Source organism: Miniopterus schreibersii, assembly GCF_964146895.1.
Source record: "Miniopterus schreibersii genome assembly, chromosome: 6".
Taxonomy (NCBI): domain Eukaryota; kingdom Metazoa; phylum Chordata; class Mammalia; order Chiroptera; family Miniopteridae; genus Miniopterus; species Miniopterus schreibersii.
The window spans coordinates 14,921,566-16,074,998 of NC_138107.1; the positions used below are offsets into that span (position 1 = coordinate 14,921,566).

Here is a 1,153,433-nt window from a genome sequence, read left to right on the forward strand (position 1 = left end):
AGGACGCGGCTTGTGAGGGAAGGCATCCAGATCTGGGCCTGGGAGGCTGTTGCCCAACATCCTTCTGCGGCTTAGTTTTACTTTTGAAAGTCCTATCGAGGCTCCATCCATCACTGAGGCTCATGTGCCAAACAGAGTGAACCTGAGTATCTGTGTTAGTTCCCTAGGGGCGCCTGCCCTGAAGATCAGCAGAAAGACCCCAGACCCCGGGGCGCTACCTAACTTCTCTTTAGAACTCTGTTTTCTATGCTTCGGTTCCCTAATCCATACAACAGTCATACACTATTTCTTTTCTCTCTTTCTCAGAAAGATAGTGCCCTCGGATGACAAAACAGAACCACCCTGCTGGAGGTGCCATTTCACTCAGGAGCCGGCCTTGCTTTCCCAGGGATCCCCACCGGGGGGATGGCACAGCTCTGGGCTTCACCTTCTCCTCAAGGCCTCCCTGAGGCTCTGCACCTTCTGTCAGCTCATGGAAGGCTGGTGCCCAGGGTGCTGGCCCTATCGGTGCACCCTGAGGTCACGCTGCTTCCCACGTGCCTCATCTCAGGTCACCCGAATTCCACGCTTTCACTCTTTGCTACTCAGCTCGAATTCTGAATCTGTGGCTTGGGGTCAGCCCTAAGTTCTGGGACACTCTCAGCTGGTATGCCGTCAAATCGCCTCTTCCCCATTTCCTTTTCCTTCACTCTTTGAAACTCTGGTTAGACATATGTTGGACCCCTTCATTCTGTCTTCTATGGCTTTTATTTAATCTCTTTTACGTTTTCTACCCCTTTATCTCTCTGGGCTGTGTTCTGGATAATTTCTCCAGTCTCTTTGTGTAGTATATGGTCGGCTGTTGAATATATCCATTGAGCTTTTAATTCCATTTATTTCCAGACTTTTATTTTCCAGAAGTTCTGTTTTATTCTTTTTCCTGATCTGCTTATCCTTTCCTCACATTTTAAAGATTCTCTTCCATTTATTGGAAAACATTTATATTCTGTTTGATCATTTCACAGCCAGTCATTGCAGGTTGATTCTGTTCTCTGCCACTCCTGCTGGCTGTTGCTCTTGGTGCCTTGTTTCCTTATGTTTGCGGTGATTTTTTAACTGTGAGCTTCTCATCTTCCTAAGAAAATGCTGGAAATTCTTTGAGGCCTAGGGAAAGATGAATTCCTTCAGAGAAGATTTCTGTTTGCCTCTTTGGGTGCCTGTTAATGGTTTAATCTGAGATCACTTTAATCTAAATTTTCTGCCTGTTTTTTTCAGATGACCCATGTAGAGTGAATTCAGGCTACAATTCTACAAGAAGTCTGACTTGCCCTGGCTGGTTTGGCTCAGTGGTTAGAGCGTTGGCCCGGGTTCGATTCTGGCCAAGGGCATGTACCTTGGTTGCAGGCTCGATCCCGGGCCCCAGTTGGAGTGCATGTGGGAGGTAACCATGCGATGTGTCTCACATAGATGTCTCTTGCTCTCTCTCTCTCTCTCGCTCTCTCTCTCTCTCTTCCTTTCACTTTCTCTGAAAAGCAATGGAAAAAATATTCTCAGGTAAGGATTAAAAAAAAAGAAGTCTGGCTCATAGTTCTCAAGGAAGATTCTTTCTGCCCTCCACTCCAGTGCCAAGATTCCAGATAAGTAATTTCCCTTGCAGATGCTACATGTCCCTAACTCAGAAATGGAGGTTGGGTTTATTTCTAGTCCTTTCTTACACAGAAAGGATAGCCCTGGGAGATTCTAATTTTATGAGATGTCTGTTATTAGACTTCCAACTTGGGAAGACCTGGGTTTGGTCTCCTGTCCCTAAAACCTCATAAGGCTCCAAACATATCGATTCTCAAGTTCACTAGATCCAAAAAATTCCTTCAAGTGCTCTTCTCACCTTCTGAATGCTGCCTTCATTTATTTCTTTGGCCAGAGTATTCCATACTTTCTTGCTAATTCATGGAGGCATTTAAATATAAAAATTATTTTATTTCTAATCCTTATAAGAACCATGCAAAAGTAGGTGACAGTCTCATTTTGCAGATGTGAAAATTGAGGCCAAAAGAAGCTTTAAAAACTTGCTTAAGGTCACTGTCTCAGCTGGGAGTCATCTGAGCCTGAGGTTTTTCTCACGCTCTCTCCCACCCGAGACCCAGAGCTGAGCAATTGACACGAGGGTGTCCAGCCTCTTCTCCTTTCTTCCCCTTGCGCTGTAGTTTATGTTTCCTGTTCCATCGGCTCCTCTCTATTTGCTCTCCTCCCAGGTAAGTGAAGATATGACTGTCACTGGGCTAAGGTCATTCCCTCTACTGTATTTGAGTCTCAATGAAATACTTTCGCAATACTGAGGAGAGTAAAGGCTCATTTTCTGAACTGAAGGAAATAGTTGGTATGGGGTAGTATATTTAGATACTCACATGATTATAATTTATAGTCAATGTGGAAGTACAAACTGATGTCCCAAATTCTAAGTGTGAAGAAAGAAAAATTAATTCAACAAATGTTAGTCTGCTATGTGACACAAACTCTCGTGCTCTGTGAAAAGTTGTCATTTAATTAGGAAATGTAAGAGCCTTGCCTAGAATCATTCCGGTATAGTCAACATTTATTCATTTAAAAAAAAATTCACTGTGCATCTACACATGCCAGACAGCATGTTAGTCATGGTGTCCAGTGGTGAACGAGACAGACATGGCCTTTGCTCTTTAAGGCATGTGGGGTGTGTGTGCATGTGGGGAGGGTTGGAGCATGAGGCTGAACCAGGATTGGGGGGGTGGGTGGAGGAGTGTTTTGTGGGTGAGGCATCAGGAAGAACAGCAGGGAGCCAATGCTTTCCCAAAACACCCACACCCAGGCCCCACTCCCAGGGAGCAAATGGCCTGAGCATAGGTATTTTTTAAAGCTCTCAGGTGATTCTAATGAAGACCCAAAGTTGGAAAGTACTGATTTAATCAACAACTTAAGACAGAATTTCCAAAAAGAGGTTCTGGGGATGGGTCACATTGTATGGGAAATCTTGGTCCATTCATCCCTCACCGCTGAGCCAGATGTGGGGCTGCCAGAGCCCCCAAGCATGTCACCACCTCCGTAAACAGCAAACATCTGTTTGCTGCTCCATGCCATGCAAATGTCATGCTTCCTGTGTGTGCCATGATATGGGTGGCCCTGAATTGGAATATCCGTGCCATAGGATTTGGCTGGCAGTGTGATTTAGTGAAAAAATTAAGAATTGGGGGATCAGATAGACTTAGTTTATATCCATTCTCAGCCACTGACTCACAGTGTGACCTTAAGCAAGTTTTTTAGCTTCTTTTGGCCTCAATTTCCACATCTGTAAAGTGAGAATATCACCTACTTTGCATGGTTCTGAGGAGGGTTAGAAATAATGCCTGTGCAGCAGCTAGCCTAGGAGCTGGTTTGTACAGTCAAGTATTTAATAAGTAGCAGCCATCGTCGTTGTCTAACATAGTAGTTACTACAGTCAGAGAGCTTCCCAACTTCTACCAGACCCAGAGCCAAAAAATTAAGAATGAAAGACAGAAAGAGAAAGTTGGGCAGGAGCTTGGGAAGTAGTTGTCCTGGGATGTCTCAGCTATCGATTGTCCATGTATCTCTCTTTAGGGCCTTGGCGGTTTCCAAGATGATCACGGCAACATCAAATCAAACCCACTGAGAAGTATTTGTGGAGACATTTCTGCCCAAGCATGCTGCTCCTGGCTCCTCCTGAGGCCCAGGACTCCTTGCACATTCCTGTTTCTAATACACTGAGGGGGTTCTCAAAGGTTCTTCTCTTCTCTGGGCTGAGGCTGGGGGCTGTGAGCCTGTCCTGGAGTCACCTTGAGTCTTCCTGAGATCAGGAGACGATGGATGAGATGCTGGGCAGGAGCCACAGACCCCGCACAGGGCCTGGAAGGAGACACAGCATAACCCCCTGCTCCTGGCCTGCTGCTGAAGCTGCGGGGTCCATGACAGATTCTGCCTCAGGGTGACTTCCCAGGAACGATAGCCCGGAGACTGCAGGCTTCCTGGGCAGTCAGGTCTCCTGCCCAGACACTGATGGAGGTGTTCTTAGGGTGACGAGGGCCTGAAACGTAGAGGTGAGCATGGATGACAGGACACCTGCCCTACGACTGAAGGGACTATTGAGTGTGTCCCAAAGGAGTGCCGGCTGCCAGCTTTGCAGAAGGAATTGTTCACATCATAACCAGATTTGTGTCAATGGTGAGCTGGCCCTGTGCAGTCCATTTAGAAAGTCATTCGTGGGCCTGTCCTCTTTCCATTCCTCATGTTCTGCAATGTCCAAGGCCTTCGGTTATTCTCTTGACATGTCCTTTGTATCTCTCTCGGTCAGCTCATCTGTATCATGAGGAAGAGAGTAATGATAGCATCCACGCAGATACTAATACACACTCCATAAATGGCCCAGCAGAGGCTCCAACTCACCCTGTTGGACCCCCCAGGCTGTCCTATTTCCCAGACAAGACTTACCTCTTCAAGAAGACTGTCAACTCCTGGGTGGCAGGGACTATCTCCCATGTCCTGTGCAGCCCTGGTATAAACTCCTGTTGGGAACAGAATCAGCCATGAGTGTTTCCTGTGCACCTGCTCATGGTGACCTGACCGACAGGACGACCTTCAGTCTCCCACACCTGGCCGACTCAAGCGCTCAAGAGTGTCCTTCCATTTACATGTCACCACCTTGGTGGTTTCCGGGGGTTGACCTGTGGACACTGTATTTGCATCCCATACCTCTTCCCCTTCCTGTCTGATGGTCTGAGTCCCAGGATCCACACAGGGTTCATTTTGCTACTAAAAAATAAATTTCCTGGCTAGAGGGGTCGGCTTCCAGGAAGGCTGTCCGTGGCCTGTGGGAGTCGGAAGCTGCCCTGGGGGTTCTGCCTGTGGTCAGGCCGTCTGCTCTCTCTCCTCCTGGAGGCCGTTCTCTTTGACTCACCTTTTCTTCCAGTGTGAGTTATTCTTGCCTTGACCAGCCAGACCACAGAAGAAGTCCTGGAGAAGCCCACAGCTTCCAGCGAGCTGGAAGGACATCTCAGAAGGACTTGGGTGTGACCTTGGCCAAGCCTCCCTCCAAACCAGGCCTGTCCCCTCAGCTGCCCAGAGCCGTGGGTGGGACTAGGCCTGAGCTTCCACACTCAATTTGTAACCCATTTTCCCTTCTGATAAATATTAAAATCACAGTAATTTTCCTCCTGCCACCAAAGGGTACTCTGAACAGCTTCAATTGAGATTAATTATTTTACGTACATTGACCCTGTAGAGAGAGTCTAGCTGGACATATGCTCACTAGCCAAGAAAACTTTGTACAACTGTCCCTTCTGTCTCTTAATTTGTGGAAACAATGAGTCTTTCTTTCTTCCCACAGGATGTCTAACAACTACTTGTGGAAAGGCAGATGCCCGCCCCCCCCCTTCCCGTGCCCTGTCTTCCTGGCGAAATACACATATGGAGACGTGGAAAATGGGGAACGGGGAGGTGTGAATCTAGGCAGAGAGGAGCCCCAGATCCTATGCCTCTGAGAGCTGTGCTGGGAGAGGCCAGCTTGGCTGAGAAAGGCCAGGCAGTCCCAAGAGTTCTGTTCACAGGATCCAGGGCCCACTTGTCTCCTCTCCCCACCCTTCCCTGCCCTCAGACTAGTGAGCGGGGCCAGGATGAACAGAAAGCTTGAGACCCCACATGGAAGCCAAGGAAGGAAGAGGCAGGATGGTGGGGAAAGGAGTAAAGGGCCAAGAGCAAAACGAAGCCACGGAGGGAGAGGAGAGGGCCTCCCACACCCTGTGCACTCCTTACGGGACAGAAGATAAGACTCAGCCTCGGAGTCAAGACTGGTGGGTACACCCGGGGACTCCCTGTTCGGGCCTGACTATTTGATAGCCCCTGCCCCTCATTAATGCCAGAGCCTGTGATTACACAGTTTTGCACCACATTTTATTTTCTAGCCCGCACAGGGGATTTCAACATGCTTGCACCCTCCTTTCCCCAAATAACACAGATCTACGAGAAAGTCCTGGGCCACCACAGTGACACTTTCTCAACCACGTTATGGCCTTGGTTGCCCAGGGTTTTACAGATGGGAAGCTCCTTGAAACCGTGCATCTAGATCACCTTGTCGGCATCCCTCACCCTTGGAGCTCTCCCTTCCTCCCCCTGCACGGGCAGGGACTTTGCCACAAATCACACAGCCTCTGTTCTTTCTGCTTCCCACTGGCCATGGCCTTCACAGAGACCAACCAAAACCGGAGACTCCAAGCTTTGTCTGTACCTCGTGACCCATGTCCCTGATCTACAAGTCAGCCCCGCCTTCCAATCCAGGCCTTTCTACTGATGAAAGTAAAGTGAGTATTTGAAAAACAAAATAAAATAACACACTATTGGATTATAAGCCAAAGTCTAAAATAAATATCCATGAGTCCATATTTGTAGAAATAGATGACTGAGTAAATAAATAAGTGGGGGAAGAGAGACAAGCCTTTCTGTAGAAGAACTCTATTCCCCCCTCTGGGAGGAAGGGCTTCATCTCTCCCCTCTTGGAGTCTGAGCTGCACAGTGACTCGCTTCCAAAGAATAGAGTGTGGAAAGGGCCTCACTTTATGTGGAAAAACCTGCAAACCCTACCTTGGCCAGGTGGTCAAGGTCAATATCACCAGTGATAGGTCACGCTGACAGCATTGTCCCTGGTACAATGCATCCAAAGGGCACTTCACCCCTGTGGTTTTCTCCCAAACTCATAACCCCAGTCTAGTCATGAGAAAATATCAGACAAGCCCAAATTAAGGGGCTTTCTACGAAATGCCGGACCTATACCCTTCATCAGGGGGGAGGTCATGGAAAACAAAGACAGACTGAAGAACTGTTACAGTCAGGGGGGCTCAGGAGACATGAGGACTAGATGCACTGTGGTGTCTTGGATGGGATTCTGGAACAGAAAAAGGGCATTAGTAAAAAAAAAAATATATCTGGTCAAATCCCAATGAAGTCTGGAGTTTAGTTAATCCTGATGCGTCAATGTTTCTTAGTTCTGACAACTGCACAATGGAAATGTAAAATGATAACCTTATGGAAACTGAAACTAGGTGAGAGGTGTGAGGGAAAACACTATACTATTTTGCAACTTTTTCTGGGGTTAAATCTAAAATTATTCCAAAATAAAAAGTTTATTTAAAAAGGTGGTGGTCTGAATTAGAACATTTCTTTCTTCTGTGTATGTGCTTTATTACACAATTAATATATAAGTAGTGTCTCATTGTACAGACTTTAAGCAAACAGAAGTTTACAGAACAAAACCTGTATCCCTGCCTTCCACTCGGGTGAGAAGCTAATGATGTCAATTAAGGCTCAAACCTGGGAACTGCTTACCATGTGCCAGGCTTTGCCAGAAATGCTTTATCTCTACTGAGCTATTGAACTTAATCTTCAGAACAATCCATTGAGGTAGGTGCTGAGAATCCCATTTTACAGATGAAGAAACTGAGGCACATGGAGATTAAGGACATTGGTCAGGGTAGGTAATAAGTGGTCCAGCTAGGGGTTGGAGCCCAGGTAATTGCATGCCAGCATCCATGCTTTAACCACTTAGAAAGGAGATGCCATTTCCACTGTTGTGTGTTTCAAGGGCACACAACCCTGGAAAATACACACACACATCTTTTTCTTGGGACTAACACCCACGTCGTTGGAAACTTACTTTTCATTCTTAACAACACATGTCAGTGTCCAGGCTAACCACCATCTCCCTTCATTGCTCTATGCCAGTGGTTTTCAACCAGGGGTGCTTTGTCCCCAGGGAACATTGGGCAAAATCTGGAGACATTTTTGGTCGTCACAGCTGAGGGTGGGTGATACCGACATATGGTGGGTAGAGGCCAGGGTTGTAGCTAAACATCCTACAACGCACAGGACAGCCCCCAAATTATTATTATCTTTGTGCCAAGATTGAAAAACCCTGCCGTGTGGTATTCTGTGGAAAACCCAGAAGATTCCCCTGGCCCTTTCAACTCTAACACGTCAGTCACTCAGGGCCTGCGCTCTCAGATCCAGCACTTTCCATCTGCCTGGTCCTGTCCCATCCCTTCCTGCTGTGGACTCGGCCCCTCAACTCTCCTCACAGAACACAGGCCCTTCTCAAAACCACGCTGTGTCGCACATGTTGCTGTGTGGCTCACTCTTTCTGCAGCTGCACTGCAAGCTCTTGGGAGGGGGGGCAAGGTGTCCACTTCTGGACACGCTGTGTTGGTGGGTGAGGCAGAAAATGACCTCACTCCCTTTCCTAAAGAAGTCCATTTAGGGTAGCCATATTTCATCCCAGGACCCCCAGCCGCGGCTTCACAGTAGGATGACCCGGGATAAGTAAATGCAAAGGTCAGAGCCCTTCCCAGGCACCAGCTGAATCACAGTCTCCGGGGCTGGCCCTGCACAGGCACATTTTTAAAAAGTTCCCTCGGTGATGCTAACGCACAGCCAGGAAAGCGATCCGCTGGGCTAGGGAGTGACGCCTACAGCATGATCGCAAACATCTGAACCGAATTCCTGCAGTTCTTAAGATAATGCCTGGTGATAAATTCGTGTCAGAGAAGGGGTCACGTCCAGTTTCTGTTCTCTAATCCAGGGCTTCTCAAATGGTAATGCGCACATCAATCACCTGGGATCGTGTTAAAATGCAGATTTGGCTTCAGGAGGTCAGAGCTGGTTTCTGGGGGGTGCTGACGCTGCTGGTCCAGGGGCCACGCTTTGGGGAGCAAGCCTCGCCATGGCGTTGCAGTGGCTCGGGGCCTTCAGGCTGCTCCCTGCGCTTAGGCTCTGAGTTGTTTGTTTGTTCCCCGGCCAAGCACCCTGCCACCCGCTTGGAAAACTCAGCTCAAGCACATTTGAAACAAAAGCTCCGAGGAGAAATGGCAAATGTTTACTGGGAGTTAGAAAATAAAGGAAGAACGTGACAACTCCTAAAGCTTAAAACAAAAAAAAAACAACCCACCCAAAGCAACCCAAGCAGGAACTCCGGGCCCCTCCAGCTTTAGCAGTCGCGATTAGATGTCCATTAGAGTGTCAGCTAAGATCCATCAGGAGCGCAATTTCCTCCCGCAGACCAGGGACCTCGTTTGTGCTGCTCCAGCCGCACTCTGTTCTCCATCAGTGGGATTTACACATATGGAACCGAGTGTGGAATTGGGCCCATTACATTTAACTTCCTTTATCTGACATATTTAATACCTACTTTTCAAATAAATGAAATCCCTGTTTAGCGCCGGCCTGGAAAGGTGCAGTTGGTTGAGATTTTTCACGGCGGGTCTGTCAGACCCACAGCCTCACGGAGAGTGTGCAGTGGCCGAGTCTCCTGAAAACTGGGGCCAAGGTTGTAGAATAATGGAACGGCTTTCATAACAAACGGGCCAATGCATTTCTAAAAGTCTCTCTAAAAGAAGAGCTGCTTTGTGTCAGAATTACAATCACACTTAGAAATGTATGTCTCAGACTTGGGGTGGGAGATGAGATGCTTCCTGAAGGCACCCGATCTATGCACCTGCCTTCATCAGATGCCATGCCAGAGAGAGCCATGGATCTTGAGTTTGTATAGTTGCAAAGTTACAAGTTGATCCAGCTGTGATTGATCCTCTGGGTCCTCACGAATGTTTCGAGCTGATCACCAACGACAGCTCAGGATATTGGGCCTTGTAAGTGGGTGGCTAAGACTAGAGGTCAAAGCCCGCACACACTCCACTCTTACCAACCAGCGGCCTGGCCAGCAGGTGTTGAAGTAGATGTACCACAGGTGTCTGGGCTGGGCCAGCTCTGAGGCTCCAGAAATTGGAGCTTCTGGAGAGAAGAGTGAGTCAACTCCACACCTTGTCCCCCATCCCAAGGATCCATTGACAAGAGCTCACTTGCATAGGGTCTCTTGGTCTGCAGCAGATAGGGAAATGGCATGTGTGCAAGTGAAGGGACATCTAGTAGGAGAGGAAAATAAAGGGAATGGAAGGGATATTGTGTGTTCCTTAGTCTTGATGGAGAGAACCTGAGAAGCTCTTAAGACCTGCTCTGTGAGCTCCCACGGTGACAGGATGGGCAGGGGCCGGGGTCAGTCACTCTCTCCTTTCATTTACGAAACCCAGATTCTCCACCCAGAGTCACCGTCTTGCGGTGGTAGAGGCTGTCATGACAAAGCGTCTCTTTAAACCCAGTCGCTGGGTTTTGGGTCCTGGGATTGGCTGAGCAAAGGTGAGGTGAGGATGGGGTGCCATCAGGAAGCGCAGGAGGAACTATGTGTGGAAAATTTGGTTCTCTGCTTTATAGCATTTCCTTTTGACCACTCACCTCAGCCTAGCACACACTAGACCTCTTGAGAGCAAAACACTTTAGAAAAGTCAAAAAGAGAACCTGGAGAAAAACTCCTAGTTGTTGCTGTAAATACCCTCAAATCCTCAGGTCAAGTTCAGGGCTCAGCTCACCTGTCGTCCAGGCTGGTTCTCTCTCCCTCCCGCAAGATTCTGTCAGGCCCCGGCCACCCGGACGTCAGTGTTAGGCTGGGGCCTGTCCTTCTCTTGTTCCTCCTGCTGTCGGAGGTACAGGAGCCATGCGAGCGGCTCCCGCCTAGAAGACAGATGGGTGGAGTGTTCCTCTCTGCACCCGGCCCTGCCCCCATCTCAGCCCCGACACAATAACAAACAGGCCTGTAAAAAGCACTTACATTTATGAACTGTTTATAAATTTACCGACATTGATTTATGACCCTTGGCTGGACTTGACATTAGACTCTTTAGGGGCATTTCGTTCTCTCTTCCCTTTTTTTTTGGACTTTTTTAAGTGTTAACGTTACGGTTCACATTCTTAATATAGCTACACGCCAGGAACCACGCGGAAGACAGCTGGGAGCCCAACCAATGACCCGTGGGCAGGAACCCAGACGTGATTTATGCCGGGGCTGGGGCTGGTGCCGAAAGTTGCCTCTGGTTGGTTCAGGGACAAGCTGTCGCTCCAGGAGAAGGCCCCTAGGAGGCCGGCTAGGCTCCGAAGCGCAGTTGGGAGAGGCAAGAGGAGAACAAACTGGATCAGGAACTGTGTGGACCTCACTGTTTCCTGGATGTGGAACCTCAGGCAAACGATCGGATTGCCCCGAGCCCCAATTTCCTCATTGGTGTTATAGGGACAGTAATACTGACTTTAGATGGTTGTTACGAGAATAAATGAGGCAGTATTTGTGAAATACCTGACCTTGCTGCCCCTAGATAAGTGCTCAGTTAATGGTGATGAGCATTATGGGGTGCAAGCTGATCTGTGCTGGGCACACTGGGCCCTGGAGAACTTGTCCCATCAAAGCTTAGTCAACAGTGACTCACCTTGTTACTTAACCAGTTTTGTGTAAGGTCTGGAAAGGAAGGGTGCCCTTAGCTTCCTGGACGGAGGCGTGAGGAAGGCTTCTGCACAGAGCAGGGTCAGTTCAGACACCCCTTCCTCGCTCTGCAGACTCTTGTCTGTGCCTATGAGTTTTTGTTTGGTGTCTTGTTTGTTCATTTGTTTTCAGTTTTATATCCCACCGTCACATCAATAAATTTAATTGTAAAAAGACTCTTGGGGGGGGGGGGGGCCCTGGTCGGTGTGGCTCAGTGGGTTGGAGCGTTGTCCCATACACTGAAAGGCTGTGGGTTCGATTCCCGGTCAGGACACATACCTAGATTTCAGGTTCGGTTCCCAGTCAGGGCGAGTACAAGAGGCAGCCTGTCGATGTTTCTCTCTCTCTCACCCTCTCCCTTCCTCTCTCTAAAACCAATCAATCAATAAGAAAGACTCTAGGAGGGTGTTGGGGGAAAGTGAGAATGAAGAAATTCCCTCCACCCCCAATTGCTCTGCTCATATCCCCCACCACACACCACGAGAAACAGATATTACTTTCACTGCATCACTGAAGTTTTATTTGAGTCTCCTTATGCCTGCTGAGAAGAGAAGATAACATGTACTGAGCGAGAACAAGTTGTCAAGAACTCGGGAAGACATCTCTCATTTTAAATCTCACATAGTCCTCCGAAGTGGGTATCCTTCCAATTTTATGGATAAAGAAAGAAAGGCCCCGAGAGATCCGAATAACTTGCCCAGTATCACACAGCTCACAAGTGGCTGAGATAAGGCAGAAACCCAGCCTGACACCTAACCAGTCTATTCATTGTCCTGGAATCCCCCCCCCCCCCCCCATGCATCCTAAAAACAAAGCAAACCTCTAAACACCGACTGAGGGTCTCTGATTGCTCCTTGTGAAAACTGGCCCAGACCATGGCAAGTCCTTTAAGGCAGGAAATGTCCCTAGTTAGCTTGTTGCCTGCTCAGCTGCTGGAATCCAGACAGACCCCAGCTTTCACCACAGAGCTTCCTGGGCCTAAAAGAAGAGCAGGAAAAACAAAAGACAAATGCGAAAACCACTCGCGCTCTTTCCCTTAGGAGGGAACCCACAAGCAGTGACCCCCTTGGACACCAGGTGGCGCCCGAGTAAGGCCAAATGAAGAGTTTCGGGCAGGGCTGGTTTCCGAGGGGAAATGGTGTCTACACACTGTCAATTAGGATGGGTTAAGGTGACCACCAGCGAAAGAGAGGTTTCCCGACTCTTGTTTTGTGGCACTTCGGTGAGAGACTATGTGAGGGCACCTCATGTTAACACTAAGCCACCATGGCTTCGTTCTTGCTGTTCAAGCCAGTGACTGGGCAGAGGTGTGGGCACAGGGTTGGAGGGTCCTGCCAGGCAGGTGAGAGGGACAGACCGCGGAAGGTGTGTGCTGGGGAGGGCTGCTTCTGTTTATCTAAGAGAGTCACCCTCAGCTCTGGGTGGCCCTAGATGGTGCTGGGTGGACACCAGTAGATGTCTGTGGTCACATCGAGGAATCCTTAGACCCCCAGGTTCTGATGGCAGTGAGGGGAAGGAAGGATTCTCTGATGTTGGGGCTGCCTGCAGAAGCCATGCCCTTCTACTCGTGGCCCCATCCCCTCTCCGGTTGTCCACGGAGCCTTGATTCTTGATCGCAGTGTGATATAGTGTTTCAGTGAAAACATGGACACCCGGGCCCAGGGACATGGGCAAGCCCAAACCTCAGCATCAGAGCTCAAGTGGCCAATCCGATAATCAGGTGTCAATATCACCCCTCCCTGCCCCCACCTTCTCATTACTGGCACTATCTCAGTCCTTCCAGGACTTGTCAACTTCAGACATCCTAGTTTTTCTCATGTCATTGAAAATAGTCTAGAAAGCCCAATATTCACCATGGTATTTCCCCAACAGCTGATCTCAGCCGGAAGTGGGATGGAACTTTTTGAGGGACTGAATGTTCTGGGTTTGGTATAGATGATGAGGCCACCACTGAACATCTTATCTCCCTAGGGCTGGGGCATTTTGGGAAGGGGAGGTGGCTCTCTCCTACAAGTGCCGACAAGCACGGGCCCCTGCCGCCCAAGCTGTCAGCCTGGAGACCCCTGGGTTCTCCTCTATCTATCTGCTGTGGGTTCCAGAGCCAGAGCCAAAATCTTCTGGTCTCACAGACAGAGGCTGAGTTCATTGAGAGACTCATTAATTACATGGCCAAGGGAAGGAAGGGAAGAAAAAAACTCATGAAAATGTTCATTTAAAGTTAATTGCTGCCCCTACTCTTACTAATTGAAGTAGCTCAGTTGGTTTTCACTTATGTACCTGTGTGTGTTTAAAATGGGATATTGCACAATATAAACCAAGCCACATCACAACCTAACGATCTGGAAAATCTCAGTTTAATAAACAAAGCTGGCTTTGAGTTACTTAGAAGAAACGTACGTTGGAGCACCCGCACACACACACACACACACACACACACACACACACACCCCACATGCACCAGATCTCAGACCTTCTGTTATGTCTTTTTCTCCGTAGTTCAAATTAAACACAGTCTCAGTCTCTTGCTCTCTCTCTTCCTCTCTCTTTCTCTTATTAAATTTATTTTTAACACACCTTAAAAAAAATAAACACACCCCTCTGTGCCACTCCTATGCCAGGTGCAGCCAGGGGCAAATTTTTACAGCTGAATTACATGACCTGAAAAATACGGAGCACATAATGAGGACATTGAGAGCCACCCATCTCTAGCGCCGGCCAACGGCTGGTGTAATAACATTCCTGGAGAGAGCAGTAGCCCGAGCAGCTCCGGAGTCAGGCCTGGAGCCCTTACTCAGCATGAGGAATTATATATATCTTGGAACTCTTTCCAGAACCTAAACATTATTGCTAAGAAAGGGATAACAGTGTGAGCGGCCATCGCTCTGCAGCGGGGCTCACACGGGGCTGTGTGTGAGTTTCCACACGAGGCTGCAGGGGAGCCCGCCAGACCCAGCTCTGCAGGGTGGGCGAGACGTCAGCCTGGGACCCCCAGTTATCTGGAGCCCAGAGCCGAGCCTCAGCTTCAGCGTCTGCGACAGCGAGAGCCAGGAGGAATGGCAAAACTGTCCAGCTGCAGGAATTATAGCAACAAAGATGGCTTTAAGACGTTGGCCCATCCTATATAACTTTCTTTTTTTTTTGAGGTAAAATGCACATAGCATAAAATTAACCATTAACCATTTTAAAGAGAACAATTCAGTGGCATTTAGTACATTTACTTATGTTGTGTAACCACCACCTCTGTCTTGTTCCAAGACATTTCATCACCTGAAAGGAAACCTCCTACCCATTAGGCAGTCACTCCTCACCCTTCCTAACCCCTGCAACTTCCAGTCTGCTTTCTGTCTCTTCGGGTTTACCTATTTTGGGTGTTTTATACACTCTGTAACTTTTAATGTAAGATATAGATTTAAAGAACCTTTTATTGGTGCATAATGTGCATAAAGTACACAGATCCGAACCTTGACAAATTTTCATAATCAGACCACACCAAAGTAACCACCAACCAAATCAAGAAACAACATTACCAGTCCCCAGAAGCCCCCTTGTACCACCTCCCAGCCCTGCTCCCCAGAGAAGACCACCCTCTTGACTTCTGTGTCGTGGATTACTTTTACCGGTTTTCGTACTTCTGTGTGTGGTTTTAGTTTGCTCATGTTCATTGCTGTATAGTATTCCATCGTATGATTATATCACACTTTCTATATCCATTCCACTGCTGATGAACACTTGGGCAGTTTCCAAGCCATGTATTTTAATTGATATTCAAGCTCAACAAAGCTATTGAGCGGATTTCTCAGACAATAGCGGGTAAAAGCATCAAAATAGAAGGAATGGGGACATATTGGGGAAGGGGGTAGCACTAAAGAGCCCCTGAGATTTTCAATAGTTCAGACATACTCTGATTTGAGGCATGGTGAGGGAAAGCAGAATAGAAGCGAAGCACCCCTGAGTGTTCTCTCCCTAAATAAACTGGAGACTTTCATGGGTAAAAGGTCATGGAGTCCGAAAAGACCAGACTAACTCCAGAGTCACCTGTCCTCCAACACCCATCTTGGACCCAAACGGACAGCTGCTTCCTCTCCCCATAAGGCACACCTCAAGGCCCATCTGTCCTCCCCTTCCTCCGTAATCTGTGTCATGTAGAAGTACAGAGAGCTGGGCACACAGCAGGGAGAGGATCTAACTGGACAATTGGTGGTCTGGGGGCTGCTCGAGGCAGCCTGTTATGAATCTGGGCTTGCCCGGGGCTCACAGTCTTGGCACCCAGTAAAGCTCCAGCTTACGGCCAAACCTGGCCACTCCCGTGAGTCTGTTGTCCGATGGACCAGAAGCCAGACCCAGGAGAGAGACACAGAAGGAGACGCCCAATACATCCCTTTACAGTTTGGCTGAGGCGCATTCCCAAATTACTCCTCTTTAGAAATCAGTAACAGGGCAAAATATATTTCCCTTTGCACATATATGAAATTACGCCTTTTCTTGTTACACTGCTTTGTTACCCACACCCCTAAAGCAGACTTTTTCACATATTCTGCTCCATTTCTGGAATGAAGGCTTGAGGCAGCCTCTTTGAAAACAAAAGATTCAGGTAAAAGAAATGCAGCCTGCAAACACCCAGACTTCTTACCTCCTGTGTTTGCACAGTCACGGTCAGGGGACACCCCGGTCCCTTCATTTCCATCCTCTGTGCTAAGCGCGGCCTATGTGGGGAAGTGGGTAAAATGCTCGCCCACCAGTGCACTTCTTCCAGGGACTGCCTTTCTGCGGAGGGACAGGCCTGTGGATGCAGATTTCTCCAGCTTAATTTCCTTTCCCATTACGGACGCCATTAGGACAACTTAGCGCCTAACATCCCCCTGGCCATCCCATCACGGGGGAGGTGGGTCAGGAACGGAGCTCTCTGCAAAGAACACAGAGCTGAGGAGGAGAAGGGGCTCACTTATCACTCCTGAGCAGAGTGAGAGCCCAGAGCAGGGGCCCGATTTCTGGGTGACCTTGACTCTCACCGCTGTTTTGTGTGCTCTGTTTATTTTTCAAGGTTCCATTCAAGTCTCCATTTCCTGGGAAACTCATTCTACCTGTCCCCTTCCCCCCATCACCTCTGCCCCCCCACAGCCAAGCTATCCCTGGTCACTCCCCTGGCCCTTGGTGTTGCACCGTGGTTTGTCTTTCTCTCTAATTTCTGTCTCTCTACCCAAGTCATAAGCTCCTTAAGTTGTGGGAGGAGGGGGTGAGTGGGTCATGTCTTCTTTCAGCATCTCAGTTCCCATCACAACACTCAGGGAACCTCAGTGTCTCCATAACTTGTTTTAGTTTTTTTGTTTTTATTAATCCTCACCTGGGGATATTTTTTCCATAGACTCTTAGAAGGAGGGAGAGAAATATATATAGAGAGAAACATCGATATGAGAGAGACACATCGATTGGTTGCCTCTTGCACATGCTCTGACCAGGGCTGGGCATAGAGCCTGCAACCCAGGTACCTGCCCTTGACTGGAAATCGAACCCGAGACCCTTCGGTGCGCAGGCCAATGTTCTAACCACTGAACCACATTGGCCAGGGCTCCATAACTTTTTGGTCATTGACATCAACAGTGTGAAGTCATTGTCTGCTTGGCTTTTTCCCTTTGATCAGGGCTTTTTCTCAGAATTCTGGGAAATTGAAGGTCAGAGATGATAAGTGCGTTTGAGGCAAGCATCAGTTCCCCCTGATGGATGGTGGGTGCCTGGAACCCTCTGTTGAGTGTACCCGGCATGGCTGGCTCGCAGGGAAGGGCGCTTGGATCAATTAGTGATGTCTGCCCTGGCCTCGGAACAGTCGGGGGCAGCGAGTGTGCCACAAATTTGCCATGCTTTGATCTCATCCAACTGCTTCATCTTACAGTAGAGGAGACTGAGGTGCAGAGAGGGGAAGCGACGTTATCCAAGGAAAATCAATTTCCTAAAAGGACTCTGAGCTCCAGGCGATGAGCTAACACATTGGCAACGTTCGCATGCGGTCTCCCCAAGACCATCTTCCGCTTTCCTTGGTGGTGGTGGATTTTGACACAGGAAGACACACTGTAGCAGGCAAGGGCATGACTCAGACCTTCTGAAGCCGCTAAAGAGCATATTAAGCCATTGACAGCTTTTTCTGATTTTTGGTTTTCTTGCAGTAATTGACCTGATTTTTTTCTTTTTAATGTAAACAGACTTTCCCCTCTGTAGCCAGCCAAGTCCCCCTGGCGAATCTATTCGAGTACGGTGGCTTTTATGACTTCACAACTGAAGGAGCTGAAAAAAATCAACCGATGTCATAAGAATTTGTGCTGCTTTTGCTGAGATCAATCCCCAAGGTTTCAGCTGGGACTTTGCTCTCTTAATTCCTCGAAATTAGCCATGCCTTGTCGCATAGAGTCTGCTGAGCGTTGACTTCATTCTGAATTATTTCCACATCAGTTGTTTAAACATCTCTTGGCCCAGTAGACAGCGAACTTCTCAGGGCAGGGACCATGACTTATTTATGCCCGCGTCTCTCCCACAGCCCAGCGGATACCTTGAGCTCAGCCCGTGCACACGCACTTCATTCATTCAGCGAGGCCTGCGTGCAGACCACCCGGGGAGCGCCCGCCTTGCGCTGCCAGGACTCACTCCGGGAGAAAGGGCTGGGGCAGGACGGGTCACGCAGGAACCATGGTCTACGAAAATTCTCACGGAGCAAGGACACGGCCGAGTGTGACTCTTCATTGCATAGCTCGATGCCTTTTAGGGTGGTGGACGCAGCAACACAGGGTTCTAGAAGGATCTGATTGAAGGGCAGATTTGGAAAACCTGGGGAGAAGGCGATAGCAGTTCTTTTAGGAGGAAAAATTACCCCCAGCTTCAGAGTCCTGGCCACCATTTCCCTCCTTTTATTCTTTTTCTTTCCTTTTACACATTTTTATGTGAACATTTTCACGTACACCAAAGTGAACAGAAGAGTATGGAGAAGGCCCGTGACCCCACCACACGACTGTTACCGTTACCCCATGGCCAGTCTTGGTTCACCTTTGCTTCCCTCTCTGTGCCCAGCTCCAGATTATTTTGAAGAAAAGCCCAGACGTCGTGCCTTTATTCAGATGTTTCAGTATGCGTCGCTAAAAGATAAGGGATTTGAAAAACATACTCAGGTCTGTTATCCATGTAAAAATTAGTAATCCCTTACTAACATCAAATATACAGTTCTGCTATTGTCTCATGAATGTTTTATTTTTTTATTTTTAAACAGTTACATTTTAACTTGTTTGATTCAGCATCCAAATAAAGTCCGTGAATGGTGGCTGGTCCATATGCTTCTTCAGTCTCTTCTAATTCATAGCGAAGGCCCTTAACTCAGGGCAATTTTGCTCCCCAGGAGACATTGTTGTTTGGAGCACTAGGTTGGGGGGTGTTATAGGCATCTAGTGGGTAGAGGCCAGGGGTCCCACTAACGTCCTACATTGCCCAGGACAGCCGCTGTGACGAAAAATTACCTGGCCCCAGTATCGATTGTTGAAATTGAGAAGCCCTGACCTAGAGGTTCCACTTGGCTCTCTCTTTCTCCGTTGAGGATGCTGAGCGTCCCCACTCTGGACTGTGCTCCTCAATTCAGCAAGTCCCTGATTCTGAAGTGCCTATAACTTGCTGGTTCGATCTCCCCACATTTTCTCAAGGCAGACAGGGGTGCCTGGCCTCTCATACACATGGGCATTTTCCTGAGCGGGTGCACCCCCGCCTTTAGGTGGGCCCCTGTGTGTTGGTGGCCGACCTGCCTCACAGACAGGGCGTGGCTGTGGGAGACGCTGCCCCAGGAGAGGCACTTTGCTGGGGCGCGGACTCTCCCTGTGCACCCTTCTCTCAAGAGGGCGAGTCATCCTCCAGCTTAGGCAAAACATCTATCCTTTGTGGTTTTTAATTTGACACGAAGAAACTTGACATTTACACAGATGCAAGCTCTCAAAGCAGGTTCCAGGAATTAAAGTTATTCTTAATCAAATTAGCCCTTGAAGCAATCCGGAAGCTCTGGTTTCTGCAGTTGGCATGCGGTCCTTCCACATTCCCCAAATCTACACAAGCTGAGGTGTCGCACGCACCCAATACAGTGTCCCCTGCCACTTGTCCACAAGCCAGATTCCTTCCACCCCAAGGGTTGAGAGCAAAGCAGAGGCAAAGGTGAGGAACGAGACCTTTGCATGGTGAAGGGAACAGCTCGGGGCCCTGCAATTTAATTTTTAAGACGGGCAATGCCCTCACCCAATAACTGTGCACGAAGAAAGGCCCACCGTCAGCAGCCAGAGCTGAGAATTGACAGCAGAACCAACAGGACTATTTAAAACCCCAGTGGCCTGGGCCCCCTTAGCGTGGAGATAAAGAGCTTCATTCCAGTAGCCCTAGGGTTGTAATTACCACCATCACCCTCAGCCTTGGGGATACAGTCTAAGGCATAAGAGCAAGAGAGGACGCAGGATGGAGCCCAAGGGGGCAAGGCTGACTGTTCACCACCCACCACCCTGGACGCTGGGAGCACAGAGAGAAAGGACAGCTGGCCCTTGAGAGGCACACAGGCAGGATTTTAGTGGGGTGGGGTGAATTCCATGGAAGAGGGAGCCCTAACAGGAGGCCTAATGCTGTCTGGGAAAGCTTCCGGGGGGAGCTTCGAAGAAGGGGTGGGGTGGGGTAAAAGGACCTGGATGCTCTGACCTGCAAGGAGCATGGCCCAGAGTGCGGGGTGGGGAGCGAGGCTGGCCTAGGACGCTCTGTGCAGCAAACCAGAGGCTCAAAATGAGTTTCCAAAACTCTAGGGAATTCTGAAGGTTTTAAGCAGAAGAGAGACACAGTGTGATTTACATTTTGGAAGGGTTATTCTGATGGAAATCACAGGGAGAGGAGAGGAGAGGAGAGGAGAGGAGAGGGGAGGAGAGGAGAGGGGAGGGGAGGGGAGGGGAGGGGAGGGGAGGGGAGGGGAGGGGAGGGGAGGGGAGGGGAGGGGAGGGGAGGGGAGGGGAGGGGAGGGGAGGGGAGGGGAGGGGAGGGGAGGGGAGGGGAGGGGAGGGGAGGGGAGGGGAGGGACATGGGGGGGAGCAAAGGTTTACCTAGTGGTTGACAGTAAACAGGCAAGCAAGGCGGAGAGTGCTTGAAGGTAGTGGAAACAAACGGGGAGGGAAAGGAGGGTGACAGGATTATCTTATTTAATCCTTTCCACACCCCCAGAGGTCAAAATCATCTCTTTGGTAAGAGACTCACTCATAGACCTGTGAAGGTCATAGGTAATAAGCTATGTTGTCTGGATCTGAACATGATTCTGACTCCCGGCTTTAAGCTTGGTGCCGGCCACCAGGGTCATCCTTCATTTTACATCTTCAAGTTGAATTATGCTCAACACAATATGGAGCTTTTTAGGCAGGAAAGCACAATATGCTTTAGAAAGATTCCATAAAACAAAATATCAGAGAGCATCGTCTAGGGAGGACCTGGTAACTCATGAAGCGGGTGTTCTCTGGCTGAGTGGGGGCTGGAAAAGCTTGTATCCCAGCCACGGGAGACCGGGCTCTCAGAGAGGTCCCTCATTCCCACAGGCGCCAGGGCAGCGAGCAGGTCCCCTGGAAAGGTCGTGTGTGATCTACAGACTCATGGAAAGGTGAAAGGAGAGGATAGTGTGGGCAGCCTTTGTGGAGAGTGCAGACCCAGGACCTGCTGCCCTGAGCAAGGGGCTCGTCCAGGGAAACCTAGCAACATCAGAGCCACCAACCATGCGGCTCATTGAAAAGTGTGGCGGTCTCCATGGCGGGAGAGGAATGGTCTATTTCAGCCCCCCCCCCCACACACACATACTCACACACACACACACACACACACACACACACACACACACACACACAGACTCATGCACACACAGTCTTTTAAAATGCAAAGAGCAAGGGGAAAATGTCTATTTGCACCATCTGGCTTGTTCTTTAAATAGCTCATTCCAAGAAAGAAATATGTTCTCTTTGCCTTAATTTATGTTTCTACCTTTTTCTTCCACTCGCCCTGCAGAAGGAAGTGGGGGTGGGCGGGGGAGGGGCAGGCCTGATGCCTTGCAAGGATTCGGCAATGGCTTTGGTATGTTGCTGCCTACACAGCAGTATTTAACCCAATTACAGGCTAATAAGGGCTCAGACAAATTATCTGCAAATAGATATGTCTATATGTAAACCCTCGTATTTGGAACATGTGTCTGGAGCCAAAGAAAAGCTAAGCACTTAGCCAGAGATGGACTGAGCTCACAGCTTTTTATTTCCCCAGCCCTGTGTGTGGAGATTCTTGAGTAAGATAAATAAGAAATTCCAGGTACAGACCAGAAGGTTCGGCCTTGAAGCTGTACAAATGAACAGTTTGGCTCCGAGACCATCTTCCTCTGGGGTCCGTGGCTACCCAGTGACCCGGGGGGACACTGGGGCTCTATGCGGTCCTCACACAGACTGCATCCCCGGAGGCTGCCCAGCCACCCTCCTCCCGGTCCTTCCGAGAGCAGCAAGGACAGATCTCCCTGGAGAAATGCTCACAGGCTGGCCCAAGAGAAACTGCTTCCAGCCCAATAAGCCAAGGCAGTGGGTGGGATGGGGAGGGCAAGGGGGCAAAAGGCTAAATTGCAAAGGAACTGAAGCTTGCATTTTATGGTCTAAAACATCTACCAATGCTAAACGCGCTAAAAATTCCACTTTCCAGCAGAGCAGGAAACTGAGGTCCAGGGAGAGGGACTTGCAAGGCCACCCAGCTGGCTGGCGGGGAAGCCAAGACAGAGCCCAGGCGCCCGGCCCAGCTCAGGGCCCTCTGCAGGGCCAGCCTGCTCTCCTAGCAAGGCCGGGGGTGTTGAAAATGATTCTTGGCAATATGACTCTTCTCGGAGAACACAATAAAAGAGAAAGTAGAATTCATTTTCTTTTTTTCCCTAATAATTAGAAAAAAATTATAATGTGTATAATAAAAGTATAGATCGCATGGTGCAGAATTCCTTCGTTGCCATGGGGGAGTGTCTTTGCATGTGTGTGCGCACAGGAGCGTGATGGGGACCCGCTCTGTGTGGGTCTGTGTGTGTCCTGAGCAGCGTCCCCCTTCGGCCCAGCACTACCACGTGCTAACCAGCATGTAGGTTTAATGGTTCCCGCTTGGGGCACGTTTCTCCATGTGCCCTAAGGATGTCTGCATGTCCAGTTTTCTCCATCACGCTGTGTGTGCTGCGCCGGAAAAGCTGTTTGCTTCAGGCGGGATGCTTGCGGTTTTATATGGGCATTGACACCAGCCCACATATAGTCCTTGGAAAATAGTTTTGTTTCCCAGGGAGAGAGGTAGACGAATCCCACTGGTGGGGGGCAAGGGGGTTTCTCAGGTGAGGGTTGAGGCCCCCTGGAGACACCTTGACAGTTTCACTGTCATTTCCAGGAATGTCTTCAATCAGTTTGAACATCTGCAAGACTGAGGGCCCTCGTAGCAGCGTATGGGGGAGGCTGTAGGAGGGGAATGGGGGGTCCTGAGGGGAGGTAAGGTGGAAAGAGAGGGGTAGGAAACAAGCCCAGAGGCCCAGCCCCAAAAGTCCCCCTTCTGAACTCTTGCAGGATGCCCCCCATCTGCCCAGGCCCCTCCTGCCTGCTTCTACCACCTGTGTTTAGTACCTGGGTTTTTCAGTTTCCAAAGACCAGGGGCAGCTGGGCGCGGAGCAGGGCCCGGAGGTGGAAAGAGCAGGGTGTTGTTTTTGTAGCCGGGAGGCCTGGTTTTCGTCGGTGTGAGGAGGTACCCAGGTGTTTTAACGCAGCCCCCAGTGCAGGCCTGGCCCGCTGGAGTGGATTTCGATTCTCATTTGCCAAACTACACTTTCAAGAGGTGTCAGATATCGAAAACCTCTCCCCCAAGCCAAAGCAAGCATCTGCAGGGGGAGAGGTCCAGAAGGGGCTAGGGACGGCAGGAGAAGATGCTGGATGAAAAAAGGAAACAGCAGAAGCAAAAAGAAAAGTTCTTTCACACGGTGTTCCAAGTTGGCTGTTTCTCCTTAAAATAACCGGTTAGGCTGTGCCTAAAGCCAGGTAAGTCTGTTCTGCATTGCAAAGGAGCCTGGGCAGAGCGCGCGCTTCTTGGCACAGGTGGGATTCTGGGAACCAGGGCTTTGTAGGACAGGGGAGGGGCTGTGTCCGGTGACCCAAAGTGACCTTTCCCTTCAGGGAAACGGAGAGGGAGACAAGTAGCAAGAAGGGTTTGAGGGAAGTACTAGGAGTGAGGGAGGAAGGGAGGGAAGAGAGGGGAGGGGAGTGTGGGGGGAGATAAAGGAGGAGGGGGGCGGTGAAGGCGAGAGTGGGGGCAGGTCTCCCAACTGCCTGGTCCCAGGCCCCTTGCATGTGAGATGGGAACGGTGGACGGACCCCCGGGGACCCCTGGCTGCTGTTCTCCCCCTTGGGTCTTCCTGCCTCAGTCCTTAAGTATCCATAACTGTGCTGACGGCTGCTCCTTCCGTGGGGTTCCGAATCCTCCTCTCCAATTACTCATGAAAGCTTAAAATGAAGACATTCTGGGAAGCCAAAGGAATCTGGTTTAAAATGTGCGTTTGGGGAATGGAAGGCATTAGAAGAATGCTCGTGTCTGGACTCTTCTGTTGTTTTCTTCCCGTTTTCTCTTCAAATTAATGAATGAGTCACGGTTTTCTTTAGGCCTGGAAAAGGCTCCAGAGGGGAGAATGGGAGGGGGCTCCAGAGAGGGGGCCTGACAATCTCATTTTCTCTGGCTTGTTGGACCGTTCAGACCTGCTGCTGGTTTTCTCTTTCTTTTCTATCTATCTCCAGAGAAAGGCTCTTTCCCATTAGTAAGCAACATGACCTGAACATCTTTTTCTCCCCTCCCCCCATCCCCCCACCCCAGTCCCAGGACAAGACCGCCTACCTTGAATAAAATCCAGCCCAGTTACAGGGATATGCACAGGGTACTCCCAGGCTCTGGGAGGCAGGTGACCTGACGCCTCAGGGGGCAGGTCTGTAGGACCCCCAGCTTCTCACCACGCACCTCTGACTCCTCCAGGTCAGCTCCCCAAACCAAGGGCACCCCCTCGGGATGAGTAGAACCTGCCTAACCATCACCGGGTTAAAGAACAGTCCTTTAGTTTCTAGAAAGCACAGGGGACCTCCATTTTGCTGCTGGTGCCTTCCCTGCCTCCCTCCTGTACCTCACTGACCGTCCCCATCTGGACCCACAGGCCAGTCCCCTTCTCCCTGTCCCAGGCCTCGCTTAGCTACAGGACACTTCAGAAGTAGTCCATGTTCCATGATTACTTCTTTAGGGAGCCTCCTTTTTCCTCTACTCCAAAAAACCCCTCCTCTTCCCTAAATGCCGGCTTTAGGAATTACTCTGCTAACAGGAGGGGGAGGAGGGGGTCTCCCATTTAAACATCTCCACAGAGGACCCCTCACTGGAGTTTCCCCGGAGCCCCGGGCAGGTGCTGCTGCTGTCGACGGATGGAGAAAGGACATCCTTGGACTGCCCCGTTGTCCAGTGCTTACGGGCTTCTGTGTCTGCTCAGCTCCTCCGAGAAGAGAGGAGAGAAGGGACCGTAAACTTATTTTATGGAGCACCTACTGTGCACCCGGAGTTAGACATTTGTGCCCCACAGACCCTGAGGTTGAACCAAGGGGCTGCTGAGACCTTCAGAGGTTAATATGCAGCTGAAGATCACATGCCCGGCTCCCACCTGGACTCTCCACTCTACTGGGCAGGAGCCACCTGTCTCCTGGGGCTCAAGCATTTGTTCAAACAGAAGTCAAACAAAAGTCAAATGAAAGTTCTGACTTTTGTTTTCTTCCAGGAGACAGAACTGGCAACATCCACAGCCCACTGTCCTCAGAGGCCCGGACCACAGGCTCTGCATCGGGAGTACATCTTAGCTTAAGGCTGGCCTGCCTCCTGTGTTCAGCTCAGGCCTGGTTGGGAGGGGGTGATAGGGGGAGGGCTGGTGGGCCCAAACCCTTCCCTATTCCCCCCTCCTCCTCATCCCAGCAGATGTCCAAGATGCTTGAAGTTGTTGTGCCCAGATTAGGTGAAGAACAAATATGCCTTATTACCAAGCCACAGAGCAACAACTATGTAAGTGATTAAGTATGTATCAGATGGACTTCACTGTCAGTTTGATTTAATCACAACACTAAAATCTACATTTCTAGATTCCGTTTTCATAGCTTCTTGCTTGTTGATTATGGCCATTTGCTCAAAATAAATTGAGGGAACACTGTTTGTGTATGCCAGTTTCAGAGCCAGAAGAGAAAAGCTGATGTTTATGCAAGATGTGATTATAAAATAATGACTGTGTTTTTTCAGCAAACAGACTAGGACTCCAAAGACATTCCACTGGAAAGCTCCATCCTAGTCAGAGATGTTGCCGTGGCTCAAGTGCCTTGTGGCGCCTCGCTTTGGAATCACCTTCTGAGCCCATTTGTGTGGGCCACATGGAAAAAAAATAAACCACTCCACCCCACCTCATTATTGACCGAAAAATTCTATTACCAGTTTGATTACTCACCTAATTCCCCAGGATTGGCCTCAAATGCCTTTCAATTACTTCTAAATATCAGATCAACGCTGAAACGGTGAGAACCAGCAACCTCTGAGGAACATTTCCAAGAATGCTTAGCAGGCTCTGGGAGCCATTCCAAAAGAATTGAGACCCAGGTGGGGTTAGAGGGTGAGGCCAGTGTTGAGCTGGGCCTTGAAGGACAGGAAAGCTCTGAGGAATGTTAGGATTACTCTTCAATTCACCAACTGCTTTCCCTACCGATTCCTCCTTTGGAGTCTCACACCAGGGGTGGGCTTAATGACACATAAAGCCCAGAGGAAATCATGTGTCCTAGTCACACAGCTAGCAAATAAATCAGAGTTGGACTTGAAATCAAGGCTTTGTGCACCTGTGTGTACAGTCCCCCTGTGTCCCAACGGCATTTCAGGAGGCAGAGGCCAGTAGGCTGGGCTACCTGGAGGAGAGGACCCCTGTAGAAAAGAGGTGGAAAAAGGCTGAAGGAGTAGGTTGGGCTTGCTTCTGGAGGCCTTTGGAGCAGGCCGACAGTATGGCAGAGACTGAAGGTGAAGTGTAGCCACTGCCCACAGGCCCTGCAGCACAGTCTTTCACCGGGACCAGGATGCCGACCCTGCAGGCTGGCTCACTAAACATCTGCCCCAGCCAGCCAGCCTTTCTGGGTTTGAGGGGCTCACCCCTTGCAGCCAGAGTTCTGCCGATGGCCCAGGTATACCAAGTGGTGGTCCCACTTGACGCAATGAGCAATGTGAGGTGGCTGCTGGTTGTGGGGACATCAGATCCCTTGGGGGAGGCATTTATTTGTTCTGCAACCATCCTGCCTGGTCCCTAACATCACAGGTGTGGAGTCTCTGCTGAAAATGTCCTGTGGTGTGGTTGAGTGTTTCTCCGGTGTGTATTGTTCATAGCTGGGTACTTTGGCCTTCCAAGAAATTTTACAAATTCCCCAATATTCTCTAATAAATCCCTTGCACCAATAATCCCTTTTTTCAAACAATTTCTTCAGCATCTACCATGTGTCTGAATTTGTGCTTTGATGCATTTTTCTTATTTAATCTGACAACTGCCTTGTGACATAATTATGCTCACTTAGCGAAGAATAAACTCACCTTCAGAGAAGTTAAGAAACACAACTCAGGCCACACAGACAGATTTGGGCAAGATTTTTAATTTGCCCACCACCGCATGACCTAAAACTTTCAGGAGAGTTTTGAAATAAGGATGGACTGGTGTAGGGAGGAAAGCTTGTGTGACTCTAGAGAGAAGAGGTCCAGCATACCAGTCTGGGGGCATTGTGAGGGGCCCTGGCTGAATAACTTTTTGTGTTTTTTTTTAATATATCTTTATTGCTTTCAGAGAGAGGAAGGGAGAAGGAGAGAGATAGAAACATCAATGATGAGAGAGAGTCGTCACTGATGGGCTGCCTCCTGCAAGCCCCCGACTGGGGATCGTGCCTGAAACCTGGGTACATGCCCTGACCAGGAATCAAACCGAGATCTCCTGGATCCTAGGTCGATGCTCAACCACTGAGCCATGCCTGGCCAGGCGAGAAAGCTAATTTATTTAGTGCATTCTTCTGAGGAAATCCCTATCATTGGATGTGCCTTGCTTTCCAACAGGGGTGGGTTTCGTAAAACGGGGACCAGAGTTCTATAAATTGAGACCTATTTTTAAAGACACTTGAATGGCTCACTAGTCACAGGATTATGATACAACCTGTTTTTGTCACAGGAAAAAAGCCTTTTGTAATCATGCTGAACCCTCAGCTCTCCTTTGTCATTCAAGATTTTCATAAAAGTAGTCTACAGACAATGGGGCCACTTCCACCTCTGGAGTTTCACCCAAGCTCTCTGGACTAAAAGGCGGAGGCAAGAGGGGTGGGAGCATTTTAATTGTAAAATTTTCCCTCTCCTTGAAACAGACCACTAAACAAAAGAATTGTCCACACCATGGAGAGCAAGGAGGAGAGCTCCCCCCCCCCCCAATATTCAACATGAGTCCCACACTTCCCTCTGATTGGGCCAGCCTCAGCCAAATCACTGTGGCCTAGAGAAGGGGAAGCGCTCATTGGCGTAGGCCTGGTTTTCTTCCCTTCCCTGAACAAATCACTGTGGTAATAGGATGAAACTAGGCTGATTGGCTTATGACTCTGGGAAAATGGGTAAGTCCTCCAAACAAGCTTGTACTGTGGGAGTGGGCTGGAGAGGGGCTGGAAGATCGGCACATTGCCTCCCCAGGGACCTGGTCTTTGGTCTTAGATGCAATCTGAGCCACAAGGCATCCTAGTAAGAGCATGGGTTTTAGGGTCCTGACATCCAATTTGCAGCTCAAATCACTGGAGCTCAAAAAATTTGGTCAGCTACTTTCAGGTTAAGGAACCTTTAATATGTTACTTAACCTTAATGAGCCTCTGTTTTTCCAGCTGTAAAATGGACCTAATTTTACCTGCCTTCCAGAGGACTAATATATGCAGAAGAGTCTGTGTGATGCCTGGACACCACAGGAACATGATAGGTGGTAGCAATAATTATGATGCAAGAAGTTTTCAACTTCTGAGCTCAAGATCAGGCTCTGTCTGTCCCCTGCCCACCCACCACTTGCCCCAGCTGAGAGAAAGAAGCTCTTTGGGTTGTATCTGAGCCAGAGGCCAACACCTGCAGAACCTTCTCCCTGTTCCTCTGGCGGTCTGTGGTCAGGACCCATGGAGATGCACCCCATGTCCTCATTCACAGCCTCAGGGCTTCCCACGGGGTTGTTCCAGGTGACACCTTCAGAATTAGCAGGCACAAGGCTTTTAAAACCTTGTCTGCTTCCAAAGTAGCAAGCAAAATTCTGGGAAGAAATAAAGACAATCTTGACCCTGGACACTGGCGTCAGGCTTTAGGGAATGAGATAGGCTTCGGAGTCAGACAGCCCTGTTCCAATCTCCACGCTGCCACTTAGGAGTGGTTTTATAATAAGGGAATAACAATTGGGCTCACTTCATAGGTTTGTTGTAAGAATTGAGTACAAAAAAGCATGCAACAAACCCAGGACTATGTCAAGGAGTAATAGATTATAGAAAAATGTTATTATGATAACCAAACGCCACAAAATATTTGTAATTGAAGACTCTCTCTTCATTACATCTCTAACATTCTAGGATCTTTTGATTATATCTGGGTTCATCATGCTTTATAGGATGCTCATGTTATCCTCTCAGTTTAAGTTGCATCAACACGTTTTCATTCAAACAATATTTACATTTAACCAATATTTACTGATCACCTGCCAAGTGCCAGCTACTCTGCCAGGAGCTGAAAACACAATGGGATGCCTGTGTGGTTACACAGCTGTGTACTGCACAATTCCAGGTGCCCAGTCACATCCCAATCCATGTACATGACCCCACACCTGGGTGGGGGGCACAGTCCCACCTGCAAGGCCACACGGACTGCCGTCTGCTCTCTACTCAACCCATCCGCTATTACGTCACTGAAAATGCAGATCTGTGCAATGGAGAAAAAGCAAGGAGGATGATGAGATTTTTATCAAAGGAGGGCTCGGAGCAAGTGCCAACCACGCAGGACCTTGTTGGCTGGATTAAATAGGTGATTTTTATTTTTGAAGCAATGAGAAGCCACTGGAGGATTTCTAAAGGGGAGCAACATGACCAGACTTGCATTTTAAAAGTATCCTCTGGCTGCAGTGTGGAAAATGGATTCTCGGGGCAAGTGGGGAAGCAGGGAGTCCTCCGAGAGGCTCTTAGGGGACAGCAATGGTCATGGCTTGGATTAGGGCGGCAGAAAAACTGGAAGGAGAGACAAAGCCGAGTTCACAAGCACTGGGGTGGGGAGAGGAAGGTCTCGCTGGAGGCCGGTGAGTTTTTCTGAGAGCAGGAGCCTGGGAGGAACCCCATGTTGGCTCCAGACTTCCCAACGAAACCTGTGAAGGCCTCTATGGAGATCCTGATATTTCCATGCATAGGGGACACTTAGAGTTTTCGCCGCAGCTTCAAGAGCTGGGCTCCAAAGGGCAAGCAGACAAGACGGCGTGGAGAAGGGGCTTGGGGACAGAACCCCAGCCCAATGGCTCTGCTCAGAAAGATGCTGTGACCTCAGTGAGCTCGGGGCCATGCCTCTGTCATGAACTGTGCTGGAATCCTCAAAACAGAGCAGCAGTCCTTGCCCAGCAAACTCAGCATTTGAATTCCCCAAAGGAAGGTGTCTATATGGAAAGCTGCCCTGGGTACTGGAAAGATGAATCAATCCCAGGCACCAGGAGTCTGGATGGATTGAACCGTCTCAGGAGTTTACCTGTCGGAAAGCCTATTGTTAGACTTCCGAAGGCCTTAATCCAACCCACAGAGGCACACCCTACCTGTATGCAAATCTCCTGTCACCCTTCAGATGAAAGCCATTAGTCACCCAAGTCTCCTGGCTTCCCAGTGTAGTTCTGCTCCACAGAAATTACCCAGGGTGCAGTTGGCGCCTCTGGGGGCAAGGGTTCCACACCGACCAGCTGCTCCTCTTCTCCACTACAAAGTTTGACAACTGGCTACTGCCCCGGACCCAGGCGAACAGGCCACCTTCCCCTGGAGGACGGTGGCACCTCTGAACACCTCTCTCCAAAGCTCGGCTATGGAGATGCAGACCCGAGCCTAAGAGCGGGGATGCTGGTTTTGTGGTCTCCTGTCCCAGTCCTAGACATCCTGGAGCCTTGGGTTCAAATCCCATAAGACCCTGGCTGACTCAGCCTGAAAGGGCTCCTCACTCAGCCTGCAGGTGGTTTCCTGCAACTGGATCCCCAGAAATGACGTCAGTTGTGAGATTTGTAAGGGGAACTGGAGTCAGCCCTGCTGGCTCGCACCGGCACCCCTGACTCCTGTGAACGCCTGGACTGGACGTCTCCTGTTCAATCCACCCCAAAGCCTCAGCCTGGGGATATCCATGCCCCCGCCAGTTGCGGATCAGCAGGAATTAGTTTCTTGGTTCCTAGGTCAAGGACCAAGAAGTGTAGCATGGGAGCAGGTAGGATTTTTTTCCTAAGAGGTGACGAATAAAGAACCAGTTGGGACACAGGCTGCCATCCAGGGCCCTGCAAAGGCAGGTGGGGGGATGTATCAGTTCCCACTGCTGTAGTAACAAGTCACCACAAACTTCATTTATTGTCTCCAGCTCTACAGGTGAGAAGTCCAGCGTGGTGTGGCTCAGCCTACGGTCTCACAAGGCCAAAGTCAAGGTGTCCACAGGTCTAGACTCTTATCTGGAAGCTCTGGAGGAGGTTTGCCTCCAAGATCATTGGGGTTGTTGGCAGAACCCAGTTTCTTGCTGGACGTCAGCCAGGAGCCTCTCTCAGCTCCTTAAAGCCACCCCCATCCCCCATCACTGTGTCCCTCCACTTTCAACAGCAGGAGCAGGTAGAGTTCCTTTCGTGCTTCAGATCTCTCTGCCTTTCGTCTAAAGCCCCACCTGCTTCATAGCCGGTCCCCAGGCCTGCCCTGCTGAGTGTCACAGTCCAGACTAGTGATGTTATGTGTCAGGAACATGTGGTTCCCTTTGTCATTGTGACATTGCTGAAATAAATTGGTATTTTTACCTCAAATAATGTATGTGGCAGAAATATATCGACTCGCCCACACATAGGTTAACACAATGACTCCTCCACTGGAAAATGTAAAGTATCGGTGTATTTTCATGCAATCAGGGGCAAGTATTTATTTTATTTTAGTTTTTTTCATAGTAACTTGTTGACTTAGAGCTGGAATTCCATGTATAGGCTAAAAAAAGATCTCAAAAGACAAAGGATAAAGAAGAGGTGGTAACTGATTACAGCATCATTTTCTGCCCTACACACACACACACGTACACACAGACATGAAAACACACACACATGCATATACATGCACATGCACAAATATGTGCACACATGTATTCACACATATGCAAACACTGGAAGTCCACATTGGACTATTCCTGGAATATAAAATGAGCTGAATAGATACCAGGGTTATCATCAGAAGTCACACCAACTTAGGGCTAGAATTGTCCCCCAATACTAGTGACAAAATAGCATTCCTTTATTCATGCAGTAACTGTGAGCAGGTCTCTGCTCCTGAGGGGCTGCTCACAATTCAGCAGAGGAGACAAACAAGTAAACCCTAGAACACAGTGTGAGGAGGGACAGAACAGGAATCTGAAGGGGGTGTGCAGCCCCCATCACAGAGAATTGAGGGAACATTCCAGTTTCCTCTGGAGTGTCACAAGGTCTCTAGGCTCACACACTTTCCGCAAGTGTTAGGGTTTCCAGCAACCCTCTCCATAAGCACCACTTCCTGGCTTCATGCCACTGGAGCTGCACTGTCCCCTTCCTCCCATGTGCCAGGCCACGTCTCTGCTTCCAAACTAGAGGTCAGATGCTGTATCATCCCTGCAAGACACATGCCAAGGCCTGATGCCAAGATCCCTGCTCCCCCCTCTCTCTTCTCGCCTGTCCATTCCTCACTGGGCCAAGCACCCCTGGTCCTCACTCTACATGACTCAGTTGTTTCAGAGAGAAAGGTTAAGACAGATGCCTGTAGCCTCCAGTGAGCTGCTGGAGCTGCCTCGTGCCCGGCCTCCCCATCACCCCCCTCCTCTTCCTTCCTCCATTCTCCTACCCAGAGGTGAAGGCTCCATCCAACTGCAGTGCCTGCCTATCCAGAAAGACCCATAAATGCAAACCAGGCACCACAAAGAAGGCTCTCCTAAGTGTTAGAGGATTTTGATTCTACTTTATGGGATGCGGCAGTTAGTAATGGTCTTCGCTATACATTATAAGACACCTAACTTTTAAAGAGCTTAACCCCCAGACGTTTAATTATCTCACAGAACTTGAAGCCCAGATAGGCAGCCCCAGGGTATAGTGGCCCGGTGATGTCATTGAGACCCAGGCTTTTCTCAGCATCCTACTCTGCTATCCTCAGTCCGACGTCACTGGGCCTCCACATTGTTACAAAATGACAGCCACAGCTCCAGACATCACGTCCTTCTACCACAGCATTCAAGGCCCATAGAAGGGTGTGATACACAGACTTTCTTTTCACATGGTTTCTGTTTCAGATATGAGGCAGTTTCAGATCTCCTGTCAAGCCAAAATAACCAAGAGGTATTGCTACAGTACATAGCTTAACATGTCCTTGGGCTCTTTTGTTCCCGTGTAAAGAAGTTAAGAGTCAAGATTTAATAAGCTCAACTAATTTGCTAAGGAAGGTCAGTGTTCTTTTTCCTATCTGTTCTCCCCAGTCACACCTGTTCCTTTTGCCTCTCTTACTCCTATTTCTATGATCCCTCTCTGCCCACATCTCTATGTGGCCCCCCGAGAGTCTAACAGTGCCATGCAGTGGGTCAGCATTCCCAGAGATAGGAGTCAAGGTCACCCTGTAAACAAATGAAATGTTCACCAAATATAGAAAAATGGTTTGTGGTTCCTTCATTCATTTGTTCCTTCATTTAACAAGTACACATTAGTCTTACATGAGTGCCAGGAGTTATGCCTGGGAACAGACACAGCCCTGCCCCTCAGGAAGCTTGTCATCTAGTGGGGAGGCAGACAATAACAGAATGACACAAATAAACGTATCATCACACTTTGTGGAAGACGCTAGGCAGGACAATTGCAGAGTTGCTGTGGACACTCAGAACCTCTGGCCTGGTCTGGAGCGGGAGGGGGAGTGGCGGGGAATAGGCCAGAGCTGAGAGAGGGGTGGGAGTTAGCCAAGCCTGCGGGCACCAGCTTGCTGGAGTCTATGGTGGGCATCTCTTTCCACCTCTGCTTTCGGTGACTTCCCATCGGTGGCTTGAAATACGCCGTAGTGGGAGTATTTACACTGTAGAAATTGGTGACTGCTACAAGTCATGGCTTCTCTTCTGGAGAGCCAGGAACATTTGCCAGCATGCCGCTGGGCAAAAGGGTGACTTCTGAGTATATGCAAAGACCAGGTGCCCATAGTCCTTATTTAAAATCATTTCTTCACGAGGTCCTGCAGGCTAGTGCAGGTGACGGACAGATTCTCTCCTGTCAGATGCCTCATGAACACAATTCTGAACCACTGCACATTTAGGGCTTTGGGGCTGAGATCGTTGAGGTCTGATGAGAAAGAGTGAGAGGGCATTTAATGCTGATTGGCATGGTGATTGGCAACAACCCATCAGATAGTCTTTAACCCACAGGGTGCTCTCCAGCTCTCCTCCAAGTGCGACTGCAGTTTCCCCAAGCCCATTCCTGGTTACTCTCTTCAGCAGATCATCTGCTCAAAGTAAAGCAAAACAAATTCCTTCCTCCTGGATCCCTCCCCCTCCCCTGCTCCCCAGATCCTTCCTTCTTCTGTGACTAGTTCACACCTTCTCAGAATGCAGGCTTCTTACATCTTCAATAATTGGGTATATTGTTGCCTCTAAAATGCCCTTTAAAAGTCACCTCCTCCAGGAAGCCCTCCCTGATTGCCCCAACTCCGCCTTGATGCCCTATTATTTGGTTTCCCTTAGCAGATGTGCTTTCCATTTTTTCATCTGCGGGGTTGGTGGCCTTGTGACCAGCCTCAGGTTAATTCACAGGTGTGCACTCAGACTTGCCAATAGAGTATAAACTCCTCCAGGTCAGAGAGTACATCTCAATATTACTATGATTATTATCATTTGTAACACCTAAAAAAGGCTAAAATGAGGCCAGGTGCTTAGAGACATGTTCCAAATGCTTAGTCACTTGTTGTAAAGGTGTAACAGATTGTTCTAGAGAAGGCAGAAGAAGGATGGTATGAGCCTGTCTTTTACCTTCCTATCCAAAGTGAGATAGGACACTGGAGGTGGACTTGTTGAACTGTCAAGCACAGTTCTCCCAGCCCTCCAGTGACCAGCTGCGTGACCTAGGGCATCCAATTCTAATCCCCTACCCCCTGAGCCTCTCATTTGTCATCCCCAAACTGAGGACAACAAACTCACCTCAGGGGCAGGGTGTGGCTGTGAAATCAGACAGTGTATGTGAGTGGCACGTGGCAGGGACAGAGCATCGCAGAATTGTGTTTGCCCGATGGATGCGATGAAAGGAGTCTGTTTCCTCGGACCCACAAGGCATTACATCGTCCATTCTTGGACTTGGTCTATTTTGCTCATTGTTGTTTCACCAACATCTAGAGCAGGCTCTGCACATAGTAGGTGCTTACTGTTTGTGGAATGGAGAGACCACGGAGGTGTATCCATCTGTCCGAGAGCAGTTAATTACTTTCACGGGAGCAGGGAGGTCCTCTGGTGGCTTTCCCCCACCTGCCCCCTGCTGCAGCAGCATATTCAGCTGGGTCCCATTAGTCACTCTCCGCCGTCCGCGACCCAGGAACCCTGGCGTCCTCGGCTGCGATTTACGGCCCACCGCCCACCGGGGCCTGACTCCTCGCGGGCAGTCCCCCTGTGACATGCTCCTCTTTCAAGTCCATGTGCACTCTCTGACCCTACTTGTCCCTGCTCTCCAATCTCAGCCCTGTGGTTGCTGGGTCACCCTGTGGTTTGTGCAAGGTCAACCCTGGCTGAGTCTAAATTTTCTTAAGCAGAATCCAAATGCTAGCAGCTGAGGGGGCTCAGTGAAGTGTGCCGAGTGGTGGGTCCCACCCCTCCGCCGCCTCCCGAGCTCTGGCTCCTTCCTCCAACTTGGGCCCACCCCCACGTATCTAGGAGGCACCCAGTGTTGAGGGGCCCCCCTCTCCTTTTATTTTTTTATGTATCAGCTCAACTATGTATCAGCCAACATCTTGACTTGGGAGAAGCAGTCTGGGCCAGAAGACCTGGCTCTATTTCAGGTCCCGGGGCTTTTCCAGGAAGGGTCATAGGAGGCACCAGCGATGCCCGGTTCCCCAGAAGGGAAGGGAGGCCAGCGGAGGTGGGCCCTTTGCTCACAGGCTCCATGGCAGCCCCTGCCACCCGTGTGCCCTGGGACCTGACTGCCAGCCACTCCTTGGTCAGGAGTCAGCGACCCCTGACCCACAGGCTTAGGATCCCCTGCGGACCTGGGCTGTCCTCTCTATGGGACAGCTGTCACCCTTCGAAGCCCCTCGACAGCCAGCTTCAGGGATGGGAGCCAGGACACCAGTCCCCGGCGCCTGTGTCCCGTCCTGCCGCTGTTTGCTTCCCTCCTCCCTCCCGCTCCCTGGCTCTCTAGGCGGAGCCCAGGCTGGACTCCAGCCACAGCTCAAAATTGTGACCAGATGACCATGTAGCTGAGGTGAGCTCCAGGCAGTTGTGACATCACCCTGGTTCTAAAAACTTCCTCTTTGGCTCCTCTGATGAGTTCACATCCACTTGAGGGTTTGGCTCCAAAGCCGCTGGTCTTCCTGCCTCCATGTTACCCAAAAGAGCTACTTGTGCTCTGCAACCCTCCCCGCCGCCGAGGTCCGCTGCAGCTCGCGGAGCCACCGGGCCACCGTCCCATGTCCCTGAGGGAAGGGACAGAGGCCACGATGCTTTTGGCTTCTTGGCGTCTTTCTGCGGAAATCCCTGCAACCGCCGACCAAGTGTTTCTCAAATCCCCTTTAAACATGTTCATGTTTTCAAAACAGAGAGAGCAACAGCGAAGCGAGGCTGCTCACAGGCCACATCTGGGGACAGCAGAGCTCCCCGCTCACCGCTTACATCCCTCCGGTTCCTGCCAGGAGCTAGATGGCTGTTTGCGTAACAAGTTTCACATGGGCAGGTTCTCGGATGGTGAGGTGTGATCCTTATCTTTGGGGAGGGACCACGAAGGCCACAGTAATAGCAATAAATCAGTATTTCTGTAGCTCAGGGTTTGCCCCAGTTCCTTCCCCCAGCTCCTCAACCACAGGCCTCCTGGCCACACTGTGGCATCTCCTTGTGTCTTGGCCGAGTAGGTCTCTGGCTCCAGACACAGCCTGTGGTGACTCAGTGGCTCTTTTACTAAGGCCCCTTCTCCTCCTGACATTGGCCGGTAGCGCCCAGATTGCTGCAGCTTCCAACACTCTCCCAACTCTCTCACTGCTCTGAGTGCTGATGGCCTAAAGGGAGCAAAACCTCCTTCACCCCTCGGCAGCCCCAAGCGATCAGCCTTGACCCCGGGCCACAGTCCTTTTTCTCGCCCAAGTCCTTTCTTCAGAACTCCGGCGCCGGTCCAGGTGACTTGTGTTGGAGAACTTTGGGTGAAGGAGCATGCAACACAGAGGGTGATGAATTGCACACATGAACATATGCATTTGTACCTCTCTTCCTTTAGAGAAGTGACTCTCAAAGGTGGTAGGTGGTGGGAGCACCTGGGGGTGGATTTCAACCCTCTCTCACACACGGAGATTCTGACTCCTCCACTCTGCATGAGCATAGTAGTCGCTGCTAGCTGCCTGATGTGCCAAAGTGACTCCTGGGACTCACCACCATGCAGGCCCAGGGGCTGGACACCTGGAAACCGTATTCCCTGGAGTCCGTTGCCAGCAGACTGCTGGTTTAGAGTCCCCAGTGAGAGGCACTCATCTGAGAACTGGAAAGCAGAAAGGAAACAAGCCATATTTTCCTTCCAGCAGTGGTGGGCAGACGCATCGGTTTTGGCAGATGTGGGGCCTGCAGCTACCTCTGATTCTTCCCGTCTTAATCACCTGCCTCGGTGCTACGGGTAGTTCTAGTAGTTGGCAGCTCTAGAAACTGGAGTGGTTACTGTGGGAGTAACTTCCCGATGCCCTGAACTCTAGATGGGACACTGAGAGCCAGCACCAGCCTTCCCTCCTTTAGCCCTTTCTATAGTCTTGGAAGAATGTAATTCCCTGTATCAGCTCCCTTTCTGCTTGAACTACATGAATTGGATTCTGTTTTTCTGACAGATACGCAATATCTCTATCCCTTCTTTCTTATGAACAGAATACTGATTTTAACAGGGCAGCCATTTGCCCTGCTAAAACATCCATATGTGGTCATTCTGACTGATAAACCACAGCAAAGGTCAACTGGGAATTTGGGGAAAACATTTTGCTTTTCTGATCCAGGTATTGCCCCCTTTTTCTTTGCTCTTAATTCCTATTCTCTACTTTCTGGCTAGGATTTAGAGTTAGTGGCTGGAGGTTCAGCAGCCCTGTTGTGACCACGAGGAAAAGGCCAAGGAAATTGCAGAGATCTCAGCCTTGGAAATGATATTAGGTACTGCTTCTTCTGGACTTCTTGCTTTATGAGGGAAAAAATTCTCCTTAATTCATGTTAACCACTGTTTAGTTATGATTTCTGTTACTTTTAGCCAAGAGCAGTCCTAACTAATTTGGTAGAGGTACCCATCTGCTTCCCCTCTGGGGATCACTGTCATCCTGAGCCACATACTTTAGGTGTGTTGAGATAGAGCACTGGTTGCAAACCTTTTGTGTGTGCAGAATTCCTTCTAGAAGTCCTTGCCCTCTCACACAAATACAGCGCACTGCATCAATAGCTTCTGAGCATGTCCAGGCATGTCTGCATCTACAAGATACAAACATCTTAGACAAACCTTCTAGCATTAAAGCATGTATAGGATTTATCTAGAATCTCTTAATCAAACAAATTCAACTCTGAAATATTATGTGTTTCTTTCATCTTTATAAGGCCTACCTAAAAATCACAATAATCTATGTAAACCAGGGTCATAAATTTACACACACACACACACACACACACACACACACAGAACCTTCCAGGCGACACCATGAAACAGAACTGGCCTACTTTGGAAAAAGTTGTAATTAACATGGGTGATTGAGACTATCCCACAAGTAATAGTGACAGAGAGGTAGTGAGTGGTGTTTTACTAATTAAGGGGAAAAAGTAATTGTGTTCTAAAATAAAGAGTTTGATTATTCTACAATGTGATGGGGATGTTGAGAGATAAAATTTCTATGAATATAAGAAATAGTAGAACTTTGTGAAAAAAGAATTTTATTTGCCTTAAATTATAATACCTACAAATAATGAATCTCAAAAAAGGCAATGGAATGTAAAATCCTGCCTAAGCTGGCTAAAGTTTTGGAAACCCTTAATTCACAAGATTATTTTAAAAAATGAAACTTGTTCAGCATTTATGCTAAATAGTATATGAATACATAACTCAGAATTTTGTTTTCTCTCTACTAAAGCGACAAATTTCTCAGTCTGCTCTTAACACCTGGTAGTAAAAGATTTTTCTTTACCTGGGCAGCAGAGATCTCATACTTCGGAATGACTCTGTGCTCTGTGCTGTTTTTTCATTCTTTTTATTATTATTATTTTATTAAAGTATAGTTGACATACAATATTATATTAGTTTCAGGTGTATAACATAGCGAATCGACATTTATATACCTTATGAAGTGATCACCCCGATAAGTCTGGTAACCATCTGTCACCGTAGAAAGTTATTACAATATTATTGACTATGTTCCTTGTGCTGTGCGTTACATCCCCATGACTTATTGACTTCATAACTGGAAGTTAACATGGCAAACTACAGAACTTTCTTACTTTTAAAGAGCTGAGATTCAATAAGAGTTGTTTTCGGGGTCTCAAGACCATCTTCAGGTTTGCTGATTTGCTAGAACTCACGAAACCTAATAGCAGGTTATAATCATAGCTAAGGTTTATTATAGTAAAAGGGTATAGAGCAGGCCACCTGGAATAAGTCTACTTGCTATTGTTTTAGCATATTTTATGGATCCCTGAAGATAGGTGTTAGCTTGCAGAAAGCTGAGACTGATGTAAATGGATCTTGTCCAATAGCAATGTAAATGAATTTTGTTCAAAGGACTTAACAACTATTTATCAGCCTGGTAGAAAAGATATCTCTAAAGGTTACAGTGTTAGTTATTGGTCTGCGGAATATTAACCACTTACGTATCTAAATTCGCAATGATACCCAAACATTCTTTCTTCCAGTCAGAATAGTTTGCTCACTCCAATTTTCTTGGAATCAATCTTACCATCTCGCTGGTTCCACTAATGATAACCTGCTCACTTAAAAACACACACTCAGAATGAAGAAACATCAAAGCGGAGATAAGTTTCTTAATGTTCCTTTTAAAATATCATGAATGGCAATCTTCTGACTCTGCAGGAAAACAAAGAAGATATGATATCAATCATCAACTGTAGCCTGGAACATCTCCCAACGCCATGCAAGCAACACAGACAGCATGCCTTGTGATACTATAGAAGTCCTGGTACAAAATAAACCAAATAAGTCATGTTTCTGAAATAAAAAACAACTCACAACTTGATTATTTCAACAAAATATGAATAGTTTACTTTGCTAGTAATGGAAATGGATGCAAATAACGCTCAAAATTGTATCATTAAAAGTTGAAAGTGCAAAACACGTATGTTATCAGAGTGGCAATCTTGTTCCAGTGAAGCTCACAGTCCAAATCGTCGGTGAATAAATTATCACGAGCCAATTTCATATAAAATAGCATTCGAAATCATCAACATTTCTGAAAACGAGTTTATCAATGACAATCAATAAAGAAATAGGAAACATTTAGAAAGTACTACTAGATTTTATAACAGTATCAAGTGGCTAGTTAAAACTAACTGAGTATTCTCAGATATAAAATCCTTAATAAACTTCAAAAAATAATAATTTCAATATGGGCAAATTATTATGGTCTAAATTTATGGACCTGCTTGTTGTAAAACATTTATCCGCTAAAACATGAAAACTGCTTTTTGGAAAACGTATGTACATCAAGGCAATACAATGTCAACCATTACTGGCAAAGCCTCAACTGTTTCACTTTAAAGTGTTGTTAATAATTTACTTATACATGAAATTGAAGACCTTGAGGCTATTTTAATAGATTTTGTTTATCTTATGGAACTCGAGGCAGTAACACTTGATAATATATCTAAGTTTATCATCAATGCTGGAAAAAAGTAACTTTTCACTGAGCAGTACAACATCTCACTGGATTCCGTGAGTACCAGTATAATGCTAGGAAAAATGTCTGAGATTTCAGCCCAAGTTTTAGGAGATTTTCTAACTGTTTTAATTTGGAATTGTCTAAGTTGCTGTGCTCATTTATCTTTGAAAGATGCAATGGAAGATAAAATAAAGCAAATCGCTTTAAATCTCTCTTCGGTAAACTTTATATTTGCCACCATTCTTCAAATAAAACATTATTAGGGATTAAATAATACATTGGAAGAGCTTAGAATTTAAATAACAAAAACTGGGGGAGTATTGAAGCCTCAAAAGCAGCCTGCAGTGTAAAATTACAAAAGCTGTTTGGAAACTGTGTCAAGGCTTGGGTATTTGTTTTAACAGAAATTGTGAATAGCAATAGCTGGACATTTTGAAATTATTTTTTAGAGATTCAGCTTTAATAAATGATATACTAACAAAAATATCAGTTCTTTCTTGAGCTTCATAAGAAAACAAAGTTTCTGCAGTGGTGAATTGGGGACAGAGGGGCGGAAGACGTTAGAAACAGGCTGTAGGGTGCATCCTCTGTCCGCCCTGCAGACCCCCTCCTTTCTCCTCTGCTCTGCCCCCCGCCCAGCCAGGGGGCCAGCACGGCCCCCCCCAGCGGGCCCCGGGGTTTCCAGACCGGGCCAGCAGGAGGCCTGGGAGGGAGTCGGAGGCCGGGAGGCCAAGGCCAGGCTTCCTCCCCGACGGCAGCTCACCAAGGGCCTCTCTGCAGTGGGGCACCGCTCGCTCCGCGCCCATCTGGGTTGAGTGAGGACTCCCTACCGCGGCCAGCCTTTGGGTGCTGTCCTGTCCCTGGCCACCTTTAGTAAGAGTCCCTTTATCAAATTCTCCTCAAATTACCCAGTTAGACTAATCTATATCCCATTCGAAACAACAACGACAAAAGAGTATCTAGCCCTGGCTGGGAAGCTCAGTTGGCCAGAGTGTCATCCCGATACACCGAGGTTGCGGGTTTGATCCCGGTCAGGGCACATACAAGAGTTGACCAGTGAGTGCATAAATAAGTGGAACAACAAATCTATGTTGTTGTTTTTCTCTCTCTCCCTTCCTCTCTCTCTCTCAAATAAATTTTTAGAAGTTAAAAAAAGAGTATGTACTCTATGAAAAAAATCTATTAGATTTTTTTTTTAAAAATGAAAAATGTTTATTGTTTGACAATAACCAAATATATATATAGATATATATATAATGTTTATGTTTTTAAAATTTATTGACTCCTGAAATATGACTAAATGCTATTTGGGTAAAATACAAATAAAATTAATAAAGTTAGGCCAATTAACTAAATATGACATTCCAATAAATGATTTGTGTGACTCCTTCAATAATGGAGATGTGGGATATATAAAAGTCAGCATTTTAATTTATAATATATAATGAGTGGTTGCATATTTTAATAGTGGTCATGCCATCTGCCATAATGGAGGGTGCTCCTAATATAAATAATGAACAGTACGTGGTAGAAGCCAATTTAAGTAAAGGGGAGGTTAAATTAAAATAATACAGTCCAGACCTTGTTTGTTTATTTTTAACAAAGCAATATTCCGATTTCCTTTGGTCATTGTCTGGGGTTCAATCATAACCACAGTTTTTTCATAAAACCTAGAAAATAGCCAAGGGAAGGGGATCCATATTTTTTTCTAACCTTTGCCTTCCCTGTGCATAAGTAGGAGAAGACAGAAATAGATTCCACATCTTGGTTAGGACATGAGACAGAGCCCTGGCCTCAGCCCAGAGTGCTATGCGCAGTGTCAAGACAGCAGGCGTCGCGGGATGGCAGAGAGGACCCTGGAGAGCACTCCTAGCCTGCTCCCTGGGTCCCTGCAACAGAAAGAAACAGTGATAGTCTTCTTCACCACCCCAGTCCTCCTGAGAGACCCAGGCCACAAGTCTGGAAGGGCGCAGGCTCCTCCGAAGGGTTACTCCTCCAATGACGTGGTGTCACCCAGCCATGGGGAGGTGCCCCGCTCTCCTCAGACAGGAGTCTCCCTCCAGCTTCAGAGATCTTGTTGGCAGCCCCACTGGACTCACAGGGGAACACCACAATCCTGGGGTGACCAACACGGACACCGATCCCCACAAACCTCCCGGGAGATAGCACACACCCTGAGGCTCATTTGCGGTGACTGCGGGAGGCTCAGCCGACCCACCAGGTCCAATGAAGTTCCTGAATGGGAGAGGGCTCCTGACACCTGGAAGCCGCTGACACACCCAGAGTGGAGGCGTGGGCTTCGGACAGGGCACAGGGCAGGGTGGGCAGCATGCTGGGGTCTATGGGGACAGGAGGGGAGGCGGGCTCGCTGCTGCAGCGGGCCCAGCTGCGCGGGCCTTCAGGCTATGGCATGCCTGCGAGGCTGGTCTCCAGATGTGCCTTTGCCAATGGTCCCTCTTGGACCACGAGATTCCCTTCATGCTGGGGAACTGGAGACAGGGGATTGTGAGAGAGAAAAAGTCCACCATGGCTAGGCCCAAGAAGTAGACAGGACCTTAGGGAGACTTCATTCATTGCTCCAACCCTTTCTCCCGTCCCCTGAAAACCTACCGCGGGAGGCAGGTTGGATATATTTGCTATAGCCATGGCTAAGAGTCTCTCTCTCTCTCTCTCTCTCTCTCACACACACACACACATCAGTCATGCTCTGGTTTTGCAAATGTCACTTATAAGTTTGTTTAATGTGGCTGTGATGATGACATTCTGACACACTGGAAAGGCATTCTCAGCGGCGGAGGCAGCTGGGGGGGGATAACAGGATGGGGCAGACAGTCCTAATCCTCCTGCGACTCTCCAGGGTGTATAGAGGAATCTGTCAGCCATTTAGGAACCACAGTGTCAGGCCGTGGCTGCCCCAAAAGGAGGCTCAGAGACAGTTCACACCCGGCGGCTGAAGCCGCGGTTTGGAGATGTGTCTCGGCTAAGCCGGCTGTCGGCGCCCGGCCCTGAGCGTCAAACCGCCTGGAAGGTGTGCCAGGGCCACGCGGGCTCCTCTGCTCAGGTTGCTAATTCTTACGTCAGCACTGGAAAGAAGGCCAGGCGTGCACAGCCAGGGCAGGGTGGTAAGAGTAGCGGGTTCCGGGCGTGGGCCTGAGGGCACACTGTGGCATCCCTCTCTCAGGGAAGGGAGGCTGGGAGGTGGACAGAGCAGGCGGCTGCCTCCTCTCCCGGGCGATGACCGTGCACATGAACGCGGGTGCCTTGCCCAGTGAGCGCACAGGACAGGCCTGGAGCAGAGAAATACAACTGCCTTCCTCAGCCCTGTCCTCCTCGGCCGGGGAGACCGGCCTTCCTCTTGGCGGCCCTGGTATGTCACCTCCCTGTGCTCCTCCCCAGGGCCACAGTATACTTCTCCACGGTCTAAGCCACCACGTTCACGATGACCACAGTTTCCGCCCACGGCACCAAGGACTGCCAGTTCACATTTCTCTCCTCTGCCTGGCCTGATTTCACTCTGCCCATTCATTTTCTCAACATACTGATTGAGCATCTACTACATACCAGACCCAGTGCTAAGCCGGGAAAGCTCATGCATGCATTTAGACAGACCTAGGTCCAAATTCCAGGTTGGCCACTTACATCACTGAACCTTTCTGAGCCTCAGATTTTGTAAAGGGGGACAATTACATGTGCTTAGAATGTAGTTGTAAGAATAAATGAGATAATACTTTAATACTTGTAAGATGCTTAGCACAATAGGCAATGACTCTAACTCTTCTTTCTAGCTCTCTTTGCTTTTGTGCTTCCCCCAAAGGCCCAGGGGCACCTAGCAGACAGGGAGTGCTCCACAAGGACTGGGGGAGATTCCAGATGTTGCCTGGTGGTGAGCTGGCACACAGGAGCCACCCCTGTGCTGTGCTGAGGGGGTCTCACTGTGTCTTGCTATCCTGGTACCAGTCTTAAAGCTGCAGGTGCCTTGGAGACACTGTCACTGTTTCATTTTGTTTTATTTTTTCTCTTTTGTTAGCAAATGAGCAAACCAAGACCTGAGGAGGTGGCACCTTGCCAGTAGGGAAGCCGAGCAGAAGATGGGGAGCACTCTGGATGGGCCAGGAGATCTGGTTCAAATCACAGATACATCACGGACCACATGTGTGCTGGCGCTAAGGCTTTAAGCTCTCAACGTCCAACCCTGCCTCCTCGAGACCATGAGGCTCATCCTTGCGTCAGCTACCCTGTGTTGTTAGCAAGGACCGGGCCTCATAGAGGCATGACTAGAATGACAGAGAGCGTTAACAGAGCTTTGACGGGGCGCTGGCACTGTTACTGCTATTGCTTGTTTAAACCACACGCACATTTGTGCTAAATAAGATTGCTGTCACTTTGGAAAGAACAGGGGATGGGGGAGAGATACTGGACTCTCCAGTTTAAAATTGGACATGGCTAGTAAACTGTTGTGTGACCTTGGGCATCCCCTTGCCCACTCTGCAAACCCAGAGGTTGTGCCAGGTAATCCGTCACATCCCTCTGGGATTTGAAGGTTAATGACTGTGAACAGATGCTAATGACTGAAACGCAGCAAATTCACTCCAGTTCTAGATGCCTTGAAGAGTAACAATCTGTTGACAAAGCTCTAGTTGGCTGCTTTAGGCCAGATGCTCTTGGCAGTCACCCTGGGGGTGCCTGGAAGGAGTGGGGGGATGCCCAAGACATCGCCCAGCCCACGTGCAGGGCAGCTGTGGGGCTGCAAGCACATATTTGAGAGGGAAAATCACTCTCCTTCAACAATAAATCTAGCAGCTGCAGGAGATGCAGATCCCTGGCCCTGGGGTTTTCCAAGCCCTGTTAGGCTTCTGGCTCCTACCCAGGGTGCTTCGGTGCCAAAGATGCAGGCGGGAAACCTGATTCACCCACTCTCAGGCCTGACAGGTCTCGATGGGGACTCTCCACGCACTGCCACTCCGAGCCCACCCTTCAGACCTCTCCCTGCTTTTTTATGCTGTTTTGCCTCTCAGTGGTCCCACATCGCATCCCAACCCCACAAGGCGTCACGGAGAATCAGGAAGCCATAGAGCCTCTGCAATGCAAGAATCTAGAGAAACTTGATCCCACTGGTCTTCCAATCTTTTCAGCCGTTTTATTAAAAGAAAATGAAATTACCAAAAATGGTACTTTTAAAGTTCAGTTTTATAACATTGGCTTATTATAGAGCCAATAAATGAACACAGTGATGCAGTTTAGATGGACCTTAAAATTGAACATTCAGGATTGGAGGCAACAGTCCTAATCACATTAACATCAGCATTTGATTTATTTCTTCATGTATTGTTGCTGCGGATCATTAGGAAGATAAGTAGCTGAAAACGGTAGCAGTTTTTAATTAGCTTGCAATCTTAGCATACCCTTCAATTAGGCAGAGGTGGCTAAGAAACATCATTTGAGTCTGTTTAAAAACAAGTTCACCTGTCTCTCTCTCCGGGTGGATTGGCAGGTTTAGAAACCACAGACAAAGTTCCTCGGAGTCCTGGAGCGTGCTTTCCACATCTGCGTATCTCAGTGCCAGCGCAGCACCTGGCTCATAATAGGAACTTGATCAATGTTTGTTGAATGAATGAATCAACAGTCAGTTTACTTGATACTTTAATCTTGAGTCTATCTTCCTGCCAAACTTTCCACCATATTCTCAGTGAAGATGGATGGATGGATGGATGGGAAGACAGAGCTCTAGGGGTCTCTCAGAGTCATCATTCAAAGAATAAATTCTCCTCATATAGTGCTCCAAATGGAAAGACCATGTTTATATTTTCATACAAAATTATTAACTCCTGTGGTGGTGGACATTCATTTACCTTGCTGGAACTGCATTGTTCAGCCCTAGCAGCCACGCTTGGCTGTTTAACTAAGTTCTCCTGGGCGGCATGTGAGCAGAGCCAAGGTAGTAACGTCTGCCTCACTTGCTTACGTCCTACTCTACCTTGCTCCCTGTGAGCAGGGAAGCTGATATGGTGGTGACCCAGCTCTGACCACTGGGTCAATTCTGGCTGAGGACAACTCTCTAGAGGACATTAGAGCAACAAGAAGCCTGGGTGCTGAGTGACCACGTGGAGCAGAGCTTCCCTCTGGCCTTGGCTCTTCAGCTCTGGACCTTCATGCATCAGAGAAATATCCTTCAGCCTGATTCAAGTCTCTGTTCTAGCAGCTTAGACAGCCTATGTCCTAACTACCACATCAGTCTAGGATTTACTCCTCAATTAAAATCATTTTTTGCAGAGGATGTATTTTGTTAAAACTATAAAAGGTCATGGTCAGGGTATGGTATGTGGAAACCTAAAAGGGAAAAGTGGAACCCTTTCTTCCAGCATCCGACCTTTCAGGGACACATGTAGAAAGGACCAGTGTGGTGAGACACCAGCAGAAAAGGGAGCAGTTCTCAGTGATGCTGAGGAAAGACACCTGGGGACCTTTTATCTCCGTAGCTCTGACCACTCACCCTCAGTTCCGACCAAGTTCTGACCTCAGAAGGTAAGAGCAGCCTTTCAAAGGAGTGGTCGTTAGGTCTTCATCATCCCAGGACCCCCTCTGACCCAGGATTTCCCTCTTCCTTCTTCATGAAGAGTGTGTGTAGGCGTGTGTGCCTGTATGTGTGCAGGGATGCATGTGTGCATGCGTGTATGACTATGTGCATGTATGTGTGTGTGCACTCCGCATGTGTGGTGCTGTGCGGGCTGGATAGAGGGGGTCCAGGTTGGGAATTTAAACAAGGCCCCATGGGGAAGGCACGCTCTAACTTCCATTCTGTACGTTATGCCAATCGCCCAGCTGTGATGAATGTAACTCTCACACCAGACTTGGCTTTTCCCCCAGACCTTAGGGTACAGTCGTCACTGGGTTATGGCCCCCGGGGTGTAGGTCCCCTGTACCCGTGAGCAACCCCTACTCAGCCTAAGCCTTCGGTCTCAGACTCCAACATAAAATGCCACAGAGCCAGCAGCCCTGCTCGCTCACAGTTCCTACGGCTGTTCACTTCCACAGGCCTAGGCTCTCTCCCCTTTGATCTTTCTGAAGCTGGCACACGACCCCAGGACTGCAGTGGGACTTTGATCCGAGTAATAGAATCAGGCAGAGGGAGACAGGAACAGATGCTGAAAACCCTTTTCGGCTGGCTCTAGGCTTGGATGTTTAATGAGGGCAAATTCAGGAAAACCTGGGAAATAAAAACTGAAACATGTAAATAGGGAGAGATTATCACTGACTTCTTCTGTCTTACAAGCCCCTCTGGGGGGGCAGACAGTGACTGAGAAGGGACTCTGCCACGGAATGACGATTAGGGCTTGGCAGGCTGGGGTGCGGTTTATAGCTGCTCCTGAATGGAGCTGTGTTCCAATCCAGTTTTTTCTATCACTGGCTCTGTCAGTTTTCCTCCTCCTGCCCCAGGCCCGCAAGCTTGTCAGGCATGAGTCAGGGAGAGGATGCTGGTTCCCGAGGATCTGGGGAGGTGGGCTGCTTCCCTCCGGGTTAGTTGATCCCCACTTGGAAGGGCAGGGTGGGTCCCAGCGCTGCCCTAACCAGGCACACGAAAGGACAAAGCTTCCCTTCCACTTCTGCAATCCTCTGTCTCCTCCCGGGAAGTGTGGCTCCACTCACCCTTCCTGTCTCTGAGGCTTGCTCGCCCCTTTCCCTGGGTGCCTGACCACTGTGCTGGACCTCGGCTATGGGGCCCAGGGAAGGGGCCGCCTCAGGAGCAGGGGTCCTGCTGAGCCAGCGAGGCTGGAAGTCGTAGGAGTCCGCTCCGACAGAGAGAGGCCAGTACTGCACGGTATTACTTACACATGGAATCTGAAAAAACAAAATCAAACTAGTAGGAACATTGTGGAAAAGTGGCTGTCAGGGGCGGGTGGGTGGGGCAAATAGAGAGAGGTTGGTAAAAGGGCGCACACTTTCAGCTGTAAGCTGAATAAGACCTGAGGGTCTAATGTGTGACACGGTGACTATAATTGATGACACCGTATTGTGTCATTGAAATTAGCTGAGAGCTTAAATGTCATCATGCAAATATACATGTACATATACATATATATGTGTGTATATATATAGTTCTGATTGTATCAAATCATTTCGGTGTACACTTTAAATATCTTACAATTCTATTTGTCAGTTGTACCTCAATAAAGCTGAAGAAAATGGGAGCTGGGAAGATTAAATAAAATGTTCCTTGGAAAATACTCGGCAAACACAATGCTTGGTGCAAGCAGGCACTCAGTTGGCATTTACCGCCACTGTTGTTTTCCGACTTCCCCCCAGGCTGAGGTTCCCTGCCGCAGTCTAGTGCTGGCCCCTGGATTCTTCAGCAGCTCCTTGGCCTCTGACTCTGACATTCAGTGTTGACCTCAGTAAAGACAGTGAGACTCACCCATGTGTGGAACCACATCTTTAAAAGATTTCCCTCCAATCAAGAGCCACAGGCACTGCAATAACCATTTTTGCCTATTTCCAATTCTCTTACAAGGAAGGCATTATTGTCCCCATTTTACGGAAAAGGAGGCTGAGTCTCAGTGAAAGTAACTGACTGGACCAAGGCCACACACACAGAAGTTCTGGAGCCAAGATTTGTACCAGCTGGGTCTGGTGCCAAAGCCCACAGAATCCCATGCCCCCATGTGTCTCAGATGGCCCTTCCCAACTTCCCCTTCCCTTCTGAGACCAGGTGTTCAGTGGCTGGCTTGGGCCAAGTGCACAGGACTGATGGGTTTGAGCGGACACAGCAGCCCAAATGCCCGATTCTAGCCTCATGGGCATCACTTTCCCGGCAATGGAGTCCCCCTGGGAGCACTTGGGGAAAAAATAATGACCAGTTGGAGACATCCAGCCATAGTCATGAAAAGGCGGACTTTTAAATTTGGACAGGGGCTGGAAATGAATTGTCTTGTTGCTATCTAGAAAGAACTTGCCAAGAAAATTAATAACATAAAAAAGACTTCCCAGAATCTTTAATCCATATAGTCCCGTTCAATTCAATGAATATTTCATAAAGGTACTGGAGATACAGAATTGAAGGAATAGGTCCCTTTCAAAGGGAGCTCCCAGGCCAGCCCAGAAGCAAGCATCTAAGTGCTCACACACACACACACACACACACGAATTTAAAAAATTTAATTAAAAAAATGAAGTTCTGCATGAGCCTAGTGATGAGAGAGATGAATTAAGTCTGGGAAGGTCCAAGAAAGCTTAAGACTCAACCAACTATTATCAGAAATCCATTCCCTTCAGAAGTGCCTTCAATATGAAAGATTAGCTAGTGGTTAGAATTATTCTCATCACGTTATTAAAGCAGGATGTCAAAGGGCTGATACCACCTCAACATTGGTAAGCCTAGTGGAAACGATTATGGGATCCTTAAAATACCAAGAGTTTCCCTCTACTAGAGACTTTCTAGAATTTAGATGTGGGTTTAGTTCAAGTGCATGTTCCTCTCAGTCCAAGTTAGTCCAGCTTCTCTGTGGACCATGTGTTGAAAGGTTATGCGGTCCATTTCTCAGGGGGTCCCAGTGCGTTTTTGCAATGACATTTACCATAAAAATATGGAAAATATGGTACAGAAGGATGCAGGGTTAAATGGCTCAGTTGGTTGAGCATTGTCTGGTGCACCAAAAAGGTTGCCCGTTTGATCCCTGGTTGGGGCACGAATGAAAGGCAACCAAATGATGTTTCTCTCTCGCATCGATGTATTTCTCTCTCTCTCTCTCTCTCTCTCTCTCTCTCTCTCTCTCTCTCTCTAAGCATGTCCTGGTATGAAGATTAAAAAACACACAGATGAAATGGAGAGCATATGGGATGGTAACAAAGGGAGGGAACTAGTCCATAAAATTGACATTTAACCAGATTTCCTGAAGAGACAGGGGAGGAGGAACCTGGGGAGAAGATGTTAGTCAAAGAATGGCACCATTCAGAGGCAGAATTGGGAAGAAGCCAGAAGGTTGGAGCAAGAAGAGGCTTTGGCTTGAAGGGTCTACTTTGGAAGGTGGCTGTGAGGCCATGAACCCACTGTGACAGGATGTTGGGCCATGGGAGGTCGGCAACAACCGGTAGGTGCCCTCGGCGGTTACCTCCCAGGGCTGCTGAGCCTGCGTTGGCTTGTTCCACACACCCCCTCTCTCAAAAACCAACAGCCCTCCTTGAAAGCTCACCCAATCCCAACTGCACTGACTCAGCAGGCCTGGGAAGCACCGAGAAACCCTTTGGGGGAAATCCAAAGCCCAGATCTTCTTATTCTGAGAACCTCCCACCACCGGAAGGAAGAAAAGATCACAAGAGTCAGCACTTTGCAGCTCGCCATTCCTCTCCACCGTGGGGGCAGCCGCCAGGGGTTGGCGGCTCTCTAGCTATTTTTACCCTCAGATTTCCGGAATTGCCGACCAATCTTGGTTACAGGACACCACAGTCAACTCAGCTCCATCCACAGCAATCACAAGAAGTTTAGCCACAATGCACAGCTGTGCACAGCCACACTCATCCTTACCCCGGACACACAGGCCCCAAGGCACAGTCAACTTCCGAGGCCCACCCCGGAGACGCCAGGCGGCAGCTCTCTCGGGCCGTCCAAGCGAACCCTTGTGAGACCCGGCGTAGCCAACAGCCTCTGCCTGTTGGAGGGCGTGAGTTCAGGGTTCCCGTTTTAATCCTTCAAAGGGCCTCGAAGTTGAGTGTTCCCGTGGTTTGTGGTGGACCCAGTCCGGGATAGTTCTTTACAGCCACAAAGAGTGACTTTGTTGAAAGCTGAGTTGTTCCAACCCTGTTTTAATGGTCACCCACTCAACAACGGCTCTCTCCTTCTCTTCTAACCCTCTCACCTGTGACCCTCCAGGCAGACTTACCTTTTGTTTTCCACCTTCCACGGGTCTTTCAGTCTACAGACTTCTTTCAGAGGTTCCAGTTGCTGGTATGTTTTGAGAAGGAAACACTTCCTCATAATGGAGAGAGATAAATGGTGTTAATGCCAGAGAAAAACTTGAAACAGAGATAGGATTTTCCTCCAGCCTAGAACACACGTGGAAGAATCCTGTGAACTGTCAAGTCCCACCCGAGGTTCTCTCAGGCCACAGTGAGGAGGGCGTGGGAAGACAATGAAACAGTCACGGTGTTCTCCTGTCTAAAGACAGCTAAGGGCTTTGGGTTTCTCTGGGGTGAGAGCTGAAAACAGGTGAAGAATCATTTTCTTATCATTGTTGTTAGTAAGGGCAATTGTGATGGTTGTAACAAAGAGAATCCTGCCTGAGGCCAAAGGCTGGCCAGCTCTGCTCTCAGACCGCTTTTGGGAGGAGGGCCTCACATTGAAACTTTCTAACTCCTGTGATCAAAATGTTGTCAACTGAAAGCAACCGAATATCCCAAACTACCATTTTCTTCCTCTGTGATGGGCCAATATTTTTTAAGCCTTAAAACACCACTAAATTATAAGGCCTTCCCCATCAGATTTCCTTCAGAAAATTAACTTGGATCAAGAAGGATTCAGTGTGGGTCGGACTCTAAATCTGCCCGGCTCAGGGAGCTCAAGTCTTGGCCAAGGGCCCCTCCTTCGCAGGTCCGGCTTCCGGTGACCATTCATCGGGGGATTTGCGGCCGCAGTATTTTCCATTTCAGTTACCGGGCGGTGACTCACCGGCTGCGGAGTTACCCGCCCACCGGCCAGGGCACCGCAGGGTTTAGAAGGCCGGGCGGGGGGCGGGAGAAGGGTGAGCTGAGGTGGGAGGAGGGCTGAGAGAATAGAAAGTTACAAAAATAACAGACTCGATAGGCCCGCTATTTCATCATGCAATATTCAAATATTAGACCCTGGCCCGGAATAGCTGCTCACTTACCGCCTTTTCCCTTTGTGTTGGCTCCAAGAAACACGGAGCAGGAGGTAGCTGAACAAAACGCCCCATTCATGGGCGCCTGGCGGGTGCGAGCGGGTTCATGACTTGATAATCCCTGACAGCCCTCATTAAATCAGGGGGCTGCAGGTGTGAAGGCCGCTGGCGTGGGGGCTGCGATCCGGGGGGACTGCAGCTCCGTCAGTTGGGGGACCTTGTCAGGATAGGGCAGCTGTCCAAGTTGATAAGGGAACAGTGCCAATTCAGCCTGAATGCTTAGGCAGGAGGCTCTTTTCATGGCAAAAAGTCAGAAGCTGCTCTCCGAGTTTCATGTGCGTGTATAAATGCTTGGTTTCTTCAGCAAAACTGAGCTGCAGGTACCCCAAAAGGAAGAGAATCTCCCAGTCTCAACTCTCATCCCTCAAAATTCGCCTTCCTCTTAGGGATCAGTCTTAACTGCTGTTTCCTGCAGACCAACGTCAGCAGCTAGAGCGCCCGAGATCTCCCAAGTGCCATCTCTACTTGGGGAGGGGGCCTTCCCCCGGGAGCTCTCCCCCTCCTTGTCCATCTCGCAGTTTTATTAGGGAAGTGAGTGCACCTCAGGGCATGTTTGTCTGACAAAGGAACAGGCTTAGGTTGGGGCAGGACCAGCTGCCACGTTGTAGTGTGATTTTAGGAGTGCCTTTAGGAAAGTTTGAGGTCCAAAAAATCTCTCCCATACTGCCTTTTTGTCACTGATCCCTGAAATCCCTCAGCCGAGGATTTTGCTAAATTTGGTAAACATCTTACTCAATTGCAAGTACTATTGAGAGTCATAACGCATAATGCTGTTTCTGGTATTACAAGATACCAAGAGGGGACGTTAAGGAACGAAAGAACCCAGGTCTTGCCACCAGTGGCTCCACCAGCAAACCCTTGATTGGCAAGGCACAGTCACAAAGGAGAACTGACATGCATGGCAGCTTTTGACAGCCTTTGACCCTGGTCTGTAGAATGGGGATGATGACAGCAAAGACAGCACCTAACTCCAGAGGATTGTTAGGAGAATGTAATGAAGTCCAGAAATCTGTACCAGCACCACAAAATTATAAAAGTCATCAAGTGGAAACTTCCTAACTGTAGCATTTGCCAGAAGATGAGGTCCAGGGATGTGCAACTCCGTTAGACCTTCCAGGTGGTTTTGGTTATTGACCTAGCAGAGGACATGCTCTCCAGGATGGAGGCCACAGTGTGTGCCCCAAAGACTTGGCTTTGTGAGGTCTCAGAGTCCATGGCTGCAGAGAGGAAATATTGACTGCTGGGTGTCTTAGTACACAGTAGCCTTGTATCTATGGGAACATCATTTTCAACCTCAATATATGCATTTAAACCTATGCTTAGTAAAATGCCTATTACTAATTAATCCATTCACCTGGTCACCTAGATAGCAACCAATATTTGAGGAATCAGGAACAAAAACACAGAAGTCATTCAAAACAATCCAAACCATTGAAATTCAACCACCGTGTCAACACACTCTGCAAGCAGACAAGAAAAATGTAAAACTGAAGCTATTTCAATGGCTTTAGTTAAACAAAATAAACCTAGAGGGAAAAATAAAATTATTTCTTCCAACTGGAGTTTTTATAAGGGGAGAAAAAGCAAATGCTTTCCTTAAACTCTGCAAAGCAAACAGAGCCTCTCAGAAGTCCATGAGCAATGGCAGGTATTTAGGTGATTAAGTCTGAGCGAACATGCAACAAACGTTTCTGGAAAACCGTGGGGCAAGTGGTGGGGACGGCACTCATCAGAGTTATCAGGATCTGACAGCCTTAGAAATGCAAGCCTGCAGCTATGAACTCGAAACCCAGGACGTGGAAACTGAATCCATTTCTGACTCCCCCTGCCCTCACCTCCCAACAGAATGGAACCCTAAAGTCTTCAGAAAATTGTAGTTGTCGAGAAATAACAGGCAAATGGGGCCTGCCTTCTCTGTTTTTCTAATTGGCCTTTCTCTGTAGCTTGCTAGGGCTGCCATAACAAAATACCACAGACTGGGTTGCTTAAACAACAGGAATTTATTTTCTCACCATTCTGGAGGCTGGAAGTCCAAGATCAAGGTGTTGGCAGGTCTGGTTTCTCCTGAGGCCTCTCTCCTTGGCTTGCAGACAGCCGCCTTCTTACACGATCAGGTTTTTGTGCCCATGCATCCCTAATGTTTCTTTGTTCGTCCAAATTTCCTTCTCTCATAACGACACCAGTCAGCTTGGATAAGGACCCACCCTAACTCATTTTAATTTAATTACTTCTTTAAAGGCCTTATCTTCAAATACAGTCAAATTCTGAGGTAGTGGGAGTTAGGACTTCAACGTTTGAATTTGGAGGGGAGGGCACAATTCAGCCCATAACGCTCTGTTCTTAATCTCTCTACACCTTTGCACTGGGAAGATTCTGCTATTAACATCTCTTGTCTGTTGTCTAGTCTACCTGTCTCTGCTCTATCGGTACATCTCTTTGCCTTTCTGATTCTCTCTCTGTATCCTCAGTTCCTCTGTGAGTGTTCTCCTGTGGGTATTTCCTACCCTCACCCTAAGCCCTCTCACCTACCTCATTCTATTGGGCTTTCTTTAAATATCTAAAAGTAATTCCTATGTGCCTATTATGACTGATAGAAACAGAAAAATGCTGTCCCTGCTCTCAAGGAATTTTTATTCTAGAAGTTGAGAGGCAATTCGACCTCAGATAACCATAATATAAAGGCAGCCTGTGATGAGCACATAAAAGGCTGGAGCTGCCCTGGCCGGTGTGGTTCAGTGGTTAGAGTATCAGCCGAGTACTGAAGGGTCACCGTTTGATTCCCAGTTCCGGTTGGGTGCATTGGGTAGGCAATCAATCATGTATCTCTCTCACATCAATGTTTCTCTTTCTCTTTCTCCCCCTCCCTCCCTTCCACTCTTTCTAAAAAATCAATGGAAAAAATATCCTTGGGTGAGGAATAACATAGGAAAAAAAAAAAGACTGGAGCAGAGGTTGGCAAAGTCATGAAGTTTTTATAAAGTTTCTTCAAACACAGCTGTGCCCATTTATTTATGTGTTATTTATAGCTGCTTTTGCAGAGTTGTGTAATTGTGACAAAGACCGTATGGCCTACAAAGCCAAAGATATTTACTATCTGGCCCTTTGTAGAAAAAATTTTCTGAACCCTGGAGATAAGAGCCAGAAAGAAGCCCATCTGACTATTGTCTTCTGGGATATATCACGGAGAACATGTGATTTAAGCTGGGATTTTAGGGATGAATGAGTTCAAGAGGTAGAGGTGGGAAGAGGGTTCTGAGTAACATCAATATTATGAGCAAACGTGTGAGGCAGTGGGAATTCAAGGCACAGTTGGGGCTCTGAGCAAAGACCCTCAAACATCAAGATAGGAGGCTGGACCTCAATCAGTGGGCTCTGGAGCATCTTGGAGACTTGGGAGAGCAGGGTTGGCATATAATCAGCAGATGCTGTGTGAGAGGCACTGCATGGAATACGCAGATGAATTGTGCCCAATTCCTGCCATCAAGGAGCTTCTGACTCTAATAAAGGGAATAAGACAAATTCCCAAAACAATTACAGTGCAGAACAGAATAATGCCTCCATGCAGAAACTGAAACCAGGAAAGTGGTCAAAGAGGGGTTCAAGCAGAGTCAAAGTTGATGATCAGGTGAAGGGTGGACTTTCGATGATAATAACGATCGTTCTGATTCACTCAGCCCACCGTAGGAGTCTCCTGGGCTAAGTGCTTTACACATACCTCTCCTTTAAGCTCATAACAATCCTGTGAGCAAATACCCGTCACAGTCACCTGGGGAGGAAGTGGAGGCTCACACTGAGCAGGAATTCGAACCTAAGTTGAATTCTCTCTTACTCCAAACACACATCTTAGATTCTCCCGTCCATGCTCTTTACCGTTTAGTGAGAGGGGAGGCCCGGAGACCTGTAAAAAGGCTTTTGCAAAAGTCTCTCATCTGGAGAGAAGCAAACAGGAAGATTTAAGGTTCATAGTTTATAGTTAGTATTTGAGTTTAAATTTTTGAAAAGAATTCAGCGTGTTAGAAGAATGACTGCTATGCTTCAGTCTGGGCGCTTGGCTGTGATGCGTGGCTGGGGAAGGAACGGAGTCCCTGCAGCTCCTGAGCGCAACGTGTGCCTCCCACACGGGCCCGGGCCCGCAGCGCTCCCCTGAGAGCGCAGGGAGGAAAAGCTTGTCCTTCCAGGAGGGAATCTAAAGAGGTGTTGTTCTCGACACCAGGCCAATAGTGTGTGCACATACCATAATCCTTAGTGCTTGCACTTAAATACAGGGTGAAAATACTCAAAGAAGAAGTCCCTCTGACCCCTCCCACCATCCTCCCACGGAGGTCATGCCAGATGCCACAACAGCGCTGACATGGCTCCCAGAGACGCCTGGAGAGGCCCGTGCTACTGAGACCCGCAGCCGGAACCGCAGCAGAGCAGGGGGCCCGGTGCGTCAACAGGAGGCACCCTCTGGGCAGCGACTCCAGCCGGTGGTAAATAGATGCTGCACAGTCCTGGCCACCAGCAGGAAGGCAGCAGCCTTCTTGCCTACACTGGGGGCCTGCCGGGAAAGGTGGGGAGCTACCCCGGGTCCGGTTGGAGGGAACGCAGAGTGGATTCCAGGCGGGAAACTCAGTAGCTCTTGGGCACTCCCCCCCTCCCTGCCTCTTGGGTTCCCCACATACCACTAGGTCCTAAATGACAAGCTGCAATTACAGTCAAGTGCTAAAGTTACAAGTTGTTCTAAACACCCTTCGACAAAGGATATTCAGTGAAAAGGAACCCCAGGCGGTTGGTTATAAACCTTTTTTTTTGCTGTGTAGAAACCATAAGGTTTGCATCCAAGAATGTGTTGTCTGTTTGAGGCTGGCCTTTATTCTTTCAGTCGGGTGCCAGTGGCATGCATTTCAAATGAGCAGTTGTCTGTGGCCCCAGAGTCTGTGGCTGAGGCATATCTAATCAGGTTAAGCAGCCGTTCATCCCGGCTGTCAGCTTGCTGGAAATCAGAACATTATCTGCAACCACACGCAGCTCAAATAGAAGGTTGGCACTTGGAGCCCTGAATCTCCAGCTCCTCCCTGACCTTGCTGTGGTGGCCCCTGGTTTTTTCTTCTCCTATGTGACTGTATACAACAGTAGCAAAGCTATTTTAGGGATTAAAGCAGCTAATTGCAGATTTCCATCACGGCCAGCCTCTCAGAACACAGGTTTACAGAACACGTTGGTGGTCTTTGACTGTGGGAGGATTTTGGTTTGTTTGCCCGTGTAGTTGCTCGTCCACACCCTGGACCCACAAAGCTGTTAATTGGAGGCTCTTCCATGTGGGCCACTTGGTTCTGGGTGTGAGGAATTTGGTGGAATTTAGTGTGAAATACCATGCAATGTTTTCTTGGCCCTAAAAGCATGGCTAGAAGGGCCTTTGAGAGTCATCTTCTCTGCCTGCTTACTGGATGGATGAAGAAGCCTCGGTTCAGGAAGTCCCAGAGCCAGTCGGGGGCAGAGGTGGGATGCAACTCTGGTTTCCAGGCTTCCTTTCTGGTGCTCTCTTTTCTGAGATGTCTGCACAACTCCAACATGTTGCTTAAAGACTTCAGGTAGGCAGTAAAACAGGCGTAAGGCCAGGTTCAAATCCAGGCTCTACCATATAGAGGTATGATCTTGGGCGAGTTATTTAACCACGTTGAGCTATAGTTGCGCCATCTATAAAATGGGGATCATAAGGCCTGCCTTTCAGGTTGTCACATAGGACAAGGGTCTCAAAGTCTGGGCCATTCTTACTAAATGCTATTCTTGCTAAATGTTAAAATGTAGTAAACAATTTTGCTGACCAGTTGTCAACAGGATGAGTTTGACAGGAACTCAACTGAATAAATTTAGCCAACTGCAAAGAAGAAATCAACATGTAATTGACCAAATAGTGTATATAAGCAATGGCCACGCCTCCCTTCAGGGAGACAGAGCTTTGGATATGAATCTCCTGTCTCCTTTACTTGCTGCAGGTAAATGAAACTACCTTGTGACAACCACCTCTTGTTTTTGAATAAAGCACCCAAAATGGTGAATCTCTTGAATCTCAACAAGGTTGGTTAGTTAATTGAATGAGATCATGACTTGGTCATGACTGGAAGATGATTTTCATGTGTGACCCCCTCCAGCTTTCTGAGCACTTCCTATCATTTCTAAGAGGAGAGCTCTGCAGGGTCAGTGGGACCTAGTATGAGAAACCTGGGGACATGGGTGGGATCAGAGAAATTCAGGAGAAAAATACTTATTATTTTCCATAAATAAGACCTTTATAAAGGTCCAATGAAAATAAGACTTTTGAATTATGGTTCAACCCTTCCTTCCTTCCTTCCTTCCTTCCTTCCTTCCTTCCTTCCTTCCTTCCTTCCTTCCTTCCTTCTTTCCTTCCTTCCTTCCTTCCTTCCTTCCTTCCTTCCTTCCTTCCTTCCTTCCTTCCTTCCATTTTGTTAATCCCCACCCGAGTATATTTTTCCATTGATTTCAAATTTTATTTATTTATTTTTTATAGAGAGTACAAGGTGGGAAGGGGGAGAGAGAGAAACATCAATGTGAGAGAGATACACAGATTGGTTGCCTCCTATACACACCCCGACAGGCTGGGGATCAAATCTGCAACCCAGGTACGTGCCCTTGACTTGACCTGAGATCCTTCAGTGCGAGGGCTGACACCCTAACCACTGAGTACACCGGCCAGCGATGTGAGGATAGCATGCTCAAGACTGTTCAAAGTCCTTAGCCTCTCAGAGGAAGTTGTTTATGTTTCTCTACCATCAGCCCTTGAGGATACACTGCACAGAGCAGCTGGCAGTGGCCAGGGAGGGCTTCCCTCCAGCAGGGAAAAGAGAAAGGACAGGCTCCTGCTTTGCTGGCTCCATCCCCTTGCACTGACCTGGGACCAGAGAGGATTCAATAGGTCTGAGGAGCCTTGAAGGCCAGGGCAGGTGCTACACAGGCTCCTGGAGACATTGGGAATGAAGAGTTTGTCTCTCTGCCCAACCAGATACCTATCTGTGGAAAGTTGAAATTTCTTGGCAATCTTGTCATATCTTTGCAGAAGACTTTTTTAAAAATCAAGCACTAAATGAAAAAAAAGAAAGTTTGATAGAAAGTCATGAAACTGATTATTTAAAGTCATAGTTGGAAAAAAGAAAGTTTGGTGATTTCAGAGATTAGCAGGGAAGAAATAGCTGTCCTTACCTTCAAATAAGAAAGAAAAATCAGCAAATTCACAGAACTGATAAGAATAACTGATAAGGATATTTAGTAAGGTTGCTAGATACAGTTTAACTTACAAAAAACTCAACTAACAGCATTTTTTTCCCTAGACTGGCAATAGAAAACTAAAAATATATATAAGGTAAAATATTAACAACAGAAAAACTGAAGTATTGAGGGTTTATTTTAAAGACTACACCAGGGAAGAAGGTTAAATTTCTTCTAAGGGATATTAAAGAAAATCTAAATAACTGGGAAAGGTACTCCACATACTCAGATGGGATGGCACAACATTATAAGGTTGAAATATCTCCTAAATGATCTACAAATTCAGTACAATCTTAATATAAAAATCCATTGCATTTTTTTGAGAAACTCAATATGTTTATTCTAAAATATTTATGGAAACATAGAATTCCACAAATAATTATGTCAATAAAAGATGGGCCAAAAGGAGAGATTTGCTTTACCAAACATTAATATATATTACAAAAGAAACCCAAATAGAAAAAAATGGGCAAAAGGTGTGAATGCGAAAAGGGAGACCCATCTAGCTAAAGAAGCATGTGGAGGGATGATCAGACTCCCTCCACACCAGAAATGAGAGAAATTCAAAGCAAATCAACAATTATGTATCACTTGACACACTGGATGTCAAAAGTGAAAAGTTGGGCCCGGCCGGGCGTGGCTCAGTGGTTGAGCTTCGACCTGGGATCCAGGCGATCGGGGTTCGATTCCCGGTCAGGGCACATGCCAAGGTTGTGGGCTCGATCAATGACTCTCTTATCATTGATGTTTCTATCTCTCTCTCTCCCTCTCCTTTCCTCTCTGAAATCAATAAAGATATATTAAAAAAAAAAAAAAAGAGTGAAAAGTTAGATAAAGCCAAGGTTGCACGGATCTGGGGAAACAGGAAATTTGCATACTTCCGGTAGAAGTACTGATAGGGGCACTCACGCTATGAAGCAACCTGGCCACACTCAGTCAGTGAAGTGTGTTTGTGTCCCCTGTCTCAGCTGTGCTGCTCCCACACATGTCGCTCAGTGAATTCACCCTCCAGGTCTATAAGGGAACATGTATGAGCATGTTCCCCACAGATTGTTTGTGGAAGCGGGAGGGGGAGGGAACCTCTGCGTGGACAGATAAAATGGGATGAATGCGTGCTGTGGAGTATGGAGAAGCAGAGAAGCACGGCACAACATGGATGTGACCTGGGAACATGGGGTGCAGTGGGGGGAAACTAAGAAACAGAATGAGGTTCATAGGACCGTATCACTTATACAAAGTAAATATTTGCACACTCAATTACCATACTGAGTATTGAGAAGTAGGTATACCAATTCAAGGAAACATACGGAACACATTAGTGTGGTAGCCTATGGGGAGAGAGGAATGAGTGTAGGAAATGGGGAATCAATGAAACAAGGGCCGGGCCTTGCAGACTCACAGGTGCTGTGAACTGAGGATGATGCCCCGCACCTGTGGTCCATATAAAGGTAAGAGAGGAGGAGAAGCTCACTGTGTGTAAAAGAAAGTTCCATGCTTGGCATTTATGTTGAGATCACAGAAAAGCAAATTTGGAGTGACTTATCCTCCTAAAGAGATTTTGGTGGGTCTAATGGGATTTGGCACATTAGACCTGAGGGATCCTTGATTGTGTCTTAGAAAACTGGGGCCTAACATAGTTTCAGAGTTGGTGGTTGGAAAACAATGCTGCTAAATGTGAAAATTTTAGCAAGAGTCGGTCGTTTTGAGAGGTTTTTAACACCAAACAGGTAAATTGGACAAAGAACTCAAATGCCTCACTTTAAAGATTGTTTAAAAAGGTAAGAGAGAGAAAAGAAAAAGAAATATAATTTAGGATGGATGCAAATTTGTATTTTTTAAAGTTTTATACATCTTAAAATTTTGCCCTAGAGAAATAGTATCTCAACATTTCTTTCTTAATCTTGTTAAGTTCCATGAAAAGAATGATCCATATACTAATTCATTTCATTCTCTAACGACCCTGTGAATGAGATACTGTAACCTCACTTTATAGAAGAAAAAAACTGAAGCTCAGAAAGGTTGAGTTACTTTGTCCAGGCCATGAGAGCAGACGGTGGAAGGATTCAACCCAGATATGGCTGACTAAGTCCAAAGCGCCTGCTCTTTCTTTTGCTACACACTAAAAGTTGCTTAACTGCTCTTGTAAAGGGAGCTATTTTTGACATTATTATTTGGTATGCAGTGCAGGAAAACAGAAACCACTGTATTTAAGTGGAATGGCATTTAATACCATGAAGTAGTTGCTTATGAAATCACTGGAAGGGTTGGAGGGACAGGCTCTCAGCTGAACCACCATAAAATACTCCCAGAACACCACAGAAATGACCTGCCAGTCAGGAAGGTGGGGAAGGTAGGAGATCAGGAGATTAGGAATCGCCTCAGTAACTAAACCAGGAATCAAAAAATCAGACCAAAAAACTGTCATCATGACTGATATTGCTTCTAAACACCCAAGAAGCTTGTGATTGGAACATTGGAAAGCTGTGTTCAACTGCACACTGCTTTAACTGCCTTTCCAAGATCATGTAAATGGAATGGACCCTGTATGTTCATGACCTTGCTTACTAGCAGAAAAAAAGCTGAAAGCGTCTGAAAGAGGCTTCTGTATCATTTCTGCACCCAGTTGGCAAAACTTAACTGTCATCTAGACTGGCTGAAAGGGAGTCTGGGAAGTATAGGTTTTAACCTCCCAAGCTCTGTAGTATGGGGAGGCACACTAGAAAGATGTGGTTATGGTCAGTGAGTCCACAGGTATAATTTTTTTTGGAAACTCTAAAGTCATACCACTAAATGTAAGAAAGTCAATGAACTAACCTCTTAAACTCAAGAATATCACACTCCCTGCCTGAATCCTGCATGACCATCACCATCTATTATCACCTACTAGCAACATACCAAAATATAAGACAGTCACTAAGAAAAAAATCACTCTCAGTTTTGATCCAAGTTAGAAATAAAACAGACATTAAAAAACAAAACTAATCCAAATACCTCAATGGGCAGGTGAAATAGCAGATTAGATATAGTTGAAGAGAGAATTGGTGAACTGGGAAGTAGGGTTGAGGAAATTGCTCAGATTGAAGCACAGAGACACAAGGAGATGGAAAATAGGAAAAAGAGTGAAGAGTCATGGAAGATAGATGCTGTACATACAATAGGAGCTGCAGATAAAGTCCACTCAGAGAATGGAAGAAAATATTTGGGGATAAATGCTAAAGTATTTCTAGAATTTATTTAAGACATTCATGTTCAATTTCCAAGCAGGCTAGATAAAAATAAATCCAACCCCCAGAACACTGAAGTAAAAGAAAATTTAACAAAAACAAAATAAGGAAACATAGGTCACCTTCAAAGGAATAACTGACTGATGGCAGACTTCTCATCAGCAGTAATGGAGGCAATATGCAATAATATCCTCAATGTGTTCAAGGGAAACAACTCCACCTAAAATGCTATGCATAAACTATCATTCAAGGAAGTAAAATATATATTTTTCCAGTAATGCAGAGACTAAGAGAATTTGTAACTCACAGGCCCTCACTCAAAGATCTAACGGACAAACTCCAGGAAATGAGAAATTGAATCTATAAGGAAAGAAGATGCAGGGGAAAATGGTGAGCAAAGTAACTGGTAAATATTGAATAATTCTAAATAGTTATTGATTTTTAAAATAGTAGTAATAACAACTGATTTTAAACAGGGGGAATTAAAAACACAAACATACTAGAAAATAATAACACAGAGGATGAGGGTAATAATCAGAGTTAAAGCCTTTCAAGGCCCTTGTTTTGTTTGGAAGGAGGGCAGGGATACTGATTAACTTCAGACTTTGTTAGGTCAGGATATGGTCTTTACAAGTTTAGTGTGGCTATTTAAAGGACAGAAATAAAATGTATAACAGGAAAACTAAGGACTCCTCACCACTGTCTCCAAGAGAAGAGGCAGGGTTTTAGCTACAGTCTAAATTTCAGTGTGAAGGACAAGTAGTACATTTAAAAAATACTTTCCTCTTTTAGTCCTAAGTAAATACGAGACACAAGGAGGAAATGGACATATTTCCTTGCTGAAGACTTGCTAACTCAACCTTTGTTAGGTGTCACCCAGTGACTGGAAAGAGTCACATATCAAGGGGGGGCTCTGAACCCTGCCCTCAGCCTGGCCTGCCCCTCCCTGGGCCCTGGCTGCCAGCTCAGCTCTAGCCCCTCTCTGTCCCCTAGGCTGGGGCTGTCTCCCATGCCCCCCACATCGCTGCCCATGTGCATCCCAGCTCTGCCCCACTTTCTTCAGTTCCGGGCCCTTCAATTCCAGAACTCTGAGCTCGCCCCTGCTTCCTGCTTAGCTCTGGGAACAAGGTCTGCCCTTGCCCTGTCACATGCTGCCTGCCATGGCCTGCCCTGTCTGGACAACATCTTCACATGGCAATAAGTACCACTTACTGAGCATTTGTGAGCCATCCTCATGCTAGGCGTCTTCAGACAAGTTATTGAACATCTCAAACCTCAGCATTCTCATCTATAAATGGGGAAAACAGTAGCACCTATCTCATGGTGTTGATAGGAGGCTAAATGAGTTACTACATGTAGAGCACAGAGAATTGTGCCTGGCACCATTTAAACAAAAGGTGGTTCTTCTTATTCCCGTGTTACAGGTGAGGAAACCAAGGCCCAGAGAAGCTCAGTAACTTGTTTGTGCCCAAATGTTGTCTTGCTCGCTAAGACCAGAGCCAACTCCCAGCTCATAAATGGAGGGGTGACCCCTACAGTTTAGCATTGTCCCAGCCCAGGAAGGGGTCTTGCTCTAGGTCCTAGGTTTGGTATCACAGCCCTGTAACTGACCAGACCATGCTTGGCCTTGGGAACACGTGTGGGTTGAGCCACTCTAATGTAATGGACTGAAAGCTGGAGAGAAGTGCGTAGATCAGACTAGAATGCCCTTTCTGTTTAAGTGATAGGAGGAGGGAACTGTTTAGATGAGACTTCAAATTCAGTGGGCAGGTGGTGGGCCAGGTAACTAGCAGCAGCCAGGCTGGCGATGAGGCCATGGGTGTGGCTGGAGTCCTGGAGTAGGCTGTCTCCCCAGAGAGGGAGCAGTGCCCACCACCCTGAGCAGCTCCCAGGGCCTGGAAACACCTCTGTGGATCTCCCTCAGCCCACGGGGGCCCATGGCTCATTTCACGGGAGCTCACCTATGGCCAAAGAGGAAGCTGGACAAAATGAGCAAAGGAGTCATAAAGACTGCCTCTGAGGTGAGGGCGTCTAGGACGAAGCTCCCCTGAGGGAGTGGAGAACCAGGGCCATGGGCACATCTGTTTAAATCGCCCTCTGCAGAAGAACCCTTGACAAGACCCTTTGGTGCCTTTGGACTTAGACCCTGGGCCTCTTGTGTGCTGCTCAAGGCTGATTATCCTTGTTTTTCAAATAATCTGAGTGAAACATGTAGGAGGTACAATCACAACAATGATGATGATGTTCCTCAAGGAAGCTGAAGCTTTGAGAGGCAAAGTGACCTGTCCAAGGTCACCCAGCTGGTAAAGGCAGGACTGGGTCTGAAACCAGGTTTGCTGAATCTTTCTCGGGCTCTTCCTCCAGCTCTTGGCACCCACCCTGGAAGCCACCGCGTCCTTCGATGCCCAGCGTCCTGGAGTTTTGTTTTCGTGATGAAGTCAGATACAGGACCTGTTTTGAATCCTCAAGACCTTACACTCTTAGCCTGTAGAAGCCTTTCGAGCTCAGGAGGCAACATTTTGAGCTGATTTTAGAGGCGTGAATTTCCATTTTAGGGGCAACGGCAGACACCTTGCGGGCAAGTGGGCCTTTAATTGAGGAGGGGATAATCTTTTGGAAATAAATTTGACTAGAAACAGAAAGAGAAGGGAGCTGTGAGAGGGGAAGAAGCAAGCGAGCCTTCGGGCAAGAGGCTGGCCTGGGGGAAACGGGGGGCGCTGGAGGAGAGGCTCCCGGGCTCTGGACAAAGGCTGGGCGAGGGCCGCCGGCCTCCTTCAGGGACCTCGCTCCCCGCTCCGGGCAGCCATGGAAAGCTCTACCTGGTTTGTGCTCCTCGGCTTTTTTCCAATCACCGTGTGGAACTGCCAACATTTTCCACATTAAGAACAAATCAAAAGAGATGTTTCACTAAGCATGAGTTAGTGCAAGGGGAGGCGAGCAAATCAGATTCATGCAAAAATAGAGGAAATTAATTTTTAAAAAGTCCGACCGAACACCCTGTAATTTTCAGTGATTTCCTTTCAGGGAAACTGACCACTGTCACTATAAACAAAGACGAGAATAAATAAATAAAAAGGGAAAGAAAGCTGTGTTTTTTTCTTCGTGCCTCCCTGACGGATGGTTTATAGAGGCCTCCGGATAAAAGTCAGGCCCTAATTGTTCCCAGATGGGGCCGCCTCTGCCGTGCTTTGGTGTTTCCCCGGCCTCCGCCAGGCCCTGCCAGACAGGCTGCTGGGGATGGGAGCTGGACACTCGTCCCGTGGCTCTGGGCGCAGCCAGATGTAGAGGGGCAGCAGGAGGTCAGGGCCACCGGTAGGAGGGGCAGATGGCCACGAAAAACCCTTTACCACCATGGACATGAGGATCCATCAGAGCCAGCACCCACGCCGCCCCTTTCCCTTCAGAGCGGCTGGGCTCTGGCTCCCCGAGGGGCTCGTGTGCCTCCTCTCTCTCGGGATCACCTTCCTCCACTTGCTCACTGCCGTGCTCTTGGGGCCCCCCTAAGTCCCGGCACCGAGGACGGGCTCAGGAGGACGTGGCTGCTCCAGTGCGTGGCCGGCATTGTGAGTCTGGCCCGGCTGCTTATTATAAGCAGCCTCAAACCCTGTGAATGAGGCAGGTGTTCGTCATGATTGGAGAAACCCTCTCATAGCATCTTTGTTTCCGTGGGCTTGGGGTCGGGGGTCTCTGTGGGTCTCACTCAGCTGGCATCGCGTCCCATCTGCTAGGTGTGCCCTCACCTCACGCTGCGATCCCCGCCTCCTCTGCTGGCCTCGGCTTCCCTTAGCAGCGGCCTCCAGGGCGATCACCGGCGAAGCGTCTTCTGTCCCCTCCCCCAGCCCAGCCTGCATCCCAGGAATGAAGCCCCAAATGCCCTGTGAATGGGTCCTGTCCTGATTCCTTCACAACTGGGATTTACCCAAACTGGGGCTTGGACATGCAGCCAGATTCGGAACCTCTGTTCTCACCACCTTGGCTTCTCCACTGATTATATTTCAGAGATGCCAATACTTTTACAAGATCAGACGCTCTCTTTGTCCGAGAGAAGACATAAAGCTTTCTCTATGAAGAACCTAAAAAAACTTTTCAGTTGTTGACTATCTCTTGCAAAACAAATAGCATGATGCGTTGGGGTAAATGCATCAGAAACAGATAGATAAAATTCATCGGAAACTCAGAATTTCAGCCCAGAGGGAGGGGTGGGGGAGTGTTTGGGGTTTCCATGAGCCCAAAATACAAGGAAAGGGGCTTGAGCCACTTGACTGATCCAACCAGCAAATCTGGGAGCATCCAGGCCAGCCTCGAGGCGTGTGTGCGGCCTTCCACGGAGCCCAGTTATCAAGAACGCAGAGCTGCTATCGAGTTTCTCAAACGTGGCTTCTGAAAATAAGCTGTTCTAATTGACAGTATACCTTCTAACGACTCCCCTGGAGCACACGGCTCTGTGGAAGATGGAAATTATTTTGGAGATAACCAGTTGCTGGGTTTGGCATCATTTCTGCAACAGTTACATGTGTGGAAAGAGGCCCTGATTGGTGGGGTGGGAGTGTGCTGGGGCGGGAGGGGGGGGACACATCAGTGGTTTCAACAAGAATTCAAAAATACCGTATTTTGTGACAAAGTTGCTCCAGGGTAGGCAGATTACTCACAAATCAGTTACAGATTTCCTTGAAATATGTAGGGACTTCCACGCAGAAGAAAGAAGAGTTTGGGGCCCAAATGCATTTGGAGTTCTGCTGACCTCCCAAAACAGGAATGGAGGTGGAGACAATGACTGGTCGCGGCGGTGGCTGCTGGGCAAGTCCTCGCCCTTCCTACGCATATGGCTGTGCTCTCTGAACCTCCGAGGTGTGGCTTTGCGGGATGCTCAGGAGAAGTTGCTACCCACTTGGTTTTCCAATCTGTTTGTTTTGGTGTAAGTCTCTCCAAAACTGACCGGAGTCTGTGATTACCACCAGCACACAGCTGTCTTCCCTGTTCAAAGGAGGAGTCTGCTTTCCAGTTTGGGACATGATATTTGACACCAGCATGAAAAGCAATTGGGGATCTGCCCTGAATTTAACGTTCTACTGAAAAATTTAGACACTCCATCACAGGGCCAACTGTGGCCCTTCCTAGAGTATCCAAAGCATTAATTAGTATACTAGTTCACCCACACCTGAAATGGGAACCTTGGTGTCTATTACCATCCTGATATTCTTATTTCAGCCAGGGGCAGGGGCATCCACATAAGCTGGAAATCTCAGATCCTTCTTTGTTCCCTCTGGCTCATCCTCGGATCCAGTTCATCAGCAAGCCCTGGAAGTGTAACTCCCAAGCGCAAAATACTCTGAATCCATGCAATGCCACTGTCCCGCTCGAGACCACCAGCATCTTCTGCCTGGACAGCCTCAGTCTCCTCCACAATGGCCTCCACCATCTCCACTCACTGTTCTTCCTGCCTTTCTGCCAATCCAGCCTCCACATGGTTGCTCCACGGGCTGTTTTTCTTCTCAAAACATAATTCAGATCATGATGCAATTTACACATTTCTCTGCAAAAACTGCTTAGTGGCTTCCCATTGTAATCAGAATTAAATCCAAAGGTCTCACGGCAACCTTTAAGATCTTGCATGATCCAACACCTACTTCCCTCAGCTCCCTCTTATTTTCCCCTCTGCACTTCACCCCGTTTTCCCTGGGATCCAGCTATACCCCCCTCCTCAGGCACCCACACCTGTTTCAAGCCCTTCGCAGACACACATCACTGGTTCTTTTTCCTGCTTTAAGACTCAGCTGAAATGTCTTCTCCTGTTTGTTCATAGATAATAATTATGATCCAAAGCCCCAAGACCTTAGTGTAAGTCAGTCACTGATTAGAGGAGAAAATAGAAAAGTTTCCTGGCTGCAAATTTTAATTCTGTTCAGTCTTTGACACTTGTTAGCACAGGATGTATGTTTGTTTGCATACTTGTACACATACATTAACATACAACATTAACACATAACACATACATTAACACCTGACCCTGGCAAGGACTACACTGGTGAAGACGGGTGGGTGGGAGCAGAGCTGGGGCTTGTGAACAAATCCTCACAATAGAAAAACAACTGTAACCCTGGACCCTCCCAGCCCAGGCAACCCTGCCAAGGTGGTTCTGTGAGCAAGGGCCTCCCTTCCGTTTCCTGACAGTGGGCGATGACACCTGCTGGGTCAGTGGTAAGGGAGCTGGTAAGCCTTGAACCCAGGGAGGCAGGTAGATCGGCCTCTGGAGCATGAAGGGGAGGAAGACAGTGCAGGAGGAAGGTCTCATTTAGGACGCACAACGGGGAGGCTCTTAGGGTGTTCGATTCTCTCTTCCATCGCCTGTACCTGTTACAAAACAATGCATGCCCTCTTGGAAACTTTGAAACATTACAGAATATTAAGATCTAAGGGGGAACAAATCTTCTAGTGTTCCCTTATCCGAAGACAACTATTTCTATTATTTTGATGCAGTTATTCTTGTCTTTTCTCTGTGCAGGTCTTTTATTTTGTTTCGTTTACATAATAGCCATCATCCTATATATCCACCTTCCTGCCCTGCTTTCCTATTTAACCCAGTATTTTTTTAGGTTATTACCTAGTCATTGAGAATATAATTTTTAAAGGAAGAATATGCCCAAGATTCAGTTTATCTTTTCCCTATGAATGGGGATTTACTTTATCTTTAGTAGGTAATTATTACACATAAAGCAGTGATTAACAACCTTTGCATGGAAGATTTAGAATGACTTCCTCAGGATAGATTAGATGATTCTTTCAGCTGGACTAGTCATTTCAACCTGTAACTTCAGATTTATTTAGTTCATTTCTAAATCTCTTGATCTCCTTTAGTTTTCTCTTAGATTCGTTATCAAGTAACTTTCAAATGGTTGCAGGAGGTCTCACTAATCTATAGATGTGTGATAGCTGCTCAGCAAACTCCTTTCTCCGCTTCTTCTCGGCACACAACTAGATCCATTTTCTAGCTTCTCTTGCTGTGAAGATGTGTCACGCGGTTGAGTTTTAGCCAATGGAACATGAGAGGAAGTGAGGTGTCTCACTTGCAAGCCTGATCAGAAAGTCTCCCATATATGATCCAACCACAGTTTTCTTCTCCCATCAACTGGATGCACAATGCCCTGGAGAGCGACAGAGCCATGAGGTAGAAGGAGCCTGGGTCCCTGAATGACATGGAAGAGAATCACCCTGCCTTTCTGAACAGCTGTCCAGAATGATTTATGTGAGCAACTTGGATTGTGTTGAGACAGTAGAGTTTGGGTCCATTTGTTACAACAGTTTAGCCCCACACTCATAAATATGGGCTGCAAATAAAGCCCCACCAACATTAATATCCAACTTTCGATGACTCTGAGTCCCTATGAGCTGGCATGCAAGACTTCCTCCTGCTCAGCCAGCCTTTCTGGAGGGTCTGGGCTTCTGTGTGCACAGGAAGTTTTGTTTATCCCCACCAGCTGTCTCACAAGGAATCCTTTCTCATTCTCCAAAGGTGAATAAAGCACAGCTGTTGTCCGCCACCCACAGAGGTGGCCTTGGAGTCGACAGAGTCGGGGGCATGCTTTGAGTTCCTCGGGATGGGTACTATCAGAGGCTCTGCCTGGCCGAAGGGTTTAGGCACCTCCCCTGAGCAGTCCCCTGTGAGGGGCTCCGTGGGCCCAGGTAGGATCCACAGGCTACTGGATGGAATGTGTGTGCGGGTAGGGGTTGGGGGCATTGGGGGGGACAGGGCAGGAGGAGGTTCTGAATGGCACTGCCCAAGGCAAAGGCTAGGATAACCAAGAGGCAGGGCTGGAGGAGGCAGTGGGCGGCCGGAGACAGCAGGCAGAGGGAGCGGAGGGAGCAGGGTGGAGCAGAGGCAGAGCAGCCGGTCCTAGAAGTTCCCAGGAGCTCCAGAGCAGGGCCTGTGGCCTTGCTCACGGGAGCTTAGGGGGCTTCCAAGGTGCCAAATCTGTTTAAACATGTGCCACAAAATTATAAGGTGCTATTTCCTGAGCTGACTAATTTAAAAACCCACATCAATGACTGAGTAATAAAAATATCATTTCATATTCTACATACGATGAAAGCTTCCTCAGTGCCAATGTTTTCATGAAGGAGCCTCTTGCTCTTGAGATGGTCCCACTTGCTTGGTTTCAGAGTCTGCTCTGTTGCAGGGGAAGGTACAGCAAAGTCATCTAATCCCAGCCCCAGTGGGTGAGCTAGTCAGGGGCAAGCTCTTCCCCTCCCTGTGCCCTGGCCATCTCTGCCTCTGCTGCAAGATGGGGACAAAAGTGGAACCTGTCTCACAGGTATTGAGTCACGTAACTGCCTGGAAGACAGGGTTATTATAAGAAACAGGCTGTCTCTGGCTGCATTCTACAGCTTAACACCCAGAATGACCTTTTATTTACCAGACACCTGGAATAAGTAAAACAGCTGTCCAATGTGGAGAGCACCTTCATGCTTTGTTTTTTGCTTCAGTTCAGGTTTTTATTTTCATTTTAAAAAATATATACAGGCTTAATTATTTTTTCAAGTTAGGTTTGCCATGCTTTTGGAAAATCTTTGGCTTGGTTAGTGGCAAACTTTGAAAACTAGCATTTGGGTTTGGCTTGGCTTTTCGTGGAAGAGAGCAGCTTAGGCTGATTCGGGGTGCACAGCTGGGCTTGGCTGCAAGTCTGACCTTTCTCTTTCTCTGTTGCTCTCTGGGGAGTACACAAAAGGAGATGGCAATGCCCTGGAGGTCAGTGCATCTGCACATTCTGCAAGGTAATGGGGGATAGGCACTCCATTGAAAAGTTACTTAAAAAGAGTGGCTCGTGAGCTTCTTGAAACAGGGCCATTGAGAGGTCTCAGAATCACACACCTCATAGTGCAGGACTGTGGTGGAGACAGGCTTTTAAAAAATTATTGTTGTTGTTTTTTAAATATGTAGCATAACAGCTTTACCCCAAAACCCACAGCACTTGGAAGAACCTGCAGCAGAACCAGGTCTTAACCTGAAAGTTCAGCAGATATTTGCACTAAGCTCATGTCCTTTGATGAATTTTAAACTTCTGGCCTCACACTATTTGAGAACCACTAAATTTGTAGGAAATGCTGGAGTCATCACTGAAACATTGCATTTAGATACATTCCCCAACTACTTTGAGATGGAGAGGTTAAGTGAATTTCCAAGTCACCTGATAGCACATGAGGGCATCAGAAATACCAGGGGAACCTGCTGTCTGGTGTCCTGCTCTGACCTCCAGAACGCCCTTGTCTCCAGGAAGGTGGATACATGTCTCAATGGGATCCAGCAGTTCACTGGTAAGTCCATGGTGACCCATCACTCAAGTGAATAGGGTGTTTTCTCACTTTCCCTTTGAGAACCTGAACAGAGACTTCTGTCCATAATACAGAGCAACAATCGCTAAATGAGTGTGCCCAGATTTTATTTACAGGGCTTTGCAGGGCTAATTATTTTCTCCTGGGATCCCAGTTTCCCCAGGCTCTAAGCTCATTAACGATAAGAGCCACACCTCACTGGCTCTCGCCCCCCAAGAATTTCTGGGGGTCATCCCCATAGACACAGCCCATGGTCTGGGGGAAGCAGCCCTCTCTTGTTTGGGACAGTCGCAGGCCTCCCGCTCTGTGCTGCTTCCAGATCTTGTTAGTGAAACAGCTTGTTTGCCCTCAGCTTTCTGTCTCCTTAGGTCTCAGAGATGAATCCATGTGCATTTCAGAGATGGCAAAACCAGAGCACAGGTTGCAGGTTCAAACTTTTCAGACCATGGCTCCCCTCTGGCCCTGATGTATTTTCTTAACTCGGTCACGTTGGTCCCATGCAGCTCCTGTCTCTTGGGCTGTGCTCTGCCAGGTGCTTTTCTTGCTCCTTAGGTCACATGTGCTTCCAGGGACCTGCCCATGAGCTTCCCAGACACACCCAGAGTCCAATTTCCAGCGGAGGCTTTCTCTGCTTGTCTTAGATCAATAGTGGCTGTGGGTAAGTGAAAATATGAATTAGAGTTGGAGCTATCAGTTATGAGATGGGTTTAAATCAGCCACATTGAAGAAGTAATGGGAAAGCACATTGTAAACTCCAAGTGCCCTGCAGATAACAGACTGATTCCAAAACTCCGCCTGCCAGTGTTTCCCTTTTCCCTGCAGCCCACTCCCACCTTTGATCAGGCCAAATTACCTACTAACCAAAGTCATGTTTTTATTAACTACTTACAATGTTGACAGTAATTCACATGCACAAAATGGTTTCCACAGCCTTCGAGGGTTCTTTCTTATTTTCAGTTCCAGTTCTGCTGAGGCCTTTTACAGCGACCCCTGAGCTGGTTTGTGGAGAGAGGTGTGAGCACCTGGAGAGAGGATCCAGAGATCCTGCCTTGCAGAGCAACAGCTGTATTGGTGTCCTCTCCTGCCCCCACCTTACCCCACCACTGCCCCAGTGTCCTGCCCTCATGAACACCTCTCACACCATCATGGAAACTGCCAGTTTTGAGTGCAACTGTCATTTCTGGAAAATTGTCCAGGGGTAAGACCTATTCTAGCTGGGGTAATTCTGCAAATACAACCGATAACAATTCTTCCCTTCCCTTCTGGGCATTGGAAGGTAGGATGTATTCCTCCTCCCCTTGAATCTGGGCTGACCTTGTGGAAGCAACATTCTGGAACTTCTGAGCCCAGGAGTTAAGAGGCCTGGCAGCTTCTGCAATCCTAACACTCTGCGCTGCTCCTGTAGGTCAGACCACCCTCCAGGGACGAAGGTTCCATCAGCGCTGGGCTGGTCCAGCCGCAGCAGCTGAAGGACCAGGCATGCCAGGGCTGCTTTTTTATTTATTCAGCCTCAACGCAGCCTCCAGACTGCAGAATCATGAGCAAATAAAATGTTTGGGGTGGCTTGTTAACTAACTTATGGGGTGGCTTGTTACCCAGCACAAGATAACTGATACGCCACCTGTAGCAAGCTGATTACTCGGGCAGCTCGCATGGGACTGACGTGAAACTTATTGGTAAGGGGTGAGCAAATCTGCACGAGGGACTCGGGCCTTCTGGGAGAAAGCAGGATGAAACCTGTCTCTCTTCCTGGAGATTTCAAATTGTGGACATGAGTCAGGGTGAATCTAAAGCCCAAATTATAATCCTGAAATAAAACTGGTGGAGTGGCCGGCTCAGAGCTCAGGACCCTCAGTAACAGCCACAGTGTTTCCTGTACTAAGGCAGGAGCCACAGGCTGGGGGGAATCTAATTCCCTATAGAGCTGGGTTCCATTGAGAACAGCCAGATCGACATACTGGGGTGTCCTTAAGGGGAGGTTAAGGGAAGGAAGGGGGGAGAGAGAGACAGAGAGACTCAACACATTGGCGCCTCAAGCACTGCCCTTTAAGATAATATTGGGGGATTATATTTTCACTCTCAAACTGTAAAGCCAGATATCCCAGGTGTGTTAATATTATAATTTTCAGCCTAATTTTCTATCTTGAGATATTTCTAGAGGAAGAAAAAAATTGGTGGGAAAAAAAAGTCACAGAGGTTGTAAAGAATTAGCCTCCTGTTCATAAGTAGTGTTGCTTTCTTTTCAATGCATATTGTGTGGAGCAGAACACAAAGAAATAATTTTTAGCATATGAGGAAAATTGTTCATAACATTTCCACAACCGAGTGTTTGAAAATAAGCTCTTGCCCTTACTGAATATATGAATGGTTAAAATATTGATTTTTTTTTTTTTAAAAAAACAAAGGCTCCAAAAGATGACTGATTTGGTTTTTTTTTTTCTTCTGTTTTTTCCCTTCTTTTTTCCCCCCCAAATCAACAAATCAGAACACACCTCAACCTCGCTGAACTTGAACTCCAAACGTGTACTTAAGAGAGACAGGGCTGACAGCCCAGGGACTTGGGGGTCCCATTAGCAGTCATCCACACCCATTACCCTGTCTCTCTGGATTTCCTTTCATGCCATGGCTCCAACACTCTTTGCAGAGAGAACCGGCAGACAGATTGTGAAATTTGCATGCAGATCCTTCTTGATAGTAAAAATGCTTCAAGATGTGGCAGGGAGGGCTGCGTGGTTGACTTCTGGGCTTTGAAAGGCCCTCCTGGTCTCAGCCTCATTCCTCACGGTGGAGTGACCCGCTGGACAGAGCAACCCCTCACCTCATCTGCAGTGAGGGCTTCCCAGAGGGACCATGTGACCTGGAGGGTGACAGTCTCCATTCTTTGGAGCACTTGGAGGTCCAGGTTGAGAGTGGTGGGGACTGTAGAGGGCAGAGTGTGTAAATATGATGGGTTTGCAAACCCTGTTCAGTGACTGTCATCATGGCTCAAGTTCATCCAGTGGCCATGGCGAAGGGGAAGGCGTTTACGCACCGGGTCACTCTGCCGGGTCACCGTGATGGCTGGGAGGTGGGCCCACAAACCTACCAGATCCTTCCCTTTAGCTTCAACCTGTCAGGTTTCTAGGTCCTCCCCCGGGAATGTCTCTCTAGCACAGGTTTTCTTAAATGGGCCAAGATTCAAAGGGGCCCACGAATTTGGATGAGAAAAGTGCATTTTTATTTTTACTAACCTCAAATGGAAATTTAGCATTCCTTTTTAAAAAAATTGAGATATAATTGACATTGAATATTATATTAGTTACAGGCGTACAACATAATGATCCGATGATCACACGTATAGCAAATGGATCACCACACGAAGTCTAGTTAACATCCATCACCATAGTTACATTTTTTTCTTGTAAGGACTTTTAAGATGTACTCACTTGGCAACTTTCGAATATGCAGGGCAGTGTAATTGTCAACTAGTCGCCACGCTGTGCCTTACATCCCAGGACTTATAACTGGAAGTTTGCTCCTTCTGACGCCCGTCACCGGCTCAGTCCTCATCATCAGCTGAGATCACGGCCGCTTCTATATCGCAGTTGTGCGTATCAGGAAATACTGACGCCCATCGCTGCTTCAGCGGGAGGGTAGTTATTAGACCTACTCCTCAAGCTTGCCACTTCGGGCCTTAGTAAAGAAGCACACATAAAACTGTGTCACGATCTCACACCCCGTTAGGATGGCCACCATCAAAAAAACTGCCTGAGGACAGCGCTGGTTCCTGGATAAACAAGGACGGCCCCTGGAAAGTCCATTTCATTCAAGTGTTGCACCTTTCAGACATTTTTATAGGAAAGGAAATCTGATGTACTATGGGGTAGAAAGCACCCTTCACGGGAATTTTGGGATAAAAGGTGAAATGTTCAACGCATTGTGTGTGTGTAGCTGATTGTCTGTACCTTCAGAGGCTCACAGTCAGTCTCTTTCCCCGTGCTAGGGACAGATGTGCTGACCAAAAGTGACCTGCCCTGCCCTGAACATGCCAGCCGAGTACTGCTACGGAGGACGGCCTCAGGTCCCTCTTTAGCCTGTGGCCCTTTAAGTTAAGGAGATTGCACAGAGTGGCAGGAGATGAATGGGTTCAAATCTGAGCTCTGCCAGGTACTAGCCCCGTGACTTGGGCACAAAACTTAATCCCCTGGTTTCCCCATCTGTGAGTAGACACAGCAGTATCTACCTCATCAAGATATAAAATGCCCAGTCCCTAGGCAGGGCTCAATACATTTGAGTTTGAAATAAGCAAGACCAAGTCCCTTTCTGTCTGTGGACCCACTGTCCTAGGGATTTCATGGCCTAGGTACCAGTTTTCATCTCACCTCCAACTCCCTACCCCAGCCCCAGGGATGGATCCAGGAGAGAGACTTGGGTGAAGGAAGCTGAACTGCATTTTTTGTCTCTGTCTGCACTTGGGGCTGACCTCAGTCTTTTCTGGCTGCCTCCTCTCAAGTGACTCCAGTTTGATCACAAATCCGAAGGGGCTGAGAACAACTGCCCGGAGCAGCAGGTGCCCCCACCCTGACCCTCAACCTTGTGCTCCCTGCAGGTGGCAGCCCTGGGGTGGTCAGGGACCCAGGGGAGGCTGGAGAGGTGGGAAGCTTAGGCCAGGCCACGGGAGGAAGGTCAGGATCCGGGAGCGGGAGGGAGACCAGCAGCCTGAGCATGGTCTTGAGCCAGCTGCTCCCCTGGGGCAATGAGTGGGTAGGAACCCTGGAGGACAGTTAAGCAAATTAAGCAGCCAGTCTCCCCTCTTTTTCTCTTTGGGGCTCTGAAGCCCTGCACTCTCTAGTCACAGCTTGCCTCTTCAGTCCCCTTTCTCTCTATGTCCCTGCCATGCTCTCAACTCTGGACATCTCCCCTGGCTTGGGGAAGACTCCTCAGGTACCTGCAGAGTCCCAAGCCTGGGCCTGCCCTCTGGAAAGGGCTAAGCCACTTGAGCAACTGGGAGTAGCTGTCAGGTCATCTGACAGCATCCACTGGGATTCCCACTTCACTGTCAGCTGCGTCCCTCAGTCCTGGCAATAGTCTAGAATTTTCCAGGTGAAGCTTTGTGCTTCAGGGCAGGGTTCTCTCCTGGCTTTGCCCCTTCCCATAAATCATTTAACAACTCAGTTTCCTGACTGGTAAAATGGGTCTGATTTTTCATCTGCTTGCTTCCCTTCAAGGGTTGTAGTGAGAACTGGTAGAGGAAATAGAATCAGTCTTGTACCCTGCAGAGCTGTATGAAAGCCATTGTCATTGGTGTTCAGTTGCCATTGCCACCCTGCTACCTTCTGGGGAGCCACTCATGTTCCAGAACAGCCACCTCCTCCTTCTGTTAGCAGCCCCCCAGCTTCCCCCAGGTGGGGAGCACCCCCCGAGTGCCAGCCCCTGCGCAGGAGTAGAGCAGGTGGGCTGGGCAGGGAGGCTCGGCTCTTTCCCCTGAGCCAAAGGTGGGCTGGGGTCAGCACCTGTTGGATGTTTCTCAGATGGGCTCAGTGAACAAGTGTTAACACTGCAAAATGAAAGAGTAGTAACACCCTAAATTTGCTTTTAAAAAATTTTTCAATTACACTTGACATTCAGTATCACTTTATAATAGTTTCAGGTGTACAGCATAGTGGTTAGGCATTTATATAATTTACGAAGGGATCCCCCTGATAAGTCTAGTACCCATCGGGCACCATATTAAGTTATTACAATATTATTGACTATATTCCCTGTGCTGTACTTTATATCCCTATCACTATTTTGTAACTACCAATACTTCTTAATCCCTTCACCTTTTTCACCCAGCTCCCCAACTATCTTCCTATCTGGAGACATCAGTTTTTTTCTCTGTATCTATGAGTCTGTTTATGTTTTGTTTATTTTGTTCTATAAATTCCACAAATAAGTAAAATCATATGGTATTTGTCTTTCTCTGTCTGACGTATTTTACTTAGCATAATACCCTCTAGGTCTATCCATGCTGTTGCAAATGGTAAGGGTTCATTCTTTTTTATGGCCGGGTAATATTCCACTTTATCTATGTTCCATAGCTTTTTTATCCGTTTGTCTATCAATGGACATTTGGGTTACTTCCAAGTCTTGCCTATTGTACATAGTGCTGCAATGGACATAGGGATGCAATGCCCTATACTTGTGCTTTCAAGTTTGAAAAGCCCTGTCCTCAATATTATCTAACTTAATTCTCACAACATCTTATAAGACTAATATTGTCCCTACAATTGTCCCTACAATATTGTCTCATCGGTAAATGGAAAATGAGGCACAGAATGGTCAAACAACATGCCCAGGTCATGGGATCTTTTATTTTATTTTTTTCTGTTCAGGTTCCTGATTATAAAAGACCTGTGGTTAGGTTGGGGTACAGGGTTAAAGGATAGTCACTGTAAATATCACATGTAGATACTGCCTGGTCCAAAAGTGAGGGTGCCCAAGTTCTTCTGAAAGCATCCCATACAAGAGCAGGTCTCTCCTGGGCCCTCAGGGCTGCCAGCAGCCTGGTTTATAAGTGGGTCTAAAGCTAAATGAGACCGAGATACTGAGGCTGTTGGAGAGGCCGAGAACAATGTGAGAGACAAGCTGGGAGCGGGGGCTGGTCAGGGGAGTCCTGGGTGGTCCGATACAGGTACCACCATGTCTGCTCCAGCAGGCAGAGTGATGTCCTGGCAAATCCTATAGGTCCTTAACCTGTGATGCCCAGTGTCCCCACCTCCTGCCTCCAGAAGTCCTGGGCAGAGAGGAGACTCCAGTTCAGCCCTCCTGAATAGGGTGGCACCACCAGCTGGGGCCACAACTGGCATTTAGTAGGTGGGCCAAGGGATGCCATTCCTGAGACTGTCCTATGGCATGAATTATTTCATTGCCTGCATAGTCCTTAAATGGCCAGCTTGGACAGTAATTCCTGGAGGTGAAAAGCCTGCTTTTCTCATCTTATACCAGAACCCAATAAAATTATGTTCCCATGGTTTTAGAGCGCATTGACTTTTCCCAGGAATTCAATATATACATCAATTGAGATAAAGATTGTACTTCAACACTGCTCCCGATTCAGTTAAAATTTGCTCCCCATAGAAATGCTGCTGGTAGTTTTCAAATCGCAGTACCACCTGCCTGCACCCCTGGGCATTGGTGTGGCCAGCACAGGGTCCACTCACTGAGGCCACTGTACTTTTTCGGGGCTCTGGAGTAGTCCTTCCTGGGCATTTGCACACAGCAGTACATATGAATGTATTATAAATCAACTTCTATTAGTTATGATGTTGACCTTTTAAAATCTTGTGTGTAGGTACGTATTACCTTTTCCTTTCACTTCAGGATAATAAAGGAGCATTATGAAATATTTGTAATAGAGAAGAGGCATTGCACTTGAGAAGGTTGTGAATTCCTGCTCTGAGCAAACGGCAGCTTCCTTCTTTTCCTAAGAACCAGTTCAAGGCTGGGAGAGACCTTTAAGGTCACCCAGCTCTGTCCCTGCCTCCATCCAGTGCTCAAACTGTGCAGTTCACACACCTCCTGCTTCCTTCCTCCTATGATATGACCCCTGTGAGGTCTCAGGATGAGGCAGAACAGGAGATGGGCCTGGAGTATTAAGGACCCAGACTCAGCAAGCCTTATGGGTCTAGACAGGAGAGTTAGAGACTCTGGGGTTAAGAGCCACTTAAGCCGTCCACTTAAAGCCCTGGGCACCAGCTCAGTGGGGAACCTGGACCTGCATTCCAAGTAAGAAGTCTCCTCTCAAAGGCTCAGTCCACTCGGATCCCAGAAATGCCGAGCTGGCGGGTAAATGCACCATGTCTCAGAGCATGTGCTCCTGCCCGAGTTCCGAATGACACTGTGGACACTGATTCTCATGAAACACTGGGCTCGTTGGAAATGAGTAAATAGATGGCTGAGATCAGTATGAAACTAGAGAGTAACTAAGCAAAGGTGTCCGCTCTTGGTAGATTATTCCAGAATCCAGCATCTCTGACTCCATATTTCTAGGATAAAGGGACTATGGTAGAGGTGAGCTTCAGCCAGGGCCAGCCCCAATGTTTCTGCTGACTCAGTGTCCCCAAAGCTGCTTCAACAGGAGAGAGATCTGAAGAGCAGACCAATCTGGGATAAACCAATGCCTTCTGCATTCTGATCGTGTTGCTTCGCTGCAAGCTGCCACCACACCCTATCCTGCCCCCATCCTTCCTCCCCACTGCACCCTCTATCCATGGGTTTGCAAGTCCCCTGCCCCGTCCCATGCCCCGTGCCCTCCCCCCGGGGGCTGACACAGAGCCCTCTGTCTTCCTGTGGAATGCAGCGGCAATCCTGAGCGTGGTGTTGGACAAGGAGCCCAGCTCCCCCTATAAACTTTTTATAGCTTAGGAAAACAAACATGCGGTTTAAGGTCTTTGCATAAGCAGTGCTTGCCGAGTTGGAGCTCGCTTTACAGATCTATGAAAGAAAATATTGGGAGAGCTAATAAATTTCTGAGCCAGCCAAGGGACAGTAGTCCAGAAATCTCAGGGAGGGTTTGATGACTTAGGAGATAAAAAGAGGAGTTATCACTGCGGCTGTCCTTCCGCTCCCCTCCCACTCGGAATCTGCTCGCCTGAGTGACTGACCAGGCTCCTGAGTGCCCCGGGGCAGGGCACCAGCGGAGGGGTGGGGGAATCGCAGCATTTCCCAACCGTGAGCACCCCAGAGATGACTTTACAGATGGGGAAGCAAGAGGGCCCGGGAGAGAAAGTGGAGGAAGTGACCTGCCAGGGCACACAGCTCATTAGAGCTGGAACCGGGGCACTCTTGTTGTTGCTGTTGTTAATCCTAACCCGAGGATATTTTTTCCATTGATTTTAGACAGAGTGAAAAGCAGGAGGGGAGGAGGCGAGAGAAACAGCGATGTGAGAGAGCCATATGAATTGGTTGCCCCCCACAGGAGCTCTGAACATGGGGCAGGGAACCTGCAACCCAGGTACGTGCCCTTGACCAGGACTCTAACCACTGAGCCACACAGGCCAGGGCAGAACCGGCAGACTCTTTGCTCAAGCAGCTTTCCAGGCATGTGCTGTGTGCTGGTGAGGTGGGGGTGCGGGAGCCCACTCAGTGCGGGTGTGCATGGAGCCGGGCAGCAGGGAGGGCTTCAGGGGCCACTTCTGAGGGTTACTTCCCAAGTTTGTGAAAGAGCAGAGAGCCCGGGAGGAGGAACAGTGACAAGGAGGTTTCCAACTGGAGCACTGGGCAGTCACAATAAAAAAAATAATAGACATTGCTCTTGTTACCATTTATTAAGCATTTACTCTGTGCCAGGATCTGAAGTCACCCCACTGAATCCTCATATCCCCGAGAGGCTGGGATTCCAATCCCTGTTCTGCAGTTGAGAAGTCACCTCCACAGTCACCTGGCTGGAAGAGGCAGAGCCAGGAGTCAAACCCAGGCTGCCTGAGCCCCGAAGCCTGTGCGCCTGCTCAAGCAGCTACAGGAGCAGGCGATGGGAAAGGCCAGGAGGCTGGGTTAGGCTGGATGAGTCTGAGCACCTGGTGGGACAGTCAGGCAGACACCCAGGCCCGTGTTGGAGATGGGCCCCAGAGAGGGGCGTGTGGATTTGGGGCCTCCAGCTGGAGAGATGTCCAAGCCGGGGAAATTCATGCATAGAGAGGGGTGCTGGTGGGGCAGGTGGAGACCTGAGCACATTAGTGGTTGTGGGCAGACGGAAGGCTCCTGGGGCTCTGAAGGTGGCTCTGGCTTTCCTGCTGCCACAGGGAGGCCACACCACAGCAGATGTGTCTGCTCAAGGTATCGTGGGTGCTGAGGCTGGCACTGGTTGCTCTCCAGTGGAAAAAGGTGAACCCCATGGCCAAAGAGGACATGGAAGGACATGCACATGTTCCGCAGCTGCGGAGCCTTCCAGGGAGGACCCTCGCAGCATCTGAGTGAAACATGACCTTTGAACCCAGCATGTCCTCTGCTAGGAATTTATCCCAAGGACAGAATCAGGGCCATAGATGAAGACATTCACCACAGAGTGATTTACATCTAACGTCTCACAGTAAGTGATCGGTCAAACAATGCCACACAGGCAGCCAGTAAGATCAAATCGTAGAATGTTATTTATGGCCAGTGTTCCTGTCATATTGGTAAGTTTTAATTGACAGGCTACGAACATGTGCCATGCAGTTGGTAGACTCCTCTTTGAATGGTGGGATTGTGGGGGGAGTTTTCTCTCTTTCACTTTTCCAGATTTTGCAAGGTTGGTTTGTTTCTTTTTACATCAAGTGTACAGGGGTGGGAGAAAGTAGGTTTACAGTTCGCATGGAAAGACATATGGGATATGATTATGATAGCTTTATAAACTCTGTTTCGGGTACTCACAACTACAAACCTACTTTTGCCCACCCCTGCATATCATTTTTGTGATTTGAAACAAAGTACTTCCTGTAAGGATGCATCATGAATATTAGCAAATACTTGCCTGGTGCTCATTTCATGCCAGGTGCTGTTCTGAGTGCTTTACAGGGATTAAAGAATTGAATCCTCAAGATAATTCAGATGAGAAAACCATGGCTCAGAAGGTTGCCCAAGTTCACAGAGCTGGCATGTGGCAGAGCTGGGACCAGAAGGCAAGCCCTCTGCCCCCAAGGTCCATGCTCTGAACCACTGCATGACACTATTGCTCCCCAGTGAGAAACAGGTGGTCCCCATGGCCCACAAGGACAGAGGATGACATGCATGTGCTACTGTTGGTAGCCAGGGCTGCCTTGATATACCTGTAACCCACTGAATGTCCCATGATGGCAGTGCTCAGGCTCTGTGTTCAGTGAAGGAAGGAAGGCAAGTGACAGCCCCCGCTTATCCTCCAGGACCTGAAAAGAAATCTCAGCAAGAGGGAGGGTGGCTCAGGGTAGCATGGCTCTGTCCCCACCAGGAGGGACACACCAGCTGTGGTAGATTATTGCATTGGTGGCCTTCAATGGACCATGGCCTCCAGAATTCACACTTTTGTATGGTCGCACCCACAGTGACTCTGTGGTTTGCTTTGGTCAATGGGACATTAGCAAGTCTGAGGCAAGCAGGGGCTTGATACGGTTCTTGCACAATGGGCTTGTCTTCTCAAAATGGTCCTTCTTGGAGCCCAGCCACCATGCTGTAGGGAAGTCTAGGCTAGACCACTGAATAATTCGAGGCCATGGAAAGAGGCTCTGGAGAGTAAGAGGCCATCTGGGACATTCCAGCTGCAGCCCAGCTCCCAGGTGAATGCAGCCGCTGAGTGAGCCCAGCTAAACCGCCCAGCTGAGCCCAGTCAGCCCACAGATTCACGAGAAAGAATAAATCATTGTTGCTTTAAGCCACTAAATTGTGGTTGATTTGTTTTGCAGCCACAGGTAAATGAAATACTGGTCTTTTCCTGGACAGGTCTCGGAAACAAATTCACACACATTTATTAAGCACGTACTCTGTGCCCCGCACTATGGGTTAATAATGAAAGAACTCTGATTAAGATAGTTGATTTCTCCAACATTTCACCACACAGCACAGCTGTTATCGCCAATATATTTGGTGAACAGGGATGGAATTGATGGACGCATTGACCTTTTACTTTGTTATAGCCATAGTCTTATTGACAGTCCTGGATCCCTGCTTTGCTAAATGATTTCAGATGTCTGGATTTGACCCCCCATGCACTTAGAAGGGAACCATTTGCCTAGGCCCTCTGAACAAAGAGGAGAGATGTGATGGGGAACTAAGTGGTCTGTTCAGCTGTGTGTGGACCATGACACCATCAATGCTCTATAGCAAGTGGGAGGAGAGACTCGCTTGTGCTTCTTCTTGGCTGTGGCTGGGACTGGCTGCCCAGAGCTTCATGAATATTCAGCTGCTCCATGAAGCCCCATAGCCTAGAACATCAAAGCTGGGGAGGCTCAGAGATCACCTGGTCTGAGGTCCTCATTGTAGATAGGCAGAAACTGAGGTCCAGAGATGAGAAGGGCGCACAGGGTTTCTTCTCTTCTATCACCGGCCTTCCTGCTAGCCAGAGCTCAGCTCCAACCCACCAGTCCCTTGGCCCTCAGCTCCCACGCTCTCTCTTCCTTCCCCACCCGCCTCCTGCTCAGGGCTTGGCGGCCAAGCCAAGCTGGGCTGAAGGAGACAGCTTCAAACAGGGCCTGAGAAAGTCCACCTAGCAAGCAAAGCTATAAACGTTAACCTCCACTTTAGACAATACACATGAAACTGCACGAGTGTGTGGAGAGAGAACCCCACTGAAAACAAACCAGCCCATCATTTCGCTCTCCTTCGCTTGACTTTTAATCTGGGTGTTGTTTCCATGCAGCCATCCTTTGCATTGCACATTTGAGGGCAGGCCAGTTGTGCTTGGAATCTTACGTTCCCTGGCATCCTCGTTTCCCACCTAGCCCAGCCTAGAATGGCAGGGGCAGCGGGACACCCAGGTTTGGGAACCTTGCTGCAGACGTTGGTCCCACACATTCCGCCTGTAGGGCCTCACTGAACTGGTCACTTCTTTTCTGCTTCCCAACTTCTTCCCTGGGACCAAGTGAGGAGAGCCAGGACTGCGGGGAAATTCTGTGAATCAAAGATACATCTGGAATGAGCCGAAGAGCCCGGGAGGCTAGTCGCGCCAAGGCGTCATCATTTCGCAAAGCCGGGAAGTGCAGGCTGGAGGGACAAGGGGATTCTCCAGGCCTGGGGCTGGCGGGCTTGATGCCAGCAGGAGACAGGGGGGCGATGCTCCCGGGTGGAGGACAGGATGAGTCAGGCCCTGAGGTGTTTTCCTCACATGGTTTCAGTTCTCAGGTCAGGATCTTGGCACCCACGGGGAAAGCCTGGTCCAGGCCTTGAGGAAATCCTGAGCGGCTGCAGCATCATGCTCCGATCTGGCGAGGCTGCGAGGCGAGTGGCTGCCAGTAAGTGATTTACAGCATGTTTCCTCACATTTTACACTTTCACCCTTTCATGTTGCAGCTTGATCTCCAGTGACGGGATCTGCAGAGGTGTCTGCTCCCAGAGTGCTGCCGGCAGAAGGAGCCTGAGTGGGGAAACCTGCCAGTCTCAGGTGCTTGGCCTTGACTTTCAGTGTGGCTCTGTCATGTCTCAGAACTCTGTCTCAGAACCCTTACAATGACCACCTTCCTAGTCTCCCTCCCTCCCTCATTTCTTCACAGCTCAGACTCCAAGGGCCTGCTCTGAGTCCACACCATTCTGGGTGCTAGGGGTGGGGAAGTTGGGTGCCCTGGGAGTACCAGGTAGGACCCCACCTTCTGCTCAGCCTTCCCCACAAAACACAAAACCCCCAGATGAATCCTCTACCATTTGCTGTCTGTCTGAGGAATCTGAGAACCTTTCCACTGGTGGGAATGTAAATGATACAGCCCCTGTGGAAAACAGTTTGGTGGTACCTCAAAAAGTTAAACACAGAATTATTATATGACACAATAATTCAACTCCTGGGTGTATAAGAATTGAAACCAAGGACTCAAACAAATACTACTTGTAAATGCATGTTCATAGTATCAATATTCACAATAGCCAAAGGTAGAAAGAAATGTCCCACACTAGATGAATGGATAAACAAAATGCGATACATACATACAATGGAATATTATTCAGCCATGAAAAGGAATGAAGCACTGATGCATGCTACAACATGGCCGAACCTCGGAAGCATTATGCTAAGTGAAAAAAACCGGACACTAAAAGTCACATGTGGTATGACTGTGAAAACGAATAAAGGAAACCTCATTGAAAATGAGTGAGAAACCTGAAGGGGGAGCTCTCACACACTACCAGTCACTGCACCTTGCAGACTCCAACAGAAAAAAAGCTACTGCACTACTCTGGCAGGAGAAAGGATGATTTTCTACTTGCCTACCGACAGACACAGCCAATGAGAAACTGCATGACTTAGCCAAAGGGAAGCCGCTATACTCGGAACTCTGTTTCCTCCAATGGACATTTAGTTTATAACAGGCCTTCCCAGCTCCCCTTTTTCTCCATAAAATAATGGTTCCTCTTCTTTGTTCTTTGACTTGCCTGTGATTTGCCATCATTTGCATGTCTCGAATTGCAATTCCCCTATCATTCCCGAATAAAGCCATTTTGCTGATAAAATAACTGGCTGTTTTATTTTTAAAGTCTATAACTCCACTTATATGAAATTTCCAGAAAAGGTAAATCCATAGAGGCAGAAAGCAGATCTGTGATTGCCAGGGGCTGGGGGGGCAGGGGAATAGGAATGACTGCTTCATGGGGATGGTTTCCTTTTGGGGTGATGAAAATGTTTTGGAACTAGGGAGAAGTAGTAGATGCACAGCATTGTGAAAATACTAAGTGCCACTGACTTGTACACTTAAAAATGGTTAATCTCGTGTTACGTGAATTTCACCTTTAAAATATTTTTATAAATTTTTTTTTTTTAAAAAAACGTGTCCCCACTGTCTACAAATCTCAGAGTACCCTGGCATACACATATGCTGTTCCTACCCCCGGCTGCTCACCCAGATCTCCAGATTCATGACATGAGGTGCTTGGTGAGGTTGTCAAGGCAGGGATTTGCGACTGGCCTGTAATGGGGCCAAGGGTTGGGGCCACAAGGGAGGCTCTTAGCCAATGAGTGCACTAGAGGCCGGCCCAGGGCAGGCATGGCCTCTCCCAGCTTCTCTTCTCCTCTCTCCTGTCTCAGGCACATTGTAACTACATTCTGAGGGAGGTGTTAACATGTGTTATAGTGGTGGCTGAAAACTTGGGGAACATGGAAGGCTTATGGTGCATCCTTTGTGACTAACTGGGGACTATTGTGAAGCCCAGATCTTTGTTTTGGGCTTCTGAGCTCAATTGTTGGGCCCCATAACTCCCTAACATCACTCCCACGCCTCCTGCGGGACACACAGCTCCTGTGCTTGTCACCCTCTTGAACCTTCCTGATTGTGGCTGTCGTGGCTGCCTCCACACCCATTTACCTATGACCCCCACTGTGGGCCCTCTCCTTGGCTCTCCATTTACCCAGGACTACGTCTTCCATGAAGACCCCTCATTCCGACCTCCAGTGACCCCTCCCCCCCGAACTCCTGAAGTAACTGTCGGGGCCTCTTCCTTGGTACTTACTCTACCTGGGCGTGGATGTAGGCCTATGAAACTGGTGTTTGGCAGCTCAAAAAATCCAGCATCAGCCATACTTTGCATTTGCTCTTTGAGAAAGTGAGCTGCATCTTACGAATTTATCTTTTGCTCTTGGTCGGTAGTCAATAAATAATAGTTACTGTTTAAACACAGAATCCCTGCATGTGGCTCCTTCAAATTTGATACCAAGGACTTGTCAAATGGGTGACTGAACCTGGCTTGTCCCTGGACTGATGGAGGAAAGCAAAGGTGGAGCAGGAGGCTCTGTGGGGTTGGGGATGTGGACAGTGGGGGATGCCAGAGGCACCCCAATTCTACCCCAGGGTAAGCCCTTCTGGGCAGGGCTCCCCAGCTTCCCAGGCAAGACCAACTTCCAAAAGAAATCCCCCCCAAAATATTGTTTTCCAGGAGGGCTGAGAGCCCAGGGCCCTGCCCTGGCTCCTCCCAAGCTTCAGTAGAAGGTCCCCATAGTTCTCTCTTTGTTACTTATGCTTCCTAAGACTTTAGGCTTTGAGGTTGGTGAAATAAGGTCTCGGGGTGAAAATGAATAGAAATGCAGATGGGGCCTGGCAGATGGTGGTACATCCAGAGCATTAGAATGAGCCGAACACCTGGGTATCTTCTCTCTTGCAGTGGTTTTGAAATTGCTTTTCCATTTAGTAGGAAAATCCTTTGGCTCCATTTAAAAATAATGCTGAGGATTCATCTCCTCAGGAGAAGGGTTAAGACAGGCAACTCTGTCTGCCCTTCTTTGGCTCTGATGTTGGGGGGAAGGGGGTGTGGGGTTGGGGAGGGGAGAACAGGCAGGCAGTGGGACAGAGAATGTCAACCCAGGTACAGCAGCTGACACTGGGACTAGGGGTTACCCCCTGGGGGAGATCAAGGGGTTGCAGAGCACAAGGAGATGGGCTGGCTCAAGAGGAGGGACAGAGAACAAAGGAAGTGAATATCCCAGAGAGAAAAGGGAGGGGACGCGGGGGAGGGGCCCGGAGCGCAGAAGCAGGCGCCCCCTCCCCGCCCCTCCAGACACTGAGGTTCTCGGGCTTCCCTCTCACATATGGGCCTAATTCAGGTAGAGTGAAATCTCGCATTGCTCTGGTTAAAAATTATTGCTTCGGATAATGAAATCTTTGTCATTGGAAACTCCAAAAGCAAAAAAAGGGCTTTCAAGCCGTGACTTATGGGCAGTGTAGTGATGGAAATGAATTCATCATCCCATTTTCCTGCATCGTAACAGGAGGACAGCTTGATTCATAACCGGGCCGTGCGCGGCGGTCCCCGAGGGCAGGGTGGCGGCGGGGCCTGTGCAGGAGCCGGAGGGGAAGCTCCTGGGACCCGAGGGGTGTGGGAAGCGAGCGATAAGCATCTCCTTGGCACGCTTCACCTCAAGTTTTCCTGAGGATTTGCCTGAGCTGTCAAAACATTTCAGGGCTGCGCAGACTGTCTGCTTCTGCAGGGAAAATCCCATAATAGCTCTGAAATGAGCTGTGCCTTTTCCTTCAAACCCTCGACGTCACACCCACACAAAGCTCTCCTAGACAAAGCAATTTATGGCCGTGAATCTCTCTCCGACTGGCACGTTTCATCTGAGAAGCACAATGTTCTTCTGATTTCATATTTCACTGAGCCCCGGCCTCCCTGCGGGGTGGATAAAGGGAACAAGTGGCGGAATCTGTTCGGTGGAAGAGGAATTTCACGGTGGCCCCGGGATGGCAAGCGTGGTGCACTGGAACCCGGAGCCTCGGGCCTGGGTCTGGGTCAGGACCTCCTCCTCACGCCTCCAAGTGGCGGCTTCCGCGCTGGGCCCTGAGTTTCCTTCTGTTTCATGAGGAGGGTTGGCTGCCTGGAAGCAGGTGCCTGACATTGTTATGGGCCAGAGCTATTTTCCTTTCCCTGAAGCCTCCAGGTGGGCGAGCTGAAGAGGCGATGGCTGTGCTGGGAGGGATTCCTGGGCAGAGTTGGTGGGCAGGGCTTCATAGTGTGGGGTCAAAGCCTGGTCAGCCAGGGTGGAGGCCACCAGGTAGGGTTTGGGTCCCTGGGTGACATCTGGTTGAGATGTGATTTCTCCACAGCACTTTTCACAAGGAAATGGGACAGGAAAGTGGCCGTTGAGGTTGTGGCTACAGAGAGAGGGACATTGTGGGGACAGAGACAGTCTTTGCTGGTGTTCAGTCTGCCCCCCTCATTCGGTCCTTCACCAAATGTTTGGAGAGCGCCTGCTGGGTGCAAGCAACAATCCAGGTGCTGGGGATCTGGGAGAATAGGCCAGAATCAGCCCACTCTCTCGTGCTGGGGGAGGGGGCAGACAATAAGTAATAACCGAATAAATGAGTGGAGGAATGTCAGGCAAGCGCCCTGAAGAAAACATGGCAGGTTGAGGAGGTAGAGAGGATCTGGGGCTTCTTTGGACTGGGAGGTCAGGACCCTCTGAGGAGGACCCACCCACCTGAATTGAGTCCCCAGAATGGGATGGGAACAGCCAGGTTGAAATCTGGGAGAGAATATTCCAGAACAGGGCGGAGTCCCTGAAGCGGGAACGGACAGACCTAATTTACCAACCACCTCCAGTGCTGAATGTTTTCCCGGAGCCTATATGGCAGATGGGACACTGATCAGCAGCAGGCCGCCACCCCAGGCAGGGAGTTAGGAGCCAAGACGTGACCTGGGCTCTCCCTGCCCCAGGACCAAGGCTGGGATGAGCTCAGCCTCGCCCCTGCTGGGCTCAGGCTATGCAGCGGAGAAGGGGACAGTGGTAGGACTTGGGTAGGCACGCCCAATGGGAGCCCAGGCTGGCTGTTTACTAGCTGGGGCTCTGAGCAAGTCACTCGACCACTGTGAACCTGCTTCCCCATCTGTTAACTGGGCTTGCTGTGCTGATTAGCAGTGATGGCTGTAAAGGCTTTAGTGTGGCTCCGGGAGCCTGGGGACCGGTGGCTCTGTTCTAGAGCTAAGGCCTCCCTCTAACCCTCCCAGGCCTGCCTGCTTTTCTCCCTCCTGTCTCCCTCCACCCTGAATCCTGGTTGCTTGGGCGCCAAGGCCCTGCCTTCTGTGCCAGCTCCTTACCCCACACCCTGGCCTGGTCTTGGCCCGGCTACCTCCTAGAGGCCCTCTAGGTCTCAGGGTGGCCTGTTCTCTTGGGACGCTAGGCACCCCTGCTTCTGGAACTACAACTAGGCAGTGGCACCTCTACTTCCCGCCTGGGCCGTGCAGACCCCCTCTCAAACCATCTGCTCCTCTTTCCACAGACCCCTCCTGCAGGCCAAGGCCTCGGCCAAGCCCACGGTTAGCCTAAGAGTGAAGACAGATCCGAGTGCCATCCCAGCTCTGCTTCTTCCCTGCTGTGTGACCTTGACTAAGTTACTTAGCCTCTCTGAGCCCCAGTAGCCTCATCCCTAAGGAATGGTACTTTCAGAGGAAGAAAAGTACTACTTCACCACAACCTGCATCAGTTTCACTTAGTCTACGAAAAAGCACGGATAGACACTGGGGGTAGGAGGGGATCTTCAGGGGAGCCTGGCGGAAGAGGAGGAATAGAAAACTATCCCAGTCTGCACAGAAGAGGCCGGGGGTTGGTGGCAGGGCTAGTGCATGGGGATAAGGGGAGAGAGGCCTGAAGCAACTGGACCTGAAGCAGAGGGGGAGGAAATAGCCCAGGAGATTCTCAAGAACTTCAGAGCCCACTGTTTACTTTCTCTATAGCTCAGGGTAAGATGCATGCTTCTTGCTGTTGCCCATGAACCTTCAGAAAAATCTCTACACTCAACGTCCATGCCTGAATGTATACGGAGGGAAAAGGGCCATTCCCACTTCTGGGTCTGTGCTGGGGAGGTGCCATAGGAAGAGGGACAACATACAGAGAGGACAATTCAGCAGAAGCCAGGAATCAGAGCCAGAGGAAGCCAGAATAAATGCAAACCTCTGAGAATTCCCAGAAGTCTTGAGACAGGCACTGAACCTGCCATGGGAGGGGGTTAAGCCTATCAGGTCTGCACCTTAAGGGCAGGTGGTCCTAGGTGACACTGGGGTTATGCCACCTTGCAAGTCTTGGGAAAGATTCAGTGGCATCCATGAAGATTTGTATTTGAAGGGCCCCCTCACAGGACACATTTTCAGTCATTTTCCCAGCCGGCAATCTGGGGCCTGAGCCTCGTTGTGGTCTCCTTCACCTGGCCTGGTCAAGAGGTGGGGTTCTGGTTATTTCTGTGAAGGAGAACTGGGTGGGCAGCTTCCCCAGAGCTGGGGGTGCCTGGCTGGGGCCTTAATGCTGCCTGGCAGCTCAGTGCCCCACTGCCAGCCGTCAGACCCAGACCATGAGTGTCAGACCCAGGCCATGAGTGTCAGACCCAGCCTCTGAAAACAAGCAGCACACACAGCAGTGGCTTCTCCTTGTTTCTGTTCGGAGTGCAGGCGCACTCTGTGGACCAGTCAGTTACCATAGTCAGCAAGCACTGCCAAGGAATTCCCTCCTGTCCTTGGTCATCCTTGTGGCCACTGAACCACCGGGACACCTCCTTTGGTCTAACGTGGGGGCAGGCAAGAAGGGAGAGAGAGGCAGACAGCTCTTGGCAGAGACAAAACATCAAACTGCATTATTTGCTTTAAATCAAATCAAGTTTGACCCTGAGCCCCCACTGCCACTTGGAGGCCCTTCTCCTGATGGCACAAGAATGGGGAAGTTTATGGTGCAGAAAACAGGGAAGGTTCACTTTCAGCTACCCTTGGTCGTGGGGACTCTCACACTGGGGGCGGCTGGGACCTCTGCTCACCAAGGGTGTCTAACTTGCCCTGGTTTGCTCAATACTTTCTCAGTTGCAGCACTGAAAGTCCTTTGTTCTGGGGACCCCTTCAGTTCTGGGCAACTGGGATGGCGGGTCACACTCTTCCCACCTTGCATCCCTCAGGTGTACCAGGTGACTATTCTAGGGAAGGCCCCATCACCTCCCTGGGGGGTGGGCGGCAGGCCCTACAGACTAGGAACTCCACGGGCTCCTCTGTATGTGTCCCCCTGTCCCCCTCTCTCCCTGCCCTTTCCCCACTGCATGATCCACTTAAACTTGCCCAGCTTCTGGAAAGTAAAGGCCCAAAGATGGATGGTTCCCAGGCAGCCTTTACCCCAAACCTGCACCACGAGCCTCTCCAGAAGGGCAGGAGCACAGCGGCTTCTTACTTGCAACGGGGAGACAACACAGCATCGTTAACATCTCAGTGATGTCTCCTGCAACAGCCTCCCTGTAAGTGGCTTCAGTGCTCAGCCCAGGGGACTGCTGCAAGTTTGTGCAGCCACAGCAGGCTCTTCCCGGGAGCTTTGGGAGCACAGCTCCTTGAACCCAGGGCTTCGAGAAGGACTGGGGCTGCAAGAATGGAACCCCAGGGCACCACAGCCCCCTCCCTCAGCACCTTCACCGGCAAAGGCTGCTGGCTTCCTCCAGAAAGGCTGTCTCACGCTCCCTGCCCGCTTCCCCCACAAGCAGGGTTTCCTCCGCGCGGATACGACGGTTAAAATGTGCTGAAAATCAAGAACAGGAGCCTCAGACATCTGGGTTTGCTGCTGATTACAGAAATGGTCTACAATTTAAGAGAGCTCTGGGCAAGGTACAAGAACCAGCCTGGAGAAAACGGTGCTTATTAGCCAGGAACACCACCGCTGGCGGGAACCCGCGGCGGGGAAGCGGCAGTAACGGGCCAGGGGCCAGGGGCCAGGGGCCAGGGGCCAGGCCAGAGCCCGTCTGTTCCACTGGCTGCAGAAAGATGTAAAAGGAAAAAAAGACAGAAGGGAGATGTTTAACCCACTTAAGAGAACAAATAGCCTTTAAGCACTTTGGACGTGCTGTTTACATGTAACCAAGTCTGCTTCATTCTTCTTTCTGCAACAGAGGAAGCTCCAGAGTCCTGGCCAATAGCCCATGGAGGGTTATTTTCTGTCCTTGAAAGGAATAAACCATATTTCTTTTTTTTGGTTAATCCTCACCTAAGGCTATTTTTTCCATTGATTTTTTAGAGAGAGTGAAAGGGAGGCAGAGAGAGAGAGAGAGAGAGAGAGAGAGAGAGAGAGAGAAACGTCGATGTGAGAGAGACGATCAATTGGTTGCCTCCCACATGCCCCCGGACTGGGGCCGGGGATTGAACCTGCAATCCAGGTACATGCCCTTGACCGGGAATTGAACCCACAACCCTTCTGTACATGGGCCAACGCTCTCACCACAGAGCCACACTGGCCAGGGCTAAACCGTATTTCTTTAGACAGTGTTTGATTTCTTTAAGAACAGTCTGTAGTTGGGAATTTTAATGCATTCTGTTAATGTCCATGCAGTAGGCCTGTAAGAATTGCGAGCCAGGTCCCCCCAGGTGCCTCTCTGATTTCCAGTGCCAAGGGCTGGGAGATGTGGAGACATCATCCTCAGGAGGTCAGAGACATTTCTAAACACCTATAGTGTCCTGACTCACAGGTCTCCCTTGTTATCTAGGAGATGCTGGGGGGTCCTCCAAGAGCTCTTCAGCAAGGAGAACACTGCCCACACTTTCCCATGGGGGAGATGCCTTCCTCTTATTTCCAGAACTCGACTCTACAGCCTTATCTAGCAAAGTCTTTCCTATCAGATTCAGGGGGGTGGGGGCATGTGCTGGGGACCCAGGTCCTGGCCCACTCTTCCTGGATCTCAGCCCTCTCAGCCTTCTGTCTTGTGGCCTCAGGAATGGGCCCATGTTCAGGCTTCCTTTATCTCCTCCCACTTCTTCTTGGTTAAAGCCGCCCTTCTCTGCATCTTCTCTAAATTAACCAAATGCCATTTTCTGGAGGGCTTGCCTAACTTCCAGAGCCAGATGCAACTCACTCAACACAAATGTAACTCACCCAGGATTTCCCATTCTCCCTCCAAGCAGGGTTATATGTCCCTGCCCCTTGGAGCCAGGCTCGGCTATGTGACATGCTCTGGCCAATACAATGTGAACCAAAGAGACACATGACACTCACTTCTGGGTAGATACATTAAGAGCCAGCATATCCACTGCATGGATATACCATTTTACTTAGCCAGTCCCCTATAAATGGACACTTTCTGCTATTTCAGACAATGCTGCAATAGGTGGTCTTGAACACATGTCATTTAGAATGAAGAGGGATTGATTACTGGGCTGAATGAAAATTCAATTTGTAATTTAATTAGATATTAAATTGCTCTACATAAGGGTGGTGCCATTTTGTACTTTCACCAACTTTACTAATTTTATCAGTCAAGGGCCAGGGTGATCCTCGAAAGAACACTACATAAGCAGGAAGCAGACAAGAAGCAAAATCCGAAGAAGGGCCTTACTTCTCCCTCCTCCTACCTGCAGTCTCTTCTAGCGCCCCCTAATGGCAGAGCCTCGTGGGGGAGTAGCTGGCAAAGCAGAATGTGGTTTGCAGAGGCCCAGATTAAGTGTCACAAAGCAGAAGAGAGAAGGGTGAGTTTGGAGCTAAGAGTGAATAACATTAATTGGAACACCTCAAGGCATGTTGTCAAACATTTGCATTTTTGCCAAACTGATAGGTGTGAAATGGTATCTCAATGGAGTTTGAACAATGGAGTATAATCATATTCTTTTTTATTTTTTTTTCATAATTTTATTGATTTCAGAGAGAGGAAGGGAGTGGGAGAGGGAGAGGGAGAAACATCAATGATGAGAGAGTCATTGATCGGCTGCCTCCTGCACGCCCCCGACGGGGGATCAAGCCCACAACCTGGGCATGTGCCCTGACCGGAACTGGATCCTAGGTTGATTCCCAGCCCCTGAGCCATGCCAGTGGGGCCAATCACATTATTATTCTGAGTGCGGCTAACCATTTCTTTATAAGTCTGGGGGCCATTTATATTATCTTTCTGTGAATTTGCTGTTCATATCCTTTGGCCATTTTTCAGTTGAGTAGATCCTTTTCAGCAACATCTTAGTGCAAATGAGCACAGTTAGCTGGGTGATTCCCTACCCAGTGTAGGTTCCTATTTAGAGAGGGAGACGAACCCAGGGGAATGAAGCTTTCTGGGGGAACTTTGGACTTAGTGAAACCCAGCTTGGGTGACCATCAGGCCTCAGAGTGAGCCTCACAGCACTCTCTTAGCTCAGACCTACATTCCTCGTGTCACTCGGGCCCTGATCTAGAAGCCACCTGTGACTGTCTCCTGGGAGTGGTCCTCTGGCCACCTTGGACTGTGGCTGACATGGTTGTTTGTACACCTGCGGTCTTCTTGGTGAGCCCTTCGACATGCTGTATCCTCATGTGCCTGAAATATAGGTGGTCACTGCCAATGCCACTTCCTCAACTGACTCATCCAAGGTGGGAAATTCTGTCACAGAGCAGTTTCCTCAAAACCTGGAAAGTACTGGAGAGTTTTATTAAAATTCAAGGTATGTGACATTGGATATGAAGTACACTTTCCCAAGGGGAACAGAAACCTGCATAAAATGGTTAAATCACATAGACAGTTGGGAAGCCCCTCAGTTACACTCAGCTGAGGACCAGGAAGGAGGCAGAAAACCCTCGAACCTCCTGGAGGTCATGCGCTTTACTCACCCAGCTGAGCTCCTCTGGCCTCTGTTCACAGCCTGCTCACTCCCCCTAGACAGGGACAGGGGACCGCATGGGGAAAGGGATGCTTGGCTTTGACTCGCAATAGCTGCTGTTTGCTATTGCGTGCACCTGTGTTGAGGGTTCTATTTCTAATGCCCATGACACTGGCGAGGCGGTGTGATTACTGCAATTATCCCCATTTTACAGAAGAGAGATGGAGGCCCAGGAACGTTGCCGGGCACGTGGGTAGTAAGCCTGGAGCCAGGTTTATTTATTGGCATGAAGGCTGAGGAGTTGAACAGGGTCCTCAGGTAGGGGTCGGGTGTGATTTGCCAGCTCAGCAGGGCTGGAAGGATACAGTGGAAGAAGTGACTGGTGTCTAAGGCAGCCCAGGGAGACTTCTGGAAGGTGGTAAGCTTGAGCTGGGCCCGGAAGACTGAGGACCAGGGCAGTGCGGAGAGAAGGTGAAGGGCAGTGGCATGCCAGGGAGGTGAGTTCGCTGGGGCAAAGGAACGTGATGGTCCTGGCTCAGCCGGCACTTCATTGCTACCTCCGCAGTGACAGGCACGTCACCTGTCCGCAGGTGCTCTGGCAGGAAGAGCTCCTGCACGGCCTGAACTAATGCTGCGTGGAAGGGCCTGGGCCCCAGGCATTTACAGAATCGGAACAGGAACCGATGGGACGCAGTGTTCTGACCCAGTGCTGGTCAAAACGACAGCCAGGGGCAGGCCCCCCAGGTCCTTTTGGGTCTCTGTGTTTTCTATTTGAGATGAAAGGTGGTGACACTCAGACCCCTCCCCAGGTTAGCAGGAGACTCTGGGGCCCCCCACTCCGAATCCTCCAAGGAAATGCTTCCCTAATGAGGTCCCAAGTGAGACCACTGTTCTCTGCTTCCCCCTTCTAATATGAGATAAAGCAAGTTCACTGTTTCTTTTGAGGCTTATTTACAAATTTCTCCAGGTTTATAAAGCACCATTACATATTCCCCTATAGAGGAAAGAGCCCTGGCCAGTGTGGCCTAGTGGCTAGAGCGTCGCCCTGCACACCTAAGGGTCGTGGGTGCGGGAGGCAACCAATCGATGTGTCTCTCTCATATTAATGCTTCTCTGTCTCCTTCCCTCCCTCTCCATCCTCCCTTCCATTCTCTCTAAAAAAGCAATGGAAAAAATATCCTTGGGCAAGGATTAAAAAAAAAAATAGAAGAAAGAAGAGAAAGAGTAGAGGAAACCATTTTCACCCCCAGCACTGTACAGGGGTTTTCAAGCAAGGACAAAGTGATGGGGCCAGTTGGAACAAGGATCCCTCCCCCCCCGCCCCCAGGGGGGCAGCCACATGGGATTTTCCTCCACCTCCTCAGGAACTGGAGTGGAGTTAGGAAGTGAGGGTGGAAACTGAGTCAGAGGAGAAAGAGAAAAGCCAAGTTGCCTTTAACGGAATTCCAGCTATGGAAACGCTGAACTCGGCCTCCCTGGCAGTCCAGGTGTGGACAGCTGCAGAAATGACTGTCCCTGGGGCCCTGGCCGAATGCTGCAGCTCCCGCCCTTGGCATCTTCTAGGGCAAAGCCAGTTTGTACTCGAGAGCTGGCCCTGGTGGTGGATTCCTAAAGTGGTGCCAACATCCTCCAGCTGGACAGCAGGCAGCCTGGTGGCCCCAGGGGACAGGCTTTCCCCCACCTTTGCCTTCTCTCTGGGATGTTCAGTGCATTTTTGGAAGCTTTTACATCACTGTGACTCACATCTAGCACCAGACCCTGGCTGGGGTCCAGGAGAACAGGGGCGGCAGAGGCAGCGAGCACGGTGGCCCCATGCGTATTAATGTAGGGGCAAATCCCCTCCATGTCCCTGCCTTACTGCTGGACCAGCCATCTGGAAGCAACAGGCATCTGCCAGCTGCGTTTAGTGAAGTATGTTGACAAGTGAGTCCATCTAGTAATATTCCTGGCTCAGTGGACAATAGTAAACAGTAGTTAAGAAGCAGCTACATCACTTACTACCAGGGAGACCTTTGGCAAGTTACTTAAATGCTCAAAATCTCGCTGTCTCACTTGTAAAAGATGGATGGTGAAGAATCGGAGGGTGACCATTTCACTTTATGATTTCATTCTTCCACTTTGCTTAGACCAAAAGCTTATTGATCTTCCTAGACCTTCTCTCAGACTCCTTATCCAATCTATCAGTAAATCTTATCAGCTTTGCCTGCAAAATACCAAAATATATCCAGGGTCTGAGCATTCCTCACCATCTTCACTGGTTCTTTTCTAGTCCAAGCTATCATCATTTTGCATAACTTTATTAGATTCTTTATAAGTTCCCCATTTCTACCCTTGGCATCCTGCTGTCTAATCCCCACACAGCCACAAGAATCATTCTCATTAAAATGTAAAGTTAGGCTCTCCCTTGTATCAGTTGTTCTGGGGGAAGCCAGCTGTCATATCATGATGACACTCAAGCAGCCAATGAGGAGGGCCATGTGGTGAGGAACAGAGGCCTCTGCCAGAACCCATGTGAGTGAGTCATCTTGGAAACCGGTCCTCCAGTCCAGGCAAGCCTTCCAATGGCTTCAATTTCTGCTAATATTCTAACAATAACTACAGGTGAGGCCCTAAGCCCGAACCTTTCAGCTAGACTGGTACTGAATTCTTGAACCCAAGAAACTGTGATAATAAATGTTTTGGGGTAATTTGTTCCACAGCAGTCAATAACTATTACATGTTTATGGTACCTACAAATATGACAGTGGCTTTGGAACCAGAAAGTGACTAGAAGCTAGGAGGACACTGATTAGAGTATCCACAGAAGCCTAACATGCTTTGAATAGTGGATGTGGAGGAGCCTGCTGGTGTGGGCTTAAAAGGAAATAAGGAACATATTAGAAACTGGTTAAAGGGGAATCCCTGATATGTAATGGCCAAAAGTTTAGTGATAGTGTCACATGTAGTTATGTGGAAATAGGAAAGGCACCCAATAAACTGGGTACTCTGGCTAAGATATTTCCAGACAAAGTGTTAACAGTTTCCCTGGTTCTTGCTATTTGTACTAAAATGCAACAGGAGGGAGATAAGCGAAAGGAAACACTGTTAAACAAAAACAAAACAAGACTTGCTGATTCAGAAGCTTTCCAGAAACTCCAGTGGCCAAATGATGATAAAATTAAGTATCTTTCAACTAAAGCTGGAGATATGGCTGTAGAATCCTTTGTAAAGACCCCGGAAAAACTAAAATGGGTACCTTCGAGTACCATTCAGCTAGATAAAAGGTGCTCTAAAGTGTTTAAGAATACATCTCACAGACTCTCAATCAAACAATAGGGTTTCTAAGGAGCTTATGGGTAAGCTTAGTCATTTCAGTAGAAACCCAAAGTTGGAGAAGGGCTTATCTCAAAGAGATCTGTGTGTGGCTTTTGTCTAATGGAGAAAACCCCAAGAACATTCATAGGAAAACCACAAATTTTAAAAGATAATTAAATTCACAAAAAATATCTCCAATTGGACTGAAAGGGGCAGATACAGTACAAAATAAATAAAAGTTTGTACCTTCCAAATTCTACTGGCAGGAAGCAGATGAAAGGGGGGGAAAAAGTAAAGAATGACTCAGAGGATGAAAACAGGAGCCCCAGAGGGTAAAACAAGAGCCCAGAAGGTAGAGTCAAAAGCCACAGAGAAAGAATTATTTCCTGGCAGAAAAAGGGCTAAGTCCTTATCAAGGAACTTACAACATTTTCTCCACTGGATTTCAGAACTGCTATGGGCCAGTGACTCCTTTGTACCTCCTTTCTTATCTTTTAACAGGAATGCCTAAAGCAGTCATCCTTCCCATGTTCCCATAGCATACATTGGAGGGGATACCTTATCTGTCTTGGAGGCTTTTAAAAAAAGGTACATTATTCAAGGAGTTTACCTAAGAAACTGCACTTGAGGAGCCTAATTTACAACTAGACCTGATTTAAATGATGAGATTCTGGACTTTGAGCTGATGCTGTAATGGGATGAGACTTTTGGGGACCTTGGGAAGGGGTGAGTGTGTTTTGCGTGTGGGGGGATGTTAACCTGGGGGCCAGGGAGGGAAGACTGTGGTGGCCAGCCTCAAAGATGTCCCCCTACTAGGAGCTACCTTGTTGGGAAATTCCTGGGAGTTTACACCTGCCCCTGGGTGTGACCTGCAGTACCCCTGACTGATACTTGGATACAAAAGGATAGTCTCTTTGCTTATAAGAAGCATACATCTTTGGTATTCTCATGATATTCCAGAGCTCCCATGGGATCAGACTGAGGCTAGACTTCAGGTGAACCCATTTCTTTGCCTGGCTTCTTCCACTGTCCTATTATGCCCTCTTTATTCCCTCAATAAAACACACATACAATCCTTGTCTCAGGTCTGCTTCTAGGAAATTCAACCTAAAACACCTAATAATTATAAAGAGGTGTTCATTCATGATATGTTCACATTATAACAGGATTTCGGGGCTTTTTGTGAAATCGTCATGGATACCAGGAACAAGAAGAGTAAAACAGCCTTGAATGTCAAATTCAGCAATCCCTAGTTGAGGTAATATTGGCAGCTTTTGTTTGTTTTGTTTCCCCTATTGGACTTTAGAAGCAGAATAGAGATAATTGTATGTACTAGTTCATAGTGCACTATCTTCACCAGCTTGAGCAAGACTTTTCTCTCATTCTATTTTATTCCATTTTCCCCTTCTCTCTGACTCACATTCTCATTTATTTCCAATAGGTACTCACTCTAATGTATTAGATGAATATCCTTCAATTTGTTTGTTTATATCCTTTTAAAACATGTAGTGTTTTGTGTATATGTTTTTGATTTGCATAAGTAGAAATGTGCTATTTTTCTGTTGTTCCATATTTTTCAATTCAACACTATGCTTTAAGAAATATCGTTGTATGTGCATTTAGTTCGCTGGTTTTTACTGTTGTGGTACCTTAATTTTAATGCAGTCAAGTTTATCAATATTATCCTTCATAGTTTGCACTTAAAGAATTCTTTCTCTATTCTGGGATCATAGAGATATTCTCCCCTATGATGTTCTAAAAGATGTAAATTTTTGCCTTTCACATGTTTTTAACCCATCTGAATTTATTTTTATTTTTATGTAGGATGCAAGGTAAGGATCTACTTTTATTTTTGTCCAAAGTAGATAACAGATTGTCTCAGTTATACTGAGGAGTCCATCACGCAATGCTGGGTTCCTAATGGTCTCTTTCTGTGTTCTTATGCCAATACCACACTATCGTAATTTTTATAGCTTTATTATAAGTTTTTATATTTGGAAGGACAAGTCTCCCCCCACCTGACTTCAGATTATTTTTTTACCTTTAGTTCTTACATATGAATTTTAGAATCAACTTTTTAGTTCTCTCTCCAACCCCAATCCGTACTATGCACACACTTAATGAGATTTTGCTTGGAATTACTTTGACTTTATATATCAACTTGGAAGCAAATTAACATCTTGAGAATACTGAATCTTCCTATCCAATACATATGCACTTAATTTAATTAGGTCTTTGTATCTCTCAATACATATTTATAACTTTATAGAGTACTTGCAAATCTCTGGTAGATTTATTTCTGTATATTTTTATTTTTTTTGTTGCTATTGTAAATTGTAGAGTCACATCTTGGTTCTCAAATGTCTCCCATCTGGAACAATTTGGTTCTTGACCAGTTGTTCACAGAAAATGTCTTGGTTATCTACTGAAGCTTTGGTTCTCAACCTGACAACCTGTTCATGCTGATACCTGTATGATCAGTCATGAGGCTCTCAGGTGATAAAGAAAAGAATGCTTGAGTGTGAGTCAGTTTACCACTAAACCTTGAGTTGTTAACATCTCAGGAAATTGTGCTGTAAATATTTTTGTGTTTTTTGTTTTGGGGGGAGGGGTCTGGAACAGATTTATTCAATTTACATTATTTTTAATAGGAAAAAAATCATTTGGTTTTCTAACAAATCAGTTTTTGAACAGCATTCCTGAATGAGTTAAGTTTGAAAATCAGGTTTCCACTATTTTTATTACATTGTCTGTTGCTAGTGTATAGAAAGAAAATTGACTTAAAATCTACTTGATTAGTTGTAATAATTTATTTCTAGGTTAAATTTGGTTTTCCATATAGAAATGGAAATTATCACCTGCAAATGATGATAATTTTACCTTTTTCCAACTCTGCCATTTCATTTATTTTTTTCTTGTTTTATGGAGATGGCTGTGACAGTGTTGGCTAGATATCATGAGAGTAGACAACCTCATGTTTTTCTGATCTTAAAGGGAGGGCTTCTGGGATTTCTGCAGGTTCTTGGTAGATGTTTTAAAAATCATATTTTAAAAAAGTGCTCCTATTTCTAGTTTGCAGTTGTTGTGGATTTTTAAATTTTACCCAATGCTTTGTAAGGAATTGATTGCTTTAAAAAGCATTGAGGTAACTAAGGGTTTTTCTCCTTTACTTTGTTAATATAATTACATATTTAATAGCTTTTAACTTGGTTAGGATGTACTTTTTTTTTTTTTTTTACATTTATAAATGATCACATTTTATTTTTGTTTAAAATATTACAAATGTCCCTTTTTTTCCCCAATGACCCATTCCACCCTGTCCCATCCCCCTCCCCTGTCCCTCTCCCCACCATTGTCCGTGTCCTTGGGTTGTGCATATATGCATATAAATTCTTTGGTTACTCTCTCCCTCTCCATCCACCCACCCTCCTCCATCCCTCTGACATTCGTCAGTCTGATCTATACTTCCATGTCATTGTGTCATTGAATCTACTGTTTTTAAATATATTTCTGAACTTGATTACTAACTAGTCTTTTATTCGGGATCTATGCATCTGTGTTCAGGAATGAGATTGTCTTGTAATTTTCCTTTCTCTTACTATCTTATCTGGCTTTGGTGTGTGTCCTGTTAGCCTCCTCAATAAATTGGAAAGGAATAAATTTTTATTATTTTATTCCTCAGTTTATATCAGAATAATTGATTCTTTAACGATTCACTATAAAGCCTTCTGGAACTGATGTTTTGTTTTTAAAACGATTTTAAACTTGTGATTTCATTTCATTTCATTACAGGATTACCCAGATTCTTTATTTCCTCTTAGGTCACTTTTGTCAAGTTGTATTTTTTTTTTTTAAATATATCTTTATTGATTTCCGAGAGAGGAAAGGAGAGGGAGTGAGAGAGATAGAAACATCAATGATGAGAGTGTCATTGATCGAGCCCACAACCGGGGCATGTGCCCTGACCGGGAATCGAACCCCGATCGCCTGGGTCCTAGGTCGATGCTCAACCGCTGAGCCTTGCCCGGCCGGGCAAGTTGTATTTTCTTAAGAATTTATCTATTTCATCTAAATGTTTAAATTTACTGACATAAAGTTGTTCATGATATCCTCTTATCTGTTTAATATCTCCAGCACAGTATACACTGGTATGCTCTGTTTTTCATTCCTAAAGAGACCAGCTGAGCCTTCAGGTGGCATTGAATGTCTTCACACGTTTTTTCCACTGTGCCAGTCAGGCTGGCATCTCAGAGGAGACTCACCACATGCTGACTGCCAAGCCCACGTCAAAGGCTGTGATGGGGAAAGGGAAAACCTGTTTGAGCAGAGCCAGTTTCAAATTCTGGAATCTCTGTGGAGGGCCCAATGCCTTGCTGGAGGGTGAAGAGGGCTCAGTCAGGGATGGAGTGGGAGCTCAGGCACTGGCCCCTTTCTCCGGTCTGGTGCCACCTAGGATTTTGTGAAGAACCTTATCTCTCCCTCATGGTCTCCCTTACACATTACTGACCCTAAACTATCTCCTATCTCACCCCACCCACCCCACTTAGGCCCCTCCAACTTCCCACTGTCATTGATGACTTCAAATAGGCCCTAATGCCCACTGCAGGGCACTGGAGGCCCAGCGTGAGCAGAGGGGCCGTGGGGATGACGGGACTGCCCCAGGGCCAGCTTCCTGGAAGATGTTTTAAAGACAGAGCCCAACTCCCAGGCCAAGCTCTTGTGATCCTAATTTGTGGCTTTGTCTGATGGGATTCGCTTCCCTCTGCAGAGTCCTCTGGCTGTTTATTTGGGTAAAGGATCGTCTTCTCCCTTTCATGTCTGGGCGGCTTCCTTCTGTTTGTTCACTGTGAGGTCTTCTGTGAGCCTGGCCTGCAGGGAGGGACAGGGTACTTCTCCTGAGGAGGGGAGCCCTGGGGGGGTCAGAGAGACCCTCCCTTGGGGCTGCCCCCTGGGGGCCACCTATGCCCTGTGGGACATCCCTGCAGATCTGTGGGCAGTTCTTGCAGATTTCTTTGGACTTGGGCTAATAAGATTTTTCTTTTAAAAGGAACTTTCCATTGTTTGTTTTAAAAGTGAAATGAGCATTTTTTCCAACCACTGAGGCGATGCTGAAGGAGCCTGTAATTTCTAGGATCCAAGACTGGAACTTAAAAACAAGAAGAAAAGGAAAATTTAAAAAAGCTTTCCAATTAAAACGGGGCTCTCTCTTCCTCCCCTCAGGCATTCTCTCATCTTCAGTCTCCACTCTGGGCATCCGAAGGGCTCTCTCTTTCCCTCTACCCCCAACTCTAACGAGCTCATTCTTCCATTCTCTTTGCAACAATAAAGAGATACCTGCAGCGAATCAGACAGGAGGAACTGGGTCGAATCTCAAACTGAAAATGAAATTTCGATGCCTCCCAGTTCAACGCACACCTACTAGGTGCCTCTCAGTCCCCGCTGAACGCTTGCCCACAGCATGGCCCTTGCTCTCGGGGGACGCACGGGGTTAGTAGGAAAACTTGACTACCTTTTCTATTTGCTACAAAAACTTAGCAAATAACCATCATATGGAGTGATGAGAGCCACCGCTTGTGATGGGAAGGGGCAAAGGGAGCTTGCAGAGAGCGTGATGAACTGTTGTTTGGTGGTTTTGTCTGTCTCTCTTTTTCCTCCTGGAGCAAACCAGCGGGTGAAAGAACCAGGCTGAGGAAGACATCATCTCTGCTTTCAGGGGATCACAGGCTTTGGGGACAATAGATCCACTCACAAATCCAGATGGAGGCCGGCCGGCTGAGTGCTAAGTACCGAGACACAGTGATGGGCCCCGTGCCACGAGGCTGAGGCTGGGGAGAGATGTGTTTGGCCCGGGGAGGAGAAAGACCCAGAGACTAGGAGACCCAGGAACCCCACATGCCTGTGGGGGCAGGGCATTTCTCTCAGATCAAACCCCAGGGAAAGCGGGTGCCTGGCAGGGGCAGCACAGCAGGGACCTGGGAGGTGGGGCCGGGTGGCAGTGTGGCACAGTGAGGGGGGGATGCGCGGTCCCTCCCCAGCAGGGGAGGGGGGCCGCCTGCCAGTCAAAAGAGCTCAGAGCTGACCTGGTCTGAGTGCCCAAGTTCATTACCAGTCTGGATTCTACCTTCCAAAGTTTGCAGAGCTTGGCTGGAGAGTTTATGAGAACTGGCTTATTCTCTGGTGTCTTGGCACTTTCCCTTCATGTCCTGATTGGAACCAGGGAGGCTGTAAGTGCAAACGTTTTTGTACCTTAGAGTAAATTATATCTGCGTTCCTGGAGAAGGCCGTGGTGAAAGTGGCTCTTGTTTCCAGTGGCCCCGCGCCCCCCCCCCCCCCAGGAGACCTGAATTCCGAGCCGGCGCTACTATAAAGTTGATGAATGCGCGCCAGGCCCTAATCCAATATGCAATTGCCCTTCTTTCCTCCTCTCCTTTCTGCAAGGAAAGGAAGCTGGATTTTTTAATAAGGTAATAGCACCTCTTTTATATTTTCCTTTCATAAATTATAAGGAATTGAAAGCAGAATAAGGCAGCAGCTTGGCATAATGGAAAGATTACTGAACCGGGTGGGAGTGTAAATTGGTACAACCACTTTTGGAGAGCAAATTGGCACCAACTAGTAAAGCTGAAGCCCTGTGTGTCCCGCAGCCCAGCTCCTCCTCTCCGGCGACGGCCCTGGAGAGCCCCTGGGCCACGTGTCTAGGAGACCTTACAGCATCGACGGAGACAGCAGCTCATCGGGAAAAAAAGAGACCTTCCACTGGGGAATGAAAAAATTATGTCCCCAAATGTTTATTGCAACATTATTGGAAACAGTTAAAAAAAATAAAAAAATAGAAAGAGCTTAAATGTCCATCAATGAAAAGATAAATAAATGAATGAATAGGCCCTCCGTTTATCATCATGGTTAAATCTCAAGAACCTAATAGCAAGTTGCAGGACTTGTACAGTATAATGCTGCTTATATCAAGTTTAAAGACATGCAAAATTATTCTATGTACTGTTTATAGATATACAGGGTGGGGCACAGGGAGGTTTATAGTTGTGAGTAGGCGAAACAGTGTCTATTCTTGTATTATTATTTATTATTGCATTTTCCATACTAACAATTGTAAACCTACCTTTACCCCACCCTGTATACATATGTTGTAAAAATATCAAAACACGTTTTCTGGCAGAAATTTGATAAGGCTTGGAAAAGAGTTCTTTTGGCCATGTGGATTTTGAATTAGGTATCCAAATGAAGGTGTCGTGTAAGCAGCTGGGTATATCGATTCGGTGCTCACTGGAGAAGTGAAGGCTATGGGTATAAACATGGGAGTCCCTGGCAAAGAGATGGTGTTCAAAGCCATAGGACTGGGTGTGTTCTTCTAGGAAAGGCTGTGGGTAGAAAAGACCTAGGACCACTCTTGAGCATCTCAACATTAAATGTGTGATCACAGGAGGAAAAGCCATCAAAGATTAAGAAGGAATAGCAACTGAGGTTGTGGGGGGGACCAGACAATAATGGTGTCACTGATGTCGAGAGACAAGAGTATCCAAAAGAAGGGACTGGTCAACTGTGCCACAAGCTATTGAGAGGCCAAGAAAGAAAGGAGAATGAAGTGACACTGGATTTGTCATTAGTGACACCGATGACCTCAACAACAGGGACGGAGGGACTTGGAGAAGGACAGGTTTTGGAGTGGGAAGGAATCAGAGCACCTGCCCTCATATCTTCTAGGGAGGAGGCTGCAGGCCATGTTGCCACAGGTGAGAGGCACAGGAGTAGACTCTTCACCCAAGCGGAGCCAATCGGATTGACTGAAGACTTGAGATGCAGTGAGTCCAGTTGGTAGACTGGTGCCTCTGGGTCTAGAGTGGCTGTTTTTGTTCTAAGTCTAAGAGAGCAAGTTTCACCACTGTCCTTACTTAGGGAAAGGTCCTAGGCTATTCAGGCCCATGCAAAGGAAGGTGCAGGGGTGGGAGGGCTTCACTTCCACACTAGACCCCCTTTTGTGCATTATTTCTGTGTGGGGAGCTTATGTGTGTCCTGTGCCACTGTCATAGATGCAATTAGAATGGGACTGAGCAGTGTCTTGGGTATCAGAACAGTCACCAGACCATGTGCAGGCTGCCACCCATGGGAGATTATTGTTGACTCAACAACAAGACTTCCTACTCTGCTTGGGAGCTGGGCGATGAATGGGGCCCAGGAGCCTGCGGGTGCTGGCTTGGCAGTCTCTATGAGACTCCTTCTGTCTTCCCATGTTGGACCCTGCCAGCCTCCCTTTGTCATGTTCCCTTTGTTTGTCCCATCCATTTCCCAGCTTGTGGAGCAGTTGATTTCTGGGATCCGGTGGTCTCCTTCCTAATTCTTCTAGGCCATCAATGTACGGCTTACGGCATACGAGCTCTTCAGGATTTTGCCTTCTGTGTTTCCATCATCTGGTTTTTAGAACTCGACAGGCTCCTTTGCTCCCATAGTAGCTTGGCTTTTTCCAATCCAAAGCCCTGTCTTTCAAGACTAAGGTTTTTGCTGTTAATGTCAGAAGTCTCTTTTTCAAAAATGGGCATCGTTGGTTTCTGTTTCCCTTCCTTTAGATGACTAGCCCCAATGCTCCCTGAGACAACGGATGCCATTGACTAAACAGGGTCAGGTCCAAAGAGAACAAATGGTTCAAGATGTTCTCGCACCACGCTGGTGGCCAGGACTGGCAGAGAGCAGTTCCGTGGGTCCTGTCACCAGCCAGGGTCCAGCTGCCGTCCTTGTTAGATGGGCCCTGTTTACTGCCTGAGTCCTCATACCAAACCCCCTTTCCTTGAGGCAGTTGAGAGGATGTTTACTTTTTCCCACCTGAGGAAGTGTGAAGGGTCCAGGGAGCTCATTTGGCTGGAATGTGCGCCAAGGAGGCTGCTGGCCACACAAATACTTGTCATGGGGGGCGGAGGAGCCGGTGGGGAACGGACACAAGTTATTCTCACTCTCAGACACAAGTCAGGCCCTACAATTACTTCCACCACCAAAAGAGTGTGTGATTTCAATGAATAAGCCTTGAATTCTCCCACCTGCCGTTTTCTTTGCTGTTTGTTTTGTAGAGGCCTTGCCTGTGGAGCACGAGGCCATGGCTAGTGATCGATGCCACAGGAGATGCTCAAACACGTACAGTAAAGAATGATAATTTTTTTTTTCTAGAGAGAGTCCTTTACTTCTGGCTTAGTCCACGTGGAGAGCATTTGGCATCATGCTGGGGACCGGGAGCCACTCTTCTAAGCCACTCAATGTGTCACTCTCGGTGGTCTCTGGTCTGCGCCTTCAGTCTCAGGCTGTAGCACAAAACGCCCTCCCAGCCTGTCCTTCAAAGCCTCTCCTTCTCCCCTTGCCCACGCTCACCCCCACCTGCTATTTAAAACCCCTTCATTAGAGAACTTTCCAAACCTAAGTGTGGACAGAACAGTGCAATGAACCTCGAAGCGCCCATCTCCCAGCGTCCACATCTTTCATCTATTCCCCACCGCTTTTTTCCCTAACGAATTTTAAAACAGATCCCATATGTATTCGTTTTCTATAACTACTGTAACGAACTACCAAAACCTTAGTGGCTTCAAAGAGTATAAATTATTTCATAGGTGTTGGCAGGGCCGGGTTCCTCTCTACAGGCTCTGGGGGAATATGTGTTTCCTCGCCTTTCCCAGCTCTTAGGAGCTGCCCACGTTCCTTGGGTCCTGGCCTCCTTCCTCCATCACTGACGTGATTAGATTGGGCCCACCCTCCCCCCGACCTGGATCACAGCGGCAAAGGCCCCTCTGCCATGTAAAGTAGCGTATCACAGGCTCCAGGGTGACAATGGAGGCATCTTTGGGGGCCATTATTCGGCTCATCACACAAGGGCATCATTCAATTTCACCATAAATAATTCTCTAACTATTAAAGTATATCTCCAAGACATCATTATAGCTTAAAATTAATTCTTTAATACCCATAATAGCTAGCTCGCATTCAAAGCTTCCTGATTTTATTTTCCTGATTTGTTACAGTTGGTTCCTGCAAACCCAAGCAAGATCTACACATTGCATTTGGTCGTTATGGCTCCCAAGTCCCCTTTATTCTATAAACCTTCCCTACCCAGCACCCACCTTTTAATTTAATTTAATTTATAATTATGAGTGGGACTTCACCCTTAGTAATGTGAGCCAATTCCTCTTTATATCTCTATATATCCCATTTATTTTGTTTCTCTGGAGAGCCCTAATAATACACATATGACATACCTAGGTATAGATTTTTCCTATTTATTCCAAATTGTATTCGTTGAGCTGCCTGGATTTGTAGTTTTGTGTTGTCACTGATTTTTTTAAAGGTTCTGGCCATTACTCGTTGACACGTTTTCCTGCTCTCTTCTCTCTTTATTTTCCTTCCTGGGTTCCAAGGCTTATGTTACACCTTTTGAAGTTGTCCCACAGTCCGCTGTTCTTGTCGCCTCCTTTTATTTGCCTCTCTTTGTAATTCAATTTGTTTAAAACACAAAATACAAACAGTTCACCCATTTCTCCTACCTCTCTTCCTACTTCTGGCAACCGCCAACCTCTTCTCTGTGTCTACGAGCTTGGATTTATTTATTTATTGCCACATAAAAGAGTATCTGTCTTTCCTTGTCTGACTTACTTCACTTAGCATAATGCCTTGGAGGTGAGCCATGTTGTCACAAATGGCAGGATTTCATTATTTTTAATGGCTAAATAATAGTCCTTTATATGTACACAGATGCATATATATAATAGAATATTTTTTATATATAAATGTATATATAAATACATATATGTGCCACAGTTTATTTATCCATTCATCCACGGGTGGACACTTAGGTTGTTTCCTCTACCCCTCACCATTTTAATGCCATTGATTTGGTGGAGAAATCAGATTATTTGACCTGCAGGATGCCCCCCAAATTTTTAACTTGGCCAGTTGCTGTCTCGTGGATTTGTTGATTTCTTCCTCTGTCCCCTGGATTTCCTATTGTTAGAGCCATAGACTCAGTAGGATCAGATTCAAGTTTGGCGATATTTTACAGGAGTTCCTCACATCATAAAACACACAACGTTTAGCCATCCCCCTTTAGTGATGTTGAGATTAATTGGGGGGTTCAGGTGGTGCTACCCTGACCCTTCCATCATAAAGCTCCCATCAGCCTTTTGCCCAATGACTTTGGCAACTCTCAGTGGTTGTTGCTGGAGTTGCAAAATGGTGATTTTCACACTGCTTTGTAAGTCTTTCTCGCATTTATCATCTGAAATTCTTCCACAAAGAAAAACTTTCCCCTATCAGCAATTTGGTTATTCAAAGATGCAGTTCGTAGAGCAAAGATGGAATAAATGTTGAATTCCTCCCAATTTTTTTATAACACTTTATTAAATTTATTGGGGTGCCCATGGTTAATATAAACATATAGGTTTCAGCTGTGGGTTTCTGTGTTACAAGGTCTGTATATTACTCTACACCACCCAAAGTCATATCTTCTCCCGTCACCATAGAGAACATTTTATGAACTTGACCTCAAAGGCAAGGGAGGTAAAGACAAAAATAAATGAATGGGACTATATCAAACTAAAAAGCTTCTGCACAGTGAAAGAAACTGACTACAAAACAAACAGGCAGCCAACCAGATGGGAGATGATATTTGCAAACAGTAGCTCTGACAAAAGTTTTGTTTCCAAAGTATATAAAGAACTCATAAAACTCAACACCAAACAAACAACCCAATAAAAAAGTGGGCAGGGGACCTGAACAGACACCTCTCCTCCCAATTTTTAAAGTCAATTTTCAAATGATGCCATGGTGGCTCAGTAACCTGTAAAAAGATGACATGTGGATTTTCATTTTAGGATTGTTTTGAGCTTATGGATATGTTTTGGTCTTTTTGACATTAAAATTGTCCTTAGGCCAACAGGAGCCCCTTAAGTAGTCCCTATGTTTTATGTTCTATTGCGTGGACTTGTTAAAATTAGTCGTCGATTATTTTAAACAAAAATAAAATTTAAAAATTAAAAAAAAAATTAGTCGTCGATAGTTTCTTTGCTTTCTTGTACAAGATATCCAAGGCTCATCCTGTATATCTCTTGCCCTAGAGCTGAAATCAACCATTTCTTCATAAAATTTTGGTTCCTTTTGATAGAAAAAAACATTCAGAGACCTCGAAACTAGGAGTTTATTGCTCCTGGGTTGTCAGCTTCTAAGACTTTTCAGTGGACAGAGCAAGAAGAGAAAAAAGAATTATAAACTCAAAGAAATTTTCCCATATGAATTAAAAATTATAATAAGGCCACGGAATGAAATATAAGGTTTCTTTTTTGTTCTTTTTCTCCAGGGACTTTATCTTACTATCGATGTAAAACAAAAATACTGTGGTTTAAAAATGACCTGAAGTAATTCTTTTCTCTGTGTGGCGGTATTATCAACTCTATATCCAATTAAGATTATGTCTTTTGGTTTGAATAATTTTTTATATTCACGTATATGTCCAATCATATATCCCCACAGCAGTCGTTCCTCTAAGGAACTTATCTTGTCCATTACGATATTGTTTATTGACTTTCCCCCTTCGGCAGGTAAGCTCCAGAAGCAGGTGAGCTCCCCTTCTGTCTTTAGCCCCAGGACCTAGAATAATTCCTGGCATGTAACGCACCTGCCTACGACGCCCACAATGTGGAAATGCAGATGTATGAGAATTCATCATCCCAGCAGTGAGAACTAGGCATTATTATCTCCAATTAATAGGTGAGGAGACTGGGGCTCAAACAGGATAATTCCTTACCCAAGTCTTCACACGTAGAAACAAATGGAGGCTTGAGTGAGGCTGGACTCGTGGAGGAGATCCTAGACTTGCAATGACTCCAGAATTGGACTAATTCCACTGCTGAGAACTGAAGCAGAGGCCTTAACTGTTCCTGGAAAAGGGAGCTATAGCAAGAGCCCTCCAGCAAATGCAGGACGCAGGGCAGGCCTGGGCCACCCTGACACCCCATTCCCACACCCTAGGCCACACTAAAAGCCCTTCCCTGCCTTTAATGTGCAACGAGGAAAAAGATTTCTCCCAGAAGAGATACTTTGTGGTGTTAGGAGCAATTATGTGGAGCTGGAGGCCTGCTGTAGAGATCTGCGTCACTTACTGCTGGGTGCCCCAGGCAAGCCACCCAATCTCTATGAACCTCAGTTTCCCCATCTGTAAAATGGGCTGCCAGTCCCGGCTCTGACCACTCCTCAGGCCGGCTTTAGGATGATCTCAGGCAGGAGAGAGGAAGCAGAGAGGACTTTGTGTCCGTAAAGGGCTCTCTAGATAGAAGGTGTCTGAGACGCTCCGATCTCTTTCCTGGGGGCGGTTTAGTAGAAGTGTGCTTCTCTCTGCCAAAGGCTCTCAAAGTTGGGCCAGAAACAAACTCATCCGGGAGACAGGCAAAATACTTCTCTGGAGGAAATCATCGGATGAAAAACAAAAAAACAGGGAGTAGATGGAACATTTGGCTTTTGGTGACCACTTACTGTGGTAGGAAAAAAATCTTCAGCATAAACAAGAGAGTAAGAGATACGGTGCTGAAACCTGGAGGCTTAACAATGGAGCCCATTCACCAGCTGCGCGCTCTGTGCTGGCGGCATTGCTGGCACCACCTCAGATCCCGCCAGGTAGAAATTATCACCTCCTTTATGGATCAGGAAACTGAAGCTCGAGGAGGTCAGGTGACATGCCCAAGAGTAGGCAGCTGACCAGGACCAGGACCAGGACCAGGACCAGGACCAGGACCAGGACCAGGACCAGGACCAGGACCAGGACCAGGACCAGGACTCGGAGGCCGGGAGGAGTTGGTGGGTTCTTATTGCCTCTACGTTCAGGGAAGGTCAGGTCGTGGGGTGAGAGATTCACACAGTTCACAGTAAGACACTGGGCGGAGCCTCACTTTCCTCGACTGCGGAGGCCCTAAGAAGCTGCCCCTCCCTGCGCTGCTGTGTGGCACAGAGCTTGGCACCTGCAGGGCTCAAGGAATAAAGAAAACGGGTTGTTTCAGAGGGTCTTAGGTGATCTGCGGGAAGATGGAGCGATCGCCACATTTGGAGACGCTGGTAACAGCCACAGGAGCAGAGCTGGGCCTGCGGCCCTGTCTGGCTTCGCCGCTCCGGGGCCGGGGAGCAACCCACGGTGTCAAGGGAAAGGTAAGAAGCCCAGAGCGAGTCAACCACAGGCCACATGGGAGGTGCAGCAGAAAAGGCCGCCACTTACCTTCCCCTCCCTTCTCCCTCCCAGGACCCCGTGAAAACGCTGATGCGCCTCCTGGTTCCATCACATCGGACTTTCCGAGCTGGTTCAACAGGGGTGGGGAGGCTGCTCCGAGTGTGGGTTCAGCGCAGATCTGTGACACGTCCTCAGGCAAAGCTCCATCGCAAGGCTTCAGTTTTCTTGACTATGACTGGCCAGAGATGAAAGGTCACCTCCGGGCACTTCCTAAGCCCCCCAGGAAAAGGTCTAGAACCAGGTTCTGTTACTTATTTGCCGTGTAGCCATCTAAAGCTAAAGCAGAGAGGGTCGCTGTTGTTATTGTTGTTAACCTCCAGCTTTGGCGCCCAAACCGCTCTGAGACCCCTTTTCTGTCTAGAACCACATGGGGTCCCGGATTCACTCCACGGTTTGATCCGGGTGCCCTTCAACCCCTCTGCACCCAGGATTTTCATCTGTAAAACAATCACAGTATCAATCTCATAGGACTGTTGTAAAGATTAAATGAGATCTGGATAAATATATATGTACATGTATATTCTTGATAGCGTTATGTGTAATATCCTAAGTACCGTTAGAAGCTTCTTCTCTTTTCTCTGCAGAGAATTCTGCGCCGTTCTCTGAGTTTTCTCCCATCCCACCAGCAGAACACGGCTGAAGGGAGTCCGTGGAAACCTGGAAACTTCTAATTCCGGAATCTTAACCTGAAACCACAGCAGGGAGAAGCGTTTTCCTCGGGTTGGAAAGAAAGTGGAAGAAGAGTTATGACTGCAAGTTGCCGGAGTTTAAGTCTTACATATAATTATAAATTTATTATATATAAATGCTTTTGTTACTTTTATTTCACCCTGGAGGGGAATAAAAGGCTTAATTCTCTTGCCATTCTTCTCCTGATTGGAATCTTTGCTCGCTGACTTCCCGCCTGTTTCTCTCTTATAAAGCATCTCTCAGGTGATGAAGCCTCGGCGGGAGGGGGCCGCTGGGCAGGCCTGGGCGTCCGCGGGCAGCGCGCGTTGCTAGGAGGGCCGGGAGGGTGTATTTGTTTAACATCCTTAGTTCTGCCTCGTCGGGTCCAATGGCGTGTTATTTCCACTGGGTGGGAGCCAGCGCTGAGTTCCTCCCTGTTGTGTCCAACCTTGAACATTTCTCTGCGATTATGTTTCATCCAGGGATTAGCAAAATGCAGAGGGGAAAAAACCTGAGAAGGTGTTTGGCACGGGGCTCCGTGCTGCGTTAGCAGATTTCGCACAATCCGCGGCACTCTCAATAATTGGAGAACAGCATCAAACAGAAGGGGCTCAGAGCGCAGCTGCGACTCCTGTGAATGGTTTATTTATGGAGTGTCAAGCTTTTGGTGTGTTTTTGTTTGTTTGTTTTTTATAACCCCCCAAGGAAATTCCAAATAAACAAGCCGTTCTCACTCCCTGGCCGTGGCGGCGGCCACACCGTGACTGAGCTATCAGGAAATCTGGGAGCAGCGAGCGAGGAGCTAAGACTTCTTCCTTCCAGACTTGCCAGGACTTACCATTCTTGAGCAAATCTCGAAGATTCAGTTTTCCTTTTATAAGGGGACACCACTTATTTAGCTGTTAAAAGCAGAAGACGTAGTAATTCCCAAAGACACTCCTGAAAGATCAAATTCTGCTCCCTTGAACAGAATCTGCTTTTTGCAAAAGAAGTGCACAGGGGGGATTTCTGAGGGGGCCTCGGCCTGTGCGCGGCCACCCCAAGTCTCCAGAGCGGAGCTGGGCAGGCGGGCAGGGCCTGTGTGAGGCGGAGGGCAGTGTCCAGGGCAGCTCTGAGCACCCCGCCACCCTGCTCTTCACTCCAGACCTGGCCGCCCTCTGTGCCCCTGCTGTCATAGTTTAGAGCCCTCAGTGCAGGAGCCGGCAGGAGAGCAGACGTGTGCCAGGGAGAAGGAAGGAGGAGGCTGGCTTGGGGGCGGCAGTCCGCTCTGGGCCCGGGAGCCTGTGAGCAGCCTCTGTCCAAACGCTCGGAGGCCCTAACCTTTTACAATCCTCCTGTGGGGCCGGGGGAAGCAACACTTTAGCAGGTACGGAGCTGCCACCAGGTTGCCACAGAACCAGGAGCTCCAGGTCAGGTTTCTTAATAAAACTCCGGGGCCAGTGGTTGCATTTAAAGAGTTTGCAGCACAGTCCAGGAGTGTGTGAGGTCACCAGCTGGTCCCATAAAACCTGGGTGAGGGCTACAGTCCTGGGAAAAAAAACCAGCAGCCCTGAAATGCGAAGAAGACATCAGAGGAGGAAACAGATTCAGGTCTGAGGTGGGATATGTGACCAGAGGTTGAAGTGGGATGGAGGAAACACAACACTCCTAAGGCAGGGCCAGCGGGGAGACCCAGATTTAACAGAGGTAAGAAAATTAGAGAGAGCAAGGCCATGAAACCACTTATTCTGGAGTGAAGTTGAGGGTGTGTGGAATACAGCCTCTTGCTGGGATTATTTGGCTCAGGGGGTTCCAGCGTTGTCCCACAGAGACCAAAGCACGGGGTCAGGCTCCGTTCCGATCCATAAGTCCCACCTCTACCCCCATCCCATGGCCACAAACTGCTCTCTTCTTTGGAGGAAACTATTTTTAAATGCATGCCATTCGGCCAAAGGGGACCCTCTGAGAGGAGTATGGGAAATGACTCTGACCTCCTGCCAGAGGACCAGGCTTCCAGCCCCGGGCAACACTCGCCAGATCTCGGCAAGCAACCTAACCTCTCAGAGCCTCTAGTTTCCTCAGCCAGCATGCTATGTAAAATAATGCAAGGCAAGGAGCTTTAAAATTATAAAGACATTTAGTCACTTAGGTATAGAGTGAATAAAAGCTATTCACAGAACCTGGGTAGATTGATTGCAAAATAGTCACGTTGTCACTCTCCCCTGTCCATAGCCTTCGCAGTGACACTGTGCAGTTCCTCTCATGAAGGGTAGAGCTCGTGCTCGTGTCCCTTGAATCAGGGCGGGCCTTCTGGTTTGTTTTGGCCAATAGCATGCGGCAGAAATGACACTGTACCAGGCTGAGCCCAGGGTTCTGCAGACCTGGTGGGCTTCCTCTTGCTCGTGGAACCTGGGCACCTCTCTGATCAACCTCGGGTGGAGGTGAGACCTCACGGAGAGGATCCCGGTTGTTTCAGCCATGGCCATTCTAAACCAGACACAGTCACCTGACCCCCAACTGTCCAGCCAACAATAGCGGAGCTGCCTACCAACCCCCAGTGACCACAGACGACACACTGGTAAGCAGGCTGGGGCTAGAAGACCTCTGAACTCATTAGCGACAGTGAGTGCTTATTGGTTAAAGCTACTGAGTTTTGGAGCGTTTATGTGGCAAGAGCTCACTGATACCGAGCTTGTGGGGAACTGCTAAAAATCAGTCAGGACCGATCGTCGAGGTGGAGGTCAACATCTCAGACAATGGCAGGGGCACTGGCTTTGGTCACAGAGAGGAGCAGTCTGGAGGCCAGCCCCAAGGGCCCCCAGACACAGTTTTGGGCAGGGGGATGGAACAGCACATCGAATGGTGTATCGTTCGGGTCTTAGGTGACATTACAAGAATCATGTAAGGTTAGTGTGTGAGAGGCAGGCTCTGAAAGGGAGGCCAATGTTTATTGGAGGTTTATAAAAATATTATCGTTAACAAATGAATTATGTGGAATCTGTTAAACTAATATGCAACATTGTCAATAATTCGAAGTCAGAATCCCTGTTCTTGATTTATAGGTTTACCACATTCACATCCTTCTTGTAAAGACAAAGAAGTTTCCAAGAATGGGTTCAAATGCCATGTGTCATCTGCTGAGTAGCCTCTGCCGTGAGGCGTCAGGGACTTCAGCGGGGGCTGACGCCCGGGAAGAAGGACCCATGCGTGGTGCTGGAGCTCACATAACTATGGAGAGCATAGGGCTGTCCCCGTGTTGGATGGGCACTAGTCCAAGTCACCGTCCAAGGGGGTGTGGTAAACAGGGCTCTGGGGGGGTGGGTATCTGTGCAAGTCTGAGCTGCTGAGTGGAGCCAGCGGGAGTCTCTGCGGAGGCAACGGCAGGAGCTGGCTCCAGGGGCCTCTTCACCAGGCTGAAGCTGGGTCTCCATCAGAGGGTGATGGGGTAGGAAACAAGAGGCTCCTGGAGGAAGTGGGAGGCGGGTTTGAAAGGGTGGGTCCTTATAGCATCTCAGCGGACTGGAAAGGACACCCTGGAAGCCAGGGCAGCCGTGCAGAGTCCTTCAGCACCTGCGAGAATGGCCGTCACGCAGGCTGGGCTGGGGCTGGGGCAGGGGCAGGGACTGGGCATGACTGTCGGTTGATGGCTCTGAGTTCCTTTGGAGCCTGCGGCGATCGTGGATGGCCAGTGGAGAGGATCTGAGCCATCACCTCACTGTGTCATTAATGGCAGCAAGGCCTTTCCCAAGACTTGTAGAAGGAACTGGAGCACCAGGGCGTCAATGCCCGAAAATCGTAATCCTCTCCCACGAATACCCAGAGCACGGGGGTGGGGGAAGGAGTGCATGTAGAGGGAGAAGCAGGCTCCTGTGGCCGAGAAGATAGCACCTTCGGGGGCAGCGAGGGCCAGTGCCTCGGGTCTCCAGGGCCATCTTGGAAAGTGCAGACTGGATCTTACTAGGTCTAAGGCTTCCTTCTGCTCTAAACGTCAGTGATCTTGTTCTTTTATGACAGATTCAAAGAGAACAGGCCACTGCTCATTTTCATTTCCACCAGAACAGAACCAAACCGGCCCCTAATTTAAATGGAACACAGTTCTCTCTGCAGATACCGTTTCTGCAGGCTTTGGGCTGAATTGAATGATTCCTCCTGAAGCAACTGCTGATCCTAGAACTTTGAAAGGCTCCATACTCGCTGTCCAGGGTGAAATAACTTATCCTCTGGCACTTTTTCCATAGTAGCAACAACACCATTTATGCTCACGCAGGCTCAGCCAACATGTGAGCTACACAGCTCTACCCGGTCAGTGTGCGGTGTCCTGACTCCTCTGGGGCCCAGCCCAGGGCTCCTGTGAGCATGCACAGCGACTGTACAAACCTGAAAAACGTGTCCTCTCAGGGCAGAAGAATTTCAAAAAGGTACCTCCTCTAGGTGGAGACATGAGAAACAGCGCTCCCTCTGTGTGCACCTTGCTCTCGGCTGACACAGCTCCGGAGCAGGACACAAGGCTTGGCCAGGCAGCCCCAGCTGGAAGAAAGTCCCCACGTGTGTCCCCTGGCCGGGGCCTCTGTGCAGGGCACAGCCTTACAAGTCACTAGAACTGAACAGCCTGATACCTCGTTCCAACAGGGCCTGTGCCCACAGAGAACAGGGCAAATAGGGTTCAAAGTGGGTGGCAGGAGGTCTGCGGGAGACTGGGGGTGTGCGTGTGAGGTCACGAGGAAAGGCCTCCTTCAGACCTCCATTCTCCCGTCCTGCAGACATCTTGCCCCTTGCTGTTAAGTGACCGAGGGGACTCGGGTGAGGGGGGAGGAAACACCCGTCTTTCTCTAACAGCTGGAACAAGGTGGTTATTTTCTGTAAGGCACACGTGGGTGATGAATAGGAAAAAGGCCAGTGGGAGAGCAGGTTCTACAAAAACACGTGCAAACAGCAGGCCCTTCCATGACACAGGCTCACAGATGACAGGCCCCACGTGTAAGACGTGTCCTGTGCGGGACACGTGGCCCTGGGAGCTGTGGGGTAGGCGCAGGTCCGCACAGACTGCTCAAGGTGCCGTTTCCCGTCTGGTGTCTACCTGGGGCCTGCTGGCAACGGGCGAGTCGGCTGCTTCTTGCCTCTCAGCACCAGTGACGTCACCACTTCATGGGTCAGGGAGTCACAACTGCATTTCAAAGAATCATTCAGTTTTCTCATTAAGATCCTATAGGAATATTTTCCCCGCAGCAATAGCCTTGCCAACACAATGTTAAAAATAGGCCCGGCAATACTTTTCACATTTGCAGGCCGTCGTGAACGTCTACCAGGGTGCACGTCCAGCAGATGCAACTTCGGAACCAGGGGCTGAGTTTTACACAGTAACTTGGAGGACGTGTATCGGCCAAAAGGATCCTTTAAAATAAAGAAGGATCTCGTATCCTTTGGGACAGCATGGAGGGACCTGGAGAATATTATGCTAAGTGAAATAAGCCAGGCAGAGAAAGACAAATGTCACATGCTCTCACTTATATGTGGAATCTAAAGAGTATAATAAACTGATGAACAAAAAAAAAGAAAAAAACAGCAAAAACAAATGTTGGGCATGTTTCACCTTAGGGAAGCGAAACCTGTTTGCCATTTCATTTTCTTGTAGGAAAGTGTTTGTTCCATGCATAGAATATTGGGGGCTAAAATATGTGTGTAAAAATCTCAAAGTGGTCAAATCTGGACATTTTGATTCAGTCAGCTCGTATGGTAAATCCCCCCAACTCAACAGCCTGAAGTCTAAGCACGGAATTATCTGTGACACAGGCGGCATCTGGGCTTGTCTGGGCTGTGGCGGTTGGGAAAGGGTCACCGTCTGGGTGCAGCTGGGAAGTGGTCGGGGGTCAGACGTCTCCCTGCTGAGAAAACGGACGGAGTCCGACAGCCTGCACTTTTTCAGGCAGGTAAGATAAGGCCCAGAGAGAATGAGACGCTACCTAAAGAGGGGTAATGAAGTAAAACTTAATTATAATGATTTAAAAACATAAGTACCACACATTAGTAACTTTATTTGGGGAGTGTCCTTAGCGAGTTCCAAATAAACCACAGGCTGCCAGAGTCAGGGCTAAAACACCGGCCTAATTGGCCTGTAAAGAATCCTTCCACGGCCAGGCCCACTCAGCATTTGGAAGCATAGAAAATGGGCCTCCGTGCGTTTGGAGGCTGGAGACACAGATGTCTCCTGAGTTCCCAGCTCCACTTTTTCTTAGTTGTTGGAACTGACCAATAGGTGATAAAGAATTGATGGCTCTTAAATATAACCATAACTTTCTAATTACCTTGGCTGGAACGTTTTCATCGCCAGAGGTACATCTACAAATGGAATTTTTTTTTTTTTTTGCTTTTTGGGCAATCACAGAGATGGAGATTAACCCTCTTCTCCCCCCAGGCCCTAAAAATTATTTTGACCGAAATGTTTAAGTCAGGGGTTTCGTGTAGACACAGCTTAAATGAGTCATTAAGAATTTTATTGGTTAGAGTAGGCATATTTTTTCCTAGTAGACATAATGACATAACAGTAATAAAAATGTAATATTCAAGTAATTGCTGTAATGTAATTATAGCTTGGTCGTAAAGTAAGATTAGAGGTCTGGGATGGCTGTTTTGTGGGTGTGTGTTTTAACGTCTGAATGTAGTCTTCGAGGTGCCTGTCCCGTCTCCCTGGGCTGCTGGTGCAGTGAGTTCAGCACAGAACCAGGTGGCCGGGAGCCCAGCTGAGCCAGCACTATCTGGGCGTCCTGTTTACCCTGTCTGCCCTCGCTGGACACTGGCAGCCTGCCTGCCTCGGATACCTAACCATCGCAGTAACTGAACACAGTGTTTCTGGTCTTCTGCAGACAACGAGGGGGGAACGAAGAAGCTGGATCCTCACTGGGGAAGGGCCCAGATGGAGTCCAGGTGCCAGCCTGGAACAGTGGCCTCCTCCGCAGGGTGATCGCCCAGAGCTCTGCCGGGTGACTGCTGGGCTGTGGCTCTCGGAGGGGAGAGCTATTCCCAGATTGAGTCCGAACAGAAATAGCTGGATTAGGGATTTACTCAAAGTATGTTTTATCAAAGGAGTTGTCATTGCTGGAGATACTCTTTGAACTATTTCAAATTTCTGGTTTTTATTTCTGTCTTGTTTTTTTGTCAATCCTCACCTGAGGAAATTTTTTTTCAGATTTTTAGAGAGAGTGGAAGTGTGTGTGGTGGGGAGAGGCACATGCACTGGTTGCCTCCCGCACAAGCCCTGACCAGGGCTGAGGATTGAACCTGCAACCCGGGAACGTGCCCTGACTGGGAATTGAACCAGAGACCCTTGGGTGCCTGGGCCGGTGCTCTAACCACTGAGCGACACTGGCCAGGGCCCACTCCATTCTCTTCATGGTGTTCTTGATGTCTGCTAACCCATGACTCAGTCACACATCAACAATGTAGAATATTCCACAAACTTAACCTCTTGCCAGTATCTGTGACTTGAAGTGTCCATGGTCTCTGACTGTGGGTGTGTAAGCCACACACCTACAAAGGCCAGTCATGACCGCTAGTGGCCACCTGCAGGGTGTCTGCGCCTCCTCATTCCTTCCAGCCACCTTAGCAGACAATGTGTAGTGTCTCGTTCTACACCTTGAGTCTGTGGTCTTGTTTCCACAATGGTGACAGCTGAGCTGAGGCCTCAGGGAACCGGGAGAGCCGGCTCCACTGAGCTGGAGGTGGCCACGGTGGCCAGAGCAAGGCGGGCGGGCAGTCTCCTTCCTTCCCTGAACTCCTCTAAGTGAAGTCAGGGGAGAGCAGAGCTTGGGGTTTCGCGGATTCAGGAAAGTTGGCTTTTACTTGGCATCTGCATTCCTACTGCCTGAGGAGTGTTATTTGTTCCCCGAACTTCTCCCCATTCGTCGGCGCTAAGAGTGGTCTAGCCCTTAGCGGGGCAGGCTGCTTCGGTTCCAATTAGCGTAGGTTTCCCTAAGTGCTGAGTGGAGAAGGGGACGGAAGAGGCAGAATTTCTAAGCGATTGACCTGGCGGGACTTGTACGGAGGTGTGTCTGACATGAGTGTAATACAACTGAAAAGTGTGATACAACTGAAAAAGCTCTACTAAATGGCGAGTTATGGTTGGCTCTGGTGATTTATGCTACGCAGAATAAACTATGATGGGAACATAAAATATCCCTAAGCTTACACTTTAGTCACTCAATACATATAAAACTCACTTTTCTTCCTTAAAAACAGGTATTTAGAGCACTAAGAATCTCGAGGGGAAATCAGGTTCTTTACTATCTTTGTGTCCGCCCATGCTGCACATTAAGAGCTGACGATGCTTGGACATTCTCAAACAGAAGGTGCTGCGTGATGCCCATTGAAGTATAAATCCTACTATTACGGTCAGTGACTCTCCTTATCACTGACCATTTGAAGGGGGGAAGGGTCGGGACAAGGCCTCGAGAGCCAGATTGTGTCATTGGTCAAGTATCGACAGGCTGGCTGCCTAAGCAGGAAATGCGGAGTTAAACCGAGGAAGCTTATTTTGAGAGCAGGGCTGTCACCATCTACGCTGTGTATGAGCAGGCGGTAAACAGGAAGCGCTGAGCTGGCCTGGTTTACTCCTCCAGGCACACGGAGAAATAAAATCAGTGTTTACCAAATGGAAAAGCACAAAGTTGGTACAGGGAGAAACGCTATTTTCATGCTTCTAAAAAGGTATTACAAATAACAAAGTTTCAAACCTGTAATTAAAAACTATTTTAAAAATGCTTTGATTAGGTTCCCTTCAAAAATAGACACTCTCGGCTGAAATAAATTTCTTAAAGGCCTGACTTCCACTTAGGCTTGTTTTCCTAATCCGTACCCTGTAAATGCCCCTCTTAAACAGGACTTCAAGAGGAAAAAAGTGTGCCTCCGAGTCATTTAGCAGTTCAATGTTCCCACTTAATAGCCGGGGAATCCAAGGCCCCAGAGTTAATGCAGTTCATCAAATGCCACATAGCCAGTCCGGGCAGGGAGAGTTTATGATCCAAGTTACTCGTGAGGCAAAAGTTATAGATGGACTGAATTTCTCAGTGCCAGACCCAAGGACGCGAACCTTGCGGTGAAGGGGCTAAATGCACTGTTGGTGTAGTTTTGACCAGAAGCCAAAATACTGGTCTTTAGGGTCCAAAGTGAGTGGCCTCTTCCACCTTCAGAAAGGATGTCAGTCGTCTCAGCTGAAACACGAGGCGATCTGCAGTCTAACGTCGTGAATCTGAGGAAAGGAAAGACTGAATAGGGTGATACGATCTAGGGAAATAAAGGATAAACGAATAGAAATGAGGGTGGATTATTTTGGGCAAGAGTAATTCATAATATTTAAACCTAGTAGGGTTGTCTGAGGTCGATTAAACTTTAATAACCCAGATTCCAGACCAACATCAACACTCACACCAGGAATAGCCCAAGAGAAGAATGGCAAAGGACAAGATGAGGCAATTCAACAAAGCACAGCTCCGCGTGGCCAATAAACACACGAAAGCCGGTCAGCCTCGGCAGTGTCCAAAAACGCAAATGCATGCAACTTTTCTAAATAAAAAAGGGTAATGTTATCCAGTGTTGGGGAAGGCACAGAGGAACTGACTTCCAAACACTGCTGATGAGAATGCAAACGGGTAAAACCAGAACACGGGGCCATCTGGGTGTGTGTCAAGTTTTTAAAATGAGGACCAGCTTCAATGCAGCAGTCCCAATTCTAGGAATTGAAGGAAATGAACCAATTTCCACAGCCGGTCTAGTGGATTACAAATGAGCACAAATTCTTTGCTGCTCCTACCAGGAACTAGAGTCTCTTCCCTCCCTTTTAATCTGGACGGCCGCGTCACCAGCCCTGACCCTACGCTATAGAAACGACGCCGTGCAACTGCTGAGCCAGGCCTTAAGGGGACTGGCAGCTTCGGTTTCATCTCTCTTGGGAGCCAGGTGCCTTTTAAGTCCAACTACTGTGAAATCACCATGCTGGAAGCCGAAGCTTGTCACAAGCAGGAGGAGAGGTGTGGAGGTCCAAGGCGCCAAATCTCTGAGTTGATGAGCAAAGCCTTTAAAAAATTTTTTTATTTACCTTTATTGTTGAAAGTATTACAGCTGTCCCCTTATTTTCCCTCTTTCCCCCTTCCACCCTGCACCCATCCTCTGCCCCAGCCCCTCACCACACTATTGTCTGCGTCTGTGGGTCATACAAATTCTTTGGTTCATCTGTCCCCATGCCCCCCCCTTCCCTCTGAGCGTCATCGGTCTGGTCCATGGAAACAGAACCGGCCGCTCACGCCCTCAGGCCGGGAGCCAGCAGCCGCACTGTTCACTGAGGGCCAGGGAGCAGGACTGGCGAGCGGAGGAACCTATAAACGCTGGCCACGGCCAGCTACAGAAAGCACCGCTGGCCATGGCAGAGCGGGGGCGGGTATGGCTTTAATATATTTATTTAGCTATTAAACAATTTTTTCTTAACTTTTCCCCTCTCCCATTCCCCTGTTATCTAACATATGAGGTAACAGTGGTTATCTCAGTATTTAAGTTACAGGATATCAAAGGGGGAGTAGAACTCCGAGGAAAGAACAAACATCACACCAAAATGGGTAATATCATACTTCATATCCTTTAAAAAAAATAACCTTTTCATTTTAGACTAGTGTTACATTTATAGAAAATTTGAAGCTACAAAGTTCCCATATACGCACACGCCCGGTTTCTCCTATTGTTAATAATGTGCCTTAGCAGCCTACATTTGTCATAGTTAATGACCCATTTTAAGACATTATCATTCACTACAGTCCATACTTGACTCAGGTTTCCTTAGCTTTTACCCACTGTGCTTCCTCTGCTCCAGAATCACATCGAGGACCACATTACTTCATGTCGCGTGTCCTCAGCATCTCTGGCTGTGGGAGTTCCTCAGGCCTTCCCTGTTTTCCGTGGCCTGGGCAGTTTTGAGGAGCACTGCTCGGGTACTTTGTAGAACGTGTCTCCGCTGAGATCTGTTTGGTACTTTTCTCATGATTAGACGGAGGTAATGGGTTTTGTGAGGAAGACCAGAAGACACTCACGTCCTTGTTGGAGGACGGGGTAAGCATGCACCATGTTAGGCAGGAGCATTTTGCTATTGTCTTTCTTTGGAGGCTTCTTAAACACAGTTAAAAGAGGTATGCATGGGTGCCGAGCTGACAAAGGGTAGGCTGGCTGTTAGTACTGTGTCCCCTTGGTGAAACTGAAACTACTTTTCCAGAATCCCCTTCCCTGTATGGCTGGGCAAAAGAAAATTTGTGCAAGATTTGGAAGACGGAAGTGAAGCAGTTATGAATCCATCGTGGTTGGGTGTGGTCACAGACACAGAAGTGCCTGTCCTCACCTTCCTCTACTGCGCATACTCTTCCTGGCTGAAGACCCTGCTTCTGACAGTGGCTCCCATTTACTGCCAGACACATGGTGGTAGCCCCCAGAGGGGGCAGTTACACAGAAGCACGGCTTTCTACAGACCTTCCTACGCAGCCTCTTTTGCCAGCTGGTTGTGCTTTGTGTCTCGAGTTGATGGGTTAGTGACTTTTTTTCTGATTCTTCAACAACTTTCTTCCTAGGCCTTCGCTTTCCCAGCTCCTCCCATAACTATGTAAGATCTATAATAAAATCTTTATCCCACAAAACACAGTGGTTCTGACTCTGTGATTGAACTCTGATGGATACATCAAGCTCTGAAAGACTAATCTTTGACCTGAGAAGAACTATAAAAGCTGGACAAAACACAGAACAATTGTGGAATAGTTTTCTATACTGTGCTAACAAATTACCACAGGTTTAGTAACTTAAACAACATATTATCTTCCAGTTCTGCAGGTCAGAAGTCTAGTGTGGGCCTCATGGACTAAAACCAAGGCGTTTGCAGGCTGTCTTCTTTTCTGGAGGTTGTAGGAGAGAACCAGTTTCCCGCTCGTTCACATAGTCAGGAGAATTCAGTTCCTTGTGGCTGTAGGACTGAAGTCTCATTTTCTTGCAGGCTCTAAACAGCCATTTGAGAGGCCACCGCACTCCTTGGCTCGGTGGCCCCCTTATTCCATCTTCAAAGCCGGCAATGTCAAACCCTTCTCATGCCACCTCTCTCTTACCCACTGTTCTGCCTCCCTTGTCTGTTTTGAAGAGCTCCTGTGATTAGAATGGGCTCACCTGAATAATCTAGGGTAATCTCCCTATTTTAAAGTCAGTTGATTAGCAACCTAATTCCATTTGCAGCTTTAATTCCTGTTATGTGATGGAACACATCTGCAGGAGCTAGGGATTTGGATATGGACATCTTTTGGGGGTGGGGGGCACACTGAATTTGAAGCGTCAGAAAGAAGCCAAGATAGTCAGGATCTGAGAGACCAAGACATTGGAGAACAGGAAAGTTCATTTCCCCCACCCCAACCCCCACTCAGGGAATTTGCCAATAAAATGTGAGAGGAAGAGAAGCCAAGCAGAAAGCGGGGTCTGGAGCTTGTGGCAGCCTTGCTGGGCTGAGGAGACAGAGGTGGGAGCTTGGGGCTGCCAGTGCAGCTGAGGGATGGAGGTCTCAGAGAGGAGTAAACTGCAGGGAAGGGAGCCTATAATTCTGCATGCAATTTCCCCTTAAAGTGTATGTCAGCTCCAGAGCTGCACATGTGTGGGGTGAGAGCAGCATCTGGGAGGTTAAACAGGTGAAAAGAAAGTTCATCAATCTTGAGGGGTAGGGGAGTCAGAGGCTAGGTTTCAGGGATCACCGAGATTGAAGGGGTTTGGCGAACACCACAGGCTCTCAGCTCAAACCCTAGGGCTACTGTCTAGGATTAAGGGCAAAGCAGGAATATATCAACTTTGATCTGACTGTGCCCCACCTGTCTGTCAGAGAATTAAATTCTCCTTGGAGGAACTCATCATCCAGAGCTTCTGTATTTTTTCATGTACAATGTCTGGCATTCAATAAAAAACTCCTAGGTTTACAGCAAGATACAGAACCAAGTGACTGAAAACCAAGGGGACAAAACCCCAGATAACAAACATCCACAGCAACCCAGACACTGGGGTAATCAGGGCAGGGCTTGAACTGGAATGTTTTCATAAAAGAATCAAATGGTGATTGTACAGCTAGGAGAAAAAAACCAGTGAAATTAAGAATTCAATAGATGGGCTTAATAGAATTTTAGATGCAGCAAAAGAGGTGATTGATAAAGACAAAATGGGTCAGTAGAAAATATCCAGACTGAAGCAGAGAGAAAGAGAGATGGAAACACAGAAAAAAGCACAGGTGAGAGTACCAAATGGTACAGCGACTTGGAAAACACTTTGGCCATTGCTTATGAAATTAAACATTCACTTTCCACATGCCCCACTAATCCCACTCCTAGGTACTTACCCCGTAGTAATGAACACGTAAGTCCACACAAAGCTCTCTCCACCCGTGTTCACAGCAGCTTTCTTCTTTTTTCATACCGGCTTATTCTTAGCCAGTCCACCCAATCGAAAGGTCCATTCAGAGGGGACAAGCACCCTGTGGTGCATCCACACAAGGTAACACTCAGCAATTAAAGGGAGTGAACTACTGATGCACACAACAACTTGGCTGAATCTCGAAAGCATTCTGCTCAGTGAGAGAAGTCAGGCACAAAAAAACCCTTGAAACTCAAATTCACATGTAGAATATTCCATTTTATATGCTATTCTGGAGGAGGTAAAATTAGGGAGACAGAAATCAGGTCAGTGGTTGCCAGGAGTCAGTGAAGCCATGGTGTGGAATCAATGACAAAGGGACAGGAGACAACTTTTTGGTGTTCAGGCCTCTTCACTGTGGCGGTGGTTACTCAACTGTGTTTACTTGTCAAAAGTCGTTGAATTGTACTGTGTGTCTAACAAGGGGTTATTGTATATAAACTACTAAACTGCATTAAACTGATCCCTAGAAAAATAAATGTATTCTGTGTGTCCTGTCTAAAAACATTGTGCCCTGGCCGGGTAGCTCAGTTGGTTACAGTAGTGTCCCGATACGCCAAGGTTGCAGGTTCGATCCTCGGTCAGGGCACATACAGGAATCAACCACTGAATGCATGAATAAGTGGGGCAGCAAATGCACATCTCTCTCTCTCAAATGAATAAAAAAAAATTTAAAAAAACACTAGTGCAATGTATGAAGTCATAAATAAATGCACTAAAAAATATTAACCTGGAGTTGTGGTAAAAAGAACATTGGAATAAGTAGTGAAATAGATATATCAAAAAATTAGCCATATCATTCCTGAAAACCTCACTGAATCATGACTCGCTCTTGCTTGCGGTGGCCAGGTCTCTTATTCTGTTGAAGACGCACTGTGATTTAGGAAGTACTTAAACGTAAAATTGTTTAAACAAGGGGTTGTGTTAGGAACACAGCTGAGGAAGTTCAGAGGAATTTGGAAGGTCAAGAGGAAGCTTACAGTGGAGGCCGGAGTAAAACAACAAAAGCCAGGACAGAAGTGAGACGAAACAAAAGCCCGGGGAAGAACCAGTAACATGGGTCAAGCGCTGCCAAGAATTGCAGAACTGAGGACTGATGAGTCATCCGTTTAGTAAACCCCCGACTAAGATGCACCGCGTCAGGCCCTGTTCTAAGGGCTGGAGAGGCGGCAGTGGACAATACAGACCATAAGCCTTGGTCTTAGTCCATTTTCTAGAAGGAGGAGACAGTAACAAAGTAAGTAAGTATATGAAATGGTATGTGTTAGAATGAAAAACTCGACAATAAAAGGCAGGGAAGGGGACTGTGGCGCCTTAGGGCAGAGGCTGGGGTTTCAATATTTAAAAGGGGCGGCCCGAGAACGTCTTACTGAGAAAGCGACAGTTGTGAAAAGACGCAATGGTGAGAGAGCCACGAGGCTACCCATTTAAAGGTGGGCGCTTTGAACACCCAGTAATCATGGGGTGCTCAGCTCACATCGTATACTTTGCTGAGACCCATTTAGCTTCCATAATCATATAAAAAGATACCATTTAATGAGATAACTGGTTATGACAGTTTATAAAAATGATTTATAGAATAAATATAATCTTTATTTCAACTGAACAAGAACCATTTGAAATCCAACGGAAAGAAAACCACACACCTCAATTTATTTTTAACTCCTAACCCTCCTCTCCCTAACCTGCCCCTCTTTCCACTGTCGTTATCCATGATGCCGGAAAAGCTGAATGGCACAGTTTCATGTTAATACATTTTTGAGTATTATTAGTTGGGAAAGGGGTTTAGAAGAAACAGGGGGAAATAACCTATCCATATGAAAACAATAATCACATAATATTTATTGTCTGGGATTGAAACGTTTCAAATACGCAAAGCAATAAAATGTCAGGAAAAGCAAAACTTCCTAATGTTAAAAAGATCATAAATTTTTCCAAAAATAGGGCGTCTGAAATAAGTTCAGGTGACACATTATGTCAAAGGAAAAACACCCTTAATGCAAAGTTAAAGGGGCCCCAAACCCTCACACAGCACAGCCCACTCACCCCTGGAGAACGGAGGAGATGTGGCTGTTACAGTCAAGCGCAGAAAGCAATAGGGGCCTTTTCTTCTGAGCCTGAGAATCACTTCTCAACATATACACATTCACTGACCCATGCATTTGATAACTTGTATTTTTGCTACCCCTTGAATAAAAAAAAAAAAGTAATGTGAAAAAGCTCCCAGGATTTATCACTTTTAAATGAATTTATATTTTATAAATCACAGTGGTGCATATATGTTTATTTAATATATATTATATACATCTATTATAAGTATATATTTAAAACAGAGTGGCACCTATGTGGGCAAAACATGTTTAGTTAAATACTCAGAAATCTAAGCATATACGTTCTTTTTTACAGGCAAAAGGAAAGAAACCATTATTTGTACAGTTGATCCTGGAAAATACATGGAGTTTGTATGATGCTGTCTTTTAAATGCCGTCTTTTAAAGGTTAATCTACAGATAATTTAATCTAAGTGGCCTCATGAGCCCCTTTGAAGAATTCCGCAGTTCCCCACAGGCCCAACTCACTCTTTGGAAATCTGTAGACTCCATGGTGATTGCTTGGCTTTCGTAGGTGCTGATTTTTTTCTTTTTTAATGAATGAATGAACAGAGATAAAGAAAACCGCCATTTTTTTTATTGCAAGCTATTCTTGGGTGATAAACTGTTGCTTCCAGTTCACAAAAATCTCATTTTCAGTCTAAATAGATCATCATATTTGCTTTAAGGTCAGTGGGCATGTTATTTCCATTACCTTTAAGGAAATTTCGTCCTAAAATGGTTCATTGCCTCTACAGTAAACAATGGGAGAACTAGCAGGGTTTCAAAGATTGTGCCATATACAAAAGTAGCGAGAGAGCCTATACTTCTTTTTTACATTTGTACAGATTCAGGTGGGACACGAAGGTTCCTTAGGTCTTTAGCGGTACAAATGGGATTGAGTACCTCTGCTTCTGAGGTCATTAACCTCTTCAAACAAGTCTAAGTCGCAGTGACCACTCAGAGAGGCCACAAGAGACCTGAGGCATGGGGTGCTTTGAATCGGTTTCTCCGAGACATTGTTTTTAAGAAAAAGGTTGTGAACATCTGCAGTTTATGAGGTTTGCAGCCAAACGGTGAAACAAACATCAGTAAGAGATTACAAGGGATTTAACAACAAACAGAATTCTGTGCTTCTGTTTAAATGCATTTTTCTATTAACCAACTAACAAATATTTACTGAATACCTAGTGTGTGCACGTGGTGGTTATGAAGATGTGTAGGTTCAAGACTTGCCCTCAGGAGCAGGCCACGAGGCACACGGAGAGAGGGTTAGGGACATGATAGGAAGGGTGGACACCGACAGGGACCGGCAGAGTCCAGAGGAGGCAGCAGGCACGGTGCACGGCGGGGGCAGGAAGGTTTGCGGGAAGGAGCTGGGGAAGGAGGCGCCATGGAAAGCTCGGAAAGAGGAAGCAGGCTGATTTTCCACCTGTTCACAGAAATATGGCACTGTGTATCACAGGGCAAAGGCACCCGGTGACTCCACAGGTCCCCGCCCAGGCTGCATGGGTCAGGCTCCACGGCGGTCCGCGACCACCCAGGATGTGGGGGACAGCCAGTCTTGGGAGGAGCTGCCACAAGGTAGCTTCTCACCTGCCTCCCTGGCTTTGGGGAGGACCAGGACTGGTTGGTTGTAGGTTAGAGCAGGAGCCTCCATGACTCATGTCTTCATCATCTGGCCCTCGGCTCGGGATCTCCTGTGGGACTAGGAACATGGGAAGCTGCCACCATGCTGACCTCGAGTAGGCTGCTGTGTAGTATGGAAATGTCACTGCGGCTTAGGGTCCGCTTGATGGATTGGCACATACAGGTCGGAGGAGTGACGAGAAGTGGCCAACTCACTGGTAGGTGGACTTCTCCCAGGGAAAGGGGATGGAAGAAGTTGATCAACGCCATTCAGAAAAGAGTGGCAGGTCCCAGCAGCACAGGCTGGTGCACTGCCAGTGGGATCTTAATGGACAGAAATCAGAAAATGACTTGTCCTGAGGCAGAGACACCTCGGGTTGAGTGAAGGCAGGCTGCTAGCTACTGACGAGAGGGGAAAAGTGACCGCTGCTAACTCAGACTGTGCTCAGCAAGGTTCTCCTTGATCTCTGCTCACCACTCCCCTCCAGCACGCGCAGACGTCCTGGGCCTGGAGAGATGGTGACTGTATCTGGTCCACGAGCAAACACCCGAGAGGAGCACGTGCACAGGGCTCCAAGGACTGCCATGTGCAGTTCGGCGGCTGCCACGGCGAACACGTGTAAACAAGATGCGGATTCTTTCATAATGCCAGATGGATACCTTCCATGAAAGCACAGAAGAGTAGCCTCAGTAATTAGAGCTTTCTGGAGAAATCCCATCTTTACAAAGGAGAGGCTTTGTACACATGGACCTCTGAGGATGTTGTTCTGGTGATTTGTATAATGATTCTCAGCATGCATTGACCATATTTATTTATCTTAAGGTTTAAGATGTTATAGAGGACTTGGCATCATCCTATATAATTATATCCTATTATACTTTATATGATATTCTATTATATACACCATCCTTGGCCTTAGAGAAGGAACGTTGTTAAAATGAAATTCTCCTGTGATTGGGTTTTTGGTTGAGAGAGAAGAGCTTCCAGGTTCAGGGAGCAACTCTCTTTGGCATGTTTCTGGACGTCCTGACTTAGAACACTGCACGCTGTGTAACTGGATGAGGGGAGAGCCTTGGGTCAGTGCTGGGCACAGATGCCAACTCTTCCTTGAGCACCTCCGAAAGAGCACCGAGCCTCCTGTTCCTGTTTCTCCCCTACTGCCCAAGGGCGACAGGAGAGCGACGGTGCGCATCTTGTAGTGGGGCTGTGCGTATTTGAGGGGACAACGCACACCAAGTGCTGCGCACACAGGTGGCATACGATGCACTCCAATTATTACGTCAAACTTATTAAAATGCTGATACGATCTATCATTTTTAATAGCATGTACAGTATTGCTTGGTATTAAGTAAAATTACACAAGTAATCATCTCGGTTATTTTTCCTATATCTTTTTCTATCTTTATTTTCCTTTGAAAAACACGAGAACAGTATATATTGGATGGTGATGAGCAGAATGTAACGCTCTATACAGGACCACCTTGGCTTCCAACAATGAAGGACTGTATGTGGGCTTCTCGTGACTTCGTAGGAATTGATTGTTTTAAAATCTGCTTCAATTGCCAAAATTCCCATGCCTTTTGACAGCCTGAATATTTGCTATTTTGTTCCAAAAAACAAATGCCAGTCTCTTTCTTTGTTTCTTTTTTTAAGTGCTCTAGTATCACTGTCCTACTTACAACATGAGAGACTTGCTTGAAGAGATATGACTTTTTAATATTGGAGCTTTTAAAGGCATCTGGGCCTTATTTAACCATCACATTTCCATCCAATTCCTGCAGGCATGGTTTTGTTGTTTAAGCTTGGCTGGATGCCCTCTGCAGAAAGCTCTTGCTTTAATGAACACAGCTCCACGAAAACGGCTGGAGACCCCCCCCCCCCCCCGCAACTGCACAATAAGAACATACAGTTTCATCTTGGCTTTCAAATAAGAAGATAAAAATAAGAAAATAATTGCCGGACAATCAGCTTTATGTGGGGGCCGCTGCTATGACATGTTCAGCTTGATGCCCTGATATTATTTGCAGAAGTGTTTATGTACTATGAAATGTTCAGCCAGAGCATACAGGAAACTGTAAAATATTTTATGAGATGTGTACATGGTTGATGGTAAAATTTTAAATGCAACCTGGGACGGTTCTATCTAAATTCCAGGAGGGCAGATGAGGGAATAGTTTCTCTGTAGTGATTTGGTTTTACACAAGAGGTTACATGAACTGGAAAAAAATATCTGACTTGGAAACTACATAAATTCTTTTTTATAAAATTAAACTTTATAATTTCTAGACAAGTAAACGTATTTTTCTTTCAGACCAAGAATCACCAGCTATGTTTATTTGTCTTCTACATGGTAAAAGCATTAAATGTGGGTTGTTTATTATTTCATAGAATCAAAGAACAAACAGTAATAATAAATTCTTCCTAGATACAGAAATTATAGACATCATTTAAAAAAAAATTGTGCTTTTATTTTTTTAAATAAAAACTCTTGGTTCTAAAACTGGAACACTTTATTTTTTATTTTTATTGATTTGAGAGAGAGAGAGAAACATTGATTTGTTGTCCCACTTATTTATGCATTCATTGGTTGATTCTTGTATGTGCCCTGAGTGGGGATCGAACCTACAACCTTGGTGTATTGGGACAACGCTCTAACCAGTTGAGCTACCTGGCCAGGGCTGGAACATTATTTTTGGATCTCAACTACTACAATATGTGAAAACAGGAAGGTTAAAGATACAACCTTAAAATGGCATGTTCAGAAAGTCACATTTTCAAATTTAGATGAAGGGAGAAACATTTCTATTTCCTTTACTCTCAAATTTATGAGGCAGTGTCAATTTCCCACTAGAGAGGCTATTTATTTATTTGTTGGTTTATTTTCAAATTTGATCTCCGAAACACAAACCTACAAAAATAGAAACAATTTTGTGTATTCACATTTGATTTAGAGTTGAGCATGGTTTTTGTGTGTTTTGTTTTGTTTTATAGCATGTACTTCATAAAGTCATTGTGAAGATAAATGAAATGCAAGAGGTCAGATTCCTGACACAAAGTAGGTGCTCAGAGCAGGTAAATTCCCCTCTCCCTTGCTTGCAGGCCTTTTTTAAAAAATTGATGTATAATTGACAGAGAACACAGACTATTTAATTAATACCAGTCCCTTTGAAGAAAATTTTAATGTAACACTTATGCTTTAGGATGTGTCCATAATTGGCATCATTTCTTATAAATGTAGGTCACTGTCTAAGCTACAACATGCCATAGAAGCCGATGTGTCTTGGAATGCCTCACGCAAATTCAGCACGGAGCACACAGCTAGGCTGGGACTGGGGACCAGGGATCTGGTCTCTGGTGTCACCGCCATTACTGAGTGATGTGGGGGACGTCAGTTTAATGATCTTTAACACCATCTTCTGCTCTGTTTTATGAATCTACATAACATTTTAATCTTTAGAGAGAAATTTATCGAAGTCACATTTTCTGAAACGTTCCTTCTTTTTTTCTATATTCACTGCTTAAGGAAATTTTTTTCACTTCTAATTTAGTGTTGTGGAAAGAGTGAGAGAAAGAACCTCAGGGTAGGAGAGAAAAAAAGAATTAAAAATATTAATATTGAGCAATTATGGGGACATGTAGGCTGGTCCAGGACAGACATAAATGACCTTGTTTTATTCTAAATTCAGCTCACTGGCTTATGATGAAAAGTGAAAGGTTATTATATGGACTTACTGGGCAAAACCAGATTTTATAAATAATTACCTGTCAGACTGTTCAAGATAGACAAACACACGCCAGACCAACAAAAACACAGACCTGTCATATTTTTGAGAGAAATGTACGTTGAGTCTTCCTTCTCTGGGAGTATAAGGAGATCAGGTAGAATAAAATGAAGGGAAAAACCCTAAACCCTATATTTTCTGCCTTGTGCATACTTTAAAATGTATAATGTGGGAGAGAAGGAATTTTGATGTGAAAAAATAGCCCCTGAAAATTTTATACATCAATAAGCCAGGCAGATCGAAACCAAATACAATAAATGCTGCCGTTTTAAAAGTTAGGATGTTTACTGCAAGCTTATAATTTTCTGTGATTAGGGACGCCAAGAAAAATAAGAATGATGATAAAAAGAAAAGTTTAATCATACATTTCACCGAGCACAGATGGAACATCAAAACCCTTTGGAAATTTCTGATATTATATATCTGCATTTTTTGTCCTTGACATAAAGATTTTTTCCAGAAGGACTAACATAGAACAGGTAAATGATAGTTAACAAATGTGAACACTATGGTGCAGTCGCATTAACCGAGCTTCACGATGATTTTGGTCGCCAGATGAAAACCGTTCCTGCCTCTCATTTCTGTTTTTATTAATTCTTTACAAAGGCTGCTTCAGTGCGAGTAAAAACCATGATAAAAGTAAAATTACACAAAACTCCTACAAAATTAAAGGAATAACTTCCTGGGTTTTGTGCAATTCAAGTCTACTCAGGAACTGTACAATTACAGCTGCTATATTTTAATTTGTTCCCGAGGGTTCCAGGTCCTCGCCTGCTGGAGAAAGTGCAGATGCCAGAGGGTGGCTCGGCTGCCACCCGCCAGCACGCCCAGGCGCGCGGCCTCAGCGGCGGGCTGGGGGGGGCCACCACCCGGCTCCCCTCTCCCACTGACCCTGATTAACCTGCCTCTAAATGGGGGGGGGGGTGAGGGTCGGCCTGGGGACCAGAGGGACAGGGAAACGAGGGAGACGAAGATGGGAAGAGGGTCTAGGTGAGGGAACACGCACAGCAGGCACACACGCAGGCCGCTGGGGAGAAGGCATGACAGTGACATATACGGTAGGTGGGCGCAGGGAACAGAGGATGGGAACAGACAGTTCACCGGGTCAGCTAGGTCTTTGATTTCGTGTGAGTTTATAGAACAGACATTCATCTCTAAATTACATGTGGATTTAGTCAACAAATGTTGCAAAGTAAAGTTGGCGGGACAGTGCAAGGGGAAAACTGACTGTCCTTTTAATTTTGTTTCCTTTGTCCCAAACTTGGATTACAAAATGCATCAAGTAAAACATAGACTAAACACAGGAAAAAAAAAAGAAAAAAAAAGACACTGCTTTTAAGATATGTGAGCTGAGGGCAGTAAATCCATTCCAAATTAAAATTTCAAAATTGTGTGATCTGCATTCTTGTCCACCTACACACTATCCCAAACATCCTGCCATTAATTAGCCAAACGGCCCATCTAGTAAACAAGGCTAAGCGTTGAGGGGGCTGGAAAAGGGCTGGAGTCAGCCAGTTGATAGTCACAACAAACCAACCCACTCCTGAGGATACAGAGAGGTAAGCTTGTATTTTATTTTGTTCAAAGAGGGGAAGAGAAATCACCTTAATATAACACCGCCTTTCCTGTTGTTGCCGTCCCAGGCCCAGTCCCATCAGCAGGCCAGAAAAGCCATCCCACTCCTGCGGTAGGCACTCTGTCGGAGAAGAAGAAATCTGCAATGAATTATCACAACTCAACCAGGAAAGCAGGCAGAAAGCAAGGAGAGCTTTCTTCCTGTCTGTAGACTGCTGGCTACAATCTAATCGGGGGCTTAATCTGAACATTTCTGGTGGCAAAGCTATAGCAACCGCTCTATTAAAAAGTCAGTGTGGTTAACAAGTGGTTAGAGATTCTATTTTGGGGAGTGGGAGATAGGCAAAATAAGACATCCCGTTTTGTTAATTGACTGGGCTTGGTTAGGCCAAAGACATGTTGTGTTGGATCTGTCTGTCCTTTGTAAACATGTGTTCTCTATTGGACATGCTCAAGAATCATTTCTAACTAAGTATCTTAATAGTCTATAAATTACTGACTCATTATAGCCTTCCCAGGCCTAATTTATAGTCTCAGTGAAAAGCTCTGGGAACAGACACTAATAGGGGCCTTTCCACCCCCTGAAATACAGTGGTCTCTAAGGAGTTCTGTACATTACAGATATTATAGAAAGCTCGTGACTCACATAACTTTATAAATGCATGTACATACAGATGTATCTATGGATATTCATGATGGGATAAAACAGCTCTATGAAAGAAAGTGGGAAAGTGGATATAATATAATATATTCCAGTAAAAACAGTAAAATGCCTGATTTTTTCATCCCAAGAGCTGTTTTCTGCATTCGGAGCTGGAAGAGCTGGGCTACCCAGGCCCTCTGTGACTTGTCCCGAGTCTCCTAATGAGACCAGCGTGGAGCAAAACTAAAATCCACGCTGTAGGAATAAAATGACCCCTCTCACCACCATAGCTTTCATTATTTAAACGATGAAGTCACATTCAGAGAACTTATAACCCTCAATTAGATGAAATTTTTCTATAATGTTTTCAGAAAAATGGAAACAATGACAAAATCTGTATCGGGGATTTCTTTCCCCGTAAGCTAATAACTCTGGGGCTATTCCGGAGTCTGTACACTTTTAGTACAATAAATTTACCTTCAACGGTCACACTGCAGGAAATACAGAGTAAGCTTTTATGATTAAGATAATGCCAGGGATGTACCGTAGGTTTTAATTCTCAATACGTGATTGAAATACATTTCTAATTACACTGCAAAAAAGGAAAATGCTTTTAAAAGGACTTCTACCAACAGGAAGGGGAACAAAATGGTTTTCTCGATCACTTTCTGTTAATTATAAAACGCAGTTCAGTTCACACCCCTCCCTTCCCAACAGCCCGCTTGTGCAGGATTCGCTATGGGTGCTGGGCTCCAGACCCAGGGCTGAAATTCCATCAGCCGGCTGGGCTGCCACCCAGCTCACTCCAGAGCAGCGACAGAGGGTGGGGAACAGTGGCACAGTCCTCGGGGCTCTCTGAGCTTGCTCCTCACAGCAGGCTTTCTGTGCCCTAGGACACTTCTGGACTGAAGCAAACATTCTAGCAAGAACCAGAAAATTCCAAGTCTACCTCTTAAGACCGTGCACTGGGAGCCGTGTTAAATGAGCTCCTCAGAGAGCCACAAATAACTTGCAGGAATGGATAGTGTCTTCCCGCAACCACAGGCCGGGAGCCTCGGGCCTGACACAGCCCCACCACCAGGGCTGCCTGGAGAGGCTTCCGCCAGAGGGATGCTTTGTTTCTTGACCTTGATATTTTAAATTTTACGACCACAGTGACAACCTTTAACATAACATAATATTTAAGACACAGGGACGGTTTACATGGAGATAAATGGACCTGGAGTAAAGCCGGATTTCTTTTCAAGGTAAATGGCTGAAGTGAGCCTCGCTTGAGAGAGAAGTCTTGGCTCAGGAGGAGTTTTGGCTGAGCACACCTAAGAATTTACAGAGTTTAATCTTCCAGGGTGGGCAATGTGAAACGGTTCTCCCTAGTCCTGAAAAGGCCACTTTAGAATGCCAATTCACCTTGGCAAATGGGGGGAAAAGATTACAGGCTTACTTAGTAACAAATCCTCAAGTAGCCCAGCTTAATGAGAACAATCACATTTCAGAGCTGACCCAGGTTTCTGGAGTAAGTTTCTGGAATAGGTCTTCCTATTCTAATTCTAAAATAGAAAAGGACCGAACGTGCACGCGTAATGAGTAAAGCGCAATTGCAGCAAGCCAATCCCCCAGGGTCCACGGCCCTGAGTCACTGCTTTTCCTTTTGATGTACAAAGGAAGTGTGCTGCCTGGGGAGGGCGATTATGGGATCGTCGCAAATTTGGCATCTTTTCCAGAGTAAGCAACTTTAAAGGAAGATGGATGAAGACAACTCATCTTTGTGTCAACTGTGAATTTCTCTTTATTTGTGTTGCAAATGTTGAAACTAAATTTAAACATCGCTTGGTGTGAGGGCCTTCCAGAGGCCACATTCTCATGAAGCACTTTGTATCCCACTTAGTCTCTACTGTCAGATCCTACGAATGATTCCCAGTCTATGTCTTCACAGACACTCTGCAGACCTTGGCCAGAAACAGTGAGGACCACACCCCACCACTGAAAAGTATAAAGCAATCAATAACCAACCAGACTTCCCCAATAAACCAGCTTCTTCCATATGCCACTTAAGATTTACTATTGATTTAATAAAGCTCTGTACTCAGCTACTGGTTGCTCCTACGTGAATTTGTTGAATAGCTTGGACATTTTACCATCTCTTAAAGTTACCAGCAAAGCAGCAAAGATATTATTTAGGGTTTTCTTAAAGACCAATTGAAGTTCCTAGGCCTTTTTTAAAAAAATAAAAATTAGCTAGCTCCCAACTTTTGACATTGATTTATTTATTCAGTCCCAAATTATGATGTTACCAGAACCTCAATGTACCTGGATAGCTGACATAGGTTTGATCTACTGCACGGGTAGGGAAATTAACTCATAACTGTGCACTTTTAAAATACGACTTTTTTATTTTTATTTTTTATATGAATATGGATAAGCTAAAGAAAACATTTAAATTCCAGACTGGTTTACTTCTGCTTTGTTTGTGGATCATTATAAATTGCACATTTTAAAGAATACAGATTAATATTACAAAGCAAAAGATTAATAATATTTATCTTAAGCAAAAGAAGATATCCTACAAAACATATCCTGTTGCTCTAATTTGAATATGATAGTGTGTATGTTATTCATGCCACAGCCTAATTAATAAAGCTTAAACTATGGATAAAACCTGTCCTCCACCCAGTTCAGATGTACATTTTATTCTCACTACTACCTTTCCTGATTCTTTTCTGCTTTCTCTAACTTAAACTAAAACAAGGATTTCATTGTAGGGACTGACATCAGCAAGATGGCAGGCTAGACAGTCCCAAAGCTCATCTCCCCACAAAAACAATAAACAAACAACTACAAACATGCCAAAACAGCTCTGGGAAAGCTCTGAATTACAACAAAGAAGCAGAACCCTGTGGAGCTCAGAAAACAAGCCTGGCCACATAGAAGTGTGGGAAGCATTTTACCTGCATCGCCCCACCCCCAGCTCAGTGCAAAGGGACTTCCTCAGGTGAATTTTACCTCATGGGAAAAGAAAAAGCAGGAGAGCCTCAGGAAGTCTCATCACTGCCATGGTCATTTGCAGCCTTTGCTACTGAGGACCCCAGTCCTCACCAACACTGAACCCAGCTAATAGAACTGCATGGAACCTCCCCTGCTGTGTCCCCTCATGGGGTCTGGGGCCTGCTGCTGCTGTGAGACCTGCCCCCAGGGGATCCACTTGATGCTATGCCCACTCTCTGGGTTTGGACACCACAACACCTCACCATCTATGGGACAGGAGCTGCTGGGGTTATCTGTGCCCTGCCTCTGGGATTCTAATCGCAGCTTTGAGCCACCACCACTGGGCTGGGCTGTTGCAACTCTATGCCCCATCGCTTGGATCCTGATTCATGGCTTTGACCTGGCATCCCTGAGGCTGAGCTGCATCTGCTCTGTCCCCCAGTGCCAGAGCTGGGATCCAAACACTGTGGCGAGTCCCAGAGACTCAGACCCTGGTTCCTTGGGAGATCCGCACATGCCTGCACCTAAGATACAGCATTACCATTGCAGCAAGTGCACCTGTGCCCCATGTACCTGACCCCAGCTTTACTGCTGCTCTGAGTGCCAGTGCATCAGGCCTTATCTAGAACTTCCTCCCACAGGAATCAAAAGGTGAATAGGAAGACCCCAGCACCCTCTGCCACTGAGGACCCAAGAGCTCTAGATACCACTGCCACTTGCAGGGCCTCCACAGTCTTGGCCACCAAAGACCATGCAGTTTTCGCCAATGTTGACCTCAATTGAAGGAGATGTACAGAGACTATGCCATTGTGCCTGCCTCAGAATCAGAGATGCTGCATCCACCCAGCCAAAGCCCTCACAGCCACCTTCAGAGAAAAGTCTTTCCCAACCAAAGTAAGTCTAAAAATGCCAGAAGAGGTGACTGCTCCCTCAAACGCAGACATCAGTGTAAAGCCACTAGAAACATGAAAAAGCAAGGAAACATGACATCACCAAAGTAATTCAATAATTTTCCAGTATCCAACCCCAAAGAAATAGAGATCTGTGAGTCACCTGAAAAAGATTTTAAAATAATTATCTTATTAAGGTAGTGCAGTGAGATTCAAGAGACTGCAGACAACTCAATGAACCCAGGAAAACAATGCATGAACAAAACGAGAATTTCAACAAAGAGATTGAAATTACAATAAGGAACAGAACAGAAATTCTGGAGTTAAGGATACAATGAATAAAATTAAAAAGCGCAATAGAAAGCTTCAAAAAAAGGCTTAAACAAGCAGAAGAATGAATCTGCAAACCTGAACACAGATCTCTTAATATCATCCACTCAGAGGAGAAAAAGAAGAAAGAATGAAAAGGAGTGAAAAAGCCTATGTGAATTATGGGACAACATTAAGTGAAACAATATTTGCATTATGGGAGTCCTAGAAGAAGAGAGAGAGAAAGGGTCTGAAAACTTATTTAAAGAAATAATGGCTGAAAACTTGCAAAATCTGGGGAGAGAAAAGGCCATCCAGATACACAAAGCTCAAAGATCCCCAAACAGATTCAACCCAAAGAGATCTTCACTGAGACATGCTAAAATCAAACTCTTAAAAATCAGAGAGAATTTTGAAAGACACAAGAGTTTAAAAAGAGTCATCACATAGAAGCCAACCCAGATAACATTCTCAGCAGATTTCTCTGAAGAAACCTTGAAGGCTAGGGGGGAGTGGAATGATATATTCAAAGTGCTCAAAGACAAAAATCTGCTGATCTAGAATACTTTACCTAGGAAAGTAATTCTTAAACTTTCCCTCAAACAAAAATTGAGGGAATTTATCACCACTGGGCCTGCCTTAGAAGAAATGTGAAAGGGAGTTCTCCAAGATGAAACAAAAGGATGTTAAGGAATAACATGAAAGTATAAAATCCACGGGTAAAGGTAAATACATAGACAAATTCAAAATAATACTGCAATGGTGGTATGCAAATCACTTCAGACTCTAGCATACAGGTTGAAAGACAAAAGTGTTAAAAATAACTATAGCTAAAGTATTTTGTTAGTGAATAGACAATATAAAGAGATGTAAATGGTGACACTGACAACATAAAATGTATGTAGGGGAGCAAGTAAATGTGTAGAACTTATTTTATGCAGTTGAAGTTAAAGTTGTTATTAGTTTAAAATAGACTGTAATAAGATGTATTACAAAAGCCTCATTGTAAATGCAAATTAAAAACCTGTAATAGATATACAAATAATAAGAAAAAGAATCAAAGCATACCATCATCAAAAATATTACCAATTCTCAAAGAAAGACAGACGCTGAGGAAGAAATGGATGAAGATAGTACAAAATAATCAGGAAACTTTTATAAAATGACAATAGTAAGTCCTTACATATCATAACTACTCTAATTGTAAATGTTTTAAAATTTCCAAATAAAAGACATAGAATGCCTGGATGGATAAAAAAGAAAAAAGCGACCTAAGTATTGCTGCCTAAAAGAGACTCACTTAAACTTTAAAAACACTCATAGGCTGTAAGTGATAAGATGGGAAAAGATATCCCATGCTAATGGAAAATAAAAAAGAATACAGGTAGCTATACTTATATCAGAAAATGGAGACTTTAAGTTAAAAGCTGTAACAAGAGATAAAGAAGGCCTTATGTAATATAAAAAAGTCAATTCATCAAGAGGCCATAACAATGATAAATATATGCACCCAATATCATAGTACCTAAATATATCAAACAATTATTAATAGGTCTGAAAGCAAAAATAGACATTAATGTAGTAATACTAGGGAACTTCAGTATTTCACTTTTAACAATGGATAGATCATTCAGACAGCATATCACTAAGGAAATAATAGACTTGACCTATGCTTTATATCAAATGGCACTAAGAGACAAATGCAGAACATTCTATCCAATAGTAGCAGAATACACATTCTTCTCAAGTGCACATAGGACATTCTCCAGGATACATATTAAGTCACTATAAAAGGGCTTAAGAAATTTTAAAAGATTGAAATCTTATCAAGTATCTTTTTTGAACACCATGGTTTGAAAGTAGAAATAGGGAGGAAAAGCTGGAAAACTCACAAATATGTAGAAATTAAATAACACACTTCTGAACCACAAATGGGTCAAAGAAGAAATCAAGAGGGAAACAAAAATATATCTTGAGATAACAAAAAGGGAAAGAAAACATATTAAAACATATGGGATGTAGCAAAAGCAGTTTTAAGAGGGAGGTTTACTGCAATAAACACCTACATTAAGAAAAAGGGGTATTTCAAATGAACAGCCTAACCTTACAACTCAAGAAACTAGAAAAAAAGAACAAATTAAGCCAAAGTTAGCAGAAGGAAGAAAATAATATAATTTAGAGCAAAAAGAAATGTAATAGAGCCTAGAAAGACAACAGAAAAGAGTAAGAAAACTAAGAGTTGGTTTTCTGAAAAGATAAACAAAATTAACAAACCTTTAGCTAGACTAAAGAAAAAGAGAGATGACTCAAAATTGTAGATGAAAGAAGAGACATTACAACTGATACCACAGAAATACAAAGGATCATAAGAGACTATGATGAACAATTATATGCCAATAAATTAGACAGCTTAGAACATAGATAAATTCCTAGAAACATATAACTTACCAAGATTGAATTAGAAAGTAACAGAAAATCTTGACAGACCAACAACAAGCAAGGAGATTGAACTAGTAATCAAAACTCTTCCAACAAATAAAAGCCCAGGACAGATGGCTTCACTGGAGAATTTTAACAAACATTTAAAGAAGAATTAATACCAATCCTTCTCAAACTCTTCCCAAAAATTAAAGAGGAAGGAATACTTCCAAACTCATTTGATGAGGCTCTGATAGAAAAGCCAAACAAGGACACTACAAGAACAGAAAATTACAGGATAAGGTGGGTTTTCCCCCACCATAGCAACATGCAATCTTTGCACACCAGCTGGGTGTTCTATAATTCAACTCAATTCTTATACTATTTACCTGGAGACAGCATCAGATCCCACAGTTTAAGGGCTCAGTCCTACAAGACTGCCCCTACCCCCCTTCAGATGCCAATCACAAGTCCAGGGTATCATCCGTGCTTCTGACTGACCAACTATAGGTGGTGAAAGTCCAATGGCCCCTTCGTTGGGTTCAATTAATTTGTTAAAACTGCTCATAAAACTCAGAGAAACATTTACCTACCAGATTACTGGTTTCTTACAAAAGGATATAAAACCAGGAACAGCCAGGTGGAAGAGATGCATAGGGCAAGGTACAAGGGCAGAGCTTCCATGTCCTCTCCGAGTGTGCCATTATCCTGAATGTTTGTGTGTTCACCAACCCAGAACTCTCTAAACCCCGTCCTTTGGGTTTTTATGGAGGCTTCATTATATAAACATGGTTGATTAAATCACTGACCACTGGTGACTGAACTCAATCTTCAGCCCCTCTCCCCTGCCAAGAGGACAGGGGTAGGACTAGAAGTTTCAAACTTCTAATCACATGGTTGGCTCCACTGGCAACTAGCCTCCATCCTTATGTGCAGTCCAACAGTCACCTCATTAGCATAACAAGAGACACCTTTAAATTCTCATAAGAAATTCCAGGGATTTTAGGAGCTCTGTGCTGAAAATAGGGACAAAGACCAAATACTACATAGGGGTGGAAAAAAGTAGGCTTACAGTTGTGAGTTTATTCTTGTATTATTTATTTATTAATTATTATATTACTTATTTGTATTATTTTCATATGAACAACTGTAAACCTACTTTTGCCCACACCTGTATATATTTCTTATTATAAATCACAATATCACACAGGCTAATATCCCTGATAAAATCAGATGCAAAAATTCTCAACAAAACAAGCAAATCAAATTCGACTGCATATTAAAAGAATCATACAATATGATCAAGTAGGAGCTATCCCTGGGAAGCAAGGTTGATTCAATATATGCAAATCAATAAATGTGATACATCACACTAACAGAATGAAGGATAAAAATCATGTGATCATTTCAATAGACAGAGAAAAAGCATCTGACAAAAGTCAACATCCTTTTATGATAAAAGCTCTCAGCAAATTAGGTATAGACAGAATGTACCTCAACACAATAAATGAGACATAAGACAAACCCAAAGCTAACATCATACTAAATGGTGAAATGTTACAGGTCTTTCCTTTATCATCAGGAACAAGAAAAGGATGTCCACTCTTTCCACTTCTATTCAACATAGTACTGGAGGTCCTAGCCACAGCAATTAGTCAGGAAAAAGAAAAAAAAAGGCATCCAAATTAGAAAGGAGGAGTAAAATTTTCTCTGCTTGCAGATGACATGATCTTATACATAGGAAACCCTACAGACTCCACCAAAAACTGTTAGAATTAAATGAATTAAATAAAGTTGTAGGACACAAAACCAACACACAAAAATCAGTTGTGTTTCTATACACCAACAACAAACTATCTGAAAAAGAAATTGAGAAAGCAATCCCATTTACAGTAGTATCAAAAACAATAAAATAATTAGGAAAAGTTTAACCAAGGACATGAAAAACCTGTACAATGGAAACTACAAGACACTGGTGACATAATTTAAAGGCACAAGTAAATGAAAAGATATTCTATAGTCTTGCGTTGGAATAATCAAAATCGCTAAAAATATCCATGCTACTCAAAGCATTCTACAGATTCAATTCAATCCTATAAAAATTCTAAGGCATTTTTCCCCCCCCACAGAAATAGAAAATACAATCCTAAAATTTGTATGAAGCCACAAGAGATCCTGAATAGCCAAAACAAACTTAAGAAAGAAGAACAACACTGAATGCAACACACTTTCTGCTTTTAAACTATATTACAAAGCTATAGTAATTAAAACAATATGGTATTGGCATAAAAACAGACATAGATCAATGGGACAGAATAGAGAGCCAAGAAATTAACCCACACATATATTGTTAACTTTTGACAAAGGAGCCAAGAATCTACTAGGGGAAAGGATAGTCTCTCTTCAATAAATGGTGCTGGAAAAACTGGGTAGCCACACGCAAAATAAAATGAAACTAGACCCCTATCTTACACCATATATAAAAATCAACTCAAAATGGGTTAAAGACTTCAATGTAAGACCTGCAACTGTAAAACTCCTAGAAGTAAACATAGGGGATATGCTTCTTCATATTGGTCTTGGTAGTGATTTGTTGGATAAGGCACCAAAGCAAAGGCAAAAATAAATTGAAAAGGCAACTACAGGAGGGGAGAAAATATTTTTAACCCATATATCTGATAAGAGGTTAATATCCAAAATATATAAATAACTTAAGCAATTTATTTAATAGCAGAAACACAAATAATAAAATTTAATAATGAGCAACAAAACCTGAATAGATATTTTCCTGAAGACATACAAATGGCCAATAGGTACATGAAAAGGTGCTCAACATCACTAATCATCAAGAAAATCCAAATCAAAACCACAAAAGATAGAAGATAACATGGAGAAAAGGAACCCCTTAAAGCTGTTGGAGGGAATGTAAATTGGTACAGCTATTATGGAAAACAATATGGTGGGTGCTCAAAAATTAAAAATAGAACTACCATAGGAGGCAGCAATCTGACTCCTGGGTATGTATCCGAAAAATGAAATACGTATGTTGAAGAGATATCTATACCATGTTCATTGCAACATTATTTACAATCATCAAGATATGGAAACAACCTACATGTCTTTTGAGTTATGAATGGATAAAGAATATATGGTATACACACACACACACACACATACACACACACACAGAGGAATATAATTTGGTCATAAAAGAGAAGAAAATCCTGCCATTTCTGACAACATGGATGAACCTGGAGGGCATTATGCTAAGTGAAATAAGCAAGACAGAGAAATACAAGTACTGTTTGGTATCACTTATACGTGGATTATAAATAAAATCAAAACTAAAACCAAAACAACAAAAAAATACAAAAAACAAAAACAAAGAGTAGAACTGTGGTTGCCAGGGGCTTCAGGGACAGAGAAATGGGGAGATGTAGCTCAAAGGGTACAAACTTTCAGTTACAAGTTCTGAGGATCTAATGCCAGCATGGTGAGTTAAAAATACAGTATTGTATTCTTGAAAGTTATGGAGAGTAGATCGTAAGTGTTCTAACCACACACTAAACAAAACAAAATAAGTTAACTGTGAGGTGATGGATGTCTTAATCATCCTGACCGTGGTAATCATTTCCCATTGTATCAGTTCACCATATTATATATGTTAAATACATACAATTATATATATATCAGTTAACCATATTGTATATGTTAAATACATACAATTATATTTGTCAATTATTCCTCAAAGTTGAAAATAAAGAATTCAATTTATAGCAGATCCCAGATTCACTCACAAATACTTCCTTTCTCAAAGTCCTAAGACAAGATTTTGGTTTTGTTGTCTCAGGTGCTATAGATTTGTATGATTTGATTTTAGGAAATCTTTATCGAGTTCTTACTCTATGTAAACCATTCTGTGCTTGGTGGTAGAAAGGACACAAAGGTGAGTAACACAGTCCCTGCAGTCAGTAAACTTCCAATTTAATGTCAAAGGTTTAACTACCACAAGTAAAATGCAACGAGAGGTCATTCTCAAGGGTAGAAGGAGGGAGAAAACAAGGCAGCCCTTTTGTTTGCTTTTAATCACAATATTTAATTTAAAATAACATTTATAAGGGCATGAGATTTGTAGATTTCTCAAGGCAATGAGGGGCAAAGATTAAAACATGCTACACGGTTTTATGGTTGGCAAGCACTTTCATGCCCGTATCTAATTAGCCTCACAACTAGTAAAAGAGTCTTATTTTCCCCCTTTCTCTAAAGCGACACGGCCAGTGGCTGGTAGGCTTAGCATGAAAAGCCCAGGGCCTGTACTCGTTTCATTATGCCACATGCCTTACACTAAACAAAAGGAAGCAAAACCTTTGAGATCTGCCATAATTTATTTCACCCGGATTCCTGAAGACATACACATTCTCCTAGTCCTGACAAACTCAATTCTTGCTAACTCAGTATCACTTAAAGACTAAATGAAAATGTTACTTCAAATTTAAACTAAATCAGCCTGGTACAATACTTCAGAGTGCGGAGCTGGGACTTGAATCTAAATCATCTTGGGTTTGGGGGCGTCTCAGCTAGTGCTTATTTTCCAGGCTGATTTTAAGAATAGTATAGAGTGAAAAGCACTGTGTGACCAAATCACCTAGGGAGCTTTGAAAAATAACATCGTCTGGCTTTGCCTTTTCGCCTTCGCTTCAGAATGTTCTCGAAGCTCTCCAGGCGCCTGGGTGCAGAGGGCGGGCTGAGGGCGGGAGAGTACACCACGGACACGACCAAGGACGGTTTGGCAGCAAAGGGAACCGCCTCAGAATCTGTCATGATTGTACAGGACACAGCATCTCGATGGAAATCCTGAGACTGGCATTTCATTTAATGCAGAAGAAAGAGAAATGAAAGCTCTCAGACCTCGCCTCTGCCCGGGCAGCAAGTGGGGAACCCGTGTCCCTCACAGGTCCATTTGAAGCCATCTGGGGCGCAGTCATTGTGTTTTCCTTCCCAGATGCTGCGATGTCGCTCTTAGGAGCAGTCTTTCAGGCTGTCACACCACATTGAATTCCATAATGAAAAAGGAACTTGGAAACGGAGCCCATGAAACGTAGTGAGCAAACCCTTGGCACACACCTAGGATGAAGGAGCAGGAGGCTCTGGGAACTGGAGAGTGTCCCTGTGACTGCCCAGCCCACTTCCAGACCGGACAGGGCAAACGAATGCCAGAGGCGGCGACCCTCCGCGGGCACGGGGGGGCGCCCGGGATGCCTGACCCAGGCCAGGGCTCTTAATGGACGGTTCTCGTTCTGTCCAAAGCTGTGTGTTTAGCTTCTCTGACCTTAATGGGGAAAACAGATGGAGGGGAAGAAATTGTTTTTCCGGATTGAGAGCCCTGGGGAGCAGAACCGAAGTGAAGGGACTGGGGAAGGAAGAGACTTAATGACGTCCGAAACGGCACAGCTGAGGGGCGGCGACAGGGCGGGCCATTACGAGCTGTTAGTTCCACTTCTGGCTCTTCTGCTGGATGATTAGCTCTTCCTTGGAGAATCACTAATTTCCCCAAGTGCCCCAAATAATAATTTTGATAAATGGACGAAATATCAAATAATTAAGATAAAACTGGCTGAAAAGTTCTGTGGCTAAAGTACACATGTCTAGGACCTTTCAAGGGGGTGACACACCATGTGTTCCCATTCAAGCCTTACTGAGGCTGTGCTCTGCGTCTGATTTAGGGCTGAACAAATAATGTGGCTGCCTGGATATGTTTGGAGTTGGCCATTTGGGTGAAATCCAGTATGAGAAGGACAATAAAAAGATTTGGAGCATATATTCACGTTCTCCCAAACTACCCTTAACTCCCAATTAACTAAGTGTAGGGCAGACTTTCTGCACAGGATGACTTGTGGGCCACAGGAGCCGCCCTGCTGACCAAGGGCCTGGTGGTTTCCAAATGCTCCCCCCTCCACAGGGACGCGGGAGGGCTCGGGGGGCAGAGGTTCACAGACACTGGCTCAGCCTGGCTGGGAGGGCAAGTAGGACGCAGCAGAGTAAGCCCAAAGCAACTGCCTTTCACCAGCCCTGACTGAGTAAGTTAACCTAAGTGATTTATTGGAAGACTCAGTTGAATTGGGGCTGGGAAGGGGGATACATCTCTGAATTGCATGTACAAACGCTGTTTCACAGGAGAGCTACACGAGTCCTCCTCTCTGCTCCCTTCTGCCCCCCACGCCCCAGTTTTACAGTAAAAGCCAGTTGTTCCTGTACCTGCTCTTTTTCTACCTCTCTTTTGGCAGCCACGCTGGAGACTACATCAAGCTGCCTCCAATTCCACTGCCCCAAATTCAGCCCTGCCGTCTGTGGAGTTGCTGGAGTCAGAGCCCAAGCCCTCTCCCAGCCCCTGCATTTGCCTAAGGAGGTGTCCATGCCCCCAGAGACGTTATTGCTTTGCTTTAATACTGTAAGCTTTGAAGCTCTGGCTCTTCATATCAAAGCTATGTAACAGCTTTTTAAAAGATAAACTATGCCCCCCTTCCCCGCTTTGCTGCCCTTCTGTCTGCGTGTGGGCAAGAGATTTAATTATAATGAATAAAACTGAACGGTGGTCTAAGACTCTTAAAATCAAAGTGGGAATCATGGCTGAATTTCATTAGCAAACATAAATACAAATAGGCACATCTTGTTTGTACCAAAGCCATGTGACTGTTCTCCTTTTGATAATTTTATTCTAACTCTGATATTTCAGAGAATCTAAATTGAACCATATGATGTATAGCACTGCAACATGCAAGGCTCTTCATGAAACATCTTCCCGTTTGTACATAAATATCCTGTGAAAATCCTGTAGGGCACGTGTCGGACAGCAGAGCCCGGATTTAAGGACAGTGGAGGGAGCCCTGCCCTTTAAATGAGAGGCCTTCCAGGGCTGGCAGGATGGGGGAAGACATAGCACTAAGGCTCATTCTAGTCCAAGTAACTGGGAGCCTATAAATCTTGAGTAACTTGTCATTTTATGCGTGTTTTCCTGTATGTCTGTGTCATATTCTTATTAGCAAGTTATTTCAGCATTCTGAATACAAAAATCCCTAAATTAAAATTTAGTTATTAAAAATTGCCATTTCTAATTGTCCAAGTCATCTCAATCATATTATATGAGAGATGTGTTAATTTTGTTAAGCTAAATAATTAAGTGGCTGATAAAAACAACATTGTTTTTTAGAACAAAAGGTTTTTTGTGAATGTTATTTTTAACAATTTTATACAAGACTAAAAGTATACCATTTCTATATATAAATTATTCTTTCCATGATATCGCATGTACTTAAATACAACTATGGTTAATAATTTAATGCCAATAATGTTAAACTTTTCTTCAGCTACCTTATATTATGAACAGTTAAAACACAGATGTCTGAAATTATTCCAAGCTGCAAACACATATAAATATATGTGAAAACAGTGCTAAATTGGCAGTTATTAACCAAAATCTCCACTTTGGCAGGGGGTGCAGGTCTAACAACAGTTAATATTTATTTCTCTTGACTGACTCATAGCCTTCAGAAGGCAGGGAACTTACTATTTTATCTGTGTATGCCCAGAGTATAACCTAGTGCACAGCAAATAAGTAGGTGCTCAATAAATAACCATCTAGTGAATGAATGCATTTGATTAGAAAGTAGGTTAGTCTTCTCTGGACAAGGAGGAATGCCAAAGTGTGTTCTCCACGATAGCAGATATTCTCAGCTCTTAAAAATTAAGCTTAGACCACACACTTATCATTTTACAAGATAACCATCAGTAGCAGTTGTTAAGAAAAATAAATTAGTGACTTTAATAATTCAACCATAAACAAAGCTGCAAAAAAATAATTCCTCTGATATTAGCCCTCAGTTCCCACTGGGAGCATTATTTCTGGGCTTCTCCTTGCTGTTATCTGTCGGGATAAAAAAATTGGCTCCCAACTGCCTTGTTTGCCAGAAAAAGAGAATTCAAGTTATCTAAACAAGACTGTGGAATTATTTTGTTGAGTCTAAACATTTTAAGTTCAAATATACTGCTACTGAAAATTAAAATGAATACCAAGTTTACAGTAGATAATATAAATAAAATTTGGTGTTTTACAATCTTGGTTGTGTGGCAATAATACTCAATTGTATTTTCAGTCTTCAACAATGATACACGATAAAAAGAAAAAGAAAAAGAAAATACCGCCTCAATGGCCTCTGCTACATCAAAAACACAAGAAATAAGAACATGGATAGCAATACCTGCTTACCAATGGTCAAGACACCATTAAGGTTCTTAAGAATTCTCTGAAGACAAAAAAATACTAAAAATTATGACTCAGAACAGTCAGCACAGAGTAGTTAATAATATCAATCACATATGGTAGCTACTTGAGAAGGTATATTTCAGTATGAACTTACTGTCATTTATTCAACAATACAGACTACAAGGTGCAGTGGATACAGCGGTGATCACAGATGTGGTTCCTGCCCTTTGTTTTCTTTTTTTTTTAATCCTCACCAGAGGATATGATTTTATTGACTTTTAGAGAGAGGAAAGGAAAGGGGGGGGAGGGAGAGAGAGAAACATTTGCAGCTGAGGTGCGTGCCCTGACCGGGAGTGAACCCGCAACCTGTCGGTGCACAGGATGACGACCCACCCAACCGAGACACCGGCCAGGGCCTGCCCTTCATTTTCAACAGTCTAATGAAGGAGACATATCGAACGAGAAATGAAAAATGTGATCCATGTTAAAAAATGAGTATAGCATGTAAGGGGACCATGTAAGAGGGCAGTAGAGGTGGGTGTTGGTGATCATGGCCCTTCTTGAAGGTAAAGGCACTCAGCTGAGACTTGAGTTGGGGATGAGAGAACATAGCAGGATAGAGGGTGTTCTAGGTAAGACCCATGGGAGGGAGAGCTTGACTTAGCTTGTTTCTAAATGCCAGTCTATATGCTATGTTTGTCCCCATAAGTATTAAATCTAAGACAACGATCTGCACTACCTACCACTGAAGGGTTTACCAAAATTCAGGTAAGAGATGCTCATGTTATAGAAGCATTCAACTAATTCTTTTGAATCACTGTTTTAGGGCCTGATATAAATTCTTTATATTAAATTTGAATAATCTGAGGACTTCTGGCTTTTGGCCAGAATGTAAGAAGCTTGGAAGTTGTCACTATGTCCTAAGAACAATGAAAAAGCTGACCAAACTGAAAAATCAGCAACTCTTCAGAGATCCAAAAGAGACGTGAGGTCACATTACAAACCACTGCCCCTAAAATTGGAGAGACAGGCGAATAGAGAGAGTCACAGTGTACTGGGTCATAAATCTACTAGCAGAAACCAGTGCTAGGGCAGGGAAACCTGAACTGTAGTTGACAAATTGCTAGAAGCTCAGTGTGGACAAATCTGAGACAAAACTTCAGGTGGACTCAGTCATGGAGGAAGTTTGAAGAGCCTGTACTTTTGGGAGTTTTACCTCCTGGAGCTCTACCAGATTCTCACAGTGAATAAAGCAGAAAAATCTCCTCTTGTTACAGTTCAGATAGAGGGGAAAACACTTTTATATACTCCAGAGCATTCTGTTTTTCTTAACAGGGTCTGTTCTCAGGAGAAACTATTAAGCCAGAACCTAACCTGCTGGGGTTTCATCAGAGCCTAACTGACTTCGGAAAAGGAAAACACCCAGCATCAGCCCACTGTAGCCATCCTCACTCAACTACCAGGGGGTGGTCATGGAGAGGGGGGCACTAAGAAGCACGTGTGAAGTTCACAGTGTAGAGGCACAGGCTCACTAAAAGTCTCAGACTTAATCATATGACTATAAAATGCACCCCTCTGTCATAGCAGCGTTATTTACAACAGCCAAGATCTGGAAACAGCCCAAGTGCCCATCAGTAGATGAGTGGATAAAACAGCTGTGGGACATTTACACCATGGAATACTATGCAGCTATGAAAAAAGAAAATTTTACCCTTTGTGACAGAATGGATGGATCTGGAGAACATTATGTTAAGTGAAATAAACCAGTCAGAGAAAGCCAAGTACCACATAATTTCACTCATATGTGGAATCTAATGAACAAACTGAACTAACTAGAGACAGTCTCATAGATAGAGAGGAAGCTGACAGCTTGGAGGGGGTGGCTGAGGGGGGAGGGACTGAGTGAAATAAAAAAAGAAAGAACTCATGGACACAGACAACAGTGTGGTGATTGCAGGGGGGTGTGGATGGAGGTGGAGGAGGGTATATGGGGGATGAATGCTGATGGAAAAAATAAAATACATTAAAAAACGAAAACAACTTATCAAAATATGTGGTACACAAAAACCAAAACAAAACACAATGCTTACAGGGAAATTTATGGCACTGAGAGCATATAGTAAAAGTTAAAGAACACCTAAAATCATTCATCTAGGCTTCCAAATTAGGAAACTATAAGAGCAAATTATATTGAAAGTAAGCAGAAGATAAAAGTAATAACAATTAGACAGAAATAAATTATATGGAAAACAGGTAATCAATAAGAAAAAAAATCAACAAACCCAAAAGCTCATTCTTCAAAAAGATTAAAAAAATTGATAAGCCTCCAGGCAGACTATAAAAGAAGAGAGGACACAAATTATTAATATCAGAAATGAAAGAGGAGTCATTACTACGATTCCATGGAGAGTCAGAGGATAATAAAGAAATACTTTGAAAAACTCAAGCTCAGAAACTTGGTAACCTAGATGAAAATGACTAAATTCCTTGAAAGACGCAATCTGGCAAAATTTAAGCCTCCCTATATCTATTTAAGAAGTTGAATCAATAATTAATAACCCTCTAAAATAGGAAGCACCAGGCCAAGATGAGTTCACTAGGTAAATTCTACCAAACGTTTAAGGAGTAATTACATCAATTCTCTACAATTTCTTTCAAAAGATAGAAGTAGAGGGAATATGTTTTAACTTATTCTGTAAGGTCACCATTACTCTAATATCAAAATGAGACAAACATATTACAAGAAGACTATAGACTAACATCTCTCATAAACATAGATGCAAAAATTATCAACAAAATATTAGCAAATTGAATCCAGCAATGTGTAAAAATGATTATATGCCATGACCAAATGAGATTGATTCCAAGTATACAAGGTGGGCCTAACATTTGAAAATCAATGATGTAATCCATTACATCAACAGACTAAGGAAGAAAAAATCACATAATCCTATCAACAGAGCAGAAAAAGCATTTGAAAAACTCTACCCATTCATGACAAAAACTCTCAGTAAACTAGGAATAGAGGGGCGCCCCCTCAACTTGATAAAGAATATCTACAGAAATCCTACAGTTAACATCATAATTAATGATGAGAAACTAGAAGCTTTCCCACTAAGATCAGAAACAAGGCAAGAATTTTCCCTCTCAGCACTGCTTTTTAACATCATACTGATAGTCCTACCTAATGCAATAAGACAAGAAAAGGAAGTAAGAGATATAAGTTGGGAAGGAAGAAATAAAACTGTCTTTGTTTGCAGATGACATGGTCATATATGTAAAATATCTGAAAGAACTGACAAATGCATTCCTGGAGCTAAGTGAATACAGCAAGGTTGCAGGATGCAAGGTAAATATACAAAAGTAAATTATTTTCCTATATGCCAGCAATGAACAGGTGAAATTTGAAATTAAAAACACATTTCCATTTACATTGGCAGTGCCAAAAATAAAATACTTAAGTATAAAGCTAACAAAATATGTATAAGCTTATTTTTGAGGAAAACTACAAACCTCTGGTGAAAGAAATCAAAGAACTAAATAAATGGAGACATAATAATCCATGTTCACAAATATAAAGACTTACTATTGTCAAGATAGCAGTTTCTCCTAATTGGATCTACAGATTCAATGCAATTCCCACGGAAATCCTAGCAAGTTATTTTGTGGATAGCGACAAAATGATTCTAAAGTTGAAAAGGAAAGGCAGAAGAACCAGAAGAACCCACTTAATACTGAAAGAGAAGAACAAAGTCAGAGCACTGACCCTACCCGACTCCAAGACTTATTGTAAAGCTATAGTAATCAGGATAGGGTGGTACTGGCAAAATAATACACAAATAAATCAGTAGGACAGAACAGAGAGTCCAGAAATAGACTCACGTAAACATAGTCAACTGATCTTTGACACAAGAGCAAAGAATAAAATGTGGCAAAGACAGTCTTTCAACACACAGTCCTGGGACAGCCAAACATACACAGGTAAAAAATGGACCTGGTCATAGACCTTAAGCCCTTCACAAAAATAAACTGAAAATGGATCATAGACCTAAATGTAAAATGAGAAACTATAAAACTCCTAAAAGATAACAGGGGAAAATGTAGACAACCTTGGGTTTGGTGCTGACTTTTTAGATACAACACCAACGTCACAACCCATGAAATAAAACCCTGACATGCTGGACTTCACTAAAATTTCCTCTTTATCATAGACACTGTCAAGAGAACGAAGGGACAGTCCACAGACTGTGAGAAAATATGTGTAAAATATTAGGATGGTTATACGGAACAAACAAAGAACCCTTGAAACTCAACAATAAGAAAGCAATTTGATTAAAAAGTGGGCCAAAGACCTTAACAGGCACCTCACCATAGAAGATACATGGATGACAAGTGAACCTATGAGAAGATGATCCGCATCATATGTCATTAGAGAAATGCAAATTAAAGCAATGAGACATCACTACACACCTATGAGAATGGCCAAAATATAGGACGCTGACAACAAATGCCAGCGACGACGTAAAGCAACAGGAACTCTCATTCATTGCCGGCGGGAACGCGGAACGGTACAGCCACTTTGGAAGGCAGCTTGGCAGTTTCCCACAAAACTAAACACACTCTAACCATATGATCCAGCATTTGTACTACTAGCTATTTACCTAAAGGAGTTGAAAACTTATGTCCACATGAATACCTGCATATGGATATTTATAGCAGGTTTATTCATACTTGCCAAAACTTGGAAACAACCAAGATGTCCAGTAAGTGAATGGATAAATAAACTATGGTAACATTCAGACAGTGGATTATTCAGTGCTAAAAAGAAATGAAATGTTAAGCCATGAAAAGACATGGAGAAACTTAAATGCTTATAACTCAGCGAAATAAGGCAATCTGGAAAGGGCACACAATGTATGACCCCAATATATGACATTCTGAAAAAGGCAAAGCTATGAACACACTGAAAGCTCAGTGGTGGTCAAGTGATGGGTGAGGGAGGGATGCAGAGGCTGGACAGAGGATTTTTAGGGTAATGACACTACTCTGTATGATTTTACAGTGGTGAATTTGCGTCAGGATATATTTGTCCAAATCCATAGAATATTCAACATCAAGAGTGAACACGAATGTAAACTACAGACTTAGGGTGAGAATGGTGTGTCACTGTAGGTTCATCAGTTGTAACAAAAGCATGATTTCATGGGTGATGTGGACAACGGGGGAGGCTGTGCACGTGTGGGGCAACAGGTATATGGGAAATATCTGTACCTTCCACTCAATTGTGTTGTGAACCTCAAATTTGTCTAAAAAATAAACTATTTAAAAATTTGGAACACTTTCTCTTGGCATTTATTTCAAAGTTAAACTGCTGTGTACTGACAGGGATGCCTCCATGCCTCCTCCCTAACATGATGTTCTTTTTTTTTTTTTTTTATTAAATATATTTTTATTGATTTCAGAGAGAGGAAGGGAGAGGGAGAGAGTCAATAATGAGAGAGTAATTGATCAAGCCCACAACCCGGGCATGTGCCCTGACCGGGAATTGAACCCTGATCACCTGGATCCCAGGTTGATGCTCAACTGCTGAGCCACGCCCGGCCGGGCTAACATGGTGTTCTTAAGGCCCTGTGAACATATTCTTTTACCTTGTAATATTATACACTCATATTTCTATAACAGAATTGTGTTAATAGAATTTGCCACAGACATTTACAATCTGAAAGTTTACCTACAAAACACAATAAATAACCAAAGTGTGTTCTTCAGTATGAAAGATTAATTTGAACAGAATTATGATATTAAATGACTAAATCTCCTGAGGTATGGAACCATTACAAGTCAGATACTTATTTATATAGCAGTGACAGTGCTCATTTTATTGGGTATTATTCTAATTAATCCTAAAAGGTGGGCTATTTGGGTCATAGTAACTAGGACACTGAAGTGGCCCAGATCACCCCACCACATTACTGTTCAAGTCTACTGTTTACTGGTCATAGTCTCTCAAAAACAATTAGAAGGCTTAGGCTTAGCACATTAAAAAGAAATGTTCTTAATTTCACTTCTAATAGAAGTTATTACTATTCAAAATACTTTCTTTAAAAAATACAGGGTGTCCCAAACTGTATACACACTTTGAATAATTATTAATTCCAATGGGTTAAATCTGAAAAGAAAGAAACATAATTAAGCTATCAGAAAAAAGTATGTATACATTTTTTTGGGATACCCTGTATTTTACTGTTCACCAGCCAAATTTGAAAAATAGATGTTTCGAAGGCCTATGAAAAATTTAGCACCAATTCTAGACTAAAGAATTACGAAAGAAGGCGGCTGTTATAGTTCAGTAACTCTTACCATGACTTCTCGAGGAAGGCTGAATGAATTCTGGCTTTATGTATTCTATTCATGTAGCACTCAAATGTAAGCAGGCATTCTAGCCTCGGGATGTATAATCTCTATGCTGAAATTAATTCAATGAATCATTTCGACTCGCTGCTAAGAGAGGGGAAGGAAAGCTATTTTGCAAATGAACCTTTCTCTGCCTGTCCAGTCCACGCGGCAGTGTTGGTGATTGAGTAGGCCGGTCCCATCACTCTCAGGGGCCACTGGCCCCCTGCGCATGCAGCCAGCCCGCGTTCAGCACAGGCCTGATGCATGAGTAGCTGCCAGCAGAAAAGATGGGAGGAAAAAACCTAAAGAAATATACTATTTCAATCAAAGTCAGAAATTTGTAGAAGTGGTTTTGGTCTCCATATAGTAAAAATATTTATCCAAGAAACTCCTACTCGGGTGTGAACATCCTACTTCTAGTGGGATTTTGTTTGGCAAAGGGCTGTGAAAGAGTGGAAGCTAATACAGAACATGTCTATAAACAAATTTATTTAGTTAGTACAGATTGACACATTCACCAGAGGATTTCAGCAATTACATGTGTAAAACTATTTCCTACAGTGGTTTCCTTTTGTGATTTTGCTAATTTATTCAATCTAGGCCATTTTCATGCACTGCCTGTTATAAGCCATTTAGCCACCCAGGCTGAAATGAACATAGGGAGACTCCACGCCTCCTTTGCAATTCTTCATGTAAACATAATTATATGGTGATATTAAAGAGTCAGACTAATGAGAAAGAAAGTCAAGTAAGGCTGTAATACTTTAAAACATGATGCTGTAATCTAACTTTGGAGAAGAGAGATTTGGGGGGCTTTGGCTACGATAATGTATATGAAAGTATTCCGTAAATTGCAAAGCCCTTTATAAGTGTCAGGTGTTTATATTTGTACTCAATATGTATTTGTAATCAAGTTATAAGGATAACAACATATAATCAAATCATATGCTTAGAGAATTTTAACTTTTACCAAATGTATGTTCATAGAAATGCATATTCTTAACTCCGGAAATACTTCGATTATAATTCTCTGATACATATTTCTATTTGTAAATGTTAGTATAATTCATTATATTAACTAATAACTTCTACCTCTTAAACTCTATTTAAGCCATTATTATAGCTCCTATAAATGCTTTACTTTAGATGCTCAGTAAATATTTGGTACTTGGTAAAGGCTATCAAGTTTAGATAGATCTCATGTAAAAAAAAAATTCAATATAAATGGACACTTATATTTGCAAAATAATTTATTTCATAGAGAATTTTTATTTCTGAAGCATATATTTTCAAATATATCTGCAATTAATAAAACAGAATGCAGAGTACCTTTGCTTAGATAAAGGGCTATATAACTGTTATCACGAGGGAGGGGGTAGGTATCCATAAAAGCATTTATGAGAAATGGAGTCCTCATACTCAAAACAGTTGGGAATCATTGGCCCTGCCCCAGAGCACGGGTGGGTGGGCCATCCAGGCAGGTATGGCAGGAAATGGTAGGGTCCTGGCATTGGAGGGCAGAGGGACCTTCAAACAGCTGGTCCCATGAGCAGGCTGAGTAACAAGCTTCTAAAATCTCCCATCTGGAGTCTCAGATCATGAGGCCACCTGAGAGCTCTCTGTGCTGGGTGCGGAAAGGTAAAATGAGGACATCAAAGACCAACCTCTACTACAAATGAGAAAGTGGAGGGAAAGTTTTCCATTACTTCATTGTTCCAGAGTTACATTGAAATTTTATTTTTCAAACATGTTGAAAATCCTTACCAATAGCGGAGAGGTAACAGCGGTCCATTTGTTCACCCCACACTTTAATGTGCCCTGTTGAATTTCTTTTCTTTTTTGGTTGTTTCACCATAAAATCAGCAAGTCCATTTTTATGGGGCTCATGCTGGGGCTAATTTTATTTAAAATTACTATCTTGATATAACAGTAATTAGATGGTGTTATTGGTTAAATTGTGTCCTCCATAAAGCTAAGTCGAAGTCCTAACTCCTGGAAGGAGTAACTGTGCCCTTACTTGGAAGTGGGGTCCTTGCAGATGGGATCAGGTTAGGATGAGGGCATTAAAGCGAGCCCTCATCAAACATGAGCGGTGTCCTTTTAAGAGGAGATGAGAGACACACAGGGAGAACACTAAGTGAAGACAGAGAGAGATCGGAGTGATGCATCTACAACCAAGGAGCACCAAGCATGGCTGGTCATCATCAAAAGCTGGGAGAGACTCTCCCCTGGAGTCCTCCTAGGAACCAGCCCTGCTGACACCTTGATTTTGAACTTCTAGCCTCCAGAACTGCGAGATAATAAATTTGCATGGTTTTAAGCCACCCAGTTTGTGGCACTGTTACAGCAGTCTTAGGAAAGTAACAAAGATGATAATACACCTACTTTCCCTATTTTTTGGCATAAATTTGTGTTAACCATGTACTATGGAAACTAAGGCTACTGCTGAAGTCCTCAGAAACTGAAATCAGTCTATGAGCAGGAACAGCCGCTTTTGCAATGGTGCAATCACTAACTTTTTGGGCTGAGAGTGTCAAATGAGATCAGTCCTGCCTCCACGCGTGCTGGAAATGTTCCCTTTCTGGCGTCCACACCAGGTACGGGGGTTCCACAGTCCCCTGAAACAAAGACTGGCCCCGAAGTGTACCAGTAAGTAAGGCTTTCCTGAATGATACATCACGAGCGGAAAAACCTAAAGTGCATTCTCGGGACTGTGGCACTTTCATCTCAAACACTGTGTGAAAGTATTAGAAAAAATCAGTACAGTTGGCCTTCCACATCCATGGATTCGACCAACTGCAAGTAAAAAAAATATAAAAAAAAGTTACGTGGTTGCTGCTGTGTACTATGTAGTGAGGCCTAAGGTGGTTGTGTCTGCAATGAACATGTACAGACTATTTTTTGCTATTACTCCCTAAACTGTTTACATAGCATTTTACATAGTATTAGGTATTATAAGTAATCTAGAGGTGGTTTAAAGTAAGTGGGAGGGTGTGCACAGGTTACATGCAAAGACTATGCTATTTTAGGTGAGACTTGAGCATCCATGGATTTTGGCATCCCTGAGGGTCCTGGAACCGCTTTTCCCCGCAGATACCAAGGGATGGCTGCACTGGCCTTCGAAGGAAGGAGTGAGAGTATTTAAACCCCATGTTCTGATAATGACCATCACACCACAGTCCTTTGCCTTAACGCAAACCTGAGTAACTCAGTTCAAGCCCAGGAAACCCTCAGATCAGTAATTTCCATCTTTAAAATGTATAAGGGAATCTTAAAGACACATTATGGTGAAACGAGTATGAAGAAATAGAAAAACTTTTAGAAACACTCACATGGGAATTGTCTTCGGGTAGCCACTGACTGAGGAAATCGTAATGATCAAAAACCCTTTAATGATGCGTCTAAATGAATTTTATTAAATCACAACAGTACTACACACAGTTGAAAACACATTAAGACCTATCAGTTATCTTCTCTACAGACCATGCTCAGTGTGCCTCTGGGCCTGGGGATGACCCATTCTAACTGTACGGCTCTCGGGGACCTGGGGTTCACAGGTCTGAGAATGGCCCCGGCTCGCATTTGTTTCTCCATTAATTCACAAGAATTTACCGAGCGCCTATGATAAGCCAGGCACTGTTTGAAGTGCTGGGATGCATTGTGAGTACCTTAAATTGGACTTTTTAGTGGGTGAGACAGTCAATAAATAAATAAATAAGTCGACAACATGACAGCGGTGATAAGTGCTATGAAAACCAATAAGGCCGAGTAAGGGGACAGAGAGGGATGGGGTGGAGTCTGCCCTTTGATAAGGTGACATTCAGAGGCCTGTGCAGGTGGCCTATGCATGGGAACAGAGGAGTGTCGGGGCATAACTGAAATAAGATTTAAAAGGGAAATCCTGGGAAGACTGGTAACACAGAGAACATTCCCTCTTCCTCCCAACATTTCCTTGGGTATATCCCGTGTGAAAGGCAGATGGGAGGCTCTAAGGAGCCAGAGAAAAGTCACTGCTCTCATTTCATGGGGTCTCACTGTGGGGCAGGGGGTAGGAGAGGGAGAAAGGTACTTAAATGCGTGTGTGTGCATATGTGTGTGTGCAAGCACGTGCACGCTCATACACACAGAAAGCCATCAAAGATGACCTTTCCAGGAACGATGGTCACAGCCCTGCTCATTCCCTGTGAATGACAGAGCCATAGTTTCAGATCCAAAAAGGAAAATACGCTGATTTTCAGAAGTCTGCTCGAGTATTCACTGCTGAGTACTGAGTGTGAGCTCTCTAAGAACATATATTTGCAAAGAAGAAATAAACCATGTCCTAATAATTTTCAGTTTTCCTTTGTAATCTCTAAATACAATTCAAGCAGATACAATTTCTTTCCGGATTGAAGTTTAGATCCTGGGATCTATTCCTCTCACTGCCTCTTAGCCTGTGCACCGCGGCCCGGAGGGAACACGTGCCCTGAGCTCTTCACGGCTGTGAAGCAGCGGGAGGAGCGGGGCACACCCGGGCAGCATCCACACATCACAGCACATGTGTGCCCCGCCACTTCTTTAATGCTGAGGTCTTCAGAAAGCTCATTCATTCACAGTGACCAATATGAGCCCTTTCAACAGGAGGCACAGGGGGTTTCAGTAACTTTTGAGAATGCCAGTCCATGGGTAAAGTCTCATCGAAAGTAGCGTGGATTTAGAAATAAATGTGACAGTTCTCTGCCTCTACAAAAATAGGTAACTGGTATCAGTTTAATAACAAACCCGTGAGGACATGAAATCATGAGGCTGGTCAGTGCTACCCAGTTACCCCAGGATTATTTCAATATAAGAAAATGAATGGAAAGAGAGACATTACCAGCTATAAGTCACTCAAAGGCTTTCCTCGCTTTTATATACCTATTTTTAAATACACAGTTGCTCCTTGAACAACATGGGTTTGAACTATGTGGGTCCACTTACATGTGGATATTTGAAAATAAATACCTGTGCTGTATTTGACCTGAGGATGGGAGTCTGTGCATGTGGAGGGCCGACTGTATCCATTAATGTACATACACTATTTTATATAGGGGACTTCAGCATCTGCAGCTTTTGGTACCCGTGGGGAGTCCTGGAACCAATCCCCCATGGATACTGAGGGACAGCTTAAGTTTTTGGGGGAGTCAAAAGTTACATGCAGATTATTGACTGTGCAGGGGTCATGACCCCTAACCCCCACATTGTTTAAGGGTCAAATCTACCTACTTACCTACAACAAATACTTAGATGATATACAGAGATAAGAAAATTGGTTTCTTTAAATGCCCATGATATAAGAGCAGTCTGATGGTCTGGACTTTGAAAGAGGGGAGTGTTACTACTGCCTGGGACAGACGGGCCTGCTTTGCAGTCCCCTGGAAGACAGGAGGGGAGCACTGTCACATTACCACACAGCAGCAGCTGCAGGTCATGGCAGTGACTATGAATAGGTGCTCACATTAAAATGAATCATCCCGAATGTTCAACGATGTCATTTGCTCTTGGTGGCAACCAGAGACATTGCTCCACGACAAAGACTCGAGTCCACTGACTTTTGAAGAGAAATGTCTTGTTATGTGGAACAGAACTGTCACCTGGGAACACTGTGACCACCTAGATGACAAGGGGGATTAGATAAGGAAGTATCCAATATTGATAGAAATTTTAGAAATATTAAAAAATAAAAGTCTAGTTGCAGGACAGACACACTTTAGTGTGCTAACAAAAGACCTTGATGGCAGAAATTACGATAAGTTGTTTTATATTAGCGCCCTAGTGAGTCACATGAAAAAGCATTAGATATAAAAAAATGAGGCATATACACATACATGGAAAAAGACAGACTAAAAACAGTGGTGTTCCTCAATCTGGAAGAGGACATCTATGAAAAACGCACAGCTAATATTAATCTTACTTGTGAAAGTCTGAACATTTTCCCCGTAAGATCAGAAATAAAGCAAGATGTCTACTCTCACCATTCCTAGTCACCATTAATACCAGTAAAATTAGCCAAGAAGGCAGAAATAAGAGGCATACAAATTGGAAATGCTGAAATAAAGCTGCCTCTGTTCACAGAAAACAACAAAGAATCTAAGAAAGTCACTAGAACGTAGTTTAGCGAGGTGGCAGTGTATGAGGTCGACATAAAAATGAACTTTATTTCTATATTCTAGCAATGAACAAGCAGAAACAGAAATTAAAAAATTACAAAAGCATGTAAAATATACTTTAAGAAAAATTTTAACAAAACGTGTGTGAGATCTGAACGATGAAAATGAACAAATGTTGAGAGAAATTTTAAAAGATCTTAAGGAGAGATATACCGTGAGCATGGATTAGAAGACAATATTGTTAAGATATTCTCCACAAACTTATTGATAGATTTGGTGCAATTACTTTCCAAACCCCACCAGGCTTTTCTGTAGAAGGTGACAGACCGATTCTAAATGAAAATGCAAAGGACTTTGAAAAGCCAAAAAACTTTGAAAAGGAATGAAGTTGGAGGACATACACCACCTGACAGCCTACAGACAGACATGCGGATCAATGGGACAGACGTGAGAGCCCCAAAGACCCACATGTATGTGGTATATTTATTTTCAGTAAAGGTGCCGAGAAAATTCAGTGAAGGAAGGGACAGTCTTGATAGTCTTTTCAACAGATGAAGCTGGAACAACTGAACATCCATATGCAGAAACGAAAGAAAAAGAACCTTGATCCTATCTCACACCATATACCAATATTAACCAGAAATGAATGATGGACCCAAACATTAGAAACTGTAAAACTTCTAGAAGATCAAATAGGAGAAAATATTTGTGACCTTGTAATAAACAAAGATTTCTTAGCTAACACATTTATACACAAAGAACAACTGACAAACTGAATTTCTTCAAAATCACAAACTGAAGAGAAATGAAAACATGCCTATACAAAGACTTACATGTGAATGAATGTTTATATACTTTAATGTAAACTTTATTCATAATTTCCCCAAACTGGAAATAATGCAAAATGTATATTAACATAGATAAAGAATGAACTACCAATACAGGCAACAGAATGGTACATTTCAAATGTATTATGCTGAATGAAAGAGGTTAGACCCAAAGGGGTACATATGTATGATTTCCATTTACATGACATTCTAAAGGCAAAACTATAAGGTAGGAAAATAGATCAGTGGTTGGCAGGGTTGGGAATGAAGGAAGAAGGCTGATTATAAAGGGGCATGATACTTTTTTTTGCAGCAACGGAAATGCTATATTTTAATTGTGATGGTAGTTATATGCCTATATACATTTGTCAGAATATATCCAACTACATACTTGAGAGTGAATTTTATTGTATGTAAATTATAAGTCAGCATATCAAAACAAAAAACAATTATGCTTCTCTGGGACGGTCAGGATTTGTACATCACAGCAGGAAGAATATTTGGAACTGAACAGTGCTGGGAAATGGACAACACTTAGCAAGTTTCTGAGTTGTTGGTTTTCAACGGGGCAGCATGCTGTGTTTTCATTAAAAGGTCCATTTGAATAAAAAAATTATATGGCTAGAATTATTTTGTTAAAATCAAAGTTAAAAGTGTACATATCTATACAATCAATTCAGTTTGGCAAACATGTACCGAATGCCTTCTAAGTACCAGGCACTGGGCTAGGCACCATGTGGGAGGAAAACAGATACGAGAGACACGAAACCGTGTCTCCAGGGACTCAGTGCAGTGGAGCAGAGCCACGCGTTCACCTGCTGTCACTGGAAGTGATCGGCAGTTAGTAAACAGCTTTAAAATGGTATTTCTCTGTGGAGTGCCTGAAGTGGAATTCTACGGCACTGTCCTTTGATTAACGGCGCTTTGAAAAACTGTGCTGAGACCCTCTCTGACCCTCGCTGCCTTTCACTGCTTTGCTTTTCGACTTTGCTCCTTTCCTGCACTATAGCTTTAGACTTGACCATCATGATACGAGCAGCTGGGTTCACTGATCTCTCAACAGCTAAACTTCTAACTATCCCAACAATCTAACCGCAGAGACAGTGACGAGAGGCTCAAGATGGGTACGGACACCAGGAAGCCTTGGGTGGGAACTTCTGGGCCCTTCAACAAGCCCCGTGGGGCCGACAAAACAAAGGGCGCTTTGAGGACAGAAGTGGGGGAAGGAGGCAAGGCTGAGGTGGACGCGTACACTGGGGGAGGCTGAGAAAGGTCCTTGGAGAGAGCATGGGGGGCCTGAACCTTCTGAACATTTTGTCAACGTTTTTCCAAACTGAAAATGTTTTTTGAAGAGTAAGGAATAACTTCCCACACCAGAAATAAAGTTTTTAGCATTACAGTTTCTTCAACTTTCTTGGCTTTTTCTGTTTAAAAACAGAACTTAAAACACATAAATGGCACTTTTTCTTGGATTCTGACACTGGGGTCCGACTGAACCCTTGCGCGCGAGCCAGGACACTGCTTTGGACCCCATGCATCACGATGAAAGGCTACCCCCTTTGTTCCTTGCATTGGGACTGTGCTAACTACTACATGCTTTTCTGACTGCTGATAGTCATTTTGCTAAGCATGAAATGCCACTCTCTTTCTTGCAGAAATATATTTTTTTTTTTTGGCATTTCTGTAAATGACCTGAGACTACAAGTCTGGTCACAATCAAAGTGTCTGCACATTAAAGGGAACCAGCCATGATTAGTTATAACAACTCAGATTAGCCGTTATATAAATATTTACTACAGGGAACAAGAATTGTGAAAATAACACTTAATGCTCATGTTTATGTATACCTATTGCCACTCGACTCACTCAGTAGCTATCATATTACTGGTTGGAAACTCATTTTCAAATGGAAAGTTTAACAGTTATGGAAAGATTTTTGTAACTCTGTCTTTTCCTCGGCTCTATTTTTCACCTGGTGAGATGTCAGCCTAAGCTACTACATATAAGACTACAGTTGGAGGCCTGCGGGTCCCTCTAATTGTCCCCATCATTCATTAGACGCACATATTCCTCTACTGTTGACAGTTATCTCTTTGTGTCCATAAATTCTGTTGTTATGACTAGACTTCTGGAGGTCCTTTTGTGATCTCTCCAGCACAGTGATTTTTCTTGACACTGGCTGACTGTACATTAGAACCACCTGGGAATCTTAAAATACCTTGAGGCCCAGACAGCACCCCCAGACCAATTAATTTCTGGAAGTGGGGCCCAGGCATCAATCCCAATGTTCAGTCAGGGTGGAGAACCACTCATACAGGGGAAAAAAATCCAAACCTTCATTTGTATTTCAGGTTCATTCTGAGTTTTAATTCCCTGCAGCCTTCATCCCTTGTGATGAGAAAAATATTACAGTTACATTCTGTGTACATATACTGAGTGAATCTTTGCAACTGGCCTTTTCTAATCAGGGGTTTTCCCTGTCGGCTCGCTTATACGTGAACCTTTTCTATTAGCGACTGAAATATATTAAAGTCCAAACTGCTTGCTCTTGAGACACTGTCCTTGACTTGTCTTCACCATTTAGTTTCAGCTGGCACCAATAACAATGCATTGTATGTGCTTGTCCGCACAGTGGTTTATGGTTGACAGTGTACTTCTACAAGCATTATCTCATCTGAACCTCATTATAATTCTGGAAAGCAGGCAGGATTACTATGTGCATTTTAGACGAGAAAGCTGTGGTGCAGGGAGGTTAAATGACTTGTCTAAATCTCAGAGTTCAGTGGCAGAGGCCAGACTAGGAGCTAGGACATCTAACACCCAACCCAATACACTTTCTGCTATTTCATTCCATCCAACTTTCCTTTATAGAAGAACAGAGGTGAGTGAGAGATGAATTTCTTGTTACCTTGTGAATAATTTCTATTTAAATGTGGTGAGGCTAACTTATAGCTGAAGCACTGGGTACCATATATGAAATCAGTTCAACACAATTTACTGAGGTGCCTGAAATATAGTACATGAGCAACAAATATTTGTTGAATGAAGAAACATACAAAACCCTACTTATTTGTGGCAACATATTTGACTCTCCTATAAGTATGATATGGAGAGAAGCACACCAAATGAATCCCAGTTTTTATCCTGGTTTAGTCTGCCTATAATCATAATGACCTGGAGAAAGAATCCAAGAATGTAATCCAGCATTCAGGACAAAAAGACTCACAGACACAACCCTCTATTCTTCCTGTCTGGGAGAAAAATTTGAGGAAGTAACTAAATATGTACAGGAGAAAATATTAACTGGCAACAGCTTATAAGACCTACATATTAAATGAAAATCACTGTGCAGGAAGAATGAAGGTTAGTTATTCCAGTAGATCAAGCAGATGTATGATCTGAAGTACAACTATAGGGGCTGCACAGCTATACATTCATAGAAGCTAATTCATAGTGTTGGTGATGTATTTAGCTGGGGAGAAGGCAGTTATTATGTACTTAGGATAATGCTCCCAGGACACCTGGCCCGAGGACCACCGCTGGATGACACTGGGAGTAACCCACAGACGCTATCTCCTCTTTAGATGTCTACGTCTGAGAAGCTGCGCAGTGGATATGAAACCAAGAATTGGTCAGAAGTGATGACCAAAATCTGAGAAACAAAATGCCAGTTAATGGGAGGACAACTTCTAGGAAACAGAATCAACAATTCTTAAAAATTACTGAAATAAGAATGTATTAATAACGTTCAGATTAGATTTAACAAAACAAAAGGTTTAAAGAGGCCTAAGGGATAATCTCATTGCTGAAAAACAAAAACTTAAACAGAAAATCATTTGACTCACAGTCTCCCCACTTCTCCTTGCTTTTTTTTCTTGCTTCCGTTCAGTGTCTTAGAAAGTCCCTAGTGGGGGTTTGAAGGGACACACACTTCTTGACATATATTAGGCAGGTCAAATCCAGATGTATGTTTTTTGAATTAAAATGGCTTATTTAAAGCAATAAGAAGCTGCCACAGAATAGCCAAAATTGTAGATATTAGGAATGGAAAAGACCTATTAGATCATCAAGTCTGTCCCTCAGGGCCAGTGCCGGAGAAGCAATTGAAAAAAAATGATCCACTCGCTCCAAGTGTTCTCTGTGGTTAGCAAGACAAAACACTCAAACAGAAATGAGTCCTGAAAATTTATGACTGAAATGCTGAACTCTTCCCCCCCTCTCCGCCCCAATTATTTTGCTGTCAGAGTCTGGGAGAGCTGGGTTTACTTTGTTATTGTTTTTATATTCTATCATCTATCTATCTATCTATCTATCTATCTATCTATCTATCTATCTATCTATCTATCTATCATCTATCTATCTATCTATCTATCTATCATCTATCTATCTATCATCTATCTATCATCTATCTATCTATCTATCTATCTATCTATCATCTATCTATCTATCTATCTATCTATCTATCTATCTATCTATCTATCTATCTATCTATCATCTATCATCCATCCATCCATCCATCCATCCATCCATCCATCCATCATCTATCTATCATCTATCATCTATTTATCTAAATATATCTGTATTTGTGTACGTGTACAAAATACATATATGTGCTGTGAAGCCACTACTATGGCTTTCAGTTACTTCTTAATAAGCTGCTGATTCATCTGGAGGTCCAGGTTCAGATTATGTTTGCGATCTTCTAGTGCAGGAATCGCACCCACAGACCTTGTCTCCTCTTTTTTGGGAGTTCAGATGTGAGCATGAGTGTGTGACCACAGAGAGATGGTGGACACAGACGATGAATATGTTCATGAGATGGAATTCTAGATATAAGCTTCAAGGACTTGAGGATTTTCCATGTGCAGAGACTATACGAAGGGAACAATAGTTTTTAGCTTTCCTCACTGGAACGATTTCAATAATTTTGAATAATACCTTCCATGAGATGTTTCAGATATAGTTTTGAAGTATTTGTATATAAAATTTACCTAAGTACAGGAACAGAGTAAAGCCACATCAGTATCTCAGCAGGGGTGGGGAACGTTGGCCCGCCCACGACATCCTTCTGCCTGGCCCTGCCCAGGCCTCAGCAAGGAGAAGCAGGTCCAGCCATCACATTAGGGGTGAATTAATTAAATGCTGGATTAAATACAGCAGGCTAATTTTTAAGTTGATCATTTTGCATGGCCCCAGAATGATGCTATAAATATCCAAATGACCCCTGGAAGAAAACAGGTTCCCCACGGCTGGTGGAATAAAGGGGATTCCCAGCTGGCTGGGCCGAGTAGGGTGTGGAGATACGGGTCTCTCTCCCAGGGCACAGGCCGTCTCAGAGGTCACAGATGCGACTCACAGCAATGAGGACGCCTGTGTCCACTGTCCCCCTCAGTTAGGGCGGGCGGCACAGAGACTTACAGGGCAGTTCGGAGGAAATGAATCCGCACTTAAATTGATGAAAATGTGCATTCTCTACCACCAGAGCCGGCCGTCAGTCTAACCAGCCAGGGGAAAAGTGTGGCCTGTTGTTGCTAATCCTCGCCGGAGGGTATCCTTTCTATTGGTTTTTAGAGAGAGGGGAAGGGAGAGAGGAGAGAGAGAGAGAGGGAGGGAGGAAGGGAGGGAGGGGGGGAGAGAGAGACATCGATGCGGGAGAGACACATTTGGTCAGCTGCCTCCTGCATGTGCCCTGCCCAGGGCTGGGGACTGAACGTGCAACCCAGGTACGTGCCCTTGATAGGGAACCAAACCTGCAACCCTGCGGTGCAAGGGCTGGTGCTCTAACTACTCAGCCACCGGCCAGGGCAGAAGTATGATTTATCAAAGGGTCACCACTGAATGGCTGTATGTTTCCTTGAAGAAGCTTGTTAAAATGTTCCCCAAACAGCCTTTTAAATTTCCATACTAACGTAGACAGGTTGTCGCCTTGTAGTTTCCTTGAAATAAAAATATAATAGAATATTTAAAAAAAAAAATTCCATATGGTTTACTATGACCTTAGAGTAAAAATACATAAAAGTCTTAAATTGTGAAACACTAGAGTGCCTTCTTTAATTGCTTTAGTTGATGAAATCTTGGTGTCTGGAGTTATTTCTATAAAAAGCTGGGCATCAAGCCCTTGGTCAAGAATATAAACTCCTACTGACACTGTTTCTATAGGAAACTGAAAATTGACTCACACCATTTTGACTTGTCAGGACTTTTCCAGGAACTGAACCTGCCAAAGAGATGAAGATTGACTCCTTGTTTAAAGAAGAGGGGCCCCTAAGGCATTTCCTATAAATCTGGGTGCCAAAGGAAATGGAAAATCCATCATCCTTAGACATTTGAAGACCAATTCATGGTAATGATACCAATATCTTCTATTTTCCAGCCTTGGGGAAACTCAAGACTTTGCTTCTAATTTTTACTGTATTCTAGTGAGGAAGGAAGGGGCTTAGAATCAACTATTTTAAAAACATTTGAGCCAGAATTAGGCAAATGGGCACCTGAGGGAAAGTAATTATTGGTGACACCAGACAAACCCCCACTGTAGCTACCTTTTGCATTTGGCCTTCCTGACCTCTCAGCTGATCCCGCTCTCCCGCTTTCCCCTAGTTCTGCACTCCCCTGCGTGGCTGAGACACGCGTGCACCTTGCTCGGCTTCATTAACTCCGCCACTGAGCTGTGAACATGTAATCTGGCCCCCGCCGCACAGTGGCATTCATTAGAGGTCGCATTTCAGCGAGGCTTCAGTCTCACATTTTTACTTAACCTCTTCCGATTGTAAGGCGACTGAAGGACTTACTCCTCTGAAAAACTGAATGGAGAAGGAGCCCTCTCCTCTCCATGCTTCTGCTTCCTTTCCCGACCCTCCTCTCAACCCCCACCCAAGAAGCCGCACGCATGAACATTAGAAGAAAATGAAAACATTAAAAATATTCATGCTATATCTATCCACTCTTCTAATTTGGAGGTGATTTTTATAGAAGAACAGCTATGGAAAATTCTCTACTTTTCACCATTTAGTGTGTCACTAATCAAAGAGAAGATCCACTCACACACAGCTTCGCTCTCCCACAAAACTAGAAGTTAACTTGCATAAAATGATGCTCCTTCTTCCATATTTGTCTTTGCGAGCTAACCTTGGGCGAGGTAGAAGGAAGGTGTGTTCAGGCATAATCTCACTAGGAAACAATTCGATTTCACATTTTGTCTTCAGGAGGTTCCATTCCACCACCTAGTTCAAAACAATTCCACACTGAAAGTTTTAAATTGGTATCTTAACATTTCTAAATAATGTCCTAGTGGCTGTGGAAAGTATTTTACCTAATGGCTGCCTTTCTTTTCTGGAGACAAAAGAGAAATAAGCTTTTATTTCTTTATGACAATTATAAAGGCTAACATACTGTGCTTACTCGGTGCCAGGCACTGCTCCAAGCACTATACTTGTATTAACACATCTAATTCTTATAACAATTCTATGAGGTGGGTGCGACCAGGAAGGTGATAAAACTCCCAAGGTCACATATCTACTAAGTGGTGCAGGATGATGTGAGGCTGGGTGGTTGCTGCAGAGCCCAAGCTCTCAAGCTCTATCTCATACTGGCCTTGGACTCACTGATGCCCTCAGGAAGTTCTGAATCATCACAGGAAACACGCACTCAACACATGGGTGCATGTAATAAATACATGCGATGTGCTCGCTCTGCACCCAGCCTTGGGCTGTGCATGAGACGGATGAACGAGGCCCAGCTATCAGCGGAGGTGGCAAGCGCTCATTTACACAAACGGGCAGTCATGCTGTGCTTGGGGCTTAGAAATGCAGAGAGCAGATTACAAAAGTGAAAACAGAGGCGGCCCCAAACAGGGGAATAAAAATGAGTGCAGGAATGGTGATAACAGGCAAAAGGAACCAGATGAAATGAACTTTCCCAAAGCAATGCACACTGCACCATCACCTCTCTGTGCCCGCTTGTCACAACCGGCCAGCTGGTCTCCGTGCTTCTCTGCCTGCCTGTAGGACACTGCTCACAGCAGTCAGAGGGACCCTTTATCATCTGCTTTGAACAGAAGCAATCCGCCAATTAGGAAAAACTACTACCCAACAGTGGACACTGCGAGTCGTTCGGTTCCTGTTGAGCTGGGTTCTGGAGGGAGAGCTCAGTGGGGTCGACGTCCCTGAAGAGCTCCCCTCTGCGGTGGCTCCTCTCCCTGTCCCTATGTGCCACCTCCCTCCACCAGCCCTCTTTCCTTTTCTTTAAGCCTTGTAGACCCAGCTCCAATCAGCTTCCCCAGCCTCTTTCTGTGCTATGTTCCAGTCCCTGCTCACCACCAATAATACACCAACATGAAATGCAAGTATTTTAATGTATCTAAAATGTGATTTAAAAACACCATTCATATTAAAAAAATAAACAGAAACTTATTTACCATTTAGATAATTCTTTTTTTCTTTTAAAGATTTCCTAATAGGATCTGGAAACAGAATAGCTGTCTTCAAATACCTGAAGGTCTATCTTATGAAACAGGATTAGCTCTACCCTTAAATTCCAAGAAAAACCCCAGAGATAAAACACAGTATTTCCTTATCTAAAAGATAAAAATGAAAAGAGGAAGCACAGAGTGTGTTCTTGAAGAGGTACATATTAAAATAAAAACCACCGTTTTTTTCCATCCAGTTCTGCAACTTGAAGTTCTTGGGTTATCAAAGAACAGTCAGATCTGAATGAGCAACATACGCTTTCCAGTTTTAAAGCTTAGGCTTTTCCCATCACAGGGAACTGTATGTAAACATGTTGCACTTTCCAAAGCGGGTCCTGTAACACAGCACTCTGCCCCCTCCGCCTGGGTCTCTGGCACGGAGGAGGGAGGTGCTAATGGGCTGGAGCCCCATTTCTCGGCTGGCCAGTTTTGATTGGCAGATGCTTCTACTGAGGCAGCAGGTTTTCATCTCCCAGGCTTTATGGCCCACACTGTAACAGATAAGGGGGAGCAGACATCCTGTCTCTAGTGCACTCAGAAACAAATGCAAACTAATGCAAAACAGAATCAGAAGGCACAGTTTTTCTTATTTTGTTCTCCTAATGAAACTGTCATCTTTATTTGTAGAATGGTTTCTTCATATCTTTCCACTCCTCCTACTGTGCAGCCACAGGTATTGACCTGAAATGTGCTGTATTTGACCCTTGGGCAATGCCAGTTTTTCAAATATTCCAGGGAATCAAAAGTTAATATACAGCAAAGACTATTCTGAGCATGTGTGTAAAACGCAGATAAATATCAGACACATTCTTGCATTACACACACCCATTATGTGTGTGTTCACATTCTTTTCTCTATTTTGGTTCAAGGACAGCCTTTAGGTACCCCCCCGCCACCCCACTTCCTCTGATCAGAAACATTTTTTGACTGTCTAAAAGGCAGCCAAGCATTACACTACCATTACTCTTACTTAACAACAAGAAGGAAAAGCTTCAGAACGGCCTGCCACTGGGCCTATGCAAGCTGATTGTCTTTTAATAGTTTCAATGAAAGTTGTGCAAGAAAATACTAATTCTCCAACCTTGGGTCTGCCGGGAGCCATATGGTCATTCCCAGAGGTGCCTGAGCCTCTGCTGAATCTGCTACTTTATGAGTAAAACAGGAAGGTTGGCCCCCTTTTATTGTACCTTTTTCATTTTTGAAAAGCTGCCTAAATAGTTCCAAGTAGAGTTGAAGCAAAGTTATTAATGTCAAGAAGCCAAGATCTTTCTCCATGGTTTGCTGAATGAGGGAGGAAGAAACTGTCTGTACTCAGCTGTCCTTTGCTGCTTCTGCTTGAGCCAAAGCAGCAGGAAGGAGGGAAAGAATAAGTGAAAGAGGCCGTGTCCACCCTTTAGCAAAGTCGCAATGCTGGGCGCGCACTCGGCGCGGTCATCGCACCTTTAACGTGGACGGTCTCTTCCCTGGGAGGCGACACACTAACCATAGTGCTTCTGCCAGAGGGAACTCACACGTGCAAGGCATTATGCAAAATATAATTTCTTTTTCTTTAAGAATACTCAAGATCATTAGACATGGTTCCTTCAATGCTAGGAAGTCAGGCCAAAAATGAAAACACACAGTTTCAAGTATTTGCAACGTCGCTCCCGCATGCATTTATGGAAATACAAAGTGCCCTAAAATGTACTTTGACATTTCCTGCTGCACTGTTCTTCTATTTTTCCAGTTCTCTAACATGGGTCCTCTCATCCTGTATCACTTTAGCTTCACTATATTTCAGATATTCACATAGCAACAGCCACAGCTATTACCAAATAGTTGGGCTCTGAAGGGAACTAATGAGTAACAGGAAGCAGCCCAGAAGCTTGTTGTAAATTAAACAAACTCCTTATAAATTAAACATGGTAACGTACGAACACAAATGTGGGGCATGACAACATGACATAACTTTTAAAAACTGCAATTAAATGCATAGCACTCTTTCCCTAATGCTGTGCTATGCTAACTCAAGGCTACGGTGACGATTCCGCTGATTTACCAATTTAACATGGAACTCATAAATGAGAATAAAGTCTGTAATAAAGAGATCATGGGGACATTAGCATTTATAAGTATAGAATTAGGCATGTTACTAGATGGGAGAAAGATATACATTTCAATTCAATCAATTTTCTAAATCATAAACTAACCCAAACATCTAGGCTGAAGAGTTAGCAAGCTTTTTAGATTCAAAGAATTATACCCCTTTATTAAGTAGTCAGGTTATCAGTGGAATATTAATTGGTAAATTATCTTTATCATTTCTACTCTCTGTGCTTTGTTCCTTTCACACTGTTTACCATTTTTAATCTTTTTTTTTTCAGATCTGAAAATACAATGAAATGGAAGGCATCACTTATAACATTTTCATCAAACATAAAAGTACCATAATGGACATGTGAGTTCTATGTTAGTAAGAAGACAAAAGAGGAAGGAAAAACATCTTGTGAACACATATGGTTTGATGAAGGAAAGGGAAGTTCTGTTTGGGGGAGCAGCTCCTGGAAGGGATCTTACTGCTACAGTCTTTTGCTCTTCCTGGTTTACTCTTCTTTAGGGAAAAAAACCCAGATGGATTAGGTAGACTTTTAATATCCCTGTTTAGCTCAATGTTGACTGGCTTTGTTTGTTAAAAATGTACCTTTTTCAGGTAAATAGGTAATCCCACTTCTACAATCATATTACAATTGCTATTATATGGTACTATGAACTGATTCGTTTAAAAATACCTTTTTATTCTGGAGGCTACATTGTTTTAGTCCGTATTTCCTATCTAGGACCTTTGATATACAAAAATATATAGAATAGTTACTTCCATGTAGACAAAAATATTGTAGTTAGTAAGCAACTCTCAAGCTATCCAAATTGGCAGCTGGCGATAAGCTCATCACACTGTGGAAATCATGCACATTTCTGCTTCAGTGGCAGCAGGTGAGCACTGGTGTTATCACCTAACAAGCGCAAAGCAGGAGGGAGGTAGTGACTTCCCTTTTTGTTCCCTGCTCCTGCCACATTTAACTATGTGCCCATCGCAGAACAAACACATCAGGCTCTCTCTTCTCCAGGCCTCTATGCGTCATACGCATGCTCACGAGACTGGTCTTTCTGGTTCATTTGCTTAACTAACTTCCAGCAGCCCTTTAGGTTTCAGCTTAGGTGATTCTTCCTGCAAGAAGCCTTCCTTTACAGTTCCAACCAAGTTAGGCTTCACCTATGCGCATCCACAGTACCTGCTGGCCTCACAGTAGCATTTGGTACGTTCCAGTTGCCATACACTTGCTTGCGCGCCCTTTAGGGTAGCGGATACAGCCTGTTCAGGAATCTGGTCCCAGTACCTGACACTCGGCCTACCATGAGGTCAGATGCCAATAAATATTTGTTGAACAAACAAGTGAGATGCTGACAATGACCACAATGCCAATAATAGCTAAATTTACTGAGTGCTTATTATATGACAAGTACTGCGCTAAGCCCTTTACATTTAATCTTCACAATAATTCTACAAGGTAGGTATCATTCCGTCCCCATTTTATAGATGAAGAAACCGAGGCACAGAGGAACTTCTGTATCTTTTTGAGTTGCTTTGCTTTGGAAATGGCTTGTTAACTTAGGTGAATTTAATTTATGCTGGGAGCAAAGGTGAACTGCAGGGTAACTGTAAACTGATAACAGATCCAAATTATTATTAGGTTGGATCATATGAAACTGTTGACATTCAATTGGTTTAGACTAACAGATATGGCAATTTCATATGGCTCAACCTCAGATACTGAGTTCAGATACAGCTCTGCTTTAATCCCTGTGCCCTACCTACCCCACTCATCACAGCTGGGAAAAACACCACACACTCCTACGCAGTTAAGCTAGAGAGCGATAGGTACATGGACAGGGACCAGAGAAGCATTTATGTATAGAATTCCTTTTAACTGTGCCAACAGAGCCTTGTTTCTCTGGGTGCCTGAGCCTTAACGGTCTCTTTGCCATATATAACCCTTCTGTGAACAGTGACATTGGTTGTTATATATTCTGCCTACGTAGAGCAAGTCAAGGGTCCCAAAGAGGTAAAATCAGTAATAACATATTTTTCCATAGTTTTAACTCATATATGATGACATAAAGCCAAAGGTAAAAAAAAAAGAATTTGCAGTTGAAAATGATTTAAATTTGCCAGTTCCCAGCACTTTTGGAATATTGCCAGGGTTAATTTGGATTGGGCCTTTCAGAGTCTGCATTGCTTTAACCCGATGTAGCCTAAAAAATAGACTTGATATAAAGAGGTAAAAAAAGTCCGCCTAACTCAACACAAGACGGTTTGTTCTCGAGTTGCCCTGAACCAGAATGTTTTATTTGTTTCACTCCAGAAGAGGGTGATACTGTGTCTCTCAGTGAAAGGTATTTGTGATGAAAATAACTTATAGGCTAATCCAAAGCTATGTGAGGCAAATGCTCACAGGAGGGAATAGGGCTTGTTTTTAAGGTGGAAACATTTTTAGAGTTCGCTGCAGATTTTTATTTCGAAATCTCCAAATTCAACAATTCTTCAGCCTCTGTAAACTTTCAAATGGAAAGCTCCAATATTTAGAGTAAATAATGTCTAAGCTTCCCCTTCACAGCGAGTTTTCTTTTTCTCCCCTGTCATAAGAGTGTTATATCCTGGCAACTGCAATACAGAAGCCCTTTGTAGTAAAGCTATCACGCTATACCACTCGGAGCGTGTTGCTAATGAGGCTATTGCTTAATAGAACCATAGAAGAACGCTGAAAAAAGAAAATACCCTGACAAATGTGTTGACCAAAGGATGCCAACAACTCTCCCAGGGTCCTGTCCGAAATTCAAGGATTTTCAAGAAAGTAAAAATGAACTTTAGTGTATGTGAAAAATCATAACATTGAAACATAAGTCCATTTATCTTTTAACTATTTTTCCAGTTCTCTTCCAAATTTTTACTGGTTATTAAAACACTGCTGTGTAAATAAAAATGTTCTGCTTTATAACTTACCCCCTATTTCTTGTCCTTACAATATAATAATGTCATTGTTTGTTATATCACACTTATTCTTAATGTAATAGGGCTTGATGTGAGAGCTTTAAACAGCACGCTGAGGAAGGGCTTCTGCAGAAAAATGACATTAGGAGCCAGATATAGAATGGGGAGTTCAGGGAAGGACTCTGAAGGACTTTTATAATTGTGAGGGTCCTTTAAGGGTTTATATAGTTGATGGTCGCTGAGATAAGCAGAGCTCTTCATAAACATCCTCCTATCTGCTGAGAGGGCTGCCCAAGGCTGAGCTGCCCACAGACAAGGTCATGGTGAATGCATTACCAGGGCTGCAGTGAAGCCACGCAAATGCCCGGATTGGGACTATAGTTGCAAAAAAGTTAACACATTTCATCAGCAGATATGCTTTGCCCTGTTGAGTTAATGAACAAATGACTACTTCTCTTTCGAGGTATTCACAATTAACTGCTTCATGTATCCAACTATCTTGAGTCATTAGGACCACCAAAAATGAGAGCCTATGACAGTCCATAAAATGTCAACACTTTCAAAGATAAAACACAACATATGCTGTAATTAGAATCACAGATTGGAGGAGCTGGAATGGGCCTTTGAGGTAACTTAGTTCAATCATTGCACAGTTGAGCCTGAGCAACTTTTCCAAATGTTACTCAGCCAGTTAAATGGCTGGCCTGGGAGTAGAACCAGGTCTCCTGACTTGTATCCTACTGCTGTTGCCATTAGAGCAGGTGTCAGCCATGATATACTATTCAGACAAGGTCAGTAAACCCAGGCCCTATCAAGGCTTAATGGGAAGGTATTCCATTAACAAGAGACCTTAACAGAAAACTCCCTGTATCTAATTCCTAAAAATGTAAGTTGAGGGATAACTTGGTATTCTCTCAGCACGAAAAGGCCAAGGGAACTGTATGAATTAGGACGCAATTCTAAAAGAATCTAATATGTTTAAAAAACCGACATAATGATTAATAAACATGTACTAAAAGTAAAATATTTACTCTAACCTGGGCAAATTTTATCTCGTATATTGCACCTGTGCAACAGGAGCAAGACATTTCTGTTGTATGAAATAGGGTATTTTCCTCCAATGACGCTATTTTATACTGAAAAAAGCACTAAATTAGGAATCAAGAGACCTGGTTCTATTCTGGGCTCTGTCATTAATTCACTGAGACACTAACTTTCTGAGTCACAGTTTTCTAGTATAAATTGCAAGGGTTGTTTAAAAGTATGTGCAGAGAAGCCCGGGAGGTTCTGGAAGGTGTCCTCAGAAAGTGAGGGGAGGCCTCGCCAGGAAGTTCTGAGTTTTCCACCCCAACCTCAACATCAATGGGGCAGCTCCGCTTTGATCTAATTTTGATATTAAGATAATATGTACGGTTTTGTTTGAAGAACAAGCTATGTGGTAAAGTTTCAAAACCACCGAGAAGCTGAAAGGACTACAGTATTCCCTCTAATTCTGATGTTTGCTTCCCAGCTTTATGGCCTTCCAACGATACCCCACCAAGGATTAAGGCCAAGCTACTAACTCTGGCATCTCTGTTCCTGAGCACCCCCCAACCCTGTCCTCATCTCTAGCCATTCCCCACCATGTGCTTCATGCTTAATGTCAAATTGTTGGCAATCTCCTGACCACGCAATGCTGTTTCGCACCTCCTTGGAACCCCACTTTCACGCCTGCCCCTCCGCACGGCCTCCCTCTCTGCTTGGCTAAACTCTTCCTGATCTTCAAAATCCAGCTCCGCAGCCCTTCCTCTACGAAGCCTTCTCTGAACCCCAGAACGAGGTGAAGCACCCTCCAGTTGCTGCCATTTCATCCTGTCAGGGATTATCACAATCATTAAGTATTATCATACAATAATAGTATACTGTCTCTTTCAAATGGGCTGTCAGTGTCTTATGGGCAAGGCCGTTCTCTTTTATACTTGTTAAGTTATTAGTGCCTAAAAGTTCAATAAAAACTTATGGAAAGAGGAAATAAAAAAAAAACAACTTTGAACTTGACCAAAAATATTGATTAAAAAAACTCTGCCAATAAAACAAAAAAGGCAACCAATCGAATGGGAGATATTTGCAAACAACAGTTCCAACAAGGGGTTAATCCCTCTCTGGGTATCTACCCAAAACACTCAAAAACATTTATTCGCAAAGATATATGCACCCCTATGTTCACTGCAGCATTATTCATGGTGGCCAAGGCATGGAGACAACCAAGGTGTCCTGCGATAGAGGACTGGGTAAAGAAGATGCGATAGGTACACAGCGGAATACTACTCAGCCCTAAGAAAGGCTGAAACACTGCCATTTGTAACAACAGGGATGGGCCCTGAGAATGTCATGCTCAGCAAAATAAGTCAGCGAGAAAAAGCTAATAACCATATGATGTCACTCAAATGTGGGATATAAAACTGAAACTCACAGGCAGAGACAACAGTCTGGTGGTTACCAGAGGGGAGGGTGAAGAGGTAGCAAAGGGCAAAGGGGGCCAAGTAGATGGCGACAGATGATTTGACTTTGGGTGGTGGACACACAATGCAATATACAGGTGATAGATTATAGAATCGTATACTTGAAACCTGTATGATCTTATTAAGAACCACTGTTACCTCAATATATTTAACAAAAAATAAAATAAAAAATTCTAAAAAAGCCCTTGACGATGCACAGCTTCTCTCTTTGAAGGCTTATTCTGTTATTGTGAAAATCTGAATTTCAAGCTAAATGAAGAAATGAGTCTCAACAAGGATTTAACTGTGTGATGTGATATCTGTTTGCTATAAAACAATAAGAAGGTATAACCAGAGAGAGCAGCACTCAATTTAAAAACTTTTAACAACATCCCTCAAAGAAAAATCATTAATTAAAAACAAAAAAACCCAAAGTTAACCAGAGAAAGGGTCAGTGTATATTTATAGGATATTTATGTGTATCTGTAGTATATCGTTCCCGCAACCATTCATTAGTTGTTTTTCAAGTACCCACTACTTTTAACAGTCACTCTTCTAGGTCCTGAGGATGCATTTGTGAACAAAACAGGCAAAGCCCATACCCTCATGTGACATATTTATAGTGCGAGAAATATATAACACACACACAAAGAAACGCACAATATGGTAGGGGACACAAGTTAAGCTGTGAAAAAGCAATGGGGTCCCAGCAGAAGGGATGGAGCTACTATTAAGAGTAAGGGTTCAGGGAAGGCCTGTCGGCTGAATTGTTTCCTGTAATAACTGATCAGATACCTACAGGAAGTGACGGGGTAAGCCATGCAGACTGGGGACAAAAGAGCAAGCCAGGCACTGAGACCCGCAGGGGCAGGGCTCTGAGGTAAGAGCCTAAGGAAACACCCGAGGCTCAGGAGAGAGGCCAGTGCGGCTGCAGAGTGAGCAAGAGGGTGGGGCGTGGGAGACGCGATGCAGGCTGTCGGGGGCAAGGCCACGGAGGGAACTAGAGGCAAAGGCCTGCGGTATATCACGCGTGTGAGGCAGAATGTTCTCCTACCTTCTGAGGAGTTGTAAAAGGGCAGTGATAGCGATAGTAAACTGAACTGTGAAGGGCAGGACTGTGGGTGAGGCCCGAGTCTGCTCACAGAGTGGGGAGAGCAGAGTGAGAGGCCGGGGTAAAGAAGAAAAGCCCAGGCGCCCTGCTGGACGAAGCAACGAGTGCTGCCTCCTCAGAAAGAGGCCCAGCAGAGAGAAAAGTTAAACTACAGATACTTGAGGGGGAGAAATACTTCAGAAGGCCTTCACTAGAGTTGGATTTCTTTTCTAAGCAAATCAGGGCGCCTGCCTGAGTCATGGGGGCACTACTGGGAGCAGGAGAGTGAACCGCTTGGTGTAGGCCCTCTGGGGCAGCTCATGAGCAAACCCTTAGGGTTTCCATTTCCCCGCCCATCTTGAAGAGGAGATGGCACAAAAGCTTGGCATGAATCGCACTTTACTGTCTAAATGGGGAGTTGAGAAGAGAGAAAAGATTAAAGTGATGAGAGCAGAAGGCTCTAGTGGGAGGCAAATGAGGTTCAGTCTCCTTTTGCACCAGCCAGGGGGTGACAGTTCCTTCCCGAAGCCACTGCTCGACTTACAGAGAAAGCGCTGGCTACATGTATTTATTGTCCCCACAGCCTTCAATGGCGGCTTGAGTGGAATTTCTACAACATTCTTCAGCTGAGAAAACGGTGGCTCGCAGTAGGGCCAGTAGGAATGACTGAGATCAGCGTAAGCACGTCACTACCAGGGCTGCTCTTAAGTCAGAGCACATTTAGTCAGCAGACATCCCTCAGCTGTAAAGAATATCCAAACCCTAGATATTCTTAGATATGATGGAGAGGAAAGTGAAAGGAAGTAGCACCACTGTACTTACTTTAGTTTTTTAAATTAAAAAGAATTTATCTACTTTTTATATTAAATATATTGGAGTGACATTGGTAAATAAGACTACATAGGTTTCAAGTGTTCAATTCCATGACACATCATCTGTATACCACACTGTGTGCCCACAACCAGTCATATCCTCTCCTGTCACCATACATTTGGCCCCCTTTACCCTTTCCTACCCCCCACCCCCTTCCCCCCGGTAACCACCATACTGCTGTCTGTGAGTTTCAGTTTTATACCCCACACATCAGTGATAGATACCCTGTGGTCACCACTGTACTTCAGCTGCAATTGTTAAAAGGGCAACAAGTGGAATAAAGTATTTTATTTCTCAAACGAAATGAGTTAAGTGGTCACTGTAATTACTAAAATTTGGGCCATACGTAATTAAACCCTCAAAGACGTTTTTAGATAGTTACTTATAAGGGAAGATGTAGCTTTCATTATTATTATTATTTTTGTTAATTCTCATCCGAGGATATTTTTTCCATTGATTATGTTTTTCATAGAGAGTGGAGAGGGGAGGAGACAGACAGACACACAGACATACAGACACACAGAGAAAGAGACACAGAGAGAGAGACATTGATTGGATGCCTCCCGCACTCAACTGACCGGGGCCGGGGGATCAAGCCTGCCACCAAGGTATGTGCCCTTGACCGGAATCGAACCAGTGACCCTTCAGTTTGAGGGCCGCCGCTCTACCACGGAGCAACCCAGCTAGGGCGCAGCTTTCATTATTAATGAAGTTCATGTCACAACAAAGGTCACCTAGTCAATCTTCAATTCAGAATAATTTAAATTAAGTATCTTCTACTGTAAGTAAGATTCACTGACATCTAAGGAAGATCTGTGAGTCAGAATTCCAACCTCCCTTGCTCTCTCTCGTAGAAAGTTCTTGGCATTTTTTTGTTTGTTTTTAAAAAGCAGTAATAAGCAATCCCATCCTCAATGCTGATTTACAATCACAGCCTGTATGCGCAAGCCCGTAACAAACGTGCATGACACACGGTAGAATCTCATTGGTTCACACCCCTGCAGCAACCACAGCCCCCCCAAATCTCAATAAAGCAAAGGCCTCCCTACCTAAGTGCACATTAGCTGCTGGCTTCGGCGGCTGCCCGGCATGGCTGCCTCCCCAGCGGGCGGCGCACCGCAGCAAGGCGCTCATTAAGCTATTGGGTTTCATTCCAGGAACCGTTCAGATGCATTCTTCATTGTACCAGAAAGCATGTTTGTTTGATGCTGGGACTTCGGCTCCTCCCTCCCACTGTCCCTCCGCACCCCGTCGTCCCCTCGCCCGATCTGGTATTTGTTCTCGTGCTAACACGCTCACAAATACTCAGTAATTCTCAGTGGGTCTCTTGGTCATTAGTGCAAATTAGTGAGGTTTCACTGAATACGGTCAGATTTGATTTGCCAAGTTCTCTTCCCGTTAAGGTTTTAAGCCCATGTGTATTTCAAGGGAAATCTAATTTGTAGGTTTCGGATTCATTTACACTCAACTCACAAACGTGGTTCTGTGAGTGCCTCCATAGCTGGTGCACAAGAAGCCACAGGAGCTGGTTTCCCTTCCTTTTAACAAGTTCTTGTCAGAATGTTTGCTTTGAAGTAGGTATTTGGACCGTGCTGGAAGCAAATAGAACTTAAACCCCAGGAAAATGTACAGTAAAATTTAAAAACCAAGTTCAAAACCGTTTTCCTTGCCCCAATAATTACACTTTTTAAAGAAAAAACTCTAAGCATGGAACCATCCATTTCAGGATGATGTCACCACCTGCCTGCCTAGAGAAGGCTGCGTCTCACAATGCTTCTGCCTTGTAGAGTGACAAGAGAATCATCTGCGAGTAGGTGGCTTTCTCTGCTGAGACCCTGGCCTGTCCACTTCGTCACTTCACTCACTCTATTAACTGTCCCCCTTCCCACTAGGACTCTGCTGCTGGGATTCCTTCAGGTGTCATTTCTGCCCATGGGGGTCCCATCCCTACTGACTCCTGCCAGTCTCGCCCCTTTGGAGCTCCCTGCTGCCTGTGTCCTTGCGCTCCACCACAGCAAATGCCTCCTAAACCTCCTGACAGGATGGATGGATTCCTCGTCACAAGTCATATGTTCCCAATGCTACTTTTTGGCTGCGGTCCACAACTGCAGGTGTCTGCTGCAATGCAATCTGCGGCCCCATGCTTTTGCCTCCAGGCTGGGCTTCTGTGATAATGACTTGTTTGGTATGTATCCTGTCCCAGATGGTAGGCTGCTGCTAATTCTGGCTCCTCTTTGTCACTCTGATTGCTCTGAATAAATGGGCCAAATCTCACTGGCGAGTCTATTGTCCATTTCCACAGGGTGAGACCATCAGCTGCAGAATGAGACCTCGTGTCCTTGTAGACGGCATGAGCGGTGCTTAAAAAGGCAGACCATCTGTGGCAATGCCAGCTCTTGTCCAAACATCAAAAGCAATTCTCAATCTTGAGAATATGTTGGTTCCCCCCCTTTTTTTCCTTCAAGGGTAACTGCTTGGAAAGACAAATAGCATATCATACCCCACGGCCTGGGCAACACTAAAAAAGCCCTTTTTTACCAACTGTCACCTGCACAAACAATTCCTTCCAATGTTTGGGAGTTCACTTTGAGTGACTGGAGAAAAGTAGCCATGGACGCTGCTAAATGCTGGGATAACTCATTAAGACAGCGGCAAATTCTGAGTGGTGAACAGAGAGAGAGCTGGGATAGAAACCACCAAGAGCGACTAAGACTCCAGTGGTTTGGGCAGACTTTAAATTGCAACTGTCCTGAGAAATCTACAACTAATTCAGGGACTAGCCAAAGAAGCTCATTGACAAATATTCCTAATATGCTCAGATAACGTCAGTGTGACTGTATATACAAATACAAATGTATAAATAGCTACAGTGATGTTTATTATATATACAGACACAAAGACACCTGAACCGATTTTGCGTTCCTATGAATGAGAAAGCCCCTTCTCACTGCCTGGAGTCCCTCCCTCTAACACTTCTGGAGAGCGCAGTGCACCGTCCATCAGAGGACCTATCATAACTATCTCAGAACCACCAGAGAGAGCCCTCTGACTGCTAGGATGGCCATCCATTTGAACTCATTCCCTAACTCACCTGTCAATCCTTAACAAGGTTAACAACCATGTGTCAGGAACAACACAATCTCTCCCTTGGTGGAGAAAGAATTTCTAGGGATGAGAGTAGAGAGGAGAAACATGTTTTTCCCCCCATTTCCCTGACTTCAAATTTACAAAGCAAAGCAAAGGTAGAAAGCAAATTATTTATATATGTATGTACAAAATACCCGAATGCCTATAACCAGTCTTTTCCTAATCACCTGCCAATTTACTTTTTAAAAAAAAGAATTTTGACATTTTTCTTCATGCTCTCTCTTCCGAGCTCTGTCCCTTTTAGTGATTTAAATAGTGGTGCTTTCAACAACTTGCATAAATTATAAATAGCTTCTACCCATGGAACAGTATTCCTTTTTACACAACATAACTGTTTCAATGAACATGTATTAGAACAGAGCAAGATTTAAAATGGTGATCTAAAAGAACATCAGGACTATACACTTAAGATTTATGCATTTCATTGTGTGAAAATTTTATCTTAAAAGAAGAAAAAGAACTTTAGTTAATATGCATGCTTAAGTATTGGTGTCTGCAACTTACTTTGAAATAGATTAAAAAAAGATGATTGATGGGTGAGTGGACGATGGGTAGATTTTCGACAAAACAAGAATAAAATACTCCTTGTGGATACAGGTGGTCGGTACCTGGGTGTTCACTGTACACGTCTATCAGTTCTTCTGTGAGCCTGTGTGTTTTAGGTGACAAAGTTTCCATGATAAAATGCTGAAGAAAAGTTTCATGAAAATGCCATTTCCACTGCTATTTCTTTTTTTTTTTTAATCTTCACCTGAGGATATTTTTTTCCATTGCTTTTCAGAGAGAGTGGAAGGGAGGAGTGTGAGAAGGAGGGAGGGAGGGAGAGAGAGACAGAGAGACAGACATCGACTGGCTGCCGCACACACGCACCCTGACTGGGGTCGGAGAGCAAATCTGCAACCCAGGTACATGCCGCTGCCCAGGAATTGAACCCATGACCTTCTGGTGCATCGGGTGATGCTCTAACCACTGATCTACACTGGCCAGGGCTCCACTTCTATTTCTTTTACGTATTTGTTGGTACTATATATATTATTTCTCTAATTTGGAAGCTCCTGATTCTGAATGAGTATAAACCCTCTGGAATAAAGAGAGGGGCTAGAGTGCAATATCAAGGGGAACTGCTATGGCTTATATTGGGTTCCCCCAAAGTCATATGTTGAAGCCCTAAAGGCCAATGTGACTGTATTTGGAGATAGAGCTTTTAGGAGGCAATTAAGGTTAAATGAGGTCATAAGGGTGGGGTCCTAACCTGATAGGATTGGTGGCTTTGAAAAAGGAAGAGAGAGTCCTTTCTCTCTATGCTGAGGGAAGACCATGCTAGGAGGGAGCAAGAAAGTGGTCATTTGTAAGCCAATAAAAGAGCTCTCACCAGAAACCAAACTGGCCAGCACCCCGATCCTGGACTCCCAGCCTCCAGAGCAGTGAGAACATAAAGGTCTGCTGTTTAAACCATGCAGTCAGCAGTCAGTGGTGTTTTGTTACGGAGCCTGAGCTGACTACTACATTCTCGAAGTTAAACACCTGTGGGCATTCAGGTAGTCTGCATGCCAGTAATAGAGAGGAAACAGAAGATCTGAACCAGCACACTCAGAATCGGAATGACAGAATGTTATAGCTGGAAGGGCTTTAGCAACCAAGTCGTCCAAGGTCTCATTTTACAGACGAGGAAAGAGAAGCTCATTCAGGTCAAGTGATCTGTCTGAGGCCCTTCAGAGAGATCAGTGGCCAGAGCCACGGACTTTTAAGCCCAAGCCTCTTGACTTCTGCTCTCTTTACTGCACCATGCGGCGTCACTGAGTCAAACCCCATGACCCAAGTGTCGGCAGCCAAAAATCGAATTCCTTTCCTTCCACTGCAACCTCTTTCAAGAATTCAGCTCCGTTTTTCTGATTCTGCACCCTTCGCTCTACACTTATTTATTTATCTATCACAAATCAATGTACCCATACAGGATAAAAGCTAAAGAGAAGTCTTCTGAACAAATACAAATGTGTATAAATATACAAAAGGATAAATAGAAACACAAAAACCAACATTTAAATTTGCAAATGTTCACTCAATTTTGCATTTACAATGGAGGCCTGTGCACCCAAAGATAGCATACGTGCACACAGAAGGCATCTCACTTCCTAATAGTTGCCTGTTACTACACATAAACGCATTCTAGAAAAATAATAAAAGTGTATTTGTTTTTCAAATTAATAATTTATAGTCTAATTTAGCATAGTATTACATCTTTGTAACATTTAAAATGTCCATTTTGATAAAACATTCTTAAAAACAGACCAAGAAAACCAGGTTAATAAGCTTGTGTGTTTTATAGGGCAATAAAATAATGCAGTTTTATAACATTTAAAAATAACATGAAATATAAAAATTGAACAATATAATAACTGAACATTATTTTGTTTAAAAAAGTTCTTGTAGAACTTTTTATTTAACTTTTCCACTAGGTAAACTTAGAGTATATGAAGATAAATGTTCTTTTTAAAAAATATATGCTTTTAGAGAGAGAGAAAGGGAGAGGGAGAGAGAGAGAGCCATCGATCAGCTGCCTCCTGCACACCTCCTCCTGGGGACTGAGCCTGCAACCCGGGCATGTGCCCTGACCAGGATTCAGGGGCGACCTCTCGGTGCACAGGACATCACCCAACCAACTGAGCCACACTGACTGGGGCTGAAGAGAAATATTCTTAATATTGGGATACAGTGGAAATGTGCCAATGACATCCAGAAATGATAATCATCTATTATTACCAGTCAATACTTAAATTTTTTTTCTTTAACATTTCTTTAGCCACTGAATTGAGCCACAAGATACATTCCATAATTTTTCTTTTCATATTTATGTCAGTAGTAGTTTGAATCTACCACTATCTGGTGTGTTAATAAAATAATGTGATTGATGTGTCACCATTGAATCTTCCAAAGAATGTGTCGCAAGCGCTGAAGATAATTTCTAGAGAGTGAGTTCGAAAATATTTTGAGTAAAGGCAGCACTGCTTGGAACTGTAGAGATATTCAAGGACACTGTATTTTGAAAGACCGCCTCTGAGAAATAACAGTCTGGTTACATTTGAAAACAAAACGAACACCAGGAACCATAACACTAGTCAAATTACTTTCTAGTCCCACCTATATTTTTAAAAAGGCTACAATGGCACTCACTACAACGGCCTTCACATCAGCTGGGCATGGTCCTCCCTGATACAATAGCTGCATTGGAGACCATGACACTTTACTTTTTGAGCATTTGCCCAATGCAGAATGACAATTAGTGGTAGACAATAGAATGACAATTTATCGCTGCACAGTGTAAAATAAAATTCATTCTCTTTATCTAATTAAGTGAGAAGGGTGGAGACATAGCTGAGGCAGGGTAAGTGAGCGATTACCTTACAGGCAGTGTGGGCAGAACTGAGACAGCCACAGATCATCCCTGGGAACTAAGTGGAATTCTCTTCCACCTTCTTAGGTGGTGGTGACCTGGTGGGACTTCTTAGTTTTGAAGGAAGCCCTGAACTATGTCCCATAGACATCCAGAATCACAGGGACGAACAATATCACCTCTTCTCATTTTTTACCTTTTTCTGTAAAACAACCTTGGCAGGGGGTGATAGGGGATCTAGCTGTTTCAATGCTGTGATAACCAACCATATATCTCAAAAATAAATAAATAACAAGGTTTGAAAAATGTATGTGCAAATAATGTGGCTAAATAGAAGACCTGAACTCAAGTTCCATCTCTACTACCATGTGACCTCAGAAAAAATAATTACCTTCCATGAATCTCAGCTTTCTCATTTGAAAAATCATCATCATTACGGTCATGGCTAACAATACATCATGCTCACTATATTCCAGGCACTGCTCTAAGGGTTTCCCATATTTTAACTCATTTAATCCTAAAGAAGCCATGAAAAGGCACTATTATTAGTCTCGTTTTCTACATAAAGAAACTGAGTCACAGAGAGGTTAAGTAACTTGCCCAAAGATAACACTCCATTGGGTTGTTGTGAGAAAGATACATAATCAACAAGATGATTAGTGATAGAAGGAATCTTTAAGATCATCTAGTCTTTAATTATAAATGTGAGGCATCTAAGGTTCACAAAAGAGCTGGTTACTGAAGACACTGAATCTCTTCTTGAGCTTACTCTAGTGGCCTTTTAAAAGCAGCTCTTTCCTATTGTGCTTTTCTCTAAGTAATTTCCACATATTCTTTCACTTATATGTATAAAATTCCTGTAGGTTAGGAAAGTGGGAATGTGTTGTCTTTCCCACTTTTTTTTTTTTTTAAACAGCTTAGAAAATTCAGGGTACTTCAAGGTTAGTGAGTGGTACAGCTGGACAGAAGGTCAAGGTCAACAGGATGACAGTGATGCTGACGACGTGATTAGGAAGGCTGTAACGCCATCTCATTTACTGCGTCCTGATTCTCTTTATGGCACTGAGCCAAAGGATCTTCTACACGTTATCTCATCTAATGATAAATCTCCCTCTGAGTACATAACTTAAAATACTATTAGTTCTAAAATCAGAGAATAGCTAAACCTGAGGTTTAAAAATGCAGACTATCTGGAGTCCAGATTCCAAATCCCAGTTGTGCAGACCTAGCCCGAGGTCCTAGTAAAGAGGGTAACTGAAGGCCAGGAGGATTAGTTGGCGTGGGCTTGGGCGACCCACGGAGAACCGGGGCCTTACCCACAGGGAGGCCACACAGGCCCCTCAGGGCTTTTCCTGACAGAGTGGGGGTTAACCTCAACTCTTTCAGCAAAATCTCAGGTTTATTTGCCAAACTGGATTTTTAAAACAATGGCTGAATTACCCTACAGTCCATTAGTCATCCTACAGCAATCTAACGTTAGAAAAATGTTCCCTTAAGAGTTAGTGGGGGACACAAACTGAAGTATGTTCAGCAGTTCTTGACTGTGGTCCTTTAGTCAACAGAAGTGTCCTCCTTTAAAATCACAAGTTATTGGGTGTAATATAGCCTAACCTTCAGCATTCCTACTTACGGAGAAGAGATGAAGCTCTTGACTTGACTTTTTGCTTTTTTTAACTGAGCCCAAATTGCTCTTTTCCTTAAGACGAGGTCCTGCTTGGGCTGCTGTGGAACCAGCTTCCAAGATGGTCCTCAGTAATCCTTGCCCGCTGGTATGCATAACCTTGTGCAGTTCCCTCCCACGCTGAGCCAGGCTTGGTGACAACAGCATGTAACCTTTGGGACTAGGTCACAGAAGGCACCGAGGGTCCCGCCTTGCTCTGGAATAAGCCAGCTGCCATGCAATATGAACACTTAAGCAGTCCCACGAGAACTGAGGTCCCCAGACAATGGCCACTACTAATTAGAACCGCTTCGTCCAGCCAACGTGAATACCTGGCTGCCTCTTGACTGCAACCTCATGGGGAACCATAGCCAGAACTGCTCAACAGTGCTGGTCCTAAATTCCTAGCCTATAGAAATCATTACTGGTGTCTTGAGACACTAAATTCTGGGGTTTTGTTACAGATACAGTAGATATGATACAATAGATAATGAATATTGCTACTAACATTGAGAGCATGCAACAGCTTACTGTGATTCTCTTATAATTCATAAGCCACCATCATTCCATGAGCTATTACAGACGATATTATTATTAATGATCACAGTGGGCCAAAGGCCAGCAGTTATATTCTGATTTATATTTGGTTGGTATAGGCATCATTGTTTTGGGAGGCAATTTTTTAAAGATAATTCTGTATACAACATGGCTATTTCCATTGTGTGAGATGCTGACTTCATAGGCTCGCAAAGTTCCTGACTTGATAAAATTATTGGTAATAGATAGATGTTTATATTTTCTTCAATGCTACATTTAAAAAAGAGAAAACTTGCTTACTTTCTGAGGATAAGTTTTGCTGTCGTGTGTCTGTGGTGGAGTGAGAAACTATGGAGGGTCAAAACAACAGGGAGACTTTGAAAGAACGGCAAGAAACAAATCTCTCTGCTGAAATCCATCACAGTGCCTTTCCAACTCAAGAAATTTTAACAACTCCTAATGTGTCCAAAGGGATTCATTTCAACCAGTGCAAAAACGTAGCAACATTTCAGAAAGATAATTTTAAAAATCTAGGCAGTGGGCATTGGATCTCAATTCTAAACAGAAAAGAAATGCTACACATGAATTCATGCAACTTGCCTGACTGCCAAAGTATGATATTTCACACTGGTACTATAGGGAAAGTACTTAAGAGGACTGCCAACTACACAATCCTGCCTCCTAAATCAGACCCATTCCATAGTAAAGGAAAGTTACCTTCGCATTCCAGAAAGTTTACTACAAACCTAGTCTGTGCCCAGGACTATGCAAAGAATAGCAGAAAGGGAGGTTTATACAACTCCTGATATATTAGATACCAAGACACTAAAATAGCTGAGTGAAAAGTAGAAAAATATCACTGACATACTTGGTTTGTAGAACTTCCTACTGGCTCTGCCTTACTCTGAGCTAATATTTTCTTTAAACTATAAAAATAGGTAATATTTGAAATTGGTTTAAGAGCTCCAAAGTATAGCAAAGGGTAATGTTAAATAGTAAGCCTCTCTCTCTTATCTCTGAACTCACTGAACGACAATCACTTTTACCAGTTTCACGTGTCCTTCCAGGTAATTCTATGCGTATACAATACAAGCACATACATAAATGTGTTTAGACACATTTGTATATGTATAGATATGATATTTCCCCCAGTATCCTCTTAATATAAATAGTATCACAATATGCCTTTCTGTTGCTCTATATCTTAGTGATTTTTGTTTGTTTGTTTTTTTGGTTACCAACATGTTTTAGAGACTATTTTGTATCTTTATCATATGTTCAATTCACCATCCATATTTGGGTATATTTCTGGCCTTTCTTGGCTGCTCAATTAATCGATTTATGTACCAGCATGAAATTTGAATTATTATAGCATTGTAATATGTTTTAATTAATTAGCCTGGCTAATTAATATTACCTCCCCATGATTATACTTTTTGAGAATTTTCCTGGAAATTCTTATATATTTGACTTTCTATATGAACTTTAGGATTTTCCCTATCCCCCACCTCAAATTTCAATTTTTAAAACTTGGAGTGGTGTATCTTTATTTAAGTCTCACACAATCCTATGAAGCAGGTACTCAGGTTATGTCTTACTGTATGCTATACTAACATAATGTATACCAATGATCTTAAACTTAACATTTATCTAGAATTTTACTATTTAGAATGTTCACTTTTGTCATCTCCTTTAATCTTCTTAACCGCTTTGGGACTAAGCTGGACATATATTATGATTCTGTAGATGAAGAGAAACTCACCGATTTGTCCTTACAACTGGGAGGTAAGGGCTCCTCCCACCACATCAAAGGCAAAGAGCACTGAGTCTCCAAGAGACATTTTAAAAACAGGGATGGTATTAGTTTTATTGCAACGCTACATTTTAGAAATGTTGTCAGACTATCAAATTATTAAACTTTCAATGAAGGTTAGAACTTACAGTAACACTGGCATGAAGGCACTGGCACAGCCCCTTGGGAAAGTATTTGAGCGACACACACGGGAGGATTTCAGAGGAAGAAGGAAACTGCTACTGGGATTTCTGGGCCGCAGCCTCCAGAGCCCCCCACTCATGAACTCGGGCCTCTGTGCCAGCTGGGTCAGTTTCCTCACTGTCTGCAGTGCCCCAGACCATGCTCATCCCTCTGCAGGTCTGCAGAGTGCAGAAGGCCCCCTCCCCTCCCCTCTCCTTCTTTCCCCTCTCCCGCAGACCCTGAATCTAAGGCTGACAAGGCCTCACTGAAGCCCCACCACTCCTATTTCTCAACTTCTCCCATTGGCTTCTAATTCCTAGTCGTCCCTTCCCAGTCTGATATGTCTCCCTAAAGTTTCTTCTGCATATCCTGACAGAGACAACTGTTTACTTTGTATAGTTTATATTTCAAAATTAATACTGTTCTCATTTTCCAGATTAAAATTAAATAAAAATTAAGGCTTTTTCAAACAATGCATATCCCCTCACTCATCCCACAGAATTTAAGTAACTTTTCCAGAAATAAAAACAAAAAAATAAGAAATTCATTGAAATGGTTTTCTTAGAATAATACACCTTGATCAGGAAACGTTCTCTACAGAAATTAGTTTTAGGATTATTTATTTGAAATTTCCATTTTATAATTAGGCAAATGTTTTCATTTCCTTGTTCAAATTTTCTTTTGATTTGTAAAACCTATTTTCCCTTAAATTAAAAAAATGGTAATTCCTTTTATAAGTGAAATAACCAAACTTAGATGTAATTTTTTGTAAGCTTTTGCTAACATTATTTGTAATGAGCAATAGTTTATAGCAAATAACCGGATGGCACAATTTAAAATTGATTTCATTTTCCTCCAAAGACTTTGGTTTATTCTTCATTTGAGAAATTTCTATGGTTCTAACCTTTTTTTGTTCATCTTGTATTTTCTCCAAATTAAACATAATCACATTAACTGCTCTCAGTCAACAGCACCATGTTTTTGAGAACCACCGCAAGGTCAAATTTGGTATCTATTTATCAAGATGATCCTTCTTTGGGCAGATCCAGAAAATATCATAAATAACCTTCAAATTGTTCCAAAGGATGTCATCATTATTGGCAGAATTGTGACCATAGCTTCTAGTAATAAATTCAAAGGAGTATACATTGTTCAAAGCACAAAAAACACTTCTGGAATTCTGGTCAAAATTCTGGCGTGTATACCTTTTCCTCTGCCAACTGTGTTAACACCATTATGATGGTCTTGCCCTTAAGATGCTTTACAATTATTAAGTAAAGCAAAATTTTTTATTTCAATTTTTTGAAAACTTAATGGAATCCTTAAATATTTATTATAAGATAATAGCAATTCTGATGTTTAGGGCCCCCCTAGTTGCCATGTAAAGACTGCATGCTCCATGCACTTTACACCCAGCCCCACACATACACACATTTCAGAGGAGTAGGAGTCATTACTGCCCGTCAACCCCCATGTGCAACTGTTGTGGATACTGTGTTAATTATGAGTGGGTCTGGGCCCTTCAGCTGGAACACAAAGAGAAGCATTTGATGAGTTAATTTGCCTTTTCTCTTAAAAGCTACTGCAGCCCTAACCCTCCCTTTACTCTCACTTCAGCAGTGTCCACTAAGACTCTGGTGGCACCATAAGCCACAGACCTTCATGGGATTTGGCAGTAGTCGCCTTTTTTGGGGGGTTGGGGTGGGGAGAGTGTAAAATATACGTAACATAAAATTTCCCATTTTGACCTTTTTAAATGTACAACTCAGTGGTGTTAATTACACTGACAATATTGCACAACTATCACCAATATCTATTTCCAAAAATTTCTCATGACTCCTAACAAAAACCTCTGTACCCATTAAGCGATAATTCTGCCTTTCCCCCACCTCTGGAAACTCCTAATCTACTTTCTGCCTCTGTGAATTTAACTATTTTAGTATTTCGCATCCAGAATTCCTAAAGCACCTGGAATCGAAGTCAAGTTGAACATTCCCCTGCAGAGCGAGCTGCTGGCCTCGCCGCCATTACCCGTCGGGCTCCCCGGCTGTCCCCAGGTGCTGCCGCCTGTCACCGCTGCAGGCGACGGGGCCCGCTACGTGCTCAGTTTCCCTCCTTCTCTTCTCCAGTGTCTACCATGGTCTAACCACACCCCGGGAATTCAAACCGATTGCTGGTCAATTGATTAGAAAGTGAGTTCTTCCTAACAAAAGATGTGAATTACTTACGGCCTTTATTCTTCCCTGCCCATTACGGGAACTGGCCTCCCTGGTCAGTGACAGGCAGCAAACCGATCATACGCTCAGTAAAGGGACAGAGGCTCAGAGAGCTGGGTTTCCTGACTGTACAGGGGGGAGGCGATTTCTTCTCTCTCCTCTCAAGTCTTACCCCCATCTGCCTGTGGGGCAGAATCACCATGCTTCCAGCTGACAGTGTACATTAGGACACCCTCCTCTGCACTATATTTCCTCTGTTACAATCCTGAGAATTCTATTTTTTCCCAAAGGAAAGCAGACCACAGCATCCCTGTAGGCATCTGCTTTTCTTTGGCATGAAAAGAAAGATGAATTCTCCTACAGCAAGGAAACATGTGAAGCCCCATCTCCAAACTGAAGCTGTCCAGTGACTTTATTTAGCCATATAACACAGATATTATATGCTGGGAGTTGATTTCTTAATGGAGCGGGAGAAAAGCTCCTCAGTCTGTGTGGGAGCCTGACATATTTCACGGCAGCTCACGTGTGAGGCTGTTATTCCAAAAACAGCAGTTCTTCCAAATCTGAAAACAAGATGTCTAGACTCTTGTCCTAATTGATGGCCATGCATAAAAATGTATCATAAAAATGTGTCTGAAACTGTACTGGAGCATAGCACTAACAAAGGCACTTTTTTCAGAAAAAATAGGTTGTGTCTATGGGGATACATAATCATCTAACAAATAGATGTGTCATAATAGCCAAATAATTCTGTTATTTTGGGTTTTTCAAATCTTGTTTTCCCAGTGGTTATTTCTGGTGTCTAAAGTTTTTGCAGACAAAAGCTTCCTGAATGGATAGTGATGATTCAGTGCTATCTCTAGTTTCATATTTATAATTGTTGTCATTTTAAAAACAACTTGTTTTTTTTTTAAATTTATCTTTATTGTTGAAAGTATTACAGATGTCCCCTTTTCCCCCATGGACCCCTTCCACCCTGCACCCACTTCCCGCCCCAGCCTTCACCACACTATTGTCTGTGTCCATGGGTTGTGCATATATGCATGTGAAGTTTCTAAGTTCTTTCGTTAATCACTCCCCATCCTCCCACTTTCCCTCTGACATTTGTCAGTCTGTTCCATGCTTCTATGTCACTGAATCTATTCTGTTCATCAGTTTATTAAGTTCTTTAGATTCTACATATGAGTGAGATCATGTGATGTTTGGCTTTCTCTGCCTGGCTTATTTCACTTAGCATAATACTCTCCAGGTCCCTCCGTCCCAAAGGGTGAGAGATTCTTTTTCTTTACAGCTGCATAGTATTCCATGGTGTGAATGCCCCACAGCTTTTTTTTTTTTTATTAACTATCAACTTTAGTCCTCATTAAATGTTTTAATAGCTCATAAAATAGACATATGAGTAAAATCACACTTGACTTCATCAAGTACCATTATAGAGAATAATTTTCTATAACAAGACAACTTGCCATCAAGAGAAATTACGTAAATAAGATTGGTTTCTGTAATAAAAATAACAACTGTGAGGACTGGCTGTTTTATACATATTATCTAATTTGCTGAATACCACTCTGCAAAATATTTGAAGAATGATGTTAAAAGATAATCCTTGAAGCCTTACAACTGGTAGCAAAGTTCCTTCTTATTGGCTGAGTATGTGAACATTTGTTGCTCAGTGCAACTGGGGTGTTGAGTGCAAAGGTCAATCAATTAAATAGATACATGCCAGCTCCAATTACGGTTCCAGCCTGATGCTAAGCACTGACCTTCATACTTGTCCCAATACGTTAAAGATTCATCAATATGTTTGGTAGATAACTACCTACTGAACACATTCACTTAAAAACAGAGAGTGCTCGTGAGGTAACTGGGGCATTATTTTGCCTTAGATTCCAGAGGAATCAATGATTAATGCTGGAGAGTAAAAATAAAGAAACCGTATCATTTTTTTCGCTGCCCTGCAATGACCTATAAACTAATCATAGGTCGGGCAGAGTCCACTTATATAGGGTACACCAAGCTCGGGGAGATTGGACCTTGCCCACAGGAAGGTTTTTTCTCTTCAGACCATCATTCCATCCATCTGTCCATCCATTCATCCATCGTTTATGTTGGGCAAAAAGCAAAAAGCATTATATTTTGCTGAGGGGAGACACCAAGATGATTAAAGCACGCTCCCGTGGCCTACCTGAGAATACATCCTCATTAGGTTTGGATCAGACCAGGGGCTACAAAGCATCCTGGAGGAAGTGGGTGAAAGCTTAGGGCATGATTCAAAAGGAAAAAAAACTGAGAGGAAGTCAACGAAATAAGAAAGCGGTGGGATCTGGACTCCTATCATGCCCTCCCCATCACCAGGAACTCCCTGACTTGACATATCCAAGTCTAAAAAGGGTTCTTTCTCTAGACCCTGACCTCTAAAAGAAGTATGGGTGCTTAGGAGCTGTCTTGAGATTAAAGTGGAGACAGTGACAAAATTCTCCTGAGCAAGTATCTGAGAAACACTGCTACCAAAATTAGGAAGAGCCTCAGAGAGTTTGTTCATATAACATTATCGTATTTTTCTTTCCATTGAGGAGAAATAAAGAAAAAAATTCAATTTAGGTTGGAAGAAAAGTGTGTAACTATTGGATACTGAAATAACTTGGGAATAGAGATTTCACAGTTAAATTCTTAGGAGATTTTTGGAAACCTAAATTCTCATTTGTCTTGAATAACAAAATCCTGCTGAAATTGACCAAAGATCACACTAGTCACCAACTTCAAGTATTATAGCCAAACTCTTTTGTTGAATTATGGATCCTCTCATCTAGATTTTTGAAACATTGAATTTTCATGTGTACTACAAAATATATTTTCAGAGAGGGTAACTCTCTGCTATAGAAGTTTAGGAATCAGTAAAAGCAGGAGTAAAAAACTTTTCTGAGTAAGGGTCCTTCCCTGATCCTTAAGTTGGAAACTTATAATTAAAGCCAGTTTGCAATGGAATACATGTTTCATTCTTTCCTTTTAATCTAAAGCTTCCAACTTCTCTAAGCTCTCATTCCTGGAAAAGCTTTTGGCAGTCAGTCGTTGCAACCCACAATCTCTGTAGCTTTTCATCTTTTTCCCATACTCTTTCTGCATCTGAGCCTCACTTCCCATGTGTGGTCAGTAACGCCGCCGCCACCGGAAGTCAAATGGTCCCTGGCGTGGGCCTGGATGCTCACACGACAGGCAGAGATGGGGGGCACGAGGGTTCCAGCGTTCATGGATCTCAAGACACCCCGAAGCTCTAGAGAACACGTTATTACTCATCTGTTCTCCCGTGAAAATGGACACAGGAACATTAGGGGATTCTCTGAAGGCACAAAGAAAGGCAATCAGTGGGTCTGGGTCTCCATTCACAGCCAGACTCCAGGCTGGCCCCCCTCTGTGGTTCTCAGAAGGGGCTTGCTGCAACTAGCCTTGTCATCTCTACTTTTGAATTCCACTAGGATGATAATAATTTTAAAGTAAAACATTCCCCTTGCATTTTTTTGAGCATGTTCTGTATTTTAGGCACTCTGCTAGAAGCTTCCAAGTGATATTACTAAATATTTACGAAAAATTGCTAAGTTTTACAAGCGATTGAATTGAGGCTTAAGCAAGTCAGTTGACTCAGAAGGGCATTGCTGGCCAACTAGCCTTGTCATCTCTGCTTGTGAATTCTATTATGATGATAACGATTATATGAAATAGTATCAGCGAAATTTTGGGTTCATACAAGACAATCTTCTTCCCCCTCCCCTCCCTTCCTTCCTTCTACTCATAATCATACTACTTTCTAGGTTGCTGTAGTAATTAAATGATATCATACTTTTAAGGCCCTTAGAAGATGATCTTTTTGAGTGAGGCTATATATAGACATGTAGTCATACATACACACACAATTATACCTATCTAAAAGATTATATATATGCATACGTATTATCATTTTTAAATAAAAGTGACATCTCAATGGAAACGCAGTGCTCACATCTCTGGTGCTGATTTTCTAATGGCAGCCCTACACATGATGCTTTTATGAAAAGCATGTCAGTGCCATGACTGACTAAACCATGCAAATATGACTGACACACTCCTGAGACATCTTTCACCTTGAGAGAACACAGGGAGTTGCATATAAAATTTCTAAGAGTATAAATGAAGCCTCCTGAGTCTTTTGGAATAAATACCTCCAGGCGTAGTGGGACCACAGCCAAGCAGCCTAGAAGTTGTATCCTTTGCTTCCAATAGTTTGTGAACTATGATACCGAGATCTGTGTAATCCAAGTATTTTAAATGCTTCCACACCATTTCAAGTACAGTCATGAAATTTAAAATTACTCCTCTACCATCATATAGAACAGAAAAAGAACAGTTCTTTGCAAAGCTTGTTTAAGTGAGATATTTGAGAATCTAAAACCTACTTTAAAATTACATCATTAATGCTATGATCTATCAGCACAATATTGGCTCTCTCATTAGCCAATTCACATTAAGTATTAAGGTTACCACCACTGATAAGTGGCATGCTCAATGCCCAATGAATTCCTAGAAAACTAGTTCAAACTGATGCATCGTTTTGTCAAACACTTAAGAATTAGCTCCTTAGGATCTCCCCAGAAATATGAAACTCCTAGAAACCACTACCACAAATAGCCAACATTTTAAATAACTGCCAAGCCACCTGCTTTTCTCTAGAAAACATCAAAAGGCTCACAAGTTAGTAAAGCTATGTAGAGCCTACAGTCTCTGTCTTTCTGATGAAGTTAACTTATTTTGTTTGAGATACTTTATTTCCCCCTTTTCTGAGAAATATTAAACTCCCACATCAGATTTAGTTCAAGGGGCAGACTTATTTGCAAAAGAAGATCTCATAACAGAAGTGGATGCCAGAGAACACTTCTCTGTCACTTTAGCCCTGACTTGGCATAGAGTTTCAGATGGTATTCATTTGGAATAAAGAGATCGATGACATAACATGGCCAATCCTCCTCTCTAAGTGGCTTTACTAGAAGCGGGTAAGGGCAGAAAAATATAAATTCATCTGTCTATAGGCAACCAAAAACATACCAACTCATCTTGGAGTAATTTAACCAATAAGATGATTTAGAGGACAGTTCAGTGGCACCATTTTTGGAAGGTAAAAGCTTAGCAGAAGGAATATAAATCAAAGGTGACTGGCAGGTAAAGGATATATGCAGCAATCAGCCAAACCATGTGCACACTGGCACAAATTCAATGAGATCATTTATAAAATTTTTAAGGCAGGAGTACACAAAAGGGGGTCTGGTGCTAACTAAATCCACAGATAGCTTACATGCCACTGAAATAAACACTTCCAGATGCGGGTGTACAAAAACCTTTCACAGAAAGAAATGTTTTCTTTCATAAATCTGAAGGAGGGACCCTTAGCAGGGAAGGGCAAGGCGTCTGAAATGGAGACTGCGTTCCGAACAGGCCGGGAGCGCTGGCTGAGGCGGGACAGCCGTGCGGGTCCGAGGAACTGCACGCGGGTCTCCACCAGCCGCATAGCTGCAGCAGGGAGGCCGCGCGCCCCTTAAACCCGGGAAAGCATCCTAACAACGGATCAGAGCCAGTCCTGAAAACCCGGTGTCTGAGCCAGGGCTGCCCTCACCACCTTCCCTAGAGTTCCTGTTCCTGGGGAGTACGTGGCGGTGGAGATGATGGATGCACAGAGATGAAAGCCTCTGATCAAAGTTTAGAAAAGCGACGCTCTGGAGCTTACACTAGGCACACAGCTACGGAAGGCACGGCTTTCATGATGAGTAAATGTTCAAAATCTGGTTAGATTAGAGTCATCTTTCAGGAATGCACGGCCAAGTTCATTAATGGCTTAGAAAGTCCATTTGTTCGTCAGCACAGCCGAACAATATGTGGGACTTTCTGGTCACATACATAAACACCCGCAGAAGTTCAAACAGAAAGCTAGACTGTGGTTTTTTTAAGCTCAGGTGATCTATGCATTGAGCTTCCTCCGCCCTCCACCCCCTGGAAATCCCCTTGAAATTAGTTTCCTTACTGAATCTTAAAATGCATGCAAATTCTTTGTAAGCATCTGAGCACTAAATCTTATTTTTAGTTGTTTTATGCATTGACCCAAACTATAAACTTGTCATCTTTTCTTCTTTCATTCAGAGTCTTATTCTATTTATTCTTTACGCCAAATATCTCTTGAATACATTCTATCTTCTCTGTTCTCAATGTCACTGCCTGAGCAGAGGCTTTTCTGGCCTCTTGCCTGCAATCCTGTGGTGGCCACCTAATTGGTCTCTCTGTCTATTTATATCCTAACTCCCGTCCCTCCTCTACACCATCATCTGAGTTATTTTTCTACAATACAGATCTGTTCAAGTCAACCCCTTGCTCAAACTCTAAAATAGCTCCTTCACGACCATATCAGTTGTCTAAAAAGAAATTTTCCAACCAAAATCTGACTGAAAACCCAGTATGTATCAGAGATAAAAGCTTACCTGTATTTTCTAGAGAAAACCCTTTATCATTTGCACAACATCTGTAAAGTATGTGGAGGTTTCTGCAGAGCAGTTAGATAACCGCTGGCCTACACCATAAAGTCTGGGTAAACTGGCCTGGAATTCAAAGCCTGTCCAAAATGCCATCACCCTACCTTCCATGCTTCCTTCCTCCCTCCGCAATGAACTCAAGACTCTGTTCCTCACCGTGGCTTAACAGCCATACTGCTTTCATACATTTACCTTCCCCCTACTTTATTCCTGCTTTTCTCACTCATTTCCCTCAGCTCCGTCTCATAAACCCAGTTCAAATGCTACTGGCCTTACAAAGCTTCACGGGCTTCCTCAGGCAAATCGTGCCCCTTCTCTGTACCCCACGCGCTCTGTCTTCTGCAGTTTCAGCGCCAATCACAGGCACCGCCTCCACGCGCATCTCCTTTGTTATGTGGGAACATCCAGCCACTTATCTCCATATGCCACACCCCATTTCAACATATTTCTAACAATGTTTGGCAAATGTTTATTGATTTAATAAATGGCAATATCAGAGTTATAAGGATCCTAGACATGTTAGGGATGCTATTGCTGGTCCTTCTACGTCTAAACCATGTGTAGTTCAAGGGTACAGATATGGACTCTGCCAAATGGACTGTTAGTACCTAGTCCAAACTCAGAAAGCCAGCGCTGTCCTATGTCTGTGAAGCGTGCTTTCACCCTACCAGGAAGGCACATGCTTTGAATTGATTTTCCAGCAGTGGTGGGTGATAGATTGACTGTAGCAGCAGTCTCGCCTGGCCTTCTTCAGTTTTTATTTTAACCATTTGTGAGCTGATTTTGTGGGTGAAAGATACTGCCTGCCACCTAAAACCGAAGTGAAGTTAGTCTACCCACGCGAGGATCAACCCCTCATACCGTCTTCTTTAGCCTGAAGGAGAAAAGCCCAGGGCAGAGCGAGGCTAGTTTCTCTCTCCTCTCTCTCTTCTACTCCCCTCCCCTCCTTTCCCCTCTTTTCTTTTCCTTTCCTCTCTCTTTTTAAAAAAATACCAACAGCTTGCTTAGATGAGGAATGCTTGTCAACTATAGCTTATTTACTTATTAGGCTCTTACCTAATTAGTCTAGAATCCGGGAATGGGTGTTTTAGGTTAAATCAGGAATGTAGAATTAAATCAGAGCCAGAAATGTAGTCTCTAACTTCTCTACTGGAAACTATAAAATCTGCACAAGTGTTTAAATTGGAATTGACAGGAACTTGTAGGCCACGCTGCAAACCTCTGGAGCCAGAGAGTCAACTCAAATGCCCCCTCCCTGGTATTTCCACCAGGGTGCAGCTGCCCAGCTGTCACCTTGAATGCACCTGGGCAAATTCAGAGCCTGACATTGGGCTCTGCCCTCATGACCTCTGCCAACTAATCACCAAAATATATCCAGATCTGGAGAGCCTACTCCACAGTTTGGGTATATGCCCAGAACTGCAAGTGCACTCCAATCAGGTGGGAGAGCCTATCCAGGTGCCAGGGCAAGAATTACCATCTGACTGACATATGGGCGATGAGTTCTCTCCTCACAGCTTGGGGTCAGACACAGGCGCTGTGTAGGGTGGACTCTCTGATCTGTGCATACAGAGGCAGGGGGTTTGGTTTAAATCAGATCATGATTAAACACCAGGCAGGAAAACAATGCATAATTATTTTTTTCCTGCATATTTTCCTACCTCGGATATAGCCTTCAGTATACACTGGACACAATAAGAGTATGCTATCAGTTTCGTATTTGGAAGGTGTAAATCTTCCACTTAAAACAATCCACTTATGTTGGGGAATTAACTTTGTAACTACATCACTAAATTAAATGACAGTTCAATAATTATATTTGTGTGACTAAAGTATATAACACTATTTAGGAAATCATCAAAAAGTAAATCATTGCCAGTGTAACAGGCTCTCATCATGGCTGTTTGGAGGGGATTTTTGTCAAACTATCAATAAAACAGTACACAAATGTTTCACTTAAACCATGCTTCCGAATGCTAGATGTTCCTGGCAATGGTAAATAAACACTCTATCTTAAGACTAATGAATTCTTTTCTAATATTCACTTAGTTTACATATAAAATCTTAATTGGAAAATGTAAATATATTTTTACTAGGGGAACATGAACAATTTAATATACTGACTGAGCTATGTGTCTAATTCAATACTTACAATCTTCTTGTTTATTCATAGACTTAAAAAAGTTTCTTGCCTTTTTTAGAGAATAGTTAAATTTCAAGATATCTCAGTTTAGTTTAGTCCCTCCCAACAAACTCTTTTGCTGTTCTCATGAATTTATGAGTGAAAAGAATCCTGTGATATTTTTTAAAGAAAAAATAATTTCATATTGGGAGTCACTCAAAAATATTTTCCATTCTGTTCCTATTCCCTCAGAAGATTGCAAAAACCTAGAAACTATAATAATACATTCAAATCTCAAGATGTAGCCCTTTCAGAGAATTCTGCTCAAAAAGCTTCTCTTTGTTGTCAATTACTGTCCTCTTTCCTGCTCTCATGCTCAAATTCCTCCTCCACTCTCCAAGAAGTAGCCTCCCTTTACAATGAATGGAGACTCATTAACTTCTTGAACTATGTCAAGTTTAAAAAGACTTTAAAGGATACAAGCTTGGAGAAAATACACAGGACTAATTAGGGCTACCACCTTTCATTTCTATTCTGACCATCCTCCCATCAGAATATACTGCTTTGTCCCTCTCGGAACATGTATCTGAAAATTCTAGGATGCTTTGCAGGGTTTCTAGTGGCCTAATAGATCTTTGATTTGAAAGTCCATTTACAGTTTTTGTGGTACTTAAAATAAAGGTTCAGTCCTTTAATGTTCTATATTTAAACTTCTTGTAAATGTTCTGTTGATTAGGAAGTTATGTCTTGAAATTTTGGTTTATTCGTGTTTGTTTTTTATATAATTTTAGCAGTCCAAGTAAAAGCTCTACACAGCACTGGGCAAGTGAGCATATCACCTTCGTCTGTAGACCCCACGCTGAACTAAACGTGAGGTCTTTGCTGCTGATACAAAAGTAAAGGCAGAGAAAAGCAAAATGTGTTTGAATGGTGACTGTACCAGAATTTTTCAAAATGGGGCTGGATAATTCCTTATAAACAATTCACTGGCTGTACCAACTTAAGGTATTGCTACAGAGTTCAAATGAGAGATCTCTCTTCACTTCTCCCCCAGTTCTGCCTGATAATTAAAAACGGGTTTATAATGAACATAGGACTGCATATATCTTTTCAAATTACTGTTTTTGTTTTCTTTCCATAAATACCCAGAATCATTACTGAATCATATGGTATACCTATATTTAGTTGTTTTTTTAAAAAAACTAATCTCCATACTGTTTTCTTTAGGAGCCAGACCAATTCAGTCCCACCAACAGTGCCCAAGGTTCCCTTTCCTTCACATCCTTGTCAACACACGTCATTTGTAGACTTTTTGATAAGCTGTTCTAACTGATGTGACACGGTTTCTCACTGTGGTGTTCATTTGCAGCCACCTTGGTGTTCATTGATAGATGAGTGGATAAATAAGATGTGTGTGCGTGTGTGTGTGTACATAAATAGAATATTATGCAGCAATAAAAAAAAAATCTTGCCATTTGCAACAGCATGGATGAATATAGAGGGTATTATGCTAAGTGAAATAAGTCAGGCAAATTCATTTACTTGTGAAATCTAACAAAATAAACAAAACAAAACAAAAACAGACTCACAGAAACAGAGACCAAAGGGATAGTTACCAGAAGGGAGAGAGTGGATGGATGAAAAGGGGCAGGAGAATATAGTCAATATTATTATAATAAGTTTACACAGTGACAGATGATCACTAGAATTAATGGGGTGATCACACTGAAAGGTATAAAAATGTGAAATCACTATATTGTACATCTGAAACTATTATGACCAATATAAGATTGTATATCAACTATATCTAAATTTAAACAAATTTTAAAAAACTAAAAAGTTTTATAACATAACATGACTGTGCCACCTCTAATTGTCAATACAAACTCATGATGCTATGCTTACCATAGCAGTGTCAGTAATGATGTTTCCAAATTTGGATTCAATAGGCAAAGCTAAGTAAGTATGACCGTGAAACATTAAGCAAATATTTGTCAGAGAAGGGTCTGCAGGTGACTGAGATTTTTTTTATGACACCTTTGAGTAGTCTTTAATATTTTAAGTTACCTTAAAAATATTTTCCAGAAAACCATGAAGGGTTATGCTGGGTAAGAAATACACATATTGATTCCCTCTAAATATTACCAGTTTTAAAATGTGAGCATTTGTTAGCTATTGTTAGTGAAAACTTTGAAGCAAACAATTTCTCTTTTGAGCCACGACCACTGCAGTTTGTGTAGAATGTTATTAAACACTGCTATATTTATGACTCAAAACTTCTCAATGCTGTGTAAGAGAAATAAAACATGGAAATAAAGAGGGCACTGTGATGGTTATAATATTACCACTGTCACCCACAACTTTGTGAAACACCTTTACTCTCCTAGTGAATGAGATTTTGAGTGGAGCTTCTGGGTGTAACATACAGATATTCTGCAATAGTTGATAAAGAAACCCTTTCTTGTGGAACATCTTTTAATGCCTCCTGGAACACCTGTCTTCTATATAATGTAGTTTAAGAAATGCTCTCTCACATTTTCAGGACAAGACCACTTAAAGAGTTAAAACCAGGCCAGTCTGCAAAGAGGAAGTTTAATGAGTAGGACTGACGAGAATCCACTGAGGCTCCTGGTCCCAGTGAACCACAGAGTATTTATTTAGCTCCTGTCCACAGACAGAGCTCTGCTAGTTACTACGCAACCTTAAGCTGGTTACTCAAGTTTTCTGTAAATTTCAGTTTTCTTATCTATAAAGTGGGGATGATACTCATCTTGCTGTGTTGTGAGAATAAATAACATAATGCGGGGGAAAAGTTTATTTTAAAGTATTATGTAAGTTATTAGTTATTATTCTATCAACCAACACTTGTCTTAGATTCAAATGATTTTCTCTCCCAAGCTCTTCTGACTTTATGTTCACATTTTAAACATTCTCTCCCTAACTAACCCTAAGTTGAACACTGTGTTAAGTTGAACCACGTAAAAGTTATGATATTTAACTGTTTTTGACCTAGAGAAACTGCAATTTCATATAATTTGACACAATATGTTTTGTAACTGTAATCCCCCACCCTATTTTAAAATTAAAAACAGCTAAATTAAAAGTTTCACAATATTTCTAGAGAAAACTCACTTTTAGGTTATTCATTTAAATATGCCACATGCTAATTTTTTTTTCTGAGAATCAGTAGGCCGCAACTATAAAAAGGTACTTGGCTCCAATTTATAATGATACATTTAGTACTTCCAAAAAATTTATTGAGAAAATTTTTACTTCCAGCAAAAACACAAATATTTAAGAATTCTTACCCTATTTCTACTTGGCATCCACATTTGAAAAGCATTCTAATACTTTGTGACATTACATTTTCCAGGTTGAACACATAAGACGCAAATGGTAATGTGCTCATGACATAAGAATTATTCACGAATGTGAAATTCTAAATCCAAACAGTCAAGGCAATCTGCTGTGCCACTTCTGTTTTTAAAAGTTTCACGTGAGAAATTCTTAAAGGACATTTCGTCTCTTTGGTCCTACCTGTCTCTTGTGAGCCGCCGCAGCCCCAATGACATGAGCGCATCCCTGTGACAGGTGCGCGCGCTGCAGTGACCCGCAGTAGCTGTGGGAAGCGCAGGAAACAGCTGGGCGCCTGCAGGGCGGCTGCGGGCCCAGCGCGCAGCTCGGAGCACGGCTGCCGGCTCCCTCAGGCTCGGGGTCCCCGCAATGCGGAGGCTGCGTCGGGCTGAGGGTAGCCCAGTGGGGGTTCGGCCGGTGACGGCGCACATGAGCGAGCTCACGGCCTCACCACCGGCTCGGCAGAGCCCCGGGAGCAGGCGAGCGGGCGGTGAGCCTGCTCTACTCGGCCACTCGGAGGCTCAGCCGGGCCGGGGCCCCGCACATGGGCTATGCCCCTCGCCCGGCGAGCAGCTTCCTCTCTGGCCTCGGGATCACAGAGCCGGGTCCCCGTGAGCCGGTCCCCGCACGTGCCCGAGATCCGGGGCAGCACTGCACTGCCTCCCGTGACGGCGGCCAGCGCACCGGGCTGCTCTCTGGGTGTTTCCTCCAAGGAAACAACAAAATGCTCCAACTATAAAAACCCACTTCACCCACAATTTCTTTAAATTTCTGTTATCCTCACCTGAGGATATTTTTCCATTGCTTTTCAGAGAGATGGAAGGGGGGTGGGGAGAGAGAGACACATGGAGGGGCTGCCCCCCGCACATGCCCCGACCAGGGCTGGGGTTCGAGCCTGCAACTGAGGTACGTGCCCTTGGCTGGAATGTAACCCAGGACCCGACCCTTCAGTCCTCAGGCCGATGCTCTAACCACTGAGCCAAACTGGCTAGGGCCAGTCACAAAATTTTAAAATGCGTTATACATCTAAACTTGCACAAGTAAATTCAAAGAATTTTTTTTTAAAGATTTTTAAAAAATTGATTTTTAGAGAGAGGAAAGGAAAGGGAGAGAGAAACATCGATGTGAAAGCGAAACATCTATCGGCTGCCTCCTGCCTGCCCCCTACTGGGGATCAAACCCCACAACCCCGGCATGTGCCCTGACCCAGGATCAAACCAGCAATCTTACCGTGCACGAGATGATCCCCAACCCACTGACCCACACAGGCCAGGACTCTAAGAATATTATTTTTAAAAAACAATTACCAAAAGCACTTGAATTTCTAGGCTGCAAAAAGAAAATACTCTTCAAACAATTAAATACCAATTAATTTTCTAATAGGACAATTCATTTAAAGCTTTTGCTATACCTTGTTTTGAGTCCTGATGCCCTTCTTAATGTAAGTTTTATGCCCTTACTTTTCTATATTTTCTGAATTTTCTAGCAAACTAAGACTACTTTCATAAACAGTAAAATGAAATTTAAAAACTGAGGTGAATGAGGCTAGTAATGTGATCTAGTCATCCGTCTTTGAAAACTTTTAAAATTAACTTACACAGATTATGAACTCATAAAAACGAAATTTGATAAAGCTTTATAAATTTGAGGCCATGCCACTTGTTCTTTAGATTTCTGCTGCGTAAGAGCTAGTGTACACCATCTAGCCAGTACGCAAAAATCTGTTGGTAACTATGGACATTCAGTTACTGAGACCTAAGTTTTTAAGGTGATAATGGTGATAAAAAAGCCATTAACATTCTTCAACCAATATTAACTCCCAAAGTAAAAATGAATATTTATTTATTCTCAGGAACAGTAATCTTTAAAATAGTATTTAAATTTTCAAGGTATAAACTTTTAGTCGGTAAAAAATCACATTATTATTCAGGTTTTCGTTTCTTCTGTGATTACAAGGTGAGGCCTTTGTGTGTGTGTCTGTGTGGTTGGGAGGGGGAAGAATGGCTTCTACTTTAACTGTATACAAATCTGATACCTTTTAGAAAATATACTACAGCCACTACTGCTACTTCTACTTCTATTATTAATATAATTTATTAAGAGCTTGCCACATATCAAGTTCATAGTACTCCTGAAACTCTATCATGAGGCATGGTCTACTATTATACCCATTTTACAGATGAGGAAACTAAGTCATAGAGAAGTTAAGAAACTTCCTTAAGGCTACTTAGCTAGTAGGTGGCAGAACTAGGATCTGAACCCTGGTCATTTGGCTCTAGGATCAAGTCAATCACCACACAATATAACCTCACATAATATCAACTACTGTGAGTAAAAGGACAATATAAGATGCCAAGCATCAAAACCACTTAGGACATTCTAGGTTGCCTAAGTACTCTCTAAAGTAAATACTATAAGTCAGACTCTGAAGTGGTTTTCAGAATTATTTAGGAAAAATAAAAGCTAAGCAAGAAGTAAAATCGATCTTTTCCAATGTTCTTTAGCATGTGTATGCAGAAGATCAGGCATATAGGGGTGAGGACAGTTGCAAAAATGTGTGTTTTAGGAGAAAGATTTTGGAGCCGGGAATTGGAAAGCCTGAATTTTAGCCTTGGTTCCATCACTTAATCTAATCAATAACTTAACCTCAGGAAAATTACTTAAATCTTCTAGGTATGATACTTTCTCTGATCTTCTGCACAGGATTGAGAATAAATGGAAATACAGAAAAGAAAGAATTTACCAATAAAAACCAATATGCCAAAAACAGTACAGGCATACCTCGCAGCTATTGTGGGTTCGGTTCTAGACCATGGCAATAAAGCAAGTATCACAAGAGCCAGCTGTGATCTTCTTGCTGGTGGAGGGTCCTGCCTTCAATTTGTAAAAAATACATCTATGAAGAGCAATAGAGCAAGGGGCAATAAAGTGAGCTATGCCTGCACTGTTACAATTGGTTGAGTGGGGATGGATGGTTTACAAGCGTCTCCCCAACACTCACACGAGTGGCAGCAACTGGGGTTTGCGCCCCGCCCCTTTCCTCTCTACTCCAGCAGACACACGGGGCAAAGCAGTGCAAAGCAGTGTTGGTGCTTTTTCCTCTCCTCTAACCAACATGGCTTTAATCATTCGTTTCTTCTACCATTTCAATTAATTCCCAAGGTGAAGAACTCACAATCCTTTATACAATGAATTGTATTCCCAGAACCGATCATGTTAGGATTTTGTATAAAATTTCAGAAGTCCTATAGTAGAGACAGAATGATGCCTCACTAAAAGCATTTTATTGGTTTATTGATTAATGCTGGAATTAAATTTCTATGTAACCTACTGGGTATTTTACTTCTTCAAATCAATTTCAAATTATTTGTTACATATGAATCAAGTTACAGATGCTCTAAATTAGATATTGTATTTATATATACACGTCAGACAAGCATTCCAGACTCAGAATGACATGTTGCAAAGACAAGATTTCTGTGTTTCATAAATATGTACTAGTTACTCATGGGTATTTTAGTTTACAAAGGAAATTCTACATTGGAGGTAAGTTAGCTTAGCCTTTCTGAATGACAATTTAGGTCTCAATCTATGGTTATTATAGAGGTAGCCCACACGCCTCCTCTCCGCTTAGGAGCTGCAGCTCACAGCCTAAGTATCCAAGTGGCACATGAAGTGTCACCTCAAGGAATGGCATCAGGGAACTGAGTAGTCAGCATCCCCCAACATCAGGAGCACCTCCATATAGCAGTTGAAGGTATGTGAAAGCCAGGGCAGAGTGGCCACATTGTTAGCATAAATGGTCTACAAATCTATCCCACTTTGAAGAGAATTTTTAACTAAAAAAGACAGATATATAGAAATTGTGTTTCTCTGATCATATTACTCATGATATAAAATGGAATAGGCATATTTAGTCTTGCAAGCTGGCAAAATTCTTACAGCTCTAGGTAATGAAGCAAATTGTTCAAAGTGGGTCCTTTCTGGGGGGTGATAAAAACTGGGTGCCCCTGTGTGGAGTCCTTTACCACCGGCAGCTGATTTTGCCCGTCTGCTCTGGCAGTGGCTAAGTGAACCTCCTAGGTCATGGCTTGCTTGTTCTGTTTTCCAGATCTAATTAAATTAAGCATTTTAAAATTGCACCATTAGTTTTAAAAGCATATTGGTTATATATTTATTAGATAACAATTAGCTTAAACTATATATATTATACTTATGTGTGTATGTATATATAGTGTTATACATAGATATTCTGCTTTAGATATTATAGCAGAAGTAAATTTTAAAAAAAGAAACAAATGGTAAATTCTACTATTCCTCAGTTACAAATCAAACCTCACTTTCTGAAAATCAAACCAATTCCCTATAGACAGAGAAAGACTTGGAGATAGTTCTATTAACATGAATAAAGATATTTTTTAAAAAGGGCCACAAGATGAGCATTTAATTAACACACACACACACACACACACACACACACACACACACACTCTTTAGGCTATTGAATATAGTCTTTAATTCTCTATTTAAAAAGAAACACAACAAACCCTGATTATAAGCTTTAAAGCCATTTGAAGATGTGAAGACTCCGCATTTCAGCCGACTTCAAAGCCAGCAGAAAAATCATTTCTTCTCCTTCCAACTCAAAGTATGTTTAGGAGCAGGACATCTGATAGAAGTGGTACTGCCAATCTAACCAATTGTAAAATATAAAGTGCTTCTAGCAATATTTGGATACATATAATTTGACAAAAAAGTTTTATAAACCTAAGCTTTGAAAAATAGAAAATATAAGCTCCAACAAAAAAGCATAATTTGTAATTGAAAGAAAATAATATTTTGTAGAAAAAAACTGTCCTTCCAAAAAGAGACAAAAATGACTAACTTTTATTTCCCAAGAGAATTATGCCACTTTTATACAACAAAATTACAGTCACCACAAATTGCTTTCAACAATTCCATTGCTTCTTCATTTGACCACTTGAAAATCAGAATTCTTTGAGATTATAAATATAACTTTTTATAACTCTGTTATTACGTACTGTGAATGGGGAAAGGGGGCCAATCTTGTGGCCGTAGCGCCGAATGGCCTCTCTGATGTGGCAGGGCTGGATGGCATCGCTGTGAGCCTCAACACCACAGGCCGCAGTGCTCTGCGACAGAAAAACACATAAATTGTTACTAAATCAAAAACACACAACAGAACTACAGTGTATAAAATATGAAAATAAACTTTTATAAAAATGGATGGTTTTTCCCCTTAGGATGCACACCACTGCTGCCATACACTACGTCTAAAAAATTCCATTAAGAAGTCAAAGATGACTTTCCCATGACCCCTTCCGAGCAGACCTACCAAATGCAACTTCTATGCTCGCAGTAGAAATACCTGGGCTACATCGAGTCAAGTACAGGACAATACAGCCACTTGCATGCACATGGGGTGTCAGGGGCTTGCTGAAAGAACCATGGGCAGTTTTTCAAAAAAATTCAAACATTTATTATCATAAATGTTTCTTTGGATTTTGTTGGGCATATTTCTGAAATAACCTGAGGGTCATCAATTTTAAAATAAAAAATGTAAAGTTGCTATATATTTATTTATAACATGGGGGACTGTCATAAAAGATTGTTTCGACTTGGTGCTAATTTCTAGGTGTCCTTTGGGCAAAAACAAAATAAAATTAACACTTTCTATTTTAATCTGCTTCATCTGTAAAAATATGTAAAAAAAAACAGAAGAAAAATATTATTTGCAATGAGAGTATGGATACCAACTTAAGAAATGTATATAACATGATTTAAAAAAATTTTAAATGCACAATAGGGGCATGATAGCCTCATGGTTCAGTCGCAGGCTCTAGCTTCCCAACCAGCTAGGTCCACATCCTGTCAGTTACCAGCTCTGTCAAGTTATGTATATTTCTGCACTTCAGTTTCCTCATCTGCAAAACTGGGATAATAATTATAAATGCTTTATAGTGCAGTGGATACCAGACGTCAGATCATCAACATTAAAGAATCAAGGGAAAGAAACAGTAGCTTGTGTATTACTATAAATGTGGTCTAGAAGTCATTGGTAGTCACGTAATGAAGATTATTTTTCTGATAATTGTTACAGTTACCATTCTCATAATTCCTTGTGGGGGTATAACTAATACAACATCTATGGGTAGCAATTTGGCAAAATCTTATCAAAATGAAATAGCATAACCATTTTTGACCCAGTAATATTGCATATAAGGATTTATCCTACAGATATATTACACGGGTACAAAATACTATACATGTAAGGATATTCACTGTATTGATGAACTAAACCTTCCTGAATGAGGAAACACTGGAATGAAATATAATCCATCTGTTCAATGAGACAGCAGCCACGAGAAAGAACGAGGCAGCTGCCCACACACTGCCGCTGGGCTCTGTGCACAGCCCGTCTCGGATACACTGCGAACAGCGCACCGTACACGGCTGGGAAGCACTATGTCACCGCTGGTTTAAAAAAGCCAAAAAGGGCTGAGCATTATATACTCATTAGAGTGCAGAGAATATATACTCATGAAAGCGCAGAGTATTTCTGGAGGGTTCGCCAGAACTCAGTAACAGTCTTGGAGGAGAAGGGGGGGCTGGGGGACGGGGGCAGAGGAGACACTGGTCACTGCATGTCCTTCTGTACTTTTAAAATACACTTTTTGAGCCTTGTGCATGCGTTTCCTATTACAAACTAGTAACATAATTTAAAAACTCCTACAAAACGAGAGCATCTGCTAATTATCCAAGCTGAATCTGAAATAAGATTTAAAATTTCAAACAAAATACATCTTGATTATTTTTACTATTTTCACAAGATTTGAAATATGCCAAACAGAAATTTACTCTAGGGTATCTTTCTCAATTTAATTCCAACAAAGCCCTAAATAACATATCTGCCATGCCCACAATAACACGGATTAAGTTATATAATAACACAGGTTAAACCCTCACTTTGGCACTGATATAAAAGTGCGCAGGGTTTTTACTGAGCGCCTTCTCGATTCTTGTTCCAAATACTTTGTTTCAGTTGGAATATATCAGAATAAATGCAATTATCAGGTGCCTGACTAAGGTAAAGACACTTCTGAGAGTTCATTTGGCTCCAAAATGTGAATAGGACTAATATATGGGGGTGAGAAAAAGTAGGTTTACAGTTGTAATTCAAATAAATAACACAATGATTAATAAATAATAATACAAGAATAAACTGTTTCATGTACTCACAACTGTTTTGCCTACCCCTGTGGACTCATTAACCAAATAGGTGTAACAAATGCTTATGAAGTCAGTTGGGCACTCTATCCATTTGTAGACGTGAGTGCAAATAGTTAGCTATGCGTGGAATCTAAAGTAAGTTTTTCCAGTAGAAACTCAGGTGGAAATAGAGAGACATCAAGAGGGGCAATACCCTGTACACTAAGTGGGGTGAGAAGTCCTTCCTGTGCGTTCCTCTATGGCATCTCCTTTCTCATGAAAAGTGAATTTATTTTTCATTTCTTTTCCCCATGGTCAATGGAGAGTCTACTCTTCCTCTACTTTCCCAAATAAATTTGGTTTTGGTGTAGAGCATTTGGTGAAAACCTCTCAGAACTTCCGCAGGGCGACCAGGACTGGAGATCCTGGAGGAGGAAGCATGTTATTCGAGCGGTATGAACATAAGTACGTCAGCCTGGGGGAATCATGTCATCTGTCCCAAAAAGACTAAGTTAACTGATATAAAAATAAAAGATATTCAATTCTGTGAAAAATGTCTTTAGATTTTCCACTTTGCCAAGTTCAGGCTGACCTGGTATACTTGGGCAACTGCAAACATTAGCATGATGTTTACCACGTACACTTCTGCTCTCCACTGACTTGTCCATTGGGCTCTTTGGAAGGGAACCTTTAAATCTAAAATGCTGTATTCCCAGTATTGTTTCCATCTCCACAAATATCTTCCCATTTCTGTCACTATCCAGTCTCTCACCGAGGTACTTATAATCTGTTCAAATTCCAAATTCATATCAAGTTTAGAATTTTTAATTTAGCAGTGACTTTAGCACGTTTATAATATTCTTCAAAATCGTTTCAGAAGAATTAGCATTACATTTAAATATTTATTATCTGTTATTTAAGAAAATCTTATATCTGCTGTAAACACATATAGAGAGTATTCGATTTTTGTATCTACTCATATTTCCTATTCTGACTGTGCCCATATTTTAGAATATTCTTTGCATTTTCAAAACTGAAACCCACATATCTGAGAAAATACTGAGTCTTTTCTATAGTTGCCAACATCTCTGTGGGTACTGAGCTCTCTGTTTCCTTAAGGAAAGTACAAGCTGCTGGCAAAGCTCTTCGTAAGCCAGGCCGCCCTCCTCCTGGCTGCATTCGCACCCCTCTCTTGTACTCCTCCATTCCTCTCCACTTAGGTTTCTTTGTCCAGAGATTGGTGCTGGGTGTTGGAAGCTGCAGCCCTCCCTGTTTTTGGATTTGAGTAGTGTCCCCTGCTTGTCCTTGCTGGCCCACACTGAATTAAATCTCTTGCAGTTTGAACTCTTATCTGCAATACAAGTTAGATGGAAATTTCCGGATCTCTTATAAATGTCTGTTACCTGTTTTGACTCTTCTTTCCAACTTAAAAGTTGTTGGTGAGTAGAAGTATCCTGTCCTTGTTCCGCCCTCCCCTTACCAGGGTGATCCAGTGTTTAAGAGGGACCTGGAATCTCAGAGAGCTGCCTCTTCTTCCTCCCCCACCCACGTGGTGGACTAGATCTGTCGTTACACTTGAAAGATTAGGTCTTACGAAGGAGTAACACATCTCCCAGATCAGAGCGAATGAAAGGGGGGTGCTGCGACTGCTAATACTTCTGTCACGACTGACCACGAGGCGGATGGATAGCCTGACTGGCCAGGCAAGCGTCCTTCCCCTCCGTGTTTTATATATATGGCCCTCCCAGGTCTTTGTGCTTAGAGAGGGTTTCTTTTCAGATGAAAGTGGGCCATTCTTTGGCCAAAGGTTACAGTATATAGTTAATTTTTTCAGTTCAAAGCTTAACTGAAATGTTAATTATTAGCACTGTAGTTCTGTGTCACTAGGATAAGCTTTTCTTTAACTAAAGGTGTTAAAAGCAGAAATGGTATTTAAGGGGAAGACAAGAGAAGCACTGAATTCAAGGAGTCATACATTATTAAATCTGGAAGGAACACAAAATATCACCTATTCTAAACTTCCCCAACTCCTACCCCTTTTCATAGGAGAGTGAAGATAAGGGATGTGCTCAAGATTACAAGGGTAGAATCCGAATACGGCGATACGTCACATCTCTTGGCTTCTAGTACACAAAGCTGGCTTATAACAGGGGTTTTATTATTTTATGTAGAATGAATTATACCATGTTATCACCATAGTTGAAGTCTCCAGTGAGTAAAAATAAAAATATAGCAAAACTGTATAAATGTAGAAATAAACTGTATAAATAGAGAAATAGAGAATAAAGAATAAAGAATAAAGAATTAAAGACATTATTAATTTTGATAACAGTAATTTTGAATTTAGGGAAATTTAGACATGCACCAGGCTAATGCTTTATTCAGGAAACCTCTGCTGTAAAATAACTAATTTAAGAGTTGCAACAAGATTAGAAGAGAAATGTTTAAATATTTAAGGTAAAAAATTTCAAGAATCTTCTAACTTATAAAGAATTATTTTTTGTATACATAATTGCCAGGTTAGTTACAAAGCAAGCCCACTGAAGAAGTTTTTTAGGTAACCATAGTTCTAGTTACTTAATGAGTTAGAGAGCACTGTAGCTGAAATTCTTGGAAACTACTTTATAATACAGAAAAGTTCCTTACAGTTCAGATTTTCCTGTAATAAATAAGCAGTGAGCTGTGTCATTTTGTAAATGAAAGGGGAAAGCAGATGAGGCTGACATTTAAATTTGCTGATTATCAATTATGAAATTATATCTTGGCATGGTGCCACTACCTGCAGTGGCAAATGGTTATTATATCAACCTAGATGTAGGTAAAAGGATAAACTTTGGACAAATTATAAAAAATACAAGTACCTGATAGCAATAGAGATTGATCAAAATGAGGTGGAAACTGGAAGGGGTGTGTGTAAGAAGAATGGAATGGCAATGAGGTGCGTTTCCTGTTTTTACTGTTTTAGTCTAAGGGCAGACTCCAGTCAGTATAGTGCGTTACACAGATTTAGCAGCTTGAAGACCTATAAAGTGAGGAAGAAAATCCCCAAAAAGATAGAATTAAGAATCAGTGTATAAACTACCAAACTTTTTGACTAATCCATAAACCATTCCTGTGTGATATTGAATCTAAGAAACCCTGCTATAGCTAAATGAAGAAAAGAGAGATTCTAGCTGCTGCCACAGAAGAGGAGTTTGAAGTTTAGAGTTGAATCTAAAAAAGTAAAAAAGTAAGTTGCCTGCTTAACACACATATACACATGCTTCTACCAACTAGAACTCTCTTCACAGGAATATAACAGAATCTGAAATCTCTACAATGTGTTACTTACAATGTCCAGGATATAATTAAAAATCCCCTCAAATTGGTTAAAGACATAAACCAATATTCAATATTCAAGAAGCTCTGTGAGCTCTAAGCAGGCTAAACACAAGACAAAGCATGTATAAGTGTATCCTGGTCAAATTGCTAAAAACCAAACTTAAAGATAAAATCCTGAGCCCTGGCTGGCGTGGCTCAGTTAATTGAGCCTTGTCCTGTCTACCGAAAGGTGGTCAGTTTGATTCCTGGTCGGGGCAAATACCCATGTTTCAGGCTCCATCCCTAGTAGGGATAAGTGCCTGCAGGAGGCAGCTGATTGTGTTTCTCTCTCACACTGATGTTTTTCCTTTCTCTCTCCCCTTCTCCCTTCCTCTCTCTCTAAAAAAAAAATCAATAAAAACATGTTGTTGGTTTGGTTTTTTGTTTTTTTTTTTAAAAGAGAAAATCCTGAAAGCATGCAGAGTAAAATACAGGTTATGTACACAGAAACAATACTACAAAATCTACAGACATATAATTAAACATAATAAATGCCAGAAAATAGTGGAATGATACCATAAAAGTCCTGAAAATGGACTGCCAACCCAGAATTCTATATCCAGTGAATAAAGGAGTAAAGATATTTTCAGAAATATGAAAACTAAAAGGAACCATCACCAGCCAACCTGCACTATTAAAAAGGCTAAACAAAATCTAGAACAAAAAATGATACCAGAAGAAAATTCTGATAATCAAAAAGAAATGAAAAACAGTGGAAATGGTAGATGTTACAGTCTATTTTTCCTCTTAGTTTCACTGAAATATATTTATTTAATGCAAAAAATAGTATTATGGTTTAGTACACATGTAGATGTAAGATTTTTATAATTACAGCATAAAGAGCAAGAGTGAATAGATGGGCCTATACAAATATAATAGGCTTATATTTTATGTAAGTAAAGTAGCACAATAATAATTTCAAGTACACTGAAAACTTAAGAATGTATTTATAGCCCAGCTGGTGTGGCCCAGCGGTTGAGCATCTTGATACGTTTGATCCAGGAGACCGAAGTTTGATTCCTGGTCAGGGCACATGCCAGGGTTGCGGGCTTGATCCCCAGTAGGGGGCGTGCAGGAGGCAGCTGATCAATGACTCTCTCTCATCATTGATGTTTCTATCTCTCTCTCTCTCCCTCTCTTTTCCTCTCTCTCTAAAACCAATTAAAAAAACACTAAAAAAATGTATATTATAATCCTTAACATAACCACTGGAAAAAATGATGCAAAGAGATGTCACTAAGACACCAGTAGATAAATTAAAATAGATTTCTAAAAGAGGACACAATTAACTCAAAAGAAGACAGGAAAGAAAAACAGAAACAAAAACTGAGAGAACAAGCAGAAAACAAAGAGCAAAATAGTTGACCTATATCCAACCATTTCAATAAATACATTAAATATCATGGAACTAAAATTGTAATTAAAAGATAGACACAGAAAAAAAAGAAAAGAAATAAGACCCAATTACTTGTTGTTTACAAGAAATGTACTTTAAATATTAAAGATGCAGATATAATAAAGGAAATAGATGGAAAAACGTATATCATATAAACAGCACAATAGGCTGTAATGGTTATATTAATCAGATAAAATACAGTTCAGGATGAATAGTATTGCCAGTGATAAAAAGACAGATTTTATAAATATAAATAAATGGGGAGATATGCCTTGTTCATGGCTTATAATACTTGGTATTGTTAAGACATTATATCCCCAAATTGAGTAAGCATTCAATCTAATCCCTTTCAATTTAAAAAAAATTTTATTTTTGCCATCACCACTTATCTCCTCTATGACTTCTTCCCCCTACGTCCAACCCACTTCCCCCGTCACAAACACTGTTGTCCATGTCCATTATTTCTCTTTTTTTTGGCTCAATCTCTCCACCACCATCCCCCACTCCATCCCACTGTCTGTCCCTGCCAACATCAGAGCTGTCTGCCTTTTCTCTCTCTATCCCTTTCAAAAATTCCCCTAGGCTTTTCTTTCTTTTTTCCCTTTCCTGCCTTTGTCTCCTTCCCTCCCTCTCTCATTCTTTTTGATAGAAACTAACAAGTTGATTCTAAATTTATATACATGCAAAGGACACAGAAAACCCATTTAAATCTGAAAAATAAAGTTTGAAGACTTACACTACCTGACTTGAAGAATTACTACAGTAATCAAGAAAGTAAAACTACAGTAATCAAGAAAGATGATACTGACAAAAGGACTGACAATTAAGGCAATGAAACAAAACTGAAATTCTAGAAATAAATTGACATAGCTAGATGGATATCTGATTATCAACAAAGCCACCAAAGCAATCCAATGGGAGAAAAGAATCTTCAACAAATGGATCCGCAATAACTAGATACCCATATATGAAAAAGTGAACTTGGCCTCAATTCATACAATACACAAAAGTTAATCTGACTTGATTAATAGAAATATAAAAGTTAAGCTATAAAGCTTCCAGAAGAAAACAAAGGCGAACATCATCATGGCCTGGGAGTAGCCAGATTTCTTAGACAGGACAGAGAAAGCAATAAACATAAAAGAAAGAATTGGATAAATTAGACTTCATCAGAAGTTCAAAACTTCTGCTCATCAAAATATACCATTAAGCCACAGACTTGTTACCCAGGATACATAAAGAACTCCTACAAGTTGGTAATAAAAGGCAGCCCATCCGGTAAAGGATTTGAAGAGAATCTTCCCAGAGGAATATGTATGAATGGCCAATCAGCACATGAAAAAATTGTCCAACATCATTACTCACCAGGGAAATGGAAACTCAAACTATAATGACTTACTATTAAGTATCCATTAGAATGGTTGAAAGCAAAAACAGTGACAACACCAAATGTTGATGAGCACATGGAGCAACTGGAACTCTCATATATTGCTGGTGGAAGTAAAAATGATAGAACCATTTTGGGAAAAATGTCTTGCAGTTTCTTTAAAAACTGAACATATACAACTACTCTGTGACTCAGTAATTTCATTCTTAATTATTTACCTGAGAGGGAAAAAAGCATTTTTCCATGAAGACTTGCACAATAATGCTCGTAACAGGTTTATTCATAATACCTTAAAAACTGGAAACTCCTTAAAAGTCCACCAAGATGAGAATGAATAAACAAATATATTCATACAAGGGAACATCACTCAGCAATAGAGAAATACATTATACTTCTACTGAAAAACATAAATTTCAAAAATATCCTGAGTGAAAGACATTCCACACAAAAGAGTAGAACATACTATATTCTCTACATGAAGTTGTAGAACAGAAAACACTAATCTATGATGGAAAAACAGAACAGTCATTCCCAGAGAAAGGGAGCAAAAACTGACTGGGAGGAGGCATGAAGAAGCTTTCTGAACCGGTGGGACTGTTTGATATCTTGAGAGGGGCTTAGAAAACAGGTTTATATATTTGCCCAAATTCAACCACTTAAGAACTGAGTGGTTCACTGTGTATATGTTTTACCTTTAAAAAAAGAACCATAAACAAATTATAAACAATGAAGCATTTAGGCATGAAGTGCACTGATGTCTGCAGCTTTCTTTGTAAAGTATCAAAAAAATGGAACTGATGGGTAAAGGAACAGTAAGATACATAGATATAGTAAAAGTAAATATACAGTTAACATAGTAAATATAGTAAAATGTTAATTGTAGGATCTAGATGGCAGATATATGGTGTTCATTCTGCAAGTCTTTCAACTTTTGTATGTTTGAAAATTTTAAAATAAAATGTTAAAAAATTCAGTATCTTCTTTTCTCCAGAAGAAAGCTGTTAAAGTTTGAGTGAGTAAAAATCATTAAGTATGATTAAGTATAAATTGGCTGCTTCTAAAAATTTGAATTATGAGAAAAACAGAGCACATTTTTCCTGTCTCTGAAAAGAAATCAGCAAGGCTTTCTCCACTCTGGAAAATAAAAAGAGAGAGAAAAAAAATATCACTGACCTTTTTTCTTTTCCTTTGCTTGGCTTTAGCTGAGTCTTGTCCAGCATTCCCATTCCCTAGGGATCCTGCTGTGGTTTTCCCTGCGTGCTGTGATCCAGATGATGGAGCTGTTGGTGTGGGAGGAGGTGTATTCTCAGGAGATTCTGGGTAGGACTTCATGCAAGACCCCTGTCCAAAGAGATGTGCCTTTGAAATTAAGTGACCAGGACTTCTACTGACATTTGATTTTGTTTAGTATCTCATGAATTTAATATTATCTGAAGCTTACAAATATAAAAACACAATTTGTTATTATCAAGTTCACAGTAATGATGCCCCCATCTTGTCTCTAAGGATCTAAAAGTGTTAATTTTTAATCTGTGTAATTGTTAAGATATAATCAGGAATCCTCAGATACAGCTTCCAAAATTTCTATAGATTTTGTCAGATAACAGACATTTCTACTTGGAAGTTCTGTTAGCATTTCAAACTTACATGTTTCAAAAGGAAGCTCTAAACTTTCCCCCAAAACTGGGCAACTTCCAGACATTTTTTTTGTATCTGTGATGACCAGCCTTCTCCCATTAACACAAACTCAGTGTCTTAGGGTCACCGTAGATACCCCCAGCTCCTGCCACATCTAATTCCTCCCTCCCTCCCTCCCTCCCTCCCTCCCTCCCTCCCTCCCTCCCTCCCTCCCTCCCTCCCTCCCTCCCTCCCTCCCTCCCTCCCCAAATCCCTCATATCTATCTGCTTTCATAGGCTATGACTATAAAACTATTCTCTATTCCATGTAGAAGCACTTCAAACATTTGAAGACTGTTATATTTCACAGCCTTTTCTACAGGTCAAACACCTCTGGTTCAAAGACTGTTATATTTCACAGCCTTTTCTACAGGTCAAACACCTCTGGTTCCTTCAACCACTGATACACGTTTTCAGGTTCCTCCACCCCGTTCACTCTCCTTTAGACATCCTGCCCTGTGTGCCAAGATGCACCCTATAGGACAGCACCTAAACCCTAAAACAAAAGTTTCCTTGTCGTAACATCGCAATACTGGCTCCTAAGAAATTCACAGGCAAATGCAAGTCCCTGTCTTTTTTACATATGGTATTAATAATCGGTGTCATCCTATCAACCACGCATACTAACCATGCTATCTACTGGCCTACACTTCTCTGTAATTTAAAAAAATTATGCTAAACTTTGTAAAATGTTTTGCTGAAATTCACATATTGGTTTCAAGAGCATTTCTTTGATCTGCTTGCCTAGAAACATTATCAAACAGGAAGGATAAAGCTAATCTGGCATGAGCTGTTCTTAGGAAAAACAAGATCGCTCCTGAAGATCGTCGCTTCCTGTGCACAAACCATGTTAGAATAAAATCTAGAAAATTAACTTGAATTCATATTAAACTTGCTAAACTAACATGAGGAACCCAAGCTTAACTAGCTCAGTTCTTTATACAGCTAAATGCTTAAGAGATAATCATTAAAGTAGAATGCATTTTTTATTAACTTCGCGCCGTAAGTTTCCAATTCTAATCCACTGTACACAGCACCTCCACTTGGATTTTCTTAAAACACCCATTTGAACCCTTTAGCCAAGAAACCCGCAGCACTTCCTTAGTAACTGAGGCTGAGACCTTAGTTTTCTAATCTAACTTTCTACTACCCCTCCCCAATGAATCCTTTCCTTGACTATTTTAATCAGAGTTTTTGCCCCTTGGACAATTACGCTGATGCTGCCTCTGAGGCCTGGAGTATTCTCCCCACTCTCACTGCCTCATCAAAGTCCTATCTCTCCTTCAACGCCAGCTTCCTCACCGAAGGCTTCTTTGGTTGTAATTAGGAGGTGATTTTTACCTTTGTGCTCCGTCTACACCACACGTTTGGAACTTAGTATATGCCATCTTGAACTGTCTGTTTGCTCACTTATTTCCTTGTTTGTTTTACCTCCCTGAATAGAGCCCATATCAGTCTCCGGATTTCCCCTTTGCACCAAAGTTGGTAAAGACCCTAATGCAGGCCCTTGATGTAGGTTGCTGATTTGTAACCGTGACGAGTAAGACTCTGACCTTAGAATGGCCATTCTCTTTGTGTTCAGTGAGGTAATAAAGGGCAGGAACACTTCCAGTCCCCCTGAATCTTCATTTTGACTACCAGTCACACAGGGGGAGGGGTGTCTGGGGGGCCAGGGAAAAGCTTGGGGCTTGTATTAACATATTTAGTCAGGATGCTTTCTCACCCATGCTCCCACCTCCCAGAGAGCCCAGGAACCCAGCACACATAGACCATTTTTCTTAACTGCTGGGTAGCTGGGAACAGCGGCTGTGGTTGCTGAGCAGTTGCCCAGGGCAGCTTGGCCACCCTGGAGAACCAAGAAAGCGGGGGAAATAAGAGAGTTTTCCTAGGCATGCAAGCAATCCCTTGAATGTTAAGAGAAAACTAGGCTTGTTATGTTCACTGTACATTTCTTCAATTAGAAATGTTACAACAAGTTTGTGTGATGTTAATGAAAAGCATACTTACACACATATTCATAAAGTGAACATGCGCCAAAGGCATTTTAAAGGGTGCTTTTTGACATCATAATTTGGGTTTGTAACATAAACAAATAGTGTTTAATCAACTGGGTAATCTTCAGGGACTTTAAAAGTATGCTGACTGATAATGATGTATGACCTTTCCCAAGGAAAAAATGGATTTTTAATAGGCATAAACATTTTAATTCCTAGTTGGATTCCAATTCCAAGCCAATCTGATTCTTTAAGGGGCATAAAAAGATGTCAAAATTTTGGCTTATAATAACATGCTATATAGGCAGATACATTTATGGATTTGCTAAGTGTCCTAGAGCAGAGTTACTTCAACTTGGAGTTCATAGGGTTCACAGATGCCTTAGATCCATAGAATGGTTTGAGGGTCTTTGAACACCCTGAAATTGTATGCAAAATCGGCAAATGTGTTTATGGGAAAAGGGTTTATAGTTTTCATCAAATTCTCAAAGGGGCTTATCCATTTATCCATTTTTAGGTTATACGTTTCACCCAACTTGATCTACAGCTCATTCACAATTATACATATAGACGTTAGCCTAACCTCTGTGCTGCCTTCTCTATGGTTACTAGATTGAATTATATGAAACGGTTAGTAAAAAAGGTCAAATATTAGTAAATTCATTCAACAGATGGTATTACATTTCTGGTTTTTAGGCACAGCTGTTTACAGAGAGTATTTTTTATACTGGAACTGTGCAAAGACTTAAAGTTGGCAAGAAGGCTTTACAGTCCCCATAGGTGGGGATCTCGGCAATAGAAACTGGATCAGAAGAGATGTGGTCTTTACAGGATAGGGCTGGTCTACACACAAAGGATAAATGGAGCCATGCTTCTTAAAATCATTTTTAGAGATGGATCAATGACTAGAATGTAAAATTATCAATAAATATCAGGAATTATTATTACATGAATAATTATCCTCTCATCTCCGAGGCACAAAGAAATAAGTAAACTTTCTCAATGTTCTTCAATTACCAAAACCAGTGGTTCACCATGGAAATGAGAACTTGTAACTATCCCTCTTTCACTGAGGGCTAGGAAAACTAAATAAGGCAAGGGAAGGGTGAAAAAAATCATTGTATTAAGTAGATTGTTAGGGCCAGGCACGTAGTAGGTTGTCAATAAATATTTGTTTGAATGTTGACTGTATTAAGATTCTTTGACTAAAGGCCATGCATTCCTACATAATCTTTTCCAAACAACTATTTGTGTAAATACTCGACATGAGAAAAAAAAACCCACAGATGACTCAGACAGGTATTTTGACACTTACCTCAGCAGAGCTGTGATACTGAATGAAGGTTGCCGAAATTGCATGGCTGAAAGGGTCTCCTGCCTTGGTTACCATGTCCTGCCTCACAAGAAGAGCCAGATCCACTAACTAAGGGATGAAAGCAATGGAAATAAAGTCACATAGCTGGAAATAATCATCCATGTCACTGAAGTAGCAAAGCTAAAAGCAATACATTCCAATGTTATTGATAATACTGTCTGCCTAAAAACCTGTATTATAGACATGAGCATACACTTTCATTGGCTGGCAATCAGACCTACCCATGAATAGAAATGATATATCTCACCTTCCAGTGGAGTGGCTCTCAAACTTTTTATCATAATCACTAAAGAATCATTTAAAAATATGTACAGATTGCCGGGCCCCAAGCCCTGATATTCTGATTCAGTAGGTCTGCTCTGGGGCGTGACCTAGGAACTTACATTTGAAACAAGAGCAAGGAGATGCTGATGCTTGTGGTCTACAGACTGAGATTGGAGAAGCTGTTAGAGGGCGGATTCTAGACTCAGATTTCTGCACCCATTCAAGTCGACTGAACATATCTAGAAAAGTACCTTTTGAAGATAAAAAAATCTCTAATCAAGGCAGACGTGTACTTAGAACTCAATGTTGAGAAATGTAGGGTTTCATTTCTAGTTAGAATAAAGTTGCAAGAAACAGTCACTTTTACTCTGACAGCCACTAGAACTGGGGATGCAAAGAAACACAGTTGAGCTAAAACTCAGAAAATGGTGAGACTGTCAAGAAAGGAAACTCATGGCCGTTCTCATTCCTGGTAGAGCAGCCTGTGGAATAAGAACTGATCGCCAACAGGGGGAAGGAGGAGGCAGCCATGGGCTGATATGGCAGATTAGAATTCTTACCTGTGCCACAGTTTCATACGCTAAATATGCTAAAATTTCCATAGCGACAGCATTGGGTTTTATCTCCATACTGCTGCAGTCCAACCAGTCTCGAAATTTGGAGGCTTTTTTGGCTAGCCAGTAAAAACAAACAAACAAAAAAACAGGTACAGAAGATTTAATTTTTGAAGTGTTTTCATTACTGTCACAAAAAAGAAAAATATGTCTCTTGAAAATTGCATATGAAATACAGATAATGCATACAAAATGCAATGTTTTTGGAGTTTTATTAGTCTAGATATTCTAGCCCCAAGAAATCTCCTATGCATTTGAGTCATTTATTTTGTATCCATGCTACATAACACAGTATACTAAGCCACTTAACATTCAGCACTTTTCCCACTGTGTCTGAATAAGTTTTAAGTTATCATTGACCATAGCTTATAACAATAATCAGAAGAGCTACTTGCTTGCCATAACTTTGATTTATCCTTGTGGGGGGAAAAACCCTGCAAGAAAAAAACCTGTGATGAAAAAGGAACGTACAGAAATTGTATTTATAATACCTTTCAAAATGTGTCTCTTAGAATTAAATGGAATAAACCGATATCTGGCCTGATCCAATACTGTAGTTATATTTTCTTTGTTACAAAGATGTCCAAATTCTTAAGCCTGACTCTCAAAACCATCTAGATTAATTCCAACCTGCCTTTACTTTATTCCCTATTGAAATGTCACCTGGCCTTGAGTATAATCCTCTCTGTGTTCACCCTGATCCCTCCCCTCCATGGACTGTCCTCCCATCACTCTTCATTCGTACAAATCCTGCCCATACAGGCCAAAGATATAGTTCCCCACTCTAGTCATTTACTGAACACTTATCACATACCCTTTCATGTCTGCTTATAATTTCTCAAACCATGGTCTAAGTTCTCTGTGTGTATCTAGCAATACAAGTACGCAGGGAACCTTCCATGACATATCTCTAAAGCGTCACAGTGCTAAGCAGAGTCTAACTACATACAGGGCCTTCATTAGATATTACTAATGTAACTAGTAACCTCGAGGGAAAATCATCTTTAAAAAAACCCCACTGATTATTCTTCTGATTAATCTGGTCCCATAGGTCTATAAAACACTTAACAGTAACTCAAAGCATGATGTTTTGATCCTCACAGATACAGTCTTCATGGATTCCACATACAGCAGAGTTTTCTTCTAAATAAATCACAGAAGACCTTAAGTCCTGCTATCGAAGCACATATCCAAAGTTGTCAACTGTGGCAGAATTATGATAATCCCCCTTAAAGCTATCTCCCTGAAGTAACCAATCTTCCAAATACTCTCTGACATGCAGCATTCCATCTCACTAGTAAGCTGCACGAGCTCACAAACACTTGTTTAACATCTGTGGAATACTTCTGAAGTTAACCTTAACAGGCAGCAATTTGGCAAGATCAATAAAATGTGCCTTACTCATTTCTCCCTTTGACAGGCTGTTCGGAGCACAGAGACAGATATTTTGTGACTATGCTCTAAACAATTTATTTTAAAGTGAGAGAAAGAAGAGTTCTTCGTACTCCATCAGATGTGTTCACCTAAGCAACAGCATTAGTAACTTTCTCTCTAGATTTTAAGCACTGAGAATGCAGGGACAAGAACCATGTGCCCACTACTGCATCCCCAGCACCCAGAACAGTACGTGGTATCAGCAGAGGCACAATCATTTTTTCTAGGAGAAATGAAGAATAAAAAAACAAATGAAAGATATTTCTTTAATAAAAGGGTAGACTGCAAACCTTTTTATACATAAAAAAGATGCACAGAGGCCCCACGAACCGACTTGGGTTACTGCTATTCCAGCAACAGGTGAAGATTCTCTGAGTTAATTCCCTTCCTGGCACCTGGCGCAGGCCTGCTCAGAAATGGACCCTTTCAGGGCATTGCTGGTTCCAAAAAAGGAGGCACAGACAATCCTAGTCATGATAATTTGTTTCCATCAAGAAGTGAGGAGCATGAGAATGAATGAGTTCCTTTCCGACATCCCTCTTCTCAACGTATCAGGAGAGAAGGTGATCCTGGACACTGATCGACAGTTTAAATAGAATCCTGCACAAAGGCCTGAAGTTCTTAGGACTACCAGCTTTCTCACACTACCTGGGTTTTCAGCCCATGCTAGACAACTTTTCTAATAATTTCACATAAAAATTTGAAGTTAGTTAATTCTCATACATTTTTTTATCTTTCTCATCAATGATCACTAACGAAATTCAAGGTCTCCCAATTTTCTGTTCTCTCTCTCTGCATACTATCCTATTACTTCTAGCTCACCCCTCCTCACCAGTCTTTCCATTCCTGACCTTCCCTCAGAGCCTCTATAATGCTTGGTCCACTCTGAGGAAATTCTTTTGCTACTTCAATCTCTTCAAAATCACTGTTGAGTTATTTGAGAACAGTCTTCCTTAAAGGGCATGGTTTTCCCTGGGATCTTTTATAGGAGAGGTTCTTTCTTTCCTTCCTTCTGTACAGATTGATCAAATACTGACTGCCAGCCTATTCATCTCCCATATACCAAAGGGCCTGGAGGCAATATACCCTCATTCTTTTAGTTTCTCCCCAAGGGAAATACAGAACTGGCAGAGAGAAGCATTCTTACCAACAACAGAGGCTAAAAGACAATGGAATCATGTTTTAGTAATTAACTACTAGTCTATAATTTTCTACCCAACTAAACTATCATTTAAATATGAGGGCAAAATAAAGCCATTTAAGACAAAAAGGAGTGCTTCAACTACTTACAGAGCCTTGGACAAAACAAAATTAAGCTGAGAAGGCAAGTTTACATACTTATCAACTTAAAAGAATTAACTCTGGGATGTATATTAAAAAATTAAGAGTAACAACTAAAAAAATAGAAATAGAGTATATAATATACAAACTGGTTGAGGAAAACAGAATGAAGAAAACTCAATCAATCCAATAGAACAAAGGAAAGGAAGAGAAGTAAATAAAAAAGCACAGTAAACTTAAAAGGCAAAATAAGAGAGTGTATATAAACCCAGATGTATAATTACATATAAATTAAATTCATCAATTAAAATACAAAGAGACTGTCAGATCGACTGAAAAGAAAACCTAGATATCTGTTTACAAAATCCACATATTAAACAAAAGGTTTAAAGGAAAGGATTGGAAAAAGATTTACCAAATTATAGCTAAATTAAAGCTTTGTAATTAAAATTAATATCAAACTTTAAAAGACTTTGAGGAAAATAACTATTGACTTATATAAATATAAAAGACTGGTGAATCTGAACAGTGTCCCAATTCTACAACTTACTCTCAGCCTATAAAGTTATAGACGTGTTATTTTAAAATGCACCAGTAGCACTGGCTGGGCGGCTCAGTTGGTTGGAGCGACGTCCTGTACCCCAAAAGGTGGGCGGGCTCCATTCCGGGTCAGGGCACATGCCCAGGCTGTGGGCAGCAGGCAACCGATTGATGTTTCTCTCTCACACTGATTTTTTTCTCTCTCTCTCTCCCCCTCCCTCCCCTCCTCTAAGATCAACTAAAAAATATATTTTAAAAGAGAGAGGAAAAAAGATAAAATGTACCACTACTTAAGAAGACATATCTATCACAGTTCCTGTATCCTGGGAGTTTATCAGAAGGGGAGAAATGAAGAGAGCCTAACAGCCTGATCAGTGTGGGCGCCAGTTCTGAATCTGCTGACCCACCTGGATTCAGCACTCCCAACCAGAGCACTCTGGCATATAAACCAGATTCTCCCACTAAGGTTTCATAATGAAGCACCCATGGGTACCACATAAAGAAATATTTTTAAAGGCCCTAACTTCTCTTCTTTAAATAAAAAAATTAAGCATAATATACTGTTTATACTATAATTATTTTATAATGAAAGGAAAAATATTAATTTTTAATCTGCTACAGTTTATTATTGAGTTACAAAAAAATGGAGTTATTAAAACTCTAATTATCAAACAAAAGATGTATTAGAACACTTCAATGACTGTATGTTTTAATGTGAAATAGCACTTCTGTTCCTTTAAATGAATTAAATTTAAAATATAATTTTAAAAAATAGTTCAATAGCACTAAGTGTAACTTTATAAAACTGGAGATTTATACTTATAAAAGACCTGAATGCCATTTTTAAACCTAAAAATTACAATACAAAAACCTTTCATTTGCTGAAATTGCCATGATCTGAAGTGTCATTTACTTAATGCTTCACAGATGTATGATGCCAAATTGTTAGTCAGACTGCAAAGTATATTTAGTTAGGGAAAAAATCTTCCAAAACATGTTTTCCTATATTTTACTGACATTTACATGCGGTGCTATTTGAAATGTGTCATTTATTTGCACTTTATGATCTATAAATGAAGCTCTCATTTTCTTTTTCCAAATCAAATACGTTGTTATCGTGACCACATAATAGCTTTTCATTTAAAGACATCATTGTGTGGATAATCCCTCAGCCCAGGGTCATGTGCTACTTTGTCAGATGTTTTAACTGGACTTTTCATCACACTTACTCTTTGACCTTTACCCCGAGAGTCTTAGTCATCGCTGGACTGTTGCTGGGAGGATGTTTTGCTATACAACTGAGCCCACTATTTATCATGAGCTGTAACGTAGTGTTAGTAAGCTGTGTGCAGTGCCGGGACGGTACTGATTTTACCACGAGGTCATTAGTGTTACAAGAGCACAATTAATGAATGTGGCTAACAGTTATAGACAAAGATGGAAGAGACTGCTGGTCTGTTCCTCTGTGGCAATATGAGTATGCGTAAATAAATGGGAAATTTGGTATCTATTAATACATACATATGAGGGGCTCTTAAATGTCATGACTGCACCAAGAGAGCCATTATGGGTCAAGTACAATCGGCAATACTAGTGTAAATATGACTAAGAAACTGGAAAAGAAATTAAAATGGGAATATTAAGACAAACAGAATTTTTCTAAAAGTTATGTGAATAATTAACATGGCTCTCTGTGTATTAATCAGACCCTTTAAAACCTCTGACTACTATTAACTGTAGAACAGTAGAGGGGGGTAAAATCTTTTATAGGCTCCCCAACAATGCAGAGGCTGTTTCTGTAGCAGTTATAACGATGCATATATTAAATTCACCATTTTCTAAGGAACAGATTGTGCCATACTTTACCATATCTGTAACACATGCTCTCTTAAACATACAATGAAGCAAAGTTAAATGCTTACTTACAGAAACTCAGTTGCCGACTTTCACAGAATTCTGCATATTGGGCTGAATCCATAATTCGAGTTTGTCTTTCTGCTCTCTAATAGATAAAAATAAAAAGGCACAAGAATACTTTTAAAGCAAGTAGACTATGGTATATATTTTCACAGCTAAAACTTAGCACTGGAGTTCCATGTTCCCTCCCTTACTCTCAGTGAACAGACTAGTGCTACCAAAAAGACCACGACACATAAAATTATAACAGTAGTTTTGAAGCTTGTTTCTTTTGGAAATAAAGTTTAAAATACCATTTTCCACTCCTCTGTTATTGTCATTATAAAAGAAGAAAAAACTAAAGGACCTCACTTCTCAGATTGTGCACTTCCAAATTTTCTTAACCGTAACATCCTTTAGTTAAAAGAAAAAGAAAACACTGAGACAATAACTAATCAAACAGGAAACTTGTTATTGATCCCTGTCCATCTGCCCTAAAGCTGGGACTCTGAAATATTAAATAGGAGTCAACAAACGGGGTCCATATATCGCCCTTCAGTTGGAACATGGAGCCAGAGCTAACAAATCCGTATTTCAAAGGGCAAAGAAAATAAAACGGTAAACACGACGCAAATGCTTCCGTCCACGTCCAGGTCCGGCTCACAGCTGGGCAGAGCCTCGCTCGAGGGTTTCTGACCCAGGACAGCAGGTGTCTGCCGCTCGCTGTCCCGCACGAGCCAGCGTGGGTACAATTGTCACCCAGCCACCGCGGGTGGGAAAGGAAGCGGCCGCTTCCGCTTCCGGGGCCGGAGGGCTCCGAGAGGAGACGGCTGGAACTGCTTGGAATGAGTTTCTGCCCAGCAGAGGAAAAAATTCCCTGAGATTTTAATTTTTTTTCTGCTTTGGAAGGACTTTCAGCAAGTGTTCTTTATCACAGTTGTTGGAGTACATAAGTACCACTTACAACGTCTGTGGATATTTTTATATTTTTTTAAACTAAAATTGTTCTGTTTTTTCATTTTGCTTGATTTGGGGGAGTGATCAACTTAATTCCAATGATATACCAGCTGAAGGAGTGAGTAATGGTGCACTACTTTCAGCTCAGTACAGAAAAGAGACAGATGGGGTGTTGGGAGGTAAGTTAAAATGTACTAACTGCTGTGGCTCCTTCTAAGACCAGCGAGTACTTTTCCCCTTTCCCTTCCTCCCCTCCCTCTTTTCTTTCCTTCCTAATCCCCCCCCAAACACATACACACTGATGCAAACCCAGACTTCTGTTTATTTACCCTACAGTTCAAGTATCCGTTCTGAGCACGTAAAGTAAATGTTACACACATGTACACTACATGTGCATTAAATACATGCACATATATGTATGTGCGTATGTATCCTCTTGTACGTGGATGCGAAACATCATGGTCCTTAAGGGTACGTTACTGGGTGAATTGTTACATACTTAAGAGTATGTTTTGATACGTGAATTTTTGCATGATTTAGTTTTGTCTTTCTTTTTAAATATATCTAACACAACTCTTTTTTTTTGTCATGGAAAACAGGAAGGACAGGAGAATTTATGTGTTTCCAATACAACAAGTCAGTTACTAATGTGTTTATTAAAACTTCTAAGACTCATAACATTCTATCATATCTGTCTGTCTGCGTTTGACTATAGCAGGAACCTCTCAGGTTTGAATTTCTAGCTCCTAGAAAACATCTTCACATGGTAAATAAACAATACACATTCATGGAATGAACAAATGCTACATTTTAGTCTATAATCAGGGCACATGACCATCACCTAACTGAAGCCAGTCTGCCTTTTTTGCTACTCTCCAGCTAGGCAGCCTCCTCCACCCAACACACGCTAGACAGAAAGGGATTACTAACTACGAAAAAGACAGAAAGTTCCTAACAGGATGAACTTTTCTTCTACCAAGTTGAATAATCAAGATTTGACTTTTATATATATATGCCTAGATTGTTGATGTTTCTGCAATAAGTATTTCTAGAAATGGAAGTTAGGAACACTTATCCTAAGAGGTCAAGGTTGCCAGGCTGCCAGCTTTAATTGAGGTGTGTAGCTGGTTGGAAGATTCTGAACTGCAAAGCCTATCATCTGACTACCTTTAAAAGCCACTAAAAGCCTTTAAATGATTGTAGCTGGCTTCCTTCCTTTTCAACACTGTCTTCAGTGTCTATTCTCTTTTCTTTATTCAGCATCTTAGTCTGATTTCAGTTCCATCGTCTCAGCAGTAACCTTGGATCTCAGGAGGCCCATGAAACTGGCACTAGGGTGTGCGTGAAACTGTTCACTGAGTGCCTAGCAGTTGACTCAACAGCAAAGGTTATGGGCAGTACAAATGGATGGCATGCTAGAGCTAGAGGCAGCTTCAAGTCCATCTTGTTCAGTCCCTCTCATTTAAAGACGAGGAAATTGAGGTTCAGAGAGAAGTGATTTGCCAAAAATGACCAAGTCAGAAGTCTAGGACTACTCATTCCCGAGTCAATTTTCATTATAAAAAGCTGTCTCTAACCTGTAGTACTTTATACCTCTAGTAATTTTCTTTGGAATTCTGTAAACTCTATACATTGTCTTACTAATGTAGCCCCTGTAATTAACATGCCCAAACTATTTATGAGAAAATAAAATTAGTGGGGCCCTGGTTCAGCAAAGAAGTCACAACCTGGGATAAGGTAGTGCAGAGCGCACAGGCTGTGAGGGACCTGACAGGGCGCTGCTGCGCTGCAAACGTGTCCCAGGCGTGCAGTTACTGTGTCTCCTCAACCTTCTGGAAGCCATACAAGGCGGGGGTGCAGAACCCCAGAGGAGGTATCTGGCTACAAGTTTCCTTGTCCATTGACCTTGGTGTAGCACAAAAATATTATTTTCTATGTGAGCCATGACCTGGAAAAGCATGCACACTGCTCAGAGTGGGGTCCAATGAGCTCAACTGAAATCAGAGACACAAATGGGTGTGAGGATGATGAGGGTGACGCCTCTCTCTTCCCCATGAACTGTTTCAAATGACCAAAAGAGACAAAGTTGGCCTTGTGAAAGGATGAGACCATTCTGCCTCTGATTATATTATCTCCTGTTCTCACGCTATCACCTTAAGTCCTGGGAAGAGAAGGAAACACCTAACCTTCATGGACTCTGTGTTCTTTAAAAACAGTAACTATGTTTTGCTCTATAATCAAGTATTGGCCAATGTTTAGCTTGGATTTACCTGAGCCTCAGTAAATGTTTGCTGGCTCCCTGAATGACTGGGCAGATGGATTGATGGATTGAGGCAAAAGAAATGCATATAAATTCTTGTTGGCCGATCTAAAATCAGAAACTGTAATATCAGTAATCAAACCTTATGAATTCCAGAGAGGGAAGGCAGTCTTTTAAACCAAAGACCCATAAAAAAATCAAGACACTGGCCAACTATTAAATAAGTTTGGCTTGTATTTTCTGTGTTGTCCTAGTTCCACTTTCCCTTCTGCTCTGTTCAGATGACCTATTCCACTCCCCAAGAAAGTGCACACTGGCCGTCCTGTTCTATTCCTGCTACAGTTAAAAAAAAAAAAAAAAAAAATTCTGGAAAAAGATGCAAAGGGTAAAAATCATAAACCTAGTCAGACAGCAGGATCAGAATAACAACGCCTACTCTTCACATAGCCGGACATCATAACCCTTAAGATAAACAGTTTAAAAACATTTAAAGGACACAGTTCATAAAGTAACAGGGGTCCTAAACGACCTAGTCTGAGGTATATCACTGAATCATCATAGTAGGTTTATCACAGCTTTTGTTCATACTGAACCTTCTCAAATTACACAATGTCCTTCTGATCTCAGGCTGCCGCATGAGTGTAAGGTCATCGCCGGGTGAGTCACGCTCCTGCATCTGCAAGCCCAGTGCGTCTTCTGCTTCATCGGCCGGCTCTACCCACTCCGTGGCTTCTTCAGGCATCAGCAGTGCCCTTGAACACTCATAAAAATGCGCTGCACACTCAGACGCTTTTCTGAAACTGAACCTCGCTAGTGCTACCAAACAGCGAAGTATTACCATGTAGGGGCACACACAGAAAAATTACTTTTGAAAGAAATACTCCTAAAATTTCCCAAACACTCAACAATATTTTTAAAATTCACTGGCATGGCTCTTTAAAAAAGTAAACAAGAATAGTTATGCTCATTGTCACTCATCTCACTACCAAGAAGTTACAGCTTTTTCTGGTTATTGTAAAACAAACTTGGGAGGCGGAACACGGTGCCAGATGAACTCATTCTGGGTCCCACCTAAATGAAACCAGGGAAGCAGATATCTGCAGATGCAGTACCTACTATAATTTGCGTGTTTGTTTAATCCTGAACGCAGCAGACTCTCAGTATATATTTGTTAATTTAAATTTTTGGTGAAGAGTTTGGGTTTCAGTTAACATGAACTTGGCTGTGCGCGCAAACAGTCCCTCCAGCCGCGACAAGCGACAAGCGCCTGCGGCCTGTGCGGCCCTCGGCTGCGGCTGCAGAGCTTCTGCGGCACAGTCTCATCCACGTGCTCTCTCAAGCGGAGGCGAAGGCTACAGGCGCTCTGCGCTGGCCTCTTGGCGGCTTCTCAAGACACATGACATTTATCTTTCTTCAGCAATACAGAATCACAGAACCTAACATTTAAACCAGGATGAAAGTTTCTCTGCCCTAGCTTCCACCTCATATTTTTTAAAAAAAAAAATCTTATTCTGATTACTCTTAGAAGTTTTACATTTGAAACGCAGTCCTTTCTGCATGAAAAAGGCAAAATGCCAATAACTACCAGCCACTTTGCGTTGGACAGAAGCTGGCTGTGGAACTGGGGAACTTCAAATGGAGCGGCGGGCAGCAGCGGCCAGCACGGCGACGTGGATTCCGGGATGTTACGCATGGCCCTGTTGGCCGCGGTCCATTTGCAGCAGGACACGAAGACACCAGTGACCAGCAGAGAATGCTGGGCACACCGAGAAACCAGATCCCCAACTCACTGCAAAGAAGGAAACTGAGGTCCGGAGAGGTGAAAGGGTTCACCTAGACTGTTGCAGGGGCGACCCGGTACCAGGTGGTCCAGTTTGTAACGGAGAGAGTCCCCTACTCAAGAGTCAAGTGTCTCCCCAGAACACTGGGTGGACTTTCACTGCCTGTATGCCCACTGCCAAGATCATGATTTGGGCCTCGAGTCCTGCAACAGGTTCCTAGCTGGTTCCTTCTACATTTTTAACCCTCCCCACCCAGCTGGGTACAACTTGAAAAACAGAGAAGAGGCCTTGGCACACGGCAAGACCTTACCTCCTCCATCCCCACACCACCTGCACTCTGCATCATAAACTGAAACAAATGGCTTTCAGTTAATCACGGCATCAAGTTCAAGCTCAAGTGCTTGGTTTCCAAATGTGGACATAATCTGGCCCATTCTAGGTAGGCAGACGTCATTCTCACTGAAGTATGACATATTCTTTGCTTTCTTCATGTCATTCTTTGTCACCCTCCTCACAGCTGTCCCCTGCCCCTCCTTCATTACTGTGCTGGCTATTTCCCCCCGCACATGGTAACTTAATGAGTTCCCTTTCAGGACAGGTACTCCCTCCTCTAGAAAGTTTTCCCTGAAGATACCAGGTGACATGATTCCTCTCTTCTGAAACATCTGTCCTTCTAGATCAGGAGTGGGGAAACTTTTTTCTGCCAAGGGCCATTTGGATATTTATAACATCATTCAAGGGCCATACAAAATTATTAACTTAAAAATTAGCTATGAAAAAAGCTCCTAGATAAATTGAATTTCAAGTCCCGCCTGCAGTTGCCTTGGCAGGGCCAGACGAAATGATCTCGCAGTGGCCTGTGCCACCCCTGCTCTAGATAGTATTATACTCCCGCACTTTCCTATGCCTGCTGCTTTTGTCGCTACTAAAAAATGATAGCTGTAAGAATGTATCATTAACGGAAAAAAGCACGTTGTGGATTAGAATGTATGTACCTTGATCCCATTTATGTTTAAACACACACAGACACACCACACGTGAGCGTGCAAACTTCTAGAAGTGTACACATACTTTCGATAGTATATACCTCTAGGGGTAGCACTCCAGGGAACTTACTTTTGCAGTTACACATTTCAGTACTGTTTCAACTTTTTCTTAAGTGGATTACAATCAGAAAAATACTTTAAGTAAAGAAATCTTTCCTCTCGAGTTAAATAAATGTCCACACACAAAATAATCAAGAGGCAGAAAATCACAGAGAAAAGTGCAGGCTTGGATAGATGTTCAGAGAGACAATGTGAATATGTTACTGCAGTATTGAGGGAGTCAGTTCAAACCCTGAGTTTATTTAAGTTTGATCCAGAATTTTCTCTGAATTATATAACTGAATAAAAATACTGTACGGTATGTTTTCTATTTTGTAGCTAAATAGTAAAGATTTCCATTGGTGCTAATCTGTTCTCCCAGAGTGATTTTTCTAATACAACACTTTTGTGTGTCCAAGGTATTACGAATGTACTAGGGTAATCATATGAAGTTTCCTAAAAAAATAGCTATGGAGTCTAGGAGGACATTCAAGGGATTTAAAAGAATTTTGGGCTAAAAATAAGTGAGTAATTCTCAGCAAGTACAAAGCATCAGTGAGTAAGAAATACACAAAGGGATATTTGTGAAATTCATAACAGGGTTGTTTCAAAATATTGAATTTTTGGGGGTCTATATTAATCAATGTAACTATAGGAGTTTTTTCTTTTCTCTATATTTTAAACTATCAAGAATGAGCATAAATTGGTTGTATAAGGAAAATATAGTTATTAAAATCAAAATAGTACATTTAAAATTGGCTTAATGCCTGTTTAAAAATTTTAAATATGGATTTATTAAACTAGTAGTGGGCAAAATTATAGCAGTGAAATATTTCCTGTCCTGGGATAGAATGTGTGCTAAGAAAAGTGTCATTTTTTTCAATAACCTAGCACCATACAATCCACTGCCAGGTTTAGCTGTCAATCTTCATGTGGTGTTAGTACTAATTTTTACTAATGTTCTCCTGAAACCGTAAACATGCTCTGTAATAACTAAGCTGGCAAATAATATAAAAAGCTATGAGAATTTCTGCCCAAACTAGTTCCTTAACGTAATAGAAGACTGACATCTTTTTCTATTTTCCTAATTGAGGATGCTGTAACTCGTTCTTGTGGTTATTATTTGGCTGTATCTCTAAAAGTGAACATACTAGGTTAATATGTGTAAGCTCTTTAGGCATTCTGAATAGCATTCTTCCAAATTCTCATAGGTTTATGTCATATCCAGATGAGCTGAGATGGCTTTAGAGTCCAGCAAATATACAAGGATATGGTTAAACACTTTGGTCATTTAGGGTAAAATTTTACAACACTGCCTGCAAAATATGTACAGAAAGTCACTATTACACACAATTCTGTTCATATTTTCTCTTTATTCCTGAGTTAGACCTACAGATCTTTCCATTTTGATTTAGCTAAGAACAAATTCTCAAGCACTCTGACATGCATACCAAATGGAGGCTGGCTTCACTTAGGTAGAGGGAAGGCCTGGCAGCTTTAAAATAAACTTCTGTAAAAGGAGGAGCCTGTCAGTGCAGCACGGATGGCTCACCATCCTCAAGGACCCCTGGAGCTCTGCACAGAACAAGGGAGGGCCCCACCTGCAATTTCACTCTGTTGCTACTATGTGGTCCTAGTTTTTCAATAAGGATTTTTCTTCCTTTGAAAATAACATTTTTATTTTAGATTACTTCATTAGTTTAATTCCTTCTAAGCAAATTCCATCAGCCCTTCCTTTAAAATATCTGGAATAAACCACTTTCCATCACCTGCCACCTTCACTGCTACTGCCCTGGTCCAAACTGTCATTATCATCTCCCCGCTGGCTTGCTGAAATAATCTCCTAATGGGCCTTCCTGCTTTCACTCTTTCTCCTGTTACCCAACCCCTGCTAGGGTCTACTCACTGCACAATAGCCAGAGTAATCTTCTAAAAGATGAAAATTGGATCATACCATTTATGATAAAAACTTCCGATAGATTCTCCTCAAATATAGAATAAAACTCAAGATCCTCAGAATGGCCTATGAAGCCTCCATAATCTGTTGCTCAATTTTCAATCTGATCTCATCTTCTTTCACTCCCTCTCTCACTCCACTCCAGCCACACTGCCCTATGTTTCATTAATGCCAAACACTTTCCTACCCCAGGGCCTTTGCATTTGCCATACCTCTGTCCAGAATATCTTAATCCCACATCAGTCTGGCTTGTTCCCTCACTTCCTTCAGGCTCTGTTCAAAGGTAACTTTTTCAGAAAAGCTGTTTATGTGTTTATGATCACTTTATATAAAATAGCAGCTTCCCCCAAGTCATTCTCTATCTGTACCCTGCTTCATTTTTCCTCATAGCTCTTTCTACCATCTGCCACAATATTATATATTTGTTTATTGTCTATTTCTCCCCAAGTAGAATGTAAGCTCCTTGATGGTAGAGACTATGTCTATTTTATTCCATGCTAAATCCCCAAAGCCTCTACAGAGCTTGACACATAGTAAATTTTCATAAGTATTGGTGGAATAAATCTTTTATTTCCCCCTATATTCTATATACATAAAGTGAATAGGTAAGGCAGGGTTTCTAAATCTTGATATTATTGACATTTTGGGCTGAAGGATCTTTCTTGTACAGACTGTCCTGTGCACTGCAGTAGGGTTTTAGCAACACAGTATCCCTGACCTCTACCCACCAGATGCTCAGAGCTTCTGCCCACTACTCCCTGGATTGTGAAAAACAAAAATGTCTCTAAACATTTCCAAATGTTCCCTGGGGGCAAAAGTCATGCCCCAGTGAGAGCCACAAGTCTAAGGGGCAGGGACTGTACACTATGAGCCACGTGCCATGCGTGGTCCTTTAGGCTCTCTCCTTTCATCCTTCCAGATACGACTCAATTGCAGGGAAATACTGCAGATATGATTCCTCTTTTTAAAATGAGAAGCTATGGCTAAGATATATTAGGCACCTTGCCTAAGGCTGCTAAGTAAGTAAGGTGTGCTGCCACCTGAAACCAGGCCTACCTTACTCCAAAGTCTGTGCTCTTTTTACTATGAAGCCTCATAAGGGAAAGTGTCAAGAGCAGCGATACTTGGATTGAGGTGAGGAAAGGGGATTAGAGCCCTCCGATTTTCTTTCTCCCCTGACAGGTATTGCTCAATGAAACACCAAAAGCAGAAGGACAGAGCTGAAAACCACTGGGCATCCTATGCTGCTTGCCCTTCAAGGAACCGGCACTGCCTTTTTGTATCTGGTTTCAAGACAGAGGCCATTTCATGCGTGAGACTCACAGCATGACCACGATACTGAAGGAACAGCTAATCCCACACATTAGTCAGTGATCTTTAAAGAATGTAATCATGTCGTGCCACTTCTATCAAATCCCTCCTTGGTTCTGATATCATGGTCTGTTGCAACGATGACAGGCTTATCTGTGGAGCACATACGAAAGGGGGCTCCTGACACACGGCCCAGATCAAACGTGGCTGCTATAAACTCTCCTGAGCAGTACAGTAAGACCTGCCCCCCATCAGAATCCTGCCCCTACCTGCCCCCAACGCCAGCGCTGCCAGAGCCAGGACAGTAAGACCTGCCCCCTCCTCGCATCAGCATCCTGCCCCTACCTGCCCCCTGCGCCAGTGCTGCCAGAAATGTCTAGGAGTTGTAGACATAACCGGCTCAACGAAGGATCAGAATGACCAGTTTATAGTCTTCATTACCTATCATTTATGTTGACAGTTTCAATCTCTCAGTTTATAAAATATTTTTAAAACTGGCTCTTCATACATTGAACCTCAAGTATTCTAACTAAGAAGGTGTCCTAGCAACATGGTTAAATTATTCATTTAGAAGTTTTTAATTGCAGGAAAATACAGCTGCAAACAAACTTCAAAAAAAAATGGCGATGTAAAAAAATGTTTAACAGTAAATCTGAATCACACATGCCTTAAAAATTCAGAAAGAGGAAAGGTGACACTCTGAAAAGGTCAACAATGAAGCCTATGACATTACGAACCAGTGACAAAATGAAGTCACCGGTCTAGGAAAAATCCTCAAGGGAATATGTTCCGAAGGAAAAACAGGCTTTTACAACTGGACACCACGTGAGTTAAGATTAGAAACAAAAGAAACCGAATTAAATTGTTTATTCCCCTGAAGAGAATGTTCTTCATCATTTTAAAGCTGAAGTTGCTCTCCTCATGATTAGCTGAGTTGTTTTCATGAGTCAGAAATGAGCAAGGTCATCAATAGAAACTCGCCACAGAGACTGATGTAGCTGAAGGCATGAGTTCAGGCAGAACAAAGGAAGCCCGTGACTTCCCGAGGCTGCCAAACTGTAATCGCCGGGCAGGAACACGCCATGGGAAGGGGCCGAGGCTCAGGACAGGCAACTGCTGCCCTGATTGCTGTTTCAAGTGTAAGAAATGCGAATTCCTAATACTTGACAGGAAAAAGAAACGTCTACACATTCAGAAAATTAATGTCTATTTTCAATTCTTATCTTTAAAAGTCTACCTAATTAAAAAATAAACAAAAACAGAAAGCATCTTGAAAATAATTGTGGGTTCAAAATCTTTGAGAGATAAAGACCTGCGGAAACTTATCTCCTAGAGAAGCCCAGGCTGTTCTTAAATTCAGTCTTTCAAAGTAGCCTGAGCACTACGGCAGCCTCTTGGGCTTCAAAGAATGCAGAATAGCAAAATCCCCTGGAATCATAAATGCAAAACCTATAATTATGGTTATTTAACAAAATGGTTTCTGTTAAGATATTTGATGATGAAATTCCCATCCTCAGATGTCAGTGCCCAAATTTTAATCAGCCTTTACTCATGAGTAAATGTTTCTAACTGTTATTTGATTAAATGTCAGTAGCCATTAGGCCCAGCTCTTAAGTAAGGAGGCGTAGTGAAGGCACCGGCGGGTGTGGAGTGGATTAGCGAGACGAAGAAGGGGGTTGTTTCAGTAACCTGGTGATGTGAGGCAGGGCTTCACCTCACATAAACCACAGAAACTTTAAAGAAGCAGAGGACAACTCTGGCAGCGAGAAGAAGGGAACATCAGAGGTGGTGAAACAGGTGAAGTCGGGTGAGTCACTGACAGCAGCAGCAGTTTTGAGTTTTGTGTATACTGCCTGTTGGTCTTCTCAACAACTGCGTGTGTGTGGTAGGAGTAGCCATTCTTATCTCCATTCGATCGATGTACAAACAGGCTCACTGACTCTCTGTGGTTTTTAAAAAGACTTACTTTTAAATAATTTTAATTCATAGGAAATTCGCAAAACCAGTTCCTGTGTGCTCTTCACCCAGCCTCAGCACCACAAACACTCCTCCTCCCTTCGGATCCCAGAGGCCAAGCAGGGTAAGGGGTGTAAGTACTTGGATGAGTTTCTGTGGCTTTTCATCAACGTAAGACACTTCACTAGAAAGATTTCAGATTACTACTCCCAAGCCAGCACCCTTTCCACTATACCACTGATGCGTCTAACAAAACTCCTTACTCAAAGATACAATTTCTATGTGGATATAGATGGAATAACCCAAGTAAAATTACCCAAAAGAGTTCAACTAGACATTGCTACTTCATGTTACAACTCTAGGGACCTCCAAGACTTGCAGTCATCTAAAAAATTCTACCTGAAATGCTCTTTAGTGGCTCTGATAAGAAACAGGCTTAGTCTTGACAGAACTCAAAACCCTAAAACTTGAGCTGTGTGTAGTTTGGATAAGATCTAGGAGTGCATTCTAACATGATTAAGTTACTTAATAAGATATAAGTGGACAGATGTTACAGAATTATCTTACACAGTGCTTTCTGAAGATACACGCTACGTTTTCCGAGTTTTTTTAAAACTGGGGGATGGAAGTCAATGTTAGACAGATATTCCAATAACTTGATCTCTCATATATGCTGTAATTTCTTTGACGAGTTCTGACTGAATCATTATGATATGGTTGTATCTAAACTAAATTCCATTTGTATGTCTATCTATAGGAATTTAGCCATACTGTACATTTTATAAAGAATATTTTTTCCAAGATAGTTACTATTTCTTAAAGACACATATGCTGGCCATTGAGCTAGGTACATTACATATGTCATCACAAATCCTTCCCAACGGTTCTATGATACTGATCCAATTAAAGAATCTGAGATTCAAAAACATAAAGTAACTTGATAAGGGATGGAACTGTGATTTAAGGTCTGACTGTCTGACCCCAAAGTTGAAGCTCTGGTCATAATAATCATGCAGTCTAAGGAGAGTATCAGAAAGAAGACAGGCATACTGCAGTGTGGTAGAAGATTAAAAAAAATATTGTCATTCTATAATGAAGACTATAATCTTTTGTGATGGCTGACATCCATGATTAGAAAATGATGCCAAGGGAACATATACACTGGCCAAACACTGAGGATATGTACAAAGTGTGTGTGTTGTTAGCTTGCGGCTTTTACATGAGAGCACATTATTGTGACACGGTCTCATGTATCTGGGAAGGTCATTCTCTTCCATAGAAGCCTCCACTTGGGAGGAGCAGGGTGAGTGTGAAAGTGGGAACAGCGGAATTTAGTTAGCCAGTCAGACCAGTCCAATAACCCCGATGATCACTGGGCAACAGCTTTCAAAACCAGATTGCCCAAATGTGGCTGGTGAATTAAAAACGAACACAGAGCGACACTGAAATGAACGATGAAAACCCAAATAATGAAAATATGACCTTGCCAAAACAATGAATTAAGATTCTTCATAGCACAAAAGCAATCCTCCTAGAATTCTTTTATACTGATGCTTTCCTGGTACACTTACACTATAATGAAATAAACTACAATTTGGTTATATAATATTTAAGAGTAAGAATACTCCTACTGTAGCACGCAGGTATTCCATATAGTTAAATGAAGCATGTCCTGTTACTTTGCATACCCTCCTTTGCATAGTGTTCTTTAGAGGAGGCAGAAAAACATTCAACCCAGATGGTACTTATTTTCTATAGCACAGTATTTTAATTTCTTAAGTAGCAGGATGAATATTTTGATTAACAAAAAAAAAATATCTAAAATCAAATCCTTTCTTCTATTTTCCTCTGGAATTTAAGAGACAGGAAACATACTAATAAAAGCTGAATGATTTCTTTAACCTTCTGATGTTTATAAGTTTTGGTAAACAAAACCCTTTAAATTAATATGAGACTTAGGCTGAAACGCATTAAGACATTAACACTTGTGCTGTGGCTGTGATAGTTCTTTGAAAATCATAGGCCACGTGACAAAATATTCCTTCAATATTAAAAAAGCTTAATTTATCAGTTATCTGGGAAAGAATTAACAAGGGGGGGGGATCAATGTCCTAAGTTAAAGCTTCGGAACTGACAGTGAGTCCCCACAGAAGCTGTGTTGGTCAGAGAGGGCGAGGATGAGCCATCTCTGCAGCTCCCCTGATGTATTAAACATGATGAGTTCACGTGACAGCTAAGAACCATCTACTCTCATGATGTGGCACAAAGAGTTCGTTTCACAACTTATGAGTTCATTTTCCTGGCACAAACTAAAAACAGACTGTATGAGACAACCTACATCTCTACTAGCTCCAGGCAAAACAGAATCCAGTCATTGCCAAATAGATTGGAATTATCAAGTGCCTTCCAGTTTTGATTGCTAAATAAAACAATTTTTATATCAGACCAGGTCTACTCTAAGACACTAATTACTTTTTAGAAGTATATTATTCTCAATTTTATCAACCTTAAGGGCTCATTTACAGGTCTTACTACTTAAAATATTTTTAGCTACACACAGTAAGACCCCAAATTATACTTCCTTACACAAGATAGAAGTTTTTCTCATATAAAATGAATTCTGGAGACAAGTAATTGAGGCTTGACATAACCACTTGTGGAAGTCACCAGGGCCTCAGTCTCTTTTAGCCCCTGCTCTGATATTTCTAAGCTGTTGCTTTCCCCCTTAATCTTTAAAAGTTATTTACTTACTTCCTGCCACCACCACCCCTTTTACTGATGTGCAGCTGACATACAACATTGTGTAGGCTTTGTCTTTGTCTTCATGATTCAGAATGGCTTCTATAGCCCCACATCTGCAGAAAGCAATCAAACGTAAGAGCACAGGTGCGCCCTTCTATTTTAGGAAAAGGTCTAGAGGCCCAACAGAATATTTACGCTCACACTTCACTGCCACAACCCAGTCACATGACCAAACCTGCCTGCACGGCAAGAGGAGGAGTGTGGTATTCTGTCTGGATGGCAATACATCCACTAAATATCAGAGTTTTGTGACAGGGAAAGAAGGAGAGTGAATATTGGGAGGCAAGCAGCTGTTTCTATCACGTTGGTATATGGCTGGAGTACAGAGACCTTACATTTATGTGATCTATCATACTGATTTCCAGACCCGATTTTTATCTGTCATAGGAGCCTCAAGTGAGCTTAAGAGTGAGAATTCTCTGCCATCTCACTCACCAGCATTTTAAAACACGCAGCTTATTTTATATATCTTTTAACTTCATGGAGTACTTTCAGGGGATAAGAAGAAGACAACATTAAGTCAAACAAATAACCAATAATATCCTAACTCCAAAAAGACCGAGACACCAGTCTAGGGAGAAACAGGTTTAGTTGCATTTAATTTGCTCTTACATTGTTGAGCAAAGGGGAGTGACATGAAATGGGCTAGACAAATGACTCACTCCAATGTGTGCTCTCAGGCTTGGCCATTTTAAATCTGTGCATTTTGCATACCTGCTGGCTGGCAGGATGAGGACATTGCTTTTGACCTGTTTTAACCTTTTACTGGAATCCTAGACACAGCCAATGAAACACCATCAATCCCAAACTTAAAGACAGAAAAGACTGAAGCGGACCGGGGGGGCGGTGAGGGCTGCAGTGGTTCTGAGAACATTTATGCGCTGTTTTATCTCGAAGAGAAAGATACAATCAAGAACAAAATAAGATGGCATTCAAGATGCATTTATTTGAAGGGGTTAACACAATTCCAACCACTGACCAGTAATGGCCAAGTTTTAATCATAATCTAAAGCCCTGAAATATTCCTATGTCATCCTGCGGGACACTATACCATCCGAAACGACTGGAGTGACTCGTGAAGAGAACGCTGACAGGGAATCAGCAGCCCTGCACCTCAGGTCTGGTTTGCCCCAAACACAGAGGGGAATCTCTGGGTTGAGTGGCTGCATCTCACTGGACTGAGTCCTCTCCTCTTTCACACAGCATCATGTGCTGTGGTTCTGCGTGTGTCCTGTATCTTAGGGAAGTCCTGGAATCTTTAGAAATGTTTCAGTCGTGGGTCCTAAGATTTAAGAGCTCAGACAACCTATTCAAGTCCACACTGGGAAATAGTCTAAGTCCATTTGCAACAATTCTTATATAGAAGAAATATCACAGGGAGAAGTGATCCGTTCCTAACTTCTGGGAAAAAGACATTTCAAAACTGTAAAAGTACGTGAACCACCTCACCTGTAGCAATGATACAACTATTTAATCAACTGCATCCACTTTACGTTTCCATGCCTCACACAGAAGGGCACTGGATTTAGGAAATCAGGAGGCCCTGCGATACTGATAATGAAAGAGAGACTGTGGCATTCATAAGAACCTACACTTTCATAATAGATGGAGAAAGGAAACAGAATTCCACGTACTAATTCTCAGGGAAGTTAAAAGTCAGGAAGATCACAGCCACTGTGGCTTCAAATGCCTCCTCCTCAAGATGCCCCTTACTGCAGTAAGGCAGGGCCAGCACCAGAGACCGAAAAAGATGTGCTACCGAACTTTACAAAAAGTACATACCGCTATGCAATTCATACCAATGCTAAACATGAAATCTGTCTTTTAAAATAAATTATACACTCTAAAAGCTACTAGCAAACAGTTTTTTTAGAGAAGTATATCTAAGAGACTATAATAGTCAAAGGATGTAAATGTTCTTTGAAAACAAGAACAAAACTTGAAGTGGATGTTTGAGTCACGCGGACATAGATGAGCAGAAGGGAAACCTCAGGAACAAATACTGTCAGTTATTTGTAAGTCACCGAGGCCTAGTACTTTTCCATTGTCCTGGTCTATACCGACTCACGGGGTAGATAAAACTAGACATTCTACAGTACAACAGTCTTGGAAATAATAGTGAGGCTTCAAAAATGTAGGTACATTTAGTGGACATGTTTTAAACCTTCTTCAAGAAAGTCAGTGTGTATTTTCCAACAGCTAACAAAGGCAGCAGGCCCCTTCGGTGGGTAGGAACTGTGAACGTGCCATTACCTATTCCTTAAGAGAAGCAGATCCTATACCATCAACTGAAGGAAGAAAAAATCATAGCTTGTCCCTAACAAAAAGAAAGCAGATTTGGTATGCTTGTCACTTCAAAGAGCACATTATGTGGAAAAACAAAATAAACATTTGACCTGGCAAATGAAAATGGAACTGGAGCTTCAGCATATTTGGCAGACAGGTAGCATTAAATTCAAGTCAAGTATGTAGAGACTAATATAGTATTTAAATATTTGCTTAAGTGATATAGTATTTAAAATAACATATTTGAAGAAATGTTTTTGTTGAAATGTTTTACAGTTTTAGTGAGGATATTTTTTTAAGAGGAAAGTCTTGACTGAAGAGTATGTCATTACTTTCTTTGTCGTTCCATGACTTTAGTGGGATTTTTTATATTTACTCTTTCATTAGCCATTTTCCTCTAAGTCTAAGATAACTGTATAGTATCCCCTATATCTTTTAAAGGAAATTAGTTTCAGATTATGGAAGTTGTTTTTGAAGTAGATAGTCTCACAGTCTACTCTAGTACCTATGTGCGCATGGTACACATGCTATACATCAGAGGTGGGGAACCTTTTTCTGCTAAGGGCTGTTTGGACATTTATAACATTATTCGAGGGCCATATAAAATTATCAACTTAAAAATTTTGAGTCCTGCTTGCAGTTGCCTTGGCAGGACCAGACCAAATGATTTCCTGGTTGTACACGGCCCGCGGGCTGGACATTCCCCACCCCTGCTACAAATGATCACTGACTGGATGGATGGATGGATGGATGGATGGATGGATGGATGGATGGACGGACGGTCTGCTGCAGCAGGCAGCTAAAGTGCTGTGGGCCTCCTCTTGCAGCTCCCACCCTGCAGCCACCCTCCCAGAGCAGTGCAGCATGGCCCAGCCTTCCAGCCACACTTGCCAGCCAGGCCTGGACGCCTGGTACCAGCTGGGCCATCAGAGGCCATTTCCTGAGATGTAAGATTGATAATGCAGAGAACTGAGTCTGCCTCTCTCCAGGTGATGAAGCTAAATCAGGAGCACCTGCTGGTGGCATGTTATCCACCGAGTGAAAAACAGAGCTCAACAGGGAGAGAAAAATTAAACCTATGTAGAGAGAGAAGCATGGATCAGAAACAGTGGACAAAACCACAATTCCATTGGTGTCTGAGTTGTAGTTCCATTCTTGGGTTGCTTAGAAGATACACATACTTACATGAGAAATTTGTCTGTAAGTAAAGTATTTTTTAAACAGTGTATCAAACAGATTATAAGTGAATTTATAAATTTAGCCTATTTGCCATCCCTAGTCTCTAAATGCACCCACGATCTTCACACAGTCTGTGTACCACAGAAACAACAGTGGGAACTCCTACTGAAGCATAACTCCTCTGACAACATTACATCACCATCCTGAAAAAAAAACTGACCTCTTTCCTATATGTAAGCAACCCTTCTTTTATTTAATGGCACATTGAATTAATATACATCTTTAATTTGCCACCAGGACATTGTCAGTAGATGGATATAAATTATATAAAAGCCTAATAACCACAATCATTAGGTCCTTTACTCAGTAGGAAATATGATCATCCTAAATAACCTTAGAAGAAATCAGGCGGAGCACCCTAGCTGGATTGGCTCAGTGCTTAGAGAGTCGGCCTGGGAGCTGAAGGGTGCTGGGTTCAATTCTGACTAAGGGCACATACCTGGGTTGCAGGCTCCATCACTGGCCCAGGTCGGGGCATGTGTGGGAGGCAACCAGTCAATGTGTCTCTTTCACACTGATGTTTCTGTCTGTCTGTCTGTCTCTCTCCCTCCCACTCTCTTTCTGAAAAGCAATGAAACAAATATCCACAGGTGAGGCTTAAAAGAATTTTTTTTAAATAAAATAGAAGAAGAAACCAGGCAGAGGTGCCAAATTTTTATTTAATTTTGGCCTTTGTTCCAGAAAAAACAAGCCTGATAAAAGAGTTTCTAGAGACAACAAGCAGGTCTGCCTCACTGAAAATGTGTAGAATGTGTAAAATTCACATTTAAAACTAAAATACAGAATCCTCCAACTTACAAATATACTATATCCTAAAAGTCTGTTTTAAATTCAGAATGCATCTTCTCATGGAAATACTGTCTCAAATGGTGTTTAGGTTCCCAGGTATTCTACGAAAACCTCTTTAACCCAATGCAGCCACACTATGCCCAGTTTATTTAGAGATCAGAAGGGGTGCGATTAATTAAGAGAATCCTGTCCTCTTTCCACATGGACTAGTATTATGCAAAATTATGAAAACACAGTTGGTGGTTGACATCTTCTCACTGAAATCTCAACCTCCTCGCTTCTCTCTCTTGAATTTTCTCTCTCTCACCAAGTATACAATAGAGCACATCGATTAATGTTCTCTACTCTTCCAATTTCTCCAAGTTTTAAAACTACTTTATCTCTACTCCTTACTGACCAAAATTCTTCAAACAAAGTTCCTTTCTGCTAATGCTTAAAAGGTAAGTGATCTGATCGACCTCAATAAGTAAATAACTGAGTGTCCTTGGCCCTTCAAGTATTTCGTCAAAATTTTGAAAGACACAGTAATCTCTATCAACTATGGTTTTGAAAATTGTGGGTTTACGATAATGAGATTTCACATTTGTAAAACAAATATGATAAAACGGTGATTCACTTCACAAAAGACAAGAAATGGCCAAAAGAAAGAAAAAATAAAGCAAAATATCTTTATCAGCCTTGAAGTAAGGGAAGCTCCTAACCACATACAATAAAACTCAAGGAATTTCTTCCAGATAGGCCAGACTGAAAGAAATAGGAAACTTTGCAAGACTGTCCTTTCCAAGAGAGTGCATGGGCCCCAGAGTTCTCCTTCCTACTGTTTTCACTTTGTGACTGTGGCCCTGGGCAAGTCACCTAACCTCGGTGCATCAGGGTCCTCTGCCTCACGGGGAGGCTGTCATGGAACATGAGCTAATATAAACGTCAGGGTTTACTTATTATTTTTAATGTTTTTGCATGTTAGGTTTAGAACAGTGTCTGGCGTGTGCTAAGGCTTTATTACTATTGTGTCCACTTCTCTGGCGTGTTACTCTGCGGAGGCGATAACTACTGTGAACGCCACTCCGCCCCCGCGGGTCTGCTGCAGTAGCTGGCCTCCAGTGGGTGGTCCAAGCGTAGTTATCAAATGGAGAAAAACACGAATTCATTTTTAAGGTTCACAAATTGAGACACAGAGACTTAAGTTTCCTCAGAACTTCAAAATAGCCACTGAAAGATTTAAATGCAGGTAGATGCTGAAATTACAAATAAAAGATAAATAAAATGGTCGGAGAAGCATGAAAAAGCAGAATAAGTGGGATAAAAATATATCTACTGTGCCATAAAGGTAAAGAGGATAATCTCATCAACTGAAAGACATTAAAGAAAAAATCTTAAGATTTGGGGCAAAACACAAAACGCCGCTGTCCAGCTGTACACTGACAGCGCTAGTTCCACCCAGCCAGCGGCCGGGGGGGAGCAGAGGCCCCCGGCAGCGGGAGCGGGAGCTCAGCTACCCGGCTGCATGCTGAAGGAGGTATTTACAGGAACAGCACAGCGGTGAAAAAGGGCCTGTGAGTATACCTCTTGGTTTCTATTTGATTAAATAGGAAAAAATGTGGGGTGTCCAAATTGACCTATTGGGATGCAAAATAGAACACTATTTATTTTTAATAAAAATAAATACATTTTACAAGGACTGACACTGATACTCTCAATCAGTCCATATGCCCAATAATTGTATGTGATAAGTAAAATGTTCTGAAGGAGAGCGGTGCTTACACAGGGGCAAGCTGTGGCAAAGTTACACGTTTGTTCAACCTGACGATACTGCAATTTTTCACCTTACTTGGTATAGGAAGATGTCTTCATTGGGCCAATATACATATAAGACCACCAACAGTAAATCTTTGCCGTAATTTGAATAAAGATGTAGAATGAACATAAAAATCTTTTATACTACCCAAAGATTCATAGGTTATCTCCAAGCAAGGTAAGTAGAAGTGATATAGACCTTAAAGACTAATGAAAGTTTTTCTTGTTTAAAAGACAAGTGTTATAAATTTGCTGAACTTTTCTGAGATGATTATTGGCTGTTACTAATAGACATTTAAAAAAACACACACACACACACAATTTACGTACCGTTTTAAAGGTAAAAATAGTAAGAAAAGAAAGAAGTGCTTTCCAAATGATGAAACACCTATGATTGCAGATGTTTGGGAATATTTTCATTACTATTATTTGTTTGTTTATGTAACATATATTGACTGAGCACCTATTATATAGCTACATAATGTTCTGGGTACCAGAGATATTGTAGTAAACAAAACAGAGTTCTGCCCTCCTGGAGTTTACATTCTAGTGGGAAAAGATAGGCAATAAGCAAATGTATGAAAGACTGAGGATGTTAAATGCTATGAACAAAAGATAGTAGGGTAAGTGAACAAAGAAGGACTGGGCAGGCGAGGCATTCCTTTGGTCTTGGTCTGTTCAGGCCCTCCTAACAAGATACCACGGACTGGATGGTTTACCAACAGAAATTTATTTCTCACAGTTCCAGAGGCTGTAACTAGCAGGGTCAGCTTCTGGTTAGGGCTCCCTTCCTGGCTCACAGACAGCTAGCTGCCTTCTAATTGTGCTCTCAAATGGACAGAGAGTTCTAGTGTCTCTTCAAGGGCACTAATCCCATCATGAGGGCCTCGCCCTTATAACCTCATCTAAACCTAAATATCTCCCAAAGGCCTCATTTCCAAATACCAATGCATTAGAGGTTAGGGCTTCAATTTACGTATTCATGTGGGGACACAATTCAGTCCACAGTTCCTTTCTATCGCAGGGTTGGGCAGGTCTCTCTGAGGCTGTGCTATCTGAGCAGAGAGCTGAGGGAAACGAGAGGGCTAGAGAACAGTACTTGAAAAAGTCTACAAGTGGCAGTGTGCTTGTCCAGTTAGAGCTGCTGAGAACTGATACCTGGGGAAAGATGAAAAATTGACCAAGGTACAGGGTGGGGCACAAATAGGTGTACAGTTGTTTGTATGAAAAATAATACAGTAATAAATGATAATAGAAGAAAAAGCTCTGCTTCATGTATTCACAACTGTAAACCTACCTTTGCCCTGTTTTTGGCAATAATGGAGGTTATTAGTGCCCTTAAAAAGAGCACTTTGTATAGGGGGACATGGATGCAACTGTGATTCAGGTGGGTTCTGAAGAGCATGGGGGGAGAGCAAATGCAATCTTTTTGGAGGAGTTCTACCCTGAAGGACAGCAGAAAGATGTGGCTGGAAGTGTGTTTGTTTTAAGGCAGGGGAAGTTGTGCAGGGGAATTACAGCAGGTGCCGGCGCTGCGGAGGAACTGGTGGAAATACTCTTCTGATCGCTTCCCTTTACTCAGGAAGCACGGAGCACGGTGTCAGCTGAGCAAAGACAAGAGAAGCGCTAGAGGTCTGCTAGGACAGGACGTTTAAATGACTATCAAGGTCAGTGGGACACTAGGTGCACCAAGGGTGTTCTAAACACTAAGGGCTATTGGAAGTTCTTAGTTATAAACTTGATGTGGGACTAGTCAGCTTGGTTGTTTTTCTCTAGTCATGTTCTGCTACTGGGGAGTAGACAATATAGCTATGAAATAAGCAACAAATTGGATTTAATTAGGGTTGGGATTTTGCTGGGGCAGGTTTAAGTGTGAGCTCCCAAATCTTTACTGATGAGGGTCTGTAATAAAAAATTACAGACTAATAATGAAAAGGAATACTATTAGTAATGACGAGCTAACATATATATATGAAAACCTCCCTACCCTGTCCATGAATAATTTACAAAAACTTACCATATATTAGGACACTAAGTAAATTCTAATAAACTCCTAATACTAAAAATAATATCTAAAAATCTACTATGCAATAAAGCAACTAAAACATCTAATAAAGGCAGAAACAAACAAAACATCCCGACACTTGGAAAATATACATCTATATATTTTAAATATTTTCCTATATAAATTAGGCCAAAGGGAAATTCAAACTTGCAATTAAAGAATATTTACAAAATAATATTTAAATAATAGAAGTGTTATGCATTTTTAAAACCTATGGGCTATATCCAAATCTATGCTAAGAAGAAACTTTCCAACTTGAATATTTCCATTGTTAAATAAAAACTTTGGTATTAAAAATGAACATATTTAGTTTTTAAAAAATGTCTTTGTTCAATTATTTCCTTAGGATAGTATCTAGAAATGCAATTTCTAGATCAAAGGACATAAAGTTTTGGTTTTTTTTTCCTTTTAAAAGTGTTGGATAGACACTGGCATACTTCTCTTGAGAAAGCTATAGCAACTTATATTTCCACTAATACATGGCATAAGTCTGTTTCTCCACACCCAGGTAAACATTAAGTATTTCTTGGTACAATTTAAACAAAATACATTTTCTAGCTTAAATAAAATGTTATTTTTTCCCTAGCTTGGTTTTGTTTCTGAGGGTGGGTGGTGGGAGTGGGGGATGAGATTCAATATTATTAAAATGTATTATAAATTTTCTTATAGTTGCCTCTGGAATCAGAGGATCCACAACTTGAACAACTCCTGAATATAACCAGCTGGCCTGCAGTCATTAAACTGTATGAAAGTACCAGATCCCACAGAATTGGATGAAATTTAAAAATAATACCATGAGACACTAGAAGAGGTTTTAGAAGAGTTGATGAATTTGAGATGACCGATATCCCAAAGAAATAGTATCCAGGCAACCAAGATTATACATTATGCTTTGGTTACAATAAATTAAAAACAAAACCTTCATCATGAGTTGCTGTGATTCATACGAAAAGTTTAAACAATATTTATTTTAAAAATAATATATTTTCTGCTTAAAAACAGTATGGTGCATTATCAATAAGAACTGCTTAAGATGATGGGGAAAATTCCCAAAATTTCACTTGAAGTATTTTTTTTTAAGTGGAGAATGATAACTGTCTCATTAGGCTGTTATGTTTTATTCTATTAATTGTACGGAACTCATTGTAGATTCAAATATCCTCCCCGCTAAACCACTGGACCACAGGAACTTTACCCAGAGCTATTAGCTAGGAAAAAGGGTCTCACTCTTTCTCTGTCTTTCTCCCTTTTCCCTCCCTCCTTCCTTCTTCTCCCCTTTCCAGTCTCTTCCTCGCTTGGAAAATATCTCCAGATTTAGTAAAGAATATAGTAGTATTTCTGGAGATATTTGTGTATGTACTGAATTTTGATAAATAAAGACTAATTTTAAATTATTTAAATGCTCTGGTAAGACTTTTATATACTAAGGCTTCCCCCCCCCCCCAAAATAAAAATGATTACCCCTGTGATGTGAATTTTTCTATAGAGTGTTTTCCCCAAAGGCGGTCACTTCTGTATTTAAAGCCTCCCCATTTCTGAGAGCAGGTCAACAAACCCATTGTTAATGACTGACTTCTATTTGAGGTGCAGAATAACTACAAGAAATAGATGTCCTTTTAAAAAACTTTTAAAAGGCCATTTAAAAGTAAGATGTAACAACTGTTGATACTTATTACTTGGTTACTTTGGAAATTAAACATCACAGTTTAAAGTTTATTCCATGGCTCTGGTACTAATTGTGTGAGAACGGCAAAACACTGTCCTTTATAAATGAACTTAGGAGCCATAGTAGTGAATGGAACAATTAATGATGAAGGTAATTTGCCTTTGAATAGTAATTCATTCCCATAGTCTATCAAATATAGTACATGAGGCAGATAAATACAAAAGTAACTTTTGTGAATCTGGTGAACTACTTAGGCAGTGTTAGAAGGTCTGAGTGAAACAATAGTTTGCTATTGTATGAAGCAGAATGAATGGAGATGCAAAATTTCCATGCCACAAAAATGTAAGTAGTAACTTAAGGCACCTGCAAATTCAAACTATTTTCGAAGTATAAATCAGCCAGTAACTACAAGAACTGTCCAGAAGAGGTACTTAACGGATCTGAGAGTTGAATAAGTTCGTTATTATTTGAAGATGCTAAATTATAAAACCTTAGAATAGCAAATACATGAGAAAAAGTAGGTAATACTTATTGCCAAATGTTCTGAATTGGCAACTAAACAGAATGAACCAATAATCACAGATGGTACTGGTCTATTTACAAAAAGTATCTGCTATTTAAAAGTAGAATTGATGCTTCGTATCATCTTGTAGACAAATTTGGGACATTGCAAGTCAATTCTATAGCAGTGTGGTTAGAAGAACTTTTATAGCTACAACTGTGGAAAAGCTATGACTATAATTTGAACAGGAAGTTATTCAAGCAATGAAAACCATTAGCAAGTGGCAAGCACTGAGGAAAGATCTGTTGAAGAGCTCCTGATGCAAATGTTCATAAAGGTACATAACTAATCACAACATCCTTTTAACATTTCTTTGTGAGTCAGAAGAAATGACAGATTTTATACACCCGGAAACTGCATGCTTTAAGCAAAAGAGAAAAAAATTAAAATCATCCAAAGAATAGATTAATAATATTCACATATATCAGGTATAAAATTATACCTATTTTATGCACCTTATTTGGACAAATATTTGATGAAAGTTTATAATGTTCAAGGGACTGTGCTAGGTACAGAAGATATGAAAGTAAATAAAATAAGTCCATGCTCTCAGGAACTTATTTACTAAGTTAAACTATGCAAACACAACTAGTTATAATTTATCACATACTAAAATACTTAACTGAGATACTGCCAAAATATTGTCAAATGGAGAAGGCTCAGGAAAGGGAAGAAAAATGAATGCCTACTTAGGGAACTACAGGTACAAGGGGGTTCTTTAAGCAGCGTGTGTGCATGCGAGCACATATGTGTACGTGTGTTTTCGAAGGAAATATGGGAGAAGACGGGGAGCAAGGATGGTGGGAGATCAGGATAAAAAGGCTGACTGGGGCCAGGTTATAAAAGATGTACTGATGCCAAGCTAAGGAGGTGAGGCTCTTCTGTAAAAAACGGAGAGTCATGAAAAGCAGGAGCTTGGACTGATGCTTATGAAGAAGGGAGTTCCCAAAAGACATGCAACCACAATGGACTACACTGATCACTAAGAACTCTAGCTTCATCTAGAATTCTTATTTCTGCACGAATACGTCTCACTGCATTGAACAGCTTGCTTTGCATGATTTACCGTTAAGTGGAAGCAACACTAGAACTGAACTAAAGGTAGCTCCTTAGCATCAATGAAAACAAAGGAATAGAGGAAAGTCCTCTATACCAAACAAGCAATGATCTGTTAATTCCACTAAATAAACTGGAGCATTACAAAGACAAAAGTCTAGCTACGGAATACATTTATTTTCATATTTAGAAATATTAACTTATTGAGATTAAACCAATAAAGATAAATAAAAGTCAGACTATGTAACAACAATCTGCCCACCTACTGTGGGGAATGTGGGTGAAGGAGAAAGAATAGGGAAATATAATCCACAAAATATTCAGGGCAAAAATATTTTGGTTATTACAACAACCACAATTTGAGAACTATAAACATTAAATGTAAATTAGTGGTAAATCTTGTGGTGTTCTTAAATTCGATGATATTTTAAAACACTTCTCTGCCAAGGTGTTTTATAAACAAGTTGGTATACTGATCTCTAAGAAAACCCTAGGAATGTATCGTTTAAAGGAGAAAGATTTCATTTTGAAAAGAACAAACTGAAATTATTTGAAAAGGAAAATATTGATTCTATAAAAAACTTAATTGAACAGTATAATCAGATGTGTTAGTCAAATATGCATTTATGCAAGACTAAACACAGCACCCCACTAAGGCCTGCACGCATGCATTACCACTGGCAGACACAACTGTGTACTGTGCAGTCCCATTTATACCTTTTCCCCAAGAAATGATTCTCTGTCTCACTCAAGTTGAAGCTCCTTGATGTGAAGGTGGAAATGAATGACAATCACTGTTCCTGCATTTTCCTACCAAGTCCTGATGTAAAATATCCTGTCCCCATAAAAAAAGATACCTGTGGACAGCAAATCAAAAGTCCTGATGTGGATTAGGGAAGATGATTACTATGAGTATTGCTTCAATGCTGTCACCATGTATTTTGCTCCCCAGCAGACAAGTGAAGGGTCAGAAAAAAGAAATCATTTAAATTTCACCCAGGGACTAATAGTAAAAAATTCTAAATAAGTATGAGGGTAGAAGACAAAATGGGAGTGATACTAAAATACTAAAATTTTATCATAAAGATGGTAGTTATTTGACTTATTTTGCTCTAAAATTTTTCCACAGCAAAGCATAACCCAAGAGATTAAACATCCTATAATGTTACTGAGTGATTTAAAAAACAGCCCAAAATCCCAACTACTTCTAGTTTCACAACCAGTATATGGGGAGCTCTAATTAAAGCACAAGTCTGCCTCTACCCTCAGTTACAGCCATAGTTCACATGGTTAAGAAAAGCCTAAAAGAATTCCTGAGAACCACCTGTCAAATATGACATTTTAAGCTACAGATTGATTGCACTGGGTAAGAGTTAGGGAATGCTCTGTTTTTAAGATCTGTAACTTACTTTTTATGTAATTAATTAAAAAATGCCTTTTCCAGAAGATACCTTACCTAAGTATAGACAAGTTTTTACAACAATGAATATATACATGCTCACCACAGCATAACCAGAAGACAGCTACAGGTATGGATAAAGTAGTTAGAGTGTATAAAGTCACAGTGAACTCAGACTCAGAGCTACACATTACACCTACCCCTGGACTCTCCTAAAGGCATGTAATGCTTCCTACTCTGCAATTTCTACACCAAAAAGACACATACTAATTTACATTAATTCTTCTGTGTAGCTAGAAATATCATGGGTTTTTTTTTGAGGATTTAAACTAATATTCCCTGAAGAACGATTTTAGAGTATTTTTAAATTATCTGAACAAAAATTACCTTCAGAAGAATAAAAAAAATAGCATTGTATTCTCCTGATGAATCTCTTTCAGAAACTAACCTGGACACATTACACTTTCATGTTTTAAGGCGTACCCTAATTCTGTTCTACTTTACTGTGTGTCCTCTTTAGCAAACCACACTGAAGCTAATTATATGGCCCTGTCTAAAGTTAGCCATAAAAATTTCTTAAAGAAGTACTATGTTTTTCTTCAGGATGAACTAAATTTCAAATAAAAGAGCAAGTGAAGTAGAAAAATACGTGGTTCCATCACATGACCAAAAACCTAAGAAGATTCAAAATTCAAGATCAAATATAGTAATATGAGTAGCACCTATTTAATGAGCCTGTAGATCCCTCACCAGAGCACTTAGTTATCTTTTTGATCTGCCAGTTATTAGTACAGATTGAGGGCTGCAGTCAAAACCTCAGGACCTAGTATACTGACTGCTTTACAAAAGACTCTCAATAAGTAAATACTGAATGAATTAGAGAGGGGAAGGCTAGATGGATGATGACTGCTTGAATCCGAAGAGAAGGATTTCCACTCATCCCACCATGCTGTCTCAGGGAGAACCCCCTGGAGGTCTGGGCAGAGTCAAAGTCACCATGCACCCCTTTACTAGTTCCCAGTGTCATCAGGTGGAGGGCCTCCGCACGCGAGGACCTTCACGGCTGCTTTCCAGCGTCCGCTCCTTCTCCCTGAAGCTCCAGGGCCCATGGTTTGGTGAGAGGCCTGCTGGCTGCAGCCCTCAGCTTTCGGGGAGCGTGTGGGTTAGCTGAGGGGTCAGACGCTTCATGTCACTAGCTACTTGAGTGGTAGGGCCTTCGGGAGATCTCATGATCTAAGCATTTTCAGAATAAAATCTTGGGATAAAGGCATTCTCTATGCAGGACCTGGAACTTGTACAGCATGAGTGCTCCTATGAGGCTGATCAGTTTAAAGATTAGGCCACAAAACCAGAAAAGGGCAGGAAAAAGAGAATTACAGGGAATGAAGCTACAAATCCAGTGAACCTCAGTATTAAACCCGGTTTGAAGCCAAATCCACTTCTGGTTGTGTATACATTTCTCTAACTGTTTCATTCAATTTCAAATGGGCTTTTGGTTCATTGCAGTCAAAAGCATCATATAAAATGCTAATTTAAACTTCTTCCACCATTATAATAGCTCTGACTAGATTTTGTGGACACTGTGCAGGGTTATATTCTACTCTTTATTGCATAATCCCCAGCCTATTGAATTTGCTTCATAAAACACTCCTCATACTTCGGTACATGATCAAGTAATATTTCCATATTTCTCTTACATTTCTTGTTAATATAAAGTTTACCTCCAGCAAAGTTTTTCTTGTACTAATTTGATTGAATTATCTTTCTCCTTATTTTTATTTACAATTACTGAAATATGAGGGATACTACTGTTTTTAAAGTATCTATGTGATTTAATGAAGACTTTAATTTGTTCTAATAGTTTTATTTTATTTTTAAAATTTTAAAAATTATTTTATTATTTTTTTATTTAAAATATTACAAATATCCCTTTATCTCCCCAATGATGTTCTAATAGTTTTTAGATTGATTCTCAAGAGCTACCTAATAAATATACATTATCTGTACATAGTGTTAATTTTTATGTCCTACCAATAGCTGTGCCTTTTATTTTCCTGGCTAGTGCAGCTTGAACTCTGGCAAATAAAAGGGTAACAGCGGGCATTCTAGAATTTACTGAAACTGTTATTATTTTTTAATGTTAATTATGTTTTAAATTATTTTTAAAATTATAATGATGTCTGTTCATTTGAATGAGATATTCTTTACCACAATATGGAGGTACTTTTCTATTTTTAATTTATTGAAAATTTCTAAAAACATCAGTAAGTGAATTTTGTCAAATGTCTTTTAATCATCTACTAAAACAGTCATCGATATTCTCCTCTGACCTCGTTATCTGGTACATAACAGTAATATATTTTCTAATATTGAAGCATACTTGAACTCATGAAAAAATCTTGTTTGGTCTTGGTACATCACTCATATATGCAACAAAATTAAAATTGCTAATATTTTAAGATTTCTGAATCCATATTCATAAGTGAGATTATATTACATTCCTTTGTAAAATTTAATGAGTTTTCCTTTTCTCCTATGCTCTGAGATGGTTTATATAGCATATTTAACTATCTTATAAATGTTTAAAAGAGCTCTCCCATAAACTAGTTTAGATTAAGAAACTTTTGAGGATATAATACCTTAAAAAACATTTAGCATTTCTTCCAAGGTCACTGATGTATCTAGGTTTTCTACTTCCCACTGAGTAAAACTAATCATTTACATTTTCTTAGGAAAAAAATCATTCCACCAAGATATATCTTATTAGAGAATTAAATGAGGTTGATTTGTCATTCCATGGCCATATTCTCACTCACTGTCAGTTTTCAGCAGTCACTTTTCTTTTTGTTTTTCTTATTTAGACTTTTCATAATTCATTCCACCTTTGCTCTAATTTTTGCAAAGAATTTCTTAAATTGGTAAATTTGATTTGTTTTTTTAAATTAATTTGTAAGTTTATTTTTTATATACATTTTTTTGTTTATTTGGATGCAAATTTTCTAATTTTAGTCGAATGTTTATTTCCATTTCGCCAATTTAATAATGAAAAGCTTGAAAGCTAAAATGTTGCCTCTTTTAAATAAAGTTTTGTCCATACTTATTAAATTTTACTTGTACTATTCTCATTACTGTTATTATCTAAATAGGCTGTGGTTGTAATTTTTAATTGATTTGTTATTGGTGCATCAGTTGTTTCTACGGTTTGCTTTTCTTTTTAAATTTTCAATTAGTTAGGATTCTGTTTGTGTGAAAAAGACTCCCCAAGGCCCGGTAAATAATGGTGTTTTGCAATGATTTTCAATTAAAAAATAATGAACCTTCCTTTACTGATAATACAGACCCGGCGATAATACAGATCCATTATAGGAAATCAGATTTCTTCTGGTTGAAGGTGTAAGGAGAGGATGGGGGGCAGAGCACCGCCAAACCTCTCCTCGCCTTCCCCAAAGGGCACCATAGACTCTTTGGAGGCACCTGGGTAAGATTTTAGAACTGCTGCTCATTCCTAAAATGTTTTATATACATCTATTAGTAAGACTTAAATTTTATTAAAATACTTTTCCCCAAGTCAATCTGTTAAATGCCGAGAATGGTATGTTCCAGTCTCTACAACAAACTCATTTCTCTTTCACTTGGAACGTTTCAGTTGCATCTTTCAGTAACATAAATTACTGACTTTGTTCCATTTTAAAGCTTCCCCCCTTGAGTCCTCTTCTCTGAACTAATATTGCTACCACTAGTATTTGAGTTTGATATCCTCTGTTTTTACTTTTAAAAAAATCTAGTACGCCCGGCCGGGCGTGGCTCAGCGGTTGAGCATCGACCTGGGATCCAGGCGATCAGGGTTCGATTCCCGGTCAGGGCACATGCCCGGATTGTGGGCTCGATCAATGACTCTCTCATCATTGATGTTTCTATCTCTCTCTCTTCCTCTCCTTTCCTCTCTCTAAAATTAATAAAGATATATTAAAAAAAAATCTAGTAAAATTATATTTCTGTTCTTACAGATATAGGATACACACACATATATAGGCAAAGTATATGTATGTAAATATATATGCATATTTGTGTATATAATGCATATACATTAAGCTATAGCTTTCTAGTATATAAATTCTGTATTTTTAATCGTATATACGTTTGAATATTAAACTTTGTGAAAACCTTTTAAGCTTTCAGCTCAAGCTTTTAAATTTTTTTGGTACCTGGAAATATTTATTTTACTGGGATTAGCCTTTTTTCTTTTATGATAAATCTCATCTAAGATAATATTTTTGAACTCTTAAGGGAATTTTATTTTTTACTTTATTTTATAACTTTAAAAAATCATGATAGGTAGAAAAAAGGAATAGTAGAAAGAATGCACTTCAAAACCAAGAGAAGATGGAGCGCTTCCACAGCCATCCACCTCTCTGGCTCCTTCAGGGAGTTTTCCAGTCGCCTTAGCTCCAAAAACTCTACCACCAGGACTCAAAACCACCAAAGACCATCATTATACCTGGGGCATAACTGAATGGTACACTTGATTTCTCTGATCAGTCACCCTTTATGAGAAACTTTGTGTTTTTAAATCTACGGCCAGTCACTTTAGGTTAAATTCAGATGGCCACCTGGGATCTTAATCAATTTTAAGTCAATTTTTAACATTTTTAAGCTGCCTTAAATTTTATGTATTCCATCCTGCTTTTTCTCTTGACTTCAGCATTAGGCTTCTGACTTAAAAACACAAGATAAACAGTCACTGGGGATTTTTGGCACCACATCTGTTTAAAAGCTGCTCTCTCTGGTGAGCTCCAATCCTTGTTCTCCTGTTTACTTTGTTCAATTTGAGGATCAGTGAGAAGGCAGAGTTCACCCAAATTTTTAGCATTTATTTTTATATCTTCTTCACAAACCTAATGGTTTATTAGACCAGATATTTTACTTGATTGATGATAAACTTGAGCTCCTCAGGTTCTTTCACAGTAGAGCAGCTGGGTCTTAGGCAAGGCTCTTCTGTGAGTGACCACACTTCCGCCGTTAAGAAAATCCAAGTGCAGCTTTTAGTGACCCTTTCTTGGCCTTGGCTTGACACGGCCCCATTTAGTGGATTCGATCTCACAACTTAGAATGTAAGAATTAGTAAACACACCTGTGCCACTCTGAGGTGGGGTTAAGTGGGGATGAGAGGCGGTTGGAGGGGAGTTGTATTTATATGTATTATTATGCTTACCATTTCCCTGCTTCTTTTTCCAGTCTCTCAAATACACTAAAGTAATTCTGAATATTATTTATTTTTTAATCTTTATTTGATAATTTAGAAGGATCTTCAGAGACTGTGGATCACAGCTCTGTGTTAAAAATTTGGTGCTGGAGAAAACTAAGTAGTAGAATTAGTTAACTATCATGATGATGGACCAGCAAGTAGAAATGGATATAAAAATTCAGACACTGTTATGTTTAAAATCACATAATACTTAATATTAATGAAATAAATTACCAGTGGAATACAAAGCCAGGCACACACAGAAATCAGAAAAAAATAGGAAAGAACTCAATTTTTTTATATGCTTGCTCAACGTTTTGAGAAAAAGCTAGGGTCCCAAGTGAGTTTTTATGTCTATAAAATTTTTTCTCTTCTAAATTACATTTAAGTGAAAAAGAGAAGAAAGAAAGAAAAACAATAATAAGCTTTGCTGGTAGGTCTCTACCATTTTCATACATTCTAGGAGAGAAGGTAGTAAACAAAGTTTCTGCAACCGTAAGTGATGCTTAGGGGAAAATTAAATCACTGAGTGATGCCAGGACTGATTATTCTACTGCACTTTAAAAGCAAGAGATTGCAGTCTGCGAGTCCAAAGTGGTTTCATATGGACTGCCACAGTTGTGGTTTACGCTTGAAACTATAACCTGTCAAATTAGAAGCAGGCAAGGCCTGTGCTCTTAACGGTTCCACTTTCTACTGTCTACAGTTATGTCTACGAGTTCAGCACTTTTTATTCTGTTCGACTGTGTTATTTGGAGGACTAGAATCTCAAAACTATTCTTTTTTTAAATCTTGGTTAGAGAAGATTTAAGTTAGGATACAAAGCTTAGAGAAACTACTAGTCTAATTTTTATTATATAGGTGAAGCTGACTTGCACGGTAACTATTTAGAGAAACTACTAGTCTAATTTTTATTATATAGGTGAAGCTGACTTGCACGGTAACTATTTTTATCAATACTGATATTTCATTACCCTGGCTAACACTAAGTAATATATAATGCAGCTACAGGAAAGAGGCCTATAAGCTGCACTCGCTCCCAAGCTTTTCCTACCCCGCACTGCCAGATATCCTCCTGCCTTTAACTCGTACCTTACTGACTCACCACTTTTCCAGGCCCACAGTAGCCTGCTATTACGAGCTTAGTGTTACAGCACGCTCCACTTCGTCTCTCCTCCTTGATTGTGGAATGCCCTTCTGGGCAATGGGCTAAGTTGACAGAGATTTTCCCATCGAGACTGAAAAGCTACTTGTTCAATTTTACTAATGTTTTATGTAGAGTCCTTCCTTAATGAATCTTTCTTCATGCCCATTTGTATAATATAAAAATGTTTAAAAAATAAAGCATAAACAATATTTGCTCTCTGTCATAAGTGAAACCATGCCACTAAACAATCATATCCTGTTTAGGCCATAATGACATCAGAAATATATGTTTATCATCTGCATGGGACAACTTAGCATGTTTTTGGCCCAAGGCGAAGTTGAACTAAAACCATTTGCCGTTGTCCCAAACCAAGATAACCACACATTTCTAAGGTAATTGATACCTAAGAAGAACACTGCCTTTAGATCACAGTTCATGATCTAAGTATACTAATTCTTTAAAGAAGGCTGTTAAAGTTTATAAACCATGTATGTCTATTGGACTTCCTCCAAAATTTAACATGAAATAATTATATTCTTAGCATGCACAGAGACTATGATAAAGTGGGTACTTAACACGATCTTTTGGAGCTCTGAAATTACCTCTCTTGCCTAATTTAAAGAGAAAGGGGAAATGGAGGGTTTTTTTACATGTAAAAGTATAAGAAGAAGGATAAGAATAACACCTTGTATTCTGAATGGCGCTCAAATGAAATCAATCATTACTTTTATTTTCCCAGAGTATTTAAGGAAACAATTTTATGAATAGATAAGCTAAGGTAAATAGAAGGCATACAATTTTCATATTCATTGTGAAAATATATCCAAGGAGTCCAAACACATGTCACTAGCTTGGTGTCACAGTGATAGAAAGCCTGTGATTGCCCTGGATTCTACCTTAGCCAGTGAGTCCAACCACAGCCTGGAACTACAGCCTGAAAACAGGTCTTCACGCCGTATGCCAATGCAAATGCAGTTAAGAATTACCTTTGCCCACAAAGCTAACTAGATATTTGGAACAAAAAATAAATAAGTATGTAATCATGAATTAACTTTTAAGGAATCAAATAATATCAGTAAAAGTAAGATCCTAAAAAAAGGAAGGAAGCTGAGGGAAATCTATTGATATTCAAAGGAGGAAACAGAGGCAGGAAACTGGTGGTCTCTCCATGTCAACTCTGAAGGCAGAGCCTGACACCCTCTCCAGGCCACTCCACTGCACAGCGCTGCCTTCAGACATGAAACCACTGAGTGGGGCATTTCAGACAACATTTAAAGAACATAATAATAGAACCAAACAGCACAGACACTGCTAACTGGAATGCTATTCCTTAATGTAAAATGTGAAGAATGAACTATATACCTCCATTCTTTCTTGTTTAACTTCATCAATTTCATCATCTTCAAACATTGCCAAGAGTTCTCCTGTTTGGTCAATGGAGTTGAGAAAGTCTTGAGCGATTTTTTGTCTTTTGTTTGCATTATTACTGCCACTCAATTTGTCTTCATGGAGATAAAGGAAAGAAAAAAGAAATTTGTTTAATAAGATTATAGCAGCACCAATCATTACATGTATTAAATCCTAAATAGGAAATTCAGAATTAGAATTCTCTCAAAATAATTTTTAAAAGGAGAATATCTGCATCCAAAATAAAAGTGTAAGTCTTACAGAATTAAATAATTTATTCATTTAATAAGATTGAGAGAATAAAACCGAATTATCGATTATCACAATAAGTGTGAATGGACTGATTAAAATTCCTTACCAAAAAAAAACTCAACCAGACAGAAAAGGCTCTCAGATTTGGAAAACAATCTTGCTATAGCAGGCCTAATTAAGAAAATAAAAACTAAGACATAAAAAAAAATAACATTGCAAGAGAGAGGAAATTAAGAGATTATTCTGTACGTTGCTGTGGCAACACATTTAAAATGAAAAGGATGACACCTTATTCTTTTTCTTTTAAGAGATAAAACTCTCAGACTTATTGAAAAGCAAAACATGACTCAGAGAAAGTTATTACGAAGGGTCAGGAAAGACAGTAATATTGCAATAGGTAATTAATACAGTCCAATGCACTAAAAGATCAGTGTGAATTAGCGAGTGAATCAGTGAGAAAACCGGATTGTTCTGTAATGTGATAAAGATCTTTATACCAGACAAAGATACCCCACACACCTTAGGTGAAAGCATCCAGTTTTTCACCATTAAGTACAATGTTAGCTGCGAGTTTTTCATAGATGGCTGTCTTGGTCAGTTTGGGCTGCTATAATAAATATACCATAGACTGGATGGCTAAGAACCGAATATTTCTTTCTTATAGTTCTGGAGGCTGGGAAGGCCAAGACCAGGTGCGGGTAGACCTGGTGTCCGCTGAGGGACGGCTTCCCGGATTGCAGACGGCAATCTTCGCGTGTCCTCACACGGTGGAGAGCCGAGTGAATCAAGCCACCTCACGTGTGCTTCTTCTAGAAGGGCACAAATTCCATTCGTGAAGGCTCCTCCCTCATGATTTAACTGCCCCAATCCAACAGTATTTCATGAGAGGAACACTCAACAAACTAGGAAGAGAAGGGAACTTCCTCAGTCTGACAGAGGTCACTGAGTGTCCCCTCTACAATTCCTATGTTGAAACCTAATCCCTGGTGTGATGGTATTTTGAGGTAAAGACTTTGGAAGGTAATTAAGTCATGAGGGAGGAGCCTTCATGAATGTGATTAGTGCCCTTCTAAGAAAAGGCACAAGACAGCTGTGAAAAAGGTGAAGCGACTGTGTACAGATTGGTAGTTACAAAATAGTCATGGGGATGCAAAGTCAGTAATATTGCATATGTAATAACTATGTATTTCCAGTGGGTATTGGAAATACCAGGGCGAACACTTGGTAAAGTATATCATTGTCTAACCACTATGCTGTACACCTGAAATTAATAATACTGACTGTAAACTGTAACTAAAAACATTTGAAAAGTTTAAAAAAAGTAAAAAATTAAAACAAAAATACAACAGAAACAAAAACAAAAGGCTTTTGGATTTTTAAAAAAATTTATCTTTTTCGTCGAAAGTATTACAGATGTCCCCTTCTTTTCCCATTGACCCCTTTCACCCCACACCTACTCCCTGCACCAGGCCTTCACCACACTATTGTCTGTGTCCATGGGTTACGAATATATGCATATAAATCCTTTGGTTAATCTCTACCCACCCACCCCTACCTCACCTCCGAGATTCATTAGCCTGTTCCGTGCTTCTATGTCACTGAATCTATTTTTTTCATCAGTTTATTATATTCTTTAGATTCCACATATAAGTGAGATCATGTGATGTTTGGCTTTCTCTGCCTGGCTTATTTTGCTTAGCATAATATTCTCCAGGTCCATCCATACTGTCCCAAAGGGTACGAGATTCTTCTTCTTCACAGCTGCATAGTATTCCATGGCGTGAATGTCCCACAGCTTTTTTACCCACTCATCTACTGATGGGCACTTGGGCTGTTTCCAGATCATAGCTATTGTAAAATGCACTGCTATCAACATAAGGGTGCATAAGTTCTTTCTGATTGGTGTTTCAGGATTCTCAGGATATACTCCTAGAGGCGGGATCACTGGGTGAAAAGGCAGTTCCATTTTTAATTTTTTGAGGAACCTCCATACTGTTCCCCGTAGTGGCTGCACCAGTCTGCATTCCCACCAGCAGTGCATGAGGGTTCCCCTCTCTCCACATCCTCACCAGCATGTGTCATTTGTTGATTTGTTGATGGTAGCGATTCTGGCAGGTGTGTGGTGATACCTCATTATTGTTTTAATTTGCATCTCTCTGATGATTAGTGACATTGAGCATCTTTTTATATGTCTCTTGGCCATCTGTATGTCCTCTTTGGAGAAGTGGCTATTCAGGTCCTTTGCTCATTTTTTAACTGGATTGTCTTCCTCTTGTTGAGTTGTATGAGTTTTTTGAGCACTTTGGAAATTAGCCCTTTATCAGATACATCCTTGGCAAATATGTTCTCCCATACCATGGGGTTTTTGTATTTTGAGGCTGATTTCTTTTGCTGTGCAGCAGCTTTTTAGTTTGATGTAGTCCCATATGTTTACTTTTTCTTTTGTTTCTCCTGCCCTAGGAGATGTATTGCTGAAAATTCTACTACGTGAGATGTCTGTGACTTTCCTGCCTATGTTTCTTCTAGGATTTTTATGGTTTTGCAACTTACATTTAAATCTTATCCATTTGAATTTATTCTTGTGTATGAAGTTGGTGATCTAGTTTCATTTTTTGCATGTACCTGTCCAATTTTCCCAACACCATTTATTGAAGAGACTGTCTTTACTCCATTGGATGCTCTTGCCTCCTTTGTCAAATATTAACTGACCATAATGGTGTGGGTCTATTTCTGGGGTCTCTGCTCTGTTCCACTGATCTATATGTCTGTTGTTGTACCAATACCAGGCTGTTTTGATTACAATGGCTTTGTAGTATAGTTTGATATCAGGTAAAGTGATCCCTCCAACTCTGTTCTTCTTTCTCAAGATGGCTGGGGCTATTCTGGATCTTTTTTGGTTCCATATAAATTTTTGGAACATTTGTTCTAACTCTGCAAAATATGCTGTTGGTATTTTAATAGGGATTGTATTGAATCTATAGATTGCTTTGGGTAGGACATTTTAATGACATTAATCCTTCCAATCCATGAACATGGTATATTCTTCTACTTGTTTATATCTTTATTTCTTTTTTCAGTGTCCTGTAGTTTTCCGAGTACAGGTCTTTTACATCCTTGGTTAAGTTTATTCCTAGGTATTTAATTTTTTTAGTTGCAATGGTAAATGGTATTGTTTTTTTACTTTCTCTTCCTAAGAGTTCATTGTTGGTGTACAAAAATGCCATTGATTCTCAAATGTTAATTTTGTATCCAGCTACCTTCCCAAATTCATTTATCAAATCTAGTAGTACTTTGGTGGAGTCTTTAGGGTTTTCTATGTACAATATCATGTCATCTGTGAATAATGAGTTTTACTTCCTCCTTTCCAATTCGGATGCCTTTTATGTTTTCTCCTGTCTGATGGCTGTGGTAAGGACTTCCAGTACCATGTTGAATAAGAGTGGTGAAAGGAGACAACCCTGTCTTGTTCTTGTTTTTAAGGGAAATGGTTTTAGTTTTTGCCCACTGAGTATAAGGTTGGCTGTAGTTCTGTCATATATGGCCTTTATTATGTTGAGGTATGATCCCTATATTCCCACTTTGCTGAGACTTTTTATTAAAAATGGGTGTTGGATTTTGTTGAATGCTTTTTCTGCAGCTATTGATATGATCATATGGTTTTTTTCCTTCATTTTGTTTATATGATGTATCACATTTATTGACTTGCAAATATTATACCAGCCTTGCATCCTGGAATAAATCCCACTTGGTTGTAGTGTATGATCTTTTTAATGTATTGATGGATCTGGTTTGCTAGTATGTTGTTGAGGATTTTGGCATCTATGTTCACCAGGGATATTGGTCTGTAATTTTGTTTCTTTGTAGTGTCTTTATCTGGTTTTGGGATTAGGATGATACTGGCCTCATAAAAAGAGCTTGGGAGTTTTCCCTCCTCTTGAATTTCCTGGTGGATTTTTTTCAAATGATTTTTCTGCATTTATTAAGATGATCATGTGGTTTTCGACCTTTATGTTAATAATATGATGAATTACACAAATTGTTTTTTCCATTTAAACCAATCTCCCATTTCTGGGATAAAGCCCACTTGGACATGGTGTATACTTTTTAGATGTTGCTGGACTTGGTTTACTAGAATTCTGTTAAGAATTCTTGCATCGATTTCAAAAAGACATTACTCCATAGTTTTGTCTTTTTTTGTTTTTTTTCCCTTGTGATTTCTTTGAATGGATTTTGTATCAGGGTAGTAATAAACTTTTAGACTTGGGAAAGTATTAGGATTAATTGTTCTTTAAACATTTTGTGGAATTCATCAGTGCAATCATCTGGGCATGGGTATTTCTTTGGAGGAAGTTTTTAAATTACTAATTCAAACTCTTTGTTTATCATAGGTCTACTCAGATTTTATATTTCAGTTTTTATAGAAAAGAAAGTAAATATCTATAGAACTGATTATACCAACCATTTTATTTACCAAGTCTGTTTCTTTTCACTTTTTTTTGTAATCTGAGCAACCATCTTGTGTCACTCCTTATTCCCAAAGAGCTTTGTTACCACCGACTGTTGTTAGTGTCAAATATATTACATATCTACATGGTATAGACACATTATAAATATAGATATTGCTTTATACAACTATTTTTAAATCAGCTGAGAAGAAAAATAAATATGCAATTATATTGTCTCATATTTACCTACAGAATTATCTTTACAGGTGTTCTTTTCTTGTGTGTGGGGATGTGGATTCAAATTGTTATCTGGTGCAAATTGCTTTCAGCCTGAAGAACTTCCTTTAGCAGTTTTTATATGAGTCTGCTAGCAAGAAATTCCCTCTTTTTGTTTATCTGGAAATATCTTTATTTTGCCTTCATTTTTACTTTTTTTTTTTTTTTTTAACTGATTTTAGAGAAAGAGAAAGGGAGAAGGAGGGAGGAAGAAAGAGAGAGGGAAAAAGAGAGAGAAACATTGATAGGCTGCCTCCTGCACTGGGGATCAAGCCCGAAACCCGGGCATGTGCCCCAACCTGGAATCGAACCAGTGACCCTTTGATGCATGGGACGAAGCTCAATCAACTGAGCCAGGGCTATGCCTTCATTTTTGAAAGATAGTTTTGCTGAATATTTTTCTTGGTTTACATTTTTTCTTTCAGCATTTTGAATATGTAATCATACTACTATCTGACCTATATTGTTAATGAGAAGTCAGCTGTTAATAATATTGTTAGGATTCTCTTGTATGTGATGAGGTACTTTATTCTTGTGGCTTTCATGAATTTCTCTTTGCCTTTCAACATTTCTACTAGAATGTGTCTGAGTGTGGATTTCTATGTGTTCATCCTACTTGGGCCTTGTTAAGCTCTTTGGATGTATAGATTAATAGTTTTCATCAAAGTTGGGAAGTTTTCCATCATTATTTATTTGAATATTTTTCTGTTCTTTTTTCCTCTATTCTTACCCTCTGGTAGTCCCATTATGTATATGTTGGCTCACTTAATGGTGTCTCATATTTCTCTGAAGCTCTTTTAATTTTCTTTCATTTTTTTTTCTCTTTGTACTTCATATTGCATAATCTTTAACAATCTGTTCTAGTTCACTGATTTTTTTTCTTCTGTTAGTTCAAAGTTACCATTGAGTCCCTCTACTGAATTTTTCATTTTGGTTATTATATTTTTCAATTCCAGAATTTCCATTAGCTTCTTTTTATAATTTCTATCTTTTTATTGAAATTCTCTATTTTGCAAAATACTGTAATCATATCTTCTCCTGTTCTTTAAACAGGCATCCTTTAGTTCTTGAACATGTTTATAAAAGGTATTTTGACATTTCTGTCTCCTAAGTCCAGCATCTGGGCCTTTTGTGTTGTCTGATCCTCTCCCCGTCACCTCATCCCACTGCTTTTAGGGATCACACATACCTGTTTCTTCGCGTATCTAGTATTCTGTTGTTGCTGCTGTTGAAAATGGACATTTTAGGTAGTCTATTGCATCAACTTAGATAATATTTCCCTCCCCTTCCTGGGGCTTGTCGTCATTGCTTGCTTGTTTATTTGTTTAGTGACTTGGCTGCACTAGTTCAATAAAATCTCTTTCCTTCACAGTGCGTAGTCTCAGAAGTTGCTCCTCAGAGGGCACAGCCTTGGGCATGCAAACAGTCTTCTCAGTTACCAGGGATGACTGATTTTAGTTAGTTTCTCTTTTGGCTTTCACTTTTCCTGATCTCTCCATTAAGTTACTGGCTGGTCTGGCTCTACTGCTGTCACATACAGCTAGCTGTTCACTTCTACTAATTCCTGGCTGACTGCTCTATTGCTTTTGTTAATACTCTTGAACATAGATTGCTCCAGAGAATGATCTAAATAATGTTGGGCCCCTTTGCAGGGTCAAGGTATTGTCAGCTTTTAAGTTTTGCTCTGACCCCAGAAGACTCCTCTTATCTGTCTCTTTCCTTCATTTCCTCTGTTAAACTTTCAGCTTATGACCTGTTCATGCTTGTTATAGCTGGAATTAAGAAGCTACCAGTCTCCTCTTAATTGCTCACCACTAGGAACGCCACTGCTGTTTACCTGCTTTGTTCCAAATAGTCCCCTTTTGTTAATACTCTTGAACATAAATTGCTCCACAGAATGATCTAAATAATGCTGGGCTGCAGAGTTATCTTCTTATGAAGTCCTGCCTTTCCTTCTGGGGATGGAAGCAGCTATCAGCTTCTCCTCGAAAGATTCTTCTGGATCTAAGAGTGGGGAGTTGGTCAAGGATGGGAGCCCTTTGTCTTTTAGGCTTGTCCCTTTAGACATGGATCTTTACTTCCTATGAGAAAGCTAGGGTGGGGGCAACCAGGGCCCAGTATTCTCAGCCTAATATCTCTGGGGTACAACTTCCCTATGAATAGAGGATGAGAGGAAGTTCCAGTCCATTTAGTTATGCTTACCTAGAATACAGCTTGTGCAACGTCGAGCCAGAGGATATGAGAGATGCTGACCTCCTGCCAACTATTTAAACTATTATGTCAACTCTTTAAAAAATTTTATATAAGACACGCAAAATTAGAAAATTTAAGTGAATATAAAGAGGAAAGATTTGAAATAGATAAGAGAGGACAGGGAACTAATATGATGATGTTAGTGCAACTGAATACTAGTCTCACCACTCTGAGCATCTTGGTGTTCAAAGCATGGTATTAGCAACTATCATTTATTCAGTGGCAGGAATGTATCAGGTGCTTTTCATATACTATGTTGAAATCTCATAATTCCACATGGCAAGTGGTATAATTTTCTGACTTGTACATGAAAAAACTGACCCTCAACATCATACAGAGAGAAAGCAGAGAACTGGGATTAATTGAAATTCAAGCATATTTTGCTTCAAGTCTGTATTCTTTATGCTCTCCATAAAAAGGAACATTTAAATTCATCTGGAGAACTATTTCCCAGGAATTAAGTTCTGTGAGGATTTCAGGAATATTAAATAGGCAACATTGTTTAAACATTTGATCAGAACTGTTTTTTTCGTGGCTGTTATACTGCTGACTTGTTGAGGGTAAATGAAAGCAGTTCTCTTTCAAAGTCTGTTAATTCTTTAGTTGGTTTTGAGTGATCTTCTAGAATTCTTAGTTCAGTAGAGTTAGTTTACTTACTTTTTCAATATATGTATAAGCAACAAATACCACTATGCAGTGACATTTTTCAATCCAAAATATATGAGTTATTTCTAAAAACAGAACATACACTGAACCTTGAACAATTCAAGGGTTAGGGGTGCCAAACATGGCTCAGTCAAAAATCCATGTGTCACTTCTGACTCCTCCCAAACTTAACTATTAATAGCCTACTGCTGACTGGAAGCCTTACTCATAACATAAATAGATGATTAATACATATTTTGTACATTATATGTATTATATACTGCATCCTTACAATAAAGAAAGCTAGAGAAAGAAAACATTATTAAGGAAATCTTAAGAGAAAATACATTTACAGTACTTAGTGAAAAAATCTGCACATAAGTGGACCCACAATTCAAATCCATGTTGTTCAAGGGTCAACTGTATTTATTTTGATTCAATAAGCATTGTTTACTAATTATCTATTTTCAGCTTAGCATTGTTAGATTCTGCAACATTAATATTTTTTCTAAATATCACAGAATGGGTAATTGAGTTGGAAAATCTGATAAGGAAATTTTTCTACTCTGTGTTAGGCTTTTTATTAGAGTTCAAACAGCATAGAAATATACACTAAAATGAGGTGACTACATCGTTAAGACCTATCAGATACTTTCTATAATAAATTAACAAAAATCCATTTGTATTAATTTAAAAGACATAATAGTTCTGGCTCTCTACATCTACAACAAAAAAATTATGCTTGCTAAAACAATGTTTTGAATTCACACAATTTTCTTAGTTTCATGATATTCTGATGTAAAGCAGGTCATAATATTAGAAGAAAGGACTGAAATACCAGATTACTATTAAGTCACATAAGTAGAAAATCATAAGATTTAGCTGCCAAGTAAAAATTTAGTTAATTTCTAAATACATTATTTAACAGAAGTACATATATTCTACCCTGACGGGACTGTCTACTTCAACACTGCGTGAACGTGAGGCCCAGCATACGTGTGTCGCTGTTCTTGGTCTAGCATTTCGTTTAGATTACCTTCGAGAAGATCATCCTCGTCGATGCCTTTGACAATCTTTGATTTGTAGTCTCGGAAAAACATGTATTTTAGCAGTCTTCTAAGTTTTTTCTATTAAAAATATGAAATCAGTAAGACACTTTATACGTATATTCACTTTACTGAGTAAAGACTATGATAACTAAATTTAATAAGCAGTACCCCAGCCACTGGGGAAAATACACCGATTCTCAGCATAATACTACGTGATAAATAAATGTAGTCATCAAGTGAAACATAAAAGCTGAAACACAAGTATTTTTAAAGCACTTTTCATTTACAAGTATCCAGATGCTCCAGAGTCACAGTAATTACCTTTATATTTTGGTCTTACAAAAAGTTTTAAATTCTTTCTGAAGACTGTGATAAATATCACACTCTTCATACTAAGCTATTTTACTTTTTTATATGATTTATAAAAACAATCTAGACAAGGAGTTTGTAACAACTGCTTTAAAAAGGCATGTACTCTTCTTTTTATTGTTTTTTATTCTCTGAGAATCTTTTATTTTATTTAGAAGAGCTGGCTTATGGTTTATATTTCTGGAAAACAGTCAGTAATATGAGAAACATATTTTTATGAAACTCAAAGCTGATTAATGATAGTTGGGTCTTAATGACGGCTTTCCTTAGGTTTATTAGAAGGCCAGAATACTGCTTAGCTCGAAAAGTAACTGATAATACTTTGTACTTTGTTGTGTGCTTACACTTAGAATGCATTATTACTGGTTCTTGACCTTCAAGGTTAAGATTCCTAGTAAGAGCTGAAACCTAGTGCATTTTACAGAGCTCTTTTACATGCATTTTCCTTGATATTTTCAGTAGCCCTGAGATATAGACAACTATAATCATCTCTTTTTTACACATAGGGAAATCGAGGTTAAAATTCGTTTTACAACTAGCGTTTAGCAGGGCCAGCGGTAGAAGAGAAGAGAACCTTTGACCCTGTTTCTTTACTTAGCAAGTAAGTAGAGCGCGGCCTTCCAGCTGCTGGGAGGGCGCAGGCTGCCCGGGGCAGCAGGACGCCCCACACTCAGCCCCGCGTCGCGGGGACCCAGGTGAGAGGGAAGCAGGGCCTCTGCTGCCCTGCCTTTCTTTCTGTGGATTCCATTCGGTATTATAGATCTTATTTTGTCTTCTATTACATCTATTAAACTACTTTAAATCCTGTCCGGAGCATATCAGCATATAAATCAAATTACTGTCTTGGGGAGGAAGGTGAGAGCGACAGCTATCCCGTTAGGGCTTTGTCCCTGGTGCTAGGAGGGTGCGGGCTGAGCACCCTCCCGGGCAGGGGCGGGGGCGGGGGCGGGGCAGGGGCAGGGGCAGGGGCAGGGGCAGGGGTGGGCGCTGTCAGGGAGCATCTGCTCCTGGAGCTCCAGCACGATTTTAAACCGACCTGCCCCCAAAGGCAGGCGAGCGTGCCAGCGCGGGCTGGGTTTCTCGCGCTTGCCTCTCTGCCTCTGTCAGTGAAAAAGAAAAACTGCCTAGAGGTGTCCTGCGAACTCCACTGTTCCCCAGCTGCCTTCGCAGGGAGCCGCAGCGCTTCGGCCGGGTCCTCACAGCGCGCCGTGGCCTCCTCCCTCGCCCTCCAAGGTCAGGAGGTCACCCGGCCTGCAGCTTTCGCTCTGGGCTGTGCCTCTGGCCTCTCCCCTCCTACCCACTTCCAGGGCCTCGCAGGCATCACACTTTGTCCTGATCACTCCACCCGAGTCCGGTCAGTTCTCCTGCATTGGGTCCATTCTGCATGTAAGTGCCTGAGCCTCACCCGGGCAGAAACCCCCGCTTCGAAAAGTCCTACGGCCTCTACATCTAGTCACATAATCTTAACATTCTCTGAGTCTTAAAATGCTTCTTTCGACTAAATCATACTGGTTTTCTAAACTAGGTTATAGCTTCTTGAAAGTGAAGACATCTCTTCTCTCTCTCATCCTATCTGGGCCTTAATGAGCCGAAAGTTTACCCGAAAGGTCAGACGGGAAGCGCTTGGTGACAAGCAGAGCCGCAGGCACAGGAACCTGGGGCAGGGGAACGGGCAAGAGGAATTCAAAGGCCAGGAAAAGCCAGGGGCAGTGGCTGGCTCACTTGCGAGAGCATCTGCCATAACACACTGATTCAGTTTTTTACAGGTAACTTTTAGATGAAACGTAATAAAACGTAAAATTTTATAAAATATTTTCAACTAGTATTCATGGAAGAGAGTTATGACAAAATTAGACATGTAAATACCAGCTTAGATATTCTTATACCAGTATTCAAAGAATAAAAAAAGCAGATCTTTACATATAAAAACCCTAGACATTATGGTATATATGTATGCTACTGGAATATACATCTTGATTATCTATTTAATATAAACTGGTCATAGAATAAACTTTGCATTTTAAGGTAAAAATATTACTCTCTGAAAGCCTGTAATACTGTATAAAATTAGAATAAAAATAAATATGCCACTCAGTTATATCTCACATATCAGAACAGTGAATATCTAATGAATATTATATAGCAATGAACATGTCTGAATAGGTGTGTATGGATAAGTGAGAATTCATTGTCAACATTATTTTACACACGTGCCCTTGCTCATGTTATAAAAAAATCAATTCTCTTATAGTAAACCATTTTTTCATGCAAACTATGAAGACTACAATAGCAGTTCAATAGTTATGATTCCAATCTGAAAGCTATATAACAAGGATATTTAGTTTCCTCACATAAGTATAATTAAGCACCAGACATGGAATTTAAATCAGTAAAACATTTTTGTATTACCTTATCTTTTCGCATCAAAAACAGAAGATCTTCAGCAGATATTACCCTTGCACCCCGGAGCTGAGAAACTTCAGCAGCTTGCTGTAACTAACAACAAAAAATATAGGAATTTTTCTCAATAATCTAAATTAAATACATGACAGTCATGATGTCTCAAGAAAGACAAATACACTGAAAGTTAAAATTTTGGGGGGACAATCCAGCCATCACATTACTGTTTTTAAAAGTAAAATGTCTTATGTTTTAGGGTATAAAAATGCAATTAAATTAACTTATAAGCCCACCTGTAACTGATACAATAAACAGAAATCCTTGATTTCTTTCATGCAAAAGAAAAATCATGTGCAGCTTCCAGAAATGCATTAATGCACCTGAAAATAATTTTATGAAATTGTATCCTCATATCCATGTGAGCAATGGTTTCACTCAGTATCACTAGTTGAATAAGTATATTATTAATCTGAGCTCCCATGCTGGTATGATTTGAAATAGGCCCATTCAGACCTTTAAAAGATCAACAAAAACAGTAGCTGTTTCTAATATCCAAAGGAAAAAAAATAGTTTTAGTTTTGGCAAGTCTTCAGTGGGCAAAGGATTCAGTCCATAAATCATAATACGGGACTGCATTAATTTCTTTCCACACTAATCACATGCACACAAAAAGTTAACTGTATCTGGAACGCACAACACAAAACATACTGCATGAAAAGTTAGAGTCCCCCTGAAATGCTCATCTGGGCCCTTATATCTACAAAGTTGGGAGTTTTTTGGAATTCAGAAGTCCTAGAAACACAATCTTACTTGAAAATGACCTGGAAAATAAAAGAATGTGAAAAATGATAGTCCTATTTTTTGGCACAGGCAAAACCAGTTTCTTATTTTGATTAGTTGGAAGGAACATAAAATACATCCAGCTGAACAAAATAAAGATGCTGGAGAAAACACTATAAAAATGTGCCTGTAACTTCTTTCAAACTTGATCAAACCATGGTGATTGCACCAAACCAACTCTGTCCAATATTACAAAAATATTTACATATAAAAGCTGTTCCTGAATGCATCATTCTGTGAAAGGAATACATCTAACGCATATTACTGAGAACTAATCTTTACAAAGTGACACACTGTTATCTTAACAATTATAAGAAATCAAATAGTGCATTTGTACTAAAGAAATTCTGCTTGAATGTTTAAACGATTTTGCTAAGTAAGCTTCAAACCTTGTCTAAATACACAGACTACAAAATAGACTACAAACTCCCTATGTGTCAGCCTTACCACTGAACTTCCTGGATACTGGTGGTTGGTATATAAACATAATTCTACCTAAATATAGAAATTTAAATTTAACTGTGAACCATTTAAAAAGAAATCCTGGGGGAAAGGTTTTTTAAAAAGATGATGTACCTATCCAGAAAGAAACTAAAAGTTTTCAGCAGGAAAAATTTAAACATATTTTTCTAAAACCTGGAAGAGTACCAGGGAAATATATATACAAATGTATTTTTTTCCCAAATAAAAATATTTCTATCAGTCTAAAATACATGCAATCAGTGTGAAGAAGACTATGTACTCAATCTCCACTCATCTGCACACATACAGAGAACCAGGAGGCAGCACTGTCAAGTACTACACAGATATCAGTAATTTTACTCATGTTAAGAAAGGGTCAGGGTAAGTATACATCCCTAAACAGCCTTCCCGTTACTCAGTTGTTTATACACACTACATCTAAATAATCTGTATTTATAACACTCTCAAAAATGTGAGTTTACAAACACATTAACTAGGAAAAAAGAGAAAATGAAAAATAAAGACACAGAAGAGTTAGACATTTTAAAACACCTTTCAAAACCAGTACATCACTAATGAAGGGAGGGATCTAGAATTTGTGTCATGGTTAATTAGCATGAGATCTTTAGCTTTAGTTTCATCTACCCGATTTGCTAATTTCCCTCCCCTAAGGTAGTATCCTTACTAGCACTAGTACTGCGAGCTCTCACTAATGCACCCTGGACTCCCAAGAAGTGAACCCCCGGGACTGAAAGCCACCTTTGTAACCTCACCAAGCCTGTCTGGCCCGCATGTGTTCCATGTCCCATATTTACCTCTCAAACTCTGACCTCTACTGAGTGAGGACAGCAATCTAATTAGCTGATTCCAGTGATCACACTAAAGTGTGTATTACCCATTAGCTTACTTCTCGAAGTATTTCTCTACATCTACCAGAAAGAGTCAGGAAACTCCTCTTTAACAACACAAGCTTAAAACACAGATGAGCAGCCTGGCAGTCCAGTTCCACAGGATGCAGAGCTTAGGATGGGTGCATTTACTGTGAAAAAAATACTAGAATGAGGAAACCCAAAATCGAAAAACATTCCTGACACCTTCCATGCTTAAAAAGTTGATTCTATATTTTTAGAAATCCCTTAATTTCTTAATCCTTGAAAATAAATGGAAGTCATACTTCACTATTCACTCTAGCAAGTCAGTAACTTAAATAGTATGAAATAATGGCACATTTAATAACTTTATTACAACAAAATATACATTTAATTGCATTATAAAATACGCAAGAAATGACAGAGTAGAGAAATACTTTAAGACCAATTGCTAGTTGAATGAGTATACAAAGTTAATTTTCTTAACTATATGGGATAAAGGTATGGTAACAGCAACCTTACCGAGATTTATTTGTAACTTAGTAAGATATTTTGCTAACAGACATTATTATTTTTTCCATGATAGCAACTCATTTACAGCATTTGTTTTCTGATAAATATTTCTATGCTTTAAAGTAAACAAAAAATAATAATACACTTGTAGTAAGTGTTTAAAAGACAAAGATTTCCCCTAGCATATTAACATTCATCATGTTGGCATTTTAATATTTCATGCTGTATTTGGAGGTCAAAGATTAAAAGATACACTTTAAATTTTACATGTCATCTTAAATGCCTCATCTTTGACTCCCAGAAATGAATCTTTTCTAAATTTCTCATTGTTAGCAATGATACCAACATTCAGATTCAACTTCTCTTCTGTTATTTTCACCAACTTCTGTTGATTTTGTAGTTTGTTTTCATCTGCTCAGGGTCTTGACATTGCTCTACACCTCCATAGCATTCATCCCAATCTAGGTCTTTGGGGCTTTTTACTTACTGGTTTCTAAATTTCAATGTCTCCATATTGTGCTGCATCCTAGATTTATGTGCTAAAACAATCTTCCTCAAATGTAATGTCCACAATTCTTGTTCCAGGATCTATGTTAATTCACTACTATCTAACTTCAATGTGGTCTTTAAAGTCTGACTGACTCACAGATTTCTGCCTATTATCTTCATTCTCATTATGTTTCTTGTTTTTCTCTCATATTTTTCTACATTTAAGCTTCAATAATTTCAGTTTTATCTTTATGCCTTTGTGTACCTGTGATGATTACTTTTATGTGTCAACCTGACTGGGCTATGGGGAGCCTAGACATTTGGTCAAACATTATTCTGGGTGTGATTTTTGAGGGTATTTCTGGATAAGATTAATATTTGAATCAGTAGACTGAGTAAAGCAGATTGCCCACCCTAACGTGGGTGGGCCTCAACCAATCAGTTGAAGGACTGAATACAGTCATATACTACTTAATGGCAGAGATGTGTTCTAAAAAATGTATTGCTAGGCAATTTTGATTTTGTGCAAACATAGAATACACTTATGCAAACCTAGATGGTATAGCCTACTATACACCTAAGCTATTGCCTCTAGGCTGCAAGTCTGTATAGCACATTTACTGTACAAAACTACACGAGATTAAATCAAGCACAAGAGAAATTGATGTAACCAAGAGACTCAGTAACACAAGATGTATGAGGCTGCTACTGGTGTAACACGACTTGCTGTTTTACAGCAAACCTTTTTTAAAGTAAGTAGAAAGGGTACACTTTAAAATAATGACAAAAAGTATAGTATAGTAAACACATAAACCAGTAACAGTCATTTATTATCAGTATTAAGTATTATGCACTGTATGTAATTGTATGTACTTTGCTTTTATATAACTGGCAGCACAGTAGGTTTGTTTCCCCCAGCATCACCACAAACAAGTAATGTGTTATGCTATGATGTAATACCATCGCTAGGTGACAGGATTTTTCAGCTCCATTGTAATCTTATGGGACCACCATCGTTGGCAGCCCACCATTGACCAAAAACATCATTATATGGTACATTCTACAGAACAAAAAGGCTAAATAAGAGGGAACTCCTTCTGCCTGACCGCCTTGAACTAGGACATGGTATTTTCCAGCCTTCTGACTTGAAATAAAACATCTCCTAGTTCTCAGGCTGGATCTGGCACTACACCTTGCCTCTCCAGCTTGTCAACTATAGAACTTGGGACTTGTCAGCCTCCATAATTATGTGAGCTAATTCCTTATAATCTATCATCTATCTACCTACCTACCTACCTACCTACCTACCTACCTACCTACCATCATCATCTATTCACATATATATACACATATATCCTATTGGTTTTGTTTTTCTAGAGAACCCTAATACTTTACTTAAAGAGTAAGAAATTCTTGATTCTTTGTGAGACACACCTTTTTCTTTAAAATATAGGCTTCAAAATAATTTTCTCAAAGAAAAAAAGATCTATAATTATCTTCATACAATATAGTGTTTATTACCTAACTTAGGCATGGAAATTATATGCTTAGTCTACAGTATCTTAATTGTACTTGTCAATAAGTTTTTTCTTTATCTTCCCCAACCAGTTACCTAACATTCTCACTTCCCAACTTCCTTTTGAATAATATCTCTAGGTCCAAGACCACCATTCCCAACAGGCAGTTTATAAATCTTAAATGTTGACATTCTATTTCCCCTTGATGATTTTCAGTTTTACCATCTATAATAAAAATGAATTGGGCTACATGAAGTCAATAACCCCTGCATTTGGCTGTGGCTCACATTAATTCAGCAGAAAGATTTCTTTAAAGTTCCAAAAGTTTTTTAAAGTACAGCAAAATAAAGAGAGAAAGAACTCATGGACACAGACAACAGTGTAGTAACTGCAGGGGCTTGGGGGTGGAGGTGGAAGAGGATATAGGGGGAATAAATGGTGATGAAAAAAATAAAATAAAGAGAAAAAATAAATAAAAGTACAGCAAAATTAATTTGATGACTTCATAATCATGAACATCTGAAAGTATTCCCTATAAATACTTATGTTGCACTACTTTCCTTTGGTTTCCGGCTAACTCCTTGGATCTTTCCTTTTTGAGGATAAACAATACTAAGAAGCAGCTGTTGAAAGCTATGTCATGAAGAGGCAAAAATCTTAGGCTAGGAAGTCATTTGGCCTAAGACTTATTTGTCTTTCTATCTATTGGTCTATCACACACTATTTACAAGATCAAATTCTAGGTTAGACTATGAAAGTACAGCTCTGCTTACAACCATACTTGACAGCTATAGATAACCTCAAAGATCCTCTCTCAATCCCCCTGTTGAGTCTGAAGCAAATGGCAGCTAGGAAATCTGGACTACAGTTCTAGCTCTATCACTAAGTAAGTGTATAACTTTAGATACATTAAATAACTACCCCAGAATTATAGATTTATATGTTTATTTTCCACTTGAAATGGATAACCAATGTTTTTACCGACTAGTAGGAGAGTTAACAATCTTAGTAGCATTTATAGCTACCATTTATTGAGTACCTAATTTGTACCAGGTACTTTACTATTTGTGTTGTAAATACTTAATTCTAATTTTTAAATTTTTTCTCTAAGCTAAAATGTATGTATCATTATAAAGCAGAGTACAATTTGACTTTTAATGTTACATACATTTTAACTTAGAGAAAAAATTTAAAAATTAGAATTCAGTATTTATAGCACAAATAGCAAACTTCTTTTTAATCTATAATTCTGCTGCCAGAGGCAACTAGTACTTTCAACTTTTTTTTGGCTTGTCCTTCTGTTGTTTTCATCCATATGTGGAATATGCTTATAACACTTCTTTCTTTTATTTTTCAGCTTTAAATACTACCAATTGACTCTTTACTATAGAAGATGAAAATTCAGTGTTCTCATATACCTCATATTTAACCATCTCCTTCCTCCCCTTTTGATATTATTTATAAATTTTAATATTTTGTTAAATTAATATCCAGTTTATATTACTATGAGTGGTAAACACTCTTACATCTTGGTCACTATAATCAACCTTCTTTTTACAAATAAGAAAAGTTTTTGGTAATAATTTTCTTGGTTTGATTTTTGCTCAATTTTTTGTGAACCCTAGTTTCATCTCAAACTCTCAAAAATTTGAAACATATAAGAATTCCTTTCAATTTCGTTGTTGTTGTTTTCCTTCAGAGACGTCTCAACTGGAGCCCACCAGACTCTCCTCAACAATTTCACTTTGGAGTCTTTATTTCTTGATCTCATTTTTTGTTCTTTGTTAATTTACTTTTAGTTTTGCTAAATCACATTCTAGAGAAGTTTCCTTTTTCATTCTTAAGCATAGTTATAATAGCTGCTTTAAAAATCCCTGTCTTCTAATTTCAACATCTGGGTCATCTTGAAGTAACTTCCATTTTGCCTTTTCTCTTGGGTATGGACCATGTTTTCCTGTTACTTCATATTTTAAGGAATCTGGACTTTTTATCGAGATATTGTGAATGATACATTGTAAGGACTCTGGATTCTGTTATATTCCTCTAAAGAACACTATTTTTTTTTTTTTTTTTTTTTATGGGCTGTTTACTAGACTCTATCTCCTTGCCCCACTGGTAGGCTGCAGCTAAAAAGCACCTCTGATAGTTGTCTGAGAAAGGGTGCATGGGAAATACATTTTTAAAGATCCTATATAACTGAATATTCATTTTTGGTACACTGTTATTCAATAGGTAATCTGGTTGGGTACAGAATTTGAGATTAAAAAATAATTTTCCCTCAAAATGTTTCTGTTAAGATGTCAGTTTTTTAGGTTTTTGTTTGTTAATTCCTAAGCCTTTATGAGGCTTTTTTCCCCACTCTGAGGAATTTTTCCTATTGTTCTCTTTACACATGAAATTTTGAAATTTCATGGAGCAGTGTCTTGCTGAGGGTTTTGCTTAATATATTTTCCTGGCACTCACAGGGATACTGTAACCTATATATTTTTGTCTTTCACATCTGGGGAATTTCTTTGGATTACTCTGAAAATGTCCTATGTTTTTTGGATTCTTTCTAGAATGTCCATTAATTGAATGTTGGTGGTCACTGTACCTGGGATCTTTAATACCAGAGTCCTTTTTATTCAGCCTTCCAGAAAGTAAACCTATGCTGTTTTGCCAGAATGACAGCGGAGTAGTTGACTGTTTACATGGTTTTGATAGGGTACTGGGATGAAACTGCTCTTTCAGTTGCCACCAATCCCCGTTTCTCATTCACCCAAGGCCTCTTTCTTCAGAGGCACCTTTAATCCTGATCCTTTCCAGGTTCTAAGGTTTCATGTCCCTCGGATCTGTTAAACTTTTAGCACTCCTATCTACTTTTAAGCTTCTATAATTTTTTGACATCTCTCATCTGAAATTTATCCTTTCCCATTTTGTCTCTGTAGGTTTACACCTTTTAAAACTGTTACGTTGTCGTTTAGTGGGGTTTTGAGAAAGTCTGAAGGACACATCACCGATGTGTAAAGAGAAGCTGAGGGTCCTTTGAGGCCACCATGTACCGAATGCCCTCACCCACACTTCATGATTTCTATACATGATCTTATTTAACCCTCACAGCAAACCTGTGAGAGATGTCTAAGTGCACAGAACTGAAACTAAATAATAAATGCCCAACATCAAGGCATTCATCTTTCTCCCCAAGATTAATTTCTCATTTAGAATACAGGAAAGTACGATTACTAAAGCCTTACATTGCATAGAAAAGTCCAACCACAAAAACGTTTATTTGCCTTTCAAAACATTTTCATTGCTGGCAAATAAATGGTTGCCAAAAAGAAAGTTTGGATCAAAACATCCAAGCCAGTTGCTTCACGCAGACACAGCTTAAGGACTGAGAACTAAACAAGTATTTGAAAGGAAACAAACTTGTAACTAAATATAGTTAACATTCAGAATACTAAAACTGTTAGATATTTGACGTAGTATTTTCCTATCATATGATCTCCTTGTTCTTTGTTGGTGACTGGTCTTCTACTGTCTTAGACATCTGAAACATAAACAAGTATATAAATTGATAAAAGATGTGCCTAACTTTTTAGAGTTTCATTTTAACTCTTCTTTTTTAGAATAGTAAGTCAAACACAGTTAAGTCAAGTTTTAAAACATATGATAAGGCTATAATTATCAGTATCTCATGGCTCAAGAATCCATATATATGTATAAGAATTACCAAGCCACAATCAATATAAGCCCGCAAGGCTTAAAAACCTCCAATAAACAATCACTGCATTTATTGTATGAGAAGAGCAACCTTGACAAGGAACTAATTCTTTGGTTACCCTTATTTAAATGTGAAATTAGGAGAACAGCAACCATTTGAAAGTTTTCTTTTAAACGATTCTGCATATAAGTTATCTGTAAGCAACTTCCAAGTATAAACACATCAAGTTTTGAAAGCAAGCAAAAGGATATTTTGGAAATTCTTTAAAGTTGAAATTAAAGTAATAATCTAGATAATAGTTTAAATAATATATTACAAGTTAAATTCTACACTATACTAAACTATATTATAGGTTAATTATTTTTTTTGTTGTTCAAAATATTACAGATGTCCTCTTTTCTCCCCATTGACCCCTTCCACCCCACATCCATTCCCTGCCCCAGGCCTTCACCACACTATTGTCTACGCCCATGGGTCATGTATATATACACGTATAAATTCTTCGGTTAACTCTCCCTACCCACCACCCAACCCCCCCTTCCCTCTGAGTTTGGTCAGTCTGATCCATGCTTCTATGTCACTGAATCTATTTTGTTCATCAGATTATTGTGTTTAGATTCCACATATAAGTGAGATCAGGTTAAATTTTTAATAGTATTAACTATAGTTAGTTAATAGTATAGTATTTAAACGATTTAACTATTAAAACTAAAATACTATTTGACTATTAAAGCTAAAATATAATTAAAATTGTAGAAAGATGGTGGCATAACTTGAATTTGTTCAACATTATATACAGTTAACTTTCTGTTACTCAACAACTGGAAAATGATACACTTTAAAAGTCCAATGATGTATATTCCAGTTGCATTTCTTAAAATTTTAGAAGCATAAAAATTTTTAGTAGCCTACAAAATGTGCACTTTCCTTGTCTACATTTAATACCTTTTCCCTCTTCTTATTCCTTGGCACCTGTGTGCCTTCCTCCACGCTCCCTTCTGTCTGCATTTCTAGAAAGGTGTCTACTGAGCGGAGCAGCCATTGTTTATTTCCCCACAGCAAGCAAACCTCACAGGTAAAAGGCTGAGCGGATTACTGTTCTTTGGAACTCTGCCTAATTTTTTATGATAATCTGACTTCATTTCATCCTAAAATGTTTAGCAGCAAACACAGGCCTTGTACTACATCTTCATGGTTAGGTCAGGGTGTGGAGAGCGCTGAATTATAGCGGACCACACACAGACCATGTAATGAGCAGAAAAATATCAAATGCAAAGAATAAAGTAACGCTAAAGAAGGATCACGAGGATCACATTTCTAACTTTCTCTCTTACTATCACCCTTGTGTTGGCGAAAGCAATTTTATAATTCTTTTCCTGAGAAAATACGTGGAGAAAGTACCAACTTTGGAATTTTCGAACCGCAGCTTCTGACGCTGGGTCTTGGAACCCGCCAGGCACCCAGGCCCGGGCTCTGTGCCACCAGCTGAGGCGCCTGTCCTTCGGCACCACGCTGCAGGGCCCCGTGTAGACCGTCATCTCCACCTCACGGCCTCACGAGCTCAGCGGGCGATCTCCACATACAGCACTGTACAAACTGATCTCACAAGGAGTTTAATAAAAAGGCTTTAAAATATCATTATTTTAAAAAGTTTCCAAAACCACTTTGACTTTTTCCCCCCTCTCATAAAATTTTTAAAAACGCCTAAGGTTTGATGTTTAAGTGAGATAATGCCATGCAACTTGCAGTAAGTTTGGAATAAATGCTACACATTTATTAGCAACTGAGAAATTTCAGGGCCATCAAGAAAAGGTTTATACCTCCCAGTATTCACAAGACTAAAGGCTGTTATTGGACTATTACTTAGCACTGATAACTTGTTTTACCATAAACAAATTTAGGATGTAAATAATTTGTGTGGATATATACATACATACATATCTGTGTGTGTGTGTGTGTGTGTGTGTGTGTGTGTATATACACATACACATTTATACACACGTTTATATGTCCCTAGAATCACTTTCTTACAAGTTTTAAGAAAGTAACTCTCATCTAAAGTTAAAGGGAACAACTACCTGAGCTTCTTTTGATAGAAAACAAATAGCTTCCCTAGTAATTCCTCATGTGGCATCACCTCAACATGAAGCATAATGCATGGCTTAGTGTGAATGCATTTTTGAAGGTGTAGTTTTTAACTAATAGCTTAGCTGATCTTTCTGGTTCTCAGTTTCTTCAGGTGGGAACTACAGAGTGGTGGACATCAATTGAGCTCCAAAGATCCTTTCGGCTCTTATGTTCTGATTCCAGTATTTAACCCTCAGTATAGTTTACTTTTGGCTCCACAATTAATCACTTACATCAATGAGAGAATAAATAAAAAAGAAGACTCACAAGAAGAAATAGTACAACTTGGTGAGGTGCAGATAGGAGTCAGTTTTTAAAGGAAATCCACTTAGTTATACCACTGAAAACAGCCACCAACCCAATTTAGCATAATGAGTTACTGTGTCCTAATGTTCACCAAGGTACACAAATCAGCAGGTGATATAGTTAATTATTCCAGTATCCTACCAAATAGTTCCAATTACATTTGAAAGCCAAAGACAGTTGCAAAATGGGATTAAAGCAATGCAATTATTAATGCACAAAAGAGATTGATGCTTATCCGTTTCCAATTTGCCCCATGCTTTTACCATATTATGAACAGAGATAATTTGTATATACTTCCCCCTCAGTTGTCAGAGAAAGTTGCCCTTATTCAAATTGTGTATCCAAATCAATGTTGTATATAGTATTTGTCAAATTAGATGTAGTATATGTAAAGCTAAATGAAAAGTCAGGTTTCCAAGGCTCAGATGTCAGCCCTATATTCCACTCAAGAATGTAAAAGGTTACTAAGGGGTTCAAAAGGTGGCAGAGTATAAATCTTGTTGCACTCACAGGTCGCTGTGAGGGTCAAATGGAATGATGTGGTGCAGGCAGCCGGGGAACGAGAGAACACCACAGCAGCACAGGCGACTGCCCGGGTGACTCGCTGGCTAGGAGCAAGGTGAACCGATCTATGTGAGAAAAGGGAACGTCTGCCGATAATCTGGTAACCAGGAAGTGTTTTAGATTTGTCAGGAACGCCAAAACCAGGATGTTCTTGAGATTCACTCACATCAGGACAAAATGGTAGAACCACCCAACAACACTGACAGTCCCATCCCGAGAAAGCAGACAGCATAGAGAAAACAGAACCCCATATCCTTCAAGAGTGCAAATGAGGTGCCGCGGCCTCTCTGGGGTCTCCTCTAACTTAAGCACAGACCTAATATCACCCCCTTTGCATTGTGCTTCCCAGGGACCTGGTGTAACTTCAGCTCACCACTTACCACCCTACTTTGTAAGGATAGCTTTACAAGAAGGCTTCCCTTCCAGAATGCAAGCTCTCCACCAACTGTGTGTCAGAATGAAGTGAAATGGTAGTTAAGCCATCTGGCAGAAGCCAGGTAAGACAAGAAGTTGCGTGACTGGTACATGGAAATAGGCACAGGGACTAGAGGAGGAAGGCTGGGGACTGTTGGATCCTACTACCAGCTCTGTGTAAATGTGGCCAAAAACTAAACATCATTGAGACTGTACTGACCAAAACAAACAAACAAAGCAATATAGGAATTATAGCAGTTGTCTTGCAGGGATATTAAAGAGAACAAACTGAGGGAAAAAAATAAACATAGAAAAGATGCTGCCTAGAATATAATATCTGCCCAACAAATATTGGTGTTTTATTTCTCTGTGTGGATTCTCAGGGCAGTGATGTTAGTAAAAGGGAAGCCACATAGGGGCAAAATTTCAAACTACAGTCTTGTAGATGAGGCTGAAATGAAATAAGCAAGCACGGAGCCTAAACATTTACTATGTTTGATTAACAACGGAGCCTGGTTTGTTCAATATATATTTATTGAGCACTCAGGAGAGGCAAACCACTGGGCTCAGACCAGAAGTTATGTTAATGAGAAGCAAAGCGAAACCAGCAAACAGGTGGTGGAAAGTCAAAACCATTCCTAACCTCATAGAGCTTATAGACTGCACTTCTTTTTTAGTTAAGATGTACAGTAAGTGACAGTAGATATTATTATAAAAATTTTATTTGAAATAAGTTAAACGCATTTATGCTGAAAATCAAAGAAGTAAAGTTTAAGCTGAAATTCAAAGAAACAGGAAATAAACACTATAACTTATATACTGTGTTGAAGAATATATTAAGCTAACACATTTGCAAATGTCCCACAAGGAAGCCACCAACTACATTAAGGTTACTAATCTGGAGAGTCTCAAAGACATTGCTACAGGTTACCTAAAACGTCCAAAGAAAATATGCTGACTCATCTGGTGTTGGTTCAATTGCATTTTAGTAATGATGAATTTCCAGCTTAAAGGCAAATCAAATTGTGCCTCCTAGTTTCTAATCAGGATTTGGAAAAAAACCTCAATTTCTATAATTTACCTGGTTGAATCTTAGCTGATATACGTGTATCTGGGGCACCTTTGTGGGTGACCCATTTGGAATCAATGATATTTATTTGAATATATGTTTATCAGTCAGGGGCTTGGAAGGAAAGAGCATAAACTAGGTAACTGAATAAGAGTTTACACATAAACTATTCACAAAGATGTAAGGAGGGTTTAGGGAAACCACAAGGGACAGCGTGGTACCCTCCCTGATCTAACAATAATAGAAAACCATTTTTTAAAATTTATCTTTATTGTTGAAAGTATTATATATTTCCCCTTTTCTTCCCCATTGACCCTCTCCACCCTGCACCTGACCCCCACCCCCACCCCCACCAGGCTTTCCCTGCACTATTGTCTGTGTCCAAGGGCTATGCATATATGCATATAAGTTCTTTGGTTAAACCATTATTTAAGCAAGGTTTAGAGCAGCAATTTTCAACTGGTGTGCTGCAAGAACTTTTAAAACATGCGATACCTGACTATTTAGTCAGGGGCACTGACCTCTTTTCCCTTAGATTGTCAAATAAAAAGTGACAACAGCCAACACAACAATAACTGTCCAGTGTGAATGCCCTGTCTTGAACCATAAATACATAGGTCATATAATAGAGCTGCATCTTATTGGCCATGTCACATAATAAGGTTGCATCTGACTGGCTAATTCTTGGTACCAGAAATCCTTATATACAAGTATATACATCAGATTTATTAAAAAGTAACTTTGGAGCAAAAAGGGTAGGTATTTAGTATTATTATTTTTTGTAAATCAAAGTTATACCTATTTTTTGTCAGACCAGCCAAAAATATATTTTTCTGGTGTCCTGCAAAATTTTAGTAATTAGATTATGTTTGCCACGAGATGAAAAAGGTTGAAAATCGCTGGCTTAGAGAGTTAAGGGGAAGGCAGCTGTCACCCGAACCTGAAGGCTGGCAAAGTCCCCCCAGAAACGGATACAACCAACCTGGGCCTTACATTCATCCCACTCTCAGCTCTCCCACTGGTGCCCCCCACAACTCAACAGAAGTCAGAGGGCGAGAGAGCTCTAGGGAGATGAGCCCCCAGGGTCCAGAGAAGGGGAGGGTGGAGGTGGATCTGGAGGCACAAACATTAGCTCCCCACACTTATCAAGGATAACCTGGCTAGGGCCACTTTCCCCCTAAACTCCTAGTGTAGAATGCTCCTTGTCCCCTTTTAAAAATATTTTTGTTTAGATAATTTAAAATAGAAATGGGTGGGAAGTGTCCTCCTCCAGGTAAACAACGCGATCCAGTGACGGAAACTGTAATTCTAGATGCCAAGACTTAATTTAAGAAAAGCTAACACCAATAATAAGAGTAACAAGAACATAAACTAGCATTTACCGAATACGCTACAAGATGTCTGAAATATTTTACATATTTTAAAAATTGTTAGTTCCTCTAATCTTTGCAAAACTTTTATGGGTTAAATTATATTAGTATTTTATGGATGTTTTTATAGATAAGAAAACAGCAGCTCAGAGCATGTAAATGACTAAGATGGGATTTGAACGAGTCAGTCAGACAATAACTCCCTGTTTCCACTTATCCCACAGCTAGTAGACAGCGAACTTTTCCATTTTCCTCATGTAAACTAATATTTAATAGTTTCCTCATATAAACTAATATTTAAATATGTAAAATTCAGTAACTTGACCAATAAACATTTAGTACTCTACAGGACTTAAACAGAAGTAGCAGTTTAATACAGTTTTATGGAGTTTTAACAGTCTGATAAATTTCTGTAAATATCCTTATGTGAATGAGTTTTGTTTTTTTGGAGCAGGGGAAGAATTTTTCATATGGTCCATAACAGATCTACTCTTAGACACATAGCAATTATATTAGAAGTATTAAAGTCCTATTAAGACTTTAATTAAATTCAAAGTTATCAGTTGATGTTTCAGATCTGACACTGGCTGTGTGAATTTGTGCTAATTAATGTGTCAGCTTCAATCCATTTTTAACGTGGGTATAATGACCCTTGTATTTTGGGTTATGTAAGGACCATATTAAATTATATATACAAAGTATCTGGCACAGTTTCTGATATCAGATTCTCAAGAAAAAATTCATTCCTGTCTCACCCTTACCATTTTCTGCCCAAAAGGATGTATGTAGGAGTTGATGTGAAAGGTATTAGCACAGAGCCTGGCTAGAAGCCCTGCTCCCTGCCTCCTTTTAGGTAAGGGTGGAGTAGAAAGAGGACTTTTCACCAACTGCCTGGATTCAGGGGTCCTATATTTACAGATTCTGGTGTCCCCCTGCCCCCCAAATATCTATGCCATTTGTCTGTTCATATAATTTGCTTAGCAATATATTGGCATATATCTATGAATCAGAAGTGAAAAACTTTCAAAAACTATTTCCTTTTTTGGCACTGATAATTTGTACATAAATGTCAATAATTACTACAGATTCGCAAGAAACGATGGGTAGAGAATTTACGTCACATTTTCACTTTTCCGAAGCACTGAAACCAAGTCTATAGTATAAGTAATTAACTAAGACAATAAATAAAATAAGGGATAAGCTGGAGAACTAATCCAGGCTAATGTCCCAAAATACGACTTTTGGAAGAGGAAACGGAGGTAAAGAGGTTATTAAAAAATAATTTAAGAAAATTTCCCAGGCTGAAGCCCGCAGATTCCAACCCGAGTCTGCTAAGGGCCAGCGCGATGGATGGGAAAGCGCCCCGGGTCACACTCCCCGCTTCGCGCGCGGTTCCTGAGGCGCAGGCGCAGTGCGCGGGTGCGGGTGCGACACGGCGGGAAGGCCGCGGACGCAGTGGTCGGGACGACCTGCTCCGTCATGATCTCCACGCGCAAATGAGGCGGGAGCAGGCTGAGGCTGCGGCGGGGCGGGGCGCTGTTGCACACACGGTCTCGGGGAGTCGCGGCACTGTCACCGCCCAGGGTCCCGGGGCCCCGGGGGGGCAGGCGGCGCGGGGGACAGGAGCGCGAGGCTCCGAGCCAGGCGCCGGGGCGGGCGGAGGAAGCACGCGGGCGACCTGCGGGGCACAGGCTTGCGGGGCGCAGCGGCCTGCAGGGGTGCGGTCCGTGCGGCATCCGAGGCGTGACGCTGCGAAATTTCAAAATCCTCAGGACAGACGGTAGATACCAGAACCTTACAGAAATGATAATGATAATGAGAAAAAAGGCCATCTCGGCAACAACTTTTAACACCAGAAAGTAATGGAGAAACGCCTTCCAAATCCTGAGTTAAAGAATTTCTAACCTAAAAATTTTCACACACAGGTAAAACTGTCAAAAATCCGCGAAGCTAGAATTAGGTAATATAAGACATGCAAATTTTATACATTCACCTTCCATGAACTCTTTTTTAAAATTTTATCTTTATTGTTGAAAGTATTACAGATGCCTTGTTTTTTTCCCATGGACTCTTTTCATAGGAGGCTAAACAGACAATGTGTTTTACCAAAAAAGGGAACAAACCAAGAAAGAGGAAGACTTTACGATGGTTTACTCCCCTGTGGGAAGTAATGTAGGACACAGGGATCCCACAGAAAATGAAGAAAGTCCCCAAAATGCGAAGGTAGATCTACTCAGGATGGTAGATGTTTAACAAGCCTGAAGAGCCACGTCCCAGGCTGGGGCAAGTGGGCTGGGGAACCTGAGAGAGCCCCCGCCCCGCATATGGCCTGGTGGGAAATACCTTCTACTTTACAGTGAGAGGAGACACACCGGGAGAGCTGGGTACAAACTACTGGTAGATACATACAATAAAGAGGAGGAAATGACAAAGAGAGCAAAAGAAAAAAACAAAAATAAAATAAATAAATCACTGCAAGGAAAACAAAATAAAAATTATAATTAAGAAAATGCAAATACGGTGTACCACACCACTGTTATAAATTCTGGTGATCTCAGAATCAAAGCAATGTAAACAATGTCTACAAAGTGAAAATTATGTAAGGAGGCTGGAGCAGGAGAGGCTTCAGAGAAAGGGGTGATGGAGAGACAAAAGGAAGGGTAAAGGGGCAAAGAGGAAGGAAGAGCCTGTGGATGAAAGCAGAGGAACAGAATGAGAAATCGGTGAGAATAAAACACAAAGGAAAGAACAGACGATTTCAGTGGGAAAACAGGATCGTTTAATCAGTGGTTTGACAAGCAGCTAACTTAAGGGATTTCATCTTATATAATATGTAAAAATAAATTCCAGATGAATCCAAAGCTTAAACTGTAAAAGACAAAATGATAAAAACCATGAAGGAAGATATAGGGAACTATCTATACAATCCCAGGGTGGGGAAGATACCCACGGCTAAGAGCCCACAAAGAAAATGTAGACATGTGGTAGCGAGTCTCCAAAGCAGGCGCCCAAGGAGCAGCACCTCGGTGTTTGGGCCCCATGCGGTTCCCCCCGCATGAATGTGGCCCGGCCTGCGACACGGTCTAACCAGTAAATGTGGAGGAGGTGATGTTCCAAGAATCGCCCACCTAGGCAATGAAAACCTGCCGCAGCTTCTATTTTTGTACTTTGGGGAGTTTGGTGCCACCATGTAAGACTCTGCTGGACAGGTCACAAGGAGAGCAGACGGAAAGGAGAGGCCCAGGCTTCCTAAGAATCCTGGTTGAGACTCCAGATGACTTAGCTCCAGGTGTCATCTGATGACATCCATGTGAGAGACCACAAGCGAGAGGAGCAGAACACCCACCCAAGCCAAGTCCCTGAGCCACAAGAAATAATGAAATTTCTTTTCATTTTAATCCCATTGTTTTGAGGTGGTTTAATACACAGCAAGAAACAAAAACAGAAAAATCTTTTTTTTTTTTTTTTTTTAAATATATCTTTATTGACTTCAGAAAGAGGAAAGGAGAGGGAGAGAGAGAAACATCAATGATGAGAGAGTCATTGATCGAGCCCACAACCCGGGCATGTGCCCTGACCGGGAATCGAACCCTGATCTCCTGGATCCTCGGTTGACGCTCAACCACTGAGCCACGCCCGGCTGGGCCAGAAAAATCTTTTAAGATGATCTAGGCCACAGTGTATACAATCTAAGTATTGGAGAGACATCCTTACTGTAAGCTGAAAGTTCACAGAGTAAATATAAACACTAATATGATTCCATAAAATTTTAAACCATTTTTATGACTTAATTTGAAAAAATTACTCAATGCAAATGTACATGATGTAATATCTATAGAAAACAAAAGTTTCTAGAAATTGAAAAGAAAACAATCCAATAAAAATGGACAAACAAGAGGAGACGATTCAAAGAGGAGCAGATCCAAATGTTCACCAGCATGAAGATGCCCCACGCTACCAGCAGTCAGGTTACAAATTAAAGCTAAATGAGATATTTCTTCACCGCCAGTATTTGAGAAAAAATTAAGAGGAGCTACAACTTCTGTTGCTATCAGGAAGATGAGAAAAAGTATTTGATGATATATACTGAGATTAATTAAATAAACATGTGATTAAAAACAATGTTTATCGAGAGAGGAAAGATAAATAAATTATGGTACAATTGTGTCATGGTATATTCTGCAGCCAAAACAATGAAAAAGAGTTTCACTAGTTGACTTAAAGGAATTTCTATGAACTGCTTTTTTATCCAGAAAAACAAGATTCAGAAAAGAAGTATAATATGCCATTTTTATGAAACAAGTAACAATGAAGAAAACACTATATATGTTGATGTTTCTGCATATGTATACATGTGTATATGAATATTAAAACAGAGAAAAACATGAAAAGATAAGTAAAATGAATTAAAAGTCATTTAAAATTATGTATAAGTATGTCTGTGGATAGAGACATAAAGTGAGATCTTTATTTAATTTCTTATACCCAAATAAATTACAACTGTGTAATTTAAAATGTAATAAATTAATATAGCTTAAGATAATGCATGTGAATATTAATCTGTTCTCATGAAGAACTTTCTAACAACAAAAACATTAGCAGTGAAGGGAGAAAAATCAGTAAACAGGATTATATTTGCAATGAAAATTTCTAGCATAAAAAATGCACCTAATTAGAAGGCATACACTGGAAAGATATTTCTCAAGTAGTTCATATCATGTTTCTATCCTAAATATAAAGAGTTCATGGAAGTTGAAAAGAAAAACCTTTGAACCCTAAAGGAAAAATGAGGAAATGATATGAATAAAAAGTTTACATAAGCATCTAAGTGGCTAATGTGATCATAAATAACAATTAAAACAACTGTCAATTATCACTTTACACCTCTTAAATTAGATTTTTAAAATGCTAGTACTCTTGGCAAGGCAGAGTTCAGAAAGCAAGGAATTCCCTGCAGTGAGACAGCCTTCTGGGGGCAATTTCAAATTGTGCACTAAAGAAGTTAACGCTCTCTGACCCAGGATTCTATTTCTAGGCACCTGTCTTAGAGAACAATCAGATATTAATAACAATTTATGAACATGAATGTTATTTTGTACCTTATTTAAAACAGTAAAACACTGGAAAGGCATTAAACTTCCATTAGTTGAGAGATGGATCATTCACAATGGAATTTTACACCGCCATTAAGGAACATGCTTTTAAGGCTATTTCATAACAGGAATTCTAATGATAAAATGTTATACCTAAAATCACTGAAGAAAATTGGTTGGGAAAGTGCCAGGGTTTCCTTTTGGATTTAAAATATACAGAAATAGCTGTCACACTTTATGTAAATATGAAAGAATCCCCTGATTGTTATTTTGTCTGAGGCATCTGGACTTCTTTATTCTAAATCCATAATTATTTTTCATGATGCTAAGAGAAAGTTAATTCTCAAGATAAACAAGATAAGTGAATATAACAGATATATGAATACAATATGAAGAGAAGTCATGATTTTTAAAAGGTTTAAACATTTATCATGATATAAAAATCAAAACTTATTTGATACGGACTAAGTTGTTAACTAGTTAAACTACACTTCACTGTGTATATATTTTATGGCACTGATTTTAAGGTGATTGAATAGTTATGAAAAATCTTAGTATTATTTTCAGAGTAGCATCTAATTTAGATTTAACCATCAGATATTTTCAGAGAAAATTGTTTCTGTTCTTTTAAAGTGTATTTTTTAATGAACATTTATTTCCCAAGAACATTGATTTGAAAGGGCTATTTACTTCCCTTAGTGCAGAAAGGATCCCATTTAAACTTTAGAAGGGCACGAAAAAAAATAAACAAGTCTGCTGAACATAATTTCCCCTTTATTCCTTCTGAAAAGTTATGAAATAAAATCTATTATTTAATTACATTGGATCAAGAAACAGGAAGAAAAAGATGCATTTAAGTCACAACACCACTAAAAGGACAAATTACTATACTTCCTCTGGGAAGAAAAGTGTTTTAATAGTGGATGGGCATTATCTAAACATTTCAAATCTACTTTGCTATATGTGTGAAAGGCTTTAAACAAAATTCAACAGTAAAATACCAAATGTCAAAATTAAGGGCAGAAATAAAAAAAACTACTTGCTAGAATTTATTTATGAGTATTTCTGTAATACTAAAACATTTAGTTTCTGCTCTGAGATGTTTCCATCGTTAAAAAATTCTGACATGCAGAGCTAAGAAAATTTTATTAGACAAGTAAGATCTATCTTTCCCATGCTTGAATAAAATGTACAAGATGTCCCAAATTTAGTACAATGGTTATGGAAATAAAAATAAAGGCTTTCAGCTTTTTCAACCTGCAGTAGGATTTTGGAGTTGGTGAGACTCCATCGGGCACTAAGAGGATGCACAGTGATAAACAGGTCAGACACAGTCACTGACTTCATATGGTGTGCAGCAGAGGCCAGCTAACTTTTTGTGTAAAGGACCAAATAGTACATATTTTCAACTCTGTAGGCCATACATCCTTGGTAGCATCTTCTCAACTCTGTCACTGTAGCATGAAAATAGCTACATACAATATATAAATGAATAAGCATGGCTGTGTTCCAATAAAACTGTTTACAGTAATAGGCAAAGGTCCCAATTTGGCCCATGGGCCATAGTGTCATGGGGAAAATATGACAACTATATTGTGTCAGCAAAAAATGCTATGATAAAAAGTACAACAAAACAAAAAAAGCAGCCTCAAAACAACATAATTTTAAGAGTTTAAATTTGCAATCCATATATATATGCATATATATGTATGTATATATGCAGATAAAAAATAATTGGAAAAACACATTATTAGTTATATTAGCTGATCAAAAGTTTCGATGTGACTTTATAAAATCTTTTACTAAAATAGAATCTCTGAGGGAAGGTGAGGGTGGGGTGGGGGGAGTTAACCAAAGAATTTATACACATATATGCACAACCCAAGGACACAGACAACAGTGTGGTGAGGGACTGGGGAGGGGGGGGGAGGGGTGGAAGGGGTCAATGGGAGAAAAGGGGACATCTGTGATATTTTGAACAATAAAACAAACAAACAAAAAAACAGCATTCAGAACTTTGAAAGTTATTTGCAAAGTGTACACTTGCAAAGTCTTATTTTCTCCTAATACTTTTATCCTTACAAACAGACTAGAAGCTCCTAAAAGAACCAAAAGGAAAAAAAAAAAAAAATCCTTTCTCGAAAAGAAATTCATTTCCTTGAGCAATACACTAAATACTGTATTTCTACTGTATTCTCATGTGCTCTCAAATAATGAACTAGGTGCTACTGATTACCAATAATCGGTTGAATGAGAGAAGCCCCACAACTTTAAGCTGTATAATTAAATATATTGATAGTGCTAAGGAAAACCAGAATACAAACTCACAATAAGCCACACACTTTCAGGTTTTTATATTTAATTATTCTCCCTCTCCTCTCCAGAGATATTTTTCCCTCCTTCATATGTGTGGTCAAAAAATTGGGTGTAAAGTGCTTGATATGCAATTGATTTTTTCCATTTCAAAAGAGGGTTAGTACTGATTTTAGCACAGAAATCTCAACAGAGAACAGGTCACTATTCTGATTCTTGTCCTATAAAAGCAAGGCTAAAGCAATCTTTGGCTTTCCATTTGTCTTCATTCATTCATTAGTCAATAAATACTTCTTAAATGCTTAGTATACACTACACACTGTGCTAGGAGCCAGGGCATCACACTGAAAAAAACACCAGCCATGGTCTCCGCTTTCAAGGAGCTCCCATTAGAATAGAGAATACATAAGTCAATAAATGAAAAATTTACAAGTTAAAATAAATGATATAAAGAAAAAAATGGGCTACTGAAATAGAGCCTGTGACAGGGGTGTCAAGAATGCCTCTCCCTCTTGGTGATTTGGGACCTTAAGGAATACAGGGCTCGAGCCATTCAAAGAGCACTCACTGGCGGGGAGGGGGCGGGAAGGAAGAACATGTGCAAAGACCCTCACGTGGCGCAGAACTTCACCTGAGCAACTGAGATGACAGTAACGAGCTAAAGGAAAATAGGAACGAGAAAATGAGGACAGAGGAAAGGGCAGAAGTCAACTCATGCAGCACAGAGCTGGCCACTCACTCTCCGTGCAATGGAAACCACTGAGAAGCTTCCAGTTGCCTGACCACAGGGCAGACCCACACTAGGGCTCTGTGAGTGTGAAAGGCGGCCTTATGAGTAATTACACCTGGATAACTGGCTTAAACCAGATTGTTGGGGCAAACAGAGGCCTAAACAGAAAAGTGACAAGGTACGACTGCATTTTAAGAACCCTTTTGATTGAGAAGAATAGACTGAAATAGGGCAAAAGTGGAGGCAGGGAGACCAGAAAGGCGAGTGCTTGACGGCACTGGCAACAGGAAGAAGATTCGAGATAGACTTTGGAGGCAGACTCGGCAGAACTTCTTGATATTTCATCAGTAGGTTTACCCAAGGATAAAAGTGGTAAAATGGTGCGATTAATGGGGATGAAGCCTGTGGGCCATACTGATTCACCACACAACATTTTAGAACTTTTAAAGCTATTATGACTCCACAAGATACTATAAAACATTATAAAACTATAGACCAATATATACATTCTATCTTTAAGTTTTCCTTTTAACTAACCCACTCTGTACTCATCAAAAGTAAGTAAGCACCTATGTAAAGTAATAGTAAATGTTGACTTAAAAAACTAATAATGTATTTTAAAGAAAAGCGGTGTCTCTATGTAAAGCAAAACTCAGGTTTCCAGGGTATCTACTTCCCTAGTTTACACAGAGTTACAAAATCAACAGATAAGGTTTTGTTTTTTTAATTTTTCTTTTTGTTGTTGTTCAAAGTATTACAGATGGCCCTTTTTCTCCTCAATGACCCATTCCACCCCGTCCCACCCCCCTCCCCAGACCCTCTCCACACCATTGTCCGAGTCCTTGGGTTGTGCATATGTGCATGTAAGTTCTTTGGTTAATCTCTCCCCCTCCACTCACCCACCCCCTCCATCCCTCTTAACCAAGTTGCATGATTTCGTTAATTTATAAGTCTATAAATTCAAAGTTTAACTGAGAGGCATTTCTTTATAAACCCTCAAAATTAATAAATAGTAAATGTCAAACTTTCCAAATCAGAAAAAAATTGCTTATAAAATGGAAATTTCAAGAACACAAAATGCAAAAACAAAACATGCCCTTATTCTTACATTTCCTCCTCACTAGTCACAAGTCCTGAAATCAGGTAAAATTGTCCTGTGCCAACAGGTCATTCTAAAGATACCCGTATATTCTCAGGACTCAGTGACTTTGCCTTTCTGGGCCGCTGTTTCCACATTTTAAGTATGAGATGATAATAACTACCTCTCCTTAGGTCATTATAAGATGACTACGGGCCTCTCCTACAGGGTACAAAGGTCCCAGAGCACGCGACCCACTCATTAGGCAAAGAGAAGCTAAAGGGTGAGTGCACAGCACTCTCCGCGAGCGCCCATTGCTGTAGAGAGGACGTTTATATTTGTATTGAATATACAACATACATAATGGTATAAAATACAAAATTTGAATAAAATTTTCTTAAGAGACTTGTTAAAAAGCCAAACTTACTTAACAAGCCATTTAGTCTAATCCCCCTATTGTGGTAAACGCTGAAGGCGCCTGGGACACGGGAAAGCTGCGCACTGTGTGCCCGGAACAGAGCAGGCTGCACACGCGGCATTGCAACTGTTTACAAAACTATAAATACTAAGCTCTAGACATATTATTTTTATTAAAGAATTATCCTTTTCTCAACATTTTGCTCGGAAAAAGGACTTTACAAAATTGTCCCTGTCCTCCTCTCTAGATATTTAAAGCAGTGCGGTACACGGCCCACGTGAAAAGGATCTTTGCTGTCTCGTTGGTCATTTGGATCGTCCCATAAAATGCACACTCTTCTGCGAGCCTGACATCTAAAACAAACAAACAGACACACGCACCGTAAAATCTTTAACTCAATTAATTCCCATTTAATTTCCTTCCATTCTCCATCCATGAAAATGAGAGACACGGCAACACACGCGCACACCCAGAAGGTGCACTCCGTGAGCTCTGCCAACGCAGGCCTCCGCAGGCCAAACGCCACGGGGAGCAGTGATCAGGCTCACGTGGAAGTTAAAACTCCTTTTCCAACGGACCTCGGAACATTTGTTTCACTCTCTGTGTAGAACACTGTGTTAGATGCTAGTTAGAGTTACAAATAAAACAATAAACGAGTGAAAAACGGAAAGCAGAAAGTCCCAGGCTGCCTTTAGGGAGCCCATCCCCGTGTTTCTCAAAGGCTGAAAACAAACATGGAAATTCGTAAGTAAATGCGAGCTGATTTGGTAAAATCACACTCATTCATCTTTCATTAATTTCAAATTTGTAACTACTGGGGCACACTGGGCGTTGAAACCCAGCTTTTACCCACTGAAGAAAATTGATTTGCTGAACGCTGAGCTGCAAACAACTCAGCTTTCCAAGTGAAAGGGCTCGAGAGGCACTCACTGCCCTTCTAAAAAATGAGAAACGCAGAAATGCGCAATAGAAACAGAATCTATTAATTCCAGGAATGTGAGTTAAGAAAAAGACACTTTTTCTTCTACTTATATTTGCAAAGAAGTGAGGTAAATTATTTCATTCGTGTGCAGCTGCCAGACTTCCCTCTCACCTCCAGCCATCTAAAATGGTAAGAGTAACAGAGCATGGCACTGGTAACGGTGCTACCCATTTATTGATGCCTCAAGGCCCCGTCCAGAAGGAACCCTTATCCTCACCTCCCACCCTGCCCCTAGGCAGTGCTCCTGTGGCTGGTCTTTGATCTCTTTCCATCAAGCTGGACTATTCTTCCCAATTCCGCTCATTCACTCCTACCCAATCTTCACAACTCAGCTCAGGTTTCCCATCCTCTAGGAAGCCCCCTAACACCCTGCTCTCAGGACGCCCAGAGCACTGCTGAGTAAGTCACACTGAACCAGAAGGGTACATTTCCTTTTCTACCTCTACCACCTATCTGCAAAATTACTTGCGGTCAGGAATCACATCTCATCCTATTGCGTATCCCAAGCAGCCAGCATGAGAGTAGACACTCAGAATATTTTTTGTTGAATGTTGAATGAATGAACGGGTCAGGCAGGATTCTAGGGATTTATATATGGCATACAAATACTTGAACATTTGACCCATTACTTTCAGAGATGGAAAATAACTTGATCAAGGCCTCACAACTACTAGTGAGTCAGGTGATGAAGTCAGGAATAAATCCCAGCCTGCTGGGTTTGGGGCCAGTGGCCCTATGCTGTCAACTGAAAATATTATCTTAGAGGTTCTTAGGTTCTTGAACATGTTCTCTTCCAGTGTGAAAACAGAACTAGCCACCACCGTTTGGCCATTTTAAAGCATCCAAACTGGGGTTTCAAAATAAAATAAAAATGTTTCAAATTACCAGTGAAGGGAATTCTCAAAGTTTTAATAATCATATAAACAGTTGATATGTCTAAGGTAACAGTTCTCAGTTTCACATTGTGGATTATTTTACGAGAGGAAAAAAGAATGAGTAGACCACCAACTCCACCTATACCCACTTGCCACTAAAAAGAAACCTCATCGTTACTCATGGGAAGAATGACATATGAGAAAATACTTTAGAAATGTCATTAAATTATTAATCCATGCCACTGTCATATTATAAACCTTAGAAGAAAGGAGCTAGCAGACCACCCAGAGACGCCTAGGAGCCCATCAGCAGTCTGTGGGGACCACACTTTGAAAATTACTGTTATAAGAAACCAAACTGCTTCCTCCTTAGTAATTCAGGACTCAATTTTTTGTTGTTGAGGAAACACTGTCCTCAGAATCCAAAAACATCAAAGCATTAAGACCTCTAAATTCTTCCAAAACATAAGCCCAAACTACCTTGTTTATGAGATGTAGCAATGTAGTTGTACTTAATAAGGTAGTGAACGTCTAATATGCATGAGTATTTATATGTGTATAGAATATATACACCTAAACACAGCTCATACTTAGCTTTTTTCATTTCTTTCTTTTTAAACAGTGGAGCTACCAATCATTTTGGGGGTAAAAAGAACTTGCTATTTTTCTTCTTCAAGACTTTACTTAAATAAATGAATTGTATCAGATATACCTAATATCAGTATCTAAATCAAACCAAACCAAACCAAACCACTATGTCATTTAAAACAGTCTGTCTAGATAGTTCTATTCTTATATCTATCATGCTATCATCACTGAGAGAGATTTGCAACTGCCTTCTCAATCAGTTCATGAGCCACAGAAGGGAGCGGTCTTGATTCTTTGCAGTAAGAATCCAAATATTTATTGGTCACTGGTTATGTGCCAGGAAATATTAGAGGAACTGAAGATACAGCAGTGGGAAGGAAAATAGTCTAAAATTTCCTTTATCACCTTAGGACTTATATTCTGGTAAGAAGAAAGAGATAAATAACGAAAAGAGAGAAGTATGACAGGTGATCATAAGAAACACCATTGGGAAGGAGAAGGGATACTGATACTTTTGCTAAAATAGTGGAGGAAGAATTCACTGAGAGGTGATCTGTAGGAAGTAAGGGAGCAAGACTCCTGGCTATCTAGGGAAAGAATATTCTAGGCAAACCCTAGAAACAAAAGCTTCCCGGCACATTCAAGGAGCATGAGGGAGGCCCAGAGGCAGGAAGAGCTGGAGTGGTGCGAGGTAAGGTGGAAAACGTGTGGGAGACTAGATCTTGCAGGGCCTGACAGGTCACTGTGAGGACTGGGGCTTTTACAGTGAGGTGAGAAAACACTGCAGGGTTTTGAGCAGAGTGACGTTTTCTGTCTTGTATCTAAAAAAGATCATTCTGTCTGCTCTGTTGAGATAAAACTCTAAGGAGGACACATCACAAGCAGAGACACTAGGTATCAAAGGCTACTGTAAACTGGATATACAAGTCTGAAGACCAGTTATTAAGTCTAGTTTGGGACTTATCAGCATATATGTGGAATTTAAAACCAGATCCTAGAAAAGAACACCCAGGAGGAAGCAGGGGAAAAGCAAGAGTGCTAGCGACTGACATCTGGGGAACTCCGACTTGAGTGGAACAGCCAAAGGAGGGTGAGAGTGAGACAAAGGGAAATAGGCTATAGTGCCCCAGAAAATATATGAAAAAGTGTTTCAGCAGAGAGAGAATGCGTAACTGTATCACATACTACTGAAGGTAAGGCGAAGACAGCCACCACCTGCCTCAGCGACAAGTTCTCTCGTATCCCCCCTAAGCGCAGTTTCAGAGGGCTGGAGAGCATGAAGTCTGACTGGAAGGGCCTAATGAAAACTGGGTTCAAACAATAAAATAATTAAAAATAAGGTAGCACAACTATATAGAGTTAAAAGACAAAAATCAATAGCTTTTCTATTTACAAGCACTTAAGAGAGAATGGAAGAAAATACCCCTTTTCAATGAAATAAAGAAAATACTTTAGGAATAAATACTACAAAAATTTATAAAAGCTGTGTGAGAAGAACTTTTTAAAACTCTGAAAAAGCATTATGGACTTGAATATATGAAAAAGACATCCCTTATTATTTTTTTTTTAATTAAAGCTTATATTCAATATTATTTTTGTATTAGTTTCAGGTGTACAGCATAGTGGTCAGACAATCATATACTTTACAAAGTGTTTCCCCCAGTATTTCCAGTACCCACCTGGCACCATACATAATTATTACAATATTACTGACTATATTCCCTATGCTGTACTTTACATCCTTGTGACTATTTTGTAACTACCAATTTATACATCTTAATCCCTTCCAATTTTTCACCCAGTCCCCCAGCTGCCTGACCTTCTGACAACCACCAGTCTGTTCTCTTTATCCACGACTCTGTTTAAATCGTTTGCTTATTTATATTGTTCTTTAGATCCCACATGATCTTATGGTATTTGTCTTTCTCTGATTTATTTCACTTAGCATAATACCCTCTAGGTCCATCCATATTGTTGCAAATTATAAGATTTCATTCTTTTTTATGGCCAAGTAATATTCCATTGTATATATATATACCACAGCTTTTTTATCCACTTTACTAATGGACCCTTGGGCTGCTTCCATATCTTGGCTATTGCAAATAATGCTGTAATGAATGAGAGAGTGCATATATTCTTTCAAATTAGTGTTTTGAATTCCTTTGAATATATACCCAGAAGTGGAATCACTGGGTCATATGATAGTTCTATTTTTAATTTTTTGAGGAAGCTCTATACTATTTTCCACAGTGGCTGCACCAATCTGCATTCCCACCAACAGTGCACAAGGATTCCCTTTACTGCACATCCTCTCCAACACTTGTTGTTTGTTGATTTATTGATAGCCATTCTGACAATTGTGAGGTAGTATTTCATTGTGGTTTTAATTTGTATTTCTCTGATGATTAGTGGCATTGAGCACCTTTTCAAAAACATCCCTTATTCTTAGACAGGATGACTCAATAGCATAAAGATGACAGTTTACCTTATATAATTTATCAAGTCAAGGAAATCCTGATAAAAAATATCAATGTGTTTTCATCTGGAGCCAGGCAAGTTTATTCTAAAGCTCATGTAGAAAAATAAACATGCAAAAATAGCAATAAAATTTTTGAGAGGAACAATGAAGGGTGGCTAGCTCTACCTATATTATTAAAATATACTATAAAGTCCCCATAACTAAAATAGCATGTTACTAACATATGAAGAGCCAGAAAGGCATATCAAAATAGAAAGTTGAGAAATGGATCCAAACGTATATTGGAATTCATTATATTATTTTTTAAGTGATATTTCAAAGTCACTAGGGGAAAGGTGGAGATTATTAAGCTCCATTTAATAAATGGAATTGAGACAAATAGTCATTTGGAAAAAGTTACATTGTATCAGTATTTCACATCACACACAAGAATAAACTCCAAATGCATCAGAGATATAAGTGTACAAAATATAAAACCATGCAGTAATTAAGAAAATATGAGTACATTTTTTACAACGTGGGTATGGAGAAATGCTTCCAACTATGATTTTAAAGTGAAGGTACAATAAAGGAAAAGATAGATACATTTAACTATTTAAAAACAAACAGCTTTTGCATGCAAAAATCACTATAAGCAACACTAAAACACAAATGACAAACTAGGAAAAATATTAGCAACACATGATACAAAAATATGACTAATTGATAAAGAATTATTAAAACTCAAGGGAAAAAAACCAAGAAACAAAGAAGCTACTGGAAATACAGGCAGAGGATGCTGACAGATAGTTTATGAAAAGAGATATACAAAAAACCATTAAACATTGATTTCAACCTTACTTGAAATCAGAGAAAAACAAATTAAAACTGCACTTGTTACCTATAAAATGAACAAACATTCAAAAGCTTAACTTTATTATTCATGACAGAGAAACAGGTACTCTCAGACATCGCTGGTAAGACAGTAAAATACCACAAGCCCTGTGGAGGGAAATTTGGCAACATCTAACAAGACTAACACATTGATTTACCCAGCAAATCCACTTTGAAAACTGACCCTAAAGGTACTATTCCAAGAATATGCAAAAAACTTATATCAAGGTTATTTATTGTAGCTTATTTTTTATACAAAATATTGTAAATACCAAAACAATGGAAACTAATGCCTATAAAATAGAGACTGGCTGAACATGGGGGGAAAAGAATGAGGAGTATCTCTATGAACTGATACGGAGTCATTTTCAGGATATGTTGCTAAGTATGCAAAAACAAGGGGCAAAGAATATGTGAAGAATACTATCTTTGTGAAGATATCCATGTCACTTAAATAATATATGTGTATGTGCATGTATACATAAATATGAAAAGAAAAAATGGGACTCTCCTAAAAAAACTCTTGTATATATTTTTGACTTCTGAGTCATTTTAATATTTTCAAAAATATCAATTTTCCTAAGGCACGATTTATATATAATGAAATGCCCCTTTTTAAGTGTAAAATCTGATGAGTATTGACAAATGTACTGGATATACCCGTGCACTAACCACCACAAGCGAGATTTAGTGCATTTCCATAACCCCAAACCCACTCAACTACTGATAGGTCTTCTGTTACTACTGAGATCAGATTTCTCTGTTGGAGAGCTTCATATGAATGGAATTATACACCATGTATTTTTGTATGGAGTCTTTCATTCAGCATAATGTTTTTTGAGATTGTTATTGGTGGTATTTTTAATTCATTCTTTTTTATTCTTGAGCAGCATTCCACTGTATAAATATTCTACAATTTGTTTATCCATTGAACTTTTGATAGATACCCGAGTTACTTTCAATCTGGGGCAATTATGACTAAAGCTGTTAAAGTGATTCTGTAGGCATTTTCTTTTCTCTTGGGTAAATACACAGAAGAATCACAGGGTCCTATGGTAAAAAGATGTTTATAAGAAAATTCAAAGCCGATTTTCAAAGGTTTTGTACCATAAGACATTCCCTTCAGCATTTCATTCTCATCAATAGACATTTTTAAGCTTTTTATTTTTTTGCCATTGTAACAGACAGCAGTATCACATCATAGTTTTAATTTGCATTTTCCTACTGACTAATGATTCAGAGCATCTTTGCATGTTGTGTACTGGCCGCCATTCACAAATGTTGTTTTATGAAGTATCTTCAGGATTTTTTGGTCCATTTTTCATTGGGTTGTTTGTTACATTATTAGTGATTAATATGAGTAATATGCATATGTATTTTTAAATTTATCTTTATTGTTGAAAGCATTACAGATGTCCCCTTTTTTCTCCCATTGATCCCTAGATCCACCCCACCCCCAGGCCTTCCCCATACTAATGTCTGTGTCTACAGGTTCTGCATAAAGCACGGAAGTTCTTTGACTAATCTCTCCCCACCCACTCTCCTCCCCCACCTTCCCTCTGAGATCCCTCAGTCCGTTCCATGCATCTCTGTCTCTATTTTGACCTTACATATTTTAAATACAAATCTGTCAGTTACGTATCTATATCTATCTAACAAATATTTTTTATATTTATTGTTGAAAGTACTGTCTGTAATTTGCCTTTTCATTTTCTTAATGGTATCTTCAAAAAGTAGTGTTTAATGTTGAATTCAATTTATCAATTTTTTCTCTTATTGTTCTTGCTTTATGTGTTCTACCTAAGAAATTTCTTTCTACCATGAGATTATGAAGGTTTTCTCTAGAATTTTTATAAAGTTAGATTTTATGTTAATGTTTATACAAGACATAAAAGATGGGCTGACATTATTTTTTACATGGATATCTAGTTGTTTCAGAACAATTTGTTAAAAACACTATCCTTTCCGCATTAGATTACCTACCCTGTCAACTTGCTGAAATTCAATTGAACATATATGTTGCTTTATATCTGCATTTCTTATTCTGTTCCATTGATCTGTCTATACTTACGGTAACACCACACTGTAGTCTTGAAACAAAGTAAATCACCTAACTTGTTCCTCTTTTTCAAAGGTGTTTTGGCTATTGTAAGTCCTTTACATCTCTGCATAAATTTTAGAATGAGCCTGTCAACCTCTAAAATAGCCTGCTGGGCTTTTAATTGGGGTTGCAATAAATCTATAGCTCAATTTGGGGGAAATGATGACCAACAATTTGATTCTTCCAAAGCATGAACAAATTATCTCCCTCAGTATGCTTAGGTCTTCATTAACTTGGCAATGTTTTGTAGTTTTAGGTATATGGGTCTTATACAAATTTTGTTAAACTTATCCCTAGGTACTTTATGTTTTTGATGCTATTTTAAAAGATGTTTTAAAATTCTAATTTCATTGCTAGTGTATAAAAAGACGACTGATCTTTTAAAAACTGACATTGTGTCCCTGAGCTTACTAAATTCACTTATTAATTCACTTTTACAAATAAATTCTATAGAACGATTTTATGTTCATAATTATGTTGTCTGCTAATAAAGACAGTTTTACATTTTTCTTTTTATTTGCTATGCCTTTTATTTTTTGTCTTACCTTATTGCAATGGCTAAGGCATCCAATGCTTCACAGTCAAGATATACAGCGAAAGAAGTACATGTGTCTGGTCTCATTCTTAAAGAGAAAGCATTCAGTCTTGAATGTTACTAAGTGTTTGTTTGTTTTTTGTAGAGTTAATGGTATAGCAAACCTGCAACCATTTTTTTATGTATTAGAGGACTGAACAAGTAAGTAAATATATTGAGGTTGCTGGTAAGCCGGTTTTTACTATAAAAGAAAGGAGAAAAAAATATGAAATAAAAGAGCAAGACTGACAGAGAGAACAGGGAAGCAGGAACCACTTCCAGAGCTATATAAATAACTCTTTTGAGGAGTTTTGCTATTAAGGAAAGCAGCTGGAGAAAGGTCAAAAAGAAAAGGTAGAGTTTTCAGATAGGAGAAATAAGAGCATGTCTTCATGCTGATAAGAATAATCCATAAGATTATAACTCACAAAAGGAGAGTAGGAAAGCGATGAAGCAGAAGGAAGACGTGCTGGTGGCCTTGTGTGCGCGAGGGCGCTGAAACCGACAGTGCCCGTGGTGAAGGTGGCGTTAGTCTGGAGAATGGGTAATGAAGCCGCAGTGACAGGATGGAAGGCATACGGGGTGTACACGCAGGGAGAAGTGTAGATGTGGCAGAAGAATGGGCCTGAGATATTCACTTCAACTTTCTCAAAGTAGGAAGCATGCTGCAAGTTGTGAATGAGGAAGGAAAAGAAGTTGCTAGAGATTTAAAGAAAAAGAAACAAGTATCATACATTATCCAGGAGACTGAGAGAGTGAACAAAACAGGAAAAAATCTATATATATGTGAGATCAATCAGCATAGTTGTACATTTTCCTCCAGTGATATTTAGCTGCATGGCTGCAGACTGAGAGCTGGTGAAAGCAAAATTCAACCAGCACTGGGTTTGTCAGGTGAGCAAGGCAAAGGAGGAAAGGCCAAGTGAATTAAGTACATATGCAAGGGAATAATTATAATTATTGACCATGAAATCTAAAATTTCATGAGGGATAAGGGGAGGAGGTGACTGGAGAGAATACTTTAAACTGAAGCTGGGGGGGGGGGGGGGGGGCGTGCAGCTATTATTAACAACAAGGTCTTGGGTATTGCCTTGGGAATTAGTGGCTGCAACAAGCTGGAGGACAGTGTCATTGGAGAAGAGAAAGGAAAGAGAGTGAAAGACCAGGGTACTGGAAGGGTCAGGTATGCAGCTATGGAAATAACCAAAAAGTGTAACAGGAGTATGATAAAAAGGAGGAAAATGAACCAGACAATAAGATCTTTTGAGAACTTAGAGGAAATGACCTAGCTACTACCTGATGAAATTATATTTTTTGTTATAGTAGGGAGGTAAAAAAAAGGTTTTTTGAAGTGAGTCAATGACAGAAGACTTAAAATGTATTTTCTGAAAAGGGATCATTTATGGGATGGGAGCATTATGTCACTAGGGAGTTATGAGTTTGCAAAAGCATACTTAAAATATGATTGTTATGATTTGATCTGTCATATTTAATTCACCCTGAAATCTAAATTAATATTTAAAAAGGTTATGAGATTTTTGTTTATCAGAGGCAACAGGAGCTAAGAAAGATATACACTCACACCAAGTTTCACTGAAAGCTCTCTAGAAAAGTGCTGAATATAATTTCCAAATTATGGCATGAATACCTCTCAATAGCTTTGCAAAGAATCCAATTATACAAATGGCAGGATTGTGCACAGACTGCATTTCTCAGGAGATGACGATTGTCAATATAATTAAACACCTTTGACGCAGACATTCTTACCTAACCAAATTTACAGCAATAGTAGAAAAAACAACAACCCCCAAACCACCACATAAATACGGCTCTTAGAAAATGCCCATTATTACTGACAGACATTACCTTAGTCCCACTGTCAGGAGAGCCAAATCCATAGAGTACACCTCACCCCAGCTCCTGAGGGTATCGGGCCAGTGTACCCACGCCATACCAGGGCCTGGGCGTACAGAGATGACTCGGGTGTGGTCCTCACCCTCAGGCAGGTCACATTGAATGGGCAGCGCAGAGCAGGAAAGGAGGGTGTGGGAGAAGGGTGTGAACGAGAAAAAGAACATTCTAGGCAGAAGAAAGCACAAGGCAGGCAGAAGGCGACAAAACGTGTATGTGTGCATAAGACTGAGGGAGAGAGGTAAGGGCAGAGAGAGTGGGTGGGGAGGGGAAGAGGGAGAGAAGTTAAGACGTGAAGGATGACTTCATGGTTTTTAGTTTCTTAACAGGGTAGAAGGCACTATCCCCACATGAGAAATAAAACATTTGCAGTTACAGAGGAATTTCGGGGATAAGCTTAGGAGTCCGGTTTCAGATGCATATCTGAAGTGTCCATTAGCAGCTAAGACTAAGGAGACAAACTCAGGCCCATCACAGTACAGATGATATTAAAAACATGAGCAAGGTAAGCAAAACGGCACCACCTGCTTCCAATCCAGCTTCTGAATATGTTTTATTGGACTTGTATAGAATTGTTGAAATTTTTAATTATTTTGCAACATTTAAAAATCAAGAGTTCATACAAAAATCCAGACTTCCAATTTCTCTAGGGAAAAAAGACAATACTACGGCCTGGCAGTAGCCTTGCTGCTAGAGGAGGGCCCTCTATTGGACCTGGAGCTCTGGGGACACCCTTTCCCAGGGCACTGTCAAAAACAATGGCAACTGGTAGCAAATAATCAGGAATACCAGCCCAGAGCTGTCTAAGGCTGCGAATGTGGTAGGCAGAAAACAGCCAAAAATTTAAAATAGCAATGTGCAGAACAAGAGAGCTGCGGGGGGGGGGGGGGGGGGGGGGTTAAAAAGCATCAACATATCCCTGGGGGCCTGCGAGGCTTCTACCTGCGCAGGGTTCCTGCACGCCCTGGAAGCCCAGAAAGGACCCCAGAGAGTTACTTGGCCCCAATACCCCGCGAGGCCTGTGCATCTGGAGCTGACTGCGAGGAAGCAACAGCACAGAGACGGGAAGCATCTATCTTCCAGTGTACGCATCGCTACCACAGGGATCCCTCAAAAGGTGGAAGCCTATTGTCTCGTAGCTTTCAAAGAAAACGGACCAGTCACTGGTGACCATGAAGAGAAAGAGCAGCCATCACACAGGAAAAAGAGCAGTCAACAGAAAGTGGCCCTGAGGGAGCTCAGGTGTTGGACTTCGTAGACCAAGATATAACAGTGTTCATAAGCTACGAAACATAGAACTGAATACTGTATTTGTAAGTATATCATATATAAATATACATTTATTTTCTATTCTTTTAAGGTTCAAACGCCTCCCACTGTTATTGAGAAACGCTGCTCTATGGTGTGACTCCAGCCCTTCCAGGTTCATTACCCCCCATCCTCTGAGCTCTGGCCACACTCACTATGCACTGATGCTAGTTTGTGAAGATGCCCAAGTGCCCATGTTCACACTTATCTGCTCCCCTCCCCTGGATGACTGTCCTCTCCACTTACCCATCCCTCCACTTGAAGTCCTATTTATCCTTCAGGACTCCCCCCAAAATTCCAAGTGCTCTCTGAAGCTGTGCTTGATCTTTTAAGTAGATCTGATCTCCCTCTTGGTTGATATCTAAGCACCTGGTATTTTTTTATGGCGCTTATATTTATGATGTGTCAGAGATATGAGACAGGAAGCATCGGGAGGGGGAGGCCTGTGCTTTGCTCATCCTGGCTTTGCCTTCTGTCAGCATGCAGCATAGTGCTTTTTCCATGGTATGGAACCAATTTTTTATATACTGCATTGGAATACACCTTATCCAGAAATTAGAAATTGTTTATGCTTTTAAAACTAGAATTTATTGCAATGTAGATCCATAATTTTTATTATTTTAAGCTTTTGCCATGTTAGTTTTAAAAACCCATTCTATATGGCTATGTAAATCAACATTAGACAAATATTTTAAGTGACATTCATCTCCAAAGAATGCTAGCCGTGCTGTCTTTGAAAAAGGCACCCATTGTTTTGAGTTGTTAAATTCAGAGTTATGTTCCAAAAGTGACTGTGGTAGTTGGCTTTTTATCCATGGGGTGTTTTTGTTGGTTCTTTTTTTGGCAAAGACACAAATTCAAATTGGAGGAGATTCAATTGGGTGCTAATGTGTTGTAGGAACATCTACACACTGTTAAAATGAAAGTGTTATATTCTATATCCAAATTGGACTGTATGGACAGTACCCAGAATCAATCTACTCTCCAATACAAAGTAAGCATATTTTTATATCAATATTCATCTTAAGTAGTATTGACACTGGAGTCAGATATGGCAGAAGATACAGATGCCTCTTTTAAGCTAATCATGCAATCCAGCCCACCATAAACTCAAACTTGTTGGAGCACTTTTGTGAAAAGTTAAACCATATATCTTACAAAGTAAGTTACAAAGTAGTAATTACAAAGAGCCCTGGCCAGGTAGCTCAGATGGTTAGAGCATCATCCCAATACACCAACGTTGTGGGTTTGATTCCCAGTCAAGGCACATACAAGAATCTACCAATGAATGCATCAATAGGTGGAATGAATCGACCTCTCTCTCAAAATCAGTAAAATGTTTTTTAAAAACACAAAGTAATTACAAAGAAAAGTAACACACACATTGCAAAACTAAAAAATAAAAAATTATAGTATAATAAATTCTATTTTTAAAAGCACAAATCAGAGCGCAATGAATATTATAAAATTAATTCCTGGACAAATTCCTCAGCAGTATAATATTAGATACTAGCCAACAGTATAGCCAACAAACATTAAATTGAGCATCAAAGCATTTCAAGTTTCTTAGGAATATTATTTCATAGCTTTCATTTGTGATGTCTCAATTTTACAGAATCTAGAGCACAGTAAAGTGTCAAGATTATATGTAAATATAAAACACTGAACTAGAAAGGAAAATGTTGTTTCTCTCACCAAAATATATGTGCGTGTGCGTGTGTGTGTGTGTGTGTGTAGTAAAAGAAGGTAGCAAACTGTGAATACCACAATGATAGTGCCAACCAAAGGTATTAGAAGAACTAGAGTAGAAGGTGTTCACTAACCTTCCAGGATCCCGAGCAGGAGGGAGCAGCACCATACAAGCTGTGCTTAGGTATTAACAGGATTGTGTTACAAGGGGAGGAGGCAGGGGGAACTGCTACTGAAACTCAGATGTCACCACATGCACTCATTTTAGAGTTGCAGGAAGACAGTGAGAAAAGAGGATGGCTCTGGGGTCCTAATACTAGATTTACAGGCGCCTATAAATTGGCACAGCATATATGGCTCGGTTTAGAAAGTTTTGGAGGAAAAACAATCTAAGTATGATTCATACAAATATATGTAAACTAACAGAAGGAAACAGTGTACTTATAGTTGTCTCCATATTTCCTAGAAAGTTCCTCTTAAGAGTTTTAAAGATTAACTGCTTTAGCATTAGACCAAAAGAATCTGAGATATATGAGAAGAGTGGGAGGAAACCAACTAAACAAGCCAGTTTAACAAAATTACCTTTTGTAGAAAACGAGTTTTTGGTCGCTGAATTAGTTTTATTTTTTGAAAAATATTTGAATGGTAATATTGAGCTACTTTCCAGGTCTTAGGCAATTTCTCTGACAAGAAGGAAAAACACATTACCTCCATTCCACGGTCTAAATATGCCTAGAAAGGAGACTCCCAGTAGCTGCTGGTAGCAGCCTTTGTAACTGATGGAGAGGAAAAGGGCTCTGCTCACTTCAGGAAAGCTATGCAGCAAGGTGCCATCAGGGGCGGAGCCACTACATTAATGCCACGTATAAATACATCATGGTCGCTCCCCAAAAGGGCTTCTAACAGAGCCTGTTCTGAAGCCTCCCACTGGATAGAAGAAAATCCACTCACTGGCTATGAATCTAATAATGGCATATCAATCGTTATTTACTTCATAGAATCTAGAAATTTAAGGGGGAAAAGGACCATTGCTATTCAATAAACCCATGTTATCCAAAGAACATTCACTATCCAGTCTGGAGTTAAAACACATGAAACTTATGAGAATTTATAAAGCTTTCAGGTCAGAACATAGATTTCTGATTTTCACAGACTACTCTAAAGCCAGTGTGTAAACTATGGGATCCAATCTATTCTTATTCAGTGTCCAGAGATACAGGTTTCTGCTGCAGGGGTTGCATGCATGGACAACAGCCAGGAAAATGAAACCCTTTCATCTCAAAATGGAAGCAATTTCTTTCCACAGACTGCTGTGGTGACATGGAGCAGCTGTCACGACGTCGGTGTACAGCAAGCAGTCTATCACCAATGGAATTATGAAAAATAAGGCAGATGTACAGGCGACAGACATCTGAGCCACAAAACAGATTTCCCGCTCCTTGTAAGTCTTCTGCCATTTATTCCCACCATAGTATGTTAACTATACTTAAATGAAAATAAATCTGTTGTCCCCATGTCTTGGCCGCAGTGAATAATGCTGCAATGAACATAGGGGTGCATATATCTTTTTGAATACATGTTTTTGAGTTTTTTGGATATATACCCAGAAGAGGGATTGCTGGATCACATGGTAACCCTTCTCTTAATTTTCTGAGGAGCCTCCATACTGTTTTCCGTGGTGGCTGTACCAGTCTACATTCCCGGCAGCAGTGAAGGAGGCTCCCTCTCCAGCACTTGTTATTACCTGTCTCCTTGATAACAGCCATTCTAACAGGTGTGAGCTGGTATCTCATCGTAGTTTTGATCTGCATTTTCCTAACTGCTAGTGAAGTTAAGCACCTTTTCATATATTTGTTGGCCATTTGTATGTCTTCTTGAGAGAAGTGCCTGTTCAGGTCCTCTGCCAATTTTGGGTGCTGACTTGTGTGAGTTCTTTATATATTTTGGATATCAAGCCCCTGTTAGAGCTGTTGTTTATAAATATCTTCTCCCACTCAGTTGCATTTTTGTTTCTTTGGGTGGTAAACAAGCAATGCAATATACAGATGATGTACTGTAGAATTGTACACTTGAAATATATATAATTTTATTAATCAAAGTCACTCCAATGAATTAAATTTAAAAAACTATCAGACAAGGAGCAACTACTTGACATGGTCTTTCTTCCTTGAAGGCATCTTAATACCACTCTATAAAACAGATATAATTATATAAATGAAGACTTCATGCTTCTAAAAAAATCTGATGAAGAGTAATAAACCCTAGACTGAAAAAGAAGTTTCTCAGTATTTTTTCTCAGCTTATGCTTTCAGAAAATGTAAAATGAAGAAAAATGAATATAGTAGTAGAGGGATAAGTATCTTTATTTCAGGATGATTTGTTTGGCAAGACTTTGAAGTGTATTGAGTGATAGAAACAATGACCCTATGGTTAAGAGATTCAGAAAATCCAAATTTGTATTCATCCCACAGGACAGTGAATTGAGGATTACTTAGGCCAACATCAAGAAGATCTAATCTACATTTTAAAATTATTTGTCAGAAACATTTTTTAAAAGCTGCAAAAGTCACAGGTGAGAAACCTATCTAATCAAATAATGAACTTCATTATTTCCCTGTCTTTATTTTGCCCCAGTATATCTGTTAAAAATTATTAACCTACAAACTCAGTCCTTCCTAGACATGGAGCCAATGAACCAACGAAAATGAGTCCAAAGCCAGAAAAGGCATAAGAGAATCCTGTCTTAGCCTGATTATCCAACCTGCCTGATATCAAAATATAAGTTCTTATATATTCACATGTCAACTAAGACACAGCTTTCCCAGAACTCTGTCATGTAACATGATACCTGCTGACCGGGCACCTGGTCCTGGTTATTAGCTTACACTCCAGTTTTCTTTTGGGACTAGAGTTCTGTCTTGAAAATCAGTCTCTCAAAACTGAGTGCTGATGACCTAGCTTAGCTTTTGTCTCCCTTTCCCTGGGAAGGCAGGCTTGGATTCTGTATCAGTTGCTTACCAAAAGACCTACTTCAACCCATGCAGACATCCCTCTTTCAGTCTGACAGAGATTCCTGCTGACCAGACCTACCAAAAGATACATAGGCAGTTAGTATTCCCTGAATTAAACCTGAGTTTATTGGCCCCTGATAGCCAGCCCTATAGGGAGAGGTAATCTCCTGTGACCTTCCCCAACCAGACCAGGCATGCTAACCACCTCTCTACAGTGGCCTGTCATTGAGTTCCTAGGATAAAAATTCCGGCTGAGAATGACAATATGCCCTAATATATATGATGGTCCTAGTATGTCATGCCAATCAATTTCCATGACTTTTCTTATTTAATTATCACAACAATGCTGTGAGGTAGGAACTAATATTATCCCCATTTTAAAATAAGGAGACTGAGGATTAAAAAGGATACCAGACTTGCCCCAAAGTTAACTAGGCAGTCTAATGACTCCAGAAATTCTGCTTGTAGAGAAATTAAGCAATATATACCAAGTATTTCATCAAACCTCTCACACCATCAAGTGTAAGAACACCACTATTTTAGCACTAAGAGAAAAACAATACACTGCCAATTAAACTGATAGAAACTTTCTTATCGGTGCCATTCAAAATGTGGGCCCTGACCAGTGCCAGACCATAAACTGTTATCAGTCTATGACAAGATAACAGTAAAGGGAACTGTTTAGAAACTTTTATAACATTTTGATACTGGTGTTTTTATCATATTTTATAAAAGTGGTGAAGGTAAAAAAACAACAACAATAAGCAAAACTAGATCTTACTTCAAATAGTTTGAGAAGCCCGAACTTAGACTTTGATGACTTTCTGACACAGAGTCCCTGGCACTCGTGTTCCTCTGTGGACCAAGGCTGCTCGGGGATCGGCGCTTGGGTTTTAGTCCCATCAGTGGGCAAGCTCTTCAACTGGATACTGACCCCCCTCTATTTTACCAAGACTCACACTACACATTTAAACATCAGAAACTCAAAAAGCTGCAAGAAGAATCATTTTAGAGTACATAAAACAATGGTATTATTTGTTTCCCTGTCATTTCTAAAATTTTTGGATGCTCTCTACTACCTAGTTGCCCGAGTACAAACCTGAGAGGAGTTACTTCTTCTCCTGTACCCCCCTGCTGCTCTCATCTATCTGTACTGAAAACACCGTTCTGGCTGACACTTCGGCGGACGGTCTCCATTATTTACACAGATGTGGGGTAGTCCACGAGGCAGAGTTCCTGAAATATACAGATCTAAATAGCCAAAACACATCAACTAAAAAGCATTCTAGAATGTCAGTTTTCTCCATCTTCTATTCACATTAACTTGAAAATTCATTAACCAAAAATACCCAATATCTAAATGCACCGTTAGTTAATTAGGCATTGCCGAAAGTTTAGAGAATGTATTCGGACATTGTCAATGGCTATCCTTTCTTTCCTGCTTATAAAACCAGTATGTGTTTATCATGGAAAACTTGGAAAGTGTCAGAAAGTACAACGAAGATAAGTATCACCCGTATTCCAAAGCTCAAATTAATAAATGGGCCTTCTAGTTTATAAGACAGACTAAGAGGAAAATAGACTATTCAACAAAATAGATTATTTAATTTTAAAAACTACAAATCAATCTTCTGATGAATTCACTGATAGGAAACATCACCAGGTATCCCTAAAATGAACACAGACCTTTACACAGAAGAGCCACCGGCTCCCACCGCTGCATTGCGCTGCCGCAGCTCCACCACGTTCTAGACACTAAGCTGAACCGCTTTAGAAAATCCGTACGATCTCACGGCCAACTCTGTGAAGTACCATGATACATGTCTTCACGTTCAGCTTTGAGAAGAGCAGGAAAAACAGATGAAGTGAGAGTGTAAGGGGAGCTGTCAGGTGGAAATTGGATACAAACTCACCAAAGGTCACTCCGTATTGACAGAGAGGTAACTGGTCTACAATTATGCCAGTGGGGGCAAGAGAAAACTAGAATGCACGGTGCCACCAACTTACTGAAACGCCAAGGCGCTACAGCTCAGAGAATTCCCTAGCATGGCCATTTTCAACAGGTGTACCGCAATAATTTTTAAGTACCTAACTATTCAGTCAGGGGCACTGACCTCTTTCCCTTAGATTGTCAAATAAAAAAATGACAACAGCCAACACAATAACAGCTGTCCAGTATAGGTGAATCAAAATTATACCTATTTTTGTCAGATGGGCAAAAATTGTGTTTTTTGGTGTGCTGCAGGATTTTAGTAATTAGTTTATGTGTGCCATGAGATGAAATAGGCTGAAAATCGTTGCTTTAGTGGACAAACTACAATTAGATTCAATGGAGCTAAGAGAATAGAAATGTTGATGAACGGTACAAAAAGTTAAAAGTCACCTGGTTCCTTATTCCATCCTAAAAACATTGCTATAGCATGAGTAACAAACGTCCCTGTAATGACAAAGGAAAAAAGTGAGCGCCGATATTTATCTCATTCAACAGATAAAAATTAATTTGATGTGCACGACAGACGTAAGCCTAACAATAACAGTGACAGGCACACACACACCTAAGAGAGCATCTTCATGACTGCGGCCTGCAAACATTTATTGGGCAAAACACAGAAAGTATCAATGACCCAATACGAGCAGGCAGAGAGAAGGGGACGCGTCGCAAAGTAAGACGCGTACACGAGCGGCCAGGAAGGCGCACGGGGCACAGCACTGCGGGCGCTGAATCTCACTGATCAGGCGAGAAACAGAAACACAAACCCCAGCGCGACGCCGCCCGCCCGCCTGGACGCGTAAGACGAAGAGCCGACCAGACGCAGGGAGGCGAAGCGCAGGACGCTCGCGGGCTCCTGCAAGGGCCCGGCCGGCAGGCGGCGGGGGCCGGACAGCGGACCCGCGGAGGCCGCGGAGGCCACCCCGCGCGGACAGCGCCGGCCGCACGAGCGTGCAGCTGCCAAAGCGCCCCGATGTAACTAATATCTGCGGGCGTCTTGTGGGGCTTTGCCAATTTTATATATACAAATAGATCTATTTACATATATTACGTATGTTTGTGTATTTATATATGTATTCTAAAAGTGTTAAACTAAACTAAGCCTTTTTTGTACAATGAGTAATTTAATATACATATATTGAGTTTCTAGCGTGTGCTATGTGTACTAAATTATTTGTTTTTGTGTTAAAAATGAACATATCTTAAACTGATTTAAATGTTCTAATACAAATACTACAATTAAAGTAAAAGACTCTCTAAATCTCTCTCCTGAGGAAGGATAACTTGTCCATTCTCACATGATAACAGGATCAGTACCTTTTTAGCATACAATGAAGATATCCCATTATCTTTTAAAAATAGAATATGCCACTATTTGCAGAAAAGAAACCTACAATTATGATATTTTAGAAGTTATTAATGTTTGCTATCAATTACTTTCCATTTGTGCGCTTGTACATATTAGAATATGTTCCTGAAGCTTGACAGTTAACCAAGGCCCGAGAAAAGTACCTGCACAACAGTGGGCACTAGTGCCAGACATGGTCACACTGGATCTTACCCTACACTTAGTCAGAACTGTCCTTGGCTTCTCCGCCTACGTGGTATTTGTGAGCAAGACTTAGGTCTCTCCAGACTAGAACATTTCCAACAAAACAGTGTTAATCACTTGCAAAACAACCGCCGAATTTCAAAATATTTCTTTGGGAGCGGTGCTTACTGTCTTCTGCCCGGATTGTTATGCCTGAGTCATTACATTATCTGGAGCGTTTCCTTGTTACAAAACTCCATCGTATGATAGCAAATCCTCAGCACTGTTGTTACAGATCTTTCAAAAGTATGGGCTGTTATAAACTCATGTGCTTCTTTCTGTGATTTCAAAATTGCTATTTATATAACAACTGCAAGTTCCAGGAAGAGGAAATTATTATTATTTAACATACAAAATGTACCAGCAGTATGCAGAACACTGCCCAGAATGTTCGGATTCTTCCAAATTCCACAGTACTTCCAAATTCAATTAAGGGGGGGAAAAAGTTTCTTGATTTAAAATTCTCTGAGTCATTTCTTATCATAAATAATAATGAGCTAAAATTACTATGTTTGCATGTTCCTAGGATTATAATAAATGCCATGTGTCAAAGGGGGTATTACTAGAGTAATTTTCAATATCTATATAATTAGTTCACATAATATATTTAATGGCCTGCTACATGTTTAGCTGGCAAGTTTCTACATTTACTAACCCCATAATTTTAAATTAGAAAATTATATTTCAACTTACTGTTTTTATTTTGACTGCATCCAAAATATATTAATTGTGGAACATACAGTCAATAAATGAGCCATTATTTCTCCAAGGTGTGTAAAATACATACATAGTGATGCCAACTGCATTAAATTTTCCTGCCAAACAGGGAAACAATTAAAGTTGTGTTAACTATAAAATCAGGATTACATTAATTTTAATAAAAGGAAAAGGTTTACCTTATTATGTTTTTAAAACTTCAGACTTACAGTCATGTGAATGGTAACCTAATGCTGATTGTATAAAATATGAACTATGCAAAGGTTTCGCAGCTGGTTTTGATCAGCTTCCTTTGTTTAACATTAAAAGTTAACTTCCAGAAGACACATACAAGCTACAGGTAATGATTACCAGATGGAGATGTTCTTCCTGTTACTCTGTCTGATATCACACAAAAATATACCTCAAGAAGGAAAGAAACAACCTGGGCAGAGATTCTGATGTTTTCTGTGATAAAGAGTAGGCTCTTCCCAATCTACATTAGCCAGCAAAGTCCAAGACTCGTTGGCATCAAAATGCTTTTGTACATTTATAGCAGAGGGAAATAACAGTCAGTATACATGGCCAAACATTTTTAAAATTTCAATTGATACTTAATTATTAGCTCCTTTTTCCTGTCAAAATGATTAAGTTGCAGCCTACTGAAGAACACTGATGACCTGTTCCTGGCAGGCAGCTCAGAACAAAGGCCTCCCCACACACATGCTACCCTGCCGCTCTGTGCCCCACAGCCGCCCAGCCTGTTAGCAGGCCCTGGGAGTGCAGATGCCCAGGCTCTTGGCAGGGCCCCTTGCAACAGCCTCTGCCTCAAACTAGTCCATGTACTGACACTAGGTTAGCACCTAAAAACAGCAACTGAAACATAAGCTCAAAACTTTAAAAGGCTCTCAATTTCTATCAAATGTGGGCCGGTGCTCTAAAAATGTTTTATTTCCTTGCTCTCCTTCACGTATGCTGTATTCCCCTGAAAATGCACTGTTCATTTTCCTCGAACTGTTCTCTTACCTACAGCCCCACTACCTAATTCCATAATGATTTCTAATCTCTACAAGATCAGGCATCAGTACTTCCTAGCCCGGCATAAAAATTATTTCCTCCATGAGACTTCCACTGACTCTGAGAGGAAGGACCAATTTCTCCCTAACTGACCCACTGTCATATCTCATACAACATTACATCTTCATTAATGGTCACTTGACCTTTGGACAATGTGGGGGTTAGGGTGCTGACCTCCATGGTCGAAAATCCACGTATAACTTCTGACTCCCTAAAAACTGAAATACGGTACCTCAGTATCTGCGGGGGATTGGTTCCAGAACCTCCCATGAATACCAAAATCCACTGATGCTTGGGTCCCTTATATACATTAGCACAGAACAAAGCATCCTTGGATTTCCCACCACAGATCAAAGATACTGTTTTCAATCTGCAGTTTGTTAAGTATGTGGAGGCAAAACCAGGGGATACGAAGGGCCAATTGCATATTTATTGAAAAAAAAATCACATATACATGGACCCACGCAGTTCAAGCCCTTGTATATTCATTTCAGTATTTATCACATCCACTACTGGACCTCTTTGGTAAGGTAGAAGTGATCCTATTTAGTACCTAGTATAGAATTTTGCTTATGGTAGGCATATAAGAAATGTTCACAGATTAAATGAAAAAACTCCTGGATTTCTGCAGGGCCAAGTGCAATGGCGTATATAAGATGCTAAGAACAAAAAAGAAAACCAACCCTCCCAAAATTTTTCACTTATTTAATCAAATATCGTATTATCAGTAAAACAAAAAACTACAATGAGCACAAATGTAAAAAAAGAGATTGAAATAAAAAATATCCATGTTTCAACTTCTCTTTCTGCTTAAAATTTCATGAAATTTTTTAAATGTATATTTTGGGGGGACAGATGTGGAGTGAAGGGAATCCATGGGGGGAAAAGGGGGATATCTGTAATACTTTCAACAATAAATTTAGAAAATAAATAATAAAAACATCAAAAACAACACAAAAATAAATGGCATTAGTTGGCCAAAATTTTAAAGAAATTCCTAAAATATAAAATTTCAACAGAATTAGATGGGTGAATGATTGGTTGAGAAACACCAACATCCAAACATAAGAAATAGAGGAAGAAGAAATTCCTGGGAAGCTCCAAACTCAAAGAGAAAAGAACCAGCGGGAACCCTAAGGCAATCATCTGGGTTATTAATGGAGTTACAGTGAAGACATATCAAGAAAAAAAGAATCAGGACTTTCACCAGCAGAGCTAAGAAAATTCCATGGAGAGTAGTCCCTGGGACAGGGAGGTAGGTCCACTTAGAACCTGTGTCCCAGACCCTAGAGCCCTACAATTTCCTGCTCAGTTTCAATCCTACAACTTCTAAGACATGAGGGGGCTCTTCACAGGGTGTATCTTCTTAAGGTCAGACCATTCCTTGAGCGTGTACGCCCCACCCCCAAGCATGACGCTGGATGTGAGGGGCTGGAGGATCCATACACATGCATGACAGACGCCTGTCATGGAGCTAGAGCTCCGGAAGAGAAGGCAGATGGACTGGAGACTCACAATTTTCCAGTATGCAACTCTGTGAATTCTGGTATTTCTAAATCTGAACTGCCAATTAGGATGGTTAGAAAGACATTTGTCAAAATAGGGGATGGAACATACTTCATGTAACAATTAGTTAGACTGATTTATAACTTTTAAATATTTAGACATGTAATATATGATGATAGATATAGATTCATTTTCGAAACCACAACTCTATTTTATTCTTCACAGAGTAAAGGAAAATATTCATAACATACAAAGTATGCAAATATATTTCCCATATTACCCTATCTGGGTGATATACTTGGAAATAAACTTTAGTCGAGTAACAAATTATTTAGAACAGAGAGACATATGAATTGAAGTATAAAAAGATAAAATAGGGCAAAAAACTCTCTGCTGTAAAGGATTAAATATGATTAAATCTAATTAGATATTGATAAGAAGACTTAAAGATTCTAAAACAGAAGAAACATACTGTTAAGAATACTATGGATTTAAAAATATTTAACTCAGTAAAATGTAGGAATTCAGGGAAATAAAAGAGAAAAAGTGTCAATTAAACAAAAAGCTGGTTTTGTGAAAAGATCAATGAAAGTATGCTAACCAGGATAATTTAGAAAAAAAGACAGAACATATATTACAAAAATCAAAAATGAAATTGTTACAAAATTAGAAATAAAAGATTACTGTAAAAGCATCTAATACTTGGCACACTCTCCATAAAGCAAAGAAGAAATCAAACCTCTTACTAAAAATTACATGGACTACAAATGAAAACAGGAAGCTACGGGTAAGAGTTAAAACTGTAATTATGAGAAAATTAACAGCCATAAACCTAGTTACCGGTAAAAGATTAAAAGTTAGTAAAGTTAGTCCTAATCTTAAGAAACTGCGGAACAAAGAACAATAAACCAGAAAGAGGGACAAAGATAAAAGAAGAAATTTATCAGAGAGCACAGAAAAAACAATGTAGAACCAATAAAGCAATCCATGTGCTGATTCTTTCGAAGACCGCTAAAAGTGATAAACTTCCTTGGAGATTAATTAAGCAACAAAAGAGAACAAATACAGACAATGTAAGGAATAACTATTCCATAGGTTTTCATACCTATGGAATAGTTAACAGGAAAACAATTATTTCTTTAAACTTTCGTAATCCAAACACAGAAATAAAATCAATCAGGATAAACTTTCTGATAAACCTCTCGATATCAGAAACCCAGAACAAGCAGATTGTGGTAGCACCATATCCTTGGCTATCAAAACTTCCTGTGTGAATGTGAATTATCTGAATTCAGGAACTCAATAGATCTGGGTGATAAAGAGTATTTTTATACTAAATGCAAACCTACAGTTACTGTATTCTCCAGGGACTAGGCTCCACAGCACATCAAAGAACACCCCCAAATAACAGCATGTTAAATACAACATCAGCTTATGGCAAGAAAAGGAGCCCAAAGCAAGCCGTCTAGTGCTGCTAGGGAAGTTCTACAATGTCATCTACAGCCTACTTTCTGCTCCCCCATCCTACTGTGTGGCTTTCAACCTCAAATCATTTTTAAAATAGGGGGGCTACTGGAGCTCCAGCCACCACTTCTGAGTTTCAGACCAAACGGAGGAGGGAAGGTAGCTCCTTTGAAGCAGGCTTCCCCCAAATCTCGAGGGCTTGTCACAGTAATACCTGCCTTCAAGGGGGCCTGGGAAAAGTAGCAGACTTCTGCTTTGGGCAGCACTGTGAGAAAAACAGGAGTTCTGTAGCCAGGGACGAAGATGACAAAGGATGTGTGAGTAAGCAATGACTCACTGCTGCCACTGCAACAAATTTGAAAACCTAAAAAAAAAGAAAAGTTTTTCTAGCAAAACGTAAATTATAAAACTTAACCTTAAAAGTAAACATCATGACCAGACCAATTACTTTAAAAGAGTGTGAGAAATTTTAAAAAGACCGACCATTTAAAAAAAACCCAATGTCAAAAAAGCTTTCACGTATTATTTCAATCTAACCTTTAAAGAACAGGTAATTCGAATTTTAATTATACTACTTCAGAAAAGATGGCTCATTTTATGAAATCAAGATAATCTTAAAAATTAATCGCTCATATACACAGTAACTAGGAAGAAAACTGCAACAATCCTAATAAAATAGGATAACAAACGGAGTCTAGCAATATAGTGAAAGGATTACATACTGTGATCAAGCAGTTCCAGGAATACAAGAAAATTTCAATGTTCAAACTTTGAATTTCAAAACTTTTAAGAAAATTTCAAAAAATTATCAATCTAAAACATAAAATGATTAGAGAAAAAGAGAATCATATGTACAGATAATGAAATAGAATTTAATAAAATTCAGGAGTACTTCTTAGAACCTAAAGTTATACCAAAATAATAGAAAACTTCTTAAATACAATAAAGACTGATTAATGAGAACTGTAAATGCAGAGATGGTAAAGCAATTTCCAAATAAACCATAATAATTCAAATGGATAACAAAAGCACAGAAAACATCTGCTAGACAATGGATGAGGGCTATAAATAGCTATTCACAGAACAACACACTGGCCAGAAAGTTCTCTGCTGCACCAGCAGGGAGTTAGGAAAACGCAAATCAATGGGGCAGGGAGGGAGCATGCAAGTCATCAGACAGGCAAATGTTACTGGTGCAAATAAAACCCTTAGAGCATCGCTGAGTGTCCAGGAATATCGATGAACACATATTTTGTTCAGCAATTCCAATCTGGGGAATCTATACAAAAGGATACCTTTTAAAAATAACTGCTACAGCTATGCTTTGTTTAAAGCAGCAAAAAATTAGAAGTGAATGTCCTTCAATAATGCAACAGTTGAATAAAATATGGTAATTCCATACCTTGGAATGTCATAAAACAATGAAAAAATGAGGGATTGGTAGGAGATTAAGTATAAAAAGCCAGCAGCAGAAAACTATGTAAGTAACGTGATCTCAACTGTACAAAAACAATGACCAAAGACCACTAGTATAGTTATAACTTTTTTCTATATATTTATGGAGACAGGGATGGAAAGCTATACAGCAGGTTGTTTACAGTTGTACTTAGCAGGAAGGAATGAGAGAGTAAATAAATTTTAAAAAGTGGCCACAACCTGCACCTATCATTTATTCTTTAAAATTATAAATTTGCATGTGTGCACATGTAGATAAGAAGTGCAAAAGGATGGTCATCAAACATTGATAATGATTATCTTGAAATGGGCATCAGTTTGAACTCAGATGACTTTTACTTTCCCCTCACTTTTACATATATTACAGTGAGCATGTGTAAAAATAAAATGTAGATCGGTGCCAGGGGTTCAGAAGACAGACACCACTGTTTAACAATTTCAGTGAGAGAGAGAAAAAATTAGTAAACATTTAAGTTCAAAATTTGGTTGACTAGCATATATAAATAAAACTGAAATGTTTTGACTTCAAGTTTTCAATACAATGACTTTTTACATAACATATATTTTAAGTTCTAGCTCACGCATTTGTTAAAAAAAGGCAAAATTATTGACTGGCTAGATGAAGTTATGGACCAGAAGTACAGAACTAAACAGCATTTAGGTTTTCCTGGGTCAGTCCTTATTACTTCCATAACTTTGTTTTCAGAAAAAAACAAAACAGAAAACATCAGGAGTATTCTATTGACACTGACATCTAAAACTGCTTTCCAAAATGAAATACAAGTGATTTCTGAGTTGCCTGCCATTCTGGATTAGCTTTATTTCTGGAGAATGAGAATTTTTATTAAATTTCCTATACAAAATAAACTCAGCAGCTAATTTTAAAACTATTCTTAGAAACAATATTGTATTGATATTAAAGAAACGTGAAAGAATAAATTGAGTATTTTATATATGACAGAGAGAAATATATTAAGTTCTGCCAATGTCTGGCATTTTCCCCTCTTTTTTACACTTCAATCAAGATTTTATAAAAAGCTACTTTGACATAAGCTTTAAGTGGAAATAGAGGTCGCTGTTAAAAAATGATAAAGCTGCCCAGCTGGGCATGGCTCAGTGGTTGAGCATCGACCTAGGATCCAGGCGATCAGGGTTCGAGTCCCGGTCAGGGCACATGCCGGGTTGCGGGCTCGATCCCCAGTCAGGGGCGTGCAGGAGGCAGCCGATCAATGACTCTCTCATCACTGATGTTTCTCTCTCTCTCTCCCTCTCCCTTCCTCTCTCTGAAATCAATAAAGATATATTAAAAAAAAAGATAAAGCTTATCATTATCTCTAAGGCAATAAATAGATGTTTTCTGCCTCACTTATCTGAGCACATGAGAAAAGAAACCAAGTCACAGAATATTACAGGTAGAAGGGATCTATGATCTTGCTCACTACAAGGCCAGGGGAGTTATTTATAACACACGTTGTAAGGTAAATTACCCCCTCACATTGTAACATCAAGTCTAAATCCCCCAAGGTTGGCAAAATAAAGTCTTTAGTTAAAGAGGCTCAAGAGATATATATGTCAAGAGCTGGAACTCTGGATCTCTGAAATCTGTCCATTGTAAATCCTGAAGGAGTCAGATGTGGCTTCATAAAGAAAATCATGAAGTGTTCTACATAGGAACATGAGTACATGTGTGTAAAAGACATGAACATTCCTGTTTCATTCATTCTTATAACTGATATAAAAAGTCTTCTTCCTATAAATAATTATCAATTACCTAAATGAACTACGAATTCAATTTTGATAGAGTTACTTTGGCAAATCAGATTTCAGGTTTGAGTGTAATGTAGGTGGATAATACTTCCAACTGCCTCTGATACCATTATTTCAAATATGCATAGGATATAAAAAGGTATAACTTTGATTTTATATTTGCATTTAAAAATTTTAATTATAGTGAAATTACCTGTTTAATAGCATAATTAGATTCTTAAAATGACCAATGTCTCAAGCTGTCCTAGATATTATATTTAGTACTGCGGTTTAAGTCCCATGTTCTTGAAGGTTTATTTCATTTAAGCAAATTTTAAGTTAAATTAATTTAAACAAAATCCTTGATAAAATACTCCACAGCAACTTATGTAGTATTTACATTTGAAGAATTAATAATATCTCAATGGCTTTTGCAAATAAGTGAAACAAACTACCTTCTCTATAGCTACCACATTTTTTTTTTACTATACGTCGAAAATCAAAGTTCAGAAAGAATAATTTGTCTAATAGATATACGTAGTCTAATACAAAGGTAACTAATTATAGGACCCACTTTTGCGCATAAATGTCTGTTATTACATATATACACTATTACAATGATCATAATGCAAATTAGACTCTATTACCGGGTGTGAACTCTTGGAAGGTTTCAGCTATCGCTGTAACCCTAATGTCCAATATAAGACATTCGGTAGACCTTAAAACACTTGAGGCAAATGAATAACAAAATCGGGTTTTTGTTTTGCTTTATGAAAATATCTAAATTATAAAATAAAATAGCTAATCATTTTGTATAATACTGAGCTATCTTATGTTAAAAGTGCATTAGAAAAGCAAATCCTACAATATGAAATAATGCTAACTGAAAGTTAAGCAATATTAATCCACTGAATTGTACACTTAAAAAGCTGTGAAGGTAAATTTTATGTTATGTATATTTTACCACACACAAAAAAGTACTGCAACAGACATACCCACCAGAACCGCTGAAATAAAAAAGGAAGCCAGTACCAAGTGACAGCAAGGATGTGCAGTACATGGAAGTCGCATGCACTGATGACAGGAGTATAAAGTGACATAGCCACTCCGGAAAACTATTTGTCAATATATAATAAAGTTGAAAATTTGCATACTATACAATACTGCCCCTAAGAATACCCCCCAAAATGTATGCCTATGTTCCTCAAAATACCCATACAAGAATATTCACGGGGACATTATTAATAATAGCTCTGGTTGGAACGCCCCAGATGTACATAAGGAGTGAAAAGGGGAAACAAACTGTGGCAAATGTGCAGAATGAACGAAATCAATCACTGTCACACGGAACAGCACAGTGAGCAAATGAGGCTGGACTCAGAAAAACGCACGCTGTAAGACTTCATAAAGTTCAAACATGAGCAAGGTTATATTTATGGTGCTAGAAGTCAGAATATTCTGCTCAGAGAAAAATACAAGACAAAGACTGGGATGAAATATTTGCAGATTATATAACCACCAAATGCAGATTATATATCCAGAACAAATCAAGAACTCTCCAACTCAGTACTAAGAAAACAAACATTGCAATTAAAAAATGGGCAAAAACCTTGAACACTTCATCAAAGAGGACACACCTATGGTAAATAAAGAACAAAAAAAAGGTTTAACATAATTAGCTATTTGGGAAGTGCTAATTAAAATCATAAAGAGGCACTACTACACACTGATAAGAATGACGAAAATAAAAAATACTGGCAATATCAAGTGCTGGTGAGGATTTGAAAAAACTGGAACCTTCATACATTGCTAATGTGAATGCAAAGTCCAAAATGGAAAACAGTTTGGCAGTTTCTTTTCAATCTTTTCAATTTTTAAATGCTTGAGTCTAAAATGCACTTCCCATACAACCCAGCAACCACAAATCCATGGCATTTATCCCAGAGAAATGAAAACTATGTCCACGCAGAGACCTGTATGCCAAATGTTCACAGCAGCTCTATTTGCAGGAGCTCAAAAGCGGAAACAATTCAAATGTGGTTCAATAGTGAATGATACTAACTGTGGTACATCCATGAAAAGGACTACTACTAAGCTGCAAGAACATACCCGAAACTACGTGGATGGATCTCAAATTCTTGATACTGAATTTAACAAGGCAATCTCAAAAGGTTACATACTGCATGATTCCATTTAAAAAATGACAGAAACGAAGACCATTAGTGGTTGCCAGGGCACAGGGAAGAGGGGCGGGTGAGGAGGAGCTGCGCAAATATAAAGGAGTGACATGAGGGGGTTCTGTACCCTCACTGTGGTAGTGGTTACACAGATCTCCACGCAATAAAGCGTCACAGAATTACACACGTGTGCACAAGTGATGTGTAAAAACTGGAGAAATCCTCCTTAACAGTATTGTACTGATGGCAATTTCCTAGCTTCAATAACCTACTCTAATTGTGTAAGATGTTACCATGGGGAGAGGCTGGTGGAAGGGTTCATGGGAATTCTCTTATTGCAACATTTTTTGAGTCTATAATTAATTCAAATTAAGGGTTCATGCACTCTTTTTGTAGCATTTGGTGAGTCTATAATTAATTCAAATTAAAAAGTAAACAACAACAACAACAAGTTATAAAAGTGGTTATCCATGGAAAGGCCGTTCATATCCAGGGGCATGAGAGGGCTCCTGTGTGCTGGCCACGCTGTTTACTGGGCCGTCTGCTGGTTACATGGGGGCACTCGCTTTGTGAACATTCATCACGCTGCAAATACTTATGATTTATGTGCTCCTGTGTGTTCACGTTTCACTGAAGAAGTTTACTAAACAAGAAAAAATAAGTATAATCTTCACTAACCTATAGATTTCCTAGAAAACTTGTAGTTAAAATACACATTTGAGATAGTACACGTACAAATCATGTTCAGAAACGGTAAATATACAACAAAAGCATCCTAATTGGGGTACAGTTGCTTTGTTCTTTTAGAATTCTTCTAATTCCCATAATTTAAAGTCTACAGCATCACAATTATGTCACTAGATTCATTAGAATGCCACTTACTAGGTTCAATAACATCCTCCCATGATACCACATCCTCTCTGATCTTCCACAGTCAAGGGGGTGCTGATAATAATTAGGCTGGGACGACGGGCACAAGCCAGGCTTTCCTGGGCAATCACGGGATCTGTTTGCATTACCTTTAGAACAAAATTCCTTCAAAGACTGGCTATCATTTCTGCCCTAATTTTCTCATCTCCAATTCTCTTTGTTATTAATTCTAGAAGACTTTTTGTCCCGACCACTTAAGACCTTCTCTTGCCAAATCTCATTAATTGCAAAAATCAACTCTGTCCCCATTCTCCTCAGTCTTTCAACAAGATGTGAAACACCCTCTTCACTTGGCCACCAGGACACCACACCCTCCTCTCGTCACCACCTCCTTGCCTGTCTCTTCTCTTCCTCAGCCTGTGAATGCTAGAATATCTCCAGTCTTCTTTCTTTTCCCTTCTCTTCCCAAGTGATCTCATACCATCTTGACTTTAAATCCTACTTATATACCAATGACTCCAAAATTTTCATCCTATCACAAGCTCTGTCAGGAGTTCAAGTCATAAATTAAACTGCCTATTTGACTTCTCTACTTAGATGTCTTACAAACTTCTCACCCTTAACACAATTAATACCAAATGCTAAAATTTTGCTGCAAACTATTATTCATTTAGCTGCTAGGATAAAAAAATGTAGAAGTCATCCTTGATTTCTTCCATATCTTCATATTTAATATCCACTTTATCAGAAAGTCCTATTGGTGCACCCTCCAAAAGGAATAAAGCCACCTTGGGCCACTTCTCTCCACCACGACACCAGCGCGAGCTACCACAATGTGCTACAGGAGCCTGTTCACCAGTCTACCTGCTTCCACTCCGCAACTCCTGCAGCCGAATCGCCACAGAGCAGCTGGAGGGATCTTTTAAAGACCTTAAACCATGCAGGAGGTTCTGGAGATCTGTTACACGACAGTGTGCATGTGGCTGAAAATACTGCAGTGTACACTCAGAAACTGTTGGCATTGTGAAGAAGAGGATTAGTGAATCTCCTTCACTTGAACAGAGATACCATTGAAACTGATGTGCTTTTGCTTGAAAGTCAAATAAATTCTAAAAGAGAGAAATTCTTAAAAACCTTAAATCAGAGCACAAATCACTCCCCTATTTAAGAACTTCAGTGGTTTCCTATCCAACTTAATGAAATTCAACTCCTTAACATGATTTATCTATCGATGTAAATCAAACCTTTTAAAAACGTCTGTCCTGTACAAAGTCAAACAGAGTGAAAGTGGCACAGAGAGAAATACAAAGCCTACATAATCTGGCCGCTTTTTCCCTTTTACACTTCATCTCCTACCCCTGGATCCGTCACCCACTCCACTCCAAACACACTGATATTTCTCACTGCTTCTGAAGTCCAGTTCAGTCTCGGAGCCTCTACGTTTCCTGTTCCCTTAGTCTGGAATGTTCTTCCCAGAACTATGCATGGTATCTTACTTGACATTATTTAATTCTATGCTCAAATATAATCTTCTCTGAGAAATTTTATTTCTCCCTTTCTTTATCTGATATTATTTATCATTAATCCACACAAAAATATAAACTCCAAGAGGGGAGGGACTTTATGTTACCATTATATGTCCCATGCCTAAAACAATGGTCAGAACATTTACCAATAATAAACCTTTGGTGAATGAATGAAAGGAGCCCCTGTGTGGCTAACAATCCCAAATAATCTAACTCTGCCTCTTACACATCCAGTATAATCGAGGAGACAGGATTTTACTTATGTCAGAATCCATATAATTACATACTATTTTTCACAGGGTTCTAAATTAAGAGTAACAATATAAAATTTCAGTAGTTGCAAAATATTTTACTCTTGGGATTGATAAAACATTAAATCAGAAACTATTCTAAAATAACTGCCTGCCCCAGAAGTTGCAGCCAATTTTTACACCTGGAACAAAGGGGGAAAAGCAGGTGAACTTCCACTAAGTTATAAGTAAGTGTGATGCCTTCCTTCATTTCATTTGGGCTTTTAAATGAAAGAAGCAATTTGAATGAAGTGAAAGTCAATGAACTAATATATAAAAAAATGTAACATCTATGCATTTTCATTAAGTGCCTGGGAAAACATGTGATTTGAAATTTTACTCTGTCCTGTCTTATGACAGACAGACTTAAATATTTGACTAGATATTCTGAAGTAGCGACAGACACAGAATCACAGTACTTAGGTACCTTATTTACTACCGCTCCAATTTTAATTCAACATAAATATATGTTGATACTCTGAATTACAAGTTTCAACCCAGTTAAGCCAAGGAAAAACTATGTACTCCACAACTGTCACTACTTGACTATGTCACTTGTGCTAGAGTATTAATTAAAGAGATTGGGCACCTCTTTTCTAGGAACTTGGTTGATTTGTGGGTGAATTTAAAAATCCTGAAAACAGTAACTCAGAAAATAACTGAAATCCAAACCAAAAATGAATCATGTGAAAAATATACTAGAATTATTAAAAATGAAGAAATGGTAATCACAATTCTTCCTAATTGTTTTCTACATTTCTCTAGCTTATCTTTTCTGTTAATGAAAACAGTATGAAGATGAATGAAGAACTCGTGAGAAGCTAATCTCCTGAATCTAAAAAGTGTATATCAAATAGCGGATGATAAATAATTACTAAAAGGACCAAAGGAAGGATGAAAAATGTTTGCTCATCTTGGGAAAAAATATTACATGAATTATAAAACAACAGCTTATGAGATATTTCCCCCCTTGGAGTTCTTAGATCAACTAAAAACATCAGAACTAGTATTAAAAATAAATCTAATTCAATTATGATGTATCTCCTATATTTAAAATGTTTGAGCTCGGCTGGCCGTGGCTCAGCGGCTGAGCATCAACCTAGGATCCAGGCGATCGGGGTTCGATTCCCCATCAGGGCACATGCCCGGGTTGCGGGCTCCATCCCCCGTGGGGGCGTGCAGGAGGCAGCCGATCAATGACTTTCTCATCATTGATGTTTCTCTCTCTCTCCCCCTCTCCTTTCCTCTCTCTGAAATCAATAAAGATATATTAAAAAATAAAAATAAAAATAAATTAAAAAATTAAAAATTAAGAACAAATAAAATGTTTGAGTTTTAGGTAAGAGAAAATCATACTCCAGTGAAAGACACATTTGAATATTTAAATATTCTAAAGCTTGTTGCAATTCTATTAGAAATGATTCAGTCTTTGTCACTGATTTTGTAAATACTTTAATTAAATGTTCAATCTTAGGTAAAAATAAGTGGTGAGTCAATATACTGTACACCTGGAACTGATATAATATTGTATACCAACTATACTTAAAAATTTTTCATCTTACTCAGAAAATCATTTTGCACTTCAATGAAAGATATCAAAACTGAAACAAATAAGTTTCACTATGTGCAATGGCCACCTGGAGTTTTGATTTGACAATGGCTTACTGCATAAATTTTTTCCAACTTCTAAATGAATTTTCATTGAATTGCAGACAATCTCATCCTAATATATAGATCTTTAAACTTCAATACTAGAAAAATTGGAGCACTTAAATCACCCTTGGGAATTCACAAGAAAATAGTAAACATAACATCATGAGATCATCCATTTCAAAGATTAGTAACAACATAATCTTGCTTTGTTCCCAGGTAAGTGGTAACATCAACTCCCAGTGCCTCCACGACTAAATGCGATTTGCTACCTCTGTGGCCCGGGAACTGGGCTCGCATGAACAGAATGGGCCACCTGGACTTGCGACACGAAGGAACTGTGCACATGACCAAACACTAAGCTTTTAATAATCTTAGCTTACAAACTCCCTCAAGTTCCTTCTAACTCGAAAGTTCTACGCTTCTTTGAGTTCTGCTGTATTCAAAATAGTCTAGACAATTGATTCATAATGGTGTCACCTACGTAACCAGAAAAACTGGGTCGAAGTGGTGTTGAAAATAGGAGTTATTTCTCTGCTAACAGGTGCAATGCTAAGAAATGTTTAATGTAATTCTAGTTCCATAGCTATTAATAATTAAATTCAATACTTAAGATATCAGAAATAGTGAACACTAGGTGTCAGTGTAAGAAGTAGAAAAATATTTTTAAAAACTTGTTTCTAATCAGGTGTATCACAAAGAAATCAAAAGCAGCTGTGGCCACATTGACTTATAATTGCATAATTCAGTTAACAAGCCAATCTTTCTTTCAAACAAAAATTTCTGTTCCAAAACCATCAAGAGTTTAAAATCAGATTAAGGTGATCATTAGAAGTTACAAGTCTTTTGTAACTTCACCTGCATAACGCACAAAAAATAATTTTACTTTTTGGAATACACAGTTTGAAAAATACTGCTTAGTGCAGGTATAAGTCTGAAAGTATTATGTTGTATGATTTTATGTGGTGGAAAAGAATTGTTTTTAAACTACTACTCGATGATTAATAAAGGATACTGAATTTTAATTTTTCGCTGAACAGAAGTCTCCTACATAAATATAAAGGTATTAGATAGATGTTAAAATGCTTAAAGGGTCAGTTCACTGAAAAAAACAAAAAAACACACGAACTCGGGAAGGGTAATTGGCTCTCCCAAAATTCTGGTAGCTAGAGGTTTTAAAAAGATAATCATCATTAGCAATACAATTATACGGAAAAGGTAACATTAAAATATTGCCTCATATTTTAAAAGTGTATTAGGAGGAAATATCTTAATTTAGGTCCAATAATAATGATTTAATAAATTTATATTCTCATTTTAGCACAGTGTTCATTATGGGACTTGACATCTCTTCTATCTACTGAACCTTCTCTCACCTACCCATTTATCCATTTCTCTGTTCCATTTCTCAAACTCCACACCATTATCTGCTTATTAAATCTTTCCATGTGTTTTTTCATACAATATTCTGAAAGTCATTCATTTGTGGGAAAGAAACAAAACTAAATACAAAACGAAGGGACTAAAAAATCATTTAGGAGAACATTCAAGGATTTGCTGGAGGAAAAAAAACGCTTTAGTCAACACTGTGCTCTTGTTTTACTGATAGTTAAGTTATATTCAAATTATAGTCATAAAATGAGAAAGTATGAAGTTTATGGAAAATCTTTCAAAATCCAGGATTAAAACAAATTAACGAAGGCAATTTAGACTGCTCTGTGTCTGCAGGTTTCTTAGGAGCATAAAGTCAAATGGGAACAGACAAGGAGGGAACAGGGAAATTCACAAATAATAAACTATTTAAGCTAAGAATTTTAAGATCTCTAATCACATCAGAAATGAGAAGTAGAAGTAGGAGAAATAGAGATAGATTGTATATGTTGTGGCATTCAAAGGCAGGAAAGGGGCCCCAGAAACACATACAGCATATGGCTTTTTTTTAGGGATTTCATTTTTTGCCTCCATGTATTCTATTTTTTAATATTTACTTTTCAATTACAGTTGACATACAATATTATATTAGTTTCAGGTGTACAAACATAGTGATTAGACACTTACATACATCGTGAAATGGTCGCCCTGGTAAGTTCAGTAGCCGTCTACCACCACACGTAGTCATTACAATATGACTGACTCTACTCCCTGCGCTGTACTTTATTTACATCCCCTGACTTTTTATAACTGCCAATTTGTACTTCTTAATCCCTTTCGCCTTTCCCACCAATCTTCCCCTAACACTCCTATCTGGTGACCATAAAGAAGTCAGACAAAGAAAAACGAATAGCATATGATTTCACTTCTATGTGGATTCTAATAAAATAAACAAACAAAAGAGAAGCAACTCATAGGTACAAAGAGAATGACTCTTCAAACTCTCTTTCTAGTGCCTTTGCCTTTGATACTATGTTGCTCCAAATATATAAATAGATATTTATGATTAAAATTTTGGGTCATCAATAATTAAATCATGTTTTCATTGAAAGAGAGTGTAATTCAGTGATAGGTCATCTGAATATGTTAATTTATATAATGCCTATGAGGTAGGTAAATTCCTACTGATGAGTAAATTAAATCCTAATTCAGTTTGACATGATCTCACTCATATGTAGAATCTAATAAACAAAACCGACTGAGGAACAAAACAGATCCAGACAGAGAAGCATGGAGCAGACTGAGGGGTCTCAGTGGGAAGGGGGGTGGGGGAGTGGGCGGGGAGAACCCACATGCATATATGCTTAACCCCGGACACAGACACCGGTGTGGGGAAGGCCTGGGGGGATGCGGGGCGGAGGGGATCAACGGGGATATCTGTAATACTTTCAACAATAAAGATAGACTTTAAAAAAAGACCCAGAGAGATTAAGAAATAGGCTTAAGGTTATGTAACTAGCAAGTTATGAAGCCAAGATTCAAACTAAGAGATGATTGTCTCTAAAACCTTCCACTTTACTAGCATTTCCCACCTGATGGTTCACAGGCCCTCAGGCTTATGCAACAGTAACCAGAGAGGTCACCTTTAGAAGGCTGATTACTTAGTGAGAAGACGTCACACTGGTCCAGCACTTCTCCCAGTTTTTCACACAGATAAACACTGAGAGCTGTCGCGGTAGATTGATTGCTCTATCACTGTGAATTCGTTTATTCTCGCTGATAAAGGATTTACACCCATAATGGACTATTGCTTACAGATGGTAAGATATCATTCAGAATCTGTCATCATCCAACGAAGAGCTGGTAATATCCCTTACCTAAATATTCCAATGTCCTTGCTCTAGGCCCACCTGTCCAGCACTGGCATCTTGAGTATTTCCGTGTCCAGGTTATTCTACCCATTTTCCTGACTGTGCCACATTCTAAGATTTTCAATGCCCCGCAGCCTACAGCATTGCATATAAATTCCTCAGTTTGAAATTCAATGACCATCAGTGTACGTCTCAAGCTCCTTTGCCCCTTTCTCCAGTACATACTTAAGCAGTGTTGATACTCCAGTTGGAAATCGGGTGCCCTGATCAGAGGTGATTTCACACACCCCTTGGCATTAATGCAACTTCTTGGCATTAATGCAAATTCTGTACAATTTATCTGACATTTAAACATCGGAATTCTATTCCTGACAACATCATTCAAATCTATTCTGAAAACCAAACATAGTTTTAGTTATTAATGCTTACTAGGTGGCTTATCCAAGCATAAAGACTTAGTTAAAACAAAGAAACAATTGGTTTTAAAACTTAAATGTAAATTTTAAAAATGCATTAATTATCATTCTCTCTTTTGGAGAGAAGCCATTTGGTCTTTAATACTGACAGAGAAAAATAAGTACTTTCTTGCTTCCAAGGAACTTTCATTTCCTGACTAGCATAAAACACACACACACACAAATTAGATGTTAGAGAAAAAACGGAATTCTAGTCTTTTCTGTATTTCCACAAGTGAGACATCTGAAAATAGTAACTGACTATATTACTGCCTGATCTCGGATTTACATGAAAATTCAGTGGCTTTATTTTATATGCAACATGATAGAAAATACCAGCATTACTTAGAAAAAAAAAGAGTTAAAACTTTTGCTTTTAAATGGGGAAAAAAAATTAAAAAATATTAAGTTTCTAGTAAACACAAGGCACCCATAACAGCCTCATTCTTTATTTTTTTCTTAATCCTCACCTGAGGATTTGTTTGTTGATTTTAGAGAGAGGGGGAGAGAGAGGGAGAGGGAGAGAGAGAGAAACACTGATGTGAGGAACACCAATTGGCTGCCTCCCATCCACGCCTGGACCAGGGACGCAACCAGCAAGCTGGGCATGTGCCCTGACTGGGAATCGAACCCTCAGCCCTCTGGGGCACAGGGCGACGCTCCAACCAACTGAGCACCCAGCCAGGCACCACCTTCTTCTTAACAATGACGTCAAATGCTTGTCTATTTAGAGAAAAAGAACAGTGATTTTTTTAAAGCTGCCATGGACAATATCATTGAGCAGAATAAAGCTGAGACTTCTATGATGGAAGTAAAAGATAATATGAGAAGAAACAGAAAAAAAGTTACTCTTTATTTTATGGGGACGATAAGAACTTTGTTAGGAACAGTTAGGTACTTTATGTCTCGTAAGATCATCAAGTCTTACTGAAGTCTGGTGAGCCTGACAGTCGTCAAGAGGGAACTTTCGAGGGGCAACTTCGGTCAAGGAAAAAGGCTGGAGCGTTTCTGTCTGAAGCCTGCGACCAACACAAGCAGGAACAGAGTAACTTCTAGAAAGTTCACCTTTTCCAGCTATGTTTAAATCTATTCTGTATTGTACACTTAATTACCTTCGTCCGGAGGTCTATTAAATAATGCCTACTTAATGGTAACAGGTTACCCATTATGCTAAGACAGGTTTGCTGGCTGAGACCATTTCTCATGTAGAAGAATATTGCTTTTTCTCTTTACAAACTTCAAGTATGGTGAATCTCTATCAGGGACTTGAAACTGAATTTGTATTTTCCACACCAAAAGAAAATTCTGCTTCCCTTTCTTGGGATTTCTCTTTCCAGCCACTTCTCTCTCCCCTTCCTCCCTCCCTCCCTCCCTCCCTCCCTCTGTTCTCCATAAACCCTTTGCAAAATATAAATCCTACTGCTATTGGAAAACAACCCTTTTCACTTCAGAGAACCACAGAACACACATTTGGGAGGGACCTTAGAGGTTTACACGGTACACGCGGTCAGATAAGCACCCATTAGTACCTGTACAAGAATCAGCACATTTCATCCTAAAAACTCTCCAACTCCCTAAAGAAGAAATGACTTCAATTCCACATCCATTGCTTATAATCTGTGTGACTTTGGGCAAGTTGCTTAATTTTTTCTTCAGTTTCCAAGTCTATAAATGAAGAGAATGTCTTCTAACTCTCTAGGTTTACTGTAAATATTAAGTAAAACGTTTGTTATAAGAGATGCCATTCTGTCAAAGTGTATGCAGAGTGAAAGTTTAAAAATAAAATATTTTTATTTTCTTAAGGGCATTTGCAAAATCAAGGAATCTTGATATAAAATTTTTGGGAAAATGTTTTTGGTCTCTTAAATATATGCGATACCGTATATAACTAAATTTATACAAAAAAACAAACTTTACTATTGAGAGACAGCTTTCTAAGTATATCACACACTATCTTTAGTTTCTAAAAAAATATCCTGAATGTATCAACTTCTTCTAATTGTTTCAAGCCTTCACTGTGAATATGAATCATCATACTTTGTTATTTATGAGTTATGGTCTCTGCAACCAAAACACTATTAGGAGACTTTAGGTATTACCATATACACTTTCTGGAACATACTTCATAAATTTCCCCCCAGACTACCTACATACCTATAATTTTGTGTATTTGTATTTTTAAGCAATTATTTTCTCTTGGCTTCTACACTCTCACTTCTTGCTGTTTCTTACCAACACCAGACTTAGTAACTAATCACCATTCTGCTGCTTCTACTCTACTGAAGAAAAAGACAATTTTTAGACTAAACACACTCTGACTAATGAGCAGAATTTTTATAGTATCTATTGACTTTTATTGCTTACTGTCAATACTTAGCTGGATTAGAGTGCAAAGTCAATATAATGTGGCTGATAATAAAACATCATTTAAAAAATAAGTCTCGAAACATCCTTAAGATTTTTTCATAAGCCTTTTCTAATTGACACATTTATTTAGTAGACCTTTTATCTCCTTCCACTAACTTTAAAAATTTGAAGTCAATTGTATACCAGTGCTTCATATAGATATACCTTATGAATTTCAGATTATATACATTAGAACTTCAGAACAATTTACTCCAGAGAAGAATGTAAGGATAGTTAATACATTTGGGGGGAACTAAGAATGACTAGAAATGATTAGCATAAACAAACTGTTCAAGAATAGAATAGTACATAATATTTCGATCTGAGAAATAAAACTTTTAATTATATCTACATAACAAATAAGGCAATGTTAATTGGTTAAAATTTTGCAACTTAAATAGCTACATATAGAAATAATAGTTATTTTTTGAAATCAGGAAACTGCCTATATATGTACAAAATAATATATATAAAATTTTAGCAGATATTTTTATTTTCTTATTTTCTGCATAATCTCTACACTAATTAAGAGTAACAGCAACATTGGAAAAAGAATATAAAAAGTTATGGATAAAGAAGAGGCATTCAGAGATCTTAGAAAGATCCTGGAGAACAGGCGTTTAAAAACAATCTCTTGGTTGATATACAGACGAGAACACAATTGCAAAATGAAAATACAGTACTTGGGAGACATTTGCCAAATTAAAAGGCATTAGAAGTGGAACAAAGAGACAGGAAGGACGCGACAACTGCTAACCCAGATGGGAGATTAGACCACCATTCCTCACACATATAAATTTGTTCTGTATCAATTTTCATAATTAAATATTACTTAGAATAACTCTAGGAATCGATTCACATATGAAAACATAATTGAACAGATTGGGTGGCTTACTACAGATGGTCGCCAATTTATGGTGGACTGACAATTCTTTGACTTCTCAGTGGTGCAAAACCAAATGCATTTGGTAGAAACATACTTCAGGTTTGAATTCTGATCTTTTCTGGGCTAACGATGTGCAGTGTGATAAACTCACATGATGCTGGGCAGCGGCCGATGCTCTAGAGTGTGCTGGTTGTTAGCAATTTTGGGCCCTGTGCTTTGAGTTTTGGCATCCCGTCATGTCTGCAAGATGCCCACCTGTGCCTCCTGCTTCTAGTGAGGGAAAGAACAGGAAGGTGACTCAAGGCAACCGTCAGCACAAGGCAGCAAGCCACAATTTCATAAATCACACGAAAAAGTCAGCACTTTATCATAAAACAGGCTTTGTGTTAGACTAAATGTAATTGTTCTGAGGGCGTTTAAGGTAGGCTAGGCAACGCGATGATGTTTGGTAGGTTAGGTGTATTAAATGCATTTCAACTCACAATATTTTCAACTTACAGTGGGTTTATCACGATGTAACCCCATCATAAGTTGAGGAGCATATCTGTAGTTGCCTGATATATTCATACAGTGAAAAGCCAATAGGATTTTTAAGTTAAATGGTAAATAATTATACTCTATGCATAAAATGAAGAGATTTTTCTAATATTTAACTTTGAGTTAAATAGAGAAATAAAAGTAGCCATAAAGCTATCAGAAATCATGGTAACTTTTGAACTTCACTAAAAATGGATATTAGCAAAAGGATATTATTCTCAGCATTATAATATCAATTCAACCACATAACTTCCCGTTGGTACAAATCTCTACCTATTTTAAGTAAGTAATGCAACTCAATCTGTGGAGTGAGAATTTTATGAAAGGTGTGCATCTCTTTAGTAAATCCAAAATTCTTGGAAATTATACATCAGGCATTTATAAGACATTTCAGCCAGAACTGAAACTTGCAACAGAGGTCCAAGCATGGCACAGGATCCAAGCAGCTAGTAAGTACAGTTTAGCTTAAGTGAGGTGACAGGATCCTAGTAGACCAGTGGGGGGACAGGCGGGGGAGAAGCCTAAAGGAAAATCCTTGACACATGAAGAAAAATGGAAAGATACTGTTTTATACCTATGCTAAGAAGACCAAGTAACCTGAGACATTACATATAACTTACTGGAACTGTGAACAATCTGTACTCATATTCTCTTACCTTGAAGAGTTGAATAATTGACTATCAGTGAAATATTCTGCATCAGGAAAAAGAAAAGACATGCTAAGAGTGGGAAAAGAATTAGAAATCCCTTCCTGGCTGGTCCCCTAGGTTATGCTGTAGCAAACTACCCAGGGAAGTTCAGAGGAAATGTAGCTAAAGAGGCTATATACTGTGTTACAGGTTAAAAACTGAATATCTGCTCACAGCAATATGAACTTATTTTTTTAAAAAGAGGAGATACAATACTATTTCTTGAGGCATGAGACATGAGAGAAAATTTGACTAATTAAATATAAAACTATAAGAGCAATCAATGAGAAATAAGTGCTATCCTAACACAATCAGAAAATTTCCACAGCACATTCATAAGAAAAAGTTACAAGCACAAACGGGTAAAAGTCATCAGTGTTTAGTGACACCCAATGTTCCGTATTTTGAACCACTCTGTATGCGGACATAGGTACATGTGTTTGTTTTCCACAAAGTAGGTTTGTTTTCAGTCTGCTAAATATGTGGTACTTCACTTACTCCACAGAAGGACCAGACAAAACAGGCCGAGAATTTTTTCCCAGATGGTATTTGTGAACTCCTGTATCCCATTCACATAAACACAGAGTGTGTTCCGGTTTGCTGAGTTACACATACATGCTGGGACTTAGTACAAAGTCAAAATGTTTAGTTAGCTAGAAGTCTGTTTCCATTCTGTGATTCATGAGGTCCCCCTGGTACCTCTACTTCCTTTATTTTATACAATCACAAATTATATTAGTTTGTCCTATTTTGATAACCCTTATAATTGAAGTTCTGCACAGGAAACTTTATGACTATTTTAAAACATACTCATAAACCATTACGAAGGTGGCATAAGTGACGCCTAACAGAATTGGTGATTAGGACTGAGCAGTGCCTTGCATGAGTTCCTTCTACCAGGAGATTAACTGCCAAATTAAAAAGCATTATAAGTAAGAGTAGAGGTGGGGGGAAGCAACTCAGCGCATGCTGACCCAGATGGTAGATTTAAGCAATCACTCTTCATGCATATAAATTTGTTACTAATTTTCACAATTAAAGATTATTAGCATAACCCTGAAAAACTGGTTCTGATATGAAAACAGTACAACAGATTGAATAGCTTACTCATTACCTGGTAGGTTAATATAGTGAAAATCCAATGTAATTTTGAAATGAAATGGTCATTATATTCTAGGCATAAAATAGATTCTCTGACATTTAACTTTGAACAGAAAACGAAAGCAGCTTTATAGTCCTCAGAAATCATGAGAGTTTTGGAACTTGAAAGGATCTTACTGCTGAGAGCATCACACAGCAATTCATTCACTGATGCTGAGATGCCAGTGTCGTCCCCAGGAAGGAGCCTGGTGGTGCCCCTCTCGCCACTCTGGGGCCCGCTGCCTCTATAACTGCTTAATACAAAACAAAGCCTGACCACTAGTTTCCCTTTTTGTCTTTTCTGTAAAAATCAAAATCCTCTTCGGATTCCTTTTGGTTAGCAAACACAGGTACCAAGGCAGGTCTTTCGTGAAAGTGAAGTGGTGACAGGCAAACTTTCAGAAACCAGGGGAGGCCTGTGTGCCCTGTTGCTCCTCACTGCGCCCTTAATCTCCACGCAGCCCCAGAGGACAGCGAGCGGGCCTGAGCACCCGCACCCGCACCCGCACCCGCACCGGGAGGGGGCAGAGCCGGTGGGTCCTCAGAGCGGGTGGACCCGGAGGTGCTGAGCGGGAGGCAGGGAGTCGCAGATGGAGTAAGAAACGAGAGGCAGAAGAAAAGATTTGAGGAAAAATTTACAAATTTAGTCTATTGCCGGTTTTACTACAGTTCCCAAATGAAACAGCATGCGGCTGCTGCCAAAGTGATCCCCAATATGTGCACCCCCTTGGCCATGCTCCAGAAGCTCGCCAGACTCGGTCCACCCGCGGACTCTGAGCGGACCGACTGGGCTCCCGTCCCTCCAGCTCCAGCCTGTCACCAGTCCTGCGGCACAGGAGGACTCTGGCAAGAAACTACCGTATCAGATGGCAATCAGAGCAGGCACTGTCCCTGACCCAGTGACACGGAACAGGAAAATCATGGACTGTGGAAATCCAACAGGCCTCTTCCAAATAACCAGTGGCTCAGAGAAGAAATCAAAAGGGAAGACAGAAAGTGTATTCAAAAGAAAAAAAAGTCGCAACACACCAAAACCTCCGGGATGCAGCAAAAGTAGTTCTGAAAGGGAAATTTATAGCATTAAATACCTGTATTAAGAAAAAGGATCTCAAATAAACAACCTAACTTTACACCATAAGCAATCAGAAAAGAACAAACTAAGTCCGACGGTAGCAGAAGGAAGGTAATAATAAAGATTAGAACAAAATAGAGACAAAAAATGCAATAGGAAAAAAAAATCAGTAAACCTAAGATTTTTTTTCAAAAGGTAAACAAAGTTACAAACCTGTAGCTAAACCACCCAAGAAAAAGGGGAGGACTCACGTAAATGAAATTCTAAAAGTAGGATACAAAGCATTGTAAAAGGCTGCTAGGAACAATTCCATGAAAGTAAACTGAATAACCTAGTTTGAAATGCATAAATTACTACAAACATACAACTATGCAAGGCTGAGTAATGGAGAAACAGAACATCTTAACAGATAGTAATGACTGAGACGTTGACGCAGTAATCGAAAACATTCCAAAAAAAGAAAAGCCTAGCATCAGAGTTTCACTGATAAGTTCCACCAAAACTTTAAAGACGAATGGCACACTTTCTTAAATTCTTCCAAAAAATGAAGAAGAGGGACTACTACCAAACTGATGTTATGAGTCCAAAATGTGATATAAAATTCAGATAAGGACACTACAAGAAAAGAAGACTAAAAATCAATATATCTGATGAATACAGATTAAAAACTCTCACCATGGGAAGTTCTCGGCATGACGTGATTACAGAGAAAGCCCATTCACAGCAGCGACGAAGATTATACTTAGGAATCAATCTAACAGGAAATCTATGAGGCCCATAGAGGAAAATGTTAAAACACTCACGGAAGACACAAAAGCAGTCTTAAAAAAAAAGTAAAGACATTCCCTACTCTTTTTTTTTTTAAATATGTCTTTCTTGATTTCAGAGAGAGGAAGGGAGAGGGGGAGAGAGAGAGAAACATCAATGATGAGAGAGTCACTGATAAGCTGTCAGCTGCCTCCTGCACGCCCCTGACTGGGGATCGAGCCCGCAACCCGGGCATGTGCCCTGACTGGGAATCGAACCCTGACCTCCTGGATCCTAGGTCAACGCTCAACCGCTGAGCCACACCGGCCAGTTGACATTCCCTATTCTTAAATTGATTCAAAAGTCTAAAGACATAGTTCTCTCTAAATTTATAAATTCATGCAATCTCAATAAAAATACCAACAAGCTATTTTATGGAGCTACAAAATTTAATACTAACATTCATATGGAAAAATAAACATACAAGAATAGCCAGGAACACACTGAGAAAGAAAAATTACAAGGTGAGACTAGCTGTAACAATCTTTAAAATATACTATAAAATCTGTATAATTAAAAATGTCATATTAGCACTTGCACAGACAAATTAACCACTGGTATAGAATACAAAATCAGAAATATACCCTAGTGCATATGATAATTTAGTACGTGATAAAGGAAGTATCTCAAATGGATCAAAAAGATTAGATCCATAGCTCACACAATAAAAAGAATGATCTGCAGATGGATTAGGGATCTAAATGTTAGAGAGGGAATCCATACAAGTACTAGAAGGCAAGACTGGATGTATTTCCTCTTGAAACTCGGTAAAAGGAAAAGTTTTTCTAATTATGATTCAAAATCCAAAGATAATAAATGATGAATACATTTGACTATGTTAAAATAAAAAACAAGTCAAAAGATAAATGACACACTGCAAGGATATATTATTAACACATTCCACAGACAATCCCTAATATATAACAAACATAGGACCAAAAACCTAATAGAAAAATGGGGAAAGAACATGGGAGTTCCTATCATTGGTATAACTTGAACAATAAAAATAAATAATATTACTGCATAATATCCTAAAAATAAAATTTAGATATTCATTACCCCATATATATACATGTATTTATTTACTTGTTTATTTATTTGTGTGTGTGTGTATAATTAAATAAATAAATGGTGATAAAGGATAGCTATTCTTTTCAGGATAACTGGAATTAAAAAATAGAAAAGGAAATAGAAAATCACTCAGGCAAATACACAGTAATAATTGTCTTAAACAAAATATACTGATGAATGTTAAAATTTATAGGCAAAAATAATGAGAAAAAGAATATTTGCATAGTCACAAAATATCTCCCCTAAGATAGTTATTAACAACAAAATGGGAAAAAAAATACTAACTGTACTATAGTGGAAAAATTCAGCACACACTACCTTAACCAAGTTTTCAAGGTTAAGATCACAAATAAAACATTATCAACAAGATAAACTTGTTGATCTGATACACTTAGAAAGACCCCTAACTTCTGTGGTATTCTTCCCCTAAAAGCAGAGCAACATTCCCATCCTAAGAAAACATCAGACCAATTGAAAAAGAAGAGCATGCTGCAAGGTAAATGCCTAGTGCTTTTCAAAAACGTCAAGGTCATGGAAGACAAGAAAAGGCAGAACTATCATAGATTGGAGAAGACTATAAAGACATAACTAGCTACAGAGTTTTACCCTGGATTGGCTGCTGGAACAGAAAAGGGACATTAATGGGAAAACTGAAGAAATTTATGTAAGGTTGATAGATTATTAATATTATTGTACCCATATTATTTCCGGGTCCGATCATTGTACTGCAGTTACGTCCATTGTTAACAGAGGAAGTTGAGGAGTATCTAGGAATTGTACTATTTGTGCAAACTTTTGATAAGCCTAAAATTCAAAATAAAAGTTTTAAAGAGTTCTTGAAAAACTATGCTTATACAGTGATAGAATGCAGATTATAAAACCTGCTCCCAGGGGTCAGAGGGTGAGTGAGAAACTTATTTACACAGGCGGCCCATGGGAAGGAACGTTTCTGGATGATGAAAATGTCCATATATCATGACTGTATTGGCAGTCACATGACAGTAAGTTGTCAAAACTCACTGAACTATACATTTCAACTGGTGAAATTTTGATATATGTAAACTGTAACTCAACAGGGCTGACAAAAAAAATTCCAAATGTAAATATAACCTTTAAAGGAAACAGGGTTGGGTTGCAATCCCAACATAAGCAGAATGCAGAGGAGCAATACCAAATGAGGTTATATATGCTCTTACCAGATTAATTAACTGAGTGTGTACCACGTCTTCTACCAAAACTGCTGTTTCATGAAGAGGCCTCCTAGCATCACCTAAAGAAAACCTGCAAAAAAAAAAAAAAAAAAATTAATCACACCAATATTAAGAACTGTGAAATTAAGAAAGGGAAAGGTGAAAAATATTCACTGCAATAATCTGTTTAATAAAGTACAAATTGTCCTCTCAAACAACAGTGCAGAGGTACAGTTTTTTATGGACAAAGAATTGCCTCTCTCACACAAGCTGAACATTCCCCCCCCCAAATGCAGTATTATCTATGCTATTTCTTTCATATATATTTAATAGGTGTAATGTTTACTGTTGAAAGTATTACAAATGACCCCCATTTTTCTCCCATCATTGGCCCCCTCCACCCCACTCCCACCCCTCACCCCAAGCCTTCCCCACACTATCGTTTGTTCATGGCCTATGCATATATGCATATGTTTTTTAATTAATCTCTTCCTCCCTCCCCCCTTCCCTCTGAGATACGTCCATCTGTTGCATGTTTCAATGTCTCTGGATATGTTTTGTTCTTCGGTTTTCTTTGTTCATTAGATTCCACATATAAGTGAGATCATGGGATACTTGTCTTTCTTGCCTGGCTTATTTCACTCAGCATAATTCTCTCCAGGTCCATCTACGCTGTCCCAAAGGGCAAGAGATCCCTCTTCTTTACAGCTGCATAGTATTCCACGGTGTGAACGTCCCACAGCTTTTTATTCACTCATCTACTGATGGGCACTTGGGCTGTTTCCAGATCTTAGCTATTGTAAATTGCTCTGCTATGAACATCGGGGTGCAAATATTCTTTCTGATTGGTGTTATTTCTTAGGATACATTCCAAGGAGTGGGATCAATGGGTCAAAAGGCAGCTCCATATTTAATTTTTTGAAGAACCTCCATACTGCTTTCCACAGTGGCTGCACCAGGCTGCATTCCCACCAGCAGTGTACCAGGGCTCCCCTTTCTCCACACCCTCGCCAGCGCTTGTCATTTGCTGATTTGTTGATGGAGCCATTCTAACAGGTGTGAGGTGATACCTCACTGTCCTTTTAATTTGCACCTCTCATGGTTAGTAACTTTGAGCATTTTCTCATATGTCTCTTGGCCATCTGTATGTCCTCTTTGGAGAAGTGCCTATTTAGGTCCTTTGCCCATTTTTTAATTGGTTTGTCTTCCTGTTGTTAAGTTGTATGAGTTCCTTATATATTTTGGATAGTAACCCTTTATCAGATGTATCCTTGGCAAATATGTTCTCCCATACAGTGGGCTCCCTTTTCATTTTCTTGATGGTCTCTTTTGCTGTGCAGAAGCTTCTTATTTTGATGTAGTCCCATTTGTTTCCCTTGTCCTAGGAGATAAATGGGCAAACAAACTGCTACAAATGATGTCTGATATTCTGCTGTCTATATTTTCTTCTAGGATTTTTTTTTATCACGACTTACATCTAAGTCTTTTATCCATTTTGAGTTTATTCTTGTGTATGGAATAAGTTGATGGTTTAGTTTCATTTGTTTTGCATGTACCAGTCCAATTTTCCCAACACCAGAAATTGGCCCAAGCCATCATTTTCAATGACCTAAATTAAAGAGCTAAAACTATTAAACTCTTAGAACAGGGAGAAAATCTTCATGACTGTCAAGCTGACAATGATTTCCTAAGTATGACACCAAAGTACAGGCAGCAAAAGAAAAAATAAATAAACTGAACTGCACCAAAGCTAAACCCTTTTCTACGTTAGACACTATTAAGAGAGTGGAAATCTTCTGTTGTGATCACTGATGTATTCAGTATTGAATTCTTTGGACTGCACGAACAAACTTTCCCTTCCATTATTTTAAGTTGCTTCAAATCTCACTTTAAAAAAAATAGTTATCAAAGTGAAATGATTGACTAAAAGATAAAACATAAAACAGTAAATTCATTTCATATCTCTAGTAAAAAGAACATTTAAAAAACACATTAAAAACAATCCAATTAAGATGTGTTTTTACAATGTTACTTTTACTAGAGCTATGAACTGGATTTGTTGTTTTATCTTAGTCAATTGGGTTGAGTCAATTGGATTGTTATGACTTGAGGAATAAAAATAAACACCATTGCTGCATAATATTCTAAAAATATTAGTACACACACACACACACGTGCATGGCACACACACAATAAAATGCTATTCAGCCATAAAAAAGAATGAAATCGTGCCATTTGAGACAAAATGTTGGCATTATGCCAAGTGAAATAAGTCATAAAGAGACAAATACTGTATGATCTTACTTATATTTGTAATCTAAAAAACAAACAAACAAAAGAACAAAGTTTACAGATACAGAGAACAGACTGTGTGTGTGTGTGTGTGTGTGTGTGTGTGTGTGTGTGTGTGTGTGAAATGGGTGAAAGTACAGACCTCTGGTTATAAAACAAGTCAGTCCTGGGGATGTCATGTACAACATGGTGACTATAGTTAATAATACTGTGTTGCTTATTTGAAACTTGGTAAGAGAATAAATCTTAAAAGTCCTCATCACAAGAAAAAAAAATGGTTTCTGTACCTATGTATAATGACTTGATAACTAGACTTGATCTAGTGGTCATTTCTCAATGTATACAAATGTTGAAACATTACTTTGTACACCTGAAACTAATAATGTTATATGTCCATTTTACTTCAACTTGAACAATAAAGGTGCCTTTTCAGATGTTTGATTTTGGCCTATGAAAACAGCTATAATCCTTAAATCCTAAAAAGTTCTGTCTTCAAGAATTGTAAGAAAATTGTATTTAAAAAAAATTATTTTTATAAGAAAATTCTTTTAAGAAAATTAAATTGTACTAAATTGAATAATTGGATAACAATCATGAAGTTAAGAAGAACTACAGGTTTTTAAATGCATAACAGAATGAAAAACATGAATAAAAACAAATGGAAAAGAGGAAATAAGTCTACAATTTAATCTTGGTCCTACATGGGAAAACATTCCATTGCCCTTAAAGAAATTTTGTATAAAAAATATAAAGTAGTATTTGTACATGTGGATATTTTCATAGGATTTTATATTATTCTTTTTCAGTGTATTTAACAGGGTCCACTTTTGGGTTTAAAATACTTGTTTTCACATTTTCAAGCCCAGATTAAAAACACAGTGAAGGGCTGATTAAGTTTTAATAAAAGGGATCCTTTAATAAAAGAGACCCTTTCACAATGTATATGTCTATCAAGTCATCACATTGTATACTTTAAATATCTTACAATTTTATCAATTTTACCTCAATAAAGCTGGGGGAAAGAGATTCTGAAAAGGAAGCCAAGAGGGCAGGTTTGATAAAAATCTGTGGCATGGAACCTGCTGGCCCGGCAGGAAGAACACAAGGTCCACAGCAGACCTGCGCAGGAAGCACCCAGGAGCCAAATGTAAAGAAAGGACAAACAGACGTTTCTTCACTGCCCTGTGTGCGTCTTCTTGGATGCTGAGTTGCTTTCAGTACTTACCCCTGGCTACAAACTCTAATGTGGTTAAATTATTCTGGATACTGTGGTTAAGTAATTGCTGTGGTCTTGGGAGTTAGTTACTTTTTTTTTTTATTACTTCTGGTTTTTGGACATTTTTCTACCTCAGGTAATTGACATTACTTTGGAATGGACACCATGTGACTATTGCTTGGTGTGAGGAGGCCCTGGGTGACTTTCTGTCCCTAAAAGAAAGTTTCCTTTTTCCCTTCTAACTACTTATTTGATTATACTCTGGCGGGCTGGGCATTACTATAATACCCAGGAATTTCTCCTAACTGGAATTAGAGTGAATAGCAGGCTACAGCCCTCACTGCACCTAGTCAGCTACCCTGGCACTAGACAGCACTTGCAAACACAGACATCATCCTGTTTATGTCATTCTTACCCAATATTTGCGGAGAATGACTTACCCACTGTCCAAAGGGGGGGCGGCATAAATTTGCTATGATCAGTCATTTAGGTCAATCAGACAGTTATGACGCATGGGAATTATCCTTACTCTTCAATTTTTATTACCTCTAACTTTCACATAGCTCTACGATTTTATCTGTTTTTCAAAGGAAGAAGTGAATTCAACTAACATTGGCTCTGAAAACACCAAAGTGATAAATAACTAAATTAAAATATCGAATGAATACTTAAGACAACAGTTTTCTAGCAGTGATCTTTTCAATCATTGCTTACTTGATTTTTCAACATCCATTTCCTCCGCCCCTTTACTATAGTATATATTCATATAAAATTTAAACAAACTTTTAGAATCGTTTTAGAATTTTATAACACTCAATGAAGTAAGTATAAATATCAGAAAATATAAGAAAAGATTATAAAATTATCATTCGGGATATAGAAAAGCTACAATACCAATGTGGAAAAATGCAAATATGTATTTGTTTAAAGTAAAATACAAGTTAAGACAGGGTAAAACTTTGAAAAAAGTAAACACTTATATGAGTATGGGTATTAATTACTCAATCAACAATTGCTTAATGAGTACCTAGTATGTTTCAGGCACTGTTGTAGTTGCTTAGGATCATCAATGAACAAAACAGATTTTCTTAAAAATTGAGTGGAATTTGTAATCCAATGAGGAAAGGATACAAAAAACAATATACATAATAAATTACTAAATAAATTATTTGTATGTTGAAAATATATCAGATAAAAGAGAACAGAATCAGGAGATGCGAAATATGGGATAGGGAAGGGGAGGCAATGTGAAATATTAAAATAAGCACTTATTAATTTTTGATGTGTGAGAGAAATAGCTTTTAATCAGTGGGAAGAAGGAAAAATAAATTAGGTAATTTGTAAAAACCAAAGACTTACCAAGGAAAGCTCACCTAGAATTATCACAGCACAAGGCATGAAAATAGCATCTGAGGGAGTTTACACAAATGACATATGCATATGAATTTCGGAGCAATTTTTCTCTTATATCTTATATTCCCAAGAAGCAAATATCCCATATGCAAACTGTAATAAGTAGCAGCATAAAGCAAACGATTCCTTATTAGAGGAATAGGAAAGATGACAGATGAGAAGTACACCAATTACTGAATATTAGGGTCAGGGAATGACCTAAAAGATTTAGTCCATTCATCTTATTTTAATAAGAAGAAAAATGAAGGTTAGAGAAGTTAAATAACCATCTCAGGATCACAAATCCAGTTAGAGGCAAAGGGTAGGCCTTTTATTTAGTGTAGAAATCATTTTTGGCAATAGCACGTTAGATGAGCAAAAATTGTAACAAATTAGACAGATTAGTCTTAAATGCTCATGTACCAAAGATTAGGATTAATAAAATAATATAAAGAAAGCTTGGTTCAATTACTTTGCATAACTGATTTTTAAACCTGTGCAGTGCAGAAGCTTTTTAGTTTAATGTAGTTACATTTGTTTATTTTTGCTTCTGTTGTCTTTGCCTTAGAAGACATATCCAAAGATATATTAAGACCAGTGTCAAAGAGGTTATTGTCTATGTTTTTCCTAGAAGCTTTATGGTTTCAGATCTTATATTTAAGAGTCTAATCCACTGAGTTTACTTATGTATATAGGGTAAGAAAGGTGGTCTAATTTCATTTTTTTGCATGTATCTGGTCCAGTTTTTCTAAAACCATTACTGAAGAGATTGTTTCTACTCCATTGTACACTCTTGCCTTCTTGGTCAAATATTAACTTACTGTAAAGGTGTGGGTTTAATTCCGGGCTCTCAATTTTGGTCCATTGATCTCTATGCCTGTTTTAATGCCAGTACCATGCTTTTTTGATTACTAGGGCCTTGCAGTATAGTTTGGTATCAGGCAGTGTGATACCTCCAACTTGGTTCTTATTTCTCAAGACTGATTTGGCTATTCAGGAGTCTTTTGTGGTTCTATATAAACTTTTGCATTATTTTTTCTAGTTATATAAAAAAAAAACAAGGAAACCATCAACAAAACAAAAAGGCAACCTACTGAATAGAAGATATTTGCAAATTATATATCCCATACGGGATTAATATCCAAAACATATAAAGAACTCAACAACAAAAAACTACTCAACAATTAAAACGCAAACCATCCAATTAAAAAGTGGGCAGAGGATATGAATAGACATTTCTCCCAAGAGGACATAGGACATACAGATGGCCAACAAACATATGAAAAAGTGCTCAAAGTCACTAATCATCAGGGAGATGAAAATCAAAATCACCACGAGATAGAACTTCACCCCTGTCAGGGTAGCTACCACCGATAAGCCAATTAACAACGTGTTGGAGAAGCTATGAAGAAAAGGGAAACCTCACGTACTATTGGTGGGGTTGTAAACTGGTGCAGCCACTATGGAAAACAATACAGAGGTGCCTCAAAAAATTAAAAATAGAAACTACAATATGACCCAGCAATTCCACTTCTGGGCATTTATCTGAAGAAATCCAAAACACTAATTCAAAAAGACAGATGCATCCCTATGTTCACTGCATCATTATTTACAATAGCCAAGATACAGAAGCAACCTAAGTGTCCATCGCGACAAATGGATAAAGGAGATGTGGTGCATGTGTACAGTGGAACATTACCCAGCCACCAAAAAAGAATGACATCTTGCCATTTGTAAGGATATGGATGGGCCTAGAAGGGATTATGCTAAGTTAAATAAGACAGAGAAAGACAAATGCCATATGACTTCACTTATCTGTGGAATCTAAAAAACAAAATAAGCAAAGAAAACAGAAACAAACTCACAGATACAGAGAAGAAATTGAAGGTCACTAGATTGGAGGGGGTTGGAGAAGGAATGAAAAAGGCAGATGGGGGTGGGAAGTACAAATTGCCGCTTATAAAAACTGTCCCGAGGATATAAACTATAGCCTAGGGAATACTGTCAGTAATATTATAATAACTATGTACGGTGCTAGATGATCAGTATGATCATTTCATGTAAGGTATATAAATGTCTAATCACTGTTATATACCTAAAACTAATACGGGGGGGGCAAATGTTGGTTTATAGTTGTGAGTACGTGAAACAGATTTTATTCTTGTATTATTATTAATGATACTATTATTTTCCATACAACTGCAAACCTACTTTTGCCCCACCTTGTATAATACTGTTTGTCAACTGTAACTAAAAAATACATTTAAAACTTACAAATAAATAAATACAAAGACCTAACTGGGCAGCTCAGTTGGTTAGAGCATTGTCCAGACACACCAAGGTGGGGGTTCATCCCTAGGTCAGGGCACATACAAGAATCAACCAATGAATGCAGAGATAAGTGGGGCAACAAATCACTGTTTCTCTCTCAAATCAATTAAATAAATACATACATACATACATTAAGAATAATTCTTAAGCTTTATAGAGAAACACATCATAACTTCCAAAAAGTTGTTTTAGTCCCTTTAGGCCCTCAAAATATTTAATAATACAAGAATTTAACTACCTTACTGTTCCTGAAATTTAACAGTCAAAAATTAACTTGCATAACATTGGATAGATTATAGTCTACACTATAATCACAAATTTCACCCAAATTTTCAGGCACATTTCATGGACTAGGAATCAAAGATTCAAGAAAGTTAAGAGATTTGCCCATGGCGTTATCAAAAGCAAGCTTCAGAATTACATGCTGTGAGAATAACTTAAAGATAGACGAATTATGCTTTATACAGATATTTAGAAAATTAGCAAATGGATAAATGTGGCATACTGCACAGAAAACCCGGTCTTGTCCAGAAAAAAAGTATTCTGTAGTTAAATGAATTTAGGAAATGCCTTAGACTATTATTCTCCAGATTCGCAACGCATGTTACCGTATTAGACACTGAGGAGCTCTGAAGGAAAGGAACTTCTGGTTTTCAATGTGTTTACTGTGTAGGTAACTATTTTCCTAAGCCCACTTAGTTATATGGCACTGAAAATCAACGAGGCCGCACTGACAGGAGAAGGGCTTGAGGCCTTTAATGATGGGATTCGCAATAAGCTGCAGCCTATGGTGCTAGGACTCAAAGTTCTCCAGTTTTAAACAATGAGATGATGATAGTGGTAATAACAGCAAACAACAGGTTCTTTTTTAACTTATTACTCACTGAACAAATATTTATTGTGGGCCCATACGTCAGGCACTACATTTTACACTAGCTGAGAATTTGTATAAATTGCCACAAATGAAGGAGTTTTCTGCAGCTACGGCAGGCAGCTGCCCAACCGGTATTCAGCTGGTCAGTGGGCCGCCTAATGCCGGCCGCTCCCCACTCTGAAGTCCGTCAAGAACACAGCTGCTCCACTCCACTCTACTCCACTCCACTCCACTCCACTCCACTCCACTCGCGTCCGAGTGCAAGTCTCATCCGAGCAGCCTCACCTCCAGAGCAGGAGGCCAATCCCTGCGCTCCATGCTTCCCCAAGCTACCTGAGATAAGCAGTCTTCCCTGCTAAGAGGCCATACATGACCAGCAGATATCTTTCCTTTATAAGAAACAATAAATTCCGTTTTCTCTATTTCAGAGTGAATGATGGTTTCATAGTGTTTGAGAAAATCTGCTCTCACAACCCTATCAACCTAACCACGACTCTATCACATTTCCAACCCTCACTTATCTGGTTAATAGATTGAGGTCCTGCCCAAAATAACATTTGAGGAAAAAAGTTCCAAAACTTTTAAGTAAACAAGAGGAATGAAAAGCTCTAATCTAATGTTGAAGAAGTCACAAGCCCAATATAAAGCCCTGTAGTCAAGAGATATCCTTGAGACAATAGATCAACACTGCATGGGCCAGGAATTGCAGAACCAACTATCAAGGTGACTTTGTCTTTACTCTTAATTCTCCATCTCATCCATAAGAACATCTTGCTGAAATTTTGTACTGTCCTACCATGGCATTACCCCATCATAAAGGGAAATTATTTTACTCTGATATGAACTATGAACTCATCCAACTTCCTAATAATTAAAAATGCCCGAATTTTTGAGATTGATGTCAAGTTCACCAGAGTATAAAGACTAGAATCTCTCTCCCCCCATCATTTTGTAAATAAAGCAAACATATGCCAAAATTATAATTTAATTATACTTCCTTTAAATAGCCTTCTAGAAAAACCACCTGGTAATAATACCACTGTTGTAAATATATTTTCTCCTAATGTACCTGTATTTCTAGGCTTTAATTTGTCACCCAAAACAATAGTTTTAGTCTCATATACTATAATACTGACTAAATGAACCTGTAAATTCAAAAATATGGAAAACAGTGCAAAGCTGTAATATTACCAATTAAGCAACTTGGAAATTAATTTTGCAAATATTCATAGCTGCCAACAGGAAAATACATAATATATTCCAGTTGTAGTACATAATACATTCCATTTGCTCCTTCACAAAGGGCTTCGGTTTCAATCAGGAAGTGTACAAGACAACTGTCTTCCTAGAATATACAAACTAGACAATGATCAGTCACTTTTGTTCTGAAAAAATTAAGAAAAAGTTTATCTCTAATCTTCACAATTTTCCTCAAATCAAAATAAAATTTAGTATGCCCAGAAGAAATGCAATTTGCGTCTATTTTCCAGAACATGGATAAAAAAGTGATAACATGAGAAAGATGTTAAGACATAATTATGTATAACAATTCTACTAAGAATAACATATAGGATATAATGAATGATCTTGTGGTTTTACTTTAGATTACATTCTACAACTTTAAATTTTTGGCATGAAATAAGAATCTCTTATAGATGTTTATACACATAATCACTGAAACTTGTATTAATTTTTAAATTATACTCTGAAAAGTTTAGTCTATATTTCTAGTAGCTTACAATGTGCGGTCTTCTCAATGTACTAAAAATATTCATAAAATATCTATGCCTTCCAACCACCAGCTCTGTGGAAGCAAATACAAACATTAATAATAATATCAATAAAATAGTAGTTAACACCTAGGCTTAGAACCATCACAGAATCCTGTAACTTTCAAACCCCTTTGTTTATTATATCAAAAGTCTGAAATCTGGCTTCTGCCTTTGGTTCTGGCATTATTTCCAGCCACACATGCTTTCTTCCTGCCTTATATATCCCACTACCTGTAAATCGCTGACCACACAATGAGTTCCACATCTTTGGGCCTTTGTATGTGATGTTCTCTCTGCCAACTATGTCTGTGTTTCTTCTTCCATGCAACTAATACCTTCAAAATTTAGTTCGAGGGGTACCACCCTTGGGAAATTTTCCCTAATCCCCAGTTTTACTTAGATGCCCCTCTGTGGTATATTACATTGAGACCCCAATTCTTTACCACACTCTATGTCAGCTCCCATTGTCAAGCATCTTTAAATGCCTTCACACTATAATTCTGAGTTAATCATGCTCTATACTTTGGCCAATAAGATGTTAGCAGATGTCATCAAGCAAAGACTAAGAAGCACTTACATTTCAACTTATGCTCCTGAACTGTGCCACTGCCATGAAAATATGCCCAAGCTAATCTGCTGGAAGACTACAGAGCTGAGTCACCCCAGTTCTCCAGTTGAGGCATCCTAGGTCGCCTGAACAGGCCGACAGTGAGCTAACAGACAGATGACTAAATCCGGTCAAGACTGGTGGAGCTGCCTAATCTACTATCCTAGACACATAAACCTAAATGCTGAGGTTTTACTATTGAGGGTTTATGGCTTTTTCTTATACAGCATTACTGTGTCAACAAATAACAGATCCACCCTCCTAGATGCTGCCAAAGCTCTTATCATAGAGAGAGAGCGGGGGGGGGGGGGGGGGAGGGGGATCAAAAGGAGAGTCTTATTGAAGAAGAAAATATTCTTATGGAAAAAGATACAGGTGATGAAGAAAAGCTATTTAGATGGATTCTCCTCCCTCTGATTTCACTTGGATCTCAGATTCCAATGCATTTCCCCCAGGGTGTGCAACTTAAGGGGCACACACACTAAATACTGGTGGAACAGATTAAAACGTTAAGGCCTGTGGGTAGCTGTCCGTTAGATGAGAAAAAAAACCCTACAATTCATGTGGCTTGTGGATACAATGTGAGCAGGAAAGAGCCAATAATTGTAGTGCTTTGGCTGACAACAATATGAGGCTATGCAGAAGATACCTGATTTTTTTCATCTTTAAGAAATGAAATAGCACATAGTGGGAACCCAATAAATGCTTACTGAATGAAACAACAGCATAAGGGGGAAAAATTCAAAATTTTATTATAGTTGGTATGCTTTTTAACAGCTAAAAATTATTCAAAAAGGTACCACATTAACAATGTGTATATTTTTAACAGCAGCAAATATAAAAAAGGAAGGAAAAAATCAAGGAATCTGAAAGGACGTAAGATTTAGCATCAATATATAATCAATTATAGTGACGAGGAAAATGAGTTGGGTGATACATACTGAGGATTTACTATTTGCCAGATGCTACTGAACTGATTTAAATGTCAAAACAACCCTATGAGGTAGGTACTATTATTTCCATTTCTAGGCATGGACAGGTTAACTAGGTCACCCAAGGTCACGTATTTAATGAATGGAACAAATGGAATTCAACCTCTCACCAGTCTGTCAACTCCAAAAATCAAAACCCTGACTACTTTGTAACATTGTCTTTCATAGAAACTGAAGGGACTTCAGATGTAATTTATTTAAACTTCCACCACAATTAAGATTTAATTAAACACTTAAGATCATATAAGCCGGCCGGTGTGGCTCAGTGGCTGAGCCCAACCCCCGCACCAGACCGGGAGGCTCCACCCATTCCAGGTCAGGGCACACGCTGGGTTTCAGGCTCCATCCCCAGCAGCGGGTGCACAGGAGGCACAGATGCTGACGTTTCAGAGCAATGTTTCTAACCCTCCCTCTCCCTCTAAAAAACCAGTAAAACTTATTTTTTTTTTTTAAATTAAGACCATATAAGCATACATCCAACTAGCAGGTGGCTACAGTAGGTTATTGGATGACATTTGAATAAATTACAAATGACTTTTTGAAAATTAACTGTGGAACATGCAGAAAAGTAAACCAACGTTTAAAGGTTATAATAGTTGAATTTACAAGATTGAAAGGAAAAATCTGGAGAATTGAAACATCAAATGCTTTTCATATTAAGAGTGAGAAAATGAAATCTATTAGAAGGGTGAAAAAAATCTTCCAAGTCAAATGTCTTCCTCTCTAGTCATTTAAAGAGCTGAATTTACCAAATAAAATTCATCTTTTAAGTCTCAAGAATTAATTGTAAATATTAAAACAGCCTAACTGGGAAAATCCATGGTACATTTATGAATAAATCACAGGAGTTCTGGAACAAAATTCATAAATCATTCTACTAATTAATGTAAAATTTCCCAAGGCTAAAACTTAGTAAAAACAATAAGAATAGAGTTAATCTCATCATACTTGATTAAAACTGATTAAATGTGATACTTGGAAATAGACGCATTCTCTAGGCACATAATTATTATATTCAGAGTGAAATTTTATTTCCAGCTTAAAGACACCAATGCATATAACATGCACAGAGAGTTTGATAAACAGAGAAAAATCACAGCCCTGAGGCTCCCCCAATAACTTCAGGAATCCAGGATCTCTAATTTCCATAATCCCAGGTCCTACAGAAGTAAAAATTGGAACAAATTTCATATCTCAAATCCCTTGGTGAATCTCCACTACTCTGAGGGAAAAGGGGGAAAGAGTGATGCCCTATGCCATGGGGCCCAGAGGATACCAAGATTCAAACAAGTGTAAACAATCTCTCCCTTAGTATTGATAAGAAACTAGAATATTAGATACACAGTCTGAGTTCTCTTAGCTTCAGGGAACTCCCCCTCCTTTCCTCTCTCTCATTCCAAACATTCAAGCTATGAAATTATGTTCAGGTGTTTGACTAAATATATATTTCACAGCCGGATAACTCAAAATAATATTTAACATTTAAAATTAAATTGTTCACATTGTACTGTTCTTCATTAAATTCAATTAACTGGTTTCTACTTATAGATGTGTTCCTAAAACCCTCAGTGAAAAAAGTTAAAGAAAGAAAGATTTTATTTCTAAAAAATGAAAGAGGAAAATGGAGAGTGCCGGAGTAAATACTGTTTTCTCGACACTTGAACTGAACTGTAAGTAAGAAAGAGGGAGCCAAAGGAGCCTGTTCACCCTTACTATTTCTTTGCACAGGTGTCATGCTTACCGTGCTGTTAAAATGCAACAGCCTAGAATAATCTATTCCAGAGATGGGGGTGGGGCGTGAGGGAGGAGAAGCTAACCAGGCCGTCTGCAGCACTTTCAGTCCAGGTTATAAGAGTAACATGTAGCAGAAAAACCTTGCTCTGTTTGGTATAACTACCTCAATTTTCTTAAAAATCACATATACTTGAGAGTTAGAGCCTTTATATATTTTCTCTCTAAAAAACTTAACATTTGGCAGCACCACTGGAATATGAAAAAATTAATATTTATAAAAATATATTTATATTTTTAAAAAGTTATGAAACACTGATATTTAATCTGTCTCTTAAATTTGCTAAGAGAACAAAACAATGGACTTTGAAAGGGTACCAAATCCATCATCATTAATTTTATTGTGGTAACTAACTTTATCCTAATGGCTTGATAACAAAGTTTAGCCTTAAGGCTAAATCACCACATAGATAATTAAAACAACAGAAAGATAGAAGAGAGGGTTGCTCTTACCCCCATAAGATAGTTTTACTTCTAATTTTTGTGGGGGGAAAAACCAACAAAATACCATATTGTTGAAGAGAAGTCACGTCAGAAGATATTTTCAAATTAAACAAGGAGGAACGCTTCATGTTAATTTTCCAAGTTTAAATCACATTGAGTACTAAACTCTCAGACCCAGTTAACAAGATAATAATCCTCTGCAACCTGCTAAATTCTTTCATTTTGGATTATACACTGAAGATGAAAGGTAGAAATTTAGAGTCTATATACATTCTATTTTCAGCATTATCATGAATATGTTGCAGTTAAAACTTTATTAATGATCATTAAAATTTAATTTCACATAACTGTTATGTCACAAAATATTATTTATTATTCTTCTAATTTCCCACCAACCATTTAAAAGAGTAAAAACCATTCTTAGTTACTCATATGTACAAAACAGGTGGCTGTCAGCATTCGGCCCTCAGGCTATAGTCTGCCAACCTCTAATGTAATCGAACAGCAGTGCCAAATAATGCATGAACTGAGAGTGAGCAGTAGGTGCTGACTGTAACTGCCACTGGTGTTCAGGGAGGAGGCGGGAAAATGTTAGAATAATCGAGAAGACTTCTTTGAGTCAGAAGTACTTGAGCAAGGATCTCAGGATGATGAGAACTCGTACTGCAGGTAGTTAGTATAAGCAAGAAAGTTGTCCCACTCTACGAATAAAACCTACTCTTTTGTCAAAACATGTAGAGAGCGACAAACAAGTGTTGCACTGTTGTTTAAGCTGTATTACACAACTTACCAATGTTTGAAATATTGTATATTCACACTGAAAATAATAAAAAACAAACTGGTAAGGGTTATCAAAAAAGAATGTGGAAGTCAAACCCCATTGTACTTAGAGAGGCAATGAAGCTAAAACAAGGTCATCAGGGTGCTCCCTAATTCAGTATGACTGGCATCCTTATAAAAAGGAGAAGTTTGGATACAGGGGAGACCACGTGGAGACACACAATGAGAAGACAGCAACTTGACTGAAGTGATGCACGTAAAGCCAAGGAATTTCAAGGACTGCCTGGAGCAGACAAGAAAGGATTCCCCCTTAGAGCCTTCAAAGAGAATATGGCCCTTATGGCCCTGCTGACCCCTTGATTTTAGACTTTCAGTCTCCAGAACTGGGGGACAACATGCTTCTGCTGTTTTATACCACCCAGCCTGGGGTACTTTGTTACAGAAGCCCTAGGAAACTGATACACAAACATAAAGTACGAAGCATGCTTTTCAGACTATCACTACAGTACTCAAGCAACCATGTCATCATTTAATGCACAACACAGATATGAAGCTGAAACAAAATGAACAATGCATTAAAATTGTCAAGTTAAAATTCAATTGATTTTCTTTGCATGATATGGCTACCAAACAAGTCATTGTCTTTTTCCCTCACTACCTCAAACCAGATGTCCTTGGGCTGGATAGACAGCTAACAGGCGGAAGGAAAGACAGAATCATACTTATTTATCAGTTGTCTCTTGGTGTCAGGTGAAAGCTTCCTAAACAAAGCAAAGGAGTAACTAATTCTGTTGCTGCAATTAGGGGCCCTGGTCTCCTCCATGTCCATATGGTATATCTCTTCTCATTAAGCCTAGTGTGCTCCTGAGTAATCCAAGAAATGACCACAAAGACCACCTTCTTTCCAAATGGAGGTAACATAAGCAACCAGGAAATTCATTTGGATCCAGGTCAAGTTTTTTTCTTTCACAAGATGGAGCTTCACATTAAAGAATAAAAGAAACCACATTTTTCTTAAAGCAAATGAAAGCATACTTACCTTGCTCAAGAGCCCTTTCTCACAGTTGTTACGCTTAACATTTTCATTAAACGGTATGTTAATGATTTGAATGTGAGCACAGCCTCACTTCTTTAGGGGGGGAAAAAAAGAATAATTTGGGCATTGTCTTGGATCAAGGCCATTTAGTAAAAATAAAGTAGGCCAGCAACATCAAGGCTACCACAGAATTGTTAGAGTGCCCTGTTATTTTAAGAGTATATATTGATCAATTATTTAACTTGATTTATACAATGTAGGAGATTTTAAAAGTATTAAAAAGAACTCAAATTATAAGATATCAATTATTATCTTCATTCTAAGTTTTAATAGAGCATCTCTGAAAATGTGAGTTTATTAGGAATGTTAAAGAAAACTTACCCTTAATTTGAGTTTCTTTACATTTGCCTGGAGGAAGTTGATTGATCTAGGCCATATTTAACTGGTATAACTCCTCATTTTGTTTTTCCTTAAGGCTTCCAGTTTATACAAACACTTTATCTGAACTCTTTTCTAATCTTTTTTCCCAAAGTACTATTTTGTATAATGTGTAGAATTAAAACAAGGTGGTAGGTTCTAATCCAACCCATTAACCATAGACCCAAGATTATAATTACCTATAATGTACTAATATACTAGGATAAAAACTTGTTTGGGGAAAATTAGTTAGAAGTTAGGGAAATGTATTAAAAGATTCCTTTGGCCCTGGCCAATGTGGCTTAGTTGGTTGGGCTCGTCTCATGCACCGAGAGGTTGCTGGTTTGATTCCTGGTCAGGGCACACTGCCAGGGTTGCGTGCTTGATCCCCAATAGGGGGCTTGCAGGAGGCAGCTGATCAGTGATACACTCTCACGTTCCTGTTTCTCTCTCCTCCCTTCCTCTCTCTCTAAAAAAATCAATAAACTATTCTTTAAAAAAAAAAGACCCCTTTGGTAATAAATTAGTAGAGACATACTGGGTACAAATTTGGAGACAAAGACTCATTAAAGCAGAAGTTGAGATTTCTACAATCAATCAATTAAACTTACACTTGGGTTTAAGAATATTACCTTAAGATGTGGTAAGAGAGAACTCTACCCTGAGCCTGTCACAAACACGTCAACATCACCACTCATCACTCGCAGATAACTCAAATCATCGGGGCCCTAAGGAAATACTTCTCCACATTTCTCAAAACAAAAGGCTACTGCATCAGAATGCCTTGAAGGTTTGTGGGTTGTTACTACTGACACGGGAAGCGCACACTGCTCTAGGGAGTTGGGAGAGTTAGTGGTGGAAAGCAGAGGTTCTCAAAGCCTCCTCTCAGACAGCATGTATGCAAAGGATTCTCCAATTACAAAGTACTGTTTTCAAATAGTGCCAAGGATCCATTTTCTTCCTTCTCTTCCTGTTCCGACTTGCGATTTCAGGGCTATTTAGGATGACTTATAGGACATGGGCCTTTATTTAAATTCCTGCCCTTTGCCCTGCAAATTTGAGGGGTGGATTTGAGCAAAACTGGTCAGACAACCTATGGTTCAAATAAAATATCATTTATAGCACAGACTTACTTTCTGGTAATAGAAAAGAATAATGTGTGTTTGGAAATTCCGGTTAAAAATATTAAGAACTATTGACCCTAACCTATTCCAAAAAAAAGTGGACATCTTTCCTGTTTTTAAAGATTTCCAGTAAAAGAAAGTCCAAAGCCGTATTATTGTTTATGTTAAAGTTTCCATTTTCAGCTTATTTGTATTTTTATCCATTTTAAACATGTTTTGAAAAAGGAGACTAGCATAGAATGTTGGCCAAATTTTCAGAGATCCAAACATGATCTCTTAAAATATGAACTTACAAATTGCTTAATGTCTCTGAGCCCAGAGGTGTGCATTTCAATGTCACCTAGGTGCCCAAAATTTAAATTTCAAGGCTGCTTATCAAGCACAGAAACTGAACACTTGAGCTAAACTCACAAGTGTGCAAAGAAGTAAATATCCATTGGAAAAAAAATCTGATTTACAGGGTGGCCCATTTAAAACAGTTCCCATTTAATAATGTGGCTGTGTACAGGGCCTCTTTTAAATGGGCCACCCTGTATGAAGCTTAAGTCCAAGATAAAAAATGTCCTCCCTTGAGAATTTTTAAAAACCAGAAACACTGTAGGTTTAGTGGTTATTTTTAAGGTTTTAGATGGTTTCTTTGGACTCCTTTAGAACTGAAAAAAGATGGATACACATTTTAAAAATGAAATGTTACAACCACACATCTGTAATGAGAACCAGTGCCAGTGGATATTTTTAAAGCAAATTAAAACGGTCAACTTTTTTTAACTTAGGCAAACAGCTGCTATACACAGTGCACAGTAACTACTTTTCAGCAAAAGTTCAGAAGGAATTTCCTAATGAAGATTTATAGGATGTTCTGGGATTGATAATTAAAGGTTCCCCTAAAAAGATATGAATGACAGCATCAAAGATGTGAGGGTTAAGGGCACTAAGCGTGCCTGTGCTCTAAGGGAAGGGCTGGAATTTAGAATAAAAAATACACAAAGTAGTTACCACAAAGGGAAATGAGGATGAATCTGACATGGAGCAAACCTTTATTGTGTATCTTTTCTCCACTGATTTTCAAGTCTTTTGTAAGATTCCATAGTGATTTCTAATGTTTAAATACCTCTATTATTGGTTCCTTCATTTTTTTTTAAATCCTCACCCGAGGATATGCTTTCATTGATTTTTTGCGAGACAGAGATTGATGTGAGAGAAACACCCATCAGTTGCCTCCCATACATGACCCGACCAGGGATGGAACCTGCAACCGAGGTATGTGCCCTGGCCTGGCATCGAACCCACAACCTTTTGGTGGACAATGTTCCAACCAAGTGAGCCACCTGGCCAGGGCTAGTTCCTTCTTTTAAAAAGGGGAGTGAGAGGAACGGGCTTACCTAAAAAAATTACGCCGATAAAGAGATTATAGGGTCTGAAGATTCTGACTTCCATTCTGTATCTGACTTGAATAATGCTGTTTCTTCTCTAAAATCAATAACAACAACAACTATGGACCCTCCCATCACCCTATGAGCCACGTACTCTTCCTAGGCACTTGACATGATTAAATTATTTAATCACCACAACAATACTATGAGGTTGATACTGTTATCTCCATTTACAGGTGAAGAAAGTGAAACATTAACAGATTAAGTAATCTGCTCAAGGTCACAAACATAGTAAAACTGCCTGTTGTGGTTCAAGACATGACTCCGGTTCCAGGGTCCATGTTCTTAAGTATTAGGCTATTCTAGATCTTCAAAAAGAACAAGAAACTGCATATTTCCCTTAAAGTTACATTCAGTAAGGCCATATTCTAAATATGACATATCATCCCCCATCACAAGTGTAGCAGCCATATTCAGCTTCATCCTTAGCAGTAGCTCATTCATTCAACAAACAGTTATTAAACACCTTAGTGGGACAAGTATTGGTCTAGGCCGTGGGGATAAAGCAATGAACGAAACAGGCACTCTGCCTTACACTGATAATCTTGGTACTTGGGTGATACCTAATTGGGATGAACACTTAATCTAAGGGCATACAGGGATTGACAAGCCAGCAGATAATGAAGCAGAACCACTAACAGCTTTGCTCTACAATACAATATAACTGATTATATTTATTTTCTTGGAAAACTGACAAAGTCAACAGGAAGTAGGCTAGACAGAAGTAAAAAACACAAGAGGAAAGCAGTAAGCTCAAGCAACAGAGCAACATAGACCCAAGTAATCAAAAACCACAAAATAAGAAAAAAGGACAGTAAAGACAGGAAAAACAGCAAAAGAGAAGGAAAACAAATACAGGGAGAACCAGAGAGATGAGAATCTCAAGAACAGTGAACTGTTATTGGGTGTGTATAATGATATTGAATTATAGTTTTAATGTGTATTTTCCTGAAGACTAACGCTGTTCAGTAGTTGTCATGTGCTAATTTGCATTTCATATGCCTTCCTTTGTAAAATGCCAAGTCTTTTGCCATTTTTTAATTGGGTTGCTTAACTTTTTAATTATTGAAGTGTCACAGTAATATACATACTTTGGGTACAAGTCCTTTGTCAGACATGGTAGGTCCTGCAAATATCTCTTCCCCAGTCTGTAGTCCTCCTATTCATTTTCTTAAATATAAACTTTAAGCAGATCGAGCAAATTTGTTAAAAGAGTGTGTTTTCATCACTGAATTACGTGGCATCTCTAGAAAATCAACTGACCATCTATGTGGGTTTATTTGAGAACTCTCCATTCTATCCCACTGATGCAGTGCCCATCCCGCCACTACCACACTGTCCTGATTAGTCACATTTTACTTTCTACCAAGTCTTGAAATCAGACAGCGTAAAGCCTACAACTTCATTGCTTTTAAAAACTGCCCTGGCTATTTTCTGTCCTTATATAAATTGTAGAATGGGCATGTCAATTTCTATTTTTAGAAAAGCCTGCAATGACACTGATTGGGATCACATTCAACTATAAATCAATTTGGAGAGGACCGGCAATAAATTAAAGCAGCGAATGTCTCTGCTTACTTTTTTCTCTCAGAAGTGATTTGAAAGTTTCGCTGTACATACTTGTCATATTTTAAATTTATTCCTGTATGATTTTTAATGCTATTATAAATGGTTTTATTTTAAATGTCATTTACTTTGTTTCTGAAACTATTTTATTGAGGTATGGCTGATATACACAAAGCTATACATATTTAATGTATACAACTTGATAAATTTGGAGATAAGTATATATCTGTAAAATCATCACCACAATCTATGGCATAAACATATCAGTCAACTCCCAAAGTTTCCTGCAGCCCTATTTTACTCATTCATTTATTTCTGATATAAGCCCTTAACATAAGGTATATCCTCTTAACAAATTTTTAAGTATATAATACAGTATTATTAACTATATCCACTGTGCTGTACAGTGGTTCTCTACGAATTATCTATCTTGGATAATTGAAATTTTGTACTCTTAGACTAACACCTCACTATTTTCGCCTTCCCCCAGCCCTTGGCAACCACCATTCTACACTCTACTTCTATGAATTTCATGATTTTACATTTGTCATATAAGTGGTATGATGTAGTATTTCTCCATCTGTGTCTGGCTTGTTTCTCTTAGCATAATGTCCACCAGGTTCATTCATGTTGTCACAAATGGCTTCATTTTAAAGGTTGAATAGTATATCATTACACGTATATGCCACGTTTTCATCATCCTTTCATTCATCAGTGGACATTTAGGTTGAGCCTGTGTCTTGCCTACTGTGAATACTGCATTTGATTTTCTAATTCTTCACTGATTACATACAGAAATACATTAATTTTTGTTTATTAACTCTGTATCCTGTGATCTTGACACATTCTTTTATTATGCCTGGTAGTTCTGAAGTTATTATAATCCCTTTTTAGCATCTGTACATACATTTGTGAACACAGGCACTCTGACTTCTCCCTTTTCAACTGGAATGTTCATCCCCGCAGCGTTTCTCCTGCGCGGGCCAGGGCAGCCCGGGGTACACCGAACAGACGGAGCGAGAGCAAGCATGCCTTGTTCTTGACCTTGCAGGGAAAATGTTCAGTCTTTCCATTCATTACAATATTATATGTAGGTTTTCAAAAGATCTTAATCAGTTTAAGCATATTTTCACTTAGAGTATCCTGAGTTTTTATTATACATATTAAATTTTATCAAATTATTTTTTATATCTGTAAGATGATTATGGTTTTTCCCTATTCTGTTAATGCAGAGAAATACACTGAGGAATTTTTTTGAATGTTGAAACAAATATGCATTGCTGGAATCAATTATTCTTAGTCCTTTCGTATTACCCTTTATATATGCTGCTGGATTAGATTTACTGATATTACCTAAGAATTTTCCATCATATTCATGAGAGATGGTGATCTGTAGTTTTCTTGTAATATTATGATTTGGGTATCAGGATAATGCTGGTCTTAGAAAACTAAGCTATCTGGGCTGGAGTTTACTTGGTACAAAGTTTTTAATTACTAATTCAATGTCTTGATATAGGACTATTGAAATTTCACTATCTTTTCTTATCTCAGTTTTGGTAATTTGTACTTTTGGGAAATTTACCCATTTCATCTAGATTATCAATATTCCTTTATTACCTTTTAGTAACAGCGGAATCTATAGTGATGCTCTCTCAATTCCTGGTACTAATAATTTGTGTGCCCTATTTTCTTCTTCTTTTTTTTTCAATATATCTTTATTGATTTCAGAGAGAGGAAGGGAGAGGGAGAGAGAGAGATAGAAACATCAGTGACAAGAATCATTGATGGGCTGTCTCCTGCACGTCCCAGACTGGGGATGGAGCCCACAACACGGGCATGTGCCCTGACCGGGAATTGAACCTCAATCTCCTAGATCCTAGGTCGACACTCAACCGCTGAGCCACACCAGCCAGGCTGAACTCCTTTTTCTTGATCTAGCTTGGGATTTATCAATTTTTGGATGTTTTCAAAGAACTGCTTTTATTTTCATTGATTTTTCTTCATTGTCTATTTTCTATTTCCTTGATTTCTAGTCTTACACTTACTATTTCCTTGCTCTACTTATTTTGAATTCAATTTGCACTTCTTTGTCTGTCTTCTTAAGGCGAAGGTTTGCTTTTCAACCTTTTTCTTTTCTTTCCTAATGTAAGTATTTAGAGCTATACATTTCCTTGGAGGCAAAATGCTTTAGATTCATCTTATAAACCCTGATGTATTATGTTTATTATCATTATTTTTTATCAGGTTTTTTATTTTGCTTCATATATTTTGAAGCTCCGTTATTAGGTACACACATAATTGGTCATTCACTGATTGACCAAACCTTTTATTATTATATTCCTCTTTGTCACTGGACATGTTTCTTATCCAGAAGTCTACTTTGTCTGATATTACTACAACAATACTAGCTTGCCCAATTGTCTAAGAAAATCAAATAAACTCTCTTAAGGAAGAAGTCACAAAAATATCTCATGAACTATGACAAACTTTCTCAGAAAATAAAATCATTCACAAGAGTTCAGGCTTTAGAATTTAAAAATTGTTTCTATTAAAACATTTTTGCCACATTTCACTATGAATTTACAACAATTTTAACAATTCATTGTTTCATTGACCTTTCCAGTAAGCAAAAAAATTTTAAGATGAACATTTCACATACAAGTGTAAATAAGTTGCATTATCTATTTTTACAGAACAAAAAAACATTAACAGGGGCAACTTAAATTATCCTCTGCTTGAAATAAATGAAATTCAGAATAGGGAAAAAAAAAAAAAAAACACAGAAAAAAAAAATTAAACAAAGAGTCAGTTCTTTGAAAAGATAAACAAAATTGGCAAACTTTTAGCTAGACTAACCAAGCAAAAAAGATAACCCAAATCAACAAAATTGTAATTGAAAAAGGGGATATTACAATTGATGCCAGATATATACAGGACCATAGAAGTTATTAGGAGCAACTATACAAAAGAAAAACACAACTGGACAACCCAGAAGAAATGGAAAAATTCTTAGGAACTTGCAACATACAAAGAATGAATAAGAACGAAATAAAAAATCTAAATAGACAAATTACTAATAAGAAGAATGAATCAGTAATCATAAATCTCCCAACAAAGAAAAGCCCAGGAAACGATGGCTTCACTGGTGAATTAAAATACAACATCTGTTAACAAATTAGGGATAGAAAAAATATACTTCAATATAATGAAGGCCATAATGGCAAGCCCACAGTTAGCATCATATTCCATTGAAAGTTTGAAAGCATTTCCTATAAGATCATGAAAAAGACAAGGGTAATCATTCTCACCACTTCTATTCAACATAGTACTACAAGCCGTAGCCAGAGCGATCATGCAAGAAAAACAAAGCATCAAAATTGGAAAAGAAGCAGTAAAATTATTTCTACTTGCAGGGACATGGTTTTATATCTAGAAAAATCCAACAGCATCATAAACAATAAAATACTTAGGAATAAGTTTAACTAACCAAGGAGGTAAAAGAGTGCTACACTAAAAAATACAAGACATTGAAGAAAGAAATCGAAGAAGACACAATAAATGGAAAGGTATCCCATGTTCACAGATTGAAAGAATTATTAAATTATCCATACTACCCAAAGCTATCTATAGATTCAATGCAATCACTATCAAGACTCCAATGGCTTCCCCCCCCCCCCCACAAGTAGAAAAAACAACCCTAAAATTTACATGGAACCACAAAAGACTGTGAATAGCCAACGCAATCATGGGAAAGAAGAACGAAGTGAGAGGCACCACACTTCCTGATTTCTAGCTCTATTATAAAGCTCCAATAATCAAAACAATATGGTATTGTCATAAAAACAAACTTGAAGACAAATGGAATAGAACTGAGAACCCAGAAATAAACTCATGCATATATAGTCAACTAATATTTGACAAAGGAGCATAGAATACTCAATCGAGAAAAGGCAGTCTCTTGTGTAAATGGTACTGGGAAAATTGGATATTCACAAGTTAAAGAATAAAACCAGACCCCTATGTTACACCACTCACAAAAACTAACTTGAAATGGATTAAAGATTTTAATGTAACATCAGAAACCATAAAATGCCTAGAATAAAACAGAGGAAAAAAGCGTGACAGGTCTTGGCAATGATTTTTTTAGACATGACATATAAAGTAAAACAACAAAGAAAAAAATAAACATGTGAGACTACATCAAACTTAAAAAGTTTCTGCACAGCAAAAGAAACCATCAACAAAGGAAAAGATAACCCACCAAATGGAAAAAAAAATCTGTAAACCATGTACCAGATAAGCAGTTAATATCCAAAAACTATTAAAAAACTCATACAACTCAATAGCGGAAAAAGAATCACCAAAATTCCAATTTAAAAATGGGAAAAAGACTTGAATAAACATTTTATCAAAGAAGATATATGAATGGCGCACATTACACGAAAAGGTGCTCAACATTAATCATCAGCAGGGAAATGTAATCAAAATGAGAATGATATCTCACCTCATGTGTTAGAATGGCTTTCACTGGAAAGGTAAGAGATAACAAATGCTGGAAAAGATGTGAAGAGAAGGAAAGCATTCTGCATTGTTAGTAGGACTGTAAATTAGTACAATTTCTATACACGTTCCTCAAAAAATTAAAATTAGAACTACCATATGATCTAGAAATTGCACTCTGGGAATAGGTCTGAAGGAAACAAACACACTACATTGAAGCGATATCTGCAACCCCATGTTCATAGCAGGATTATTTACAATATTCAAGATATAGAGACAAACTAAGTGTCCACTGACAGAAAAATGGGCAAAGAAACTGCGATATATCTATACACAATGGAATATCACTCTGCCATAATAAAGAAGGAAATCCTTCCATTTACTATAGGTATGGACCTTGAGGGCATTATCCTAAGTAGACTACATCAGACAGAGAAAGACAAACACTGCATGATCTCACTTACATGTTGAATCTTTTTTTTTTTTTAATTCACAGAAAAAAAGATCAGATTTGTAGTACCAGAGGTGAGGGGTGGGGAGGAGAAATGAATGAAGGTGGTCAAAAAGTACAAACGTCCTGTTATAAAATAAGTAAGTACTAGGGATGTAATGTGAACCTGATGACTACAGTTAACACTGCTGTATGGTATATTTGAAAGTTGTTAAGAGTGTAGATTCTAAGAGTTCTCATCACAAGAAAAACTTTTTTTTCTTTTTCTTTTTTTGCATGTATATGATTTGTGGGTGCTAATTAAACTTACTGTGGTAATCATTTCTTAATATATATAAGTCAAATCATTATGTTGTACATCTCAAAATTATACAAGCTGTGTCAAGCATATCTCCATAAAACTGGGGGGGAAATCCTCTGCTCAAAGGCTCCGACCTAGTATTCTGCTAAACGAAGCCCTTCAAATTCATTCTCTTTGCATTGTTATGAAAACTTCTAGGTAAAAGATAACATATTCACCTGCTGCTAATGTATGTTTTAAAAAGACTTTTTGGTAGATAAAGAAGTTTAAGTTTGACAGTCTGCACACTGGTGCTCAGTAATTAAAAAGGCTTGCACTGGCTGTGCAGTTCAGGTGGTCGGAGCATCATCCTGATGCAGCAAGGCTGTGGATTCAATCCCCAGTCCGGGAATACACAAAAATGAACCAATGACGCGTCAGCAGGTGGAATAACATTTCTCTGTGTGTGCGTGAGTTTGTTCTCCTTCTCTCTCTCCCTTCCTCTCTCTCTAAATATCAATAAAAAAATTAAAATTTATATAAAAAATAATAAGGGCTTAGTATGAAATATTGAAGATGTGAAATCTAGTCTTTGTCACCAACTTCCTAGTTATGAGACCTTGCATTTCAAATTCTTGGTTTCCTTGTATAGACATTTAAGCAATAATTTCATTTTTAAAATTAGAATTTTAATACTAAGGACCATTTATTGAAAACTTATCATATGCTAGACCAGTGTAGACCAAATGTCAGCCATCTGACTACCACTTTCACAAGCTATATTGCTTTTTGTTCTAGTTAGGCTGTTATTTATTACTTTCTCTAAGTCAATATATATTTCTACTTTAATATATTAATTTAAAAAGGAAGTTTCTATCATGAATATTGATCATGGAAAAATCAATATTATATGCCAGAAAGAGCAAGTATCTGCCACTGATGGCAATTAACAAATCAATGAGATCATCATCCCTTTTCGGGGAATTCTAAATGGTGAGGTCAGGAAGGGAGGGAGGGGAGTGTAGGAGAAAAATGAGAATAAACAAGGAGAAAGAAGTCAAGTCACAAAAACAGCATTGTTAGAAATGAAGTGATGAGTAATGTGATGTGCCATAGGCACCTAGGTCATCAGAGTATACCAAAAATTATTTTCAACAGCTTTATTGAGATATAAATATTACTATAAAATTCACCCATTTAAAGTGTACAAATTAAGTAATATTTACTATATTCAAAGTTGTGAAGTCATATCACAATCTAATTTTAAAACATTTTCAGCACCCCAAAAAGAAATCCTTACCCATTAAGTCACTCCCCATTCCCGTTCCCCATCCTAACCATCCCCCTACCCCTGGCTACCACTAATCAGCTTTCTCTCTCTCTACAGATTTCCTATTCTGTGCATTTAATAACATAATTATAATATGCAGCCTTTTGTGCCTGATTTCTTACACTTAGCACAATGTGTCAAGGTCTGTTCATGTTGCAGCATGTTTTCAGTAAGTCGTTCCCTTTTTATGGCAAAATAATATTCCTTTGTATAAATTTACCACATTTTATTTATAATAAAATTCAGCTGATGGACAGTGTTTCCCACATGTTGACTATTATAAATAATGCTGTTATGAATATTTGTGTAGTTTATTCTTGTCCATTTTAAGACCTAGCTCTGTAGCTGCTGGGATGGTAGGTCTATGTGTCTATATGTCCTACTGCAATTTCCCACATCATCTGAGGTAATCTGGGGGTATCCCTTATTCTTTCAACATGAAAAAGCTTCACTAGTGTGAACATATATTAAGCGAGTAAAAGAAAGTTTAAAAATAAGTTGTAAGTACCACAAAAGAGCAATGTGCTAAGAATCAAGAATCTGAGTTATGTTTTCCTTTTTTTAAAAAAATATATCTTTATTGATTTCGGAGAGAGGACAGGTGAGGGGGAGAGAGAGAGGTAGAAACATCAATGATGAGAGAGTCACTGATCGAGCCCGCAACCCAGGCATGTGCCCTGACCGGGAATCGAACCCCAATTGCCTGGATCCTAGGTCGACGCTCAGCCACTGAGCCACGCCCGGCGGGGCCTGAGTTATGTTTTCAATGCTATATTATCAGCTCCATGATCCTGATTATATTACTGTCCCTGTAAGGATCTCAGTTTCCTTATCTGTAATTGAGGGATGCCAGGCTAACTAATAATAAAAGTTTCATTATGTTCTAAAGTAGTATCCTTTAAAGCTAAAGGTTTCATTCTAGCAGATATAGTGAACTACGGCAACCTAAAGAAAAACTTTATATGATTTTTCCCCCTCAATATTCTGCCTGATTTGTGGCACAAAGTCTACAATAAAACAGAAATCTATTCTTTCTCTAATAACATATATTATCCATAAAGCATAAAAATATATTTTCAAGCCTATATGTAACCACTACACCTCAAGTTTACATGGGTTTCTAATAACATGGTCAAAATAAAAACACACATATTAATATCCTACACGTCAGTTCCGATAAAAGAAACCACTAAAGACAAATTGTTACATATAAGACAAAACCACAAGTAGTTCTATTAAATTTCAGAGTCTTTTTTTTGTTATTATAAACTCACAGATTTTAAATTTATTCCTTTTTTTATTGATAGTATTACAAATGTCCCCCATTCCCCTCTGCCCTTTAGGCATTTAAGTCACAAAATGAAAGCAGAACAAATGAACACAGTATTGAAATCACCACCATACCCTGGTCATAATAATTACTTTAACACAAATGTTTTAAGATACAGTGGTTTTTTGAATGATTACACTGTATTTCAATTGGACTGAAATTTAAAAATCTTATTTCCTAAACAAATAGTTCAATGGCGTTTCTGCCTATTATAATCCTAAAGGAGGTAATCAACACATATTTCCATGGTTTCTTAAATATTTTCTTTGCCTTGTCTTTCTATTGGTGCTACATTTTTCATGTTAGTAAATATTTTATGTTAGAAAGTATTAACACTTATAAAACACTTTCAGTCACTTCAGATTATTTTTCTCAATAATTTTTAAGACAGGGAGAAGTTATATAGTCTTTTTATTTTTGAGATGAAGTCATTAATGCTCAGAAAAGTGTGATGCTGAGAGATTAACTAAACTACTCCATGGCATTGCTGCCTTGGCACCTATGTTGTTCGGCCAAAAGGCCTGCAAGGACCTGAACCTGACACTGGCGCCCTCAAGCAAGCACATGCCGTAGATAGCAGCTAGCAGAGTCACAGGCAAATGTAACTTCCCGATGTGGCCCTGGTGCTCAAGTCTCCTCTTACTCCCAGCATCGGATACATCACGCGCCCCTTAGATGAGACCTCTGTGAGGCTGCCAAAACCAGGCTCTTTTGGTTCGAAACAAGCAATCTAGCTGTAGCACAGGAAGCCCAAAGCACTCTACATATGGACACCTGAAGGCCCGTGCCCCAGGTCTGCCTCTCTGTATGCGCTCGGCCTTCACCTCTCATAGAGGCCCTCAGGGTGTGCCTGTACTTCCTCTAAGACCTGTGAGTGATAACGCTCTCTATTTCAATGTCTCTTGTGGTCGGTTGTTAGACCATGGCTTATGATCTGGGAACCTGCGCTCCACTTAAATGTTAATTTCACAAAATCATAACAAGTGACTTGACTAAGATAATTTGCCTGATGAGAACCAAAACAAAAACACTGGTCTTTCAATTACTATTTCTAGGTGCTTTCCATTAATAAAGGAAAAAAATATTTACTTAAGCCCCAGTTTCTCCTTTAAAAATAAAAAACCAACCAATCACCTGTCCTATCTTATAGGACTCATATAAAGTTCAACTGCTTTGTAACCTTCAGAGGGCTCTACAACATAAACTTCTACCATTATAATGAAGCATCCATTGTTTGAGTTCAAACAATACTGAAAAGAAATATCTTTACCAAAAAAAAGTTTCTCCCCCAAAATATTGTTTTATAGAAGACTTAAGTCAATTTACTTCTCACCTAAAATAGTTTGCAAAGTTGGCACGCATGCTGACTTATTTTATAAAATATTACTCTGAAAATACATTATGTTCTGGTTCTTAAACTTAAGAAAAATATATTGAAAGAAAACACTTGAGCCAACATTTAAGTCTCTGTATAGCTTGTACGATACAGATTACAAAATAACTAAATAGTTCATCTCCAGATAACTATAAAAACACAAAGAAAATATTAGAGTTCAATGGCTTCCAAACAATAAAGTTGGCTTTTCTCTATGACAGAGATGGAAAAAAGAGTGCTGGCAGCAAAATTCCTTAACATTAGAAAGAAAATAAATGCTGGCCACAGAAAAAGCAAGATGGATACAAATCAGGGAATTAATGCCAGAAGTTGTTACAAACAATCCCAGAATCTGACTTCGTCTTTTTCAAGTCACAGTTGGAGATGGGAATGGGGAAAAAATAGGAGAAATGCTTGAAGCAGCAATTCAGTCTAAGACTCACCAACATTAACAGGTAGTTCCTGAGAATGCCCCGAGTCTTGACACCAGTCTACAAATGGGGGACAAGAGAATTCACTGGAGGATGGAAAAGAATATAAACGGGGGCAGGAACAGAGTGGTCAGAATGACTTCTACCCATATTCCATTGGCCAGAATTCAATGATTTGGCCCAATCAAAAGCAGGAGAGTCTGCCTACATATGCCTACTATTCACCACTCTAAGTAGAGTTCCACGCCAACGAAATATGACAAGGATGAAAAACAAGAAGTGAGAGAGTAACTGTCAAATTTGCATATGATAAACTATGTTCCTTAAGAGAAAAAGAGTATAAATCAAAAAGCTGTACTAATAAAAAAATCCTTAAGATTAAAAATGAGTGAAGATATTTATATAGCTTTCCTCTTTAGAATAAACAATTAGAATTTATATTTTAAAATCTCATTCAAAATAAATAGTAACCTTATGAGAGAAATGTATAAGCCCCACATGAAGAAACATTACTAAAAGATGTATATACAGAGTAGGATACTAGGAAGATAGAGGAGTAGGAATCACAAGGAATCTGTCCCCCTACCTGTCAGACACTGCATTGGTTTAACTAATCTGGAACGCTGTAGTCTGTTGAAGGCTTGCATCTATCTCCCAGGGGAAGACTTAGGAGATAAATTGTGGTTAATTTTGGTCAATATAATCTCTTAGCACAGTAGCAGCAACCTACTGCCCTTCTGACAGAAGCATGGCAGGCCACTATGCATGAATTCTAGGAGGAGCTTGCACACAGTTTGCAGGACTAAGGCTGGTCAAAAAAACCCCTAAAGCACAAATATCAGAGCTATGTGTTCTGTCCACTGATTGCTGATTCTTATCACAGAGGTACAAACAAAGAGGAAAGCAGTGATTGCTGATGCACCTCCTTCCATTGTTATAAGCCCCTCACCTTCTGGATGAAGTGACATCCAAGGGACTTAAAGAACCAGGATCATTTTCTTTTTCCCTTTTCACTTTTAGCTTTTCAAGAGCAAGACATTAAATACCAGGACATTAAAAGAAAACAAACCTCCACATATAAAGAAAATCTGAAAGTTACTCTGCATGGCCAAGGAAAGGCTTAGAAAAGACACGTACGTAGGACCTTAAGTTTATGCCTAATGCTGATCCTGGCATAGAGACAGCCTACAACAACCAAAATCAATAACAAAATACAACAAACTGTGTGGAAAGGAGGAAATCTGATTTCCAGATTTACCACATTATGAGATGCAATTTCTGTGTTAAACAGCAACAACAAAAATCAGAAGACATACAGAGAAACAGAAAAGTATGATGCATTAAAAAGAAAAAATAAATCTACAGAAATTTTCCCTGAAAAAAAAAAACCTCCTAGTAGACATACTAGACAAAGACTTTAAAACATGTTAGAGCACCAGCCCATGGACTGAAGGGTCCCAGGTTCGATTCCAGCTATGGGCACGTACCTCGGTTGCTGGCTCGATCCTGGGCCCTGGGGTTTCAGGCTGGATCCTTGCCCCCAGTGGGGGCACATGCAAGAGGCAACCAATCAATGTGTCTCTCTCACATTGATGTTTCTCTCTCTCTCCCCGCTCCCACTCTCTGAAAAGCAATGGAAAAAAATATATCCTCAGGTAAGGATTAAAAATACATAAATAAACAAATAAATAAAAATGTTCAAACAATTAGAGGGAAATGTGGAGAAAGGCAAGAAAATGATGAGCAAACATAATGAAAATTTTAGTAAAAATATAGAAAACAAAAAAGAAACCGAGAAGAGAAGCTGAAGCTTAAAAGTACAATAATTAAAATGAAAACTTCACTAGAGGAATTTAAACAGGCAGGAGAAAAAAATCAGCAAATCTGCAAATAAGACCAACAGAAATTATCAAGCTAATAAACAGAAAGAAAAAAGACTGAGAAAAGCCAACAGAGACTAATTGACCTGTGGTACACCATCAAGAAGATTAATATGCACATTATAAGTGTCTAAGGAAGAGAACAGTGAGAGAAAAGAGAAGACGTATGAAGAAATAATAACTAAAAAGTTCCCAAATTTGATGAAAGATATGAATATAAACATACAGTAAATTCACAAACTCCAAGTAAGATGACTTCAAAGAAATCCACACCAAGACACAGTATAATCAAACTATCAAAGACAAAGACAAAGAGAGAATCTTGAAATCAGCAAGAAACAAATCATGACATTTAAGGAATCCTCAATATGATGATCAGCACATTTCTCATCAGAAGCATTGGAGGTCAGAACAGAGTGGGCCAATATATTCAAAAAGCTAAAGGAAAACATTGTCAACCGTGAAACCATTATCAAACAAAATTATCCTTCAAAAGTGAAGAATAAATTAAGACATTCCTAGAAAAACAAAAGTTGAAAAAATTCATGACCACTGGACTAGTACTACAAGAAATGCTTAAGGGAGTCCTGAAAGGTAAAATGAAAGGACACTAGAAAGTAACTCAAAGCCACATGGAGAAATAAAGATTTCAATACAAAATTCATGGGCAATTTTAAAACCTAGTATTGTAACAATGGTAAGAAATACATTTGAAGAAAAAATAATTATTAGTGTAACTCTACTATCGTTACTTTGATTTCTAATTCAAAATCTTATTTTCTACATAAATCTTATTTCTACATAAATTTAAGAGACTACTGCATTTAAGAGAATTATTGGTTTATGTTTTAGGGTAACATATTGTACAAAAAAACTAATTTTGTGAGATCAATAACCAAAAGGGGTGGGAATGTAACTGTAAAGGAGCAGAGTTTTTGCATGTTATTGAAATTAAACTTATAAATTCAACTGAGAGAGTTATATGTTTAGGATTTTAAATATAATCCCCATGGTAACCACAAATAGCTACAGAATATTTATAAAAAAATAAAAATGTAATTTAAACATTTCACAACAAAAAAAACACTAAACAAAAGAATATATAATGCACAAAATAAGGGGGGAAAGCTATGTAACCTATAAAAAGCACAATGACAGAAATAAGTTACTCCTTATCAATAATTATTTTAAATGTAAACTGATCAGCGTTTCCAATCAAAAAGTGAATTGTTAGAATGGAAAAAAACACATGAGCCAACTATATGCCGTCTTACAAGACTCTCACATTAGATACACAGAGATAAACAAGTTGAAAGTGAAAGGTTGAGAAAAAATATTCTGGGTAAACTGTAATTAAAATAGAGCAAAGATGGCTACATTAATATCAGACAAAACCGATTTAAACAGATTATAAGAGACAAAGAACAACATAAATTAATAAAATGTTCAAGACAGAGATATCAATAATTGTAGATATCTACATACCTAATGACAGTCCATCAAAACACATGAAGCAAAAACTAAAATAACTGAATGGTGATGAGATTAAGAAGTATTAACTGGTAATTACAAACAGGCATGGAGATGTAAAGCATAGAGAATACAATTAATGATACTGTAATAACTACCTATGGTGCTAGGTGGGCACTTGAATTATTGGAGGGAACATTTTGTAACCTATATGAATGCCTTCTATCCACCAGCAGCACATCTGAAACTAATACAAAATAGTGTTGAATGCAAACTGTAATTAAAAAATAAAATACAATTAAAGAATTGAATGGAAAAATAGACTATTCTATAACAATAGTTGTAGACTTCAATATCCCTCTCACAATAATGTTTAGAAAAACCATAGATTAGATAAGTAAATAGCAGACTTAAACAATATAGTAAAGGAAATAGATCTAACAGACATTTACAGAATACCCAAAACTATAGAATATACATTTCTCTCAGGTGCACATGGGACAGTTTCCAGGACAAATCATATGTTAAGCAACAAATTAAGTCTCAGTAGATTTAAAAACAATAGATATCATATGAAGCATCTCCCCTAACCAAAAGATGAAGTTAGACATTGATGACAAAGAATAAAATAAAACAAAATAAAATAAAACAAAATAATATAAAATAAAATAAAAATAAAATAAAATAAAATAAATCACTGGAAAATTCACAAAATTGTGGAAATTAAACCACCAATGGGGGGGGGGAGTAACAAAGGACATTAGAAAATAATTAGAAAGTATTGAAAACAAAAACTCAGCATACCAAAACTTATAGGACACAGCAAAAGCAACACTTAGAGGGACGTTTACAGCTATGAAAGTTTGCATTAAAAACAAGATCGCAAATCAACAAATTACCTTTATAACTTGAGGAACTAGAAAAAATAAGAACTAAACGCAAAGCTAGCAGAAGGAAGGATATAATAATAATTAAAGAAGAGACAAATGAAACAGAAAACAAAAAGAATAGGGAAAAATCAATGAAACCAAAAGTTGGTTAATTGGGGGGAAAATTTAAAAATTGTTAGGTAGATGGACTCATTAAAAAAATGAGAGAAGACTGAAATTACTAAAGTCAGAAATGAAAAATGTAGACACCAATTCAGATTCTACAGAAATAAAGATTTTAAGAGAGTAGTGTGAATAAACAGTATGCCAACAAATTTAATAACCAAGGTCAAATGGAAAGATTCCTAGAAATATAAAACCTGATGAAGAAAAAAATCTAAATAGGCCTACAGCTAGTAAGAACACTGAAACAGCAATCTAAAATTTCACAACAAATAAAAGCCCTAGATCTGAGAGCTTCCCTGATGAAGCCTATCAAACATATAAAGAAGAACTAATAGAAATCTTTCCCAAACTTTTCCAAAAAACCTGAAGAGGAAGAGACTTTTCCTAAATTATTCTGAGGCCAACATTACCCTGATACCAAAGTAAAAGACACTACTAAAGAAGAAAATCACAGACCAATATCCCTTACAAATATTGTTCCTAAAATTCTCAACGTAATAGTAGCAAACAGAATTCAGCAGAATATTAAAGGATTATATCTCATGACCAAGTGGGATTTATTAGTGGAATGCAAGGATGGCTCAACATATGAAAATCAACCAATGTTATATGCCACATAAACAGAATAAACGAAAAAACAGAGATGACCATCTCAACTGAAGCAGAAAAGCATTGACAAAATTTACTATACGTATATGATAAAAACACTCAACAAACTAGGAATAGATGAAACTACCTGAACATGATAAAATCCATATATAAAAAACACACAGCGAACATTGTATTCAATGGTGAAATGTTGAAAACGTGTCCTCAAAGATAAAGAACGTGTCAAGAATGGCTATTTTCACCACTTCTATTCAATGTAGTACTCAAAGTTTCAGCAATTAATCAAGAAAAAGACATAAAAGTCCTCCAAATTGTAAAGTAAAATTATCTCTGCAGATGACCTAATATGTAGAAAACCCTAAAGATTATAAACACACACATACACACAATGTTACAATAAATGAATTCAGCAAAGAAGCAGGACATAAAATCAATACACAAAAATCAGCTGCATATCTGTACACAAACAGTAAAGAATCTGAAAAAAATAATTAAAAGGGCAATCCCGTCTACAATAGCATCAAAAAAATAAAATACTTAGAAATTATCTTAACCAAGCAAGTTAAAGACTTGTACAGTGACAACTACAAAACATTGCTCAAAGAAATTTAAAAAGATACAAATAAATAAAAATATATCTCATGGCCATGGATAGGAAGACATAAAAATGCTAAAATGTCAGTACTACCAAAAGAGATCTACAATTCGATGCAATCCCTATCAAAATCCCCATGTGTTTTGCAGAATGAGAAAAACACATTCTAAAATTCATATGGAATCTCAAGGGATGCTGAACAGCCAAAACAATCCGTAAAAATAAGAACAAAATTGGAGTACTCACGCTTCCTGATTTCAAAACTTATGGCAAGGCTACAATAATCAGAACAGTGTGGAATGGCATGATGACAGACAGACAGAATAATGGGATAGAATAGAGACTTCAGAAATAAATCCTTGCATATATTGTCAAATGATTTTGACAAGAGTGTTAGGACCATTCAATTGGGAAAGGACAGTATTTTCATCAAATGCTGCTGGAATAACTGGATATTCACATGCAAAAGCATGAAGTTGGGATAATTACCTTAAACCATATACAAAATTTAACTGAAAATGGACGAAGGATGTAAATGTAAGACCTAAAAAAATTATACTGTTAGAAGAAGACACAGTACAAAAGGTTCACAACATTAAATTTGGGAATGATTTCTTGGACTTGAAAGCAGAGGTGCAATTAACAAAAAATATATGAACAAATTAGATTTCATAAAATTTTGTGTATCGAGACTATCAACAGTAAAAAGGCTCCATAAAGTGGGAGAAAATATTTGAAATCATGTATCTGATAAGAGATTAACATCCAGAATATATAAAGAACTACTAAAACTCAAAAACAAGCTAACAAAAACAAAACAACCCTACTCAGAAGTGGGCAGGGACTTAAACAGACATTTCCCTAAAGACTATATATGAAGGTAAGCAAGCACATAAATGTCCTACATCACTAATCATTAGTGAAATACAAATTAAAACTATTGTGCATTAGAACCTTACACCCATTAGGATGGCTACTACACAAAAAAACAAGCAAACAAAAAGTGCTGTAGAGCATGCAGAAAAACTGAAACCCTTGCTGGGAATAGTGATCCTCAAGGAGAGATAACAAGTGTTGGCGAGGGTGTGGAGAAAAGGGAATGCCAATGCACTGTTGGTGGGAATTTAAATTGGTGCAGCCACTATGAAAACCATAATGGAGTTACCTCAAAAAATTAAAAATAGAACTACCATATAATCCAGGAAGCCAACTTCTGGGTATACACCTACAGAAAATGAAAATAAGGCCTTGAAGAAATATCTGCACTCACATATCTACTGTAGCATTATTCACAATAATCAAGATATGCAAACAAACTAAATGTCCCTCAAAGAATTAATGAATAAAAAAGATGTGGTATGTAAATACAATGGAATATTATTCAACTGTCAGAAAGAAGGAAATGCTGCCATTTGCAATAAGGTGGATAAAATTCAGGGCATAATGCTAAGTGAGATAAACCAGACAAAGAAATGCAAATATTGTATGATGTTAACATGTAGAATCTAAAAAAGCCAAACTCATAAAAACAGAGAGTAGAATGGGGTTATTGGGGTTTAAGGGTGGGGGAATTGGGGAGATGTTTAAGCGTACAGACTTGCAACTCGGAGGTAAGTCCTAGAGAACAAAAGCACAGCATAGTGATTACAGGCAACAATGCTGTAGAGCCTTCAAAGATGCTAAGAGACAAGATCTTTATTGTTCTCACCACACAAATGAAGTAACAATGATATGAGGTGACAGAGGTGGTGGCCAACACTACAATGGTAATCATATTCCAATATGTACATGTATCAAGTCAACATGTTGCACACCTTAAACCTACATAATGTTATATGTCAATATATCTCAAAAAAATCTGTATGTATATAAAAGTATAATACAAAAAATGGTAAGTGACATTAGACAGCAACTCAAATCTATCAAGAGTGCCAAATATAAATATGTGGGCAAATATAAAAGATCCTATAAATATACTTTTTCTCTTTTCCTCTCTAAATTTGTTTAAAAGACATAAGATTGTAAAAAGCAACAATTATAATATTATGTGCTAAGTTTACAACATGTGTCAATGTAATCTATAGGACAAGAGAACAAAGGAGAGGGGGGAAAGAATATATAGTAGAACAATTATATTTTACTAGAATTAAGGTAGTATTACTCTGAAGTAAATCATAGTAAGAAAAGATGCATATTACAATTCCTAGAGTAACCACAAAATAACTATTTTTTAAAATAGTCAAAAAGTAAACAGAGAAATTAAAATGGTAAACTAAAAAATATTTATTTAACAGAAAGGAAGACAGTAAAGGAGACTCAGCATAAAAAGGGCAGGAGATAGAACAAATAACAAAATAGCAGGTATAAATCCAATCATAACTATACTTATATTAAATATGGATATATTAAACACCCAAGTCCCAATACACCAGCAATAAACGACAAAATTGTTAAATTGGACTTGATGAAATTGAAAACTGGTGCATTTCAAGAGAACATTAACAAAATGAAAAGACAAGTCACAGATAGGGAGAAATTATTTGCAAATCACATATCTGATAAACTTCTATTCAGAATCTATAAAGAACTCTTAGAACTCAGTAAGATAAATAATCCAATTTAAAAATGGGCACAGGATTTTTAATAAACGTTTCTCCAAAGAAGATATACAAATGGACAGTAAGATAATGAAATGATGTCCAATATCATTCATCGTTAAGGAAATGCAGATCAAACCCACAATAAGATACCAACCTCTCAGTAACCAACATATTTGGTAGCATTGTTGCCATTTTCTGAAATTTTAAAAGAAAAAAAATCCTTGCTACCTCCAACACTTAAAAACAGTACTTATTAAATGCCTTGCCGTTTTCAATTAGATTGTTCATTTTTTTATTAAAATTTTTTTGATTTGAGAGAGAGAGAGAGAGAGAATCGATCTGTTGTTCTGCTTATTTATGCATCGTTTGCTTCTTGTATGTGCCCTGACCAGGGATGGAACCTACAACCTTGGCATATAGGGACAGTGGCTCTAACCAACTGAGCTTCCTGGCCAGGGCTCAATTAGATATCTATCTATCTATCTATCATCTATCTATCTATCTATCTATCTATCTATCTATCTATCTATCTATCTACTTATTTATTTATATTTATCTTTATTGTTGAGAGTATTACAGATGTCCTCCTTTTTTCCCCCTCATCACTCCCCTCTACCCCATATCCAATTATTTAGGTCAAGGCCTCTATATTTATTACATTTTTATTAAAAATTAAAGATCAAAGATAAAATGTAATGATTTCAAAACACAACATTATTCAGGAAAAAACACTTAAAATATACATAATAAGAAATAAAAATACAAATTAAAAATTTTAGTTTATAATAATTATTATGCGTCAAGAATTTTGGTGAAACAATATTGAATCACACTCTGTTTAAAAAAAAATTGTTTCTTACTCATCTTTAATAGCTGTACAGGTCAGGGGTAAAACACAAGTAGCAATAATACAAATATAGCCAATGACTAACGCCTTCAGAGCTTTGAGATCTAGTGAACTAAACTAAACTCAGCCCTCATTAACTTTACTGACTGACCTCTTAATCGGGCCAGAGTTTCTTTATATCAGCTCACAGGTAAGCAGCAGAGAATGGTTTAAAGATTTTCTTCTCATTGATTATAACTGTCTGTATCTTCTGTGTTTAAAAATGGTCAGGGGTAAAATTGAACCATTGTAAATGGGGAGCAGAAAGAACAAAGGTAATCAGCCACAATTATTCAACAGCCATCTATTGAAGAGGAATCCCTTCCTTGGAAGAGAATGTGTGAAGCAGTGAGAACATTACTGCTGAACTAAGGAATCTGAGAGGGGAACTTGGTTGTAAATCAACTGTGTTCCTCTTTAGATTTGGGGGGGGGGGGCACGAGGGGGTCAGAAAAAGGATTTTATAGAACCTGTGAATCAAGACCTGCCATGTCCTTGTTCCTAATTTTGAAGGGTAGGAGGAAAGATGCTCAAGAGTGAAGGAAGTCCTTGAAACTTAATGACAAGTTATATCATTAGGTACCCTTGGCTGAGACAAGAGCTGGTAAAAAAAAAAAAAATCTGCCAGGACTTGCCTTGAAGCTTTGGAAAAGCCAGAAAATACCATGTCTTGAGGAAGCTAGGTTCTAAGAAGGAAAGCAGAAGGGGCATCTGTTCTTAAGACAGTTCATAAACATTTAGAATAAGAATGGCTAACATTTTTTAGTATTTACCATGTGCCAACTATAATTCTAAACACCATAATTAATAGTTCATTCAATCATCACAGTGAAACTATGAGGTAAATGCTATTATTATTCTCAGTTTATAGATCAAGAAACTATGTCACTGAGAAGTTTGGTAAATTGCCAATTAGCCAGCAGTTAAATACTTATATTATTTTAATAAAGAAATTTATCACTAGAGAAAATTAAGCAATAATCACGTTAACCTTCTACCCTGTAGCACCACAGTAAAGCAAGGAATTATTGCTGGTAGCAACTGAATTAGAGACATAGTAAATCATGCCTGTAATCATTTAAATCACCTAAATCATCTACAGAAAGCTAACTCATCTATAAAAAGCTCAAATCATCTATTAAAAGCTGAATCTATATACCTGTATCTAGGGAATTAGAAATTTAAAAAAACTTACACTTTCACATTATTAATTTCTCTGAGGGCAATTTCTAAATAGAGGTTGTAGAGAAGTACTTAATTTAAAACAAATACATACCATATTCTAGTCTAAACTTGCATGTATACACTCACCTAACCTTTCCTCAAACCCTATGAGGTCAATACTATTATCCTTATTTTACATCAGAGGAAGCCTGACAGCCTCTGAGCGATTTTACTCACAAGAAACCAGGTGAATGCAGAACACTGCACCCGGCTGAACTGAGCCCTGTGAAAATACATGAAAAGCCCACGCCTTGTCCTGGCCGGGTGGCTCTGTTGGTTAAACCATCACCCCAATCCACCAAGGTTGCAGGTTCAATCCTCGGTCAGGGCACGCACAAGAATCAACCAATGAATGCATAAGTAAGTGGAACAACTGAAGTTGATGTTTTTCTCTCTCTCACTAAAATCAATTTTTTAAAAAAGCACACACCTCAAACATCTACCAACTCCCTCTGTTCACAACGTGAGATGTGCATCACATACATTCACATCTGGTATTATTACAGTCTTTATTTGATAAGCATTTAGCATTTACGATATTTTTAATGTCACTCTGACAAGTTTTTGAGCACTGTGCCATAATCTCATTTTCCCATAAATCCTGTGATTTTCACTGTGTGATTTTACATAGTATAGTGATACTTTAGCAATAAACATGTTGCATTACAGCAGAACTAGCTCTAAGTAGTAGAGTGATATCCAGGTTTACTCATTTCAGATCAATGCTCTTAAGTTATAGGATCTCCCACCTTTATTTATGTAGTTGTCCTAAACTGTTAGCACACTATATGTTTTTGGACACCTTACATTTCCAGTTTTCTTTTATATGAACTACTGTGACCACATGCATTTGATCAGTTAGTTCTCCAGCCAAAAGGCTTTAGAATTAACTCTGCCTTCTTTCTTTTTTTTATGTTCCACATCTGATCTCTGAGTAAATCTTGCCAGCTACCTTCAGAGTATTTTTAGAATTTGACCACTTTTCACATCTCCAACTGCTTCTGCCCTAAGCCAAGCTACCATTTCTCGCCCGGACTATTACAATAGCCGCCTATCTGGCTTTTCTGCTTATACTTTTGTCCCACCTAACATCTTTCCTCCACACAGCATCTAGAGTGAGCCTTTTAAATCTAATCGTGTCCCTCCCCTAATCAAAGTGCTCCAGTTAAATATACATATCATAACTCCTGCCCATGGCCTACAAGGTCTGGCTTCTTTGTCCTTACCTACCACATTCCATCCACCCTGAGCAAACAGCCTTCATGCTGTTCCTTGGACGCAGCACATATGCTCCCAGGTAATGGCTTTTATATTCGCTGTTCCCTCCCATGTGAAATGCTCCTTCCCCAGACACTGGCATAACTTCTTCCAGATCTCTGCTCAAATACCACTTTCAGATTGGCCTTTCTTGGCCACCATACTGAAAATATCAGCCTCACACTGATTTTTTAGTCTTCCTAGGGCTTCCCGCTATCAGGCATATCATGTGTCTGTCTACTCGCTGTCTCCCCGATCATGAGATACAAGCTTCGTGAAGATGAGGTCCGCCTTGTTCACTGCTACACCAGTGCTAGAACAATGCCTCGGGCACGGCAGGCACACAGTTAAATTAGCTGAAAGAATTAACTCTTAACAGGGACACGATAGGGACAAGAGGAATTAGTTACCTAATAGAAACAAAAGATAGATCCTAGACTGTATTTCTCATGTTCATTAAACACCTTTTAATAATAAAGTAAAATGAATAATAGAACAATTAAAAGAAGACAATGACTACACCTGCATAGGAACTATAATACACTAAATATTAAATGGAAAATGACTCTGCATATTTGCGTTACCAGAGACAGGTCAAAAGTTATTGTCAAACATTCACAAAGGAATGTATTGTTTGTGTTGCCAAGTCCATAGTTTTATAATTAAAATAAGTTTTAAAAGTTCACATACTCCATTAGGCTGTTTTTTTCTTACAAATATAAAATGGGAATTTTTATATAACCCCATCCTATGTATTTTCCATAAACCACCTCCACCATACAAAATGTATTCATAGAATTACTTGTAAACACAAAAATCCTTTATATAATTCATCTATTTGTTCTTTGTTAGCATAATATAAGAGTATATGCCATATAATTTATATTTCTAGAATAATTCAATTTAATTTCATCTTCATATTTAGAACATCTCAGAATAAAACATTGTGTTTTGAGGAAATAGTAAAGAAGGAAGAGACTTTAAAGATTTTCTAGCCCAGTGATTTAAAACTATTTTTCTTTCCTTTTTTGTAAGCAGCCAGAATCTTGTCCTTAAATGAAATTTACATGAAAGCTCAATATGTGAAACCTAAATGAATCTATTTTAGGCACGGAGGTTACAGGAAAAGTGTGGATCTGGAAAGAAGAGGGACAATGAAATCTTGACTGCTGATTTGCCTAGGATTCAATATCCATTGGTTCACTTTGAGTATCTCTAGAAAACTCCAAAAGGGAAAGTGCTACTTGTAGTCAAAGTGCTAGTTTACAGACAAGGAAATGGGGTTCAAAGATGACTGACTACAGAAGTTAACTGTCTTTAGTCAGTTAATAGTGAAGATGAAATTTAATATAGTAATCAACTGCATAAAGCCATTGTGTATATTTTATAAAACAAATCCTATAACTGAACAAAATCATATTCTGGGCTGAGAAGTAATCTTTGGTTCCTTATATACAGAAAAATTAAATGTGACCTTTTATTTCACATTGTGAGCCAAATTCACTATGATAATACATTCTGGTGACAATATATCCCACTTTCTCTATTTAAGTTTGTACTTATCAAATATGTCCTGATTTTGGTTTGTAAAACTGACCTCTTTGCCTATAATATGTTTTAAAATAATATACAGTGGTACCTCGGTTTTTGAACGTCTCCGTGGACGAACATTTCGGGTTACGAAGGCCATAAACCCGGGAGGAAATGCTTCGGTTTCCGAACCCGCCTTTGAGTCGAACATGCTCTGCGGCTTCCCCTGGGGGCAGGATCCCGAGGCCCAGCTGGCGGCTGTGGGTCCCTCGGTTTCCGAACCGTCAGAGCTCCAACGGGCTCCCGGAACAGATCACATGCGAAACCCCAGGCACCCCTGTATAATGTGTTATCGTCTTCTATTTCTAAGAAAATAGTTTTAAATAATCATAATGGTACTAAATCAATTAACCGCATAGCTAGTTTTGCTGATCATATATTATTATATGTGAGATCCCTATATGACAAGCCTCTCTGCCCAAACAGAAAGCAAAGTGAAGTACAAAAGTGTACTTAAAAGTCAAAATAAGGTAAGTACGATGTATATGTATATGGGCAACTGAAAGGGAAATGCAAAGAATTACCAATTATATTTAAAATTTTTATCAAGTATTCACTGAAGTTTAACTGAGCTATATTTAAAAAGGAATATAAGCTGCTTCAAATAATCACCAATGTGATCACTGTCTAGCAAATCATTTTGTTAGCCAAAATCTGTTTTTAAACACGTCTAATATTTTCTTTTCATTTAACATTTTTGGGTACATATGGCTTTAGGATCTTTATCTCAATTTAGTTTTAAAGCAAAGACTTGGGTTGAAGTTTACTATCAAATGGCTTAAAAGGTGAGGGAAGTGCTGTAAGCGTGTGTGTTTTTCAGTATAATTAAATACAATGTGTTAAAGGAGGTCTATTAGTAACTCAATGGCATGTCTAAGAGCAAAAGTCTCAAAGTACTTTTAAAATTCTTAATTATCAGTGCTTCCAATCACTGGAATAGCTATATTATCATAAGAATAATATTGTTACAATCTTTGTCTTTCCTATGATGCAAACAACGTAGAAACACTTGCTAAAACAGAAAGAATCAGAGTCTATTCAAAATCATGAGGTGAGTCTAACCTAAGGAAGTAGTTCCTTTCCTGACAAATAATTTAAGAAATTAGTTAACACCTTTTGTCTTGCCTAGTTGGTTCTAATCACAGGTATCTTGACAACTGTACTGATCATTCATTCAGAGGTTGTTTAATTCACACCTGCCATATACAGCAAAGGTTCTGCAAGTGTTAGAAACCTAGTCAACAACATGGTCTCTGCCTCCGACGAGATCATAATGAGCTCACGGTAAAAATGATTTTGTATTTCTTGTTCTCTGCATTTGGGCATATTTCACCAAGCCATTTGCAAATAGACCAGCGATGTCAAAGTTATGAGTACTTCAAAGACAACCTTTTCACTATAGGCAAAATTTCATCTTAAGTATGCAACTATTTAAGAGATACATGGTGGAAACTCTATTATTTTTTAAAAATAATATTATTTTTATAAATATTGGAGGACGATACTTAGTGGATGTCTGTTAAATGAAGGAATAAATAACCAATGAAAAAATAAAGAAGAAAGCTTATACGACTGTCATTAGTGTAGCTCATTCTCTTGGGAGGAAAGACGGTAGGTCTAAAAAGGACAGCACACAAAAATTAGTGTGAAAACTAAAAAAAGAATCTCACTTGGCTGATTAGAATTGATTAAGTTGGCTTCTTCTAACTTCCTATTAATATGTATAGGTTGAACCATAAATTTTCTCATGAGTAGTAAGTAGGTTTTGCATTATAAACAAGTGATTGAGAATGTTTTTAATGGATAAAACAAAGTAAGCGGAAAATAAAGGAAAGATTAGGGGGCTAAAGTGAGATTCCAGAGTCAGTGTGTTGAGGAAAAAGCCCATGGGTTAGGGCAGTAAAATAACTAGAGGCTAGTGCGAGGCATTCTACCGAAGAACATAAGTAAAAGTTCCCTTACATATACATCACAGGCCACTCTACCCCCAAATGGGCAATTTTCATTACTGAAACATCTCTGAGAGCAAATAATTCAGCTGACATTCAAACACAATACGAATATGGCCACACCCATTACTTCTATTTTACAGAAAACAATGTATTTGCAATACCTCAGCATGACCGACCCATCTACACTAGGTAATAAACCAAAACAGAAAATAGCTTGTCACAAAATGGCCACTAGAACAGATTTGTGGCCAGTAATGATGCTACCAAGCTACAGGGAACTTCGAGAGCAGCTTACTTTGCATACGAACTTGTTTCCCTCAATGACAGAGACAAAAAGAATAAAGGAAACCCACATCCTAAGCCACAGAACAGAGCCGCCTGGTCTTGTTCTCACAGGATGACAAAACAATTTTTGCAGACATCCTCAACATTTGTATAGAGTTTTTTAACTAACAAAACTGCTGCATCCTTCTGAGTGCCAGGATGGTCAAAAGGGTCAATGCAATCCCTTTTCAGGTAACCTTTGCGACCACATTTAAAGGCATAGGCCCTAATGACTGGAATAAATTTCCAAATGCACCTCCTTTTTCTTTCCCTTTTCTGTTGTGAAATATTTGCTTCATAAAATGTCTAAATCAATGCCAGCATTCAATGCAGTATTCACCCATCCACCAAAAAATTTAACAATTTTATGAGCACAACAAGGAACGATTGGTCTGCATAGGTGCCCAGGAATCAATATTTTTAAAATACCATTTTAGGTAATTCTAATATTCAATCAAGGATAAAAATCACTGATCAGCATTCTAGAAATTATATATCTAAAATGATAACTTTTGAAAACTAATATAATTATTTTATAATTTCAACCCTTAACCATACTTTTCCCCAAACCCTGGTCTACATTCTTCATTTTTAACGTCTACATTTTTCTTTCTTTATCAAATGATGATTAAATAAGAAATCCTTCAAATACCCCTTTTCAATTACTTTACAAAGTGTATACACATTTAAGTATTTAAGGTGGTTCCATAACTTTTATCTACAATTCTTTCAAAAGCCCTTTAAGTGAAACTACCATTAAAACTTTCCACATTGAGAATTCTAATCCTAACCTATACAGAACACTTTAAAAAGGGCTTTGCATAGAAATCAGCTCCTCCGTAACTACATACCAACAGTTAAAGCCTCAATAAAATGGAAGGTACTTAACATTTCATTAGAAAAAAGCTAAACAAAAACAAGTAGTAACATTTTTTAAAGTATCATCTCACTTGATTCTCAAAGGCACACTGTAAGTTAGCAAGAGGTTAAACGGCTCGCTGAAAATAATACGGATGCTGTGGGCGAATTCAGAATTGCTTTTCCTTAATCTCTTTATTGACAGAATTTCAAGGAGGAAAACGAGATTTGTCAATGATAATCTGCCTAAATATATTCTGAAGTCCTAAACCCCAGGACCTAAGAATGTAACCTTATTTTGAAAAAGGGTCATTATCGATGTAGTTAGGTAAGAGGAGATGATTCTGCAGTAGACTGGGCCCCAAATTCAATATGCCTGGTGTCATAATAAAAGATGACCATGTGAAGACACAGAGACATAAGGAAAATGCCATGTGAAGATGAAACCATTATTAACAAGATGACCATGTGAAGACAGAGATATAGGGAGACTGCCACATGAAGATGGAGGCAAAGAGGTGTGACCTGGAATGGAACCGACCCCAGCCACTGCCAGCAATCACCAGACGCTAGGAGAGAAGCAAGAAGCAGATGCTCAGAGCCCTCGGAAGGGACTAAACCTGTTGACACCTTGATTTAGGGCTTTTAGTCTCTAGAACTGTGAGAGAGAGAAATTCTCTTGTTTTAAGCCACTCAGTTTGCAGTAGTTTGTTGCCATCTGCCCTAGGAAACACAGAATAATTACACTTTATGAAACATTGTACCATAAAAAGTGTTTCATGATTTACAAAAGAGGGAACAAACTACTAAAATTTTAAAAGAAAAAAGAAAGTCAAGTGATATGGATCTTGGTCCTACCTCCAAGATTTATTTGATGATTCTTTGTCTGCAGCTATGAAACGACTTATTTTGGGGTAGCTCAGAGAGTTGTGAAGATAGTGTGATTCTCATACACAGTACATACACAGTTATTAGATATAATTATATATTTATCTTATACATACATATTTTAAATCATTCCATGTGAGTATATATGATTACTCCAACAAGACTTATGAACTCCCTAAAGATGAGAATTATATTTATAATCCCCACAGATGCCAACATATGGCTGAATAAATATTCGACATACTTGATTTAAATTAAAAATCAACTCAGAGCTTTTACCCATAGCTTATTCAGCAGTCTATATATGTAAATAATAGAAAGACACTCAATATTTCACAATACTATATTGATAAACTCATATTGTTTTGTCTATTTATACTGTGTTCTTGATCCTGTAATAAGTTTCAAGTATATCTTACACACACTTTTAACAAGCACATATAAGTGGATTTACCATGAAGTTAAGCTTGGTAATATTTGTATTGACCCTTTCTGTGGCTCTGGAGAGATCTAGGATACATGGTCACATGGTTTTATTAAAAAAAAACATAAAAAATAAAGTATTTTTATTACAGTAAGTGAAGAAAGCTTTCTTTTTCCATAATGAGTTCCCTCCATCACATTTCCCTCTTGTTGGCTGACTGGAGTAACTGAAAGCAGTTTTGGAATACTGTTAAGGATGAACTGGGGATACCTTTAGATTGGGGTTAGTGTAATAAATTTACTGGCTAACTGTCACTTCTTTATATGGTTATTGCAAGTTATCATGGTATAGAAATGGCTTTTAGAAATATTCCTATTTCCCACTGTACTGACTCACCTGTTTTATGTGATAAAGGTGCGAAGCCAGAGGTCATATCCTGATATAAACACATTGTATAGCTCCTGACACTAATGTGTAGATAATACAAAACAACAGATACCCCATCACTACAGTCACCCTGTGGTGCTGTAACTGGGAAAAGTGGGTGACTGATCAAAGAAACTAGAGAGCAAAGGGGCTCAAATTCAAGTAATAAGTAATACGCCTCTCAATCCACTGCCAGTCTCGACTGCTGTGTTTCACAACCTATAATGGATAGGTCAAAAAATCTATGCGACTTGTTGGGGTCCTGTCTCCACAACCCTGCTCTCCCATTCCCAATGAAGGGCATGGCCAAACTGTCCAGTTCTCCAGTCATCTTTACAGGTGGTCAAGTCTCTACCATTCAAGGACAGTTGCCATCAAATATGACAATATGCCAGATTTGATCAAGTCCCACTTGTTAGCAATGCAACAGGCCTATTTTCCTATGATGCAGAACAATCCTAGACTCGGTGACTTTAAATCTGCCTCGCAGAGGTGAAAGTTTATTGGGCATGTTTGAATGCACCTGCTCAGACTACTTCTCATGAAGTCACAATTCCAAATTATTTATCAGCTGCCTAATGAGGCATCTAAGGCTCCAAAATAAATGAAATTCATCAAGTATCTGAAGTGCAGACTGAAGTCGTCATCCCAAGGAAAGGATCTACTGAGAGGCAGGTTATCATCATTGGATCTGCTGCCATAATATGTAAACATCGAGCCTTCTTCAGGGATCAGTGTCATGGAGACTAGGAAGAACGATGCAGACTCACCCATAACCCACAGTTCATCTGCACGGCTTCTGAACATTCAGTGATTCCACGTTTCAAGCAGACAATAAATTTTTAGTTTCTATACAACTCTATCATAAATTCATAACTTTTAAATTAAAGTATTTTACATTTTTGTGTGTAGCTATTACCACTGAGATCCAGATTTAGATTTTTCTAATTATGCTTTTTGTCTGTTGGTTGGTTGATCTTGCTCTTATTTTATTTTGTTTCAAAAATATAAGGTTGAAATATTAATACATATCAGTTAAGTGATGCACAAATTTTTCAAAAAAACCCCAATTATTTGTCTGAGCTTTATTTTTGAAGGTAGAAAATAGGAGCCACAGCTTAAACACACACACACACACACACACACACACACACACACACACACAAATAAGAGATGGTCCAACATCCCCAAAATTAGTTCTAGGTTATAACCATAGAGAATTTGGGTCCAAATGATTAATTTATGTTGTAGTCATCAGATAAATAAAATAGAACTTTAAAATATCACTTGAAATGTAGGTACCATGAGGGCAATTATAAAGCATGGTATGTGCTTCTCAATAGTTAAAACCAAGATCATTAACAAGTACGCCGACGTGTTTCCCTTGAACAGCCATTTGGCAGTCCGGGGTGTGACTCACTCATATTCCTGTCAATTAAAATACAAATGGACTATTTGCTTATTTTGAAAAATTGTTAGTATGAGGCAGATCTCCAAAAAAGGCAGTTTAAATTTTCTCTTATATTAAAAGGGAGTTCACAAAAAGATAGGTCTGTGGCAAATATTCAGAGGAATAGTACAACAGTAGGGCTTCGAAGCAGAAGAGAAAACATTTTAAATGCATGACCAAATGTTTTCTTGAAGATTACTCTAAAATTAGGTGACCAAAAATATAAGTACTATGTCCACAGTCTAGAGATGTAAAGATTTTCCATAAAAATGAATGAGCACAACACAGATTCTGCAAGCATAGCAAAATCTGAAACTAAAAATATTGTTTTAGCTGGTAAAAACATTTTTTATATGTAAGTGAATTATGGTGAGTTTCCTAGCTGCCTGAAATGAATACTGAATTGAAACAAAAAAAAACCTGTAAAATTTGTATGTTTAAATGAGATCAGAATAAGAAGTACACAGGAAAAAAAACATAAAACGAGCAGAGTCTACTACCCATAGAAACAAAGGAAGAAGAATTTGTAGGAGATATAATGCTTTTGTTATACAAGGAAAAACCTAGATACCAGAAGGTTCTAGTCTAGGTGTTGATAAGAAGCTCCTTCTATGAAACTCCTCAGCAGTCATAAATTGTCCTGCCTATGAAGTAGGGTAACGGTTTACCTGATAAATTATGGTGTCCAGAAGGAAGCATTACCTGGGCCTGGTTATAAAAGTGACTTTGGCTACAGAACAACGAACCCGAGCTCACAGCCACAGTGTAGGTCTGGGGTTGCTCCACCCACTCCAGGAGCCCCAACTTCTATTGCAGGGCAATATTTTTCTAGAACAGAAGTTTCTAAAAGTACAGGCAGAAAAGAAATCTCTCCATTGTCTAAACTCTTACTGTATTCTTCCTTTTCTACAACATAATGTGGGTGGGATCCTCACAAACATTTTTAAAAGTACATTTGGAAGCACCATCCCTGCAAAAGCCAGGATTCTTGACTGACGTTATTCCATGAAGGCACGATTGTGTCTGGCTCCACTTAACCCTTCCTGTCCACCCCAAAGCCTGTCCTCATGCCTTGAGCACAACTGACAATCACTAAACATTACATAAATGAGAACCTAGTAAACTTATACTATCGGGGCTTTTTCAACATGACCCAAGAAGACACTTTATTTTATACTACTTAATTTAAGCATGATTTCTGTACTATTTCACTAAAATGTCTTTATCACCCAACAGGATTGTAAAGCCAGGAAGGTTAAAAATTATGCCTTTTGTGTTGTTTTTTGTTTTGTGTCATGTTATTTTAATGTGAACAAAACTCTTAACTTTTTATTTGAAGACTTGTGAAAAAATGTCTTTTGTTTATTTTGTATCTCAGAGACTCCCATGAATAAAGATTTAATAACAACCACAGTATCCCATGAAAATATACAGGACTGAGTGTAACTCTTCAGAACATGTTTTTAAAAAAACAAAACATGGAAATGACAAAGGTAATACCATAGTTTGCTTTTAAAGGGCATGGATATTTTTTATTTTTTCCAACCCTATAGAAAATAGACAGGATCTTTATTCTACAGATTTACAATCAATCACATAATTGTACAAAACAACTTCAAATTATGTGGCTTGATTATAAATTAATGAGACCCATTTTTAAAAAACCAACAACAGTATATTCAAATTAAAGATAATTCAATTCAACAAATGGGTATGAAACTACTACTATGAAACCGTGTGTAAGATAAGGTTCCTGACCTTTTGTGTTCACAACTACCTGAAGACTTGCCCAGGTAGTTCAAGGGACAAATCTGGCAACAGCTCCCAAGTCCCTATGATGCTTTTTCAATAGTGATAATACTATATAAAAGATTTTTATCACAAGAATAATAAACTACCTGTAATAAATAATCAAATAAGGGGAAACTGTGGGCAGAAGAGATTTCACTTAAACATAAGATTACCTGATCACCTAGGGAGTAAAAGACTAGGCTGTATTCCAAATACTGTCTTCATCCCTGGAGATGTTTAGGTTATGAACAGCCAATTACTTTATTTTGATACCCACCTGAAAATAGGGTACAGGAACAACTGATGTTTCAAGGGTTTTTGCTGCCCTACGAAACTGCAGAACAATATTTATATTGGGAAAGAATTGGGGAAAATTACATATCTAAAATGGTGATTAATAGAACTGTTGAGCAGTAGTCCCTATATTTCTGATCTTTCTAGGTGAAATGGAGAAGTGGAAACAGTAAGCTTTACACTGCATTACTGACAATTCAAAGTAATAATTCCAACCAAAGCCAAGGTTCAGGTTGCTGCAATTCATGTCACTGCTAATTGCTTTGTTGTTTGTGATTATCAAAAGATGTGCACTAGAATACTGCACTTAACTTTAAGCATGTTTACCTAAACCTGGCCAAGAATAGAGCCAGTTAAAATAAACTTTTATCTAATATTGCACATAAATATCACATACATAAAGTGGTGAGCATAATCAACCCCCAAGAAGTACATTAAATGTCCATGTTTCAAAAAAGATTAAAAACCTACATAAAAACTGAATTACTGGCTATGTCAATTAAGAATGCATTCCGTTCCAAGTAATAGAAAGCCTCACCAACAGTGGATTAAATATGCAGGGAGTTATTCTTTCTTAACTAAAATGACTGCAGGTAGGTGACTGTTAGGATGGGTTTCGCTACTCATCAGGTACAACAAATGGGCATGATTTCCCCCCTTCCAGTTCTGCTTTTCATCCCCATGCTGGTCACCTTGTGTCCGAGGACTACTGCCACAGTTCCCAACTCTTACCGACATTCAAGCCGGAAAGAAAGGGCGGTGCAGCGCCTGTCGTTCTCCACTTGTGGGAACAGCTGAGTCCTGTAACAGTTCTGCCTGTCCTCCTGCCGCAGCTGCTGCCTGCCCACTCCTCCTGGGGACCGAGAAGCACGCACAGAAGGCTCAATATTCACGAGTTCCGGATCGTCTGCGCACTAGAATTTACCTGTAATCCCCAAGCAACATGTTTTCATGATCGCTCGTGGACACGTGCAGAGTGACAACAAATCTGAGTTACCGGACATAGTCCCAGCTGAAGTGTAACAAGGTGATGCTCTGCCTTCAAGCTTCAGCTCTCAAACAGGTGACCAGAGGATGGGCGCTCAGGAGCAGGGCAGTGTAGTGCAAAAGGCTCCTGCTTACGGTGGTTGGATGGTGTCTGAATCTCAACTCTGGGACCTGTGAGTAGGCAGCCCCAGGCAAGTGACTTACCACTTAAACCTTGTTGTCTCTTTTGTAAAATAAAGAAAATAGAATCTACTAAGATGAGTTGTTTTCAGGATTTAAGATTATAGTCCATGTGAGGTAGAGGTGTGTGTGTCTGTGTTTACATATTTCCCCTAGAACAATTGTACAGTGTTCCCAGCAACTTTATAGACCCAACTACTGCCAATAACAAGAGTCAACTGGATTTACCTTTTCCAGCAACCTCTTTATAGAGGCAGACAAGAAAGGGGTTTGGTAATGAGCAGCCAGCCTCCAGGTATCTATCTCACTGATGACACACCATTGTTTTAAGGTGGGTTTTTCTTTGTTTTTTGCGTAGTCTAAGATTTAGGATTTCTCAAACTTCCCACAAAAGACCCCCCAATGTCAGAGGAGAGGAACATGTATGCCAGACAATTTGAGAAGTGTGTCACAGAGTAGCTCACCATGAACAGATCATTTTTTTGGATTCATATTTTATCATAAAAACTCCTGTCCATACATAAAAATTCATTGGGAGTTCTTGTTCTGCTTTAGGATGTAGAGAGCCAAAAGGGAACATTGCTCCACACTTAACCATGAGAAAACTCCAGATAATCTACAAAATTATACTTTTCTTGAGCCCATCAGAGAGCTAAGGTGACAAGGCACCAAGTAAACAAATTCCAAGGGTAACAAAAGCCTTTCAGGAGAAACTGGATACACAAAGTACTTCACCATTGACAGAGCACTGGAGAAAGAGAGTCAGTCAGCATAAAATTAGGGTAAAAAGAAAACAGGTAAAATTTTTACAAATTTTAAAGGGTGAGCATGAACCTCAGTGATGCATATATAAAACTCCACCACAAGCTCCACATCCAGGAACAAGCAGCAGCAGTCTACTGCTGGGGAAGAGCAAGGGCCGGAGAAAGGTCCCCCTCTCTGTGGTGCACACATACAAGAAGTGCTAAAAGCTGTTGTCAAAAAGCAAGAACACTGAGAAAAATCCACCAGGACCACAGACTCCACAGTAGCACAAGGTAGCATCAGCCCCACTGGAGGAAACTGAAATCTGGTGCACCAAAGGTGCCCGGAGCAACAGCACAAGCCAAGTCCAGCTCAACTACCACTGCTTGTCTCAACCATACATGCTTAACAGAAGAAGGGGTGTGCCCATTTTCAGGAGTAAGTAGTATTTAGCACAAAATATACTGTTCCTCTATAATATACAGCATTCAATCACATTTATGAAACACACAAAAAGCAATTAAACTACAACCAATTGTCAAAAAAAATTAAGTGGTCAACAAATCCAGGTTTGGAGATGATCCAGATATGGGAAATACTATATAGAAACTTTAAGATAAGTATTATTAACATATTAAAAGTTCTAGTGGAAAAGGGTACAACGTGCATAAACAAGTGGGGGATTGCAGCGGAGAGATGGAACCTACAAAAAAAGCCAAACACAAGAGCTGGAAATAAAAAACAGAATATCAGAGATTAAGTCCTTAATCAGTCTCATTATCAGTAAGGAAACGGTAAGGGAAGAATCAGTAAAACTGAAGACAGGAGAACATAAATTATCCAAACTGAAACATAAAGGGGGAAAAGTGGGGGGAAAGTGGAGGAGATGTGGGGGTACAGAACAGAGGACCCAAGAGCAGTGGGACAATATTAAATGGTCTAACATACATAAAATTATAATGCCAGAGGAAAGAAATAAGTCACATAGCGAGGGAAAATATTTATAAAACACATACCTGATTAAAAAAACTTCTATCTGGGATAAAGAAATCTTACAACTCAACTCAAGTAAAAAGACCAAAACACAAACAAACAAAAAGTAATAAAAACTGAGCAAAGGATTTGAACAGATACTTCACCAAAAAAGATATTCAAATGACTAATTAGCACATGAAGTGACTCAAAACATCATTAGTCTTTAGGGATATGCAAATTAAAAGCACACGTATATACTATTACACAGTCACTAGAATGTCTAACATTTTAAAGACACAATACCAAGCACTGGCAAAGACGTGAAGTAACTAGAACTCTCACGCACTGCTGCCGGGGAAGGAAAGCTGTGCAGCCACTTTCAAAAACACGCTGACAGTTCTTTATACAGTGAAACACACACTGTGAGGAAGCAGTTCCACTCCTAGGTTATTTACCCAGTAGGCTAACTCAGTGGTTAAAAAAGAGCCTTAAATTGAAATTGCCAGGAATACATTAGGGTACCTGAAAAGATATAACTATGTAGTTTAAAACTGCTCCTGAGCAGGATTCTCCAACTGGGTTAAAAGTTTGTATGGACAGGAGTTGCAGACACTATAAAGCCTACCCAAAGTCATTACCTTCTCTCCAACTTAATGCTATGGCAAGAAGAGGAGGAAAAGAAGTGATGGCAGCAAAGTGTGTATTTCAAGTATCCCAAAGTCTGATGCTCGACTGTAACCTGACATCTGGATCAGCTCTCAATGAGCTCGCTACGTGATAACTAAGCATCGGTCTCTTGTGAAATGGCTAGAATCTCTAACTCTGCGTGAGAGGTTGCAATGCAGCCATGTGAACAAACGTTTTAAAAGTAATTTTTGGTAGTGACCAATAAAGGGTGGTGGATATTTTCTCTCTTTGTTCATGTGCTAACTTAGCTGCTTTATATTTTTTAAGTCTTGATCATCTGTATCTTTTGGTTAGACTCGACATTTATTACTTCAGGGACTTGGGCGTTCAATTAAAAATTCTAGGAAGGAAGAGACTGGTGATTTTGGCTGATTTTTCCCCTTCCTGGCTGGAATAAGGAAAATTTAGAAGATGGTGAAAACATTTAGAGAAAATATTTACTAAACTTTTGATGAAACATGGCAATAGCTTGACTAAGGTTTTGATTCTGACACTGGCAAAGTTCAAGTTCAATTCTCATATCATATGAAACTACCCAATCGTAGTATAAACAATATATTTTGGTTTTAGTTTTTTGGTTTTTTAAAAAAATATATCTTTATTGATTTCAGAGAGAGGAAAGGAGAGGGAGAGATAGAAACATCAATGATGAGAGAGTCATTGATCGAGCCCGCAACCTGGGTATGTGCCCTGACGGGGAATCGAACCCTAATCACCTGGATCCCAGGTTGACGCTCAGCCGCTGAGCCACACCCGGCCAGGCGGTTTTAGTTTTTAATTAGAGCATAGTTTACCTGTCTTCAGGCACTACTGCTTTCAGAACTTCCACAATTTGTTAGGAAGTCCTTCTTTACAGCTGAAATTGTTCATAAATTAACTATCATAATTAGCATAATTAACTACCTGTGAGACTTTTCTTAGCCCCCATGCTTCTCAACAGAACAAAGATACTTCTATCACGGAGGACAGTAGAAAGTCACAAGACAGAAACTAAGGCATATCTTCAATGGGTATCAGGTTTACTTCATATTAATTATTTACAAAGGATTTTTAAAAGCCATTTTTAATGAGGTATAATTTCCATACAGTAAGTTTCACCCTTTCTGAATGCAGAGTTTGAGTTTTGACAAATGACTAAATAACAGATGTGTAAATACCACCGTATGAAGATAGAGAACATTTCCATCACTCCCAAGTTTCTATATGCCCTGTATAGAAAATCCTCCCCTGCCCTCTCTCTGCTGAGCACTGATCTGTTCTCCGTTACTACAGCTCTGCCTTTTCTAGAATGTCACAATGGAATCATACAGTGTATTCTTTTACATCTGGATTCTTCATGTCGCATAAGGCTTTTCAGATAGAGCCACACTGCTGTGTATATCAGTAACTTGTTGCTATTTATCACTGGCAAGTATTCTATTGTATACATGTACCAGAAGTTGTTTATTCACTTACCAGTTGATGGACACTTGGATTGCTTCCAGTTTGGCTTATTATGAATGAAGCTGTTATAAACATACATTTCCCTCTGCCCCTAAGATATCCATATGCCTCACTCCCTTGGTTCCTTCAGAACCCTGTTCCACTGTCATCTATTCAGAGATGCCTTCTCTGATGACTCTCTATCTGAAATGGCACTTCCTATGACTCTCTAGTCCCCTAGCTCCTGCTTTATTTCTTCAAACCTCTTAGCATTACCATAAATTGTTATATATTTTATAAGAAATAAAACAGTTATTGTATTAGTCAATGATCTCTAGAGAAACAGAGCCAATAGGATGTATCTTTACATATATATAAGAAACAGAGCCAATGTAATATATTCATAATTTTAGAGCTGAAATCTAGCCCAATTCAGTTATTTACAGATGAAGAAAAATAAGCCCAAGGTAGTGATGTAATTTGGTCTTACATTAAGTCCATCACTCTAATGCCATCTTATTTTAGAAGCTACTGTGCTACTGTTATACTTAAATAGAAGACAATTATTCTGAAAAAATAAAAATCATTCTAAATTATAAAAATTATTTTAATTATACAGAAATTATGTGGAAAATGGAATTTATACCTAAAATTATAAAGACTTCCTGAAGATTAACTTTTACTCAACAAATATTGTTGAACACTGGCCATGAACCAAGCATGTGTGGCACCAGATCTACATTATTCCAAAATAGAATTACTCATTAAATAAATATTTATTGTGAGTGCTTATAATAAAAGTATGCAAAACATTGCTTGGAGGTTAAAAAAAATTACTATGTTTAGTCCCTATCTTAAAGTTACTTATAAATTATTAGAGCTAGAATCTTTAAACATTTCACAGGACCACAATCTCACAAGTTTGAAACAAGTCAGAAAAGAGGGTTTTCTGGTATTAGTGTAAACATGCAAATTAGGAGGAAATTTTGATAAAGTAGGAAAATACCTTGGGACTTGAGGCTGGAGACTGGAATCTGATCTGGGATGTGTCTGTTCAAACCATTTCACATCTTTGGGCCTCACTAGAAATACTAAGATGCTGGGCTTACATAGCTCTTCACTGTGGATGGCTATCAGAATCACTGCCTCCAACGCTTATGAAAACATGCCCTGCCCAGAAGCTGCCTCACAACTATCCAATCAAATGGCCTGGAGAAATCCGATGAAAAGTTCATCCGATTATTCTGCTATTGCTCCTTGATCAGTAATCTCAGTGACCTAGGGTTCTTTCTAACATACTCATTCTGTGAAATTTAGTTTTAATATTTTGTAGCCAGAACAAAAAATTTATTCAGCCTCTTTCCTTCTTTTACAGTCTAGTATTTTAAGAACTGCAAAGTATATGAAAAGTGACAATAGTTAAGAAGGATAAACTGCTTGCAATGTGATTTATTTTTAATTTCCAATTTTAACCTTCAAATCAGTACATAAAGAAGATGCTAAATAAAATTACTTACTTTGAGTCTGGGAGCTCAAAATATATCCATTAGGGCAACCCCAGGAGCAGGGGTGGTTAACAGGAAACCAGCCCCTACAGCTCGCTTTAAGACGCCACACTCCTCTTTGCAGCACAGGGACTTAGCAGTTGTCTCACTTTGATTTAGGAAAGGCTATGATTTAGGTAGACCTCTAGGTAGGAAATTTACCTTTTTGCAGGGAATACTTGCAATACTTCCATTAGCTATGGAGATGTAATTATTGTTCCTGTGGTTGTTGGAAGCAAAAAGAAAGTCAGTTTTGAACAATTCTGTAGAAGCCATGCTACACTGCGTGCACGTGAGCCTTGTTGCGTTAACGGCAAGGAGGACTGCAGGGAGTACTTAGTGTTTCCTTAAACCTTTTCTGATTTAGACAAAATCATAGCATATGAATTTTTCCTCATTCTCCGTATTAGAGCATTTCCCCTCCATTTTCTACAGAAAAAGCTTTCTGCCATCTTCACCAAATGAAATGTTTACGTTCACTGACTGTTGACTAAGTCCACAAACTGCTGATAGATGCAACAAATTCAGGGAATTTGGAAGCAGTCCAAGTACTCATCGGTAGATAAGTGGATAAAAAAAGTGGTACATTTACCCAATGGAATACTACTGGGCCATCGAAGGACATGTTACCTTGTGGAACAGCATGGATGAACCTGGGGACTATTATGCTAAGTGAAAAAGCCAGTCAGAGAAAGACAAATAGCATATGATTTCACTCTCATGTGGACTATAATGAACAAACTAACAAACAAAATAGAAACAATAGACAGAGAACAGACTGACAGCTGTGGGGGGAGAGGGTGGTGCAAGGCAGGATGAAAGTGGTGGAGGGATTAAGGGGGAAAATACCTCATAGACACAGACAACAGTAGCGTGATTACCAGAGGGAAAGGGGGCGGGGAAGGTAGAAGAGGGTACAGCAGGGACAAGGGTGAGGCAGGAGACTTAAACTAGGGATGGTGACCACACAATACAATATGCAGATAGATGTATTATAGAATTATACACCTGAAACCTGTGTAATTTTATTACCAATATCACCCCAATAAATTCAATAAAGAGTTAAAAAAAGAAATGTTCTTTAAGGGAACTAAACAGAAGTACTGAAGTACTTCTGCACAGTTCATCATAAACTTTAAAAGGTGTGCTAATACATCATCCTTACCTTTAAAAGGTGTATCAGTACAGCATCACTACAAGGAAAAACTGGCGTTGGGACGAGTTTCCCTTTTGTCTTTATTTTACTGCCCTTTAAGATTTGAACCTGGAAATCTCACCTGGTTCTGTGTTCAGAATGTGAATATAATTTTCCTTTAGTTAATTTAGATCCTACAATAACTTTTCTTTCCAAAGGGCCTAACGTTCCCCAGGACCTCCAGAGTCGTCACTTCTGACTGGAACCTGAGAATGCTGGCTCAGGCAGCCCTCCCTCACAGGAGCGCCCCCTTGCCTCTCCCCTGCCCCTCTTCTGCCGCCCAGGCGCCTAACCTTTACCCTTCTCTCTCCTAAGCTCCAAAGGCCCTTCTTTTGCCTCTGTAACTTGTTCCAGGAGCCCATTTCTTCTACATCTCACTTATTCTGCCTCTGTGATGTTCTAAATAAACTTGCTCTTATAGTTTGAAGAATGCTGACTTATGGAAGATAATATAATTCTAACATATCATGAATCCAATATTCATTAAGATTAACTTTAACATCAAGACATGTCCTTGGGGAATGTAGCAAAGAATAAGGACTCTAGAGTCTAACATCTTGCTGGGTCACCATGTGAAATAATTATGGAAAAGTCAATTAAGCTCTCTAAGATAATAACACCCCTTCAGCAAACTGTTGGTAGGGTCAAGGACATCCTGCACATACAAGGCTCTATAAATAGTAAACTGTTACATACATGCCTGCTTCTGGTAGTGTTTTTCCTTTTTATGGAATTCATTGGGGTGATACTTGTTAAGAACATTATACAGGTTTCAGGTGCACAATTCCACAACACATCATCTCTACACTGTACTGTGTGTTCACCACCCCCAGTCAAGTCTCTCTCAGTCCATCACCACTTATCCACCTTATAGAATCCTCCATCTCCCCCCACTCACATCCTCCCCCCACTGATGTCCAAGTCCGAGAGTTTTTTCTTTTTTGCTCAATCACTCCACCCTCTCCATCCAGCCCGCCACCCTGCCCCACCTGCAGCTGTCAGCCTGCTCTCTACCTACGCATCCACCTCTTTTCTGCCTGTTAGTTCATTTTGTTCATTAGATTCCACGTGAGCGAAATCATATGGTACTTGTCTTTCTCCGATTGGCTTATTTCACTTAGCTTCCAATGTTTTTTAATTTATATTTTGAAGCTAATCTACAAAGGCCTTTGCCTTTGGCCAATAAAGACAATCAATAATAGTCTCCTACAGATTTGCTTCAAATCTCAACACTACCCTAATAAGCCCACTCCTGTCCCATCTGAATGGGCTGTTTATGAAATCTAAGTATTGAGATCTCCAACAGAAACTTCATGTGTATAATAACTTTAAATTTTTAAAAAGTATTTACTTTTGCACTTAAAATTTTAGTTTTAAGCATCAGCTTTAAGATGATGAAAACAGCACCAAGTTGTAATTAATCTTAGGGCTCTAATTTTTCAGGAGAAAAGTACAGAAAGAGGCAAAGAAAAAAAGGCAACTTCTCTGATGTTATTTTCTAAAATGAATACCTTACTGAATATGTTATAAAATGTTTATAAATTTACACCTTTCATTTGCTTTTTCTATTTTATAACACAAACAGGATAAAAATACACTTCAATGTTTGCTAGAAATAAAAGCAATACCAACATTGAATAAATGTAAACAAATATGGTAAGCACACCTACACAAAAATCAGCACACTCTATTTTTAATCAAAACCCCAAACCACCATGGCATTTTTACGGCTTATAACTGAAGAGGACCTTTCAAACCAGTACCCCACCTCGAACAGTGAGTCACTTCAAGACTGATAAAAGTTAGATCACAATCTAATGTAGGACTAACACCTCACTGTTATAAAACGTAGACAACTCTGAAATCATCCCCTCCTAGTAAGACATTCGCAAAAATTCCACTTGCTTCTTTAAAAGTGATGGAATGGATTCCAATAGAATATGGTCATTTATTTTTTTATTTTTATTAAGTTACCCTGTATATATCTGTATTAATCTTCTTAATTTCAGATTTTAAATTCCTTGAGACAAGGCATTACAACTTTCTTATGATTAACAATTGGAAGTAATAGTGTTCCAAAATAGAAAAAAAAATCTGAAGACATAAAAAAAAGTAGTAGCTCAGCAAATTGTACTGGCAAGCCTTCAATGAAAAGAAGCAATTCAAAATTACTAATGAAACAAGGAATTTCTTAATCAAAAACTTCTTGGTCCAAAGATACAATGAAATGAAGATGTACACAAAGCATATAGATTTCCAAGTATTAGAGAAGGCTCACACCACACATTAAAGAACTCAATGGGTCAATTCTTTATGGTTTTCCTAGAAAAACACTGTTCATTATCTATTTATTAAAATAGGACTGTTCTTAACTCTAATTTCTCCACGGGTGTTTACATTTATGGTTATGACTAGAAATATTATAAGTCTACATAAATTTAAATAAAACATTTTCTCAACTATTTTAAGTACGAATTTAGCACCAAAGTAACATGTTCTGACATTACATTTTTAACAATTACAAACACAGTTAAGGCTCACTTTTAATAAAAGCAGCTAAGGCAGTACTCAGTACATGCCAGGCACTGTGCTATGAGTTTTGTAAGTATAATCTCATTCGATCTCTGAAACTAAGTCCCAGTTTTACAGATGTTATGCCCTTTATGTGTGGTCACAAAACTGTAGGAACCAGATTTCAATCAAATTAGGCCTATTAATTCCACAACTGAGCTCCTGCCTCCACAAAATAAGCTACTTTTCAATTAAATGTCACTACCATGAACATCTCTTACTTGCAGAGCATACAGAAGTTTGATTCCTTTTAATGGCTCTAAACCAACAACTGTGAACTGTACTTTCTCACTTGGGGCTTACAACCTTAGTAGGATGGGGAGGGCTGTTGTCAGCATGCAATGGAGATATTTCAAAATCCCTAGACACAGATACTGGAGACATTAACACCCCGTTAATGATGCCAATAGCAAAACTGAGCTTAAATTTCTCATTTGTGGGGGGAGATATCCCTGATATACACCACGTATACCCAAAAGTAGTTCTATTACAGCATTAGTCACATTGCAGACACCTCTTTTTCTACTCACCCCACTGCCTTTTACCTTTTCATCTTTGTGCCCCTTGGACCCACACAGTTCACTAGAAAATGGAATATTTTATCATACTATGATGCCAATATTTAGGCTGGGGATCTGACCAGGTAATTCTTGTCTTCAGGAATAAACTGGGTCTACTGGGCTCTGATCCTTCATTCTAGATCACTTCAGCAACGGAACTTTAATATCAAAAAGTGAAGATGTCCAGAAGAGCTTCTCATGTGCAGTCCTTCCTGGCTGAAGTGGTAAAGAGTCCCCAGTTTTAAGGGTTCTTATATGAACTTCCTGAGTGATCGTGGGCAAGATTAACAATTTCTTTAACCCTCAGGTGTGTCAATAGGCAAATATATAAAGACCGGTAAGAGTCACAAAGTAAGAGACTAATACATGTTTGGTTTTGCTTTTCTCTAAGCAAATGAAATAGGAAATTAACCTTTTACAGGTCTGGAGTTTGGTTCCTCCTTTATAACATAAGGGCATTTAAATACGTTATCTCAAAGACTCTGATCCCTTTCTTGCTAATCTATACTATATGCTACAAACTTAATAAGATAAATACCATGAGGCATTTTAAGAATCATTGGCCATGTCCTAGCCAGTCTGGCTCAGTGGTTAGAGTGTCAGTCCCTGGAATGAAGGTCCTGGGTTTGATTCGGTTTCCTGGCTCCACCCCCGGCCCTGGTTGGGGTGCACGGGGGAGGCAACCCATCGATGCGTCTCTCATCGACGTTTCTCTCACATCGACATTTCTCACTCTCTCCCTTCCACTCTGAAAAGCGATGGAAAAAATATCCTCAGGTGAGGATTAAAAAAAGAATTGTTGGCCATAAAAAGTGTGGTGAATTGGCAGAAAACTGAACAAAATGAACATCAACTGCCATAACAGTGCATAATTTTAACTGCTTAAATTGGCTTTCACTTTTATGAGCTATAAATCAAAATAGCACCTTTGCAAAATACTCTAAAAGAACATGAATGGTTTGTAGTAATAGGTTCTACTTAAAACGGACATTTATTAAGATGGTTTATACATTGTATGTCACCTTGCTAATGTTTTTAAACAGTTATATTCTCCAAATGTTCTGATGAACTAACTTTTAAAAATATATAGATATTTCATGATATTGAATTAAGTACAGTAAAAAGATAAGTGGTTGCTAAGAGTTGGGAGAAGGCGGAGGAAGGGATAGATAAGAGGGTGGAGCACAGGGACTTTTTAGGACAGTGAAACTATTCTGTATGACACTGGGATGGTGGACGCATGCTATTAAACATTTGTCAAAACCCATAGAATGTATGTGGGTCATCGACTGTAACAAATGTACCACGCTAACGCAAGATGCTAACACTAGAGGAAAGAGGGTTAGTAAGACAGTACATACAAACTTTCTGTACTTTCTACTAGTCATTTTTCTTGTAATGTCCTTGTCTGGTTAAGGTACTAGGATAATCCTGGTCTTCAAAATGAGTTTGGGAGTGCCCCCTTCTCATGTATTTTTGGAATAGTTTGAGGACCAATAACTCTTTAAATATCGGGTAGGAATCATCAGTGAAGCCATCTGACTATAATATTCTGCGATAGACAGTTTCTGAATACCAATTCCCCCTCTTGTTATTGGATTATCTGCGCATTCTATTTCTTCTTGATTCATTTCTGGGAAACTGAATGTTTTTAAATGTTATCCATTTCTTCTCAGTTGTGCAATTTGTCGGATATAACTGATCAGAGAAGTCTCTTATGATCTCTTGTATTTTTGTGTTATCATTTGTAATGACTCTATTTTCATTTTTAATTTTATATTTCTGTTATTTTTCTTGGTTAGTCTACCTAGAGGTCTATTTTGTTTTCAAAACACTAGGTCCTAGTCTTTCATTGACCTTTCCTATTGCCTTTTAGTCTCTCTTCCATTTATTTTCATTCTGATCTTTATTTCCTACCTTCCACTAACTTTGTGCTCAGTTTGTTCTTTTTCTACATCCTTGAGGTATAAAGTCAGGTTTATTTGAGATCTGTCTTGGTTCCTAATGCAGGCATTTATTGCTATAAACTTCTCTCTTGAAACTGCTTTTGTTGTATCTCATAAGTTGTGTTATGTTGTTTCCATTTTCATTTGTCTCAAGCTATTATTTTCTTACTTATATTTATATTTTTTCTTTGATTCACTGGTTGTTGAGAATAATGTTACTTAATTTCCAAATATTTTCCAATTTTCTTGTAACTGAATTCTAGTTTCATACCATTTTGGTTAGAAAAGATATTTGATAACATTTCAATCTTCCTAAATTTATTAAGATGTGTTTTGTGGCTGAATAGATGAGCTATCCTGGAGAACGTTTCATGCATGCTTCAGAACATGTATTCTGCTCCTGTTAGGTGGAATGTTCTGTAAATATGTTAAGCCACCTGGGATAATGTGTAGTTCATATATAATGTTTCCTAATAGATTTTCTGTCTGGACAATCTATTGCTCACAGTGAGGTACTGAAGTCTCCTACTATAATTGTATTATTGCCTATTTCTCCCCATAGATCTGCTAATATTTTCTTTATATATTTAGGTGCTCCTATGTTGGCTTCACCAATATTTACAAATATTGTACCTTTGATGAACTGATCTATCACTATCAAATGACCTCTATCTCTTGTTACAGTCTTTCGTTTTAAGTCCATTTTGTCTTATATAACTACCCAATTACTTCTGGTTTGTTTGCATGAAACATCTTTTTGCATCCCTTCACTTACAGTCTATGTGTCTTCTTAAAAGTAGAAGTCAGTCTCTTTTAGTCAACATATAACTGAGTCTCGTGTTTTTCATTCATTCAGCCACTCTTGTCTTTTGATTGGAAAGTTTAACTCATTTACATTTAAAGTAATCATTCATAATTATGAACATACCTTTGCCGTTTTTCTGCTTTCTGGTTATTTTGTAATTCCTTTGTTCCTTTATTTTCTCTTCCTTTGTAATGTGATTATTTTCTGTACTGGTATGCTTAGACTCCTTTCTCTTTATCATTTCTGCATCTACTATAGGTTTTTGCTTGGGGTTACCATGAGGCTTAAATAAAACATCTTATAGTTATGATAGTCTATTTTAAGCTGATACCCTAACTTCAAATGCATACAGAAGCTCTACAGTTTTACACTTATCACATATTTCACGTTTTTGATATCACAATTTACAAGTATTTACCATGTGTGACCATTGGCAAATACTTATAGTTACAGTCATTTTAATACTTACATCTTTTAACCTTCACAGATTTGTGCTTCATTAACCGCCATTACATTAGAATATTCTGAATTTAACTAGACACACACACACCTTTGTCAGTGAGGTTTATATTTTCAAAAGCTTTCCTACTGTATTAACAGCCTTTCATTTCAGACTGAAAAACTCCCTTTAACTTTTTAACTTTTCTTGTAAGGAAAATATAGTGGTGATAAATTCCTTCAGCTTTTGCTTGTCTGGAAAACGATCTCTCCTTTAATTCTAAATGACAACTTTACAGATTAGAGTATTCTTGGTTGGAAGTCTGGATTTTTTTCCCCAGTACTTTAAATATGTACTATATATGCACCACTCCATTCCATCCTGCAAACTTTTTGCTAAAAAAAAAAAAAAAATCTGTGTATAGTTTTATGGGGATTCCCCTATACATAACAAGTTGTTTATCTCTTGCTGGTTTTAAGATTCGCTCATCTTTTAACTTTATAATTAATTATATTGTATTGGTGTGTGTCTCTTCAGAGTCACTTTTATTGGTATTTGCAATTCCAGGATCTGTATGTCTTATTTACCTAGGTTAGGAATATTTTCAGCCATTATTTCTTTGAAAAAGCTTTCTACCCCTTTCACTCATTCTTCTTTTACTTAAACACCTGTAATGTACATATTGGTCTCCTCAATGGTGTCCCTGAAGCAATCTTCACTCTCTTTCATTCTGTTCTCGTTTTGCTCCTCTGAGCTAAAAATGAATTCCACTTCCCTGTTTTCAAGTTCAATGATTCTTTCTTCCACTTGATCTAGCATAATATTGAACCCTTTATTGAATTTTTCAGTTCAATACTGTATTCTTCTGTGATTTGTTTGGTACTTTTAATATTTTCTCTTTGTTGAAATTATCACTTTGTTCTATTAAACTCAGCAAGTATCTGTATGACCATTATTTTGAACTATTAGGTTTATTTCCATTTCATTAAGATCTATTTCTATAGTCTCATCTTATTCTTTTGTTTCAAAAATATTCATTGGTTTATTCATTTTCCTCAACTTTCTCTGTTGGTTTCTGCGTATTAAAGAAAACAGCCACCTCTCCCAGTGTACCTCATGAGTAAGTTTGGGCTGAACTCCTGGTTGACTCTTAATTGTCAAAGCCACCGTCTTTGTTCATATTGAATGCCAATAGTTGAAGATACATCAACACCCATCAGTGTCCTAAAGGGTAGTATTGCAATCAGTACCTAGATACAATTTGGGTGAATGCCGGACCCTGAGGCAGAAACTAGAAAAATATGTAGTTAGGATCCTTCCAAGGAGAAAGTGGGAAGGGGAAATTTTTGCCTGCCATATCCTCAATGGGTCTGGGTATATTGCCATGAAGAATGAGGATGGGGTGGGGGTGGAGGTAACCTTAGTCTGTGGAGAACCTCTTTAATACTGTCCTGTGAGATTCCTTCATCCACACCTCCTTGACTATCAGATCCAGGTGACCCAGAAGCCTGCTGCTCTAGCAGCAGCAACAAAAGCCAGGACACCAGATATGTCTCCAAGCTCCAGAGAGATAGTGGTGACTTCTAGTAGGTTGAAGAGAAAAGGAGGTGTCAGCCAGCTTCCCTCTTCTCTGGGGAGGAAGAGTACCATTTCAAGTGGGTATTCCCTCTTTCACCCAATGTGTAGAAATCACTAAGCTAGTTTGTGGATTTCTTTCAGAGAGAACTGCTCAGTGTGTAGCTGTACCCCAGGTGTATTCAAGAGAAGAAGGGATTTCGGTAGCCTTCTATGTCACCATCTTTGTAGCCAATTTCTTGATTTTTCCTCTCAAGTGGAAGCTCTTAGTCTGTTATAATAGCAGTCTCACAAATAGGGAATTGCAAAAGATTATGAGCTTAAAATACTAGACTACTTAAAGTCGACCAAAATTTACACTTAGATCCAGGCAGAAATGTAAAGGCATCTGCTCACTGCAAATTCTCTTCTCTACCTCCTCAATCATAACTGTGAAGCCTTGACATCAGAAAGGACCCAATAAGGAAACAGAGGAGGTGACACCAAAGTGGCCACACACACACTCATCTGACAGATGTCTGAGCACCTGAGATTTTCTGAAAAGTTCCTCTTGAGCCTTCTACCAACACTGCCACTCCCAGGTTGAGCTTTAAATTTATGAATATGATGTTCAGCTTTTATTCATAAACAAACAGCAATTCACACATGAGCAAAGAAAAACATCTCTGTAAAACAACTATTGTTAAGTAAATACACTTCAAAAAGTAAAAATAATAAAACATACATTTCTTTAGAAGCTATATTTACTGATTTCCTTTGGTAAGCTTCCTACATACAATAAATGACAAGGTAACTTGATTTAAAACATAAAACTAAAAGAAGCAGGATAGGATCCTAAAATGTTAATTATGTACTTCTACCCATTTATTTTACAAGTAATAAAATTAAAATCCAGCAGCTATAACTTTCATAGTCACCAACCAATTATAACAAAGCTTAAAAAAAAACAAATCAGATATCCAGTATAAGGACTTCTGTGTTTTCAGATGCATCAAGCTTTTCCCTTAGGGTAAGTGAGAAAATATAACAGTTACGTAAAACCCATTACCCACTACCAGAACGTCAGATCCATCTATACAGTACTTACAGAAATATTCTGTGAAGAGCAGGATAACTGAATTTACCTTTTTAAAAGATAATTTGCATTGAGTAATAGAAAAACTACATAGTCATGTGATTTTGTATCAAGAAGGCAAGGAGGGGGAATAATTTCTATATTGGAAAAAGCATATGCTATTCAAAGACAAAAACCATATACCAAACAAAAAGAAGGAAAAACATCAACATGTTTGGGAACCTATTATGTGCCAATCATTGAAATCAATAATTGATAAATATTATCTTCTTTATGTTAATATCAGAAGCCTGTAATGAGAGTGTTAAATCATACTGATTCCAATCTAGTTCAAACATTTTACTAGTTGTTACTTTGCACAAGGTAGTTAACCCCTTAATATGTCCATTTCCACATCTGTAAAATGATATGTAATACTCCCATACATCATAGGATAATTATGAAAATTAAATGAATATAAAGATATCACAGAGTATCTGCACACATGGAAATATTTAGTGAGTCTCAATACAATGATGATGACGAAGGTATTTTCTCAATTTTTTTCTTGAACCTTAAGGAACTAAGGTTCAAGAAAAGAAAAGTTTCTTGTCTTCCTTCACCTTCCAAAAAACATATATACATAATTCATAAACACAGACAACAGTGTGGTGACGGCGAGAGGGAAGGGGGCTGGGGCTGGGTGGGGGCAGGCAAAGAAGTGGGGGGGAATGGGGACATCTGTAATACTGTCGTCAATAAAAATAAAGAAAAGCTACTTGTCCGTAATCATGTAACGAATCAGGAACAAGATTTGAACCCAGGTGTGTCTGACATCAAAGCCCTTGTTCTATCCATTACACAGCCACCCAGAAGACACTTCTAAACTTCTCTACCAAAAGATTCAAAAGGAAAGCAACCCTCCCAAATGCTTTCTTAAGAAAAACTTGTGTGTGTGTTTATAGGTTAATATCAAATGTACCTTACTGTACTGTAAATCTTTGAATATTAGATATTTAATGTATGTTAAGTCTTTGTTAACCAGACTATTTAATCTGTTGATCTTGCCAGACATTGGGATCCATAAGAAACAAAATATGCCCACAATGTGCAATACTGCATACCAGGTGCCAAGAGAACAAGATGCGGAAGGCACGCGACAACAGCTAATAACAGAGCAAAAGACATGCGAATTTAACCGCAATAAATCACTTAGTGCCATAAAAATAAGTTACTGAATTGATGTATAGGAAAGAACAAAAGGTTTCATACATGAAACGGGAGGGAACAGAGGAATTTGAGCCCATATTTTAGAGATATGAAAACCTCAGCCTAAGAAGCTGCACGATTTACCAATACTCATTAATGCCATTACTCAAAAATGTTATGTACTAGTTAGGCAACCTTCTAGGTAGGCCCACAGGGATAAAGCAAAGAACGAAGAATGACAATGTACCCTTAGCTTACATTCTAACAGAAAACAAAAGTAAAAACCAAATAAATGTACAATGTAATGACAGGTAGGAAGAAGTGCAACGAAATAAAACAAGGCAGGGTAAAGGAGAGATTAAAGAATGGTTGTTATTTTAGATAAGGTGGTAGCTAGGGCAATAATTTCAGATGGGGTAATATTAGGAGAGATCTGAGTAAAATAATTTAAATATTAGGAGAGGAAGACTAGGAAGAGAAGTCTAGGAGAAAAATGTAGCAAGTGCAAAGGGTTCTTTGGGGGAGTATGCTAGATGTATTTGAGGATCTAAAAACCAACTTTCTTGCATTCGAGTTCACATCTCTTTCCACAGTAGCACACACAACATACTTCAGTGCTTACCACCATTAAATCACGTTATTTATTCTTACAAGTAATTTGAATTCATATCACAGCACTTTCTATTCTACTATGTAAGTAGAGAAATTAATCACTGTAGAATAAATCCTCTTTAAAGTGATGAATATCATTGGCACTTTCTTAAAAAGGAATTAAAATAAATAAATAAATAAATAAATGTCGGAGATCATTTGTTTTATTTCCCAAATAAAATTAAGTTGGACAAAAGCAAATTTTGTATGTTAAATACACTGAGAAGAAAATGAAAATTCCTCAGATAATTACTGTATTCTCACAGTTCTTATATAATAATTATAATGCCCATTTTTTGTTATAAAGTAGTTAGATTGAAATAGTTTTTGCCATTTCCTCCTCCTTTAAGAAATAACAATTTTTAAAAGCCCATTACAAACCATCCTGAACTGTCTCTTATAACTTGAAAATAATTAAGTACATAATGCACACAACTAAAAAAGTTTATGCAACAAAACTAAAATATTCAAAGGAAAGAAACATATGATAAAATGCACAGAATGCTTGGTAGAAATTTAATCTTTAAGTTTCAAAAGCAAAAAACACTTTGAGAAATAATTAAAAGCCAAAAGGAAGATATTCTTTTTTCCTCCTTGCCATGTTCATAAATCATAACTTGGCATTAAAACTCAGAGTCTTAAATCAGAAACAAAACCTTTGAAATATCAGTCTCTTATATGAAAAATATTTTTTTATATTTCAGTTCAACTAATAAAAAATGGTAAGATTCTCCTCGGTCCAAGATTTCAGAGAATCATTGTTCCTCTCTGAAAAATAAGCTTCAGAAAAGTTCATGTGCCAGTCCTACTCATTTGGCCAGATCTATAGAGGAAACCATAGAAGGGATTTAAATGAGAGAACTTCAGTGGTTATTTATCAGAAAAGGTCAATTAAGGTTTTTTTTTTTAATCAATCCCCAAGCTGAAAGACCACCCAAAGATATCTGCGCCAGTCAAATCATACAAAATCAAAGAGGAAGTCCTCACCACCAAAGAAAACAATATTCCTTCCAGAAGAATTTATTTGTGAGACAAAACAAACCCCTAAGTTTGAGACCCCTTTTTTTACACAGAAATAGCAAAGTAATTTTATTTTGATTGGAAAGCCATTAGTAGTAACCCTATGTTCCTTGATATTACAACTATAGGTAACGCAATTGGTCACTTTTAATAGGTAGAGGACTGGAAACATTTTTTGAAAAGTTATCACAGAAAAATCCCTTTATACTCATAGTAAAAATTAACATTTTAACTTTCTACCTTCCCCCTGGCTCTAGGCCATGGGAGTTTCCCACTGCATGCAGCTTTCAGGGCTTCATTTTCCTCACTACCTCGAGGCACAATGGCATTCTCAAAGTCATGGGTTGGGCTCCACCATCGAAGACTTCTGTAACCACTGCATTGAACATGTAAAATGGGTGTCTTTAGTACAAAAATTTGAAAAGATAAAATACTGCCATTTGAGACAACACAGATGGATCTTGAGAATATCATGCTAGGTGAAATAAGACAGGAAATGTTAAGAACCATATTATTTCACTAATATGTGGGATATGAAACTGAAAACAACAAATGAACAAATAAGAAAAACAAAAACTCATAGACACAGACGACAGTATGGTGGTTACCGGGGGGAGGGTATGTGGGGATACTAAAGGGCAAAGGGGGTCAAATAGATGGTGACAGAAGAAGATTTGAGTTTGGGTGGTGAGCACACAATGCAATATACAGATCATGTACCACAGAATTTTACACTTGAAATGTATATAATCTTATCCATTGTCACCCCAATAAATTTTTAAAAACTTGTTTTTAAAGCTTTAATATGCATTGCACAACTACAACTGATGACATACAGTGTGAAATAATTTCCAAAATATTTGACTAAGAAGTAAAAATTTGGTGGGTAGAAAAAACCTATATACATCTGGAAAATTTTTCAAACTCCATGGAACATAGTTTAAGAAATGCTATTGGTAGTTCAAATGAAGATGGATGAAGAATTCTAACTGGCCCACAGAAATCAGTGGGTTCAGTGCAAAGCTTCCCCAAGCAGGACAGAAACATGCCCTGTGCTTTCAAACCTGACATTAAACTCTTATGAATGTTTTGACTTCTTTAAATTCCTTAAACAGACCAATTCTTTGTGCTAAAACTTTGTGAAAAAATAGTTCACTATTTAATTAGTAGAAGACTTACTAGACAGAATGAATCAATAATGGCTCATCAACTGTAACAGAAACAGGAGGGAGAGCAATGATGGTCCATGGAGCATGTGGGAACCCTCTGTACTTCCAGCTGCTCTTCTGTAAACCCGAAACTGCTCTTAGAGAATAAAGATTATAGCCATGCCTGGTGTGGCTCAGCTGGATGGGTGTCGTCTCATTCACTGAAAGGTCGCTGGTGCGACTCCTGGGCAGGGCACACGCCCAGGTTGGCGGCTCGAACCCCAGCAGGGGGTGCGCAGGAGGCAGCAGGTCGATGTCTCTCTTTCACAGGGATGCTTCTCTCTCTTTCCCTCTCCTTTCCTCTCTCTCTAAAAATGAATAAAAAAATCTTTAAAAAAGAAAAAAAAAATGAGTATACATTTTAAAATAACACAAAATAAAAGCATTTTAAGACAGAAAAAAAGTTATCTAAAGTCAAATTTTATGAAATTATGTTTTTTTTGAATCACAAATTCCACAGTATGACCAATTTAAAAATATTTATGTCATCTACTCTAGCAGAAGGAGAGAGGATGCTATATCAGGACTCCCAGTGTCCACGGCTTAAAACAATCCAGGTCATGAGAGTAAAAAATATTAATACACCTGGTGTCTTAATTGATGGCATCAATTTTTACACCTGCTACGCATCTGACACATTTCTTTGCAGTCATCTCATACTCACTTATTTTACTAAGTAAACTGATGTCAGAGACACTGCTGTCCAAGAGGCAACAGTAGCCCATGGGAAAGCTACGACAAGGAAGAAAGTTCCCTAGTCCTATCCTCCAGATCACTTCAGTTGGATTTCTTAGAAACTGCTAATCCCAGGGTGTTTCCAATTATCTTTTAGAGGCAGTCATTCGAACTCTTAGTCAATTTAAATTCTTAGTCTTGTGATGAAAGAAGTCGAGGTTCTCATTCTGGTAATGATGGATTCTGATTCTGACAGTGAGGTGGTTTTTTTTTAAAAATGAGGAATTAGGGGAAAATAATAAATAAAAATAAAGGACGCCCACTAACATAACATTTTATTAAGACAAAATTGATTGAAATGCAAAAATATGACTAAAAGTGAATTTTTTGCTTTGAAATGGGAATGGAGAACTGAAATTGTGTGAACTTCAGTTACTTCTAAGAATAAGTTTACATTTGTTTCCTAGCTTTGATTTTATTTTTTTACAGGGGGACACAATTAACTATATCTTAAATAAGTCTTACAAGAGCAAATAACTAGGCAATTTTTTGTATTTCTCATTTAGATAATTTATTAATAAACTAAAACTATTTAAACGAGTGTTCTTAGGTCTCAGAAAAAGAATATTTTGCATATTTTTAAGCTTTTATCACACAAAAAAGGAAAACACATTCAAAATTTTTCTGACTTAATATTTCTAATCAAAGCAAAAGAGCCCTGAGAATTTAAGGTACAATGAACGTAATGTGGCCCACCACATCACATTAGAGGTCTACTGCAGAAATCCTAGCTACAACATGTGTGGCAAGTCAGAAATATACAATTCCAAAAGGCTTAAGACAAAAACAAAACAAAGTTTTAAAAACCCTCTTACTTCTAGTATCCTAGAAAATAGGGAGATAGGAGCAACGTAAAATTTAAAGAAAATGTATCGCACTCTTCCAAAGATTGTTATATAGGATTCTTAGAGAAAGTGAGTCCTCCTGTATTTGAAGACTTTGACAACCATTTAAAAAGTTAACTTTAGTTCTGTGAGATAACATACAGCTTTTGAAATTTTAATTATTTTATCTACATATGTAAAATGTGTCTAGGTTTAAACAGACATTGAATAGGTATCTGTCCCACATCGGAAATTTAAAATACCAACTATGTCACCTTCCTTTACCAGTTCTTTCAAACATTACAAATTAGACAAATTCTTGTTGAGCATTTGTAGATCTTTACACACCTGTGTCAGTGTTTCACAACTGACGTGACTTGACAATCAAAAAGATTCTGTAACACTTTACATGTTGCAGTTTGTATTATAAATATAATATACATAGTTTTTCCATCTTCCAAATAAACCACCTTCTGATATTAACTGTATTTTGCACACTGCAGATGAACCCCTCTCTCCAGGAGAATCATGCTTTACGGGCTTGGTTGACAAGAATAAAAATCAACTCTGAATAGTAATTAATAGTCTTGTCAGTGATGGGGGGGGCCTCTATTATTTATTCATCTATGTTTTAAAATGTACTTGTTTTAATAAGTCAAGTGTTTATTTAAAATGAAATCTCAAAATCCTAAGTTTAATGTATTGGTGATAATTGTTTTCTGCCAAAAAGATCAGAGTAAAATTGTCACTCAAACCTACATAACAAAATTGTTAAAGTAAAATTGGCTTATTTTCTAACGCCTTTATAAGTACATGCAGCAAAACATTGTAAATATACATTATACATACACATATATATGTATACTCTCGTGCACACATACATACACACTCACAAACACGCATAATCAAAAGCAGTTCTCCAAATCAGCATCAAAGCTACTACGAACACACTTGGTCTTAGAGAAAATACACTATGTTGTATGCAATAAAAATAGTTCCGTTGCAACAGGAAGTTAAACTGAATCTGCTATACATTTTTTATTACAGTGAATTAAATCAACCCAATTTTAACTGAATCTCACCCTGAGTAGTATTCATCTCATCTCATACTTCTTAAAAATTTTAACTCCAAAAGAGGTTGACTGACTACTCATTTAGAAAATTTACACAAATTTTCAGTAATATTTTTTACATGATTCAATTTTGGTGTCTAAAAAACAATGAATTGGCAGCCAAAGCTCTCTATCTGTGACAGACGATGGGGAGTCAGGGAAGGGGGCCATGAAATGATGCTTACTATAAAAATAACGGCCAAATAATGCCCCTACACACTGGATATGGATTTCATAGCTACAATAGAGAAAACACAGGAAACTGAGTTATCACAAGGAAAAAGAGCAATGATCAGAGCTTCCCCCCCTGTGCCTTGAAAAAAGCTACCAGCTGGGTACAGGTGCACAGATTTCAATCCCCTCAGCCCGCGGGCAGGCTGCTGGGGCCAGGGGGATTCTGGATCCCCCGAGCCTACTGTCTCCTGTAAAGCAACCTTGTGCTTTTAGATCCTGCGGTTCTATGAATACTAATTTTTACTTGTTCCATGGCATGAAAAAAGACTGCAAACCACTGGAAAAACATTAACAAACTCTTATGCTACAGCAGTCATACTGAAGAAGAGCACTTATTCTCAGGAGGCAAAAGTGTGTCACATTAAATTAAGATCACTAATCTGATTGTTATCGGTATTAGAGATTTGTTTTTAATTTCTAAATGTTTTGATTTTAGAGTTTCATTAGATTTAAATACAATAAAAAGTTGCTACCTAGGTCTTTATATTTTTACATATTTCAGTAATGTCAGCATAGCAATGCTTTAAGTTAAAATGGATCTATGAGAATTTCTTTTCCCCTCTCAATGGGATCTGCACAAAACGCAAGGTTGAAAACAGTGGGTCTGGAGCTAGAGTACTGGCTTGGAGCTCAGGTCTACCACTGCGAAACTTTAGGATCCTGGGCAAGTTCCTTCCCTGCTCTTTAAGCCTATCTCCTCGTCTGTAAGAGAGGGGTAATGACAGTTCCTATCCAAGGAGGGGTTTTTGTGAGGGTTCAAGTCTACAAAGTGGTTAAGCTCAGGCCCGTAACAAGCATTTGCAGGTGAGCAAAGAGTTGATTCTAGGATGCTAAAGCTATGTTTCATATCTACAAAAGCATACTTTTAGTTTCATTTATTTAATCATTCGCAGGTAAAAGACAATGGAAACCTGACTTTATATATGTGACCATATTCCATCTTTAAAGGGGGTGGGAGACAGTTCTATTGCTTTAGAAGGACTCCTACCCTTCTAAAAATACTGTCCCGCAGCTGTTTAAAATTTATTTTTTTAGACCATAGCACCACTGTTTGGTTGTTTCCAATTTCTAAAACCACAAATAGTAAAAGTGTACTCAGTCTACTGCAAACATAAATAGCAAATGCACGCTTCAGCACTTTTTAAAGGATATGGAAATTGGCAACAAAAATGCAGTTCATGTTGAAAATTTATGACAGCCCTGCCATATTTCTTCAGAAATACAATCAGGTAAAAATTAGGAAGATCTCTACCAGCTGGGTGGTATTTTTATGTGTTTTTACTTATATTTTCACTAACTGAAAGACTTTCATTATGCAACTTCTGGCACTTGATAAAATAGAGCAATAGTACCTTTGCTAAAACCACAGTTTCTTTGGTTATGTTTAGCATTACACAAACATCTTTCACCTTAGATATCCTTTTGCATTAGAGTGTTTAATTTTAAATTGACTAAAGGGAATTTCTTTTTTCAGAATATTATGCTTTCTGGATATCATTAAGCACAAGAATTGTATTTTCATAACTTCTCAGAAGATTGTGTGGTGTGCTACAATTATTAAGCATTTGGTTCCATAAAAATATTGTGGAAACTACTGCTTAAAAATGAGAATATGAAAGTGATTCAGGGAAACATAGAGAAGACTGATTTACTGGGATGCTGTAAATCAAAATTTTTAAAAACCCTGTTTTATAAAATATGTAAAAAGGAACAACTTGGACTTATTAGTGTCTCTTCCCTGATGCAATTTATATAAAAGAACCCATCCTTAGCTTCTAGGAGGAGAAAGAAAAGCAAAACGTCCTGGCACAAAAAGTAGAAATAAATAATATTTACTGTTAATCTTAACAGTGGAGAAAAAAGCTTTGTCATTAGGAATAATTCTTCAATACTCTATTTGTCATTGCGGTGTCAGAATTCCTCCTACTACTACATATTTAAACTGGATTTTACGAACCAGTGCTAGGAATATTGAAAGATTGTTAATCTCTGATGTAATCAATTAAGAAGTTATTGAATTAACACTGAGTGAACAACTGATTAAATAAATGGAGGAGAAAATGGCTCTTGGTCATTTCAGACATCTTTTTCTGTTAAAGACATTTTGTAAGTGAATGATTCAAGAGCTGATGAGCAGCTAGTCAATACTATCTGCTAATTACTAAAAGATCTGAGAAGAAAAGAAAACTACCAAGGAATTTTTAAATGGCTCCTGTTTTTCGTGGTGGTTCCTCTTTATATGCCTTTTTACCAAGCATGCTTAACTAATAAACATTTTCAAAGATTCACTAAATAGACGCTTAGTGAACTGGATGAAATTTTTACATATCCCTTATATGTTTTTATAAACTAATAAAAATAATATAGAGGAATTCATATTAAAATATGCAATGTAACAAAATTAAGGTAAGCTGAATGACAAGTAAAAGTTCTGGGGTACTTGCAGAAAAATAAACGGGATGTTATTTTTTTAGTTTACTGAAAAGAGCAAGAAGGTCAAGACTATAAAACTATTACACTTTGTACTTTTAAGCCCCTCCATACATTATGTTAACAGTACTTTTTCCCATGTCTTTTAATAGGCATTTGCTTTTTGTCAGATAACTGATTTGTTTTGAATTTACAAACTGAAAAGTGAACCTACTAAACAAAACCTCAAAAAAATACCCAAATTACATCATAAATTAAGAAATATAAAGATATAATCGTCTCATCTACAGTTAACATCTATTCAGGTTATGAACTCATAAAAGCATTCAGACTTACATCTTCCTACTTTGAATGTTGTTTCAAAAATAAAACTTAGTAATATTGCACCATTTTATTTCTACAAATTATCTAAAAGTCTCAAAGTTCTCAATTTATCTTTTATCTTGTCTACTGACCAAGATTTCATCTGAAAGATTAGCTCCTTTGAATTGCCCATTATTACTTTAAAATGATACTTAATCACATTTTCTGAAAATCAGAGATGATCTAATCAATATGAAAGCTAGAAACAAAATATCTTTAAAATAGCTTTTCAAAATAAGAATATACATCCTAGTGATGCAGTTTTCTGGCCTGAAATAGGATCACTTTTACAAAACTGAGTGTCATTTTGTATTCAGCAGCAGTAGGAAAAAGAACACAGTATAAATGCCTGCCTCGTTTGCTGCAACCCCAAGTTCTAACATGGGAAGAAGTTAGGAATTCAACACTAGGCAGCGTTTGAAGCACACAAACCTTGCCATTTAAAACCAGAAAGTTTCCTCCTAATACTTGATAATAGCTTTAATTAAAATACATTTTAAAAAAAAAATAACCATAGGAAAATGGAGAGAGAAAAAAGAATCAGTCTCTAATGTATTACAATAGTTTACTGAAAATTTCACCTGTGAATAAAACCAAGCTTCAGAATCTGGGAATAATCACATACCATGAATCCATGTGTCACCTATAAAAACAGTGACATACTTAAAAGAACATCCACTTGTAGGTTGGAAAATAATTAATATTGTGAAGAAAATGAAATTCCTGTAATAGCTGACAGGAATGGTTTTGACTAAGAGCTGAAACTTTTTAATTCTACACACAGTCTGTGAGTTCTGACTAAGCCATGCTACCTGACACCACAACACCCGAACACTCCTGTCTCAGTTGTTGGAACAGTTCCTATTGTGTCTGAGTAGACTCATTAACTTCAAATCCTCTCTGTTCTTTTAAGTCCTGAACAACATGAAACTAAATCACGTGACTAAGGGTATAGAAAATTGTAAGAGAAGAGCCACAAACAGACCGACTATAACACTTTAGTTCCGTACTGTTACTCCCTTCACAAATATCTGTGTTATTTTATAATACTTTACAACCTTAAGAAAGAAATAATTACACTTTCCATTAGTTCTTATAAAGGCCGTTGTCATATTCAGGGATAGTCTCCTTAAATTAGTAATGCAAAGAATTTTATGTTTCAAAACTTATTAAGATAATAAGATGCACCGATTTGAAAAAAAAAAAAAACAAACTTTAAAAATGTTATGTTGGATTAAATTATGTACCCAGTTAATGAATATCTCTAATATAGAGTTAAATCTATTTTTCCTTGCCAGAAAAACAATCAGCTTAATTTTAAATTACTTTATCACACCATTGCAAACTTAAATTATGTACAATTAATGTAACCTGAGACCTACTCTAGTCACCTGAGGAATTACCAATTAAAGCACGAATCCCCATGATTCAAAGCACCTTATATAATTCGATGAAAAAAAAAGATTTTTTACACATTTATTCCTTAACCGCATGAAAATCATTTCCCGGGCTTCTTACAGTTAAAAAAGTCACTTGTTTTGGAGCAAAGTATATACCAAAAATACTTGGTAACCCAATAGACTATTTTTCCTCCATTATGGTCAGGCAACAAACCCTACCAAATACTGAAGATTGACATTTGTAGGTAATTCAATAGCAGGATGATGAGTCTTCAGTACTTTCACAGTAGCATAATTTTTCACATTACTTGAAACCACTGTTAAACCTATAACACATTTTCTGTTTCACTATGGGTGTTTTTCTCTGTCTTTAACCCTAAAAGGAGTATCTTTTATTTGCTTGCAGTACTAAAAGCATTCATAATTCAGTAATGTTTTTCTTTTTTGCAATGCATGACTTTGAACTCTAGATTTTTCAAAGATCAGTTAAACATTATGTTTCTTTAAAACCAGAGCCTTACTTATGTAAGTCTGTGGCTTAACTGACAAGAATTTTTCTGTTCCAGGGAAAGTCAGTCAGTTTGTATCTTAAAGACCATAATCTCACTTCAATCCATATAGACATCTACAAGGGGAGGCACTCAGTCATGTCACATCCCTTGCCAACCAAATCATGGACTATAAGAATCATTTCTTGCCCAGCCGGGAGTGGCTCAAAATTGAGCATCGACCTAGGATCCAGGAGATCGCGGTTCGATTCCCGGTCAGGGCACATGCCCGGGATGAGAGTTCAGTCCCCGGTCAGGGGTGTGCAGGAGGCAGCCGATCAATGGCTCTCTCATCATTGATGTTTCTATCTCTCTCTCCCTCTCCTTTCCTCTCTTTGAAATCAATAAAGATATATTACCAAAAAAAAAGAATCATTTCTCTATGCAACAGACAAAAGAAAAATGAAAAGCAAAATGAAGGCAGGGAATAAAACATTTATAATTAAACAATTAGCAACAACACATCTCTACATTTATGTAATTATTTTTATTCAATTCGACAAATATTTAATGAAACCCTAATATGTGAACACAGTGAGTGCCATGTGTGACCAGATGCCAGGCACCTCCATATGATAAGCATCTAGAAACTTGTTCTCCAATTGTATAACTGTATGAAGTATTGTCCATATGTAACTGCCATGTAATTTTATTGTCTATTTCTAAAAAGTTATCAGTATTAAATGACAGTTAAATTTTCCAATGTTAAATGAAAATAAGTATAAATTAAACATTAATGAAAAGTGAATGTACCATCAAAATGTCCCGTAAATAGTTAAAGCACAAGCCATTCTGACTCATATTTTAATTAACTTTCAAGATTTTAAAATCACATTTAAGTGCAGCTAGTATAATAATCTTATATACATATATATTATATGCTAATTAATACCTACTACATGGAATGTACTATTGATAGGCACTTTATATTTTTGAACTTAATGCTCGAAACTTCCTTCACTTTACAGATGATGAAAATAATGCTCAGAGAGGCTAAGGAATTGCCAGAAGTCACAGTTATTAAGTGGCAGACAGTTTTGTTTGAAAGTCCATACTATTGAGGTATACCATTAGAAGCATCAGAGTAAAATATGACTTTTTAAAATTAAAAAAAAACACACACAATGTGATATTCACTGACATAATGCCTGGATGAAATATGTAAAAAATTATTATACATTTAAGTCTTATATAAAATTACTGAACTTGTAACAAATGGTCATTCTATATCTTATCTTCTACTTTCAAAGGAACAAATCAAATTCATATTACCTATCCTAAAGTTTGAACAGTGTTGATCTAAATTAGGCAATCATAAGCGCATGCGCACTACTCTTCCTTATGGGAGCAATATGAGGAAGTAAAAATAAGTGAACTCATTGAAATATTAATGATAAAATAAATATTTTCTGATGATTAATAAACTATGTAATAAAATAGTTAAATATATATTAAACTGCATTTTATGTATTGAAATTTTAATACTTAAGTTTAAATAAATAATAATATATCATTTATTTTACTTTTAATGTGAACAAAAAGCTACCCTTTTAAACTGGCTCAATTATCTCTCATTTTAAAAAACTGAAGGCCATTCTAGAGTTTAATATAAGAACCGGTAAATGCAAATAATTTTATTCAGCAGTTTCTCAATTTAAAATACAAGAATCCATGTCTAACTGCCTGGCTTATTGTTCACACAGGTAAGTTTCTTAGCTCTTTTTCAGTGGATAACATTTCATGTTTGGGTAACTACAGGAAGTTACACCATGAACAGAACGTGATTATCTATAATGAGAGCAAGTTATTCCACATTTCCATTTTCAAAAATAAATTAATATATCAACACACTCTATAACGTTTATATAAACTTTAAAATACTAGCAAGCTGAAAGTGACAAGAACATAATCAGGATAATTTCATCCCCTGCATAATCACTCTTCACAGAATTTTTATGACGCAGTATGGAATGGATTATAGTAAATGTATTTCACACATGCTATTTCTTATTCAAAAGGAAATACAGAATAGGACACAGAAAAGCTCTAGCCAAGCCTTTATTCAGGCCCAGCACTCACAGCCACTGTAACTGAAAGACATTCCAAACAGGTAGCTGTGCACCCCCTTCCCCTTGAAAATCATGTGCCTTTCCCCCTGTTCCAACTAAAACATCCATGTTCTTAAACTTTACCAAACTGCCTTATGCTCAGTATTTAAAATATTGTCGTTTTATTTTGCTTTACTTTAACTTACAACTAGTTAAGCTCATAAAATATAGTTCAAATTTTCAAATTATGTTAAAATGCTAAAAATAATATAGTATGCATTCCTAACCAAAATTTTACATCAGTTATTTTCAAAGTTTTTGAAACTTCACTTGTTTTTAACTAAACCTTCATGCAACTTCCTAAAGTTGGATAAATTCTATATTTCATCATTTTAAGATTGATGAAAATTCATTTTTAATTTCATTGTGAATGTATCTTCCAAAATAGTCAAAGATCTTAAACTCAGACATCAAAATGAATGCTATTAAATTTTCAATATTTCACTTTTCTTCTGACCTACTTAATAATTACAAATTAAAAATAAACATACACTATTAAAATATGACATAAGAATCTTTGAATTAACAATGACATTTCTTGGAATGGCTACAAAATGATAAGATTTCAGATAGTTATGAAATGAGTTAAAAGAAGTTTCAGTTCCAGGACATATTAAGAAAATAATTATAAAAGAATGAATAAATAAAAGAAAAAGAGAAGGAAACAGTAAAGTCTTTATGTGCTTCTTAATGAAACATATTTAAAAAGCAAAAATCTACAGGAACAAAAATTTAGGATTACTATTCATCTAACAATAAATTCAAAGGCATTTACAAAGTTAATGGAAACTTACTCAAATGCTTTTAAACAATGATCTTTTGCATAGTCAAATGTCCAGCTTAGAAAGAACTCCTGAATAATTTTATTCAGAAGCCTGTTTTAATAGCTAACTTATAAAAATCGTGTACATTATCACCACTCCTCCCATCAAAATCCCTATTTTGAAATATCTTTGCTATTCAATTTAGATTATTTTCCTGGAACAGGCAATTAGTCTTTCTCAACAACATGAATGCAACATTTTTAATAATGTAAAATTCTATTGAATGTATTAAAGAATGAATTAATATATAACACAGAGGTTACTCACACTTTTTCTCTGATTTTCAGGTGCAAACATTCATAACATAGAAGGAAGTTACAACATAAATTGGGAACAGCCTATAAATGTATGCACATGCACATGCGTATAAAAACAGCTAAAGAAAAATTAATTGCAAAGCAATGTCAAATACAAGACAGACTACACACAAACAGTGATAAACTATAAAATAAAGATAACACAATCAAGTATGAGATTACTAGTGGGAGACTCCAAGGATGAAGTTTTGTACCATGGTTAGGAAGAAGATTTCAATTTGAATTAAAACACTGGAAGAAGCAGTCATTTCTAATGTATAGAGAGAACATGAAGGCATGAAGATAGACGGTGATGAACAAAGGCAATGAAGGGACAGAAGAAGAAGAAAATTAAATGTAAAGGCAACAGGAAAAACTAAAATAAAAAAGGTACAGGCCATGACATGAATAAATGGCATTAACATTTATTCAACTATTCAGATAAAATCTCAGATGTCATTAGTGACACTCTCTCTCCGTTATACCCCGGAGCTAAATCATCAATTTCTGTTAATGCTACCTCCTAAATATCTCTTGAAGCAATTTCCTCTCTGATTCCCCAGTAACATCATCCATTTTCAGACTAACCATCTCACACCTGAACTACTTTTGTGGTGTCCTAGGTGGTCGGTCTCCTGTATCCTTTTGCCCCCGTCTCCACCTCGCCCTCACTTGAAACCTACTCTGCCAGGCTGGACTGTTTGAAATGTTGTTATCCCATTAATAAAAAGACTTCAGTGGTTTACCAATGGTCTCAGAATAAAGCCCAGAATCTCTAACCTGGCATACTGATTTGGTCCCTACCTGTGTTTTTGGTCCTCACCTTGCCTAGTGAGGAGCCTTCTGTCCTGGCCACGAAGAAACCTGCTCCTCTCTCTCTTCAACACCAGGCAACCTCAGTTGTAACTTTCTGAAGGCAGTCTTCCTTGAGCCCTTGGTCTCAACCCTCTCAAACTATGTGAGGTCTTCCAACACACTCAAATCAACTGGTACTTCTCTATCACAGCATTTTATGGATTGTACTTATAATTACTGGATGATTTTTAATTCTTTTAAAGGGTGGCTTTCTATAATGAGCTGCAAGTTCCATTGGGGAGGGACTATATCTTTTGTGTATTCTGCCATCTCCATAGCCCAGACAAGAGTCTGAAATAATAAGTAATTGCTAAGCCAAGAAGACACAGTTAGATGTTGCCACCCATAAAATTCATAGGATATAACGAACTCCTAGGTCACCAAACAGTCGATCTAGGGGATACTTACAGATGATCTGATTCAGTGATTTCTGACTATCCTCACCAGAGCACTCAGATTCAAAGAAGTGCTTCAGAGAACAGGAGGACAAGTCAGCAAGATGCTGGTACCACCTACCACACGTCTGCCCTTGCTCCAACCAAACAAGCTTCATTTTTTTCTACTCATTTTTAAATTTATTGAGGTGACAATGGTTAATAAGGTCATATAGGTTTCAAGTGTAAATTTCTATGATACATGACCTGTATATTGCACTATGTGCCCACCACCCAAAGTCAAATCATCTTCCGTCACCATATATTTGGTCCCCGCTACCCTTTATTACCCCCCCTTCCTCCTGGTAACCACCATACTGTTGTCTTTGTCTATGAGTTTCAGTTTTATATCCCACGTATGAGTGAAATCATATGGTTTTTGGCTTTTTCTGACTTATTTCGCTTAGCATAATATTCTCAAGTTCCTGAATTGTCCTTCAATAGATGAATGGATAAAGATGTGGTATATATATGCAATGGAATACTACTCAGTCATAGGAAAAGATGAAATGCTGTCGTTTGTGACAACATGGATCGACCTTGAGAATAAGCTTCATTTTTATGTTTTTACATAGTGGATCTTCACATACATTTCATTTGGGGGGAAAAGTTTGAAAACTTGTATGCTCAGTACTTTCCAAATCTTGATCTGTATTCCATCCATTCATATAAGATCCTTTCCTCCAGCTATCCTTCCTAACATACTGACAGAAACCCCCCTAGAAACCCTGGCTAAAACAAAATCATCTTAATTCTCCGATTCCTTGATTCATCCCTTCTAACTTCTTTCTGTCCCCCATTTCCACTGCTGTCAGGATAAAACAGATTCAGATCTGTTTTGTTCCTGGAATTATTACAGCAGCTTTTAAAAAAATTGATTTACAAGAGAGAAGAAAAAAGAGAGAGAAAAGGAGAGACGGATTTGTTTATTTATGCATTCACTGCTTGATTCTTGTGTGTGCCCTCCCTGCAGATCAAACAGCAACCCTGGTGTATTGGGAGGATGCTCTGAACGACTGAGCTACCTGGCCAGGGCTACAGCACCTTTCTCACATGGCTTACTTTCTCCAATCTTCCCTTCCTTAAAAAACATCATGTTGGGAGGGACCTGGAGAGTATTATGCCAAGTGAAATAAGCCAGGCAGAGAAAGACAAATATCGCATAATCTCACTTTTATGTGGAATCTAATGAACGACATAAACAAGCAAAACAGACCCAAAGACATTGAAGCATGCAACAGACTGACATATAGCAGAGGGAAAAGACTGGGGGGGAGAAATTAACCAAAGAACTTATATCCATATATGCATAACCCATGGACATAGACAATGGTGTGGTGAAGACCTAGGGAGGGAAAGAGAGGGGAGTGGAGGAGGTCAATGGGGGGGGGGGAAGGACACATCTATAAAACTTTCAACAATAAAGATAAATTTTTTAAAAACTTCATATTGAACTCATCTTTCTCAAACAGTCCTTTCATTTTTCCATAATAAAAATCTTTGGTAAATTTCAGTTTAATATCACAACAGAATTAAATGCCACTCTCTGGCTTTTAAAACCCTCCTCCATAACCTACCCAAACCAAACCACCATTCAACCTATTAGACCTCCTTCTTCTTTGATAAGGTTTCTCAAAAACACACCATATTCACACAAGCAGGGTGCTCTCCACATCTCTCCTCTCTGCCTATCTAAACCAGAGATCCAAAGCTGCATGGCCTAAGTTACCAAGGTACGTGAGATATGGTAGAGTAGAACTTCACGTTCCCAGTTTGACAGATGTAAACTATAAGAATAATCTTTATTTCCCTGCATTCTCTGCACTTCAGCCCATTAAGTCTTGACATAAAATTCCATAATCACACCATATACAATACTGAGGTTATAAAAGACCTTAGATAACATGTAGTCTACCCCATTTTATAGATGAGGGAATGAAACTCAAAAAAGTAAGCAACTGCCCTGCCAGTGTGGCTCGGTTGATTGGAGCTTCGTCCGGTATACTAAAAGGTGGCGGGTTTGATTCCCCATCAGGGCACATACCTAGGTTGCAGGTTCATCCCCCATCGGGGTACGCATGGGAGGCAACCAATCAATGTTTCTCACATTGATGTCTCCCCCCTCGCTCTCTAGATTAAAAAACACATCCTTGATCATTGGTAAGAAAAGGGACATCTGTAATATTTTAAACAAAAAGAAAAAAAAGAAAAAAACATATCCTTGAATAAAGATTTTTAAAAGAAAGAAAAAAGTAAGCAACTTGTTCAAGGTCACAGAACTACATTAGTGGTAGGCTAGGAACTGAACTATTAATCTAGCTCAGCTTATCCCTTTTTCTTACAGTCAGTCTATCTCTATTCTAGCTATCTTCCCAGAAGGCCTTATAGTGTGAAAATTATGAGACAGGCTCAGCCGGCATGGCTCAGTAGTTGAGTGTTGACGTATGAACCAGGAGATCACGGTTTGATTCCTGGTCAGGGCACATGCCCTGGTTATGGGCTCTATCACCAGTAGGGGGCATGCAGGAGGCAGCTGATCAATGCTTTTCTCTCATCATTGATGTTTCTCTCTCTTCCTCTCTGAAATCAATAAAAACATATTTTTAAAAAATTTATGAGACAGGATTCTAGACTCAGACTGCTAGAGTTTGAGTATAGATCACAATGCTTACTTGAAAAAAAATTGGTTCTCCATTATATTACTTTTTAGCTATTTGTCTTTCTACCTTTGCTGAATGTTAAGACTCATTCATTTAACAAATATTTATTGAGCACCCATCATGTTCTGGGGATACTTTAGTGAAAAAAACTAAGATATACACCTGTGTAAAGAATATACTTTAACAGGTGAAGCTGATAATATATGAATAAATAAATAAGTTAAGTATTTACAGTGTCAGATAGTGAGAAGGTCTTTGGAGAAAAGTAAGGTAGGGAAGGGCGCACTCCATTCTTTAGAGACCCAGGAGATGAGAGGCAACCAGCGCCTAACAAGTGAGTGGATGTAACGAATGAGGTGAAAGTAAAACCAGAAGAGTGAGGTTCTGAAAAGCAAGCGAATAAAGTCCTTTAAGAAGGAGGTGATCAACTATTTCAAATGCCACTGATAAGTCAAGGACAATGAGCACTGAAAAATGACGAGTAGATTTAGCAATATAGAGGTCTCTGGTGGCCCTGAGAAGAGCAGTTTTGGTGGAATAATAGAAGCAAAAATCTGAATGAAGTGAATTCAAGACAGAATGGGATGAAGATTTGAGCCTGCGAGAACAGACAGCTCTACTGGGCTCTGCTACAAAGAGAGAGGTGTAATGGGAAGGTCAATGGAGAGTTAAGACCTGGTTATTCCTGCTGCCTGCTGTTCAGGATGAGAAAATGTGTACAACTCCATATGCTGTTGAGCAAGTAGAAAGAAAACACAAAGAAATTCTGGAGTGATGTTCTTGAGGAGGTGAGACAAAATGGAATCAAATGCGTATGTACATGGGTTGCCCTCATATGTAAGTGCAGATATAGATCACCCATAGTAACAGCCAGGAAGTAGGCAGAGACTGATGCAGATGGGCATGTGTATTTAACAATGGAAACTTAAGTAAATTCTCTGTGACTAGTTATATCCTCTCAACGGAAAAGGGAGCAAAGTCAGCAACTGAGAGCGAAGATATGGAAGAGGTGCTAAAGGTTTAAGGAGAAAAGTTGTCTAAACTAATGAAAGAATAAATAGACTAGGAGAATAAACATTTGTAAAGAAGTACAAATAGAAGGTAGTGGCCATGACTTACATTAGAAAAGTCAGTACTGTGTGTTTTCTTCAGAGGCACTGACTTGTGCCTATGCAAGCAGAGAGCAGGCAGAACGCTGAATTTAATCAAGGGAGGGAGAGAGAAGCAAAGTAATTCAGAGAGAAAGGGTAAAGAGAAAAAAGATAAAGAGCTGAGGATATTTTTACTGTGATGATTATAATAACAAACTACAGACTATAGATGGGTAAAGGAGGAAGATAACAATTCCAGAATGGCAAAAAAAATTAAAAAGGGCCAAATCAATGGGTTTCTTGGACTTGGAATAGTAAAGAAATGTGCTATAAAGAGAAAGAGTGGTGATCAAAAAGAGTGAAAGTCATAAAACAGATTATAAAATGGCTGCTGGTATGGATAATAACAAGATTAAAAGTAGAACCAGGAGAATTAGTAATTAAGGTAAGGTGCAGAACAATATTTTTAAATACAGAAAATATCCATTCTCCCTGCGAAAACCATCTATGGACATAGCCTCAACTGCTATTCATTAAATTGATAATTCTAAAACATCTATCATCAGTCTCTAAATCTTCTTGACCCATATTTGACTGACTACTGGATTATCAATTTTTGAAATCCCAACATATATCAAATTTCACCTACCTCAAACAGAAGACACTAACTCATGCCCTAAATCTGAAATTATTTTTATATTGATTGTATAACTAATAGCATCACCACCTCCCAAGCCCAAAACTCATTCTAAACTTCTGAGCTCACATCCACTCACGTCCCATGAATTCTACTTCTTTAATATGTTTCAAATTTTTGTACTTTTCTTCAATTTAAGTGATGCCAACTTAGTACAAGCCCCTGACGCATCTCACCTGAACTTTTGAGTAGTCTTGTGATTGGTCTCCCTGCCTCAAAAGCCACAGGCAGCTGTGAAAGCAATCATTCTAGAAACTCCGATCTTGAGCATTCCACTCCTCTTAGGTAATAATCCTTCAGTACTTCATATCACCTATAGCAGTGCTTCCCAACATTCATGTCCTTCCTGTTTATTTCATTAACAGCCAACCTGATCAGTATCTTTCACATGCTCCAGGGTGGTGGGGCATATTTATTGGGAAGCTATGACCTACAAATGAAGACCACATTCTATGAAGGTATTCCATGTTTGGCCTCCGTTTACTGTACCAGTCTTATTTCTCTCTGCACTGTATAATCCAGCCTCTATCAAACAATTAGTCATTCTCTCTCTTGTCCCTTCATGCCTTTATATATGCATTTCCCTCTGTCTAGAATACCCTTCCTCACAGTCTACAGAGCAAACATGGCATATTCTTTGGCACCTCACATCACCATTTTGAATACATCTTCCCTATTTAATGAAGAGCCTTTTAAGGGAAGGACCATATTGCAGTCTCCAGAACATAGGATTTTAATTAATAACAGATAAATAAAAATCAGAATGAAATTCTTGCTTCTTACATATTACTCCATTTAATCACAATAACAAAAAGCAGTAATGAAAAATATTAAGAGTGAAAAGGGAAACGGAACTATACAGAGAATGAAAACATATCTATTTATATATTACTCAACTACACTTAGAATTACTACCTCACAAGACTTTAAAACCCAAAAGGGAACAATAATTATCTTATTTTATTAGTGGAAAAAGTAACACTGAAGGAAGTTAGGTAATTTGATAAGGTCACACATGTGAGTAAGTGGATAACATAACCTCATTCTCCAATTGAAATGCAATTAATTTTGAAATAAATAAAAATGTAATCTAAACTCTCAAATGTTGGGAAATTTAAAGTATAATGCCAAATAAATGTCTCAAAGAAGAAATCATAATATACTAGAAAATATTTAGAACTGGATGATAACAAAAGTTGATATATCACATGTGATATTGTGATTTACAAGAAACATACATTTGATCTTAATCCCAGTTCCTGGCTCTTAGCTCCTAAAACTCATACATTTCCAAAGCAATTATAACAATAGAGATGTCTTTGTTATGTTAATAAAGTGACTTATGGAAAGTCCCTAGGTAACCTAAGGACAGAAGCTGGTTGCCAGGGGAACTAACCATTAGACTGGAGAATTGGAGCTCTGTCCCATCCCCTTATCCCTGCACCTCCTGTGGGGAGGGAAGAGGGCCTGAAGATTGAGTTCAATCACAAATGGCAATTGATTTCATTATCTATGCAGTGAAGCCTCCAAAAAAAAACAACTAAAAGGACTAGGTTCAGAAAGCGTCCCAGTTGGAGAACACATGGAGATTCAGGGAGAGGGGCCCACTTAGAAAACATGCAAACTTCCGCTTCCCACATACCTTGCCCTGTGCCTGTAGCTGTTCCTAAGTTATATCCTTTCATAAAGAATAGGTAATCTAGTAAGTAAAATGTTTCTCTGAGTTCTGTGAGCCAGCCTAGTAATGGAATCCAAGGGGGAATTACTGGAACCACCTATAACTGGTCAGTCAGAAGCATGGGTAACAACCTGCTCTTGCCATCGGCATGCGAAGTGGGGGAGGAGGCCTTTCTTGCAGGACTGAGCCCTTAACCTATGGATCTGGCTTGGTGGTGTAAGGGGGAAACAAATTAAAAAAAACATACACTGAAATTGGTGTGAGAATCATATCAAAACCTGTGGGGTACAGCTAAAGCTATAGGGGGGAAAAGCATACATTAGAAAACAAAATATTAATGTGTTTGTTGTTTAATTCAGATGCCACAGAGGTAGAGAATGAATCCAAAGAAAGGCAAAAAAACAGTAGTTATAAGAGCAGAAAACAATGAAATAGAAAGCGATATAAAAATAGTACCAACAAAAGTAAAAGCTACTTCTTTTTAAATAGTTTACACAAGAGTGATCTAGGAAAAGAAAAACACAATATTAGGAATGAAATGAAAAGGGCAGCATAGCTACACACAGAGAAAAATCCTATAAATACCTTTATTGAGATAAATTTGAAAACAAAATGAATTAGATAGCTTCATAATATAATAAAGTGAATTTTAAAAAACAGTAAACCTAAATAGACTCATGGCTGTTAAAGAAATCTGAACTATAGTTTAAAAACAACTTCATTCTGCGCACACGTGCGCGCGCACGCACACACTCCCAACATGGCTAGATGATTTTATAGCTGAGTTCAATAAAACATCTACAAACAGATAATCTTGTCCTAATATCAATGATTCTAGAGAAGAAATAAAGGTGGAAATTCCTATCTGCTGGAATTATAAATAGCTGTCTATAACACACCCAACAAGGAAGTCTTAAATACATAAGGGTTTTGATTGGTTTGTTTTCATATAATAAAAAGTCCAGATGTAGGCGATTGCTGATACTGGTTTAATGGATGTATTAGTTTCCTATTGCTACTGAAACAAATTACCACAAACCGGGAGGCTTAAAGCAACACAACTGTATTATCTTATAGCTCTAGAGGTCAGAAGTTTGAAATGGGTTTCACTGGGCTGAAATCAAGGTGTCCCCAGGCCTGCATTTGTTCTAGAGGCTGGAGTTACTCTTTCCAGATTCTAATGCTGCCTGTGGTACAATGCTATGGAAAACAGTATGGCGGTTCCTCAAAAAATTAAAAATAAATTTATCACATGACGCAGCTACTCCACTTCTGGGTATATACATGAAAGGATTGAAAGCAGGGTCTTGAACAGATATTTTACAGCCATGTTCATAGCTGCATTTTTCCTAATAGCTAAAATGTGAAAGGAACCCAAGTATCCATCTAAGGATAAATGGATAAGCAAATTGTGAACTATACATACAATGAAACATTATTCAGCCTTAAAAAGATGAAAATTCTAACATATGCTATGACATGGATGAAAATGAGGCCATTATGCTAAGTGAAACAAGTCAGTCACAGAAAGACAAATACTGTATGATTCTACTTACATGAAGTACTTAGAGGGTTTAAAATCTAAAGACAGAAAATAAAATGGTGATTGTTATGTGCTGGGAGGAGGAGGGAATTGAAAATTACCTTTTAATGGTTATTTAGTTTCAGTTTTACAAGATGAAAAAGGTTATGAAGATGGATAGTGGTGATAGTTACACAACATTATGAATGTATTTAATACCACTGAACTGAACACTTAAAAATTAGTAAGACAATAAATTTTATGCTATATATATATTTACCACCAAAAAATTGGAGAAAAAATTTAAAACATATATACCAGTTTAGCTATACAAGTACCATTCTCACTGATATTACAAAACAAGTGTCAGAAACAGAAAACAATTCCGCTTGCCACACACCTCAAATAGTATATGCCCCGAAGAGAGAAATGAATCTACTTATTGCTTTAGTCTGACTCAGTTCCCTCATGTTACATTTAGCTTGAGCATCTCACCACACTTAATGTGTCTGGAGGGTTTGGGTATCACTGTTCAAACAACAGGGACTCTAAAGCATTCTGGTACTCAACTAAATCTAAAGCAAACTGATGGATGAAGAATACAAGAAACATTATTACAAAATCATTTAATATCTGTAATATATGAAAAGCCATTTTAATTTCATATGAAAATGATCAGTGCCTCAAAAGAAGAATGACCTGTTTGGAATACCCAGAAAGAACAAACACAAATGGCAAAAACCTTTGAAAAAATGTTAAGTTCCCTAAAAGAAATGTAAATTAAATGAGCTATCATTCTACATTGGTAATGATGAAAGAGATAAACATTAGTATTGGTAAAGTTGTTGGAGAAACAACTATTCATAGCCACTGTTGTAGTAAGAGTATATATAAGTCAGTACACTCATAACAATTTGGTAACATTAATCATAACTTTAAATGAGCAATCCTGTTGAAACAGTTGTTTCACTCTAGGTAGACATCCTATAATAATAAATTGAACAAATTATTAGGAATAAAGAAGTCCATTAAGTGTTGGCTAAATATTTAAAAGTTGGAAACAATCTAAATGTCTACCAATAGAGACTGCCAGAATAAATAATAGAACTATGCAGATATAAAAATAACAAAGGAGATCTGCAGATACTGATATAGAAAAATTTCCACAATATATCACAAGGCTTAAAAAACATATCTTTCTTTTCAAATAAAATTGTTTATTCATCTTTCTGATTATAAAGGTGATTCTGAATTCACATCAAGTATATGTGCAAAAACAGAAACGCTAAAAAGAAAAAAAAATATCATCCTGAATCTTTTTAGCAAAAAAATCTTCCTAGGTCACTAGAAAGATTTTAGGCTAAGTCATACAAACATTACTCCAAATTCACAATTAAAACAATAGTCTTTAGTACAAAATTTCTATTCTTTTAACCTAAAAATATTTTAAGTTCTTATGCTGGAATCAGTATACTATAGAGAACACTAAAGTTGTACATAAAGAGGACTTATTTAGATGTTTCTAAAACTCATTTAAATTTACATAATCTACCACTCAAAGGTAGACAACCAAGTCAATAATGTAAATAATCACATCAACACAATAGCATTCAAAAAACTTGAGATTATGGGGGGGAAAAGTCCATAGACTGAAAGCAATTAACTCCAGAGAGAAATTTTAAACAATAAAGCAATGTATAAATGAGCAAGCATAGCTCACAGCTTAGAGTATCAAACGATCCAGTGACCACCCAAGTACATAACAGCTCAAAAGGAAGAAATGGGTTTTCTACAACACCTTATGAAAAAAATTTAAATATCTGACCACACACATTCCAAATCCATGCAGTTATAGAGGGGCGAAAATAACAGGAAAAATGATATAAAAATGAAGAGAAAGTAAAAATTATGCCAAAAAAAGTGATTTGATTGACACATTGAAAAAACTGACAACAGTAAAAGCTAATGAAAGGAAATCAGCATTATAGGAAAGAAATACAGAAACTTTTGTCTAATGATTAATTTACTCCATTAATTTAAAACACTAAAACTACATAAGCATTTAAATTTGTACCATAAAGAATAGACTATTTTAAAATAAAGACTAAATATTATTCCATTGCAGATGTTTGTGAGTAGGCAGGGGGAAAAAACATTTATGAGAACATTAAGGGTAATCAATAGTACTGAAGGGTAACCAACAAAACTGAACAGAAGTCCAATACTTTTGAGGCAGGACAGTGAGAAGCTAGGAAAATTCCTTGGCAAGTGGAATGGGGAAACTGAGACAGATGACTGACACAAACTGGCCCGTCCAGCACCCTGACCCACCTGCCTCCTCTCTTGCAGGACCACTCCCTTAAGCATTAATCCCTTAGGACAATGATGTTCTGATCAGCATCAAACACAGGAACAAAGCCTCAGATGTGTGGGCCACAGAGACAGTTTTCCTCAAACTCGAGGTAACACCTAAGCCTCAGTTGTGTTTCAGCTTCAGGCCCAGAAAAGCAGCAAAATCATATGAAGAGACCTCATGGCTGACATTAGCACCAGACACGATAATTAATGACCTCTTACCCTAGTGCCGACCAATCACTAGTGACCTTGACCCTGAAAGGACATACCTAGACAGCTGATGAATATTCTATTGAGATCCTCCCAAGACCCCCCACAAAATTCCTGCCTTTAGAAAACAGATAAAAACCCTTAAGGTAAAGGTCTCCCTCCTCTACCCCACAGGAGTGCACCCATGTCCTTCCCCCCCCCCCCCCATTACCCTCAGTTCTTTCCTAAGGCACGATTCTTTGCTTTCTTTCTCCAAGGGCCCTTCTTTTGCCTTGGTAACTTGCTTCCAGACTCCATGCAGCACACCTGGCTCACTTTTCCTGCCTCTGTGACTTCTGAAGGGCCAAGGCAGCTCCACCTAGGCTCACTTCTGTTGCCTATGATCTTGCCTCTTCCACATTAAGCTCTTCCTCTGTTTCACAATCCCAGCTTCAATAAACATACTCTCAAAATCACCTGGATTCATACTGTGAAATCTTTCCTGCACAAAGTCAAGAACCAAGAGCCCTTATTGCCCATAACACTTTCACATAAACAATTTATATAAACCTAACTTCAAAATTCATATGTAATTACTTACAAAATTAACAGCCATCGCCTGATATAGGTATACTGTCAAAGTAACAGAGCTCCAATTAATCTAAGGAACCCTAAAACCTTTATTAAAAACCACAATAGTGCCCTAGCTGATTTAGGTCAGTGGTTAGAGCCTAGTCCCACAGACTGAAGGGTTTTGAGTTCAATTCCAGTCAAGGGAATGAACCTTGGCTGCAAGTTTGATCCCCAACCCAGTTGGATATGTGCAGGAGGCAACCAATCGATGTGTCTCTCACATCAATCTCTCTCTCTCTCCATTCTGCTCTCTCTGAAAAGCAATGGAAAAAATATCCTCAGGTGAGGGTAAAAAAAAAAAAAATCACAATAGTAGTTTTTTACATCAAAAATATTTCTATCTTTCACTTATAATATGAATTGGTGGGGAACATTATAGGTTATAAAAATGTTTGCATTAGTGTTAGTATACTTTTATTAGTGTAGAAATCAGCACAGTATTTATAAACTAACCTACAGGTTAATGACATTTTGATCTATTCTTAAGGTTTAAAAAATTGGGCAATTAGCTCTTATTATTTCAAAGCTAGGATAATGAAATCAGACATGCTCTTAAATAATTTTATTACATTCCAAAAATATTTTTGTTAATTCTCACAAAGTACAAAATATCTCATTTGTATAAGAAAATGTTTTAATTGTCCTCTTGCCATTAAAACATACAATGTATTTAGTACATATAGTACATACAAATGTATATAAATGTACTATATTTTTGAAGTAAATATAGTATACTTCAAAAATTTAAGCTTATGTTTAAAAACAATAAACGAAGGAATTTGTCCTTGAAGACTGGCTGAAGAATATCCATCACAAATAAAGAAAATGCATAAGAAGCAATATGCATCTCTATGTTTATAGCAGCCTTATTTACAGTAGCCAAGATCTGGAAACAGCCCAAGTGCCCATCAGCAGATGAGTGGACAAAATAGCTGTGGTACATTTACACAATGGAGTACTACTTCACAATAAAAAAGAAGGAAATGTTACTTTTTGCAACAGCATGGATAGACCTGGAGAGTATTCTGCTATTCGAAATAAGCCAGGCAGAGAAAGACAAATACTATACGATCTCACTAATGTGTAGGATCTAATGAACAAAATAAACTGATGAACAAAATAGAACCAGAGGCTCGGATACATAGAACAGACCTGCCAGTGCCTGAGGGGAAGGGTATGGGGGTGACTGGATAAAGAAGCTGAAGGGAATAGCTAAAGAGCACATGTGCACACCCCATGGACACGGACAATCGTTTGGAGAAGGCCAAGGGAGGGCGAGGGAAGGGAGGTGGAGGTGGGCAAAGGGGAGAAAAAGAACACCTGCAATAATGTCAACATTAAAAATTTGTAATTTAAAAAGTAGTAAGGAAAAAAACGAAAAAATGGAAATATGCACACATACAACAGACAATCAGCCCAAGTTTTATAAATCATATCTGATGATCAGAACTAACCTGCAACGCCACCCGACGTTAACATAATGACGCGTAAACGGGAGGATAAGGGGACCAAGTAGAAACAAGGCTTTCACGTCACCTGAGGGGAAAGGCTGCTGCACGCAGGCGAGATGGCTCACGCATGCGTACTGTCATACTGAGAGCGGACAGACACAGCACGAAAGAAAACGGTGACTAGAGACCATTTTCTCTAGTGAACGGATGTAAAAATGATTAATCAACAATATTAGTAAATCAAATCCAACTACATATAAACAATGATACATCTTGATAAAGTGAGATTCATTCCAAGTATGTAAGCATAGTTCAGCATTAAAAAAAATCCATGTAATCTGTCATGTCAACAGGCTAAAAAAGAAAAATAATGTATTAATTGAGGCAGAAAAAAATATAAAATCCTACATCATTTCATGATTTAAAACTCACAGCAAGCCTTGGCAATGTGGCTCAGTTGGCCAAAGCATCATCCTGTACACTGAAAGGTCATGAGTTCAATTCCTAGTCAGGGCACATACCCAGGACCTGGGTTTGATCCCCCATCAGGGTGCATGTGGAGGGAACCAACCAATGTTTCAGTCTCACATTGATGCTTCTCTTGTGCTCTCCCTTACCCTACCTCTCTCTCTAAAATCAATTTTTAAAAAGCATTCCCTTGGGTGAGGATTAAAAACACACACAGTAATTTAGAAATAGAAACTTCTTTAACATGATAAAGATATCTACAAAAAACTTAGAGCTAACATTGTACCCAATGGTGAAAGACTAAATGCTTTCTCCCTAAAATTGGGAATGAGACAAAGATGTGTGCTCTCATCACTCTTATTCAATATACTACCGGAAGTTCTAGCTATTGCAATAAGGCAAGAAAAAAAAGCCATGTACATTGGAGAAGAAGAAATCAGTGTCCCTATTTGCAAACAATACTATTTTCTATGTAGAAAACTCCAAGTAATCTACCAAAAAACCTCCTAGAACTAATAAATAAATTGATGTTAGAGGATACAACATCAATACACAAAATCAAGCTACTAAATACTAAAAATAAACATGTGGAAATAGAAATGAAAATACTCCAAATTATAATCACTCCAAAGAAAATAAAATATTTAGATATAAACTTAAAACATGAACAGCAGCTGAAAAGTATAAAATGTTGATGAACAAAAGCAAGGAAGGCCTAAATAATGGTGAGACATATTGTTCTCATGGATTGAAAGACTCAATGTAATAAATATTTCAATTATCCCAAAATTGATTTATAGGTTTAATGCAACACCTATCAAAATCTAAGTAAGGTTGTTTGTAGACATAGGGAATCTTATTCTACACTGTAGCACCAGAATAGATAAAACCATCTTTAAAAAGATTTAAAATTTTAGGAAAACTCACTCTTCACGATATTAAGTGGTATATATAGCTACAGTAAACAAGACAGTATGGTATTGGTGGATGGACAGGCAAATCAATCAAGAGAATCAAATAGAGACCCCAGAAAGAGACACAAATAAGTATGGCCTACTGATTTTTGACATAGTTACAAAACAATTCAATGCAATGGAGAAAGTATAACCTTTTTAACAAATGATAATGGAGCATTTAGACATGATAGGAAAAAATATATACCTCAACCTAAACCTCATACCTTATACAAAATTTAACTAGAATGAATGACAGAATCAAATGTAAAACGTAAATATTTTAGGGGGAAAATGTGCTAAAATGAATACTAACATATTTTAAAATCACATGTAAAATCAAAATTATGGCCTCCTGTTTTATTAAAGTTATGAATTTTAAAAAGATTAAGTTATTTTAAATGTTACTAGTTTCAGTTATAAGTTGTTACTATTTTTTACTTCTTATTTTATTGTATTTACTTATTATTATTGCAATAACCGTTTTTACTGAAGGAACTTTTCTTAATGAACTTCTTGGGCCTGTGTGTGTCCCAGCAGGATAAAAGCCTTTAAACTTTATTATTTCTCCTAGGAGAACCATAAATCAGCTTAGACTGAGAGAACAGTTTTCTGATTTAGCTGGATTTTTCAATCTGAGAGGTGATACTGTCTACTTAGCATGTAATACATAGAATGAAATATAAATACGAGCCATGAATTCTGCTGTACCAAAATATCATAACAAAAATAACATTTGACATGTACTGAGGACCCACTATGTCCCAGACATAGATGGTATTCTAAATATTTTATATGTATTATGCCGTTTCATCTTCCCAAACAACCTCTTTTGTTGATAAATTCTCAGCCACATTTTGAATGTGAGAAAACTGAGGCGTGAACACCTCAAGTATTCCAAGAACACACAAACTAGTAAGTGGCTACCCCTCCATCCAAATCCAGAGACTCTAAACCCACCTTTTCCTCCACTGCACTCTCCAGCTTCTACTCCAAAGGGAAATGGTTTACCTTCCAGTAGTAACTCTTTTAAACAGTTTGACTGAAACTATACATCACATTCAAAATAGCCGCCCTATTGTGATACTCAGACACATTACTGAAAAAAATTATATGCACACAATCTCAAATTCTTATTGTTCAAAAGAATGGCTGAGCAGTCCTTGAAAGATGTTCGCTACATACCAGATTCTAAATCAGCTTGATGTTCTAACAAGTATTCTCTTTTTAAACCTATAAAAACCCTAAACATTGTTTTAAAAATGTTACCCATGTATAATGATAAAATCCCTTACTGATTAATAGTGATGTTTTGTTAAATTATTTAAATTTCTTTAATCCTTTAAAAGGTGACATCCACATTACTGAATGAAAGCAGGAACAAGACTTCAAGTTTTTAATTCCTACTTGGGATGAACAAATACTTATTTTCAAGTAAGTCTCATGTCCTTAAAACCCCTAGAAATAGTTCGTTGTGATACAAAACCCCTTAATAAAATACAACCACCGAATAAACCAGACACTTTGCCAAAATCTGTCCTAACCTCCCAATTGTGAGACTATCTCCCTTGGAAATTTTTTTAGATTTAAGAAAAATGACACAGAAATCACCTTCAATTAGAAAGCAAGAAGGGGAAGAAATTAAAATTAACCCTAAGAAGAAAACCCATTACAGGGATCAACAAGTGCTTTATATAAAATTATGAATAAAATATTTCAATTACTGTTAAGGGGAAAAATTCAGTTCAAACAGATTTTTCTGAGTCAAAATAAAAATTTTAATGAGGTTACGTTTTAAACTAAATAGTTAAAATTAAAAGCGCCTCCATATAGTTATAGTTATAATATCTTAAAAGTTTACACTGTTGGTAAACAACCAACTGCATTACATCCTCTATATAAATGTCTTCCTTTTCACCAAAAGTATCAAAATCCAAAATAAATTCTCTTCGGAAATCTGGAAGACTCAAATAGCATTTCTGAGAAACAAGTTTGTAGATACTAATCCAAATATTATTCGGGGAAAGGAGTAACGTCTTACAAACAGTAGTTTGTTTTTAATGTTTGAGGAACCACCACGCAGTTTTCCACAGCAACTGCATTACTTTACATTCCTATCAGCAACGCACAAGCATTCCAATTTCTCCACATCTCACCATGGCCTGTTATTTTCGGTTTTGTTTTTGTTTTATTGACAACAGACCTTTTAATGGGTGTGAAGTGGTAACTCATTTTGGTTTTAATTTGTAATTCTCTGATAATTGGTGATGTTGAGCATCTATTCATATTCTTAATGACCTCCTGTATATCTTCTTGGGAGAAATGTTATATTCAAGCCCTTTGCCCATTTTTAATTGGGTTGTTTCTTTGTTGTTCAGTTGTAGAAACTCTTGATATAGTCTAGATATTAGCTCCTAATCATACATATGACTTCCAAATATTTTCTTCCATTCTTTGGGTTGCCTTTTCACTCTCTTGAGTGTCCCTGGGTGCACAAAAGTTTTTAAATTTGATGAAGTCCAATTTACCTATGTTTTTTCTTATTCCCTGTGCTTTTGGTGTCATATCCAAGAAATCACTGTCAAATTCAATGTCATGAAGGTTCTTCCCTATGTTAAGAGTTTTGTAGTTTTAGCTCTTACATTTAGGTATTTGATATCGATCCAAATAAACTTGTAAAAGATTACCATTCACAAGTAGGAAACTATCATTAACTTCCAAACCAATGATTAGTTTTTATATTAACTGAAACTATAAAGTAATTCACATTGAAGCCCCATTTGCTATAGAAAACAGTATTTCATTGTGAGGTCAAGGCTGAAAATAAAACACATTAATCTTTTAGAACATGTTAAGGATAAAGTTCAGGCAACAATACAGGTTGAGAAAATCTACACTTGCCATCAATTGTCAATATGTATGGTACAATAGCTCCAAATCACCTTCCTATTTGGGCAGTCGAGAAGCATGGTACTGGAACTGGAATTTCTTTTGATCATGAGTATGACAGTTAAGATAAGTAGGATAAGACAAGCCTTCAAAATGTAACACTCAGCAAAAATATAAACTTTTCTGTTGGAGAAATTTCAAAAAACTTCTTCAAAAAGAAAATTATTTCATTACCACGCAGTGAGCAACGTTTTAAAGTGATTAAGTTGACATGAAAATTATTTTCTTATATATATAATAGAAGAACAGGATATAGAGTATAATTTTGCAACTAACTTGAAATTACCAGGTCCATGGTTAATTTTCTCCAAATTATGAAAAGTATTTACTCTTAAGAATAAAGAAATCATAATTACTTTAAATCCTACACGGATTTTAAAAAGTAATGCAGATTTAAAATAAGAAAATAAGATGCTGTTATTTCCTATGAAACCAAAACACTGGACTGGGATCTCAGACTCCACCACCACCATCACGTGTTTAGGAAGGAGATGTGTTATAGTGAAAAGAACAAATAGTCGTACGCTGTCCATCCCTTTCCTAACTCTGTCGCTACTCATTCTCTTCAATTTAAAAGGAATAAAATGTAATGATCTCAAATGTCCCCACCAATTCTAACTATCTATAATTATTTTACACAGACAATGAGTAGAGCTTCCAGATTTCCAACACTGCACTCTCTAGGGAATACATGTAGAAGATTTGTTTTATTTTGCTTCATTCATTAGTTACTCAATCATTCAATAAGTATTCAATGAACTTCTATGTGCCAAGCACTGTTCTAAGCACTGGGGATTACATCGAAAGACATACAAAGTCTCTCTTCTCAGGGAGCTCACATCCTAGTGGAGAAAATATTAAATAAGCCAAGGGACAAAATACATGTCACTAAATATCATTCCATGTAATGATAACTTAAGAAAAATTTTTTAAATATATGAGAATAAAGAGTTGTAAGGGGAGGGGATGTTTCAGGTGATATGAGGTAGAACTGTGATTGTTATGTTTAAGAAACAGTAAAAAAGTGTGACTAGAATGGTATGAGCACAGGTGAGACAAACATGAGCTAGATCTGAGAGACAACTAGGACATGCACATATAGAATATTAAAGGATATTTTAAGAAGTTTGATTTTTACTGAGTGGAATAGGAAGCCACTAAAATGTTTTTTGAGCATAGGGATGATAAAGAATGGTTTATGTTTTTTTAAGTAAAACATGACTACACCTTAGAAAACAGAGAGATAAGCATATTTTTTTAACTAACAAATATGTAGCCCTGTTCTAAGAATATTATATTAATTCTTTAATTCTCATGGCAACTCTATAAAATAAGTACTACATCCATATTTTGAAGTGAGAAAACAGACACACAGAGGTTAGAAGACAAGACATGCCAAAGATCTCACAACTAAAATACTGTAAAGCTAGAATTTTACCCTAAGTAGTTTGGCTTCCTTGTCTGGGATCATAACCACTCTCCTCTGCTGAATCTTAAAAAAGAAGTAGAAATATTTATAAGTAGAAACTCCTTGAGTTAAAGAGTAGTAGCCTAACTTAAGTGTATCTTGAAGATACAGGTTAGAGGATTTGTTGATAAAGTAGAGGTGGAGTATAAGAGACAGAGAACAATTAAGAATTATGCTAAGAAGTGTGACATCACACAGAGATTTAAAAATAAAGAATGTTTGGTAGAAAAAAAACAAAGATATTGTTTTAAACTATTAAATATCCAAACGGCGATGTCAAACAGGCAGCTGAATATAACAGTCTGGAAATCAGAAAAAAAGTGTGGATTGAAGATATAAATTTGTCATCAGCATATCAGTGGTACTTTAAAGCCATTTGAAAAAATGAAGTAATCTAAAGAAAGATTATAGATAATTTACTTATAGCCTTGATAAAGATTCTAAACAAAGTAAAAACCAGGGAAATTATTTCCCTATACAATTAGTGTATAAGTACTGAGATTTGCATTTGAAAGTTCCATTTTCAAAAATAGAGGAATATTTTATCACAATATTTACTGTGATCTGTGTGTATACTCCCAGAAAAATTAATTCCATAAAACTATACAGAATGAATGTGAATGCAGAGGGAAGAGAAGAGATGATATAAAGGCAAACACAGGCTCTGAGCTAGACCTAATATGATTTTAATGGTAATGTAAAAGAAATTACAAATGACAGAGCACCAAGAGAAAAAGTCATTGGTTTCATGCAACCTTTATTTACTACCAAAAACCATACCCCCCCCCCCCAAATATCTAGATAATATCCATTAAACTGTCCTGAACCTGAAAACTGACAGTGCTTATTGGATTAGGGACCCAAGGGATGAACAGTGATAAAAGGGGTTTTACCCAGAGCCTATAACCAAGGCTAAGGACAAGCTGGTAACTGCTCCCAAAGGAGTCTTCTGATTCCTTTTATTACTTTCCTGGGCACTGTGGTCCAGTGGTGCAATCCAATTACAACCACATATTAAAATAAAAATCCAGTAACAACCTCAATTCCTGGTTAATCCCAAAATATCTCTTTACTTCATTTATGGGTACAAAAAGACAAGTTTCCTTCTGATCCATTTAAGATGGAGGCATCAAAAAGAAAGGCTTAACCCATCTTAATGGAAGTGACAGATTAAAAGTAAAGAGATGAAAGATAAAATATGCAAACACAAATCAAAAGAAAGAAGTGACTAAATTAATATCATACAAAATAGACTTCAAAACAAAATTACACGGAATAAAGAACATTACTTCATCAAGAACACATAACAATTCTAAATGTGTATGCATCTACCAACAGAGCTTCAAAACACATAAAGCAAACACTGATTGAACTGATAGGAGAAATAGGCAAATCTACATGTAGACATGGACCATTCAACATACTTTTCTTAAAAAATTAATAGAACAAGTTGACCGAAAATCAGCTAGATGTCTATGACTTGAATTATACAACTGAACAATCTGACCTAAAAGACATTTATAGAACACTACACTCAACAGAAAATAAACATTTTTTTCAAGTACACATGGAAGTCTACCAATACAGACCACATTTAAGATCATAAAACAAAAGAAATGTGAAATATTACAAATGTTCTCTGATAAATTGAACCAGAAATCCATAAAAGAAAGGTGTCAGGAAAATCTTCCCAAATAATAACACATTATAAAACACAGTTCTAAACAATCCATAGGTCAAACAGGATGACTTAAGGAAATTAAGAAATATTTTTAACTAAATGAAAATGTAAATACAATAAACCAAAGTTTGTTTGATACACCTAAAACAGCAGTAAGAAGGGAATTTATGGCATTAAACGCATATACTATAAGGTCTTAAATCAATAATCTAGCATTCCATAATAAGAAATGAGAAACTGTAAGCCAGCAAAAAATATATATATAATAAAGAGCAAAGTCAATGAAATTGAAAACAGAAAAGCAATAGAGAAAAATCAATGAAACCAAAAATTATTACTTTGAAAAGATCAATAAAACTGATAATGCTCTGGCCAGTTCAAGCAAGCAGAAATGCAAGAAGTATCATAACAGAACTCACACTGGAAGGAGGCTAAGGGAATACTACAAACAAATCCATGAACATAACTTTGACAAACTAGAAGAAATGGACCATTTCCTTAAAACACACAAACTATCAAAACTCAACAAAAACAACTAAAATAGTCCTATATTGTGCAGAAAAGTTAACACAGTGGGTCTGCAGCTTCTATCATTAGGAGGGCCTCACTGGAGAGCTGGCGTTTGGCTAACACATCGGAATTTGCTTTTGGGGTGATACCCATAGAGCAGTTATTTTGCCTGCTTGGGGCACTGAGCCCTGCTGTACCACCCTGCATAGATTGTTTGTTCAAATGCTGTGATTCATAGTAAATATCTGCTGCTTTCCTTCCTGGGGAGTCTGAAAGCTGGATAGTTGCAGCTAATCGAGCAGGCACAGGGTGTGCCTACATGACAAGCACTCAATAAAAACCCTGGACTTTGAGTCTTAAACAGCTTCTGTGGATAGAAACACTGCACATTCATTACTGCAGTTCACTGGAGGAAGAGTAGTTCTTTGTGCCCACTGCTGTCAGTGGGGAGAGCCTTGAAGCTTGAGTGTGGGTGCTTTCAGATTCTCCTTGAATCATTTTCCCGTGTTTACTTGTAATGAATCATAGCTGTGAGCACAACTACATGTTCAGTGCTGAGTCCCAGTGAATCCTTGAATGTGTAGGTGGTCACTAAAACCCTGGAACATAAAGCTATTAAAGATATTACATGTATACTTTAAAATGTTTCCCCACCAAAACAAATTCCAGGCTCATATGGTTTTACTGGTGAACTCTACCTAACATTTAAGAAAGGAATAACACCAATCTACACAATTTCTTGAAAATAACAGAAGAGGAAAAATGCTTTCCAGTTCACTTATGGGGTCAGCATCACCCTGAGATCAAAACCAGAAAAGACCAATATAAAAATAAAAATTACAGATCAATATCCCTCATGAACATAGATGAAAAATTCTCAACACAATATCAGCAAATTGAATCCAGCAATATATATATAAAATAGTACATCACAACCAACTGTGATTTACTGCAGGAATACAAGGCTAGTTCAACATTTAAATTATCAGTGAATATAGTCCACCATGCTAACAACTAAGGAAAAAAAATACCACATGGTCTTTATCAGCTGATACAAAAATTTTTTTACAAAATTCAACACTGTTTAAACTCTAGGCAATCTAGAAATCAAAAGGAAATTCCTCAATGAAAGAAGACACATCTACAGAACGCCTAGGCTAACATCACGTTTCATGATGAAAGACAATGCTTTCCATAAAAAACTGGGAACAAGGCAAAGTGTCTCTTCTCACTGCTCATATTCAACACTCTACAAGAAATCCTAGACAATGCAGTAAGACGAAAGAGGAGGCAAGAGGACAAAAAGGAAGAGCATATAATTGGAAAATAATAAAACCGTCCCTATTTACAGATAACTGTCTACAAAGAAAATCCCAAAGTATCTATAAAAAAGCTCCTAAAATTAATGTGAGGTTAGCAAAGTCACAGGATACTTCTCACCACACAAATATCAATTGGATTTCTACATAGCAGCATTGAGCATTGAAAACAAAAACTCTTTAAACAGTACCATCTAAACCATCTCCACAAAAATAAAATACATAGGAATAAATCTAACAAAATATGTGAAAAATCAGTACACTGAGAACTATAAAATTCTGAAGAGCTAAAAAATGAACTTAGAAAAAAAAAGAGACCACATTCATGGGTTGGAAGATTCAGTGTAGTTACGACGTTGATTCTCCCAAATTGACTACAGATTTATGTCAAATCAATCAAAATCTCAGCAGGATTTTATAGACATAGACAAGCCAATACTAAATTTCATACAGAAAGGTAAGGAAACTAGAACAGCCAAAACAATTTTGGGAAAGAACAAAGTTGGAGAAATCACCTTAAGAGATTCTCAGAACTATTATAAAGCTAAAGTAAACAAGGCAGTATGGTCATGGAAAAAGGCTGGACTCAAAGATCAATGGAACTGAAAAAAGGGTCCAGAAATAATCCCAAACAAGCATGGTCAATTGATTATTCACAAACGTACAAAGTCAATTGAATGGAAAAAATGACATACTTATAAACAAACAGTGTTAAAACAACTGGACATTCATATGAAGAAAAGAAGTGAATCTTAACCCACACTCTAAAACTTACTCATTGAAAATAGACTTAAATGTAAAACAAGAAAACTATCAAACTCTCAGGAAACAGGAAAAAATTCATTGTGACTTTCAGATAGCCAGAGTTCTTACCAAACACGTGATACATAAAAGAAAGAAAATGAATTGAACTGCATCAAAATTAAACACTTTTGCTCGGCAAAAGATGTTGTTGAGAGAATGAAAATACAAACTATAGACTCAAAGAAAATATTTTAAGATCACACATCAGACACGATTTCTCAAGGACTTGTATCCATAATTAACCCCCAAAACTCAAAAACAGGAAAATAATCCAGTAAAAAATGAAAAAAAGTCTGAACAGACGTAACATTTATGGATGGCAAATGAGCAAATGCAAAGATGCTCAACATCATTAGTCATTAGGGAAATGCAAAATTAAATCACAGTGAGATACTGCACACCTATTAGAATGGTAAAATTAAAAAAAAAAAAAAAAAGCCATGTCCCAATGAGGATGCACAGGAACTAGAATCCTCATATATTACTGATGGGAATGTAAAGAACAGGACAGCTACTCTGTAAAGCAATGTGGCAGTTCCTAATAAAGCTAAGAATATACTTAGCAATATGCTTCCACTCGTGGGTGGCTAGCACTTAGAAACACATAATACCCATAGAGCAGGAATTGAACAACAGTTACTCTTCCCCAGCTGTAGGAAGATTTTATTTAAATAACTGGTTTGTTGGATAACATCTGAATATTCTTTCCTCATTCTCCAGTTTTCCTAACTCATTCTTATTTTTATTTATCTTTACTGCTGAAAGTATTACAGATGCCCCTTTCCCCCCAGGGACCCCTCAGCCCTGTTCCTACCCCCAGGCCTTCTTCACTTCCTATTGTTCTTTAATTGTGCTTTTAGTTTCTCCATATTTCACTTTTCTCTACCGTGTAGAAAAAACTATATGTGAACATTACATGTTTAAGGAACACCACCTTAAAAAGTAAATGGCATGTCTACTGTAATATGACATTTGCCTCTGGTCTATCCTGAAAACTTAAGTGGTAAAAATGCCAGTCTCTTACTTCAGTAAAAATGCTAAAGTAATACAAAACAGACAAAGGAAAAGGGAAAGGAGATGAGAGCTGACAAGAATGTTAATACTTTGGAAGGTAGAAAGGAGACAATAAAGTGGAAGTCTAAGCCATCCTACGGATGAGTCAACAAAAATCAAGCAGTTTTGTGCTACAGACCATACAAAGTTAGGGAACTGAAGGCAAGAATGCGCGATGGCACTGAGAACCAGAGTACACTCAAGTTTCTACAGGGAGCAGTTAGAGCCCCAGAGCCCCTTTCCGCAATCTCATTCAAGTCATGCCACTATTCATACACCACTCTAGCCAAAGAATGAAGATTTCATCTTCAGGAAAATTATGACAGAGAAATTCTGTGCTTCTGAACACCAAGCCTCGCGGGGGGCAGGTGGGAGGCTGTGGGGAATGTCGGATGCATCCTTCCAAAAAGCAGAAGACTAACGAAAAGTCTACAGACTAAATTACATGACACACACAAACACTCATCCCAGGCTCCTCCTCCTGCTCAGCTAACAAAATACTCACAGCTAGGTTTAAAAACCCTAGGCAGAAGACTAAAAGGTACCTCTCTGGGGAAATTTTCAGTCTAAAAGAATTGAAATCTGAGCGATGCCCCCTTGAAAACGACCAGAACATCTGATCATCCTACAATAAAAATCTACCTGACATACATTTTAGTGCCTTAGTCTTACATTAAAAAAAAAGAAAATCACCAGACAATAAAAAAGCCTCTGACATAAAAGTGGAAACTAAAATGAAGAGAATAAAAAGGAAACCAAATGAAGCAGAGAAAATAAGGGAGCAAAAGAAAGCTTCATATAATAAATATTCTGTGGGGGTGAGACACTACACCCACAAAAGATGTAGGAGGATTTTTAAAAAATAAAGAAGTAAAATAAATAACCGGAGAACAAAAAACAAAACAAACAAACAAAAGCCAGCCTTGGCAATTAAAATTATGACTAGAACATTAAAAAATTAAATGAAAAGTTTAAAAGATGAAGTTAAGAATAATCTCCTAGGAATCAGACAAAAACCATAAAGGATGAAAAATGTGATAGAAAGGTAACAAATTTGAAGGACCATTTCAATAGGCCCAACAGCTGAATAAGAGCAATTGAAAAGAGAGACGGGGTGAGAAGGAAGGAAGGAAGGAAGGAAGGAAGGAAGGAAGGAAGGGAGGGAGGGAGGGAGGGAGGGAGGGAGGGAGGGAGGGAGGGAGGGAGGGAGGGAGGGAGGGAGGGAGGGAGGGAGGGAGGGGAGGGGAGACAAACAGAAACAGAGGAAGGGACACAGGAAGGAATATGGAGAGGGAGAGAGAAAGTAAGAAATTATCAAAGAAGTAACTCAAGAAATTTCCAAGAACTGAAAGATGAAAATATACAGCAAAACCCAAATCATAAAATATCAAAACATACATCTAAGAGATCCTAAAAGTATCAAGAGTAAGGGGGGGAAGTGGTTATATATGGAATGGGACTTGTCAACAGCAACAATGGTAGCTAGAAAATGGTAGGGAAAGGATTCAGAATTTTCAGAGAAAATGATTTGCAACCCAAAAATCTGTTGTCAAATGATATGAAATTCATACACAAATAATCTGAAATGCATGTGTATGTATTTCATTCACTGCGCTTGGCTTTAGAATTCTTTCAACAATAGTTAACATGTAAATTATGTTTTTCTGTAACCAATGAGGAAATCAGTCTCTTCTTTAAGAGCATTCCAAATGACTATTAAGGAAAGCTGCCAAGAAAAGTGCTCAATGCTAGCAGAAAGCCAGAGTTAAAAATTTGCTATGGGGAATCCCCATGTACAGTTCAGTAAAAGAAATTTATGCCTGTCAGTTTCAATAAGAATAAGCTAGTGACAGAATTTTCAAGTTCTAAAAAGTCCTCTTTAATAAAGAGCAAACTAATACTGGCAAATTGAAATGAAAAGACAGATGTGATAGAAAAGATGAACTTTTTAAGCAGAAAAGGATATGCCTCATTAAAATATCACTACTGCCCTAGCCCGTATAGCTCAGCTGGGGGCATGCAAGAGGCAGCTGATCTTTGTTTCTCTCTCACTAATGTTTCTCTCTTTCTCCCTCTCCCCTCCTCTCTAAAATCAATAAAAACATATTTTAAAAGATATAGATCACCACCTGATATTTTTCTCTAAGAAGATCAAAGTGCTTTCACATACCTCACATACTGATAAAATGAAGCCAGTTCTCATTCATTTTCCCATTGGCGAAAGTCAAGGTAATTGAATAAATCACCCTGATAAAAAAAACTTTGTTTCTTCCCCTTGGCTATAAGGTCTCCAAAGGTTTAGATATTAACCATTCTTAAGTATAAAAGAACAGGGCCCCAAGACAATAAGAATTATCTAGAAGAGAACCTAAATGTAATTTCATAAATTACATTTAAATAAAAAAAGAATATATACAGGGAGGAAGGGAATGGAAATGAGGAAACAATCCAGTTGACTGGAAGATGAAGGAACATATGCAAATTTAGCTTTGTCCCAAATTTAAAAAAAGACTGGATGAAAACATGTAAATATTTATTGATTCTCAACAGTGTGCCACATATCATATTGAAGACATTTCCTTTAATCCTCATCAACAACAGGCATTAATTCCATTTTATAAGCAGAGAATTATATTGCAAAAGGCTAAGTAATTTGCCCAAGATTATAGTGAATAGCGAGAGGAAGTGCCTGATTTAATTCTACAGTTGATGATGTTCTAATTTATACACAATTTTAAAATGGAATTTTATACTTTTGCTTGAATATGTGTTTCTGATTATAAAGCCAATAATATTTCTACCAAAATAATGAAACAGCACATTATTTGCCAGCTGTCGCTATGCTGTCCTTTTGCTCAATTTGCTATTAGTTCAGCTTAATATTTACTCATTTCCTACTCTATGACACGCACTGTTCTAGTGCCCATAGTTGTCTCCAGTAGAATTTCACACCCAGTAATGGTAGACATCGAAACATGTACTTTAGAAAGCATTAAAAGTTCTAAGGTATAATACAAATAGGCACCCAAAAAAGAAAGGCGTGCTGTCAGAAAAGGTATACCAGAAAAGGTGACTCCTACACCAGTTCATGAAGTTTATTCATTCATTCGAATATATTTTCTACACTCTTACTTACTATTTGTCAGTCATATTTAGTGGTAAGTAACGGGGTGAACATTAGTAAGTAGGGTTGAGGTTGTGAAGAAATCAGGGATAGTGTATTAGAACACAGTAAAACAAGCCAAGAAAGAAAACATTCTAAATCTTACAGATTATTCCTGGGAAAACTGGGTTAAAGGTCGAATAAGGTCTTTTAAAGGAGACCAAAAATACAACGTGTGAGCCTACCATCTTCAATAAGCTATTCATATCAGCTGTGAAGGGTGATTTAATATTAATCCTACCAAAAGTATCTACCAACCATGACACCAAAGCTAAAAAACCACAAATAAGACTATTATATATGACTTATATAGACTTTAAAACTTCTGAAAGAAAATAATAAATACTATAAATATGTGCATGTATTATTTCAAATTTTAAAATTTGCAATACAAAATTCAAAGGTTTAAAGACTTTTTCTTAATATACAGTTTTATAATGCAGTAAAAACTTACAACTATCTCTACCTTTAAAAATGAATAAGAAATAACATAATTTACAAATAATTAGTCTATCTGAAGCAAGGATGGGGATCTAGAAGTAGCAAACATACTCTACACTCAGGTGTAATTAGCTGATTAATTACCAAGCACTACTGGGCCGTTTGAATTTCACTCCCAAAAAACACCATAAATAAACAATTTTTAAATTTTAGTAAATCCACTATCCGTCTGTACTGATGCAATCCCAACTCACAATCGAAATTAAGTGCAAACAGGGAAAACAAAACAAAGCATGCACACATTTATATCTATACTATATCATTATTTGGAGAAATTCTTTTTGAAATGCTGAATTTACTGGCATTTTGAACTTTAAAAAATAGTTTACATTTGCATTTTTCTTTAAATGAGCATGCACTATATTTATAATCAGGAAACGAGTCCTGCTCCATTTGGCAACTGAGGTGAAGGTCTGAGACAGGTAGTTACTAACATTTTAAACATTTTTCTACATCAATCAGAACTGAAATAGGAACTCAGGTTGTATCAAACTTGCAAATAGAGATTCAATCATGAAGCACTGACAAGCACAAGGCAGAAGTAGAGGAAATGTGCATCAAAAAATAAGCAAATTTTAGTTTATACCAACAAAACCTACAAGTCACTTCCTTTTTTCTTATTAACAAATGATTAATCACCTATTATTAGCTAGCACAGTCCTATCCTCAGCAATATAAAGGACAATGAAATTTAAAACAGTCCATGCTCTCAAAGAAGTTTTAATCCAGTGATGACATACAAACTAAAATAAACATACACCCTGGCCAGTGTGGCTCAGTTGGTTGGAGCTTTTTCCCCTATACCAAAAGGTCATGGGTTTGATTCCCAGTCAAGGTACATATCCAGGCTGCAGGTTCTATTCCTGGTCAGGGCGCACAGAAAAGGCAACCAATCGAAGTTCTCTCTCTGTCTCTCTCTCTCATCAATAAGCGTATCCTCAGGTGAGATTAAAAGAATTGAATAAAATAAAAATAAACATATAGGTATTATTATATATGACGGCCAAAGGTGGTACAGCCCCTAAGTATGCCTAACTATAAAAGGTAAGAAGAGGTGACAACTTATACACATTGAGAAAGATTAAATAAGATCACAGGAGTTGTATCAGTAAGATGCTTTCAGCTACCAAGTCCTGAATCACACAGCCGATTTTATCACAGAGGCAGCCCCGAGGCAAGGCAGTCTCTGAGTCCTCTCCAGTTCTGGGAACTTGCTTCTTCGCATATTGCCTGTTTCCTAGTCAGCTTTTCTCAGGGCTATAATTAATTTTTAGCATACTTACCATTATTTGAGTGTCTGCTATGAGCCAAGACTATTCTAAGAACTTTACACTCATTAACTTATTTAATTCTTACAACAGCCTATACAGTGGATACTATTATTGGCCCCATTTTTAACAACTTTATTTAAATATAACTCATAGCATATAATTCACTCGTTAGTAGTCACAGACATGTGCAACCATCATTATAGTGAATTTAGAACATTTTTATCACCTACAAAGGAAACCCAATAACCTTAAGCTACCACTCCCCACCCACCCCCTCCTATCCCCCACAGCTTTAAGCAACCACTAATCTATTTTCTGTCTCTCTAAGTTTCCCTTTTCTAGATGTTCATATGAGTGGAATAATATAGCGTGTGGTCTTTGGTGACTGGCTTCTTTCACTTATCATGTTTTCAAGGTTCATCCATGTTGTGGCATAGATTAAGTACTTCATGCCTTTTGGTGGCCAAATAATATTCTGTTGCGTTGACATATTATATTTTGTTTACCTATTTATCCATTAATGGCCATCAAGTCATTTCAACCTTTTGGCTATTAAGAATAATGCTGCTATAAACATTTGTGTGCAAGTTTCTGTGTTAACATATGTTTTCAGTTCTCTTGGGTATATACCTAGGAGTGGAACTGCTGGGTCACATGGTTAACTGTATGTTTAATCATTTGGAGAATCATCATACTGTTTCCAAAGCAGCTGGGGCATTTTACATTCCCACCAGTAGTGGGATTTGATTCTAGCCATCCCAGTGGGTATAAAGTAGTATCTCATTGTGGCTTTGATTTGCATTTCCCCAATTACTAATAATTTTTCCATGTATATTAGGCCCATTTTTACAACAAAAAAAGCTGAGGTACAGAGAAATTAAATAAACTGTCTGTGGCTACAAAGCTGGTAAGAGAAAAGCTGGGATTCTAACACAGGCAGCCTGGTTCCCTAGCCCAGAACCTTACATTGCAATTACTGCTGCAGCAGTTCCTTGCATTTCATCTAGTCACTTGTTTTATCAGTTAGAGAACCTTCCCAGCAGCCATTCAGACTTCTCGTATCTCGTAGATGAGGTCTGAGTCATATGACTCTTCCTAAACCAATTAGTGCTGAGAATAGGGCCATCATAATTGATTTAGATTACTCAGGATTTCTATGCAAAACCAGGGCTCTTCCAGAAGGAAAGGAGGTAAGAATGGCTCTTAATCAGTCATATCAAAAATGTCTCCTACAGGTGTATATGAAAACAAAATTTTTTATTTTCTTGGTTATGCCATCCTAGAAATGAGAGAAGTTACCAAGTTTAAAAAGAGTTATTAAACCTTGACTATAGGAGCAAAGCATTAAATAAGGAACTGTTATTTGTACATTTTCAAATAACCAAAATATAAATTAACTGAAGTTAATAAAACTGAAAAATGACCAAAAATCATTTATTGAAAAATAGCATTTTAAATAAGGCTTCAACGTAACTCTTCGCATAGAATATCATTATAACAAATTTTTCATTCACTTTAAAGCTTTGTGAGGTTTAGATAAGCTTTTCTTAAGAACGCAAAGTTTAAAATAATTTAAGTGCTATTTTACATTACATTAGCAATTAGATTTCACAAACCATATTTTAAACACTGTACTCATTCATAATGAACAAATGGTTTTAATTTTCCATACTTTTAAAAATATATTACTTATAAATTAGCATGTATAATACAAAAGTGATATAATACATGTTAGCATTTACTTCCTCAAGAGAGATTAGAAAATAAGATGAGTTTAACAGATCATTTCAGTGTGCATCAGAAATATTTCAAAGTATCTATGCTGAACCCTAATTTAAAAAAATAAATTTTTTTAATGGTGATGAAAGGAGACTTGACTTGGGCTGGTAAACACACAATACCATACATTGTAATTGTATAACTGAAACCTGTATAATTTTATTTACCAATGTCACCCCAATAAGTTCAATAATTTTTTTTTTAATTTTTAAGGTGGGCGAAGCAATTAAATAATTGCAACTCAGGCCTGCCTTTAGATATAGGGTTTATCATGTAATTATAATGTTGATCACTTAAAATTATCCAAAATGTCTCCAACATTTTAAAGAGCTAAGCAGAGCTATTTTTAAAATCAAACATATGTGCTTTTTCTGTTTATGTCTTTGGAAAGAACATTCTGTATAATGAAAAACACGACCAAATTTTTCACAGTACATCACTATAAAACCCTGTAATTGACTTTCGGGGTTGGTTTACTCTATATCTATTTTTGACCATGTAGAAAACAGCAATGATGTGGTAAAAAGCCCAAAATGTAAGTCCCATTGCAGGATAAGACTCCATCCTGATTAGTATAGAAGTATCATATTTACGCTGGGAAATGTGCCCATTTTAAAAAAGTAATTTCATGGCATAGGAACCTCCTCTTTTTTAATCAAGTCATGTGAAAACTAGTAACTCTGGTGCCTGGTCCAGGCCTTGAATGGAACCTGGATGCTGTATGTGCTGATCCCTCCAGTAAAGGCAGCATACATTGATGTTCTAACTAGTTGCTGGAAATAACAGGTTTATTTCTATATGTTAATCTAACACAAGGTAACACTGGATATTACAATTTAAAGTTGTAAATTAGCCTGTGAAAATACAAATTAACATTGGAGAGTTACTTTTCTCATGTCTTAATACAGATGAATTTTCAAAAACCTTAATCTCCCTCTAAAAGTTTTGAACTTATTCAGTGATAAAACTAATTTGTCATCTCTAACAAAAGCACTGTTTTTCTTCATTGAAAAGTCAAAAATATCTCTGAATGAGTCTTCCTGATTTCATTAATAAAATTTACATATAAGCAAGTAAAATAAACTAAAAGAGGGAGATGGTGTGTGGTTTAAAACTCAGCCCTGTAACACCTACCACAGATTTATCTCCTGTGAGTTGACTCAGCCATTCCTTCTTCTCAGTAAATAAACTAAATTCTATGCAGGGTACTGCAGTAGAGTTTTTCAAGGGCCAAGTGAAGGAATATGTTTTAGATGGAATCTTCCAAATTGACAGCCTGCCCGCTTTTGGTAGGTATTAAAGGGTCCACAGCACTTTATGAATTAGTTGTGGTTTACCTAAAAAATTATGGCCCAAGTTGCCACGGTCACTGCATATTCAATTTATCCCTATCAGAAATCAATGTGCCTTTAAAAAATTTTAACATGTTTAGGAAAAACACAAGCTAAGTGACAGCTTTCTGGTATCATTGTTTATTGAATGGCAATCATAACAGCATTTTAAAACCTGCAAGTATATTTAATATGTCAACATTTCTATTAATATTTAGGTCTTTCATAATGTAGATCATCATTTTATCCCTACATGTTAATTGAGTCATTAAAAGAATTAATACTAACTGCCTAAGAATATTTAACAGCTTTGCCAACTTCCTGGGGAGCTGTGCTACGAAGATGTTCACAGAATCCTGACTACTTTATGAAAAAAAGTTCTGGAAATCCTTATGTGGACTACCTATGTAAAATATCACCTGAACAACAAAGGAATTTCACCAAGCTGACTAGATAAATATCACAATCAGTTATCTTCTGTCACAGTAAGAAATGTGTGAAAACCTTAACTGAGCAACGCTGGAAGTCAGCAAGACAAGGGTTCGGGCAAAGCCCTGGCCCAGGTGTGTCCCAGCCCTCGCACAATTTCTGGTGGTAAAGCCCTCACCCAAACAGATGAAACTGTCCACGGTCTATTACCTGCATCACTAAATCAAACAGCTTTTATAAAAAGTGTTTATATACATTTTTAAATTGTCATGGCAAAGAAAGAAAGAGAAAAAGTTTACCAGCCAACTTTTTTCTTTCATTGGCTAACTTTCTCAAGAAAATTAAGATCAGGATTTTCCTTCCTGTGTTAAGGAAGGAAAAAGGAATTACCTTCTCATTAAATGACCTAAGAAGAGTAATAAGTGGGGCTAAATAGTTTCTTCAAAATCACTGCACTGATCCTTTTACTGGAAAAGTTTCCCAATTACATTAATGCTACATTTGATAACTAATCTTTGATTAATAAACTCAAATTATTAAGACATTATTAAGTCTAAGTTAGAGGCCTGGAAATGTCTAAATTTCAAGTGGAACAAACCAATTCTAACTGTTGCAAACTTGTAATGATAACAAGACATTTTTACTTTCTCCATTAGCTCTTATGTAAGTTTAAAGTACTCAAAGGGCAGAATAAACCAGCACAATCTGGTTTGGAAGTCCTCCCTGTCACCTCCAGTTAGCTGCGTATTATCTACAGTGGACTATCTCAGGCAGAACACAGGAACATTTGGCATCCAGGCTCTGATGCCTACCAAATGTGAGGCTTTGAATAAGTAACTCCACAGCAGACTTGTTTCCTTATCTGTAAAATAAGGGCCATGATACTAACTTCAGAGGAATGTAGTAAAGCTATAGTTAAATAATTCAATTCATTCAATCAACTTTTATTAAGGACCTACCACTTGACGAGCACCGAACTGAGCACTCAGGACTAAAAGTCAAAAAGAGCACCTTCTCAGGCCTCAAAATCCTTACAATACAATAGAGCAGAAACAATAGCTGTAATTAATTGATAGAGAGTATCATAAGTGGTACAATAGCCCCAGATTTAAGGGTGTGGAAAGGTATTTGGGAAGAGATGAGTGACTAAAGTTTTGAAAGTAAAGAAGAGGTTAATTCCTAAAAGAACAAAATAATTTTGATAGCTGGAGCAAAGACTACATGTTGGAGAGTAGATGATAAAGCCAAAGCTGACATATAAGAACAAAAATATTAACATACTTTGCAAACTGTAATAAAAAATAACATATAAATATAAGGTACTATTATACCTCAACTAAACCACTACTCATGCCATATTATAATGGTATGTTTCTATATCTGCTTCCTGAACTAAGACAGTGAGCTCAGAGGCAGAGGTGGTAGTAAGGTGATCCATGCAGTATTTATCTCTGCATATCTGATCCTTTACTGTCCCCAAGTAAGTACTTTTATTTAAAAAAGTTTCTTAAAATAAAACCTATCAGTAATATTTTTCACTGCAGAGCAACCATAAGGAAACCTACTTTTCAGTACATTTCACTTATTCTTTCATGCTTGCTTTTGAGATTGGGTCTACACCACCATCTGCTCTCTCCTAAATTTGAAAATCAGAGACTTCAGTGTAGATTCAGGGTTTCTTACTTAATAGCAAAACATACTAGACAAAGTATTAAATCTTTTTTGAACTTCAATTTTTTTTATTCTATAAAACGTATCTATTACCATGTACTGTGTCTGTCGCATGGGGTTTTGGTAAGTTTCAAATTAAAAATTAAGTCAGACATGTACATAAACACTTAATTCATAAACTATAAAGGACTTTGCCAATGTAAGATGTAATTCTCCAGACAGATGCCCGAGGAGTTCCTCCACTTCCACAATCTAGATTTAAAAAGATAATCAACTATTTCCCTTCTCCCAACTTTCCCTATCTCCCTAGTGAAATGAATACACCTACCATTGTAACAACACAGGCGACAATCTGTGCCCCACCAGGAGCACAGAGTTCAGTCTTTTACAACATCAAGGCAGACGAAATGACATCGCCTCTCATTTCAACTACTCCAGGAGCTTTCTAAAATGCACTGCCCTGCAGTTATCCCTAGTCTGGTTTCAACCTTCATCTGCCCAAATAGTTTTCTTCCAAAACATAAAACTCACATATAGTTAGCTCACTGAAGTCTATGATCCTCGATATGGTACCCACAATACTTCATTACATGATCTCTGACTATGTATCTATTAATAACTTCTTATACTCTCCCCCTTCCCACTCATTGTCACCCACAGGGCAATCAGCATTTCTTGGGCATGGACACTTCCACAATTTATTCCTTGTCTCCCTTTACCTCCCAGGTTGCCACTGAGCTTCTGACTAGCTGAAAGGTCTCTTGTTGAGAGAAGCCTTTCTTGACTTCTGCAAGCAAAATTAAGCCAAATTCATCCTTGAAAACACAACACTTCGCATGCACCCCTAATACTGCACTTTCCACATTACAATCACCTCTGACTGTGTATGTAAACTATAAAAGGACAGTGTCTTATACATTGTCTACCTGGAATGAAAAGCCATAATGCAGACACCTTATGCCTATTCATTCACTCATTCATTCAATAAATAATGAATGATTGCCTGTTTTGTGGAAAACACGGTTTTGATGCTGGCAATATAGAAAACAGTAACAAACTCTCTACATTATTAAAGCTTATATTATTGTGGGGTAGACAGGCAAGAAATAAACAAGTCAATATGTTATAAAGTCCTATGGAGAAATATTAAGTAGTAATATTTGGTGTATGTGAAGAAAAATGTTGCCTGGGAACTTATTTTATTAGGTGGTAAGAGAAGGCATCACTAAGAAGGTCCTACTTCAGCAGAGGCTTGGAACTGAGAATGTGAGCTATGTAAATCTATAGGAAAAGCAGTCCTCCAGACGGAGCAAAGAGTAAGTGCAAGGGGCCTGGCACAGGAATACACTTGGCATTTTAGAGAAACTGCAAGGAAACTACTAAAGTAAAACAGCTAAGTGAGGAGAGAAAAGGTCAAATAGGAAAAGCATCAAGGACCACTGTGAGTGTGACATGAAGACACTGAGGACTTTAAGCAAAAAAATCCATCATCTCACTTGTGTTTTAAAATATTTAAACCTTCAAGGCATTTAAAGCGTGGCTGCTACATGCAGAAGAGAATATAGGGAGGGCAAGAATACAAACTGGACGAGTGGCTAGGAAATGTATAAAAAGACCAGGCTAGAGATGATGAGGCCAGAAGTTCACCTCAGGCATGAGAGTGAGGTCAGCAAATCTAGTTTTCTTATGAACTAGACAAACTGTCAAAAAACAACCATTTCAGGACCGTGGGAATCGAACAAAAGAATACAACAAACTAAAAAGTATTTTCTGTGAAAAATATAGAACTCCAATGGAAAATATCTCATGTCTGTGGTATTTTACCCAGGTAGGCCCCCATTCACCAAAGCCCTATCAGCAGAGTAGTTAAAGCAGGGCCAACCAGGCTATGAAAACCACCAGCTTCTCCACTTTTGCTAAAATGGGTTCACACTGACTCTGGGTGGTGGCCACATAATGCAATATACAGATCATGTAGCATAGAAAGGTGCACTTAAAACCTATACAATCTTATTAACTAATGTCACTAAAGAAATTTAATTAAAAAATAAAGTGGGTCCTTAATTTGGAGTACTGTCAGGCAAAGTGGCAATCCCAGTAAACCTAGAACACGAATGATCAGAAGCTCAGCACACCGCAGGCTGTGATCACGTTTAAAACAAGCAATAGAAAGAGTAACTAGAGAGGGGTTTAACAGAAAGTTCCAAGAAGGGAGACAGACAAATAGGGGCTGACAAGCTCTTTACACATCATAGGTTGACCAGAGGTTGTGTACATGCACAATAGAAACTGAAGTAGAAACAAGTTACCTACATATCCATGACCTATAAAGCTATAGTGCCTACATACATGCAAGGATGAGACACAAGATATGACAGAAGAAACAAGGCAGATTTAGAAACAGCCAGAACAGGGAATGCTCTCCAGCCCACAAACAGATCCATCAGCATTGAGGAGAAGCCTTACTACCTCAAAATGTTTGAGCACGACCTCTACCCAAAAACTCACTGAACAATAAGCAATGCAGATAAACAGACGACACCTGGTCCTTTACTTAAAAACAAGAAAATAATGAGAAGAAATATAAGCATTCTCACATTTTGATGGAAATAGAACTGCACAAACATGGACATTTCTTATGTGGAAAATACCAGAACGCATGTTTGCTATATTATCCAAAAAGTCCAGTATTCAAAAAACAAGTACTAGACATGTAAAGCATGAGAACCAATGACCAATACAAAGAAGGGGGTGGGGATGGAGTCAACAGTAACTGTCTCTCGGTGTGCCAGATACTAGATTTAGCAGGCAGAGTGGAAAGCAGCAATTATAATACACCCAAGGAACTAAAAAAAAAAAAAAAAATTTTTAAAAGCTAAGACAAATGCTAATTAATAATTCAATGAAGGCAGAACATTAGTAAAGAGAAAGAAATTATAAAAAAGGGGAAAAGTAAACACTTGAGTTTAAAAGCACAATAACTAAAATGTCAAATTCACTAGAGGCACTTAGCAGATCTGAGATGGCAGAGTAAAGATTTACTGAAATTGAAGACAGTGAAAATGAAAATTACTCAATCTGAAGAAAAGAGGAGTGGGGGAATGAACATGGTCCCAGAGATTTGTGGACAAAAACAAATGTACAAAATGCATGTGATAGGAGTCTAAAAAAGAGGTAAGAGTAAGAACTGGGAAGGACAGATATTTGAAGAAATGGTTGAAACTTCTTAAGACAAAGCATATCAATGAATGCAGATAGGCATAATTTAATATTTACCTATTTTTGTTTTGTGAACCTTACATTAAATTCTTAAATGCAACTGAGTCTAGTTTGTGGCTCTCCAATCTATCCCACTGATCTCAAATTAATTATCATTATAAAGATAAATTCTAATACCTCATAGAAATAGTTCTTGTTATTTTAGAGGGAATTTTCTAAATTATATATCACTATATTTATATTATATTTATAAATTACATATAGCTATTTTATATTTTATATTATACATATTATATTTATATAACACTATACTGATTATTTTTCTTTTCAAAGACAAGGACATTGAATCCAACAGTCATTAAGTATCTACAATTAGCCCTGGTGATATGTCTGGAACCCTGAGGCTAAGATGTATAGGTTACGTGGGCTGCAGTTCAGAGGAAAAGATAATCCAGGTGCAGGTAAACACACATGGAAGTGACCAGGGCCGCCAGTCCTTATCTCTGCCACCCATACAAGTGCCGGCGGAGGCAGAGGGCCAGAGACCAGAAGAGAATACACAGTGATATATGGAAAAGCAACACCAACCCAAGCAGGGAGAGACTGCAGGGCTCTGATTAGATCAGCCTATAGGGACTCAGGAAAACACAATTCTTGGTAGAATTCATATTCTGTGTGCTGAGGTTCACACAGAATAGCACACACTACTTGGCTCTCCCATTAGGAAATATAAATTAATAATATTTCAAATCTACAAAGGTCTTTTTCTAGCTATGATATAAAACACAAATTACACACTGACCATGTTAAGTACAAACTGTTGCCTTTAAAAAGCTCTATCACTATCTTATTTCATTATAGTATTAACAACTATGAAAATAAGTGGGGAAAGTATAATTTGAAAATATCTGGTCAAAGGAAAAGCCCACTATGACTAAAACAAGGCTGCAAATGACTTCATCCACTTTTAGAAAATGACCTCATCATGACAATTAGCTACCAACGAGCTTCCAAAGCCACTAGCAGTAGCTTACAAAGTCACAGCTGTTGCTTTTTCTAACGACTAAAAGTTGATTTCATTTTAAATGTCATTCCACAAGAACCGAATGATTTCTTCAAAGTACTACAACTTATGAGCAAGAATTACATTGAAGAGAGTACAATGATAAGTCTGTGACTTGCTCAATAAAGATAATTATAAAGAATGACAGAACAATCCATTAAAAAACACTTGACTGTCACATTCTTGAACAACAAGCAGACATATTTAGGAGAACCATACATCATTCATGAATAATACAGTTAACATAAAAAGTGCTTACTTTGACCTTTAAGCAATATAAAAATCATTTAATTGATAGAGAAGGTGTGATGTAAATTTTTGATAACTAGTTTATTTCTAAAGAAAAACGTGAATATTTCAATAATCTTTCTGGAAAAAATATTTAAATAATTCATGAAATTTAAAACTTTCAGATCCCAAGTACAATGAAAAAACTTACTAATTAAAATTCTTATGGAATTGCTATTCCTGAAGTTTATTACATCTTATTAAAAAGCCCTACATGAGCCTGGCCGGTGTGGCTCAGTAGCTGAGCATCAACCCATGAACCAAGAGGTCACCAGTTTGATTCCCATCTGGGGCACATGTCCAGGTTTTGAACTCAATCCCCAGTAGGGGAGCATGCAAGAGGCAGCCGATCCATGTTTCTCACATCAATGTTTTAGAAATCCCTCTCCCCTTCTGTCTCTCAAATCAATAAATATATACATATATATTTAAAAGCCCTACATGATGAAGCCCCTAATATCTTTGAAGCCCAGCTTCTACTACATTCCCCATCCCACCTCTACTCACTCCATTCAAGTAGATGTAAATGAAGGTAGATGTGGGATTCTCTAAGATACTCTTAAAACCTGCTCCTCAATAAAGACAAACCATCAGAATACAATTTTTGGCCCATCCTCCATCCATCAACCCACCTTTACACCTGTTATTCTTTTCCCCCACTGAACTGCACTCGGGTGGGAAAATATCGAGCACTGTATGTGACACATCCCTATGTACGCATTCTGTATTTATGATACAGGCAATACACATTAAAATTAGATACTGTTCTCCCTATAGGATCCACAAATAAATTTCTACTCTGAGCAACAGGAAAAAATGAATAACACACTTCTTTAACCTTGTAGGAAACCTTGGGTCTTCCTAACGTGTTTTTCATATTCCATCTTCAACAAATTTTACATACCAACATACTATTGTACTCCTACTTAGTTAACATCTCCTTCAAATATTTTAAACCCTTTCCTACCTAAATTTTAAAGGGAAACTTTTCACTCACAATCACAAATAAAAATCCAGAATCATTTACTATAAATTAGAGAACTGTAAAAATTAAAACAAAACTGTTACTAATTCTAATGATATACTGCTACTTGCTTTTTGTTAAAACTTTTGTTAGCATTTTTTAAATCATGAATTAAAGATAGACTATGACTGAGAATAGAACAGAAAGTCACCATTTTTTTCAGATACCTTATTTAATATAGTTGAAATCCCTTTTGAACTATATTCCCACATTCTCCCCTTCTCAGAAATACCCACTCTCCTATAGCTGGGGTGCATCCTTCTGGCCCAGGTTTTGCAACACTGTTCCTATGCACAATCTGTAGTATGGTTTCATTGTCAAAATCTGCATCAGTACAGTCGTTCCTGTACATGTCCTTCCACAGTGTGCTTTGGGCACTCAACTTTGTTTTCAAAATGTGTCCCTTCATGTTAATATATATTGACTTAGTTCATTGAAACTTCCCAACAGCCACCACTCTCTGTATTTGTTTCCACTTACTTAACCATTCCCTTACTTGATATCTGGATTGCTTTTTATTTTTTATATTAAAAGCAATGATGCAATGAATGCTTTATGCATATTTCTTTGTGCTCGGTGTCCTTGTCCTATATGAGAGGTTCTCAGGTTATTGATGATTTTAGGGTGAGAATGGAAGTTTAGAAGCTGACATCCCAAATTATATCCAAACTTCAATAAGAGTATTAAACAGAAGGATGAATTTTGCACACACACCTGGCTCCTCAACATCATCCTATTTTCCCACCTTTACACCCAATTTGCCTCATTTTATTACTCATTCTAAGTTTATTTTATCTTGCAATGCTGTTTCCACTTTTTTTATTAAAGTAGAGTTGACATATAATATTATATTAGTTTCAGATGTACAACGTGTTTCAACATTTATATACCTCACAATGTGATCACCCTGATAAGTCTAGTACCCATCTGTCACCATACAAAGTTATTACAATATTTTTTACTATATTCCTGCTGTTTCCACTTTTAAAACCTATTTTGTGTTCTTTTTTGAACGAGGAAGGGTATAAATAATGCAGTTTTCATGAAAATATAAACTGGGACCTGAAATCCAGTCCTACCTCTGGGAATTGACTCTGTGGGACCTGAGTCACTTAATCCTGGTGTCTTAGTGAGCCTCAAGAATCTCATAATATGGAGGGGACAGGTGTGTAACAATTTGCTCTCACAAATACCATGTAAATTTTAAGAATGTAAACTATGAAATCCTATATAATCATTAGTGATACTGTATTTAAAAGATATCATCAGAATGATAATTTATTGAGAAGTCAGATAATAAATTAACATAGACTTTTAGAAAATATTTATGCGTAATTACTTATTTTCATTTCCTGAAAAAGAGGCAAATATAAGAAAACATCCATCAATCATGCCGTATTATGTCCTATGTGGTAAGTCTCACAGCTAAGGATGAGACAGTTACTGAGTACACTTGCTGAAAGATTTTGAAGAAAAATCATATTCGTCAGCTGTTAACACCAGTACAAAAAAGACTGGCGTGTAAATTATTTAACAGTAATAGTTTTTAACATGAATATTAAAACATTTCTCCTTTGAACAAACTCAATCTGAATTTAAAAATTATTTGTGAAGTGAAAAAGCTCTAGTATTCTTATAGTATCCTAGTTAGCAATGCAGTAAAAACATCTAGGTTCAAATCTTAGATTCACTGCTTATTAGCTGGGTGAACCTGGTCAATTCACTTAACCTTTCTCCATGCTTCTATTTCCTCATTTGAAATGAAGATAAAAACAGAACTCCACAGCTAACAATTAAGTAAGATAATGCATGAATGTCACATTTAGTATAAGCTAAGCATTATGCTAGAAGGAATTAAACTTAATCTCATTTTACCCTTACAATAATCTTTCAAGATATACTATCATCACTTGTAATGATTTAGGATAGCTTCTCAAAAGGTTATGTGGTTTATCCAAAGTCACAGTTATTAAATGACAGAAGAACTGAATTATACCCTTCAAAATTCTAAGGTATCACCAAGCAGAACAAAGAGTTCTCAAAAATATTATTTGTTCTCTCAGAAATTATTCTGAACCACAATGAGATTATCAATTCACATGACCTTTCAGCAATCTAAGACTTAGAGTGTTTCTCGGATTCCCTAGACTCTTTATCAGCAACAAATACTACTGATTTGCAACTTGCCATCAACCATAACAGCTGTGATTTTCTCCCCTCATGATCAAAACTTTGGTGAAACCAGAAGGAAAGTCACAGAGTAGTGAGAGAAGTAGACGGCAGTGGCAGCTGATTCTGCTGCCATTACTATTAACGCAACACCATGGATAAGTTACTTAGCCCTTCTGTCCTTCCATTTCCTTACTGCTTAATGAAAAAGTAATAGTGTTATTGTGAGAACTTCCAATAGCAGGCAGCACTGTGCTAATTTGTTTACATATGTTATCTGATCCTTACAGAAGTCCAAGGGGCAGGGGAAGGGGGAGTACACTCCCAACCCTATCTTATAGATGAAGACACTGAGGTTGAGGTTTACCCCAAATCACACCATCCTAAAGCTGCACTAGGTCCAATAGATCTAAAGGTATGTTCATAAACATTTTGTACACAGTCTCTTAAGTTGGGGTATTATACCTAGGAGTAGGCCCTCCTGACACTCAAGCATAGGGACTTTTGCTCTTATTATTAAGAATATAAAAGGCATTCCTACTTTCCCTCACCTTCATACTTCGTCTCTCCCAAATTACTAATGGTGTGTAAAATTTTAAAACTTCAACATCTACTTCCTTATGCAACCTGAATCTATGTGTTCTGGATTACTATTCCCCACCCCCTTTTCTTCATGTTCAAATAAAAGCTTTTTATTTTTCATTACAACCTGAACCTTTTATTTTTGGCATTTGGTTAACAACACTGATCCAACTATATCAAGAAACACATTGTTGAAAAAAATTCACAAGTTTAACAAAATTTCAAACTAAATGAAAAGGAAAATACAATCCATCAAAATTTGAGTATGCAGAAAAAGAAGTGTTTAAAAGAGGAATTTCTAGCATTATATGCATATATTAGGAAAGAAGATCCAAAATCAATCATCTAAGCTTCAACCTTAGGAAAACAGAAAAAATAAAACACATTAAACCCAAAGTAGGCAGAAGATATAAAATTTAGAGCAGAAATCAAAGAAACTGAAAACAGGAAATCAAAATAAAAATAAAACCAAAAGCTGGTTCTTTGAGAAAAAAGAAATTTATACACCTCTAGCCAGGTTATTAAAAACAAAAGCAAAAAACAAAACAAAACATGAAGACACAAATTAAATAATGTGAGAGTGAGAAATGAAAGAAGAGGACATCACTACTTATCTCATGGACATGTAAAAGAATACTATGGACAATTTTATGACTCAAAACTTAATAACCTAGATAAAATGAACCAACTCCCTGAAAGACACAAGCTACCAAAACTCACACAAGGAGAAATAGGTAATGTGAATAGCCTATATCTATTTTTTAAATTGAATCAATAATTAATAGTCTTTCAAAACAGGAAGCACTAGTCCTACATGGCTTCACTGGTGAATTCTAGCAAACATTTAAGGAAGAAATTCTCTACAATCAAATGCAGAGGAAACACTTCCTAACTCAATACCAAAAGCAGATAAAAACATTACAAGTAAGAAAAAATACAGAACAATATTTTTCATGAACATAGAAGCAAAAAATCCTCTACAAAGCATTAGCAAATCAAATACAATAATGTACAGAAAGAATTATACACCACAACCACGTGTGATTTAGTCCAGGTATGCAAGGCTGGTTCAACATTTGAAAATCAATTGATAAAATCCATCATATCAACAGGCTAAGAAGAAAGACAAAGTGTTCCTATCGACAGATAAGCCATCTAAAAAAAAATTCAACACCCATTCATGATAAAAATTCTCAGCACATTATAAATAAAAGGGTACATCCTCAACTTATAAAGAACACCTGGAAAAAAATGTACAGCAAACATCAAAATTAATGGAGAGAAACTAGATGCTTTTCTCCCTAAAATCAGTAACAAGACAAGGATACTTCCTTTCACCACTCCTATTCAACATCATATTGCAAGTTCTAACTAATGCAATAACCCAAACAAATAAATGGCATAAAGGCTGGAAAAGAAGAAATCAAACTGTCTTTGTTCACAGATTGCCTGATTGTCTATGTTGAAAATCACAAAGAATCAACAAAAAACTCCTAGAAATAAAGGTAATTAATAGCAAGGTTGTGCCCAGCCGGGCATGGCTCAGCTGTTGAGCATCAACCTAGGATCCAAGAGACCGCGGTTTGATTCCCAGTCAGGGCACATGCCCCGGGTTGTGGGCTCATCCCCAGTAGGGGGCGTGCAGGAAGCAGCCAATCAACGACTCTCATCATTGATGTTTCTCTCTCTCCCCCTCTCCCTTCCTCTCTCTGAAATCAATAAAGACATTTTTTAAAAAAATAGCAAGGTTGTAGGATAGAAGGTTAATATAAGAAACTCAATTACTTTCCTATATACCAACAATCAATAATTGAAATTTACAATTTTAAAAATATGCTTACATTGGCACAACAAAAATGAATACTTAGGTATTAATCTATCAAAATATATAGAAGATCTGTATGAGATAAATTGCAAAACTGATGAAAGAGATCAAAGAAGATCTAGATGAATGGAGACATATTCTGTGTTCACTGATTGGAAGATTTGATACTGTTAACCTATCAGCTTTTTCCAATTGGAACTACAGATTTAATGCAATCCTAATGGAAACCCTAGCAAGTTACCCTGTGAATATCAACAAACGGATATGTTACTATAATATAATAAAGCTACAGTAATTGAGAGAGTGTGGTACTGGCAAAAGAACAAACATCTAAAGCAATGGAATAAATAGACAGCCCATAAACAGACCTACACAATAGAGTCAACTGAGCTTTGTGAAAGGAGCGAGGCAATCCAATGGATAGTATTTCAGCAAATGGTGCTGAAATAACTGAACATCTAAATGTAAGAGAAATGGCTCTACACACTACCCTCACATATTTCACAAAAATAAACTCAAAATGGATCATAAAGCTAAATGTAAAATTCAAAACGCTGAAATTTCTAGAAGAGAATATAGGAGAAATTCTAGATGACCTTGGGGTTAGACAGAATTTTTAGATAAAATACCCAAAGTGTCATTTTTGAGAGAAAAACTGGTAATTTGGACTTCATTAAGATTAAAAAGCATCCACCATGAGAAAGATACTGTTCAGAGATGAAAAGACAAGATTGGGAGAAAATATTTGCGAAAAGAATTACTATCTGACGCAACAATCCCACTCCTAGGTATCTACTCAAAAGATGCGAAAACATGCCCGGGTTGCGGGCTCAATCAATCACTCTCTCATCATTGATGTTTCTATCTCTCTCTCTCCCTTGCCTTTCCTCTCCCTGAAATCAATAAAGATATATTTAAAAAAAAAAAAAAAGATGCAAAAACAGATCATTGTACACCCATGTTCAACTACAGCATTATTCGCAACAGCCAAAAGGTGGAAACAGCCTGTGTCCATCAATGAATGTAGAAACAAAATGTGGTATACACCAAAAAACTCTTAAAAATGAACAAGAAAACAAAAGAAAAAAATAGGGTGAAAGATCTGAACAAACACCTCCCCAAGATACGCAGATGGCAAATAAGCATAAGGAAAGATGCTCAACATCATTTATCATTTATCATTTATCATTAAGAACTGCAAATTAAAATGACAAGGTGCCACTACACACCTATTAGAATGGCTGAAATCCAAAACACTGAGAAAAGCAAAAGCTGACAACAACATGGAGCAACAAGGGCTCTCATTCATCAGTGGTGTCAATGCACAATGACACAGCCCCTGTGGATATTTGAGCTGTTTCTTACAAAGTTAAACACAGTCTTACCAAACAATCTAGCCAGTGCTCCTAAGTATTTACCCAAATGAGTGAAAAATTTAGGTCCACACAAAAACCTGCACTCATATTTATAGCCACTTTATTTATAATTGCCAGACACTGGAAACAACTGAGATGTCCCTCAATAGGTGACCATATAAACAAACTGTGGTATATCCATACAATGAAATATTATTCAGCAGTAAAAAACAAATTAGTTATTAAGCGACAAAAAAAGACAGAGAGGAGCCTTAAGTAAATATTGCTAAGTAAAAGAATACAGTCTGAAAATGCTACATTTTGTATGATTCCAACAAAATGACATTCTGAAAAATACAATATTATATGTGGAATAAAGACTAGTTGTTAAAATAGTTGAGATGCTAAATTTTATGTTACGTTTAGTTAAACAAAATGTTATGGGGATTTTTAGGGAAAAAAGCTATTCTGTGTGATACTACAATAGTCGATATATAAAATTATGCATTTGATACAACCTACAGAACTTCACTATATAATGAAATGACTCCTAATGTAAACTACTGACCTTAGTTAACAATAATGTATCAATAGTGGGTCATCAATTATAACAAAGGAGTTAATAAGGAAACTGGGGGCTGGGGTTATAATGGAACACTCTGTACTTTCTGCTCAATTTTTCTATAAAGTTGAAACTGCTCAAAAGATAAAGCTTGTTAATGTTTTAAATGGTTCTTTTTGACATTTTCAGTATTAAACTTTTTTTATGATTTCATGCAGCAAAATACTACATAACAATTCTGCTATATTTATCAACAATATTGATAATGCATAAGTTCTTTCAGAAATATGCAATCTTTAGAATTCTTAATTCAAAAAAAATTGATAGGTACAAAGAAATTTAAACAACACAAAGAAATAGCAAAATATAATAGTCGATATTTAACTATTAATTTTGGGGCCAAATTCTATTCCTCAAAGGTTAAAAGCTAAAACTCTTTTTAATTTATTAATTTTGGATGAAAATCTTTCCTACATAAATATTATTTCCTTATCCTTTTAAGCAAAGCATATTTAATATAATATTCCTCTTGTCAACCAGTTTATTAAATTGCTACAACACAATGGTACTTTTTAAAATCTATTAAGGTAGATAGGGCCAGCTTAACTTACATTAAATGACCCTGGATGATGCTTTTTGAGTTTCTATATATTAATTAGTTTTTTCTGTGCTGCCTTCCCAGGTAGGCTATCCTTATTACTTAGAATAATTTCTGTGTTTGTTTTATAACTACATATTAAATAAAGAGGAGAGGTGTAAAAACGATCATGTTACAAATGAAAGCAAACAAGCAATAACCAGCACTCCTAGGGGAAAATCAAGGGAGAAAGATAGCTCTTTTGTGATGAAATTATGAGAGTTATATAATAATTTTTGAACTGTCCTATCCTTAGCTATGTGTGTAATAACTAGAATTGCTTCAAATGACCATTGATAAAATAAGGTGATCAATGATATGAATTATAAACTTTTGCTTAAAGCCACCTCATTACCTGATACATTTTAAACCTTAAGTATTAATACACTAAAGGTCTCAAATTCACATCAGGATATGGGTTCATTTGCTCTTTACCAATTTAAAAAAAACGTTATTTCCTGCTAAGTTGATGTAACCATCACCATCATCCAATAAATAATACTCAGTCTACCTAATGTACGTGAATCCTCAGAAAACTAACTTATTTTGGATATTATGTCCAATGGTGGGTGCAATGAATGTTCTGGAGATTAATATCAAAAATAATTAATTCTTTTTATACTCAAATTTAAATTCAATAAAAATGAAAAAGAAGTTCATCACAATCACTATTAAATATTTTATGCTTGGGCATTAAACCCAGTTTATTCTGGGAAAAAAAAATTCTGTAAAAAAAGGAATCTTAGTATCTTTATTGATAATAATGAACTAGATAAATTCTTAGATTTATGATAATTTGGAGATACACTATAACCAAGATTATTTATTTGTATTCCAACCTTATCCCTAAAAGGATTTTAGGGTGACTTATAAAACTATTCACAATATTTAATAATTACATGATCAAGATGAAATTACACTATTCAACTATTCAATTCAACAGACAGTTGTGAAGCACCACAGATGTCATCTTTCACATAGGAACAAACAAAACAGATTTTGTAAATACTTTAAGAAAAAATTCCATTATAACATGTACACTAAGAGTATGATCACTTTCCAAACTATTCTAGCCTTTTCTGTAACAGAAGATATCCACTGGACCACAAATTTCTATGTATGAAGTACAGGGGGCAGGAGTGGGCAAACTATGGCAGGTCAGCTGCTTGTTTATAAAGTTTTACTGGAACACAGCCATGCCCATTCACGTATCGTCTAATTTACTTACTGTCTGCTTTCAGACTGCAATGGTAGAGTTAAGTAGTAAACAGAGACTCTATGTCCCACAAAGCCAAAAACATTTACTATTTGGCCCTGTAGAGAAAAAATTTATAGAACTCCCTACGATATTAACTACTATAATACAAATTCAGAATTAATAATTTACACAGAGAGATATAAGCTTCTGCTCATTAAAATACTTCTTGAAAAAGCACAATTGAATTGAATAGTATATAAACAACTTAGCAGTAGTACGACTCAGTATTATGAATTTAATGTGAATGAACTTTTTAAGGTACTTTTTTATATATAGGGTGGGACAAAAGTAGGTTTAGTTGTGAGTACACAAAACAGAGCTTATTATTATTTATTAATTATTGTATTATTTTCCATACAAACAACTGTAAACCTACTTTTGCACCACCTTCTATTTTAAAAGCATCCAGTTAAGAATAATAAATCACAAGTAATAACATGATTGTTTTGATTCTCTAGAAATCTCTAGTTTATTGGTCTAAACCTGAGTTACTGTAACACAAATTATAAAATTTTTAAAGTTGGTATTTTCAAAAATTTTATTATTTCCAGTTTATATCTTCCAGGTTTAAATTTGTGAAAATTAGTTGTTTTATGGTGAATAGAACATAAGTGTAAAAAATAAAAACTATAAACTAAAATCTAAAATTGCTATATATAATCCAGGCTGTTCACATTCACTTAATTTTTAAAAACTAGACAAATGAATTTTCCCCAAATATCTGATTGCACTTTGGAATCAAATCTCTATACAAATTTTCCACAAAATGCTTCACCTTTCAGAATTCAATGTTTAAGGTAAAAATTAGTAAAATGAATGTCTCTATACCCTTTGCCTAGATTCACCAATTGTTAACATATGCCACATTTCTTTTATGTATGTTTTTGTTTAATCATGGTACTAACTTCATGAAAATAACTCATCATGCACCTTTAATACTAAGGATATTTTCTTATTATATACATGCAATGGTATTATCACACTTAGTAAATATGCTATAGTATCACTGATAGCCAGTTTACTCAAATATCTTAAAAATAACTTACAAAAAAAATTTTTTTTAATCCAGAATCCAATCTCAAGGTTCACATACATGACCAATTCTGAGAGGAAAGGGCCAAATTTTTCTTTATACAAATTTTTTTTTTTATATACTATGTTTTCTCTTCTTTCCACAACTTGTTCTCTGGAAAAGCTGTAGGAACACAATTTCCCCAGTACTTTCCTGCCAGAACCATTCAGCAATGAAAGGGTATTGAAATAACTAAGTGGGGAGAAAATTGAATTTCCAATTATCTAGGTAGATCCTGTTTTCCCTATGAAAATATCTAGAATAAAACTGTAATCTTAACTGGTTAAAATTTTTTATAAATTATAACCAACATTCATTGATCATCAAGTGAAAAGTCTTGTAACTAATTACCTGCCAGGGCTCAAGAAGTTAAGCTTTAATATTATCACTAATAACTTAAGGATCATGAATAATTATGCAAATGTATTTAATAAAAATAAACATTTTATAAAAGTCTAAAGAGAGCTCTTTACTGAAAAAGCCATTTTTAGAAGACTAAACATACTTTTTTTAAACAGAGTCAATTTTACAGTTCACTAAGTTGAATAAAGTTTTAATCATCCCATAAAAGGACTAGATGACTTGCATACTATGATTGTACATTAAGAAACTGACTTCTCTGGCCATTTGTTTCGGTGCTTTCAAGCTTTTACTAAAGTGTAAAACTTACATTTTGAACAATACTTTATTGTATCAATATTATAAAAACTGTACTTCTGAATAACAAGAACCACAAATTTTTTACTATTAATGTAATTGAAGTAATATGAATATTTTAACATTCTCTCCTAATTTATTTGATCTTAAAGTTCAAATTGGAGCAATTTTTGACTACTAAACTGTCTGGGAAATTGAGATTTCCAAAGGGAATACTGTCAAATTTATAAAAACAAAAAGATCAGTATTCTAGTGATTCATTTTCAATATATTTTCTATATTGTTAATTATGTCTGAATTCAAAAGTATTTTCCAGTGTAAATTATACACAAGGCTTAACAAATAGAGACCTAAATCTGCAATCGCCTTTACTGAAACCAATGAAAAATCTATACACAGCAATGAAATTGGCATGCAAATAAAAGAACTGTCAAGACATGTAACCCTAAAAATAAGCCTACAATAACTATTTTAAAGGCTGTGTGTGGTCTTACCCATATATTTTGGCATGATGCACTCTCTCCAACCACAGCTAGATTCATCCAAAAGCAGTGGCACTGGAGAGCCTCTGTCTCACCTGTCAAAGTTGAAGAACGTTGTTCCAAAGACCACCATGAGTCCATGGAGAAAAGCCACAGTGCTACAGCTGGTATTGATAAGCAGTCTCTAAAGGAGAAAATACTTCAAACAATTAAGCAAATCATCCTTAATAGAGATCGAGACAGAGAGACAATATATTAATCTTTAAATGATGAGATGACAAATACCATGCCAGGTCTGACACAGTGGTAATTTATATATGGAATACTAAGAGGGGATCTTTCATAAGTAACACTAAGTTAATAGTCTCTTCTATTCTTCCTCTGATAAAATTTCTATACATTATTTATCAATTCAAAACTCTACTACGTTCCCTTACTTAAATCTTAAAAATCTCCCTTGTAAAGCCTCATAATTCATCAAATTATCAAGGTACTAAATTCATCAAAATTGCTATAGTCTGACAGCTAAGAGCACAGAGGATTAAGATTTATAAACAGAAACCCTAAGTATATTAAAATCTGACTTTTTTAGAAGATACCATAATATCTTTTTCAACCACATTATAAAAGCAGTTTACATTTTTGCTTTAGACTAACCCTCCCTACAGTAAAGCGTATGGATTGATCAGGTAAGCCACAGGTAGGTTGACATAAATAAAAAGACCAATAAAAACAAATACTTTGAAAAGAAATATGCCTCAGTGGACAATCAAGCCCCACCTCAAACCTGGCAATAAAAGACAACTTAAAACAAAATGGAAAGAAATATACCTGGCTGGGTAAAAAGTTTAAATAATCATGATGAATGTATCATTAATTTAACTTATTTTTCCTACCAGATGACAATGTCCTCTAACTCTATTTAATGCTGCAACAATTCAATTAAAAAAGAAAAGAAGTGCCTTTTCCAGGAAAGTTAATATCCAAAAGGTTCTCATTATAAGACTGTTTTACCTACAACCAAGTCCCACAGCACAAAGTTACCACAGAGTTCCAATGTACTATGATGCCCCAGTTTAATTTACTATATTCTCTAAACACAAAGGTTCCAAAAAGATTAGTTTCACTTTTCCCTAGATATATTTAGTACATTAACTAGTATAGCTGGGATATTATTTTTCTTTGGTTTTGTCAGTAGCATGTTTGATATAAATTTTATTAAGTGGTAGTATATGTAACATTGCATTGTGGGTAGTAGTTTCCTGCTTTGGCCTAGCCACATCCTCAGCTGTCATATGAGCATGTTTCCCATATTTTCTGCAAGTTCTCGCCTTTTTTTTCTTCTTAGGAAAAATGACAGCACTAGAAGATGAATTGTTCTAATAATTATAAGAAACATGAGTTATTTATACAGCTACATTACACAAGTATGGGTCATTCTGCACTTCGAAGAACAAAACAGATCCCCATAATTAAAGTGCCAATGTCATGTGAAACAATATGTTAAAGTAAATTAACATGAAGGAAGGAATTAAAAACTGTTAAAAGGAAGAAAATCGCTGTAATCAGATGCTAATACCATCTAACAAACGAGGTGTACATGTAACAGGGCAGACATAACAGTGATTTGCCTTGAAAACTTAGGTGCTTCAAACCTGCCAGGTATTCATTAGTGAGAATTAATGTCAATATCCACTACTAGAATCTTAAGAATCTACTTTGAGACACTATAGAAATATCAAAACAGAGAAAGAGAAACTGTAAAAGCCTGGAGGAGGGAGTGAGGAAAGGAGGGAAGAAAAAAGAGGAAAAGAGAGGGGGAATGACAGGGAAAGAGGAAAGTTTAGTATTTTCTCTTTTGGCATCCCATTTCCACATAATCTCACATTTAGACAGACAGCTGCTAATTACTAACCAAATGAAGTTGTTCAAGCGATCATGGACATGGTAGTGCTTTGGGTTTTCACATAATTTAATTAAAACAAACTAAGAAGGAAAAAATAACAGAATACTCTCATTACAAAAAGTAACACAGAATAATACCCTGTACTTACACAACCACAGACGTGCATGCAGTTGTGTACGCGGACATCTTCCCCATTAAAATAAAGAAGTAAAACTAATCTCTCCTAATCATTATAATTTAAATTACTAATAAAATTATATTTAACTAATATAAAAAAATTTCAAATCATCATCAGTATAAGGCCCAATAAATGCTCTGCCAGCTTAAATAGCTATATATCAAATCCAAAAAAAAAAAAGGTCAAAAAATAAACTGTCATATACCAAGTTGAAACAACAAATTAAGAAAGTGCCTTCCTAAAACCTCATTATCAGTAAGAAAATTTTAAGCCAAACTAGAATTTCTACAATTTATAAAATTCCTACATCAAATCATTTGGCCCTGTTGTTTTCAATTAAAACAAAAACAGAACAGCACCAAATAGAAGTTAAAACAATGAGAAAAACACACACATAGAAATAAGCACAATATTGATATTGATAAAACTACTGCATCTAAATAGGATCATTAGTTCAGAAAATAAAAAATAATTCAAAAGGTAACAATGAAGATATATGTAGTATTTAAAACACTATTACACTATTATATCATCTAAGAGCATACAATATAAAAAGTTTGCCCCAGGTTGACAGATTTAGTAAATACAAGGTAATAGGGAGCAAGATAACTAACGTCTTTACTTTTTGAAACTGACTTCAAGTTCAAAGGTGTATTTCACTTCCATGGCATAAAAGTATATAATTTATACAGCAGACCTAAACTTCTTACGTCAACATACCAAATACTAACATAATCCTCAAAAATGAAGTTTTGAGGGTCTTTGAAGAACAATAACAAAAAAACCCTGTGGCTTCCGTTTCTCATTTTAAGCATCGTATAAATCCATAATCAAGAGCTTTATTTGCAGTGACTTTTCTGAGTCAATCTCTCTTTATCACATGTGGTAAGTTATTTCTAATGAAACAAATTGTCAATTATAATATATGTACCAGTTATCACTGTTGTTTTTAAATTTTTACCACAAAGTAATATTTGGTCCAAAGTGTATATATTTTCAATTTAGAAAAAAATGTATGGATAATGATTATACAAACTTTAAAGTACATGACTTCACTATCTTTCTCCTGCCAGAATTTGATGGGCCTCACACAAAACAGAAAGAGCATATTCAACAATGTCTATTAAACTCATGCAATAACAGTGATTACCCCCCCCCAAAAAATTTATGTACAGGAGGGTTACCTGCACAAAAGAGAAAAAGCAGATAATAGATGCATAGGTGTTAAAAATTATCCAAATGCTTACAAAGTCAGTATGTAGGGCCAAAGTGCACATAATTTTAAAAAAATTAAGGGAGAAAACATTTAGCTAATAGCTGGGCTTGTAGGACATTAGAGAATGCTTATACAGACACTAAAAACTCATCTAGAGGAAGAAAAGTATTTATTTACCATACTACAGCCGCTACCTAAATTTTTTCAATTGCCTGATTCTGCTATTGTACGTGCATATGGAACTATGTTTGGAAATTCCACAAATTATATAGACAAAGCCCTCTTTTAGCCCTCCTATACATCATAACAGTACACCTTATTTATTAAAAATAACTTTTCTCTTTTGTATGAATAATTACATGTTAAATGAAAGCTCTTACTTTTCAATGTAAAATGTTTACATACATAATGAGGAATAAATTTATATTTAAAATGAAACACTAAAATGCATTTCTGGTGTTTTATCACTAAAAGTTTGTTATGGGAAAGTTCTGGACGTTTGAATAATAAAGGATTAAAATCATTCCCATGTCCTCCCTGTGCATTTTGGGCAAATCAAATTTTTTGTGAAGAAACTTATGAACATGTCTGTACATTTATCTTTATCTAATATAAACCAAAAGCGGATAATGAACTGTGCTGGGAAGTCCATAGGCAAGGATATTTTGGCTCTAACACCCTCCTTAGTGTTTCCCAGCCCTTACCCCATTATCTACCCCAAATAATGTTTGTAATTCGCTGTCTCCGCCCACCCTCCCAGTCATTTACTTCACGCCACTCCTAGTTACTATCACACTAGGAAGAAGTCTAACATGCAAATTCAGAGTGGCTGATAAATGGAAAAAAATGCCTAGAAAATTGGTCTGTTCGGCTTTATAATTTTTGTTGAAAAATACTCCATCGTTCCCAACTGATGAAAACAGGAAGCTCTATTCATAAATATGAAATTCTCTGCCTATGATATATAATCATCCTAATAAGAAAATGAGTTCTATACATACATGTCCAAAGGGGCAAAAAAGGAGATAGTTTCCCAAAGATGTTTCCAATTTTCTTCTGAATCAGAATTAGCAAATCGAGACGACTAACATACTCTGTCTGTGTGCATTATTTCTTGCTACACACAGCATTTTGCAATTTATTTCAAAGCTTTCATTATAAACAAAAAATACAGCTTCTGTTAACCCACTCTATCCTGAGCTTATAAAATCTAATGCTGAACCACCTAAGTTATAACATAAGAAGTTTACTTTATACATGTATAAGATTTGCTATCAAAGGCTCTGTTAAAGTTAAACTCCAAATAAACTACTTAAAGAATTATACAAAATGAATACAATTCCTTGACAAATAAAAATCATTACAAGCATAAAGAAAACTAAAATTCCGCCAATAATATGTTACAATTCTTGTCATTCATTTTTATAAATCCTCAAACTAGTCATAAAAGAAAGGTATATGTAATATAAACGATACGAATAGCATTTAATCCTTACTGTAGGAGCCGGCATCTAATATTGATCATACATAAACTAGACAGACATGATTTAACATTTGTAAAAGGAATCCCCAGACTAACACTTTCATGACAGCCAATTACAGTCAAGCCCAGCAAGCAGTTTGCAACCAGACCTTAAGAAAGGTAAACTTTTTTACAATGAGTTACAGATTCACAAGTTTAAGAAGACAGGAAAAAGAAAAACAGAAGGACTCCAATCACCCAGCAAATATGAAGCAGACCCCAGAATGTGATACAATCCAAAGATGTAAATTATTGTAAATCATCACTGTTGTTCAGAATTTCACACAGCCTCTTGAGCCAATTTTGCTCACTTTTCCACAGACACAATAATGAACTAAATAAAAGGAGGAGGGGGAAAAAAGTAGGGGTGGGGGGGATAGAAAGGAAAGCCCTTAACTGCAGAATTCTGCTCTACAAATGCTTAACCTTACAGGAGTTTGGGCTCCTTCAGCATTTGTATTCTATCCAAATCCTCATGAGTCACAAAAATTAAATAGCTATATCCTTCTGGATGCCAGGAAGGGCCTTACCACAAGCCTTTTGTCAGAGAGAGAGAGAGAGAGAAAGAGAGAGCAAGAGCAAGGGGGGAAAGCCACAGTGGTAGGCAGTCCCACTTTACTTTGAGCACTGTGAGGTCACAAACCACATGATTCTGTCTCTCCAGTAATAGTGCTTGCAAAAAAAGGAGTTTTAAAGCTTTTGCTTTTTTGGATTGTGTGAATGCTTCATTCGCCTCACAAACAACCACAGAACCACAAGTGCGGTGCAAACTTTCTCCAGGAGGACAGCAAGAAGTCTCTGGTTTTTCAATGGTTAATCTCCGCAGGTCCCTACCAGCCACCGAGACCAACAGAGTCAGTGAGTGCCTCTAACCACAGCCTATGCAGTAACAGCAGGTCCTTCCAATATTTGCTCATTCTTTTTGTTTTGTTTCCTTGCTTTTCACATGTTACCAGCTACATAACTTCTTGACAGAAAAAAATAAATAGAAAGTCTATGTACTCCAGGCATACTGTAAAACTAAAACAAGGTTTGGGTATGGTTTGTATTTTCAGTTTAAGGCTGCAAGCAGAATTTACAACAGAGGGTACAAGTTCTATCTGAAAAAAAAAGGAGGGACTATGGCATCAAACAGCCTCTTCAGCACAGTGACACCATGTCAGCAAAACTTCTTTTGGGGTAAGTGTTACCATATTTTAAATTCCTGTAAGAGATGAACCTGTTAAACATTAAGGTATGTTTCTTGGATAAACTAACTGCTAGCTTTTCCGGATAACATTATATTAATGATTATAATAATAATAATGCTATTTTGTTGCACTAAAAGTTGAAAAATGAAATTGCTGTACATATTTGCATTTGGCATCTGTAACTTATCTACTTCTCAGAGTAATTACCTGAAATAGAAAAAAATTATCTCACAGTATTAAAAATGTTTTTTAGAATTATAGAAATGAGGTAATTAAAACAATAAAAAAGTTTAATACTCCCATTAAGCCTCACTGAAATAAAATTAGACACTAAGTTAATCAAAGTATTATGAAGTATTCACTCCGGCAGCTCCCAAAATTTGAGCAAACTTCAAAAAGGAAGCAATTTTACAAAATAACAGACCACAGAATTATCTCGACATTATGCTCTCCCATGTAAAACAGAGAAATAAACCTGCAGTGCAGTTAGCATTTTAACTAGTTCGACTACAAGAAATCTATTTATAATTTTAAACTGCATCATATCATAAGCTATCTGTATAACTTTGTTTCTAAGTAACTTTTTATAACTGAAGCATATGTTCAACCAAAATAAAATTATGTTAAGTATGTAATAGCTATTTTTGAAAGACCTTTATAGTTAACCAGGATACCCAGGATATTAAAAAGTTTACAGAAATCTTTAAAAGTTCCATGCAATTGTGCTTTTCTATATAATTTTGACTTTACATCTACACACTATTATCCATATGTCAAACTTGCTATAGAAACAGAGCAAACGCAACTAGGATTCTTTTAATCATATTCTTGGACCTGCCAAAATGAATACCGTTCAGTCTCATGAAAAAGAAAGCTCCGTAAGGATACTCTGCATGATTTAAAAGAGCCATACCTACTAAATCATGCTGGACTTTTAAAGAAAAACAGCCACAATACAGTCCCTTAATATTTAATTTCAAGTTAGTGTTCATAAACAAAAATAAACTACTTCAACATTCATCAGCTGACACGGTATTATAGTAAAACATCTCAACACTTACAAGATTTTCTTTATGATGTCCAACATGTTCCGACTACAAAGCAAGTTTATAAAGTTTTCTTTTATCCTTTAAAATAAATCCTTTTGCTCTTTATACCTATATTAACTTTGCTTTATAACTTACAACTAACGATTGGAGTTTCCTTTACTCCTCCTACTTCACACATTTTAACTGGCTATCAGAGGATCAGTCTTAGTTTAGGTCAAAGAGAAATAAACCTGAAGGAGAGAAAAAGGTTTCTCTTTACAGGGTGAGGAAATGTACTTTGTATTTTACCCAAAAAATGTAAAATTGCTGTAGTGACTCCTTCAATAGCTGTAAGTGGGCCACCTCGGTTATAACACGTACAATATGACAATCACAGATTATTTTTTAATTTAATGGTAGTCAATAAGTGTTACTCTAAATTTTTCTGCATTAAAGGAGAACATAGATACAACTAGACTGCATTACAACCCATATCATAATTATAGCTCATACATGGTAACTTTTGCTGTTTCTATCCAAGAGATGAGAAAAAAAATGGCTAAAACTATTGTTATATGGAGGGATAACTTAAAACAGGCATCGCAAGCAGTTAAGTTAGTCTTTCACAGTATTACACTGTCTAAAAAAAATAAAATACATTTTTCTAACCAGATCGGAAACAACACAAGTTTCAAGGGCTATTTCATCATTACGAGTAAAGTTATTAATATTGTCACAAAGAATATGTTAAAATGCTCTTTATTCTACCATATGAGCGGTCTCACATTTCTGTGACACCCTTAACAATTTCTATAGTAAAATTTCTAAAACTTGACTGATTTCTAAAACAACAAGGCACTGCAGTGAGTGAACTAAATAAAGATTATCTTCTATTGAATGCCATATATTTTTAGACAATGTAACAATTCTTTTTCTGAAAAGTGGAATTTACCCTCTCCCACCCCAAAGAGTACTTTAGAGCCTGGACAGAGATTTAAGATGAACTCACTATACTGAACTAATTGCAGGTGAGTGGGGAGCGGACATTACGGACAGGTTATCATCACACTGCAAGCATTTCGCTAATCTATAATCCACTTGAAGTCGAAAGCCTCACTTCGGGCTTTAAATTCTTATATGATGATGATGAAAACCACCTAGTGAAATGTCAAAAGTATGTGCTCTAATTTTGTCAAATTGTTTTTAAAAGTTTAGGCTTTCCTAGGTGAGGGACAAAGCACACCCGGGCCCACTGCCTCAGCTCAGATATAATGAGTGAAAGCGTGTGAGAGACAGCCCCGCAGAGACAGAGAATGCATTTCAGTGTCCTTGTTCTCTCAGCATATCATTTATCTTGAATTAAACAAGAATTTTCAATTTGCACTACTCAAAATAAGCCCATTATTTACCATAAAGTCGGTTCAAAATGACAGATGTGACTCACAGAGTATATTAAAATTAAGAACTTACTTATGAAAATATATCAGTTAACTGATTAAAATTTCTACATAAAACCTTTGTAACTGACCATAGTGACTGATTGAAAATGATGTGTGAACACTGATTTCAAAAATAATAGTTGTGGTCCATACCAATAATGATAATTTTAGTTTCAAGATTTAATAGTGACAGTGTCACAACTTGCTTCTAAAATAATTCCAAAATCCAGGGAGAGAATTTAAAAAGTCAAGAACAAACAGAAGACCACTCCAACATACATTAAAAGCTAAAAATATCTATACAATTCCCAAGGACTCGTATTATAAATTATTTTAAATTATAAAAAAATAATCCTACTTTTACATGAAAAGAATGTTCGATTTCACTTTTAAATTTTAGAACTATATTAAAATGTAAAATGTTTCAAAGAAATTGGATAAAAATATTTTGTTAGTCTATATGACCTTATAGTCTCTAAATCACAAGGAAGGCATGAAATATATATGATTACATTATATTTTAGTTATTTTTTAAAAGGAAAAAAATTAATATATTCAATTACACCCTTCAAACTAATCACTGATAGTTTGACTTGTTTAAATCAGTCATGCTAAAGTTAAATTCAGTAAGATAGAAATGTTCCAGTTTGTTAAAACAACACTGAACTATTTGATGGTTAAATAAACTGCAGAGGGGGGGAAAGCTAACTCATTGAAGGCACTAAGATTTTATCAAACACACAGAATTAATCTTTATTGAATAGAACCATTCACAAATCAAAACTCACTGTACTTCAATACTTTCGACCAGCACTAATCAATTACAAACCTTTTCTAGTGCTTCAAAAATCATATGCTTTCAATTTTATACACTGGTGGTCCTCAAGTGCTGTATTGGGGCTGAGTTAAGACATTCTGTATCACAACTGTTTTTTTCAACAAATATTCATCTAGAGAGCTTTTTTTCCTCTCAAGAGCTGCTCACATGAAAACTGTGGTAATATTTTTATACTGTACTTCTTTGTTGAAGCAAAAGGTCAGGGGTTACCTAAATACCTCAACTGTATACACAAAAAAAAGGAAAAGGTAAGTATTCATATAAAAAAATCCAATTGGGCTGAATTATTATTTATTTTTGCATTTCCTATGATTAATGATGCACCCGTGCCTACTTGAAAACTGATGGCAAAACAGGGTAGCATCTCGAATTCCTCTCCAAAGCATACAAATACCAGCCTCCCACGCTGTTCTAACCCTTGCCCCAGGATACTAAAACATGACAGCTCTGAGTCAACAGAGAGGTCAGACCAAGGCTCCTCAAAAGCATTGAGGGTGCAAATGCTAATAGCTAAGAAAAGCCTTCAGAGATATTTTTACATAAAAGGTTCACTGGAACAGTCAGTCTCTTTAAAAATATTACACATATGGTTAAATAGACAAATACCTTCAATATGAAAAAATCCTTCCTTTGAATAATAAAACCGTAAATGTGACAAAGCATAACTATTTTTTTTCTAGTCATTTACCACGTAAGACCTTATTAAGTGGGTGCTAGCAAAACCAATGCTAATTTAGGCAGAAACTTCCCAATGTTACCTTAATGCACTACTTTTTTCTCCTAACAACTGAATCCCACCAAAATTCTACCAAAAAAACAATCATTAAACTCCCATAATAAGGATAACAATAAACTCCGATACTTAATATTTTCTAAAGAGTAAAATACTATAATTGTATCCAAAGTTTATGAAAAATCTTCATGAAATCTGCAATGTTTAATATTTTAAAATGAATCTTTAGAAAAGTCTCACATAACGAAAATACACACCTTAACACAAGCTATTGCCATGAAAATATTATGAAATTCATCGCACGTGTATTTTGATTAATGTGTTACAATTCAAAAAAAATAACGGGGAAATTCTATACCTTATTCAAAGGGAGCTTCCTTACAATTTTAATTACAGTTGACCATAAACTTTTGTCCATTCAACAGCAAACACACATAAAACAGGCCTTACATTCCCACATAACTTTTTAAAGACCTCTATGGCAACTGAGATTAAGTCCTCTTTAATTACAATGAATATAATATGCTTATCTAATGTTGAACTTCCAGAAATTTCCTCCCCTGTATACTGTTTATTAAGGACACAGGACTCAAGGTTTGGAAAAGTGTTAGACAGATACAAGCAACACCACATTAATCATTTCACGTGGTTAGTGTTATTGTTGAACAGGATGTTAACTCTAAAGCATATTTCTTCATAAATACGCTTTCTTCTACTAATAAATAAAAAGCTTGTTATTTACCATAATGTATAAAACAATTCCCAAATAAGATGAGCTGTAGAATTAAGGGTCCTTTAAAAGCTAGTTGCTACATAAACATTTAATACTTGCAGTGAAAAAAAAGTCATTATTCATCCATTTCCTATAAATTCCCTATATTCTTGTTAATACTCATAAACACAATATCTAATATATAGTCTAGGACCAAAAATCATACCAAGTGTGATTTTGGCCATTAATAAAAAGAACATAAATGTTATGTGTCTCTTGATTAAATGATTTTCATTTCTTACATCAACTGCCCACAAAACAAGGAATTCTTCACCATATGGACATAGTAAGTGCATGAAATTTTTAATAATGTTAAAGATAATTTAAAATTATTATATTGTTGTCAGAAAATTTATAAAGTTAACAGTATTCTCAGACATGTATTTAAGATTATTGTGGTATCTAGGTTAAAGACTGTTATCTGCACTATTTCTATGCCATTCTTTAAGAAATCAGACATAAGAGTTACAATAGAAAAGTGACATTTCTAACAAAGTACATCTAAATATCCTGTGCAAGACAAATAAGTTTTACGACAAAATCAAATAAATTTATTTTACTTTCAGTAAAACTGGCATTTTTTATACCAGTGGTGGTCTACTGAAATCATTATACCATCAACTATAAAAATATATTTACATAAAAGACTTAAAATTCAAAAATTAAAATACACATTTATAGGTTCCTCTAAAATTATATGAGCCATGACTCTGCCAAACCATTGTTTACATATTCCTTATAATCAGATATCTTATAACTAAGTCCATTTTGTGGTTCAGTAAAAGCGGAAGAAAAAAAAAGCAAATAAAGGAAAATTGTTAGCTAAATCACAATGACAAGCATCAGTAAGGTTTTAAAAACATGTACAGTTATACACAATATTTCTTTGGAAAAAACTGAATAATGAGGCTGTAGAACTTTATATGGACATGGACATATTTTTATACAGAAACAAAATATTTGACACATAAATACAACTTTAATTTCTTACAACTATCAGTCAGCTCAAAATTTTAATACATAGTATATGCTTTTGCATATGCATATACATATGAACGCACACCCCTAAAGGACTACAGCACTTAGGATAATGATTGTAAATCAGGGGAAAAAACAACTGTAGCTCTTTTATGAACAATAATTACTTTTTGCATGTATACTAACACAGAAACGTCAATCTGTAAAACCAATAACAGAGATCAGGCATCTATTGAAAAATTCAAGATAAAAACAATAAAAAACTATGCCTATAAAACTTAAGACTATTTTCCAGTTATAAACTTAGTTAAAAACTGGTATCAGTTAAACAAATTATTACAGTTCACAAGAGCAAATCTGAATGTAATTAATTTGCTAACAGATACCTAATTATGGCCATTACCTCGAAAAACAACTCTGGCTTGGAGCTAAAAAGGTATTTTTTTTCTATATATTTACTCAATACCCATCTAACATGGGTAAATAATTTAAATTAGGCATTGTGATTTTTAATTTGGTTATTTTGTTTCATTAGTAATAAAAATTAATTTTATTTTTAAATTTCTCTACTGAATTTGCAATTTAAATTTCTAGGCTAAGTGAAAACATATCATTATTTCTACTAAATGATTAAAAATTACTTAAATGAATCTAAACAAAGCGAATTTATCGTGAAGCTGAAAAGAAAAAATAAAGTGCTACATTTTATAATTAATATTTTAACCTATATTTTGAAAATAAAGTGAATTCTTACTTTATTTCATATATTTATACCAGATTATAGAAATCTTCAAAATTAGAGAATCACAGAAAGAAAACGTCTTTATGCTAATAACCTACATTATATCAATCACGGAATTTTCTATAAAATGGATAACTATAAAAGTATATAGTTTCATACAAAGGACTATAACACCCAATTCAGAAACATTAAGACATTATAAGAAGATACCTACAAGAAAACTTCTGTCAGGACAGTAGCATCCTAAGATAATTGGTTTCAAAAGGCAATCTAGTGAGATTAAGTTTTACCTGTTACAAAATTGGCAAAGCTTTTAGGTAATTCAACTTTTGACAAAATGCAGAAAAAACCGTTACTGCTCTTACAAATATAGAGTTCAAAAATAAAATTTTAAAAGATAGTCCATAATGCAAATACTGCTTATAAACACAATTACTGTACATTAGTAAAGCAAAAGAAACATAAAGTCCGTGTAACCTAAACCTTTGATCATTAATCCAAACCTTTGATCATTAATCCAACCTTCTCTCTATAGTAGAAACTCCTCTTTTTCATATTATTAAAACTCCAGAAATCATAATGAATTCTTTACATTCTCCCAGTTGTTGAAACTAAACACATATTATGTGCTCCCTCCCTCTCCTCTCTTTCCCTCTCTCTCCTTCTCCCCGCTCCTCTCTCTAAATTTTAAGAGTAAAACTTAACAACATTTTCAAAACTTTGTACCACTAGTAGCCACCTCGTTATAAAAAAGTTATTATCTAAGATAGGAAGAATCAATATTGTCAAAAGTATATCATTCTTGATTTAGTAATAAGATTTCACAATATTTTTCCCTTACAATATGGATAAGAGTATTGCAGAATACCTCAGTGCACCAATAAGAACAGAGAAAACACATGAAGAGATTTTTTTCAAATTATCACTCATAAGCATCCAGGAAGAAAACTGAGTCATATGCTAATTATCAGGCTTATTTTTATAAATATTATTTTTTAAATATGATAAACCATAACATATCAAGACACACTTAAAACAATTTTTAAGAGAGCAAAACATTTGTCTTATATTGCTAAATTATTTAATTATTAAATGTGTTTACATATGGGAAAAAAGTTTTACTGAGACATGTTCAAACCATTTTCTTATCTATGAAATAAAATCATGTGCTACAACAAACAGCATAAACTATTCTGACTACAGTATTTATTTACCAAGTAGTTACACAGCACACGTACAAATGACGGGAGATTTCCTATCATAAAGCTACACTGCTGTCTGTAACTCACACTTTCCACTTTGATTTAAATCTTACTCAGCTGACTGCATTGTCAATTCACTGCTTTTCCAGGATCCAAAAACATCCAATATCCTCAATGCTATTTTAAGGAAACATTTAAGAAAAATTATATTATTATAAGCTGACAGAAAGACATTTTTTGAAAAGTAGCTGTGAAAATGATGTGATGTGAAAACTTGCATATGAACTTAAAACTTGCATACTCAAACATATGAAATAAACATGAAAACAGCAAACAAATGCATAACATAAAACTCTACTAGCAACAATACCCATACTAAGCAGTCAACCCTCAGCACAAGAGAAATACATTATGCTTTTTAAAATAAATGCTCAAATTAAAGTTTGTCTCTTGAACTGCTCAAATGAACATATAACATACCAGTGACTACAGAATTTTCTTCTAAACTGGCAAGACTAAAAGAATCACATCTAATTCCTAATTCTGCAATTATAATGTGTGATACTTTCTTTACTCATAAGACTATCATTTATTCTAAACTGGCTGGAAAGGTTTGCCCACTGCATTTTTCCTGTACGTACCTCTTCCTTATCAATTATGGTTTATCTTCAGCATTCAGAGGAAAAAAAAAAGCTTCAAAACTTTAACTGAGTTTAAAACACATCATTAAATCAATATACAAAGGGCTACTTTAAAAATATTCATTTTTAAAAGACCAGAAAAATCTTACTTTTTAAAGCTGATGCGTCTACACATAGAAAGCAACTTTTAGTAAGTTCTTTGCTACGCCATAATGATCTGCTCCAGAAACTCAAGGGTACCTAAAACAACGGGCTACCTGTTCTAGCCATGCTTAGGAATGTGTCCAAATCATTTTTATTGATTTAACCTTTATAGGAATGCTACATATCCTCAGAGCAAAACATTTTGAATGTATTTATAATATGATACACTTCTGAGAAACCATGAAAAAGAAAGCTAAAAACAAATCTAGATACTTCTTCACCCTTGGTTATTATGGGTTTATTTTTGTTTACTTTAAACACTATCAACAGACCTAAATATTAAATAATTCTATTTAGGAAAACTTACTTTGGCACCACTGTAAGTAGAAATAAAAATTTATTTTGGGGAAAAAAGGCATTTAAATAAATTCTAACTTTAAGGAATAAAATGCCTGACTTGACAATGATGTCAAATCTACAAATTTTAACGAATTATAAATACTCCTTGCATACTACAGTTACATATTAATCACAGAATCTACAAACATATCAAACTTAAACTTTAAAACTTTAGTCCTTATTGAATAAACTAAGTTGTACTCTAGTTCACATTCTGAGAATTTACAGAGAAAGTCTGTTGCCTATCTCTCTAGCTTTCTGCAAGTGGCAGTTTATTAATGGCTTCAGCAGCTAATGCCTGCATTAGTTATGTTTGCCAAATAATAATTCACAATATTATGCTTCCTTACATTATGGTTCATCATTCGTTAACTTGAACCTCACCTCTAAAGAAGTTATACTTTCACTGCAAACTGTTCCTTTAAAAAGGCAAACAACTTTTGAGCATTTCCAGATGTAGTACTCAAAAAAAAAGAAAAATCATAGGCAAATTCTCAAAGAACTCTAAAACTATTAATAAAAATGTAGTAAAAGTGGAGTCACTACTTATTATTTCAATAATCGTCCATAATTTTAAGAGCTGAATGTAGTATATATCAAATTAAGAAACTTATGATACAGAGCACTAATGATTCCAGGTAGCTGCCAATAGATAAAACAACCAAGCATATTTCAGTGAGACAAGATTATACTGAACTGAAACTTCTGAAGCTCTGACAATTACTTAACATGCAAGAATAAAATCATAATTTTATTTTTTTTCAAGTACTGACTAATTTTTTCCTGGTAAATATAAATTTGGGTTTGGCTACATTATTTTCATCTTGTCATTAATTTTGTATAAAACATCCAAGCATGCATGAGATTATGTTAAACTAAAATTAAAATAATTTATATGCTCTCTGGGGCAAGGCTGGGGCTAGAGTGAGGCAAGCAGGCATCTAGGGCACAAAATTTAAGGAGGTACTGACTCCTGCACAACAGTGAAAGTAAGTGCCTACTTAAGAGTTGTGCCCTAGGCACTTTGCTAACCTCACCCTCAGCCCAGACCCTGTTCTGGAGGCACATTAGTGTAAACCATTTCATGAGACATATTCTAAGCAGGATATCATAAAACATTGAAATATGAAAATATAAAAATAAAATTAAAAATAACAATTTTATAAGTTGAATACCCTATCTTTATATTTTTCTTTAAAAAGTACCCACTCAAACTTAAATGTAAATGAACATTTAAAACACAATCATTTTATATTCTAATGAGTAGTGAGAGTTCTGAGATGGCACAAACAGTTGACAAATTTTCTTTAAAGGAGACTTACATTTGCTATAGATATCTTTTAAAGTAAACTAATTGGCTTTATTATTTGACCATAAGTTTTTTTAAAAAAAAAGGATTGTGTATGTTCCATTAAAGGGTTCGCAGGGCTACCTACACATGACTTGTGACAGCCCAGTGGTATCCAAATCTGGCTGATCAATGGAATCACTACAGGAACAGGTCTTGGGGAAGGGAAGGAAGAAGAGGCAGACTTGGAAATTTTTTTGAACAAATCTCTCCAGGTAAATTAGCCAAGTTTAGGAGCCATTAGATAGCCAACTTTTATATACCCAGAAATTAAGCTAAAGATAAGACACACAAAAAACATATAAATTTTCAAATTATCTTCCTCTAAACACGTATAAAGCTAATTCACAAGAAAAATAATATTATCATTTCAGTTTACTTTTCTTCCCTTTCTTCTAGTAGAGATATTAGCCAATGCTGATGTGTTCCTCAAGTAATATTAATACAGAAAATAAAGTTAGAAACATAGACAATTCAATAAGATGATTACGGCCAAAAATATTAATACTTTCCTTTTTCTTTTAGGTTTAAATAGCTATTGTAAATATATACTCAATCTATTCTAATATTTTAAACTTTAAATTCATTTAATTAAGCTCATATTAACATTTTAAGAAAATACAGGGTGGGGAAAAAGTAAGTTTATAGTTGTGAGTAGGCAAAACACAGAGTTTATTCTTGTATTATTATTTTCCATAGATAACTGTAAACCTACTTTTGTCAAACCTCATATATGTGCCCAACAACATACCTCGATGATTTTCAGAATATACCTTAATTAAAACAGTACTTTGTTCTTATGTTAGCTTTTCTTTGTTGACTGTTTATTGTGCCAGGCACTGTGCTAAACCCTTTGTAAATATTATTCCCTCTAGTTCTCACAACTCCCTATATGAGACGAGTATTACAATTATTTACAGATGAGCAAACTGAAAATGAGGTAATAAAACCTGATCAAGGTCACACAGTTGAAGAGCTGGGATTCAAATCCAGGCCTTCTCACTCTTAATTACTACCTTATAGTGTTATATATAACTTTAATGAAGTTACTTCCTAATCCCCAATTTCATCTGTAAAGGTATTAGTTCTCATAAACATAAGGTTATTAAATTGATAAAACAGAAAGGTAATCTCTGAGTCTCCAAATTCTCCCTAATTATATCTTTAAATAATAATGATCATTGAGAAACAAAGAAAACATAAAACTTAAAAATATACCAAAAGATAATATTTAGGTCGGGTTTGATCAGAAAATAAATGTCCAAGGAATTAAATACTTTGCCAATCATTATAATCAATAATCTTATTCAGTGTCCACATCATACAATATATACTTCATGTGATACGAAAATACCACCTTAGGAGTAAAAGTTGAACTCTTAAGTTGAACACAAGAAATTTATAATCCTCCTTATTCATAAAATTAAAACATTAATGGTGTCAATGATGGGCTTTGATGTAAAGTCAAATCCTAGTTCCTATAAGTATCTATAACATTCTCTTTACCGTGGTCTCATTGTCCTACCAAAAAAGGCTTGTATGTCCACACTTATGCAAAATAACCTTAATTTCTAAATCTTAATCTCTATATTTCTTAAATCCTTATTCTCTTAAATTGTTGATATTCCCAAAGATCCACTGATAAGGGTACATTTCTCTTTGGCTACCAAAGAGATTATGTACATGATTCTAGAAAGTAAATCTCTGATATGCACTACTGTCCCAACTTCATCCACAACCATTTCTACACTATTGTTTAAAACAACAACCCTTAAAGAAGCCACAAAAGAACTCGAGTTCCTTTTTTTCTGGCAGAAGGTAAGGATAAAGCTGATTATATTTCTCAGTCTATATGGATCCACTGAGAAAAGATGCCCTGACCAGAAGCCACAGAATAAAGAACTGAGAAGAGAAAGTTGTTTAAGTACCTACAGATGTCAGCAGACCAAACCAGTCATTCTGTGCCCATATTTAATTTGGTAGGTAATGTTTCAATGATTAAACCAACAACTTTAAAAAGCCTAAAGTAGAATCATTCATTAAAATTAAATACATATGCAAGTATAAAATCTCAGATATGACATTTTAGGAAAGGAAACGTGCAAACTGGCACCCTATCTGGCAATGGAGTCAAGAAGTTAGAAAAAGATTTGGTTGGAAATAGAAGCTGATAGGGTTAGATACTTCACTGACTTAAGTTTAAACTCTGTAAGTGTTCACACTTATTTCATCAGAAGTCACCAAAAATAACGTGAGAAAAGAAAGACAAAAGGTTTTGTGTGCAGCCAGAATAGCCAACCAATGAAGCAGAAAACTCTAAGAATGACATGGTGATGCAGGAGTCATTAATCATATAGGAAAAAACAAGCCCGGGAGTGAAAACTATGGGCAGGCTGAAGACGTATTACAGAGAAATCAGCGGAAGAATTTGGCAGCAGTTACTGGGAAAGGCAAAGAATAGGGAAAATGCAATTGCAGCCTAGGAGAGAAAAGTGATATTGCCAATGATTAATAAAATAGTAGGAGCCCAGCCAGGCGTGGCTCAGCGGTTGAATGTCAACCTAGGATCCAGGCGATCGGGGTTCGATTCCCGGTCAGGGCACAAGCCCAGGTTACGGGCTCGATCCCCGGTGAGGGGGCGTGCAGGAGGCAGCCGATCAATGACTCTCTCATCATTGATGTTTCTATCTCTCTCTCTCCCGCTCTTTTTCTCTCTCTGAAATCAATAAAGATGTATTTTTTAAAAATAAATAAAATAGTAGGAAAGATGAAATACAAAGAGTTTTATTTAGTCATTATTAAAGTTGTGCTTAGTGGGGGGAAATAGGATACTAATTATATCCAACACAATCTCAGTTTTTTTATTAGACTGGGTATAAATGTGTATCAGACGGACCTTAAAGTAGTGATCATTATGTTTACATAATAAAGTCCTGACTTTGTTTTTTTAAGTTTGTGAATAGTTTTCAACTGAAAAAATATACATGACATTTTTAAAAATATAGTTAACAGTAAGTTTTAATATTTAAAAGGCTTATATTTCCTGAACTGATCCATACAACAAATTTGGTATTGGGAACAAACAATTTGGGGGGTTTCCCCTCATGCTCAAGTTGTAAAAAATTAGAGCAAATTCCTACAATTATAAACTATTTTTATGTGGGAAAATCAGCTTCACAAAAATGACAGAATCTCATGGAAAAAAATCACAGACCTAGCAAGGGTTTCTGTGTCCTGTAAGTTTAAATCCCAATTATACCAATTATAATAAAACCTTGAGCAAGCTACTTAAGCTCCCTGTGTCTCCATTTGTAAATATATTACCACCTGTAAAAGTATGACCACCTGGCTTGAAAATTTTCTGTGAAAATTAAATAAGTTAACACTTCTGAAGTGTCTACCCCCAATCTGGGGGAAAAGAAAAAATCATTGCAGTTATTACATATAATAAATTTTCCAATCCTAAATCCTCTTAAGAGTCTAAATTTGACTACTCATAGTGTGACCCACAGACCAGTAACATCAGCATCACCTGAAAGCATGTATATAAATGCAGAACCTCAGGCCCTACCCCCCACCTTCTGAGTTAGAGTCTGCATTTTCACAAGATCCCCAGGAAAAACAATGTTTGAGAAGCCTGTTCAAAATAGCATTCAATTAAGAAAGTGTCCGAATTCTGTACACATAAATATTACCAGCTCCCGGAAGCTGCCCACTTCATCTCTGTTCCCCAGTTCTTTCTCATGCTGAGGGAGGAGCACCTGGCAGTTGACTCCCAATTAATTCTGAGAGACTTTTAAGAAACTGACAAAAAGTCTAATCCACTTTCACTCCGAAAGCCAACTTTTCAAACCTAGAGAACTCTCATGTTCACCCCTCAATTTATCCACTACAGTTGAACAAGAAAGAGGGTCCTATGGTGCACAGTCTATCTTGTAAAACAATGTCTTCAACAATTTGAGACACTGTGTAAATTATTAAGCTGCACAACTGTATTAACCAGCTACCAGTCTACATTTATCCATGTTGTCACTGATGTCTCACCACAAACTTGTCAAATGCCTTACTGAGGATTAAAAACACTGTATCTGTCCCATGTTCCTCAGAGAGCAATCCAGGAGCCCTGACAGAGCACAGATTTTATGTGACATGGCCACAGAGGAGTAAAACCATCCGATTCTAGTACTCACCACAAGTGGTGGCGCATAAATCCTGTCTTTAATAGCCCACTTCAGAATCAGCCAGCAGAGGCCTCAAGCTGAAAGTCTTCAGGCTTTTCATTTTGCAACTAGTTCCACCTTTTGGCATTTTATGCTAATTGTTTACTGTTGAGTACTTTATAATTTCAGGTTCCTATTTTTGTCTTTTTTCCATTCCATGATTACTGACTGAATAAAACACGAAATACTACAGAAGACACCACATGTATGAAAAACTGCAAGCCATGTAATTCATTTTTCCCAATTTAGAGAAATAAAAAGGTGGTATGAAGTAGATATGACAAAGAAATGAACATCTGCTAGATTCAGCAGGATCTAGGAGTCAGACTATTACAGAGCTCCTAGAGCTTTATCTCCTCTGCAGGGATTTCTCAGGCTGCTTTAAGCAGAACTTTCAACTTCTATTTCTTACACTGTGGAGAACTCCCTCGTTTACTCAGCCTAAGCTTCCCCTTGCCTATCTTCTTGCTCTCTACCCTTAGAGGCCATGCCTTTGGATGCCTGTTCGTGCACTGCTCTCTCCTTTTCACGCTATCTGAGCTTTCTTTTCACTCATGTCCATAGGAGCACTGCCGTACACTGCAAACTTCCAGTGGAGAGCCCCTATCTGTAGTATTCCCTTCGAACATTACTTAAAATAGTAACTTAACCAATTAAGCGCTTAATTGCTTTATGATAGGCAAACCAATAATGATTAAGAATCCACAGAAAGATCTGCTTACCACAAATTTAAAATCCATTAAAAATTACAAACAGAGAAAAAGCATGTCAACGTTTTGGATACTAAAGTTGTGTGTGAACCAGCACTTTACCCTTGGCTGGACAGGCTTAGAGAAAAAAACCTGACTATGAAAGGTGAATTGGCCTTTAAGAGAAAAAAAGGGATCTACTTAGTGGATAGAGAAAGAAAGGCATTTAAGAAACAATGAATGTGCTAAGCCAAGACTGACTCAGAGCTAGAACTCGGTAGGCAATAAAACAAGAGGAAGGAGAGTGGTTTATAAACAGAGTGATTTAGTAGTTACCATATACTATTCTCTAAAACAGGCTTCATTCCTGTGTGTTCAAAAATGTCTCCATTGAACCGAACTGAATCAAAACCTATCAAACTGATTTATGTTAACAAAAGGACTATATATCAAAGTATTCCTCATGACAAGTATCTACTTGCTCAGAGCACTCAAACATCCAACAGGTAGCCCAACAAAGGAATCAAACTTAAAAATAAAAAGTGTGATAGCCAGGAAATAAAAAAGTAAGTGAAACATTAATTCCAGTCACAGGACATAGTCTTAATAAATTATTCCACTTGAATTTTACACATTGTTTCATTTTCTTGATTTTCTCCAAGCTTTCCACCTCTCCCCAATTTTTTCTAACATGGTATGGCCTTTTTCTTAAGTGTAGTGGCAAGACTTATTGGGGTTCAAAGAAATAATATGCCCTTGGGGATGTAGAAGGCCGAGGGCCTAAGTAGACACTTCTCCAAAGAGGACATACAGATGCCAAGAGACTTATGAAAAAAGGCTCAAAGTCCCTAATCATCAGAGATGCAAATTAAAACAATGAGATGTCACCTCACACCTGTCAGAATGGGTGCCATCAAAAAATCATCAAATGACAAGTGCTGGCGAGGGTGTGGAGAAAAGGGACCCCTGGTACACTGCTGGTGGGAATGCAGACTGGTGCAGCCACTATGGAAAGCAATATGGAGCTTCCTCAAAAAATAAAATATGGAACTGCCATTTGACCCAGTGATCCCACTTCATGGTATGACTTTTAAAAAACTAAGCTGCAATAAGATCTAGTTACAGAGTTATCATGAGTTAAGAAAACAAAACACTTAGTTTTTCTGAGCTTCAGGTTCATCACTTATCAGTACTGCACTACATATATTCTCCTAAGCCTTTTAAAAAGTCTGATTCTGCCCTATTGATTTTATTCCAGATAGAATGTTATTTCCAATACTATTGCCATAAGACCACCCATAGTAGACATCATGGTACAAGGCATTTTTTCCACTGAGACCCTGCATAACCATAATCCTCAACTCAGGTCTTCAGGGAGCCACTAATAAACAATAGATTTGCAGGCCAGGAGAAAGGTTTTTGCCATCCATGTCTGAGGGTTTATATTTTCAGTCAAGGTTCAATTTCTTCTTCCTGGCTTTCATCTACATGCTTATTTCTATAGAACCCTTGACATCCATCTTTTATTCCGGGTCTTTGCAGTCCTTGAACCATGTTCTGAGAAGGTACTAGCAGGGGATGGTAAGAGGTAGAAAAAGTAATCTTAGAAAGGCAGGTAAGTGGAATACCTTCCTGCATGGCTTTAAGAAAAATAATTTCACCTCTTGTGCCTTAGTTTCCACATGCATGAAATCGGAGGAAACACTACACACCTACCTGCCACACCAGGATGGATATTGTGAGATTCAAATGAAATAAAATGTCAAAGCACTAACAAAAGTCTCATATGTATCAAGTGTAAGTTATTAGATTTTAGTACTATTTAAAAAAAAGTTCAAATTTCAAAACACTCCACTAAAAGAACATGCTGTGCCTTTAAATCACAACGCAGGATACGGGTTAGCCAGTACTCTTTTTTTTTTTAACCAGAGAATAAAACTTTAAAGTCTTCAGCAAACCAAGTAGTTTTAAATGGCAAACTTTTTCAAGTAATATTTATGACAATTATCTCAAAGTTTTTGTCTATGCATTCCTCACTGGGTCTCATCTTTTGGACAATGTAGCCCATAAGTAAAGTATGCATGTCATGACCAACGTTGTGTATTTGTTTATAAATTATACACATCTGCTACCTTCCTAACATATTATATACCTTATAAGTTATTCATAAAAATAGAAAATTTAAGGTATAAAAAAATATATAAATATAAGTCTTAGGATTTTATCCCTGAACTCTAGAGAGCACTGCTATAAGTCAGTGGTTTTGAACCCTTTTAAGCTATGGAACTCTCTATTCAAACACCAATTTTTAAGATGCCAGCCCAATCTATAAAACAAATAAAGGTGGACCTGCTCTAATTACAGTGGAACTAAGTGATCAGGAACCTGATGGTCCATGATGAAATTCCTATGGTTCCAATAAGCACAATCAGAAACCACTAATCTTGAGGTCAGATATACCGTTTACATAATAATAGTGCTGTTCCCTTAGCTTGAAGTCAAAGATATTATCAGACTCAATACTTGATGTTATATTTACTGTAAAGATACAGTTAAGGATACTGTTGATTACACAATAAAGTGTCCCCATAGGCTTCCATGGAAGAAAATCCTCTGAGGCCTCAGCACCAAAAATTATTATACTCCTAACAATTGCTACATGTTATATCATGGACTGTGAATGCAGTTTCTTTTGAGACAGGATAGCACACAATGCTACGCTTTCCAATTTGCTAGGAAGCTTGGCAATGAAACTTCTGCCCCATCTCAGCAACCAGAGGGACTTTATTACATGCATCTCTATGCACTTTTATCTCCTGGGTCAATTTTGTATTTCTAGTCCTTTTCGGCTTCACCTCATTTCCTGTTTTTCCTGTCCTATTCTATTATAAACACTTATGATAAACTCAACTCTTTTTGAAATCACCTAAGATACAAAGATAAAACTCAACACTCAAACTTGCCACTTGTCACCATCCACGTCCCAGTCCTCCAGGACAGAAACCTTGGAAGCATTTTTGGCGACTAATTCACCAATTCCATCTGTCCCCAATGCCTAATAAGCCAGCCTTTGTATTACAATCACTTATACCTGTTACCTATTCTTCATTCCCACTGCCATTACCTCCCACCTAGACTACTATACATCAATTCTCCTTATCAGTACCAACACACACCATACCTATATATTTTTAAACACCTCTTAAAAGGATTCTCAAGCCTACGGAAAAGACCTAACTTCTTACCACTGTGGCATTCAACACTTACCACATTCTGATACCAATCAAGAGCTTCGCCTGTATTTCCTACAATAGAGTTTCTCTGTAGACACACCGAACTATTTGCCCTATCTGCCTCATTTTTGCCTCTAAGTCTTTAATCATGTTTTTCCTCTTGTTTCCTTGTTTTCCTTTCCTTTGTTTTCCTTACTTGCAGTGTTCCCTACCTATCCTCACTACCACCCTCCCCTCAAATTTCTACAGTGCCAAATATTACCTATCCTTGAAGACAGCTCAAATAGCATTATTTTCCTAAGTTCTCATCAAATGAAAATTCTCTTACCTACGTCTATATTCCCACAGTAGTATATCTGTAACTCCTTTCACACATTTATCACCATCACTCTCTCACACTCATCTATCATTCTGTCTCAGTGTCTGGCTGTGTATAAGACTATCTACTTATACGTATACATAAACATATATTAATTCGTCTAGCCATTGACTCTAAAGCTTTCCTCTTTTTAACTGCAAAATCTATTTTCTACATGAAATGCTATGAGAAAGCCCAACAAATAGAACGGGTGTTTAAAAGGAGCCTCTGGTTCCAAAGGAGGAGAGTTGAAAAGATAGCACCTCACACCCTCTCCTGAGCACCCCTAAAGACATCTTCACATAGCAGAGATACAGGAAACTAAACTACACACTCTATACAGACAAAAAGTGTTCTTACTTTATTTACCTGTTTCCCATGTAGGAACGCAACATTGTAAAATCAGATATTACTGGAGTCAAATTATAGCTCTGTTGCTTATGAACTATGTTCTCTATGCAAATCCTTACTCTTTCTACCCTAAATCCTCACCAGTAAAATGGAAATGGTAAAATCTACATGTGATGACCATATAAGAAATCATAAGAAACATAAAAGTCACATTTCATAGTATTGATAGTGTAGGTACAATACACTATCAATGTATTGTGGTAGATGCACACAAAAGAATTTCTATTCCCTCTCCCCTCCCCTTACTTTCTTTCCACATGATGTAGCAAAAGCCTAGCATAACAAAAGAATTCAATAAACATTCATTTTTTTAATTATGTATTGGTTTCGGGTGTACAGCTTAGTGGTTCGACAATCACATACTTTACATAGTGTTCCCCTCAATATTTCCAGCACCCCAACTAGTACCACACATAGTTATCACTATATTTCAATAAACATTTCTTGAATTAATGAATGAATGGATGGACAGATGAATGAATGAACAATTGTGTAAACAAAAAATAAAAAGACTTAGAAAAGGGATTTCATAACAGGTACCAAAAAAAGATATGCTAAAGAAATACTATGTAAGGGGAAAAAACGCACTTCAAAAAAAACTTTTATGGCTGGAAAAGCATGAAGGTGGTACTTTAAATATTTAAAAACTGGAGTTCATTTCAATAAAAATTTACTACCAAAGAAAGAAGCAAAGGTGAAAGGAGTATTTACACACATCATTTTAAGGCTTATGTGTGAACAATATGATATCTGGCTAATATATCAACTCAATTTACTTCAACAGCTTAGAAATAAGAGTTATAGTAAATTAAACTATAGTGAACGATTATCATGCTTTTTAAAATAAATTTTATTTCACTGATTTATGTATGACTTACAGAATGGTGTTCTGATTTTCTTTTTTAAATGTGTTTCCTTGTTTCTCAAGTTACAAATGTAAAGTTCTGCAATTGTATTTAAAATCTTTTGGTGGTAGATGCACACAGAAGAAATACCTCAACACAAATCACTATGACACATAATGAACCCAAAAGGAATAGGCATATATCATTAAAGGCAAGATGTTAAATTTGATAAAAATAAAATCTGACCTTTAATATATTTTTTTAATTGGTTAATAAACATAAAATGCAGCAAGGCTTACACGCCACATGTTTTTAAACTCTTCTGGCATCCTTGGGGTCTGTCTACAAAAGCAAAGGAATACGAACATGGTAGAGACAAAATACTTCAAGTAAAAGGAACATAATCCTATGGGACAGTCCTTTATATAGAGGGCTGAAATCCAAATGGTTTATTTCTCTATATTCACAAAACAAACTTTCTTCATGAAATGGATGAAAATCAGTAAACGAAAATACTCTAAAAAAATTAGTGACACTATTAGCACAGTATGTTTTAAAGTAATGGCAAAGTACAGGTCAAAATTAGGTCGTATTCTTTAAGGTCATTTATGGTCCCTAAAAATGAGAAAAACAGAACAGAAATTAGATTATAAATACGTCTTATAAAAACTTCACTCTATCAGAGCAACAAGGTTAAAGAAAGATTTCCCAAATATGACTCCTAAAGATGACTATTACAGAATGCTTTTCACCTGACTTCATGAAAAATGTAAAACCTCTTCCTTCTCACTGCCTATAGAAGGCTCAAGTCAACATATTATGAAATGAAACTATTATTAGTATTCCAAAAAAACAGATATACTATGTATATATGTTTGTATATGCACGTGTGTATTTGAATATAGATGTGTGTATGCTCCTAAATGGCTACTTATATCTAGTTTATAGAAACAAAAAGCAGGGTGTTAGTATAAAAATAAGCAAAAGTAAAACAGGAAGGCAACTTATGTTATTTAATAAATAAAATATTCTCAGATCTCCCTAATGAAACATACATATTTAAAATTAGGCTATGGAGTCAGAAAGATCTGATAAAATCTATCTCTACCACTTAATATCTTGGAAAAGTTATTAATTTCTTTAATCCTCAGTTTCTTCATCTAAAAATTGAGAATATTACCCAACTAACAGGGCTACTAAATACAGTAATATATGGAAAGATGTTAGTGCACATGTCTATTTAGTGATGACAATCACATTTCTTCTTTCTGTAACTCTGTGTTGCCAAAAGTCTTGCTTCCTTAGACAGACTTTCCCTAAATTAAGTTCCCACATTTTACTATTTCCTAGCACCCTATAAATTTTCTTTCATAGTCCTTATGACAATTCATAATTATTTACTTATGCAAATATACCCACAGTGCATAGCATACCATATGTACTTAGTTTTATGAATAAAGATGTTTGTATTTACAATTGCTCCACTGGTATAAAATTTTGTCTCTACATTATCAGTTGCATCATGATTACAAATGTTACTAACTGTAATATGAATGGAGTATCTAAATTTGAGTTTAGTACTTCTGGGGACACCTGTACTAGGGGGAAGAAAAGAACATCATTCGTATTTCAGTCTCCTCTACAAATTTAGTCACAATAATAGAATCACAGTAATTCACTACATCTTGTCCCTCAATCTTCTATTAATGAGTCTACTAAAAATAGTTAAGTTTCTTTCTTGGCTTTTAGTTTACCTGCCAAGTTTTCTCTTAATCACCATCCGCTACAAATGTGATTAAATCAGCTGTTTGTTGATAAATAAGGGGAGCACTGCTAGATAACATTCGTGCACTGGCTCCCAAAGTGTGACCCCTAGACCATCAGCATCACCTGGGAATTTACCAGAAATGAAAGTGATTGAGCTCATCCCAGATTTACTGCATCAGAAAGCCTGGTGGTGAGGCCCAGCAGTCTTATGATTTAGCAAAGCTCAAAGGCAATTCTAATGCACCCTAAAGTTTAAGAGCCATCACATGAGAGGATTTATTCCTACTCCTTATAAGCAATAGGTTGTTTCACTGGTCTCCATCAATTTAATCTGCCAGTATACTTCATCATTAAAATTCTTCTATTGCAGTATAACATCTACACTACCCTAAAGTCTGACAAACAGGACATCTGTCAGTAATATAGGGCAGTAATATACAATGGTATGCTTAACACATTGTCCTCTCCACATATACTGTATAATCAATTCATGTTGTCACTGTTTTCTCCTATTAGAAATTAACTTCTACATCACCTTCTAAATTAAAAAAATCCTTGCTTCAGAAAGACTACTTTCAAGTAAAACTATAATGTGGCTCAAAAATACAATTACTATTTTCAAAGGTTTTATAAGTCACAGGGGAAAAAAATGACCTAAGTCAAAAATGTAATTAAAAGTAATATTACCATTATATGAAAGATATACACATTAAGTCAAAGGATCAAGTGGGTTTTAGATTAATCTCTATTTTTAGAGATATAATTCATTAACAAAATGATAATAAACAGGTTATAAACAGAATTTAATGATAGGAAATTTGTTAACATAACAAAGTAGTAGGTCAATTGTGAAAGAAGCATGCCATCATCTCAAAGATTACCTTTTTGACATTCAATAAAATTCAACTCCCTTTCCTTTTTGTTTTTTAAATCCAGGAATATAAATCTACTTTCTCAAAGTGATTTAAACCATTTTAAACCAAAAGCCAACATCATACTAGTGAATACAGAAAGCATTTCCATTAAAATCAGAGATAAAAAGGTCTATAATCCTCACTCTCAGTTATTAATGCTCTGGAAGTTCTGACTTAAAAGAGAAACAACCATCATTTGTGGATCTCCTGCAGAGTTCAGGAGAATCAACTAGAAAAATTAGTTAAATATAAAGTGTTTTTAATTTTTTTAAAAAGTAGTATTACCACTATAAAGGCATGCATAATTAAGTGAAAAGTTCAGTGCACAAGATCATAAACTGCAAAAATACAGTTTACTACAAAAATAACAGAACTTCTGAAAAATAACTGAACTTCTGAAAGAATAAAGGTATTTCTAATAGAACCAGGAATTTCAGCTCCATGAGATTGGGAGGTTTTTTTCTGTTTTACCTACTGCTATGTGTCCAAACCCTACAAGAGTGCCTAGCACACAGTAGGCATTCAACAGGCATTTGTAGAATGAATAAATGAAAGCATTAGCATACAGTAATCCTTCAGATCAAATGTGGCCTGCCAACAGAGGACAGTCTAAAAACTGTTTATTACAAGTTCATGACGAGAGGAATTTGCACCAGAATGTGAATCAACTGCATCACTATGCACTGCACACAATTTAATACGGCTTTTATCACAAAAACACTATATCAGTGAAGGAAGCAGGGGGACTGGTTTATAATTGGGCTCAAACTACTTAATTCATGAAGAACCAATGGCAAACAGTTCACATACTAGCTATGCTCTGTGGCACTGTGTCAGACTAAATGTTGGGAGTTGAAATGAGAGGGGGAAAACCTACGTTCAAAGAATAATTTGTAAAAAATAATGTCTGACTGCTGAAATGTGGTCAAAATTAAAATGTGTATGTCTTTTAAAGGAAGCTTATGAAACAACAACAACAAAAAATTTGAAAGATAAGCTCTTCTGTCAGTTAAATGTCAGGCAAATCACCTCAGCTCTCTGTTCCTCAGTCTCTTCGAGAGTAAACAAAATATCCTAAACAATCTCTAGAGACTCTCATATTTTCCATTCAAAGTAATATTAACTCAAACCCTTGATTTCTTAATGAAGGCAGATAGTTGGTCCTGCAAAAATATGCTCAGGTTCAATTCTATCTATGATCCTCTGAAGTCAAGCTAATTTAATAAAGGTATCGGCATTTATACAGGTTTGCACCAAACACCTACCTATCTCCTACGTAAGTAATTTACATAATCTTAGTACAAGGTACTAAGAGATGACTACTGTTGACTTTATAAAGAAAGACCTCACAGCAATATAAAAAAAGAGAACTAATGAGATTCACTCGTTTGTATGCCTTTCCAGATCACCCTTCCTTCTACAAAGCAGACACTACCTATATGTTACAGTTTTCTAAAAGCAGTAGAGTTTTCAAGTAAATCAGAGACACTTTAATAGAATATTACACCTAAAAATGTTTTTCATGTAGCTAAGAAGGAAAGGAAACAAAAGTTAATGTAGTATGAGAATACTAGGAATGCTATACCTTTAGTTCTCGAGTTATTAATAAGGAAGCAAAGTAAATACCTGTTGTGATATGAAAATGCTAAAAACCTTAACGAATCAGATGACCAAAATAAAGCAGTAATTTGAACTTCTAATATGGATTATAGTATGAAGATAGATTACCCAGCCCGTTTCCTAACTCTTCCATTTTGAAGACTTCCGACCTCTTCTCGAATTTAGCAACTCCTAAACTATACTATCACAGTATAAACACAACTTTCTATTCATTCTATTAACTTCAACACCCACTAGGTACCTAAGAGATACCAGGTACTGTGAAATAGGAATATTAAAAATCTCTGTACTCAGGAAGCTTACATTGGGGAATGGAGGTGGACAAATAGAGCCCTGTAATACAGTAAAATGGGAACTTTTATAAGAATATAGTACAAGGTACCACAGGGCATGGAGAGGGAATAAATAAGCTGGACAGGCCAAGGATGACTCCTAGGAAGATGAGCGTTCAAGATGATGCTTGTATTTTCTGTTACATTTTCTATCCTTCCAGATCTCCTAACTACTTCTACTCTATTTCATACTTCATTGACATCTCCAAACCTTCTTCTCCGTTTTCTACAAATTGATCAACTCCTTCACACTTTCTATTCTATTCCTCCCCACCAGCCTAGGCTCAATGATGAGAAAATTTCAATATCCTTCTACTACATTTGCCCTTCAGATCCCTAAATCAATCCAATCATCTTTCTTTTCCAGCCCTATGCCTAACAGAGCTTAGCACTGCTAAGAAAATTATACAACCTCTTGCTGTTAGAGCCCCTATAAATGCTGACTAAGCTCAGCTGAGTCCCTGATAACTTAGGCAACATTAAGCATATTCCCAACTAGCTTTGTCTCCCTAACTCCACTATTGCCATCACAAAACCTTGACCACTCTCTTCAAGCTTCCCTACCTCCCACCCTTACCAACCCCAGGGGGTGGCCTTGCCTACTTCTTCAAAATGGTATAAATGATACTTAGGCATAGCTAAAAATATTACTTCAAACTGTTTTTATGAGAAAAAAAGTTGTGTGTTTGTACTGAACCCAGCAACCTAACTAAAATTCCTATCACTATTTGGTCCCAAACAAAGAACTTACAAATAAACTTTGACCTGCTACCTGACAATGTCAACTATTAAAAATATAGGCAAAAATATATATACATGCAAAAACTAGAACTAAGAAGTAAACTCAACTCTCAAAACTGATACTAAGTTTATGCACCAAAGATCAAGAGATTTTTCTAAGACTTGGGAATGTCAGGCTTTCCTAGCTTATGAACTCTTATTTTAGATACAAATCTAGTAACTTTGAATACTAGTCTATCATTGACTGGAAGCAGCATTCAAAAAGGCGGAGGTGAAACATTGCCAGAGTATGGCACAATGACAGCAACAAAATTAGCAGCTTCAAAGGAGAGAGAAAACATAAAAATGCTACAAAAAATATATAAATTAAGATAGCACAGGAAAGTGGAACTATTTATTTATCATAGGAGTAAAGTATACTTCATGCCTCTATGATACCCTAGGGCATCAGTACTGTACAAGTGGACTGCAACACCTGATATCTACAATGAAATTTCAATTAAAAAAAAAGTAAATTGTACCTGGTAATCAGTTTATACATACTCATAATTGTGCATAATCTACTATAGAAATATTTTTATTAAAATAGTCAAAATAAGATCCATTTGATCGCTCAGATTAGCTCATATACTTATGAAATGAAGAAGATGTTAAGTATATTTATTCTCTATGATTTATACTGCATAGACACCCTTGTATACAATGCCATTAGTCAGAATACAGTTTCACATACATATAAAAAATTAAACTAGTCCTTTGTTTCCAATCATGCTCACCATTCAAACATAAGACAATAACTGCATAATTTAAAGTTGAGGGGATAGTTTGGCTGATTTTTACATACTGCAGACACAGCACAATTCTACATTTAAGCAAGAAAAACAAATATTAAAGAAAACTGAGAAGTTCTTCAGAGTCTCTAATCATACACCAGTTAACCAACGCACTCATTAGTATCTATCCAGTGTTGTTTCAAATAAACTTTCTAAATGTAAAATTATTTCATTAATCAACTTTAAAAGTAAAATTAGTTGCACAGACCAATGTCTGAAATCTGAGTATAGAGCAGAAAGCAGAAAAAGAAAAAGAAAACTTCTTAAAATTTGCACTTAGAATTTGTTTTGGAGCTTGATAAAATGATTCCTAAAAATTCATCTGGAAGAATAAAAATAGGAAAAAAGAGAAGAAATATTTAAAAAGAAAAGTTATGCAGATGACCTTGAACTATAATACCAAATATTAAAACATATTAAGAAGCTATAATAACTAAAGTAATGTAGCACTGGCAAAGGAATAGACAATTCAATGGAACAAAGAAAGTCAAAAATAATAATTTATTATCTCATAAAGGTAGCATTTCAATTATGAGGGGAAAGGAAGGCTTATATAATTGTGGTGGTGACACCACTGGCAAACCAATTCAAAGTAAAATTGTTTTAACTGAGAACCCTTCCTGACACCATACAACAAAATAATGGATTAAACATTAAACTGTAGAAACTAAAAGGCTGAAATATAAGAAGTACACAATATGATGAACAACACTGAAGGTAGGTCTTTCTGTCAAAGGTGGGAGCAATGAAAAAGTATAAGTCTGATTTAACTACATTAAAAATAAAAATTCACATATTAAATGTCTGAAATCAGAGTATAGAGGGAAAAAACATATTAAAAAGAAATAACTAAAAACAAACCTTAGGGTAACTAAAAGATGGAGAAATAGAGGGTTAGGAAGACGCCAAATATGATCAACAAAGGATCAATGTCTTAAATATATTAAAAGCCCTTAATAAACAATAGAAAAAAATAAGAACTCAGTAATATTGTGCCAAGAATATGAAAAAACACCCACAAATGAAGAAATATAAATATTTTCAAACTCAGTAGTCAAAGAAAAGCTGTAACACAACACAATGTCTCTACCGTTAAACATTAGAGAGAGATGGAGGGGGGATGCTCTCATAACTGCTGATGCAAAAATTATTTTTCTAACACTTCAATATAAGGTAACAGATATCAAGATTTCACTTCCTTTTTTTTAAAAAAAATATATCTTTATTGATTTCAGAGAGAGGAAAGGAGAGGGAGAGAGAGAGAGAGAAACATCAATGATGAGAGAGTCATTGATCGAGCCTGCAACCAGGGCACGTGCCCTGACCGGGAATCGAACCCCGATCGCCTGGATCCTAGGTCAATGTTCAACCGCTGAGCCACGCCCAGCCAGGCTACATCTTTTTAATAATAGTGTAAAAACTAGAATAACAATATGGTTTAATAACAGGGAATTAATAACATAATAGATATCTATACAATAAAATAATTTTCTCGTAACATAGAAAATTGTTCACAGTATATTAAGTGGGGTAAAAAAGAAGGCAGAGTACCAAAAAAAGCACAACAATGGCTACAAATTACTAAGAACTAAAAAAAGATTAAGTCAGACACATGGACACCCACCCAAAAGCATAAGACTCTCAGTAAGGGATTATGGATAGCTTTTATTTTCTTCTTTTTGCTTCTCTGTGTGAGGACCTTATCTCTGTACCTCTTCTGACTTAAGTAATTCATATACAAGTTGCCTCAGTTTCCTTGAATAATAAAGGGCTCCCTTGTGTTTATTTAGGCTCCAGCGTTTATCAAACAGAAACTCAACTACAAAATTCTATAAAGACTTTAAATTAAACACATACACATATTTTTCTTTCTCTTTCCACCCTGTATGTTTATATATAAATAATATATATTATATATGTCACATTACTAAATATTGGCAAGGCATACATATACTGTTGGTGGGATTATAACCCATTAAAGCCTTTATGGAAGGTCATCAAAAACCTTAAAGGAGTTAGTCCTAATGCTTAAAGAGGGGAAGCAGTGGGAAGAAGAAAAGGAAAAGGGGAGAGGAGGAAGACAGATCTATATCTAAATATGAAGGAAGTTCACTGCAATCATATATGTAACACTGAAAAGTTAGAAACAACCTAACATATTTAACAAGACTGCTTAAAAACATCATAATGGAATACAAGCTATTGCAGCTATAAAGATAATGCCACATATTTATCAGCATGGCATAAACAAAAACCCAAGTTATATAATAGCAGTTATAATATGGGTTTTTGGTATTTATTTTTATATATATATTGAATAGTGGTAAAATAGAAAAGATAAACGTTTAAATATTCAACAACAATGTGACAATGTTCATATCCAAAATTACAAAATATTACAAACATGAGCAACCAATATGGAGTAAATTGGGTATATCATTTCTATGAAAAATTATACTTTCTCTTGGTCACTGATATGGCCTTGCTTAAAGATTTGGTGATCAGGTATAGGAAATTGAAATAAACGCTATGATAATATGAAAATAACTTAATTTAATACTTCTTATAAAAATTAGACCTCATTACTAACAACAATAACTAACTGAACCATTATTTAGTTTTCACATTATTACTTCATTATAGCACACGAGTCACACATAAACTGGTAAAAGCTCATTTGTTCACTAAATTTTATAAATCAAAATAAAAGTTCTATTGATTGAAATGTAGCTTAGCATAATTTGTCAGGAGCACTGACTCTGGAGTTAGACTTCCTGGATTAAATCCAGGTACTGCCAATTACTATAATGGCAATTCTTGGTGCATTATTAACCTTTGTATCTCAATTTTCTCATCCATTAAAAGTGAATAACAGCTTCTATCTCATAAGGTTGCATGAGGAGTAAGTGGAATATGGAAATACTCAGGAGAGTGCCTGGTATACATCATGTTCTATACAAGCATTCACTATAATCAATGGTATTATTAAAGCATCTCTGAAATTATAATGTATTAATGTTAGCTTTTTACCTTTAAGAATTTTTCTTTCCTCCAGTTTTCTGAAAGACTTAAATGTACTATGGAAACTCAATATTTGAAGGAAACTTGTGTCAGTTTAATAACCATCTATTACTAACTCATATATTTAAATTTTTTATTGATTGACTTTAGAGAGAGAGAAAGGGAGAAAGAGAAACATCAGTTTGTTGTTCCACTTATTTATGCATTCATTGGTTGCTTCTTGCATGTGCCCTGACTGGAAATTGAATCCACAACCTTGGCATATTGGGACAACGCTCTAACCAACTGAGTTACCCAGCCAGGGCTACTAACTCATATATTTACACATTCAATCTCTTTAAAGTCAGACTGAGATGAGGAGAGAACTGAGAACATATTCTTACACAACTCATAACTTCAAAACGCTAAAAAGCCAAATGATACCATTTCGTATATACAACTATGCCCTAGTCTAGTGCACAATAAATAAATGGTTGTTGCTTTATCCCAAAAATACCCAAGAGAAGCAGCAATTCTTACTGAGGAAATTATTAGTTCGGTTTTGGACATAGTAAGTTTGAGGTGTTCACAAAATACTTCATGGACATTTCTTCCAGGAAGCACTCAGAAGTACAGACCTAAAGTTAAGTTTACCCTCGGACGTTCACCACTTCCTCCTTTGTACAGCTATGGAACTTGTCACATCCTACTACATGACAATTATTTGTCTCCACAACCCTTCTCTACTGTTAGACTACCTTGAAGGCATTTAGGTCCTGTCATGTATGGGCTCAATAAATGTTGTTTTTTAAAAAATGCAAAAACTGCAGAACTTCACAATTAAAAGAGTAAATTTTATGGTATATAAAGAAAACTCTGATTTTAAAAAGTTATTTTTTGATCTGTGGATTTTAAATAAGGCTGAAATTTTCATTTGGAAGAATTCTTACAAAATATGGAAACATGTAAACAAAATCCTTTTTTTTTTTTTAACTTCATCACATGAAAATTACTAAATGTTACCAAGTAGTGAAACCCTGGCATCCTCACCAGGTCTATAAACCTGAAAAAGAGTAAAACAAGTCAAGAAATATATAAATAAGGAAAAGAGAGTCCAATGAAGACTTCTTAAAGAGCATTTAAATTAATTAAAATTCTTAAGAAGTTTGTTAAAATAACTGCAATGTGCATTGAAAAGATGTCACTTTTTAATCTACAGGCTACTTGATTTCAGTAACTTAAAAATGAAAGCCTCTGGACCCTTCCAGCACAAGTTACTCAAAGAGCAGTGATAAGTAGCATATAGCAAAAGTGCACAGTTGTAAGCACTAAGTAAGGGAAAGCTACTGTCATCCCCAAACCACCAGCATTTGTTTGACTGCTAATCCTTTCACTTAAAATCTGTAAAAGCACTTCCTAAAGAATGCTTCACTGGCAGTATTTATCACCCAAACTTAAAATATGGTCAATTCTATGAAGGTTCTAATAGCTGAGCAGACTGGCTGCCAGTTCTATATTTAATAGCGATCATGACAATTTCATTTGTACTTGACAACTAGATACCTGAAACCATTCCCTGGAAATGACACCACAATAGTGTTACTTATTTAGAGGGCTAGGACCCAAGAGAAAAACAGATCATTAGTGGTGAATGGGTGAGGAGACAGTAGCAGTAAAGGATTAAAAAACAGCAATACAACATAAACAGGCTTAGAAGAACTGTGAAACTGCAGCAAAAATAAAACTAAGGATTCACAGAATGAAATTCTTACAACACAAAATAAACACAGAGACTTGAGCCTACACTTTCTCATTTGAAATCACATAAGCAAGGATCAAATGTATATTAATTCTAATATTATATAACAAAAGCCTGAAAACCTTATACCAATAGAAAATATTTGGTCCTACTTTTTTGCTCTATGAAGCAATTCATAAGGGAGAAAAAATAACTTCAGACTATAAATGATGAATGTAACTATTAGGAGTGGCCTCTCTGAGGTCTGAAATAGAAGGAAAATGTATATTTCTTCCAAGGCTGTAGCCAACAATAACTTTTGCATTCTGAATCCAGCTTAAGCACATTAGTTGAGAAGATGTTTGCAAAAGTATTTAATAAGAAAGTGCTGAATTTAGCTTTTATTTTATTTTTTTCTCAGCTTTCTTAAGTGGCCTGCAGTCTATCAAATGCACTAAGCAGAGCCTCTCCTAAGTATAAATGACAAAAGGGAATATAGCTTTCCTTTTATAGAGAGCTGTTTCTATAGATCAAGGGTCATCAAACTTTTTCTATGAAGGGCATATAGTAAATACTTTCAGCTTTACAGGCCATGTGGTCTCTGTCACAAATACTCAACTCTGCCAAGTAGCATAAAAGCAGATAGGTAATAGATAAATGAATAAAACCTTATTTTCAAAAACAGGCAGCCAGTCTATGGGTCCATGTCCATAGTTTGCTGACCAGTGCTGTAGAGCATATTTTTATCTGCCAACAAATATATTGTTTTAATAAATATCACCAAATTTAAAATATGATGTCTGGGAGTTGCTTTAAAATATTGCATTAAAGAAAAGTGGAGAGTAAGGAAAAAGGCTCGTAAGACTGGCAAAACAGTTATTGTTAAAGCCAGACGATGGATGCATGGGGTTCATTATACTGTTCTCTATAACATATATCATATATAATACATTTTAAAATACAAAGTAAATCGGTGAACTGGCTGTACAGGAAAATGAATTTCCCCACTTTACTATAAATCTACTAAAACATATTTAATGTTTTTAAACATAATTAACATAATACAACATAAAAGAGTCTTAACATAAAGCTACTAAACTATAATGAAAAAACTTAAATAAACTGTATATACTAAAAGTGTATACAAGCATAAACCCTTAAAATTTTCCATAATTTAAAACACAGGGCCCTCACTGGGTAGCTCAGTTGGCTAGAGCACTGTCCTGATAAGCGTGACCTCTGGTCAGGGCACATACAAGAATCAACCAATGAATGCATAAATAAGTGGAACAACAAATCGATGGTTCTCTCTCCCTCTCTTTCCCGTCCTCTGTCTGAAATCAATAAATTAAAAAAAAATAAAAACCACAGGCTCACCTCATACAACTCCTAAGTTAGTACATTTATTTTATTCTCATCTCATCTAACAAAATGTGTTTCCACTTTTTGGTTTTAGAATATAATTATTTTATAGGGCATATATTATTTATGTTAACAGATAATAGGTTTATTTTTTCAAATGAATTAAATAATTTTTCTCAGTTTTAAACTCTAGCCAATAAATATTAATAGATACAACCCACATAAACAGACACTATTCAAGGTCTTCAATAACAAAGAGTGTAATGGGAGCCTGAGACCAAAAACTTTGAGAGCCCCTGACCTAAATGTTTTCAATGTTGTTTCAAGTATGTTCACCAAGCAAATACTAGATATATGCTCAAACACATTTTTTCTTAGAACAATAAACATCACACAGCGGAGTCAATCCACTGTAAAGGCTATCAATACACACCTACAGGAGGAAGACACTTAAACCTTCAAAAGAAACATTCTTTTAAAATTGCCAGATATGTCAGGAATAGTGCATCCATAGGAAAAGAAGAGCTCTAATGTGTTGTCCCCTTATGCAGATAACTGTCTTCTGAAGCAATAATAAAAACTAATATGTGCCAGCAGACATTCCTAATAAATATGCTATCTCCCATTAAATCAAGATATGCAGTCTCACTCAATGCAAGAAGCCAGAAATCAAGCTGAAAAGAGCCTTAGGAAAGAAATCTTAATGACTGTGCAGCTTCTCAAAAACTGAATAAGTGTGTTTTTCAAATGTTCTAAGTGTTTTCTCAATGTTCTGAAATACAGTGATTTCTAATATTATCAAAACTAAAAAGTAAATTATGTTAACCTAACAGAATTATTGTGATATTTGAGAATAATTGAAAACTCTGTGAAAACATTTCAACTATACCAGAATATAATCTATATCAAAATTTTCTAAATCTAAAATATTAATAAACAATTCCTAACAGGTTAATAATTAGAGGAAGAAGTTTTATAAAATTGTTTATTCTTTTAAAGATAAACCAGTAATTTTTCTAATACAGTACCATTGTAGCTTTTTTAACTAATGTTGTTCCTTTTGTCTGCATATGGCTATTTAAAATATCAGACAATTTCATTTTTACTTAAATACACATTTCCCAGTTAAATTTTGTAAATGTTATTTCTATTGTCTATTATCAACATGAATAAACTTAACCCAGTAATAAGTAAGATGCAGAGACAGACTTACATCATACTCTGCAATTCTGAGGCAAAGCTTATAGACTTCCCTGTACTTCTTCCACTGCTTGACGTGGCAGCAGACATTGGACTGGCTGCAGTATTATTCATCTAAACAGGAAAGAGAAATAACACAAAATGTATTTAACTATAAATAAATGCAAGGAAAACAAAAGCAATTATAAATTACTTCAAAAAGTATAGAAAAATTTAAATTTCTGATTTTGCCTATAAATATGATGTTTATACTTAATGTTCTTTATTAAAATGAAATAGTAAGGGAAGAAAAAACTGCTTAGTCATGTATGATATCAAAAATTACTGACTTGAGTGGTAAAACATTTCAGTACATATTTTGTAATAAGTAATGGAAGAAAAATACACATTAAAATATTTTAATAGAGCTCAGTGGTTTTCAAAATGTGTTCCAGGGAGCCCTAAGGTTCACTGGCAATATTTCAGGGAGCTCCCAGTGGCCCCAAAGCATACACCTAGTTAGTTCCATCCAGAACACCAGAACAGCTCTGACTTTTATTTATTTATTTATACACACACACACACACACACACACACACACACACACTGGGGTTCCAAGTGAGATTTCATTTAAAGAAAGAGTTGCATAACTGTAAAATAGAAAATTAGAAAACCACAGCACAATCCAATCCCTGTATGAACCAAAGCCTTAAAACAAATAATATAAAGTCAATCAGTAGATCAGAAGTAAGCACTGTAATACTTTATAATCTTATGGTTAAATAACTCATCAATTTTAAATTGTGACTGTTTTCACAGTAAAATTAAGCTGATGCATAATGGGAAAAGTAGATGCCAATACTAATATATCCCATTTTATTTAATGCATGTCTCAGTTCCATAAACAAGGATTAGTAAAAACATTAAAATAATGAAAGTAGATCAAAACCTCAATTATTACACAGTAAGTGCTCAATAAATGTTAGCTTTTAATTCATGGTCATATAAACCTTGCAATACTGTAACTTTCTTTAAAATAAAAATACTTTTCAGATTCTAAAGAATAATTAAATTTAGAACAAATGATAAAACAAAACAGTGCTAAGAACTTTAAGTAGAGTAAACTAATTAGGAGGAGTCCAGACAGACTGCCCAGGTTTGAATCCCAGCGCAGCTACTTTACTAGTACTTTGGGCATATTACTTAACTTCTCTGTGCCTCAGTTTCCTCATCTGTAAAATAGGAATGATAATTTCACCTTCTTAGGATTGTTGTGAGGATTAAATAAACTAATATGCTTACAATATTTCTAAGCACACAATGTTAGCTATTGTTATAAACAGAAAAATCTTAAGAATTCCTTTCTTGATTTGCTAACAGCTTTTATATGACAAATTTAGATTACCCTTATTTCATAATCACAGTATTTAAGAAACCTGAGTATTTTCACTGAAAGACCTTAATGCAACTTGACAAATATTAAGTAGTTTTCTTATGAAATAAGTTGTTTTCACTACTGACATCACTACTCGTACTGGTCACCGTATCTCAAAAACCTGTCTCCAGCACCCTACAATCTATAGGAAGCCAAATAAATTCTACTTTATGTTCTTAGAAGTCAAACAAATTCTTCTTTTTGTTCTTACATCCTTCCCTTCTTTTTGTACCCTATGGCCTTCTATGAGCTCTATTTATAGCTTCTCTCCTTCCATCTCAGTTCATTCTCCACATTGCTGCCAAATTTCTCTCTTAATACATCCTCTAATCCTACCACTCCTGTGGGCAATGTTGGCCAGCTGGGCCCTATGAAAGGCAGCTGGGAAAAAAATCCTTCTACTAACCACTGCCTAGATAGGCCACATATAAAGCTTTGAGAAGGCAATAGGACAGAGATCTACCACAAGAGCACATTAGTTGGGTGACTAGATAGGAAATCTCTCAAATGCCCTCCTGTGGCAGGACCAGCTATCTGCCAATATAAGCCCTGGCCTAGTCCAAGGACTCTAAGGGCAGGCCAAAACCACCAGAAAGAGAATGCAAGAGCAGAGAAAGAGAAGGAAAAAAGTTTCACTCAAATTGAGCCTGAAAACCAAAATTCTAAAACACATAAAGAAGCTAATGCTATGAAAGCCCATCACTTTTTTTAAGCCTAAATTTGCCCTATTTTTTTCACAAAGCCTTTTGGAGTAATTTTCTACAAATAATATAGAAAAAGAAGGATCACAATTTGAAACTCAGCTTTAAAAAAAAAAAATCACATCATCAATCCAAGATTAGGGGGGAAACAGAAAACTAAGAACTTCCAGGAACAGTCCTACGGAATCAGGACAAAGTGCTAAAAAAGCTGGCTTCCTCAAGGACCTTTGAAAACGTTTCCCTTATTGCCCCAACAGGAGACTGACAGAGAGATATGATATCCTAGAGAAAATGTTCAACTCAAAGATTTTGTGTTAACCCCAGGCTCCAAAAACAGCTATGATTTAGTTTACTCATGTCAGATTTGAAGACATGCCACTCTGTGGGAATTTCCTGTGGCCAAATGTCCTGAGACACTGTTGCGGCAATCTGCCCCCTTTTCATTTTGCAAATCTAGTCACCCTGCTTTAACACTCTCTAAAGAGGAGACATTTTAGAAAGTAAATTCCTATTAAAACCACAGCTTTCTTCAGTTGTCCTTCTACTGCAAACGTTTCACATCAAGAGTATTTATTGGTAAGAGGTAAAAGGTCCAATCCTAGATTATTATAACCGTGATCATCCTTTCACAGTCAAGTTATTTAATTTTTAAATCAAACAGGTGAATAAGATTTTTCTTGACATGATGAGTTGATAGCTCATTAGAATCTTTAAAATAATTATTTCCCGTACCCATTTTGTTTGATGATTTAGATAATTAACTTCTTTCGACATTAACTTCTTTACACATCAAAGTCCTATCATTCCAGAGCTTTATTTCCTTTCTCCCAGACATTTTAAAAAAATGTCGGTTAAAAGCAGAAGCACTCAAGTCAATTTTCTCTAATAAATACAGTTAACATGGAACTGAAAACCTACTGTAATCTTCTCAATGGGTTAATGTCCTACAGTTGTTTTAGCTTTCAATTGAAATGCAGCTGTTTGCCATATTTTACAAAATGAATTCAGATGTGCAGATGGAGACCTAGATTATTTCAACATGCCAGAGTTTAAATGTGAACCCAAGGAATAAGTTCATCTCTGATTAATACTTATATTTAAACCTGATCATTAAACCAATAGCCAGTACTATGTTACACCTATAAAATCCTATTCCAGAGTAGAAAAACTGACAACTTTTAATTTAACATAATGAGATTTAAGATATACAACTTTCCTCAAAAAATACTGCAACAAAAATATTTTTTAACTATGTAAAAGTTTTAAATTACAAATATCAATTAAACAAAAATGTAATGGACATGTTACTGGGTTTCTATTTTATAGCACATATTTTTGATGACTCAATGACCAAAGAAGAAATACCATGAAACATCTTTAGCTTAAAATACCTCAAAGAGTTGAAAAAATGTATTACTAGGTACAGCACCCTCAAAACATCATCAAAATCTGAATTGTGAAATCCATCTGCCTACCCATTTATTAAAAGACAGTGGAATTTTTTTTACCATTTTTATTATATCACTACTGAGGAAAACTAATTCAGCAGACCTATGTACTGATTCTGGGCATGTGAGTCTCAATTCCAATCATTCATAACCTGAACATTTCACCTAATATAAATAGAAAACTGTTATACTCAGAACATTTTCATTTTCATAGACTCCAAAGGCAGGAAGCAATTATGGTTAGGCCAAGATTATTATACACTGCATTTTAGCTTTTTTGTTAAAAAAAAAAAAAAATACCAAATGACTACACGATCACTGAGAATGCAAAAAATAAATTAAAATGTACAAATTTTTAAACTTCTATACCTAGTGTTTGGGACAACACTGTAGTAATTCTAATATATTTATATATGTCCCATTCCAAGTGAACTCGGAAGGTATAAAACTCAAGTGTCCATTCAATTATCTGCTGAAAGAGGAGTAACATGAATAATCCAAAGAACAGATGGTTCATATGTAATTTATAACTTATTAAAAATAATAGCAATTTTTCTGAAACAGCTTTTAATTTTTTTCATAACTGAAAAATCATCTATATTCACCTACCATATAAAAAAATAGGCTCAGACTCTGAAATAAGATGCATCTATTGTAGCATGTCTTACACTGCTTAAAAATGGGGACACTGTTTTACCTGTAATTTCAATACCTAATATACTGCCTGATATGGCTGATGTTCAGTAAGTGGTGGATAAATGAAAACAGTGACTGAATGGTATAGCAAAAAAAACACAAAGAAAAGAAAAACACCAGCCCACCCCCTCCATTTAGTAGTTTATAGCCTACTGAAGTTAACAGAAATACCCAATGCAATGAGCTTAGAGTAACGTACAAGGTACTATGAGAGAAGAGGAGGAACATCAGACCCAGTCAATTATTACGGGATAATTGTATGGAGAGTTAACATTTGCCACAATCTGAAAATAAAGCAAATTTAAGTGCAGTTTAAAAAAAAAACAACACAGATAAGTGAATAGCAAATTCAAGCTACCCATATCTCAGAAGTGACAGTATTTTGAAAGTTATAAAGCACCATAAACAGCTATGTATGATCGAAGGAAATATTATGCCTTACCATTCATTGAGCAATTACTTTTCTTAAAATCTAACAGAACAGCCTGGCTGGCATGGCTCAGTGGTTGAGCATTGACCCATGAACCAGGAGGTCATAGTTCGATTCTGTCAGGGCACATGCCCGGGTTTCGGGCTCGATCCCCAGTACGGGGTGTGCAGGAGGCAGCCCATCAACAACTCTCTCATCATTGATGTTTCTCAATCTCTCTCTCCCTCTCCTTTCCTCTCCCTGAAATCAATAAAAAATATATATATTTTTTTTAAATCGAACAGAATAGGAATAAGTACTTCCTAATCCAAATCAGTCAGATTCTAATTAATATGTGTAAGAAGCTATAAATATTCATAAGGAACATCTACTGATCAAAATGACAAGTTATTAGGAATACTGTTAAGTAGAGAACCACAATTTTGATACAATTACCAAAGACTTCATATTCAGAGACAGAAAAACTCTTCTCTGTAATATGATCCTATTTCCTGGTATATTTTCCCCATCACACCTGCTTCCATGTCCAGCAGTTCTATAAGAGCAACACTAGTCTCCAGTCACATAGGTCAAAAACTCCAACGTATTTTGGATTGCCCAGTTCCTTCCCTGCCTATATCCAGGAACTCTGGTCCCGACATTTTTTCTTATAAAAAAGCAATTCTAAATCAATCCCTTCCTTTCCAATTTCACCTTAATCAATACCTTTACTGTATTATCTTTTAAACCCATCTCCCATCTTTCTAATTAATTCTGCATATTACCTCCAGAGTACTCATCCTAATTATCTGTTAGTCCTCTACTCAGAAGCCTGCAAAGGCTCCCCTTAGCCTGGAAGACAAAAGTTGTCACTGGACGTCTCCCTCTTCCTTTCCTATAGCAGTTAAATCAAACATTCAGTATCTCTGGAACCATTCCATGTTCTTTTGAACCTTTACAGTTCTTCCTGCTTGCAATACCTTGTTACCTCTCCACTATCCAAATCCTAGTGGTCTAGAAAAGCCTGACCTAAAGGGATTAACCAAAGAACTTATATGCATATACACATAGCCAATTGTGGGGAAGGCCTGGGGGGGGGGGGGGGGGGAATGAGGGACATCTGTAATACTGTCAACAATAAAAAAATAATAAAAAGAAACAAAAGGAAAGCCTGATCTAAACTCAGTATCACCAAGAAGTCTTCCCAATGACACAACCATCAGGAATTCTCCTTTCTCTGACATCTAATTGTTTTAGTTTACTAATTATTTTGGTTTAACACTAAATATTTTAGTGCATACTAATTATTTTAGTTTATTAATAAACCTGTCCCATAATCTCTCCAACTACTGACAGATGACTATATCTCCTACTTCACAGAGAAATAAAAAGTCTTTATTTAGTAACTCCCTCCACTCTCCTCTACTAAAGCTAGTGCATCTTCTCTCGATTCCACCTGCTTACAATAAAGGCACCCTCTCATTTAAAGCCAATGCACCACCTGTGCTTAGGCTTATTCATTTATAACTATTTACTGGGTACCTACTACAGGTCAAACACTGTTGTAAGAGCTGGGGATATAGTAGAGACTAAGCTAGACAAAAAGAGATGCAATATAAGGCAGGAGAAAAGCACATAAACATGAGTTAGTGGCAAATGCTATGAAAACTAAACAAGTTAATTTCAACCAGAAGATGGCATTTAACATAAGATCTGAACAAAGCCAAAGTGACTTGAAATGTTTTAGGTTTTAAAAAGTTAACTCCAGCTGCTGTGAGAATATACTAAAATGAAGCAATGGTACAGGCAAGGTGACCAGTTAGAAAGTTATTGAAGTTGTATAGACAAGCGATAACAGTGGCTTGAATTAGTGAAACAAATAAAGATGGTGAGAAGTGGTCAGATTTCTGGAATATGTTTTGAAGGCAGAGCTGACTTGCAGGTTGGATTAGACATGGGGTGTAAGAGCAGAGCAGTCAAGGATGACTCTGAAGTCTGGGACCTGAGCAGCTGGTTGAATGGTGGGACCGCTTACTGAGATCAGGAAGGTTGGAAAGGAGAAAAAAGGGAATTCAATTTGGGCCCTGTTAAGTTTGAGACAACTATTTGATATTCAAGTGGAGATGAAATCCTGCAGAAGCTTGGTAACAGATGTTATAAGGCAAAAAAAAAAAGAAAAAGACAGAAAGAAAAGTCATGGTCATAGGGTTTTTGTTAAGAAGGATAATTAATCAATATAGAACCTGGTAATAAGGATCAACTAATCTTTCAAGTTCGGTTTCTCCATCTGTCAACGATTTCTGCCTTCCTCAGAGGGGTGTTATAAAGAAGACAATGGCTACCACATAATGGGCACTCAAAAAATAGATCTGAAATGAAAAGAATACCCCTGTAAACGACAAAATTCCCAATAGGGAGACATATAAGCCATGTGTTTACACACACTAGTTGGCTATATGAGCAATTTAAAAAAAAATTTTTTTTTTAAATATACCTTTAATTGATTTCAGAGAGAGGAAAGGAGAGGGAGAGAGAGAGATAGAAACATCAATGATGAGAGAGTCATTGATCAAGCCCGCAACCTGGGCATGTGCCCTGACCAGGAAGGGAACCCCGATCGCCTGGATCCTAGGTCGAAGCTCAACTGCTGAGCCGTGCCCGGCAGGGCAATATGAGCAATTTTTTTTAAGCTATAGACATAAGATCCCAGTGACAGACTGCTCAGAGACACAAGAAGTTGAATTATATTTTTCTTCTTTAGTCTCACATTAATTTAAGTTTCTATTCCATGTGCTTTCACATCCAGTACTCTCTTATGAAAATACTGAGTTAAAAAAATTTTTATTCTTTGCAAAATAGTTCTTAAAGTACACTGCAATTTGTGCCTACCAGATCGTCCTAAAATACGTAACAACCAAACCCTGACAAATGGCAAGTTTACTTTTCCAATACTGAAACTGCTGTTTTTACATAAAATGTTACATAACTGAATGACTTAATGGCTAACTTTTCAGATATGCAGCAAAATTTTGGAATCAATTATACTTCTAATAGTAAAAGGTAAGTATATTTGACAAGGATGTCAAAAAGGGAGATCTCTTAAACATCAAAATTCTCTTCCAATCCAGATTCACATCTTAGAAATATTAAACCTTATGAGAAGTCTATATTAAATATAAACAATTCAATAAAGTATCTGATGTGGTTAGAAACATAGTTCATTAGATGGGGTGGGAGCCAGGTGGAGGGGGGCAAAGGGAGAAAAATGGGGAACATCTGTAATACTCTCAACAATAAAAATAAAATTATAAAAAATTCCCAATAAAAAAACATAGCTCACATGACAAAAAAAAAAAAAAAGGGAGATTTATTCCCATGTAGGCATGTAAAAAATAGATGAATTCGTATGAGCATTTCAGAGTTTATAAAGGGTTTTTCACTTGTATTAACTCACATTTTTTCACAATCACCCTGCCAGGCAAGTACTTCCCCCCTATCAATGAGGGAAGCTAAAAGTAAAAATACTGGGTGAAGGTCACAAATCTAACAAAAAACAGGCTTTGATTCAGGTAGCTGATAACTTGAAATATTTAGTTCATGTACATACATATTTTAACAAAACTTCGCCAAGCTTTTCCCATTTTAGTGCCTTAGTTTCTTTATTTTTAAAAGATACCTATCTCCTTTAGCACACTAAAACAATGTGAAATTACTGAGAAGTTGTACACATAGTAGTCAGTGGACTTGTCATTAAGTTATCTTAGAGGCTGATGACTTTAAAAGCAAGTTCAGAAATTCTTTCCTTAAAAGTAAATCTTGGGCAAATGGATAAAAGGTTATAACAGACAAAAGCATAACTATGCAAATTGGCGGGAGGGGGACCAAAGACATCTGAGGTTCAGAACTACAGTTTGAAAATCACTAATTTCATCCAAATCCCTCATTTTTCAGGTGAGGAAACTGAAGTCCAGAGGGGTTTCTTGAACTGCCCAAGGACACATCACTATTTAGTGATACAGCTGGGACTAAAACTGAGGTCCCCTTGACTCCTGGTCCAGAGTTCTTTCTACTATCCCACAAGGAATATACAAATAAAAGTTGATCGTAATTAACTCACAAGACCTCCACAACGTGTTTGTCATAGTGAACTTTGTTGTGAAATACCTGCCTATGCCGACTCAGGTTAGCAGTGAAGAGCTGGGCTCTGGAGTTCAAATACAGGCTCTAACACTTAACCATGTGACCTTGGGCAAGTCACATCACCTCCCTGCCTCAGTTCCCTCATCTTTAAAGTAGAAATTAAAAATACTCCTCTCATAGGTTACATGAAGTATAATGTCTATAAAGCACTTAGGACAGTGCCTGGTATATGGAAAGCTTTCAGTTCATGATGATGATGATGATGATGATGATGATGATGATGATGAAGATGAAGAATCATCATCCAAGCAAAAGCATAGCTTCTTGAAAACATATCACAAAGTATTATCATTAAAACATATATATTCTCAAAGAAAAAATGGTATGATTAGTAGTCTTTTAAAGATTCAGAAACAAAAAAGTGAAATATATAGGATTCAGTCATAAAACCTCTATAGCATTGAAAATAGCAAAAGTACACTTCAAGATTTTAAAATGATTTATATTTGTATAATATTTTACAATTTATAAAGTGCATTCTCATATATTTTTTCAATTTACTGTCCTATGAATTCAACAAGCAGCATTTTTTCAACTACATACTATATGCCAGATAGCATGCAATTTACCTATTCATTACCTTATTTAATATTCAATATCCACTACCTACCAGCTAGATGTTATTAGAGGCAATAATGCAAAAAAAGAAACCCTGACATCAGTTCCAGAAAGAGCCTCATCAGTATCACCTAGTAAGTGAGAATGACATGTTTGGATAAATAAATGAGATGCAGCATTTAGCACAATGAAAGGAACACATCAAGTGCCCGAGAAAATGTTGGTTCTCTCTTAGCAGTAGGATGGAGTTGTTTTGTATAGAAAATATATTGTAACTAGATCAATAAAGTGCCATTACTGTGACTTAAAGTATTACTTGTTTAAGAAAACAATTTTGGGTAACAGTGCCTATTATACTCTATATGCTGTTTCATAAATTAAAATGTACAATTTTTGCAGATTTAGGGTCAGACTTTACTGGAGGTAGTTTAGGTAGACAAGTTGAAACAAAATCAATGTTGTAACACAAGACAACACTTTATATAATTCTCATCTGAGGCCTCCAACTACCCTTTGAGGAGGTGGGATGAGGTTAGGTATTAATTCCATTTTACTGATGAGGAAATTGAGGCTCGGAAAAGTAAACAACTAACATCACAAAGAGAGGATATAGCAAAGGGGTAAACCTAGGTTTTTGGAATTAGTTTTAAGTGCTCTTTGAACCCATCCACAATGCACCTCAGAACATTAATACCTCTTCCAGATCCATTATTCAATAACCTTAAGACTAGAGCAGGTGAGCCCTGGCTGGTGTGGCTCAGTTGGTTGGGTGTTGTCCCATGTACCAGGAGGTTGCTGGTTCCATTCCAGTCTAGGGCACATACCCGGGGTTTCGGGCTTGATCCTGGTTTACAGGAGTGATGGAGGCAGCTGATCAATGTTGAGCTCTCACATCGATGTTCCTCTCTCTCTCTCTCCCTTTCTCTCTATCTAAAAATCAATGTTCTAAAACAACACTAGAGCAGGTGATACTTCACTGCACCCAACATATCACATGAGTTACTTCATTTGACCATCAGAAAAGTGAGGACTCAAACTAAGTGTGTCTCTCAATAAAATATTTTATTCACTATAGTATAAATTCAAAAAATGCATTTGGCTGAATTATTTTTCCTTACTATTTAAGTGAACTATATGCAAAATCTTTCTTTAACATTCTAATACATAATAAGATTTCTGAATGATTTCACTATTCAACCTCATCGTAATATAAAACAGGAGTTATTTTCAACAAGAATATTCAATCTTCTGATTTGACTGATATGGCCTCTTTGCAGCCTCCCACACCAAAAGATCATTTTTTAAAGAGAACCAAAAATCAAGCTGCCCAAGATTTCTATCCAATTATAAGGAGAAAAGCAAAAATTTTAAATTACCAGTGGCTTAAACGGACAGGTCACTTGCTGGTCTTATTCCAGATATCTCATCTATTATTTAAGCTCATAAGCAAGAACTTTGTCACTATTTAAAAGCAAGTACATTTCTAAGATTGCAATTTGGTTAATTCTTCTAAAATTACATATTACAAATTTCAACAAACATGAAGTATAGTGACCATATTATTATGTGGTTCCCAATTGGGGCATTTTTGATAGTGAAAGGGGCTCTATTAATAACTATGTTGGTACAAACAGGCTCTAAAACATGACTGTCCCAGAAAAAGTGGGGTATAAGTCACCCTACAGAAATCATTTTGACTTGTATGTAATGGCTTATTCTCTGTATATGCTTAATTCATGAGCTTTAAGTTTTGTTCCAGATCTTACGATTATCTTCAGCCTTAAAACCAAGGTCACTATTGTACAGACATCAGACCAGAGTTAAGGATGCTACCTATAAAGTTTTCTTTAAGTTTTATTTTCAAATTTAACTTTATAAACATTTGCTTGAAAAAGATAGATCTCCATATTTCAAAGAAAATAACCTTGAGAAATATCACCAAATTTCTGACTTATCTCTTCAAAAGTTTTGAATACTGATAACCTGATAACCACAAAACTACTTCTAAGATGCTCAAAAGTTTAAAAAAACAAACAAAAACATCATCTTTCAAATAAAAAAACTTCAAGACTGAAAGAGTTGAAAAGTTTTCACTGAAAACTAACAAAAATGATAAAAGATAGAGGAAACCATGGGTCACAACACAGGGCAATAATGATTAAAGGAAACGCCAGTTAGTATTGTTATGGCTCTCCAAATGAATCTGGCATTAGCTGTACAATCTAGGAGACAAAAGAATGCTTTGTTTTAATTTGTCAAGCTGTAAATAACTACTAACAGACCCATGCTTTGAACTATAGTACTTTAATGAAAGACACTATTTGAATATAATTATGATTCCTAAGGCAGCGATTTTCAACCTTTTTCATCTCATGGCACACATAAACTAATTACTAAAATTCTGCAGCACACCAAAAAATACATTGTATATTTTGCCAACCTGACAAAAAAAAAAAAAAAAAGTATAATTCTGCCTCATTCACACCAGATGCCCATTGCTGTGTTAGCTGTTGTCACATTTTTATTTGACAATCTAAGGGAAACGAGGTCAGTGGCTCTGACTAGTCAGGTATTGCACGTTTTATAAATTCTTGCGGCACACCTGTGTGCCTGCCGAAGCACACCGGTTGAAAATAACTGCTCTAAGGCAACAAATGTTCCAAGAGTTGGCTTCTCTGACTTAAAACTCAACCAAATCAAGAAGTGGAAGGGATCTCAAAGTCTAGATTCTTGACCTTATGCTGTCCAATAAGGCAGTCACTAGCCACATGTGGCTATTTATATTTTAATTAATCTATATTAAAAATTAAGTTCCTCTGCACACTAGCCACATTTCCAGTGTTTAAAAGCCACGTGTGTCTAGTGGATACCATATTAGGACAGCACAGATTATCACAGAATATTTCCATCATGACAGAAAGTTCTATTGGACAGTGATGCTCTAGACCTAGGCTGCTCTAGATCTTTGCTTGAATATTTCCAGAGGCAAGAAACTTGCAATAGCACAATAAAGTGCATTCTATTATTGCAAAGTACTGTCAGGGAACTCTTCCTCATATTCAGTCAAATCCAGCCTCTCTGTAACATCCACCAGAAATCCCCCAAGTTCCATCTTCAATTTGGTCTTCAAGTAAACCTTTGCATAGCTAATTTAATTCCACTTACAAAGTTCTGCCCCTCACGTATATTAAGACCCTAGGTCCCTTCCATCCACATAAATACACACTTTCCAACGAAATAGTTCAAAGACTGACTCTCATGGAGTCATGCTAAGTGACCCACGTGTGCACTGGCTCTGAGTATACGGCAGTCCTCTGTCCCTGTAAACCCACTCTCCTTGGTCAGACCAAGTGTCTTGATTTTTAATCTAAAAAACAAGGTCACAGTCCTTCTGAATTGCTTAAAGCATGGAGACCAAATTACAATTAACATGTAATTGACCAGTGCCTGGCGCTGTTCTAAGCGTTTAACGTGTATTATCTCCGATAATCCCCACGATTCTGAGCTAAACTATTACCATCCCCAGTTTCCTGACCAAACACGCAGCCAGAGGCAGGATTCCCCTGGGATCACAGCTGTGGGCTCACCCCACAGAGAGGAGTGTCGCTCCTTTCCTTTTTCTGGATGCTGCACTTCTAACGCTACCCAACTCTTCTTCCACCCCGCCCCTAAAGCAATCATTTCCTTCCCCAAGGATCCTTTCCCCCAAAACGCTGCCCAGGTGACACGCGGAGGGTGCCGCTTACGCCCCCGCAAAGCCCGCTCGCGCCGCCCAGCCCCGCTCCCCGCGCCCCACGCCCACTCGCCGGCGGGGTGGAGTCAAGAGCCAGCTCCACACCCCCCGGGAACACCCGGGCGCCTCGCCGGGCCAGCGCCTCCCCCGACCGTCCTCCCCTTACCCCTCCAGGGCGAGGGCCAAGGTGGCTCCCCGGCGGCCGCCCACAGGCGCAGGCCAGGGCGGGGCTGGCGCCGAGGCCCGGACACGCCGGGCTCGCCACGCGGGGTCCCTCCCGGTCCCCAGCCTCGCCCCCGCCCGCCCCCGCCCGCCCCTGCCGCCCCCCCACGCCACCAACAACCTCTGCTTTAAGAACACTTGTAGGCACGGCTGCGCGTCCCGCGTGGAGAATGTGGGGGTAGAGATGGTGCGGTTTCTGCTGCTGCGGCCCGGGACACGCTGGGCTAGGGGCGGGGTAGGGGGGGCTAAGAGTGTAGAAAGGGAAAAAGTGGTTCGGCTGGAGCGGGGGTCGCGGGGCGGGGGTGCAAAATAGCGTGAGTCCGACTCTCTCTCTCTTTCCGTGGGGCGTGGGTTGGCGAGACCGAGGCAAGAGCGCTACAAACTCGCCCAGCGCGGACGGCCCGGCGCCGGCGCATGCGCGCTCGGCCGGGTGGCGCGCGCTCGCCGTTCGCGACCCAGCCACTTCCGCCACGCTCGCTGGGGGCGGGGCGCCGCCGAGCGCCTGAGCGGCCGCTCTCCCCGCGGGCGTGCAGCGCGGCCCGCGGAGCCCCGGGCGGGCGGCGGTAGCGGGGGCTGCTGGGAGAGGCGTGAGGCCGAGCTGGGGGCCGGAGGGGGAGCAGGGGCCGGGCCCGGATTCTTTACGAACGGAGCTGACAGTGAATCAGTGACCGGTAACTGGAAGTTTGTTTTCAAGCTCAGATCGGAGATTGGCCCGTGTAAATTTATGGTCAGGAATTAGGATGAACCTGGAAAGGAGCCGGCCGGTGCCTTTAGAGTGGTGAAGGGAAAGGGGGCGACGCGAAAAGACGCGCTGCTCCACGGGACCGGTGCTGGCGGCGCACGTGGACCCCCCCTCACCCCCCACCCCCCCACACCCCCCACACCCCCCCACCCCTCCCGGGACCGGGACCCCTCGGCCCCGCGCTGCACCGCCGCCCGCCCCGCACTGATCGGGAGGGGCGGCGGGAAGGGACGGCCCGCGAGGAAGCCTCTCCCTGTGCTCCTTTTACCAAGCTCAGGCATTTAAATACCCACGTTTTTATTACTGAAACTTTGTTCTACTTCAAGGTTCTTCATGGATGATCCTATGTTTATTTTTTCCTTAATTTTGGCCTGTTCCTCCTTATTTTTAAGTCTTGCACCCCCACTATTAAACTATACATCCTGTTCTCTCGCATTTGATTCGGGCAGGTGTAGTTCTTTAAAACACAGGGTCGTTTAACACAATGATTTCAGTTGCTTTATTCTTTATATTTATGAAGTCTTGCTATTTATATTAACATTCTTTTCAGCTGCTTAGGGGAAACTGGATTAACCATGCTTATGTCCACTCCTACGATGTCCAATATGATAACACACTTCATAGAGATTCAACTGCTAATATCTGTGTTCTGATGTAACCCCTTCCTTCCCCTATTTGCTTACAATGTTCAAAATAGCAACTTTTTTGGTTCTCTCCTCTGATTAGTTGTGTGTGTAATTGTGTGTAGTTGTGTCATAGATGTCTTCGATTTTGCATGTAGTTCACATTAATCTCCCCAACACTTCAATATTTGCCAAATACTGAAAGTTCCAAAAGAATCAATATATTTAGGATGTAAAAGCTCAACATAATGTGTAAATCAGTGCTCAATTCAAGGCTGGGCAAAATGTAGAACCTAAGGGAGAGTACCAGGGAAAATTGTCATAATTGGTTACAAAGGAAGGCTGCTTTATACAATAGTTGAAAAACCCTTTCAAATACATTACCAAGAAAATAGAAAATTAAGAGATAAATTATTACATCTAAGGAAATACAACCGGAAGCAGATCATTTCAATTAAAATTATGTTAAATTAATGTTGCCATAGTAGTTCTTTGCACAGGAGTTCTACCTGCATCACATGAAAGCCAAATTCGAGCTAGTTTTTCAGAATAGAACCCAGATCTTATTACTCTCAGGCTTCTGGTGTCTAACCAACATATAATCACACACAACAGGAGTTAATGAAAGTGAGCCATGGAGAAAGGAAACTGAGTTTAACAAGACTCTGGTTGAAGAAGCTAAAAAAATTCACTCTTAGGAAACTGTAAATTGTGCTGTTGGCAGAGATCTTAGCTTTTAAGTCACATGAGTTATCCTAATGTTCCTACCTCCTGGAATCCATTAAAATCCATTTTTAAAATTTTGATTTAGCCATAATTTTGTTTGTAGTTTGAGAGCGCTGCTGTACACCAAGGGCCAAAAATATTTTCCATTGTATTAATATCAAATATCCTAAAGTATCAATGCTACTAGGGTATCTTAATTATAACAAAGCTAAAACAAGCTGTTGCTGAAATTAAAACATTGAGGGCTACCACCTCTCAAAAAAAAAAAAAAAAAGTGGTTTCCAAAGCATGTGGAGAAAACACATCAGGAGACCAAGTGAATTGATCACACCACAGAATGTCTCCACCCCTTGAACAAAGCTGTTTAAGGAAAATGAAGCATTGTTACTGTAGACTTTTACATTCCCCTGGCATAATAACCTTCATATAGATTCACTAGTGCAAAGAGAAAGTAAACATACCTAAGTAAAAACGCCTCTTGGCATCTTAAAAAAATGGCTAGATTAGTTAATAAAAGAAGCCCCAATTCTCCAAAGAACAACAGAAATCATGCCTAACATGGAACCATCCTTGTGATAAAGTGGTTTCTTCTCCTCGTATTAATGCCATGGGGACAGTTCGCCTGCAAATCGTACTCTTGTGTGATCCCTGGCTCTTATTAGGATGCTTGTGGAGGCCTTTTCTTTCCTAAGTATCAATTATTTCACCCTTTTCTGTATTTGCCTTAGATTTCTAATGTTTATCTAGTAACTGTGGATAGAACTGCATGTTGTTCAGACTTGCATGTTGCATTGTTGCTATATATTCAGTTAATTTCCTGATATTAAGAACTATTTTTCAGTTGCAACCTCAGAGGTACCTTGTTTTAGTTTTAGAACAAGTTGTTCGACTAAAAAGATTACTGAGTTCTGTGGTACCTGGACAATTCACTTAACATCATTGGGTTTTCATATCTGTAAAAACAAGTGATCAAACCAAATAACTAAAACCTTGCAGCCCTAAATGTCTGTGCTCCTTTAAAACAGGAATGACCAAAGGATGGACCTTAAAGTTGTACAGAATAATTTCAGCATTTCATATTTGTGCTACCAAAAATTACATGAATAATTGCAGGGCTCTTGCTTTTCAACTTGAGTGTTCAACTGATAAGATACACTTCAAAAGGAAGGACATGTGGGGGGGGGGGGGACTAATAAAATACTGATACACTGGAGGGTGCATTACATAATTATTCAGGGTGTAGTCAAATTAGCTTCCCATACCTTCAATTACATTTACATATTTCAAAGTAGGAAGAGCAACATGTGGTGAGAGAAGAAATGTTAAGAGTTGCAGTACTGAGCAACTTGTAGAACTATAATCATGATCCCTCTCTTAGGAACCTCTCATTGTAGGTTTAACAGTCGAGGATCTTTTCAAATTAGTGCTTAGCTGCTGAGAAAATGATCATGTTTTTGAGATTCAGAGTGAGAAAGGAACTTTAGAATATCAGGATTTCAAAGACCCCTGAACTCTCTAGACACATGGAAACTTAGTTGCTCCCATTTCCATGAAATCCAATATGTGATATCTCTTATACTAGAAACAAACAACTTTTACTGCCCCCACTCATGCCCTCCCACCCGAAGATACACTGAGGGTGAGTGAGGGATGCTAATTATTTCATTCATTCAACAACTATTTATTGTGGGTCTACCATGTGTCTGACATTATTCTAGGAGTTGCAGATAGAGCAGTGAACCAAAAAAAAATCCATGTCATCATCAAACTCATTCTAATAGGAGGAGTTGGACAATAAATAAAATGTGTAAATTATATAGTATGTGTAGAAGGCCATGAGTGTTACAGGGGGAAAACTTAACAGGAAAGGGGTATGGAATGAGATGAAGCACAGGAGAAATGGGAGAACTGTAATTTTTAAATAGAGAATGTGGTGTTTGAATAATGACTTGAAAAAGGTGAAGGAGACAGCTACAGCTATCTAAAAAGAGAGCATTTCAGACAATGAAAATTACCCACGCTAAAGCCCTAAAGTGGGAACAGGCCTAGTAGGTTGCAGGAATGGCCAAGGTCATTTTAGCTGAAGCAGAGTGACCCAGAAAGAAAACCGTGTAATAATGTAAGGTTACAAATGTACTAGGGGGGCAGGTGACAGAAGGCCTGTGTGCCTGGCACTAGGAGATACTAGGCTTTAAAATAATCTGTAGAGTTCCAGGTCTTATTGCAGTAACCCAGGCAAGAGATGATGGTAGCTTGTACTCGGGTTGTTAAAGTAGGTGCCATGAGACGAGGTCAGATTCTGGATATATTTTGAAAATCAATAAAATTTACTGACAGATGGGAGTCGGGGTTCTTGAGGAAGAAAGGAATTAAGGAAGACTCTAAGTGTTCTGAGAAACGAGAAAAATGAATTTGCCATGAACTGAGATGGGAAAGACTGGAGATAGAGTGTATTGGGTGGGTATAAGAGATCAAGAATTCAGTTGTAGGTGTCAATAAGAAATTAAGTATTCGTATTATCTGTAGTGTTTTTGTCATCATAAGTGGGTTCTTATGGAAATGAAGGAAAGTTTGTAATTTTTTATAATGATAATGGGATTATCTTCTAATCCTGCTCCTATAATAGAGGTCCACCTAGACATATGTCAAGGAATATTTTCCTTTTCTTTTAAGATGAGAGGAAAGCTGAACATCCCCTGTCAAAAAAAATAATAATAACTTTTTAGGGGAAAGTCAGTCTATCAATACTTGAAAGTAAAGTGGAAACAAATATATAGAAACATCCAGTACCCCAAATATTTCCACTGCAATATTTGGATGTAAAACTGAATATATTTGGTGAATTACTTGAATAACTGCCTCCATTTTATTGCATATACATTTTCTTATTGCACATGGGAACAGGGCCAAAAATTAATCAGTGCCATGAGTGAAATAAACCACAATATGCTTATTGCAACCTGCTATTCCTAGTTCACACTCTGAAGCTGGATGCAGTAAACCTATTTTGATTAAGGAGTGCTCAGATCAATTGTTAAATAGTGATCAGGGAGCTATATCAACATTTTACCAAGTCACTTTTATTTTTAGCTTTTTATAGATGCAGCATAAGCTGTATTTTCTCTTTCCAGAATATATTTAAAACAACCTTATTAATTTAGTCAGGTATAGTGCAGAAAATATGGGCTTTGGTGCCACTGACTAGCCAAAATAGCCTGGACAAATTATTCAACCTGTCAGAAAATATGTAACTATTACACTGTAAAATAGGAATAAGAACACTGATGTGGTAGGGTTGTTATCAGGATTTAAATGAAAAGTTCCTGCCACATTGAAAATGTTCAGTAATTTATAGTTACTGTTTTCCAGCTTTTAATTAGCTTTTGAATAATTTTATGATATTTGTATGTTCTATGCATTAGACATCAAAATAAATTAAATACAAGATCCCATCTCAAGTTTTAGGGTTTTATATTTTCTGAAATCAGTAAATATATGTCAATATGACAATTTTTCTTTTAACAAACATTTACTGGGGATCCTTTAAGCACATCAGCCATTGCTAGGCCTTGGAGAAATAATGATAAATAATACAGAGTTTCTGCCCTCAAGAAGACTTCTTACTGATAAAGTCAGGAGTGACAAAGGTATATAAACAAGAGCAAAAGTGCTATGATAATATGGAGTGGGCAAAAGTAGGTCTATAGTTGTTCATATGGAAAATAATACAATAATTAATAAATAATACAAGAATAAACTGGTTCATGTACTCACAACTGTAAACCTTCTTTTGCCCACCTCTCTAAGTACCCATCGTGTTAGCTGAGATCTCCCTGACATCCAAGTTCTAAGTTAAGATTGGCCTGAGCTTCCATTCCTCCTCATTTGCAGGCCCAATGCCCAAACCAAGATGTCTGGGAGCTAATGTTCTCACAGGCCTCTCGCTCTAAACTTCCACTTGTGCTAAACTCTTGAAGTTGTGGGTGAGCTGCCAACTGTCCTTATTACACAAACATTCACTCATGTGGAACTTAGCCCTGTTCCTAGATTTCACCCAAAAGCCTTTTCACAAAGCTCTGTGTGGGGACAGCTGATTTTACTAAAGTTTTGAAGTGATAAAAAGTGGTTTACATCACAGAAACACAACTGAAAAGTAAATGCCTATTGTAAAAAGCCCTCTTGCCTCACATCACGCTTCTCTACAGGGTCCCCCTTTCTTCTTTCTATTCTCTTTTCTTGCTCTTCCCCACCCACAAATTCCTATTTATTTCTAATGCTGAGTAGCTTGGTTATCTCCTCTACTTTTCTTAGATTCTAGCAGCCCAGACCTTTGAAACCTTACTAATAGATTTTCTTAAACAATTTGGAGATCATTTCCTTCAAAGCTATCGCCTATAACCTGAATTATTTTACTTACCTATCTGTACATTATAACACAAGGTAGGGAGTCATTGTTTGAAGACACTATGTGTTGACTGAAAAGGAAAAGATGCCAAGGAATGCAGCTCTCTGAGCCTCGGTTGCTTCATTCATGAATCAAGGATAATACAAATTTCTACATCTTATTGTGAGGATTACGTGGGAATATAAAGCGCCTGGCACATAATGAGCACTGGATAAATGTTGTTTTTCATTATTATTATTACTATCAAGAAGATGACTCAAAAACTGAGTCTTGAAAAGTGAGTAATGGTTGAGCACAATGAGGAAGGTTAAATTAGGCAGAGGGAGCAGCTCGAGCAAAGCCACAGAGTGTTAGAGGGAATCTCAGGCTGTCCAGCATGATCAGATCATAGGGCGTAAGAAGGGAAGCCAGAAGCTTGGTGGAAGCCAGATCAAAGAAAGTCTTATGCATTATGTTAAGGAATTTGGGTTTTAAAGTTTTAAAAAATGGGAGGCCTTGGAAATATATATATATTTTTAATGCGATGACACGATTAAGTTTGTCTAATAGTAAGTTGGCAGTAACACACAACAAGGGAGGGAAGGGTGAAAACTGGAAAGAGCTCACAATTTAGGAAAGAAATGATATGGGCCATAGCTATGTTAATGCAGTAGGAAATGACAGAAGATGACAGAAAAAATACTAAGGAAGTAGAATTTATAGGACTTAGTCACTGGCATGGGAGGGAGCAAGGCAAAGAGAGCAAACTCAAGGATGATTGCAAGATTTCTCAACTTGTTGAGTAGCGGGTTAGACATTTTGAGTTTAAGGTGACCACACAAAATTTCAGGTGGCTATAACCAGAAGCCAGATGGACTATTCAGACAGAATGGTGGAGATAGAAGCTAGAATAAACTCTGGAGCTCGAAAGTAGAAGGACATCTAGATTCGGGAACCAGCAGCATACAGCATTCCACACACATCACTTAGATGTGGAATTTAGCCCTGTTCCTAGATTTGGCCTAAAAATATTCTCACATGAATCTGTGTCGTCACAACTGAAGCCAACAGGAGACAGTAAGTCCCCAAGAGAGCATACTTTGAACAAAGAGAAGTGAGTCAAAGATTGGATTCTAGGCACCCACACTCAATGGGAGAGGAGAAGGAAGAGCCTTACAAAGACCACTGAGAAGGTAGTAGTGTCACAGAAACCAGGATTGCAGATTCAGAGAGAGAGACTAATGGTACTCAAGTGGGAATTAGAGTTAATTGGACTTAGCTAGTTCAAAATAACCTTTGGCAAAGCAGCCTCAGTAGAGAGATTAGAAACTTAGTTGTGGTGACTTGAAAAGAAAAAAGTAAATGAGGGAGTCGAGAAATCAAGTGAGTTGTTCTTTCCAAGAAAGTGGCCTGTGAAAATAGAGTAACTAAAGAAATACTCAGGACCACAGGATAGATTTTCAAGATCAAGGACTGAGCTTATTTATAAACTTTGGAGCAGAAACTCTTAAAGAGGGAAAGACTGAACACTTGAGATAGAAGAGGGCCAATGACAAAACCTCTAGGATGCAAAGATGGAATTAGATTCTGGAAGACATGGGAAGGTTTATGATCAAGAGTCCAGGAAGTAAGATGAGCCTTAAAATGGAAATGGTTTAGACTGGAAAAAGGGATGAGAACTTGAGGCAGTTCGTATCCGATGACTCCAATTTTCCCTGTAGGAAAGTGGGGATGCTAAAAAAGTAGGGATGACATAGTAAAACAAGTAGGAGGTGATAAAGTTTTGTTGAATGACTGGGGAATGGAAGAGGGATAACTAAGGGCTTGTTAAATTGAGTATAGCCCAGGGAATGCTGCAGTGGTCCTCAAAGTATGGTGGCAACATCTACGTCTTGTTAGTGAAAACTTGGGCCCCACCCCACACCTATAGGATCAGAAACTCTGAAGTCTGAGCTCAAAAATCTGTTTTAACAAGCTTCAGGGTGATTTTGAGCTTCGCTACTGTTTGAGAACAACTTCTTCAGGACTTGTGACTTCCCCAACTAGCAAATAAATGATAAAGCATAAACTATGCCACTCAATCACATTCTCAACAATTTTTAGTATCATTTCCCATATTATAGTAAAATACATTTATTCAGAACAATATCCTTAAGGATTTTAAAAACTTTGCCGGTTTCTCTATGGAAATAGGTGTCACATAAAGTTTGAAAATCTGAATCAGAAAAGAATCCTTTCTTCTGAGTTTTACAAAGCAGACATGTACTTTAAGACATGTACTTTGCTTCTCTACTCCATTTGCACATTTATAATAGAGAAAAATAAAATTATTGTTCACTGCATCAAAATTATTCAGTAATTCACTGTATAGTAGCAGTTCTCAAATTATGCTCCTGCACTAGCATCATCCCATTGTAACTAAATAATAGTGGTCATTTCTCAATTCATGGAGAGAAAGTTTATGAATTTTCTCAATTTTAAGTTAATCTCCCATAAATTTTTCTTGAACTTTTGGCCCTTGCAACTGATTATCTTGAAACAAATGCTAATAGAGTAAAAATAAATGAATATTAATGAAATGTGAAATTAGCCAGTGAAGCTTAGTTTAACAGTTTTTCTATAACTGGACACATGTTCATGGCTGTGATTTTTATATTACATACCAATAATATAGTCATTTTCTACTACCATTGTTCCAACAATGTTGCTTTTGCACAAATATTTGGAGCTTAACTTGAAACTATTTTCAGGATCTGGGCAATGTTCTTTTGAATGCCCTAAACAATGGGAAAGCTAACAGTCATGGATGGTCTGGAAGTATCTTAAAGAATTATTTTACAGCCAAATACGTAGGTGGGTGATTAAGAAGAGAGGTTAGTTAGTCACAAAGCCTAGAAAAAGCAGAATTAGAACAAATTGGCATGACATGTTCATATTCTGTGGAGATGAGTGGGAAAAGATAAATGGGTCAGGCTATCAGAGTCGTAATACCATTTGAGAATTCAAATTAGGTACCTAACTCTCCTTATCTTGATATTTTGGCTTCCATGAAGCTTTCTGAATGATAGCATGATCAGGCTGATAGGAAGGTTCATTTCACCCAAGAGTTATATCTCCTCATGCCAATCAGTAACTCAGCATTTTAGTTTTTATACTGAACTCTCTTCTGAGTTCGAATGAGTCAGCTCTGGAACAGACAACATTGCCTGGTGACAGCTGGGGAGCCAAACCCCAAACTTCAACTCTACCATGAATGGCTCAGACAGCTCTCTTTGGCAGCACCCCAACCTGGAAACCTGCCCTTCTTCTGAACAGCTACAGGAAACAGATAAATTAGTATGCATTTATTCACTTCATAAAAGGATCATTTGCTTTATGAAAGTATTTTAAAGCACAAGGAACTTAAAATGGATGAGAAACTGAGAAATGACTTCTGAGTTGAGTCAGAAATTCTGTAACATTAACATAACTAGTCTTGGCGATGTGGTGGGGTTGTAAACGTGAATGTATTGAACACTTGAGTTAGTAGTTAAAGGAAGGAAGGAAACAAGATGGAAGATGGGCACGGTAACTGGGAAATGGAAAGAGGTTTGGTTGTTTTGTTTTGAGTTCCTCCCCTGTTGCCCGTCAGGACACTAGGTCAAAAGGAGCCAATGGAAGAGAGATATGAAAGTTGTTTGGTAGAAGGGGGATGAGAGGCATCCAGGCTCCCAAAGAAGATTGGGATTGTGGGGCAGAAGAGCACATCTCTTCTGCTGGAGAAAGCGCCTTCAAAATTACTCTGAAATATAACATTTAGGAGGCAAAAGTGACAAAATTGAAGCTGTCTTACTTTGGGCACATCGTGAGAAGGCAGGCTTCTTGGGGGCGGGGGGGAGAGAACAATACATCATGCTGAGAAAATAGAAGGTAGCAGGAAAAGAGGAACACCAAATATGACATGGATTGACTGCATAAAAGAAGCCATAGGCATGAGTCTGCAGGAGCCAAGCATTGCTCTTGAGGACAGGACATGTGGACACCACTCATTCACAGGGTGCCAGGAGTCAGAGCCAACTCAACAGCACATAACACACTTTAAATGCATAACCTTATTTTTAGAGAATGCCTTTAGACTCTCTTCTGTCTGATCAGGCATCTCTCAGCTTTTTATTTACCTGAAATGAATTAGGTGCCTTTCAAATTAAAGGAGGAAGAAAGGTATGATGCTTGTCCTAGAGGAGCTTACAGTCTTAAAGGGAACATAGACTTATAGCACAGCTGGTGCAGCTCACCAGTAGGACATCGACTTATGATCCAGGAGATCGAGGGTCGATTCCCGGTCAGGGCACATGCCCGGGTTGCGGGCTCGATCCCCAGTGGGGGGCGTGCAGGAGGCAGCCGATCAATGACTCTCTCATCATTGATGTTTCTATCTCTCTCTTCCTCTCTCTGAAATCAATAAAGACACATTAAAAAAAGAAAGAAATAGACTTATAAACCAATTATAGCAGGGCTTACACATGCACAACATACTATGAGATCGTAGACAGAATGAGTTTTACTTTTTTTTAATCCTCAGCTCAGGATATGCTCTTCATTGATTCTAGAGAGAGAGGAAGGGAGAGGGAGAGAGAGAAACATTGATGTGAGAGAGAAACATAGATTGATTGACTCATGCATGCACCCTCCTGGGAACTGAACCCTCACCACACCAGCCAGGGCAAGTTTTACGTTTGAAATATTTAAATAATACTTCAAAACTACTTAATCCATTTGATTGCTTGTTTAAATCTTCAACAGCTTCCAGTCCTAACCTGCAGGTTCCGGTATCGTTCGGCTTTTACACTTGTTTCTAATCAGCTATAGCAACATGCATTGCACTTGCTTGTCCAGTGTAAACAGGACTAGACACTTTCGGGAATTCAGAATTCTATAACACATAATCCTTGCCTTCAGGAAATCTGCAGTCCCCTTGGGGAGATAAAGCTTATAGAATATTTTATTTTTGCTACTCATATTTAACTATATTTTCTTGATTAATGGGAGAAATAATTAGGTTGTATAGCCTCTAATAATTCTACCATATTTCTCAGACAGGAGAGACTTTAGGTGGGGAGAGTCAAAAGAGAAAGAAGGGAGACCAAGAAGTTGTAATATTAATTTGAAAACAAAACAAAACAAAATACCCTTTATATTAGATAAATGCTTCAATTTCTGATTTTCAGCAGTTTGAATACCATGTGCCTAGGCGTAAAATTTTTTTTTTTTTCCTGCTTGGTGTTCTCTGAGCTTTCTGGTCTGTGGTTTGCTCTCTGACACTAATTTTGAAAAATTTTCAGCCATTATTCAAATATTTATTTTGTCTCCTTCTGGTATTCCAATTCCAATTATATTATACTTTTTCTAATTGTCCCACAGTTCTTAGATATGCTGCCCTGATTTTTTCATTCCTTTTTCTCTTTGTTTTTCAGCTTTGGAAGCTTCTAATGATATACTTTCAAGCTCATTGCTTCTTTCTTTGTCTGTGTCATTTCTACTGCTGAACCCATCAAGGGCATATTTCTAGCATCTTTTTTATTTTTTTTCTTAGCATTCCTATTTCTCTGCTTACATGAGCCATCTGTTCTTGCATTGTAGTTCACTTGCTGTATTAGAGCCCTTAACATACTAATCATAGCTATCTTAAATTCCCAGTCTGATAATTCCAAAAAAACTCTGCCGTATCTTAGTCTGGTTCTGATGTTTGCTTTGTCTCTTCACGTTGTATTTTTTGCCTTTTAGCATGCCTTGTAATTTTTTTTGTTGAATGTTAGACATGATGTATTGGGTAAAAGTAACTGAGGTAAATAGGCTTCAGTGTGAGATTTTATGTTTGTCTGTCTGGGAGTTAGGCTGTGTTTACTATTGCTGTAGCCACAGTATCAGAGGCTAAATTTCCTCTGATGTCCTTCTTTTTGTCTCCCCTAGGGATTCCTTCATAAATCGGGCCTGAGGCTTGCAGGTTTTTTTTTTCCTGTAGTCCTTTGTTGTTACACAGGAAACTTATTGATGTGGTGATAAAGTATGGGGCTGGGAAGTGTTCTGTAATCCTATGATTACGTTTTAGTTTTTTATTGAGCCTGTGTCCCTGGGCTGTGACCTCCACAAGTACCTCTCATTTTTCCTCCCCATTTACCCCTGCCTCTATTAAGTTGGATAGGAAGGCTAGAGGGAGCTGGAACTGGGTATTTCCCTTCCCCCTGTCAGTTAGGCTCTGGTAAAATAGTTTCTCTTGACGGTAGGCAAAGGCAGGACCAAGTTAAGCTGAACAGAGTGCTCTGGGTATATTTCAAAATGTCCATTTTCCCCATCCTTCTGTGGGAGTTGCAGGGTATTTTTCTCTGATCTTCACCCTGAGAACTTAATGCGCCTCCTAAAGGTAAAACTCATGAATGTAGGGGGTCCTCCTAAGGGTGGGTCCCAGGAGTTTTTATTTCTCAAGCTAGTCCACAAGCTTAGTCTCCAGCAATTACAAATACACTTTAAATGCTGCTCCCGGGCTCCACTGGTGGGTTTTGCTCCTGGTGAGCTATATTGTCTGCACTCTTCTGTCTCTCATGTTTGGGGCAGTGGTTTGCCCTGTACCCTCAATTCTCTGGTGGATCTGAGAAGAGTTGTTGACTTGTATTTCGTTCAGCCTTTTTCTTGTTGTGAGGATGGGAGGGACAACTTCTAAGCTGTTGGACTGAAAACTGTAAGTCTACTCCGATTTCATATATAAAAATCATACATGAATATTAGAATCCTAATACCTATCAGTTGAAGCTACTCTAGTATTCAGTGGCAGAATGACACACTGTTTAATGCTCAGATATAGTCGTTAAACACCTGGGTGCTAGGTTATTTTAGCTGAATCACCCAACCCATCTGAGCTCATATTTACTCATCTGTAAAATGAGAGTAATACTCATTCTTTCTAAATCATAGGCTTAATGGGAGGGTAAACTAGGAATATATGAAAAAACATTTGGAGGAGAAAGAAGTGTCACAAAAATTCAGTGAAAAGCGATGCCATTTCTGTGGTTCTTTTCCTTGTAGTGTAGCCTATAAAAGTAAACATTTCAAGCGAGTCATGCACTATTTCACCCAAAACCTATTTAAACCACTATATTAATTTTAAAAATATTGTTTGCTTTTTGAATCTGTTTCTTAAGTGAGTAATTGCTTTAAAATAAGGTAGGCCCTGGCTGGTGTGGCTCAGCAGTTAGAGCATCAGCCCCACACACCAAAAGGTCCTGGGTTCAATTCCTGGTCAAGGGCACATACCTAGGTTCGAGTTTCCATCCCTGACCCTGGTCTGGGTGTATGCAGCAGGCAACCAGTTGATGTCTCTCTCTCTCTCTCTCTCCCCCCCCTCTCTCTCTCCCTCTCCCCTCCCTCCTTTCCATTCACTCTCTCTGAAAAGCAATGGAAAAAATATCCTCAGGTGAAGATTAACAAAAAAACAAAAAATAAAATAAATAAAATTAAGATAAAGTTTAAATCTGAATAGGTATGATCTAATGACAGGCAATTATAAAGCTTTAGTGTAGAAAACTAATACTATATTATATATTACTGAATGCATTTGTTAAAATAAATATGTAAAACAGAAATAAGTTCCATATTAATAATGAAAATACAGGAGATTTTTAGTCACATAATAGTCTAAGATTTTTTAAAGCTTTATTGAGGTATAATTTACACATCATAACATTCACTTATTTTTATTGCATGGTTTTAGGTAAGTTTACGGAGTTGTGCAACTATCACCATAATCCAGTTTTAGAACCCCAATAAAATTCTTTATGCCCATTTGCAGTTAATCCCTGCTCCCTTTCCCAGCCTTAGATGCCCACTAATTTACTTTCCATCTCTATAGATTTGCTTATTCTGGACATTTCATATAAATATAATCATACAATATGTGGCCTTTTGTGTCTGGCTTCTTTCATTTAGCGTAGTGCTTTCAAGGTTCATCTTCTAGCATGTATCAGCATTCCATTCCTTTTTATTGCTGAATAACAGTATCCATTGAATGGATATGCCACATTTTGTTTATCTATCCACCCGTTGATGGACAGTTGGGTCATTTCCACCTTTAGCATTATTCAGCTTCTATGAATAATACATATACACATTTGAGTACATTTTTTTTGTAGATATGTGTTTTTATTTCTCTTGGGACAAACCCAAGAGTAGAATTGCAGGGTCATATGGAAATTTTATGTTTAACATTTTAAGAAACAGTCAAACTTTTTTCCACAGCGGCTGCACCATTTAACATTCCTCCTAGCAATGTTTGAGGGTTCTGGTTTCTCCACATTCTTATCAACATTTGTTATTTTCTGTCTGATTATAGGCATTTTAGTAGGCGTGAAATGATTTCTTATAGTGGATTTAATTTGCATTTCCCTAATGACTAATGATGCCAGACTTGTGATACTTGTTAATATTTCATGAAAGGCATATAGGACCACTTATATACCTTCTTTGGTGAAATGTGTATTAAAACTTTTGCTAGTCATATGATGAAACCAAAATTAAAGAATTACAGATACATGATTTAAATTCAATTTGATTTTTTATTAAAGATTTACACATATACATTAAACATGGTTGTAGTACAGATAATTATCTTTAAACTTACCAAAGAAGAACAACGCAACAGAATATCAATAATCACCTGCTGAAGTCCTCAACAGCAAGGATCCTATCTCATCTTGGTATTCCCTTCGTCTAACACTGAACCTAGCATTGTGCTTAAAACATTTTGTGGGTCTAATGGATGTTTATTAAATGGCTTACACTCAAGTTTGAAAATCCAGATGGTGTGAAGTTATTTTCTTTTTTATGTTTGTTTTTGAACTTTGCCAGGAGCTCCAGTGAGCTGCCTCCTTGGCTTTGGGACACATGGCAATATAATGTAGTAGTTAAGGGTGCAAGCTGTAGAGTCAGATTGCCTGGCTTCACTCCTTTCTGTGTGCACTTAGGAAGGTTACTTAGCCTCTTTTATTAGGCCGCAGGTTTCTCACCTAGTAACTATACTTGCTGCACCGAGTTGTAATGAAGAATAGATCGAGATATCCATGTAAAGCTCTTAGCACAGTGCCTGGACACAATTAGTGTTAATAAGCATTAGTTATTGTCACTGTAGTTGTTAGAGTCTGAACAGCCAGACTTCAGCCATAGGTTTAAGTAACAGAGAGGTAGGTTAGCTGCTTTGCCCCCTCAATTTTCCCCTAAAATATGTTTATGCTTTCTTTTGAAGCCAAAACACACAATAACATTACAAATATTCAAAAAATGATATGTAAAGAGAAAGGTTTTAAAGAGATTAACAGCTAAATACAATGTGGTATCTTTATTACTAATCCTTGCATCTTATCAATTCTTACTTTACTATATTCTAGCATCATCCCCAGGCTTATATAAAACATTTTTTTTTTTCTAACTCATCTTAAATCTTTATCTCGAAATCAGGAAGTCCCTCAAAAGAGCTTCTCTAACTTTCACACCAGTAGTCATCTAGAGTTCCAACTTAGGTCTTTCCTCCTTGTATTACGAATAGCTACATTTTATTAAATGCTTGTTATGTGGCATGTGCTCCAATGCACCTTATCTCTAACCCTTACAGCAACCTAGAAATGTAGGTATTATTGGCCCCATTTTACATACAAGAAATTGAGACTCAAGGTGATTGTATAATTTTCTCAAGTCACACAACAGGTAAATCAAGAGCTTATGTTGAATCCAATGTTTGTGTGACTCTCGTGAGGTCTCCTCTTGCAGGAGAGGTGTTTAAAGCTTTTGTTTGTAAAAACAAACTGTAAAGAAATTTCTAATTAGGCATAAAAGGTCACTGAGATACCTGGGACTGTGAGGTAGAGTCTCTGGGACTGAATTTGGGATTACGTGGATAGGAATGATGCTTAGGAAAATTAACGAGTACTTCACATGAGCTTTTCCTCCATTTTCCTTCGACTCCTCACGCCATGGTTTCCTCCTCTGTTTATCTCTCTCTGTGCTAATAAATGGTCTAAAGCTGGAGCAGAAATGAGCAAGACTAGCATTGGCGGCAGAGAGAAGTGCCCAGATCCTAAAGTGACTGCCTTTCTCTCCTCTCCTTTTCCCTTCCTCTTTTTCCTGTTTCTCCTTTCTGCCTCTCCCTCGTCTCTCTCTCATTCTCCAAAGAAAGGGAGAGGTGAGAAAGGGAGAGAGGGAAGGAGACAGGGAGACAGGAGACAGGGAGGGAGGGAGACAGACAGGGAGGGAGGGAGGAAGGGAGGTTATGGAGTTAGGGAGGGTGGGGAAAGTGGGGAGAACTGTTAGCAGTGCCTAAGTCTTAGGGTGCAAGTCAAGGTTTTCTTTCCTCTCCCTTTGCTGCTATCTTCCCATCACCGGTTATGTCTCCAGTGATAGAACCCCTCTACTTTCAGTAAATGGTAACCAAGGAAGAGTGGGTAAATCTACTTGTCAACTGATGTTTGGCCATTAAAGGATCTGCATTAGATGGGCTCAAATCCCTGATGCTCTCCCCGGCTTCTCCAAATTCCAGGGAGGTTATAGTCTTGTGGTTACCTCCAGTTCTAACTTCCTGAGTCCACTAAATTTGACTTTCCCCCTCTGTCTTCTATAATCTTTTATCTCAGTTTCTGCATCTATTTACACCTGGAACCCTGCCCCTTTCCTTGATTTCTATTCTTTAAAACACCATTCTCACAAGGCCTCTTTGTGTCTAGTGAGCTTTACCGAAGGTAAGGATAAATGAAGAATTACAGGGCAGCACAAACAACTTAAAATTGAATACAATGCATCCCTGTTTTTAAAATACTTGCAGCTGTACTAATTCCTGCAACTTTCACTGAAAGTCATTTTTTTTAGAAAGATGAATTTCTGGACAGATAGGAGGATGATAGATGTACAACTGTGTGAGAAAGCAAGTGTAATAAAATATTAATGTAGAATGTAAGTCGTAAGTAAATGGGTGCTCACTGTAAAATTCTTTCAACTCTGCTGTTTGTTTGAAAATTTTCATAATAAAATATTGGGGGAAAAATCCCTTCTGTCTCTCTGCCAAGTCATTCAGTCATCCATCCTACTCACACACTCTCTCTCTCTTCAAGTCTGGATTTTCTCCACAGTAGGGAAACTCTGCCAAAATTTCTGTTCATTTCTAATGGAAAGCAGTTCAGCTTTCTTTGTTGCATTATCTCCTACTAATCAGACCTTTATTATCTTCTCACCCAGGCTGCTTAAGGGCTTCTCCTAAACAGACTTCCTTAAGAATTCTTTAAGAGCAAGAACTATTTTATTATATGTGTGCACTCTTTAATGCACTTAATAGTGCCTTGTCCCTAAGAGATACTGAATATATACAAGAGGGTATATGAAGCTAAAAAAAGTTGGTTTCCGTCCTGGATCTCTCGCTAACTGTGTGACCTTAGACTCACTGTATAACTTCCCTAAGTCCATTTCCAAGTTTCCTAATCTGAAAAAGACGTATGGTTTTTAAAAAATGCCTACTTTACAGGATTGCCATGAGGATTAAATTGGATAATGTGGGCTTCTTAAGATTATAACCAGTAATTGATCAATTGGATAATGAAAAAAGGGGAAACCTGTTTATGTGGCTGACGGCTGGGGGTCTCTGCCCTTCTGGCTAATCAGCAACAGGCATTCAAAAGCCAGTACATTTTCCTAATGTGGAAGCTCAGCTCCCTTCTCCCATTCCATATATAAAATATATCTTTATTGATTTCAGAGAGAGGAAGGGAGAGGGAGAGAGAGAGACAGAAACATCAATGATGAGAGAGCCGTTGATCGGCTGCCTCCTGCACGCCGCCCACTGGGGATGGAGCCCGCAACCCGGGCATGTGCCCTGACCGGGAATCGAACCCAGATCTCCTGGATCACAAGTCTACGCTCAACCGCTGAGCCATGCGCGGCCGGGCCCATTCCCAGTTTTAACCCTGGTGGCAGTCCCCTTAAGTGAGCTACTGTCCAGATGGCTTCAGTACTGCTATTCTCCGTACTGTCCATGTGGCTACAAACAAAACTCAGGCATCCTTGTCAATCCAAACTATAGTCATGTGGATTCCCAACTTCTCCTTGTCTACAGCTTTGGGTCCTAGTGACTTGGGTTCTAGTAGTTATTTCTGGAACCTCAATAAATGTCCCATTCAGCATCTGTTACACTGCGAGAAATAAAGTAGGTAATGCAAGGGCAGGCAAGGGAGGCTGATTAGTTATGGTCACAGAGTGAACAGTAGTATTTCACTGTGGCTTTCATCTTCCTTGTCTTTACCCGTTTCAGAGTTTCTTTCCCACTTCACTTTCTTGAACACAATTTCAGCATTCCTTTCCCTCCTTTAACTTGTCTACTTCCTCAGTTGAAGGTAATGTAAATGGGAATTTTAAAACAATTTTTTCCTTAGCAACTGGCAAATTTTGCAAATTGCTTCTTACTGAGCTTGGAATTGCGAAAATCATTTACGACAAGCTGAATTTTAAAAGATCGATTAATACCAGCATGTTCTCCAGAGCAACTCATTTGAAACCAGTATTTAAACAGAAGAACAGAAAAGATTTTAAAGACCCCCCTAAAATGGTTTGACCCAAATTGGTTAGATAATTATTAATAGTTTATTATTTTTGAGTGAATATTTTAGGAATTTTTCTAGACCCTCTTATAAAATGCCAAAAGATAATAATCAGTTATATAAAGCATGCTTTAAAAATCTTGGGTGTTGCCCTAACTGGTTTGGCTCAGTGGTTAAAGCGTCAGCCCGTCGACTGAAGGGTCTCGGGTTCCATTCTGGTCAAGGGCATGTACCTGGGTTGCAGGCTCCATCCCTGGCCCTGGTCGATGGGTGAGCAGGAGATGACCAATCAATATGTCTCTCTCTCACATTGATGTCTCTCTTTCTCTCTCTCTCTCTTCCCCCCTTCCACTCTCTCTGAAAAAGCAATGGAAAAAATATCCTCAGGTGAGGATTAAAAAAAATAAAAATCGTGGGTATAGCAATCAATACTTAAATATCTATTTAATAGTTCTTTTTTTTTAGAAAGGCATGAACATAGATTTTAAAAAAACAACAACAAAAAAACCTTTACCATATATCTGCAAAACATTTGGCAGATCTCTGCAATTTTAAAAAGTAACCCACACTCATAGGCTATTTTTCTTCTTATGTTTTATAATCATAATCACTTACAAAGATATAAGCACAACAACCTTATAGTAAGGATCCAAGTTCATTGCATTAACTGTGTCATTAACACAAAGATAGGACTTCAGGGTTTCTTTAGTTTTTCTTCAGTGGTGGCCGTGGGCTTAAGCTGTCTTCTTCGATGCTTAATCAATTCGATTTTCCTTATAATCAACAGAGGTGTTTAACCTAGTTTATCAGTGTTAGAGGTTAATCTATTCAAGGAACTGGGACATCTCTGCTACATTCCATGGCCATTCTTCATTTATTTGTATTCAAACGCCTGTTTACTGAGCGCCCACTGTAAGGCACTGTTCCAGGTGCTGGCGATGGGCATAAACAAAACAGAGACGCTCTCATGGCTGACAACTTAATACACGTTATGTGTGAGCTGGGGCAAGAGGGAAGACAGACTGCGAGCAAATAAAAAGGTAAATATATACCAAATAGTAAATTACGAGAGAAATGGAGAATCATAAAGCAGAGGAAGGGACCTAAGGAAGCTAGCTGGGGCCGTTCGGGGGAGAATTGCTATTTCATATGCACAGTTTGGGAAGACCTCGCTGAGAAGGTGATATGTGAAAGGATAAGGGAGTAGATGTTCTGGACAAAAGTGTCCCAGGCTTAAGGAACTGCAGGTGCACAAAGGACCCACCTCCTTGAAGCTCTCTCCTACTCTAAGAAGTCTCCATCCACAATTCCTGCCCCTCCCCCTTCCCTCCCCTGTGCCCTTCGGTGGTGTCTCTCTTCTTCTTCCCTGGTGTGGAAACTGCTTTCTGCTCCTCTCCCTCTGATAGCTCATCCACTCTTTTTGGCAGTGTTGTCAATTTATTAATTCACTCTTTAAAATATCCGTGCAATTGAACAGAATTTACAGTTCTCGGGATGTGTGTCAGGAACATACTAGACATCAATGTCACAGACCGACCTGATGGATCACTCGCAGTTTAACAGGAAAGGATGTGAAATTCATAGTTTAGCCAGACGATGATTTGTAGAATTCCAGAACCAGAATATCTCATTTTGAAAGATTAGATTGCAATGCTCTCTTTATTAATGCATTTCTGGAAAGGCAGCGATAGAGACATAAGATCAGGAAGGCTGATGAACCTGAACTGAAAGAACTAGCAAACTTGGGGAAGATTTCAAGGGATCATCTGCTTCATCTTCCCAACTCTCGTCAGATCAGTGTTGAAACTGGTCCAGGTCACTGGAAAACTTTCCATTGAGAGAGGTTCTACAGTTTCTCTTTATAGTCTGATTTAGTGAACTGAGCTGACTTCAAGGAAAATTAATTCACTTAAATAGCACTTTTTGCTCTTGTTCTTACTCCCTGTTTAGAATGCTTTCCTCTCCACCCATGCAAACTCTTCAGTGACTTAGTAACTTGCTGATGCTCCATAAAACCTTACTTGTCCATAGAGGCCACTGAGATTTTCCTTCTCTAAACTAGTATCTATAACATTTATTTGGCAATTAAATGTGAATTATCATTCCTCTTATGAAGTTACATGGATATGTTTTATTCATTATTTCATGACTGTAAATATTGTCTTTCCATGCATACTTTCACTACCATAAGAGCAGGAACTGGAGCTTAAACATTTTTTTTTCCCTGCTTTAGCATAGTACTTCTCATATACAATAAGCACTGATAAATCTTTGTTCAATTTTGCACTAAAGCTGGCTCACATCAGTTTGCTAGAAACAATTGTACATATCTCTTTTCAACCCAGTGTTTGGCAACATCGTGTTGGTAGCTTAAGGTCAACTGTAATGAGAGCATTTACACCATAGAAATTGGCAGATGCTACAAATCAGTAGCTTGGGTTCACATCTGTAGTAACCATTTGGTGAAATACTGCTCTGCCTCTCAGTTTCATCTAAAAATGAGGATATTAAATTACCTACTTCATAAAGTTGTCATGAGGAATATATAAGTTTACGCATGTAAACTACCTGGGAAAACGCTTAGTAGATAGTAAATATTGAATAACTGATGGATTCATTTTTATTAAATCATCCCCCTACCTATATCACAAATTTCCAACTGCTCTATGAAGCTTTCAAGGAAGTCCACAGTGTGACCATGCTAGATTTAGGCAACGTCTCCCACAACTGCTCGGCTGTATGGAGGAGCACACATCCTTGCTGTCTCAGTGGGTTCTTCTTCATCTGCCCCTAAGATAAGGGAAGCTGACTGTGGGATGGAAATCTCTTACTCTAGATATTACAACAGAAGGCCTGAGAGGCTGGGGCTAAAGTAGTAGCTAGCATGTTCTGGCATCCCGACTTCTCAGAAGTGTAACCTGCACTGAGATAGAGAAACAGCATTATCAGCATCTTAGAAGCCCCCTGTTGGCTACCTTATAGTTACTTCCCTCCTTTCTGCCTGGGATAACCACTATCCTTACTTCTAACCTTACAACTTAGTTTTGCCTGGTTTTGAATTTTATGTAAAGAGAATCACATAACACGCACACTCTCTCTTCTTTTTCATTTAATATTATTTTTATGAGATCCATTCTTATTGTTACATGTAGATGAATTCAATTCATTCTCATTGCTCATAGTGTTCCATTGCGTCAATATAACACTATTTATCCATTCATTTCCTTGTTGATGTTGGCTGGGTAGTTTCCTTTCTGTTTATTAAGAGGAGTGTTGCTGTGATCATTCTCACACATGTCTTTATACTGAAGAGGTTTGTTGTTATAGCTCAATATTACATTCTTGAGATTCATCATGATATCGTGTGTGCTGTTGTCCATTCATTTTCACTGCCGACAGTATTCTATGGCATAATATTCCACAATGTATTTGTCTTTTTACTGTTGATGTTTTCCTAGAGTACATATGTACAGGTTTCTCTAGGGGATAATTTCCCAACTGAAGTGCCATAGCTCCTTTTATCCAACAGAGCTCTGAAAAACAGTGGGCCCACACATTCATTTTTTTAATTTAATTTTTAAAAATTGAGATATAATTTCCATACCACAAAATTCAGACTTTTAAAGCATACAGTTCAGTGGGTATCTTTAGTATATTCACAAGATTGTTCTGTGATCGCCACTATCTAATTCCAGAAACCCCATATTCATGAGAAGTCACTGCTCTTTACTTCCTCCCACCAACCCCTAGAACCACTAATCTACGTTCTTTGCATCTATATTCTGGGTATTTCATATCAGTGGAAGCATGCAATATGTATGTAGTCTTCTGTGTCTGGCTCCCTTCACTTAGCATAAAGCTCTCAATCTTCATCCATGTTGCAGCATTTACTTATTCGTTCACCAGTCAATAGAAATTTGAGTGGTTTCCACATTTTAGGTGTTATGAACAATGCTGCTAGGAATATATATGTGCAATTTTTTGTGTGAACATATGTTTTCTTTTCTCTTGGGTGTCATGGCTGTGTTTTATGGTAATATTCTAACTTTTAAAGAAACCACCCAACTGTTTTCCACAGTGGCTACACCATTTCGTGTTCCCACCAGCAAGGTTCCAGTCTCTCCACATCTCCTCCAGCACCTGTTACTGTTAATCTTGTCTATTATAGCCATCCTGCTGGGTATGAAGTAGTATCTCATTGTGGTTTGGATTGGCATTTCTCTAATGATGAATGATGTTGGGCATCTTTTCATGTGCTTATTGGCCATTGCATTTCTTCATTGGAGAAATGTCTATGGGGACCCTTTGCCTATTTTTAAATTGGGCTGTTTGCCTTCATTTATTTATTATTTTGATGATGTTGAGTTATAAGAGTTCTTTGTATATTTTGAGTTTTAGATCCTTATCAGGTATATAATATAGAAATGTTTGCTCCCATTTTTTAAGTTGTCTTTTTATTTTCTTAATAATGTTCTTTGAAGCACAAAAGTTTTTAATTTTGATGAAGTCCCATTTACCTAGTTTTTCTTTGGTTGCTTGTCATTTAGGCATCATATCTAAGAAACCACTGCCTAAGAAACCACTATAATCCATAGTCACAAAAATTTATAGCTATGTTTTCTTCTAAGAGACTTATAGTTTTAGCTTTTACATTTAGAACTTTGATCATTTGGAGTTACTTTTTGCATGCAGTGTGAAGTAGAGATCTCACTTTATTGTTTTGCATACCAAGTAGCCAGTTTTATGTTCACATCTGTGCTGGTCACTTTCTGTCTTCTCTTACCATGTTCCGTGTATTTTAGGGAATTACTTTCCTCCGGCTTCCTCACCAACTGGCTCTCAGGTAGTGTCCGCCAAAGGAGGCACTAGTGGAAGATTAGAGGACAGGTGGAGGGGGGAAGCCAGAGCATTTCTGTCCTCACGCAGTCTTAGGTAGTGTCTCCAGCAGTGGCTGTATTGCCTCTGTGGCTCCATATTATACCACATAACTCTTCCCTCTGTGGTTCCCAGATCCTTCGTGTGGTCCCACCAGGCTTCTGGCTCCTAGGTGGCCCTCCTTGCTTTTTGAGTTATGGTTACAAAACCTACTGTTGTTACTCCTATGGTTCTGGGTGGGAAGCAACTCCAGCTGTTGCTAAGCTGCTTCATATTCCCTGTTGACTTCTCAGCTCTGCTATAGCCTCTGTTAAAAGAACAATACCTGGAAATGTTTCTGTTTTCTTCATTGGACTTGACTAATAAAACATCTAACATTTTTTATTGTATATTATAATACTTGCCAAAGATTCCATTTCCAGTGTATCGTAATTATTGACTTTTAAAAATAAAACATATATATCACTCTTTCAGGTGTATGCATTTCAAGCTAACTACTGTGGTGATATGAGGCCACCTTCATCCATTTAAAAAATACATGATCAAGATCTTCATCAGTCAAAAATTTCACATCGGGTTTTTTTTGTTTTGTTTTTTTTTTTTAAAATCACTTCTATTCCACTCCCCCACAGAAAGTTTCTTAATATAATGCAGTTTTATGCTTTAAAGTCTTCAATTAGTCATGCTAGACTATTTCGCTGCAGCAAAAATAGGTATATAAGTTAAGATTAGAAATTGTTAAATTTTGTAGGTCATAAGTTTCTGTTAAAATACTTCTTCTGGTTTGAGTTATTATAATATTCGCATTGCCATAGTATATAATTTATGAAAATGATATAAATACATTATAATCTTTATAACTAATTATTGAATATGAAAGTTAAACCTTTTTGGGAAATGCTGTGCTTTTGGTGTCTTGATTAATGGAGATCTGTGTGGCAGCCAGGAGATTTTTTAATGCGCTGGGGCGATGCACAATAGGGAAAAAAGCTGGCTAGGCGGTATCCTCTATTTTGTTAAGTGGGAAAAGGGAAATATAAAGATAGAAAGTGAGAAGCACAGGCATGTTCCCAGGCAGATCACTTTTAAGAAGGAGTATATGTGACTTTGGGGATTTGGAAGTTAATTCTTAAAACCATTTGTGCTCCTGAAAGTTTTCATGTCCTGTTAGGGGTTACATGTAACCCAGCATTCGGTGGCAAATATCTTGATGCAATGGTATCCTCTAAGAACACTAGGCAAGCTATTTGTCACTGAACAGAAGGCTTACAGACCACGTTAAGACTCTCCATGTCTTTCATAACTAGGTAGTTACTTAGGTGTGGAACCTTTAAGTCATAGAGCCTATGCAGCTTCAGCTTTACTAGAAAATGTCAAACTCTTATCCCAAGTCTTTTCCCCCAATTCACATTTTCAATAAGATACAAGAAATTTCTCATGGCTCTACATACTCATCAATATTTGATCAGACAGAATCATAAAATTTAATAACACGAAAAGTTCTTTTTTTTTTTAACCCTTACCCGAGGATACTTTTCCCATTGTTTTTCAGAGAGAGTGGAAGGGAAAGAGAGAGAGAGAGAAATATCAATGTGAGAGAGACACATGGATTAGTTGCCTCCTGCATGTGCCCCTACCAGGGTCAGGGATTGAGCCTGCAACCGAGGTACGTGCCCTTGGCCGGAATGGAACCAGGGCCCTTCGGTCTAACCACCGAGCAACACCACCTAGGGCGAAAAGTTCTATTTTAAAGGACAGAAATTCAGGTCTAAATAGAATTCTAAGTAAGTTTATTTATTCATTGACTCTTTTTAACAAATATTTGTAAGCACTTTTGTATTCTATACATTATGCTAAGTGCTGAGGATAAAAAATGAATAAAACCAATCACTGACCTCAAGGAACTTACACTCTATTTGGGACACATTTATGCAAACAGAGAATTCAGGTGATTAACGCAACAATGGAAGAAAATGCAAATTGCGAGGGATATTAGGAAATGTGTGGGTTGGGGTTTTTCATAAGATATGTTTGTTTTCAAATTTTGGTTTCACCTTTTAGACCTCGTATTTGCGGTTCTGTGATGATCACTAGAGAAGGCCAGATCCTGAAGAAGTTTATCCTGTATGAAAGATATAGGAAGAGTTTTAAGCAATCTAAAACACGATTGAAATTATATTCTAAAAAGAGAACTCTGATGGCAATGTGGAGGGTGGATTGGCATTGGGATGGGTATGAATGGAGGGAGACAAGTTAGGAGTCTATTGCAATTGAGATTCAAGATGATAGAGGCCTGAGCCGAGGCAGTGATAATGGAGATGGAAAGAAGGTAGATGTGAATGGCATTCAGGAAGTATCAGACTAGAAGTGGAAAAATGATGCCGATTAATTTATCGTGATACCCAAGTTCCTGCCTAAGGGGGTATATTCATTCAGTCAGTCCACTAATACATATGGATCACATTCTGCATGCTAGGCCTTCTGCTAGCTGTGGGGCTGTCTCGGGCCACCAGGTTACACCACTCCAGCAGACACAGTGCATATTGTGTACGCATGGAATGTACAAGGGATGGTATTTCCTAGACTTCTTCAGCGGTGTGTTTCCAGATTACTTGTAAAGCAGGCACACACAGTTCTTGTCCTTATGGAACTTCACAGTCCTGAATACAGTGGCACCATTAACCAAGGTGGAGAACAAATACGGATTGTAACAATATACAATAAATTGTAACACCTCAACCAGTTTGGGTTTAGAGTTACGGGCACGCTGTAATAATACCCTTCAATATAATAAAAAGAAGGGAAGCAAGTTAAAAACATACCAAAACAAAAAGACTCAGTGAATCTACTAGCTGCAACCCACCTTTCAGTGACCTTGGGGAAGAATAAGTTTTAAACTAAGGGAATCAGATGGATATCTGGAACATCTCATCAGTTTCTTACTTTAAAATAATGAGGATAGTGTCACCCAACAGGACTTCAGATTTGTTGATTAGCCATGCACATATAAATTTGCTCTAAATGTTGAAGTCAAACATTTAGACACGTGGAAGCGTCAAGTAAGGAGTTTGATTTTAGGGCATGTGAGAAATCCCTGCTGCAGAACACCTACGCATCAACGTGGCGTGATTAGGTCTCAAACTGGTCATGAGAAACTATGGAAAGTTAGAGGTTTCACTTACAAAATAGAAATAAATATATTCTTTGGGCAAAGATGTGAATTAACAGAAAAAAGAACTGTATTGACAGAGGAAAGAACACTGACCAAGTAACAGCTTTTTCTCATTTTCTCTCTCTTTTTTAATATCTTATTTTTTCCCCACTTTGGTGTGAGTTTACTTTTACAGTGGCACAAGGGATTGTCTCTTATAAATTTCTTGTAAAGATTTGATAATAGAATCTATTAATTTATTTAAATAATCTAATTAATTTAACACCAAAGTTATACTTGCAGAAATAAAAAATAACAGGCTCTAAATGTATTGTATTTGCAACAGATTTTGTTTAAATAAAGTTGAAAATATTTTTTAAAAATATATCTTTATTGATTTCAGAGAGAGGAAAGGAGAGGGAGAGAGAGAGACAGAAACATCAATGATGAGAGAGTAACTGATCGAGCCCACAACCCGGGCATGTGCCCTGACTGGGAACCGAACCCCGATTGCCTGGATCCCAGGTAGACGCTCAACCCCTGAGCCACGCCCTGCTGGCTTAAAATTTAAAATGGTGTTAAACAACAATGAAGGCACATCTCTGCCTTTTTAAAATTACATAATAAGTAGCAAATGATCTGTATTTTTGTTGCCAAAGAGTGATAACCAGGTACACACACACACACACACACACACACACACAATTACCCTTACGCATTATTGAAGGCAAAACTCTGCTATTATATCTGCTATCGACACCTCAGACAGATACTGAAAATTGTGTGTTCTTTTGTGGAAGGGAATTATTGCAATTTGTGTTTACACTGAGTAATAGATTTTTAAAAGGTTAAAGATGATAATGAAGCAGGGAGCCAGGAATCACTCTGTAAGTTCTGTATACCCCCAGCGCTAGGGCAGGGCCAGGGTTATGATGAAATGAATTGAGGTACTGGCCTTAGGTGAAAAATTTAAAGGGGGTTCCAGGAAGCCCATTATTTAAGATATTTTAATGCAATATTCCTAAAAATCAAATTTTATATCAAAACATCCATGATGAACAAAGTATCAAAACTTTAAATAAAGATAGGATCCGACCCTGCACTTATACAATCTTTTGCCTTACCCTTCTCCTGGCTCTGCCCAGGGAAGCTTCCATTCCACTCTCCTGTTCAGACCAAGGAGGGTGATGGGCTGCAACAGTGGGACAAAGCCCAAGAGCATGGCTTCCAGAAGCAGCCTGAACAATTCCCCCTCTTGTAAATGTGTACAAAGGTAGTAACATGGTACCAAGGCCTTTTGTGACCCAGCTATTAGCAGACTATCCAACTTTATTTCCCCACTACATTAAAATATTCCCTTCCAGACAGGATGGTCCCTTTAATATTCCAACAAAACTTTTCCATGTTGATATCTCAGTATTTTCTAAAAATACTTCAAAGACTTTTAAATCTGCTCATAAGCGATACTTAAATAAATTTAGGAGACAGTGTATTCTAGGTTCTTCTTAGAGATTCAAGATGCATATAGCATATTAAAAGCTTGGAGAAAATTAGCAATGCTGTCTATTTATTTTGTTTAATCCAATGTTTTTCTGATTTATTTTACTGTAGAGCCTTAGCATCACCTAGTCTCTGACTTCAAGTACAATAAGGCAGCATCACTTAATCCTGCTCTCCCCTCCCTTCCTGGGTGGTAGTAAGTAGCATTTTGCTTTTCTGGTCCTGCAAGATATCTATCCACTTCCCCGACCCTGACTTTTTATCAGATCTAGGCATGGAGCAGCTCTGGAGTTCTTGCATGCGATTTTATGTATATCAATTTTAATAGAAGTGTTGACTATGAGTTTTCACGGAAGACGTCAAAAGGACTCTGGGGGAAAAATATTGACCAATTTTATCTCTAATCTGTCTACAACTTTTTCTCTTAAGAATATATGCCTTCTAAGCATATAGTTACCATATCTATCATATACAGATAAATCATTTAATAGGTGTGACGTAGTGTTGGGAATGCTTATCTTATAATGACCCAAATAAAGTGACCCAACATGGAATTCGACGTGAATAAGAACATCTTGGCGGCCAGATCATTGAAGCCCTAGCATTATCACTCACTGTGACTTGAACAAGGAAAGTTAATAGAAAGAACTGTTGACTCTAACAAGGGATTGGAGTAAGAAAGAGCTGGCAGGGAGAAGTAAAGAGAACACTAGAGACTACAGAAATAAGAGCATCCCCTACCCTCAGGGCTAAGAGAGCAACCGGGAGATGAGAAACAGGCCTTGTTGGGAGAGCACAGCCTGGGCACTGGACCACAGTGGGGAACCTGCTGGATATCTGCCCTCTAGGGTGCTGGGGAAAGCTGTTCCCAAGTAGGTGTCTCACCAGAGATGCACTGCTACAAAGTCGCCAAGGGTGGGGTGGGGACACTGGGGAAAGCTGTGCAGGAGCCTGGCACTAGGGAAGCCCCCCTTGCTGCAGAGCTGGCTCTGGAGGAGCCACAGGAGCTGCATTGCAGAAACCTGAGTAGAAGGGAACCGGGAAGCAAAACCCTTTCCTCCTGCAATGTTTCTCCAATGCCCCCTGCTGACAAAAGGTCAGTGCCAGCCACTAAAGGGAAATAGTTAAAGGGCCCAGAATCATTTTCACAGAGCAGGCAAATAAGATGGATTTGGATCCAAGAGGCACACCTACGGAAGAAAAATAGTGACTTACAGGAATGTGATTGAGGAGCCGGTCCCACCCAACAAAAAGATAATTCATTTGAAGTCAAAGAAAAGAATCATTGCTTATAGAGCTTGATCCTGGCAACACCGGGAAAAAGCAAGTGCTTTCCCTGAGAAAAGCTTAGTTCAGGAAAGCACCAGGGGAAAACCCCTGGAGGGAGAGTTTCTGAGTATGACATGCAAAGGAGGGAAACACTTAGGATGGTTCCCTGGAAATACATCCCCTAGGATTGTAATCAATGGGACCTAGATGAATTCTTGGTGTTTTATTTTTTCTCTCCTATTTTTCCTACTTTTCTAGTTTGTAATTCAAATTTCTTCAAATGAAAATAATGATTTTTGTACTTTGTTAGATGGGCTAAGAGTATTATGCTTTACATTTCTCACCCTGATAGCACGGTGTGGACTGGGAATGGATGGTTCAGGCCATCATCCCAAAGTCTAAAGTGAAGCTTTAGAGTTCTCAGCGGTGGGATTGAAATTGGATAGCACCTTCCTTGGTGCCTTGAATGCAAGAACAGTCATAAAGAATGGTTAGGTTATTGCAGGAAACCTATAATTTTAGGATGTTTTTAAATGTTTCATCAAAATATGTTAACTTCTACATTTCATATTCCACTACTTCTCAAAGATCATGGCTACCACCATAGGACAATTGCCAACACCAAAATACCAATGGGCTGCTTTGGGGAAAATTAGTTTTATTTCTCTGACTCCTGGGTAGTAAATTAGACCCTGTTAAGAAATTACATTGGTCTCTTCAGGTAAATAGAATGTCATTTAGTAAGTTGGACTGTTAGTCAAACACAACATATGTCATTTTAGTCAGCACCATTCCTGAAGACCAATTTGACAGGTGCTCCATAAACATGGTTCTGAAAGGTCACATGTCGAATGTCAGCCTCTTTATGACAATGCCGTGCTCTCTTATAAATGCCTGAAAATGGCCCATGGGAATGCTAACTATAACAACAAGGAAAGGTTTACAACACTAAGCCCTCCAATACAAACATTTCATCTCTTGTTACAGCCACGCAAATTATTATAGGTCCATTGATAAAGGGAAAAGTTTACTGAGCTTAAAACAAATCAGACAGTATTTAACTGCACAAAAAATTTAAATGGGAAACATGTCAGAAAGCTTTGGGATCACTTAACTTATTAAGCTGTCTTAAAAGTATATATAAGACTTGTGAAAATATTGTATACCAGAAAATTCTTGGTAAGCTCGTTTATGTTTCTTGTGTAATCATCTGTAAAACAGATGAAATAAACCTATGGAAAACCTTACCTGTTTTTTTCATGTTCGGACTACATGGAAGTTTTTGTAGTCTTTTCTCATTTGTGCAGTTAATGTGCTCCCACTACAAAGGTCAATGAAGATGCTCACACATAGAGACATATAAGGCAGCGGTCCTTAAGGGGCTCATGAAAAAGCACCGACCCCTCATTCTTTTCTGTCTCTTTTGGCACATCCAAAATTATTAAGGGAAAAATATTAGTCTAAATGGTTAATATTTTATACAGAAAAGAATAAATTAAGTGATGCATTTTTCACTTTTTAAGAACTAATCTGGATCTCATACACACCCCATCCCAGTATTTCCTTTTAACATTTACTCCTTTCTGCTGTCCCATTCTGCCAGGGTCTGCATCCCTTTGACTTGAGGGCAGGGCTCGGCTAACTTTTTCTATAAAAAACCAGATATCAAATATTTTAGGCTTTACAGGCCATACAATCTCTGTCACAGCTATACAACTGTGTTCTGTTAGGTGAAGGCAGCTACAGATAACACAGAAACACATGAATATAGCTGTGTTCCAATAAAATGTTATTTGTGGACACTGAAATTTGAATTGTATATCATTTTTGGGTGTCATGAATATTATTATTCTTTTAATATTTCCCAAGTATTTAAAAATACGAAAACCATTCCTAATTAGTGGGTCATACAAAAATAGACATCAGGCCAGATTTTGCCACATGGGCTGTAATGTAGTATGACAACTCCTAATCTGTTGACAGTACTGTTTCTTCAAGGGCTATCCTTAACTCAATCACTGTCCAAAGGAAAACTCTCTAAAGATGGTTCTGTTTATAAAGTTTTCCCATATTACACCTAAAAGCTTTAGGGGTCCTCAATATGTCCATGGTTTTCCATTGCATATATGAAAAGGTTATCTGAATTTAGCCAGTCCATTGAAAATGATTTTAAGATTTTACAGTGACTTTTTCTTTTTTTTTTAATCCTTACCCAAGGATATGTTTTTTTTCATTGATTCTAGAGAGAGGAAGGAAGAGGGAGAGGGAGATGAAGAAGGACAGAAAGAGAGAGAGACAGAGACATCAATGTGTTGATGTGTGAGAAACATCCATTGGTTGCCTCCCAGAAACACCCTGACCGGGATGGAACCAGAAACCTGGGTATGTGCCCTGACCAGGAGTCTAACCCTCGACCTGTGCATGGACTAATGCTCCAACCACTGAGCCACATGGGCCAGGGCAACTTTTCACTTTTTATCAAGAAAACGTATATATAAAATAATGTATAGGGGTTAGAAGATGAAACCTGAAAGAAGCATGGGTTTTGCTCCCAGTTTAGGGATTCAGTGCTTTAACTAGATAAATAGCTGTTCATTCCACATCTCATTTACCAGATGTTGTTACTAAACAGTTATATTAAGTGTTAAAGGACACAAAGGGGAAAATTACGCTTGTGTCTTCTAGAGTAGCCACATTTTCAGAAAAAAATATATGTTCTTTTTTATACCATAACATGCAACAGAGAAGATAAGTATTTCTGAAGGGGAATCTAGTGGTTGATTTGTTCCAAATACTTCGGGGCGAAAAAAAAAAAAATCTAAATCTGAGTGAGATCATGCAAATTACAGTACAAAATACACAGATGTAAAATTTCTAGGTTTTCCTATGTGCCTACTGCTACCAGGAGAGGTTTGGTTTAGGGGTCTGTAAAAATGTTTTCTCCCCTTAAGTATAATGCTCTGAGCCAAGACATCATCAGTTGCAGGCTCAGTCAGTTCCTGTTGAAAGTGTGAACGTTCAGCAAGAGGCTATTTTGAAAGGGGACTGAAAATCTGCTCTGCCAGATACCTGAAATGCTGTTGGGGTATTCAGTGGAAAATTTCATTTCCACATTATAAATAACTGTAGGATATTTTAAGGGATCCAAGACTACTAACTTCCAAGAGCTGCTTATGTTAGTCCCACTGAAATGTGAAGTAGAGGGAGGAAGCCCAAGGAGGGCTTTAAAGCTGAATTACCAGATATTATTAATTAAAATAAATAATTCACCATTGATTAAATTGCCCTTAAAATCCAAGGTACTCAACCACTGAGGCCTACATGTTTTGCTATCCACCAAATAAAACAAAGAAAGGACAAAACAGCTATTGAGAAGGAAAGAGGTAAAGCCCCTAAGACGATGACTGAAATTCAAAGTGCCCTAGAATATCTCACTCGAAAAAAAAAAAATCTCATCTGGTTGCCCATCATTGAAATCTTGACCATTCTTGAGCGTCTTTCAAAGTTTTTGGGTGTTCCCTGTTCTGTGGATTTCCTGGGTTGATAAGGACAAGCCCAGATAGGGTGGCATGTCACCTACTGTGGTAGTCACTGAATTTCTACCTCCTTTGATCACAGAAATAATCCACTTCCTGCCACCTCCCCTCTTCGCAGCCGCCACACCTTTAAAAACAATACAGAACAAATCAGAGATTTTGGTTAGTGGCATGGCGTGCCCCAAATAAAGCGCCGGGCTAAAAGGGGGGGAAAAAAAGAAATCCATGTGTGTGAGTCGCGTGTGTGTATTTAAGAGTGTCAGCGTGTGGATGATCGAGAGTGTCCGCGTTCCTGCGAGTGGGGGTAGGAGGGCCGCGGGGGCAGTGTGGCCCGCGTGACCGCGGAGGGGCAAGCCTGCCCCCCCCCCCGCGGGCCGCCGGCTGGGAGCGCCCGCCCCGCGAGCCAGGCGGCAGCGGTGCCCGGGGTTAGAGCTCTCCCCTGTGACCGAAAAGATAATTAAAAATCGCGCGCGCAGCAGACAGCCGAGCTCCTCGCTGCGCACCGAGTTCGCGCGGATCCGTGGGCTCTCGCACCCCTGCGGCCGCCGGGCCAGGAGGCCACTAGTCCCCGGCGGGTGTCACAGTGGGTGGTGCGGGATGCTTCTGGAAGTCAGCGAGGGTGACTGGCCCTGGGAGGGCCCAGGAGCTGGAGGGAAGAGGCGAGGAGGGTACCCCGTCTGTGGGGGGTACTTGGGGGAGAGGTGGGAACGTGGAGAAAAAAAGTGGGAAAGGGAAAGACGGACGAGGGAGGCGTGTTGTAAATGGAGAAAGGGAATGTAAAATTAAATCCCCAAAGAGGAAGGACAGAGCGGTGTCCCCCGAACCCCATCCTTACCCCTGCGGGGGTGCACGCCTAGCCACCCGCCTCCCTCCCACCCCTCTCGCGGTCCAAAGCCCCTCTGTCGCCGGCGCATCTGTTTATAGAGGGCAATCCTGGTCTCCAGGTCACTCAGTGACACCCCTCTTGCTGTTGAAATGGGCTCCAGAATCTGTGACAGGCACCAGGTCCCCTCTTGCGTGCCCCTCATGCCTTCGAAGGTCTTCCAGGCCCCTTCAAGGGCGCAGATCCCAGCGCCCGCCGAGCGAGTGGACGCCGGGCTTTGAGCTTTAACAGCCGGGAGGGAGGGTCGTGGCAGGTCCCTTACCGGGGTGAAGAGGCTTTTGCGCTGAGCAATAAAAACACCAATTAATGGGTCCGTCAATTGTTTTCAGTAAGATGGGGGATGCATCTATCAACTGGCTTGCTACCTTAATACTCGCAAGTGGAGGCATTCTAATTTTTTATTTATTTATAAAATCACTTATGACTGTGTCAGCTACCCTATTAGGAACCTTTGAAACTTTGATGACTGATGATTCTTTTTGCAAACACGTTTTCAAGCGTTGGAAGGCTTAAAGGAATTTGACAGTAAGCGAGGAACGTAACAGTACACAGCGTGGAGGGGAACGGGCCTGGCGCCCCCTTCTTAGAGGCGCAATAGCCTCAAGCGGATTTCCCGGCGTTTGCGGGCGCCACACATTGTTTTATTTGTTTTGAAGGCTCAGAGTTTGAGGCTGGTCGGAGACACCCACGTGCTTCTGACTCTCATCAGCGTAATGATTGCCTCAGCCAGAGTCGTGTCTATATAAACCACAAAAACCTAATCATTAGAAATCCCAGCCTCCAAAAACCACATTTTAGGTAAAACTGCCGCTTTTCCCCCGCGCTCCTTCATCCTCTGGACCACAACTTTTTGGGGGATCCAAAGTCGCTTTTTAAACCCACATTGGGAAATAAATACATAAATAAATAGCCATCGAAGCATTCTGAATATTTTATTTTGTATTTTTAACTTTTTTTTCCCTGGGAATGGTGGGAAAGAAAGTTAAGGCATTAGACTTAATTTTAGACGCAGAACAGACTTATTAAAAGATTGAAATTGATGGAAAACTGCTGGAGTTTCTCCCCAGCAAGGGTTTTTGCAACTTATTTTAATCACCAAGATGACAGTTTTCTAGTCCTTAAAAAAACTCATCCTTGTTCTCTAGAAAGAAAAAAACTCCACCCACCCACTTGAGTTTCTAAAAATTATTTTGACTCGTGCCCCCCTCCCCATTTTTCGTGTCACTTAGACAAAAAAACACCCAAACCCTGCAGGATCTTTTCCCCCCCCGGGAGCCGCTCCGGCAGAAGTGGGGGTGGGGTGGGGGAAGGGTGACGAGTGCTGAGAAGTCAGCACAGACGCTCAAGAATTTTCCTTCCTCCTCTCCTGAAGTTACAACGAAAAATACCGACAGTCAGATCTGCCCGCGGCTCTCTGGCGTCTCAGCTGCAAGCTCTTCGGACCGAGAGGGGGTTCCTTGCCCTAGGGGGAGGCGGGGAGAAGCCAGAGGACGCGAGCAGGCGAGATCCCCCTAAACCCGGGCCGCCTCTCAGCTTCGGAAGCTGCGCTCGGCGCTCTGGGGGCTCCTTCTCGCGGCCGGCGGGCGGCGGCAGCGGCTGCGATTCGAATGCTCAAGATCCGTTGCCCCGAGATCCGCTGCCCGAGACTTACCTCCCGGCACCTCGAAGCGCGAGGGTCAGGGGAGCTTTGCAAATAGCAGCAGTGGATGCAAGGAGGTGGCGGTGAGAAGGCGAGAAGAGAAGGGAAAGGAAGGAGCGGAGCCCGGGAGCCCGGCTGGCAGGCGGCGCAGGAGGAATCTGAGCGCGCAGCCGGCGCGGGGGGAGCGGCGGCCGCGCGGAGGAGGCGGCGGCAGCAGCAGCAGCAGCCGGGCCGGCGGGCGGGCGGCGGCGGCGGCGGCGACTCCTGCCGCTGGGTAGCTGCGCGCGGTGCGGCACGGCGCGGCTCGGCGGGCAGCGCACGACTATGTCGGCCCCGGGGCTGGGCTGAACCCATTCGGCTCCACCGCCGGACTCAAACTGGGAGGGGGCGCCAGCGCACCCAGGACGCGGTGCCCCAAGGGACCCCACTCTAAACTGCAAACTGAAGTCCCCCTCCCCCCCGCCTCGCCGGGCCGAACACATCCCCGCACCCGGTCGCAGCTGCCACCCCGGGTGTTCCAAAGTCTCCGGCAAAGATCTGCGCCTCCCGGGTCTTCCCACCCGCCAACCCGACTGCACCGCAACGCCACCGCCGGCCCCCGTCAGACTTCGCCCGGCAGTCGGCTTCATCGGACTTGATTTCTCACCTCCTCAGCACCATCACCTCCATCCCCTTTCCCCCGTCTCGCCTCCACCCCCCCCAATTTCCTCCTCCTCGCCCCTCATTTCCACCCTCCTCCCCCTCCCCCGGCCACTTCGCTAACTTGTGGCTGTTGTGATGCGTATTCCCGTAGATCCGAGCACCAGCCGGCGCTTCAGCCCCCCCTCCAGCAGCCTGCAGCCCGGCAAGATGAGCGACGTGAGCCCGGTGGTGGCTGCGCAGCAGCAACAGCAGCAGCAACAGCAGCAACAGCAGCAGCAGCAACAGCAGCAGCAGGAGGCGGCGGCGGCAGCGGCGGCGGCGGCGGCGGCAGCAGCGGCCGCGGTGCCCCGGTTGCGGCCGCCGCACGACAACCGCACCATGGTGGAGATCATAGCTGACCACCCGGCCGAGCTCGTCCGCACCGACAGCCCCAACTTCCTGTGCTCCGTGCTGCCCTCGCACTGGCGCTGCAACAAGACCCTGCCCGTGGCCTTCAAGGTAAGACGCTGCGGCCGCCACCCTCCCCCTCCCCGCCCGCGGCCGAGCGCCGCGGGACCTGCCCGCCGGCGCCTCCTGGACCGCGGGGGCCCGGGCCCCGACGGCGTCCCAAACCGCCTACTTTGGAGGCTCTCACCTGGGGGACCCTCGGGTGGCCCTCTGCCCCTGGATCTCCCGGCGGGCTTGGGCTTAGTGACCCCGCGCAGATCCTCCCCTCTCCCACCTGTGCCCGCAACCACCGCCTCAGTCCTTGTCCCCGCGGTTCATCACCCCTCAAGTCTCCGGGTCAAAGTTCTAACCCACTCCTCTGAGCCGTCTCCCCTCCCCCAAGAGCCTCCAGGTGCCCACTCTTTGCGTCGCCACCCCGCCCCCATTCCCTAGGGGCGAGGAGCCCCAGCATTTCCCCCCGGGACTCCCGCGTCCTCCCCCCGGGGCATCCCGGCCGGCCCCGCAGCGCGGGCTGCGGGCGCTGCTCCTCCCCGGGATTCCTCGCGCCCGCCGATCGCCCCTCGGCCGGCCTCGGCGCCCCGGCTCTGACCCGCTGAGCCTGAGCGGCCCCGGCCCATCCCGGGCGCGGGGAGCGGCGTTCCTGGGGTGACGGCGCCGGGAGTTCGCGCCCGGGGCGGGGCGCCGGCTGCGGCGCGTGGGCCGCATCACCCGTGCCCGAGAGGGTCGCAGGCAAACCTCCGAACTCCGGGCGCACGCGAGGGGGGACGGGACGAGGGTATTCGCTCGGCTCGCAGGCTCGCGCCAGTTCCCGTTACCGGGAGGAAGGCGGGGCCGCCGGGGTCGCCGCGCGCCCCGAGGCGGGGGAGCCAGGGAATCGCGGGCGCTGGACCCTCGAGTGCGGGAGGCGCGGGCCCGCGGAGGGGGCGGGGGCTCGGGCCGCCTCTGCCCGCGGGGCCCGAGCTCCCCGCCTCGCCCAGCTGGCGGGACGAGGGAAACCTGCGAAATGCCTGCGGTTCGCCCGCCTTGAAATCTGAGGTGAAATTTTGCGCGTTTGTCTTATTATTACTTCCAAAGGACTGCGATCCCAAAGGTCCCCCCCCGTTTCTGTCAGGTCGCGGGGGGCACGGGCGGGTGGCCTGGGTGCGGAGGGAGCGCGCCCGGGGTTCGGAGCGCCCTCCGCGGCCTCCGCCGCCGCCCGGCCCGTTAGTTTGCGGGCGGGTGTCCGCAGCCAGTGTCCCCGGCAGGTTGAGGGCGTGGGGTCCCTGCCTCTGGCAGTGGCCCGGTGGGTGTCAGTAACGCGACCGGGCCGTCGCGGCAGCCCTCGCCAGGGGGAGACGCGGAGCCCCCGGCCCGGGCGGGTTAAAGGGACGCGGTTGCCGGGCTGTCCTCACTCGCGGGACTAGACGCGGGGATGGAGGGGGCGGTGGAGCCAGGCGGGAGACGAGCCTCGGAGGGCCGCTTCCGGCCGTCTAGCCTGGGACCCCTGGGCGCTGGGGTCCGTGGAGACGAGGGTCGCAAGGCCACGGCTGCGGGGCCAGAGGAGGTTCATGCCGGGTTCTGCGCTGCGGACCCTGGGGCCAAACTCCCCCGGGCCCGGCGGTCCCCGGGGGTTCCTTACCCTGCCCCCGCCCCCGCCGGCGCTAATGCAGATTCCTCGTGCGGGTGGGGTGGAGGGAAAGGGGAGTCCAGGTCAGTTACAGCTGGTTATCTCCCCAGGTCTTGAATCAGAACAGAAATCAGAATGAATTGTTATGGAAACGGGGATGGAGCATTCTGGGGCAAGTTTCATTTTGCATTTGGCTCAAGAAAATGCATTTTTTTTTAAACCGTCCCATTTCTCCTTTTATAAACCACTCATTTTGTAGGTGGTTTTCTTCTTGAAACATGGAAAGCACAGAATATTGTAGAAATTAAAATTTCTGACTAGGAGATATCGTCTACAATGTTCACAGTCCAAGGGGCCCAGAATTTTCTAATTAGCCTGTATTTCCACCCCCTCCCCACAAAAATCCCAAACACAAACAAAAAACCTGGATGAAAACAGCAAACATAGATAAGTAGATATTTTGTTTATATAATGCCACAAGTCAGGATATGTGAAAATTTAAGAGTAAGTGCCTACATTTTTTAAGATATCATTTAGGTGTTTGATGATCTGTATACTGTTTGTTCTGCTAAACATGTTAAGGTATAACTGTTTTGAACTATTGCTTCACATTTATGGTGCTGAATTGATTTTGTACATTAGTATTTTAGATAGAAAGGATATTTTTGGCATACAGATAGAATGCAATTTAGTTTGACCTTGTCTCAGATTTTGGTTGTCCTTAGGGTTTTGCACCACCACCCTTTAAAAATTATTTTGAAAAGAGATTGCTTTCTTCGCTATTAGTCATACCTGTTAATTAGAGTGATTGTACTTGTAACCAGCAAACAAAGCCATAGATAACATAGCCATACTAAAGTACATACTTATTTCATATTCATTAAAAAGAGGTTAAGTTAACCTAAAAAGTGAACTCTCAATGTTTTCCTAGCCCCATACCTATATTGAACAAAATTCAAATAGCAGGTGATAGCTGAGATCCACTTAATATAAAAAGTTTCATCTTTGCTGAAAAGGATGTGTAGATATTTGGAACATCCAGATACAGACAACAATTTTTGTGTTCATCTGAATGTTAGTAACAGCAGACTCTCTTTACCTTGCTTTTGCGATAAGGGCCTGAGAGCAGTGGGCTTTCTACACTTGCAACAAAATCAAATACATCTGCAATGAAGAAATAATATGAAGAAGTCTCAGTTTTAAAAGTGGTGAGAACAATTTGGCTATAATAATTAGAGCCATATACAAAGTACATTATAGTGTTACTGGATAGATAACAGACAGGTAAACACATTTTAAAAAAACAGAGAACGGAACCGTTGAGAAATCTGCTCTTCAAATCAATACAGTATTTATTGAGCCTGTATTTTATGTCTATGACACTGAGCTCACCGCTGTAGGGAATTAGAAATGAATTCAATGGACTGTGTTTTGATATGTTAATTTAAAATAGTGCTTCAAAATGATATCGACTGCATATTGTATTAAGTCCTAAGTAATGTGTTAGTATTGTTCATCTGATCTTGTTTGGGGATTATACAAGAATACTTAATTCGTTCATACTCAACTCGTAAAAATGCAGAAACAACGAGTATGCTTTAAAATATGTCAAGTTGTTTATTAGCACTGTATTTTTAACAAAGTTCTGCAGTTGTGAAATGTTCAGTCCTCCCAGGTGTCAAGGAAATGGCAATAAATATTTTTAACATTTCTTTCAGGTGTATCTCACTGAAAGCTTAAAATAGTTAAGGCATACTATTAGAGGATCCCAGGCCTTTCTGTCCTTGAAATTCTAGTGACAAAAAAGCAATTTGCAAATTAATCTCATTAGTTAATGATCATATAGAAGCAGTGAGAGAGTATGTCAGCCCTGCATCCAGTAGCGCCCTTATAGTGAGGGGGTCTGTCAGCATTTTCACCATGTAGCCTGGTGTTCAGGGTTCATAACTCAGTTGCTTTAAATAGCTTCAAGCTGAAACACTATGCAGAAATTTTAAGTCCAGATGTATATTTTAAAACTAAAATTAAGTGCAAGGCTGTTGCACTGTTTCAAGTTAGAGAACACTGGAGTATATATTTACCAGTATCATATGTTTTTCTGGCAGTGTTAAAGAAAACACATTTTTAGATATATGATCTATTACTCATAGTTAATTCTATATGTTTAATGATAGCTTTCAGTATTTGTCATGAGTAAGGTTTCAAAATGATGGAGCAATTTCTATCTGAAAATATTTTTTTCGACATCATTGGCCTGTTTTCAGAAACAAGTATGCAACTAATAAGTATTTGACACTAGTGAGTTGTATTTTCCTTTACATAATTAATGATCATATTTTATGTTTGTGTCTTTTTTAATGTATTTATACCTAAACAAAGAAAAATAGATTATTAAACCTGTTAAAACTTTATTAAGCCCACCATGAATTGTTATGCAAAATTATGTAAATCACAATAGATTTCAAGTTGTGTGAAGACAGACACATTTTTGTGTTATGTCTTTAAATACAATAACATTATTTAAAGTTAAAAATGTTAGGGTTGAATATGTAAAACTTATTGGTAAGGTAATCGAAATGAAAACTTTTAGATGGAAAACAGATATTTAAAAAATTTTTAGAAAACTTACATTTGAAAACAGACTTGATAAGGTAACTTTCATTATGTTTTTCCTTTGTCATTGCTGTTTGTATCCTTTCACAAAAATTTCAGAATATCCATTGTTAGATGACCTAAACCAGCTTGAAACATTGCACATAAATTCCTGGCTTAAATTGAAATAATTTTAATCAAATTTCTCTTTGACATATATTTTTAAAATTATGAAATGATACTTTATAGTGTATTTACTTTTTTCTCTACAATTCAGTCTGGTGTTCTTAAATTCTAGATTAAACTTGAAAAATTAACTGTAATATTTGTGAAAGTTTTTGATAGTTTATTTAAAGTTATCTTTAAATAATTACCCTAGGATTAAAATTTTTTCTTATTGCAATTACTTTCTTACCTCTCTTTTTATTCTGAAGAAAGATTTGATGAGATTCTATCTTGAAAAATAATTATATTTCAATTTTGCTGCAAGTACAACATGTCAAATGATATTGGTCTGTAAGAGTAATTGATTAGTTAAGACTACACTTCTGTTCGTGGAAATGTAATGGGCAATTTTTATTTCCATATAATAAGACCACAAAACAATTTTAAGGGTCTGAGTTAATTCTCTGTTGCTTCTCTTTCAGAGTAATTTACAGATTTAGTCATAAGGACTCTCATACAAAATTTCAGTGGCGTTTCTAGAGTTAAATATCCTTTATTTTGTACGAGCTGCGTATCATGTGATTTAAATGCTAGTTATAGTGAGGTGCGCTAAATAAAGGAACTTCTTTCTCAATTCTGAAATGTTAAGACATAAAATTACTTCTCTCTTTCTCATGAAGTTTGGTGAAATTGTAGATTTTATGTTTTAAAAACACCTACAAATGTAGTTGTTAAGGTTTCATCACAAATTATTTTTTGCAGAACAGAACTTCTGTATTGGGTAGTACGGAAACACATTTTAATGTGTGCTTGCTTCTAACTAGTCAAAGAGCGATTTTTGACTGCTCCCTCTCTCTGCCCCTTAAAATGTTTTCCATTGCTGGGGTTTGGTACAGATGAAATGTGCAAAAATTTCTCGATTCTTTTGGTTTTCTTTTAGATAAACACAGTTGAGAATCTCCAAGGGAAACTTTTTAGCTTCAGAGATCTACTTTTTAAAAGGATTCTGAAACATATAATTATGCATCTGATTGATATAAAGTCAAATACAGTACACCTTCCTCCCTTTTTCCCTCAGAAAAACATTAGGCGATGTGATTTGGTAGAGTATATACCAGGAAACCCCCCCATTATATTTAACCATTAAAATAGAGTTAGCCATAACAGGAAAAGTTGTCACTATATTGTTTTAGTTAGCTTTTTAAATTTTTTTAGGCCAAGTTCTAAGCCTCATAGAAGACTCCCAATTTGTGATTACCTATTTGTTTTCTTATTAAATGTAATACGTAAGACATACCAGTATTTAATATGGTCATTATTATGCTGCTTAAGCAAAGTCAAATGGATTTATGTATTTCACTCTTAGGGATCTTTTCTTTCATATTTTCCCATATTGAATCAATTTTCCTTTTCTTCTAACTAAAAAAAACCCATTATGTTAAAAATATGTAGTAAAATAATAATGTCCCAGAGCTCTTGAAAATCTTCATATTGGGGCAGATTTCTTTACTTTTTTTCTGAAATTTAGCCAGACTGGAGTGAAACCCATCAGCAGTTATCCTTTATCTTTCAACAGCAACAAAAAACATCTCAGGACATGAAGTGAAGAATTACGTATTCAATTGAACCCTTTAAGGATGCTCATAAGTAGGAGCCTATGTTTACCACACAGCAGACTTGGAACAGAAGTGAGCCTCCTCATCTTACAAAAAGTACATCATTATGATTACACTCTATACTTATATATTATCTTCTATATTTTACAGACTTTAAAAATATCATTTCCAATTTATATTGGAAAACTGTGGTTCCTGGAGGTGAAGTTACTTGTATGAGATCATAGCAGAGGTGGGAAAAAAGTGGGCCCTCTTGAGTTTTGGTGCATTCGTTTTCTTCTAAACAGTACAACTTTTCTGCCTTCATTAATATGCTTACTGGTTCCATATTTACTTTGACATAGAATGCCACACAGCAGGTGTTTAAAACACAATATGCTGAGTGTAAAAAATGTCAAACATTCAGATGAATCCTGGCAATCATAGTAAATTATTTTAGTATTTTCAAATGTTCACATTTTTGGCATTGTGAATTTGAAAAATTGAAAAGCACATTGCCCCAATCAGTAGTACAGCATTACCTATGTAGTCGGTAGCCACCTGAGGCACTAGATCAAGTATGCAGGGAGGAATTCATGTTCTCAAGGCATTTACCCTGGACCTGGGAGTCTTCTTAGATTGAACAGAGTAACCATATACTATGCGTAAAGGACATTTGGCATTATTCCCACTCCTCTGGGATGGAAAAAGTTGTCAGAAAACTAGTTTGGAGCAAGGGCATATTGCTGCTAGCGAGGTATGCTGACTCAGACTTGTTCTTTCTCTTAGGGTTTTAACTGGTAGCCTCATGGACTATTGGCTGTGGACATGATGCTTTTTTTGGAGCTCTTATCATTTGTTTATTTTAAATATACTTATCAAACACTTCCTATGTGCCAGGCAGTTTTGGGAGTTGGGCGTATAGTGCTGAACAAGACAGATGAAGGCCCTTTCCTCTTATAGTTTCCAATCTAATATAATCTGGACTCCTAAGAGTGAGTCTCACAGCTTTGGGGTATTATATCAAAAGGAGTATATCTACTCCTTTTATTACTCATGTATTATTAATATATGCACATTGAAATGAGGATCATGTGAGTACAGTGGAATGCTGTGGAAGTGGGTTCTGTAATTTAAGGGAAGCTTTAGGATTTTAAACTGAATAACAAAGTGCTAAAGAAGGAATGGAATTGAAAAACAGACTAAGAGAAAAGTATGGGTGATAAAAGTATTGACTAGTTCTTTTTCCTGGCTGGAGAAGAGGGTATAGTGGAGGAGTGTTGGGCTAGGGTTCATGAGTGGGGGAAATTAAGCCCCAAAGTATTGTTACAGTGTCTGTTTTATCTGAGAAATCTGCTTTGATGAGAGCATGTACAAGTTGTATAGGGAGCATGGAATTAAATGCTTAGGTTTGCCTTACAGAAATCTTGACAAAGGAGGGAGTAGCTCCAAGAGCAGGCGAAAGAGGAGTGGGATATTTGCCAGACAGGCAAGCACATATGGATGCTAATGTCAGAGAGTAATGGAGTCATTGCTTAGTCACCACAAGGGCATCTGGAAGCTGAATGAGGAAGAGATGGAAATAATCTGAATACAGGATCCTGGAAGTTGAGAGAAAGGCATTAGCAAGGGTCAGGGTCTTGGTAGTGGATTAAGAATACTGTGTTTTCTATGTGACAACAAAGGCTCTGCACCAGCATTTCCTTACCAGGCTCCACGTTAGTCAGAGGCACCCATTCCCAAGTTAGCTGACCCTGGTTAAGAGTGTGCTCCCTATTCTAAGAGCAGTGAAAATGTTTATTAGCCCCAGAGACTGATTATTCTGCGTCCTTACCTGACTGAGTTAATCTGCCAAAGGTTAACTGTTGAAGGTTAAGCAGGCAAATACGTCATTGAAAGATGGCAGATGGGACAAAGATGAAATAGAAGTTTGACTAAGGGTGTATTTTCTGTACATACCACTCATTTGTCAGTCATCATTACCAGCCCCGTTATATGTCTTCAGCCTGCACCTAGACTTTAAGCTTCTTGATGGCTGTGTATATCCCACAGAACCCTACTGAAGAGTGGACATTTAGTAATTATTTGCACTCTTTGGTTAAAAGCTGAATACCTAACCCAGAGTAAGGATATGAAATATAGTCCTGGATACCACACCATGTTTAGACCTCCATAGAGTCAGGAGCTCCAAGGTTTCACCTAAACGTCTTCTCCCATAGAACTCACTAGACTTTCCTTTTTAGCCTGTGATTGGGGATGAGACGACATCTCTGGCGCTCTGGGCTGCAGACAGTGCCTTAATATGCACGACGCAATCTGCAGATGGGGCATCGGCCTTCCTTCTGTGGCGTAATTCCTACGGACAACCTAACATGGGGATTTAATAAAAATGTACATATATTCGGTGAAGAATGCAACAACAAATGAAGGAAACTTTTCCCTGCCTTTGAAATGGGTGGACCCTGAAACATTGGTCTTTTTGAAGTGGCACCCTAACCCATATGCAGATGCTTCATTCCTGTCTGCTATTACTGGACTAGAGCACTAAGTCCTGATAAGACACATTCACCATGAGAAAATATTCTCAGTTTTTAAGCTTTTCTGATGTGCCATTATTGCTGCTGTGTTTCCTGTTTTATATAGGTGGTAGCCCTCGGAGAGGTACCAGATGGGACTGTGGTTACTGTCATGGCGGGTAACGATGAAAATTATTCTGCTGAGCTCCGAAATGCCTCTGCTGTTATGAAAAACCAAGTAGCAAGGTTCAACGATCTGAGATTTGTGGGCCGGAGTGGACGAGGTAGGTCTCTGATTTTTAATATTGGTAGTGGAATAAACACATTAGGATCTTCTGATGACATGCAGGCTGGTCTGTATACAAATCAGCACCCTCTTCTACTGAACAGAATTACTGAAGGTTTTATTTAAATATGTCCAGATGAAGTTGAGTGTTTTTCTGACTACTCAGGCCTTTTTCATTTGTTTTATGATATTGAATATTCAAACAGTGTTTTCAGAGAACTTGTTCCTAATTTCATTGGGTGTGAACATATATGGTGGAGAGAAGAACAGTTGGAGATTCAAGTTATGAGTTATGAGGAGCCAAATAACTGAGTAAATTGAGTGGGAAAGGGGAAAGAAAAAGGAATGCATTGGATCAATTTCCTAATAATATCAGTTTTGCTCTAAGTGGTAGCAAGGACAGCTGGTATAATGCACTTCACTTATCACATATGTTACCTTTATATGAGTTAATTTATTCTTATAATAAAACTCGATTTAAAAATCATAGTGGTTTTTTTTTTATTTTACAAAAGGCTTTTCATTTGAATAAGTGAATAATGTGTTACTTGTGTTAGAGTGACTATATAGTTGCCTAGACAGATGAATGATCAGGACTTGAAATATTTCCACATTATTTAAGGGTTTACGCCATCTGAATCCATATTCAAATATTAGGAATCCTTAAAAATGATCATAAAGTAGAAAATAATCCCTTTTAGGGTTTTTATAGCTATTTTATAAATGGACTTAATGTTTTTAAAAAAGTCTCTAAGGAAACCAATTTTTATTTACTTACCCTAAAGAGAGACTTTTAATAGTCTTTCACTAGAAGTATTATGTTCATTTATTTATTTATTGAATCTAATATTTCCATTTTAAATATTTCAATAGTAAGAGAGAAAATAGACCACTTTAGGACTGAGGTGAAATAAATTATAAAGACCTATGGAATTATTCCAACCCAGGTTTGAATTAGGAAATGAGAAGCATCAATTTTTAAACCATGTTCAGTAATTGCTCTTTAGTTTGGATCAGATGTCAAATTATTACCATTGTAAAAACTTGATAAGGGAAATTCAAGCAAGGCTGTTTCCGATGAGTAGTTTTAGTTTACTTTCTAGGAACAGGGCCAAGAAGTTGTAGTTTTTAACTTAAAATAAAATGATGCATGCTAATGAGATACTGTCACTGAAGGGTTGTTTGAAATAAAATGAGGCTCATGGCCTATGGTAGAATCAAAACTAAAGGGGTTATCTCTGCATCAGGCTTAGTTTACTTTCATTAAAAAAAAAAGACACATCCTCTCTTACTATTGACTGATTAGGTGTTAAGTGTGTATGCGTTTTTATTCATTCTTCTTTTTTTCTAAGTTATTGGTCCAGGTCCACAGCACAATTAAAGCTTCTTTTTTCTAGTAAGAATCAAAGAAAAATTTGAGCATGATGATTTACCTGTACACTCTGAATTACATCTTTCTTCTTATGTAATATTACTTTGTTTTTAACCAGAGTAATGAATTTTAGTATTTAAAAGATTGGGTGCTATACTTTATTTTAATTTACAGATTCAAGCTAGTGTTTTCATTTATCTTGCTTTTGTATTATGTAGATGCTGCATAACTTTTCTCTGATCAATTTGAGTAGAAACTATGGCAAAGTGATAGTGTACTTTGTAAACCCTCAACATATTTATTTAAGAAACTTCAAAGAGAAACAAAGGGTGTGCACTGTTTTACTATATTGGCTTTCTGAGTTTTGGCTGGTTTCCCAAATAGCAATTTTTATATTTAAAAAAAAAAAAAAGACAGACTTAACTGCTTGCAGACTTTTCACGCATGGAAGATGAAGAAAGCTTCTTTTGATGAAGTGTAATTATGTCCAAACAGAGCTGACCCCCTCCCCCTATATTTCTTATGATCTTAACTGAAGAAAGTAGGATTTTTCCTTTGAAGCAGCCGGGACTTGGTGGAGGATCTGAAATGCTACAGTCTGCTGCCAGAGGCAGGATGGAGAAATTGGTCCAGACTTGTCTTCAAGACTTAGATGGGGGGTGGGGGGGAGCGGGTGGAGAGAGAAAGAAAAATTGATTTATCACTAATAATAGATTTTATATCACTACATGAACATTATATGAAAGGAAACAGTAATATCAAGCTGAAATAAAGAGTACAGAAGGACAGAGTACATAGATAAGAGATACCACTCTTTGAAAAAAAAATGGGTCAGTTTTTCAGTGGCAGGAAGCCCTTTAACCTGCCTGTGTACCTGACCTGCTTTCTAACAGACTTTTTCTAGCTTCCTCTTTGATTTTCACACTTCTACATTTCTCTTAAGTTATTAAGTCTGAATCATGCTGCTACCACTGAATTTTCCCCCAGCTATTTAAAATTTTCTATTTTCAGTAGCATTTAAAAAATAACACCACGTTCTGCAAATTATTACAGTTTTTCTTTTCATTGGTAGAAATAAAAACTCTCAGAAATTGGAAAACAGTTTTGGATTTATCAGGAGCCGTCTCACTACTTACTTTGGCTTTATGGGTTATCTAATGACCACAGCTTCTGGAAGTGCCTTGGAGTAAAAGTAGAGCATCGGTGAAACTTGTATGAAGTTAGGAGTGGCTTTTCTGTTTTGGCTTTTCCTTTTTTTAGCCTTTATATTTTAAACAGAAGAATTAAAATAACTTTGGTCCTTAAGTTTTCTTGGTGTGCTTCCTCACTTTTGACATCAGGCATGCTGCTTTTAATGTACAAGCATTTTTAAGCACCTACGGTATACAGAGCCTGGGACTTTGTTAATTTAGGCTGCAATCCCAGCTTATAGTCCTAGCCCTCCTGACTGTTCCTGCCAGCCCCTCAGGTTAGGTTGGGATTGTCTTTTAATGGCAGTTCCTGTGTTTATCTTAGAAAAAATATATATGAATGATACAGTAAGAGCCTGCATTTTAAAGTAGGAGCCTGCATTTTTATCATTTATGGAAAGTGATAAAAAAATGGGATTTGGAAAAAGGTGTTTTGTGGGATTCTTTTACTTTAAGGAAATAATAAATACTCACATAAACATTTGACTTAGGAAATGTCTTATTATTTATAAGGTGAAGAACCAATTACCTAATTGGGTGGTAGTTTCTGGAAGTTTCTAGAACATTACATTCATGCTCCTTCTCAAGGGGCAATAAGTGGAAAGAGCCTCCTTGATTTTTGTTTTAGTTGTTAAAGTACATCTTGATCCTTAGGATTTGACTTTAGAAGACTGTAGTTACAATTAAATACTCATTTCCTCCCCAAAATTCCATTTCTTTTTCAAAGAAGTCTTTATAGAAAACTGGTTCCACTTTGAACACTTTATGCTTACAGGGTGAAGTCTATATTTGGCTTTTGTCCCTACATGAGGTGTTTCTCTGAATTTGGGATAAGCATCAATGACTTTTAACACCTTATGTAAGTTGCAAAAGCCTCAAATAAAAATATTCTCAGAACCAGTTTAGATAAATTCATGGACAGTAGCTCTAACAGGTTATTTACAGACATTAAAGACGATTGGGATATATACATCCTTGATATATTGAGAGTATCCATGGATGACAATTGCCTTCCAAGCGCTGCCCTCCAGGAAACTGTTAGAAGTGCAGTTCTGGCTCATGACCATTGATCCAACCCAGAATGCTATCCTTTCATGGTTTCATGTAAATTAACTTTCAGCCTAGGGATTCAGCCTGTTCTCTTCTCCAGACAGATCTTTCTATTGTTTTGAGGTCCTGACCTGGATCCAGTGGCTTCCTATTTAACTTTCTAATCTCAATTTCTGTGTACTTTAAGTTTTCTGTAACTAGTTTAGACTCCTGGCTGCCATACTCTTCTGGTTAGTTTTAATGTATACAATAAACCCTGTTCTCTAATGAGATAATTAAACCACTTACATCCATGTAACATCCAGTATATAATGATGAACTATGATATATTAATGACACTTTAAGAATAGATGCTTTCATCATCCTGGCCAAGATACTGTGTTAGTAGATTTATATTTACTATCTCTTGGTCTTATAGAGCATATTGGTGCACATGTAGAAATAAATTGCCTATTAATTTTTTTAAATGTTCTCTGGCAGTGTTAAAAAGAGGAGTATTCATTTTAGGGTCTGGAAGAACTGGGTTCAGATCCTGATTTCCCCCCCACTTATTAGCTGTGTGGGTAAATTACTAAGCTTCTCTGGGCTTTAGTTGTTTCTTATGTGAAATGGAGGTGATAAACCAAACTATATAGGATCAAATGAGGTCATTTGTATGAAGTGGCTATTACTTAATAGGTTTCTAACCAATATTCATCTTCCCCTTCCTTGCATTCCTGTGTTTTCTTTCCTTTTTTTTTTTTTCTCTTCTTCTCTTGGGCACAGAAAAGAGACTTAAAACTATATATACTGAGTAACAAATGATGTGTGTCTTAAACATATTTTAGGAACTTACATGGTTTGGGTTGAAAAGAAAACCCATTCACTAGACTTGACAGTCAGAGACCTGTTCTACATTAAGCCTTGTATATAACCTGTTCCATATTAAGCTTTGAAAAGATTGCATTAAACTTTGCATTGATACATATTGTTTAAGATTTGTGTTTTGATTTAATACCCTTAGCTTTCAGTAAAGAGAAAAACAGTCTCTGACCAAAAAACAAAGCAAAACAAAATGAGGTTTTTAAAGGTCTCTTACAGGAGCAGGCTAAATGAACACTCTGGCCCGAGATTGCTGAATGTTTTATTGAGTCACTGTTTCACGCCCACCTTTTCCTGTCTTGTAACAGTTTGCAGTTTTGACTATCTGACATGACTAACCGTTGCAAATCTAACTGATTACAACTGTCAGTGAGTCTGTGTAACAGAGTCTGGTATCTTCTGGAGAAAGAAAGAAATCCTAATCTGCTACCAAACTTTTCCCTGTCTTTCCCCCCTCCATTCATCACTTTTAGCTCATTAATTAGAAACATCAGATGTAATATTTCCATCAAGTACACCCTCTGCTAAAAGCAAAATTTCATATTTATTTTGGGAGATGTCCTGTACATTTAGCAAAAATAAGTCACTGTCAGGGAGTTATTTCAAGATTTAACAGCAAGGATGTATGTCAGGGGAGGGGTGGGCAGGGAGGAGAAAATCTTTGTTCCAGTAATGATGAAATCATCATACCACAGGCACATTAAGGCCAGGACAGGAGACACTGGCTCCTGTTAAAATGATTCCCATAAGAACCTTCCTCTTTCATCTTCTTATTGTAGCGCAGTTAAGCAAATGAAATGCTAAGGCCATGTGAAGTAAATAACATAATCAACAGTGATTTACTATTGTTCTCTCATGGGGTCGTGACCTAATCCTAAATAAAGACTTCTAAAATTGTCTGTGCTTGGATGTGTTCCTGATGTTGGAGAAAACTGAAAGGAAGAGAACCCTCCTCAAGTGGACCAGGGTTTTTGTTTTCATTACAACTATTGCTACTGAGCAGGACTTTTTTTGGGGTGTGTGTGTGTGTGTGTGTGTGTGTGTGTGTGTGTGTTTTAATTGGAGCCGCCCTGTGTAGTACTGAGTGAAGATGCTGATCTTAACACTCAATGAGCTTAGTAACTTCCTGTAGTGGCCATCAGAGGGATTCTAATTTAGAATAAGGCATCTGGACTCTTTGTTTCATTACTCCCTCAGAGATGCTTACATGAAGTTTGGCCATCTGTGCTGTTACATTGTCATCCATACTATCTTTTTATATTCACTATGGATTTTCCTCTTTTACATCTGCAGGCAAGAGTTTCACCTTGACCATAACTGTCTTCACAAATCCTCCCCAAGTAGCCACCTATCACAGAGCTATTAAAGTTACAGTGGATGGACCCCGGGAACCCAGAAGTAAGTACTTGCCTTCCTATTGGAAATGGTAATAGAATTTGCAGAGACCCTATGAGGAATTTATCCCAGATAAGTTAGTGCTACTTTCGTGTAAATAGTTTCTTTGCAAAGTTTGCTATTTGAATATATTTTTAGGGAGGGACAGTTAGTAGAAAATGAAATTACACTTTTAACCTTTGCCACAAAATTGCTAAGGCCTACATAACTTTGGGAAATGAGTGAATAATTATTCACTCACTGTAAATATTTTCTAAGAAATTCTGCTCATCCACTGTACACAATAGACGGGGCAGAACAGACCCACCAGAGCTAAGGAAGAAAACAATAAACCGAAAACTCTCGAGCTTAGTCAAAAAGCATTTGCGTATGTTTCCCATGGTCTAAGAATGTGTTTTAACTTTTTACCTCGCCCACTCAATTCCCTTTATAAAGAGCACACTGCTTAATTACAAAGAATTTATTTGCAAACGATAACTTGCTTGATTGTTACAACACTGTTGTTTGGTCATGTTCTAGTAATTGTTATAGATAGTTTCTTTTAACACATAAAGTCAAACCAAGTTTAAATCCGCCTTGGTTTATTTGTCTGTCTGGACATCCAGAAGGTTTAAACAACCAGTATCAGTTTAAGGAAGTGCACATAATCCGTTTGGGCTAATAAACACTTTAATATACACTTTCCTCCTAAATATAAATCGAAACAGGTTTGGTTCCCCCTCTCCCAGACTGATTTGTACAGACTTGGCATGGCAATATTTAGATGTATTTAGAGATTAAAGATTATTTGACATATACAACATTAAAAATTCTGTGCCAGTGGAAACATCGTATAGAACTCTGTCTTTGATGAGTGAATACATTAGCGACCCAGCCATTGTGTTTAGAGTTTAATTTGGTTTGAAATACTTGTTATATAAAGACACACCTGCCTAGACAGTGAGAATGGCATATCTTTTCTCCCCCTGAGAAAAAAGGGCTGGTAAAGTTTTGCCTCTGCCCAAGTGACATGTCTCTTAGCAGTGGGGACATACGGTGCCTTCCGTTCCTCTTGCGGCTGTCTCTTTTCACAAAGGCTGACTGCTTGCCTAAACTAGGGAGGCTTCCTGCCTCAGAAGCCAGTCTTTGAGGTTTTTCTTTTCTCCTTTCATGTGTATGGCGTTCTTCCAGGTTCACAATGTTGGGTCAGTGCTGGCCCTGTGTGTTCAATTTGAGAATGTCCTATTAGGCGATAGCCATGTGCGTGTCTCCGGTTGCACCAGTTCTCCATTCATAGGGGCCAGCGGTTATGCAGTGCAGGTGAACAGAACAGAGCGGGGCTATCTTGCCTCGTTTTGGGCTTTGCCTAACTTTTCTGGACTGCCATAAATCGGGGATGATGCCTTGTGATGGAAGACATCTTCTAACATTTTATCTAATTAGCCTGTGAGTTCCTGCATAAAGCAGGATAGTAGTCTTTTAACATTTAGCCCTACTAATACTTATCTTTTAAAGATGTTTCCTGCCGATCTCAGCTGCTTTTCTCAGTTCTTGGAAAAACCATTATTGTGTGTATGTCTGTCTGTATGTGTGTATGTCTGTATATGTGTGTGTGTGTCTGTGAGTGTGTGTGTCTGTGTATGTCTATATGTGTGTAGTTATGTCTGTGTGTGTGCGTGCATGTCTGTGTGTTCATACACTCAAGAGTTGATGCTTAAAAGCTGATGATTGGGACAGGAAACAGGGAAGGGTGGGTACTGCCCCATTCTGAAAGATGTGACAAAAGGTAGCTTTGGTAAAGTCACTTCTCTTTCAAGAGAGGATAACATTACTTTGTTCCAAAGAGGGTGTTGGCAGAATTAATTAGTTGATAGGCTCACTGCCTGTAAAGGCAAAGAAGTGCTCTGAAAGCAGTGAGGGTTGGGGGTAACAGGGGTAGATGGTGCATGTGTCACCTGAGTTCAAGCTGTGGGTGCTAGTGAGGGTGCTGAGGGTGTGAGGGTGTGAGGGGGAAGCAGATACAGATCTCCAGTGGCAGACCACTGCCCTAGATTAGCCCGAGCGGCATTTCTCAAGAACCAAAAATATCTGTGAAAATGTAATGTCATTTCTCTGACATCATGAGGTGACTAAGTGTCTGGATATGATGGGTCTGGTATCAGTAACATCTTAACCCTACGACCTGGACCCTCTGTGTCAGATTATTTCCTGCTGCCCTGCTCTTGGCCATCCGGGGTACTGCTCTGCCCTGCTCTGGGCCATCTGTGTTTGTAGGATTGCATGCTTCTGAATATTGTCCTTTAATTTTGAGACTTTCAGGTGTGGAAAATGCCCAGGATTTTCAATTTTTTTTCAACTGTGTGAGTATAGTAGAATTTTGATTGATTGGTGTGTATGTATAATGTTAACTGATAAATCCTCCAGGGCGTGGTTTGGCAAACTTTTCCTGTGAAGTACCAGATAGTGAATGATTTCAGCTCTGTGGCCATACGACCTCTGCCTCAAATACTCACCTCTGCCATTGCAGCAGGAAGGCAGCCTTAGCCAATACATAAACAAATACTTGTGGCTGTGTTTCAATTAAACTTTATTTACAAAACCAGGTGGTGGGGCAGATTTGGCACACAAGTTGTCATTTGCTAACTCTTGCTCTAGATCAGCAATTTTCCACCGGCATGCCCCAAGAATTTTTAAAACATGCATTACCTGACTCTTCAGTCAGGGCCACTGACCTCTTTTCCCTTAGATTGTCAAAGAAAGAATGACAACAGACAACACAGCAATAGCTGTCCGGTGTGAATGAGTCAAAATTTATACCTAGTTTTTGGTCAGATCGGCAAAAATACAGTATATTTTTTCGGTGTGCCGCAGAATTCTAGTAATTAGTTTATGTGCCATGAGATGAAAAAGGTTGAAAATTGCTGCTCTAGATTTCAAAAAGGCTTATTTTCAACTGTTAGCAGGAAGGGCTGTAAAAAAAGGCTTTCCTGAGGGGAGAAAAAAAAAAAAAAAGATAATTAATGCAATTGTTTTAGGCTCCTCTCCCACAAAGTTATAATTCTTTAAGTAGTGGTTGTCATAGAAATGGTGTACACCTGTTTAGTACTATAATGGTTTGAAGTTGAGGATCCTGAACTGCTGATTCCTAGTAAGGAATTTCACTCCTCCCTCTGAAGCTCAGAGTGTATACTGAAAAGACTACTTCTGGTAGATGAGCCATTCGAACAAGAACAAGTTCTGGGTTAATGTCTGGGTCTTTTTTCAGCATAGCATAGTGATTAAGGGTGATGGCTTTGGTGTCCATCTGTCCTGATTGAAATTCCAGTTCCACGTACTAGGTGTATGGCAGTAGGCGAGTTACTCAACTTCTCTGTGCCTCAGTTTGCTCATTTGTTCAAATGAGAATAATCATAGTGTCGTCTTCTTCAGTTGTTGCAAAGATGTTAAATGATGTGTAATGTCTGTAAAATGCATAGCGCAGTGACCGTCCTGTAGTAGGTGCTCATTAAGTGTTAGCTTTATTACAGCAATTTCCTTCCGTGTCAGAAGTTTGTTGTAAGTTTTGCGTATAGTGTGCTTCCAGGAAATAGATAGCATCTAGATTCTGTTCTCGAGTGAATTATTTTTTCCTTGCAGATGGCCTTACTAATTTCTGCTCATTAGTAGATGACACTAATAAGTGTTATAAGTTGTGTCCTGAGCAGGTATTCATGCTGTCTGCAGGAGACAGCTGTGCAGCACTGATAATAAACACACTTTGTTTGCAACAAGAAAAAGTCCAAGAGAGGATGCTATGGCCCTCGTGCCCCCTCTGAGGCACTGTGCAGAACTGATGATAAACACACTTTGTTTGCAGCAAAGAAAGGTCCAAGAGAGGATGCTGTGGCCCTAGTGCCCCCTCGGAGGCCCTGCTTATCAACACATCTGCCAAAACTTGCTTTTCACTCAAAAATCAGAACGGCTTTATTCCTTCTGTGTTTTCTGTCTCTGGCAGCTGAACTGGTGCTGTCACATCACAAACAACTTCTTTTCTTAATATACACATCTGGCGTTGGCAGTTGGACTAACTTCATAAGAGCACATGATCATCACTCATTACAAGATTAAAAAGTACCCCATGGCATCATTGATGTTTTTTCACTTTGATCTTTTGCAGTTGTGATTCATCTCAGTTATAAAACTTCCCTTTAAAGGAACATAGCCGATGACTTATTAGAACCTTCATCTTAAGTAGCATAAACATGAAAACGGTGCACATCTTTACAAAATGCCATTTATTTTCTTTGCCAGCTTATCATTTTAAGACATGACATCATACTTAAGATCCCAAATTTGTAAGTCTTGTGTTTAGGCAGGGTGTTTTGACCTTCTGTTGGCAAGTTAGCTCTGAGGAGCAACTGCCGTATGTTCGCCAGGCGGAGAAGTCAGGGCAGCAGCAGCAGCAACAGTAATGCACTTGGATACCTAACTCTTTTAAACATCAGTTTCTATTACGATCCTTTGTTCCGTGGATGCGCTTGGTTCCAAATGCAGTCCAATTTAAAGAATTTCTACAAGAAGGTGAAAACTTGGTTAGCAATGTCCTACTCGATGTTTAGGAAAAAGGACTGATGGTAAAGGTGTGGTTGGCTGTGCAGAGGATGGAAAAAGTAAGCCTCCGTACGTGATCGGAGTCCTTTCAGTTCTCGCTGCTTTTTTGGTTATCTGTTGCTAGATAACAAACCATCCCAAGACATCGCGGCTTAAAAGAACAGCCAGTCTATTAGGTCCCACGATTCTGCGGGTTGACTGGGGTTCATCTGGGTGGGTGTTCTGCAGTTTCACTTGGGGTCTTCTTTCATGTGGCTGCAGTAAGATGGTGGCTGATGCTGGGACGTTCACGATGGCCTCATTCATACGCCTTATGCCTTGGTGGGGTGACTGCAAGCCTAGGCTTGGCTGGAATGATGGACAGCGGGGCCTTTTTCTCTTTCCATGTAGTCCCAGAGCCGTTCCCTCTCCACATGGCCTCTTCAAGTCTCTCCATGAGGTATCTCCAGCAGCATCTGACTTCCCACGTGGTAGCTCAGGGCTCCCTAAGGTACATAAGTGGGAGATTTCAGGCCTTCCTAAGCCTTTATAGGCTCAGAACTATCATAGAGCTTTATATGCTGGTTAAAGCAAGATACAAGTGCAGCCTAGATTCAAAGGGAAGAAACCCCATGAAGATATGAATGATGGGGGCAGTGGTCCATTGAACCACCACTATCATCAACTCCCCATAAGTGCTTAGATGACAAATGTCATTGTTGCAACAGGGGAAATAAGTTTTTGAGGTGCCATTCTCTGAAAGGCCTCTTGACTTTTTAATTTGGGGGACATTTAAAGTTCTACGAAGTGACTCTAAGTTTCAATTATAGTAGTTTCATTCTGAATTGAACAAATTTGGTAATTATCAGATGAATTAAGGCTGGGTGTTACCTTGTGGTGCTTGGTATTAGCAGGTCAATATCAAGCTGAACCAGATGAAAACTTGTATGAGAGGAGAACATTAGATGTTTGAACATAGAGAGGTTATTAGCTTTGCCTGGCAAGGTGAAAGACCTGTAACAGAGGTAACTTATGAATGCTGAGGTGGACAAGCCTGAGGTTTAATACTTCCTGTCACCCAGCTTTGAAAATTCTTAACTTGCCAGCGCAACTGCAAACTGGATATGTAACACACATGAGTGGGTTTCTAACAGTTTTTGTGTGTCAGGCCCCAGGGAAGGAAATCATAGTTACTCTGAAGGAGCGACCAAAGCCAGCATCTGTATACTTTTTCTTTTAAATCCTCACCTGAGGATATTTTTTTCATTGCTTTCAGAGAGTAGAAGGGAGAGAGAGAGAGAAAGACAGAGAGAGAGATCACTTGGTTGCGCCCTGCACGCGCCCTGGGGATCGAGCTTGCAACCGTGGTATGTGCTCCTGGCCGGAATCGAACCTGGCACCCTTCAGTCTGAGGGCTGATGCTCTAACCACTGAGAAAACCGGCCAGGGCAGCATCTGTAACTCACTGCTGGGTTACTCCTATTCATTGTTGACCAGCCATTCTTTCTGACCTGGTGGGAGAAAGGAGAAACTCCACCTTTTCTTTTCTAGTGACCTGGCTTCTTTGCGGGCTTGAGTGCACGGCTGCAGTGCTACTCTGCTTGGCCCACTTTGTGACTTCAGTAGGGCTGGCACTTAGGTGAGTGAGAGGTTGTCGGGAGGGGCATGGTGATGTTTGTGTATCTAAGACAGCCTCAGCACCCTGGTTCACTCAGCTTGTTAGGCTGAAGGTCCTGCAGCCAAACTGTTTTCTTTTCCTGTTTGCTTCTCCCCACCTGTGCCCAATTTATCACCAGATTTTTATTTTTTAGAGAACATTTTATTCTTCCATATTCTTGAGGCACTTCCAATTGCAGAAATTTTACCTTATAAACTTAAGGTAGCAGACTTAAACAAAACAGGGTGGTCTGGACGTAGCATCATCTCATTTTTCTCTCATGCTCTCCCACCCAGTTCTGAGACTGGTTTCCAGCCCAGTAAAGGGTGGAGGGAATGGAGGGCTAGGCATTTTCTCTTCCTCATTCCAGATGATGTCAGTGACAGCTTACTTTCATCCCCCACGGCTTTGCATCCCAACTGGGTGAAGCTAGGCTTCTTATGGTGTCTGGGCCCATGTCCTTTGTTTATTTACCCATAGTGGATGGGTATTTAGAGGTTGGTCACATGTAAAAGAAGGTAGGGAATATCTAAAATGTGTTGGATGGAGGGACAGCAGAAGAATATTTTAAGGTTATTTGATACCTGCGGACACGGTTCTAACAGTCACATTCTTGTGTCTGTGAAGACAACGTGAGAAAACCTTGATAGGCCTTGTGTCATACTCCTAATGCCACAGGCCTGAATTTTAGTCCTTAGAGCAGAGCACTGGAAAAGCCCTGGACTTCTGGTCTTGCAGATTCTACCCTGGTTCCGCACTGTTTCTGCGCCCAAGGAGTGGACATTGTGGGTAAATGCCATATTTTGATATTTACAAGTCAGCAAATGTAAGCAGCAGTTTGATTGTCATAAATATTAATTATTTGGTCCCTAGGATATAAAACATTGTTGAAAGTCTTTGACTTAAGAGGATAATAACAGTTAAAAAAACGGTTCCCCTTTTCCCTTTCTTTAAGGAGAATGGAGAAGGGGGGTCAGAAGCTCTGGTGGAGGTTATGTCTGGTGGTTGGTGGAATGTGCTCTTGAGAAGAGCAGTTTTAAATCTCTTTCAGTACTTTTTTTTTGTTGACTGACTGTCAGGAGCTGGGAAGATGGCCAAGAAGGAAATGACACATCGAGAGGCATTTGTGTTGTGCAACAGTCTGTGGATCTGATGCAAGGATATATGGCCTGTTTACACATTCCTTCGCGAGCAGACTGCATGGCAGTAATTTAATTCAGCACATGGCATGCTGCAGCAAGGAGCTATGGCCCTAACATCCTTTCATGGCAAATTATCACAGCCGTTAAAACATGCTCGTGTCCCTCCTTTGCACTCTTCCCTGGCTCCCCAGTTCTGAATGTGCTTTCTCATTGTATTGGACTTGTGTTAACAAGGAGCCGTGGCTTTTACAGTAAGAGCACGTTTCCCACATGCATGCATTCCAGCTGATATATTTACTTCTAACTAAATATAGCACAGCAGGTTTTCAAGCGCTATGTGTTCTCTAAAAACACACATATACTTCATCCAAATGTGTCAGTCGTTTGTATTTTGGTGTAGTCGGAAATCATTCATTCTTTTTTTTTTTTTAATCCTCACCAGAGGATATTTTTCCCATTGCTTTCCAGAGAGAGTGGAAGGGAGAGAGAGAGAGAAACATCAGTGTGAGAGAGACACATCGATTGGTTGCTTCCTTCATGAACCCCAGCCAAGGCTGGGGATCGAGCCTGCAACCGAGGTATATGCCCTTGGCCGGAATCGAACCCGGGACACTTCAGTCCAAGGGCCGACACTGTAACCACTGAGCAAAACTGGCTAGGGCAGAAATCGTTCATTAAAATAGTGTTAGGGCCCTGGCCAGCGTGGCTCAAAGGTTGAAGCGTCAGTCCTTGCACCAAAGGGTTGAGGGTTCAATTTCTGGTCAAGGGCTTGTACCCGGGGGTTTGATCCCTGGCCCCCGGGTCTGGGCATGAGCAGGAGGAAACCGGTATGTGTGTCTCTCTCTCATTGATGTTTGTCTCTCTCTCTTCTCCTCCCTCTCTCTCTAAAAATCAATGGAAAAAATATCCTTGGGTGAAGATTAACAAACCAAAAAAAAGTGTTAGGGACTTGAGAGATTTATTTATTTATTTATTTAAGAATACAGAAATATGGAGTATTTCTTATCCAGTTTTGCTCTAGAAAGGCACCAGTTTTCTTCCCCAAAAGAGATAATACCTGGTAGGTCACTGAGCTACTTTACTTCTATTTTGTTTGTACCATAGCATTTTCTCAAGGACGACTGCCCCAGAGGAGAATAGGCTATACTTAAAAATAACAGAGAAAAAGGAATCACTGTGTTGCTATTCATATTTGTACTTGTTCCTGCCCAGCACATTTTTAGGGTACATTTTGATGTACCGTAAAACATCATTGATCTTCACATAAAATCTCAATCGTTTTTATTTAGGCAAGTATGTAAAATAATTGCTCATGTTTTTCGAGTAACTTTTGGAAGTTATAGAAAATATTAATTTAAGATTAGGTGCAACCGTTCAAGTAGGAGACTGCATCTGGAATGTGGTGCTGAAGCCGCAAAGGAAGGGCTCCCTGTTCCTCCCCAAATGTCTCTGCTCCTGAGCGTGGGTGGCTGAAATCTATTTGCTCGTAAACAGAAGCACTGCATTAAAATTTAAGATTAAGACATAAATTCAAATACCTCTGGAAAAGCTAACTCAGACTTCAATTCATATTAAGATAAAAATAAGTGACCTGGAATCCTTTATTAGGGTCAGGTTTGGGGAGATAAAAGGAGAGTGACAGTGAAGTCCTGGGTACCAGAAGGTGAACAGTAAGTCAGGTGTGCAGGCAGGGCTCTCGCCGGCCTTGAAGGCAGTCTTTGCCAACCGTAGGCATCACAGTGTTCCTGCAGGTCAGCCACAGCAGTGTGGGTTCCTGATGCTTCTCAGGGCTGCGGTACTACTAAGAGCACAGGGTATAATTTTAAGGTGTGAGTTTTTGGTTTTAATATTTCCGTATTTCTCTCTGTTAATATTTTCTTTTTATGGAGTATTTCTTATCCAGTTTTGCTCTAGATAGGCACCAGTTTTCCTTCTCTGCTGGTTTGAAAATTATTTCCCTTAATAAAATTAATTATGACCTCTGCTCACCTCTTGAATAATTTAGCATCCTTTAGAGCACAACCTTTCTCTTCTAATGGTCTTGTCTGATGCTTTTATCCTTGTTTTACAGTCTCTGGATTAGGCATTATCGGTGTTTAAACTGTTTATTTGATATTTGTCTATATGTTTATTATCTATTTGCTTGCTGTTCCTTCTTGCACCTCAGTTCTTCCTTCAGGATTCAGTTTTCTTTTTCTTGATGTAGATCCTTTGGTAGTTCTTTAGTGAGAACCTGTTAGTGGTAAACTCAGTTTTTGATCCTGGAAGCGTCAGCTCTGTGTAGACTGGCTGCCCACCTGATGTGAGTTGAGTGGCATCCTCTTGAAAGTCTGTCTGCTCTGAGTGCGGGAGAACCACATTGCTGGTCATTCCTTTGTGCTAACATTTTTCAGGCCATTATTATCAGGTTAGTTGGAATAGTATTTAAGGGAATGGAACACAGGACAGATATCTTTTCATGGGAGATGGATGAAGGGAAATGTATGAGCACCTTTCACCATGGGGAGCTCTGAAGAGTCCAGAGCCAACTGGCGTACAGGTGGGAGGGAATGTTCCCGCAGAAGGGGAGAAGGTAAAGAAAGGGGCATATAGGGAGGATAGTAGATCCCCCACTTCACTGTTTTGCCTTGGACAAGCTCTAAGGTGCTTTGGAACTTTCTATCTGAATGTATGTTAAAGAACTCCTTCATTGTATTTGATCCTCAGAGGTCGTCTGGCTGTTGCTCATTGAACAACCAGAGCAGCATTTCTTAGATGTCGGTATCCACACATTTTCTGACATTTTAGTGAGAGCACAAGACTCAGAAACACAAGATGCTTCTTTTATGTCATAAATGAGTCATTGAATGCAGCAGAGGGAAGGAAATAGATGTGTGGACTAGAGGAACATGGTTTAAGAGATCCGAGAGACCATGATGTGGGGTAGACTTGTGTCTAGGCACAGTGGATGGGTGACTCCCGTGTTGGCTCTGCGAGCCTGTCGTTGGAACTGTGCAGAAAGGGGCTGGTGGGGAAGAGTTCCGCTGACACGAGAGCAAGCTGGCACTTTCTGCCTTTCCTTTAACCCTACGACTGCACGTGCATCCTCCACAACGTGCGTCTTCTCATTCTTTACCTCCTTGGCACTAATTTTCATGAGCTACAACTTGGGTAAAAATGCTGCCATGTGTTTTGGTGGTTTAACCTGGGCTTTGTGCCTCCCTGGTGCTGGCTCTGGAAATTAGTAGAAAAATATGGGCCCTTCAAGGAGATTACGAAGATACCAAAACACAGGCTGTTATACTGGAAGTGAGAAGAACTGTAGATGAATAAGAAAGCAGGGTGATGGTGAAGACCGGGTTCTGATATCTAGAGCTTTGGTTTCTGTGTCACCTCCTCACCATTCACTCTATCCTACAAAACAAATTACAGTGTGTTTTGTACCATGAAACATCACAGTATTTTAACAAGGAATTCATCAATATAGGTAGTTTGTATTTAAGATGTGGGTTAAGGGAATTGGAGGACTGGAAATTCCTCTTTTGAAACCTCAGTGCTATCTTAGTGATCTCAAACAAATCACCAAACTTCTCTCCAGTGCAATTTCTTCATCTTTTAAATGGAAATAGACATGAAGACAACTTCAGAGTAGCTGGGAGTAACTCCTCAGGAATGATCATAAAGTACTTGGCACACATGAAGGGCAACTTAAATACCAAATAGTAATTATGTAGCGCCTTTCTGCCAAGGAGTTCTAAACACTTAGACATTACCTCACTGATTCTCTTCACATCCCTTTGAGGGATGCATTATGTATTTTACAGCTGGGTAAACTGAGGCACGGGCATTTGAAAACTCCTGTACTCTGTCACTCTGCGAGTCAGCAGATGATTTATGGAAGTGGGCAAGGAGCCCAGGTCTCTTGGTGTTCAGTTACTCACTACTCAAACTCCCTGATGCCTTGTCATTACAGTGTGGAAGCTCCTGGTGTTGGGCCCAGGGTATTCTTGGTTGGCATTATGAAGTAGAGTTACCTACCTAAGAAGCAAGCTGGTGATGTAGCGGTATTACTATATAGTAAATAAGTCCCAAGGTATAAGGCCTCAGACAGAGGAGGCATATATGTAGTTTGTGTGTGTGTATGTATGTTCCTTGAATGAGTCTTGAATTCATTAAGATGAAAGTCGAACGGAGCTGAGAACACTGCATTTTATGAGATGAAAATAAGTTGTGTAAGTTAACCCTCAATAGAATCTCACTTTGAGTACCAATGACATAAAGTTAGTAACTTGAACAAAAGTTAACTTTAAAAAAAAAATCACACAAGTAGAAAATGTAGACAAGTATATGGTAGAAAAATTAGAAAATAAAAATTGATCCAAAGAAGAAAATAAAAAGTGTCCATATTTGCATCTCCAAAGATGACCACTGTTGATATTTTGATACATAATCTCCTGCATATTTTTCTGTGATAATGCTAGCATTTTTGTGAAGGTTACGCAGTGAGGAAATAGCATCAGGAAGCTGATGGAATGCTACAAGTGGTATGATTATGTTGGAGCTGACAGGAGAGAGAATAGCTAGAAATGAGATTAATTACTTTGAGGAGGAGCAAGACAGTGGGACTCACAGCAGTTTCTAGTTAATGTCCTGGAAGAGGCAGCAGCTGTCTCTGCGATGGGGAAGGCTAGCCTCGCCTGAATGACTAAGACTAAATGGCTGCAGAAGGACCCCTTCCTCCCACTACTCTGTCCCACCACCCAAAATACCATCCTCCTCTATAATAGTTGGCAGAGCCCTTTTTGTGACAATTGGAGATTTGCTTTAAAATATAAATAGCCCTGCCAGGCATGGCTCAGTGGTTGAGCATCGACCTAGGATCCAGGAGATCAGGGTTCGATTCCTGGTCAGGGCACATGCCCGGGTTGCCGGCTCGATCCCCAGTTGGGGGCGTGCAGGAGGCAGCCGATCAACGACTCTCTCATCATTGATGTTTCTATCTCTCTCTCCCTCTCCTTTCCTCTCTCTAAGATCAATAAAGATATATTAAAAAATTTTTTAAATATAAATATTTCTGGCAGTGGGGACATTTGTTCACTCAAATATTATTTTTGAGCGTGTACTGTTAGCCAGGTGCCAGGCATACAAAGCAGAGCAGACATGATCCCCGCCTTTGAGGAGCCTACATTCTGTGGAGAAGACAGACAAGAAACGAGCAAATGAACATTTATCTATAATTGCATCTAATTGCGAATTGTGGTGAGTGCTATAAAGGGCACTGATGCATTAATAAGGACTAATGGGGCGTCAGGGGACAGATAGGGACCCATTCCAGATGTGCAGGGAAGGGCCTGTTTGAGGAGGTAACTTTAGGGCAGAGGAAAGGGCAGCTCTGGGGAGAGCAGGGAAGAGGTTTCCGGCAGAGGGCACACATCATGTGCAGAGCCCGGAATGTGATCAGTGTCAGAATAGATAACCGAATTTAGATAGAAGAGAGGGCATTAGAAATGCCCAAATGATTAAGAAAAGGTTGCAAAAAGAGTTGACTAGAATCACACACCCAAAAGTTGCCTGTCTTATAATTCTGCCCAAGGCTAGTGTGGCATGATCGAGGAGCGCAGAAGGGTTCTTCATGTCCATCCCCACTGACCCTAAACCTCTCTCATTTGATATTTTCCATGGTGCCTGAGGTCCTTCTTGGAGTCAAGGCTTTGAGGACAGGACCTTCATAGATGTTCTGCAAAGGATAAAGCGTTTTAAGGCATCGTTGGTTAACAACTTGGTTTAAATAAGTGGATCAGATCAGATTAGCCAGATACTCATTTTATAACAGATCATTTAGGGAAAGTGGGTTGTGAAAGACCTTGAAGAGCTCTGGTGAGGGAGACTTCGTGGGCGTAGATGGAAGGGTTATAGCTCCTCTGCTGCTTAGTAAGAATACCAGGTCCTGAAGAACATGTTTTTCTTAGAGAAGGAGCCATAGAAGCAGGTTTGTATTAAAAATAACCCAAACAAAAGCAGCAGGTTACCTACTCAAGGAGATTCTCTGGACTGTGTGTAATGCACTGAAGTCTTGGGCTTTTATGGACAAGAAGCAATTCCAAAGGTGAGCAAGGTTTCGAAACATAAGAGCAACATGGAAAACTTAAGAATGTTTAGCAAAGAGCATTGATGTTGATTAAAGGATTGTAAAATTGAACCTATAAGGATAAGTTGAAAGACTTGAGAGATTATTTAGCTTCAAGAAGAGGAGACTGAAAAATGACTTAATAATAGACTTCAAAATTATGAGGAGTTATTAAGCTGTGTATGGTGACCAGCTGTTTTGTTTCTTGCACAGTCAGAGAAAGAATAGGTTTTTAACTGAAGCATGATAGATTTAGGTTAGATTTTAGGAAGAACTTCTTGACTATAAGAATTGTTAATAAAACGGGTTACTGAAGGCTGAGGGTGTGACTGGAGGGCTTCTCATTCAAATCCCTTCCTCCTCAGCTATTCTGTGTGTGTTTATGAAGTGCAACAAAGCTCCACCTTTCTGCCTTTAAAATCAAAGGCACGATTTCTGTTTCCCATTATAATTCTGAAGCCCAGAGTCACAGAGGTTTGTAGACATAAATGATGAGGGTAATTTGTCTTACTTCAATGGCCATTAGAATCTTTAATTGAGAAAAATATGACCAAAAAGAGGAACAGATCTGCCACATGATCAAAAAATTGTTATTGATAATCAGAATAGATGCATTATGAAGAATTTGGGTCTGAGTAAGGGTGAGACTGTTTTATTGTTAGAAAAACTCAGGTTTATTTGACTTGTATATGCCAGGTACAAAAGGTAGGGTTTTATGAAGTTGATTCTTTTTTCTCTGTTCCTTCCCTATAGGGAGAAATTAAAAACATTTCCAGGTGACACTGGAGTTCATATAACCTGGGGCTCGTGAGATGCAATCCAAAAATCACCCTTAAAGAATTTATCGGCACAGAAAAGGAGGGAGAGGGGAAATAAGCAGGATTTATTTTTGAAAACAAACCTTCATGAATTTAAAAGCTGGCAGAACAGCGAAGAAGTTGAGCAGAGCAGATTTGGGAAAGGCTGGCTGAATGAATATGCCATTCCTTTAGACTCAAGCCCGAGCTGCAGGGAGGCAAAGAGCCCTGCTTCCTGGGTTAACCTTTCTCAGTGAAGCCAGGCGTCAGAGTTTTTATTTCTAAATTTATTCTTTAATCTTCTCTTTTGCTTATTAAATACCTGTCTGAGCAGCTTTTGTAATAATCAATTAGCGCACTTGCAGATGGTTTGCTTTAAGCACTTACAGGTCGCTGATGAAACTAGGAACAACAAAGGACACACACATATGTAGTGTTCTCAGATGAATTCTTTGTTTTGAACTGAGTGGATGCAATTTTCTCTAAGGGAAAAAAATAAAGAGACTAAAGAAGCAGACTTTGAAACAGGTGACATGGCTGGGAAGAAGGCTACATGGGTGTGGTGCTAAGCTAGGGGAAAGGAAAAATACTCAGGAAACATATTTTTCTTTCCTCCCAAAATAACCTGGGCTCCTTGGTTCCCTAAGCACATTTAGACCCTTGCACCACTACACTTTGCCTTTCCACGGCATCGTCACCATTGGAGAACACCCACAGCCATGGCTGGGTCAGAAGTCACAACCCACTCCCTTTTACTGGCTTTCTTCCTTCCTTGTCTGTAGAATTTCTTGGTGGCCTTGGCCCTTTTGGACTTCATTTAGCCTTTTCATGGTTTCTGCATTTGGATGTTCCCCACCCCTCACCCCCAGATAATTTATTTTCAAAACCCCTGCTAAAGAGTTCTTAAAAACTTACAACTACCTTTTCCATAATAAAGGGGGACTTAAAAGGGATTTGTGGCCTTTCTTTTCTGCTTTTGAGGCCAAAAGATTGATACTGGGAAGAAAAACAACTGAACAGCGGTGTGGTTTAACTGCTATTATGAAAAGGAGCCCTCTTCTGAAAAGTTAGTTATAGGAAAAGTCTCTTCATTACACATACGGGCACAGCGGAAGGGCATTTGTTCCTTATTTTCTGTAATACCTTTGAAATACGTGAACTGAGGCTGGCTGTGTTTCCCCGAGGAATAAGCTATGAAACTGATAATATTGGTTTATCTGAAGCAACAGGAGGCCCATTGGTGTACCCACAGAAACTGGTTGTCTGTTCTTTCCTGAGTTCTCTCCTTCCTTGAGGACTTTATTAAGACTTATGAACCAACTTCCCTTTCCTTTAAGACACTGATAGAGACAGTGAGAGTTTTTATGCTCAGGGCTTTAGAGAAGGTGGGACACATGGAACGATCATGTCCAGAGTTTAATCCAGAAGGACAGAGGTTTTAAAAGTCTCGCTCCCTAAGATTTGGGTGCTTTGGGCAGCGTGTCAGTGGAAGGCCCTGTGCTTTGATCACCTCTCTGGGGATTCCCACATGGGCTCTCCTTGGGTATTTTTAGAACTCTACTTTGGTGGCACAGATCAGACATAACAGGGAAATTTGCTGGGGCCAGAGATGCAGGAGTTTTGGGATTCTATAATTAGGAAAGCATAGATGGACAAAATGTAGGATATATGCCTGTTTTATTATTTAAAGAGCATATTTTTGCCCCTTTGTGGTATGCTATATAGTAGTTCTATATATTATGAGATGTGAATGCAGCAGTCTCTTGGTAGAGCCAAGTAGCTGGAATAACCCAAGAGGGAGAGGTGCCTTTCTCTTTACTTTCATTCAGTTGTCTAGGATCTGTGCTGATGTTTGATTGTAGTTAATCTGTCACATACTAGTCCAGTGGTGGCGTATGAATAGAAGTTGGTTAATAGGAAGGGACTTGATGAGATGTAACAGCACCCAGCATCCTTTTTTGTAGAGGGTCAACCTTCCATCATCAGTGACAGCTAGGAGAAGCCTCATGTGGTATGGAGTCACCACTTCGATCTCTTTTGTTAGGAGAACTGAATTACAAGTAAATAACAATTTGCAACTGAATTGGAAAAACTCTGACACTGGAAGATGAACTGTAGCTTTTGCCACATGAGATTTGTGGGACAAACTGACCAGAGGAAGGAAATCTGATGATCTAGATAGATGCCTCTGGTTATTACCACTTTTGCTGTGTGCCTCTTGCTAGGAACTCAACAGGATGAGTCACATATAGCTGTAAATAAAACTTTTATGGGGAAGGGAGAGAGCCTTGTGTCTGAAGGAGTAGGTGGCATTTCTGGCTAATTTATAAATGCCTCCTTTCATTCTTTTCAAAATTGGAATTGCATCAGAAAGTCTATTGGAAAAAAAACCATCTTTTTTCTTCTTTTCTTTTTTCTCTCCCCCCCCCCCCCCCATACTGCTAAGAGCTCCTGAAACCGAGCCATATCTGAGTTCCTAGTTCTGTTCCTGGTACTGTTTGGCCAGTTCTTAGAATGGATTTTGATAGTTTTTACATCAGGAAAATGTTGTCACACTGGTCTCTTCCACATTTAGCCAGGCTATTGGAAGACTAATGGTTTATAAATTATTTAAAATAACTGCTTTAAAAATATTCTTATTTATACATTAGGATCTTGAATTTTAAGACCTCTACACATTTAGAAAGTCCCTATAGTAATCCAGTGAAAGTCTGATGTTGATACCAAGGCCCTTTTATTCTCGGTGACTTCGGTAATTAAAATAAGCTAGCTCTAGGAAGAAAAATCAGTTTTAATAAAATAGGTAAAAAAATATATTTATTTTTACATTAGTTGGGCGAACATTTATAGCAAGCCTGCTCTGTGTCAGAGCCTTTGAGTGCTAGGTGCTGAGGAAATACCTTTGCGAATCTAACTTGAAAGAGCCACAGTGAAATTGGAATAAAGCCAAGAGTAGTACCCAGTTTTGTTTTGAACATATCAGGAGATAAAGGACTTATTTTATAGGGAAAATGTGCGGGGTCCCAGATTTTATTTTAATAACTTAAAAAAGTTTATGACTAATAAATTGTGCTTGTCAGTAGTTCACTTTCTGGCCAAAACCATGTCTCCTTATAGTTTTCAGGCCCCTTGCCCCCACCACACCTGCTCTCTGCTCTCATGGAGAATCCATCCTGCAATCTCCCACTTTATCTCAATTTATCTTATATTTCCATTCCCTTCACTTTTTTGTCAATCATTAGACCTACTTTCTTTATCAACACCTTTAAGTTGTCTTTTTCTCTACACCACTCTCTTCCTGCAGACTAGGTGAGTGCTACTCTGCCTTACAAAGTGGGCTTCAGAGTACATTTCGATTTACAGAAAGGCTTTTAAAGCTAAGTAGAGTGTAATAAAATTCATCCAATTTAAAGTGTGTGTGTGTGTGTGTGTGTATGGGTGGGTGGTTGGTGTGTGGTGTTAGGGGATGTTGGAGAATTAAAAACTAATATTCATTAGTTCATGAAGCTCTGTGTTGGATGTTTTACATCCATTAACTTCTCTTTTACAAATGAGCAAACTGAGGCCTCAAGAGGTTGAGTTACTAACCCAAGTCCTATGCAATAGGGAGTCAACTCTGCTTTCTGACTTTAGGTCAGTACTTTTTCTGCTGCTTGATAACAGGATTTGAATATCTGTGAGTAATTTTTAGGGGAAAACTTTTTAGAACTTTAAATCAGATGTTCAGACAAATCTAAACTAACTTAGAGTCTCAAATATTACTTGTAGTCTTTTTCTTTGTCCTTAGTACAGTGTGAAGCATGAAGGACACTTAGTACAATGTGAGGTGAGGGACCAGGGTGAAGAGGTTCTAATATGACAGTCAGTTGTATAACTTTGGACTCCTCTGGGCCGCCTTTATCGTTAGCTAAACCATCTTTTCCTCTTAGAGAAATTAGAATTATTATTAGTCATAAAAAACCAATATTCTCACCTACTCTACAGGATTTGTTTTTTTCTGTTAGTCTTTAATGCCACCATGGGTGAATGCCCTGCCATTGTAGAGAAGTAGTAATACTTTTTCATTTCCCTACTTTATGTGAAAAATACACTGGTTTGGTGAAAATACATTTGTGGGACTAGTAACAAAAGCATATGTGATGTTCAGTGCTGCCCCATTGCTGTTCTTGCATTTTGAATAACATTTATTTTTCAGATGTGGTATTTTAAGAGCAGTTTCAGGTTCATAGCAGAATTAAGAAGAAGGCACAGAGGTTGCCCGTATACCCCTTGTCCTTCTCGCCCCCTGCATGCACAGCCTCTTCATCATCAGCGTCCCCCACCAGTGGTACCTTTGTTACAGTTGATGAACCACCTTGATTAACACATGATTGCCACCCAAAGTCTTTATTTTATATTAGAGTTCATCTTGGTGTTGGACCTTCTATTGGTTTGAACAAAATGTATGATGATATATATCTATCATTGTAGTATAGTTGGTAGTTTTACTTCCCTAAAAATTCTCTGTGCTCTGCCTGCTCATCCCCCACTCCCTGGAAACCCCTGATATTTTTACTGTCTCCATAGTTCTTTCCCAGAATGTCATATAGTTGGAATTGTACAATCCTTTCAAATTGGCTTCTTTGACTTGGCAATGTGCTTCTAAGGTTCCTTCACGTCTTCTCATGGCTTGATGGTGCATTTTCTTTTTTGAGAGTTTATAACAAAATGTTTATTGGTATTTCATATTGGTGTTTACATTCACTGGCTTTTTACTAGTACCAATTAAACTCTGATAGCAAGCACTTCCTTTGGCTAAAATTTACACTGAATTTAGTGAATTTGCTTGTTGAACAGATAATGCATTTCTTTTTAACACTGAATAATGTTCCATTGTCTGGATGTGCCACAGTTCATTTATCCACTCACAATAACATTTGTTTTAATTTAATCACTACATGAGAAACACATGTGTTAGAAAAATTTCAGAACATTTAGACAGCATAAAGAAGAAAGTAAAAGTCACTTGAAACTCAATACCCAAAATAACCTCAATTTATATTTTGATGTATTTCCTTTTAGTATTTTTTTCCTAAGTTCATATTTGTGTGTATGCATATATACTCATACATACTTGTTATTTGATAAATTTTTGCTCATATCTTCTAAACTGATTTAAAAAAAAAAATTATTAGAAGGAGTTGGGCTATGCCCTAATTCTTAACCTCAAAATGGTAAATCTTCTGTTTGGTAAAGATAAACATTTTGAAAATTAGTTTACAAAAATTGGTATAAAATCTCCTATCTTAGTTTTTAAAAAAATATTATAGCCTACAGGATTATTCTTTTTCTGATATTAGAATAAAACTTAGATTGATTGTCCCTTCTCCCCCTTCCTCTTGTATCTTTTCCCTTTCATCTTGATCTGGTTTTGTAGGTGCTCATGTGGTTTCTGGTATGCTAAACAACCGAATACATGCTATGCTGAATGCCTTACTCACATCTCCAGGGTTTCATGGGTCTCTTCTGTCCCTCTCTGTGAGGCCCCATATCTGTGTGTCCTGCTTGGGAGCAGTTCTAAGTGCCTTAGCTTAGAATTCTCAGACCTGCCTTTGAGAATAATATCATATTTTATATTTGTGTAGTTTATAAAATTTGTTAACTTTGTTGACTTCACGATAACCCTGTGAAATGGGCCTAAAAGATGTCATTTTGCAAGTGAGGAAGAAGTTTTGAGAAGTTAAGGGACTTGCCCAGGCTCACACATCTCTGTTGAACATTTCATATTTAAAAATGGTTTAGTGTGACTCGAACCCCATTCAAGAAGAGGAAAGGTTCCAGCTGAGAATTTAAAGGAAAGTGAGGAAAATATTCCCAGAGCCAAAATAATTTCAGGTTACCCTAACTAGAGAAGTTAACCAATTTTTTATATACTCCCCCACCCCCAAAATGTTAGTAGGAATCAAGTACAAGTGAAGAAAAAAATATATGTAAGAAAAAAGATTGTCTGTTCAATGCAGCTGCTCCCTCATTCCCAGGAATGGAAGGGAGAGACAACTTTTCACTTTTCCCAACAGAAAAAGGCTGTGGACTAGCGATAGCCCAATCAGTGGCAGAGCAGTTGTTCTTTCTGGCCCATCTCCGGAGGAGACAGGGTGCCTTGTAAAGAACAAGTGGAAGGAAGATCCAAAGTCAGGCAATGGTTTCGCCTATCTGTGGAGTTCTAGAAACATGAAAGATGACAGAATGTAGAGTCAGGATTCTTAAAGAATTTTGAAATCTAAAATATCCTCCTTTCATAAGGATATCTGGAAAATAAGAAGCATCCTGTTCTGCAGATACCTTGTTTTTTAAGTTACTTAGTCAACCTGGAAATGTAATTTGAATTACTGTTATTTTTACTCAAAACTTGTGAAAAGGAAACCAGCCTTTCATGTCTGACTTCTAATGTTGGGCGGGAGCGCTTCTAAGTAAAGTACATTAGAAGAAGCGACAAGTCTGTGGAGAGTCTTCCCCACAGAACAAGGCAGAAGTAAACCAGGGCAATGGTGACTTGACCGAGGAGGGTCTGTGACTGAGAGGAAAACCTAGAGGCTTAGTCAACCACTGTGGTCAAAAGCTCTGAAAAGTTTGCAGAGGTGACTCTAAAGTGCATTCTTCCCTGTAAATAAGACAAGAGGCTTTCAGGCACGGACTAGGGCAAATGGAGATGCCCTGATTATATGGGAGCTCAGCAAGTGCAATGATGTGTTCTGGGGCAGGAAATTAAAAACAGCTTATAGGCACTGCAGAGTAGTTGTTAAGCATCTTAAAGTCTTGATGAAACTAGAGTTCATATTTCACTTTTGTAGCATTGAAAAAATCAGACATATTGGTTCACTAAGGAACCAACTGTGATTACTTAAATAAATTATATTTATTCAGTGCCAAAAGGTGTTAACTGGCAAATACAGTATGGCCTTCTTCAGTTCCTAATCCTTGCCCTGTAAATAAATTAAGTCAACAAAAAATGATTTCTTGATTTTTATTTTTCTCTCTGGTATAAAAAGTCCATTAAAATATGTGACTAACAGACTGCTAACAGGACCTACCAGTTCGTTCAATGGACCTGTCAAGTTTCACATGTTCATCTTATAAGTAAAACTTACTGGTAGTAATCTGTGGCAGGAGAGAATGATTTTAAGAATGACTTGGAATATTATAGAGCCTCCCACATCCTGGAATTCCAGAGCTCTGCCGTTTGTTGATGTTTTTGATTTGAGATGTGGTTGCTGCCGATGCAAAGCCTCCAGGTCCATGTTCCATCCCCTCCGAACGAACTTGTCATCAGAAACGTGATGCCACGTTCTTTGTTTCTAAAACCTCCCAGAACCCAGTAGCTTTGAACCACTTACCTCCTTCTTTCCCTTCCCCCGATTAATTCTCTTTTTCCCTTTTGTATGAAGTATTATTCAGTTCTTATTTCTATCTTCATTTCTTGAGTTAAAATCCCATATCCCCTCTTTACTCTCAACCTTTACTCTTCTTTTAGTTGAATTTATTTCAGCTTAGGTTCTTGCCATAAGGACTTGGCATGTTCTTATTTACTTGTATACCTTTTTATGCCTACACACATGTTTTTCCATTTTCAATATCATAAAACTGTATTCCCACAAGGAGGGACTATATGAGTTAATTTTCTTTTGAAAAATCTGCACACATAGAATAACCTAAAAATGACTACTTGTTGAATATCCTTGAAATTCTGATCCTGCTTTTCTCTGCATTGCTCAAAGCAATCAGACAGGCATCTACAGTCTCTCTTAAGCATCTACTGTGTGTCCATAACTCTGCCAACTGAATATAAATTAGAATATAAGGCACAAAGTTCTGCCCTTAAGGAATTAAAATATGGTTCAGGAGATAGCACTATAATTACCAAACAGTTAAATAAATGGTACTTATTTATTCAATTAGTTGATGCTATCACATGTTCATTCTGTCAGCAAGTATTTACTGAGTCCTACTATACGCCAAACATTCTTCTGGGGGTTAGGACTATAGCCTTTAATAAAACAGATTTTTTTTCTCTTCATGGAGCTTGCATTCTGTTGGGAGATGAAGATAATAAGGAAACAGGTAAGTATATAATATTCAGATATACAGGTAGTGACATTGCTTGAAAGAAAAATGAAGCTGTGTAAGGAGGTAGAGATCATAGAGGAGAAGTAGATGCTCTTTTCTGTAAATTAGGCAGGCCTTGCTGGGGGGCTGACATTTGAGCAGAGACCTGAATTGAGTTGGGGAGTCAACCACCTATACCTGCCTGGGGAAGGATCCAGACAATGGAATGTCAAGGGCAAAGACATTGAGACTAAGCTCTTCGGCATGTTTAAGGAGTAGCAAGATGTGACCAGTGTCACTAGCAGAGTGAGTGAGTGGGAGGGAATGTGGTAGGTGATGAGGCCACAGAGGTGGTTGGGGGCAGAATGGTGCTGGAAGGCCCAGATCATGAAGGATCTAGAATGTGAGTCTGGAGTTCTGGCTACAGGTCAAGTCTGGAATGGTATTTAAAGCTGTGGGACTGGAAGAAATAATTTTTAGAGAAGAGAAGAAGGCCAAGGACAAAGTTCTGGGGTAATTCCCAGCATTTGAAAATTGGAATTCAGAGGAGGAAGCAAGCAATGAGGGAAGCTGAGCAGGTATAGTCAGTGAGTAGGAGAAGCCCAAAAGAACATGGTATCCAGGAAGCGAAGGACTTAGTGTTCAAGACTAATGATCTTAACTGATCAGATTCTTCTGACCAAGAACTGCCCCTGGGTCTGGCAGCCTGGAAGCCATTGGCAATCCTGGCAAAAGAAATGTCAGTGGAAGGATTGGTTCAAAAGATCATTTGGTACACACAATACAATATACAGATGATGTATTACAGAATTGTACACCTGAAACCTATATAATTTTATTAACCAATGTCACCCCAATAAGTTCAATTAAAAAAATTTTTTTAAAAGATTGGTGAAAGTTTAAGAGAAAATGGAGGCTAGAAGGTGGGGAGAAGGAATTTAGAAAGTGAACCCTTTCAGAGTGTTCTCTGTAAGGGAATTAGCGAATGGGGCAGTAACTGGACGGGGGTGTGGCATAATGGAAAGACTATTTGTACTTAGTTGAAAAACTGGAGCCCTGGTGCTGACCTTTCATGAATGAGTAACCTTGAAAACCCCCTTGTGTCTCAGGGCCTATGGCATGGTCAACAGAAAAATGGGGACAATAAAATCTACCTGTAATGGTGATTATTGAGGCTATTGCACAGGGTAGGGCAAAGGTAGGTTTATAGTTGTGAATATGTGAAACACAGAGTTTATTCTTGTGTTGTTATTGATTAATTGTTGTATTATTTTCCATACAAGCAGCTGTAAACATGCTTTTGCCCCACCCTGTATAATAAGAGTTTGTCATTTGTAAACTGCAACATAAACATAAAAGTCTTATCATCTTTAGTGTGTAGTAAAAATTTTAAAAGAAAGACATGATCATTTGGAGGAAACTGAGTCCTAAAGAAAATGGATATGAATAATTAGGTGAACTGAAGACGTTCATTAAAGGCACAGGGAAGGGAAAGATCATGGAATGTGAAGGGAAAGTTAAGAGAGAGGCCAGATTGGAACCAAGGGTGAATGTTGGGGAGAGTGGACATCAAGTCGGATAGGTAGAGTTGGGCTAATGATGCAGGACTAAAAGGTCATTCAGGAGGGTCTGAGTTCATGGGGCAGGCAGTAGGGCTGCCCTATGGGCTCTTTAGCAGGATAGTTGAAAGTGGAGGGCTTTGGATTTCTACATGAGGCCGAATTGCTGGGGTTAGAGCAAATTCTACCTCTGTCTACAGAAGACCTCTGGTGTTGTGATGCAACGGGGATATTTTAGTTTGGTGGGAGAAGCTGGAAGAACCAAAGATAAGGAAGAAACACGAGTTAAGGAACATTTGGAGGCAAGGAAGCCAGCTGGAAAGGTACTTCCACAACCCAAGTGTGATGCGAGTCAGGATTGAACCTTATTGTTAAGGAGTTTATGTGCCAATAAAGTAAGTGCTAACATCATGGAGAAGGAAAGTGCATAAGGAAGGAGTATCTCACGGAGCAGAAACACTCATGAAATGAGTCCTAGGTCAGTCGGTTAACAAGTATTTATTGAGTACCTACTGTGTGCCATGGCACTCTGGGCACCCTCCCAAGCTCTGTTCTAAGCATGGGGGCTGCAGCACACTTAATGGCAGGAAATGTGTGGGAGGAAGCCAGACTGTGACAAAAGTAGGCTTATGTCTCTCTTTCTGTTTAGCGAGGGATTACATTTTACTGGGTTTTGTATATTCTTCTGTGCCTATCACATAGTTTGCTAAATGAATTTGTAATGTTTAGTAAATGAGTTAGCAGTATTAATCCGTTGCTGCAATTTTTATAAAAATGTGATTTGTTAATATACATTACTAGCCTTAAAAATGTCCTCTCAGTACAGCTGTGGTTAGAATGCATGACCAGATTTGGCTTGCCAACTGCAAAAGAATATACCGCCAAATTCAAGCTTCCCCTCCCCCCCAGGCCTTCATGTGACACTCATAAAAATGAATCATCAAAATAGAAGATATTAAGATAAAGCAAAACATTGATTAAAAATAAAAGGGAAAAGGGCTCTGTTTCTTAAGGTCTGTCTTAAGGAAATTTGACAGTTTAAATACATTAAAAGATTTATTATTGTGAAGTACACTGCAAAGTTATTTATATCAGTGAAGTAACCCGTTTTTTAGTTCTAGTCCTGTGATAACTGCTGGTCCACTTTCATTTGTTCAGCATTAAGCTAATGGGTTGGCAGTTCTGTCATTGTTTTTCCTTGATATTGGTGTTCTCATAGGTCTGAGGTATATGTGAATGAGAAGACCACATAACAGTGCAGCTGGAGATCTAGGTGAGGATAGACGGACACATGAATAAATGAGCTCTTGAGTTGGCTAAAAACTAACTTCAGGCATGGGGTAGTGAGTGCTCACTAATTTATGAACTCTAGTTTTGAGTAATTCAACAGGACCAAGGCTCTGGTTTTAATGGTTTGTGTGGGGACAATATGCCACTATTCACAATAGAATTTTAAAAACAGTATATTTGTAATTGATGCCATTAAAACGATGGACTTGGGTTTGGGTTTTCAAGCAGATGTTCAGTGGTTAAGATTAATTTCTAGCAATGGTTTTGGAGGTTGAAACCAAAATGTGTACAAAAGTAAACATTTCCCTTCCAGAGCAAATGATTTGAACTCGAATGAAATGTAAGCAAGTAGGCATCAACTACAAGTTAATTTTGACATAGATGTCTGGAAAGCATCACCAATTAGCATACTTTTTACGAGCCACAGTGTAATATTGTCTTTCTGTGCTCATGTAAGAAAAGAAACAAGTTATTGTTTAAGCCCAGACTTGTGCTGGCTGGCCAGAACCTGAGGCTGGAGTCATCTCCATCTGGACCTGCGTGAAGGATACAGGCGTTGGCACAGCAGCAGCCACTTGTGTATCTGAACTGAAACAGGCACATGCCACAGCCAATTTCTCTTTGCACCAAACACTGATCAGTGACTTTTAAAGGGAAGGAGTCTACCAAATATTTTGGTTCCTAGGTCACTTCTTTGTCTTTCTTTCTGGTCTTATGAGCACAGGAAATAAAATACATGCTGATACTTTCTAATGGAAATAAAATGCATACCATTGCTTTCCAATAGAAATAAAATTTTTCCATAAAGAAGCCAGAGGAAAAGCCTGTACAAGGAAGCATTTATCATCCTCAGGCATATTACAAAGTGAGTGAATTCACTAAGTAATAATAGTAAAGTAATGCTATAAGGTAGGCTGTGTGCTAACTAGACTGACATTAAGGCATTTTAAGCTTCCTTATTATTCCGAAAGGATGGAGATATTTCCTTTCTAGCTGGGGAGAGAAAACCTTTCTCACATTAATCTTTATTTCATTTGGTATATGTTGGGTTTTTTCCTTTTGTCTCGCCAGTAGAGTTAAGAGTGATGGATTCCCTCAGCATAAGTGTCCTATAGCAGTGAACCAAAGAAATGTATACTGTGATGCTCACATTTATTTAAATGTTTTTTTGAGAAGCATTTGTTCGCCCTCCTTTCACTTTTGTTCCTTTTGCCATTAGTTTGGTTTCCCTGGCAAGCATGGGGCAGCTCAGTTTATCTGTTACTCTTTAGCTGGATCATGCTGCTTTGAGACAATGCAGTGAAATATATGCCTCCCGATCTTCACTTTATCCTAGAAATAAAATAATGAGGATTTTTTTTATCTTATTAATTCATGGAATAAGACCAATTAGAAAAGGAGTTGAACTCATGGGTTGTGTTCAAAATGAGAAAAATGTTCTCAGCAACAGAGGTAGTTGGGCTTCTAAATGAGTATTCGAGTTTTGTGAGGGACTGTGTCTTTCCACCCTAAGAGCCAGTACCCAGCTCAGTGCTTGTAGGGTTCACAGTGGGTAGAGCTCTAGAATGACTAAATGAGCTGTTAAGTGACTGCTAAACCCAAGAAGTGCCCTAAGTAAATGTAAACATGGCTTTTCCTTCTTTCCTAGGATGATGACATGAGAATAATGTAAAAGGAAACACAAACCCTTTCTTTCATTCTGAGACGTGTCAGGATTCTAAAGCTGTGTCTACAGTGGCCCTTGGGTGGCATGAGCTGCCTGAAACCAGATTATTGTGTCCTTCGCTTTGTTCTTTACAGAGCTGGAAAAACCAGCTGAGACCAGAGTCACAGCATTTATCCAGCACTTACTTTCTTACAGGAAATGGAGGACTTTCCTCCTTCAGAATCTGTGTATGACTGAGCAGATAAAGCCTGTTCACTCACTTTGCTCATTTGACCCTAATGAATATCCTCATATCATTAGTTCCATCAGAAGTTGTCATTTTGATAGGTACAAGCACCTGTGTCTTAGGGAGATTTACAGTGTTTTCAGGTTGTCTGGACAAAAGCCCTGGGTGTGAGTCACAATGTCTCTTGTTGCACAATGGGATCATGGCAACTTCTTAACTATCTGGAACATTTATCTATCATGTGGCCGCATCACTGCTGTGACCACAAGAGAGCTCAAAGGGGAATGACACTGATACTTGAGTATGCAAGATTTGCTGTCTTTTGTGCATGTAAGATAAATGTTTATAAACTGGGGGAAATACTTTAGAATTTATGTGTGGGTCTCTTGTCTCTACTGTAGTTCCTTATAATTCACCCAGTGGCTCTGGGGAGAGTAGCATGTTTCTGAAATAAGGTGACCTGTGTTGTGACATCTTTATAAGCCTTGGCCAAGCCATTTCTTGTGGGCATTCCACAGATACTTCGAAAACTCCAAGTTCCTATTATGATCGCAGGGGATCTTTCAGAAACATTGCTCAGTAAGGTTTCTCAGCCCTAGAAAAAAACACTGGCCAAATGTCTGTGACATTTTCAAGTGGGCACAATGCCAGCCAGCTGGGCTCCTCCCTGGCACCAGATCCTGCCCACACGCTGCGTTTGTCTGGTGGGTAAGGTGGGTAAGGCTTCTGAAACCAAAAGAGGGCAGTGGAATGGAAACATGACAGCCTTTAATCCATTTCTCTGAAATGTTAGTGTTTTATGGTTAATTATATGAGATTTTGGGGTTTTTGCATGATTTATTTAGCAGCAGATAAATATGATTGGTCACAAGGGCCTCGTTCTTTAAGTACTCTAATTTTGGTACTACCCTTACTTTGTATAATGAATATCTATACTTAATTGATGGGAGCTGTACAGATATTCAGTTAAAGAAGCGGCCTGATCTGGTTGATATGGTCACTATATTGCTAGCTTAGGAATTTGCCTTCCATTCTGTGTCTGGAGCAACTTTGGAAAGCCACTTCATGTCCATGCCTCAGGTCCGCACCTATTGTATATACCGCAGCAGTAACTCTAATCCTGAGATACTAAGAATACCATTAATAACAGCTTACATTATACAATGTTCATGACAGACTTATGACCTAGGTCCTGGTATGATCTCAGTTTAAATGTGAAGAAAAAAAGGCTTGGAGAAGTTAAGTAATGTGCCCAAGTCCTCAAACTCTATGGGTTGCAAAGCCAGGATTGGAATGATGTCTGAGCCTGGGCTCTTGCCAGTCTCTGTGACGCATGTCTCAGGTGCTTGGGCAGTGATTGTGTGGTGGTCTTTCAGGTCTGCAAGCAGGGCGGCCAGTCTGGCTTCTGGCACCTCTTCATGGGTGGGCTTGATGGGCCCCTCAAGTGTTATAATGCTTGGTAGTTTATAGTAGGAGCCCAGTAGGAGTGGGCAGTTTATCTTTTGCCCTCTTTAAATCTCACGGAGAGATAAATTCTGTTTGCATGAAACATATTTTTGTTGGAATGCTTTATTTCTTAAGCATTATAATTTGTACATTCGAGCAGCTCATCACAGACTCTTAGAGTTGTAACAAAGGCCACTGGGACTCAGTTCATTTATTTGACATAAGGAAGCTGACACACAGTCCCTGCAACGTTTTATTGTTTATTTGGTCAGTTTATTGTCCAGAAACATCCCCTTTCTTCACTACTCCTTTGAACAAACACCTTATTTCTTTTCTTTCTAACCACCAAACTTCTTGAGTCACTTAGACTTGTCACCTCCACTTCCTCACACCCACTCACTCCTAACCTCCTGCAGTCTGGCTTCCGCTCTGGGCTGGAAGGTTGCTAACAACAGCCCACGCCTCCTCCGGGCAGCCTCTCAGCCATCAGCCTTGACCCCTCTGCAGCATGTGGCCCTGTTGGTTACCTCCTCTGCCTCTGTCTTTGGCTTCTGTTATATGGTGTTCTGATTTCATCCTGCCTGTCTGATGGCTCCTCTTTCTCTTTTGCTTTATCTTTTAAACTCCCACTTACCTCCTACAAGTAGACATCACCAAAAGTTCTGTTCTTAGCTTTCTTCTCCCTGTTTCCTCGCTTGTTCATTTAAGGCGCCATCACATGAGAAATCACGCTGATTCTACGAATAACTCCCAAATCTTTATCTTACGTCCTCACTGTCTTCGTATTCCCCATCTCCCTTAGCCCTAAAGCTAGTGCCACACAGCCCTTTTGGTTTTTGATCCTTAAATATGCATCTCTTTTAAAAACTATCCCTTTCTTACCTTACTCTATGGAAGAGTAGTAACAAGCCAGGATTGCTAACTGTCCTTCTAGCCAGTCTCTTTCTCCTTAAAGTTCTCTTTACACAACACTGCAGCTCAGTCTCCCTAAGACTCAGCTTTGATCATGTTAACAGGAGGGCTTCACCTTGTGGAACCCTCAATGGTACCCTAGATGCTATCCAATCGATTACAAGCTTCTAAGGAGCTTCTCTCAGCCCACCGTCACTTGGCCCCATCTTATCTTTACATCTCCAGTCACTTTCTCACACAAACTCAAGTCCATTGGTTCTCTAATGCATCGGAGCCCACACCCCTTTTTATAACAGTGTCCCTTTACTACTCTGAAATGGAATCATAGCTTTTCTGTGTCTGTTTATCCACATAATTTCTAAAAGATTAACACAATGCCATGATTGTAGCATAAAGGAAAAATAAAGGAACTTCATTTAAAACAAAATTATATTGACATTTTAGTATCTAAATACACAATGGACTATCCAGCGCTTGGCCGTGTATAGAATCATCTTGAGTGTGACGGCTGCAAATTGAGATTGATGCAGATGTGCATGAGAGGCTCAAATGCCAAAAGTGACGTTACTATAGGTGAAGATTTTCTGAAATGCTGAACACTCTTGGTAAAATTCCTAACAAAACAAAGTATGCTCTTGTTCTGATTTCTAAGTAGTTTTATTCCTAGACAAGCCCGTGTATTAAAACTGTAGAAAAAATACTTTGTTTATATTTAAGTAGAGTTTGGGTTCTAGGCTCAGGTAATGATAGCCAGATTTTTTTTTTTTTACCTATTTGAATGCCTGATGGTTTTTCCAAAAGTCATGAGGCATGTGGAAAAACTTGGTTGTGTAGGACTGTCCCATGCATCACAGCACAACTGGCATTATTAGGCCCTGCCCACCAAATTACAACTGTACCTCCAATCATGTAACAATGAAAACCACCTCCACAAATTTTGGAAACTCCCGCAGTGGTTGGTACTATCTGTGTTGAAAACCACTGCTGTAGCCAAAATGTTGTCACTGAACATGCCTTGCCCTTCCCCAGCTGCACATCTCTTCTCCCACTCTGCTTTTGCTCTGAATAGGCTTCTTCCATTTCCATCTTTGAAACCTTGCCCACCCCTGTAGGTCAAACAGTATATACTCCATGAAACTTTCCTTCAGGAGCGAGGCCTGTCTGTCTAAAATCTTGTAGCACTCCCCCTGCGACAATTTACAGTTCTTAAAAAAATATTGCTTCATGTTATAGTTATTTATGTATACATATTATCCATCAGCTTGTGAGATCCTTGACGATATAGATCATGCATTATGGGAAGTTATATTCCCCAGTGTTTCCAGCAAAGTGCCTTGCACATAGTACATGGGCAACGAATGCTTATTGGGTATAGTTTTAAAAGAATATTTGTAGAGAAAAACAAAAGGAAAATTAGTTCTGATGTTAGCATTTAAACCTTACTTTTAAAGTGATATTTACATTTATCTTCGTATCATAAACTTCTAATAATACCAGTTAATATCAGAAAAGTATATAAAAAGCCTGTGGGTCCATAGGTTTGGTTGGTATATATTTTTATATATGTGTTTGTTATTAAAGATAAGACCTTATTCTCTGTGCATAGCAAAAATTTGGAGCAAAATTAAACCAGCCTTCAGACATTGTAAGGAAAGTGTGATAAATGTGGCTACAGTGCCTCTTTTCACTCAATTCTGAAATGTACAGATAAAATAGACTTTTGAAGTCAATCAGGATGCCTGTGCAATTTCCCTGTTTTCCCCTTTTATTCAAAAACCTCAAAACCACTATGGGTAATTCCCTCAAGATCTACTTCTAACACAGGCAGTCTAAAGAGTAAGCAAGATTTCCAAGAACTGAATGCTTTTAACTTTTCCTCTTTATACTCCATTCTTGAGCATCTCTCTCCAATGACATGAGCGAGGAAAGCCCAGTGCTCACTCCACCCACCTTTCATCTCTAACTAGAGGAGCATGAAGCATTTGTGCAGTCTTTCCTGCCATGGCTTCATTTTCTGTCATCTTAACTCCATCACCAATCCTCCGCCTCCTAACAATATCCGTATGAAAGAAATCAGACCCCTTCGACAATGAAAAACACATTTACGCTACTGCATACCACCATTGCCACTGGAAAAGTAGATATTATTTTTTCTGTCAATCTAAACGCGGCACTCTGGCAATGTGTAGTTTTGATGGTTGCGTTTTCATGTATTAAATAATTAAGCAAGCCATAGTTGCTAATCAACAAAAATATTGTTACTGTGAGAAACTTAACAGCTCTTTGTTTATCTGTATTTTTTGAAGTAGGAAGTATCTGTCTTTAAATGTAGAGACTGTGTAAAGTGATCCAAGAAAATGATATGGCCAAATGACATGATTAATTTTCATTACTTTCTTTCCATCTCTTGCCTCAGATGCATTTGAGCCTTGCCCAGATCCCACTTTGATCGAAAACAAGCCCAGGCTTTGGACAAATCAGCTCTTCTTGTAGTTTGGGAGACATAGAGGAGTGTAAAGATGTGTTTTGCTTTCAGAGATTTTTACATAGAGATGGAAAGTTTAGAAATACCTGCCAGAGAAGATTACAGATAAATATATGGGAGTCCTGGCTGGTTTGGCCCAGTGGCTGCAGCGTCAGCCAGAGGGCCATAGTGTCAAGGGTTCGATTCCAGGTCAAGGGCACGTACCTCAATTGCTGGTTAGATCCCCGGTTCAGTCGGGCAAGTACAGGAGGCAACCAGTCGATGTGTCTCTCTCATGCCAGTGCTCTCCCCCTCTCTCTGTGTGTCTCTCTCTCCCCCTCCTCCCTCCTTTCACTCTCTCTAAAAATTGATGGAAAAAATATCCTCAGGTGAGGGTTAAAAAATATATAGTAAATGTCAGATGAGAGCACCACAAATTTCTGGGTCAAGATCTTTGCAGACCCTGAAACTCAGAGAAAGCCTCCTGCCCTCCTTGGGAGCCCAAGATTGTCTTTTGATCAGATCACCCTTCTTTGGTCCCAGAATACGTTTCTTGGTCTAGATGAGTTCCCTTGGGGCTCAGAGAGTGTTCCTTCTGTAGTGCAGAGGTAGGACATTAACACGTCTCACTTCCCTTTTGCTCCTGTTTCATTAAAATGTCTCCCATTTCCCTCTGTAATACACCTCTTTGAAGATATGCCCCAAACTGTGTAGTTCTTACATTTGTTAGCTCAAGACTCTGGTAGGTACTGTGACTTTTGGGAAAGCAAAAAGTTTCCATAGAAATTAAGTAGATTCATTTCAACTCATTCCTTTCACAACTCTGTCCTAGGGAAATTTTTGTAGGCTTTGTGAATTCAAGTCCCAAAATTTGAGATTTAACAAAACTTACATAATCATGGTATTTGGATAATTAAAATGGTATAGCTATTCAGTTTTGTCAGTTAAAGCCCAGGATAGAAGAAACCCAACCCAGGATCCATATTTAGCCGAGACACGGAGGGGTTCAGAGTGGGAGTGGGGGATTTCCACGTCATCCCATCCTTTTTAGCAAAAGTGCTTCCACTTTTCAAGTTGGTAGAGTGATTCTCACTCATTGGCTTTACCAGATTTGTTACATCAAAAAGCAGGTCCAGACCAAAGGAATTCCTGACTGCAAGCAGTATGGATGGCCTTCTTACAGAATGCTAGTGTTTGGGTGATGTTTATGGACATCAATCAGAGAATTGCCCTATTTTTAAATTGCTAAGAAGCAGGTCTGTGTTTTATGCATGATTTTTTTTGCCTCTGGAAAACTCAAGCAGTGCCTCCATCCCTCACCCCAGGCATATATATTGTCTATTAACCCTTAATTTTCCAAGCTTGCGTCCTTTATTGAGTTCTGACTTTTTACGTTGAAGAGCACACAGTAGAGGCTAGCTTTCTTTATTTAATAGACATTCTTGTTTTATTGTTTTAGCCAGTATACTATCGAAGTAAAACTTTGGTACTGCTAGTGTTTTAAGAAAATAAATGTAGAATTTTTTTTCATTCAAGAAAATTCAACTGAAACCTGTTTAGCAACATTGTTTTCATGCATGGCTATGGCAAGGCCGTTTCCAGTTGTTTCTGTTTTTAAGGAACTTCAGGGTTTTCAGTTTTTAAAAAAAATTTTTATTTAAACATTTCTCGGGATTGTCAGCAACAAAAATGCCTTAGTGTTGACTGGTACAAAAACGAGGTGGAAAAGTAAGGAAGGGAAAGTGAGCAGAGAGATTTCTCTGCCCGATCAGTAAGTAGACATCAGAAACATTTACAAAAGCGAGAAACAAAATTTAAGTCAGGAGTGTCAGCAACAAAGGCAAAATTTCAATCAGTTGTGTGGGATGTTGGAGTTATATTCTCCTCTCCCCCCAAAGAGAACATCCTTAGGTTTTCTCCTGTTCTGCCAAGTATTCCTTCCCAAGCTTTCGATATGTTCTACAGGCCACACACACAGGAGCAGGGCTGTCTGTCATAGAACCCAGATGCCCAGCTGTGGAAGATATTCTTTCAGCAGCATCCGTCTGTTTCTTGGCAAGACTTTTCTGCAGTCTAAAGAAAACAGTCCTGGAGCAGCCTTTGGGCCTGCCTGTGGTTAGTGCTGTGCCGGCTTGTATCTGGTTCCCGCTCTGACCTTGTGGGCCTGGACACTTCTCTCTCCTCTCTCTCCTTCCCTCTCCCTCTACTCCTCCCCCTTCTCTGCCTCTCTCTTCCTCTCTCTCCCTCCCTCAGTCTCTCTCCCTTCCCCCAAAGAATATTTGTGATTTGTGTTCGATTTTGTGAAATTCCTGCAGACATCTAGAGAAATTTTACTTTTTTTTTGGTTGTTTCTCTACTGATTGAGAGAGAGGTGGGTAGGGATTGGAAGACACAGATCTTATGAAAGGAAAAGATCTTTCTGCAATATGCCAAGTACTCTGGCAAAATAAAAAGTAGCTTTCATGAGTTCATTTTCAGACTCAGTGCTCTTAAATAGTCTGAAAGGGAGAACTAGTTCATTTCATAGCCAACTACTATAATGTAATTCAGATTCAGGGGCCACCTGGATCAGCGTATTCTGTTCTGAGGGAATATTCTTGGGCTTAAAGGGTGGTCTTCTTTGAAAGCACTGTTTGATGTTGTATTCTTTGGTTTAAAACTTTATTTTTATAGCATTTGTGTTGCTCAGTTTTTGCTCTAAAAGGTTTTTATTTCTCTATTCTCTTCATTATTTTAAGGTTAGCAGTTTAATGTTGCTGAAATTCACACAAAGGAATGGTTTCCCATCCCCCCAGCTCTAACCTCCCCTAGTCCTCCTACCTGCCAATTGTGTCTGAAGTAATTTCCCAGAAGTGTTGTTGACTTTGGGAGATGCAGTATTTCTGGTTCTGTGTGTGTGTGTGTGTGTGTGTATTTGCCTTAATATCTGACTGACAATTAGTTGTTACTCAACTTGGAAGCTCTGTTCATCTCTCTCTCCTTTCTTGACCCACTGAGAGAATTAACATGTGATAGTCATGCCTTATGCATGATGACAGGTGCTAATCTTCAAGGAACTTTACCTTGCATCCCACCCATTAAGGGTATGGTACATAAAAATGGCTTAATGTCTCTTTGAAGGTGTCAGCAGGCATGTGTGGACCACACAGAATGGGTTTCACTGAAAGTAATAGAGTGAAATTGTCTGCATAATTATTTTCGTTGGATTGAGAATCAGCAGCCCTCTTTGGGTTCAGGAAATAAACCTCTGTTAAAACCATATGGCACTATTCTCAGAAGAGATGTTATTACAGGGCCACTTCCCTCTGAATTTTTGAGTCAGGAATTCTTGAAAGGAGTCACATATGTCTGAGAATGAATGTCAAGTTTTCGTCCTCAAGTGTAGTTGTGAAAGTCAGATGTTTTCTTGCCTTTTTCACAAATGCCACCGTGGTCACCCAGGTATAAGGTCCTTGGGAGGCGGCCAGCTGAGCTGCAGCAGCACCGCCATCTCAGGTATACACGTTTGAATTATTACCTGAGCCAAGGGATTTTGTTCTCAAAAGAAAATAAAAATTTCCCTTAATCCAGTGAACCATGTGATTTGTCAACACTGAAAACACATCTTAAGGTCAGCATAATTACACTCTGTCTGCCCAGGCCCTTAATGCAGATTTAGTTGACTTGGCTGTTTTTTTTTTTTCTCTTGCCTAGCTATAAAATTTTCCTCTGAACTACTTGTCGCAGTACTAGTGTGTCCCAGAGTTAGCTGTATTAGAGTGGAAGGTAAAGCGAGGAAGAGTGCAGTTTGCAGTAATGGCTGGGGAATATTTTGTGTAGAACTAAGTTAGGTAAATATATTAAATAATACCCACAATATTTTTATGTGATATATTTTTATGTAATATATAGATATATTTTACACAATACAGTATGTACATTGTGATGAATCATACGTTTTATCTTTTTTGGGGGGGGGAGTATGGTCTTCTTTTTAGTCTTTTCTGTAGAAGGAATATAAGTAAAAGTTGATGTTTGTTCATTTCTGTTATTAAGCCTGGAAAATTATCAGAATCTGAAGAGCTTACTGACTATTGGTAATGCTAGGAAGTTAAAATGTCTCCTGAGTGTCAGATTTCCAGTGAGGACTTAATAGATATTAAGTCCAGCTTTTCGTTTCATATCTAGAGGAAGAAGGTAAGATACCTGTGACTGAATAGTTAGAAGCCTTTTCTATTGCCTTAGGTGTTTTGTAGTGAGAACTGATTTTTTTAATAGATAAGAAAGGTTGCTGACGTTTAGATTCCTTCAGTCACTGGCACACATTCTCAATTCATTTATTTGTTTATTCAACAAACACTTATTGGATATTTATCGTATATGCTTTAAAAAGGACTATAAGAATTCAAAGATGACTTAGTTGTATATATGCCCCAGAAGGAAGCTCAGTCTAATAAGGAGACAAAGCTTGGATGTTGATGATTGTGTGATAAAAGTGATAGAAAAGGGAAAGAGCATAAAAAAGTGGCAGGTGAAGTGATGGGGACCTTTAGAAGCAGTTTTACTTATGTTTGGGAGAGGAAAGGTTTTATCGAAGTGAAGGCATTTGAGCTGAATCTTGAATGTCAGTAATTAAACTTATTGGCAGAAATTCTTGAATATTAAATTCTAAGTAGATAGATGGTGAGTTTCACAAAACACTAAATCTCTTATTTTTATGGTAAATCCCCCAAACCCTCCATCTCGACTCTGGCTCCCTTGGCAGACGTACTGATGGAAATTCCAGCATGGCTCAGTGCTTTGGCTCAGGTGGTTCCTCCGACCTCAGCTGTCTTCTGCTGTCTTCTCTATTAATCTGGGGCTTACGCAGCATTTGCAGCTAAATTCAAATGCTGCCTCCTCTAATACTCTAACATTTCTGTCTTTTTTAGTTCTGTATTTGTTGATCTCCTCTACTAGAGCTGTGCCAGTACCAATATGACAATGTAGGTACATTGTCACATTGTAGGTACTCAGTTGAATAAAGTAGATCAGGTAATTGAATTAACTTTTAAGACACATATTGAAGCTTGGTTTTGATTAGAATTAAGGAATAAAAGTTTATACTGAGACCTGGTACATAAAATTATAGACCAGCCTAGGGCTTAATTTTGAAGTAATAGAAAATAAGCTCATTACAAAATCAGTAGAAGAGATAATCATATTTTTTCAAGGGAAATTCTAAATTGCTCTAGAATTTAGCAATCTCTGGAGTTCAGTTTTCATACAGGGAAAAGGTAAAGGCCTAACAATCTTTAGGCCAAATTGGTGGCTCAGACTTTCTTTCTAAAGTCCTTTTATATGTGTTTATTAGTCAAATTGCAATTCTCTAAATGCTATCACTCATACAGATGGATCCTTTTCTTCCATTTCATATATATACATTCTTTAGGGTTTGTTACTTTCTGATGGACAGTGAGAGTGAGAATGCAAAAAGGGGGAGACCCTGGAGGAAGAATTGAGTTTGTTTAATTTTGTTTCCATATTTCTCTTAAGCTTATTGGACTTGCAAATGGCAGGATAAAAAATGGTCAAATACACTGCTCCATGGGATTTGGGAAGGAACCTTTCTCAGAAGATATGTTGGGAAAGATGGTTGATTTTAAGAGATTTTTAATGGTCATTTTATGTTTTCTTTTGCTCTCCCTCATCTTTGATGTTGATTCTGATTTTGGCATTCCATTTTTTAGACTAGAAAAAGGTTGCATACTCCTGACTTGTGCAAGTGATAGGTACAGAGCCACAGTCTGACTTGCCATGTAGTTGGGAGGGCTTTTAGGCCTGGTACCTTCCCACTCCTTTAAAATAACATGACTAAGCTTGAACTCAGGAGACGCTGTGCAAGCTTATAATCACCATTAAAGGTGTTCTTACTCAAAAGGTGCCCAGGAAGTAACTGGAAACAGGAGTCTGCAGTTCAGGAGAGACTGTAGATGCATTTTTGATAGTCACAGGAACTTGAAGCAGTTGGTATTGATGAGGTTGCTCAGGGAATGGGCACAGAATGATTGGAGGAGAGTTATCCTTTTAACCACTGTGGCTGAATTAACTTTGTGCCCTTGGCCCCAGAGTAGAAGGAGAGGCTGCTCTCTTCCAGCCCCACTTGGACCCTTACAGCAGCAGAAGAGCAGCATCAGAACTGCTTCAGGGCCACCACGGCTATGTCCTCCAGGAGTCCTGCCTGCTCCCTAGTCTCCATGACACCCGGGGCCCCTCCTCCCCCGCCTTCCTGCGTCTCTTCCCTGGCTCTCTTTCTTTTCCCATTCCTTATGTTTACTCTTCTTAGGCTCCTTCTCACATTCTATACCCATTCTCTGAGGGACCGTGTCAGTTACACCAGTGGCTTCCAGTTCCCTTGACTACTGAGAATGCATCTCCAGCCTCTTTTGAAATTCATGCTCATTTTTCTAGCTTGCTTCCTGGGCATCGCCATCCGAATATGTCCCATGGGACTTCACACTGATGTCCCACACAATATTCAGATTTCCCACCTCCACTTCAACCACACTTCTCTACCCAAATATGAACCCCCTCCAGTTTTACCTGTTTTTTCCCCTTCTTATTGAATTTATTGGGGTCACACTGGCCAACAAAATTATACAGGCTTCAGGTGCACAGTTCCATAGCACATTATCTGTACACTGTATTTTGTGTTCACCACCCCAAGTCAAGTCTCCTTCCATCACCATTTATCCCCCATACCCTCCTCCACCTCTCCCCACCAGTCCCCACTATCCCCTGGCAATCCCCATATTGTTGTTGTGTCCATGAGTCTTTTCTCTTTTTTCTTTTTTCCTCAATCCCCCCCGCAACCACTTGACCAAACCAGAAACCTGAGGCTCATCCTCTCTGCCTTACTTCTTATATCTAATTATTCTATTACACTGTCCTGTGAGCCTCTGTTCTGTGTCTCCAGTGCATTCCCTAAACCCACTAGCACTGCTTTAGCTTAGTTCACACTCTCAGTGTTTATCTCCTGGCCTATAATATAAAAATAATTTTCTAACTGGTTCCATGCCTCTAGCTGCACTTCCTTCTAGGTCATTTTCCCCCTAAAGTAAAGAAGTCATCCTAAACTGTGGGTCAGCTCATGGCATACACTTGCTTAAATTCCTCAGCTGTCTCCTGCTTAGATGAAGTTTAGACTTTGTGGAATGACAGAGAAGGCCCTTCAGCATCTGACCTACCTGATTGTCTTTCTCACAACCCCATGGATGAGCTCCAACCATGCGAAATTGCTTCACTGTCTACACTTTTTAAATCTATGTCTTTGCACCTGCTGTTCCTTCTGCTTGGAATGTCTTTTTCTTAAATTTGCTTAACTGAAGACTACTCATCTTTTCAGTTTACTCATCTCTATGAGCCCTTCCTGACTGCTCTTGGAAGTTAAGCATTTATTCTTTGGTTCTCCTTTTCTTGTTTAGAACTCAGTTATGCTGTTTGTCGCATTGCTGTAATTATTTGTTTATATGATGCCCCCAAAGTATACTCTGAACCTCCTACTTTAACATATTTCATGCTACACAATAAGTACTTAGGAAATTTTAATTGATAAATGAATATTATATTCACATAGTGGTTATATTCACATAGTGGTAGGACATTTTCACCTCTATTACATTTCATCCTGATGACATCCCTGTGATGCAGATATTTTAATCCTCATTTGACAGATGAGGAAGCTGAGTCACAGGAGGAAGTTGAGTCACAGAGATAATAGTTTATTTGCCTACAGCTCCACAACCAAGTTAGCAGCAAAACTAGGGACAGACTCCAGGATTTTTTGCCCCTTGTATAGTCAGGTCTAGATTTAGATAGGGGGTTCTTCTTTTTGGTCAGATGCTGGTTTGGTCTTTTAACTATTCCATTAAGTTCATTAATTTGTGTGTGTGTGTGTGTGTGTGTGTGTGTGTGTATAACCCCTAGTGACAGGTGAGGCATCCGTAGCATCATTGATTTTTAGAACTGCAAGTTAAGTAGTCTGTTATTTTGTAGATGAGACAATTGTGTATCTGAGAAACTCACAACTTATCACTAGTGGTAAAACCCACATCTTCTGACTTACCGTAACCCATTATCTTTCTTACTACATGTTGGGCAATCGTCAGTTCTATTGGATAGTTTTGCTGTTGAATGTCAAGGGTTGTTAGTAGGATTTGTTGAGTCATTAGGCCAGTTAACTCTTGGGAAGAGACCACCCTTGAAGCAGAAAGAGGATCATTTCTGTGAACATTCTCAGTGAAGGGCCCTGAAAGAGATAGGGCCCAGGAGAGAAAGAATCAGATGGTGCTGTTCTTCCATTGGTTACCCCACTCTTCCAGATTGTATTACTTCTTCTGCAGTCAGGCTTCATAGATTCTTGAGCATGTGCCATTTCAAAATAAAACAAAGATAGCTAATTAGGTTGACAGATAAGTATTCCATAGTGCAAGAAAAAGTGTGTGCCGTAGTCAGAAGGGTTGTGGTGTCGTGGTGTAAATACAGGATAAAGCATGTTGGGCCTTGAGAGGACAGCACCCGAACTACCTGAAAAGAGATGTGGAACTCGTAATTAGTATCACTGTTCCTTTAACTAAGTGCTCCCTCTCTGCACAAATATATGCATGTATATAATAGAAATAATATAAATGTATAACCATATATGTGTATATATAGAAAAGTCTATACTTTATACATTTCACATGACAAAAGAAAAAAACTTCACCAAACTGTCATTACTGATTAAATAATTCAGCATGAAGCCAGCAGACAAAAATCTTTAAAACTTTACACTTGCTTTCAAAAAACAAACAAATTTAATTTTAATCACTTGAAATTTTTTGGAGTATTTTAAAAATAAGTATTGAGCTGCCTCAGTAGTATTTTTTAATTGAGGTAGATGGTGTTGATGAACTCTGCAAAATGAGCAACAACCCACTTCCTTCAGTTAGAGAAGAATGCACTTTTCTAACCTGCTGTGCCTTGAAAAAATGGGTAAAACTTGCTATCTTCTAACTCCATTTAACACTACTTTAGACTGCCTTTTACATAACAATAACTTGATCCTACTCAAAATACTTGGCACCTTTAGTGACAGAGTGGAATGTAGGAACACTTTAGCAGATCTGAAAGTGAGTCAACTCCAGTAGTTTTTGGAATGAAGAGGTGGAGTTTTCAGTTCTTTACTCAGAGTTCACAGAAGATAAGAATACGGGGATTAACACAATAGACTCCCTTCATTACACATGGCTGAACAAAGCAATTATCTGTCTATCAAGGCTGCAGTAAATTGTGCAACAGCATTAGGAAGCGTGGATGGATAGGTGGATAAATGCTATTCCACCAGAAAAGGGTGCTGAAATATGAGGGAATCCTTTGAGTTTAACTTGTAAACTGTTTTATTTTGGAGTTTATATCATGTTACCGTTGCAGCTTAGAGTGAAATGATCTTTTTTAAAAAACATACTGTTGATGGCATTTTTCAGTTCCTTACCCATCTGAATTTTATTAAGAGGGTTATTTCAAAGACATCTCCTGTTTAATCATGTTTAAACAATCTCTTTAAGACCTGTTGTGTAGATATAAACACAATAGTCCTTTAATGTAGTAAAACAGACTTCTGACAGACACAGCACATAACAGACATCCATCCATTATTGCTTAAGCTGCTGTTCCTTCCATGCCTGACCTGAAAGGGTAACCACAGCTCAGCTGACAGCGTTCGCGGCCCAGAGACACTGACATGCGCCGTGTTACTGTCTAGCAAGCAGAGAATTGCAGAGAGGCAGACAATTGGAGAGGCCTTAGACTAGATTAGAACTAAGTACCTTAAATCTGTTTTAATGGCTGTGTTTACATCTCCTTCTTTTTCATTCCTTTAAGAAAGTAATCAGGTTTCGCAAGCGTTAAGAAAACCACCTCTTCTTGCCAGCTGGACAAGGTCCAGTTTAAGCAAGAAATTTCCCCCCCTTTTTTCTCTTCTGTCTTTTTCTTTTTTCTTCCTGTATGATCGTCACTGCCATTCAGCACAGCAAGACTGGGCTGCGGGAGCTGGCTGACTTTTTCCTTGGTTATTACTTTTTAACATTTTCTTCCTGTCACAGAAATGGGAAAACTGAAAATGCCGTGCTGCTGCTGTAGCAGCAAATGTCAAGAGAGGAGCCCTTTGCACATTTTAATTACCTCTATGAACTGTTTTTCTTTGCTTACAACACACACAGTCACGTAACATATGCACAAAGCCGTGATAATGAAAGAGAAACAGAGAAGATCACATGCGAAGGAAATGCAGCCAGCATCCAGGAATTGCGTGACAGTCTGTAGGCTAGTTGTCACTGGACTCTTTGAAGAGTAATGCCATCCATGTTTAGCTGGATTATTGGCAAATAAACAGTGATACTTTTTGTTCAACTGTGGAAACTACGATTTCCATCACTTAAAACATGGCCATTAAAGAATCTTTACATCTCTCAGTGGGGTCTCTATAAATGCTAGTAACACAAAACTGTGGTGTGTGTGAGTATATCATAGTAAAAAGGCAAAGGAAATGTTTCCAAAACTAAAACACCCAAGTTTTACTAAGCTTGAGAAGTAAAGTGAGATAGAGAGAAAGAGATCTTTGTTCATTTCCTAGAAACTGAAGGGAGAGATGGAGATTCAGATGGCCCAAGATGGTTGTGGATATTGGGTTATAGGTAACAGGAGAGTAAGATGTGTTGTGACAGAACAGTCAGAAATATCAGGTATAATATTATAAAATCTCTGCATTAAGCCTCTCTGCTTTTTCTTACTCTGTTCTTTCTAGACCTCTTTTCCTCAACATTTTTCTTCTTTCCTGGTATGGCAACCTGGTATCAGAAAAGGAGGGCCGAGGCAGGTCAAGGGACTGGCTTGCAGTGTCTCTGCCTACTTCCATGACTTCAAACAAGTATTTTTCTGGGCATTAGTTCCTTTTCTAAAATGAGGAACATGGTCTGGTGCTATCCATATTCCATCCCAACTGAAAATTCTAATTTATATAATTTTGATTCGAATGAGAGTAAAGAGGGAAAGCAGTGTCCCTGGGAAACAACAGGCAGAAAAAATCAAGGATGGCAGGACTGGAACTAAAAAAAAAGAAAGTGCCAGAGAATTTGGAGGTAAAGAGGCAGAGTAGATTAGAGCTGTATTAGGACCTGGAAGAGGCCCTGTAGTGAAGTCAGCCAGGTCCCTTGTTAGCTCTTTTCCCCCTGCCTGCAAAAAGGATTACATCTCCTCCTGTATATTTCCATCCATTATGCTTTCATCTGGTCTTTCTTTAAAATTTTTTAATCCTGTTTTTTTTCATACCTCCCATGAGTGTTTTTTTTTCTTTAGATGTTTCAGGGTTTTTTTAAGTCCATTATTTCAAGAAAAAAGAATTATATTCTAAGCATATGTTTAGTAGAAGTTCTTCCCTGATGTGTGGCTGATACTGGCATAGCCTGATAACCCTGTTCTTTCTTCTAGATACTTGTTTGATTGTGGTGATTTGCCACCGCCTAAAATCTAAAAGTTATAAAGGAACTTGCATTTATATACATGCAAATTAAAATTTCTCAGTTCTTTCATTTGTATATTTATTGAAAGATCTTGAATTCTTTAACCTTTAGAAGCCTAAACTATGAAAGAGGCTGTCCTTCAATGATCTCTCTCATGCATCTAATTGTATTTTAAAAATGACTGCATATGAATTTGGGAGAGTGAACTTTTTACTCACTGATCTAAGCTGGCGTCTTTTATTATTAAAAAAAAAAAAAAGCAAATTCAGCTTTTAACATTTCTTTTTTATGAACTGGAGTTCCTAGAATATTTCTATGGAGTCTATGGCTTAACTCTGTAATTATGTCTCTTGAGTAGATTATGTTTTTCTTTCCATAATTATGTTTTTACCCAGGAGACTGGAAGGCTTCAGACCTCTCTTGGGTGAAATTGCTCTTCCTCTCTTCTTCCTTGTTAAGCTCTGAATTCTACATGCCTGACTGTGTTCAAGGGCTGAAAGGGGGCTCTTGAAGATATGTGGGAGTGATTATGATTTTTTTTTTTGAGAAATTGGTTTATATATTAAGAAGAGCCTTTAGCAAGAAGCTCTGTTAGTTCATTTTTGAAATGCCATCAGAGAAGAATCTCCTGGAAGGAGGTTTGTTTATGATCTGTGGTCCTCTGTCTGAGCCACACACTAACATTGCTCAAGGGCTGTCTCCTCTCACAGGCTGTCCTGTGTGAGCTCTGGGGCCCCATGAACACGTCATATTGCATGGCTGCTAATTTCCAGTGGCTCAGAGGAGCTGGAGGCCTTAAACATGAAGATAGTTTCTTAGTCCAGTTCATTATTTTAGTCCAGAAATAGTTTGACCTGAACCAGACAGCATACTCTTAGGAAAAAAGATGACTCAGCAGCCTTTCCCAGCAAAGATTATAGACTCATCAGTTTTACTGTGGGAAATGTTTCCCAATAACCAGCCTTTTTCCCCCCTTCCTCTCTGCCTTTTACTGGACAAAAGGAGAGATAATTCTAAATTGAACAATGTTCTTACTTATTAATTCAACAGCATTTGTTGTCTGCCTTCCCTTTACATAGGCTCTAAGTTATGTGCTAGACTGAAGACATATGACACCCATCCTCAAGGGGTTCATAGCCAAGTCCAGGAGAATCTAAGATAATAGGGTTTGAAATTTTATATAAATATTTTATATCAATTCATAGTAAGTTAATGCTTACTGAATGCTTACTACACTTAAGTATAACCACATGTAGTAGACAAAAAACAGTTGTAGCTGCTCTCAGCTTGCTGAGATAGAAACCAGAAGGATCACTGAGGCCCTAGGGACAGAAAAGACCAGAACAATGTGATGACTCAGTTGAGACTGGGACGGGATTTGGTCCAATGGAGATGATGGGGAGAGGGTATTCTATGTAGGGGAGATAGCTTGGGCAACCACGGGGACTCTGAAGAACTGTGGGTAGTCCAATGTAAGTAGAACATTGGCTGGGAGCAGTATAGTTGTAGCCATTGCAGATGAGGTTGACAGGCTACACTTGAGACCATATTTTCCAGGTCCTTCTTTACTGGGCTCAGGGGGCTGTTTAATTCAATAGGCAATGTAACACGATTGATAGATTTTGAGTAGGTAAGTTACATTAATGTTAGGATTTAGGGACTGAAAGGATTTTAAAAATTATGGAGACTAACTCTTCATTTTTATAAGGTCCAGTGGGTTCCATTAAATCCCTTCTGTGATTATACAGCTAGTTGGTGCCCTTTCATATATGCCAAGCTGCTACTCTGTGTGTTAGCCACAAGTGAGAGGTTAGAAGTGGTTTTAGTGGGAATGGAAAGCAGGGGCCCATCATTGTAGAAACTATAGGAATGGGCTCCACTGGGTGATGTTAGGAAAGGGAGCTGGAAAAGGTACACCTAAGCTGGGTTTTGAGCCTGGGAGACTAGAAAATGGTGGTATTAATGGAAATACGGAAATTAGAAGGGAAGCTGATCAGGACTGTTTGTAGTGGAGAATATAGGGTGTGTCAGGGAGAGGCAAAGGGCTTAACCAAATATTACAGGCTTTAAAAGAGTTTAGGTCTTAGATTTTAGACTTTTAGAAACCACCAGTAAAATGTCGTCATCCAAATGTAAACAAAGAAGAGTTTCACTTTTGTCAATAGTATTTCCATCTTCACACGTATGTAGGAATGCAGAAAATCAAGGTTTTTAATCGACAGCCTCAATAGTTAGAATTATTTGGTTCCAAGCTTTGCATGGCTTTCCTAAGAACTCACTTGAGCCTGCAGTCTTCCCTGTTATATTACTTTTGCTGCAAACCACTGAAACTGAACTCTCAGATACACTAAGGCTCCTCCTTTGTAGTAGAATTCCAGGTAATTTCATTTGGGATTAAATTATGACTTTAAAATTAGTCAACCTATTTCCTGATCCCTCCCTGCAGATACTCCTGTATGTACCACTTTCAGGGTAGGGAGATTAGAACTGAGTGTCATTTTCCGCCAGAACTCCTATGGAATAAGCAGCTCAGTTTCTATATAACCAATTTACTCTGAAAAGTGATAATTCTGGTGCAAGTCCTTTCCTCTCTCCCTTTTTACTCCAAGGATTATTGTCACAACATTCTTAAATGGTTATATCCTGTGGCTTTAGCCCTGGAGTATTGGACCAGATTTCATTCTATCACATTCTTGCTGACAGCAAAATTAGCTAATGTCTCCCTGGTCACCTCTCTCCTCCAGGGAAGCCCGAATACATGGCAGAGGAGCACATGGATTGCCAAGGTAGCGGGTTATTGGTCTGGGAATAAAAAGATCTGTCTTAAAAGGGCATTTCCCATATATATTGCATAATTTAAAATAATGTAGTTGTAAAACTCAAGTATCAACTGATTTGAGAATCTGTTTAGATTAATTAGTAACTTTCTGTGGCCACTATGAAAAACGGTATGGAGATTCCTCAAAAAATTAAAAATAGGGCTGCGATCTGATGCAGCATTTCCACTTCTGGGCATTTATTGGAAGAAAACAGAAAGACTAATTGGAGAAGACATATGGACTCCTGTGTTCACTGCAGCATTATTTACAGTAGCCAAGATATGGAAGCAACCTAGATATTCATCAATAGATGAGTAGATAAAGAAGATGTAAGATATAGGTAATGGAATATTATTCAGCAACAAAAAAGAATGAAATCTTGCCATTTATAGCAACATGGATGAACCTAGAGGGTATTATGCTAAGTGAAATACATCAGACAGAAATAGGCAAATACCATATGACCTCACTTATATGTGGAATCTAAAGAACCCCACAAAATAAGTGAACAAACAAAACAAAATAAAAAGAATTGTGCCTCTGTTTAGATTAATATCATGTATAGGTTTAGAAGCATCTTGTCTCACAAGATCTTCATTATCATGTTTCTGTCATTTGTCCTCCAGCCAGCTTCTCTCCTTCCTCCTCTGCTTATCAAAATCCTACTCAGCCTTCAAGAGCATAAAGGCTCCTCTTGTAGTCAACGTCCATCGCCCCCTCTTCTTCCTATAGATAGCACTTTATTATTTTTTAAATTTTTTTGTGATAAAAAATTTCAAACACACATTAAGAGATTATATTTAATAAAACTCCATATGCTCACCTTATTTTATAATTAATAACATTTTTCATATTTGCTTTATCTGACACTTTGTGGAAATATTTTAAAGCAAATACTGGACATCATGACATTTAACCCCTAAATATATGAGCCCTTCTAAAAAATAAGGGCATATTTTTGACATCATCACAGAAAGCACCGCCTCCTTAGTATTTTCAAGTAGTCTATGTTCATTTTTACTCAGTTGATCCCCAAAGCACAGCATTTTGTGTTTCACTCACCACAGTCTTTTTCAGTTATATTTAATTGCTTGCCTTTCTTTCCCACTGGACTGTGAAGTGCTTGAGGGTAAGACATATCATATATTTTCTCTCCCCTCCTTCTTACAATGCCTGGTGAAACTTGCATGCGGTAGATGCCCGGTACACTAGCTGGACTAGCTGACAGCCTGTGGACATGGTACTGATTCCTGATTGGTGCTCTATTGCAGATCTGCCTTTTAACTTTATTTTATTTTTAAAAAATGTATCTTCATGATACCTAGGGTACAAGTAGGGACCTAGTAAAAAAAAAAAGAAGTGTTTAAATCCGTTAAAATACTGTTGTAAAAAGATGAGCTGCCAAACGTCATGTCCTAGTGATCAGCAAAATGACCCTGCTGTGCCACATTAGGGTGGACTGGCCATGACATGTTACCCTGATGAAGTTTCATGGAAGTGGGTCTTTTCAGGTCTTTGTAAAAAGCACCTTGTTTTTGAAAGGTGCACTTGTGTGGGGGATATAAAACTGAAATTCATAGATACAGACAGTAGTATGGTGGTTGAAGGGGGGGTGGGGGTGATAGTAAAGGGTAGAGGGGGCCAAATATATGGTGACAGAAGGTGATTTGACATTGGGTGGTGGGGACGCAATGCGATATACAGATGATGTATCATAGAAATGGACACTTGAAACCTATATGACCCTACTGACTAGTGTCACCCCAATACATTTAGTAAAAAAATAAAGTAAACCCATCATTGGCAAAAAAAGAAAAAGGAAGTTGGACTCTTTTGTATGTGTATTTGGGCCTCCTTTAGGAGGAGGCTGTGACTGGTACCGTGTATCATGTTGTAAATATGGTGCATGGAGTGTGAGGTTCTGGCTGGGGACCTACATGGGTCTCCACAGTTGTGAAGCTGTTCTCAATCAACTTTTCCAAAAATGGGCAAAATGGGTCACATTGCAGAGGCAAGTTTATTTTCATAGTTCACATACCACAATTTTTACGTACCAATGTGTGATTTTTAAAGGGGAAGTTTTAATGGCAATATTACTAACTTTCATTGTGAGGTAGCTGCCCTTGGACTAAAAGAGCCGGGTGGGGAAGAATGGGGCAATTAGATGGACTCTTGCTTTATGACTTAATAGTTCCTCCTAGGTCTTTGCTCTAAGGATGTGTGAATGCTGTGACCTTTTGATTATGCTTTCTTCTTGTGCCCCTGAATTTATTGCAACAAAAGTTATATTCAGCCAAACACACTCAACTTTTTAAGAAAAAATTGTTCTGAAAACTTTTTTTCCACTTTAAATTCACTTTTGATCATGATTTCCCCTGAATGACTGAGACTGCACTGTTATAATCTAAAATAAGCTTGTTGGCAACCGGAGGGAAAACAGTCCTGGACCAACAGTCAGAAAACCTGAGTTCTAATCCTGCCACTAACTTTGTGACTTTGGGTAAGTCACTTCCCCTTTCAGTGGCTCAGGGTCCTCATCCGTAAAAGAAGTACATTGCTCTAAAATTTAGAGTCTAAGTTATTTCTGTTGTCATTTTTACCTCTGTGATTCAAAATGACTTGCAACAATGCTTAAGAATTATTGTGAGAGCAAATGGGACTTTTTTAGAAAGAAAAAAGACAAGCTTTCACTTGAATGTACTTCAGGGATATTGCTTAGGAAGCACTAATAAAGGCCGATCTGGATCCACTGGATCCACTAGCTTGCCAGAGAAGAAGAGAAGAGATTTTTGGGTGAAGATAGTGCTGTAATATGATATTCTGGGCCAGAAAATATTCTCTCAACCAAGACATTTATCTAAAAGAGGAAAATATTTATTCATTCATTCATTACATAAACATTTATTGAGCACCTACTGTGTGTGCAGGCACTGAACTGTTGGAGGATACAGCTGTGAATAGGACAGAGCACTCGTTCTCATGGACTTCCAGCCTTGCAAGGGAGACAAGTAAATACACAAGCTAATTACAAATGGTGGTAACAGCCATAAAGGAAATAAATAGAGGGTGCGCTTGAGAAGGAAGAAACTTACTCTGGGTGTAGAAGGCATGCAAGACCTCTCATAGGAGGTGGTGTTCACCCTGAGGCCTAAGGCATGGGAAGGAGAGGGCTGTACAAAGAATCAGGGGAGAGCATTTCAGGAATATGGAAAGGTCCTGGGATAAGAGACTAAAAGGAGACAGTGTCAGATGGCCAGAGAGAGAGATAATGGGTTCCTGGACTAGGGTGGTACTATTGGAAATGAGAGAAGTGTATAGATTTCAGATATGCTTTCAAGATGGAAATGACAAGATTCAGTAATGGATTGAATGTGGGGAGTGAGGCATAAGGGGAAATGGAGGAAATACCTACATATTTGTCTTATGCAACTGAGTGGCTGGTGCCACTTTTATTGAGATGGAGGGACTCTCAGGGAGGAATTGGTGGGGTTTTTTCAATAAAAGAATAAAGAATTTTGTCTTAAATATACTGCATTTAAGATACCTTTGAGACACCCCAGGGCAGAGTCAAGTAGGCAGTGAGATACACAAACTGGAACTCAGGGCAGAAGTCAGGGCTTAGCCCAGAAGTGGGGAGTCATTGGCGTGATTAGGTGCATTGAGTGCATGGGACTGAGGTCATAGTGGGCAGTGCTTTTCTACCTCCGCCGTCCATTGGACCCAGTCCCAGAGACTCTGATTTAATTGAGCTGATGTGGGGCTTCCCTAGAGGGTTTTCTTATCCAGCTCGGGTGGAAGAGCCACTGCCCAAGGGAGAAACTGCACCTATATAAGAGGATTTAGGATCGAACTTTTATATAGTCTTAAATATAACAAAAGCGTTGTCCATTCTTTATACTTTTATCCTGCTTGGAAGACCTAGTCTTTGGCTCTCTGGTTGAGGTTTCGTTTGCCCTGCACCATGGCAGAGCACCCGTCCCTGATTTCAGTCAGCGTGCTCTCTGGCTTCCGTGCTCTGAGGATTTGGGGACATCTTCTCGCAGCCAGCCGTTCAAGTGCTACCCTGATGTGGTTTAGCGGTGGTGGGTATTTGTCATGCTTGAGAGATGGAGAGCCCCTTCAGCTTTTGTTCTTCCTTGTGCTGTAAGAATTGTGTGTGGTTGCGGTGGTGGCTGAAAAATGCGTGCTTTCTGTATATATGCAGCCACAGATAGATGGCCCCTGAATTACTCCAGGGTGTCTGTAGATACTTGGTAGCTCGTCTTTGAAGATAATTTCCAAAAGGTCATTGAGGCTTTTAAAATTTCACCTGCTCTTAAATTTTTTACGCTTATCAGTGCTTCTCAAGTCTTTTATTTTTTGCCTATAAGCTCCTATTACTCCCCTGAAGCACTAGGCTAAGAGAAAATAAAAGTGTACTCACACATCCATAGACTGAGCTCAAATCTCATACGGTCTCCATGAAAACCTAATGAAAAGGCTGTAGAAAGCAGAGGCAAAGCTTATTAAATTTTCTTGTGACCCATGGCCCGCATAAAGTCCCGCTGTATAAAGGAACCATGCAAGATCGTGTAGCCCTCCCCTTGGCCCTCAGGGAATCTGCCATTCCAAAAATATGACCTATTAAAAAAATAACTTCCAGGGACAATTCCATAAGCTTTCTTGTTAATGTTTACAGCTGTATCAACACCACACCAATACTTTTTTTGTATGTGTGTGAGGAACAGAATCCACAGATTAAACTGTGACAAGTCCCATATAATTCCCTAATCGTGAAACTAGTTAGACACAGCAAGATGTATTGATGGAAGTTTGTTTAGGGTAATGGGTGAGCTATTAACTTTGTAATCGAATCCTTGCTGCTGCTTCTACTTGCTTTGAAAACCCGCCTTGACACTTCACAGGGCTTAGTTCTTTGGTGCCTCACTCTGCAGACCTGGATACTTTGCAGCCCTCCGCAGCCGCTGGGAGAGGCCGGGCAGAGCGAGCTAGCATGCCAACGCTGGTAGGGCCACATGATGAGTGGAAAGCTTAGTCAACCAAGGCAAGAATCATGTCCTCGTCCAGGACAAGCTAGTCAGTATCTGAGGACCACGGGGTAGTTGTTCTACCTCTGTAGGGCTCAGTCACTTCATCTATGAACATCTACTTGCCGGCATCCAGGAGCTGTTTGGGGTAATCTCTAAAGGTTCTTTAGAGTTCTAAAATCTGTTTGTAATCTGGATAAAAAGTCATAAATGGTGAGAAAAACAACCATCAACAATGAGTTTTCCTAGTTTTTTTCTGATCATTTTTCTCCTAGGCTTAGTCCCTCTGTTAGAGCAGATGCCCCAAACTTGCACTGGCAGGAAATAGGGTGGTGGGTGCATTTCAGTTAATGGGTCTAGTTGGAACATGTTTGGCTGTGGAGACAGCTACACTCATATTACCAAGCCTTGGCTTCCTGTCTGTTTTCTTTGGGCTGGGTAGGCAATGAAAAAGGAGACAGGAAAATACATTTTGGGGCAAATAAAATAAGGAATTTGTCTTATGAAGACAGCTTATAGTTGGGAAATTCTAATGTTCAACTTAACCCTATCCTGATACATTCCTCTTGTCCTGCACTAAGTGGAAGATGAGTGTTCTTGCTGCCCATAGAATGTACCTTCCCATTCTTGAAGGTTGTTAATAATCCTTCAGGGTGTTTTGTTTTGTTTTTATGGATATTAATCTTCATTCCCTTAATCAAAGGGCAAAGTCTTATTCCAATCTTTGTAATGGCTTTTTAAATTAGCTTCAGTTATTAACGTTTTACTAAAATGTTGGGGCAACATAGTAGGGCCTCACCAGCGTGTGGAAGGAGGAATCCACAGTACGTTTCTGTTTGTGTATCAGGCGTTATTGTACTTGTTCACCACAGCACCACTGTACAGATTTACACTTAATTCATGTTGCACCAAGACAGTACTGTTCTCTTTACTAAGTATGATTTGATGACTTTTTAAAAGAGTCTTAGTACTGTGGTTATCTTTTGATTTGTATATTTCTAATATTTAGAGTTTTCTTCGATTTTAGACTTGAATAAACTAAAAGAGAGGCAAAGTTTTTTATTTTCTATTTTTTAAAATAATTGATTCTCACATTCACATGGTAACTCAAAAGGTATTTTTCAATTTCTTTTACAAAGCCACAGTACTAGATTTAAAATAAAAAAGCATTCTCTGTAGTTTAACACAGTTCATTATATGCTTCCAGGCTTTGACATATCACAAAATATCCAGGTTCCTCTTGAAAGTTTGAGTTTCCTTGCCTATATTTCTGTTATTTTTTTCCTCTTAAAGGGGTTCAAGGATTGAGTTTTAATTTTTCAGAGAAGAGTCTCAGTAAGGTATTAATTGTAACATAAAAAAGAAAAAGTCACTATGGTCATCATGGAAATTTCCCTTTCACAAATTGTTTGTCTCTGTTTCTGCCCCAACTTTGGGATAGTAGGTGTCACAGCACGGCCTCTCTGAACTTTCGGGGAGGTTTTGTCTTTCATGAAACAAGAGGACACATCCCAGAACACGTTCACCTTTCCCATCCTCACTGAGAGGCTAGAGGAGGTACCCAGAGAGTTCCTCTTGAGCTCCAGTGTCCTGGCCTCACTATGATGCTTGACTCTGAGTCACCCTCTGGGACCTCAGCTCTCCACTTACAGAACAGAACTAGGAATGCTTGCCACTAGATGATGCTTATAAAGCAATTTGAAATGGAAGGCTTTATATAGACACTTCATTATGAATACCAGTATTGATAATTCCTTGGCTTAACTCCCCAGTATGTATGTCACATATCTATTTAGCATGGTCAATTGTTCAGCTAATTAATATGCTTTTATTTTATGATTTGCTGTTTCCAGGGCACAGACAGAAGCTTGATGACTCTAAACCTAGTTTGTTCTCTGACCGCCTCAGTGATTTAGGGCGCATTCCTCATCCCAGTATGAGAGTAGGTGTCCCGCCTCAGAACCCACGGCCCTCCCTGAACTCTGCACCAAGTCCTTTTAATCCACAAGGACAGAGTCAGATTACAGGTAAGACAGACTCATAGGTTTCACTTGCACAGACTCTGGCAGGCTGGGGGTGAGGGGATACCAGCTGAGATGTGTTCACTTCAGAACTCCTGGAGCTATGGAATGACTTATTAAAGAATCAAGACTTGAAGACACTGGCCTTTTTTTTTTTTTTTTAATAAAAGAATAAATAAAAAATTCCAGTATTCACTAACTTTGGGATGAAATGTGGGTGAAGTTTCTATTTTAGCCGTGTCAGTCTGCACACTGGTGGAATGGTATTGACTGTGCTCTCTGGGAGAATGTTTGTTACAAGTTTCTGTATTGTGTCCACTTGGTGCAGGGGATACCATCACACCCTCACTATTAGAAAATTATAGTTAACTGTCTCAGATTTGGGCTTACATTTCTTGTATATATAACTATTTCATTAAGTTTTCTTGCAAATTGCCCAGGGCTAACAGGAAGCCTTGATTGGTGGTTATAAGGCAAAGTCAACGAGCAGCTCATTGGCAGACAGATTTTTACTTCTGATTCACATTTAGCTCTGGTCCTCAAGCGACATTTCTCTTTTACATTCTAGTAAGCTGCTTACTCTACCTTTATTCTTAAAAATTAACATCAGCATTGCATTACAGACCAATTCACTTTTGATGTGTTAAGATGCCCAACTTTTTTCTTTTTTTCCAGCCCCACTTGTACAAAAACCTCTTATTTTAGGACTGTTCTGCTTGCTTTTAGGTGATGCTGACAAGAGAGTGTGTTAATCATCATAGATCTTTAATTTGCAGCTCACAAGTATTGAGAGCTGAAAGCAAGTCTACATGTAATCTAGTTGCTATTTTTGGCAGAGGTGGACTAGAATAGAGAGGGAAATAACTCAAAACAAAATATATAATAAACACTCAAAATGGATATTTTTTAATGGTTAGGTTTTAGTCTATCGTGGTTAGGTTTGAGTGGCTTAATGATTTATAAACATAATTGTTTATAAATTAAATGACCTCCCTCTCTTTCTCTCCTGCCCTTATTAGGTATATGCTTTTCGGGATATTTACTTAGAGTAGGTTTCTGTGGGTATATGAATATTAGTTTGAATATATGAGGATGCCTGAGTGTATATTTTAAAAGTAACGTAGTTATAAAAATAAAATATCTGAACACTGAAGAGAACCAGATATCTGCATCAGGGAATAATCTTAGAGACTGTGAAGAATAGCCATGTCTTGGCCTAATAAATACTCTAAGTGTTAGTATGCAGGAATCAAAGGGTTAATATGTTCACTAGACATGTGTCCTTGATAAAACTGTAAGGATGAAATTCACACTACTGTGAATTTGAAGCTTGTAGCTACAGGTGCTGCTGCATTTAAAATAATAGACTTTGGATCACTGATTAAGATGATCCTGTCCTTTTGTTTTTATAGTAACCCTTAGATTCTGTGTGTGTGTGTATGTGTGTGTAGAAGCACATGCATACATATATAAAAGTGTTTGTATATGATTTGTAAGGGAGTTATGATAGCTAGTTATATATACTTATATTTATATGTTCTAATCCTTAATTGTTTGCTAATTATATTTTGCTAATGACTAATACTTTTAAAATGGTCTTTGGAACCTATGTGTTGCTAGATACCCTTAAGAAGATGCTTTTCTCAAGACTTTTTCCTCAGATCTAAAGATGACATCATAAAATAGAACCAGAGACATTTTGGAATCTGAAGTTACCTTAGATATAGTTAACCAAAAAGTTGTGAAGAAAAGCTACATTTTAGCGGCACCTCCCCCAACCCCATACGTGAGTGCAGTAAGGGTGGGGCAGGTTGATGCCCAGCGAGCACCTGAGCAGATGAGGTGTGTAGCCGTCCGCACAGACTGAGCTCTCCTCTGGTTGCCATCCTCTCTCCACCCTCCTCCCTGTTGAGAAGCTCAGGAAGGCTGAGCTCATTGACTGCAGTTTTACAGCCAGTTACTGGCAGAGCACAGTTAGGTCTCTTGACTCCTAATGTGGTATGGTTTTTCTTATACAATACCATGCTGCAACTCCATCATGGTCATTTCAAAATAATGTTTAAATATTCACTGGATATATTTCTAAAAATGAAAACATAAAACAAGTTTATATCTAGGTTCTGATAGTTTTTTGGAATTATATTACAAGAGTATTAGCTCTGCATTTTGGGATTGCAGCATAGTAGAACTGACTCATAGATCAGTCTTCTCCTTGTTTTAGCATCTACAAGGTACTGGTCCCAACAACTTACTCAAACTTTCCAAATTTGAAGATTCACATACATATGTGCCACCCCACCCACTTTTGGTCATGTGTACTTTCTTTAAATACTTCCGTATTGTCAGTGAGGTAATACAGGTATCTGCCCATAACCAAGGATTTCTACCATGCAGAGTTCTGCTATGACCCAAATTATTAAGAAAACCCAAGAACACCCGTAACAGCAGCAACTTCAAAGTAAATTGAATAGCTCCCTTTTTTTTTTCTCTCTCTGGATTAATTTTCTTATTTATTGAATAAGTATGACTTAGAGCTTACCACATATAGAGAATTGGGTCTTAGATAATATGGGAGAGAGAAGAAAAGTTCTGTCGAGTTAAAGTCTAACTGAAGAGATTAGACTTTAACTTTCTGTGCCCCAGACTATAATATTGTTGTTGCTTGAGTACACATTTTTCTCTGTGTACCCCCTTACTGTCCTATCTACAGGGGTCTCTGTCTGCTGACAAGATCCACCCATCTTCTAGGTCACTGTTATCTTCTCAGAAAAGAGTCCTGGAACCTTCATCTAGAAGGCTGCCTATCCACCCTCTAAGCTTTAGTTGACATTGCCTTATTTTATAGCTTCCGTGAATTTGCTTTTTCTTACCCTGCTAGATTATAAATTCTTTGAGGGATTTATTACAGGAATTTATTTTGTTTTATGCCTAGTGCAGTGGTAACATCTCATTAAATGTTGAACGAATGAAAGTTTAGATGAGAAGCAATCATAGCAAGAAGGGCTGGAATATCATGCCTTCTTAGCATTAACTGTTCTTTCTAATTTCCTCTCCCAGGGTGTCGCTGTTCCCTGGTGGTGAACAGTAATGGCAGAAATCACATTCAGTGTAGCACTTACATAGTTTAGGCATTTGGTATCATTCTAGTTTGGGATCTACATAATTGCATGATTAAATTTAAGTTCTACTTAAGAGCCTTCCCTATAATGAAAAGATTTTGTGACTTCTTTGTAATGTACCACACCTGCATTTTCGTTCATGTAATCCTTTGGATAAAGGCTTTTGTAACAGAAAGGGCCAGTTAGCTCTCCTGGCTTAGCTCTCTTGATATCTCAAGCTCTTACCCCAAAACTGACAATGATGATCATGGTTGGTTGTATAGTCACTACTAGTTCTCACACTTGCCTACATAAAGGGCAAGTCAGATTCCCAGAAGACTGAAATGAAATTTGAAATCATAAATCGATGAAGTCATAAGCACTTAGTGTTTCATATTAGTGTTCTCCAGTGCCTCTTGCAATTCTAGGGCTGGCTTCTTCGCAGTGCTGGTCTGATGGTGTCACTCTGCTGCGGTCTTTAGTGGTTGATGTTCTTCAGGGCCCAGGGCCTCCTCATGGCTTCCTGAGGAAGTTGCTTCCTCTGGAGCTTTTTTTATCTTTAGACATCTGGTGCCTGTCTCTGGGTGCTAGGAAGTACCTAGTCTGTCACAGATGTCTTCTTTGGATTCAGAATGTGGTAGCAGTAGAGGAGGGATAGTGTTGTTAGGAGATATTGCTCAAGATAATCACTGTTTTAAACTCAGTGCTCTCTAGATGGGTGAACTGCACCTAAAAAAGAAGCTGACTCAGGCCATTGCGTTTGGCGGGTTGGGACAGTCACCTAACCTTTGGGGTTGGCATTCTGTTATTCTGTTTTTTAAGTGAACAAGATAGATAGAGCTTCTACTCACAGGGAGCTTACATTTTAGTGATATAGTCAGTAAATGGGTAAATAGCATACATACGAGACAATTTGAGATTATAGTAAACGCTTTGGGGAAATGAAATAAGATAATGCAATAGCAATTTAGGAAGGGAAGAAGCTAATTTTGATTAAAAAGTTGGGAAAGGAATCTTTGAAGATCCATGAGCACAGCATTTCAGGCAGTGAGAAGCTCATGCAAAGGCTCTCAGGAAGCAGTGAATGTGGTGTTTCCTGGACAGGAAGGTCAGTGCAGGTAGGAAGTAGTGAACATGGGGAACAATACAGAAAGGCAGGCAGGGGCTAGATTAGAGAGTCTTCAGGGCCCTGATAGGGAGCTCGGATTTTGTTCTGATTGCAGTGGGGTACTATTGAAGGATGTGAAGCAAGAGAATGATATTTCATATTTTTAAAAAGTCACTGTGGATGCTATGTGATGAATAGATCATAAGGGAGCAACAGTAGAAACAGGGTCATCATTTAGGAAGCTCCTGCAGTGGCCCAGGAGAGAGTTAAGGGTGGTAACATTTCTTTTCTTTCTTTAAAACTCAGATCAAATGCTGGCACCTCTGCCAGGCCTCTTCTACCCTGAGCTCAGTCTGAGTTTTCCATATCACTGTTCTACTGATGACAGTTATTTATTCACATGTCTGTCTCCCCCATCAGAATTTGAACTTTCAAAGCCTAGGGCCATGTTTTGTTTATCTCTGTATCCCCATTGTCTTATATAGTGCGTTTGCTTGGTGACTTTGGTTTGGTGATGAATGAGTGAACAGGTCATTAACTCCTTCAGGAATGTGATCCATTATTGTAACCCTACTATTTTTCCAGTACCCATTTGATTGAATAACTATTAGCTAGCATTGACTGAATGTGTATCGTGTGCCAGGTATTGTTCTGATGGGGTTATCTCACATACTCCTCACAACAGCTCTGTGAGATAGTTATGAAGACTTGAGGCTCAGAGAAGCTAAAACACTTGCCCAAGGTTCCACTTACCTCTAGTAAGTGGTAAACATAGGAATCAAGTCCAGATCCACATAGCTCTTAACTACCACACGCCCTTGGGGAGCTGACACGTACTTCCATAATGGTTTTACATAAAGTCCTTATTAAAGCCTTACAACAGTTCTGAAAAGTACATATTTTGCAGATGGGAGAAGTTGGTTGTTTGAGAAATGACTTGCTGAGGGCCTCTTCAGCTGTTACACTTGACTGTGAGTTCCAGATCCTTAGCAGGCAGTCACCCTCATCCTCATCAAGCCTGCATGTTGCTCACAGTCTGAATGACATGTCCTAAGGGACTCAGTTCTTTTTCTTCTCTCCATTGGATATTATTTAGGATCCTTAGAGACAATATTTTTATAAAAAAGATGCATTAGGAGTATCTGAATTATGCTTTAAAATGCAATATAATTGTTTTTAATGATTAAATTGTAGTTGTATGAGTATATATATTAAAGGTAACAATTTAAGGAATATCCTGAAAAACAACTTGCCAGACATCATGTAGAATAACAGTAATCTTACCAGCAGTTACCTTGACTGAATAGGAGTTGTTTCCACCCAGCTTCAGTCTGATTCTGTATTCCCTTGGCAAACAGTGTTCCTCCTTTAAACATTAAGAGGATCGCAGCCAGTTGGGCCCATTGGGCTGAGTTGTGTATATACCTGGCTGTCCTAGGCCTGAGTCCACTGTGCTTGCACGGAAACATTTACTGGTATAATCCCCTCAGAAATAGAAAGGCACCACTAAGTAGTGTCTCTCAAGTTACTGTTTTACTCAAGTGCTGAATGACCACACGGTTCTTGAATGTGAAACAAGTTGGGAGGTGCAGTGGGCATGGGTGGGTGGTAGTGGCTGTGAGTGAGAGGGAAAAGGAACCCATGAGATGCTCAGGACTGAGCAGGAAGAACAGTCGCAGGTGCCATCAGTGTGAGGAGAACTCTCGGGCGTGGAGAGTGGGAGTTAAGTGAGGTCTCGCGCTTTATGACCACTGTGGTCCTACTCACTTGTAGCCACCTGTGTCTTAAGGAACTGAAATCACCGCACTCAAAGACAGGTTGTTGGAAGTACTGTTCTTCTCCTTTGGTGGTGCTGTGTTTTAATTGCTGAAGTTACTGGGAAGTCTTGTCCTATCTTCTTCCTTTTAGAACTTTCGGGCAGGATAGCCAAGTGCACGCATGTGAGCAGAAATTGTCCTTAGAGGAGATTGCTGGTTATGGTCTTTGTGATAAAATGGCCCAAGTCCTGTGTGCAAATTGCTGCACTCTGCAACTCTGGCAGCCGCCGTGTGAGGAAGAGCAGGGTTCACATCCTGCCTGGGCTGGCTTTGACGAATACAACTCAGTGAGATGCTCTGAAGGCCTGGTGGTCAACACGTCGTGTTGTGGCTCAGCCAGTTAGCCCCATCCATAGATTAGTTTCTTACAGGTCTCAGGACTTCTGTCAGTTGGAATCTCCGTATTAACTGAAGATGCTTTGGCTTTATTTTGCTTTCAGAAAAACAGAGAGGGTCATGTTCCAAGAAAAATTAATTTCTCGAGTTCCAAAAACTTGTCTTTATAATTTCCTCTTATCTGGAATAGAATATGCATGTTTAATATCTAATTGTGATAAGACTCCATTTCCTACATAATGTCTCACTTAATGTCTCCATTTCTAGCCTGTTATTAGGTCTCTGCCCAGAGGAAATCTTAATTTCTGTCTCTCATTCTTTTCCAAAGCATCATCTTTCTCTTCTTAGTTTTATATCTAGTTACAGCTTTACATACATGTGTGTATATGTAAATGTGTACATACATGTTTGCATATCTTTTCCCTTTATTAGTTGCCTAAGGACCTCTTTCACCCCTTTTCCCTTTTGCAGTGGACTGTTGGCACAATGAATGAAATATTCAATCTACAGGGCTAACCCAGGGGCAAGGCAGGCATGCAATTTGGTGTAATAGATGCTCTGGTGGTGTATTTTGATATTTAAACACGGATGGGCACCCAGGGCTTCAAACAGAGAGCTGGTGTGTATTGTACTATGCAGGATTAAAAACAACAATATTTCACATGTATTATCAGCTTAAAAAGTATTTTCATTCAGTTTTTTTTTTACTTCAATTTATACAGAAGCATTCCAGGAATATAATTGTGTAGCACTACGCCCAGTTAAGATTATCAGATTCTTTCTAGGGCTTTGTTTATTTTGCTAAGGACTTGCTTTTTAATTGTTTAAAAACAGCTGGAAAAGACAGACTTCCCAGAAGAGTCAGTATTGTGAACCCTATTTAATGAATAAGAAAACTTAGGCGCCAAGAGAGTTCTGAACCTCTCAGAGCTGAAACTAGAAGTCAGGGTCCCAGGAAGGTGAAACTTGACAAGGTGGTTCAGGTGGGAAGCAGGTGAGGATGTAGGGAAAGGGTTAAGAATAATAATAAATGTTTGGCGCTTTCATCAAGGTGGATGTTGTGAAAGGAAAATGACTTGGTTAAGCATCATTGAGGCTCGTGCTAAGGAGAGGGATAATCGGAAGAGCCAGTCAGCTCAGTTATGTGATTACCTCCTTCAGTGGTTACAGTTTGTTAATAGGAGCGGGCTCTGGTGTGTGGGTCATCAGAGAAAATGACAGTTTGTCCTAGGACTCGGTGCAAGTCAGGGAAAACAAAGATGTTGAGCCAGTTGCCAACAGGAGGGAATGTTCTGGAGGTTTGTAGGTTATGGTAAAGTTGGAAGAACTGAAGAGAAACTGGCTCATCCTGTGGCCTTGGAGAATGAACAACAACTAAGTGAGAAGGTTAGGAGGAAAGATCTGGGCAAACCCAAGTTTCGGTTCAGGAGGGAGGTCGGAATGTCTGCTGCAAAGGTTGAAGGTAGATGGGAGCTCTTGGCCCTTCACTCAGCCACTTCTCCCATGAGAGATGGAGGGCCCACAGCTTGCTCTGTCTCTCCAAAGCTTCAGCTTGACACCACCTCGAGAAAACACAGTCCTCTAGCTCTGTTTCAACAGGGGGTTGGGATCTGTTGGTGCTCTGTTAATACATCCCAAGATGGTGTTAACTTTTTGTCATCCCATTGCACTGTCGCTCACAGTCCATGAAAAACTGCTCTTAGGACAGGCTTTCCCCACCATCTTTGAGCTGACTGCATGCAGCTCCATACTTTTGTTCTTACCCAGTTTCATCCTGGCTCTCACCTCCTCTCTCTGTCCTGTGGGGTTACTTTATGGTTCTGATTCTTCGTCCAGTGTGTTGGCTGGTCCGTACAGCTTTGTCTCATCTGGAAGCTTAGGAAGGTTGCATCTATTTCTTCAAGACTTTGATGAAGATGCTGGACATAATTAGGATTAGAATATATTTGGACACATCACTGTGTACCTGTTTTAAAGCTGACTGATCCACATCAATGACTGCTTTCTGGTTGGCCTCTGAACCAGCTATAACTCACATTAGAGATAAGGCATATATCTTGCTTGGGTTAGGATACACAATAGGCAGATGAGCTTTCTTTTAATCTATTGCTCTAGTAATCCTAGGGAGCAAGTTTAGTGAACCCGTCTGCTTTCCTGTAGTCACTGTGGAGATCAAAGTGAAAATCTCATTGTACATAGACTACTGAAAGTGACTTAAGAATTTTTATTGGACTGCAAGCAAGTAAATAACAGCAATGGCTCCAAAGAAATTGCAGATGGTCCCCAACTTACGATGGTTCAACTTATAATTTTTAACTTTATGATGATGCAAAAGCAATATGCGTTCAGTAAAAACTGGTTAGGCTATGATGTTCGGGAGGTTAGGTGTATTAAATGCATTTTCTGTTTATGATATTTTCAACTTAAGATAGTTTTATCAGGACATAATCCTGTTGTAAGTAGAGGAGCATCTGTAGTTGAAATTTAGATTTTACCAATAGCTTTGCCATTTTCAGAATAAGGTAAATGGGGTAAAAGAATGTAAAACTACTATATATTGTGTGGTAAACTTTAAAGGCATTAATTTAAAATAAATTAATAATTGTCACATGGAAGAGTAATCCTAGAGAGTAAAGCTAAGATTAGTAGTGAGTGGAGTTACAAAGAGAAATATTTTACTTACTATGAGGAAGAACTTTGTAGACTGTCTGTGCTCTGTCAACTAGAAGCCCTTTGCCTACCTGGTTGCCACAATTTCTTGCAATATTGTGGGGTATTAATTCACCTTGGAGGAGAAACTTGAATGCATTTAAAGCAGCAAATTGCTTGCTCTTATCTCCTTACTTCTCTTGGGCCTTAATTTCCTTTTAAGCATGTTTGTTCTGCTCTTGTGTTTGAAAAAATTTTTGATAAGGAAGATTAAATCAAAATAGTGTTGGGTAATTTTCCTTTTTAACTGTCATCAGTAAAAATTATGTCCATTGTTCTCAAACTTTAGTGTCATCTAGGGAGCTCATTAAATGTACAGGTGCCCGGGCTTTACCCCGAACCAGAATGTACCAGGTGGAGCCTGCCTAATTCTCCACTGCAGGCCCAAGGCCAGTTACACCAGGCTTACCTTGCTCACCCAGAGCCAACCCTGATCCAGCCAGGCACGTCTCAGGAGCCTTATTTTCAAGGTCAGATGTTGTGTGGGGGCAGCTAAGTGCTCTAGGCTGCTTCCCAGTTTCCTGAGGGCACCACCCTTGTGTCCATTTCAGCTGCTGTTTTCCCTCCACTCCCTTCCCTGTGTGCCCAGACTTAGACTGGACTTCTGCCGGGTTTCTAGTGTGATGCTGTCAGAGGGAGATTTTAAACATGCATATCTGATTATGTCACACCATTCTTAAAAACACCCCTGCGACCTTCCATTGCACCTCCAGGGTGGCCCAGCAGGTTCTGCATAGCCTGGCTCCTCCCTGCCTGCTCTCCAGTCTCATGTCACACTGTTTTCAACCTTTTGTCAGTGATCCAACCAAACTGTCTTTCTCAACTCCCCTTCTAAAACTATACTGCCTCAGTCCCAGGAACTTGATTCATGCTGTTCGCTTTTCCTGAAGTTCTATCCATCCCCACCTACTTATCTACTGGACTTCTGCTTGCCATTCGGTTCTTGGCTTAATCACCACATCTTTAGAGAAACCTTTGCTGACCCCCAGGCGTGTTTGGAGTCCCCATGGTACATTCTTATAGTGCCAAGGATAAGTCATTTTTCACATTTACCGCAGTTGTATGATTAGTTGGTTAATGTCATTTTCACCTGTCAAACTGAAAATTCTATGAGTGCTTAATATCCCTAGTGCCAAGCACAGTGCCAGAGTAGGCACTCAATAAATATTTTTTGAATGAATGGATGAATGATCGGGAGACATTTCTTAGAACTGTGGATACCATTAGCTATATGACAACAGGAATCACCATGCCTGAGACCTTCTATAACCCTGGATGTTGATATTAGACTGATTAGAACCTGGATTTATTGTCTCCACTTCACTACTTTGACTTGAATAAAGAGTCACTTCCCTTGGCCAGTACCACATCCCAGTTATATCTCAAGTTCTGGTCCTACCTGTTTATCGCTTATTCCCCTCTCTTTGCCGTCTTTAGTTCTGAGGTCCAGGGTATGCCCAGGCTGAGGCCAGGATAAGTGTGACATGTGCTGTGACCTCTTGTTGCTTCTGTTAGGTTTTCCTTTTAAATGAGAAAATCCCTTCATTTTCTGTAAGAGAGTTATGAGTTCCATTCAGCCGAAAGTTAGTGATACTTCACTTGATCTTAGCCGAAAGGCGGGGAAGCAGTAAGTTAGTGATACTTCGAAGTTGCTTCTCATCACGCTGTTCTAATAGTTCAGCTTCCTTCTGGATTTTCTTTTAGCATCTAGTGCAGGAAATGATGGCTATATATTTCATTTCTCGTCCTCCTCTCTGCTGCTGTCTCCTAAGATTTACTAAGTTCCTCTTATTGTACCAACCTGTTGTCATGCCTGGTATACCCTACATAGCATCCAATTTTAGCCAGTTTGCTGGTTTTCCCCCCTCCAATTTCAGTCTAAAGCTCTGTGACTCAGTTGGGTTGGTTTTCTGCCAAGTGATCTGGCAGCCACCTTGGTCAGTCTGAGAAAGCCCCCAGTGGGGACAAGAGGGGGAATCCAAATCTTGCTGCTAGTGTCTTCTCTGCTGACATGAGCCCAACCCTGTGTTGGGAGGTCCATGATGTCAGCCCGTCAGCTACATTCCACAACCACCCCAACTGAGCTCAATGTGGCTTTAGTAATTTTTGTTGCCACGGCTATCTCCAGAAAGGCCTGAGAGTAGGGAGCTCATGTTTCTGAGTAATTAGAATCATAGCATTTCATAGCTGGAAAACATCATAGAGATAACCCATTCATTCTCATCTTACAGGTGAAAACAGTCAGACTCAAAGAAAGTAAATTTGTGCACGACTGCACAGTTAGTGCCACAGCCTCCAGCCCAGGGCTCTTCCTGTGCTTGGAGGAACCTATTTGTTTTAGGACTATGTTTTCTATTAGTCAGGAAAACTAGAAGTAAGTGGGAAAGTTCATTCAAATCCACTCTAGCTATAAAAGGGTTATTAGAGAAGACATAGAATTTAACAGTATTTAGTATAAGTTGTTTTGAAATGGGAATTAATGTACGTGTGAATGTGAGTGTATATTATGAATGACAGTAATATGACAAATAGTTGAGGATGGAAATTGTAAATCTGCCCCTCTCTGTTAATAGTATTGACTTTACTTGACCCTGGTAGCAATTGAGAGGCATAATCTTAAACTAGTAGACTCTGCTCATTTTAAATACCCCAGTTTTTCTCAAGAAATATTTGAGGCCTACACAGCCTGATTTGAGTACTGATTAAAGAAAAAAATGGGTGGAGGGTAAGGGGGGCAGATGTCGATCTAATTGCACCCTACTCCCCAAATGCAGCAGGTGCTCCCTGTAGACACTGAGCTTTGGCAGAAATCACTGGCTGTTGTGTCACATTACACAGAACCCTGCTGGCAGCACAAACAGGAAGAAGCCTTCTGTGTGCTGGCTCAGGCTTTGCCCTGCTCACTCGTTTCCTCCCGTCTCTGCATGAAGTTCAGCACCATGTCCATGGTGCCTTGTTGTGAATGATCCTGAGGAAAGCGGGCCCTTCTTCACACCCACACACGTTTAACCAAAGTGTATACAAAAGGAGGCCTGCGAGGAGCAACCACTGAGTGTCCACACGTTCCTTTTTCTGGGCTTTTGTAAAGCTCTCTGACTGCTCTGCCTCTGCCCCCCCCCCCCCAGACTTATTAAGAAAAGACTTCTACATGTCCTCTCTGAGTCATTTCATTTCCTAGGGTGCCTTTTTTCTAACCGTCTGCCCTCCTCCTCCCCCTCTTATTATGAGCCCATGTGTTTGGAGTTCAATTATGCAGACATGAAATTTAGCTTTGCAATCATTTGAAAGTATGGCTGTTCTTAGAGCCCATGACTTTTTACATATCATTTCAGGAAATGCACAGCCACTCCTTCCCTTTCCCTACACCAATTACACACTTCAGAAGCTATGGTCCAACCCAGAGAAGAGAGCTTGCCTCTCCTCATACCCGTAGGATGAAATAAACGGTTGTCTCCATTTATGCCAAGACAACTTGAGACATGGGAACCCTCCTCCCCCAATTAGCACTTTTGAGTGTCCCCTGGGTATGCTGCTTCTGTACTTCTAGGTTTTGGAGTTTATAGAATGGAAAGCAGATGCAGCCAATCTCTAGGTAGCCTGAGCCAAAGGAACACCACCCTAGAGGGAGAACTTATAAAGTCCACTCTGACATTAGTGTTCTGTGCTTCATTTCTCTCTCTACAGCTTTTTTTTAAAGACACAAGTACATACTTCAAACATTTTTGAATTAATTGTTTTACACCCATTAGTCTTTTCCAACCGGTTGTGTAAGTTTTTTAAAGGCAAGAAATGTCTTTTGTTTCTTATCTGTCTCTCAGGCCATCGCACTGCCACGCAGACATACTGGAGTTGTTAATCACAGTAAAAATGGATAATCTGCTGATTCACCAGAACAACATGTAAAAACTTCCCTCCTCAAAAGTCCTGTTAATGTGGCAGTTGTGACCATCGTACCTTGCGGATAAGAAAGGGATAGCTAATCAGAGCCTTGCCCTCAACTTAGCGAGCTGGGAGAGAGACCGCCCCGTGCGCGCAGGCCCTGGATTTCCCGCACCGTTTTAGAATACAAGCCGTGCGGAGCGCGGCTATGCAGCTTTGACAGTAGCTGAGTCTGGGACAGACTTTGTTTCAGTTGGAATGACTGCTGAAGGGATTCCTTTTGTCAAATGACTGGTTCCTCTGTATTTAACCTGAACGCTCAGTAGCTAGATTTGGTCTGTTTACAGAGGAAACCACGGTTTCTTCTGAAAGTGCGCTGTTGCGATCCCAGCCGTCCACGCTGCCTGCCCGGTGGTAGTTCTTAGCGCGCTTGCGCAGGTAGGGCTGGGACTGTTTTCTCGTGGGCTTTAGCTCCAAGCTCTCCAGGCGCTCTGCTCTGCTTCTTTCTCCTCTTTCCCATTTAGTCATTTTGATTAGTCACATCCTGTCTGTGAGACAGCAGGCCCACAATATAGGAAAGACCTGATTTTCTCTCTCAGTTTGTTACATGTCAAATTTCATTACAAATTCCCTTTAAAATCCCCTTTTTTAGGTGCTCGGGGAGAAGTTTGGGGAGAAATAGGGATGGGGCCTTATTGAAATGCTCATGTGATATTTAACATTGCAGGTTTCCCAAGGACTAGTATATGTGCACATAAAAACCCCCAAACCAAGGGTTTTGCTTTGAAATTGTCATATCTATATAAAAACATAATCAATATTTTGACTTTTTATAATATAGTAATAAAATAATATTAATACTGTTTCTGAAGTTTGCCATGTAAAAATAATGAATTATAGTTTTAAAAAGGCCATAAAAATATTCAAAGTTTAACAGCAGTTTTCATCTTTTGAAAATTTCTGTGAAATAGTGTTCAGTTCTCCTCTCAGTACTCATGGGTGCTTGTAGGTAATTGAAGCCACCCAGGATGTAACATCAAGACTATGATTGGCCCCTCTATCCCCTGAGACACAAAAATCAAGGATTTTCTTTTGTTGGAGTGGTAGGGCATGGTATTTCCCTCCATGGTTCTGCCAACTCGAAAAGACAAACTGTTCAATGTAACTCTGGATAGGTAGAGTGAAGGAATGGATTATACTAGGTCTGAGGGACCTGAGGTTGAGGTGAAGACAGTTTCTTGTTTGTTAGGGTTAATTAGTAAGTGTGTCTCGGAGCTGGGCCCTGTATTCTTCCTTGTTAGTAACCTTGGGGTTGACTGGTGATACCTAAAAAAATCTGTCACCTGCTCTGACTCATCCAAGTTAAGAGTGAATCTCAGAAGTCTCAGGTTTCTTCAGGAAGTTGAATTCAGAAATCCTTTATGAGATCAGGTTGAGGTGGCTTTTCTCTACTGTGAATAATTGTCCACAACAAAGCAAATATGCTGTAATCCTATATTTATAATAGAGCTATATTTTCTTGATGATTGGGCATTTGGAAGTCAAGATATTTTATAGCTATTTTTTCTTCACTAAAATTTGGAAAAAAGTTAAAGTGTACAGTATTAGAAAATACACTGAAACATGAAGATTTCTTGATCTGGGAGAAAGCAAGACTGAGAAGGAACATGATTAAAGTTAAATGATTGTAATGGGTATTGACATGACCAACACAGACATATTCTCCAAATAGTGGACTTCAAAACTATAGGAAGCTTCCTAAAAATTGTCCTCTGCTAGAATAAGAGTTTACAGGCTGGAAATATATAAATACAGAATGAAGGTTCAGTAAAGGTATAGGTTTTAATAGAGGTGAGCATTTATTGGGTTCTTTCCATGTGCTAAGTTCGTCACTACATTATCTCATTTAATCTTCATAACAACTTTAGTGGGGAGGTCTTTCTGTTTATCCCCATTATACAGATTAGATAGGTTGGAAGTTCAGATAGGTTGCATAATTTGTCCAAGATCACACAGGCCAGAAGTGGTGAAGCTGAGATTGATCATTGGTGGCTCCTTCAGAGTATTAAGAAAGGCCTAGGGTGTTTGGAGACCATTACTTGTTTTTTAAGATTGCTGTCCCACACAGGGAATATAGTCAGTAATATTATAATTGTGTATGGTGTCAGAAGGGTACTAGACTTATTGGGGTGAACACTTAGTAAGTTATAGAATGACTAAACACTGTATTGTACACCTGAAATTAACATAATATTTTATGTCAACTGTAATTGAAAAAAATTTTTTTTAAAGATTGCTATCCCTGTTAAAATTACTTATACTAAAATCTAGTGATCCCCACGTGGCAATTCTTGAGTTTTATTTTTCTTTAGTAACTCTCTTCTTAAGTAGGTCATTATTGTAGAATCTCAGGAGGGTGGCTTTGAAAGAGATTGGCTGGACTGCAGCCTGCCCTCTGAGAGACCGAAAAACCCCACAACAACACAAAAACAGGGACATTTTCTCATTTGCTTAGGGATAGTGAGAAGTGATTTTTGCTATTCTTGGATATCCCAGGAAGGACCTCCTCTAAAAGTAAAACTATCCTTTAATATACTGCTCTGACAATCAGGAAGTTTATGTAAAAGCTAAAACCTCACTGACACAAACTGCTTTTATGGGGGAAGTTAGAAAATGACTAATTACTACTTCTTGTAAAATTCCATTGTTCACTCAAGCCACCCTGGGAACTTCATTCAGTGGTTTATTGAGCACCTACTATATGCCAGGCATTAATACTGAACTGTGCTGAATGTGACCTTGGAAATCTTCAAGAAGAACACCAGGCAACCCAGACACCCTGAAGAGTTTAAAGTCAGATTTTTAATTTTTTGAATAATAATGATTTGCACTCAGTGTGTATTATTTAATGCTACACAATTCTGTGAGATAGTATTATCATACCTGTTTTACAGATGAGGAAATTAAAGCTCAGCAACATTAAAAAACATACCCCGTATTACACAGCAAAGCCTTGGTGATGTAAGCTCCTAAAGAGAATATGTCTTAATACAGTACTTTACAGTTATCCAGATGCTTTTACTTATATTATCTCATCTAATTTTGTAAACAAAATGATAATAGTTATTATTATATTCATTTTACAGATAGCAATAATCACTTCTACTCATTATATACTTAATATTGCCAAGAGTGCCAGATAACTTATCATATAAGGCCTAGTTCATATAATGCTCACAACAACCCTAATAGGCATCATTATTCCCATTTTACAGATGAGCCATTGAGGCCTCAAGAGTTTAAGTGACTTAGCACAGTGGGAGCTGTGATTCAAGCCTAGGCTTGTCTGCTCAGCCCAGTACACATAACCACTGTGCTGTATTCACTTTACCATGTTATGCTGCTTCATTTTCCACGTGGGGAGACTGAGGTACAGAGAGCATGTTAATGGCTGAGGTCATAGAGTTTATAAATAGCAGAGCTGGACCCCAACTCAGATCCTTTCCTCACTTGTTTCCTGGCACTGGGCTGCCTTTCTGCACAAGGAGAACTGAAAGGCTGTATCTTACATCCAAGTTAAGTTCCCCAATTCCTTTGTGATAGGCTTAATTTTAATAGTTTTAGTCATTCTTTACATTTCTTTGTATTTTCCCCATTTGGGGCCGGGAGCCCCTCATACTACTAGTAACAACATGTTCCAGGAGAGGAATGGACATACAGGCCACACCGCTTGCTCAGGAAGTCATCTGGTGGAGTTAGATTAGAACTCATATCTAAATTTGAGTCCTCTGTGCCCAACTCAGCTCTGTGGTTCTTGACCTTTTTCTCTACTGAAAATGTTGCTTAAAAGAAGGCCTTGCCTTTACTAGATTGCTTCTGGTGCTGTAAGGAATGCATCTTTTCCCATCTGAAGATCATTTCCCATTTCTCTGAATAGTGAATTACATTAATGGGTAAAGCAAGGAAGTCAGTATCAGATATATAACAAGGACCACTCACTCAGATTTGAAATGTTGCCAATCTATACAATCTCAGCCTTGAACATTTTAAAGTCCAAAAGTTCATTACTTTAACGATCAAGTATCCTTTAGATTTCTGAAGGAAAAGTTTATGGTAACCATTTATAGTACTATACTTGTATTCAAATTGCAAACTCAGGTAAATGTTTCTTAAAATTGAATTGGATGAAAGTTTTCTATATATTTGTTGATAGAGTAAATATCAGATAAATATCCAGATGTATTTAATTATTTTGACTCAAGAAAAGTATGTCCTATTTAGACAGTCTTTAAATAAATTGTTTCTGAGTTGAACAAATAAACAAGAAATAGCTGAAACTAAATGACTTTGACTGTATAGAAACAACTGAGAGGCTGTTCCAGAAAAACCTATGTCGTCTTATTCTCAATTTTATTTTTAGAGATAAATCTGAATTGACTATTCAAATATATTAATAGTTTTTGAAAATTAAGCTTTTCATATTTAGAGGCTGATAGGTGATGTGAGAATAATTTTAAACCTATTACAAGTGTATTAACCCCATTGCAGATGTGTTCTAACCATGGAACTAACCCTGTGTCACCAAGAGGTTTTGTTTTGTTTTTTAAGAGAAAAATTAATACTTACTGAGTGCTTCCCATGCTATCTTCTCTTCATAGTTTTCTCATGTAATTCTCACATCCCTATGATTTAGATATTATTATTACTCCTCTACCTCCTTGTACAGATGAAGAAACTGAGGCTCAGGTCACTGAGTAATTAAGTCAAGATCACAGAAAGTAGAAGTCTCAGAACTTGAACCTAATCCTGAACATTCCAAAGTCCATGGATATTCTAATATACAAAGATGTCTTTAAAAATTAACAAAATTTTTTAAATTAACAAAATTAGCAAACTAAAGTGTTACGAGAAATTGTCTTGAGATTCTGTTTGATTAGCCCTCAAGTAAGAACAAACCAGTTTGAAATAAACACTTTTTCACTCTGGAACACATAGAGCAAATTTACCTTTTTTTTCTTGTGTAGACTGAAACTCTTGATAAATCTGCTTGGCCTTGATTTGAGTTTGTTCCTCCAAGAAACTCCATAGAGATACCTCAGAAAATATTGTTTATACTCAGCAGCGAACCCTAACAAGTTGGCTGCCCATTATTTTTATTATTACAGTGACTGTAGGTAACATTAGGTCACATTCCAAACATGTGACATCTTTTTAAAATAGATTCCAATAGGATTAAAGACATTTCCCTGTTCTCCTGTTTTGGGTCATTTTCTTACTGTCTGGATGGTGATGAAGCTTTTCAGTTATTAATGATAGTTGACTTTGAAATTAAGTTTTGTCTTTTAATAAAGGTTATTTTCTGGAGTAACTGCCATGGGAATAATATAACCAGCTGCCTCTGTTCTTTGCTTCTCACATGCTGTCTCCCCTGTTCCTACCTCTACCCCCAACCTCCTCTTAACCCCTATGCAGAAAGTGACACCCCATTGACCTGCCTGCAAAGAAAGTGAACATGCCAAAATGATGGAATCATGCACTTTAAAAACTAGAAAGCGTATCTGGTAAAAGAGTAGCTGGATGTGCAGCAGTAGAAAGCAGCAGTCTACCTGTTTTTTTTAACTAAGTTAATTGTTCAAAAAAAATTTTAAACTTAAAAACACACACAATAATACATGTTCACTGGAGTAAATCAGAAAACATAGAAAATAAATAAAATGGAATTTGGCTTCATAAAGATAGCTGCAGCAGAATGTTTTCTAATGACTATTAGACTTTCCAAATAGACATATTTATGTCAGAGACAAATAGTTGTTATGTGTGATTCATTTTGTTACTTTTATTGACACTCAGAGTCTATATAGGGCCTGAGAGGATGGGGTTGTAGAGAATAAATAGAATATATATATATATATATATATTTCCTGTTTTATCCTAAGTTTGGGTTGCGTGTTCTAAGGTCGCAGCAGCTGCTATACTAAATATTTTTTTTTCTTTTTCCCAGACCCCAGACAGGCACAGTCTTCCCCACCATGGTCCTATGACCAGTCGTACCCCTCCTACCTGAGCCAGATGACATCCCCGTCTATCCACTCCACCACCCCGCTGTCTTCCACACGGGGCACGGGGCTTCCTGCCATCACCGATGTGCCCAGGCGCATTTCAGGTAAAGACCACACTTTAAACACCCGCTCCCATGCAGAGGTGGGGTTGGGCTTGCAGGATGGGCCGAGTCCACCTTAAATATGCTCACAGTAACTCCATTAGACGCATGTGGGCAAGGGTTTGATACCTGGCAGACTGGGTCATCTGAATTATGGAGTCATCAAATATTCTAACACTTGAAGTCAAGAGACTGAAAATGCTCCAAGGATGGCATTATTTTCTTAAGATGATTTTTAATGCCACCCAGCTTTAGTCCTGCTGAATTGTATCCCCATTGGTGGGCACTGTCTCATAAGTAGGGCCTTCTCCTGAGGGTCTTATGCCAGGCCTTCCTCTGCTTGCGTTCCTTTCTTTTCCTGACATCTGCCTGTAAACCGAATGACAGAGTTATGGCCCAGCCCTCCATTTCTAAAGGCTTTAGGGTCCCAGGAGTCCAAGCTAACCAGTTTCAAGAGAGAGCACCTTAACACAAACCAGTTATCTGAAGTGCATTGAGGCCTGAAAGAGTCTTAAAAGGCAACGCGTGGCTTCCGAGCGGTCAGCTCAAGACGAGGCCGCCTTTCTGTGAACCACATGTTGCACCGCTGTCGCTCTCGGCGCGGCGGCCCCAGCGCTCACATGTCCGCTCTTCTGAAGGCACCACAAAAACTGGGGGCGCGTGGTGGAAGTGCGTGCGGTAAACAGCCTGGCCACCTCTCCCTCATGGAGAATTCCTCAGAGAAAGCCAGGACGTGTCCATAAAGACTCCAGACTGGCAAGTCCAGTTAAAGGCTCTTGGCCAACCATATGAGTCCTGTGACTAAGAAATAAATCTCTCAGTAAACCCCACTGTACATACCACAGCATTGCCCCGCCCCCCTAAATAAAGCAGTAGACCCCAGAGGCATATGGTTGGATCCTGTGCTTGTCAGACACTCTTCTTAGCGTTCGGGCTCCATGCACCTGTTTGACTCCTGGCCAGGTTAATGCCTTTCTTTCTTTCTCTTTGTGTTTCTGTCTCTGTCTCTCTCCCTCTCTCATTTTCTGCAAAGCTCGAAGCCGTTACTCACTCCGCTGAGTTGCATCACTGACAAGCTGAAGTTCCACCAGCAGGCTTGCAGATTTTGATTAGTTCAGACTCCTTTATTTCTTTCAACTGGGGAGGAGGGAAGGCTTTGTTTCTCAAGCAAATAGCAGGAAAGGGCTCTCTGGTCCTAGCGCCTTCACATTTTCTGTCGCAGATGGACTCCCGTAGGGGTGAGTGGGGAAAGGAGGGGTGGAGGGAGAACTGCAAGATTCTCTGGAAAACCATGTCACCACTTTTCATTACGACTGCTGCTTTCATGAATCATGTGCTATTTACTGGGGAATTGTGCAGCGTATAGAATCTTAGTTATCATTTCTCTTAAGTGGAATGACTAATTCCTTTAGACAAATATTGATTAAAGGCACAGGAAAGGACCAGTAAGGCATAGGGGGATAACAAAGGCTGAGGTGGAATCAAAGACAGTGTTGGATGCGTTGAGTCAGCTCTGGTCATTCCTTTTGTGCTTTATTCTGAGTGTTTTGTTTTGCATAGGGCCAACATGATACTGTGTCAGGACAGACTTGAGCCAACTTGCTTCTGTTTAGGGTCCTCTGGGTTCCATCTGTCCAACTTGTGTGGCTGAAGCAAATGTTGCCATTTGTCTTCTGGCAGTACCTAGAGGAAAAGCCTCAGGGAGTGATGGCAGCTTTAGAGACATTCATCCACAGCTTTTTTCTTACTGAGGTCTACTTGTATATGAATTCAGTGGGAAAGCCATTGAAAATAACACTGAAAAATGTTTATCATTTACATATGTCACATAGAACAGCCAGATTATTTTGAGTCTATCTACCGATCGTTACTTAAAACATTTGCATAAACAGGAGGCAGTAGGGGCAAAAACTGGTTAAGTGATCTGAGGCCAAAGGTAGGAGTGAACCTCTGCTTTAAACTAGTTTAAAACTGAGTTTAGTCCAGTTTTTTCCTCCCACCCCAAACATTTCTATGAGTTGTTACTGGCAACGTTACACGGTGCCAGGGTGGGAGGTTCTGTATAAACATTGAAGTGAGGAGAACAGAAAATCCCTTTGGTCAGCACGGGGAAACAGGAAGAAAGAACTGGATGTAGACTGTCAGGGAACTGGAGGAACCCTGATATACCTGCCCTTGCTCTTGAGTGTGGGGCTATGCCCACACCCCAGAGTGCTACCTGGGGGACTTAGGGACCAAGTTATCCGGGATGAGCACTATTTTCACTGCCCTGGCGACTAATCGTAGGAACCTCCTTGGAGATAGGCCTATCTCATGGGTTCCAAGGTGCATGGTTTCTGTTTCATTACCATTCCCGTCAGTGCCTATAGCTATCCCTAAGGTCTAGGATCCAATTTCTCTGTGACATGGACAGCTACAATATTAACCTTTGTCCCCATCTCTAAGCAGTCCCGTGTTCACTTTTTTAGTGCTTTCCAGATAGTTCACATTTTTACTGGAGTCATCAGTTCTCATCTCCCTCTATGAAGGGATACACAAAATATTCTCATACCATCATGGGTGAGAATAAAATCCTCACTTACATACAGTAGGATTGGAGGTTCAGGCTCAAGTTTGAATCCTAGCTCATACACGTACAGGACAAGTTTCTTCTCTAAAATTTAGTTTTATTATTTGTAAAATAAAGATACAATATTTCCCTTAATGTTACTGTGAGGATTCATTGAGGTTCTTTATGTAAAATGCTTAGGACAGGCCTGACACACATTATGCGCTAAACAGATTATAGCTGACATTATGAAGCTAAAAGTGTTTTGTAAAAAAGTGTATGTCTGTGTATAATTTGCAGGCAAGCCCTGGCTTAAATATATCAAGTAGATAAAAATCTAAACTTCTAAAAGGTATTATTTGCTTTATAAAATGGGTCACCACGGAGTATATTTAAAATAAAAACCTTTGAAATGAGTTAATACTCATATGCATTCATAAAGCACTTAATACTATGCCTGGCACATAGAAATACTCAGTAAATGTTTGTCATTATTACCATTATTATTCCGTGGATTTGTCATGAATATTTATAGAGCTAAAAGCAGTTGGGAGCCATTCACATCAAGTCAGTAAATCACTAAAAGAAAATAAGTATTCAGTTATAATGTTGGAAAGTAGAAAATGTTAAGTTACACTTACATGTAACTGGGTGTGATAATGTTCTTTTCCCAGAGAACGCAGGAATAAAAGCAACCAGAAAGCTCTTTCAGAAGAAAGTGTTCCTAAAGAAATTCCATTTCATCCTAAAAGGCCATGCCAAAGAGAGACCATGATTTAATCTGTGTAAAGACCCTCAGGGATCCAATTTTACAACTGCCTTTTTGGCATCCTTTTTTCTGAGTAATTTTTCAAATGTAGATACAAATGCTAGAACTTAATGAATTACAATAATGACAATGATATGACATTATATTATATAGTTCCTGTAGTCTCCCTCAAATCCTTTATGGAAGCAAGGTGTAAATAAAATGATATTATAATGGTATGTTACCCATGATCTCTAGTGCGAAGAAAGATACACAACCAGATGTCTTGAAGCTCATAGTTGTAATACAAAGTTCAGGAAATACTTTCTTAACCTTGAATAGCCTTAAATATTATAACAAGAACAATAGCAGCAGTTATAGGTTTATGACTGATCAATAAATTATTGTCATGTAATTGACTAATAAGGTCTAACTTATAATGAGGCGTTACCGTGCAGAAGCAGCCCTGTGGGGATTGGTCCCCCTTCCCCACCACACTTACTGTGATATGTATGCCTTATCACACAGTAACCTGTATTTAAGTAGCACCTGAGTGATTTTTTACATTATCTCATTTTATCTTATATGCTCCTAAAAGAATATTCAGAGGTAGGTGTTAAAGAGTAAGGTGTAGCCAGTAAACCTGACAGCCACCCAAACCACTGCTTGTCTTTACATCAGAATAATGTTATCACCCATGGCATTTTTGATGTTTAGAGCACTTGTGAGGCTTGATGCAAAGATTATAATTCTTTCTTGGGAGGTCATTACAAAATACTGTGTGAATAAATAATTATTGGCTTTCAAAATGCATTTAATGTAATTATCCTACTGTGAAAAGAAGCACAAGTGTTTATTGAGTCTGCTTCTTTGTCTTAGGGGTCAGATAGGAGCTACTGTTAGCCTGCTAACGGAGAGCATGCATAGGCTTATTTAATGCAAGTAACCCCTCCCCTGTCCCACCACCTGAGTGAAGTAGCTCAGATTAACCTAGATCTGTATCACTTTTTGGCATCCATGAGGTAGAAGGGATTTTTTTCTGTGATCTTGGTCACTGTGCCCATGGACCTCTCTGATGCTTTCTGGCAGTCTCTTAGAGACTTAGGATACAGGAATTAGATGCAGGGAAGGGCCCTATGTGTTCTCTGTCTCCATTACTGTCAGAGACGAAAATACATGTATGGATTATTTTTCTCTGCATTTGTAGGACCTTTTACATGAGACAGTTAAGAACTGTAATCTTTCTGAAAGTTATTTTTTTTTTTTTTCTGTTTAGGAAAATAGTCTTGAATTTCTTAAAAAATATTTAAATATCAAAAAAGTCCACTCAACTACACAGGACATTAAAGATATCTCTGTTTTTATGACTCTTAGTCGCTAATCTATATTTTCAAAGGTCAGCAAAGTGGGCATTAGTATAATAAATAAGATTACTAGAATTGTTTTATTACTACCACAAAATCTAGAAATTGCCAGTGGAAAAAATTCATTTAATCACTGAAGCTGTATTGGGAGGATTGTTTCATGTAATTTCACAATCAGTGGTGTTTGATGCAGTTCATTTCTAAATGTCCCTTATAACTGAGTTTCTATCAAGGACCCTGAATCAAGGTTTGAAACTAGCAGCTTCAGGAATGTGCTGCGTATATGTAGACAGTTTGTTTTTTAGCCAGGCCACTCTTAGCTCATAGGACAGAGTGATGCCTTAAGAGAGGTTAAAACGAAAACTTCAGCAATTAATACTAATAAACCGGAAAGTTGAAGCCACTGTAATAAAACAGCAGAACACCTACTTTTTACTACAAAACCATTCCTTTATTAAGAGCCACCTGCTTGGTAGACACACCTCTGCCACGACAGCCACGGGCGGGTGATGATTAAGTTTAATCGGAGCAGCTTTTATTTTGGAGCAGTTCTCTGTTTAAAGCCACAAAAGGGGAAGATATTAAATTTAATGGACCCTAAACAAAGGCAAGTCCTGCATTACCAACTGAATGTTCAATATTCTTCTCTGTTCTATGGACTGTGATTTGTTGGGTTATTTTTGCATTCTATAAGTTGAGCTTCGTCTTGCTTTCTCCAAAAATAGGCTGTCTTCTGACATGAGCAGGTGATGTTTTTGTCTTATTGCTGGAGGCCCAGGCTCAGGGCATACCTGGACCTCAGTTTACTCTAACTTTTGAGTTATTGGTGCTGAGGACCCAAGAAGTGGTTTCCATTCCTATTAGGTCAGTTGGGGATAGTTAGCCCAGCTCATAAAGTTGACTAAACTTGGCTGCGTGACTAGTTCCTGTTACTTGTAGTTAGACCGAGGTACCAAAGCTCGGAGTGAAATTTGCGTCCATGGTTTGATTCTGATTTTATGCGTGGTCCTTGTCAGATGTGTTTGTGAGGATTTATTTTTGATACGTGTATAATCACCGGCACATGGAGAAAAGATTTAGTAGTGAAAAGAATCATGCTTATGCAGGGATGGCAAAGACATGGTTATGAATTTTATTGAAAGATTTGCCGCAATCCCGCTCTTTTCTTGAAAGGAAACTTGGGAGCTTGAACCTCACTTCACCAAAAGTATTAAAGTTGATTTTCTAATGACACAGTGGCTTCTGTGGTTCACTGGGATCCCAGAAGAGGGTGGAGGCAATTTAACTGAGGAAACCCGAGTTTTAGTTTCATTGTCACTAAAGGTTCTTTGCACTGTTCTCAGATGTGTCAGTGAGTCTGTTGTGCGTCAGCGGTGGCGTGTGACTTACTCAGAACTGCCTGTGCACACGCCTCAGAGGTTCCGCAAGGACCAAGATGATGTCTGTCCACGGATTTGTTGTTCGACCTTTTAAGAAAGAAAGCTTGCCTTACCTAATAATGCCTGTGAAAAACTAAGTTGTGTCATTAACTTCAAAAGAGTAGAAGTGTACTATTATATGAATTTGTTTTTCAATTAATACTTTATATTTTAGAGCCATTTTAGATTTACAGAAAAATTGAGCAGATGGGATTTCTAAACTCGTCCTCCCTCGCACTTTCTGTTATTATTAACCTTTTGCACTCGTGTGGTGCATTTGTTACAACTGATAACCAGTGGCAGTGCATTCATTATTAACCGTAGTTTACATTAACCGTAGTTCACTCAGTGTTGTGCATTTCTGTGGGTTTTGCCAAATGCGTTAAATGCCATGTGTCCACCTAATGGTGTCATACAGAGTCACACAGAATAGTTTCGTTGCCCTAAAAATCCCCTGTGCTCCACGTGTTTATCCCTGCCCATCTGCCTCCCAGCCCCTGGAAACCACTGATCTTTTTCCCGTCTCTGCATTTTTACCTTTTCCAGAATGTGACGTAGTTGGAATCATACAGTATGTAGACTTTTCAGACTAGATCTTTTCACTTAAAAACGCACATTTAAGCTTCCTCTTTATCTTTTAGTGGCTTGATAGTTCATTCCTTTATACCACTGAATATTCCACTGTGGGGATGTCCTAATATTTTTGAAAACATCAAGACTGTTTTCCCGGCACTGAAGAATATAACTACACGATTTCCTCTTGTCCCTGACTTTGTCAGTGATGTTTCTTTTTAGGAAATATTTCATGCATTCCTTCCTGGGAAACACTTCCTCTGCCACAGCACTTGTCACCAGATGGTCCAGATAATGGCTTTCCATATCGTTGGTCCATTTTTTAATTAAATTGCCGCTTTAGTTTTGCCTGTGGACAAATTACTAAACATTTATCTTTAGGTGGTCATTCATATCAATTCAAGAACAGAACAGACCCAGCTAAAAATAACAGTCCATTTATGTGGCTACTTAGCCGCCTCCCCAAATATTCAGCCCTCCTAGATAGAGGGTGCTCCTTTTTCTTAGGGATGCCTGGCATTCCTCAAGTGTGCGGTGCTGTTTCACACTTCCATGCCAGTCCGCTTGACTGCATCATGGGCATGGCCCTGTTGATCCTGCTCAAACACCCCTTTTCCAACTGGCACTTTCCTCACAGTGAATCACTCTCATCTGCATGCATCCATTTCTCATCTCTGTACGCTGGACACCCTCTAATGTGTACAGATCTTCTTTTAGTGTAATCATTTGATCACACTCCTTTCCCCTTTTAGAGGAGGTAAGCTTCTCAAGGACTGTGACTGTGTCTTACAGATTCTTGAATCCCTATAACCCAGCACAGTTTTTAGCACATAGTAGGTGCTCAGTAAATGGTTAATGAAACAGATATTAAAAGAAAGATAAGCATGTAGAAGGAAAAAAGGAAGAAGAAAGGGAAAAAGAAGAAAGAAGATTTTGTTCACCTGGAACAACAAAGAAAGGGCAGAGCAAGAGGAACTTTTGTTGCTGATAAGGACAGGAAATAGCACAGTAAGAGTGTGCATAAGCAGTATGTATTTTTATCTCCAAGTCTCTCTGCAATGTGTTTCATATTTAGAACACATATCAAGACTGCATCTGTTTCCAGAACTTGCTGCTAACAGTTAGTAATAATGCCAAAACATACTTTAGGTCCAGCTTGAAACCAAATGATCAAATAGAATTTTTTATTTCTAATTTAGAGTCTGACATTAATTATAGCCATCATGAAACAAAGTGTCAAAGTCTTTTCTGAGAAAATGATAGAAATTATATTAACTAGGCTGTAAACTGAAGCAAAACTCTTCCTCTAAAACAAAGCAAAAGATCTGGTTTTGACAATGATCGTTTCTCAAAAAGTCTTATCTTCTTTAGGCTGATTTTTTCCCTGTACTCCCCCAGCCTCTCCCCTTTCTAGACCCTTGCTGTATGGTAGGGTTTTATGTCATCTCACTTCCTGCTCAGTGGTCTCTGGCACACTGCAGCTTGTCAGTGTCCCTCTGAATGCCAGACCCTGGAATCGAACTCCTTTCTTCCCGGCCTCCGTTAATGCAGCTGAAGCAGCCTTAGTTCTTTGGTAACCATATTGCACTGTTTCTTATATTAGCCACTTCTGTGAGGCTGCATGTCTTCACATTTTTTTACTTTTACAGATTTTTTTTGTTCCAAGTATGATAATTCATAGCTATTCCTGTTAACTTTATCTTATTTAATTCAGGTAATAGTCTCTGCCTCTCAGGAACTTCTTGGATGTTTATAATGTCATCCAATATATTAGTAGCCTCTTTCATTCCTTCCTACCTGGAAGGAATTCATTTCAGTCATTTCAAGTCAGCTCAACGAATGCTTGGTACATACTTAAATGGTACATATGAATGCTTGATACATACATACTTAATATGTGCTTAGGTGGGCAATGAACAGAAGTGACGAGAAGACATTGTCTCTGCCTTCAGGAAACTTTTAGTCTCATTGAGGAAATGACACATTGCAAATATGACACAGCTACGTGCCAGAATACGCAAATAGTGCTCAGGATGATTTTAGTGAAAGGAGATCTCCTTTGCTCCTCTGCATAACCAACTTTAAGACTTCTGCTTTAGGAAATTAAAAAAAAAATTCCATCCTGCTCAGATTATACTTCAGTCTGAGTTGCTCCAAAAGTGACATTTTTCAACTGGAAAAAAAATTACACTTGTTGACATGTGTGGTTTTATAATGTTTCTTAAGATATTACAAGAATATATAAGATCTTATCTTTCCCCAGTGAGATTGATAGCTCCTCGAGGCTAAGGGCCTGGCCTTCTAATCCTTTGCTGTCTGTCTGTGCAACTCCTGGGTTCATGCTCTGCCTGTAGATGCTCATGGGAAGTATTTGCACACAGAGAAGGATCTGCCCCATAGTCAGTGCTGTGTGCTTCAGGATTACTTAGGTCATGATTGTCATTAGGAATGGGCTTGTAGATCTAGAAGTGGGACTGTATAGGAGACTAATAACAATTGCCGTATACCTTAATTTCATATTCCATGACACAAATATGTTCCTAGCAAGTTATTATATTATGAAATTTTCCACTCTCTTTAAAGGGAAGCAACACTGTTAGCTCTATGCTATAAAACACATGCACATATGCATGTATTCACCTCTTCACCATAGTTAGAATGAATATACATATAAATATTCTTGACAGACCTATTATTTGGGATCTCCATAAATATCAGCTAAGGTACCACTTACTTTTCAGGAAAAACAGAACCATTGAAACATGTCTTAGTACTCTTTTGGTACTTCATTGAGCATTGATTTCTCAGGAAATAGAAATTGATTACTGCTGGTAGAAAGGGGAACGAGAAGCTGCAAGATTGTTTTAAGTTAGTTTTTAGGTTTGTTAATACACAGAAATAGTTATAAGGGGAAACTTAGGGAGATATGTTTGAAAGAGGTAACTAAACATGTAAAAAGTTTTTTTATAATTAAAATCCTATGCAATAAAATGCAGATGACAGCACTTTGATTTTAATTGTTCAGACTCATTTTTAGACAACATTTTATTTTGAATATTTCAGAGTCATTTTCAGACTCCTTTTTTTTTTCCTGAAAAACCAACAGGAAGGCATATAATTAAATGGAGCCAGAGTTTCAGTGACTTGTTCTGAGGCAAATCTAGGAACCCATTTGACATACTGTCTAAATTATTATTTTTGAGGTGAGTCTCAAGAAATTCATAAATCTCTAAATCCATGAAAGTAACATAAATTAAAATGACCTGCTGCTCAGGCAGTATTGTCCCTGAGTATCTCAAAAGATTTCTTAAGCAGGAAGGTGTCATGTTTCTTCCAGAGAGACCTTGGCCTTAGGTGACCAACTAGGAACACGGCAGCCAAGCATGGCAGATGAGAATTGGACTGGTGTTTCTGTATCCGAAGTTCACCGCTCTCTCCCCAACCAAAATAGTCACCATTCTAGCTCCCTGTTGTAATTAGTGATAATGCCATAGTTAGTGGAATAATAGTAACAAATATAATGATGGTTGTAAACACCCCACCCTGTGCCAAGGAAAGCAGTGATTCATGATAAATCAATGAGAAACCCATTGATGTGGTCACAGTAAACCCATGCATAATTAAGAAGAACCCTTTCTAAATAAAAACTACAAAGGAAATAAAAACAGGCTTGGAAAAGAAAAAAAAAAAAAGTCTGATAATAGCGTTGTGGTGCTCATCGTTAAAAGAAACAAAACAAAACAAACCACCTGTAAGCTCCCAAACTACACCTTAGGAAAACAGCATATTCTCAGCGTTGCTTAAAAGTGTCATGGAATGTTGGCCTAAAGGTTCAAAAAAGGAAAGAGTTTGACCCCCCTCCTGGGCAGTTAAGAGAAAGTTAAAGTTATTTTCTGACCTTAGAAGTTGGTAGGTGTCACAGGTGCAGTTCCTTTGAAGCATTAGCTCAGTCTTGGCTTTTTTTGCACTCTGACAGTCTGTCTTTTAATTGGTGCATTTAGACCTCTGACATTCAAAGCGACTATTGACAGAGTTGGATTAGCGTCTACCGTATTTCTTACTGTTATCTGTTTTTGCCCCTGTTCTTTAGTCTATTTTTTTTTTTACTCTTTTCTTTCCTTTTGTGGTTTTAATTGAGTGTTTTATATGATTCCATCTTTTTTCCTTTCTTAGCATATCATTATGCTTCTTTTTAAATCTTTTTTTAGTGGTTGCTCTAGAGTTTGCAACATACATTTACAACTACTCCAAGTCTACTTTCAGTAACACTGTACCACATCATGGGTAGTATGAGTACTTTATTAACATCTGTGTGTAGGTTTTGTGTGGACGTAAGTTTTCAACTCCTTTGGGTAAATGCCAAGGAGTGCACTCACTGGATCACGTGGTCAAAGTATATTTAGTTTTGTAAGAAACTCCCAAACTCCCAAAATGGCTGTACCATTCTGCATTCCACCAGCAATTAATGAGATTTCCTGTTGCTCCACATAATCTATGTGTCCTTATATTTAAAGTGGGTTTCTTGTAGATAACATACAGTTGGGTTTTATGTTGACATGGTGAGGAAGAAACATTCAAGCTGAGATTGAACAACCTGTGACTTAATTGGTGCGTTTAGGCCATTGATGTTCAAAGTGATTATTGATATAGTTGGATTAAAACCCCATCGAAGGCTTAGTCAAACCTCAAATAACCTCTTTAATCCACCAAGTGGTTGAAGCATTTACATTGGGACATGCATCTGAAAGGCGCGTTGAACCCAACACTGATAAAATAGCAGTTGCTCAATAAAAATGTGTTGAATTACTTTTGTTTATCAGAAAACATTTCTTCCAAGGCCCAGGCATGTGGCACGGTGACTAAACACTCATAGGATCATTGGCATTGTGTTGGAAATAGTACTTGGTTGGGAATGGAGGAACCTGTCTTCTAATTTTGATGTTCTTGAGCAGGCCGCTTAACTTCTACGGGTCTTAGTTTCCTCTGGTGTGAAATGAGTTAGTTGGGCTAGATATTCTCCAAAGTACATCATAAAGCTTTGAACATCAGTGAATCTAAAATAAGGCCTGAAAGGGTAAGTTTTCTTACAGTAAAGTTTCAGTAACTAGCACATCAGAAAACCAAATACCTGCTCTGAATAAATTCATATTTATAATAAGAATAAAGGCTATTATAGTATTTGATTTATGAACTAAATTAATAGGAACAACTGCTTCAGTTGATTGTGAAGAGAAGCAACTTGAGATCAGGTTCATTAAGGCCAAAGGACCTACATTTAGACCTTGACCACAGCTGAACTGTGTGGGTTGAAGTCTTATATATGTGCACATGTGTCAGAGTATGCAGACAGATTTAGGAACCCCAACTTTAATTTAAAATTTAAGGAACTTTATTTTATTGACATTTACATGCCCTTGTGTGGTTTTATGTAACTTAACTGTTACACCCTTTTAACCTGAGAATGGTTATAATGAAGTGTAATTTATCTAACTGGGGAAATGAGAATTGTATAAACTAAAGGTTACTAAAACAAAAGAACTGGTGAATTTTGTTAATAATGGAATAAATGGGATCAGAGGACCAGACTTTCTATATTAAATACGTTAGATATATTTGAAGAAAATATGATTTGAATTATAACAAAGTTCCTTTTAGCAAAACATTGTTATCATATTATTTTACAACCACAGGATAAAAATCTTTATTAATACAAATTATTACCAACATTAAGTTTACTCATTTATTGAGACTGTTCTAGCCACCAGAGAAACAGCAACAAAGGAGACAGAAAGGCTCAGGGGGCTTTTCTACTGGTATATGGCTAGTCATTAAACACAGTCTTTGCAGCCAGACTCCCTGGGTTTACATCCAGGCTTCTTTACTCACTAGCTTTGTGATCTTAGGTATTTTACTTAGCTTATCTGTACCACAATTTCTTTACCTGTAAAATGGGCTGATAATAACAATACCACCAACCTCAAAAGGTTGTTATGAGGACCAAAGGAAAGTTAATATACTTAAAACTCTTAGAATAATGCCTGGTACTCAACAAATGTTAGCTATTACTGGGAAAGGGAGGCATTTGAAAATAAGAAAATATGGTCTAGGGATATGTACTGTGAAAAAAGTAAAATAGTGTTTGTGATGAGGAAGAAACATTTAAGCTGACATCTAAATAGCAAGAAGGAGATAGCCTGCGAGGATCGTTATAGGCGGTGGGAAAAGCCGGTGCAAGGGCCCTGAGGTGGGAAGAAGAAAGCCTGGCGGCTGGCGTGCACGGAGGATGGGACGAAGCCAGAGAGATAGTCGGCTCCAGGTCATGCAGGGTCTTTACTGGTCAGGGTTAGAAGTTTGGATTTGCTGGTGGGTGTAGTGATAAGCCGTTGGCAGGTTTTAAGCAGGGTCACGATATAAATGGATTTCTATTTTCAAAAGATCACTCTGGCTTTTAGGGGAAGAACTATGCAAGAGGATGAGGGAGGAAGAAAGAGTGTGGCCAGGTGGCTGTGGCAGTCACCCTGGTGAGAGATGGCACCTTGTGCTTGCATGGGAGTGGGGGGCAGAGACTCTGGATTGGAGAGGGTATTTTGCCTATATCATCAAAATGTTTCAGTAATGCTTTCCTCCAATTGTTAGTTTACTTTAAAAGGAATAATATTGCATCTTATAAATTTTTAGTTAATCTTTAGATATTGTTTACATACCCCATAATGACGTGGTAATTCAGGGATTGCTTTATTTATTAAGTGTGCATACAGAACCACCAGTCTGGAAAATTCAGGCCAGAAGTTCATTTTGAGAGCTGAGGTGTTTGGTTTGGTTGTTTTCATTGACACATTAATCTGATTATTTCCAGTAGCTCCCCTTTCTTGGCCTTGTGCAAACCCAGACTTCAGTGCAGTGAAGTGCAATGATGGGATTAATCTGGGCGACTAACCAGCATTACATGTTCCTCTCACCCTCTTAACATGTAGGTAGTTTGTTTTTATATCATTCACAGTCTTTATACACACCAATTTGTTTTATTGCTTTTAAGACGGAAAGAAATGAAAATCACTAGACTTGTGTGACAAGCTGGCTATCCAGGCCCTCATTAGATGATCATACTGGGAAGTTTGTAGCTACAGCCTCAAAGTGAGAAGACTCCTGGGCCAGGGGCTAGTGGTTACTTGCAACAGGCTTGCAGGCCAACATCCTGCATTAGAGAAAAGTAAAGTCAGGTGAGAGACCAGCCTTATCCTTCCTGTGAATGGAGTCAACATCCAGGACAGTTTCTTCCCAGAGGACTGAGAAATTGGGGCATATCTTAAGTTGGAAATAACTTGAGTTGATAAGGGACAAGGAACTTGTTCTAAGCAGAATCTCAAAAATACAAACTAAGGTTAAAGGAGGAAGCTTTAAATAGATGAGATTATTAATATGACTGGTGTAGTCATCTTTCACTCCTTTCTTAGATCCTTTAGTTGTGCCCTAAAAAGAGATTCATCCCCCCTCTCCAAAACCTGCAATTCGTGGCTCTAGAAATGAGCTTCAAGATCTTGTGAAGCTATGAGCAGTTCTTATATTTCCTGCTTGGAAAGTAACTGAAGAGTGTTTCCCATAGACACAGCTTCCTCTTTTTCCTGAATCCCAAGGTGCAGAGGTGTATGTATGGAAAACAGTTACAACACTTGTTTGTTTTCATTCAGAATCTGGGGAGCACATTTTCCAGTAGGTAATCTTCTTACTTTATTTGGTGGATTTATTTTGAGTTTGGAAGCTCAAAGGACGCACAATAAGATACCATTCAAAGCTGTCGGCATCTCATAGAATGGGAAATGTAGACTAGTTCCAGGGCTCTGACAACTTTGTAGATTGGAGCTCTGCATAATGGGTTGCTGTTTCTTTGGCTGTCAGACCTGGTTTCCACCTTTCCCTCCGGCTCTGTCGTTGAGAATAGGGCAGTGGAGGAGAATAGACTCAGAGGCTCCCGTCAGGGACTGAAGCAGCGGATACAATGCACTGTAAAGATACAATCCACTGCACTGTAAAGATGCAATCCACTGCACTGTAAAGATACAATCCACTGTCAAGATGCAATGCACTGTAAAGATACAATCCACTGTAAAGAAAAAAAAGTCACTTTTGAAAGGAATAAATGTACTCTACTGGGAAAAGGGGTGTTTTCTCCCCAGGAGCCAAAAGGCCTGACTCCTGACGGTCCAGATGTGTAAAATAATTTTCCTCCTTGTCAGATGAGCAGTGGTCTTAAGATTCGTGGCGCCCTCCAGTCTTAAGGCTTTGGTACTGTTCTTTTTCACAGCACGGCAGTAGGGTGCTGAGAGTCACCGCAAAAGCGGATAAGGAAATAGGTAACTAGGCCTATATTTAGGGACCTTAGAACTAGAAAACTTGGGGCTGTGGCTATGTTTCGGCCCATGCGCAGACTTTCCAGGCTCGTGTTTGAAGTGTCAGCTCTGGACTTGCGGAGCAGCTTCATGGCAGGGTCCGTGCAGATGGCCAAGCTGTGGCGTCCTGCTCTTCTTTGCCAAGCTTCCTGGTGCCAAAAAGAGAAAAATGATTTCACCGAGGTGACCCCCACCCTGCCAACAATTTAATAAAAAGGTCAAATTCCAAACTGCAAATTACAGAACTTCTAAGTTTAAAGTTAGAAGAAAAAAAAAAAATCTTTCTGAAAGTTTATAAAAATAAAATAAGCCCGTAGCACTTTTAGGTTATGTCAAAGGCAAATTGGAGCCATCCACACTGAGGTACAACTCTCAGTTAGAAATGCATGGCAAGGAAGTGGCTCTGACAAATCCAACAAACCGGCTAGCGCAGAGGGAAACAGAGCAAGAGGGAGGAGACGGGTACAAGCACAGTCTGAGTGAGAGCTGCGGGTCCCCACAGCCTCGCACAGCATGTGAGGAGGCGCATGGCCAGGCAGATAGACAACGAGTGGACGCTGACAACAGGCCAGGCGCTCTCCAGCGAATGCTGCCCTGCAGGCTGGGTTAGCCAAGGCAGGCGGAGGCTCGGCAGGGGCAAGTCTCCTGGAGAAAAACTGGAGACACCACCAGGAAGGAGGAGGCATCCCGGGGGGAACCTGGAACCCTCATACTGCTGTGATTCAGAAGCCCCGGAGAGTGAGGACATGGAAAAGACCCAGGACACTCAGGTCCTCTGAAACAGTGGCTTTTCTGATGGCAGAAATCACTGAAAGCTTCCAGATGAAGAGCCCATGTTAGAACCTAAGACAGATTAGGTGCAGAGAGAAATGGGAAGAATTATAGCAACTAAGACCAAAAGAGACAGTCAAAATAAGCCCAGCAGAACTTGGTATTAATAATTATATTACATTTAATTATTTTAGAATTATTATATAATTATATTTAGATAGTGTCATTATCTCATTTAATCATCACAACAGCTCATTGGAGAGTAGATCTTTTTACAGTTCTTATTTTACCAGTAGGAAATTAGGGATCAGAGACTCACGGAGACTTGTTCTAGGTCAGTCACGTGAGAAAGGGAGAGTAAACACTCAACCTCAAGCCTTTAGGCTCCCACTCTCATTTGTCATGGAAGTCTCCATATCAGAACCACTTTCCTACAGAAGCCTGTGGCTGTCGTCCTCAGAGGGACTTTTATCACATTGATCTTTCCAGGCTGCACTCGGGGACTTGACCCCAGTAATCCTCACTAGGTTGCCAGTGTTCATGCTTGATGCAGGTCAGAGTTCCCAAAATAAGGTAAAATTCACTCAATTTCTACCAAAAATAATAGTGGAAATAACCCACCTCCTAATTTTATAAATCTAAATTTTATTCCAGAGGTTAAAAAGGTATACATATTTATGAAATCTTAAAATGTCAGAGTATATATTTTTTATACATGGGGCATGAACACTTAAGCTACTTAAACTCTGCTTAACAATATAGCCTATCCTGCAAGAGTTGGAAAGGTAGATATAAAATATTAATTTTAACTTCAGATAGTTCAGATCAAACAATTTGGTTTGAAGAATCTAGAACAAAGAAATAGATCACATCATGTCTCTCGTTGAATATGTGAGCCTAAAGCTACTTTTAGCCCTTTTACTGCTAAATTTAGTGAAAAACTTTCTTAAAAAGCTAATAGTGTTTCCATTTTCTTTTGGCCTCTGTTGCAAACTGTAGTTAACAATTCTGTTCTTTTATTCTGTGGGAAAAAATCTAAGTTTTCTAATTGACATTTTTCTCTAGAGAGAAAACCTGGGTGTATTTTGTAAAGTAGATATACCTCATTTTCAAAAACTGTAATACTGGGGGGGGTTCCTTAAGAGGAATGCTATTTCTAGTAGAATTTTTGAATTTTTTATTTTTGGAATTCTCAAGGCTGTATGTATATAGCAGGATCAGAATTTTGGAGCTGGAAACCCATGGAGATAATTTAATCCAGTTCTGTCATTTTACTGATGAGGAGTGTATGGGTCAGGGAGTGGGAGGGTCTCCACCAAGATCACCCTGCTTGTTGGAGCAGCACTGACCAGAACTCACAGCCTCAATGGCTAGTCCAGTGCTCTAGTGTCGTTTCCTCCTGCTACAAGTCTAATAGGCCGCTGACATCTTTTTTCGGTTATTGCTATACATGCTGTTGTAATCTGAAGAAAAAGCTACCCCCAACTTATCTCCTCCTCCTTTGTTCCTTTCTTCTTTTCACCCTAAAATCAAATTTTTATGAATAGACTGAATCAGTTGTGCCCTGGATCTGTTACAGCACCATCTCTCCTGACTAGTCATCAGCTGTTGGGTCCAGATCTGAAGTGGACTCAGTAGATAGCATTCTCAGGCTGGGAAAAATGGGGCTTGGGTTTTGTCTGAGGCAGACAGAACTTGCGCTACTGCTGGGTGTCTGTCCCACAGCACACTCAGTCCCTCCCTTTTTTTTTTTTTTTTTTGGTCATCAAAAACAAGTAGCTCTTCTCAGACACCTTATACACAATTAGGTGTGTCTGTTTACACTTGGGAGACAGAGGGTTTCATGTCCCAAAGACATACAAGGATCCTGGGAGCAGCCACAAACAGATGTTGAAAATGTCCATTTGTGGCAAGTTTATTACTGTAGCAGCAGGAATAAACATTGAGGATGCAACCCCTCTGACGGGGTGCATGTGTGTATCGAGAGGGGATTGTTACTGAGCAGAGTAGAAAGTGAAAGAAGGTTCTGTTTTTTTCCCCCCGATTTGTTCTAGTATTTGTTTATCTCCTTCAACAAGGAAAAGTTCACTATTTGGCTTTGGCTGTTTGAAGGCTTTTGCCAAATGCTTAACAATCTGTAGGGTTTGATTTCTCTCAAAAAAATCACTTTGAGAACAAGGCTCTATGTAACTAAGATGTGTTTGTTTTTGTTTAAATCACTCAGAAAAGAAATCATCTCTTGTCCATTGTTAAAAGAGAGGTTTCAATCAAAGGAAAATTCTACATATTCTAAAATATACAAACAGTTCTTTGAAATTGATGCCAAGTCAAACTCAGAAAGGGACGTTTTCCTTGCAGAAGTTTTGAGTTAATTCCGTGTGCAGGGCTCGAGTGGAAAAACTCTGAGACTGTCAGGGGAACGAGTTACTACGGCACTGCATTGGGATTCGGAAGTTACATAAGGAGAATTGTGTCAGGATAGTACGAAGGCTCTAGTACAGGGTTTCAGGCTAAATCCTAGCCAGATAGAAAAAGAAATTCCTTTCAAAGTGAGTCATTTTTTTCAGTTCAATAAAAGGTGGTAGATTGGTTTCTGATGTTGTTGGATCTAAACCTCCAGTGTGAGAAGGCATGCCAGTCATCACTGCTCTAAAAAGTTCAATGGAAATGTCCCTTGTTGTTATAGAAATAGCATCCTTTCCCCTCTCTAAACTTCTATTAGGGGGAAAAGTAGTGGATGCAAAGGAGACAAGTCTAGTGGGGAAAAGGAACACAAATTAGGAAACCCAGCGGTTTAAGTTCAGCTGTGCTACTAATTGGTTGTGTCGTGAGACAGCCACTCTTTGACCTAGCTGCATTATCAGTTGGTACCTGTCATGCCTACCTCACAGGCTTTTTGTGAACACGAAACCAGATGTATGTAAAAACAGTCACAACTTAAAAAGCAATATATAAATTCGAGACTTAAAATTCAGTTATTATTTTTAAGAGTCAGTGTTGATATGGGACAGAATAGTTTGCTTGGGACTGAAAGAAGCCAGAAAAAGTTTTTGCTCATAGGATAAGGGAATAAACCAGCAGAGAGGATAGACTAAGAGGGGTCTGGTCACCCCAAACCTGGTGATCAGAGCAGAGCTGTGCATCTGGAACGAACCTGAGCCCTTGAGGGCCTGATGAACAGGGATAGGAGGTCAGGAAAAGCAGTTGGCTGAAGATGGGCAGGAAGAAATCAGAGAAGAGTTAGGTCAAACCCGGGATTCCCGTGCCTTTTTCCTCACACACTTAAATACTTTCTGCATGTCACTCTGAGAGGGGCTGCACTGTATTTAAAGATAAGAGGACAGAGTTCCCGTTGTCAAGGAATTCCTAGGCTAGTAGAAGTAATAAGGTGGCAGTAGCCTCTCCGCATGTGCGTGCCTCTGAGAGAGCTACAAACGAAGAGCTAAGTGCAGAGGAAGGAGAGGTGACTGTGGCCTAAGACTCTAAAGCAGAGGGAGGTCGATTTTAAAGGCTGCCTAGGATTTCAAGGGACTGAGAGAGGGACGGGGTGGGGATAGTAAGGGCTGAGAGAAGAATGCAGACCACCAAGGCATGCAGGTGGGCAACTGGAGGGGAGCAGAAAACAGACAAGGGTCCAGTTTGACTGGACTGGAGAGTTCGTGAAGGAGTAGAGTGAGAGACAAGACTGGAAAGGTAAGTTGTGACGAGATTATTATTCCAGCAAACATTTGTTGAGTGCCTAATAAGAGATCTAGAAATGTGCACATACCTGAAAAAAAGCATGACATGAAGTCACAGACCAGGTAGGCAGTGGTGAACAAGAAATCCTGAGGAACCAGGAAGTGTTGGACACGACAAGGATTCAGGAGCCCAGATAAGCCATCTGGGCAGAAGGTACATCACACAAACAAAAGTGGATCTTGATCCTGTCAAAACCAGGAAGCCTCTTATATTTTCCTCCTGAGACAGGGACCAATCCCAGGGCATGATCAGCCCAGGGCTACACTGGGGAGCAGGTAAGTGGCTGCATCTGACTGTAGATGGAGAGAGGGCGAAGATAAGGATAGGTTCTGGGTGGGATACAGTAGGTGGCTAAAGCCTGTGGCTTTGGTCCTAGATGAATATGGATTGCCTTAGGGCTGGGATAGCCAAACCTCTTGGAGCTGACTTAGAGACTGAACAGCATTTTGATAAACTGGTTCAAGTTCTGGTTCTTGGGGCATTGGTGGTTTGAATCACGGCTTTAAGGTCCAGGATGGCCTCGGGGCTCTAAACCGTTTGAGGGGAATTATATTTGAAAAACTATCTCCCAACTTGTCAGGTTTATGAGTGATAGTGCCTTGGGGCAGCTGCTGTCTGGAGCCAACTTTCCCTTTTCCTGGGCCTCTCAGGATCAGTGCTAGACTCCTTACAGGGGTTGTATGAGACTGGATTGGTGCTAGATTTAAAGGAGCAGAACTGTTCCTACTTTCAGAAGTGGAGAATTGAAGCTCCATCTGAAAACACAGTGTGTGCATTCAGAGGGTGGTGGAATGTGGTCTCTATGGTGATTCTTTGCTCCCTTTCCCACTGCAGCCAGCAGAAGAGTTTGGTTGGGCCTGGAGCTGGGTGTGTGGGGTTAATTGGGAATTTCAGCATCCAGATTCTCCTGTCTTTTCTAGCTTGGACCCAGTCTTTCCAATTTCCTTCTTCTCTGGCTCTACTAGTTCACATAGTACCAGTAACAAAACGCCCTTTCGAGATGGAGATGTTTGCTGTTTTCTGTGTACTTTTGCCAGGTCACTTACAAGATTTGCTTAAGATCACCCAGAACATCAGTGGTAAAGATGGTGGGAGAATCCCACGGCTGAGTCAAGCATGGCAGGCAGATCCATAGCACACAGCCTCCCCATTCCGCATCCCATCCCCAGGGCTGTCATTGAATTGATCAGAACCCTCTCATCATTGCCCTCTAGACAGACATGGCCAATCTGTTAGAATCTCCATAAAATGGCCCCGAATCCGACCTCAGGGAGGAGACTGTGGCAGCTGAGCCCTACAGGCCTGGGGCCAGGTCCCTACTACCATTTCCTAGTTTGTAACCTTGAGGAAGTGACTTCGCTTCTTTGCGCCTGTTTATCATCTGTAATGTTGGGTCACCGACCCTGTCTACCTCACAAGGCTGTGGTGAGGATTTAATGCCATAATGTAGCTGTTTTGATAAAGATCCTCTGCAGATCGGGGAGCCATTACGTCTCAGTTATTCAGGTAGCCACTCTTTCCTCTTAGTGAAACTTGTAACACGCGGGATACTGTGAATATTAAGGCACTTATAGGAGTCCTATGGTTGGAGCAAAGCAAAGACTGGTCTGCTAAGCAATAGCGAGTGCTGGTTCCCAGCCCATCATCAAGCAACCTCGAGTCAGAGCATTCCTAAACAATGGGTTTAGGCTTGCTCCCAAGCTTGAAAGCAACGCTCCTCAGATTTTTCCACTGAAGTACCCCAAAGGGCAGAACAAACTCCATGGCTCCTTCACTGCTCCTGCTCTCCCAATCTGCTGACATAACCCCAAACAACCCCAGCCCCTGCACGGTGAGCGTTTTCAAGTCTTAAGTTATCTTAAAATTCATGTGAATTTTTACCCTATTACATGCCAGTTTTTTGTTTTTTAATATAAAAACAATGTTTTAACTTACTAATATCAGTTAAATGTCCCTCTTCCCCTCTCCCCCCCACTTGTCCCGTTCCTGTATTTCATGCCCTCCTATCACCTAGGCTTCAGCGTCTAGTATTTAACATCTCAACCAGTTCATAAATTTCTGCTTTTAATATAGTCTAAGTTACCACTAGCACAGGCCACAGGAAAATACCAGGCTGTCCCCTCTGCATTCGAGCTTTTTTTTGAAAGATTTACTTAGGAACAATTTATCATTTAGTTGCAATTTTTAAAATAATCTTAATTGGCCACATATGTTATCAAATAAGAGCTGGTCCTCCAGCCCCCGCCTCCCCCTCCCCCCGCTGCCCCGCCCTCCCTCGAGTGCGCACGCGCACTACATCCTGCCAGGATGTCAGGAGACTCCCGGCTCTGGGCAGGTACTGTCCCAGGTAGTCTCCTCCCTCCTGAAGATGAGATTACTGATTTTAAAGCTGTGTTTTCAGGAGAGAGAGACCAGTGCTTTTAAACCTCTTTCCCTCTTTTTCCTAGTTCCTCCTTCCTTAATTGCGGCTCCATGTTTTGGTAGCCATAAGTCATTAGTGGTTTTTAATTTCTCTGAAACTGAAATAAGGTCTGAAAGGATGGATTTGTCCCTTTTTTCCTCCTTTTTCCCTTTTTTTTTTTTTTTTTTCCTGGCTAATCGGAGGAACGCAACCACATCTGAAGCCACTTGGCTCATTATGAATTTCATGGAAACTGATTCTCTGAAAGTGTTTCCATATGTGTGTTCCCAATATATCCCATCCTCTCTAAATGGGAGCACAGACGTGTGCATGGGCTGGAAATGGCTTCAGGATGTGACAGAGCAGTCATATGACCGCCGTGGCACCGTGGGTGGCCTCTTCTGAAAGACACGGTGTCCTGGGTGCTGGCCTCCTTCCTGCAACGGATCTGGTTTCAAAGACTATCCACCCTTCCTAGCCTTTAAAAAGTTCTTAATCAAGACCTAGCAAGAAGATCTTTCTCGTTTTTCCTCCGTTTCTTCCCCCCACCCCCCAAACCTTGGTTTCTTCCTTCTGTCTGTCTCGCCCTCCCTACATGCACACACACACTCGCACCTCTTCTGCCGCCTGCCTTCTCTTCCCTCCGCAAAGAGGAAATGTATTATTCCAACAATATCCTCAAAATGTGGGTGAGTTTAAGGAATGGATGAAGTTTCTGAACATTGCCAGGTTGTTGGGTTCCCCCCCTCCTTTCCTCCAGCATAGCATACTTTCTTAGCCTTGGGATCAGCTGGTCTTTCAGAATTTGTGAGCATGCAGTGGAAAAGTACAATTCATTACAACACGGAAAATAAATATTTATACTGGATAGTCGAGGCACTTTTCCTCTCTTTTGCAAAACTATGGAGTTTGCTATTCTGACCTTTCATTATCTTAAAAAATTAATTTCAGATTCTCATTTTGCTGGTTTCTTCTCCATCAGCACAACCCATTACATTTCTCCTATATAGGGTATATTTTTCAGTTATTATCTAATGAAATTAGAAGTAAACTTATTTAGTGATAGATACCTGATCATTTTAGTGAGGAGATGAATTCAGGGAAATTAGGAAAATTGATGTAAAAATCCCTTAAAACCTCAGTGTAGAGAATGCCAAGTAACGGCCTGCGTATAGTCTAAGATTGATTTTAGATAATATTTACATAGCATTTCTGCTCTGTCACGTTGCCTGCCTTAAGACTATGCTAGTAATTTGTTCATTTAGCACTTTTTTTTTTTTTTAAGAACTCGTGTTTCCTCAGCACCATGCTATGTACTAGATAGGATCAAAAAGAAGGAGACAAGGTCTTATTCTTAATTTGCTTTCCTTTTAGTTGGAAAATACTCATATAAAAACCAATGACAATTCTTAAAATGCACGGAGAGGTAAAATTTACATCATAAATATTCAAGACGTTTATGGTAAAAAAAAAAGATGATAAGAATTTGGATACCTGGGAAGTCCTTGTGTAGTGGTGAGCTCTAAAGACAGTCCTTACTTACCTTGGTCTGGCGGAGAGAAGAGGGGTGGCCGGGGGTCTGGGAAGAGCATGATCAAAGCTCCAGGGAGGGTCCTGAGTATGTGTCCTGCCATGAAGAGGGGGTTCATACTGAGGAGGGGTGGGACATGACCCTGGTAAAGGAGAGCAGAGGACTCTGTATACGCCAATAGCTTCCTCATTTTTTACCCTGTCATTGGAGAGTTGCTCAGTCATGCCGTGTGAAGGTGGCTGGCCTGTGCTGGTCCAGGTGACACCCTTTAGTTTTAAGGCTCTGCCACCCCTTGTGGCTTGAAAAGGTAGTGTGTAGTTGGAAGATGTTCCCCTTCCAGGTGTGTTTTCAAGGAATGCAGATCTAAGGAAGCCCAAGGCTGCTCCTCCACCTTTCCCCGCTGTCACGCTCTGGGAGAGCAGCAGAGGTAGAGTAGAACTTGGACCTGGGGTAGAACCATGTTTTAATCTGTGATGTCACTCAGACCCGCCGTGTCTCCGTTTCTTCATCTACAAAGGTCATCTGTGGTTGTTGATGACTCTGACATACTGGCTCTATATACTAGTCTAGAAATTCAGACAGCATGTGAGCTTTCGCCTCTGTTATCTTTACTACCGACCCCAAATGTTAACTAGCAGGACCTCAGTGGCAGCAGTTGCCCTGGCATCCTGAGGATGCTGACTACCTGCCTGGAGGCTGTACATTTCTGGCCTCGCCCTATTTCTCCTTCATTTCTTTTCCCCACGGCTCCCCAGTGTAGACTTACACACGGATACCGGCTCTAAGGAGACTGGGACAACACTGGTGGCAAACAGAGGCATCCGTCCACTAGCGGCAATTCCCCTTTGCGGGCCCTTGTGTGAAACGTGAGGTCAAGTGACATAACGATGCCTGGGAAGAGCTGTGAACACTCTTTAAAGAGAGTTTTACAACATTTTATAGGGTTAGAATGAAATTTGAAATACGTTTCAGGTTTGACGTCAACATTGCTTAATGCTTATATTTATTTTTTAATGTGTCAAAAATATACAAACTATTACACAAAGTTCCCAATCCCTGATTTACTTATTCATTCATGTATCCCTCCATCTGTATGTCTATATTAAAAAAAATTTAAGCTCTTAGAATATAGAAGTTTCTGAGGGATATGAGAGGAAAATAAATCATGACCTTTACCATCCAAAGCTTACTTTACAGTTGGAGAGAACAGGCTAAAAAACAGCTAATAATTCAGTAAAGTATTGACTAAGAGCCCAAAAGAATGATATGGAAAATAAATGCTATTGGAACAGAAGCAAAATAGGAAAGTATATAAGAGAGCAGTTGTGGAAGAGGCAGCCAAAATGATGTAGAAGGGGAAGAAGATTCTTAGAGGAGAGCAGCCCTGCGGAGATGTTGTGTATCACATGTACCAATAGAAAGAATGCCGGGAGAGGGTTAATAAAAAGAACTTGGGCTGTATTTGAGATTTGCCTGAAGCAGTAACTCCTATCATTTCAAAGGCCCCAATGAAGCTTTGAAGTTCACACCTCATCGCTGGGAAGTATGGCTTTTCATCATGTACATTTATGCCCTTGAATTAAAAAAGTAGGACAGATGACCCTAAGTATGCCAATGTATGTTCCACCTGGATTTAGGCCCCATTTTCCTTCTCTGGCCCAACCTTCCTCCTCAGCTGGGATGTGCAATTGCACCACTTACAGGGGACGAGACACAGTACAGTGTTTCCTAGCTGACAGCCTCAAATGGCAAGTACCCAGTCTGTTATTTCTTGTAAACTACTATTTCCTTTCATTCTAGAGATCTCCTTGCTCATTTTCAACCAACCATTATTTATTGAGGACCTAACTGAGAAAATGTATGTTAAAGTACTAGGTAAGGGTCTGGAAACATCAAGTATTGTTATTAAGCACTGGAGGAGACAAACAAGGATTAGACAGATCTCTGCCCTCGACAGCTCACTCTTCAGTTTGGAGTTAAGCGTGACCCCAGATAGCTGGCGTTAGAAAGCAGTGTGTGAAAGATGCTGAGTGGGGGATTGCAGGCCACAAGGATTAAAGATCAGAGGTTCTCTTTTATTTTCCCTTATCTTGGTTTCACTTCTTTCCACCACACTTTCTTGCTTTGAAGACCCAAGAAACCTGGTTGGGTAAAGAGGAGCTATTTCCTTTTCCCCTGTAGACCTTGTGGGGAGAGGAAAGATTTTTTTATTTTTAACATTGATTTTATTTTTATTTGTGCTTCATGGGCATTTTATTCATTTATTCTTCCCCGTGTATATGAGGCTGTGAGAAGCTTTTGCTGCTGCTGTTTTAATGAGCGAGGTTTTTGCATCTGTATTTGTGATGGCTACATACATTTGCAAGCTGTCTGACCATGGCTAGGGGTGCAGATAGCAGGTCTGGGGTGAAATGCATCTGTAGGAAACCAGGTCCTCAGGGAATCAAACCCTTGACCTTGGTCTCATTCTCATTATGCCATGAGCAACTCAACTAATTGCTCACTATTTAGTAGGTTAGATCAACAACAAGACCTAAAAATTTGTAATAGTATCCCAAAGATGGTAACTCTCACTGGGGCAATATGTAGGCACCAGAAGAGCCTACTTAAACAGTTTTAGGCAAATAGGCTTTTAAGGCAGGAAATATGTATATCTGTGATTGTGTCAACCAAATGCCTCAGGGTAACTAAGATTGCAAAGAGGTCAGAATTCAGAGGTCTGTCTAGTTTGTGGCTCAGCCTCTCTTAAGCTGCATGGTTTTGTGAGCAAATGGCTCCCCTTCTCTGGACCTCCCCTTTCCTGTTTATTAGCAGGTTAGATTAGGGTTATATAAACAGTAGACGAGGGGTTTGGATTTTCCATCAGAGCACCCCAACCACCCGGGGAAGGTAAGCGGGTGCCTGTGGGTCTCTGGAGGCATAGCCTGAAGCTTCACAAGTAGAAAGTTTTGTTAAAGTCATTTTTGATCTGTTTGTCTAAAAATTCACCCAAGTGTTGCATTTACTCCATATCACATCCATGTTTGTTGTACAGTGTACCCTGGCCTCCAGATTGAGTAAAACCAGCCCATGGGAAAGATGCACCATGTTTCTCATGGGCTTCAAGTAGCTTCCGGCAGCACTGGCTTCATTTAATCAGTAGGTGTAGTCTAGTGTTTTAAACCATTCCTGGGGAGCTTGGAGGCTACATGCATATCACTAGGCAGTCACTGAGCTTTGGTTTTACATTTATAAAATTAGACTGGGGTAACAGTACTTTTCAAACTTTCCAGGCTTTCATCTTGACCCTGTTAATAAATAGATTCACATTTTATTTACTTTAGTTGGTATATATATAGGTCTATTTTTTAAATTTGTAGTTGTAATGTGGTAGTGACACAGGAATGAGTAATTTAGGACACCATGTCAAAATGACCCGAGAAGGCAGACTAAAAGAAAACCTGAATTCATGTACAAAACAGAAATTAGAAGTATAGGTAAAACCCTATTCATGAAAGAAAATATAATTATATCATTAGCTTCTGCAACACTTATTATAAATGAATTGAAGATAAGGAAGGGGTTTATATTCTTTCCATCTCTTCATCATAGATTATTATATAAGGCAGTGATTTGCAACCTTTCCCATCTCATGGCACACACAAACTAGTTACTAAAATTCTGCAGGACACCAAAATATATATTTTTGCCAATCTGACCAAAAAATAGGCATACATTTGATTCACAATGGATGGCTATTGTTGTGTTGGCTGTTGTCATTTTTTGACAATCTAAGAGAAAAGAGGTCAGTGCCCCTGACTTAGTAGTCAGGTATTACATGTTTTAAAAACTCTTGCAGCACACTGCTTGAAAATCACTGATACAGGGGATCTCATGTGATACTGTAGTAAGTTAATATTCTTCATACAGACAGAACACATTGCAGTATGTTTCAGAAACCTTTCTTCACAAAATGAGGGAGCAAATTCCAGAAAAATCCTATTTTTTTGTAAGTTATAAAAATTGCTGTATAATTTCTTTAATGTTTGCCTTAGCTCTCTTTGCTCAGAAGGAGTTACTCCTCAAGACCTTACAGTCTCAAGTGACCAAAAATGATTGGTCAAAATTCTGAAAACCTGGCAGAAATTGGTTGCATTGTTTCCTCTAAACCACAACCAGAGCTCATTAATTGAAAAATGAATGTCAATTTGCATTAGCTGGGATCTGTAAACTAAAAAAGTGCAGTGATCCTAGCATGTTATGGGTAATAAAACCATCAGCAAAATGTATCAGGTAAAACAGAGGAGGTGGAGGGATAAATTCAAAAACATATTGGAGTTTACTGGCAGGGCCCCACATAAAGGGTTTTAATGAGGCTTCTGCATCAAAACAAGGGAAACCACATGGAATTTTAATTGTGACTACAGTATATTTTAAGTATAAATACCCATGAGAAGCATTTTTACATTGGCAAGCCTATCTGTGTGAGCTCTGCTTCTGTGGGGAGCAAGCGTTGATGTTTTAAGTGTGACTTCTTTCTGTTTGATATTGCCCACATTATTCTGGTTTCTTTCACATGATCCGAGCATTGAACTTAATGTGTACAGAAGTGGCCCGCCTAGAACTATTAGCTCTGCCAACTCAAGTTCACCTAGATGCTCTGCAGTGAAAGGGGGGCTGAGGAACATCTGTGGCCTCCATGTTGTGCCTGTAGCCTGTAAGGCAGTTCATAAGCACAGGGCGGGCGGGGAAGACGGTAAATCTCATCTGCTCCCATTTGCAATTCTGTCATAATCACTACTGCTAGATTTTTAAACTTGAGCTTGTCAGAATTTTGTCTTTGGGAGGGGTTAGGTAGAGGCCAGTTGAGGATGGAGGAATTTATAAAAAGCAGAGGGTAGCTGCCCAGACTGTGTTAGTTTTGGTTTGTCATCTTGAAAGTGTTTGCTCCTGGTATTAGAAGCCGCTCACTAGCCTTGTACCCTGTGCTTCTGGGCCTGTGGATTCCGGGAGAGTACCAACGAGGGGGTGGGAACTTCTCTTCCTCCCCCTCCCCTAAAGCTGTTGCTTCTCCTTCTGTCTTGGAATTCACGGTGATAGAACTTAGAGCTGGAAGGGAACTTAGAGCTCATCCCCCTCGTTTTACAGATGATGACACTGCCACCTCTGACTTCTGCCTCTGGCCTTCCCCTCTCAGTAAGAAGAGCCAGGCAGGTGAGACTTTTAACAATTGCTGGGCTGGGCCGGGTGGGCTGCCTGATTGCTACTGTCGGAATGGTGAGAAAAACTTTTGTTAACTATATATTGCTTTAAATAGTCACATTTTATTACAAATGCACACCATGGCACTTAAGCCCTGGCATTTTATGAAGATCGCAGGCAGTGTGCATTTTAACAAAAATTAACCACTCTCAATCAGCACCTTGAAGGAAAAGTATTAAGGTCATTCCTTCAATAAGTATTGTAGCATCTAAGAACAAGTGCTAAATAACAATGGGGCAGAAGAAGCACCTACTCCCCAAGGCCTTCAAGGATTACTAATGCTTTCCCTTAGAGATAACAGCTATCGGAAAAGCAAAGATATGAGATCCAAAGAACTGAAAGATTTTAGATACAGTCAAAATCTTCAGAACACTGGTATCATAAAAGGGCTGGTCACAGTTCTGTCAACTTTAGAAAATCATAACCCTATCTTTGAAAACTGATTTCTACATGAAGTGGTTTATAACTGTGGTTTCATAAGTTAAGCACCAGAAATGTCTATTCAGGAAGCACACTGTTGGCTTTAGTAGCTAAAGGACTTTACATTTCAGGGGGAACCATCTTTGCCTCCATGTTACCCGTTCAAATTGGCCAGAAGTGAATTCTGTAGGATGTGGTACAGGGGCCTGATAAATGGATGGTGAGGTGCCCTCCTCGTATCTCCCCTACACAGAGAGCCTTTCACAAAAGCTACTGTCTGCACCTGGCCTAAATCAGGTGCTGTGTCTACTATCAGGCTTGAAATGTAGTGATTTCCAGGAACTAAGCCCCCTTTTCAAAGCCTACTTGTTTAGTTTATGACCCTCGGGAGAATTTCTAAGGGCTAGACTCTCCCTGTATGCCCCCAGATAAGTTCAGAATTCATTGAAATCTTCTTTGATTGCAGTCTGGTTTGCTTTTTTTTTTTTTTAATGTTACTGAGATGAAGATTTTAAATTATTTCACCAGTTGAAAATAAGTGATAGGAACACGTTAGGGTATCTTTTTAAAGTTCCTTCATTGATGAAGTGGGGGGACTGCCAAGAGTACCAATAACAAAACTGATCATTTTGGAATTTCTCTATATTTGGTTGAGAAAATGAAGCTAGTCCACCTTAGTAAAAATAAATAAATAAAGTCACTTTCAAATATCTGAGGTGCAACGAGAAACAAAAAGAGAGAATCAATGAAGATTCAGTGTTAAAGTCTGGTGAGTGAATCTATATGACAGAGTGTTGGGTTGGTTTACACATATGACCTAGCACATGTTTGGGTTTTTAAAGCCCTTTGGGGTTCTCTGGGGGTAAGGAGCTTAAGGAGAAATGCTGCTAAGACTGTAAAGTGGAAAAAAAAAAAAAGACTGTAGTGACCGGTGCATTTGAAGATCTGTTTGTGGCTTGCTGTTCCTTTTTGGGAAGCTAAAGTTTTCTTTTTCTCTTGTAAAAATTCTATCATTATTTTAATTGATATTTACAGATTTTTTTCCCCATCTTCTGTTATAATTTTTAGGTGCTTCAGAACTGGGCCCTTTTTCAGACCCCAGGCAGTTCCCAAGCATTTCATCCCTCACTGAGAGCCGCTTCTCCAACCCACGAATGCACTATCCAGCCACCTTTACTTACACCCCGCCAGTCACCTCAGGCATGTCCCTCGGTATGTCCGCCACCACTCACTACCACACCTACCTGCCACCACCCTACCCCGGCTCTTCCCAAAGCCAGAGTGGACCCTTCCAGACCAGCAGCACTCCATATCTCTACTATGGCACTTCGTCAGGATCCTATCAGTTCCCCATGGTGCCGGGGGGCGACCGCTCTCCTTCCAGAATGCTTCCGCCGTGCACCACCACCTCGAATGGCAGCACGCTATTAAACCCAAATTTGCCCAACCAGAATGATGGTGTTGACGCTGATGGAAGCCACAGCAGTTCCCCAACTGTTTTGAATTCTAGTGGCAGAATGGATGAATCTGTTTGGCGACCATACTGAAATTCCTCAGCAGTGGCCCAGCGGTATCTGGGAGCCACATCCCAAATGTATCAATATATACATATATAGAGAGAGTGCGTATATATGTATATCAATTAACTATCTACAAAGTGCCTATATGTTAGAAGATTCTTCACTCACTCACTCAGTCATGCTCTTGCAACCATAAGAGGGTAGCTATTGAGAAGCAAAAGGCCCGAGAGAGACAATCATGATCAGGTTTCAGGTTTTCTATCTATTTTTCTTTAAATAGAAAAAAAAAAAACCCACCAAAAAACACGTACTTTTACAAAGGAAAAAGGTATTTTTGTTGCTGTTGTTTGGTTTGTTATAAATAACCTGTTCGTATGCCAATTCAGAGAGGTGGACTCCAGGTTCAGGAGGAAGAAGAGCAAAGCCGCTTCCTCTCTGTGCTCTGAAACCACACGTCCTGTCCTCACGTTGCAGCGGGTGTGGACCGTGCACGCTGCAGACCAGCTTACAAAGCCAGTCGCGGTGCACGTAAAGGGAAGGAGCTGGATGGATGCTTCCGTTACAGTGTAACTGTTCCCAGCTCGGCCTTCAGACTTGCTGCAAGTACTCATTTGAACTGTGCGGTTCAGTTTCTGGTTTTTTCCCTCCCCTACTTTAAGAAAGTGACTTCAAGAATACTGATCAGGAAAGGTTATTTTATATTACTTTTTTGTACTCCTCCACTCCCCGCCTTTTCCCATTTAACCAAAAAGACATACCATCCTGAAACCCTCGCCTCCTTCCATACGAAACTGAAAATGGCAATGCCTTCTTATAGCCATAATGGTATAGATAGTGTTTGTGTTGGCTGTGTGTTATTGTTTTTCTTAAATTATGAATATGTGTAAAATCTGAGGTAACTTGCTAAGTGAATGGTCATATAACTTTAAAGATATATTTATAATTATTTAATGACATTTGGACCCTTGAAACATTTCTTAGTGTATTGATATGTTGACTTCGGTCTCTAAAAGTGCTCTTTATTAAATAACAAATTTCTTCAGTGGGCTAGAGCCATACCTGAAATATTGCTAAGCAATTTCAGTTCATCCAGGCACAATGTGATTTTTAAAAAACTTCCATCTCCAAATATTTTAGATGTAGCTTGTTTTTGTGATGTATGAAGGAAATGTTAGGTTTAGTTCTTTCAGATCTTTGATTGCCTCTAACACAGCTTTGCCTTTTACAGCAATAATTAGGGATTTAAAAAACAACTCTTAGCCCTTTATCACTTAGGTTGCCCTTTATCAGCATGAAATGCTGGAGTGATGTGGTTTTCTCAATTCTTTCAAATAACAATGACTCTTGTCATATTAAAAAAGACAAGCACAAGAGAATCCTTGAACTGCAGAAAAACGTTCTGTGGTTTCACAGCAGAACTCTAAATTGCCAGGCTTCATAGAGAAGACATAGAGAGCCTGAAGCCACACATGTGGATAGAGGATCAGTAATGGTACACATAGCACAGGAAAGCATAATTGCACCCGAGATTCCTATCCCACCCGCCTTACCAAACAGGAGGCCAGGGGGAACCCAAATCTGCCCACCCAAGGCCCGCTGGCCCCTCTCCACAGAGTTTGCATTTAAAGGAGCAGAATTAAGTCATTGTCTTATGGGAGCAGGGTCCTCTGAAGGAGCAGGCCAGTTCCAGCAGACAGCTGACCTGAGAGAACATACAGCCTGTGGGGTCCTAATACAACCTTAGACATTCAGATTTCTCACAGTGGAGGGTAAAGGGAAGGCAAATCTATGTGGAGTTTGGTGTCTACTACTGTCTGTGAACTTGAGCTAATGCCCTCCTGTAGGATGCACTTTGAGCACTCCTGGCTGCCACATGGCGAATTCTCAAGTGTGAATCTTTCATCCAAGCCAGGATCATTTAATGACACCACCAGGCAAATCCTCGCCCTCCTCCCCACAGGTCAGGGACCCTTCGTTTGAATTCTGTGCCCCTTTGGCAGAACTTGGTAGAGATTTGCCTCCAGTGGCCAGAGGCCCCTTGCTCTCTCTAGTGATTCTCAAACCCACGTCTCTAAGCTGCCAAATGTCGCAGGACAGCTTCCCGGGCTGTGGGACCAATGCCTCTTGCCTGGGAGTCCCCCTTGGAATTCATCCTGACTCCTCCTAATAAAAATTGAGGGGAAACCAAACCAAAACAAAACACTTTGCCTTCTAAAGGTTGTATACCAAGTATGCTTAGATAAAAGAAGCCACTTTTCTATTAAACTTAAGTAAGATGGAAGTAGTAATTGATACTATTTATTGTTTGTGTGTGGTAGCTTGAAGCAGCCACTGTCCATTTATTTGTAAGTGTAAAATGTGTGTTTGTTTCAGCAGCACTTAAAGAAGCCAGTGTCTGGTTACACATTTCAATTCTAATTAATTGACATAAAAATGTTACCGCCAGTGCCAGCTGTACCCTATTTAATAAAAAGGTACTATATTTGTACATTATTTTCTAATGTTAAAAGGGCTTTTGAAAGTTTACAGTACACATACTAAGTGACCTTAGGGATGCTTTTGTGTTGAAATGTTATTATAGTGGCTGCAGGCAGCAACCCAGAAACACTTAAAAAAAAATTTTTTTTCTTGGGAAAAATTCAAGCACTTCATCCTTCACCCTCACTCCAACCACTCCAATGGGGGTAATTCACATGTTTAGATCAAATTCTGCCCTTTTTTTGGCCTGGGGTTAAAATTTTCTTTTATCTTTTTTTTTTAACTGAACCCTTAATTTGCACTGGGTCATGTGTATGATTTGTGATTTCAAGACCAAAGCAAAGCCTTACTACTGCTCTGGAACCACGCACCATCCAACACTCTGTTTTCTTCAGGTTAACGAGCATGGTTCTCTTTGTAGCATAAATACTGCTGGAGTTTACAGCGTGGCCAAACAGTCACCTTTTTATCTGTTTCAGTTGTCTCACAAATTTTAACCTATGTCAGAGTTCCAGAACAGGTACCACAGCTTTGGCTTTAGATTGTGAAATGACATCCAGCCTGGAACTGGGAGACTCAACAGATTAGCTATTGTTTGTTCTCTAGACTGCCTTATCCCCCCAACCAGAGACTTTCAAAAATGAGCAGAGAAATCCACAGATTAGGGACCATCCCTTGCAGATTCAGAGGGGAGAAGATTTGCTTCCTGGCTTGAAGAGCTCTCTCCACTCCCAGGAAAGGGACTGACTCAGAGTCTAGGTTAATACATGAAAACACAAAGCATTAGCAAAAACAGTATCTATGATATTGGAAAGAACAATAACAAATAAAAGAAATAAAGGACGACTCTTCCAAACCTTGAATTTGTTATTCTTAAAAAGATAATGCATTTAAAAAAATATTTTCTATGTGAGAATTTTTTAGATGTCTGTTTACTTCATGTTTACAAATAACTGTTTGCTTTTTACTGCAGTACTTTGAAATATATCAGCCAAAACCATAACTTACAGTAATTTCTTAGGTATTCTGAATGAAATTCCATTTTTTGGATATGCTTTACCATTCTTAGATTTCTGTGGAACAAAAATATTTGTAGCATTTTGTGTAAATACAAGCTTTTCATTTTTATTTTTTCCAATCGCTGTTGCCCAAGATTTGCTTCCCATGCACATATTGTACAAATTCTGCTTTGTGCCACAGGTCACGATTGTGGATGAGTTTACTCTTAACTTCAAAGGGACTATTTGTATTGTATGTTGCAACTGTAAATTGAATTATTTGGCATTTTTCTCATGATTGTAATATTAATTTGAAGTTTGAATTTAATTTTCAATAAAATGGCTTTTTTGGTTTTGTTATGTGTGTACATTGGGTCTTTTCTCGTCCGCGGTTCCTTCTCTAGTCTGACGCCTACTCCTGTCTACACCTGGGCACTTACTGGTCATAGGACTTGCCAGGGCTGAATGAGAGCAGAGATCCTATATTACTGGTGAGAGGGGAAAAAATCTTGGTAAGCCCTGGGTTCTTGTTTTGCCCCTCTCCTAGAGAGGGGTGGGTGAGGAATCTAGCAGCGAACTCACTTCCCTATCAGGCTGTGTCCGAAGGAAGGAATGCTCATCCCTGGGCAAAGGGCTGGGTAAAGCCCTTTCTCCAGCTATGGGACCGGTCAGGGTGTAGCGACGGCAGCCCTGATGGTTCCGTGATTCTAACCTCTGGGCACATGACCAGGGGCCAGCAAGTACGCCCCCGGCTGTAGTCAGACCACTGGCTGCCCAGCCACAGTGGGCAGTCTATTTTCCTTCCCACATCTCTTTTGGGTTCTTAAAAAGAAAGTCAACCAAAGCCCAAGGATGAGTAAAAAGGGATTTTGGCCCGGAGAGCTCTAGCCTCAGAAAAATTCTACTGGTGAGCATAACTAGTCGTCAGATTTTTTTTTCTGGGCCATTGTTTGCTTTTGGTAAGTCCCTCCCCTGTGATGAGGCTGAGGGCCCGGGTAGAGTGGTGGCTTTCTCTGCATCCTGTGCTGTCTGTAGGCCTTGGCTGACCACAGTGCTAAAACAGGGACCAGGAAACTAGTGCAGAGTAGCTCAGTAGCTGGCCAGTGGCCCATGTCACACTTGAGTTAGAGGCCTCCTTTAAGATTTACGCCTTCCTACCCCTCTGGCACTGTCTTCTGAGAAACCATGGAAACAGCTCATTTCTAAGACTAAGCGACATCCTAAAAGCACTTGACTGAACTTAGGCCAGGGAACTTGTTTGCAACTCTCTGAGGATGTGTACTTATTTATCCTTTTAAATTAAATATCTGTGTGACTTTAAAAGGCATCGCATGGGAGGTGGGCACAGTGGCGTTCTCTCCCGCTCCAGCTGGGCCGAGCAGCACGGTTTAGGGCAAATCCCTTCGCTCCTCTGGGCCTCAGTTTCCTGTCTTTGGGAAGGCGCTGGGCTAGATCATTTCAGGCTGGTGGTTCTTCGGTGTGTACGTAGGGAGAGCTGTCCTGTGCGCTGGAGGGATCAGCAGCATCCCTGGCTTTTACCTACTAGATGCCAGTGGCACGGCCCCAGTCCTGACAAAAACGTCTCCAGACATGGCCAAATGTCCCCTGGGAGGAAAATGCCCCCCCAGTTGAGAACCGCTGGACTAGAGGCTCTCTAAATTCTCAGGTCAGGCTTTATTGACAGGTCTGGTGCGGAAACATGGCTCATTAAAACATTACAGCCAGGCGGAGGACAGAGGGGCTTCCCGGAGGTGGGGGCATACCAGCCTGTTCTGTCCCATCACCTGGCACCCCAAGGTTTGGATGTGCTGCCAGGGAGGCTCCTGGCTTTGCCTCTGCACCTCTCTCCTCCCCACCTCACTGGTGCAGCTGGCTTAGCACAGCTGCGGGCTTTGCTAGGCCTGGCCGCTGGCCGTGTTTATCATGGCTGCTTCTGTTTCTTACTGGAAACGACAGGCGGAAGAAGAAAGCAATTTCTCCAGTGTTTTTGACCCCTGGTGCCCCTGCCCCCCAAATATTTAATCATCAGACATTTCTTCCAGAGTGGGTGTTTCCTGTTAACTCAATCCCAGCCGAGACTGGCCCAATAAACACCTCAGCTCTCTGTCCCAGAGTTTATTTGGCTGGGAAATGGGTATTGCCATGTAAACAGGAAGCCCCCTGAAGTTATTATCTACAGATGCGGCTGAAGAGCCACGTGTTTATATTTATGGGATTTGAAAACAGCCTGAAAAGGCAAGGGGGAACGTGGGGGAGGCCTCATTCAGTCAGTGAGAGCAGGGCCTAGGGAGCTTTGTGAGCTTAGTTTTCATTCCCTGTGGGAACGGGTGATTAACAAGAATGACACATTGAAGAGTCACAGCAGAAATGGATGTGCTGGTGTCCGGTTTAAGCAACAACGCTACCTAGATTGTCCGGTAAACAGGCAATCCAGTCAATTGGCCTGTCTGTCCCAATTACTTGAAAGTCGTTTTAGAGGCCAATCCTAAGAAACAATGATTTGGGGCATCTAAAAAGGTAGGAGGCTTATGGTCAGACTGTCATAGTCACTGAGTTCTTCTGGGGACAGCACTGCCACAGTTTTAGTGAGCACGGGCCAGCTCACCTGTGACATTCCGGGCCCACTCATGCATTTGCTCCTGCGGTCAGCACGAAGGGCCCGGGAGGATGCGTTCAGTGAGCGCTGTCTGCGGCTGGTGCAGGGACTGCAGGTGTTGGGACAGCTGGCCTGCACACTAGGACTGGGTACACCGGCTACTCCAATTTGTTTTCCACCAGGCTCTGCTCTTCCTTCATCGGCTGTCTCCTAGGGCCTAGAGAAGGTGCTTAAGGAAGGCCAGGTAGGAACCGATACATGGATAGCTGATCCTCTGTTTAAATTAGGAGCCCTGAGCAAAGGCATGGGCCTCTCCCTCCTCCTTGCCACTATTCCTCTGCTCTCCTCGTGACTTCCCAGGACTTTTCCATCCGTAGCTATTCCACCAGGAGGCCTTGGAAGTGAAGCTTTAAAAAAAGTCATGAATCAAAATTTAGCAAAGAAAAGGCTCCCGCATGTGCCCGTGGCCACATGCCTGAAGGGAGGCACCCAAGCGGTCATCAGGGAAAGATGAAGCTCACGGTGCACACAGACATGCTTCTCGGTGCAGCATTTATTTGCCTCGGGTTTGTCTTTCCTCCAAATTAAAAGCACCATCTTCACCCCACAAGTGGTGAAGCAACCACTTCTCTTCAATAGATTATTTGGAGGGGACCAGGGACACTGGGTGCCCCCGAGATGCCAGGGGCACAGTGAAGCTGACATATAAGAAGGGGTTATGATTAAGTTTTGTAAAGCTTTTATTCAAAGCTTTTTGCGTTTCAACCAGCCCCGCTGTGCAGACATGCCCGACCAGTTGAAAAGCCCAAGGATCAAGTTTCTGGAAACCCACTTCACCTTGCTAAAACTTATTTTAATTGGTTGTCTTACTGTCTTGTTGCAGTAATGTCTGGCCTTGTAGTGGGGTTTTCAGGAAAACCTACCTTATGTTTTAGCATTGCAAATGTAACTCCTTGGTTGCTGTCTTCACCCCAGGTCACTCTGTCCCTCTCCAGAGCCAACAGAGAGACAAGAATTTCCCCCACCTGTCACTCTTATAAAGAAATCAAGACCATTTAGCAAAACGCTAAAAGTCTTCCACAAATGCCCCCTCAAGAAGTAGTCTTGTCTCCGCAACATTAAATGAGACAGGACACAAAATTGCCGCCAGGTCTCCTGTGGCCTGTGCACCTTAGGTCTTAGCCCATTCGTCCTGGAGAACTGGAGGTGCTGGAGTTAGCGGATGTGGAAAGTAGGAAACAGTTCAGGGGAGTTGGGAGACGCAGGATACAGTGGCAGAGCTTTGGTGGGGGGAGCCGAGAGGGGGTACCAGCAACTCCTAAAACACACTTGGATGGTGAACTGATAGAACTGTGCAAATTTATTATTTAAAACCAGCAGAAAGCAAACAACAAAACCACGTGACATGCATAATGGTGTGAGAATTAATAACAATGATCTAAATCTCCTTTGACATCCTTTCCTTTTTAAATTAGGTCATTTATTTTTTTATAACTCCGTCCATCTCTGACTGTTCAACTCTGGCCAGTTTCACTTTCTGTTTCTCTGCGAGTTTCTCTTTATTCTTCTGCCCCCAGATGAGAGGAGCTTTCTGTGGCATCATATATTTCAGTGATGCTTCAGCCCGATTCTGTCTTCTCTAACAGTCAGTCACTTCATATTTAAATCTTGAAGGTCACGGTGGCCTCCCTCCTTTTAGGCCGTGCGTTTAAAAAGTCTTCATGTCTGTGGATTTGGGGGCACAGAAAATCTGACTTCTTATAGAGATTTTCTTACTAGTGGCTTCACAGATGAGAAACGCAGAGAACATTATTGAATATAATTCTCAACCACAGCTTCTGGGACACACACTGTGAACCCAGGGACACACGCTGTGTGTAGGGAAAGGCCGATGGGCCAACTTTCATTCCTCGTGGGCAGGAGAGGGAGAGAAGGGTGTGAGAAGGAAGCAAGTGTGAAACTCTAGAAAGGAGTTAAGTGGTTAATAGGAACTGAGATTTTTTTATTGGCTAATAAAACCTCTCAGGATTTTTCATATTATATGGTTCCTTCAGGCCCCTAGCTTAAAAAAGAGAAAGACAAAAACAACAACAACAAGCTGGAGCCTAAATACCGATGTAGTCCCAGTCTTGTTTACTTTTTCGTTTCCGCAGTTGTAAAATGGAAAAAAAAAGAAATTCCTCTGGTAGTTCAGCTCGATCACACTGGGGAGCAGGTCAGCGTTGGAAGGACTGGAGTGATCCCAGCCTCCCAGTGAAAGGCAAGAGGATGCCCTGCCTCTCTGTTTCAGAAAAAGGAGACCGCGATGCAAAGGATGGGTGCATCAGGAAATTGTGAAACGCACGCCTGGGCGGAGGGGGCACGCAGATACTGAAGGAAACGCATCTCTGGACTCCTGCATGCAAATGATCTGGGCCCTTTTATTGCCAGTGGTGCTGTTCTCCTAACAGAGCAGGATGTTCTTGTTTTTAATAATAGCCAGACCAGATGCTAAATTCTCCCCGGCAACATGCTGTATAAGTGAGAAGGCAAACAGCTGATTCCTGTTAAGACGAACACCGGGAGAATAAGCCAGAAAGTATGAGAATTCTCTGGAGGTTTTTGCTTTGTAAACCCCTGTTTGGCAGGAAGATCACAGAATCCGAGCTGAAAACACAGTGTGTGCTGCGGCACCCGGGCCTCACCCGAGCTGCTAGCCGGGGGCCTGCGCGCCCGCCTTCGCCACGCAGCCTCTGCTCCCTCATCCAGAGGCCTGGCTCACGGGTTCCCCAAGGGGGCAGTGGGAAGCCCTGCGCCCCTTGGCTTGCAGTGACTGCAGAAAAATACTCATCAATTGGAGGAATTTTTTACTCGCTCCTTGCCATCGAAAATAGTGAAATCTTGAACAGGAGCCAATACTTTTAAAATGGCATCTTTGTTCCATCTTTTTCACTCCCTTCTTCCCCCTGTCAGAGTCCATCAAATCTCTCAGTTCTTATTTTGTTGGAAGATTTGCCACAAGGCAGGACGCTGCTTGCTTTTTTCCCAGGGAGCTGCCAGAGCCACTGGGCTCCACGGGGCCCAGCAGACCAGAGCGGCGGCCGGTGTCTCGGGCTCCTGCCACCTCAGAATGCCGCCCAGAGTCGCTTCCCAGAGAGCAGGGTGCCCGGTGGGAGGGACCACGTAGACTGGCTGTCTGACACTGACCCCTTGGGGCTTTTCTCCTCGGGCCTGCAGGGGAGCGAGACAAGGAAGGGATGCTGAGAGCAGGTAGAGAGGCTCATACCAGTAATCAGTTCCAGAACGTCCCTCTTGTCACCCTTCTTCTTCACACCATCCCCCTAAGCCCTCCTAACTCCCTTGCCGATCACGGCTCCCTGCCCCCGGGGCACGCGGGCGCCAGCTGCCCTTCTCTCACTGTTCTTCCTCCACGGCTGTCCTTGAAGTTCCCTCGGCCTTGATCTCACCAGTACGGACATCCCAGGGAGAAAGGAATGGGGACCAAAGAGGATTTTCCTCCTTTGCCCCTAGGATGGCTCTGAAGGCCGTTTTAATTTCCTTCTGGGAAAAGTCATGTTGGGTTACAGGCATGATCAAATACTAATATTCAATTTTTATTGCGCACTTGGCTTTGTGCCTGGCAATTTACCTAATATTTCGCTGTTCTTATCTCAATCTTCACAGCAACTGATGATGAAGTTAGTACTGGTTTTATCCCCATTTTACTGATGAGGAAACTGAGGTTCAGGAAACCAAGGTTATCCAGCTATTAAGACTCAAGCCTAGATGGGCCTGATTCCACACACTATGTTCCTGAGCTAAAACTTGAGACATAATCTTCTTTATCATCTATATAATGGAGGTTATGAGAAGTAAATGAGTTAATGAGATACGAACATGCCTAGCCAGTGTCTAGCACCTAACAGGTATAAAGGAGATTACACTTATTATGCATAATAATTAAGATGATTATTTTTTTAAAGCGTAAATAAAATTTTCAGTTAGTTTGAGTCACAATAGAGCTGGAGCCCCAAATAGAATGGTTTTTCAAAAACTACCATTTTAACGTTTTAAAAAGTGTTGCTCTTTGAAAGTAGTATTTTTCTATATATTTTATAAACTATTTTCGACTGAACGTCAAGGCTGAGTTTGGCATGTGGCTCGCCATGGGCTCCTTCCCTGAAGGAACTCGGAGACATCACATCCCACAAAACGGAAATACAAAACACACTGACCCGTTCAAAACAGAAATGTGGACCCCACCCCGACCTCAATCCCCAATTTCCCATCTCTTCCAAGGTTCGCCACTTTAGGTGTGTTGAGTTTGGTGTCAGTGTTGCTATTGGAAAACGTGGCACTGAACTTAATTTGGCAGCACTGGGCTCATCTAACAAGAGAAAGACCCAAGCCAAGACATTTTTGTCAATTTCAACTCTTACCTTCCCAGGAGTGGCTCTGGGGTCCTTCTTGCTTCTTAAGGGAGGCAGCACCCAGATTCCCCATTACTGGACCGACGTCTCTAAGAGGCAGTTGTATGCTGTGGAGAGAGCTGACCTGGGAGTCCCAAGGCCGGGGGAAACTAGCGTGTGCCAGGCTTTGCACGCTTGTGCCTGGTCTGGAGAAACACAGGAGTGGGCGTCAGTGCTCCCTGACCTAAATCATTCAAATCATTCTAACCAAACAGGCAGGCTTCTCCTCAAGTATCTTAAAGAGCTTTATAGATATTTTCTTAAATATACTATCATATATGGAATTAATATCCCAGTATTCTGAAATCTCAGAGAACAGAAATGACCTCTCTCTCTCACTTTGTCTTCTTTCTGAAATATTTATTGAATTCACTATAGGAGAACAACATTCTTTCTGAAATATTTATTGAACACTTACTATAGGTAGAACAATATGCTGGAAGGCCTGCCACCATTAAAAAGCATATTGGAGCCCAGCCAGGTGTGGCTCAGCTGTTGAGCCTCGACCTAGGATCCAGGTGATCGAGGTTCGATTCCCGGTCAGGGCACATGCCCGGGTTGTGGGCTCGATCCCCAGTCGGGGGTGTGCAGGACGCAGCCGATCGGTGACTCTCTCATCATTGATGTTTCTATCTTTCTCTCTCTCTCCCTCTCCTTTCCTCTCTCTGAAATCAATAATTTAAAAAAAAAAAAAAAAAAAAGGCATATTGGAGCTCTGCTGGAGTGGCTCAGTTAGTTGAGCTTTGTCCTGTGCACCAAAAGATCTCTGGTTCAATTCCCGGTCAGGGCACATACCTGGGCTGTGGGTTCTCTTACCAGCCAGGGCACATATGGAGGGAAACCAGTCAATGTTTTTCTCTCACATGTATGTTTCTCTCTCTCTGTCCCCCGCCCTTCCTCTCTCTAAGCATATTCTTGGGTAGGATTTAAAAACAAAACAAAACTATACATTATAGAAAAAGGATATTTCAAAGCAGCTCTGTTCAACTTAACCCATCCCAGTAGGAGCCGTTTGTCATGCCATTCTTCATTTAAGCAAATGAGCGCATGCTTCGGATTGCCAAAAACAGAGGTTAAAAAGAGGGCAATTAGTTTCTAGAGAGAATTCAGATACTTTTGATTTCTGCTTATAGCCAATTTCATTTCCCATTTCTCATTTCCTAAAATACTCAAGTATTTGTAAGGTAGTTGACCGTCTATATTTAGTCATACGAGCCTTTCATCTCACCACAATATTTGGGAGGCTTGGTGTTCAAAAAGTGGGCGATTTCCGTGTAGTCAAAGTGGGGGAAGCTGCTCTTCCATTTTCTCCCTTGCCGCCAGCTCTGCATTTGGGGGTTGAGTGGTGTATGGAAAGGGGGAAGCAGAAAGTGGCAAAAAGATCTGGGTTCCAGATCCTTAATCCCTGCTAACTATACATGTGACCTTGAACAAGCCACTCGCCCTCTCTTGACCTTCTCCTTAAATGTGGACAATAATATATCATCTCCCAGATGGTACGTTAAGGGTCCATGCAGTGACTCTTACCACTAGATTTGGGGGAGCTTTTAGAATTGAGAAATCGTAGGGAGCTTTAAGAGGTGCAGCTAAAGTCTGCCTGGCATTAAGGGAGAGGGTGAGTCCATTGTTTCTCACAGAATTGGCAAAGCTGCTGTCTTGTAGAGAATGAGGAACCGCTGTCGCAGAGAGGTCCGATCGCTTAGGATCGCCCTGTAGCAGGAGGAGGGACGTCGAGGGTCAGATGTCTACTTCCAGGCCGTTCCCAACCTTACGCATTTGGAGGGCTGAGGGAGGAAGGGTTTGTAGCTTCACCCTGTCCCTTGCTTGAGAGACTAGATGCCATTGCCTGGCTTCACGATCCTCAGCTCTCACCCGACCTTGCATTTTTATTCATTCGATAAATACCGATTGAATACTTATTAGAAATGACGGAAATGAAAATGAATGAGACTTACCCCTACCCTCAAGAAGCTCCCCATCTGCTCCGAGAGACAGAAAAATAAACTTATAGATGACCACACAGGGCAATAGGTGCCATAACAGAGAAGTGAACCCAGGGTAGAGGAGCCCCCAGGAGGGAACAACTGCTGGCCGAGGCAGGAAGATGGGGTGGCGCTGGATCTGGAAGGATGGGTGATTCTTTGTTATTCTGGGTCTGCAAGCGAGCTAGTGGCAGCCCCACACCCACCCTGCAGTGCAGGATCTGGGAGTAGAGACACTGCCCAGACCGAGGCACCCTGCAGCATGCCAGCCACACCGCCCCTGCGGAGACAGGTGAGCAAGGGGGAACCTCAGGGGTTGTGGTGGGTGAGCGGGACCAGAACCTCCGTGGATGTGACTCATGCTCCAGAAAACCAGATTCGATATTAGAATAGTTGAAAACAAAATCTATAGCACAGAGGAAAAACGTGAGGTGCTAATGTTTAACAAAGGAGGACACCAATACAAAAAATGTTGAGAGGTGACAGCACAGAACACCACATTTTCAGTTCAGAGTGTAGATGAATGTTATCCGATTGCTTGCTTGACACCTACTAGGTCACAAGGACAAAACGTTTATGCTCTGGGTGTTTATATATTCAGAGACCTTGATGAGACCTATGCCCATGATGACTGACCCTAAGTAAAACTTTAAAGCAGGATCTTGGGGTCTTCCCTACCCACACCTCCTGCCCTCTTTGGAGGCCCGCCATGCCCCTGAAGAACCATGCATGCGTGCACTCCGCCTCTTTCCCCAGGCCCACACCCGCCGGCCCTGTACTGTGAGCCTCTCCCTGTATACAATGAACCCGTCTTGACCCTCACCTTTGAGGAGTACGTGTATTGCATTTCCAGAAAGGTTTTACTGAAACCACTGAAACCTCATTTCCAAAGCCACACACCCTGCTCCAAGGGCACGACCCTTCCTTCCATGCTCTCCTGACATCCCTCACCTCCCATCCTGGGGCTGCGGCCTCCTTGCAGGCTGCTCTTTCTCGCCCAGCTGAAAGCCAGTCCTCAATCTTCTCTCTCTCGCCCAAGCACCCTGCCCAGATCCCTCCAGGTAACAGAGAATCCGTGCCCTTAGCCACTGTGGGTTAGAGTGAAAATGAGGGCGAGCTCCGGTTCAACCTGAGGCTCACTTTAGAGACCTTGCATTTACTTCTGTCTCTGCAAGAGAGTTTATTGATTAATGGAACCTTTATTAGAGTTATTAGAACAAATAAAACACATGCACAGAGACATAAATCCATCTCCCCCCTCCTCCCAGACCACTGGCTGCTGAAGCGAGTTCTATTTCCAGCCCTGACACCTTGCCAGTTTGTCATTCTCCTTCCTGGCCACATCAAGTTCCATCGGGTTTGAGTTTATTGGCTACACAGTGAAGTTTATGTTGTCATAGAAATTAGCCTTGATGGACAGGGATATGGCCAGGGGATCAGGAGAGCTCGGCAGGCTCGTGGTGTTGGCATGGCTGAGATGTTAGGGTGCCTGGAGCCCTCTCCAAGAAAAATCAAAGCTGGCTCTTTGCAGCAGCAAACGAGTGCAACGAGACACTCCTGAGGGACGGGAGCTTGGACGTGATTGTGAGCGGTCCAGTTCCCATTCCTCCCACCCACCCTCCCCCCTTCCTCCTCAGCCCTCCTGGTGCCCCCCAGTGCCAAAAATCCCTCCCCGTGCAATGGAGGCAGGGCCAGGAGGCCCGAGGTTAAGCCACTCTCCTCTACAGTTCGTGGTTAGCTTTCGTAGGCTCTTGGCTGTTTGACAAAGTTGGATAATAATTCAGTATTTCTTACTGAAATACTTGACCTTATTGTTAGTTTTTGTGACAAGGGGAATTTAAAGGAGCTGCAAAAATGCAAGCAAGTGTGGCTGAAAAAGGCCAGGGTATGCCATGAGTACTGAACAGTTTCTTTTTCTGACATCTATAAAACTTAGGTGAAAACAGGTCAACATTGATGTTGGCAAATGAGAAGGCCAGTTCTATTGTTAGCAAATGAACTTCAGATATAAATGCAAGTCTGGTTCAATCAAAACCACGTTTGGTTTTAGACACCAGCGATGTGCTTTCTATTAAAAAAAAGAAGAAAAAAAGAGAAAGAAGTGTTTATATAGACACACAAAGTAAAAATATTCTTTGGCCAAAAGGATGGTTTTCTAAGTATCAAATCAACGTGTGGGAAGTACAAGATGGGACCGCTATCATTTTCTTTTTAAATTTGTAGGGTACATTCTCCCAGAATCCTCTCTTCTTTCTATTTTGAATTGGCAGGGGCTGTTGAAAACTAAAATCATACAGTAAGAAAAACTGTGCATTGCCTGATGTAGGGACTTACTGGACACTGTTAGCTGGTGCCTGAGAAAGAAATGAAGTTATAGGACTCAAATATATAGCTCCCCAGATGCGGCCCGAGTCTTCGCATCGTTTTTATGGGCTCCTCTCAGGAGTCTCATAAGACACGTCTGAGCTCACAGAGGAGGAACATCAGAGAAGTGCAGACACTTGCCAAGTCCAGCTCGCAGAGGGTCAGTGAATTTTAGCCTCCTGGGCAGCTGGCTGATCTCATTTTCTCTCCATCCTGCGGTCATCTGAAGTCCTTGTCCCGCTGCAACTGGGACATTCTCAGAATGTTGGAACCGCTTCTTCCCCATGACCTCCCGTTAGCAAAGGGGTGACCGAGGTCTGGAGTCAAGTGTGTGCTGGTGGATGGGATTTGAGAAGGGTTACCCTTTCTCCGGAGAGCCTTTTTTTAAGGTGAAATTTATATAACATAAAATTAACCAGTTTAAACTGAGTGATTCAGTGGCATTTAGTAGACTCCAAGCTGAAACCTGCACCCACTAAGCCACTGCTTCCTACTCCCACCTCTAGATTCATTCTTGATGCAAGTCGATTAGCTTGGTTTCCAGTGTCACTTCGCAATTTTAAATAAGGCCCAGCCATCTTTGCAGGAGGACTAAGAGGGGAGTATCCTCGTGGGACAGCAGAGGGCCTGGGCTGGGCGCAGGAGAGACGGCCTCTGGAATCTCACAGTCACCCAGAGCCAGAGGCTTTCTGAGCTGGAGGGGACCATCTGCTGGGTAGATGCTCTTTCTGAGGCTGATTTTTGGTCTCCTGCTGAGGTGATGATCCCTTTAAAATTCTCAGCATTCTCACTCTCCCATGTCCTGCCTGCCTCCCGTCTAGGAGGCATTTTATTCCTTTAATTTGTGTTGGTCCGCATCCAAGTCTGGCACCAGGCAGTCCCCACTCGAGGAGCTGGGAGGTGGTGGAGGCTCACCCAGGCCTGGAAAGGGAGCCTCCCCGGGATGCTAACTGCTGCCTGTCTCCTTCAATCCACATCATCCCGCCGGGTAATCACTTTCAAATGGCAAACAATAATAAAAGCTTTCCTCGGCTTTGCTTCCAAGTGTCAACGTATCTACCAGGCTATAGATGTGTGTGAGTGTGTGTGTATGTGTGTGTGTGTGTGCATGTTTGAATTGTCTACGAAGAAGTCTGGGGAGCATCCAGTATGCTGGGATGGGCAGGAATGGCCCTAGGTTGCTTTCTAAACACTATGGGAGGCTGACCTGGAGCAGGGGTCAAAGAGAGGAACTAGATTGTCAGGTGACTTTGGTTTTCAATCTGAATCTGGAGGGAGTTGACAGGGTCTCTCCTGAGTTGGGTCCCTTGTGAATCTAGGGGTAGCTTAAAGCAGGAATGAGACAGGAGGGGAGAACCCAGAGGCCAGATTTGGTTGCTGAAGATGTGTGACTAGATTTCAAAAGAAAAATCCCAAGTCTCTGAGCTCAGAGGGAGGTGAGGCTGACATACCCCCCCCTCCTGCCCAGGGTGCACGTGTGTTTTGGGGCCACGCTGAGCCTCAGGTCTCACTGTGGTCCCTCCTCCTGGAGTATCTGTTTTCCTTGAAGGAGTTGGGGTAGGGTGAAGTGAAGTAATTTAACTGGTAAGCTATTTCAACCACTTTTTATATCAGAATACAAATGGATAAATTATGGAACACAATGCAAAATTCACAGGCGTTGTAGAGATGAAACAGAACTTTGGAGGCCACACTGAGACTCGTGGCCCAGAGTTAAGGGTTTGCTCTCTGCAGTTAGGTGACTGTGAGGGAAATAATTGAAAAGTCCTGGCGGCACTCAGAGGCCCGTGGAATAGTTGGACCTTGTAGAATCCCCCACCTTGCATCTTTCACTTACCCAACTGCACCCCCTCCTGTAAACCTTCAGGTCCCCCTCCTCTACGAGACTTCCTTCCAGGTTGACCCCATTGCTCAAGCACAGCATAGGTCATAGGTCATCTGCACTGCGAGTCTGGTGCTCTATCCTCTTACACTCTCTCAGTTACCTATTTCTGCTTTCCAAACTGTGCCACCACTTAGTGATTTGGATCCACAGCCCTTTGATTGCTCCTGACTTTGTGGGTCAGGAATGCAGGCTCAGCGGGGAGTCCTGCAGGGCCTGCGGGGCTTCTTCACAGCCTGGCGGTTCCAGAATCCTTCCATAGCACAGGCTTCTCAGAGGCACCAAAGTGGAGGCTGCATATCTTTTAAGGTCCACCTGGGAGAGGAGATGGGCCGGCTCACCTCACTGTGTTCTGTTGGCCAGAGCCAGTCACAGGGGCCCACCCAGAGTCAAGGTGAGTTGACACAGACCCCCTACTTTTCATAGGAGGAGAGGCAAAGGGTATATAGTTATTTTAAAACTACCCCGTGGAGTAGTTTGGTTTCGAAGTCTCTAATCCAAACCATTCTTTCAATCATTCCTCTTAGATACCACAGTTCTCAGTGACCCCTCTCTGTGCCGATGGCAGTGGGACTTAGCATGTGATGATCCTTTCAGGATTCAGGCATCAATAACAGGTGTGTGAGAAGGGACTTGGCAAGAAGGTCCCTCCACAGGCAGAACCCTCTTCATCAAAGCACAAGGATCAGAGGCAGACTGGTGATAAAGACGGTGTGAGCTGGGCCCGGGAAAGAGGAGTCTGGTATTTGTAAAAGGGGTCATTTGATGCTTCCTTGAGTCCTGTGAGTGGCTGAGTATATGTCAGTTGAGGGACTCTGTTAAGGGGAAAATAGAAGCTCACACCACTTGACAGTTTTGAGATCTGCAGGGAAGAGCTGGGTGGCAGGATTCCTCTAGACTTGCCCAGGGCACCTGGGGCAGTGGGGCTGGAAGGGCTGCCCCGGTTGTCACTCAGAGACTCAGCAGGGTCCAAGAGCCACCCTGCCAGGAAAGCAGAGAAAGAGGCTATTGTTCTTGCCACTTTAAGTAGCTGCTGACAGTACAAAGGAATGTAGTCAGGACCCTCCCTCCTAGCCAGGGAGGATTACAGGCTGGAGAACCAGGAGCCTCAGGCACAGGGTGTGGAAACCACTGGGGTGGCGGAGAGGGGACTGAGGTTCCCTGGGGGCGGACACGTATTTCTGGAATTCCACCCCCTACCTCCCAGCTACTGAAACCTCCAGCTCACTGGGCCTTGGTCTCCTCATATGCAAAATGGGGACGCTGGTTCTTAGAATTTTTTTTTTTTTTGAGGATTAAATAAAAAATACAAAAGCATGGTGAGTTGCCACAGGGTACTAAGCACTAAATTAAATATTAACTTCTTTCTCTCCAAAATGTTAGAAAAGCCGCCTTAGAAATCCTTGGATCCAATTAGCCACGAGCACCCTGAGGCCTAGAGATGGTAAAGGACTGGCCCAGGTGTGAGCAGCCTGCGGGTGAGTCCAATCCTCTCCGCCTCTCCGCCCAGGGCAAGTCCTTCTGTCCCGCAGATGTTTAAGTCCCTGTACAGACATGACTTTTTCATTACAGCCACATGCAACTCAACATGTCCCTGAAGACCATGGGGTGCCTGGAAGAGAAAAATGCCAACAAAACGTTCAAACAAAACATGACCAAAAAAAAACCCACCCAAAACCACCTAAAATGCCAGCATATTTCAACGTGAACATCTTGAATAAAGCCATCCACTGAAATCACATTAGTTAAGTCCTTGCTCCTCTATCCATTTCTTCTTATTTAAAAAAATTAAAGATCAGGGTTTAGAATGCTAGTAGAGTAAAAAATGAAATGCCTCCTTCGTGCCTGGGGCCCTCCGCCGCCGCCGCCCCTTCCCCGGGGCCAGGCTGACGCTGCCCAGTCCGCGTCCCGTTTGCCCCGAGCAGCCGTGGGGACCCCACGGTCCCGCCGACCCTCGGGGCATTCAGGTCGTGGACCCCGTTTTCCAGGCGAGCTGCGGGTCAGGGCGCCTGCCTGGGTTCCCTGAGTCACAGCACTGGGGGCCCACTGCCGTCGCCGAGCAGCAGATCTCCCCGCAACGCGGCGGCCCAGGGAGCAGCGCCCTCTGCTCGCGCCCCGGGCCGGGCATTTGCGCGGGCGCCGAGGGAAAGGCTCCCCGCTGCCAACGCCTGTGGCCTCCCCGCCGAGGCTGGACGGCGCGGGCGCCTCCGCTCGCTCGCGGGGGCCTGGCCCTGGGTGCGGGCTGGACGAAGGACGGTCTTAGCTGCAGCGGCCTCCCCGGGAGGGCGCAGGGCGGGCTGGACGAAGGACGGTCTTAGCTGCAGCGGCCTCCCCGGGAGGGTGCAGGGCGGGCTGGACGAAGGACGGTCTTAGCTGCAGCGGCCTCCCCGGGAGGGCACAGGGCGGGCTGGACGAAGGACGGTCTTAGCTGCAGCGGCCCCCCCGGGGAGGGCGCAGGGCGGTCAGACTTCTTCGGCGGTTGCGCGGGCCTCTGAGAACCAAGTGTCCCGGCCAACCGTGGCCTTCAAGGACATAGCCTCCGGAGTCACACGGTGTCCCTTTCGCCATACTCCACCGGGCCAGGCAGACACAAGCGCACCCAGATTCAAGGACGGGGGGCCCCGGATCTCAAGGGAGGGGTGTCAGAGAATTGGCACCTGTGTGTGGTGACCACGCTTTGTGAGCGTTGAGCCTACCCGCTAAGAAAGGATTTTGGGGGGGCTGCCCCAGGGGAAAAGAGGCAGTCGAAGAGGGGAGCTTCAGGCACCGGATCGCTGGGGCATGTTGAAGATTGGTGGAGACAGGTTATTAAAAATGGGACCATCTTGGATAATCCTGGAGGAAAGCATGGTTTTGAAGCAGTTTGCTTCAAACTTATTTGCCGCATTTGAGAAGTGGGACCACCAGCACCCGCCTGCTTTATAGCTGGGGTGGGGCTGCCCCGGGACCCCGAGGCCTTCACCAGGCGTTTCCCCACCGACTGGAGGGAGTGGCCGTGCGGGGCAAGCTCCCGGGAGCCCAGCGGAGGGAGTTGTGGCCTGGCTTTGAGAGGTGATGGGGCCCCACCCCGGCCTTCCCCACCTGCACCCCGGCCTTCCCCACCTGTGTACATACCCAGAAGGAAGGTCGTTTGTGTTGAATCCAAAGAGGAGCCTTTGAAGCCCTGAGATCTTCAGAGCAAAGCGCTGGGGGTGGGGGGTGGGGGTCAGGGCGGTCCGGAGGCCTGCCTGGAGGCAGGGGGGCGGGGGGGGGGGCGCCTGCCTAGATGCTTTGAGGCCGAATACAGCGTGAGTGATGCCCCCTGGTGACTAGGCAGCCCCCCAGCCACGTGGTGGGGGCGGGGACCGTGAATCCACGTGCTGACCCCAGGTCTCCTTGCTCAACAAGTGAAGAGACAGTGAGATTGTTCCCGCATGCTCTGTGCCCGAGGCGCTGGGTTAGGTACTTTGTATCATTAACCTGTTCCATTTAAGCCTCACAATAATCCTGTGAAGCAGGCATTATGATTCCTAGTTTATAGTTAAGAGACAGAGGCCCAGAGAGGTTAAAAAACTTTCCTAAGGTCACACAGCAAATAAGCAGAGGCTTTAGAATTCCAAAAGGGGCAGGCTCTGTTTGCTTTTTCAAAATTAGCACCGCCGCAGGGCAAGGAAGCTGTCCTCTCCTTCCCTTTTCTTCCAGTCTTCGCTCCATTCCACACTTTTTCCTTTACTCTCAACCACAAGATTCCTGCCACCGGGGTTCTGGCTGCTTGCAAAACCTAATCCCTTCATGGTTAGGGCCACAAAGGAGTTTTCTGCAAAACATATTTGAAGAAATGATGCCTTAGAGCGTGCTATCCAACACAGTGGCCATATATGACTGTTTAAATCTAAACACAACTAAAAATAAAATTAATAAAATTAAATAAATTTAGAATGTGGTTCCCCAGTCGCACTAGCCACGTTTCAGGTGCTCAGCAGCCACGTGTGGCTAGCAGCTGCTGTGTTAGAGGGACAGGTAGAGACTATTTGCATTACTGTGGAAAGTTCTATTGGGCACTGCGGCTTTAGAGAATAAGTATAGGAAGAATCGCATTTTTAAAAATAACTAGTACTATTGCCAGTTTTATTAATATTTTTAATGGTAATTGAGGTATTTATTTTCTCCAAATCTTTCTCAGAGGTAAAATAATAGACTATATTTTTACAGTACTTAATAGTTTACAAACTGCATTCACATACTCGATCTTATTTAATGCAATAGCCTTGCAAAGTATGGAAGGTAATGATGTTACAGGTAAAGTAATAAAGGTTCAGAGAGGTTAAGCAACTTGGCCAAGAATCTGTAAACAGCAACTGGTAGAGCCAGGATTTCAACACAGCTTCTCTCATTGTGCACTTTCTGCAGGAAGGATGTGTGTATACAAAGCCTGAAATTCTCCTTAGGCAAAGTTAGTCAATCAAAAGCAGCTAGCCAGTATGCTTGGAGGGGGACTGTGCTTGTCAGTTTTTCTTGTTTAGACAGTCAGGTTTTTCATTAGGTCTCGCCACTAATAAATATCTTTGTTTTCTTTCCAAAGTTGTCTGCAGCTTTTATAATTATTTTATCATAAGAACACAGGTTACGTAGGTATCTATTTATTAATTGGAAAATTACCTTTTCCAATTAGTTTATAATGAGAATGATTATGTTTACTTTCACTTAGGCAGGTGGTAAAGAAAAAGTATTAATTTAAAAAAAAGTAACTTTCCAGAACTAGGCATGATGTAAGATACATGTACATGGAAAGGTATGTAGCCAGCAATACCTAGTCAGGCATGATATATAAAGAGCAATTCATTTATTCACTCATTTATTTAGGTAATATAAAATGTTATCCACTGGTCTAGACACTGGAGATAATAACAAAGGCAGGTAAACAGTAAACCTATTATAAAATAAACAACACAATGTCAAGCTGTGATAGTGCTTTGCACAAACAAAAAGCAAAGAAAATAATAGAATAGGTGGGGATACTGTTTTACATAGGGCTGCTAGGAAAGATCTTTCTGAAGAAGTTCACTTGAATAGAAACCTGAAGCACAGGAGTAAATAAGCGATAACCCCAGGGGAGATTGTTCCAGCAGCAGGAACCATAAGTGCAAAGGCCCTCAGGCAGGCACATGCTTTGTTTTTCCTTTCGAACTAACACAAACATCTTATATTTCCTACTTGATGATACATATATCATCCGTTTTCCTACGTATAATGCCTATGCTTGTCTCTAGGAACAATAGGGAGGCTCTTGTGGCTGGAATGTAATGAGAGAGCTAGGGAGAAGTAGATGAGCCAGTTCATGGACCACTAGTTGTAGGCTGTGAAGGCCTTTGTATTTTATGATGAGGTGACTGGGGAAGCTGTAGGTGGTGGTGCATAGAGCACATGAGCTACCTTAGGCTTTATTTGTTATTTTTTTGGTAAGAAATCTGATTATTCAAATTTACTACCATCCAGGATTATGCAATGATGCCATAGTTTTCTTAACAAATAAAAAACAGACTGTGTACAACAGTGAGCTCTACAGCACTAGAGCCAACTTTCTATCTTGAAGCTTTTCAGATCTTCAGAAAAGTTGAAAGAATTTTACAATAAATACTCTTTACCTAGCTTATTCGCCAATTAATATTTCACCACATCTACTCCCTCTCTCTATTTTTAAAAACCACTTTTAAAGTAAGTTGCAGATATCATGACACTTCACACCTAAATACTTCATCATATATATCCAAAATACAATGATCACACCCAGGAAACTTTGATGAAATATTATCTGTAATTATTTAATTATTAAAATATTACTATATAAAATATATGGTAAATATACTAAATAGTAATATATTAGATTTCTCAATTTTTCCCAATAACATTCTTTACAGCTATTTAAAAAAAACGTTCTAGGATTCAGTCAAGGATCACATATTTTAGCTGCCAAGGGCTTAAATATCTGAGAAGTAAGAGGACCCTTTTGGGTGGAGCTTGGGGAAGGAAAAGGCGATGGGCTTGGGAAGGGAGCCTAGAGCCAGAGAAGGGAGGCTTGAGGTGCAAAGCTGGTGATTTGGGGCCCCAGATAGCCAGTGAAACTTTTGACAGTGACCCAACAAAAGCAGTATTTTAGGGTGATTCATCTGTTTGCTGAGTGCACAAGAGATTCAAGCGGGGGATGCCTTGGTGGTAGAAATGCAGAGAATGGTGACACTGGCCTGGGTCCTCACCCTCTGCCGCCCACCTGCTCTCTCCTCATTCTGGGTCCGAAGCAAAGGGGCTCTTTCCTAGTCTCCTCCTCTGCTTGCAGCTGCCTCGCCCTCGTTGTCCCTTCTTCTGTCTCCTTTCCTGCTGACCTTCCTCTGCCACTCTTCCCCTCAGGCCTTTCCCCTGCGATGTGGAGCTGAGCGGGAGGGAAGCTGGGGTCCCTGTTGGGAAGGAGGAGGCCCTACAGGTGAGAGGAGGGCACCCAGCCTGGGTGGATTTTCTCCAGTCAGAGCAGTTCTTCCGCAGAACTTGGAGGCAAAAGTGAAATTCCTGAGCCCAGGAACGCGGTAGTTTGTAGTTTTAACCCAGCTTCCTGCCTCGGTGAAGTTCTTCCTCACTTTCCCCTGTTCCTGTAGGCTCCCTCCCACACCAGGAATCTAGAGGGTAAGCAAGCGCTGGACTTAAATGCTGTCCCCCTCAGCATGAAGCCATGGTCTACCTGTGTCCTTGCCAGGCCTGCCAGTGCTTCCCAGTGACAGTTTCCTTATGGGGTGAAAGGAAACGGCTATTACTTTAAGGGCAGGGTAAGGGAGAAAGTCTGGTCAACAGGTGGGGTCTTAGGTGGGCATGGTAGCCATACCCTTCTGGGAGAGCCTTCACCTCTGTGGTTTGGTCTGGAGAAGTGGCCTAGGCTGGGACTATAGCTCTGGCTGGTGAGGGTACAACATGGCAAATGAGTCTTCAATGGGTGAAATTTGTGGGAATCTATCAAAGACCACCAGGTAAATTGGCTACTTGGCTGTTTCTCATTATGATACCTGTTCTTGCAAATACTGGTTAATAACTGGCTCTCAAAAAAGAAAGAAAGAGAGAGAAAGAAAGAAAGAGAGAGAGAAAGAAGAAAGGACAAGAAAAGGAAGAAAGAAGAAAACAAAAGCCCTTATTTGTAGTTTGCCAATTTCTGTGGTGTAAATACTCCCACCGTGGCCAGGTTCAAGCTACCAATAAGACGTCACTAAAACCAGAGTTGAGGAGCGATGCGCACAGTTGGCTCACACGCTGGTGTGAAGCGGCTCCAGCTCTCCTTTCCTTCCTGCCTCCGTGAAGTGCCTGCCAACCTTCTTTAGGGGACGTCTGGAGATTCTGGAGCCCCTTCATGATTTCTGAGCCCAAGTAGAAACCACAGCTGCATTTTGTAGACTACACTTGGGAACAGCTGTGCTGAAGTTGAAGGGCTTGTGGTTTCAGGTTTGGTAATTCCACCACCAGCTGTAGCTATTCATTGAAATGTGTGTGCTGGTCACCATTGTAAGTGGTCAGTGGGTCTTCCTGAAGGGAGAGCCCTGATTGTAAGCTTTGGTAATACCATGAAAAAGAATTAGCGAAATACAAAGGTAAAGGAGAAAACCTGGCTTATGGTGAAGGCTCTCGTGCTTGGTAAGGCCACCTGCAGAAATCATTTCCCTGAGAAAACGTGGTGGAGTACTGGAAAGCGCAAGGCTTTGAAATGAGGTGGATATGACTTGAACGGTTCGTTGACTGTGGGCTGTTGTTACCCTCTTTGACCTTGGTTCTCATGTCTCCCATGTGAGATCATGGTGAATGTTACATGAAATCACGTAATGTGTACAATGTGTGAAAACAGTGCCTAGCACAGTGTCTGGCTCAGAATAGGTCCTTTATTCGAGACACCTTCAATGTAAAGAGCAACGGCCATGGGTACCTAAGGAAGCCACCCTTAAGCAGCTGTCCTCAAGAGAACCCAAGAGGAACCAGATGGAAAGGGCGGATGGAGGAAGACCCAGCATGACAGACGTTGGGAGGACAGAGGATGAGACAGAACAGTGAGCAAGTCCAGCAGCTGAGAGACCCTAGCAGCCACGAAATCAGGGCCTCATTCGTCACCACTGCTCCAACCGCTGGCTTTGGCTTCCTTCTTAACTAAATGTTGGTGGTAGTAGCACCAGATGGTTGATTTCTGAGAGGAAGTTGAGGAGGAAAATCCTCATAAGTTTGCCAACCAAGATACAAATCAAGAACCCTGCATATAGCGTGGGTAGTTAGCTGCAGATCCATTGGAGGGAATTTCCTACAATCTTAGAGTCTACAGAAGTCAATCGTGGTCTCTGCCCTCTCTTCGATATCCTGTGACTGAGATTGAATTGATATGGGAGCAGCATGCTAACTTAGAATGAAATATGACATTTCATAAGCCAAGCAAAACAGAAAGAGCAGACAAAGAACTAACTAGGGAAAGTGAAAAAGGGTAAGCAGGAGAACACCCTTGAACCACGAGCCAGGGAGGGTTAGGTCTGAAACGACAAAAGATCTGAGCTCCAAAGAATCCAGGTGTTACCTTAGGAGCCAATGAACACAAGCAATGAGGCTGTGACCTGGTGAGGGACGTTCATGAGTGATGGAAGCAGGTGGCCTAGAAGCAAAAACACCTTTCCTCCCAGTGCTGTCCTGGGTAATCTAGTGTGTTTGGGACCAGGACACTTGAAGCTATCAGGACATGTCTCATAGTCTCATAGTGCGCCCTTGGGGCGCTCCAGTGGGACACTGAGCACCCACCTCCCCACCGAGTGACAACATCCTGCTGTTCGCACCCCCCCAGGTGCTCCTTGTACGGAGGGCTGCTCACAGAGCCTCGTTCCCCCATAATGAAGGATGCGGACCTGGGGTGGGAGGGGCAGGGAGGAACCAAGTGAGTAGGAAAATGCCCTCTTCTTAGCTCAGGTAGCCTGGTGAGTCTCTGAGCACCAGCTGCAGACAAGTACCGAGGGAGAGCCGATGGGTTAGAGGGAAGAGGAGTCAGGCGGCTGAGTGAGAAGGCCCCCTGGCTCTCTCTGGGAGGCAGAGTGAAGGGCACATTCTCTCAGGGCCTGGTTCCTGGCGCTGCCCGGCGCTGGCTCACCTGGCTAACCTGGGCGGGTCCTTCACAGCCCGAGGCTTCAGCTTCCATATTAATGGAATGGTCTTCGTGGCAGCCCCAACAGTTTCCAAGTTCCTGTCTAGTTCTCTTATTCTACCACGGCCGATGCCAAGGCTGACTCCTGAGGACTGCAGGGTGGGCTGGGGTCCAGAGTAGCCAGTGCTAATGTGGATGGGTTACATTGGCATCACCTCCCCCATCACCCAGTATTTGCCCTTCTCTCTTTAGATCCAATGGAGATGACTCTAGTCTGGGACAGTCAACACATGGCATTCACATTCTGTCTACTACACCACATGCCAGGGCGTATGTTGCTAAATAATCTTTGGTTTCCATTGCACCCGGGTTAGGTGTCAGGGCACTTAATTACATTGCAGGCTACACTGAATTGAGCACCACGCCTGGACGTGGTGGCCAGGCTCTTATATTTGGGCTGGGCAAAGGGGATCTGAGAAGAGTTTAGCTTGGTAAGGACTCCTGATGTTCAGAGAACATCTAGGACCCTCAAGGACAGCTTTTCATGCCTGCTAAAAGTATCCTTCTCAGGAGACACTTACCTGCTTTATCAACTGACCCCTTGCTCATGGGGCCAGTGAGTCCTGGTACAATGTTGCTTAACTTGTAATGTGGAAATAATAATATTTGCCCTGCCTGCATTTTAGGATTCCAGGGCAGTGCTTGGAATCCAAGCACTTGGCAGGGCACTTGGAATCCAAGTGCCATGAAACTATAAGGTTATTAATAATGTTGCTATTATGCATTTTGACTGATGAGACTTTGATAAAGGGAAAAGGCGCTCCCCTCCCTCCGCCACAAGACCTGTTCCCAAAAGTACATCTCAGTCCACACTCCAAAGAGATTTCTTGCAACCACATCTTAGTGCGGTTCACCCAATAAAAAGCTCCTCTGGCTCCAAGTGGGCATGAGAGTTCATCACAACATTTGCCATCAATAAAAGCCAATTCTTTCCATATGAAAAGCATTACAGCTGTCGAATGCTTATTGAGTGATGATACCTGAAAATGGGGATACAGGACCAGGGAAATGTACAAAGGGAAACTTCACAGGGACGCCAATTGTAAAGATAGAAATGCCGATATCAGAGGGAATGAGTTAAGCAGAGCGGAGCACTTTGGCCCTCACCGAGCAGGAAAGACAGGAGCAGGAGAGGTGGGAGGTGGCGAGAAGCAGCAGGTAGCAATGAGAGAATCAGGGCTCCCCGGTAGATGAGTCACAGATGGGGGTGATGGGGAGGAACCGTGCAGCCCACACAGACCACGGCTGCATTATGGCCAACCCTCCCAGTCCAGGGACTTGTCAAAAATTATCTTCTGGAAAATTCTGTCACAACAGTCTTTGCATTTATAATTAGAGCCCCATTTTATTCTCAAAAGCGTCCTGGTTTGGGCAATAAGCTATATCACCCTGGGCGTTGTAGTTATTGACAGGTGGAAATCTGGAGGGACTAAGTCAGGCTGGGAACTCTCCCCAAAGACGTCCAGGTCCTCAGGATCCTGTCCCTTCCTCCCCTGTTACAGAGCAGAAATTCATCTGGCTCATTTGCAAAATAAAATTCTTCAGTTAGTCCATTAAAAGAAATAACAGCCCTGTTTTAATTTCAGCAACGGCCTTGGGATGAAAAGACTACTAATTACTCTAATTAACCAAGCACATTAAGTGCACATGTTCAAACGAATATGAAAATACCATCAGTCTTGGTCCTGATGTTCTCGAGATGCTGGAATCCACAGACATTTAGTGGAAGGAACTGTGACTTCAGAGAAAACGCAACCAAAGCCGCCCGTTTGTGTGACTGCCTACTTGTGGAGAAACAACCAAGAGACTTGGAAAGACATGAGGGTGTCTCCCCAGTTTGTGTTTCCAATTATGCCCAGAGGAGACAGAACAAAGAAGCTCCTATTTATAGCCAAAGTCTAAAGAAGGAGTAGGGGGGTGAAGAAGCTTAATCATGAGAAAACACAGTCCACTATTGGCATTATAAAATAATAAAATAAAATAAAACTGTAGTTTATTGTAAAAACAAACTGTCTTCAGGGAAAAGAACTCCTTCCATGTCCTGACTCCACGTACAAAGTTCTCTGAAACCACTTGGCTACCAGTGATGAGAGCAGGGTGGGGCAGATGGGCTTTGTAATGGGAGCTGGGTCTGGAGCAGGGCAGGCACCGAAGCTTCGGGGCTGGGATGTGCCTCTGCACCTGTAACTGGGAAGCCAATAAAGGTCACATTTCTTTGTTTCTTTGAGCGTACCACTAACCCCGGGCCATTTCTCAGGGCTCAGGAAGTGCTGTCGGGGAGCAGGCGATGATCCTCAAGGACAAAGTTAGCTCCTCGGAAAGGATTCTGGTTAATAATGTACAAATGGTCTCACGGTTCAGAATCTGTCGTTTTGGAATAGGCCAAATGCTGGTGAGGGATGCCATGGCCTTAGGAGAGGGCATCTGCCCTGCATTATGGTTTCTCCTCCTGCCTTCCCACCTCCTTCCACCCCCCTCCATTCATTCACTCTTTCACTTATTTATTATTTATTCCACAAATACTTTTAGTTTTTTGAGAACTAAAATAATCTTCGACTTGTGCTCAATGTTGTGGTCAAGAAGCACAGTTTCTTGGCTCAAAGATCTTACAATCTTGTGCAGAGACAAGACTTGCCCTCCTGACATGTTTATTTTGATCATCGATAACAATTTCCACAATAACCCAGTCATATATTTTTGAATTTGTGAAGATTTTACCTATCCTCTATTTTTTGATCTTTCATTTCCTTTACATTTCCACTGGTACGTCTTCAGATATAGAAGGCTCCCTTTATCTTCTCTTCTTAAAAAATAATTTAAAAAAATAAGTATTAGCTTAGTACATTGGCCAAGCACTGCACTAGGTAATTTCTATAGCATCATCCCATGTAACCCTCATAACAAACCTTTAGAAGTCTTATTGCCACCCATTTTACAGATGGGGAAACTAGGACTCAGAGTGATTTGCTTGCTCAGTCTGCACCAATGGAGTTCTAGAAGGCCTGGTATGGCCAGTGTGAATACCATTCTGATGGTGCCAAAAATGATGATAAAGGTGCTTCCATTTTCAGGTAATTGGTTCCTTGCTTTCTGGAGCTTAGGATCTTGTATCTAATCACTGGATAATGTGGCTCCAGGAAAGACCTGTCCCCAAGGCTGTACCTGCCAGCCCCATGCCACGACTGTGGCATAATTAGGGTACTGCCCTCTCCCTTCAAACAGCTTATGTGAAATTCCAAGGACATTCCAGATCCTTCAGTATTGTGGACTGGGCTTAGGGAAAGTCCTTGGAGAATATGCAAATGAGGTGGGGGGTTTTCATTCTAATCAAATTGGCTTGTGTTTTGGAGACTGTAAAGGCTATAGTGATGCTTCTTTCTCTGCTATGCCAAATTACCTCAAAGAAAGTATAACCTTACAGGACATCCAATAAGTCAGTCTTTTGCTCTGCAAAAAAGATTCCCTGGAATTGGTTCAGGCTAGAAATGAATCTCCAGGAGCAGAGTAGAACAGGTATTGTTATCATCATTATTTAATAGATAATTTTTGCCTCAATTGTTCTTACTACCCATGACCTGCATGAACAAGAACATTCAACAAGTTCTGTCACTTCTTTCCTTTTAGACTTATCCTTTCCTTCCATCATACATTTATTGTACTGGTCCAGGCAATCTCTTTTGTTGTTCAAACTTATTTCTTTAACTTTAGTCTTTGCCTCCTGATCTCTCAATTCATCTTGAAAGCTACCCCCTAAGTATTCCATCCCCAAGTCTTTCTTTACTCAAGAATCTACAGTATCCCACTGGAAAGTTTTGAACTTTCTTAATCATAAAAATAACACTTAAATAATGTCCCAAATTTAAACAATACAGAAGTGTATAGAGGAAAATCTCAGATCTATCGATCTATCATCTATCTATCTATCTATCTATCTATCTATCTATCTATCTATCTATCTATCTATCATCATCTATCTATCTATCTATCTATCTATCTATCTATCTATCTATCATCTATCTATCTATCTATCTATCTATCTATCTATCTATCTATCTATCTATCTATCTATCATCAATCATCTATCATCTTTCTATCTTCAAACCAGAGGATTGATTTATATTTTGAGATTCTTTCTTTTCTTTTTTAATCTTTAAAATACTTTTCAATATAAACCATGCATTTGCTAAGAAAAATTCATTCATATTATAATAGAAGTCTTATAATAAAAACCAATAGTCTCCTGCCCATGCTTTGCATTAGCAGAGCCCTTTGAATCAAAGTTAAATGCCTCAGCTAAGCTGTTAAAACCTATGTGACATGGTGCTGCTTAGGTTACCTTATGAGCCTTGGTTCCACTCCTCCTCAACTTGGACCAAGTACTCCGTCCAGGTCAAGACCTAATCTGATAGTCTTTGTCTTTTAACTGGAGAGTTTAGTCCATTTACATTATTTGTAATAACGGACCTATTTGGATTAATTTCTACCATCTTGTTTTGTACTTTCTAAAAATATTTATCCTGATATTTTTGTTTCATTTTCTTTTCCCCCCCTCTTTTGCTTCCTTGTTTTTAATTTATTGGTTCTCTTTCTCCAAACTCAAATTCCAATTTCTCCCCTGTATTCTAGTTCTTTTAATGGTCATCTTAGAAATTTTAATATGCATAATTAACATAATAAAATTGAAAGTTAATCAGTATATTTAAGCTTTTTCTGAACAATAAAAGAAGCAAAGAACACTTGAATTCTAATTACTCACCTCCAAATTTTATGTGTAGTTGTCCAGGATTTTGATTCTCTTGATTTTTGAAAAGCCATAAATTAGACATTAATAATGTTTTATACCATCAATTTTTATTTATATTTACCCTCATGTTTAACTTTATCTTTGCTCACTGATCTTCTTGCATTTCAGACCTGCCTTCTGGGATCCTTTCCTTCTTTCTAAAATGCATGTCCTTTAGAAGTTCCTACAATGAGAGTGTTTTGGTAATAAATTCTCTCAGTTTGTCATAGTCTGAAATAGTTTTCTGCTCCTTCCCCCTTTGAAAGATAGCTTTTCTTATTTAGAATGCAAAATTGTTAGTTATTTGATACTAGTTGGTTTATATCAATGTCTCTGATCTTCCTTGCTGTTCTTGGAATTCATCTGTCAGCTTGTCCTTTTTTAGATAATCTGTTTGTTCTCTCTGATTGTTATTAAGTTCTCCTCTTTGTGTTTGTTTTTCACTTTATGTCCAGGAATGGACTTCTTTTTATATATTCTGCTTGAGATTCTCTGGGCTTTCTTAATCTATGCGCTGGTGTCTTTCATTAATTCTGCAGAATCTCAGCCATTATCTCTTTTAGTATTGGTTCTTCCCATTCTCTTTATTGTTTCTGTCATTTCCTGTGGAATATCCTCACCCTGTTCTGCAGTTTTCTTAAACATTTTCATATTTCCCACTGCTCTTCTACTAGAGTCTGTGTAATCCCTTCAATATTCCGGTTCATCTATTTTCTCTTATAGCCTAGTCATTGAAATTTCAATATTATCATGTTTTTATTTCTAGAATTTCTATTTGGTCATTTTTCAAATCTGACCATTTATAATTGTTTTCATTTGTTTTACTTTCAACCTCCTCTCACATTTTTGGAACACATTAATTATATTAATTTTATAATCTATGTTTGATCAGTCCCAGTATTTGTGGTCTCTGAAGATCTGATTCTAGAGTTTCTTGTTTCAGCTGACTCTCACTCAGGGTGGCTTATTTCCCTGTGTGTTTAATGATTTTTAAAAAAGAGTTTATTTTCCTTGTAACTTAATGTGCAAGAATTCATTGAGGCCCCATTTTGAAGTATTTTCTTCCAGAGAAGGTTGGAATTTGCTTCTGTCAGGTGCCTGAGGGTATCACCAGGTTGGAACAAATTTGGAACCAATTTAAAAATTCAGTGTTTTCTTTCAGCCACAATAGTTGTGTATATTTGGGCCTAAAACTCAATAAAGTTTATATCTGTTACTAGAAATAGGGAAGGGGAATTTTTTTCTTTTTCTGCTCCACTCAGAGCTGAGGCCAAGCTGGTCACATGTCTCCATGTTCCTGCTCTGGGGGCAGGTGTTTTTCTATCCACTCACTGAGTGTGTTGCCCTTCGGTTTTCTTCGCTGTGTTTGTGGATCTCTGTCCTGACCTTTTACTCATCTTGGGCTTTAGGTTTTGTTTCTTCTGTGTGGGAAATGCTGACCTGATGGCTCCTTCGGACTTGGGCTTTCTAATCATCTCTGGGCCCCAAAGAATTACTTCACTTTCTAGCCAAATCGGTCACATGTCAAAAAATATTATCTTTTACTGAGTGCTCTTAGGAATTCCTTGAAAATCTAGTTCACCTATTCTCAAAAAGAGAAGACTTTACTTTTTTTGCATTTTGGCAAATTCTTTGAGTTTTAGTTTGTTTCATCACTAAGGTGGACGAATACCTGTATCATTACGATTTTTGTGAGGATTAAATAAGATACTGGGTATAAATGCCTTCTCTGTAGAAGTGTAATAAATGATGGTAATTACTATTACTACTGCTACTGTTTTGCTACTAGTACGGCTAAAAGAAAGATAGTTAATTTTAAAAGCAGTTAAAATTCTAGCTTTCTAGACATATTCATCATGTATATTATGTGTGAGGGCTCTTTTTTTAACACCACCCTGAAGTAGCGAATAACAGCTCTCCCTGTAGGACTCAAGCCCTGTCCCCTGAGCCGTACCTTTGATAGGGTCTGTGTGTGGGCTGGAAGCTGGGCTCCAGTCAGTAACCGATGTCAGAGTCCGCAGTGGAAACACTTCCGCTCTGTGCAGCATGGGTGGGCAAGCTGAAAGAACACCATTTATTGGAAGAAAGGTGCTACACATATACAACGAGGTGTTATATTTATTATTATTTCTATTTTAAATTATCCATTGAAGAAAGACGACATGGCAAGAATTTTTAATGAGGCCCAGGGTCAAATTGGGTTCAGAGGCCCAAAGGGAAACATGGTCATGTTCTGACTGAGATGCACGTGACCTTGGGCAGGTCAAGTTACCTCTGGGCCTCATTCCCCTTGTGTGTGAAGCAGCAGAGTGGGGCTGCGTAGTTTCAGGGAACTTCTACATCTCAGCGTCTATGACTCTCATCTCTTCCCAAGCCGTATCCCCTGGGCTCCCTAGTTCTCTGGCTTCTGAAACTGCCCCCTGCCCCAGCTGCGCTAAAAAATACTGTTTACCCAACAACGTCTACCCGGAGTCCCCAGTTCTCTAATGTGAGAAACAGAATCAGAGCCACAATAGAAACAGAATCCTCCGTGTGGCTCTGGCTTCTCCTCCTTCATGAGATGCTCATCTGTCTCGGATGTGTGGTTGGAACATGAGGAGCCACAGCAAGGTGCCACAGTTGCCGTCTAAGGGAGGAAGTAATGGGAACTAGTACCCATTACTGAGTGAGGTTAGCCGTGTGCAAAGGTAGGCCCCACCTAGAGACAGCGTGTAGTCATGTTTCTAAGAAGACTCACAAAGCAGCTCCATCCTGCCAAGGGTGCTGGGCTGCATCCTGCAGCCTGAGTGCGACTCCAGGGAGAGAAACGACATCATTGGTGCATGACACGTTGTACAAAGGGAATGCTGATGTGCAGTGGTTTCTTAAGACTCTGAAAAGTGGGCGGCTGGGAAGCAAAGATCTATTTCTGTTGATAGTGCACACTGGGAGAGGGCAGAGGCGTTGGAGGGAGGGAAAAACAGGTGCATAGCTGGGCTGTGTCACTAGAAAGTGTTTGCAGCTTCATCTCTAACTGGAGGCTTGAAGCTCTGACATGGGGACTGATCTGCAGTCGTTTCCCAAACTTCAGTTATTGGAAGGCCACAGTCCAGATGCTTCCTACATCCACCTGCTACTGTCCCATTATTTCCTCAGTATTTGCATTTAAGTTGATTTTTTAATTAAGATATGTTTATTTTAAAAGGAAGCTTTCTGTAACTATTAGAAATGAAAAACCAATATCACTTGCCAGAATTAGAAGTTAGTCTCTTTCTCTCTCTCACATACACACCACCACCACCACCATGAAAGCAATGTGGTTAAGTACTAGCTGGGTACTATTGCCTGGGCCTGAGGCTTGCTCTCTTTTGGTTAAAGGGTCGATTAGCAAGTATTAGACTTACCAGCAATCCCAACTGAGACACCCTCCTTGTGGTAATAAAGAAGATTGCCAGAGGATAACTGTCATGCCAAAATTCGTTGAGTCCCTTGCTTACATGTAGTCCCACCCACACCTCCACAGGCATGAGACAGGTGCTCCTATGATTCCCACCCCTTTTCCAGCTGAACGCCCCAAGGCTGAGGGGGAATACATCACTTGCTCAAAGCACACAGCTAGTTAGGGACACAGACACAATGGGAATCAAGGTGATTTGTCCCCAGAGCTGGAATTCATCATCACCACAGGACTATGTCTCCTCGTGCACGCTGAGTCAATATTATCTCATGTTATGACTTCGTGATGCCAAAACATCTAAGGCGCTGCCTAAAGGTATCTCCTGCATCTAGAGTTCTAGGCATCCTCCACACTGGTTGACATCGCCCTGCGTGGAAACAAGGAGTATTGTGCCGATACCTAAAAAGCTGTCAACAAGGCTTGGTCCTGTCACTCCCCAACTCTCCTGTCCATGGGACAGGCCATCCTGAATCCTGGTTCCAGTATTCAAAGAGGTTTGAAGGGACCCTGGCCAGGTGGCTCAGTTGGTTGGAACATCATCTTATGCCCAAAAAGTTTGTGGGTTTGATTCCCAGTCAGGACACATACCAAGTTTTTAGGTTTGACCCCCAGTCGGGGTGCGTATAGAAGGGAAACTCGTGGATGTTTCTCTCTCTCCCTCCCTCCCTTGAAGCTATCACAACTTGAAGATACTTGTCACCATTCCCTGATGATCTCAAAACTTCCAATGGTGACTTGCTTTGCATAGTGGACTTTGGGCGAGAGCATGAACCGATCATCTGGTAACAGTGTGCTATTTTGCTCCCCCCACGTGCCTCAGTGACTGGCACAGGGCCCTCTGTAAATGTTCACTGAATGAGTGAGTGAATATTGGGCGGTTAAATTTCTATAATAATAAAATGTCCACATTATGGAGCTCTTACGTTGTCTGACCCTGGAGTAAATGTTCCCCTGTGTTATCTTAGATCCTCAACAACCCTATGAAGTGGGCACCATTGTCCTATTGAACAGGTGAGGAGGAAACTGAAGCTTAGATGGTCAGGTAACTGACTTGGAGCCTGGGGGGCGCCTCACTCTGCTTTGTGCTGCTCCCACCAGAGTGGCCCAAGTGGCTGAGTTCTGGTAACTTTGGTGGATGATCCTCAGGTGCCTTGAACACCACCTCTGACTTCACAGACAACCCTGCTGTCTCACCTGCAAAACTGTCTGCACAGTGAGGTGACTGCAGGCTCTGGCTTTGGTCTCAAACAGGCCCGAGTCTAAACTGTTCTCCTGGCCATGCGACCTCAGGCGAGCTGCCTAGCTTCCCTGGGCCCCAATTTCTTCACCTATAAACAGAATATTACAGAAGAGAGCACAGAAAAGCACTTACACAGTGCACTTAGTACCCGCTAGCATCACTAAAAGGTATTTAGTATTATGCAGAGAAAGCAAAGACGACCTGGGCTGGCAAAGGGCAGTCATTTTAAGAGAAAAATGGAGATGGAAGCAAAGTTATTTCTGTTTCTTCATAACTTTGGTGAAAGCGTCAGACGAGGCCGATTTCTTTGTGTCTTGGAAACGCCCTGTTGAGCAAATGGCCCTCCCCACGCGCCCAGGAGTGGTCAGCACCTCTGGCTGTTGGATGCAAAGCCTCCTGAGCCACGTGCCCATCCTGCCGCCTGTTGCCACCCGGCCTGCTGAGGCTGTGGCATTTTAGGAAGCTAATTCCCTCACCAGCAGCCAGGGCCGGTGGAACACCCAAGAAGCCCAGGCGGCGGCAGGGATGATGAAGTGAGTGTGAGCTGGGCACAGGGAAGAAAAGGAAGTGTCGCCTGGAGCAGCCAGGCTCAGCCCTCTCCAGCCCGGGCACTGGCGGGCACGGGCCGCCTCCGCGCCACTCGAAGCGCACCCCCACAGTGGAGTGCGGGTTCTGGACTTGAGAAAGCCTCCGTCCATGACAGATGGCCTCTTTTCCTCCTCTTTCCTCCCCTCCCCGCCCCTCCCCTCTCTTTCCAATCTCTACATCAACCCTCACTTGCCTGTTTACTTGGTTTTGTGGTTTCAACTTAGATGTGGTTAGAGAGGTGGGGTCAGAGGACAGGCTCTCCACCCCACCCCGCCACCTCTCCCTGCCAGACAAGTATCCTACTTGGTCTTAGAAACCAAACATGATACTCTTGACATAGCAGATGGGGAACTTCTGGTTCGGTTTCTGTGGGGTGGGGCCTAGGTATTGGTATTTGTTAAAAGCTCCCAGGTGATGGAGAACCAGTGGTCTAGTTACTGAAAGAACCAGGATGACTGTGTTTAGAAGGCAAGTCACTGGGGAAAGTTGGGCCTCAGCCACAGGAAGAGTTAGCACTGCTGATTCTTGCATAAACATTCGCTAAAGATGATTTGATTATCCAGAGTCTTTTGACAAGCCTCTCAGAAGCTTATCCCCAGCATTCCATGGGCAAAGGGCACCAGCTCATTTCACTCCTGCCCAAACGGTACCCTCAGCAAACCTCCAAGAGAACTAGGAAGCGACGACACCAATGAAATGGTTTAGCCCAGGTGGTGGTGGTGGTAAGAGGGGCCAGCCAAGACCTGGGACCTGTGGTGCTCAGATCATTCCAGATGTCCCCAGATGTTACTGAACTGGCAGATGTGCCCCGGAATAATGAGCTCCACCCAGTACGGCCTGCTGGATCCTGGGAGCCAGCTCGGAGGGAGGGGGCAAATGTAATGTAAAGGGGAGAGCCTGCTGCCAGGGCTGCTGCTTGTCAACAGATTTATAGTGGAGATCACAGGCTTAGAGCCCCAGGGAGGCTCTGCAGGGGGTTTAAGGAGAAGAATGGGTTACTTGGTGGGCATGCTCGTGTGGTGGGGTTGGGACGGTCAGTGTGGCAGTGGTGTGGGGTCAGGAAACGTCGGGTGCAGGTATCGCAGACCTGCAGCGGTCTCAGTGATGAAGAACATGAAACACACTGATCAGTGACACAGGCAGAGGGGCTCCCTGCTATCCCCGCCCCGCTCCAAGCTTTTCGGCCTCAGGCACGGACTCCAACTCCATGGTCTGTGGCTCAGGATTCTGTAAGAGGCTTTTCTGTTGTTTTACTTACTTTTCCCTTCCCCAGCAAGGTTACCATAGTCAAGATTCATTACCCACCAGCAATAACCAACTAGAAAAAGATGATAGGAAATGGGATCCCACTCACAGGCGCCGCTAAATCCACAACAGACCTGGGAACTAATCCAGCAGAAGATTGTCCAAAAGCTTTGGAGGAAATTTTGAGTATAAAAATTAAAGAATGATATTATATCAGAATATCTTTAATGTAAACTAAAACACACGGGCCATATTTTGAAAGGATATAGACATAGTCAAGGGTTTCTAGGATCCTCTGTGGGGAGGGAATGAAGGAGGGGATCTCAGACATAGACACATGTACACCATCAATAACACTTGAACACATTTCCTCAGCAAGTAGTAGCTGCTGCCTGGAATACTAATCCCAAACAGGCAAAACCTGCATATTATCACCATCATTATATGTGTCCTTAAAAAAAAACAACTACTACCAGATTTTAGATTTCCTTGAGGTCAAGGATTATTGTTTACACACCTTTACATTCTCCACGGTGCTTAACTCAGTGCTTTGCACATGAAAGCTGCTAAGTATATATTTTTGTAAAAGTCCCACTAAAAATAACATTTATATAGAAAATCTAGAACATGTACAGTCCAGAGAAAATTTAGAAAAATGCAGATAATCAAAATACATTGAACTCATCCATAACATCACTACTTATGGATAAGCAACGTGTACATTTTGGGTTTAGTATCCCAGTTTTCAATTGCAATAATTTTTGATTGCTTGATGGCTTTCTGATTTTTTCTTTTAATAGTTTTAATAGTTTAACTGAAAAGCATTTAACGATGAATTCAGTATACCAAACATTCGCTATGCAAGGAGAAGCCCAGGGCATATCAGACAACTGGCCGGAGGGCGAGTCCTCAGGAAGACCTGGAGGAGGCGGAGGCTGGGCTCAGTGTGGGTGTTTGAGGCTGACGAAGGGAATTCATGCAGAGGTCAGCAAACTGCTGTCCAGAGCCAGCTGGCAGACATTCTCGGGTCACACTATCTCCCTCACCACTGCTCAGCTGTGCTGCTACACTGAGAAAGCAGCCATAGGCAATATGTGAGCTAGTGAGCATGGCCGTGTCCCAATAAAACTTCACTCACGGACATTCAAGTCCGAATTTCATATAATTTTCACAGTTTTCAGAGGGAAAAAGACCAGAGGCAAGAGAAAACCCAGCCAACAGAAAGAGCTAACAGAAGGTTGTTATAAATCACCGAGCGGAGCAGGAGGTCAGGGATGTGGCTGCAGAGGCTTCAGCCACTGACAGCTTGGCTCCATGTGCCACGGAAGGGTTTAGAGTAGTGGAGCCAGATCAGCTGGAGGGAGCTTTAGAAGTAGATCCATTCCGGGATTGCACCGAGATTAGAACCATTGCTCAAAGTGCTTAAGGCCAGAAAGTCTGCTTTCAGATTCTTCTGCACTCCCTGGAGAAGAAAAAGCAACACCCAGGAAAACAGCACCCTGCCTGCCGTGGGAACACCCAACATTTAGTGCAACTAACCAGCCTGGGGCTGGGTGGGAGAGGTGCACAGAAATCGCCAGGCAAGCAGGGCGGATAGTCCCCGGGATCCTGGCAGTCAGCCCCGGGTATGTCTTGCCGCACTCTTATTATGACACTCCTTGGTACACGCCTGTCATTCCCACTTCCTGGGCCCATTGCTGCTGTTTTCTCACCGGTGCCAACCGCCTCGCGCCCAGCTCTCCTGATTATAAAGTCAGATCTCATTGCCTGCGTGGGCTGTTACCTTCTCAATCAGTCTCATCGTGACTTCAATGCTACGGTGAAGCCTTCGTGAACACAGGATCATCATTTCTTCATTCATTTCTTCCCTGCCTTCCCGCACCTCCTGACCAGCCCAGGCTGCAAACACAGTGACCTGGACTAAGCAGAGGAAAGCTTATGTTTATTTCCATTTCCTTACACTTTACTGAAATTAAATGCGTACCTCAATGAAACGTGACACATCACAAAATCTAAGCAGGCTGTTTTTCTACACTGAGCGCCTGATCTTGGTTCCTCGCACCTTCGCCCAGGTTTCCTGGATGTGGGGTCTTGGTGCAATACCTGCCTGCTTTAACCCCATCACCTTTCAGACGATAAGAAGGCTTTCCACATCGGGAGTCTGAGATTTGATTGCTCAGCGGGGGAGACGTGGAGAGGTGATCTCACAGGCATGATCTGCACCTTGCAAACTTGCTTAGAATTTTAAGCAGGGGGTTTTCCAAGTGGGCTTGCCTCACTGTCCTGGTTTGCAGGGCCTAAATTATGAAGCAATTAATATACAGCACATAAAACTGTCCAGTCTGTTTGTTCTTGCTGTCATATCGTCGGTAATGATGGCAGGAACTGACTAATGAACCAGCCCAAGTATCTGTGTACACAGAGAAAGAGAGAGGAAGGAAGGGGGGCAGGCGGGAGAGAGAGCACGCTTCACAAATATAACTCATATTTCTGCAAGAGCACGACTCTTCCATTTCCCAATGCTTTTCTCATGAATAGTCCAGGTTTTTAAACACACACACACACACACACACACACACACACACACACACACACCAAAAACCTTTATGTAATTTAAGCCCCGTTTCTCATTTCATTGAAAAACCTTTAAGAAAAGCCATTTTTCATACTTAAGACTTTTTCAAATCTCTCCTAACCAGCTACACTCTGTATTGTATCTTTCGTAGCTGGCCGCCGTCCAGCGACAATCCTTAAAAATCCCTTTACAGTTTTAAAGGAAAATACAAGCTCTCATTTACCACTGGATCGAGTCAGAAAATAAAAGCTTAATGCCTTGACAGGCCTGGATATTTTTTTGAGGCCTAAGTCTGATTTATGGCAGTAGCCGGCAAACCAGGCTGGTGAAATATTTGCTGCTGCTCCCAGGGATATGGAAAAATGAAGTGTGAAGTTCTGGGGAGAGCAGGCCACAGCCTTCCAGTCACTAAACACTCCCACCAAGTTGGCAGGGGAACAGAGCCCTGGGCTGCAAGATGAACCTCAAAGGACCAGGGGAGGAGAAAGGGACTGTGCATCGTGTCAAAATACTGCCAAGGCTTAACGCTCGCCATACATTTTGTGACACGGGGTGGGATGTTTACGAGGGAGGCTTAGGGAGGAAAGAGAAGAGAGACATTTTCTCCCTTCTTTCCTTGTTTTCTTTTCTTTACAGCTTCCCTGTCGGGGTTTCACTCCAAGTAGAAGAAATTAAGAGCAACAACGGGAATGTAGGAAGTTGCTTAAGCCCCCACCATAAAATCATCCAGGTCAAAAAATACGATCTGGTTGGAGAGAAGGCACTGGCCCGCCCGGGGCCTGCAGCCTGGAGGCAGGAAGGCGGACCCACTTCCCCACTCCGCTGTCCCCGGGCTGAGAGCGTGGGAGCCGGATTTCCATTCCCATGAAAAGGGAATTTCCTAGAGGTAGAAGTGGGGTGGGTTTTTCCCCCCAGAATTTTCTTGAAGTGAGTCATCACAAACACACAGGCCAGGTGAAACAGTTGCAGGTTTTTTTCCCCCGCTCTCCTTTATTGAAAAGTAAAAATAGAATAAATGAACAGCCACTGTTTAGATTTGCTTTTAATTTCAGGTTTCAGAGCAGAGTGTTGGATATGCAGGCTTGTCTCAGAGGTCTTCCTCTGCACTTGGCATTGCTCACTGGGGAGGGCTGGAGCCCTGGTGAAGCGGGGGTTAATTATCACTATTTTCTGAACTGAGAGAGCCCTCTCCTAGGTGACATTTCAATGAACAAAGGCAAGAAAGGGCAAAGAGGAAGAACATGCAACTCATTTTCTCCCCGTGCAAACTTATCTTTGGAAGATCATTGTCAAAATCCGATTCACTGGAGACCTCAAATGTGCCTCTTTCTTATGATGATGATGATTTTTAAATTTAATAACAGCGTCTCTGTCTGCCGGATGGAGATCTATGTCACTGTGAAGTCTGGGTCAGTTAAAGCGGCTCAGTCATTACAGAAATGTTTACGCCCATGTGCACTCTCATCCCCGCGATCATCTCTAAATCACTAATAAACACACCTACTCTCACCCAGACAGACTCCCAGACTCACTTTAACACCCCCACAAAAACGGCCTCGCTCATTTACTCCCTTATCATAAAGTTAAACGTAGAGATAATTCAACTCAATAAACGTTCATTTTTGTCTACCATGCATAAGGTACTGTTGGGCAACAGAGGGGGCAGGGGAGCCTGGGGTGGAAGAGCAAAACAGGATTCTGGTCCTAGACCTCAAGATGTTTGCAGTTTAATGGAGGGGGAAATTGGTCTTTGATCTATATGTCTTTTGTTAAAATTTACTCTTAAAAAAAATGTGCCCCCCTCCATCATTGGCAGAAGAAGAAAAAATGGAGACCTAGAGAAACTAAGTGACTTATTTACCCAGTGCCACCAACAGTGATCACAAATAGGATTGAGCTTGTGGTACGTGCTGGGCATTAGCCTGGCACTTCCTGTGTGCCTTAGTGCCTTGAACTTTTGACAACCTGCAGAGAGGCTCCTCGTTCAGCAGATGAGGAAACCGAGGCAGAGGGTGGTTGAGTAACTTATCCGTGATCACATTGCAAAGACCTGTGGGGCAGAAACCACAGCTTTTCCAGAGCCCCCTTAGTCCCTCCGCAGAGCTGAAATGAAAACTTTGGTCCCCTGTCTCCTGGCCCAGTGCTTTCCCTGCTTGTCTCAAACCCCCAAACCCGTGATGATGAGGTGGAATTTCAAAGAAAACCATACATTTTACTTTTTTGTTTATTGGGAAGGGGACTTCAGATAAAGAGTTTGTGGGGTGCTTCAAAAACTATTGTTGCTTATTTGGAAGCACGTAGATTTCAGCCTAAGGAGGTTTGTAAATACTTGGAGAAAATTTGAATCAGGTCATTGCTACACCACATTTCTTGGAAACGCTCTCTTTTGGGAAACTGAGGAATCCAGGGCATGTACAAGGTGACCGGACCTCCAGGGTGGCCGCCCCGGTGTTGGTAGCCACATGCTGAAAGAGATCCTAGAACGCTGACTTTGCTCAGTGGTGGCTGCCACACACATGCAGGCCTTAAAACACACCCCTGTAGCTCACATACTTCAGCGAATGCCCTGGCTTTTCTCCACCACTAAAATGAAAGTGAAGGTGAAATCACTTGGGGGCCACTAGAGTAGAATTCTCACCCTTGATAGCTGCCCATAGATTTAAACGTCTCACAGGAGACCCAATTAAACATTAGTGAGATCCCAATTCGCCGAAGGATCATATTTTCTGGCCATTTTCATCACTCACACTTCCCGGCAATTTAACAATGAGTTTAGGATATGACCTCTTCCCTCAGCACCCCTCCCACCTCTTTTATTGTATTCGAGATCTGGAATCTAGTTGGCTCAAGTGTCTGGAAATGCTGTAGGCAGATTTTTTTGAGCCAAGTAACCAGTTCTTCTCTCCACTCACTCGGATTGTTAGGATGCGAAGTTATCACCAATGAGGGCTGAGAGGAGTCTCCACGCGTGGTTGATAATGCTCATTCAAGGTGACCCTTAGGACACAATGACCAGGGAGCGTCCAGAGCGCTGTGGCTCACACAAGGCAGGTGTTTGTCGAATGAATAAATGAATGAGTGCAGAGGTGACGCCTCTTGCTTGTGATGGCTGGAGGAGCAGAGGCAGATGGTGGTACAGCAGATGGTGCTCGCTGCTGGCTCCAGAATGACCCCCACCCCGTGTGCATGTGTCCTTCTGGGGGCACCTGATGATTTTCTAGGGGTTATGCTGATGCAGATGGCTTTAACAGCATTGATTTTTTTGGATTAACATCTACTGCTCTCTTTTCTAAAACTCACCAGGCTGAGAACACACCTCTGGTTTTCCTTTCATTCCTTCACAATTGCCCTTCTCTCACTTTTTAAATAAAGGCATCTTCTCATCCATCCCAATCTCACTATAGAGCATTGCCCCAGGCTCTAAATATCTTCTGGGTCTCTAAAGAATGAGGTCGTTTGAAAAGGCATCTCCCCAAAGGAGAATCCTAAGAGAACAAAGCAAAGAGGGCTTTGGAGAGAAATACTGAAGGGGGATCAGGCTCTATTTTCGTTCATGACAAATGCATGGCAAGTCTCCATGGAAGCGTGTATGTATCTGCCGTAGCTGTCTACCTACCCCACTCATCCACCTTTCTATTAGAACGACAATTCAGGAATGACATAGTTGCCATGGGGACACATATTAACACACTTATTTGAATTGAAAAAGGAAGTTAGAATTTCTCTGTGAGATCGTGAGTCTGATTTGGCTAACTGGAGTAGCACTGAGAACTGCTTTGTCATTTAGGTCATATACGAAAGACTTTCCCCATAAATGGAATAACCCTAAATCTATTGCAACAAAGTTTTGATGAAATAAAGCTAAAGCACAAGCAGAGTACATGAACTGCCAGGCGATACCTTCTTTATAACTTTCTAGATGCGTGATGATGAAATTTATATGTCATCTTAAAAATGTAGTTTAAAAAGTCTTCTGGAGGTACACACACACAAAAAATCACGTGAAAACCCCTGGTTTAGAGAAAGTTTGGGGACACAGGGAAGGAGGAAACTCATTAATAAGCAGAAAGGAGCCTTGGGATTAGAAAAATGCTCTCAAAATTGCAGAAATCTGAAGAGAGGTGGAAATGGGGAAAATAATTCAGAGCCTCCAGGAGAGAAGCCACCATTGCCTGCACTTGGGAATGAATTTGACTTCGGGTGATCTTGACCAGCCGTCTTATCTAGAATGAGAGTGCCTGTACTGATCAGGTTTATTTGTTTTATCCATCAGAACAATCTGGAATTTAGCTTCCTTCATACCAAATTTTACTTTAAGACAATCAGGTAATTAGAACATATGTACAAAAATCATGAGCTTATTAGTTTTTCCTTTTGTTTTGTTTTGTTTTTTAGCTAGCTAGCGAGAGTATTTCTAAGTCCTACTAAGAAGTCGTTGTTGTTACATATGCCTTTGGTTGTTCATCCAATAATAAGCCATGATGATATATTACATATTAAGTAAGAGGTTCTGAAGTAGTTGGGGCAGTGGAGTGGTGAACACCAGGAGGCTAAACTCCCCTACGAAAGTAGTATCATTGCTGAGGTGCCTTAAAAAGAAAACACCTCATAAAACAGATAGACTTTTAAGAAGCCATGAGCAGTGGCCAGCACTCTGCAGAAGATGGGCGATTTCATGCTGATGCGTCTCCAGAGATAGCTGCGCTGAGCTACCTAATTTACTGCTATTGGCCTCTGCTACACCCCCATTAATCTGTCAGCCCAATGAGCCCTAATTATGCCTCTTGTAACCTGGTGTGCTGGGGCACATTCTGTTCGAGTGGGGATAGATCTTAAGATTTACTGCACGCATGCTGATCGTCTCCGAGCTCGGGGTGGGAAACCTGTGTCCTCCCGGGTACCAAGGACGCCAGAGAGGCCAAGAGGAGCCGAGGGCCACCGAGCAAGAAGCTGATGCTTCAGCGCCAAGTCACTGTGCTCTCAGCCTGACAAACTGCAAAACACATTTTAGCCCGGTGTTGAACGTGTGTGGGCAACGCCTAGCTTAGAAAAAGCTGCCTGTGTCATCAGTGTGTTCGAGGGGTTGTTAGAAACTCGCTCCTTCCACTGCCAACCAGGCGCCTCATGCACTAGGCCCCCTTCTGTGGCTGCCCATTTTCTGGATGGGTATGGCAGTGAAAGGGGGAAGGGAAGAGCTGAAGAGGGAACTGTCTTTTATATGGGCCAGTTTTTATTACCTAGGTCATCTCCCTAGGTCATCTCCATTCAAATCCTTTGAGGTAGACAGCGTAATCCCTATTTTAGAAATGAAGAAAAGAGTCTCAGGGAGGCTAGGCCTGTGCGAGTGTGTGAGTGTGAGTGTGTGTTGGGGGAGGCACGCACTCCCACAGCCCCCACTCCTTGGGAAAGCTGAGCGCCTCTGACTCTTTTTCCCACGGGTTTGCTTTCTCTCGAGCAAGTCACTGGCACTTGTCCCTAGCACGGGCTTTGCGGATTTCCGATCGGTGTTTCAATCCACACTGCTGGCGGCCTCTCCCTCCCTCCCACCTACCAGAAGGTGGTGGGGATAAGTCAGATGATGCCCATAAAAGGCTTTAACCCCCTGGGGGAAAGTTGTCCACTCACAGACACTGCGCACTGGAAATACTCCCTGTGTGTCCATAGCCCTGTCCATCCTCAAGGAGCCGAGACAGTCCCAGACGCGGAGGAACCGTCTCGGCTGCCGCTGTGCCCTCTCCTTCTCGGGCAGACGGTCGTAGTGGACTGACTGTGCACTGGCTGCCTCGTCACCCCAGAGAGCTGTGTGGGGAGCAAGAAAAAATTTGTCTCACAAATACTTTGACCCAATGTTCATATTTTTTTCTTGCTGTTGATCCCTAATTTAACCAGTGTCATGGCAGGGACATCAGGTGTTGTGTTTGACTTTCGGAAAAGGCCATGTGCAGGCTTCTTTGAAATTTTAATATTAAATCTCATTTGCTTTTAGTTTAATTTCTCTTAGGCTCATCTTGGCTTCGCTGGCATAGAAAACAAAATAATTTACTTATTGCAATTCCATGGACTAAATAAAAAATATTAAGACCCCAGAGTCTGGTTGAGACTCGGGACAGGCCCCCAACCACCGGTGGAAAGGAATTTTTAAGTGGCCCCAGACATACAGAACCTTGGGTTCCACTGGCTACCCTCAAATTCTCTGCCAGCAGCTCCTGAGCTCCTTTTGACCACATCGGAAACCCAGTTCTCTAAACAGAAAATGTAACCACGCTAGGTTGTGTCACTTTGGTGATATATCTCCCCAAATATTATAAACTGGGTAGCTGAATTTTTCATTGCCTTAGAGATGTCCACAGCCTGAGATCTAAGGATAGAAAGTTCATGTCTCTCTCCATTAAGAAATTTAATTCACATTTTACTCGGTCTCAGCCTTTGATTAATACTCTGGATACATCATGAGGCAGTCCTTAGGATTATGAAAAGTGATTTGTCTAATCTGCGTGTCAGTATCCTTTGGGGTGTACATAGGAAAAAAGGAACCAAAACCCAACACTCTGTGGCTATTGATTTCATAGCATTTGCTTAGTGTTCGCCTTTACATTGCGGCCAAGTCAAGTGGATAAAGAGCGACTTGATCCATGGAGTGTGGCGAGAGTGTTGTCACCATCTACAGACCCATTCATCTGGAGGATTTCACGTTGCACACATCAACACTGGAAGTGGGTTTTAATGAAATCTCAAGCAAAATGAAGCCAATATAAAAGTGAATGTAAAAACATATGCGTATGGTTCCAGCTGGCTGGTGGAGGTGCAGTCAAGGTTACAGGATTTCGGTCCCAACTTCAGAGTCTTGGCCCCAAGGACTATGTTTTGGATGATCCAAGTCAATGCTGGGCTTAAGGACAATTGTGAAGGACAACGTCACACCTGACCTACACCTATGTTCTCTGAATGTGAGCTAGCCCTCCTCTCTCATTGGCTTTTCCTTTCTCGGTACCCTTTGATTCACTTCTCTGCCAATACAAAAGCTCAACTTCTCTGCCTTTTGGTCCACAAATCGAACTTCCCTAATCTCAGCTGGTACTCTCTCAGAACCATTCCTTCTTCCAAAGGCATGGTTCACCAACCTGGTGTGCACAACTTTTTAAATAGATGTGACCAAGCTGGTGCTTATGCCCTATCAGTAACATTCTGGAGACTATGCCTTACCTCAAAGTATTACATGAAGTGGTGGGGGAATTTCATGGCAGTTGGTCAAGGAGATGTGCTAGAGGAAGTGGGGCTTTTACACACCTCTGTGCTAGAACTCACACTGTAGTGGCCTGTTTCTTCTAAATAGGGATTTGGCCCTTGCTGGAGGGGTGCATCATGCAAGAGTCTTGATTTAATTAGTTACGTGAACTAGGGAGGGATTTGGAAGCACCAGAGATGAGCAGGCACTGGTGGGATTGGATGGGAAGCCTATCATTCTAATTTGGGAAGTGCAGGCAAGGCTGAAAAAGTCCTGGGGAGTCACCCCTTGCCTTTACCTAAGACATACACACACACACACACACGTGTATATATATGTATAGAGAGAGAAAGAGAGAGAGGGTGAGAGAGACTTGAAAAACAATTTCTGCAGAATGAGATCACATAATCTTTGGGGCAACAAACTTTAACATTTCATGAATCCTTGAAAGAAGCAAGATTTTCCTGATGAAATAGAAATGTACTTCCTATTGTTTTGTTTTACTTTTCCCTTCCAGCAAAAATATCTAGTGCTTACTAGCAAACGTTGTTATCACTTTGTATATTAAATATTGTTATTTTAGCTCCTTTCTAGACTAAATACTACCAAATATTAAAGTTTTCTGTCTTTATTTATATTTCTAAATCTTTCATTATTCTTATCCACTTTCTCAAAGCTCTTTCTATGTCCCCCACTTTATTTTAGCTAGATGATATCCCAACTGAAGAAACATTGAACTATGCCTGACACTTTGGGTTAGGATCCTACCTCCACCACTTACAAAGGGAGATGTTTCTGAGCTGCAGCTTTCACAACCTCAGAATGGACATGGCTGAGCCTTCCTCCCTCCTAACATTCTATAAGGATTGAATTTGAAATATGGTGGCACATTGTTTAGCACCTGGAATATGGGTAATGCATAATAAAAACAATTTGTATCTGTACCATGATCAAAATAGACAATGTTACCTGAACTATCAAGGCAATAGTGTTGACTCCTAATCTTTTCTGTAAAGCTGTACAAGGATTTTCAAGATGGCATCTCTATAAAGAGTGTCTTAGAGAGTTAGAAAAGATTCAGATCTAGAGCCCTCAAAACACTGTACCACCCTTGAGAAATACGAGTCATGACTTTCAGGGAATTACTTAGCCTCTCTGAAACCTAGTTCCACCATCTAGAAACTGGAAATAATAATAAATAATAACATTACTTCATTGTATTATGAAGATTAAATGAGATATCATATGAAGACTTATGGAACTTTTCGGATGGTGGAATGAAGAAGCTTGTCAGACACTTTCCCTAAATGCAATGATAAAAGTGGGGAAAAATATTTAAAAACAACCATTCTAGAACTCTGAAAAATCAACTAAAGATATACAGCAAATTAAGAAGTATTTATTCAATACAAAGTACCGAGCCCTGGTTCAGAACAAAGGGAATCTTTGGCATTTTTGACTGGGGCTGCTCCCATCCTCTACTCCCCATCTCAGTTCCATCAGCATAGTAGTTCTCTGAGGCAGGGCAAGCCATGAAAATCAACGGGTTTGCTGCTGGAGGAGGCTGAATTATTTTGGAATGGAATGCAGAAAAACTGTATGAAAACAATCATCTTGGTGGCAAAAGAATAAGGAAAACCAGCATTGCAGTTATTCTTAGGTTGCAATCCTGATAGGGGCAAGCAACAGACAGGCAGACTTGCCAAAAATTAACAGGGAGATTCAAAGAGTGAGACAGTCATGATGGACATTCATAACATCCTTGGAGGTCTGGAAGGACCTCCACAAATGCAAGGCTGTGTATGTACCCAGGAGTGACCAACTATCCCTCCATCTCTGGCTGAACATGAGGTGTGGGAAGCCAGACTTTACAAAAAAAAAGCAAACCAAAAAAGACCCAAAACACACACAAACACACAAAAACCAGAGAGAGAGAGAGGAAACCCCAAACACCTAAGCAGATACATCAGTGGCTACACACTTCAGGAAGACATACTTTATAGATTAGTCCGAGGAAGTTGCTAACCAAGTAAACAAACAAAAAACAAAGCAACGCTGTCTTGGGTTCTCTCTCTCAAGATGATCAAGAAACAAGGGAAAAATGGTCATGCAGCAATGTGCAGCCTATTTTCTGCACCAACTGCAGCTGATTCTTGCCCAAGAACAAGGCCATTAAGAAGTCTGCCATTCAAAACATAGTAGAGGCCACAGCCATTAGAGACATTTCGAAAGTGAGTATCTTTGATGACTATGTTCTTCCCATGTGAAAGTACATTACTGTGTGAGTTGTGCCATCCACAGCAAAGTAGTCAGGAATTGTTCTCATGAAGCCCAGAAGGACTGAATACTCCCACTATGATTTAGCCTTGTTGGTGCTGCCCCATGACCTCTGCCAAAGCCCATGTAAGAAGCTAAGACCTTAAAGACCAAAGAAAAGTTCTCTGGAAAAAGAAAAGAAAATTATACTTAAAAAAAGAAAGCAGCAGCAACCATCTTTAGGGAGAGAAAATCAGAATTTAGAGTCGTTATAGGAATTGAAATGTTCAGTTTTTGGCCCGGCCGGACGTGGCTCAGTGGTTGAGGCAGCCGATCAATGACTCTCTCATCACTGATGTTTCTATCTCTCTCTCTCCCTCTCCTTTCCTCTCTCTGAAATCAATAAAGATACATTTTTTTTAAAAAAAGAAATGTTCCGTTTTCAATAACAAAATTAAAAAACATGCAAAGAAACAGGAAAGCATGAGAAAAAAATTAAAATAGCCAAAACAAGCTGTCTTTGAGGAAACATAGGTTTGGTACTTTGCAGACAAAGATTTCAAAGCAAATATTATAAATATGTTCAAAAAACTAAAAGAAACCATGTTTAAATAATTAAAAGGAAAGTTTGATGATGACACATCAAATTGAGAATATTAATAAAGAGATAAATTATATAAAAGAACCAAATAAAAGTTCTGGAGTTGGGAAGTACAATGAATTACATGAAAACTTTATTAGACCCTCTCAGAAGCAGATTAGAGATAGTAGTAGAAAGAATCAGAATCAACAAATTTGAAGATAGAGCAACAGAAATAATCTAATCTGAAGAATGGAAAGAAAGCAGTGTGACAAAGAATGAAGAGCCTCGGAGATCTGTGAGAAATCATTAAGCATACCAACATAGGTGTAATGTGAGTCCCAGAAGAAGCAAGAGAGAAGATGCAGAAAAAGCACTTAAAGAAATAATAGTTTAAAGTCCAAAAATTTGATTTAAAAGATTAATTTAAAAATCCAAGAAGCTCAACAAACTCAAGTATGATAAGAAAAAAAAGTTACATCTAGACACATCAGACTCTATTGAAAGACAAAGACAAAGGGAAAATTTGGAAGCCACAAGAGAAAACAGTACATCATGAACACAGGAACAACATGATTAAAGTTGAATCTCCATTAGAAACACTGAAAGTCAGAAGACAATGGATGACATATTGAAAGCACTGAATGAAAAAGAAGTCAACCAAGAATACTAGATCCAACAAAACTGTCCTTCAAAAGTGAAGGTGAATTAAGTATCTTTCCAGATAAACAAATACCAAGAGAGTTCGTTGCTAGCAGACTTGTCTTACAAGAAATATTAAAGGAAGTCCTTTGGGCGGAAAGGAAATGACACCAGAGAGTAACTCGAATGCACATAAAGGCATAAAGAACATTGGAAAAGGTAATTATGTAGGTAAATATAAAAGACTATTATTTATTTTTCTCTTTTCTTCTCATATCAGATTTAAAACATAATTGCATAAAAGAATATTTATAAAACTATTTTGGGGCTTATAACATATAAGGTGTAATATATGTGACAAGAATAGCAAAAAGGAGCAGGATATAATAGAGCTAAATTGGAGTAAACTTTCAGTTCTGTACTGGAATTAAGTTAGTATTAATCCAAAGTGGATTTTGATAAATTAAGATATAAACTATAATCCCTAGAATAACCACTAGGAAAATAATTTACAAGTCCAAGGAAGAAATTAAAAGTTCATACTAGAAAATATTTATTTGACACAGAAGGTGGTAAAGGAGAAACAGATAAATTAAAAGAGCATGAGACATATAGAAAACAAAAAAAATATGGCAGACCTAAATCCAACAATTGCGTTAAAGGTAAATGGATTAAACACTCTAGTCAAAAGGCACAGATTGGTGGACTGCATAAAAAATCAAGATCTAACTATGTGCCATCTACAAGAGATGCTCTTTAGATTCAAAGACACAAATAGGTTGAAAATAGAAGGATGGAAAAAGATATAATATAGAAACCATAACCATGAGAGAGCTATATTAATGTCAGGCAAAATAGATTTTAAGACAAAAAGTGTTATTAGAGACACAGAGAGGCATTTTATCATGATAACTAGGCAAATTTACTAGGAAGATATAAAAGTTATAAACTTATGTACACCTAAGAACAGAATCTCAAATATATGAAGACAAATGACAGAGCTGAATAGATAATTCAACAAAAATAGTTAGAGGCCATTGATAGATAACTAGACAGAAAACTAACAAGGATCTAAGAAGACTTGAATAAGACTACCAACCATCATGACCTAGCTGACATCTGTGAAACATACCACTCAGCATCAGCAGAATGGACATTCTTTTCAAGCATACATGGAACATTCTCTAGGGCAGACTGTATGCTGGATTGTTAAGCAAAGTGTCAATACATTTAAAAACATTTAAATAATACAAAGTATTTCTCTGAACACAGTAGAGTTACATTAGCAATTAACAACAGAAATAAATATGAGTATCCAAATATTTGGAAATTAAACAACACATATCTAAATAACCCATAGGTCAAACAAGAAATCACAAGGGAAATTAGAAACTATTTTTAATGGAATGAAAACAAAAACACATCATCAAAATTTATATGATGCAGCCAAAGTGCTTAGAAGAAACTTTGTTTAAACTGAGGCATGGAGATATACTTCATATACCATAAAACTTACCCCTTTAAAGATACAATTCAGTGGTTTTTAGTATATTTATAGCTTTTTGCAACTCTCACCACTAAGTCCAGAACATTTCATCATTCTAGAGGGAAACCCCATGTCCATTACCAGTTACTCTGTATTGTCCACTTCCCTCATTCCCATGCAGACATTCATATAATTTCTGTTTCTATGGACTGCCAATTTCAGACATTTCACATAAAGATATGTGGCCTTTTGTGTCTGCCTTCTTTCATCATGCATAATTTCAAGATTCATCCATGTTGTGGCATATATTAGTATTTCATTCCTTCTTATGGCTGACTAATGCATTGTATGGATATACTGTATTTTCTTTACCAAATATCCCAAATATCTTTGGGATATTTCCATTTTGGGCTATTATGAATAATGCTGCTATTAACAGTATTGTAGAGATTTTTGTGTGGACACATGTTTTCAATTATTTTGGGTATATACCTAAGAGTGGAATTGCTGGGTTGTATAGTAACTCTATGTTTAACTTTTTGAGGAACTGTCAAACAGCCTCCCAAACCAGCTCCATCATTTTACATTTACACCAGTGTAAAGGGAATCTATGGGCAACCTAGGGCTAAAAAACCCTAATGGTGAAAGGCTGAAAGCTTTACCCTGAAAGTCAGGGACAAGACAAGGATGTATATTATCACTACTTCTATTCAGCAGTGTACTGGAAGTTCCAGCCAGGACAATTAGGCAAAACTAAAAACAAAAACAAAACACAAGGAAAACAGACAAGCAACAAACCCCCACAAAACCAAAACAAAACAGAAAATAGGCAACCAAGTTGGAAAGGAAGAAATAAAATGATCACCTTGTAGATGGCCTGCTGTTGTATCTATAGAAAATCCTAAAGAATACACAGAAAACCTCTTAGAGCTAATAAACTAGTCCAGCAAGGTGGGAAAATACAATATCTATTTACAAAAATCAACTGTATTTATTTTCCTTTGAAAAGACAAAACTGTGGCAAAACTAAGTAAGAAAGAACAGAAGGCATGAACAAACCATGAAAAAAGGGACATAATTATAAATATAGGACTATCTTGAATAATTTTATGCCATAAATTTAAAAATTTAAATGGACACTTTCCTATTAAAGTATGTTACCAAATTGACTCAGGCTAAATACAAAAATGAATAGGTCTATAACCATTGAAGAAATTAAAAAACAACAACAGTGGCTTCGCCTGGCTTATTCTAAGGACGTGTCTTCCAGTCCTGGTGGTCTATGAAAATCTTCCTCCCCACCCTCTGCCTCCGCCTCTCTCTCAGTCCCTCCCTCCCTCCCTCCCTCCCTCCCTCCCTCCCTCCCTCCCTCCCTCCCTCCCTCCCTCCCTCCCTCCCTCCCCATCCCTCTCTTTCCCTCTCCCTCGTTTTCTTCCTCTCTGCATGAGTGTTTTGACGTGCAGAATCAAAGCTAGAACTCTTTCCACTTGGTGTTACAACTTCTGGGTGGGCAAATTAGAAGATGTGCGTCCAATGAGAAGTTGTTTGTCCAATGCCTTCTAAAGGGTGGGTGTGGGGAGCAGTATTTCTCTTTTAAGATTGATGCTTTAGCAGGATGTGTGTGTAGGGGTCATGGCCACACTTGGTTTTCATATGAGGGGCTAGAGGTCTAGTTAGTTTCTAACTCCTGAGATGCAGTGGAGAGACGAGCAGTGGGGAGGGGCTATGGGGCAGGTTCTGTGTGCATCTCTCTAGGGTGTGCACGCAGAAGGCCCCTGAGACCTACCAAGGGCACCATGAGGTTGGGGACATTCTGAAACCTCTCAACCTCCACCCCGCTGCTGCAGGCTCAGGAAGGGTGGATATATTCTGCACCTGGCCTTACACTGCGTGGCCTGCGGACTCTCCCCAGGTCTTTCTGTAGAAAGGCATTCTTAGGGGAATTTTGTTTTGGGTAGGATGCCACTGTGGGACTAAGAGGCCATGGAGTAGGCCTAGTCCTTCAGAGATTTTCTGTCCTGTGCAGGAATGAAGGGGGAGGGAGGAGGGATTCCCTAGATGTGCTGAAACGCAGACTCTTTCTTGAGGACTTAGAATATTAAACAAATCTCCTTCACCTCTCTTCACCCCTTCTCCAGAAGCTTGCAGGTGCCTGAAACGCATACAGCTCAAGTCTTATTCCCTATTTTAAAAAAAGAGTTATTTTTTTCTGAGAATATACGTTATAGGAAAGAAAGAAATTTAAGTAACCAGAGGCTGGGCTCCTTGAGTGAGGGTGGGACCCACTGGGAGGACAGCTGCAGAAGGGGGCCTGGGCGCAGGTGGCAGGGAGCACTTCCTCATTCGGGGGAGGGCCTTCTGTTCTCTGAGATGCTCCCAGAAGGGCGGCTGGCTGGGAAGGATGGCAGACAGTGTTCTCATCCAGCTGCCGTTTTTCAGGTTAGGCAGGGTAGGTTTCATTTGATTGCTTTTTGCATTTTCTTTTTATCTCAGATAAAGGGTGTGCCTGGCTTCTCTGCTGTGAACAATGGCCCGATTGTTAGCAAGCTTGCTTACATGTATATATGTGTGTGTGTTTTGCCATGACTCCTGTGTTTTGGAAGTCTTTGGGGACAGATGATATTTATGAACGATGTCCCAAGGGTATAATCAGTATGATTCATTCTTGGAACCAGTTTCATCCGTTAGGGATGCCAGCTGCACCCAGTTCACAGTTGAACATACTGGAGGTATCTTCCCGCACTAACCTGCTCCTGGTTTGGGGTCAGAAGGGCATATCTTAGGGGCCTTTCTACTTTTCCAAGGATTTAATTTCCCATGATGTAGTCCTGAGACTTCTGTTAAGTGTTTTGACAAGGTGAAGACTGTTACATAGTTGAGAAAAGATTGTTTCAGGGTTTCAGAAAAGGTACCCCCGTAGGCAGGTTTGTGAATTTCATCACAATAGCAGCATAACAAGGTCGTTCTTAATGCAATTGAGAAGAATTTCCTGATGTTATCATCTCTCTGAATTTATAGGATATCAGCTAGGCAGGCGCCTTGGAGATTATTAATCATTTCTTTTATTCTGCCTCCTGCCACCACCAAAATGGGGAAATGGAGAAGGACAAGTTGGTTACGTGCATTCAAAAGCCCCTCTAGTCAGGCAGGGTCAGAACTGGAGACCACAATCTTGCAGTCTAGGTTAGTGAGTTTTTGTTATAATTTTGGCCCTCTCCAGTGAAGCCCAAATCCTTGATGGCACCTGAGACTTAATTCTAGTTATTGAGGTGTGTCCCACACCTCGAACAAACCACCGTGACCTTTACAGAGGGCTGGCCTCCGAGTCTGAAGGGCGTCATCTCATCCCAAAGGCACGTTCAGTTCTTGAGGACTCACTCATTGCTACTTGTGCTTTCCTGCCTTTTCCCATGGACAGTGGTCCCAGAGCACCTGGATTGTCCCAGTCGTGGTTTCCGTCTCCCCTGCCTTGCTTTCTGGGGTCTTGATAACCACAGATTAAGTTTCCCAGGGGAATTTCCCTGTTTTCACTTTTTCCAGCCACGTTGCCAAATCAGATGTGCTACCAGCGTGAGGATTAGGTAGGCTTCCCCTCCTTTTTTGACTCATCTCTGAAATAGCTGTCTGATCTCGTCTCTTGGAGAAGAGACATGCGAAGCAGCGAAACCCACTTCAACCTGCACATCTGGTAGGCGGGCGGGCGGGTGGGCGGACAGGAGTGGAATTCCTGGATCTGTTCCCTGGCTGTGGTCTCTGGGGACTGCTTGTTGAATAACTCCACATCACATCACCTCACAGATAAGGAAGATGTCATCCCCACGGCATCTCCGATTTCGGCACAGGCTTCAGAAAATCCCAAACAGCTAACCTAGAACATGGTGCTTTAAGCCACTGTAATCGCCAGCCAGCTTTGAGCATGTGCCATGCACATGGCGGCCTCTTTTTCTTAACTGCAACCCTCAGTCGTGGGGCTACCTTAGTGCTCTCTCCCAGTTCCTATAGACAGTGCTGGAGCTGGACACCGGGCAGCCCCTAGCCGGGGCCTACATAACGCCTGCAGGGTGGAGCCCTTCCGAAGGCACTGGGCTATGACACTGGGCCTTCCGAGTGGAGGTCAGGAGCCCTGGGTTCATTCCTTCCCCTGGAACCAACCATCTGTGAGATCTCAGCCAAGTCCCCTCTCTGGGAGTAAGTTTCCTTATCTGCCAAATGGAAACCTGTCTTACATGAGGTTGGGAGGGATCTTGACTATTTTGGGGAACTGAGCCAGGATCCAACTGAGGCAGGCTGAAACAGTGGATCAAACAGACTGACAAGGTAAAGTTTAATGGGAAGAGATTTAACATCCCAGATATGGATTCAGAAAACAACTGCGCCAGCGGGAGTTGGGGAGAGCTGAATGAGTGGAAGCAGCTGGGAATAACGTTGGTCGTTTCAGTTAACACCGGTGGAGAATGAGGATTCCACAAAAGCAAGCGTAAACATGGGCTGCATTAGTAGGAATATAGATCTCAGAACAAGGGAGGTGATAACTGTATTGGCCAGGCCAGCGCCAGAGAACCGAGTTCTGCTTGGGGCGTCACCCTATGGAGGACAGTGATACCCTGGATTGTGTTTGGGGAGGACTCACCTGCATGGTGATGGATATGGAAACCCAGGACATCTAGGGATCAGCAGAGAGAATCAAGAATGCCTTTTTTCATTCCTAGGAAAGGGTTCATTTAGCAGGACCTAGTAGTTAACCCAAAGAACCAATCATGACAAAAAGCAAAAAAAACCACAAACAAAACAACCTTCAGGAAGGCAGGGTTTTTGCTCAGCTTAAGGAAGAACGCTCATTTCTCCTTTTTCTTGTCTTTTGATTTTTCAAACTGACCTCCCAGCGTCTACCACGCCTCCTCGCAGTAGCTGGAGAAAACTTTAGTTAGGACATAACACTCTTCCATGGTACACAGACTAACCACCCATGTAAGTAAATAGACAACCAAGCAAACTAACAAAAGGTGCACAAACAAATACAGCGACTGCATCCCTGTGCTCGAGCAGGGAAAGCCTGGTGGGGTCCTTAAGAGCATGGCCTCTGAAGCCACGCCGACGGGGGTTGTGTCCCACTCCTGCTGATTACTAGCTGTGTGACATTAGGCAAGTTGCTTCACCTCTCTGAGCCTCAGCTTCCTCATCTGAAAACCGAGGGTGATGATAGAGTTCCTGTGAGCATCAATGGGTTCATGTCTGTACTTAGAATAGCCCTTGGCGCGCAGTAAGTTTCACGCACAGGTTCGCTCTCCCAACTCTGCTTCACCCTTCCCTTTCTTCTGGACGAAACTAATACAGGGTGGGGCAAAGTCGGTTTACAGTTGTTCACAGTTGTTTTTGTGTGGAAAATAATACAATATTAATAAATAATTATACAGAAACGAACTCTGTGTTTTGCATACTCACAACAGTAAAGCTACCTTTGCCCCGCCCTGTAGTTCTAAAAGTTTCATTTGTATTTTCTCAGGGTTCCTTAATGCATGTATAAGCAGACATGGATGTCAAGTCTTATTTTTCTCATTTTTAAAAACCCCAAAGTAGCCACGGCCGGGTGGCTTAGTTGGTTGGAGCACTGTCCCGGGCACCAGAAGGCTGCAGGTTCGATTCCTGTTCAGGGCACATACCTAGGTGGTGGGTTCAATCCCAGGTTGGGCTGTGTACAGAGGCAACCAACCGATGTCTCTCTCTCTCTCTAGAATAAATAAACATATCCTCAGGTGGGGATGATAAAGATCCCAAAGTAGTTAGTATATTGTACACATTGTTCAGCACCATTTTTTTTTTTTACTTAATAGTATATCTTGGAGCTTTGTCCACACCAGTACGAAGAGAATGTCTTCATTCTTTTCACAGCTGCACATATAAGGAAGAACTTTCTAACAATTAGAGACTGTTTGGAAAGAAAATTCTGTCAGTGGGAGCATTCAGGCGGGGGCTAGGCGGTGATTTCTCAGGGACGGTGGAGCAGAGATTTGGGTCAGCGACGTAGTCGGGCCAGAATACTTCTACTGTTCCTCCAACTGCGATTTCCTGATTCTGCATTGTTTTTTGTTTTGTTTTTTTAAAATTAACACAGTTAAAATGACTCTAGAAATAGCACCGTTGTTTGTCTGGCTTGGGGCTCAGCCAGCGCTGTGGGAATCGGACTTCAGGGAGGCTGGCTTGCGGGCCTCACCTGTGCCATCTCAAAACACAGGGGCCCCGAATCAGGGGCCCGGCTCATCCTCTAGCCCATGTGGAGCTCACCTGGCCCAGTCATTGCCACCCAGAGGGAAGGAGGATTCTGTTCCAGGGGGATTCCAAGCCACTCTTTGGCCGTGTAGCCTCACCGGAACATCTCCTGTCTGAGACAGTGGGTTTGCTCTCCATTTCTCAGCCTGGAACTTACCATCCTCAGCAGGGGCCAGCACGACTGGGTTTCAAACAGGCAGGAAAGACTCCAGCGATTTCCCACCACCTGCCCTTTCAATTTGAAGGGAGGTAAGAGATGAGCTCTGCTCCCTCTAGCAAGAGGCCAGTAATCAGAGAGTAAAGGTCTCTGGCTTGTAGTTGCCGAAGGTGATAGGGGATTTTAGATGATTGTTCCTGTGGTGGGCAGGTCCCACAACCCCCAGTGGAATCTTTAATGTCCCCTTTAGAAAGGAATCCTTTCAAGTCTTTTTACTCTACAGATCTACTACAATGCAGGTCCTGGTGAGGACAGCACAAGCGTCTTCTAGGTACTAGCTCCTCAGTTGGAATCGCTGAGAACAGCCTCCTCCCAGGGCACTCAGGGTAGCAGGAGGGAGTGCAGAGGGCATGGGGCAGAAGTGCTAGAGAGGGGTGGGAAGGCTGCTGGGGGCTGGCCTTGGGCATGGGCCAGATGGGACCAGGTTCTAAAGGGAGTCCGTCTTGTTTACACATTAGGATTCTCAGCAGAGTGACCTGTAGCAGCAAAGTGGGAGGTCCGGGGGCATTAGTCTCCCCCCCACAATCTCCATGAGCACCCACAAAGCATCCAAATAAACAATAAAAAATCCAGCAGTTTTCTATACAAACCGCATTTTCTCTTTTTTTTTTTTCTTTTTTAAAAAATATATCTTTATTGATTTCAGAGAGAGGAAGGGAGAGGGAGAGAGAGAGAAACATCAATGATGAGTCATTGATCGGCTGCCCCCTGCACACCCCCTACTGGGGATCGAGCTGCAACCCAGGCATGTGCCCTGACCGGGAATCGAAGCGCCATCTCCCATAGGTTGATGCTCAACGGCTGAGCCAGGCTGGCAGGGCCCAGCACCGTTTTCAATCCATGAATGTCATCCTTGAGCCCCTGTTCTACAGAAACTCTAGAGCCACCATCCATTCAGGGGTTTACAGGGAAATCCAGGGTGAATCTTAATTATACAGTTTCTATTGCAAGCTCCTTGTGGGCAGGGTGAGTGCCTTATACTCCTCCTGCTGCTACTTACCACTGCTGCTGCTGCGGTCACTGCCACCCCCACCTCTCCTTCTTTTTCCCTCCTCTCCTCCTCCTCCTTTTAAAGTAAAATTGACAATAAAATGCGTTTTTATTGTGTACAATTTGATGTTTTGACGTGTATATACACCTGTGAAAACATCACCACAGTCAAGCTAATGAGTATATCCATGACCCCAAAAGGCTTCCTTGCACCCCTTTTTGTTCCTCCCTCCTGGCCCCTGTGACTATTACATTTGAACAGTAGAAACACTCTATGATGTCGTGCGCCTGAGCATCTCTTTCCAACTCTGGGTCTTAGCTTGGAATTGGTAGGTGTATTTACACCGCAGCAAATGGCAAATGCTACAAGTTGGGGATTAACCCCCGAATTTGCCAGTTATTAAAACTTTATCTGTACACCCCAAGAAGGCTCTAGAAGATGTCAACTCAATGAGATAAAAGATGCCTGGGACATCATAATTGTTCAATAAATGGGAGCTATGATTATAATGACTGGAAGTCTGAATAATTTAGGTCGAAAGGCCATTTCTGCCCTTTCTCCCTCCCAACTCTCCCAAGAGGGGGATTATGTTTTTGTTTGAAACAGCTTGTATCATTTCTGTGAGCTTTTCCCACTCAGCCCTACTCTTGGCTGTTCTATGGTGAGTGTTCAAGTGTGAGGTTAAGAGTCTCAGTGGAGCCCTGGTAATAAAATTATTCTCTAACTACCCTCTTTCCCTGTGCACTAGAGAACCAAGATGGAGAAACAAGGCTTTAAATCTCACAGATTAGATATTCATAGCAATTCTCTCCAGGAGGAGGGAGTTTTTCTTTTGCTTACCTGCATTTTCCAATTTTTCTACAGTGACACAGTTTTAAATAAGTTAATTTTAAAAACACCACATAAAAATTAAAACATGTCTTCATAGGCCAAGTTAGGCATAACTAGCTGGTGCTAAGCGTGGGAAGAGAGGCGTTAAGCATGAAAGGGTTTCAGCTGGGATGGCTGAGTCTCCCCGGCTGCCCAGCATTTGGGGATGAATCAATTAAAGGGAGGCGAAACAGGAAGGCAGCAGACAGGTCTCTGTAAACCCTGGAGTTTTTCTGCTGAAGTCCCCTTCCTCCCACATGAGAGCCCCCATTCATCCTCGCAGACGACATATGGGATGTCTATAATGAATATGGATTTGATGTGATTTCATCTCTCTGCCAAACTAACTCACAGAACCAATTCCACTTTAGACTATGTTAAATGAGGTTTTAAAAAGTGTATTAGAGGATAACTTTTGAAGTCTCTAAGCGAGATCAAGAGGTGCATTTGGGAGAAAACTTTGGGGACAACTCTTTCCCCATGCCCACGGTTGCCGCCATATTTTGATGTCTTTGATTTATAAGGGTGAGAGACCATGGGGATCTGTCTTGAGAGGGCTTTGACTTTTAAGGGATTCAGCTAGTTGAAACCTTATGTGCATTTGGAAATAAAGCTCTTTTATATCATAGAGTCTAAAAGCTTAAAGGTGGTATGGGACCTCAGAGGTCAATCTTTTAAACCTAGTTGGGATGCCTGAGTCCCCTCCTTTATGTCCCAGTGTCCAGTTTTGCTTGACACACCTCCACAGCAGCCCAGTCCATTTCAGGTGGAGTCCATAGAAAGCCCTCCTCACGTTGACCCCCAAACCACGCTGTAATGTACACTCATTGTTCCTAGGTCTGGCAGATGGGGGCAGGGACACTCGTGGATACAAGCTAGTGAGATTTGTATAAGGAAGAAAGACCCTTTTTGTGACAGCTTCATTCTACATATCCAACACTGTCGGAGCCATCTTCTATGTACAAGGCCCTGATCTAGGCACTGGAAGGGATATCAAAAGAAATAAAATAGAGGCTCTCCTTTCAAGAAGTTCATGAGCCACAGTTTACTGCGTGCCTACAACAATCTCTAATACAAGGCAGAAGATGAGCTGATGAAAATGGAACCAGTGTTTGTCGAATAACTTTGATGAGCCAGGCCTGCTTCCCTTGTCACGTCTCATGCAATCCTCGTGGGATTGCGCATTAAACTCCCCAAACATTTTTCTTATTTGTGAAATTTGATGTTGGACCAGTTGCCCTCTGAAGTCCCTTCCAGCCCTTGTCTGCTGTGATTCATCCCTCCTCTCCCGGTGGCCCCAGGCTTCCCTCTCCCGGGTTGGGCTGGCTGGGGAAATGGACGGGCAAGAGAGGTTTCTGTTCTTTCCTCCCCTCCCTGTGGGATGTATTGTTGACTTAAAACCAGTTTGAACAAAGCACTCAGGAACAAACCACAGAGAACCATCTAGAATTGGCAGAGGATAACCCTATGACCCCAGAGGCCTTTTCCAGCTCTAATTTTTATGATTCACTAATTTGCCGCACCACACTCAACTCTGTCCGGGAATTCAGAGTTCAAAAAAGATGCAATGTAAATTGCTGGAGGTAATGAGAAGGCTGCAGGCACAGCGGGGCCAGCAGCGTGGTTTTCAGTGAAATTAAATACAGGGGGATATTTAAAGAAGCCAGAAACTTTGCTTTTTTTCTCCTGAGAGACTCCCATTTTATGGGTAAATTTCAGGTTTTCTTTTTTTTCAGTGGTATGACTAGATTTTTGCTATGGTATGGCTCCGCTAGAGCTGCTTATCTGTTTCATATAACCTCCCCAAAAGCTATGGGGTGCAGACGTGGTTGTTTAGCAATAAGCTCTGCTGCAATTTCAGAAAGCACGTTTGAAGTGGGAGATGCTGTAGGAAGACCAGTGTTCTATAAATATGTATGACTTCGTGGAGGGAATTGCTGAGAGCAAGCAGCGGTGGCATGGTATTTGATAAGTCTCACAAATTTTTAGTGCTGTCTCCATTTCCCCAACTTTGGGGAATCTTTATGCCCCTTCATGGCTTCTTTGCAAATTGGCATTGAAATTATGTAACGAAGATGAGGCACAAGCCAGACAAAAAGCCAGTGGCGTTTGGTGCCGCGGGGGCTCAGTGAAGGCTGGTTCACTGGGGGAAGGAAAGGAAAGGGCTGGCAAGCCAAGTGCATGCAGCGTGGGAGGCCAGTGACTAGCCAGTAGTGCAGTCACATCTCACCTGGGTCCTCCTTCTGACGTCAGCTATAAGGTGTACACCACACAGGCTTAAAACGAGTGGTGACCATCCTATAGAAAGGCCCTGGGTTGGAGACTGGCACACATTCAGGTGATCTTCCCTCTGTCGGATCCCGTTGCTGTTTGTTAGGCAGGTAGCAGATGAAGAAGTGGGCTAGTGTTTCAGGATCGTGCTCTATGAAAAAATTTGTCTTTAAATGTTGGACTCTCGTCTGGAACATGCACTCAGCAGAAGCCCCCGAGGCCAGAGACCACAGAAGGAACAGCAGATTCATATCCTTCATCTCATGTGCTCTTGTGGCAAATGCCTATAATTACCAGCACTACTTAAGTAGTTAATTACCAGTGCTCCTTAAATAGTTATTTTTTATTATTATCTTTCTTTCATTTTCTTATCCCCCCAAATATGGGAAGTTCAGTTTGCAAGGTCAATGGGTACATGATGCAAACCAAACTGTATCACTGCTTTTCACAAGAACCCTACATAGTCAGTGGCGTTATCCCCATTTTGCAGATGTGAAAACTGAGGGAGGTGACACGATTAGCCTAAGATCTCCCAGCTAATGAGGAGTGGTAGTATTTGCGCTGAGGATCCAAAGTCTGTGCTCTTTTTTTCTATGCCCTGTGAGTTGGGTATTTTTCAAAAAGAGAAAATAGAAGGCATAAAGAGGAAGGAAGGGATGGAGAAAGACATGCAGGCAGGAAATCAGCATTTATTCAGTGTCTCCTATGTTACGCTCGTTGTGCGAGGCATTTTTGTGTTCTGGACTGTGTTAGTTTCTAATGGCTGCTGTAATGAATTACCACAAGTTTAGTGGCTTAAACAGCTGAAATTTATTCTCCATAGTTCTGGGGGCCAGAAGTCTGAAATCAGTATCGCTGGGCAGAAGTCCGGGTGTCAGCAGGACCATGCCCTCCATGGAGGCTCTCGGGAGGACCCATTCCTTGCCTCTTCTAGCTTCTGGTGGCTGCCAGCATTCCTTGGCTTTAACCACATCACTGCAATCTCTGCCTCCCTTCCCTGTGTGTCAAATCTCCTGCCTCTCTCTTTATAAAAACACTTGTTATTATATTTAGGACCCACTCAGATAATCCAAGATAATCGCCTCACCTCAAGAAAAATTAACATCTTCAAAGTCATTCCCCATCCCACCCCCCATAAAAATGGGCATTCACAGGTTTTGGAAACCAGGACATGGTGATGTTTAGAGGGACTGTTATTCAGCCTACCATGCTGACTTGTCATACACGAGATGGAATGGCCTGGGCTAACAGCGCGTAGCCCTTTATATTTTTTGTTATTGTCTTGTTTATTTTCCTGACTCCAGATCCCACGGCCTTAATCATTGGCTATATGCCTCACCTCTGAGGGCTACCTGTGCTGAGGCAGTGGAGTCACCCAACAGCTCAAGTCACTTCACATATGTCTTGGTGCAATAATTTTTTTAAAATGTGTTTGTGACATGTTGTTGACTCTTTATTGATACATGAGCCTTAATTTTTGCTTCTGGCATGAGGCTGACTTTCAGTTTAGATGCTGAACATATGGTCAGCAATGTTTTCAGAAGGCCACATCTTTTTAAAATTTTTATTGTTGACACTATTACAGATGTCCCCCATTTCCCCCACTTTCCCCCCTCCACCCAGACCCCCACCCTCTTCACCACATTATTGTCTGTGTCCATGGCTATGTGTATATGCCTCTATGTTCTTTGGCTAATCTCTTTCAGTCCCGCTCCCTGCCCCCTTTGAGATCTGTCAGTCTGTTCCACGTACCCATGCCTATGGACCTATTTTGTTCATCAGTTTATTTTGTTCATTAGATTCCACATATAAGTGAGATCACATGGTATTTGTCTTTCTCTGAGTGGCCCATCTTCTGAAAGCATCTGAGCTCATGCCATAGCAGGAGAAATTCCGGTGACAACACTAGAAGAGCTGATCACAGAAGCAAGTGAGACCTTCAGTGAATGCTTCACAACCTGTTGGGGGATGGGGTTAGAGGTTTGAGAGGCCCTTAGTCACTGAAGCTGCCGAATAGGAAACACGCTTTAGAGTATTCATTGGCCTCTGAGTGGAGGAAGGGTAAGGAAGTGTGCATTCAGGGAACGGCTGATGACCCTCACAACTCAAATGTGTCACTAGGACACTGGCCCCATGGCAGGGCAGGTGCCCTGTTCACAAGCTTCAGTTACCCTTCAAGGGGTAAGAAGTATCCTTTGCACAGGAGGGCAGGTGCTAGTTCTGATCCAAAGAGGTGCTAACCCAAATCTCAGCGATCTCTACCAAGGGTTTGTAGCTCTCTTTTGATTGAAAATTAGTTACTTGGGTGTTCCCCTTCATTTTAAATTCAGGTTTTCCCCGCTCCCCTGTACAAAATACTTCACTCTGCTTATATACCCATTTTGGACATTTGTGCAAGCATTCTCTCAGCCGCTCAGGACTGAAGCCTTAGTGTCAATGCTGACTCCATATTTCCTCAGCTTCCCACCTCCCCCAGTCCCCTGCTCATAGGACCATAGGGTCTGGAACACAGAGAAACCAAGAACACCAATTGGGTTGGAACTAGACTCTTCCACCTATTTGCTGTGTGCCTTAAGTTCAGCCTTTGAAAAGTCAGGATAACACAATAAATGCCTTGTAGGGTTATTTTGAGGATTACATGAGATAATAATAATTATAATTGTTCTTTCTCTCATAGCTTCCACTTCAGGGCTTGATCGTGAAAATCAGGACTATATTAGATTCTTCTAAATCAGTAATTTTCAGCCCTTTTAACAGTGACCACTGTGAAAATTTTATTTTATATTGCAACATTACGAACACATCCACAAAATGAAAATACGAGTATTATGAAAGACCGTATTTTCTATTCTTTTTAAATTATTGCATAAAAATTTTGTTTTAATCTATCAAATTGATTTCATGACCCCCTAATGAGTGAAGACCCATAGTTGTAAAAAACACTCTTCTAGAGATAGTCCTGAGTGTAGTCCCTCAAACTTTTAAAAGAAGACCACTTTCTGCTTTACAATATAACATCAGCACCTACACTCCACTTACATCTCACTTTACAGTTGTGAGAGCTTTTGCATACAGCATCTCAATTCTCACCACCCTCCACCCTTTGAAGATGTTATCTCTAGCTCTACATCACAAATGAGGAAATTCAGGTTCAGGGATGTCATGAGTCCTGTCTAAGATCATGTACCTGGGAGTGACTGAATCAGGATTAAATTTCACTCTCCTCATTCTGAGCCAGGGCTCTTCTAAAATGAGTTGAAAGAGGAATTCAGATTTTTAGGACTAACAAAAAATGAAAATGGATTACAATTATAGCCAAATCTTCTATTTTATGTTTTCTTTCATAAAACAAAACGCGTAGGATTACAATCATGCAGCATTCTCTAAGAGTCCCTTAAAGGTTCTGCCACCTTACTACACCTCCATTCATTCATTCATTCATTCATTCATTCATCCACTCAACAAATTCATCTATACATTCATTCGAGAAATAGTTACGAAGTGCCTACCATGTGCCAGGCACTGCGTGTGGATACTATTGTGAACAGAAGAACATTTTATAAATCCCCACTCTCAATCAATATGTAAGGGGGTGGTAAGTGCTATTAATAAAAATAGAACAGACAGAGTAAGGGGGAAAGATAGTTAGCAGTGCTCTTATAAGTTGCATGGTCAGGAAGAGTTCACAGCTAAGGTAACATTTGGATCGAGACATAAACAAAGTGATGGAGCCTATCTGAGAAGAATTTTCCAAAACCAGGATACAGCAAGTTAAAGAGGGAGTGAGCTTGGCGGTGCCTAGAGAGGAGCTAGGACAAGAGTGATGGGCGAGGAAGACAGAGGAGGAGCTCGATCACTTGGAACATTGAAGCCATTGTCAGGACTTCGGATTTTATTGCATTAGTTCTTCAGAAAAGAATTCTATGGAATATTTTTAAAAAACCTTTTGTTGGACAATTTTCTTTGACACTCAAACTTCTTTATGCCCTAGTGGCTCACTAAGTTGCTCTAGCTGTAACTTCACATCATTATCATTGGTGATAAGAATCCCAAGTGGTAGTTTGAGAAGAAAGCAGCCACGCCCATCCCATTCTGATTCCCTCTGAGTAGGGTGGTATCCCCAGGCCTCAGCTGACCTTATCTCTAGATGACAATTTACCTTGTGAAGAGCTTTGGTCTATCTGTTCATTCTTAGCTACAAATAATCATTGGTCAAGAACCATTGAATTTCAGAATCATAGCAGCATAGAGATGGCATCTCACGTGCAGGGGTGAGTCCCCCGCTATGAGTCCGACTTGACCTTTAGCAGGGGGTGCACAAAGAGCACTGGTAACTTGGAACCTGTGGATTACTTGGGGTTTATAAATAGGTCTCGTGCATGTCTTTAATGTAGCTCATCCAGCTGAGCTCATTTCCCCGTTTTATATGGTGCCTCTCAAGTGGCCTTGGCAACCCTCACCACGCTTGTCCTCCCTATTTAAAAAATATTTCCTCCTCTTGATGCCTACCCTGGGGTGCATATCATCTGTGTTCCTCCCTGATACTAACAACGGCTTGCATACAGCGCGTCTTTAGCCAAGAAAGCTCGGCGTGCAGTACTAGGGCAGAGCTTAACTTGCACTAGTTCTTACAGTCCTCAAAACACCCACTGAGGTGGGTACTAATGTTAACCTCCTTTTAAAAGGAAGGACGTCAAGGCATAGAAAGGCTAAATAACTTCTCTAAAATGACAGGTAGAGACTAGATTCAAATTCTGAAGCCCCATCAGCTTGATTCCCTGCCGGGCCACATACGCTGTGATGTATTTTAACTGGGTTAGGAGAAAGGAAAGAGCGGCTGAGCAAAATTATGAAGGAGGCTCATTTCTCCTCAGCACTATTGCCGTTGCTTTTCCTTTCTGCCTCATTTCTTCTTTTATGTTTTGTTTTTTTAGAATAGTTTTATTGATTTTTTTTTTAGAGAGAAAGAAGAAGGGAGAGGGAGAGGGAAGGAGAGAGAATCATCGATGTGAGAGCACAACATCTATTGGCTGCCTTCTGCAACCCCCTACTGGGGATCAAGCTGGCAACCGAGGCATGTGCCCATGACCGGGAATCGAATTGGCAACATCCTGGTGCAGGGAGGATGCCCAACCAACTGAGCCACACCAGCTAGGGCTCTTTTCTCCTTTCTTGATGGCATGTTTCATGTTCTGCCTCATTTTTTTTCCTGTGTCGCTCTCTCCCTTTCTCTTATTTTCTCTCTCTTTCTCTTCCCACTAAATAAAACCCAGTACAGTGGTACCTCGGTTTTTGAATGCAATCCGTTCCGGAAGCCCGTTCAAGCTCTGAAACATTTGAAAACCGAGGGATCCACAGTCGACAGCTAGGCCTCAGGATCTTGCCCTCAGTGGAAGCCGTGGGGTATGTTTGACTTCTGAGGTGTGTTTGAAAACCGAAGCATTTACTCCTGGGTTTACAGCGTTCATAACCCGAAATGTTCGTCAATGGAGATGTTTGAAAACCCAGGTACCACTGTATTGGGAAAGAATCGGATGGATGTACAAGTATAAGTGGTCATAGGGTCTTAACTGCCCTGCAGGATAACCTATGGCTAGAACACATCTGTTCACCAAATATTTAGAGAGTGCTCCCTACAGGCAGCCCCGGGCTGTGTAGCTTTATTGAATCAGTAAATTGCCATTATTGCCTGGGACCTTCATGGACTGCCGGTGAAGTGACTGCCTAGGATCACATAACCAGCGAATGGCAGAGCCAGGAGGGAGACAGGGATGCCTGATTCTCAGTGGCATGTTCTGCCCACTGTATTATGCTGCCTCTTCGATTTGCTTTTTGACATATATCATGGCGAACCTCTAAGTGGCCTTGACTCAGAGGTGGAGAGTTCTTGATGTGAGAGGGTCCAACAACCAGCACTTTTGAATTCCCATCACAGAGGAAATCACCTTCTCTAGTTACTTTTTTAGGGTTGTCCTGGAAAACACATTAACAGGGATTATCATCATCTCCTATTATCAGCAGAGAGACATAAGACAGACAAGTTTTGTTGGGTCAGAAAAGTCAGAGGTAAAAGTCTGGAAAGTGCAACATACTTCCCTATTGGCAAAGACATTGCCTTGAAAATTCCTGGGCCTCTCAGACACAGAGAGGGGCAAGAGAATCTAATGGGAGAGGAAGGACTTAGAACAAGAGGTGGAGGAGAGCTCACTTCACAGCTGCCCGCATCACATCAGTATTAACTGACCCTTCTATTAATTGGTCTTTCTGAGAATCTCCCAGTAGGTAGTTCATCTCCAAGATCATAGGTCCCAGAGCTGCAGGGCTGAGCCAACTCACCCTTCAGATTCACACATAAGATCTCTGCCCCCACCCTCAACTACCCAAGTGCTTTTAACTCTCCAGGCAAAATTCACTTTGCTTCTGGACTGAAGCACACTGGGCACATTCTTGAACAGAGTTCAAACTAACAGGATTTCCCTAAAACAAGCAACTCCCTGGATGCCCTAGGAAGCGCTGTGACTACTGGGGGGGATTAACATAGCCAGAGCAACGTGGCTCTGGTCCAGAAAGAAAATGTATGTGCTTTAAAAAAAAAGCTGGCTCAGAGTCTTGGGAACCCCATAATCAGAAGCATACTCATTCTGATGGTTTCAAAAGACCCAACACCCACCTCAGTGCGACCTGGCGAGGGTTCAGAGAAATCCACCCCCTCTTTTGTCTTTTCGATGGAATGCAAGAACCATATAAGACTTCCTGCCTAGAAGGCAAAAAGAGGGCAAGCCTTTGCCACCCTGTCTCGGCAAGGTGGGGAGACAACTGGAGGTCATCCTTTAGCTTGTCTTTGGGCACTGTGATTTCACCTTATGGAATAAGGCATTCTGTGTTAATTCCCCATGGTGCCCAAGTCACTGCAAATCTGCCTTATAATCTTCAGCCAGGGTTTTTATTGGTTTATGTGTTGTTCTGTTTTTGTTTTTTTTCCCCCCTGGGGAGAGTTACTTGCAGCTTGGAGTGTGGGTGGCTTTTGTCAGGACTGGACATGCAGAGGTGGAATAGGAATTGAGACTAGGGGTCTGCAGGCCAAGAGTGATGAGTTTTATGTTCTCAGAGGTCAAGGGCAAACCTGAAGCCCAGCCAGTGGATTAGTCATGGCAGGACAGGACAAACATGCCTAGGAGGTCAAGGCAAGCAGGGTCAGGAACACAGATGGTTGTGTACCTCAAAACAACAGCACTGGCTGGTACAAAAGTCATCCCAGTTCTAAAGTAAGAGCTGAGTCACTTCTGGCTTCCTGATTGTTTCTAGTAAGCTGGGCAAAAGTTTAGGTCTCAGGGGAGTCTACTGTCTATCTTTAATGAACTGGAGACCAAGATTTGAGGTCTGAGAAAAGGGAGAGTCTTACAGCTATGAACAGACACCTTCTTGTGGTCTCTAACTTATACTCTGCAGAGGGCTTTGTCTGTGGGTGTTGGGTTTGTAGGCCACTTCGGCGAAGGAAAATGAAGGAGCTGCCTGCCTGTAATCTGTTGTGATCCACATTTTAAGCAACTGGAGATGCCAGTGGAAGATTTTAAAATATCGGATCCATACTGAGCCAACTTCATGGGGGCACTCTGGGAAACGAATGCTTGAAATATTTCCTTAGAAATCTTGATTTCCTAGAATTAGCTGGATCTTAGGACAAAACCAGTTTTGCAGATCTGGTCACAGCAGCCAGGCTGCCTCTGCATACCTCGGTCCTTGTCTCTCCCTAGGGATAGGGTTCCAGCATTGCTCTTCGTGAGTTTTATTTCTGGCATACAGCTCCAGTGATGATCAAAAGTGGATGTATTACTACATTTAAAATAAGGTTTCTAAACCAGTGCTTTGTAGACAGTTAGTTAATGCATCAGTGGTTGCTTCCCACTCCAAACTAACCAGCCGTGCATCCACACGATCTTTCTTATTCATTCAGCAAGCAGACACTCACTGAAGGTCTTCAATTCGTCAGAACCTGCCAGGTGCTGAGGAAACATACACAGCTGATTAAGAAGGAAGAGGCGGAGTCATGATCTGAAGGGAACTGAAGAGTGACAGGATGAGTGTCTGGCTTGGAGACAGAGGAAGAGAGAAGATAAGGTCTTCTGAACATGTAGGACAAGGCCCCCTTAAAGATGTAGTAGATTAGACTGGCACATGATCGGAGCACAGGGTGCAGTGAAATGAAAGACCAGAATGTCTAACCCTGGACGGGACTGGGCTCTGAACCTTGAGAGACAGAATATGGTCTCCTCCCTAGGCGTGCACATCACTGCCTTCCCCATCTGAATGGCTTAGTGACGGGTAATGCTGTGAGGATGACCTTGAAGAGCCCGCCTTTATGTTTATGAACATCTCTCCCCAAGTGGCTTCAAAGATTTTAGTTTGTGATGAACTTATCTGGCTGGTCTGATTGGAGCAGCCCATTCTAAGACAGCACCACTGACTCATTCCAGTGGGACCAGTTAACTTCCCTGTGTTTTAATGGCAAGGGCTGTTCCTAGGATAGGATCACATGGTCATACTTGACTGCTGGACTGGAAGTTCCTTGACATCAGGGACATTTTTTTAAATCCTTATCTGAGGAGATGTTTTATTGATTTTCGAGAGAGAGGAAGGGAGATTATCTATCTATCTATCATCTATCTATCTATCTATCTATCTATCTATCTATCTATCTATCTATCTATCTATCATCTATCTATCTATCTATCTATCTATCATCTATCTATATTTATCTATCATCTATCTATCATCTATCTATCTATCTATCTATCTATCTACCTATCTATCTATCATCTATCTATCTATCTATCTATCTATCTATCTATCTATCTATCTATCTATCATCTATCTATCTATCATCTATCTATCTATCTATCTATCTATCTATCTATCTATCTATCATCTATCTATCTATCTATCATCTATCTATCTATCTATCTATCTATCTATCTATCTATCTATCTATCTATCTATCTATCTATCACCTGTCTATCATCTATCTATCTATGTAGAGGGAGAGAAAGAGAAACATTGATCAGTTGCCCCCTATACTCGCCCTGACCAGGGATCAAACCGTCAACCTAGGTATGTTGGAATCGAATCCATTACCCTTTGGTGTACTGGACGATGCTCCAACCAACTGAGCCACCTTGGCCAGGGCAAGGGTATTTTTGTTCATCATATTTCTCCAGGGTCTGGCAGATCATGTGCTGGTGAATACATAAAACATGTGAAATTTGGGTAAGGCAGTGTGGAAACCCATTACTCTGAGTAGGAACTGATTGCTATCACTTGAGAAACTACTCTAGAATGTGTCTGCTCTTGCTGGGTTAGTAGGAAGACTTGAATTAATTCTGTAACCCCTACCTCCAAAGGCTAGGTGCAGAGTTATCGTTCAATTTCCTCTTCTGCAGCACTTTGTGTATTGTTGTCTACAAGTAATTTTAAAAAATGATGCTAGCCCAGGGAGTTTAGAAATCTTGGAAGGAAGTTGCTTTTGGCAAGTTCTAATCTCCAGAGTTGAAAGTATCTGTATCAGCCAGGGTCTCTCAAGAAAAAACACACACAACCCGTGTGGAGTAATTTAATAGAAGAAATTTAATATGGGAAATGAGCTACAAAGGTTTTTAGAAGAGTTGCAAGAGCAGCAATGAAAGGCAAGGCAACCCCAATATTAGCAATTGCAGAAAGCCATTACTCCTCCTGGGCCTGGAGGAATAGAGGTGTTACCTGTACCCAATAGCCCAAGTTATCTGTTGGAATCTGGTTCTAGGAAAAGTCCAGTTGGTGTTGATGGCTGGAGAACACTTAGCCCCAACTATGGGGTGGGGTGGAGGTGAACACTGACTTCTCTTTCCTGCCCCTTCTCCAATCTCCTGTCTGTGTTTCTCATTGGCCAAATCAAGCAGGAAGCAGTGGGCAAGGGAGCTTTGGTAGTTCTTTTGGGTCAGCCCTTTTAAATACAGAGAACAAGGAAATGATGGGAACTGGATCTGAGGGTAAACGATCAGTGCAGCATCCACCCATCCATCCATCCACCCATCCATCCACCCATCCATCCACCCATCCATCCATCCACCCATCCATCCACCCATCCATCCATAGGCTCTCCCAACAGTCCTTATGGTGTGGATTTGAGGGAGTATGGCTGGCCCCTTGAGAGGGCTGTGCTGAACCATTTCTTTCTTTCTTCCGTATTTAGCCTTGCTTGGAAAATATCTGGACTGCTCCGTGAAGTCACTCTATCCTCAAGCTGGCCTCGCACTTGAAACTGAATCTTACATGGGTGGAGCACCTTTCAGACGCCTCCTCCAAGTAAACATTTGTCCTGTAAGCACTGTCCCTATGCACTGCGTTGCCAGGTTTTGCATCTTTATGTGCTCCCACCAGTGGGATGGGAGTAGGCAGAAGGGAGAAGACAGGACTGAAATGTGCTCTTGGGTTAGACTCCAGACTCACAGGTCTTCTGAGTCCTGGTTCACAGGGGATGCGGCCAAGCAAACCTAAAGAGAGAAATGGGGAGAACTGGGAAACCCATCCAGGTTGGGGAAGCTGTCTTACTTGCCTTGGAGGCTTCCTAGGGGACGAGACTCCTCATTGGGGCCCATTCTGTTGGGAGGCTCTGTGATCACTTAAGTAGTCAAATGCCTCTGTGTCAGTTAGGGTTTGATCAAGGAAGCCAAACCACTATGAGTGATATGGCAAATAAGAGATTTTTCATAGAGATTATACCTTACATGTTTGTGGGAGCTGGCAAGTTTATGGAAGGCTGTATCTGGTGGTGAGCCTGAAGTCACTGCAGGTCAGAATAGCTTAGATGTGAAGTGGGGGAGAGTCAAGGCCAAGTGGGAACACAGCTTCAAGAAGCCCGTGAGAACACACTGGAACCCGTGTGTGTCACTCGTCACCTCTAACCTAACAGTATGGAAGACCTGCAGAAGCAGGTGCCCTTCCTCATGGAACTGCATGTGTGTCGGGCTCAGGACTCAGAGCAGCTGAAGGTGGAGATTGTGCAGCATCTGCAAGAGCTTCTGGCCCAGCTCTGCCACGTCCTGTAGGTGGGCTAGAGAACTAGTGCAGGTGCCAGCCATGGAGGTACTCAGAGCCCTCCGCCACCATCCCAGTCCCACTCCAAGTTCTCTTGAGGTCAACCCTAAGCTGGAACCATAGAAGGAAGGGGATTCTGGGAATCCCAGTTCCAGCTTCACTAAGTCGACCTGAACAAGCCAGCACATGTTGCCGAAATGAGCTTTCATCGCTCATGAGAAAGGAACTATGTCTTTCAATTCTTGGGGAGTAGCAGCCATAGCTGGCGGTCTCCTCTCTGGATGGCTCCTTCACCCAGGGGAAGCCAGTTAATCTGAAGTCTTTGGAGAGCTGGGAGAGCCTTAGCTGACTGGAGTCAGCCAAGGATTTGTATCTCCAGAAGGCCTCTCTCTTAGGCCTGGGGAAAGTGAAGTCTTCTCTCCAAGACAGATATCGTCCCACCTTCCTGGCAGGGCGTTGTGAGGATTCACTAGATAATGCTGGGGAAAGGGCTTTGAAGGTGAAGAGTGCATTGGAAACGCTGTCATAATTGCACACAGATGCCTGAATCCAGACTTACAGGCACTTTGCTGACTAATAGAATTTGCTGCAGTTGGTGGTGACCTTTTCTCCCCATTACATTTCTAAATATTTTGGTTGTCAGTTGTAAACAAACCCATTCCCAAACAAAAATCAGACCCTATTGGTGCTATTAAAATTCTCCTTGTCCGACCAAGCATCTCCAGTTCCCTTCCTCCTCTCTCGTTTCGTTTCTCTTCTCTTCGGGATGGCCAAGCGAGGGTGACCTGCTGCTGCTCCCCCTGGGGGGGGGGGGCTGGCGATGAGACGTGCACACTCATTTCCGCCAGGGCGCCTTCACCCTCATTTCTGACCCGGTAGACAGGATGGCAAAGCTTTTGGTCAATTTTGTTAGCATGGCAAACATGTTAGTCAAACATTTGGATTCTTTTATTTTTTAATGACGAGAAATAATTAGTCTTTTCTCTAAGCTTTTGACATCACACAAGCAGCTCTGCTGTTTGTCCTTCTGTCTTCTGTCATCCCTTCTGCTTTTGTCCCAGTTGCTTCTGCTTTATAATCTCGAAGTATGTAACAAGGACAGCGGATTGTACCAATCCTTATGGCCTCTCTCCATCTATCTCTTGGAGGAAGGCGTTTAATTTTCTGGAATCTCTGATATTAGAAAGGATAAGATGAGAAAAGAAAAAGACAAATGGCTACAGCAGCCAGGCAGGCCCAAGAGATACCATCATCAAGAGCCACAGGGGGGAGCAGGAGGAGAGACATGAAAACAAGGCATTTGGGAGAGTGTGAGAGTCACAGAAAGAGGAGTACATAGATTTTTTTGGGGGGGGGCTCTGATAAGTGTAAGGGAGATAATAAATGGGAAAGATATCTAAAGAGGGATGTATTAGTTTGCTAGGGCTGCCATAACAAAATGCCACAGACTGGGTGGCTTTGAAACAACTGCAATTTAGTTTCTCACACTTCTGGGTGCTGAAAGTCCAAGATCAAAGTGTTGGCAGGTTTGGCTTCTCCTGAGGCCTGTCTTCTTGGCTTAGTGGCCGTCTTCTTGCTGTGTCCTCACATGGCCTTTTCTCTGTGTGCATGCATCCCTGGTGTCTCGAATCTTCTTATAAGGACGCCGGTCATATTGGATTAAGGCCCAAACTATGACCTTATTTAAACTTAATTACTTTTAAAAGGCCTCTCTTCCAAATATAGGCATACCTCAGAGATATTGCAAGTTCGGTTCCAAACCACCACAATAAAGTGAATATCTCAGTAAAGGGAGTCACACACATTTTTTGGTTTCCAGTGCACATAAAAGTTATGCTTACACTATACTGTAGTCTATCACATGTGCAATAGCTTTATGTCTGAAAAAATACATACCTTAATTAAAAAATACTTTATTTCTAAAAAATGCTTGCCATCACCTGAACCTTCAGTGAGTCGTAATCTCTTTTTGCTGGTGGAGGGTCTTACCTTCGATTTGTAAGAAATGCAATATTTGCAAAGCACTATAAAGAGAAGTATAATAAAACCAGACCTGCCTGTGCAGTCACACTGGGGGTTAGCTTTTCAACATAAGAATTTTGGAGGGATACGATTCAGTTCAAAAGGAGGGTTTCACAAGTTGTTTTGTCATAGTAAACATGTGTCCCCCTGCCCCAATTTGGTGTTTTCCAAAAAGAACCAAAGAAAGATTTAAATTACTTTCAATTATGTTTATTTTTTTCTGTTGAGTTGCTTTTACTATATCACTGCACCAAGCCTGGGTTACAGGGACCCTCAATTTATTAGGGTGATATATAGACTTAGGTAACTCTCTGTTACCCACTTGTCAAAGAATTAGAATCTAATAAAATAGACTTGATGAGAAAATCAGAAGGAAAATAATCTAGTCCCTCACTTGTAATTTGAAAAGCCACATAGGAGTGAATTTACCTCCAAATGTGAAAATTAATTCTGTGAAAAAATATCTACATATAGTTATGTTGTTGAAAAAAACGAATGCCATATCACAGTTTTCGTTTTGGTAGATATAAATACTTATAACCACATGTAGGTCCATATCTGTATAATGCAAATTTTCTTTGGCGATTAAGAAAAAGAATTACAGCCTCAAATCTGCCAGCTTCGTTTTCGATAACCATCCAAAGGAAACCTGTCATTTAGTGACTGCCATTTGGAAGTATCAATAACTGTTTGAAAATAAGCAAACCACGATCTGCCCGGAAAAAAAAGCAGCCCGCCCTCCAATCCCGAGTTCTGCTTCTTCGATTCCTGCTGGGAGCTCCCCCTTTCGCACACTGGCCCCTCATCCAGGCTCAGCGCAGTGGCTGTGAAACCTGGGGTGACTTTTGCCGAGGCTTCAGACACATGTTGTATGTCAGACACAGGGGGCCTGTCATGGTACAGCTCTAAGGGCTGGTGGCCTCAGGTGGGGCTGGAGTGGTGGGGGTAAGGGAAGAAGGTGGGGGGATGGGGAGGGAGGGGGAGAGAGAGAGAGAGACCAAGAGAGAGTGAGAGTGAGAAAGAGGGAGGGACAAAGGGAGGCCTGAGGCCTGTGCTGGGAGAAGATACGGACCTCTTACTTTTCCAGGGGCAATTTGTAGGCCAATCAAATCCACACAGCACTAAGGCTCACCTCCTACCTACCCACGCATGCAGCAGGGTGGCAGCGAGATGTGGGTCCGATATGATGAATACTGTGAGAGCCATCCACGTTTCTCTGGTATAATAACTTTTTTTAAAGTTATTATGATTTATAATTCATTTATATATGGAAGATGATGGTTCTTTATGGTTCGGATGATTTAAATCTGGGCCTTTAAAGCCAGGCATGATTTATTTGCACAAGGAAATCATGTTTTCTTTGGAGCTTTTCAATGGAGGCATAATTACAGTGTTGCAAATACAGCGCTCTATTTAGGGGCTGTCAGCATTTCCATAATAAACGTCTATTTTCAGGAGTCCAGCATATTGCCAGAGACAGAGAACATGGAAGGACAGAGAGAGAAAGAGATCCTTCTAAAATAAAGCTTGGTGGGTCCATCGGATTTTCAGCTGAAATCCGTATCTGCATCTGCAACCACACGGTCTTCTTTATTTGTGTGGTGGTGCCAGTGATGTGCCAGGCACCCTGGACCCTGCCCAGCGAGGCTTCGCCTTTCAAGCCGCATCTTCCCGGGATGGGAAGCACGTTGGGTGGCTGGCCGACTCCCTTTCCCACCCAGCCAACTGCCAAGCTGCATCTCAGCTTTAAGAAAAGAAAAACATTTGTGTCCTTACTCTGGGTTTGTTTGCTTGTTTATTTTGGTTAACTTAGGCATCGGCCAACTTGGACCTTGGATCATCATCATCATCATCATCATCACCAGTATCATTATATTATGAGCAATATTAAGTACAATTTCAGTGCCCAGTATGTGCCTGGCACTTCACAAATATTATTTAATTTTTCAACGTTATAACAATTCTGCAAAGTGGAAATCATCACCCCTGATTTTCAGAGGATGTAAACAAGCTGAGGGGAGGTACTTGCCTGGCAGAGAACCGGAGAGCAGAGTTCAGGGTAACCGAGGTGGTGGCTGCGATGGCCGGTGCTGGGCTCTACAGTTTAAATGCAGTAGAAGGCGTCCCTCCGATTAGAACAGCTTAGTTTAGAGAGTGAGGCTCGGATTCTCCTGTGGACTTGGAAACAGCACAGGCAGGACTAGAGAGGGCTGGGGGAGCTGGCCGATCACGGGGCGAAGCCTCGAAGGCCACCTAGGAACTCCTGGAGTGTGCTTTAATAGGGAAGCGCGACTCTAGTTGAGCCTGGATAAAAATACCTGGGTGTTTTGAGGCGTACTCTGTGGAAAGCTTGCACTTTACATGGGCCATCTCACTGATTTCCAAGTTTTAGTAACGCAGAGAGGGTTATGGAGATTGGATAAAGTGCCAGGATTATATAACCAGGGAGTGGCGGCGTTCCCAGGTCTGGAATCCTGGTTCTGGGCCGCTGCGCTCTCTGGCCCCCAGGGAGCCAGTCTCCCTCGGTTTGGAAGGAACACTGAACGGAGACAGGCAGGCGAAGAGCTGGGCCCTCCTGCTTCCGTGGGAGAGGCTGCCTTCGAAGTGCTGGCCGGCCTGTTCCAGGAGTTTGCGTGTTGGCATTTAACAGAGGGAGAAGGTAACATACAGCCCTTGGCGCAGGGAGGACCAGGGACAGCGCTGGAGGGAGAGACCACCCTCCACCCCGTGTTCGCAGCCAGCGAGGAGGCTCTTTTGTAAGCTCCCCAGCCCCATGGGTGGTGTGATCGAATTCTTTCCCTTCTCTTTTCCGGGCCTGCATTTGGGCTGCCAGTTCCGGCTGAGACTAGAAGTGGTAACACACAGCCCAGGGAGAGGCAAGAAGGAAGAAGCTTTTCACTAAGAAAACTGTTTTTCTTCTTCTTGGGGCAAAATCAGGACACTGGGGGGATATTACTTAGGGAGGTGTTCTGCTCTCAAAGTAGGGTTTGAGGCTCGAGGTTCAGCAGAAAGGATTCCAGTGGCCTTTAGACCGCAGAGCAAACGTACCTTATTGGAAACAGCTCTCAGTTCTCGGAGGCTGCAAATTCTGTTCAGTGGGTACCGATTGAGGTGGGTTGGGGTTGGGTGTTATTTTCTGTGAGGGAGGCAGCTTTACTGGCATGGGAAATGTGACTCAAACTAGTGTTGGAAGTAAAATGGTAGAGAGGCCGCTTTGTGTTGCCAGAACATAAATGCTAGTCTGAGTGATCACTCTATTAGTGCTGCTGGGGATATTGAGCAAGGTAACCAGCATCCATTCAGAAAAAAGCTATTCATTTAACCAACCACTGTTTACTGAGCATCTACTACATGCTGGGCCCTCCGCTCGGAGCTGGGAATTCGATGGCGAACCTGACAGATGTGACTCCTTCCCTCATAGAACTTAAAATCTAGTTGGGGATAGAGACATGGAACACATCATTAGACTAATAATTAAACATTTTCGAAGTAATTATAACTGTGATAAGTTCATCAGAGGAAAATACAAGGTCCCATGAAAACAGAGGCTTACGTAAATAAGATTTACTTGTGTGTGTTTTTTTCACATAACAAGAAGTCCGAAAGCAGGTTGGCATTGGTTCAATGATGTCATCAAGGATCCAGGCCCTTTCTATGCCTCCTCCCTGTTGTCGTCAACATATGAACGTTTCACTGTTGGGCTTATAGCCTCATGATTACAGAATGGCTGCTGTGGCTCCCTTTTCAAAGAGGAAGCACAGGGAAGGAGAACTCTTTTTTCTAACACAAGTGTATTTCATCAGCAGCAAAATTTCTTTCCCAGAAACTTTGGGCAGGCTTTCCATTAATTCATTAGCCAGAACTGGGTTTATTAGTGAATACTATAGAAAAGACGGACTCAGCAAGTATATGCGAATCACTGTAAGTAACACTTGTGGAATGTCTTGCAGACCGCATTCATGTGTGTGAAGTTCTTTGCTTCTCACATCAATCCTGTGAGAAAGAGCAATTTCTCAGACAAAGACATTGGAGCTTGAGTGAGGGACTTGCCCAGGAACACGTGGTCAGTCTGCTTCCTGCCCGGGATCCTCAGCTCATTCCTGGGCTCCTGCACTGCGCCAGGTCTTCTGAGTTATGAAGAGTGGGACAATCCTGAGCCCTGAATGCAGTGCATCCCAGAAGGACATGCAAGCGTGTGAGGGCTTGCTTTCTGGGGTGTTTGCTTAGAGACCCAAAATTTAGATGGTTCTTCTGATTTTTTTAATGACTGTTCTTAGGGTTGTAAGTCACACAGCAGGAAGGCAGGCCAACTGGGAAGAAGGAATCCTGATAACACAGCCAGAATCTCACAGTGGGGCCTTGGGGCCCTCACTTGCCAAGATGTAAAGACAGATATAGAAAATGGATCTGCTGATGGGACTGTGACCTCATTTCCAGGCACCTTTGGAAATGCTGGTTTCAAATGTTTTTGAGTAATGCTCCCCAACCCCTGGCACCCAACCCAGGCAGGCAATAGGAGGTATGTTTAACATCTAGCATAAATGAATTAATATTAAAACCACAGATTCTCACAGTATTTTAAAGGCACCCAAAAATGTCAGTCTGCCAGTCACATGCAGCACCCTAGTGTGTGCCCTCCCCCAGGCTCCTAGCACCCGGTGTGTTCCTGTCACAGCAGGAGTGATGTCCTCAATCCACTCTCCCCACCCTTGCCTCTTGCATCTGGGCTCTGAGGTTGCCTGTTGTCTGTTGCTGGGCTGGTGGAAGGTGGAGACAGACCTTTTGGCTTGAGACCATTCCATGAAAATCGGGATGGGCAGGGTGCCCGGAGGCGCACCAGCATCCTTGAGTTACACCAGTGGAAACAAGAGTCATGTACCCTGTGCTGGAGAACGTGTAAAACTGACACCGGTTACCAGATGTTCCCGGGTTTTATGAGCTTTACAAGGCCTTCTGTTAAGTAACGCTTTGAAAAAGTAAAGCTTGCCTGCGCTGAGTGGAAAGTTTTTGTTTTTGGGTTTTTAAAAAATCTTTTGGGTGAACTCTGCAGCACCTGTTTTTACAGCAGAGCTCTGGCCTGCCAGGTCCCACTTCTGGTGAGTGACAGGCAGGAGAGAGGTATGTGGCAGGCAACCTGGTCCTGATTTAAAAGGCCAGAGACCAGGGGCTCAGGCTCATGGATGCAAAAACACACAGACAGGGACCCAGATGGGCCCCCCTCTGCTTAATGCAATAAATATGCTCCTGAAATGTTGCGTACAAATCACATATTTTTGTAACACCAAATAGGATATTCCTTTTTTTATGCAATGAGCTGTTGTTAAAACAAGTAATTACCATCTCATTCATCTTTAATGTACATCTGAATTTTCTAAAGATAGGTTGATTAAAATGTCGCCCCTCATTGTCATGTGCTGGAGAGAACAGCAGCACATTATGAAGCGGCCATTTGTCATATTTGGCGTCATAAAGATGTCATGCAAGGTGGTGATGACTGGCATGTACGGACAGGCATGAGGAGTTCAATGCGGAGCACGGTGAATCCATTCAGGTGAAGGGCAGGGGAACCAAGGTCTTAAATAATTGCATGAGAGAAAGAGAAGCTGCTCTACTGGAGCAGAGAGAAATTCCCTTCAGTGGGGTTGAGGTCTTCTCAACTGAGAAGGTGTTTCTGTGGGGTGAGGGGAGCCATCAAGAAAGCTGGAAATGACCTGGTTGGATACCTTCCTGCCCAACTTACTGCCACCCACAGAGAGCCAACTGGAAGTGCCACCTAAAGGAGCAACGAGTGTAAAGAAATCCACACAGAGCCCTTCACCTTATCCAGCTTAGTTCTGGGAGGAGGAGGAGGACCTGAGGCTGCCCCATTTGTCCTGCCAGTGTGATTTGAGCAGAACTGGGTTATGGTCCAGCAACCAACTTTGACAATCTTTACAATGACACCACCAGATCCAGCATCTAGGGGTTGGAGGTCTTCTGACTTCCAGTTTGAGATTCTTTCATTGCATATGTGGATCTTTCTCTTTGTCTGTTCCCAGGATCCACTGCCAAAATCTAGGCCTTCCACAGGACCAGGGCTTTCACCAAGCCCCACCACTGCGTGGAGAAAGCAGGATGGAGATCAGGGTGGGGGTAGGCACATGAGGGAGTGTGGGCTTCCTGCACGGGGAGTGTTGAAGAGGAGGAGGTGGGACATAAGACAAAAAGACCGTAAAAGAGAAAAAGGTGCACACTCTATAAAAACACCAGTATGCATGGCCTCCTGTTCATATGGATAGTGTATATATGTTCGCATATAGAGATATAAAGATGAGTCACCAAAATGTCAGTGGAGATTAGCAGGTTAGTTTTAGTTTCCTTCTTATATTTTTCTAGAGTTTGAATGCTTTGTGCTATTTACTATTTTTAAATCAGAAAATAGTAAGGCTATTTTCAAGATAAAACTAAAAACATAGCAACAATATGACAAAGACAACTCATGCATTTCAGAGCTCAGGGTGTCCACCTCCTCTTGTCTCCTCATGATACCCTGACTGGGTACAGGAAATGTGGCCTCCAGGAGAAATGGAAAGAAGATACGGTAGTTGGGTCATTCACCCCATGTTTTGGGCCTGGGATCTCTCTCTGGGAAACCAGCTGTTGATGACAGGTGGATGTCTCAGCAGACCATCAGTGTCATTCCCGGTGGAAGCTGGTTGTGCAGAGGCCCCTGCGGTCAGAAGGAAGGCTTAGCTACTGCAGCCCACATTCCTCTTTCCAACAGATAGCAACCACCAAGAATGCCTGTGTCATCAGATAAAGCCAGGCTTATTAACTCACTGCAGCGAGGGAGAGCACACCCCGGAGAGCCACGGGCATCTCAGGAGGGAGGCGGGAGAACCAGGGAGAAGGGGGGTCTCCTCTGGATCCCTTGCCAACACGAAGTGGGGCTGAAACAGGGTCTCTCGGCAATCTCTGAGGCAGGAGGAAAGAAGCAGAGCTGGGACGTCATCGGCAAGTCCATCACTGAAAGGAAGGAGGGTTCTTCGTCGCTTTGCAGCATGGGGTGGCCTTGGGAGAAACGTTGGCTTTCGTTGGCTTTTTCACAGGGCCTTGTTTGTCTTGTTGGGATGTCTCTGATGATGAACAGCGCCGGTTTCCGTGTTTCACTCCCTGGGGCCCAGGTGGCCTGCCAGGCCTGGGGACAGGCACTTGGGGTCTGAGGGAGTCTGTTCTGTCCACAGGCCCAGCTCAGAGGGGTGAGGAAGGAGCCCACGGTACTTCAGCAGCTGCCAGGACTTCACCCTTCTTGGCGTGGTCCAGGCAGTGGAAGTCTGAGGGCTCGTGGAGGAAACTGCTAGTCAAATCCCACGAGTTCAGTTCTGAACCCCTGACACTGAGGTTTTAGGAGACAGGTGCTTAGCAAGCAAGCGCAGGTTCCTCCAGGCCTCCTGAAAGGTCCTCAGCCCCCACCCTTTGTGGACTCTGGACAATGCTGGACCGTAGAGCTTTAGGTCCAGCCTGAGGATTCCTGCCTGGATTCCTCCCAGTTCACTTCTTTCTCTCTGTGCCTCTGTTTACTCATCTGTGAAGAGGGGAGATTACTCCAGCTTCTCTAAGGAAGGCCCGGATGGCTTTGAGTGGAACCCACACTGTATGCTCCAAGAACTCTAAGCTCAGAGAGAGAGGATGCAGATGGTGCCAATGTCTTTCCAGGGGCTGGGCTCTTGTTCCGTGGCCAGAAACAAGCAGTGGCCTCACCGACAATGGTGCCCACCTGCCTGATGTCCCTGGGTACCTTGAGAAGGTACAACTGTGGCCACCTGCTGCTTCTCTCCCTTTGTCTTGTGCATCCAGCATGGCCCCTCTTCAGGCAGACCCTCTGAGCCTCGGCTACTGTCCCGACTCAGACCCGCCTCTTCTCCCCACCCTCTTCTACAGGCAGGAAGGTGGAGGGCCTGAGGCCGAAGGGATTGAGGGGAAGATCTCTGAGTAGTGTTCCTTTGACTCAGGTCACTAGGCTACCTCGAGGCTGCCCAAAGTGGCAGGCCTGGCCCCTGTCCTGGTGGCTGGCCTGTGGAGGGTCAGGACTGGCCCTGCAGTCTGCTCATGGGCCCTGGGTGTCACCCATGGGCAGCTCATCCTGACTGCGTCTGTGTCTGTGTGCATGGAATACAACAGTGGCCGAGTCAACAGCGAAGGCAACAACCGCACACACCAAACAGAGACCTCCGCTGCACTCACAGATGGCGGGAGGCAGACCGGGAGGGAGGGCGCCTCTTCCTGCGCTGTGAGAGTAAGATGAGCAGTGGTTACTTGGGCCGGGCTCCAGCACACACTTGGAGAGCGCCTCCAAGCTGCCGACGAGCCCCAGGTTGATTTTATTGGGCGATTTCAGCGCTGCCAAATATTTGTAGTGTAAAGAAATCATAAAACGTGCTGGTGGTCCAGGAGCTGGATGGGGTACCCTCTGCACATACTCGAGACGACTCTGTGATCTGGTGACAGGCCTGTTTGATCCCCTCACCTAGAAATCAGTTAGAATCTGCCAGAGAAAGAAATTGAATGTAGATGGCCCCGAATCCATTTCCCCTGCTGGTCTCTTCCCCCCCTTATCTGGGGAGAGCAAGAATTTCGTTGGCCCCAGGCATGATGTGCATTTAATTATCACAGTTCGGATTTTCTCTACTGCGCTGGAAGCCGGGCCCTGCTTCCTCTTCGCTCTCTGCCCTGGAAAAATGTTGCTCCCTGCTAATGATTATCTGCGGCGTGTGGGTTGTCTGCAGCACACACAGTGCGAGGCTGGTCATTTTGCTTTAATTAAGCTTCAAAGGGGAGCCTGAGCCTCCATCTTATCTCCAGTTTGCTCCTTAATTCCTTTTCCCCGGTCCCTGCTGTAGGTGGGAGGTGCAGCCGTGGTCCCAGATGGCGGGTCCCTCTTGGTCTGAGCCAGCCTTGCCCAATGAATGAGCTTCTCTGAACCTCCTCCAAGGGCCTCCTCTCCACTTTCCCCATGTCCACAGGGAGCTAATTGACAGCGACCTTTTTAAAAAAAACTCTTGGGTGTTCCCACTGCTACCAACTCAAGAGGAAGGAAAAGGGGGTGCTAGCAGGAAGAAGGGGACGTTGTGGCCGGCTGCTGATGACCCCCCCCATTTGAGAGCTACCAGCAACAGGCCTGTTTTCCATAGACCCCAGAGAAAGCCACATGGCCCTAAATGAGGGGCGGCCTGCTGAAATGGGCCCCCCGTACTTTTGTAGAATTTTCCTTCTAAAACTAACACGGGGGCCGGCAGAGGCAGCTTTTTGTCCCAGGTAATCGCCGGATGGAATTTTTTTTTTTTTTTTTTTTAACATCCAGCCACCAGCGTCTGTGGCCTCAGAGAGAACATTTGTAACCATGCATTCTTTATGTGGTCTTCGATTAATAAACAGGAACCTACCTTTCTGGACGGATGGGGAAACAATTTTTTTCTGTTTGCTGCTCCTGTGTGGAGGGTCCATGAATGGGGGCTTTGAGAGCTCTCCCTTTCATGGCCACATATCAAAGTGCTGCTCACACATAGGATCGCCCGCCCCCCGGTGCAGCTCCGAGCCGCCGCCCGCGTGGCCGCCACCGCAGCTCCACGCTGGCCGCCTCGCCGGGCCGCAGGCCGGGCTCGGGATGGCCCAGTTTTCCTCCCTGGGATGAGCGCCGACCCACCAGGAAGCAGGGGGAGACCACCAGCGTCCATTCTCCACCGAGTCCTAAAATAACTCTATTTATATTTACTTGTATGTGCTCCCTTTGGTGGCATTCCGTCCCCAGTCACATCCCTCTGTTTGGGAAGAGAAAGTTCAGTTTTAAAGGTTTCCTGGCTTAAAAGTCCTCTCTTCCTGTTCTCAGTTTGTTTGTTTTCTCTCTCTCTTTCACTTCTCTCCTCTGCCCTCTCGTCTCCTTTTCTATAGCCCCCTCTCTCGTCCTTGGATACTGTGTCCTGACAGTACAGGTTGGAGTTCTTCTGGGGTCTCCCCTGTGCTGGGACTTCAGGCGGACCCAGGCTAAAGAACAGGCCTCTGCAGAGAGAGAGGGTGCTGGGCTGGGACTTTGTCTACACATCCTGAAGCCTGGGATTGGGATGATGAAGGCTTTGTGAGTCACAATCCCGAGGGCCAGGGCCCAGTAACGGGAAGCCCCTTGCTGAGCACGCCGTCAACTCCTGGATGCTCTGGAGGCTCTTCTGCCCAGGGAACGGCATCTCCTAATCTTCAGCTTCCATTTGAGTTAAGCTGGGAGCTGGCTCCAGAGTGTCTGAAACTGGGAGCAGGGTCCTGGAGGCGGAAGAGGGAGGGGGAAGAGGCAGAAGTGGTCCCATCCTGTTCTCTCCTCCACCCTGCCTTCTCCCCTTGGCCCTGCCCTCTTGCTCCATATGTTCCAGTTGGGAAGATGGACGTATGGTCACCTTGGGATAAAACTCAATAGGGTCAAAGTAATTTTTGCTCTGCCACGGTCTTAGAGAGCTTCCTAGGAAAGGGCTTTGTGGAGGTGACAAGACACCCCGGCATCATTAGAGAGGGGTAAGTGGCCTGGCCAGCATGGCTCAGCAGTTGAGCATTGACCTATGATCCAGGAGATCAAGGTTTGATTCCTGGTCAGGGCACATGCCTGGGTTGTGGGCTCCATCCCCAGTGGGGTGCTTGCAGAAGGCAGCCGATCTGTCTCTCTTTCTCCCTCTCCCTTCCTCTCTCTGAAATTAATAAAGATTTTTTTTTTTTTTTTTTTAAGAGGGGTAGGTAGTGAGAGAAGGGGATTGGCGGCTATCTTTTCTATGACGCAGTGTGTCCTGGGTTAGGCAGCTCAGGGACTCTCACCATGTAGTTCTGGAATTGGGATCTAAGGAGGTGGAACTTTGGGGTCTCCTTCCTCTCATGTGCAGGCAGAGAGGGAGTCTGGATTTGATCTGCATGGAGAAGAGATGCTGAGTAGCAGGAATAGAAAACTTTGGAAAAATAGAGGGGACACGACATCTCAGCCCCACACTCCCTACCTTGAATCTCAGAAGGCCCCGTGAGACCAGCCAGGAGAGACCACTGTGCTCAGGTTGCAGATAAACACACTGAGGTCCCAAGCTGCAGAGTGACCACACTGTCACAGAGCATTGGTGGCTCCCAAGCGGTGCTTCCTTCACTGTCCCATCAGGTGCTCACACCCATGTAGAGGAAGGAGAAACATGAGTCCACCTGCAGATGCTTGATGTGATTCTTAGCAACCCTGATGGGAAAATTGCCTGATTCTTGTATAATTCCCACCCCAATTTGTATGGATAATGTCAGGGGGACATGAGGGGGAAAGGGTGGGAGTTAATGCCCCATCAACAGCGCTGCTGCTGTAAAAGGCAGTGGCATGGAGATCCTCTGCCAAGTGCATGCTATTCTTCAAAGCTTCCATGCTGGCGGCGCTCTGTGGGTCCTGCCTCGTTTCTCCAAACACTGGCCCCGTCCTTGGCTTGGCCCTGACAGTGCCCCTACGCCCCAACCCCCTATTCCCGGGAGGTTGGAAAACCACTCCTCTCCTCCCCCTGGTTTGAAGGAAACAAAATTGACCAATTGATATATGTCTAGGCTGGAGGGGAGTTTGGAGGCTTCCAGAACAAGGGCACAGGTCCCAGGTCCTTGTCACATGGACCACCAAAGTGAGGCCCCAGGGAGCCAGGAGGTGAGAGTTGATTAATGAGGGCCTTAAAAGAAGTTGAGCAGGTCCAAGAAAGTGGGCAGTGGGAGGTAGGAATTGTAATTAAAACGCTCATCATAGCTCTGATTGCCCTGATGCTGGCACTGCTGGTGGAGAACTGAGGGATGTGGCTTTTGTATGAGGGGCCTTATTGTGGCCCTTTATTATCGTGGCTGAAACTCATCCCAGAGCAGACAGTCATAGGTCCTGGAAAACGAAGCCAGCTCTGTTCTTCTGGCTTGAAGTAAGGGGAGGTGTTGGTCTTTATTGAGCAATGGCCTGTCTATGATCCTGTGCTGGTCACTGTATATAATTCAAGAAAGGAGCTGATGTCTCCTGCCCCATTGGCAAAGGGATATCAGTCCCTCAAAATATTTCTCCAAAAAGGGGGCTTTGAGGTTAAGGAAATTTGGAAATCCTTCTCATGGATGACTACCATGCCCTTTATCATGTTAAGGTCCCGAGAAGTCCTGCAGCGAGGAAACCATTTAACTTTGTTCAGCTCAGAATATACCAGCATTACTTGACCATGGAACTAAATTTTCATGGGACTCCATTTGACAGCCCGTGGACATGTAAAGTAAAACACAATAAAATAAGGTAAAATACAGGTGACAAAGCAAAGTAAAGTAAACTACTGGTAATAAAGACATAAGTAAATACCTTTCTTCCCAAAGCACAAGATATTGGGATAGGAGACTTTACACACACACACACACACACACACACACACACACACACACACACACACAGAGAATTTAATGAGTGATGTTTTTCTGATTTGGTTTTCATTTCTGCAGGGATGAGTAAACCACTGTTGCGGGGGATCCCTTCTCTTGTCTTGTTGAAGAGACAACACACACACATACACACACACACATACTCCCCCCCCCCCCAGGTAACTAACTGTGCCCGAGAGACAGGTGGCAGAGGGAATGGAGATCAGCAGGAGTGGAGGGAAGTGGAAATGTCAGTGGGCTGGGAGGAGCAGGTAAAGGATAGTAAAGCAGGAAGGAGGGGTCCAGGGGCCCTGATTGTCCTGTCCCAGACTCAGGACCACTTTAGCTGTCCCTCACTGGTTCTCCCAGGCTGTGGGAGCAGAGCACTAGGACCCTGGCAGAATTCTGAGGTTTGCTGCCCTGTGCAGAGCCAGCCAGTGAAGGGTTGGCCATGCCCTTCTCTGGGGACGCTTCCTGCCCTGTGAGGCCAGAGAGGTGCTGGTCAGTTGAGGGGCCACTCTAGTTTGTTCACTTAGCCACATGCTGAGGCTGGAGGGCAGAGGGAAGGTGGCTCTGGGTGCTTTTGGTCACCCATGGACTGCCTTGTGCTCCCAATCTCTGCCGCCTCAGGACTGGCAGGGAGTCGGGGAGCCTGTGCTTGTGGCCCTGATCTGGGACGTGTTTCTGTGCGACCCGAGGAGGATGTGACGCATGCGTGCAGCCAGCAGCCAGGCAGCACCTGTTGAGGGACACAGCTGTGCCAGGGCGAGGGGCATTTTTGGCTGCTGTCTCACACCGCCCCAGCAGCTGCCTGGGCGTTTTCCCACATTCCACGTGTGACGCTGCTGTCGGGAAGCCCTGAGTGGGGAAGAGCCTCCCGGGTCAGCAGGCCGTCACCGCCACGGTGACCCGCACCCGAGACAGCACAGGCTCGGTTCCACTGAGCAGATTCGGTGCCTGGTTTCAGCCGCCAGACCAAGAGGCAGAAGCAAGTTTATGGCCAAGGGCTCAAAGTGAAATTTGTTTTAAGTTATTAAAATGCATGGCGTGTTACAAACAGGAGGTGTGTGGGGGTGTGGGGGTGGGTGGGGGAGCAAAGGCCAAGGGTAGGCAGGGATGAGGGAAAGAGAGAGAGAGCGAGCACAGAGATGGGAAGGGGCCTGTCTCTAACCAACTGGCTCTTCCTGATGAGACAATTAGCAGGGAAAGGTTTGGGCTGCATGAAGAAGAAAAAATGCAGAAGTAGATGAGCTTTTTTCAAAGAAAGGCAAGCCAAGAAGTTACTTCGAGGCTTTCTGAAGACCTCATCGCCCCAGTCCTCCTTCCAAGCCATGCAGGACACAGGCGGGCAGTGGCAGGAAGCACAACTGAGCAGAATTCCGCTCCAGAATAATATTTTTTTCTCATGCAACTCCTTTAATCCAGGGACCTTAAAACACTTCACACATTTGCAATAATTGAACCTCATCACATACCTGTGGGAAGGAGGGGTGTTATTTTGCTCATTTTATATAGAGGTGAACGGCAGCTCAGAGAGTTGGAGAGAAAATGTTTCCAGAGCCCTCAGTGGGAGAGGAGCCCCAGGTGGCCCCTGGGCCGCTTCCCCACAGGCGAAGCCAAGAGGCGGTACTTGGTTCTGCAAATTTCACAGTAAATTAAAATATATGAATTTATCTTAAAACTATAATACAAATAATTTTAAAACAGTAAATATATAAAGAAATGCAAAATATAGAATAAAGTGATTTTAAAAATTTAAAAATCACAGTTTACTAAGATTTCATTCATTTTTGCCCAATGGCTTCGTTTGATGCTCCCGTCTTGCCTTCTCCACAAGTTGAAGAGGCAGCAATTCAGGAAAATGGACTTGTTTCCAGAACAAGAAGAAAACTGAAGGGTTGTCTTTCGCTGGTGGTGAGACGAGGGGAAGGGCGGAGGGGAGGCAAGGGGAAGAAAGGGAGTAGGAGAGGAGGAGAATTGCCCCCCTAGTTTTGGTTGAAAGAGCCCAAGAAAATAATTGTCTTACGTTGACCTCAGAAGAGCAGAAGGTGCTAAGAGCTCTGTGAGCTTATGCTTCCAACTGGGCTTTTCCTTCTCAAGTTAGGCTTTCTATGACTGATGTCCTGGCTCTTCCTCAGGCCCTGGGCTAGAGGGAGGTGAAGGGGCTGAGTGGGCAGAGGGGCTGCAACCTCAGGTCTCGAGGCGTCTCATTTCTGTCCGTGCCCATGCAACTCACTGGGGGTCTGCCCTTCATGGTCTGCATCTGAAAGACAAGAGGAGACACTGGCCCCTAAACTCACAGGACAGTAGGTGTCCTATGCCAATTTCTGCAAGGCTTTCATCTTCATTGGTCCAAGACTGGTGTGTTAATGCACCCTAATCATGGGAATATCAAGGAGTCCTTGCCGTCTGGGTAGCACTGAGTCTGCAAAATGCTTTCACATAATCTCCCAGCAGCTCCGTGTGAGGCCGGGCTCCACAGACATTCAGCGGTCTCATTTCAACACTCCCTTCATTTTCACTCCAGGACCTTTTGAAGGATGTCATTGACCCAAGCGCTTCCCTCCAAACTCTTGGAATAATTATAAACTACCACTAGCAGAGACACTGGTCCGAGCCGACCTCCCTGGCAAGTGCTGGTCAGTCCTGGTACTCAGACAATTTACAAGCGAAATTGTAATGTATTCACTTTTGTTGGACTGTTTCAGGTTAGTGGTCAACATCGATAAAATGGAATTGATAATTCTACCTGCCTACGTGGTCCAGCTGACTGGGACCTTTCAGAGGATGCTCTGGGTTCCCAGAGCTTGTCAGGACATTGCAAGTCTGAGTTATGCGTCTCCTCTCTTCTCCATCCTTCTTCTCTTCCCTTCCATTCTCTGAGCAACCAAAATATAAGGATCAATGAAATCATGCAAGAGAGCTTAACTTTGAAAGGGAGGGAACTGCATAAATAGAGATCTTTCTGCACTTTTAGATACTATTAATGTTCTGACTTAATAAAGCTTACTATATATAAGCATATAAGTATGTAATATAAATATAAATATATTATAATATTAATATATTTATATATCACATAATATATTATAATAAATATAGAAACATATAATATAATATATAATTATATAAATATTGATTAAGTGGTGTAAATATAGTTCCCTTATCTCGTCCAATTTGGGGACAATATGTAGGGAGAGTTGGGGGGTGGGCTCAGAGATTTTCATCCTCAGTTACTCAGCAGGGAGATGCTTTTCAGGCTGCCCCAGAGGGTGGGGGAGCCACTGCAAGTGATACCCTGTGTCACAGTGCATCCCATTAACTCATGGCTACATCTTGAGAAAAATTCTCAGAGGTCAGGAAATTCCCAGCAAAGGCTCTCATTCCTCCTTCCGCTGGCCCTGCCGTGAGAGCTTAGGTAGGGTCAGGCCGGAGCACATTTTTGAAAAGGAAAAGGCAAAGCTTCTGCTGCTTCTGTGGGTCTGTGGTCAGGAAGGGTCCGAGCAGGGTTGGGGCAGGCCTGGCCGGGGCTGCGGAATGGGCCTCAAGCCCCAGTGACCCGGGCAACAGCACTGGTCTGCTTCTTCATTCAAGACTTATTTTTGTGAAAGTTGTTTCGTTTTCCCTCCTTGGCTTTGTTTCCCCATGGGGAGCAGCATCTTTCCTTCTGGGCAAAGCAAGATGCCCCAGACCTCTCCTTCCAATGGGTAGGGCCAAATTTAGAGTCGGGGTTGCTCATTTAAGCTTTGTATGTAACTGAGCCTGGCACCAAGGGTTATCGTTAGGGGGATATCATTAGGAGGAATGGCATGAAACGAAGAAAAGGGAAAGGGCGGACCCAAAGTAGGAAAGATGTTTCCAGGAGAAACACAGTGGCATGGCTGGGAGGTCCAATCTCCGAGGAATTCTTAGAAGGGACTGGGTATTAGAAGCGCCTGCATGGGGCAGTTAGGGAACCTACTGGGGCCCTCCCATCTCCTAGGATTATTTGCTTCCAAGTGTGGGGGTGGGGGGATTGTTGCAACACGTGACAACCGAGGCATCAGCGGTGGAGAGCCAGGGCCTGCTCCCCGGGCTGCAGGGATGGCTGACAGGAGCAGGGTATGCCACTCACTGGGTGTGCACCGTGTGTCCAGAGCTGGGCACTGTCACTTGGTCCACATGACAATGGACTCTGCGTGCCACTGCTATAGGGAACACCCTTGTCTAGAACCTGAGTACTTGTTGCCTTGGGCAATGGGGCCATCCGCCCCTCCCTCCTCTCCAGGTGGTGCCCCACTGCCTTCTCACTCAGTGTGGGGTGACAGCTCGGCAAGGCGGCTTCTTCTCTAAGGTGCTGTCCCGGCTGAGCTGCTGAGTGGACAATCCCCAGAGGTCCTGGAGCCTTGTCCTGTGAAGAAGGCCCAAGTGAGCCCTGTGTGGCCAGGCACAGCACTGTCCCGCCTTGCGTCCTGCTGCTGGGCCTGGGTCTGTTGACTGTCCTCCGAGGAGCTGGCAGCCTGGGGTTCCAGTTGTTCCCCCAGCCCCGCCAGACTGTCTCTCCTCCCCGCATTCCTGGTGGCGGCCCAGCTCCCTGTGACCCGGGGTTCTAATATTCTTGGGTTTGCTCAGACTACCCAGCTGGCTCCGCTCTGGGCTTCCTGGCCTTGTTAAAGCCCAAATGCCGGCTTTTACAACCCTGCTCTTTCCATGAAGTTCATCAGGCAGCCCTCTCTTTTACAAGCGAGATGGCCCCTTTGGTGCACTCTCTCTTTGGAGTGGGAGGGGCAGGGAGCACGGGCTTCAGTGGGTCTGGTCTGTGCCATGTTATTTTTTTTAACGATAGTCTTAAAAAGTGAAGTTCAAAGGTGAGTGACCCTCCAGGAGGAAGAATTAACTGGGTTGATTTGGAAGCTTTTCAACTCTGGAGGCATTGCTTGGGAACATAATCTATTTCGAATTTTTCTTCCTGAGCCCAAGCTGGTTATGGTGTGGGAACAGCTTTTCCATTCTCCCTCTCCCTTCCTCCATACTACAGAAATATTCATGCATAGAACATACAGGTTGTATAAACATCTCTTCAAAAATCACATAAAGATATTATATATAGTCACACACGTCTCCTTCCAAATGGATATGTTCACAGAGACACAGAGAGAGATCCTTCACACCCTATACATAAAAACAGCCAATTTAGAAATTGGCAGAGCAGCCCTGCCTAAGTGAGTTGAAAAGCTTGGCTTGGGGCTTAACAAACAACCCCATAAAAGCCACGCTTGCTTTTATTGAACAGTGATGCATGAAAGACCCAGGGTGGCCAACTTGAACGAAGGCAGGAGCCAGCCTCCCCAGTAAGGGCCATAAAGGGTGGCAGGAAAGTTTCTTTTTGCTGAAATCCAATCTTTTCCTAGAAAAAAAATTTGCTTCACATACAGTTGGCCGGACTTTACTCTTGTGCTTTCTTCTGCTATAATGTCATCTTAGCTCCTTTAATGTGCAAGATGTTACTTTTACATACGGTCTTCTCACCTCCAGCCTTACCCCCTCCCCCCCATTCAACCTCCACAGTGCTGGCTGCCAGGGTAATCTTAAAATTGCAAATCAAATCTATCACTCTCCTATTTAAAACCCCTCAGTGGCTCCCTATTGCCCGCTAAAGTTCAAATTCCTTAGTTTCACAGACAAGCTCCTCAGCTGGCCTTGTTGCCTTTTAAGCCATTTCATGCAAGTCTCCTAGACCTGTACCCCCCCATTTCAAACTGTCTTTCAGGCCACAGTCTCCCAAGCTTCAAGGATTTATTTGTACATAAAACTCCCTCCACCTGGAGTGCCCTGGGGATATGAATGGAACAGTGACAACATCCGCTACTCGGCACAAGGGGGACTGGAAGCTGATGGGGTGGGTGGGGGTGGCACTTTCAACTAGGTGTTTAGAAATGGTCTCTTGAGAAGGTGACTTTGAGCAAAGGCTGAGGGATGTGAGGGGGTGAGCCATGCAGATATCCAAGGGAGGAGCATTCCAGGTATAAGAAAAACAAGTGTAAGGGCCCTGAGGTAGGAATGTGCCCAGGACCTTCAAGGAGCAGAGTGAATGAGTATGAGATGGGACTAGTACCCTGGCTTGGGACCATGGGGCTCTTGAACTGAAACAATTCCCACATTTTTTCTGTGGCCAGTGGTGCTAATGAGGATATGTGACCCCAAGGAGATAGCAGCTTGGCTGTGAGATGCTTGAAGGGTTAAAATCACTTTGCTTGTGAGAGTAGAATAGGTCTAAAAATGGATCTAGAAGTGTCAGGCTCTGGACTTTGCTTTCTTCCAGCTTATGTCCACACATATCCGCAAAGCTATTTTAGAATTTTTCACCCTGGTGATCGAAAAAGGGGACATCTTTGAGGATGAAGTAATATTTAGGTCCAGGACCAGGTAAGTGACCCTCATCCTCAGGGCCTCTTTGGGGTGCTCAACCCACATCTGACCTATAACATTCTCAACAGCAATTTATCGTGTTAGTTCTTTCTTCTTTCTATCTTACGAAAGTCCCAGAAATGTCATATATAGACCTTGTTTCAAGCACTTGGATAAAATTGCGAATTAAGTTATCATACCTTCCCCCGCCTGTCTTATTATGTGGTAAATTATATACAGCATAACATTTATCATTTTAACCATTTTTACGTGGACAGTTCTGTGGCATCAAGTAGCTTCGCACTGCCGGGTAATTATCACCCTCGTCACCTCCAGAAGCCCTCAACCTCCCCAGCTGGAACTCGGCACCCCCTAAACACTAACTCTCCCCCCTCCCTCGGCCACTGGCAACCATAGTTCTCTGTCTCCATGAATTTGACCACCCAGACACCTCACACCAGAGGCATCGTACAATATTTTGTGTATTGGCTTTCGGATGGCTTATTTTCCTTAGCATAATGTCTTCAAGATTCATCATGTAGCAGGTACCAAAATTTCCTCTTGTTCTTAAGCCCGAATGAATCCCATTGTGTGTGCGTGTACACACACATGCACATGTACCCATTTTGTCTACCCATTCATTCAGCCAGGGACACTTGGGCTGCTTCCCCTTTGGCTACTGTGGACGACGCTGCTGTGAACATGGGTGCAGGCACCTGCTTTCGCTCCTTCCTCTCCCTCCCTCCAAGGTCCTGCTCGGGCAGGAGCACCTCCTGGCTCTTTAAACCGTCCTCTGTGGCTGCCCTTCTCCCTTTCCAGCTGCTTTGCTCTGTTAAGTCGATTGATGGTGAATACTCTTTAGCTCAACCCTCAGCCATTAGGAAATTAGAGGCTGGATAATTCACATCGAAATAAAGGGGCGATGACTTTTCCTGTGTCACTCCTTGGGAAGTTACTAGTGTTGCAAGAAACAGAGACCAAGGATTTCCCCAGGGCTGGGTCTTGACCCCAGGGGGTGGCCCCTCAGAGGTTGGGGGCTGCAGTGGTTTGGCAGTGTTCTTCCTAGGAAAGTGAGAGGGCACATCCTGGCCAGAGCTACTGGGCATCTCTTTGGAGGGCCTGGTTGTAGCAGAGCCTGGGTGAGGCCAAGGCCATGGTTTCAGTGGCCCCTGGGCCAGCCAGTCCCACTCAGTGGCTATAGACTGCACTGCTACTCTCAGGCAGCTGGCCTAAACAACACTTGAATTTCAACAGAAAAAGAGATGAAAATTGCAAAAGAAGTCTACATGTAAAAATTTCACATACTTTCAAAACAGAGGAGGCCCAGGTATGAGAGAAAATGGGCCAACGCGGATGAGCACTGGTAGGGGAGTCAGCCACTGACATCAGGATGTGGGCCTTGTCAGCTGTGGGCTTTGTCCAAACTATCCCAACTCTGAGAACCTTAGTTTCTCCATTTGCAAATGGGTAGAGGGTCATTGTCGAGTAACCTTGGCTGGGTATTAGTATAATCACCTGGGTGCTTTTAAAACACAGGATGCCTGGACACGATCCTGAAGATCTCAATTTAATTGGTTGGGGGGGCTTCAATAGTGTTTACAAAGCTCCCCTGGTGATTTTAATATGCAGTCGAGGTGGCAGATCACAGGCCTCAAGTGTAGCAGACCCTTTACAAATGTTAGCTCTCCTTCTTTGCCCTCCTTCCACACCTGCAAAAATTCCATAAAGCACATTCTTTCCTTCATGCGGAATAGCCTCTGGCATTAGCTGCCCTGGTTCATACCCCAGCTCTGTGATAGTGAGCAGGTTTCTTAACATCAGAGCCTCAGTTTTCCCAACGGTAAAATGGGATTGAGAACAGAACCCACTTCATAGTTTTCCATGCAGATTAGGCAAGATCATTTAACATGCAGCCTGGAGATAGTAAGTATTCAGTAATGTTGGCTTTTATTGTGAGAATGGTCAGTGTCATCAGGAATCCCCTTGTCTCCAAGCCAGCCAGCCCTTCTCGCCCCTCCAGAGCAACCCACCCTCCTCTCCCCTGCAGAGGCTGTCCAGCTCCAGCTCTCCTGCTGAGCCCCTTTCCTGGGAGATGTCTGGTGAGAACTTGGGATCCGATTGAGTCAGAGGTATTTGTAGACTTGACTCACCAGGTCTTAAAACCAGAAGATTGCCCTGTGGTTCTCATGACGTTCCTGGAAAATAAAAGAAGTGAATATTATTGGGCTGAGTTCATCAGACACTCAACCCTCCCTTTTGTGTGCCGGGCATTCCTAAAGGAGCAGGCAGTAACCCAGCCAAGTCTGAACCATCAAAGGCAGGGGCCCGGCTGCAGTGCTGAGAGATGCCGCTTCTCCCGCAGACAGGTCTGGTCCCCTTCCCACAGGCTCTGCCTCTCTGGTTCCCCAAGGCTACACAGTTTCTTCTCCCTCCAGGCTCCTGGGAAAATGTTCCCAAGGGCTGCCTTTGGTGAGGTGTGTCAGAGCTGAGCTATGCTGGAGGGCTGGGTGTGGTCTGGGAAGGGGTCATCCAGACTCCAGAGAACAAGAAAGGAAAAGTTCCCTTTCTAGAACCAGAATTTCTGGGATCTTGCACTGAAACAGGAGCCAGCTAGGGTACCCATTTCTCTGATGCCTCCTTTTCCCCATGCCCCATATCCCTGCCAATAGTAAAAATGTTCCCTCATCCCAGCTGTCTGTAGAGTCTTCTGTTCTGCACCCCTAGAGCTACAACTCCAGCAAAAGCCACTGTCATTTTGTCATTTTTCACCTGCACTTGGAACCTCCTAACTGGTCTCCCTGCTCCTATTCTGTCTACCTCCTGCTCAATGCAACCAGGTGAATTTTTCAAACTATAAAACCTATCATGTCACACACACTCTCATGCTTAAAACTTTTTCAAAGCTTTCCATTGTTCTTAGGATGAGCGCAAAACTCCTTAACGGGTTCAACAAGGCCATGCGTATCAGGATTTGGTTTGTCTGTAACAGAAAACTCAATTTAACAGGGGTTTGGATAGATAGGATTTTATTTTCCCATATGCAGAAGAATCTGCAGTTGAATGAGCTAGAATTGACAGAACAGTTCCTCAAAGTTATCAAGGACTCATTTCTCTGCTCTCTCATCCTCAGCATATGGTTTCCACCTCATAGTCCAAAAGGGCTGCTTGAGCACCAGCCACTGCAACCAAATCCCAGGCACAGGAAGGAGAAATTGCACACAGCACTTCTGCTTGCATCCCTCTGCCCAGAATTTAATGGCATGGCTACAGCTAGCTGGAAGAGAGGCTGGGAAATGTAACCTTTCTTCTAAGTGTCATGGGCCAGCTAAAAAGGAGGCAGAAGAGGAGAGTGGATATTGGGTGACAACTGGCAGTGTGTATCACCACTACACCTCCAGATCCCCGCTCTCCTCTTGAGCCGCGTCTCACCTCATGCTTCCTTCCTGTGCTGTTTGCACTCCCGTCCTGCTGCTTCTCTCTGGGAGGCCCGCGTCTTTGCAGTACTCCTTCCTGCCACCGGCCCTTGCTCATGCTTAACTGCTCATCCTTCGGAGCTCTGCTCAGTCAGCATTTCCTCAGGGACTCTTCCTTCATTAGGTCAACCGGCTTTAGATGCTTATAGCATGAAGATTGTGTCACTGTTTCAATTACATATTTGTGCAATTATCTGATGATTTCCTGCCCCCGCAGTGAGGTCAGGGTTTAAGTCTGGTTTTGCACACTATGGGGCATTCTGTGGGACATACCATAGGTGCTCAATAAATATTTGTTGCATGAATGAATGAATAAATTTAGCTATTATCTAATAGCTAGGACTCAGCAAATAATTTTCCCAGACGAGTGGTGGAGGGTGGCCAGGAGGGCTGGGGAGAGGCAGTGGAGCAGGGAGAGTTCTGAAGGATTCGTTCAGATCAAGTAGGCTCTTGGGTGTGGAAGGGGAAACACTGACTGAACCGGAACTCGGGAGGCCTGTTTTCTGGTCTCAGCTCAGCCCCCAGTAGTTGGGTCACTGCCTGGAGACAGTGAGAAGACAGTGAGAAGTGGTCAGATGCTGGATATATTTGAAGGCAGAGCCTACAGCCATTGCTGGCAGATGCAGAGGGGTGAGAGAAAGAGGGGTCAAGGATTAGTCTTGTGGGTTTGGCTGAAAAATGGAAGGTCATTTACTGAGACAGGGAAGACCGGGAGAGGAGCAGGTTTTAGGGGGCTGATCAAAAGGCTTATTTTTGAATGAATGCAGGTTCCCATAGCCCCCTGGCCTTACATTTCAACTCTTTCACAGGCATCCCCCAGAGAAAACCAAAGCCCCAGGATGGTGCCAAGGGGGTGTAAAAATGATAAAAAATGTTGGCCTTTTCAAAGCACACAGTTGCCAGCCAAGAAATGATTCAGCCTGACTTAGCAATAACACTGAGTAGAAAGTGGCCAGAAGTGGTCACTGTCTGCGAAAGATCAGGGATGAGGGAAGGCATATCCACGCTTGATTGCTGTAGAAATCTTGGAAAATTCAGAAAACTATAATCCCATCACATTTCTAACATCATCATGTGTTATTTCTCAATCCTTATTTTACAGTTTCTACAGGCAGTTGAACTCATCCACATAACATGATTTGGCAATTTCCTTTTCTCGCTAAACAGCGGAGCACGTGTTTCTAAACTGCTTTCCGGAGAGTGTGCACTGATCTACTCTACTTGAAACAATATCTTAGAATGCCTCTCCCCTGGCAATCTGGTCAGCAACGAGCGTTAGCATGAGGATACTTTGAAAATTTTATAAGTGAAAAATAGCAATTCATTATTCACAATTATTCCAATTCATAGTCATTATTTTAATTTGCAATTCTTTTATTTCTAGAATGAACACTTCTCAAATGCTTGTTAGTTACATATATTTTTCAACATATATTTCAGTATATATTGCTCTCTATATATTTTCAATATATATTTCAACTCAATTATTATTTTAATTTGCAATTCTTTTATTTCTAGAATGAACACTTCTCAAATGCTTTCAGTTATATACATTTTCTATATTTCTATACATTTTTCTCTATATATTTTCAATATATTTCAACTCATAATTTATCATTTTAATGTGCAATTAAACATATTTAACACATATGCGATATAAGTATATATTTAATATGTATATAATATATATAATGCACTTTCAAAACTGACTTTTGTGAAGTCAGTTTTCAGAATCACTGAAATTTAGTGGAACTTCATCTTCCCCATCTCAAGAAGCAGCATCAGCCCAAAATGGTTGGCTGTGTGTGGGAGGGAGATGGCAATAGCAACGGGAGAGGAAGGAGTGCCAGGGCTGGAAAATTTGGCCTCGGTTGGTGGATGACCCCGGTTTACATATCAGACTCTAATACACCTGACTGAGGCTGAGGCTCCAGGCTTTGCGAGCAAACCAATGCTAATAGCTAGTAGACATCTGCTGTGCAGCTCTTTGGGTTTCTGCCCCAATCTGATCGGCCAGATGGGTCTTGGTATCCACTGAGAGGCAACCTGAGCGCTCCTTCAGGGTAGGGATGCTGTCTGGTTTGGCTGTTTCCAGGCCCTGGTACAGCATCTGGCACACAGTAGGCCCTCAGTACCTATTTGTTCTATGACTGAATGATAGATGACTGGGAGGGAGGAGACTCTGTTCTCTGTTCTGTTCTAGATGTGTCATGAAACAGCAAGTCCCTTTCTTTCACTGGCCCGCACCTCTACATCTTAATAAGTAGTTAATCCAGTCATAGCAACGAGCCCTTCCAACTCTGAAATTCTGTGAAAATACCGAACCCATCTTTGCTTTAGTTTCCTCTTCTGTGAAACCGGATGAAAATAGTGACTTCCTATAAAGTTGCCAGATAAAATATGGGACACCCAGCTCAATTAGAATGTTAGATAAACATGGAATACGTTTTTTAGTATAAGCATGTCCTAAATATTGCATAGACTCCATAAATAATCGAAGCATCGAATGATTAAATGACACGCAGCTGGATCAGTTTATTGCATTTGGAGTTGTGTTTCTGGCCCGATGATGATTATATGGCATTCATTCAACAAGTATTTATTGAGCATCTACTCTATGCCAGACACAGTTTCGGCCCTGGTGACACAGCAGAGAATGAAATAAGCAGTGTCTCTCATTTCATAGGGCTTACATTCTAGTTAACAAAAAACTACATAAAATGTCAGGTGCTCATAATTCTCAGAAGACTAATAAAGCAGGATGAGGGTCAGAGACCAGGTGAGGGGGTGAAGGAAGGAATCAAGGAGACTGATTAATTAACCCTCTGCACCTGAGAGCCCCCAACCTCCCCCAACTCTCCCCAGGGTCTGGAACAGCAAGACCCTGACATTATTTTGTAGCAATCCCTGAAGCTGCACAAAAATGACGTCATTGATTCAAAAGCCTATGTCCCAAATCAGGGATAAAATGATCAGCTGTGGATGGAAGAGACCTATAAATCATTTAGCCCAGATTTTAGCTGAGCTGGGGCTGAAACCAAGTGTCCTGATAGCCAGGTGAAACCTCTGGGAGGTGATTCTGTTTTTCAACTCTGTTGGCCAGTTAGGTTGGGGTGAGTCCTGACAACTTGATGTTTTTTGAAGTTTTAGCTGAAACCACAGCGAAGGGCTTTCCTCTTTAAGAACCTTCACACCCCACCCCTGCCACCCCCAAGCCAGTGTCCCTGGTTCAAGGCTTTGCTGGAGGCTATTAAGCTAATGGCAAGTGAGGCCACCTCTTTTATTCCCCTGGAAGCTGAGAAGTCATCAGCATCAATATAGTTATCAATATAGTTACTATTTTCATGATCACATTAGATCTCCAGGGTGCTCCTCTACTCCTGGTTACTTTGATTTCTACAATCATAAATCCTACGCTTTATTTGCCACTTGTCTACTTGGTCTACACCCTTGCTACCCAAAGTATGGTCCCCAGACCAGCAGCATCCTCAGCACCCCTGGGAGCTGCCTAGAAATGCAGGGTCTCAGACCCCACCCCTGACCTACTGAACACAACCTGCTCTTTAACAATGTCCCTGGGGAATGGCAAGCACATTAAAGTTTGAGAAATGTTGCCCTAGAACATTCTGTGTGCTTGCCCCTATTTCATTTTACACACGAGACTTCTATTTGGTTTAATATGAAGGGCTCTTGTCTCCTACAAGAGTTGGATGTGTGAAGCTCATTAACATCTTTCCCAAGGAAAACCAGATCAAACAGTCTGGAGAGTTTCTCCTTTATTCTTTTCAACTCATAGGAGTTATGTGCTTAGAAGTGTCTTCGATTCTTGTTACACAAAATAAGATCCTCACAGAAACCTGAGGAGATTATGTTCTGGTGGAGGAGAGGCAGTTCTCTGAAAGCCAACAGCAGAAAGTACCCATGACATTTCTATCAGGGAGGTTTGCTGGCACGTGAGTGGCTTCTCCTCAAAGGTTGTCCTTCAAGAAACAATTGCCTCCCTGGTCCCATCAGACACAATTCTCCACCACACAAACTGGACATCGGACATCCGGGGCCCGTGAGGACGTTGTTGGGAGCTGAAGTCAGGACAGATGAGGGAACAAGCTGTCACCAGATGATTAGGGCCTCTCTGAGTCTCAGCCAGACGCAGACGAAGGAACAGCTCACCCGTGACGGGGGGTAAGAGTGCACATGTTCACATGCACTGGGGGATGTGTTTACTCATTGACTCATCATGTCTCCCTCCCCACCAAGGCAATCAAGCAGGCTCTGCCTTTGAAAGGTGTGGCGTCGGTGTCCCTGAAGGACAGGGCATGCAGGTGGGCACCCAGACAGACAATGTGGAAAGCCAAGAGCTGACACTCTGGCTGGAATTGGGAGAGAGGCCTCCGAGACTTGGCTCTGGTAAAACGCAGACCTGCTTCCAGGGTGAGCACGGACCATCTCCCCAAAGGCGGTGATCAGGGAGGGCGCTGGGGCAGCTGAGCTAAGGTGCTTGGCACTGATGCGGACCCTTTGATCTGAGGTTGGTAAACTCTGCTTCCATGCCCAGTCACAAAGGGCTGCCGCCCACTTTCTACCTGGAGGCAAGGGATTAGGAGAGAGGAACAAAGGCAGGTTTGTCTAGTGCTTCCAGGTCTTGAGTGCTGCCCACTGTGAACTTAGATCAAGGTTTCAAGTTGACGACCTTTGGAGGCAGATCAGTCCAGGAGGGGTCCCCAGGGGTCACTGGGCCCAACATTCCTGTACAGATGGGGAAATGAAACCAAGTCCCCAAGGGGGTCTGGCGTAGCAAGAACCAGCACTAAAGTCTTCTGGCTCCTGGCCTCAAACTCTTTCAATCCCCCACCCCCACCCCAGAGCTTGGCTTTGCTGGGACAGTGGGGGTGCCGTCTGTTTAACACACTTCTGCTTCTGAGAAGGGTGGGAAGGGCCCTGCTATCTCAGTCTGCACCTGCTGTCCTCGGCAAGATTGCCTCCAAATGGGCTGCAGCTCGGGCCCCTGCAGGAACCCCCTCCCTGTGGGCACAGGAGCGCCACCTCTTAGACCCCAGAGGTGCCTGCCACGGTGCACGGGCGACTCCCTGATTCTCCCGGCCGCGGATTCCAGTGCCGGGCGCCCACCCTGCGCGCTTTGTACCCCAACTGCTCACATAACTCTCTCTTCCTCATTGGATTGACCGTCTGGGGCAGGAAATGACCTCTCGCCTGCTCCCCAGTTCCTCCCCCAGTCCCTCAGTACCCAGCGCGGAGCCGGGCATGCAGCGGACAGCGAGCGCCCGAGTGACCCTTTCTCCTTTCTTCCTTGGCAGATTCCGAGCCCAGTACCGTGGACTCCCAGTCTTCGGCCACCCTGTTCCTCTCCTCCGAGGAGCCCGGCCCCTCCACCGCCGCCCTGCCTTCCCCCTCCTCCTCCTGCGAGCCCCGGGCGTTCTCCCCCGGCCCCTCGGCGCTGCCCCCGCCCTTCTCCGCAGCCCCCGCGCCTCCGGGCTGCAGCGCCCCCCGGCGCGCCGGCCTCTACTCGGTGGTCGCGTCCTCTCCAGAGGCGGCCCCGCGCCTGCTGGACTGGCTGCCGGGCTGCCCCTCGGCCACCCCCCCGGGCGTCCGCGGGGACGAGCGCGAGCGGCCGGCGCCCGCCCAGGGCCCGGACAGGGGCCGCGCCCCGCGCCCGGGCGCCGCGGACCCGGGAGCCTCGCCGCCGCGCGCCCCGCCCGCCGCCCCCGCGAGCTTGGAGGCCAACGTGGGGCACATCCTGGTGGAGCTGCGCACCATGAACGGCCACCTGGACGTCATAGCGCGCGCCCTCACCAAGCTGGCCTCGTCCCTGGGGCCCCAGCCCCAGCCCCTGCCGGACGCCGCGGATGCCAACTAAGGAGCGCAGCGCGCACGGGACTGTGCCTCCGAGCCACGCTCCGCAACAGCATCCCCCAGGACGCCAGGCACCCCGCCTGTGCGCCACCCGTGAGCCAAGCAAACCCAGCAGAAGAGGGGATCTTTTCTGATCAACCTGCTGAGCGGAATGGACCTCCGCTCGCATTTCACTCTGAAATGAGGGCGCTTCCCGCAACATCTCCCACGAGAGGCTTTTCTCAGCGCCCCCTGCCCCACTCCTCTGGGCTCTCCAGGCCCCTCAAATGTCCTTCTCTTGTTCGGGAAAAGGCCCTGAGCTCCTGGCAGGAAAGGCGCCCCCAAACGGTGGTGGGACCGTGGGAAAGATGCTCAGAGAACCAGCCTTTCACATCCCACACCTGCGGCTTCTGGGCAATGGGGAGGGGAGGCAGGTGCAAAGCGTGTTACAAAAGCAGTAGCAGTTCAAGGGCGCTCGGGCCTTCCTCTCTGGCGTTGTGGATGGGGTGTCTGATCTCTGGTGACTTGTACGTGTTTCTTTAAAAAAAAAAAAAAATGGGGGGGAAATTTTTTTCTCATAACCACATTTTTAAGACGTTTGGAAAATAGAGAAGTGAAAAAAAAACACATGTATCTGGAGAAGGGTGGGGTATTTAAGTCTTTCTTATAAATAAGAAAGTATTTTGTGTAATAAACAAAGCTTTTATATACGCTGTCTGGTGTTGGCCTCTCTCTGCCACGTTTCCTCCTTTTCAGGGCCCGCTCTTTCTGTTCTTAGTTTCTTGTCCCAGCCCTCCTCTACCCTTGAGTCTTGTTTCCACTGTTCCCATGCTCGCGAAGGATAACCTTCTAAAGGTTCTCACGATTCTTTTCTAAAACTCCCCAATCTCCCTGATTTGGTAAACACTCTCCTTTCCTCTGGATTGGAGCAGAAACCCAGTCGCAGATACCAGGAACACCACCCTCCCCAACTGTGACAACCAAAAAAAAAGCCTCCTGATTTTGCCGATGTCCCCTGGCTGAGACCTAGATGGAATTTCAGAAATCTAGACTAACCTGTGGCCTCCAGGATCCGACTTCCCATAATGAGGCAGGGTTCTCTCACCTTCCTATTTGAACTAGACCTTGAATAAAGTGTGATCATTTGCCAGAAGCAAACACACTGCTCTTTTCCCAGAAACAAACTAGGGGTCAGAAAGCACATTGGGTAAAGTGCCATCCCCGAGCATCTGCAGGGCTCACAGCTGGTGCGCTGAGGCTGGTGGCTGTTGGCCTCCGCACGCGAGAACCGCCTGGAGAACTTGCTAAGGTGCGGAATCTGCTTCTGTGGCTCTGGGTGGGACCTGAGACTCAGCATTTCCAATCAGCTCCAGGGGGATGCTAATGCTATTGGCCCAAGACACACTCAGTAGCCAGCAAGCAGGGAGGGGTCTGCTGTGGGATTCCTGCTGGTTCCAGTTGCCACTCTTGCCCAGCGATGCTGCTTGTCTTTGCACCCCACCGTGGCCCGGATTTCTCAACCTCCTACAAAACTTTCACTGCACCTCCTTAGGCGAGTTTTTTAAAGCCAGGGTGTATTAGACTTAGCCACCAACTTCTAAAGAAGCTTCAGCAAATATTGAGCGTCTACCCTGCTGGTGACCCTGGGGACACAAAGATAAATAGAACAAGGGTCCTTTCCTTCAGGAGCTCCAGCCTAGTTCGTGTCTCACACAGACAGGGATCATCAGGTTCTAGTGTGTCCACAGTCTGAGGGGGTGGGAGAAGCAGCAGAGGGTGGTGAAAATGGCAGTCACAGGGAGGCCAGGCTTCTTGGAGCTTGACCTTGGGGGAGATTTATTTAACGCCCCTGTGCCTCAGTCTCTTGATCTGTGTCGGGTGGGCATGGTAGCCTCTGCTCTGCCGAGGCCCATCAGAATCAGACATGGAGGTGACGGGCTCTGTACCCCAGGAGGAGCTGTTTAATGCCTTCCCATGACTAGGGGGTATTGCTGCTTCCTCTCTCCTGGTCCTGTGTCAGGAGGCCCTGGGTGGTGTGAGAGTCACACAACCAGAGCTGCCCTTCCGTCTCTGAGGGACAAAGCCATCCTCCTTCTTTTTCTCAGGAAGAGAATCCATGGCCCACAGTGACCGGCTTTCATTCCGCACTTTAGATGAAGAAACAGCTAAATGGGCATCTAACTGCGGCCACTGGGAGCATCGGCACCAGGTTTTCACTCACGGGCTCAAACAGTCTTTGTCGTACTTTTAACTGACTTCTTTTGTATTAGATTAAAAATAGATTAAATCTTTTAGGAACAAAGAAGGGCTGGCATACAAATCCTGCATTCAGATGCAGTGACTGATACATACACACACACACACACACACACACACACACACACACACACACATCTATATGGGACTCGGATTGAAGAGACCAGAGGAAGGAGCTGATATAACGCTCAGTCCATCCAGGGAGAGCAGAAAGAAGTCTGAGCTCCTGTCCTGGGTGTGTAGGGCCTTAGACACTGGGCCTGGTCTAGGTTTTTGGAGATGGGGCTGAGGGGTGGTAGGAGCAGGACTGGCCTTCACCTTGCAGAAGGCACAGCCAGGGGAGATCTGCCAGTGTCCAGGAGGTAGGGAGAGGATGGAACTGAGTTTAAAAAAATCAAAATTTGAAGGGGCTCTGCAGGAAAGAAGTAAAACTAGTTTTGTAGATTTTTGATGGAATCTTCCCTCTGAATGATACTAGCCTGTCCTATTCCCTGTTTTTCCCAAGGCTGAGGGTGTTGTTAGGGTTGGCACAGCACAAGGCAAGCACGTGATGTTTTAAGGTGGCAACTGAAAGTTGGCTAAGTCCTGTGGCAGAGAAGAGCAGGCTTAAGCCAAGGAAGAATTTATCAGCAGTTACAGCAGCTCACCTTTGTGAGGTAGTGAGGGGCCTGTTTATGAAGGCATTCAAGCAGAGACCAGACAGGGAGCTACTGATGCTGCAGCAGAAGGGATTCTACACTGGATGGAGCAGTGATTTAAGGGCCCTTTCTCTCTAATTCTGAGGTAATCCTCAGCTCTTCTCTATCTCTTATGCCCATACCAATCCAACAGCAAATCATGTCGGTTCTACCTTCTAAAGAGTTCCATTACTCAACCACTTCTCACCACCTCCATTGCTACCATCGTCAAAGCCAGTGTCCTCTTACCTGAGTTACTGCAATAGCCTCCCAACTGGCCTCCCTGTGCCCGCCCTATTCTCACAGAGCAGCCAGAGAGAGGACTTTTAAAATATTTCTGACCAGCTTACTCCTCTGCAGAAGCCTCTCCAGTGGCTTCTATCTTATTCAGCGTAAGGATCAAAGTTTTACATAATCTGGTCTCCTATTATCTGCCTGACCTCATCTCTTAACACTCTTCTCCACTTGAGTCGCACAAGCTCCTAGCTACTTCTCCCATGCATGGGGCACATTCCTACCTCAGGGCCTTTGCACTGGCTATTTCTGTAGCCTAGACTGCTCTTCCCTGTATATCACATGACTTGCTCCCTTACCTCCTTCAAGTCCTTGCTCAAACATCACCACACTTCCAAAAGTTGTAAGCCCTACCCTAACCCTAAACTTTCACTCCCCGGGTGCATTTCTTTCTCTCCTTTCCTACTTTTTTGACGCACACTAATAACCACCCCACACACTACGTGCCTTACTCTATTTTTGTCATTAGAGTGTCAGCTCCATGAGGGGAGGAATTTTTGTCTGTTCTGTTCATTGCTGTTATCTCATAATACTGCCTTTAAAAATAAAACAGTATTTTGTAAAAAGGACACATCAATTGTAACAATTCAGACAATACAAAGGAGAACAATGAAGAACATAAAACCCATCCAAAATTCCACCCCCAAGAGATATTTGGCAGTTGCTCTTTGAAACATCTGTTCCTCTATACAAGTGTGTCTCCATGTGTGCGAAGTTCTGCTTAACTGTGATCATACTATACCAACTCTTTTTTAGCTTGCTTTGTTTTCTAACTTGCTAATAGATGGAAAAAATAGATGTTCTCTATGAAGCAAAATTTACGTAACCAATCTTCTATTTATGCTTCCAGTTTTTTACAATGATAAGCAGGGCTGTAATGACTATCTCTGGGGCATGCATGTGTTTGCTCTTCTGTAATTATGTCTTCAGGTAGATTCCTAGAGATGTGATTGCTGGGCTAGAGGGCACACTTCTTGTTTTAGGTTGCTGCTGTGGCCCCATTAGGTTCAGAAAGGGGAAGTGAAGGACTGGTAGGAGGAACAGAGGGGCTGGGGTGGTTCCATTGAAGAACCCAGGAAAAGGGGGAAATAAAAACAAGGCTGCCTTCTGAAGGTTCAACTTTAAAATCAGCACACAGTACGCCAGATCAGAGAGGTGCAAAGCCATCTTGAAGAGTGAATCCTAAATGGTCGCTCAAATGGTGCATTAGCCTGAGTTTGGCCAGGAAACAGAGCCACCCAGGTTTTTCAGAGAGAGGGGCTGTCATTGAGGAATTGGAAGCAAGACTGTGGGAAAGCTAGGCGAGCATGGAGAGAGCATGGAACCCAAAGACAAGTAACTGCAGGGAAGTGCTACCAACCCTGGGCTGCAGGAGCCAAGGGGGACACAGGGCCCTGTGATTCCAAAGCCCCTGCTCAGAGATGAGTTGCTTCAGTAGGAACCCAGGAGCAACACTGCCAGGCCTCAGCCCCTGTGACCACAGACACTGCCACCTCCAGCCACCCTCAGATGTCACCAGTGCTGTTGCTGCTGCCTGGGACCCCCATCAGAGATCAGAAGGGAGGCCCTGGCAGTACCTCCCCATCCCAGAACCTAGCTGCAAGCCTTTGGAGGGAGTCTGGGAAATGCAGTTTGTGGGGACTCAGCCTTTGTGGCACAGAACAGAGCAAAGAAGGGTGGGAACACAGCTGATAGCACATAGGCAAATGACAAGCGGCAGCAGTGACTTGAGTCAAAGCAGTGGTCTATCTAAAGATAGCAGCTGTCTGTCAGAGAGCAGGCTTGGCCAGCCATGAGCGCACCAAGCCGCAGGCGCCGTGAGCAGTCCTCACAGCTGCAGAAGAGGGCTTGACCCTCTGGACCCAGCCACAGGTGGATATGGGCATCTGCTACAGCTCAGCAATTGAATGAGTGTGGCAATGGGAGACTGTCCCCAAGGATGTCTCTACTGCAGCGTGCCCACGGGTTGGGTTTCTGAGCCTTCTTGGTGGGCTGTCAGGCCTTGGATAATAACAGGTTAATGGTATGTGTGGTCACCCTGGGAGATAAGAAGCCAGCCCTGGGACTTGCCCTCAAGAACATCTGCACTAACACTTATTGGGCTCCTGTCAGGTGTCTGGCCCTGTGCTGTGTGCTCTACATATAGGTTCTCATTTATTTCTCACAGTAGGTGAGGTTGGGAGCAAGAGTTTATAAGCCCATTTCATTGACCAGAAAATTGAGGCATAAAGAGATCATGAGATTTGCCTATGGTCACACAGCTGGTAACAGACAGAGCCTGGAATTGTCTATCTACAAGGTCCTGGCTGTGCCACCACCTGGGGCTGCCTCTCATGTAGGGCTTCTCCCTTTCAGAAGTAAGCCAGAGACCTGGGGCTGCCCAGCTGCCTTTGGCTGGTGATTCTCCCCTGGGGTGGCAGCAGAGGTAACAGGTCTCTGAAAAATGCCAGCAAACTGGAATAGTAAACCAAAAAACAGGAGCCCTTGCTCACCCCCTCCCTGCCTCTTTCCCACCAGGCCACAGCGCCTATGAAGTTGTACATATGGGGGGAGCGGGTTGGGAGAGGAAGAAGTAGACCATGGAGGAAAAGACAAGGTATAAGATAGAGCAGATGAGGGGGGCTGTGCCAACTTGGTGCCTCCAAAGTACCAATATCCTTCAGGACCTTTAAGGTCAATGTTATTAACCACATTACATGAACAAGGTGACTTGGCCATAATTGTACTTTTTCTCTCTCTCACTTCGCATTCCCTCAGGCTACCTGATTTAAACAACTGACTCTGCTTAGAGAACCAGAAAATGCAACAATTTCTGCAGTTTCTGTGGAACCTGCATTAGGATCCTGAGTCCCAGGGGTATTCGCTAAGCCTTCTGTAAAGCTGGGGCCCCAGCAAGCAGCAGGCAGCCTCACTCCAGCCTTGGCTTTCACGAATGCGGCTGGCTGGGCACCCGGTGGGCTCAAACCATTTGCGCAAAGCAAATGTGCCAAGCCTCTGATGAGGGCCACCAGGAGCATCTTCCAAGGCCCTCAGCTCTAGTTTTTTTCTCCAAAATGCACCAAGTGCCATTTCTATTGCCCACGTGCTCTCTGGCCCAGCCACCCCTTCCGGAGGCTCGGGCACTGGGTCCTGTTTACCCCGTCCCCGCTATGCCAATGCCATTCAGGCACGCAGCTGGTGCTGAGTAAATGTTGATGGAGGGAGCAGTCCCCGGGGTCCAGCCTGGCAGCAGTGGGCTCCACCTCTCACTTCCTGAGGGCTGCCTGGGCTGCTGGACGGAGATGAAGACCTGTCCGTCCACCAGTCTGGTGCTGGCGCAGGAGGGAAGGTCATGGTGACCTGCCTCCGCGGCAGCTTCCTGGCCTCGCCTTTGCTTGTTTTCTGGGAGCCTCGGTGTCTGCCCACAATGGCATGGCTTGCTCAGCTGCCCGGATTCTTGGCGTGGCGCGGGCTGCATCCCGTGTTCATGGTGATCGTGGCAGGGATGGCTGGCCCTCCCAGGCAGAGCAGAACATAGCTCCCGTGTCCCCAAGCAGGGCTCGAACCTAGCAGCTCCGGGGTTTTATGATGCGAGGGATCACCTCAAACTTGGCCTTGCTTTGAACTGGAATGAGCAGATCCAACAGACTTTATCCATTCCTCCCTTTTATATCCCACTGTGTTCCAGAAAGCATTTGAGATGGCTACTTGGAATATCACTTCAGGAGGGCGCTGGACAGCATCTGGCCTGACGCCCTTCACTGCGCTGCTGGGCAGGAAGCTTACTCAGGTTGAGGGACCTGCCCAGGGCACCGCACAGATGTGGAGCGGAGCTGGTTTGGAAGCTCACATCTCCTGAGTCCTGTGTTCTTTCAACCGCAGCACCTCCTGGCTCCCTTTGAGCGAATCTTTCCAATGAGAACGGGACTGCCCGGAGCTGTCAGCCCACCTCCTTCCACACAGCCTGTGCCTCTGACAGTGGACACACACACTGTCACACACACACAGGATGGATCAAAACTTTTTAATGAATACTTTTTAATTTAGTTTTCTAAACCAATTGCCTGCAGACTATGACCCGTAACCTGCTCTTGTTCTGTTTGGGAACTAAGAACAACTTTTACATTCTTAAATCGCTATGAAGAAAGAATACGTGACAGACTGTATGTGACTTGCAAAGCCGAAAATATTTACTATCTGACCCTCTGCAGAAAAACCTTGCCTATTCCTGGTCTCAATGATCCTTTGATGGTCCACCCGGTGGCAGTGAACAATCTTCCCAGGATACTGCAAACTCCTCTTTCTAGGTAGGTCTGGGCATCTTTATAGGGATCTGACTCAGGAATTCAGACTTTGCTGCTTTCTTCCTTCCTCCATCAGATGCTTGTGACTCTTTTGAGTGGTGTCCTGCTGCTGCTAGAGTTTTCTTTCCGCTGGGTAAATCAAGTGGTAAGATTTCCAAAGGTGAATTAGGGGGTCGAGGCTGGCGATGGACATTTGCTGGGGGGACCCACGTGGGGCAGGGAAGCCGGGCACCACTGCCCAGAGGCATCCTGCAAATGACCCGGCTGGGGCTGACGGGAGGTGGGGGCTGAAGACAGACATTGCTAAAAGGGTGACAAGGAAACTTCCTTTCCCAACATAGAAAAACACAAAGATGCTTGTGATCTGAGTACCTCTTTCCTCCCCATGATGCTGGCTTCTCAACTAGTTCCTGTCTATCGAGGCTGCTCATTTCTTTATAGTCATTGAACCAGAATAACCACAAGTAGAGCCGGAAGCGCATGATAACCCGCTGAACTCTGCATGGCCTTGGCCCGGCTTCTCCCAACGCACAGACGCTGCCCTGGCCCTGCAGCTGCGAGGTATCCAGCGAGCGCCCAGCAGAGTCTGAAGCCCCAGCCTTGGGCTAGTAACTTCCACGGTCCAAAAACAGAGGGGGAAAAAATGACAGGCAGATGGAACCAGGAACATTCAAAACTGTCGGAGCTGTTCGCAGTTGTTAAAGATTTACGGGCAGGCAGTTTGGAGTTTAAACACGAGATGACACCAGAAGCCTTTAATGCACAGCCGAGCTTCAAGCGTGATCTGGGAGGAGAACATGGCCTGCGAATTTCCCTTGCTGAGGCCTTGGAAGTTCTGTTCTATTGTCTCCAGGCAGGGCGGCAGCCACGGTGCACTTCATGGGCTCATAAATATAACATTATTGGAGCAAAAAACCCCAATCCTTCTCCAACTGATTAGGCCCAGATTGGCCAACCCATAAATCAAGGCTGAATAACAACTATAAAGTTGTGAATCAATGTGTCTGTCCCAGATCACCAAATTGGAATGAAAAAGCTGGAATTAAGTAGCTGGAGTTCTTCCAAGAGCCTTCCTTTCATCCCCTCCTCCCACCAGCTCTGTATCTTAGTACTCTCATTTTAAAAGGTTTTTTTTTGTTGTTTGTTTGTTTGTTTGTTCTTTTGTTCCTGGGCCTGCCTGTGGACAGCATCTCAGGGCAGGAAATTTGTTCTAGAAGCAAAGCTGGGGAAACAAGAAGCCTTCCTATTGCATTTCCGGTCAAGATTGATCTGCTTCTCCATCGTGTCTCCCTGGTTGGGGTCTCCATATGTCCAAGAGGTGATGGCATTTGTCACCCATGTCATGAAGACAGGAAGGGAACAAGATGCCCCACGTGTGACTGGCATGTAGTGGGTGATCAGGCCATATTTAGCCAATGAATGGATGTTTAGACCCAGTTTATTTAAGGTTTCTGGGCCCCTACGCTGAATTACTAAATATATTAACTTCTTCTCTTAGAATGCACATCAGATTCAAAGATGCCCAATCTGCTGTCCCTGTTGGATGTGGTCACCCTTTGTGGATCTGGAAACTGAGGTCGTCTGCTGTGAATACTTCTCACATGTGCTCGGCAAGCATTCTGTGCCCCAGGTACTCTGAGTCATGAAGCAAAGCTTGTTTTCTGAACCCCCTTTCTACAAAATATACTCTCATGGTACTCTTTCCCCCTCTCTTTGACAGCCCCATTCTGGGGACACACCACGCACACCCCCTGCCCTGCCTAAGGGCTCAGGAGCCTACTCTTCTGGGCTGGGAGCTCTTCCTATACCCCAGTCATCCCAGCCCCCAGCTGACCTGTGATGTGATGAATCCTACTGCCTAGAGAATCCTTTTTAGCCGCTTAATGCTTTTTTGAGACCCTACATCTCAGGGACCACAGAGAGGGGATGGAAAGATTGTAAAAATGGCCCTAATTCTTCATCCCTCCTGTATCCACACCCTTTGTTATAACTTTGTATTGTCTCCTTCAGGGCTGCCTCTGGGCTTAGTTATGAGCTTGTTTTGGCCAAAAGGATAAAGTGGGAACAATGTGTATCTGTTCTAAAGCTAGACCTCAAGAGGCCTTGCCTGGTTCCTCTTGCTCTCTTGTATAGCTGTCAGTGCCATGGTATCATGTCTGAGCTAGCCTGTTGGAAGAATAGACACTGAGGAGCAGAGCCGATTCACCCCAGTTGACCCAGCCAAAGCCAGTCTAGATCAGCCAAAAGCCAACCAACCCCAGACATGTGAGTAAGCCCAGCTAAGCTTAGCAAAGCCACATAGCTGACCCCCAGCTGACCTTAGGTGTTTATTGTTGGTGCCACTGAGGCTTCATGATGGTAAGGCAGCATTATTATGGGGATAGATGATTGATATGGGAAATTACCCCGTATACTTTTTATCACTCTTTTATTCTTTGTCTCAATCAATTGGTCACATACACTACCTGGTCTACACTCTTTTTCCCTTCTCTTTGTTTTTTTTTATTCTCACCCAAGGATATGTTTGTATTGATTTTAGAGAGAGAGGAAGGGAGAGAGAAAGAGAAAGAGAGAGAGAAACTTCCATGAGAGAACATGGATCGGTTGCCTCCCATATATGCACCCTGACTGGCAATCAAACCCACAACATTTGGGCATACGAGATGATACTCCAATGGAGCCACCCAGCCAGGGCACCATTCTTCCCTTCTTGCTACTAACAGAACCATGTGCACAGCTAAAAACCTACATTTCTCAGCTTCCCTTGCAGAAAGGAGTTGTATTTGACATCCCTTTGGCCAATGAGAAGCAAATGCTTTAATGAGTGGAGTTTCCTGAAGGGGTGGCGACTCCCTTTCCCCTTCTCCTTCTTCTTGCCTGGGGTGAGAATGAAATGCTAGAGGGTGTCACTCCGAGGTGACAGCAGGAGTTAAAAATGACTGAAAGAAAGAGCTTGGGCTTCTGATAGTACGGCCACAGGACTAGCACTATGCCAATTCCAGAAAGCCTTCTTTATGGACTTCTAGTTACAAGAGAAAAAATAAGCCTTTCATTTACCTATGCCACTGCTTATCAGGCTTCTCTTACTTGTAATTAGTGTAATTCTTACCAGCAGACTCTAGCACCTACTTTATCATCCTTTGAAGAAAGCGCTTAGAACAAATAAGTTAAGATGCATCCCACAGCTATCACACAGAAACTGTGACTGCTAACTACTATAGAGGTTCATCGATTACACACATAAAACAACGACGACCTCTTTGCATTTATATTTGTTAATACTTCTCAAAGTTCATGGTATTTCTTTACTTAATTCCTCTTAATGTACTTGTGATTAGTATCCCATGTCCATTCTATGCTAGGGGAAACTGAGGCACGGGAAGGTTAAGTGAGTTCTCTAAAGTAAAACACCTGTTAGTAAAGGAGCTGGAGAGAGACTTGAAAACAGGGTCCCCAGGTTTTCTGAGGAAGGTTCTGGTGTGCATCTCAATTAGACCAAACTAGGGTGATTTAACTTATGTATCTTGAGCTTTGATGGGTCTCCATTCAGGGAGATCAGAGGTACTGAATCCTTTTAATTCTGCCTGGACCATCCAAGACTGAAAGTCACTACAGCCCGAGGCAGGCTCATTTACGGGAAGGAGGAAGGAAGAAAGAGCAGCAAAGCTTGGAGCTGAACCCAGGCTTATCTGATTTCAAGATCTTTGTACTCTCTCCTGCATTTTCCTAAATGTGTGAATTCTTCATCATTAGTGCAGGTGTAGTAAAGACAGTGGTATTCACCAATTAGTCCAGGGGTTCCCCTAAAATTCCTACCCTCACTTGCAGTAGACTGGGCCACATGATTGGGTTCTGCCCATGGGAGGCAGGCACAAGTGATGTACAACCAACTACAGGCATGATCTTTAAAAACATCTTGGGTGAACCACCATCCCTCTCTTCCTTCATCACAGTGACCCTGTAAGCCACATGTTGAGATATTAGCATCTCAAGATGGAGGGAGCCTGGGTCCCAGAATCACTGCATGGAGGAGAATTTCCTCAATAGCCACCAATCCACCTCTGACTTTGTGTAAACAATAAATGACTTTTTGTTGTGTTCTTGGAGGATAATGTAGCCAAAGCTAACTAATAAAACAGAAATAAGAGTAATTTTATATATTTATTTTATATAATTGTTTACACTGCAAAAATATTTTCTTGATCCTCATAATAACTTTGAAAGATCAGCAGGGATCATAAGCCCCATTTTATAGGCCAGGAAACTGAGGCTTAGAAAGGTGAAATGATTTGCTTAAGACCACATAGTTGTAGGTGGTCAAACCAAGGTTAGGCCCTTGGTATTTTTCCCACACTCTGCAATTTTATAACTTCCTAGCTTGATGTTATAAAAGCAAGCAATAACCTCAGAGGGAATGAGGGTCTCACTGTATAGAGTTCTGCAGATTAAATTAAACACCTTGAAGGACTAAAAGGCTAGGTAGCCAGTACAGACAGGTGTAGTACATTCCAATGGCTCATATTCCTAAGTCAACAAGCTGCAGGCATCCTGTGGCTGTTCAGACTCTTGGGTGGTCCTAGAGGGGAGTCCTGAGCCTAGCTCTTAAGCAGTCCAATGTGCAGATCTCCAATCTGAATTGCAGGCTTGAATTAAAGACAAAAAGTTACATGCTGTAGGTGAAAATCCTCAGTATCTCCAGGAAAACGTGGTCGTGCATTTGTATATTTGTGTGTGTGTGTGTGTGAGAGAGAGAGAGAGAGAGAGAGAGAGAGGTGAAACTCAGAAAGGTTGATTTATTCTAAGACGATGGCAGCGTTCTGCCTCTGACGATGAGATCTGACATTTATTGAGCACATACTATGTGTATTATCTCACTCAATCCTACAACAGCCCTCCAAAATTGGTATTGCTGTGCCTGTTCTACAGTGAGGAATCTGAAAAATGAGGGTTTAAAGACTTGTTCTAGGATAATCAGCTTGGAAGGCTCCCAGGGAAGCTGCATAAAGCCCACGGAGGAGTTCTCAACAAAGACAAAAAAGGGAAAAGATGAAGGGTAAAAGCACTCAGTTACACCATCCTATACAAGAGTTGGCCACACGTGCCCAAGGAACTCCTAGTTTATTAGCCATAGTCAATTTAACACTCTTTAAACCTACTGTAGTCTTTGATCTTACCCCCTCCTAACAGAAGAGGATCCACAATCTGTGTTGTCCCTTTCACAGGAAGCAGAGTTTCCATTTAGTTGATCTCTAGTAACTTCTTTATACGAAGAAGAGGGCTGGAATCTCCTTGTTTAGGTGACCTCTTGATGACTTTACAAACATTGGTCTTGTCCATGTTCAGTCTCTTTTGCTGACTAAAGTCTCCAAACCTTTTTCTCTTTCTCTAGGTCAAGCTCCTGGGATTTTTCTTCCAGAGACGCGATGAGCTGAAGTCACCTCTGCTGTAGTTATTGGGCATCCTCCGTTCCTTGCTGTAGAGTCTTCATTTAGCACTATCTCCCTTGAAGCTCAGGCTGTTGAGACAGACGTCCGTCCTCAAACTGAGGCTTTCCCTGAGGGGCCTCCAAGTGCCCAACTCCAGGGCACCACTCATTTTGCTCTCTGTGTAAATGTCCCCTTAGAGTGGGCATTGAGGTGAGACCTTGGCTCTGTTCTTGACTCATTCATTCATTCATAAATATTATTAAACACTAGCTGTATCTTAGAAACTCTATTGGTCTCTGAGGATGGAGAAGTGAATAACTCAGGTCTGTCCCAGTTGAGGGGGTCATACCATCCACACACAAGCCACTTTGGAAACCCAAGGGTCACTATTGACTCTTCCTCCCTTCAGCCCCCACATTGCAATCAGACATCAAGTCTTACCAGTTTTGCCTTTGAAATAATCATCATACTCATCTCTACTTTGCACCCCAGCCACCGCCCTAGTTTAGGTCTTTCATACCTCCTTTGTTGATTATTGCAATTCCCTCATAACTGCTCTGTCTGACCTGGTCGTATCCTCTTTAACCACTTTCCTGCACTAGAGCAGGGATGATTTGCCTAAAACATACATCTAACTTAAGTCACTCGAAGTTTTAAGTGGCTCTCTTCGGCCCACTTAACATGGAGGACAGAGTCCTTGGTGCCCTGGCTTGTACCTGCCTCTCCAGCTCTGCCCTTTCGTGGATGCTCCTGACCATCAGGCTGATTCCTCAGCCCTTTGGTATGGGGTCTCCAGTCCTCCTGGGAGCAGGGGTTTTGACTCTCCCTTCTGCACATCTCCCCCCCGCCCCCACCACCTCTCTGCCTTTGCTCCCTGCTCCCTGCCTTCTTTGTAACTCCTGCACCTGGATAACTCCTATTCATTCTTCAAGGCTTATCTTTGGGCCCAACTCCCCCAGAAAGCCCTTGTTACTTCCCAGCCCCTCCACGACAAGCCCCTTTCCTTAGCAGGCCCTAGCTGTTCCTTGTATATCTCCATCATTGCTCTTAACTTATGGCTAGATGGTTGTCTTCAGTGTCTTTGTGCTTCACTAGATGCTGGATTCCCAGGGTACTTGACACACAGTAGGTCCCCAAGAAACTTATTGAATAAATAAACAAATGATTTTAATGCAATGGAAGCAAAGGGTCCCTCGGGAGTGACTGACTCCCACTGGGAGATTTGGAAGTGGCTTTAAGCACCGGGCAAGGGCTGCATGTTGAAGGAAGCACAGGAGCTTGTGGGAGGGGAGTGGGAGGGATACACCTTTAATCTCCCACTAGCAAAATGTTTGCTTCCTGTTCCTGTAACTTCATGCTCTGCTGGCCTAGAGGTCTTAGTTTCAGGGGGAGGAATGCTTTCACCAGGAATACAATAATGATTCCATTGGCCCAAGCGTTAAGACTGCCACTCAGCCGTTTTGGGCTCCTCATGCCTCTGACTCATCAGGCAAGGAAAGGAGGGACTATGTTGGCTGGGGTGAGTGGCCCTGACAACCAAGGGGAAATTGGCCTAGTTGTCCTCAGTGGAGGGAAGGAAGAGAGTGTCTGGAACACAGGAGATCCCTTAGGGCATCTCTTCGGATCACAATGCTCTGTGATTAAGTTCGATGGGAAATAACAACAATCCAGTCCAGGCAGGACTCCCAGTGGCCCGGACCCTTCAGGAATGAAGGCTTGGGTCGCTCTACCAGGTAAAGAGCCACAACCAGCTGAGGTGCTTGCTGAAGGTGCAGGGAATGGAGAATGGGCAGTGAGAGAAGGCAGTTAGCAAACCAGCTGCAACCCCGTGGCCAGTTACGGAAACGAAGACTGTAATTGTCATGAGAATTCCTCCTCATTTAGCTTTGAACATGCTTGTGTGTGACACAGAAAATTAACTGTCACCGCTATTCTAATGTTCCTCAGAAGGACATATCCTATCTGATTATAGCAGGCCCCAGGCCCCCAGCCAGTCCTCCCTGAGCTCATCTGATTTCTGTCTCCCTGGTGTGGGCAGGAGCTGAGTGATTTCAAAGAAAATGTCGTCAACGGCCTTCAAGAAAAGTGTATTGAGAATTAACCAGAGTAAGAGGCTGTATAGAACGGTGAGTCACTGCAGACTCGACCCTCCAGTGGTTTTACAGTCTAGTAGCAAAGCAAATATAGGTGTTTTTTGTTTTTGGTTGTTTGCTGTTTTACAGTTATATTTGTGTGTGTCAGTATAATGTTCACGCATGGGTTCAGGGAGAGCAGACAGACCTCACACACACTAGTTTTGTGCTCCGAGTGTCCTGCTTATCCTGTCACTGCCAGTGATCGAAAGCTGGTTTAGTGAAGCCTCTTTTGCCAGCTGGGCAGTGCCCAGGAAATCAGGACCCTTTAGGGCTTGGAGGGCTGAGGACTGAACCCCCAGGGCTCCCATGCCCCACTGCCGCCCTCACCAGCCCCTCTCCTCCTGTCTTTCTTCTTGGTTATTTTCATTTTTTTCCTGGTAATTCGTGTCAGAGGCTGAGTGGTGCACTCCATACAAGTGGAATTTCAACCCCAGCTTTTCAGGACTGGTCATTTCCAAACCGCCATGTTTTATGACAAAGTGCCTCAAGAAGGCTCCACAATTTAGTAATGTGCATGAAGAGTTGAAAATGTTGGCCCTGTGGCTTGGCTCAGCGGCTGAGTGTCGACCCATGAACCAGGAGGTCACGGTTTGATTCCCAGTCAGGGCACGTACTTGGGTTTCTGGCTCAATTCCCCAGTAAGGGGTGTGCAGGAGGCAGCTGATGGATGATTCTCTCTCATCATTGACGTTTCTCTCTCTCTCCCTTCCTCTCTCTGAAATCAATAAAAACATACTTAAAAAAAATAAAATGTGTGCCCATTTCTATCCACACAGTGGAATACTACTCAGCAGCAAAGAGGAATGGACTGTGGAGGCATACACCAATGTGAATGAATCTCAAAATAATTATGCTAAGAAAACGAAGCCAGAGGAAAAAGAGGGGACACTGCAAGAGTCCACTCCTAGAGAACCCTGGAAAATGCTAACTGGTCTATAGGGACAGAAAGCAAAATGGTGGTTGGTCGGGAGGAGGAGAGCAGACGGGGAGATTACAAAGGGGCACAGAAACTTATGAGGGCGATGGACGTTCATGTGGCAATGGCTCCATGGACGTGTATGGATGTCAGAAATGATGAAATTGGTCACCTTAAATATGTACAATTTGTTGCATGTCAATTATACCTTAATGAGGCTGTTTAAATTTTTTTAAATGTGTGTACATTTTTACCCAATAATTCCATTCTGGTCACCTTCCTAAGGAAATCATTGAAGTGCTCAACTTCTGTTCAAGATCTTTAGCACATTGTTTGGAATAGTATAAAAGTTCAATAAGAGGGCATAGTTAAAAAAGTTAATGCTTAAATAAATTCCAGATGATGATGAAATATACTGTGTGTGCTCTTTAAATAACACACTCTTATTTACTGTGATGAAGAAAATGTTTACCACTTTGTATTTGCTGGAAAACCCATTTACAAAACAGTACAAAAATTATAAGATGAATATATTACAAAGTAAAGATGTGTGTGTAGAAGAAAGACTAGAGGATTTGCACAAAATACCCAGAATAATCATTTCTGGATAATGGTGGGTCACAGGTAATTTCAGTTTTCTTCTTAGTGCTTTTAATGTATTATTCAAATTTTCTATTTTGAAATGTATTACTTTTTAAAGTAGAGAATAACCTATAACGATAAAAGATGTGTGTGTGTGTGTGTGTGTGTGTGTGTGTGTGTATGAAGGGGCCACAGTCACTCTGTTCTCTGTGGATGCTGCAGGGGAAGGGCCTGTCCCTCTGTCGTCTCTTCTCCTATCACCAAATAGGCCCTGTCCCATGACCACCATGAGCTCCAGAGAGCTGGGAAACACTTGTGGCCTGAGACTTCCAATCCTGCTGGGTTGCTTGCACAAGAGGCCACTTGCTCCTGTGCTGTAAGTGGCAATTGCTGAGCAAAGAATGGTTGTGGCCAGGCCATGGGGGAGCCTAAGTACCGGGGAAGGAGGCAGACCTTGATCTTCCTAGCGCCTTCCCAGTTGTGCTTCCTCTGAGTAAGTGCAGCCCTTAGAAGCACTCAGGGAGCAGAGCCGTCACCACTGTAGAAGTGCCCCGGCCAGAGGCCTATTACCTCCCAGCAAGAACTGTAACCACAGGGTGGGGAGGCTGCACGCAGTTGGGGCGTGGAGGTCAGCCGCCCTTCCTGCTGTCCTTCTTCACCCCTCTTCTGCTCCCCCACGGCAGCAGAAGCTGAGGAGGCCTGAAAGGGGTGCCCTTGGCTTTCTGCTCCAGAGCAGGATGGCTTCCTTTGGTCTGGTGTGCTGCTCTCCGGGTTGCGAGCTGGCCCTGATCTGAACCAACAACTGAAATCAAGACGTTTAGTGCAAAAGGTTTGATGCACTTTGAAAACATAGCTGCTTGTTCGCCAAGGATGGCAGGGTTGGGAGGGTTGAGGGGCTGTGTCTCAAGCAGCGGCAACTGAGATCATTGCTGAATGAACAGTGGGATGAACCAAGACCAGGAGGGTCTGTGACCTGAAAACTAGGTTTGTTTAACTGGTAGGAGAGGCTTGTCTGTGGGGGCAAACCCAGGGATATACCATAGGTGGCCTTGAGTATGTGGAGTGATGGTAACTCGATGCATGGGCTGTTTAATCTCTGTGAGGCTGTTTGCTCATCTATAAAATGGGATGTGAATGTCCGTCTCGTAGAACTCATTCATTCATTCAGTTCTCTGAACATTGATTGATCACTTACTATATGCTAGACACTATACCAGGGACTGGAGATACAGCACCTTTTTTAGACATGGCTTCTATTTCCTTATGGTTTGTCCTGTTAGTTGCTGGGAGATCAGGGGATTATTTATACCCATGGCCGTGCTGACTGGCATATAGTAGATGCTCAAGAAATGTTACTGTTGTCACTGAGGCAAGGTCTCATGCAAGGGAACAGTGCCTGGGCCCAGTCACTGGACCTGTGGCCACAAGGCAGAAGCCTGGATACTAGGTCTGGTGCACTGGCCAGGGCTAAAGGATCCTTCAGGAGCGAGTAAAGGGCTTAGCTCTAGCTAAAGAAATATGTGAGATCCAGGCTGTCATTGGAGAAAGGTTTTAATTGGCTGCTGGAAACAATTCTTCTGAATGTTATTTATGTGAGTGGATGTTGGCTTTGTATTTCATTCACTTATTTAAAAGGCATGCATTTATTTACAAAGCATTTTCTCTGTTCCGGGCACTGTGCTTAGAGCTGAGGAGGAGACTGAGGAATCCTGGCTATGGCACTCCAGGATCTTGCAGACTGGTGGGAAGAAAAGAAAACACATATAAACAAGTCCAGTGGTAGCCTGAAGGGCCAGATGAGTGACACAGGTCAGTGGGGTGAGAGTTCAGCATGGGCGGGAATGGTTTGCTCCAGAGAGGCAGGAAGTTGGAAAATATCCTAGAGCAGATGAATGGATAAGGGGACTTAGCTAGACTGAGTCTCAGGGGTGCCAGTGGCAGAGTGAGAGACAGGCCCCGGTGAATAGAGGGTGCAGTTGGGGACATTCATTCACTGATTCATTCATTCAGCCTATTGCCAGGCACTCTTCTAAACCCTGGGGATTCAACGGTGAGCAAGACAGAAAACCACCCTACCTTACTGTAGTTTGCATTCTAAAAGAGGAAGACAAAAAATAGCTAATAACTTATGTATAGCAGCAGTTCTCAAACTTTTTGTTCTCAGACCCTGTATATGTTCTTAAAAATTATTGAGGACCTCTAGTATTTATAATACTAGAAATTAGGCTAAGAAATGAAAACTATTTACATATAAAAATTTAAAATAACAATACACTCATGTCATTTTAGTATAAATAACATCTATTTAGTAAAAAATTACTTTTTTATCCAGGCCAGACAACAATTTAGAGAGGGGTGGTGTTTTTAAAATTTTTTGCAGATCTCTTTCATTTCTGACTGAACTAGGAGACAGCTGGTTTCTCATATCTGCTTCTGTGTTCAGTCGGTGCTGAAATATTGTTCTGGCTGAAGTATATGAAGGAAATCTGGCCTCACACGGATATGTATTTGGAAAAGGAAGGAATATTTTAACAGCCTTTTCATATAATTGTGTTTGTTCTTTGATACTACACCAGAACTCAAGTAGCAGTTTCTTAAAGGTTAGTTGTAATGTTGAATAGAAAACTACATCAATACTATATTTCATGAAAATATGTTGGTCCATTTTGAATATGTCTTTTTTCCATGCACCATGAGTCATCATTTGGAAAGTATGGGTTCACCCACTTTTGTAGATCTTCCAAATGTTAATACATTTCATTATCTAATAACAGAAGTCACTGTTGCTATTATCAACACCAATCTCATTAGGAAGACCTTTTAAGTACTGGGAAGTGATAGATATAAGTTTTCAAATTTTTTAATTTTTACTTGAAAGCCTGTATTTTCCTTTTGGCAGCAAATACCATTATTTATTTTCCAGAAAACTTCCATCAAATACCCAAGTCTGAATGACCATAATTTGTCAGTTGGTCATTCTTTCAAGTGAAAATGAATTTCTGGAAAAAGCATCTAGTTTAGCTTGTAACTTAAACAAGCTCACAAATACTCTTCCTTGAGATCACCATCATACTTTGGTAGGTACCAGAAGGGCTTTATGCATGTCCCTCAGAATGTTAAACACACAAAGGTCAAGATTTAATAAAATTAATGGCTTACACAGTTTTCTCCAGGACATTCTTAAATGAAACTAGCACCTTTTGGAATGTGAATGTGTGGCAGGGAGGGGTACAACAGCCACTAGTATGGTTTGGTGCCACTGACTTGATTCACTTGGAGGTGCCACCTGTCTACCCACCATTGCCTTTGTATCACCAGCATCAATGCCAACACAGTGAAAGGGCAAATAGCATCTTAGTATGATTATGAAATAGTGGGAATGTGTCTCAGGGGCCTCCGGGGGTTTGTGCACCACACTCTGAGAACCACTGATATAGACTATTTGTTATATACACTGCTGGTGAGGGCAACAGAGGATTCCAGCAGGGAAGAGGTTCAGGGGAGAAATGGGGAAGGGTTGCAATTCAAACTGGTGGTCCAGGCAGGCTTCAACGAGGAGGTGACACTCAAGCAAAAGCTTAAAGGAGGGGAGTGAATGAGCCCTGTGGTATCCTGGGGAACAGCAGTCAAGGGAGAAAGAATGGTAAGAGAGAGGGGCTCTAAGGTAGGGGCACACTTGGCATTTTCAAGGAACAGCGAGGAGGCCAGGGTGGCTGGAGAAGTGGGCGATAAGGGTGATATCAAAACGAGGCCACAAAGAAGACAAGGGGCCCCCCAGGCGATCAGAAAGGACTTGGGCTTTAATTTGGAGTTAGCTGAGGGGTCCTGAGTAGAAGAGTTGTTTGCGTAGCAGAAGGGGAGAAAAGACTGAAAGGTAGTGCATGGTCGGATTCTATATTTGTAAGGTTTGTACTTCTTTCCACACGAAGTATTTTTTTAAAAGAAGCATGTTGCATGAAAGACTGTCCTACATCCCTGTGCCTATCAAGGAGCAGGGCTGTGCTGGCCAGCTTTTGCTACGGTAACAAACACCCTCAATCACTCAGTGGTTTAAAACAACACTGAACATTTATTTCTTGCTTATATTACTTATATCCCTTGCTTATATGATGTATAATTGGTGGCAGCTCTGGTGGAATGGGGGGGGGGGAGTAACGAGTATTTGGGAGCAATATGCAATCTATAAAGGCCCCTCTGAAGTTCAAGTATGGCCATAGCCAGCGAGACAACTTAATGATGCATTTGACTATCTCTTTTGCTTATGGGGCCCAGCAAAGGTCATCTTACAAGAATGCAGCTGCCAGAATTGAGTCATTGGCTTGTGTACACAAAGAACAGTCCCCCTTCTGTGATTCATTCCAAAAGAAAGGCCAAGAAACCATGGCCTTTTCACCCAAGGAGCACAGAACTTATCTTAGGGTTGCTCAACCCCGACTACACGTGTTCTGTTTGGGGCCCATGAGGGGCCAGACTTGGTGCTCTGGGAGAGGGTCTTGCACAGTGGGTCCTCAACCACTGATATTGGAATCACTTGATGGGAAAGGGGCTTGTTAGCATTGTGGATTCATGGACCACCTTAGGATTCTTTGGTGATTGGGCCTGGGCCTTTCTCCAGGCCTTTCTTTCATACTCGAAAGAGTAGGGGCATCTTAATGATATGAAATTGGAAAATGAGCTGTAGCACATGAACCTGTTCCTGGCTGCCCTGCCATTGCCTGGGAGGACCTAGAGCTCGGATCTTGGGGTGGGTTCGTTGTACCAGACCATGCATGAAACTCTAGGGAACTTTCTTTCTTTGAAGTTACATCCATTACCAGGCCAGATGACTGGCCATCTTCTCAACTTCATCCCTTCCTCATCTGGATTCAGCTGACGGCTTGTCTAGTAGTAAAAGGAAGCCTCTCACAGATAATCGATCATTGCCCTTCCCTGACTCAAGCCCTTTAACCTTGAACTGTAGCCTCTGGGTCTCAACACATCCTACTTTTGAGAGATGCTTCCTTAAAAATCTCTCCACTACCGGGACCCCACACCAGGTGCCAGGTTCACTTTTGTTGGGTGATTTTGTGGGACCAGAACCCTGGCCTCTGAACCACTTCAGGTGATTAAAAGTGGCCCGTAGCCTGGCTCCCTTCCTCCTGACATAAGTGGAAGTTTCTTCTTTGCAGGTCTCACCAGGTTCAAGCAGCTTAGGGACACCTCCATTAAGGCCCTGTTTGTGACCTGGCGTGATTTATAGCAGCATCAAAACCTCTCACAACAGAAAAATTAATACTCAGACGCCTTTTCAACGCCTCCTTTGAGAACAAGGTTTTGACTTGCGGCCAAGATGTGGGAGGCGAGGTGTTTCCCTCCAACTCCATCGGGTGGCAGACTTTGGGATCACACCCAACTTGGCCCCAAGTCCTGTGCGCTCCAAACTTGGTGTCTGCTTTTCACTCTGTCTCTGTCTCTGTCTTCCTTTCTCAGTTTTGCTTTGTGTGACTTCATTGTCCCCGATAAGAGGAAAACCATGGGAGCCCGGCTGGGGGCAGGGAGCCGGTTGAGTTCTGAGTGTTTGCGCATCCTGGGCTTGAGCCAGGCTCACTCTCCTCCTCGGAGGACCTCATCAGTGACGCCCAGACACTTCTCCTTCGGTGGAAGTGTAATATTATGTTACTAAAGTTCCAGTTAAGTTCTCAAGGTCTATAATTAGAACTGAGGAGAGCCTCTCCCTGCCCTTGAGTGAAGGAAACACAAGACTCTGGAGTCCTGGCATAAGCCGTTATAGGCGGGCCCAGCAAAGGGGATCAACGATCACGTGAGGTGAAGACAGGGCTTTTAATCAGTGGGACCTCAATTCCCGTATCTTTGTGTGGGATGATTAGAAAATAAACATTTTTACGTGGATACTTCAAAAAGGATCTAGCTAAGGAACCGATGGCTGTTATGATCTCCCCCTGCCAAGCGGCAGGGTTAGGAAGGAGCCTGTTTTCTGCAGTTTCAATAGTAACAGATAAAGAAGAGTCTTATAAGTCATTCTCCAAAATGCTCCCCTACATGTCCTGCTGTTCAGAAACAGCGATCATCAGTCACCTAGTGACTGTCACAAGTCCACATGCCCGAGCTCAGCCCAGGGTCTTCTGATTCAGTAAATCTGGGGTGGGCCTTAGGAATCAGGGTTTTAAATAAATGCCCAGGCAACTCTGCTGTCCTGGAATCTTGTGCTTGGAAACTGGAACACAAAGAAGGTCGAGATTATCCGTTCATGAACTTTTGGCTCTGCTGGTCCACCCTGGACCTTGGCTCCCCATCTTCATGACACTGGCATGCGTGTGTGTGGCGGGGGGCAAGCCTTCGCACACAGTTATTTTCCATCATAATTTAGGAAAAGGGCAACATTAGAAAACAAATGTCTTTCAACGGTGATGAAGTAGACATAGTAACTCCTCTCAACAGAATACTCTGCAGATATTATGAATGGTGTTTGCTAAACTGTATTATTATAAGGGGAATGCTTGTGGTATAACAAAACGGAAGATGCTGATTATAAAATGCTTACAGCTACATTAAGGGGGGAAATCTCTGTGCATAGAAAATGGCAGGTAAGGCATGCAACAAAGGTTAGCTGAGGCTGTCTTTGGATGGAGGTCTTTGGATGCTTTTATTTACACATTTTTTTACATTTTCTTTATTGCTTTTATATTATATTACATTTAAACATGAATCTATATCTATGTATAGATATATCTTTATTTTAAAAATAAAAGAATTGTGCGAATTTGGTTATGAAATAAGGCCTGGTGCCACAGTGTGCGTGGCCAAGGCCAACCTGTTTGTTTTACTAGGATTAAGTGGGCGCGTGAGTCAGTGGTGTGTGTCTGTAGGTCACACATAAGCAGTGATATACTTGACCAGGAAAGAGGTATGTTCGTATCAATGTCCAGTGATGAGGCTCTCTCCCTGAATAGAGATAGGCAGATGCCATTTCTGAACACAGTAGACCTTGAATTTGGTGTGGGATCCTGGAGGTCTAAATTTCTGAGGTTGTTCTAGCTCCAAGGAGTTAGACAAAGAGGTAATAGGTGGACTCCTTTTAACAAGCAGAGCTGGCTCCATCCTACTTAGAAAGCCACCAAACCACCCTGCAGGACACAGGTGCCCCTGAAGAGCCCCACATCTTGTCAGATAATAGGCCCTGGAGCTTCCCAGATGAATTAGAATGATCCTTGCCTCTTAGCATAGGAACAGAGAAGAGCTTTTGTGGTAATTCTAGTTGCTTAAAGTCCTGCATTGGAAAAAATTGTGAGCAAGTCTGAGAATGAATAAAACAAAACAAAACAACAACCCAAACCCCTACATCAGTGCACTGTCATTGCCCAAGCTGGTGCCAGGCATGTGCCCTGCGCCTGAGGGAACTCCTCGCGGAGCTGGTCCTGAGTGTCCAGGGAGGTTCTGTCTGCCCTGCCCCTGGCCCTTAGCGCCGGAGATGGAAGGGCTCCCTGAGAAGTCAGCTTTTCCCTCCAGGCTTACCTGGCCTCCGAGGCAACCCCAACAGAGCTTTCCTGCTCTCACAGTCAGTGCCCTTGCCCTTCTTAACATGATCACTAAGGCTGCACTGTCCCCCTTGAGCCAAATCACCATCCAACTCCACTCCCCTGCCTGCGTCTGCAGAAGAGCCTCGTGACCGGCTTCATTATTCATTCAGAACAGAGCAGATAAAATTTAAAAAATAAAAAGGCTGCTGAGCTTTCAAAATATCTGTCCCCAGCCTTCAGACAAGTCCTCATTGACTTGTTTAGCCTCTTGTTCAAAACCTGTGCTGTCCAGGACAGTGGCCACTAGCCAAACATGGCTATTTAAATTAGTTACAATTAGATATAATGTAAAACTCAGTTCCTTAGCTGAACTAGCCATACTCCAAGTGCTTAAGAGTGGTAAGTGGGCATGGAACAAAGAAATTTTCATCACTGCAGAATGTTCTAAAAGTTTCGTTGTTACATTTCAGTTTCTTTTATCATCTATCATCTATCTATCTATCTATCTATCTATCTATCTATCTATCTATCTATCTATCTATCTCTATCTATCTATCTCTCTATCTCTCTATATCTATCTATCTATCTATCTATCTATCTATCTATCTATCTATCTATCTATCTATCTCTATCTATCCATCCACCCATCTATCTATAATTAGTTTCCCAACCCATGGCAGATTAGAAATAACAAATTAAGGGCAAAGGGAATGATTACAACAGATGACCTGATAAAAAAGGAGGAGACGGAATGATTAGAAAGTGAAACAGTCATTCATTTATTCCATCATCAAACACATGTTTATTGAGTGACCTATGTGGCAAGTACTGGTATAAGTGCTTAAGCTACATGAGTAAACAAAAGAGACAAAAATCTTCACACTGAACCAGTAATACCCACCACTTTGGCGATATTTAGTGTAGAGACCAACAACCTTCTTTTCTTTACTATTCTTCGAATCGATCCATCAGTGAACAATCCAATTCATTAACTGATGTTTATCTTGAATCAGCAAGAATAATTAATATACTTTAAGAAGGAAACAAGTATATACATTTTAAGCAGGTTACTGTTTAAGTAGCTAAAAGAGGTTGTTTCAATTATTTGAAAAAAATCTAGGTCGTCCACTCTTCTTCCCCCTAAGTTTGGATAACTGTCACTTTATGTGTAAAGGGTCACCCCCACCACACACACACCTGCTAGTTTATTACCTCTTTTTTGCACATGAGTGTATGCTGACCTTACTTTCTGTGCCTTTTCATGCTGACATAATTTGCTTTCCAGTTCTCTCCCTTGATACTATCTGACTCTGGATTAGTCATTCGAACTTTCTATGCCTCCATCAGAAGGAGGAAAAGAAATAGAACTAACACAGACATAACCATGGGTGGCATAAATTTTATCAACACAGTGCCTGAGAATTAGTACAAAGGTTCTGAGAGAGCTTTCTGAAGTAAGCCAGGACCACGTGGGATTTGATAAATCCACATGATCTCTCTTTTTCCCTCGCTCTCCTTCCTGTCCTCCACTCAATACCCATAATGAATTCTCTTCTTACTTACCCTTCATAACTGGTGAAAAACAGTGGCCAAGCCATAATAAGCTTAAATATTTCCTTAGAGAAAGAATTCAATTCTGCTAATAAAAAAATTGTGTCAAAACAGGTGAGGAAGAAATTAAGGTTTGCGTAGAACACTCCAGGGCTTGGAATGTGTAATTTTTCCAGGTGGTAGAGGGGTCTTGTGAAGGAAAGGATATTCTGTGAATATCTAAACTGCTTTTAAAAAGTATAGGTCAGAACCAGGGCAGAAACCCCTAATTTAAAAATGATGTCAAAGACGGAGTCCAAGATCACTGATGGATGGGAGACAGGGCCACGTAGTGGAGCAGAGAAATCTCCATCATTTGGAGCCGGACAAACTCGGTCAGATTCCAGCTCCAACACTTATTAGCTGTGACTCCCCCCTTCCCCCCGCCGTCTCAATAACTTAACCCCTCCATGTCTGAGTTTACTCACTTGGGAAATAAAAAGAAGCATATTGATAGTACCTACTGTTTAGGGCTATTACAAGTGTTCAGTGAAATAAGTTGTGTGAAGCACCTGGCTTACAGTAGGTTATATTAATTAAGGTAACACTAGCTCTTGTAACAGTTAAATGCCAATTTCCAGTGATTTAACAGAATTAAAGTTTACTTCTTGCTCATGGAATAGACTAAATGGGGAAAGCAGAAGGCTTTCCTCCATGTGGTCATTCAGGGATTGAGGCTTTCCATCCACTGACTGGAACCTCAAAGTCCTCTGCTTCTGGGCGGCAAAGGGAAAGGAGAATGAAGAAGCTGTCTCTGTTTCTTAAAAACCCTGGCCTTAGAGGTGAGACTCATGCGATTTCATTTGTACTGCTGTGATGAGAACTCATTGTGTGGCCTCACCTGGGTGCAAGGACATCTGGGAAATGTAGTCCCAGCTTAGCTGCCGCCTCCACTCTCTGGAAGGGGGGAACAAAGGTTTTGACCAGCTAGCCATTTTACCACAATGCTCAATAAGTGGTAGCCCTTCCTGCATTATTTGGTATTACACTGTCAAATCACAAGTGATTTTTGTTGTATAAGAAAACTAAGTATGCTGAAAACTGTGGAAGGATAAAGGGGAAAATTCAAAACCCCGATGATAAAAGTATATGAGTAAACTAAAAGTTCAATAGTATTTTGGACCATGTTTTATTTGGTCATATTGGAAACCAAACAATATAATGTTTTTTTTTAATCCATCAAGCAAATATTTATTAAACTGATTATGCGCAAGACACTGGGCTAGGCATTGGGTGTGGGCTGGGAAGGGGGTACAAACATGAGTAAGACTTGGGCTTGCCATCAAAGAGTTTAAATTTTGGTAGGGGAGGGAAGGTTTGCACATCCTCAAAGAACCACAATGACAGGCAGTGTGGGCAGTGCCCTGAGAAGTACAGAGAGCCGTGGGATTTGAGAAAGGGTGGGATGGTTTCCATCCAGCATGATTCAGCAGATGAGAACATTCCAGATACTCAGAGTGTGTCTGTCCTTGTCTGCTTGCCCCTTGGTACCATCTCTGCTTGCTCCACAAAAACTCCCAGTTTTGCTCTCAGATATCCTATTTGCTCTATCCTGCTCTCCATAGCTCAGAGTCCTATTTTGCTCTGGGTCCTTAGTTTGTCCCTTCTCCCTGGCAGGGCCTGGGTTTCCAGACCCCAGCACCTGCCTTGGGTCTCTCTTTTCATGGCAGGTCTCAAGAGCTCTGCTCCAGTGGGCTGTATCTCCTAGAGATGGCCTGGTGTCCCAGACATCACCCCACCTCCTTGGCTCTTTCCTATCTTCGAGTTAAGGGGTTAAACTTGCATTTGAATTAGGCCTTGAAGGATGTAGAGAATTTTAAAATTAGATATAAGGCTTTCGTCTCTGTAATGCTTGACTCAAGAAAAAGGACTATCATTACTACTGTCTCAATTTAACTGCAAACTTTTCAGGTCCATCTATGTTTTGGAAAGACTGCCGTCTGTCAGGCATTGTGTTGAGTGCCAAGGATACTGAGACAAATAGGATACAGAAACTCCTGTCGTGTAGGTAGGGCAGTTGGTATCATACCCATTTTATGGATAAGGCAGACTGAGGCTTGGAGAGGTCACTTGACCTTCCTGTGGTTAATTATGCAGGAAGTAGAGTAGATGGAATTCCTTTCCAGTTTTCCTTTGCCCCACTCCAGTGCTTTTTTGCCAAGTTGGAAAATATTATGGGGGATCCAAATGAAGAAGCTGAATTTTACCAAACTGAAGTCCACTCAGTAAGATGTAATATCTCATAAGACCACATGCTATGTACTAGGGGTACTATTGAAGATTGCATTGTAAAACCTTCAGCAGTCAAAGGAATAAAGCTCTCTAATACCATTTGCTGCATAAACGAAGGAACGTGTTGATGAATTAATGGGTGCGTGGAGCCCGGAAAGCTCCTCTAATCAGAGCGGGCAGGCACGTCCGCGCCTTGCCTGTCTGCTCAGAGGCAGGGGCGGCCCCTAGGTGTAGGGGATGAAAGGCCCTGGCCCTCCGCTTCCGTGGCCCTCCTGCCCCTGGAGGCGAGGTCTGAGACACCTGGTGGAAGTGTGCCTTGCTCAGGCTGGCTGAAACTCACCTTGGATTTCAGTTCTAATATGATTCCTTCCTCTTCAGAGCCTTGGGGTGGGGTGGTGGGAGGGAGGGGGCCTCCTTGTGAGACCGAAGTGGAATGTTTCACTGCTGAGCAAAGAGGGATTTAAGAGGGAGGGAGATTCGAAGCAGAGTGGTTGGGTGGAGCAGAAGAAATTAGCGGTCCTGAGTGCAAGGGGAGACTTTGAAAACGACCGAGCTGTGAAACTAGAGGGAGGGATGGAGAAGGAGACTCAGGGCAGGAAGCGGGGGCAGAGGAGGAAGCATGTTTTGGGTAGTTCCTGTGAGATACCTACAAGGCCGTAAGCATAAGCAACATGTTTGGAGCAACTAATAGCAACGCATGGCAGTCATGGGGTAGGGGGAGAATTCAGACAGATGGCATCTGAAATGCAAAAATGACCAAGCTCAGTGCTATCCCAGGCCCAGAACCTGTCCTATGTGTGGAAGCCCAACCCCTGCCTGGTTTAAAAAATGCTCTGTTTTTCTATTTGGGACCAAGCTGCACCCCTGTCGCCCCTGGAGGTTGCGACCAGTAGCTATGAAAGGACCTCTCTCAGTTCTAGCCATGAGCACTGCTTTTCTTAAATGCCCTATATTTTGAAAGGTAACAAAATCTATATTTGAGATTAGAAAAATAAATGAGTAGGGAAACAGTTCAACAGAAAGAAGCTAACGTGGCCGGTGGGGGTGGCTTTTTAACTCTGAACTCCCCAAGACGGGGCCTTCCCCGCTCGCAGTCGGGGCCTCCCTCTTACCTGGGCTGGCCACGGCTAAAGCAACCATCGAATGAATGACTAATATGTGAGGAAACTCACTTTTTGGCCATCTAAAGAAGTGGGAAATTGAAACAGGGCACCTATTTTAGATAAGGCTTTGAGGGCCATGCCGTGAACCCAGAATGTCCAGAGGCCTGCGTTTTGTTGGTCTTTTCTCTCTCTCCCGACCAGAGGGGTGCAGAGGTGGCCCTGACAGAATCAGGAGGTGAGGAAGGTGTTGGGTGGTGTGTGCATCCCTCAGGATTAACATAAGGGTGAAATGAGAACATGGACTCAGGGAACGGCCATGTGTTGAGTTCCTCATAAGTGTCAGGCAGTGGGGCCCAGCCTTGAACTGACAGACAGAAATCCCCGCCTTCACGGTGCTTCCTATTTCAGTGCGGGGAGGCAGACAATAAATAAGTAGATAAGTAACAGTGGTAAGTGGTATGTTAGAGAGTGGTCCATGATGGAGTAAAATGCCACAAGAAGGGGTCCGAGGGAGTGCAGGACAGTGGTCAGGGGAGGGGACATTTATTTATTATTTTTTATTTTTTATTTTTATTTTTTTCCTTTTTTAGGGAAGGCGACATTTACTTATTATTTATCCTATTTGCTTTTTTTAGGGAAGGTGACATTTAAAGCAGACGCTGGAGTGAGATCTGTGGCTGTCTGGGGGCAGAGGGGTCCCTGCGGGGGGAACGGCAGGCGAGCAGGTCTGGGGGGCTGAGTGCCAGGTGAGCTCTAGGTGCTGTCAGGAGGCCGCGGTGGCTGGAGCTGAGCGAGAGGGGCGGAGAGTGGAGGGAGAAGAAGTCAGAGAGGAGCCAGCCCTCTGCTCCTTCCAGGCCACACCTAGGATTTGGGCTTTTACCATAATTGAGACGGATCCTCTGGAGGCAAACAGAGTAGGACGGGATCTGAATGAAGTGAAATGGAATCATGCTCTGTGGACTTGGGTTGTATGGAAATCTCTTAGCACACTGGTGAGAACAGTTAGCTGGTGCTACTGGTAAGCTGATGAAGAAGCGGGGAGAGGGGATCCCAGAGTCTGGGTTTTCCTGTAATGTGTGTGCTACACGTTTGCTCCACCAGCTGCTCACACATCGGTTCTGCTGGAATTCGGTGAGTCAGATGGTACTCATGCCTGGGACCTGGGCCTGAAACAAGATGAATGAGTGTCTGACGTTGTGATTACTTTCTTCTTTGGGGGAACAGCATGTGTTGAGCATCTCCTGTATGTCAGGCGCTGAAGCAGACTCTGGGATACAGTCATGAACAAGACTGATAGGTTCCTGCCTCACAGGTGTCGTTTAATCCAAATCTCCGGGCAGGGTGTGAGATGACATTATAATCAACAATCTTGTGTTAACAGTGATGAGTGAAACGAAAGATGAGTGCGGGGGTGGGGGGGCTCTGGAATGCACTGCAGAGGGGTAACGATCACCACAAAAGGCTTCTCTGAGGGAGGGACATTTAAGTTGAGACAGAAAAACAGGGGAAGAAGGTGGCCTGGTGGAAAGCCAGGTGGGCTAGAGCCCTCAGGGAAAGGGGACAACGCATGCAAAGGACCCGTGGCAGGAAGGAGGGAGTGCACGCCAGGTGCCTGGAGCGCAGACAGCAGGGGTGGAAGGGTGAGATGAGCCTAAAGAAGTGGGCAGGGCTGGGCAGGCGGGACCCCTGTCACATGGGGATTGGGGGGCTTCCTTTAGCAATGGGCAGCCCTAAAGGGCTTTTGACAAGGGACTGACTTCATCGGACTGCATCGATCACTCTGGCTGAGTATGGAGGGTGGCCTGCGGCGGGGACCAGAGTAGGCTCATGGACGGCCAGAGACCCCCGGCAGCATCCAGCTGGTCACATATGCTACACAGAAACAATTGAGGTACATCAGGAGGGTCCCCTAAGCATCACCCCCATTCATAGGCCTACAAGCCCTCCTGGTTAGCATGCCTCATTTGGCGTTTAGCCTTGTTAAGGCATCCATTTCTGTTCATCCCCACCTGCACTAACGCTGTTGGGCTCTGCCTGACTCGGGATCCCGATTCTGCCCTTTCTGTCTGTGGCAGGGACAAGTCTCTCTGACCATCAACCCTTACTCTTAAAATCACATTTGGAGGATTTAAATGAAATAACAACAATTAAGGCTCTGTCCCGATGCCTGTAGAGGTAGGCAACTCAACAAATATAGTTTCAGTCCTCCCAAATGAATCATTTTCTAATGAGAAACTAGTCTCTTGAAATCAGGTTTCTTTGTATCCCACAAAAGCATTCAAGTAAGACTGAAAAACATGATGGTGAGAGATATGGGAGACCACGACCTTCACCTTGGGCCTTAACAGCCAACCGGTGCTCTGAGAATTGAAAATATGGGCAATATCAAGGGAGCTGAGTGAAAGGTGCTGAACAAATGTGAGACCTAACCATTGGAAGATTAGAATAGTTTCTCTTCCTGCATAGACTCATTTCCAGGGTTAATGGACACAAATCTAAAAAGAAACATACCTTGAAAATGTTGCTGATGCGATGCTAGGTGCTATCTCTCCGTGACAAGTGTGGCCCCGTGTCTGTTTCTTCCACAGATTTTCACTTGAGTCCTCATTTAGAAACCAAAGGGAAAAACTCTGGTTTTCAGTTTCTCTAGGTGTTTTCATTGCTCCTTTAAAGTGTCAAGATTTAATTGTGTATCATCAGCTCTTAAATTCCATTATCTTGAAAGCTCCTGCTCAAACTCCTACCATTTAAACATTAAATTTTAAAACCTTTTTTAAAAAATGATGAACCGCAAGTAATTAATCTCATAAAGTTACAGGGGATGAAAGAAAATGTGGCTCAGAGAGGACTGAAAAACAGACAGAAAACACACACACGTGGAACCCACCTAAATCACTGGCCCCTGCTACTGAACATAAGACGTGAGGCGGGGGCAGTGTGTGTCCCACCATCCCCCTGGTAACATGGCCCTGTGCCAAATAGTCTATCTGGATGCCCCATCACCCCTGAAAAACATGCAATTGTCAGAATCCTGACAATACAGTAAATTCTCCAGGCAAATTGTGAAATATGAGTCATGGTTCTATTTCTTTTGCACTTTTGAAAATAGCAAAATTTTTATCAAGATAGAAACTGAAAACTCCGAGTGTCACCTCATGGGGAGCCCTGACACTCTCACGTCAGACTTGTTCTCACCCACCCCCACAACTCTGGTCACGCTATGCCTCCGCCAGGGAGTTACCCTGCTGTTTAGCACTCAGCACCCAGAAAATTGCCTGCCCTGAGGCACCCTGCTGTGGCCTGATCTCCAGCTCTCATGCAGGGAGCTTGTCCTGGGGGTATCGTTTCTCCCATCGACTTTCCCTCCTACTATTCATAGTCTGGAGACCAGCCCTCCCTCTACCCAGGTCCACTCTGGCCAGCATCCCTGCCCTGCTGCTGGAATCTTACCTGTTCTAAGACCCATTCTCTTAAGAAACTGGTGTTTGAAAGATGATTTCTACTAGTACACTAATTCATTACTCCTTCCAGGTAGGAAGTGTTATCTTAAAGTGACCCTTAGTAGTCAGTGTCTTAACCCAATAGCTTTAGAACTGTGCTTCATGGAATCCTAAGCTTCCAGGGATGTGCTGAGGGTCATCCTATGGAGTCTGGAAACCCTTGCCTTCTACCTGGGTTCCAGCCAGGTCATGCTGTGTTTATAGGCCTTCAACATTGGGGCCACGCAGTGGGGTCAGTAGGAGGATGGGCTCTGGAGCTTGACCACCCAGGTTTGATCTCCAGCTCTACCACCTACCAGCTGTGGGATGTCAGGCAGGCCACTGAACTTCTCTGTGCCTCGGTTTTGTCACTTACAAAATATTAACAATAACAGTACACTCACAGCATCTTACAGGGTTGTTGTTGGACTAAATGAATTAAAATATCTGGCACATAGGAAACACGAGTTAAGAATTTGCTATCATGATTTATATGGGGCAATCTGCAAGATGCCACTTGAAAGTTTTCCACTGATAAAAAAAAAGGTAAAACAAACAAACATAACCCCAAACTCCCACTACCTGCACTCAAAATATGAATAACTTATTGGAATTCTGCCACTGAGGGCAGGTTTTTTGGCGCCTCTCAAATCCTACCGAAGTGTGGGGCTGAGCTGGGTCTGCCTGTAGACTTGATCAACCGGCTCACAGGCAGCATTTCCATTCACAGTTGCTGACTTAGGGAGAGGGCTTAAGTGCAGTGTCTGGGGCATTTTGTTCATTCCATTATTCTATGAGGTGTTTTTTGAAAACGTTATTATTATTAAGCCAATAATACTATCAGGCTCCCTATGACACATGCCGAGCAAGAGGCCACTGACTCACAGTGTGACAGGGCCCTTGGGAAGAAGAGAGGTCAGATACTATTATCAGAGGTTGCCATGGTGTGGCCTTCATTAGAGAGCTTGGGAACCTGTCATGTGCCGTTCAAGGACATAGACTTCACAGGATGCCCGCAGGTCTTTCCATTTCTGGAATAAGCATCTCAAGTCTGTTCTTTCAAATTCAGCACAAAGTAAGCTATGACTCTGTGCGTTGGAAATCTAGATGCACCCATCACTCAGAGAAGCCATGAGTGCAGGGGAGAAATGTTTCCTTTGTAATTAGGCTCCCAGCCCATTGGCTGCCACACCCCTCAAGCTCCCACCTTGGTGTATTTGCACCTGATTCCTCTGACCTTTGCTGGCCTCCCATGCTCTTATCTGAGCCTGCCTCCTCCACTACGTCCCCAGGAGCCCTCCTGTGCTCCAGGCCAGTCTGACTCTCCCATCTCAGGGCCTTGACCTCCTGGTTCTAGACAGAATTGCTCACCACTAACAGCCTGGGGCTTATCTCCCTCCTATAGGCTCCACAGCATCCTGTGCCTACCCTGCACTGCACCGGTCACCCTGTGTTGTCAGTCTCCCCTGCACCCTTGTGAGGTCTTTAAAGGCTAGACCTGTGTCTAGCTTATTCTTCATTCTCCAGGGTCTGGCACAGGACCTAGCATGTAGTAGGTGCTTAATAAAAGTTTGTGAAATGAATGAATAAGCAAGCCCACTGTTCAGTTAGGGGTGGCAACCTTTTATCGATCACTTGAGACATGTATCATAAGTAATTTCTAACCAATCTTGAGGTTTTCAAACTTGAAAACAATGCTCTTTCTTTTTCTAATTTTTTAAATTGATTTTTGAGAGAGGAAGGAGGGACAGAGAGAGATGGGAGAGAGAAGCATTGATAGGTTACCAGTATGCACCCAGACCAAGGATCAAACCCACAACCTGGCCAGGCCACAATACTCCTTCTTTGTTCCTTTTTAAATATTTTAATTTGTGTGGACACAAGGCTCTTATCGAGTGATAATGCAATTCTCACTTGCAGGAGCAGCTGGGCTGGGATTAGAACCCTCCAGAATTGTGTTGCCTCTGAGCTGCAGGGGGAGCACCTCCTTGAGCACGGCTGGGGGAACAGGATGGGGACTGAAGCACACGCCGTTTAACACCCTCGGGGGCATGCCTCGCCCAGTGCAGGGCTGTTGGCACAGTGGTAATACCCCGAACTCCACGATGGTGCTCCAGGTGGGGGCCAAAATATTCCATAGCATGAAACGTAGGTCATTGTATTATAGTGAGGGCTAGAATGAGGTCGGACCCAATTTCTTTGTGCCTGATTTTGAGTTACAAGGCGGAGAATGGGGTGTTTTCACAGGGTTTTATTGCCCTGGGATCTGAGAAATATTTGTTTTTTTGGTTGATTTCTACTCTGCCGTTTATACTGCCCATGTGACTTCCTTTGTAGAATTCCAAACACATGAAGGCTGTTGGTAGAAAGGGAAGCTAAGTTTAGGAAGTATGCATAAACTCCCCCATGACATTTCTTTGTGGGTTGGTCTGACCAAGTCACACGGGCCTCAGAATGTCAATCCCAAAGAAATTCCCATAGCTGTGGAAAGCGGATTTCTCATGCATCTCTGTCTCTACACTGAGAAGAACACTGTGGTGTCATTTAATTCACAGAATAAATGTAGCGGCTAACATCTAGTGGATGCTCACTACATGCCAGGCAGAGTGCTGAGTGCTTTAACACACATTATGTCATCGATTCCTTACAATAACAAATCTATAAAAGGTAAGAAAATGGAGGTTCAGAGGTTCTAGGTGACTTGTTTCAGGTTGTCCAAGTAGAAGGTCATGGGGCTGGGATTTGAACCAGTATCTGGCCCTGAAGCCTGGCCGCTCCTTCCTCTCACACACGGGCTCTCCTCGTGAACACGGGCATTTATTTCTGTATATACTGTGCCTGCATTCTCCAGGCAGTTCAGAGCTTTAGAAAACAATGTGCGAGATCGCACTCAGGTAGACCGGCAAAGACACCTTATTGGCTTAGGAATTTCCCCACTTCTCACTCCTCTGTCTACTCAGCTTGGAGACCAAGCTGCAGGAATGAAATCTCCCCCTGCCCACAGCACAAGTCCTCTTGGATTGTTTGAAGAGAGCACTGAGTTGGGTACCTGGACAGGTGCTTCTGGTCCAAACAGAAGGTGTCACTGCCCAAGGTCACTGACTTCAGCACACCTGCCCCTCCTCTGTGCTGGAGAGCAGTGGGGCATTGGAGATGCTGGATCCAGGGACCTACTAAGCCTTAACTGGGACATTGACACAGAAAAGAGCCTGTCTGTGACAATCTCACTGGAAAGTTGCAAAGGGCGAGTGCCCCGCCGGCCCCCTCCAGCCCGCCGTGGGTGCTCACAGCCGGGTTTATTGACATTTTTTACTCTCGTCTTTACCTCTGAAAACCTGAAGGGAGAAATCACAGGAGCTGGAAATTCCAACAAACCTTTTACTTTCAGTTGTGCGGAGGCCTGGTGCGTCTTGTTCTGAGAAGATGGTGAGAGATTGTGGACGGTCTGCCAATCAGCCTTTATCTGAGGAGGAGGGTTTGAGTCCCCTTGTCAACGTAGGAAAGAACATGAGGCAGTTAGGAAAAAGTGAATGGTGAATTCAATTTTATCTCCTTAAAGGCATCCTTTATCGAAAGGGGCGCGCTGCCAGGGGCGCAGGCAACCGTGGAGGGCCCGGAACGAGTCTCCGAGGACAGAGAGGAGGGCAGACAAGGGGGAAACCCATCTGGGACATTAGTGAATTTGAGGCTTTAAAACATTGCTGATCTTGCCAGGTTCCCACTTCTGACAGCAGCTAAATAAGGCACCTGAGAAAATTCACTTCACTTTTATAATTTGGAGATGGGAAGGGAAAATTCATCAGGCTAATGGCACAGAAAGACACAGGGGCTTTCCTGGGACTGCACAGAGCCTTCTAGCTGTGACTCACTAGGCTTGGTGTGTGAAGAGGGGACCTGGGGTCCTGTGAGGACGAAAGAGACACATTTCCTGCCCTCCGAAGTTGGGTGCTCACAGCCGCTGGGTGAAGGCAAAGCCTGTTAGGAGACGGCCTCTATGCAATGTCCCCCTCTACTGGATTCTTGCATGGAAAACAGTACCCCAGAGGCCCTCTGCAGCCTTAGCATCTCTTCAGAGGGTTTCCTTCACATTCAAACATGTGTTAGTGTTGGCCAAGGCGATTGCCCTGCCCTCTCCACGGCTCTCATGATTAAGATGAAAAATTCTCTAAATGCACACACGCCCAAGAAAGATAAGACACGTCCCCGAGAGAGATGAATGAAGCGATGACGAGCAGCATGGAATTTTAAGACTTCAGAAGACAGAGTTGTTTTCCTGGTGGGGGACTGAGGACCAGAGAGGGGGAGCTACTTGCTGAAGACACACAGCTGGTAACAGGCAACAGTGGGGCTGGACCCCTTCTCCTGACTCCCACTTTAGTGCTCTTCCTCCTGTGACAGAGTGGCATGTAAATATTCAGGGTGGCTGAATCTTGAGAGAGGCTTCTGGTCATGGAAACCATAGGGCCAGCTTGGGAAGAGAGTGGCTCTTTTTTTTTTTTTGTTAATTCTCACCTGAGGATATTTTTTCCCCCTGATTTTTAAAAAAGAGAGTAGAAGGGAGGAAGGGAGGGAGGGGGAGAGAGGAAGAGAGAGAGAAAAATATCTATGTGAGAGAGACACATCGATTGGGGCCGGGAGTGAACCTGCAACCCAGGTATGTCCCCTTGACAGGGACTCGAACCCATGACCCTTCGGTGTGCAGGCTGACGCTATAACCACTGAAACACACTGGCCAGAGCATGAAGTGGTCCTTAGGCTGTTTCTCTCTCGGATCTCCAGGTCTTTGGTGACCCACAGACCACAATGCCCTGCCCAACCGCAGGGTCCGGACACTTCCCTACTAGAGTCACTACTTCTGGAGCAGTGCTGCCCAGGAGAAATGGTCCATGTCTGCACTGCCCAGTATGGCAGCCACTAGCCACATGCGACTACTGAGCACTTGAAATGTGGCTCGTATGACTGAGAAACTAAACTAAATTTTATTTAATTTTAATTAATTTCAAATTAAATATCCACATGTATCTTACCTACTGGACAGCACAATTCTAGAAGGACCTGTTGGCATATGTACATCACTTAACTAACAACATATAGTTTCCTTATTAGATGTTCCCTGGTAATTAGCAGGGCTGTGTGGAGAGGAGGGACCCAGGACGTGAGAGCAGCTTGTAGAAATAGCACTGGAAGCGAAACGCTGGGTAGTCATTTGTAATGCTGCGTTTGGGTTTGGGAGAGACCTAACTCCTGGGACTCTATTTCTTCACCTGCAAAATGGGAGAGGTTGGCAGGTTTTGGCCATGTGGCCACTAAGGAGCCCTTTCATTATTTCTGCCCCTCCCCCATGGACTCCTCATTCAGAGAAAAAACTTTGTCTTTGCTACAACAGCACTCATTAAGTAATCACGGCAGCCATTAGTAGTTACAAACTACTAATCTGAACTTCTATCAGCACCAGCGAACCAGAGCGACCACACTGACTTGACACAATTGCATCCAACGGAGGCCTGAGACATCAGCCTGTCCAGTCTCACACTGCATGTGTGTTTTATGAATGGCTTTTCAAAATGTTGAGACTATCTCTAGTACCCCATTATTACTTGCGAGGACATTTAGGGAGCTTAGGACTCAGGTGAGAATCCCGATGAAACGATGTCCATTCCCATCTGGGTCTCCGAGTTCTGAGTCTAAGGAGCCTTTGATGGGGGACCAGCTGGTGCAGCACTTCTCGGGGGATCTGAGCCTTGTTGGGGACAGTGCTGAAACTCAGGTGGGAAACCGTGTAGGAGGGTTTCACTCGCTTCCCCCTTTTGCTTAGGGCACTGTTTGGGGGCTGCTGGGAGACATCAGAGCCATCTGTCCAGACCTGCCACCAGCTACCACACCAGGCTGTCCTGACCCCCCTCGGCACTGCCTCCGCCAGCAGGGGACAGAGCACGAGGCAAAGGGCCCTTTGCTTCGCCGCCTGCGACTCTCCAGGGCTCTGGAAGTACCTCAGAGAGGGTGGTGGCAGGAAACCTGGAGCAATGAGGCGGAACTGGAGGCGCATTTACACAGGAAGCTGTGAGGAAGCGCCTCCCCCCTGAGGGCTCGGAGAGGGGCTGGTTTCTTTGAAGGATGCACTTTCGGGTTGAGCTAACATCTGTGCAGCACCTCTGTGTTCTCTGGCCTCGCCTCCCTTATTGGGTCCTTATGGTGGTCCCCTGTGAGGGAGAAGACACGAGTCCACCCTACACAGGAGGCGGCGATGGACCTGGGAAGCCAAGGGACCAGCTGCTGGACGGCAGCTCTGGGTTCACTCCCAGGACAGCCAAGGCTCTGAGCCCGGTAACATGACAGAGCCCTCCAATGACCGAACACAGCCTGTTACAATCTGGTCCATTCTCACTCCAGTTACCTGGTAGCACGTTGGTAAGGACCTCCCTGTGTAGCTCAGTACCAAGAACCATCTCTCCTGGGTTCTCAGGGCATTTGTCCTTCACCTATTGCTGTGGTTTATAAGTTTCCATTCTCCAAAGATCTTCCTCAGCCTATTAGTTTTGGTCTCCCAAGAATCCTGGCAGGTAGATGGAAGCAGCCTCTTTGTTCCCATTTTCCATCTGCATCAACCGAGGCCCAGGGAATTACATGGCTTTCCCATTGAAGCCAGGGTTGGATTGGCTCAAAGAGAGGGAAGTTTTTTGGCTGGTATGTTTGCCTTTTTGACCTTCTCTGGGGCCAAAGTATCCATCCTACAATGTCAGTATCCTTCTGACGCTTTTTTGTGGGTGGTGGTGATGTGAATAAGAGGTTTTATTTGCTCCAGTTTTGATAAAGCCAGAGCTCCCAACCTCAGCAACTTTTATAGAGCTGACAGAGAGTATCTTCTCCAAAATATTCACATGGTTCCCAACAGGATTCTCTGGGTGTTTGAGTGTGTCTTTGTGGGTGTCTGGGTTAAACCCATTCTTTCAGCAACATCGGGGAGGCCAGGTGCAAGCTTCCATATGCTGATTTGTCAAACCAGCTATTAAGTATGAAGGTGCTTTTGACAATCACAGCACCTTGGGCCTGTGTGGGGACTTCAGTAACAAGGACCCATCTTGTCTGTTCAGGCTGGGCCTGCTCCAGGCATGGTCTACAGGGCTGCTTGTATGTAGGTACTTATTTTTTTTTAAAAATAAACATTAACTGAGCATCTACTATTTGCCAAACAATGTCTTATGCACTGGCGCAGCCATCGTGTCTTTTAATAAGGCTCATGTTTGATTTGGGTTTTGTTTGGGGAGAGTACTTGAGCATCTGGAACAGGATTAAAATAATCATAGCCCTCTCTTTTCCCTTCTTAACTTTTCAGATTTTATTTCCCAGGAGATGGTGTTCAGTTGTTTGATTTTACGATTTATGATCATGGAGATTTTTTTTTTTTTACATTAAATGCTTGCCAAGGAGGTGTGTTCTGCTGAGGGTATACATCAGACTGGAATGAGAGTCTGCGGTGAGGGCAGCTTAGCCAGGGGAGGGGACTGCACCATTAATAAACTGAGATCATAGACTGATGGGGGTGGGGAGCCCAGGGCCTTTGTTGGAAAGATATTAATAGGGATCATGCTTACATTTTTAGCTGAAGAAACTATTTGATCTCCTGAGCATAGCTCTGATGTCTCTTATGATATGTATTAAATGTAAAACCCCTTTCCACTCAGAAAGTCATTTGTCAAATCAAGCGGTTAAAGTTTCTACAGAGTCCTGGAGCCTTGGAAAGCAGGACAGGCATGGCTGGCCCGTGAGCGCTGATGAGACTGTGGTGTTGTGAACGGGCTGGGAGGGCTCCGGGGGAGGAGGGCCTTCACAGCCAGTTCACAGTGCTGGCACAGGGTCTGGCCTGGGTGGGAAACCTGAGGGATGGGAAAAACAGCCTGACATTAATAAAGTGCCAATTATGTGGCGGGCACAGAGCGAGGCACTTTTAAATCCATTTTCTCAGCTAATGTGGCCAGTGGCCTCATCAGCCATGGTCCTGACTCCTCGCTGCCCTGCAGTCTACGCTAACCCAGGGCCAAATAGAGAAAAGGGGCCATTACTCACTGTCATTTTTTTGAGTGTGTGTCGGGGGGTGCTTCTAAAAGACATTCTGTTCAAAACTATCTCCCCAATTGGATTAACATTCCAAACAACTGAGCTACTAGTGAATCAGATTTGAAGCATGAGCCATGGAGTCCAGGAGCCTCCGTCACAATGTCCCTAAAAGTCCCTGTGAGAAAAGAAAAGTCCTTCTGGCATCAGCATGTGGTTATTTCTCAAGTTAATGAAAACTTAGGTGTTGGGTTAATAGCAAGGAATGGAGACCCAAAGGTTTACATACGTAGATCTCAGCCCTATCCCTCAGCATCCAGGTGTCAGCATAGGGTTGCGTAGGGCTTGTTTCCTACGTGGAGCCTGTGAGACCTTTGCATTGCTCTCTACAGGTGAAGTCCAAGCAGCAGTGGACATGGTATGTCAGCACCGAAGGGAGCGGGGAGGCTGGTGTTTTAGAGAATGCTGGTTTTAGAGAATGCTTGCCTGTGTCAGAGAGAAGGGAAGGGAGAAGGAAGGAGAAGACCTTTGCTCACTGCCTAACTCCCACAACCAACTGGGCAGTCAAGTTCCTCGAAGGGAATTTTAGGGAAACCAGACAAGAGTCAGAAGAAAGCAACATCAGTTGGAGCCAGAACGTTGGTGGTTCTTCTAGGGAAAAGCAAAAGGTGAGCAGTGATCTAAAAAATGTGGTCATGCACGTGGGTCGAGGTTAACAATCTCGGCCAAGATTTCTCAAGAATTTCTTAGGCATTGTGTAAAGTGTTTCATATGAAATACCTAATTTCCTCCTCGAAACTGCCCTACAAAGATATGATTAGCACCCACATTTTACAATTGCGCAAACTGGGTCCAGAGGATTTTCTAGCCCTGAAAATAAAGGAAGAAATATGACCAGTATATGTCCACCTTGACCATACGACCTGAACAACCCAATAGCTTAGGAGAAACATAAATATGCCTGGTATTGAAACCAGAGAAAAATGTCTCTTTGAAACATATGGGTGATCCACTGTCATAAAGTACCTGAACCATGTACCTGAATCTACACATCCAGATGAATGCTGGGCTGCTGAGACCCGCCTCCCTTCCCCCCTATGTTACTGGAATACCTGGAGCTCCGGGAAGGAGGTGGCTCTCACTTCCACGGGAGGGAGTACTGGTGTGTGGAAGGAAATCTGTCCTCCCTGGAGACTGTAGTTGACTTTTCCAGGGACATAGGCACAGCTGGAGATTTGAATATTCTCAGTGGTGGCAGATTGTCATCTTGGGGAAAAATGCTTTCGGTTTTTTGCAAGACACGTCAGGTCCAGTGAATAAAGTAAGTGTTTAAAGGGACCTTCTGAAGGAGTAATGACAAGGCTGGGTTTCTGGTATGGTCCATAAATCAACCCAACTCCCAGAAAGGAATTCCAAGAATATTTTGGCAGCAGCCTTAGGATAAATGTATATGGCTTCCCAAGACGACAGCTATGGGGATAGTGTTCATTTGTAGAAATAAGTTCTGATGTATCAGTAAGTAATCAGTTGTATTATCTCATGTGTCTTGATTTCATAAGTGAAATAGAAGATCCTGAAAGCTGGGGGCCAGAGTAGATACACAGCTGAACTGTGTTGGTGGAGTATTACTTGATTTCATCTCTCCCCACCCCTTGCTTCTCTCTCTTCTCCTCCAACAGGCACCTCCATTCTCTGATGCTCTGAACAAAATCCCCGGGATCACCCTCTCTTCCCTTCCAGTCGCCCTCCACGTCAAGCCTGTCAGGACATCCTATTAGCTCTGCCTTAAGAACATGCCTGCGTAAGACACTCCTCTCACAACCTCCACGGTTTCTACCCAGTCCCCTGTCCCCTCACACCTGGGCCTTACAGAAACTTCCTCACTGGCCTCTGGGCCTCCACCTTTGCTTCCCATGGTCTGGTCTCTACCCAGCAGCAGCCATTTAGAAAGCGGGCCACTCTTCTGTTCAGAGCCTCCACTGATTTTGGTGGTTGGCAGACTAATGGCCCTAAGATGTCTGTGGCCTAATGCCTAAAGCCCATGAATGTGTCATTGCATGTGGCTAAAGGGACTTTGTAGATGTGATTGAGGGTATGGGCGTAAACATGTGGAGAGCGCCCTGGATTATCCTAACTGCACAAGTCCCCAAGAGCAGAGAACCTGGCCAAGCTGAGGTCAGAGCCGGAGAGTTGTGGGGACGGAAGATGGTCCAAGATGTCATGTGAGAAGGGCCTGACCCCTCTGTCGCTGGCTTTGAAGCTTGAGAAAAAAAGGCCACAGACCAGAGAATGAAGTCAGACTCCGGAAGCTAAAAAAACTGAGAAAAGGGATTCTCCCCTGGAGTCTCCAAAAGTAACCCAGCCCTGCTGACACCTCGAGGTCAGCCCAGTGAGACCCACGCCAGGCGTGCGACCTCTAGAACTGCAAGATGATAAATTTGTGCCCTATTAAACCACTATGTTTGTTTGTTCACAGCCATGTGTCATAACAGCAACAGGACCTACTAGAGTTTCTCAGTCCACTTAGGTAAAAGCCTACAGTTTTACCACAGCCTGCAAAGGCCCTGCGTCATCTCTCTGACTTATCTCTCCCCCTTACCTGCTCATCCCACACACCTCCTCGCTCTTTTTCTGAACCCCAAAAGGGTTCTTAACCTCTGCCCGAAGTGCTCTTCCATAACCACTCGGTCTCCTCTCTCACTGTTCAGTCTCTGCTAGAAGCTCAAATACCGTCTTGCCCAGAGCACCCTTATTAAAAGCAGTGCCCCCTGTTGGCTCTTATTTTCTGTCTTCTCTGTTACCTTGCTTTGCTCTTGCAGTCACCTGACACACACACAGACACATACATACTGGTATTTCTATGTGTTTGTTGTTTTTGTTTGTGTATTCATTGTCTGTCATAACTCACTAGAAAGTAAGCTCATGAAGGCAGGAATTTCTGCCTGTTTTTGATTCCCTTTGGCATATCTAAAGTGCCTAGAATATGGCACATGGGAGCTGCTCAATAAATATTTATTAAATGAATAAAGGAAGAGTGGAAAACAAGGTATTAATTGTCATACACTATAAACAAACCCCTTGCTATAATATATTGATAGCCGTTAGTTTTGGCTAGACATAAAGTTAGCTCTCAACAATAAATTTACCAAACAGGTAGTTCATTTGGGGCACTATTACTTTTTTTTTTAGACTATGATGAGACTAGCTGTTTGCCTCCAACGCTGAGGCATAAAATAGTATCGTCTCTCTCCCTGCAAACTGCCTGGATGGTAACTACTGCTTACAACACAGCTGCTCCCACGGGCTTGGTGACCTGGGCAAAGCAATTTCCCCCCTGGGCCTTCATTTTCTCCTGTGTCAAGGGGGCTAGATAGTGATTCTTTGGATCTCTTCCACCACTAAGGTCTTCAGCGCCCACTGATTCTGTGTGTGTCGGGCTAGTTCGTGATGGGGAGCTGTGGGGAGGTTGGGCACCACTTCTCTGGTGCCTTTGAGAGACAAATGCTCCTTTGTGCTCTGTCCCTGGAAGCACTCCAGATTCCCGGGGCACAGGTGGGGTGTGGGTGTGTGTCAGCCAGTTTCATCGCTGGGAAGAAGGAGAGAAGGAGCGGGGGTGGGGGGTGGGGAAGAAACAAACAAGGCAGGGTGGCCGAGGGAGGGGGCAGGAAAGAGAAACAGGTCAGGACACATAAAGTATTCCTCAAGTTTTGGAGAGAAAACATTTTGAATCTGACTAAAGGATGTTCATAGCATGCATATTGAAGGAGGCAGGTGGCCAAGTTGGGAAGCCAGTCATGAGCATAGATTTTGAATTGACTTCTTTAGACAGCAGTTTGACAATACAGTCACCCCTTAGGACCAGTAGAGGCTTGGTTCCAGGACCCCTATGGATATCAAAATCTGAGCATGCTCAAGTCCCTTATATAAAATGGCATAGAATTTGCATGTAACCTATTCTCATTACCCTGTATACTTTCAGTCATGTCCAGATTCCTTATAATACCTAACACAATGGCAATGCTATGTGAATAGCTGTTGCACTGTAATGTTTGGGCATAAACTCTCTGGAATGTTTTTGTTCAAATATTTTTGATCCGTAGTAGGTTGAATCTGCAAATGCAGAGCCTGTGTATACAGAGAACCAACTGTGTCTAGTCAAGTGGAAGTTATGAGTCAACTATGACCCAGCAATTCCACTCTCCCATGGAGGAATGTGCCCCCTTCTCCAATTCATATGTTGAAGCCACAACCCCAGTGTGATGGCATTTGGATATGAGGCCTTTGAGAGATAATTAGGTTTAGATGAGGCCATGCAGGTGAGGCCCTCATAAGGGGTTTAGTGCCCTTATAAGGGAGCTTGCTGCCTCTGTCTCTCCTCCATGTGAGGACACAGTGAGAAGGTGGCTGTCTACAAGCCAGGAAGAAAGCTCTCACCAGGTACCAACCATGCTGACATCTTGATTTTGGACTTTTAGCTTCCAGAACTGTGAGAAATAAATTTCTGTTGTTTCAGCCGCACAGTCTACAGTATTTTCAGTGAAGGCCCAAGCTAACTAAGACACACTTCTAGTATTTATGCTCTGGAGAAACTTTTGCATATATACACCAAGAATAAGTATGCTTACAGCACCATTGTTATAGCAAAAAGTAGGAACAAACTATATATCCACTAATAGTAGAAAAAACTTAAAAATGGTGATATAATCACACAGTGGAATACTATACAGCAGTGAAAATGAATCTATTCCTCCAGTCATATCTCTATCTCCCAAGTTGCAGAAGAATACATATAGTATGAATGTGTTTAAATAAAGTTCGGAATTATGCACAACTCAATAATACATCATTGCACATACCTATGTTTACACATATATAGTAAAGCTATTGAGAAAAAGAGTAAGGTAAAAAAAATACTGATAGAATTCAGGTGAGCGGTTAACGCTGGAGAAGGCGGGGAAGGAAATGAGAACAGAGTGGCACAAAGGTGGGTTGAAAATGTACTATGTTTGAGGCCGTGTGGTGGGACATGGGTTTTGTTTGTTTTTCTTTACACATTCTATATAATGTTATGTATATTATTATGTATATACATGAAATATTTCATCATTAGAAAAACAATTTAAGCAATGAAACAAAACATAATAAAAATCATAAGTTTTGGAGACAGGCCAACCTGGGCTCTGCTCCAGGCTCTGCCGCCTTATTAGCTTGGGGCCTGAGCAAGGCTCTTCCCTTTGCGACTGATGGCACCTCCTCATGGGCATCTGAGGGGAAAACCAGAAAAAATGAGAGGGGCTTGCACCCCACAGGTGTTCAGCAATGGGAGTATTGATGATGAAGGTGAGAAGAAGGCCTATTAAAGCCCTTAAAAATTCTCCTCAATATGATGCTAGGTGCCCGGCTGGGCATGGCTCCGAGGTTGAGCATCGACCTAGGATCCAGGTGATCGGGGTTCGATTCCCGGTTAGGGCACGTGCCCGGTTGTGGGCTCGATCAATGACTCTCTCATCATTGATGTTTCTGTCTCTCTCTCTCCCTCTCCTTTCCTCTCTCTGAAATCAATAAAGATATATTAAAAAAAAAAAAAAAAAAAGATGATGCTAGGTGTTGTGAAAATTTTCAACAGTAATAATGAGCCTGCATGTGAAGTTTTGTAGTTTGCAAGCCCTCTCTTCCTTGGAGCTGATAACTCTTTGAAGCAAGCGAGGGCAGATAAGTTTGTGGAAAATCAGTGGACTAGAAGAAGAGACTGTGGATCCCATCATCGCGGTGGGAGATGTTAAACGCAATGCCAAGTAGACCATGAGTTAGTACAGCTGTAGAGGCTTTGAACAGCTTACTGAACAAGATCTATTTGGTGGACATACAGGGAGCCCTGCACCATGCAGTTGGGGCTTACGTGTTTTTTTCCTGTGTAAATGTTCACAGCAATTGACCATACCTTAGGCAATAAGGGAAGGTTACCAAATTTCAAAAAAACCAAGAACATACAGATCATGCTTTCTGACTAAAATGCAATTAAGTTAAAATTAATAACCAAAAGCTAACACACTTTTGGAAATTTAAACATACTTTTAAATAACGTGGGGATCAAAATAAAATTATGTAAACTCTGGCAGAGAGGTTTCATTTTTATTTATTAATTTATATTTTTTAGTGTATTTATTTTTTTAAACGTTTTTATTTTTAAATTACAGTTTGCATTCAATCATATTCTGTATCAGTTTCAGATGTACAGCAATGTAGTTAGGTTTTAAAGCTGTAAGTGGCTAGCATTTTGGCTAGGCTTGGGCTTGTCTAGAGAACATGACAAGGAAGGGGGGCCTGTCCTGGGTTCTTCCTTCTATGATTCTTGTCCTTCATCCAGCCTTCAGGGGACTGCCTGTTGTCTTTGGACCAATGTACAATGTATTTACTGCTTTTATGCCCCATCACTACTCCCCATCACTCCTTTTCCCAAATAAAAATCTCCCAGCAGACTGTCAGGGGTGGAAAATAACACATATTTGTTGAAGGCTGGCTGTTTACCAGGTGCCGAGATTTGGCCGGTACCAATGAATTAAACTCAGTCTTTGTCCATAGAACTCACAGTTGAAAGGGGGAAAGGAATATTATTAGATCCGTTGTTTTCACACATATATATGAAAGAGTATAATAATTCCTTTATACTCACACATAATCATGGGACCGTGTGATGAGTGTCTTTGCAGAGATCTCCATAAAGAATCTCTGGGATGAAGGGAAAGGCAGGACAGAGAGTGCACAGAGAGCGTGGGCTGGGTGTGGAAACCCAGACAATCAAGATAAAATCTCAGGTGGATCTCAAAGCGTGGGGTGCAGCCCTGCAGGAGGAGGGGCAGAGGAAGGGCCAATGGAAGAGCGTGGGAAAAGACAGTGTGAAAGAACCTGGTTTCTTTGGGAAATGCCCAGGGTGTGGGGGAGGGAGGTGACAGCTGTCATCTCCATGCAGGGGCTAAAACATGAGAGGCCTTGAATTCTAAGGAGCCTGAGTTGTATTTTGTGGGAGAAGGGGAATTAACAAAGGTTTTGAGGCAAAGAAGTGACTGATTTTTTTTTGATTTTTTTTTTACATAAAAAGCAATAGCTGGCAGAAGAGGAGAAGATGAATGGTGGGGAGGAGGGGACAGTGGCAGGGCAGCCAGCGAGGGGGCTGCTGCGATGGGTGGGGTGAGGCTGATGAAAACATGATAAATGGATTCTAAGATGCTGGACACAGATACTCGGTGTGTTATCCTTCCCAGGAATTTCTGTATTTTGACAGGGGACACTACCTTAACCCAAAGGAATGAAACCTTAAAGATGGCAATTCCTTGGGTTGTGACAAGCCAGGGGGAGAGAGATTTTTGGGTGAAGGGTCTAAGGGAGTCCTTTGGGGTCCTTTAAGTAAGGCCCATGTGAGGGGGGTTCAGTACATGGTCTATGAGGTTCTTGTTGGTGGTCAATATGAATCTTCATTCACTTTGCAATGTAAGTGTTATGAAAATAGTTACAGCTGAAACTATAAAAAGATGTAATTCTACCTGATTTGCAAAGGAAAGCTCTTTCTCCACCTAGGCCATCCAAGACTCAGCTAAACTCGAGCCAGCGGGTCCTGAGAGCATTCACTGTCCACTGCTGGTCAGTGCAGTGATGTGATGGGTGGAAATCTGGGCCAGGACCAGTCAGAGGCAGGAGGTCCTACTGCCAAATCTCCTGTCACTGAAACTGCTGTCGGGCTGCCATCTCAGGAGCCATAGGACCAGAGGGGAGAGGCTGGAGTGGGAGCTCTGGATGGGGAGGGGAAGCCTCGTTCTCAGGGAAAATCCCTATGTTATCTTCAGATCTGGGACCAGGACTCTGGCCGAAGTGGTTTCTCCAACCTTGAGCAATCATTTACTATCTTGGCCACTGCTGGACTGGACAGAGAAGGTGTTTGGTACCCACAGTGATGGAGCTACTGAGAAGAGTGGTCATTTCCACATTTAAAGATGAGGCTAGTCCGTCTCCACCTGCAAGGTTGGGCTGAGTTCTTTCTGTGGTATCAGGAATGAGTTCCCTGAGCCATCCACACTCTCACCTGCCTTCCTGGTTGTCTGCACATAGGCATTATTAAGACAGCTGGCTCAGGTTGCAGGTAGGGGGAGGATATGTCTATGGCCCAGGGCTATGACCTACCTGGGCCACCCAATGTTCCCACACTTGGCCTTGTGAGCATAGTGTCTCATACATACTTGGCACAGTTTTTCCACCTTCCTCCCCAGGCTGGCCTGAAGCATCTTTTCCCCATTCTCACATGCTTGTCTGCAGGCACACACGTGAATAGGACAGGTACACCCACAGTCAACATAGCTCCAAGAAGAAAAAAGCTCAGATTTCCCTGGGGCCCGATTTCATCAGAGGCCAGCTGAGCTCTGGTGTCAGCCTCATGGATGCCCAACCAAAGTCTACTCATTGCCAGGACCCAAGTGAACTGCTAGCCCAGGTGGTGATCCACAAGCAATTTATCTTCTTCCGGCAGCTGTCTTGGCTTTGGCCTTAACCTACCTTTGCAAAAATGGGCCTGCAGTCAATCAGATTAGCAGATATGACAGGAGATGGATGCTCTGGGTAGGAGAAGGGAGGGCTGGGGCCTGGATGCTTCTCAGTCTCTGTAGCTCACACCACATCCTAACCAAGACCAGGATGTCCTTCAACAGTCCAGCCAGTAGAAGTGGTGGTTCTCCAGATGGCTAGAACTTTGTGTGAGGCATGTGGAAGCCACCCAGAATCCTCTGTGTGCTTGGCTCAAGTGGGAGAGGAGATAGATGGTAGGCAGAAGATGGGTCCCGAAATCTGTAGCATGCACTCTGGAAACAAAAGATGACAACATTTCCCCCCTTAAATGTTTAAGAGAGTGTTTTAGCTTGGCTGATGGCTGGAGAACTTCCATGAAGATTCTGGAGTGTTCTGGAACATTGATAGTTATTTGGTCTCCAGAATTTAGCTTCTGTTATAAAGGGCCTGACAGAAAACATTAGGCTTCTAAAATCTGCTACGGGCCCCACTCCAACATCCATGTCCCCTTTAAATGCCTCCTCCTGTCCCATGGTGGCCTGGGACCAGAGGCAGGTTTGGACAAATGTGTGAGGAAGACAAACCCTGAGGCAATACTGGCTCCTCAAACACATTCAGGCTGGTAAGGGTAAGATTCTCTTTGCTGCTCCTCCTGGCCTTGCCCAAGTGAGACTTAGAATAGTTTAGTCAGAGGGACCCCAAGGAAACCCGAGTCCAAAGTTTTTAACAGTAAGTATCCTTGCCCTCTATTTATCAGTGTGACCATTTTATGCTGACCAAATCCTGACCCCTGCTATGGACAGGCCTGGGCCTTTAATTTGCCTCCCTACTGGTTCTGGTTTAGTGGAGGTTTATATCTTGTGGTGTGTATCATGAAAATAATTTTCAAAAATCAATTTCTGCATTTAAAATGAAATTACAGTAATAGATATGTTTGCATTAAGGTTCTCAGGCATAGATGGTGTGAGGGTTTGCTCTTGAGCCTGAAGGCAGTGGAGAATCATTTATGTAGCTTAAAAAAAGCAGGTTCAGGGCTCGGTGATTTACACATGTTAATCCTCTCATCTATCATGGAGATAGATGTTGACAGTTCCATTTTACAGATAAGGGAACTGAGGCGTGGGGAGGTTAAGTGACTTGCTCCAGGTGCCATTGCTCAGAAGAGCAGAGGCAGGGTTAGAATCCATGCCTGCCTGGCTTCAAAACCCATGTGTTTTCCAAGAATCCAGTCAGCCTGGGAGCTGGCCCACCCCATGATGGAACCTCTGGGTCACTGTCTCACCATTACCAGGCTAATGCAATGTCCTTCAGTCCCTTTTCAAATGTAACAGTTGGTTCAGGTTTTCTCAATGGAGCATCTCCTTATTTAAAAATGACATACAGTGACATATATTATATTACCTTCAGGTGTACAACACAATGATTCCATATTTTTATATATTGTCAGTGATCACCACAATAAGTGTAGAGTTAACTTTCATCACCACACAGTTACCAATATTTTTTCTTGTGATGATAACTTTTAAGATCTACTTTCAAATATACACTGTGGTGTTGTTAACTATAGTCACTACGTTGCACAGTACATCCCTCGGACTTACTTAGCTTATAACTGGAAATTTGTGCCTTTTGGACCCTTCATCCATTCAACCCTCCCCTACCACCTGCCTCTGGCAGCCACCAGTCTGTTCTCTGTATATATGGGCCCGTGCGGGTTTTTTAATTGTTGTTGTTTTGCTTTTAGATTCCACGTATAGTGAGATCATACGGTATTTGTCTTTCTCTGTTATTTCACTTAGCATAATGCCTTAAAAGCCCATCCACGTTGTCATAAATGGCAAGATTTTATTCTTTTTTTAAAGGCTAAATAATATTTCATTATAAGGGCATTAATTGATGGGCACTTAGATGGCTTCCATACCTTGGTTATTATAAATGTTGTTATTATAACCATGGGGGGGCACATACCTTTTCAAGTTAGCATTTTTGTTTTCTTCAGAGGAATACCCACAAGGGGGATTGCTGGATCATATAGAAGTTCTATTTTTAATTTTTGGAGGAGCCTCCATACTGTTTCTACAGCGGCTGTGCCAATTTCTATTCCCACCAGCAGTGAAGGGGGGTTCTCAGTGGGGCATCTCCTTCTACACCAGACTGGGCCTGTCAAAATGCTACCCATCCACCTGGCTGAGCTCTTGTGACCCCTCTACCATGGGGCCCTCTCCAAACCACCTCTGTCCTTTCTGCAGATGCTGGCTCCATCTTCATTATTTTCTACTGTTCACTGTAGCTGTGTCCAAGGGCCCTGTAACTGTGTGGGCTTGGCTTGGGCCAGGCAACTTCTAAATTAGAGGCCCATCCTCCAGGTCTCTCCTCCCCTCGGAAAGTGGCCAGAGGTGGGACTTGGGGGGTGAGAAGAGGAAAGGGGAGGCATGTGGAGAAGAGAGCAATGCCCCTAGGTGGAACCAGATTTGTCCAAGAACTGGGGGCTGGGGGGTGAGGGGGAGTCTTTATTCCTGAGATTAAAGGGGAAGAAGGAATCCCAAGGGCAAAAAAGGGTCACTGAGAGTTGGGAGTTGAAATGATGATAAAAGGTGAGTCAAAGGAAAAGACTGAATTAGGCATCATTCCTGCTGGTGGGTGAGGAAGGAGCCCATACGCACAAGAGGGCTGCTGTTTAGACAATTGCATGGTGGCCACACTTTCTTCCTGGTGGGACGGCAGGTAGGCCTAGACCTCAGAGCGAGCCCCATAAAACAGCTGGCATCTGGCTTGCCCTTTAAAAGGCCTGCGGGGTTTCATGTCCTAGAGCAGCCCAGAGGGACACAGAAGTAATCTGGTAAATAGGGTTTTTAATAACTTCCCTCTCCCTCAGTTGCTATGCCCACTTGCTGGTATCATCTCACCTCCTGCTCACCAGACATGGGTCATCTGAGAAGGACATGCTTCCAGGTGAGGTGGGCAGAGCAACAACCATGTGCTGAGTAATGGGGCAGGGGACACAGTGAACTTCAGGGGCTCCAAGTGTTCCCCTTCTTGGAACAGGAAGCTCCTTAGCTACTGCATGATGTCAGTGTCTTAGGGTTTCTGAGCCATCGTTTATTTTCCAATAACATCAGGAAATGGGTATCTATCCCAACATATCTGGAAGGTGTCTAGCTCTTGGTGGGCATTGAAACAAGGTTAGATTACCATGCCCTGTGCTCAATGTATAAGGCCATTGCTCAAGGTGTGTTGGACACAGCTATCTCTCCTGAGCCCCTCCTTTCTTCCTCTTGCTCTACCTGGTAAGAATTAGCTATTGTGGATTTTCTGTCTTTTACCAACTTTTAAGTGCTTACTGTCTTAAGTTCTTTGCATTCAGTATTTGATTAGGTCTTTAAAATAACTCCAAATATTATTATCCCCGTTTTAGAAATGAGGAAACTAAGGCACAGACAAGTCTAGTAGCTTTCTGAAGGTCACAGAGCTCGATTTGAATTCATGATTCTTAGGTTTGAACACTAACTGAGTCAAACTGTCCCATTTAGGAGCAGGACTGGGTGAGGAAGCAGCCTGATCACACACAGACCCTTCAGTGACATTTGGAGGGCCAATGTTTTATTTTGAGGAACTATACCAAAAGGTCAAAACCAGGACCTTGGTTCAGGATATATACCAAGAGAAACTGCACACAAACACCACTTAGCTTAACTAGCTTTACTTAGTTCCATCAACAAGCTAAAAAGCAACTATGGGCAAGCAAGAAGGATTGGGGGGCCCATGGTATCTTGTCTGGGACCAGTGGTGTCCTCTCATGGCCTCTGCCACTGTTCATCTCAGCCAGCGTGTGTCCCTGCTACTGAGTTCCTCTCTCAGAATTCTCTGTCCTGATCTACACAAGGGGCTGGGATCACTGAATGGTCGGCGTGTGGTGGTCACCTGCTAGTTCAATGTGCTCTGGAGAGATCCAGGGATCAGATGCTCCACGTGGTCTGGGTGGCCAGGTTGGGCACCATGCACTGAAATGCTGATGCAAAATTTATGTGATGGTTACATATAAGGCAAAGACAAGGTGTTATTATTGATGAATTGGACATCATCTTTGCTGAAAAGGAATGACCTGAAGATCAGAGGGGTTAAATCTTGCTCAAGGTCACAGATGAGGGAAGTAGAACGAGACTTAGTCTTGGTCTCTTGACTCCTTGTCTCTCCCAGATGGGGCTGGATTCTGAAATTCTTGACTCCAGACTGGGTTGAAAATATGAATGCTTTAAAATGTATGGCTTCCCCTGTAAAGAACACAGCTTTAGTGAAATAGGAAAGATACAATGATCTCTCTTGTGTGCGTTGGAGCTATAAATATCTACTCCAGAATGCAGGTCTGTGAGGGTGGGGGCTTTGTTCCTACATGTGGAACTATTCCTGGACATAGAAGGTGCTCAGTACCTATAGGCCCCTGAAACGAGTCGTGTAACTTTGTCATTTCCAATCAATACGTTGTCCACCTAACTTAGGATTTTCAAGTTGGTATTGAAGTGGCCTGGGGCCCTAGAAAAAACTCTTGTGTCACAAAAGACTATCTTAATGAGGGGTATTGTGAAAAGAAAACTTGGGAACATAAGCTAGTAGGAGGTGATATAAAAGTAGAGATAGGCATGAAACAAAATGCAGAAAGGAAGGGGGAAAAGTCTAGAACTAAACTTTCAAAAGATCTGTTTGTATGTTTATTTATTTGTATTATGTACCACCTTTCCCAGGAAGTCTTTAAGATGCCTAAAATGCCCAGGAGATGTAGAGGGGACGTGAGCAGTGTGGTATGGAGGAAAAAAATGTGGATTAAAGAGGCAGATTCAAATTCTCTGTCTTTTACTAGGGCTGCTACCTTAGGCCAGTTACTTAACCAGTCTGAGCCTCAGTTTTCCCAACTCTAACATAGGGGTTGTCAAAGACCAGACACACCGTATAGAAAGTGCCCATCGGGGGACTTCCTGGCACACAATAGACCTCAAGTGACTGGAATCTATTACTGTTATTTTACCAGAAAGGAGGAAGGAGAAGCATCCTCACCATCACCGCCCTTATCACCACCACCACCTTATCACCACCACCACCATCGTCATTACCACCAGCTTCACCACCAGCACCCTTATTATCATCATCATCATCATCATCATCATCATCACTTTCGTGATCACTAACACTATTTATTGCGTGCTCATATAGTTTTGGTGCTATTCTAAATTTTTTACATGCATTAACTCATTCAATCCTCACAAGTAGGGATATGAGGAAAGAGATGCATAGAGAGGTTAAGTAATTTGTCCAAGATCACACACTTGGCCCATGGCATCGGTAAGTAAGCGATGGCTCCTGCCAGCATCGGGCTGTGCAAGCAACCTGAGCACAGGGTCATCCTACACATAGCCCAGGATCTAACAAGATGACAAGTCCAGTAGCTTTTCTGCTGCCTAGTGCCTGACAGAATGTGTGACAGAGTTCTAGCCCACCAAGAAATATTCAAACAGGAGGCATTACAATGAGGCTTGGATAAAACATACTATCGACAAACACCCTGGGCTTTAGATTTTCCAACTTCCTCTGCATGAACCCAGCCCCTTCCTTTTGCCCATTGCTGAGCAACGGGGAACAGAGGAACCCTGCTGATTTCCAATTCGCTCCTTGTAGCCCATCATTCAATGTCCTCAGGCGGGCCAGTCACCTTGTCCCAACAAGCGCAGATGAGATGCAGCAAATTTACCACCCTTTGGCACTTGTGCTATTGGAAATAAACACACAGAGGAAATCTCTCGTTAAAATGCATGCAATGTTCCTTTAAAATACACAGGCGCTTTCTAAGACAGCCATTTCACTTGGCAGTGGGGCGCTCAAGGCTCCAAATTAAACAAGAGGGTTAGTGAATTGAGCCAATTCATCTGCTTCGTCCCAGGGTAAATGTATACACCAGTGTGGCCCTGGGTGTCTGTGTGCAGCCCGCGTGTTTACACGGTGAGCATCGAGCCTGGCCAGCTAGGATTTGATCCCTCCTTCCACTTTGCCTCCGCTGCTCAGCAGCTTCTACCCTTCCCTGTCCAGAGCTGGAAGTTCTCTGCACAGGGTGAGCTCACAGCCTGGGCTCTGGCCCCCAGCCCAGGAAACAATGTGCCTTTTGTGATGCCCTTTTCCTTTGGTGCTTTGGGCCATTGGAACAGGTGTGGACACCAGACCCCCGTGAACTGGAAGAACAGGCTCAAATGCTCCTTTGAACAGAGTGCAGGACTGGCCTTTAGAAAGGTGCCATCTTTAAGTAGAAAGTGAAGCTTTCAGTACATGAACAAAATGTTGTAGAGAATCATTACACTTTCATCAGCCTTCTTATCTTATTACATCCCCATTTTACAGATGAGGAAGCTGAGGCACAGAGAGTTGCCATTTTCCTAGTGTTGCTCAGGTTGCAGTGGCAGATCTGGGATTCACACTTAGGGACACTGACTCCAGGGTTCATGTTCAAAATAGCTAGGTTTCCCTCCTGTTGCTTCTCTATCTGAGACCGCACAGTCAGGATTTCAGTTTTTGAGGTGTTGTCTTTAAGAGCTGACTCTTCTCTGTAGTAGGTGTGAATTTGGCCAAATTACTTCATGTGTCTGGGTCTCAGTTTCCTCCTCTGTAAACTAGGGTAATGGTATTCATGTGACAGATCCTGTTGGATTGTACTGAGGAAGAAATGATATAGAATATGAAGAGCAGTTAGAAATTACGCATGTTTGTAATGCTTTTTTATTTATAATGTGTTTACTCCTGCTGCTTAATCTCCATGCCAACTCTTTGACCCAAGTCTTAGCAATCTTAATTCAAATATGAGAAAATTGATACTCAAGAATGACCTTCTTAAGGTCTTCTGAATTCAAGGTGTGAACACCAGACCACCGAAGACTAAGACTCTTCTATGTGACCCTTTTATGACAAGAGCACAGGTTTGGGGGACCATGAACAATATCATGGTCTTTATTTTGTTTTATTTTATCTCTAAGTCTCTCTGATCATGTACCATAGTGATTTGAACATGGAAGTGATTTAGTTTGTTCTTGACTGAATGAATTTTGACTGGACAGAGAAGAAACTTGCTTAACTAGAACTTGGGGAAACACATGTTCTGACTGAGTTTCTGATGACTCTTGAATCATTCTTGAGCACAGGCAATGATAATATAGCTAAAAGGTTCCAATTCACTCTCTTTGTCTCAGGAAGGGAAATGTTATACACATAAGTGAATCTTCATTGGTTGACTGAAGATCTTACAACATCTCCTAGTCATGCAATTATGGAACTTTTAGAAGTGGAAAGCATCCCAGAAATCATCTGATCCAACTTTCTGCCCAGTGGATAGGACCTCAGTTGGTAGCTGAAGTCTCAGGGCAACTCTTCCCTCTCTATCACTATTCAGAGTTGAAATTCTACTTTACAGAGGAGGAAACTGTTTATAGGAAATGCAACCTTGAGCAAGTTCTTTGACTACCTGATGGCTCAGTTTCCTGATTTCTAAAAACACATTTTGACACCTTGCTTTTTTTACTTAACTACACACCTGGGAATTTGTTCCATATCACTATATAGAGCACTGCATAATTATTTAACACGCACACATATACTTAATTATTTACTCAATCCCCACCAATAGTTTATGTACTATTTTTTTTACTATTACAAACATTCATATGATAGGTATCCTTGAACAGAAAAAAAATGGTACCTACTTCATAGGTTGTTGTGACAAATAAATTAATTCATATAAAACACTTAATACAGTGCCTGGTACAAAATAAACACTCTATAAATGCCAGCTATTATTATTTTAATTTTGGCAACTGAATAATTGGAATTATTGGAAGATGAAATATTGGAATAACTGAAAGGGGAAATAAAGTGAGAAGATTTGCAGCCTATGAAGGAAAGGTATTGGGTATGATTAAGTTTAGCTATGAGCAACAGCGTAAACAAGGTAGAAGTTTATTTACGCCTTACATTCAACAAGCTCGGAGGCAATCAGTCCAGGCTCTAGCAGCACTCATGGTAGTGGGGACCGAGGCATCTTTAATATGCATCTTCCAGCATGTGTGGTTTCTCTAGGTCATCTCATGGTCCCAATTTACTGCTGGAGCTCTGGCCATTACAGTCACATTCCAGCCACTGGAAAGGAAAAAGACTGGGTATGGGGACAGAAACAAAGGACACAATTTTGCTTTTAAAACCACCCCAGCAAGTAACATACACCACTTTAACCCCACTGGCCAGGACTGAGTTTACTTGGTCACACAACTGCAAGGAAGGCTGGGAAACGAAGTCTTTAATCTGACAGCCAGGTGCCCCGTTAAAATCCTGGATCTAAGTACTGTGGAAGAAGAGACTAGGTATTGGGGACAACCAGTAATCATTGCTACAGGGAGTCTGTGGAACTTGGGGAAAGGCAGCCCTGCAACCTTTGCTTTGGTAACACTGAGTCTTTTGGTCCAAGCTAAGAGTGCTTGGGTCGTGCTCAAGGATTTTCATTACAACAACCTCCTTTTCCTCAAGCCGTTGCCTCTCTGAGTTGTGTCTAGCAGGCTAGTGCATCACGGTAGAGACTCCGCATCCCCTCGTGGGAGGGGGGGTGTATGCTTTGGTTCTTTAGCCCTTGGATGACTGCAGCAGCCTGAGACATGCCTGTGAAGAGCTGCATGTCATGGGTGGCTTGTGGAATCAGCTCACGTGATTTATATTGTCAGAGACCCGTGTGACTCAATCCTGAGCCCAGGTCAGACCTGGGAATTTACTCTGCTTTCCTTCTAGAGAGACAACCATCCTCAATGGGTTTTCTTTCAAGCTCTTCTTCTAAACATGCAAAGCAGACCTTCTGGTTACTTTAAACATCTAGCAAATCTCATTGGCACTGACTGTGTGATTCTGTGTCCATTAGAATTCCTCCTCTGATTCTGGGCCCGACCTCTTTCTCATTCCAGTAAGCGATCACTATCTAAAGCAGTTCCACCTGCAGCAGGAATTCTGTCAGGATGCACACTAACTCATTCTGGGAATCAAAGCAATCTTGAGAGCAGTCTTTCTCCCTATGTGGAGGATTATCTCTCTGTTTTTCCCCTCTCTCTCTCTCTCTCTCTCTCTCTCTCTCCCTTGTTCCTTCTATTTGGAAATGTTGTGTAACATGGGGCAGGGGTACTGGCTACCCCGTGACCCATTTCCGCAGGCAGAGGCCTCAGAAGGGACAGGCTGTAATTAGGAATGAAGATGGCCTCAGTCAGGCACGGGGCAGGACTGGGAGGGACTATTGCTGTCACTGCCTTTTGCTTTTCAGAGGAACCGAGCACATTCGTGTGAGGTTACCTCCTATCTGTGGCCAAACTGTGAACTGGGGTGGTTAGCTTTCACACCCTCCGGCTCCACTTCATAAACCCCCTGCTCCCTCTCCCCAACTTCAGGGTCCTGGTTACTTCACCCCTGCCCATCCTTACCCCTCTCAAGTCTCTAGAAGTTTCCTATTCTCCTAAACGCTTCTCAGCTGCTCGGTTACTCACGTCTCCAAAAACCATTTGGCACTTGCAGAGACTGAGCTAGTGATAGGTACACGAGTACTAAACGTGGTGACTGACTCATCAAAGTTTGAGCAACAGTGTGATTTTGGGGTAGTAAGACAAATGTTAGGAATTTTTTTTAAAAAAAAGCATTAATATTTGCATCAAGAGTTTGGGGGCTAACCCACCAATATCCTACAGATAGTAAGTTATGCAGGTGGGTTCAAACCCAGATTCTCTGTTGATTACTGTTCCTGGCCCCCAAGGGGGATTTCAGAAAGGTCAACAGGACACATTTGGGGGCAGATGAGTGTTGTGGGGAGGCCTTGCCCCTCCCTTACAGACTGACTACACTTCCCCAGGCTGGGCCAGGGCTCAGGGAGCAGGCCTCCAGGAGAAGCTAACTAAATACATGGAAATCTGGGTTCACAATTTAGCTGGAATGTAGCTGGGAGGAAAGTTTACCAGGAACCAGAACTCGAGAGGTGAGTAAGGGGCAGGTTTTTGTAGGAGAAATTGGAATGAGGCTGAGGCCACCTTTCCACCACTTTCTTCTCCTTCACTCAACCTGAAAGTACGTCAAATAATGTGGTTTCAGCTCCATTTAGCTTCTTTCAACCTGAAAGTCAAAATTTCTCTCCAAAGGAGGGAAACCTGCAAGAACCGAAACTGAAGTACGTGGACCTGAAGCCCTGGGAACTGAAACTGTCCATTTTCACACAGCTCCAGGTCGTTTTTCTCCCGTCCCATCCAGCCCATACCCCGCGTTATATTCATTCAGGGAACAAATCAGATTTAGATGTTTTTCCCATTGCCAGTCTCAGAAAACCATCTACACACCCAACGTAAATTCTGTAGTTGATAACAGCTAGAAGCAACAATTACGCTTGGTTTTCCTACCACCGTGGTCACAACGGCGGTCATCGACTCCAAGAGGTAAACTGAGTACAGAAGTCCTGCTGACTGCACAAGCACTCTCTGTCTCCCTTGGGCTACTTGGATAGAAAAGAATAATTTTACTGGATGAAAAAAATATGTCAAGTAGAAATCCCTTTGCCATTTGGGTGGGTTTCTTAACTATCTGGGGCTTTACCTGAGTCCTCTCTTTCAACTCAAGAAGGGCCCTCAGTGAGGAAGGGAACCAAACAGAATGAAAAGGAACATTTAACTGTGTCTGTTTTGTAAAGATGCTTTCGTGTATGTCATCTCAACTCATCTTCCCAGTGCGGGTTTACCAACGGCTGTTCTGCAACTCAGAGACAAGCCCAAGGCCAACTACATAGGAAATGGTTGAGCTGGAAGTCAAACTCCCGTCTCTCTGACTCCTTCCAAAATGTCAATGCTTTCTTTCTAAAGGAAGAAATTTTCAAGATCACTTAGGACAACCTGCCCGTCTGTTGAAGAGCAAGCTGAGGCCAGAAAGGTAAACAACTCACCCAAAATTATACAGCTAGTTGGTGTCAGAGCAGTAGAAGACCACGTTTCTTAATTCCTAGATTACGATTCTTTGAACTAGACCGTATGATTGCATGAAGGACAACCCAAGCCTCTTTGCAAAGGCCAGTTAAAAATATCAGAGTGTGCGTATGGGGTAGGGAGGAGAATGATTTACATTTTAGACGTTGTCAGGGGGACAGCATGTAGGAGCCGTCTTGCCGCAGGTGTTCATTATTATGAGCAGACTGTTTCTTACTGTGGCAAAGTGACACTAGCATATGAACGTTGTGATGCTTTGTGAATAGATTCTCTTCAGGTTTGGATTAAAAATACCATGGTCCAGGTGATTCTAACGTGTAGCCAGAGATGAGAACCACCGTTAAAACTCAGAGCCCTTTGATTAAATTCTTTGCCTTTAACCTCACCTTAAACAAAATAAAAGTATTTTTAAATGAACTTAATTATTGTAATTTAGGCTGCGAATTAAGCTCCTGGCTTTGTCAGGTGCCATGTGCAGAATTTCAGTAGACTGGCTAGGTGGCAGAGGGGTAGAAATTTCTCCTTGGCTGGCCCCCGCGTTAGCTTGGTTCAGGCGTAATCCAGAGCGCACCACAGGGAGGCTTCTGCTGGGAGCGCCCTCTGACTCTGAGATTCTATGATTTAATGTGTATGTATGCGTATTATGTCACCCACCCACATCTATTTATACATAAAATATAGATATCTGCATATTACCTGAGTGTATGTTTTTCTTTTTGTTTTTTCAGTCCATGATTTTGAAGAAATGTGACGTTATTTCTGGGGGGAGTTTCCTTGCCTCTTGCCCTGCCGGTGAAAATCGCGCTCTGAACAATACATCTTCTGTGAACACTCTCCACAGAAGGCTGTGGGGATAAATCTTCCCTCTCACCACTCGAGCCAAAGTCAAGCCAACTGGAGCACAGAGGCTGTGGAAGGGCTGACACTCAAAGGAAGAGGGAAAAGTGTCCCGAAAATGAAATGGGCTGGGGGAGGGCCCAGTCTAGGATTCCCTTTTGGCAACTGTTCTGTGGCACCAGGAGAGTGTGAGTTAAAGGGGGAAAGCATATAGAGCCTCCCCTTCATAAATCCTTGGCTCTCCCCTTTCATGCCCCTTTAGTGAGAATTATTACATCGGGAAAGGGGACGTGGGCTCCACGTGTCTTACCCTCTGCTGTGTGGGTGAGAGAAAACCCACAGGCCGGCTGGAGCCAGCATATCCCGTGGCTCCAACCCTGTGAGCAGCCACAGGCGGAGTCCCAGGCCTGCTGAGCCGCCTGGGAGCAGGCTCTTAATTGGGGGGTCTCTGAGACACCCCACGCTACCTGGCTGCTCACATTCATTCTGATGAAGCCCCTTGATCTCAACTATTAGGACTAGAAATCGGGTGGAAGAGCCAGGTGGGTTGATAGATGCCATTTGTGAATTAAGACAAGGTTGTAAATAACATTTAGTTTATTTAACTAATTTTAAAGTCACCTTCTCCATGGGACCCTCCCTTATCACCTTTTAAAATGTGCCCGATTTCCAGGCTTTCCGTCCCCTTTTTGCTATAATACGTGTCACCTTCACACACACAAATTCATTTGCTTATTTATTGGGTTTGCCCCCAGCAGACTGAGGAGCAGGATCCTAAATGGGGGTCTCTGACACCTCCCACATAAGGAAGGTATGCCTGGCCCTGGTCTTTGTTTTGCTCGCAGATGTCCCCGAGCCTCTAGTACAGAGGGTGTGTAGTAGGTGCTCGGTTAATATTTGTGGGGCCAGAATGAATCAAAGCTCTCACTGTGTGACAGGCACTGTGCTAAGTGCTTCCACGGTGAATCCACGGAATCCTGCAAACACCCCTCCAGGCAGATTCTATTAATCCCCACTCCACACAGGAGGAAACCAAAAAAACAAGGCTTAACAAATTTTATTGCTTGCCAGAAGCTGTCTGAGCAGCTTGATGGGTTAGTCCCCCAACAAGGTCACCGGCAAAGGCGCACCAGGCAGGTGGCTGCCCCCTTGCTCCCATCCCTGCCCCCTCTGTGGTGAAGGCCTGGGCTTCCAGAAATTTCTCTGAAGGAGAAGCCTTGTACTCTGCGGTTCTTGAGGCACTTTCTGGCCTTGCTGCGGGTTCCTACAACCTGCCGTTCCAAACAGAGGCATTTGCTAATTTCCTGAAGAAAGCTCCAGGAAGTCTTGTCCTCCGGTAAAAGCTGTTCACAGTAGGTGAGAAAAAGGGAAGTTTGCAGACCACCACGCACTTGGAGGTTTCGCTTTCAGTGTTGTGTGGAGCTGACAAATAAACCTATCTGAGCTGGCTGCCCCCTCCCGCCTGCCCCCGGCCTCTCCTCTTGCCCGGATTCATGTGAATGTTTTGGTTAACTTTATGCCCTCCCATGTTATTGTTGTACCACAAATAAATGTGCTGCTTCTGTAGCCCAGAGGAGTGCGGCTGAGTTACAGGAACAAGCTACAAGGAGAAGGAAAGAGCTGCAGTGTTTGGCTGGTCTGGTCCCAGATATGCACCCGCACATCTGGACAAGAGATCATGTGACAGCCTGAAAAAGCCAGAAACATATCCTGGATACCATAAAAAATGGTTCTGTTAAATTACAAAGGCTTTAAATACTGGCTCAGCTGGTTCGGGTCTTTATTTCTCTCTCCCTTTTTTTTTTTTTTCATTGTTCTGGAATGTGTTGGACGATTTGTGATTGCTGAAGACTTAATTTAATATTGGGAACCCATCGTATTGTGAATTTGTTTGCAAGTTTTTCTGAGGTTCAGCCAGCCCTTCTCCGCTTTCATAATTTTGGGCAGGGCTTGTCGATTTGGGGATCAGGGCTTGAAACTTGGTAAAAAACAAAAACAAAAAACAACAACAAAAAAAACAAAACAGCAACACTCTAGAATTAAAAAAAAAACAAAAAAACACAAAAAAACCCTCTCCCCTTTGCCACTTGCCACCCCCCTCCAAGAAAACTTTCAAAACCCTTAGCCAAAGCCCGTCTCCTTTTACAGTCTTTAAGAAATATCCTGCAGGCTAGAAAGCTTTAAAATACTATTGGTGAGGAGACATGTCATAGTTCTCTTTGGCCAGAATCCAGAACAAATTGGAAATAAAAAGTTTCTTGAGATGAACGGATGTTAAACACCAGAGTATGGTCAAGATTCTATTCCTGCCACTGAGAGAGAAAAAAAATCTATTTTCTTTTTCTTACGCAAATAAAGCATTTTTGTGTTGCCCACTGGACATATCTTTCTCCCTGATTGACCAAGATTGCAGAAACCAGGATTAAACAAGGCGCCCGTTTCCAAACCCAAAAATCTGTTTTCTCAAACTATCAAAGGGAGAATGACTTTGGAAGCGAGCATGTGATAAAAAGACAAGATAGGAAAATGGTGCTTCGTTTCTCTTTTAAGAGTAAACAGCCAATTAGGCAGAGTGCTCTCTCTCTTGGCACTTTATTGTCTCCTGACCATGGTTCATCCTTTAGTGCAGGAAAATGTAACCAAAACACTATTGGTAAAATACCACTAGCTTTGGGTTTTCTAAACTATGTGAAAGTATCTTATTTGAGCATATCAATTCAGTGCTTCTCTTCCCACCACTAGACGGTCAGCCCCCTGTGAGCGTGGGCCTGTGTGCTCGGTACCTAGAGCAAGGTCTCACCTGCGCTGCCGTCTAGATCCCCGCTGGGTGTGTTTGCCCCTCCAGATGCTCTCCGGACCCTCCCCACTGGGCTCCGGGCCTGGGAGCTGATTTGTTTTAACCCTGTCAATGGGCTCTGTGATGGTTAAGTTTACCTGCTGACTTGACTGGGCCAAGGGATGCCCAGGTAGCCGGTGAAACACTGTTTCTGGACGTGTCTCTGAGGGCATCTCTAGAAGAGATTAGCATTTGATTTGATAAACTGAGCAGCGTGGGAGGCTATCATCCAATCCATTGAGGCCCATATGCAACAAAAAGGCCAAGAAAGAGTGGACTCTCTCTCTCGCTCTCTGTTCTTGAGCTGGGATGTCCATCTCTTCTTGACCTCAGACATCAGACCTCTTGGTTCTTGGGCCTTTGGACTCCAGGATTTATACCAGTGGCCCCTGGTTCTCGGGCCTTACACCAGTAGCTTCCCTGGTTCTCCAGCTTGCAGACAGCAGATTGTGGGACTTCCCAGCTTCCATAATCATGTGAGCCAATTCCTATAGTTCAGTGTCTGTCTGTCTGTCTGTCTGTCTCTCTCTCTCTCTCCCCCTTTCTCCCTCTCTCTCTCTTTCTCATATATATGGTTTTTCTGAGAAGCCTGACTGACACAGGCGCCCTGGCCCTCCGGCTTCCCTTTGGACACAGCCAGTGGAGGCAGCAGGGCACATCGGCACACAGCCTGGCTGAGTCCCCTGTGAGGCCCAGGGATGGGAATGACTCCCCTTCTATTGCCAGGGTCCTGCACTAACCCTTGTAGTAGTCTGTTCATAAAGTCATAATAAAATGATTCCATTTGAGGTTCTCTATTTCTTCTGTTCTCTATATCCTGCTGGAGTCCTGATGAAAATAAGATTTATTGAATGAACAAATGAATGAGGCTTCACCTTAGCGGGCCATGCTCCTGGAGAATTGCAGCAAGTTGGTCCCAGAACCATTTCTCCCACATGCAGTTCTTTAGAGACGTAGTTCTCACCATTAGTTTAAGGCTTGAAGGATGTGTTGGAGTTTTCTTCAGTCAGAACCCACAGTCTGCCCCGACCCCACCCTTACTTGGTTTCTCTTGTGATCAGTGCTATGAACAAAGTCGTTTGCTGCATTTTGAAAAGTCTGTTATTAAGTCACCTACCTTTTCATCCATTCATTAACTCAGTTATTCATCATTCGATGGAAATTTTATAAGCATCTAGGGATGGCAGTTTATCCATTTTTCATGCCACCTGGTAGATTCATAGCGGCTGGTGCCACACAGACTTCTGAAGCAGTTTGAGATCAGTGGGAAAATGTGTCAGAATCAACAGAGGAGCTGAGCACATATCAGTAGTATTTACATAACCAGTATTTGCCATCACTGTGTTAGATGCCACTGAGTGAGCAAAAAATAAAATAAAATAAACCTCAGTAACAAGGTTATTTTGCCTCCAGCCTTGCTGCTTGGTGCTAAAATTCCCGGCTAGCTTCAGTTTCTGATATCCAATACTGCCACCCCTCAGACACACTCAAATGCCATCGTTAACCTGACCTATTTTCCTGCCTACTTTCATTATTTACATTCTAGATTGCATTTTCTGGGTTACAAAACCCAAATTGAATAGAAGGTTTTTCCAGTCTACTTTCCTGAAATGTAAATCATGGACTGCAATGACTAGACAGTCCCTAACCTGGTTTTTATCACTTTGGGGTAACTTGTCACAACCAAACTTTCTGAAAAACTATTCTCTTCGGACCCTTCTTCCTGACTTTTCTTAGTTAGGGAATGCACACGAGGCAAGTTACTGTTCTTTATTCTTGATTACAGTCACTTCTGGTTCTATGTCCAGCTCAGCTCCCTAAGACACTGGATTTAACGTGGAGATTTCCTTGAACTGAACTTCCCGTGTCCTGGTCACGCATTCCTCTGGGGTCCGGTTTCCTGATGGCCCTGTTTGGTACCTAATCTTCTTTCTTGAACCCTATTTCTTTTCTATTACCTAGCTCAGCAGCCTGGGCAATTCACTTACCCTCTCTGGGCCTTCATCTGACAAGAGGGGGTTACATAGTAAGAGCTAATATTTATTGAGCACTTGCTTTGTGCCATGCTGTGTACAGAACATATTTTATTAAATGTGTAATAAATGCTTTACACCAAGGATCAGTAAACACAGTAAAGGGCCATACAGCAAATATTTTCAGCTTTGCAGGCCGACACTCTGTGTTGCAAAAGAATGTGGCTGTGTTCCAATAAAACTTTATTTATGAAAATAGGCAGTGGAGTCAGTTTTGCCTGACTTAATTTGTATAACAATCCCATAAAGTAGGTACTAATTTAACTAGATTAAGTCACTTTTTTGAGATCACCAAGATAGGAAGAGCCAAAGCTCAAATCCAGTCCAGTGACCTGTTTTTGCCTTTTAATCCCCACCGGAAGATATCTTTTTATTGATTTTAGAGAAAAAGGAAGGCGGAGAGAGAGAGAAACATTAATCTGCTGCCTCTTGTACGTGCCCCAACCGGGGATCAGACCTGCAACCTAGGTATGTGCCCTGATCTGGAACTGAACCCTCAACCTTTTGGTGTATGGGATGACACTCCAACCAACCAAGCCACCCAGCCTGGGCTAGTGACCCCATTTCAAAAACCATCCTTCTGAGTCTCTAAAGTCACCAAATACTGACCCACTTTTCCCTGCACAGGGGCCTCCTGGGGCTCCCAGTGTCCCAGCCTGAGTCCTACCTACCAGCTCTCTCTTCTCCCACTTTGCGTCTCTCAAAAAGATTGCCCTTCTCAGGCATTCATTATCTCTGAACTCACTGTCTGTCCTCAGCACTGAGCTGGGCATCAACCCAGGAAGTCCTAAATCCTCTTACATTCTGAGTATTAAGTCCTTTGCCAGACTTGGGTTTCTCTCCATCTACATTCATTTGGAATGAAATCACCAGATGAAACCAAAAAGCTTACATCAGAACAATGCCCCTTCAATAAATATGTTGACTGTCCCGTGGTTTTGAGTTTGAACCTGTCGTTCCATTGTTAATTTGTCATGTGACCCTAGGCACATCGGAATCTCTTGGTTTCTCATCTATTAATGATGATTAAAAAATACACACAACCGTAAGTTTGCTTTGAGGACCTGCCAATAAAAGCATTATGTAGCCATCGAACTGTGGCGTGCAGGGGACCCAGGCCAGGCCTCACTCCCTTTCTTTTATTATTTCCTGGTTTTGAGGGATGGCTGTGAAAGTGTTGACTCATGGTCAGTTATTGGGGTGTGCTTGTCTCTGGTGACCCTCTGTCCCAGGTGGGAGAGTGCAAAGCCACAGAGACATGGCTTTAATCTCATGCTCTAGGTACAGAACTCGGCCCAGGCTGAGTTGTAGAAGCACCACTTCTGAGTTTCAGTCCTTTTCATCTATTCTGGGTTAAACTCCAGCACACGGTGGACCCAGGGGTCCACCTGCTCACCCGGCCAATATTTATTGTGTGCCGCCTCTGTAGCAGACACGACGCTGGGCCTGGGCAATGTGGTGGGACCATGGTCGGGGAACAGCACAGATGAGGCCTTCTGTACTTTAGTTAGACCCACAGACACTCAACAACTCCTCACCCAGGGTTATAAGGACATGAGTGAGAAGTGCGGTGAAGCAAGCAGGTGCCATGAGAGCTTATGAGAAAGGAGGCCCCCGAAAGGAGGTGAAAAAAGTTGAGGAAATCCTGCCTACAATGTGTCTTCACCCTCCACCAACCCTGGCTGTGTAAAGGACCCGAAGACAGAAGGAGCTGGGTGTTCTGAGGAAATGAGCCCAAGGTACTAGGGGTCTTGGGAGTAGGAGCTGAGGCCAGAGAGATAGGCAGAAGCCAGACCAGGTGGTGCCTTGTAGGTGATGGGAGGGAGTATTGATTTTATCCCAAAGATAAGAGGAAACTATTAGAAGGTGATAAAAAGGGAGTAACATGATCTTGGATGGGCAAAGAACATAGGGACTCAAAAGAACATTGATTGATCTGGAAGTTTTTGAAGTAAAAATTTGGCCCTAACCAAATTTCCTATTCTTCTCTCCCTGTATTTCTTAATATTCTCCAACACTTCTCTCTAACAGATGGGTCTTCTTGATGTCCCTTGAACTCCACTCCATTGCCACTCCCCTGGCAATCTGCTGCTCCCCACAGCTAGGTCATCTAAGTTCTGCTCTTCTTCAGAACCAGGTCTCGTCTCACCTCTTCCAGGAAGCCTTCTTTGGTAGCCCTTCATCAAATTACAAGGTGTAGTCAGACATAGAGGCAAAAAAAGAAGAAAAAAATTCAAAGTCCTCCCGAGATCTCACTTCAATCTTTCCCCCTAAAGTGTTTTCCAAAAGTTCCAGCTCTAGGCTTTCTCTCCAAACCAACTTATATTTTCCCTCACCACGAAATGTTTTGCAGGTCATTAAATATGTTTTTTGCTCATCCAATTTCTACTCATCCTTCAAGACGGGCCCCAGAATCACTCCTCAAAGAAATGCTCCCAGATCACTCCTGTGGAAAGAGACTTTGATTCATCCCTTCTCTCAAGTCCCATCCACTTATTGATTATTCTAAGTTACTAAGGTGAAACAAAGCACAACAAACAAAGCTTTGTCTGCATATCCATCATGTTGCCTAATTCGACATACAGTTTTTTAAGGGCAGGGACCATGCTTTGTGACTCTTTCCATAATCCTCTTCACTGACACAGCATCCTGTAGATGTTCAATAAGTACATGTTTCTTGTTATTTCTTGGTCTGAGGTCACATGGTCATTTGTGTGCCTGGCCTTGTGGAAGATAAGAGGTTTCCAACCTTTTGCTTTGAAGTCTTTCTCTTACCCTTTATTGAGTGATAATCTCAAAACTTAATTCTGTATCATTTCCTTTCTTTGAGCCATCACCTTGGCTCCTCATTGACCATATAATAAAATCTGGATTTCTTAGAACAGCCCTTTCCCATATCTCTAGCTGTGTTTTAGTTTTCTACTGCTGTGTAACAAATTATCATGAACTTTAACTTAGTTATTTGAAATGACTCATATTTATCTTACAGTTTCTGTGTGTTGGGAGTCTGAGCATGACTTAGCTTGGTTTTCTGCTTCAGAGTCTCAACCAAGCTTCTATCATGGTATCAGCTGTGGCCGTGGTCTCATCAGACACTCAACTGGGGAAGAATTCACTTCTAATTTTACTGTTAGCAGAATTTATCTCTTTGTGGTTGCAGGATTCCCTTAGCAACTAGAAACCTCCTACAGTTTCTTGTTATTGGTTTCCACTTAACTCATGACATCTTGCTTTCTCACAGCCAGCAAGGGAAGGAGAGATTCCAGGGAAAGTCTTCTAGAGTCTTATGTAAGAGACTCTTATGTCATCACTACCATCACTTTTGCCATATTTTATTGGCTTGAAGTAAGTCACAGGTCCTTTTCATTTCCAAAGGGAGAGCATTACACAAAGGTATGAACACCAGGAGGTGGGGACTTAGGGTCTGTTTGCCACAAGCTATATCTGAAAACTGGGCTCCAGAAAAATCAGAAGTTTCTACTTCTGTAGACATAGCAGGCCCAATCATATCTCTAGGAATTTGCATATGCATTTGTATCTGACTGAAATGTCCTCCCCTCCTTCATCTCCTCTAGTAGTTCTTCCGCAGTGTCCTCTGTCTTAGAAAAATTTAATCATTCCCTTCTCTGTGATACTTCTGTTCTCTGAATCTATGTCAGTCAGTGGATACCTTACTTGTATATCTGTTGTATTAGACTGCAATTTCTTTGAAGTTAAGGAGTAAGTGTTCTTCATTTCTCTATTTCCAGTGCTCACATCTAACATTTGGCTAATAAACCTGGAGAATGTATGAATGCTGGCTTATTTAATGAGAAATGGTCACTGATCTAAAGAGGAGGCCTGCAACCTTTTTGCTCTCATAATCCCTAAATAAATATTGAAAAGTTATTTACCCTTTCAGATGTTTTTGAGTTGATATCTATAATTAGCCAGTTTTTATTAGGCTATGCTGCTGTAACAAATATACCACAAATCTTCATGGTATAGTAACAAAATCTTATTTCTTGTTTACCTGATACTTTGGTTTCTGGTTGTTTATAGCTCTGTTGCATACATCTTCTTCTTTCCAGGATCCAGGCTGAAGCCACATCTGCTGTTTGGGACACGACATTCTCTTGGTAGAGGGAAAAAAGGAGCTCTGGCAGAACCATATGTGACTTTTAAAGTAGCTACAATGCACATCACTTCTGCTCACATTCTAGGGGCCAAAGCAAGTCACATGGCCAAGCCTGACCCAAGTATATTCCACTTATAAGAATGGGAGGGCAAATAATTTCAAAATACAACCTATCACAGCATCTAACAGTTTTTAATCCTGTGTTTAACAGTTGTAAATGTTCTACTTTCTGGCATATTGTGTATGTGCCTTAAATATATTTTTTGTCATAACCTTAGAACTCATTCTGTTTTTGAAAATGTTCACTCATAAAACTCCTTTGGCAAAGGTGGTCATATATTCAAATAAATCAGTCAGATCAGCCTTATATTTTGTCTGGGGGAAAAAAATCTGACTCAAAATTTCAATTCAACCACACTTCTTGATCTGTTCCTATGAAAAGTATTCATTCCTAATCTATGCACAGGTAGACAACTGCCCAGTTAAAGTCACAGAGCTCTGCCACCAACTGGCTTCCTGGAGAAAGCAAGGCTTTCATGATTCTTATTAAAGTCCTCACTGCTTTGCTGTCAAGGAGCCCCCTTTGTAGCAACGCATTATTAACTTGTCCCCTTGTTTGGTATCCCAGAGGTTCGTAATCATCAAGGTAATGTCCCCAAAGCAAGATCTGGATGGGCAAGAAACATACCATATTTTGTTAAGTAAGCAAATGGAGACTGTGAAAGGGGACGTGAAAGCAGACCTGGCAGACTGGAGCTGCTGTTTTAAGAAACATTTATGGATTTGAGGGTCTAAAAAATATTATCTTAAATTATTCTTGCCTGTGTTCCCCCTGGAATGTTTTCGGGCCTTGTAGGGTACAGAAACCCAATTGGAAGATTATTTCTGCAAGATGTGGGATGAAGGCGAAGGCAAAAATAAATGGAAAGACCTCAGTGGAATAAAGGGTCAGAAAAGAGAAAGTGGAAGGAGAAGCTCAACGCACAGAGGAAAAGCGTGAGAGCTGAGGAGTGACAGCTTTCTTGGGCTGAAGCTGGCTGGGGAAATGACACAAATCTCCCCCGTCCAGGAGAGAGGGAGAAAGCAGAGACGGACTGGGTGAAGGAGAGCTTGGGAGCGCGTCCCGGAGTGGGGGGAGCGCAGAGCGAGGCGTCTGGCCAGCCGCCCGGAGGATGGATGTGCTGGTGCCAGTTTGCGCAAACATCACGTACGTGGGCTCTCCAGCTGATTCCAGAGGAAGCTTCAGGACTCATCGGTTTCATCTGCTCGTCACCAGCATGATTAATACACGTTTCAGGACACACACACACACACACACACACACACACACACACTTATTAATGAAGCCCGGATGCCTCACACAAGAAACACATCGCAAGGCTCTGGAAATACTTTCCGAGGACATTTCCTGCCCCTGCCCCCATCCCTCCCTCTCCCACCACCCACCACTTCCTTACCTTCCTTTCTGCACTTTTCCCTCTTTCTCCCCCTTTTCTTGTTTTCTTCCCCTTTCCTGTTCCCTTTTATACCCATGCTCGTCCCCAAACGCTTTCTCCTGTCTCAGTTTTTCAGTCAATAATTGGCACGGGTTTAGAAAAACATGAACGTACGCTGGGCCTCACCCCAGGGAAGCTCAGGGCCGTTTTAGCTTAGAAAGGGCACCTTCGTTGGGAAAATGAATCAGGGAGGTGACAAGGTGGTGCTGAAAGTCTCTAGCCAGGTACGATGTGGCACAGCACCAAAGGGCTTACTTAGGATGCTTAACCAAATCTATGTTTATTATTTTAAAAATGCATGTTTGAGCAGAACTGGAGGATGCCAGAGGGGGAAAGAAACTTAGAGACCATCTAATTCAAAATGCTTACTTTAACAAAAGAGGGAACTGAGGCTAGAGAGGGAAAAAGATTTGTCCAAAATCATAGGACTGGTGATTTTCCACCCTATGGCCCTTTATATATGGGGAAAGTGGGGACTTGTGTGTCAAAAGTCCAGAAGAAATTTATTTATTAACATTAACACAGTGGAGCAAATGCACATACGTGTGTATAGTAGTTAGAGCAAATATAATAGACATAGTGGGCACGCTCTGTTCTTTATCTCCTTTTTGTTGGGATTTTGATTGAAAATAGTCGGCTCCTATTTGTCTAAGAGTGGGATACCTTTGGTAACTCATGGGCCTATTTGTGACCACGTGGCTGTGTGTTAGGTGAAACTGGAAGGGATGGGCCTGCACGCAGCGATGTGTACCTGAGCAGACTGCAAGTTCTGAGGCATGGATCTCTGATTGAAGTCTGAAGCCAAACAGGCCTGATACTAGGGTTATCCAAAGGGATCTATTCTAGGAAGCATTTGGCAAACTGGAGAAGTGGGTTCTAATCCAGCCCTGCCACTGGGTTTTCTCTGAATGGCCTTAGGAAAGTCCCTTTCCCTCTCCGAGGCTCCATTTCAACATTCTTAAAGTATAAATAGTAAGTACCTCATAGCATCGTGAGAAACGAGTGGAAGGGCTAGTGGGGAGCATGTGATAAAGGTTACGTGCTCCATAATGCAAGGGACTTTCATTTTTATCACTACTTTCCATCACCACGGAGGATGGAGATTTTTTGTTTTTGTTTTGTTTTGTTTTGTTTTGTAGGTGACTTCAGTCCACCAAGTGTCTCCCTTCAGAGGGGCTTTTCTGGCCACCCCCTTGCCATCTGGAGTGCTCCCTAACCCCTCAACCAGCTCCCTCTCCATCTTCTGGGCCAGTTCCATTTCTCTCTTTGGCACCCCTGCCATATTTTGAAGTATTTACTATCTTTTGCCCCATGTGAATGTGAAATCCATGAGGGCAGCGACTTCGGCAGTTTCGCTCACTGTTTATTCGCAGGCCTTAGAACAAACAGGGCCTGGCGTAGCACATGCTCCATAAGCTGTTTCTGATGAATGAATGAACACGAGGCCTCTTGAGGGACTCTGGTGCAAGCAGATGTAGCAGCAATAGGGAGAGAAGGGGATGTTCCAGTGGTGGTGGTGATGCCTCGGGTGATCCACAAATTTAGAGTTTGTAGCCTGAATGGTTGGTTTGAATGCCCAGAGAAATTCAGAATTTCTAAATGTCAGTGATTTAAAAAGACTGGGAGCGTTGGGCATTAGCAACTCGCCAGAGTGAGGTATGTTCCTGGGGGCATCCATCCTGAGCTGCGGGTGGAGCTGGGACGTGGGAGAAGCTGCTCACTCTTGAAACACCCTGAGCCCACAGGAGAGGTGAGACGGTGAGTGGGGGGTCTGGGAAAGGAGGGAGACAGGCTGGGCTGCTTACAGCTCTGACTCTTCCTCCAACTTCAGGTGTGAGCCGCCTCCCCAAGGTGCGTGTCATGATCCGAGACCAACTGTTTGCCTACCTAGGAAGCTGGTCACGGATGGCCGGTACATGTGCAGTCATGGAAGCTTCTGGTTTTCTGAGTAAAATACTCCACCCCCAAAGAATGCTTGGAACACTGAAGGGCAGTGCACCTAGTGCTTCCTTCGTAAATAACAGTAGGATAGAAGAAGGGTGTGTTATTTTGTAGGGGCAGAGGCCTCTAAGGGACCTTCCTGAGATGGCTTTCAAGATGCTGGGCTGATAAAACACGCCCTTGCCAGGAAGTTAGCCTCGAGGACTTGACCTCTATGCTGGTTCACAAGGACATATTATATTGTATCATATTATATTATGCTCTGTTTTGTAGATTACATAGTATCGTATATGTCGACATGTGTGCATACACAGGCATCTTCTGTGTGTGTGTGTGTAAGAAAAAGTCAGCAGACAGGAGGAGGTGAGGAGAGAAGACAGTGGGGATGTCCCTCATGTCACAGGAGCATGTGGACCACTGGCAAGGACCCTAAGGTATTCCTGCCCTGACTCTGAATTTGTGGCACACTGGGGGCCTCTGCAGTGCTCACAATCCTACAGGAGACCTTGACAGAAGTGGTCTAAGCAGAACTTACAAGGAATGGAAGAAAATAGTTAAATGCCACTCAAGCTCGCTGCCATCCTGGGTGGCCTTGCTTGTGGAATGCCTGCCACCTAGAACCCCGCTCTGGCAGCTGCCATGGTTTGTGTTTGCATTTTTCCTTGCATCTGTAGTCCACAGACACCAGGCTGCCTGTCAGCAATTCCAAGTCATTTTCTCTTCTATTCTGGTTTCATGGCTGGGCCTCCGGGGACACCAGGCACATCCATCAGGAATCTGCCCTGGGCCAGGGCGGCTCTGGGGTGGGAAGCTGGCCGTGGGGTCAGCCAGGCTTTGCCTGGGCCTGTGCTCTCCTAAGGGAACAGATGACTCTTCTGAGGGTGGCTCTGTGTGGCAGGTGGGGACAGAGAGACCGGGACCCTGGTCCCTGGTCCCCTAGGGGCCTGGGAAGAGTTTGTGGAAGAGCCACCCTCCATCCCTGGCTCTCCTGCCCTCGGCTCCTGCTCTCCTTTGATCAATGGCGGGTTTGAAGAGGCCCCTTTACCATGACCTCTGCACGGTGCTCCCGCCTCAGAGCAGAGGGGCCCACACTGGGAACTTTTCAGTTCCCCATGAAGTTCTGGGCAAGCTGCTTTCCTCCTCAGGATGCTCTGCCCCGCCAGCCAAGTCATGTTCTGTTGAGGTCATGGGAGATGGATTATTTTACACAAGCATTTGCAAATGACGGCTCAGACTTGAATCTACAAGTAGGTGTTGATGGCAGAAACTCCCAGGCATCTGTTTCCATCTCTTTGGCACCCCCACCCCCAGCATCTGCTCCACACCTTCCCAGCCTGCAGAAAATTTCTGGTCTCCTTGGAGTTTCTGTCTCTCTGACATACAGTAGGAGCTGAGACACCTTGAACCCGGAGTGGGGGTGGCTGGAGCCTCAGGAGGCTGTGGGGTTGTCTGCCTGGGACAGAATGTTCGAGGCTCAGGGCTGAGTGGCATTTGAAGTAGCCTGTGATACCCAAACCCACCCAACAATCGCCAGCATCCGTGAGGGGACCACACAGCACTATTTCCTTTTGTAACACACTCCTCCCTGCCCCCACCTCATGTTAGACTCCGTGTTGTGCCACAGCCAGGAGAGATTTCCTTGGCGCAGTCGTGGATTTGTCTCTATTTTTGACTTAAGTCACAGAACAATTGTTCTCAAAGACAATGAAAAGGAAAATGGAGGAACTGGTACCAAATTCTTCTACCTGCTCCTTCATTTCCTGCCATGGCTCCTTCTCTCCTCCCCCAGCCTCAGAGTCTGCTGCTCCTCCCCTAAGCTCCTTCAGATGTGGTGCTATTAAAGAGAATTTTACAACGGCCCACAGTAAAGTTAGACAACTATTTCAGTCTGAGATACCCCCACCCCGCCTCAGTCAGCTTAGAAAAACTGTTAACTTGAACCAACATTCCTGAAACTCTGAAGGTGCTGAGACTGAATGTAAGGAGCCAGGGCTTTAAAACACCCAGCTTGGTGGTCAGTTATTTCACTGAATTGGTAACTGTTCCTAAAACTCTTCCAAGTTGAGCGCATTGTCCTCAACAACATATATACAAACCAGAGCCCTGTGGCTACCTGCAGGATGAACTCCAGGGAGTGGGCCAAGCTGCCAAGTACAGTTGTTCAGGTTGGACACTGTGCCAAAGAAAGGCCCACCGTGCTCTGCGCGACCATCCTAAGACCAACATTCAAAGCCCTTCACAGTAGATTCTCAAGCAACTTTTTAAATCTGATGTTCCCTAAGCCCATAGGCGTACCTTTAACTTTGGCCAGCCTGGACTCGCTGCTTCAAACACACCTTGAAATTCCTACATCTGGCCTTTCCAAAGGCTCTTCCTCATCTCCACCTAGCTCAGTCTTTCCAGTCCTTCCAGTCCAACCTGAGGTTTTACCTTTTCTGTGACATTTTCCCTGCCCAGCCACCTGGAAGCCACTGCGATGTCTTCTGACCTTCTGTAGCACTTGCGTTCCATAGACTCCTTGAGACACACTATACGCAGCTGACATTTTAGTTTTCTTCCCATGAATTCTGTATCTTTAACCTGATTATGAGCATTGGAAGACAGAGCCCATATTCAACATTTCCTGGCTTCCCCACAGCACCAGACCCCAGCGCCTGACGCACAGTGTGCTCAGTACATTGTTGATCTACTGGCTGGTTGGGTCGAGTGGCTTTGTCAAGAACCCACTCATCCTCTTGTTATATTATTCTAGTTCCTGGAATTTCATAATAACAGAGATGGTTCCAGAAAGCTGATACAGACCATTTCCTCCAAATAAACCCATGTTTTCATATGACAGGCTGTGGAGCTTTCTATAAAAGAAAACCTTTGTTTGTGTTCCATCAAACACATGCCAAATAATAATGATGATGAAACAATATCCATTTATTTAGTGCTTACTAACTTTAAGGACTAAATACTTTACATACGTTACCTGATTGAATCCTCAGCAAACCGTAAGATACATACTTATATTTTCCCAGCTTTACAGATGAATAAATGGCTTAAATAGGTAAAAAGCCATTTGTTTTCATTCATAAGGCTAGCTAGTGGTGGCCCCAGGATTTGAACCCGGTCCTTCTGAATCTCAAGGGTCTGAACCGCTGTGCAGGTAAACGAAGTTTCCCGGGTCTGGGCTACACTTTGCCAAGGCATCCTGGCGTTCGGGCACTCTGTGGCTTCAGGGCTGACCTGGATGGGCCCAGAGGCCCCGATCCTCATGGTGTGTCTTCCGGAAACTAGTTAATAGGCCTTATCTTTAAAATTAAGTATTTGGACCAGGTCCCTTCCTGTTCTAAGAATTTATGAAGCTACAAAAAAAGACACGGCCCTTGTTCTCAGGAATTTACAGTCTTGTTGGGGAGGGACGGTGTAGACCTTAGTGGAGCAAAAGCCAGCTAAGCCAGAATGTGTCCCAGTCAGGTGAGGGTGGAGGTCAGCAGGGGTCAGGCACATGGGAGGATCAGAGCAGCCTGCGCTTTCTCTCGGCAATAAGAGTAGCTTGGATCTGCCATTGGAGGGATGCTTTTTCTTGAAGGACAATGAGCTTGACCTTCACAGCAAGGCCCGGAGGCCTGCCAGAGGAGTGGCGCATGTCACAGCCCCAGGGTGTTGAGCAGCCGGGCCATTTTGACCCTTCGACAAGATGTTCCTTGAGCAAATTTTTTTGGAATTTCGGTGGGCTCTGACCTGCAGTTTTCACTTCCAAAATAACTTGACTTTTCTAAAGTGGTAATTTCATTTTCATGATAATACTAAACTGAAGCCACATGATCTCTAATTGGAAGCAGGTCTCGGGCCGCAGAGTTGCCAAGAAGCAGTAAGAAACATGCTTATTCTACTACTTTGCTTGAGGCACTCAGCATTTTTGAATGCCTGGGCAGAAATATCGTTTTTTAAATAAAGCCAATCCCTGAGAGAGGAGGGGGCGAGGGGAGGGGAAAGCCAGGCAGGGGTGTGGGGTGGTTAGAAATAAGAGAAGGATTTTTTTTTTTAATGCAGAGAGAGGAAAATCATACTTTTTATTTTTGCATTTAAATGTCCCCGTTGTCTGTCTCTGCCATCCTTTGGGCTTAGTGAGCTCGGGGTGTGTCCTGAGTGTTTTTTGGGGGGGGGGAGGGGGGAGTGTTGCTGATGCTCTTTCAAGTTTGCTGCTGAGACTTCCTCAGCCCCGCACAGCGCAGGGCCTGCTCCGTGTGGACGCTGGGCAGGATCTTTCTTCTGTTTCCTCTCCCACAGCACTTCGCTGCTTCTATTAATTGCATCCTGATGAGAGACGCAGTAGGCCCTCCTCCAGTGGCCGTCGGAAGGTTGTTTTAATCAGTCTCTGGAGGGAGACGAGAGAGCAATTGCGGCCCTTCCCTTTGCTTCTACTGAGTGGCAGAAAGCCTCCCAGAGAAAGCTCCAGAAAATACTGACACGAAGATCTTTTAATGACTTTTTTTTTTTTTTTTTTCCTTTCAAAAGAAACAAAACAACCCCCCTCTTGGAAAACAAAAATTATATAACGGATGAAATGCATATCTGAGCTTTCTGACTGAAGCCAAAGGCTGTTTTCTAAATACAGTCGGGAGCTTGGTAATCACATGGTGCTTTTGGAGACGCTTCCCTTCCTGCTGCCCTCAGTTAACTGCAAGGCACCGTTTTAGACGAGTTTGCTGGAGGGGACTCCAGGTTCTGTGGCTCTGTCCCGTCCTGTGGGTTAATATCCTCCCGAGCGCCGCTCTGAGCCTCGGCCGGCTGGCAGCCCCACGGGCTTGTCCTGGCAGCGGCGTCCCTGTCCCTTCCTGCGCCCGCGTCCCGCCCGCTTGTCCCGTCCGCCCTGGCCAGGGCTGCCCACCGCCTGGGCTGCCCCAGCAGAATCCCTGGCACCACCCTAATCTTCCTTCCTCTCTTCGCACAGCCTAGGAGAGGAAAAGGACAAAGGCAGAAGGAGGAAGGGAGCAAGGAAGGGGCCAAGTGACTGGAGTAGGGGAGAAAGTTCTAGATTTCGGCTTTAACTGTTGCTCATAAAAAACCACTGCCCCCCGGGTCGGGGAAGGGTGGCCCAGCACTTGGGTTGAAAGAGAAAGTCTCGAGGGGGAGAATATTTAGAAATGCAACCACAATGCCTCAAGATAGATGTGACTCAGTGACTTCCCAAAACATGGATTTCAGATAACTATCACGTTACGTCCTCCGTGTCCTTCTCACTGGATCTTTCTAAGGCGGCCCTTGACGTTTTTAATTTCAACCCACTGTTACACGCCCACTTCAGTTTCCAGGGAAGGCATGCAGGTGGTGAAGGTCCAGTGGGGACATTTGCTTTCTCCTGACGTCCCCAAGGACGGCTAGGCCCCGAAGCCCTCAGGAGCAGAAACATCTGGTCCATTTCAGCAGTTTATTCACAAGTTCAGCCAGTCATCTGGATGTTTTGTCTATGCGGTGCCAAACATCTGGATTGGAATTTTTTTAACCAGACTTATTAGATGTTTTGGCATTGTGTAGACAGGAATTCAATTTATTAATAGTTATTTCCCTACTCATCTGAGATTCTTAGTAACCTGTGCTCTGGTACAATGAAGAAGAGATATAAAAAGAAAAGGGTTTTTTTTTGTTTTTTTTCAAATCTGATTGTTTTAAATTATGGAGGTACCTACAGCAGTGGTTTGGCTGCTTTGCATTTTCACTGGTTGACAAAATTGACCAAAATAAGACGGTTGTGTTGATCTTCACAAAACACAACCTCAGATTTTCCAAATTCATTTTAAAAGCATTAGAATCTTAATGTTTTTAGAAAAAGCTTAAAAACAGAGAACTGAGTGACCCTTCATTATTACTTACTAGAATTAGGTTACCTTTGGATTTTTATACTTATTCTTTTAAGTAAGATTGGAAGACCATGGAGGGCAGATATGATTTTTTAAAAAGATTTATCATTTAATTGGTAACATTTTTTAAAGCGTGGAATTTAATCTCATTTACAAGACACTGCAAGATATGAAATTCCATACAGAAATAAGAAACCCATCGAGAGGGGAAGCTTCATACAATATATACAGTTTGGAACTGTTTAAGTATAGTTTCATTGTAAAAAGTGCTATGTGCTATGATAACAAACCACATCTAAAAAGAGTTCTTAGTAGAGAGACAGCAAGGTAAACTTATGCCAAACATATACACAATGAACAACCTGTAAGTTGAAGGTCCCAGGAGTACCATCCTGAACGCGGAATGTGTAGCCATCAGAGGTAGTTTCTGGCACAACATTTTGAGGTCCCTCTTCCTCTGGAGAGAAATACTTCTCAACCGAGTTTATGAAGCTTTGTACACAGACCCATTTTCATGGTTTTGTGGAGCTTGAATCTTAATTGGACACAGTTTTTGTTGAGGATGGTGGCGGTGGCAATGTGATTATAGGGGCAGATGGAATGTGCGTTTAAATTGTTTTTGTTTACTTAGATATTTTATGCTGTTTACCTTTCCCTTGTATGTTCTAGACTGTAAGTAAATCAAAATGTGTCCTTTGTACCTTGAAAATTCCTGGTGCTTAAAACAGTGAACTAGAGAGACATTTTCCTCCCACAAACAGTAGGAAAAGTTGATAACTTGCTAAACTGTTTTGTGTGCCAAATTGTTCTAATCTTGAAGGTGGGAGAAAATAGGTATCTGGAGAAAGCCTTGCCCTGATTCTGGATACATTTTTACCACCAACTCTTTGTGAAAAACCTTCGGGTTAATTCCCTCGCAGTGCATAAACCCTGGTGGAAGCAGGGGAGGCAGAGAAAGGTGTTGGTCTCATTGGGAGATCTATGAAGTCAGGGCTCTTCTCCTTGGGTGACATTTTTCACTATGGTGTCTTGTCTATGTAGAGTTGATAACTGGTCTTCTTGTGAAGGGGACTGAAGTCAGTCATGTCCTATATCACCTGAGTAATGATTCTGCTATTGTTTTCTTTTTGGAGTCCTCAGGAAGTGATTGTACTTGGCAAAGCTGGCCTTCAGAATTGAAGGGGAGATAAAAACCTCCCCAAACAAACAAAAAACTGACAGAGTTTATCACCAGTAGACTTGTCTTATAAGAAATACTAAAGAGTATTCTACAAGCAGAAATGAAAGAATGCCATCCCGTAATAAGAACGTATGACTGTGTAAAACTCATTAGCAAACATAAATAAAGAGTCAAAGTTAGATTTTCTACTCTTGTATTAGTGGTACATAAATCACAATTCTAGTTTAAATGTTAAAAAAAACAAAACAAAAATTACTAACTACAATAATTAGTGTAGATACACAATATAAAAAAGATATAAATTGTAACATTAAAAACCTAAAATGTAGGGAGGGATAACAATAAAAATATAAAATTTCTGTATGCTTTCAAAGTTATCAACTTGAAATAGTACATTATAATTATAAGATATTTTGTGTAAGCATCTTGGCAACCACAAAGGTAAAACCTGTAGTAGATACACAAAAGATTATGATATATGAACAATTATATACCAACAAAATGGACAATTTAGAAGAAAGAATAAATTCCTACCAGGACTGAATCATGAAGAAATAGAAAATCTAAATAGACTTATTACTAGTACGGAGATTGAATCAGGAATCAAAAACCTCCCCAAAATCAGAAGTCCAGGACTAGATGGATTCACTGATGACTTCTACCAAACATTTAAAGAAGTAACTCCAATAGTTCTCAAAATCTTCCAAAAAATAAAAGAGAGAAGAACATATTCAAACACATTTGAAGAGGCCAGCATTACCCTGATAACAAAATCAGACAAGAATACTACAGGATAGAAAATTACAGGCCAGAAGCCCTGATAGACATAGATGCAAAAGTTCTCAAAAAAATATTAGCAACTAAATTCAACAATGCATTAAAGGAATCGTATACCATCAACAAGTAGGATTCATTCCTGGATGCAAGGATGGTTCAACATCCACAGATCAATGTGATACATCACATTAACAAAATAAAAGATAAACTCTTATAATCATCTCAATAGTTCAGAGAAAGCATTTAAAAAACATCGTACTCAATGGTGAAAAACTTAAAGCTTTTCCTCTAGGGTCAGGAACAAAACAAAGATGCCTACTATTTTTACTTTTATTCAATATAGTACTAAAAGTCTTAGCCAGAGTAATTAGGCAAGAAAAATAAATAAAAGGCATTCAAATCAGAATGGGAAAAGTAAAATTGTTTCAATTTTCAGATGACATGATATTATATATAAATAACTCTAAAGATTCCACCCCAAAACTTTTAGAACTGATCAATGAATTCAGTAAAGTCACAGGATACAAAATCAATATAAAAATCTATACACTAATAATGTGATATCTGAAAAAAAGAAAATAATCTCATTCATAATAACCTCAAAATAATACAGTACTTAGGAATAAATTTAACCAAGGAGGTGAAACATCACTACACTGAAAATTATAAGGCATTGATGAAAGAAATGAAAGACTAATAAATGGAAAGATATCTTATGTTCATGAATCAGAGGAATTAATAGTGTTGAAATGTGCACATTACATAAAGCCATCTATAGATCTGATGCAATCCCTAGCAAATGTCCAATGGCATTTTTAAAATAGAAACAGAAAAAACAATCTTAAAATTTTTATGAAACCATAAAAGACCCCAAATAGCCAAACAACTTGGTATTGGCATAAAAATAGACACACAGATCAATGTAACAGAGAGCCTAGAAATAAACCCACCCATATATATTGTTAGGGAAATGCAAATCAAAATCATCTTATTTTCTGCATTAAAATTGCTGTTTGCTATAGAAATCATGAGCAACATTTTGAAAAGATCTTTAATTCTCTGAGGTCTGACCTCCACTTCCTTGTCTAATGTCCTGTAGGATCTTCAATCAGCTGAACTTTTACATAGCCCTATACTCATACATCATGAATGAGCTCATGTGCCCAAAGCAATCAAGAGTGAGAAGAGAGAAGAGCTAGGGTTAGAGAAATCAGGCAAGGAAGTAAATTCGGCCAGTCATCTGATTCAAATAAGACCAAAGCTCATTAATTTCTGTTATCTCCCACAATATCTCCAGTCTACAGTGGCTTGGACTGGTGAATCTCAGTCAATATGCTGAATTAAATAAACACTTGCTGTTAAACTCAATTGAATTATTTAAAAGGACAGGAGGGCTACTCTGATTCACAGAGTCCCCATGCTGAGAATGTTATTTTTATGAGCACCCAAGTCCAAGCATAAGTAGAATTAACTTCTCACTGTATAGCATCTTAAAAGAAGTCATAAGGGAACAGCCTTCCCACTCTCCCCCAAAATGTTATGGCCAACAAAAGTGAGAATTTCCAAATTAACTTAATAAGTGATTAAGCCTTTTAGGGAAGAAGTTTGAATTCTCCCACAGATAACTGGACCACAGAATCTTAGAATTTAGAGAAATATAAGAGAATATCTAGCCTGATCCTTTTATTATGCTCAGAGCGGTACAGTGATTGTACTGATACCCCCAGAAATCTCTCCATCCTTCATTCTGTCTTTTTTTAAATCATCACCCTAGGATATGTCTATTGATTTTAGAGAGAGAGAGAGAGAAACACCAAATTGAGAAACATTGATTGGTTACCTCCATATGCCCCCCAACCGGGGACCAAACCTGTCACCTAGATATGTGCCCTGACCGGGAATCGAACTCACAACCTTTTGGTGTACGAGATGACTCTCCAATCACCTGAGCAACCTGGCCAGGGCCATTCTGTCTTTGTTGTAGACAACTGGCCTTTGATTGTCTTTGTGCCTCCTAAATGACTAAACTCCTGCAAAGTCAATTGATCTGGAATAATTAATGCGGCTAATCAGACACTTTGAGCCTTTAAAGTCGATTCCATTCAAAGACTTAGAAACAACTGGGGAAAAAACAAGCTAAGGGAGAAACAGAGCAGTCTTACCCCAAACCACACTCACCTGACTTCAGTAGCCAGGGCTGCACGAATACCAGCTATAAAAGAAAGTTAAAAATAAAATTAATTTTAGGGACAACATACTTTAGTGAAGAGTGTCTCAAACCTATGATTTTAGAAAGAGGGATCCAATTATCCTTGTTAGGGATAACTAGTATCCAGGTTTTAAGAGCTGGCTCTCAGAAGTGCGGGCTCTGCCAGCGGAGCGGATGGGTACCACCCAGAGCCGTTCTCACACTGGTCAGGACACATCGCTTCTCTGTGACGTCGGCTCTTTCTCTCTAGTTCTGAAGCCCATTCCCTGTGCAGGTATGTTACAGACACCATGAACCTGTAAATGCCCCAACACTATTTTGAATCATTTAATTTAAATCTTTAACCTTTCTCAGGTTTCTGTTTTTCCACAAAAAAATTTACAAGTTTTGTCTTCTAATCAAAAGCGAGTTTGCGATTTCAATTAAAAATAAAAGAAGAGCCTGGCTGGTGTGGCTCAGCGGTTGAGCATTGACCTAGGATCCAGGCGATCAGGGTTCGATTCCCGGTCAGGGCACATGCCCAGGTTGCGAACTCGATCCCCAGTCGGGGGCGTGCAGCAGGCAGTTGATCAGTGACTCTCTCATCATTGATGTTTCCATCTCTCTCTTTCCCTCTCCCTTCCTCTCTCTGAAATCAATAAAGACATATTGCAAAATAGTAATAATAAAAGAAGAAAAAGAAAAAAACCCAGGCAAGTGGGAGAACAACAACGTTCTTGAAACTTGAAGGTAAAATTATAGCAGAGTGGTTAGATTTCATGTTTTAACCCCTCAGTGGATTGGTATGTAGCCATTTAAAATTATTCAGATATATGTCTGTTGACATGAAAGTTTTTCATGCCATGCAGCAAGGTAAAAAAAAGTTTGCAAAACAGAATACCTGTTCTTTTCAGATTTTTATGATTGATCGCAAGGTATAGACACTTAATGAAGGAGTTCTGTTAAATAAGATCATTTAGTTCAATTACGTAAGGTGATTATTTGAGCTCCAAAGAAATACTCATGGAGACCTAGGAACAGAAACTGCAGGACAACAAGGCATGCCGGGAACAGGCATGCAGAACCTAGACCCTGGGACATGGAAATACCCTCAGGTGTTACTTTAAATTATTCATTCCAAGACTTTCTACCACTTAGTTTTTGTTTTGCAGAAAGTTTTCAGGGTTTAGATTTCAATTGAAAAACAGTTTAAAAACTGTGATAGAGAATGGAAAAGAAAACCATAATTTAAAGTGAGAAACTTAATTAATGTCTGGATATAGGGATTTTTAAATTTTTTTAAAAAGAATCTTTTATTTTTTAATCTTCACCCAAGGATATGTTTATTGATTTCAGAGAAAGGAAGGGAGAGGGAGAGAAACGTTGATGTGAGAGAGAAACATCGATCAGTTGTCTTTTATATGCTCCCCAACTGGGAACTGAACCTGCAACCTAAGTACATGCCCTGACTGAGAATCGAACCCACGGTATTTCAGTGTATGGGGTGATGCTCCAACCAACTGAGCTACACCAGCCAAGGCCTAGGGATGTTTTTAACATGCTTACAATTTGTAATTTGTACTTTTTAAAAAAAATTTGTTTTTGAGTGTCTTGAGAATTGTAATTACCTGAAGATCGTTTTATTATGGTTTCAATGATTACATATTGTTAGAAATATAATATTATTTGTTGAGAAGCTGCTATGTGCTCAGCAGTGTATGAATGATTGTTCTCTTTTATCAATTATCCAGCTAACAAATAATTTATTAAACATCTTCACTGTGCTTCTTTTCTGGGCTCCAAATATAGAGGGTTGAACAACATTGTGTCACTTTGTGGGTTTATAGTCTGCCTTAGAATATAAAATAAGACTTAATATGCTGGAAAGTCAAAATTCCTGTGAAATAAAATAAAGTTATCAGGTTATAGAAAGTGATGAGGGTAGACAGTGACTATTTTAGCTAGGATAACCAGGGAAGGCCTCTCTGAGGAGGTGGCATTTGAGCTGAGGCCTAAAGAGGGGAGGCAGCAACATAGGGGAAGTAAATTCCAGGCAGAGCACATCAGTGGCCAAGTCAGGAGTGGGTTTGGCATGTTGAGGAAATGGCAAAATGTCCAGAGTGGCTACAGTGGGATGATTGAAGGCGATGAGTTGGGAATTGTAGCCAAGCATCTTAGATGAGTGATAAAAGTTCCGATGTTCTCTGATGGCTGTGGTGAGCCACCGGATGGTAACAAGTGGGTGTATATTTTAAAACGTTCACGCTGACTGTTCTGAAATGAACTTAGGGTATGCTATGGTCTGAATGTTTGAGTCCCCCCAAATTCACATGTTGAAACCTAACTCTTAAGGTGATGGGATTAGAAGTTGAGGCCTTTGGGAGATGATTAGGAGGTGAGGCCTTTGGCTCCACCTCATGAATGGGATTAGTGCCCTGATAAAAGTGGCCAGAGAAAGCTCCCTAGTCCCTTCCATCATATGCAGATGTAGTGAGAAGTTGGCCATCTGCAACCTGGAAGGGGACCTTCACCAGAGTCTGACCATGCTGGCTCCCGGATCTTGGACTTCCAGCTTCCAAAACAGTGAGGAATACATTTCTTTTGTTTATAAACTACCCAGTCTGTGATAATTTGTTAGAACAGTCTGAATGAACTGAGACAGAGTACAGGGAAGCCAGTAGAGAAGCTCTTATAGTTTTCAGGTGGGACTGATGGTGGCTTGGACCAGGCTGGTGGCCAGGGTTGCCAGGAAGTGATCAGGCAGCAAAATCCACATTTTGAAAGTGGATTGGACATGGTGGTGGTGGCGAGGTTGGGAGGTTGGGAGTGGGGGCTGAGAGAAACAGAAGCAAGTTCATGTTCTCTCTCTCCTTAGCTTCTTTGCTTTTCATTCATTTACCCAACAAACTACTTACTGAGCAACTTCTACATGTCAGGCACCGAGTAGGTACTACTGAGATAAAATAGTGAACAAAACCCGGACACCATCCTTGACCTCATGGCATGTAGAGAACAGTGAGGAACAGAGAAGTTAACCAAGAAATAAAAAATATAAAGTGAAAAATTTCCACTGTGATGTTATAAAGGAGAGATGTTACAAGAGCTTATAAGAGAAAGATTTGACCTAATTAGAGAGGTGAAAGGAGAGTTCTCTAAAGAAATGCTGTTTGACCTAAAGGGGAGTAGGAGTTGTCTGGGTAAGGAATAGAAGCGATACAGGGGACAGTGTGAAAATACAGAAAGTCCTGATGGTAGGATTCAAGAAGTCCCGTGTGCGTATAGTGGAGACCATGGACACCTTATTACAAACTATAGGTAAGAATTATGGATCTATTGTAACAAAAGTGGGAAGTCACTGAAGGAGTTTAAGTAGTAACAGGATAAGATGCTTGTGTAGAAAATGGTTTGGAAAGAAGCCAGGAAGCATGCAGATGGGCCCTGGGCAGGTAAAGGGTTACGATGTCTTTCACTGGCTGCAGCAGCCGGGTGGATGTCCGTGTCCTTCCCTGAGATGGGGGGCCTTGGCGGGGAGCACTGTCCTGGCATGTTAGTCCATCTGATTGGCTTCCTCTGTTCTTACTCACAGGTCAATGAAAGAGAGCAAACTTCAGAGAAATGACTCATGCGTATGTGGTTAATTGATTTTTGACAAAGTTGCCAAAGAGGGCCAATGACAAAAATTGCCTTTTCCACAAATTGTGCTAGAACATATATGAAAAAAAAAAAAATGAACTATATTCTATACCTCACATCATACACATAAATTTGTTTAAAATGAATCATAGACATAGCATGAAAATATAGTTTCTAGATGGTCTTTGGACTAGAGATAGACTTCTTAGAGAGTACATAGAAAGTAATAGTTATAAAAAAATATACATATTTTATTAAAATTAAATTTTTCTGCTTTTCAAAAGCTACTGCTAAGGCAGTGAATCAACAGGTCTTAGACTGGGAGAAAATGTTTGCCATCTATTACTTGTTTTAGTACTTGTGTTCAGACTATGTAAAGAACTTCTACAAATTAATAAAAGGACAGAACTTGAACAGGCACTTCTCAGAAGGAGATAAATGAATGGCCAATCAGCACACAAAACAGTGCTGAACAGCAACAGCCCTCAGAGAAATGCAAATGAAAATCACAATAACTTGTGCCATTCACCCCCTGAAAGGGGTGTTGGCGGGGATGTGGAAGGAACAGAACTCACAGACATTGCTTTTGGGCGTATAAAAATAGTATTAATAGTTTTAGTCTGCTAGGGCTGCCATAGCAAAGTACCGCAAACTGGGTGGCTTAAACCATGGATTTTTATTTTCTCACAGTTCTAGAGGCTAGAAGTCTAAGGTCTCAAGGTGTTGGCAGAATTGGCTTCTCCTGAAGCCGCTCTCCTTGGTTCGTAGATGGTTGTCTTCTCCCTGTGTCTTCACCTGGTCTTCCTTCTGTGTGTTTCTGCATCCTAATCGCCTCTTCTTGTAATGATGTCAATCATATTGTATTAGTGCCCATTCTAATGACTTCATTTCAACTTAATTACCTCTTTAAAAAATTTTATCTCCAAACACAGTCACATTCTGCGGCACTGGGGATTAAAACTTTGACATGTGAAATTTTGAAGTGACACAGCTCAGCCCATAACATCTCACTCTGAAAAATAGCTTGGAAGTTTCTAATTAAATTGAACATACCCTTACCCTATGACTCAGTCATTCTATTCTTAAGTATTTACCCAAGTGAAATCACATACCCCCTTCCACCAAATGCCTTGTAAGAAAATATTGATAGTAGCTGTGTCCATAACAGCCTCAAAGTGAAAACATGCCCAAATGTCCACGAGCAGGTGAATGGGTAACTGCAGTATATTCATGTACTGGAACACTACTCAGCAACACAAAGGAATGCTCTACTGATACATGTAACAGTATGGACAATCCTACAAATATTAAATAAAAGAAATCATATCACAAAAGGGTGAATACTATATGATTTTACTTACACAGAGTTCTTGTACAAGCAAAGCAAATCTATTGCCAAAGAAATCAGAACAGTGGCTACTTCTGGTGGTGATGGTGGGAGGGGTGTTGACCAGGAGGGAGCTTTCTTGAATAATGGAAGTATTTACATCTTGAGAGGGGCATGTGTTACATGGACGTAGGTATTTATCAGACTCAATCACTGCTACATCTAAGATTCACGATACGTAAACTATACCTCCATTAAAAGCATAAATAAAAAAATCTAAATAGTAATAAAAATTACCCGAGAATTGTCACAAAGTAAAACCTGTGTAATTTTTTGTTTGCAGTTTTGTCCACAAAAGTATGGGCAGGCTCTGTTGGGGCTGATCTGCTGGCCGGCCGGGCCCTCAGCTTCTCCAACTCCTGGGCCAGGTGTGAGCCCAGCCCCAAGGGGAACCCCCCATCACCATCGGAGGTGGTGAGAGCTGCACGCCACCCTCCCCATTTGTTTTGGCCTCTCCCGCTTCACCCCCTCTTCCTCTCCCAACTGCCCACCCAGACGTCAGGGAAAGACTCACAGGAGCCACAGAACTGTGAGGCCCACGCATCGTCCCTGTCACTCGGAGCTGCGCTTCCCTGACTGAACCTGGCGTATTGGTACAGGTTCCTTGCTGGGTCATATGAACCAAGAGAGTGTGGCATCCTGAGGGCACATGTTTGTGTCTGAGCACCCCTTTTCCTTTCTGTGGGATCTTGGTCAAGTCACCTAACCCAGGGGAGTCTGCAACATGTGGGTCATCACCCCTTCCTTTCATGGCCTTGCTGACCTCCCAAGGGTAAGGGAGCTGTCAGCTGTGATTGCAACCGTTTCCTTCCTCCCCTCCAGGAGTGTGGTCTTACTTAACCCGAGGCCAGGGAGTGGATGGCTGGGCCTTTCCTGGTCTGTTTTTGGATCCTTTCAAGACCTTTAAGTAAGAGGGAGGAAAAGTTAAAATAGGGGCTAAATGGAAAAATGAGGATCGCAAGGAAACAGGAAACGATGTGCGGTGGGATTTCATTTCTCATGTGCAAAGCATATTTTCTCCAACCCATCATTTCAGAAATAAATGATCCACAATCATTTAATGTGGATGCATCCCAGACCTGGGCTGGGCCCCTGTAATTTGGAATCAAAAATGACTGACGGGTTGACAGAAAAGTTCTGCCAATAAATTACATACATCCTGTTAGTACAGTCTCATACCTAAAAATATTTTCAGAGTCTAAAGAGAAACTGGCAGTGGCTATGGGTTGGCTGGAAAAAAAAAAAAATCATCCATAAAAACTAAGCAAAATTATATCCACACTCCCCAAGCTGTAGTTAAAATTAATTTGCTTTTAGGCTGAAGAAAGTCGCTATGCCAGTGCAACACGTCCATTGAATTCATTCACTCAAATGTTCATTCAGAATAGATTGTTGGTGTTGTGTAGACTCAGCAGATAGCATTTAGGTTTTCTCCTTAACAGAACGGCAGGATGTTACCCTCCAGTAGACGTGAGCCGCACGTAACTCTATGGAGTGCTTCTGTCTTAGGAAGAAAAGGTAGGTGACAGCGATAAAGATGATAGGAATCTAGTTCTGGCCAATCAAATGTGCTCACTTGCTTCAGTTTCTCTTTCCAAAAAGCAGGATCTTTAATTCCTGTAATTCCAACCACTTGCTGCCTTGTAGCTGGAAGCCGTTTCTACACAATTGGACAAGGTGCATTTTGCCCACAGGAAGCAATTTGGAGCTTTAGACCTTCTCGGATAGCACTCAGGAATTGCCTTCCAGGTCCCCGAGGGAAGACCAGAGGCTGCAAAGGAACTCAAGGTGAGCGTCATCAGGGCTGGAATTGGGAAGGTGATTCCTCAGCTACTGCTCCCCATCACTGTTGCCAGTTCAGGTCAGTAAAGCTAAATAATTTGTTTAACCCGATCCCCTTTCCCTACCTTGAGGGAAAACTCCTATAAGCTCACTGTAAACACAATTATGCCATGTGGGGCTTTCATTAATCTAGTACAAACCACAGCCTGACACACACTGGGCAGGATTTACTTTAATTTTTTTCTTCGCTCATTTTCAGCACCAGCTTATCCTCACACTTCCTACCCAGAGGTGGCTGTTTGTACAGTGTGAATTGGGGGAAAGAGAAAAGTCCCCGGAGCCAATCCCTGCCATTGCAGGAGCACTCTCCAGGACCCAGAGATGGTCATGGGTTTTAGGGTAGAGTGTGAGGGGATCCCAAGTTCATCAAGAAGTGCTGAAAACTCATTCTGAGTCCCAGAAGTCACCCAGCTCATGAGTGGTTTTCATTCATCTAGCAAATATTTATTAGACATCCACTTTATGCAGATGCTGAGCTTGGCATGGGGATGCACCGGTGAATTAGGCAGATATGGCATCCACCTTCAGAACCACTCTTTCTCTAGCACAGCCCATAGGCTCAGATGTTAGCTATGGACAGCAACGGCTTCTGGCTGGTGGGAAACTGTGGTAGTAAACATTCTGGACCAAAATGCACAATAACAAAGACATTTAACATTTCATTTCAGTGCATGAAGAACATTTACATGTATAACTAAAAAAAAAAAAAAAAAAAGCATATAAAAAAGAAAACTTTCAGGAACAATATTTATGTTTATTACATCTGATGAGCTATAGTATTTTCTGTTGGTTTGCCAGGAATGCTGACTATGATCCCCTGCTTTCGAGGTGAAGGGTTGGTTTGTAGCTGAGCGTGCCCCGAAGCTTAGGGGTGTGGTGATATTGGTGGAATTGTGATTTAATGAAGGCTTTCAAGGATTTGCAGGATTACAGTGTGGAGGTTGAGGAACCAGCTGCTTTTGCTCGCCAGAGGCGCTGGGGACTGAGCTGGAGGAAGTGGGCTTAAAGGGTAATGGCCGCGATTTAGAAAAGACAGAGAGGCTAGCGGCAAAGGCTGCCAGGGGAACCTTGAGAAGACTCCTTCCTGGGACAATGCCATCTGATGGGTACAGAAGCAGCAGGGGGATGACAGGTCCCATAGAACCTACAGCATGGGAGTTTAGGGATCAGACTCATTGTAAAGTAGCCATGTGACCTCAACTGCAGCCGGGACATAAGCTAAAGTTCAGGGACTCATGGCTCAAGCCCCTGGGAGACCCCCTCTCCCAAATCTATAATCCAACCCCCTTTATACAACCCACCTTTCTCAGTGAATTAAAAAAAAAAATCCAGAATTATTCACAATAGTGGGTTGGTTCCTCTGAGCTCTAGGGAGACACTGGAGATGTTTAGATGTTTATTTGGAGAGGAAAAGATTAAGTTCCAACAAATGCCTCCAAATATTCAAAAAAGTGGTGAAACGAAAGAATGAGTATATTTGTTTTTATTTGTTTGTTTGTTTGTTTACTGGGTGACAGAACTAGAACTAATGGGTGGTAGAAATAGGGAGACAGACTTTTTAACTCAAAGTCAGAAAGAACTTTCTAAGGAGTAAATGCTGCCTATCTCGGCAGGTGTGATGGAAATGACCAAGCCTAGGAAGTGTTGGATTCATTCGCTCCCTCAGCAGCGTTTACTGCGTTCCTCCTACATGCGCTGTGTACTGCACCAACCCTGGGAAATACATTGCTACCGAGGGTTTGTAGAGAAAGTTTCTGCATTGCTTGAGAAATAGAACTTGCTAACTTAGATTTCTTCCAATTCTAGGATCTGTTCAAGGTTGCAACGGTGCCTATGGCTTAGGAGGACAAGCTGTTCAAGCCCCATGCTCTGGGGGCACCTCTGAATGGTGTTACCATGGCTGCTAGGAGCAAAGACTACTGCAAACAGAAATGATCAGACTCGGGGATTTTTGGATGACCAACAGCCTATTTTACATTGTTTATCTTTCCAGGCTCCCTACTCCTCATAGGATCAAGTCTGATTGCTTAGACTGGCCAAGTGATCTACTTAGTCATTGCAACATCGTATCTTGTTACCCCCAAGTGGTGGTTCTCCAGACCAACCTGTCTAAACTACTCATTCTCTCGACTTTCTGGAAGTCTCCCCTTTCCTCTCCACTGTGTTCCTCGTGGCCACTATTCAGAGCCCTTCTTTGTGAAACCTTCCTTGACCTGCTTAGTCACACTCTGTCTTCTTGTTTTTGGCACATCCAGTCTGTGTTAGTCATTTGGTATTTCTTACGCTGCCTGATGGCCTCTCTTGGGTTTAACTTTGGACACACGTCTAATTTACCTCTCCAGTTGGATTGCCATCTCCTTGTGAGCAGAGGCCACACGTTCTACTTTGTAATATGCTCTTTTGCCACAGGGCAAAGCATGCCTTCCATTCATATGAAGTTGGCTGCAAGTGAACAAGACCTTTCATTATCCATTCTTGTTGCAACACAGTCACAACTCAGGCCTATTGTTCATATGAATGGAGAAAGTCTTGTAGATAACAATGCTGAAAACATTTCAAGATGTCTGTGGTAGGTTCCTATTTCACATGGGTTTTGAACAACAAAGGTTTTTTATTTTTATTTTATTTCTTTACTAGAACTCTTATAGAATTCACACGTGGGCAAAGCACTAGCCGTTCTGGCCCATGGGACTTTAAAGAGCATGCCCTTTCTTGTTCGCATTTTCTCTGTCTTGGCCAGTTGGGATGGCACTGCATGGTATGTCATTCACCTATTTCAATTCTTCGTGGCTGGTAAAAACAAACAAACAAAAAAAACCACCACAAAACAAAAAAACTGGAATTTTGGAAGCATTGTAGAATCTTTTGGGGCAGGCTTCTGTCTCTTGTGGGTTTGCAGTCATCTAGAATGAGCCACACCTCTCTGACTTCTCTAACAGGACTTCTAGTGTTTCTCTACAGCCCCCTTCTTTTATACAGCTCTGTTAGTCCCATTCATGTCACATAGGTCTCTACTTTTCTACCTCTGAACTATTTCAGGATCATGGCTTACGGTGTCTATGCTCCAGGAGTTTTTCATGAAATAATGGGGTAGAGCATAGACCATAAGAAGATTCTCAGAAGGAATACTTCTTCTTGGAGGGTTGTCGCATTGACAAATATAAACGTGGAAATGTGGTGTGAATTGTGGTCCCATCACAGAGAAAATTAGTTTTCTTCTAGAATCAGGAGAGTTTAAAGTGAGTCTGTTATTAAGCTTTGCCTTATACAACCCTGCTCACTTTCCTCACCACACACACACACTCACACACACGCACGCACGCACGCAGGCACACACACACACACACACACACACACACACACACACACACACACAGAGTCTTCCTGGGCTTCCGAATATCCTATGTAACTGTAATTAAGTTAAAATGAGTTAGAGATTTATCTTCTCAAATATAGAAATGAAAACCTCATTTTCTGGAAACATGGTATTTTTCTTGACCAATAGGTTTAAGAGGATAGAATTCTGGGATGTGGGCATTACCACCTTACTCAGTAACTTCTGCATTTTACAGATGAAGAAACTAAGGCCCAGAGAGGCCATATCAGTCACCTGAGGCCACACAGTGCTTTTCTGATAGACGTGGACTTAGACTTTCCAACTCCTGGGTCCTGAATGGTTGCTGTTCAAAGAGGATGATGGTAAATCCCAATAGCTCATGAATACGCCTTCCCTTCATGGGCTCAACACCAGCAGTCATGCTCTGAGGGAAATTGTTGGTTGACTGCTATTTTGTTTGGATGTACTAATGCTGGGATTTGTTTTGAAATTGATTGGCACTGTTTCCTATTATCACAGTAGGTTAAAGGTGAATTTATTCTGCTGTTATTCAAATTGCATGCTTTTCTAAAACGCTTATTAGATAAAAACCTTGGCAAACCAAATAGGTTGGCTCTTTCCAAGAAGTTTTTTAAAAACCACACAAAAAGAATGTTTTCTAGGTGACAATAAATGTAATGATTATTAGGGACTGATCTTATGGATCAAAAGGGAACATTGAAAGTATCAAGATAGCTTATAGAGAGACCATATTTACCGACTCTTGCAGTGAATCAACGCAACTAAGTTTGTTTCATCAAGCATTAATGCTTGCTGAGTATGTGCAAGGCCATGTGCTAGACAGGAGCTTTAGACAGATATAGAGGAGTATCCCTGGCCCTCACCTCCGGGCACAAGAATCCTAATGAGGAAATGTGAATGCATTTGAGTGACCTCCAGAATCATGCTCCTGGTGGAAGAAGACAACTTTCCCTATAAGAAACTGACTGCTCTTTGGTCAAAAATACATGAAGAGCTGCATTCTCCTTAAATCAAGTTCTCACATTTGTCCGTAATTTCTTCTAATCTTTCTTGAATTATTTATAACATCTGTTGGATTCTCCTGATGGAATAAGAAGTTCCAAGCATTTCCCATGGATAAATGTGAACACTATACCTGTGAGATATCCTTTATATACATGTTGCTTTATTGGATAGAGTATGCCTTTTGTTAGTCTTTGTACTACTTTCTCTAAGCTCCTGAGTGGGAGGAAGGAAGGAAGCCATCAGGGAAAGACCACGGCCACCTTGTTTCCTCCTTTGTGATTGTGTAGATATTTTGTAGGTATTGGTAACATCCCTTCCAAATGTTCCCTGTGGAAGAATTCTCTGTCAGTCCTCCTCTTTGAAACACTTCAGTCTATTCTTCATTTCTCCCTTTTCCACTCTCCTCCTCTTGTTTCCTTTTCTCTATTTTCTCTCTTTGTTTTATGAGTTGCCTTGTGTAGCTCGTTATGTCTTTCTGAGGCAGAATGAAAACAATGCAAATTACCCTAGTTGTGTTGCACCACGTCTTAAATCAGGAGTTGGATAAAGTATCTATATATTTTCATAAAGCAATCGTGCTGATGATGTGCCTGGAATTTTATGGGTCTTTTTGGCCCTGGCTACACACTGGGAAGACGTCTTCAGGGAATAGCCTATAGAGTCTTCTGCATTCCTTTCTTGTAACCAGTTGCTTGTGGGGACGCCAATTGGGTTATGAATCTCCTGGATGCCAAGTGTTTCTTTTTGTTGTTGTTAGACTTCCAGCATCCATGCAGAAATGCTTATATACTTTGGCTTATTTTCCATCTACTTCCCACACCTGTTGGTTGTCTGATTAGGTGTGCAAATAAATTGTCCCAATTTCCCCTTATGTGAATGGATTCTCTCCAAGTCCCTGGACTAAGACCCTTGAATCTAAGGCTTACATTCTTCTTGTTGGGATCTCATTCTGTTAGAGTGGAAGGCACCCCAGCATCGAATCTAGTGGTGTCAATTATTTTTCTTTGTAACTTAAGACGCCTTTTTACAAGCCAAGGTTTAAATCTTAAATGGGAGTTCTGTACAGTAGCATTAGTTCATTTAACTCTGTATCTCTGTGTGTGTGAGAGAGAGGAGAGAGAGAGAGGGAGAGAGAGAGAGAGGCTACGCCTCGCACTGGTTCAGTGATGGCATCCTCCAGAGTACCTGCGAGATGGGAATGGACACTCTTCTGTTCTTTGCTTGGATTCTGATCCTTAGAACTTTTCACAGTATATATTTAGATGATTTAAGGGTTTTTTTTAAAAAGTAATTTTGGCTCTCTGAAATTCTCCTTGGTGAACCAATATTAAGACCTTAGAATATAACTTCTTGCCTGGCCGGGCGTGGCTCAGCAGTTGAGCGTTGACCTGGGATCCAGGCTATTGGGGTTCGATTCCCTGTCAGGGCACACGCCCGGGTTGCGGGCTCCATCAATGACTCTCTCATCATTGATGTTTCTATCTCTCTCTTTCCCTCTCCTTTCCTTTCTCTGAAATCAATAAAGATATATTAAAAAAAAAAAAAAAAAAAAGAATATAACTTCTTGGGTTGAATTAAGGATGAAGACTCATATCCTTTCTCATCCTCAACCCTTCCCTCTTCTCTCCAATACATAGATTCCAAGGAGCATGGTTTGTAAGGCAGCGAAGTAGTCTAATTCCATCAATGTGCAAGGAAATCTAGACTTATAGATAGCTTTGACTTGCTCAGGGTCACACAGCTGGTTAGTAAAAGCTAAAAATCGAATTTTTACTCCCTGTGACTCAGGCCATTGCTCTGGAAAGAGTATATGGGCTCCCTCCCCCCTCCTTTTTTTGATTTAAAATCTTCTCTATCACCTCGTAAATATTTATTGTCCATGATCTGGTGCCACTTTAGTTCAAGCTGAGATCACGTTTCTTATTGATCTGCTGCCAAAGATCTCCCCTTAAACTCTACTCATTCTCTCGTTCAGAACATCACTCCCCACCCACAGCTTTTCATCATCTCATGCAATGAAGCCCTGGCTGTTCTTTGCCAACCACTTACCTGGGCCCCACTTGCGATATGAACAATGACTGTAGAACACCTTGCATGCTAAAATCCACCTACATCATACACTCAGGAACCAGTGCCTTCCACCACTGGCCTTGGGGAGATGTTAACAATGGCTCTGGCCCTGTGTTGGGCACATTACAAAAATTTTATCGGTCAACGCTTATAACAACTTCTGAACTGGTACTGTTTTCTATTTTCCAGTTGAGGAAATGAGGCTCCAAGAGACCGCACAGCGAGCGGCAGGGCTGGAATCTGAGCCCAGGTTTGTCTGACTTGAAAGCCTATGCTTTAGAGCTCCAGGCTCCCTTGCCTCTCAGTCATTTAGAGCCTGGACTTCCTTACACCATCGGTGCCCACGTTTATTGTCTAAGGAACTGTAATGATCAAGGGAATGACAGGGGGTTGGGCTGCTGCTTTGTGAATTAGCCTAAATCGATGTAAACTGCAGTTTAGAAAGCAAAGACCCTGGATGAACTTAGTCATCAAATCCTGAACTACGAAGGCAAGCAGGCACTTTGGAAGCTTGAGGTAAGTTTAGGGCAAACAAGGAAATAATACTTCTCCTAGCACGTAATAAAGTTATGGAACTCATTACCCTGAGAGGCGGTACAGACAGGAAATGTAAATGGATTAAAAAAGAGTTTGGACAAATTTATGAATGACAGAGTCATAAAAGGCTTCTAACAGAAGCTGGAATATACGAGGTGTGACTATAAAGCAATGAAAATCTATTTTTTTTTTTAACAAACACCAGGACTTGTATATCCAAATAAATATATTTTTCCTTCGAAGCCATTGCCCTGGGAGAAGTCTTACTTATTCTAATACTGCCTGCTTGCCCAGGATGTATTTGCAACTCATAGGGATTTAGAGGTTTATGTTCACCCCCCTCCACTTTCACAGGTGAGAAAACGGAAACCTAACGTAATTAAATCATATACCCATGGTCACACAGAAGCTGGTCTGGGGCTAGAACCCCAGCCGCCTGATTTCTGGCCTATTATTGCCCCTTTCCCGGCCGCGGGCCGTCCCCCGCTATAGGTTCCTTCAGCCTCTGTGACTAATTCTTTAGGATATCCTCCTGGTGGTAAATCTTTATCCTTTGTGAATGGGTGTCTGGAGCAGTCAAAACTAATTTTGATTTAAGGTGGATGATTAATACGTATGTTCAAGCTGTATATTACTATTATTTGCTCGAAACCTGAGAAGCATTTTTTTTCCTAAGGAAAGGGGCAATAAAACCGTGTTTCTTTTGCTACTTGTAAACTGGCTTCCTGCGGCCGCCTTCAGCAGGCCCTGAGGAATGTGGGGCGCACCTCCACTTCGGGGTTCCCTTTCAGAAGCCACATCCTCCAGCCGGGCTGCTAAGGCGCCTCCTTTTTCCCAACAGGTAATGAGAGCACAGCCGAGGGAAATTGCTCTCTCAAGGGCAAAGGGAAGTGAGCAGAGAAGCAGCCCCTTTGGGGCAGGAGGAGGTGGCTTTGGAGCTCGCAGGGCTCCTGTCTCAAATTGGTCAATGAAGTAGAGAGGAGATTTGACAAAGCAGGGTTAAAAGCTGAGCATTGCCCTCTGTTGTCGTGGAAAAGAGAAAAAGAATTGCAGAGTTCAGGTGGAAAGAGGAGACATGGCTCTGATCCCCGCAAACTCATCAAGAGCCAAGGAAAGACAGAGGTCCCTGGGAGCCCATCGCTTTGGGTTCACTCGTGCCCTGCCAATTCAGTTCACTTTGATCACCAAATATCCTGTTCCCTTGGATTTCTCAGAAAAATAAAGGGGGAGGGGGAGGGGGAGGGATGGAAGCAGGAGGGAGGCATAGAGAAACCCCCAAAGTCCATGAAGCATGATAGACTTTTGCTTACAGTTGGAAACGTTGTTTCTCGAAATGGATTCACGGCCTTGAACCAAAGCTAACAAAGAAAAGACAAACATGTCACTGAAAGTAACATGTTGACATGTGTTGATGTCTCAGCCAACATTTATAACATAACCCAGAAGGAGCATTTGAGGCGCCTGGCCATGCGTCCCGGTTGATGGCGTGTGTCTGGGGAATTCTGGCGGGAGATATCCCCGAGGGTCAAGGCCAGCAAGGAAAGCTGGAAGCGGCAGCCCCGGGTCCGGAGGTTGTTAAAAAAAATTAACTTTTTGTTATATGATGCTTGAAGCAGACACAACAGAAAACCTGCTTTGGATAGAAATGGAAAAGAATGGTTTACCAGATTTGGTGAAATTTTTGGAAGAGAATCAGTAAGAAGAGAAAAGACACATATCTATGTATGTTTGTACACACACAGAAAACGGTGACGGTAAGGATATGACATGCAGTTCTTGTGTGTAGGTGTGCATATACACACATGGCCCACTGTGCACACATGCACACACACACTGTTTATCTCACACAACAGAATTATTACACATTCTTCTTGGCAACGAAAAGGAGGGGGAGAAGTTGAACCCTAGCTGTAGGCGACAAGTTGCTAATAGTAGGAAACTGCTTATTGGGAAATCTTCTACAATTCCACTTAATCCGCCTCAGCTTCAACCCAACGCCATAGAGCCTTACGGATCTGGTAGAGACACAGAGGTTACAGAGCACTCCAGATGCTTTTTGGGAAGAGCTCCCGTTGGGGGGCTCCCACTGGGCTCCTGCAATGAGGGGACAACACTGTCTCCTCCTAGTGGAGAGGCTGCTTGGAGGGCTGCTACCCAGAGCAACTGTTCCTTCTGAGCATGGTTGGGGGGCGGGGGGACTTGACTTACTCTGCAGTGTGCAGAAGATGTAGATACGACTGTTGAATATCTGTTGTCTGTATTTAGGAATGGAGCCACTTCCTGGCTTAAAGCTATTTTTTGTGCTTTGTGTTTTGTCTTTGCCCATCTCTTTGTTGCTGCTCAGCAGGCTGGATGGAGCTTCAGGAAGGGGGAAATCTCAGCCAGCCTATTTCTGCCCATCTCCATCCCGAGCTCTGGCCACTGTGTCTCAGCCTGGGATGCAGCAGACCTCTTCAAATGGTGGTAAATATGATTTCTTTAAAGAAAACCCATTCATTTTCAAAATAGGGTATGCATTTCAAATTGAAAAAAAAATCTTGACTGACACTAAGAAATGAGAGACCACCGATGCTTGTCAGACTTGAAGGGGCAGAAAAAATACCAGAATCATTGGGTCTACAAGTAACCTCAGGGCTAACAAAGGAGATCCCTACCCATGCCGTTCAGTCTCCTGTGTGTTTATGAAATGGCCAAATGTAGCAGTGACTAGCTGTGGAAGCTTGCTGCCTTTTAACAAAATAAAACAAATATCTTGCCAACCCCTTGCACCCATTTCTTAAAAGTTGAAGAGAGAAAGTTAATTTTGGGTCCACCGTGGCCCTTTTCTTGGGTTTAGATGGGAGGATTTGTGGCTTCGTGTGTTCAGGTTTCAAATGAAAACTGCACCAATAAAGAGCAATGAAAATAAACAGGCTTCAGCAGAATCTCAGAGTTTCACAAGCTAGAGTGCAAACTTTGTAGCCTGAGAACATCCTTAAGGTTCAGTTCAGGCCCTTCTCAGAGGCACTCCTCTCTGCATCTTCTTGCTGCCCTAATATCCAGTGTTTCTCCCACCCCCTGAACAACCGACTGCTATTTACATAATTTAAAAGGAAATGGAGAACAGAAACTGGTGTCATGGATCCATTTCCCTGATCCTGTGTTATGCTAAAAAAGGCAACATCTGGCCCACTTTAAATCCATGTGGTTGTGGGGAAAATGGCACCTATCTGAAAAAGAAAGCTTTTTCTTTAAAAAAACTTTTTAAATTTATTTTTTTAGAGAGAGGGAAGGAGAGAGAGAGAGAGACATTGACCAGAGAGAAACATCAATTGACTGCCTCCTGCAAGCCCCCTACTTGGGATTGAGCCTGCAACCTGGGCATGTGTCCTGACTGGGAATCGAACCAGTGACCTCTTGGTGCCTGGGATGACACTCAACTAACTGAGCCACACCAACGAAACAAGAAAGCTTTTTCTTATAGCATTTCTTCTGACTTCAGTTTTTAAAAAAATTCACAAGAACCATTTTCCCCCCTCAGACATTCTTTAGACTAATTTCACAGGATAAGCTATTGGGGCCTTAACAGGGAAACTAAGGCATAAGGTGTTCAAGGACATGTTCAAGCTGATTCATAATCCTGGGCACTCAGAGAAGGTCTGAGTTCTGTCCCAGGTCTGGGGTAGGGAGATGAATGAGTGGGTGACCTCTGGGCTATGTCCAGCAACCTCAAGTCCTGTAGAAATGGGGTGGTGGTGAGGGAATGAAAAGCCAAGTGCTCAAACCAACCTACACACATGGCTTTGGAGCCCTGGCTCCACTACTATCTAGCTTTGTACATGTGGGCCAGTTATTTAACCTCTGCACCCTCATCTGTAAAATGGGGATAGTAATGTGTAATATGACTATTTGACTTGGCATTTTGGTAGTATGGTAGAGACTTTGGCATCCACACTAAATTTCATGACACTAAAAAGAAAACCATCAAAACCTCAGCCTTGAAAAATTAGAGAGTAAACTTATGAGGAAGATACATTTCTGCTTCGTACACCCCCCTGAGCCTCATCTTAGGGATGAAAGGGGGTTTGAGGGTGGAATATGCTCAAGGATGGGTGTGGGGGTCCAAGATGGGTTGAAAGTTACAGAAAATGGGGCATTTAATTACATGACTTCTGAGCTTTATCAAGAGGGCTTTCTTTAAAATGCCCTTTTTTGGATGATGAATTCCATAGGTTTGGGGCAGGTTTAAATGAGATGATGTCTCTAAAGAGCACAGCACATGGCAGGCTAGTTCCGTTCTCCATTCACTCCTCCCCTACACCCGCCCTTCCCCCCTCCTTCCCTCCCTCCTTCTGGGTAGTTCCAGAACCAATGCTCTCAACTCCAAGCTACAGTGGTCCCCCCTTATCTGCTGTTTTGCTTTCAGAGGTTTTGTTATCCACGGTCAACTGTGGTCAGAAAATAGTCAATGAAAAATTCCAGGAACAAACAATTCGTAAGTTTTAAATTGAGCACCATTCTGAGTAGCGTGATGAAATCTCACGCCATCCCACTGTGTCCCACCTGGGTGGTGAATCACCCCTCTGTCCTGCGCCCCCACACTGTAGATGCTCCCTGCCTGTTAGTTACCTAGTGCTGGCTGGGGTATCAGATCGATTATCAAGGTATCACAGTGCTTATGTTCAAGTTGCCCTTATTTAACTCAATAACGCCACATAACTTTTATTACAGTATGTTATAATTGTCCTGTATTTTTATTAGTTATTGTTAATCTCTTACTGTGCTTAATTTATATATGAAACTGTCTCATAGGTGTGTATGTATATGTAAAACCACAGTAAATGCAGGGTTTGGTACTATCCTGTTTTCCGGCATCCACTGAGGGTTTGGGATCATAGTCCCCTCAGATAAGGGGGGACTACTGTGTACTGCCTCTTAAACTTAATTACTCAAAATCTGAGCCCTGTCTTGGCGCAGAGGGACTGGGACTAATTTTCTCGGTATCTGAAGCTCATGAAGCCACAGTCGTCAGTCAATTGAAGGCTGTGTTTGTTGAGTCCCTCCATCGTGTCAAGCACCCTTTTCCAAGGATTTTTTACGTCTATTGATTCTCCCCTTTTCTGGGCCATTAGCTAATCACTTATTGCCCCAGTTAAATGAAAGGAGAGTCTGAGACTGGCCAGGGTTTCAGGAGCCCACAGTGGAGATGAGCTGGGCTCACAAGGAAGAGCTGGTAAACAGCAGGAATTTAAGGGCCACATTGTAAAGGGGGCCCAAGGAAACAGGGGGGAAGCTGAGTTGACTGAAATCCCACATGGATTGGCCTTGCTCATCTGAACTGCCCCTTGGGCTCAGAACCACACTGTTCTGGGTCAGACCCCACCCCCAGGAATAAGGTGCTGGGAGAAGGTCCCATCCTGTGATTATTTTAAATGTCCCATGAATAGCAGGGATTCCCACCCCCCACCTCCAGCCTACTTTCCTGTGAGACCTCTTCTTGGGAAAGAGATCTTTGATAAAGGCATCCAAGAGAGACTTTTTTTGCGAAAACACTTATCAAAGTTATACTGCATGAGGAGGTCAGCATGGGTGACGGGGTTTGCGGGGTTTGTAGACGCCCGTTCCTGAGGATCCCAGGGACTTACAGCTCCCTCCATGCAGGGGGCTCAGAGTTCTCCCTGCAAACGGGGCTGGGCTGCGCAGCCCAAGAGCTAGGTTTTGGAAGAGCTGGACAGCTGCATTCCACACCGGCTTAGACCATCGTGAAACAGTTTTTTTCTTATTGAGTAATTTCGATCACCTTCTTACATGCAGAAATATATTTCTCCAACATCTTCTTAAGACTTGCAGTAGGTTCCCAGAGATGAAGGCGCCTCTTTAATTTTTATTTTTAACTTCATAGCTTGTCTTTCCAAGTCGCTTGCAAGGAAGCCCTTAGTGAGTTGGGGAAACATCTCCCCAGAGGGAAGTAGAGACTGACTGGGCTGATTTTAGGTGGCACTGCGGGGGTTCGTCTTGGCCTGAGCCCCCACTCCTTGCAGTGGGCTGGGTCCCAGGCCCCAATATCTGCAGCCACCGCACACATGCGGCATTTCAGCCAACACACACAATTATGCTATCCCTTAATTAGAACCCTCTCTTTATACCCAGGAAAGCCTCAGCTGCTTGTCAACGAAAACATATTTGTACCATGGACTTAAAAATACACACACATAAATTGCCAATTATTCCCATTCATAGACCCTGGCAAGACACAGGAGAGAGCTGTTTGCTTTCCCTTAGGCCAAATTAAGACCTGCCTTTCATGGCAACTTATTCTCGGGAGTAATTTTCCACCTCATTTAATTAGACTAATTGATTCAGCAGTTTTATCAAGGGGTAACACAGGCTGGGTGCTTGGGGCAAATTACTCTGTGCTCGTTGGACTCACTTGGAGCAACGGCCTGATTAACTTTACTGCTTTCAGACCCAGGTCGGCCCCAACCCTGAGTGTCTCTGTGGCACATGAGTAAGTACATGTGGAGAGCCACTAATTTATGGAGGGCTTTGAAGAGAGCTGGGTGCTGAGTCCAGGGGGGCGAGTCTGTCCCAGGCACAATTAGGCCACAGAAACATGAAAGTGAGCTGTAACGACAGGTTCTGGGGACCTACTGAACTGAGCAGGTTCCAGTGCAGCTAAGCATTGTCATTCTCGTCAACTGTTCGTTTGCATTTTACAGGAGCCGCACTGTAGACATGGCCGTGTTCTAGAAATCCAGCGGATGGGTTGTTAGAAATGATTTTTAGGAAAAAGAACCAGGGAGTAGGTACTTAGATCTTGCTAAATTGCAATATCCTGTTTTCCATCTTCTGCAGCCTTATCTGGTGTGTTTCATGAAATGCTGAGTGCAGAGGATAATGAAATGAAGCCACGTAGAAGCTGGTGTTCACTGAGGCCACACTGTGGCCCGACACTGTCCTGGACTCTTCACACGTGGTCATTCGTTTGATTCTCATTACAGCCCTGTGAGCCAGGTGCCTACTCATGAGGAGGCAGGAGAGGTGAAAGGGTTGGCCCACAGTTGCGCAGCCAGCAGGACTCGAGCTCTTGCTCTCTGTCACCACTCTGGAAAGTGCTTGTGGGTAAGAAAAGCAATCTGCTTATAAGCTCTGCGGGAGGGCCATGTGTTGTACTTGTGTATTGATATGTACATGTCCTTCTGTTAAATTAGTGAGCAAAATGAGACTGTGTGTCAATATTGGTTTAAAACAGACCTTGACAAACTCTTTCTGTAAAGGGCCAGAGAGTAAATATTTTAGGTTTTGTGGGTCACATATGGTCTCTGTTGCAACTGCTCAACTCTGTCTTGTAGAGACAAAAGGAGCCACAGACGATATGTAAACAAATGAGTGTGGCTGTGTTCCAATAAAACTTTATTTATAAAATCAGGTGGCTGGCCAGATTTGGCCCCCAGGCCATAGTTCGCCAACCTGCTGTCTAAAAAAAAAAAAAATGGTACTGTATATGTTTAAATCATTACAAAATATTCCGAAAACTTAACAACAAATCAAAACCTGTAACCCTTCTATTTTCCTTAAATATAAATTCATTCATGTTTTCATGTGGAGACTGATTCCTTGAGGCTCATTCCTTCTCTCTGTTTTCTTCTTATAGGTGACAATGCAGTGAATTGCATAAGCTGGTCCTATATTTGCTGTTTTCCCAACCTACAAGCCAGGGCAGTCAGGCCACCCAGGGCAGTGGGGAGTGGGGGGTGAGAGGCAGAGCTCCTCTCCGGTTAACAGCCTGACTGCTCCCTGGGCTTTTGAGGCAACTAGGCCTCAGGGAAATTCCTAGAGCCTGAGGTTGGCAGCGACACATAGTGGGGTGTACCCTGTTGTCACCGACCAATGGCAAATGTGCCTTCATTCTGTATGCCATCAAGAACACCTCTGTAATAACTTTTCTGTCTTCATTAAGTTTGAGTTTGCAGGGAGACTCCTTAAAGCCAAGTTAAATACTCTGAGGCTTTATGTCTGCGACTCAGGTAGCTGCCACCCAGAGAGGAGAAATGTTGGGCATTAGAGCAGTTCCCAAGAACAAGATGGGGGGTGTCTTCCTCCTAGAGAAATGGACAGAATGCAGCTAATATTTTAATTAAAATCATATAGCCTTCAGAAGAAAGGAAGATAAAGCCACTTGAACATCCATAAGTGCAAGAATCAACAGTAAAATATAGTATCTATGCCAACTTAAAAAAGGTAGCTTCAAAATGTGAAAGGAGAGATGAGGAGGAGGTGATATATTTTCTCTTTATATATTTTCTTTTTCTCTCATTATATAAATCGTATCTTGTTTTTATAGAAAAGCATCAAATATAAACCCATTTAAAACAAAATGATGAATAGTAAATACTAAAATAATTGTCTGACCCTCTTAAGTAAAGGAGAACTTCCTTTGACAGTCTCTAGTTTTTATTTTTATTATCTCTGGAGTCAGAGGTGCCTTCTAGACAGAGCTAGAGGCTCATGGCTATGTGAACAGAGCTATAAGAAGAATGTCCCCTGATACTGGATGGAGGAGAGGCAGTCAGCTCAGCTTGCTGTGTGTGCCTCTGTTGGCTTTAGACAGATGTGTGGAAATGGCTTCAGATGCCCTAGAAAGGCTCGATTTGGGGAGGACCTGGGAGTCCCTGAGAAGGACGGTAGCTGGGGGTCAGTGGCTTTCACAAGCGCTACGAGATACCACATACCTGGCAGCCCTCGGTGAAGATGTTCAGAGATCGTTCTTAGTTCTTATGTGGCTGGAGTTTTGCTCCTGTCTTTGGGTGGCTCCTTGCCTCTTCCTCTCTTTCTTCCTCTCCCTGTATCCCCTCTTCCCACCGGCTCCAACATAATTCCTTTTGCTGCTCTGTTTTACCCTGTAGTCAAGGGTGTCCACTGTGAGGGAAGGAGACTGCAATTTCCACTTAGGTTCCTGACATAGGATTGCCAACCCAACCCTGCGGATAATGGCTGAAGTTCTGAATAGATATCTGAGAATCATCACCGATGCTTCTGTGCAGGTATGTTTTAGGCTATATTATAAGAAGGGCCTGTCACAAGTCCAGGTTCTGGAGAGATGCACAGTGTAGGCAACTCCATCAACAGGACCTCAAAAGCGTCTCTCTGAGACAATGGCTTGAGTATCCTCCCTTTCACAGGGAACTGGTTTCCAGGCTCACGTGTGAAAATTAACTACATTTTCAACAAAATATTGGAGCTTGTTAAATTTTCTTAACTCAGCAGGTATTTATCAACTACCTCCTTTTTGACAGACATTATGTTAGACTCAAAAATATAAAGATGTACAAGACACATTTCCTTCCCTCAAGGAGATTCTAAAACTGATTTTTGTTCCTCTATATGGCAGATGTACCTCGTATATTCCTCTGGGTAGGCTGAGTATACATCCTGGTTTGTTCAGGACAATCCCAACTTATGCCTTTTGTCTCTGGGGATTATTGATTACTCCACCTTTTGCTCTCAAAAATGCTTGTTTGGTTGATATAATGACACAGTAATCCTACCCATAGGCCCTGATATATGAGAGGGTCTAGCACTTGTTTTTACCCGGTAAACTGCTCTTCTGTTCACATCTTGTTGAAACTGTAGTAAATATATGTTCAAAGAAGAGTCAATCAGATTCCTTGTCTTGAAAATCTGCACTAAGACCTATAAGTTTAGCCAAATAGAATTGACTGAGCAATGGAATCGAAGTCAGAAATCAGGTGGAGTAGAGGCCAGATCTGTTACCATAACAACCCAAAGCCATACTTGCAGGCTATCATTTTGGTGGAAAAGGAACCAAGAGGCGTAGAAAGAAGCTTTGTAGGGTGTGTGTGGGAGGAGTGTGTGAGATCCTGGATTTTTGTCAGGAATGGGTCAGGCACCACCAAGGGGCTTGCAAAGAAGCATGGCTTCTACTACTCCCCAACCCTTCTCCCAGTAAATATCAGAGGGCAACTGGCAGTGGAATGAGACTGCCTACTTGAGTAAGGGCCATGAGTGCCTCAACCCATTCTCCTTGCCTTTGCCAGGGCTCTTCTGCTCTCTGAAGTCAAAGGATGGAGACCTCAAGAGAATCACTCAACTTTTCATGTAGGCCCTTGAAAGTAAGTCCAACAAGTAGAAGTTGGACATTTTATTCCCTGGTTTTGATAGCAAGTCAGCAGGCTTGAGGACCCACACAAGTGCTACCAGAGAAGCAGAAAGAACCCTTGGGAGATGGCACAGTGTGCCACCAGGCAGAGATAAAGACTTCCCTGTAGAGTTCCCAAGAGCATGGAAGACAGATTTTGAACCTGTCATGGACCCCAGATTTAGGATTTGGAAAGGTAAGTGGGATTCGTGGCCATAGACTTGCCAGAGACCAAAGCCGTTTGGAACATCAGAACAAGTGGGTGAGTTTATTGGTTGGAGGGCAAGTAAAAGAGGTGCTTATGCCTAAGGGAGTGTCTCTAAATTGGCCCCTTTATCAGCAAGGCTGTTGGAACGACCACTTGACCATCTTGAGTTCCTGGAAAATGAGCCAAGTCAGCAGTTATGAACAACCAGGGCGAAGTCTGGAAAAGTCTGAAAGCTCGCTGTGAGCAGCCACATAAGAAGGTATGCACCTTCTGTCCATCTGCTCTCCGCCCCAACGTGAGAGTGGCCATGAGTGTGGGTGGGTGTGAGAGCAGACGTATCTCACTCTCTATCCCCTGGCCAAGCCACGTGTAGACTACCCTGAGGCTTGAAAGGTGGAAAGAGAAGAGCTGCCCCTTGAATATGGAGTTGGGGACTTAAAATGGACAGTGCCGACTCTTACAGAGTTAAATTGAGGCTGCTTTGGTAATAAAGGTGACAGGAAAGGTATGCTGTCATCTCAGCTATGGCTAAGAGAGCTGCACCCAGGGGAAAAAGGCAGTTCAGCAGAGCCTAGCTGGTGGCAGACAGCCGATAAAGGGAACTTTCATGTTTATTTCCCAACGAGTTGAGACTCCTTATTAAACCAGTTTGTGGAGAGAAACTGTTAGTGGCTCCCTCAAATTCAGCAGCTATCTTCCCCAGCAAACCTTGGTAGCCCAGCATGATCAGATGTCCCAGCGTGATCAGCTGCCAACATGCAGATTCAGTTTCCCTGATACCTGACATCATGGTTATGGCTGCTCAATTCCAATGGAAATGAATCACATAAGCCTCTAATGTGAGAAAATCAGGTACTCAACTTTATTAATACATCGCAGTGACACCCTTGATAAGCATGCCATGGTTCATGTACCAAAACTCTGTGGGACTCTGAACCCCAGACATAACACCAGGTTTTATACAAAGTCTTAAATTAAGCTGGTCCACTTAAAAATAACAACTGAGTCCAACCATCCAATATTACAACAAATGGTGCCACATTAGTCACCCTTTATTAGTCCTCCCTTCCTTGTCATAATAGTGCAGGAATACTGCAAGGTTGTGTGGGTGAGACAGTTAGGTGTTTGGATTCATGCAGGAGACACACAGTATTAAGCAGAAGCAGGCGAGAACTTTCACCCAGAACCCACTCAGGAGAAACTGGAGATGAGCAGAGGGAAGCTGCCTGATTATGACTTTCCAGACCTTTCAACACTTCCTGAAATTGACTTCCCTGACATTTCCTTGATTCTAACGAACCTCTTTTTACTTGATTCTAGACTGAAGAATGCCAATAGTTGCACCCAGGTAAAATAAAATAATTGTCATTGCAATTCTGAGGATAGGACAGGGAAGCAACTTTAAAGGTTGTTTTAGGATATTCATTTTTTTCTTCTTTTGTAAAGAATTTAGACACTCATTTATCTAGGACATGCATTATTAACAGGGGCAATATTGCTTCCAAGGGGACAAAAATTGATTGGAAGATTAGATATTGCAATGGCTTATGGCCCTCCAAAGATTAACCTTACCCATGAACATAAACCGTATACAATATATCTGTGGTACCCAAATTTCATAAGGGCAGGGGAATAATTTGGAAACAAATGTCTAAAAAGTTTCCTTGGGGGAGATATAATAAAATAGTTTGAGAAATAATGATCTAGGGAAGGGAAATAAAGACAGAAAATGGAGTCCTTTCTATTTAAAATGCTGGACAATGTTTTTCTACTTTTACTAGACATATATAAATCCCTCTCTAGATGACTCATGGGGGGGGAATTAGATTTATAGGTGACCTCTGCTTCTAAATGGATATTTGCCTCTTTTCTGGCTTCCCTCAGGGTCTTAGGCATAGAGAGAGCTCCTCCAGACACCGAATCTTGCCTTTTGTTTTTTTCCAGGCACCTTGATGTCATACAGAATTTGGGCTAGGAAAAGTAATTTCCAAGTTTTATCTCTCTGAGATGCATTATCCTAGCCTATGAGCAATGTCTGAGGTCTATGGGTATTTTTATGACTTAGCACTAAATTAATATGACAAAGTCTGGAATTTGTTGAGCACAATTTATTCCACACAAATAAAAATGTAGAATGGATTCTTAGAATGTAGCAAAGCAAAGCACAGTGCTGTGAGTTTCTGTGAATGTGTATTACATTCCAACAATAGCTGGATGCATTCTCCCATTATATTTTGCATGTTTGTGGGCAACGTAGTCAGAATTAATCAGCCATATTGTACTCAAGTAGAAATTGTTAACCAGCTGAACCTGGTACCTCAATGGGTCCCACAGATAGCAAGCTTGGCATGATGTACACATCTCCTCACTTCTCTTCCCCTCAGCCTGGTGTATCCAAAGTACTCTCTTTGGCATGCTAGCTACCCTGTGATACTTGCCAGCGCCACGGTCTGGTGGTCTGCCTGGATAAGTGTCCACTGAAACCAGCCTTGGCAATCTCTCCAGCAGGTGAGGAAGTATGGTGGAGCTCATAGAAAGGATGGTTTGGGAGAGGCTCAAAGATACCACAACCAATTCACATTAATAATTCTTGTCATTTGTACCTTTCAGGGATGCAAAGCTGTTTCAATATTTAGATATTAATCAATGTATTTCACCATATTCATAGGCTAAAGAAAAACCATATGATCATATCAACTGGTTTAGAAAAAGTGTTTGACAAAATTCAACATCCATTCATGATGAAATGCTCAGAAAAAGAGGAATAAAGGAAACTTCCTCAAATTAATAAAGACCGTTTTCAAAAACCCTATAGTTGACATTATACTTAATAGTGAAAGATTGACTTCTTTCCCTCTAAGATTGAGAACAAGGCAAGAATGTCCATTCTTACCACTCTTATTCTACATGCTGTTAGAAGTGCTAACAGTTGCAATAAGGCAAGAAAATGAAATTAAAGGCATGCAGATAAAAAAAGAAGCAATAAAACTCTCCTTATTTTCTGATGAGGTAATTGTCTAGCAATGATTACATGGACACCAAAATAAAAAATATAATATCATTTATAATCATGTTAACTAAGTGAAATACTTAGATATAAAACATGTTCAGGACTTGTATGCTTTAAACTACAAAATACTAATTAAAGAAATCAAAGATGATCGAAATAAATGGAAAAAAGTAACATGCTCATCTATTAGACAACTACATAATAAACAGTTGATTCTTTCCAAATTGATATGCAGGTTTAACTCAATCTCTATCAAAATGATAGGAAAGTCTTTTGTAAATATAGACAAGATTATGCTAAAAATTATATAGAATCGCTTCTCTGACTTTTGGCTAAGATTGAGTGTAAATTTTATATTGAAAAGTAAAGGAACTAGGATAATTAAAGCACTTCTCAAAAATAAAAAGGGAGGAATCAGCATATCTGATTTAAAGACTTAACTTTTAGCTTTAGTATTTCAGACTATGTAGTATTGGTGGAATGATAGACACATACATCAACGGAAGATAAGGAAACCAGAAAGACCCCCCAAATATGCCCATCTGATTTTTGACAAAAGCAATTCAATAGAGACCGGGTAATTTTAAAGAAATAGTGCTGAACAACTGGCCATCCATAGCATCTCCAAAAAAAACCCAAAAATTCATCAAGCTAAACCTTATACCTCAGACAAAAAATATCTCCAATGGATAGTGCACTTAATTATAAAACACAAATTGCAAAATTTTAAGGAAAAAACATAGAAGTAAACCTGCAGGACTAGGGCAATGGTTTTTCAAATTGTTACTACTGGGGGAAACTGGGTAGAGGATAGGCAACCTCACTGTATTATTTATTACAACTGTTTGTGAGCCTACAATGATCTCAAAATACAATGTTTAATTAAAATGGGAGTATACTGTGAAAAGGAAATGTTTCAACTATCATTGTCTCTTAGTCATCCACTTCTTCCCTCCAGAGACAATTTCCTTATTCATCTGTCCAGAATATTCTATGAATATACAAGGTCAGCTAAGGATATATATATATATACACATATATATATATATGTGTGTATATATATATCTTTTTATGTATATATATATGGTATTTCACCATAGTTTTAGTTTGCATTAATATTATTATGAATTAAATACCTTTCATATAAGGATGATTTATTCTCTTTCCTGTGAACTGTTTTTATCTTTAGCCTACTTTCCTATTTGAGTCAAGTCTTAACATTTTTTTTCATAGCAATTGGTAAGGATTTCATTGTATATTGAGGAAATGAACTTTTTATGATATGAGTTACAATTAACTTTTCTTCAGTTTGTCTTTAATTATTTGACTCTGTGAGGTTATTTTTCCCATGCACAAAATTTTACCATTTTAAGTTGTCAAGTTTATTGAACTTTCTTTTTTAATGGCTTTTGCATTTTGTGTCTCACTTAGAATGGCCCTTCCTCCTTTAAAATTATTTTTTAAAACTACGCCACAGTTCTTTGAATACTTTTGTGATTTTATTTTTAATCAGGGACCCAGGCTCTCTCCACCCTCTCTACTAGCATCCTTACTTGGTGAATTTTGGTCCTCTTGGCCACAAGATGGTTGTGAGCCTCCAGGTACTAAGTCCACATACTGAGAAGCAGACAGCAGGCAGGGCAAAGGGACAAAGGAATGAAAAAGGCAGGCTGTTGAGTGTGTTCCTTTGAAAAAGCTCTCCAGGAAGCTCCAGTGATCCACTTCTGCTTACGCTCCCTGGCTAGAACTGTGTCATACGGCCACTCTTAGCCTCCCAGGCATCTGGGGATGTGAATAATGTAAGCAGGATGCATTGATAGCCCCCTTCCCAAGAAACTGGGGTTCTGTTGTAAAGAAAGAGGTAACAGTAACATCAGGCAAGAAACTAGCGGCATCTGTCCCCAGCTACTCGCATGGCGCACAGGTTCATTTTCTGGGTCCCGGCTTGTCTCCAAATGTGTATAATTGCACCGCTTAACGGACTTCTAGCATCTCCTGTAACTAACAAGTAGTCTGATGGGACTTAAAAACCACTTTTTTAAGATTCTTTATTTTTTTAAGCTTCTGAAATCTATCCTATCCTTAGGTAGGATCGTTTTAGGCATCCTGAGGGATCCTGGCCCCTTCCAACCTGAAGATTCTTACCATTCCTCATCTCAGGAAAGCTTTATCCCTCCTTTCTTAGACGGTCTCTCCTCTCCCGTGTCCTGTTCTCTCCTAAAACTGTCACTGGATGTATACTGGACTTGCCCCTTAACTTTCCTATCACACTCCGAGGCATCTCTTTGTCTTACTGCTCCACCTTATGAGATGCTGGCTCGGTTATAGATCCCAGGTGACCTCCTTGGCCTTTGGCCTTCTTTGTTCTATTATTGATATGGCTTTCATTTTGAAAACTATTATTTTTTCACTTCCAGGTACCCTTTCTTGTTTTTTGAATGCATGTTTTTGTGTGTCGGTGTCTTTTTACAGCAGCCTGTTCTTGATTTCCGAATTCATTATCTTCTTAAAACTCTCTGCGAACACTAATTCTACTTTTTAAAAAAATGTCACTTTTGTTCTCTAGATTATAAGTGGTCTCTATTCACCTGATTCTTCCCTTTTCTGGAGTCCCATTTTCTTCAGTGTTGGGTGGCCCTTGGTGGCGGGGTCCCGCGTTCGCGCAGGGCCGTTTGACCCTGGGATCTGCCATCAGTGGGGGACAGCCCGCCTCCTGCTTGCACAGGGCGCTTGTGCAGGGAACAGACTGGAGAGCCCAGGGAGGGGCAGAAAAACCAGGGCTTTGGTTTGGGGCTTTGCCCTTCAGTGTCTTTCACTCCTGGGTAGAACTGCCTTTTGTTTCCCTAAGAATTTAATGGGAGTGATGGCTAACGCTACCAAAACAATTTCTTTTAATACGGTCTGTGTAGCCCCAGCCTGGATCCTTCCCAGGCAGAAGGCCTATTGTCTTCAGAGATCAACTCTCGGCTTTTATTCCGGGAGCGAGAGTTGCCACCAGATGTAAGGTGCTGTAGGGGGGAGGGAGGTCTCACTGCCTCAGCTGTTTAGAATGCAGTTTAAAAATAATAAATAGTCTGGTGATAGCCAAAAGATCCTCCACAGGATCTGAGGGCCCAGCAAAATGACTGATGCTCTTAATTAGAACCATCACGGCTCACTGTTTACAGTTCATATTATGTTGAGAATTTTCTGTTTAAGAAGTTAGAGTAGTGTGTATTTTCTTTTAGAAAGTTTTGTGATCCCACTTAAAATATATAACTTGAAATGAGTCAGCTTTATTTATTTGGGAAATGTACTGACAATAATGTCAGATAAATGAGGTATTAATCTGGCTACAGATGTGTGTGTATTGTGCGTGCTATGTATGTGTGTACACGGAACAAATACAGATAAAGTTTTTACTTGGCTTAACTTAACTTGGTCAACAGACCTGTTCTTCAATTAGCTTTAGGTGCTTAGCTCTAAGCTAAGTGCCATGAGCAATTCCCAAGAAATAGAGGAGGTGAGCAGAGGCCCTGGGACCTATGCTTTTTTTTTTTAGTATGTTTTTAAAATCCTGGCCTGAGGACATGCTTTTACTGATTTTAGAGAGAAAGGAAAAGAGAGAGAAAGAGAGAGAGAAACATTGACATGAGAGTGAAACATTAACTGTCTGCTTTCCTCACTCACCCCAAGCAGGGACTGAACCCGAAACCTGGGTATGTGCCCTGACTGGGAATCAAACCTGCGACCCTTCGATGCAAGGGGGGGAATGACGCTCTAACCAACTGAGCCACACCGGCCAGGGCCATATGCTTTTCATAATCTAGTTGTACATTCCTTATTCAGAGTTCTGTTTATATTTCTGTTACGAATTTCTTAGCTTAAGTAAGATTCTTTGTCTTAATAAGATATTCACATGCACTTAAGAAATAATGTGTAATTTGTTTTAAACTACGAAATCATTGCCATAACAAATACATGATTTTAATTATCAATAGAAATTTGTGGATGAGTCTAGTTAATTAAATGTCCAATGACATGTTCCTTAATACCATTAATGTAAATAAAACTTGTTATAATATGCAAACAGGTATAGAGCACAAATCACCATATTTCTTCATTTGGGATGGGCTTGTGTGTTTGTATATGTGTGTGTGTATACATATAGATACATATATAATTTTTTTACAGAGAAGAGGTTCAACATAGTGACCTGATTATGTGAATTATAGATCATAAGGAATGTATAATTTTATAAGAATTCATGAGAGTTTATTGATAGATTTTGATTCAAGCTTTGGTTCCATTTTAAGAACTGATATTTCCCTCATATTTTTATCACTAATTTTAGCTTTGTTTATTTTACCCAATCTATACTTATTAATATTAGTAAAGCACAAAAAAATTTGCATCAAATAAAAATATTTTTGTTTAAAAATGTATAACTGTTGGCATTTATTTATTTATTTTTTGTTGAGATACAATCTACATATAACACTGTATACATATAAGGTATACAGCACAATACCCTGATTTACATATATTGTAAAATGATTAGCACAGTAAGTTTAGTTAACATCCATCATATCATATAGGTACAATCAATAAATAACGTGTTTTTCCTTGTGATGAGAACTTTTAGGATCTACTCCCAAACGTACCTTATAACGGTTTTAATTTTAGTCATCATATTATATGTTACATCTCCAGTACTCATTTATCATATAACTAGAAGTCTGCACCTTTTGACTACCTTTATCCAATTTCCACAGCCCCTTTCTCCCACCTCTGGTAACCACAAATCTGATCTCTTTTTCTCTGAGTCTGGTAGAATTTTTGTTTGTTTGTCTTTTTAGATTCCACGTATAAGTGAGATAATAAAGTATTCGTTTTTCTCTGTCTGACTTATTTCACTTAACATAATGCCTTCAAGATCTATCCATGTTGTTGCAAATGGCAGAATTTCCTTCTTTTTTATGACTAATTAGTATTCCGCGTGTGTGTGTGTATTTTAGTTATTCATTCATCCATTGATGGGCACTTCAGTTGTTTCCATGTGTTGGCTCTTGTAAGTCATGCTGCTATGAACGTGGGGTGCAGATATCTCTTTGACATAGTGACTTTGTTTCCTTTGGCTATATTCCCAGAATTGAAATTGCTGAGTCACTGGTAGTTCTATTTTAAATTTTTTAAGGAGCCTCCAGACCGTTTTCCAGGGCAGTTGCACCAATCGGTTTTCCACTAACAGTGCCCCAGGGTTCCCTTGTGTCCACACCCTCACCAGCGCTCGGCGCTTGTCTTGCTGATGGCAGCCACTCTGACGGGTGCAGGCGGTAGGTATCTCACTGGGGTTTTGATTTGCATCTCTCTGATGATCAGCAATGTTGAGCACCATTTCACGTACCTTTTCACCATCGGTATATCTTCTTTGGAAAAATGCCTATTCAGGCCCTGACTGGTGTGGTTCAGTTGGTTGGGGCGTCGTCTCGTGCACTGAAAGGTTATGGGTTCCATTCCCGGGCAGGGCACATTCCCAGGTTGTGGGTTCGATCTCCTGTTGGGGCATGTATGGGAAGCAACCCATCAATGTTTCTCTCACATTGATGTTTCTCTTTTTCTCTCTCTTCCTTCCTCTTTCTCTAAAAAAATCAATAAAAGCATATCCTCGGGTGAAGATTAAAAAAATGTGTATTGAGTTCTTCTGCTCAGCTCATTTTTTGATCAGATTGTTTTCTGCTATTGAGTTATATGAGTTCTTCATATGTTTTTATATTAACCTTTTATTAGGTATGTGATTTGCAAATATTTTCTCCCATTCACAGGTTGCCTTTTCATTTTGTTGATGGTTTTCTTTGGCTGTGGAGAAGCTTTTCCATTTGATGTAGTCCCACTTATTTATTTTTTGTCTTGTTGCTTGTACTTTAGGTGTTATATCCAAAAAATTCTTGCCAAGACTTATGTCAAGGAGCTTTTTCCCCCTATATTTTCTTCTAGGAGTTTTATGATTTCAGGTCTTACATTTAAGCATTTAATCCATTTATAACCACTGGCTTCTAAAGCAAAGAAAGCTCATTGACATTTTTTCTTTGTCACCAGCTTTGAAGGATGAAGTCTGGAAATCTCTTTTGGGTCTTCACTGTGTAGGTCTCCATGGGGACAGATGGTGCACTCCAGTTAGGATCATTCCATGAGAGTTTGTTTTCAAGGCCTAATTACAGAGGTACAGGGGGCATATAAAGGAGCCACAGGGAGAGGGAAGGAATAAAGACTAGAAGCAGCAGAGCCATTTCCACCCCTGGGCCTGGAGAGGGAGAGGGAGGGAAAAGGGTGGTTATCAGAACCAGAAAGGAGGAAAGGTCTGAGAGAGAGGGAACTGAGGGGCTAAATTTCTATGATACCTAGAGTAAACAGACAGGGAAAATATCCAGAACCCACTCTCCTTCTCTCTTGTCCCCTGCGAGGGCGCCCCACTGACCCAGTGGGAAGTAGAAGGACCAGGAGTCTGTTGGTTGGGTCTGTGAAGGCAGAGAGCAGGGTGGAAATGGACATGGAAGAGGCAGACCAGGTAACCAGCACATTCACAGTCTGTGTGTGTGTGTGTGTGTGTGTGTGTGTGTGTATAAGGGGGTGTGTATATGTGGGGAGGGGTGTGCGTGCTTATATGAGGTGATCTTGCAGAGACTGAGGCTTAGTTTGGCATAAAATTCAAAAGAGATAAACAATGAGAACTCTGTTTCATCAATATAGATCTCAAAGATTATAAATATCTTAGGGATAAGAAATATAATGTAGGAATCTTTGAAAGTTAGAGGTGGACAGAATCTTACAAATCTTGTAAGTCTTCCATTTCCCAGGTGGTTCTAAGGCCCAGAATGGTGAGGTGGCTTCTGTGAGTCTGTGCCCAGTAGAGGCCACTCTGGACTAAGACCCAGGCCTCCTGGCTTCCCAGCCTTTCTTCTTTCCACAGAGGCAACTGCCATTCTTCTCTGAATCATGTTGACTACCCAAAGCCCTGACTGCCATAGGATTGAGATAGTCAGTCTCTTTAAAAAAAATTATATATATATGTTGATTTCAGAGAGAGGAAGGGAGAGGGAAAGAGAAAGATAGAAACATCAGTGATAAGAGAGTCATTGATCGGCTGCCTCCTGCACGCCCCCGACTGGGGATCGAGCCCACAACCCAGGCATGTGTCTGACCAGGAATCGAACCTCGATCTCCCGGATCCTAGGTCGATGCTCACCCACTGAGCCAGGTCCAGCAGGGCGAGATAGTCAGCTTCATAATACACACAGTCCACACGCTCCCTGGGGAAGCCTCTGGTTTCATTTCCTGCCAACCTTGAACCGGGTATAGCACTTTGTCATACAGCTCTGCCAAGCGACCCACTCCACAGAGCATCACTAAGGAGGCAATTCTAGCAGAAATTAGAGGGGAGACGAATAAAACACTCATTAAACCTCTTTGATATGCCCCAAAGTTACTCTTAGGCTATAGACCCCCACATTTCCTGACCCTCCCCAGACCTACTTCGGTGTCCCTTTCTTTCAACTGTTTCTTCTCTCTCTCTCTCTCTCTCTCTCTCTCTCTCTCTCTCTCTCTCTCTCTCTCACACACACACATACACACACAGACAGGCGCGCGTGCGCACACACACACACACACACACACACCCTGCCCAAATTCACTGTGTTTTGTTGATACAGGTTAATTCAACACATACATATTTGGACACTTACTGTGTCCTAGTTCCCGCAGCCAGCCTGCACATTTACCTTCACCAGGGAGAATTCATAACCTCACCCAGCTAGTGTGTCCCGCATCCAGTGGCCCTGCCTGGAAGCTGCCCAAAGGGAGACAAACATGGTGGCTGACCAGAGCCTGCGCCTGTGAGTGCTGCTAAAGATTTGTCTTCATTCCAAATGGCAGGAATAAAATCCATCTGGGCAGGGTGTCTTAGGAAGCTACAATAAAATAGAAGTAGTCTATTCATGTAGACTTTGTGGGATTCCAGAGCAAAACCATGAATGAGTGTTTATTTTTAATTCCCCTTACAAGGGTCATTTTAATTAAAGTTTAAAGTTAGAGGGAGTTGGTGAATTTATCAGCCTAACATCTGACCTAATGTATCTTCTGTTTCTTTGCAGGGCCATGAAATTCTTCATGCTCTGGGAGTTTTGTTTTCCTGAACCCTTTGACACAGAGCTTTCATTGAGAAGGGGAAATGAAGAGAGAAGTGGTGGTTCCAAGTACCATGAATAGCCCCACCCTAGGGGGAGCAGTTTGTGAGCATGAAAAGCACCCTGGGTGAGTTAAGGAGCCTGGGGTGAGTAAAGGAGCTGCCATTTAGCTGACAAGAAGCTTACTGTAAACCATGGAGGTAAGAATTTCAAGGGAGGGGAAATGAGTTGACAGAAAAAGTCCTTTCCGAATGAATGCATCCTATTTCCTAGTTCAACTCGTCTCCAGTGCGATCCTGGACCAGCGGCCCTGCCCAGCCCAAGCATTTTCACTCTGTCCATCGCTGGAACAAGAATTGAAAAATCACCTGGGGGAGAAAGATTATTAGGAATAATGAGAACGCATCTGACCAAATTTGGCCCAAACTTTGTGATTTCTTGGTTTCAAGTAGAATTCAAACCTTTCAGGGCTCAACTTTTTTCTTTTGGCAAACCACAATGTCTTATTTCTAAGCAAGGAGCTTTAAGGAAGACTTGTTGGCCATCAAAAATAGCCGTTAGAAAACAATATTTTGATGAGTTAAGTGTAAATGAATCAGAAACATGTGGATTAGATTTACCTCAAAGTCCATGTGGGTTTGAAGGGCAAGGAGGAAAAGGCTTAGGCAGAGTCACACTTGGGATTTTGCTGATCCTTGCAGGAGAGAAAAGTAAGCTTGAGGGGTCATCAACTGCCAGCACCAGGAGGATGTGGTAGGTCCCATGGCAGTGTTATTATTATTATTGATTGCATATATGGGTATAGATATTTTATAGTGTTCCTTCTAAGAACATTATGCTCATTGCTCAGACCATCTCTATGAAATGAACTGCCGGGTGTAATGAAGGCTCAGTGGCAAGACTGGGCCTTGGACATAGAACCTGTAACTGCTTTATCACTGAATGATGATTTGTCTCTCCAAACACAGAACAGAATGTGAAAAAGTCCTTACAGTGCTTAAAAAGGGATTTGTTTTAGATATTATGGGAGGCTTTCCAATGTCAAAACTACCTACCTTCTATCTGACTTCCCAAAGTAGTGTGGAAATAAAGGGAATCTTCAAGGGAGAAGTGTTAGATTGATGGAAAGCTTAAGTACTGTATTAGTGGTTATTCTAAAGGGTTTTTAATATCCCTCCATTCTCCCTCCTCTATTCACCACCAAATTTCAAACCTTCTTGCATCTGGGCTTTTATTTCTTTCTGTCTTTAATGGAGAAAGTGTTCTTTGCTCCATCAAAGACCAATCCCTCTGCTTGTGCCCTAGATCTGGATGTCCAATATGGTCATCGCCACAAGTGGCTACCGGGTCCTTGAGATGCATCTAGTATGAATTGAAATGTGCTATAAGTGTAAAATACTTAATATAAAAAGGAATACAAATTATATCAATAATTACCTATATGATTGGATACGGAAATGATATTTTGACTATATTGTGTGAATTGAAATATATTATTGAAATTAATATTACTTCTTTTTTAAAACTTTTTTAATGTGGTTGCCAAGAAATTTAAAATTATGTATGTAGCTTACATTATGCTCTAGACCAAATATTCCCCAGGGTCTCAAGTACATTAGTCTTCTAATAATCTCATTTATCTCTTATATCTTTGACCTTTCCCTCTTGTCTGGATAATTCTGTTACCTTCCCACTTGTGCAAATGATTCCCCAAACAACAATAAAAAACTAAAACCCTCCATCACCCTTACTAGTTTCCCCCTTGTTTCATTTGTCATCATAGCCAAGCTTCTTGAACGCGTCGCCTACAGTCTGCCTGCACTTCCTCATCAGCCATCCTGAGACGGTATTTTCCCGCCACTAGCCCAAATCGGCTCTTGCTAGAGCCACAAACGGCCTCCACGGTGCAAAATCCAAAGGACACATCTTTCCCGACCACCTCTGCAGCATTTGACTTGATCTCTCCCTGCTTTTCAAAATTCTCTTCTTGTGGCCTCTTCCTAGGATGCCTGGATTCCCTACTGTCTCCGGCCATTCCTGCTCAATCTCTTTTGTTGGCCTTAGATTTACATATTACCTCTAAATGCTGGAGTGACTCAGGCTTTCATCAGGGTCCTTTACTCACTATATATTCTTTCCGTACATAGCTTCCTCCATGTTCATGATTTTAAATACCATTTATGCCGACAACTCTCAATCTCAATGCAGACCTGGAAACACCCAGACCTCTCTTCTGCACTCCAACCTCACATCTAAGTGCCTTCTTGACTCTTCATTTAGGCATCTCTCAGGCACTCCAAACTTATCATGTCCAAAAAGGCACTTTTAGGCACCTCCTCCAAAATTTGTTTCTTTCCATCTCAGTAAAGGACATTACTATCCACTCAAGTGGGTAGTCAGAAAGATCGGGGTTAGCCTCAGTTCTTCCCCGCTCTTCTGCATACAAATGTCAAAATTATACCTGAAAATTCTTTCTCAAATGCATCAGCTTCTCTCCATACCACTGGTCCAAGGGGGAGTCCTTTCTCCTGGATTACCACAATCATCTCCTAACTGGTTTCAGCGGGGAGTATCAGAGTCAGAATTAAAACCGAAGGCCATGGTAGTGTTCCCACAATGCTCACACTTCTGCCTCTTAATCTCACCCTTGATTGTTTTATTTTACTGCTAGGAAGTGAGAGTTCTGTTAAGTTCGATAACAGATTGAACTTAAGTTTCTGTTTTTTTTAGATTGGAAGAGCAGAAACGGCCTCTCTGCAGAGGTGGCATTTAAGAAGAAACTAGGCATAGACAATCAGAAGAAAGAAAATTCCAGGCAGAGAGAATAGCAAATGCAAAGACCCTGCGGTGAAATGAGGTTGGCCTGGTTGAGGAACAGAAAGCAGACAAGTAAGGTTGGAGTAGGTGGAGAGAAAGAGCGTGAGCCTGCCTTGGGAGTCACCTGCTACTGTGTGACAAGTAGATGGAAAGGGAGCCCAGTTGGAACCTCAACAAGTGTTAGGAGCCTCTTGTGCTAAGTTGGTGGCTTGAGCTAGGTCATGCCAGTTGATTCATTTGATATATACTTTGGAAGCAGAATCAACAGGACTGGCTGGTGGATTGGAGATAAGAGGGGGGTAGGACTCGTTTTATGAAATGATGAATACCTAAGAATTTAGATTTGGGCCAAATAAGCTATGAATATGCTACCCTCAGGTTCGGAAAAGAAGTCAGAAGCTAGAGATGTACACTTTAGAGTGGTCAGTGTATAAGCTGCATTTAAAGCCACCTAGATAGATGAGAATGTCTAGGGAAGGGGGAAGAGAGAAATGAGAAGAGGGCCCAAGAAAGAACACTGACGTTGGTAGGTAAGAAGTACAACCAGGGAGGGACCGTGGGAAGGGATGGCCAGAGAGGTAGGAGAACTACCAGGAGAGTGTGGGTTTCCTGGGATCTAGGAGAAAACAGTGTTTCAGGAAGGAGGGAACAGTCTCCCTGCATTAAATGCCACTGCAAAGGGGATGAAAGTGAACCCAAAATGTGTCCATTGAATCTGGCTCTGTGGAAGCTTGTTGGCGACTGATGTGAGAAGTTTGAGGAGAGTGGGGAGAGGAGTATACTTTTAAGAAATAACAAAGAAATGAGGGTCAAGAGGGGCACTTTTTATAAACAGGAGATAGTAGAGCCTGTTTGCTTGCTGGTGGGAATGGTCTAGAAGAGACACATAAATGAGGAAAGAGTAAGACCCACATCTGACCCACCTCTAAAGCCAGTGCTTTTAATATCTATTTGCAGAGTGACAGTCCCTGTGGTTGTGGCCTACTCCTCTTTCATCTGGAAGTCAGCCTGGAGGGGTGCATCCATTCCTTCCGGTCAAATGAGAGTGTCTGTGTTTCTCCCTGTCTGGGCATCTGCGTGACCTCTGCTGACAAGCGTCTGCTGGAGGCACCCAGAACTGGGCAGACATGCTTAGGTCTCATAAAACATACTCCAGAAATGGGCTCAGAACCTGCAACTTTCCCTTTGAACACACTATAAATGCTACTGTGGACCTCAGAGGTTAATCCATTACAACGGAGCAATTAAATTCAGGGACTGTTTGGAAGATAAAAAGCAGCGAGTAATAACCGGTTCAGAAAACTCAGCAGTGATGGATTTCTATAATTTCCTCTGACTTCACCGAGCCGCGTCTGGTGACCCGAGGCGGGCTGGTGTGACTGCCCTGTGGTGTCAGAAATGAGAGGGGGAGATTATTTTTATTAAACTAGTTACTTCTGAAGCCTTGGCCTCTCTTGTCTCCCCTTTCTTGAGAAGGTCATTTGCCAGCTGGTAATGCATTTAACCCTTCAGCATGCAGTCAACCTTCTTTAAGCCAGAGCATCACTTTATAAAGGGAAGTGATCTAACCAGCTTTTTCTCCTTACTGGGACTCGGTTATGAATCTGGACTGTCTCCCCTCTGTTGTTAACTACTTTGGTTTAATTGCTCAGTTTGCTTTTCCTCCTCTAGTGGGTTTGCACAGATTGTTGAGAATAAGATGCTTGGCTTCTTTTCTTTGTCATTAGAGCACTTTACCCACAAGAAAGACAGTAAAGTGCTCTGATGACAAGGCTGGAGCTGGGATGAGAACCCTCAGACCCAAATTCATTACCTCCAGGTCTATACTCTGTACCTCGTTCCATCTTGCAAAGCATGCAGCCACCGTGATCTGTTCATTCCGGATACTCCTGGGCACCCTCTCTGCCTGTGACACTCTGCTGGGCACCGGGGAGCCTGTGAGTGTTCCACCACGTGCCCTCGCCTTCTGGAAACTGGTCCCTGCTCTGTTTCACCGGGAAGCACGTTAAGGTTGCTGACATAGTCATTTTAGGAAATTGTTTTCTCTGAGCCAAATTGCCCGTCTCATTAACGACAGGCTCAATTTCCATCAGGTTCCTTGATGGGTCTTGCAAGATGTCCAAGAGGGAGCTTCCTTTCAGCCCAGAATTGAAATTCCCTGCAGATATGTGTTGGCACCCGCTGACTCAGGAGCAGAATGAAGCCACATTTGAGTAAAAGCAAACACAAATGTAACAGTGATCAAGAGAGCGGCCACTCCTGCCTGAGCCATTTCTTCAATGGACCAATTATCTCGTTAAATAATTTGCCCCCTTCCCACAAAGGATTTAAGAAGACAATTGTCCGGTTCAGGAGGCTGTGGTTTCTGATCTGCAATCCGGAGGCTGAGTGGGAGTCCCAGCTCTGATTGTAGAGCTCTGCCCCTTCTCAGCCTGCAGGACCCAGGTGTCATTAAATCACTGATCCTACCTACTTCACAGGGCTGGAGTGAAAATAAATGAGATGGCAACATATATGACAGGACTTTGTGACTGAATTAAGCACCGTGCACATGTCAGCTTTATTTCAGGAACCAAAGTTAAGTAGAGATAAAATTCTTAAACTGGGAGGAATTTTTCTACGGAACTAGTTGGTAGGTCATTTCTTTTTCTCATTTCTTCTTTATTTGCATCGCAAAGAATTAGCAACCAGATAGGAAGGAAATGCCAATATTAGAATATAGTCTGTCTGGGTGTGGTTTCCAGAACTCTGATTTGCATCCCTGTAACTGTCTAGCCCGCTGATGACAAATATACACACAAGTGATATATTTGTATATGGTGTTTCGGTTTGCATGGGTGTCTTCCATTTTTACCCTGAGGCTTGTTCTCTTGGGTACATGCACTGACTCCAACCAGCTGGTTCAGAACAGAGTTCAGCACAATGGTCTCTAGAGAGTCTGGACAAGAGAGGACCGAGGTTGACCTTTGCCTGCATTGTTCCCCCTGAGGGCCATTGCCCTGCATCTGATAGGAATGGGCCAGTGGCTCATTATTAGGGGGTGTGTATGTGTGTGTGTGTGTGTGAGATCCATCTTAGAAATTTCCTATTTGGAAATTGAAATATGTGCCCATGCATACACATGCATGTATTTTTCTCTTTCTTAAATCTCTATCCTTTTTGTTTGTTTGCTCGGTCACCAATTGTTGGTATTGACCAGTAGTTTGCTTGCCTATTGGCTGTTTAGCAAAACTCTTCAAAAGAGTTTCTCAAAGAGTGGACCGTTAGTGGTCCACCCTTATGAGAATGACTTGGAGTGTTTGCTGATAATGCAAACCCTCACCCTTGAGACCTATCAAATACGACTGTCTGAAGGGAGGGCCCTGGATCCTGCGTGTTCCACAGGTTCCCAGAAGGCCATCAGGAGTGATCGAAAGTTTGAGAACTCTCCTGTCCACAGGGGTTTGGTAGTTTCTGCTGCCATTTCTCTCAGGTTGAATGAACACTTCTGGGCTAGCACTCTTGATTTCATTTAGAGCAGCTGGATCAGCTCTTATTAGCTCTATATCCATCTTGAGCTTCGATAGACCCTGAAGCAATTTTGATTTTATTCTTCTTGGCCTGAAGATCATTCTTCTTTCCAGACAGAACAAAAGGAAAATCGGGAGTTGGAGAGCTCTGATTTCATTCTCTCATCCTTCAAATATACAACAGTGAAACCAGCCCTCTCTCTGACTGTAGAGTTAGTCCATGCCCACCATAAAAAAAAAAAAAAAAAATTCTTTTGACTTTTGCGTTGTCAGCCTCACTTACTGTGGATCAGGGAGACCAACTGTTCTGGTTTATTGAGGACTTGCCTAGTTTTGGGCCTGAAATTGCCATGTCCTGGGAGTCCCTTCAGTCCCAGGCACCTGGAATGGCTGGTCACCCTCTCAGAGCATTGGCCTCCTTGACACTCCTCTTTCTGTTAAGCCACACTTGTATATTCATGTTTAGTTTAGTGCTCATCTTTTGCCCCTATCTCTTAAAAACTCTTCTGAAAGCCCCTGTGCAAGAATACTAGTTTATTTCAATTGCATTAGCTCTTTTTTTTTTTTTTTTTAACCAAGTGGAGATGTCACTTGGCTCTGTTGAATGAAAGGATTCTTGGGACTTCCCACTTAAGCATCCTGGGTGTGGATCAGAGCTGCTCCAGGATTTGACTGTGTTTTATCGCCTGCCTTTCTGCATTGAGTGACGTATCAGCTGGCTGGCTTTCTTTATCTATTAAGTAGGGTCGTCCCCTTAGTTTTCTGGAATACTCTGTGCCATTCTCTAAGTCGAAAGGAGGATCTATATGGTTTAGGACTCATCTGGGAATAGGAAGAAAGCCTAAGTGCTAAGCCAACTAGTACTTAAAGTGGAGCTTACCAAGCCACCAAGTGCTCACAAGGGTACCCAAATATCTCCAAGTTGATCCCATGCCTCCTGCTAATATCTACGTCCCTGTGCCTATTGCTTCCACACTCTGATGTGGTGATTCTGCTGTTATTTTGGGAAGGGGCTGAAACCACAAGAAGACTGTGTTGAATCGAGTTAAGAGAGGGGATTACTTAAGATCCGTATTAGTCTTAGTCAGAGTGCACACATCTGCACCAGACTTGGGACATTATACTGTCTGTCTCCTCTGTGATTCTTTGGCTTCAAATGGATAATAAAAAATTATTCTCAAAAATTACTTTGAGCCAGACCAACTTTTAATGTTCCTTAAAGTTACACTAGGTCCCCTACTATTAAAAAGAGGTGCAGGAATCAGTACCATGATATATAAATAAACTTAAAAAACAAATAAACCTGCCCTGGCTGGTGTGGCTCAATGACTAGAGTGTCAGCCTGTGCACTGAATGGTCAAGGGTTTGATTCCTGGACAAGGCAACCAATCGATGTGTCTCTCTCACATGAATGTTTCTCTCCCTCCCTCCCTCCTTCCATTCCACTCTCTCTAAAAATCAATGGGAAAATATCCTCTGGTGAAGATTAACAAAAAAACAAACATCCCCTCCCAATAAACCTTTAGGCTACTTGAGGCATTTTTCTCTTTTCTTTCACTTGGAGATCGAGAGATAATTTTCCATCTCAGTAACACCTGCCTCCCCACTTCCTTTTACGACCTTCCCACCCTGTGAGACACAGTCCCTTCCTGAGCCACAAGGCTGTAGAATGATGCCTTCAGATTCCAGCATTTGCCAGCCGCTCTGCTCTGGGTCACATATCACCTGCATCTGGGTGACATCAGCCAAGCCCTCCAGATGACAACAACCTTTCAGAGGCATGTCTGTAAATTTCACCTAGTTGCCTATCTTCCTGACTTTGGTGACTCAGTCTCCCCTTCCCCCCAAAATAGTTCTTTTCTTTCGAATTCCAGTTTTAAGACCCATCCCACTGAGAGGAGGGGAAACCTAGGAGAACTAGTCGGTAATGCCATACTAACTTCTTTTCATTTACTCATCAAACAAAACACTATCTTGGTTTGGAAGTGAGGTCTTTTCTTTCTCCTCCAGACACAAGGACACCTTTGAACTCCACCTGGAAATGTTTAAGAAAACAGAAAAAGCTAAAAGCCTTCCATGGTGATTGGCTAAGTCCTGGGATTAACCTACCATGGTGGAAACAAAGGAAAGAAGGTGCTGTGCTTCAAACTTATAATCATGCCACCTCCAGGAAGGAAGGCAGACCTCCTACCAAGGAGGGAGCTGTTCTTTCTGAAGAAAACACTTTAATGAGCCTTTAATTACATATCATGTTTTATTTATGTGGATGCATTTGAGTCTAAGAAGTGCCTAAAATGGCTTTGCATAATTTTTTTTGGAAATTTTAGTATCCTTTGGGTGAGCCTAAGGGCTCAACATTGGGGAAAGGGAGGTACTGGCAGGCGGAGGCTTGGAGAGCAAATGTGATGGGAGAGGGACTCTGATTTGTGAAGCCTCTTGGCAATCATTCAAGCCCTCGTGGGGGCTTTGATAACCAAAGTTATTAACATTAGTATCTGATATCAGATTTTAACTTTTTTACTGTCCTCTGTGGTAATAATCCCACCATGTTGTCCCAGACCTTCAAGGTCTGTCCCACACAAGGCGAGTGTTGGGTCTGCCTTGGGGAACAAAAGGAGGCTTCTCTGCACCTGGGGGCCATGGTGTGGGTGAGAAGAGCACAGACTAAAATCAGAGATGATTGGGGGGATCCAGCAACAAGGGTTTAGGGCTGATGGGCATAGGCAAGCTCCAGAAGACTGTAAATACCTTATAGAAACCCTGAGAAGTACTGCAGAGTCCCTGGATTCTCCACAGAGACAGAGGAGAAAGGCTCGAGTGCTTTCATCTGATGAATAGACAGAAGATAACTCCCAAAGTTACCGACCTTGAGTCGTTGGGTTGTATTATTTATGGGAACCTTTTTTTTCTCTACAGCGGACAACCTAAGTTCTCCAAGGAAGATATCAAGTCTCTCAACAGACTTTCATAAACACTATTGTTTGAACCCCAGTCCTCCGAGGAGTTAATTTGCATAATAATTTTCTCATGTTTTGCTACTTTCCTCTGAAACCATCACAGATACGCAGCAGTGTTCAGAGACAATACCACGTCTGGACCCACATCAAACGCTTCTGTCTTCATGTCTGCGAGGCGATCTGCAGCTTCCAAGGTGGGGCGGCTGCAGAGGAGAGTGTGGCGTGTGTGAGGCCGCCTGCAGGGGTGGCCCTCAGGGGGGACCCCGGTGCGGATCACAATGCTTGTGCCTGAACTGGGGTTGACTGTGTGGTGATGAAAACATCCTAGGATGTCAATATGGTGGGTGGGGCTCAGCCGCAATAGTATTTGGACAGGGACAATATTCTTTGTCTGGAGGGTGGGTGCCTGGAGCATCCAGGGACTTTGGTCTGTTAGAAGCAGAACCTTAGCCAATGGGCAAGAGGACGGTGACCAGGCTTCTGAACCTGGGGAGAGAGGCCTGGCTACAACTATGTGTTTGTTGAAATGATTTGTCCAAGATTATTTAACTCTAACACTCGACCAGCTGCTTATTGTTGCCACAGGCTCCCGAGGGGCAAAGGGAAAATGTTTTATTTTGAACTCGGACTTTGGCCCCATATTCTTATCTGCTGTCATTCCTGAGGCACTGGGCTGGGTCATATGGGAACTGTAAGGACTGAGTTTTTCTCCTCTAATCCAAGACCTAAAATCAGATCTCTTCGATCTCTTCCCCCTGGTCCTATATGTGGCCTTACTGTCACCACTCTGACAGTAATGATGTACACAGAGAACTAAGAGAAAGAGAACATTGGCCCCATGCGTGCCCGTTGCATCCCCTCCCATCCACAGCTTCATTGCCTGGGACCAAGATCTAATTCTGTCCACAGACTCCATGATTTCATCATTTCTCCTGTTGGAAGTGGCAGAGGGATGCCGGGATTGGAGAAACCACTGGGGGAGAGGGGGAGCCTTAAGCTACTTCTAGAGGTGAGAAGATGTTTCTAATACTGTGTTAGGGCAGAGGCCCACCTCAGTGGGCTGTGGTTCAGAGGAGGGCATCCATGCCTGTGGAAGTAATGGGATATGGAGGGACCATGACTGAAAGGATGAGGTGAATGCTAGGGGCTCGCTGGGCACAGAATGCTCACCTCGTCGTTTCTATGAGCCATCGGATTGTATGACAAATTCCAAATGGATTCTAAACATGCCCTTTGATTGGTATGGGGCTTCTAATTTACTGTCTGGCTCCTTTAAGGCTTACTTGGGGCAGGATGGGTTTGGGGTGGTAAAGGAAAGTGTTCAAGCCCTGTAGGACATGAGGTTGGGGCAGGAGGGAGAGAAAAAGTGGTCACCAGTAAGATGCCGCAGGCTCCGTCTTTCCCCGCCAGAGAGACACACATCAGTTCTCTTCAGCTTCCCTGCTCAGGCAGGATTGGGAACAGAACATCAGTCTGCAGCAATCCTGCAATGACGTCTCTGATACACCTTGGAGAGGGTCATATTCTCATACAGTAGCAGGAAATTCTCAGATGAATTGCTCATTGCGGACACAATCATGCCTTTGCCTAGGTGTCACCCATTTGTTCCAATATTTTGTTTGAACACATTGGTTTCCTGGCTAGATTTATTACATTTAATGTATTTCCAATATGTAACAGTCAGTTTGACTCTGGCTCAAACGATTAGAAGGGATGCCAAGGTCAATTGGCTGGGTGCCACACCCAATCAGAATGGATGCCATGGCCAATCAAAATGGAAGCTGACCATAAGCAATTGATAGCGCCACAGCAGTGCAGACCAGCTGAGGAGCAGCCCGGCTTCAGCGAGTCCTTGGAATCATTAATTTCAATAGCAGCCTTCCACTAGTGAGAACTTTGGAAAGTGTGGTAGGCTTGTTGAGTTTGTGGTTCTTTAAATCCTTGCAAGAGTTGCCTTGAGGCAAACTGGTTAGTACTTTGCAAGGCATAATGCAATGAAACATCTTCATGAGGGGAAGGAGGCAGCCAGAACCTGGCCATTGGCCACCACTCTTATGCTGAGAACTTCTAGGCAAATGTGTGTGGAGGGTGGAGGCAGGAGGATACATGCCAAAATTTAGCTTGAATTCCCTCGAGATGGCTTAGGGGCCGATACGCACACTCTTGCACATGTGCTAACACACACATCTGTGCCCTTACAAGGTGCTCCGTGCTGGATGGAGCTGCCTGGGTTCAGGGGAGCTGGGCCCAGGCAGAGCCAGGACTGGCAAAGGCATTGTTCATTGTACTGCGAGTGACACGAAATCCACCATTTGACAGCCAGCCCACATAGCTGTGGTGATTGGAGAGGCACACTTTAGATCACGCATTCCACTGCTGTGCATGGATTAATATGGCTTTGAAAGGGCTTTGCTTTCTTTCTTTCAAATTTAATATGAGACTATATGAGGAAGAACATGGTAGCAATTAGCTGCTGCCATGAATTTTATGAGCAGTTTGCTGGAAACCACATTAATGACTCCACGGGTAGTGCTCAGATCAGTGTTGCTGTTATTTTTTCTCTTTTCCCCCCTTTGCCCCTTAAAAGGCCAGCCTGAAGCTCCAGGATGTTATCAGGTGGGTGGCCCTAGTGGCCCAGGTTCTCTTTTCCAAGATTGATAGCTCAGTGCATCCCTACCTTGGATCCTGTACAGAGCCTGCCTGTTGGCTCCAGCCTTGTTCTGGAGCCTGGAGCAGCTGTAAGCAGGGAACATAGTCTGACCTTGATTCTGACAACTGGAGAGAAATTCTTGTAAGTACCGTCAAAAAAGAAGTTGCTACCAAAGAGGGAAAAAAGAGTCCTGTATGTTTCTCAATTTTAGGAAGGGGAACCAGAATAAAATGTAGGAATTAGCTAGGAAAAAAATGGAAGCAAATAATCTCTATAAATTCTCAGGAAACACGGAGATGGTTTAAAAATATTGCACCCAGAGCCAAGGGAAAGGGTTGGTACTGGATCAAGGGACTGGATGCAGGAAGCAAACCCTGCACACATTCTTGGGAACATGTGATGAAGCCAGTTGAGGTCTGTGTTCAAAAACGGTTTCAAAATTTGGATCTGGAATCTTGAAAGAAACAAAAAGACCTTTGTTACCAAGTACAAACCTTGATGAAGTCATGAGAAGAGGACCTGTAACTACAAAACAAGTTAGAGTCCCACCCGAGATAGTGAATCAGCTGGCACAGAGGTAGATGAAAAAAACAAACAAACAGCCAAAAGAAAACAACATCTAAAAAACAAGCAGGAAATCCCTCAGTCCGCTTGAGAAAAATAGATATGAGGGTGATGGAAGCTCAGATTTTACTCCTGATTCTCCTCTACTGCGTGAAACGTTAGCCATGCGGAGCTCTGGAGGAAGTAGGTAAACTGAGGCTGCTTCTGGGGTTAGGGACAGTAGTCTGTGGGTGAGAGAGGCAATGCCACCTGCCCTTTGAGAATAAGCCCTGTGCATCTTTTCGGGGGAGCTGACCTGGAGGTTGTGGCTTAATGCCTAAGAAGCTTTTGGGCTTTGGACTCAAGCAAAGATTCAGGTTGACTCTAATGAAGAGTCCAGGGTCAGTGATAAATAATACCTCATAATAAAAATTAACACATTTCCCCCTAAAATATTCGTGTTTGTTAATGTCACTTAATCCCAAAGCATGCTTTTTTTATGAAGCAGCATGCACTGGCCTGGTGAGAAGTAGAAAATGCGTGATAATAAACCTATGGGGTTTCAGTCACTAAACCTAAGTCTTTCAGTCACTTGCATTCTGGGCACATCTGATTCTCGGCTGTTTGTTTGGATGATGGAAATGATACCATCGGCCATCATCTGATAGAAACATGATTAAGTGGCCTGTTTCCTGACATTTCCTGATGAAAAATTGTATGCTCAGGCATGAATGTTTCAATAATAGAGAGCTAGACTGTTAGTAAACTTGGCTCATCGAAAACATTCCTTTTTTAAAGATTTTTATGGTTTGGGTTCAGCTTTTTTAGAATGGACCATCTTATAAAACTTTTGATGCCTCCACTAAATATTGTCAGGCCTGAAAGCAGCTATAACAAACATATGTGTGAGTTGAAACGGCGTCACTGGATTAGAATGCAGTCAGTGTGATTTAAATGTAAATGCAATTTAAAATGCAATCAGTGGGGAAATGACCCTCCGCCTCCTCACAAATAAAGCAAAATCAAACACAAGGTCAGTGTTAACAGAAAAAATTACTGATGCTGGGTGCGTGCCTCCTCATCTTAGTTTGTTTTTTAAACTCCGCGTGTGTGTTATATAAACTGTCCTTGATAACTTTTACAATGAAAAAGTTTAAAATATTAACTTGCTGGAACTGTGAGCTAAACGTCCCTCCTACACATGTACGTGCGTGCACACACACACACACACACACACACACACACACATTTAGTTACTATTTGTCAGATCCTCATAAAATGTCTCGCTTGGGCCTCGGCAATTTGAGTGACACAGAGTCAGGAAAATCACAAGCCTTGGAAGTCAGCGAGGATGAGGGAACGCTGAAGGCACTGGCATCCTTTAACCAGGAGGGGACAGGAACCCGGCCGAGTCAATCGTGGTCTCCCGTTTATGGAGGGTTATTATGCAGGAGATGGTGTCCAGCTGTTTTTCATTTCGAGTGAAGACAGAAAGAAACGGAGAGGCTGAAACTGCATCGGGGGGGATTAGGGTTAGAGATGAAGAAGCGGGTCCTGGGTGAAGGGCTGCGAGATGTTGGAATGAACACCAAGCAAGACTATGAAATCCCCATCTTTGGGATTCTTAAATTAATGCGATCTGCCTGACTTGCTGCGGTGGAGCGGGTTCGTGATCTGCCTGCCGGGCGGTGGAGGGGGCTCTCGGTGGGCCCGTGGGCATGTGCCCCCGTGCGCAGTGCCCCTGTCCGCGTGCAGGGTATTGGCCGTGGCGGGTGCCCAGCGCACCGAGCCAGGGGCCTGCTGCCTTGCGGCGAGGCTGCAATTCTGTGTGCTGGGGTAAGCTGACACCCCACGTTCCTTTCGGCTCAGATGGCTCCGGGACCTTTTGGACTGCCAATTGCCACCTTGAAATAGGAAAAATATTTTAAACAAATCCTTCAGGACACGCAGGCTGAGGGCGCATTTGGAGGGCTCAGAATACATGGTCACTGGACCCCTCAGATGTGACTGAAAACTATTAGCACAGCAGGAGGGTCCCCGGAAAAGAGATGTGGGAAACAGGACAATTTGGGTATTAAACGTTATCTCCTCTCTTTTTTAAAAACATTATTTTTTGACACAGAAGTTAAATTTTCTTGATGACCAGATCCCCTCCCTCCTCTCAGTCCCTCTCTCTCATTTTTCTTTTTCTCTTGATCTTGAATTCTTTCAAGCTTTTTTTTAATACTTAAAAACGAAATAGTTAAAGTATGACAATTAGGTCTTATGGATGCTGAGAGGCAAACCCAGAGAATTTGAAGGAGGCAATTAAGTTTTTTTGGTGTGTTTTTTTTTTTGTTACAAAAATAAAATCCTGGAGCTTTGCTTTACTTATAAACAGATACTCTTACTTGTGTCTGTTTTAAATATATTTCTTAAGGTGATGAAACATCCCAGGGAACAGAGCTGGATGTGAAGAGATTTGTGTGGAAAGGAGGATTTTAAAACCTTTTTTTCATCTTCCCAAAGCAGCCCAACCTCGTACTTCAAAGGAGCTGGACAGAACTTCTACCTCAGGGAGGCCTGGCCTCCCCCGTGGGCTTGGTTTCCATACCATGGTTTTTCTGGAAATGTCCTCTTTCCATATGCTACCTCGGAGTCACGCCTCATTGAGAGTGATGATTATGACCTACTCTGGACGTTGGATGCTGCTGAGAATCCAGAGGATATTTTGAGCCCTGGAATTCGGACTCTGCCACATGTTTGGATTAACAACCAGTTAAACCTCGCTAAGGCAATATATTTCTATGCAGTTCGTTTTTATACCAAACAAGGTTTGTAGTAATTGGATGCCCTACTTGAGCAAAACTGTTTACCAGAAAATAAATCACTCCTGGCACTAGGAAAACACGAGCCCGGGGATTCGCCAGCACAGCATCATCCGTTCATTTCTCATAAACCTAGCCCCAAACATGTGCATTCTCATCTACGATGACTTATGCTTTGAATTGTGGTCGCTTTATTTCCATGCCCATTATAATGCTTACCTAAACATTTCCCTCTGTTTAGCTGCGGTGCTTCTGGTAATGACTTCTATTTTGGCTGCCGGGAAGCATTTGCCAGCGCTTTAGCAAGCCCAGTTGGGGGGAGGGGGGAAGAGAGAGAGAGACAGAGAGAGGGAGAGAGAGAGAGGGATTGGAAGGAAAAGGAGAAGAAGGGAGTACAGAAGAAAAGAGGCATATTTTTATAATAACCGGCCATAGAACTACAGAGAACGGAAACTTACAGTAACTCCAGGGTTAGCTAAGTTAGCCCCTGTGATTTGGAAATATGGAGTGTGACTGTCTCCTGGTGCAGGAGGAGGCAGAAAACTGGGATGTGAACTTGAGTCCTCTGACCCCTGTTGACCTCTGCCCTGTACTGAAGTCCCTTCTGTCCTCTGGTAGTCTTCTTTGTCTCTAGAGATCTTGGGTGACTCAAGGAAAGGTGAGCAAAGCAACATATGTCAGGCTAGGTTCTCTTGGGAAGAGATAATGGGCCTAAGCTGAAGTTATGAGTTTTTCCATCATGGTAACCAAGGGAGTCAGCGAGTTCCAGGGCGCAGGACCGCACGATACCGATGGGTGGCTGTGCATCCAATGAATGGTCCTGCCCAATTTCTGGCAGCCATTTAACGCCAGTCAAAGCCATGATGGAAAAAGCTATTAGTAATGCAAATGTCAGGGCAAAACAGGGAAATGATCAAAACATCTGAGGTTTTCAGACTTTGAGAATTTTGTTGAAATTCTTATAGAAAATGGAAGAACAACCTCCCCGTGAGTAATGATTTATTTATTCTACTGACCTCAAGTCAGAGCTAGTAGCTCTAATCGTTTGGAATGAATCTAATTGGCTTTCCACCAAAGGGTAGGACTGATTCAAGTGTTCTGCCCATAAATCATAAATGCTATAAAAGGGAAAAAGCATCCCCAAAGTTATCCGAACGATTTAGAATTACCCCCCCATTGCTTCCATCTGACTGTGGCATATTGGACTATTTTTGGAGCATTTGCTGCTAATGCGTATTTTTGACAATAGGGGCAAACGCATGGTTTTCGAGAATCCAAAAATTAGTTGCTGAGCGTGAGAAGATTTAGACATTAATGAAGATTTAGTCATTAACGACATACTTTGTTTTCCCAAGTAGACTTTTCCCTTCACTTTGCTGAGTACTGTCATTTGTCAGAGAGACTGGGGACATGAATGTACCTGCAAGGGACTTCCCCTAGTTCACTTACTTCAAACACGAAGCCATTCACATGGAACCACATTGCACTTGGATTCTAGTTGAAACCACATTTTTAGGCCTGATTTGCATAAGCTAGAAATATCTTGAGAGCTGCGACAAAGTTATTGAACCAAGCACATTATCTAGCTTTTCTTCCCCCACCCCCCCAATAACTAGATAATAAATACACTTTGGATGAAGAAATCCATGAATGAAAGAAGGTCAAAATGAATCATTTCATCGTAGAATGTGATTTTGATGTTCCCAGTCATGTAACCATGCGACAGTGACGAGCGGGGCCTTGCTGTGTGTAACGCAGTGCGAAAGGCACAGGACAAGGCAAGAGAGGAGAGTAATAGCAGATGGGTAGTTTCGCCCTCAGGTGGCTTACACGCTGTCTAGGGAAGACCCATGACACTCAGCCTTTCCTCTTGGCAACATCATGGATCAAAGTCAGCTGTAGGGTTACCATCCCCCCAGCGACCCCGCACAACTCATCTAGAGGTCAGGGTTTCTGTGTTTTCTCCCTACAAGCCTTAGCTCTACCCCTTCTCTCTGCCTTTGCACCCCCTTCCTTTATCAAGGCACCTGATGGGAGAACCAGGGTTGACAGGCCTGACTCTTCATCTATTGACAATTACTGAATGTAATTAGGGGAAAACCGTACAGAATTGCAGTTTTTGTAGGTCAGACGCAGTCAGCTATGGACAGTTTCATGTGATTCAATCAAATATTAGCACGTTTGTATGAAGTGGATAATCCATAAGCTTTTGAAAGTGTTTTAGGTTTTCCTTTTCTACGATTTTCCCTCAGCCCAACAGGCCCAGGGTCAGAGGCTGGTAGTTTTTGGTGACTGTGCTTCTGGAAGGTGAGAGTTGATGAGATTGTGTTAATTCCAGCGGACATACCCTGAACTGGAGGGCTGCTTTTGGTGTGAAAGATATTTGGGAAACTCTTGTTTGTTTGCCGAAACAATTTGATTTGGATAAGTACATCATAAAAATTTCAAAGTAAATACAACCATCTGAAAAGACGCGGTAGCTCATTTTATTGAAATCTCTCCTTGTTTAAGCTCATATTCCCTAAGTACTGGCTTGGAAACCCAGCCGACTGATTTCATTTGGATTGAAAAACATCCCATTTTTTCCCTAATGACTCAGGTAATACATGATCATATTGATATTAAACCAAAGGAAGAAAAAGAAGAGAGGGGATGGGGGAGAGGAGAGGGAGGGGAGGGAAGGAAAAAAGAAGAAAAAAATTAAATCTCTACCACCACAATAGAGAGAGAACTTCTTTAAATATTTTGGTGAAGGTGCTTCTAGACTTTTCCAAATGGTAAAACTTTGAAAATGCAAATATTTGGGGGAGTTTGAAGGGAAACTATGAATCACTCACAATTTATTGGGGATTAATTTATATCAAACGCTTTCAGAACTGGAAGTGGAGTAAATATTTAAGACTGGTCCTCAACCAGGGGTGATTTACCTCCCGGGGACATTTGGTAATGTTCAGAGACATGTTTGGTTGTCACAGCTTAGGGATGCTCCTGACATCTAAAGGGTAGAGGCCAGGGATGCTGCAATGCACAGCACCGCCCACAACAAAGAGTAATCATCCCCCAATGTCAGTAGTGTCAGGAGGAAGAGAAAGCCTGTTCTAGCCCAATCCCCTTATTTTTGGAGTAATGGGTCCAGAGGTGGAAGATGATTTGCACAGTCACTCAGCCAGCTGGTGGCAGGAAGAGGGACAGGAACCCTGGCCTCCTGCCTCTGGTCCAGGGCTCTTTTCACTGCACTGGAATGAGAGGCTTTCTCCCAATGCTTTGTTGAGACGAGCGGTGTGAATTGAGAAAATATAAATGTTGATAGCCAAAGGGAGACTCAGGCAAATGTGAAGGGATATTTTTAAAATGGAAATGTGGGAGGAAAGATAGATGCAGTTGGCAGGAGGTGAGAGTCCACAGAGGAGAAGTGAAGTAGGCAGAGAGCACAGTGGGGCTTTGGAGGCCAGTTCTAGAAGAGGCAGAAAGGAGCGGTGGGATACATCTTCTCAAAATATTGTTTGCTGAGTAGTTTTATATGGAAATTATTAGGGTGACCAACTTGTCCCAGTTGCCTGGGACTGTCCTGGTTTAAAAATTGTAAGTCCCCTGTTCCAGGAGCCCCCTCAGTTCTAAGCAAACTAGGACAGTTGGTTTCCATTTCCTCGCATAAACAAACCTGATGAAAGATACTCTGCCCAACTATACACTACTTTGGTGAAATGGAGAAATTTGGTGAAAGGTGCAAGGGACTCCTCTGCACATTTTTAGTTGCTTCCTATGAACATATACTTTGTTCAAAATTAAAATTTTAAAAAATAGTTATGTGAATGTGATCCGAATGAATAACTAACTTTCTTTTAACTGAGACTTCAGGGCACTGTTATGGGCCAGATGGGACAGGCAGAGCAGAGTTCTTTATGAGGGTATCACAGGGGGCCACACCAGTGTGGGTAGCAACTTCATGGGATACCTGAAAAAGGCAGTGAGGTTACCATTTGGCCATAGTACAAATGGCATGGTTGGCATTTAGGCATGGCCATAGTTAATCTAGAAGTCATACAAATGGCATGGTTGGCATTTAGGCATGGCCATAGTTAATCTAGAAGTCATCTAAGTCTTCTTGTGGTGGCAAATAGTGCAGTTTGGGGAATAAAGAAGAAAGAATGGTTTATACAACAAGAAAATTATAGAAGAAGCCTCCATAGAGGAAGTTGTTCATTCATTCATTCACACACTTATTCATTCATTATGGTGCAAACATTCTACTAATTGATAGACAATAAAAGTTAAATGGGAGCTCTTATTTTTCCTCCATGGATTTTTGGCTTGGGGTCTGAAATGAAGACACTGAGGAAAAAATCCCTTTTTTAACTTTAACAATGTAAAATATACTTCTTTTATAAGAAGGAGAAGGGAAAATTGGCTGAATGCCTTCTGTGTTCAGGTTATTGTAGATGTAAGATAGACAGCTCAGTATCTGTGTCTTCAGGTAGATAAAACAACGGGATTTTACAGAGACACCTGAGTTTTTCAGTGCATGGACATCTTTAAAAGGACATTTTAATTTAATGGAATTTCTTTTTTTTTTTCTTTTTTTTTTAAGAGGAACATCCAAAAATTTGAACACATCAAGTAAAAAGGGTCCTTGATGGGCCTGGGAGCCTGAGCATGGGTGGAAGTTTTTGACCAGAGCAGAAGACTTCTCAATGATTCCACATTTCTTAGCTTTTGTAGGTTCAAATCTGGAAGAATTCTGCTTTATTTTTCACTGGGTGTCAAGGCCATATGCCTCTTTTCCATAGAGAGGGAACGTACTCTTCTATAGGGTTTGATTTCAGACTCACTCCTTCTCTTAGAAGGGTCCCAACCTATTTGTTGAGGCCTATAATTGCTTTCTCAGGGGACATAGTGTCTTCATTTCACTGCTGTAGGTCATCCTTCCTGAGAGCAGGAACTCTTGCTATGAATTCTGTTTTAGCGGCAAGTAAATGCTACTATATGTTTTACCAAGAAAAGTAGAGCAGGCGCTGGGCCACAATAAGTTGGTCAGGAGAGAAAGGGAGTTAACCAGCAGGCGGTAATGGGGAAAGGGGTAAAGGAAGCGCAAACACACTACAACAGGAACTGGAAGCAGTGGAGACGAACCTTGTCCTCTCCTCCTTTGCATTGAGAATCGCCCACAGTCAGGAAGTCAGGGCTACCATCTTATTTTTAAGTGAGTCCCTCTCTAGAGCTCGATCTTTAGTCTTTAGCAAAGAAGACAGAGCTGGAAGAATCCCAAGGAGAGCTTTTAAAAAATACCTGTCCCCAAGTCCCACCTCTAGTGCTCTGAGACAGCTGGTCCTGGATAGGACTCCAGTATCAGTGTATCCCTGGAGCTCCCCACACGAGAGCAGTAGTTGAGAACCACTATTTAGCATAACCTCCTGATTTTTTCAGATGAGGAAATTAAGTCTCAGAGACATCAGGCACCCAACAGAGGTTCATACAGCCCAACTCAAAGGTGGATCTAGCACCTGGGTCTCCTGCTCCCTGTGTAATAATTTTCCAATAATGCATTTTGAACCTCCCATATATAAAGTACAGACCAGGTGAGCTGCGGATACTAGGGAAGTAGCCCTACTTCCCTAATGGACTTCTTTTTTTAAACATCTAACATGGTGCCTGGCACACAGCAGCACTTAATAAATATTTGCTGAATGAAGGAGCATGGCACATGTTTAATTTTCTTCCCACCCCCACCAGAAACATTAAAATAACATGTTCTAAGGTGCTAAAGTGAAATGGAGTGACTCTCACATTTAGCCCCTTTCTCAGCGTTTGTTACCTTTGTGTGACTCAACCTATGAGCCTATGATTGAGTAGATCATAGAATTCAAGGGGATTTCCATTAAAGTAATGAAGTAGCAGTTGGCTTTTCAGCTTCAAATTCTTTCCCTTGTTAGAGAAAGTGAAACATTATCTTGAGTGGGGCTGGCTATTTAAACCCCGCTGAATGGTTTTTCAATAGAAGTGATTGAAAAAAACCATTTTTTAATTTTTTTTGGAGGAATTTGTTCCATTCTGTCTTGTGTTTCATTATAAACAGGTTTTTTTTTAAGAAAAAAATTATTCTTTGTGCCATAAATGTGTGGTGAATGCCTCCCAACCTTGTTTCCACACAGACCACAGGTCTTGGCCAGTTTTTTGTATGTAGAGCCCCCACTGATCATGGCTCAGAACTGAAATCCGATCTAATGCTACGAAACTCCTGGACTGAGAAGGCTCTTAAAATCATCTTTGGCGGTTTAGGCAGAAATTAGCCCAGTGCCTCTGGTTTCTCTCCTTTACTAGGACTGTTGGTGATGCAAGAGGAAGCCTACCTCATATTGGACTGTGTGCTTTTGAGGGCAGGGATTAGGTACTTTTTTCCTTATTTTTATATCTTTCACACTTCAGTGATCTAACTCATGCATTCTCAATAGAGGTGTCAATGCCCTCAAGGTGCAAAAATGGTTTTGGGGGAGGGGGCGTGAGAACCTTAAAAATGGTTTATGGCCTCTCAAAGGGCCACACTGCATAAACAGATGGACAGGCTATCTGTGGCTTTAAATTCTCATGGGGAGAGTGGTGACAAATGTCTTAAAAGTCTCCTTAAGAGAATCATAGAGAACAAAAGCTTGAGAAACCCTGCTCTAAAGCTTTTTTGTTTTTCTTTAATCTTCAGCAGAGGATATTTTTTCCATTGCTTTTCAGAGAGAATGGAAAGGAGGAAGAGAGAGAGAGAGAAAAAGAGAGAGAGAGAGAGAAATCGATGTGAGAGAAACACATCCATTGCTTGCCTCCCGCAGGTGCTCCTACCAGGACTGAGCCTGCAGCTGAGGTATGTGACCTTGGTGAGAATCAAACCCGGGACTCTTTAGTTCGTGGGCCAATGCAGGAACCACTGAGCCAAACCAGCTAGGGCTCTAAATGTTTTTATTGACTGACTGTGATGTATGGCTAGAGGCAATGGAATATTCCTGGATAATAGTTAAGAGATGGTATTTGTGACTCCATTTTCTAGAACTGGACAACTAACCTGAGCAAAGACTCCTGAATTTAGGGATTTACCCAACTGTCAGAACGTTTTGACTTCAGTTTGAACTGTCCTCTACGTTTCCAGTTCTCATTTCAATTTGAGATTCTAAACTAAACCAGAGGCACCAGGAATCCTTGGTCTTTTGCCTTTTTGGGTGTGAATGTGAGAGAAGGGGCAGTGGGAACGACCTGAAGGTAACGAAGCTGAGTATGAGTCCCATGAGAGTAGCAGCAGCAAGAAGCAAAGCAATGCCACTGGAAACGACCCGCCGGCTCTCACACAGATCTGTTCAGCTGTGTGTGAGCTCCAGGTACGGCTCCACCACTTACCAGATTTTGTTAATACATGATCTCAGTTTCCTCATTTCTAAAGTGGGGACAATAGTAGGGGCCACAGACACGCCATAGGGTTCTTATTGATATCAGATGAGATCATACCTGTGGACAAACGCTCTAAACTGTGTTATTAATTGTAGTGTCTTGTTATCCTGATGATTGAAAGACTATCTGCAATAGAGCCCCTTGGAAGAAGCAAGGAAGGGTTTGAAGGAATATCTATCCATGCCCAGGGCAGCCGGCGGGCTCCAAGACTCCACATGACATTGCATGTGGCTCTTCTTAGATGTAAGAGGTGCAGTGAAATGAGGCCTCTGACTGAGCAGTTACTGCCCAGACACGATTTTGTGCAATGGAAGGGGACACAAGGACAGCTAATAGGCTCTGCCAAGAAAGAAAACAATTTAAAACCAAATATTTATTGTCCCTATCTTAAGACGGTCCCCTTGACAGTGTTCCCAGATCTAAATCTGCCTCCCTATCTATGTCCCTGGGTCTCTGTCTCTTTGAAAGATTACCTTTTTCCCCCCACTTTCATTGTATAAGTTCTACACTTTGGGAAGTGCCACTCTACCTCCAAGAGTGTCTCTTGCCATGGGATTCTTCCATCATCCCCTGAATCAGTCATTAAATCTAGAAGAATCTGTCATTATGGAGCTTACTGGGGAAAGCAGGGCAGTGAGCATTCCACATAGTCTTTGATGTTCCAAGACCTTCACACTAATCCACCGGGAATGTGGACACAGTAGATCTGGTCCCTGTAGAGGTTTCTACTTCAAGGTAATGGGACATTACACTTTCTTATTTTTCCAGTTTTCTGGAGTATTGTTGAAAAAGATACACATACACACATGAATCTTCTGAGGACAGAGATTAGTTCAGAGAAACTCCAACTTCCACCCACTACTAGGGGCAGAAACCCTTTTTTAACTGCCCCATCATTTGGTAGACAGCTTCTGTCATAGCAGAGTTAGTGATTCAAGTATTAACACAAGGTAGCGTTGGTTGTTTCAGGTTTCTTTTTCATTCATTTTTGACTTTTAAAAACATTTTCAAACCTCCTGAGAATAAAAAATTTGAAGCATTGGAATGATCATTTGTAGTAATCCAATTAAATACCCAGACAAATGCCACTCCCCTGTGTAATCCCTGGAGGGGGTGGGAATAGTTTCATTTTCCACCAAAGATCCATCTCCACTTCCTTCCAACATGCCTCCTCCTATCACACTTATTCCTGCCTTTATGCCTCTGCCTACCCTGTTCACCCAACTAGAAAAGCCCTTTGCATATTTTTTTCCACCTCCCAAGACCTAATTCAAGTTTTACTCTCTCTAAGAAACTTTCCCTGGCTTCTCTGGCCCTCACTGTCTTTCTGACCTTGCATTATGTTCCCCAAGGTTGAATAAATAATTGTTCTACATATTTCTTCTCTGCTACCCATGTTGTATTTGCAGATACACATAGTAAGTGCTTTATACATGTTTATTGGCTGAATGAATGTCAATGTATGGCTAGAAGCAAGAGAACATTCCTGGATAATTGATGAGAAATGGTGTTTCTTAAAACACTTTGGGAACAAGAAAAGTATCATATAGTTCTTTATCCTCTCTAGTTGTGCAATTTTGAGCAACTTACCCAACTTCTTTAAGTCTCGGTATATATGTATATAAAATTGAAGTAATAATAACCATTGTGTCCATTTTTAGCAGATTCAGATATAAGATAGTAAAAGTGGCTCGCTCAGGCCTGGCATATAGTAGGTGCTCGTGAAATAGTAACTGTCACTCCCATTATTGTTGTTTTTGTTACTGTTACGCACAGTACCTGGTACAGTGCTGGGCATGTTGACCGACTGTTCAATCCTCAGCAATGAGGCCGTTTAGCGTCCCTTAGTGTCCTCATTGGTCTGGATTCTGGATGCCTACTAGTTCAGGGTACAGAAATCTGTTAAGAGAGAAACAAGAAGATCGAACAGAAATGCCATACCCAAGCTCGGTGGCCGGAGCCAGGTGGAGTTGAAAACTTTCTCACTGAGTTTCCCGGACTGGCATGAGGTGCGGTCCCCATGCCTGAGCCCAGACTACGTGAGGAGTGTGACAAACCAGGGCCCTGAATACTGGCTTTCATGGAGCGGCTCCGATAAAAATCTTACCATTCAATTTCTTATTTACCACTTAGAAATTCTAGATCGGTTGACATTGGCTCAAGACTTTAAACCAACTGATGGGAAGAAAAATCTGTCATTGATTTACTGGACTTCTTTTTTTTTTCTCTTTCCTCTGAGTACTGACTGAAAATTTTCCAAAACAAGTATTGGGGGCCTCACTGTCCTCAGGGAACTGATGGGGGTAAGGGTATAGGAGGTGAGGTAGTTACATCTCAGTGCTGGCTTCTAGGGTTGGGCCCCTTCTTCAAACATTCACTTTCTGGCAAATTACTATTCTTTCCCATCCCCAGGGAAGCCCTTGCCCATAGAGGTTCCTATAAACAAGACTCAGCAAACTTGGATTTTGCTCTGGCTTGGATTCCTCCACAGCCCCTCCCAACTATGCCCATCTTAGTAGATCTTAGTGGACAGTCTCCTACCTTTGCGATCCTGTCTCGAGAGGAGAGGGTTTAGAGGTGGGACCTTGCAATCAAGGAGGTAAAGTCACAGGGAGAAAGGCTTTGATCCAGCCCTAGAGGGAGCCCCACAGTCTGTTAGTGCTAAATCTGACAGAGGGAACAAAAAAGGGATGATCATTAAATGAGTTGTCACTGAGTACCAGATACAGCGCTGGGCACTCAATGTGTATTATTTTTCATAACAATCCTGGGTAGTGGGACTTATTATCTTGAATAAATTAGGCTCAGGCGGCCCAAACAACTTGCGCAATATCATATGGCTGGTGAGTGGTGTGTCGGAGTGACTCACTTCCCCTGTGTGGCACCATCTCTCTTGTGAAGGTGTTTCTCGGGCTCCCTGGCCTTGCTGGGGACAAGGGAGAGTTGTGCTCAGAGAAGCCACTGGGAGAAAACTCGCCTCAGAGGTGGAGTCCTGAGCCCTGTGCTCTCCTCCTGCACCGCCTGTCCTTTAAAAGGCTGGTCACTTCTACTGTATCTTATTGGATAGGTCCTTTCAGGACCAACAAGATTCAAGGGGAGGGGACAGGAACACCTTTCAATGGAGAATGTGACTATGAATATTTGGTCATTTAATCCACCACATTAGGTCTCCAGAATAGCATGTTCCCTGAGAGATCTGGGGAGCTGATTTCTTTTACACTGTATTTCATTTTCATTTTGTGCTTTTCAAAACACCTAGGGAAATATTAGTTCACTTGACTCACCTCTCTAAACACAGTAGCTGGAAATCCTTTTGAAACTCAAGTCAGATTATGTTGTTCCACAGCTAGAGCCCTCCAGAGGTTCCCATCTCACTCAGAGTCAAAGTCAAAGGCCTTACAAGGCCCTACCCTGCCTAGTCCTGCTTCCCTGGGACCTTCTCCCAGGTGTTCTGCCCCAGCCCCCTGGTCTTGCTGGTCTGTGAAGATGCAGGTTCACCTTTGCTCAGAGCCTTTGCACATGCTGTTCCCATCCAGCTGGAATGCTCTTCCCCCAAATGTTCTCTGGGCTCCAGTCCTTACCTCCTTTGGGTCTAAGTCCAAAGAACATCCTCTTAGAGATGCCCTACCTGATCACTCCCCAGCACTCCCCATTCCTGCTTTACTTTTTACCAAAGTACTTATCACCACTAGAAATTTTGTGGTTTTGGCTTATTTACCTATTTATCTGCTTCCCCCAGTGAAGGTCCAGGGAGAGAGAGACTTTTGCCTGTTTTGTTTATGAGTGCCCCTGGCCCTCTGAATACAACAGTACCTTACCCTTAGAAATGATCCATAAATATTTAGAATGAAATTTTTGTATAAAAGCATGAATTCTCATAGCAATGATATTTATTATTAGTCAAGGTAAGTATTGTGTTCTCAGCTTTACGGATGAAGAAACAGATGCCCAGGAGGGTCCATGACTGGTCTGAGGTCATGCAGCTGGTGGTAGTGTTAGAACCCAGGTGCCAGGACCCACTGCCTTAGGTCTGTTGAGTGACAACTTGCTGAGCTCCCACGTGGCTCTTTTCAGGCACATACATGAGTTGCTCTGCTATGGGTTCAGGAGAAGCCCAATACACAGACTTTCAGGCTTTCACCAGGTTGAGAAGAGGGCACCACACTCCTGTCATTTCCTGGACAGAGAAATATGCACCTCTGCCCGCTGGGTTCAGAGCAGTAGTAATTACGAGAGTCTGGAGGGAAGTGAGAAAAAGCATCAGGGCATTTAACAACCTTCTCTGACCTGCAAATTATTATTTACGGTAACACAGAGCATTTCCTCTGCGGAGGGAAGACATAGAACATATTATACTTTTTTGTTGCTTTTTTTAAATAAGCCTGAATCCCTATAGTGCTCTCCGGAAGCAGACAGAGCAGAAAGAGGGACCGGGCAGGTCAGACAGATTTACCTTAAGGAGATGAAAGGAATAAACCCTCACTGTTCTTTATTAAATTCCTCCCAGAAACTCTATGAAGATGATGTTAGAAAATCCGAGAATCACACAGGAAGCTCTCGAGAGGCCGGGTGGGGTCTTAGTCACCACGCGCCTCCTGTTGGTGGGGCGGCCTGCTTTCTGAGGGCCGACCTGGAGGAGTGTGTTTGAATTGACTGCCAGGGTTTGGGGGGCTCTGATTCTGGCCTCTTCCAACTTCGTCCCCAGAGCATAGACCATCCTGGCCTGTGACTGCCCAAGCTACACACCAGCACTGACAGGCAGCTCATTACCTACCAGACAGCCCTTTTTTCTTACCATACTGCTTGGGCTGAGCTACTGTCTGCCTCCTGGAAGTCGCACCCTTCAGTTCCAGCTCTGTGCTCTAAGTGACAAGGGATAAATCTACGGTGTTAGTATCAGATAAGCGCTCTTAACACAGCAAACAAGCTCTCGTTGTTTCACTGGCTCTATAAGGCAGAACTTGGCAACTAGAAGTGTGTGTGTGTGTGTGTGTGTGTGTGTGTGTGTGTGTGTGTGTGTGTTACTGGGTGGGGACTGTGTTTCTTGTGTGATGGTGCAGAACATGACACTGAAGACAAGCTGCCCGGGCTCCTGGCTCTGTCACACAGCTGTGTAACTTGGTTATGACACTTTGCCTCCTCTGTGTCTCAGTTTCTCCAGCTGCAAAATGGAAATAATAATTTAGTGATATCTGATGGGCTTGTTGTGCGAATTAAATGAGCTGATGCCTGTGAAACATTAGCACAGTGCCTGCCTAGCACATAGCTGGGACTTGATCCTGTGGCCTCTTATATGCTATTTGTCCAGCATCCTTCAGGATTAAGTGTTGCTTCTCCCTGGTTACAGTAGGCAGGAGAAACCTGGGGGGCTTGTAGAACTGTCCTCAGTGCCTTGCCCTTCAATGAGTCTCTGCTTCTTTCCCTCTTTCTTCTCCGACTGTTCCCAGGTGTCTCCCCAACGGTCTTAGTCCCAAGAGACTGTACTCTCAGCTGGACAGCCACCCCTTCCAGGTGGCTGTGACCAAGGACACTTGCAATTTCATGGGGTACCAGAGAAATCCAAAATTCTTCAAGTTCAAAAGAGAGACTCTGAAGGTGACATCTCAGTGTGGTCAGTGAAAAAGGGATATTTGAGAGCGATAGGGTAAAAGTGTTCCTAGTATCTCCTCCCATCACACGCCCACACACTCACCTACTTGGAGCACTGGTTGGATGTGTCAACGGAATCACATCTTCCTGCCAGATGTTGTAAACTGGACATTCTCTGCTTCCCTGAGTCATGACAAGCCCTTTGATATAGATAGCCGAGCCCGCACATTAGAACCAATCGCCAGATTCATGTAGTCAGATTCAGTGATAAGTCACATAAAATGATCAGTAGAAAACATGATCGACAAATGGTATTATTGTTCCAAGTGTTGGATGGGTTAAAAAGAAATATAAATCAAGGGAGCAGACGTTTTTGTACCAGGTGATTAGCATGTACCCTTCCTACAGCCCATGGGGTGACGGTCAGTCTCCCTAAGTTTAAAAGTGAACAGTCAGCTGCCCAACGTTCACAGCAACGAATCAAGGATTCCAGCCCTAGCCCGTCTGAAAGGAGAAGCCGGGGAAAATGGGGTAATTTGGAGACAGTGGTCAGGAGACAAGCTTGTGAATTTTACCACCTTTACATTGCCTCTCCTCGTCTATGGAGTTTTGTACATAATATCAATATCTTCAATAATCTTGTAGATATTTTCATAATTTTAAATAATGGACTTAAACCCTTATTTCATGATTCACCAACTTTTGGGCTGTATCTATTTATTAGAGTCTAGAATAGAAACACCACAGAGGTGAGACTGTCTGTCCATTTGACTTCTGATGCCTTCAGGGCCCAGGGCAGTCCTAACACAAGGCGGGCACTTACTCCCTCCTTGTTGCTGGGCGACCAAAAGACTAGCACACGCAAGAGCACACTTATTCTAGGTCTTCCAAGTTTTTCTGTAGGCTGTGTTGAAAAACTGAAAATATGCAGAATGCAAAATACTGTGGTTATGAAAATTGTATGTGCTGCAGAACCAAGTAGTATCAAATTGGCATCACTGAACAGGAACCTGGGGGAATGTCCCAGAAGCCAAGGCCCAAAGGATTCTCATTTTTTCACATGGGCCAATGCCACTGCAGCCAGTTGCTGTCTGTGGAAGAGAGTTGGTGGCTGTAAAATTCAGAAAGGCCTTTAATTAATGACCCCACAGCCCGCCCTGCTCTTTGTAACAGGCTCTGATTTGAGACTCTCTCCAGGACTTTTCTGGGTGGGGCACCTCCACCTACAGCCCGGTTCTCTTCCTGTATGTGTTTCTGTGGTGTAGATTTTTTCACTCAGCTTTATCCAGCAATACAATGCCATCTTTTGTGAAATGTCTCGATTGCTGCTGGAACCCTTTCATGTTTGTTACCCATTTACTCTTTTGCATTTATATACTGTCATTTCAATGGAATTTGGGAGGGAGCAGAGGTAAAGTAGGGCCAATCTGCCACTTTGAACTTAAGGACTTATTTTGAAAAGTTTTAAATGAACAAATATTGCTTCAGTGAACGAATATGAGACTTTATGCTTCAGATAAGGATGGTAGTTATTGGTGGTTTTTTAAAATATATTTTTTTATTGATTTCAGAGAGAAGAATGGAGAAGGAGAGAGAGAGAGAGAAACATCAGTGATGAGAGAGTCACTGATCGGCTGTGTCCTGCAAGCCCCCCCCCCCCCCCCGCTGGGGATAGAGCCCGAAACCCAGGCATGTGCCCTGACCAGGAATCGAACTGTGATCTCCTGGGTCATAGGTTGATGCTCAACTGCTGAGCTACGCCAGCCAGGCTTGGTGGGGTTTTGATGGGGTCAGAGAACCTGCACTTGCATCCTAAAAAACACCACCATTTCTGTCCTTAGAGATAAATGAATATCCTCACTTGAACTCACTTGACAAGTTCATGGTCCATGAGATGAGAATTGAGAAGAAAGTGCAGAAATGAAGTACTGGGATGAGGGGAAGAATGAAAAAGGCACTTAAAAAGTAATTTTTAAATACCAGTCATTGTTATATCTGAGGACTCATTTTGCTGACAAAGAATCAGGACTCTTTGAGATAACATAGAGTTGGGTTGGTGACAAACAGAACGAACTTTGAAACCTAGTGTTGTCTCTTAGATGCTCTACGGAGTGGGCACAGTAACATCTGTCTGGTGGGTGGCTGTGAGCATTGAGCAAATTAATACATGGAAAGTACAGGCAAAGTGTGGAAGCTTGGGGACTGCTGATCCTTGTTCCTAGAGGCCAGGAGACGGACCACACAGAAGAAAGATCCAAAGGTCGTAATGCCAGCTCTGCTTCATTTACTACGGTCAATTCCATGTCCTTACTCTGTCTTTGTGTCTGTTTTTGTCTATTTATCTCCCTGTCTCTTCCCTTCTTCTACCCCCAATCCCCAGAGCTAGTAAAATCTTTAAGAATACTTTAAAGAAAATTGCATGCTATCAGCCACAGGAATGTGCTCCCCTTTCAGGGTGGCCATCCGCAGCTCCCTCCCAGGACCCCAGATGGAGAATCCCAGCTGGGCCAGAGAGCCTCACGGGGATGTTTCCTGGATGCTCTTCCTGCCCCCTCATTGCTCTGTACACAAAATGACCCCATAGCTATGGCACAGATTAGGCCCTTGGTCCAAGATCAGTGCCATCCTTCCATGGTGGCGGCTGTGGCAGCTTTCTACTGAGCCCCTCGTCACTGGACGTGTGTAAGTGTCAACTAGAAAATTTCCGTGTCAGGCTCAGATGGAACAATCAGGACCTGGCAGGGGAGGATTTTAAAAGCACTTTGTTTTTCCTATAGCACCACCTTCAGACACAGTCAGTCAAGTTGTTCTCAAGTTGGGGCCAGTGACAGTTCACAGCTACATAGGATCCCTGGAAAAACTGGAATATTCCTAGCCCACCAATGTCCCAAGGTGGCCCTGTTCTGTGCCCACCATCCTCTTGTCTTCAGACAATTTTTCCAGGGGTAAGGCAGGTGCCACCATGAGCTTTCCAAAATCCCTGAGGTCAAGCCCTCTCTCCCACTGAGGGATTGGAAGCTCCACCCTCACTGGCTGTGTGACACTGAGCAGGTCACCTAACCTCTCTGTGCTCAGTTCCCACAGCTCCAAAGTGGAATTACTGACCTCAGAGTGTTGAAATGGGAATTCAATGAGTTTGTTTATACATGAAAAGCCCTTAGGATGGTGGTTTACAACTTCGGTGCACTCAGAACCACCTGGAGAGCTTGTCTCCCTATCCAGAAGCCCCACTGGCCCTCCCTCTGCTGCTGAATTTATGGATAAAAAAATGAGACAGGAGCTTAGGAGGCAGATAAAGCCTGCCTTGCTCACTCCCCAAGTACTTTGGGCTCCGCATGGCAACAGGTGCTATGGGAAGTAATGACACAAATAATTGGCCCCCTGTCTTAAACAATCTCAGTTAAGGAGAAAAGTCCAACACGCAGCAAAAAATAAGAAAATATCACAGGCACTACATATTAGTGGAGCCACTGCAAACCTGTGGGTCACAGAGCTGGAGAGCTGGAGAGCTGGAGAGCTGGAGAGCTGGAGAGCTGGAGAGCTGGAGAGCTGGAGGGCTGGAGAGCTGGAGAGCTGGAGAGCTGGAGAACTGGAGAGCTGGAGAGCTGGAGAGCTGGAGAGCGTGCACCACACTGCCGGCGTCTAGAGCCTGCTCCTGGCCTTGGAGAAGATGCTCTGGCTGGCTGAGCCTCAGCTAACTCATCTAGAATGGACAGGACACCTCCTGCCAGGGTCCCTGTAAGAATATGAAGCGCCATAGAGGCCAGAGGAGACTGGCTTATGAGGGGAGGCCAATGGATGGTGTGGAGAGAGCTCCAGACCTGGAGGGCTGGGAGAGGTGAGGGGGATGGGGAAGGGGGGATTCTGGATGTGGCTGAGCGCATAAGGCGAGGTGGGGAAGCAAGAAGGAGCATGGTCTGGGGGAGCGAGGAGAGGAGAGGGCTGAGGCGTGAGACTGCTGGCAGGGAGCTCATGGGGCTGGGGAGCTCCAAGGACTGTGCTTCCAACAAAAGGCACTCATTCATCTTCCCACCACCCCTCTCACATCCTTCGGACACCGTGGCCACATAAAAAGCAAGAGGCAAAGAGCCCAGGTCATAGTTTTGGTAAAGAGAATCAACATAGGCATAAGGGAGCATTTCTTAATGTTCTCAGGTCATTTTTTAGGGTCTTAGATCACTTTATGCATAAAAACATAACTTGGGTCCTGGGTGCTCAGATCTAGCTTACTCTGACATCTTAGATTTTAGAAATATGACCTCAAACTTCCTTTACCTTATTTAGTTCAGATGCTCCTTGATTCTCTAAAGCATAGATGTTTTGGGAGTGGCCTCGTTCTGGACGCCAATCTGGTGCCTTATGTGTCCTTGGGATGAAGATGCAGAAGAGCCAGAAGCTCCTTGCAGGGGGCTCACTGTGAAAAGCTATTAGCAGCCCAAGCCGTGGATGAGAAAGGAGATTAGACAGAGTGCGGAGAGGGGAGCAGGCACATCCTCGTGTGCCAGCTGGGCAGCGCCCGGCACCGGAGTGATTAACTTTTACATTTTCTGGTTACTGCTTGCACCCCTTCTTCCACCTACACCATCTACTTGCCACACAGCCAAAGGAAACCTTTAATAAAATGCATGCCTGATTGTTCTATCTGCTTTTCACTTCTGGCTTAGAAACCTCCCGTGGGCCCCCCAAACTGCAAGGTTGAGTAGATTTTGGCACAAGAGGCTTTTCACAATGTGGCTCCAATTTAACTTTCCAACTTTATTCCCTTTTGCTTCTTCCCTCATCACGTACAGGACTGTGGTGGTTGCCAAAATTGGTGTCTTACCAAGAAAACTCCTATTCATCCTTCAGAACCCAGGCAGTGCCTCTTCTCTGCCCAGGCCTGATAAGAGGAGGGCCATTCTGCTGCAGCTCACAGTTCCCCAGCCTCCAGCCTGGGGGAGAAACACAGTTCAGCAAAGCTGTGTCCTCTAGCCCTGGCCCCACCGGTGACTGTGGGCCCTCAGCCTTCCTTCAAACGCCCCCTCCTCCAGTTTTTCTGCGAGTCCCCCCCGCCCCCCCAGAAGGCTTCGTCTGTGTGCTCCTGTGTGCAGCTCTCTACCTCCCTCATGGCATTTGTCAGCTGCCCGGTCTACTGTGGTGGGCAGGCTGCCAGGTCCCCACAGCCGCTGTCAGCGTGCTCCCATGTTCCCGAGGCCACAGCGCCACCGCCTCCTGCCGCCGCCTGTGGGACTGTGCTCTCTGCCCTGCAGTGCTGTGCGCGCCGGTCGGGCTCAGGGCTCTGCAGCAGCCCAACTCCCCTCGGGGGACCACGAAAGAATACTGACAGGAATGAGCCATGAATAGCTCCCCCTCACCCCGCCTCTCCTGTGCCCCGGGACAGGGCTGAACTCTTTGGTGGATTCTGCATTTGAATCCTCACACTTACCCTGGAGGCGAGTATTGGGAGGATTTGCATTTGACAAGTGGGGACCACAGTGCCAGGGGCTCAGGGAGGGTAAGGGGTGATCCTAAGTTCTCACAGCCGGTGGAGGCTGGCTATGGGTTTAAACCCTGGTCCGTTGGCTGAGTCCAGAACTTTGACCTTAAGGGGGTGCTGCCTCCCAGCGCAGGTATCACGCCGGCTCCTGCGAGGCTGCCAGTTCCCTCGGCGGCCTATCAGCTAGAACTCTCTATGCTGGCACAGAGTAGAAGCTCGATAAATATTTAATGAGTAGAGGAATAAATAAATAGAGAGAATCTCCTTCTAATCTGACCCTCTCATCTCTAACTGGGTTGGGGGGGGGGTCTCTATGTCTTTCCTCAACTATCAAAATCAGATCAATGATATTGCTTTTTATAAACCAGGCTGAGGTGCTGATGTTCATGAAATGGAACTCGAATCTCCCCAGGACTTAAGGGCCACAACACAGTCCCCACTGGGTTCTGCCCCTACCTGCTCACACAGGCCCACGCCTCTGCAGAGCCCCATCGTGGTTCCTCACACACCTCTCCACCCACCTGGTCGTTTGGGGCGTCCAGGGAGGATGTGTCACGTGAGTCCCTGTATCAGTGGTGGTCACCGCGTGGCATCCTCTGCTCCCTTCTCCCACTCAGTCCTCCCAGTGACGTCTTCACCCCTCCCCCTGGGCCTGCACCCCTGCGGGAATGCCACTGTCCATGATCAGGACCATCTCCTCCGGAAGTGGTCAGCCCTCGAGGTGGCAAGCCATGCTGTGCTCTGCTCAGACATGAAAGGGCCACTACCCCGCTCTGTGTCACACATTTCAGTCGCCCAGGGCCTGACACGACTCATGAGTACCCCATGACTTACCAGGTCCCTTAGAAATCCCCTCCTCCAAGGGAGGGTGGGTGGAGGGGGAGACAGTAAGCAAAGAATTTATATGCATATATGCACAACCCAAGGACAATGGTGGGGAGAGGGACTGGGGACAGGGGTGGGATGGGGTGGAACGGGTCATTGGGGAGAAAAAGGGACATCTGTAATATTTTAAACAAAAATAAAATTTAAAAAAAAAGAAATCCCCTCTTCCAGCTTCACACCACAGAGCCTGTGTGCGTGTGTGTGTGTGTGTGCATGTGTGTGTATGCGCGTGTGTGTGATTCTGTGCTGTCCCCTCCCCCTTCTTGCTTCCCACACTACACACCAGGCTGCTCCTTCCTCTCCTTCCTCCCCAGTGCTGATCTACCCATGAATATAGACGTCTGCTGGTCTTGGTTCCTCGCACTCCTCTCCACTCATCAGACAAATCCAGCCACATATGGATCTATTTCAAGGATGGTCTGGGGACCTCCCCCCCACTCCCAGGCCACAGACCTCAGAAGATCAGCTCCTCAGCCCAGACACCAGGTGAGCCAGCCTACGGGGGAGAGTGAGCTTTCGCAACAGGTCTGGCATTTCCAGATTTAAGGCCTGGATTTACTATGAAGCTGATGAGGCTTAAGTTGCAGGCTCTCCCACCCCCTTCTCCCCCACTTGCATGGGAGAGGCCCTAGTGCTCATATGTCTTTGAGAAATTTGCAAAAGTAAGCTATTTTAACGCAGTTAGGACACATGTCTCTTCTCCCCCACCTTCCCTCCAACACCTCCCTGCCTGTCAGGTGACACTGGAGGGGCCGTGGGCATCTGAGGGATCTGGATAAAAGGCAGTTGCATTCAGGTTTCTTGGGGTGTAGCAGTGTGGTTTGTCATCACTGCTGTGTGTGGTTGGGTTACTGCAAACCCTCCTGGTGGAGGAATGGCAGGGATACTCCAACTGCCCGCTGGGTAGACTCGCCCCACATCATGGCATAAAGGGGCAGCGTCAACACTATCACCCATCGTGACTATGACCTAAGGCACTGATAGTATGAGAGCAGTGGAGGAGATGCAAGATATAAATGTGTGGAGCCAGAAGCTATGCTGTGGAAAGTTCTCCCTGCCACCAGCTATCCACACTTGTCAGTGGAAATGTAGGCATCCAACCAATAGCTGCTTAAAACCGTTACCCTGAAATACCAAAGAACAAATTTTGATCTACCATGCTGGAAGACTGACCTGTCTTTCCCCCCTATATAGAAAATAATACTTAAAAAGCATTACCTAGATAAGTGATGCATTAAAAAGAATGTGCAGACAAACATGTAAGAAAAACCCCAATAGTGTAAAGGTGTGTCAGGAAGTTGGTAAAAATATTATGGGTATTTTTTTGTTTTGTGATGTTGTGGTATTTAAGGGCTTCTTTTTTTTAACTTTTGTCATATATTCTCTCCTTCTAAATAAAAATTCACACTTGTAACATAATTTGCAACAAAAATTCGTCGTTTGTAACATAACTTTGTGTTTTTCTTTCTTAAAAGCTAATTGTTCTAGCTTCAGGCCCCATGTAACTTAGATTTGCCCTGGACACGGAGTTAAACAGTATTTGGATCTTTGCCCCCTTCTTACTTGCAATGCCTGAAGTGCTGGGTGGGGCAAGAGAGAAGCCACTGCCTCAATTTCCCTGCCCTCCCCCACTTTCTGTCATATTCAGCCAAGGCAGCCAGTAGAAGGCTCCAACTTCCTGCACCCCGCTGTGCCTGGGTCTCTTTCTCAGCCTTTTCTCCTCTGCTAATCTCACTCTTCACTAGTCCTCTTAGATGTGATGCCTCAGACCTTGCAGTCCAGCCCAGTCTCAGCTGAGACTCTGCAACCAGTTTCCACTTGCCTTATGCTGAGCAGCCTCCCCCCCGCCCCCGCCCCCACACCCAGCCTGTCTCCTGCAGCTCCACCCATGGGGAGATGTTGGATCTTTCCCTCCTTTGGGCTCCATTTTCTCCATAGATGGTCTTGAGATGTGCTCAGGCTAGAAAGGATCCATGACTAAGCAAACATCTCACTCAACCCTCTCATTGAATTCAATTTTGAAGAGAGACACCCAGTAACATCACCCATTGCTTAAGTCTTCGAGGAGAGGGTTTCCAAGGGTAAGGGAAAGGTGTCTTCCATACCTTTGAGTTGGTGATGTTTGCACTTGAGGCCTTGAGAGGAAGGCATGAGAGCATGGCAGCTTCCTAGGTCACTGCCAACTTCACTCCCACTAGGTGAAAAGATCATTCCGCTTGGAGTTAGAAGATATGGTTTACATATTGCCTCTGCTACTCCTAGATTGAAAATCCTTAAGAAAGTCTCTCTCCTCTTGGCCTTCATTTTCTCATTTATAAAATGAGGTGGTTGGATTATATGATTGCCACAGTCCCCCAAGCTATAAATTATCATGCTATATAAATCACTGCTCTTGCAAAATTCTAATTAAACAGAGCTTAACTACTCATAATCTTTGCAGAACAAGAATTTTTCTTGCCTCAGCTCAGCCTTAAAGAGAAATCATAAGAAAACAGGTTCACATGAGGGAAAGGGAAGAGGGGAAGAAATCCCAAGTTTTGTTACAATCTTTTATACCTATTGTAGCTATATTTATATTTTTCTATAGTCACCATACAGTCAATAATCTAAAAAAGGCTCAATTATGTTTATGAGACTTTAGTGACTGAGGTAGGAAATCAATCAAAGCATTTTAGAAAGATTACCACCTAAAAGTGGATTTTAGTTGTTGTTATTTTTGTTGTTGTTTTAACTAAAAAGTAAAAAAAGCCAGATCCCAGGATGTTCTGTCCTTTCCACCATCCACCATGTAGCCAGACAGTGTACTGTTAGCTCTGAAAGTGCACAGGCCCTCCTCCCTCCTCACTTCTTCTTCCTTTCTCTGCCATGGTTAACAATAACCCTACCCTTCACTTTCTCAAAAGAAATGACCAAAGGAAAGGAGGAAACCCAGACTATAGAAAGATACCAAGGACATCTGGAAGTGGTTGAGTGCATGGGCTTTGGAGAAAAACATATATGGCTTCAAATTCTGGCTCCACTGCTCACAGACTCCAGGAGCTTCAGGAAAAAATGAAAACACATGGGAAGACAGAGCTTGGAATTGTAGAAAGACACAGACTTGCAGGGGTCATCCAGGCATGTTCAGAAAGAGGGGCATTTTGGCTGGGCTGAAAGGTCCTTTAAGACCATCTTCCTGCCTTTGTTGAGTCAATGCTCCCTGGATAGTCGTCTTCAGGTTCTTAAGGTGGTGCTGGGGGAAGAGCATTCCAGACAGGGATGGAAGGGGAGAGAGCATGCCTGCTGCAGAAGAGCGTCAGCCCCATTGCTACTTAAATAGACTAACCTCTGGTTTATACATCGGCCCCCTGTGTGTTTCGTTATCAAACGCCAGGCTGTAAGAAATGGAACTTTCATTTCTGGGTAGGCGCAGGCTAAATCTATCTCCTGGACCTGCCAGGCTGAGGACCAGTGTGTGGACTGTGGAAACTTCATCAAGCTCCTGCTTCCCTGGGAGCTGGCCAGCCTGCCCTTATGACACCCTCCCTCTTTCCAAGCTTCCTCTCGACTGTAACAGACCTCAGAACATTTTGCAAATAAGTTAAGTGCCATCACTGCAATTACCCAGTACAAACAGGTTGTTGTTGTGTGTGTGTGTGTTTTTACCAAATTTGGTAGTCTGGTCTATCACTCCTTCCTGCTTCTGGCAGTTGCAACACACGCTAGTGGTTTGTTGTGGAGCATTGGTTCTTCGGGGTTGATGATTTGTCACTTGGGTCTATGTGGCAAAAGAGGTGGATTCCAAGAAACACATGTTTAAGAAATTCAGGAAGGAGCAAGGAAGTGGATATGATCATTGGCTAATTGGTTTCTTAGGCCAAAAATGCCTTTTGGTGCTCACCACAGCACAGTCGCCAATTCTTAAGTACCAGTGACCTCCCTTGAGGTCGCTGTGTGAATCGCTATGACAAATGGCTGGTTTTGGAAGGTTAGAGACTTTTCTCTCTTTGCTTGTTTTTTTTTTTCTTTCCTTCTTTCTTTCTTTGGTTGTTTGGGATCTTACTGAAAAATCATAAACCAGAAAGAAAACAGTTGCCAAGATCAGTGGTGAACATTTCAGGAATCAGGTTACTGTGGCCTGTGGCTCTCAGCTCAACTTGAAGAAATTTCAGGTTCCTTTGGTGATCTGTCTCCGAACATTTTCCTTAAAATATCCACTTACCCTTGGTTTACCAGAGAGCAGGCAGTGGAAATGACCAGAAGGGGCAGGCAAAATAATGTGGCAGGATATATGTAAATATATATTCCCTCCTTCTGGTCTCCCACCCAATAAATGTGTCTGTGTGGGGCTAACACTGAGTCAGATAAAAGCCTTGGGATAAAAGCAAATCCTAGAGGCTAAGTATATGGTTTTGAGGGAAACTGAACAATTTCGCAGGCTGGCTCCTGTTGTACCTTAAGCGAGTGATTCTGTGGCTGCTTGATGTTAAGGGACTGGGTCAGCCTGCTGGCATTTATGGAAGAGCGAGATGGACCTGGAGTGGACTCGGCTCCCTTTGTAAGGCAGAGACCAGGGCAGTGAGTGGCCTGACCCGAGAGCCAAGAGCTGTGCTTTCTAAGCCTCGCTCCGCTTCTTGCTAAACTGAGGAACCTCAGGCAAATTTGGGCCTCACTGGCCTCATAATCAGATGATTGGATCAATCCTTCGATGACAGGCTTTCCTTCTGTGTTTACCCAAACTCACCTCAAATATTCTCGCCACCACAAATGCTTTCATCGTTACCCTGGGGTGAGTCATGTGAAGCAAATTCACACAGCCATCAAACACATCACATTTTCCCACATGCTATGTTATATCGCAGCAATATTACTAATTTCTATTAATTTGTGGCCCTGGCACACCCAAGAAGGAAAAAGCTAGAATTGCAAAGTGTTTAAGAAGTAATTTCAATTACAAATGGTGTCACAAATAATAGCTAAAAATATATTGTGCAAATGTCAGCTTTGGAGATGAACTTGGGATCCTTTGTATTTAGCAACTTTTTTTTTTTTAATGCAAAAGATCGTTTTTAAATGCACTTAAAACAATGTTTTTTTAAGAATATTAAAAATTCCTTAAATGTCATTTATATTTGCCTATGTAAGCTCAAAGTGAATAAATTCCAAATTAGTGAGGTCTGAATTAATGAAATGTCATCTTATTGACTTTTAGAATCTGTTGAACCCTTTAATACCTCTTTTTTTTTTTTTTTTTTTTAGAATATCTTTATTGATTTCAAAGAGGGGAAGGGGGGGAGAGAGAGAGATAGAAACATCAGTGATGAGAGAGTCATTGACCAGCTGCCTCCTGCACGTCCCCTACTGGGGAGCAATCCCTCAACTCGGGCATGTGCCCTGACTGGGAATCAAACCGCGATCTCCTGGATCCTAGGTTGATGCTTAACCGCTGAGCCATGCCTGGCCAGGCCCTCTAATACTGCTTGAATCACCCTAAACTAAAGTAAGTCTGATATGATATATGAGACTACACTGAGGCTGAGATTCCGTATCTAACAAATTCTAGGATACATAGAGTTAAATTTAAACCAAAATGAGATCTCCTGAGACCCTGAATGCTAATATGTACCACATTAGCCTTGAGATGGGTAGGGTCCCTCATAACAAAATAGAATACTTGCCAAATCTGGTATCTGAAAACAGTAATGTAGACTCCAGCCTTCTGATTGAATTCTTTAGATATTAAAATTTGGTTTGACCTAGATTCAAAGTGACTAGATATTTTTCCCCCCGTAAATTTCAGGGAACTCCATACTGAGGCAGAAGGACTGCAAGCATCTAAATCTCTCTTTTAAAGACACTCATAAAAATGCAGTCAGCGCTAAAAGTTTCCACCCGAGGAAATGAACAAAACAAGTTGGATTCAAATGGCAACAACAGCACCAAAAAAAGGGGGGGAAGAGAGAGAAAATTCTGTAATTACATCTCAACATGGAAATATGTTCTAAATAATTTAAGTAATTGTGGTCAAATGAAGAACAGAAATGGCAAAGCTGTTCCATTTTTATAGGAGCTAGTTTTGAGTTTCTTTCCCTGTGCTCATCAGCATTATGAAATGTTAGTGCTGGAGAGGTCATTCCATTCCAGTCCCCTTTATGGAGGGTGAGGCCCAGAGAGGCGATGGAGTTGGCCAGGGTCAGGGAGCCGATTAGTACTGGAACGGGGTCTAGAACTCAGCTCCTTCTGAGCTACCACATGGCGCAGCAGTGTGTCCAACAGGCACTTACTGGATGTTTAAGGGATTGAATGAATTTACCCTTTGAGTTTTTATGGGGAACCAAATCAATCAAAAGCCACCCATTCTTTCTCATATGTGTCTTTTCTCTAGACATCTTTTTCTAGTCTGATTTCCTGAATTCACAAAACGATTTATGGAGAAGGGAGTTGAGTTGGGGCCATGGAAAGAAGAGTTTTTCCTCCACACTGAAGTCTGGGCTGGGAGAAGAAGAGGGAAAACAAAGAGAAAAATCACCCAGATGAAGTGATTATTAAATATTGATTTGCCGAAACAAATTCTTGCATGTTTTAATAAGATTGGTAGCTAAGTCTACATTCTCATATTCTTAAGGGAGTTAAAAGCCGTTCTTGTGTAGAAAGGAGTATTATTGAATGAATGAATAGGTATGTGAAGGAACGAGTGCTATGTGTTCCATATACTGTATCTCATTGAAACTTCCCAGCTCTCTGGAACTAGCTACCATCCCTGTTCTCTGAAGGGGGAGACTGAGGCTCAGAGAACAGAATGGCTAGCCCGAGGTGTTAAACAGCTTCTTTGCACAATTTAGACTCCCCTCCCCATTCTTAATGAAGAGTTTCAGTCTTCCCATCAACTTCTTGGTTCTTTTATAGTTTTAAGTGGTGGAAAAAAAGAAAAAAGATGGGCCCCTGATGCATGGCTGAAACCCCAGTTGAGTAGGAAAACTCAAACTGGCTTAGGGTTGGCAGCTGCCAAATATCATAGAACAAAGAAAGTTGCATGCTCAGTGTGAAGTAGAGGGGGGTGTAAATGGATGACAGCTCAGACGCTTTGTGATTTGAAACTGCCTGACTTAACCCTGTTTCCAATCTAATAGCACACTCTAGGTCAAGAGAGTCCCACATTCCAAGAGACTTCGTAGTGTCTATATGAGACTGGTTTTGCGTTCCTGGGTTCCCTTTTCTGCAGAACCCAGCATGGTCCATTGGCATGGTCTCTTCCAGTTAAGGGAGAATAGCAACTTTGTCCTGGTGTGCCCAGCCTCTGTCTCGGGGAATGACATCACCTCTCAACGAGTATTTCAACCAATGGAGGAGGTCAGGAAGAATGGCCAGCATTGTTCTTTCCTGAATTCCACCCCAACTCCAAAATGAGCTTTTCATGAGGTAAATGATTCGCTTATTAGGTAAAGTAAAGAGAAAAACAATGTCAAGTTAACATGGAGCAAGTTTCGATTCAGAGTGACACTGAACAAATAGCCTGGCTGGACCTAGCAGGCCCTTGTGGGGCCTGGGTGTGCCTAGATGAGAGTGATTCCAATTAGCTTCAATGGGCAAGGGTTTGCGATGTGGTAAGTTTGCTCCACTGAAGCCTGACCCTGGAGAGCAGAAAGGCTGAGATGAAGAGTTGGGGAAGGCTTCTGATGGCAGCATGACTCACTTTCTGAAACACTGAAAAGCACAGACTCTGATGAACAGCTGAGACTCTCCAGGTGAATTCTGCCTTTCTAACCACAAGGAAACCAAAGCTCAAAGAGGTTTAGAGGCTTGGCCAAGGTCCCAGAATAATTAGCATCTGAGTCCAGTCGTATACCCAGGTTTCCCTGTTATAAGTTCGGAGGTGGTGGTGAAGGTCTCTTCCTTTAGCATTCCAAGCAAAATCACTCATGATTTCAAGAAACATATCTGTTTTGTTCATGGAAGTTCTGAGGACATAGCAGGTGCTCAAGAAATATTTAAAGAAAGAAAGAAATCCAGATCTGAATATTTATCCAGGTCCAAAGAGAGACCCAAACCATAACTCCAGATTATACCCAGCTTGAGCTCTGAGCTGGTTCCCAGGATGTAGGTTGGGCCTGGACTATGCAGATACCACAGATAATGTAGAATCAAAATGTTGTGCTGATTGAGTGTAAAGCTCAGCCACTTTCCTCTAGCTTATAGTATTACAAGGATTAGACAAGTCCATAACAAGTACCTAGTAGAGTGTGAGAGCTCAGTAGTTGCTAGTGGTGGTGGTGATGGTGATGATGACGATGATGACAATGACAATGACGACAACAATGATGACGATGATGATGAACTTTGTGCCATACCAGGTCCAGACCCTCAACTTGAAGCTCCTTCCAATTTCTAGGAGCTTGTCTGACTCAAGCATAACCATTTCTCAACCACAGCCATTTGTTTTTCGTAACTAGAACTAGCACAGATATACTGTTCTTAAAAATAAATGAAGAAAAAAATTAAGAAAAAAAAAGATGTTCAGGCTCCACCCAGTCTTCCTTATAATTTGTAATGAGTGTGGGTGAATAAGAAGAAAAAAAAATTCACAGGTTGTTTCCCAACTGATGGAGTGAGAGCACATGACATGAGCAGTTCTTGCATTGCACATGGAATGGCCGACCAGGTGAACCTTCCTACATATTGTGTTCATCATGTCACTCCCATGCTCAAAAACCTTCACTGGCTCCCATCACCTACCCGGAAGAACACAAAGAGTTCAGATTCATCAGCCTGGTGCTTACAGATGTGTTTGTTCTTACCTTGACTGGGTCCCATGATTTGCATGGAATATGTGCTCTAGCCTAGATCTGCTTGCCATTGTTTGAAATCCTTGCAGCTTCTGCCTTCACACATTTGTCTTTAGTCCTAAAACTTCCCATTCTTCAACATCTAACGTGTCTCTAAAACCAGTGGGAAGCTCTCCCTTTCTTCTGGACTTTGAGAGTGTTTTGTTTGCTTTTGTATGCTTGATAGGAGCCTTAAGTACTATTGCTTTGTCTTGTAACCTTTGAAGCTTTCACACCAAATTATAAACTCTTGAGCTTAAGGACTGTTTCTTATCTATCTTTTTATTCTCTTTAGTGTTTTTCAATGGTAGGTGGTTAATATTTTCTTGCCGATGGAATGATGGAATGAATGGTGGGCTGGACAAGAAGCTCCAGCTTCTCACAGATGGAGGAGACTCCGGTATGCTGTTAACAGCAAGGGTTCTAGTTGCAGTTCCCCACTTGATTCTGGCAGGAGAAGACTGTCACTATCCTATGCGAATGTGATGCTTTCTCCTGTATCTGATGCACTGAGGAAGGTGGAAGGACCCGTGTCTCCAGGTGTAACACCAGTGAGAGAAGGAAGGCGATGCGAGGTATCTGAAGTCCTGGGTCTACTCAGCCTGATATTCCTGGGTGATGATTCCCCTGGGGCCCTCTAAGTATTATCCTCAGCTGGAGTCTTCATCTCACTGGCTTTAAAGACTGCAAAGTCCATCCCAGCAAGGTTTTCTTTCTATCCACTGACCACCCATTGTAACAGCTCAGTGTGTGTCTATGTGAGTGTGTGAGATGGGTTTGTGGAGACTGTGAGATTTTAGCTGGAACCTCGTTAGGTGGTGAGAACCAGGACATGGCATGAACATGGAGGCAGGATGGTACAGACATGGTTAGGCTCAAGGAGTAACCCAATTTGATTGGAGTTTCAAACAAAAGAAAAGTGGAAATCTAAAGTGAAAGAGTGGGGTCACATTAGAGATGACTAAGAAGCCATCGGACTTAGGTCTGAGGCTTTGAATTCCAGGGAAGGGAAGGCAGGCCATGACTGCAGGAGGGTCTGACAAGGGATGGCAAATGAGATGCAGTTCTTGTTCCTATGGATAAAGTAGGGGTATAGTACTTTCCTTATGCAGTTATCATGAAGATTAACTTAAATTGTGTATGTAAAACTACTCTTTGTGAAATGAATGGCAAATGAATTTGGCAAAATATTGGTTCTATTCTCAAAAAGAATAAAAATGATAGGTTCTAATAACTGCAGAACAACCAATGGGATGGGCTTCTTGAGTGATTCCAGATCAAGCTATTGGGAACTTGGCTTGTGAGCATGAAATAAAGAAGTTGTCATCTCCAGGAGCCAGCATGGGTTCCCTGAGAACTCTCCATGTGAGCACAGTAGGACTCACTTGGTTGTGAGGTTGCCTCTTTCAGAAAATGCAACAGAAGTGATATGTCCGGATTGCAGTGAGGCAACTTGCAAGATTCTTCTTCCTAACAGGCTGGTGGACAAGATGGACATGTGTAAGCAGGACAATGCATTTGCCTGTCTTTAAAACCTGACCCCAAGGGGGTGGAATCCATCAAAATGATGCCGACCTGCAGATGGTTCCTAAGTGGCACACTCCCAACCTGGTTCCACATTTTAAAAAACGACCTTAGAGGAATATACAGAAGGTCTGCTTATTGAATATCGAAATGGCCAAGAGCTTGGAAGGAAAATAAATGTTTAAGGGATAGGACAAGGATTTTTAAAACCATTATTTAGAGATTGGAACAGTATTTAGGTTTTGACAATAAACACTGTTTATTTCACGATGCGTTTTCAGAACACTATTATTCATGTGTCCAAATCGCACACCCGCCTCCTCTCCCTCCTGGCTCCCTGCGCTTCTACGAATATTCCGCTCCCCTGGCACTGGACCAGCTCCATAGGAATGGAGCGGGGACCAAGCCCTCCTTCTAAAAGACCGTGCTGTAAAATTAGCAAAGGAATAAAAACCAGCTGGCGAAATATGATAGCTGTTATTCCGAGCCCATGAACCTGAAAAGATAGTTTATTTTAGAAGACAAACAAAATCTGCCTTCTGTTTGATCTGGGACAGCATCCACCGTCAGAAGCCGTCCGTTCGCATTTAGTTACTCTGGAGGCTTGGGACAAGCAGTCCGGGCCTTGTAAACAGAGAACAGAAAGGATCGGTTTCCATCTTAATTTGACAGTAAACAGTACTAATTTGACTCTGCAGCTGTTTATCGATACCCAGGGAAAAAAACGTTGCAATTCAATAGAGAGAACAGTAGCCAGTGTGTTGGGGCAGAATTGCTCCTAAGATGGCAGGAGCCGGGCTGTCTTGAATCTCTCGATGTTAAAAGAACACAATGTAAATTGCCACACGATGTGGTTTTCATCTGGCAGCAGGGCCAGCAATGGGAGCCTATAGTTTTCAGCCTTCAGAGAAGGCTCTCTGTAGTGGCTTCTTCTTGACTCGTCTTAGTAACTACCAGTGGATTCCCTGCCAGTCACTTAATATTTTACAGAAAACAGGTCTGGCCCCAGGCAAAATTCTTTATTCATTCACTCACTCACTCATTTTACAAATGTGCATTAAGTGCTTGCTATATGGCAAACGCTGAGCTGTATATTGGAAATAAAAAGATGAATGTTATTCATGCTTGCTTGGAGCTATAGAGAAATTTGCAAAGAAGCAATGATGATGCATTAAGGAGAGGACAATCATAGACGCATTCCCTGGTTAATGAAATAATCTGATTAGTTGAGTTCCTGTGTGTATCATCCATACGTTGATCATAAAGAACTAGGCTATAGTATTGGATTTGAAAGCTATTTCTTACATAACTCATTCATTCATTCATTCATTCATTCATTCATTCATTCATTCATTCATTCATTCATTATATTTTGGGTCATTCTGACAGGACTAATATGCCAGATACCTTGGCAAGTTACTTTTTACGCATTGTCTCAGTCAGTCCTCACAACCACATTATAAGGTAGGCACAATTGTCATCCATTTGGCCAATAAAAAGCTGTGGTATAGGGGTTGAATTTCCTGCCCGTGACCATGCAGGAAACTACTAAGTGGAGAAGCCAGGGACACAATCCCAGTATGGTGCATGCCCTGTTCCATGCTCTTTATAATAATGCCTACATTTAAGGTACTTAGAGGTTGTGAATACCAGTGCAGTGGCTCATGAACATCAGTTATCATTGTCATATATTTTTGAAAAAAGTCTAAGCTTTCCAATAAACACACAGTTATTCTAGCAATTTATTACAATTTACATCTCACATCTGTTCAGAAAATATTAAACTGCCCCTTTAGGTGATGCTCATGGTCATCTGCTTAGACAAAACAGAATATTGTGCTTTGGTGCTTTAAAATATATTTGTTGAGCACTTACTGTGTGCCCCAAATGAGTGTGGGCATTATCATTACTCAGAGTCACAAACCTGACCAAGGCATTGTCCCTGTGACATTATCTTGATTCTTTACAGGAATAGTTGCCTGCCTTCCCAGTATGAAATTTAGAACAAATGCAATCCCACACTATTTTAAATAATTCTGAAGACATTTACCATTTGCAGTCAAACCAGAAAGAATAACAAGAGGGAACAGCTATTAGAAGGGAAAAAAATCCTGTCATATGTTCAGTTTAGTAAGAATATGCAATTTCACTACTTATATTTTAATTTATCTTCCTCTCAAATGCAATCGAATCTCTATCATTAGGTCGTATCTGGCCCAGCCAAGTAAAGCATTCTATTTAGAAAATGGAACACTCGGTGCTGCCAGCATCTCTCCATTTCACTTACAAAAAAATAGAAGCAATGGACTTGTGACTTTCAGAGTATTTCATGCAGTTGGTTTGCCTGTGTTCCTGACACACAATGATGGGAGCTTTGGAAATCTGGATGGCAAAGGAGAGTACAAACAGATTTGGTAAAGGGGAGGAATTTGCTCGTTTATTATATGTTACTTCTTTAGGACACTCAACATTTGTTTAACACATGAAAAATAAGAGAGGCATAGTTCTGAATATCATTAAAGGAAAAGAGACTGTGAAGCTCCGTGAGGCTCAGTTTTTTACCAAGTTTCTATTCTGCCTCACTGATCTATGTCTTGTCACCCGAGTGAGACAACCCAGTGGGACTTTTCTGGGTAATTTGTTATTGGTCACCCACTTATGCACAGAGTTAGGGGCATTCAATACAAATAATAGCTCCATGTATACATAAAACGGACACGACAGTGATATGTCACCTCGGATAGATGTGAGTGCTTTCTGTGATAAGCAGCACAGTACCCTGACTTAGGTAAATAATTCATTATTATTTCACATGACAATTTCAGAGATAGGGCATCTTAGAAATGGTTAATTAAGGGGCTCAATGACATTATCAAAGACCCAGGGACTTCCCATCCCTCTGCTCTGCCATCTTCAGAGAATCGGCATTATTACACTCATGTCCCCTTCTGGTAGCAAGGCATTTGCAGCAGTAGGACCAGTATCATATCCAGATAGGGTCATGTCCTGGGGAAGGAGATACCAGTTCCTCCTTATGCCTCTTGTTAAAATCAAGGAAACCTTCCCCTCAACCTCCAGAGGACCCAGCCTCACATCTCAGTGTTCAGAATTGTGTTCCATGCCCTGACTTCCATCAGCTGCTGGCCAGGGAGTGGAGGCACCCTTATGAGCTTAGACCAATCAAGAGCACATCCCCTAAAGTGCATAACTGTGTGGAAGAGGTAGGTACCTGAACAAAGTCAGGGTACATTATCAAGAAGCTGGGGTGAGTGGCTATTATGTAGGCAACCAACAGTGTCTGCTACAAGTGGTCATGCCTGGCCTGTCCAACCTTCAAGCAACTTTGTGTAGACTGCAAGTCAGACATTACAACCCCCAGCAAGCACAAGAGAAAACTGAACATTTTTGTTCGTTGCACAAGGCCACCTGGAATTAATGGCAAAGTGAAGATTCCAACTGAAGACTTCAGTCCCAAGTTTATTCTCTACATTACTTGTTTCCTTGGTCTTGGCATAGTCAGTGACTTTTCATTTGTCTGGTGCTTACTGTTATCTTTTCTGGTCTCTGAACTCAGGGAAGATTTGTCTTCTCACAATAATGGATGTGCAGCCAACCTCAGAGAGCACTTACTATGCTATGCACTCTGCTAAAATCTTCATGCAGTTAGTCCCCAAACCTCACACAACTAGTGTGAGGAGTTGGGGGTCAATTTTGAGTAACAAGTTCTAGAACCATGTTATTAACCATTACACTACCAGAGAGGGTGTCTTGTCAGGGCTGCAGTAGGCTGGCGTGAAGTTAATTCAGTGTTATACACATCAATGAGGGCTTTTGGGTGGAAATTGATTTAGAAGAGTGTCCTTGGAGACCACTGTCACCTGGGGTGGTAGAAGAGCCCTAACATCTAATCTATTTACCCCTAGTTACAGGCTATTAGACTTTGGGGAAGGAATTCCCAACTGAGCCTCAGTTTTCTTATCTACAAAGTAGAGATAAAAGTTATACCTACTTCACAACTTTTGTGTTGCCAAGATTAAGGAAGACTCTGTGCAGAAATACTCTGTAAATTGCAAAACATTCTAATGATTATCAGTTATTTTTATTGGCGTCACCTGCTTTCAGAGATCAGCGCTTTCCTGTTATTCCCTGTTGGAGCTTCACTCCCCAGCCCCCAGCCCCCAGCCCCCACCTCCAGGAGGTCTTCTTCATCTCTCCTGCTGACTCCCACATGCCTCACCTCTGGCCCTCAAGGCTGTTTAATGTCCCTCTCCATCTTCTGGTTTTTCTCTAGGTGGCAGAGAAGGGAAGATCGTCCACGACACTAATGAAACCAGGGAAGGCACATAAATCACAGTGCAGCTAAACTCTGGTATAGGGCCTAGGCCCTGTCTGAGCTGAGTGTTTGCTCATTCAAGCTGATTTACATTTGCTGCAGCCAACACAAGCCAGAGCAGAGAGAGTCGGCCTCCCTGGAGCAGGACCTGCAGAATATTAGAATTGGAAGAGGCCCTGGTGACCACCTAACCCCTCAAGTTCCAGATGTTAAGGAACATGACTAAGAAAGCAGATCCATGCTCAAATGTGTTTCCCAAGAACAGAGCTAAACAAAGTTAAAGAAGCTTCTTTATTCATGGTTGGGTTGTTGGAGTCTTTTAATAGGATTTCTAAGAAGGGATTTCTCAGAATGATGTGGCTATAAAATTACTTTTTAAAAGAATAATTTACTGATTTTTTTTTTTTAGAAAGAGAAGAAGGGAGAAGAAACATGGATATGAGAGTGTAACATCTATCAGCTGTCTCCTGCACACTCCCAAATGGGGATCAAGCCCGCAACCCTGACATGTGCCTGGCCAGGAATTGAACAGGCGACCTCTTAGTACTCTGGACGATGCCCAGCCAGCTGTACCACACTGGCCAGAGCTAAATGATTTTTTTATTTTTTTTTTCATGGAACATCTGAAGAAGCCAGTTTTCCACAGGACACTGATTAAATCCCATTATATTATTTTATATAGGGGGAAACTGAAGTTCACAGAAGTTTCAAGCCAGCCAGAGGAAGAGGAAGCTCCCCAGGTCACCATGCTCTACATGGGTGGTTCTCATCAGCGTTCCCTGGAAGGCTTGTTGACACAGAGTTTTCTGGGTCCCACGCCCTGGGTATCTGAGTAGGTCTAGGGAGAATTTGCACCAGAGAAATTTGCATGAGGTGCCCATGCTGCCTGCATGCTGGAGCCTGTGTTTCGAGAACTGTTGCCTTATGTCACCTGGCTCTCCTGTTAGGTGCTATGTATCAAGTTTCTGATCCAAGGAGAGGTGTGACCACCTGGACGCTGAGGCAGCTCAAGCCCTAGAGAGAGTAAGCAGTTGCCCTCACGATGGGACTGAAGGAGCTTGGCCTTCCATGAAGGCCCCCACCCCTCCTGGAATCTTCCCTCCCCTTTCCCACACTATCCGGAACCCTACCAATGAGAGATTCATCGTGGATCTTTGTTTGGTTTTGCTGTCAGTTGCTCTTTTACAATGTAAATGCTCCTGGAAGGGTTGGGAAAGATTGTCAGTCACTCACACGTGAGTAAGATTTAGTTAAATCAGATTCCCCCTTGTACTTAGCTGAGAACATTCTGATGAGAGAAGGGGATATAGGATTGGGCTGGAGAACTTGCAGGAGAAAGACTATTTGGGGAGGGATAAAGGGGAACTTGGAGAGGGGTTGCTGGATGCCTGGTGAAGAAAATGCCCTGGGGGTGGCATGCCACTTTGGGGTGAGCTGCTCCTTCTTGCTGTGAGTAGCATTGTCCTAAATGTCACTAGCTACTGAGTAGGGTGGGGGCAAGGTGGGGGGAATGTAGACTTTCCTTTTGGATCAAACACGGGAACCTAAGGTGGTAGGGCAGACGTGAATGCCTCCCAGGGCCCCTGCTGACCGAGAAAACTCCTTCGGGTGGCAAATGCCAGGATCTGGCACAGGAATCTGAGTGCCGGGTGGTCTGTGCCCTGTGTTTGTGGGAACAGCTGCTGGCTTCGCTGGATGCTATTTACTAGCGAGCCTTGGGTTTACGCCCTGGGGCTGGAGCAAGGACCACTCAGCCCCTGTCTCCAGCTTGCTCACTCTGTGTCTCCAACTGGGTCCCTTTCCCCCTTTCCCTCTTGTCAGCCTCTCCATTGCTCTGTTTCTAGCCTCAGTCTCTCTCTGTGAGATGTAAAGAAACTTCCCTGGAGATTTAAATTGTCAGCAACGGGACTAGAGCTTTGCCCATTTTGGGGAGGTACCATGTGCACAGAATTCCACCAAATGCCAGCCTCTCAGATCCCTACCCTTCGGTGGCTGTGGCCAGCGCCTTCCATAGTCTGCTCCTAACTAGTTAGAAAGAATGAATATGGGGTGAGAGTAGAGGGGGAACGTGGACAAGCAGAGACCCCTTCCCCAGGCCCAGTACCAGGTATAGTGCAATTCCCTTTGGCGTGTCCTCTGCTGGCCCAGGACAATGGGCAGCTGCCCTGGAAGCAGACGATGGACGGGGCGCCGGACCCCTGGAAGGCTGGTTGGGGAAATACTCTAGGTCTGAGGTTTGTGGCTGCCACAGCTTTCCGAGCACCCACCTCACACTGTCTCTAGGACAGTGACCTCCGGAGGGCAGTTAATATCTGCTACCCCAGCGAGCTTTCTGGATCTTTTAAGGGAGAATCTCAAAGCCATCTTCTCCCCGCATTCCTACCTCTGTTCCTGAGACACAGGGCAGTGCACAGCAAGGACCGACAACTGCGGAGAAGTGTGGAAATCATTTACTACACGTCTCCCAGGGGACAAGGGAGTTTCGGATCAAAGTTAGAATGGGCCCGTCAGGCAGGATTTACCCTCCCCATTCAGAGTTCTGATGACTGACATTGTTCTGTTTTTATTTCTGGCCCTTGGAAGCAATTGTTTTAGAAAAATATTGTCTAGACCTGAAATTGAGTGAATATGACATTAATTACAGAGGCTTTCCTCTGAGTGTCTTTGCCAGCTGTGCTCTGTGCGCGGGAGACGCTGGGGGCTCCCAGAGAGATGCGAATGGTGAAGTCAAGGAGCCGCCAGCAGAAAGGCCTGCTGGGCCGGGCTCTGAACCATACCTTTAACACAGCTTTCTCCATTTCACCCTCAGGACAACCCTGTGAAGCTGGCTCCATTTCCCCTGTTTGATGGGTAAAGCAACCGAGGCTCAGGAACGTTCAATATTATGTTCAGGAACACACAGGGCCCAAAAGGTGAGGTCAGGACCCAGGTCCCGTTCAACTGAGCTCTGAAATTTATGCTCTTTCCATCCCATCCAGACGACTGTAGCAAGGTAGCTTGCAATGAGATATGCTCCATTTAGTAATGGATTCACTTAAAATAATAATTGGTCTGTATAGACTTTTAAGAAAGTATTTTGCAACTATGAATCCCTACTTCATTACCAGGCATGACATCCATGTAGTGAGTTATGATGGCCAGCATTAAAACAGAAAATATGTGCTTCAATAACATACGAGTGTGTGCACTTATGTATGTAGGCCAGGTTTTGTGCGCCTAAAACTTACACGATTTGAAGGGCCTTGTTTATGAAAAAGTATAAATAACTTTTTTAGAATGAAAAAAAAATACAAGCAATTACTAATTTTAAAAAGCTGACCACAAACATCACAAAATCCAGCATACAACATGATATTTTTATTGATAGTTTGACACACTTTATAATACTAGTTTTCCCATGTTTCTTGGCTGCATACTCTTTGACCATCCCTTTATATAATTGCAAATGTTGTAATATCACTCTCTGCAGAAAGAAACAGCAAGATAATTTGACCTTTGCTTTAGGGCAGTTGATAGAAAAAAGAATTCTTTATTGTTGATGAAAAAGTTTTTTGTTTTTCCAGCATCACAACTTATAATTAATAGTGCCATTGAACATTTTAAGAATGTTGTCAGATTTGGGAAAATTATTACGTTTCTTTCATATGTGAACTGTAAGGCTGGGTAGAAGTTCCCATAGTCGAGCTTCTGGCTTCATACAATTCAAAACGTTTTCTCCCCCACAGCCACACACTTTCAATGATGGGTGCCATAGGACGTGTCCATATAGTGAGTGCTAGGACAGCTATGTCTGCACTTTTGTGTCACAGTGATCATTGCAGTGGGCAGTTGCAGTATTCCTTCAAGTCATTCCTATCTTGGGAGGACTGGCAATAACTTAACCATAAAGCGAAGTGCTATAGATAGCTTCTCTCTGTCTATCTCTGTGGCCCACTGAACCCAAATTAGCTGTATCCTTAACTCAACTTCTGTTTAATTGGATCCACAAAATTCCCTCATGCCTCTAGCACCACCCAACACATGGAGAAGATTGGTGGAAGAAAGCTGAAATAGAAAGAGACAATGGTCTTTACATCTTATTTTTTCAAAATGTTGCAAAAAATATAACCATGTGAACATATCAGGAGGGCCCCTCCCAAGGCCTTGGGCAAGTGAATGATCCTGAAGCTTAAATTTCACTAGTTTCATGGAAAATTCTTTTCTCATGTGTGTGTGTAGGGGAGTGTCTCCGCTACAGCAGTTAAGAGGGTATTACTGATGGGAATATGGGTTTTTTCCCCATCATGTGTGCTGGGGTTACAGAAAGGTTGGGAACGAGAGCTTTGGAGTGTATGACATGCCAGTCTTGGTGCTCCACAGCCGGTGCCTTTCTAGTACAAGGGTTGGCAAACTTTTTCCGTAAATAACCAGATGGTCATTATTTTACCTTTTGTGAGTCAACTACTCAACTCTGCCATTGCACGGCAAAGGCAGCCCTGGACAATATGTAAACAAATAGCACAGCTGCATTCCCGTATAACATAACTTTATTTAGAAAAGCAGGGGTGATGTGCTGACCCTTGTTCTTATAGATCTCCCTGGAGCTGGAAGTGCCCTGTAGTAAGAAAATGTGGCTTCCACAGCTGCCATGGGAGGCAGAGTCATTACTGGCTGCCACCACCTTTTGGTGACTTGGGCAGTAGGGATTTGAAGGAAGAAAGAGAGATGGAATTCTTTGATGGTCTAGATGGATGACTTTTTAGGTACACAGATGGTATTTTCTACATTCTAGTCCCATTTTTAAGTCTTCTATATTTTGACATATAGAAGCAGGTGTGGCTTTTTTAGTCTGACTTGGGTCACTTCAATGGGTGCCACTGAAATACTTGGTCAGTTGAACTTGTTTGGTCCATAAGTTTTTGAGAACTCCAGTAAACCTCTGGCTCTGGCCCTTGTCATTCAGATCCACCACTGTTAGTCCGTGTCTCTTTCTACAGCATATGCGTTAACATTAACAACATCTTAACTTTCTTGGGTTGAAATATTAGAATGATTAAGGTAAAGTTTCTGTATTTATCTTCTCGAAAGAAGACTTACAGGAAAAACACAGAACTATTTTATTTTTTTACTTTGGAAACTTCAAACTATTTCACCAAATCACTATGATTATTGTATACTTCAGAGTTAAAATTAGGAATAAATTTTAGTATTACTTTCCCTCTCTTCTCTTCCCTCTCATTTTAACTGAGTTATAAGAAAGGACTTGATTAAATAAAGTGGAAGGCATCATGTTGTAATTTAAAGCATTTTGGAGTTCAGTTTTCCTCATATATACATTCTCTTTATTATATTATATTTCCACTCCCCCAATTAGATGTTTAACATCAGTAACAGATGCATACGTTACATCTAATGCACACTGATGGGATAATGTCCAGTATTAGTCCAGGGAGCTAGCTAATGTTCAACATAAATAGTATAAAAATATTTTATTTAACCCTTTAAGTATGAGCAATTCCATTCACCAGCCCTACCAAGAAAAACAAATGACAATGCATTTGTATTTTGGTTACGGCAAAAAGAGCAAGTCTTGGTTAATGGTGAGTTAGTTCATTACAGAAAGTTAGTGATTCCAAATCTTACAAATTGCAAAGTATTTTGTTTTTGCTTCCCTGGAAGTTATTTGAGAAGACTTTATATTTCTCCCATGAATTGTACAGGATCTATCAGAAGGGATGGGTGCAAAGTTGCGCTTTTGATAAGCAGTAAATTTGGGACACTCTGACCCTTGGTATCCTCCCTGAGGGTTTCCCTCAGGGCGAGTGAGTTGAGGCTCAGTGCGGTGATAGCGGGACAGTGAGGGTAGAGGGCAGAGCCTCCGAGTCAGCCTGAACTGGGTTAGCATCCTGTCCTTGCCACTCTGGTGGTGTGAATTCGGACGGCAAATGAATCTCTAGAACCTCTGTTTTACATGCATGACTGGGAACAATAATACTCAATTTTTAAGAGTTAAATGAGCTTGGTATGTAAGAGGATTTGATAAGTCCTAACTTACCTCATTAGATTAGATATCTTCTCTCTATCTCATTTCTGTAAATAGCGGTTATTGACTTTGGATACGCATTTGAATTACCTGGATAACTGTTGATGCTCTGACAGGCGCCAGGTTAATAAAATTGAATAAATAATTGAAAATCTGACTGCTGGTCTCTGAGATCATTGAACAAAAGCGAGCACACTGAGCTGGGAATCTAGCTCTCCACCCAACAGTGTTTCATTTGTACGAGGAAATGTGGTGGAAGGGAGGGAGGGGTCTTGTAACAATAGATTATATTTTCACAGCTCTTTTATATTACTTTTTACGGAGCTCTTTATATACGTTAGTGATTTTATTATCTTGGCAACTTTGAAAGTTTCTTCAGCTTCCAAAAGATTACACCACTTGCAAAAGTTCACACAGTTTTTAAATGGCAGAACCAAGACTCCCTCCCAGGTCTTCAAACTCCAGCTCGTTCCCAGTCTCCCAACTGTGTGTTAACCCACTGAGGAAGAGGCTCTGCGACCTGTTTTGTCAGCTCTTGCTTCCCCCTCAGCACACTGGCGACGGGAGGAGGGGGCTCTCCTGCTTCAGATGTGAGGTTGCCTGCTCCCCCACCGGCAGCCCTGGAGGCCAGAGCTGGCTTTACAGGTACCTCCTAGGCTCCGTTACTCAGGCGCGTCTCACCTGCAGTCTGAGAGCCAAGGGAAAGTGGTTCTGGGGTATATGGCTTTCCAGAGTAGAACAATTTCCCCCATAAACTGAGGGCTAAGATGGGATTAGCAATGTTTTATTGTACTGTAAACGAAACAAAAAAATTGTCATCTACTATCAATATCATCTCAATGAAGACATTTAACACCACCTCCAAAAAGGAAGAACACACTTTCAGAGAAAGGGAAGGGCCTTTCATGAAATAAATCCAGCTCTATGAATAATTCCTTCCCTCCCTGTCTTCTTTTCTCTTTCCCTCCCTCTTTCCCTCCTTCCTCCCTCCCTCCCCACCCCTTCCGTCTCATCTCAGGGAAGTCCAGTCCATGAGCAGGCCTGGAGAACCACAACCAAAGCTCTCTGTTCACCCTGGGAGCACTGCCTCTTCGTTTTGGTAGAGACCCCTGGGTAGGAGTAAATTAAACCTTTGTGTGTTCCTTGGAATCTCTGAAATCTGTGTGTTTCCCAGAAATGTGAGAGATAAAAATATGAGTGCCCCATGATGTAGGAAGGCATGTGACAGAGCAGAGTTGGGCCACCAAAGTGCTGAAATGTGCCCACTGAAAACAGCAGGGGCTCACCTTTCCTCTTCCCCGAGGGGCTGCAAATAGCTCAACTGCCACAGAAAACACGTAGTTTGAGAGCTGTCCATGTACTTGACAGCCTTGGAGGCTCCTTGGGGAAGAGAGAGTCCGGGTGCGTCCCTTCAGGGGAGGGTGGAGCTGTGCTGCTTGGAGGGCAGCACTGGCAGTTGGGAGTTTCCCTTTGCACTGGGAGATCCGGTTTCCCTCTGATTGTGTTTAATGCTCGAGCAATCACAGTTCAGCATGACCCACTGTATTTCCTTTATGTTGCCCCACCCGCCTACCCTCTCGCCTCTACATACACTTAAACCTCCCTCAATAGTTCCCACAAATTCCCCACCAAGCCCAGTTCTTTGGTAGTCAGGACTGGCTCTTGGGTTGGTTCTGCTGTGCTTATATGGGAGCAAGGGACAGTGAGGGGACACAGATTCATTCAATCTTTTGTGAAGACTGTTTGCATTCTGCAGACTCACTGAGTGCCGTCCACGGGCCAGCAAAATTGGCCTTCCTTTCCTGGAGGCTGTGAGAAGTGCCCGACTCCAGAACTACCAGATCAGAACCTGCATTTCAACAAGATCTCAGATGTTTTGTATGTACACTGGAGCCTGAGCAGTGCTGCTCTACAGCGCTCTGGATGCTAAAGTGCCTCCGACATTGGCCTCTGCCCATAGCTGACATGTAGCTGATAGTTTTAAAAAAATTAAAATCATAATTCCCATACAACTAGAGAGTGAGCAAGAGTCAAAGATTTACTGAATTCATCAATCAAGAATCCTGAAAGATGGCCCTGGCTGGGGAGCTCAGTTGGTTAGAGTGCTGTCCCAATATGCCAAGGTTGTGGGTTTGATCTCAGGTCAGGACACATACAAGAATCAATCAATCAATTAATCAATCAATCAATGTTTCTCTCTCTTTAAAAAAATAATGAATGCTGCAAGATGCTAAAACTAGTTTAAAAGAGAATCAGAGAACCTGAGTATATATAGTCAAGGAAAGAAACATTGCTGAAGTAAGATAGAAACCTTAAATACAAAATTAGTTAATGTCCCACAAGACAATACAACCGTCACCTTTGAAGTTACGTTTTTTATTAAACAGACATTACTTGCATCTCTGTCACATAAAAATTATATGCAATTTATCTCCTACAAATTAACATCTAACTTTACAAAGTCTGGGCTCTTAATATTAAACAGTGAGTCACAGGCTATATCCCCAGAACAGAATCAGACTACTCTTGGAAGGCTTATGAGATGATGCTCTAGGATGACTCCAAAAGGGCACTCAGTAATTCTTTTGTGTTATTTCCAAATTTTAGATAATCTTTCTTAACACAGAGTATGACCAGAGGGTTGCTGTCAGTGCCCCCCCCACCGCAAAGCATGTTGTCCTCAGACCTTCCCAGGACACAGGCCCCATCCACTAGGCTTCAGCTCCTCTCGCTGGGGTTACTTCATGATTAGAAAGGAAGACTGAGGCGCTGCCTCTGGGGAGCAGCCATGAAGACACCTGGGCTTACCTGGGACAGAACCAGAAGAATGAGAGTTTTGTCTATCTCTGTCCCTGTAATGTGTTGGCATGGATTTCTGTAACTGGTTAACTGCCACGTTAGATGTTAGAGTCCAGCCCTCAGGAGATAAGATGCAAGTTGAGCATCCAGAATGAGGAGAATTCAAAATATCCAATACTCTAGGTATTAAATTACTTTTGTACTGGCCAGAGTTACCCTTGATTTAAATATACTGTATTTTTTTTTAATTTTAATAAATGTATTGGGGTGACATTGTTAATCAAATTATGTAGCTTTCAAGTGTACAGTTCTGCACTACATCATCTGTACATTGTATTGTGTGTTCACCCGAAGTCTAGTCTTCTGTCATCATATGTTTGATGCCCTTTACCTTTTGCGACCCCCTCCCCCTTCCCTCTGTAACCCCCCCGGAATGTTGTCTGTGTCTATGAGTTTCAGTTTTATATCCCACATATGAGCGAAATCGTATGGTTCTTGCCTTTTTCCATCTGACTTGTTTCTCTTAGCATGACATTCTCAAGGTCCATCCGTGGTGTTGCAAACGGTAGCACTTCACCCTTCCTCATGGCTCAGTAGTATTCCTCTGTGTACATGGGCCACGGCTCCTTTGTTCCCATGTCTTGGCCACCGTGAATAATGCTGCAGTGAACATCGGGTGCCTTTCTCGAGAAACCACTGAGTTATGGGATTTATGTTCCATAATATTGCTTTTTGTTCTAACAAGCAAGCAATTTACCAAAGTCATGTGTATACCTTTCAAGTAATTTTTTTTTTTTTTAATTTAAAAGGGAAAAAATAAAAGAACAAGTTCTCGGACACTGGGAACCACAGTGAGCGGGTCCAATGAGAATCTTGCACACGGCACCAGGACCAGCAGGTAGCTTGAGTCTGTGGCCCAAGGAGGGAGGACTGATGAAAGTGTGGGGGCCAGCGAGTGAGGAGACACAGAAATCACTTTCATTCATTCAGCCTTTATTGAGCAATCTGACCAACTGCTACGTTCTGGGCATCTCTGTCTCAGGGGTGGTGTAGTCAAGGCATTTTTAACCTGGGCTTTTAGAAGAGGCTTCAGGGGGCACCTGAAATTACAAGCATAATTTTGCATTTTTGCTAATTTTTCTGGGGAAAGTCCATGGCTTTAGCCAGAATCTCCAAGGGCTTGTGTCCCAAACAGAATCCAAAGGCTAAGTAGAAATGAAATTTTAAGAGACTCAAACTCACAAAATTTGCATCATTAGCACCAGAAGTCAACAAAGTGGGCAAATGGGGCAATACAGATATGAGGAATGCCTAGGTAGAAAGCTTTCTTATGGAAAATCCACAGGCCTCCCGGTGTCCAGCTGACTCAGGACCGACGGGGGTGACTTGCTTGAGCTGCTGTTGCAGTTACAGCTCCTTCTATCTGAAAAGTCCGCCTCGCTTCTCTCTGCTTTCCTGGAGCCCCATCTATGGAGCTTTCTAGAGTCTTCCTGCCCTTGGAAGGCCCTTATTCCTCTGAGCTCCCATGTCCCTTGGCCGTGGCCTTGTTAATGGCCCCTGTCTCTCTTTCCTGTGCACTGAAAGCATTTTCGAGCAGGGAGTGGAAAGCAGGGGGGGTGTAGCTCCTTTGAGTCCCAGCAGCATTTGGCTCAGTGCCATGCAATAGAACCATTGGATGGTATTGAAATTTTATTTTCTGTCTCTTAGGTCCCCTGTGGAGGAGGGGGTGGTTCTTCCTGGGGTCCTACGGACAGGAACAGAAAATGGAGAAAGGCACCCATCTGCACCCAAGGGAAGGGAGCAACCACCAGAACCCCTGCGTCGAGGTGACAGCCTCTATTTTCCTCCAGTTCTAACTTGACCTGTTTCCTTCGCAAATTGTTTGGCACGAAAAGATGTTAATGCTGCCTGAGGGAGGTGGAAAAGAAGGTAAGCTAAACAAGAATGGAGTGCGAAGGGGCAGAAACTGTAAAAAGGGAGACAAGCTCCAGATGCCGGAGAGAGGCAAGAAGCTGTGCAGACAAACGAAGACGGAGGAGCTAGCCCCCCGACGGCACGGGTGCATCGTCTGCATGCGGCGCCCACAGCTATGTTTGCACAAATATATCAGGGGTATGAGGAATGTCATAATGATACTGCAGCACCCATGGTTCTCATTTTAACCACTGTAATAAGCAAAACATACAGAGCACATTGCTGGCTTTAAAGACTATAATTTTCTCTGAGGAGAAATATTGCAAAAAGGGAAAAAAGAGAGAGAGAGAGAGAAGAAAACATGATATTTTGTTCTGTTCCTAAAAAAAGCATTTTTTCCCCTTTCTCTGCTGCTCTTTCCTTTCATTAAACTGTCCTTAAGTGCTTTTAGAGAAAACTAAGTAGGCCACAATTCTGGGCTGCTGACTGAATAATTATAAGCCTGGGAGGCTGTTGGGATGGCCAGAGAGAGGCCCGGGTCTCTCTCCTAAAACCCAGAGACCCCTGGGGATTGTGCCAGCTGCGGCTGGACGCCTCACGTTGAAATGATTTCTCATTTTGAAGGAAAATCAGGGACATTCTTATCCTTATTAGTCCTCTGAGAACTTGGGCCACTGCCAGATTTTATTGGAAAATTGCAATAAAAGAAATTAGAGATAGTGAGTTCTGCAAGGGTCTTACATTCAAAGGGCTACACTAGCGGCATATCGAAACCAGATTATTTCCAGATCAGCTCTGCTCTGTGAACTGAAGCATAGTATTTGTTTTTTGAATAGTCACATCTCCTTCGACTGAGATTCTTATTGTTAACTATTGTTAGTTTCTCTGTGTGTAAGAAGTTGGTACAACATCACCACAGGGAAAGTTACAAAACAGAGGCGGGTGGGTCTCCACCACCAAGGGTGCTTTTTTTAGGAACAGAACAAAATATCAATTCAACTGGACAAGCATCTTCGTGTCTATTGGGACCCAGGAGGTGGCTGGGTATGTGGGTGGGTGGGGCACCAGAAAAGAGACACACGGGAGTCAGGACACACTGCCCGCTGGAGGACGGGGTAGGGGTTCACATGCTCAAGTAGGAAGTGGTCATTGCAAGAGGCCTGAGAAGGGGTGTTTGGTGCTTGAATCCCTCTGCGCTGTTAAAGTCTGAGCTCGTTAGGGGAGGCCCAGCGCGGAGAAAGAATACAGGCTCGGAAGCCAGGCTGGCATTGTATCTTAGTTTTTGCTCCTTGTTTGTTGTGATCTTGTATGTTGTTACCCAACCTTTCTTGGCTTCTGAAATGAATAGATTGTAGCAGAGAATTTCCAACTCCCTTCTTATTCTAAAACTCAGAGATTCCTCATTTTCTAGTAACTTTTCTGCAAATATTACGGATTTGTTCCAGGTCATAAGTATAGCTTCAAGGGTGGGTGGGTGAGGGACTTGCAGTAGGCGTGTATCCCCTCTCCTTTCCTCTCCTTCCCAGTACTCATGTGTCATAGCATCCCACCTGGCATTTCTTAATGTGGGGTCCCCCTGTTCCAGAAGAAAAACTGTCAGGGATGAGGTGGGGGTTAACGTTAGAAATGTGGAAGAAAACAAATCATATTATTTAAACTCAATGTAGTAAATTGTGACATGTATTTTGCATATCTTTGTTTTCTGACAGTGTAAATATCACAAATATTAAAATCAGGAAGCTAAAAAATAAAGGCAAAGCATGAGTACCATCTCAAGAAAAGATCTACAACCAAGCTAGATTGTGCCTCTCCCTCACTCCAGCCTCCCTCCTCATTTTTGTTACTCACCATCTCTGTAAAATGGTAGTAGTCATCCCAAGGGACACCTTATTCTGCCACTAATAAACACTTTCTCACCTCATTAAGGCCCTGGATTTTGCATTGTAATTAGAGTTTCAAGGTTTCTAAGTTATGTTGAATTTTCAAATACTTTCTTCCTGAGCCCCTGGGATTAGATGTCCATTCTAGACCCAATTTTCATGAAGCTCTGAATGCCAGAGGAACAGCTGTCCATCTTGACGCATTTCCACCATGCTGGCCCCATAGCATGAACTGAGTTTCGAGAGTCCTTGACCTCCAAGGAGAATGGCCCTGAACTTGGGAGGCTGGTCTGGGTCAAAGAGACTAGTTTAGGCACTCGTCATTTGCATACAGAATTTCCATGAGCTATGAGCTGTCATAAACTTCAGTGACCAGTATAAGCAAGGTTAAAAATGATCGGATGTGGATACCTTGTAGTGTTAAAAAAAAAAAAAAAAAAAAAGGTATTTAAAGTAGAACAAGAATTAAGTAGCTTAGTGCAAACATTCGCTCCTCTCTTCCTCCAACCGTATTTTTGGAGATCATAAAGCAGTTGACTATGCTCAGGAGCCTCAACTAGAGACCTGTCTCTCCCTCCTCCCTGGCCCAGAGTGAGCCTGATGTCCCTTCCCTGGCCTGGCACTGGGAGGCAGGCATCGTGCCTCCTGTCTAATCAATGGTTGGTTCATCTCTATGTCCCAGTTTCTCCCAGACCAATGGGAGTTCAGGGAACATATTAAAATCTTCAAAGGAGCAGTCCCTTCAGCATTGTTGTCAAGTGCTGCCTCCAAACTTCTCAGCCCACCCTTTCCAAGAAGCACTTTTCACCTGAGCCTCGCCCTTTATAAATGTCAGGCTGGCTTCTTTCATTGTTGTTCTCACAAAGAGCTCCGTGAGAGGAGGACTGGGGCCACGTTTTATTCTGCTGGGCATGTTGCCATCTGAGCTGCAGAGTGATTCTCTCCATGTACTACAAGGTGGATATGGAGTTATCTTGCTGTGATCCCACAACAAGTGGCACAGGGGCAAAGACAGAGCCCATGTGCTTTGTACAGAGAAAGCATTTAATGAATACTTGTTGGATTCATAAAATCAATTAATGACCTTCCTATTGTTATACTTCCTTTTGGATTAATAATGTTTGGAGGTAGGAGGTGGTGGCTAAAAGAGTCTATATTTTACCAAGCCCCTTTCTGTGTAACTCTTTGTTGGTAAGTCCACCCCAGGCAGAATTGCTGCTGAAGAATGTCCCTTTGGTATTGCCTGCCTACACCCTACCAGCACTTTCTGCCACAGCCCCTCCAGAGTCAAGGAGAGGCCCTTCTATAGCCCTCCAAAGGTGAACAGTGTTGCCCCCACCAGCCTGACACCATGTCTGAGTTTGTGTTTTTACTTACACCTGTTCTGTCACTGTCAGGCCAACCTTGCTGAAATATACTGTATCACTTGAGTTTTCCCTCCTGGAATAATATATTTGCATTTAATAGGAGATTTTAGAAGATCCTGTGCTCTCACTCCCAGAGGTAGTTTCACAGTAAGGCATTTGGCAATAGGAATTTAATAGCATGTATTATAATAATTTATCTCTCCTTTTGGACTAAAAGCCTCTTGAGGGCAGTACCTTGTTTTATACATCTAGTGTAACGTAGTATACCTCTGGTTCATCATCAATAATATTTGATGAATAAATATGAGACAACTAGTTAGTGTAATAGGTAATTTGAGAGATAATACATGTGGATTAATTAATAAAATCCTGCCCGTGTAACATATTTCCATCTTCCACAGTTCTCTTCAATGGCTTTAACCACTTTGGTTGAGATAGAAAATTTTCAATATGAAGGTTCCCAAGTACCCAAGTCCTGATACAGCCTTGTCTAATCCCCTTCCCTTGAGTAATTAGCTTCCAGCCAATAAAACACTGCAACATTGATAAGGTTATGTGATCCAACTACAGTTCTATGATTAGGTTATAAAAGATTGTGCCTTCCTTCTAGTTTTGATGAAGTGAGTTGTTATGTTGGAGAGGCCCATAAGGCCAGGAACTGAGAGCAGCCTTTGGCTAATAGCCAACAAGGAGCCAAGGTCCTCAATTCAACAACTCTTAAGGAACTGAATCCTGCCAACAACCATGTAAGCTTGGAAGTAGACTCTTCCCCAGTCGAAACTTGAGATTAGACCTCAGCCCCATGTGACACCATTATTGCAGCCTTGTGAGACATCCTGAGGCAGAGGATCCAGCTGGACTGTGCCCAGACTCCTGCCCCACAGGAGCTGTGAGATAATAAATGTATGTTATTCTAAGCAGCTAAATTGTGGTCATCTGTTATGCAGAAATAGAAAATGAATACAGGGATCTTTTATCCCATTTGTCCTCCAAGTTGTCAGCCTTTCCCAATGACATTTTAAATGGGATTAGCACAGGGAAAAATGCCCGAGATTGAGAACTGAGTGATACGCCAGGTCTTGGGGAAGTGCTCCTCTCCATCTTGTCTTCTTCCTCTACATGAAACTTCCTGGCATTTGCCAAATTTCTCAGTTTCTAAAATCTTATGGTTTTGACTGAATAACTAAACTAGAGCCAAGAAATCCTTACCCTGTGCCCCCTGTCTGAGTCTACATTCATGTCCCCATGGAGGTCCACCTTGGTCCTTAGGGATATCCTTCTCCTTGTCCACATGAGCCTATGTCTGAAGGAAATGCCAGTCCCTCCAACTATCAATCTTTAGTTCATAAATCATCTCAGAAATTTGTTGAAATAACAGATTTGAGCCTTAGCCATAGAAAGCCTGATTCAAGGAATCTGAAGCGAAGTCCAGGAATCATAATTTTTGACGTGTTCCCAGGGGTTCTGATGATTGTGGTGAAGTCCCAGGCTTGAGAAACCCTGACCAAGAGGTCCAAAAACATTTCAGAACATTTCCCAAAGAGCACCCTTGACATCAAAATGTCTATATTTCAAGGACTTGCCAACACAATATGTAATTGCCCTTGTGACCTTCAGAACATCAGCTTTAAACTCTGGACCTCAATTTTCATAACTTCCATATGAATGTACTGATCTAGATATTCTCCTTGTCTTACAATCTAGGATTTAAGTAATGAAGGGGATAGTTTAATAACAAAGCGAAAGTAAACAAATGGCATTTACTACTTGCCAGACACTCTACTTTGACCCCTTTAGATCTTACAACAATCTTATGAGGTAGGTGCCATCATTAATCTCATTTTACAGATAGGGAAACTGAGGCCCAGAAACACTAAGACTTACCCACAGTCACACAGCTAGCAGATATTATAGTCAGGAATCAAATAACTTCAGGGGACCTCTAGAGTCCATGCTTATAACCACCGTGCTAGACCACCTCTCTTTCAGATTATATGTCCCTTAGTTTATAAAAAGGAAATAATGGTGTAGACTGAAGTTACTGGGGATGAACATGAGTTATGATTGTCCTTTATTGTGGAAAAGAATTGTCATGGACTCAAAGTATGATGGAAAGACACTGAAGGCAGGGAGAAAACCAAGAGAAGACACACCAAAGCCTGAGCGTGGCATATGGGTCAGGTAATGAGGAGACCAGCTAGACAGAACAGCGTCCAACAGAGAGCAGTGACAGGTAGGGGTGCAGAGAGGCGGTGGGCTATGAGATGGGACATTCGGAGCTTGAATACTGTGCAGAGGAAATATTGACTGCCTTATTGACTCTCTCTCTCCACTCTTGCTAAGCAGCACTCCAATTTTCTTCTTACAATCCCAGGGAATAAATATGATTGTTTTAGTTCAATTATAGCTACTCTTCCCCATTGCCAGTGATTCAATTCAGCCAATAAGACATAAGTAAAACTCTGCTAGGGGCCTCTGTGAAAGATTATTCTCAACAACAATAATAAAAATAACAATAATAATAATAGAGATGTATGAGTAAAAACCTTTCTGACCCCTCCCTACCTTCCTCATTGGGATGCTGTAGTGTGAAGACGTGATGTTTGGCCCTTTGGCAGCCACCTGGCAGCCATGAGGGGGATGATCAGAGAATCATGGAAATGCCAACCCAACTCGCTGCTCTGACTTCACAGAGCTACTGAATCTAGAACCACCTCCCTCTTGTGTTTATGTAAGATAATTAAATGCCTTTATCACCTGGACCACTAACAGGCAAGCATCTTGCTACATATGGCCAAATGCATCCTAACTGATAGAGGTTTTTCTAAGAAGCTGGGGTCTTTAATGAAATAATACTGATATGAGTTATCAACAGTATTGTGCTTCCACACACAATATTTCATTCAGTTAAAAGTAAAGGAGCTTTGGAGATAGTGCCTGCATGTGAGTCCCAGCTCTGACTAGAGGACCTGGGGGAAATCCTCTTCCTGAGCCTCAGTTTCCTCATCTATAACATGTGAGGGTTAAATGAAATAATATTTTATGGCATCCAGCTCAGCATCCAGCACTAACTACACCTAGAAGGTAGATAGATTGACAATGATAACAGCAGTGAATAGTTACTGAGCTCTTACTGCATGCCTGCTTCTGCGTCAAGAGCTAGCGTATTATTTGCGTTAATCAGCTTGGAGATGGGTGTTAGGAGCCCCATTTCCTTTTCTTCTCCTGAGTTCCCCGAGTCCTCTGAGGAGGAGGCAGGGCAGACGCGGTCATCGTTGATCCCGTTCTGAACCGAGGAGGTGGTGCGGTGAGTGGAAGTGGCTTGCTGGGTTACGTGATGGCAGAACCAGATGTCGCTCAGGTTTCCTGAATCTAAATCCCAAGTCCGAGCCATGGCATGCCAGTGGCCTGTCCCACTCACTATCTCTGTGTCTCACGCCCGAGGCGGCAACTTGCTTTCGTGGGCCTTGCCCGCCAACAAATGTGGCAGCGTCTGCGGTTGTTTTTCACAACGTCTGCAACACACACTCCGGAGGAGAGGAACTGCAGTGCCTTGCATGTCCCAGGAGAGTCCCGTGGCCTCCACCTGATGTGTCCAGAGCATCCATCAGAAGCCCTGGACCGACTGGATTTAATGAGGTTGTTAGCCGGCTCCCGTGGTGATAACAAGGGGCCTAGTTAGGAGAAGTTTCCCATCCCTGAGGAGTTCTTTGCCAGATGATGGACCAGATTGCCGACAGTGGGAGGTCTGCAGAACGATCTGGGGCTCTTCTTATGTGGAAAAAATCCTCAGAACAGGTACACAATCCTTTCCACTTCTTTGCGGGGACCACCCACGTGCTGTGTGCGCTGGAGTGGGAGGGGAAGCGGCCATGTGTTTTCACTTAGGTGAGGGTAGCTCAGTTGTGTAAGTGTCACAGCCTACATTGTGTCAGCCTCATGAGACCCCTGGATTCTGAACAGTGGCTCTGGCTCCTTCGCTCTGGTTTTGATCGTGTGAGTTGAAATAGAATCACAGAAGTTAGAGGAGGACAGTCATTAGTGCACCTTCCTCACTGGCCAGAGGGTCCAGAGCGTTTTCCAAGTTCACACAGCTGGTTCATGGCACAGCCAAGCCTGGGAACCTGGAGCTGCTACAAATCAGAGCAGAGAGAGATGGAGTGCCCAGCAGTGCCCAGGCCTGCATTCTTAGAAAACAGATCGTCAGAGCTGCCTGCTACGTTCAGAAGCGTAACCAGCAATGCTATTTGCATTGTCTCCCAGGTCCTCGCACCGCCCTACAAGGCGCATGCTACTGATACATCCATTGCGCGGATGGGCATGGCCTGAGGTCACCGAGCCAGGAGGGGACGGAGTTTTTCCACACTGCTCAAGGCTAACCAGATACCTGGACAGATCCAAGGTGTCCCGGGCTGTCCTGGGGCTCACCTCTTCCCTTCTGTAGTGGGGCTGGCCGTGGTGGGAACGCTGCTTCCCTCATTTAATTTCAGAGACCTGACAGACCCTGAAACCACACTGCAGGTGTCCCCCCTGTCACTCGTATTTGCCATGCCCTCTTTCCACACCCAGTATCCACTATTGTAGGCGGTTCCATGTGGATGTGAAGGGTGGGCTATGTGTGGTGCTGTGATTTGAGGGCTGCCTAGGACCCCCAGCCCTAAACCCCTCCCTGGTGTCTCATTGCTGGTGGCCAATTGGAAGCCCAGCTCTTGCTTCCAGTCCTATTCAAATGCAGACTGTCCTTGCAGAGACAGTGCACCCCATAGCTTCTGACAGTTTCACTTCTCTAATTTGTATCTGTAGTTTTTCCAGCTCCCAGCCTGGAAGACTAAGAATATGTGAACATTCGACTCTCAAGGCTGAGGGAGAAACTGGACTATGGGGGGAAGGAAGGGTAAATGGGGAGCTGAAGGGCCCCATTGGGCCACATCTGCTCTGTCTGAATCTGAACTCAGAGCTTCCCACATCCCGCCTGACTGAGGCCGAGGCAGGACTCCCAGCCATTGACACTCAGGGAGCAGTGACACAGCAGAGTCAAGGGACCTACGTGCAGTGGGTGTTTGCAGGGGGTGCCCGTGGGTGGCACCCGAGCCTGGCTCTGGTATTTCCATCCTGTCTGATGAGGCCGAGCGAGCCCAGTCTTCCCAGGGCAATTCCAGCGCAGCTCATTTGTGCATGTTTTACAATGGTGTTGATAAAATCCCCATGGAGCCCTGGAGCATGTGTGAGGAGTTCCCACCAGAAATCTAAACAACGCCCTGGCGTTGCTGACAGCTTAATAATGTGACAAAGTTCAGCTCGTTCAATGACAGGGACAGGAATGCAGCTGGGCTGGTCTGACCCAGAGCTTGAAAAATACCCCCCAACTCCAACCCAGCACTTGACAAATAACCTTTTCTTAGCCTCCTTGAAGGCACCAGACAGAACCAAGTGCCACGCAGGGGCCACATGCCACCGTTAAAATGTTAAATGGAGTGGCAAGGGCCACCAGAGTCACTTGGGGCTGACATTTATCTTTATTATTATTATTAATAATAATGCATATATTGCTTTTTGGTGCATTCCAGGGTTTTTTGCACTCCTAAATCATGCGGCTGTACATCAGCAGATCCGATAAATCACCCAGTGAACCCAAATTCAATGCAGCTGTCAGGCCAGATCCGCGAGAGGCCAAGCTCGCTTAATTGAGCTGCAGCGGGGAACCGACGGGCGTTGCCCAGAAAATCAGAATAAATAGCAATGGTGCTGGTGACATTTCAAGAGCTAGACGTGAGCTGCTAGCTTCAGCTTTATTTTACAAGAGAGGGATGGGTGCCGGGAGAAATTCAAACGTCAACAAATATTTAAACTCTTAGGTGTGTGTTTTTCTGCCCCAAAGCCGGCCCAATGAGTTCCACATTTAGAAATTTCAGTAGAAGGAATTCCGTTTTTCCTGCTTTCTCCAGCTTCTTCTCCTTTCTTCTGCCCGCACCCTCCTCGGCTCCATGCCCCTTCCCAACAGAAAGAACGCGGAAAGTAAAGGAACAACAGGATTTGAGTTGGAGCCAATTTAATGGGCCAAGAGGTTACATATGGAGCCAACAAATCACGGGACCATGAAGGATAATACTGATTTAAAGTTATGTATGTTAAAGCCCAAATCTTAACAGCATTCATAAAGGTAAAGGTAACTAATGGAGAGGTTTAACCGACAGAAAATGGGCTTTCTCCCTGGCTGCCCGGCCTCCCTCCTTCACACTGCAGTGCGCCTCAGCCCGAGGAGGGCTCCCAGCTCGGACTCTCCCCTAGTCCCTGAGCGAAGGCCTCAACCTTACTCACGGAGCAAGGGCAGGCTCGGCTGCCCCCTGCATTTATAGGATGCCTCAGACACCATCGGTGGTTTATTTTCATGTGCATGCATGTGTGTGTGTGTTTCTGCTTCAGATGTTTTGGGGTTACCAGAAAAACCATTCCTTTCCCCCCTTAATTTTGAAAACTGTGTGTAATTTCAGGGAAATATGATCCATGTGTTTTAGATTCATTTGCACTTAATCATGAAAATCTCTCTGCAAAGAGCTATTTTCTCTCCCAGAAGACTTTGGTGCCCTTTTAAATAAGCCATGTAAGTGCCCTTCCACCCAGGCCACCCTCTCCAAGTGCAGGAGGTTGTGTTTGGCCAAAGGAAACCCAACCTGACCGCCGAGGGCATGGGTCTGGTTTGAGATGTCAAACTCATGAGTTTGGACCGCGTTCTGGCACCGGGGAAATGACTTCCCCTGGCCCGTCTTTTCCATGGTCAGAGAGAGGTGAAGATGTACCTATGGACTCTAGAGCATTGCCTCATGGCCATTGGCCATGAGCATTATCCTCATTACCCTCTGGTTCACGGGCTCAGGCTGCTTCTTTGAGGTTCTTGGAGAAAATGCTTTTGTCCAGAGACTCCCAACTCCAGAAACCCCTCGCAACGCTCTTGGGTGGCTGCCAAGGGCCGTGGCATGACTGTGAGTCCAGGACTTGCATTTCCCCACCCTCCAACTCAACCGCTGCGCTGAAGCCACAATGACATTCCTTCAATCCAAAACAAACATGTCATTACCAATCTCAGATTAATTGATGCCATTTGTGTGCCCTGCCTGTCGGGTTTCAGCTGGAGCCTGCCCGGCAGCAAGGGCCACCGCCCTCGGAAACCTCAAGGCACTCACAACTTTGGCCCTGGGCAGAATGCTCTTCCCTGTCCTCTTTACCACTGTGACTCCAGGCCTTTCCTCCTCCCCGCTCCTTTTCCACTCTGAGGCTTTGGGCAACTTTGAAATGAGTTTCCAATGGACTGAGATGATCTGTAGAACTGCGCCTTGCTTTGAGTAGATGTCTTTACTGTATTTCATCAATTTTAAGATACGCCATTTGCTTTTGTTTTAGTATCCCTGAAATTGGGATAGTCCTTACAATTGATGATGAGACTGAATTGCGGTGAGGTCATGGAAAGCATTTCCTGGCTTAGTAGTGCATAAAATAATGCTGCATCTATTTTATTCCCCAGAGAGATTTTTGATGACTTTTCAAAACACGGTGATAAACGTTTACCTCTCTCGCTCATTCCTTCACTATTCATTCCCCAGTGAGAGTGTATTGACCACATGCCTGGCTGTCAGTGCAGTGAGGAGGACATTAGAAGAGTGTTGAAATGCCCCCCATTTTCAGAAAGTTGTAATTTAGTTCTAGACATAAGTGCGTACATGACCAACCATGCGAAGTGCTAAATTAGTGGTGTGGCCTGAAAGTGGCGGAAACCAGGATGGAGCCACTGAGGGGTGGAGAGACTCAGAGTCGGGATGGAGATCAGGATGGAGCCACTGAGGGGTGGAGAGACTCAGAGTCGGGGTGGAGCCACTGAGGGGTGGAGAGACCCTGAATTGGGCAGCCTCTCTGCTGGTTGGCTCTGGGACCCAAGGAAGTCAACCCCCACCTGTAGAATGACAGGGTGCAGTGGGTCAGAGTGCCTCACGGCGTCTTCCACAGAACTGAGTCCAAGGGAATGCTTTGAGAGAAAAGGGATCCTTAGTGGAGTGGGTCATTGAGAAATGTCACCACATTCCTTTCTCAGAGATTACCAGCACATATTAGCATAGTATGGGCTCTGAGAAGTCCTACAATGAAGGTCTTATCTACATTTTAATTCAGTGTTAACAGAATCCTTCATTTCACTTAGTAGTTATGGCTGTAACAAAATGTAGCAAAACTCTAAGGTCTCTTCCAACTCGAATATGACATGGTGAGAAGTGTGGGGAGCAGAAAGCCTCAGAGAAGTGGTGTGAGCTGTGGTCACAGCAGGATGGCCTCTGGCATGGGGATGGGGTATCATTGCTGAAAGGCAAGCCTTTACCAGTTGATCAATGAACAAAGCTTTATTAAGATCATTAAAGAGAAAAGGGGATGAGAATGTTTAAGTAGCTTGTAGTGGCTAGAGGGCAAGAGACATTGTGATGAAGGGAGAAAACAGGCTGACTAGTTAGGTTGGAACCAGACCATGAAGGGTCTATATCAGCAAGTAACAATAACAGTAACAAAAAGGAGTAATGATCTCTCATAATAGGGAGCCTGGGGGTACAGTAGCCCAGTGATACCTCCAGGGGCCTGGGCTCCTTCCATCCCTCCACTTGGCTAGTCCTCAATACGTTGGCTGTTCACCCTCAAGCTTGCTGCCTCATGTCAACAGATGGCTGCCACAGGACCCGGCCTATTTCTCATGGATGATATGCCTCCTCCTTAAATGTAGGCATGTGGAGGTATCCTATAGGCAACAAAGTCAGGTTTGATTTTTACAGAGAGAAATGATATAACGGGGAGTGTGTTTTTATTAGATGACTGGCTACGATGTAAAAGCAGGAGTGGAAGAAGTGAGATGAGAGGCAGAGATAGTACAGGACTGAAATTCTGGAGATAAAAAGGCATTGCCCTCTGACACCAGATCTCCCACAGGAATTGGAAGGAGGAAGTAAAGAGAGTGTTTTCCTTTTATCTTGGAAGATAATCTAAGAAGCCCCAAAGACTTACCTTCCCTCTCGTTGGCTAGAACCTGGTCACATGGCACCCCTAGCACAAGGAAGGCTGACGAGTTGGTCTCTGGCAAAGGAGCATGCAATAGCCATGAGGCCACTCAGGGTTCCCTCACTGCAGCTGGGCTGTGACCTGAATGAGAAATTAATCCTTTATTTTGCTCAGCCCTGAGATATGGCGTTAACTGGTTACAGCAGTGAGACTACCTTCTCCCAAGGCCCAGGAACGAAGGGAGACAAAAAGCCTTATGTGCGAGGAATGGAACTTAAGGCTGAGCCGTGACAATCACAAGTCCGGGGAGCAAAGGCCTATTGGGGATGATGGACTTCTCATTCTTTCATCTCTCCCGAGTTTAATTAGGATTTGTAACTGCCCCAAATGTGATAAACTGTCAATAATGCATGAAAAACGCTGTGTACTTTATGAAATAAGTTTTTTTAAAAATCCCAATTTTTTCATCAAGAGTGAAAAAAAAAAGGCAATTCAATTGAGAGATCTAATTGAGAGACTGCCCACTACACAACTCAAGGATTATACTTCCCTAAATATATATTTATATATATACACATATATATATAGTTAATCCTCACCCAAGGATACTTTTTCCATCGATTTTTAGAGAGAGTGGAAGGAAAGGAAGGACGGGGAGAGAGAGAAACATTGATGTGAGAGAGACACATCGATTGGTTGCCTCCTGCACAAGCATTGGATGGGGCTGGGGTTTGAACCTGCAACCCAGTTTCATACCCTTGACCAGGAATCAAACCCGAGACCCTTTGGTGCACGGGCCAATGCTCTAACCACTGAACCACACCGGCCAGGGTCCTCCCCTAAATATTTTAGTCATGTTGTGCCCATAATGTCAACAGAAGATCTTTTTCCCCACCAAACGCAGGTCTGATAGAAGGGTGGGCGAGTAGTCCGTGGTCAAAGTGGAAGTGTGCAGAAGGCTCTTCCCCACTGTGGATAGAAGCCTGACAGAGAAAAGATGGGAAGATGGGGAATTACAACTCTCTGGAAGTCCTCTGAATCTAATTTCAAACAAGAGGACGGTTGAAGAAAAGGAAGTCACAGAACCCCAGAGAGAAAGTACCCCTCATTCTAGGGCTCCTACAAGCTAAGGGAACACTGAGTTTTAAGATGTCATCAGCAGACTTTAGGAAGATACATTCAAGAGTTTCAGAGAAAAGTAAAATATGACGTATGTCAAGAAGCCTCAAATGTGGAGATGACCCAAGAGGGATGAGAGGCCCTCAAAAGTCTGAAAACATAATAAAAACATGAGTTTTGTGAGGAAGCCTAAGTCTCCATCTAGAGTAACCAATATGGCACAGAAACTACTTCAGCAAATTTCCACGGGATGAAAGTAGGGGAACATCACTGAAGATGGACTCTAAAGAGTGGGCCCAATTGGCCAGAACAGTATCTGAAAGATTAAATGCCAAATGAGCTGAGCTTTGTAAGACTACCAAAAGGAGTTCTTTGGGCTCTCTTCAGAATAGGTTCTGCCGGCCGAGCGTGGCTCAGCGGTTGAGCGTCGACTTAGGATCCAGGCGATCGGGGTTCGATTCCCGGTCAGGGCACATGCCCGGGTTGAGGGCTCCATCCCCAGTCGGGGCGTGCAGGAGGCAGCCGATCAATGACTCTCTCATCATTAATGTTTCTATCTCTTTCTCTCTCCCTTTCCTTTCCTCTCTCTGAAATCAATAAAGATATATTTAAAAAAGAAAAAGAAAAGAAAAGAATAGGTCCTGAAATATGGTTGGCCTGTGGTCATAGATGTGGCCACAAGGAAGCAGGATCCTCAGCACCTGTCTGGGTGCAGCCCTCAGTCCTGACACTGCCCAGGCTTTTGCCTTGGCATCTGGGTTAGTAATGAAAGGTGAACCACAGAGAAGACACTTTGCCAACCCTCTGCCAGTTGGGTGAACTCTGAGCAGCCCCACCCTGAACAAGTGTGTCCTGTCCTTGTCTGCTTCAGTCACACCTGCACAGACCCCTTTCATCAGCCCAGCTTCAAGTGGCAATTTAAACCTTTTAAGGCCACCTGTCGAGCACCCACTTGGTAGGTTTCCTTTTATCGCCGGCTCAAGGGGAGTAGCTGGATAACATAATTATGGGGCAGGAGAACGGGGCATTTTGATTTGTGTTCTTTGAGGATTAGCCAAGTGCCCCACTGCCAAATCCGTGATCACCTGAAAGGAAATCTGAAGGGAAAACCTGCCAAATAAGTCCTCCAGGTGCTCTTCAGGCAAACAGCTTTGCAAATGTGCGTTTTCTGCCCTTTTCTCGTCACTGCAGAGCTCACAGGCATTCGGGTGGGCAGAGCTGCTGGGTGCCTCCTTGCAGGGTGAGGTGGAGGGAAGCAAGGGAAGACGGTTTCCAAACGCCTGGAGCAAGACAGTTGGGAAGCCCTTTGGATGTGGGATTGCGTGCAAAGTAATGATACGGAGCCGGATTCGGATGTCCTGAACATTCCTGGGGCGTGACTTGGCCCCAATCAGTGCAGTAGCTCTCAAATACTTACGGGCCATGCTAGGGAGGTGGCATGAGCAGGCTTCTTGGTTTCAGGCTTCAAGGCATGGGCCACTGACATCCCACCTTTTGTGCAGCAACAGCCTCTCTGAAGATGCTGGAATGACCTCATTCTTTGGCTGGGAATATGTGGAAACAGACTAGGAAAGGGGTGCACATGTATGACATCCTTTAGAAATGAGCAAATACACCGTGCATTAATTTCTTAGGGCTGCTATAGCAAAGTGCCACAATCTGGGCTGCTTAAAACAACAGAGATGGATCGCTCTCAGTTCTGGAGGCCAGAGTCCAAAATCAAAGTGTTGGCAGAGCTACACTTTTCCAAAGCCTCTCGGGCAAACCCTTCCTTGTCTCCTCCAGCTTCTGGTGGCTCCAGGTGTTCTTTGGTTTGTGGTAGCATGACCCCAATCTCTGCTGCTGTCTCCACATAGCCAAGCTTCCTCTGTGTCTGGGTTCAAATTTTCATCTTATAAGGATGCCAGTCCTATTGAATTTGGGCCCACCCTGATCCAGTATGGCCTCATCTTACCCTGATTACATCTACATACACCCTATTTCCAAATAAGATCCCACTCACAGGTACCAGGTATTAGGAAGGAGGCCAACATACCTTTTGGGGAGATATAATTCAACCCATAACACATAGATATGGAAAAAGCAAAGTTGCTCTCCATATGATTTACCTTATGAATACCTGGAATGCTGCCGAGTCTCGGCTCTATTGTCACCTCAACTTTGCGTTCACCCTCTAAAATGGTCAATGGCTTTTTATTTTTTGCTCTAATTTTAAAAAGAGATAACATATGATATAATACAATGTAATATAGTGTACAATAAACTCATGTGTAATAAAATTATAATACAAATACACAAGGGGGCTGTTAGGCAGAGGGACAGGGAAGCATCTGGGGACCTAATTGTCACAGGGAGGACTCTTGAGAGAGAGGGGAGAGGGGGAAAAAGGGGGGGAAATGGTCTGTGAAGCTCAGTGGCTAGAATTCCCCCAATACCCCCTTCTGGTTACAGCATCACTTGGACAGGGAGCACAGTTAAAGAAAAACTAACGAGACAGTGCTGGAATTTAAGTTAAGGTCCAAGTGGTCGCAGACTGTTGGGTGTTCACAGAGGTAGCAGTTCAGAGAAGAGACTGAGTGAGAGCAGCTTCCCAGGGTTCAGCCCTGCAGGGCCCCTGGGTCCTGAATCACAAAGCAGTGTGTGGTCCCATTTCACAGGTGGGCCCTTGAATGAGCTTCACAAACCAAGGCTGCTCAGAGATGCCCGGCAGCCACACGTTGTCTCTCACCCGATGTTGAACCCTGGATCCATGTATGATATGTGGGATTTTGTATTGATCACATTCCTAAATGTAATTCTGCAGGGAGGCCCTGTCAACTGGAATTTCCAATGTCCCTAGGGTTTCAGAAAAAGGGGGTAATACTAGCAATATTAAATTAACCACCTGGGGAAGAAAATGTTTGAAAAGTGATACTGATGGTTGAGCGACAAGCCAGGTAGAGAACCGAGGGATGACTTAGGAAGTGAAGATAAGGTCATTTATAACTTTGCTTCAAGAACCTAAAGATGCCCTGATCAGCCTGTTTTTAAAAATTGTCCCCGTGAGTTCATCTGAACATGTCATAAACAGATTTTGACACATATTACATACTTTTCAAAATAGGCATGTAGCCCTATAGCAGATGCACATGATTCTAGCAATAAAACATAAAAAGATGAACGCAGAAAACCCTCCTTCCTACATTGCTCCCTTCCACTCCGTTCCCATCCCTCCCAGAGCAAAACATCGTTTGCTTTTTGTTTATCCTTCCAAGGAATTATTAGAAATTTGCCATCCAACAAAGATTTATAATTCTGTTTTTCCTTCATCCTTTTAGACGAATGATAGCATGCTATATGCATTTTCATGTCTACTCATGTAAGTGCAAAGTGAAGTATGTACACCTTTATTCATTATAGCATTGTTTGCAGTAGCAAATATTTAGAAATAAGTTTAGTGATTTAGCTATTCTATCGAAAGAGAATGAGTTAAGTTATGAAATGTCTACACTATAAAGTAGTATGCAGCTGTAAAAAAAAATTGGGATGAGCCCTATGTCACTTATCAAAAGATCTGTTATATACATTAAGCAAAAACTGTAAGACATAGAACAATGTATGCAGTATGTACTCTTGGGGTGAGAACAGAGGGAATAAAAAATATATTTTTATTTCTTGCAACTGAATAAAGAACAATCTGGAAAGATTCACAAGAAACTAATAAAATATTTATTTACATATGGTGAAGGAAGTATAACAATCAGGGATGGTGGGTGAGACTTTCTAATATTTATTTTGTCAAACTATTTTAATTTTTGAACCACGTGAATGCATTTACTATTTAAAATTAGAATAAAAATGAAAATTCATTAATTAAATGCACATTCCTGGAATCTGATCATCATACCAAGAGCATATCCTACAAATATTTGTTCACACACACTCAGAAACACCTGCAAGGATGGTTCTCTGCAGCATCATTTCAATAGAGAAAGATTGGAAATGACCTAAACGTCTATTACATGGAGACTGGTTGAGTGAATTAGGTCACATTCATACAGTGAAATACAACTGCATAACAACTGCATACAACTATGCAGTTGTTACAAAGAACGTGAAGCATGTATTCATACGGAAAACCCTCCAAGGTGCGTCCAATAAAAAATGCAAGAGAAAAACATTGCTCTCTCATTATTTATAAAATACATATAACACATGCATATACACCCACGTATCCTATATTCTCACTAAAAATGAATATATATGTGCAGTTTGGTGTTTGTATGTGTACTTGTGGAAGTTTTCTTGAAGTAAATACAAGAAATTTTTAGCCGTGGTGGCCTTTGGGAAGTGGGTTAGAATGTTTGCAGTCGAAATGTCACAGGCTTTTTATTGTAATGCTTCCTGAACTGCATGGATTTTCTTCTCTTGTGAGCATGGGTTTTTGTTGGTGTTTTTTTTCAATTAAAAAATATTTACAAATAAATTAATAAATAAAGGTACATCCATATAATGAAAACTGTTCCCCTATAAAACAAACAAAGGAGGAAGTTCTTTATGTACTTCTACAGAACAGTTTCCAAGATCCATTACTGAGCAATTTGTATGTTTAATTTGAGCAGTTTCAGGGTTTCCCATACTATGTGTTACCTGGTTCATACTTCTACCTAGTGAGCAACTCACGATGCTTTTCATTACTTTGGGTTTGATCATAGTACAGCTCTGCCTTTCATTAAAGAAAACTATTTTTTTGTTCTAGTCTCTCTTCCTCGCCTTTAAGACTTGATGTCAGTCTTTTGGGTTGAAATCCTAACTCCTACTGGCTTGTGAACATGAGCTATTTGCTTAACTGCTGTGGGCCTCAGAGTCCCATTCTGTGAATGAAAAATAGTATGCATGATGGGAGTGCTGTAAGAATTAGATAATGCCGGTTTGTACTTCTTAAGCCCTACACCTTTAATATAATATTGAATATCATCTGTAATTGAAAGTTTTTAAAAATTAAGAAAAGAACTTGAGATAATGTAAATACATTCTACTTGGCATGAGAGGATACAAGGATAGGCATTCACCATGGTGCCCATCACCACCATTGATTGTCTTTGGCATATGGCCATCAGAACTTCAGACAGGCACGGCCACATGCTGGTTTTACACCAGGAAGAGCAGAGCTTTCTGTGTCACCCCAAGGCCTTTCCAGAGGAAGCCCAGCACTTGGCTGGTCTTTTTGGGCACAGTAACCTTGGGCTGATATCTCAGAGAATCAAGATTCTGTGAGTGCAGCTGGGACTGTGTTCTTGCCTGTAGGGAGCATGTTACAGCCCCTGCTAGGGGTGCTTATTCCCATCTTTTAACCAGGAATTTTATCTAGTGGCTTTCCCCTCAGGATACCTCTTGTTGGCATCTGCTGCCCTCAGTTCATTAAGCCTATTTATGCCCATGATTTTCAAGAGAGGAAGTGAGAATGTCCGCATTACCTTCATTTTTACAGAGTTGCAAAGGAAAAGAGCTGCCTCTTCACATTCTCTCCATTGCATCTCCCAGGGCAGTTCTGGGTCGAGCAATCTCACTGATTATCTACTTGGCTTTCTGCCTTGATGCATTTATAGGGTCTTTTATTATTGACTTTGGAGTTCCTTGCAAGGTACTCCAAAACAGTATTTTAAAATAGTCTCTAGTGGGCAATTCACATTTTAACTGCTCCTTTCATTACTCCCCTCAACACCCTCATATAGTTCCCTTTTCTAGAATTAAATAACCGCATGATAGCTCCTGGGCTCCGTGTCTCCCTTGGATGTTGAACTTGGACCTGTTGTGGTCTGCACTATGCAGCAGATCAGTTAGAGTCTCATGCTCTTTCGCATTCACCACCTTCGTCCTAGCTTTTGTTTTCGGGTTATATGGCATCTGTATGAATTAGGGCCAGGTAGTGCCATCCTGGTTTGATTTTTGAGAACCTCTCGGAGAATCATGAACACGGCAATAAGAAAAAGTACTCAAGGGGTCATGAGATGCATGAAGATGTGGAAGGGACACCATTTCCCAAAAGCCCTCTGGTTCCAGGTGAATAGGAGTCTCCTTTCCCCACCATTTAAACTAGCATTTAAGGTGGAGAATTTGTCCGTCTCTTGGGTCTTACTTTAGAGGCCACAGTAATTGGGAGCTCATTACCGTAGGAATACAGACTTAGCATTCCAGGTTCCCTTGCTTCCCTTTCCTACATGCTTCCACAAATCCCAGCGTAGGGCCTGATGACTTGCCATTTTTCTTTCTTCACTTTCTGCACACTCGTCTTCCCTGAGGACAGGGCTGACCTTATTCTAAAGGCCAAATGCTCAACCTATTGTGAGAGTTTCTGGTAGAAATTGCTGTTAGAAAATAGCTTTCCTAAGTCCAAAACTAATGTTTCCAAAATTATAAGTCAGAAAGCACCCCTACCAACCCCCAACACACATGCATAGCTTACCATAATATGTTCCTAATACCCTGGAGACTCTACTGGCAGGATATACTTTGGGTTTGATCTAAGATGGCAATTCTCATGTGGCCTAAAGTAAAGACTTTTGTCTTTTTAAATTTTCTCGTGCTTTATTTAAAGAAAATATCCTACTTTTTTTTTTCTTCTACTTAGAAATATACCAAGAAGCCCAAAGGGGAACAACTGCGGCAAGAAGCAGTTTATTATCAACTCCTTCCATGATGCCGCAGCCTCGGAGACAGGTGGTAGCTGAGCTGCAGGGGAGGAAGCTAGCACACTGGCCTCCAAGAGACAAAGCCTGAAGACGCTAAAGAAAGTGGAATTGTGCACCGAGGAGAGATCCTCCACAAGCACACAAATAGATAGCCATCAGGCATATTTCACTTACCAAACTAAGAAGAATTGGAAAAAATGATAAAACCCAATACTGGCAGTGATTTAAGAAAATAAGCTTCCCATAAATGTTCCTAATACCCTAATATACATACTTTTCTGGCAAGAGAAAGTATATATAAGAATCATCTGGAAGCACATTTAGCAATATATATCAGGTGCTTTAAAATATGTATGCCTTCTGATTTAGCAAGTTCACCTCCAGAAATCTATTCTGGAGGGAAACAGAGATAACGGAGAACCTAGCTTATTAGAATTTCATTATAGCATTGTTATAAGAGTAAAAAATTAGAAGTATCCTAAAGACCAAATAAGAGGGAACTGGTTAAATGGATTATGGTACATAAAAATGATGTTACAGATGAAAAGGGGCAAGGAAACGTGTTCTTGATATATGGGTGAAAAACATTAAAAACAGGATGTAGAGTGTTAGCTGACAATTACAAAAAAAACACACACTAGAAAAACTTGTTGATTGGGAAAACCCAAGTTTATCAAATTTATTTCAATAAAGAATACCTTCTTGAGAAAGTCTTTCTGAAGAGCAAAACTGAGGGAGGATATTTATAGGGTTCTGAGGCCAGAGGTGAGTGATTACAAGGTGGGTTTACCATGTAGGGACTGGTTGGGGTTGGGCAATTTTTGACATAGTAGCTTTGGATTGGTGGGCACCATAAGGTAAGGTCTTGAAGCAAATATTGTTGAGCAAGCTGTTGGTCTTCATAAGTAAGCAAGGATTTTCTGGAATAAGTAGTAAATTATTTTTATCTGGTCCCAGTATCTTTTGGCACAGAAACAAGAAAATATGATTTACCCATAGTTGTTTATCATAGAGGCAGGAAGTACATTGGTTTCAGTTCTCAATAACAGCCCTTTTTATTAAAAAGTTCATAGTTATATTTCTATCTCACTAGGAAAAGCCTGGGAATCTAATTATTTACAAATTAATAGTGATTATCTTTGGATGTAAGGATTACAAATATTCTTTAATTTCTTCTTTTTTTTGCTTCTCTGTATTTTCTCAATTCTCTCTAAAGAACATATATTCATAAAAAAAGATAAATTTGTTTAACCCGTATTTAGCCAGGTAATTCTAAGACTAGAGTCACCCTCATCTCAAAGTTTCTAATCCATTTTTAAATACAACACCTAATCTAGGCAGAATTTTGTGGGCAACTTGGGAAACTGGCTAAATCATCACATAATCACAACCATGTGATCCAATAAGCACTGGGCAGCTTTTTCATCTTTTCAGACAGACGGATACATGCTGTATGGACTGTTTTAGAAAGGTCCATTCTTCAGAAGTATATTAGAAACATATTTAACTAACGCAAATACCCGCTTTTCTCCTTGGCTCTCTGTTATCACTCCATTTTCAGAAACAAGGTGCAGTGGGTGTCAGAGACTTCAGGGAAATGAGAGTGAGATCTGAGGTGAACCCAGAAATCTAGAATGCTGTCTCCTGACCTCTCCAGCCGGCTGATAACAAATGTTTTTAAGCACCTAATATTTGCTGAGTGCTAGACAAGGTGAGATCTGGTACAACACTGGATAACCTACACTCCATCCCTTCAAGCAGCTTAGTTTTTAATTGGGGAGAGGGTGGTGGGAAGTGACTAATACACAGGAACAATTCCAGATAGATACAAAATGACTTGCACCCAAGCTCTGCTCCATAGGAGAATAGTACTTGATTCCAAGCTGGTCTCTGTCACCACACCTGCATTATGTAACTTGTCCATTTTAGACACCAAGTCCTACATAAACTCAGAGATAAGAAGGTTTGGGGCATTGAGATGTTCTAGTTGTAAAGGGTTAATCTCAAACTTTAAAAATAATTCCATACTTTTCATTAAAAATCTTCCCAAAATTTGAGTCGCTTTACTTTCTACTTAAATAATTGCAACTTAATGAACCTAACTGCAGGGCCCCAGTGTCATTTCCATTGCATATAGTTGTAGATTTCATGGGTATAGACTAGAAAGATAAGGGACTGGAATGGGTATGAATTGACTCCAAGATAGCCTGAAATTTACTTTAAAAGAAAAAAATCCCAAATTCTTAATATTCATGTATTTTCTGGTGATCATCTCCTTTCCATGAAAGAAGCCCAGAGTGAGACCTTCCAGTAGATTGAAATTCCAATTGGGCGAAATGTCATTTCATTCGAAATAACCCTTTATTAACAATAACTACTTTTCACCAGGAATCTCATCATCTCATAGGCAAGGGACCTCAATAGCTGCCTTGGGGAAACGGAGGCTCAGAAGGGGCCTCATTCAAGGTCACATAGTAACTTAATGATGAACCTACGATTAGAATTCTGATCTCTTCGTTTTCCATCCTGAGCTTCCTACCTCTCTCTCCAAATGCCTTTTCCCACAAGGTAAAACTTACTGGGGACTCTGGGGACCTTATTCCAGAGTCAGTGGTGTGGTGTGTAGGTTGGGAATTTCAGGCCAAGAATGCTGAGAGGGCTTGGCCACTGAGGGCCAAGCTTTGGTGCAGGTAGGCCAGCATTTCAAGGTGTTTCTTACATCGCCCCTGGACTGTCTCTGTTGGCCTACCCCAAGGTCCTACAATACAGTCAGGAAACTGAAATGAGAAATATGAAGGAACATCAGATTTTTTTTTTTTTTTTTTTACTTAGCCATGTACTATGATAGACTCTTAGCCTTGCTAAAATGAAGATCAGTTTTTGGATGGCTCGGTCCCAAGCTTTGTGCAGTTTCTTTTCTTCTCCCATCTTTTTTAAAATAAAAGTTTAATGTTTAAGGAGAACGAACATATATATTTTTAAACATTTATTTTATAACCAGAAGTTTGTATTTTCTTTTATAATGGAAAATAAAAAAACCCTTATTAGAAAGAAAAAAAAAGTATTTCATACTTGTCATTGGAAATAGCACAGGAAATCCCCACCTCAAATGAGAAGTCTGATGATTCTTTTGGTAGTATTTGAAAATAAACCAACTTTATTTGAATCAATCAATACCAATCGAGGCTGAGAAACAAATTTATAACTGGTTCAGATGAGGAAAACACTCAGCAATATCTTCATTAGAAGGCATTTTACATTCATTAAAGCTGGAAAGAAAGTTCTGTTATTTTATCACCACAGTTAAAGGTCTTGAGAAAATCAAGTGTCTTTATAAAATGAGATGTTTGTTCTTTCCTAAAATCTAGGCATCTTTTGCTAAATTAGTTAACTCTTCAGCTTATAAAATGGGACAATCAGGTGGTCAGCAAAGTAAGACAAATTCAAACATTGGCTGGATATCTTATGTTTTAAATATAGGCATAGTCAATATTGTGAAATCTCTAGCTACACAAAATAAACGTTAGATAACTGGATCCTTAAAACTATGTTTTGCCATAAAACAGATTGCTTTTGTAGACACACAGATTAGCCCAAACCCTCTAATAAGGCCATCTTTTATTTTATGTTTGGTTGGGGAGGGAGGAATTGGATATATTTCCTTAAGTAATATTAAATAAAATTATGCACACTTGAATCATACCTAATTATGAAATAAAACTGTCCTGAAACTAAGCTGGGAGGAGAATATTGACAAAGGGAGAGGAATATGCATTCATGAGGGGGCACATGTTGTTTGGTTTCAATGTTGAAGAGCAATGAACAGAAGACAATAGGTCTTGTGTGCAGAAAGGGCCCAAGGCCAGTGATGTGCTTAACATTCTAATGCTTAACATGCTTAATTCTCTAATGCTTAACATTCTTTTTAATTTCATATACAAAAATAAGGAAGTGATCCCTTGGGAATCGTGGACTTAATTTTAACTATAAGTTAATGCTTCACCTTTCCAAGGAGGGAGACGCCATCATCTTGATCCACTCGGCTACTGCAATGGCTCCAGGCCCCTGGGAATCGAGCTGAGACACACAAACCCCTCCCGACTATCTGCTGCCTCTGGGCCAATTTCATTTTAGTTACAGAGTCCCACTCGTTTCTCAGGATGAAAAACTCTTCCTGGGTAGACCCGCATCTTCCTGGCTCCGCCTCTTTTCATTTTATTTTTCCAGATCTTGCCAATTCCTGGGACTCTCAGATCTTCAGGGTCCGTTCCAGGTGTGATCCATTCCTTTTGTGACAACTCTACAATGCTTTGTATCGCCTGTTGGCAAAGTGGCCAGTGGGCCCAGGTGTGGTGAAAAGGTGCTGTCACTTCATTTGACAAATGCTAGAAAACATGGTGTTTTTTCCTGCTGAGAATTCAAGATCCTCACTGGCCCCACCAGCAGAAGTGAACATGCAGGACAGCACCGTTCCCTGGGGAGCTGAACCTAGTCTGGGATCCTGCGGCCAAAGAAACCGATGGAGTGCTTTTCACTTTTCAGCGCATTAGCTTTGTGCGGGGTAGCTATTATCCCTCGTTTCACACAAGATCCTCATATTCCTGCCTGCGATTCCGAATTGTCGGGCATTTATTTGACTTCCTTTATCAAGAGGTGATGGCAAATGACAGAAGGAACTATGCTCCATATCAATCAAGATTTTACTTATCCAGCTCCTCTTTTATAGTTATTAAAACCTTATCCAATATCTTCACTCTGGCCAAACTGAGAGGTAGACAGTGCTGAGTAGATGGGTAAATTCAACACAGTCATTCGGAGTTTGACTTCTGTTTCTGCCTCTGCCTCGCACAAAAAAAACAAAATAACAGTGACATGAAAGTCCAGGAGCAAAATAAATAAAAAGTAAAATAGGATCTCAAGCCAAATTAATCCCCTTTCTGGGCCACTGAAATCTTTCCAAGGGATCAATGTTCGTTCAAGACCCATGACAAGGGTTCCCTCCTGTCTTAAAACTCTGGAGTGTGGGGTCAAACTGCAAACCTTCAAGACTCCCTGAGTTAGTTCTGGGGACACCTAAGAACCTACCGCACTGTTGCTGGGAGATGATTTGCTGTGTATATGACAAGGTTATGGCCAAAGCCCCAGGAGGCTGAAGAATGTGAAGAAAAATCTCTTCAGAAAAAAAATAATCAGAAGGTAATATTATTATTATTTTAAAATACTCTGATAAATCTGGTCATAAGACCTTAAATCTCTAAGTCAATAGTTGCATTATATAATAATCTAATGTTGAAATAAAAAGATATTCCTGAATTAAGTATCCTTCCATCTCTAACTCCTTCCCCTATTTTAAATGGTCATAATTAATCATATAACTGCCCCCCTCAAGTGCCTATTAATGTTGTTATTTATGTAAAATTAAGTCAACCACAGAAGGAACATCTAGAAACAATATTGATTTGGTTTAGCTTGTTTGTTTTTAAAAACTGCTTTTAAAGACTCGCCAGTTGTTGGAACTCTGAATATTAAATCCGGGTTGTTAGTGTCTGCCAACTCCTCCGGGGCAGCTGGTCCACTGGGCCCCTTGTTTCCTCTGTTGCCCAAATGTGCCTCAAGGACAGCGCACTGTGGGTCTCGGGAGAGCAGGCTGCCTCTTAGGTCATGGCGCCTGAGCTGGGAAGGTCAGGGAAGGATTTCCCAGGACAACAGAATTTCACACTAATTAAAAGGCCTTCTGGGATCATTCAAGCTTTCATCCCCCAGGAGGCCAGTGTGGGGCTTTATTTCCCCATCATTTCTCCTTTTTAAACACCTCCCGGGGGAGAGGGGGGGGACAAGTTTCCAGGGAGCTGTGGAAAGGATCCTTTAAGAGGTGGAAATGAATCAACTCATTCTGCTCTTTCAAAACTCTCAGGCTTATAAAATGTCCTACTGAGAAATTTCCTCTTCCTTAGTGGGCTGAAGGAGGTCCCCTGCCTCCTCCCCTCTGCTCTGATCAACAGGGTCCGGTGGCCTTTTTCTTCAGACATCCCTGGAGGCAGGTAGGTCCCGGGATTGCTTGGGTTAGAACGTGTTGATGTTTCTGTGGAAAGGACCCATGCTGGGCCACCCTCCCTGAGCAACGAGCCAAGTGCTGGGGCTTTCTGGCCTTTGGGGACCTCACTCTCCACTGACAGGCCACAGAGAAGGGAGGCTTGTTGAAGGTGAGAGTCTGTGGCAGGTGGATTTCCTCCCAGAGCCAGAGCGTTTCTCTTAGTTCCCTCGGTGCTGGTCCCCATGCTCAAATAGGGTAAGATTTTAAGGAGGTGAAACTCAAGAACGACTAAGGAAAGCAATATTATTTTTAAAAAAGTTTCCTTTTTTTTTCATCTGGTAGTTCAATCAGAAGGTAGGAACATTAACCCAGATGGGGTTTTTTTTTTCAAGTTCAAACCACATGGTTTCCCAGTCAGAAAGGCTCAAGGACTTTCTTCCTAAGGTTCCACGATGGTGCCACCTCCTCAATGTGACTCCCGCCCAGGGGAGGCTGCAGTTGGACCGGCCCAGAGCGGCTGCCTGAGAGCACCCAGGCAGCGGCTCTGCATCCAGGAGCAACCTGAAGAGACTGCAAAGTCATTTTTGGCCGATTCTTGGGTTTTTGCTAGAAGGTTGGTAGTTGCAGGACATCACCAGTTCAAGACTTAGTTAGATTAGGAGACAGAAGACCTGTCTTAAAAATTTCTGGGGAATACTGAGCATCATAAAGGACTTTTTTTATCTTCACCCATCCCTCTACCTCTCACTCTCGTCGGTTTTCTCCTAAGACCAAAATTCACTCTTAGACAAACATATCAAACCCAGGCACGTGACCCGCAACAAAGCAACTACCCCTAAGCAAGCAAACCCCATGGCTGGTAGACCCCTGTGGGCCTTTTGGCATCAACACTGCTCCCCTCCCCTCCCGGTCCCGGTCCCAGTCCCCCCAGTTTGGAATCGCATGCCAATTCCCTTTTCTGGCGAGGCCTGGACAGCATGAAGACAGAGTCGGTGTCAGCCGGGCACGTGACAGCATTGCGGCAGTCACTGCACTGCAGCGAACTGAGACCGGGTCTGGAGTGCTTTTCCAATCTGGCTGTCCGTGCCCACTGTGACAGGAGTGTCAGAAAGTAGTGAATGACTCAAGGTGTGTCTGCCAGATGCCCAAATCCACAGCCTGCTCGGTCCCTCTCCGTTCACTCTCTCTGTCTCTCCTAAGAGCAGGGGGTCTCTTTCTAATAAGAACTAGGATGGCATTTGTCCTTGGCCTTGGAGTTACTGAAGAAGCGGAGGGTAAGACAGGACACGGTGTTGTAGGTTTCTAATGCATCGGAGGAGATATTTTGATATTGGCAGAAAGGGCCAGCGTTCTCCATCACTGACCCCAAACACACCGAGCCCAGGCCGGCCCGAAGGCTGAGAGCGTGACCCTTCCCAGCACTACTGCTCGCGGGGTCCTGTGTGGTCAGACGGGGGTTGGCGCTGGCCTTCACGAAAGACGTCAGACTGCAGTCCCATGATGCCAGCAAGGTGTGGCCTGCCCGAAAAAGGCGTGTCCGGAGGCGATGTGGAGGGGGGTCTGTGGGGCTGGAGTCCTTTGGGAGAGGCCGAGCTGGGCAGCGGTGGCGGGCTCAGGAGCGGCTGAGGCGCTTGGCCACGTCGGCGTAGGCCAGCTCTATCTCTGAGTCAGCGGCACAGGTGTTGGTGAATTCGTCCCTGGCGTAGGCGTTCTTGAGGTACCGCCACAGGCCTGTCATCTCAGCCGGGAAGTCGTAGTTGCGGTATTTCTTGGCCACAATCTACAACAGAGACAGCAGGACAGAGATGGTGTGAGGGGAGAAAACAAATCATTGAGGAGGTGTTAGTGGTGGGACCCAGGATGTGCACACAGCAAAAGCCCCCATGCGTCACAGCAGAAATGCAAGTGTAGTGCAAGGGGAGAGGGCTGCCTTCTGATTTTGCTTTCATTTATTTCATTTTATAGTATTTTATTTTATATTTCTTAAGCTAATATAATCTACCCTTTGACCTGGTGATTCCAGTTCTAGGGATTTTTTCCTTAGGAAATAATCTTGGATGTACACAAAGATTTAGATACACATATGTGATCACAGGACTATTTGGAATGGCAAAAAAAAATGGTACACAGCACAAATGTCCAGCAACATATGATTGGGTAAATACATTATTATAAATAAAGACAATGGCATCCTGGAAAGCCATTAAATGATGCTGCCCAGGGAATTCCAGTGATCTGGGAAACTCTTCAAGGTAGATCGTTAAGATTGAGGTTAAGTATAACATTCTTGGAGAAATATGTATGACCACTAGAAGTATATGTGCCAGTGTATTACCAGTGGTTATGTCTCACTGACTGAATTCTAGTCAATTTTTTTCTATGTTCTCTTATCCATTTTTGTTTTACATAAGCATCTTTACTTATAGGAGGGGATAAAACATAAACAGAAAGTTAGATGCTGGAATGCACATCTAGTTTCAGGGTACAATGTGGGAGTGAACAAAGAGCGATGTCTGTTCTCTCCCTAGTTCACCACCCTGGGGGCTGAGGACTTGGGCATTTGAGGAGAGAGGTGCTTGTGCTGAGAGAAACAGTAGCATAGTAGTTAAAAGCATGGGCTCTGGACTCCACTGGATCTGCAATCCTGACTCCACTACTGAATAGCTGTGTGACCTTGGACTAGTTACTTAACCTCTCTGAGCCCCAATTTCCTTATCTGTAAAATGGAAGTAATAATAGGCCAACCTTGGAGTAACACACACAAATGCTTGGCAGGATGGCTGACTCAGACTCAGTGTTCAAGAAACATTACCTACTATTATGATTCATTGAGACCCACATTTTACCCACTTGCGTGCATTCCTTTATTGATAGGGGCCAGGTGGTCTCTTTTATGAGGTCTCACTAGCCAGGGAGGGCTTCACAGACGTGTGACCTATGCAGTCACATGTGTCTCACCCCCTTAGTTTAATGTTCTGTTGGCAATGTCTGGAAATCCCTAATGCTTTATTTAACCTTACTTTTCTCATCTGCAGAATGGGAATATAATACACTGTGCCTTGTAGGGTTATTTAGAGATTTAAATAGCTTGCAAAGTGCAAACTACTGTGCCCAAGGGCCTATACATTAGCTGGTCCTTCCCCTCGCCCCCTAGGGGCCAGGGTGGGGATAGCAAAGGGTAGCCTCCCTCCTGGACAGACTTCTGACTCCTTTCCTTACTTTCTTCTTAGAGAGGGGCCAGTGGTCAGGATCCTCCCACTTAGAGAACCCCAGATCAGCCACGCTGGGCTTTCACCCTCACTTTGCTGCTAGTGATGTGCAGGGTTTCCTGGAAAGCGTGCTGAGTGATGAACAGTGACATGTTATTGCATGAAAGGCTCAGTCTCATAGATATGATCACATTTCCAAGGAAGATGCATTTCCTCCCTCCATTCTCCTACTTCAGCTTTGACTGTCTACAGCAACACTAAGATCTGTTCTATTCTGAATCACAGTTACTGTTTTAGTGTCTCTCTCACTTCTCTAGGTGTGAAAAAGGACAGGAACTACACCTTCTTCATTTCTGTCCCCCTCAATAACCTCAGTAATGCTCTTGATGAGAGTAACCACAACAGTAAACATTTATTTACTAGGGCTCTGCTCCAGGCACTGCTGTGAGCACTTGGCAAGCTGCTTAAATCTCTAAGCAGAGTGGGAGTGTATTACAGTCCCACTCTGCAGATGAGAAAAGTAAGGTAAAGAGGTTAAATAAGTAGGGATTCAATAAACAGTTATAGCCCAACTGGGGGTGGCTCAGAGGGTCAGCATCGACCTAGGATCCGGGGAATCGAGGTTTGATTCCTAATCAGGACACATGCCCAGGTTGCGGGCTTAATCCCCAGTCAGGGATGTGCAGGAGGCAGCCGATCAATGACAACTGTCTCATCATTGATGTCTCTCTCTCTCTCCCTTCTTTTCTCTGAAATCAATAAAGATATATAAAAAAATTAAAATTTTTTAAAAAAATAAAGTTATATTTCATCTTTACCATCTTCAGTTTCTTAACATCAAAGTGCATTTAGTGTCAAATGTAATAAAATCACTTAACTTTCGAGACTGAAGATCCTTAGCAATGAGCAAACTGAAGCCACCAGAGATTTAGTGGCTTACACAATGTGACACAGGAAAAAAATTAATTCAATCAATATCACAGAGTAATCACTAATATTCATTATTGTCCCTGCTTTCCAATGCACAGTTCTCTCCACTTTGCCACTCAGCCCTATGTAAATGATAAAGGAATATCTCTACTCAGAATCCCTCCAATGCCAGTTATTTGGCTACTGTTGCTTATCTCCAAACCTACCCTTGTATTTGCTTCTTTGTGATGCTGGGGCTGAGACTGCAAATCACACCTGTGCTTTGCCTGCAGGGCCCTGTTAAGCTCTACCAACAGGGGGCACTAGAGAGAAAGCCTGCGATGGTGGAGGAGGGCAGACCCATGTGCCCCTTCCTATTAGCTTCTTGTTCCTGTCAGTCTCTTTTGCTCCTGTAACAGCAGCTGCATCCAGTTTGCTGTTTTGCTAACACACAGGACCGGTGTCATCACACCAGCTCAGAAAGGCCATCACCCCACAGTGACCCTGTTTCAGAGAGGTTGGGTCCCAGTCCCACTGGCTGTCCTCTGAACTTGACCCCCAGTATCAGCTGCACAGTGCCCCACCTCAGAGGCCCAAGGCCCCTCATCGAAGTTTCTAAGTTGTCACAATTCCAATCTCTTCCATCTGCTCCCCCTGCCCTGGGGGTAGTAGCTGCCTCCTAAAGGTGGAACTTCATTATACATTTTGTCTTCTTAGTTCTTCAGTACTTACTACTTTTTTATATTAAATTCTCTCAGTTAAAATGACAGGTTTGTAGTCACCAGAGAAGGCCCCCAGCCATGTCTGTCCAGCTTAGGTGTGGCCAACAAGCAAAGGTGATGGGATCAGAGCCTGCAGCAGGACACTGCCAAGAGGGAATGCTGGGGCCAGCACCCCCACCAGTTCTCCTTGGTCTCTGCTCCCCTCAAGTTAAGGGTCCCTGGGGTTTGCCCCCAAGCCTTTGGAAGAAGCTTTCCTTGCTAAGGAGCAAGCCCATGGAGGAGTTGTGGGTTACAGCCTGATGGAGACAGCAGCCTCAAGTCTTTTCATGCTGGAATTTATCCTCAAGCTTTTGAAGAATACAATAACAGAAGAAGTGCAATTTGTGAAAATATATTTGTGTTTATAGCTCCCTTCCTGTTTGCTGCAGGAGCTAGACAGGTCACAGCGCCAGGCGAGGGTCCCACTGGAGGCTACGAATGCCCGCCATGTCCTGCCTTCCTAAACCTGGCACCTGCCTTAGTCACAAAACTGGTTGTTTCCTCGGGTGTTGGCTTCACTTGGGGAGATGAGACCTAGGAGGGAGCCAGACAGTGAAAGTTCAAACCAGGTACTCGGTGAGCACCTGGGCCAGAGCCACTTGGCTTCCATGGATGGAGATGAACCTGAAGGAGAGCCAGGAAAGAGACAGAGAGAGAGAGAGAGAGAGACACAGAGACAGAGACAGAGACAGAGACAGAGACAGAGACAGACAGAGACAGAGAGAGAGAGGACAGCACACATAAGAGTGAGAGGGTGAGATTCGCACAGGAAGCTCTGACGTTTGCAGGAACTTCCAAGCTCAAGTTCTGAATTTGCTCTTTCATATGAAAACAGTTAGCTCCCACAGCCCAGATTAAGTTTTGGCGTCGGAAGCCAAGCTGGAGGCCTGACTTGGCTCCCCTCCGCTCTTTCTGCACTTCAGAGGTTTGCCAGGTCTCTGGGATCTGATAAGCTGGATCAGCAGAAATCCAAGGAGACAGGAGGCGAGGCCCAGCCGTTGTCCCTTGCAGGCCATCCTCCCTCTGATCCCCAGCCTCTCCCAGTGAACAACTCACTGAACTTCATCCAAGGACAGGGGCGTAACTCAGTCTTTTAGGAACTGAAGAAATTATAGGATGAGGCACAGGGCCTGGGAGATCCATGTGTTTACCTTAGTCAACAAGCGAGTGTTGAGAGGGCAGTCGGTACATGTCTGAATGAGAGAGGGAAGGAGGGAAGGGAGAGAAGAAAAAGAAATGAGGAGGGGTAGGATCCACCTCTCTTCTTTAAAACATGGGAAAAATGAATTCCAAAAAGAGTAAATGACCTGCCCCAGCTCATGCTGCCAATTTTGGCAGCAGATATAAGACCAGAATTTGGGTTTCCTGACTTCTAGAATGGGGGTCTTTCCATTACATCACCTGAACTGGAATCATATCACCCCTAATGGTGTCACTTGTACCTCAGGAAAAGAGAATAAAGGATGTTTCGGAGGGTGGAGTGGGGCATGCACTAATTAATAACTTCAAAGAGATGACACTTGGCATCTCTACCATTGGACGTACCATTGACCATGGGCTTGGCCCTGAACCCAAAGTGTCTTCATATGGAAAGGTTGTATTTGCCCAGCCCATCAGCCCTGGTATGCGTGATTCCCTCCAGGGCTCCAGCTCAGACCGAGCCCAAGGGAACACCAGTGAACACCAGCTACGTGACCTCAACTCAAGCTGGTGTGTGCTGTGACTGGAGGGAGGCCTGTATATCTAGCCCAGGACTTCGGCTGGAAAAGACAGGCAGAGAGCCAGCTGATTAATGACTGAGTCTGATTCTTCTCAGGGCAAGGTAGGAAGAAACTGGCTACCATAAGGACACAACTAGATGATAAAATGATCAATCAATGAGTGTTTCTGAAAGGGCCACCCTATGGCCACCAGCATGCTTAGAGAAGGCCCTGTCCTCGCACAGCTTGTCTGTCTGAGACAGTAAGACATAAACATGTGTACAAACAGAGAACAGCCTAATTCTATGAGTCCATTGTATTTTTCTCCAGGCTGACAAGGGTAGGAAAGGATGTGAGAAGTGTTAGTTTAGAGAACTTTGGGCGACACAACTGCTGTATTCAAATGAGATGAAAAGCGCATCCTCATCCCAGGTTGTTTCAGAGAATAAAGGATACAGGGAAGTGTCTGGAAGGCTGTTTTAATAATAAGAGTCGTCCAAAATGGCAGGGCTGGTTTGTGAGGCAGAGGGCTCTTCATCATGAGAAACGTGTGGTCACAGCTGCACAGATGCACAGAGAATGGCCCAGTTTGGGATGGGAGATTGTTTGGGATAACCTCAGAATTCCCTTCTTTCCAACTCACAGATCCTAAGATTCGTACAGGAAAGGATTACACTGCCCGTCAAAGATGGTCAAAAAGGAAAATGGTAATACAATGATGTCACTGCTTGCAGCCTCCATCCCTCCCTTCAACTGATAGATGAGGAAGGCGACTCCTGCCTGCCCTAGGGGGTTGCAGGAGGGACTGAGAAGGTGGGTCTGCACACAAAGAAAACGCGCATATGAGGACACGTTTAATACAGAGGTGGGGGTGTGGCCAGTGGAAACCTATGAGGCAGAGGCACGGAAAAGGCCTTTGGAGTGACAGGCGTATCGTAACTATATATATGACAATAGCAACTACTATCTACCGAGCCTTTGCGATATGCCATGCACTTCATGCATATTATTCTCGCACCAACCCTGGAAATAGGCAATCTGTGCCTATTTTACAGGTGAAAGCTGAACCTCAGGAGCTATACAGCCAGGACGCAGCGGAGGTCTGGCTTTGGGTCCCTATTCATGTGACTTTAGAGCCCAGGCTCCCGACCAGCAGGTGGCACTGTCCTTGACTTAACAGCACAGGTGACTCCCGTCTGAGATGGAGGATCTGCGAGCATTTGCGGGTAGAGGTCTCTTACCTTGACCACATGGAGCTTGGGCAACAGATTGCAGTCGGCCAGGGTCAGCTCATCCCCATCCAGGAACTTGCGCCGGGACCCCTTGTCATCGTTCCCGAGAGTGTTGGCGTCGATCTCCTCCGGCAGAGGGGTGCTCAGGTAGTCATCCAGGTCCTTTAGTGCCTTGGTCAGGCCTCTCTCAAGGGCTGGCATGGGACAGCAAAAGGAGCATCTTTAGTCAACCTTGCCACTGAGTACAACTGCAGTCTCAGAGTAAAGTAGCTTATCCCAAACCCTGTCCCCTCATCACATTGTCAGCTCCCCAAACATACAAATACCTGGCAGCCATGAGCACAATGCAGGTGGTCTGAAAATGCAAGCCTTAACCAAACAGCAGACACTAGCTAATCCTTTTGAAAATATAGACAGATATGCCCTGCAGGGCGTGGCTCAGCGGTTGAGTATCAGACCTATGATCCTGGAGATCTCGGTTCAATTCCCTGTCAGGGCACATGCCCGGGTTGCGGGCTTGATCCCCAGTTGGGGGCTTGCAGGAGGCAGCCGATCAATGACTCTCTCATCATTGGTGTTTCTCTTTCTCTCTCTCTCTCCTAATTCTCTCTGAAATCAGTAAAAACATATTTTAAAAATATATATAGATAGATAAATGATAGGTAGATAGATAGAGATGCAACCATTAGCATATATATCAGAACTTAGTACTTTTCAGAAGATGCAACAATAGTCAACTTTCATTTTTCTTTCTTGTGTGTGTGTATATATATATATATATTCCAATATTCCACAATTAACCCACATAACTTTATATAAAGAAAGGCCTGTTAAACAAGTAAATAGCAACTGTATAGCAGTCCTAGGACACATAGGCACCAGGTTTTGTGGGAGCGTTACCTATGGCTAACTCAACTGAGAAGGGAGGGAATAGGCTTCCAGGAGGACAAGACATGGGAAAGTGAGGGGCCCTGTTTGGTGCTGCCCCCGAAGAGCCAGTGGGTGTCAGGGAGACATACTCGAGGCATGTTCTAAAAATCAGCACTGTCCCAGAGGTAAGGGCCAGTGCCCAGGCAATGGGCTACACCAGAAACATGCAACCACAGCTGCCTGGAAACCTGTCAGGGCTGCAGCTCCAAGCATGAACATTTATAGGAAGACACTGTGGCAGAAGACTGTACAGCCTTGCCCCAATAATGATCTCTCCAGTCATCCACTTAGTCACAGTAACCGAACAGAACAGTCAAGAGAATAACTCCAGGAGCTCACTCTCACTGGGTAGTCATTCCACCCAGAACCTCACAGACTCCCCAGTCCTGGAGCACGGACGCAGCAACTGTCCACGGGGCTCGCAGCTCGCAGCTCGCAGCTGGGGAGATGGCTGCTCTGTCCTTCATCACAGGCCCCTGCTACTGTGTCATCAGCCCCCCTCCCAACAGCTGTTTTTCCCAGACTCTGGTTTACAGTGTGACCCTGAGATCATAGGAATCAGTCCTGATGTTAACTCCAGCAGATAAAAAGGGGGTGCTGTCCCCAGAGGAAGAGCCCAGGGGACTGTCTCTTGTTCAGATTTCCCCAAATGTGCCTTCTGTTAGCTACTCCTCACATAACCTGAGTTTGTCTTTTCATAGAGGCCTTTTGTCTGAGACAATGAAATGACCCCAGCCCAAGAGAAATCCATCGGCTGCTTACTGGAATGTTTAAAAACAGACTGGAGGCTGGACATAGTTTCTCAGTGCTTTCTTCTCCCTGCTGCAGCATTTGAGCTTGTACTTCATCATCTGCTTTGTGTTTCCAGTTGGGGAGAACAGAGTGAGCAGGGCTGGGAAAAATGCTTGTATTCCCCTTAGTAATTGTCTAGACTGGGATGGGACTGTTCCAGAGCAATAGTGGAGGGTGGGTACTCAGCAACGCTCATTAGGCTCCCTTCCCCCCTCCAACTACTTGTGTTTTATACTGGGTTTGTTTGCTTCCTCAAATCCTTCTACCCTTTCCAGTTTTGGAGATTATGACAAAAATCTTAATTTAAATGGAGAGAAAAAAAAACGAATAGAGTGCCTGTTGAAATTTGACCAACTGATTATCTAAAGGGGAAGAGACATATGCTGGGAAATGAGACAGGGCAGGTTCTGATTCCAAATGCCCCTGGGAGACCTGAGCAGGCCACTCAAATCTGTGCCCAAGTTGCCTGGTCTAGGAACTATCATGACGTGTGGTAAAAGAGGCCTAGGACAGCAACGGAAGATCCTTGGGAGGATTGTTCTGGATAGTTACAGAATAGTAACAGGTATGTAAAGTACAGCACAGGGAGTATAGTCAATAATATTTAATAACTATGGCATGGTGTCAGATGGATACTAGTTTTATCAGGGGGATCACTTTGTAAGGTATATAAATGTCTAATCATTGGATGTATACCTGAAGCTAATATAACATTGTATGTCAACTGTGATTGAAAAATTAGAAATTTTTTTTTTTTTAAATTTACTGTCTCTCTAGTGACCTCTTGAGATGGAAAGGTAAACTTTGGCAATGGGCACCATTATTGCTTTATGTCACAACTGCGCAATACCAAAGTGGCCTGTTCTGAGAATGTCCTTGTGTGTCGGCTTCATCTCTCCCCCTTGTGTGTTTGGATCAGGAATGTGAAGGTTCAGTTGGTGGTCATTATAGTAGAGAGAAGAGGAGGTGTGGCAGCAGGGATGGGGCCATATGGCCTGGAGCTAATGTTGACCCTGCCCAGGGTGGATTTAATGTGAGGCTGCTAAGGCTTAAGCTTCAAGGTCCTGTCATTGCGTGGGCCCCTTCCAAGGCCTTGAAGTTGATTTTTTAAATTCTTTATTAGTACTTATTGTATTGGCCTCAGATCTCACAAGTCTTGGAAACATCTTCCATCTTGGCACTTGCTAAATGTGACCTTGGGCGAGTTTCTCAACTCTGTAGAGCTTTGGTTTTCTCATCTCAACTATGTGACTAAAAATCTCTACCCCTCATAAAGCCATTGTGAGGATTAACTCAGGTTATGCTAGGGAGAGTGCCTCCTATAGTGCCTGGCCCACAGTAGGACGCCAATGCATGACAGCTACTGTTATTGCATCACCAAATGTGACAGTCACCCTGCTCTCCGGGATCCCTCACCCCATACCATTCATCACTCTGTTCCTGAGAAATCCAAGCTATGGCAGAGAATGAGGGATTCTAAGAAGCTCCAATCATGGGGCCCAGTCCCCAGAGGAGGAAATGAGCAACCCTGCCCCAGCAGGAGAGGCAAAGGCTGATGCCCTGAAGCCCTGCCTCTCCTGCTGATTTAATGCACAGCCACAGCCCTGATCCTACGCTCCCTTGGATCCTTCTCAGTGACAAGCCCCGCTGAGAGGCACAGCCAGGGGGGATAGACACCATGGGCCTGTGTGCTAACATGCTGCATATTATCGAATAACAAATGCCAGCGCCAACACATGCATTGCCAGGTCTTTTCCATCCTATCTGCCAACTCACTGCTCTGACCCTGGCTCAGTCTGGCATCCATAGAACTTAATTATCTCTTTCGGCTGACTGCACCCAGGTCATGAAACCGTTGCTGTTGAACTTTCTGCTCTGGTGAGAGCGAGGGGGATGTAAAAGAAACCAGAGTAATAAGAGGATGTTAATTCCTTCAGTGTTTGCATTTAAAACCCTCTCTCCAAAAAACTTCTGAGTAGCAGGACTGGTTACCCTCAGACCGCAGCAAACAAGCCTGAGGGCAGGGGACCCCGAGGCGCAGGACCACTGACGTCCCAGGCACTTGATGGATACGCAGCCCTGTAACTGCCTTCTTCCCCTCTCCACCCCTTCCCATGGAGATTTATTCTGTACCACACACAAATGCACTAGGTAAAATATGTGATGAGGAAACAAGGGGGAGTAGTTCATAAATATCCTCAGCCATATGCAAACAATCTCTAATTTATTTTTCTCTTTTTTGAGGAAAAAAAAATCCACCCATTCCATGATCACTTCCAGATTCATTGAGGTTGATATTACATAAGACCCAATATTGTTTTCTCGTCATAGAGAAATAATGACTTGGAAACGGCAATTTGAGCTAAGAAAATAATATACTTTTACCAGGGCATGGAGGCTGAATGGGGACCCGGGAGCCAAGACTCCAGCTCGGCCTCCAACAAGCTCTTGCAAGCCCAGCTCAGCCCTGGTTCCCTGGAGAGCTCTGTGCACCAGGGTGCTGACCGGCCCAAGGCCATGCGGACCCCTCAGGCTCAAATTCACTCGGAGCAGAGCAGATACCAAAGGGGGTCCTGGAAAGACAGGCGCAGCTCCGTGAGCCCAGGTTGCTGTGCTCAGTTTCTCGGGCATGTGAACTTGGGAGAGAGAACTGAAGGCCCACCTCTGACCAACCCCTGTATCCTGGATGAGGGTCTGTTCAGCTCTCCATGGAAGAGGCAGGGGCTATGGGGCTGGTCCCAGGCCCAGCACCTTCTGCCCGGCTGGGTTCCTCTCACCGCTCTAACCCTGCTCCCCAGGACCAGCAAGAAATACACTTACTGAACTTCTGAAGTGGACCACGGGGATGTTTATGCCATCTAGCATTCAAATACACAATGAAGCTATCGATATGGGAGTTAATGTTCATCTCCATTTAACAGATCAAGAATCTTGGACTTATCCAAGGCATACACGTGCAAGCAAACTGTTCAAATGACTCCTGACATACAAAGAAAATGTATCTGCCTTTGTTTTTAACTGTGAGGTTTTAATACAAGCTCCCTACCCTTGGGTGGTGAGAGAACAACTTTAATTTAGTGCATTCTGGATTATAACCTAGTCTGATGTAATAATCCAATGGTCCCTCTGGAGAATTCTCAGTCTCTTTTGCATAAAAATGCTGTTTCTCAGACATCCCTGTCTGTTCTTCATCCTGAGTCATGGGAAGGGGGGGGAAGGCTCCTGTGACCTCATGGCACCGGGGAGGTGGATGTCCTGGGATCTATGGGGTAGAAGGTTTGGGGAAGCTCACACAAGTCCTGCATCTCTTCCCAGTTACCCTGAACCTCTACTCTTCCAGAGTAACCCGGGATGTTGCCCCTAAGGTGGTGGTCAGAGGTGGGATGCTGGCCTCCCTCCAAAACCCTGGAAGGAAACCAGAGCAAAGTGTCCCCTTGGGGCTTTATGGACATGTCTCTAGTTCCTTGACGCCTATGCTTGTCTCCTCTCCTTCATCCCCAAGTCCCCTGGGCAAGAAGGGATGGCCTTTTCCTGTGTCAAATGGTCCGTCAACCACAAAGCAGCGAGCCTCCCTGGAAGCTAAGCCCTCCAGGCCTGGCTCTTCATGTGCTAAAATGAAGAAATAAAGAAATTTTAAGACAATAGCTTGGCTCGCAAAGCTACTGTCTTGCTGAAAATGCTATTTTGAATATCGGAAGCTAAATATTAAATTTCTTTTTCTTTCTTGGAATTCCTCTAAAGAAATCCTCATCTCTCGTGGGGCTGATGTGTGCCTAGGACAGATTAGAATCATCAACTCAGAAAGGCCAAGAGAAAAGTATTTTAAAAATAGTAACCCTACTATATGAGTTAGGAGAAAAACCAGGATTTAAAAGCAGTCTGTTGGATTCCAAAACGTAAACTTCTTCCACTCTGCAAGGTGTCCCTGTGTGCCAAGGACCACCCCTTGGCTCCCTGGCCACCCACCCAGCAGCCTTCTTCTAATGCCGCAGACCTTTCCCACACACCCTTGCTCCTTTGGCAGGAGTGTGGCCGTCAGAACATCACTCCTCAGGCCCTACCTCCCAGCTAATTTTTAAATATTTTTTTTATTGATTTCAGAGAGAGGAAAGGAGAGGGAGAGATAGACAGAAACACTGATGAGAGAGAAACATCGATTGGCTGCTTCCTGCACACCCCCTACTGGGGATCAAGCCCAAAACCTGGGCATGTGCCCTGACCAGGAATCAAACCGGTGACCTCCTGGTGCATGGGAGGATGTTGAACCAACTGAGCCACACCAGCCGGGCCCTTCCAGCCAATTTGATAACATATTTGTGTTCTGCTATGAATGCCTTGATGTCAGGAGTTCCTGGTGCTCTCAGTGACCTTGACTGGAGAGCGTCTACCAGGACCCTGCATATCATTTCTCAGCAACAAATACCAACTCCACTTGGACTCGGACCAATTCTATCACATTGTCTGTGAGACAGCAAAACGCCTGGGTGAAAAGTGAGCCATCCATTTGGGTTTTGCCTGTGAAGAAAGAACTATCTAGATACTGAGAAATACCCGGAGGACTGAATGAAGGTTTTACTTTTCATCTCCTCCTTTGAAATTATGTCGATATAACCAAAGGATGGAAAAAAAAAAAAAAGCACAGTGGTGGTTCAAGGGAGATCAAAATATTTCTCTGTCCGTCCTATATTCTTGGAGAGAAAATACAAAGATGACCACACCTATTGACAATTGATCATTTTAAATATGAACAATAATGTCATGGGAACAAAAAAAATCAAATAAGAATTTAATGTCACTTCCCCTCTCCTTTTAGAGGAAGAAGCCTTTCTTTAGAAACTGAGGGAGGTCCAATTGCAAGGTGCCCAGGAGAGAGGAGGGGGCTGGAGCAGCAGCGGATCCCTGGGAGTGACGAGGGGTGACAAGGGGAGGTGCAGGCCAGGTGGGCGGAAATGTGGGTGCTGTTGTTTTGAGACAAGACATGGATGTTCTGAGGGGAGTTTCAGGATATTTGGCTTTGTGGTGGGCAGTGCAGTTTCCTGCCCCCAAGAAACCTTCTGTAAAAGGTCTACATTAATCTTTCCTGTTTGGGGAACTAAAGTCGCGTAGCTTTTCTTCCTTGGAAAAGTCCTTAAAGACATGATATGGTGGCCCAGTTGTAGCTGGGTTACAAGTATGAATGACCACACAGAGGCAAAATTATCAAGCAGGCAAAATTATCACGCCATTGGTACCATCAAGCAGGTGAAAGCTGGGGGCCACACCCTCTGAGCCATAGTGACCCTTCTAAAGCACAGAGCAGGCTGATCCCCCCAGTCCCATTGTCTCTTAAAACAGTATCTATGCCAAGATGGCCCTCCTCTACTGTGCCCGGGCCCTCTGGCTATGTTAGCACCTCACTGGTACCATCAGGGAAGGGACATAGAGAACCTGGGTGGGAGTGTCAGGTAGCCCTGAACCAGGGTTCCCTGAAAGGTCTTGTGATAACAGACATGGTAGCAGAGTGGTCCCTTTGGTATCCAAGAGACCTGGGTTTGAATTCTGCCTCTGGTTCTGGTTGTTCACAGTTGTTGCTAAAGCATCCTGTCCAGAGTCTGGTGCACGGTGGGACCTAACAGAAGAGAGCTACTCTTGGTATGGCTGTCGAACTCATGCTGATGAGAGAATGGGAAGGAAGGGGAGACTGAGCCAAAGTCTGAGAGCAGGAGATCAACCCAAGGCAGAAGTTGTCTGAAGGGAGCTTGTCTGAGCAGCCCAGAGCTCCCCAGGGCAAGGAGGCTCCTGGAGCTGAGAGGGTAAAGCCCACTCTCGCATTTCCCATGTTCAGGATCCAGAGTCTCCTGGAACCATCCTTTGGGTTTCGCACTGTATCTCCAGGCCATGTAGGGTGTGCCAAATTTTCTTGGTCCGGTCATTCGGAGGATTCATGTCCACCTTTGGCATCAGACCGAGAACACTGGACTTGGTCTCACAGCCAGAGAAAGGGATGTTGTCAAGTTGGCTCTGGCTGTGAAAGACCCAGGGGCTCCTACGTGGGAAGCAATTCCCAGGTCTCCGTTTCTAGGCACTGGTGAAAACAGGAAAGGTGGGGAGACAAACAGCGGTTTATGAGAAAGCAAAAGACAACAGCAGCTTCAACAGGCTCCCTACTGCTCCCTTGTGCTGCATCAGCTGGGCTGGAGGAGCTTTGGCCGCTCACGCTGCCATGGTTATCATTTGTTTGTTCTAGAAGGATTTTGGCCTTGAAAAGGAGGGCGAATTAAATGACAAACTCCTATGGTCCTTTCCAGTAAGAGGCCAGTAGATGATTCTTTACTCCCAATGCAGGATCCAAGTCTTACAACTGTGCTGAATTGAGAGGTAGGACCCAGTTGGATGCCCCATGCCTCTCTGGCAGAGAGAGCCACCCAGCGGATGGGGCTCTGATAGATTTCTGAGACATTCGGGGTCTTCTCCTTGAGGAAAAGACAGATCTCTATATAGCTTCCTCCCCGAGCCCTATAGGGGACCATTGTAAAGAGTCATCGTTTTTTCACACAGCTCCACAAATCGAGCTGGGTTCTGCTCTATGTCCAGAAGTATAATTCCCAATAACAACAACAAAACATGCTTTGAGAGGCAAGCCTTTGGCTGTGTTTAAAACACCAGCATGGTAAAGAATTTAAGACAGCTTCAGCGTGTCCTTCATAAGGATTTTTTTTAAGTATGAAGGGAAACATGGATAGTATAGACAATTCCAGATTCAGATAATTTTCTGAGTCTCCTAAAAAGCCATAGTAAATTTGAAGACAAAGATAATCACTTAAGTCTTTACCTTTAGGGTTTCTTTTGTGTACACAGTCTGTACCATGTAAGCACCCCAAATGTGTATTTATCAACAGGAGAGGAAAGAGAGACGGAGAGAGACTGACTCTGAACGGAGCCAACCCAAAGAGGAAACTGCAGAAACTCCCCGGGGAGGCTCGCCGCTGGAGCCACCGGGAGAGAATGTGTTCCCTATTAGGGAGCCCAGGCTTTAGCAATGGGGCAGTGGCGACCCCTGCTGGCCACGCCTTAAAAAAACTCTTCTGGGTCCTCCACAGCGAACATGTATGTGTGTTTTCTATTAGGCTTTCCAGAAACTCATAAATGGTTGTAAAACCCATTGTGCTAATAGAAAGAACGACATAAATGCTGACTGAAGCTATTAATGCTGGTTGTAGTTTATGTAGCAGCCTGAATCGGGCTGAAAACTGTGAGTTTTTTACGGTGACTTTATAACAGGTTATTTTTAAGTATCAGGCCATAGATTAGGTTAAGTGCTGATGTCCAAACATTTGGATTGAGCTGGTCAGGGGAGATTCTAACTTTCTCAGGGTCATCTGTTCCAGTGTTTAGACCTAGAGACTTTTCTCCTCTGCTCTCCCTCCCTCCAAACACGCAGGCTGAAGCGATTTAACCACATTTTGTCTTGCTTCATCCTCGAAGGCCCACATCTTTTATACAAGAGCCATTAACAAATTTAAAAATTGTCACCACAACTCTAAATTTAAATAGTTACTGGTTTTACTCATTCTGTGACTGTCCTGAATTTTCTGCCAGCTGCCCATTCTCTCGTTTGTTAAACAGGGATCTATTGAGTGCCCACTGGGGACCAGGTGTGGCGCCCCTTGTCCCTCCTGGGATTGCTGTCCAATGGTGAAGCTGGGTTGTTGAGTATATTTAGGGAAACACATATGGTTGTTGTTCAATCAGTATATGTTGGTTTATGAACTGATTTGATCAGTCTCCTAAATGACTTACCTACTCTCGTTTTAAAGCTCAGCACCACATACGTTTTAAATAATGGGTTATATTCATTGTGTGTTATGCACAGGTCAAGAGCACAGACGTGGGGCCAGCAGCCCGGGTTGGGATCCTGGCTCTGCTACGTACTCTCTTGGGCAGGTTGCTTAACCTCTTGTGCCTCAGTTTGCTCAGCTGCAAAATGAAAATCATAACACAGGACAACATATGGGGTTACAGTCAGTCATGCCTGCAGAGGGCTTGGAGAGCTACCTGGCCTGCAAGGAGTGGTTCTTACATGCAATCTGGGAGGATGCTGGTGTATAAGAACCAAAGCAAACAAAACAGCTAGAAAAATAGCCTGCTTGACAAATACTGTCCTTGACTTGTCCTCTGCCCTGAGGAAGTCATCCCAGATGAGTCTGCAGTCTTTTCTTGCCTACTCAGCTGGTCCTTTCTCTCTGACTCTGCAGCCGTAACCACAGCCCCACCAGAGCGAGCCTTCTTCCTAACAGTGCAGTGGGCAACCTGAGAGGGGAAGTTCAGCAGGGGCTGGGGGTGGCCGATACTTTTGCAGAATTTCCCAGCTATGCCACAATTATACCTGTCGCTCCCCTTACTCAGAGCAGTTCTCTGGGTGCCCTCGCTTGCCCCCACACAGATTACAGTCTGGGGAGAAGCTATTTATTCACTGGGTGTTTTAGTTGCACAATTTTTACTATGTGAGTCTTGCGTCTCCCAAAGTTTGAAGTAAGGGTGTAGCAGATTAAGAGTGCAATTTTATGCTTCTGTTTCCCAAAATCTAGGCGGGGTAATGATATAGATGTGATGAACTCCAAAGGAAAGCCTAAAGTAGTGTGTCTTTCTTTCTTTTCTTTTTTCTTTTTTTTTTCTTTTTTGGCATGGCTAGATCTGATATTTCCACCATAGTTCTAAAAATATCATCTGAAGTTGAAAGTAAATTATATGCAAGAATTCATTCTTACCTTTTTTGTTACTAACACAGAACACAGATTTTTTTCAGAGTAGCAATGTGCCTGGTCACTAATAACTATCTTTCCAGATTCCCAGACTTACAGCTAAACAAGGGCAAAGGGCCAAGTTCTGGCCTATGAGATGTAAGTGGAAATTTATGAATAAGCTTCTGGGAAAGAAAAGGCAAGACACAGCTAGCATTGCCTGGAACTCAGATGTAATGTCTGGAAGTAGAGCAACCATATTGTGACATGAGGATGAAAGCCACATGCTAAAGATGGAGAGTCCGGTGCTCTAAAGAACTGGACCCAAGACTTTTTTAAGCAACTATACAGCTTAGAACTCTACTCTCTGGACTTCTTGTTATGTGAGAACCAAGCTCCTATTAACAAATAAACATTTATAAAGAGTGCTCAGAGCAGTGCATGACACATAGTAAAAGGTTATATAGGTTTTTTCTAAGTAAAATAAAATAAATATTTGCTTTAGCCTCTGTAATCAGGTTTCCAGTATATGCAGCCAAACACAATCTTCACTAATACACAAAGATATTGCCAATATTTCATCATTACATTATTATTCTAGCACCTTCCACAGTACCTGGTACTGAATAAGTGTTTTTTGAAGAAGAAAAAAAAAAAAAGAGCTCTTCAGTGGGATTTGAGGAAAGGTGAGGGACCCTAAAATGTGACTCTGTATGTCTCCATATGCTCTAGGCTTTATCTCCCTAGAGGACCCCCAGTGGCTCCCTTTTTCTGTGTGATGATAGCACTGGGTCTCTTGGGGATGGATGGAAGGATTCCACTTGTTTGGACTGACATGCCTCCCTGCATGGTCATTGGAGCCAAATGAGGAGCATAAACTACCACAAGCCTGCACCTTTCTGCCAACTGACACAGGGAGAACTGAGGTCAGGGCCAGGAATGGGCAAAGTGCTGAGTAAAACTTATCTTTGAGGTTCCCACGATGGAAACAAAACATGGGTAACTCAGTGTGCATGTCAACGGGCATGTATGTGACCATCAGAGCTAGAGCCGGATATGGAAGCAGTAAGTCACGTGACTTGACCCCCTTCTCCAGAATATTTAAGAACAAAAGGGGTTCTGGACATGGGCACAGAGAAACATTTTTCTTACTATGATCCAGGGCTACCTAGAAAAATAATTTGACCTCTGGCTTCTGGAGGGATGGAGTGACACTGGAATTTAGTCTTCTGTGATTTCTCTTCTGATTCTTGGTGAAGTTCACCTTTAACAGTGAATATAATGTTCTTTAAATGTAGTTTATAAAAATAAGGGTGACCAAAAAATACACTCAAGCAAACGCCACCACCCCACTGATGGTCTTCAGGAGAATTGTTCAGATTACACTCTTTTATTGATTGATTGGTTCGAAATGAAGTTTGTGTTGTTGTTTTCCCACAGAGAAGCTTGATTTACTATAACGTAGGTTATCAAAGTTTTGTACGTTCTCGGCTGAAAGATAGTTCTAGTCATAGAACATCATAATCTTTCATTGAAGGCTGAAAAGTTTTAAAGGTAATCAAGAGAATGGATGTGCCTGAAATGTGGCCCCAGGGTTCAAGGTGAAGGGTGGACAGGCTGGAACAGGAAGTGGCTTGGAGGAAGTGCCCTGACCTTGATGAGTCAGGCTGGGCCCTCTCAACACCTCTCAGGTAAATGAGTGTTTGGGTTAGGGTTTGCTCATTCACTTAACAAATGTTACGGAGCACCTGCCCAGAGCCAGATGCTGAGCGGGCTCTCAGGACAATAATGATGAACAGTCCCTCACGGAGACCGCTGCCTGGAACCTGCCTCCCAAAGCACCTTCCTGGACCAGCAGCAGCATCACCTGGGAGCTCTCAGGCCCGCCCCAGGCCTGCTGCATCGGCATCTGCAGGGTAACGCGATGCCCGGGGGACTCAAATGTCCATTCAAATTGGAAAATGGTCCGGATAACAAGGCAAGCAAAACCAAGTGTTACTGGACAGGTAAGTCCCAAATATACGCATCTCTTCAGCTACTGAGGCTACTCAGGCTAAAGTCACCAGTGGGTTTAAGTGGGCTGGGGTGCTTCCTGAAAGACAGCCCTAGAGCAAATTTTTTTTTAAATATTTTTTATTGATTTTGAGAGAGAGAGAGAAAGGGAGAGGGAGAAATAGAAACACTGATGAGAGAGAAGCATCATCGATTGGCTGCCTCCTGCACGTCCCTACTGGGAATAGAGCCCACAACCCTGGCATGTGCCCTGACCGGGAATCAAACCGGCGACCTCTTGGTGCATGGGACAAGGCTCAGCCACTAAGCCACGCTGGACGAGTTAGAGCAGATTTTTAAAGAAGGTTAGGGGTTTAGGGTCAAAGTTCTGTGTAGCAACTTATTTTTTTCCAATAAATTATCCTCTCTAAGCAGCCGATAGATACATTCAGAATACCAGGCTGGATTTAACCTGTTTTCAATTCTTATGTTTCGCTGTCATGTAGTTTGCAGCAAAAGAGCTTAAAAGCAGAGGAAAGCCTGGCTTGTCCTGTGTCCTACACTGGCCCCGTTGTGTCTGCTGAACAACGTTTCCAGGCTTCAGCCTTTCTCCTGTGAAATGGGGCGAACGTTTCCATCCTGGGTCAGGCAGTGACGAATCTGACAAGGGAAGTTTGTAATTGTCGGAAGTTTTTGTTAGAAGGCTCACACACAGCCTGGATGTCACATCTTGTCATTGTCATCCCCAGCTCCACCAAAATTGGGGGAACCCATTCTACACGCGATTTACCCAGGGCCGTTCTCCACCGAGCGTCACCAGAGAGGAGGAGACATTCTCCCAAAGCTGTGTTCTGCTCACCACTGAGGGGTCACAAGCAGGGCCCTCCTTATAAACCACCAAAGCCATGAAACATGGACGCGTCCCCACGTACACCGTTGTGCTTGAAGGCGAAGCTGCGAGGCCCTATCGTGCCCTGTCGCTAACACAACTTTCCATGCAGCGCAGTTTTTCCAGTTTAATTGATATATGACCCTGTTTATTTAAGGAGACGTGTAATGGCTTCTGCTAGCAAGCAGAAATTGCAGAACACATACAAGCTCTGTGTGTGTGTGTGTGTGTGTGTGTGTAGGGGGAGGGGGGGAGAGAGACAGACGCATGGAAATGGGTAAACTGCAGAAAAACAAGAGGTGCTGGTTGCACAGGATGAGGTAACAGTAGCCAGAGGTGAAACAGCATTTCGCTCTTGTGCAAATTAGCCATTTAACGTTCCTCTATTCCCCAGGCCTTGCTGTGAGGCCAGGCCAGGCCAGGCCAGGCCAGGCGAGCTGGTTCTGGTCAGACTGCGGGAAATTCCACCCCGTGCGATGGTGTTGGTGGTCTCCGCTCTGCTCCAGCCGGGAGCCCACAGAGCTAACACCCGCTCCTTCCACTAATGAACGCGCCCACCCACGCAGGACCCCCCCACCGCCCTCGCGCCCCTCCCTCCATGAGCAGCCCCCTCGCACAAGCCACGTGGCCACCAACCGTTGCCTTCCTTATGACCACCCGAGGATTCATTTCGGGAGCAAAATCTGTGAAATCATAAACTGCCAGCATCTGCCTGATAATGAAGCAAAACCCAAGACGCTCGGGAGGAATCCCCTGCGCCGCCCGGGGAGGTGGGGAGGAGGCAGCGGCCCTTCCCGGCCCTGCGCCCCGCGCCCCGCGCCCTGCGCCTTAGCGCGCGCCCCGGGCGCATCCGTGCAGGACGCGCCAAGCCTCGGGGGCGGGTCCCTCGGAGCCGGGCTATTTGTCTTTCCTCGTAAGAATGCTAATCAAAGCAGAACTCGAACCCAGCAAACAAACAAGCGAAATACCCCGAGCTGGCTCTTTGCACGCGGGGTGGCCGAGGAAGGCAGCCTGAAGGGTTCCTTTGTGGCCAGAGGCGTTTTTTTGAAAGGAGACAGCAATGGCTGCTTTATGGGGAAGTGGCAGGACGGCCACCTCGTTACCTCACCACCGCGGTGGTCCCGGGGACCACCCGGGAGCCTCCGACAGGAGAACACCCCGGCTGGCTGAGGGCTTCTTCCAGGGCGCCGGTGGGCCGGGCTGGGGCGCAGCTGTCTCCCTCCAAAGGAGAGGGTCCCGCCTTTCCGGCGGGGTAGACGCAGGGCCCCAGCAGCCTCGGTGGCTCCCGTGCCGAGCAGCGCGGCGCTAGCTCAGGTTCCTGCGACGTTTTGCAGAGCACGAGGCTGAATGGGGGGGGGGGGGGCGTGCGTCCCCCTGGAAAGGCCAGGCCTCCAGACCGAGCCCACCCTGCAACCCGGGGGCTGAGGCTGGGGGGGGGCGGGGAAGAGTAGAAGGAAATAGGCGCCCTGCGATTGAAGTGGCCTGGAATAATAAATACACACACTCTCCTTTAAACACGGCTCGCCACATCCTGGGGAATCTGGAAAAATGCGCCGCCTCGCCTCCCAACACCCTCCTCCCGCCCTCACCCCGACAGCAGGCGGCTTTCATGAGCTTTGAGAGAAAGCACGGCCCTTTGATAGTCAGGGGCTTGTTAGTTCTGGGCTAACAGCCCTCCCAGGCCGCTTTGAATCCTTTCAAACACTTTTCTATTTTAGGTCAAGGAGGTTCGTAAAAGTACAGATTGGAGGTGGCGGAGGAGGGAGAGGAAAAGGGGCGGCCTGTCGTCGGGCAGCCAGGGACCCCTGGAGGAGCCGTGGGGCCTGGTGGACATGCCCTACCGTGGTTGTGGGGGACAGATGGTGGAAGGTGGCCTTGAGCCCCCGAAGGAGACCTGGTCTCTTCTGGAACCCCCCTCCCCCCCCAGGCAAAGGTGAGGTATAGCTGAGTCTATGCAGATGCTTGAAAACCCACAGGCCTCATGTGTCTGGCGCTGACTCCTCCACCCGCCAGAAGAGGGCAGCGCCTGCTTCTATATGACACTGAAAGCTGGGGTGCCTTCAGGAGGATTCCTGAAATCAGTAATAGCTCTAACATGTTGGTGCCGACTGTGTGCCCGGGACTGTCCCTAGTGCTCTAATGCGTAAATTCATTTAATGAACAATGCTACAGGAAAGAGCCCTATTATAATCTCTGATGAGGAGGCGTAGAAATGAAGAGAGCTTGCTCTTGCAGCCTGGGACTCCCTAAAACAGAGCTCAGCAGATTATAGCCCAAGGGTCAAATCCAATCCACTGCCTATTTCTGCACTGCCCTCAAGCTGAGAGTGGTTTTTACATTTTTGGATGGTTGGGGAAAAGTCAAAAGAAGAAGAATATTTCCTGACACCTGAAAATGTGGTATTAAAATTTCTGTGTCCATAAGTGACGTTTTCTTGGAGCACGGCCACATCCATTGTATACAGTTCCAGCAGCAGAGCCAAGCAGTTGTGACAGCCTGCAGAATCCGCAAAATCCAAAATATTTACTATCCGACCCTTTACAGAAAAAAGTTTGCCGACCCCTGACCTAAGAGATAAGTGCGACCTCCAGGCAGGAGAGACAGGAAGCAGGAGGGACTACAGTCCCAGAGAGTCAGGGGCAATGCTGACCTTGACTCACTTTCCTTCCAACAGGGTAGCTCAAGGTCAAGCAGAAGGGAGGGTTTCGCCTTTCACTGCACAGCCTATAAGAAGTGATAGAATGTTTGATTTAGAAAGGGCTGTGGGAATCAACTACCACATTTCATCAAGACTAAGATGCATGTTTTGTCACATTTGACACTTTTGCAGCAAAATATTATAGTTTAAGTGAAAGAATTTTTGTCTATTTGAAAGCAGTTTTTATTTCTTGGTGGTACTTAAAATAACAGTGTCTTACAATAAATGACACCTTAGATTGGGCAGTTTCTTCTTCCAAAGGACCAGCCTCCTTTTGTATCCTTCCATCGATGGGACACTCACTTCTTTAGTTGGCGGCCCATTGGGCAGATTTCATGGTAAATTTCTCAATATTGAGTTGAAGCCTGCGAGCCTCCGTTTCCCTCTACATCAAGTGGGAGCCTCTGTTTTCCTATATATCAAACCGGGGTGGTCTTGTTGAACATATTTTCTTAAAGGGTCTTACAGATTTGATTACGACTGAGGGGTATAGGCCGGGAAGAAGGCACTTTGACCTCGGGGGCGAGGCGGAGCAGAGCAGGCCGCAGGGGCCCTGGGTCTGTTGGTGTGGTCCCCCCAGGCAGGCTGCGAGGTGGGAAGACAGGGATGAGCTTGCGTGGACACAAACCACTGAGAACACGGCAGGGAAAGAAAAACTGCCAGTGCTACAGACAGATTCGTTTTCCGTCAGCATCGGGCTGGCGCTTGGTGCAGCACAGGGGCACCTTTTAGAGGGGAGAGAACAGGAGCATTTTGAAGATTCGGGCCTGCGTGGAGGAAGGAGACAAGGCAGGAAGGAGGGACGCAGCTCAGCTGGTCTGTCCATACTGTCTTTCACCTGAGCTCTGGGCCATGGTGCGGGGAACAGGGAGAGGCGGGTGAACCAACTGACGCTGGTTTAATAACCACAACGTGACCCTTCAATCGCACGTCCATCGAGAATGATTTCTATCAAGAATGATCTTCCCCATGATGGGATGAGCTCACGGAGGTTTTCTAGAGTCTTCAGGATTGTCGATTTTCTCAGGAGAAACCCAGGGAGCACACTGCTTGCTTCTAGCTCCCGGAAGAGAAGCCATGGGCATGAGGACATCTTGACTTTTATTTGGGAACAGAACGACTGCTCAGAGAACTTCATGGTCAATGGCGACTCCTTAGTCCTGGCGCAGGATCTGGGGCCAGGGCCTGGTGCAGACTGTGATACACCTCCCTTTCCCCACAGTGGCAGCCAGGTTTGGATTTGAACTGGGGATGAGGGGGAACAGAAGGCTCAGACCCAACCAGGTACTTTTCATTTGGGGACATGGTATCCTGGATTTCCTGGGACAGTGCCAGTTTCTACAAATGTGATTATTTTCAATGAAGGCAATTGGTTAGGCATCTGATTTTCAGTTCTGAAAACGTGGCCACTACACTTGTAACTAAGGAATGACAAAGCCAGAGAGACAACTCCATCTGAGTATGGGACTTGTCCTCTAAGCGCATTGCACTGTGTCCAGCATGCCCAAGGAAGGTCTGTAGGAAGTTAGGAGGTTTTCATGGGGACAGGTATTTCAGGAGGACTATGCTGAGAGATCAGTGTCTTCCATAAGTGAACAGGGGCACATCTTTGTTTGTGTCATAACAAAAAGAGGCAGGCATAAGCAGGCTGCTCCAAAGCTTGGGAGTGACAAAGAGGAGCGGGAAAGTTGGTGACACCGGCCCGAGGCCGCAGGGAGGTCTCACGGGTCTTCGAGAGAAGATGGGGAGGAAAAAGAGGAGAAATGGCTTTCAGGGTCAGACAGGGCACAGGTGAAGGGTGGAGGGGAGTGCCAGGTGAGGACACTGCCTGCAGGGGGACAATGGGGAGAAGTCAATCAGCTGGAAGTCACTCGCCTGGAGTCTACAGCCAAAGGGAAGGGAAGTCATAGAAGGGAAAGGCCAAAGAAATGAAAATAACAGCTCCTCCGTGCCTACGACTCAAGGCCCCAGATCAGGAATACCTGTCATTTTTCTGGGAGGTTGGTTTATTTTTGTCTTCTGGAGAACCGAATGTAGCGGCGGGGGTCCCTCCTGTCTGCCGGGTTGAGAGCCAGATTTGTGGTCAGCTGTTTGTCGATCGAGGCCCTGGGAGCTGCTGTTACTGTTCGGCTCACCCGGAGCTGCGTTTTATGGTCCCCCCTTGTTTTTCTTTCTCACCTCCCGCTAGTGAAGGTTGCTTTGCTTTGCTTTATGTGTCCCTGTGAGCGGCTATAAAGTCCTTCTGGCACAAGCGGAGTATAAATTTGAAAACAGAAAGAAGGCCCATGAGGCAGGAATACAGAGATGGGAATTCGAGAGGAAGCTAGACTTCAAGGGCGAAGAGATGGAATTCCCAGGAAGGCTCGAAATCCCCCAAATCCTCCAAGTTGGGACAAACACCGCGTAGCACAGAAATACGTGGTGCCAGCAGGTTAAGATGTATGTGCGCTACGTGCGTTAAAAGAGGGAAAATACAGATGTGAGGGGAAAGTCACAGGGCTGCATAGGACAGATGGATCAGATAAGAGATTGGGTGTGGGGCTTCTCAGACATCCGAGAAGGGGAAAGCGAGCCCCGTGGGAGTGGGCGTGTGCACCAGGTTGACGGAGGGAATATTCGAGAGTGAGTCGAGCAGGAGAAGCTCTGGATGCTGGAGTAGCAGCTGTATCTGGGGGACATGCGATAGGGTTAGAAGAAGCTTTAAAGGCGCTGTAAAAATAATAAGGAAGAATAAAGAACTAAAGCAGCACATTAATTAAATCGATTTGTTAATTGCCTGGAACATATACTATGTACAAAAAGTGACATAAACCAGTAGAACTCATAGGATTAAAGTATAAGGTAAAAGAGTGTGAAAAATAAAATAAAATACAGTATTTTATGCTCAGATTGGGGTAAGTAGTAGCAAAAATGAAGTTCTTGAGCACCAAGGGGTTTGCCAGGGACTTTCAGAGTCTGTTCAAATGGCAGTTTGAGGGTAAGAAATGCAAAGTATAAGATGGATATTCAGAGAAAGAAGCCCAGGTCCTCTTATATGACAGAGAGTGGGGGTGACATGTCCAAGTAGAGTGTAAAAGAAACCCCTCAAGGGAAGGGATACACTGGGGACCCAAACTGATGTCCCAGGGCAGAGTGACAGAGCAAGTGTGTGCCCGGGAGCGTGGAGACCCGGAGCTGCTGAGTCTGGGGCTGGCTGCTGGGTCTTGGGTGACCTGGTGTCTGTGTGACACGGTGGCACCTCAGAGGAACGTTCAAGGAGCAGTGGCAGGATGCGGGGGTTTGCTACAGCGATACTCGCAGAGAGACCGGAGGACGTTAGAGGTAGAGGCCACCAGCGCTGCCCACGGTGGAGCCAGGCTGCTGTGGCCGAGCAGCACGCGAGGAGGCGGGATGCAGGGCGAGGGCAGGGCTGACAGCCTTAGTCCGGGCAGGTTACAGAGGGGCCCACGGTGGGATGGACGAAGCTGGAACCCTCCCGCAATCCTGCTTCAGAACGCTCCAGATCTTCAATACTGAACAAACGACATCCCTTTTCCTTGCTAGATGGAACGAGTGATGTGCGGGGCCCAGAGCAGGGCCTCCTGTAGCCAAATCTAAGCCCAGTGCTGCGCTGTCCCTCCTCGGGGCAGAGAGGGGGTGTGGACCGCCTCAGGGGACTCGGGACTCTGCTGTGGGCAGGGCCATGGCTGCTTTCTGCAGGACACTTGACCTCTGGCTGCTGAGCCTAAGAACCCTTGGACCCTTTGACCATAACCAGGGGCTATGGGGTCAACAAAGGAAAAGTGAAGGGGAAGGGTCGGGAGTGGGCTACAACGGTTACATTGAAGGACGAACACGTGGCGTCTCGTTAAAAAGCAGAAGAGAACAGCGCCAGGAACTTTGATCTGGGGACAGACTCTGGGAAAGCAAAACTGCAGGAGCTTGGAAATGTGCAAATGAGTGAGGGGGAGAAGGAATCACAAGGGCAAAACCATCGCGGAGAAAAACGGTGAAATAGAAGAAGGGAAAACAATGAACGTTGGCCAGTGTGGAATTTATAAGAAATTGATACTCGATGCTCAGTGGAAACCATAGCTTTGGCTTTGGGGGCGGGAGGACTGTAAGTTCGGATAATATGTAAATACCGTTTATAACTTGAAAAATCTGGACAGCTCAGATGAGATAAACTTTCTGAGGGCGCTTTGACAAGCATGAAGGAAGATATTTGTGGCTGAGAGGCGAGGGCGCTGGATGTGGAATCTGAACGCTAGAGCAGAGAGCCAGCCCTGCGGGGTTTGAGGGGAGGCGAGGACACGGGGACAAGCCCCTGGTCCTCTCGTTTGCCTCTGAGTCCTCAGCTGGGAAAGTGGCAGTATCTGTCCTTTCACACGACGGCTGTGAAGGGCCACATGAGCTTCCCAGGATGGCCACAGCAAAGCACCACAAACTGGGTGGCTTACAACCATGGAAATCTATCTTCTCAGTTTTAGAGGCCAGAAGTCCAAAATCAAGGTGTCGGCAGGGCCACGCTCCTTCCCCCGGCTCTAGAGGCGAAGGCTTTCTTGTCTCTTTGAGCCTCTGGGGGCCCCAAGGGCTCCTTAGCTTGTGACTGCCGCCCTCCAACCTCTGCTCTGTCTGCACATGGCCTTCTGCCCTATGTCTCTGTGTGTCCTCTCCTCTTTTGATACGGGCACCAGTCATAGGATTTAGGGACCATACTAAATCCATGGTGATCTCATCTGAAGACTCTTTACTAATTACATCTGCAAAGGCCCTACTTCCAAATAAGGCCACACTCTGAAGTCCCAGGTGGACATGAATTTGTAGGGAACACTACTCAACCCATCACAGGGTCCAAAGGCAGAAAAACAAGGACGCTGGATATATTTAAAATATTTTCCACCTCCTTCTTCTGTTGCCTAAAAGGTCACTCTCCGTATAGTACCTCCTCATACACCTCTAAAGGCTGCCATTGCCCCTTCCATAAAATCCACTCTCCCAGGCTGGCACCGCAGGCTCTGACAACTTTTCCTAGTCTCTGTTGCTGGGCTTTCCCCACCCTCCCTGCAACATCCACCCAATGCTTCCAGACAACTGACTCCCTTTTAATTTTTATGGCCCAGTTGGAACTTTTTCAAGGAGCTTTCTCAAAGTCCCTGAAGGTAAATTCTTCCTGCTCTGAACACCTTTGGCAGATATTGTTTCTCCTTTTCGCAGGACAGTTAATCAGCTCTTCAAACTCCCTTTGAATTAAGTCATCATTTACCTCCTGTCTTGTTACTTGACATTTTGTGAATGTAAGCCTTTTTTTCTGCCTCAACCAGGCCTCAGAGAATGGGAGGGTCTTTTTCTAGTTATTTTTCTAGAATCTAGTTCTGTGCCTGGCACTATCGAGGTCCTCAGTAACTCTTGCCGGCTTATTTACTTCCCGCTGCACCAACCGTGTGCCTGCCTGCCCAAATTTCTTCTCTTTCAGCCACGCCTGGCTGCCTTTCCTGGTCACCTGGGTCTAAAGCACTGATTTTCACCCTTTCTCATCTCAGGGCACACATAAACTAATTACTAAAATTCTGCGGCACACTAAAATACATGTTTTTAGCCTATCGAACAAAAAAATAGATACAATTTTGCCTCATTCACACAGGACAGCTATTGCTGTGTTGACGGTTGTCATTTTTCTATTTGACAGTCTAAGGGAAACGAGGTCAGTACCTCTCACTAAATAGTCAGATATTGCATGTTTTAAAAATTCTTGTGGCACAGTGTTTGCAAATCGCTGGTCTAAAGAGACGCTTTTCTCCTCTGAGCCCCCGGAGCATCTGTGAGGTGCCACCTGGTTTCGGTCCACTGTGTGTTTATCTGATGGCCATTCATCCACAGAGACGCCCGAGGTGCTTACTCTGGCTCTGTGCTAGGCTCCATCCAGGCTCCCGCCTATGGCTCTCTCATTCACTCTCCTGTTCAGAGGGCAAGTAAACTTTCTCCCCCGTGTTCCTTTTATTCTCTAGGGCCTAACAGTTCTTTAGGTGCTCTGCATGCTCAATTTGACAGTTCTGTTTGAATCACTTTGGTTAATTCTGGAAGGACAATGCCAAAGGAGGGACTGAAAGTACTGTGAGCTTAAATGAGGCAGTCAAAGCCCTCTGAGAAGCAGCCCAAGAGAGCCGAGCCCTGAGCCCTGTAGCCAAGGCCAGATGGAGGGAGAGCCAGGCTTTGAGAGGTGGCTTCCCAGCACCCTCTGCACCTGCAGTGGGGAGAATGCAGCCGGCCAGGCTCTGCCTTCAGCATTCGCCAAGGAGGTGACTACGTTGTCCCACCATGGCCTCTGACAACCACCCAAGAAGTCTTTTAGGGACCAGAGGAAGCTGTTGTTTCAACAGGACTTCCTGAGGACACAGGCAGGGTTGTGAATTTAGGACAAACAGACCATAGCACGCGGAGGTGGGACCCTTCTACGCACTAAGGTTGGCTCGGAACACACACTGCATCCCTCCCCCAACCCAGCAGTAAAGCCTATGGCCTTGTCTCCTGCACTAGCCAGAAGGCAGGATCTACAGCCCCCTCCCCTGTGTCCAGGGGGACACGGGGTGGGGGAACAACAAGCAGCATTGCTCCCAGGTGCCTCTCTGGCCCGAGTACCTGAGATGCCCTGGGAGGGACAGCGCTGCCAGGGTGCCTTGGTGGCAGGGACTCACTCACCAGCGTTGTTTTGCTGCTTCGTGTTTTTTATGTAGGCAGAGAACTTGGAGAAGATGTCAATGCCTGCTGTGTTGGATTCCCGGTGTTTTGCAGCCAGTTTGGGGTACCTGGAATGAAAGACGTGGGGTTCTAGGATCAGTGAGAACCTGGAGCTCCTTTAAGGGAGAATCTGTCCCCATCACAAGCAACACTCCTGTTTCTAGCTGGATCCACTAATCTTTTTGGGTTTTACTCCCATCCATTAGGGAGGGTAGGTGTCTCAGCCCTAGGTCGCTGACAGAGAAAAACAGGCCAGCAAGCAGCCTGAGGGGACACAGTCAGGAGGCAGGAACCAAAACACCACTCGGAGGGCCCAGAAGTGTCCTCTTCCTGGACCACCAGCACCAATGCACCAATAAAAGGCCCGGATCAAAATTCTGAACAAGGTTACTTCTGTATCAGGTGAGATCTCTGATAGGTCCCCAATGCACATTAAAATAACTACCCACCCCCAGGCCTGTGATTATATCTTGGCGGCACAGAGCTAATTCTTGGAGCAAGGAGATGCTAGGCAGCTTGGCACCGAGGCCTCGAAACCATTTCCTGAAAAGAAGGATGCGCGTGGTCCTTTTCTGAAATATCCTCTGCACACTCCTTACTTGTATGCAGTAATAAGATCAGTACCGGGCTCCATCAGCAGGACGAGGGTTTTCAGTTGTTTAACTTCCAAGGGTAGATACAAATTTGCAAGGCTCCAGCCCCTCTCGCTTACACATCCTTTCATTTTGAAGCCAGAATTTAAAAGGCAAACTGGGGTTAGGACTGTTTACCATTGAGATAACAGTTCTTGAGACAGAATGAGATAAACTTGCTTGTGTGAGAATACATGGCTTTGACCCCTCCATCCACACCATTCAAATGAGCAATTATGATTTTAAAAAGTTATTTCACAAGCATTTTATGTGTATGGCCTGGCAGGGGTGAGAGGAGATGTAAGACAGTTGCTTGGTTATAATTATTATCAAGTCTGTGAACCTTTGTGATCTCTGGGTGAATAGCTGTCAACTGGGAACTGTTTGGTTGCTTTATATTTGAAAGCAAAATGGGGTTTTTTGTTTAATGTTTTAAAAAATTTGAACCAAAAAGCCTTTAAAAATTATTTGTTGTTCTTTCATTTTTTCCTGCTCCTCCACTGGCCCATTAGCTAGGACTGTCCACTCTTGGGCCATGTTAGGTAGCTGTTTAATTTCAGATAGACTGTTCTACCTCCAAAGCCCCCAAACCCTTGCTGAGGCTTGGCAGAACACCGTGGGTGAACTCTCTCCATCCACCAGGAGGGGGCGCTCTGCATGGGTTCTGCACACATGCCTGTCTTCCTGAGTGTACGGGGAATTATCAAGTTCATCTGCTCTGATTGCAGGCACAAAACAAGCTTTACTGCAAGATGCTAAGTAATCTACCAAGACGTGGGAATTTAGGAAAACCCTTTCCTATTTTTACCTTCGCACATAGAATCTGGCATGCTCTTAGAATTGATTGCCTTACGTTATTAATATATGCCAAATGCTTTGTTTTTGCTTGATAAGGTAATAATGTAAAGAGAGGAGGGCCTAGAAATTGCATTTTCATTTGGGTTTGGGTTTGTTAGGTTTTTTTTAATGTCTTCATTTGTTCACACTTCCAGTAATCTGATCATTTCTTCATGATCAGTATGAGCCAAACATGGGTGGTGGTACCCAATCCACAATGGATGACAAAGGGCTACATGTTCAGGGAGACCTTGGTAGCGCTGTTTTCTAAGCACTAGAACTCATTGAGACCTTGCTGTATAGCATAATGTCCCATTTGAAGTTTGTCCTTATGGGAACTGTGTCTTCAAATATTAACCTCACAGATTTTGGTAACTAGATTTGGGGAGGTTACTATACAGGATATTAAGCATATTTATTTTAGCTCCACATTTACACTATATTTTAAATATGCAATAGGTGGGCTATAGAGTCCATTCCCTTTTTCCAAAAGGCTAGAGAATAGTGTTTCATTCATAGAAACATCATTGAAATAAGGTTGCGATGTGGCCTGGTGACAGTCAGGGAACGGTGAATGTCTCTAACTCAGAGGTTAGCAATCTACAGCCAATAGGCCAAGTCCAGCCCAACATCTGCTTATGTACCTCCCAGGAGCTAAGAATAGTTTTTACACTTTTACGTGATCAAAACAAAATCAGAAGAGGGATGTTATCTTGTGACGTGTGAAAATAACATGAAATTCAAATTTCAGTATTCATTAATAAAATTACATTGGAACACAGTCATGTCTGTTCATTTACCCATTGTCTATGGCTGCTTTCGCTTTATAAGACTGGAGTTGTGACAGAGACTATATGGCCCACAAAGCTGAACATACTCACTGTCTGGCTCTTTACAGCAAAGTTTGCCAAACTCTCCTTTAATTAATGAAAATTTCTCTCTACTCTTTTTAAGATATCTTATTTCAAATGCATTCATCTTAGACATGCACTTAAGCTTCATTCTTGGAAGTAAAACAGTTGGCCTCTCATCAAAAATAAACTTTTCTTTTGTAAATAGTAGCAAAAAATATATATATGATTGCAGAAGGAAGTGCTCTGACTGGCCTGGAGTCCCAACTGGCTTCTCATTGACTATAGACATTGATCGCCATGCCACTGAACAGAAGGGCCCCAGTGCAATTAAATCAACATGCAGTAAGCGCCTACCAGGGGTCAGGCCTTGACTCTGATGTTGGGACTACACTGGAGAAAAAGAGTCAGTCAGTCTTCCTGTCCTCATGGAGTGACCTGTGCTGATTTCAGGGGCTCCTGAGCAGCTTGAGCATTGACCCTCCCTTTTTTTAATGAGCTGAAAAGTGGATGGACTTCCCCTCTGTCCTTTCATTATTCCTACTTCCTCGCCTCACCAAAGCCTCACTTGAGAAGCAAGTAAATGCTTCTGACTCTTCTGCTCCTTGACTGTGTGCTTGCCTTGTTCTGTCTCTGCTGCTTAAGAAAATGAGCCTTGGAGGTAGACGAAATCTAGCTTATTCATTAAAAGACACCCACTGGGATCTGTGGTTTTAAGATCCAAGCTCACCAATTGTCCTTATAAGTGGATCTTGGAGATAGTCACAAAAGAGGAACCAATCTCTTTTTCTAACTCTTCAAGCTGCTATTTAATGAGCTCTTACTCGATGTCCATCACTAGGCTAAGCAGCACTATCTTCTATAATAGTCCCTCGAGATCAACATTATAGTCATCATTCTATAGATGTGAGAATTAAATATTATACACTTTTAAATTAAGTAATTTACCTGTAGCAGAGACCACTCATGGTCAGTAAGTATCTATGTGCTTCTCTGCATTTCCCAGCTTCTCCCTCTCAGTGAGGTTGGGGTCATGTGACTGGATTGTCGCCAATAGGATGGGAGGGGAAGTGATGTAACCACTCACAGCCCTTGCCCTTAAAAGATCATTTTTGCATGATCTTTTTTCTCTCTCTTTCCCTGCTGAAGGAGCCTTGAAGGAAATGTATTCCAAGAGCTAAAGATGGGAGAGGGCCACACTACCCATTCCGTTGTTGCATGAGTGAGAAATAAAGCCACGTTCTGCTCAACTACTGAGATCTTGCGGCTAATTTGTTACTGCAGCACAACCTAGTGGTGCAGATTAGAACTCATTTTTCTGACTCCAAAGTCTATACTCATAGCCACTATGCCATTCGGTCTTTGGTATTGAGGCTGTTTCTCCACCTCCCAGAGGGTTAGAAGAATATTCTTCTGAGATATCTGTAAACATTTCTTAAAATAATGAATTCAAAGTGTCTTCCAACTCTGGCAGTGTTCTGAACCCTGTTAACTCTCAGTAATATCTTGCTAGTTGACTAACTGCATGCCGTGCCATGTAACTAAACAATCAGTTTACTGCTCCCCACTGAATTTTTATCACAGCATCTATACAGCAGGGTTGTTTAAAACAACAATCAGCTCTGGAAAAGCACTTAGAAAAACTCATGGAATCACAGAACTTCTGCTGAAAAGCATCTTACAGACCAGGTAGTTTCACCCCCTCCTTTCAGAGATGAGAAAATTGGGAGGGCCTGAGCAGGACAGGGGCTTGTCCAAGGTTGTAAGACACACTGTAGAAGGGTGGCCGGAGTAAGGTCTCCTGACTCTGGGTTCTGAGTCCTATCAGTTGGGCCATTCCACAGAGGTCACAGGTAAGGACCAGTGCTAGTCCCAGTGCCTCCCTGTTGAGTGCTAACTGGGTCAGTCTAAGGAAAGGAATGGAAGTTAGTCTAATTTAGAGACTGTTTGAGACTTCCTGGGTTCCTCATTTCAACACCAAATGCTTTGTGGGACCAAATGTGATTATTTTTAAAAATTGTTGGAGTGTTTGTATGTGTGTGTTTTTTTCCTTTAAAAAATAAAGCTAAGGGGAAAAAGTCTCCCACAATTTCTTGGCTCTCTGGCAGCTTTTACAAACAGCGGAGTGATGAGAAACACATGGCCGACCAGGGCTCCCTGAACAGTTGTGGGGGAGTTGCTGCCCCCTGCAGAGCCAGGTCAGGCTGTGCTCCTCCAGGACCTCAGGACTCAGGCCACCAACCTCCCATCTCAGGTCAGTGGGAAGCCGGCAGAGGCTGGTGGCTTGTTGTAGGCAGAAAGGCGGGTCTCCCATTGTGGAATTGTGGCATTGGCTTGGTGACACATGCCGGGAAGTAACTGTGGCATGTGCCCCAGTCTGACCTGTACCAAGGCATCTGAAGGACACTCCTGAGGGCTCTGGAATGGTGAATGGTCTCATCACTAGGGCCCCCACCTTGGCGGCCTTCTGAAGTTGTATGTGTTTTAACAGTTCCAAGGTTCTGCTAGCTGGGTGTTGTGGGTGACGAGGCCACTGACGTGGCAGGAAGGCACTTAGTAAAAGCTCCTATACACAAATGCAGTCCAGAAAAAGACCTGGACCAGAGGCTGCAGAACTCAGGACAGGTAACGTGGGTGGACGGGAGGTGGGAGGAGACATCTTAGCTCTACTGGGGTGATGGAAATTTCAGAATCTGATGAAATAATAATAAATCTGATGATGGCCTTCCTCTGGAAGATTGTACTCACTCACGTGGGGCATACACTTTCAGGGGTCACATGGGCCCCCTTAGTCCCATTGTAGATGTAGACTGGAGACCTCCGAGTTTGAGAAACAGCTGGGAAAGGCACAGTTGGACTGGGGGCCTGGCAAGGATGGGGGTGAAGAATCTGAGAGCAGAAAGGGCTCTGGGGTCACCTTTTCACAGAGGAAGCTAATTGAGGCCCAGAGCGGAGAGGATCTGGTTCAAGGGGTCATAGCACATCACTGGCAGAATCAGGAGTGGGCCCGAGGTGTCCAGGCTCAGCTCAGCCCAGTCCTCACACACTTCCATCCATCCCGCCTGGCAAAAGACCACGAGGGGCACTGTGCTCCTCGCTGCTTCTATTCCCCATTCCCTCCTAAGAAACCAGTGCCAACCATAAGGCCCAGTCCCAAGGGAGAGGAATAGCGCCTGGGCCCCCTGGTACCCCTCTCAGCAAAGTGGTCTATGTCCTGTTCAGAGACCTGAGTGGCTGAGCTGGGTGTTATGGGTGGGGCTGCTCAGCTAATTTGCTTAATGTACTTATTTAAAGTCTACACTCAGCTACTTCCAGTGAGCCTGGTCCCATTCTTAGTGTGAAAGTTAATTGCTCTAATCTGGGTAACAAAGGATGCTTTTAAGAAGAATTTATACATGTTCAAGTCTTAATCCGAACATGACTGGGAGTTTTCACAATGATTTGCTAGATGTATGATCTTAGGCAAGTTACTCAACCTCTCCATGCCTCAGTTTCCCCAACTCTAAAGTGAGGATGATTTCCCATCTCCTGAGCTGCACAAAGTAAGGGCAATATGAGGGCAATATAAGTGTTGATAAATCAATAAAACTTTAAAATAAATGCAAGATGGTGGTTTTTAGTAAAGTCTCACAGGCTTTACCTGCTGAGTATCTCCCGAATCCTTCCTACCCCTCTCCTCCATGTCACTGTCACTTGCATAGCTCAGCCCGCCAGTCTGTCTTACCTGGACCATCACCAATTAGCTTCTCCCAATTAATTTCTTTTGTTTTCTTTAATCCTTACCTAAATATTTTTAAAATTAATTTTAGAGAAAGAGGAAGGGAGAGGGAGAGAGAGAAACATCCATTGGTTGCCTCATGCACACACCCTGACCAGGCAGGTGGGGTGTCAAACCCAAAATCTGGGTGTGTGCCCTGCCCGGGAATTGAACCCGAGACCTTTCCGTGTACAGGACAACGCTCCAACCAGCTGAGCCACACACCAGGGCTCTCCCAATTGATCCCTCCACCTCCAACTCTTCTATCCTCTGTCCCCCTTACCTCCAGGAACCCCCACCCCACAAGTAAGCCTGAAAACTGACTCTCCAGCACTTGTGCTTAGAACTTTTCCATTTAACCTACAGGATAAAATCCCAACTCTATATGTAATATTATTTTTCTATTAAAAAACAAAAACAAAAAAACCTTTTGAGGTTGTTTTAATCCCCAATTACAATTCAGTATAATGAACAAGTCTAGTTTCCAGAGACTTTTAGGATTCACCTGCCTCTGCCTCCTCTTTACTCCTGTTTCCCACCAGGAGCAGCTCATTCGCCCGGTGGAACCTCTAGCCTCTGGCCTCTCCCCTCCCTGTGCTCATTTTCAGAAGAGATGCTGCTTTCGGTCAGTTTTCTCATATTTAATTACCAGCTCAGACCAGACCTGGTCGGATTTACGACTCACTTACACCTTGGTGTGGTTTTAAGTCATAGGTTGCCTCTCTCCTGGCTAGTTTTCATTTCATTAGCCTTCAGCTCTCCTGAAATGAGGGAAACGTTGCCCTCACTTGGGGGTCTTCCAGGTGAAGCGAAGTGGAGAGAGGACTTCTTTAGGGGGACAGAGGGACGGGGGACAGAGAGATGGAGGGCTGCTAACTTCCCAGCGCTCCTGAAGTCATCCTGATTAGGGGGCAGTGGCCTGCTCCATTACAGGGGCACCCACTCTTGGAGCTGGACTTTGTGGAGGGGGTGAGCAGGGGCGCCCCAGACTCTCTCTTTGAAGAGAGGGTCCTGCGCTCCCAATTAATGAGGCTCCTTTGGAATCCGCCTCCTCAGAGGGAACACTAATAGTTTCAGTCCCCATTGGCCCCCTCCCCATCCTTAGCTGAGGAAATAAACGGCTCCTTACTTCTCAGGGGTCAGAGTCTCCTCCAGGAACTCCTCGATCTTGTTGACGTCCGTCTTGACATCCCCGTTGAAGGTCAGGAAGGGCGGGTGGGTGCCGGGGGCCAGGTTGTGCAGGTCGGCTGGCTTTCTGCAGAAAGAGCAAGACTCAGGGGGTGGCTCACACCAGGGCACCTCGCGTGAGTTCAGGGACACCTGGGGCTTATCGTAAATTAGACTCCCTGTGCTGTTCAACCTGCCCGTCAGCAGACTTAACTTACAGTGTAGGGCGGGGGGGCTGGGGAGGTTCAGAGGGATGTGGTGTCACACAGGAAGTCCCTGAGAGAGGGGCGAGCTCAGACGAAGGAGTCGAGCACTATTAAGGAGAGAGAGCAATGACAGGTGACGATCTCAGTTAGGGCCACGCTTTCAGTACTCAGGGCAGAGGCTGGGCTCTGCTTCAAAAGTTCCTTCACCATTTAGCTTAAATGCACAATTGGCTAATCCAGAATTCCAAACTTTATATATACTAATGAATGCAATCATCGCACTTTCACACTAAGAAGTGTCATCTGTGTTCTCAAGGGCATATTCAACAGGAAGGCAGTGACCTTGAGTTTGACGGGGGGCCCTGTCCATGCCCACCCACCCGTGTGCTCAGGCTTCCACCAACTGGTCAGAATTCAGGAGCAGGGATGGAGCCAAGTCAGGGGAAGAAGGGTTGGCAGATGGGGGCGAGGGAGAGGGTGCCCTGAGCAAGGGGTAGGAAGGGAACAAATAGCACAAGCAGGGCCCGAAACCCACATTCACCCCGAATGCTCTCTGAGAGATGCCACACTTCTCGTGGGAGTCCCGGGGGGAAAACATCAGATGAAGGAACTGAAGAAAAGTAAACGATGGGAGGAGAGGCGTCTGTAATGAAAAATTCCTGGCGTAATGGGTTTGGGAGGGGAAGAGAGGAATTTCAGTTACGGTGCCACTCCCCCACCGTCCCCAGGACACACTCACTGCCCGGCTGCGCTGGGCACTTGGAGCTCCTCAGACCACTGCGGCTGAAAGTACTTTTAAAATCTAATTTCCTCAGTCCTTTTGTTTGCTTTGTGCGTGTCCCTCACTTCAGACAATGAAAGAACATTCTTTACCTCCTTTTTTTTTTTAGAGCTGACACAGGCAGCAATGCTTGGGTTCTCAGCTGGGCAGGGGAATCTATACAGATTTTATTTTTTCGCAATTACCTTTCTGTGGCTTAAAAAGATACAGATTCCCCACCCCCACCCCGTGACCCAAGATAATAGTGGCCTCTGGAGTTGGGCATCTTTGGGAAGAATTGCCCACGGCTGCTGAGGCTCCCCGGACATTGGCAGTGGATGCTTCGGTCCCCTGTCTTTGCTGGCCCTCTACAGCATTTATGGTTGAAATTAGATACTTAGCATTTAAATTACACATTGCCAAGTCAAATTCATGGGTTAATGAATGTGCACCAGTCCTCCCCTGACTGATCGCCAGCTCCACGAGGGCAGGGAGGATGCTGAGAATCGCCAACACGCGTGGCCCTCTTCCTCTGAGCCAGGCCCAGGGCTGCATGTAAATGCTTCCCACGGCCTGCTCACTAACTCCCCACAGTGACCCTAAGCAAGGCACTGCATCCTACAGGTGAGAAAATCGAGGCTCACCAAAGTAAGGTGACTTGTTCAAGGTCACTCAGCAAATAAATGGTGGTGCCAGGATATGAAATCAGTTTTCTTAGAGATTGCTAAACCTCTTTTAGCATATTGTAACTTTTTGATTGCAGTAGGAAAGTTTCCTTATCTATAAAACAGGAGTGGCGATACTTGCTGTCTACAGCAAGGGTGTTGGCTGGCGCAGATGTGATAACAGATAGGAGGGAACACCATAAGCATGTGAGGAATGCTGGGTGGCTCCCTCTCCCCTCTGAGCTCTGGGTAACATACAAGCCCATGCGTATGGGTGATAATCCGGAGGCCTCCTCTTCTCCACTGAAGGAAGCTATTCTTTCAAACTGGAAGAGAGTCCACGCTCTTTAGTTGTCACAGACAGTAACTTCATAGCAGGCGCACATGCATTTATTTGACAGATATTCGCTGGGGTTCTGAATAAATCAGCTGCTATGGCAGATACAAGAAAACTTTTAAAAAACCACACAACACATGACCCAGCCTCTTCTTGAGGGACTTAAGGTCTCATTCAAAGGACAAAACAAACTTCAGAGCTGGTGTGTTGTGAACAGCATGGTGTTTGAACCAAGAAGACCAGGTCCTTAGAAGCAGCTCCTCCATTCTAGAAGGCACCTTGGGAGAATCATTTCAATGTGTCCATCTCGATTTCCTTATATAAAATGAAGAAGTGAGACCTCCACAAGGTCATCTGTTGTGTGATATTTTTCATAGAAAAGCACTCACCAGTTGTAAAGTGTTGGGACTATAGACACCAGAGTTGGTGAAATACTGGATGATGATGCCAGGCAATGTGGACAGTAGGTGCTGGGGGAGTCTGGAGGGAGGTTGGAGTGACAGACGAGTCTGAGAGCAGGGGGTGGGAGGGGGTGGCTTCCCAGGGGAGGGGCTGAAGCTGCATGGGGCCCTGGGACAATCTGTCCATTCAGGAGAGTGGGGACAGCCTCTGTGAGACAGAGGTAACATCCTAGCCAAGGGCTGGAGGCCAGAGAGAACACCGGCAGCAGAAGGCAGTCCAACCCGACAGAGGCCATAGCTCATGGAGGTGCTGGGGAGGATGTTGGGAAGAACCAAGGGGAAGACAAAGACAAAGGAAGGCAGCAGATGAGTCATTCCACAGGCACTGGGAAGCGTCAGGGGTGTCCTGAGCCAGGGAAGCCACGTGATTAGAGGATCATTTTAGGAAAAATAACCTTATGATAACATTAAAAATGAGAGAGAGAGAGAGAGAGAGAGAGAGAGGAGGAACCTAGAAAGATCTGGAGGGAAGACCAGTTTGCAGAACAAACCAACCGTCCATCTGGCAGCTCTGGGACCTGAACCAGGTGTGGGCTGTGAGAACAAGCAAGAGCACTTGGAGGTGGGAGAGCACAGTGGGCGGATGCCCTGGACCGGTGACTGATTGACAAAGGAGGTGGCCAGAGAAGGGAGCTGGAAACACTTCAGCCTAGAAAGTGGGCGAACAGAGGAATTCGGGAGGGGAGCCCAACTCAAAGGAAGAGCAGCAGATATAATTTTCTCCATATAGATTTTGAAGTGATAATAGAAAACGCAAGTAGACATATGTAGAAGATAGCAGCGTTCTGGGTACAGGATAATTTATATAAAGGTGACTAAGAGAAGATGCTAAGCTAACAGGGAAGAAAGTCAAGGCATATGAAAAACGCTCAGAGAGTGTTAAATTCCACATTTAAAGGACAGGCAGTAAAGAGGAAACAGAAAACAAGATTGAAAAGAGTGGGTTAATATAAAATAATATTGAATAAACTAATTGAAAATAATAAAGGACAAAAAGAGTGAGGCTCCTGAAAGTGAACAATGCCTGGTATTTTCACCAGGCATTTAAAAGAGGAACACTAGTAACTTTCCACTCTGCGTGTAATCCAGAGCTCTCACACTAAGGAGTTCTAAAGACGGGAAGAGAGCAGGAGAAATGGTCTGGATCCTAACTCCCTGGAAACTCAGCTCTCACCCCCGAAGCCCTGCTAGGGTCCCCCAGGATGGGGACCCTAGAACTATGGGAATGGCCAACTCCTGGATTTTAGGGTGCCCATGTGTATCGCTGTGCCAGACACTCTCAACTGCATATCGAACGCCCTTTCCCTCCTTTTTCCTTGCTAACTGAACTTGGCTAATCTGGGCAGCGAAGTGCTCAGCCCCAAGTGAGGTATTGGCTTTTGCAGCCTCTCTTGTGACTAGGGGTCTGGCCAAGGTGTGAGCAGGAGGCTGCCAGGAGCCATGGGAAGGCTTGTCCCCTCCCTCATGGAAGGTCTTCTGTTCCTGCAGCTAAACATAGTCCTCATTAACAGAGCATCTTTTACCTTTTTAGATCCACAGTAGTGACATTGAACACGACTCCTTTCAGCCAGAGGATCATAAAGAGACGCTGAGAGAAGGGACAGTTGCCAATGCTTTCCCCATCGATTCCAGCCTAGAAAAGAGAGAAGCAGAGTCCTGAGTTGGGAAGTGCATATTAGCAAAAATAAATAGAGGATTCCAACTCTAAACAATGGTCTCAAGAGAACTCACTAAAACCATGTACCAGCCTAATTTCAAAGGGCAGTTAACCCGTATCATTCATCCCTGTCTTCCTAGTGTCTATGCAGGGCAATGCCTGGCACAGGGTAAGGGGCTCAATAAATATGTGCTGAACAGAATTTGAGTTTCCAGCATGGTGATTATGTAGAGTCATAACTTTCTGAAACCATAGAACCCTAACATCTCAGGGAGAAAGAAAATTCAGTATGACATAGTCTAACACCAATGATATTGTACCACCAACTGCTGCACCCCAAGTAATAATCTAGCCTGTGCTTGACTGTCTGCACTACCCAGTAATTTATCTCTCTCAAAGTAGCACATTCTGATGACAATTCTAACCATTAGAAATTATTTTCTTTGGCTCTACCTAACCAAAATATATTCCCCGGTACTTTACCCTCTCTAACCCTCTGGCCCTTGCTCTGTGAGGGTGCCATGAGTGCAGATACCTCAGACTTTGACCTTATCTCCCTATATCTCACTGGTCAGCAGACTCAGGACTTTAATCAACAGACTTAGTTCTGACTAGTACTTGACCTTCAGTGTCAATAAACCATTCATTTAAAATTATCCTTTTACTGAATGAATGCATATTGACTATCGATTATGTGCAAGGCGCTGGAGAAAATTGCACGGGGGATTAAAAAATGCATTTAGTTAGGGAACTTATGACCTTCTGTGGGCTGCGTGGGGGATAGAAGGAACGTGTATGTAACACCAGGCAGCATTACCGAGTCCTCGCATGCTTCTGCTCATCACACTTCCCCTTCCCGGGGAACATGTTTTATGTTTTTGCTTTTTAATGTCTGAAAGGCTAGTCTATCTTTACTTCTGAGTGGGTTGCAGACATGAATTTTATAAGAATCCATTCCCAAACAGAAAGGTTGCAGAACTGATCGCTATGTAATTTATTTCCCAGGAGCGTTTTTTTATCCCTGACATGGTACTTAGAGGGAGAGGTCACCAACTCTGTCTGGTTTGCTGCTGGCTCCCCTAGACACCTTGGCCTCACCTGGTGGCCCAGGCCCCCGCTCCTCTGACAGGGAGGGAGAAGGAAGGCCCCCGGGGCTTCCTCCCCAAGCTGCAAGCAATCCAACCAACATACTGAAATAAGGACTTATTAAGATTTTTTTTTTTTTAAAGCAAAGGAGGAAAAAAATGCATTCCCAAAGCTCAACACATTATTTCCCCCTGAGGTTTGTTCTGCTGTGGCCTCTGAATAGAGAGGGGCGAGGCCTCCTTTCATACTGAGAGCCCAATTGTGTGCTTCTTTCTGCCTTGCAAATCGCTCCCAGCAGAGGCTCGGGTTTATAATGGGAAACTGGCGCCTTTGCCGGTGTTGCTTGTAGGTAATTGCTATGAAATTACAGTTATTTTACCTCTCTCTCAACTACACCAAGAGCCCCATCCTTAATCAGTTCTCATTTTTCCCCAGTGCTGGAAACGGACCCACCCGAGCAGCTAAGAGGCCGCGGGCTCCGGCATATGAAATCTGAAAGATGCGAGGGCACAGGTGCGCCTGCCCACAGGGCTCGAGTTACCGATAAAGCCACTCTCAGACGGGCCACTATTAATTTAATAATAGCTTGAGCTGACTTGAGCTGATGATGTCAGTTCCCTAGGAACCTTCCCAGAAGGACTCGCTCAGCAGGTACCTGGGTCTTGGTCCTTTAAGACATCGTAACAAAGGAACTTTTCCCCAGGGCTGGTTATAATGTAAGGAACAAGTGAAGGATTAAAAATAACAAAACAAAAGCCATGTTCACATACTGGCCTCTGTTTTACCTCTGGTGGCATGGCAGTGAGGGGGTACAAGGGAACTGAAGGAGGAACCAGTAAACTACTGCAATTCTTGTTAGCTGGCCAAAAAAATTATATAATAATGATAGTAAAGATAACTGATTTCTATGTTGTCAGGCATTGTTCTAAGTGCTTTCCACATATTACTAATTCATTTATTCCTATGAGAAGTGGAATATTATCACCTTTTTACAAATGTGGAACCTGAGGCACAGAGAGGGGAAGCAACTGGCCTTGAGGTCCCAGGATCGAGCCCAGGTAATCTGGCTTCAGATCCAGAGCTCCTAACCACCATGCCCAGCGTCCAACCTGAAGACCCAGACAGGTAACATGTCCCCTCAAGGTCACAGAGCTGGGAGATGCTGGTGCTGTAAGTGCATGCATGGGTCCTAGCCTTTGGTCCACGTGCCCTCAGCCAGCCATGTACAGGTGTAGAGGCTGGTGGCTGTCACAGCTCCTCACACTTCCATCATTGTCTTAAATTATGATTCTAGGCTTGGAAAATGAGAATTGCCAAAGGACCAATAAAAATAATGTGTGCAGGTCCTTCATTTACCTCCACGGTCTTTACATCCCTCGCTGAGCTTCTTTTGCTTTCTTTTCTGTTATTGTGGTAAGAACACTTACCACGAGATCTATGCTCTGAACAACTTCTGACTGTACAATCCTCCTGTTGACTGTAGGTACAGTGTATACAGAGTCCCCTAGAGCTTATTCATCCTGCCACCCTGAAAGTCCCTGCCCGTTGAAGAGTAGCTCCCCATTTCCCCCTCCCCTGCCCCTGGCTACCACCATTCCGCTCTTTGGCTCTATGACTTTGGCTTATTTTAGATACTTGGTACAAATGGAATCAGGTAGTAGTCGTCCTTCTGTGACCGACTGATCTCGTGGCTAATGTCTTTGAGGTGCATCCATGTTTCACATATCCCAGGATTTCCTCTTTTGTAAGGCTGAGGGGCCACACCTTCTTTCTCCCTTCATCTGTCAACGGGCATTGAGGCTGTCAGCACACCTTAGCTGTTGCGGATAGTGCTGCATGGACATGCGAGTGCTGATATCTCTTTGAGATCCTGATTTCAATTCTTTTGGAGAAATACTCAGAAGTGGAATTAATGGACCAGATGATAGTTCTATTTTTAATTTTTTAAGACCCTCCACGCTGTTTCCAGGGCGGCCGCACCAGTGTGCATTCCCACCAGCAGTGTGCAGTGTTTCAGTTGCTCCGCTTCCTCACCGATAACTTGCCTTTTGTTTTTCTCGATAACAGCCTAGGCTTCCTGACCAGCATGAGGTGCTATTTCATTGTGGTTTTGATTTGCATTCCCCCTGATAATTATTGATGTTGAACATATTTTTCATATCCCTGCTGGCCATTTTGTCTTTTTTGGAGAAATGCCTGTTCAAGTCCTTAGCCCATTTTTAAGTGGGTTATTTGCTTCTATACTATTTAATTGTTCAGCTTTTTCTTTCCCTCCTTCACAATTCACCAGTCCCATGGCCTGAATAAACCATTTGTTAAATTCATGGGTTAACTGTGGTGAGCTTGTGGCAACCACTTGAAACATCAACCAAGAAGAACAAAGTGAGGCTCAGTGGGACCCCAGGCCCTGAAGGGTATGAGAGAAAATCCAGACGGACTTCGGTCCAAACAGGCTCTGAGCACTAGGGGCTGGAGACAGGCACAAAGGGGTGTACTAGTTTGAATAATGTTTCCCCCAAATTCATGTCCACCCAGAACCTGTGAGTGTGACCTTATTTGGAAATAAGGTATTTACAGATGAGATCAAGTTAAAATTAAGTCACATAGAATTAGGGTGGACCTTAAATATGACTGGTGTCCTTATAAGAAGACAGGGGCAGAGACTGGAGCAATGCATCTACAAACCAAGGAACCCCAAGGATTCCCAGAAAATTCCAGAAGCTAAAAGAGCCAAGAAAAGGATTCTTCCCCAGAGACTTTGGAGAAAGTATGGCCTTGCTGATACCTTGATTTCAAACTTCCAGATTTCAGACTTCGAGAGAATAAATTTATATTGTTATAAGCCACACAGTTTATGGCAATTGGTTATGGCAGCCACAGGAAATTAATGCAAACGTGGGAAGTAGAATGGTGCACAGCTAATGGCAAACTTCTCAAGGTCACAGTTCTGCTTTGCCATGGGCCTGGTGGGCATGCTCACAGCTGCCAGCTACAACCCAGAGTCCTTCCTATTCCCTAGAGAGAGTAAATGTACTGGCCATAAGTTATGCTAAGTTATCTATGCTATATTATACTATATCATATATTGTAAGTCAAAATAAAACTTATAAAATATATAGTATATAATATCACATGTGATAACAATAGCATAATGTAATTATATAGCTTGTATGATTATACACTATACTTTCTAGGCTGGGTAAATCATTATATGCTGTCAGATATTGCCTTTCATGTAGTATCTCCCTACACAAGAACTTGTCTACACCCCAAACATGGGCCATGTCTTATACACTTTGCCTTCAGCAGCAACAGGCACAGCTGCCTGAGGCTTAGTTGATGCTCAGTGCCTGTTAGAATGGATGCATGTGGGGGGAGGGGGGTGATATCACTCCCTCTTTATGGCTTGATAGTCTCAGAATTCTGACATTGGCACTCTGAAGTGTGCCCTGAGAAAAGAGCAGGAGACCATGGTTCTAGACCCGTCTCTGCCTCCAATTCACTGTGTGATCCTGAGTAGATCATTTGCTTCCCTCTCTTGGCCTCAATCATTTCACTTAGAACTTCCTGCAATTTTGTGAATTCAAGTGGTTAATGGAGATTTATTTAGACTGCAGTTCTCAAACATTTTGGTCTCAGAGTCCTTATATGCCTTTAAGGATTGTTGAGGATCCCAAAGATAGTATATGTGGGTTATAGCTATCACTATTTATTCTACTACACAAATGAAAGCTGAAAATATTTTAAACATTTATTTACTTATCCATTTAAATATTATAACCATAAACATATAATGTAAATAACACGTTTTAATCTAAAGGAACTATTTGTTAAAGAAATTTAGTAATGTAGTAAGTAAACTGGTTGAAGTACACATATGAATAAATTCTAGCTTTACAGAGACACAGCTGGAAAAGGGAGGAGTCACTTAATAGACTTTTCCGATAGTTGTGGGTATTTTTCTTTAATACCATATCGAAACTCATGCTTTTCCTTAGACAACCACAGTGCTTGGGATGTTTAAGAGACATGCACTCAAAGGCTGAGACTGGATTATGTCATATGCTTCTTACTGCTTCATCAAGGACATTCACAAATAAGACCGGTTCTTTTTTGCCCGAGCGGGACTCCCAGTACCGTTTATTCCACTGCCTCGATTTGGGCTGAGGCACCAGCAGCTTGACCCCTGAAGGTCAACCCCAGGGAGAACTGGTAGTACTCTGAAAATAGCTGTGACCTCCCAGAATGCCTGAAAGGCTCTCGGGGACGCCAGGAGTCCATGAAGAACATTTGAGGACTGTTGGCTGAAGACGTCCCATGAACACACCAGGTACATGGAGCTTTGACCCCAGACAATGAGGGTAAGCTGATCATTGTCTAAAGGCCTCTTGAGGGCATCAAGGACCAGAGGAGGGAAACGTCATTCAGAGAAGATCCCGGAAGACAGATGACGTTTCAGCTGGACAGTTGTGTCGCTTATGGGTGTTTGTCTCTCAACTCCAAATACACCCCTCCGTAGAAGCTCTGTGAGAATAGGGGAGAATCTGTTCCCGTGTGGCATGAAGGCAGCTTCCCAGCGGGAGCTCTGAGGACCCTTCAGGAGGAAGACGCTCCTCTGTCTCCAGTGAGGGCTGGGGTGGGCAGTGTGTGAGGACAGCCAGGAGGGCCGGCCCAGCACAGGCCTGGGACGCGAGCCCTAGCACCTTGCAGCTCTGGCCTGGCGACACCTTCCTGCAGGCCCCTCGACACAGCAGCCAGAGCTCCTTGCAGCCTGCATGCAGCCTGCCCACGGCCCCGTATCCACACAGACCTGCCAATTACTCTGCAAGCCCTGCGTGGCCTGCAGGCCTCCCGTTCCCGCTGACATCTGGATCCCACTGCACACCCGGATCCCACTGCACACCCGGATCCCACTGCACACCCGGATCCCACTGCACACCTGGATCCCACTGCACACCCGGATCCCACTGCACACCTGGATCCCACTGCACACCCGGATCCCACTGCACACCTGGATCCCATTGCACACCTGGATCCCATTGCACACCTGGATCCCACTGCACACCTGGATCCCATTGCACACCTGGATCCCACTGCACACCCGTGCCACCCCTGCTGACCGCCTGCTCCCCACCTGGACTCTGTAGGGGGGCTTTGCTTGCCCAGCAACCCCAGCAGCTCTGGCCCAGCCAAACCAATGCACTTCTATGCTTTCTACTGGGCTGACCATTCCTTCTCCAACGAGACTTTATCTTCTTCCAAGTTTGTCCTTACTCGGCCATTCTCCCTCAGCTCTGGGATGCCATACAGAGTTTTCTATATGTTATAATTACTCTTTTACCATCTTTAACCCTTCTTCATGCTTAATTTCTGTTTAAATTGCTGTGTGATTTCTCTCTCCTGATGGGACCCAGACTGCTATAGAGGCTTAAATATCTGATATTTCAAAATGCAAGTATTTTAGGCTCTTTGTTTTATTCCGTTAAAATCTAACCAGGTTAAGTCCTGAATGAGGTACTAGAAGAAAGAAATCTTAGTTTCCTACAGAAAGTTAATTACATCACCATTTATGGCACGTTTCAAGTATCTGTTGCTTTATCCCATGAACCCTGTCCCTGAAGACTCAAGTGATTAAACATTATATTCAAGTTTCTAGATAAAAATGCTACAACAATGGGGCTGGATCTGACCTTAGGAATGATATAGTCCAGCTCTTTCTTTTTACTGGTAAGGAAATAAGTCCAGAAAGTTCTGACAATTTGGAACTGTAGTAGTTGCCTAGTCCCCTAATTCCTGATTCCTGACTCCTGGTTCTTCACTGTGCTGGGCAGGCTGTGATCTTACAGAAAAGAGTGTCAAAGTGACAAAGGCCACAGGAAGAGGACTTTCTTTGGAAATAAAATGACTCATCTAGAGAGCACTGAACTGACTGATATCACGTGCAGGAGTAAGAATTTTTCTTTATAATAACAGTATTTGGAGCTGCCCCCTTTTTCATATGAGTGTAAGTCAGATAACATTCCTTATTATTACCATTTTTAATACTAAATTGTCTGTGTTTCTAATAATTTGATTGGTAAGCCTAATTAGCAGGGATATGACTTGGCGGTCTGTGGTTGCCTTAAAGACAGGGAGTTCTATACTTACAGAAGGACATTTTTCTCAGCAGCCACAAAAGGCTTAACTCATGGGTTACTCAGGGATTTTTTAAAAAATATATTTTATTGATTTCAGAGAGAGGAAGGGAGAGGGGAGAGAGAGATAGAAACATCAGTGATGAGAGAGTCATTGATCAGCTGCCTCCTGCACGCCCCCTACTGGGGACCGAGCCCGAAACACGGACATGTGCCCTGACTGGGACTCAAACCTCGATCGCCTGGATCATGGGTCAATTCTCAACCACTGAGCCACGCTGGCCGGGCTACTCAAGGATTTTTTATTTAATAAGCAGCCAGGTAACAAGTACACATTTGAGGCTTCAGAGATTCTCAGCATTTATGTAAAGTTGACTATAAAGGCTAAATCAACTCTGCGCCGATGGCTACCTGTGCAATATAGTATGAAAAGTTCCAGGTGTATTGGTCAGGGTTTTCCAGAGAAATAGAGCCACCAGGATATTCTTTCTTTCTTTCTTTCTTTCTTTCTTTCTTTCTTTCTTTCTTTTCTTTCTTTCTTTCTTTCTTTCTTTCTCTCTCTCTCTCTCTCTCTCTCTCTCTTTCTCTCTCTCTTCTCTCTCTCTCTCTCTCTCTCTCTCTCTCTCTCTCTCTCTCTCTCCTCTTTCTTTCTTTCTTTTCTTTTCTTTCTTCCTTCCTTCCTTCCTTCCTTCCTTCCTTCCTTCCTTCCTTCCTTCCTTCCTTCCTTCCTTCCTTCCTTCCCTCCCTCCCTCCCTCCCTCCCTCCCTCCCTCTTTCCCTCCCTTGTATCTATCATCTCTCTCTATCACTCATCTCTCTATCTACCTATGGAGAGATTTCTTTTAAGGAATCGGCTCCCATGATTGTGGAGGTGCGGCGAGTCCCAAACCTGATGGGGCAGGTGATCAGGTTAGAGATTCAGGGAAGAGGAGCATTTGAGCCCCAAGGCAGTGCGCTGGCAGAATTTCTTCTTCCTCAATTTCTTCTATTAAGTTCTTTAACTGAATGGATGACACACACATTATGAAGGATAATCTGCTTTACTCAAAGTCTACTCATTTAAATGTTAACTTCATCCAAAAAATACAGAAATATCTAGAATGATGTTTGACACAATATCTGGACACCAGCCAAGGTGACACACAAAATTAAACGTCATCCCGGTTGAATTTAAAAATATGACCTGAGACAGGTAGTCCATCAATCCAGTATCTGCCATCCACACTTTAACTTGCCAAATGGTTTAATAAACATTAAATGCGGTTATGTAAATATCCCCTCCCATGCCCAGAAGGCTACTCAGTTTAACAGTCTGACTAAGAGAGCAGGGTCCAGGGATGCCTCTCACTCTGAGTGACGCCTTGTTTAATAGTGGCCTCAGGCTCGAGGCCACCTACAACTTTACATGTTGTGTACATTGGGGCCAGAAATCTCTGCCTTGGAGGGTTATTTTACAACTGAATGATAATATGCTTTATAAATTTAGAGCTACTGTCATTATGACAACAACAACAAACATTTAGGAAGCACTCACTTAAAAACCGGTATGTGAAATGCTGTGCCTTAGTCAAGAGTTAGGAGGGCTCTCTTTGACCACACATAAATTCAGCAAAGCCTCGGTGTTCAAGGTGTTGTGTGTGGAGCTATACATTCAATAGAGAAAGCAAACACAGGAGGAACTATGGCCACTGTCCATGGGTCGGAGAAGAGCGTTCCTAAACTAAGGCCATCTCATGCTGACCATGAAGGGAGACAGGTATGTGTAGGTCTGTTCTCTGCAAGGCTGCTGAGTTCCTGTGCAGAGCTACGTTCTCCATCCAAATATCGTTCACATGTGATTCAGGATCCAAAGACAAGAAGGGCTGGAACTCAAGGAAGATCCATGGATGAAGCTGAGGGACCGGGTTTTGTGACAGATTCCTGGTGACTTTCTATTGAATCCAGCTAGAGACTTTGTGTTCTCTCAATACCCAGGAATCTTTGCTACAGATATTTATGGAACCGTCATTCTATTCTTTAGAAAACTGGAATTCTTCCACCTCAGAAATGCACTGAAGCACAGGAAATCAAAGAGCAATACAAATCTACAGCTTCAAAGAAACAGAACTCCTTCCCACATGGGTGGAATTTGAAGAAGATGTCTTCTCACCTAAGCCTCCCCAGGAGAGTAGCAGTCCTAATGGAGGAAACATGCCTTCCGCTTAACTAGGCCACTGTCAAAAGTTTTGCTTTCTTCCCTTGACATATTTGTTATTTGTTATTTGTTATTGAAGATGCTATAGAAATTAGTTCCAGCTTTTGACCATGCATCTATTTCATTTGTCCTACATTCAGGGAATGAGCCTGCAGGTCCTATAATTTTCAAACAAGGGGTATCCTGACAATAAGCTCTGCTTCTCCCACGGAGGGTGGTGTTTGGGATCCTGTGACAGCAGAGATTCCTCAGCTAATACTCATCCTGCCCTGAATGTTGAGTTTAAATATAGCATTTTACTATCACAAGATGATCTATAAAGACTTCAGCGAAATCACAAAATCTGTCATCGTCCCTCTCAGTTGGGCCCAGTAAGCTCTCATCTATCCAAACCTTCCAGTTATGACAGATTAAAAGCTTATAGCACTAAAACCAAATCTGAGTCATGAGATTTGTTATATAGGGTTACTTAAATCCAGGTACCACTAGAAAATATTTTGCAAAATTAGTACTTTGTACTATGTCAACAAAGTATTACATAGAGCTTGAAAAGTCTATTCTAATACTCATTTAAAAATGCCATGCCCAGGCCCCAATCTTGGCTATTTTGATTTCATTAATTGAGAGTAGGGCTCAGGCAAGGTGTTTGTTTGGTTTTTTCTTCTCAAAACTCTCAAGGGAATTTGGATGTTGAACCAGGCCTGGCCACCTCTCACCTGGTGTTGCTCACAGTTGGGATGTATACTAGAATCACCTAAGGAGTGTGCAGTTGAATGAAGATGGTTGAAATCTCAGTCAAAATCATCAATGTCAGTAATTTAGATATAATCACAGAAGCTATGGGAACTGAATCCTTTCAAAAGTCATCTTTAGAGAAGCTCTTGTTAGCCATTGCTTACCTGTTATCTTACTCTCTCAAGGAATAAAATGCTGAAGACACAGGAAGAAAAATTCTGATTATTGTAGGGTATAGATTCTGAGCAAAGTTTATTCTGCTTTAAAGTGGGGGATTCACTCGAGGTAAATACAAGAAGTCAGGTTCACACTGAAGCTCCTTAGCCCCCAGGAAGAGCACAGAAGAGAAGCTATGAAGCTAAATCCCCCCTCCCCACACTCCTCTTTCTTCCCATCGGGTGACTTCAAGGATTAAAGGAGAAACACAGGGAAATGGGAGCACAGTGCCTGGTAGAGAGCAAGTACTCAACATACCAGCTGTCTTCATTGTCACCAGTACACTAAAGGTCACAGGAGAAAGTCTCTGTGTCACAGTACAATAGGGAAATGTTCCACCAACCAAGTGCCTTCTTTCACGTGAGCCCACCTATTAACTGCTCTCGAGCTCCTCCAGAACTTAGTGGTCCTGGGTGGTTACAGCCTCCGCTTTAGAGGGGCTTTTGAAAAACAGCCTCACAGCTACAGTCATGGAAACTGAGCCAGGTTTTGTGTCAAGGAAACCTGATTTCATTTTCTCTGCCTTGAAAAAACTCCATCAGGGCTTGCTCCCCATTGGGTTATGTGTTCAAGCCCAGGCCCAGACATAATTGAAAAGGAGTCTGTCTTTTGTAATCCCCTCGGCCCAAAGGGGAAATGGAATGCTTTTCCAAATGGCAGACTAAGGCAGGAAATGTTCTATTTATTGTACTCCCATAAAAAAAATAAACTTACCCACTAACTATACCACACACACAATAGTCCAGGTCATCACCCAGGAAGCCACAGCCTGATGTGGAGTTCATGTTTCTTTTCAGAAAGGAAAATTTTCCAAGACCTACCACATTTTCTTTCAGAAGCCCTACAAGAGACAGGTCCCCCTCCACCCCCCTGCTCTCTCTGCCCAGCCAGTGTGAGTCAGAAGCCCTTCCTGCTGGTCCCAGATGTTCTGCAAGATAAATGCGCCCTTGAGCAAACGATTGCCTCAGTGTGGCCTTCTGCTCCTTGCCTGGAAAATGAAGGAATGACAGGATAATGTTGAAGCTGGAATTCTCTGCTTCTCTCCATGCTCACTTTTTCAGCATTATTCCTTGTGTATGAGGAAGTTAGCAATGACCCTGGTTTGTGATGAGCTATACTGCAAATTCACCATTTCATGCCTCAGAGGAAAAAAAAAAAAATGACAGTGGCCATTATAAAGATGCAAAATTACACCTCAAATAACTCCAAATTAAGCAGACTCTAAAATAAGACTCCAAAATAAGTCAGGTGCAAAACTGTTCTGCTCCCCTGGATGTTTCCTGGAAGTCTCAGAAGGTGGTTTGGTGCTTCTGGGGTACTCGAGTTCACAGGCACCAAAACACCTTGTTTTGACTTCTGCATCCTAATACTGGGGTCCACAGAGAGGACTCCTCAGATCGGTCACTTGGTATATCAGAAGATGAGCAGTCATGTTTCCAGCTCAACAGAGATTGCTCCACCCATAGGTTTGGAATAGAAGTTTATGTCACTGTGGATATTCATCAAAGTATATCATTCGCATCTCCTTTTAGTTTAAAGGTACCAGATAGAATATTTGCACCTGTTTGTGAAACACTGTACCATGGTGGTGTCCTCCACATCCCAGTCCCCAGCAAACCATTTCCCCCATTGTCAGCCAAGACAAACCATCACAATAACTTCCTTTTACTTCCAAAACCTCTCTGAGGAAGGAAGCCTGCTATTGTTGGGCTATGTTTAGACTAGATGATGCTAAGCAATGGCCTTCAAGGATTAATAGGAGATAGGGTTGTAGATCTTATCTAATGTTTAAGATCAACCCCTCCAAAGTATCTTTTGATGGAGGCTCATGAATGACAAAACCAGTTGAACGGATGCTTCATCTCCCAGCTATTGGAAGAGGCTGCTGGAAGCATAATGTAGAAAATTCTGAGGTCTCCACAAGAATCAACGGGACAGAATGTCAGTGCCACTCGGTGTTAGATGTTTTATTTATAATGTTAACCTTAGATGGAATTCCGCACACACTTCCTGCTGAAGGGGTCAACGAAATGGGCAAAACTAAAATGAGAGGTGTCATTGTCCCCTGTGTTCTCCCAATTTGCACCTTTCTTTAACAGGATGTTTTTCTACTAAGTCGTCAAACAGGCCCTGTGTGATGTTTCTCTTCTCAGTCTCGCTGTAGAGTTCAGGGCCAGGAATACTCATGCTAGTTGTTCAAAATGTTGCCTGCAGGCAAAGACCACAGCCTCAGATGCGAACTATGGGGCTGGAGAGAAACAAGGCCTTGAAGACAAATCTATATAAGTAGAGTATGTGATTACCCACTAGTTTTTGAGTAAGGCATTTCCTCTCTCAACCCTTTCACCCAGAAGGGGAAAAAAAAGATGGCTTGAATTGGCCTCAAAGCCCTCTCTCTCTCATCTGGAACCGGGAATGGGAGCAGCTGCCCACCTGCGTCACGAGTTCCCTGTGGGATGAAATGAGATAACGCCAGGCCAGTGCTCCGAGCGAGGAGGCACAGTGATAACTGCAGCCCCACGCCCAGTCCTTCTTTGGGGGTGGATGGAAATTATAGCTACAATTCCATGCCCTGCAGCTCCGCGGTCTTCTTAGGAAAATGGACACGAGTGCACCCCTCAACCTAGTCCCATTAAGAGCTTTCTGTCTCTCCCTGGAATTCCCAGCAATGGCCCTGAAAGGAACAGTTTTCCTGATAGAGATGTCTAGGTTGTCTACAGCCATGCTGCTCGGATTGGGACGTCAGCCTCCCCTAGGAGCGTGGTAGAAATACAGATCCTCAGGTCCTACCCTAGACTTACTGAGAAGGCTGGTCTTCGGAAGCTTTGGAAGACACAGGCCTCCTACAGCAACAGCGCAAATACCTTCATAAGCTCTGTGTTAGGGCAGTGATGTCCAGTTTTTCTCTTTGGTTTTAAAAAGTGCATCTTTGCACATCTGGATCTCACAGTACTCCTACTTAGAAAAAAAATCTCTACCCTTGCACGTAGTAATCTGGCCCTGCCACGTTCTAAAAACGTCAGCTAATCTCAGCCTAATTTCGAACCTGTGCGGAGGAGAGGCCGGCTGGCCAATACGAGGGGCAGCCTCGTGCTGAAAGCGGACACTGACGCTGAAACTGGAGTCGGGGTAAATTATTTATTGAAATTCCATGATGTGGCTCGTCCATTAGGAGCCAGCAGAGCCTAGAGTCGTAGGATGTATCCATCCTGTGCAGGCCCCATCCTCTACCCCCTGAAGTCACCTGCCTCTTTGGGGGGACCAGTTGGATGTTGGACCCTCGCCTGAGAGGTTAAGTTATGGAAGACTGACATGTTGTGGTTAGTGAATGGGGTTTCCTGAAGGTGCCCCTTCCAGACGTCCCAGTGCCCACCACCAAACAGTGCAGTGGCCTGGGAGGCCACCTGCCTGCAGCCCCCAGGTCATAGAAAACCTGCATAAGAAGCGTGGAAAAACAAGAGAGCCAGTACGCTGCAGCTAACCCTTCTTTTAAAAACATTCTCTGCTTCAAAGTTTCTACCAGTATAATGGAAAGAAGAGGTTTCTTTGCCAACCAACAATATATATAAAGTGAATTAAATTCTGTATATAATTTGTCCCTTTATAATCACTAATATTTTACCTCAGAAGCAAAATACTGTAGACAACATGCCCATCAATAGCAGAACGGTTGCTTACAGCATGGTGTGACCATATTATGGAATAGTATGCAGCCATTAAAAAGAAGGAGCTGGATTCTCATGGAGGAAGTGTCCTCATAGGAGAAAAGGCAAGTCACAGAGTAGCATAAATAGTATGATCCCGTTGTAAATTTAAAAACACTACAATTTTATTCTTCATTGGATTAAATCTAATGATTCTCAGTTTTAATAATCACTCCAGACTCTGTTGAAATGGGTGATGGACATTGTTACGGCTCAGACCTGAGTTTTCCTAAAGTAACTAGATCAGGTAAAAAGGCAGCGAGTCAGGGAAACAACAACTATAACCAACGGGTATTATTGACCATCCCTGGGGGTGACTCTTATGTGTGCGCTGCGTGTATGCAAGGTGCATATTTCATTGCCATTTTTGTTTGATTTTTTTAGTACTGAATGGGCAGTGTAGTTCAAACAGATCTATCCACATAGCAAAAGAGACAATTACTTCCTTTAGGGCTCTGTCTTTTGCAAAGCAGCCATGTTTAAGCTAGATGATGACTTAGAATAAATAACATAATAAATATTATATAATAAATATTATATGGGGATTTATAATAAATATATGAATATTTGTGATAAATACTTATTTTAAGTAGATAGACTGGCTAATTGCTTCTGTTCTATCCTTGAGTAACACGGAGCATAGCAACTACTCCATTCTTTGTTTTTGGCCCCGCAGTCTTTTGGATTTCACACGCCTCGTTCCTATGACAGCACTTCAGGCTTCTTACAGTGAGCTATAAATGTCATTTTCATCAGATGCCCCAGCAAGCCTTAATGGCAGGCATATTGTAATTATTATGACTCCATGCAAATTGGAATGGATCAGAATGGCTTTGCGACTTTCGGGGAAAGACTGTTTTCTTGTTGACTTCCAGCAAACTCCCTCAGATCTCTAGTCCAGCCGATTTTCCTCTGTCATTTGCAAAATTAAAAGTAATGGATGGACCTGGAGGGCATTATGCGCAGTGAAATAAGCCAGTCAGAGAAAGACAAGTACCATATGATCCCACTTATATGTGGAATCTAATGAACAAAATAAACTAACAAAATAAAAACAGACGCATAGCTACAGAGAACAGACTGACAGTAGTTGTCAGAGGGGAGGGGGTTGCATGTCTGGGTGGAAAAGGTGAAGGGATTTAGCAAAAAAAAAAAAAAAATCAAAGACACAGAACAACAGTATAGTGATTACCAGAGGGGAAGGAGGGTGGGGAAGGTAGAAGCGGGTACTGGGGGGATAAATGGTGATGGGAGAAGACTTGGCTTGGGGTGGGAACACACAATACAATGTACAGGTGATATATTATAGAATTGTACACCTGAACCTATATAATTTTATTAACTAAATGCCAGCCCAGTAAATTCAATAAAAATAATGGACAGATATGCTGCAATATCCTAAATTGTTTCTTTGGCTTTTTGGAGCCCATACTCAGAACCCTCCAATGAGCTTTCATTGCATTGATAAGAGGATAAAATCTGACCCCTTTGGGCTGCCTCCCAGGGCTCCCACTCTCTCTTCCTGGTTTTCTCAACGTGCCCCTTCCAGGGCCTGCCCTTTGCCTCCAGGGAACGCTTGCCCACCACCCCTGTCAGAATCCCATTTGCTCTATTTGTCTGTTCTCTTTCTCTCTTCTGGAATGCATTTTCCAGTCTCTGTTTTCAAATACCAACTCAGATCCCACCCTCCCTGGCAAAGCTTTTCTAATAATTCCTGTTAGAATTATTTTATGGATAGTTCATTTCATTCGTTCACTGACAAATATTAGTCATTAACAACGTGCTCGGTACCGTTCTAGGTACAAGAGATATCCAACGAGTCTCCACTCAGCATCCCCCTCTATGACTGGCTAGGGCACTAATGGTGTCCGGAAGATGCAGAGCATGAAAAGGCAAAATACAACAGCAGGTAAGTCCCTGCACTTTGCAATCTACTAGACTTTACCATTTACTTTCTTTGTAATCTTGGGCAAGTTTCCCGGCCTTGGTTTACTCATCTGTAAAGTGGGAATGCAATGTGGTACATCCCTCATAAAGTTGTGGCCAGGATTAAACAAGATAGCTCACATATAGCATTTAAGGATAGTTTGTGGTACAAAATAAACATTGCTTATATTAGCATCTTCTATCTCACCTGACATGCCCGTCAGTATTGTCTGTCCCAGTGGTACCTTCTTTTCTCTCCATGCTTTCCCCAGCTAGGAACACAGTGCCAATCTCCTTGTCACTGAGTGATCAAATATTCCCCTCTCTTGCTGGGGATTAGTTAATAAGCGGTGGTTCCTGAGAACTCATTGGAAGTTTTCAAATAAAGATATAAATGGGAGTTCTTAAATATTGTAAATATGTTAATGAAAGTCCACGGGAATTCTAGGACTATTCATTCAACCATATTTATTGAGAATGTCTACAACAGTGGCTCTCAAATGTTAGCATGCCTCAGAGCCATCGAAAAGCTTGTTTAAATACAGTGGGTCTGGGGGAAAACCCAAGGGTTTGTATTGTTAACCTGGTCCCAGTTGATGCTTCTGGCATAGGAACCACCCTTTGAGAAGCTCTGCCCTGCCTGCCAGGGACAGAAAGCAATGGAGGGTCAGCCCTCCAAAAGAGCCACAGCCAGGGGCTGAGGAAAACACACAGCTGAGTGGGACAAACCATGGGCGGGGTCAGACAACCCGAAGTCTAGCCCTGGTTCCACCCTTCACTGGAATATCACCTTGGGCACGTCACTTCCCTCCTCTGAGCCTTGGTTTCCTTATTTATATTTAGGACAGGAGCATTCCCTTCACACCTCATAGTGTTGTGAGGACCCAGGACAAATGTTAAGAGGTATATACACTGACCAAAGATGAACTGAAAAGTCAGGGGAGGGGACACATGTCCTTTTTTCAGCCCAAAGTGCCCCTTTGAATGCAAGAGACCCTCTAGGCGAGTCACATTCTTTCCCAATTCACTGAAGTATTATTTAGTATCTTAAACACCCGATTGCCACCTGAATAGATTTCCTAGTAATGTAAAACCTCATAGCAGCTTTGACTCCAAAGTCCCTCTCTGGAAAGTGACATTTAGAGACATCCACGGAGGGTACATGAGCACCACCTACCATTCGGGGCTCCCGCCTTGTCTTGAACCCTGTCGGACTTCCAGTAGCTAATGAAATACTCCCACCACATAAGATCAGCGCCTGGGAAAACCACCCTCCCCAAATCACACTTTACTATCCTGGCCTCCGTTTACCAACCGGCACTAGAAAGAAAACATCATACAAAGTTATCTACTGCATTTGCTATTTTAAAGGAGTTGACGCATTGCTCCTTGTAGTCCTCAGAGTTCCCCTCACCCTCCACATGAGACACCTGTGAGAAACGGCCTTGGCACCCTGCGCCCCATGAAAAGTACTTGCAAAAGTAATGTCATTTCTCCAAGGCTTATGACTTACAACCAGCAGGAAGCTTAGGCAGTGGGCAAAGACCACCTAGTGTATCACGGTCCCTTCGCGTAAGCAGTGGGGACTCAGCTGAGACTCAGGAAAGACCCCTGACTGTGGACTCTGGGGGGGTCAGGCAAATTGCATTTCCCTGCCTTTGTTCAGTTTTGGTGGGCGTCAGCCAAGGGGACCGCTCTGAACAGAAGACTCGGTATCTGATGGAATACAGAGAGCAGCCAAGGATTGCTGTGAGGCTGGGACACTCAGGACACCAGGCGATGGCAAAGCTAGGGTGAGCCTGCCCTTAGGGGACAACTCTGATATGAGATGCGGAGCCAGCAGTTTGGAGCAGTGAAAGAACACAGGACCACAACCCGGAGGGGCTTGTCCCAGCCCCACCCTCTCAGGCTGGGTACCTTGGGACAAGGCCCAGCCACCCCTGCCTGGGACTCCGTTCCCTTGAGTTGGACTGGTTCACCTCTAAGGCTTTGCCAGTTCTTTCCCTGGATGAGCCCATGACATTATGTTTATATAAGCTCCACAGCTCGGGAAAGATTTCACACACAGAGATAAAGACTTGGGTCAACTCCGTGGGTCTCAGGTTGCATGGCTGCATAGATGAGTGGTTTTAATAAGGGACATTTAAGAAGTCAATGATTAGCTTTTAGTACTGACTGACACTTTTATCTCTTGTCTGGGAGTCAGTCTAAATGACATGCAATTGGAGTTTGTGGGAACTGAAAAGAATGGCGATAAATCCACAAATGGAATAAGCCTTGGTAGAGGGGAGAAATGATTGGATCATAAAGGGAATTACTGAGGCTGGCTGCCTATTTTTACGAGCTGCACAGGGAAAAGCCTGCACATTTTGAGAAATGGAAGATGAAATACCAATGAAACGGAGGAGCTGAGCTTCCTGTGGCATATATTCAGCGAGAGCCCAGTGAGAATATTTATTATTCTCAATAAATCTGATAAGCCCTCAGCCCTCTATCCAGGGACTTCTTAACAGTCTGACCCACCTGATCTAAAATCCATGCTGCCGCATGAACAGGGAGGAACGTGGGGGGATGGCTGGGGAGGGCTTTGTCAGTTTTCTTGCTAGGAAGCCTTACAGTGCCACACCTTCTGGGAAGGGGTGTGTGCGGTCACACGCAGAGCCACCAAAGGGCCAGTGAAACAGCAGTGTCCCTGCACTCCTGAGTGGGGGTCAGGTTGGGTGAGTGATGTCAAGGATGGGGGGGTTTCCACGCCACATCCCGGCATGGGGAGGTCCCTCACAGCCTGCTGGAGGGAGTGCAGTGCTCTGCAAGCTGGGCTCAGGCCTGCACTGCTCTCAGCTGACCCCAGGGGTTACGGGTGCGGGGAGGAGGGGCGGGAGGAGGCACGCAACTGTTAGGTATGGGCCGGCTGGTACAGAGAGGCAACAGGTAGGTTGAGGTAGGTTGGAGGATGTCTGGTTAGAAAGGAAATACAGGAGGGGAGGGGATATCTGTAATTCTTTCAACAATAGAGATAAATTCTAAAAATAACTAAAATCTAACCTATCATAAAAGAAGAGAATACAAATAACCATTCATTCATTCATTTTAATTGTCGCATTTATGCATTCATTTGCCAAATATTTCCTCGGCACCTGATAGAGAAGCGCTAAGCCCTGATTTAGGGACTAAAATATGTGCCTTTGTCAGCTGCCTTTTAACCCCCTCTCCCATCTAAGTCAGCCCTTTGCTTCTTTCCTTCATAGCACCTTTTATAATCTGAAATTACTTCGTTTATTTCTCTATGTCCTATTTGTCTCACCAGCTTCTGGAATAATGTCTAACACATAGTAGGACCTCAAAAAATGTTGCTTTGAATGAATGACTCAGAGATTAACAGAACCTGGGCCCTTTGAGAAGAGATTCTAAGAAAGTGTGGGACAACTTTCTAGTGGGACAGAAAGGGAAAGTCAATACAAAAATTTAATTGTACCTGCACTCCAAATTTTAAAAAGTACTTAGCATCTCAAAAAGAAGAAAAATATCAGAGCAATCATCAATGCATCGGTTCCTTATGTGTGAGATGAGAGGGTTGAGCAGAATTAATTCTAAGTCCCTTCCAGCCTGCCTGGACTGGTGCGGGTCCACTGTCTTCAGCTAGACATTGCCAATTGTCTTTCAGGTCGCCTGTGCTGTCCTTTAGACTCTCTGTGCTGGAACGGACAGGATGCTGGGCAGAGGGTCAGGAGGCCCAGCCTAACATTGATCTGTAACTGGTTGTGTGACTTTGGGGCAACACGTGTGACTTTGGGAGCTTCAGTTTTCCTCTGTCAGTAAAATGGGGATAATGACATTTGGACTAATTGCCCCAGCCCCCTAATTTTGTTTTGAGGTCCAAACCGGTAACAGTGCATGTGCTCCATAAACCTTGACACCAGTCACCAGGAGTTATAGGTGCCTGTGCCTCATGCAGGGGAGGCCTTCGTGGACTTGCTGCCTTTGTCGGGGTTGGTTACTCTCAAAATGGAGCTCTATAAGTGGACTTCAAAGGGGAAAAAAATAAATCGATAGGTAAGAGCCTTCGTTTATAGCCATCAATCAGATCATTCAGAAAGAATTCAAAGTTTTCCATGACACTTTATTTTCAAAGATGAGAAGACTGGAGCCCAAGAAATCCTTCTTTCCCTCCACAAACATTCATTGAGCAGCTGTGTCAGGAACTGTCTTCATACGGGGGCAATAAGGTCAGTAATCGCCACCCTTGACCCTGTGACTGCCTCAAGGGCAGACCCAGAACATCTAACACGCCCTTTAGAAGGAAATGGGTGGAGTGGTGACAAAGCCATTCACAGGGTGCTGGAGGAACACCCAAGAGAGTCCCAAACCCGGACAGGTGAAAGGGAGGGGCCGAAAGGCTTCCAAGAGCCAAGTCCAGGCAAAAGGGACCAAGAGAAACCGCAAGGTAGGGAGAGAGGCACGTGCAGTGTCTGGGAGGAGAGAAAGCTCGGCCCCTCTGGGAGCCCTGAGCTGTCCACTGTCATTGTCACCTGGCGATGAGGGAGGGAATGGTGAGAGATGGGTCTAGAACAGGGTGGGCCGTGTATGACCTGAGAAATCATTTGGTCTGGTCCTGCCAAGGCAACCGCAGATGGGACCCGAAATTCAATAAATCTAGGAGCTTTTTTTGTAGCTAATTTTTAAATTGATAACTTTGTATGGCCTGCAAAGCGAATGATGTTATAAATATTTAAATGGCCTTTGGCAGAAAAAAAGGTTCCGCACTCCTGGTCCAGAGAGATAAACGGGGAGTAGATCCTGAAGCAATTCATTCTACCCAGAGGAGAAACAAAAGTATTTAATCTCACGTATTAATTTAAAAGTCATTGCACCATTTTAGTACAGCAGAGCAAGAAATGTGCATATTTAATCTCCTAATTTCTTCCCATAGTGACCTTTCTGTATAAAGCTCACCTGGAAACAGTGTTTCACCAGGCAGTGCCACAGTGAAGTGACTACTTCCTAATCAGTTGTGTTGGGGATCTCTGCTTGTCCCTCTCTTCATCCACTCTTCACCCTCTCCATTCGGCCTGAACCCTGGGAGGCTGGCAGGGGCACTGTACCAAGGGGCTCCCTGCCCTCTGGCTGCAGAGGATGGGGTTGACCAGGGCGGACCAGAGGAAGATAGGAGGTATGGAAGGGCATGAAGTTGGGGTACTCTACGGCTACTGTAAGTTGGCTACACCCCTCTACTGAAGGCTACACTCCTTCCAGTAGCGGGGTTTAGGTAAAGGTTCAGGCCTAGGTAGAGGGTCCTTTCTGTTTCTTGCCCAGATATATTTCTCTACTATCTCCTCATGGTGGCTCTAAACCCTGTTTGTAAGTAATCCCATTACTGAACTCTGTTCCAAGTGCCCACTCTGAGGTGTCATTAGTTTTCACTGAGCTCCTGGCTAACACACCATCATTGTCTTCCTGTGTCAGTGGGTTCTTTGGTGTAACAGGAATGCAGGGCTGTCAGATTCCTTAGTGTCACTAGACAAGGCCATCTAAAGGGTGAGAAACACTGGCTGGGAGTCAGAAAACCCAGGTTCCAGTCCCATGAGTAGCTGTGTGACCTCAAGCAAGCGAAAATCCTTCCGGGCATTAATTTGGAGGAAATAACTTTGTTGCCTAAGAATAGAGGGCAGGGTCGGCAAGAATTGGGGTCAGGGTGCCATGGTCCTTGGAGCTCTAGTGTTCTGTGTAAGTGCTCAGAGCTACTTTGGGGGGCAGGGAGAGAAGGTTGAGCCAGAGCAGCCCCTCTTTTATTTTTTATATATTAAGGCCCATATGTGATTTAGTTCGACCAAAAAAGATTTCTTGTCACCAGGAAAACTATTGGGATTGATGAAGCTATGAGGTCTTTTCTACTTTTAGAGCTGATATTTCCTCTCTGCTCATTCATTGGTAGAGGATCTTGTAAGGATGCAATCTCCACTGCAGCCCACAAGCACTCATGGCATCACTTAATCGCTTAGGTTACAAAGAGGCAGTAATTGTGACCTTGCCCAACGTGAGGCTTATGCAGGGACAGACAACCTGGAGCCATATTGCTTGTACACAATTCTAGAACAGCGTTAACCTGAGTCATTTTCCATGAACTACTCATATGTATCAGTGGCAGTTGTGTCTCACTTGAAAGTTAGTGTGGCTCCTGAAAGCTAGTGTTGCCCATGAAACTGGAGACCTGATAGTCTTCCATTGGCAGCCAGTGAAAGATGCTGAAAATAGCAACATGAGCGATACTGTGGACTTAACCCAAGCATGTGACTCCATTAACTTAGCTGGTATGTAGAGAGTTCTGCAAAAAGTTTGCTTCCTAGAGACATTTATTAACATCCGTTCTCACTCCACAAAACCTTTCTTGGTCATTTCTCTGCCAAAAGTCATTGCTCCTCCTTCCAAACTCAACATTCAACACTATCGTCTCCTGCCCTTTGAAGTTAGATACCTGTTGCTGTGCAATGGAGAAAGAAACATGCTGTGCACATGCTTATATGCTCTGCTGTGCTTTACACAGATGAAATGAAGAAAATGTTTATTAACTTAGTGGCTGATGGCAAAAGTAGACCAGAGAAGATGCTTTTTTTTGGTAATCACAACACTAAGATCTTAAAGAGGTACCTTAGATTGCTGGAGCTGCCATACAAAATACTATAGACTAAGTAGCTTAAGCAACAAAAATTTATTTCTCATAGTTCTAGAGGCTGGGGAATTCAAGATCAAGATGCCAGCTGATGTGGTTCCTGATGAGCACTCTCCTCCCAACTTGTAGATGCCCCCCTTCTCACTGGCTCCTCACATGATGGAGAAAGAAGGAAGGAAGGAAGGAAGGAAGGAAGGAAGGAAGGAAGGAAGGAAGGAAGGAAGGAAGGAAGGAAGGAAGGAAGGAAGGAAGGAAGGAAGGGAGGGAGGGAGGGAGGGAGGGAGGGAGGGAGGGAGGGAGGGAGGGAGGGGAAAGAAAGAAATCTTTCTCCTTTTATAAGGCCACCAATACCATTAGATTTGGACCCCACACTTATTACATCATTAACCTTAGTTACCTCCAAATAGTCTCATCTCCAAATACAGTCACATCGGGAGAGCTCCAACATGTGAATTTTAGAGAGACACAATTCAGTCCATAGCATTCTACCCTGGCCCCCCAAATCCATGCCCTTCTCAAATGCAAAATATATTCATTTCACACCAACAGCTTCAAAAGTCTTAACTCCAGCATCAACTCTAAAGCCCAAAGTCTCATCTGAATTTCATCTAAATCATGTGCGACTTCAAGTAACATTCATCCAGAAGCAAAATTTATCTTCAGTTGTGAATCTCTGAAATCAGACAAGTTATGTGTTTCCAAAATATAATGGTGGGGCAAGCATAGGATAGACATTCCCATCCCAAAAGGGAGAAACAAGAAATAAGAAAGGGAGATAGGTCCCAAGCAGGTTCAAAACCTAACAAGGCAAATTTCATTAGATAGTTAAAGCTCAAAAATAATTCTCTTTAACTCAGTGTCCTGCTTTTCAAACCCACCAGGGCAGCAGTCCTGCCCCCACGGCTCTGCTGGGTAGGGGTCCTGCTCCCAAAGCTCTGCAGGGTGACCTACAGCTCTGGTTGAAGGCCATTTGGTCTATTGAAACTGAGGCAATGGCCCCACTCTATGAAACTGAGGAGGCACCCTCATGATCTCTGTCTGAATTGCCTTCAGGGTCATTCTCCACTTTTCTTGAAAAATAGTGTGTGTTAGCTCTATGATCTGGTCCTCTAGGATCTATGAAGTCCAGTAGCCTTCCTTCATTTTGTCTCATTTTTTTCTGTTCTCTTTAGTCCCAGCTGGCAGGGTATCTGCTGATATAACCCCATCTCTATTTTTGGCTTCTTCTGAGATGGCTGATTGAGTCCATGAGTTGCACCCGTGATCTCTTTATCAAATGGTTGTTAAGACACACCCTCGGTGTTCTTCTCAGAGCAAACATTCTCATTTTTTTGCAATATGGGTGACTGAGAATTTTCCAAATCTCAGTTCTGGTTCCTCTTTGCCTAACAACCCGTTCTTTAATCCAACTCTCTCCTCTCACACTTTAGTACAAGCAGTAAGGAGGGTTCAAGCCACACCTTCAATACTTTGTTTAGAAATCTTCTCTGCTGAATATCTAATTTCATCAGTCACAAGTTCTTCCACGAAACACTAGCCCACAATCAGCAAGGTTATTTGTCATGCCACAGTAAGAATCATCTTTCTTTCAGTTTCCAATAACCTGTTACTCATTTCCTCCCAAGACCTCACCAGAATCACCTTTAACATCCACATTTCTAGCATGTACCTCAAAACTCTTCCCATGTCTACCTTTTACCCAACACCCATGACTCTCCCAAAGCCACTTCCACAGTTTTAGGTATTTGTTACAGCAGCACCCAAATCTATATGAGTCAGGGTTCTCCAAGGAAACAAAACCAACAGAATATCCTGGTTCTCTGGAGAACCCTTATAATAGACTTATAATAAGGAATTGGCGCATGTGATTGTGGCAGCGGAGAATTTCCACAATATGCAGTCAGCAAGCTGAAGACTCAGGAGAATCAATGACAGAGTTCCAATTTGAGTCCTAAGACCTAAAATCTAGGACAGCCAATAGTGTAAGTTCCAGATCCAAGAAGAGCCGATGCTTCCATCCAAGTCCTAGGACAGGAGAAGACTGATGTCTAAGCTCAAGGCAATCAGGCAAGAGAAGTTCCCTCTTTGTTCTATTTGGGTCTTTAATTGATGGCTTGAGCCCACCCACATCAGGAAGGACAATCTGCTTTACTTAGTCAGATGTTAATCTTATCCACAAACACCCTTAGGGACACACCAGCATAATGTTAACCACATGCCTGGGCACCTGACAACCCAGTCAGGTTGACACAAAAAGTTAACCATTACAAGGGGCCTCGGGAGTCATCTGGAGCAGCCACTTCTCCAAAGCATGAATCTCTGTGGCCATTTGTCATTAATAAACCCAAGATGGTTCATAGCACTCTTACATAGTATTGTTTTTATCAGGGGTCTACTAATTTGCCTTCAAAGACAAATTAAGTTTAAAGTCAGAAAGTATGTGGACTCAAGGTATGGGATTTTGAAAGCCAAGGTTGCTACTGACCTACACACTGTAGTGCTCGGCCAGCTAGCAGTGGTACCCAAGGGAGAGCAGAGCCTTTCTAGGGCAAGACAAATGCAGTCCCCTCTGGTCGTCTCAGTGCAGCTGCAGGTACTGGCAGGGGGCGATGACCTGGAGGGAAAGCTCAAGGCCGGTCTCGGTCTATTGGGGTCCGGCTGAGTGCAGAGGTCAGTACTGAGGCCCACCCCCAGGGAGCAGCATGAATCTCCTGCCCACATGGGTGGAACTGGTCTGCTGTCTGGGGGTGCTGACGTGTGGGGCTTGGTCAGCCCTTCTAAGCTGCACTTGACATCCATTTGAATCTTGTTTCACTCTTGTCCAAATGTTAAGGGGAGGAGGAAACAGCACGATTGGCTCTAATTCTGAATACTCTCCCTGTCCCCACTGATGTTTTCCAGGTGTCATTTCCCATGTCCCTTTTCCTGATTGTCATCATTAAGGCCTCAGAGACCTCCCCTTCCAGCTTCTCCTATAAATAGCCCCAGCACCCTGCGAAAGCTATATTGTTCTATAAATATTCTAATTGCTCATACTACCTCTAAAGAAAGAATCATTTTGACTGGCATAGGTCAAAATTACTTTGAAATTCTGAAATAAAGGTGAGGAAAAGACCCCAGATTAAGAGGCAGATTGACCAAAGTAGTTTTCTAGATTCACCCCTTTTCTGTGCGTGACATCAGTTTGACCAGTATCTTGGGTGTCACCTTCACAACATTACATTCACAATGTCAGCAAACATGTAAACCAGGGAAAACACTTTAACCTGAATGGGGAAATGGGAAAGGCCCAGCTTGCTCTCTACAAGCATTCTCTGCCCTGGCTCTGTTTTGTAAATGAGAGATATTAAACTACACAAAAAATTAGTTTGAGCAAGCTAGGCATCCAATTAAAGGCACCAAAATCATGCAAGGGGCAGAGTGCAGGGTGAGTCACGTCACCCTCCAGGATGGGAGACAACTGTCCTAGGCTAGTGGTTTGAGGAGTTTCACCAACACAATGTTAACGGCTGAACTCTGGGGTCAACCCTGGGTGTTTCTCTGGGGCCATGATGGGATTCATCTTACATCTCTAAGCTCTCTCCAGTGACATCTCCACTCACATGTTAATCTCTGCTCCTGAGACAGGAGGGCACAGGGCGGAGCCGGCAGTAAGTGCCTGTGCAGTAGACCCAGCCCTTCCTCTCATGGGCTCTGCCACCTTGGGCAAGACACAGAACCTCTCCTGGAAACTTTCCCTCATCTGAAAACAGAGTAGTTAGAACAATTCAGTTATATAATTATGTGAATATTCTTTCTAGGCCGCAGTCTGTTTTACAAACGAAATGTATTATTACGGTAGAGCAAAGCAAGGCAGATTCTCTATACTCCCCTGAAAACCTCACTCTCTGTTTCACTATAGGCAGCACCGGTGTCTTGCTATTATTTTTTAAAGTGGTTTCCATTCATGTTTAAGTCACTAGTTTCCATTCTAGGAACAGGTCAGTGAGTTAAAGAGGCAGCTAAAAATACATCTGTCTAAAGCAGACAAAAAGAAACCTCCTCTTGTCTTTTCTTTTTCTTCCCTTTTTGTTTTGGAAAAACATTTGAGTTGGCCCACGAGTGCCTGTTGGAACAAAGTGTGATAGAAAGGGAGTGAGTTTAATTATCTGACTCCCAAAAAGTATAAGCCGTGTAGAATCACATACCCTCCCTGAGCCTGCAACTGAGTTTCCTTGTAGCAGAAATTTGGATGTTCAGACTGCAAGGTGGTTATTAGGAAGTGAATGCAAAAGCCTTCTACATGGTAAGGGTGTCCTTCCTCCTTTAGAAAATATAATGATGCCAAGCCCAAGGTCATAGCTGTGCTCTTAACCTAAGCTGGGGCAGAAATAGAAATAAAGTTGGTGAGCATCCAGGAAGGTGAAAGTAAAACTTTAGTTTCCAGTACAATGGTGTCCTCTGAGTACGTAAGACTCTCAGCTCCCTTAAGTGGCACATAGATTTTTGGTTGATCGGTTTGATGTCAGACAAACCTGAATTCAAGATCAGGTTCTGTCCCTACCGGCTGTGCGACTTTGGGAAAGGGACTCTAAACCTATTTCCTTTCCTGTGAAATGGGCCCATACTGATTCCTTCCTCCTGTAGTCGTGATGACATGAGAAGCTGGTGTATATGAGGTTCTTGGCTACGTTATTATGTGTGGAGGAAAATTAGTTAAACTTACCAGCAACAGACAGACCCGAAGGCAACCCTCTCATGAGCCTGTCTTTTGTGCTCTTTTATAATGCCCTCCCTTGAGTGAGGATGAGATCTATGGCTTGTTTCTAGCCAAGAGAATACAGTAAAAGTAAAGGAATTTTGCAGATGTAATCAAGGCCCCAAATCAGTGGATTTTCAGTTCATCGAAAGAAATGTATCTTGAGTGCACCTGACTTAATCGAGGAGAAAGCTTCTAAAGGAGAGACTCCTCTGTTGGCCTTGAAGCTACTATGATGTAAAATGCCTATCAATCACCAATCAATCTAAAATGCCACTTGAGGGAACTCCCAGTTCTACCTAAGTACTCGAAGGACATCACTGTATTGGAAACTAAAGTTTTACTTTCACCTTCCTGGATGCTCACCAACTTTATTTCTATTTCTGCCCAAGCTTAGGTTAAGAGCGTATCTCTGACCTTGGACTTGGCATCGATGTATTTTCTAAGGGAGGAAGGACATCCTTACCAGGTAACAGGGGTTTTGAATACATTCCCTTACAACTACCTTGCAGCGCGAATGTCCAAATTTGTGCTATGTGGCGCAGGGAGGGCCGTGTGACCGGGAGCTGGGAGGGGCCTGGAGGGGCTGAGGGCCTTAGTCCTGCATCTGCCAACAACCACAAGAACTTGGAGAAGGGCTCTGAGCTCCAGGTGAGATGCTGAGAAGGGGACCCAGCTAGGCCACTGTCAGACTCCTAACCCACAGACTCTAAGGTTATAAATGTATTGGTTTTAAATCACTAAATTTGTGGTAAATTGTCACACACCAAGAGAAAACTAATGACCGCTGTTTCCGGAAGTCACTTCCTAGAGACAGGCTTGGATTGAGGAAGACAGAGCTCACCGTCACCCCATCTATAGAACTGTCAGATGCAGGGGTGAGGGGAAGAAAGGGGGGCTTCCCCACACACATCTGGCCCCTTTTCTGAGGGCTGTGCCTGGTGCAGCAGCTGGGAACGCTCCTCATGCCATGCTCTCCATCCTCACCTGGCCGTTGCCACCCTGGGGAGGCCCAGGTATCCACGAGGCTGTGCGGCGGCCACCTTGCTGGGGTTTGCTGCCCTGCCCTGTAACGTTGTCCTAATCTCCTATCCTCAGCTATGCGAAGGGAGTCTTAAGCCTTACTGCCACCTCTGCCCAGAATGCCTTCTCCACTCCCCATGTTGTCTGCCTGACCATGTTGCTACCAGTTCTGAAATACTGAATATTGGTGACTTCATGTCTCTAAGCCTCAGGTTCCCCATCTGTAAAGTGGGGATTGATTCTAAGAGGACCTGCTTTATAAGGTAAGGGTTAAATGACAGTGCAGGTGATGTCTGAGCACTGGGTGCCAAGAGAAAATGTGGCCCGTCTGTATTACCAGTCCTGCTCTTTTCAAGGCTTTTCCTCCAAGGTCAGGCATCTGTGAACACTTTCTCCACCCACCCCACCCCAGCGTGAAGTGGCTGCTTCCCCTGAATCCCTGCAGTTCTTCCACTGGCCTTCCTCCTGCTGCAGCTCCTCTGTCTCTCAGTGTGAAGCATGCATGGAAGTGCAGCCTCCCCTCCAATCTGATCAAGGGCAGGCTCGCTGATTCATTCTCGTCATTTCTGAGCCCCGCCTGGCAACAACTTGGGACACTGAAAGCACTCAGGGACCTTGTTGCCACAAGATGAAATACCGAGGCAAGTGTTTGCTGAAGGTGTAAAGGCCAGAAACTTGAAATAAGAAATGCCATAGAGCCTTGTAGACAAGAGAGCAGGACAGGGCCATGCATACAACCAAGTAATAACAATAGGTGACACCTGTTGGGCACTTACTAGGTGCCTGGCACTGTTTTAAGCACTTTGCTATATCAACTCATGCGATCCCCCCAACAAGCCTGTGAGGGAGGTACTGATATTGTCCACTGTCCCTCTGTCTACCACACAGGGAGCAAGCTCACTGTGGGCAGGGACCATGTCCTCCATCTCTTGTCCTGGGCCTGACACAGGGGAGCTGCCCACCAGATGTGGAGGGCTCGCAGGCACTTTCGGTTTCACCTTCCTGCTCCCCTCACCCCACCGTCACCAGTCCTGTCCCCCTCACCCTCCCTCACACCTGACCTCAGAGGCTTCACCCACACTGAAGTATAATAACCACTTAAGTCATTTAAGGGTAGATGCACCATTTGGAAAACCTTATAGTTTTTTCTTGTGTGCCTGAAATCACACCTATTTGACTCATACCTAAAGCTAGGATCACAAATCCATATTCTATTAGCTGAGACAGAGGATCTGAGAGCCAATGGCATACAGGAGAGTGCGTGTGTCAATCAGAGCGGAGGCTCTTTAAAACAAGCCAATCCTGAGCTGGTTGCTAGAAAGGTAAAGGGGAGAGAGGAAGGAGAAGAGCATCTCAGGCAGAGAAAAGGGCGCATCTGGAGGCCAGAGGCTCTAATGCAAAAGTCTGGCATTAAGGCAAATACAGATTTCTGTTCCCACACCCAAGTTCCTGTGTGGAGCCTAAGGGCTTGTATTTTCTGAAGCTCCCTGGAAGGTTCTGATGTGCAGTCATTTGGGGACCTAACTGATTAAATCAGTGATGCCCAGTGCTGACTTGAAAAAATGGTCCCTTCAGTTCCACACACCACAGTGACTGCTTTGGTTCCTTAGGTCATTCCTTCAGGGATTCGTGATTCAGGGAACTGCTGGGTTAGGAACACTTAGGTGACTTTAAACAAGCCACCTAACCATCAGTGCCTCAGTTTCCTCATCTCTACAATGGGGATACTAATAATAGTATTTAATGCTCAGAGTTGTAGGGATTAAATGGTAAGTACATGTAAAGCAGTTAGAAAGCACATGGGAAGAGTGTAATAAATGTTAATTATTGCCATTATTCTTTACCCTTGAAGGAGAATCTTGGGTATTGCCACATGTTCTCACTCAGTGGGAGGGCTTCCCTTTGGTGGCATAAAGATGATGGGGAAGCAGGGAAAGAACTTGGTGTTATCGGCTTTACCCCAGCTTCCCCCACGCAGGCCCAGAGGCTCAGACGACTCCGTGTTCATAAAGAGGCTCACATGTGATCCTGGATCTACATTTCTGTCAAGCCCCATTAAATCACCCCAACAAAGTTACTAAAGTTGTAAAATAAATATTTGGTGTTAAATATCCTAATAGGATATTCTAAGCACTCAAACTATGTATTATAATGAATGTCACAGAATCGCTAAGACTTCAAAGGAGATTCTGTTGCACAGTTTTTTAAGGAAATATTGATAAGGATTCTTTTGCAAACCACAGAACTCACTCTGCCTAATTTAAGCAGAAAAAGAATTGGTCTAGAAAGTCATTTCCTGGCTTCTGCCTTGAAGACCCTGGGCCCACAAGAAGTGGGTTTGAATGGTGCTGGGCAGTAACAAAGCAGGACAAATGTCCACTACACATGTCAACATTGAAATCAGTTGAAAATACTCTGCAAAATATAAACATATGAATAATGAACAACATGCTTTTTATTGTTACTTGTTGGCATAAGAAAGAACCAATTTCCTGCCAAGACCTGAATACGCGCAAACTAGGTGCACACACACAGACACACACACACACTGTAACTGGCTAACGTGGAAGCTAACCAACACACGTCAGCAACAGCCAGAGACCATAAGTGGATTCCATGAATTTACACAATTTGAACAGAGGCCAGGATCCAGCAGGCCCAGGAATGTAGTTCCATCTATTTCATAGTTGAAAAATTCCCCAGAGAGGCCAAGTGTCTTGATCAGGGGCACGGGAGTCAAGGGCATAAACAAACCACCCCAAGTGTTTACCATTAGGAATGTCTGCCTGATGAGACAACACTCTCCTTTCTCAGGAATCTACCTTCTGGAACAGCTGAGGCTCACAGGTTGGCTTGCATGTTTGAATTCTTTACCTGTCTCACTTGGTGGGCAAGATTGGTTTGGAAATGAGGTCATCGTTGTTTTCTCCCTGAGTGACGTCCCCCAGCAGACCCTGTTGGGCCTCCTCACTGCCAGGTGGCCATGTCCCTGCACCCTGGCATCAGGGCACTGCCCAGAGAAGCAGCACATCTTGGTGGAAGCCAGGCCAAGCAGTAAAAGTCAAGGGAATAATTTGACAGAACAACACCCCATTGCAGGGGAAGTGAGGAAAAAAGAGGGAGGGCGTGGGAGCTGGGAATGAGCTCCTTCCATGTGCAGCTCTCCTCATGAGAACCTGAGTCCATGACCACGGACATCTTTTCATGGGCCTGGCAACAAAGTCCAGAGCCTCAGCCTCCGTGAATATCTCATCACATGCAGAATGGGAATAGTAATCATTTGGATTCACATAGGAACCTTGTCCTAGAAATTCAGAATGCCTCATCTTACAGCTCAAGCCTGGGGTCACCAGGTCTCAATGCTTCGTGGAATGGACAGCGACGAGTGATGACGGCCACCTCCACTGAAGGCAGCCTGTCCAACCTCATCACTCACAGCGAGGCCAGGCCCACAGCTCCGGGCACCACACCAAATCAGTTCGATTCCTTGTCAGTTGGGCACCTAGCTCAGGGGTCAGCCTACTGCCTGTTTTTGTAAGTAAAGTTTAATCAGAACACAGGCATACCCATCATTTATGTATTCATCATGGCCGCTTTCGTGCTACGATGGCAGAGTTGGGTAGGTGGGACAGAGAGAGTATGGACAGCTAAGCCGATGGTGTGTACTGTGTGGCTCTTTCCAGAAAAGTTGCTGGGGTCAGGTTATGGGAGCTCCGAGACCCTTACCAAGTAGATGATAAACTGCCTGAGAGTCCTTTTGGGATAGCCCACAGGGCCACACACAGGGCTTACTGCACTGTAGAATCAAAGAATCATGACCTCAGATATTTCATCCAATCCCCTTATTTTAAAGATGAAGAAACCCAATGACTAGTCCAAAATAATAGAACAGGAAGCAGAAGCAAAAGGCAAGGTTCCTGAGTTCCACTGTATTGCTGTTACTCAACAAATAGAGTGACTATGCGATAGATGCAAAGATATGTGTGGATTTATATAGCAATGTGACTAGTTGAGTATATGGTGTCTGCCAAACACTAAATGGATACAGACATGTCAGTCTTGGATCTCAAGCCCCAGGAGAAGAGTAGGTATATAAAGTATATCTAATTTGTATGTGGAACACATACATGAATCATAAAATGATGGCATACATGGTGCTCTATAGGAAACAGCCGGCCATGAGCAGCAGGTCCACGTGATCTGTGACTTTAAAACCCCCATGGTCAGTTGGTTCCTGTCCTATTTGCTTGAACCACTGAAGGAAATCAGCACCAAGTGAGGGGAGCAGAGCCATGGCACACATGATCTTTATCTTCCATCCGGGCCTATTTTTCAGCTCCCGTAAACCACCCTTTCCCCACGTCAAATCCTTCGTCAATGGGGCGCATCTGATGACCACTCCTTTCCCTCCTAGACTGATGTCTGATTACACATGGGGAGGTGCTCCTCCACTGCAGTATTACCCAGCAGGCGTTCCCACCAGAGCCCTTTATCTCCCACTCTGGAATGAAGGGCACCTCACCCACGATGGTGTAATTCTTGGCACACGGGTAGAAAAATGTTTTCTGAAGAGCATTAGGCCTAGATAAACTTCAAATAGCTTTTTAAAGGGACCTAAAGTGAGAGAGGGGCCAGAAGGGACAGTCCATGGTTTTTCTCTAGTGTCACCCTAATTCTCCTGGTCAAGAGAAGCTCCTGGGGTCCTGATAGGGGTGCAGAACCTGCGGCCCCTTCATCACCTGCTCCCTCCAGAATCTGCCATGGCAACAGGTCTGGTGGGGGGAGAGGGAGGTGGCTTCTTCCCCCTTCTCTACCACAGCTTAGCTGGGATTCTCCCCTTGTGTCCCACCACTGAATTGAGCCCCAAGTCCCTCCCTGTGTTGCACAGAACTCTGCTCAGTGCCTTCCCAGTACCAGGCCCCATGGCTGCGAGCTCCCATAGCCTCAGATCTGCCCTTGGGTCACAGTCCTTCTGCATGCCCAGCAGCTGCCCTGTCCCTACTACCCCCAGGCTGCAGGCTCAGCCAGGGCCTGGCTGGATCTGTCCTGTGCACTTTGTTCTCACCAGACTCAGGGCCTAGCACCTGGTGGACCCCAATAAATAGCTGCCATACAGAAAGTATATTGCAAGCAACTTTGGCTTTAATTGTGTTATATTTAATTAGGAACATACATTAAAAGATGTGGTTTTGGAATCAGCCAGAACTGAGTTTGAATCCCAACTCTACACTGTCCATGGGCCCCCAAGTAAAGACTTAACCTTCCCAAGCACCAGGTTTCTCATCTATAACACGGTCATGATATACCTGCCCCATGGCATTGTGGCATTAGGGGTAGTGAATTAAATAGAGGGACTAGCACAATGTCTAGAGCATAGCAGATGCTTTAAAAAGTGTGCTTATTATAATGCCTCCCACAGTCTTGCTACCTGTGACCACGGCACGTGTCTCAGAATGATTCAGGAAGGGCCTAGCATCAGGGAGGCTGGGCCCCAAGGAGTGACCCTCAAGTGACAGTTCTGTTCTCCACTCTGACTTCAGTCTGCTCTGTGGCACTGTAACAGCCTAACCTCCCTGGGCATCAGTGTTCTATAGCAGGCTTCTTGGAAGCTACTAAAATCCCATGCAGATTCAATGGAATCCACTGAACTCCACAAATAAAATCATTAATATTCTTTCAGTTGATGTTTTTTACCTCTATAGTGCCCTGGGAAACTGTCTGCATTTTTTTTATTTTTTTTATTTTTTTTATTTTTTTTACTGTGGGACTGTCCATATACCTGTAAATGAGTCTTGTTCTCAGCAGTGCAGAAGGACTCACTGGAATAAAGGCAAGGTTTCTTTCAATCAGGGGCTCCATCCTTGCAAGGATGAGTTGCAAAGCCTACCTTGGAATCCTGGGGCACTTTGGTCAGTGGCCTGCTCTTGGGGGGCAAAAGTCTGCCCTTGGTAGCCACCCCCACATCACACAACAGTTTCTACTTTTACTTCCTTTCCTGACAGACACTAGCACAGCACACGCAGTACCCAGTGGCATGCAGTACTCTCGGTGTCTCTCCCCCCCCTTCCTCCTGTCTCCTGACCTGATAGAGCAATCCCAGCTAAGGTGGCAGCTGGGCTACAGTGTCCATGTGCAGCCCATTCAGAGTAACACATATTTTTAGAAATGGGGGACATCACCTAAAACAAAGGGGTCGATCAATGGATGGAGTTGATGTTACTGTGGCAGAGGAGTGGGAAGGAGACTTGAGAACAGGTGGGCCTTTCTGTGGCTCTAACTCCCCTACCTGGTAATGGCCTGGTTTGCCTACGCAGAGCTCAGCCGTGACCTTGGCCTATTCGTTGCGACCTATGGAGAATGAAGGAAAGGCAAAACCTAGAGCGGTCTAGCTGGCAATTTCAGAAATGTCTCTTGCTTCAAGACGAATATTTTCTCTTCGCACAGCTGGGAGGGTCTGGGCGAATCGCAGTAGTAGAGAGCACAGATCTGATGACCCAGGAGGGGGTCTGAAACCTGGTTGTACCAGGTCGCAGCTCTGTGGCCTTGGTCAGAGGGCACTCCCTCTCTGAGCTTCAGTTTCCTTCTATATAACTTGGGAGTCATAACAGGACCTACCCACAGAATTCAAGGAGTTAATATTAGGTAAGGTGTTCAGAACAGCACATAGCCACAGCTATTGGTATTCAGTTTCCAAACTCATTCTCTGACTTCCAAAAATGCAGAGACTCATAGGACCAAAAAGGACTCAAGAGTGAAGACTGACTCTTCTACTTCATGTCAAGTCAGTTCCCCTCTGTCTCTCCTACCCTTTTATCCCCTGCCATCCCCCCAGTATCTCTTTCCCAACAATTTCCACTTCAAGCACTTGATACTCTGGGGATGGGGATGACCAGTTGTGCCAAAAAAAAAAAAAAAAAAAAGGCCCATGATTCTTTATAATTCCATAGGTCATGGAACATTTTCTAAAGTCAAGGACCACTATTTAATAAGACTGGAATACTACATTTATTGGGGTGACCTAAGGGCAGCTGGGAGGCCCGCTGCCCCTCAAAGTTCTCTCCCACATTTGTACCATTTAAATATAAATTTCCACCCTTAGACTCACTTCTCTAGATTCATATATTCACAGGGACCACGTTAGGTTATGAGCAAGGGTCCCACAATGGGCCGTGCAGCAGCCACTGGGGCAGTAGTTAATTACAGATGTCTGGGACCCTCCCCTGAAGACTCTGTGATTCACAGGTTTGTGCTAGAATTTGGAAAGTGTCTCAGGTCGTTGGTGTGATTGTGCAAAGCAGGGAAACCCTGTCCCCGTGAAGACCGCCAAAGCCCGGAGTCAGAATCTCAAGGTTTCTCCCTCAGCGTGCGTAGAGCAACACAGCATACAGGCCGCAGCAGGTGACCTTGTCCATGATGAAGGTTAAATCTCTTCCTTCCTCAAAGGGGCTGTGTGAGTATAAAATCAAGAGCAGACTCGAGGATGCTTCAAAAACAATATGGGCCCATAAAGAACCATTTTAAGAGAGTACAGAAAATGAGGGACGGGAGGGAATGCAGGCCTAGCTGGAGTGTCCTCAATATCAGGTGGAAGCAGCTGAACTGGATCTAGCAGGTAGAGGAGTGAGTGTGATAAAGACAGAACCCTAGGAAGACTAAGCCAATGGTACCAGGCATGGTGGACGGGAGGTGAGAGAGGCTAAGGCGGGATGCTGCCTTAGTGGGTGATCAGGTGATGACATGGTAGGAAATGAGAAAATACATCATGTCTATGGTAGAGACAGGTTTGTTGTTTGCCAAACCGGTTTCCCCTTTTTTCTGGGAACGGCGCTCGATGACGCTTGAGGTCTGGACTATGGAAAGTGGCTGGAAGGGATCTGGCCACTTCCAGGCAGGGACCATGCTCACCTCCCGTGTGATCCCCCCGCCCCCCTTGGGTCTTCCGCCTGTACAGCTGGCTGCAGAGGCCAGCAGAGGAGCTGGCAGCCCTCGGGTCTGGCAAGATACAGAGGGGGAGGAGCCTGAGCAGGGAAGACCATTCATCAAGCAGGGCATTGGGCTATTACATGAGTCAGTTCACGGGCTGTGGTTTCAGAAGGGAGGCCTATACTGACCAACACAATGCCTTTCTCTGGAACAGTGGAAGCTCTAGTTTACAAAAGGGGTTTGTGTTTCTTATCTTATTTGACACTTATCATAACCCTGCTAAACAGATCAGATCTCTAATACACTCATGAAGTCCCCAAACCAGGGCAGGTCCCATAACTTTCCCAAGTGGCTCTCTTCTCCTAGAGTCCTATGGTCAAGCCCTGCCCGGAATCCTTTGTCTCCACAGGGCAAATCTGAGGCATTTGTGATAAAGGACTACAGACAAATTATACAGACTCTGTGGACCTTAAATTTTACGATGACTATCAAATGCCACAGGACCCAGCCCTAGCCAGTGTAGCTCAGTGGTTAGAGCGTCAGCCTGCGCACTGAAGGGTCACAGGTTTGATTCCTGGTCAAGGGCATGTACCTGAGCTGCAGGTTTGATCCCCTGCCCCGGTCAGGGTGCATGTGGGAGGCAACCAATCAATATGTCTCTCTTACATCGATGTCTCTCTCTCTTTCTTTCTCTCCCTCCCCATCCCTCCCTCCCTTCCACTTTCTCTAAAAATCAATGGAAAAACCTGAAGATTAACAACAAAAAAGTGCCACAGCAGCCAAATGAGAAAATGAATAAAAGGCAGGTGAGATGGCCCCCTCCGGCGGGCTCCTGCTGTGTTTGCTAGGCCTCTGCTCACTGACAGCATTAGGAAGCCGAGGCCTACACTGAAGGGAGAGGAGCCTTGGGCTGAATCAAGAGACCTACACTGTTGCCATGACAACCCCCAATTGGGTTTGTACGAGATTGTAAATGGGGCGTGGTTTTCGCTTCTTCGATCTAGGCAATGGGTTCCCAGTTGGTCTCCATTCACTACACCTGCTCCGTTTTTCCTTTAGCGTTTTTCCTTCAGTCTGATGCTTCTTTCTTTCACTCTAGAATGATAAACAGAAGCGGAAAAGTCCTCTTAAGGGTCCTAGAGGTGGATGGAGGGTGTAGAGTAACCAGCACCAGACTTCCAAACACCACAGCCTGTGGGGGACCTGAGACTACTTCGAAGACCTGCCACTTCAGAATACCTCTCCAGATGTAGCAGCACCAGGCACCCCACCGTAGATAATTAAGCCCTTCCTCTCCTTTAAAAGAGAATGGCATCGCCCCATAAGCACGTGGTGGCACATGCAACCTTCTGCATTAGAACTAAAAGTCCCAAATCGCTCAGCCTGCCGTCAGAGGTGCCTCAGGATCTGACCCCAACTTACATTTCTGCCCACCTTCCCAACACCCTTCACACCCTCTTCGCCACAGCCAGACAGAACACTTAGGTCTTCCGCGACACGTCTGACGTTTCTTGCTTCTACACGAGCCACTGTCCGCAGAGTGCCCTGCACCCGGGACGTTACATTTATTTCCTACCTCTGCTCACTTCTTCACCGCCTCGGCTAACTCAGCTCAGGCCTCGTTCCTCCCCTCAAATGGGCTCTTCTCAAGCACAGTCCTTTTTCACCCTTTCCCCATGCTTCGTCCTCCAGGGAAGTCATTCCTTCAACTTATTCTGCTCTAAGCAGACGTTCAGACCCACGTTCCCAGCCTTGACCTTCCCCTCGCGCTTTGTTTGGATTTTCCAGCTCTCGTAGGCGCTTGCCTAGGCTGCCATCAGCTCAAGCAAAACGGCTCTAAGACCACATTGTCCTCACTAATGACAACTCCCTTCCTTATGGCTCTATTTCCATCAGAGTCCTGGGGCTCCATGGCTAAAAGGCACCTGAAGGCTCGAGCTCAGTTAGCTGATCTGCACTCAGTCCATTTAGAGTCTTCGACAATAAGGGGCAAGCCCCTCGATGGCGTCACCATCCCAAATATGCAAACCTGGCTCTCCAGAGGTGAGTTACCAGGACATCTATGGGCACATGTTTCTTCCAAGGCCTGTGCCCGAGTCTGTAGTTACGTCACTCTAGCAGAACCGACTGTTCCTTCTGGCCCTAGTTTGGGCTCATTCTAGCCAACGGGCAGGAAAGCTGGGGAATCCTCATCGCTGGCCTCTGCCTCAAGGCTTTCTGTATCCCCACATGGTCACAGTGAATCCATGCACAGGAGCAGGGACGAAGCCAGCAGCTCGCATTTTATCTCATTTCTCTTCCTTAAATCCATAGAGCACGTGTCCCAGTGTTAGACTGTGAATTTTTCCCACGAAAGGAGGCCAGACTAGATGACTTCTAAGAGGATTTACCAAATCAGAAATTCTATGATGTTATAATTGTCAGTCCCATTTTACAGAAGAGGAAACTTGAAAAAGTTTCACACAAACAGACCTGGCATCCAGGTCTTCCTGCTTTGAGTTAGTTCATCAATCTTCCCACCACATCGCGCCACACAGCAATATGGACCTTTCTAAGCAGGGACCAAATCTAGCTCCTACCTTGTGTAGAAACTTCATTACTTACTCCCCCATCACTCACAAGGGGGCAGAACCACTTGCCTGCCATTCAAACCCCTTCCCACTATTTTTGTTTTTGTTTTAATCTTTCTTCCAACTGCACCCTCCATATACCATTCTCTTCAGCCAACCTTGTACACCCACTGGGCCCTGAACATCCTCATGTCCAGACTGATGTTGGACTTGACATGGTACCCACTCCTAGACATTCTGGCATCTTAATAATTTTTAAAAGTACAACTCAGGTCCTTCCTTCCCCCAGAGCAGGCCTGGAGACCTCATTCAAACCACACTGGTCCCGTCATTTTAACCCTTCACTTCATGTTCTGTCACTCATGTGGCCTGAGGTTTCCTTGCATTTTTGCTCCTCAGCTGCAAGCCCGAGGGCTGCTGGGACCCCATCTTCTTTGATCTCCCCTCCCCCCCTTCCAGCTTTCAGTATCACAGAGTAGGTGGCTCCATACACATTTGTGAATTATTTGACTGTTTTCAATCCCTTAATTCCCTAAATTCTTGATATTACTAACATTTCCTTCATGCCTAGCTTTTAAAATTACTTGTCACTCCCATGTCATAAAAAAAAAATTACAAAGGAATAAAATCAAGTTATGAGAGAAAGGTCAAAAGCATTCCTTTCCTCCCCTCTCTGGTTCATTTGTGGTCAATCTGGGGTGATTCAATTTAAGAAGCATATTTGCCTCTGCCTCCTCCATCCTGTGAAATGCATGATTCCAGTGGGGACAGGACTTCATCTTGCCCTTTGGGTGCCCCACTGGGAAGTTCAGCCCTATCCACCCATGGCCAGTGGTTCTGTCTTTGATGAATCCCAGAATCACCCAGGGGTAGTTTTTCAAGGCTACAGATGCCTGGGCCTCACCCAGACCGCCTGAGTCTGAATCTCTGGGGACAGGACCTGGGCAAGTCCATGTGAAGAGCTTGGCAGTGACTTTCTCCCACCTCGATGGCTGAGCACCATTGGCCTAGCCTTGTTCACTGTGAGCTACAATAAATACAGTTCAGAGACTCTTCCTGGGCCACCAGAGATCAGGGGTTCTGCTAGCGTTAACAATTCCATTTCTTTTTCCCGAAAGAGATTCATTCCAGTTCTGACAGCAGACTATCTGACTTATCTTTAAAGAATTTCACAGTTCAGAGCTAAGATACTCCTTGAGTAAATACATGAGTTTCCAAAGTAGATTCTCACTCAGGGACTGGCCAAGAAATGTTCCTGGTAGTTGGAGCTGACCTCTCAGAACGCCAGCAGGAGTGGATCTCAGGTGCCCCGGGGTGGGGAGGCCCCCTACACTGATTCAGGTCTTCAGAAAACCCCTGCTTAGCCGCTTTGGGTCTTGACTATTTCTCATTCCCAGCCTTGATGACAAAGACTACAGAGGATACCTCCTTGGTAATAGTTTTAAAAGACAGCAGATATTGAGAATCTGTTATGTTTTTGTATAGTCCAGATAGATGATACATGCAGCCATGTGTGTATATTTTCTATAAGAGCAACTGTGGCTAAGCCGAGCTAGGCTGTGCTGGGGAGGGAGTTGGAAAACCTGCACAGAGAGCCCAGGGGGCCTTTTGGAACTAAAGGACCAAGACTCTAGAGCCTTCTTTACCACCTAAGGGTCAAAGTAATAGGCACCTTTCAGCTGAGCCTGGGGAGGCCCTGCTCAGAGCCCAGTGACAGGATGGGAATGGAGCCCCTGAAGTAACATCCCCATGCAGCTGAAAGATGAGGGGCCAGTGCAACACCCAGTGGTTTGATGCCTCCTGGCCCAGCCCCCAGAACTGTGTGGGAGCTCCCTTGGATGAACTTCCTTTAAGCCTAAAAACCCAGCTATTGGTCAGGGATTTGCACCTGCCCTGCAGTCAGGCCAGCCGCATTACTTTGGACAGTGGCTTCTGGAATCTCCAGCTCTCTGAGCAGCGGCCCCATCAGAGGCAATCAGATCCAGGGATGGTTTCATTGTGCTCCAGCTCCCAGTGGTCTGTGTCCTGACCAGCAGAGGCAGGGGCAGACAGGATTGAGTGTGACTTCTCAGACACATCAAGGAAGGGAAAGCTCAAGGGCTTAGCTTCTCACCATTTGGGCTATACTGGGCCTGCAGAGGGGGCTTTACTTGCACCCCAGTTTCATACACAGCTCATTCATTGCTCACACCAACCCCATGTAATATGCACTGCCATCATCAGCATTGCACTGGTAAGAAAACTGTGGCCCAGAGAGGCCAAGCAGCCTGTCCTGGACCACACAGCAGGTAACCCACTGCACCTCCTGCCACCACTAACATGGGCCCTGCACCTGGCAACTCAAAAGGAACCAAAAATAAAAAGCTTTTGACCTGACTGCCTAAATCAATGAACTCTTCACTGAGTGGAGAGAGTCAACAAACACTCAGATTAACTAACACAAGTCGGTAGGAAAGCGGGAGCTGACACCACTGACAGTGCACTTCAGCATCTTCAGATACCCGGTCCTCACTTCCACTTCCTACCAGATGGCACCTGAGCTGCGCATCAGCCGACATTTGACACTAGCACTCCCATGGTACGTTACCAGGAAAAGATGCACTCACTGACATAGCAGGGAAGATGAATTTGTATTGGATTATAGACTGCAGATCAAACCCTGGAGTGGTGGGACAGAAAAACAGTTGCTTAATGTGATGAAGCGATGACAAAACCTGGCCAGCAATGCTTAGCCAAGCTGCCCAAGGGCCGAGAGGGAAGGCCACAAGATCGGCTCTTGTCTGTTCTGGAAGTCAGATGACTATACTGTGTGTCACCATGACTTGACTTCACCCTACACCACTGTCAGAGCCTTTCGGATCACTCAGTAAATGGAAGGACCAGTCATTTCCACGAGACAATCATCAGGACTCCATTCTGTTCCCCGCATGCTGAACTGATGACTATTTGACTAGCCCGACCCCAGGCACTGACTATTCTAGAGCCCTGTGGACAGGGCTTTACGCCTGTCAGCATCTGTTCACTGAGCACTGATTGGACACAAGCTCTCTATCTATAGCACTCCTGCTCACGGTGCCCCGAAGCCGTTACAAATTCTGGACGTTAATCTCACCAGGCAGCCCACTTATTTCAGCTGCGGCAGAAGCTGCCTGCTGTCAGGCCCGCCTCTGCCTATGACTCAGTGGCTCTCCACTTGGGGGTGAGGGTGAAAATATTGCTTCTGGGTCCCACCCACAGAAACTTTGATATAATTGGCCTGAGGCGCAGCCTGGCACCTGGAGTTTTAAAATCTCCCCACAAGATCTGAATAGGTAGCCAAGGTTGAGAACCACTGGTTTCTGTTGAAACCCACACCCGTGGCCCCAGGAGACATTTATAGCAAATTGGTCCATCGACACCACCCACTTGGGTGGCTTTCTGCATCTAGGGGCCGGGCTGGGTACAGACGGAAGGGATGTCTCGATCTCACTACTCGGCACATCCTGTGTTTGCCTTTCTAAATCACTTTCTGTTTTGCTTTTACTTCCTTGCTCTTTTTTCTTTCAATAAACCACACTCATTGCCAATTATCTATTCTCTAACCTGTGGTCCTCCCCTTCTGATCAAAGTCCAAGCCACATAAGATCTCATTTGTTCTCAAAATAGCCCTGCGAGTGAGGAAGAAGCTAGGCTTTTGTATCCTAAGGCAAATCAGGGACCTGCAGATCAAGAAAGGTTCTGTGTGCCATGGAATTCATATCATTATTTCACTTTCATGTGTTTATTCCAATTTTCCATTTACAAAGCGCTTTCACCTATTGGCTCCTGTGGAAGGGATCCTGACAGCAAGTCTGTAGTGAAAGTATTTTCATAACCAGGGTGGCCACATGTCCTGATTGGCCCTGAGCAATTCCAGAGTACACCTGTGTCCCAGCCTAATTATCGGCAGTACCCCCTTTTACTTTCAGAAGTATCTTGGTTTGGACAATAAATTATATGATCACCCTGTTGACAACCACCCCCTTGTTTTAAGAGGGAAACTATTGGGACTCACAAAAGTTAAGTAGTTTGTTCAGAGTCACTCAGGTCCTGTCTCTCCAAACCTCTGCCCCATACATGGATATTATGAACAATAGAATCAGAGGTTATCTACTCAAACCTTTCTTATTATAGATGAAGAGGCTTAACACATTGGGAAAGGATTTCTTAAAAGTCACCATCAGAATGTTCCCTGGCAGGGAAAGCCTTGGAGAGCAGAGCAGGGATTGCTATGCTCCTTGACGGTATTTCAGGACCACATGAGAACAGGTTAGTAAATTATCAAAAATTGTCATTTTGGATGGCGCCTGAGAGCCTAACTTGACAAAAGAAGGTACAAGGCCTGACATACGGGTGTTTAGAAGACAGTAAGAAATTCAGAGTCTGAACCTCTAGATTTGAGGACTAGAACTGAATGTGATTACCCTCTACTCTGGGCATTTCACATACGCTCTGTGAGTGCATGTATTGCTCCACCACAGAACCGAAGTAATCACCATTCTTATGTCCCTCGGTTGTTACAAGGAGAGCAAGCTGCAGTTCACCGAGTGCTGACAGCAGGTCTCACGAGGTCCCTGTGAGTCATGCTTATTTGTTTCCTTCATTTTTCACATGAGTGGACCAAGGCTCCTGAGCAAGGATGCTAGAGATCCAAAGAGATAAAGTACTTGAATGTGTTTCCTAAGCCCCAAAATGCTACCTTTTATCATTCTTATTATCATTAGCAGCTGCAGTGGCAATAGGTAATGATTATCAATTGATGTGGGTCAGAATCGTATGTCCTTGAAACTCCCTGGGCGACCGAGGTTTTGTATGACACGCCCAGTGGACAGGCCGGGTCGAAGGGTTGAAGGGTTGTTCCATGGGAGGGCTGAACATAAGCAACATCCTGACTCCTTCTGGGTGGGGCCAGCCTGCCTGGGAGGCTCCCTAGAATGTGGGCTCACGATGACCCTGCTCTGCAGAAAACACCTCAGGTACCCCCCACCTTCAACAAGAAAGCCTTCTTCCTATGGGGACCATAATGCTAAGAGAAACGTCAAACTTGGAAATGCCTAATTTTGTAAATCAGGACATTGCTTCTCTGAGATGAAATTGTGTAAAACACGGCCAGTGTCTTATTTCACAATTACTCTCAGCCTTTCCTTTTCCCTGTCCATGACAACTACTAACCAGAAGCTGAAAAGAGGGGGTGGGGGTGTCAAAGGAGCTTTCCTATCTGATTTTTTGTTCCCCCCATCAATCTGGTTTCTGAGCTAACCATGAAGGAAGGCCTGCCTGGCTCTCAAGGATTGCTTTTCTTTAGGGAAAAAAAACACAAATGACAACACGGGCATTCTAGAATTCTTTGGGGGCACAGGAGGCTGTGCAGTGAGCTTTTTATATAAATGGAGAAAACCTCCAAAGCTGCCAGCGTGAAATTCCAAAGGTGCAGGGAGAATTGGTGTCCACACCTAGGAGTGGGGCAAAGGGTTTCTTTGGCTCTAAAGAGTCAATTTGTGTTTCAAATATCTTTCAGGAACTTGACACTGTGAAACTACCTGCTCCGGGGGAATCTGAGAAAGCCCTAGAATAGCTTTCTTCAAGGAGAGCAGCAAGACTCCTGGCTTTGTTAGAGCCTTCCCTACTCACCAGGGGCCTGGGGGCTGAGGTTCAGGTCGCCCAGCCTCCAGGGGACCAGACCCCTCTCATTACCTGGGTCTGCCAAAGGGGTCCCAGAAACCAACTGAGGGCACCAGAAGCCACGTGTGAAGGGAGAGAAACAGGCCGAGAAAAGCAAGCGTCACTAAATGACAGGTGTCATTTCTCCAGCTAATTTTTAAAAACCCCACAAAGAATGTAAAACCCTGGTGGAAGAAATTTAACAAGCTCTTGTGACACCGGGGCCAACTAGGGCAGATCATTTCGCCTGTCCCAGGGAATATACTCGCCTTTTGAAATCCCCAGGACTCTTCCTGCTCGGTGATCTGCATATTTCTAGGGAAACTTTGCATTCTAAGGGTTTGTTTTCCCCCCCGGCGAAAGGGCCCGGCTCCCAGGCAGCCTGCCGACTCCCCTCCCCCAGGCCCTGGCGGCTCCGTCTGCACCACCCTGGAGGCAGCTCTCCTGCCGCCTCAGGTTTCCCGGCTTCTGCGGTGTCGGCACCAAAGACCGATCAAATGTTTCTTTCTTATTACACCAGCGGACGGGAAACTGTTGCGGCCTCCATCCTTGCTCCTAACAGGTTGCAAACGGATTGAGCTGCTTTGACGTTAGACTGTTTCTGCCTATAAGGGGCCAGGCGACTAATTCGTTTTTCACTGTGGCCCCCGCACCCCAGGCTGCCCAGGTTGACCCGGACGGTTTCCCAATAGCCGGACCCTTAGCATTTCCAGATCCATGACTAAGACAATCATAATAATCACGTTGGAGAACGGAATGTTTGCTTTCTGCTTTGCAGGTCCCAAAGCAAGAAAACATCTTTGTTTCCGTTGGCTGTTCTTTCAGCAGCTCTGAGTAACAGAGAGAAAAGGGGGTTTTAAGAAACGTTACTTTTGCTTTGCCAAAGGTAATTCTATCACTGACGCTTCCTTTTCTTCCTCGCCACCCCCTCCTAATTTTAGAAGACAGGTTCACGGGTCCAGCCAGGTTCTTACCGTCTATCTCCCTACCCCCGGGGATGCCGTTTAGGAAAAGCCAACCTCGCGCGGGGCAGGGCTCTGGACCCGCAGCGGTGACCGCCTGTCCCGCGGCCGCCGTGACACACAAACTGCCGGCGGGCTCTCCAAGAAGACAGCCACCTGCCAGGCTGCACCTGACCCCATCCCGCCTGGAGCCCAGAGGCCGGGCTCGGGCTCGCAGCAAGGCCACCCAGGGGACCGCCAGGGCTGCGCGGCCCTCCCTGGGGAGGGTCCAGCGCCCCAGCGCCAGCCGCGCGGGCGCACGTGAGCCGCCGCGACGCCGCGGGTGCCGCGGGCGCCCAGCCGCCGACCTACCTTCACGAAGAGTTCGATCTCGGGGTCCCTGTCGTCCCCGTTAGCCGTCGCCGAGTCCGTCATGCCGTCGGCGCCCGGGGCCAGCGTCCCGGGCCGGGGAGGCGCCACCTCTGCGGCGCCCGGGCCAGCGCTGTGCGCTCCTGCTCCAGCCCAGGGGGGGCCCCCTGCTGAGCCGCGCGGTCGCGGTTTTCAACCCCCTGATCTCGTTCTCAGGCCGGGGACAGCGAGGTCTGAGAATCGGTGTCCCGGGTGATCACATGGAAAGGGGAGAAACCAGGAGGGGACAGGGGGGCAAGCGGAAAAGGTGGGTTCGGGGATGGCAGCAGGTCCCGGAGCAACAAGTGCTGGGCTGCAAGGAGGTGTCACAGGATCCGCGCCTGTCAGCGATCCCGCGGTCGCCGCCAACCGCCCAAAATAGCCGGCGGCCGCGGGGCGGGGTCAGCCCGCGCGGGGCGGGAGGGGCACCCCGCAGGGCGCGGGCCGCCCCGAGGCCCACAGGATGTCCCGGGAAAGGTAAAGGGGGGAAGGGAAGAGGAGGGGAAGGAAGGGAAGAGACGCGGCGGCCTTAAGTCTTAAGTTTCAGTGATGAAGCGCTGCCTCCCGCAGATGACATCCCACCAGCGCGCTGCACTTGGAAAGCCCCTTCCTGCCCTAGCAATGCTCGGAATAGAGAGAGCTGTGGGGAGCCGGAGGGGAAGGAAAGGACCCCCGAAAACAGGGCATTGCCACCCTCTTGCAGGGCCTATAGAGTAAGCGGAGTGGGGCGGAGACTGGCCAGGGCGGCTCGTAAGGTAGAGGGGTGAGCCAACCGGGTCAGGTGCAGCCTGGCCAAGAATCCGTGTCTTTTAACCTTCTGGGCTTGTTCTTTCTTTCGTTTCTTTTTCTTTTTCTTCTTCCCCCCCTCCCCCCTACTCTTATTTCCTTTCTATTTTCTGTTTGATTTTAAGGGAAACCTGATGAGCTAAGAAAAAATGCACATATCCTAAGTGCACCGTTCAATTCATTTTCACAGTCTGAACCCACCCATGAAAAGCCAACAGCAGATGAAAAAATAAAATGTTACAAGCCCCCAGAAGCTCCTCTTGGTCTCTCTTCTCTACTTCTCCTCCCCTGCACCCCTCTCCCCGACCAGGGTAACCATTAGCCTGATTTGTATCAGCACAGGTTACTTTTGCCTGGAATCTTACATTGCATTTGTGAGATTCATCCATTCTGCTGTGTGCAGTGGTAAATCACCCATTTTCATTGCCACAAGGTATATATTCATTCTTCTGTTGATGAATATTTGTATAGTTTCCTGTTAATGACTACCATGGATACTGTTGCCAACAACATTCTATGAAACGTCCTTCAGTGACTATGCAGACACTCTTCTTTAGGGACATACTTAGGAGTGGAATTGCTAGGTTATAGAGGATGAGAAGGTGCTTCTTGAGCAAACTCTGCCACATGGTTTTCCAGAGTAGTTGTACCAGTTTACGTTGCCACCCTTCATTTCTTTTAAAAATAAGCACTAGGCCTTTTACATCTGGAATCTGGTCAAATTCTGTTTGTTTTCTTTGCCTTCTCTGTGCTTTGTCTTGCTTTACTTACCAATATAATTTGTTTCACAGCTTTATAAAAAAATAATTGTGTAGCGATAAAAATAAGTAATAGTATTTATTGTGTACCAGGAAAAAAATGCTGAGTACACTACATATCTTGTTTAATCTTTACAAATAGTGTTATTATCTCAACTTTACAAGTGGCAAAATCAATGTTTAGGTTATTAAGTAGCTTATCCCTAGCCATCCAGCTAGGAAATGATGAAGTCAGAACTGAACCCAGTAAGACCGAGCCTGTGCTCTCAACTCCTCTATTAACTGCCTCTTTCAAACTTATTACATACAAGATAAGTCACTTTGGGGAAACAGGACACTGCCCCCCTCTTAATGGAAATGAAAATCCATTTCGGGATAATGGTCACATGCAAAGAAAACTAAGGCTGCCACACGAATTAGGCAGATGGAGGGGCTACATGAGTCAGCACGTAGTGAGATTATTTAGCATGATTGGAGTGGGGAGAGGAAGAGGCCTCATACAGCAGAAGGTATCTCTGACAGGTAGAAAAGACAGCAAGGTATCTTGACCACCCTTTATGGCAAGCTGTTTGCCCATAAACTCCAAGTATAACTGTCTCCTTCTCACTGAAGAAACAGTCACCAAGTTCAACTTGCAACCCACACAGTATACTATAGCTTAATCAAGGTGAAATTTAATTGCTCTCTTCCTCCTTGGTTTTGGGCTTGCATCACCAAAGCCCTTAGAGAAACCTTCACAGCTGTACATACTGAGCCAATGTCTGCATCCTCTGGGAAAGACAAGGTTACAGAGGGAGACTGGTAGCTTCGCTGCATACTGCACAGATTCATCACTGTCCTGCTCTGGAGTGTGGACAGTATTTGCAATAGCAATGCGGCAGAGACAAATACAATTATATGCATAAAAATACCTTTGAGGTTTTTGTCTGAATGAAAGATATTTTACACATGCGATCACTTCTTGGCTCTGAGCTAAACAACAAATGGCATGACTTCTACTTTTCTTAATCCCAAACTTAGCAGAGTTGGCTTTCATTTCATCTTCTCCAAATATCTACTGCTTATTAGAAAATGAAACAGTTCCTTTTAATTTCTAGATAATACTTCCCATTTGGACATCCCTACAAATAAATGATAATTTATACACCTTCATGTAGCAAAACAAATCAGCTTTGGTCATAAAATATTTCTGAGCATATTCCTAGTTTTAAATTCTGCTTTAGTTCAAGATAAGAAAGCTTCATTTTTCACCCTTAGATGTAAAAGCTTAATTGGTTAGAATCAATTCTAGATTTGTTCAGAGAAAACACTTCCTCAATCATAGGCTGTACTTCTAATGATCATAGTTTCACAAACTTGGTGCAAGTTTCAGATAAATAGTTACCAGAAAATCACTTCAAATATACATTCAGTGCCCACTTTGGAACCATACGGAGAAGATTATCATGGCCCCAATGAACGGATGGCAGGCAAGTCTATGCAACATCCATGCTTTTCTGGGATTGTTAAAAGCAAACATTACAATGTGTCTTATGGGTATAGTAGTCAATATATTAAGATTCAATGATATGACGTAAAGGGTTGAGGTAAAGAGGTTTATATACTTGTGCAGTTTCTATACTTTACTGGAAAGTGGTAAACTATGAACTCTAAGCAGACTGAGAAAAGTTAGGTATGTATATTGTAACAACTCCTAAAGCAACAACTATAAAAGTTATACAAAGAGATATAATAAAAAGCCACTAGAGAAATGAAAATATAATGGCAATAAATATTCAAATAATCCAAAAGATAGGTGGAAAAAGAGAGCAAATAGAAAACTAATAATAAAATGGCACATCTAAATCCAACCATATCAATGCTTACACTAAATAAAAATGGTCTAAACACATTAATTAAAAGCTGGAGATTGTTGGATTGAATTAAAAAAAAAACAACCTCAAGATCCAACCATATGTTGTTACAGAATCTCACTTTAAACATAATGATGTAGATAAATTAAAGGTAAAATGATAGGGAAAGCAATACTATGCAAACACTAATCAAGAGAAAATTAGTGGTTATATTAACATCAAACAAAATAGATTCCAGAACAGAAAATTATCAGGGATAAAGAGGAATATTACATAATGATGTAAGAGTTGATTCATCAAGAAGATATAGCAACACTAAATGTGTATGTACCTAATAACAGAGCTTCAAAATACAGGAAGCATGAGCTGATTAGTGAAAGGAGAAAAACAAATATACAATTACAGTTAGAGACTACAATACTCCTCTCTTAGCAATTGATAGCACAAGTAGACAAAAAAAAAAAAATCAGCAAGAATATAGAAGACCTAAACAACACTATCAATCAATTTGATCAACTGAACATTCACAGACTATCCCACCCAAGTAACAACAGAATACACACTATTTCCAAGTACACATGGAACATTCACCAACATACACCACATCCATCATAAAACACATTTAAAAGAATGAAATCATACAAAATATGTTCTCTAGCCATAAAATAATCAATTTGATCCACACAAAAAATTTTGTGAAAACATCTAAATGTTTGGAAATTAATACACTTTAAGAAATTCATTGGCCAGCAAGAAAGTCTCAAGAGAATACTTTTAGGAAATTCAAAAAATTAGAAAATATTTTGAACTGAATGCAAATGAACATACAACATATCAGAATTTGTGGGATGCAGCTAAACAAGTGCCTAGAAAGAAATTTGTACTCAAAATGCTGTTTTTAGAAAAATAATAAAGGTCTCAAATCAATAATCTAAGCTTTTATCTTAAGAAACTAGAAAAAGAATAGGTAGCTAACCCCAAAGTAAGAAGGGATAAAATAATGAATGTAAGAAAAGAAATTAATGCAATTGAAATAAGAGAAAACAGTGGAGAAAATCAATGAAAACAGAAGCTGGTAACTGTAAAAAAACCAACAAAAAGCCCATTAAGATTGGTAAACTTCTCTATAGATTTACTAAGAGAAAACAAGTGAAGATGTATATTACTAATAAGAGGTATGAAAGATAGTATATCACTACAAACTCCACGGACATAAGATAATAAAGGAATACTATAGCAACTCTCTGCATACAAATTAGAAACTTAGATAAAAGGACCAAATCCTGAAAGACACAAACTAACAAAATTCACTCAAGAAGAAGTAGATAATCTATATCTACCAAAGATAGGGAATCCATAGTTAAGAATTCTTCTAGGGAGAACCCCCAAAACTTCAAGTCCAGATATCTTCATTAATGAGTTCAGCCAAACATTCAAGAAAAAAAACCCCAAAAAACAATTCTATACAATCTCTTCCAGAAATGAGGAGAGGAGGAAATAAATGACTTGTATCCAGAATTTGTAAATAATCGTACAACTCAAAGATAAGGTAATGAACAACACAGTTTTTAGAAACAGCCGTTAAGATCTGAACAGACACTTTACCTAAAGAGACAGACCAACGGCAAATAAGCGTGTGAAAAGATGAATAGCATCATCATTCAGCAGAGCGATGCAGATTAAATGAGAAATGCCATAAATACCTGTGAGAACGATTAAACTATACGCCAGGACAACCCCATACGGTCACGAGAGTGAAGAGCAAGTGGGGCTCCCAGACATAGTCGGCAGGAGTGCACAATTGTATAATCGTTCTAGAAAACGGCCTGTCAATGTCGCATACAGCCAAACATGCACTTACGTTATGGCCCACTTGACATCTCCTGGGAATTATCCTAGAGAAATGAAAACTCAGGTTCTCACCAAAACCTGGCCATAAATACTGATAGCAGCATAATTCATAATTGACCCAAACTGGAAAGAGCCCAAATGTCCCTCCGTGGATGAATAAAGAAGCAAACGGTGGCACATCCATGCAATGACAACATTATACCACTTAGCAATAAAAAGGAGTGGATAGGTACAAAACACAGTGAACGAACCTCAACTAAACCACACTAAGTGAAAGAAGCCAGTCTCAAAAGGATACATACTATATGATTCCATTTATACGACATTCTGGAAAAGACAAAATTACAGGGATGGAGAGGAAATGAGTGGCTGTGAGGTGTTGGGCTGAGAGAGGGTTTGACCGCAAATGAGCAGCACGGGCGATTTTTTTCAGGTGATGGAATATTCTGTGTCCTGTTTGTGGTAGAGGTTATAAGCATTTCTGTAGGCGTTAATACGTATAGAACTGTGCGCCAAAAAAGAGAATTTTCTGTATGTAAATTTTTTAAATTATCAAGTTACTTTAAAAACTTCGCAAATAGAAAGCCATTAGATCCTGTTTCCACATCCCCTTTTCACTCATTCTTTGCTTCAGACCCTTAACGTCAGATCTTATTTTACCGTTGACTTCAGAAATATAAAACGGATCTATTGCATTAGGCCTATCAACACACCTTCATGGAAATAAAAAATAAAACAATCATATTTAGACTGAGAGACTGTGTGTATATGTGATAAAAGGACATTTATCATGAAATAATGATTTCCCGGAAATGTTCGCCTTACCCAGGACCAGAGCACAGCCATATCATTAGCTACAACCTCCAACTTTCATGTATTTAATGATACAAAGTTGAACCCGCTCACTCTGCCCAGGGTAGCAGCTATTTCTGTAACAATTAGGCGGTTCCTCTCACTCTCTACAGGGAGTCTCTTGAACAACCCCCTGGGCTGGAGGTTCAAGCTGAGGGCACTGGTAAATTTTGATGAGAGCTGCAGAAGCACCAGTTACATTGAGTCGCTGTGGGAGGAACAACAGGGTGTGGGCAAGGAGAGGTGAGTCCGGTCGGGATCACACCTGCAGAAGGTCACAGATTGGGCTGTAAGGCGGGTCAGGGTGGGTTGTTATTTCTACTCATTCCTTTATAAGGGAATGTGTCCCTGGGTGTGCCCAACAGTGCCAGTGATCTTTGTCCCCATAGCAGTTCTTCTACTTGTGCTCAGCAGAGGGAGAGGGCTGGGGATGTGCTGGACTGAGGCCAATAGTCTTTGTCAAAAACTGTCACTCATCCCACTGATTCGCTCATTACTCAGTCCTCCAACCAGTGTTTTGGAGGTGCCTACTGTGTGCCGGGTGCTGCTCTTGCTCTTCCTAGAGCCCCTGAGAGCACCCAGTGTGCCCATCTCCTGATGATGAGCTGTCTCTGCTCCCGCATTATTCCTTCATGGGCTGAGAGGCATGTCTTTCCCACAAGAGTAAAAGCTCCTTGAGGACAGGAATCCAGTTTTGTGTCTCTTTTGCATGACCCACAGAGTGGAGCAGTCCCTTGCTATAAACTCATTAATAAACTGATAATATTCCCAGCACAGTGTCCATGCTCAATAGATAATTGTTGATGGACTCAACTAATGAATAGCTGGCACCTCTTTAATTCACAGCCTCCTAGGGATTCGGCCCTTACACTCATTACTAAAGGCTGACATCAGTGAAATGGACATTACGGTGTGAGGTTGTTAGATTCTAATTTTGAACTAAAACATGGGAAAGAATTAAGTAATAATGATAATTAGCATTTACTAAGTTCCCATCATGTGCCAGGATCCCTGCATCCCTTATTAGCTCACTTCATCTCTGTAACAAGCCAGTGAGGCAGGTGGTAGCAGTCCCATTTCACAAATGAGGGAGCAAAGACTTAAGGAGGCTAAGTAACTTGCCCAAGGTCACATGGGTAACTGTAAATAACACAGCTGGTATTCTGACTCAGGTCTCTCCATCATTAAAGCCCATCTCATTAACCACCGTGCTTTACTGCATATGTGAAGCAGGATGTGGCTGGAGGACTTGGGGATGCATATTAAATTGGTGGAATCTGTGAATGACTCATCTTGGGTAAGGTATGGCTGGATTTGGGGATTCTGAAACCCTTCTTTACTCTGCTTAACCTAAGAGACACTCAGACAGGAGCTGAAAAAAGAGGCAGGGGAGGTGGCACACAAAAAATAAAAAAATACCCAGCCTCTAGAGAAAGGAAAACCATGGGAGACAAAAGTCAGGAGAAAAGGGGTCTGAGGTCATAGTCTGTTGCATCACCAGGCACTTTTGGCAGGATTTACTGCTCTGGTGACTGTCCTCGCTGGATGGCAAAGTTCATACATTAGTCACAGCAAGATCACATAAAAATGCAAGTATTACACAAATTCATTTAAAAAGAAACTTGGACAGGGCCCAAGATAAATACACGTAACAACAATTTTAAAAACTGTTGATCCATGTTAGCTTTATCCACACATCTGACTTTCTTTTGGCCCACAGGCCCATCTTGCCAATTGACCGGAGATAGCCTTTAATGAGTTATTAAAGGGCAAGGTATTAAAGAGGACCAGGGTTTGGGGGAGAAACAAGATGAGGGACCTTTGGGAGGGGAAGTCAGCATTTATACAAGTGGGAGCAGAATACAGCATGTTTTGAGGAAAGTGGGCAAATACCCATGACCAAACAGATTAAAGTTTTAAAAGGAAAAGTGAAGGGTTGTTGTAATGAGTGACAAGTAGAATCCATCCACCCTTCTGTCAAAGGACCTGCCTGATATTTCTTGGGAATCTACACCTCCGTTCACAGCTCATTAGGTTCAAGTGGAGATTCGGGGTAGACAGGTGACTCGTGTTCGCCAATGGGAGCACCAAATCCTTGAGCACAGTGATTGGCTCAAAATGGACACATGGTCAACTTGGATCCAATGAGATTCAAATCTGGGACTTTTGACAGAAATGTGTTTAAGAGACAATTTTTTTTCTTCTGCTGGACATATGGAGAAACCCACTAAGACTCTAACTGAGAGAAAAGTCAACAGATTTAAAAAAATAAGGTGGGGGGCAAGAGATGGAGATGAAGTCCACATGCTGATGTGCTGTTTGAATGACTGGATCTCTAGGTGTCTGAAACTTGCTACTACTAGAATTTCCTGTCCTCATGGTCAATAAAATTGTTTTTGGGCTCATACTAACTTGAATTGGGTTTTGTGATGTCTGCAACTGGAGATTTATATCCACAGCAGTTAGAACCTGCATAGAATTAAGAGGGCTATGGGTAATAGATAATTCATAAGAGAAAAAAGATCTCAGGATATTGTAAGGAAGACATGAGTCAACAACAGCGATGCACTTGAGAAAGGAGGCCACATCCTGAGATGAATAAAAAGTATTATTTTTAAAGTTCCAGACCCTTATAAAAACACTATATAATCACCTGGCCAGTGTGGCTCAGTTGGTTGAGCATCAAGTTCCACGCACAAAGAGGTCACTGGTTCAATTCCAGATCAGGGCACATGCCTGAGCTGCAGACTCAACCCCCAGTAGCGGGTGTGCAGGAGGCAGCCGATAGATGATTCTCTCTCATCAGTGATTGACGTATGGAGAAACCCGCTAAGATGATTCCATCTCTTTCTCCCTCTCCCTTCCTCTCACTCTAAAAAATCAATAAAAACATACTAAAAAAAAAAAAAAATGAAATAAATTGTTTTTAAAAAACCACCATATAGCCTTTCCAGGCTCATGAACTAAAATACAAATGAAAGTAAAAAATACATTCAAAAATCGGCAAAGTTGCAGAGAAAGGCCCTATGTGTAGATTTAAGGTCACCATAGATAGCTACAGAATAAAATAACATCATAAAACAATGTCTCCAAGAATTGTGTTTTTTCCCCCAGCAGAGAGAATGTTGAACAGTATAGTGAGGAGAGCACTGGGCTTAGAAGTTCCAGAAGTTCCAAATTCAATATTTGGCTCCTGCCACTTTCTCGCCTTGTAACCTGGTCATCAACCTTCTATGCCTCAATTTCCTTATCTGTTAGATGGGGATAACAGTATATTCCCTGAAGTTTATGTAGAGTTTAAATAATACTGTTAATAATACATAATGCATCTAACATATTGAGTGACCCATAAATAGAGAACAAAAGGGCTATTTTCCCCCAATGTATATATGGCAACACTGCATTTCAAGGCAGTTTCTCACTCAATCCCTCACTGTGACCCTATAACTGAGGTAGCTACTATCATTACTCCATTAGTCAGTCAGTAAACATAACGAACCAGAAAGCTCTAGAGCTGGATTTGAATCCAGGTCTGTTTGACGTCCGAACATCTGCTTTTAATGAGAGTTAGTACTATGAACACTAGTTAGTATTATTTTATTATTAATGAATTATATAAATGAATAGAAAAGTTAAATGCATCCATCCATCCATACAGGCCCAGTCTGGAAGCGAAGGCTAAGGACCTGCTATTGGAGCATTTGAGTAAGAAATGCTCCCAGGTAAAGACTAAAACATAGACTTGTCGTGACCCTGACCATGCTGGATGACCTTCATCCTTTATCTGTCTCCCTGTCATCGTTTCAGCTCTTTAAGCTACATAAGGAATTATTTCCTGAAAGGCATAGAATATTATTGGAAAAATTACAAATTCCTTCTTGGAACTGGGCAGAGTTGATCTAACTGAATTGTCATCATTATTTTAAAAATAATCTATCCTAAGGTGGGGCAGCAATATGTCTGTTCTTCCCAGAGAATTCTAGGAACATATCTATACTGGAGTCTTTTTTGTTTATTTCTCTCTCTCTCTCTCTCTCTCTCTCTCTCTCTCTCTCCATCTTCAGATCCAGAGAAAAAGAATAATAAAACATTTCTATGCATTATTAGCTGGTCACAGCTAAGCAGACACAGAGAAAATTTATTTCTGCCGCACTGTAATAAGTGGCTCTCTTTAATCTATATTCAGGGAGTAAGCTTTCATTCTGTCTCTGTCGTATATTTTGTCCAACTGTGCAATCTTTTATGATCTGCCAGGAAGATTAACCTCATTCCCATAAAGCTGGGCGGACAGAAAATCACAGAGTATTACCGTGAATTGCTTCAATTTCCTTCTTCCAGGGAGAAGGCAGACAGCACTTCAGCACGCATACCTCTGTTGGCTGTTATGTGCCAGGCACTGTGCTCAGTGCTGAGGATAAATTTAAGAATAAGACCCAGCCCCTGTCTGCAAGGAGCTAGCAGTGCCTGAAATACATACGGGGTGCTCCCACTCTTCACCCCATTTCTAGCTTAAGTAGATATAATGTGTTTTAGGAAAATATAGGGTGGGGCAAAAGTAGGTTTACAGTTGTTTGTATGAAAAATAATATAATAATTAATAAATAATAATATAAGAATTAATTCTGTGTTTCGAATACTCACAACTGTAAACCTACTTTTGCCCCACCCTGTAGAACTGAAATAAATCTGACTGTATTGAGGAAAGACACTCATCGCCTAAGTTTTCATAACCCGAGGAGAGAGCACTTGGGTCTACCAGCAGCCCCACAAAAAAGTTCTCTTATATTGAGGGAGCAATGACCAGAGTTAGTTATCATTTTCACTTTCATTTCTCTATTAACCGCCTATTATACACCAAAAACTCTTAGAGACACTAGGTCTGTCTTGGAGGATGAAACAGTTGTGGGTAGCTCCTGTCTGGTGGCCCTTGCAATCCACTGTGGGAGACAAAACAAGCAAGTAAAAATATATATATATGTTTATCATTATAAAACGTGATAAATGTTGTTGGGGAATCTGGATTGTAATGCTAAAAAAATCACAGAGGAAGTGGAAGGAACCTCCTTTGCGGGGTATCTGTAGGGAGGTGACAAGCCCAGACCTGAAAGGTAAAAAAGGGCCAGTCATTTGACATTTGAAGGAAAGAGGGGAGGGAGCAGGATATGTGAAGGCCCTGGGGCAGGAGAAAGCGTTTTCTGCCGAGGAACTGAAGGCCTAGCTTGAATTCCCCCACAATATCTCTACGGGATCTACATCACGGGGTCATATTTCCACCTTTTCCTATGAAATTACAGTTGGCCCTGGAACAATGTGGAAGTTGGGGACCCCAAACACCCAGCAGTGGAAATTCATGTATAACTTTGACTTTACAGAAACTTAACTACCAATAGCTTAGCATTGACCGAAAACCTTACCAATTACATAAACAGATGATCAACACATATTTTGTATGTTATATATACATTATATGCTGTATTCTTACAATAAAGTAAACTAGAGGAAAGAAAATGTTATTAAGAAAATCATAGGGAAGAAAAAATACATTTACAGTAGTACTGTATGTACTTACTGAAAAATTCCACATGTAAGTGGACCCGCGCAGTTCAAAAGTGTTGTTCAAGGGTCACTGTACATTATGTAGTCTTTGTAATTTTAATACATGGCTGGAGAAAATCTTCCCACAGGTTTTCATTCAGAGACACAGTTCTAGCGTGAAGGAATAACGCCAGAGCCACTGAATGTGTGCTGTTTGCAGCAAATGACTTTCCGCATTGCTCTGTAACTATTGATAATTTCTTCAGTTAAATGCACTTGAAAAGGTTTGCAGTGACCCCTGTACAAAAGACAGACATTAGTCTAAAACGCTTTGCAATATACATTTTCATCTCAAGGTCCCTTACACTTGGTTTTGCTCATTGGCTGCATCTACAGCAGGCTAGGACATGTGGGGGAAGCAAAACCCAATCCCAAAGGCTACTCTAAAGGGTTTTATGTTTAAAAAAATCGCTTTGAATTTCATTCGATTACATTGAAAGTCATTCTTTTTTACCTTACTCTTTTGGTATCTTGTAAACGGAATCATTGTCACTTTTTCCTCTCTCATAAAATGAAGTCCCAAGATGAATAATGCTGAATGGAGACCCAGCTATATGTCTCCCATGAACAGCACAGGGCAATTGCATCAGTAGGCACCAGACTTAATATTCTTAATGAAGCCTCCCAAGGTTAAGGCCTGAAGGGTCAACCGCTGACTTAAGCTCTGCCTTACTCACTGCACCCTGCTCCCTGCGGGAAGTCGCCAAATTAAAGGGCAGAGGGATGCAAAACAGCCACGCCAAAGCGGTCTGGCCAAGTTTGCCAGTCAACGTCAACTCCTTCCCCCTGGTCATAGGGAGGCTGCGCACCGTCCATGTGGATGCCGCCTGGACAGTACCCCTTGCCCCGGTCCCAGGGGACCACAAGCAGTTGCATTTGCACAGCACTGGTGAGCATATACCCTGCAGCAGAGAAAAGATAAGGGGCTCCTGTCTGAACAAGAAACAATACTGACCCTCCACATGCACCTGCCACAAATGAAAACAAAATATCCGAACAATAAGAAAGGAAGGAGCCTGCTCACACCCTGTCCGTGCGTGGCCACACCTCTCATTTATTGCTATCTGAAGATCTGTTCACAGGCCCCTCTCCTCCAGTCAGCTGTAGGGGCCTGTAAAGCACAAGACATACACAATCCCTTCTTTCTCTCTCTCTTTTTCTCCTTGTTTTTTAAAATAGACTTTTAAAAACAACAACAACACAGTTTTAGGTTCACAGAGAAACTGAGCACAAAGTCCCTAGATACCCCTCGCCCCTGCCCCTGGACAGCCTCCCCCAGTATCGACAGCCCACACCAGAGTGGTGCGTCTGTAACAACCAGTGAGGCTACACTGAGGAACGTTATCACCCAAAGTCCATAGTTTACATTAAGATGAACTTTCGGTGTTGCACGGCCTATGGATTTGGACAAATGTGTAATGATATACCCATCACTATGGTTTCATGCAGAGAAGTCTTGTTGCCCTAAAAATCCTCTGCACTCTGCCCGGTCATCCCTCCTTTCCCCCAGCCTCTGGGAACAACTGATCATGTTACAGTCTCCATAGTGTTGCCTTTTCCAGAATATCATAGAGTTGGAATCATACAGTGTGGGGCCATTTCACATTGGCTTCTCTCACTTAGTGGGAGGCATTTAGGATTCCCCCGCGTCTTTTCATGATGTCCATTCCCTCTTTCTCCCTAGTGCCTCACACCGAGTAGACACTCACCGAGCTCTTGTTGAATAAATGGGTTGAATAAATGAGCAAATAAGTGAGCGTAGTTCACGTGGAATTTATTTGACAACTGTTCACACTGAGGCCTATTAAGCGCAGGCTCTCTTCCGGGCATCTTCAAACAATGATAACATTTCCATGGGACTTCCAAAAATATTTCTTATTTTATATAACAGCTGTCATGAGAAGTAAGAGAGCAGATATTTCTCTGATTATTCCCACTTTAACAAGATGAGGAAACTCAGATTCAGAGAAGTAAAATAACTTGTCCAAAGTCCCTGGGTTGGAAAGCGACAGAGCAAGCAGTGGCCTCCACAACACTCTGGTGTACTTGGATGCCTTTATCTTGTGCATTGCCTCTCTTACAGCTAAGCTCTGGCTCATTCAATCGGACAAATATTAAACAAAAAAGTAGGTCCTGCTGATACAGTGACAGATGAGAGCTAAAAAGTAGCCCCCTCCCAATCTTGCTACTCAACAGAGCACATCTCACAAAGAAGAGTGCCCTTGGTTTTGACCTTGCATCCATATCAGCAAACCCCAGATTTGTGTGTGTGTGTGTGTTGTTGTTTTTTTCACCACAAGCAAACTACTGCTGGGCAGAAGAATTGATCTCTGGGAAGGAAACTTGAATAACTGATTGGTGAGTAGTTCATTTTCATTCAGCCTTTACATTCTTTACTAATGCTCTGCTGATCTTCCCCTGCTCCGATTAGGGGCAAAAAGGGCTTCAAGAATCTAGGCCACAATTCCTTCCAGATCAGCAGCTGGGATGTGCCCTTGGAGGGACAGCGCACTTACCCTGGGAGTTATGCCTGGTTATGAGTGAGTTATAGGTGAGGCTTATAAAGGCCCAGCCTTGAAATCCAGTGCCATCTAGAATTCATTCACTCATCCCCACATCTTAACATTTAGCCTTTATCTCTTCTTTGAGAGCCTCAAGCTAATATATAACTATTTGCTGAGTATTTCTCTTGGGCGTCCCAATTTCCTCAAAGTCAACATTTCCAAAATACCACCCTAATAATCTTCCCCAAATCCTCTCTTGCGTTTTCTTTCCCAGTCAGTAACACCAACATCTATCCAGACACACAAACCAGAAACCAAGCCCATATATTTGTTTAATTGCTGTGTCATCCCAAACCCAGTTAGTCACCAAGTCCCTACTCTCCAATTTCCCCACTTTTCAGCCCTGTTGCCACAGCTGCATTGCTTCATCCCTAAACGGTCACAGAACATTCCTGATTGTCTTTTCTCTAGACCACTCACCTTGCCCCTGAAGTCCACCCTCCACCCGGGAGCCAGAGGGAGCCATCTACAATGCAGGTCAGGTCTCCAGCCCTTTCTAAAAGCCCTTCCATGGCCCAGTGTGGACCAGGCTCCACAGCATGACGTGATGGGTCATGACCTGTCTGCTCATCTGGACTCATCTGGCCTCAGGCCCTAAAGATTCTGGAAACCCTAACATGGTTTGCTTTCCTACCTTCACACCCTGCTGTTTCATACCTCTGCGTCTTTGCTCTCACTACTTGAAACACTTTCCCCGTGCTTCCTTACCCCGCTAACTATTTCTCATCCTTAAAAGTCACCCTTCCATAGCACCCTGTGTGAACCTCTACTCTTGATCTATTTACTGAAGTTCTTTGTTTAGGTATCCGTTGTCCTGTAGACATAAGGTCTCCAAGTACAGGACATATCTACTCAGCCCTCCACCAATCACCCCCTGTGTTATCATTATCACTTTACATATCTACAGCCTCAACAAAGCTTCACATTTTTTAAAGAGGGTTGATGTTTCTCACCTGTTTCACCAGGCTTAGTGCAGAGCCAGGCATGTGATGTATGTCTGGGCAGGCCTATCTGTCCACATTCACTCATTTGTTCAATAAATACTTTTTAAGATCCTATTTTATTCCTACCACAGAATATAAGATGTGGCTTCAGTTCTTGAGATCTTACACACTAAATAGTAATAAGCAGTGCTTTTTAATTAATTGCTGGTTCTGATATCTTAAGTGGAAAATGGCTCCCTCACCCCTCACCCTCTCACTGGGATTTACTTTCTTGAGCACATGACTGTTTGCTGTTTCCCAACAGATGTCTTAGTGAAAATAAGAAAACACAAAGGTGAGCCTCGACCCAGGTAAGAGATATGAACAGTTAGTTCCCAGGAACACAGGGACTAGTAAGTATATGAAAAGGCATGCCACCTAGTTAAGAAACTGGAATTGCACCACCAAGAGATTTTTTTCACTTATTTAATTGAGAAAATGTTTTTAAAGGACTCAGGGAAAAAGTGTGGGTAAATATGCAGTAGGAGTAGGGAGTGCACATTGGTACAACCTTTTTGGTAGGCCTGTTATATATCAAATTTGAAAGTATATTTGGGTCATATAGAAACTTAGCAGGTCCACCCACGGGAGACTCTTCAGTGAGCAAAGGATGTATGTTTGAAGATGTTCATTGCATCATTGTTTGAAATAAGAAAAAACTAAAAGCAAACTGAATATCCATCAGCAGTTTGACTGGCTACATTTTGGTGCATCCGTGTCATAGAAGATATCACAAAAAGGACACACATAAATGACATGGAGCGATGCCCAGGATATATTATTAAATGAAGAAGAAAATACATTGTGGCAGAGTGCATGCATTTGTTTCATTTTTGCAAAGCATATGTAGTTTTATATAATACATATAGTCTGGAAGGCTACATATTAAACTGTAAATAATGGTTATTTCAGGATATTAGAATTGGGAGGGAAAACTTTTCCATTTTCGCTTTTTACAATTTTTACTTTGGACGTTGTTGGAAATGTTTGTGCTTTTTTTCTTCAGGAAGCAAGTGTGAAAGTTGTGGGGAAAGGCACAGGCCTGATAATTAGACTATACTCAGCTCTCTCCGAGTTCCCTGGGGCTATGTGGGCTGCCCTGTGCTGTGAAGTCAACCACGTTTATCTTTGAGAAGCCAATTCCCTGTTCTACATACTCATCCTGGATTCAGCACCCTGGTCCCTTGCCAGCATCCTCACACTGACGGATCCTACTTTCCTCTGGCTCATTCAATGAACACACACTGAGACACTCCTACCACCCTTGTCCTCACATCTGCCTGCCACAGAGAAGAACTTAGTGAGTTGCTCAGGCTACAATCACATCTGTATGTGAAAAGGGCAACACACACATACACACACACACACACACACACACACACACAGAGCCACACGTATACAAAAGGCATCAAAGGAGAAGGGAACACAAAGGCCAGCATTCCAAGAAGGGTGTGGGGCCAGCCGAGTTTCCCGGGACAGTCCGTACCAGAATCACTTAGGGAGCTTCTTAAAAATAGAGCTTTCTGAGCCCCTCCCATAAACACTGACTCGAGGGCGGAAATCTAGACTTTTGCTAAGCTCTGGGTGATTCTCATGCCCACAGAAGCCCCACCACCAGGCAGCAGAGGGAGAGCTCGGGGGGCTGGACACTTTCTGTGGCTCACCACAGCCTTCCTGCCTTTATTCCGCACACATAACCACCTGGGGGCCCCTGACACTATCAGCCCAGGAAGCTATGAAGTCTGGATGCTGAGTGCCCCACGAAGGCCCCAGAGAGAAGGGAGAAAAAATATCAAAGGGTGAGAGACAAGCATCACTTTCTAAAATTAATTTTCTATCCATAGATGAATTTATCTATAGACACATCTGTATCTGGGGAGGTCTTCCCTCTGTCTTCCTCCTGTGCTGACTGTTCTATTTAATAAGAAGGACGTTTTATAAAGTCAGCATTTGATCCTTAAATGACACCCGAAGAGCCAGCTTTAAGGGTAAGCAGAGTAGATGGCCACAAAATCCTATGTTAAGACAAGAATTTATTCATTTTAAAGGCAACGATAGTTGTTAGAGAACAAAGGCCTTGGGTAGGACCTCAGAACCCCTGCTCACCACCTGCTAACATAACAGAAATAAACAAACAGACAGTGCTATCAGACTTAGCCTGTCCCCGTTACAGGAGAGTCTGGATCTTAAAATACTGGAAGGGCAGATTTGCCTTTGGGGGAACCCTTCCTCTGTGCTCTAGGATCAGTGGTTCTCAAACTTGGCCACATTGGGGGGCTATCAAAATGTTTAACCTCACCTCCCATCCACACAGATCCTCATGTTGTTGGTCTGGAGTGCGGCCTGGGCACTGGGATTGTTCTGAAAGCTCCCCAGCAGGTCCTAACAGCAACCAAAGCTGAGGTGGCTGCTTGTTGGAGAGCCCTTTCGGTCCCAGATGGAAGGCAAGGCCTGCCCTCCAGGCAGCCCTGAGCTGGGGAATTATCCCAGCACAGGTGCTTCAGGCTCCGACAGTTTGCACTTTTTTTTAAGGAATGAAAAGATTGCAGCCTTCTGGGCTCCGGGTCACATCCCTGCGACCCGTCTCTGCTTTCTGCCTTAGTCTCATTGGATGGTTCCATGCCCGCTTGATACAGGCTGACATCCCACCTCCACGACTCTCAGACCTTCTGTCTCAGACCTTCTTGAAGAAAGAAGGTTTCGAAGAACGGGTTGCAATAGCTCCGTGGCCCTGAACAAATAAGTCAACCTCTCCAACCACAGTTTTCTTATTGATGAAAAGGGCTCCTAATACTTAATATGAACTACTGTTCTCAGCATTAAATGATGCAAAGAATATAAAAGTACTTGACTGAAATAGGCGCTCAATGCATGTAAAAAATGTATCTGTATCATCATACTTCATACCCAGATAAACCTGTAAGATAATGAAGGTGGCTGACGTTGCCATCATCTGTTCATCTTGGGGGAGGGGGGAGGGGTGGGAAGCAGATCGAGAAAGTTTAAGGGACGGGTCTCAAGTTTTCAAGAGTATCAATGGTGAAACCAGGCCAGGAACTCAGACCTCTTGGCTTTTAATAGCCGCTTCCTTTTCCCTATTGTATATTGTGCTGTGACCTTCTCCTCGAAAGACCACAGCAATGTTCAAGTCATTGACTAATATTAGAAGAAGAAAAAAAAGCGAACGAAGCAGAAAACATTTTCCTTCAGTAGGCGCTTGGACTAAGCGGCAGGTATAGCCGCTTGTTTCAGGATGCATTGTTTAAAACAGGTGCTGTTCAGTGACTACCTGGCAATTGTCTGATGCTTCCGTTCCTTTTCAATGACATAGCTGCCCCCATGCCCCTAACAATGCCCCTTATTCTTTGGGTTTGCTTGCATCTGGAGGCTGCATCTCTCAGAATTGTGTTTGCAAAACTAGTATAGAATTATATCAAGTCTGTGCACAACCTGCGTCTACCTTAGGCCCTCACTTTGGTCATTTGGGCTGAAGTCACTGGTCATTTTGCACCATTAGTCATCACTCTAATGGCCACTTGCTTGGCTGGAGCACAGGCCAACCCAGTGGCTCTGTCCCAACCAGAGTAGATTTTTAGTATCCTGTCCCCAGTCACAGGGCCTGGCCTGTGTCTTCCCTGTGTTCAAAGGCTGGAGTGCTACCTTGCCACGAAGCCTGCTCTGACTCCTCCAGCCTACAGTGATTTATTCCTCTTGCAGCTCGGGGTCACTTATTGTTTGACTTGGCGCTTGCCATCTGACAATTTATCTATTTGTGTCCTATTATTAGTTTTCCTTTCACTCTGTGAGTCTTATCCGGCAACCAGAGGTTGGTGTCTCTGAGATTAGGGAAGACGTCCTACCCTTCTTTTCATTTCCCCACAGAGCACACACAGTGCCAGAATGGTTCTCAGGAAGTATTTGTTGAATAAATAAGTGGATGTTGAATAAATTCAGGGGTATTGCACAGGATCAGGCATTTTATTAGTGGAATCCCAAGGGTTCCAGTTTTGTAAACCTTACGTGTTTTTCAATATAAGAGTGTGTGTGATAGCTTGTTTTGAAAATAACATGAGGAGTCTTACTCGGGAGTCCCTGCCCTCCAAATTCTCTGGCCCTCCCTTTACTCAAAAAGTTTCCTCCAGAACAAGTAGGAAAAAATACAGGGGGAAAAATATATTTTTTTCCCATCCTTGGTTTAACAACTGCTATTTAACCTTAGGTGTTAACATGTTTATACAGGCACTATGTTTTATCTCTTTGGCTTCCCTCAGGAATATCGAGGACCTCCTCCCTTGGATATTGCTGTCATTCTGGTTGGTGAATGACTATTAATTATTTGGTCCTTTACTTACAATAATGCTTAGGAGTTCTTTTGCAGAGAGACATGTAAACCTTGATTTGGTTGAAATACAATCTTTTGGTCACAGTTTGTCCACTGACTGGTGTGCTTGGCTAGCTTGAAAGAAGAAATCATTTCAGTTGTGTTACTGGGCAGGAAGGCCCAAGAATGTGGACATATAGACTGTGCTCAGTAAAAAAGTAGTGAAAGCACAAAGGGATGAGCAAATGCCTAACTGGACGGAACGTCTAAAGAATGGTACCAATGTCAGAGGGCTCCCTTGGTTTGCTGAAGACTTCTTGCCCACCTTGGGTGTATACAATTGCTCCGTGGCTTAAAGTGTGGGGTGGGGGCGTGAAACTGAAGAATCCAAGGAAGGACTGGTAATTAGTTACAGACAGGGGTTCATCGAAAGGCGAATTGCTCAGTGGGTGGAAGATACTGAAATTATAGCTCAGTAACAATGAGCCTCAGGGTTAGAAGCTGGGACCTGGGCCTTCAGAAAGAGTCCAATATTGGCCCCAGTGAGACTTATTGTACTCATAGGGCTCACTTACTAGTACTAGTTTTTTATTTGGCTGAGCTCATTGGCAAGCTCCTTGGGTAGCCATTTGGGGGTAGCGACCTACAAATTCTAAATCCTAAGTGAAAAGCACCTAAGAGCTGGTTCACCTGGTTCAATGCCTTCATTTTCCCCCTTTCCACTTTCATAGATTAAAAAAAAATGAAGCTCAGATGTTTTGTACCTACAGTCAGAAGATTGCATGGCTCGGTAGCATGTGTTGAGTAACTGAATGGATGTTGAACTCATCTACTTTCACTGTGACTGCAAAATCTAGGCTCCAAACTTAAAGACCCTGCCTTTCAGAGAGGTGCTACTCACCCAGGTGGGTCTTCATGTCCCCGGATCCCATTAGTATCCAGGGGCAGTGCTCCTTCTTTGTTAGAAAGGGGACAAATAAGGGCTGTGTTGGCTTGACTTCTCCAGCTAACACCCCAGTTTTGACTATTACTCTCTGCCAATGTCAGCTCATAGGAGCCCAGACAACTGAAAAAGAGAGAGCTTGGAGAAAGGGAAGTTTAGCAGCATCAAAATCCAACTTCACATTACAGTTAAAAAAACAACTCAGTTCCTTTGGGCTCAACCAAAGTTAGTTTATATTAATGAATATCCATGTGCCAGGATTTTCTCTCCCTTCCTCCCACCTCCCTCTCCCAGACTTGCTCATAGGGGGGCCCTGCCTCTGAAGCATTTCCCTTTAAAAAAGATGTCATAGTGTTTACTCATTTATTTGTTGTTTTTCAAGTGACAGAGAAAATTGTTACAGCATCTGAACTATTTGTCTTCCTGGATTTTGCAGTTTCAGAAAAGCTAATGAGTTGGGGAAAGACAAATTCATTAAAATTACTTGTATTTTGATACTTAGGTGATAATTAACCTTATAATGCTATACAATTAATGTGTTCTGGTGACAAAACTATAACGAAATGCTTAGATAATAATTCAGCTACAAATGAGAAAACTATGTTGAAAGAAATAAATGTGATAGGAGAAAAAATAATATGAATAAATGAGAAATTAAACCTTATTCAAGGATGGAAAGCCAAATGTTCTTAAGATAACAAACCTCCCTGTTTGTATGGTAACAATTAAAGATTCTATAGTATATTTTATAAAATCTGAAATACTAACTTTAAGATTCCTCCAGGACAACAAGCGATTAAAAAAAAAAAAAAAAAAAAGATTTTTTTCCAAAGGGATTGATAAAGAGTTTATCTTCTAAATTTTAATACAAGTGACAATTAACAAAACTATATGATATTGAGTTAAAGGCAGGAAAAAACTATGGAATAGGACATTTCAAAAACATTAAAGCTCTTATAAGAACTTACTAAATGAAAAAGAATATGCAAATTAAGAAAAAATCATTATTTAGAACATGGAGACTATCAAATCATAGTACAGGGCATATGTTATAGTTACACCTCATATCATGTACTGTTGGGGAAGGTCATCAAGAAAATGTAACCTCTAGTTTGACCCAGGAGCTGAACCGCCAAGATGGGGAGTCCTTTGTCCCCTCCCCTGTGCTTTGCATTGTGTGTTCTGCTTGCCTTCCCTCCTCCTAGAAGCTGTTTGGAGGACACAGCCTTGAAATAAAAATAGTCTTGAGCCCCTCTGGACTGGGTACTTGACTGACCCCAGTTAAGGCCCCTATACAAAATTTCGATATCTTGGAGAGTGGATGCAGAGGTCTACTCCTCTTGCAGCCACCCGAGACAAGCTTGTATATAAGTTTCCTTGCTTATTTAACATGCCACCTACCAATCTAGACTGGTCTGCTTCTTTCTTCAGTCTCCTCCTGCCCTTTGATAATGGGGGCCATTTCCCAATTATACCTGGAAAGCTTCTGACCAGGGTTGGGACCCAACATATACTAAATAAATTTTGGTCAAAGCAAAATGATAAATGTAAGAAGAAAATAAGCATTCTTTCTAACTTAAAAAGGGAGAAACATTTCTGATTCCCAAATTTATAATTAAATATAAAGTAGAATATTTTTTTAAAGAGGCTTAAAAGATAAATATAATTCAGGGAGAAAATTACATGTTGTCAATGTTAAAGGGGAAGTTTTACCACAGAAAATAAAGACTTGATCTCATTATTTAAGGTCAATATTCAACTTTCATTCAAAATGAGGTCACAGGAAACAAATTGAAACGGGGGTACACACAAGGAAACGTTGACAATAAACCACCACATGGAAAAATACTCAGTTTCAAAGCAACTAAAGAAATGTAAGCAAAAGACCTTTGAAACACCACAGTGCATTGATTAAAATAACTGCAGGCATTAGAGTCAGAGAGATATAGGCTTAGGGCCTGGGCTGGCCATTTTTTTAGCCGTGTCTTTAATTAAGGGCCCTAAGCTCTCAACATTTGTTTTCTAATCAGCAACATGAGATTATTATACATCTCGAAGGATTATTGTGAGGACAAAATCATTAGTGTAAACAAACTTAAATGTATAGTATTCGCTACCTACTGAATGTGTCTGTTAATGGTAGGTGATGGTGGAAGTGGAAATGAAAGTGGAATACAGTGATGGTGGTATTGGTGATAGTGTTGGTGGTGATGAAGATGATGGTGATAGCACTATCTGACGACAATGGTGATGTTTGTGTTGTTAGTGAAGGTAATCGCGTTGGTGATGCTGGTGGTGGGGGGGAAATAATGATGGTGCTGGTGGTTTTGCTGATAAAGTTGTGGTATTTGTGAAAGCGATTGGTGATGGTGGTGTTGGGTGATGATGGTGGTGGTAGTGATGGTGATGGTAGTTGAAGATAGTCATGGTGTTTTGGGTTGAGTTGGCGATGGTGAGGCTGATGGTAGTGGCTGTAATATTTGAAGTACTGGAGATGGTATGGTAAAAATAAGTTAAAATGATAAATAGCAGTCTCGGTGGATAAATCAGAAAAATGGAATGCTAAAAATTCAATGCTCTTAGCCTTGCGATTTATTTTTCAGTCTTTCTAGAAAGCAATCTAGCCGTGTAGCAACAGATACAACATATGGCACACTTTGAGACAGAAATAAAACTCTTGGTAATATACATCAGAAAAAAATGCTCCAAACTGAAAATGGTCTGGAAGTGGTATAGCAGTGCTATTTATAACTGGGAATAATCCGAAGCTTCAACAATAGGGAAATGACTAAGCAAATCGTGATACATTGTGATGATCAAATAGTATTGTGCAGCTATTTAACGTGAAATGTGAGGAACTGCACCTGGGGGAAAACTGTCAGAACAGCATGAAATCATGCATGTGAGTGTGAGTCAGTGTGCATCTCAGTGCTCTCACTAAAGAACAGAAGAAAATAGAAATGTGTGTGCACAAAGCTTAATACAGGCTTACTATGAATTAAGATTTTCCTTTTATATATACTTGCTCAGGGACCCTTACTTTATAAAGTGTCATGATTGAACTTTACACTAAACCTCATTCCAAATAGCCCCTAATTGGCCAATTCCGAGCTAGGCCCCCTCCACTCCTTTCCCTGGAGTCTGTTTACCTCCTGTCATTTAGCCCCTATTCCAACTCTCTGCTCCTCATTTTAGCCTCACAATGGTTAGGAAGAACTGTCAAAAACAAAAAATTTTTTGTTTCAAAATCAAAAGTACAGAGGTAACTAAAAAAAAAAATCTAGTGGCATCGATCTGAGTATATATCTATTAACTTGAGCGTGAGGTAGGTTTTTTGGCTGTGTATAGAAAGCCCACAAGTATTGGTAAGTTGTGAATTGGGGGGTAGTTACTTGAACTCTCTGTGCCTCCATTTCTCCCACCGTAAAATGGGACTAACAATAGTAACGAACTCACTGAGCTGCTGTGAGGATGAAATGAGGTGCCCGTGTGAACCGTGCAGAGGGCCTGGCACACAGTGAGTTAACGTGGATTATGATTTGTATTGAATGCTATCCTTGCAATGAGTACTACAGCAATCCTTCCAGAAAACCAAGGGCTCCGGATTAGAAACAAAAGCGTGGGTTGCAGCCCCTCATATACACAGTGGGAGGGGCCTTGCGACACTCTCTAATTCAGGAGAGAATCATGCTCTGCTTTAGTAACTGTTGCCTCGTGTCAGGAAGGAGAGTCATAAACTATACATTAAAGTGGGCTTTCAAGAAGAGCCTTATTTTTAAAAACTTTAAGCATTGCATTGATAAAATACTGAAGTTTATCTTTCTTAAATATTCTGAGCATCGTCTTAACCATCTCAATGGAAACATCAAAGAGAGCGCATTTCTTCATTAAATGCCAAATTTATCTTTGAAATAAATGATGACAGCTCTCTCAAGTTGGACTTAATCTTTTTTTTTTTTCAATAATTTCCTGCTTGACTTGGGCTTCTGTACCTCCAAGTTTTTTCTAGTGTTTTTGTCTTTGGTGTTTTCTTTCCTTTGGAGATTTTAAAATTTTCAAAATGGGTAATTTCAATGTCCATTAAGATAGAAACAACATATTAAAAAAAATTAAAAAATGAAACAATATGGAAGGCTCACTCAAGGAGCAGGACAGGGAACTGGGGGCTTCTGGAGGTGCCTAGCCCCAAGGGGCTCCCCCAAGGGTTTTCCCACTCACAGCCTCCTACAGGCAGGCCTCTGAGAGACCCTAGGGGGCGCTGCTTTCCTGCTTGTTAACACTCCTGCTTCGTCTTCTCATTTGGAAAATGGAAAGGAAAAAAAAAGAGTGAAGTAGAAATAGACTGTTCAAGCTGGAGGGAAATGAGAGTATTGAAGCGAAGTTCCTATTTGCCTGGCGAGGATGCAGAAGCCCAGAATGATGAAGTGTTTGGCCAAGGTCCCTCTGCTGCTCATTAGTAGCTGAGATGAGGCTAGAGTCCAGGCCTCAGACACCCAGACCTTCTCTGCTCCCCCACCTACCTGCCCTGCAACAGTAAAAACACAGCATCCCTCAAGCAGGAAGCCTGAGCACAACCTCTGGACGCACATTCTTCCTTGCTTACTTGTTTTTGTTTCCAAAGAGCAAGCTTGCAGGCTGACAGGCAGGGATATAGTTAGCAGTGTATAATTCACAGGGACATCTGTGACTCTACTTAGCCCGTCCATACATCACACTTAATGGCATTACCTTGTTAGCACAACAGAGTCAGTTGCTGCTACCTGGATGTGATGGTGCTGATGGGACTCCTGGTAATGCTAATGGTGCCTTACCTCCTGTGTGCCAGGTACTGTGTTAGGTCCTTTGCATGCAGTGCTGTATGCACTCCCTACAAGAGCCTTATAAAACATGTTTATCACCATTGATGAAGAAAGTGAGAATTAAGAGTTAGGTAACTAGCCCAGAACCACACCTGTGGTGAGCAGGGAATTAGACTGTGAAACCAGATCAGTGCATTCATTTGCTTACCCCCCATGTTCTTTAATACATGTGAGGTCTAGGAAATGAGATAAAGCTGGATTTAAGAGAAAGACTGGAGGTGGTGGAGGCATAGCAGTTAAATTAATTTTCTATCGTTTGTGCTGCCAAATCAAGTAAGGCAAACCCCAAATGTGTTATTTCATGTTCTTTTTAGAAATCAAGATGGGAGAGCTGTTTCAAAGTTGGAGGGTTACTGGAGCACTGTGGAGAGGTACAGGAAGCTCAGGAAACACAGGGAGAAGACCATGGAGTAGTGGAAGAGAGAAGTACCCCTTCTCTCGTGCCTCATTTACTCTGAGCGCAGCTCACTCACCTTGCTGAGCCTCCATTCCCCAATGTGAAAAATGACAGGAAGAGAAGCTCTCTGTGTGCATCTTGCATAGGGCATTGTAATTTATGCTTAAAGGGAGTGGTACCTCGTCCTTCAGTTCATAGACCCACCAGGTGCCATCTCAGAGGGATGCTGTGGGGTCGGCAAAGCTAAGTAAGATGCGTTGCCTGCTGCTATATGTTTGTGCTCTGGCCAAGAGAAAAGATAGCCCCAACCAAAAGGCTGCGGGCAAAAGAGTGTTTAGTGTCTATATGGGGTGCTCCTCAAATCCAAAAGCAGACATAAGCACAGTTGATAGCCATCCCTGGCATGATATTCAAAATGCAAAATTCAGAGTTTCTCTCCTTGTAGAACTTCTGGGGCCTGAAGTTTTATGAGGGATCCCTTGCTACAGTGGAAGGCTGCTTGACTAGCAGAAAAAGCAAATGTCCTGGTAACAATAACCACCTCAAACCCTTGGCCTGAGTGCACTTAGCAGATTTTCTCCCCAGAGCAATGCTGGAAGAGAGTACGCAAAGGGGCATGACAAGGGCGGGCGCCGAGGAAGTGGGTGCAGGGAAACTGTGGCTTCTGGAAGACAGATTCTACCAGCAACATCACTTTGCTTAAGACTAGACCTCTCTAGAAATTTAAATAAATTGGGTAATTTTATGCCGTGATTCTGAACTCTTTTGCTTTCAGTATTGCTATGAACTTGCCAGGCCCAGGTCAAAAGTGCATGGAGACCTGGTGGTTTTGCACTTCACCTCCGGAGGAGAGCAGAGCTCTTGTCATTCTTCCTGTGAGCTGGATGCAAATGTTTTGGGGAACTCGATTCTCTCATTAAACAGTCATCTAGTTCTCTCACAGGGTTTGTCTTTGGGGACCACGGAGTTCCTAAAGGTATAAAAATGCATACCCAGCCCCGCCAGGTGTGGCTCAGCGGTTCGATTCCCGGTCAGGGCACATGCCCGGGTTGTGGGCTCAATCAATAGCTCTCTCATCATTGATGTTTCTATCTCTTTCTCTCTCCCTCTCCTTTCCTCTCCCTGAAATCAATAAAGATATATTAAAAAATAAATTTTAAAAAAAGCATACCCGGTGATTCCTAGGGTTATAACACAATTAATAAAAGCTACAATCTAAATTCTACCCTATTGAAGCCACAGAAAGCAACAGATCAGCTTGAATTCAAAATGGATCTTAAAAAATCACCTGACAATGAAAATCAGATTCAGAACTCTCTCCGTAACCATCCAGGCTGTGGCAGATCCATGGGCTGTGTATGAGGACTTCATTCTTGGGCACTCAGCCTCCCCAGAGCCCCGCTGACACCTCGCTCACTTTCCATAAATAAATAATTCTTAGTCTGCTGACCTGGGGCCCTGAGCAGTCAGCATCCCCTCTCCACCCCATCTCCTCTGAGAGTAAAATGCTCCCTTGCATTTTTAATGCCACTCCCAGGACTCTGTGTCAAGTTTCCACAAAGTTTGCCAGAGGAATTAGCTGCCTCTTTTTAATAGGCAGTTGCAAGAGGTCAGAAAATAAACCAATTTGACAATAACTTCTGAAAAATCCCAAAATGAAATGAAATTACAGTTGATCTGATGTACTGTGTTTTACATTTTGGGAAAGGTGGGCTTCTATAATTTTACCACCTGGCCGGACACACTGAAATTTACTCTATGTGATACAATAACAACCATGTTATTATTATTTTCCTTGCTTCCTTCCCTTCCTTCCGCTCCCAGATGTGGGAAGCATGATTCACTCTGGCCCGCAGAGCGAGTGTGACTTCATGAAGCATTCAGAGTCAGGCCTCAGGGGACCCACTCTCCGAGACACCGGCCACCATGAAGTCACTGGCCTTCTGGGCAACAAGATAGTTGGCCTTTCAATTTTGGAATCTTTTGTGGAAATTTACTTAATGCTGTTAGAGGTCTATGGCTACCTGTTTATCAATCAAAAAGCATTACACCAGATAAAAATGTATTTCATTATTATGGAAATCCCCAAGGTAATTTTATTTTCTATTTTTAACAAAACAATTTTTTAGTCTAGTAAGTAATTTATGAAGTGTAAATAGTCTAAAAAATATAGAGAGATAGAAAAAAGAAAAAATGACAAGCACTTGTAAGACATTATACAAATATAACCCCTTTAACAATTTGATATATCACCTTCCTATCTGTGTTCTACAAAAGGATTTGTTTTTTATATCTCATAAAATTGAAATTTACTGTATTATAAGTTGGTATTTATCAATATACATTGCCTTCCACATTTTATTATTTTCTCCTATTAAATAGTCTTCATGAAATTTTTACCATTCCCTAGTCATTGGAAGCCCTGGATAAGCAGTACACAATGGATCTAAGTATTTGATATTACCACCTTTCAAATACAAGTCTCAACGGTCACCTTACCTGTGCACAGACAGGTGTGGTCACTTTGGGGTAGGTAGGCAGGAGTGTCAGGGGGACAGGGGCTGAGGAGAGGATGCCAGAATTATTCCTTAGTTTCCTGAACTATCTTCTCTATTAAGACTTTGAGAAAACACCAGTTTGCCTTGAAGGTAAAGAAAAAAGTGGACTTGATTTCCTGAGGGCTGAGCTGCCCCTTGTCCCCGGGGGAAGGAGCCAGCAGAGAGCACGTAAGGCCCTGCGCGGGCGGCTCAGCCCTCAGAACTCGAGGCCCAGACCAGCGCAGCAGCAGGGGCTTTCTTGGTTGGCAAGTGATGCTGAAGGTCATATACACAATTTAATTTGAGAACTCAAATTTGAGAATTTAAAAACCCGAGTGACCAGAGGCAAGGGAGGAAAACAAAAGGGCGTGCTGCTCCAAAGCTCTTTCCTGAAGGCCTCCTGTCTTAGTAAGCGCTGCAGCGCCTGGGTAAGGGAGATTTGCTAAAGCTAAGGGGCTCATCACACTAACACTATTTTGCTCAGCAAATGACGGCTGAGAAGAGCCGTTGAAGGGCTGCTCCACAGGAAAACCTTCCCAGAGTAACCCCAGACCATCACATCCACCATTATCTTTGCCTTTTTTCTCCCTCCTGGGAGGACAGATGGTTTTCATAATAATGATGAAAATAATGATGTTTAAATAATGATGCTTTTAACCTCTGTTCAAGCATAGCATCTCCCAGGGAGTTGTGAAAGCCGCTGGAAAATGTGTGTGTGGGGGGGGTGATGGAGGGCACAGAGGGGTAAAAGGTGATGGGAAAAAATGTTTAAATAAAAATAAAATAAAATAATGATAATAAACCTCGCAAGTGTTAGAAATGCTCAAAACTATTCCTGTGGCTAAGTCTTACCCAGGCCTCTACAAGGACTTAATTCTCCCTCCCTCCCTCCCTCCCTCCCTCCCTCCCTCCCTCCCTCCCTCCCTCCCTCCCTCCCTCCCTCCGCCTCCTCCCTTCCTTTCTCCCTTCCCCTCTTTTCCTTTTCCATTTCTTGCAGAAAATGCGGGTAATATAGGAGACATGAGAGTGCCCAACCACTGAACTGTCTTCAGAGAGGAGGGGTTGACATGCACCCACACATCAGGCAGAATAACACATAGTGAAACATGGGCCTCGGAGACCAAAGGACACAGGTACGAGTCCCAGTTTCAACACAGCCTTCAGGTCCAGGTGAGGCCCTTCACTCTGGTGGTAGGAACGGGCAGAACGAATTTCAACAAGAGGCAAAACATTGGGTTTCCAAAATCATCTCAGGGGCAAAAATACAGCTATGGCGTAGACTAACTGTTTTGTCATCGCCGCCAGTTTTTGGTGCGCTGCGTGGACAGCCTCCCTCAGAAGGTCTGGACCACAGCGGCTCCGCCGTAGGGGGTGTTTCAGTTGCTGCTTTCAAAATGGTGGGGAATGCTGGGCTCAACAAGGTTCCAGTTCTCGATTGATTTCTCATTTGCTTTTTTATTTTTTTTAATATATCTTTATTGCCCAGCCCGGGGGGGCTCAGCGGTTGAGAATTGACCTGGGATCCGGGCGATCAGGGTTCCATTCCCGGTCAGGGCACATGCCCGGGTTGTGGGCTCGATCAATGACTCTCTCACCATTGATGTTTCTATCTCTCTCTCTCCCTCTCCTGTCCTCTCTCTGAAATCAATAAAGATATATTAAAAATATATAATTTTCAGAGAGAGGACAGGAGAGGGAGAGAGAGAGAAGCATCAAGGATGAGAGAGTCACTGATGGGCTGCCTCCAGCACGTCCCCCTCTGGGTATCGAGCCTGCAACCCGGGCATGTGCCCTGGGTCATAGGTCGATGCTCAACCCCAGAGCCACGCCTGCCGGGCTCTCAGTTCCTTTCATAGGCTAATGTGCCCTGTGAATCTGTACGAGGAGAAAGCAGTAGGCAGTGTCTCTCAAATTTCTTTATCCCTAGGATCCATTTTCTGTGGAGTATGTCAAGAGACCTGATCTGTGGGATATGCCTTCAGAAATGATCTCCAGTCTTCGGAGACTGCACAAGGCTGTTGTCCATATATACCGTCAGAAACAAACCATTTGTGAACCATACGGATGTCAGCAGGCTGTTTATTTAGTTACCCATGAATCCCTCTCTATGTTCCTCTGCGTCTCTGGGACCACACCCCCCTATAGAGCCTCCAAAGCTAATCTTATCAACTGAAAATACCGTAGGGTGGTCTACCCAGCTACACACTGTTGAATGCCCTGTGCTCTTGTCTGGTTCTTTGGTTAAATTGAATTCTCCAACCTAAATTTTAAGAAGGGGAGGCGATTTAAAAAGATCTTTTAAGAAATGGGACCTAAGACAATATGCCATTTGTCCAAACACAGAATAAACTTGGCATCCTGAGATGCCCAACCGCATCATTTCATTACTCCTCCTAATGGGGGACCATGCCCGCTAATTGCCAAGACTGAATCATCCTGTCTTAGGGCAGAGCTACGGAGAGATGCCAAACCAATTTGCTGCTCTATAAACTTTAAAAATTAAAATACTAATAGATGATCAGCCTGCCTGCCAAACACAAGGATAGTCCTTCAACACCAAACAAACGGTGTTGCCAAGGACATGGGTGTTTTCTCATCTACTTTTTGCCACAGAAGGAATGTGGGCTCTGAGGCACTTTGGCTCAGGGGTTGACAAACATATCTTAGGCAGAATGGACTCTGCTTGCAGGTCCTCTTTCTTCTTGGAGTTTTCAAAGAAACTGCCCTTGACATTTACAACAGATCCTTCAGCTTGTATCTGTGATCATCTCAAAGTATTGTAAAGATAACAAGAATGAAGATTTAAGAAAAGAGTTACAACCCCCCCAAGTCATATCTATTATACAAGAGATTATATATTTTATCTATTTACGCACATAAATATTTACATGCATAAATCTACGTAAATAGATTTATATATAGATTTATATATGTATATAAAATAGAAGTGTATAACTATATGTGTATATGCAAATATATAAAATATGTAGTAATCTCCCATTAAGAAATTTTGAGGTAAAGGGGTAGAATTTCTAAAAATGGAAAATACCAACTACAGAAATGTTCCATCTCAGCCATCAATTATGGTCCTTTTTCTGAACTCTTAGAACACGTACCTGAATGGCCCAGCCTTTAATTATCATATATGATATCGTTCATGCTGTTCTCCTCTAGTATTTGCTGTTACTGTCCCCTATGAGCACTTGTGAGTTCCTTCAAGGTAGAAACATGCTCCCATTAGGTATCCCCCAGCCCCAGGGGTGGTGGCCAACCTGTACTAGAGGCCTGGTAAATGTTATTTTGAACTTGGAGACCTGCTTGCTGGCTCTGCCTCTACCATTATCTCAATGTGACTGGGACCAATTTCTGAACCTCTTTGGGCCAGAGTGTCTACATATTTAGAATAAGTACATTGGATCAGATGATGCCCATGATCCTCTCCAGACCTAAAGATCTCCGCATGTCTGTTTTTCTACCTCAAATCTTCACTTGCACAGTGATGATAAAGCCCTGGGTTGGCTCTAGGGGCAAGCCAGATGAATGAGTAGGGTTTTTCTCCTTTTTTCTAAGTTTTCCAACCTCCGACTAATGGCTCAGGCCATCTCTAAACGTGGGGGAACAGGGCTGCCAGCCATATGGTACGTTCAGAGAGGACACTCAGATGTCTTTCCCTTTCACGTTCTAACTCCTGCAACAAGGGAACAGAATTTCATAACAACAACAATTCCTTGTATTTGTTTAGTGTTTTACATTTTATAAAATACTGTCTCGTGTATTTTACCTTTTGATACTCATAATTGCCTTACAGAGTCAGAAGAGTGGGCAGTATTCCCATACCCCAGATAGGGAGGTTGGGGCTCAGTGCGCCTTGTGGTCGTGCTGGTCTGAACCAGCCAGGGTGTTCTTTCCACGGTGCTCACGTCCGAGCTTAGGCACCGTGGCCGCCAAGTAAATCTGGTACTTGGGTGGGTGGGGGTGGTATTTAAGACTCATCTACTTGGCCTCTTTTTGCACATGCATTCAGCAAACATTATAAATGTCTAGTGTATTTTAGTCCCAGGGCTAGCATGATACCAGTAAATCAATCCAGCATTTTCCTCAGTGTATTTCATGAAACACTAGAGTGACATGAGATTTCCCTGAAAAAAAATTTAAAAAATTTTAAAAATCTGCGGTCAAATAACTGGGAAATGCTCCATCCACTCCCTCTCTTAGAGATCTGCAGTGCATATTTGCAAATTTAAAGTGCTGAGAAGTCCTGAGTAAGGAGCCCCGTTTAAACACTTTTAAACTTGGTAGTTTCCAAACTCTATCTAGAACCCTTTGTGTATAAAATATTATCGACGGCTTTCTACCCACAGACCCTCCTGAGATCCTGCTGAAATAAGAGTATAAGAGTATAAAAAGCAATAATCTCACAATCAAGAAAGAGACAAGGTCAGCAAAGGACAAGGGATTGAGAAAACTTCTGGAAGGGAGAAGGCAGCTAGGGGCACGCTGGCTGATGGTAGGGGAATTCTTCAACCTGATTCTTAGACTTGTACCTTTGCACATCTCAAAGTAGTATAAAGATTACCAAAATGCAGAATTAAGAGTGACAGCTTCCCCAAGTAAAGACAGAGAGAACCATAACTCAGAATAAATCCCAAGGGGGCTGCAGAGGAGGTGGGGGCCACATTCCCTGCCAGGACCTCAAAGAAGCTGTGAGCTTGAAATTGGCCAGTCCCCTGGTAGGCAGGAGGTGCCACGGGGGTCCAGTAGAGGGACTCGCTGAAAATCTACCTTAGGAGAGCTGTGCTGGAGGCAGCTAACTCCCACCCCACAGGGAAGGTAGTCCTGACCTCCAGGCTCCACGGGAAGCCATCTGATGGGCTCTAGTGCGGGTGGGGCAGGGCCAGGGTGGACTCTCTCTCCTTGTGCATTTGGAGACCCACTGCCTTCCTGCCTCCCTGAAGTGAGGATGGCTGATCGGCCTCCTCTGTCTCTCAGCCCTCATCAGGTAGCATTCCCTTTTTCCCCCTTTGGAAAAGGAACGATTAGAGAATAAGATGAGAGTTATTAGGAATTAGAAGGTAACTGTCAAAAATTAAAAATTTCATAGAAGAGCTGGAAAACAAAGAAAATCTTTCAACACGTAGAGGAAAAAAAGAGAGAGAGAGATAATATGAGAGACATAGCAAGAAGCAGGGGCCAAACCCAGAAGGAAAAACATGCACCTAATATGAGTTACAGAGAACACAGAAGGCAGGGCCAGGCCTGACACACAACATGCTCTCGGTACAGCCGGTCCAGGGCCAGAGCCCAGACGGGCACAGCCCTTGCCGCTGGAGCTGGCCAACCTTCTCATAGGGCAGACGGGCAATCCCCAAGGACTGTGCCCATGCCAGGGGTGTAAAGAAAACGGGAGGAAAAAGAAACAGCAATGAAGAGGTGCTGTGATGGTGAGGAGGTGGTATCTGAACAGAGACACTGAATGAAGGGGGGAATGGAGCCAGGTTCAAGCACTGCCTGCTGAACGAAGAAAAAGATGGAAGTGTGTAGATGGAAGAGCGACAGATGGCTGAGCAAAGCAGGGCCTCACTTTTCTCGTCTGTGGGCCAAGGAGTTCCACTAGGTAGTATGTGAGTCACAATTAGCAAAGGGCCTTCCATCCCACCCAGTAAGTCCATTTGAATGGGTGAGGTGGGTTAGTGGTTTCAGGGAACCTTCATGCCTGGTGATGTGTTAGGAAACACCAGGCAATGCTTTATCGCAGGCAGTCTCAGGGCGCTCTTTTCTCCAGGGTCTGGGAGCCGGGGTTTTATACTGTGGCTATTTTTAGTTGTCTGCAGTGGCCGCTGGGACTTATTGCCTCAGGAGGCAGTGGAGAACTTTATCCCGGGGCGAGGCAATCCATGCTGTAATCTTGCCCTGAAGAGCTCTCTAATTGAGATTTGGTGATTTACAGCCTCTCCAACAACTAGATATCTCCTTCGCGAAATGCAAGATCAGTTCTTGTGCTGTGTGTGCAGCAAGCAGTCAGCAAAAAACCTCCCAAGTTATTTTGGTCAGCGGATGCCTCAGTAGTTCCCATTCAAAACCTCTTGCTGAGATAAAGGGGATGTTTTGCTTTGGGATTGGAAAGTCTTGGTTGAAGGTGGACCAGGCACAATGCCCCTCATATTGATTTTTCACAAGGCTACCCAGGGCCCGTTCCCCAAACGCGACATTTGGTCCTTACCAGTCAAACAGGGACTGCTGGCACTCAGGAAAGCCCCTTGAAAGGTCTGGTTGGGGGACTCGGAGCTAGGTATTCAATCTACCAATGCTTCCATTTCTCTGCTCCAAGATAGTGTCTGTAAAACCCACCACTGTCAAAATCACTGTCCCAAAGCACAGTTCTAACCTTACAACTTCCTAGTTTAAACCCCTGGACACTCCCTGCTGCAGACACAATACGCTCCTACAAGCTGTGGCTGCTGCTGAAGGCCTTTTGCAGTCCAGACCAATCCTCAGGTGTAATTTTGTTTCTCCCATGCCTCCACCTTCAGTCCCTTTATGCTCCATCAAATTATACTGCTGAATGTTCCCTAGAAAGGTTATTTCTCACCTGCATGCCTATTAGGGACTTAATGTTTGTATCCTCTGAAAAGGTGCACATCGTAGCCCTAAGCCCCAGCATGGCTGTATTTAGAGATGGGGCCTCTAAGAAAGTAATTAAGGTAAATGAGGGCATAAGGGTGGAGCCCTGATCCCATAGTGTTCTTATGACAAGTGACAACCTCTCTCCTCCCTGTGAGGACACAGTGAGAGAGCCACCATCCACAACCAAGAAGAATGCTGTCACCAGACCTACCATGCTGGTACCTGAGACTTCTAGTCCAGACTGTTAAGACATAAATGTCTGTGCTAAGCCTTCCTGTCTGTGGTGTTTTGTTATGCAGCTTGAGCTGACTGATACAATGTTTTTGCACATGCAGTCCCTCTTCACAAAGTGTCCCTGTGGCCATCTCCATTGGACCAAATCCTTCAAAGACATGTTTCCTTTTCTGTGAAGTTTTCTCTGATCTTCTTAGCTAGTAACATCTTCCTCTTCTAAATTCCCAAAGAACATTGTCAATACTTTCCTCTTGAAAATTTTTACTTTTTGCCTTAATTATTGTTACTTAAAAATATGAAATCCTTCCTACTGAGCTGAAGGTCTTTGAAGGTGGGGCCCTATTCTGTTCATCTTTGTGTCTCCCATAACTATCTAGCGCAGCACCATTAACATATTAAAATGCTAGCCATCCTTTACAGAGGGCCTGCTCCATGCTAGGCCTGGGTGAAATGCTTTCTATGTGTAATTGGGATCCTCGTAAGCACATTAACAAAAAAGCTACTGTTCTCCTTATTTAAAAATGGTGGAACTTACTGTATGTTTCTACTCACGTACGGTGCCTAGAATAGTGAAATTCACAGAGACAGAAAGTAGAGCAGTGATTGCCGGGGGCTGGGGGCAGGGGCAATAAAGAGTTACCGCTGAACAGGTAGAGAGTTTCAGTTTTGCAAGATGATAAGAGTTCTCTGGGTGTGTGGCAGTGATGTAGCCCAATAATGGGAATGCATTTAATGCCACTGAATGATATTCACTTAACTTAAAAATGGTTAAGATGTTAAATTTTATGTTATGGGTATTTTACCACAATTCTTGAAGATGGTGAGGCACAGAGAGGTGAAGTAACTTGCCCAAGGTCATCCAGCTAGAAAGGGGCAGCCCTTGGATATGAGCCCTCCCTGTGCACTCTTCTTGTTTTGTTTCATTCTGAGGCATCATTTTTCCCGGGTGTAGGGGGCAAGCCTCTACCTTAGGGAAGCTGGGCCTGCCCTGTTCTACAGGGTGATCCACCAGCGAGAGTGAGAAGTAAGGGGGAGCTGCCTCAGCCTCATGGTGGACTCAGCTGACCTCGCCCAGACAGCCACGCTCCGGAACTCCCACCACATGGAAAATCAAACCCTGCCTCTAAAATCACTGTCAGGATTCCTATAATAAACAGCCAAACCTCTTCTAAGTCATCTAGGGAGTTAAAATGCATAGAAAATCTTATAAATGCTTTGATGATGTCATAATAAGGAATGAACAGGAGTCCCTCCTGAAGGTGAGGCTTGGAAGTTCTTTCTCTCTCATCTCAAGATGTGAAACCATGGATTGAGACCTTGGGCAAACCAGTCACCTCCTCATACATCTTGCTGGGCTCCAGCATCTTTACAGGGCACAGCTCACTCACATCTGGGAACGGGAACTCTTCTGGCCAATCACAACTCCTGCTGAACTCAATGTGTCCTGAGATGGGAAGGACAGAGCAATGTTTCACCAGGTTCCTCTACATTTCCTACATTCCCTTAGGGGACCCAAAGAAATGATAGCAGGTCACATTAGCTCCATGACAGTAGGGACTGTGCCTGACTTGGTCGTCACTGGGTCCCAGACACCTGGCACGAAGCCAGGCACAGAAGGGACACTCTCTAAATGTCAGTTGAATGGAATGGAATTGAACTCTGTTACCCTGTAGAAGCCAGTAAGAGTTAAGCATCACTAGCCCATTTTACAAAAGGAAGTCAGTTTAGTTCAGGAGCCATGGACCAGCAAGCGGGTGTCATGCACTGTTCAAATTCTGGCTGGGCATCAAGGCCCAGTTTGCCCTCAAAGAGTTTGGAAGAACACTGACAGCGATAAAACCAAATAGTGTCTCCGTATAATTCAGGTGTGACCCTGGGAAGCACATTAAGACCCACCCTTCAATGTGGTGATTGAGTGGCTCCTGTCCAGGGCTCTGACGACATGAGTATTTTGGTAAGATCAACAGAGGTATTCACCAGGATAATTCTGCGGATTGGTTTGACCTAAATAAGGTATATTTACCAATCATAAAAATAAAAAATCAGGAAAACCAAACTGAGGAAATCGTGGAAAGATCAAGGAAATACAAATTATTGAGATTTCTATTACAAGAACAGCTATTCAATCTAAATACTATAAAGTAAAAACAACCCCTGAGAAAAGGAGATTGGAGTGGCACTAATTTTGTCCCCAAGACTTTTACATAAATGAACTCTTTATATCCTCATAACGACCCAGTGAGAAGCTAAGTGCATCAGCCAAGGTTGCAAAGCTAGTAAGTGACAGGACCAAGATTTGAACCATGCAGTATAGCTCCAGGGTTTCAGCTTTAAACCACTGTGCTAACCTGCCTCCCAAGCTGACATAGGATTGAGAGAGATAATATAACTGCTGACGCCTGGAATCTCCTCCCTGATCCTACCTGCCCTCAGGTGCCTACATTTCCATCAGACCTTAAGGCCTGCCTCTTCCATGAAGCCTTCCCTGATAAGTCCAGTGCTCTTCCATCTCTGAACATCTTCAGTGTTTATTGTTACAGTGAATCACGTCTTCTAGGACTTGATTCTACCACACTCTTGTATTCATTTCTACATGCTTCGCGGAGCTCATCTTCCTCCTGAGCCAGCTGGCCAGTGCCTCACGGCCAGGCCCCTCCTAGGCTACTTTCTATCTCACACAGCCTGGGCACGTGAAGAGCAGAGTGCAGGCTCAATAAAGATTCACGGGCCTGTTGATTTGCAATGGATCAGAGATACATAGGAAGGAACAGGCAATTGACCTCAGTTCATTCTTGCGCCTATAAAATTTTTATTATGGAATAAGAACTCACCACACTCACAACTGTTCAAACTTTACCCTTGTATTTTCTCAGTGACAACCTCTTTCCCCCACCCCAGATAACCCTCCTTGCTTTCACTTGGCAAGTTGTTTGACTGAGGAGAAAGACCCTGATCTCTGGGTCTGGGTGCCAGGCTCACTGCTACAATTGTCCCTAGTGGCTCAAGGAACAACATCTTCAGTCTTTGAAGTTACTGCAGCTTTGATGGATAGCCCGCCACAGTGAGACTCACAACTGGCCTGGGCTTTTATTGAGATTTTCAAAGACTGATTATTCATAGTAGAGCTTTGCCTAAACAGTTAATATTTTAAACCAATTGGTTCACAGAAACTTGGAGCACAGACACTGTTTATAGATTCGAATCCTTTTCAATGGCAGTTTCTTTATTTTGTGGGCATGAACACTCTTCTGTCTCACTAAACCCAATCACCCAAACTCTCATTTTTAGACAAGGGAATAAAGGTCCAGAGAGGGGCCCATGACCACACAGCTCACTGATCTTCATGCCAGATCTGAACCCGGGTCACCCTACCATAGCACTGTCCTACAGAAATTTCTGTGATGATAGAAATTCTCCCTATCGGCACTTTCCAATACAGCAGCCATTAGCCACACATGCCTGTTGAGCACTTGAAATGGGACTAGCATGACTGAGAAATTGAATTTTCAATATTGTTTCATTTAAATTAGTTTAAATATAAATAACCACTTGTGGTTAATGGCTATCATTTTGAATAGCACGGATCGAGAAGAACCAAGCCAGTTTGTGGAGGGTTGCTATTATAAATAGAAAAAAACTATCCACCAAATTCTTTTCTTGCCACCACAGAACTGGACAAAAATACTTCTATGGAGGCAAAAACCAACATGCAGCTGTGGTCCAGTTAACAAAAGGCACTCCTGTCAGTTACCCATTACCACCTCACATATTTACCATGCAATTGTTATCATTAAAACCTCAGAACATTAGTGGTTTCCCAAACAATAAATTCTCTTATTTATTTTGGCTGTTGCCAGGCTACAATTGTACACCAAGCCCTGGCAGTAATGCAAAGCTGACAGCTCCTGATGGGTCTGGCATTTCCACTGACCCACAGGCTCACGGGGGGATGAGGAAGGTTCTGCTTATAAAGCATAAAAATGGGGCATGGCTTACGGCCCAGGTTCCTAACCTTTGTCCTTACGAGATTGCACAAAACACTCAGTTTCAGGGCAAAGTTCATGCTCCATTCACACGGGAGGTCATCTCGTATGTTTTTTTGAAAGGAGTAGTATCTGGGAGCAGAGCTGCCAGCCAGAGCATTTTCCTATGTACATAGTACAATTCAAACACAAATTCATTCTGGACACTTTGGACCTGGGTATCAGAAGGTATTGGAAGGTATCAATGCAAATGGAGGCTGCAGCCAAGAAATCAACAGAAGGCTGAGACTCGGAAGGGCAGCAATGGAAGGATTAGTGAAGATCATCAAGAGCAAAGTTGTGTCATTAGAGGCCAAGGCTAAGATCATCCACACCCTCACATGCCCAATGGCTATGTATGGATGTGGACGTTGGATAGTGAAGAAGGCTAATGGAGAAAAAATTTAGTCATTTGGAATAAGATGTTGGAGGAAAGCTCTATGGATACCCTGGACCACCAGAAAAATAAACAAGTGGGTCTTGGAGCAAATTAAACCTGACACATTGAGGGAGGCAAAAATGACAAAACCGCAGTTGTCCTACTTTGGGCACATAATGAGAAGGCAGAGTTCTTTGGAAAAGAGAATATTGCTGGGAAAAAAGAAAAGGCAGCAGGAAAAAAGGAAGACCAAACATGAGATGGATTAGCTCCATAAAAGAAGCCATAGACATGAGTCTACGGGAGCTGAGCAGGGCTGTTGAGGACAGGACATTATGGATGTCACTAATTCATAGGGTCATCAAGCGTCGGAGCCCACTCAACAGCACATAACAACATTAGAAAGTAGCTTGAAAATGGGATTCCCAGGTTTTTTCAAATGTTTTTATTGATTTCAGAGAGAGGAAGGGAGAGGGAGAGAGAGATGGAAACGCAATGATGAGAGAGTCATTGATCAGCTGCCTCTTGCACGCCCCCTACTGGGGATCAAGCCCAAAACCTGGGCATGTGCCCCAACCGGGAATCGAACCACGACCTCCTGCTTCATAGGTCAATGCTCAACTGGGCAGAAAGTGGGATTCCCTTTTGGTGGTAGTAAAGTCCACTTTTCCTAGAGTTTTCCAAGGGAACTCATAGAATCACCAGAAGCATGAATGGTAAGAGCTTAAAAGAGGAGAAGATGATATTGTATTTTCTCTTGTAGCTGTGAATTATTAGTTAGGACAACTATTTTCCTGTCTCCTCGCTGCTGAGAACTTAACGTAAAAAATAAAGACTTTGCAAAAGACGACATACTGTTCGAAGAGAATAGAAACAAGGAAGGCCAGCAAGCAATCTTTGCCTAAATGCCAAATATTTGCTATAGTTGTCCCCACAAAATCACTTTAATGTCATTACCATTAGATTTTAGTTCAGTTGAGCTTCGTGACTATATCCCAAATTGCAATTCAAGCTTGAATTCAAGGGGCCAATATTTAGGAGGAAAGGGGAAGCAACTCAAGAGAAATGGGCACCTTGAAGTCAATTAAGACAGCCTCCACTGCTGGCCAGGATGGGGTAAAAGGAACCAGATTACCCTTAACAACTAGAACCTTACCATGAACAACTAGTGAAGCAGGCCAACTATATGAAACGGAAGCATTCAGACATTGGGGACAGGTAGAACAGGACCCAGACACAGGTTGGCAGTCTCTCTGAGTTGAGGAGAAAGTAGTTTGGAGTTTGAGAAGGTCAAGGGAGCAAAACATTGAGGATCTAACTGTCAGAGAGAATGGAGCTACGGGGAGGGGGGGGCAGGGAGCAAACCTATGGAAAATTAACTTAAAATGGATCATAGAACTAAATATAAAACCTAAAACTAGAAAACTGCTAGAAGAAAATATAGGAGAAAAACCTTTGTGACCTTGGGTTGGACAAACGTTCCTTAGATAAAACACATAAAGCACAAACCATAGGGAAAAAAATTGACAAATGGTCTTCATGAAAATAAAAAACCAGTGTCTTCAAATGACACTTATGAAATGAAAAATGAAGCCACAGAGGTGTAAACTATTTGTGAGACACTTGTCTGATAAAACACGTTATCTTGACTATATAAAGAACCTTTAAAATTCAATAAGACTTAATGTTAAAATAATAATAGTAAGCAAAATATTTAAACAGATATTTTATCAAGGAAGACTTAATGATAGGTAGTAAGGACATGAAAAGATGCTTAATATCCTTAGTCATTAGAAAAATGTAAGTTAAAGCTGCAATGGAATACCATTGTACATTTACCAGTATGCTTAAAACTTAAAAGACTGACAATACCAAGTGCTGGAAAGGAAACACCTAGAAGTCTCATCGAAATTCTGAAAATAATTTGAAAGACTTAAAAAAAAAAAAAAAGTTAAACATTCACTGACAACATAACCTGATAATTCCACTCCTAAGTATTTGCCCAAGATAAATAAAAACAGACTCAGCACAGAAGTTTACACATGAATGTTTATAGCTGTTTTATTAATAAAAGCCTCAAACTGGGAAAGAACCCAAGTGTCTGGCAATTGCTGAATGCCTGAACAAATTGTGTTATAATCATACAATGAAACACTACCTAGTAATAAAAAGAAACCAACTGCTGATATAGGTACCAACATGAATGAGTTAAAAAGCATTATGTTAAAGTGAAACTACACTCAAAAGATTACACAAGGTTTAATCCATTTATATGATACTTTTAAAAAGGCAAAACTAGAGTGACAGAAGTTCTGTCATTTCTGGGAGTCAAAGGGTGGCTGGAAGTAGACACATGGAGATGGGTCGAGAGGTAACTTTTTGAAGTGGTGAACATATTTATTCTATGTTATGATTGTGATGGTTGTTACATGGCTGTATACATTTGTTCAAAACTCATTGACTTGCACTCTCAAAATTGCTGCATTTTAATGTATGTAAATTATATCCGGGTAAAATTGATCCCCCTGAAACACAAGATACATAATAGGATATATGATATGAGACCATCCGTATTAAAGAAAAGGAAAGAAAAAGAGACAATTTCAAATATATGAACACACACATTTTTGCTGGAATGGGCACGAAAGGTCTCAGGAAGCACACGCATAAAAATTCTAGCATAAATTGCATCAGCAATTAGAGATGGGGTGTCTGAGGGAGTATGATGGGGGAGAGACTCTAGCTTTTGTACCTTTCAAATTTTGAACCATGCAAACAATTAACTTATTCAAAGCTAGGAGAAAAGACAGTTGGGCTCCCAAACCTGCTTCTCTTCGATATGACTTGAGCCACAATCCTGTTTCTGTGTGAGGGAGTCTCTTTTTTACTCACAATTTCCTCCTTCCCCTAGTTTAAAAATCACAGACTTGTCTAATAGTATGTTCACTATATACTTCAGAGAACGTGAGAATAACTTAAATTTAAGATGTGAGAGGGGGTCCCCCATGGGAGGGAAACTATTTAGCTATAGGGGAGAAAAAATCTTCCACACACAGCAGGTTAGAACCAGTGGGGGCTTTTGGGCTCAACTCATTTCAACCGTTTTTATTCATTTACAGGTGAGAAATTTAATGCCCAGAGAGCGTAAGTGACTGCCCCAAAGTTTCACGGTTAGTCAGTGTCTGAATCCAGATGGGGACCTAGCTCTTAAGTCCTATTACAGAGATAATATCAATAAAGCAGGTGACCTAACAGAGCATGATTCAAAGTAAATGTTCAGTAAATATGCATTTCCCCTTCTCTTTTCCCCCTATTTCTTCTCACCAGCTGGCTTGTATCAGGGCTCACCATCTACTCAACCCCACCTCAAATATCAATGAATACAGGGACATAGAGGCCTTTAGTTAACAATGACCACGTTTCCCAGACAACACTAATAAGCTTTCCCTTCAGAAAAGAACTGCTCTTCCCATTACCAGATCAGCTTCATTCAATTCGACCAATGTCCCTGAGCCCCGACTGTGGGCCAGGCTCTGTGCTAACGGTGGGTATACATGCACAGATAAGCAAGATGTGGCTGGAGAGCACTTCCCCTGGGGAGCTCAGTCTAGCGAGGGATGGGGTGGTGGTGGGGCACCCTTACCCAGATGATTGCACTATCAGGTGACAAGCCCCAAGACAGAGGGAAGCGCTGAAGCAGTATCCCTCAAACAACCTGGAGGTTCAGAGACGGCCTCCCAGGGAACATAATTCCAGAAAGAAAAGAAGGAGTTGGTCTGATGACAAAGCGGAGGAGATGCTATAAGCAAAGGGATTGCCATGGGCAAAGCCATATGAGGCAGAACTGCATCTCATTTGTGGGGAGCTCAGCATTCCTGGGGCATAAGGAGTGAGACTAAGGGTGGTGGAAGATGGGACCAGAGGTAGAGAGGCTCTCGGGTTGTTAGGGACAAGACATGAGGCCTTGCATATGATGCTCAAGGGTGAACCTGACGGTGTTGGCGATGGGCCAGGCTTCAAGCAGGGTTAAGTATCTGATTTACAATTTTGTTCCAAGGGATGGCCTTTACTCCAGTAGGTGGGTGAACATTTTCTGAGAGTTTAGTTCACTTTGACCAACATTTACAAAGCCCCCTGTGATAAGCCCAGAGCCCCATAGGACACTGAGCTGCAGAGATAAGCAACGCGTGGTCCCTTCCCTCAAGGAGCTGACATTCTGGTGACTTATCCTTTAAAAAATGGGAGTCCAGGAAAGGATCCGCCATGCAATTCACTATTCTAACACTGTCCCCCATCCCCAGTGTTCTGATCGGCAGCCCCAACCCAGCCAGCTGATGTTCTCTTCCCTCCCTTTCTCCTGGTCACTGTGTTTGGTTTGCCTTCTATGACTATTGACAGAACAGTATTTGCTCAATTATACTGATGCAGAAAAACAAAGGCAGGCCCAGGAACAAGACACATTGAGTTAGCTGTGGTGACACTGTTACCACAGGCAGCTCCTTGAGCTGTTTAACACCGACTGCTAGGTGAACCCTCAGGTCCTTTAACTGGGACATCCCTTCACAGCTCAACCAATCAAATTAAGCTCTCAGAATACTGACTTTCTGCCCAACTTCAGGATGATGCTAAGAGCGTGCCAGGCGTGCTCATCAATGTCTGAGAACTAACAAGATGACGATACACACGCACCGCTGAATTCCCACAGAACCCCTTGAATTGGTTGGGAAATATGGATCCAGCGGTGTCCAGATGTTCCGATCAACCCAACTCAGTCCTACCTTCAGGGGCTGGGGTGGATCAAAGAGAGCCTCCCTCCCCAAAGCTATGTCCAACCAGAACTGGTACATTTAACCTTATTTTGGAAAAGGGGTCTTTGTAGATGTAATTAAATTAAGGATCTTGAGATGCAATCTTCTGGATTGGATTGGATTGGATTGGATTGGATTGGATTGGATTGGATTGGATTGGGTCCTAAATACATTGGCATGTCTTTATCAGGGAAAAGAAGGGAAAGGAGATGAAGGGAAAGCTTTGTGGTAATGGAGGCAGCGATGGGAGTGATGCAGCCCCAAGCCAAAGAATGCCAGGAGCCATCAGAAGCTGGGAGAGGTAGGAAGTCTCCCCTAGAGCTGTCAGAGGGAGTGTGACTCTGCCAATACCTTGACTTCAGACTTCTGGCTTCTAGAACTGTGAGAGAATAAATTCCTGTTGTTTTTAGCCATAAAATGTGTGGTCATTTGTTACAGCAGCTCTACAAAACTAATATAGGGGACTTGGAGCACCACTCTCATTACTGCTGCAAGCCACTGCCTCAATGCCGTGAGGATCCCTGGGTAATGTATTCCCTCCTCCACCATTCAACCCTCACGTAAGTAGCCATGGACCATGGATACGAGAATGGATAAGAGGCAGGCCCTCCTTCAAGAGTGCATAGCTAGAGGGAGAGATAGAGACATTAAGAGGTAATTATAACATTAAGTGCTATGGGCTGTCTTGTGTCTTCCCGGTATTCATATGTTGAGTCACAATCCCTAGTACCTCAGAACGTGAATTTGGAGACAGGGTCTTTAAAGAGGTAATTAAGTTAAAATGAAATCATTAGGGTGGGCCTTAATCCAACATGACCGGTGTCCTTATAAGAAGAGGAGAACAGGACACAGACACACAGGTGAAGGACCATGCAGAGACACTAGAGAAGATGACCCTCGGTAAACCAGGAGAGGCCTAAACAGAAACCAAGTAGGACATACACAGAAGGCGTAAGTACCCGGGTAGGGAAGGTGGGATACATCACACAGATAGATAACATTGAGGGTCCATGGACCCTCATGAGATCATCTTCCACAAAAAATTTGCATATAATTTTGCATATTCATGAACATCTAGCACCCCAGGATGCCAATATAAAAAAAGTCCTGGATTGGGAGGCTGCAGTCCTGGCTTGCTCCTAATTCACAGGCATCCTTGGGCAAATTCCTTAACTCCTCTGTTTTTGATTTTCTTGTCATAGCTCTACAATTCTGTGACTTCTTTAATTGATAGCACTAATTCACAGAGCCAACTAGTTCATAGGGGCACCTAGGAAATTGTTTTGAATAAAATTGGGACTTGTTGGTGTTTCTAGCACCCTAGTTAAAAAGAAATTATGACAAGAATAGAAATCTTTGTTCAAACCTGCCCATTGTTCCATTTCTATATGCTCCCTTGGCTCCAGGAAAGGACAATTGGGTACATACAACAGGCTCAGACTTGCACCTGCTCACAAATATTTCCAAGGACATGCTTTAACATGTCCTTATTACTGGCATTAGAGCAGGGTGTTCTAGGGACCATGGACCAGGAAAACCCTTTCAGGGCTCCAGCTATTTCCAGACATCTAAATGTGCAACGTCTGAGTAGTCCAGCCAGGTAAGCCAGGCCATACAAATTCTTTTTTATTGGAAACTATACTGAAACAACCTCAATCCAAACTTTGGGCTGAATCCATATATCTCCCCAATATAAATAACTGGATATACATACATACACTATGTAGGTCAACATCATACTTGCTAACTTTTTCCAGAAATTTGACTGTATGAAGCCAGAGAGCTACATATTTGGACATATCCAAATAGTTGAGTGAAAAAATAACTTAAACATACATATTCTTTTTATACTCAATGTATATCTGAACACTTGGGCTAATCTTAGAAATGAAGCTTGGTGGATGTGTTTGGTCCTGCTCTATGGGGTAAATGGAAATGCTTTTTAATTTGCTTACACGGTGCTTTGCTCAGGACATTCTATTACCCCTCAGGATGAAGTCCAGGTCCCCCAGTTTGCCATGAAAGATTTCCCTCCTAGTTCTCCAACCTCACTGTTCTGTGCTCACTGCCACCACTCCAGCCTCACCTGCTGCCACCTCACCTCCCTCCCTTGTCCCAGTCCAGCCACACTGCCTCCTTGTTCCCTGGCTCACCAGCACCCGGTCCTATTGTGAGAAGATGAATGACCGCTCCCAAAAATCCTCGGAATCCATGAATGTTACTTTTTGTGGCAGAAAAGGCTTTGCAGAAGTGATTAAGACTCTTAAAACGGGAAGATTACCCTGGGTTATCCTGGTGGGCCCAAACTAGTTGCCAGACTCTTTATGACAGGGACACAGGAGAGTGTGATCAGAAGAAGGCAAAGCAAGGATGGAAGCAGGGGGAAAGGTGATACGGTGAGGGCATGAGTGAGGAGCAGGTGGGCCTCTGGCAGCTACAGGTGGGAAGGAAGCAGATTCTGCCCTGGAGCTCATAGAAGGAACAGCCCTGCCGACACTTGATTTAGCTCCACAAAACTCATTTCAGATTTCCAGCCTCCAGGACTGTAAGAGATTGATGTGTGTTGTTTTGAGCCACTAACTTTGTGGTAGTTTGTTGCGGCAGCAATAGGCAAATAATCACCCCATCATTCTGTTTTATGTTTCCTTATGGCACTATACCATTGGACATATTTGGTATTTACTTATTTGTTTATTTGTCCATTGGTTGTCACTGCCCCTAGAAAGTGAAGTGCATGGAGCCAGGACTTTCTTCATGATTGTAAACCAGGGCTGGGCACAGTAACTATCTGCTGAATGCATAAATAAAGGATATGTTTTAATTAAGTATTTGGCCAATACCCTGAAATGGTTGAGCCTCAGTAAAATGTTGGCTGGATATAGAGTTACAAGCCTGCGTGACATTTTCACTGACTGAAAACAGGTGGGAACATACATAAGTGAGTACAGGTGTAGACACAGCCCACAGGGTCTACACTAACAGCCTGGGAGAAGAAACCCTAGGACTGTACAGTAACAAGTCCCACTAGGAGGGTGGTGAGCACGCCTGAGCCCTGTCATATTTGGGGGTTCCAACGTCTGCTCTGGGTTGCTGGGAAGAGGAGGTGCCTGAGCAGGTTACACTCAGGCCCTCCACTTCCATGAAAATAGAACAGCCCTTTTTACCCATTTTCATATGTCATGTTTCCATGCAACATACTAAGACCTGCAGAGGGGATGTGGGCTGAAGAGCAGGGATCCTAACTGCCCCTCTTAGTGTTGAGTTCTGCTGAATATCTTTAAAAGGAGGCCACACACAGGAGCTGAGGTCGATGGTGCACTCTATAACATCTTGGTTAACATAATTATACTAAAAAGAATGGAAACTTAAAAAGTTAGTCAAATCCAACATTTGCTTTATGGTACTGCAGATCATAAATAACTTAGGAATCACACTTTGCTGCTCTGCAGTTCTTCCTGTCACCGGTACCAGGTGGAGATGCCAGTACCTCTTTTCCCCCCTGACTTCTGTTTGGTTCAACACCAGCGACAGGCTAATTTCTGTTGAAAGCAACACTTGGACAAATTTATAAATAATTGTCTTGGTGCCAATGGTGATGATGATTGGCTGTTGCATGAAGTTGCAGGAATGTAGCTGTCTCTCCTGAGAACAAATACACCTAGTCCTCACTTTCAGACAATGGGCTCTTCTTGGAAATGGATACATCGTGGATGTGGACATGGGGCTGGAAGGCTGCTGGAATGCACCTGAGCCAAGGTCCTCCCCCTCCCAGAACACCTAGAACACTTGGCTTCCTCCTCTATTCACCAAACTCAGCCACGTGATCTGCCTCCTGCACCCACTGCTTTCTTGAGAGCGAGGGCCTTGTCTTTCCCCTACAAATGCTCAGTGGGTTACCTAAGTATGAGCCAAACACTCTGTTAGTTGCTTTTTAAGAAGACCTTGTGGTAGAATAAAGGAGACACAATTTACACACAAAACCACTAGGGAAAAGTACAGAGTAGAAAATAATAATGCATTAAATTTGTAAATAAAGTATATTTCACTAGAGGAGTTTTTAGAAGCCAAGAAGGGGAGAAATGAGAGGAACTGGAGTTTTGTAGGTTAATAATCATTTTTATTAGCAAAAAATAGCAGTGTTACTAATATATTGTCTTCATATTTTAAAAAAGCATGTAGCCCTAGCCGGTGTGGCTCAGTTGGTTGGGTGTGACCCCATGCACCAAAAGGTTGCCAGTTTGATTCCCCTTCAGGGCACATGCCAGGGTTGTGGGCTCCATTCTAACTAAATAGGGGGCATGCAGGAGGCAATCTATTGATGTTTTGCTCTTGCATCAATATTTCTCTCCCTTTCTCTCTCTCTAAAAATCCTCTCTCTCTAAAAATCAATAAAAAATATTTTTTAAAAATAAAAATGCATGTAAATATGAATATTGTGGGGGATGAACGTCGGGGAAATGTTCTCCCATGTCGATTAATTAAGATGATTTTCTCAGTTTTGAAATGCTTTTTATGTTTTAATAATATTCATAGCCATAATCTTTATTACAAATCAGTCTAATACAAAGATCACCAAAGTTCTTTGCTTAAATACCATAAGCGTTAAACATTAACACTGATAATTAGTGTCTTAATACCACTGAAACCATTTCACTTCATCCATTATTTTAGTTATATTGGTACCAAAAGGGCAAGCTCGGTGACAGAGGTAACATTTATTGACCATCTATCTGAAGTCCCTGTGACCTTAGAAACGTTAAGAAGGAAAGTCCAGCACCTGACTGCAGATTTCACTTTCTCTCACAAGCTTTGGTTTTGTTTTTAAAAATCATGCTGATGAAAGAAATTTAACAAACAGAAAAAGATACTTCGCGTCTGTCACAAGGTAAGGATTTGAGCAGCAATTTCTGCTGACTCCTAGGTGAACTCTTAAGAAATGCTTTGCCCATTGTATATAACAGTCAATTACTAGACACACACTTCAAATGCACCTTCCAGTTCCTGCAGCTCTGAGCCATCTCCGGGGAACCCTGATTCAATCAGCCCGACTCATGACTACGTATTGAGATCAGAGGACCCTGACACCACGCATCTTTCCCTGGTCACTCAGAGCAAAATGAAACGCCAGTGATGCCACCTGCATGTGCAGGTGTGCCTGTCAGCGGCAGCCCTTACCTTCACAAAGAGGACGATCTCTGGGTCCATGGAAGCTGCTTTCTTTTCTTCGAAACCATCGTCAGCAGCAGAGTAGCAGGTGAGGAAGTATTCACTGCTCTCCTGGGTGGTGTAGCCTGAAGGAGAAGGTGGGTTCTCCCCCATCAAGCCTCTGTTCTCCCGTAGCTCTTCTGGGCTAGTCTCCTGGTCCTGAGTTGGTGAGTGTAATTCTTCCATCCAGATGTCCCTGCCCTCCTGGGACTCACCTGGCTGAGGATCCTGGGCCTCGGGACAGACCTCATCAGGCAGGAGGTAGCCCTCTGCTTCTGGCTGGGAAAAGGCCAAGCCGTTCTCCTCGCTCTCAACAGCATCAACTGATACAGGGTCATATTCATGGGTTTCCAGCCAAGTGGCATATGAATTGTTTTCGGACCCCAAGCCTTCATGGATGGTATCGTAAAGGCCACCTTCATTTTCTGCTGCCTCTTCTGGAACCTCATACAGCCTCTCTCTTTGGATTGTGTCATACGTGGAGTTGTCTTCGTCATTCATGTTTGCTATCTGATAGATCCTTTTGCACGCAGACCTGAGTAGATCCAAAAGTGGGTTAAGGGATAGAGGATGCTGCACTGCCTTGCAGGGGACTCGACGGGCTTTTGAAATGCAGAAACTAGCAACAGCTATCAATGACAGGTCTCTAACAATCATTTACCAGAGACTGTAATCAGCAAACCACAAGTCCATTGGCCACAAGATAAAGCTTATACGCTCAGTTAACCCCTTCACTCCTAAGAGTATTTTCTTTTCTTTTAAAAAAAATATATCTTTATTGATTTCAGAGAGAGGAAGGGAGAGGGAGAGAGAGAAACATCAATGATGGGAGAGTGGTCATTGATCGGCTGCCTCCTACACGCCCCTGACTCTGGGATCAAGCCCGCGACCTGGGCATGTGCCTTGACCAGGAATCAAACTGTGATCTCCTAAATCCTAGGTTGATGCTCAATCGCTGAGCCACATCTGGCCAGGACCTAAGGGTATTTCAACTAGACTCTGGGGTTTTCCTCATTGCCAACTCCCAGATTCTTTGGATTGACTAGAGGTTGAATTGAATTTCTTCCCAATCCACACTGGAAATTCTGAATATTTCACTATTTGTCACTAAATGAAGCTCCCTCTTCCAATTGGCCTCATATGTTGACAATAGTCAAGAAGTCCCTATAATTCAGTTCTTCACTATGGTAACATTTACTTATAGCTGGGTTCATTACACAAAACAATTGAGTATTGATACCCAATGACAAATGAGTTATATGTACCCCAGTTAAGTAATAAACTCTATTTGCATTTCTTATCTGGAAAAAGCACTAGGTGATTAAGTGGCAGAAGGAAAAATAGATAATGCTCTGGTCTATGGGCACATGGGTACAGGCCACCAAAAATAAGCAACTCCAAGATTTATGGCTTCGAGTTTTATTTTTCCCTCTTAAATCTGGGTGATCATCACAGGACACAAACATTCACTACGATTTTCTTATAAACAGGATACTGAACTGAGTACTAATCGTGTGAGTTAGAAGATCAATTCTCTGTTCTCCAGGGACTTTTAAGTATGGGTAGAGGGCCAGGAAGATAAACTAAAACCCTAATGGACACAGAATAAACTATTCAAGGTTTGCTTCACACAACTGGCCCAGGTCTGGCATAAGCAGCAAAGAAGTGTATACACAAATTTGCCTGGAAGATGCCATCTGCAATGCTATGAATGTACAGGCTCTTGGTTTTCCAATCTGTTACTCTGTTCTGCTAATTCCTACTTCCCATCACCACATCACATACATCTTTCTCTTGGAAGTGACAACCAGATGAATTGCAAAGGGACTTTAATGTCTAGAAATCATGTAAAAATTGAGAAACAATACAACTCTGGTTGACAGGTTTCAAAACATTTGATGAACATCTTATTGACAAAATTCATTTGTACCCTTAGCTCCATCCAGTATTGTATCCAGAAATCTTGTGGAACGAACTAAGGCAGTATTTCTAGAATTCCGGCTTTTGAGAATTCTAGAATTCTAGCTCAAAGAATAGATAAGGAGAGGCCAGAGACAGACTTTCAAGGCTATTGACACTAGACCCTCATCTTACTGAAAAGTGAGGTTTGATGGGTCCACATACCTGATGAATTACCACAGGTTCCAGAATCAGGTGTTAACTGAATGAAGCTCCAGCTCAATGCCTCCTCATAATTTTAGCAGGAGAAAACCTAAGAGATCATCCACCTAACATTTTATCTTACATTTGAGAAAAGCCTAAAACCTTGAAAGGGGAAACCAGAGGCCCAAATCTACAGAATTAAAGAGCTGATTTCAGCTGCATCTTCCTAATGTCCAGCTCGGTGATCTTGCTGCTACTCACTCGCTCCTTTAAGCCAACGTTTTCCAACATTTTTTTTTCATGATCTCACCCTTCTCCTCCGCCCAACCCCCAAAAGAGCCTTTCTAGATATTTTCCCCTTGAAATGAAAATACTGCAGATATACTAGATATCTGTTTACATACCATTTTGTAACCTGTGCTCTATACATAGAGAAAGATTTTTGTCCCCCAAGAACCAAATTTTACCCTTATTGTGTGACATTGTTAGATTTCTTTTTAATCCTCCCCAGAGGATATGTTCATTGATTTCAGAGGGAGAGGAAGGGAGAGAGAGAGCAACACGGATGTGAGAGAGAAATATCTAGTGGTTGCCTCCTGTACACGCCCCAACCGGGGATCGAATCCACAACCTGTGTATGTGCCCCGACTGGGAACCGAACCCAAAACCTTTGGGTGTATAGGGTGATGCCCGACCAGCCGAGCCACTCGGCCGGGGTGACTTTGTTCTGCTTAAGAATGTGTGGTTTAATTGCCACGGCACTTCCAGTGTGTAACTATGACCGGGCACTGAGTTGTGTGCCCTCTGCATTATTACCGAAGAACAGTATGGAACAACCTGTGCATGTGCACACGGCCTGCTCCCAACTCCTCACGGTGCTGACCCAGCGGGGCACCAGGGCTGGTCAAGTTTGGGGCCCAAGAGCACACACACACGTTTTATAAATGTGGCCCCTTTTAATCCCTTCTCAGCACACACTGGTCATGGTTTAGTTACAGGTTGAAACATGAAACCAACCGTCCTGTTACAATGCAAGAAAGGTCGTATCACTCTCTGCTCAACCCCCTGCAATGGCTCCCATTTCTCTCAGTCAACACCAGATTCCTTGCAATGACCCACGAGGCCCTACAAAACCTACACCAGCTCCCCTCTGCCTGTTTTTCTCCCCCTTGCTTAGCCTGCTTCAGACAACCTGGCCTCATTGCTATGCCTGGAACGCTCCAGAACGCTCCCATATTAGGATACTTATATTGGCTGCTCCATTTGCCCAGAATACATTTCCCCTGGATGTCTACATAGTCAATTCTCCAGACTCCTCTAAGTTTTTTCTTAAACCCCGTCTTCTTAGTGACACCACTCTGGCTCTTCTGTATAATATGACAACCTATCTCAACTCTTATCTGTTATCCCCTCTGCATTACTGAAAACCCCTACCTGAGTTTTTGTTACTTTTTCCATAACACTTATCACCTTCTAATAAGATATATACATTACTTATTTATTATGTTGAGAGTGTTTATTTTCTGTTTTCTCCCACTATTACATAAACCCCAAATGGGCACAGATCTCGGTCTGCTTTTTTTTATCATGATCTGAAGAACCTAGAACAGTGCCTGACCAATATTAGATTCTCAGTACATATTTGTTGAATGACTTTTTGTGATTATTTCATATCTTTGCCCTCCAGACATGTAAGTTTCATGAGAACAAAACCCATGGCCATTTTGCCCACAACTGTATACCTAAAGTCTAGTAGATACCTGACATATAATAGGTGCTTAATAAATATTTGTTTTATAAACAACTGAAATGGAGGAGATGTATTTAGAATCATGTCCTGTTACTCCTGGTCTGGTTTCTTTCTGTATTTTGTGTATAATCGTATCACCTTACTATGTTGTGAACTCCTGCAGGAAGAGAACTGACGAGTGGATCTTCCACAGAACTTTGTATAAAGCAAGTTGGCTTGTTTACTTGTAAAAGGAAGAGCTCACCATCCAATTTATCAATCAAAAATATTTTGAGGGCTCCATGTGTCTGTTACTTATAACCTAAGAAAGGAAATAAGACATGTATTCATTAGCTTGAGAACTTCTAAGAATGTGCTAGCGTACTTTCTGAAATACATGTCATACCCATGTTTGGAAACCTTCAGTGGGGCTCAAGCATATATAAGATGATGTCTGTTCCAGGATCTTGAACAGAACCAAACTTGTTTGTCCAACCAGCTTCTCCCCTCATATTTCCCCCAAATGTCCTCCTCTGTAACCAGGAAAGGTGATCTTCCCTGAATACACTGTGCCGTTTCCTACCCCTGTGATTTTGCACATATGTCTCCTCTACTAGGCAAAATTCTACTCATCCCACTACATGCAGGATATAAATATGCATAAGAGGTGATCTTATGGCACATACAACTGAGGGAAATTTACGAATTAGTAATTCAACAGAAAGGATCCAACTGGGATGTAGCACAGTCCTGCCCATTGTCTGGAACAGCTTTGGCGCCAATGTCTGGTCTTCTGCTTTGCATGTACACAGACTCAATTTGGTTAGTTTGCACAGGGTTTTTCATGCACTATAGAGCTGGGTCACTCTAACTAAACTAAAAAATATATCTGTTTAGAAACTGAAATGCCAATTTATTGATTTACCCCCCCAGAACGTAAGTGCCAAGTTAACTTGAATTAACTTGCTGGGGTTAATAAACATAAACTCTTCACAGAAGCAAAGCCTACATAGGGAACCAGTTAAGATAATATCCTCTTGACATGTTTATATGATGTTTGTAGGAGCTAAGGCAATACCCCCGTTTTTTAAACCCAATATCAGTGATTTGTACTTTTTCTTTTTATCTTGATGAGTCTTATTAAGAATTTACCACTTTTACTTATTATTTTAGAGAATCTTTGGCTTTATTAATAATCTCCATTGTACATTTCTTTGCAATTTCATTGATTTCTGCTCTTATTTTTAATATTTCTTTTTTCTTCTCTCTTTGGTTTTATTTTGCTGTTTTTTAATCCCAAAATGATCATGATAGATACTTAGATCATTGGTGTTCAGCTTTTCTTCTTTTCTAATATAGCATGTAAGACTATAAATTTTCCTCTAAGTAGAGCTTCAGCTGCACTCCACAAGTTTTTATATGCTTTATCATCGAGTTCTAAATACTTCTCATTTTGTTTATTTTTTTCCCCTTTGTTCATGAGTTATTTAGAAGTGTATTGATTTTCAAATAGTTGAAGATTATCTAGTTATCTTTTTGTTACTAATTTTTAGCCTAATTTTATGATGGTCAGAGAACTTAGTCTTTATGATTTTAATCTATTAAGTTTTGTTTTGAGACATGCTTCAGGACCCAGCATATGGCCAACCTTGGAAATACTCCATGTGCACTTGAAAGAAATGTGTTCTTCCATTGTTAGCTGTAGTGTCTGTAGTTCGTGTTTGTTAATTTTTGTTATTCAATTCTTTTATATCCCCATTGATTTTCATCTGCTTGTTCTATTAGTTACTGAAAGAAGAAAGTTAAAATACTCCCTATGATTATCTAATTCTTATTTCAGTTCTCTCAGTTTTTGTTTCATATATTTTTTGAGGCTATATTATTAGGTGCACATAGATTCAGAATTGTTATATTGTCTTGGCAGGTGGACTGTTTTTTTCAATAGAAAATGTCACTCTTTATCTCTAGTAATATTTTTGCCTTTTTCTGATATCAACTTTCTTTTGGTTAGTGATTTTGTATATATTTTCTCAGGTTTTTACTTTCCATTTTATTTTTTTAATCTCACCTGAAGATATGTTTGTTTTGTTTTGTTTTTTTATTTTGAAGAGAGTAATGAGGAGAGAGAGAGAGAAAAAAAGATGGAGAGAGAGAGGCATCAATGTAGTCAGTTGCCTCCTGCATGCACCCCAACTGGGGATGGAACCCTCAATCTAGGTATGTGCCTTGACCAGGAATCAAACCTGCCACCTTCCAGTTTACAAGGCAATGCTCCAACCAACTGAGCCACACTGGCCAGGGCTACTTTCAACTTTTATGTGTCTTTTTATAAAAGCATTAAATAGTTATATTTTTATCCAGTCTGACAATCTTTGCCTTTTAATTTGACTGTTTAGTATATTAACATTCAATGTAATTGAGATGTATTTAGGCTAAGCATACTATCTTACAATTTATATTTTTTTAAATGAGCAAAAATTTAAATAGACATTTCACCAGAAAATGATAAATGAATGACCAATAAGCTCATTTTAAAAAAGCTCAACATTACTTACTAGCCATGAGGAAAATGCAATTAAATGAGGTTACTTCATACCACTAGAACAGCTAAAATTAAAAGGACAAACAATACCAAGTGCTGGTGAAGATGTTGAGCCACTGGAACTCTCATACATTGATGGTGAGGGTGTAAAATCGTACAACCACTTTGTAAAATTGTTTTGCAGTTTATTATAAAATTAAACATACACTTACCCTAATGACTAAACAATTTCAGCAAATCTGAGACTGCATGTACAATGATGGTCTCATAAGATTATAACGGAGTTGACAAATTCCTGCCTCCTAGTGGCATCATAGCCTTCGTAACACTGTAGTGCAATGGATTGCTCACGTGTTTGTGGTGACATCCATGTAAACAAACCGACCGAACTGCCAGCTGTATAAAATTATAGCACATGCAATTAATTATGTGCAGTAAATAAAACTTGATAGTGATAATAAAGGGCTATGTTACTGGCTCATTTATTTACTATACTATATCTTTTATTATTATTTTAGAATGTACTCTTTCTACTTATAAAAGGTTTGCTGTGAAGCGATACGCTGCATTAAGCGAGCAGCAGCTTCACACTTCTCGGGTCGACCCCATCCCTTGATTGCATCATTCTCTTACGTGCTTCGTTTAATCTCGTGCTGTTTTATAAACTTAGCGTAGCCTGTGTGCAGTGTTTATAAAGTCTATAATCGTGTACAGTAGTAATGTCCTGGGCCCTCACATTCGCTCACCACTCCCTCACCGACTCACCCAGAGCAACTTCCAGTCCTCAAGCTCCATTCATGGTAAGCACCCTACCCAGGTACACAATCTTTTATACCGTATTTTTACTCTACCCTTTCTATGTTTAGATATATGTAGATACACAAATAGTTACCATTGTATTATAATTGCCTAAGTATTCAATACAGTAACAGGCTAAAGAGGTTTGTAGCCTAGGAGCCGTCTAGGTTGGCGTTAAGTGCCCTCTATGATGTTCACACAACGACAAAATCACCTAACAATGCATTTCTCAGAATGATTCGTCACTAAGTGGTGCACGACTTAGTCAGCAATAACAAAGGAATGAACTACTGATACAGACAGCAAAGCGAATCTCAGACGATATGCTGAGTGAAGGATGCCAGAAATAGAAGAGTATATACTAAACAATTTCATATATGTTCACTTGCAAATATACCAAAGGTTACAGGATTTCTACTACTTCTTTTAATGAGTACGTGAGCAAAAGATTTCAAGGATCACATCTACAGTCCAGGCGCAAGGAATGCCCCATGTTAACAGCTGCCTTAGAAGTCCTCCTCTGGGGACAAAACTTCTCTGGTTACTGTCATTAAGTGATAGTTAAACCCAGCCCACTACTCCCTGGAACACAACCGTCAGGGGGAATAAGCCAGGCAGAGGAATTTGCATTAAGCCTAAGGTGCCAGCAACATCCTGGCCACCAACGCTTGGAGACGACCATCAGCAAGGTGATTGAGAATTTTCCATCACTTTCTGTAACTGAGGCATCCACCAGGGCCTCCCCAGTCTTTATACACTTGAGGAAATAGGCCTTAAAATCCCAGTTTCACAATTTCCTTCTTCACTTCTTTCTCTGAATCCAATTCCATCCATGTATCATTCAGGTGTAAGATGCCATCTTTTTCATGTTTTTATATAAAAAGAAATCGACTCACATCCCTGAATTTCATAGCTTTCATGGAGCTTTGGGGATCTGAGGAAGCAGTCCCACCAGGGAGCATCATTTCAACGGGACCACCCCAAATCCCACTCACCTCCTCTCCCCCTCCCTTTCTCCTTTCCTCCACTTTCAGAGGAATCACTGACTCTCCCAGCCTCTGCCACAGACCACTTTTCAGACAAGCTCCACTCGCCCTTGGTTTGGGGGGGGGGGTCTTCTCACCTTCCTTCCCAGGTAGGCTTTCCAGGAACTTCTTGGGAACAGACCCAGTATCCTCACTGCAGAGAATTCTAATGGATATGATTTTCTCCACGTCATTGCATTTATGCTCGGATTTGATAACCCCCTGCTGAGATTTTGGGGACACCGAAGACACAGTGGCTGTGAGTTTCCCACGGGAGCGGTTCCTCTGAGCTGCTTGGCCCCTGCAGCAGGGGGATGGCTTAGCTCCGGGGGGCGCAGCAGGCGGAAGCCTTCTGCCTGGATCTCCCTCCTCACCGTTGCTCTGATCAGTGGTTTGCAGATGAAGAGGGTATGCCCAAAATAGCTGTTTGAAAAGGCCTTGGCATCTGCTTAACATTTCAAGGTGAGGGGATAGGGAAAGTTACAGGCCTAAGTTTCCTACAGAGCTCAAATATTTGACTTTCGCCAGAAGTCCTCACTTGAATTCAGTACCAGCCAATCTGCAGATCCTCAAACATAGACTCCCCCCTTCAGCAGGTGCCGGAATGACGGACTGGGCCCTGCTGTGTTTGGCAAACCTGTGCCTTCAAACAGGACCCCCTAGCCTGGGCTTCAGGAACATCGCCACGAATGTTTGATCCCGGAAGGGGAAGAAAACAATCCAGAGAGGGGAAAGGCTAATGAGGTATATTAAGGGGGGCAAGTTTCTCTCCAGGTGCCAATACCTCCTCTTGTTTTCCTGCCCTCTTTTCTCAACCTCGCCCCTCCCCTCATCACTACTTTTCTTCTCGAATGAGCCACTTCCTCTCAACAAGCTAATGACTTATTCACTCAGTAATATTTTCAGTTAAAAAAAAAATGCAAAAGCTGACCCAAAGGAATGAATGGCTAATGGTAAAAACTCATTTTCCACTTTTCAGGGAAGATCTATTTCTCACTTCCTGTCATCTCTGCTAATTCTCAGCTGTTCTGTATGTCAAATGAGAATAATAGTATGTGTTATTGAAGGTTTTACTTGAATAAAGTAGGTAAGAAGCTTATTTATTGCATTGCCTGGCTGGCTTTCAATGGGTACTCCAGTAATCTCCCTTCATCCCCAGTTTTGCTTTCCAAGGTTTTGCTTTCCACGGTTTCAGTTGCTTGCAGTCAACCATGGTCTGAAAATAGTAAGCGGGAAATTCCAAAAATAAACAATTTGTAAGTTTTAAATTGTGTGTCTCTCTGAATAGTGTGAGGAAATCTACACTGTCCCACCCAGGCCGTTAGTCACCCCTTTGCCATTGTATCCACGGTGTCTACATTGGTGCCCATTAGTGACTCAGCAGCTGTCTTGATTAGCAGACCAAAGGTGGTGGCTTTGCAGTGCTTGTATTAAGTCTTATTTTGCTTAATAATGGCCCCCAAATGCCAAAGTAGTGATGCTGGCAATTCAGATATGACAAAGAAAAGACACAGAGTGTTTCCTTTAAGTGAAAAGGTATGTATTTATAGGAAAAAAACATGGTATATATAGGGTTTGGTACGGTCTGCGGTCTCAGTCACCTGCTGAGGGTCTTGGATAAGGGGGACTACCATATTACTGCGACTGCTATTATTGTTATTAAACTTTATCCCTAAGATAAAAATATGAAACCTTCTGCTGTCTTATTTCGAGGATCCATCTCAAACTGTGAAACCTGAAAATATGAAGGTTATGAAATGCCTCTAAGATATAGGCCTTCACTTTAAAAGGTTGAAATCTGATTAAGCGTAAGATATAATGCTCCAACAAGACAAGTTAATTGACAGTGTGACGTATTATGTTTAGTGATAAGTAAGTGGGGACTGATCTTTGGGCTGTAGAATTTCAAAAGAGGGAGAAGTCACTCTGGGCTGGGGAGGGGCAGGGACAGTGAGTATCTTAGGTGGTAGATGAGCTCTGGACAAGTGGAGTGGACAAGGGAGGGGAAGATGTGAAATATGATGCAGAGCTGAGAATTCATAATGATGGAGAGTAAATCCGGCTGAGTGGAGTATGCCGATTATGGAAATAATAGAGAAGAAGAGAATACAGCCTTGAATGCCAGGATCAGAAATCTGACTTTTATGCTCCTTGGATGATCTTGAGGATGAGCAGACACATAATACAGAAAGAAGGTCAACTCCACAACCATTTAAACTCCATCTGGATTCAACACAGAGAAAGGTGCTCAGAGAAAACCTTCTCTAGGAGCTGGTGTTGCTTATTGAAGCGTTTGGTCTATTGGACTTTACAATGGGACATCCACATTCAGCCCGGGTACAGGGAGGGAATGTGTACAAGCAACCTCAGCCCTAGAGTTCCTCAGGGCTGGAGATGCGGGGGCCGGGGAAGCTGTCCTTTCACCCCGCAGCTCTGCATTTGCTGCCCAGCGCTGCCAAGGCCAACGCCCTGGCGTCAGTCCGCAAGATGCACACCCTCCCCCGACAGCTGTACCCAGCTGCCGCTCGCAGCTTCTTGGGTTCCTGCTGTGGCATCGAAGATAGATTTTTATATTAAGAAGATTTCTTTCTGATTATAAATGTGACTCATGCCGATTATAGAAAAAGATAATGAAAATAGGCTGCAATTCTACCACCCAAAGATAATTACATCGACATTCTCATATTCCTTTCCTACCCACAGGTATGTATTTTAATGGGAATCATGTTCAACTTCATATTCTGCTTTTAAAATTTTTGACACTATGCTTCCCATGCCCATAGCGCTCTCGCAAACATGGTGAACATTCCTAAAAGCCCCGGACTTTCTGTAGGCAGGGTGGCAAACACCGACCCCAAGGGTGGCAAACACCAACCCCACAGAGCAACAGGGCACAAGAAAGGCAAGGACCCTCCGGGTGCGCAAGGAAGCAGAGTGGGCCTGGTGGGCAGACTAAGTTCATTTTAGCAAAAAAGACTAAAACTACAAAGAAGACTGTGCTGAGGCTCGAATGCATTGTGCCCAACTGCAGATCTAAGAGAACGCTGGTTGAAAAGAGATGCAAGCATTTTGAACTGGGAAGAGATGGAAAGAGAAGGGGCGAGGGATCCAGTCCTAAGCTTCCTAGTTTGTTGTATCACGTGGCAATAAAACCTTGAGGGTGTGTTCACTTCAAGAAAAAGTGTTTGACATTCTATAGTGTATATACATGACATGCAGCATATTTGTATAAGACTAGCAAAGTATTTTTCAAATTGCAAACTCAATATTAGCTGATATAATTTGTTGATTTAAGATTCAAAGGTATTTTTCTTTGTTGCAGAACCATATGGCTTTTTAAAAGGCAAAAGGATTTTGTTTAAATAAGTGATTGGCCCCACCAACCGGCAATAAAACAGGAAACTCATTGTTCTTGGCTCTGTGCACTTCCCAGGTTGTGACACTGTCACTGTGCCGGGGACAAGGTCACAGCAGGGAAGGGCACACTAAAAGTTCTGCAAGGGATCTTCAGACTGCTGATGATTTTCCTTTAGATTTTTCTGTCTGCCGATAGTATACTCAATCTGTCCACACATATTTAAATTCTGTTTGGGTTTTGGTGTACATCTGAGTGCAGAGTGGGCAGATGTGGGAATCAGAGAAGAGAAATTATGAAATTGTGGGAAGAAAACAACTTGAGGTTTATTGAGGTGTTTAACAAAAATTATGAAGACGAAGGGAGAGTGAACAGCGCATTGTTTTAGCAACACGCAGTACAGGGTAGAGGAAACTGGCCGGCTTCAAATGCTGACTCTGCCATTTACCTTTTCTGAGCCATGGTTTTCTTATTTGTAAAAAGCGAAAATAACACCTGCCTCAAAATGTTGGTGGAAAGTTTAAATGAAAAAAAAAAGTGCAAAACCTCAGAGCCTGGCAGATTACATAGGCGTGTTGAGTGTTGGTTTCCAACCCTCCTCCCACCGCCAAGCGACGCTGGTTTGAGAGCTCAGAATGAAGAGATTATGGAAGGGAAAGAATGTATAAGTAACATAAATATTCACGACATGTTATCTTAATGGAACTTAGTTCTACTGTGCATTAATTATTATGTATTTGGGGAGTTATTTTCTTTCAATAACCCTGACACCTACTCTAAAGCATGATAATTGCATTTAACATTTTGCAATAATTGCAACCTTCGAAAGACATTTATAGACAGGAATTTGCATGATTTATCAGAGAATGCAGTAAAACAGGTATTACCTGGTGAGTGTTTATAACACTAAGTTACAGGGCCCAGGTGCCCTAACAGCTGACACTGAACTTCCACAGCTCAAGATTGCTGTGATCGTGAAAAGAAAAAGTTTAAAAGTTATGTTCTGCAAAAGTAGATCTGTAGTGCCAGGGAAAATATAAGATGTCTATAACTGAACCATAATGATAGATAATGCAATAAAAATGAGCGCGATTTAACAAAGGCAAACCCATGTAATGTGTAAGAAAGGATGAATGCAGAAATCACCCTCCCGACTTGAAAGCTCGGAATGTTTTTTCAGTGATATTCCACCAGGCGGCGCTGTTATCCGCGCTCAGAGCGGGCCCCGCGCAGCCCCGGAGCTGCACCTGGATAAAAAGCCAGGGGACAGGCGCAGTTCACAGTATCCTGGTCTGATGGCTCTTTCCCATCTTATTCTGCTTTGCGAGTGAGGTGTCTCAAATTCAAAACATATGTTTAAAATATTTTATTTGCATGTGTCGCTCTAAAGCTGCATTTCCCATTTTTAAAAGTACAGTTCATTTAACAAGTCTTAAATTTTTAAATAAAAGAAGAAAGGAATTCGTGAAGAACGTTCCATCTTCACAATGACCCTATAGAGCAATTAGATTTTTTATTTTTTTTATTTTACACCCAAGGAAACTGAGTTTCAGAGTAAACAGCATCTCCAAGGTCAGGCAGACAGTGAGCAGAGAGGCCAGACCTCACCCCAAGTCTGTTTGAATCCCAAGCCCAGGTCCCTTTCTATACTTTACAATAACTCAGTTTTCTAGGGAAAATTAAATTCAAATGGTGTTTTCTTAGACTTGTATGACAAACAAAAACAAGTGGGATAGCATTTGGGGGGGGAATTCCAGTTACAAAAACCCTTTGTAGTCCTTTTAAAGATTTTCTCTCTTTAATGATTTTTTTTTCTAGAGCCAATCTACAAACTAGCTTTAAATGTGCTTTATTCCTGCCCTGGGCCATCGTCTTACCTAAGTAATTAAGTGCCCATAACCAAGTAGAATATATGTGGTGACATCTACCTAACTTCTGGACTGCCCACACCAAAATCAGAGTGGTTTCATTTTGTGTCTGTGAATACACATTTGTATAGATAGTCACATAAAATTTTCTTTGTCCTCAATTTCCATGCCAATATGTTGTGGTCCTTTGGTGTCCTGCCTCTCAATGTTTGAGTTTCTTTACTACGGCAGAAGAGAATCTGCTGTCACCGCTAATAATCACGGCACATGGGTTCTATCTTGTTAGTTCTATGTCCTGAAGCCTCAAACTAAAATCTAAGTCTCCTTGAATGAATGAACATGTACATATATTTATATCCACCTACATGCTATCTTGTATGTGTACAGTGTACAAGACTGGAGATCATGAGGTCACTGTATTTACATCTTTCTCTTTTATTTGGACTGTCACTCTAGTCCAAACACTGCATTCTCCACCACCCCCAATCTAATTCTTGAATTCTTGCTTTTAACCAGGTTAAGCACCCTACAGTGCAGCTAAGAATAGCTTCCCCCTCCCTTTCTGTCCATTGCTTGTGACCCAAATAAGTGATGCCTTTGCCCTGAAGCCCTCTGTGATCTCTCCAGACTTTGATTTCATGACTGATGGTGCAGGCACCATATCCTATTATAATAGCCCCACCTAACTTACATGGGGTAGCTCCCTACCACCATTTCTATCCTGTCCCAATTCTAGAGGACAATAACCATATCTTTTGTATCTTTATATCCCCTGGTACAGTGCTTCTTAAACTTGAATGTGCATAAGAACCATCGGGTGACCTTGGTGAAATGCAGATTCTGATTCAATTGGTCTGGGGTGGGGCTAAGATTCTGCATTTCTAACAACTCCCATAGAACACTAATAGAACTGG

General features: G+C 41.9%; 3 protein-coding genes across 20 annotated transcripts; 1 reads left to right on the plus strand and 2 right to left on the minus strand.

Moving 5' to 3' along the window:
* Positions 1-120,732: 120,732 nt before the first annotated feature.
* On the minus strand, positions 120,733-538,752 carry SUPT3H (SPT3 homolog, SAGA and STAGA complex component; the record flags this gene model as incomplete). 8 transcript variants are annotated; one of them, XR_013999022.1, is made up of 13 exons in its annotated part: positions 538,456-538,752; positions 524,967-525,067; positions 351,330-351,414; positions 279,534-279,620; positions 276,743-276,833; positions 267,791-267,930; positions 233,102-233,177; positions 227,867-227,979; positions 226,983-227,090; positions 223,170-223,337; positions 213,666-213,776; positions 136,920-137,011; positions 120,733-123,632 (listed from the first exon to the last, which is right to left on the minus strand). XR_013999022.1 is itself a non-coding variant. In XM_081140295.1 (12 exons), the coding sequence occupies exons 2-12, from the start codon at positions 525,065-525,067 to the stop codon at positions 136,970-136,972; spliced, it is 1,122 nt and encodes a 373-aa protein (XP_080996421.1). In that variant the 5' UTR covers positions 538,456-538,752. The 8 variants fall into 8 exon arrangements, 6 of the variants coding, with proteins under 6 accessions (XP_080996421.1, XP_080996423.1, XP_080996422.1 ...); XR_013999023.1 differs by lacking the exon at positions 120,733-123,632 and adding an exon at positions 130,466-132,192; XM_081140295.1 differs by lacking the exon at positions 120,733-123,632 and having other exon boundaries at positions 135,653-137,011.
* On the plus strand, positions 490,931-797,479 carry RUNX2 (RUNX family transcription factor 2). 9 transcript variants are annotated; one of them, XM_081140287.1, is made up of 10 exons: positions 490,931-491,094; positions 491,292-491,415; positions 575,058-575,404; positions 583,955-584,111; positions 589,880-589,984; positions 643,092-643,265; positions 662,208-662,369; positions 690,976-691,041; positions 692,578-692,721; positions 693,416-696,863. In XM_081140287.1, exons 1-10 carry the CDS (start codon positions 490,957-490,959, stop codon positions 693,559-693,561), a joined length of 1,563 nt encoding a protein of 520 aa, XP_080996413.1. In that variant the 5' UTR covers positions 490,931-490,956; the 3' UTR covers positions 693,562-696,863. The 9 variants fall into 9 exon arrangements, with proteins under 9 accessions (XP_080996413.1, XP_080996410.1, XP_080996409.1 ...); XM_081140284.1 differs by having other exon boundaries at positions 692,578-696,863; XM_081140283.1 differs by lacking the exons at positions 690,976-691,041; positions 692,578-692,721; positions 693,416-696,863 and adding an exon at positions 796,306-797,479.
* Positions 797,480-998,807: 201,328 nt separating this feature from the next.
* CLIC5 (chloride intracellular channel 5) lies at positions 998,808-1,139,707 on the minus strand. Of its 3 annotated transcripts, none has more exons than XM_081140731.1 (7): positions 1,089,790-1,089,877; positions 1,089,493-1,089,656; positions 1,043,452-1,043,561; positions 1,039,462-1,039,587; positions 1,032,217-1,032,323; positions 1,009,527-1,009,711; positions 998,808-1,003,486 (listed from the first exon to the last, which is right to left on the minus strand). In XM_081140731.1, exons 2-7 carry the CDS (start codon positions 1,089,553-1,089,555, stop codon positions 1,003,319-1,003,321), a joined length of 759 nt encoding a protein of 252 aa, XP_080996857.1. In that variant the 5' UTR covers positions 1,089,556-1,089,656; positions 1,089,790-1,089,877; the 3' UTR covers positions 998,808-1,003,318. The 3 variants fall into 3 exon arrangements, with proteins under 3 accessions (XP_080996857.1, XP_080996856.1, XP_080996855.1); XM_081140730.1 differs by having other exon boundaries at positions 1,089,786-1,089,871; XM_081140729.1 differs by lacking the exons at positions 1,089,493-1,089,656; positions 1,089,790-1,089,877 and adding an exon at positions 1,139,070-1,139,707.
* Positions 1,139,708-1,153,433: the final 13,726 nt, after the last annotated feature.

Bases quoted from the DNA above. Each gene is read 5' to 3' on its own strand.
- RUNX2 (XM_081140283.1), top strand. From the start codon at position 490,957: ATGCTTCATTCGCCTCACAAACAACCACAGAACCACAAGTGCGGTGCA. The intron at 584,112-589,879 runs GTAGGTCTCTGA...TTACATCTGCAG, and splicing joins TGTGGGCCGGAGTGGACGAG to GCAAGAGTTTCACCTTGACC. The intron at 662,370-796,305 runs GTAAAGACCACA...CTTCCTTGGCAG, and splicing joins TGTGCCCAGGCGCATTTCAG to ATTCCGAGCCCAGTACCGTG.
- CLIC5 (XM_081140729.1), bottom strand. From the start codon at position 1,139,600: ATGAATGACGAAGACAACTCCACGTATGACACAATCCAAAGAGAGAGG. The intron at 1,039,588-1,043,451 runs GTAAAAGATGCT...CTCTTTCTGCAG, and splicing joins ACTACTGTGGATCTAAAAAG to AAAGCCAGCCGACCTGCACA. The intron at 1,003,487-1,009,526 runs GTAAGAGACCTC...TCTCTGTTGTAG, and splicing joins CCAAGCTCCATGTGGTCAAG to ATTGTGGCCAAGAAATACCG.